Here is a 1153433-nt window from a genome sequence, read left to right as displayed (position 1 = left end):
TCCTGCTAATTTTAAGATAATTAGTGAGTATTAATATTAATTTTAGAGTTAATATTAATTTTAGAGTTAATAGTTACTTAGGTTGCTTTCATATTTCATATTACTTTCCTGAGATTCACTACTTCACAAGTCCATTAGTTCCTCATTAAGCAACTATATATGGGATAAATTGACTTAATCCTAGAACCTCAAAATGGTATTTTACCTTTACTTTGCATGATAGTTGTGCTCGCTTCGGCAGCACATATACTTTGCGTGATAGTTTATCTGGTCATAGAGTTTCATGTTACAATTTATGTTCTCTATCAACTTATATCTATTATTGCTTCTAAGTCTGCTGTCAACTTAGTTTTCACCACTTTGTAGGTAATATGTCCTTTCTTCCTATGTTACTATTTAAGATTTCCAATCCTTTTTTATTTTCTACATTTTTATTTTGATGTAACTGTGGATTTATTTTTATTCTCGTGTTTCAATTTATGTGAATTTTTTATCCTCAATTCATAAAAACACTAAGCCATTATCTCTTGAAATATTACCTTTCTGCTATTCTTTTTCTTTTCTACTTTTGGAACTCTTATAATAGATAGATTGAGCTTCTCATTTTACCCTGTCTCTTGACTTTTACATACTCCATCTCTTTATCTGTCCTGAATTCTGAGTCAAGCTCTTAAAGCTTTCTTCAAGTTTACTAATTTTTTCTTGGCTATGCTCAGTCTGCTGAGTGTATTTCAGTTATTACATGTTTCATTGCCCAAATTTCTACATTAAAAAAAATCAACTCTTTCCTTGACTTATATTCATCTATTTTTGTTCATATTATCTTGTTCTTGCCTTGTGGATGATTTTTTCTTTATCCTTTGAGAATTTTGATCATATGCCTTTTAATGTCTCATTCAGAAACTTATACTCAATAATAAATTTTATCATTTATTGAATTTGTTGGCTATTAGTTTTCATTCATGAAATTTTAGTTCCAAGATAAATGAAAATTTTTCTTGTGTTTATTTTCCTTTCTGTTTCATGCATTGCTCCATATCTACTATTTTTATAGTTGCCTCTCTTTAAGTTAGCCAAGTCCTCAGTCAGAAACAGCTCTTGTGTTGGCAGTTCAGAATGATCTTTCTGAGAGTTACAACTGATCAAATATCCCAAGCAATATATAGTCAAAGCCATATCCAGCTGTCTCTACTTTCTCCTGCTATGCTATTCAGCAGTACACTGTAAATTATGGCCACTGAGAATGATTTAATGATTTTGGCCTTTTAAATTTTTTTCTTACTCTGGCTCCTGACTTGAATATGGAAAGCTTAGGTCCTATTTTCCAAAAGGATTGCATTTTTAGCTACCTCTTTGTGTTTTCATCTTATAGTATAGTCAATCTTCAGCTCACTTCTGTTTCTTTTCAACTGTTGGTTCATAAGAGATGCTCATTTATTTTATCCCAGAGCAGCAATGACTCTATAAATATAACATAGATATTATTACTATATGTTTATATTTGGGAGAAAGTAGTATTACACAAATGTTTACAACCCAATTTTGATCAGTATACTACCTCTCTAGTAATCTGACCTTTTATCCCAAGGAACAATGTGGCACCACAATTAGAATCATTTTAGAATTAATTCCTTTTTTTGTCTGGTCAGCCATGTTTAAACAAAAAAAAACTTTTTTAATCTTGGAAACTATAGAATATTGAGTCATTCCTAACAAAAATGCCTCCCACTCAATCATAATTTGTCAATTTGTAATTTGAGACCAAGTAAGCCAAGCCAACTTTAATTCAGATGATGAGAATAGAAAAATTCATTTTCTTTTCCTCCAATTAGCTTTTTATGCAACTTTTCTTCACCTACCACTTTCATGTCTACTTCTTCCCCAGCTCAGATATTCCAAGCTATCATTTCTTTGTCCCTTTCCCTTTAGAAAACTGAAATAGGTCTAGAAACAGTAACTTGAACTTTTTGACTTATTGATAGGGCATATTTTAATGAGTGAATTTCAAACATTGAGATAACTTACTTGACTAGTGAACACTTTATAGCTAATAGGAAATCAAAGATTTTATATTCTGTTAAGGAATTTTAGTTAGTAAGCAGGTAAAGCTGTAGTTTGTTTATTCAGGACAGAAAGCCCTTAATGTCAGATTAGACCAATTTATTGGACAAGCCATGAAAACACAACATGGTAGAGGGAGGACCAGAAGGCACAGACTATGTATGATCTGTATACCCTATATCAGGAGTCAGAAAATTATGTTTGCTGGTTAAATCCAACCCAATGTCTGATTCTGTATATAAAGTTTAATTACACTATTTACATATAGTCTATGGCTGTTTTCATGGTAATAGAGTTGAGAATTTTCTACAGAGTATATGGCCTACAAAGCTGAAAATAATTACTGTATAGCTCTTCATGGAAAAAGGTTACTGACTCCACCCTACATGGTTTCTCTTCTTTGTTAAGAAGAAAGATTAGTACCTGGCCTGGCCACCAAAAAGAGGTCTGAGGATTTTCCATAAAAGAACCTATGTTCATTTTATACCAGCTCCTGAAAGTTATGGATCTCACCTACCCTAATTCTGATTTCCCAATCTTCCCTCTCTACAAGTGCATACCCATATCCCTGCCAAACTCTTTTTCTTCCTCCAGCCAGTTCCTTTTTCCCTCCATACCAAAATCTTATGCCCAGTTGTATACATTATATCATGCTTTTCTTTTATTCAGCATTTAATTATATTGTGCTCCAACATCTTTCACCTGCTACATACTTTGTTTCATGTGTAGTCTGCCAATCTTCCTCTGCTATGTCTTGTACTTACTGTATTTCTCTAGTTTCACAGCTTTTTAAATTGACTCATCAATTCTTTCCAACAAAACAATATATTTCTGCAGCATCTACTGTGTGCACCATGCATAGTGTCAAACACAGACAAAAAAGCACAGGAAAAGAGACAAATGGGTAAATTAGCACATGTAATAAACTTTTACAATTGGGTTTCACTTAGGAACAAAAAAAGTATAGGATCAATTCTACTTTGGAGGAAATAATATGGGGGGAAAAATCTGTGAAGAGGCTTTTTTTGGCTAATAAAAATATTACAGTGGACGTCTTAAAAGTCCTGAGGAGGAACACCCTGGGTGGCTCAGAGGTTTAGCGCTGCCTTCGGCCCAGGGCATGATCCTGGAGCCCCACGTCGGGCTGTCGGGCTCCCTGCATGGAGCCTGCTTCTTCCTCTGCCTGTGTCTCTGCCTCTCTCTATCTCTGTGTGTGTGTGTGTGTGTGTGTGTGTGTGTGTGTGTGTGTCTCTCATGAATAAATAAATTAAAATCTTAAAAAAAAAAGTCTTGAGGAAACTAAGATTCCTATGAAGTATAATCCACACAAAATTCTGAGGTAAGAATGTATCGCAACTATGCTTTAAAGTAGTTAGAAAAGACAAGTGAGTCAACAAGAAATTAATTAAATATAAACAGAACATGACTGATCTCCTGCCCTTAGGAATTCATTAACTCTTACTGATTGGATTTTAATAAATCAGAATACATAGAGTTCATATGGGCTCTAAGAGCAACTGACAAAGGAATCTTCAGATTAAAAAAAAAAAAATCCCTAAAAAGAACAGTGGATAAAATAGAGAGGCAAGAAGTTGAATTGGAAATTTATGTTGGTTTCTGATAATAACAGAGAAAAAGATGAAGTAAGGAAAAGAAAGAAAGAGGTTGGGAGATATATCCTCCCAAATGATTTAGGAAATCTAGAAGATCAGAATTTTAAAATAACAGTTCTCAGTTTGAAAAAGGAGACACAAACTATCTTTATTTGGAAATTGATCAAGACAACCAGAATTGACCTTTCCCATCCCATCCTATCCACTTGGGCAGGAGCCAAATCAACTCTTTTCTCTAGAGAAAAATTGACTTTCCCCTGGAGGCAGCTCTAGCAGGGCAAGGCTGATAAAATCTACTTACAACAGACACACACACACACACACACACACACACACACACACGATTAAAGCTGAGATTTGAAGAATGGGTTGCTTTGAAAGAACATAAATTCCTGATCCCAGAAAGTTTTCAAGTAGGACTAAAACTATTTGGAATGCTGTAGCTTCTCCCCCTCTTCTATCTGGAGGAAGGCTGAACTAGTTAGATAACTTTTTAGGTTCATTTAACTCTGTGGCTTCATCTGATGGCTGCATTTGAGAGCCTATGAAAGCCTGTAAACCAGGATCTAGTGCCTAAAAGGCATTCAATATGGGTCTTCACAAAGAATAAGTGAAAGAATATGAGTTGGTAGACAGAAGAAAGAGAGAAATAAGGAGGGGAGAGCAAGTACCCAGTTCATCATTTCAACTAAGTGAGATCAATATGGTCTAAGTCAAATAGTGCATAACTTTGAGGAAAATTTCTTAATCTCTGAGTTTTAATTTCTCATTTGCAAAATTGGAATAATAGCACCTATCTCATTGGGATGATTTGAGGAATAAGTGAATTGCATATAAAGTGTGTATCATACTTTGTAGTGGATAGGATACCTACTGAATATTTACTATCAGTTGTTGACATTCTTGTTGTCATTCCCGTTATCCATATCCAATGTAGTATTTGAAGGAATTTTAGAACTGTAAAGTTGTTGTGAACTGAATTCTATCAACCAGCATGAGAGTTATGAGGATACCTCTAAGCAGAAGTAAGTATAGAAGTGTATACATCTAAGGAATTTTTTTATGCAGTTAACTTCTGTAATAAAAACTAGATGGTATCCCTATCATGTTTTCTTATTTTAACCACTCAAAGTTATGGGACCTTAAGGTGGCTTAGAGGCAGGGAAGCCTATGTTTTCCTTCGTTATTATTGGTATTTCTTCAGTCTGTTGGCAACTAAGGAAAGCAGTAAGTCCTGCTCAGAGATGTCTGTGTGGAAAGATTTAAACCATATCAATTTCAAAGGTTGTCTATTGTAAGAAAATATTGCTTCTTTTAAAAAGACCAATGTAAATCAGATTAAGTGATTTAAATAGAAATAAACCTATAAAGGTTACTAAGGTATTGATAAGCTTTTATAATAGTTAGACAAAGAGGGGATATCTCTTATATTTAAAAGGAGACTTACAGAGCCAGAATTTATTAAAGTAAAGAATACTAACCTAATGAAAAACCAAATGTGACACTCCCTGGAAGATATGTGACCTTTCCAAAGCTCTACACGGATACAAGTTCTATGAAAATAGGTTTCTTAACCCATGATCCTGAAGGATGTTTCCTTAGTCCCTGGAACACTATCAATCTCTCTCTCCTTTTCCTAACAATTAACAAGGAAAACTTATAATTTTATCAATTTTTTCAAACATCCAATTAGAAATATAGGCACTTATTCTCCAAATACCTTCCCTCATTGGGTTTAGGGTCGCTCCTAAAGCTGTTAATTACTCCCCCACTTCAAGGCTGATAGACTCCTCAGATGGCCACTTAGATGAGAGGAAAGCTATCAGCCTAAGGAGAATCTGATGGACTCCCACAGAACCATCTATCCCAACTGTGACTGAAATCAGAGGTGGTTGTGACGATGTGACCCTGGATACCAAAGCTATCTGCTACTGTGCCCTCTGCAGTAGGGTAACAGGATTATTAGGAACAAACCTCCCTGCACTGGGAACATATATCTTGATAGAAAAGATTTTGAGTGCTTTAGTGTTCACCCATGAAACATGACCTACCACATCTTATTTAGCTTGAGAGGTAGGGGGACAGAAGGGAAGATGTGCTACTTTGGCTACCAAAATGATGAAGCCAAAGTAGGTAATATGGAGATTCTGCCTCTGGCATTTCCTCTTGCCTTCTCTCTTCCCTAAGGTTTACCTAACAAAATGTCCTTTGCCCCTTTCTGGGCTGCTTCCATTCACTGGGATTTTCTTCATCTCTTTAAGACCATCTGTGTATTCCAGGCAAATTTCTAAAACACTCATATCAAGCCTGTACCCCCTTCCTCTTCCACCATTTGAGTTTGTCTGTTCCTCTTCCTGGACTCCTTTCTGCTCACATCCATGTCCAAAGTTTTACTTATTTTAGTCGAGGTCTCTAGACACCTCTCTTGAAAAACCCTTCTTTGATTATTCTGTCTTGCAAAATCTTCCTAAATACAATTTCCTATCTTGTGAAATTTTTCACTTTTTCCCCTTTTTTTTCACTTTTTATATTACAGCTATTTATGTGTCTATTTTGTCTCCTCTCTTAAATAATAAAAGCCTCAACATGAGCATCCAAATCTCTTTGATCCTGTGTGCCTCACACCATTTAGCATATGACGTGGTTTATAGTAGATATTCAATAAATATTTATTGGCTAAATAAACAAATATTGAATTGCAACCTCCTTGTAGATAGGAGTTATGGAAATTTGTGTGTGTGCTCTCAACATTGCCTTGTGCAGCATTAGATGAATGACGAGATTTTTATGTGCTTTTCAAACCCCATTGCTTCTCCCTCCTAGCACACATTCAAACTATGTGTCTAGTCTTTATTATAGTTACATTGGACATTGTGACTGAGTTTTGAATGCAAGTGGTATGTACCACTTCTAGGACTGCTTCCTAAGCCTCCAGCAGGGTCCTTTGTGCTCTCACCCTTCCCTTCATTTATAAAGTCAGCAAAGGATGCTACTATCCCAGTAGGTGTGGAAGCCACCAGATGGAACAAGCATATGCCTTTGAAAGACTATAGATAACAAGCTTCTCTCATCCCTTCTCTGACCCACATTAGACTGACCATGAGTAAGGACTAAACTTTGATTAGTATCAAAACTAGGTATTGCGGTTAGTATCAAAACTAAGTATTGTGGTTATTTATTATGGCCCTTAGCCTACCCTGACCAATCACACACTTAGATATTTCTTAACTAATTTTACTACCTCTTGCTAGGAGTACTAATGCTATATTTCTTTGAATTTAAGACATCATCAAATGTATGACACATCATTATTTTGATCTATTAAGAAAGAATGAAGGGTGCCAAGGTGGCTCAGGAGGTTAAAAGTCTGGCTCTTGATTTTTTCCTCAGGTCATGAGATTGAGCCCTGTGTTGGTCTCAGCACTGAGCGAGTCTGCTTAAGATTCTCTCTCTCTTCCTCTCCCTCTATGCTCCTCCTAGCTTGTGCTTATGCTCTCTCTCTTAAAAAAAAAAAAAAAGACTAAGAAAGAATTAATGCTGTCAATTAAGCTATGAGAACCCTTCCCAATTTCAAAGGAGATAAATTGTACAAAAAAAAAGTGAATCTTAGAATCGATGAAATACCAAAACAATAATTCACATGGAAAGTGATTGTACAATCCATGAATTGCTTTAGTGAAATATTTCATCCATTTTGCAATATGCATTCATTAGTCCCTTCTTTTATGCTTAGCATTTGCTTGGTCCTGAGAATAAGATATAGTCATCGCCCTTCATAGAGTTTATAGTTTAGTAAGACACACTCATAACTATAAACAATTAAAATTCAGTTTTATTAAATAATAAAAATATAGCTAATATATACTGTACATATTGTGTACTAGATGCTTTGAGTTACACATATTTTCAGGCTTATGTCAGTCCTGTGGAATCAGTAGCATTTTGCCTATTCTATCACGTTGCCCAGTAGGTGTACTAATGGAAGTCGAGGGAAAGGGCCTAAGTAAGTATATGATTGGAGTGGTCTGGACAAGGAGGTCAACACAAGGGTCAAGGGCCATGTTACAGAGAAGATGAGGTTTTATCTATGCCTTGAAACTGAGAAGTGTCCAAAAGGGCAAGTCACACATTCCAGAGTGAAGCAAGAGTGTGTTCAAAGCAAAGAAGTAATGAATGTTTAGCAAAATGCTGATGTATACTGTCTGAGGGGGTGAGAAGTAAGGAAGATGAGTCTGGAGAAAGAATGGTAGATAGTTCACAAATAATTCCATGTACAAGGCTAGTAATTACTTCATAAAGATGGTAAGGATTTTAGGGAAGAGTTGCTGTGGGTATAGAGATTACCAAAATAAGGTCAAAATGGCAACTTAAAAATTCTTTAAAATGTCTGCATTTATAGACATTTAATCCAAATTAACAAAGAAATAGAATCCTTTATGTCTCAGTATCATTCAATCAACAAGAACAAAAGATAAATAGTGAGATCCATTAAGATGGCAAAAACATCAAGAACATTTGTCACTGAAATTCATTTGAATTGATTTCATATTACACATGCATAAAAAGATACTTTTCTATTCTTTCTGCAGTTTTGTGAGTTATAACCTTAAAAAGAAGACTTTACAGCAATCACTCATAAATCCATTCAGTTCACTTATTACCTCCAGAATATTTTCTTTTAAAAATATTACTAGGAGCAATTCTAACCAGCCCAAGTTTCAAGCTTTAAAAGGCAGCTATTTTACATACATAGTAAGTACTTTTTCTGAAAATTTTGTGTTATAGATTCATAATTCACAGTGGGCTATCCCTGTTAATATGCACTCACAGCTGCATGCAGCCCTAGGAACCATTATTATATTAAGAATAATGTAAAGACACTTAAACTCATTCTGTATCATCATGCATATTACCAAGTGTGTGCCATTATGAATAGCAGTCACAGCATATACAGCATAATGGTATGTTAAAGAAGACCTTGTGGTGTAAACTAAATGCATATTAAGAATACACAAAGTTCTGCTGAATTTTAATCGTCCTTATTCATAGGACACAGAGTTCTAATGATCCTCAAAAAGCATGTGATTTAAATAAGCCATCTTTATTCCATTCCATTTAAACCCTTGGTGTGAGTTAATCAGCTTGGGTGGACTCATTCCTAGTGATGAAAGTGAAGAAAGCTTTGCTCACACATAGAGAATTGCGTGGTACATAGTGAACAAATAAAGCAAGTCATCTCTAATCTACCTCCCTAAAGACACCCTATTTTGGGGCCTAATCACAAAGTTGAATGAATTTAGAAGGGACTCACTAATTGATCTCCCCTTCTGAAAGCTAATCTCCAAAGAATTTACATGTAAAAGAATTACAACTCAATAAGAATTTTGCCAAAGTTACTGTCAAAGTACAAAGGTAAGAAATAATATTATCATTGTTCTAAAGGTAAGAAATAATGTTAGCAATAATCACAACTAACAAAATTTATCATTGAACTCCACTCAGTCTATTGCAATAGGTTTATTTCCTCTGATTTGATGAGTGTAGTTCTGTAGAGGAAAATACTTGGCCTATTACCAGAATCTCATGATCCCTCCCGAATTTCTTCTAACCTGATTACTAGAATATGAATTTCCAATGAGTAGAGCTGAGGTTTTATGTTCTGATAAAGTGGAAATCATATGTGATCTTTCTCTTTTTCATTTTTAAAACATTTCTGCATGGTGATTTGCTTTCAGAGGGAGTGATACAGTACATGAACAACGTTAATATGAACACAATATTAGAATCCCTTAGAGGCCACTAACTAGCCATAGTAGACTGTAGTGGCTATGCTTTTATCTTATCTACTTCTGGTATATACCCACTTTCCTCTAATGCTCACTTTCTGAACCGTTGGGGTTATTAATCCCAAAATCCTGCCCTCATCTGGTCAATAGTGGGTCCAAACCTTGCCAAATTAACTATGCACCTTGGGGTCTAATCATTAATGTAGGAATAGAAACCTGACTCAAGCAGGGCCAGAAAGTCTCCAAAGGTTCTGGAGCTAACAGAAAAAACAACTGCTATCCACTAGAAATGCTGAAATAGTCCATGTTTCCTGCTTCATAAGCAAGTATGGGGCTTCCAGTTTCCATTTGCCCACCTTATGCAAAGACCTAATTACTAAAATAACACTGAATAAACAGAAATTGCAAGAAAAAGAGTCATGCCAACATCATTTAAGCTCCTGGCCACTGACTTGAATGAAGTCAGCTGCATCTCTGGACTTCCCATGGATATGAACCAATGAATATTCTTTTATCCTTAAGGTAGTTTGAGCTCGGTTTTGATAAGTTGAAAGAGAGAAAGAATTCTAAATAGAGATAGCTTTCTCTGCATCCACTCACCATTTTAAAAATAACGTTAGCTCAAATTTCCCTGGGAAAAGACAGTTTCCAATTTTTAGTTATAGTGCTTCAGGTACAATTCCAACGATAGCTATAAGCATGGCCACCTAAAGCACCAAATTCCTTTGAACCACAGTGACTGGTTCAAGAAGAGAATGTGCTCCAATCAGAGCCAATGAGGCAGAGTGAAACTGTTGGAAAAAAAAAAAAGGACACAATCTATTCTTTACTGGATATGAACACTGGAGAAACTGAGCATTAAGTTTAAATGGACTACCATGGTAGGCCTAATTATGAAAGCAGTACATCAGCAAGTAGAGCAGAGAAATGGTGAGAGAGAGGGTAAATACTAATGTTTCATTTGAGATCCTAAGACTCTGGATCAACCTATATCAGAAGCCTATGACCTGCTTTTAGATTTTTAATCCATTGTTTCTATTTTTTATTTAAATCAGCTTGAAGTTTTGGTGGGGTTTTTTGTCACTTGTAAGAGATCATTGTTCATTTGTATGCACTAACAATTATTTTATAAGTAGGTTACATAGTTGGTAGAATAAGTATTTATAGATTTCCCTTAATTTTTATTTGGAATAAAATGGTTCTGTGGCTTTTTCTCTAGTCTGAGACACTTGGGGATGTGATCCTGCAAGTTCTCCTCTAACACTAATGAAAGAAATTTTAGGAGTATGTTTATTTCAGATCCAAGATAAGCGAGAATCCAGTCAAGAACTATGTACCAAACCAAGAACCTATACTTTATTGTCAAGATTGTTTATCAAATAATGAATAAATTTTACTGGTGAGAATCAGCTCAGTACTAGAGAATGAAAATTAGAATTATAAGTCTGAGGGGTCTAAGTGACTAGCTAGTCATAAAAGCTAGAAAAATTCAGAGCTGATGGATTCTCTAAGCTGAAATTATCTACACCTACTCATTTTCATTACATTCCAAGTGCAGAGTGAGGAGGACCTCCAAAGCTGTTCCTGAGAGTCATGGAAACTTTATTCTGATCCATCCATGCTGTTATTATATCCTGTCGCCTTTCTTAAGCCTAAATTTAGGGGGAAGCCTATGTGTCTTCTGAATTTGTCAGTCCAATTCTAAGATCAATGCTGCTATGAGCTCTTATCCTAGAAGGCTGATTAATATAATTACGAAAAGAAAGGTCTGTCTTTGAAAACATGTCATAGATTTCAAGGAAAAACTTTCAAGTAAAGCTTCAGTGTATATGTATATGTGTGTGCATGTGTATTGCAACCAACTCCTAATACTATTAATTATTCTAAGCATTCTTTTTTCCATAATACTCTCCTTCATATATTCCTCCTTATTAAATAATGTTTTTGATGGAATTTTATCATATTCAAAACCTTCAACTTCCATATATTTTCTTTGCCCTCTCAATTTATAACTCTAGCCCAAGATCCCCTTTGTACCCCATATATATGTTTCCACTGTACCTCTCCAACTGGAAGTCTTTGTCACATCCAAAATTCAACATTTCCTAACTCAGCCTCTAAAGCAACACGGTATAAAAATACTAAAACGTTCCATATTTCAATTCAAGCAAACTTAGATTTAAATCTCACCCCTACCACTCAGTAGCTGTGTGAATTTAGCAAATTATTCAACTTCTCTGTGCCTCAGGTTTGTTGTCTATAAAATGGAGATAAAAATACCTATCTCACAGTATTATTGAAAGTGTTGAAATGACTCCTATAAGTCAACTAAGGAAAACTAGGGCAAATGTTTATTTTCTAATCCTCTTATTAGATGTGTAAAATTCAATGCCTTTTCCTAGAATGAAAAAGAAAAATGAGGCCCACTTCCTTTATCTCTCCACCTTTCATTTATGTCTTCCCAAAAAAGGAAGAGAAGAAGCACTCTGGTCATTTCAGAAGGGCTTGAAGGCTGCTCAGGTCAGTAATTTCTAGATTCTTTGTCCTTTAGAAGTGCCTGCCTTTAGAAAAGAGTTCTTGATCCATTCTCGGGCCTGTGATAAATGCCTACAATTGTCCCATTGCACCACTGGATAAATCTATTCCATTTAGGTGAAAAATATGGGCTGACTCACCTGGCCAGAAATCTGATCTCCTTGTGACTAACTCCTATGTTGTATCTTTCAATGATTTCCAAATTTCAAAGAGAAATAAAAATTTTGCCAACCACATGATTGGTTCCTCTCCTTATTTTCCTAACCCTATACTCCTCCAAGTTTCCCAAGAAATTTACTCATTCTTTTATTAACAGACTTATTTTACTTTATGCATCTATTTGTGTCTATTCCTGGAATATTGTGCTGGGTTTTTTTAATACAAGTATTTGTCAATGTTCCAATGCCTGACACATAGTAAGTTCTCAATAAATATTTACTAACTGGCTAGATGAAATGGAATCATAGAGCCTGATAAATCATAGAGTCTGATCTTAGAAGTCATCTACCTCAATTTCATATCCAGAGCCAAAAATCCTAAATACAACATTAGCAAGGTCTACTCAGAGTTTGAGCACTTCTGTAACTCAAGAACTAAGAACTCAACTGTATAAGTTACAGCTACACATTACAAATCACCTTTATGTATTCAAAAGGACACAATATTACTTCTTTGGTATTGGCAAAAAGGCATAAGTTTATCCCAGGCCTGAGAAAACATCAGATGAACACATACTGAGAGACATTCTACAAAATAACTGATCAAGACTCTTCAAACAGAACAACAAAGTCAATGTGGGATCCTAGGACAGAATAAGGATATTATTGAGAAAATTGGGTAAAGTTAAGAAATGGTATACAGTATAAAATATAGTATAGATTTTAGTTACTTGTACTAAACCATGACAACTTCCTGGCTTTGATAACTGGACAGTGGTTATTTGAGGTGTGAACATTAAGGAAAGAGAGGTAAGGGATATACAAGTACTCTCTATACTATCTCTGCAAGTTTTTATAAACCTAAAATAAATTCAATATAAAAATATTTTTAAAAATCATTTTTATAAAACATATATGAGTTTATAATAGGATAGACTCTTACCAATCCTTTGGTCTACTTCACACAATAGCGACAGCAATAAAATAATATCTGGAGCATACTGATACTTTCAAGTATCAGAACCAATGAGAAATAGCTGAATGTTGATGGTAAAGCAGCAAACAGTATACAAATATATTTCAATATTCCATTGTCACTAATGAATCTGTCTCCTCACATGTCTGTGAACACCAGATGTAAAATAGCTTTCTTATCTTTAGGATTAATTTATTGTTGTGAAAAGGCAGACAGCAGGCTGGTACAAACATTAGAAGGGGGCCTCCAGAGATCTTCAGTCTTTCTGCTTCTCTTTCTCAAGAGCCCAGTGTCCTTACTTCTTTTACCTGCCAGACTTTTGCCTAAGTTACACTTAAATGTCCTTGCATAGAATCTCTGTGTCATCTCTATCCATTCAATAGATTTCATGAAGACAGAATGTATTTCACATTGAAAATAAGATGGGGGCCTCTAGTTGGTTGTTGGAGAAGTAGTGACATATGTGGGCTCACAACAGGGGAGTTAATAGATGTGATGGTTGGTGCTGAGTCTCTAATTCTCACAATATCTGAAAATGAAAAATCTTAGAACATCGGTAAACTTCCGAAAAATGTTAGCTATTTCAGTTTTATTAGAACTTAGAGTAATGCTAAATCTAATTGAAAACAATTATATTCTATTCAGATTATTGTATGTGAAGCTTCTTCAGATCTTTACTAAGAGCCTGGTATATTTCTGGTAGGACCCTCTTAGCCACCAGTCCACATCCTTTCAGCCTCCGGTGTACATTTCTCCATCCTCAGCTCAGTAATTGGCTCTGCATGGACACTGACCAGCTTCAAGGCAAAGCATTTCAATGGCACCTGGCTTCAGGCCTGCATGCCCTGGCCTCCTGCTCTGGTGTTCTTTGGTTGATTGTAGGAAACTGTTTAGTATTGACACATGTACAATGTATGAGTTCACCCCATGGGTGAAACCTTTGACTAAGGAGAGATGGAAACTAATGGATGCTACCACTAACATTAAGTGCTAAGATACATTTCATGTTGCTCTTCAGATATCTGACAGGATTGATCAACCAGTCCCCCATAGTGAAGATCAGCTCCATACACATCATCAGAATGGCTCTCTCTCCTTCCTTGATTCAGACTCTGCTCCCTGAAGTCACATTTTGAATGAATTGTAAGTCCCAGGCTACCCCTATAACTAGGGACCCCAATCCCTAGAACTAGAGAACCCGAGTGAAAATGGCATCCTTGCAAATTGCGATTAAAATATCTTGTTGGGGAGGAAGAGTCAAAAACTAGCAACAGAAGAATAAAATAAGAGAACAAATACTAAAGTCTTGGGATTTTTTTTCCAAAAAAAAATCTATCACTGAGATTTATGCATTAAAAAATATATCTTTAGATTACATATATTCTGTGGGCCAACCAAAAATAACACAGAAAACCAAAAACACTATGAAGAAGAAAAAAACCCTTGCTTTTAGCTATGGGATACATGATTTTTCTAAAACCAATGGACCAAAATAATGCTTCTTTCTCTGCTTTTATATACTTGTCTCTGTCTACATATTCAGAGACTGCTAAAAGCAATAAATATCACCAGAAAGAAAGAAGTTCACCCAATGATATACAGCATCTTAGGATGCACAGGTACCTGACCAAAATGTTTATTTACTGATGTAGGAAAGACATTAGGGTTTGAAACCAATGACTAAGAAAGAATGTAAGACATCTTTGGTGCAAAATGGTGGTTTTATTAAGGTCCCTGGGCAGGAAGAGCTGCATTGGGTTCATGAGGAGTGGCCTGTTCTATATTTTAAAGTTGAGAGAGAGTTAGGGGTAGCATAAGTCTCTAAGGAATTTTGGAAGCAAGGTTTCCAGGACCTTGATGGGGCTATCGTTGAAGAAAGGTCATTTATTACTGTCTTCTAAAACCTGAGTCATGAGACCCTTCAGAGGTATATCGGTGGATCACATGCTTAGGCATAACTGCCAACATATATCTTGGGGGGGGGGGGGGGTAGAGATAAAGGAAGTTTCCAAAGGAATTTTTATATGTTAAAGTAGACTTACAGGTTCCTGGAGGTGGAGCTAAGATTGCCTTTTGCCCCTAGCAAAGTATTAATATTGAGGCAGCCAAGTTCCTAGAGAAATGTCTCTCTACCTGTTTCAAGGATTTGTCAATGAGCTGTAAATAGTGAGGAAATGTAGTAATATCTCTTTTGCTCTTGTTTCTATATCATTTACTGTGAGGGGACATGAGGTGGGATGGGAGAAGTGCATGCTTCTTTAGGATAGTCGTCCCTATCCTAAACTTGTGTTAAGAATTGCTATAGATTCCTCTGCCTCAGAACCATGGGCAGAGCACCTGATTACAGAGAAAAAAGAAAAATAAAACATCTTGGCCAAGCAGGCGCACTCTGGTTGACAAAGTTGCTAGAAACTGAATGTAGGAACTGTACAAATCACTTTGCTCTTTGGACCTGATATATGAGAGTAGAAATTTCCCAATAACTAGGAGACAGAGAGGGTTGTGAGAAACCTATTTCCCAAATCTACAAACATAAGACCTAGAGAGTTTTCTTCCCACCCAAGAAAGAATAGACAACAAAAAGCAATGCCTGAGGAAAAGAGTATTTGAAAACTCAAAAATACATGCAGAAAACAGACCATTTTAGAAAAGCATCTATTTGGTGCTCTCAAGTAGTTGCAAGACAACAAGGCTCTCATGACACAGGTTCCAAAAGCATAATGAAAATACAGTGAGATAAAGGCAAAGAAAAAATACTATATAAAAGGAGAAAGTGTTTTTAATGAATCCTAAAATGTAATTCAAAACTTTTGAATCTTGAAGAAGCTACATCCTGTAGCCTTCAAAGATCTCACTGGGGAGGAGAAATAAAATGATGATAAATTCCTCAGTACATTAGAAGGATCATCTCTGCTTAATTCTTTATTTTAATAGAGAGATAAGAATTATATATTTAATAAACTGTAAACAACCAGAGATATAACAGAATATGTGCTTGCCATGTTATTAAAGAAAAAAAAGAAAAAAAAAAAAAAGAAAAAATGTATTTGTCAAAAGACCGAAAAACAAAAACTAGGAAGCATGAAACAAGCTGGAAAAGCAAAATATTAAATGACAATAAATGAAAATAGGATATATGTTATTAACAGAAAAAATAAAGATGTATTGAGAAAATGCCCAAAACATAAGAAAGATAGGCAAGAAGGACGAGGAAGAAAGAAACTGGTTTATACCAATACAACTATGAAGCCAAAGAGAAGAAAAACCTAAAACAAAGGTTTCAATATCTTTATATTGAATAGATATATAAAGAAGCCGTTTGAAAATTTAAGGAGAAAATGACAGAAATGTAACTGTAGAACTACGCAAGTCATTGTCAATATATAGAAGACACAGTTGCCAGAATTATCACATACATTGCTCAAATAATATAATTAATAGGATTTATTAAGTAATAAGATTTTGAAAACTACAAATTTTCATAGAACATTCCTATAGAAGACTGCCTACATACTGAAACTACAAGAAAAAACCTCAACAGGGTTCAAAGATAGCAATCTTTTTTTGTGTTAAAAATATAACATGAAATCGACCCTATTAACACTTTTGTAAGTGTGCAATACAGTATTCACTGTATGTGCATTGTATGACACATCTCTAGAACCCTTATTCTGCTGAACTGAAACCCTATACCAATTGCATAGTATCTCCCCATTTCCCTCCCCCCAGTACCAGGCAAACCACTATTCTACTCTGTTTTATAAGTTTGACTATTCTAGACTTCACATATAAATGGAATCATGCAGTTATTTGTCCTTCTGTAACTGGGTTATTTTGCTTAAAATAATGCACTCAAGATTCATCCATATGGTAGCATATGAGGGAATTTCCTTCTTTTTTAAGGCTGAATGACAATAAATGAAATAATGAAAAGAAAAATGAATTGTATGTTTATATTGCATTTTCTTGATTTATGCATCAATGAGCCATTTAGATTGTTTCTATTTCTTGGCTATTGTGAATAATGCTGCAATCAACAAAGAAGTGCAAATATCTTTTTGAAGTCCTATATTTCTTTTCTTTTCTTTTTTTCTTTTTTGGGATAAATACCCTGAAGGGAAGTTGCTAAATCACATGGTAGTCCTATTTTTAATTTTTTTGAGGAACCTCCATTCTGTTTTCCACAGTGGCTGCACCAATTTACATTTCCACCAACAGAGTGCAATGGCTCCTTTTCCCCACTCCTCACCATTCCTATTATCTCTTGTCTCTTTGATGATACCCATTCTGAAAAGTGTGAAATGATATCTCACTGTGATTTTGATTTTCATTTCTCTGATGAAGAGTGATATTGAGCATTTTTTCATGTTCCTGTTGACTATTTGTATGTTTTCTTTGGAGAGTAGTCTATGCAAGTACTTTGCCCACTTTGAAATTGGGTTACTTAAAAAAAAATTATTGTTTAAATACTTTTGAGTTGTAGGAGTTCCCTATATACTTTGGATATTAACCTCTCATCATATATGTGGTTTGCAAATATATTTCCCATTCCACATACTGCTTTTCATTTTGTTTCTTTTGCTGTGCAGAAGCTTTTCAATTTGATGTAGTCCCACTTAGCTATTTTTTGTTTTTGCTGCCTGTGCTTTTGGTATTATATATAGAAATCATTGGCAAGTCCAATGTCATGAAGCTTCCCATCATGCTTTCCTCCAGTTTTAGATTTTCAGGTCCTAGATTTAAGAATTTAATTCATTTTGGATTGATTTTTGTGTGTAGTGTGAGATAAGGGTCCAATTTCATTCTTTTGCATGTGGATATCAAGTTTTCCTACCACCATTTGTTGAAGAGCATATTATTTCTCCATTGTGTAGTCTTAGCAGCCTTGTCAAAGATCATGTTACTGTATATGCATAGTTTTATTTCTGATATCCTTTTTTTGTTCCATTGTTCTATATGTCTTTATGCAAGTATCATAATGTTTTGATTGTTAAAGCTTTATACATATTTTGAAGGGAAGAAATGTGAGGCCTCCAACATTGTTTTCTCAAGATCTTTTGGGGTTTTTGTGGGGTTTTTTGTTTGTTTGTTTTGGCTATTCAGGTCCTTTATGATTCCATATGAATTTTAGGATTTTTTTCTATTTCTGAAAAAAAAAAAAGCCGTTGAGATTTTTTTTTAATTTTTATTTATTTATTTATTTATTTATTTATTTATTTATTTATTTATGATAGTCACAGAGAGAGAGAGAGAGAGGCAGAGACACAGGCAGAGGGAGAAGCAGGCTCCATGCAGGGAGCCCGACGTGGGATTCGATCCCGGGTCTCCAGGATCGCGCCCTGGGCCAAAGGCAGGCGCCAAACCGCGGAGCCACCCAGGGATCCCCGCCATTGAGATTTTGAAAGAGATTCCATTATATCTGTAGATTGCTTTGTATAGCATGAACATTTTCACAGTATTAAGTCTTCCATAATCCATGACACAGGATGCCTTTCCATTATTTGTCTTTAACTATTTTCAGCAGTATTTTACAGTTTTTAATATACTTTCAACTTTTGAGCTTATTGTTAAGAATTTTATTCTTTCGATGCTACTGTAAATTGAGATTGCTTTCTACATTTCCTCTTTGGATTATTCATTTTTATTGTATAAAAATGCAACTGTTATTGGTATATTGATTTTATATTATGCAACTTTGCCAAATACTTTTCCTAATTAGTTTTAACAGTTTTCTTTGTGTAATCTTTAGAGTTTTCTACATATAAATCATGTCATTCATGAACAGATATCATTTTACTTCTTAGTTTCTGATTTGGATGCTTTGTATTTCTTTGTCTTGCCTAAATGCTCTATCTAGGACTTCTAGTACTATGTTGAATATAAGTGGTAAAAGCAAGCATCCTTCTCTTGTTTGGGTGTTTTTTTTTTTTTTTTTGACCTATAATATTATATCAACTTCAGGTATACAACATAGTCATTCCATAATTATTTCATTTCAAAATGCTCACCATGATAGGTATAGTTAACATTCATCAAAAAATGAAAACAAAGCCAAATAAAGAACAACAAAAACAAAGTTATTACCACATTGTTGACTCACTCCCTATGCTGTACTTTGCATCCCAGGACTTATTTATAACTGTAAGTTTGTACCTCTTAATCTACTTCCACTATTTCACCTAACCTCCACACCCATCCCCTCTAGCAACCACCAGTTTATTCTCTATATTTGAGTTTTAAAATATTTTTTTGTTGTTTCTTCATTTGTTTTTTAGATTCCACATAAAATGAAATCACATGGTATTCATCCTTCTCCGTCTTACTTACTTCATTTAACGTAACATCCTCTAGGTTCATCCGTGTTGTTATGATTGGCAAACTCCCATTTCTTTTTATGGCTGAATAATAATCCATTGTACACACACACACACACACACACACACAATGGATTATTTTATATATATATATGTATATATATGATGTGATGTATATACACACCACACACACACACAAGATCTTTTCTATCCATTCATCTATCAATGTACACTTGTGTTCCTTCTGTATCTTGGCTATTGCAAATAATGCTGTAGTTTGGGGTGCATATCTCTCTTGGAATTTGTTTTCCTTTTTATGGGTAAATACACATAATTTTAAAGAAACCTCCATATTATCTTCCAGTGTTTGCACCAATTTACATTCCCAGCAAAAGAGCACAAAGGTTCTTTTTTCTCCAGATCCTCACCAACATTTATTACTTCTTATCATTTTTGATACCAGCCATTCTGACTGGCATGAGGTAAGATCTCATTGTGGTTTTGATTTGCATTTCCCTGATAATTAGTGATGTTGAGTATCTTTTCATGTGTCTGTTGTCCATCTGTATGTGTTCTTTGGTAAAATGTCTGTTCAGTCCTCCACTTATTTTTCAATCAGATTGGGATTTTTTTTTTAGCATTGAATTGTATAAATTGTTTATATATATTGGCTATTAAGCCCTTATGGTATATATCATTTGCAAATATCTCCTCCCATTCAGTGGGTTGCCTTTTCATTTTGTTGATGGTTTCCTTTGTTGTAAAAGAAACTGATTTGTTTGATGAAGTCCCAATTGTTTAATTTTTGCTTTTGTTTCCTGTGACTGACAAAACATCCAGAAAAATATTGCTAAGGTTGATGATCATTTTCTTTAATGAATTTTATGGCTTCAGGTCTCACATTTAGGTCTTTAATCCGTTTTTAAAGAGTTTAAAGTGTTTATTCTTTTTTAAATGTTGATTTCAGTATAGTTAACATACAATGTTACATTAGTTTCATGTGTACAATATAGTTATTGAACAGTTCTGCACACTACTCAGTACTCCTCATGGTAAGTGTACTCTTAATCTCCTTCACCTATTTTACCCATCTCCCAGTCCACAATCCCTCTAATAACCATCAGTTTGTGTTCTATAGTTAAGAGCTTTTTATGGTTTAACACCTTTTTAATTTGTTCATTTATTTTATTTTTAAAATCACACATATGAGTGAAATCACATAGTATTTGACCTTTTCTGACTTCACTTAGTATTATACCCTCTAGATCCATCCATGTTGTTGCAAATGGTAAGATTTCATTCTTTTTTATAGTTGAGTAATATTCCATAGTGTGTGTGTGTGTGTGTGTACACACATCACATCTTAGTAATTCATTCATCTATTGATGAACACTTGAGTTCCTTCCATACCTTTGTTATTGTATTTAATATTGTAATAAACATAGAGGTGCATATATCTTTTTGAATTAGTGTTTTTGTATTCTTTGGTAAATACCCAGTAGTGGAATTACTGGATCATATGCAAAGACTGTACAGTTTGTATTCCCACCAATAGTTCAAGAGGATTCCTTTTTCTCCACATTCTCCTCAACACTTGTTTTTGAGTTTAGATATTCTGACAAGTGTGAGGAGGCATCTCATTATGATTTTGATTTGCATTTCCCTGATGATTAGTAATATTTAGCATATTTTCATGTGCCTTTTGGCCATCTGTATATCTTCTTTGGAGAAATGTCTGTTCGTGTTCTCTGCCCATTTTAAATTAGATTCATTTTTGTGTGTGTTGAGTTATGTAAGTTCTTTACATATTTTGGATACTAACCCTTTATTGGATGTGTTATTTATAAATATATTCTCTCATTCAGTAGCCTGTCTTTTAGGTCTATGAATTGTTTCCTTTGCTGTACAGAACCTTTTCATTTTGATATAGTCCCAAGAGTTTATTTTTGCCTTGCTTCCATTGCCTCTGGAGACATATCTAGAAAAATATTGCTACAGCCAATGTCAGAGACAGCTGCATGTGCTCTCTTTTAGGGTTTTAATGGTTTTAAGTTTCACATAGGTCCTTAATCCATTTTGAGTTTGTATTTATATATGGTGTAAGACAGTGGTTTAATTTCATTCTTTTGTCCAGTTTTCCCAATACCATTTGTTGAAGAGACAATCTTTTTCCCATATATTTTCTTTTTTTCCTCCCATGCATTTTCATTCCTCCTTTGTCAAAGATTAATTAACCATATAATTGTGAGTTTATTTCACGATTTTCATTCTATTCCGTTGGTCATGTGTGTTTTTGTGCCTGCACCATACTATCTTAATATACCTTTGTAGTATATCTTGAAATCTGGATTGTGATACCTCCAGACTTGTATTTTTCTTTTCCAAGATTGCTTTGGCTATTCAAGGTCTTTTGTGATTCCATATAAATTTCCAGATTGTTTGTTCTAGATCTGTGAAAAATGCTGTTGGTATTTTGATGGGGATTGCATTCAATCTGTTGATTGCTTTGGGTAGTATGGATATTTTAACAGTATTTGTTCTTCCAATCCATAAGCATGGAATATCCTTCTATTTGTGTCATCTTCAATTTCTTTCATCAATGTTTTATAGTTTTCAGAGTATAGGTCTTTAACCAATGTTGTTAAGTTTATTTTTAGGTATTTTATACTTTTTGGTGCAATTGTAAATGGGGCTATTTTCTTAATTTATCTTTCTGCTACTTCATTATTAGTGTATAAAAATGCAAAAGATTTCTGTCCTGCTACAATACTGAATTTGTTTATCAGGTCAGGAACTTTTCTGGTGGTATCTTTAAGTTTTCTATATATAGCATCATGTCATACCAACAGTTTTACTTTTTCCTTACAAACGTGGATGCATTTTATTTCTTCTCTGATTGCTATGGCAACATAGTACTATGTTGAATAAAAATGGTGAGAGTAGACATCCTTGTCTTTTCCTGACCTTAGGGAAAATGCTGTCAGTTTTTCACCATTGAAGGTTAGGTTAGCTGTGGGCTTTCAAACATGGCCTTTATTATGTTGAGGTGTGTTCCCTCTAAACCTACTTTGTTGAGAGTTTCTATCATGAATGGATGTTGTATTTCGCCAAATGCTTTTTCTGCATCTACTGAAATGATCATATGTTTTTTATTCTTTGTCTTGTTGATGTGATGTATGATGTAGATTTATGAGGATTAAATCACCCTTGCTTCAAGGAATAAACCCCACTTAGTCATAGTGGATGATTTTTTTTAATGTATTGTTGGATTGACTTAGCTAAATTTTGTTGAGGATTTTTGCATTGATGTTCATCAAAGACATTGGCCTATGGTTCTCTATTTTTGTGGTGTTTTTACCTGGTTTTGGTATCAGGGTGACACTGGCCTCATACAATAAAGTTGCAATTTTTTCCTTCTCATATTTTTTGAAATATTAATGCTTCTTTAAATGTTTGGTACAATTCACCTGTGAAGCCATCTGGTCCTGGACTTTTATTTGTTGAGAGTTTTTTTTAATACCAATTCAATTTTCTTGCTGATATTTGGTCTGTTCAAATTTTCTATTTTGTCCTGTTTTGGCAGGCTATATGTTTCTAGGAATTATCCATATGTATCAGGTTGTCTAATTTGTTGGCATACAGTTTTTCATATTATTCTCTTACAATTGTTTGTATTTCTGTGATGTTGATTGTTACTTCTCCTTCATTTCTGATTTTATTTGACTCCTCTCTCTCTCTCTTTCCCTCTCTCTCTCTATCTCTCTTTCTCTCTTTGATAAGTCTGGCTAGAGGTTTATCAATTTCATTTATCTTTTCAAAGAACAATCTCCTGGTTTCATTGACCTGTTTTATTGTTTTGTTTTGTTTTTTATTTTAGTTTCTATATCATTTATTTCTGTTCTAATATTTATTATTTCCTTTCTTCTGCTGGTTGGATTTTGATTGTTGTTCTCTTTCTAGCTCCTTTGGGTGTAAGTGTAGATTGTTTATTTGAGATTTTTCCTGTTTTGGAGGAAGGGATATATTGCTATAAACTTGTCTCTTAAAATCACTTTTGTGCATCCCAAAGATTTTGAACCATTTATTTTTATTTTCATTTGTTTTCATGTAATTTTTGTATTTCTTTGATTTCTTGGTTAACCCATTTATTGTTTAGTAGCATGTTATTTAACCTTGTATTTTTGCTGTTTCCATCCAGATTTTTTCTTGTGATTGATTTCTAGTTTTATAATGTTGTGGTCAGAAAAGATGCATGGTATAACTTCAATCTTTTTTTTTTTTTAATTTGTTGAGACTAGGTTTGTGGCCTAATATGTGATCTCTTCTAGAAAGTGTTCCATGTGCACTTGAAAAGAATGTGTTTTGCATTTTAGGGTGGAATGTTCTGGATACGTCTGTTAAATCCATATGGTTTAGCGTGTCATTTGAGCCACTTTTCTGTTGTTGATGGTTTTCTATTTATATGATTTGTACATTGATATAAGTGCTATGTTAGTATTCCCTACTATTACTACCAATTATTTCTTTTATGTTTGCTATTAACTGTTTTATGTATCCGGGTACTCTCATGTTGGGTGCATAAAAATTTACAAATATTATATTTTTTGTTGAATTGTCCCATTTATTATTACATCGTGTTCTTTGTCTCTTTTTACAGTCTTTGTTTTAAAGTCTATTTCATCCAATATAAATATTGCTATTACAGTTTTCTTTTGACATCCATTTGCATGGAAAATATTTGTTCCCTCATTTTCAATCTGTAGGTGTCTTTAGGTCTGAAATGACTTTCAGACCCACATATAGGGGTCTTTTTTTTTCCCATTCTATCACCCTATGTCTTGTTTTTGGAGCATTTAGTCCATATATATTCAAAATAATTATTGATAGATATGTATCTATTGCCATTTTGTTAACTTGTTTTGTTTGTGGTTGTTTCCATAGGTTTTCTCTGATCCCTTCACCTCTTTCTCTCTTTCATGGTTTGTTGGCTTTCTTTAGTGATATACTTGGATTTTTTTCCTGTATTCTTTGCATATCTATTAGTGTTTTTTGATTTTTGGTTACCATTAAGTTTATATATAACATCTTCTACATATAGCAGTCTATATTATATTGATGGTAGCTTACATTTTGTCCCATTCTTTACTCTTTTCTCTCATGTTTTAGGTATATGGTGTCATATTTTATAGCCTTTAATTTTATGAATCCCTTGACTGGCGTCTATCAAAATATTTATTTTAGCTGTTTTTGTGTTTTTTACTTTCCATACTCTCATTTATGGTCTTCCTTTCCACTCAAAGAATCCCCTTTAATATTTCCGTGGGGCAGACTTCGTGGTCAGGAACTCCTCTAGTTTTTCTTTGTCTCAGAAACTCTTTATTTCTAGACTTTGTCTTTTCTCTAGACTCTATCTTTTTTTTAAATTTTTACTTATTTATGATAGTCACAGAGAGAGAGAGAGAGAGAGAGAGACAGAGACATAGGCAGAGGGAGAAGCAGGCTCCATGCACCGGGAGCCCGACGTGGGATTCGATTCCGGGTCTCCAGGATCACGCCCTGGGCCAAAGGCAGGCACTAAACCGCTGCTCCACCCAGGGATCCCCGACTCTATCTTTATCTCTACACTTTCCTAACACAGAAAATGGACACAGAAAGTCAGTCAAAAGAAGACAGAGAAACGTATCCTAAATGAAAGGACCAAACCATTGCAAGTGACCAAAACAAAATGAATATAAGTGATGTGCCTGACATAGAATTTAAAGTAATGATCATAAACATACTCACTGGATTGGAGAAGACTGGAGGACACCAGTGAGATCCTTAACAGAGATTTAAAAAGAAACCAATCAGAGATTAAGAATATAATAAGTGAAGTTATAAATACACTAGGTGTAATAAATAGAAGGCTAGATAGATGAAGCAGAGGACTATATAAATGGCCTGGAACACAGAGTAATGGAATATAACCAAGTTGAGCAAAAGAGGGAAAAGAAAATTATGCAGATTAAGAATAAGTTTAGGGAACTCAGTGATTCCATCAAGCATAATAACATCCATAGAGATCTCAGAAGAAGAAGAAGAGATAAGGGGGACAGAAAATTTCTTGAAAAATATAATGGCTTAAAGTGTCTCTAATCTGGGGAAGAAGCAGATATCCAGATCCAGGAGGCAAAGATAATCCCCACAAATATTCAACCCAAGGAGGTTAACACCAAGATACATAGTAATTAAAATGGCAAAAAGTAGTAATAAAAAATTTAAAAGCAGCAAAAGAAAAGAAGACAGTTACAGACAAGGGAAAGCCCCCTAAGGCTATCAGGAGTTTTTTTCAGACTAAACTTTGCAGACCAGCAGAGGGTAGCATGATATATTCAAAGTGCTGAAAGGAAAAAATCTGCAGCCAAGAATACTCTACCCTCAAGGCTATCATTCAAGATAGTTATGTATTACCATTTGTTACTTTTTGTTGTTTATTTGTTTTGTTTTGTTTTGTTTTGTTCCTTTCTTGTTCTCTTTCTTGGGTTTGATGGCTGTTAGTGTTATGTGTGGCTTTATTTCTCTTTACTTTTTGTGTATCTAATGATTTTTGGGTTGTGGCTACCATGAGGTTCATATCTAATATCCTAAATACATAGCAGTGTAAATTAATTTAATGGTCACTTGAGTTTGAACACATTCTAAAAGCGCTACATATTTACCCTTCTCTCTACATTTTATGTGTCATATTTTACACCTTTTTGTATTTTGTATATCCTTTTTCTAATTTTTTTAGATAAAATTAATTTCACTACTTTTTTTGTTTTAGTAGTCATAGTAGCTTTAAAATTGATCTAGTACTTTACTGTATATTTTCTTTTACCAGTGAGATTTCTTTTCTTTCATAATTTCTTATGTCTAGTTCTGGCCTTTTCTATTCACTCAAAGAAGTCCCTGCAACATTTCTTATAAGGCAAGTTTCATAGTGATGAATTCCTTTAGCTTTTGTTTGTCTGGGAAACTCTATCTCTTCTTTGATTCTGAATGATAACCATGTTGGGTAGAGTATTTTTGGTTGAATGATTTTTTCTTTCAGTACTTTGAGTATATCATGCCACTCTCTTTTATCTTTCAAATTTTTGTTGAAAAATCAGCTGATAACCTAATGGGTTCTTCCTTGTATGTAACTGTTTTCTTTTCTCTTGCTGGTTTTAAGATTGCCTTTTTTTTTTTTTCTCCAATTTTAACTATTGTGTTGTAGTATGGACCACCTTGGTTCTACTGTTTGGGACTTCTGTATTTCCTTGACCTGGATGTCTGTTTCCTTCTTTAGATTAGGGAAGTTCTCAGGTATTCTCTCTTCAAATAAGTTTTCTGCCCCCTTCTCTCTCTCTCATCTCCTTCTGGAACACCTATATTGCAAATGTTGTGTTGCTCTTATCACAGAGGTCACTTAACATATCCTCATTTTCTAAATTCTTTTTTCTTTTTGCTGTTTAACTTCATTGTTTCTCATTATACTGTCTTTTAGAGCCTTGATCCATTCTTCATCCTCTACTGTGCTGTTAATTCCCTCCTATGTATTTTTTTATTTCAACTATTTTATTCTTTAGTTCTGACTGGTTCTTTTTAATATTTCCTATCTCTTTGTCGAAGTTTCACCAAGTTCATCTGCTGTTTTCTCAAGTCTGGTATATTTATGACCATTACTTTGAACATTTACCAGGCAGATTACTTATCTTTATCTTTATCTTTACATATATATATATATATTTTTTTTTTAAAGGATTTTATTTATTTGAGACTGAGAAAGCACAAGCAGGAGGGAGGAGCAGGCTCCCCAGTGAGCAGGGAGACTGATATGGGGCTTGATCCCAGGACCCGAGGATCATGACCTGAGTCAAAGGCAGTCACTTAATTGACTGAGCCAGGTACCCCTGCTTATCTTTTTAAATGCAGACTGCATTTCATTTAGCTTTCTTTCTGTGGTTTTGTTTTGTTCTTTCTTTTGGAATACATTCTTCTCTCTACCCATTTTGTCTTACTCCCTGTGTTTGTTTTATACATACTAGGTAGGCCAACTATATCTCCTGGTCTTGAAATTAGTGACCTTATGAAAAAGGCATTCCGTGGAGTCTAGTACGGCAAGTCCCCTTGATTTCCAGAATCAGATGCAAAAGGGTTTTTCCTTGCATGGGTTGTATGTGTCCTGTTGTGGTTGAGTTGGAACTACTGTAGGCATGCTATTGGTGGGTGCTGGCCCTCAGCCAAGATGGCCCCAGTGACCTGCTTCACATGCTGTGGTGGCACTTGTCAGGGGCGGGGGGGGGGGTGGCGCTTGTCCCTTGCATAACTGGCTGAGCTCTGCTGTAGCCACTGTTTTTTTGCTGGCCAGGTATATCCAGTCTTCAGCCCAGCACCTGCAATGAACTTCTGTGACTGTTCCATGCATACTGATGTGTAGGCTTAGCTCCCCCCTCCAGAGGAATCACTTAGGGACAACTGTCAGAGCTGGGGCTGCTCATCAAATGGTGGTAGATGCTTTGTGAGGATGCTGGTCCTGAAACTGCCACCATTTGTGGATTGGTAGGAACTCCTTTGGAGGGGCATTTCAAAACTGGCTCCTATAAGCATCTGACTAGCTAGACTGGAAAAAAAAAAAAAAAAAAAGCAAGAAAAATGGTTCCTGCCAACACTTTTGTTTCCATAAAAAGTCCCTGCAGATACTGACCCCTCTAGCACATGTCCTAAATCAATAAATCTTCACGTATTACCCAGCTGATTTTCAAACTAGCGTACTAGCTCTTTAAGGGCAGATCTTTGGTTTCCTGTGACCCTCTGGCTATGGCAGAATTAAGCCCCACTGATTTTTAAAGCTCTCAGAGTTAAGTACCCCTGATTTTCAAAGGTAGACATTACAAGGAGTTGTCTTCCTAGTTCAAGACCCCAGGGCCAGAGATGCTCAGTGTGGGGCTTGATTCCCTTACCCCTCCCTGCTTGTGATCTCTTGCTTCCTTGTAGGTAGCAGTACCAGGGTTTTGGTTCCCAACTGTATCTCCTTCCCACCTACCTGTTTTGATGCAGACTTCTTTATGACTTTAGCTGTGGAAGATCTGCTCTGTCGTCTCAGATCATTTTCAAAGTGAGTTGCAATACATATATAGCTGTTGCCTTGGTGTGTCACAGGAGGAGGTGAGCTCAGGATCCTCCTATTCTGTCATCTTCTCTTCCCTCCTCTATGGTACCTTTGTTATCTTCCATGTGTTGTTCTAGATCTTAGAAGAAAAGCTTTTAGTTTTTTACCATTGAGTATGATGTTAATTGTGGGCTTTTCTCATATGGCCTTTATTACATTGAAATAATAACCTTCTATTCCCATTTGTTGGGTGTTTTTATTATATTAAAGGATGTTAAAGGGTGTTAAAACATTTGTCAAATCCTTTTTCTCAATCTTTTGGGATCATATGATTTTTAGCCTTCATTCTGTTAATGTGTGAATCACATTGATTTTCATATGCTGAATCATCCTTGCATTCCAGGGATAAATCCACTTGCTCATGATATATGATCTTTTTAGTGTGTTGTTGAATTCAGTTTGCTATTGTTTGGTTAAGAATTTTTACATCTATGTTCATAAGGGATATTGGTCTATACTTTTCTTCTTTGTTTGCCTCCAGTGTCAGTACAATGTTGACCTGATAAAATGAGTTACAAGCGTTCTTCCCTCAGTTTTTGGAAGAGTTCGAAAAACATTGGTATTCATTCTTTACATGTAGGTAGAATACTTCAGTGAAGATATCTGATCATTATCTTTCCTTTGTTGGAAAGTTTTTGATTAGTTACTCAATCTTCTTATGAATTATAATAGATCTCAGGTTTTTTTTTATTTCTTCATGATTCAGTCTTGGTAGATAGCATGATTCTAGCAATGTATCCATTTATTACTAAGTTTACAATTTAATGGCATATAATTGTTCATAGTTTCTTGAACCTTTTTTTATGGCATAAGTTGGCATTTCTCTTTCATTTCTGTTTGAGTCGTTTCGTATTTTTTCTTAGTCTAGCTAAGAATTTGTCAATTTTAAAAATCTTTTCCAAAAACCAACTCGATTTTTTCTATTGATTTCCTACTGTTTCATTTATTTCTGCTCTCACTTTTTAACTTTTTCTTCCTTCTGCTAGTTTTGGGTTTAGTTTGTTCTTTTTCAAGTTCCTTGAGGTATTACATTAGATTGGTTTTGTGTGTGTGTGTGTGTATAGATATATATACAGACACTTAATACTATAAACTTGCCTCTTAGTACTACTTTATCTATATCCCATACATTTTGTTTCATTGTATTTTCATTTTTATTTGTCTCAAGATATCTTCTTATTTCCTCTTGGATTTCTTCTTGACCTATTGATTGTTTAGGAATATGTTGAATTTCCACCTATTTCTAGATTTTCAGCTTTTTCTTCTGCAGTTGATTTCTAACTTCATTCCATTGTGGTCAGGAAAGATAATTGGTATGATTTCAATCCCCTTAAATTTGTTACTACTCATTTTGTTACCTATCATTTGATCTATCATGGAGAATGTGCCTTATGCACTTGAGAAGAATGTGTATTTTGTCACTGTTAGGTGAAATATTCTGAGTATGTCTGTTAGGTTCATTTCATCTAAAGTACAGTACAAGCTCACTTTTTATTTTCTGTCTGCATGTTATATCTGTTACTGAAAATGGAGTATCAAAAAATCTGTTATTATTATGTTATCTATTTCTGCCTTCAGTTCTCTAGGTGTTTTCTTCATATACATGGGTGTTACTTCATATACACATACATTGTGTTGGATGGATATGTATTTATAATTGTTATATCTTTATGTTGAATTGACCCTTTATAATTATACAATGTACTTCTTTGTCTCTTGTGAAACTTTTGACTTATAGTCTATTTTGTCTGTTATATATGGCTACTCCTGCTCTCTTTTGTTTACAATTTGCATGGAATGAGTTTTTCTGTGCTTTTACTTTCAGTCTGTGTGTACTTAAATCTAAAGTGAGTTTCTTGTAGACAGCTATAATTGGATCATGCATTTTTGTTCATTTAGCATCTCTATATCTTTCGATTAGTGAGTTCAAGTCAGTTACATTTAAAATAAATACTAACGGGGAAAGACTTATTATTGCCATTTTGTTAAATTTTTTTCTCTATATACTACAGCTTTTTTGTCCTTTCCCTCTCTGTCTTCCTTTGTTTTTCATTGATTATTTTGTAGCAATATATACTTTGATTCTTTTCTCATTTTCCTTTGTGTATCTTCTATAGATATTTTCTTTGTGGTTACCATAAGTTTTATGTAAAATATCTTACATTTATAACTCTATTTTAAAGTGATGATAATTTAATTTCAATTGCAAAATTTTTGTTTTATTTTACAAATATAATTTTAAAATTTTGTGGGTTTATTTTGCCATGAACATGTATTATCTTAGTAATTAAAACAAACCATAAAGTTGTATGCGTTTTTTTTTAAACATTTTTTATTATTTACTTATTTATGATAGTCACACAGAGAGAGAGAGAGAGGCAGAGGGAGAAGCAGGCTCCATGCACCGGGAGCCCGACGTGGGATTCGATCCCGGTTCTCCAGGATCACGGCCCGGGTCAAAGGCAGGCGCCAAACCGCTGCACCACCCAGGGATCCCAGTTGTATGTGTTTTTAAAGTAAATTACCAAAGTGCTATACAGCTATATCAGTCATCTTTGAGAAGACAGATTATAGGAGGAAACAGGCCACTTGTATGGCTCCCTACAGAAAGTTTCAGGAGTGATTTTAGGTCTAAAGTAAAAGCTAAAGGGGAAGCAAGAAACTTGAAATGTTTCCACTAGTGCTAACAAAGAGGAGAGAGAGTTCCAGAGAAAAGGAGGCAGATAAGGGGGGAAAAAATCAAAGAAAGTAGTCTTCTCTGTCTACTTGTATTGGCAGAGGAGATGATAGAAGAATATTGTTTTGGGAAGTCCACATCCATAAGATGAATGATTCTTTAGAATTACAGGATTTGATCAAGCTTCTAAGAACTAATTATTTCTCTTTGATTGAAGTGACTGGAGTTCCACAAGGAAGAATGCAAACAAAAGATATTTCTCTAGTCCCAGCTTCCAAATTCTCTGGTGTTTCATTTAATCCAATTTATGTTACATATGTAGCAGTTTCAATTAGAAGATGAAAAATAAGTAAACATAATTATCACGATGTATTTTACAGTTTAATCACAAAGTTTATCAAAATTTCTACTTTCTGTGAAATATGTCATATGCCCACAGAAAGGCCATCAGAGACAAATAAATAAAATAAAGCAATTTTAAAGACCTATACTCATAGTCTTTTATATGAGTATCTTGAAAGTTTTCCTACATATTCTCATCTCTTCAGGATGATTTATCAGGTCTAAGCTCCATGCATATGACAGCCTGTTAGTTGGTCAAGTAGTGTTATTTTTCCCAATCTTGGTTTTGAGGTATATATGACATAGTTCTTAAAATGGAGAATCACAGATATCTTGCCTCATGAAATTACAGAACAAGAAATTTGTGAAACAGACTATGACTTTCTGTTAGCTATTTCACCCAGAATATCTAAAATCCAGGCAAATTTGAATTAATCTTTTCAACCTAACTAATTTAGATAAAATATGTGGCAGAGAAATGAAACATTCACGCAATCAAATGCTTTATAATAATTTGGTTTAAGACAAGTTTCAGTGTGATGTTTAAACTCCTCAGCAACCCAAAGCTAATTAAAAAAAGAGAGAGAGATGCATTATGTGACAAGAGAGAAAAAGCCAGCAAGGTTTTAGCCTGGGAAATTAAGAAGGAGAGAGCATACAACCTGATATTTTCAATTAACACCCTATATATTTCTTCAATCTCATGACCTGTCTGAAATTAATGAAACCTTTTCTACATCCTGCCTCAATTTGTATGAATCAGTCCATAGTGTGAAAAAGAATAGAGTGAAATGCTTCTCTCTGGCCGTTGGTACTGATGTAAATATCACAAAGTCACAAAATAAGAAACACTAGAAAATAACATAAATCACATCAAAACATTGCTGTGGGGGTTACACAAAATAAAGCTGAGTTCAGGTGGATTAAGTAAAAAGCTTATTTAAAAGACTGTCTTTCACCAATATCAAATTATCATAATGGCTATGATTAAATCTTTTTTCCAAATAACTTCCTTGCACCTCTATCCCAAAATATAATTCCTGTTGCAGACTTCACATTGCCCCGTGGAGAAAAAAAAAGAACCTATTGATCACTGTTTTCATTCAATTCTAATTATAACCTGGGAGGTACTTGCACTGAATCAAAATCCTCTGTCCACATTGTAAGCACAAAAATCAGAGAAGGTTATTAAAATAGACTCTTCTCTAATAATCTCTGTATAGATGCTTTCATCACACACTCTGTGTTTTTAAACCAAAATCTCAGTCCTAGTCACATCTTTTAACACTTGCAGGGGGTGGAAGGTGGGGAGAGATGAAAAAAATGAATTTGAAGTTGATTTTGTGCAGTTTATTGACTCTGAGCCAAAAAACAAACCCCAAAATACTTTACATGATAAATCAACTAATAAAAATACTCTTGTTTTAAAAACCCTTATCTTAAAAAGGATAAAATATATTCTTTTTATCCAACTTGGATTTCTGGTGTAATTCATCATAAGGATTTTATGGAACTTTGAAAAGAATTGCTCTTATATATATTTAAGCATTGAATAAGAATGATCATTTCATTCCTTCAACACTTGCATTACTGGTCATGAGGTTCACCATGCTTCATCCTATTCTTGTGTGTATGACGTAATTCTATATGGTAGAAAACCATATAGTGAGATGTATAGGGGAATAAAATGTAAATAGAGTGCCAAAGCAAAATGGAAAGTTTCAATTGATGTTTGAAAGAAGACAAAATCTATGAAATAGAGACATAAACAATGTCTTTTAGCTAGTAAAAGCTGAAGAAGGGCAAGTTCCTGTATGATGTTGAAGGCTCCACACCCTCTCAGATTGAGTTCACATGAACAATTCTTGAGAATTGTGACTCTTGAGAAAATTCTTATACTCCTTCCTTTTTTCTTATGTTTATCACCCACCCTTACCACCCTCCAACAGTTCAATTTTTTCTCAATACAGGCTTTAGTCCATCTTTTCCCTTCCCTTCTAATTTCAAAATATTTCATTTCCCCTGGTTAACAATTCTTTTCCACTTCATTTTAATGTTTCTACTTACCAATCAATAGCACCCTTTCTTTTTTATGCCAACAATCTAAACAAAGATCCCAAATTCTTGACTTGTTTTCATCATAATTTCTCATAATCTAATGCTTGTCCCTACTACCAATCTACAACCATCATTGCCAATGACCTCTTCTGTTTGCCAATTCCCATGACTTTCTGTCAGTCAATATGTTCTCTCTGGAACATATGTGATACTTTATTTGATATATATTTGGCACCCCTAAATAACACATATTTGAGACTCTACTGGAAACATTCTTCTCCCTTGGTATATTAATTTCATTATATTCCTCCAACTCTATAATTAATCCATCCCTATATCTTTCTCCTCTTTTTAATCAAAATCCTTATCATGATTATAAAAATTAAAACCAATATTTCATGGCATTTTAGTAAGTATAGACAATACGTGATTATTTATTTGCCTTACTTACATGACTCTTAAATGCTCTTTCTCTCCATTGATTTATTTCTTCACTGAGCTTAAATGTATTTAGGATTTCAACCGTAAAACTGTTTAGGTTAGATTGCAAGACTACCTATCCGGTGCAGATCTCCTATGTCTACTCTAGCTTCTTCTTTCAACTATTTTCAAAACATTTCCCCTTGGAAATACAAGCTCAAAATCAAAACATCCAAATCAAACATATCTTATCCTTCTACACATGGACCCCACCTGCAGGAAAGACACAATGGAGGTAAGCAATGATCTTCTACTACCTTATTCTATTTCTAGATTTGGAATTTCCAGTGCAGTAATGGGAGATATAACAAAGGCAAATTAGGCAAGAAAAAACCCCATCTGCTTCTTCCCAATCCATTTTTCTTCATCCCTGCCCTGAGACAAGGGCCATTAAGCACAGAACAACATGCAATGTGGATGAACAGGTCCCAAATAGCTGAGATTAATTCAATACAAGTGGGCTTGATCCTCCAAATAAACAAACAAATTAGCTTGGTAAACAGAGTTTGGGAAGGATGGCTTAAGAGGCAGATATCTCTAGAATTGGCTTTTAACAAATTAAATGGAGTTTCTGAAGTAAATGGAGAGATTTTGAGTGGGTTAAATTATCAGAAAAAATCTTAAGCTTAGAGAATAGTGGCTTGTTTGATTCAAACCCACTAGGAGTATCACCCAGACAAAAATCAGAACAAAGTACAATGAAGATTTGCCACCAAAACCTAACTGCTATGAGAATGTAGGCACATATACACTTAGAAATTATTCCTAGTGCTCTACTAAGAAGGGACCCATAAGGAATATTGGACTAGAGAAATCCACCTAGCCACTTTGGGGCAGGGAGTCAGATTTCCTGGCCAAGAAACATGCTCTAATGTCAAGAGAAGGATCTGATAAATTATTTCTCATAGGTGTCTCTGCTTCCATAATATATTTTTATTATTCTATTCCAAAATGTAGAATATAATTGGTTACATTGTTTCAGGTATACAACAGTGACTCAACAACTATACCTTATGCTATGCTCACAAGTGTAGCTACCACCTGGCACCATGCAATGCTACATAAGTACCATTGACTATATTCCCTATACTCCACTTTTTTCCCCATGACATATCCTCCCACTCTCTTTCATCCATTTTGCCAATCTCCCAACTACTTTAAGTCTGGCAACCATCAGTTTGTTCTCTGTATTTATAGCTTTCATTCTGCCTTTTTGTTTATTCTTTTTTTTTATTCCTTATATAAGTGAAATCATATAGTATTTCTCTTTCTGACATATTTCACTTTGAACAGTACCCTCTAGTTCTATCCATGCTGTCACAAATAGCAAGATCTCATCTTTTTTTGAAGGCTGAGTGATATTCCATATGGATTATATACATCTATATGGAATATATACATCTTCTTTATTCATTTATCAATGGACAGGTTGCTTCCACATCTTGGATATTGTAAATAATGCTGCAATAAACAGGGGTGCATGTATCTTTTTGAATTAGTGTTTTCACTTATTTGGGTGACTCTCCAATAGTAGAATTACTGAATCATATCATATTTCTATTTTTAATTTTTAAGAAAACTCCATTCTGTTTTCCACAATGGCTGTACCAATTTATGTTCCCACCAACAATGTACAAGTTCATTTTTCTCCATATCCCTACCAACACTTGTTATTCTGTCCTTTGTATTCCAGCCATTCTGACAGTATGAGGTGATATCTCACTATGCTTTTGATTTACATTTCCCTAATGATTAGTGATGCCAAGCATCTTTTCATGTGCCCGTTGGCCATCTATATATCTTCTTTGAAAAATGTCTGTTAGTGTCTGCTGCCCATTTTAAAAATCAGGATATTTTATTTTTTGCTATTAAGTTATAGAGGTTCTCTATATATTTTGGATACTAATCCTTTACTAGGTATATCATTTGCAAATATCTTATCCCATTCAGTAGGTTGCTTTTGGCTTTGTTGATCTACACTGTGCAAGAGCTTTTTATTTTGATGTAGTCCCAATAGTTTATTTTTCCCTTTTGTTTCCTTTGCCTAGGAGACATATCTAGAAAAATGGTGCTATGGCTGATATCAAAAAGTTACTTCATGTGTTTTCTTCTAAAAGTATTATGGTTTCAAGTCTCACTTTAGGCCTGTAATTCATTTTGGATTTATTTTTGTGTATGGTATAAGAAAGTGGTCCAGTTTCATTCTTTTGCATGTAACTGTCCATTTTATTGAAGACTGTCTTTTCCCTATTATATGTTCTTGCCTCCTTTGCATAGATTATTTGGCCATATAATTGTAGGTTTACTTACCGGGTTTCTATTCTGTTTGATTCATCTATAGGCCTGTTTTTTGTGCCAGTACCATATTGTTTTGGTTTTATAGCATTGTACTATATCTTGAAATCTGTGATTCAGTTTTGTTCTTCCTTCTCAAGGCAGGTTTGGTTATCAGGGTCTATTATGGTTCCAAACAAATTTTAGGATTATTTTTTTTTGCTTTTGTGAAAAATGCGTTGGTTGGTCTTTTTGGTTTTGTTGTTGTTGTTGTTTGTTTTGTTTTGTTTTGTTTTTTGCTGTTGTATTTTGATAGGGATTGCACCAAATATGTAGTTTTGCTTTGGGTATTATAGGCACTTAAAAAATATTGGTTCTTCCAATCTATGAAAATAGAATATCTTTCCATTTGTTTGTATCTTCTTCAATTTCTTTCATCACTGTTTTATAGTTTTTGGAGTACAGACCTCTTACTTCTTTAGTTAAGTTTATATCTAGGTATTCTATTATTTGGGGTAAATGAGACTGTTTTCTTAATTTATTTTTCTACTACTTTATATTTAGTGTATAGAAATACAACAGATTTCTGTATATTAATTTTGTATTCTGCAACTTCACTGAATTCATTTATCAGTTCCAGTAGTTTTTTGGTGGAATCTTTAGCGTTTTCTATAGATAGTATATCGTCATCATAGTGAAAAATTTACCTCTTCCTTACCAATTTGATTGTCTTTTATTTCTTGTTTGATTGCTGTGGGTAAGACAAAAGTATATTTCTAACCCATAGAGGAAGACTCTGGGAAGGCGTGTGGTTGTTATGTGACCCACCTTATTCCTTATTCATCATAGTTGAAGGAAACTGCAATAGACAAACCATTGTACACATAGCTGTCATACATACATGCTCACAGTTTAAAAATGGTGCTATAAGTTCCATGATGAAGTAGAACTAACATATCTATAATCTGCATTTAGCACAGTGTTCCCTATATAATAGGTATTTAATGAACAGTGTTTTGGTTACCTAGACTTTTCAGAAAAAGATATAGCACAAGTAATTATAAAGGAAGTGAAGCAGTAATGTAGGGACTCTGTTTTGGAACATTAAATAGTAGCTCCATGATGTATGGTGTTGGGATTGGTAAAGGGGAGTGATAGGAGAAGAGGTTCCAATTTCCAGATGCTACCACCTTAGTAAAGGAATTAATAACTATAAGCCATAGTCTACAATATGTTAAACTGTGAAAGGTTTCTTAATCTCTTACTCCAAGTTCGTTATCTCAAGCTGTGCCTGTATTACAAATGCCTTAAAATGCAAAAAACCTGTGTTCTTGTGTTCAGAAACATTGACAAAGGAAGGAACTTAGACCATAGCCTATCTGCAACCACTCTTTGAAACAGTGGGAGAAAAAGCCATATAGAGAGAGATTGAAAAGGAAAAGATAAAGAAGCAAAAATGAAGAAAGATAAGCCCAGGGCAGCCCAGGTGGCTCAGCAGTTTAGCACTGTCTTCAGCCCTGGGCTTAATCCTGGAGACCCGGGATCGAGTCCCATATCAGGCTCCCTGCATGGAGCCTGCTTCTCCCTCTGCCTGTGTCTCTGTCTCTGTCTCTCTGTCTGTCTCTCTCTCTCATGAATAAATAAATAAAATCTTCAAAAAAATTAAGTCCATGTGGCCAGTGGAAATAAAGAAAGGCTAAGCTCAAAGACCTCTGGGCCTGAAAAGTCATCCTAAGGCTTAATACTTCCAAGGTGCTTTTCTTCTGCACATGGGTCAGGGAGCTCTGGAGCACAGAAAAGCTGTCAGAAGTCTAGATTTAAAGTTACCTCCTCTACTGTGGAAACAATGAGGGCAAAGAGAGACAATGAAGTAAAATGGGCTGAGACAGAACCTATATTCAGGGGGTTGGAAAGATGAAGAACACACACATACACAGGAAAGGCACCTTCAAAGATAGAAAAAGTTATTCCAGCCACAGGAGCCTAAAGACAAAGAGTGTTCTGGGGTGTTAAAAATGATCAAGTATCAATGAATGCCACAGAAAACTAAAGAAGGGTTAGAACTGAGAACAATCAAGATAAAGGTTGTTGGCATGACCCTGTATATCTCTGGCACAAGAAGGAAGTCAAGGAGATAAAGTGTAGGTGGAGTCAGATGCAAGTTTTATAGGAAACTACAGATCTTGTACAGAGAGATACGATTCTCTTGGCTTCTTGAGACATATGGATAAGTATATACCAGAATCTTAACTCACATTAAAAAATGCTTAGTTGGTCCCTGGTAATCATGGAATTGATGTAGCTTATCTTAAACCTGAACTATAAGGCCCTCTGCAATGGAACCCCAAATTTCTCCCTTCCTTATCTTACATTTTTCACTCTCACAGAAACTCTTGATTGTATAAGGGACTACTCACTTTTTGAAAATCTAACTTGTACTTTCCTACTCCTGAGCCTGTGATCTCATTGACCTACCCAAACTGTCCTCCATTCTAATTCTGCTCATCTTCTGAGGTCTAGCTCAATTCAACTCCTTCAAGAGATATTTAGCATAAAACTTAAGAACACCCGAGCTCCACAGTCTAACTGGCTTCCATCCTGGTTCTGTGGCTAACTAGATGCATGGCATGATCTTTATCAAGTTACTTAACATCACTGTGCTTCACTTTCTTCCTCTGTAAGATAGAAATAATAGCACCTTCCTCTTAGGGTTTGTAAGGCTGATGTGAAACAAAATGTATAAAGCAGTTAGTGCCTCGCATGTAATAAGCTTTCAATAAATGTTAGCTCTTAGTAATCATGAGGCCTTCTTTAATCACCCTATTTGGAAGTTATTTTATTTTCTTTTTTCATTCTTTTAAGCAATAGAGTCTGGTCTATTTACATGGTCATTAGGTTTTACTACTTGGGATTTTCAAATATTCCCTTTGCCTATGTTTGCTCTCTCTTTTTAAATTGGATTACAAGCTGTTTGAGGAGAGACACTCTGTCTCATAGTTTCTTATGTCTTAGTACCTAGAATATTTCTTTGCAATACACAAATGCTTAAAAATACTTAGATAATCTATTTCTAAGTCATCTATAAAAATCCAAAGTCAAAATTATGAGGAAACTGCCTAAGTATAATTCTCTATATACAAAGACTTTTGAACATATAAGAAAAATATTCAGATATGTATTATAATTAACTTCCACAAAACTAAAAACAAATAGAACTTGTATGTATTTGTGTATCAACAGACATAGATATAGATATATAGATATGTATATCTCAGATCACTGAGCCACTAAGTTGATCACAGCCCAGAAAATCAGAGAAACAAGCTTTAAATCTTACTTTCCTCTTGATACTTCTTATAAGTACTACTTGAATTCATCTTTATTAAGAGATACAATTTTAGCAGATTTTATTCCACCATTGAAAGTTTATGAGTAAAACAATAATTACATAGAAAATCAGATACAACACAAAAATATTGGATGCTATCATAATGAAGCCATTTTGTTCTTTCTAAAGCTGGCACAGGACTGGTTGTGAGAGAAAGGTGGTGAGCAGCCCTGTCTTATCCACTCCCATAGTCAGGGAACCTGAGGGTCTGAAGGGTCAGGAATGGCTTCAAGGGGCACCTGGGTGGCTCAGTGGTTGAGTGTCTGCCTTTGGCTCAGGTCATGATCCCAGGGTCCTGGGATTGAGTCCCACATCAGGATCCCTGCAGGGAGTCTGCTTCTCTCTCTGCCTATGTTTCTGCCTCTTTCTGTATCTCTCATGAATAAATAAATAAAATCTTTAAAAAAAGGAATGGCTTCAAGACTTGGAGGTCCAAGGTTCTATTAATCCATGAAGAAGAAAGCCTAGAGCCACAGAAGTTGCCTTTCCTCTTTACTTCCTGGTGCAGTAGCTTGAATCTTTATAGCAACTCTGCAAATTATATAGATTAGGAAACTGAGGCTGAGAGTTAAATAATGTATGCAAATATATCTTGGTAAAGGCTTTACCTAAAATTGTCAGATTCAAAACCCACTCTCTTTCTTCTGAACAGTCACTTTCTGTGCCCCTAAAATCATGGGTTTTCCAATGCACAATATCATTAGTAACATCTTCAAATTAAGAGAAACTTGAATTCTCAAAGTTTGGATATGCCCCCATCCATATTTTTGTGAAATTTAATCTAAGTTGAAAGTAATCATGATAAAATTTATTACTCTTGCTATCCACATGCCTGGCACCAACTCTAGTGAGAAGTGCACTTCATATTTTAGGGACATTTTCTAATTAATTCTCATAGTCTGTGAGTAAAGCATGTACTACCTCCACTTTACATATGAGGAAATTTAGGATCACAGGTAGAAGATGGAGAGCCAGAAATTGCTATGCAGTCTACTCGTCCCACAAATGGTTCTCAACCAAAGGTATCCTGCAAACACAGCCAGGGAAATCTCACTACAGTTTCTGTGAAACTGAACAATTTTTATCCTTCTCTTCAAAGTGAAATTCCTTATTGTGATAGAATTAGTGTCCACAAATATTTCTAGTTCATCAAGCTATGTGCCTGATGGCTAAAGTGAAAGAATGATCTTTTTTCCTTTATTGGAGAGAACTTCGATTTTCCCCCAAAGATTTAAAAGACAAAAAAAGAAAGAAAAAATGGTAATCCAAACTGAGTTCCAGATTAAGGTCATCAGAGTAGCTAGAGAAAAATTCCACGAGTAGAAGGTGCTACAGGCTTTGGGTATTTCCTGGAGTGGGTCTATAAATTCAGTGCAGATTACCACTGCAAGCTAAATATTGAGGCAAGCAGCAGAATCCAAAATCAAGAAACAAGCTGCCAGGAAGGCTCAGCTCTACTTAAAGTCTATTTACAATAATGTTCATGGCATTGCCCAGAACTTTATATTCAGACCCTGCAATGTTTTCTGCTTTATTCAAACTCCTATCTATTGAGTTTATAATAGCTATATTAGCATAACTACTGGGAGACAACTCCCTGAAAAAATAGATGAAAAGGAATATTCTTCCTTTACCCCAATATTGCTGGGAAGTAGTTAAAAACTTATGCCTTTGTACATACAAAGTATCCTTATACTGGGAGATAGTACGACAGTACAGAGTAACAGTATACAAATTCCAAATAAATGTACTAATAATAAATAGATTAACTAAGTGATCAAACATAACATCACCAATAAGGGGACCTCCGGTACCTCTTGATGTCATGCTTGAAGATACAGCATCACCCACATAGTACTCTTGACCAAAATGTAAGCCTGACTCTCTTTATAAATAGACTAGTAATGCAAACTGAAGGACATTTTGCAAAAACGACTGGCCCAGGATTCAAGAAAAATGCCAATATTATGAAAAATGAAAATAAGTATATAGATACATAAATAATAATGACTAGGAAAATTAAATTAAAAACAAAGAGAAATGAAAACTAAATTAAATACATGATCCTTGAGTATATCCTAGATTTTTTTCATAGAGCAATTTTATTTATTTTACATCTGTCACCATACAAAATTATTATATTGTTGACTATATAACCTATGCTATATCTGTGAATTGTTTATTTTAGAACCAGAAGTTTGCACGTCTTAATCTCATTCATGTATTTCACTTACCTGCCAACCCCACTAATTTGCCAACCACTGGTTTGTTCTCAATCTTGATAAGTCTGTTTCTTTTGTTGTTGTTATTTGGTTTTTCATATGCCCTGTTTTTTTAGGTTCCGCATAAGTGAAATCATATGGTATTTGTCTTTCACTGTCTGGCTTATTTCACTTGGCATATATCTTTTAGGTCCATCTATGTTATCACAAGTGGCAAGATCACATTCTTTTTTATGGCTGAGTAATATTTTATTGTGTGTATGTATATTGCATCTTTATTCATTCATCTATTGATGGACACTTGGGTTGCTTCCATAACTTACCTATTGTAAATAATGCTGCAATAAGCATAAAGATGAAAAAAAAACACATAAGGGTGCAAATATTTTTTCAAATTAGTGTTTTTGTTTTCTTTTACCCAGAAGTGGAATTGTTGGATGGTATGATACCTCTATTATTTTTTGAGGAACCTCCCTATTGTTTTCTGTAATGGCTGTACTGTACCAATTGTTCTTCTCAAGATTGCTTTGCTTTGGCTCTTTGGGGTGTTAGTGTGTGTGTGTGTGTGTGTGTGTGTGTGTGCTTCCATACAAATTTTAGGTTCTAGTTTTGTTAAAAATGCTATTGCTATTTTGATAGGAATTGAATTGCATCCATATTCACATACAGATTCACATTTTAACAATCTGAATTATTTCAGTCCATGAGAATGGTAAATATTTATATTTATTTCTGTTGTCTTGGATTTCCCTCAGTAATATCTTGTAGTTTTCAGAGTATAGGTCTTTCCCTCTTTGGTTAAATTTATTTCTAGGGATTTTTTTGTTTGATGTAATGTAAATGAAATTGTTTTTTAAATTTTCCTTTCTACTATGCCATCACTAGCATATAGAAACACAAGATTTCTGTATATTAATTTTGTATTCTGCAAATTCACTGAATTCATGTGTTAATTGTAACTGTTTTTTGTGGAGTCTTTACAGGTTTATACATACAGTATCAAGTCATTTACAAAAAGTGAGAGTTCTACTTCTTCCTTACTAATATGGATGCCTTTTACTACTTTTTCTTGTCTGATTGCTATGGCAAGAACTTCTAGTACTATGTTGAATAAAGGTGGTAAGAGTGAGGGCAGCCCAGGTGGCTCAGAGTTTTGGCACCGCCTTTGGCCCAGGGTGTGATCCTGGAGACCCAGGATCAAGTCCCATGTTGGGCTCCCTGCATGGAGCCTGCTTCTCCCTCTGCCTCTGTCTCTGCCTCTGTCTCTGCCTCTGTCTCTGCCTCTGTGTGTGTGTGTGTGTGTGTGTGTGTGTGTGTCTCATGAATAAGTAAATAAAATATTTTTTAAGTGGTAAGAGTGATTATCCTTGACTTGTTCTTGACCTTAGATAAAAGTTTTCAACTTTATTTTTTTAAGATTTATTTTATTTATCTATTCATGAGAGACACACACACAGAGGCAGAGACACAGACAGAGAGAGAAACAGGCTCCATGCAGGAAGCCCAATGTGGGACTCAATCCCAGGACTGGGATCATGCCCTGAGCCAAAGGCAGATGTTCAACTGCTGAGCCACCTAGGCGTCCCAAAAGTTTTCAACTTTAATTACCAAGTATAATGTAAGCTGTGGGTTTGTCATATATGGTCTTTATTATGTTGACATATGTTCTTTCCATACCTACTTTGTTGAGTTTTTAATTGATGTTGAATTTTGTCAAATGCTTTTTCTGCATCTATTTAGATAATCATATGATTTTTATCTTTCACTTTGTTACTGTGGTGTACTACATTCACTGATTTGCATATTTTGAACTATCTTTGCATCCCTAGAATTCAGTTTGCTAACATTTAGCTGAGAACTATTGACTGTGTTCATTCAGGATATTGATCTGTAATTTTCTTGTAGTGTCTATATCTCATCTGGTATTAGGGTAATGCTGACCTTATATTATGAATTTGAAAGCATTTGTTCCTTTTCCTTTTTTTCTTTTTTCTTTTTAAAGATTTTATTTATTTATTCATGACAGACACAGAGAGAGAGAGAGAGAGGCAGAGACACAGGCAGAGGGAGAAGCAGGCTCCATGCAGGGAGCCCAATGTGGGACTTGATCCTGGCTCTCTAGGATCACACCCCGGGCTGAAGGCAGCACTAAACCACTGGGCCACTGGGGATGCCCCCTTTTTTTCTTTTTTATGGAATAGTTTGAGAAGGATAGGTATTGACTCTTTTTTAAATGTGTGGTAGAATTCACCTGTGAAGCCATCTGGTCCCAAACTTTTGTTTGTTGATTTTTTTAAATTATCAATTCAAATTTGTTACTAGCAATTGGTCTGTTCAGATTTTTTATTTCTTCCTGATTCCATCTTAAACGGTTGTCTATGTTTCTAGGAATATATCCATTTCTTCTAAGTTGTTCAATTTGCTGGCCTATAATTTTTGTAGTAATCTCATAAATTTTATATTTCTGTGATCAGTTTACCTCCTCTTATCTAATTTTATTTGAGTCCTCTTTTTTTTTCTTGATTAGTCTGGATAGTTTTATCCATTTTGTAAATATTTTCGAGGAATCAGCTGTTAGTCTCTTTGAACTTTTTATTGTTTTTTTTGTCCCTTCTTTATTTTTTTGTATTTTTTATTTAAAATCAATTTAATTAACATATACTGTATTATTTGTTTCAAGGGTAGAATTTAATGATTCATCAGTTGCATACAATTCCCAATGCTCATTCCATAGAGTTATCTCCTTAGTGCCCATCACCTAATTACCCTATCCCCCCTCCCACCTCCCCTCCAGCAACCCTCAGTTTGTTTCCTATAGTTAAGAATCTCTTATGGTTTGCCTCCCACTCTGTTTTTTCTTATTTTATTATTCACTCTCTTCCTCTACATTCATCTGTTTTGCTTCTTAAATTCCACATGAGTGAAATCATATAGTATTTGTCTTTCTCTGACTTTTTTCACTTAGCATAATACCCTCTAGGTCCATTCATGTCATTGCAAATGGAAAGATTTCATTCCTTTTGATGGCTGAGTAATATTCCATTATATATATATACATCTTCTTTATTCATTCATCTCTTGGTGGATGTATGGACTCTTTTCACCATTTGGCTATTGTTGATAATGCTGCTATAAACATTGGGGTACATGTGCCCCTTCAAATCACTATGTTTGTATCTTTGGATAAATATCTGGTAATGCAATTGCTAGGTTTGTAAGGTAGCTCTAACTTTTTGAGGAACCTCCATACTATTTTTATTTTCTACTCTAATCTATATTATTTTCTTCTTTCCACTAACTTTAGGTTATTGTTCTTTTTTAGTTCCTATAAGTATAAGGATAGATTGTTTGACATTTTTCTTATCCTTGAGGTAGACCTGTATCATGATAAAGTTACCTCTTAGAACTGCTTTTGCTGAACCCCAAGAACTTTGAACTGTAGTGTTTCCACTTTAATTTGCCTGCAGGTATTTTTTTAATTTTTTAATTTCTTTTTTAAAAATTTCTTCATTGAACCATTGGTTGTTTATTCAGCCTCCATGTGTTTGCGTTTCTTTCAGTTTTTTTTATTATTTTTTTTTCTTTCAGTTTTTTTTAAATTGATTTCTAGTTTCATACCATTGTGGTTGGAGAAGATGTTCAATGTTATTTTAATCTCTTAAATTCCTTTTCTTTCCTATATATATATATATTTTAAAGATTTTATTTATGTATGTATAAGAGACAGAGAGAGAGAGAGAGAGAGAGAGAGAGAGGCAGAGACATAGGCAGGGGAGAAGCAGGTTCCATACAAGGAGCCTGACATGGGACTTGATCCTAGGACTTCAGGATCACGCCCTGGGCCAAAGGCAGGTGCTAAACCACTGAGCCACCCAGGGATCCCATTTTTTCTTACATTTTTTAAATTTAAATTCAATTTGCCAACATATATATAGTATGATATCCAGTACCCATCTCATCAAATGACCTCCTCATTGCCTGTCTCCCAGTTACCCCATCCCCCCACCAACCTCCCCTTCCGCAATCCTTTGTTTTTAAATTTGAGACTTGTTTTATGGCCTATCATATGATATATCCTAGAGAGTTTTGAAAATATGTGTATTCTGATGTTTTTACATGGAGTGTTCTGCTAAGTCCATCTGTCTAATGTGTCATTCAAAGCCACTATTTCTTTATTGACTTTCTGGCTGGATGATCTATCCATTGGTCTAAGTGGGGTGCTAAATTCATCCACTGTTATTGTATTACTGTCCATTTCTCCCTTTATGTCTGTTAATAATTACTTTATATATTTAGGTGCCTCTCTGTTGCATGCATATATATTTACAATTGTTACAACCTTTACTTGGATTGATCCCTATTGTTATAAAATTATCTTTTGTCTTTTGTTAGAGTCTTTGTTTTAAAATCTCTTATCTGATAAGAGTATTGCTACCCCAGTTCTTTTCACTTCCATTTGTATGAATTTCTTCCCATTCCTTCTCTTTCAGTCTGTGTGTCTTTAGGTCCAAAGTGAGTCTCTTGTATGCAGTCTCTTGTCTTTGTAATCATTTAGTTACCCTGTGTTTTTTTATTACAGCTTTTAAGATTTTTATTCATTTATTTATTGGAGACACAGTGAAAGAGAGAGAGAGAGAGAGAGAGAGGCAGAGACACAGGCAGAGGGAGAAGTAGGCTCCATACAAGGAGCCTGAGTGGGACTTGATCCCAGGTCTCCAGGATCACACCCTGGGCTGACGGCGGTGCCAAACCACTAAGCCACCAGGTCTGTCCTGATTACAGCTTTTAATACAGTTGTATGTAAAGTAATTATTGATAAGTATGTAGTTATTGCCATTTTAAAACTTGTTTTTTGGTTGTTTTTATAGCTCTTCCATTTCTTCTTCTCTTGCTCTCTTCCTTTGTGATTTGATGGCTTTCTTTAGTGTTATACTTAGATAACTTCCTTTTTATTTTTTATGTATCTGATATAGATTTCTGATTTGTGGTTATCATGAGGACCATATGTGATATCTTAGGTATATAGTAGTTTAAAATGAGTTGATGGTTGCTTAAGTTTGAACACATATAAAAACACTAAATTTCATTTTCTTTCTCTGTTTTATGTATATAACATCATATTTTACATCTTTTTCTTTTGTGAATCTGATGACTAACTTGTAGTTGATTTACTATTTCTGTTTTTTTAACTTCCTAGCTATATAAATGATTGGTCTGTTGCATCTAACGTATGATAACTTTTACTAGTAAAATGTTTTCCTTTCATAATTGCTTACTTGACTTAGAGCCTTTTTGTTCAACTTAAAATATCCCTTTAACATGTTTCATAAGACTGGTTTATTGGTGATAAACTCCTTGAACTTATATTTGTCTGGGAAAGTCTTTATCTCTCTTTCAATTCTGAACGATTATATTTTGGGGGAGGCTATTCCTAGTTGTAGGCTCTTATTGCCCTTAGCACTTTGAATATATACATGCCACTCTGGCCTGCAAAGTTTTTGCTGAAAAATCAGCTGATTTCCTTATGGATTTTATGCTTTTAAGATGCTCTCTTTATCTCTAAAATTTGCCATTTTAATTATTATGTGTCTTGGTGTATATTTTCTTGGGTTCAACTTCTTTGGGGCCTTCTTTGATTCCTGGATTTAGATATCTATTTTCTTTCCATGAATGGGAAGTTTTCAAATAATGTTTCTTCAAATTTTCTGCCCCTTGTTCTCTCTTCTACTTCTGAGACCTACATAAATCCAGTGTTGTTATGCTTAATGATGTAACATAAATCCCTTAACCCATCCTCATTTTTCATTTTTATTTTTTGCTGTTCAGCTTGGTTACTTTTGTTGCTCTGTCTCCTAGATCTCTGATCCATTCTTCTGCATTCTCTAATCTGCTCTTGATTTCCTCTAATGAATTTTTCATTTCAGTTACTATATTCTTCAGCTATGACTGGTTCTCTTTTATATTTTCTGTCTCTTTGTTGGAGTCCTCACTGAGTTCATCCTTTCTTGTCTCAAGTTTGATTAGTATCTTTATGACCATTACTTTGAACTTTTTATCAAATTGCTTATCTCTGCTTCATTTAGTTCTCTGTGGTTTTTGTCTTGTTCTTTCATTTGGATCAGATTTCTCAGTCTCATTTTGTCTGTCTGTGTTACTTTTATGTCTAGGTAGGATAGCTACATTTTCTGGTCTGGAAAGTGGCTTTGTGTAGAAAGGTTTATGTGATACCCTATAAGGCAGTACCCCTTGGTTACTAGAAACAGGTGCTCCAGGGCTATCCCTCTCTGTGTTGCATGCCCCCTTTTATTGTGGCTGAGACATAGCACTGTGGTTGCACTGGTAGCAGAGCTTATACCCTGGGTGGCTGGTTTGAGGCCCAGTTGCAGCTAATGGGGATGTGCTTGTCAGCAGTTTCTAAGCCATGCTGCTGGCTTAGGTTCCTAGGTGTAGCTACCTCAGTCTCAATGCTGATTAGGACTGGCACTCATCCCAGTTGTCTACAATGAGGTACTGTTACTGCTGTGGGAACATTGGTGGGCAGGGTTTACTATCCTCCCTCCCTAGGGAAGGAGTCACTTTTGAGGGGTACTGGTCTCATCTTGGGCTGCCTTCCAAGTGTGGCACTGTAGAGCTACTTTTGAGGGATACCTAGTTAGATGGGCACTTTGAATAGAGTGGGTCCACAGGGGAATGCCAGGGCAGGGTACATAATGCTATCAAGTTACATGATGAGTTTAAAGTGACACATTATGAAGACTCACCTTCTCAGTGTGGGTCACCAAGATTGAGGGTGCTCAGTGTGAGGTCTGATGCCCTTACTCCTCAAGCTTGTCCCTCCATTTCTTGGATATTTAGGCTGGCATTTTGGTTCCTGATCACATTTCTGCCCCTCCTACCCTACTCAATGTGGCCTTCTCTCTACAACTAGCTGTGGAAGGCTATTCTTCAAATCTTCAGATTATTTGCAGAATGAGTTGCATATAGTTGCCTCAAGTGTGTTTGTGGGAGGATGTGAGCTCAGGAGTCTCTTACTCTGCCATTTTCCTGCTATTCACTCAATCCTAAAATTTTTAAACAAAAGATAAAATCTAAATATAGAGTGTGTGTTAGGTAATAGTGCTATATGAGAGTTTGATTTCCTGAATGTGATCACCAAAATTTATTTATATAAGAAGAGACTATCCTATTCTTAGGAATTAAATGAAGAGACATATATGTATATTAAAGGGAAAATGGCAAAAAAAAATTTACTTGAAATATAGATGTTAAAATTCTAATGTTAATGAATAAATGAGCAGTCTTGGCCAGTTATGTTGGAGTAATATATTCATTTAGCTCATTTACTCAGTAAGTTATTTTAAGTGTCCATTATACATTAGATTCTGTGCCAAGACTGAAAATATAAAAATCAGATATAAATTCTGCCCTCAAGGAGCTTACTTTATAGTTCAACTTTAGGATAGCATCCAACACCATGCTTCTATATAGCATGCTCTGTAGCAATCTTAAATTAACATCTTTTCTCATGAGACAAAATTCTAATGAGACCAGCTTCTAAGATTAAAGGAGATGTTGTTGATGGCTTGATATATGCATGCCTCAGAGATACTGTAGGTTGGGTTTTAGACCACCACAATAAAGGGAATATCTCATTAAAGGGAGTCACATGAATTTTTTTGTTTTCCAGTGCGTATAAAATGTTTGTTTATACTGTAGTCTATTAAGTGTGCAATAGTTTCTTGTTTAGAAAAATGTACACGACTTTATTTAAAACTATTTTAAAAATTTAAAAACGCTTTATTGCAAAGAACTGCTATCATCTGAACTTTCAGTAAGGTGTAATGTTATTACTGGTGGGGCGGTCTTGCCTCAATGTTGATGGCTGCTGATTGATCAGAGTGATGGTTTCCTCATACTGGGTGGTTTGGCAATTTTTTAAAACAAGGCAATGATAAAATTTGCTGCATCTGTTAACTCTTCCTTTCACAAAGAAATTTCTCTGTAGCATGTTATGCTATTGGATAGTATTTTACACACCACAGAATTTCTTTCAAAACTGAAGTCAAACCCTGCTGCTGCCTTACCAACAAAGTTTATGTAATAATCTAAATCCTTCAATGGCATTTCAGTAATCTTCACAGTATCTTTACCAGGAGTAGATTCCATCTCAAGAAATCATTTTCTTTGTTCATCCATTAAAAGCAACTCTTTACCTATTAATGTTTTATATTTAGATTGTAACAATTGAGTCACATCTTCAGGCCCCATTTCTAATTCTAGTTCTCTTGCTCTTTATACCACATCTACAGTTACTCCCTTACCTATTGTCTCAAACTCCATAAAGTCATCTTTGAGAGTTAGAATCAATTTCTTCCAAGCCCCTGTTCATGTTGACATTTTGATCTATTCACACAAATCATAAATGTTAATAGCATCTAGAATGGTGAATCTTTTCAAGAAAGTTTTGAATTTACTTTGCCCAGATCCATCAGAGGAATCACTATTTATGGCAGCTATAGCCCTATAAAATGTATTTTTTAAATAAGAAGACTTGAAAGTCAAAATCACTGCTTGATCCATGAGCTGCAAAATGGATGTTGTCTTAGCAGGCTTGAAAATGTGAATCTTGTTATAATACCTCCATCAGAGTTCTTTGGTGGCCAGGTGCATTGTCAATGAGCAGTAATATTTTGAAAGAAATCTTTTTTTCTAAGCAGGAGATCTCAACAGTAGCCTTAAAATATTCAGGAAACCATTTATAAACAAATGTGCTGTCATCCAATCTTTGTTCCATTTAGAGAGCACAGACAGAGTAGATTTTACCATAATTCTTAAGGACCCTAGGGTGTTCTGAATGGTAAATGAGCATTGGCTTCATTCAATTTAAAGTCACTATTAGCCCCTAACAAGAGTCAGTCAGTCCTTTGAAGCTTGGAAGCCAGGCACTGACTTTTCCTCACTGGCTATTAAAATTCTAGATGGCATCTCCTTCCAGTGGAAGGCTGCTTCATATACATTGAAAATCTGTTGTTTAATATAGTCAACTTTATTATATTAGCTAGATCTTCTAGATAAAGTGTTGCAGATTCTACATTAGCACTTGGTGCTTCACCTTGCACCTTATATTATGTAGATGGATTTTTCTCTTAAGTCTCATGAACCAACCTCTGCTATATTCAGACTTTTCTCCTGAAGCTTCCTCACCTCTCTCAGCCTCAGCCTTCACAGAATTGAAAAGAGTTAGGGCCTTACACTGAATTAGGATTTGGATTAAAGAAATACTGTGACTGGATCTTCTCTCCAGATCACTAAAACTTTCTCCATATTGACAATAAGACTTTTATTTCTTAATATTTATATGTTTGCTAGAGTACCACTTTTAATTTCCTTCACATTTACAACTTGGCTAACTGGCACAAGAGGCTTAGCACTCCTATATCTATTGCAGCATTACTTACAATAGGCAAGATATGAAAACAACCCGAGTGCCTATCAACAAACAAGTGAATAAAGAAGGTATAGTATGTGTGAATGTGCATGTGTGTACTTCCAATATATATTGGAATATCGCTCTGCCATAAAGAAGAGATTTTTCCATTTGTGACAACATGAGTGGACCTAGAGGGTATTACACTAAATGAAATGAGTCAGATAGTTGGATTAGTTGGATTAATGGCATATTATTTCATTTATATATGAAACCTTAAAAATAATTTAAATAGCAAAAAGAGATCCATAAATACAGAGAACACACCGAGAGTTGCCAGAGAAGGGAGGGGGTGGATGGGCAAAATGGATAAAAAGGAATAGAAAATACAGGCTTCAGTTATAAAATGAATAAGTCACAGGGATAAAAGGTACAGCATAGGGAATATAGTCAATGCTATTTTAATAATGTTATATGGCGACAGATGGTAGCTACACTTGTGGTGAGCGTAGCATAACCTAGAGAGTTGTTGGTTGATTCACTATGTTGTATACCTGAAACTAATGTAACATTGTGTCAACTATACTTCAATAAAAGAACGGTCCCTGATCAGAGATGACCGTAACAAATATAATAATAATAATGAAAAAGTTTGAAATATTGCAAGAATTACTAATAGTGACACAGAAATCAGATTTAAGCAAATGCTGTTGGGAAAATGGTGCTGATAGACTTGCTTGATGCCAGGTTGCCACAAACCTTCAATCTGTAAACAAACAAAATCCCACAATACCTATGAAGCACAATAAAGCAAAGCACAATAAAAAGAGGTACACCTATAGGTACTCAGCACCCATTTGTATCCTTTCTCTTTTCTCTTTATGAGTTCCCCACAGGGGAAAAAACTAGAGTAGATGTCTTTTCATTCCTCAAACATCTTGGTGGCTAGAGCTATAAAAATGATTAATTTCTGTCAATTAGATATATTCTCATGAGATCTGGAAGGTAGAATAGAATTAAAGACCAATTCCTTTTAACTAAAGCTGGCAATAATGGTTATGGAGACAGTGGTAGTTGTAGGGACTAGATTCAGCTTCCAGTGTCTGGTCATTGGCTTTACTTTTGTCAGGTGCTGGTTTTTGAGGCAGTGGTGGTGGTTGTTGGGAAATAGCAGCGTCTTCCTGAATCCTGGATTGCATCTATAGTGTTATTAAACTTTTTAGTTGAGGGGTGCCTAGGTGGCTCAGTAGTTGAGTATTCACCTTCGGCTCAGGTCGTGATCCTGGGATTGAGGCCCACATCAGGCTAACTTCAGGGAGCCTGCTTCTCCCTCTGCCTGTGTTTCTTACTCTCTCTCTCCCTCTCTCTGTGTGTCTCTTGTGAATAAATAAAATCTTTTTATTTATTTTTTTAAAAAACTCTTTAGTTGAATTAGTTTTTAATAGCTGACTCAAAGTCCTCCAACTATTCTAGCAATTTTGTGAGTTTCTAATAGTCTATATTATATCCTTTACTGTTTGAAATACATAGAATATTCTATTTCCTGAACAGAACTATAGAAAAAAACCTACAACCAAGAATATCTTACCCAGCAAGATTATCATTTGGAATACAGAGACAAAGACTTTCCCAGACAAACAAAAATTAAAGGAATTCGTCCCTGCTACACTAGCATTATAAGAAATGTAAAAGTGAATTCTTAAGTTGAAAGTAAAAGCCAAAAAAAAAAAAAAGAAAGTAAAAGCCATAACCAGAAGTAAGAAATTATGATGGGGAGGGAAACATTCACAGTTAAAAGAGACATATAGTAAAAATAGTAGACTACCTCTAAAGCCAATATGAGGGTGAAACAACAAAAGTAGTCAAATCAATTATATCTCTCAAAATTAGTCAAGGGATTGACAAAATTAAAAGGTATAATAGAGGACATACATAAAACATGGAAAGGGAAGTAAAATTACTGTTTTTAGTGCTTAAACATAAGTGATCCTCAACTTAATATAGACTGCTATATACATAAAATGTTATATATGAACCTAATGGTAACCCCAAATCATAACCTATACTAGATGTATATAGTTTTTATTCATTTATCCATCAATGAACACTTTGGTTGTTTCCACATCTTGGTTTGTTGTAAATAATGCCACAGAGAACATTGGGGTGCACAAATCCTTTTGAATTAGTTTTTCTCTTTAGATAAATGCCCAGAAATGGAATTGCTGGATCATATGGTAATTCTATTTTTGATTTTCTGAGAATTTTCCATACTATTTTCCATAGTGGCTGCACCAATATGCCTTTTTCCTTCAACAGCGCATGAAGTTACCTTTTTTCCATACCTTTACCAACACTTGTCATTTCTTGTCTTTCTGTTATTAGCCATTCTAACAGATGTGAGGTAATATCTCATCCTGGTTTTGATTTGCATTTTCCTGATGACTGGGACTGTTGAGCATCTGGTTTTGTATCTGTTGACTGACTAACAGTATGTGACTTTGAAAAAATATCTACTCATATCTTCTATTTTTTAATCAGATAATTTCTTTGTTGTTGGGTTGCATAAGTTCTTTATATATTTTAGATATTGATCCTTTATCAAATATGTCATTGCAAATATTTTCTCCCATTTACTAGGTTGCCTTTTCATTTTGTGAATGGTTTTCTTCGCTGTGCAGAAGTTTTATATATATATATATATAGTCTCAATAGTTTATTTTTGCTTTTGTTTCCCTTACCTGAGAAGACATAGCCATAAATATGTTGCTAAGCATAATGTATGTGAGATTATTACCTATGTTTTGTTTTAGGAGTATTATGGTTCAGGTTCGCATTTAGGTCATTAATCCATTTTGAATTTATGTTTGTGTATGATATAAAAGTGTTCCGGTTTCAATTTTTTGCATGTAGCCTTCCAGTTTTTGTAGTGCCATTTATTGAAAATACTGTGTTTTCCCAATTGTATACTCATGAGTTGTCATAAACAAATTGACCATATAGGTGTGGGTTTATTTCTGGGCTCTTAATATAGTTGTGTTGGTCTATATGTCTATTTTTTTTTACCAGTACTAGACTGTTTTTGAATATTATAGCCTTATAGTATGTATTGAAATCTAATAGTCTATATTATATCTGTGATTGTGATATCTTCAGCTTTGCTCTTCTTTCTCAAGATTACTTTAGCTTTTTTATATCTTTTGTGTTTACATACTAATTTTAGAACTATTTCTTCTACTGTGAAAAATGCTAATGGTGTTTTGATAGGGATTCCATTGAATCTGTACATTTTTGGGTAGCGTAAACATTTTAATGATATCATTTTTTCTAATCCCTAAGCATGGAATATCTTTCCATTTGTATCATCTTTATTTTTTTAAAGATTTTATTCATTCATGAGAGACACAGAGAGAGAGAGAGAGAGAGGCAGAGACACAGGCAGAGGGAGAAGCAGGCTCCATGCAGGGAGCCCGACGTGGGACTTGATCCAGGGACTCCAGAATCACGCCCTGGGCTGAGGGCAGGCGCTCAACCATTGAGCCACCCAGGGATCCCCTGTATCATCTTTAATTGCTTTCTTCAATGTCTTCAAGTTTCAAGAGTACAAGCATTCACCTCTTTAGATTTATTCCTATTCTTTTTGGTGCAGTTGTAAATGGGATTGTTTTCTTAAGTTCTCTTTCTGCCACTTCACTATTAGTGTATAGAAATGCAACATATTTCTGTATACTGATTTTGTATCTTGCAACTTTACAAAATTTATCAGTTCTAGTAGTGTACTTATACTTAAGTATACTATTATACTTTGTAAGTGTAATAGTATACTTGTGTAAGTATACTATCGTGTAAGTGTACTATTATACTTTCTATAATAGTATCCTGTCATTTGTATATAGTGACAGTTTTACTTCTTCCCAACCAATTTGGATGCCTTTTAATTTCCTTTTCTTGTCTGCTTGCTGCAGCTAGGACTTCCACTACTATGTTAAGTAAATGGACAGGCTTGTATCATTCCTGATTTTAGAGGAACTTTCAGCATTTCACCATTGAGTATGATATTAGCTGTAAGATTTTCGTATGCAGTTTTTATTATGTTGAGCTACATTTCCTCTAAACTGACTTTGTTGAGAGTTTATATCATGAATGAATGTTGTATTTTGTCAAGTCATTTTTCTGCACCTTTTGAGATGATACTCTTTCTTGTTGTTTGTGTGATGTATCATATTTATTGATTGATGGATATTGAACAATTCTTTCATTTCTGGAATAAATCCCTCTTGATTGTTGTGAATGAGTTTTTAACATGTATTCTTGAATTTGCTTTGATAATATTTTGTTAAGAATTTTGCACCTTTGTCAAATATTAGCCTGCAATTTTCCTTTTACGTAGTGTTTTTGTCTAGTTCTGGTATCAGGATAACACTTGCTTTGTAGAATGATTTTGGGAGCTTTTCTTCCTCTTCTATTTTTTGGAATAGTTTGAGAAGAGTAGTTATTAATTTCATTAAAAATTTGGTAGAATGCAAGGCACCTGGGTGACTCAGGCAGTTAAGCATTTGCCTTTGGCTTGAGTCATATCAAGTCTCATATCAGGCTCCCTGCTCAGTAAGAAGTCTGCTTCTCCCTTTCCCTTTGCCAACCACCCCGCCACATGCTCTCTCTCTCATGTTCTCTCTTTCTCTCTAAAATAAATAAATAAAATCTTAAAAACAAAAAGTTTATTAGAATGCACTTGTGAGGCCAACTAGTCCTGAACTTTTGTTGAAAGTTTTTTGATTACTGATTCAATTTCTTTTTTTAAATATTTTATTTATTTATTCATGAGAGAAATAGGCAGAGGGAGAAGCAGACTGCTGATAAGGGACTCGATCCCAGGACCCCAGGATCACAACCTGAGCTGAAAGCAGATGCTCAACCACTGAGCTACCCAGGTGCCCCTGATTCAATTTCATTACTAATAATTGTTCAGTTGGACTTTTCTATTTCTTCTTGATTCCATTGTGGAAGATCATATGTTTGTAGGAATTTATCTTTTCCTCCGAGGATGTCCAATTGGTTGACATATAATTTTAATAATATAAAATTATTCATAATTTTCCCTTATAATTTTCAGTGTTTCTGTGGTATCATTGCTCTCTTTCATTTTTTATGTCATTTATTTCTGTTATCTTTTTCTTGATGAGTCTGCTAAAGGTTTTCAATTTTGTTTTCAAAGAACCAGCTTTTGGTTTCATTAAGCTTTCTATTATCTTTTTTAATACCTATTTCAATTATTTCTGATCTAATCTATTTCGTTTCTTGTACTAGCTATGAGCTTTGATTGTTCTTCATTTTCTAGCTCCTTTAGATGTAAGATTAGAGGATTTTAGACTTTTCTTGTTTCTTAATATAGGCCTATATCACTATGAACTTCCCTAGTAATGATTTCAATTCTTATATTTACTGAGACTTGTTTTGTGGCCTAATATGTGATCTATCTTGGAGAATATTCCATGTGCACTTGAAAAGAATGTGAATTCTTGCATTTGCATGAAATGTTTTATATATATATATATATCTGTTAGGTCCATCTGGTCTAATGTGTCATTCAAACTCACTTTTTTCTTGTTTATTTTCTCTCTGAATGATCTATTCAGTGATGTAAATATGGTGTTAAAGTCCCTTTCTATAATTGTGTTACTCTCCATTTCTTCCTTTATGTCTGCTAATATTTGCTTTATGTATATAGGTACTCCTATGTTGCATGCACAGATATTTATAATTATTAATCCTCTTATTGGATTGATCTCTTTATCATTATGAAGTGGCCTTCTCTCTATCTTGTTATAGCTCTTGTTTTAAAGTCTATTTAGTCTATAAAAGCATTGCTACAGTATTTATTTTGTAGTCTATTTTGTTTGACGTAAGAATTGATACCCTGCTTTTTTTTCACTTCTCTTTTCAGAGTACATGTTTTCCCAACCTTTCACTTTGACTCTTTATGTCTTTAGGTCTGAAGCAAGTCCCCTGTCGGCAGGATGTATATGGATCTTGTTTTTATATTCCTTAGTAGTTCTATGTTTTGATTAGAGCATTTAGTATATTTGCATTTAAAGCAATTATGAATATACTGTTTCTTATTACCATTTTGTTAATTGTCTTCTGATTGTTGTAGTTCTCTTTTCCTTTCTTCTTTTCTTGTTCTCTTCCCTTGCAGTTTGATGGCTTTCTTTTGTGTTATGTTTGGTTTCCTTTTCCTCTTTAGTTTTTGTGTATATGTTTTAGATTTTTGGTTTCTGGTTAAATTGGGCTCATATATAACATTCTATGTGTATAGCAGTCTATAGTAAGTTGATGGTTGCTTAAGTTTGAACACATTCTAGAAGTACTAATTTACTACCCCAAACATGCATTTTGTGTATATGATGCCATATTTTACATCTTTTTATTTGGGGTATCCTGCCTAATTTTTGTTGATATAATGGATTTACTACCTTTGAGTTTTAATCTTCATACTGGCTTTATAAATGATTAATCTACTTCTTCAGCTGTACATTTGCTTTTATCTGTGGAATTTTTTCTTTCATAATTTTCTTCTCTTTTTTCTTCCCACCTAAGAACTCCCTATAACATTTCTTGTAATGCTGGTTTAGTGGTGATAAACCTTGTCAGTTTTTCTTGGCTGAGAAATTCTAACTCTCCTTATACTCTAAGTGATAATCTTGCTGGGTAAAGTATTCTTGGTTGTAAGATTGTTTTGATTTGGTGTAGTTTGGTTTCTTAGCAGTTTGAACGTATAATACCACTACTTTGTAGCCTGCAAAGTTGACCCTGAAAACTTTTCTGATATCCTTATGGGGTTTCCTTTGAATTAATTGTTTTCTTTTCTCTTGCTGCTTTAAAAATTCTCCTTATCATTTGTTTTGCCATTTTAAAGATTATGTGTCTTAATGCAGGCCTACAAGGGTTCATTCCATTAGGGGTTTTCTATGCTTCCTGGACCTGGATGTCAATTTCCTTCCCCAGTTTGGGGTGTTTTCTACCATTATTTCTTTAAATAATTTTTCTATCCCCTCCTCTCTCTCTTTGCCTTGTGGATTCCCAATAATGCAAATGTTATTATGCTTAATGAGGTTGCTGAATTCTCTTAACCTAATCTCATGGGTTTTTGGGTTTTGTTTTTCTGTTCAGCTTAGTTGCTTTCTATTACTGTGTTCCAGATTCATGATTTGTTCTCCTGCATCCTCTAAGCTGTTGTTAATTCCCTCTAATGTATTTTTTGCTTGTTATTCTCCTACATCTTCTTGTCTTGAAAGCAGTGGCCCTGTGTAGAAGAGTTTCAGTATGCCCTATCACACAATCTACCCTAGTCACCAAATCTAGGCACTCCAGGGATGTCTCCTGTGTGATGGGTGTGCATTCCTGTTTTGGCTAAGGTGGAATTTTTTTCAAACCAGCTTTCTCTGGTGACCTGATTGGCCTCCTATGGATGCACAGGGCAGGGTTTTCTCCCCAGGTCTGGCTGTGGCTGCCCTGGGTTTTTTGGTGGGGTGGTCCAGCACTCAGTCTTGCTGACTACAATTTCCTTTCTGCAACAGCAGCAGGCATAACAAAGGCAGGGCTTGCTCCTTGAAGAACCTGCTAAGTGGCCTGGCTGCAGGACCTGTGAGTGCATTATATTATGTGTGGGCTTTTCTCCCTGCCCACCTACCCCCCCCAACCTAGGGCAAGAGTCACTTTGGAGAGGCTCCAATCACTGCTTTGGTATTCTGCAAGGTGTGGCAGGGCAGAAGCTGCATTGAAACAATGCCAGCCAAGGTGGGCAGGTTAGCTAGGGAAAGCATGCAAGGAAGGGGGTACATGGTGCGAGCAAAGTGGATGGACAGTGTTAGCACTGGCTCCTGCAATCCTCTGGCTACCTCGGTTAGGTGAGGGAAAGAAAAATGTGACTCACCAGCACTTTTGTTCCTAGAGAAATCTAACGATCCCCACCCCTCAAGCCCATGTTCTAAGATTAGTCAGTCAATCTTCATGCACACCCCAAGTTCTTTTCAAACTATTGCTTCTGTTTTGTGTCTTGGGCCTAGTTACTATTCATCTCTTCAAGGGCAGGGACTCAGTTGCCTATCGACCTCTTGGTTTTCTGAAGTTAACCTTACTGATTTTTAAAGTACCTTGAGTTAAGCCCCTCTAATTTTAAGAGCTCCTGAAATTAAGTCCCTTTGGTTGTCATGAGGACTCATGTTCCCAATGTGGGTCCTTATGTAAGGGATGCCTAATGTGGTGTCTGATCCTCTCTTTTCATTATGTGGTTTCCCTATCATTTGTGGTTAGTTTTGGGGGGGTTGATCCCCAGTTGTGTCTCCATCTCTCCGACCCTTTTCGGTGTATCCTTTTCTCTCTGATTAGCTGCAGTACATCTGTTCTGCCAGCCTGCATGTTATTTCCAGAGTTAGTTGTGCATTTGTAACTGTTATCTTGGTGTGTCTGTAGGATGAAGTGAACACAGCATCCTCTTGCTCTACCATCTGCCCTTTAAACCAAGACAAATTTATTTTTAATCTCTTGAATTTCTTTTTTAAAAGTTGTCCATTCTCTCATTATCTTATTTCTCCTTAAATCTATGAGCATATTAATAAGACCCATTTTAAAGTCCTAGTTTGCTAATTACATTGTCTTTGCCACTTCTTGCCACTTCTGTCTAATATTTATTCCAGCCATGGGTTATATTTTTTATTTGTTTCTTTGTATGTGATTTTATAGGTAAGTTTTGATTAGATTAGACATTGGAAATGTTTTGTTACATTTCCCTCCTTTTGTAAGCCTTGGAATTAAGAGTGTTTAATAGGCAGTTCAGTTACTTAGATCAGCTTGATCATTTTGAAACTTACTTTTGGTTTTGTTAGGACAGGTCTAGAGCGGCTTTTACTATAGGTCTGGTTTAGCCCTACTACTAAGGGTTGACCTTTTTAGTTCCCTATGGAATGTTTTAGGTGTTCAAAGAGATCTGTTGACTAAACTAGTCAGAGCTTGAATATTTTGCAGCACTGTTTGAGGTCTGAGAACTATTTGTCTTTATATAGTTTATAGTTTTTTGCTTGTTCTAGTAGAATTTTATCATGTGCACATGTAGTTTAGTAGTCCAGCAAAGACATAGTGGATTCCCATGCAGATTTCTAGAGCTCTCTCCTTTCCTGTATGCAGCCCCACAAATTCCAACAGCCTCAGCAAATCTAGGACAGTTTCAGAGATAATCTCATCTGTTTTCTCTTCCTTTTTTCTTTTTCTAATTTTCTTTCCTTAATGCTACAGGTCTGATATGCCTGCTAACCAGTGTCTGAAAACCATTGTTCACCATATTTTGTCCAGTTTCTAGTTGTTTACAGTGGGTAGGCATTTCAAGGAGTAGTTATTTGTTGTGCCAGAAATAGAAGTAATTGAAATTTTTATAGAGAAATTTTAGAAATTTTAGCAATAAGCCTTTGGGAGCTAGCCGACTTAAATCCAATTTTCTTTACCTTACAGAACTCAATGAAAATTCATATTCAGAATGATGATCCAGAAGCACTGTAATATTCTAGATTATCAAATAACCTTCATTAAGAATATTATAGCGATTTTTTAAGAGAGTAAAATTACATAAAAATTTGTGAGGGCTAAAATAATCAATTTTGGGTTGTTTCAGTTCACTAGAAAATTACATTCATGTGCACATTCCATTACCTGAGTAATCTGGTAAATTAAGTGTTTTATTACATTATATTTGTTACTAATGTTTGATCATTTATATTTCCCATGCTTATCATATGTATGTTTTATTTTTCATTTACCCATAGCTGTGTGTGAATATTAAAATATATTTTTCATGTCTTCATTAAATTGTTTTGGGGACAAATTCTGATTTATCTTTCTGGATTGCAGGGCAAGAAGCACCATTAAAAAGAGTCTCATTTATTCCCCAAGTAGATAATTGTCCATAGTGAGTTTCCTGAAAAAGAGTTGTACCTGGACATGAAAAAGAAGAAAGCTCAAATCATGCCAAAATGAAAAATTGAATCAGTGCCTGAGTAGGCTAAAATGGCCTTCTCAGACCTCAATACAGCACTTGGCCTACTTTTTTCCTTAAGATTTTTGTTTCTGGCTCCCAGTTTGTCATTTCTGTAATGGGCTTTTAAATGACTTTTTTCTTCAGAAAGGTAGCATTTATCATGGTGGTAGAAAGAGCCCTGGGATGGGACTTGGGAGAACTGGGTTATGGCCTTGCTGCTTCTATGCTTCTATGAGCAATGTGATTTGGGGCAAATTATTTACCTTGTCTGAAGTTTGGAATAGAACAGAGATTTTTTTCATTCTATTTTTCTTTTGCTTACTTGTTTTAGCAGTGGTTTTTTAAGCTGGAGCACACTGTATCTAAAAGAATATTTTATGAAAGTTGCATGTGGAAGATGTGAGAGTAGACCTCCCCCAATCGATGGGAAATCTTGCAGGTTCCCCCAGCTCATCCTCTCCCACCTACCACTGAGGGTGCCTAAAAGCTGTGCAGGGTCCCAAGAGAAGGCTGTAATAACCACAGGGCTACATGAACAACCTTCAATTACACTATTCTTTGATTTTGTGTTTCTGTGACATTTGCTCCACTCTATACCTTTCAACCATGACAGCCTGGAGGCCAAGTTCCTCTAAAAAAGACTTTATTACATCATAGAAAAAATGAAAAGATTTGAGTATTTGTCTCTACTCCCTCTCAGCTGAAGGATGGTGGATAAGAATTTTTTATCCCTTATTTTTCCTCCAGATTTATTGAGACATAATTGACAGCACTGTAGATTTTTTAAGGTGAATATCATAATGACTTGACTTACATACTTACATATATCATGAAATGATTGCTACGATGAGTATAGTTAACATTCATCATCTCATATAGATACCAAAAAAAGAAAAATACTTTTCCTTGTGATGAGAATTCTTAGAATTTTCTCTTAACAACTTTCATATATATCATGCAGCAGTGTCAACTATAGTCATCATGCTGTAATATTACATCCCCAGCATGTATTTATTTTAAAAATGGAACTTTGTACATTTTGACTACCTTCATCCAGTTCCTATCAGTGTCTGCCTCTGATAACCATAAACCTGATCTCTTTTGTGTGTGTTTTTTTAAAATTCTACATATAAGTGAAATCTTAAAATATTTTTCTTTCTCTCCTTGACTTATCTCACTTAGCATAATGCCCTTCATAGTCTATACATGTGGTCACAAATGGCAAGATTTCCTTATTTTTTCTGTGGCTGAATAATATTCCATTGTATATATATGCCACAACTTCTTTATTAACTTATCCTTAATGGACAGTCTAAGTAGACTGTTTTCATATCATGACTGTTGTAAATAATGCTGCTATGAACATGCGATACAAATATCTCTTCAACACAGTAATTTCATTTCCTTTGGATGTATTCCCAGAAGCAAGGGTAGTTATACTTTTGATTTCCTTGAGGACTCTTTATACTGTTCTTGATAGTGGCTGTACTAATTTACACTCCCACCAAATGTATACAAGAATTTCATTTTCTCCACATTCTTGTCAGCCTTTTAAATCTCTTGTCTTTTTGATGCTTGACATTCTAACCCATATGAAGTTATATCTCATGTGGCTTTGATTTGCATTTCCCTAATGATTAGTAATGTTGAGCACTTTTTAATGTATTTTTTAGCCATTTTTATATCTTCTTTGGACAAATGTCTATTCAGGTACTTTGCCCATTTTTAAATTGAATTGTTTTTTTTTTTTTTTGCTATTAAAGTATATGAATTTCCTGTATATTTTGGGTAGTAACCCTTTATTAGATATATGATATGTGAATGTTCTTTTACATTCCATAGGTTGTCTTTTCATGATGTTGATTGATCCTTTTGCTCTGTAGAAGCTTCTTAGTCTGATGTAGTCCCACCTATTTATTTTTTATTTTGTTGCTGTGCTTTAAGTATCATGTCCAAAAAATGATTGCCAAGACACATGTCAAGGTGCTTATTTCCTGTTTTCTTACAGGAGTTTTACAGTTTCCAGACTTTGAGTTAAGTCTTTATGGAGTCTTTTATGAGTGGAGTAAGATAAAAGTGTAACTTCATTCTTTTACATGTGGATATCTAGTTTTCCCAGCACCATTTATTGAGGTGAATGTCTTTTCTCCACTGAACACTCTTAGCTTTTTTGTTAAATATTAGTTGATGATATATTCTTGAGTTTATTTCTGGGGTCTTGATTCTGCACTGATCTATGTGTCTTTTTTAATGCCACTTCCATAATGTTTTGCTTACTGTAGTTTTATAGAATAGCTTAAAAACAGGAAATGTGATGCCTCTTGCTTTGTTCTTTATCAGAATTACTTTGACTATTTGGGGTCTCTTGTGGTTCCATATAAATGTTAGGATCTTTTATTCTACCTCTGTAAAAATTGCCATTGGAATAGTCTAGTAATTGCACTGAATCCATATATGGCTTTTGGTAGTACTGACATTTTAACGATATTAATTCTTCCAAACCATGAACATGGGATACCATTCCATTTATTTGTATTTTCAATTTTTTCCATCAATGTCTTGTAGTTTCCGAAGTAGAGATCTATCTCCTCCATGGTTAAATTTATACCTAACTTTTTTGTTTGTTTGTTTTTGATGCCATTATAAATGGGATTGTTTCTATTTTTAATTTTTTTAAATTCCAGGTAGTTAGCACAGTGTAATATTAGTTTCAGGCATATATATATATACTCAACACTTCCATACAACACCTGGTGCTCATATATATATTCAACAATATTACCAGTGTAATATTAGTTTCAGGCATATATATATATATATATATATATATATATATATATATATATATTCAACACTTCCATACAACACCTGGTGCTCATATATATATATAACTAATATTACCAGTGTAATATTTTTTTAAATTTCAGGTAGTTAGCACAGTGTAATATTAGTTTCAGGCATATATATATATATATATATTCAACACTTCCATACAACACCTGGTGCTTATATATATATATATATATATATATATATATATATATATATAACTAATATTACCAGTGTAATATTTTTTAAAATTCCAGGTAGTTAGCACAGTGTAATATTAGTATCAGGCATATATATATATATATATATATATATATATATATATTCAACACTTCCATACAACACCTGGTGCTCATATATATATTCAACAATATTACCAGTGTAATATTAGTTTCAGGCATATATATATATATATATATATTCAACACTTCCATACAACACCTGGTGCTCATCACTACAAGTGCACTCCTTAATACCCATCATCTATTTAACTCATCTCTCTATCCACTTCCCTTCCAGTAACCACCAGTTTGTTCTATATAGTTAGGAGTCTGTTTCTTGGTTTGCCTCTCTCTATTTTTTTCCCCTTTGTTCATTTGTTTTGTTTCTTAAATTGTATATATGAGTAAAATAATATATTTGTCTTTCTCTGGCTGACTTATTTTGCTTAATATTATATTCTCTAGCTCTATCCATGTCACTAAAAATGGCAAGATTTCATTCTTTCTTATAGCTGAGTAATAGTGCATTTTTTACACACACACACACACACAAACACACACCCCACATCTTCCTTATGCATTCATCAGTTGATGGACACTGGGCCTGGTTCCAAAATTTGGCTGTTGTAGATAATGCATTGGGTGTATTTGTCCCCGTGAATTAGTATTTTTGTACTCTTTGGGTAAGTATCTAGTAGTGCAATTGCTAGATCATAACTTTTTGAGGAACCTCCATAGTGTTTTCCAGAGTGGCTGCACCAGTTTGCATTCCCTCCAACAATATAACAGTATTTCCCTTTCTCCACATTCTCACAAATATGTGTTTCTTATTTTGTTTATTTTAGCCATTTTTTAAGATGATATCTCAGTGTAGTTTTGATTTGTAGCTCCGTGATGATAATGAGTGATGTTGAATATCTTTCCATGTGTCTGCTGGTAATCTGTATGTCTTCTTTGGAAAAATGTCTATTCATGTTTTCTGCTAATTTTTAAATTGGATTATTTAGTTTGGGGGTGTTGAGTTTGTTAAGTTCTTTACAAATTTGGAAACTAACCCTTTACCAGATGTGTCATTGATGACTTCTCCCATTTAATAGGTTGCCTTTGAGTTTTGTTGTTTCCTTCACTATGCATAAGACTTTTTTTTATGTAGTCTCAGTAGTTTATTTTTCCTTTTGTTTCTCTTGCCTTAGGAGACATATCTAGAAAGAAGTTGCTACAGCCAATGTCAAAAAGGTTACTGCCTATGTTCTCCAGGAATTTTATGCCATCAGGTCTCATAGTTAGGTCTCTAATCTATTTTGAATTTATTTTTGTGTTCGGTGTAAGAAAGTTGTACAGTTTCATTCTTTTGCATGTTGCTGTCCAGTTTTTCCAATATCATTTCTAAAGAGACTTTTTCACATTGAATATTCTTTCCTGTTTTGTTGAAGATTAATTTATCATGTAGTTGTGGGTTAATTTCTGAGTTTTCCTATTCTATCCTATTGATCTATGTGTCCATTTTTGTATCAGTACCATACTGTTTTGATCACTACAGTTTTTTAATATAGCTTGAAGATAAGAATTGTGATGCCTCTAGCTTTGCTTATCTTTTTCAAGGTTGCTTTGGCTCTTGAGAGTTTTTTGTGGTTCCATATACATTTTAGGATTGTTTGTTATATCTCTGTGAAAATGCTGTTGGGATTTCAATAGGGACTGTATTAAATGCATAGACTGCTTTAAGTAATATATACATTTTAACAATACTTTTCTTCCAATCCATGAGCATGGAATGTTTTTTTTTTTATTTCTTTATGTCATCTTAGTTTCTTTCACCAGTGTTTTATAGACTTCAGAATACAGGTTTTTCATCTGTTTGGTTAGGTTTATTCCTAAGTATCTTATTGTTTTGGTGCAATTGTAAATGGGACTGATTCTTTAATTCTTTCTACTGCTCCATTAATGTTGTATAGAAGTGCAGCACATTTCTCTACATTGATTTTTTTTATCCTGCAACTTTACTGAATTCATTTATTAGTTCTAACAGTTTTTTTGGTGGAGACTTTTGGTTTTCTACATAGAATATTATGTCATCTGCAAATAGTGAAAGTTTTACTTCTTCCTTGCTGATTTGGATGCTTTTTATTTCCTTTTTGTTGTTTGATTGCTTCATCTAGGACTTCCAGTATTATGTTAAATAATAATGATGAGAGGGGACATTCCTGTCTTGTTCTTGACCATAGAGGAAAGCTCTCAGTTTTTCCCCATTGAGGATGATGTTAGCTATGGGTTTTTCATATATGGCCTTTATCATGTTGAGGTATGTTCCCTCTAAACCTATTTTTTGAGGGTTTTTATCATGAATGGATGTTGTACTTTGTAAATGCTTTTTGTATCTATTAAAATGATCTTGTGGTTCTTATCCTTTCTCTTATTAATGTGTTATATCACATTCATTTATTTGTAAATATTGAACCACCCTTTCAACACAGGAATAAATCCCACTTGATCTTGGTGAATGATGTTTTAATCTATTGTTAGATTCAGTTTGCTTATACTTTATTAAAAATTTTTGCATCCATATTCATCAGGGATATGAACCTGTATTTCTTTTTAGTGGAGTTTTTGTCTGCTTTTGGTATTAGGATAATGCTGGTTTCTTAGAATAAATCTTGAAGTATTGCCTCCATTTTTACTTTTTGGAATACTTTGAGACTAAGCATGAGCTCCTTTTTAAATGTTTGGTAGAATTCACCTGTGAAGCCCTGCAGTCCTGGACTTTTCTTTGGGGGTTTTTTGATTACTGATTCAATTTCTTCTCTGGTTCTTAGTCTGTTCAAGTTTTCTTTCTTTATTTTTTTAAAAAGATTTTTATTTTATTTATTGATGAGAGGCACAGAGAGAGAAAGAGAGAGAGAGAGAGAGGCAGAGACACAGGCAGAGGGAGAAGCAGGCTCCATGCAGGGAGCCCAACATGGGACTCTATCCCAGGACTCCAGGATCACGCCCCAGGCTGAAGGTGGCACTAAACCGCTGGGCCACCAGGGCTGCCCTGTTCAAGTTTTCTATTTCTTCCAGAACTTCCAGTTTGGGTAGTTTATATGTTTCTAGGAATTTATTCATTTCTTCTAGGTTATCCAATTTTTTGGCATATAATTTTTCACAATATTCTCTCATAATTGCTTGTATTTCTGTGGTATTGGTTGTGATTTCTCCTCTTTCATTTGTGATTTTATATATTTAGGTCCTATCAATTTTCTTTTTGATAAATCTGGCTAGAGGTTTATCTATTTTATTATTTTTTTTCCCAAGAACCAGCTCCTGGGGTCACTGGATAGCCTAATCAGTTAAGTATCTGACTCTTGATTTCAGCTCAGGTCATGATCTCAGGGTTGTGAGGTTAAGCCAAGAATTGGGCTCTGCTCTCAGGATGCAGTTTGCTTGGGATTCTCTCTCCCTCTCCCCCTGTCCCTCCCACTCATGCATGTTCATTCTCTGTCAAATAAATAACTAAATAAATCTTTTAAAAATCCTTCTGGATTCATTGATCTGTTCTATTGGGGTTTTGTTTAGCTTTTATATCATTTATGTCTGATTTAATCTTCATTATTTCTTTCCTTCTGCTGGCTTTAGGTTTTGTTTTTCTTCTTCTTTTTTTCTAGTTCCTTTAGATTTAAGATAAGGTTAGGATGTTTATTTGAGATTTTTCTTCCTTCTTAAGGTAGGCCTGTATTGCTATATACTTCCCTCTTATGACCACTTTTGCTGCATTCCAAAGGTTTTGGACCATTTTGTTTTCATTTTCATTTGTTTCCATATATTATTTTTATTTCTTCTTTGATTTTCTGGTTGACTTATTTATTGTTTAGTAGCGTATTGTTTAACCTCCATGTGTTTGTGGTCTTTCCAAATTTTTTCTTGTGGCTGACTTCTGGTTTTGTAGTATTGTAGTCAGAAAAGGTGTATGGTATGATTTTATATTCTTTTCTATTTGTTGAGGTCTGTTTTGTGACCTAATATGTGATCTCTTCTGGAGAATTATTATTTCAGTTAGCATAATCATCCCATGTCATTGCAAATGGCAAGATTTTATTCTTTTTTATGACTGAATAATATTCCAGTGTGTATGTGTGTGTGTGTGTGTGTGTATCTCACATCTTAATTGTCCATACATCTATTGATGGACATGTGGGCTGCTTCCATTAAATTAGCTATTGTAAATAATACTGCAATAAACACAGAAATACATATATCTTTTTGAATTAGTATTTTCATATTCTTTGAGTAAATACCCAGTAGTAGAATTACCTGATCATATGGTAGTTCTACTTTTAATTTTTTGAAGTAAACTCCATACTGTTTTCCACACTGGCTGCACCAGTATGCACACCACCAATAGTGCCCAAGGGTTCTTTTTTCTCTACATCCTTGCCAACACTTGTCATTACTTGTGTTTTTTATTTTAACCAATCTGACAGGTGTCAAATGATAGCTTACCATGATTTTGATTTACATTTCCCTAATGATGAGTGATGTTGAGTGACTTTTCAGGTGTCTGTTGGCCATCTGTATGTCTTTTTTGGAGAAATGTCTTCTGCCCATTTTTAATTGGATTAGCTATTTTTTGGTGTCGTATAATTTTCAAAATATATTTTGGATACTAACTCTATTGGATACATTACTTGCACACATCTTCTCCCATTCAGTAGGTTTTGTTGAGTGTTCCCGTCACTGTGTAGCTTTTTGTTTTGATGTCATCCCAATAGTTTATTTTTGCTTTTGTTTCTGTTGCCTCAAGAGACCTATCTAAAAAAAAATGTTCCTATGGCTGATGTCAAGAAAATTACTGCTTGTGCCCTCTTCTAGGACTTTTATGGTTTCAGATATCACAGTTAGATAGATCTTTATCCATTTTGAGTTTATTTCATGTATGGTATAAGCAAGTAGTTGTCCAGTTTTCCCAACTACTTGTTGAAGAGACTCTTTTTCCCATTGCATATCCTTGCCTCCTTTGTTGTGGATTAATTGACCATATAATATGGGTATGGGTTTATTTCTGTGTTCTCCATTCTGTTCTATTAACCTATGTGTCTATTTTTGTGTCAACACCATATTATTTTTATTACTACAAGTTTGTAGTACAACTTGAAATCTGGAATTGTGATACCTCCAGATTTGTTTTTCTTTTTCAAGATTGCTTTGGCTATTTGAGATCTTCTGTGGTTCCCTACAAATTTAAGAATTTTTTATTCTATTTCATGAGACATGCTGATGGTATTCTAATAGGAATTGCATTAAATCTGTAAATTTCTTTGTGTAGTATAGACATTTTAACAATATTCTTCCAGTCCATGAGCATGGGACACTTTTCTCTTTGAGTCATTTTTAATTTCTTTGATCAGTATTTTATAGGTTTCACAGTACAGGTCTTTCATCTCCTTGGCTAAGTTTCTTCCCAAGTATTTTATTTTTGATGCAATTGCAAATGAGCCTATGTTCTTAATTTCTCTTTCTGCTACTTCATTATTTGCTTATAGAAATGCAACATGTGGGGTGTCTCAGTGGTTCACTTGGTTAAGTGTCTGACTCCTGATCTCAGCTCAAGTCTTATCTCAGGATAGTGAGCTGAGAGCCAGTGTAGAGCTTACCTAATACACAAAATGAAATGTGTTTATGTAGATTGATTTTGTATTCTGTGACCTTATTGAATGTATTTATCAATTCTAATAGTATCTTGGTGGAATCTTTGGGATTTTCTATGTATAGATCATGTCATCTGCAAATACTGACAGTTTTACTTCTTCCTTACCAATCTGGATGTCTTTTATTTCTTTTCTTTTCTTTTTTTTTTTTTTTCATACTTGATTTCTGTGGTTAGGACTTCTAGTATTATGTTGTGTCACAGTGGTGAGAATGAGCATTCTTGTCTTGTCCCTAACCTTAGAGGGAAAGCTGTCAGTTTTTCACCCTGAGTATGATGTTAATTTTCATATATAACTTTTATTATGTTGAATTATGTTTCCTCCAGCCCCATTTTGTTGAGAGTTTTTATCATGAATGGGTGTTGAATCTTGTCAAATACTTGTTCCACATCTTGAGATGATCTTATGATTTTTATCCTTCGTTTTGATGATGTGGTGTGACATTGACTCACAAAGATTGAATCATCCTTCCATCCCTGCAATAAATCCCACCTGATCATGATGAATGATCTTTTTACTGTATTTTATGCAGTTTGCTAACATTTTTTTTTTTTTTGCTAACATTTTGTTGAGGATATTTGCTTGTATGTTCACCAGAATATTGGCTTGTAGTTTTCTTATTTTACAGTGTATTTGTCTGGTTTTGGTATCAGGGCAATACCAGCATCATGGAATGTACTTGAAAGCTTTCCTTTCTTTTATGTTTGGAATATTTTGAGGAAAATAGATATTAACTCTTCTTTGAATGTATGGTAGAATGCATTTGTAAATACATCTCGTCCTGGTTTTTTTTTCCCCCATATTTTGTTGTTTAGTGATTCAGTTTTGTTACTTATAATTGTTATGTTCAGATTTTCTATTTCTTCCTAGTTCTGTTGTGGGAGATTATATGTTTCTAGTAATTTATCCATTTCTTCTAGGTTTCCCAGTTTGTTGGCATATAATTTTTCATAATATTCTGTTATAATCCTTTGTATTTCCTTGGTATCAGTTGTTACTTCTCCCTCATTTCTGATATATTTTTTTTAAGATTCCGTTTATTTATTCATGAGAGACAGAGAGAGGCAGAGACATAAGCAGAGAGACAAGCAGGCTCCCTGGGGGAGCCTGATGCTGTACCCAACCCCAGGACCCCGGGATCACGACCTGAGCCAAAGACAGACACTCAACCACTGAGCCACCCAGGTGCCCCTCATTTCTGATTTTATCTATTTGAGTCCTTTCTTTTTTCTTTTTTTTTTTTTCTAATTAGTCTGGTTTAGGGTTTGTCGATTTTGTTTATCATTTCAAAGAACCAGATCTCTGTTTCATTGATATTTATATTTCTACTTCAGAGTCTGCATCATTTATTTATGCTCTGGGGTATTTTTTTTATGCTCTGGTCTTTACTATTTCCTTTCTTCTACTCAATTTGGGCATTGTTTTGTTCTAGTTCGTTTAGGCATAAGGCTAGATTTTTTATTTGAATTTTTTTCTTGTTTCTTGACCTGGTTTGCCATATATTTCCTTCTTAAAACTGCTTTTGCTGGGTCCCATAGATTTTAGACTGTTGTATTTTCATTCGTCTCCATGTATTTTTTTAATTTCTTATTTTCTTGCATCATTGACCCATTCTCTGTTTAGTATCATGTTGTTTAGTCTCCATGTGTTTGTGTGTTTTTTCCAGTTTTTTTCTCATGATCTATTTCTACTTGCACACTGTTGTGGTTAGAAAAGATTCATGGTATAAGTTTAGTCTTTTTAAATTATTGAGTCTTGTTTTATAGCCTAATTTCTATTTGCATGTGAAAAGAATGTGTATTCTGGGGGGTGCCTGAGTGGCTCATTGAGTTAAGTGTCTGACTCTTGGTTTCAGCTCAGGTCATGATCTCAGAGTCGTGAGCCTGAGCCCCACTTCAGGCTCTCTGTGTCTGCTTGAGACTCCTTCCCTCTTCCTCTCTTTCCCCCTCTACCCCTCCCCCCAAAAATAAAATAAATAAATAAAATCCTTAAAGAAAAGAATGTGTATTCTGTTGTTTTGGATGGAATGTTTGTATATATCTTTTATAGTCATCTGGTCCAACATATCATTCAAAGACATTGTTTCCTTATTGATGTTCTGTCTGGATGATCTAACCATTATTGTAAGTGGAGTGTTAACGTCCCGTACTATAATTATATTATTGCCCATTTCTCTCCTTTTATGTCTGTTACCATTTGCTTTATGAAAATAGGTGCTCCAGTGTTGGGTGCATGGATGTATACAATTGTTATATTCTCTTTATATATTGATCCCTTTATTATTATTTAATACCCTTTTTTGTCTTTTGTTACAAACTTTGTTTTAAAGTCTATTTTGTTGCATATAAGTACTCCTCTCAGGCTTTTTCTTCACTTCCATTTGCATGGTGAATATTTTTCCATCCCTTCACTTCCAGTCTGTGTGTATCTTTAAGTCTGAGGTGTATCTTCTGTAGGAAGCATATAGATAGGTCTTTTTTTTTTTTTAAATCCATTACACTATTGTATGTCCTTTAATTATTTATAGGTCATTTACATTTAATTATTATAGGTGTCTATTTCTACTTTTCACAATTTTCTGATTGTTTTTGTAGTTCTTTGCCCCTTTCTTCTTTTGCTATCTTTGTGATCAATGAGAATCTATAGTGGGTTTAGGAGACTTTCTTTCTTTTTTTACTTTTTGTGTATCTACATAGGCTTTGTGTTTGCACTTACCATGAAGTTATATACAACATCCTAGTAAATAGTGGTCCATATTAATCTGATGTCATTTAAGTTCAAATACATTCCTTAAAAACAAACAAAAAAAGACAGGAAAAGAAAAATCTTCTTTCATCTACTTTTTCCCCTTTTCTTCCCTTTTTTACTCCCTTCTGCATAGTTCACATATATGCTGACATATTTTACATATTTTATTTATATTTTTCTTACATCTAATTATAGCCATTTCTTTTCTGCTTAAAGAAGTCCCTTTAGGGGCACCTGGGTAACTCAGTGGTTGAGCCTCTGCCTTTGGCTCAGGTTGTGATCCTCGCATCCTGGGATCAAGTCTCACATCAAGCTCCTTATGGAGAGCCCGCTTCTTACCCTGCCTATGTCTCTGTCTCTTTCTGTGTGTCTCTCATGAATAAATAAAATACTAAAAAAAAAAAAAAAGTCCCTTTAACATGTCTTATGTGGTTGGTTTAGTGGCAATAAACTCCTGTATCTTTATCTTTATGTTGTCTGGGAAGCTTTTCTTCAAATGATAACTTCATCAGATAGAGTATTCTTGATTATAGATTTTTTTTTTAATTTAAGCACTATGAATCTATCATGCCACTCCCTTTTGGCTTTCAAAGGTACTGCTGAGAAATCAGCTGAGAGTCATAGTTTTTCACTTGTAGGTAATCTTTTAAATCACTTATTAAGATTCTCTCTTTATTTTAAACCTTTCACATATTAATTATTATGTGTCAGAGTATGAACCTCTTTGGTTTCATCTTATTTGGAACTCTCTGTACTTCTTGAGTTGGATGTCTATTTCCTTCCCTAGGTTAGGAAAGTTTTCAGTATTATGTCTTTAAATAAGTTTTCTACAGTTTTCTCTTCTTCTTCTGGGGCCCTATAAAGCAAATGATAAACAAACTTTATGAACAAACTTTATGTTGTCCAGGAGATCTCTCAATTTATCCTCATTTTAAAAAAATTATTTTCTCTTTTTGCTCTTCAGCTTGTATGCTTTCCATTATCCTGTCTCCCAGATTACTATTACATTCCTCTGCATCTTCTAATCTACTAATGATTCCCTCTAGTGTGTTTTTTATTTCATTTATTATATTCTTCATCTCTGATTGGTTCTTTTTAATATTTATCCCTTTATTCAAGATCTCACTGAGTTCTTCCATTATTTTCTACAGCCCAGTGAGTATCTTTATGATTATTACTCTAAATTCTTTATCAGGTATATTTTTTATCTTTGTTTCCTTCAGGTTCTTCTTATGAGGTTTTTTTTTCTTGTTCTTTCTTTTGGAGCATATTTCTCTGTCTACCCACTTTGCATGGCTTCATTTATTTCTATGGATTAGGGAGAATGGCTACTTCTGAATTTGAAGGAATGTTCTTGTGTGCAGTCTCACCTATATGGATTGTAGGCGCTTGCTGACTTTTGCTGGCTAGCTGCAGCTGTGTCTATTTATGCTAGTTATTCTTTTAATCTGTGTTTTTTAATAGAAAGATTAAAAGAAAAAATAATAGAAGGAGAAAATAGGGGGAAAAAAGAAAAAGGGATGGAAAAAACAAGAAGAAAAGAAAAAGAACAAGAAAGAAAAGGGCTCCTGGCTGGATGACTCAGTAGAGCATGCAACTCTTGATCAAAGGGTCATGGGTTCAAGCCCCATGTGTGGCATAGAGTTTGCTTAAAATAAAAATTAATTAATTAAGAATTTTTTTAAAAAGAAAAGAACAAAACCAAAAAAAAATCCCCAAATTATACAAAGTAAATAGTAGCAGTAGTAGTAGTAGTAGTAGTAGTAGTAATACTACTACTAATACTACAAGTTTATTAATACTTGTTTAATAAACAACTCCCTACACACATACACACACACAAAATCATAGCTTGCTTTCTACGCCCAGCACCAGGATGGCTGATGTGGGCTTAAGGACCCTGGGCTTACTGAGGACAGCTCTCTGTGAGCTAGACCCTGCTCTAGTCTGGAGCTTTTAAGGTGGTTGGGTAGAGAGCATTTCCACCCAAGAGAGTTCTTCTGAGAGTTCTCTGCCCTGTTAAGCTGCAGCTGCTTATCCTTGTCCCAGTGCAAATAGGGCTGATATGGGCTTGTGGACCCTAGACTCACTTAAGTTGCAAGCTCACAAGAGGACTGAACACACTCCTTATGGCTTCCATACCCTGCTCCAGTCTAGGCTTTTAAGGTAGGGTGGGAATGTAAACCATGTCTTTTTCGAGTCCCTCTGACCCAGAGTGTTACCATAGCTCCTCCACCACTTGTCAAAGTTCTAGTTTCACCTTTTTTATATATGAGTTTTTCTTTCAAATTGTGGCTTTTTGTGTGTGTGTGTGCCTAAAGACAGAAGGATTTGTTTCCTCTTCACCAGTACTATTTGTCCCCACTGTGGTTCACAGTTTGGGGGATGGGGCTTCCCTTTGCTACCATGTCTGCCTTTCTTGCCATTCTTTTGTCATACTCTCTCTTTGGCTGTTCAGTAGCTGTTCAGTCAGCCCTCAGTTGTTCAGGGGAAACTTTTCTATTAATAATGTAATTTGGTGTGTTCTATGGAGGAAGTGAGTTCAGTCTTCTGATGTAGTCACCTTGAATTGGACCTTGAATTTCATTTATTCCTGCTCTAATCTTTATTATTTCTCTCATTCTGCTAACCTTGCACTGAGTTAATTATTTTTCTAGTTCCTTAAGGTAAATTTAGGTTGTTTATTTGAGATCTTTCTTGCTTCTTAATGTGGGCATTTATTGCTATATACTTCCCTCTGATAGCTGCTTTTGTTGCATTTCATAAGTTTTATGTTGTTTCCATTTTTATTTGTCTTAAAATACTTTATTTCCCTTTCAGTTTCATCTTTGATCCATTGTTTTTTGAGGAAAGTGTTAATTAATTTCTGTGTATTCATAAAATTTCCAGTTTTTCTCTTGTTGTTTCGTACCACTGTGGTCAGAGAAGATACTTGGTATGATTTCAATCTTCTTGAACTTGCTAAGATTTGTTTTGTGGCCAAACATATGGTCTAGTCTAGAAATTGTTCCACGTGCACTTGAGAAGAATGCATTCTGTTGTTGTTGAATAGAATATTCTGTATATGTCTGCTAGGTCCATTTGGTTTATAATTTATTCAAACTTCTGTTTCCTTATTGATTCTCTGTTGCATAATCTGTTCATTTTTGAGAGTGGAGTATTAAAGTTTCTATTATTGTTTTCCTGCTTATTTCTCCTTTTAGCCTCTGTTACTTTTTGCTTTATATATTTAGTTGCTCCAATGTTGGGTGCATAAATATTTACAATTGTTATATTTCTTAATGGATTTATCCATTTTTCATTATACAATGACCTTCTTTGTCTCTTTTTTACCATTTTTAGTTTAAAATCTTTTTTGTCTGATTAGAAGTATAGCTACTCCTGCTTTGTTTTGGTTAAAATTTGCTTGAAATACCTTTTTCCATCTCTTAATTTCAGCCTATGTGTGTCTTTAAGATTAAAGTGCATCTCATGGACAGCCCTAGTGGCTCAGTGGTTTAGCACCGCCTTTAGCCGGGGGTATGATCCTGGAGTCCTAGGATCGAATCCCATGTCAGGCACCTTGCATGGAGCCTGCTTCTCCCTCTGCCTCTCTCTCTCTCTCCTTTTCTCTCTCTTTCTCTCTCTCTCTCTCTCCTTCTCTCTCTCTCTCTCATGAATAAATAAATAAAATCTTAAAAAATAAAAATAAAGTGCATCTCGTATAGGCAGTGTATTGTGAGATCTTGGTTTTTTACCCCTTCGGCCATTCTATGTCTTTAACTGGAAAATTTAATCCATTTATGTTTAAGGTAATTATTTTAAGAAAATATTTAATATTGCCATCTTGTTAATTTTTTCACGGCTGTTTTGTAGTTTAATTGTTCTATGTTTCTTACTCTGCTATCTTTTATGTTTTGATGTCTTTTGGTCAGTATGCTTTGATTCATTTATCATATTCTTTTGTATGATTACTATAGGTTTTTTTTCCTTGTAGTTACCATGAGGCATATAAAAAAGTATCATAAAATTATATCAACCTATTTTAAGCTGTTAACAACTTTACTTCAATAATATTCCCAAACTACATTATCACTTGTCTCCCATCTCACAATTTAGGTTATTGATGGCAGAGCTTTCATATTTTTTTATATTGTGCAACCAATAACAGATTATTTTAGTTATGGTTATTTTTACTACTTTTGTCTTTTAACTTTTAAACTTCAGTTGTAAGTTAATTATGTGCCAGCATTACCATATTACAGAACCTAAATTTGACTATATATTTACCTTTACCTACCTTTTTGTGCTTTTTATGATGTTAATTAATGTTTTTATTAAACTTCTCATTTGGTTCATGAATTGTTTTCCTAATTTTGGTTAGTAGTCTCTGTGTTCTTGTAGTTCACTAAACTACTTGAAGATGAGCATTCTGAATTATCTAACAATTCATAGATCTCCATTTCTTTAGAATCAGTTACAGGAGCTTTGTTAATTTTCTTTGGTAGTGTCATGTTTGCCTAATTTCTTAAGATCCTTGATTCCTTACATTTGTATTTATGCATTTGTGTAAGCAATTTCCTCTTCCAGACTTTACAGGTTCATTTTGGCAGAGACAGTTCTTCATCAGTCAGCTGTTTGGTTTTCTGGACATGTCTGCTGATAATGCCCTGGGCAGGTATATCTTGCTATCAGTGTATTTTTGTGTAAGACCACTGCCAGAACTCTGAGGTTAGGTGGCTTGCTGTGGGCTGAGAACAGCTGGATAGGAGTGATGCCTTGGTCTCCTGTCCAAGCAAGGCTGCAGGATGTGCTCTGTGATTACCTGTATCCTTTCATCTGTCATACTAGATGGTCAGGACTAAGTACTATACTCAGTATGAATTAGTGGTGGTGGGTTGGGTGAATATCAGTACAGGCCCCAAGCCAGAACAGCTCATTGTTTTGAAACTTGAATCAGGCAAGACTGTGCACTGAACTTCCTGGCCAGATGGAGTCACTAGTTTTGCTCTGTAGATGGGGAAAGTCACAGGCTGTGCTCTGTGTTCAAGTGCCACTATAAGCAGAGCCATTGGATAGACTACATAGTTCTCACATTTTCTGGTTAGGTTTCCTGGTCAAGTGGGCTGAAAGCTATATTCAGCAATGGGCAGGGCTATGAATTAGTTTCCCTGCCTAAGCAAAGCTTGAGAACTGGCTCCAAAGCCAGCAAGACATCTTGTTTGTGGTCTTAAATCAAATTAGTTTCCTAGCCAAACAAGGCCACTGGCTTTGCCCTGCAGATGATCAGCCTTGCTTGTCATACTCTGCAGTCAGGTATTATTGTGCTACACAGCTTCCAGCTGTTCAGCCCAACCATTTTGGTCAGGTAGAGCTGTGAACTACACTCAGTAATAGACTGGGCTATCACTCTGTTCTTCCTTCTCTGGAGGGGCAAATACAGTCGTAGGGACAGCAATGATCCTTGTTTGAGGATCTGAATCAGCCAGATCTGTAGTCTACCAACTTCCCTGGTCAGACTGTGCCACCATCTTGGCTCTGAAGATGAACAAAACTGCTGGTTGGGACTGCTACTTGGGTGTGCAAGTAGGAACATGTTTTGCCAAGATCCAAATGCTGGCTGCTGCCAAGTCCCTCTCCATTCCTCCTTCACCATCAGATTTTTATTGGCTAAGACACACAGTTTCCCCTGTAATCCCTGTGAGGCCAGGTCAGAGTGGAGGTTCCTAAGAATGACTCACAATCCTGAGGGAGCTGAATGCCCACCCTGGGCTTTCTTTATCCACTGGAGAAGCTGTAGGCTCAGGGGATACTAGAGGATGCTGAGAATGCAAATGGGATGTCGTTATGGTAAATTCAAATATACTGAAAAAGAATGTTAAAAGATTAAGAGCCTGGTGTTATGTGACTCTTGGGAGGGAGCAGAACTGCAGTTTGCTCCTCAGTCTTCACAGCTTCTTCATAGAGCAGAATCTATGTAGATTAGGAAATTAATCTCAGCACAAAGGCTGTACCTGAGTGATTTGAGTTTAGTCCCATCACCTGACTGGTCCAGGGCATGTGAGCTAACTCCAACCAATAAGACAAAAGGAAAAGTTAGCTAGAATCTTGAGAGGTAGTTTTCCTTTACTCTAAAAAGAACCACCTCTCTCTTTGACCAATTTAGTACCATTGTTACTGGCAGCCATCCAGCTGCCATACTGGGAAGGAGTTAAATCAATTTGAGTTAATTTTGTATTACTTGCAGACAAAAGCAAACTAACAAAACCTAAAGTATCTCTACAAAATTCTTTATATTTCAGGTTTACTATGTTCTTAAGGTAAAAGAAAGGGCTTCTGAAAGAGAAAGCAATGCTATAATAAAAGTATTAGAGTCAGACAAACTGGTATGTTAGTCTTGACTCCAACACTGAAAATTCTGTGGCCTTGGGCAAGTTACTAAATATCTCTGGATGTCAGTTTCCTCATCTATAAAATAATCCCCCTATTTCAGATGGAGATAAATATGCTTAACCAAAAATAAGGGATTCTTTGTAACAAAGTACAGAGAAATGTTGACAAATTTTGCCATTTAATTCTTTCCCTAGAAATACTTATCCCAACTCATAATTCAGTCAGAAATGAATAGAAACTTCTATCAGGGGAAAAATCTAAGCACCAGGCACTAATTTCAGTATATTTCTAGCAGGACAGGATTTTGTGAAGGGGCAAGGTGACTTTGAATAGAGCGTTGTAGTCACAATGCTCTCTAAATTACATAGTATGAAAAAGTAAAGGATATTTCAGACAAAATAAATCATGTTGGTGCATTTCAATACTGCTGTATAATTAACATTCAAGAGGACATCATTAGGTGATTATGTTATCCCTGTGAAATATTACTTGGTTAAAAATATAATTCTGAAACTGTAATACATAACCTGAATGCTTTGGGCAGGTAGAATTACTTTCCTCTAGGACCTCACGATACTTGGCAAACATTTTTTCACTTCTCTGTTTCTGTAAGTCAGGTCAGGGTTTTTGTTTTATGAATGAGAAAACTAAGACCCATGGAGTATCTGAGAGACTCAGCCATGACAGTCCCTCTTACTTTGAACATTGAAAGGGAAAAGATTACATAAAGGTATTCACATTTATTTTTTTTTAACCAATCTACCATCCTATGCTTTATATAAGTGTCACAGAATTACATAGGTACAAAAAGATACCTTTCTAAAGTATCAGAGTTGAGATCCTATTATGGGCTGTATTGTATGCCCCTAAAACTCAATGTTGAAGTCCTAACTCTTAGTCCTTCAGAATATCTATGTGTAGACAGGGCCTTTAAAGAGGTTAATTAATTTTAATCTCATTTTTATGAGGTCATTAGGGTGGATTCTAATCCAATATGACTGGTATCCTTAAGAAGAAGAGATTAGGGAACAGACTTTACAGAGGGATGATGTAAATCAGGAAGAAGATAAACATTTATAAGCCAAGAAGAGGGGCCTACCAAGAAACCAACCCTGTCAACAAATTGATCTCAAACTTCCAGCTTCCAGAACTGTGAGGCAATAAGTTTTCTGTTGTTTAAAACGCCTGGTCTGTGGTGTTTTGTTATGGCAGTCCTAGCAACTAACACAAATACTATGGGAGTTTGGATCCTTTAGCAGAGAGAGCTGTTTATTGTAAACCTTGCCTTCTCCTTAGATTCTTGTAGTCTGGAGTAGTAATTCTTAAGTCCCCCCAACTGCTATGACTTGGGCAAGTCTCTAGCACATTGGGTTTCCTTTTTGTTGCTAAACAAGACTTAAATGCCTGAACTAACCAGTTCAGACCCTATTCAACTTCTGCCTTGGTGCTGTTAACACCCAGCATTGACTTGCAATGGTAGGAAGTCCTTGGGATGTAGTTTCTACTATGGGACCTATCAGCAGTGAGCTAGATTGTAAGGGCAGCTTGGGTGACTATTGGGTCTGTTTCTTTATCTATACTATGAGTGAGGTAATTTTGACAACAGCTTAATATATATTCTGGCTCTTATACCTCAATTCTAATACACAGATAATAATGGTTTAAGATAAAGAAAAAAATATGGCAAAATATGATCCATGGTTCAAATCCAGCCACTGCCTCTTTTTATACAACTCATAAGCTAAGAATAGTTTTACATTTTTAAATGGTATTTTAAAGGGATGCCTGGGTGGCTCAGCAGTTGAGCATCTGCCTTCAGCCCAGGGCATGATCCTGGAGTCCTGGGATCAAGTCCTACATTGGACCCCCTGCATGGGACCTGCTTCTCTCTCTGCCTATGTCTCTGCCTCTCTCTGTGTGTCTCTCATGAATAAATAAGTGAAATCTTAAAAAAAAATTTTTTTTAAATGGTATTTCAAGAAATCAAATGAAGGAAGGAGGGGAGATGATGAAGTAGGAGGATCCTGAGCTCCCCTTGTCTACAGAACCCACAGGCAGCAGGTACATCTATACAACTAACTCTGAAAATGACCTGAAGAATGGCAGAGCAGACCTTCCACAGTTAGTCATAGAGGGAAAGCCACATCAAAAAGGATAGAAGGGGCAAAGATATGGTTGGAAACCAAACCCCCAGCATAACTAATTACAAACAGGAGGATCATCACAAGCATAGAAAAGCAAGAAGACCAGACCCCACACAAGGCACTCCTGTCATACAAGGGAAATGCTATAAAGCTATCAGCTGATCTTTTGGTATAAATTTCAGGCCCAAAGGGAGTGGCAAGATATATTCAAAGTGCTGAAAAGAAAAAAAAATCTACAACCAAGAATACTCTACCCAGCAAGGTTATCATACAGAACTGAAGGGGAGAGTTTCCCAGGCAAAAAGTAAAGGAATTCATCACCACTAAACCAGCCTACAATAAAAGTTAAAGGGATTTCTTTAAGCAGAAAGAAAGGGTCATAACTAGAAGTAAGAAAGCTAGGAAGAGAAAAATTTTTATAGGTAAAAGCAAACATATAGTAAAGGTAGTAGATTAACCATTTATAAAACCAGTTTGAAGGTTAAAATACAAAAGTAGTAAAATCATTTAAAATTGCAAAAATTCATCAAGGGGTACACAAAATAAAAAGATGTAAAATATAACATATACATAAAATATTGAAGGGGAATAAAATTTGGTACTTTTATATATGTTTAAACTTAACCATCAACTTCATATAGACTGCTACACAAATAAGATGTTATATATGAACTCAATGGTAACTACAAATAAAAAAACCTATAATAGATACACAAGAAACAAAAAAGAAAGGAATCCAAGCATGACACTAAAAGAAAGCCATCAAATCACAATAGATTAAATGCTCCAATCAAAAGATGTATGGTGAATGAATAGATAAAGAAACAAGCAAGGTCCAAAAATACGCTGCCTATAAAACATTCAAGACTTAAAGATACATATAGACTACAAGTGAGGGGATGGAAAAACATACTTTTTGCAAGTGGAAGCAAGACAAAAAGCCACGGTAGCAAAGTTTATATGAGACAAAATAGATTTTAAAACAAAGACTATAGCAGGAGACAAAGAAGGGCACTACATAATGAAAGAGGGATCAATCCAACAAAAGGTTATAACAATTGTAAGTATCTATGCACCCAACATAGAAGCATCTAAATATATAAAGCAAATATTAACAGATATAAAGGGAGAAATGAACAATATTACAGTATTAGTAGGAGATTATAACACCCCACTCACGTCAAGGGATAGATCATCCAGATAGAAAACTCAATAAGGAAACAGTGACTTTTAATGACACATTAGACTATGTACTTAACAGATTTATATAGAATATTTCATCTAAAAACAGAAGAATACATATTTTTCAAGTGCACATGGAATATTCTTCAGAATAGATCAGTAATAAGTCATAAAGCAAGTCTCAAAAATTTAAGATTGAAATCATATCAAGCACCTTTTCTGACCACAATGGTATACTAAAAATCAATTATAAGGAAAGAACTAGAAAAAAATCACATCAGATGGAGGCTAATCAACATTGGTCAATAAAGAAATCAGAGGAAATTAAAAAATAGATGGAGACAAATGAAAATAAAAACAGTCCAAAATTTTTGGATTTTGAACATCAGAAGTGTCCTAAGAGGGAAGTTTATAGCAACATAGGCCTACCTCAAGAGATGAGAAAAATCTTAAACAATCTCACCATACTACAAAAGGAACTAGAATGAAAAGAACAAACCAAAAGGAAGTAGAAGGAAGAAAATAATAAAGATTAGAGTGGAAATAAACAGAGACTTTTAAAAAAATCCAAAAAACAGATAAATGACACCAAGGGCTAATTCCTTGAAAAGATAAAATTGTTAAGCCTTTAGTGAGACTATTCAAGAAAAAAAGAGAACTCAAATAAATAAAAAATGGAGAAGAAATAACAAATGAGACCACAGAAATGCAAAGAATTATGAGGGTATTATCAAAAGTTATATGCCAACAAATTAGACAGTCTAGAAGAAATGTATAAACTTCTAGAAACACACAATCTTCCAAAACTAAATCAGAAATAAATAGAAAATTTGAACATATTTGTTACTAAGAACAAAAACTGAATCAGTAACAAAAAAACCCACCAAACATAAATTCAGGATCAGATGACTTCACAGGTGAATTCTATCAGACGATTAAAGAAGAGTTAATGCCTATCCTTCTCAACCTATTCCAAAAAAAAATAGAAAAGGAAAATTTTCAATACATTCTGTAAGGCCTGATAACAAAGTCAGATAGACACTACAAAAAAAGAAAACGTCATATCAAACATATCTGGTGGACATAGATGCAAAAATCCTCAACAAAATATTAACAAACTAAATTCACTGATAGGTTAAAAGGATCTCTCACCACAATCAAATTGGATTTATTCCAGAGACACAAGGGAGGTTCAACATTCACAAATCAATCAATATGATACACCATATTAACAAAATGAAGGATTAAAATCATGTGATCATCTCAAAAGATGAAGAAACAGCATTTGATAAAATTAATATCACATTAACAAGAGGAAGGACAAAAATCAGGTGAATATCTCAATAGACTCAGAAAAATTATTTGACAAAGTAGAATATATGTGATAAAAACTTTCAAATAAGTGGGTTTAGAGGAAACACCTCAATTATAGAAAACCCACAGCTGACATCATACACAATGGTGAAAACCTGAGAGCTTTTCTTCTAAGATCAGGAACGAGACAAGGATATCCACCCAGCACTTTATTCAATATAGATTTGGAAGCCTTAGCTGCAGCAATCAGATATCAGAAAGAAATAAAAGACATCCTAACTAACAAGGAAGCAGTGAAACCATTACTACTTGCAGATGACATAATACAATATATAGAAAACCCTAAAGACTCCACCAAAAAACTATTAGAACTAATACATGAATACAGTGAAGTTGCAGGATACAAAATTCATATGCAGAAATTTCTTACATTTCTATATTCTAATAAAAAAGTGTAGCAGAAAGAGAAATTAAGAAAACAATCCATTTTTAATTGAACCAAAAATAATAAAATACCTAGAAATAAAGTTAACCAAGAATGTGAAAGATCTATACTCTGAAAACTATAAGACCTTGAAGAAAGCAATTGAAGATGACACAGGCAAATGAAATGATATACCATGCTCATAGATTGGAAGATTTAATATCGTTAAAATATCCATAGTACACTACCCAAAGTAATCTAAAGATTCAGTGCAATCCTTGTCAAAATACCAGTAGCATTTTTCACAGAACTAGAATGAAAAATCCTAAATTTTGTATTGAACCACAAAAGATCTCAAATAGCTAAAACAATCTTGAGAAAAACTAAATTTGGAGGTATCACAATTCCAGATTTCAAACTATACTGCCAATCTATAGTAATCATAATAGTATGGTACTGGCACAAAAACAGATACATAGATCAATAGAATAGAGAGCCCAGAAATAAACCCATGAATATATAGCCAATTATTCTATGGCAAAGAAGGGAAAATATAGACAATAGGGGAAAGGAAGTCTCTTCAAGAAGTGGTTTTTGGGAGACTACATGCAAAAGAATGAAACAGAAAATTTCTAACCCCATACACAAAAACAAACTCAGAATGGATTAAAGACCAAATGTTAGACCTGAAATCACAAAATTCTTAGAAGAAAACATAAGCAATGAACTTGGACATCAGCCTTAGCAATGTATTTATGAATGTGTCCCTCAGGCAAGAGAAATAAAAGCAAAAATAATATTGGAACTATGCCAAAATAAAAGGCTTTTGCACAGCGAAGAAAATTGTCAACAAATTAAAAGGCAACCAACTGAATGGGAGAAGATATTTGTAGATAATATATCTGATAAGATGTTAATAACCAAAATATATTTTTAAAAACTTATACAACTCAAAACCAAAAAAAAAAAAAAAGTCCAATTAAAAAATGGCAGAGGACCTAAATAGATATTTTTCCAAAGAAGACATACAGAAGGCCAACAGACACATGAGAATATGCTCAGTATCATTAATCATAAGGGACATACAAATCAAAACCACAATGAGACATCATCTCACACCTCTTAGAATGTCTAGTATCAAAACAATAATAAATAATAAATATAGGGGCAGCCCGGGTGGCTCAGCGGTTTAGCGCCTGCCTTCCGTCCAGGGCGTGATCCTGGAGACCTGGGATTGAGTCCCATGTCGGGCTTCCTGCATGGAGCCTGCTTCTCTCTCTGCCTGTGTCTCTGCCTCTCTCATGAATAAATAAATAAAATCTCAAAAAAAACAACAACAACAAATATTGTCAAAGTTGTGGAAAAAGAGAAACAATTCTGTGGTATTTATGGGAATGTATATTGGTGCAACCACTGTGGAAAATAATATAGAAGTTCCTAAAAAAAATAATAATAGAAATACTATGTGATCAGGTAATTCCAGTACCGTGTATTTACCCAAAGAAAATAACAGTAATTTGAAAAAATACATGAGCTCTGTTTATTGCAACATTATTTACAATACACACAATATGGAAGCAGCTAGATGAATAAAGATAGATGATAGATAATAGATATAATGGATTATTATACACACACACACATTTAGAACCTCATATATTAGACACACACAAAAATATAATGGATTATTACTCAGCCATAAAACAACCCCAAGACCTTGCCATTTGCTAGAGCATTGATGTACCCAGAGGGTATTATGCTAACTGAAATAAGACAGAAAAAAACAAATACCATATGATTTCATTTATATGTGGAATCTAAAAAAGAAAACAATGAACAAACAAAAACAAATGGAATCTTAAGTACAGAGAAAAAACTGGTGGCGACCAGAGGGGAATTGGGACAAACTTCCAGTTACAAAATAAGTCACAGAGATGAAAAGTACAACATAGATAATATAGTCAACATTGTAATACCTTGTATGATGACTGATGGTGACTATACCTACTTGGTGAGCAATGAGTAATATACAGAATTATCAAATCAATATGTTGTATACCTGAAACTAATATAACTTTGTATTTTAATTATACTTCAATCATAAATGAAAAGTAGCAAAAGAAGGACAATATTTGTTGACTATACTGGAATTTAAAATAAAATTTTAAAAATTAAAAAATAAAAACACAAAGGATAATATTTATATTGAGAGCTTTATAATATGCCATGAATTCTTCTAAATCTTTTCTTTTTAAAAAAAAAAAAAATTTGATTTGTTTATGAGAGACACAGAGAAAGAGGCAGAGACCAGATAGAGGAAGAAGCGGGCTCCCTGCAGGGATCCCGATGCAGGGCTCCATCTCAGGACCCTGGGATCACACCCTGAGCTGAAGGCAGATGCTTGACACTAAACCAGGGTGTCCCTAAATCTTTATTAATTCATTTAATATTTACAACTCTATAAAGTAGGGACTAATATCCATTTTATAGATAAGCACAATGAAATAAGTAGTCAAAGATCACACAACTAAAAATTTTCAATTCTGCTAGAATTCACATTCAGGGAGTCTTACCCCAGACCCTGTGCTATAAACGTGCCTCCCTGTGTTGAAAAGATCCAACACTATGAGGGTAATACAAAAGTGCCGAAAGTACTGGCAACACATTCTGGAGCATTCCCTGAAAAAAAAGATCTCTGTTTTCAGAGAGGCCAGGGAAGGCTTTGTAGAAGGAGGAGGCCACATTTCTACCAGGATGACAAGGCATACTAACTTTGAAACCCAAATAAGCAAACTGTTACCTCACCTCAAAATTCCATTTTTCTCAGTAAAAGACCTATATTACAAAAAATTGTATTCAATTATGATAATATCAACTGAGTTCTATTGATTAATAATAATTAATTTTTATTTTAAAAATTTATGGACATCTGTTTTCTCTCTTTTATATAAGTGCCTATATAATATCCCAGATTTTACCTCTTGGCCCACAAAACTAAAATATTTACTATCTTCTCCTTTACAGGAGAAGATTACTGACCTCTGCTCTAGAATATCAAAACGTGAAAATAAATTTGGGTGATTGGAAAGATGATCATAAGTATTAATATTAACCTTTCTCTTTTTTTATTAGCCATCTGTTATCAATAAACTTAGGTACACTTCAGGCATTACAGTACTAATTATATTTTGTTTTAACACATCATTGTAAGTTTTAGAAGTGATTATTGTTTGAATGACAGAAATAAAAGGTCTTTTAAATGATAACAAAATGAATAAATGAATGTGCAAAGAAGCATCATACTGTGACTATTTTAACCAGATATTTCTATCTTGTTCCTATGGCTATGGATCATGCGATGACAGCCAATAGCATTCCTAGACATAAAAGCTAAGACAAGATAAATCTTAATGCTCAGTAGGTATGCTCACTATTCCCTCCATTTGGAGCATTGTAAATCTATTGCTTTGTTTATTTATCCGGATACTGTCATATGGAAATTTTCCCACTATATACAGTCTTGACTTGCACAAAAACATTGCCGTTATATGTGTGGAATTAAATGTGAATTAGAAATTGAGCATGAGTAATTTCTATAATTTTAGCGAGATACTTATGTTTTTAAAATATCCTATGTATGGTCCAATGAGCTGAAAATTTTTAGCCCTAAGTTCTTTTTCAAATTGACCTAGGCCCACCAAAAAAATTCAAAATCTGTTCCACAGAAATGCTAACACATCCCCACTTCTCCAAGTTTTGAAAACCAGATTCAGAATTTTTACACAACTGCACTATTTTAGTGACTCTCACCACATTTGGTAGTGGATAAAACACCTCAAGAGGCAAATTCTGGCAAAATTAAAATCCAGGGTATTATATCATCTAAAATAGTATCAAAATCCATCCAGGAATAAAACCTCATAATTCTTTACTCTTTTTCCTCTATGGCTTCAACAACTGATCAGTCACTAACATTGTAAACATTTATCATTTACCTCTAAGTAAATGACATCTAAGTGCTTCATATATATATTATTTTTAGTTCTCGTAATAAATAGCCTTGCAAAGTTGTTTTTATAATTTGATAAAAAAAAATCAGAGTCTCAGAGAGGTTAAATAAATTGTATGTATTGTATCTCCTAAGTACTCAAGTCCAGATTAAAATCCAGTTAGTCTGAGGCCAAAGCATCAGTATTACTAATTACACAATTACTGCAGCATCACTAATTTTTTCCTTCACTCAAATTCTCTGCCCTTCAGTTCTTTCCATTCCTGACACCTCTAGTGGCAAGCTCAGGTGCCAATCATTTCCTTTTTACCTGCCTCCCAGGCTCCAGTTTCTCTCTCTCTTTTTTAGAGATTTTATTGATTTATTCATGAAAGACACAGAGAAGCAGAGACATAGGCAGAGAGAGAAGCAGGTTCCCTCCAGGGAACTCAATGTGGGACTTGATCCCAGGACCCTGGGATCAGGCCCGGAGCCCAAGGCAGACGCTCAACCACTGAGCCAGACAAGCCTCCCCAGTTTCTCTCTTTTGAGTCATCTTTCCACTCCTTCTGCTACTCATCTTTCAATCACATGAATGGGGAGGGGAGAACACTTTGAAATCTTTCCTAATTGACTCTCCTTTTGAGCCTTTATTGTTAGCTTAATTATAGTAGTCTACTATAAGGACTGAGTTGTCCTTGCATGGTAATGTTGTCATCTCTTTTCCTATTAGAGTCCAAGATTTTAGCAGGTAAGAATTTACACCCAATAAAGATTACTAAACATATGAAGCATTCTAATTTTTATGCTCCCTAAAGGAATTTTTGTTTGTTTCTTTTTTTCTGTTTCTGAAAGTCAACAAGGCATTAAAGGACATATAGTAGCAGAAGGACCTTTCCATGAGAAAACTTTATAAATGTGTGTTTGCCTGGCATGAGAAGACAATTTGACTTCTCTGAGGGACACTCGTGCATCATTTTGAATAGCATTCAAATGACTATCTTTGCTAAATCTCCCCTCTCATTGCTGTCTTTGTTAAAGTCAGGGGACCAGGGAGTTCAAGGTGAGATGGTATAAAGCAATTCTCTGTCCCCTCTTGTATTTTCAAAGATCACTTTACATTGTCTAAACATCTCAAAATAGCACAGCCCTTCTTCGCTGTGGCATTGCACTGTGAACTCCTATTCAATTTGTTATCCACCATCCTCCCCAAATCTCACTCAGCATGACAGCTTCCTGAGTAATACCTCCATAATTTGAATCTGTGCTGAGAGTTATTTTCTCTCAGGTGCATATATTATTTTGCGTGTCTTTATATTAAACCTCATCTCACTTTTGTTCAACCAGTGATCTGAATTATCTATATCCTGCTGGGTTTGTAATATGTCATCATCCTTATCTCCCCTACCTGCAAGCTTTGTGCTATTTGCAAATTTGGTCAATATCGCATTGACCTTCTATTCGAGGTCAATTATAAAAAGGATTGGATGGCAATGGTGGGCTCAGGCTCATACCTGATGGAGCACACAGGACCCACATCCCAGTCCTGTACTATCCTTATGATAACCACTCTTTGTATCCTCTTTGTAAACCTTTCCAATTTATCTACCAACTCTTATTGTTCTCCAGACAATACTTATCTAATCTCTCAGTGAGTTGTGTTGTGTGTGATCAGGGGTCAGTTGCCCTGGGAAAAGTAGAAAAACATTAAGACTATCATAAGAGCCAGGTGAAAAGGGCAAAGTGGAATACAGTGTCCAAACTTTTTCTTTTTAACCTCTCAATACAGGTATTATAAGGATGAACATCATTTAGTTAATTGCTAACGGTTGTTTTACCCATCATTTCATGTGTTGGGTGTTTTAACTCTATTCTTTTGCTTTTTAAATTCAGCATCTGTACTTTCTTCTCTTGGAATCTGACATGGGACTTACTTGAAGTTAAATGCTTATGTGTTACTCCTAAAATGTGTTCATCTGTTGTGTTTACCACTTTATCTCAGGTTTGTTCCAAATTGTTAATTAAACTTTCAAATCCAATTCAAATGCTCCTTTTCCTATACATTTGGACTCCAAAGATGGTAGCTACTACATGTAACTTGGAATTCTTTGAAGCAGAGCTCTAGTCTGGGGTCAGTGGCTAGAGGGGTTAAAGACAACGGGCTGTGATTAGGTATTGCCATGGCCTCAATTCAACTCACCATTTTCACTCTTCATGGGGACATTGGGTGCTTTTTGTCATGAAGGTGAATTTTGTAGTATTTTTTTAACCATATTTTATTTTTTCTTTGTTTTATTTAGATATAATTGACATACAGCCCTGTAGAAGTTTAAAGTGTACAGGATAATGAATGACTTGACTTACCTGTATTATGAAATTACTACCACAGTTTAGTTTAACATCTAGTGCCTCCTAAAGATACAAAAAAGAGAAAAGAAAAAAATTTTTTTCCTTGTGAAATCCTTTGGGATTTACTCTTAGTAAATTTCCAATCTACTATATATCAGTGTTAGCTATAATCATCATATTGTATATTAATCCCAAGGACTTATTTATCTTATAACTGAAAGTTTGTATCTTTTAACCACCTTCCTCCAATTCCCCCAACTCCCATCCCTCATTTCTGGTAACCACAAACTTGATCTCTTTTTCTATGAGTTTAGGGTTTTGAGGGGGAAGGTTGCTTTAGATTCCATACATAAATGATATTATACAGTGTTTGTCTTTCTTATTTCACTTAGTATAATGCCCTCAAGGTCAAGCCATGTTTTCACAAACGGTGGAATTTCCTTTTTCACTATGAAGAAGTTTTCTGCTCCACTTTAGACTACAAAAATCACAGGCTAAAAACCTCAGTGAATGTCCAGCTAGTCTATACTGCAATGCAGTGGTGTTAACAAGGGTTAATTCCCTGTCCTTACCTAGGGACCATTTGGCAATGCCTAGAGGCATTTTTGATCATCAGAGCTTAGGAGAGTACTGGCATCTAGTAGGTAGAGATCAGGGATGCTGCTAAACATCCTACAATACTCTGGACATCCCTGTACCCCAAAATGTTAATAATGTCAATGATGAGAAACCTTGGTCTAATGTCTTTGTAACATTATACTGCTAAAAACAAACAAATAAACAAAAATACCCAGCAAGACAACTGAACTGAATCGACATATCTTGGTTATGCAGGTCTCAGTATCTCCCAGTAAACTTGTAGCATTTGTTCTAATTTTCCCACTCCACCCCACTGTAATTGCCTATTAAACTTCGTTCTGACTCCCTGTGGAAAAAAATAGATGCCACCATTCCACATAGTCACAACCCTTTCTTAGCAAAAAGACTCACTAAGGTCTCTTTATTTCCATTTCTGTAGATGTAGGGCCTTTTACAAAAATCATTTATTTTCCCTTTCTCTCATCTGGATCCCATTTAAGATTTTAGATTTTTATGACATCTTTGGACTAAAGTTCCCTAATCTGTGGCTTCCCAAGGCTGTTCAACTAATGGATATCTAAAAAGAGGTGGAGAGGGCTGGTTGGTGAGAAAAGAGGGAGGAGCAGGAGAAGAATAAGGAGGAGAGGGAAAGGAAGTCCTGCTGGATCAGAAAGAAATTTCATTTCATTCCTATCTGGCAATTAACTTACAGAATTTATTTTTTCTAGTCAAGTGCAGCAAACATCAAGTCACCCTCTTGGTTGTCTCACACCTTCACTGTAGGTCTATTCTCCAATTAATTTTCTACCTCATGCAGATAAAGAAACCAGGTATCTGATTAGTTATCTGATTTCCTTGATACTGCCAAGCAATCACAGCCACTGTCTCTCCAAGGACTTTAGCATCCTGCACTATGGTCTGATGTCCCAGCAGGTACCCCAGAAGGTAGGCAACCTATGATTCAGAGCCAGGAGGGGTGGGTAGTACCATTGGGGGAGGTGCTGTTCTGCTCCCTCTACCTGGATTCCACAGCCTTCCCTTCCTTTTCTCCTGTAGACAGAAAACTTGCTTCCTGTCATCTTGTAACAGCCACTGACATTTCCCACTGTGATGTAGCCCTGGATTTCTCAGAGGCTCTTCTAAGTATTTTTTTTTTCAAATTTAACTAAATGCCATAAAAAATTTTGATGGGTGTCTAGATTCATGTGTGAACAGAGTTGCACTGAAAGTTATTGTACATTCTTAAGCTGGAATCAGAGCCAAAGTTTTCACTGGTCCAGGAGATGGGAGATCATTGATTTCATATTCTAGCTAAGGATATCTGATTTCTTTGCCAAGCAAACTTTCTTCTTTCCTGAAGTTCAGATTTTAGGAAACTAGACAATTAACAAAAATAATTTCTCCTTCCATTCTGTACTATTACTGCATATAGGTTATATACCACTCTACAAATATAGAGACAGTGGCAGGATAGATAGATAGATAGATAGATAGATAGATAGATAGATAGATAGATTTTTTAAATATGTGCCAACTTTTCTATTAATTAGATCATAGATCATGGTTTGGTTCAGTGACCATATGAGTGTCTGCTTTGTTGCCAGGCACTATGCAAAGATGAGCCAGAAACATTGGAATACAATCCACCAATTACTGAGGGCTGTCAATAAATCAGGTGTTATACTATAAACATGCTATTATTAAACCTTATAATAACCTTTTGAAGAAGGATATTTTCTTTTTTTAAAATGAAAGAATTCCTCATTTTCTCAGGGAGAACAATCAGAAGGTTCATTAAAAGTATTGTCAAAGTTGAGTCTTAAAGACTTGTATGCTCTGGAATCTCTGTTTACAAATTCTGATGTGTAGTACATTTGATTTTTTTTTTTTTTAAATTGAATTTCTATCTTGCATGCCCATTCTGCCAGATGATGGAATCTTCATCTCCATCAGTTCGGAGATGAAGTTACCTTCTGGAAATGTTTGTAGTATCTAGGTTTTAAAGAGGTGGAGAGGGTAGCTGGCATCTACAGGGCCATCCATCCTCCTACCTGCTCCAAAGGGCTAGTCCATGCAGGTCACACTGAAGTCATCCTTCACATCCAGTAAAAGGACACATCCAATCCAGCAACTCCCTCTGGCAATGGTCTTCCTGCTGCTGCTGCTGCTGCTGCTGCTGCTGCTGCTGCACTTTGGGAAACTATGGGTGCTGAAATCCTACGGCACTTTCCTTCATGTAATCATTCTGAGATGCCACAGTTCCCTGGACTGGGCGCTCCTGTGTGGTCTCCAGGGCTGAGATGGACCACACAGCATATCCTCTCTAGGGCTACCCCCTACAGGATAAGACATAGCCTCCTATGCTTTCAGGTATACACACACCTCTCTAAGAGATCTGCTTCTCCCCATCCACCTGGTACCCTCCCCAGCTGCTTACTCATTCTTCATGTCTGCTATACTCCTTCCCGCCCAAATAATAGAGAATTCACCTCTGGTGGCTTCATCTGTGATAGGGGGAAAAACTGTTTTTATGCATTATTATTTTCACAAATCCATGGTTTCTCTTCCCCTGAGGGCCTAAGGCTTTTAAAAACCAAAAAGCAAAGATGGACTTCTTTGTCTTTTATTTTCTGCTTTTCCTGAGACAATAATGCCTGAGGTAACTTATTCCTAAGAACATATGCCCCAGATGACTGAATAAGAAAAAGTCTGGAGTAAAATAGGAGAAAATAGAGGTTATATTCAATTTTGAAGAGTAAGAATTATTCAAGTAGACAAGTTAAGGAAGGGATCCCAGGCTGATGGAACATAATGTATAAAAGGTCATCTGGGGGGCGTGGGTGGCTCTGTCGGTTGAACAGCTGACTCCTGATTTTGGTTCAGGTCATGGTCTCAGTGTCATGAGATTGAACCTCGTGTCAGGCTTCATGCTCACTGGGGAATCTGCTTGAGATCCTTTCCCTCTATCCCTACTCTAATTTGTGCACTTGCTTACACTCTTTTCAGAATAAATCAATCAATCTTTAAAAAAAAAGTCATCAGAATTCACATTGTAGATGGCCTAGAATAAATGAAGGTCACTTGTAAGGAGAAAGATAGGAGATGGGCTGGAAAGCAATGGAGAGTCAGGAAGTCATTGTGAGAAGGTTTCTTTTTTTTTTTTTAATTTTTTTTATTTTTATTTATTTATGATAGTCACAGAGAGAGAAAGAGAGAGAGGCAGAGACACAGGCAGAGGGAGAAGCAGGCTCCATGCACCGGGAGCCCGATGTGGGATTCGATCCCGGGTCTCCAGGATCCCGCCCTGGGCCAAAGGCAGGCGCCAAACCGCTGCGCCACCCAGGGATCCCTGTGAGAAGGTTTCTAATTCAAGGTGAAAGATACTTTCAAGGTCTTTTAAGAGACGTTATTATGGAATGAGTGCCTGTGACACCCCCTACTCCAAAGTTCATATGTTGAAACCCTAACTGCTTCATTACCATTGGGAGGTAATTTGGTTTTGAAAAGACCCTGAGAGTGGAGTCCCATGGTGGAATTAGTGGCTTTAGAAGAAAAAGAAGAGCCATGTGAGGACAGAATAAGGGGGTATCTGTGCAAGCTAGGAAGAGAGCTCTCACCAGAAGCTTACCACGCTGGCTGCTGATCTCAGACTTATGGCCTCCATAACTGTTTAAGCCACTCAGTCTGCAGTATTTTATTATAGTAGCCTGAACTGATGAATGAATTTGTGTTTTAGAAAGATTGTCATGGCACCATGACAACAGCAACCAGGCCTCAACCTCTTCTGGGTTTCCCACAGTCTTAGTGCTGAAGCACAGAGCAGGTGGTCTATAACCACATGGAACAGAATATAGAGTTTCACAGATTAGAAACACTGCCAGTAAAATGTCCTGTTATTTATGCTAACTTGATTCCTCAACAGTAACATAGGCCTGCAGGCTTGAGAGTGGCACACCTGTAGGGAAACTTTGGTCCTTATTCCTTTAAATTCTTTGTATTTATCTTCTTCACAAATGTCTATGGAATTTTTCAGACTCTTATTTTAAATGGTGGTTATTAACTCCAATTTGACTTTTAAAATTAAAGAAATTAAAAGGTATCAAATATCTAATTAGACTATGGTTTATTTTAAACTGCAGTTGAGTGCCTAAGTGCTTAGTCAATGGGAGATTTCTCTCAGTATCCAGCCCTAATTTTTAATTAAAAAACAAAACCATGATGAGTTGCTTAGCACATGTATTTAATTCAGCAAAGTTGTAGATAAAATTATAAAAGGATTACTGAGGAGGGATCCTATGTCCATGTATGGGTTAGAATTGATATAAGCCTCAATTTTCTTTTTTTCATTCTCTGTGAGATTTGCTTTTATTATTCAATTTATAATATTCTTATCTGAAAGAGTTAGTCTGGGAAAATGGGCTGAATCAAATGGTCCTTCCTATAAAGAGGGGCAATTTTTAAATTTCAGTGAACTGGACCCTTTACTGAGGGGTTACTACAGCAGTGGGAAAGGACTAACTGATGTAAGCCAGCAAATTCTGAAGCACCTAGCAGAGGAATCTGTGAGTCAATGATGCCTTCCTTGGCAGTTGCCTATTTTCATGATTTCAAGAAAGGGTAACCCATCTTACTTGATTGAAGCTTCAAACAATCTGATTTTAGGGCAAGTACACAAAATTACAATGTTTGGATAGGAATACTTTCAACTCTACTATGGAGATAAGGCAAAAAAAAAATGCAAACAATATGGCTTTTCCGGAAAAACGAAGTACACTTAAATGTATACTACAGTGTTAATGAATGATGTCAGATCTTTTTCTGAAGTGCAGATTTTGATGGAAGAAAAAGGGAGCAAAGACGTGGGGTAATTAAAGAACAGACAGTCCAAAGATAAGGATGTTTGTTATTTGTTTGCTTAAATCTCAAAAACATTAGGAAGACAAAGACATCTTTTTCACCAGTGTGCTGGGAACATTTGCTCAACCATTAGAAGCACAAAAAGAACTACATTCCTTCCCCACCCCTGTAAGGTAACCAATTCATGTTACAGTTTGAAACCATTGGCTGCAACACTGTTCTCAGGCCTAGGGTCCATTTCTCAGGCCTAGGTCACAATTCAGTTGTGTGGTACAATCAGTTATTAGATGTTGTAATTTGTCACCTATAATAAATACTAAGGTATATGGAGAATTGGATTTTTAATAAACAAACCAGAATCAAGATTATATCACCAAAATAACATGAATTTCACTCACAACTCAGTATGTCTCTCTTGAATGAAAAAAAAAAAAAAAACATGGCGGACCTAGAACTAGGCTGCCCAAACTTGCAAGTAGACTGCTCCCAGTCTGACCCTTACCACACCTGGGTAGAACCATGAGAGGATGGTACATATAAAGGCTATCTGTAATATGAATCAAAACAGAAAAAATTGGAAAGCCACTGATCTAGTATCACCAAAATCAAAAGCAATCTATACTCAGAGTCAGGTTGTTTTTCTCAAGGCAGCCAGATCCCAATCAAGGTCAAACAGAGACCCTCAGGGGCCCATGTCCACCACTTGACCTAGTTAATAAATGTGGAGGTAAAGCAAAAGGTGACACTATACTTAAGACTTGAAACACTGCTTGGCTTTTCCTCTGGCTTTGATGAATTGCATAGATATTTTCCTTAATCAAGTTCTAGGGTCTGAAAAAAGCAACTTAGAGCAAACAGAGTCTGAAGACAGGCTAACAGATTAATGGAAAGGTTGAAGAGTTGAGAGAGGATAGCATGAGATAAAGTGAATAAATAACTAAAATGTAACTGCCGGGCTCTCTCTAATAGCCTCCGGGGCTGTACGATGACTCTCAGTTGATTGGGTACTAGGACACTGCAAATACATGGGAATTTAATTACACCTAAAGGAAGGGCTCTAAAAGGCTATGTTCTGAGAATTTTTAATGTTCTTGTGATATCTTTGAAATTATGGCTCTAAAACCACATGTGGTGTTCCCAAATAAATTGGATACACAATGTCTACTCTGTTTTCATCCTGTGTCAGCACAGTAGCCATATCAAAAAGGAAAGCAGGATGAATTTGGCATGATTTACTCTTAATTAGCAGAGTTGATTCACGTTAATTGTGCTTTCTTTTCTGAGTATTTGTTAGCCTTTTTAAAAAGCAAATCTGGTCTAGAACATTGCCCTGCATTGCCATTAAGCTCATCTGCTATGGTTTGAAAACTTACCCTTTCCCCCCACATTTTTTTTTAAAGGTTTTATTTATTTATTCATGACACACACAGAGAGAGGCAGAGACACAGGCAGAGGGAGAAGCAGGCTCCATGCAGGGAGCCCGATGCGGAACTCGATCCCAGGATTCCAGGATCAGGCCCTGGGCCAAAGGCACTGAGCCACCCAGGGAACCCCCCACACACACACATTTTTTTTTTTAAATCGAGTATTCCTTCAGTTTGGGGGGCATCTCTGTAGGACTTCTCATTTCCTCAAAAAATCACTAAGTAGCATTGGAAGGTTATATCTGTAAATTCTGAGAATAATCCAGGATGAAGTTCCTCCACATTAGAATCCTTGAACTTTTCTCTCCCTCAGTCCTAATTTCCTCTTACATGTGTTGAATGAAATATTTTCTGGTAAGGTTTAATTTTAAGAAGAAAATAAAATAAAATAATAAAAAGAGGGTAAAATTAGTTTAATGATTCTTTCCTGTATGTTTCTCACAGGTAGACCCAAAGCATTGGTTCCGTTAATTGCTTTCTTAACCTTTTGAGAAATAAAACTGTTGATAGAACAAATCAAGGATTAAAGTCATAATGTTTTCTTTAAATACATCCTTCTTCTCCTAGGCCAGAAGCAACTTGAAAGTTGAGATCATACCTTGTAATTTCCGTTCCTGTCTCTGAGTCATGGACTTAACACAGTGCCCAGTGCAGAAGAGATTCTCAGTAAATGTTGAATTGCTGTACTTTATAGAGTTGAGTGTGAGGGAGAAATATCAAGGGTGATTGTCCTAGTTATTCAGAGTCTGATTCTAATTTCTTTATGACCTTGTCCAGGAGCATAAAGGTTATCCTAGGCTACTAAGGATTTCTGAATCAGAGCACTGAGACAAAGAATGGTCTTTTTTCCCCAAAGTCATTTATTCATGACATCTTTTTAGTAAGTATGTATTTTCTAAATTATTATTCATATATGAATAAAGAAGGCCCAAAATTGATACACAGAAGGACTCCATAATCCCTAGCATTCTGTGTTATGGGCAGCAGAAATCTTTGTTGGACCTTTTGAATCCTTCCTATAGTAGTCATTGTTTCGTCTAATGGTGCTAACGTTAGACAAATCTGCAAAATGAGGCTAGGCGTTGTTCTCTAAGGATGCTTCCATTTCTACAAGTCTACACATTCATAAGGAACTTGAAAAAGTTTTCTGCTGCTCCAGAAATGCTAAGACTTTCTGCTAATGGGAAGCTTCCCTGCTAGGGGCTGGCAGTAGGTACATCACTTTGAGTCTGGTACTGGATCTGTGAAACACACAGACAAGTATAATGTCATCTTCACTTGGAAGACCAACAAGTACCTCAAAGACAACACACCCAAAACCAAATTCCTTTCCATCCCACTAGTCCAATACCCTTCCTGTATTCTCATCTCAATGGCTGGTACCTTTACCACCAAGATACTCAAAAGAGGAAATCCAACAGCTTTTCCTAATGTTTCCCTCTCTCACTACCAGCCCCACTTCCTCTCCAAGGCAGTGAGCCACCAGATGAAGGCCTTTTAATAGCTATAATCTGTCCACTTGGATTACTGTCTCACCTGATAATTGTAAAAGCCTCCTAAATACAATCTTATCTACAGTTACCCTTTATCCTTCAAAACTCAACTGGAGCATCCCTTCCCCCAGGCAGACTTCCTGAACCCAGTTTTATTTTGCTGCTTTTTATGGATCAACCTGTCAGGACACTTACCTTCTGTGTTGTGAGCATGAGCTACCTATGTCTCCCATAGTTTGTTTAGTGTCGGCATTGTGGCTTTTTTAGTCCCAACGTCTGTAAGGATATTTTCAGACTGAATGAATGGCATGTTTCTTGTTTTGAGATTCTTCTTCCTATAGATTCTTGCTTGTAACTGAAATCTTTTCTGTTAGAAAAGCTCCCCTTCCTTTAATGACAAGAGTTTGTGACCTTAGGCAATGCTAGAAATCCAGCCTCGGAGGAAACTCCTGGCATGCAAACCAGGGGCTGCCTATCTACCAAGCACACACCTGAATTCTCAGTGCCAAGTTGCAAGACCGCAAAGAAGAGACTCCAGGCCATAAAGGGGGTCCTCGTCTGACAATATTCACAAGAGTTGCCTTAAAGAGGAGAGGAAGACTCCCCATGCCTTTGTTGTGGGGGAGGGGAGGCAGCAGGGAACAGGAAAGCAAAGATGCAGTATTAACCTATGGGAATGCAAAGAAAAGGGTCTGGGGAAAATCTCTGGACAGGAAAGAGAATGCATGCAGCTAGCTTCTATGCTTAGTGGAGGCAATGAAGCCAGTCTCCAACTTGGCTGGGGGCTAGATAAAGAACTGGATGAAGGAAGAAAGATAAAGCTGACCCCCACCCCAATTCACACACAGACACACAGACACACGCTCACCTGGTATCTTGTGGCCATAGGTAAGGAACACAAGACTACTTGTATCTGTAGAGACCTCATCTATGAAAGCAGCAAGCAGAAATGGCCCCTTTTTGAAAAATGTAGAATCAGATAATGGCGGGTGCTGGGAGGCCATAGTTGGCCCCTGACCCCCAGAGGGTTACTGTTCTTGACTACAAATCCCTTTCTAAGAGTCATGCTGCTATTTCTGGCTGCCATCAGATAAACATCCACTCCCTACCAGCCATGAGATCAGTATCTTCTGGCAAAGTTGATCCCCCTTGGGACAAATCTCTTTGATCAGAAATTTTGTTTGTTTCAGCTCATGGAGACAGATCACAGTGAAGCTTCTGAGAGTCCATGAGAAAATGCTAATAGATTTCCTCTCACTGGGGAGGCCCGTATCAGTGATTTAATCATCTTGTGGCTGCTTAATTAACATTTATTGGCATTATTTCTGCGACTGTTAGCAAAATGTAAATATTTAAATGTTATGTATTTTTCATGGAGCAGGAGGACTATATGCACAGAACTTGAGGCAGAAGTCTGGCCTCATCTTCATCTCAAGTCTCATAAAACACTCTCTTTGGCTTTTGGCAAATGTCTTAATTTCCTAACTTGTCTACCTCAGTTTCTTTACCCATGAAAGAGAAATAATGCAAACAATTCTAGAGTTATAAGGATTAATCATTAACCATCCAGAAAAATTATTTGAAGACAATAATGGGCAATGTAACACTTCCACCTGTGAGCAAACGGACTCCATGGAGGGAGAACACAAACAAGTGGAGTTATATAAGAAAATTCTGCATACTTTGTGTTCATCTCATTGTAGCTGTTCACAGTGCTACACATTAAGTATATTCATTCATAGACCATGATGAGCAACAGAATATTCAAGAGAATGAACTAGCTGACTCTAAAAATAAAGTTGCTCACTGAGAAGCTGTTTATTTCAAACTGTAACTAACACCCAGATGAATCTTTTCAATATATCCATATCCCAACTTTTTTGCTTAAACTTCCAGATTCAAATTATTTACAAGTCAAGAAAACACAACGACAGAAATTAGAATTCCAAGTGTCAAAAGCAAGCAGTCCCCAGGGAGAAACATTGTTCATGTTCAGTCTCTGAGAACAGAGTATTTACTTGCTTATTTATCTTTGATAGTTATAGTACAATAACAAAACCAGGAAATTTATATTAGTCAACCATTGCTTTTTTCTCATTTAGGCAACTATTTATTTTATATTTTTATTGTTGATTTTCCTTTTTATTGAAGAATAATTGACACACATTGTCACTTTAGTTTCAGGTGTACAACATAGTCACTTGACAACTTTGTGTGATGCTATGTTCACCACAAGTGTACCTACCATTTGTCACCATATGATACAATTGATTATATTCCTTATGCTGTACCTTTTATCCATGTGACTTATTCATTTCATAAGTGTATTGTTATTCAACTTTCATTGTTCCTCCCACTACCCCTTATCTAGTTTGCTCATCCTCACTCCCAACCTCCTCCTCTCTGGCAACTACCAGCTTGTTCTCTGTATTGTGAGTCTGTTTCTACTCTTTTTATTTGCGGGTTTTTTTTTTTTTTTTTACTCCATATATAAGTGAAATCCTGTGTCTGGCTGAATTTCACTTAGTGTAATATCCTCTAGGTCCATCCATGTTGTCACAAATGGCAAAATCTCATTCTTTTTTATGGCTAATAGTCCATTGTGTATGTATGTGTATATATCACATCTTCTTTATCTATTCATCTAATGACAGATACTTTGTTGTTTCAATATCTTGGCTATTATTAATAATGCTGCAGTAAACATAAGAGTGCATATATATTTTTGAATTAGTAGTTTTTGTTTTCTTTAAGTAAACACCCATTAGTGGAAATACTGGACCATAAGGTATTTCTATTTTTAATTTTTTGAGGAACTTCCACACTGTTTTTCACAGTGACTGTACCAATTTATATTCCTACCAAGAGTACACAAGGGTCCTTTTTCCTCACATCCTGGCCAACACTTATTATTTCACTGTTATTTTGATACTAAGCATTCTGATAGGTGTCAGGTAATGTCTCACTGTGGTTTTGATTTGCATTTCCCTGATGATTAGTGATATTGAACATCTTTTCATATGTCTGTTTTGGTCACCTGCATGTCTTCTTTGGAAAAATGTGTATTTGAGTCTTCTGCCCATTTTTTAATCTGATTGTTTGTTTCTTTGGTATTGAGTTGTATAAGTTGTTTGTGTATTTTGGATATTGATCCTCTATCAAATATATTATTTGTGGGATCCCTGGGTGGCGCAGCGGTTTAGCGCCTGCCTTTGGCCCAGGGCGCGATCCTGGAGACCCGGGATTGAATCCCACGTCGGGCTCCCGGTGCATGGAGCTTGCTTCTCCCTCTGCCTATGTCTCTGCCTTTCTCTCTCTCTCTCTCTGTGACTATCATAAAAATAAAAAAATAAAAAAAAAAGATTCTTTAAAAAATATATATATATATTATTTGCAAATATCTTCTCACAATCAGTAGGTTACCTTTTCACTTTGCTGACAATTTCCTTTGCTATGCAAAAGATTTTATTTTGGTACAGTGAACCATAGTTTATTCTTGCTTTTGTTTCCCTTGCCTGAGGAGACATATCTAGAAAAAGGTTACTAAGGACATGCCAAAGAGATTACTGCCTATATTTTCTTCTAGGAGTTTTATGGTTTTAGGTCTCAAGTTTAGGTGTTTAATCCATTTTTATTTTATTTTTGTCTATAGTTTGAGGAAGTAGTGCAGTTTCATTCTTTTACATGTAGCTATCCAGTTTTCCCTGTTCCATTTTTTATGTATTTTTTAAGATTTTATTTATTTATTAGAGACAGAGGGAAAGGGAGAGAGACAGAGAGACAGAGAGAGACAAGCAGAGGGAGAAGCAGGCGCCATGCAGGAAGCCAGATGTGGGACTCAATCCTGAGTCTCCAGGATCAGGCCCTGGGCTGAAGGTCGCACTAAACCACTGAGCCACCCAGGCTGCCCCACCCCTGTACCATTTATTGTGGAGACCTTAGTTTCCTCATTGTATATACTTGCCTCCTTTTGTCATAGATCAATTGACCATGTATGCATGGGTTTATTTCTGGCTTTCTATCTTGTTCCATTGATCTATGTGTCTGTTTCTGTGTTATATGTGTTTTGATTATTATAGCTTCATAATATAGTTTGAAACCTGGAATGTGATATCTCTGCTTTGTTCTTTCTTAATATTGCTTTGTCTATTCAGAGTCTTTTGTGGTTGCATTTGAATTTTAGGAGGATTCCTTCTACTTGTATAAACAGTGCTATTGGTATGGATCAAATTCGATTTGTAGATTGCTTTGGGTAGTATGGATATTATAACAATATGAATTCTTCCAATCTATAAGCATGGTATGCCTTTCTATTAGTAGTGTTATCTTTAATTTCTTTCATTAATGTTTTACAGTTTTCGGAGTACAGCTCTTTCACCAAATTGATTAAGTTTATTCCTATTTTGTTCTTTTTGGTATAATTATAAATGAGATTATTTTCTTAATTTCCTTTTCTACTATTTAATTATTAGTGTATAGAAATACAACAGATTTCTGTATATTAATTTTACATCCTTCAACTTTACTGAATTCCATGATTAGTTCTACTAGATTTTTGGTGGAGTATTTAGGGTTTTCTTTGCATAGCATCATACCTACAAATACTGACAGTTTTACTTCTTCCTTGTCAATTTGGATGCTTTTTATTTCTTTTTCTTGTCTTATTGCTTAACTAAGATTTCTAATACCATGATGAAGGAAAGTGACTGAAGTAGACATTTATGTCTTGTTCCCGATCTTTGAGGAAAAAACTCTCAGTTTTTTACCTTTGAGTATGATATTAGCTGTGGGGTTATATAACATAGGGACATTAATATGTTGAGGTATGTTTCCTCGAAACCCACTTTGTTGAGTGTTTTTATCATGAGTAGATGTTGAATTTTGTCAGGTAGTTTTTCTGCATCTTTTGATAAGATCAAATGATTATTCTTCATTTGCTTATGTGGTATATCACATTGATTTGTGGATATTGAACCATCCTTATACCCCTGGAATAAATCCCACTTGATAATGGTAAATGATCCTTTTAATATGTTATTGAATGCAGTTTTCTTTTACTTTGTTGAGGATTTTTGGTCCTATGTTCATCAGGGATATTGACCTGTGGTTTTCTTTCTTTCTTTTTTTTTTTTTGTAATATTTTTGTCTGGTTTTGGCATTAGGATAATGCTGATCTCATAGGATGTATTTGGAACCTTTCCTTCCTCTTCTATTTTTTTAATAGTTTGAGGAAAGTAGATATGAACTCTTCTATAAATGTTTGGGAGACTTTCCCTGTGAATTCATTTGGTCCTGGACTTCTGTTTATTGGGAATTTTATTACTATTTCAATTTTATTTCTAGTAATTGGTCATTCAGATGTTCTACTTCTTCCTGATTAAGTTTTGGAAGACTGCATGTTTCTAGGTATCTATTTCTTCTAGGTTGTTCAATTTGTTGGCATATAATTTTTCATAATGGTCTCATATAAACTTTTGTATTTATGTGGCGGTGATTATGTCTCCTCATTCACTCCGACTTTACTCATTTTAGTCTTCTCTCCTTTTGATGAATCTAGCTAAAGATTTATCAATTTTATTCATCTTTTCAAAGAACCAGTTTTTGGTTTCATTGATCTTTTGCATTGTATTTCTAGTCTCTGTTTCATTTATTTCCACTCTGATCTTTATTATTATATTATTTCCTTCTATCTATGAACTTTGAGCTTTGTTCTCTTTTTCTAATTCCTTAGGCATTAGATTAGATTTTTATATTTGATATTTTTCTTGTTTCTTGTGATAGACCTGTATTGCTATAAATTTCTCTCTTTTGTGATAGCTCAAAGATTTTGGACCATTGTGTTCTCATTTTTATTTGTCTCTGTATTTTAAAAAATTTCCTCTTTGATTTCTTAGTTGACTCATTGATGGTTTAGTAGCATTTGATTAGCCTCCACATATTTGTGTTTCTTCCTGCTTTTGTCTTGTAATTAATCTCTTTTTTTATACCATTTGTGGTTAGAAAGTATGCTTGATAGGATTTCAGTCTTTTTAAATTTACTGAGACTTGTTTTATCTCCTAATATGTGATCTTTCCTGGAGAATATTCCATGTGAACTTGGAAAGGATATTGGTTTTGGATGGAATACTATATATAATGTGGACAATCCCTTCTGGTCTGCAAAGTTTCTGCTGAAAAGTTGGCTGATAGCCTTATGGGGTTTCCATTGTATGTACCTATTCTCTTGCTCTTGTTGCTTTTAACATGCTTTTTATCTTTGACATTTTAATTATAATGTGTCATGGTGTGGATCTCCTTAGGTTCATCTTGTTTGGAGCTCCCTTTGACTGAACCTGGATATCTGTTATTTTTTCCAGATTAGGGAAGTTTTAAGCTATTATTTTTCAAGTAAGGTTTTTGCTCCTTTCTCTATTTCCTCTTCTGAAATTCCTATAATGTGAATGTTTGTTTGCTTGATATTTTCCAAGAAATCTCTTAGCCTATCCTTTCTTTTGATTAATTTTATTCTTTTTGCTATTCAGCTGGGCACTTTCCATTACTGTTTTCTACATCACTGATCCATTTTTCTGCATCCTGTAATCTATGTTGGTTCCCTCCAGTGTATTTTTCATTTCAGCTGTTATATTCCTCAGCTTTAATTGCTTATTTTTAAAATATATTTTATATTCTATATCTCTGAAGTTCTCATTGAGTTCCTCTACTCTTCTCTCCAGTCTAGTCTAGTGAGCATCTTTTTGACCATACTTTGAACTCTTTATCAGGTAGATTACTCTCCCATTTAGTTCTTTTTCTGAAGTTTTGTTTTATTCTTTCATTTTCACGATATTTCTGTCTCATTTTACTTGACTTCCTGTTTTTTTTTTCATATAAGGACAAACAGCTACTTCTCCTAAATTTGAAGGAATGGTTTTATGTATGATCATCCCCATGTAGACTGTGTGTGCCTGGTGACTTTGGCTAGCATGGGCTGAGAGTCTCAAGGCATGCATTGCTGGGCCAGAGCTGAATTGGCTGTGGGCCAGGGTGATCTTGGGGCTCTTAGCACAGAAAGCACCTGGTAGGATAGCTGAATGTAAACTGGGTGCAACTCTGTGAGTCCTGGGCTCTCCAGAAAGAGGGCACCTTGGCAAGATAGCTGAAATCGAAGTGGGTACAAGCCAGAGTATTATAGGCACTTTGCACAGTGGGCATGTAGATAGGGCTACTGGAACCTAGGCAGGTTCAGGCCAGGGTGTCAGGAGTGCTCTGCGTCAGGGGTCACTGATAAGTCATTTGGAGCCAAAGAAGTATGAGCTGGGAGTGTGCTGTGGTGCTTTGCATCATTTTGGTGAGATGGCTGGAGCTATAGTGAGCACTGACATGGGGTGTCCTAGTACATACCACGGTGGGGTTATTCTGCTGGGACAGCTGGGCTGGTATGGGCTGGGACCTAGGGCTCATTGAGGTGGTAGGCCAACCAACTAGGGTACCCACACTCTTCTCCTATCCATGCTAAAAAGGTGGAGGAGGGTATGTAAACCATGGCACTTGCCAGCCACCCCCACTTCCAACCTGGAGAGAGTTTCTGTGGCTTCTCTGTCATTTGGCAGGATTCTAGGGAAGATTTCTGTATATTCTGGTTGCCCTTTTAAACCACAGCTTTTTTTTCTGTGCCTCAGGGCGAATAAATCTATTCATAGTCCCTCAGTAACATCCCTCCCCACTGCAGTTCACAGCATGGGGGGTGGGGGTGGCAGGGGTGTCTCTTTGTCACCATGTCTCTATATCTCTTGCCATTCTTTATGTGGTCTCTGTCTAATTGTTGTGCAAAAACAGTTCAGTCAGTTCTTCAGGAGGAATTGCTTTATAAATGTGTGTAGATTTGGTGTGTCCATGGAGGAGGTGAGTTCAGTATCTTCCTATGTCACCATCTTGGACCTGTCCCTCCCCAATGCTTTTAAATATCTTGACATGACCTCATAGATATTTGTCCTTTTTTGGAGTATTTCAGCCCATACACCAGGCTTATAAAATGCAGTAGTTTACATGAGGAAGAGCTCATTACCAAAGGCTATAGAAAGATGAAAGGCAGTGGATAGTGAAGTCTTGCACTTCCTCCTCTGTCTTTAATAGTGAAAAACTACCTTTATTCTAAGTCCACTTGTATCCCCACTTTCAGGTTAAATAAAGCAATTTCCTATGCCTGCCTTTCTAAACTTAGCCAAAAAACAAAAAGGGGGAAAAAAAAGTACTAGTTTTAATATGAGGTTGTAGGATGTAGGAAGATTACAAAATTAGGGTTATATTTCTGTCTTCACCATTGAACAACAGTGGTGCAATATCTGTTTCCAAACCTGTGAAACAGGGACAGTATAGAGGCTTATAGTAGAATAAAGAATATGCAGGTTTCAGATCAGAACTTCTGGGTTTAATTCCTGGCTAAACTACATATAGCTAACATAACTGACATGAGTTACTTCTCTCTCAGTTTTCTAGTCAGTAAGTAGGAATGTAATAATCATGGGGAAAGTTGTGAGGGCAAAATGATAACACATATAAATCACTTAGAACTGATGGAGGCCTATAGTTGGCGGTCCTTCAAAAGTTCGCCATTACCATCATCATTATCATCATTTTCCAGACTATCCCTGAGAGTTTTATGTAAAGCACAAATGCATATAGAAATTCATTGCAAACTACAAAGAACTATGTGAGGATATGTTATAATTATTTTTCATAAAAAGTGAAGATCTGAGAGTCTGAGATATCCCAGATTGTGTAAAAGCCATGAGTGGCTCTTAGAGAAAGGTAGCACACTCCTACATGGCTTGGGAAAGTCTTCTTTTTTTCAAAAGAAGCTAGGTATGAGGAAAGGCCATCTGCTTATTTCAGCTCTAATAATGTGCAGTAGGAAAATTCTTTCGCCAATCTGTGTCGGTCTCCTCTTCTTTCCAGAGTGCCATGGATTCAACTGCCTACTGTACAACTATACAGACAAGGAGGCTACTTGTTCCCAAATAGAGAGGAATGTTTACCTGCAGGAAGTTTAAAAGGGGGAAGAGGAGAGTGGAACATGGTGAAATGTGAAATACAAATATGGGTCTGCAAGATCAGAGCTGCTTTTCCAGCAGTAGACCTGGGGGAAGTGTGGTACACTCAGAAAAAAAAGATCAACAGTTGAGGCAGGAAGTAGAATCTAGCATAGAAAGGGAAGGAGAAAGAAATAGCAGGTTGCCTATTTTATTGTTAGAAATTTCACCTGCCAACTCCAGTGAGAAAGAAAGAAATGCAACTGTAGTTTTCTCTTACTGAACTATTTCTAGATTGGTAGAGATACCCTCAAGAGGTTCCTGTTTCAGTCTTTGTAGCTCTGTCACATACACCCTGCAGGAATTTCTCAAATACTTCCTTATCAATGAAGCCTTTCTTAATCACACTACATAAAATATCAGCCTCAGCCCTATTCCAATCTCCTTCTACCCTGTTCTGCTTTAATTTTTCTACAGTGCACTAGTATTACTTGGTATATCTCTGTATAATTTGTTTATTATTTATCTTCCCCCACTAGAATGGAAGCCCCATGAGGACTTTGTTGAGAATCAAGAACACCTGTGGTAATCTAACTTAGATAACTATAGACCATCTATGCATAACTTAGTTGTTTGTTACCAAGACAAGGCTATAAGCCAATGAATAATTTTATGATTTACTTCAGAAAATTCCCTCAGAACAATTTATCAAACACAATGACCTCTCATGCGGACAATTTGCTCATTAATGATGGTTTACTTAGCAAGACTTGCTTTAAGACTGGACTTCCCTGTGATGGCCAATCCTGAAAGTTTATATCACAATCTCTGTTAAATTCCATGCCATTCACCACTTTGAAAGACCTACCTAAAACTAGTTGACTCAGACCGCAAAGTGTTATATCATTTTAGTTTTGGCTTTTCCTTTCTGAGACAAAGTAGTATTCTCTCTTACTGGAGCCAGTTCTAATAAATTTACCTCTGCTTTATTAACAGATTGTCTGGTGATATTTTGGGGGGAAATCAATTTTGTTTTGTTTAATTCTGTGTTTATAGGAAGATAGTAGGAGCTCTGTAAGAATTTGTTGAATGAGTGAACAAACAAAGGAATGAATAAAGGTCTCCACCCTCTAGTCCCTGCAATTCATAGAAGGGAGTTTTATGCAGTAGCACCTGGGCTATGGTACAACTTCTTAGTCCAGACTGGCATCTGTTATGACATTAGTCATCCCTTTGAGTCCTTAGCCATTGGATCCCGAAGGCTCATTCTTTTGTTCTTGTCTATGCTGGCTCCTTAAAACCCTAATGGAATTCCTGGTTATTTCTATACAGTCATCATTCTGCACTTACATGCTACACACAAGCTGCAAAATATTCACTAGGATTATCTTGGCCTTTTCTCTATCGTTTTACCACTTTGAGTGAGTGGTAAATCTTTTGACTCTTATGTACCATGCTGGCTGACTTAAGCCCCTTTACCTAAGTGTGCTAACCAGTTATTCTATTCCCATGAACTACTTTACACACTATTTGGGAAACGAAATTGACAATGCCCTAGGCCAAGGGTTGGCAAAAGTTTTCTGTGAAGGGCTAAGCAGTAATTATTTTAGGTTCTGCAAGCTATATGTAAACTATAAGATCTCCGTTGCAACTATTCAACTCTGCCATTTTAACATAAAAGCAAAAATAGATAATATATAAATGAGCATATACTTATAAAAACAAGCAGCTGGCTTATAGGACAGTCAGTCTGAGGAGTCTGCCTTTTGCTTTGCTAGGGAGTAAAATACAGACCTTCTCTAGAGATTTGATGTCCTGTCCCTAAATCTCAATCCACTTTTAGGGGCAGAATATATAACTCCTACTGAGCCCTTCCAACACTCTAAACTCTATTTTTCCTTTAAACATTTATTTGTCCCAAGTCTTGGGGATAAGAAAAAGCTGGCTTAGGGGCACGTAGGTGGCTCAGTCAGTTAAATATCTGCCTTCAGCTCAGGTCATGATCCCAGGGCCCTTAGATTGAGCCCTGTATCAGGCTCACTGCTCCACAGAGAGTCTGCTTCTCCCTCTCCCTCTGGCTGCCATTCCCCCTGCTTGTGCACTTTCCCTGTCAAATACATAAATAAAATCCTTAAAAAAGAAAAAACTGGCTTTGATTACTGACTGTTTCTTCCAAATCCATTATTTTATCTTTGTGCCTCAGCTTTAAGAAATGTCAAGTTTTTGACTCTCTTATCTATCTATTCTTCCTGAGGAAAAGAGGTGATATTTCTCCAACTGGAAGAGTGTAAAAACATAATAATGGGATATCCTAGGAGGAAATATCAGCTAATGTTTCAAAATATCATGGGCATTTTATCATAACATGATGCATGGGGAGAAGAGTAGAAGGAAACGGAAAGAGAACTGAGGCAGTCCATCAATGGGATAGCTGGGGGGATGCGATGCAACAGCACTGGATGTCCCCTAGGGACTCTGCTTCCCATGGGATGAAAGTGAGCCACGATGTGGCAGGCCTTTCTCTCACTACCTCAGCCTGGTTGGGGCCAACAAAAAGGTTTCCTGCCATTCAAACTAAAGAAAGCATTTAGGTGTGAGCTTTAGACCAGAAGAGAAATTTGACTCTTTATGGGGGATGGAATCAGAGAAAGGAGGCAGGTAAGAGCTCAAAAATGATCTCATCCAAACTCTCAACTCATTTTCTAGTGATTGGCAACTGGATTGTGACAAATTAACAGTTCAACAAAATCAGCAGAGGGTGGTTTAGCCTTAAGAAAAAAAAGGATTATGAATTGAACTGTAGCAAATGCAGTCTTTCCATGGTTCTCAAATAGGTATGGTCAAAGATATAATGTACATGTGGCTGAAGATACCACATGAGCTTTATGTTACATATCACAGAGAGTGGTTTTGGAAATGGTCATAGTAGTTTCTCCTCTAAAAATGACTGAGTTCCCTGTTTGGGGGTAAAGAGCCTGCCTTGCGTTTCTGTAGTGTCTGATGATTTCCAGGGTGCTTTCTTCATCTATGCCCATTGCATAAAAGTATTTCATAATAGGAGAGAGACACACAAATGGGTCGTGATCTGAGATTTAAAAAAAAAGAAAAATATTAAAGTGGGTAATGTTTTCCCAAATGAAATGACAAAACCTACTTTGAAAGTGGGGGACACTGAGAAGAGAGATGTGTAAAAGGGAACTTTCAAAAGACATGATAAAGGAGATGGATTTCAGAAGGATGATGAGATCAAAAGCAACTTTGATCATAACAGAGTATAGATCATTCATCTCCTTGTTTAAGTTTGTTCTTACTCATATTATCTTTTTGGTGCAATTGTAAATGGGTTTGTTTTCTTAATTTCTCTTTCTGCTACTTTGTTATTAATGTATAGAATGCAACAGATTTTTGCGTGTTAATTTTGTAGCCTCCAACTTTGCTGAATTCCTTTATCATTTATACCAGTTTTTTTGATAGTTTTTAGGGTTTTCTATATACAGTATCAGGTCATATGCAAACAGTGACGGTCTTACTTTTTCCTTACCAATTTGGTTGCCTTTTTTTTTTCTTGTCTGATTGCTAGAGCTAGGATTTCCCATACTATATTGAATAAAAGTCTCAAGAGTGGAAATCCTGTCTTGCTCCTGATCTTAGAGGTAAAGCTCTTAGTTGTTCACCATTTAACATGATGTTAGCTGTAGGTTTTCCATATATGGTCTTATTTGAGGTATGTTCCTTTTGAATCCACTTTGTTGAGAACGATTATCATAAATGGATGATGTTATATTTTGTCTACTAATTAGTTCACAATTATTGAAGAATCCAAACATCCTTGGAGTAAATCCCACTCAACTGTGGTGAATGATTTTTTAAAATTTTAATTTCAGTATAGTTAACATAGTGTTACATTAGTTTCAGGTATCCAATATAGTGATTCAACAATTCTATACATTATTTAGTGATCATCCACAGATGTTGTATTTTATCAAATGATTTTTCTGCACCTATACAATTATCATATGATTTTTATTATTTCTCTTTTTGATGTAATGTATCATGTTGACTGCTCTGAGAATATTGAAATATCCTTGCATCATGGGAATAAATTTCACTTGATCATGGTGAATTATTTCTTAAATGTATTGTTGGATTCAGTTCATTTGTATTTTCTTGAGAATTTTTGCATTTATGTTCATCAGGGATATTGGACTATAGTTCTCTTTTTTTGTAGTGTCTTCATCTAGGCTTTTTTAAAGATTTTATTTATTTATTTTAGAAAGAGAGAGAAAGCAAGCAAGCAGGGGAGAGGCAAAGGGGGTAGTAGAGGGAGAGAATCTCAAGCAGACTCCACACTGAGTGTACAACCCAACTCAGGGCTTGGTCCCATGACCCTGAGATCATAACCTGAGTCAAAAACCAAGAGTCAGACATTTAACCAACTGAGCCACCCAAGCCCCCTGGCATATACATTTTTATAATATTCTCATACTCCTTTGTATTTCTGTGGTGTCGATTGTTATTTCTTCTTTTTCATTTCTGATTTTATTTGAATCCTCTCTCTGTCTCGATTCATCTGGCTAAAAGTTTATACAGTTTGTTCATCTTTTGAAAGAACCAGCTCCTGGTTTCATTAATCTGTTCTATGGTATTTTTTTTAGTTTCGGTTTCTTTTATTTTTTCACTAATCTTCTGATCTTTATTATCTCTCTCCTTCCACTGGTTTGGGGTTTGGTTTGTTCTGCCCCTGCCTCTTTTTTTTAACCTCCTTCAGGCTTTAATTGTAGGGTGGTTAGGTTGTTTGAGATTTTTCCTGCTTCTTGACATAGGCCTGTATCACTGTAACTTCCCTTTTAGAACAGTGTTTCCTGCCTCCTGAATATTTTGGACCTTGTGCTTCATTTTTGTCTCCAAGCATGTTATTTTACTTCCATATATTTGTTCTTGTGGTTTGAATTTGTAGACACTTTTTTGTGGCCTCGAATGTGATCTATTCTGAGGAATGTTCCATGTGCACTTGAAATGAATGTGTAGTCTGCTTTTTTTGGATGGAGGTTCTGAATGTATCTTTTAGATTCAACTGGTCCAATGTGTCATTCAAAGCCACCGTTTCCTCGTTGATTTTTTGTTTGGATGATCTATCCATTGATGTAAGTGGTATGCTAAAGTCCCCTACCTTTGTTGTATTACTATTGATAACTTCTTTTATTGATTACTTTTCTTACATTTGTTATTAACTGCTTTGTATACTTAGGTGTTCCCTTGTTGGGTATATATTTATGCAAAGTATCCTTCTTTGTCTCTTGTTACCGGCTTTGTTATAAAGTTTATTTTGTCCAATATAAGAATTGCTACCCTGGCTTTCTTTTCACTTCCATTTGCATGAAAAATGCTTTTCCATCCCTTCACTTTCAATCTGCATGTGTCCTTAGGTCTGCAGGGAGTCTCTTGTAAGTAGCTTATAGGTGGGTTTGCTTTTTTATCTATTCTGTCACTGTATGTCTTTCAATTGGAGCAGTTATTTCAAAGTATTTATTGATAGGTATGTATTTATTGCCATTTTGTTACTTGTTTTTCACTTGCTTTTGTAGTTCTCTATTTTTTTTCTTCTCTTGCTCTCTTTTCTCATGGTTTGCTGGCTTGCTTTAGAGGTATACTTGGATTTCTTTCTCTTTATTTTTTGCATGTTTGCTACTAGTTTTTTATTTGTGGTTACCACTAGGTTTATATACATCATCTAATACATAGAGAAGTCTATAAGAAGTTGATTGTCGTTTTAATTTGAACCCATTCTTTACTCACCTCCCCTCATGTTTTAGGTGTAAGGTATCAGATTTTACATCATTTTATTTTGTGAATCTCTTAACTAATGTTTCTAGATATACATAATTTTACTGCTTCTATGTTTCCTACTTTTCTCCCTACTTCTTTCATTTCCACTCAAAAAGTTCCCTTTAGGAGCACTTGAGTGGCTGAGTCGGTTAAGAGTCTGACTCTTGATCTTGGCTCAGAGCTTGATCTCAGGGTCATCAGTTCAATCCACACACTGGGCTCCACACTGGGCATAGAACCTACTTTAAAAAGTCCCTGTTAACATTTCTTGTAAGGCTGGTTTAGTGGTCATTAATTCCTTTAGCTTTTTTTTGCCTGGGAAACTCTTTATCTCTCCTATTCTCCACAATAATCTTGCTTGATAGAGTATGCTTGGTCACAGGTTTTTTCTTTTAGCACTTTCCAAATATCATACCATCCCCCTTTGGGCTACAATGTTTCTGCTGAAAAATCAGCTGATACGCTTATAGTACTGCCCTTGTAGCTGCTTCCTTTTTTGCTGTTTTTAAAATTTTCCCTTTATCACTACTCTTTGCCCTTTTAATTACTATGTATCTTGAGTTGATTTTCTTGGGGAGCGCTGTGTCTCCTGGATCTGGATTTCTGTTTCCTTTCCCAGATTCAGGAAGTTTTCAGCTATTATTTCTTTAAATACATTTTCTACCCCTTTTCTCTGTCTTCTTCTTCAAGGATTCCCTATAATGCGAATGTCATTACACTTGATGGTGCTGAGTTCACCCTAAGTCTATTTTCACTCTTCTTCCTTATTTTTCCCCTCTCCTGGTCAGCTTGATTGTTTTCCATTATTCTGTTCTCCAGATTGTTGATCCTTCTGCTTCCTCTAGTCTCCCATTTATTCCCTCTCATGTAGTTTTAATTTAGTTATTGAGCTCTTAATCCCTGGTTGGTTATTTTTTATGTTTTCTCTTTGTTGAGGGACTCACAGATGTCCTACACTCTTGTCTCAAGTCCAGTGAGTATCTTTATAACCATTACTTTAAATATTCTATCAGTCATATTACTTACTTCTGTTTTGTTTAGCTCTCTTGCCATAATTTTGTCCTAATCTTTTCTTTGGGACATGTTCCTCTGTCTCCTCATTTTGCATAACTTTCTTTTTCTATGCATTTCATGGTATTTCAGGGATGTCTTTTCTGTGTATTGTGTTCACCGTACTATTGTAGTTGAGCTGTGTTTGCTTTTAGTCCAGTCATCTGCAATGGCTCTCTTTGCTTATTGTGGGCAGGATTTTGCCTGTGTGGTCAGGGGGCCTATCTGAGGCCACCTTGGGTGTGAGTTAAGTCAGACCAAATGTTTGTCAGAGATGGCGTAACACTGAACTAATTTCCCTGTGTTGTCTCCTGAGTAGCTTTCATTGGCAGACAAGACTTGCAGTCAGACCAGATGTCTGCTCCCAGCCCACTGCTGGGACCATGGTTGGACTGGTATGCATTATTATCTACCCCTCCACCCAGAAGTGGTATAGGCCCTCTCAGGGCTGCTTGCACACTGACAGACTTGTGGCTCCACTTGGGTTCTGGCCAGGGCATATTGGAGAGGGAGGTCTGCAAAAGAATGTTGAGATGGGACATGTGTGTTAGCAAGGTTTTGCAGATCTGGTGTGGGAAGAGACCTGGAGCTGCTTTAGAAAACTGCAGCAAGGCTAGAGAGAGTGGATCCACAGAAGAGTGTGAGGGTGAGGGTACATGTTAGCAAAGTTTGCAGGGGTGTGCTGTGGGAGGACACCTGGAGCTAAGGCCTGACTGGATGGGGCATGTCCACAAGAGGATGTGAGGGCAGGGTACACTGTTAGCAAGTTAGGTGAAGAGTTTGGCACTGGGCTGGTTTTTGCAGTGTCAGTGTGTGTAGACTGGGAAGCAAGGGAGGGAAGTGGTGCCTGCTGGCTCCATTCTTGCTGAAGAAATCTCCAAAGGACTTCTACCCATCTAGCACATGCTCTGAGATTAGTAAATAAATCTCCTTCTGCCATACCCCAGGCATTTTTCAAACTGCTGTTTCTATTCTGTATCTCTGTGGCACCATTTATTGTGGTGTTTCTTTAAGGATAGGGACTCAGTTTCCTCTCACTCTCCAGCTCTCCCAGAGCTGAGAACTGCTGATTTTAAAAGTTCCAGGTGTTAAGCCCCACTGATTGTAAGAACTCCTCAGATTAGGCCCCTCTGGTTTTCAAACCCACATGTTATTGGGTATTTGTCTTCCCCATGTGAGTTCCCCATGCCTGGGTGCTTAGTTTAAGTTCTGTTTCTCTCCTTTCTCTGTACCTGTGGCATCCTTTCCTCCTGTGGACAGTCCCATGGGTCTATTTAGTTCCCAACCTCATCTCTGTTCTTTCCATCCTCTTGGATATGGCCTCTTTCCTATATTTAAGTGGTGAGTCTGTTCTGCCAATCTTTGGGTCATTTTCTGGGTTATTTACACTGATATGGATGTTATCTAGGTGTATTCAAAGGATGAGGTAAGTCTAGGACCCTCCTAGTCTGCTCTCTTCCCCAGAAGTCCTCAGTGAATTATTTTTTAAATGTATTGGTTTGCTAATATTTTGCTGAAGATTTTTATATCCATGTTCATTAGAGATATTGACCTGTAGTTTTCCTTTATTATGATGTATTCTTGTGGTTTTGGTGTTAGAGTAATGCTCATAGAAGGTATTTGGAAGTTTTCCTTCCATTCTATTTTTTGCAATAATTTTCAGAGAATAGGTATTAACTCTAAATATTTGTTAGGATGTACCTGTGAAGCCATCTAGTCCTGGACTTTTGTTGGTTGGAAGCTTCTTTTTTTAACTTCTAAAAAAAATTTTTAAGAAGATTTTACTTATTTGAGAGAGAAAGTGAGCAGGAGGAAGAGGAGCAGAGGGAGAGGGGCAAGCATATTTTGTGCTGAGCACAGAGTTCAATACAGGGCTCAATCCCAGGACCCTGAGATCATGACCTGAATTGAAATCAAGAGTCAGACTCTTAACCAACTGAGCCACGCAGATGCTGCTGAAAGGTTTGTTTGTTTTTTTTTAAATTTTGATTCAGTTTCATTATTAGTAACAGGTCTGTTCCAATATTCTGTTTATTCCTGATTCAGTTTTGGGAGATTTTATATTTCTAGGAATTTATCTACTTCTCTGCTGTCCAGTTTGTTGGCATATGATTTTTCAAAATATTCTCTTAAAATCCTTTATATTTCTGTGGTGTCAGTTATTATTCTCCTTTGTCATTTCTGATTTTAGTTGAGTCCTTATTTTCTTGATGAGTCTGACTAAAGGCTTATAAATTTTGTTTATCTTTTAAAATAAGTAGCTCATGTTTTCATTGATCTTTTTTATTGTGTTTTAGTCCCATTTTATTTATTTATGATCTAACTTTTGTTATTTATTTTCTTCTAGCTTTGGGCATTGTTTGTTTCTTGTTTCTTTTGTTTTGTTTTGTTTTTAGCACTTATATGTTTTAGGTTAGGTTGTTTATTTAAGATTTTTCTTGTTTTTTGAGATAAGACTATTTCCAGAAACGTCCCTCTTACAACTGCTTTTGCTGCATCCTAAAGATTTGGACCATTGTGTTTTTATTTTCATTTGTCTCCATGTGTTGTTGTTTTTTTTTTTTTTTCCTTCCTCTTGATTTCTTGATTGACCCCTTGGTAGTCTAGTAGCATGCTGTTTAATCTGCATGTGCTTGTGTTCTTTCCAGCTTTTTCCTTGTAATTAATTTCTAACTTTACACTATTGCAGTGAGAAAAAAAAGCTTAAGATAATTTCAGTCTTCTTAAATGTATTAACACTTGTTTTGTGTCCAGCATGTGATCTATCCAGGAGAATATTCCATATGCACTTGAACATGTATTCTGCTTTTTTTGGATGGAATGTTCTGTATATATCTATTAGATGGATCTGGTCTAGTATGTCATTCAAAGCCACTGTTTCTTTTTTGATTTTCTGTCTGGATGATGTAGCCACTGATTTAAATGGGGTGTTAAAGTCCCCTACTATTATTACATTATTGTCCATTTTCTTCTTTATTACTGATAATATATATTTTATATATTCAGATGGTCTTATGTTGGGGGTATAAGTATTTACAATTGTTATAACCTGTTACTGGGTTGATCCCCTTATCATTGTGTAATGCCCTTCCTTGTCTATCATCATAATCTTTGTTTTAAAGCCTATTTTGTCCAATATAAATATTGCTACCCTGACTTTTTCTTGCCTGCTTGCTTGCTTCCATTTGCATGGTGTATGTTTTTCCATCCCTTCGCTTTAAGTCTATATGTACCTTTAGGTCTAAAGTCTCTTGCAAGTGGCATATAGATGAGTCTTGCTTTTTTATCCATTCAATCACCATATTCTTTTAATTGGAGCATTTAGTTCATTTGCATTTAAATATTGATAGGTATGTACTTATTGCCACTTTGCTAGTTGTTTTCTGCTTGTTTTTGTAGTACTTCTCTATTCTCTCGTTTTCTTGTCATTTGATGGCTGTTTTTAGTGTTGTTGCTTATATTCTTTTCTCTTTAGTTTTTGTATATCTATTAAAGGTTTTTGATATAGGGCTACCATGGGGTTAATATATAACATCTTATGTGTATAGCAGTCTATATTAAGTTGATGGTCAGTTACATTCAAAGACATTCTAAAGGCAGTAAATTTTTACTCCCTCTTACACATTTTATGCATATGATATCATATTTTATACCTTTTATTTTGTGTGTTCTTTGACTAATATTTATAGGTTATATTCTTTGGGGTTTTAACTCCCCATACTGGCTTTCCAAGTGATTAATCTACTACTTTTACTATATATCTTCTATTAACTGATTTTTTTCATAATTTTCTTACTTCTACCTATGGTCTTCTCTTTTCATTTAAATAATTCCCTTTATTTTTCCTGCAGGATGGTTTAGTGGTAATGAAATCCTTTAACTTTTGTTTGAGAAATTTTCTCTCTCCTTCTATTCTCAATGGCAGTCTTTCTGGGAAGAAAGACTATGCTTTGGTTTTTTTCTTTCAGAACTTTGAATATATCACGGCACTCCCTTCTGACCTGCAACGTTTGTGCTGAAAAATTATTTGATAGCCTTATGAGATTTCCCTTGTACGTAGCTGTGTTCTTTTCTCCTGCTGCTTTAAAAATTCTCTCATTATTTTTATCACATTAATTATCATGTGTCCTGGTGTGGACCTCCTTTCAATCATCTTATTACGGGCTCTCTGTGCTTCCTGTTGAGATGTCAGTTTCCTTCCCTAGTATGATAATTTTTTGGCTATTATTTCTTCAAATAAATTTTCTGCCCTCTTCTCTCTCTCTCTTCTTCTGGGACCCATATAATGTGAATATATTACACTTGAGAATATCACAGAAATTCCATAACATATTCTTTTTTTTCCCATAACATATTCTAATATTTTATTCTTTTATTTTTTCCTTTCAGCTTGGTTGCTTTTCATTGCCTGTAATCCAGATCGCTGATCCATTATTCTGTATTCTCTAATCTGCTGTTGATTACTATAGTATATTTTTCATTTGTTACTGAATTATTCAGCTGTGACTAGTACTCTTTAATATTTTCTCTCTCTTTGTTAGAGATCTCACTGAGATCATCCACTCTTCTCTCAAGTCCAATGAATATTTTTATGACTATTACTTTGAATTCTTCATCAAGTACTTTATCTTCATTTCATTTAACTCTTTTACTGTGATTTTGTGCTGTTATTTTATTTGGGACACATTTCTCTGTATCATTATTTTGTCTAGCTGTCTGGGTTTGTATCTATATATCAGGTAGGTCCACCATGTCTCCTGGTTTTATAAATAGTGGTTTTGTGTAGAAGAGGTCCTGTGATGTCTTGTAGCACAATCCTCTCTGGCCTGTAGGATCACGATCTCCAGGGGGAATCTCCTGTGTTTGCTGAAGTACCCTACTATGTGGCTGGCTGCAAGGACCTGCTTTACCTGCCATGGGTGTAGTGGATATGGTTTTGTCCTCATGCTGTTGAGAGGCCTGTCTGAGGCCACAGTGGGTTTGTTTGTGGACATGGTCAGTAGTCAGCTCTGGTATCTGAAATTAGCCTCTCTGACACAACTTTAGGCACACCAAAAGGCAAGTATTGCTCTCTGCATAGCCAGCTAAAATGTGGGGCCACTGGAACTGCAGTTCAGTGGTGTCTGGTTATGTTCCCACCTACCCTAGAGACTGGAGTGGTACTGGTCCCTTGGAGTGGTGCTAGTCTCTTCAGAAGCTGCCTGTGGGGTGTAACAGGGCAGGAGTTGCTTTGGAGGAACACCTTCTGCAGCAGGCAGGTTGTATGGTCCTTAGGGAGACTCTGAGGTGGGACACATGATAGTAGCAAGCTAGATAAGAGTGTTAGTGCTGGTTCCCCCAAGCATCTGGCTATCTAGGCTGAGGGAGTGGAAGAGATAATGGCATCCACCATCACTTTTGTTTCTAGAGAAATATCCTAAAGATTTCTACCCCTCCAGCACAGATTCTGAGATTAGTCAATAAATCTTTACTTATACCTCAGGTGCTTTTCAAATTGCTGCTTCTGTGGCTGTGTCTTGGGCTGAATTATTATGCTGGCTCTATCATATCTGTGTAGGTCCTCTGTGCTGGGGTATCTGATTTGGGATCTAATGCTCTCATTCCTCACACTTGAAGTGTCCCTCCCTTTTTTGGTTATTCCTGCCAAGAGTTTAGCTCCCAGCCAGATCTCTGCCTTCATACTTCTTTTTTTTTTTGTGGGCTTCTCTCTATGATTAACTGTGAAAGATCTGTTCTGCCAGTCTTCAGGTTATTTTCACAGTTAGTTGTATAGATATCGCTGTTATTTCTGTGTCTGTAGGACAAGGTGAGCTCAGTATCCTCCTCTCTGCCATATTCTTTCCTCCTTGCTTGTGGAAATTTTGTGTACAATAGAAAATGAATACAGCTGATATTTTAATTTTTATAAAGATTTTGGTTACATAGGATGATGCAAGTGTATACATGTGTATTAGTGATTATTTTATATAATTTGCATGTGTTTATAGGCTGAGACACAATCCAGAGGCACAATTTAGAGATAGAGAAAAAAGTAATTCATAGAGGAGTTTCTAAAAGGGTAGGAAGAAGAACATTGAAAGGAATTATTCTTGAGTAGGATGGATTCATTCTGAGACAGAAGAGAAGGGAATATGGATTGTTATGTTGTCAGTGAGAGGTTGAGTGTTTTCACTTGACAAATTGTATTTTGATTATAAAATTGTGTTGTGAAGGAGGTGGGTTATCACAGGATAATATTTTTCCCTCTAATTCAATAAGCATTTTTATTAAAAATTATTCTTTAAGCTTTATTGAAGTATAATTGAAAACATTGTAAGGTATTTAAAGTGTACTTTATGGTGATTTGATATATTTACACATTATGTCAAGATTGTCCCCTTCTAGTTAATACATCCGTCACCTCACATTTCTTTTTCTTTTTCCTTCCTCCTCTTCCTCCTCCTCCTTCTTGTGAGAACATTAAAGTTCTATTCCCTTTGCGAATTTCAATTATACAATACAATGTTATCAACTAACCATATTTTACATTAGATCCTCAGACCTTATTCATCTTACAGCTGAAATTTTGTATCATTTTACTGTACATACACATATATGTATGCCTAAGAAGAACGACAGATACTTCGACTATTTTTGTATCTTGTCTATTGTGAATAATGTTGAACATGAGGGTGCATGCAGATCTCTCTTAAATATCCTATTTTTCTTTTCTTTGGATATATACCCAGAAGTAAGATTGCTAGATCATATGGAATTTCTATTTTTAATAATTTGAGGAACCTCCATACTATTTTCCATAGTGGTTGCACCAATATACATTTATATCCACAGTGCACTAGTTTCCCTTTTCTGCACATTCTCATCAACACTTATTATCTCTTATCTTTTTGATGGTAGCTCAAAAAGCTGAGGTGGTTTTTCAGTATGGTTTTTATTTGTATTTCCCTGGTGATTAGTGATGTTTAGCACATTTTCACATACCTATTGGTCATTGGTATGCCTTCTTTAGAAAAATACCTATTCAGTTCTGCCCAGTTTTTAATTGGATTGTTTGGGGGTTTTGCTCTTAAATTATAGTTATTTATACATTTTGGATATTAACCCTTTACCAGAAATATGATTGGCAAATATTTTCTCCCCTTTTGTAGGTTGCCTTTTCATTTTGTTGTTGATTTCCTTTGCTGTGCATAAACTTTTAATTTTGATGTAGTTGTACTTGTTGATTTTTGCTTTTATTGTCTTTGCTGGAATAAAATTCAGTAAATTGTTTTCAGATCTTAAATTTAAGTCTTTAATTGATTATGTGTATGGTATAATATAGGGAGCTGGTTTCATTCTTTGGCCTGTGATTGTTGAGTTTTCCCAGCACCATTTACTGAAGAAACTATCTTTCCCCATGGTATATTCTTGGATCCTTTGTCATCAATTAATTAATTATATATATGAGTTTATTTCTAGGCTTTTTATTCTGATCTATTGATGTATGTGTCTAATTTTTATGCCAATACCATACTGTTTTGAATACTATAGCTTTGTAATATAGTTTGAAATTAGGACATGTGATTATTCCACCTTTATTCTTTCTCAAGATTGCTTTGGCTATTCAGGTTCCTTTGTGGTACCACACAAATTTCATAATTGTTTTTTCTGTTTCTGTAAAAAAAAAAAAAATGCCATAGGAATTTTGATAGGGATTGCTTTGGATTTATAGATTGCCTTGGATAGTATGAATATTTTAATTATACTAATTTTTTAAAAGATTTTATTTATTTATTCATGAGAGACATACATGAGAGAGAGAGAGAGAGGCAGAGACACAGGCAGAGGAAGAAGCAGGCTTCATGCAGGAAGCCTGATGCAGGACTTGATCCCAGGACTCCAGGATCACGCCCTGGGCTAAAGGCAGGCGCCAAACCACTGAGCCACCCAGGGATCCCAATACTAATTTTTTAAATCCACAAGCATGATAGCTCTTTCCATTTGTGTTATTTTCAATTTCTTTCATTGATGTCTTATACTTTTCAGTGTACAAATTTTTTAACTCTTTGGCTAAATTTATTCCCAGGTACTTTATTTTCTTTTCTTTTTAAAGGTTTTATTTTTAAATAATCTCTAACTCAATGTGGGGGTTGAATTTACAACCCCAGGATCAAGAGTCTCATGCTCTACCAACTGAGCCAGCCAGGTATCCCATATACTTCATTTTTTTTTGATGCAATTGTAAATGGGATTGTCTAATTTCTCTTTCTCATAGTTCATTGTTACTGTATAGAAATATAACTAATTTTTGTATATTGACTTTCTATCTTTTACTGAATTTATTATTTCTAACAGTTTTAGAACTGTTAAAACTTGTGGGGAGTCTTTGGGTTTTCTATATATAATATCATGCCATCTGCAAATTGAGGAAGTTTTACTTCTTCCTTTTCAATTTGAATGCCTTCTGTTTCTTTTTCTTGCCTAATTGCTTTGGCTAGAACTTCCAATATAATGTTGAATAAAACTGCTAAGAGTGGGCATCCTTGTCTGGTTCCTAATCTTAGAAGAAAAGCTTTCAGCTTTTCACCATTGAGTATTAGCTGCGTGTTTGTCATATATGGCCTTTTTATATGGAAGTATGTTCCCTCTATACCCAATTTGTTGAGAGTATATATTATGTTTAGATACTGAATTTCGTCAAATGATTTTCTTGCATCTATTGAAATGATATAATTTTTATCCTTCATTTTGTTAATGTGGTGTGTCATATTGATTGATTTGTAAATGTTAAACCATTCTTCTATCCATGGAATAAATCCCATTTGATCATGGTATATGATTCTTTTAATGTATTGTTGAATATAATTTGTTAGTATTTTTTGAAGATTTTTGCATGTATATTCATCAGGGATATTGGCCTATAATTTTTTTTTTCTTATAGTGTTTGGTATCAGGTAATGCTGGCCTCCTAAAATGGAAAATTAAGAAATAGAAAAGAAAAGATACTTCACAGAGAAGTTTCTAAAAGGGCAGGAAAAAGAGCATGGAGAGGAATTATCTTTGAATAGCATGGACTTTTTTCAGGCTGTAAAGAAGGACATACATATGTGATGATTATATAAGGAGGAATTGAGATTTTTCAGTACATGATTTCTATTTTGATTATAAAATTGGGGTACAAAATGGTTAGGATATCATAGGATCATTTATCTAGTGAATTAGCACATGTATGTATGTATTAGGGCTGTGTATACATACGTTTATTTAGTAGGGGACTTGAGTAACGTGTTGAGGACAAGAGGAGTCAGAGTTCATCAAGATCAATTAAAATGACTGATAGGAAGCATTGAGGACCAAGTTAGTCTAGAAAGCCCAAATTTATGAAGGCCTCAATTTAATAGTTGTGAGCCTGTCTTCATCTTTAGATGCTAGGCCCAGCCATGTGAATAAAGAAATCTGATTATAAGACTTCATTAACAGTGTAGGGAAATACATAGTACTAAACAACTGGTATTTACAATAAGTTTTAGAGAGACTTGCCATTTGGATTCTGTCTAAAGTACTCTTTAAATAATTCCATCTCTCTAAAGCAACTGTAGCAGTCTTTTTTTTTTTTTTTTTTTTTTTTTTTTTTTTTTTTTAATTTTTATTTATTTATGATAGTCACAGAGAGAGAAAGAGAGAGGCAGAGACATAGGCAGAGGGAGAAGCAGGCTCCATGCACCAGGAGCCCGATGTGGGATTCGATCCCGGGTCTCCAGGATCGCGCCCTGGGCCAAAGGCAGGCGCCAAACTGCTGCGCCACCAAGGAGCTCACCATCTCCATTTTGTATGTAACATATTCTACACCTCTGATGATAGTCATAGATGTTAAGTCTCAAAAGTCCTGTAGAGATTTTTCAGGTTGATCATGATCTTCAAGATAAAAGTATCAGTCCTTAAGCTAGTTAAGTGTAAAGCCTATTTTAGGAACTCAATTTTTCCAATCTAGATCAGTGTTTCTCCCATAGTACTGTACTTGTTTTCTTCTACTTACTGAATTTTTTTTAGTGTTTTTCTTCCTAGAGATCAAATCTCCAAATAATTACAAGCATTATTTCTTGTCAGAATGTTTTTAAAACTATGCAGCATTTTCTGTGTTTCCAAGATAGAATGATATTTTAGTTTCTTGGCAATTGCATTAATCAATTATAGTAATTCTATTCATAAGAAATTTTATCTCATAAATGGTGAAATGATTTATTTAAGGTCAGACTTAAATTAGTGGTAATACTGGCTCATTCTCTAGGATTTTTAAATGCGTGTTTTTATACATTAGGTTTTAGATCAAAGAGTATTTTGGGGCACCCAGGTGGCTCAGTAGTTAAGCATCTGACTTCAGCTCAGGTAATGATCTGGAGTTCCTGAGACTGAGCCCCACATGGGGCTCCCTAATCAGTGGGGAGTCTGCTTCTCCCTCTCCTTCTGCCCCTCTCTCTCACTCTCTCAAATAAATAAAATTTTTTTAAAACTAAGAATTTTTCATGATAGAATAAACATTCTCTAGATGGAAAAAATATAATTGAACCAAATAAGTATAGTAAATCAGAGGCCACAAAGTCTTCATTTTGTATAAACAGACTTCAGTATAAAATTAAAAGTCTAAATAAATAAATTTTTAGTTAGGAAGTATTCATTTACTTTTAAGTTCAATTAATCATTTTTGAACTATATCTTATTTAATCAATTGAGAGAAAAAAGAGACTTTAGTTTACTACAATTATCTACAAGGGGAAAATGCCTTGCATTTTTACACTAGGTAAAATCCTCCCAGTTTGTCCTTTTTCCCCCATTGATCTTAGAAATTATATGTTAGTTTTAAATTCTGTTATTTCAAGCAAGTAGTTTTTTTAGGCCTCACAAATTTTTGCTACATCAAATATAAATGTAATGGAACTAAACTATACTTCATAAGGAAGTATAGTTTAGTAATTGTCAGTTTAGAAATTGACAAAAGAACTTGCACATAACTCTAGGTATAAATACAACATTTAGATGAACAAATAGAAATCCTATTTTATTTTCAATATTTTGGTGTATACCTTCTGATTTTTGAAACATATTAGATTCCTCTATTTAAGAAAAGTACTTTAATAGGTATCAGCACACAAATTATTTAATCATGTTCTTCTTTTTAAAGTAGTTTCCATTTGAGAAGAAGATTTTGAACTACCAGTGAACAGTTTTAAAAGATATATGCATTTGTTCTTATTTTAGTAAGCAATTTGTCCTAATATTTTCATGGATATATCAAGTATTAGACTTGGCATCCATAAATCATGCTTATAATAATCACAACTGCCAAAATAACTTCATAGTCAAGTTAATTCCAAACCAGAAAACATTTTTATACTGCACATAATATTATCTCTTAACACTGTTAAGGCTGAAAGTCATCCATAATCACAGATTTTTGAGTTAATATGTATTGTATTCAAATATTTTCATTATCACTACACAACTAAAATGTGTGATATGGTAAATCCTGATGTATCGACAATTAAATAAATGAAGATACACATATGATAAAAGTAGCAATACACAGAGTATCTACCCTCAGAGAATGTTAAATTAAAATTTATATTAAAAAATAAATATAATAGGCAATAAAACCTCTGTGATTGACTGATAGGCATTCCCCAAGAGTTATATGAATAAATTTGAACCCCAGAGTTAAAACAGGATTTTAGCACTGAGTGATTTCCTATGATAAAATAGGTTTCCTGAGATTTAACTTGAGAATAAATGAACTTTCTAGCAGCTTCATTATAGCAATAAGACAACTTTAAGACAGTGCTTCTTGAAATTAAAATCATGTTTGTGAATTTCAAACAAAGCTCTTGTTGAAAATGCCTCAAGGTTATGATTATATCTTTTCCTCTAAAGTAGTTTTAAAGATTGGATGAAAACCTGAAAGTCTGTAATCTGAATGTTGTTTTGATGCCATAATATATATTTTAAAATACAATACCCTAGGAAAAACAGAATGCTGAATAGGATAACTGCAAAGTTTCCAAACATTTTATAAATCAGATCACTAATAATATCAACTAAGTGCTGTAAATGTCAACAACTATAAGAAATGCACAGTTACTGGCTCTCTTTATAGGTTTAAAAAGTATGGAGTAACTAATGATGTGAAATGCTTATTACAAACTTGACAGTTATACAGATAGGTATTAAGAACTGGCACAAAAATGATAAACTGAACCATAGAAAAGACATTTTGAAGCAATTACTAATCAGGAAAAGATTCTAATAAATCAATCAGCATTAAGGTTGCTCTTCATCAGCTAGATTCATGGTATTGCAAATTATTTACATTTTTAAATGGCTCACCTGGCTTAGCAATGATATTCAAATAATTTCCATAATGTCTCCTGACAAGGACATCTTAGAAAATTGCTTATTTAACTTGAGATTCTAATGGAACAAAGAGAGTATGGGGGGAAAATTAGAGAAGGAAAAAACCCCACTAAACCAAATAAGAAGAAAATATTGAGAAAAAAATGCCAAATCTAAAGAAATTAAATTTTAAGTATCAGCAAATATAGATTAGGCCTATCTACCTAGAATGTAGGTGTAAATGTAGAACTGTGTATTTTCTCTATGATAGTATATCTATAAGTAACTGTTATCATTACAGAGTAACCACGGACAGTCTAAGCCCTTTTTCATACACTCAGTACAAACCACATATTACATAGGCCTGTTTGTATTTTGTAGCCTCTCTTATTTGGGTATAGTGAAGTTTCAAAGCAGGATAATAGAAGTAACAATACATCATTAACATTTCTTTCAAAAAAAATAGTAACTTTTCTATGTTCTTGAAAAGCCTCGAAGGTGAAACTGTGTCTGGCATTATATACTAAGTTCCACGGAGCATTCAAACTTTTCCCTGTGGTGGAATTTCATTATATTATACACCTTGCCAGAAATTACTTTCCAAATTATTCTCTGTGTTGAATTGAACAGAGAGTGCATAAGCAAAGAAAGACAAGTGCTTCAAGGGTAAGAGAGCAAAGAGAGGGGGAAAGTTCTTGAGTGAATACTCATGCTATTTTTTTTCTGCTCAGCTCTTAGAAGCATGTGAAATTTGACTCAATCCCAGCCCTCAATGGGCACATGATTTACTTGGGCAAAGAGGACCAATAGAAAAAATAAAGGTCTCTTCCAACTCTTTATAGATGATCTTACCCACTCCTACCGCCTCAACTGTTAAGTAGAGTGTATGGCCAAAGAGTTCCAGGATATCTCTACTCCCACCTCGTCTGTGCTTTATATATCCTTTTACAACCTAAGTATTTCAACAGTTCTTTCAACTGATGGTGTAAAACCATACTACAAGAGCTAATTCTTTTCCTATTTTGTTAATACAAATAATAGCATTACACTGTGTCAGTTCTTCCTTTTCCTTCACATCCTTTCATTTAATTGGTTTCCCAATCCATCTCTGAAAATAACTTCAAATTCTTTCCACTTCCGCTGAGTTCACAGCATGATCTTTGGCTTACACTGTTCCAAGAGTTTTCCCAACTGATCTCAATTATTCCAGACTCTCTTCACTACAATCTGTCCTCATCATGCCAACCATTATCTGATACAAATCTAATCCCATAGAGCCCCTTTAAAAATTATTTTTAAGGGATCCCTGGGTGGCTCAGCGGTTTGGTGCCTGCCTTTGGCCTGGGGTGAGATCCTGGAGTCCCGGGATCGAGTCCCATGTCGGGCTCCCTGCATGGAGCCTGCTTCTCCCTCTGTCTGTGTTTCTGCCATTGATAAATAAATAAAAATCTTTTAAAAAATTATTTTTAATTTAAAAAATAATTTATTGAATTACAGCCGACACATAATGTTATATTAGTTTCAGTTGTACTGCTCTATATGTTATGATATTCTCACTACAAGTGTAGGTACCATTTGTTACCATACAACACTATTATAATACCATCTACTATAGTCCCTATGCTGTATCTTATATCCCCATGACTTACTCATTCCATAACTGGAACCTAGTATTTTTCATTCCTGTCACCTATTTTGCCCAATCCCTTCTCCTCTGGCACTATCAGTTTCTGTATATATGTGTCTGTTTCTGCATTTTTTGTTTATTTCTTTGTTTTGTTTTTGTTTTTTAGATTCCACATAAAAGTAAAATCATATGGTATTTTTGTCTTTCTTAGTATGGTTTATTTCACTTTGCATAATACTCTTTCAGTCCATCCGTGTGGGCACAAATGGCAAGATCTCATTCATTTTTTTGTGTCTGAGAAATATTTCAGTGTGTGTGTGTGTGTGTGTGTGTGTGTGTGTGCGTGCGCGCGCGTTTATATAACATCTTCTTTATTCATTCTTCTGTCTGTGGATATTGTGTTGCTTCCATATCTTCGGTATTATAAATAATGCTGCAATAAACACAGGGGTGCACATATCTTTTCAAAATAGTGTTTGCATTTCCTTTGATTAAATATCCAGCAGTGCGGATGCCTGTGTGGCTCAGCAGTTCAGGTGTGCCTTCAGCTCAGGACGTGATCCCAAGGTCTGGGATCAGGTCCCACATTGGGCTCCTTGCAGGGAGTCTGCTTCCCCCTCTGCCTATGTCTCTGCCTCTCTTTCTCTGTGTCTCTCATGAATAAATAAATAAAACCTGTAAACAAACAAACAAATATCCAGTAGTAGAATTACTGGATCATATATTTCTATGTTTATTTTGGGGGGACACGTGTGTACTGTTTTCCACAATGCCTGCACCAGTTTGCATTCCCACCAGTAATGCATGAGGATTCTTTTCTTTATACTAGCCATTCTGACAGCCATATCTCATTATGATTTTGTTTTAATTTCCCTGATGATTAGTGATGTTGACATCTTTTTCATGTGTCTATTGGCCAGCTGTATGTCTTCTGAAGAAAAATAACTACTCAGGTCTCTGCCCTTTTTTGAGTTGAATTATTTGGCATTTTTTGGGTTGAGTTGTATGAGTCCTTTATACATTTTGGATATTAATCCATTTTCACATATACCATTTGCAAATATCTTCTGCATTCAGCAGATGGCCTTTTGGTTTTGCTAATAGTTTCCTTTGCTAAGCCAAAGGTTTTTTTTTATATATATATATAGTCCTAATAGCTTATTTTTGCTTTTATTTCCCTTGCTTAAGGAGACATTGTCTAGAAAAATGTTGCTAAGGCTGATGTCAGAGAGATCACTACCTATGTTTTCCCTTAGGAGTTTATGGTTTCAGATTTCACATTTAGTCTTTAATCCATTTTGAATTTAATTTTGTGTATGGTGTAAGTGGTCTAGTTTCATTCTTTTACATGTTGCTGTCCAGTTTTCCCAGCACCATTTGTTCAAAAGACTATCTTTTCCCCATTGTATATTCTTATTTTTAAGATTTTATTTATTTATTCATTAGAAATACAAAGAGAGGCAGAGACGTGGGCAGAGGGGAAAACAGGCTCCCTGCAGGGATCCCAGTGCAGAACTCCATCCCATAACCCGGGGATCACGCCCTGAGCCGAAGGCCGACTCTCAACCAGTGAGCCATCCAGGTGTCCCTCCCCATTGTATATTCTTGCCTCATTTGTTGCAATTGACAATATATGTATCAGTTTTGGGGCTATTCTGTTCTTTTGATCTATGTGTCTGTTTTTGTGTCAGTTTCATACTGTTTTGATTACTTATAGCTTTGTAGTATATCTTGTATTCTGAGATTGTGACCTCAGCTTTGTTCAAGATTGCTTTGGCTTTTTGAGGTCTTTTGCAGTTCCATACAAATTTCAGGGTTACTTTTTCTGGTTTCATGAAAAATGCTATTGGGGGGTGCCTGGATGGCCTAGTCAGTTGGATGGCCAACTCATGATCTCAAGGCTATGGGATCAAGTCCTGCATTGGGCTCTGCAGTGGGTGTAGAGCCTGCTTTGCTTGGGATTCTCTCTCTCTTAAAAAAAAAAAAATGCTATTGGTATTTTGAAAGGGATTGCATTGAATCTGTAGATTGTTTTGGGTGATGTGTACATTTTAAAAATGTGAATACTTCCAATCCAAGAGCATAGTACATCTTTCCATTTGTTAGTGTTGTTTTTTATTTCTTTCATCAATGTTTTATAGTTTTCAGAGTACAGGTCTTTCACCTTCTTGGTTAATTTATTCCTAGATATTTTATTCTTTTGGTGCAGTTGTAAATGGAATTGTCTTCTGGATTTTTCTTTGTGCTACCTTGTTATTAGTGTATAGAAAAACAACATATTTCTGAATGTTAATTTTGTATCTGGCAACTGTAGTGAATTTATTTATTACTTCTATCAGGTTTTTTGGTGGAGTCCTTAGGGCTTTCTGTGTATGTTATCACTTCATCTGCAATGTGGCATTTTTATTTTTTCCTTGTCAAATTGACAATATTTATTTTTCTTGTCTGACTGCTGTGACTAGGACTTCAAGCGCTATGCAGAACAAAAGTGGTGAGAGTGGACATCCTTGTTTTTTTCCTGACCTTAGAAGAAAAACTCTGCTTTTCTCCTTTGAAGATGATATAAGCTGTGGGTTCATCGTATGTGGACTTTATTATGTTGAGGTACATTTCCTCTAAACGCACCTTGTTGAGATTTTTTTTATGAATGAATGTTGAATTTTGTGACATGCTTTTTCTGCATCTATTGAGATGATCATATCACTTTTCTCCTTCATTTTGTTTAATGCGTTATGTTGATTGATCTGCAGTTACCGACCTATGCTTGCATCCTCAGAATAAATCCCACTTGATTGTAGTGAATGATCCTTTTAATGTATTGTTCTACATGGTTTGCTTATATTTGCAGATCCCTGCATCTATGTTTATCAGGATTATTGGCCTGTGATTTTCTTTTTTGGACTATCTTTGTCTGGATTTGCTATCAGGGTAATTCTGTCCTTAAAGAATATACATGGAAATTTTCCCTCCTCTTAATTTTTTTGAATAGTTTGATGAAAATAAGTATTAACTCTTCTTTAAATGCTTGGTAGAAATCACTTGTGAAGCCATCTGGTTCTAGAATTTTATTTGTTGGGGATTATTTTATTACCTATTTAATTTTGTTACTAGTAATTGTTCTACTCAGATTTTCTATTTCTTCCTAATTCAGTTTTAGAGAATTGTATGTTCCTAGAAATTTATCCATTTCTTCTAGGTTGTCCAATTATTTGGCATACAATTTTTCACAGTAGTGTCTTTTATCCTTTGTGTTTGTGTTGTTTTTACTTCTCTTTCCTTTCTGATTTTGATTTAGATTCTTTTTTTCTTTTTTACTTGATATGTCTGGCTCAAGTTTTATCAATCTTTTTTTCAGAGAACCAGATCTTGGTTTCATTCATCTTTCCTATTTTTTTATTCTCTATGTCATTTATTTCTGCTCTGATATTCACTATTTCCTTCCATTTATTAACTTTGAGTTTTCTTTTTCTTTTTCTAGTTGCTTTAGTTGCTTTTTCTAGTTTGCTTTCTAGTTGCTTTAGATTTTTCTTATTTCTTGAGGTAGGATTGTATTGCTATTAATTTCCACCTTAGAACTAATTTTGCTATGTCCCAAGATTTTGTACTATTGTGCTTTCATTTCCATTTGTCTCCATATAATTTTTAAAATTTTTCTCTCGGCCTTATTGGTTGATCCATCGGTTGTTTCGCAGCATGTTGTTTAGCATGTTACTTGTGTTTTTTCCAGTTTTTTTTTCTTATCATTGATTTCTAGGTTTATACCATTGTGGTCAGAAAGATATTTGAAATGTTTTTTATCTTCTTAAATTTATTGACGCTGTCATTGTCACCTAACATGTGATCTATCCTGGAGAATGTTCCATTTGTACTTGATAATAACATATATTCTGTTGTTTTTAGATGGAATGTTCTGTATATATCTGTTAGATCCACTTGTCCAGTGCATCATTCAAAGACACTGTTTCCTTATTTTTTGCTCAGATGATTATGCATTGATGTAAGTGGGGTGTTAAAGTCTTCTACCATTACTCTCCATTTCTCCACTTACATCTGTTAAATTTGCTTTATGAATTTAGGTGCTCCAATGTTGAATGTTATACATATAACAATTATTTTATTTGTTGAAGTGATCCCTTGATTATTTTGTAATGCCATTCTTTGTCTGTTACACAGTCTTTGTTATTTTTTAATGATTATTGAAAAATATTTTATTTATTTATTCATGAGAGACAGAGAGAGGCAGAGACATAGGCAGAAGGAGAAGCAGTCTCGCTGCAGGGAGCTTGATGTGGGACTTGGTCCCAGGACCCCGGGATCATGACCTGAGCCAAAGGCAGACACTCAACCAGATGCCCCACAGTCTTTGTCTTAAAGTCTATTTTGTCTGATATAAGTATTGCAACTCTGGCCTTTTTTTTTTTTTTTTCTTCCATTTACACAAAATTTCTTTTCCCTGCCTTCAATTTCAGTCTGTATGTGTCTTTAGGTCTGAAGTGAGTTTCTTATAGGAAGCATATAAATGAGTCTTATTTTTATCCAGTCTGTCACCCTCTGTATTTTTTTAAAGATTGTATTTATTTATTCATGAAAGGCAGAGAGAGAGAGAGAGAGAGAGAGAGAGAGAGAGAGAGAGAGGCCAACATAGGCCGAGAGAGAAGCAGGCTCCATGCAGGGAGCCTGATGTGGGACTCAATCCCAGGTCTCCAGGATCATGCCCTGGGCTGAAGGCAGGTACCCAACCACTGAGCCACCCAGGAATCCCCTACCCTCTGGAACATTTAGACCATTTACATTTAAGTAATTAGATAGGTATGTACTTATTATCATTTTTGTCATTGTTTTCTGCTTGTTTTTATCTCTAATCCTTTCTTCTCTCATGCTCTTCTCTTGTCATTTAATGGCTTTTTAAAGTATTATTCCTGGATTCCTTTCTCTTTATTGTGTATGTATTACAGGTATTTGAGTTGTGGTTACCATTAGGTTCATATATAACATCCTAAGTATATAGCCATCTATATTATTAGTCAGAATTTCAAACACATTCTAAAACAATTTCATTTCTATTTTCCCCTCTACATTTTAGGAATGTGTTATTTTACATCTTTTTATTTTGTGAGTCCTCTTAACTAATTTTTTAGATACAATTGATTTTACTTCTTTTTTTAAGATTCATACTAGCTTTATAAGTGATTGCTACACTACCTTTCCTGTGTGTTTGCTTTTACACATGACATTTTTTTCCTTTTCTAATTTTCTTACTGGTAATTATGGCCTTTTCTTTTCCACTTTAAGAAGTCTCTTTAATATTTCCTGCAATGCTGGTTTAGTGATGATAAACTCCTTTAATTCTGAGTAACTTTCCCAAGCAGAATTTTTTTTTTCCTTGCAGCATTTTGGGGATGCTAGGTTGCAGTTTTTGCTGAAAGATCAGCCAATAGCCTAATGGGATTTCCCTTGTATGTAACCCAGTTGCTTCTCTCTTGCTGCTTTAAAAACTCTTTAATCATTGACATTTTAATGATTATGTGGCATATGAACCTTCTTAGGTTCATCTTTAGAGCTCTCTGTGATTCCTGAACCTGGATATATGTTTCCTTCCACAAATTAGGAAGTTTTCAGTTACTTCTTCCAGTAAGTTTTCTGCCCCTTTCTCTTTTCTCCTTCTGGGATTCCTATAACACAAATGTTTGCTTGATGCTGTCCAAGAGATTCCTTATCTTGTCTTCATTTAAAAAATTCTATTTTCCTTTTGCTGTTCATATTGGGTGCTTTCCATTACCATGTTTTTCCAGATCATTGATCCATTGTTCCACACTCCCCAAACTATTATAAATTCCCACTAGTGTATTTTTCATTCTGGTTATTGTATTCTTCAACTTTGATAGTTTTTGGTTTTGTTTTTGATTTTCTATCTCTTTAAGTTCTCACTGAGTTTATCCACTTTGCTCTCCAATCTGATGAGCATCTTTATGACCATTACTTTGAACTCTTTATCAGAGAGATTGCTTATCATAGTTTTATCTGGTCCTTTTTTTGAGTTCTTATCTTTCTTTCATTTGGAGCATAGTTCTCTGTCTCCCCATTTTGCTTGACTTTGTATTTGTTTCTATGGATTAGGTGAAACAGCTACCTCTCCTAAACTTGAAGGAATGATTTACATGTGGCCATCCCTTGAGTAGACCGTGTGTGCTTGGTGACTTTGGCTGGCTAGCTGGAGACGTAGCTGTGTAGGTTGGAGATCCTAGGGCACTCTGTGCTGGTGTCTCCCTGGTGGAATGGCTGGAGCTGAAGTGGGCACAGGTTGGGATTGTCCCTGCATTCTCCATGCAGATGTACTGGCAGGATAGCTGAAGCTGACTTGGGTGTGAGCTGGGTACTCCTGTGCATCTCTATACAGAGGAGGCCTTATCAGGATAGCTGAAGCTGAAGCAGGTCTAAGACAGGGAGGGGTTCCTGAGGTCACAGAGTCCTAATTTAAATATTCATAATTCCTATCTCTAAGGAAGACTAAAATCCTCAGCTTAAAAGAGGGCACTTAGCAACTTTTCTAGACTTCTCTCTCACCACTCCCTATCTCCCATAGTATATTTCATCAATACTGTACTATTCATATGAGCTAAAAATAATCTATTACTCTGTGCCTCTGCCTAAATCCTTCACCATACCTAGGATACCTTCTTTAGCCATTTCTCCTGGCAAATACTTACCCTTCAGTTCTCTAGTCAAATGTCACATCCTTTGTGGCATTAATTTATCCTTCCCATGTGTCCTTATAGCACAAATATATATATACATCTCTATTTAATCATGGCAGTGTGAGTTTTTTCTTTATTAGACTGTGTGTCATTTTTGCAATTTTTGCTTTATTAGAATAAATTTAGCATGTGCCATGATACGAACACATGGTTTGGAGAGACAAATTACCAAGTCTAGGTTGAGAAATCAGGTAAGAATTCTCAGTAACACAATTCAGTTTTAAGAATAAATACAAGTCGGAAATCCCTGGGTGGCTCAGTGGTTTAGCACCTGCCTTTGGCCCAGACTGTGATCCTGGAGTCCCGGGATTGAATCCCACATCAGGCTCCTTGCATGGAGCCTGCTTCTCCCTCTGCCTGTGTCTCCGCCTCTCTCTCTGTGTCTTTCATGAATAAATAAATAAAATCTTTAAAAAAAAAAAAAACGAATAAATACAAGTCAAGGCACCCAGCTAGCTCAGTCAGAGACTATGTGATTCTTGATCTCAGGATTGTTTGAGCCCCATGTAAGGCATAGAGATTATTTAAAAATAAATAAATAAAGACAAGTCTAGGCAAAGAAAGTAGATAAATATAAAGGAAATGAAGATTCTAGTGAGAGTGGTTCAGATGACAGTTCTTGATTCCAGATGAGGTAGAAAAACTGGGAACAATTAAGGGACATAGGCTGTTTTCAGAAATCACATATATGGGGATTAAGACATTAAAAGTTGTAATTTGAGGGGCACCTTGGTGACTCGGTTAAGCATCTGATTCTTTATTTCAGCTCAGGTCATGATCTCAGGGCCATGGTTTTGAGCCCCACATTGGGCTCTGCACTCAACACAGTGTCTGCTTGAGAGTCTCTCTCTCTCTCCCTGTCCCTCCCTCCATTCATGTTCTCTCTCAAATAAATAAAATATTTTAAAAAATAAATAAAAGTGGTAATTTGTGGATCCAATAGGTATTTATTAAGCACTTACTGTGTACCAAATACTGTTTTAAGCATGGGATACAGCATATTTTTAAAAAGACAAAAGTCCCCAAGATATTTATCAAAGTTCAAATTTTCAGAGGTAAAGTAGCTCTGGAAGATTCAAAGATCAGAAAGATGTCCCATGGGAAGAGATGGCTGAAGTGTTGTGGCCTGGGTCTCTAGATTAGGAGAGCAAGAAACTCTGAGACTATATTCCATAAATTATAAACAATGGACAGGAAATAAATCCGGACATTGTCAGCACTTGGGTGATAGGAAAAAAAAAAAAGCCAGATGCAAAAATAATCTTCAATGAATGTGAGGGAGTGAACAGGAGGTTGCTACATCATAGAGATGGAAAAGGCAGAAGGCAAACTAGATGCAAAAGTTTCATTGGAGTAGTAATGTTTAACAAAAAAGTGAGATAGTAGAAGATAGAAGCAGTAGTTGAGAGAAAAGAGCATGCCCTACCTTCTGACCCAGGGATACATATAAAATGAGAATCAGTTTTTAATTAAGGAAGTGGAAACGGTATTATATGAACTCTCTAAGGGCTTTTTTGACCATGGAATGAGGAGTGAGGTTTCCACTGCCCAGTGAAAATAGAAAGCACAGAAAAGTATGAGGATGAATATACAGCAGACCTTACACTTTGGGCAGTGTTCAAGGGATGGACCTAGCAGACTCAAATTTTCAAAAATGTTTCAAATAGGTACAAGTTGAATCCAGTTTCTAGAGACAGACTTCCTAAGTTAGGTTTCAGCTTTACCACTTATATATAATGACTCCATGACTTTGGAAATTATATAAAATGCTTTGTGTAGAGCTTGCACAGGGCAATTCTTAATTATTAGGTATTATTAATGTGCTGAGGCCCAAGGAAGTTGTTGGAAGCTAATGAAGCCAGTCACAGGCCTGTCATAAAATTCTATAGTTTGAGGCCCTAGAAAACAAAGGTCTGATCAATAGACATTGAAACCATTACTAGATTAGGTCCCTGATGGAAATGTAGGCCAGTGTCTTGAGAAACTCAGGATTTGAGGCCTCAGGACATTGATACCAATAAAAATAGAAATAGTCAAGTTAAAGACTCAATGGCAAAGAATACCATCACCTGGACCCTGATTAAAATACTCCCACTGAAAAGTGAGCCCAGTTTCATGTTTATTTGCCCCATCACATGGATCTGAACCTTAGAGCCTGAGGTAGGCAGGGTAATAAGACAGGCTTAAAAGTAAATGTGTTGAAAAAAGCCGTTTATATTTATGAAGGCATATGATAAAGTGTGATCAGTAATGGTCTATGGGCTGATATGATAGTGGATTCGTGTTTAAAACATAGGCTCTGGCTTTGCCATTTACTATGTAACTTTGGTAGTAACATCTGCTGATCCTCATTTTCTCTAATATATAAATAATAATTGCTTCACACTGTTACCACAGGAACCAGATGTACAAATGCATTTAAAGTACAGCATAAATGTTACTAGAAAATATTTTATAAATTATAGCTATTATTTACTACAGGACCAGAACTAAAATCAGATCTACTGGACGTTACATTTATGCTGTCACCACTGCTCCAACGTGTGTGTTATTCCCTAAAATTCCCCATTATCTAAAAAGGAAAAGCAGATGTTCTCATCCTGTGAGAGAGAAGATGGAGGACAGCTGAGAGAAAGTTCTGGCTCTCTAGTGCAAAAAAATCCATCTAGATCTTACTATAAAAATGTACAAGATTTATATTCAAAGAGAAAAGTGTTATGTAAAACTGTATCAGGAATGAGTTATACAGATAAGTGACCAAGATGGATAGATTCAATAAAGATCTTTTCATCTCTCCTTGACTGAAGAGCTACCATTCGGATAATTTGCTTTTAGTTATGGTTGTATAGACAAATTAAAGGAATTTGTCTTCTTTTGGCACTGTGATCTAACAAAGGTAAATTAGGTCCATGGTTGACTCTGATCATGTCTTTATCACAGCAAATTAGGATCTTAAGGAATATATAATACTTCCCCCTTCTCCCTGAGGAAAAAAAGGCAAAGAAAGGATTCACCCTGATTTCAGATCTCCATGCATGAAGTGTTGATTGTAGAGTATAAAGGGAAAGGACACACTTAACCATGTTTGTGTGCTTTCAGCAATTGTTACAAATTATAAGACTTTGCTGCTTGTGTCTTTGTAAGCTAAATGATTTCCTATCATTTACTTCAACAAATCTATAAGGAAATATATACTTCAGCAGAAGACCACATTCTACTCTTGGAAAAAAACCTAAAAATTCTTGTTGGCTATATAGTCTTGTATATATCATGCTCAGATTTAGAATTTAACAAAAAGTGAGGGACACCTGGGTGGCTCAGTGGTTAAGCATCTGCCTTTGGCTCAGGGTGTGATCCTGGAGTTCCAGGATCAAGTCTCACATCAGGGCTCCCTGCATGCAGCCTGCTTCTCCCTCTGCCTGTGTCTCTGCCTCTCTCTGTGTGTCTCTCATGAATAATTAAATAAAATCTTTAAAAGAAAAAAAAATTAACAAAAAGTGAGATAGTAAATGAAAACAAAAATTGGATGAATTTTTTCAGTTATTTTGCATTTACTAGGCCACATTAGACCAAGATGGTCTGAAATGTATGCAGTAAATATATTAACTAAACAATGAATGAGAGTTCTTAGGTGGAACACTATTAAACTATTTATAATTAAATTACATCTGTTCAAGAACAACTTATTTAAAATATGTGTCAAAAATGTGACCGTCTTTTGAAGTTTTTAACTAGAATTTGGCCTGCATATCAACTCTATATGCCATCTCAGTTAAGAGTGGTTAATAAAAACATTTGAAACACTGAGAATATACTTGAAGGAGAGAGAATATATTGGTAAAGAACCCCTATAGAGTTCTAGGTTAATTAAGTATGGTGATTCAGTGACCAGAAAGAAAGCAAATGCTAACACAAGTATTTTTGGACATTCTATTTATCTGTTATGAAGTTCAATATTCCCATAGATATCTTGCATTTTTTTAAATTTGTTTTCTTGATTTCAAGTAATTTTCACTAAACTCAATTACATATGGCTTTTGTATACAAAATGATAAACCAAAGTAGATGGCAAATTTAGAGACACAGGTGGTAAAAGTGTGTTGAATTTTCAATCATTAAACTCGTTTTGAGTGTGATTATAAATCCAAGAATATATTGCAAGTATAATTCTACTTTAGCTAAAAGATAAATTATGGTTAATATACCGCTATCTTTTCTCTTATTAACAAATAATATTTAAACTTGCTGAGACATCCTTCTTTATGGTTGTTTTCATAAAGGGATATTTGTTCATCTACACCAACTCTTTTTACTCAATGAAATTGGCACTTCAGAGTTAAAACTTCACTTTTACTTATTAAGAGTAGGGATTCTCAGAATTGTCAAGCCAAACAGCAGCTTCAACAGCACAGGAGAGTGAACCAATATTTCCGGGTTATCGTGATGCACAACCTAAAATGGCTCTTTTTGGCTTTGAAATTTCATTTTAAACCTTATGTTGTAACCTACAGGTTTTATATTTTGCATTCTTCCAATGAATGTATGTTTGAATGGGAAATTAGTTTTAATGATCATTAAAAAAAAAAAAGACAACTCAAAAGCATGCAGCATTCCATTGTCTTATCTAATCCTTACATAGAGAAGCATGGTTATGCAGTTTAGATTATCAGGATAATTACATTAGAGTAAGCGTCTTCCTTTTAATGGCATTTGACAAAATATATTTTTGGAGGTCTTAACTTTGTATTCTTTAAAATAATATCAAATTTTGAGATTTTTAGATGGATAGGTTTAATAAATTTAAATTTTATGTGATTTTTAGAATTAGAAAAAAACTTCAAATTTAAAAGGGATAGTTTTTAATAAGCAGAGTAAATTTACCAGTATTGTCATATCACCCCTGTTTGTTCTCTTAAATCCATTTTACCAGTAATTGTTTAAAAACCCTGATCTTAAGAGTCCAAATTCTTTAGCAAGGCCCATGACCTCTTTCTATCAAAACACATTTTCTCTACTGCTTCTGTCACATAATCCACAACCTAGCCATGTTAAACTTTTAGATTCTCTAATGTGCCATAATTTTGATTCAGGTTTTCTTTTAAACACACTATTTTTGTCTTCAACACTTCCCTTCTTTCAACCCAGCTCTTAACTGTCTCCAAGAATCCTTACCGGATAAAGTTTGAATACGATATAATAGCACCCAAAAGTTTCTATATAAAACTTACCAAACTATTTATAAGTGCTTGTTTACTTATCTCACACCAGACTGAAAGCCCCATGATAAGAAGGAACTGTGTTTTATGTTTTGTTTCACAGCATCTAAGGTGGCACATGGTTAGCATGCAGTATTTGTTCAATGAATAAATTAATTCTCAAGAGGTTAAAAGATGTCAACAGACGAAGTAGAAAATACTCTTAAAATTGATTTATATTTCTAGTTGGTAGAAATCAGGGGGCTAGTATTTCATTTGAAAGCATGATACTTGGATGTTTTATACTGACAATCTTTCAAACTGGAACCTACTTGTTCAAGGTGCTCTCCTGTAGTTAGTTTTGAGGAAAAATAATTCAACTATTTAAAACCCAAAAGTCGTAAGGGAATAAATCAACCATAACTAACTTATGTACATTGTTGTCATTCACTGGTGTAAAAAGAGCATAGGCTTTGAGGTTAAAAAATCTCTTTCATTTCAGAACAATTTTTACAATCACCTTACCTTAAAATTGGCCCAAAAGGTAATTTTTGTACCACTAGACATTACCAAAGCTACACTTCTACAGTGTTGATATTTTATATAGTGCTTGCATTAATTATCTTAGTTAAAACTAAAATAAGACATAAAGGATATAGATGAGAAAAGGGGCTCAAATAACTGGCCTTGCTCAAGCTACTATGATCAGTAAATGATGATGCCCAACATCAAATCTTGTTTTCTGATGTCCAATATTTTGTCATATACTGTCTTGTCATAATGTGAATTAAATCAGAAGCTCCTTGAAAATAGTTCTATTAGAACATAGCACAAACACTTCCATAAGCTTCTATATTATGCAAAAATCACAGAATTAAGACCACAGGTCTTAATGGGGAAATAGCGGGGTTGGGGCACAACACTCAAAAACTATCAGGAACATAAAAGTAAGAACAGTAAAAAAATGGCAGCACAGTTTTACATATATTAGGTGGTTAAAAATATATAAATAGTGCTACAAATAGGACTTCTTAAAAAAAGATCTTAAGCTGCTTATGTGGAAGTTGGTATGGGAAGTGATGTTGGAGTTTGCAAGTTATTATTGTAAAGCGTTGGTTAACTAAAACTGGACCAAAAGTGAACACCAAATGTGGATTAAGCGTGGCACCTAAACATGTAGAGAACTGCAGTAGCCAACAGATGTCTGAGGGGTATTCTCAAGCACATCTTGGGTACATTTCTACACAGCTGGTTTAGCTGGGTGCTGGTTTTTGCTTTTATCAGGTTTCCCATGATGAATTGCACATAAATGTGAAACTCATGTAATGCTTATTCTCTAATATTTATCAAACATATTGGAACAAGTTTGCCTTTTCCAAGTATTATGAAACGGTATTGTGGTTCTATTTATCCTTGAATTCCCTATAATTCATGTAGCAAAAGTGTCCAACAATAAATGCATTTTGAATGAAAGAGGTTTAATATTTATGGGGAAAAAAAACCAACCTCCATAAATGGAATGCCAAAAATCTTCCCCAAGCAAGGGAAAAGAAAAACTATAAATGGGATGGAACTGAATTTCACATAAATCCCCCACAGTGCACATACAAGGTAGATATTACCTCCATTTTACAGATGGGAAAGTTAGGGCTTTTATAAAGGACTCACAGCTACTAGGTAGCAGAATAAGACTTGAATACAGTTTAGTGTAACATCAATGCCTATGTTTTTCCAGAATTAAAAAATATAACTTACTTAATGTCTCACAAAATTACAAACTTATGAAAGAGTGAACTATTGTAATGTTTTTTTTTTCCCCTGGAGCTCTTTCAGAAACTTACTTTAGAAAATATTAATTATTCCTTTGAACATATAGGCTTTACTTTCTTGGAATCATGATTAAATGAACTGTAATCACCTTTTAGAAGTTTCTAAGTCTCCTTTATTAAAGGAGCTCTTTTTAAAAAGGTTTTATGTATTTGAGAGCCAGAACACAAATGGGAGGAGGGGCAGAGGGAGAGAGAGAAGCAGACTCCCCACTGAGCAGGGAGCCCAACATGTGGATTGATCCTGGGACTCCAGGATCATAAACTGAATCAAAGGCAGAAGCTTAATGGACTGAGCCACCCAGGTGCCCCTCCTTAAACGAGCTCTTTAACCACAATTATTTGACAATTTGTCCTCCACATAGTGATAAATACGTGAAAGCTTCAGGTTCCTGGAAGACTTCTCATGTTTTTAATCATCTGGAATTGTTAGAGTCCCAAAATTTAAAAAGCAAAATAATGGCAGAAGGATTTTAAGCTGAACCAGACAAAAAATAGGAAAACATCTGAATATTACATACAATGCACTATCATTCGTCCGTTAACCAGCAGTAAAAAGGAATAGTGTGATCGGTTGGTTATGGTTATAAAAACGAAAAGTCACAGGAGCAAGAAACTTAATTGCAAAGAAGAAAAGAGGATGGGTGAGAAATGAAATAAAGTGTAAATGACAGCTAAAGCAGCAACAAGATTTAGGGACAGCAATAGTAGTTGTAAGCAGGAAATACTCAGCAAGACAGGACACTGGAGGAAACTGCTAGGCCCCAGAACATTACAAACTACACTAAAGGTATGTAAGGGTCCCTGAAGGCATGCTATGGCAAAGCTCAATCTGTATTTATACCACAGCTTTAACTATGAGAGTTTCAGCAAGTATCACTCGGTGAAGCTTAGGTATTTCAACTATGAATCTACTATCCAATTAGAGTTAGGGAAATGGATTTAAGAAGCATTTCAGTGAGTAGAAAAGTTGCCTATTTACTAACATGACCCAAGGGCATCGTTTTATTATACTATAATAGAGTCAGCTCTTTAAAAAGTGTTAATTTCTAATCACTTAAAATCAATTCACATGGAATTTCTTTCCCTGTCAAGCTAAATTTAACAGAGTACTAAATTAAAAATATTGATTTCTATTATTAGCTATTTATCTATTAACTTGTACAATAAATTAGATTTAATTTAGGAATAGCAGCGGGCCTATATTTTCTTTACTTGGTAGAACACACTGGAGGACTGGATTGGGACCTGTATTCTAATTACAGGTAAGTTAAAGAAAAATGTTGCTCAACTCTTCGACTTTTCTAGAAGTTTATACTTAAAATGAGGTTAGAAACTACCATATAGGGACCTTTTCAGTTCTACAGTTATCCCTTAATGTTATTAACAGTTTTTGTGTCTGAGTAACTTAAAATTACTAATAAAATTTTCACACTCAGGGAAAAAAAAACACATTTTAAGCTTTCATGAAACTGAAAAAAGTGTATTCTGTTAGAGAGTGCCTCTCAAACTTCAATGTCCAAATGGATCTCACCTGCCAATCTTATCAAAATGTATTCAGCAGGTCAGAGACAGGGCCAGAGATTGAGTTTCTAATAAGCTCCCAGGTGATACTAATTGCTGCTGGTCTGGGACTTGCATTTTTAGTAGCAAGGTTCTAAGATCTTAAGAAATTGTATTGCTGACAAGTGAGACTAGCTTAGACATTACAGAATAGTGACTAATACAATGCAAGGAAAGTAGGAAGTCTGATGATGAAATATACTTGGGATTTGTTTACTATAGGAAGTGAGAAGTGGGTAGAGGAACAAAGTGTTGGTAAATGAAGCTGACTGATGAGGGTTAAAGTCTTCTATTGTTTGTATATTTGAAATGTTTCATAATAAAAAGTAACATTCCTTCTCTAAAAAATCCTATACAACATTAACACCAATTAAGGGGATGAAAACAAAAATGCCAAGTACTCTTAAAGTTGCAAGAAGGGGGGTTATAATAGGAAGCTAGAAAGGATGTATTTGTATTTAAGTATATTACACCTAATCTCAGCTTTTAAGATAATAGCAATAGTTCGTTTACTTTTCACATCCTTCTTTACATTAGGAGAAACTTAAGATCCAACAACTTATTCAATATTTATTAAAAAAAAAAAAAAAAAAGGAATGGACTTAAAAACCTTCCTAAAATTGGTTATGTCATGACATTTCATAAGGAGAATATGGATGTCCAAATATCTCAATCTTTAAAAATTGTAATTTGTGTGTTGGATGACAAAATATACCATCCAAACATCATGAGTATTAGAGTATATGCGCAGTATTTAGATAGAAAAACAAAGTTTGGGCTACAGAATACACACAATTACAGAACAAATTCCCTTTGAAAAGTAACTACTGAATAAAAACAAACACCAAAGTAATGATTACCTCTGGGGAAGGGATGATGTAGGGACTAGATCAAATACACAGGGATGTCAGTTCAATCTGTAAGGTTTTATTTCATATATTAAAATTATAAAGTATGGATAGTATTACGTGTGAAAGAATCAGTGCTAAATTCATAGGTGTTCATTAGGTTTTCTCGGTATTCTGCATATCTGAACGCTTATGTTCTTAATTTGAATAATCACATGTACACTTGCAAAATCTAAAATAAAAAAAGAACCTTAAAGGGAGTATATTTAGAAGAGTAAACAACTATAAAATTAAGATTTTTGATAATAAATTCTAATACTGTAGCTTAAAATTAGTATTTTCTAGAAACCTATTTAGCCACAATAAACCTATGTATGCTCAGTTTCACTAAAGAGTGTTGTACCCTTTTCCTGAATGAACAAATGTTTTTAGATTTATGTTCCATTTTATAATATTAAGTCAGTGAGGAAACTCTGAATTCTTGTTCTAGTCAAGAGAAGATCCTTTCACAGCCTTCAAAGTCTTTTAAGTGTTAGAATTACTGCCAAGGTTCACAGCAATCTTTAAAGTTGTATACATTAAAAAAAATCTCATTTTTAAGTGGAACCTATAATTAAATATGTATCTATGTTCAATTACTGGGCTATCAAATAGTTCAAATTGAAAATATAAGACTAATAAACCCTTCTCCTTTCATTTGGCTTTGGGATGCAATATATACTTGCATTCTCCATCTTTTTTCTTTAACCAGACTGACACTTAAAATAAAATTAGACCATTAAAAAACTTCCGTGTAGCAAAAAAGGGAATAGGATATGATTTACTGTGGGTAAGCATACTACATGCTAATCTGGCATGTAGTCCTAAAACGGTGGCGTTGTTACACTTCCTCCTACATAGCAGATTACCATTTACACAGATTTTCTGTGTTTATCCTGTTTGAGCTTCACAAAAATTCTGTGAGGTGGGTAGAGCAGAATTTATTGCATCCATTTTATAGATGAAAGATATTGAGGCTTAGAAAGTGACTTGTCCTTTGCCTAGAAACTATATGGTAATCCAAACAGAACTAAGGAACAAAGTAAATTTACTGTAATTTGATTAGACTAACCTTATCTTAAAATGCCTCAAAATGTGAGTTAGTATATTCCTAACATAATAAAGAGAATGATATGTTACCCTTCCTGGTTAAGCCAAGATATTCTTAGTGGCTTTCAAATGCTACATTACATTTCTAGCGTTAAATATAAAATTAAATATATATGAACCCATTCTTTAAGTAGGTGCTTTGAAACCCATTTCCAAATCCTAATGTCAAAAAAACAAAACGAAACAAAAAAAAACACAAGTTTTTCTAGCTTAGTCAGAAAAAAAAAAAAAAAAACAACTACCTTTCTACATATTCAAGGTAAGGCCTCTATTACGAAGCAACTAAGTCTTAAGAACACTTCACTGTTAGCTAGTTCACTGTAAAAGACTGAGGCATATAATGGTAATGATGATGATGCTGACATTATTTTCACCTAGCACTTCAGCAATTTATACACAGGACAAGGACTCAATTAATTTAATGTACCAAGTTTTAAATATTCTACAATGTCAAAATTACCACTTCACTGACTTAGTGCTTTGGAAGGAAGGCTGTTTGTTACCACAGTGCACTCTAAGAGACTGAAGAATCTCTACCTCCCGGGCAGGAAGAACTTTGGTGTCTGGTCATCCCCCATCAGAGGTACTGTGAACTCTCCCCAGCTCAGCAACTGGAGCAACCCAGTTCCTACACACATTTCAGGACTTCTTCCAACCCAAAGCCAGCCACAAAGAATACTTGAAAGGTAGCTAAACACCTATATTTCAGATATTTCAACCACCACCCAATACTGAGAAAAAAGGTTCACTCAGGAGAAACTTTGCTCAATTACTATTCATTAGCCATGGTATTGGATTTTACATACTTTAGAGGCACATCTGCTGTTGCTTTGAGTGCTTCTGTAGTACAATCCTACTTTAAGAAGAAAAAATATAAGATCGTCTAGCTTCCAAATAACCCCAATGTTCTTGACTCAAATGTAAACAATTGTTTCGCTTACTATATTTTTTTGAGATAACTGAATTGTTGTATTAATATGGCACATTTAAAGTTATTTCCTATTCCTTCATTTGTTTATTCGCCATGTACGAGTTTTGCATAATTCTCAGTTATTTCATAACAAAACAAACCAATGGAACATGTATTAAAGTCTGAAGTTACCTGACACCAATATATCTATTTTTTAAAAGTAACCAAAAATATGAATAACACAAATAGCCCCCTAACTGAACTCCTTTAAAAAAAAAAAAAAAGTGGAAGTTATAACATCACAAATTACCTGAATGTATCTTCTGCCCACCCAAGACAAAGTTTCTTCCCAATAACACCTAATACCCTTTGTTAAAAATCGCAAGGTAATCTAAGATTAGTAAGAAATCTTTAGCAGACACAAAAGATGAAAGATGAAACTGCAGCAAGAGAGCATGGCAAATCCAAAAGATCTATTAGTGCATAAATCTACTGGAAAAAAAACAACAACAACAAAAGAGATAGAATTAACAAGATACAATAAAAGTTATGTCTTTAAAGCAGTAGATTATAACAGGGTGGGAAATGTTTAATATGTGTCCTCCTGAAAAGCAGTTACTATCTTTTAAATTAAAAAAAAACCAGCTGGTATATTTTCACAGCATCTAGATTTATTTATGGTATAAAGCCATAGAATTATAATATTATTACTCCTTTCCCACCCTGGCAGAGAATAAACATGAATTCAGAAGCACAGTGGAGTGAAAAACAAAGAAGAGGAAAGAGAAAAGGCAGCAGAGAAAGACAGAAAAGGTGAATACAGAGCTACAGAAGTGTTTATTGAGCATGCTACAGAGGTAAGCAGAGTACACACAAAAGGAAATTAAACAACCATCAAACCTCCCAACTTTGTTAGAAAATTAATTTTTAATTGTGCCGCTTTCAAACTATACTGAATTTTACATTTCTAAAGATGTAAAAACTCAACTAATAGAAAATATACATGACCATTCTGTCTACATAGATAACAGAATCTATGAATCTTGAAACTAAGTACATCAATTTCAAAAAGTATTGGTCATTTAAACAGAATCAACAATTCAGATTGACAAGAACTGTTCAAATTAATTTGACCTGTAGATTCTGAGCCATGTTTTTATTAAAGTCAGATCTATTCCTAAATACAAAATATTTTGAAGATTTATTAAAACTGAATATTACAATGCAAGGTAAATTAAGACTAAAGGCACATAAACTTTGGTCCCACCTGGTTGTCAGTTTTAGAAAACTGCCACAAAATTAATCTTCCTGCAAATTTTCGCAGTACACTTTCTTTATCTTTGAAAAATACATGCACCAGTTCCTGAACTAGCTAGACCAGTCTGCACATGCTCAGAAATCCACAACCATATTCCAAATCTTAATTACAAACTAAGGATGGCAATATATATTTAAATGCACGTAAGTCATGTCAACTTCAAAAACATCTACGAAAAATATTCAGCCACAAACAAGACATTACTTAGTGCTGACATTTATATGATACGTCCCACAAGAGTGTGTACAAAAAGGTTAAGATTCCACAATGCTTTCCACGTAGGGCTCAAACTTACAGAAATCACTTTGTTGTCTTAAGAAATTAATACTCTGCATCTTGTTAATTTTAACTAATGCCTACATTCATAACTGAATCTAGACCAGAATTGTGAGATACAAAAGGCCAATGTTTTTTTAAAGCAATAAAGCCTAAGGTAGTAAAAACTAAAAAATGCTGCTTTAATTCTTTCAGTATCATGTATCTTATTTGATTAAATAGAAAGAAATGTGACAAGCCAATAATTCAAAATAAGTTCCAAGCAGGAGAAACAAAAACTTAACCTTTTTACACACCCCTGCCTAAACATATTGTAATTCCCATATAACAATGTGCCCTAGACAACCAATTCCTTTTACCTAGTAAATGCACAATAGCAACACTAGTTTTCCTTTTTAAGGCACGTATGTCAACTAAGTTGAAAAAGGAAAGTATAATTAAACTAAAATTATAAACAGACAATAAAAATGGCCTACCTATAGAACAGATGAAATACAGCAGTTAACAACTCTGCCTTTATGTATGCCATTTCATTTTATAACCAAGGAATGATAACAGCATGGAAAAAAAAAGGAAACAACAACAACAACAAAAAAATCAAACTCTGGTCCCCACTTTTCTGAACAGTCAATAGGTGATGACACCAAACAATGTGATACACCCTCAATCTTCACCTCCCCCTTTTTAAATTGTTGACTTGGAGAAAGACACTCTCAGATGATGGTTTTCACCAAGGTTGTAATTATGAAGATCAATCAAGGCCTGGATAGCTTCTTCCACTGTTGCCATCTGAAGAAGAGCCATTTTGTGATCTCTTCTGAAACAAAATTATGAAATTAGATACTTCATAAAAATTAGGAAGTGCTTAAATACTTGAATTTCACCCATTCCAGAATTAATTTCATAAACAAAAAAGATAAAAACTACTTGAAGAAAACTTTTTGTCAAAGTCACTAATTTAGAGACAAGAAAGCTTGCTTACTGAAAAAACTTAAATGCTTTCACAGTGCCCCCAGTGTTAGCAAACAGTGTTCGTAGATCCTCTTCTGCTACTGAAGGACTAGGAAAATTGGATGGAAAAAAAAGAAGATTAATAATAAATTTTATGTTTTATTTCTATAATGTATACCCTTAGAAAACTCTAGCTTAGTACTTACGGGATATTGGATAGGTGAAGGGTTGCAGAAGGAGGAAAAATGTTCTGAAAATTTTTGGATCCAGGTTTCTTAAAACGATGCAATGGGGAATTACCAAAATCCTTTGTTAGCCCTTGATCATCAAGTCCCTCTCGAGGTAGTTGTACCGTCTGATGTTTAGACAGAGTAACACGAATAATTTTACCATACATTTTCTGTCCATTAAGATGGTTCATGGCTGTAAAAAGAAAAAAATGCCTATTAAAAAAATATTAACACAGTTCAAAGCAAAATAATTTTTAGAATAGTTAAAATAACTGAATTCTATGATTTTTAAATAAATGGCAAGTTTATAACAGCCACTGACAAGATGATTTAAATTTATTTGCACTAAACAAGTATTTTGACAAAAAAGTTCGTTTCTTTCATAAAATGTAAATCCTGATTATGAATCTCTCTCTTCCTTGCCAATCCTGATAAATCATAAACTTAGTTGCTGAATAAACTTAGTACTTATCTATAAAACTTTTTCTCCCTTCTGCCCCATAACCTAATTCCCAAGTCCTACGATACTCTTCTTACTCCTAATTATCCCTCAATACAGCTCTCCATTCTCTGCTTTACACTGTCACAATGTTTTGACCTGCAAAACTGTTGGACTTTGCTCTACTTTTCTCCAATCCATTCTATTACACATAGCAGCTGGATGAGCCCTATAAATTGCAAATCTGATGTCATTACCTGCTTAAAATCGTTAAGGTCAGATCAGACTAGGAAAGGCAAAAACCATGTTAAAGAATAAAATCTCCCCAGCCTCTTTGAACATACTTCTTGAGGATGTACAACAATACCAACTACTTTGTTAGTAGTGCTGATAATCAAGTAGTAAGAACCATCCTACCCCCTCATGGAACTTATAGATTTTAGTACTATACTTCTTTGCACTTTAAGTTAGAACTACATAAAACCTATCTCCTTAAAGTGCTAGTTTTTCTTACCTTTAGCCCTGTATGCATGCTGATCTATACCAGTTTCCCATCTTGTTCATTATCCCTCCTAGCCTTTCTCATCATTCTCTGGAAAGGCCTTCCCTTCACCCTTTACTTCTTTTTAAAATTTATCACAATTTAATTATCTAAATCCTCCTTCCCACTGCAAGGTATATGAAGGCAGGAACCACGGTCTCTATCCCAGCACACAGCACAGTGCCTAAACACAGAACATTACATACCTAATTCTTGAAGTAACAGTTGGGTTATTTTTAAGCTAAATGAACTAGCCTGAGATTACAGAACAGTTCTCTACGTTTCACATTTTACTCACTAGTCAGAACAACTGAAGACCATTTCGTAAGCCATAGACTTTAAACTGGAGGTCTGATTTGACTACTCCAAGTATTAGAGTATTAACAGTAGAGAGATAAAGGCAATATGGAAGAGCAGGGAAATGAGAATAAAACCCCTACTCTCAAAATGTTTTTTGATTAGTATACTGCAGCACATAGTCTGATACCAGAGATACACAGAATTTATTAAACCCATGCATCTTATCATACTTACCTGTATAGAACATAAATCAGTTAAATATAAAACAGGTCTGAAAAGGAAAATGCTATGAAAGTATAAGGTACAATTCAGAAAAGAACCAACAGTATTTTCTTTTTTCACTTGTAGCTTCTCTAATTTGTAAAAACAAGCTTACTCTTCCTGACTGTTTTTACTGTAGTGTTATATATTTGTAATGCTTTTTTCTTAGTTTTTTTTTTTTCAACCGAGGCGAACAGAAAAAAATCATCTCTCAGGCCTGAATTCTTTCTCACTAGTTCTACTGCGTTTCACACATACTTCTAAATTTTCACTTACAAAATTCAATTCAATTACTCATAGACATGGTATATAAGCTATTATAAAACTTACTTGAATTACAAAACATTTTTAAAGTTCTATCATTCTATTACTTATGATAAAGTACTCTTAGCTCATACAAATGCATTATAAGGAATGCATTTAGGGAATAAAGTGGTATAAGGAAGCACACTGTTATAAAGAATGCTTAGTTCAGCTTTGTAAAGTTATGAAAAGATTGCACAATCAGCTGAGCTGTGATACACTGAAGGGTGAAAATAACAATAAAAAGTCCTAGGGACAGTACCTGTACCAAGAGGAGATGGATGATAGAGAAATGGGATTAAAATAAAGCAAAATAACCAGAGAGCTACCTCTGGAAATAGGTAATGAGAAGTATTCTAGTCATCGGACTTGACAAAACAATTGGAATCTCAAATGGATGAGGGCTGAAGAAGAGGGGTTGAGTGTGACAATTTCTAAACACTTTTTTTAAAAAAAGCTTGTCAAAAACTGAAGCAGACATAATGATTAAACAAGAAACAGTAGATTATTTGAACTACTAATTTAAGATGAACCAAGTTTAAATAACAGGACTCTGATATCCTGAAACTGGTTACAAGAAATACGGTGTAAATGGACAAAGCCATCAATGATAAAAGAGGAAAAGGCCAATGTTGCACAATGGAAATGGCACTTTTGTTTGAATGTAATTGTTTACTTTTCCCTTTATCTCTGAAGAAGATATTAATGGGGGCGTCTGGGTGGGGCTCAGTGGGATAAGGGTTCTGGGGTAGAGCCCCATGTCAGGGCTTCCTGCTTCACCCCCTCCCTCTGCTGCTCCCCCTGCTTTATTTATCTTTCAGAAAAATAAATAAAAAAAAATAAAGAAAATAAAGAAATGTTTACCAAAAAAAGATATGAATGAATAACAGTAAGTCAAAAGATGGTCAAAAAGTTTATATACAGGAGAAGTTTATAATTCCGAGTATTATTTGTGTTGTCTCTCACTTTTTAAAAAATCAAGTTCAATACTCACTTGTCTATTTTATTAATTTATTCAAAGACCCACCTTCTAGCTCTGTTTTTTCTCTTAACTGTCTTCTATACCAGTGATTGCTAGTCTTATCTTTATTATTATCCTTTCCTTGGGTTTATACCATCATTCTTAAAGTTAACCTCCTGTCAAAACACCACTTTCACTGTACTACACATATCTAATTTGTAAGTACTTTCATTATCATTTTAGTTTTAAGTATTCTAAATTCTCATTAAAGTAACTTCCTCGATCCATGAGATATTAGGAAATTCTAAATGTATCTTTTTGTTATTAACTCAAATTGTGCAACAGAGAATAGAATATATGTTACTTACTCTCTGCTTTACTGAAGCCTGCTTTAGTAAATGTTCCCCAATGTACTTAAAAAACAGTGTTAAGTGTGTAGTTCTATACATGTGTAATTTTAAGGTAACTGTATCTTTGTTGTATTATGTCTGCCTGACTTAATTCAGAAAGGTGTGTTGGGATCTCTCCCTATAAGAGAAGATTTCCTCAAGAGTCCCTCTAGTTCTATCTATTCATTTATGATTGATATATTTTGAGGCTATTTCATTAGGGGCATCCCCCCAAACATACACACACCAAAAACTCTTTTTATCTTCCTGGTGATCTAAATTTATCTTTTATATATATATCCCTTTTCTTTCAACCTTTCCACATCCTTGTGCTTTTTAAGTTTGTCGCAACAAGTTAAAAAAAAAAAAAATCAGATCTGACAACCTATCTTTTGACTGATGCACTTACTCCTTTACATTGTTGTTGCTATTATTACTGGTGCATAGGGACTTAGATTCTATCATAAATTTTAAATTTATTATTTCCTGGGGATCCCTAGGTGATCCTGGAGTCCTGGGATCAAGTCCGGCATCAGGCTCCCTGAGTGGAGCCTGCTTCTCTCTTTGCCTGTGTCTCTGCCTCTCTATCTCTCTCTCTCTCTCTCTCTCTGTGTGTCTCATGAATAAATAAAATCATAAATAAATAAATAAATAAATAAGTAAGTAAGTAAGTAAGTAAGTAAGTAAATAGTTTCCCCATTATATTCCATAACATTTGCTATTTCCCTCCTTGCTAATTCCTCTTGGGAAGGAAGATCTCTTGAAATCTTTTTGTGAGAGAGATAACTTAGTAGATCAAGGACTATTATGAAGAACTAAGTAACTTTACTTTTGAGAAAGCAGCTATACATTAAATAAAAACCAGTTTAACATGAAAAAACTACTACTCCTTGGGATTTTATCAGAATTCTGTTAAAGGTCATTTTAAAATAATACACAAATTATTCTTAAAACATCCAATTTAACATGGCCTCCAAGGTTTGCAACAATCTCATTCACATTTAAACCCATAGTATCTTTTAATTCTCCTTATTTCCCCCATACTATGTCCTAGGCATTAAAAAACAAAAAACAAAAAACAAAAAAACCTGCCTATATCATGAAATGAGTTATTTCCAAATAGAGTCCTATGAAAACCAAAAGGAAAATAGGGCCCAAAAATAAAGCATATTACATTTTCAAATGTCTCACTAATTTTTTCAATATTAAAGGCATCAATGGTATGAGTGCGTATTTTTAGAATCATAAGGATTTCAAAAAAGCAAAATCTAGCCATGAGAAATAATTTACTGTAAAATAGTTTAAACACTGTAAATCATGTCAAAGCTTTATTTCAAAGATCTTAAGTTTGCAAATCTTTTACCCCTGCTTTTTATAAGTACTATTATGCATTGAACTGTGTTCTCCCAAAAGTCCTATACTGAAGCTCTAATCCTGCAAAATGACCATCTGAAGACAGGGACTTTAAGGGAGATAATGAAAGTTAAATGAGGTCATAAGGATGAGGCCCTCATCTAATTAGACTAGTGTCCTTATAAGAAGACAGAAGGACAGAAGTCCTTAAATAGTCCTTACATAAAAAATATCCAGAAAAGCTTGGTTAAATTCTACCTCAGGTACTTCCCAACCATAACCACTATATATCCTTTATATGAGGGTAATACCCCCACAGCTCCCATACTGATGAGAAAAAAAAATGAAACCGTTGAGAAAGCTTTGTTAAATGCTTCTCACAACGTATATAAAAACAATGGCCATGACTACCTCTACCAGAGCACACACAGCAAAAGAAGAAAAGATTTACTAGGCATCTAGGACCTGATTAGCACTCTTTATTTATATATCTTTCATTAAAGATGGGTATCTCCATTTTAAAAAGTGAAGAGCCAGATGTATAGTTTTATGTGTTGTCTGAGCTACCATGACAGTTGGTAAGAAACAAGAAAATTCAAACTTTCCAAAGACCAAATATATCATACCGTTCAAGTCTGTGAATTTCATTGGGTGTAATAGCAAAAATACAGTCCTTACATCAAAAGTGACAAATTTCAAAAAAAAAGTGAAAGCAACCAATTTGAGCCATCATCATGCCCAAATCTCAATGAACAGAATTATAAGCTAAGAACATAATATTTACAGTCGTATCACATTGTGAATACATAGCTGTATACCATATTTATGAGATCTGACTTCGTGTATAGAATCAAATGATACATTCTTATTAACGTAAATATTTAATGGAAGTATAATGGACTTAAGTACATTTTAAGATTCCAAAAGGGATTAACACAACAGCCTGTCTAGCACAAGTTCTTCATTCTGTAAAAAATCTGGTATCTCTAAAATACATTTTCCATGTGACTCATTTTCCATTTTCCAATACTAGGTTTAGACAAATATTTTGAATTAAAATTTCACATTAATCAGGATTCCATGGACTATATGAACAGTTACCTTCTATTACAGGGAGTAAGCAGGAAAGAAAGATACTAAGGATCTTTAATATAAACGCTACCCTTCTTATGTGAAACGATTACTACAATTTTGGAGGCCAAATCTTCCATTAGATTGTACTTGAGGATTGTTAAGAGGACAGGAGAAAATACAAACATGGTCATCGTGTATAAATATGTTAAAATATGAAAATTAACATGACATTTTGAACCCGGCTATCAAAAAAAAAAAAAAAAAAAGAATCACTTACTGCCATAATAGGGTTTGTTTTTATTAACAGATTTAAAGATGTAATAGATAACACATAGTTTAATCTTACCAAGTTGTGATTGGTTTCCATCAGCCATCTGTATCAGAGCACTGTCTTTCTTATTGTACAAAATCTTCACACGCTGCACATCTCCATAAACACCTTTTTTGGAGCCACAGAGAGGTAATCCAAAAATGGAATTAATTTTACATGCAAGTCAGCTCAAGATTATCTTTCTGACATATTAATGAAACATTCAGACATCAACATGATCACGCATTCAAACTCATCATTCTCACAAATGAATAAAGAAGATCAAGATTTTGAACAGTGAATTTTGAAAAGAATAACTTTTGATAAACCCTCAAAGCTATGTGAATGATATTAAATTAAAGACCATGCAAAATAAATCAGCATGCATTAAAACAAATTTTGTGTCTATGGAGAGTTTTAAATAGCAAAGAAAAATAGCAAAAGATTTACTATTCAACTTTAAGCCAAAGTGCTAGCTACAAATAAGAATTAAGGTGAAACAAAAATCAAATCAATAATAAAAGTATAGTGCTAACAATAACATACCGAAGAGGGTAAACAGACTTTGGGGCGTAACCATCTTTAGAAGGAGAGAAGAGCAAGCAGCGTAAGACAAGAAGAGAGAAGAGTCGAGGAAGAGCGGAGATGAACAGATCATCCATAACGAAGGGTGGTTCCCGCAGAATGGTGAGGTGGTCATGGATCATGGTTCAAGGCGGTTAATTGGGGCAAGTTGGTCCGAGGAACATTTGTTCAAGCACAGAAGCATGAACATAGGGAATGGAGACAGGGAATGAAGACAAGGACAAGGAAAATAAAGGATAAGACAGGGAAGGGAATGGGCATTTGGGAAAAGACAAGGAAAGGGAAGGTGAACACACAGGGGAAAAGGATGAAATGGGGAAGGGAAACAGCAATGCAGAAGAAAAAAATAAGGAATTGGGGAACAAAAAAAAAATAAAATATAGGTCAGTACATAGGAAATGCAGGAATTTGGTCAGAAAATGGTTGGTTTATGTACTGTACAAGAAAAACTGAGTAAAATGTAGTCATCCAAGACAAATATGGGTAAAGTACATCTATATCAAAGAGTAAATTACAGCATTTCATCTCAACATAGGGAAGGAAAAGCATGCACAGGAATTTTAAACTTTGAACTTTAACTGCATAAGCATGGCTGGTTATGAAATGCAGGCAAAATTCTTAAAAGAAAAACAAAGGCACTCTGATTCAAACATTTTAGCATGCAGAACTGTGAATGACAATAGTATTAAATGATAAAATAAGCTTAATGTTCGTATTAACAGAGGCCAATTAAAAATGAAACAAATATTCAAATTAGACATTGTAAACTGATACATTGAGCTTCCCACATTTCATACCAGCTTTCATAGCAATCAAAATAAAATATACCAGACATAAAATGTACAACTAAAGAAAATAACTCAGCAATAAATTTTATTTAACAAGGGGGGAGGGGATAAAGTTGAAAAATATTTTTAGAAGACAATGACTAATAACTGCAAAGAAAAAATTACTAAGAAAGACTGGAAGAGTGCCTCGTCAAGATCTTTGGAAGAACCTTCAAAGAAAAATGTATTAGAGTAGTTCACATAAAATAAGATTTAAAAAAATGCAATGACACATAAGCATGAAATGAACAAGCAAATAATTAGAAAAGGCAAAGAACAAAATTGTTTTACAGTTAAAATCTGCAAATTAGATCACATTTGCCTTTGAGAACAACAAAAAGAAAAAGCCATACTATAGTACTTCACCATATTTTTCTTAGGAAAAATAGGTAGTTACATTAAAAATAATAATAATAATAATAATAATAATAATTATTATATATATAAAAAGAGATATGACTAAGGAAATATTACCTAAACAAGTACATAGATTTTATTCAGAAGTAGAAACATACAGAAAATACTTTGACTAATGAATGTACATAAAAAGAAAGGCAAGTGCAAAATGAAATAAACATGAGAAACTTTCACAAATGAAATGGAGTTAAAGAATAAACATTAGAAAATTATTTTACTAACCTCTTCATTTAAATTGCTAACCAACAGGACTGTATTGCCACCAGCTGAGACTCCAGGCATACCCACTCGGCCAGCAGCAGCTGCAGCAGCTGCTGCAGCAGCATTTGGAATAGCCAAAGGACTCAGAGCTCCTGGAACAGCTGCAACAGGAAGCCCTAATTTTAAAATAAAGCATATTTTACGAAACACACACAAGTCGTTTACAAAAACCAATTTAAGCACGATGGCTGCATGGCTTAGGGCTGACCATTCCAAATGGTTCCTGAAAATTAATTTTTATAACGTTTAGAAAAACGGTTTGCTGATAATATAGCAATTAGAGAAAATTAACTGGTTATCAATGAAATCATTAAATATTAGGGCTAAGGTACATACCTGTAGTATGTTAAAAAATTAAATATACAATATTCCATTTCCTATGGAAAAGCAAAGCATAAAGAATGATATTTCTAAGTCAGAAACTTGAAAAATTCACTTCCATGGTTTACAGCAAGAAACCACATCCAAAATAAATATCATCTTCAACAGTAACTCAACACTTTTTTAGACAAGTGCTATCTTCTTCATAAACTCACTTGAAATCAGACAATTACAGCTTCTGAAACACATATCGTAAGTTCTTCAGCTCTTGGAGACACATCACCCTGAATTATTTAATTCATTCAAATGACCTGAAGAAAACCTTACCAAAGTTTGTTTGCCTTAATTTCACACTCATGTAGTTGTAACACACACACAACAAATTTCTCAAATTTCCCCAGTAGGAAGATTGAGAAAACGTCACTGTATCATGCATGCTTTCTCTTTCAGTCTTTTCCTTTCCCCTACCAGTTTTAACATTTCTTTATTTCTATTGTTGTTTTCCAGTCTGTTGTTTAAAATATGCTAATCATTTGCTCTCTAGAGAGAATTCTTTTGTCTCACCATCTTTTATTCACATTCTAATTAAGAATAAACTCAAAATCCTTCCATCCCTTCAATTCTTACATACCAGCTTATATTTCAATAAATGTTAGTTCACTAATGAAATGAATTGTATTTTTCTCCTTCCCATTAAAAAGAAACAACCAACCTACATGAAGTTAATTCATGACATACCTGTATAGAAATGGCCCTTAGGACTGTTGTCCCGTAAGTTCACGTTTTATTTCTTCTTTTCTCTTTCCACCAGCCTTCTTGTGTATGTCAAAAGGATGTGCTTGTTGCCTTTGGTTTCAGGTATCTTAATATTTTAGCCAAGTTTTTTTTTTTTAATCTTTTTACTTTATAGAAACTATGATGATCTTTCATTGATAGTCTGAAGGGTTAAGATTCACAAATCTTAATCTCTTCAGTTTCTAACTTACAAATTTTCCCCCTCCAATTTCTTATCTCTTCTCTATGAGCAGTTCAACAGTGGAATTATATTTGTTGCAATCTTTCTGTGGATGAGCTTACTTTAGTACTTTCTACCCACTTTTCGAGATTCCTTTTTTTCTTCTTTCTCCATTTTCTTTTTTAGATTTTACTCTTTGTTACAGAAAATAGTCAACATAAAAAAAGAGACACTAGAATAACAAACCATCACGCTGGTTTAACAATTATTAACTCATGGTAGTGGTGGCCAATTTTGTTCCATTCATTCATTCATTTTAATTATTATTTATTTTTTCAACAATTTTATTTTAAAAGTAAATCCAAGAAACAAGGATCTAATATTAAAGGAAAACTTCTCATGTCTTTAGTAGTCTTTGATGCCTTTTTGGATCCACCAGTGTGGATCTTTTTAACCAATTATTCTACAGCATTACAAACTTCCAGTAAATACCATAGCTCTCATTATACTTTATAGGTTACTTCCATTTAACATTTAAAAGATATCTTAATTTGCTGCCAATGACAAGTATACAGACGTATTTCCCGTTCTTAGACATGCACTCACAGTATTGTTTCTTCATACTCTTAGAAAATGACCCCTCCTCGTCCTTTCTTTAAATATCATTCCTTCAGTATTTTCAGATAGTTGTGGCTCAATGTACATAGCAATCAACTAAAGCTGTTATTGTGCTGTTATTGTGAATAAACACAATTATTCAATCGTGGCAGAAACTCCAGATTAGGCATTACACTGTCAAATCATTCCCTTGTTTCACTACTCTTCAACAGAAAAAGTAACTTAAAAATTTTGTTAAGTTGCTTGGTCTTAATGGGATCCAGTCCATGGCCCCAAACACCAATGACAATACAGGGCATGCAGAAGAAAAAAGTTCAGTATCAATCCTCAAATTCTCTTTTAAGAATAAAAGATTTTTTTTTTTAAATCTAAGAAGACATTTGAGCATCTCTTTTCCACAATAAAAAATTAAGTCAGTTTAATTTCTGGTTTCATTTTCAACTTACCAAACGATTTTCAGGGTAGACTAACCCCCCCAAAATTAACTGAACAATTAATTGTTATTAGTTACCAAAATTCATCTAAAAAATTTCCTAATTCCTAGCATTTTCTCTGTACATCTCAACTCTTATCACCATCTTCTGTTTATTAAAATACTTGAAAATCCTGAACTTCGTATCCCCATACTGAAAAAGCTTTTAATCTTTTTGGTCTCACCCCTTTACACTCTTAGAAAATTACTGAGGACCACAAAGAGCTTTTGTTTATTTGGGGTATATCAACTGATATTTAACACACCAGAAACAAAAAATCAAGAACTTTTATTTAAAAAAAAAAGAACATATGATCACATAGTCTATTATCTATTAGCCTTCAGACTAACATATGGTAGTGAAAGTAAAAGTCGAAAGACAAATAACATTTTAATATTGTCATGAATACAGTTTTGACTTTGTTAGAGCCGGAGAGATCTCCAGATACTTTGTGAACCACTGCCATGTATATTCGGTATGATGTATGTATGTTTCTCAAGAAATGCTAAGGAATTAAAAAAAAAATTATTCATTTCAAAGAAAATGCTGTAATATAAATGGGTATATTTTTTTTAACGTGAGACATTATCAAGATTACACACTACTGACACTTTCAGAATTAAGTTCTAAGTCCTTGTTACTCATCTTTCCCTGTTGACATTTCAAGAAAAATTATTAATTCATAAAATATAAAATACCAATTTACCTAAATTTGATAGATTAAACGACAGTCTAAGTTTAATACTTCATTTTTGCAAGAAAGCGTCTTCTGAAATACATCTCTACAATGTCAATATATAATTCAACCACCTCATGAAAAACTTCACCGTATCCAAAGGTGATAGAAAATTTGTTCAAAGAAACTTTAAATATTAAAGGCAATGGTTTTTGAAATACTTTTCTTCTTGAAATCTGAGTTTAAAACGGGGGTAACTTGGCACAATATTATTCAAAACATCAAGACATCATGGAAAAATGATCACTGAGAATTAAGAGAAATGAAATTAATTTAAAATGGTAGCTGAAAAAAAAAAGAAAAAAAAATAAAATGGTAGCTGAAAATGAAAAGTCTGGAGTCTTTTTTGGTGTGATAGATCTGAAAGATGTTTTACAAATTTATCTATGATTTTTTAAAAATTTATTCACATGAGAGAGAGAGAGAGAGAGGAAGGGAGAGAGAAGGCAGATACACAGGCAGAGAGAGAAGCAGGCTCCGTGCAGAGAGCCCGAAGTGGGATTTGATCGATCCCAGGACTCCAGGATCATGCTCTGGGCTGAAGGCAGGCACTCAACTGCTGATAGGTGTCCCTATCTATGATTTTTAATAAAGTTTATATTTTAGATTTACAGAAAAAATGAAGATTCTACAGAGTTCCTATATAACCTGGGTCCTTTCCTTTTCCCTCTATTATTAACATTGTATTAGTATGGTGTTACTGTTACAATTAATCAGCCAATACTGACATATAATTATTAACTAAAGTCCACACTTTGTCAGATTTCTTTGGTGTTTATCTGTCCTTTTTTTGTTCCAGGATCCCATAGTACATTTAGTCATGTCTCTTTAGGCTCCTCCTGACTATGACCTTTTTATCCATGATTTTTAAAGATGCAGAATTGGTTTTGTAACTTCATTTCACATTCTAAAACTTGTATCCAAAGTTGATTGAATTTCTTTTGGTCTTACTTCTTTACCCTGCTCAAGACATGTGGTAGTTGTCTCACATACTTCTGATTAGAGGATAGGTGGTGGGACTTTGAGGCTCTTTCTAATTCATAAAAGTACAGGGGCTTGGGTGGGGAGAACGGTTTTTACATTTTATTTCCTGACTTGAAACTAAGTTTCACTTTTGACAATAATGACAAACACTATTATTCTTTCCTGAAACAATCCATTCCTCCTCTTGTACCACCTTCCTTTCTTTATTTTGCCTGCTGGAATCCATTCTCTTTTCTATCATTAACAAATAGCATTTTTATTCAATCTGTTCCTTAGAGAAACTTTTTAATTAAAGGCTTGCTTTATCCTAATGAAACTTTTCTTATAACCCTCTCAAATAGTCATTTTTTATCTTCATAAACCCTTCCCCAAAGGAAAGAAAAAGGATATATTATTCATCATTCTACCCTACCACCCAATGTTACTTTCAGACTGCAGTCCCACCACCATCAATTAAGACAGATTCTTCATCCAATCATTTCTCATCATCAAAAGAACCATCGGATTACTGGGACATTTCTCTCATTACAGAAAGACTACATACAGCACCTGGCTTTATTTCTTCCTTCTCTCCCAGACCCTGTCATCAACCTATGATATGTCAAACACTCTTGGCTCAAAATTTCTTTAAAACTTCTACTTTGACAATTTTTACATCAATCCATTTTAGCAACTTCTCTTGCTACATCTTTGAGTTTTCTTTCTCTTTTTGTGTTTTGCCATTCATTTCTGCTTTCCCAACATTTTCCCATCTTTCTTAATTCTCCTATTCCATGCAATTACTGAACCCACTTTTGGGCTTTATGCTAATTCTGTTTTTTCTTGGCTTGACTTTATTTACAATGTAGCCTAAGTGTTTTTTTGATGTTCTTCAGCGCCAGGCTTGGATAAATCCAATCTTGTATTTTTGCTAAGCTTTCATCTAGGTAAGTATTAAAGTAAAAATATTCCAATTTTAGTACATGTGCTGCCGAAGTGAGCACTAGAGTGAAAACACATACACACCCCAAAACTGATTCCATAAACATTTTGCTATTTAAATCTAACGTTAGCCGATTTTGGAGTCTACTTCCAAGGGTTCCCTACAAATTTACGAGATTTATGTCCCACATCCTACTCTCAATCTTGTTATATTCATAAAGTCTGAGAATGGCATCAGAATTCCCTCAAAATTTTCTACCAACTTCAAAAGTCCTTTCTTTCATCTGTTCCCCCCTTTTCCTTTCTTCATAAAAACACAGAATGGTGAGAAGAAAAGAATATGGGCTACATAACTGATGACTTCAGTTCTGGCTCCAGCTCTGCCCCTACATTTTCCTTCCCCTACATTTCTATAAGAGCTTGCTAATCCTTTCCAGTTCTTCACTATGATCCTCAACAAGTACCTTTCTATTTTCTAGGCCTTGGCATTTTCACTATACATTCAATTCTAGGACTGAAGCTAGCCTTAAAAATAAATACTAGGGGTGACTGGGTGGCACAGCTGGTTAAGCATCCAATTCTTGGTTTTGGATCAGGAGATGAACTCAAGGTTGTGAGATTGAGCCCTGTGTTGGGCTCCATGCTCAGTGAGCAGTTTGCTTGAGATTCTCTCTCCCTCTCCCCTTCCCACTTGTGCTCTAAGTCTCCCCCAAAACCCCACAAAAAACAAATACTAGTTAATATGAAATGAGCATTCATTATATGCCAAGCACTATACAAACTATACTTATTAACACATTTAATCCTCATAATACTGTCATTATAACCACTACACATGGGGAGGCTAAGACAGTGAAGCTAAGATGAATTCTGAACTCATGACACCTGGATCTGGAGCCCATACAATTTATACACAGTCCCTCAATACAACCATTTCTCAACTACATTCCATTTCTCTTTCCTTTTTTTATAGTACACTTCTTCAAAGAGTAATAAATGCTTTCTTATCATATTTATACCCTTTAATCCATCATAATTTGATTTATACCCACCTTCATGAATAACCTTATGGGAACTACTGAACTGAGTAGGAACTTTTAATTTTAATGCTATTTATCTCATCCCTAAGTTTAATTTTTCCCACAATATAATTGTGCACTGCTTAAGTTTCAATTGTAATTTCAAGCCATTAATCCTCTTGCCCTCTTACACCTAAAGAATCTTAAGCCAAGCTTTTAAAATATCACACCTGTTTTTCCAATTCACAAGCTCACAGAATTTCCTACTACCCAGTGGACTTCTCCACAAGTTTAATTCTTTCTTCCTTCCTTCCTTTTTCCTTCCTTTCTCTTTCTTTCTTTCTTTCTTTCTTTCTTTCTTTCTTTCTTTCTTTCTTTCTTTCTTTCTCTTTTCTTTTCCTTTTTTCTTTCTTTCCTTCCTTCCTTTCTTCCTTCCCTTTCTTTCTTTCTTTCTTTCTTTCTTTTTCTTTCTTTCTTTCTTCTTTCAGATTGATTTATTTATTTATGATAGACATAGGGAGAGAGAGAGGGGCAGAGGCAGGGGGAGGGAGAAGCAGGCTCCATGCCGGGAGCCTGACGTGGGACTCGATCCTGGGACTCCAGGATCGCACCCTGGGCCAAAGGCAGGCGCTAAACCGCTGAGCCACCCAGGGATCCCCAGTTTAATTCTTTCTAAGTACTTGTATCAATAAAGATGCCAAGTACTATTACCTTTATGTTTTTTTCCCATGTATTTGTCTCTTTTATTCTCATTTCATGTCCCCAGTTTAGATTCCCAACTGTATTTTATTTAGACTAATAGTCTCCACTATACTCCCTTGGCTAACAACAGTTCTAAGATTTTGTCTCAAGTTCTTTCTGGTACCACTGCCTTTCACAGTTTACCAATTACCCTATGGCTTAATCATAACTCAATGTTGTCCTCCCTAAATGTGATATATACTTTCTCACATCTGCTCACACTAATTTTTATTCTTTTTAAGAATATATTTATTCATTCATGAGAGGCACAGAGAGAGGCAGAGACATAGGCAGAGGGTGAAGCAAGTTCCCTGTGGGGCAGCTTGATGCAGAACTTGATGACCTAAGCTGAAGGCAGACAATCACTGAGCCACCCAGGCATCCCTTTTTATTTGTATCCAAATCAAATGGCCATAAAACATTCCCAATATCTCCTTCAGATGAATCTCACTGTGTATCTCATTATGCTCTAATACCACACCAACTCTGTTACAGATTTCACTTTGCCTCAAATTAGAGCTACTCAGATGTTTGCTGCTTCCACCAGATTGTAAATCAAGTTATAGAACCTTGTAATTCTGAATCTCTGCAGTGCCTAGCACAGTGCTAAAATGACTGCTGAATAAGTCAATGAATGAATTAACCAGGATGTCACTGACATGAGGCAGAATCCATTCAGGGCTATGAAATGCTCATGCCAAATACTTAACAAAGTTATGGGAATATCTAGAAAGCGGGGCATATAGGAAAGGTACTCAGAGAGTAACACCTTTAAATTGAAATCAAGATCAACAGGCACAAAAAAAAAAAAAAACCCCACAAAAAAATCACAAAAGCTAAAAGGGAAGTAAATATGAAATTAGGAAGAGCTCAGGGAAAAAAAAGATCAAGAGAAGAATTAAAATGAGATTTCCTATATGCATCTTTTGTTTTCTTGCTCTATCTTTAGAGCAACTAGTGAAAATTTTCTGCCTAATTTTTACTTACTTTAGATAGAGGCACATTTTATACTGCAGTCAGTTTTTCTTCTGTCAATTATAAAAGCAGCAGTAATACACTTTAGAAAAGCTTTTGTTTTCAATATACATAACTGTCAACTCTTAAAAAAAAAAAACACTTTTTGAAAGTAAAATTTACAGTCTGATTTAATTTAAACTTACCTTTTATATTCCAAGGCTAGCACTGATTACTACTGAATTAAGGCTGTGTAGCCCGAGAAATATGAACAGTAACACTAGAATAAATAAATTCAACTATCTGACAGACTGTCTTGGAAATGAAGGTAAATAGAATTTCTTAAAACTACAGCTGAGAACAATATGATGAGTGAACCTAACATAGTTCAAGCAAAGGTTATGGGATTATCCATTAAGAACTTTATATGAAAATATTACCTTGGACAGTTAAATGGCAGTCTATGAACAACATCTTATAGCCCTACAGGAATAAACTTATCCTATTTGAAAATGCTGGCAAATAAGTAAATGTGCATGGACATGGTAACATTATTTCTCTAACATTCATATCACATCTGTGACCTATTATATTTCCAAAGTAGGCAACTACCATTAACAGATTTCCTTTGCTAAGAAAACACGTTCCAGATTTAACATATATTCATTCAAATATTATTTTAAAAGGGCTCAAAGAGTTAACTCTCTAAAGATTATTGCTTCAAGTTAATTCATGATTTAGAGGTTAAAAACTTTTATCTACTGACAGTTATTTTCAAATGAACAATTTTATCTCAGATTACTTCTTTTCTGAAAGAAGTATTTTAAAGACTGAGAAATTAATACTTTAAAAACTCAGCCACAGCAAAATTGGTTAGTTTAATAATCCAAATTAACTCAGTATTATTTTCTAAGAATGCACATGTAGAGAAGTTTCAACCTAACTTCTATAGTTTCCTACTTCTTACACATTAAAACAGAAATGAGAAAGCCAAAGTTATGGGACAGTGAGTTAGTACAAGATTTTCGTGTGAGTTATGACGAAAAATTTGATTTTATTGAACATGACAAAATACTGCTTTTCTAATTTATGGCTTTTTAAAAAATTGCAAATGTTATGGCATTCAGTGATACACTCTAAAAATCCATGGAGTTTAATATTTTTAAAAGTATTTCTAGAATGTTTGTATATTTGTAATCATTTTAGTTTTTGTTGGAGGATGATTTGCAAATGTGTCTGCAGTAGATTAGTAAGTTTGATTTTACAACCAAAATTTTCTTTGCTATAATGTAGTCTTATAGATTAAAGCTTTGCTAAAATTAAGATTCTGGCATTTAAGTTTTAGTGTACACTTCGTGAAAACATATAAATATAAATTCAGTTTACTATATTTTGGTTTGCATATTATATATGTATTTCCTATTTTCTATTCAATTTTAAATGGACATATAAACAGTACTTCTGGCTTTGTAATCATATAATAACCAGGTTAAACACTAAATGGACTTGGTAACAACATCTTGGTAACAGAAAATATTTAAGTATATGGGGAGGGGAAATTAAAAAAGGGAAATTAAAATTATAGGACGTATGTATTTACTACATATATGACATTATTATTAACTCCATAGGGAAAAAGAAGGCAGGCTAACAGGCCTAATCTATAGTATATTTTATTCAAATTCAAATTTGTTTGTTAGGAGTATGAACTTTGAAGCCGGACTGCCAGAATGCCTATCTCAACCACTCACTAATTATGGGAATCGGAGCAAACTGCTAATCTTTGTGTGTCCCAGTTTCTAAACCTATGAAGTGAGGGACAATAAGAATAACTACATTTAGGGATAATGTGAGGATTAACTCACAAAGGCTAAGAATGATGCCTGGCACTTCATACATATTCACGAAATGGTTAGTGATTAGTATCCATATGCATCAGACAACCTTTTGGGTTCCCGGCATTGAGACAATTTCATTTTAAGCCATAGTATTTCATGTGTTTTTGCTACAAAATATATGGAGAACTGTAGCAATTAAGGTGGAATCTTAAGTAATTACTTTTAAACTAATAACTTTGTAAATATTTATTCCTATCACAGGAACTACCCCCAAAATATGTAGGCATTTTTATAGTGGAGCCCAATTCCTATAGGGAAAGCAAATAGTGGTAGGAAAAAACAGCTAATATCTTCTATCAATACCAATCACATAAAAAGACCCCTGGTGTAAGTATCCTTAAGACTTTAAGGATTTCAGCAAGCATATCTTTTTAGAAAAGTCTCCTTAATGGCCTACATCGTAATAATTAACTGAAAGTAGCCCTACAAATTCATGAAATTACCAACTGATAATTTTGTTCTTCCTAAGCTATTGAATGGTTCAGTAGAAAAACAAGAATTTCCAAATGGCATTCACCTTGGAGGCTACTGAAACAGCCTAAATTTACTAAATAATACCTAAAACACAACGAGCATCTTATTTCCTAAAAATACACACATGGCAAAACACAGGCATCACTTAAATATAAGGAAATAATAGGAGTACTGCTCGATTAGCTCACTGCTAACATACTAATTAATTTCCAATTAGTTTAGCTTTGTAGTTTTCCCCATCATCACTCTACTGAAATAAGACATGTAAGATAGCAATGTTTCACAAAAGATGTTTTTACTGCATAACCTATAGAATCACAGTTAAAAAGTATAAACAGACAGATTGCATATACACAAGGATTCAAGGGAAACATCACCTAAGGGACTTTAATCCTTTGAGAAAACAACTCATTCTCATTATTTGTGGATCATTTTTTCCCTCACAAATAGCTGTAAGAGAAAAGTGATTTATATTCTGTTGGTATTTAGTAAGGAAATACTAACGCTTCCTGGTGCATTCCTGGTTCTTTATTTTAGGGGGATGAATTCTTTTTTGAGAGAAACATATCTGAGTTTTAATTAACTCTGTTTAGTCTCTTATTCACCACCCCGCTTCCCTCTTTTGGGCCACTGGCTAAGACTAAAATAAAAAAACATTATTACATTGATAAGCCAGACAGCTCACATCTGGACTAAGGTCACTATCTCAAACCACATTTGAGGCTACCAGCACTAGAGGCAACTTACTTACTTACTTTCTGAAGTTTAAACTGTAGTTGGAAAGAATCTAGGTTGTACCCATTCATGAAAAGGTTTACATAATAAATGAAAAAAACAAAAGCTGGGCATCAATTTCTTCCACCAAAACTAACAAATAATTGCAAGAATTCAACTGTCCTGCACAAATCGCATTACAAGGTAAACAGTCCTAGTTGATGAAGGAAAACTCTATAAAGATTTTCAACTAATTAATGTAGAGAAATATGTCAATTAGGGGGGAAAGGCAACATTTGCAAACACCAAATGAAATAATTAAGGCACCAATCACTGGTGGAAACTCAAACCATTAGTGGAAAAATATAATGGAAAGATCAGAATGTCACCACCTGAACCACAATCTGTCTTAAAGCAACACTCAATGTGGGATAACCAGATGTTTTATGTTTCCAATTAAGATACAACATGAAACACAAGAACACCTACTATAAAGTATTCCTGCTTGAAAAAAATGTAACAGGACATAAATCTAATCAAGCTTTTGAAGCGAACTTCTGGTCTACATAAAATATGCAGTGGATGGAGGAACAAGTTAAGATGACACTACAAAGAAACAGCCACACCAATCAAGTTTGTAGGACTTTCCCCAAATTTCTAGGTTTCTTCATTAAGTCAATGGAATGGAGAGGGTGGGGATGAAGGGAGATGACTACCACAGATTTAGAGTCTTAGGAAAAATAACAACCACAAGGAATCTATGGCCCTTGAGAAGATCCTATTCTGAACAAATCAAGTCTTAAAATATGTTGAGACAATTGGGGAAATTTGAAGATGGATTGGGTATTCAGTGACATTAAGAAATCACTGTCAAATTTGATGAGTGTGATAATCATATTATGGTTTGATAAGAAAATGTCATTATTAAAAAAAAGAAAATGTCATTATTTTAAAGATATTATGATAATGTTTGAGATGACATGACATGATGTCGAGGATTTGCCTCAAAATACAATAGAAAAAATGAGCAGATAAAAGATAAAACAAGTGTAAAAACTACTAAATTGAGATGAATGTAGGATTCACTACATTAGTATATGACTGAAATCTTTCATAGTAAAAAGTTTAAAATTACTACGCAAATAATCCATTCAAAAGTAACAAAGAAAACCAAAGATTTCAGAAACCACTTAAAAATAATTTTTAAAAAATATTTAAGTTTACGTGTTAATCTTATAACACATAGAGAAAAAACAAATCAATTTAAAGCTAAACAATATTCCATTAGAACAATTATACCAAGATATATTTGGCATGAATTAACAGTATTAGCATACTATTTAATCGCTATGAAGAGTGTTTTTTTGAGAACACCATTAACTTTGCTAAAAAGCTAAAATTTACCATCTAAAAATTACGAACTTTTCTCTATAGCAGTAATTATCAGCTCCCATTACACAGTAAAAGCATCTTGAGATCTTAAGAAACTATGGACTGCTAGGACTCACTCCACATGATTCTCAGCCTGGTGATGTACAGAAAAACCTGAGACACTGTTTCTATAGAATTACAGATTTACCTTAATGAACAAATGTTTGTAATATCTGTTCTCAATTATTATTTAAGATCAACAGATTTCTCGTGAAAAATTTGGTCTGCCTTTCTGTTAAGGTCATATGATGAGATACCTTGCTCTTACTTTATTCAACTCAAAATGCATAGAAAGTTCTAACATTAAGTATTCTTTGTACACATTATCTTTCTTAATTTTTAAAATGTAGACAACATGAGCATGAAAAATTACTTCTAGCACTTCTCTAAAATCGATCCACCCCTTAATAAGCTATACTTCTTAAACATGATAAAATGATCATAGTAATGATGTCTCAATTTATAAATCTCAAGGATTTTTATCACTTTGTTCTATGAAGTAGAATACGTGAATAACTAATAGTTGGCCGGGTTTGTGATTATGTATTTAGATGTCAGATTTCTAATTAATAACAAAGCACTCAGTCTTCCTTCTTGAAAAAGTTACATTTTCTGAAACACGGTAATCCCTAGTAATAAAAGAAAAAGAAGAGGAGCCAGGTATAAAGGCTAGTCTTAAGAAATTACTGTGTAAAACAAATCAATTAAAATGTACTATATTGATTCCAAATTCAGTCAAGTTCTCAGATATAAAAATTATACAAGGTAAAGGAAATTCCCCCAAATATTTGCAGAAAAGGAGGACCATCTAGTACTTGTGTTCTTAAGAATCTTTGAAATAAAGAGAGATAGCTAGCTATCAATTATTTTATTTTGAACAAGTACTGTTTGAAGAAGACTCAGCAGGAAATGGATCCAATGATACTAGTTGGTTGTATGTCAAAGTCACCTGACTTATTAAATATCATTGGAGGAAAATAAACATAGGAAAAATTTAGTTACCACTCCAGAAGGCTATTAAAAGTAATATTGGAGGTCTTTATAAACGGTGTTTGAAAACAACTTTTAAAAAAGGCAAAATATAAGTGGTTCCTAATAAAGATCACAATATCCACAAATGTGTGGGGGAAAAAAGTTAACTTCAAGTCCTATAAATGGGTATTTTTGGATTGAGATAAATTATTTCAAAATAACTCATCTATAAGCTGGCGTCTAAAATACTGTGAATCAAGTTGAAGACTCAGCTCATATGAAATATGTATATCCTTAATACACATTTTACATATATTGTATATCCCAAAAACCTAGACAACCAATTCAGAGACGTGTAAATGTCTAATAAGAATTTAAAAATTTAAAAATGTCTAATAAGTTAGCTCATAAAAGTTAAATAATAAAACTTGACACATTCCTATTCCTATCAAATTAATATTCTAAGCAAATCAAAAAAAATAGGGGATCCCTGGGTGGCACAGCAGTTTGGCGCCTGCCTTTGGCCCAGGGCGCGATCCTGGAGACCCGGGATCGAATCCCACGTCGGGCTCCCGGTGCATGGAGCCTGCTTCTCCCTCTGCCTATGTCTCTGCCTCTCTCTCTCTCTCTCTCTCTGTGTGACTATCATAAAAAAAAAAAAAGAAAAAAAAATTTTAAAAAATGACAAATATTTGAAAAAAAAAAAAATCAATGCTGGTAGGCAAAAAAGTAGAATGGCCAGCCTCAAATACCATACTAGTTTAATATCATCTTTCCAGAAAGAAATTTACAGTAAGAATCAGGAGCCTTTAACATTTTCTTTGACCCAATAACAAAAAAGTTATGTACAGGGTATTTGTCACAATGCCACATATATTAATAAAACGTCTGGAAGTAAAGGTACTTTCAAAAGTATTACAGATCCACCAGCATGCTAGATAGCTATTAAAATTATTTTTCAAAAAAATTCTTACTAAAATAACAATTACAATAAAACACAGAACTACGCTTACAGAGTGATTTTTAATTTGTACAAAAATACGTATTTGCATAGAAAATAAGAGGAAAAAATGGTTACCTCTTTTAAATTATCAAAACTACCAGAGTCCATACCATTATTTGATTTTTGAAACTTACAACTCACCTATCATTCAAAAGATATCTGGGGATACTTAGTATAAAAACCTGGTTATCACAAGATGCAAAACCATTAAAACAGGTAAATGATGAAGTCATTTAGTAAAGGAAGGTGAATTCACATATCTTCACCACACAACGTTTTCTCTTTAATCAGAGTGCAGAAACAAGATATATTAAAATATTCAAAATAGAGCTAGAAGATGAAGACAAATTTATTAAGTAGTGAACAACTTAACTCATGCTTTTAGTGCAAAACATGCAGAACACCTGAAAAATGAATGATAAAAGTATAGAGAAGATACAAGTTAATTATGCCAGGGCTTCATAATCTTTTATGAAAAAGACATTTATTTCATTATTACTTAAAAAAAAAATAAAAATCTCACCAGGGCCATGAAATTGCAAGGAAAACAGTGATGAATTCCCTAGAAGAATCCAGCTGACTTCTAACCAGGACTCTACCCAGAATCCAAACACACGCAGACTTATCTAACTATACGTAAATGGGCACAAAACTCTGTAGAGTCCAAAAAGTGATTATTATGATCCTGTGCTTGATGCTAGCTGAATTTCTTGACATTTTATACTTAAGTTGTTTAAGGAGTTGGATGTGCATTTTTAAACTTCTCAGAAACTAGACATAAAATCTTGATGTCATCTACATTAAGGATTAAATAATTTATCTCTCCAGCAGAACTACTGCGCCTAGTAGAATGCCTAGATCTAAGAGTTATTCAATAAATGTTGATTTTTTTCTCTTCTGTAAAATAATTTCTATTTGTAAATAACTTAAGAATCTACAAGCAAGTAAGAATTACAAAGATCTTGTTATCACTCATTGTCTCACTCTTGACTTTACCTTTAAAAATGGTACACTATGAAATAGTCAACTTAACAAGCCAAGTTGAGGGAATAAAGGCTTAAACTAAGCCCACACAGTATAGAAATTCTGTCAGAAAAGAATGCTAAAGAATCTGTTAAAATCATGATAAACAATTATGGCTTGTGCTAGATATATTAGAAAATTAGAAAAGAGCCAGTTTTTTCTCAAGTTACCAGAATTAATTCTGAGTATCAATTGCTTCTCTTGTGCATCAGGTGTCTTTGTTCATGGATGTATCACTTACATTACTACATATTTACAACAGATAGCAGAACTGTTACATATCTACAGTAAATATATATCTACTTCCAAGAATTACTTCATTATAAGATGGTTTTTCTTTATCTGACTGAGGTATATAAACTGAACTGTAAGAACTAGTTTGTAATTCATCAATCTTGGGTTCCATATGGACAGAAACTGATTTAAACATAATCTTACACATGTCAGAAATCAAGAATTTCCCAAACACAGCAAATAAAACTGTAAAATTTCATCTTGTTATAAATCACTTTACTCATATAACTTGCAAAAAATAACATTTTTTTCTCTTATTCTTTCTTCATCTCGACTCGATCAACCAGTAGTTAAAAATTTTTGCATTGTTTTTCGTGTGTGTGTGTCTGTGTGTGTGTGGTGAGTCAAATCCACTGGAGAACAAAGTGAAATATAAATGGTTAAGACAAAAAAAGAGAAAACCAAAATAAATTTTATAGAAAATTCTTCCTAGTTTAAATTGCTTTTTAAGAGATAGGCTATAATATGTGTTGAAAAAAACCCTATGACTACTCCTGTTACGTTTGGTCTATTCACTTTTCATTGCTTCTATGCACTGCTAAATTAAAACAATCAGATTATCCTTAAAGAATATGCACATAGAGTCTAGACCTAGGCTCAGACCTAGACAGTCTGACATCAAGTTCAACGTGAAATAAACTCAACAGTATTTCTTCTCTAGAACTTTTCTTCTTTCATTTTGGGAGAAAAAAATGAGGACAGTGAAAGGAATACAGCTGACAGAATTTTCATAACATTTTAGGTTTTTCTCCCAACAGCATTCATATGCCTCTTATCTAAAAAAATAAATAAAACCCAACAATTTGCTAAATTACAAAGTGAGGGATTCATTATACTTACTGGAGTTTAACAGGCACTTTCCCATTTGGCAAAATGGGAGAAAAGTGGTATAGACAATAAAAATCATACCTAAGAGGGAGGTCTCCTTGGCAAATGCTGCAGCAATAGCTGGGTCCAATGCAGGTTGTCCATCCCCAGATGGAAGATCAGGTCGAGTATAATCCCTACTTTTATCATTGTTGTATTTTACATTCAAATTCACAAGTTTGGAAAAATCAATCCTTAGGGTACAGCAAGCATTATAAATATTCTGACCATCTAGGGCCTGTAAAAGTGAATAAAGTATATCAGCAGTCTTAAGGAATGAAAATTATCAAGAAACAGGACTTTGACAATAAAACCCAACAATGAAGACCTGCACATAAAAAACACCAGGAAAGGGATCAAATAGCATGTATCATTATTATCCCAGCTGTACATGTATCTGTTTCCACAAATACTATCTTCTTTAAATAGAAATGCTACTTTAAAATACAACCAGTTAAGCACATATACTAAAGCTTTTAATTAAAAAAAATCTGCAAATAATTTGATTTAATAAATAAGGATAACAAATACAGTCAGTCCTACAAGAGTTGTACCATAATGGTCTGCATAATACTTTATTATACATACATATTTTTTGCTGGATGGCAGTACTTAGAAAAATTGGTATAATTTTATATGGTAACTTTTGTTTGATGCCACATTTTATGAAGTGCTTCAAGCCAAATATATCACTATAATGCATAAGAGCAATTCCCATGAAATGGGGCAGAAACTATTATTTCATTGAGATGTCCACCTAATCAAAACTTGTTGAATTAGAAAATGTAACATCATCCCAGAAAAGCTTAGGAATAGAAGAGTGCAAACTCTAGAGCTGAAAGCCTATAGTCAATTAGGTCATCTTGAACAAGTTACTTAACCTCTCTGAATCTCAGGATCTATCTTAATCTAGAAAACAGAGGTAATAATGGCTGCCATAATCCCCACAGAGTTACCTTGAGGATTAAATAAAAGATGACATATGCAAAAGTACAATGTGAGTTATAAGACATATTCTACTGTTATTATTATGGGTTTTTTTCCTGCTCCTATATAATCACCATTTCTACTCTGGCTGGATATAAGACTAGAACAAACTAAAGAACAAGGGAATATATTGTTAATTTTTCATTAGAATAAACATTTACTGTATAAGACAATTCAGAAATGAAGAATATGTTTAGCTCTATAACCCACGTTGAAAATGAAGCAACAGTTCTTCTGATTAAATATCAAGAGATTAAGCTTGATGTTTACATAGACCAAGATCCATTAGGTATATAAATCTAGAACAATATTATTTTAATAGTAGATCAACATTCTTTTGCAAGACCTTTTTAGAGATTGGACTAAAATACAGAATACGAATCTTAGGACAAATTCAAGAGATTGTTGAATATTTCCCTCCAACCCTAATACTTCCATTGTTAATCTTTTCCTGAGTTGTTATTCTCTTATAAAGCAAAATGCTAGGGGGAAATATCTTCCAATTAACTAAAATTAATTGCCAAAAACTGTAATATATAATAAGAGTTTGGTTGGTTCTATCCCTCAAGCTGCCTTTACATAGCACTTTCAAAAACAGAGTACTGGGCTCCCACCCCCAAAGATTATGATTTCTTAGTTCAGTATATCTTAAGAGTCCCATTAGATGCATATGTATATATGCATATCTATATATAGATGCAATCTATAGGACAAGAACCTAGGTGAGCTCTGGATCATACTCTGAAGGACACTATAAATTCTCTTTACCAAAATGTAAAGGTACATTTTGTCGGCTAACTGAATTCCCAGTGCTTATTTTTCATCTTCCATTCATTTGGAACAATTGCCACTAGAAAAGTAGAGGTAGGCTTGAGATTCTCTTTCTAAACTTGTATACTTTGCCTATAATTTTATATAACCTCCACCATTTTAACAAGCATAAAAATGTAGCAACTGAACTACAAAGTTTAGAACCAACCCATTTCATTATATACTGAGATCCACAAGGATGACTGCAAAACGAGAAGACATCTGTAGCAGAGCAGATGCTGGAAGAGTTGTGACACGGGATGAAAGTTCTAAGTGCTATACACTGCACTATGTTCTAGGAATACAGCAGAGCAAAGAACAAAGCAGACAAGGTACTCACTCTTACATAACTTAGAGTAAAACAAAAAATACAGACAAGTAGTTATAAATAAATTTAATGTGTGGTAGCGAGAACTAAGAAAGGAAGGGCTATGATGTAGTTAGAAGTTTACGAAGACCTCTCTGAGATGTGTAAACCTCAAAGACAAAAGTTGGAGATAAAAAACCAAAGAGAAAGCAGAAGCAAATGGAACATGAGGCTGTAAGTCTGAGAAATTAGAGAAAAAACAGCACATGCAATCTATTTTAAAAAGTCCAATATAGTAAAAGGTGAGACAAGCTGAGGATAGATGAAGAGTTTTGCAAGCCTTGTTAAGGAGTAAGGACTTTATACTAAGGAAAAAGTCACTGAAGGGCACTGAGAATGAAGTTACAGAACTTTAAGTTGAGATCATTCTTAGTATTCTGTGGAAAAAACAGGTGTGGGCTAAGAAGTAAACGTTGTGAGCGAAGTCAGAAGACCATTGAAATAAGGATTTAAAAGATGATGGCTTGTATTAGGGCTTTACTCAAGCTGATTCATGAACTAGCAGCCCAAACCTATCCACATGAAGATAAGGAGTCTATGTCAGCATATATATCAATATCACACTAAACACATCATAGCTAGAAGCATGCAGACTTGTATTTTGGCAAAAGCTCCTGGTAACATCAGAGACTAGCACTTTGAAGAACACCTGGCTTAGACTAGAGTGGTGGCAAGAGCTGAGAGACGAAAGAATAGACTCAAAAGAAATTGATGATAAGAATCAGTAAAATTTGGTGATAGGCTGAAAGAAAGAGGAATAAAAAGTCATGTTTTCTGGCTTGTTACTGACATAGAATTTGGTACCCTGGGAACACCACAGGTGAGGCAGGATTTGTTTTGGGGTGGTGGGGCGGGGAGGCCAGGGAGGGTAAGTGACAGGAGTTGAACACACGAAGTTTGAAGGTGCCTAATGGTTCACTAAGTTCCTAGTCTGAGTCTCTTAGGATATAACACTAGAGAATCATGTCAAAGGCACTGTCAGAGTCACAAAGGTGTGACTCAGCTGCTGGAATAGATGAAGTCCCCCAGGCAGAAGGGAGGGATATGATAAGACATAGAGAGGTGGAATATATCCAGTTGATAAGTGTTAAAGACCTGGAGAAGAGACAATTTTAAGAAAGAGAATGGCTTACAGTGTCAAAAGTTACCTAGAGGTTAGGGATGATAAGAACTGAATTCATTAAACTGAATAATGCTTTTTAGATTTTCCTACTGTAGTGATCACTGATGACACTGGAAAAGAACAATTTGGGAAAAGGGGGTTGAAACCAAATTATAGTAGGTAGAGAAATAAAAAGAAGTATAAACAGCAAACAAAGAGAGCTTATTTAGTAAATCTGGCTATAAATGAAAAGAGAGAAGAAAGGGTGATAGATGGAGAAAGATGTGGAACTCAGGGTAAATTCAATTACAGTGAAGGAGATATAAGGATACTTAAAACACTGGTGAGAAATAGCCAACAAAGAGAAAAATATAAGAGAAAGAAGGGATGATAGTGCAAAGTCTTTTGGAGGGCAGAAGAGAACAGGATCTGGTATTTACTGGTCTTAGAAATATCTATGCCTTTTATTAGAAGAGAAAGATAGGTGTGATATAATTAGATTTTGTGAGAAAAGCTAATGGGAGTTTCCATCTGATAGTTTCTATTTTTCCTGAGAAGCAGTACACAAGGTCATAAGGGGAGTAAGAAAAGATTTGGTGGAATGAGAATTTTCTGATATAGTCATTGTGAAAATTGGGACAGCATGAGGACTGGTGAAATGTGGTAAGATTTTTCAAGTACAGTAAAGGGCCAAGTCTAGTTGTGGTTGATGCTGATGAATTTCAACTGGTACCAACTGCTAGATTATATGACATTCTCTAGGTATACTCAACAGTCCATATAAGGGCATGAAGAAAAATTACTACAGTCATCAAAAGTCTGTTTCAACAAAGTGTCAGGGTTACAAGATAATGGAGCAAGCAAGTTTGGGAAATAAACTTTTTTTCCTTCTCTAGTAAGTGAAATAAAGTTGAGTTCAGATACCAGAATAGCTAATTAATTAATATCAAACAATTACCTATTCTCTTGGAATTACAATGGTACATTTTTACAGAAAAGCCCTGAGTGTATTAATGTTCACAATACCTGATGTTTATTATCTGTACATAGAAGACGGAGTAAATGAAAACTTCAAACACCTGATAACATTAAAGTACAACCTTTTGTCATGATTACTGTAGATTACTTCAGACAAAACACACATATAAACTACTTTCCCCACTGAATTACAGCCCAAACACAGTGTAATTCCATTTCATTGATCCTTTACCAAATACTCTTCCCTCCGCATCAGAAAGGATGACAGAAAATATTCCACATTAAGACAAACATACACTATATTTTAAATATGTTGTGAAGTTGCAAAAAATGCCATAAAGATCATGACTTTTAGACTGTCTGCTACTGATCAAAGTTCATACCGCATGTATTTTGGTTACTCTTTAAATACATAAAATATTCTCCAAAGTTGGAGGACTGGGGCATGTAAAGAGAAATCATTATTTTTGGAAAAAAGAATTCCAAGTGTTAATGTATGCCTGAAAAGGAAAATATAATAAGATTAGATCATGTAACTTAAGAACCAGTGAGTAGCAACAGGCTGAAAATATGTCTCCCTTACACATAGTGTGTATTACGATTAGTAATTTAACCTCTTTAAATATTAGCTTCCCTTTGTAACAAAGGATAAATTCTTGTTCTGTTTACAACATAAAATATCAGGAAAAAATTGACATAACAGCACTTGCTAAACCATTTCAATTATGTCAATATTAACGGTACAGACTTTGTGCTATTTTTTGCTCCCCAAATGAGATTCTGAGGATGGAAACACAATGAAACAATCAAAGATGGTCTGGGTTCCATACAATCTATCTTAATCTAGAGGAAGCACTGAAGTATTACAGAACATAATTAGTCTGAAAATAAGAGTAAGAGGGAGAAAAAGAGGTAAGATAAAAGGCAAAAGATGATAAGTAAAGACAGTTGATGTAATGGTTTAACAATGAATATTTAATGGTTTAACAATGGAATAATCACAATGAAATAATATGACACAAGAAGTTAAACAGCTAGGGCAAAGGTAGAATTAAATATGATACAGAAACAGAAGATTAAGGCATTTAGAAGCAAAGATACGGTACGAAGTTTTGAAAGGTGGTCATGATGTGGGAACATAAGTTTACTTCTTTTAATAGTTTCTCACCCTCCATACATAATAAAAAATATGTATGTTGTAAATAAAAAGTAGACTAAGAACCATTCAGAACAGTGTTCTTAAAAAAAAAAAAAAAAAACCTTAAAAAGAATATTAAATATACCATAGTCTTAAATAAACTGAGAACCTATCATAACGTCTGAGCCATATGTGTGATGATATACTTTAGCCAAACGGTCTTGATAGCTAAATTAATTACTGGAAAACACTTAAAATCTTTACTAGTGTACATGCACAATTTAATCCTGCTATATCCTCAAGAGCTTAAAATTTCAGACCTAAATCAAATCAAAGTGCAAAATAACAGAAACCTGTATTACAGAAAACTACACATGTAACTATCCTTAAAAAGAAACACTATCACAAATATTAAGCTTTTCTAATAATATCTAAATGACACCAATTTGTGCCATCCATAAAGCTACATGGTATGTCAGTATTAATGACATTCGTGATATATAGCGTGTATATCTATCTGCCTTTGAAAAATATGGCTATAGTACAAAAAAAAAAAAAAAAAAAAAAATAGGGCTCCAGACTTACTAGTTTTGCTTGTTGAGCATTTACTGGATCACCATACTGGAGAAGAGCTTGAAACTGGTTATTTTTTGTAAATGTGATTATCTTCAATACAGCACCAAACTTAGAAAATATCTGTTAAAACATTAAAATCAAAGTATTATTTATCTACTGTATCATTATTTCTCCAGTTTATAGGTAAAGATGAAAATTAGTTAAACTTACTTGGTGAAGAACATCAAGTGTTACAGGGTAGTACATATTGTCAATAATTATTCTAAGCACTGGACTCTGGGCTGGAGTCACTGCACTCTCACTAACTGTGGTGCCACTAAGAGGAGTATTTGCTGTCTGGACAGCTGTCACAGCTTGAAGAACTGCTTGAGCACGCTGAAAATTGAAAGATAAACACTTCAGAAACATACTGAATTTTCACTTATACTTTTAGCTCATTTCTTTTCTAGAACACATACAGATTAAACAAAATATAATGGTCAATAAATACTTTGAGCACCTGCCATGAACCAGGTATTATCTGTTTCTAATTCAAGTAGTCTACTAATCTTTAATTCAAAACAATTATCTAGGGTTTGGAACCTTTATTGAACAAGCAAAGATAGGCAGTGTAGTTTATTTTCAAAAGAACAAAATATAGTTTGGCAAATTCACATAATCAGAAAATGTTTTAAAAAGAAACTTAAGTTTCTCTAAAGAGAACAATAAAACTTCAGTCTTACATTATTCACTACTCCATAAAAAAGGCACATAGTAAATCTCAGCAAGATAACCCAAAAAAACATTACCATAAGGCTTATTATTTCTAATATAATCTTAAGGGAGGAATATTCAGGATACATATTAAGTCTTTTTTCAGACTAGCGTAACTTCTAAGATACTGCTAATTAAACCAGGACAGATCAATTACTGTTGAAACACATCTTAATTTCTGAGATTTTAAAATGTGAAAAAATATACATACAGAATAGACTATTCCTACTGTGACAGATTGATAAGGAAATAATTTTTCTACCTATCTGGAGTCAAAAAAACCTATATAATGGCAAATAATTATTAAACAACAATGACAAATACTGCTACATTGCTTTATAGTTTGAAAAAGCTGTATTGGCAGATGAATAGGAATATCAACTGAACACCATGATAGAATTAGGACAACACTTATGAAAACAGTGCTCCCTTTGACAACACATTTGTTATGGTGGTAATCATTTTGCAATATATAAGTGTATCAAATCAATACATTATATCCCTTAAATTACACAATATATCCATTTTATCTCAATAAAGCTAGAAATAAAAAAGAAACAGTTCACTGAAATGACACATAACCAGGGGAATCACACAGTTTGGAATTCAGAGACCACATGCCCATCTGGTTAAACCTCATTATTTAAATGCTAAAGAAATAATTAGGCCTACAAATTTATATATTGGCTAAAATGACTCAAAGTATTTTAAGTAGTGTACTGCAATATTAATTACTTCATTAGTGGAGCATGTCCTTGAATATAGTTATCTGTTACTACAAAGAAATATCACAATTTAGGAAAACACTAACATCTCCTCTTTCAAATAATGGAATGACTGTCTTTCTGAAACAGGAATCACATGATCATGGTATGCTATTCAAATGGTACAAATGGTTGTTTCCTCTGCAACCCTATCACCCTGTCTGCTTTCCCCTAAACATTCCTCACCAATATTATCATGGGTATCCTTCCAGAGATACCATCTTCACATATGAGTAAATATGTATCTAGTCTATAAAAAGGATGTATACAAACTTTCTTCCCCAATACTATTGAACTTTCCTCCATCTTCTTTTTGGCTTAATAATTAGGTTCTCCATTATCAATAACAAATAGCTTTCTATTATTAACAAATAACAAATATCATTAACAAATAACTTTTCTGTATTTTTTTAATTGATGGAACAGAGTTGGCTTGCCAACCTAGATTTTAATTTGGCAAACCACATATATACACATATGAAAGGACACAAATCCTAAGTGTAAACATCACAAATTGGACATATCTGTGAAATGACTACCTAGATAAAAAAAGAACATTATCAAAACTCTAAAAGCCACATTCATGGTTTCTATCAGTTAAATAAATGGCGTCATATAGTATGTTTTACTTTCGTCTGGCTTATTTATTTATTTATTTTTTGGTTTGGCTTCTTTCAATAAATATTATTGTTATGATGTACATACATGTTTTGCAGGTACCAGCAGCTTGGTCAATTTTTTTTTTTTTTTTTTTTTTGTATTCTAACAAATTCTAATGAATGAATATGCCACAGCATACCCTACTGCTGCTGAACATGTGGATCATTTCCAGCTTTGGACTATTATGTATTAGTGTTCCATGAACTTCTTCATACATATCTTTTGATGCACATTTGTATAACTAGGAGTAGATTCACTAAGTCAAAGAATATGTATATGCTCAGCTTTACTATATGTTTCAAGTTTTTAAACACAATTCTAAGAATTTACATTCCCAAATGTATATATGAAAGCTCCAGATTCTCCTTGTTACCAACACCTGGCATCATCCATCTTAATTTTAGCAATCTATTAGTACATGGTAGTATCTCACTGTGATTTTAATTTGTGTTAAGATTTCTTAATGCAAACCTAATCCAGTCTTTGTGGATCAAAAGACAGCTTTCTGGAGGAAACTAAAAGTGAGACCTGAAGATGTCTAGCAAATGGCTGTGTGAAATGTGAGTTGGAAAAATGGCACAAGGGCAGGCAGGTCATAATATTCCAGGAAAAATTAACATCACAGAAACACAGTGGTCCCAAAATACTAGAAGTAAGAGAAAGAATGTCAGGTTAGAAGAGTTACAATTACTTTTGGGTAGACGCATAGGCAAATATATAGCCAATAAGATAGAAATAGCCATCTTTTCTGGGGGCCTTTATCTTGAGCATGAAAAGGATCTATTGCAGGGGAGTAACTAAGTCAGATTTGTTTTACAAGGACATATGGGGGGAGGTAGAAAAGGAAAAGGGGGACAGTGGGGTGAAGAGAGAGGTACTAGGGAGAAAGAAATCAAGAGAGGAAAGTAAAGAAGTAGATGAGTATGAGAGCTATCATAGTAATATAGCCAAGAGGTGATAGTGTGTGTTTGAGCTATGTGAGTAGCAAGAACGATGATGAAAACTAGGCAGATACTAAGAAGAATAAATTGGTAAGACTTGGTAACTTGACAAAGGATCATGGAAGAATTCGTGGTTGACTCATATTTATTTGCCTCTGTTATGAAAGCCCATGAAAATGCCTATAAATGAGGTGATGGGGATTAAAGAGTACACTTATGATGAGCACTAAGTATAAAATTGTATAAAATTGTTGACTCACTATACACCTGAAACTAGTATAATACCATATATTAACTATACTGGAATTGAATTAAAAACACCCATTAATGAATATAAAATGGAATAAACCCAAATATTGAATAGAAAGAGTGTTGTCATCAGCTGAGAATACTTTTATCAAAATACTGGTATACAGAAAATGAATGGAAACAAATGAGAAGACACAATGAACACATAGCAAACAGGGTCTGCACTGACAGTTACATGAGTGACATTAGAATCTGGCAGTCACAAAGGGCAGAGGGGGAAAATAAAAGGGTTAATGGAAAGTCTACCTAATGAGCAACAGGTAAACTGCTGCCTCCCCACCCCACCCCCATCATCTCTCTCTCCCCTTTAACCATTAAAAAACAAAAACAACAAAATGCTCCCTTTAAAAGAAACAGGAATTCTAAAGGGAGTTTTACTGACCCAGAATAAGGACCTTTTTTGGTATTTGGAGAATCCCAGCTTAATATCCAAACTCATTACTTTACTGTAATGAAAGCCTACCAGTCCAAACAGTAAAACTTAACTATCCATTCTGAAATATGAACAGACTACTGGGGGGAGAAGGGATAGACAGATGGATATACAAGACAAACATAATAGCTAACACTGAAGAAAATAAGATAATTAACATATAGTATCTTTTAAAATATTGTTAATTAGTACCTTAAAGAACTGTGAAATAATAAAACATGACCAATTGTAATATTAAAAAAGATGATCAGAAAAGATTAAAGGGCTTCTGAAAACCAAAATTATGGCTACAAAACCAGGTTTTCTTCAACAGAAGCAACTTTGCATTGCTCCCTATTTCTGGAATAACCAGGTCAGAAGAAGTGCATTTACTTCCTAATCACTTTGAAGTGATTAGTGTTACTCAAATGTCACTTCTTCATGGAGATTTCACGGTTTATCCTATTTAAAATTATAAATACCCTTTCCTTACATACATTTGTCTATAGATTCCTTATCTTTATTTTTTCATGATCTTTGCACTGGAAGCTTTTAAAATGAGAATGCATTCATGAATTACCTTATTAAAATACTAACATATAAAATAAAATTGAAATACTAAATGCCATTTTAAATTATAAGTAAAATGAGTATAGAAGATTTTCTTTTGGTATATTTCCAATGATAAATTTTTTGAAGCATAATTTCTGGTTCAAAGGTAATGAAAATTATTGTCAAATTAAACAACAAAAAAAGAAAATTTAGCCTTTAGACAGTAAGTTTTAAATGATTATTTATAACCTATCAAAAATGATCTTGAAAAGTCACTTTTTATGATGGTTAAAATCTATGAGGAATTACATTCCACTACATTTTCAAGACAAAGAGCCAAATATAGTTTAGATATTACTGAAACAGAAAAGATATAATTAGCTAAAAACTGTATTAAAAGAGCTTACAATTTTAGACCATTCTTGCAATGCTCTATGTATTTAGGCTTAAACCGTTCTTATACCATTTTTTAAAAAATATATTAATTTTAAATAATTAATATCTTCTATATCACATTTTAAAAAATAAATCAAAATATTCATATATTTTCAATTTTTACATATTGCTTCCTCCAGGAAGACCATGAACACATCTGCAGTAAAAATTCTTCCATGAAACCTAAGACCTATACAAAGTCAAATATAAACATACTTTAAAAGTCCAGGCAACAGAGTTCTATATAGTTTATGTGAATAGCAAGCTCAATCTCATAGTTCCTATACAAAAATCTGAACTTAGAACATGAAATGAACATTTTGACCAGAACATTAAAGCTTTGAAAAAGTATTACTTAACTAATTCATCAAGTACCAATTTAAAACATGAAAATAATAGACTGCACATTTTGTAAACTAACATAATATTTAACATTTAGGGATGTACTACAAGAAAATGTGTTGAAAATAACAAAATGCCATAGTTAATCTTCTGAATGGTTAAACGGTTAAATGATTACTTTCCATTCATACATTTGAGATTCTTAATATGTCTTAGGCCATTTTATTTATGTACCAACACATACTCACTTGGTTTAACGTATTATCTGTTTTTAGTTCTTTGTGATTGGAGTACTGGATATAAATTGGTTGGTTACGGAGATGAGGTGTCACAGCAGAATAGTAATTAACCATAGTAATAGCTGCTTCCTCTGTTGCTAGTTCCAAAAATGCCTGAAAATTTAAATAGCAAAAATTTTAATACTAGGAATTATATTTCAGGTAAACTTCAGTATCTGTGTAATCTATTCAGCTAATGAAAAAAATTACTATCTAGAGTATAACCTTTCCAGGTACATTTAGACACTCAAATAAGTTATCCTACTTATCCTTATTTCCACACACCACAAATGTAGTCTAACAAAAACTAGACAAAAATCTTTTTTTTTTGACAAAGTAAAATCTAAACATTTTCTAATATTAGAATTTTACCATTCCCCTATTAGAGAACATAAGAGATCTCAAAGTCATTTTTAAAGCAGTATAAGTCAAGAGACAAGGAAAAAAATTAAAAATCCAATTATTAGTGACATTAATTATATTTAATAGATGTTAAATTTCACACCTTCTTCTAAATGGTATTAGAAATTTTAAAACAAAATCTTATTAATATGCCTGGGCTTTTTTGCCACAGGGATATTTATTCAATGAAGAATATCTAGGATTAATAATTATTTTCTTCTAATGCTACCAGATAAGTATTTCCATGAGATAAGCTTAAAGGTTAAGATGCTACTAGTGTGGGGCGTGTGGGTGGGTCAAATGGTTAAACATCTGCCTTCAGCTCAGGGCATGATCCCAAGGTCCTGGGATGGATGGAGCCCCACACATAGGGATCCCTGCTCAATAGGGATCCCGCTTCTCCCTCTCCCTGCTGCTCCCCCTGGCTTGTGCTCTGTTATTAAATTAAATTAAATTAAACTAAATAATAAATGAATAAATAAATAAATAAATCTTTAAAAAAAGCTACTAGTATCCCGTTTTCTGATATTACAAACGGTAGAGACACAATAAAAGAAAAAACTGCATTTATATACATTTGTATTTTCCACAATCTCATTATAACCATCTAAAAATGAATTCAAGGGCAAAATTTGAAAACTACAGTGAATCACTCGTTCTGGCTCCACAGCATTAGTTTCTCAATCAGCATTACCAGGAAAAATCAGAATAAGACTTCTCTTATGTTCTTTTAGAAAAGTTAAGACATACTATATTCTATCCTTTTATTAAGAATTAGCTAATACACACATACTGGGTAGTTTCAGGCTTTATAGGTCCTGAAAGGAAGCATACCTGATTTTTTCCTTTCAGCATAAGGATGTTGGTCACCTTACCAAAAGGTAAGCCTAAAGCAATAACTTCTGTTTCTGTCACTTCACCAGGTAATTTTCGAATATGAAGTACACGAGAAGGAGCACCATCCATTTTATCTTCTCCTTTAAATTTCTTGCTATCATTACCATTGGCTGAAAAACATTTTTAAAAGTCCTTATTAATTTTCCTCATTTGCATAAAACCCACAACATTTAAAAAAGAATTTAAATATACAGCTGAGTAGACCTGAATAATTCCTAAAAATTCAAAAAGCAAAAAGAATAGAGAAAATAATATCCACCATTATTAAATAAAATTTAATAAAATTACATTATCAATTAAGATCACTATTTGGTAAATATTTCTGAACTGTATACATAAAGAGTAACAAATGATAAGCAAAAATATTAAAAGGCAATTTAATAAATTGTCCAATGCCTAAAGAACACAATTATCTTACAATTTAATCATTTTATTTTATTATGAACTAACAGAAATACAAAAAAAAAAAAAAACTCTACTTTTGACTTAGCAAAAATTAGGAGATTGTAATTTTTACCTGGGAAATTATAAATGGTTCACAATTTGGAATGTATCATAGTAAAAAATGGGAGCAAAGAAGGTAGTGCTGTAAAAATAATTATGCAATCAAATCCACATTATGGCTTACCTACAATGAGACTCTCCTAATTTATTATCTATCTAAATATTTTGTCACTAATAACATTCAACATCTATATACTATAAAATACTCATGGACTTGATTAACTTATTCTGTTACTACGCCCTTTAAAGTAAACTGATATATTTTAATCAACAAAGTAGTTACCGGGCTTTATTTTAAAGCCTCACCAAAAATAAGGTCCTACTACAGACACAATAAAATAGGTGATGTTTTATGCAAAGCTGTTTGAAGAACTTACAGTCTATTCCTTATTCTGTATCAGTGGTTCCTAACTGTCTACAGACTAAAGGATATTTCTGAAACTAACTAAAATGAAGGATACTTGATAAGTTGAAAAATATACATGTATACACCACTACTATGTAACTTTAGATACTTCATGGTATTCTCCAAATCAACACTACCCATTAACATTATATGTGTGTGGGGTGTGTGTGTGTGTGTGTGTGTATACATTCAACAATATCTGTAAAATTCTAAGATTAATTTGATCTCCAAGTGTCTTTAAAATTCATTCATACACTGATTCTGTAAGAGTTACGAGTACCAGGGCACCTGGGTGGCTCAGTTAGTTAAGTGTCCCACTCCTGATTTCTTTCATATCAGGTCATGATTTCAGAATTGTGAGATCCAGGCCTGTGTTAAACTCCACACGAGGCATGGAACCTGCTTAAGATCCTCTCTCCCGTCACTCTTTCAGCCCCTCACCACTACTCACATGCTCACATTCTTTCTCTCAATAATAATAATAATAATGATGATGATGATGATGTTGTTACTGAGTTTCAAGAATGTGTTTGGCACTATTTGAGGCTCCAGGGGTACAGGAGTGAACAAAATGATCGGTAAGATCCCCAATGCTCTCATACAGACTAGTGGGAAAGGTCAACTAACTAGTACACTACACTGTAGGAAGATACCCCCTCAAAATATCACATTATATACAACTGTATCCTTTTCTCCCAAAGACCATGTAACATCAAAACTCCTCATACTGATACTCTCTCAGTCAGTTAATAGTTTTAGAAAGGGTGGCTATTATTCCTATTTTAGTACTAAATATTCTTATTTTAGTGCTAAATATTATGAAAGTTTTCTTTATTTTTTTAATAAATTTATTTTTCATTGGTGTTCAATTTGCCAACATATAGAATAACACCCAGTGCTCATCCTGTCAAGTGCACCCCTCAGTGCCCGTCACCCAGTCACCCCCACCCCCCGCCCACCTCCCCTTCCACCACCCCTAGTTCGTTTCCCAGAGTTGGGAGTCTCTCATGTTCTGTCTCCCTCTCTGATATTTCCCACTCATTTTTTCTCCTTTCCCCTTTATTCCCTTTCACTATTTTTTATATTCCCCAAATGAATGAGACCATATAATGTTTGTCCTTCTCCGACTGACTTCTTTCACTCAGCATAATACCCTCCACTTCCATCCGTGTCAAAGCAAATGGTGGGTATTTGTTGTTTCTAACGGCTGAGTGAAAGTTTTCTCTTTAGATGAGAATATGAGAACATGAAATTGGGAAATGAGGACTTTTTAAATCATATGACTAAGCATACTTTCATACATAAAAAAACTCCAGCCCTGAAAAAGGACACAAGAAAATGTATAGCCCTTAGCTTATCAAACACATAGGCCATTTATTATCCTATCAGAGAAGTAAAGATTGGGTCTCTCTAGGTTAGATCTGTGATTCTTCAGAACACAAAGTACCATAATTTTGGACTTCTTTCTATATAATCTTTCCCTTCTAGTCCTGAGGTAAACCCAGAAACTTTTGGTTTGTGAATGTAAAACCAGTCATAATTAAAATGATTTCTAAGAATAAGGCAACAACGTCGTAATGCTTTTATTTATGCATACAGGTTGTATAAATTGCAGAAATCTGTAATCACATCATTTTCCATGTATTATTTAGCCTTCTTAAAGTTTTGCTTAAGATGTTCCTCTCAAATTCGAAAAAATAGTATGTAAAAAAAAATGTAAAACCTATGTCTACTTAATACTTCTCTTCCAAACTCAAAAGTAGTTTTCAACCTCAATTCTATAGTGAACATCTTCACCTTTCGTCAGTCTCTCTTTTTCCTTGACTGACCTTTGCTCTTTACTAGTGTTTACCTGCAGTTCTCATATTAAGTTTCACTAAGATGCTGGGTAATTTGTTAAATTCATCCATGGTCAAAATACTGTGAGCCCTCTCATCCCTACCAAATGTCTCTGTTCCCACAATACCCTTAACAATTCCTTTCTAGTTTTACTTCCCTTATTCATTTTACAGCTCCTTTGAACTGTCTGCTTATGTACTCATTCCCAATAATAGTTGGGAGGTCCACAGCTAATTGGCCCCAAAGTCCTATCTTTACTTGCTCATATGAACTCCCAACACTTAGGTCTCAAAAACTACCTTCTCATTTAACTCATAAATCTATTATTTTAGTCACAGTCATTCACCAATACTCTAATTTTATTTCCAACTGTGTATCAACTTGAAGTACAACACTTCAGAACTTTATACTTATTTATATACTGGAAACTAAAAAAAATATTAGTACACTGTCATTCTCTTAAGTCATTCACATTCCAGCATTTATAGAAAGTAATGCTAGCTTCCTTTATCAAATGTGAAACTGAGTAGAAAAGTGGTTTCAACTCCAAGCAGTTTTAAGTTAGATTTCAGGGCAAAGCATAAAGTTAAAGAAGCTGCTGGCTGTAGACAACTAAAACATAAAAAGAATCGGAGTTTAAAAATAAATGTTTGTACACCTTACCTTCCTATCTGGGAAAATAGAAATTCCAAAGAAGGGTTAACCAGAAATGCAGGTATATACAGAAAGATATTTCTGTTATTCTGACAGTTGTTTAGTCAAGACCAACAGCTACCACAAAAAAATAAAATAAAATAAAAATAAAAACAAAATAAATAAATCTTAGGCTTATTGTAAAAACTGGATGCTGTAACTACATTTTTAAGCAGCTGTACAGCCTACTTGCCAAAAGTACCTTACAGATGAGCTAGAGAAAATAGAAGCCTAGACTAAACTAGAAGTCTCATGTGCTGGAAAATTCTCAAAGCATTATAACAAAATGAAATGACATTATATAAAAATGTCTTTACATAAAAGTTAAAATGAAAATCCCAAAGAGTTCTGGTTAACCTATATCAAACAGAATCCTTGGAATGATTTCAGTTCTTTCACGTAAAAATATTACTTTTAGCAATAATAAGTCTATGACAGAATAACAATTAGCAACACTGGCAGAAACATATATACCTTAGAGGAATATTCCATATCCAAAGCTATTAAGAAATGACTCAAAAATTTTACAGCTGTCAAGGTTCCTCCCCACTGACAAATAGTTAAAAACTCCTTTCAAATAATCCAACCCCAATACTAGTTGGAGCTAGTTGTTTTGAAATGTTTCACTTTTATTTCTGAAGGAACTAATGCATTACAAAATAATCTTAATGCACTGACTTAGTAGATACTTACCTGAGACTAAGGTTCTAACAGTATTAACTTTTCTCACTATTAAAATTATTTTTTTCTTTGACACAAAAAAACAGGTATATATTTTAAAAGAAAGTCTGTCTGGACAGATAAGGGAAAAGGCTGTTGAGATAGATGCTTTTAGAAACCGAATTCTATAGTAAAGTGAATTTGAGGAAGCATTTTGGATATAGCTGGAATATATGAAATCTTGTTCTGTATCTGATAACCATAAAAGTTTCCTTGTAATACAGTCTGTAAAAGTACCTTTTTGAGACACCTGGATGACAGTGGCATATTTTTCCAGGCAAGTATAATCACTGGTTTTTAAAGGTATTTTATGCTATCTGCTCTTATAAGCAACAATATTAATATTGGGGTCTGTGAAAACATACACAGAATCTCACCTCTCTATGTTAAGGGGGAAAAAAAATCTTAAAACTCAGTGAGTATCCACTGTGAATAAAGATAAAATAAGTTAAATGTAAATTTCTTATGTGAAAACAACACTTTAAGGATTTTTATTCCATTACCAAAAGATTCAATTCATTCTTCAGTCATAAAGTACATTATTCTTAAACATACTTTTAACAGATAATTCTTTCCACTGAAAATAAATCTCCTTTTCCACTATTTTCCCTTTGTTAATGGGACTATCATCCATCAACCCAGTGATTCTAAGCCCAAACTAATACTTCTCCCAAACTAATCTATTTCCAAGGACCTCAGAAGTTCTAATTTCTTTTTTTTTTTTTTTAATTTTTATTTATTTATGATAGTCAGAGAGAGAGAGAGAGAGAGAGGCAGAGACATAGGCAGAGGGAGAAGCAGGCTCCATGCACCGGGAGCCCGACGTGGGATTCTATCCCGGGTCTCCAGGATCGCGCCCTGGGCCAAAGGCAGGTGCCAAACCGCTGCGCCACCCAGGGACCCCCTAATTTCTTGATACAACATTTCCTTCATATTCTAAGAACCTAAAATTCAGAACACCTTAGTATCTCTGGAGCATATTATTGGAAAGTGTTTAACTGTCCTATATATAGCTGTGACCCCCACAAAATAGAAAATCCTTTCTAATATGTAAATCTGGTAAAGTCCAAGCTCCTCAGCAAATCAAATCCTATATCCAAACCCCAACCTATCAGGGTTCAACTTTAGTCATTCCCTCCTCTCTTACTTCACATTCCAGCAAAATAAAACTGGGGTAGTTCATGGTTCCCAGAGGTGGTAGCCTTTCCCAGTTTCAAACCACTTTTAGACTGTACAACTTTGTTAATTGATATGGGGTATGTCCAATACCCCAGAGAATTACCTTGTACTTGCTGTTAATCCCAACACCCACAGGCCACCATTATTTTGGTTTCTTTACTAAAAATTATCTGTTCTTTAACTTTGTAAAAAACGGAATCAGTTGAGTATTCACTTGGGTATGGCTTCTTTTGCTTCATATATTGTCTTAATATTCACTCATGTTTTTGTATAATAGTCATTCTTTTGTCACTAATTACTAATCTACTGCATGATTAGAATTCATTGACCCATTTTTCTACTGACAGACATTTGGATAATTTCAAGTTTGGGATTATCATGAATAAATTTTTTTATATGCATATTTGCACAAGTCTTTTTCACTAGGTAGAAAACCTTGATGTAGAAGTACTGGGTCATAGGCTGCTTAACTTTATAAGATACTGCCAAGTTGTTTTTCAAACTATTTTATATTTTTACCAGCCATGGTGAGTTGTTCCAGTCTCTCTACATCCTCATCAACGCTTATGTTGCCAATCTGTTTAATGTGAGCCTAAATTCTGGTTGGTGTGACATATCTCACAGCAGTTATAACCCGTGTTTTCTTGATGACTAATACATATTTTCATGTGCTTATTATCAGCTATTCATATGTTCTTTCACCTATTTCAAAAAAATTATGCTGTTTGTAATTATAGATGTGAAAGAATTTTTTCAAAGAATTCTGTATATAATCTGCATACAAGTCCTTTGTTAGATATATGTATTAATATGTGAGTATTAGCATCTTTTCCCAATTTGTGATTTGGCTTTCATGGTCTTAACGTCTTTTGATGAGAATTTTTAAAATTTAGGTGAAATGTCTAGTTTATAAACTATTCCTTTATGGGTAGTTTGTGTCTTCTCTAAAAAAATCATTTACCTCAAGTTTGTGATATATAATGTAATTTTTTAAAAAGTGTTATATATTTTTTAGGTTTAGGTATATATCCATCTAATATTTCTGTACACTATTAAGTAGTTTGAGTTCCTTTTTCTCATATCTGTTTTCAACTGTTTTCTGGCACCATTTCCACAACTGAATGACCAAGACACCTTTGTAAGTAATCAGCTGACCTTAACTGTAGTTTATTTCTGTACACTATTCTATAAAAACTAATCTTGCTAATGTTAAACTGTTTGATTACTACAAGTTTACAGTGAATCTTGAAATCAGTTGTGATTTTTTTTCTTTTGGAAAATGATTTTAGCTTATATCTAGGTCCTTTTTAATTTCCACATCTAATTCTAAATTTTAGAACCAACTTGTCAATTTCATTTTAAAAGCCTGTTGAGTTTCACTGACACAGATTTAATTCCATCCATTTTAGGGGAAAATGACATTTTAACATACTGAGCCTTTTAATTCATGAACATGGTTTCTTTCTCATTTAGGGCTCTAATATTTCTTTGTGTCCTGTATAGTTACTGGTGTACATGTCTCCCACATTATTTGTTACACTTACTCTCTGATATTCTGTCTCGCATATTTTTGTAAATGGACTTTTTTAAATTTCATTTTTCAATAATTTGCTAATAATATCAGGAAGCAATTTTTATATATTGAATTTGTATCATGTAACCATTCAATGATTAGTTTTACAAAACATTTTATAGATTTCTGTCGGTTTATTTTAAAAATCATGTTGACGTAACATGGGTGGAACTAGAGTATACTATGCTAAGTGAAGTAAGTCAGAGAAAGACAAATATCCTATGATGTCATTCATATGTGGAATTTAAGAAACAAAGTAGATGAACACAGGGAAAGGGAAGGAAAAAAATAAGATAAAAACAGAGAGGAAGGCAAATCACAGAAGACTATATAAGAGAACAAACTGAGGGTTGCGGGAGGGTTAAGAGCGTGGAGGGATGAGCCAAATGGGTGATGGGTATTAAAGAGGACACTTACTGAGATGGTGTTAAATGTAAGTAATGAATCCATCACTAAATTCTCCTGAAACTAATACTACGCCGTAAGTTAACTAACTTACATTAGTTGAATTTAAATTTTAAAAAATTACATAGCAAATAAAGAGCTGAAAAGCAGGTTTGTACAAAGTCAGATAATTAAGTATAGCAACCAAATACCGTATGAAATATTGTGAACTGCCAGAAACATCTATACTTGTAATTCTATAAAATAATTCAATTTCCAAAAAAATGAAAACCATGTTGTGAATAAGATAGTTTTATTTCTTCCATTTTAAGTTTTGTATTTTATTCTACTTGCCCTAATACAAGCAAGAAGCTGGAAAAATTGTGAAAACAGATATCCTTACTTCATTCCTGTTTTTCAAGAGAAAATATTCAATATTTTACCATGAAAGAATGGAATTGTTTTAGTCTCTTTGATAAGGTGCACCTTATTCACGTTGTGAAAGTTCCTTTATTCTTGCTAGCTTCTGGAAGATTTTTATCATGTATGAATGTTGTATTTTATCAAATGCTTTTTTTCCTTCTATTAAAATGATTTTTTTCTCCTTCATTCTATTATTATAAATTAGACTGATATATTTTCACTTTCATTCAGTCAGAAAGTTACCCTTTTCACTTTCATTCAGTCAGAAAGTTACCCTTTTCACTTTCATTCAGTCAGAAAGTTACCCTTTTATCTTCTTTATGTGTTGTTCAGAATTATGCAGTTCAATTTCTAAATATACCTTATAATCCTTGGGTAAGCTTCAATTAATAATCATGAATTATCATTCATATATTGTTAGATGATCTGCTAACATTTTGTTAAGAATATCTGCATTTATGTTAATGAAAAATATTAGTTTGAAATCTTGATTTCTTACATCTTTGTTAGGTTTTGGTATCAATTATAGCAGGATCATAACGTGAATTTGGAGTATTCCTTGCTTCTCTAATTTCTAAAAAAGTATATTGAATATGGCTATTATTTCATACTCTGAAGCTTCATATACCTGAGTAAAATCACCTGTGAGTGAAATCACCTATACCTAGAGTAATCTTTGTGGAAAAAATTATAAATCTGATTTTTATAATGGACACAGACATAATCTGTATTTTATGGAGTAATAGTTTAGGTCAGTTTTGGTTAATTAGGTTTATGAAGGATTTTGTCTATTTCACCTAAGTTGGTAAAACTATTGGCATTACTGCTTGCTGTTTGTAACATTGTCTCATTTTCCCCATTAACATTCTGTAGGATCTATAGTGGTACCTCTGCTTCCTGATACTGGCATTACAGTTTTCCGATCTGTAGTGGTTCCTCTACTTTCATTCCTGATACTGGCATTGTAGTTTTCTTTTCTTGATAGGAGTAAACTTTTTTTCTAATATAAGCATCTTCTAATACACGGATATAGGAAGACACATTTTCCCCTAATGTATTTTCTTGCATTACAGCCATCAAATTTTGATATATTTTCACTTTTATTCAATCAGAAAAATATTCCCTTATATCTTCGTTAATTTACACATTGTTCAGAATTATGCAGTTCAATTTCTAAATATTTGGTCATTTCCTAGATTTCTTACTGTTTTTGATTTCTACTTAAATTCCACTATAATTAGATATATGGGCTTTCAGCCATTTGAAATCCAGGGAGTTATTTTATGTCCTGATATAAAGTCAGTCTACCGTGATGCTATGTACACTTGAAAAGTTATTCTGCAGGCAAGGTATAGTTTCCTGAATATGAGTTAAAGCCCAGCTGAAGAATACCATTGTTCAAATCCTCTGTGTATTTAAAGATCTAACTGTCCTATCAATTACTGTTAAATCAATTACTGTTAAAATATCCAATAATGATTATAGATTTGTTTCTCTCTTTAGTTTTACATATTTAATGAACTCTGAGGCTCTGTTATTACTGTTATATAAATGTTTTCCAATAGATTAACCCTTTAACACTATGAAATGTTTTAATATTAGTAACAATCCTTGTCTTGAATTCTGTCTGAAGCTACAATAATCAGATTAACTTTTTTGTGCTTGTCGTCTGCATAGATTATTACTTTCTGTCCTTTTTGTTTTCAGTCTATATCCTTCTCCCTCAGATGGACTCTAGCAAGAGGTAGTGCAGTTAGGCCTTGCTTTTTAATCCAGTCTGACAACCTTTGCCTCTTAATTCTTAGATTAGTAATATCCAAAAGAAATGTTCTGCAAGTCACATAATTTTAATATTCTATTAACTACATCAAAAAGTAAAAAGAATTAAAATTTTAATAATATATTTCAGTTTGCTGTATCTAAAATATTACTGCATCAACAATCAGTATTTTAAAAAATGAAGTATCTTGCATTCTTTCTACTTTTGATACTGTCTTTGAAACACACATGTTCCACACATACATACACCTCAGTTAGGAACAGCACATTTCAAATGCTCATGACCTCACATAGCTAGTGATTAGTACAAAGGATTTTTCTTTACCAATTTACATTTACATACTAGTTTAGTGTTTTGATGTTAGTTTAATATCTACTTTTCGGGACTCCTGGGTGGCTCAGCAGTTGTGCGTCTGAGCCGTTTGGCCCAGGGCATGTTCCTGGAGTCCCGGGATCGAGTCCCGCATTGGGAGCCTGCTTCTCCCTCTGCCTATGTCTCTGCCTCTCTCTCTCTGTGTCTCTCATGAATAAATAAAATATTTTTTAAAAGATTCTACTTTTTTTAACTGCCCAGTGTTTTAATAGGGCACTCCAAGGCAGAGAGCCAAAATGAAAATGGGATTCACTTCGTGTATTTCCCTTTTCTCAAGGATCATTATCTAGTACTGCCTATTCATCAATACCAGGCAACAGCTATCCAATATATTTGATACAGCTTCATATTTTTTTTATATTGGAGGGCATATCAGGGGAAGGAAAGGCTGCTATCAGTTATTCTGTCATAGCAATATGTATTAATTTTTAAAATGTTTCAACTATTCATACTATATATATTGTTTTTAAAAATGAAACTAGCAAAGCAGCGTTACAGACATCTGACCACTTTAATTATTTGTACACCATACTTTGGCTATCAAAATCATGATCTAGTGATTTTGCTTTGTAATCATGAAAAATCAATAATAATTATCTGCAGGCAAATTCAATTTCACATCACTATGACTATATTTGGTAAATACTTCATTATAGTTTTTATTTAACTGAACTGCTAGGCATGTGTACGTGTGCACCAAGGTGTATATATACATAAGCAATAGCTATCTGAAGCAAATCAAAGTGGTTCTAGTCTTTTACAATCCTTTTACTACCTCAAGCAAGTCAGTCAGGAAAGGGTTTAGAAAAAAGCAAAAAGGTTTTAGGTAAAAAATGTAAAATGCAAGATTATAAGCCAAACTAATTCATTTGTCTTCTCCTCCTCCTCATCATCATCAGATTCAAAATTGTGCCCATAAAACTAGGGCCTAAAAATTTGTTTTGTATTTGTTTAGATGGACATTACAAACAACCGACAATTTATTGTCTTATTTCAGACATACACAATTTAAGAAAAATACCCTAAGTATGAAGATAATATGGAGATAACATTATGGAACTCAATTCAAATAATTAAAATATTGTCACAGCAAAGAAAAAAGGTTGAAAGTACACAAAAAGACAACTGTGCAGCTGAATCTTTTGATTTTTATTTAATTGGACTTTAGGGTTTGTGGGATATAGAATACAAAAACATAGTAATTCCCTTTATATGCAATTTTGCTTTCCATAGTTTCAGTTACCAGTTGTCAACCATAGTCCAGAAGCAGATGATCCTCCTTCGAAAATACTGTAGCTTAACACTGTATCACAATGTCTACATCATTCACCTCATTTCATCTTATCACAGACATTTTATCATCCCACATCACAAGATGACAAAGGATGAGTACGCTTTAATTACAGTATATTGTTATTACCGTTCATTTTTAGTCGTTGGTTAATCTCTTCATGTGCCTAATATACAAACCAAGCTTTATCACAGGTATGTATATATAGGAAAAAGTGTAGTAGATTTAGGTTTTTGTACCACCTGCAGTTTCAGGCATCCACTCCGAGTCTTGGATATGTTCCAAGACTCGGAGGCAGTACTATGTTAAAATATATACTAAGACATAAACACAAAAACTAAAAACAAAAGTACAAAAGGAACAAGAATGAGGGGACTTAGAATATAAAAGAAAGAGTTATATTTTTGTGATAAAAAAATGGCAATCAGACTCAGGTAGTTGCCCAAAGAAGTCACCAAGTTCAGGTTTTTTACTTGACCCATATATACTCTAGTAAAATTTCTGTAGTGTTTAAACAGAAACACTTAAAACACTTAACATAAATTATAAAAGGCTAAATTTCTATAAAAGACTAAATTTTAGTTTTGACATTTTAATGGCAAATAATTAAGCATTGTTAACAGAGAAACACTTACCTGTAACCACCATGCTGCTCATATTAGAGTTTGGACTACTGAGAACACTGCCTGAGAGTAGTTCGTCAGATCCTCTCTGTAAAAAACAAAACATATTACCATCAGACATTTTTAATTTTAAAAATATAAATAGGTCACTTATCTGTTTTTCAAATATTCACTGAAAAACAAATGTCAGGTGTTACACTATTAGGAATAGTTTAAAATTTTTAACCCTAAAAAAGAAAATTAACTCCATTTTGTCAATCTCTCCCCTTTTCCACAAAGCCAAGAGTTTTTCCTTCTTTCCTTGAAATAGGTTAGGTGAGCCTAACCATTGGTTCACCAGCAACAATAAAATATTTTTTTAAATATTTTAAGAGCAGTTTTAGGTTTATAATAAAAATGAGAAGGTGGCAACAGAGATTTCTATGTACTCCCCACCCTCATTCATACATTGTATCCCTCATTATCAAAACCTCCTGGCACAGTCGTACAGTTATTACCAAGGATCAACTTGCGTTGACACATCATAGTCACTGAAAATCCAGTTTACCTGAGGGTTCACTCTTGATGTTGTACATTCAATGGGTTTGAACAAATGTATAATGACATATTTCTAGCATTAGAATGTTGTATACAATATTTTCACTGTCCTGAAAAACTCTATTCTCTGCTTTATTCATCCTTCTCCCAACCTGATCTTTGTACTGTCTCTATAGTTTTGCCTTTTCCAGGATGGCATATAGTTCCATACATACAGTATGTAGCCTTCTCAGAATGGCTCCTTTCCCTTAGTAACATAGACTTAAGGTGCCTCAATCTTTTCATGGTTTGAAAGCCCATTTCAAAAGTAAAAACTTTTGAAAAATATCCCACTGTCTAGACATACCACAGTTTAGTTATTCATTCAATCTACTGAGAGAGTTTTGCTTGCTCCCCAAGTTTTGACAACTATGAATATGGCTGCCGTAATTATGCCCAGGATTTTGTGTGTAAATTTTCAACTTCTTTAGGTAAATACCAAGGTGCACAATTATTGGTAAAAGTATAGCTAGTTCTATAAAACTGCCAAACTATTTTCCAAAGGGACTATACCATTCTGCATTCCCATCAACAACATATGACTATTCCTGTTGCTTCACATCCTTGTCAGCATTTATGGTTTTCAGCGTTCTACATTTTGGCTATTCTGATACATGTGTGGTAGTATCTTGTTTTAATTTGCGTTTCCTTGATGACATATGATGTGGTACATCTTTCCATGTGCTTATTTGTCACCTGTACATCTTCTTGGGTGAAGTGTCTACTAAAGTCTTAGACCCATTTTTTAATTGGGTTTTCTCACTGTTGAGTTCTAAGAGTTGATCTGTTTTGTCCTTTATCAGACACATCTTCTGCAAATATTTTCTCCAGTCTGTGGCTCATCTTCTATTTCTCTTGATAATGTCTTTATAAGAGCAAGAGTCTTTTAATTTTAATTAAGTCCAGCACGTCAATTGTTTTTTCATGGATTGAGTCTTTGGTTATAACTAAAAAGGTATAATATACCTATAACTAAAAAGGTCATCTAGGTTTTCTCCTACATTATCTTCTAAGAGGTCTACAGTTTCGCATTTTATATTTAGGTTTCTAATACATCTTGAGTTAATTTTTTGTAAGATGTTAACAGTGTCTTGATTCATCCTTTTGCAAGTAAGTGATGTCCAACTGTTCCAGCAGCATTTGTTAATGAGAATGTACCTGATCCGCGGTATTGTATTTGCTCCTTTGTCAAAGGTAAGTTGATATTTACAGGGGGCTCTATACTAGGCCCTCTATTCTGTTCCACTGACCTATTTGTTCTTCACCAAAACTACACTATCTTGATTACTGTAGCTTTTTCTTTAATACTGTCTTGGCTATTAAAAAAAAATAATAATACTGTCTTGGCTACTCTGGGTCTTCTGCCCCTCCTCAGAAACTTTCGAATCTGTTTGTTGATAACCATAAAACAACTTGCTCTAATTTTGACTGGGATTGCATTAAATCTATAGATCAAGTTAGAACTGACATCTTGACAATATTGAGTCTTCCTATCCACAAACATGGAATATCTCTCCATTTGTTTTGGGTTGGTTGTTTTGGTTTCATTCATCAGAATTTTGTAGTTTTCCTCCTCCAGATCTTCTCTATTTGTTTGTTAGATTTATACCTAGGTATTTCATTTTCTGGGTTTTTGTCAACAATATTGCGATTTTAATTTCAAACTGCATTTCTTCACTCCTGGTATACAGAAAAGCAACTGTGCAATACTGGCTTATCAATTCCAGATTTTTTTGTCACTTCTTTCAGATTTTCTACAGAGGCTATCAAGTTATCTGTGAACAATAATTTTGTTCTCTCTTTGATCTGTATCCCTTTATTTCCTTTTTTTGCCCTACCACATTAGCAAAAACTTGCAATAGAATGTTGAAAGGAACTGATAAGAGGCAACATCCTTGCCTTGTACCTAATCTTAGAAAGTGCTGACTTTGTCACCATTAAGTATGTTTTAGTTTCTTTGTAGATGTTCTTCACCAGGTTGAGGAGGTTCTCCTAAAACTGGAAACTATTTCTAGTTTTTATCACAAACTGATGTTGGATTCTGCCAAATGCTTTTTCTTCACCTACTGCTATTATTATCATGTGACTTCTTTTTTTAGTCTGTTGATGTGACTACAATTAGATTAACAACCTAATTTTCATTGTGTTGTATGACAAGTATGCAATATGGCATTAAGAAAAGGGGCTCCGATAGTTTAGCTTCCACCTGCCAGCCAAGTACCTAGTAAATTTCTTAACTATTCTAAGCTTTAGAATATTCCTCATTCATATATGGAGAGAACATTTACATCAAAATCCTTGGGATTAAGTGTTATAATAAACCAACAGTGATTATCAGACAGCATGCCGGGCTCACATCAGCAGTGTTCACTACGATATCCCCAAGTGTCAACGAAACACAGGGTTCACAAACAATTGTTGACAAAATAAGTGAATGAATGTTTTATTAACAATTGTCATCGTTCTCAAAAAACAGACTCCCACACTTTTCAAAAGTATACTTGACTTCTTTTGAAATACATCTTATCAGTTTAATTTTAGATGTTTGTGTGAGTCAAAAATCCTTCTCCAGTGGATTCATGTAATTCTGGAGATGAGGAGTGAGATATCTTAGATCTACTGAAGTATAAAAGAAGCCTGTTATTCTGACATGAAGTGTGCAGGACACTCTCCTTCCTACAATTTATGTTCATGGCCAAGTCTTGTCTATTTTTTTAAAAAATGCTTTATTTGTGGCCTTATCGTTCTCAAATAATTTCACACATGCTGCCAGAAGAGTACGTTTAACAGCCTTCATAACTAAGTCAGCAGAATATCAAGTTATTTGCAATTCTAGATAGAAGCACTAACTCATACAACCAATAAAAATACAGAATATGGGTTGCAATGATACACTAAAGAGAATTAATAAAAAACAAAAGCTGAGTTTTTTTTTTTGTAAATTTTTATTTATTTATGATAGTCACACAGAGAGAGAGAGAGAGAGAGGTAGAGACACAGGCAGAGGGAGAAGCAGGCTCCATGCACCGGGAGCCTGACGTGGGATTCGATCCTGGGTCTCCAGGATCGCGCCCTGGGCCAAAGGCAGGCGCTAAACCGCTGCGCCACCCAGGGATCCCCAAAAGCTGAGTTTTAAACAAAACAACAGAACAGACAAACCTCAGGTTGAGAATAATCAAAGGAAAAAAAAAACAAGATAGTACAATTATCTATTATCAGACCACACAGACAACAAAACAAAAGCTTAAAAAATAATGAAGCAACAAGATGAAAGAAAGTTGGCCCAGTGAATAACCTGATGGAGCAGACTGATACCATTTTCTTAAACCAAGAGGACTTTGCCTTATGAAAAATAAACTTGTCTATTTATACCACAATGTTCTGCATTTAATACAGTAACTTAGCCTTCACCCTAACACATATTTACCTATAATGTGAAGAAATGCACTGCAATTTTAACTAGCTATCTCTACACAGGGAGGAAAAAAAAAAAGGAAATTGGATCCCTATCTACTTCAATAAACAAAAAATAATTTTCTGATGGATTAGAGACAAATATAAAATGCATAACTTTAAAAATTTTTGTAATGTATGAAATAATCTTCATGATTTGAGTATGCAAGGACTTCTTAAGTTTAGAACACAAGAAAATGAATCATGAAAAATACTGATAAATTCTCCTACAGAGTGGACACAAAATCTCTATTAAAAAAACTATCCCAACAATAGATGAAAACTTAAAAACCATTATTAGAGATTGCTTTAAAGATTTCCAACCATCGGGATCCCTGGGTGGTGCAGCAGTTTAGCGCCTGCCTTTGGCCTAGGGCGTGATCCTGGAGACCCGGGATCGAATCCCACGTCGGGCTCCCAGTGCATGGAGCCTGCTTCTCCCTCTGCCTGTGTCTCTGCCTCTCTCTCTCTGTGTGACTATCATAAATAAATAAAAAAATTAAAAAAAAAAAAAAGATTTCCAACAATCAACAGCTAAGACTGCCATAAGAACAAGGGAAAGATCCAAACAGGTAGAAAAAGAACACAAATAATTTTAATTATGATGGCACAGGGAATTTGTGGCCATATTAAACTCTATACATTAAAATTAGCAGGTTCTGTTCATCAAAACACGCCATTAAGAAGTGCCAAGTAAAGCTACAAACTATGAGAGAATATTAGCAATAACCAATAGAGAATCAGCAACAATGATACATAAAAAACTATGTAACTGGTTAAATTCAAATTTTTATTAGGCAAAGAAACAAATAGGTATTTCATAAAATTTCACAAAAGAAACACTAATGGTCATAAACATGTTAGGGGAAAATAAATTAGTAATTAAGAAAATATAAAAAAAGACCAAAGAAAATATTACATACCAAAATAGCAAATATTAAGGAATTTAAAACTTGACCAATTCTTGATGAGAATCTAAAACACGAAGAATTCTTATATACTACTGTTATACATTGAAAAAAATCTATACTACCCTGCAAAGTTCAACATACTCTACATCCTAGCAATTTTTATTCTTATATACTCGCAATAACTTTTGCACACATGTACCAAGTAGTAAAAAAAAAAAAGTTCAGAGCAGCATTGTTCTTAAGTCAAAAATAGTAAATGACCAAGGTGAATTCCAACAGGAAAAGAGACACATCAGGGTATTTTAACAGATAGATTAATATTATACTACAATGAGTATTATATAACTATACACAAAAACATGGCTAATAATTAAAACCATTGTTAAAACACAAGTCATGGAAAACATAAAATGGGCATACCATTTTGTAAGACTCAAGAAAACACAAAACAATACATTTTTGCCATATACATGTGACAAAATCACATATGAAAAGGATAAAATAATTCTTGGCAGTCACTACTCATGGCAGAGTAGAAGGGAGATTAAAAAGAATACATAAGCATATTCAACAGAATTGATAACATTATTAATTCCAAATATTTAGAAAATTCAAGTCCAAAAAGAGAAAATGTAAAATTCTCCTCAGTCCAAAATTTATCATTAAATTTACAATTCTTTTCCAAAAATTATGTTTCTAATATTCATACAAAACATAATCATACCATACATGCTGCTTCACACTGCTTTCCTTTCATTTAATAAAACAGCTAAGAGATTCTGAAAAAAACTCAACACTACTAATGTACTTCATTTTACCAGCAGCTTCACATAGCATTCTAATATATTGGTATACTATGATTTTTTAAATTCTTCAACTGATATGTTTCAGTTATGTGCAACTCATCCTTGTATTTAAATATCTAGGAAAGTCACAAAAGCAGATCATAATCTCTGTAATGAGTAACTCAATAAACTCCATAAAGAAGAATTGTACAAACCATATTTGCTCAAACACAGTAAGACATTTTGATGAGGGGAAAAAAATAGAAAAAATTAAATTGTTTTAGTTTAATCAGATGAAATTTTCAAATAGTTTCTAAATAACTTTGATCAAAAAGTACTTATGAACTTCAAATACAGACTACTGTGAAAATTTAGAAAGACCAGTTACTCCATTAAAAAAAAATATATAGGCAGAAGATTAAACTGAAAACTGTTTTTATCTTGCTCACAATAAAAACATTCAAATTAATACAATAAAGGTGCCATCTCATATATCAGACTAGCAAAACTCCAATCACTGAACAATATATTCTATTGGACAGGTTATTGGGAACAGAGGTACTCATATACTTTCTATACAGCAATACAAAAAAAAAAAAATGTCCATGTATAGCTATGGTGTGATTTCCAGGATACACTTAGCATTAATACTCTGAATACACTGCCTCTTTCTCTTTCACTGCCCAGGTGAAAGAATGCAGGAAGCAATTCACATGTTTATATTCGATAAAGAAGGATAAACCAAATATTAATGAAAATAGCTATAATGGGATAGAAAAAGCAAATTAGAGTGGATAAGAATTTAATGATCATTATAAATGGAGTTTTACTTTTCACTTGGGTGGAATCCCTAAAAATCCAAACCAAAATGAAACCATTAAACCTATCAACTTGGTAGTACAACCACAAGAGAAATCTCTCAATAAACTTTGGAATTCTGTAATTATACTGTAAGAACAAAAATAACCACAAAGAAACCTTTACCTATCGTCAGTAATTACAATATCAGTATAATATTGATGCTCCTTTTCAAAAAACTAGTATACATATGTAATATTGTTAATATTAAAAGCGAAATTATGCAACGTACAAGAGATACAAATATAAAATCAGAAGAATAAAAATGTAAAATACGAACTGGAAATAACAAATGAGCCCAAAGTATCTGCCCTCAAAACACTGCTAGCTTAATCTACTAAAAGAGCTTTGAAGTAGTAACAACCTTACAACAATTAGCACGTTGGCACCCACATTGTGGTCTCTAAGGACTACCCACCCAAAGGAACCAGAATTTTCTTAAAGAAGTGGCCAACAAAAGGTCTGGAACAAGAAATCCTACTTCAAGCAAGTAAGTATCAAAGCTACCTGTGTTATGAGCTCTCACTGGCTCTAGATGAAACAAAGACTTTTTAAAGAATGATCATCCTAAGACTGGAAAATTAATGTAAAAGTCCTTGCCATCACAATGATTCTTAACAACAAAAACTTCACATTGGCTAAAATGGAGGCTGCTACAGTACCAACTCATCAGGAAACGTTTTTAAAGTCAAAATCTACCCTGTTTTTTACAAAAAAGGGTATTCCAGTATGACAAATATTTGATGTAAAAAAAGAAAAATCTAACTAAAATATGCAGGGGTAAAAAAGAATATCACCATTTTTGCAATGCTCAATGAAACTGCAGTCATTATTAATCATTTTAAATGATTAATAAATCGTTTTAAACCATTATAAAAACCAGAACGTAGAGGATGCCTGGGTGACTCTGCAGTTGAGCATCAGGGCATGATCCCAGAGTCCTGGGACTGAGCCCCATATCGGGCTTCCTGCATGGAGCCTGCTTCTCCCTCTGCCTATGTCTCTGTTTCTCTCTCTCTTTCTGAATAAATAAAATCTTAAAAAAAAAAAAAAAAAAAACGAAGGTAAAAGGATTTTGGAGCACTCTATACTGGATACATCACAATGACAAAACCCAAATCCACTGATAAATGTTATCACTACAAAGAAATAAATATATTCCTCCTGTTGTGATACAATAGGAATTACATAGAGAATATCCACAAAATATCCCTGCTAAAATTTAAACCTGAATCTGGTCAAGCCTCATCAAAGGAAAGAGGATATGAGGAATGTGTAAAATGACATAGAGGTATAATCATCAAAATCAACAAAGTGGAAAATCATACAGAATAGATGACACAGTTTCTCTAATAAGCAGTAAAAGAAAAAATGATAAAGGGGAAGAAGAGGGTAAATTGATTTATAAAGAGACTTAAAAGTCATTAACTAAACATTAAATTAACTAAACATTAACTAGATGTTAAATATTGACTGTCCTTAGTTCCTGATTTGAAAAGGGGAAAAAAGACATCTTTGAAGGAACTGGGAAATTTTGACTACTCTGGGAATTAGATAATATTAAGAAATTATTTTAAATTTTATTTAGGTTTAATAATGGTACCAATATAATCCTTAGGAGATTCTATGAGACACACAAGAAGATATTTAGGGATGGTATGAAATGACCTCTGAGATTTACTTTAATATTCCCCAAAAGAAAGGATTTGCGTATCACTGTATCATTCATACTATTTTTGTGTATCTTGAAAGTTTAATAATGAAGTTTAAAAAATAAAAATGAAAAAATTGACACAAATATATAGAAAGACATTTTGTGCTCAGGGATTGGGAAAATCAATACTGTTAAAGTGTTTATACTACACAAAGCAATCTACAGATTCAGTGCAATCCCTATCAAAATTCCAACGGCATTTTTCACAAAATAGAACACAATCCTATTTGTATGGAACTGTGAAGGATCCCAAATAGCCAAAGAAATCTTGAAAAAGAACAAAGCTAGAGGCCTCACACTTCCTGATTTCAAACCAGTACTCAAAACAGGATGGCACGGGCATAAAAACTTGATACACAGATCAATGGAAGAGAAAAATATCCACACATACAGGGTCAATTAATTTATGACAAAGCAGCTAAAAACATACAATGGAGACACAACAATCTCTTCAGTAAAACAAAACAAAACAATCTCTTCAGTAAATGATGCTAAGAAAATAGCCACATGTAAAAGAATGAAACTAGACTACTACTTCACACCACACACAAAAATCAACTCAAAATAAGTTAAATAATTGAATATAAAATCTAAAACCATAAAACTCCTAGAAGAAAATACAGGGATAAACTCCTCAACATTAGTCTAGGCAATGATTTTTTTGGATTTGACACCAAAAGCAAAGGCGACCTGAGGACCTACAGAATGGGAGAAAATATTTGCAAGTCATATACAATTGTCTCCTCTTAGCTATAATTTTAGTTACCCATGGTCAACCATATGATCCTTCTTCTGAAGTATTGTCAGAAGGTCGAAAGCATCCTAATCCTACATCACAATGTCTACATCATTCACCTCACTTTATGTCATCGCATAGCCATTTTATCTCATATCACAAGAAAGATGAGTACAGTGCAATTAGTCTGAAAGAGATCACATTCACCTAGCTATATAAAAAGTACTATTCTATTGTTATTAATCTCTTACTGTGCCTAATTTGTAAATTAAACTTTACCACAGGTATACATACAAGTAAAAAACAGCATATACATAGAATTAGATATTATTCAGTTTTAAGCATCCACTACAGATGTTGGAATGTACCCATGGGGGACACTAAGAGGATACTATGGTATATCCAAAATATACAATGAATTCTTATGACTCAGGGTTGAAAAAATCTAATTAAAAATGGGCAGATGATCTGAATAGACATCTTTCCAAAGAAAAAAGGCTGATGGCCACTTGGTATGTAAGAAAGTGGTCATCATGTAAAAAAGTGGTCAACATCACGAATCATCAGAGTAATGCAAATTAAAATCACAATGGGGTATCTATCACCTCACACCTGTTATAATGGTTATTACAAAAAAAAAAAAACAATAAATAAAAAGTATTTGATAAGAATGTAGGGAAAAGAGATCCCTTATTCACTACTGGTAGGAATGTAAACTGGTGCAGCCCCTATGGAAAACAGTAAAGGTTCTCCCCCAAATTTTTAAAAGTATAATTATATAATCCAGCAATCCCACTTCTGGGAATTTATCTGAAGGAAATCACTATCTCAAAGATACCTGCATCCCCATGTTCACTGCAGAATTTACAACCAAGACATGGAAACTAACCTAAATGTCCATCAGTGAATGAATGGATAAAGACAATGTGGTGTGGAATATTATTCAGCCATTAGAAAAAAAAAAAAACGGAAACCCTATCATTTATGACATGGATGGGCCTTGAGGGTTATTATACTGAATCCGATACAGAAAGACAAATACTACACATATGATCTCACTTATATGTAAAATCTAATTTTAAACAAAACCTAAATTTATAGATACAAAAAACAGATGGAAAGCTGCCAGAAGTAGAGGATGGACAAAAAGGGTGAAGGTGGTCAAAACATACAAACTTGCAGTTATAAGATAAATGAATCCTGAGGATGCAACGTATAGCAGTTACTGTAAATAAAAATACTATATTGTACATTTCAAAGTGCTAATAAAAATCTTTAAAATTCTCACAACGAAAAAATTTTAATGTTATATTGTGATAGATATTAAATAAACTTATCTTGGTAATTGTTTCATAACATACACATATATCAAATCATTATGTGTACAAGTGAAACAAGAGTTATAGGTAAATTATAGCTCAACATAAAAAACAGAAAAAGAAGAACTTTAAAAACTTATTCTCAGGGATTCCTGGGTGGCGCAGCGGTTTAGCGCCTGCCTTTGGCCCAGGGCATGATCCTGGAGACCCGGGATCAAATCCCACGTCAGGCTTCCGGTGCATAGAGCCTGCTTCTCCCTCTGCCTGTGTCTCTGCCCCTCTCTCTCTCTCTGTGACTATCATTAAAGAAAAAAAAAAAAAAAAAAACTTATTCTCAAAAGTATCACCTAATCTTCCTTAATCTTGAACACATTTTTTAAACAAGAAAGTCAATGAGTTCAGGATCTAAAGTGTACTAAAAGACAAAATTAATCTAGTGTGAGAAAAAAAATGATAAAAACAGAGATTAAAGAATTATGGAAAAGCTGGTCTTTGTACAGACTAATAAAATAAGCTCTCTGACAAGAGAAATAAACAGAATATGAAGAGGAGAATTAAAAAATGTTATACAATTCTGAGAAATCTGAAGCCCAATAAAAACATGATTTTCAGGAAAACACTAAATAAACCAGTAACTCTGAAGGAAATTGAACTATTCAAAGTATCCCTCTTTTTTCACCCTTTACATATATGTGCTGCTTAAAATTCTTATGATATGTAGCAGAAATGATGCGAAGTACGTATGGTGCTGATTAACTTGGGTAAAGTCTCCGGTCATCTATTTTCCTTTTTGCCTAAAGCATTAAGCATAACCTCTATAATTAGAGAAAATATTACACAGAAAAACAGAGGTAAATTTTTCAAAAAAAAAAAACGTTATAGTTCTCTCCCTCTGAGTTCAAGTACTGCCATCTTATTTTATTGATAATGTAAATACTCCCCCCAATTATCTTATAAACTTAGTCAATTTAATCAAAACCCAAAGTGTCTTCATGGAACTCAGCCAATTGATCTTAAAATACACATGATAAAGAAAATGTCAAGACAATTTTGAAGAACATAGTTGTAAAAATCATTCCACAAGACTCCAAGACGCTACAGTAAATTAAGACACTGTGGAAAAGACAAACAATAAAACAGATAACCCAGAAATAGTTCCATGCATATATGGCAACCTGATAACAGACACTGCAGATTAGTGGGAAAAAAAAACACGAACTATTCAATTAAGTTGGTACAAAGTTTGTTATCTGTAAGAGAAAAATATCATTAAACCTTTTCATATACTACACAAAACTTAAATTCCAGGAGGCCTTAAATGTGAAAAACAAACTTTCAAAACTTTCCAAATAAAATCTACTGTATCAAAACTTTCAAAATAAAATCTACTGTATTTAACACCCTGAGTTAAAGACCAATTTCTTAAGCCAAAACATAAAAATGATGTTAAATTTCCAACTTCTGTTCATCAATGCAAAAACAAAACAGCCACAGACAGGAGTTAACTATAGTACTTATAAGTAAAATGGCTTTAGTATCCACAATATATAAAAACCTCTAGGACATAGTAAGATTAAAAGCTACATTAAAAAGAAAATGAACAGACTATATGAACAGGTACTTAACAGAGAAGAAACATGAGTGAACTAAGAAAATGTATCATTCATACTCCGGGAATTCAAACTAAAACAAGATACCATTCACGTGTTCCTTAAACTGACAAAAAGTCCAACTATGCCAATTATCAGAGAAGATGTGCAGAAACAGGAATTCTCACACACTACTAGTAGAGTATAAATTAGCACAACCACTTAGAAATATAACATCAATATCCAATCAACTTGAAAACAGACACTAAAATCCAGTGATTCCAATTCCAGAGACATTTGAAAAGTGACTTTTATTGATATATGCAAAATAATACTCACAATTTATAACAGGAAAAAACTGGAAACCACCTCAATATTTGTCAATAGGGTTATGGTACACTTATATAGTCACATACCGTATGGCAATGAAAGTGAATGAGTTAGAGGCATATATAAAGTTAAAATAACAAAAATAATATTTAACAGGAAAGACAAGTTACAGAATACACACAGCATATGGCACATATACATAGTTTAAACATGTAAAACAAAACCATATATTGCTTAACATACAAAAACATAAATAACACAGTGAAAGTATACACAGGAATGGCAAACACCAAATTCAAGAGTGGTTACCTGGGGAGGGCCTGGAGGAAAAGTATACAGAGGATGCAATGAACTGAATGTTAATGACCAACAAAATTCACATGCTGAAGTTGTAACTCCCAATGTCATGGTATTTGGAAATGGAGACTTCGGGAGATAATTAGGGTTAAATCAAGTCCAACCCTCCAAAATTCTACATTTAAAGACTCAAAGGAATCCTCCACAGAACCTTTCCTAACACTATTAAAATGAATTCACTTTGTGTCCTATTCTTTTACCTTTTCTCCTGGACTTCTTTTGGATTATGTGCCTTTCATTTTAGTCACCCTCATCCTCCAATTATTTTAGAAGGTATACACTCTACCCCTATTTTTACTGTACAATTTTAAAATTTACCTTACAATTTAAGACGTAAACTTAATCTGATTCATTTTGGACCTGAAATTTCTATCCTCCGGATTGGTACTGTCCAAAAGAAATGTAAGATGTACAACACAATCTTATAAATGTTGTAGTAACCATATTTTAGAAATTAAAAAGAAAAGGATACAAAAATATTTTATTTAATCCAAAATATTATCAACATGTAATAGGTATAAAAATTATATTCTTTTTTTATCATACTAGTAAGGTCTTGGAAATTTATGTGCACTTTATTTTATTTTATTTTTTATTTACGATAGTCACAGAGAGAGAACGAGAAAGAGGCAGAGACACAGGCAGAGGGAGAAGCAGGCTCCATGCACCGGGAGCCCGACGTGGGATTCGATCCCGGGTCTCCAGGATCGCGCCCTGGGCCAAAGGCAGGCGCCCAACCGCTGCGCCACCCAGGGATCCCTTATGTGCACTTTACAATTGGAGATTAGTTTAGACTAGTCACAGGTCAAGTGCTCAATACTATAAGGGACAACACAGCTTAAGAATACTAGAATCATCAGACCTTAAACATCAATTACTCAACTACTCTCTTACATGTTATTATGATTTAATATTTTTATTTCTATTTTTTAAACCCCAAATCAAACAATCATTGCCATTACTTTCTTAGTTAATAACATCAATAATTAACCTTACCCATAAACCTATCAATTTCTTGGTTAACCTTGTTTTTCCTACCTCAAACCTCCTTCCTGGAGTTACCAGTATTCTTTCTAAAGTACAACCTCTAGAAATTCTTCGATGGGTCTGTTGATAAATTTCCCCAACTGTCTTTTTTTGGGGAGAGGAAAGGGAAGAAGGGTTTCTGAAAATGTCACTATTTTATTTTTCTCTTTAAGTGACAATTTAGCTGACTATATAATAATAGGTAGTTATTTTCATTCAACACTTTGAAGATACTATTCCACTATCTTCTGGACTCCTATGCTGAAGAAGCATATTGTCTCTCCAGTTCTTATTCTTTCTTAGGAAATACGATTTTTCTATGGCTGCTTTATAGAACTTCTGTGTCTGGTCGTCTGCTCTTTCACTGTGATGTACATGTACCTAAGTTTTCCTGTGCATCCTAAATCTAAGAATTCATGAGGTTCATCAATTTTGGAAAACTATGACTCTTAAACTTTCATATTCTACTTCTCTGCAATATTTAGTTTCTCTTTCTGACACCCTAATTAGGTACTTCTTATAATTTCTTTTCCTTTCCTCCATCTTTTACCCCTTCTACTATTTTCATCTCTTTGTTGCTCTGTTAAACAGAGTAATTTTTATCTTTCAGTTCACTAATTCTATCTTTAGTGTTATCTGACTAGCTATTTTTAACATGGACTCCAGGCTCTCTTAAAAACTAATATACACTTGAGGGGGCTCTGCTGGCTCAGCTAGAAAAACATGCAACTCTTGATTTCAGGGTCCTGACTTTAAGCCCCACACTTAAACACAGAGATCACTTAAAAAAAAAACAAAAACTTTTTTTTTAATTATGTACACTTGAAACTAGTAATACTGTATGTTAAATGCACTTCAATAAAAAAATTTAACTTTTAAACAATAAAAAAATGGTCTCTAATACCTACATAAAAAACTATATTATTTGGCATCCACTGAGGTGTTCCTTCCAAATCAGGTGTATAAAGAGCTATAGTAACACCATGCATGATCATCATTTGAGCACTTATATATCATTCTACACAAAATATAACTAGTTACTCTACGTAATCTTTAAAATGACTTTTGAAGTAGATCCTATTAAGTCCATTTTAAAATTTGTTCAATTAAGGGTGCTGAGTGGCTAGTTGGTTAAGCATCTGCCTTCAGCTCAGGGCATGATCCCAAGGTCCTGGGATCCAGCCCCCTGCATGGGGCTCCCTGCTCGGCAGGGAGCCAGCTTCTCCCTCTTCCTCTGCTGCTTCCCCTGCTTGTTCTGTCAAATAAATAAATAAAATATTTAAAAATATAAAAATTAGTTAAAACTAAAGCTCAGAAATTACCTTCAATGTTATAGAGGTCAAACCCTAGCCTGCTAGCAAATTCTGAATCACATGTTCTTAATTTGACAAGACATTCATCGAAAACCATTCTTGTCCACCATCAAAAATTTCAAGTTACATTAAATTTTAATACTGTGTTTCCATTATGCAAATTTTAAGTGAACTTTAAGATACACTTCTTTTATATATCCTTTAAGAACACTGAAGAACAGATGTTTACAAGCAGGCTATGCTGAGCACAAACAAGGTGAAAGAAGTTATTACAAGAAACATTGAGAATAACATCACACACACACACACACACACACACACACAAATCAAACAGCAATGTCTTCTAGTGGAAAAACATACTACCACTTATAAAATATTACCAAAAACAAACAAAAAAAGAATATGATAGTCTCTAGATCCAACATCAATGACACATGAAATTTTAAATGACAACATCAGAACACAATGAATAGACAGAGACGGGGGGGGGGGGGGCGGACACAACTCTATAGGACCAACAAGTTTTCTTCAAAAATAAAATACAATGTAAAACAAAATGAAACCCACAGGAGTGAAAGAACTTAACATATTAAAAGAACTAAAACAGGCATATCATTCTATTGAATGTGTTCATCTTATTTGATCCTGATCTCCCCCTTCCACAAAAAAAAAAAAAAAAAAAAAAAAAACCTGCAAAAATTCTATGATTTTATGACAATTAAAATTTTAACACAAATTTGGTATTTGGTAACATTAAGGAATTGTTCATTTTTTTGGACATCCTAATATTATTGTGTTTATTTTTCTAGAAAAAAAAAAGAGACAGAACCCTTATCTTTTAGAGACACACCAAAACATTTACAAATAAAATAATAATACAGGGGTGCCTGGTGGCTCAGTCAGTTAAGCATATGGCTCTTGATTCAGCTCAGGTTATGACTTCAGGGTTGTGAGATTCCCCGACTCAGTGTGGAGCCTGCTTAAGATTCTCCTTCTCCCTCTCCCTACCTGATGGTATACTCTCAAAAAAAAAAAAAAAAATATATATATATATATATATATATAAATTCTAATTATAATAAAACTTAAAAATTAAAAAAAAAAAAACAGTATTTGCAACTTTTCCCAAAACAATACAGGAGAAAAGTAGAGTGGATATCACAAATTTTAGCAATGGTATACTGATGATTGTTAGGATTAAGTGCCCAATGATAACTATTCATGGTATTTATATTTATTCATGGTAACTATTGTCTTCTTCTACGTTCAAAATTCACAAGTTATAAAAGGAATCATTCCTCAAAAACATTTATTTCGTAAGCTTTTGTGACACTTTATTACTTCTAAAGTAAAAATATTACTTACCCACATTAGCCCTTAATGCAATATGTCTAAAACTAAATTAAGAAAGCTATGATACTTCAGCAACACAGAACAAATAAGAGATTAAGATATAACATTTACAGAGACTCATTATTCTAATTCACAGCACTCCATATAATACCACAGCCAATCCTTTTGGAACTTATTCTCCAAATTCCAAAAACAGCATAACAGTAGGCTACTTTTATATATGGGGACTTACAGTTATATAGAATAGTGCCTACACAATGAAATACAAATTTGATAACCTGCACTTAAGGCCTTCTACAACCTATCTGCCATCTTCTCTTTCTCTCATATCCATATACAAACCCATATATAAACCTACCAACACAAAAGCTATTCATTGGTTGTGATTTTGTGCCACCCATCAACACAACTTTGGCCATATCATTCCCTCAACATATACTACTCACTCCTCCCAAACTGTTTACCATACATATGTCACAAGTCACTACTTTTGTGAAGTCTACTCTGATCCTTACCAAACTAATCTCTCCTATTGAGGCCAAATGGCACATGCTTAAATCTTGTGTTCTTATCTCTTCATATGAAGTTCTAAAAGATACAGCTCTTTTGTATCTCCAGTAAAAAGGAAGAATGCTGTGAAATAAAATTGGTGTTTATCTTTTTACTGATAAATGGCTGAGATTATAAGCATACTGAAGCCAGAGACTCTTGAGGAGTCATTAAATTATTTACTGAGTAAGGTATAATCCATGGTGGAGGAGCACTAAAACAAATAAGGTCCCTACCTCTACACTCAAGGAGCATATATTCTCAGTCTTTGAATTACAAGTTAACAATGTTGTCACTTAACAGACACACTAAAAATGCCTTCAACTTGAAATTCTGATACAAATACCTAAGGATGCATGTGCATGCTATACACATGTGTGTTTATATATATGTGTGTATATATATATATATATATATATAGCATTTTAAGAAATAGAAGAATCTAAAAACCTGAGCAAAGCATTTTAAATAACACACCTATTATAAACAACCAGTTATGTTCAATCGTTACAAAAAAAGTAAGAGCATTATTTCATTACAACTATCTAAAAAGCCAATGTTGGTAAATTCAATACCTATAGCAAAATTTAAACAGTAAAGTTCAGCAATTTACAACCAGTGCTTTCAAAACACTAATGAAATCCAAGTTGGAAAATGCTAACAACTTATTGTAACAACTATGTCCTTTATTAATTATCCAGTTTTAAAGGCTTCATTTAGTTAGTTTACAAGAAAACTACTACAATTTTCACTATTTAAAACATCTATCCAAAGAGTTAATATTTCAACATACTGAGTTATCTAGAATTACTATGCAATCACTTCATGCATTTGTTTTCCTAAGGCCAATTATTTTGCAAAGATTTCGCAGTGGAAAATGGTTAAGGGTATAGAAAGAAACCCTGAAATTAATTACAAATCACAAAGAATGTAAAAAAACATTTTAAAGAGATGCAACAAACCTCTTATTAAAAATTCACGAATTTCCTTTTATGCTCTCACTAAGCTAACCAAAAAGAAAGGAGTCTAAAATCAATGGAGTAACTACAGCAAATTTATAAAGATAACAAAAAAATGAAATTTCAACATATCCTAAAGCTCTAAAATTTGGATATTCTGTATGTAGTATAAATCAACATTAACTTAAGACCTAGTTGTGAAACTATACTTTTTCTGTATAATCACGTTTAATCTTCAAAACTATTATAATCCCATTTAAAAGATAAAACTGAAGCTAATAATGTTTCAGATCAAACTAAAAAAATAAATTATACTTAATATAAATAAATCTATATACCTAAAACTACGTGAAAAACCTCAAATTCAAAGAATGTAAGAAAATGTACCTACAATGAATCTACCACTTTTTACACAGAAATCTAACAGAGATGATCATTAAAATAGGTCAGGTATAGAGAGGTAGTTCATAGGGCAAGAAATTTAAAACTCTCAAATTCTTAAAATCTCACCCATTTCAAAATATAAACTATAAAGCACCTTTTTAGCCTATAATTAGCTAACATTCTAAATTTTTATAAAACCCAGAAATGGGTAAAGATGTAGAGAAACAGGCACTCCCATATCCAGTTGTGGAAAACAAATTAGTGAAGAATCCTTTTGCCAATGTGGTTTTCATAAACTTTGTAATTGTGATTTCACTTGACACCGCATTTTTACTTCCATTGTAAATATTCCCAGTCTGTAACTGTAAACTGGAATCAAACCATAACGCCACCAAAGTAGGAACTATATTGCAGTGTGTCCATATGACAAAGAATGAAGCAGATGTAAAACTGCAGACCACATTATGTAATTTTCTAAAAAAGGAAAAAAATAGATGGACTTCTACCTCCAGGCAAGGTGATGTAACACACACCAGTTTACCCTATTAAAAGAACTTAAAAAAAAAAAAAAAAAATCACACCTGATGTACATAACAATGGTTTTCAAAACCAGTGAACATCAGACAATGATGGACATTGATCCCTGAAATTCAAAAAACAAATGAATGAGTCCATGACTGCCTCCAGCTTAGTCTCTCTTAAGAGAAAGACCGGGCCATGGCACAGCTCTGGCCATGGCACAGCTTGGGTGGAGAAAACGGCCAAACTTCAAAACTCCCTAAGTAAGAGGACAGGAGTCCAACGAGACCAAAATAAGTAGTTTCTACAGCAAAATACCAAAGAGAGTTGCACAGAGACAACTCTGGGAATCTGTAAAGAATCCTCCCCCCCGCCGAGGGATCCCTGGGTGGCTCAGTGGTTTAGCGCCTGCCTTTGGCCTGGGGCCTGATCCTGGAGTCCCGGGATCAAGTCCCATGTTGGGCTCCCTGCACTCTGCCTGTGTCTCTGCCTCTCTTTCTCTCTCTCTCTCTCATTAATAAATAAATAAATCTTTAAAAAAAAAAAAAAAGAATCCCCCCTGAATATTCAATGTATACAGATAACTATACTATGGGTAATACAGAAGATGGATCCTAGTCCGGGAATCGTATACTGCATCAGGCTCCCAGTGAGGAGCCCGCATCTCCCTCTGCCTATGTCTCTGCCTCTCTGTGTCTCTCATGAATGAATAAATAAGATATTTTTTAAAAAAAGGTAATTGGCTGTTTCAATAAACAAACAATAGAATTTATAACATCTACGGAAGATGTATAACAATAGCACAGATGCCAAGAGAGGAGAAATAAAGTATTCTAATACTCACATAATTTATGTGAAGTGGCATAAATACTCCTTGAGGGAAGACTACGGTTAAGTTAAAGATCTATGCTACAACTCCTAAAAACAGCCATTAATATAACAAAGAATCACAAGCTAATCAACTAACAAGACATATAATGGAATTAAAAAAGTACCTATCCAAAAAAAGCAGAAAAAGGGAAGAACACAAGGCATAAATAGAAAAACAGCAAAATCGTTTTAAAATGCTATTAGTCAAAAGAAGGGGGTGTAAGTTGGATGTAAAAATCAAATTCCAACTTGATGCTATACACAAAAAACATACTTGTGCGTGTCAAAATTTAAGAAATGCTATGAAAGCTGTACTTAAAAGGGAAACACCTAGCATTAAGCCTCTATGTTAGAAAAGGTATGTCAATGACCTCAAGCTTCAACATAAATTGAAAAAAGAAGAACTAAATGCAAGCAGAAAATAAAACAGATAGAAACAGAACATTCAGAGAAACCAAAAGCTGATATTTAGAGAACATTAATAAAATAATCTCTAGCTAAAGTGACAAGGAAAAAAGAGAAAAGACAAATCGTAGGTATCAGCAATGAGAGGAGTGACATCACTACAGATTCTACAGACATCAATAGTATAAAAAGGTAGTCTCACAAACAACTCTATGCAAATGGAAGAAATGGACTAACTCTATGGGAGGTACAAATTATCAAAGTTCACTTAAGAACTAGATAACCTGGGATGCCCAGGTGGTTCAGTGGTTGGGCATCTGCCTTTGGCTCAGGGCAAGACCCTGGAATCCCTGGATCCAGTCCCCCATCGGGCCGCCTGCACAGAGCCTGCTTCTCCTCTCCCTCTGCCTATGTCTCTGCCTCTCTCTGTGTGTGTGTCTCTCATGAATAAATTTAAAAAAATAATAAAAAATAAACAGAAAAAATAACCTGAATAGTCCTGTATCTATTAAATAAATTAAACGTGTCATTTAAAACTTCACAAAGAAAATAAACATCAGGCCCACACAACTTCACTGGTGAATTGCCCCAAACATTTAAGAAATAAAGAATATCATTTAGGGGTTCACCCTCATATAAGGGACAAAGATACCTGCTCTCATCACTTCTACTCAGCACTATACTAGATGCCACAGGCAGGGGAAAAAAATGGTATTAAGATAAAAAATGAAGAAATAAAATAAGCAGTCTATGTAGAAAATCTGATGGTATCTACAAAAAGCTACTAGATCTAACAAGTGAGTTTGGCAAGAGTGAAGAACACAAGGAAACATGCAAAAAACTGTAGTAGTTCCTTACACTAATAACCGGAAACATTTTTTTTTACTTCATTTTTTTTTTAAAGGTTTTATTTATTTATTCATGAGAGACACAAAGAGAGGCAGAGACACAGGCAGGGGGAGAAGCAGGCTCCCCCCATAGGGAGCCTGCTGCAGAACTCGATCCCAGGACCCCAGGATCACGACCTGAGCCAAGGGCAAACATTCAACCACTGAGTCACCCTGAACTCAGTGGAGTTCCTGGTGCCCCCTGGAAACTTGAGATTTTTAAAACAACATCATTTACAATAGCACCAAAAAACACAAAAAAGGGATAAATCTAACAAAAATGTACAAAAACTGTACAATGAAAATTAAACACTGCTAAAAGAAATCTTTTAAGATCTAGGTAAATGGAGAGATATAATTGTTTGTGAGTGGAAAACCTCAAGATTGTTAGGATGTCAATTTGCCTCAAATTGTTTTATATATTCAAGTTAATTCCAATAAAATCCTAGCAAGCTTTTTTGTAGAAACTCTTATTTAAAAAAAAAAAAAAAAAAAACACAGTACTAAGTTGTTTTTCAAAACAACTTTGAAAAAGAACAAAGAGGACCATGACTGCTTGATTTCAAGACTAAAGTCATCATAATTAACACAGTTTGTTTTTGGCATCTAGATGCATAAAAATGGGTCAGTGGAAAAGGATACAGTACAGAAATAGAATCATATATACATAGTTGATTTTTGACAAAGGTGCAAAGCCAATTCAATGACAAAGGATAGCCTTTTCAACAAATGGTCCTGGAAGTTTAAATCCATATACGAAAACAAAAAATGTTGACTTATAGTTTGCACTGTATTAAAAAAAAAATGAACTAAAAAAAAAAACTTAAATGCAAACCCAAAAACTGTAAAACTTCTATTAGAAAAACCAAAAGAGAAAAAAATCTTTGTTAGGCAAATTTGGCTTAGAAATGAGCCATACAACATAAAATTGGTAAACTTCAGTTCTTCAGAATTAAAAACTGCTGTTCTTCAAAAGACACTATCGAGACAATGAAAATACAAATGGTAGAAAATATTAACCATATATCTAAGACTTATAACCAGAAAATACAAATGGTAGAAAATATTAACCATATAACTGATAAAAGACTTATAACCAGAATGAAGACTTAAGACTCAACAGTAATCCAATTTAAAAAGTGGGCAAGAGATATAGACACACTTCATCAAAGATGATATACAGCTGGCAAAAAGAACATGAAAAGATAATTAACATCACAGACATAAGAAATGCAAATTAAAACCACAGGAGATTACCACTTCACACCTACGAGAATGCCTACAGCCAAAGGCAATCTCAAGGATTGGAGAGGATGTGGAAGGACTGGACATCTCATACCCTTTTGGTAGCAATGTAAAATAATACAACCATTTTGGAATATGGTCTGGAGTTTCTCAAAACTTTAAAAAAGTTAATAGCATATGCATACCAAACGATCCAGTCATTCCAATCAAAGGTATTTCCCCAAGAGAAATGAAAAGTTCACACACAGACTTTTACAAGGATGTTCACAGTAGCTTTATTTACAATAGTCAAAAACTGGAAACAACCCAAGAGTTGAATGGATAAACAAATTGCTGTATATCCATAAAATGTAATACTACTAAGCAAGAAAAAATAGACTATTGATAGATAACATGAGTAAATCTCAAAATAATTAGAGTAAGTGAAATAAAACCAAAGAGGTACATCCTGACTCCCTTAAAATTCTAAAAAATGCAAACTGACCCTACAGTGACAGAGAGAGGATCAATTGTTGTTTGGGGAAAGACAGACAGGAGGAAGGGATTACCAAGGGGCAAAATGATACTTCTGGGGGTGATAGACATGATCTTCATTATGGTAATGATCTCATAGGTGTATTCATATGTCCAATAATAAGTGCAGTTTATTTTACGTCAAATTTTCTCTCAATAAAGCTATCTTTTTAAAAAAAGGCAAGTAGTGAGCCAGTACACATGGTATTTGTGGAAAACCCATTTGTGTAAATAAGCAAGGATGCTAATATTTGATAATATACAAACCTAAAAAACACTTCAGGAAAAAAATGCACCAGAAAAAATTTAACGTAATTACCTCACCTGAGAAACAGGACTGGGACTCAGTGAGAAATACTTACCACTATGAATTTTAACCAGGCACATTAAAAGAATATATATACATATGAAAACTTAATTACTTATACACAGGCATGACTCCAAAGCAAAAATTATTAACCACCATCTTAGAAAAGTCCACAAAACAAAACTTCAGTTATTCAAACTTTTATATTAAAAAATGGATTAAAAAAAAACGGCTGGCAATTATTTTTACATTGTTTTCCAATTTTTTTCTCCTCTACTAATATATAGAAAACTGTTAAACCAATAAACCATAACTGGACATCTGATTCTCTGTCTCATTTCTGTCATCCTACTCCTGGTGGCTCTTGTCAGTTCGTTCTCTCCATACTTACATCATTCATTCATTTATACAAAATTACAGAGAATATCTATTTCAATGGTAATTTTACATTCTATATCCTGCACTCATGAACTATTCCCAATTTCAAACCCTGCAACTACTTCAACTTAGAAAATATCACTGCCAAGTAAGATTGCCTTCCCCAGAAAAAGCTCACTCTCTCTCCCATGATCTATGTAATATGAACTCAACAAATAAGACTAAATATCAAGTATGAACAAATATTTAGTAAGGCAGAAAAAAAATACGAAATATCTCCTTAGGATATTCTAAGGAATATCACATTGTTGTAGATGAAATTTTAAGAATTCCAAAAAATATTGTCAACAGTCACTACCACTATGCTAAGAACATAGCCTCCCAAGACTATTCATACTTGAAAGGGGGAAACGTCATTGCATCAACAAGTTATTTGTGTATTAGGCCTAAAAGATGTGCCAGGTCTGAAAATTTTTAAAAAACCAAAGAACCATGCCCCAACACAGCAGACAGGTTTGCAAACAAAAATTTTGACATAGTACACTGTTAAAATGTGCAAGGATTCAAGGAAAAGGCCAAAGCATTAGAAGGAAGATCTAAATAAGTAGTTTTCCTGGCCAAAAAGTGAGGAAAGATTCCAAATGATCTGTACCACAAGGCCTATTTTCCTTTAATGGAAAAGACAAACCAGCTCTTAACTTCTGACTCTAATTTGAAGCTAATTGCCTAAACAAATTTCTTTTAAGGATCAAGATAACGGATTGTTAATGTGGCTCACTATTGAAATACATAGTTTAGTCTTCACAATTAAAAGTACAAAAAAATATTAGATTAATAAAATCACACGATTTTGGTCAAATCACTTATCTATTTAAAATCGTAATCTCTCCTCAAAAAACTGAGCTATTATTTATATATTCTCAAAGCTCTATATCTGAAAGCATTTTTCATTCCCTGAACAGCACTCATACCTACTTTAAGATGTTATTCTCACAGACTGCCTTTCTAAAAAAAACTTAGTTTTTGTCCATTTAGATTATCAACTACATAATCCAACTCTTGAAATTAAACACTTCACTTTTGTTAATTGTAACTTACAAAAGTTAGCTGAAAATTTCCACTAATGATAACAGTAGATTGAGTAATTCAGTTTTCATTAGTTTCAAACAATTTTTTCGTACCTTCACGCCAACTGCAACCTCAGTGACAATTCTGTAAAGAAAGAAAAAAAAGTTTCAGCCTCGTTGTTCTAAGGATCACTGTTGGGCTCTAAAACTTTTTCAGAGTAGTTCATCATTAATAAATCCTCCAGTCACCATGCATATGGAAAACAAATAGAGAGATGGTCAACGACACTTCGGTCTTGTGGAAAATTGCTTTCAAACCTGAGATGAAAGTCGCTGAACTTTTGGTATTGTTCCCACGACCCTTAGCTACCAAAAAGAACAAAAACTCCAAACACTGTGGTGCCATTTCTGCCAAGCTTTACACTTAAGACTAGTAATGGAAGACTTAAACCAACTCTTCAGCTATCTTGATAGACTCAGGGAACATGAACTCCACTGCCAAGTCTAGTCACCAGTTTCCAGGTTTCTCTGGAGGAAGAGTGAACTTCTCTAGATCTACGTTTCACTGGAAAACAATGTCTAAACAACCTCTGGGGTGAAGTCTGTTACTCTAACTTTGGTATGTCCTTCCCTCGATGTGTCTTAAAAAACACTAAACTCCACGAACATTTAAAATAAACTCGTATTTTACTTGGCTCTCCGCATGTTGCCACGGATTCTACTCCAGGGGCTTTCTGAACGACCCGCTTCAAGCCCCCGGCAGGGCTGCGGACGGCGGCGCGGTCGCCCAGCACCGCCCCCGCGGGCCCCTCAGACGCCGAGCGCCGGAGACCCCGGAGACCCCGGAGACCCCGGGCCGGGCCGCCTCCCCGCGCCGCGGCCTCGCCTCGCTCAGCGGCACTGCGCCTCCTCGGCCTTTCAGAGTCGCCGCACGGTTCCGGCTCGGGTGGTGTTTGGTTTTTTGTTTTTTTTGTTTTTGTCTTTTGCAGTTGTTTTTTGTTTGTCCAGAAACTGGTCAAAGTGACTTAAAAAAAAAACGGCCCTGGGTGGGTGGACCGGGGGCTCTCGTTCCTGCCATGGCTGCTGGCCTCTGCCCGTGTGACTGAGGTCGACCGCAAACACTCGGGTTTTCAGACGATTTCGTTTCTGGGCCCTTCTGCCAAGCCTGGAACGTCCTCAGGCCCCCACAAAAAGGCTTTTTTTCTTTTCTTTCGGTCTCCCGCCCCCACCACCAGACTCCAGTGAAAACAAAGGAGTATGACATCTGCCTTCCCCCTTCCTCCCGCCGCCGCTCGGCCTCCCCGCCCCCCCCCCACCCCCCGCTCCCGCCACCGGCATCTCCCCCAGCCAGGGCGGGCCGGGGCGGCCGGAGGGGGGAGGCAGGCCGCGGAGGCCGGGGGGGGCCGGGGGGAGCCGGGAGGCCGGGGAACCGGGGCGGGCCGGGGGGGCCGGGAGGGGGAGGGAGGCCGGGGGGCCGCGGAGGCCGGAGGCCCGGGGAGGCCGGAGGGACCGGGGGGGTGGGGGGGCGGCCGGGGGTCACGCCGTTGCCTCCCCTCTCGTCTCCCCCGGCCGCCCCCCCACAGGCCTCGCTCCCGCCGGCGCGGCCGCCCGGGGCCCGGGTCCGGCTCTCGGATGGAAATGGCTCCCGGAGGGGGCAGGGCCGGGCCGCCGCCGCGGGGCCCCCACCCCACCCCCGCCGGGGCCGCCGCTCGCGCCGTCGCCCCCCGCAGCCCCGCCGCCGCCCCGGCCTCCGAGCCCGCTTTCTTCCCCGGTTCCCGAGCGGAGCCGCCGGGGGAAGCGGAGGGAGGGGTGTGTGCGATGGGGCGGGGGTTGGGTAACGGCAGCCCGGCCCTGGGAGGGGCCGCCCGCGGGGTCCCCGCCGACCCCGGCCCGGGCGGCAGGACGGCCCGGCGCCCCGCTCACACACCTCCTCGCCGGCCGCACTACGTACCCGTCCATTGCCGAACCGGACAAAGCTTCGCTCACAGGAACCGAGCCACGCAGCCAGCGAGACACACAAGCGGCGAGAAAATGGCGGCCGGGGCCCGACGGAAATTGCCGAAGGTGCCGGAGCGCACGGGGCAGCGCGCGGCAGCGGCGGCGGCGGAAAGAGCCGAGCGCGCCGGCGCCCGGCGGCGGGAGGCGAGCGGCGGGGCGCGGGGCCGAGGGGGAGTGGGCGCCGCCGCCGTCGCTTCCTCCGCGCCGCCGCGCGCCCGGCCTCCGCCCCCGGGGCCCTCCGCCCTCGGGGCCCGCGCTGCGGCCGTGGAGCGCCGCGGCCCGCCGTCCCCTGCGCGCGCCCCCGCGGAGCCCCCGCGGAGCCCGCGGAACCCCCGGGGCGGCTCCTCCGCGCAGCCTCGGCGCCCGGCGCGCTGCAGCCCCGGGGAGGCCCTGGACGCGGGGCTGCCCCCAGGCCGCCTCCGCTCTGGGCCGCGAACCTCGTCCTCTGCGGCCGCCCCGCACCTATTTGCTCCAAGGGGGGCGGAGGAGAGAAAAAACAACACACACACACACACACCCGCAACCCAAAACTATTTTATGGCTTTCCTCTTACGCCATCTTTTCCTCGCAGCCCCTCTCCGCCCTCCCCACCGGAACCCCCTTGCCCCGCTACGCGGGACCGTGCGGGAGCGGACGCCGGCACGTGCGGCCCAGCCCGCGGAGGGTGCGACGCCCCCCCCCCCCCCGGCTGATGACTGGGGGCCCTGTAGGAAAAAGGGTCACAGGGCCCGGAGGGAGAGGAAGGCAAGACCAGCCCGGTGGCGAAGACCAGATGGGGATCGTCCACCCTTCGGTGCCTGGAGGGGGAGACGGGGGAGTGCAGTGACACCTCGGTCCTGTCCTTACCGCTGGTTCTGGTTAGAGACCACTACGATGGGCCGCACAAACCGACTCCCTTCCCTATGTATCTCAGGGCTCTCCGTTTTAATTCGAATACCCTATTGGGCCTTTAGTACGTTTTTCAGAGGCTCAACGAAATTTGGACAAGCGTCCATTCTGTGGAGTTTGCTTTTGCCACCAATTTACCCTCTCCTCCATCTGTCCCCCCCAACCACGACACAGACACAAATGTGCTCGCAGTCCTGGGAAACGAAAAATATTCCCTATTTTTCCCTCCAGTTACTCCCAGGTGTCTAGTGCGGGTCTTCCTCTACACCCTTCCTGCAATCCTCTCGCGTCTTTTACGAAATGGAATTTCGCTGTACTCAATGGTAACTTTATGTATGATTCATAACATTATTTTTAAGGTGAGCAGATCTTAAAGAGCATCTTGTCCAAATATTTTGCCATAGAACGCTTCAAAGCACACAAATATTAGACATTTTTGGCCTACCTTAGGGGTTGGCAGTCCTTAAAAATAGCTATTTCCCACGACGCCTTCCCTGTGTCTTCACCATTGACTTACAATACAGAAAGGACCCATTGTCAGTGCCATTAATAATCACTTTTCACTTGTTTGTGGTCTTGTACATGTATTTTCCCTCCATAATTAATATGTAAGTTCCCAAAGGGCAGGAACCATAGCATAATTTTCTGTATTCTCCACATTGACTCAATCAATATTGATTGATTGGCAAAGGCAAACCGTCTTATGAGGGGAAGCTTGTCCTTAGGTGCCAAAAGAAATTACAATATTCACAAAAACACAGTTTTTTCTACTTTTTCTCCCAACAAACTATAAGACTATGAACAGGGGCACCTAATTGGCTCAGTGGTTGAGCGTCTGCCATTAGCTCAGGGCATGATCCCAGGGTCCTGGGATGGAGCCTCACAGCAGGCTTCCTCTGCCTATGTCTCTGCCTCTCTGTGTGTGTGTCTCTCATGAATAGATAAATAAAATCTTTAAATTAAAAAAAAAAGAGGGATCCCTGGGTGGCTCAGCGGTTTAGTGCCTGCCTTTGGCCTAGGGCGTGATCCTGGAGTCCCGGAATTGAGTCCCACGTCAGGCTCCCAGCTGGAGCCTGCTTCTTCCTCTGACCGTGTCTCTGCCTCTCTATCTCTCTGTCTCTCATGAATAAATAAATAAAATCTTTAAAGAAAAAAAAAAAAAGACTGAACAAACAATAGTCAATACGCTTGCTTATGTAAACCCACCACCATCTAGAAAAGATTTAAGATTCTTTACAAGACACGTAAAATACTAGATAAAATAGCAAAAACAAGAGAGAATAAGTATGACAAAAGACAAAAATATAATATGGAGTCAGGAATGAGGCCAATGCAACAATGTATATCACAAAAGCATGTTGATTAAAAACTAGGTTCAAATTTGAGCTCTTTCATTTAGCAGCTGTGTGACATTAGGCATGTTCATTAACCTCTCCAGGAAAAAAGTTTCCATTACTGAAAAGAGTGGGATTAAAAATAGGGCCTTCGGGCAGCCCGGGTGGCTCAGCGGTTTAGCGCCACCTTCAGCCCGGGGTGGGATCCTGGAGACCAGGGATCAAGACCCATGTTGGGCTCCCTGCATGGAGCCTGCTTCTCCCTCTGCCTGTGTCTCTGCCTCTCTCTCTATGTCTCTCATGCATGAGTAAATAAAATCTTTAAGAAACATAGAGCCTTCATCCTAGATGGTTGTGAGGTCTAAATGGCTTGATGGATGTAAAGCACCTCTCTAGTTCAGTGGTGGGTTACAAGTAAATATTCAATAAAGGGTGCTATCATCATACTTATTATTTTTGTTATTAACTATTATTCACTTGACAAAAATCTGGCAACAAATTTAGCTCTTGGATTGTTAACGGCCAACAATATTGGTATAAATAAATCTATATAGAGATTTTCACAAAGGTTAAACATGCCACTGAAGTAATTAGATTGGCTGCTATCTAGTGGAATAAATCTGGGAAAATGTCATAGATAAATTTCTGAAACCTCATCCAAACCTAAATTTGTATGATTTTATGAGTTAACCATGGGGCAGATTATTAATCTCAACATTAGCAGATGGCCAACCTTTGTAATATATGACAAGATTATATTAGTGTTTATGGATTCCTAACAAAATAAGGCAATAAAAAGTGAAGTGCCTGTACAGTATTATTTTCATACCCATATCTTTTTTCAGCATAATGATTTGTTCTTTCCCTTCTGAGTGGTAAATGTTTTGACCTTTTACAGAGATTTACACTTATGTGAACAATGATTAAATCTAAAATTCAGTGTATGCTAAGCCAAAATGAGGTCTAATATGGCTGCAATAAAAGTAGGAAATAGGATCTTGTTCATAATGTCCTGATTTTATTCCTATCTCCACCTCTCATCTGCTTGTAGTACCAAAGACTTCTTTTAACTTTTTCATAAAGCAGTTTCATCTTATGAAAAGAAGGAATCAATTAGATCAGGTTTTTGGGTATGTATTTTTGAATAGGTAATATAAATTCAAATGGGAAAAGTAAATTCAAAAGATACAAAAGCATATATAAATTGCCCAGAAAGGGCAAATATAGAGAGGCAGAAAATAGATCAGTGGTTGCTTAGGGCTGGGAGTGAAAATGAGGACTAACTATAACAAAAGCATGTTGATTGAAAACTAGGACACAGGTTTCTTTTTAGACTGATGGAAATGTTCTAAAACTAGGTTGTAGTGATAGTTGTACAATGTACTAAATATACTAAAATTCATTGAATTATACAGTTAATATTGGTGAATTTCACAGTATGTACATTATATATCAATAAAGGAGGCACAAAAAGAAAAAGCGTATACCTTCCACTCCTGCTCCCCAGCTACTATATTCCAGAAGCAACCCATCTTACCAGTTCATTGCATAACGTTTTAATGCATAAATTGATAACATATAGTTTCAGTTTTTATTTTAAAATAATAACTACAGTACACACTTTTCTGCAACTTACGTTTTACTTAAAAAATATAGAGATCTTTCCTTATCAATACATTTAGAACTGCCTCATTCTTTATATGTAGCTGCATAATATTCCACCAGATGAGTAAATCATAATTTATTTCACTGGATCTAGTTGATGAACATTTAGGTTGCCTCCAATCTTACTATTTACAAACCATTCTGCAATCAATATTCTTGTTTCTAAGTCATTTTCCACATGTGTGAATATTTCTGCTGGAAAATACCACAAATTAAATTCCTAAGTAGAAGACATTTTTAATTTTTAAAAATGCTGTCAAATTGTCTTCTGGGTCCTTGAGCCCTTGTGAGAAAACATTAACATTCCTATCGTAAAGAGAGAGGCTGATTTCTGTAATATATAAGGAGTTCCTGCAAATAAAAAGTCAACAACCAAATAGAAAAATAAATAAAGCATAAAAATTGAATATGGATAAATAGTACAGAAAAAGTAAAACAAAAATGCTCAACCTCACTTATGAGCAATTCAAGAGAAAATTCTACTAAAATTCACTTTTCACCTATTAATGCTCACCTGTCTCCCTCCTCAGCAGACATAACACAAAGCTTCCTAAGAACTGAGAACAAGGATTCCTTCCCAGACTATTGATTTGTATGAAAATAGAAAAAAACATACTTCTAAATACACTACATTTGAATAAATAAATAAATACACTACATTTGTGTGTCAAAAAGTTTGTTCCCTATACACTTCTTCTTTGAAATCTTCTGGAAGATGTATTTCCCAATGAAGGTATGCATCAGTAAAGAACATATGGTATCCAGGAAGTCAGAGATCCAACATATAAGAGAGTAGAAGTAAATTAGATATTGATCAAAGAAGACCTCAGCCAACAGCTATACAACAGTACAGCAGTCCTTGGGTTCCAATACAATATATGACCGGAGGGCCCCAGGAGATGTCTCCAAGAGAAAGCATGGAACTTACCTAGACCAAAAATGTCTGACTATATTGAGCAGAGTTTTGTAGTGCTGTTGGCAAGCTTAGGAAAAAATAAAGTTAACTCTAAGATAAATAAAAAGTTGTAAAGAAATAAATCACAATGCACTGTATGGATCAATTGTAAAAATAGTTACATTTTCATAATAATGTAAGCACTGAATATTAATAAAATTAAGATTATCAAACAATCTCATAAGAGGATAGAAGAAAAGTATGGATGTATGCATGTGTGTGTGTGGCAGGAATATAAATTCTCATATTCCAAAGTAGGAAGTCAATAGAATATATCTAGAATTGATAGGTGAGAAAATAGCAAGTGAACATATCATTCAGAAGCATAGAGGTAAATACCAGAAGAATCAGGGAAAAGAGTTCAAACTGGTTGCTTCTGGGGCATGGTACTTGGGGATAAGAAAAGGGTGAGACAGAAGAGTATAGTTTTGGCTTTGTTTATTTCATGATAAATCTTCCAGAACTATTTACTTGTTAAGCTTTGTGCATGTGTTACTTTGATAAAAATACATTTTACATTAAAAAACGAAAGGATTAGATGGCGGCGAGCAAAGGACTGTCTTAGCATAAACATTGCCTCTTTTGTATTCAGCAAAAGTGACTGCTTATCTACATGCTCACTGAAAAAAGCTCAGCATAGCTGGCTGTCCTTCCTATACTGTGCATATAATAGAGATTATTCTTGGAAGAGAACACAATAGTTTGAGTGGATCAGCAGTTTTTGGAATGATCATGCATAAAGAACTAAACTAGGGGAGAGAATGAGAAAAGTAAAGAAAAATACACAGAAAAGTGAGAGATGAAAGAAAATCCTGCATGGAGAGTAAACAACATCATTTTGCTTTAAAATATTATAAATTATGAAATGTTATAAATATATTATAAAATCCACATTATAATTTATGTCGCTTTATGTAGATAGCCACATAAATGATAACTCACAAACGATTTACAAATAAAAATACAGGTTTTAAGCTCATTCCTGGAATGAGTAACTCTTCCCAGCTGAATTCTTCTTTGATAACTTCACAAAGAAAGGAACCAAATAACAAATGGAAACCATCAGCCTTTTCAAAATCTTTCAAGATTTTGGAAGTTTTGAAGTAGTTTGAATAATTTGTTTCTTAACACTGGCAATGAAAAACTGAGAAGTGACAGCTGAAGATAGTTCAGATTTGGTTAAGTCTCATAATTATTTTGCAATAGATGTCTCTTTTGGAGCATTGTCACTTCCTTCTATGATTCCCCGACCCCCTACATCCATTTTCTATCAGGGAAACAAATTATCTTTTTAAGAAAAGAAGAATATGATTTTGTCCTTATTTAATTTTTACAATTAAGCCTGTTTACCAAATTTGCAAATCACAGAGAACCTATATTAGGAAGATAGAATCAGCATTCAAGATGATATTGAAAAGAATGCAACAGGAATATAGATGTAAGGTCTCCTATTTAGGTTAAAATAAAGAGCTGCAAAACACACATTAGGGGATACATGGTTTGATGACAGACCCTACAAAGAAATCATAAAGTATTGAACCAAAACAATTACAATCCTAGGATTTGTTAAAAATGAAAGTATTGTACTCAAATTTTGCCCACAGACTATGTTTAATTAGAGTAAGTGTTAGGAAAATGTTAGACCTGGGATGCCTGGGTGGCTCAGTGGTTAAAACATCTGCCTTTGGCCCAGGGTGTGATCCTAGAGTCCCGGGATGGAGTCCCATTTCAGGGTCCCTGGAGGGAGCCTGATTTTCCCTCTGCCTATGTCTCTGCCTCTCTCTCTCTCTTTCTCTGTGTCTCTCATGAATAAATAAATAAAATCTTTAAAAAAAAAAAAAAAAGAAAGAAAATGTTAGACCAAGATAACTATAGAGGGCGTTATATTGGCAGCTCAATGTTCATTCTATCTTCCACTGTGGAGTAGTTTAACCTTCATTCCTAGCTTCACAGATAAGCCAATCAAAGTAATCATTCCCTTTCCATAGTGATAGTTTCAGGTAATTCAGAAGTAAGGCCAATCAGAATATGGCATTCCTTTGAACCCAGGGATTGGGTCAGGGGTGGGTCAATCAGTATGAAATTTGATGATGGTAATAATCATCATTTCCATCTTGATGGACACAAATGGGGAAGCATGTCTCTCTGATCATTGCAGGCAACCACACACTATAATCACAAGAGAAGCTTGCCTAAATGTAAAGACCACAGAAAGACAGAAAGAAACTCTTACCTCCCAACAATCTATTTTGAATAGGTGCCAGGGAGATTCTTTTAAAATGTCACTCCTGTACTCAGAACCCTGAAATGGAACATGATTTCATGTTGAGTAAAAAGCTTATAACCCTACCTGATCTGGTCCCTATTTCTGTCTTCAATCCTGATGACTCCCCTTCACTCATTCTTTACCATCTACTGGCCTTTTTTGCTGTTCCTAGAACATGCCAGTGTCTCAGTTTAGGGCCTTCACTTAAGCTGTTTTTCTGCTCTGCTCTTCCTGCACATGCTTTTGCCTATTTCACATGCACACCCCCCACCCCCGCCACCAACCCTCTCTCATCTTTAAGTCTTTATTCAAATCTGAATGAGATGCACCTTGATAACACTACTATATACAGCCACCTGCCACCCTGCTCCTATCATCTAAGTCTCCCTTTCCTTGCTCTACTCTTTTTATTAAAGGCACTCACTACATTCTAATGTACTATATAATTAGTTTATTTTTTTTTTTACATTTGTTGCTTACCATCTGTTTCCCTCTGTTGCAATATAAGCTCTAGAATCAACAGTTTGCTTTGGCCTTGATGTATCTCAAGTACCTAGTACAAATGCCTAGCACAGAGTAAATGCTCCCCAAGCATTTGCCGAAGGATGAATGAGTATCTGAGCTGCTGGATCACCTACTTTCTGAAGACTGACTCCAGTAGACTTGTTGGTGATGTGAGCCAGGGAGATTGCTTTACCACTTTATACATTTGGGGTAGGAATATCTTTTCTAGACAACTGAAAGCAAATTAGCCATTAAAATAGTGAGGAATGAGGGATTCATATCAGAGAAAGAGTGTTTGAAGGAGCTGGAGATTTTTACCCTGGGGAAAACCAGTGAAGAACATATTAGTCATCCTTAAATAAATAAAGGGTGGTCATGTAAAAAGAGGAATTAAGCATGTTGTTTATTGTTCCACAAAGTAGAATGGATTAAAGTTATAGAGAGGCAAATTGCAGCTCAGGCAAGAATGAACCTTCTAACAATAAAAGTGCCTCCTGTTGGAATGAGTGGCCTCATGCTTTAGTCAGCTCTCTGTTATTATATGTTGGAGCAGAGGCTGAATGCATCCATCAGAGACAGGATGGAAATGATCACTGCACAGGGCAGTGGATTGAAATAGGTGATTTTTTGAGTCCCTTTCTGCTCTTTAATTTGGTATGAAGTATTTTGCTGTGGGCACTTGTAGTTATATTTGCTTAGCCCGTAAATGCATGTTCTTTCTCTGAATTCTCTCAATTCCTTGACTCTCTTTCCATGATGGGCTTTAAGCAGCCATATTTGTAATGTGAGAGCTCAGGTCCTTTGGCCATAGCTGATTAGACCAAGAATGGGCAGCTTAGCAAAGTATGTCAATGGAACTGTGCCACCTAGAAACTTAGTTACAGGAGGTAAAACTCTAAATCGGTGTTCTTAAGTGATTATATAGGTAACATCTCAACTCTGAATGGACCACATTCTACCATGTAAGCTAAGGAGTGGAGATAACGGGTGTGCAGAAGGAATAAAGGATTGAAGCTGATGATACAAAGAGAAAGCAACACTAAGTAACAGAGACTATACTACCTATCAGGCTTTCTAGTTCCTAGTTCTTAGTTTCCAGTTTCTAAGATCCAATGGTATTCTCCCTTGAGAGTCTAACTCTTTGATTTACTGGCTCTTTCTTTTCTATAAGTCTGCCAAATTGTTTCTATTACTTGCAACCAAAGAGTTACAATCAATAACACTTTATTTTGCTTTTAAGTATTGTTTATCTGTATAGGACCTAGGTTAATAAACTAGATCTATCATTTATATAAAATGGATAAAAACACTGTTTTTATATCCTGCTCACTTTTGTTGGGAGCAAGGGGTGGTAGTATGTTCTGTTCTAGTCCTCCGCTTAGCTTTTTTATTCTTCAGGTTTAGTTGGTGGTGGGACTGAGAACATGATAAAACAGGTGTTATGGAATAAACATTTTTTAAAAATGGGAGTGGCATATAAATGCAAGGGTGGGGAGGAAGGACTTTTTCATTGATGCCACTTACCAATTACTAGGAGCAGCAACTACTAAGTTTACTCCCCCACCTCAAAGGTTAGGGTCCAAGAAGTGATACATGAAAAAACAACCAGAGCTTTTAGGCTAGGTCTTCACCAAAAGCACTAGTTTCATAGAAGTCAGATGTAGCCCCTAAGTAAATTATTTCACCTCTACCACTCTCCCCTCCCTAAGTACATGGGAACAGTGTTGGTGACACACTAGCAAATGTTTACCAACTGGCTCTCTGGGAGAAAAAACTCTGATTTGTTATGTTTGTTCATTTCCATGACATAAATACTTCCACCATGGTTGATTTCGAGCTACAAATATGAATAAGCATGTATTTGGGAAGAGGTGAGCATAGTTGGCTCTTGAGGGCATGTAGAGGCCAGCTCTAGCACACCACTGATAGAAGCTACCTTGTGTCTGGGACCCGCTGTCAAAGAAAGTCAGCCTCAGGCAGTACTTTATAGGGTTTTCTCCTTTACTTCATTCAAGTCTTGCTCTGAAGTGACCCTCTCAGATAGGCCTCCTTGGAGAGTTCTATTTAAAATAGCAGCTCTATCCTATCACTCTATTTCCTTCCTTACTTTATTTCTCTTCTTAGGAATTAACAGCCTAACATTGCATTATGTATCTATATGTTTAGTTGATTATTATTTGTCTCCAGCCTGCCAAAATGCAACCTACATGAGAACAGTGAATTTGCATTTTTTTTGTTGTTGTTGTTCTTTGCTGTCCTCTGAACACCTAGAACAATGCCTGACACAAAGTAAATAGTCAATAAATAATTATGGAATGAATTAATGAATAGACTTTGTTAAATAAAGTGGTAATCATCTCTACATCCTAAGTGCTTAGCACAGTCCCTGGATCAGAATTGGCACTCAATAAAAATGTTTGAATATATGAATAAGTAATTACATAGATATATAAGACAAATGAGCTAGAGTGGGAAGTTAGAAGAAAGTTCATTTAGGAACATTATATTTCTAGTGATATGCCTGCATACCAGATGGCAAGTCTTTTCTTCCTTATCTTGTTTCATAGCTTGGAAGACTGAAATACAGAAAAATAAGTTGACTTTACCTATATACATAAAATGTGCTGTATTTCTATAAGGCTAGTAGGTCAACTCAGAAACAAAAGCTTGGATTTGAACCAGTCTGATATAATGAATAGAACCATGGACTCGCAATTTATGAGAGTTTGCCAAAACTCTAGATGCTGAAACTGAGTAGGATGAATCATTTAACATTTTTTCCTACATTAAGTGAAATATCCCATTCAAACAAAATAATTTTCTATTCAAAAGGTTTCCATTCATGTTGTGGTTTTGGTGAGCTGAAATTATTTAACTAATCCAAATTTAAGTATATATAAAATATCTGTATGGAATAGAAGGTATTCATTCATTCATTCATTCATTGAACAAATATCCATTATTCAATAAACATTTATTTATAAATATTTATTTGACCACCCTATTTAACAGTGCAAATTGTCCCCTTAGCACACCTGATCCTCTTCACTTACATTCATTTTCCATAACATCTTCCAATATAGTAAATATTTTCCTTATTTATTATGTTAATTTTTAATTTTTTTCCCTCCCTTACCACTTCCTTCCCCTGGCTACTCTTGAGGGAAAGAACTTACTTTGTTCACCAATGTACCCCAAACACTTAAAATAGTACCTGGCACTCAATAAATATTTGTCAAATGAATGAAATTTATACTTTCTATGTTTCTGACACTATTTTAGGGACTAAAGATATAGTGATCCAAACAAAGACTGCTTTCAAGAAACTTACATTCCAGTGGGAGAGACAAAAAAAATTTATGTATGTGTGTATGTCAGGAGAGGATAACTGCTATATCAAAAAATAGCAAGGCAAGGTAGAAAGAGGGTAATAGATGAGAAATGAGTGATAGTTTTCAATAGGGAGATTAGGAAAGGCCATCCCGATAACGTGACATTTAAGCAGAGACGTGAAAGAAGATAAAGAAAAGAGAATGAGACTGCAGGTATGATAATCTAGGCTGTAAAGATATAGAAATATATTGACTGTGGCTGTTCAAAATTTTTGAAAATTAAGTTATCTAATATTTATTTATTGAAAAATATCATATTTCAGTGTCTGTGCAAGGTACTTAAAACAACAAACAAACAAACAAAAAACCCAACTGTCCTCAATCTCAAGTAATTTGACTTCTGGTAGAGAGAGAAGAGATGAGAAAATCAATTATTAAAATTCAGTGCAAAAAAAAAAATTCAGTATAGCACACCAGCACAACCAGGAAAAGCACAAAGGAGGTCTCCCGCTCAATTATTTTTTGAATGTAAGCTGAAGAAGTTTGAGGACACATGATTAGGGTTTTGGATGGTTGAAATTTTAACTGTCAGGTTGCCAGTAGATGAGGGAGGGAAGGCATCTCTGATACAAAACCATGCAAAACCATGTTTGCAAATCAGGAAGTCAGGACAGAGTATCAAATGCCCAGAAACTGTACACAGAGAAGTATTAATGGTGTTGAAAATTTTGGTGTAAGGAATGGAGAATTGAAGAGGAAACCCGATCCTGAAATGTCTGTGTATACCATGCTGATGAGTTTGAATCTTACCTTAAAAACAATGGAATAGGAAGTTGTTGGAAGGTTTTAAGCAGGAAAGGACATGAGGTCTTTATAAAATATTTGGGTAGAGATTTAGGGTAGACATTAAAATTTTAACTTTTTTTTTTAATTTTAACTTTTTTAAAGTCATAAGGCTATTTCATAAGCTTATTACCTATTCGGGTGCCTGGGTGGCTCAGTTGGCTAAGCATTTGCTTTATGTTCAAGTCATGATCCCAGGGTCCTGGGACTGAGTTCTGATTGGGGCTCCCTGCTTCTCCCTCTCCCTCTGCCTGCCACTCTACCTGCTTGTGCACTCTCTCTCTCTCTCTTTCTCTTACTTTCTCTGTCAAATAAATAAATAAATAAATAAATAAATAAATAAATAAATAAATCTAAAAAAAAAAAAGAGTGTTACCTATTTAACACTTTTGATATCTCAGAAAGGAAAAAAGCCAATACAATGAATTTATAGTTTATAGTTTCTCAACATCGAAATACATAAAGGATATTAAACAAGATATTTATGTTAGTTGCTTTTTCAAGAACACTGAATATAGCCTGGAAACTATCTTTAATTTGAAGCTTCTATAATACACCAATAGGATATTTTCCCACTGGTATTTTTGCCTATAATATGGTAATATTGCCTTGATTTCACCTTGGTGAATGCACTGGACTAATGGACTTTCTTTTGATATTAATCTGAGGGCATTGGATGATTCAGTGGTTGAGTGTCTGCCTTTGGCTCAAGTCATGATCCCGGGGTCCTTGGATAGAGTACAGCATCTGGCTCCCTGGAGGGAGCCTGCTTCTTCCTCTGCCTATCTCTCTGCCTCTCTCTCTGTGTGTTTCTCATGAATAAATAAATAAAATCTTAAAAAAAAAAAAAGGAATAAGCAAAAGTTTGTCACTGAAGCATAGAAGAATTTGCCACTCAAGATATACCACTGTGGCATAAGGATGATTTTGAGCTGAAGGCAATTGGGAAGAAGCAAATATATAAAAAGTAGTCAGCTCTCCTCCTATTTGTCTAAAAGTAAGACATAAATTTGTAAAGATGTTCTTCCTCCCCTCCACTCCAAACAACAAAAGTGAATTACTGGAGACAACTTTAGGCCCTATATAACAAACTTTACTAAGCCTTTATCTACCATTAGTTTCCCAGATAATTGCCTTCCCATGATTTGAGCCCTAGAATCTTGAGGTACTTTTCCTTTGTTCTGCTACTTCTTGAAAAAATTATTCTTCCTTTGTTACAATGCTATAAAAGCCCAAGGTCTAGCCACCCCTTTGAGTTACTAATCCCTGAGTTTCTCTCATGTGTATGTAAAATATACATAATAGTAAACTTTTATTTTTCTCTTATTAATCTGTCTTTTGTCAGTCTAATTTACAGAGTTCTAGTTGGAGAACTGCAGGTAGGCAGAGAAGAGATCTTTTTTTTTTTTTTCTTTCTCTGTATCCCATCAGGCAAGGATATAGTTAAAAAGAAGATACCAATCTGGCCACTCAGATGTTATACATGGTGTGGAATGTAATGTGACCAATTAGGGTATATTTTAAGATAAGGTTTTAATAATTTACAAAATATAGCTTTGGAAATTCTTTTACTCATCTTCTGGAACTCCTTCCAGGTATCACTAAAAGGGGGGGGGGGGGAAGAAAATTTAAAAGCTATAATAAAACCTTTCAAAATACTCCACAATATTCAGATTTTGTGTAATTTAAAACTTCTGAACTTGAGTTAAATTTGAATAAAGTTCATCTTTGTCAAAATAATTCCTTGCTTACAAACAGTAAAATTTAATTATAAAAGTGTAAACAGAATGTTTAAGATAACAGACTATCAACTGTTTCTAAGTACCTTTAATACCCTCAAATACTTCAGAAGTACTTAATTTACATACAGTTGAAATGCTAATTATAATTAATATGTGAATAATTCTTATCTCTTCATTAAATCAGTCCCTCGAGGATTTTTATTAGTCCACATATTGTTAGCTGTAAGCTTGAGTTGCTCAAGACTTGATAGCTGAATGAGTAAGGCAAAATTCTGTCACATATTTGTCCTTTATCTTTGTCAAATGAACTTGGATATTTTCTTTTTCCTCGGTGACTATCCCAACTTGTTTGGTACCTCTTCTTTTAGGATGCAACACCATTATGTCTGCTGAAAATATCCACCTACAGTGTAATTGTTGAAGACATAATTATTAACAAAACTAACGAAAGTATGGTTTCCATCTTATGGCTTTCAAAGCGTGCTACCCCAAAATTTGGGAACTTGGCATATTGGATATCTTAAGCTGGAGGATTTTGAGTAAAGGGCAGAAGCAGGAAGATGACTTTGGCCTCCCACCATCTTCCCACCCCTCTTCCCTGAAACAGATCATGACACTCCCATGGAAAAGATATCTCCCTGTACAAGAAAGAAGGATGACATTCTTATCACCAGAGATGGGGCATTTGGGGTTGAGAGATGTGTACAAACTTTGTTAAACTCATCATTATCTTCTCAGTTACTTCTTAACCACTTGCTACCCCTTATTCAAACCCCTCTGTTTTGTCAATTCTTCACAAATTTATTGTTTCTTTTTTTAAAAGGAATAACGGTTTCTTACTCTGGTCATTTCTTCAGTTTTTCATTCTCTTGTGAAGGCTACCATGTCCATGTAAAAAGTCAATTAAATGTGATGCTTTTCTTCTGTAAATCTGGCTTTACCAGTTTAATTTTCAGACCCAGCCAGTCTCCTAGGAAGGTTGAGGAAAATTTTTCCTCCTCTACACATCTCACTAGCTTCCAGTATAACCTAAAAAGCAAAAACAAACAAAGAAAAACTAAATCTTGCCTAATAAATGTTCCTATACTATACATGGAAGCCTTTCATTGAAAAAAAAATATATGGTGCCCTAGCTTTACTGGCCTAAGCACAAACTTAACCTGATAATTGGTTAATCCAGGACTAGCCACTGTTCTGACCAACCTGACAAATTTTTTCAAGACAATGACCTGGACCAGAGAACTGAGAGTTAGCACTTACCTTCAAGAACAGATGCCTACAGCCTTTTTGGTACAGGGTTTTTACAAGTGTGGCTTTACTTGTAGCCTAACCACAGGAATTTATAAGAGTTACTGAATGCACATACATTTCTGGTTATACAGTCTTTCTTAGAAGATTTACATGTGCTATCACAGTATTCCAATGTTTGAAAATGTCGTGCCCTTGTTATTTAAAAATGACAGTGCTGAGCTGTGCTTTGAGTTGTTTATTTGAAGGCAGTGAAAGGTCAGAGATCCAGTCACTCTTTTTCCTTCTGTTCCTCTTGTAAAAGGTAGCATTCATCCTTGAGAAGGATGACTCAGAATAGAGTTTATCTATTGAATGTTTCCTATGTGTAAGGCAATGCTAGGCAGTCAGGAGATACAGAGGGATCAGTTTGAATCCTGTCCTTTGGAAGCTGTAGTGGAGGCTTTCCTGACACAGAAGGTAAACTTGTCATGGATCATCAATGTCTACTCTTGGGAGCTTGAATTCTCATGATCCACTCTGCCTCTAGTTCCTGTATTTGTGTTTCCTGCATTTGTACATTTTGTATTAACCTGTACATGAAATTCAGTCCCTTGTCTAATTGGCATGATAAATTAGTTTCTCCTAATTATTTGTGAGATTGTCCCTGAATATTTAGAGGTGACAATAGGAGTTATATTGTGCTGGGTTAGATATCTGCAGCCCCTCTCTCTCTTCCTTCCTTCTTTCTTCTTATTTTTGTACTCTCTCTCCTCTCTGTTGAAGCAAACCAAAATTTTCTCCCTCTCTCATGCATATCATTTTATTTTATTTTTCAATTTTTATTTTTTTTAAAGATTTTATTTATTTATGAGAGAGAGAGAGAGAGGCAGAGACAGAAGCAGGCTCCATGTAGGGAGCCTGATGTGGCACTCGATCCCGGGACTCCAGGATAACGCCCTGGCTGAAGGCGGCACTAAACCGATGAGCCACTCGGGCTGCCCCCTCATGCATATTATTTTAGTGAGCATCATTTATTGCTTCAATATGCAATTGGGGGTCTCACTTACAACTCTGAGAAATAATTCTTCCAAACAATACTATACTTTGTTCTTCCCAAGAGAACCCCTGATGAATATAGTTTCTTCCCTTCTCTTTTTTTTTTTTAAGATTTTTTATTTTTTATTTATGAGAATGCACAGAGAGGAGAGAGAGAGAGGCAGAGACGCAGGCAGAGGGAGAAGCAGGCTCCATGCACCGGGAGCCCGATGTGGGATTCGATCCCGGGTCTCCAGGATCGCACCCTGGGCCAAAGGCAGGCGCCAAACCGCTGCGCCACCCAGGGATCCCAGTTTCTTCCCTTCTCATAGGAGATGAGAGAGAAGTTTTATTTATTTTTTAAAAGATTTTATTTATTTATTAATGAGAAACTTACAGAGAGAGAGGCAGAGACACCGGTAGAGGAAGAAGCAGGCTCCATGCATGGAGCCCGACATGGGACTCGATTCTGAGTCTCCAGGATCAGGCCCTGGGCTGAAGGCACTGCTAAACCACTGAGCCATCGGGCTGCCCCGAGAGAGAAGTTTTAAATGATAGGTTTTGATTGTCTAAAGAAAGCTTAAAATTGCTACTCGGAAAAACTTGAAACCCTACCCCCTCAACTCAATGCAACAGAAACTGAATCAGAGCTTTAATCTATCATCTTCTCTTTCCTACACCTGAGCAGTTGAGTGCCACTAGGTGAAAAATCTCCCAGTCTTATAGATCCTGCCTCCATAAAATCATAATTTCACACTGCAGCTGGATCTTCAGCTTCTCCTACTAATCCTTTGAGCTGTATTTATCTTCCTCTCCCTCAACTACTAAGCCAAATCTGCACAAATCTCATCCATTCTCCACTCACTTTCAGGCCACTTTCATTGACAAAACTGAGGTCATAATGCATAATCTCTCTGAATTTGTTGATCTCTCACCTATGAAATAATTTACATAAACCACTCACATGTATTTCTTTTTTTTAAATGTTTTTTAAGATTTTATTTATTTATTCATAAGAGACACAGAGAGAGAGGCAGAGACACAGGCAGAGGGAGAAGCAGGCTCCATGTAGGGAGCCCGAAGTGGGACTTGATCCCAGGATCTGGGATCATGACCTGAGCCGAAGGCAGATGCTCAACTGCTGAGCCACCCAGGCATCCCCTCACATGTATTTCTTTCCTCTGCTTTTGAGGATGAAGTTCCTTGATGATATATCATCTGGGTCTTTGATCTGTCAATTACTCCCCCTCTTTATCATTAATTTTTTTAGGGGGGGCAGATGTTTTTTAACTCAAGTACTGTAAAAATCATTTGACTTTTCTAACCTCTGTTCTTATCATATGAATGCTATACTCCATGACATCTATGCAAAAATAAATCTGTATATGGAACCAACTTTCTTAAAATCTTCTAATGGCTTCTTTTCACTGTAGGTGAAGTCCAATCTTGTTAACATGGTATACAAACTCTTCATAGTGTTGAGTCTCATTTCTAGGTATTGTCAATCTTCCACTTTATGCTCTAGACACATAGAATACCAATATCCTGCACCTACCATGCCATTCTTGCCTCAGTGCCCTTATTTATGTCTCTTTATGACCTTTCCAACTTTCCAACTTACCATACCACACCACACCACATCACACCACATACACCTTACATATGCCTTTTCCATAATTAATATCTGCTTCTTTTATCAGCATCATTTAATTTGTCACTTCAACATGAACTCTTTCCTTTTGTGCTATAATAATATTCTGTGGTTTTCCATCACCCATTCTTATCTATGATTTTCCAATTATTTCCTTATGCTTGGGGCTCCCCAGCTCTACCACCACACCACCACACCATTCCTTGTAGGTTCTTAAGGGTAGAAACTATTTTTTCACCTTGACCCACCAATTCTTTCTACCATAGTGCAGTATGAAATATATTTAATCAAATTCATCATGATAATTAAAGTTGTCTCTGGATATCTTTAGAGTTCATGGTCCATTGACAAGTAAGTTATTATTTCTTGGTTTGTTTCTTTGCTTGCTTTTTGTTTTATGGTAGCACTGTGCTCACAAGAATGAGTTTCTCTCATAATGGTTCAAATACAAAACATAAACTTCATAATTCCAAAATTTTATCTGTACTATAAGCAAAATACTTAATTTGTATTGTGAAATATTTCATACATACCGTATACAAATGTTCATAAACAGTTTAGAGAATGTTAATGAAATTAATACCATCTGGGCTAAAAAATAATGGCCAAAATCTTGAGTGAGTCCTTGGTAGCAACAAAGTTCACCAGTCTGGGCATCTGACTTAGCTGCACTGGGGACAAGATCCTTAAGCAACAGCAGAAATAATGGCCACAGGGAGTAGGCCACTCTGTTTTCTTTTTTTCTAAAACTCCAGCTCTCAGGAGTAAATCAAATCAAACATATTTCTATATGTTAAAATCAAGGTTCTCAGTTAATATGGCGGCATACAGGGGAAAAAAGAAACTTCCCAAACAAGACATGTCAAGACATGTCAACCACAGATAAGAATATGGACTAGGCCTATTTGCATCCTTAGCCATTAAAGAGTAACTGGGACCTGATTTACCCTCCTACATTAAAAAGAACAAAACTTGAAAAAAAATAAAGAAACAACTGTTGTCATACATTGGACAACAGGCAGTGCATAACTGAGGAAAAAGAAAATAAATGAGGTGAACCTTATGATCTCTTCAGCTTTGTGCCTGAAGACCCTTCCTGGAATATGGTAAGGAGAGAGGTAAGCAAAGTAGAATATGACACTCTCAATTAGTTGAGGTGACAGATGTGAGACTTAAGAAAGACTAAACACTTGAAATTTGAACTGATGAGAACTGGAAAGGAAAGAAAAAAAAAAAAAAAAACAGAGAAAGAGCTCCAAAAAACTGCAATAGTCATTTATGAGTCTATTGGTAAATACATATGCATGGGGTGAAATTCCATAAGGCTGGTCAAAAATGATTGAGGAGGGATCCCTGGATGGCTCAGTGGTTTAGAGCCTGCCTTCGGCCCAGGATGTGATCCTGGAGTCCCAGGATGGAGTCCCACTTCGGGATCCTTGCATGGATCCTGCTTCTCCCTCTGCCTGTGTCTCTGTATCTCTCTCTCTCTCTCTCTTTCTCTCTGTGTCTCTCATGAATAAATAAAATCTTAAAAAAAGAAGACTGAGATGCTATAAGCTTAGCAATGTCCTTTATTCACACAGGGCCAGGAGATACACAGGAGTGGGAGACATTTGGGTTCTAATAAGCCATAGTACAGGGCCCCTGTTGAACTCCTTGGACATGCAACAGAAACCCCAGAAAGGTAATACCTTAACAGTAAGGCTAATTAGCACTGGTGTTAAGAATGCTCCTGACCATCCCTGACCAAGTTACAAAAAGAAAATCATGAAAGAGTCTCTCACATTGATCCAAAAATAACTTAAATGCCTACCAAACTGAATTCAACACTCTTTAAAGACAACAGAACACAGACACACAGCAACATAAAATTTGCTGTCTAGAACTCAATACAAACTTACAAAACATGCTAAACAAGCAGAAAAATGGGAGTTCTATCAAGAGAGATCAATCAATAGGAATATGCCCAGAAACTGTAGCAACGAGGAGTTTTAGCACATATTTTATAACTATTATAAATAAATTCAAGTGTTTAAAGAAAAAATATAAATGTAATGACAGCAATAAAAGTATAAAAATTATTATGTATAAGATTATTATCATTATATAACATATATAACCAAGAAATAAAAAAATCACATGGAACTTTTAGCCCAGAAAAAGGTAATATTTAAAATGAAAAAATAAAATAAAATAAAATAAAAATAAAATGAAAAAAACTGGTAGATCGGCTTAATGAAGTTTTTAGAGATTGCAGAAGAAAAGATCAATGAACTTGAAGACATAGAAATCAATAGAAACTATCCAAACTGATACACAAAAAGGAAGAAAAGACTGAAAAAATGAAGAGCTTCAGGGACTCATGGTACAATAATAAATGATTTGAATCATGTGTAATTGAACTTTCAACTTGGAGAGGAAGATGGCAATCTTTTTTTTTTTTTTGGAAGATGGCAATCTTAATGACTAAAAGTTTTTCCAAATTTTATAGAAACTGTAAAACCACAAGTCTACACAAGTCTAAGAACTCAACAAACACAAGCAAGATAAACACACAAAAACCCACATAAAGATACATCATAAACAAGTTGCTAAAAATTAATGATAAAGATAAAATCTTAAAAGCAGCCAGGGAAATAATGACTGCAGACTTCTCACTGGAAAAAAAAATTACAATTCAGAAATGCGATGACATCTTTAAAGGGTTGAAAAAAAATTGCTGTCAAACTAGAATTCAACATCCAGAGAAAACATCTTTCAAAAATTAAAGAAAAAGAAACTCTTTTTTAGGCAAGGTTGAAAAAATTTATCAGCCAATCTGCACAACAAGAATAAATGTTTCTCAAATAAAAGGAAATTATACTAGATGTAAATTGAGTCTCAATAAAGGAATAAAAGATATTTTTGGAAAAGATAAATACATGGGTATGTTTAAATTTTTCTATTTTTAGAATTTCTTCTAAAGATAATTAACCACTTAAAGCAGAAATTAATAGCAACTTACTGTGAGTTAAAAGAAAAGAAAGTTATTAATATTGGTTGAAATATTGTATAAAATGATTAAATTTGGTCTTTTCGTGTATTTTATTTTCAAAGTAAAATTGTTTTCAATGTTGTAATGAAAAAATATCATATGTAGAAGTAAATGTATCACAACAATAACATATGGAATGGAAGGGGAGGAATGGAAGAATAATGTGAGCTTTTTATATTATGCATGAAGTGGTATGATATTTAAAGGGACATTGTTGATCAAAGATGCATATTTTAAAACCTACAGCCACTACTATACAGATATAACAAAGAATTTTAACCAAAAGGTCAATAGAAAAGATGAAATGGTGTCATAAAAATACTCAATCCAGAAGGCAAGAAAACTAAAAGACAACGTATGGAAAGGAAGAAGACATTTGTAAATGACATATCTGATAAAGATATACTATCCAAATTGAACAAAGACCTTGTAAAGCTCAACATCCCCCAAAATAAGTAATCCAATTTTTTAAAATGGGCCGAAGACATGAATAGACATTTTTCCAAAGAAGACATAAAGATGGCCAGCAGACATGAAAAGATGCTCAACATCACTCATCATCAGGGAAATACAAATCAAAACTACAATAAGATATCACCTCACATCTATCAGAATGGCTAAATTCACCAATACAAGAAACAACAGATGTTGGCAAGGGTGTGGAGGAAAGGAAACCCCTTTGCAGTGTGGTGGGAATGCAAAATGGTGCAGCTACTTCAGAAAATAGTATGGAGGTTCCTCAAAAAGTTAAAAATAGAACTACCCTAGGGCATATGGGTGGATCAGTTGGTTAAGTGGCTACCTTTGGCTCAGGTCATGATCTTATGGGTCTTGGGATTGAGCCCTGTGTTGGGCTCCCTGCTCAGCAAGGAGTTTGCTTCTCCCTCTGTCTGTTCCTCTACTCAGCCTCATTCATTCTCTCTCTCTCTCTCTCTCGTAAGTAAATAAAATCTTAAAAAAAGAAAAATGGAACGACCCTATGATCCAGCAATTGCTCTACTAGGTATTTATCCAAAGAATACAAAATACTCATTTAAAGGGATACATGCATCCTGATATTGATAGAAGCATTATCCACAATAGCCAAATTATATGGAGATAGCCCAAGTGCCCATGGACCAATAAATGGATGAAGAATATAAATAAATGGATAAAGAAGATAGGAGATACATGCATATACATACATATATATACATACATATAAAAAAGAATGAAATCTTTTTATATACATACATATAAAAAAGAATGAAATCTTGCCATTTGCAACTATGTGGAGGGAGCTAGAGAATATTATGCTAAGTGAAATAAGCCAGTCAGAAAAAGACAAATACCATACAATTTCACTCAAATGTGGAATTTGGGAAACAAAATGAATAAGCAAGGGTAAATAAAAGAGAAAGAGGGAGGCAAACCAAGAAACAGACTCTTAACTATAAGGACAAACTGATGGTTACCAGAAGAGAGTTCTGTGTTGGGGGGAAGACTGGTGAACTAGGGATGCAGGTTAAGGAGTACACTTGTGATGAGCATTGGGTGTTGTATGGAAGTATTGAATCACTATATTGCACATGTGAAACGAATATTATACCATATGTTAACTAACTGGAATTTACATAAAAACTTGAAACAAAAACCAAAAAGAAGGCAAGAAAAAGAAAAAGGAAATAATAAAGCAGATAGGATAAAGAGGAAGCAAAACTAAGGTCATAAATTTAAACTCAATTTTATCAATACTAACATTAAATATTAATGGCCGAAACAGTTCAACTAAAAGGCAGATATTATCAGTTTCTGGATAAAAAACAGAACCAACTATATGGTGTCATAAAAATACTGAACCAACTATATGGTGACATAAAAATATATACTGCCCTCCAGAAACATTTTAAATGTAAAGATACAGTTAGGTTGAGAAATTATTTGTTTTCTATTTTCCTAGAATTAAAGCAATAGTAAGTATATTCTTCAAGAAACTATTAATTATAAGTAATTGATGAGGCAAATTCTACCCTGGGTTTGACTGGCTGTTAAAAGACATGGATCTGGTTTTAGTCTGCAAGATTTTATAGAGGTTCTCTCCTAATATCCTGATCTTTAATTCATTGTTGTTCAGTATTTTTTGAAGCTCTAGCCAGATGAAATAATTATTTTTGAAGAATTGACTGAAAGCCATGTCATCCATTTCTTTCTTTTTTTTCTTTAATTTTTATCTATTTATCCATGACAGACACACACACACACACAGAGAGAGAGAGGGGGGGGTGGGCAGAGACACAGGCAGAGGGAGAAGCAGGCTCCATGCAAAGAGCCCGACGCAGGACTTGATCCTGGGACCCCGGGATCATGCCCTGGGCCAAAGGCAGACACTCAACCACTGAGTCACCCAGGCGTCCCTGTCATCCATTTCTTTCTTTATATACATAAAATCTATTCTTGTAGTATAACAGACATCAGAAAACATATATACGACACATTGTTAGCCTCATGTTATGTTAGTTTATATTAAGGAACATTGTGAATTATACATAGAGTGGCCATATAGCCTAGTTTGTCTGGGACAGTTCTGGGTTCCACTTGTCCCACTGTAATTGTCATTAGTGTCTTTTTCTCTCTCAAAAGTGTCTCTGTTTGGACAGTAAATTATCCAGTTATGGTCGACTTTTATTTTCCTCTTTTTAAAGATTTTATTTATTTATTCATGAGAGGCAGAGGGAGAGAGAGAGAGAGAGAGGCAGAGAAGCAAGTTCCATGCTGGAACCCGACATGGGACTCAATCCCGGGTCTCCAGGATCACACCCTGGGCTGAAGGCGGTGCTAAACTGCTGAGCCACCCGAGCTGCCCTCCTCTTTCCTTTATGGACAGTTTGCCTAGCACTTACATATTACTCTTCATGCAGGGAAAAGTGCTATAAATACTATTTAAAAAAAAAAAGAAAAATCTTTCATACCATTTCATTTCATACTACCTCACAAAATATCAAACTTCCTACAGAATTTTTTTTTAATTTTTATTTATTTATGATAGTCACACAGAGAGAGAGAGAGAGGGGCAGAGACACAGGCAGAGGGAGAAGCAGGCTCCATGCACCGGGAGCCTGATGTGGGATTCGATCCTGGGTCTCCAGGATCGCGCCCTGGGCCAAAGGCAGGCGCCAAAACGCTGCACCACCCAGGGATCCCCCTACAGAATTTTTTATCCTTCTGGCAAAAATTACGAATTACTTAAGATCATAGAATATTAAAGTTAAAAGTTTTTTTGAAAACATTTTGTCGGATCACTTCATCAAATAGGTAAGGGACCTAAGACTAGAAGGCTTATACGACTGATCCATAGTCATTCAGCTGGCCTGGGGGCATAGGTGAGATTATCAATCTACACCTGTGCTGTTAGGCTAATCATTAGCCACATGCAGCTATTTAAATATAAATAAAAAAATATTTTTAAAAAGTCAGTTTGTTGTACAAATTAGCCACATTTCAGTGCTCAATAACCAAATATAACTAGTGGCTACTATTGGACAGTCCTGGTATAATACATCCTCCACTACAGTAGCCTAAAATAGTAAAATTTTCGAGCACCTAATAAGAGTAACTCTGAGGGACATAAACATATATGACTCTCACCCTATAGGAGCCCAAAATATGGCTACAAAGGGAAAATAATCATTGTTATCAGTTAAAACTCTGATAGACACGAGAGATAGGAAATTACACTTAAATAAGCTTGATTTAAAAATGAATTTATTGCTTCATATAACTGAGACATCTAAAAGGAGAACTCAATTAGGCTCATGTGGTAGATTGATTTAAAAACTGTCTCTAACTCTTCGTGCCTCCTTGTATCCACATTCTAATGGGACTTCTATTAAGACGTCAATTCCCTCCCACTTGAATCTGGGCTTCTTTTATGACTTATTTTGGCCAGTGACATTTTGCAGAAATGATAGTTCTTATACAAGAGTAAACAGTCCTTGTACATTCTGCTCCCTCTCTTGAAAGACTCTCATTTCCATGTGAGCCAACATGGACTAGCCTGTCAGATGATGAAAGATCAGTTGTAGTTCTATTTAGCCCCAGCCTACAGACAACTCACCATCAGGTATGTAAATGAAGCCGTCATATACCAGTCAGTTCCCAGATGACCACATACATATAAGTAAGCCTAATCAAAATGAACCAGCCTGACCAGATTAACATAACTACTCAGCTGACACATAGACTCATGAACAAATATACATACTTATTGTTTTAAGTCTCTGAGTTTTGGAGTTTGTTTTGTTTTACATAGCAGCAGATAAGTGATACAGAACATGTGAAAACTTTGAGCATAGAATTTTAAACAATTACAGTAAGACCAGCTTTTTCTTTAACTCTTAGGTCTGTTTCTTCTATGTCGGTCCCATTCTTAGAGAGGACATTCATTAGGGTACCTGGGTGTCTGAGTCAGTTAAGTGTCTGCGTTTGGGTCAGGTTATGGTCCTAGGGTCCTGGAATGGAGCCCTGCCTCAGGCTCCCTCCTCAGGCTCCCAGCTCAGAGGGGAGTCTGCTTCTCCTTCTTTCTCTGCTCCTTCCCTCTCTTGTACACACACTCTCTCTCAAATAAATCAATATATATATATATATATATATATATATATATATATATATATATTTAAAGAGGATCTTTATCAGGTGTGTGAAGATGATTCTGGCCTGTACTCTTCCAACTTCATATCCACTGGGGAAAAGTCAGTCTCTTTTTCTATAGCTCCTACGAAAGTTTTGAGAGTCACTCTAGATGGCTTGGGTCATATGTCCATCCCTGAACCTATCATTACAATTATTCTAATTTGATGTGAGGATTAAACGAAGAAGTGCATGTCAAATCCTTAGCATTGCATGGTATAACTAAATTGATTGCTATTATTAAAAAATAATACTTACCAATTCAATCAACATTTCTTGTACTCCTATGTGCCACGATCTTTGCTAGGTGCTTTCACATGTTTTACTTTTGGCTCCTCAAAAGAGGTATTTTAGCAAAATAAGGCACTTTGCAGTGAATTTTCTTGTTAGTTGCCTGGTGGTTTAATTAAGACATTTTAACAGAATGCTTTCAAACTGAAATAGCAGAGAACTAAATTCAACTGGCTTCAACAATAAATAGAACATACTGGTTCATGAATTAAAAAGACCAGAGATAGACTAAATTGATTAAAGATTAGACATTACTTCTAATTTTCACAGCTTTGTCTTCCTCTATGTGTTGACTCTTTCCTTAGGCCGGTTTTCCTCATAGTGGCAAAATGGCTGCAGCAAACCCAGGTCATGGTTGCACACATCTGTTCAGAAGGGAAATTTTCTTTCTACCACCATTGAATTAAAGTTCTGGTTTTCAGTCTGATTGAATCAACTAAGGCCACATGCCTATACTTAAACTATTCGCTGTGAGCCAGGAATTTCAAGGGCTTAGATTACCACAGCAGGAGGTAAAGTTGATTGTACTCAAATGCTTGGCTAATTCCCAGTGGGAGAGGACACTAACAATGTCTACTGTAGGATTAACAACAACAGGCAAATTTGAGAGATATTTAAAATTACCTCCACAATGAGAAATTTTGCTCATAACTACTGTGGTTTTCCAAATGGGCCATCAACCTTAAACTTGCTACTTCAGGCAAGATCCTTGTTTGCATGTGACAGAAAACTCAAACTCTTAACAGTGAAAGGGGATGCATTGGCTCACGAAACTGAAAAGTACAAAAAAAAAAAGAAAGAAAGAAGAAAAGAAAGAAAAAGAAAGAAAGAAGAAAGAAAGAAAGAAAGAAAGAAAGAAAGAAAGAAAGAAAGAAAGAAAGAAAGAAAGAAACTGAAAAGTACAGGGATAGAAAAGGGCAGGCAGAGTTGGATTCAGGAAGTCTCAGCCTTTCTCTTTGTCAACTCTACTCCCCTCTATGTTGGCTTTATTCATAGGGAGGCCCCTGGAAGCTCTAGGCTTACAATTCCTTAGTTTAATGACCTGGACAAAAGAAGATGTCTCTTATTCTAGAGGTTCCAGCAAAAATCCAAAACTTGTTGTGATTTGGCCACATCTGGGTCACATTCCCATTCCTGAGCTAATCACTCTTAGGGTGAGGGTCACGATGACCATTGCCCAGATTTAGATTGCCAGCATTGTTGCTTTTAGATCAAAGAAAAATAAAGCAAAGAAGCTGCTATATTTGTCTAGCCAGTCTATGCCTTTATTGACTTAAACAAGAAGTATTTATGGAGAGCCTACAATAGGCCTGGCTATGTGTTAGGCCCAGGGAACTGAGGAGGAAGCAAGAGGGAACACAAGGTAGTCCCCATGTAGCATATATATGGCCTTGCCCATAGGAGAGCTGTTAAACAATCATGAGAGGCAAGGTATGGGGTGCCATGTTTGATTCATCTTGTACAGGAACAAAAGGAGACTTTGCAATATCTCTCTGCATTTTCAAGTGGAAAAAAAAAAAAGAGAAAGAAAACCACTATTATCTTCCTCTGATCTCTCAAATTTAGCTCTTTGCCCTTTGAAGCACAAACCTGAATTACTTGATATTTACATTGAATAGTTCCTTAGCAACCATCTCATATATATGGAGAATGGTACAAAATTGCTTTAATACAGCTGAAAATTAAACAAGTCTCAGCTATATCAAAATATTATTATATAAACATATTTCCAAAGATTTTAAAAAGTTCTTTCATGGAATTAAATGAATAGTCATGCAAACGTCATTTCAAATGGCCAATGATGTGTCCATGACTGTAAATTTTTTAAAATAATAAAAAAGAATTCAACTGATGCTAGCAAATATTTGCTAAAATCATTTACTGAACATATATTGTAATGGGCTATCACTCCCAGTACAGAGTAGCTGTTGGAAAAAAGGTTGTTAGGGATCTATGGTCAGACAATATGTCAGAGGTTCAGGAAATTCAGCCAAGCTAGAAAACACAGGTGGTTCATCTGGAAGGATTGGGGTGATAAGCTACAGTCTAGGAAATGGAGAAGGTATGATTGCTGAAGGCAGGAACACTCAGGGGCAGAAGAAGGGAATAAGTTTGTTGAGTGCTTCTGTTACAAGTGGTGTTGACCTCTGACCCCGCTTTGTGCTTCTGGCAGGGAATGGGAAGCTTTTGAGCTGTAAATAGGCAACAGAAACAATCTCCACTGGCCCTCACACTGCTAGAATTGGGGCAAAGCTTGAAAGGCTGTATGAAGATTACAAGGTAGTCTCCAGGCCAGCATTCTAAGATGCTCTAATAAAAACACATACATTCAGCCTTACAAAGGAAGGAAATTCTGATACAACATAGGTGAACCTGGAAAACATTATGCTAAGTGAAATAAGCCAGATGCAAAAGGATAAATATTGTACGATTTCCCTTATGTGAGAGATCTAGAATAGACAAATTCACAGAGACTGAAAGTAGAATAGTGATTACCAGGAGCTGAGGGAAGGGGTAATAGGGAGTTATTGTTTAACGGGTATAGAGGTTCTTTCGGTTTGGGATGATGAACAAGTCTGGTAGTGGGTTGCAGTGATCATTAGACAACAATGTGAGTGTACTAAATGCCACAGAGTTGTACATTTAAAATGGTTAAAATGGTACATTTTTTGTTACATATATTTTGTCACAATAAGAAACCCCATGTATAAGCATTCACTCATTCATCTAACATCAGTGAACACTTGTTAGGGTTGCCAGATAATGTAGTGGCTCTCAAGTAGTTTTTGTTTGTTTTGTTTTGTTATACTGAGACTCACTGTAAGAAATGTTATTGTACAGTGTAACTAATACAAGCACATGTATGTGCATAAAAATAAAATACAACACAATTTTCATGAAAGCACATTTTCCCTTACTTTGAGTGGTGTAAAATTTCTTTTTTATTGCACTGTATTCTGTTCTCTACCATTTTATTTCATTAAAAGAAAATGCTAGTGTTATCCCATCGGATTGAGTCTTGACCCAATTACGGGTTACTATTCTCCAATTGAAAACACAGCTTTAATGCTTATCTGAAATGTCCCTTCCTGTGTGAGGACTGTTATCCCCCCAATCACCAACAGCCTTTCCTTTCTCTAAAGTATAATGAGGACTTTTTGCTATCGATGCACTTATTAACACAAGACAAGAGGTCATAGCTACTTTTGTGCATTTATACCTTCTCATAAGATTGTAAACTACCTTGGAGTAACGTTGATGTCTTGTTTATTCCATGTCCTCTTTGGCACCTAGGTTGTGGTAGAGTCTCACTGGAAGTTAGTCCAGTGAAGGAAACCTGATATTGGTCATGATATGCCTCATCTGACCTACCTCAAAAGATTTATCTCTTCTTTAGCTGTATCTGATTTAAGGATATTATAAAGAGATTATTCATTGAGGTGTTCTCTATTACCTATAACCAATTTATAATGTTCTTGAATAATTCATCCAGACATCACCAATTCTTATAAAATCTGCTATCTGAGGTCATATTTCCAAGTTAGTTCCTTATATGGGGTAGTAATTTTCACAGTACATCTGATTCCGATATGATGCAGGGTGAGGCTAGGAAATCCAATTCTAGCTTTATAGTATGGAGGAAGAGCCCTGGTAGAGTGCATCTTCTATCCCTCTTATTAGACTAAAATAATAAAAGGTAGGATAACAACGTGGAAAAATAAAAAGAGAAGCAAACCACTTGAGTGGAGAGTAACAGTTTTCAGAAGAGCAGTACTTAGTAACAAGAAAGCATTCAAAGGGGGAAATCCTTTCAATATTGTTTTTAAAAAAACTTCAAAGAGGATACCCAAGTCATGCAACTGTTTTTTAACATGAAAATCTTCAAAGCATACATTTCCCATGCAATGCTTAAAATTCTCAAAGGGGGCTCCCTCTGGAGTAAAACTCTTTGAAGGTGAAATCTCTTCAATCATATGAGTTTTTTCAAAGAGAAAACCTTTTCCAAATTTTCTTTAAGCCAGGAACATTCTTTAAGGAGGAATTATTTCAGAAATAGAAAAACTGCCTTTTCGGTGATGTGTGCATTTTTAGATTCCTCCAAGCGAAACACTAAAAATAATAAAAATAAAATACTACCAATAATATATACAACAGTTAGGTTTAGCAAGAGAGAGAAAATTCTGGTCAGCACTGACCACAATGCACTTTATTTCAATGTCAAACATGTAAAGGCTTTAACTTAAGGTTGTTAGATACATAGTTCTAATTAAAATAAAGGAAACAAAGAGTTTTTTCCAGAATCTTCCTTTTAGTTCAAAAAGAAAGCAAGAAGAAACTTATGTGAGTCTCAACTTCTAGCTTTTAGACTCAATGTAACATTTGATGAGATCTTACTCTCTATTTCTCTTCAACTACCTGTTATAAAGCTAATTTTTCAGGTTACTTTGACCCCTGAAGAGAAAAATTGCAGATATATTGGGTCAGATCCATTGTCTTAAAGCCCAATATTCTGTCAATGGTACCAGGAGATGTGCTTTTGTGACTTGGCCATTTATTCATTTACTTATTAATTCAACAAATATTTATTACAGTTACTATGTGTTAAGTATCATACCATGTCATCCCCATAAGATCAATGTAAGTAACTTGACATATGCCCACCAAATAGTCTCTTATTTTTTCTTTTCCAGCAGCTGCTGAGATCAGTAACCAGAAGGACCAAAACAGGGGCAGGTGTTTCCACCCAACCATTTAATTTAGGCCTTGACTTCTACTCCAGACCAGAGGCCCAGCCGACTTTAGGACAACCAGAATATGTCTTGGATTGTTTTGGTATACAAAAAAAGCTATCTATCAGGATTCCTAGGCTTAGAATATCTATCAGGATTCCTAGGCTTAGCACAAAATTGAAACTGGCATCAATTTTGACACATGTTGCATGTGATACAAAATGCTCACATAGCCTTGTAAAATATCATTATCATTTGTAATAGTAAAAAAAAATTAAATAAAAACTTTAAAAAATTAGGGTGCTTGAGTGGCTCAGTCACCCAAGTGTCTGATTCTTGGTTTTGGCTCAGGTCATGATCTCAAGGTCCTGAGACTGAGACCCATGTTGGCTTCCCACCTAGTGTGGAGTCTACTTGTCTCTCTCCCTCTGCTCCCCCACCCTGCACTCATTCTCTCATAAATAAATTTTAAAAAAATCTTTAAAAAGACCTTTAAAAAATTAATGGACAGATACACTTTACCTTTGTGCTGTTCTTTCCCCAAATCTACAGTCTTAGTCTAATCATGACACAATAGATACACACAAATTTCAGGGACATTCTGTAGAATACTTGACCACGTATCTTCAAAAGCATCTGTTACTCAAGATTATGAAAAACAATGAAGAGCTGAGAAATTGTCACAGGTTAGAGGGGACTAAGAAGACATAATGATTATATGCAGCATGATATTCTGGATTGGATCCTGGAATAAAAAAAGAACATTGGTGAAAAAGTGGCAAAACGCATATACAGTCTGTAACTCAGTTAATAGTGTACCATGTTAATTTTATAGTGTTGGCTAAACTACCATTTTTATATAAGATGTCGCCTTGGGGGACCTGGGTAAAGGGTATATGGGACTATCTGTACTATTTTTACAACTCTTCTGTAAATATAAAAGTTTTTTCCTATTAGTTCTACTTCCAAATAATCAATCAATTAATTCAACATGTATTCATTGATTCTGAAAAGGTCTCAATCAGTGAACCGGATGGTGGATTTACAAAGTCTGATTAAATATGATTCTTACTCTTGAGGGTCTAACAGTCTCCCTAGGGAGGAGATCTATTCATTCAATATAGTTATTTTTTGAGTACTTACTCTGTACCTGTCACTATTCTTGGTGCTCAGGCCCATAAGTGAACAAAATCTGCAAAGACACCTGTCCCTGAAGAGTTTCTACTCTCTTGGGAGTGGTTTTGGGGGAGACAACCAATTTACAATGAGGGAAATATATTAATAAATGATGGATCTTCTGATTGAAATACAGGGTTTATCTTTGCCAGTAATCTTTGGAGGGGGATGTGGCTAACCTGTGTCATAACTCCCCCCACCTACTGTGGTTTCATGGCCATGAAGAGGTATTGAGTGGGCACATTTATGATATAGTCATGATAGTCATGATTGCATATCCTCCAAAGGACACTCCTGTTGGGACAAGGAAACCCAACTAGGTACTTGAGACATAGAAACTGATGTGGCTGGGACTTAGAACTTTGGGTCTTTGCAGTGGCTTCCTCTATAGGCCAGAAAACCCCATGCTCATTCTAAAGCAATGCTAGCTGGCCTCTCCATTTATTCAAATATTCTTTCAAAATTCTCAGCACCATTTTATTCTTTTCTTAGATGTCTTACAGATGTCACAGTAGTGTCCTATGATAATTCATACTAAAATAATTTTTTTGATGGTCTTGCTTTTTTGCAGGTATACAATTATAATGACTTCAAATAATGTTTTTTTTTCTGTTTTGTCAAGCAAGTATTGATATATTGTAGTTTTTATGTTATGTTTTAATGTTTTTACAGGTTATACAACTTATTGCTCTTCTCTTCCAGACATCTTTTCAAAATTATTTTCATGTTTATAGTAAAAAAAATAAAGTAATTCAATGAAACATGCTTGATATAAAATTATGAAAAAAAAAGAACAGTCACATTGGATAGACAAAGCACATCTGAAGCATTGCTGCCATTCTAGTGAAAATTTAAAAAATTAAATTGGAGTAAACTGCAGGGTTTTATCTTATTTTATTTAAATTCAGTTAATTAACATTTTTTTTCACTAAACCTACTTTAAATGTGTTCCTGACTTATACATTAATGACAAATCAATAATTTAGCATTGGTGCCTGTGGGAAAAAAAGGTTGTTCAAGAAATATATCCAGGACAAATCATCTTATAAATCTGTATTTAAATCTTTTAAGCATTCATGCAGAAGGAATTAAATACAGATACACACTTTCTCCTTCATTAAATGACATTTCCAATGTTTTCGAGTTGAAATTTTGTGAAATAAAGAAAAATGATGCAAATTTGTCTTTTAGTTCCTGGTTTTATAGAATTCATTCATTGAATCATTCAACCAAGATTTAGCGAGTACCTACTAAGTGTCATCCTAGTTTGCTAAGCATTTTACTTTCCCTATGTATGTACCAGGAATATCACCAATCTGGCTTGGTTGTGGAAGACATGGGCCAATTTGAATTAATGAAGAGTCTAAATTATTTACTTATTTAAAAGGTTGCAACTAAAGGAATGAGAGATTTGACCAGTAGACCACTGAAGACAAAAATTTTGCTCAAAAAATAGAAAGATCACTTAGTAAAAGAGAAAGTAAATGTCTGAATTTAATTCCTTCCTCAAGAAAATTAAACAGAAATTTATAATTTTTGTATATATTTCTTGGATAATCTTTTTTACCCCACAGATACTGATGCCCTAAGTTATTGATTTATTATTATATATAAGTCATTCAAGGTAGGTTTAGTGAGATGTTTATGCAATAACATCATGAAAATAGTGCACTGAATCTACATAGGCTTATTAGGATATATAAACACATATACATACATATGTGTATGCATATATATAACATATATGTACATATATATCTCTATTTCTATATGTCTATCCCCCTCTCTTCTTTTCTTTTCATTTGTCTGTCTATCCTCTACTTATCCATCTATCCTATACTTGCAGCAAAGGACTTTGCTGAGTTATTCAGTTCAGAGGAAATATTATTGATTTCTTTTTCCTTTAATAGGTTTTCTAGAGTTTGAGGATCATGCAAGTCTTCATAAGGCTCATTCTTTCCAGTATAGGTAAATAATCATTAAATATGTATAGGTCTTAACAGTCCAGAAATTTTAGGGAGTTGGTAGTGCTAGGGCAGAACTGTAAAAACTATTCAGCTATATTTGCATGAGGACTTACTTTATTTCCTGGACTGGAAATGGAGAAAGAAGATTACAAAGAACATCAAGAGAAAAATGGCCTACTTCTCAGTTAGCTTGTTGTTTCTGCTTGGAGTTTTACCAGCTGATTCATTTAAAATGCTTCTAAAATGAATTTAGATTGTTGAACATGCTGGCCAATCAACCAAATCCATATGTCTCTAAGACTAAAATTAATGTTCTTTTTAGCAGTCTCTAAATAATAAAAAAATCTTAATGGTTAGCCATACTTCATTTGTGAAATTCGAATCAATGTTTATATTAGAAGACTATAAAGCTTCTCCTTTTAGATCATAGAGGAGATAAGTCACAATATGATATGTTTTTTGTGGTTGAAAGTAATGCTTCTATGTTTAAAGAGCTTTTAAATATATCCTAAGAACTTCATTTGAGAACTGTTACTTTTAGTCAACCTTCACCAGCCTGTGTTGTGTCCAATGTGCTAATTTGTTTTTAATATTCTAAATGATAGTGCTATTGAGCAGAACAAAATGAGTATTTCCTATCAAATGCTATACATATTCTATTCACACAGAAGATGAATGTTATGTTTCTAGAATTAATATAATGTATACATAAATGTGTATGCCAAGACAATGAACAAATGAAACTTTTCCTTTTTGAGAATAATTTACCATGCAGTTTGCTTTAGTGTCTGCTTATAGTGAGATGATAAATAATGGCTTGGTTATATATTACTCTATTAACTTAGTTTTATTGGCAGCTTGACTTGCAAAGCTTTTATTGGCCTTTTTATATTTGAAAAACAAATATAGGTAAAGTCTGGTTGGAATAATAATTTCCTAAAATGTATTTCTGAATGAAATCAGTAGTGCTCAATAGAAATGAATGATTTCATCTGTGTCTATGTGGTAGCTTAGATTACTGTTCAGCGAATATGAGAAGTATATTTTCTGCCTCATTGATGTTGAGATTGGGCATGTGATAGGCTTTGCCTAGTGGTATGAAGGTAGAAGGGAATGTGTAAATTTTGAAATTAGGCCTTAAGAGGCAACATGTGTTTTCATGCATCCCTGTAGAAACTTCCAACTTTTATCATGAGAAATCATTTTTCAGAAAACTATTGCCATGATCAACCTGGGCTCCTGAATAGGACCATGGAGCTGAATCATCACAGCAGACTAAAAGCTGAGGAAGTTGTCCTAGCTGACCTGCAGTCCAGTAAGCAAAATAATAATAATAACAAAAATTTATTGTTGAATGCCACTGAGATATTTTGGGTGGGTTTTATTCAGCAAAAACTAATGTGTTTGTTTAAATACATTTTACATTTTATTTATTCATCATTGTTTACCTTAAATTCCTTGCCCTTTCATTGAACTAAGAAATGGTTATAATTCACATTACAGATTAATTTGCACATCTCATATACTTCATTTTTTTAAAGAATATATACTTTCACTTTGTAATAATGCTTTATTATTTTTCTGCCAGATGACATGAAGACCAATTAACTTGTCTGGAAACTATTTTAGCCAGTGTGTCACTTGATACCAAGAATTTCTAATTTTCATTATGACTCATTAATTCTGATAAAAATGGTAAAAATTGGTTCTTCTGGAGGTTGCCATTATATTTCTATCTGATATATATGTGCAGGTGCTTATTGATTTAGAAGATATTGGCTGAATCAGTGTTGCAAGAAGAAAGTGATCACAGTTACACTATCTTCTAATTTCCCTTCTTCCTTCCTCTATCACTCTGTTTCTGATTTTAATTACTCAAGTGATTATTATTATAATATTAAATATCTTAATTCATCAATTTTAGGCAGATTCTATTGAGTTCTCTCTATGTAATATGACAAGTTAGCTTCTTCACATGTTCCTCTACCTCTTGTCATGCCATCTTCCAGTTTCTGTCATTTTTGTAATTTCTTTCACATGCTAACTTAAATAATTCTGTAGTATAATCAAAGCCTTTGGATCTTTGACAATAGTCGATCTAAAAAATAAGAAACTAAAATCAGTATTTATAATAATAATAAAACATCATTCACTGAGATCCAAATTGTGTCATTTATGTTGTAAACAGGAAATGTAATCATAAGTGATTAAAACCATAATGTTCAACATTGTTTTAAGATTAAATCAAATGTGTTTTTTTCTTATTGAACATAAATTACTAAAAATCATGGGGCACCTGGGTGGTTCGGGGGGTTAAGTGACTGCCTTCAGCTCACATCATGATCCTAGGGTCCTAGGATAGAGCCCCACATTGGGCTCCCTGCTTAGTGAGGAGCCTGCTTCTTCCTCTCCCCCTCCTTGTACTTTCTGTAGCTATCTCTCTCTCTCTCTCTCTCTCAACTAAATAAATAGAATTTTTTACAAAGTAAAATTAAAATAAAAAATAAAAATCATGCCATATTTTCTATTCTCATTCTAAACTACAGCTTCCTTGTACAGCTTTTTGTGTTTCCCTGAGTTTCTAATTGCCTTTCCTTTTCCTTACTGGCAGAAGAAATTCACATTTTTCAGTCACATTTTTGTGAAAGAAATCTGCTATCTTTTTGAAGTGAAAACTTCACAGGGCCCTCTTGACTTCTGTTTTAATTTGGACCAGTAGTTTCTAGTTTTGCTGCATAGATGGCATCTGTAATTTTCTTACTTTTATATTCTGTATTAATTCCATAGCTCCTCAAGGCACATTTATAATATACTTACTTTGTTTTGTGAAATGTATTTTTCACTACTTTTGCAAAAACATTTGTGGGAAGTAAAGGTTTTGAGTTTCTTTTGTGTATCCAGTCTTTGGTTAGATTTAGAATTCTGGTTTCTAATTTTAGACTTTGTCAAGATCTCTTCTATTGTTCTCTAATATCCAAAGTTATTAATGCAATTCAGATTCTCACTTCTTTGTAGTCACCTACTTTTTCTGTCTTTAAAATATTAGATTTTCTCTTAGTATTTGGAGTTTTTTGTATTTTGTGAATTTTCTTCCACATATGTCTTTAAAACATTTTCTCTTACTAAAACTCAACTTTTTCCAATGTAAATTCAATTCTCAATCTATTCTGATTGAGATCAATCATAATCTGCTTGATTATGCCATTTCTCCAGTTATCTTCCATTAATAATATATCTTTTCTTCCATTTTCCTTCATTCTTTATTTCATTTCCTCTTTTCCCTCCTGTCTTGACTTCTTTTCTTACTCCTGCTTTATTTCTTTCTTGAGCTCTGAATAGTTGGATGCTGGACCTCCTGGATCAATTTTTTTTTATTAATTAGTTTTATCATATTTTAATCTATTTATTTTTTTTTGAATTATGTTTCTTGAAATTTTTTAATCTTTATCTCCTATATGATTGGTTGGTCTTCTGTAGTGTTCTTTGTATCCTTCAAATCTATTATTAAAAAAAAATTAGCAAAAAAAAAAATTTAGCAACAATATTTTACGTTCCTGATTGCCTTTGTTTCAAAACATTCTGATCATGTCTTATTGATACAAGAGCTTCTCAAATCCCTTAAAGGATACTACTGGAATTTTACTAATATCCTAAATTAATTTTGTTTCCCATAGTGTTAATTGTCCTGTTTTCTCCTTTGGTTCTTTTTTGCATTGTATATTTATCTTAAGTGTCTCGTTTTTCTCAGTTTTCATTTATATTAATGCACAGAGAACAAAGTTTATTAACATAGGGCAATGACATGGGTTTTTTCTATAAAGAGAGTAAAGAAGTGTGTTGACCATGGAGAAAGGCTTCCAGGTTTAGAGCTTCTACTAAGTAATTAAAAAGCTGTAAGGGTGTAGGCTGGTCACTTCAACATTTCTGTACATAGTCTGTAAAATGAGAAGAATAATTGTACCTATCTCATGGAGGAGTTGTTAGAATTAAATAAATCAACATATTTAAAGCATGTATAACAGTGCCTGGCACATGTCAAGTATTTCACAAATGCTAATTCTAACTACAATTGAGCAGATCTGTATCCAAACAACAACAACTACTTCTTCTTCTTCTTCTTCTTCTTCTTCTTCTTCTTCTTCTTCTTCTTCTTCTTCTTCTCCTGATTTGGATCACTGACTTCTGGCTCTGTGTAAACAATCATGGCCTGCAGATAAGCAGACTTCAAATCAGGGAAATGAGGCTGAGGAGCAGCAGAATGGAGACATATATGCAGGAAGGAGCAGGCAGGCTTCATTTAAGGTATTTTTTTCAGGCAAAGTTGCCTTCCCTGTCTCTTTTTCCCCTTTGCTCTGAAGGTCCTCATTTACTCCAGTCTCTGCTTTCCTCTCTTTACAGTATTAACAGCTACTTTAACAGTTTTGTTTATTTCCAGAAGTGTTCACTATCTTTAAAGGATAACTCTGATCTTAGTCTTGGGACAAAGACTGTGCAAATCATTCTGTATGGGGCAATTAAAGGATGGGGGTTTACCCTTTCAGATATTTTATAGACAGTCCCTTAGTAAATAACCTACATTCCCTTCTATGGCCCTTTCCATTCCACATATTCCAAGTTTGAAACCTATCATATGCACTTCCAGAAGGAATGAACTCCACAATTTAAGCTCTTTCCTGTGCATGTTGTGTATTGTGACATCCTTTGAATATATTCACTCTACAAGTATTTAGTGAATCTATACTATGTGTCAAGTGCTGTTGGATAAGTTGGAAATACAGGTATGAAAAACAAAACCTCTGTTGTTTTGAACCTTATAGTTCAGTGAACAAGACAGATAATAGAAAAGAAAGCAACTAAGTCCATAATATCATTTTTGATCATTAAAAGAGGCATGAAGAAAATAAAGAACAAAAAATGATAGGGACCTGGAGTGGACAGAGAAGCACTGTTTTATATAGAATCTTCAGAAAAAGCCTTTCTGTGGAGCCTGCCACACTTGTATTGCTGTGTGAAGAGTGGAATTTAAAGTGAGCAGTAATAGAGCAAAGGAAAGGGTTAGGAGGCTATTTTAGGAGCCTTGATAAGAGATAATAAAATATTCTCTTAGGCACAAGAATGTAAACCCCTTGAGGGCAGGTTTTGTTGTCATTGCTGTTTTCTCATTGCATAAAACAACCTATCCTATGATAGGTGTTCAATAAAAATGAGAAGCATGAGTGCATGGGAGACCAGAGCAATATCATGGCCCTAAAGCAGAACCAAGCCTGACATTTTCGAGAAAGAACCAACACACGAATATCAGGAGGGCTGAGAACAAGAGGTAGAATGTTTTGGATGCAGTCTGAGAGCTAGAGAGTGAGCAGAGATATAGAGCCTTTTTCACCATGATAACAAGTTTGGATTTTATCCTAACTCTGATAGGGGATTACCAGTGGGATCTGAACAGTGCAATGCCATGGTCTGACTTACAACTCAAAAAGATAAATTCTGGGGATCCCTGGGTGGCTCAGCGGTTTGGCGCCTGCCTTTGGCCGGGCCGATCCTGGAATCCCGGAATCGAGTCCGGCGTCGGGCTCCCTGCATGGAGCTTGCTTCTCCCTATGCCTGGGTCTCTGCCCCTCTCTCTCTGTCTATCATAAATAAATAAATAAATAAATAAATAAATAAATCTTAAAAAAAATAACTTCTGTGTAAAGAATGAATTGTATAGGAAGCAAGAATAAAGAACAGAAATGTTAGGAGGCTGTTAGAGGCGTGGTGATGAGAAATTATAGTGACTTGTACTAGCTAGTGAAGGTAGAGGGTATGAGAATGGCTTGAATCAGGATTTAAAGTAAAAATAGAGCCCACAGAATATGCTTCAGGATTACAGTAGGAGATGGGAAAGGAATTGAGGGTGATTTCTAGGAATTTGGGCTAAATATACACATGAAGTGTAGTGTTTCTAATTGGAATGGGAAAGACTTAGGAAAGATCAGGTTTGAGTGAGGGTAAGGGAACCAAGAGTTATTTTTTTGCCATTTTAACTTTGGGAGACCAATTGGATATCAAGATGGGTATGCTGAGTAGACAACAGGTACATGAATCAAGAGCTAAGGCAGGCAAATGGGGCCGAAATACAAATCTGGCTGTCAACATTAAGATGATATTTAAAGGCAAAAGAATTTTCTAATGAGTAAGGGTGGGGAAGAAAGATCAAGAAATAAATGTTGGGGCTCTTCAATATTTAGAGAGATGTGAATGTGCTTTCAGGTCCCTATCCTTTCAGGAAGTGTCCTTCCCTAATTTTTGCAAAGGTGCTATGTGCTTAGCACTCTGAATATGAGCTCATCCATGTTATTTCTGGAATGTATTGAAAAAGGCAATCTGCAAACAGGATTTTTAGCCACTTTCAGTGCTGATATGGATCTTTTTATTTCTCTAGGTAGAATTCAGGAAAGAATGGATATAAAAATGTAAGCTCAGCAGTTTTATTTGACAATTTAAATGATGTCAATTACTCCAAGATCTTTCACATTTTGATTAAAAAAAGAAAAACTGCACACCAGGTCTAATATTTATTTTGGAACCTCTGAATATGCTTATGACACTCAACATCTTTACAAATCTGAAGAATTTCCATCTCCATACAAGACTCACATTTCCCTATCTGCATAAATGGTTAGTGAAAGTTTATAAAAAATATCCAAGCAGGTTGGAAATTTATTAAGACAAATTAAAGGGTGATAGTGTTACTCAGGTATTATCCACAAATACTAATATGGAGAGAGTAATAAATTAAAATGTTTAGGTACTTAGGACCAGAGGTTTAAAAATCACAAGAAAACTAAAGAGAATTTGTATTATACAATATTTGAAATGACAAATCTTTATTAAGTTGTTTTATGGGGATCACTCGAACATTCAAAGCCACCCCGTATGCATTTATTATCCTTGCAACTTTATTTTTGCATATTTTTACTATAGGAAACAGATTACAAGACACACTACTCCAGATGCCAATGCTCTGAAATTGTTACGAGATCCACTTGACCATTTCAGAAAAAGTGAACAGTCACTCTGGTCTTCTGCTGGTTTCTTGGGAGGGGGAACCTGAAACACTAGCAAGGAGCAGGGAATCAAGTGCAGTTGCAAGAACTTTGAACAGGTGTGGATCGGGGCAATATTTTTGTTCTGGGCCTGCCATTGCTGTGCTGGGCTTCACTGCACTGCTATTTTGCTAGGGAGTCTGACTTTGAAACTGATCCCTGTGTGGAACCACAGCTGGAAATTTTTTGACACATACAGGACAAAAAAGCAGTAGAACCACCAGCCACCCACCTTGCAATCTGGCTCTGGTCTCCAGTTCCACTTCTAATTCCTCTAGTCAGACATCTTGGCAATACTAGATGGGACCAGGGTCAGGGACATGCTGCTGAAATAGAAGTAGTAATACTCATGTCACAGACAAATTTCACAGATTATTTATTATTAGTTAAGTACTTTGAGAATAACAGATGACAGGCATGATAAATTCAAATAATTCTGTTATTGGAAGTAGAGTTTCAAATATATCTATATCATATAAATATTTAAATATATATTTATTAAATATATATAGATGGGGATTCAGTAAGAAAAGGAAGTGGATTCTAAGATCATAAATTCTATACTTTGGAGGAATTTGACACTGTCATTGCTTGCTGGCATATATTGGAAATATTTAAGTGGTTGGGCAATTATTTCAGCAGCTGACAAGTTATGGGACTTAACGCATAATAGGTGGATGATGGGTTGTTATTGCTTTCAATTTGGTAGAACAAACAAAAGAAAATTTAGGGTTGTCATTGTGACATTCAGAGTTTTCCCCACCCCTTAACATTGTTGCCTTTTGCTACATAGACACTATTTAATCAAGTTTTGCTTTAAATTCAAATTTGGCTCTCTATGTAGAACCACGGTAAGCCCATCCTTAGAACACTAATGCATCTCTAACGGTTTCAGCATGTCATTATAAACATCCATAACCCAGACCAACTGTGGCAGTCATTTTCTTCATTCTCACTGAATTTCTTATATATGACTTCTGGCTTCTAATAGAAATTGACTAAGGCTATTGTTGTAACCATAGTTAAAAGACTAGTAGCATTTGGTATTCTAAGAAAAAGATGTCTTTTTTTTTTTTTTTGAAAAGTGAAGCTACTATAATTATTTTAAATTATAATATTGGCACAGAAAATATAGTGCCAAAATATCCATATTGAAAGTGTACATTGTTGTATAATTCAGTTTAGAGATTTTAGTGCAATATTCTATACTTATACAATAACTTATACAGTATAGCTCTCCTCTGAGTTTCCCAGAATGTACTACATACATTAATTAATCATACCTCACCATGTCCTCCAGAGAAAAGTATTGTGTTCATATTCAGTGATATAGTGGTGAAAAAAACATGGAGTAGAAAAGCAACATAGAATTATAGAGCAATTTAGTGATAGAACAGGATTAGAATTCACAGCTTCTGAGAACATTTGTAGGTATCTAAATGTATGGGTTCCTATGTAATTGCATGAGGGAGCATGGAGGTAGCTCCAGGAACTATTTAGAAGTTCCTTGACCTGGAATGGTTTTTGATGAGAGATAATTCATACCCCAGCTGCTTCATAAGTAGTCATAAAATTAGGCCCTGGGTCATAGTGGTTTGGCAGTTGTTTCTAAATACGGAATTAGACATTTTTAATATATTTTAAATTTTTTTGCTCTGTGATACTTCTCTGAAATAACTCACAAAGTCATTAATAAAATATGTATAATATGCAGCAGAAACCCGCAGTCTTGACATGTCACAACTGTAACCTTAATAATCTGGTAAATGTGTTTTAACACACAAAAATTTTTTCTTAGAAAGAAGACATTCACAATTGAAAGCCTTATTTTGTATGACCATTAACCTTACAAAAACAGTTTACACAAACTATTGTAGCTTACTGTTAAATGTACAAGGTGGTTCCAGAATCTCTGAAATCTATGTGGAAAATTCCAGTAGTCTTAACATGCCCCGAATATTTTCTCTCAGAAAAGAAAACAATCTGGGCATCTGGGTGGCTCAGTGGTTGAGCATCTGCCTTTGGCTCAGGTCATGATCCCGGGGTCCCGGGATAGAGTCCCACATCAGGGCCCCTGCAGGGAGCCTGCTTCTCCCTCTGCCTACGTCTCTGCCTCTCTCTGTATGTCTCTCATGAATAAATAAATAAAATCTTTTTAAAAAGAAAGAAAAGCAATCTGATAACACTATTTATTTTAAGACTATTGAAATTTAACTTCTACGTTTCGAGAAAATGAACCTAAAAAGGATGTTCATATTAGTTTTGCCCTCTGTACGGAGGATAGTTTTGGTTGGACAGTCTTTTGGATGCATCAATGATGCTTCTATTTAAAAGCGCTTGATTTTCACAACAGGATGCCTCTGAGAAGACACTCAAGAAGTTCCTAGCTAATGATCTGAATTCAGGTAACAGTGAGTGGGAAAAGCAAGAGAGATGCTTTAAGAAATCACTCAAGTACTGCTTCAAGCAGTTTGGCACATGTGTAGATGGCTGGGAAACAAATGTAACAATCATTCAAGCCTGAAATTCTGCTACAAGGAACAGGATTATTCTTTTGGAAAGAAAAGTTTAGATTCAGGATGACTAAAAAGTGGACCATAAAACAGAAACAGACTTTGAAGATGAACGTCTATTTATGCATTCAACACTTGCTATGTGCCAGACACAAAGTTAGACGCTAGCAACTAAGTGGAGAAGAAGACAGACCCATGCTTAGTCTCCAGTCTTTAACCACAGGCTACCGAGAGGAAAAGAAGCAAATCATGATAGTTGGTACGTAGCAGATCTCAAAAACGTTACGTCAAATGAACTAATGAATTTAAAGTGCAACTATTTATCCTTACTGTGATAAAACATTAAATACTATTCATGAGATTTCTATTTAATGTACTAATTACAATATGGTCACAGATAAATGCATAATTGTAGAATCAAGATATATCTACAAATATTAAAAGAGGAGTTTAAAGTGTTATTGAAAATGAAAACTATTATTATTATACTAAGATATTGGAGAGATATAAGCTAAACATAAAAAACATTTTTTTGCAACTATTTCCAGGCTCCATAATAAATGGGTAGCAAATTGTATTTGCATTTTTAGGTACAAGGGTATAGCCTAGGATAGAGGAGAAGACCAGACAATGGAAGACGTTATTACTAGCCTATCTTGCCTAATTGAAAAAAAAAGATAACTAAAGGGAACATTTGAAACATTTGTTCTCTTAAATTATATCATATGCTTTAATATTCTAATAACTTATCTTATTTACAAATATGCATTTGTTATTAAAATGTGTATTTTACTAAAACACTTTAGGGAAATACAATATTATTTGGATAAATTTGTGTGTGATCATACATGTGTGTATAGGGAAAAGGAGAGCAAGGGAAAGAGAGAGAATATAAAAGAAGGGATTAAGAGAAAAAGGAAAGTGAGAAAAGGATCTTTGATTCACTATAATTTTACACAGTAATATAGTGTATTGTTTGCAATTTTCTTTGGGTACTCTTTAAAGACTAATAATTGTTTTGAATTCCTAAGATAGAAACATTTTTAAGCTTGTGGTCTAATATTTTTACTTAACAATATTTTTTTCTGTATTTGAAAATTATTACATATGTTTTTGCAAAGGCACTGAAGCATCTGTTTTGTTTTGTTTTTGTTTTTTTTTTTCTCTCCTGCAGCACCCTCCTAGACACCCTGGGAAGATGATATTGAGTGCAAGTTGATTTTGACTTTGAGAAACAAGCACTTAGGACAGTTGCTCACTTATTGTTATCAGATTTAATTTAGTTTTGTCTCCTCTTCCATATCTTAATCTGCTTTTTTTTTTTTTTATTGTCCCCTCCCTGTTATCTTCTCCTATTTCTTTCACATACTTTGGCCCTGGAGTATAATGTTTAAGATATTAGTTATTTTGCACAATGTCTATCATTTGAGAGTTACTTATGTAGTGCCTTAAGCACCCTCATCAAAATTGCAATAAAATGTAACAGATATACATAGAGAAATATATATTTCATGAATACAATTTCCCTAAACTTTAAAAAAAATTCACTGATTTAACCTTCAATGGAAGGAGTATTATGTTTGTAAAATTTGTGTCTTCTACTCTAAGGGCTAGAAAGTTAAAATGTTTGATTTCTCAGCCATGATTGTAGACTGGATTGGCTCTAAGACACAGTTTTTTGGTCAATGATAGGAGCATAAACAGAGACTGCTTGAGAAGGGAAGCCCAGAAGAAATTGATAAAATGGCCAAGGATCCTCTGCTTTCTTCCTGCCTGGAACACACATGTGATGTATGGAGGTGCAGTAGCCATTTTGTAAATATGAAGACAAAAACTACATGCATAGTACACAGAGCAGAAAGATAACTTAGGTGAGCCTTAGTCTGTGATGGCATTGTAGAATAGCTGTAGTAGACTTCCTGCCTCTAAATCCGTGGTTTTTTGAAGAGAAAAAACTCCTGTTTGCTTAGGCCAGTATTGGTAATATTTCTTTCCATTTTAGTTGAATGAATTCTGGTCCAGAATTAAACAGACAGCAAATGGCTTTTGCTCTGCTGGTCTCCCCTGGGAGAGAGTCTCCCAAGGGCATAAAGATGAGAAGTAAGGGATCCCTGGGTGGCGCAGCGGTTTGGCGCCTGCCTTTGGCCCAGGGCGTGATCCTGGAGACCCGGGATCGAATCCCACATCGGGCTCCCGGTGCATGGAGCCTGCTTCTCCCTCTGCCTGTGTCTCTGTCTCTGTCTCTCTCTCTCTGTGACTATCATAAATAAATAAAAATTAAAAAAAAAAAAAAAGATGAGAAGTAAGCTCTTCCTATTGAAGCATGCTGCTGTAGTGAGCAGCTGAGCTACTAGCAACACAAAAGAGGAGTGACACTAACAGACTTGTTCTCAGAAAGGAAATGAGTTTTACCTTAGCCCCTCCTCACAAGAATTATTCCTCATGGTTATCCTTGTAGTCTGGAGAATGGAGCTCAGGACTGAGAATAAGTGATAGGCCAGAGGTTGCTTATGATTCTGGAAAGACCTGGGGTAATGCTGACATACAAGGAGCCAGAGAAGAAAGAATGAATATTACATCACAAGGCATGCGGCAGAGGCAAGCTGGAAAGCCAGATTAGAACTCTTCACTTCCCAGTCATTATGCATGAAGCCAGTGTGTCCTAAAGATTGGAATTTTGCTACTTGTACATGTCATCTATCAGATAATGTTTGAGTATTAATTATTTTTTTCTTATTAATCTGGTCATAATGCTATAGAATGGGCAGGTCAGACTATACCTGTTCTGTGTTTCAGAGAGCTCTGACATAGTGGTGAAAAGAGAAAAGTTGTCAGGGATGATATTTGAAATTGTCAGGCAATATATGGTAGAGTTAGGCAAAATAAAATGAAATCATAAAGGCATGCAAGGCAAGCAGGTCAGATTGATGACAAGCCTAGGATAATCGCCCAGCAGCAATAGTGGGCAATGTATATAAGACCGGGTTTTCTTTTTCTTTTCTTTTTTTTTTAACATATTTTTTTTAATTGGAGTCCAATTTGCCAACATATAGTGTAACACCCAGTGTAGACCAGGTTTTCAAAGGGGTGGAAAAAGGCCAGAATGACTAGTACTTTTCAAGTTCCATCTGTACTTTACAAGTCAGAATTTAGTAGTATGTAACTACTATTCTTACAGGAAATTTTGGCCTTGAAACAGTCTCAGCTATGTTTTAAATTTTGTATGGTTGTCTATAACTTCCTTTAATTAATAATGGGATGGGAGAGAAAGTTTTCACAGCACTAATGCTGTAGATAATACGTATAAAACCAACCAAGAACTTGAGCTACATCAAATTAGTCAAGCAAAATGATTGTTTCCTTAGAGTTATTCCCAGGATGAGGTGAATAAAGGGAATTAGAGAAAGACTGCCCAGAACATCTTTGTGTTAGGGAGTAGAGCTTTGAAGAAAAGATGACAGAAATTGGAAATACTAGAAAGGGGCTGGAGAACAGGAAGGATGAAGGAGGTAGACATGAACATCCAGTGTATCCTTGCTCTGGAGAAGCTGACAAGCTTCTTTTGTCTTATATGTATATGTTCTTTGCAGTCTGAAGGGTATCTTAGGTGTTTGAAGCCCTTTGTCCTGGACTGATTCCACAAGGCCTAGACTCCCCCAAGCAAACAGGCAGTGTCAGGAGACTGTCACACGACAGAAGGTGCAAATTTTAGGTTCTTGGGCAAAGGGATGAGGTGTTTTTTCATTTTCCTTTTTTAAAGATTTTATTTATTTATTCATGAGAGACACAGATAGAGGCAGAGACATAGGCAGAGGGAGAAGCAGGCTCCATGTAGGAGCCCAATGTGGGACTTGATCCTGGGACTCCAGGATCACACCCTAGGCCAAAAGGAGGCATTCAACCACTGAGCTACCCAGGCATCCCAGAATGAGGTGTTTTCAATAGCACTTTCCTCTTTTCGCGTCTCAGAAGATACATGACGTATAGTAGGCACACAAAAGATACTAGCTTTGGTTTTGCCACCTATTTGATAATTCCTACATCCCTGGATGACACTGCTATAAATCAAGGATTGAATAGTAGTTATCCAGGCCAATCACTTGCAGATATATTTTGTTTGACCAGCATATTATATTTTTAAAAAAGAATATAAATGTCTTAAAACAAGGCTGCCATGTTGCACAATTCCAGAGAGCACCACCCGTGTGTAATGTAGCAGCCCCATGAATAAGGGGCATGTGTTCTCTCCTTTGAAAGGGACCCACCACTAAGTATTTTCTCACACTCTACTCACACAGCTTTGTTATCTTCTGTGCTCTGCAGCTATGTATGTTGCTTCCTTGCTCACCCCTTTGACTACTCATTCTTTGGTCCTTTATTCCCTACACGTTTATTAAATACCTTCTATATTCTAGACATTATGCTAGCCATGAATATATTACCTTATTTAATAATAGTGATATCAACTTATGAATATGTATTATTGTTTCCATTTTATTGAAAGAGAAACTGAGACTTGGGGAACTTAAATAAATTATTCAAGCTCTCATAGCTAGAAAATGACAGAATCAGGATTTCAATGCAAATATGACTGAATCCAAAGCACAGGCTCTTTGCATTATGGAAAATGTTTTTCCATTTAAGTTTTCAAAATTCAGACTATGTTTATTCAAAGTAATCATGAAGCAGAATATAGTATTACAAAACCTGTGTACCATAAAGTGAAGGAATGAATATTAAAATCAGTTGGATGATTTATTCTAGGCCTAAGCAGCCCATGATCAGAAGATCTAAAGGGCCTTCTTGGATTATTCCTTACAAATGGCTATAATTTACCATGGTGCTAATCCTGTTCTAACTGATGAAACCTTTGAGTTTATTGATAGTCAGAATTACCCAACCTGAAATGGGTGACGATAAGGGCTTAGAAAACTGGGTGGCAGTTAGAATGTCTCAAATGTCTGTTGATAGCATCATGGATCATCAAATTGTAGAATAGTCACACAATTTGATTTCATGCAGCAGTGAAAATGAATGATCTACACTTGTAGGCAACAACATGAATGAAACAGTGTTGCTCAAACAAGGAAAATCACAGAAAAATATGTACAGTAGGTTATTGTTTTTATAATCTTCAAACCAAGAAATCAAACAGTATATTGTTTAGACCTAAATATGTTTGTGATAAAACTATGGGAAGGGGGAAAGAAGTATAAACACAAATTTCATAATATTGGTACCTCTTGGGGGCATAGAGAGGCAAAGAAGTGGTAAGGGGAAGAGATACACAGATAGATGCAACATTATTGGCAATATTCTTCAGTTGAGGGTAGGTTAGTAACTGTTCAATTTGTGTCTGAAATAATTTATGTTACATATATTCTTATATATGTGTCAAATGTTAATAAAAAGGATGGAATAGGCAGCCCCAATGGCCCAGCGATTTAGTGCCACCTTCAGCCCAAGGTGTGACCCTGGAGACCTGGGATGGAGTCCATGCTCCCTGCATGGAGCCTGCTTCTCCCTCTGCCTGTGTCTCTGCCTCTCTCTCTTTCTCTCTCTGTGCCTCTCATGAATAAATAAATAAAATCTTTTTTTTTAAAAAAAGGATGGAATAGAAACCTAATTGATGAACATATGTATCCCTTTTTGATACCACAGCATTCTAAATTACTGATAGCAAATAGTGCTTTTCTTTTCTCCAGGAGATTACCAATCATGGGATCTAAAAGGAAAATTGTATTTGGATCCTTGTTATTTTATTTGGTTAAGAATAATACAAAAAATTTCAGCAAAAACCTCAAAGAGAAGAAACTGTGTGTGTGTGAGCATGCACACACACACACAAGCACATTACTTATCACATTTACTTCTTCCAAAAATTTTCAATAGATGTGTCAAGCTCTTTGTGATCTCTGATGCTGGGGAGAGTCAGAGGAGTGGGGAAATTGTGGGAGAGACTGGGAGAATTCTAGTTCTGATCAATCTGATATGCTAACAAGAAGCACATAAGCAGGAAACAAACCATTGTATCAAATCCCCACTATTTCAGCTCAAAGAGCAATTGTTTCCTCTTAACATTTCCATTGAACATGTTTGGCTGAGGGTATTCCTCACCTCCTAAAACATGTTGTACAATTTGGAGCTGTTGTGGTTTAGTCCAAGTGTTGAACTCAGCTTAAGAGTTAAATATATTTGGTCATTAGTGCAGCATTTTCTTGGGAATCTAATACTCTGCATAACTACTACTTTTCCTAAACTTTTAAACTTCTGCCTGTAGTGAAATCTGATTGCAGCTTTTGTATGAAAAATCCATTTTGCAATCAATTGGAATCACAAAATTAATGTTTTGTTCCTGGAATATCTGCCAAAAAGAAGACCCAAATATAGTAATGTATTTTTTAAGGTCTTATTAAATTACAGTTAGTTGACGCACAGTGAAATATTAGTTTCAGGTATACAGTATAGTGATTCAGCACTTGAAAGCATCACCCTGTGCTAATCACAAGTGCCCTCGTAACCCCCATCCCTTATTCCCCCCATCTGCCCTGGAACCATCATCAGTTTGTTCTCTAAAGTTAAGAGTTGGCTTCTTAGTTTGCTCCTCTCTCTTCTTTTCCCCTTAGTAATGCATTTTCCTTGTTGGGAAACTCCATTATTTAGGCAGCATATAACTTTTGAGATGATAACGTTATAATAGCACACTACAAGATAGTGTGTAGCACTGTGCTCCTTTATATGCTCTAGAAGGTGGTAAATAAGCATTTCCTGGTCTTAGCCACAGTAGTTTCTTTCCTTTATGCCTCAAGCAAGTCTTTGAGATGCTACCCATCAAAACATAGCTTTTCTTCATTTATTTTAATGGGGAGTAAAGAGTTAGGAATTTTTTAGGTTCAGAAACCAATACAGTCTTACTTTGACCTTTCTCAGCGTGCTAAATACCCTCCAGTCCTCTGCACTGGAGTGTAGCAAGCAGAACTGAATTCTCATCAATCTCATGAAGGAAGGCAATACATCCGATCTACTGAATAGTTTCAAGCCACTGCTTCAATAATTCAAAATATGTAGTTGCAGTCCATTTGCTGCAATGGTGGCTGCATCAGTGTCTATAATCTGGTGCATTGGATATTCATCCAAGAACTGATGCTTGTCTTCCATATCACAAATACCCCATTTCCTGATGTTGTCGCCTTATCTTTAATTTAGAGGAAAGATGTAAAATGTTAGCAAATTCTCTTCAGAAAAAAAAAGTTACATAGAGAGATTGTAGCCTTTCCTATTGTAACTTTGGAGAAATTTACCCTCTTTAGGTAAGAGAGTCTTTTGAAATTGTAGGCCAAGGTCAATTATATTTCCAAGATGATGAGATAATTTGTAAACATCTCGTGAATGAAGACCTCACAATGATCACAGAATACTTTCAACTTCAAAAGAACTCCTTGAATTTTGAGAGGCAGTTTTAGAGATAAATGTTGGCATAACTTATAAACTTTGTCACATTATGAAATAGATAAGAATTTCCAAGAATTTCCAAATAAGCACATGAAAAGCTTTTCAAGTGCTTATTTTCCATCTGTGTATCCTCTTTGGTGAATTGTCTGTTCAAGTCTTTTGCGCATTTGCAGAACTTTAAATTCCAAAGTAATTCGATCATTAGCTTAAAATGACAGTAAGTAACAGAAACAGCAATTTGAAGTCAAGATTGTAACCTTTGTCTTAACATCACTAAATGAAACTCTATGTTAGGTAAGCTCATCACTGATTTTTTTCTGATAACTCCAATTTTCCAGTGTTTATTTTCCCTGAATTTATCTCCCATGGTAGCCTCTGGTGTTAGCTTCAAATCTCTTTACTTCTTCCTTTTTACATTTCCAAAGTTCTTGCCAGGCCCATAAATCATTATCTTTTCCAGTTATATAAATATTATTTCTAGAATACATTATTACTAGAGAAATCACTCAGAAATCTAAGTTCTTTTCATATTTGTTATAGTATGGATTTGAATATTTTAGATGTGCCAAGGTTTTTCTTCTTTTCAGCCAATATAGATATTCATACAGATTTGAAGTTGCAGGTGGAAGTAAATTTACATTCCAGTCACATCTTATGTTAATTTTTAAAAACTTTTTATTTTGAAATAATGTAAGACTCACAAGAAGTTGCAAAAACAGTACAAAGATTTCCTGTGCACTTCACCCTGCTTCCTCAATAACATCTAAGTAATCATACTTATTTATCAAATCAGGCATTTGTTGCTGGTGTAATGTTTTTAACTAAATTACAGAACTTGTTCAGATTTCACCAGCTTTTACATGCATTCTTTTATGTTTGTGCCTATATGTAGGTCTATGCAATTTTGTCACATGTATTGATTCATATAACCACCTTTCCAATAAGGATAGTGTTCTGTTACCACAAAGAAGCCCCTCAAGCTTACCTTTTATCATCACAACCTCTTTCGAATCCTAACCTGTGGCCAACATTCATCTATTCTTTGTCACTCTGATTTTGCCATTGAGTGTTAAATGGAATCCTACAGTATATAAGCTTCTGAGACTGGCTTTTCTCAGGCAGCACAATGCCCTTGAGATCCATCCATGTTGTTTCATGTGTTAATGGTTTGTTCCTTTCTTATTTTATTGAATGGACAGCTTCTTATCTCTTCACCCATAGACGGACATTTGGGTTATTTCCAGCTTTGGGCTATTACAAATAAAGCTGCTATGGAGTATTTACATACAGGTTATTGTGTGTATTCATTTTCGTTTCTCTATGACAAGTACCCTAAAGTGCAATTGCTGAGATCTGTCATTAAGTGAATGTTTAACTTTATAAGAATCTGCCCAACTGATTTCTAGAGTAATTGTACTATTTTACATTCTCAGTAGCAATGTATGAGAGACCTAGTAGCTTCATATCCATGGTAGCACTGGGTATTATCAGTATCCTTCATTTTAGTCATTCTGATAGGTGTGTGATGGTGGCTCATAGTGGCTTTAATCTGCATTTCCCTAATGGCTAGTGATATTGAAAAATCTTTTCATTTGCTTATTTTCCATCTGTATATGCTCTTTGGTAAATTGTCTGCTCAAGTCTTTTGCCCATTTCCTAATTGGATTGTTTGTATTCTTAATGTTGAGTTTAGAGAGTTCTTTATATATTTGACTTGCAAATCTTTTGTTAGGTAAGTGATTTGCAAACATTTTTACCTAGTCAATGGTTTGTTTTTCATCTTAACACAGTCTTTCACAAAGCAAAAGTTTTAAATTTTTTTGAAGTTGAGTTTGTTGATTTTTCCCTTGCTTTTGTTGTCATATTTCAGAAGTCTTGGTCTAACTGGAGGTCATAAATAAAAGTTTTTAGTTTTTCATTTTGCATTTCGATCTATGATCTATTTTGAGTTAATAGTTTTATAAAAAGTAAAGTTTATAAAGGTCAAGTTTCTTTTTTCCCTCCTATCTTATGTTCAATTTTTCCAAGAACATTTACTGAAAAGACTGTCCTTTCTCCATTGAATTGTTTTTGCACCTTTGTCAAAAATCAGTTGAGTACACTTAATGGATCCATTTCTGGTTGATCGATTCTGTTCCATTGATTTATGTGTTCATCCTGTCTCCAATACCACACTTTCTTGATTACTACAGACATTTCTTTATTATTCATAATTTCTTAGGTAAGAACTCACTAAATAGCACTGTCACATATGTATTTGTATCCATCTTAAGCTGTGAAGCAACTCCTTGGTAGTGTGCATTCTAGCTCTCAGAAATTTGGGGGCCTCATTCCCTTTTAATAAAATATCTAATATAAATCAATTAATATAATCCCTAATTTATAGTAGACACTCCATACAGATTAAATCTTTTTCCATTTCTCTCTCCTCTGTATCACTTGTTTGTTATTCAAAAATCAGTGTTTCATGGTGATTTGTATTGTGTTCAACAGATGACCAATCCAGAGACTTGAAGTTTTCATTTATTTATTTATATATATTTATTTATTTAGAGTGTGAGGGGCTGGGCAGGGGCAGAAGGAGAGGCAGAGAGAGAATTTCAAGCAGGATTCACATCCAGCTTGGAACCCCACCTCATGACCCTATCATGACCTGAACCAAAATCAAAAGTTCAGGTGAGCCACTCAGGTGAGCCACTTCAAGTGCCCCCAGACACTTGAAGTTTTAAACCAGAAAGTCCTGATGTGATTTTATAAAGCAGCATTTTTTGAGTTGTCAAAATCCACTGGCAAAGTCTTGGTAGAGTCATTCCATTAGCGAATGTCAAGACTGGAATATCCTTCAAAAATGTTTATTCTCGGGGCACCTGGGTGGTTCAGTCAGTTCAGTGTCTGTTGATTTTGGCTCAGGCTGTGATCTCAGTGTTGTGAGATCCAGCCCCGTGCAGGGCTCTGTTCCGGGTGTGGAGCCTGCTTAGGATTCTCTCTCTCCCTTTCCATCTGCCCTTCTCCCTCTAAAAAATACTCTTATTCTAGAGAGGCAGAGAGTAAATTCAGGAGGAGATGAAGTCTCTAATATCCTCAGTCTTTTTGTTTGTTTATTTGTTTCAGAAATATTAACTTCAGGATATAGTTTTATTTTCCTGAATATCCATATTTATGTATTACCAAACTCAGATAATTATCCACATATATAAATAAGATTATATAAAAAAAAAAGGTTATACCACAATGTTCACTATGTCACTATAAATCATGTGTGCCTTCTAATTAGTCATTAGTTAGATACCTACTTGAGGATGAAAATTTTCAAAAATATGCTTCCTGATAAATATATCTTTATATGGAAATATGCTAAACAAAATATAAAAATCAGAAGTAGCCAGGAAATGGCTGTAGTATTCCTATACATTTAGACTAACTTGGTCACATATATGCCAAAACACTCTGGTGGAGAAGAACATTGAAAATATTCTAAAATGCAATATTTTTACTGTTTTAATTAATAAAACATATTAGGTGGAAAACACATGTAAGTAGCAAGATAATAACTACATAAATGATTATTACACATGACATACTCCTAGGGGCACTTTCTAAATGTATATATGTATATATTTCTTAAGGCACTTTCATTATAATATTTAACATTGGACGTATATGACTTAAAACTTTTATGCACATCTAGGACATGGTTCAGAATTCTCAAATTTCTAATATTTCTAGGTAAAGCATATAAAACAAATTACAAGTAAATGAAAACTATTTGTGAATAATTTTTGTTACTATTTTTGTTAACAACATAGACATTTAGAAACATTAGGGAAAAATCACTATGATACTTATTGCATAGCAGTGAGTTCTTTTTGAATTTTAAAAAACTGTTGTTAACCAGTCCATGACAAAATCTATAGTCCTAGCTCCAAGTGATAAGTAAAACAAAATAAATACTTTTCCAGCCACTAATATTAGTAACAGATATTCCTTTGAATATTGGGAGAATAATCATTACAGTCCATGGGGGATTCATGGTTTCTGAAGTAAACTATATCATTATAACTTGCAAACACAACAGTGGTGCCACTGTCTCAGTCCAGCAGTTCACACTTAACACAGTGTTACAAGCAATCATGCATTTAATAAGTGGTGTTTGACAATACTTGGAAATGACAATGTCACCCTTTTACCATATTCCTACACTTACAAAAAGCTTTAGAGCTTGAAGAAAGCTTTCTTATGCCTTATCTCCAGTGATCCTCATCACAACCTTCAGAGATAGTCAGAATAGGAATTATTATCCTCATTTTAAATTACACAGACTGATGTGATTGCATTTATATTTATAGGGTTTTTGGAAGCTCTTATACCGCTCAGCTCCTGCTTGTGATGAAGTTAGCAACAAAGGCTTTATTATATAATAACACCAGAGGAGAACAAAAGATTACCTGTCTTTTGGGGCTATTTAAATTTCAATAAACAGTAAGTAGAAAAAGACCAAGGGTCTTTTCTTCTCTCAGGCACACACACATTCTTTAAATATGTATATAACGTTTTTGTTAAGTTTTATGAAGAAAAGAAAGTGAATCTTTTGGTGAATGAACCATGTTATAAATTGAAATGATGAACATGCTTGTAAGATATGTTGGATAGGGGTGCCTGGGTGGCTCAGTGGTTAAATGTCTGCCTTTTACTCAGATCATGGTCCCCGGGGTCCTGGTGAGTCCTGCATCGGGCTCCCTGCAGGGAACCTGCTTCTCCCTCTGCCTATGTCTCTGCCTCTCTCTGTGTCTCTCATGAATTAAAAAAAAAAAATACATTGGATATTTTCTTATTCTGTTAAAACTTAATTCAATTTTATAACATTTTTCTAGGCATAAACATTTTGAAGGAAAAGCATCAACTCTTTTGACAATTAAAACAAAAATATTAGAAAATTTATGTGCAAATATAATTTTCATTGATTGTACGTTTTCCTTGGTGTCATGACTGGGTTTCAGAAGCACTGTCATTTGCATATTCTGTACTTAAGTGTGTGATTGTGAGCCACTCTGACTTCAGGTCTAGAGGGAATTTGTGCTAGTTAAGAAAAAGTAAAACATTTTACTGTATAATGTGAATGACCCATAACTCATAGCTGCCCAAGGCTGATATTTAATTTACATAACAGACGCTTTGGCATTTTCTCAGTATTTTCAAGAGGGAATTTCATATAAAATATTTCAGTTTCATATTCAGGACACTTGGCATGCTGCGTATTTCTGCTGTTGTCCAGACTGACTATTAAAAAAATAGCCAAAATAAAAACAATTCTTCTGATTTATACTGTTAAAAATCTACACACAGGAGACACCATTCTTTTGTGATTGTACAGTGAATTATAAGATAACTAAAGCATAGTGCTCTAATGTATATGAAATTGAACCAAGAAAAGATCTTTATTCTAATTTCAGCACTATATTGTGTAATTGTAAAATATGGCACTAGAAAAATTGATTGCTATTAATTCTCATTAAAAAGTAATTGATGGGGAGAAATTTTATGTTATGACTTAGGATGTGATTTGAGATAATTCATGGATTTCAATCTTCCTGTACTATCTTTGTTATTACAGAAAATTATCTCTAACATTATCTGCATGTATGTTGTATTTATTTCTTTGACAGTTAATTTAACCAATAGCACAGGTGTATTTAATATACTATCCCTTTTATAATGAAGGGTGTGGGGGAAAGAAAGAGAAGGAAGGGGCAGGGGAAGGGAAAGGGAACCAGTAATACTGAATGCTCACAATAGACTAGGCACTTTTAACCTGGTAATTCATGTAACCCTTGCAAGATCTCTGCAAGGGCATTATTTTTGTCAACAGTTTTCACGTAAGGAATCTGACGCCTAGTGATAGGGCATGTGAACTCTGCAGTTGACAGAGCCCACACTTAGAAGGACTCCCATGGCTTGGCTTAATGCTTCACCCTCACTGTCTTGAAATTCTTAATTTTTTCAAAAGGGGCTCCACATATTTTTATGACTATGGAAGATTCTATTACAGGGCATGAAGTGTGTAATCAGTCTGAGGTTATCCAGAGGCCCAAAGCTGCCGGTGGGGTCCGCTCGTGGCAAGGGGGAGGCTGACAGATTGGTTTTCATCTGATAAATGCATTTTATCCCACAGGAGGGGATGCAGGGCCCTTTGCCATGGAATAGCTCTAGAATTATTACAGTTATCCAAGGAGGATTCACGTTTTATCTTGTACTGGGCCCCACAAATTTTGTAGCTGGTCCTACCTGGAGAGGGTAACCCCCTTTTCCAAAATTAAGATTTGAACCCAGGTCTGGGTCACTCCAATATACAAAGCCAGAATAAAACACCTGCTTTGTTCTTCTCTACCTGTGCCACTGAACTGACACATTTATTTATTTATTTGAAGATTCCATTCATTTATTCATGAAAGAGAGAGAGAGAGAGAGAAACAGAGACACGGGCAGAGGGAGAAGCAGGCTCCATGCAGAGAGCCTGGTGTGGGACTCAATCCCGGGACTCCAGGATTAGGCCCTGGGCCGAAGGCAGGCACCAAACCACTGAGCCACCCAGGGATCCCCTGAACTGACACTTTTAAACTTTTTATTTGACATTTACTTAACAGAGATGCTGAGAGATTAGGGGGAAGGAAAATGGAGAAGAATGATCCCTATTTAGCAGTGCCCAGCTTTTTCCTCTTTGGCTTCAAATCTATACGCCCTTGTGGAAATCAGAGCCCCAAAGTTTATAGGTTCCACTTTCTGAGAAAGCTGGTAATTGTTATCAGCTATTTTGTTGCTCCTTTGTCATCCCTGACATATTGCAGAATTCTTCCCAAACTTTTATAGTATTTTTTCCAGAGAAGAATCCTGGGAAAAACAATTCTCTCCATCTTTTTACATTTTTATTGATATTTTAGTGTTCCTTATTCTAAGTCCCAGGGCACTTTACTGTGGGCCCGGGTTTCCAGAAGCTCCTGTGAAAGCATATAGTCTTTCTTTATATATAAGACTGGGTCTCCTAATCAAAGGTTATCTAACTCTGGGTAAAAAATAAGGATGTGTGCTGACATGGAAACTTACCTCTGGTTAATTTAGGAGACAAAGTATAAACAAATGGAATAAAATGTGAGTCAAAGCCTCATCCTTATGTTTTCCTTAGCATGTGAGCAGACCAAACAGTGTATGACATCTATATGCTTCTTTGCTTGTTTGTTAACTTACTCTTCTTCCTTTCTATGCCAAACATTAAGTACCAAGTATGTGCTGGGTACTGAGGAACATAATGAGAATTTTTTTAAAAAATGAGGGATCTCTGGGTGGCGCAGTGGTTTAGCGCCTGCCTTTGGCCCAGGGCGTGATCCTGGAGACCCGGGATCGAGTCCCACGTCGGGCTCCCTGTATGGAGCCTGCTTCTCCCTCTGCCTGTGTCTCTGCCTCTCTCTCTCTCTGTGTGACTATCATAAAAAAATAAAAAATAAAAAATAAAAAATAAAAAAAAATGAGATGTGGTGTCTGCAGTGAGATAGAGTGACGTCATGATATGGGTCAAAGCCCTATGGGAACATGGAATAACCAAGTACACTTTAGAGAAGAATGGAAAGACTTCTCAGCAGAATGAGATTTGAGCTAAATGTTAGAGGGCAAAGCAGAGTTTTAGCAGACTATATCTGGAGAGGACACTCCAGATTATATTCTCCATGAGGGTAGGAACTGTTTGTCTTGTCCACAATTAGAGTACCAACTGGCCCCTGGCAAGTCTCTATTTCTGACCAGGGTGGAGCAGGGCATTGTAGAGGAAAGGAAAGCATGTGCAGAGGTTCCTAGTAGTTCGAAGGCTGATGACATACATCCAAGGAATAATGAAAAGTTTAATGAAGTAGGAGCTTATCCTTGATTTTGTAATGCCTCTTAATGACAAGCTATGGATTGTCAAGAACACTACTTGTTAGCCTGGCACAGTTTTATACATAAACACACAAAATGGAGACAGGAGACTCCTGTGTCAGAGACAAAAAGACTCTTTATTCACAGCACAGAAATTAATATGAGATTTACATTCACCTTGTACTGTGAGACACCCACGTAGATGCTGGGCATGCAGTGGGATTGTGTGAAGAACCCTGAGCTAGGGGACCCAGATCTTTTTTAATAAAATGAAAATAAGCCTGACAGAACTTTGCCCTGAAGGGAGACATTATCTTTATTACACCAGACAGTCAACAAATCTGCCCTCCACCCCATAGGTAGGCCATCAGGTCTAAGGGTGTTTACCATACAAACATGCTTAAGGAGAAAGTCCAGAACAAAGATAGTCAGTATATGTACTATTTAACTCAATGGTCACATTGTTCTTCCTAAGAAATTGAAATATTTTAAAAGATAGGAACTAGATTTAACTGACTGCTCTTACCACTTCAGGTTTCCCGATTTATTTAAAAATTAGTATATAAAAAAATAAAAAAATAAAAATTAGTATATAATATTCACTCTTCGTGAAGAAATTTTTCCCGTCTATTTTCAAAATTTCAAGTGCAGATATTTAATGGAACTGCCAGCAACTTTTTACATGGAAAGCTCCAGTAGATGTGGCTATATAAATTTGATTCTACAAGTAAATAATCTTAAACACCTTGAAAAATAAGTTAATATAAAGAATACATTAAAAGTATACGTCAAATTAGGTATCATATTCACAACTTAATGTAAAAAAAAAACCCAAACAACTTGATTAAAAAATGGGCAGAGGACTTAAATGGACATTTTTCCAAAGAAGACATACAGATGGTCAACAGGCATATGAACAGATGCCCCAAATTACTAATCACCAAGAAAATAAAAATCAAAACAATAATGAGGTATAACCTCACACCTGTCAGATTGGCTATTGTCAAAAAGACAAAAAATAATGAGCATTGGCAAGGACATGGAAAAAAGGGAACCCTCACACACTGTTGGGGGGAATGTAAATTGGTGCAACCACTACAGAGTTTCCTCAAAAAATTAAAAATAGAACTACCATACAAGTTGACAATCCCACTTCTCGATATTTATCCATAGAAAATGAAAACACAAATCAAATGCCCTCTGTGTATTGTAGCATAATCAAGATATGGAAGCAACCTAAGTGTCTACTGATAGATAAATGGATAAAGAAGATGTGGTACATATAGGCATATCTTGGAGATATTGTGGGTTTGGTTCCAGACCACCACAATAAACAGAATAATGCAATAAAATGAATCGAATGAATTCTTTGGTTTTGCAGTACATATAAAAGCTATGTATATACTATAATCTATTAAGTGTGCAATAGCTTATGTCTTTAAAAAGTACATACTTTAAAAATACCATATTGTTTAAAAATGTTAACTATCACCTAAGATTTCAGAAAATCATAATAACTGATCACAGATCACCATAATAAAATAATAATGAAAAAGGTTAAAATATTGTGAGACTTAACTAAAATGTGACACAGAAACATAAAATGAGCAAAAGGACTATCGGAAGAATAGTATTAATAGACTTCTTCAGTGCATGGTTGGTTGCCACAAACCTTCAATTTTGCAAAGAACACAACGATACTTGCAAAGCACAGTAAGTTGAAGTGCAATAAAATGGGGGGTACGCCTGTATATACAATGATATATAACTTAGCCATTTAAAAAAAATGAAGTCTTGCCATTTGCAACAACAGAGATTGACCTAGAGGGTGTTATGATAAGTGAATAAGTCAGAGAAAGACAAATTCCATATGATTTCACTTATAAGTGGAATCTGAAAACAAAACAAACAACAAAACAAAACAGAAACAAGCTCATAGATAGAGGAAATAAACTTGGTTACCAGCAGGGCAAGTGTTGGGGGTTCAGGTGAAATAAGTGAAGGGGATTAAGAAGTAGAATCTTTCAGTTATAAAAGAAATCACAGGGATGAAAATAGAGAATATAGTCAATAATACTTTAATAACTTTGTGCAATGACAGATGATAATTAGACTTATTGTGGGTATCATTGTGTAATGAATAAAAATATCAAATCACTCTGATATATACCTGAAACTCATATGATATTGTATGTCAATTATACTTCAATTAAAAAAATGAGGCATTTTGTTAAACAATGCCATTCAGATGATTTGTTATTCTCTAAGGCAGAATCATTAACAGCATGTTATACTAAGGGTGCACTGTTTTAATGTTGAACTAATATTTCAGGAAGGTATTACTATAATTAGTTTGTTTTATCTGTAACTGATTTAATAGGATTTTAGTAATACAAGTAAGTCTGAATAAAATACTGATAAATGTTCACTTCTAGAAAACAGTATAATTTAATTAAAAAAAGACAATTTATAATTTGCATATTGTTTTCTCTAATAATGTCCTATATATATGTGTGTAACTATACCCTATAATCTTTGAAACCATAAAGTTTTTTTAAAGCTTAGTAATTATAGAAAAAAATTTAAATAGCCTGATACATGGGGTGATGGTAAAATAATAAGAAAAACCATAAAATACTTTTAATAGAAATACAGAAAACAGCAAATGAAATCACTATGGAAAATTAACTTTACCTTTTTTTTTTTTCAATCAATCAAAGAAGGAAAAGGGTTTTTTCCCAAGTTAAATTTCTTTTTTTTGTAATTAAAGCAATCCAAATCAGGTCATCTAAGATGGCTCTATAAAGTAAATATCTATATTCCAATAAGTGTAATTATTTTGTAGCAGTTTGAATTCATAAGTTTTCACAGGATTGTTTTTGCTCCTGTTTCTCTTTCTCCTCTCTTTCTTCCCTGTCCCTCTCCCCCCAGTACTGCTCTTCTTTCTCCCATTTTTGAGTAGAAAAAACATACAATAATGTACTCAAATCTTTAGTGTATAGCTCAATGAATTTTTTAATATATACACACTCAGGTAAACATAACCTAGATCAAAATCTAGATCCTTGAAAGATCTAGTACCCTGAAGATTCCCTTGTATTTTTTCCCGGTCAACATCTTCTTGCCAAAAAGCAATCACCATTCAGAGTCCAGTCTCTGAAGGGTGGTTTTTCTTATCTTGAACTGGATAGAAAGTCTTTTATGTCTGACTTTTTGGTACTACATTATGTCTACAAAATTAATCCATGTTTTTGTACGTAGCTATACATATTCTTTTGAATTGCGGCATAGGGTTTCATCATATTAACTTACCACAACATACTTATCCAGTCTACTATTGAGAGAATTTAGAGTTTTTCCATTTTGACCATTATGAATAAAACTAATATTTTTGACATGTCTTTTGGTTGGACATAGTTGGACATAGGCACTCATTTCTCTTGGGCATATAACTGGAAATAGGATTGCTGGGTCATATGGTAGGCATAGGTTTAACTCTAGTAGATACTGCTAAAAATGTTTACAAAGCAGTGGTTCTGATTTATAGTCCTATCACCAGAGTCTAGGAGATCTGATTGCTCTAGATTCACACCAATAGTTTATATCATAGGTCTTTTTAATTTTAGCTATTTTGGTGGGTGTGGAAGGTATCTGTTGTAGTTCCAATTTGTATTTCCTTGATAACTAATGACATATTTCTATATCTGTTGGCCATTTGTATACACTGTTTGGTTAAGTGCTTGTTCAAGTATGTTGCCCATGTTTTAAAAATGGGTTTTCCCTCTTTAATTAACTGATTTGTAGGCATTTTTTATATATTCTGGATATGAATTATTTGTTAGATGTGTGTTGCAAATATTTTCTCTTACTCTATGTCTCGCCTTGGTAATTTGTTGATGATGCCTCAGTAAACAGAAGTTCTTAATGTTAATGAAGTCCTGCCTGCCAATATCTTTTTTATGATTAGTGTTTTTTGTATTTTGTGATTCTTTACTTTTTGTGATTTCTCAAAAGTCATTGCCTACTCTGAGGGCATGAAGAAATTCTTTTATATTTTCTTCTATAAACTTTATTGTCTTACTCTTCACATTTAAGTATATGACCTATCTGACATTGACTTTTTTTTTTTTGACATTGACTTTTATGTATGGTATAAAATAGGAGTCAAGTTTCATTTTTGCCCATATGAATATAAATTAACCCAGCACCATTTATTGAAATGATTACCCTTTCCTCAGAGCATTGTAGTGACACTTTTGTCATAGATAAATAAAGCAGGTATTTATAGATGGGTCTTTTTCTGAGTTTTTTATTTTGTTCCATCTGTCTATTCTTGTACTAGTTCCACATTGTTTTAATTACTATAACCTTATAATAAATCTTCATATCTAATAGTGTAAGTCAATTAACTTTGTTCTATTTCATAATTATCATTGTTATCGACTATTCACATTTCAAGTTAAAGTTCAGAATCAGTTTGTCAATACACATACACACACTACTAGTGTTTTTATTGGGAATGAACAATCGTTTTTTAATTGTCAAAATGAAAAAAACGAAGTAAAAATACTTTTATTTCTTGGTATTCTCCCAAGCAATTTAAGCTGTAATTAGGATTTGGAATAGAAAAGAAAGAGATGGCACAAATATAAAACTATTTCTCCAGATTATAACGATCACTTCATCAAATGTTAAGTTAGACATTCCTTTCTAGAAAGGATATAAAATTATTTAAGTAGTTTTGGAGAGAGATTCGATATTCTTTGAAATTCACGAATGTTCTAAGCTGCCCCCAACCCCCCATGCTTTATAGATCCTGTCATTCTGCCTCACTAAGGGTGACTTGATCACTTAATATAGGTTGGTTATTTCCATTTTAGTATAACTTAGATTGAATGTAAATAAATTGAATTTTATTACTCTTATGCATAATAATATTGTAGTAGCCATTAAATTCTTTTTTTTAAATATTTTATTTATTTATTCATGAGCGACATAGAGAGAGAGAGGTAGAGACACAGGCAGAGGAAGAAGCAGGCTCAATGCAGGGAGCCTGATGTGGGACTCGATCCTGGGACTCCAGAATCATGTCCTGGGCTGAAGGCAGGCACTAAACCGCTCGCTGAACCATCCAGGGATCCCCACCATTAAAATTCTTTAGAAGTTTTATAATTCTTATTAATGTTGTCATTGTATTTCCTTTTACAATGAACTTCAAATACACACACAAGAAATAAACAAGATATTGTATTTTTTAAAAGTCTCCATGTAACGTATCTATCCTGTAATAAGTATAATCAGAACATTGCAGGAAAGTGGGCATCTCTAGAGAGAAAATGGACAGTCTTAGGAGAGGTCTGCGTGTTAGTGTCACATGCCCAAGGAAATAACAAATGAAGCTTGCTGAATTTTGCATCTCTGCTTTTAGAACGCAGCTATAACTTGCAGACATGCAAGCTGTGAGGCTTCCTAAGGACTGGAATTTATTTTATTTAACACATTTGTAAATGACCCAGAAAAAGGGTAATATTCTGTGGTGATCACTCAACTTAAGCAAATATGGAAAGATAGGCTTGCACATAAACTCTGGAGAGACCCACTGAAACTGTGATAAAATGTTTCACTTTTCAGTAGAGACATGGGGTGGGGGGATATCAGGAAATAATATACCCACATTTTAAAAAAAAATCTGAAATCTCTCATTTTGGTTCAAGGTTTTTCTTAACTCTAGTAAAAAAGTAATTCTAGAATGACTCCTGAAGTCAATTAAAAAATATATTAGACGGGATGGGGTGGCTAAGAATGGTGGTCAAGTAAATCTAGATCACACTGAGGAAGAACCAGAGTCAAGGAAAGAACAAGAGAATATGCACAGAATGAAGAGCAAAAAGCAGCGCAGACATTAAGGTAACATAGTGTGTCAGAGTTGCCAAGGTAGGAGAGAATATAAAGAAATAGAATATGATCAACAGTGTCATATGAGGCAGAGAAATAAAAAGAACAATAACTGAAAAGGGCTAAAGTCTTAATATTTATCAGGCCATCCATGATAATGACTATAAAACGTATTAAGTAAGTAGAACATGTCAGTCCAAAGGTAAGAGAGGTTTTAATCAAAATTTATAATATGAAAGATCCAAAAAGGGTAACTCATACAGACTTGCTCGCTGCCTCCTGTAGAACTGGGAAGGGGGCATCCTTTGGGATTTAAAAGAAGAAAAATGTAAAACAAGTAAATGGTACTAGAACTTTACATAACGGATATTGAAATTATGGAAATGTATTACTTCAGGATTCAATATAGGTTGAAATAAGAATGTGTTTTAAAAGGTTTAGATACACGCTTGGATGATAGATTTCTGATGAGTTCTCGAGGAAAATGTCTTGGCATTCTGCTGTTAACATAATGGAGAGCAAACATGCCCTCCCACAAACCATTTGTTTATACCGTTTTTAGAGACAGAATTCTCCAGCCAGTAAAGCTGAAATGTGTACCAGTACGACATTTCTTATTAGTTTGTGTGAATAATTGCATATTTTTAAAAGTATAAAGACCAAATTACAAATCTCTTACACCAAAAATAGCAGTTGCTTAGATCCCTTGGGAAAATGCCACCTGATAAATTAAAGATGAATCAATGATTAAGGCCAAAGAAAGAACTGCAATAACAACAGAAAACTGTCCTTTCTAATCTGGAGGGGAAGAAATCAGGATTTCCCTGTCTAATTTACTTTCTTTTTAAATTAAAAAGGTTTAAAAGATGTACACATTTAGTAGAATTACCAGAAATTATTGGTGTGTTTCATTACAGATATTTAAAATTAATTAAACTTTTTCAAATTAGAGAGAATTGCCAGATAGCTTTAATTCTAAGGAATCCAGTGTATTTTATGGACATAAAAACCTAATTACTGGTAAGATTCTTAACAAAATGTTATGTGAAAAGAAATCACATTTCCATTTTACAAATTGAGAAATTGTAAAATCGATAGCTTGTTCTGAGTTACCTACTGACTGCCTTGGTTCAAATTTTATTTTGTCGGAGGTAGCAGAGAGAGTGAGATGAAATCCTTTAACAGAGGGATTTAGAAGATTTAAGTGGCATTCAGTCTAACCATGGGCTCCATGGTAACCATATGGGCTATGCAAGCTGTTCAATGAATAGCCAAAACATTTAGGTAGACAGTGTGTCAAGCCAACCAAGGTTGAAATTTGAACACTGAAATTCTGTTGGCTTGAAAGCTAAGCTTTCAGCATAAGTACTTTGGTGGAGCCTGTCTTTCTTTCTTTCTTTCTTTCTTTCTTTCTTTCTTTCTTTCTTTCTTTCTTTCTTCTTTTTTTTTTGGCCACTCTAGCCAAGGCAAATCATTTAAAAACTAAAGTATCAGAAAATTGTCCCCTCTAGTACAAAACCCCTCGATTTCTGAGAAGTTGGTCTTGCTTCAATTCTGTTCTTGGATAAAATTTTGGAGGGCAGCTGGCGTGTCTTTCTTCACTTGGCCAGCTAAAGCAATCTAGCCAGGGGCAATTTGTCATGCTCAGAAATTGGGAAAAACTGAGGTGCAAGCAAAATGCTACAGACACATTCAGGCTACCACTAAGACTAAGATCCATTTCATTGAGTAGAATAGTCTGTACGCATATAGTTCTGTGTGCCTTCTAGCCAGTTATCTGTATTTGATGGTTAGTGTGAGTCTATGCCAGGATGTGTGCTATAAGGTGTCTATGGGGTTGCAGGCGGTGGGGGAAGCAATCCAAAGGAGAAGTATGATTCAAGAGCTCATGTTCTAATTGGGAAAGAATGGAAGGGGAGATTAACACTACAATATGACATAATGAGTACTCTGGGAGAAGTGAGTACAAATTCTCAGAATTTGTAGAGGGGCACCACACAGGGCATTGCTTTATGCCTGGGAGATCTGGGGAGGATTTCAAAGAGAAAGGGAATTTTGGAAACTGAGTCAGAGCTTCTGTGCCAGAGAAATGGGGATAAGGAGTGTGGTGGAGTTGGGGGATCTAGAGGTCTTTCCAGACCAAGAAAAATACAAATAATTCTATCCTTTCTTCTTGGTCTTTCCCTTTTTAGATTACCAGTATTTTGAGAGCAAAGACCATGATTAACGCATCTCTCTATCCCTTACCTTACCGAGTTTAGAGCATTAGACCTAGTAATTATTCAATAAATGGGTATATTTTCAATAATCATGGTTTGGATGACTGCTGAATCTACTATTTTAACCAACTTGAATATTTTCCCCATCATTAATAGAATACTGCATTTTAGGTGAATAGTACTTTTTGTTCAGTTGGGTCTTAGAGATTAATGGCTCTGATCCTGCACGAGAGCCTCTTTATGAGCACAGGGTTTTTGTTACATTTCTGACTTGAAATAAATTACCTGAAATTTCAATTTGTCTTGAATTCTCCTGCGTTTTGTGGAGGTCACGTTCCGTCACCCTTGAACAGCAGCTGCTTTGACGGAACCTGTCTCAATAAGGGAAAGGTGGAATAGTCGGTGAGATATGATCATCCGCGGGCACCTGATGCATGGGGTCCTGATCACTGCTAGCCCACAGGGGGAGAAAAGGCTGTCTCATTTCACATGGCCCGTATGAAGGGAAGCCTGCCCACCTCATCTCAATATTTATATAGTAGCAATACTGAGAATAAAATAAGGCATATGTAAAAAGATTGTAATTAGAAGAGGTTTCATAACTTTTCGTCAAAGAAATATACCCAAATCATTCAGTTTTTGTCATTGGAAATTAGCTTAGTATACAATTTCAGACTACTCTATGGGTAGCCCGTTAAATCCACCTGATTCATGGGAAACTACATTGCAAGATATCTTTCTCACACATATGAAAAAATTATGAACATGTACCTAAAAAAGAAACTTACTGTATTGTGTGTGTACATTCTGTATATTATGATATTTTGACATCCTAAAAAAGTCTTTCTGACTGTGGGGGGAGACTGCCTCTCCCAGGGCAGGCCAATTGTTATAGATAAAGGGGCTCAGCTAGGAACATGCTTTGGATATACAAGCTAACCAACTCAGAGCTGTGCCTCCTCTGTACGGCCTGTTCACCCCGGGAAGCAGTATTCCTCTGCCTTCCAACAATCATTCCAGGGCTAGGTCCCAGGCAACTGGGAACCACTCCTTTAGTTAAAAGCCCACAGAAATTATTCAAACTAAGCTGTTTACCCTGCCTTGCCTCTCCCATGGAAACCCCACTAAAGCTCTAGCCTCAACTATACCCTCACTCCTGTCTTCTGCTCCCTACTACTCCATGTCTTTCCATGTACCACTGTGTGCCCTCGCTCCCATCTCTAGGACCTGTGATCATAACAAACTTCATTTTCCTGAGCCTCTCCTTTGTCTCCTTTTATGGCCACACCTGACTGACCATCTCATAAAAGAATACAAACACCTGGCAAATAGGAAGGTTTAAAATTGAAGATACAAAATAGCAGCTGTTATGTGATGAATTTTAATTTAATTCTTTTGGAAAAATGGTTGTCGTTGCTATTTGAGACTGAAGCAATATACTCTAGTGAAGATTAAATTAAGAGCCTTACTGGCAACAAATATCAAGGGACATTGTTTGAGCCCTTAGGTTCCCAGTTACTCTGACAAATTCACTCAGAAACTTGTGCACATAGGCGAATATTTAATACTGTACACCTGTTAAATGTCCCCCCACTCCTAGTCATTTCTGCCAGGACTGTGTCACTTGGAGATAATTATTTCTTCTTCCATTTTAATTCTATCTACCTTGATTTTTTTTCTCCACCTGCATTTGATAAATAGTATTGGGAAATGGAAAACATGTGAGTTTTGAAGTTAGATACCCTTAAGTCTGAATCCTAATATAGTCATTCATTTACTCATTCATGGTTTTTAGAGTCAGAGGTACAGCGATTCAGGCACTGACTTTGTTACACATTAGCTGTGGATTATGGGACTTTTATAACTTCCCTGAGAATTTATTTTCTCACCTGTAAAATGGGAACATTAATGATAGTTAACATTTACTGTTTGTAAACATTGTATATGCATTATCTCATTTTATACTCATAGCAACTCTGTAGTTACTAATTTTACCCCTACTTTGAAAAAAGTGAGTCTTAGCAGAAATTAAATGATTTCACCAAGGTCATTCAAGTAATAAGTGGAATGAGAATTAGAATCCAGGTCCAACTTTTTTCAAAGTATATATTTTATGCATTCTTCTATCATCCAACAGCAGTGGCTTTTCACCTTAATTGCAGATCAGAATTATCTAAAGAGGTGTTTGGATTTTTTTAAGTTATAGATGGTGTTTGGGGATTCTAAGTTATCTAAGTCGACTTGGTTAGGTACCGGATATTATTTTTTTGACAGTTTTGCTGATGATTCTGAAGTGCATCTGAGATTGAGAAATAGTCATTGCCTTAAAGGGATAACATATTGTATGTGTAATGGGAATGATAATTTGAAATGTAGTAATGATATTTATGCTTTGACAGTATTTTTACTGACTAGTCTAGTCAACCCAAGGTATATACCTGCCTTGGAAATGGTAGTATCAGAATAGAATGTTGAGAAAAATGGTTAGTGTTCAGCTCTAATATCCAAATAGGACTTTGTTGTTGTTGTTTTTTAAAGATTTTATTTATTTATTCATGAGACACACACACACACACACACAGAGAGAGAGAGAGAGAGAGAGAGGCAGAGACACAGGCAGAGGGAAGCAGGCTCTATGCAGGGAGCCCGACCTGAGACTCGACCCCAGGTCTCCAGGATAAGGCCCTGGGCTGAAGGCGGCACTCAACCGCTGAGCCACCAGGGCTGCCCCAAATAGGACTTTGTTAGAAGACATAGTTTTAAGAATCAGGCTATGTCAAGGCAAACATTAAGGGACCAAGCATAGCATTTTCGAGACCATTACATCTCACCATGAGACTATGTCACCAGCTCTCTGTTTTATGTGAATGACTAAGGCTGGATAACTTTGCAGAAATAATGCTTCTAGTCACAAAGTGGGACAGTGATATAGGGTATGGATAGAACACGGAAAAACAAATTGGAGTAAACATCTCAATAAAAAAAAACCAGATTATTACAATTTGGGGTATGCCACTAAATTCATTTTAGCGAACATTACATTATCCACAGAATAATTTTGGAGTATTGCCAGATAAAACAAAGCAAGGGGAAATGTTGGATAATCATCATATTTTTATCTTTTTATAATAAATGTTAATGAAGTTCCTTATTTAGCTGTTGTCTAATGCACTTTGAAATAAGTGGTAATTACTTTATTATTAGCCAACCTTAGCACTTTGGTTAATCAATTCAAATGGCTTGCCAGTGGAGAGATATTTAAAAATACAGCAGTGAACATTTAGGCAAGTTAACTTGGTAACATTATAGACAAGGTAAAAAGCTCTTTTAAACATATGGCATAAAATAATGAGTAAATGGTTATTTAATAATTAGTTTGAATTTTACCTGCTAACAATAAAGTATTTAAAATTTCTTTTGAGTAAATGCAGAGTTTGACTGTCCCTTTCAATTCTTGACAATGCCTCTTTTTCTGAACATTTTACAAAGGGATCTATATAATTAAAACAAATGGAATTGAATACTTGTGGGTGGGATATGATCTTGCAAAGATTTGATACAAAAAGGATTTCTTGGAGTGTGTTTACTTACAGATATAAAGCTGTGAAAAAGCCTTTGAAATTCATACACAGAATGGTCTGACACAATTGTTTAAGACTTTAATACCATGGGTGGAGGCAAGTCTCTTGAATAGATCAGGTGTCAAAATATGCCAGAAACATTATATTAGCAGCTTTCATCCCTGTTAATATTTTATAGAATGGAAAATATTTCTGATGTTTCTGTCAGAAGCTTTCTTGAATCTTGACCTAATTTGTTGGAATGATTTAAGAATATAAAACTTGCTGTTTCTGTCTCTGGCCAGTTTAATTCATCATTTAGCTCCCTCCAAGACTAAAGACACATAGCAAAAATAGCTCTTACATATCAACATTTAGATGAAAACAGCCTCTATATCATGCAGAGTGGAATATTTGCTAATCAAATGTTCACTGTGGCAATACTTACAGAACTGTAGCAGAGAACATCTGACCAAGTGTTAATGCTTTGCAGGCAAAGAAATGATGTTATTTGCTTTAGATATAAAGTCATTTCTTTTTAAAAATTAGCCTATTTAATGCATGGGAGATTGCCATATTCCTTCATTTAATGTTGCATTCTCTATAATGATTTCTGATTACCAAAATGCATAGTACAAATGCTAATCAGGACCCTTTTCACAACAAGTGCGGATGCTGAGTGCCTCCTACGAGTTTAATCACAGTGTGTGATTCACACAGTAATGGGTCATAATTGCCCCCCACCACGCTGTCTTGAGGGTCCCGCTTCATTTTATTACCAGTGGACCTTATCAACCACTGAAATCTACCGCAGTTGCCTTGAAGGTTGCAACCAATCTCTACATGCATAATTATTCCCAAATAAGGATGCCCAAGAAGGGTGAAGGATTGTATTTGTTCTCTCCCCAGTTTTATAATAGATTAAAAAATGAATAGCAGTATTTATATAATTTCCTATTACCTTTAATTTTTTCTTACCTGGAGAGACAGTCTGATTGCCATCTAGGTAATTAAATTAAATCTATTTGGTAGCTTATGTACAGATGCATTAGGAAGTTTTTTTAATTCCTGTTGGCTTCAGACATCTTAGGGTTCATTTTCTCTTTAATACCTGGGGAGCAATACATATAAATCACGATCACTTTAGAGAATAGTAGCCACCATAGTTTCTTTTTCTAAATGAAACCTGGAAGATCCCAAACTTTGTACACTTTTGTAAATTGTTAGGAGCACACTGGCCAGCTGTATGGCCAGGGGCACTGTGGTGTCCACTTAGCAGACTTGTTTGTGCATAGAGTAAGTGGCTATCTAAGATAGTAGTATTTCAGTATTTCCCTTCTCTTTAAATAACTATCTCTCATCTACACACACACCAGTCTGTTGATGTCTGAAGTTGTTTTAATAAGCATAAGCTATTTGTGTTCCATAATTAAAGAAACAGGCCATAAATATTTATTGAGCACCTACTATGTGCCAGTCATTGTCTAAGGTGCTGGGAAAATAGCAAAGAGCAGGAAAAATTATTTGGAGTGTAATTATGAAGTATTTTCAAGCCAGAGAAGGTGGTTGCACAACATTGTAAATACATTAATTTACAATTCAGTAGATTGAATTGCTCACTTTTTAAGGTTAATGATTAATTTTATGTTATGTAAATTTGACTTCAATAACAAAAAAAATTGCAATCCATCATAGGATAAGGTAACCATGGTAATATGGAATTCTGTGTGGTACCCTCATTTATTTATTGATTCATTCATTTATATAACACATATTCGTTGTTTGTGTACCATTTGCCAAGGACCGTACCATGAATCATCATCAAGACAGACTTAGCTGGTGTCTTCTTAGTACACTGAGTAGGTAGGATATAGACAAATCTGAGTATTTTATATGGACCATAGAAGCTTTCCTTCTTGTGATGCCCATCTTACACTTTACAAGTTAACTATAAGTTTTATAGTTAAAAATAATGTTTTTTTCTCTAGTGCAAATGTGCAACAGATGTTTCTTTAGGTACCAATTTTCAAAGTTGGCTGCCTCAGTCACTTCCTAAAATTCAGCACTGAACCCACTATGTTAGTAAACAAAATGGATATTTGGGTCACTAAGGGTGTAGAATTTTTATAGAATGGGGGTTGGAATTTACATCTGCAAATATTTGCAGATGTAAATTCCAACCCCCATTCTATAAAAATCTATCAAACTGCACTTTTTTCTACATACTTTCCACAGAGAACTCATTCAGCAAGTTCTATTGTCAAGATAGGCAAATACTCGATGTAATATTCTGTATTGTACAGCCCCAGTGTAAATTAGTATTCCACACCCTCCGAAGAGCTGCACAGAAATATATTTATTTTACCTCATTCAAGCCAAGATCTCTTAAAGTTACTTAACCATAGGGTTTCTTTTCTGTTTGTTTTTGTGCAAAACACCCATAATTACCTGAAAGGACTAGTATTATATGGGTCACATATTGTAAAATGCAGGTCTAGTCCTCTAAAGCTCTTCCATGAGTTAGCACTGCCATTATGGCCAAATAATTTACTTAGCAGTGCTCACAGAGTAGGCTAATGCTCTCCATCCACTGGGTTGGCTTCCTTGTTCTACACGGCACTTACCACTGCTGAGATTATTTTTACTTATTATTTTGTGTAATCACTGTTGCTTCCTCTAGAGCATAAACACTACGAATGCAGGGGTTTCCTATGTTTTGTCTGCTGCAATATTTCAAGTTTCTAGAACAAAGCATGGGATCTCACAGGTGATAAATATATTTTTGTTGCACAAATGAATGGAGCAGGTGCTAAAAAATACATTGTGATTTTTATTGGCTTAATTTTTAATACATGAATATTATGAATACTATGTTCTTGTTCTGCTAAGAGGAGATTTAAGCAGATATGTAGTGTAATCAGAATGGTTTAATAGGATTCCAAAAAGAGCAATTTCACTCGCCATTTGGTCTATAATTTCTTCTTCCTGATACTACGATTATCATAGATAATATTATTAATATTAGTAAAAATAACAAAAGAATGTGAACTGCCAAGAACATCTTGGACAGTAAATGAAACAGGATTAGATTTATTATCTGTCCATTAACTCTATTTTGCTTTATGACTAAAGAGTTGGCGAGAGCCTGGGTAAACTGATATTTTCTCCAATGTGGACAGAGTGAAAGCAGCCATGACTAAGTGCTAGATGACCCAAATCCAGGTCCAACTCTGCCATTAACAGCTGGGTAAATCAACATGTAACTCATTTTTCTGGGCTTCTCTTTTGTCATTTGTAAAATAAAACAAGACTAGACTAGCATGTCTTTCAGGTACCTTCTTTATTCAGTGTTCCAGGATTCCCACAGTTCTGGATCAATTACTTTTCTCCTTTATAAATCAACCTAACTGCTTACTTTTATCACACTGTTTTGAATTCTTTCTCTGTGGCTACATTTGTGGTCTCTTAGGAACTGACTTCAATAGGCCATTATCTGGGTTCACTGGGTCCTTGTTGTTATTCTGAGGTCAGCTTCTCCCCACTCATTTGCCATCCATCACCAGTCTCCAGACCTCCCAAACAAAACCTCTTGAACAAATCATCACTTTCAAGGGTCAGACTGAGGGTCAAACATCCCTAAAAGCACATTTCCCACCAACTAGCACTTGGTGAACAGACTCTCATCACTCAGTGTCCCACATCAACTGAGTCCTGGGGGATCCACTTGGGAAATCATTCACATTGTCAGCTCTGTCATTCCATCCCTGCCCATTCAGTTTATGGAGAGGATCTGTGTGGCGCATATAGATTAAACCAGGCCTCCTTCTCTTTACTTTCCTTAGAGGCCAGGTCAGTCTTGAATCCCGGTGGGAAACTCAGTCCTGCCCTGTTTTGCTTCAGGATCTTCAGGATCCCAAACCATGGGTCTCAAGCCTCTGTTTCCTTTGTATGTTTTCCTCTGATGGGGATCTTTCAGGGCCAGATCCCTGAGGGGCATTCAACTTCAGGCTTGAGCATTTTTTGGAACAGCATCCAGTGTGGGAGGGGATGAAGACAGCAAGGAGTTGGGGTAGCTGCATGAATGGATATTTTGCCACTGCATTATCTTTGTTGTCTCTCAATTGAAAAGGCCCTTGAGACAAAATGACTTCTTTTCAGTGGCTTATGTGGAGGAAGCTTCAGGCATTCAGTTGTGGGTGCTAATGTTAAATCAAATGTTAATGTAGAATCAGTATGTTAAAATAAGAACTATTCTAAATGTATGAAAGGGAAGACCATGAAGCCATAAAAACTCCTTTAAAATAGTTTCTTCTTGTTAAATAGCAAAAATTAGCACCATTTTGCTGGTTCTAAACATCAGGTCTAAAGCCAAAAAATTTTTAGATTCCCACAATGGATTTTTCAGAATTCTTAAAAACATTATCATAAAACTTCCATATATTCTAAAATAATTAAACACAAATTCTTAGAGATTTCATGCCAAGGTCATTTGGAGATTATTCCCTGAGCTACTTTGTTCGAAATAAAAAAAAATTGTAATGTGAATTGTAATTACTTAGAACATTGTAGAATAAAGCTACAGTAAATTCCTTCACAGTTGAACTAAACTGTTTAACACATGGAATGTCTAATTGACAATTCTGTACCAAAGTGTAAATTTGTCAAGGAAGGATACACAACAAGTTTTTTTTAACATCTCAGTGAGTGCTGTTGTGATTTGGATCTATTACTTCTGAATATTGCATGAAGCTGACAAGCACTTGTCATTTAAAGACCACATGGAGGCATTTAGTGTTCCATTTAGACATAATAACACATTATGCAAATAAGCTTGCAAAGGAAAGCTGGAGGCTGACATGAAATAAACTGTCAAACACAAGTTGCTAATAAATGAACATTTCTTTATAGATTGTCTTAATTTGGGGAGTTGAAAAATACATTTGGCTGCAGTGAATCAGGGACCTTACTATAGTGGTACTTAGCTGAGGAAGCGATGTTTGACTTTACAACAACATTCCTTCCCTCCAATTATGACAAGAGGTTTTAGTCTAAAGAAAAGTCCCCAAACTTAAATCTGACCCCCAAAAAAGACATTTATAAGTAAATTGTATTTCTGCATCTTCGTGATATAGAGATTCCTTAGCTTGGTTTAGTCTCATGGGATTATTTGCTTTTCAATTTTGTGCCGTCTCTCATAGGTCTGATGTTTTCCGTTTGGCCCAGATAGTAGGTTATTGGAACTCAAGGCCTTTTGACAGTTGTGATTTTGACTAGACGGGGTTTCTCAAAGAATACGTCAAGATCTGGGAGCCATCGTAAATGTGGATATTCCCGGAAGCCTCGTTAAAAATGCATATTCCTGGGTCCCAACCAAGACTGACCTAATCAGAATTTCAGGGAGTGGGGGCCTATGACTTTGCATTCTATAAAAGCAGCCCTGTCATTCAGTAGCTGTTGCGACTCTCTGGTATAGACAGTCGCTGAAGGTCCATGACAAGTACAATTTCAAGATTACCAGAGCTGGAATTTGTACTGCAAGTCGAGTGTGACGTGCAGTCAGGCACTGAGTTGTTCAGAGTGAGTCTGGCTCAAGATGCAGCATCTGCAGCTCAGTGAGGCTTTGTTCTCTGTTGGTCCTCATGTATCAGTGGTTTCAAGGAAGTCCCACGAGGACTACAATAAGACCGAACTTTCTCTGGGGTAATGGCCCATTGGGGCAGACCTGGTGGGACCTGGATAGCTTGGCCGGGAAAGGGGAAGGTCTACACCTAGGTCACATTGGTGAAGGGGTTGAGCTTCCTCTCACCATCTGGAGTCTCTGTCCGGAGATAACCTGGAGGGCTTTCAGTCATTTGTTTGCACAGAGCATAGAAAAGAGAGTAAAAGTTTCTTCTATAGCCCTCAGACCTCTTCTAGAATCCATAAACCATCAGAACAAAGAACACTTTTTTTTGGTTCCTTAGCTCTGCTTTGAGGTCAGACTTGAATGCATTCATATCTGCATCCTTTGATTTGACTTTTGAATTCACCCCAATTTTTGTCCTTTGTTCAGATGCCTGAAAAAAATGCTCTGTTTGCAGTCAACGTCTCGGGTGGTGCCATCCTAATCTGTTTCTAATTCTGAAGAACACTTGTTGCTGCTTCCAATTCCAATCTCTTTGTGTCTGGTTCAGTGTTCCAACATCCGTATTGACAAACTCTCCCCTTGTTTAGACTTTAGTCAGGCTCCTTCAAGCCCTCTTCTCCAGCCGGCTTCAATCTTGACCCTGTGCTTGCTGGCCTGCATAGCCCAATGGTAGCAAGAATCCTGCTGAGTCAGGTTAGTAAGAATCCCCCACACTGGGTGATATCAGGTCAAATTTCTCATCCCCCATGATCTGATCACTCTAACATACTTTCAGCAAGAATCCTGCTAAGTCTGTTTAGCAACAGTCTCCTCTACCCTTGATGTCTTGTCTTAGTAATTTTCTGTCCACTGACCCCTTCATCCTCTTCGTTGGCTGTCACCTCCATCTGCCTTTGCTACACTTGGAGTGGAGGGAGTCACATCCTCTATTGTAAGAGCCCTGACCCTATTGCAACAGTACTGAGTAGAGCCTTCCTTACCATTTTTACAAGTGTCAGAATAGTTTCCTCTTTAACATTATACATATATAGGAGCCAAATTCTCATACACAGAGAAGGTTAAGAAACATTTAACCTAATCCTTTTGTTTTAGGAGTGATAAAAATGGCAGCCGAAAAGCTGAGCAAGTTATTTAAAGATATTTTCTTCTTTTTGCAATGTAAGCCAATTCCTTTTTGTACTACAGTGAATCAAATCAGAATAGCGGCTAACTTTCCCAGATCCACATACTGTCCTTTAAACCCATGAATGTTCTGGTCATCCTGTTCTCTCTGTTTAATAGGTTGGAGAAAAAACAGCCATTTATCAAACTTATGAAGCTCAAACTATATAGTTAGGGAGAATTTCCAAAGAAGGTTTATATATCTTCAATATATAAAATAGTATCCTCAAGCCAGAATTCTTCTATTAAAAAAAAAATCTCTCAACTCTTTTCCCTTTGATTGTATTGTTCTTTAGAGGAAGTTACCCAATAAAAGGCCTGAAGAGTAAACACATGGCAAGCAATTGTGATCACTCTTCCTTGCCCTGGCCAAAAGCTTATTAGATCATATTGATTTACCAGCTCTTTCCTTGCAGGAATAGCCTAATTAAATGCTTAGTACTGCCTTTGAAGATGAGTTCAGCTCAATAGTTATCTAAGGTTCTGATTTTTGAAGCCCTCCCTTCTATGATTATATTTTGGGTAATGAGAATTAAATGTTGATGTCTTAAATTGACATCCTTCCTGTTCTTTAACATATTATTTCCCGGAGCAAAAATGTTGGAAGTGAACAGCCCGGGTGGCTCAGCAGTTTAGCGCCGCCTTCAGCCTAGGGTGTGATCCTGGAGACCCGGGATCAGGTTGGGCTCCCTGCATGGAGTCTGCTTCTCCCTCTGCCTGTATATCTGCCTCTTTCTCTCTCTGTGTGTCTCTCATGAATAAATAAATAAAATCTTAAAAAAAAATGTTGGAAGTCCAAGTTGGGTCCAATTACAGAATATTTTTACCTTAAGCGCAAAGTTTATTCTCTTGCTTACAGAGGAGTGGGGGTGGGGTGTAAATTTAGGATGCTAACTCCTTTTTTGAGTAATGGAGTCTTTTTTTTTTTTTTTTTTTGAGGGTGTGCGTGCCTGAGAGAGCTGGGGCTGAGGTGGGAAGGGGCAGAGGGATAGAGAGAGAGACTTCCAAGCAGCTTCCATGCCCACTGTGGAGCCTGATTTAGGATTCAATCTCAAAACCCTGAGACCATGACCTGAGCTGAAATTAAGAGTCCCACACTCAACCGATTGAGCCAACCAGTGCCCTAGGAATCTTTTTTTTACTTAATCAGCACTTTGTGTTTATTAAAAAAAAGACAATATTGAGGACTTTTTAATTTTCTTGTAAAGCCACAAGATCTAACTCCTGGGCATAACTTGGGTCCAGAGTAATAGGTAGGCTTTTAGGGTGGCTGTTAGGGAAAGGCAGGATATATGGGTTTGGAGTAGTTGTGACTTTTTCTTTTATCCCTTCCTTTTCAGGAATAACTGGACTCATTTCTGTGGTAGTAAAGGTTTGGCAAATTTAAGTGGCACAATCTATCTCCAATGAAGATGGTCTAAAATTTCTTTTCTTTTTCTTTTTTCATTTAGTTTATCCTAGAGTAACTATGTGAACACTGTTTTAAAAGTAGACTAAACATCCCAAATACCTACCTTCTCATGGTTAAAAAAATATCTTGGTGAGCCTTTGGTTCATGATTGTTCCTTCCTTTAAATTGTCCACTTGAGAGATAGTTCTAAATATTCCTCTACACTTAATTGTTTTCCCAGTGAAGAGTTGATTATTTTTTAATCTACTACAAGGTGAATGTGAGAAATGTAACTGCATTTGTACATCTGAAAAACAAAAAAGAAGTTTTACTTTCTCCCTTTGTTTGGTTTCTGTGAAATTAAGGGTATCATCAACACTCCAGGGCATTTGAAAACAAATTTCCTTTTTGGAGGTTTTGATAGCTAGCAAATAGGTTGCGGATTTACCATGCTTCATAGAGCTGAAGGAGCCTCACATCGGCTGGTCTTGCTAGACATTTACACATGGCGTAATGCGGCCTCCACTTTCAGTTCAAAGCAAGCATTGTCTCCTGGGTTTTCACTTAGCTTCTATTGCTGCTTCTCATTTATTTTGAGATAACAGTTCACTTCAAACTAGATAATCTTCCGATCAGGAAAAAAAAAACAAACTAGTTTTTTCCTTCATAAAATAACCTTTTCTTTGAAGACACAGTTCAGTAAATCCAATAAATTTTGAGGCAGCATGACTTTTCATTGGCTAAGGACTAAGATAAAATATGAAAAATAAAGTCTTTTAAAGATGCTTTTGGTACAAGACTTTCTTTTGCTAAGTTTAGAAAACCCATTCTATACATAAAATGGTTTGATAATATTAGCCCCCAAGTATTCTAGTTGTATCATGCAATTTCAGCTTTTGAGTTTTTTATGTGGAACAGCAGAAGAGAAAGCAAGACAAACTAACGCAGTTGATTTGTTATTGACAGGCTAAGGGGAGTTCAAACACGAATTTGAAATGCTGCTTATTAAATGGCAGATCCAGAGAAATTCACTTCAGAAATTGAAAAAATAGCGAGATCAACTTGAAAAGTGCAACTTGAAGCCATGTTTTTGAAGATGACTCAGCCATCCTGTGGCCAGCAAGTGAGCTCTGCTAGTGGTGGTTTGGGGACCTCATGGGCTGTTTCTGTCGGTGAACAAATGATTTCTTTCTAAGGTTAGGATATAAAGTCAATTAAAAACAATCCCAGGTCTGGCTGGGAAAAACAAAATTCACACCAAAAACAACTGTGTGCTTTCTCCTTGGGAAGCCTGAAATGAAGTTCGTTAAAAAAGTTGTTTTGAAATTCACAACTTTTGGATTCTGCCCAAAGTCTCCTGCAAATGTGAATGTGTAAGTATATATTGGTAATATGTATGCAAAATTCTGGGCAACATATTTTGAGATTCATTGCAAGTCCCCAAACACGCCTGATAAATGATTTAACTACACACAACTAGAATTATAATTAAAATTTAAGTTTAAATTTATACGAATGCTTTGTGGACTCCTAGCTGATAAGAATAAAAATACCAGTGAATATTCAGTTGGAGTTTCAGTTTATGGAATTCAGTTCATTCATCATGATAGGGTTCCTGTAAGAGTCGTGTGAAACAGATAGGGCAGGCTATATAATCTCTATTGTGGAAGAAGCTGGAGTAATAATAGCTAAGATTTATTGAGGGGCAACTATAAGCCATACATTGAACATTTCACATGTATTAACTCATTTATTCTTCTCCACAGCCCTAAGAAATAGATGCTATTATTGTGCCATTTTGCAGATGAAGAAATGAATACACTGAGAGGGTGAACAATTTACCCAAGGTTGCATGGCCAGAAGTAGAGGAGCTGGAATTCAAGCAGAGGAACAATTATGACCCCATTTTGCAGATGAGAACTCTGAGGCTTTGAAAGGCTAAGAAACTGCCCCAAGGTCAAAAGCCTGGTAAATGATGATGCAGAAGTTCAAATGAGATTTGACTCTAAAAATCACCACTTTATTAAAATGTTTCTTTTAACCATGGTTTCTAATTTTTTGATTTGATGTTAGGATATTTAAGCTGCTGTGTTACTTAATTCTGACCACTGTACACAAAAGATATATTGGCTTCTTTCTCCCACCTCATAAATTTTATGTGCCTATTTCTAGTTTGCAGTTTTCATAATATGCAGATAGATGGCTTTTACTTGGAATATTGAAAAAAGGTTGAGGGTAGTATAGGCATGGCTGGAGAAGAAGGTGCAAGGTATATAGAAATGAACCAGGATCACTGTGAAACCATTTTCAAAATACATCAACTGAAGGGGCACCTGGGTGGCTCAATGGTCGAGTGTTGCCTTTGGCTCAGGTCGTGATCCCTGGGTCCTGGGATAAAGTCCTGCATTGGGCTCCTCATGGGGAGCCTGCTTCTCCCTCTGCCTATATCTCTGCCTCTCTCTCTGTGTCTCTCATGAATAAATAAACAACATCTTAAAAAAAAATACATCAGCTGAAGTGTCTGAACAAATGTGCCATACCAAGGTGGGTGGAGTGAGGGGCTTTCGGGACAAAGGAGCCCAGGCCTGTGTAGTTTTAGGAAGCTTCCACAGCTGAACCTGATATTGTCTCTAGTCTGGTTGAAAGCTGCCCAAGAGAGATTTCTTCTCCACACCCTCAACAAGTGATCTCCTGTCCTTGGAAAAACGCTCATGTTGTAGGTAGGACCTGACAATTACAAAGTACAACGTTAGAACTGTTTTCTTCTATCTAGATAATGTACCTTATCTTTAATTTGTGGGCAGCTCTCATTTTCATGCTAACTGTGGCCATTTCAAATCTGTAGTATGTTTCCCCCCTTACTGTGGCCAAGGTAAAAATAGGTCCTTCCCTTTTCCGATTCTCTGTATTAAATGTATCAAGTTTGCATTTGTTATTCCTGTGTGTTGAATTCTTTTTCAATATGCATTTTGTAATCCAGTATATTAGCTCTCTATGCCTCCCAGATTTGTATCATATGTAAACTTGAAAGTAGACCTTAATAAAGCTGAAATATGATGAAAAGAGAGAGAGAGAAGGAAGGAGGGAGGAATGGAAGGAAAGGGAATCAGGTTGGGCCAAATGTGAAAATTTGTGTATGAAGCCTCCCTCTGGGAGAATACTAAATAATCACATCTCTCTATATCCTTTGGATGTGGCTGATTAGTCAACGATTAAGATTTCTGACAACCGTATTACTTAATAATGTTTAAGGATGCATGTTTTGAGTCAGACAAGCATAGGTGCACATCCCAGCCCTGCTGTTTTGGCTAAATAATATACTATTTTATTTTTTAATTTTTTAAGAAAGATTTTATTGATTTATTTGAGAAAGAGAGAGTGCTCACACAAGTGGTGGGGAGGGGCAGAGGCAGACAGAGAAGCAGACTCCCCACTGAGCAGGGAGCTGGATGCTGGGGCTCAATCCCAAGACCCTGGGATCATGACCTGAGCAGAAGGCAGATGCTTAACCAGGCCCCCCCAATATAACATTTTTAAAACTTGGTTTCTTTCACTGAAAAATGGGGGTGATAATACTAATATTTTTGTAAAGATTGAGATTTTATATCTATCTATCTATCTATATATATACATATATATGTGTATATATATGCGCATTAGTGGGCATATGTATGTATAACATATATATATATATATATATATATATAAAATCTCTTCTAGAATAGTACCTGACGAACAATAATTATTCAACAAATGATAGCTATTATTATTAATTTTGTTATCCATGAGGATATTGTGAGAGAATTTGATTAATACATGTCTTTCTATATCAGACTAATACCTGATCAAATTAAGTGATGAAGTGTATTTGGCTTGGTTTACTTTGTGGATTATTGATGATATATTTACATTTATGTCTTATTCTTCGAATAATCTAATCTAATAAACAGTTGTAATCTACTGGTGTTCTCAGTTTGTGATGTTTTTGTGTTTCTGTACAAAATAAAGTAAAACCTTGCTTTTCTGATTCTAGAGTTTGGGGTACTACAAGTACTGCCTGCCATTGTGGAGGACTGAGAAATAAATTAGTAGTTGAGGAGGTAAGCTTTTACTCAGGCCTGTATTTGTGGAAAGTCAACCTGGTTTCAGTTTTCTTTAGTGGCCACTTACTTTCTGAAAGTTCTCAAAAACTTTGTTTCCGTGTCAAGTTAAATGAAATGAGGCAGAAAGCCCTCAATGCTGGTAAAAAGTCAAATAAAAGAAACTGGAAGATTTTGTGAAGGGCAAGAAAGTGAATCATGAGATAGAATTGACATTTTTTTAATTCAATAGCTAATTTTGCACCATGTCATGTTTTGTTGTGGAGGGAGGTTAAAGAGATACAGAAGATTTATTTCAGATTAGATAAAATCTTACAGACTGAGGGTTGCTGGAAGGGAGGGGAGTGGGGGGATGGGGTGGTTGGGTGATGGACATTGAGGAGGGCTCGTGATGTAATGAGCACGGGGTGTTATATAAGACTGATGAGTCACTGACCTCTACCTCTGAAACTAAGAATACACTGTATGTTAATTAATTGAATTTAAATTTAAAAAATAAAACATTTTAAAAAGATTGTATTGCTCTTGATTAAAAAGTAGACATGCTGGAGAATGTTCTTGCCATCCCCAGGGGAAGTTTGAATGGGTTTCCCAGTGTGCCAAGAGATAACTTCTCAGATATAAGTTTGTAAGCCAGACTCAACCAATGTTTTTGTTTCTCCTTTTGTGCTTTCTACAATCACGTTATCTCAAAGATATTCCATAACCTCAAGAAAATATATCTTGGTTTATTACATGCATTTTATGTAACATTTTCCTGTCACTTTAGACTTCAGGAATAAGGCTCAGTAATTTAAAAACTCAGTGCGGTGACATGGAAAACCACTGTCATTATTAACTTTCAAGTCAATGAAGAGAGTAGAAGAATGTTTTAACCAAAGAGCTAATGGCTGTTTTCTTTAACCTATGGTTGGAACAATTAAATAGCACGGCCTTTTTATGTGACATCGAAAGGGAAACGGAGTCTAACTTTTTATATCTGAGTTTTGTAGAGAATGTGTTCTGCAAATGTGCAATAGGTTTCAATTTTATTCTTCTCTTCTTAAACAGATGTTCTTCATTTCAGGGGTGATATGACTCTTACTATTGAACATTTATTTAGCACTGGCAATAGTTTCAGCTCTGCTTTGAATATCATACAGAAGAAATAATCCCTTCCCAGTGGGCATAGTATAAAAATAAGGTAAACAAAACCCCAAGATTAAGAGATAATTACCCATGACATGAGGCAAGGGTAGAAAACTACATAAGCACTCCGCCTTTTCAGATGGCATTTTAATACACAAAAATGGATGTGAGAGTGCCCACACCTCGGTGCTGTCATCTGGAATGCTGGTAAAACACCGTCCCTCTCAAGCTCAGTTAAAAAGCACAGCTGAGTTGAGTACAAAGAGAAACCCATGGATTTGTGAATGTTACTGTGCCTTCAACGAAGCTTTATCTCAGCACTATGATGATTTAAAAGCAGTTGTGATTTTCCTAACATTGCTACGGTTTCGACCACCCAGCTATTTTGCTCCTTTGTGATTTTGAATGAATTATTGATAAGGAATACTTCAAAGGTGTGCAAAAAATTCTTTCACGCTTAACATTTATAAAACAATGATGTTGATGGAGGGAAAAAGAAAACCCTTGTCAATATTTTTCTGAGACTAAACAATAACAAAGTGCCTTCAGGATTCATTTTAATGAGAAATACTAGGTGGCTCCGTGGAAGTCTCGAGACAGGCAGTGCACACTAGGAAATTAATTATCGCTTGGCAGCCAGGCAAATGTATGCGGCTTATGGTGGCATTGTGGAAAATAAATATTCTTTTAATCAGCGATGCTGGCTTATTTCCTCAAAGGTAACATCAAACTTTAAATGCAGAAGTCACATATATTTAGGAAAGGATTTCAAAACAAAGGGCTGGCTTGGCTTTTCTGACTACTATTTTCAGGTTAGTGTTTGCACAAGGCTTCCTTCACATAAGGTACAACTGATCCCTTAGTCTTGTCCACGCTCAGAGAACAGGGCTATCATTACCGACGGCATTTCATCTAAGCCTGACTCTGATCTGTGCTGGAGGAGACATTGACTTTCATGATGGTTTTATGGATCGATGATTCAGGTGGTTCTCCAGATAGCTCTGCTGGGTTCCTGGGCCATGTTTGCAAGTCAAAGCTGCGTCTCCTCCCCTAGGTGGAATTTCTCAGCTCAAGGATTCACTTCTTAGCCGCCTCCAGCTCATGCAGTTGGCAGCTGATGGGGCAGCGCTGGTAATGCAACCGGAGTCTTCAAAGCGCCAGGTGATAAGAGACGCTGGGATTTTAACAGCATAATGAATTAATTCACAAACTCACTGAGCACAAATGATAACTTTGGTACAATTTCCAGTTACAATTAGGAAGGGATTGCATTGTTTTACAGGATAAAGGTATTAGTCCCGATTCTTGTAATGTAATGTGTAGCATACTGGTATCTTGGAGGAAAAGCCAGGTTCTGGATGTGTGAATTTGCCCGTGACCAGCTCCTGAAACGGATGCAAATTGAAATGAGTGATTTCTGAGATAGTGAAGTGTGCTGTAGCGTAGCCTCTGTACCCAGATCCTTAAGACAGGTTGCCAGGGCCTCAGAATTTCATTTTGCCTGAACTTTTATCCCAAAGCAGCATAACCAACCCTTCTCCAAATTTATGCCAAACTTTTATTCTATTTTGGGTTCATTCAGGCTGAGCACGCAATCTTCATTTTGTACTTGAACCTCATAACCATTTCAGTGACTGCCTTCAAAATCAACGGATTCAAGACAACTTTGAATTCCAAAATTCATTATGGAGAGGGAATCATTCATATCTTTCCTATTATTTCTAGTGTTTCCTCCAAAACTGTTACAGAAGAAATAGAATTTTAAATCTCAGAGACAATGCTCCAAGGAACAAGTCTCCCCCCTTTTCAGGGTTTGATTGGCATCATCAACAGTATTTTCAAGAAGGAAATTGTGAGTTTATATGTTAATAAATGAGTATGTATGCTAATGTCTACCTTAGCATTATTTTCTATCATTTTTTCTTTTTCAGATTGTTGAACTACTAAAAGTAATCAATAAAATCTATTGTGGTTACTTGTAGAATGCTCGGCGTAAATGCTAGGTATACAGGGTAATTAAAAAGTATCATTTGGTGATAATAGAGGTGATAGATGTAATGATAAAATACTCTTTCTTTCAGATGACTGACTTACACCGAAATGATATATTCATTCAATACAATGAATATTCAATGCGATTCGATAAATATTCATTGGACACCTGTGCTAGGCCCTAGGGATATTAAGATGAGAAAGATTCAGTATTGGTTACTTACCATGGTAGATTGTATTGTTGTTCTCAAATATTCACTCCCCTTCCTATAACAAGAGAACTGTGTGTGTTCCTTGCAGCGTGTCCTGAGGCAGGGGAATATACCTCTCTATCCCGTGGCTGTGTGACTGGCTTTGGCCAATGGCACGTGAATGGGCATGACGCTTGTTAGGTCTGAGCAGAACATTTAAGAAGCATCGGTGTTTGCATCAGCACTCTTGCCCTCTTCCCTTTGCTGTGAGAATAGCATGTCTCAACCAAAAGCTGCTTCTAACTCAAAACATAACCCTAACCCTCCACTGAGTCCTGGCATGAGAAGATTGAACAAAGTCCCATCAGATGACCTGCAGCGGCCAACGCCTGCCAACACGTTTGTTGTTGTAAGTCGCTGAGATTTTGGAAGTTGTTTATTCACCACAGTGAGGCCAGCTAAAACTCTTTGTGTGGAGTTTGACTACAGTATGTTAATCTGAGACATTAAAAGTTCTGACAGTCTGCTTAGAAATTTATGACCAAAAAAAGAGACTAGTTCTAGTCCAAGAATCCTACAAAGTAAAGTTATGCAACAGTCTTGAGATGGACTGTGAGCAGATTACATCTGGGTTATTCTGGCCAAATTTGGATACTGGTAAATTTTAGTGAATTACTCGTGTACCTATCTTCATTGAATTTAGGTCACTGAAAGAAAAAACTCTGTCATAATTCAATTATCTTAGATATACTGACCTGGTCCGAGTCAACTGATAGCTCAAGGTCAAAGCTTCCAGGTTTTGTTTAGCCAGTGGAGTGAGAATGAAGGCTTTCTTCAGGGCAGTTAACATGCTATTGCCTGTCAGTCAGTATATGTTAGATTTCAACAAACATTTGTCACTGTCTTAGGGTCCAGGTTTACATGAGTAGAGAGGATTCTTATATAAACTAAAGTATGAGAAAGTGTGTGTGCTATAATGTGTGTGTGTGTAAGAGAGAGAAGGAAGGAGGGAGGGATGGAAGCTAAGGGTTTAATGCAATTCACACTGTAAAGTATTTTTTAAGATCTCTACTATGCACCTGCACATACCAAATATCAAGTGAAAAGCCTTACGATATTAAGCAAAAAAGCTAAAAACAAAACAAAACAAAACAAAACCAAGGTTGGGGTGCTTGGGTGGCTCAGCAGGTTAAGCGTCTGATTCCCCATTTTGGTTCAGATCACGATCTCAAGGGTGTGAGCCCATGTCAGGCTCTGTGCTGGGCACGGAGCCTGCTTAAGATTGTCTCCCACTCTCCCTTTGACCCTCCCCACCTCTGAAAAAATAAAATTTAAATTAAAAATTGTTTTAAAAATTAAAAATCAAGATCATTTAACATATTTATTTTTGTTGATTCATTCCAGAATATATTTACCTATACATCCTTTTTGCCAGTTGCCTTTTCTTAGACTTTGGTACCAGGATCCATGGTGTGGTAGACATTACTGGTGCTTCCCGATGTCTGGTTCCCCTCTCCTCCCTCAGTACGTGCCAAATTCCGTTCCCTCCTCCCCTGGCACCTGGGTAGGTCATGTGACTGGTCCTAGCCCCTGGATCTGAGTGGAAACACTGTACGTCACTCCTAGGGTGACACACGGCTCCCCAGCTCTGTTTTCTTTTCCACGAATGCTCTAGAAGACACATGCTCAGAGGACAGTACCACCTCACAGCATCTGAATGGATTCTTGACCTGCTGCTTGCATGTGCAAGGGGGGTTTTGTGATTAAGAAATAAGCGTGTATATATTATCTGTTACTAATACATAGTCTAGGCCAACATACAATTTGTGAATGCTTCTCACTTTTTGCCTTGGAACTAGAGTTGTTTTCTTTTCCAAAGTCTGTCCTTCCTTTTTTCTTTCCTTTCTACCTTTCTTCCTTCTTCCCCTTTTCTTTCTTCTTTTCATCCCAAAAGTATTTATGGAACATGAACCATATGCCAGGGTCTGTACCAGAATTGCAATGAAAAACAGTAAAGACATAGATCCTGCCCCATGGATTTATAGGGTGGTGAGGATAACTAGCATTTTTGCATTTCCCTTATCTTATACCAGGTACTCTACCAAACTATCTCATTTAGTCATCTTAACAGCACTAGGTCCCATTGGTATTTTTAATTTATTGGTAAAGAAAATGACCTTGAGCAAAGTAAGTGAGATGGCCCAAATCATGCAGGTAGTGAGGGCCAGGGCTGGGCTTCAACCTTGAGCTGTTTGTTGCTGAAGCCCTGGTGTTTGAACCCTAGACTACAGCAAGGGGTAAACTTTTGCTTCCCTGGACAATTTGAAGCACACTTATTATTATTATTAATACATGGATCTGTCGAAAGTAGACGTTTCTCCCCTCTTGAGGCAAGAGTCTGGGCTTTGATGTTTTGATCATAATGAAAAAGGTATCCAGAGACTGAGATGAGTCAGCTTCCCCGCCCACCCCCCCAACTTGCTGTCTGAAACAATGCCAGGCCAGACTCCGATGTTGCCCTCTGTGCTTTCATCCGTCAGTGGAAGGTGGCATTCCTCGCCTGTGTGGACGGCCTCGGGACCGTGCTGTGGCGGTGCCTGTGGATGTGCAGGGACACCAGGGGGCTCCTCTGACGGTCTGCGGTCAGGCCCCCAGGAGGGCAACCAGGCACTACATCCAACTCAAAGGCAGGGGCAGTAAGAATACCTTTCCTGGGCAAGATCTGTGGATCCATCTCAACTTAAAAAAAAATATTCCTTGGAATAAAAAGGAGAGCTTTTGCTCAGTTTATTTGTTTCCCCGAAGGAGCTAGCAGAGTTTTGAAACAAATCAGGTTTAAGTAAGGATTTTCAAAGTCATGGTCTCTGCCTCGCTGCTGACTGATTGCTGATCTTTTGGGAAGAGGCACTAGAAACTGTTGCCTTCTTGCTTAAGAACACTTAATAATAATAACCGTTTGTTAATCTCATTTGCCTCCTCTGAGCTGCAGGGCCAGGGCTTCTCAGGCCACTTCCTGGACCCCACTGTGCCCAAGTCACTGGAAACAGCCCCGTTCCAGTGGACAGAGGCCCTCTCCGCTGGTCGCAGGTGCCAGCCCTGCTGACACCTCCCCTTTTATTCCTGCCCTACCCTCCAACTTTTAATAGCCTTATGGAATTCCGAATAATAACTTTTGTGTTAAAAATAACCCGCTCTGGATGGAATAAATACTTAAGGCAGATATCAAAAATATAACCCTTGAGAAACCACAGTTTCCTCTCTTGCTCTCCATTGTGCATTTTCAAGCAAGATTTTTCTCCTTGAAAGAAATTTCACTTACAGCCTAAAAAAGCTCTTTATAAACAATTTTTAAAATTAGATTTGCTGCCTTGCGCCTCCGTGGCACCCATACAGCCACTTGTAGAGATACCTAATGGAAAGCCCGATGGAAAGCCCATTGAGCCCATAGAAGAAAGTGAAATTTAGGCCCATTTGGCCCATCCCTCATTGCTGGTTTTTTTTTTTTTTTTTTTTACTAGGATTCCTTTTTTGGGGTTTCTCCTCCTTAGCATACATCTTTTCTTTCATTCAATCACCTTCTCATACCCTCTTTCTGCATTTATTTTGAGCATATATTTAGATTTTGAGGCTGAAAGTCTCTGACCTTTCACAATGAAACCTGACTCAGAAGGATTAGCCAAGGGGAGGGTGGGGAGAAAGCAAGGCTCTCCCTGGTGCATTTGAGGACGACTGGGTTTGCTAGAAGAAATGTAATGATCAGAACTCACATTCTTGTGGGAGGCTCAGCAAGAACATATTATTTCAATGTGCAGCAGATAACCTACCCAAAGTTACAGGAAAAAACAAAACAAACAAACCCAAAAGCAATTCCTTCTAGCTGTATCAAGTTATGTAGGCTATGAATTATTTTATTGAACAGCGTTAAGTGCTTTCCTGTTGGAAATGAGGAACTTATTAATTATTTTAAGTTTGAAGTAATTAAGCCAGGCGCTATCAGGCTGACACGGTTTTCTCAGCAGGCGGCTGGAGTCTTCCAGCAGAGTGAAGGATTTTTCCAGTCCCATATGCTAAGCTACAGGTGAGCCAGTTGGTAAATATGTGACACCTTTTAATTATACCTCCTTGCAAGCTGTAGCTTGTCTTGTGAATTATTTGATCATTTGTTGCCCTTTCATGAAAGAGAAGATATTGGTGGGTTTCCCTAGGAAGGGGTGGGGGTCAGGATGGAGGAGGGTCTGAGCGCATGGAAAGGAAGAAGATCAGCACTGTGACATTATTTCAGGGCCTTCAGATGACCTTCTAGTACAAGTTCTGGAAAGGTCCTTGTCTCAGCTGGCTGAGCAGTTGCAAGAATGCGGACAGCACTGGGCACAAAGGGTTTGTAGCAGGCCCCCTAGGGCCTGGGAGGCACGAAAGACAGAGCCCTTCTTTTCTATTCATCTTTTTCTGGGCTTTTCCTAGAAGCTTTACCAGCTACAACTGCCCAACTAGATTCCCGTGCACGATGGAGAACCTCTGAGCTCACATCGGCTCAAAAGAGGAACGAGTGAGAACAAATGGAAGGAAGGGGAGGAGATGGGAGCGCTTCAGCTGAAGAGACAGACTTTTGCAAACCTGGACACGTTTTCCAAGTTATTAATCTTTACAAGGCTAAAATTTCAAGGTCTCCTTTTGTAGCCCTCTTTCCATGCGTTCCTTGCATCAAATTGGTAAGAGTTTAGAGCAAATCTGTCTTTGGCATCCTTACCCCATGCCGCCTTTCCCCGGCCACCTCCATATCCAACAGCAGGTTCAAAGAAGGTTCCTGCCCCCCATGCCCCCCCCCCCAACACTGCACAATTGCAGCCCAGGGTAAGCAGTGCGCTGCCGGGTTATCTCCTGTCATCCGATGTTTGGGAGATTTTCTTTCCTGGGCTCAAAATGTATTTGTTCTTACTCTGCCTTCTGCTGGATAACAACTGGCTAATTTAATAATGACATTTGTGCTAATGTGTTGATCCGGTCACTCATTTATTTAACCATTATTAATTGACTGCCTATTTTATGCCACTGTGGAAACAGGGCACAAAACAAACATCGTCCCTCCTGCCTAGAACTCATCTTCTAATGTGAAAGAAATCTTTCCTGGCTTCCCTATGTGGGGAGCCTGAATCTCCATCCTCAAATTTAGGTGGCCAAGAAATACATTCACTTTTGGAAAAATCCATTTAATTTCCAATTCAAATCTCTGTTGCTGGCTTAGTGGAAAATTCAATCGGAGTGATTTTCTTTTCATGGTCCCTACAGTTTATACACAGAGAGATTGGGCCGGGCAGTCCCTGCAATCCGGAGCTCTCCCAACGAGATCGAGCCCCCCGCAGTCACCAGGACGGTGGGAGTGGGGACACAGCAGGGAAGGGAGTAACTGAAGCTGCTGCCACTCCTGTAGGGGAACTGGGGGGGGTGGAGGGGTGGATAGGGAAGGGGTCACGGAGGCCACATCAGCAGCAAGACGGCCGGTGAGGGGGGGGTGCACAGCGAGGGCCTAGACCGGGGTGACCGTAGGCCGGAGACCAGAACCGGGCCCGGGGTCAGGGTTCGCGAGCAGTGGGGTGCTCGAGTCTGGAGACCTCTAAGTCGGGCAAGGCTTGGGGTGGGCAGGAGGGGCTTCCGGGGACCCTGGCCCGGGAACGTCGGGGCGGGAGGGAGGAGGGCGCCCCGGGGAGCTGGGGGGGCAGGCCCGGGGACTAGCCGGCAGGCTGCGAAGGAAGAGGCGGCGGCGGCTGGGAGGAGCCGAGGGCACCGAGGGCACCGAGGGCCCCGCGGGCTGGAGGCAGCGAGCCGCCCGTGCATGCGCACGCCCCACGTCGCAGGCCCCTGGGGACCCCCGCGCCCCGGTCCCCAGGGTGCAGCCGGGCCGGCGGGCGCCCGGCGCGTGGGGTCCCCGGTCCACTCGGCGGAGCAGCTGGACCTGGGCCAGCCCGCGGGGAGCCTCCTCGGCGCCCCCTCGTCCCCCGCGCCCGCCCCACGGCCCCTGCACTGCCCGCTGCCCACCCGGAGGCCGCCGGCGGGGAGCGGGGAGCGTGGACGGGGGCGGGCAGGGCTGGGGGCCCTCCTCGGGGGCTCAGCCCTCGGCCTCCGGCTCACACCAGGGCCTCCTTCCTTCTGCGGCACCAGCGAGACCAAGACCTGTGGTGCCAGGGACAGTGACTGTGACCAGGCAGCAGAGGCGGGAGCGTGAGCGCTGCTGGGGGTCAGGGGGCTGCTGGGGGGGTGGGGCTGCTGGGGGAGGGGGGCTGCTGGGGGAAGGGGGGCTGCTAGGGGGAGGGGGGGTGCTGGGGGGCAGGGAGCTGCTGGGGGGCAGGGGCTGCTGGGGGGCAGGGGGCTGCTGGGGGGAGGGGGGCTGCTGGGGGACAGGGTACTGCTGGGGGAGAGGGGCTCTGGGGGGCAGGGAGCTGCTGGGGGGCAGGGGCTGCTGGGGGGCAAGGGGCTGCTGGGGGGCAGGGGGCTGCTGGGGGGAGGGGGGCTGCTGGGGGGCAGGGTACTGCTGGGGGAGAGGGGCTCTGGGGGGCAGGGAGCTGCTGGGGGGCAGGGGCTGCTGGGGGGCAAGGGGCTGCTGGGGGGCAGGGGGCTGCTGGGGGGAGGGGGGCTGCTGGGGGGCAGGGTACTGCTGGGGGAGAGGGGCTCTGGGGGGCAGGGAGCTGCTGGGGGGCAGGGGCTGCTGGGGGGCAAGGGGCTGCTGGGGGAGGGGGGCTGCTGGGGGGCAAGGGGCTGCTGGGGGGCAGGGAGCTGTTGGGGGTCAGGGGGCTGCTGGGGGAGGGGAGCTGCTGGGGGGCAGGAGGCTGCTGGAGACAAGGGGACTACTGGGGGGCAGGGGGCTGCTGGGGAGCAGGGGCGCTGCTGGGGGGCAGGGGGCTGCTGGGGAGCAGGGGAGCTGCTGGGAGGCAGGGGGCTGCTGGGGACAGGGGGACTGCTGGGGGGCAGGGGCGCTGCTGGGGAGCAGGTGGGCTGCTGGGGGGCAGGGGGGCTGTTGGGGAGCAAGGAAGCTGCTGGAGTCAGGGGGCTGCTGGGGAGCCGCAGGCCGAGGCGGCGGTAGTGAGCCACAGAGCGATAGTGACCGAACAGCCATCCAAGGTCTCCTAACCCAAGGCCTGTCCGCCGGACGGCTCTGGGGGACACAGCTCCTTCCTGTCACAGACTCCCGCATCATTTTTTTTAAAGGTTTTTTTTTTTTTTTTTTTTTTTTTAAGATTTATTTACTCATTCATGAGACACACACACACACACACACACACACAGAGCGGCAGAGACACAGGCAGAGGGAGAAGCAGGCTCCATGCAGGGAGCCCGACGTGGGACTCGATCCGGGGTCTCCAGGGTCAGGCCCTGGGCCGAAGGCGGCGCTAAGCCGCTGCCCTCCCGCATCATTTTCGTTTCTGCCTTACGGACACCAAAAAAAGGACGCTACCTTTAGAGCAGAAAATTCTGCGATGTTCAGTGAGGCAGGTTTTTGTATTTAAAGTAAATTAAATAAATGCCACTATCACATTCATAATCAAAACTCGCAAACTCCGCGGTTCTCAAGTCATAGTTCTATTTTAACTGAAAAGAACTCTCTTGGTATCTTGGAAAGCAATATTAACACCTAGAATTTTTCAAATAGCAAGATTTAGTCACCTCATTTTGGTTAATGTTAACATAGCATTTGAATTTTAAAAAGTTTTCTTATTAAGCATACTCTTGCAGACTAATTTGTTCAGACTATACACACATTGTAAAGTTCAACATGCTTTTTTATGCCCAAAACACAAATATAATTGTCAATATATATTTTTAATGGAACCCTATTTTATAAAGTTACCTTGCTTAATTTTTGTTTAATTTTTAAAAAGATTTTGTTTATTTATTCATGAGAGATACACAAAGAGAGAGAGGCAGAGATGCAGGCAGAGGGAGAAGCAGGCTCCCTGCAGGGAGTGTGAGGTAAGACTCGATCTGGGGTCTCCAGGATCACCCCCTGGGCCAAAGGCAGGTGTTAACTGCTGAGCCACCCAGGGATCCCCAATATGTTTTTATATTAGTGGTCATTGATATACTATTTGGGTCAAGATTTCAACTCAAAATCACCAAACTTTGGGTCAAAAATTTAGTACTCATAACCAAATCAGCAGTTAGAATTGGGCCATACATAGATGCTTTTTTCTGGTGAAGCTTCCTAAGAGAGTGTAAAAGTTTTCACGGAAAATAAAATATCATGCAGCTTTATTGAAGTTCAAAGCATGTTCACAAATATTGCTGCCTATTGGAAAAATCTGTATGTGCAGGAAAGTTGTGGGTAGAGATAGTTTTCTACTCTAGCTAAGCTTTGCCTTCTGGATTTGAAAGCACACAGTTTTACAAGCAAGTTTACAAAATCATGATTAGTTATAAACATCAAATAGAATGAAGCCAAATTATTATTTTTTATTTGATATATTTTAAAGTGATCCCTCACTTCACAATGGTACCTATAAATAAACACCTTTTACAATATTAAAATTTTTAAAACTTTAATCCAGCATATCCATTGATTACTTGACTCTGTGGAGATGCTCATAGCTATTGGTTATCCTAAGTGAATCTGGCCTTGGTTGGGCTCTGCCAAAGACTAATGAACTAAAATGTGAGACAGTCTCTTGCCTGGTACTCTTGCCTTTCTGTTAGGATATCCTATTTCATTAATTAAAAAAAAAATAAGGTGATAAAAATACATTTTATGTCTATTTTTAAAAGTACTTGTTTTTCATAAAACAAAGATGCAACATATGTACAATATTAAAAGGAAGTCACACTAAAAAAGACACTTAGAATAATGGCTTTTCTGATACACACATATATTTTGGAAAGTCTGAAGATGCCAAACACAGAAATTTATAAAGAAAACCAGTCACCAAATAACAAGTTTATTTTTAGTGTAGTACTTTTGTAATCAGCTTGGCACTGACTAAACATATTGTTATATGTATGATAATATACTAGTTGAACAGTGAGCATGAGGAATGAGTAATAACTAAAGAAATCTTAATAAGCCGCAGAATTAACTAATACTCTTATTGAAGAAAACTAGTCTCAAACTTTTTTTAAAAGGGTGTGTGTGTGTGACTATTTGTCTTCAATAAAAAGCAGAAATAAAACCAGACAAAAAGATACTCCTACATGTTGAATTTTACACAAACATTGATATTTTACCTTTTCCCTAGGGCAAAAAGAGATTCTTTCTAGAAACCGCTTTCACAAACATACTGAGCACACAAAACCAAGGATATTTGAGAATCCATCTGGTAAAGATAGAAGATTAAACAATGGTATATCAAAACACATCAGATGTTACTTTGTATAAGAAAAAGCACCCCTGGGGATCCCTGGGTGGCTCAGCGGTTTGGCGCCTGCCTTTGGCCCAGGGCGCGATCCTGGAGTCCCAGGTTCGAGTCCCATGTCAGGCTCCTGGCATGGAGCCTGCTTCTCCCTCCTCCTGTGTCTCTGCCTCTCTCTCTCTCTCTCTTTCTATGTCTATCATAAGTAAATAAATAAATATTAAAAAAAAGAAAAGAAAAAGCACCCCTTTTCGATGAAAAGAAGGAATTGAAAAAAATTTTTATATCACAAATTTCATAGCTGTAAAATGGATATATTTTGCCAACTTTTTCAAGAAGTGTTCTCAGGAACAAGAGGGAAGGGGATTTTGTAAGATTCTAAGTTCCAGGGGATGCCCTGTGGGCATCAGTCAGAAGTGGGTGCCATGAAGACCACTGTCTTCTGAGTCCCCCTGATGCCTTCATTCATCAATGAATATAGTGTATATACTGTGTGCCAGCCTGTGAGGGGCCTGATTTATGGGGTTGGGATTTGTTAAGCCAAACTGTGGAGAGTGGTGAATGACTTGGATGGACACCAGTGTAAGACCTTTGTTTACCTTGCTGCTGCTGAGATGTAGGAGAAATAAAATTAGGGAGGTATGGTGAAGCCTGTCAAGGGCATTCTAAAGTGCCTAAAATATTCCGACTCCCTCCACCCCACATCCTGCAATGGACAAACCACAGGTGAGTGCAAGAAAAGGCAAACTGGTCAGAGATTTGTTGAGAATGACAGCTCTATTGGATTAAAGTGAGGCAAGAACTCCACGAGAGAATACAATCAGCCCAGAGGGAAGCTCAAGTCAGTTCTGAAAGCCTCAGGAGAGAAGTTCTTGGGTTCTTATGAAATCAGAGTCCATAAGTTGATGTGCAGTCTACTTATGTACAGAACGAGCCTGTGCTTGTGGAATTTGTACACTTGAGAAAATATTCTGAATTCATGGCAGGAAGAAACAGCTTTCTCTAAAGGAGAAGTCAGGTTGCATGAGTTCAAGGTGCTGAAAGGTACGGTATCTGTCTAACTCTGAAAATTTCTGTATGCCTTTCAGAAAACACTTATTTACCATGTCATCTATGTAAAACCTTGTCCCACGTATTCTTTTTTTGTTCCATCTCTATTTTGAGTCAGTATTTCCTTTTAATGAACTAATTTACCTGAAGTGTAGAAGGGATAGAAAAAATCCATTTGTAATAAAAATCATTTTCTCTTTGATCTGAATTTTGTGGACTGTATAATGCTATGTCTCATTCGACAAGGTAAGTCCTGATTTCTCTGAAAACTATTATGCTCATTTATAGAAGCTCCAAGATAGAAACCACTCCACCCTCAAAAATGCCCTCAAATCCAGGCATGCATTTGCCATCCCACACGGACAACACTTACAACCTTTACGCACTTTCCACTAATAAGGTGGCATCCTAGGACATTTTATATCTTCAGAAAGGTTAGAAATAAACTGACATAAGGCAAGGCATTATCTTTTGAGAACTGACCTAGGCACCTATCAAATTCAACCCATCTTCCTTTGCTCAAAAAGTGGACAAGGGTAGTCATGAATATTGTGAAGCCAACTTTAGTTTACCTTTTGAAAATCTTTTGAAGGCACTGTTGTCTGAGGAGTGACATCTCTTTCTGTGTCTGTCTTGGAGAGGCGGTCATCGAGTGCACTACTTGCCTTTCTATGAGTAGATGCAGTCAAGTCTTTCATAACGACTGCACATTTGTATGGCTGAACTGTGTCTTTCTGTCTCAGCTAGAGAACTCAAGGACAGCTTTGAATAGGACACATCATGTAATAGGCTAAAAATTGAGAACAACAACAAAAAAGAATTTTGTAATTTCAACTGGAATAAAATAGTCTTTTGTAACAAAATTAAATGTTTGGTTTAGCTTGGCCCCTAGTGGATAGTAATGTTCATTTTCATGTTAAATTGGTAGACTTTGCTCAAACAGGAGGCAGAACTAAATGACCCTGGAGACTAAATTACCTCTGAGCTTTGGAAATGGAGTTCACCTCAAGCCAGAATTGAGATGAATTTGTGGTGAGTCGTGAGAAAGCCTGGAAACATTTGCACATTTGATACCAGGAGTGCAGATAAGCAGGAGAGCCAAATTAAGATGATGAATTCTTTCCCATCTCTAGTAAATTCAGAAAAATATTCATTATCTAATTAGTATGAGTTCAGTGAAAAGGTTTGCCATTCTTTTGTTGCCTGAAATTAAAGAATAATTTGCTTTTCTTTTATAAGCAAGAGCCGTGTTAACAAACAAACAAATGAAAACCCATCATCCAACCTAGGAACACTCAAGGCAGGCAGAGGAAAAAGAGTGGCATTTGGCCCTGTGTGCCACAGTCCTGTACAGGCTCTATGATACCTGTCATCTTTTACCTCCATGAAAATGATGCCGTTTGCTTGTGATTATAGACTCCTATTGATTCCCAATTTTCACCAGACATGTGCAAGTCCCTCGGGCTCTGAGTCTTGTAGAGTCTCAGTCTTGCGGTGAGGAAACAATGTAGTGATATAATTGGCATGGTGTAGCGATAGGCACTCCTATTTTACTTTCAATTTAGTCCTTTATTGCAATATCTTGATTATATATATTGTCATATGTAGTTAGAACTATATGTATATATACATATGAATTTCTGTTGGTTCTGGTTCTGTGGGAAGCCCTGTCTACACACACCCACACTCATGCATACATATTCTTAGCACTAATGGGCTCAAAGAATCCTCAAAGAGCAGACTAAATTTTAATAGAAGTCTGCGCTTATCTGTTACTCATGCCGCCCCCTCTCAAAAACAAATAAACAAACAACTCCCCCCCAAAACCCAAAGCAAATCAACACAGTACTCTGAGTAGACTGGGTTGTGTCATCTTACTCTGTCAGCTGGCTTTGACCTCTCGTCTCTAGAGTGATAATGGGTCCGTGAACACTCTGCAGCTGCTGTCTCAAGAGCTACTTATATGGGGAATCTGCATTCAGCAAGTGTTTATTTTTTGTAGTAGAGTGCCACCCAAACATTTCTGAGCTCTTACCAAAAAGTCATTCAGAAAGCACACTTCACACAGTCTAGTGTGTAACATGCAATTACATTCTTTTTATCATGAAATATCGGAGCAAGGCTTTTATCTGATTGAGGGAAAGGACTTTGTACCAACTCTAATTTTTCCGGTAGGATGTATGTTCGTGTTCCAAATCTTAACTTACCCATACAGATCATGAGGTTGATGTGTGTTAAACTGTAGAGCCGTAATAAAAGTCAGAGTGATTTGTCAAAATTCGGAGGAAATGTAAATGGCTACATTTCAATTTGTGGCTGAAAAGAGTCGGTACTAGTAATTGCTTTAGGGAGCTGACCAGGATGAAAGACGGTAAAAATGGTAAAAAATTTTAATTTCTTCTTTATGGGATTGTTACAAAGTCACTGCCTTTGAGTGGCGCCTTCCCACACACTAGTGCATTGTGCTGAAGCTCCATTAGAGAGAGTGTGTGCTTTCATCCAGCCACTGCATTGCACGCGCTGTTATGTGAAGAGCATGACAAATCTGCATAGTTTCCAATCTCTCCTTCTATTTCCTTTTATACCACCTTAGAGGAAAAAAATCTTTGATAAAAACAAATGTAGCAGTAATATAATCTTCATGTAGTCTTGTGATTAAAGAAAAAAAACAAAAACCTCTGGGTTTTAGTTGGGAACACAAACGAAATGATTTACTTGCTTCTGTACATACCCTTTATTTTTACTTTCTGATCATTCTACTGAGACTGGATTTCACTAGAGTCCCCAAGGTAATGGGGCCTGGTGACTAATCCACTGAGCCATACAAACCCCATCTGCTTACTCACTTTGACATTTTAATAATATCCCATTTGGACCTTTGTTCAATTTTGCTTTGTGTGCTACATCTTTGTTCTAACATTACAGCTGAAATAATTTATTATAATGAATATTATCAAATCTCACTAATTAAAACACACAGAGAGATTTTTGCGTATTTCAACTATGTATACTTTCCATGGGTAATGGACCCACTAAAATCTGTCATGGACCATCAGATTGCTCCCTTAATTATTGTTCGTTGTGTATTTCACTTGGAATAAGGGAAAATATAATATTTCAAAAGAAGTAATCCCCTATTTTATTTCCACCTTACTTTGAAACACCGGTATGAAATGTTATTCTTGATAAATACCATAATACATTATTCTAATGATACAGTAGAGTAGGAGAGCTTCAAACAACATTGCTGATGACAGAGGTAATATTAAATGCTGACTTATTTTGTTTTATAAACATGTGATTTCATCGAGTGAAGATTGATTATGACCTAGTATTTACATACATAAATCATACATATTGTGACAGACTTGTAACATGCTGTATGTGTTGCCCTTCGGGACTTGATCGTATTTAGCATATGTCACAGTCAAAAGTTTATTAATAATTATTGATTCATTTATATACTCCCTTCCACTCATAGCAAAATATTGAGGAATATTATAGAAGGAAGAATGAAGACCTAAATATGCATTAGAAGATCCCAAAAATATTTAGTCAAATCTTCCTAGGACACTAAATACACAAAACTCCTATAATGTAACCTAGATTTTATAGAAGGCACAGATGGTAAAGCAAGTGATAAATCATTTGCAGGATGCTAAGTTGCAAACACAAAGTTAAGCACGATCCAGACTGTAAAGCAATGTAGGAGTCCAAGTGTGAAAAGATTTAAATAATAGAACAGTAACATGCAACACATTTTCTCTTTTTCCCAAGTAGTCTCGGTATCATAAGAATTTATCTGTGAATACTGCTCTAATAAAATAATAATCATAGCTTCAATTTAAAGAGTGCTCTTCAGAATATAATACCCTTTCACACACATTATCTCATTTAATCCTCTTGACAGTGCTATGGGGTCAATACCCCTATTTAATAGATGTGAAAAAAAGAGGTTCAGAGAGGTTAAGTGGGTTGCACAATGTCACACATCCAAGAAGTAGTTAAGCAGAGTCTCAATTCAAGCTGTGACCCCAAGCCTAGTGCTCTGAGTTTCATCACCATGGAAGGCTGGGAAACACTGTGCCCTGTACCCCCTCTTGGAGCTGATTCATTCATTTCAGCCATCTTTACAATGTATATTAATGGCTATGGCATTAATGACCATTCAGTGATCTATATCAGTCACTTAGAGAGTAAATAAATGGATTTACCGTGCCAAGTTCATTAGTTCTGCCACATATTAATAATCTATACAGGAAAAATGAGGTACAGACTTGAGATATTAATCAGACATTGTGATCACTAAAGAGACGGCTCACCTGTGTAATGGAGAGGTAATGCAGGTTGGAGGAAAGGACACAGGCTTTGGAGTTGCAAAACTCCGGTTCAGACCATGAATCTTCCATATCGTAGCTGATTTTGAGCAAATTAATTAATCTCTATGAGCTTTAGCTCATATGAGCCTCCTTATCTGTAAAACAGTTTTCTTAAAGAAAGGATTAAATATATGTAGGATTACTGTCACATAAGCATGGGCACTCAAAAAGAGTTATCATCACTGTGAATATAATTCAGACAGCACAGCTAAGTGTCACATTTACTTCAACTAGAGACTTCGAAGGGACATAATTTTAAGAATTAAATCATAAATAAAGAATAAAACTATTGGTAGCAATTTACGAAATATTTAAAGTACTTGAAGGAATGGATATTAATCATGCTGTTTTCTAGGTAGTCTGGGTAAACATTCATGATTCATGTCTAAAATTGTACTTTAAGGAAAAGGGAAATTATTAAGAATTTAAAGGTCAGGAATAAAATATGGTCAATGACATTGAATTATAATAGGCCATAGCATTTGAAAATAGAAAGATGTGATGGCATACATCTTTATAAAAGTGAGAAAGCCTCTTCATATTTGATATCACCAGCATATCAAAGATAATTAAAATTTTAAAAATTACCAAACATCAGTGGGTACCCAAATATCTAAAAAGTGCCACCTCACAACATTGAGAAACCCTAACACAAGATGACAGAACAAGAAAACTCCAATAAACAAAACCCAGGAAAACAGCTATTAGAACCATATTGAAAGATGCTTTATATGTATATATTTAATCTGAAATTTAAGAATAGCTAATCAATAGCAAAGCATTCTATTATGATGAAAGCTTCAGTTCTCTCGTGAGAAGAATCCAGGTGGCAACTGATGATAAATCATTTAATTTTGTAACTATATTTTCACTAGATTTTTTTTTTTTTTTAGATTTTTAAATATTGTAATTTATGAAGGAGTTACACTGTATCTATCTGGGTTGAATTGGGTTCACTGATTTGTGAGTCTGTAAGTAAAGAGAACTCAGTCTCCACAATTTGAATCTGATAGGTAATGACTGATTAGTCCAATAGAGAATCTTTCTCAGATTCTTATATTAACTTTTTCTCTTTTCATATAATAGAAGTGATCAACAGATAACTAAAATTGCATGGAAAAATCCAAGAAATTAGAGAATATGAGACATTATCTGCTATAAGATAAGAAAGGAAAAAGAAAGAATTTTATAGAGAAAACCCAAAAGGACAAGGTCAGGGAGACAAGAAGTCTGCCTGACCTTGACAATAAGAGCAAAGATAGCACCCTCTGAGACCCTAGGAAAAGAATAAATGAAAAAGATAAAAAAGACAAAGAGCCAGAAATGTAACACTAGAATCCTAACATGCGATATTATCTTAAGTCCCATCAGTTTATACTTTCGAATGTAGAAAATTCACCAGGCAAATGGACTGGTAGAGATAAAAGAAATACTCCTAAATTCCAAAGATGTTTTAAGTTTAAGAAAATTTTGAAAAAAAAGTGAATCCAGCTAAACTCTTCAATAAATGAACCAACAGAATGTTTCTCCTTTGCAAAGATACTTATAAACCAAAAAAAGATTTGAAGAGTATTCAAGTCAACACAAGTCTAGACTCTGTCAACAATCCCCAGATCCCAAAAGAAAATTTTCAGTCTGGCATGTAAGAAGCTTGTGAGTCTCCATTTTGTCCTAACAACAAGGAAAAGCTGAACAACTGAAAAATCAACAACTCTTCTTAGATCCATAAGAGAAGTAAATCACAGGGCAAACTGTTTTCCCCCAACTGGAGAGACCTACAGGCAAATACAGAGAATCAAACCTTACCAATGGAGAAATGCATGAGAAGCAACCTACATGGGAACCAGTCAGTACCTATTAGGGTAGGGAAACCTAAAATGTAATTGACAAATTGTTGGAGGCTCAATGTGTACAACTCAGGGTTAAAAACTCCAAGTGGATCCAGTTATAAAGAGGTCCCCACACTTTTGTAAGTTTTACCCTTAACTTGCCCTGATTTTCACAGTGAACACTGGAAAAAAATCCTCCTGTACTTCTGGCAGAAGGAGGAGAAATACGAGATATGTCAGAACACTCTGTTCTTAACAAAGTCTGCACTTGGGAGAAATTGTCTAACCAGAACCTAACAATCTGGGGTTTTATTAGAGCCTAACTGACCCAAGAGAAGCGAAATACCTAATTCCAACCCAGTCTAGCCATCCTGTCCCACCTAAAAAGTGGAGAGAGGAAGGAATCTAGAAAACACTTATCAAGCTCACAATGCAAAGATACAGGCATGCTAAAAACCTGAGACCTTACCATACAACTCTAGAATGCTTCCTCTCCCCCTACTACTTACTACCACATTACTAAAGGCCTATTTATAGCAGTTCCTTTTATCTAGTACAGTATGTCCCTCTACCAAGAAAATACCACAGGACATACTAAAAAACAAAACAAAACAAAACAAAAAAAACACAGTTGGAAAAGATAAACATCCAAATCAGACTCACATATAGCAGAGATGTTGGAATGATCAAACCAGGAATTTAAAACCACTATGATTAAGATGCTAAGGGCTATAATAGATAAAGTAGACAAAATACAAGAGCAGATGGGCAGATGTAAACAGAGAGGTAGAAATTCTAAGGAAAAAAAAACAAAAATAAATGATTAAAAATAATGTACAATAAATTAAAAATGCCTTTAGGGGTTTATTCATAGACAGGACACAATAAGGAAAGAATTTTTCAGCTTGAAGATATCTCAATAGAAACTTCCAAAACTGAAAAAGAAAAAGAGAAAAGGCTAAAAAACAAATCAGAATGGAGTATCCAAGAAGTGTGGGACAATTGTAAAAAAATGTAACATAGACATAATGGTAATACCAGAAGGAGAAATGAGCAAACAAAAACCAAGAAATATTTGAAACAATAATGACTGAAAATTTCCTCTGAATTAGTGTCAAACATCAAACCACAGAACCAGGAAGCTTAGAGAATACCAATCAGGGAAAAAATGACAGAAATACTATACTTGAGCTTGTAATTTTCAAACTACAGAAAAACAAAGATAAAGAAAAAGTTCCAAAAGGAGCCAGAGGGATAAAATGCCTTCTCAATAAAGGAGCAAAAATAAGAATTACATCCAACTTCTTCTCAGCAACTGTGCAAGCAAAAAGAAAGTGGTGTGAAATACTTAAAGTGTTGAAAGAAGAAACCACCAACCTATAATTCTGTACCCTGCAAAATTGTCCTACGGAAAACAAGGAGTGATAAAGATTTTCTGAGACAAGCAATCCTCGGTTAGTCAGTTGACCACATAACAAAGCCAAATAATTGAAACATGGGTAAGGAAATAATATCCTGTAAGAGTCTGAGGAGATGAAAGATAGGTAATCTTAGCAGTTTCTCAAAATGTTAGGTCCATTTGCAATATTTCAACATAGAGTAAAATGTTAATTGAATGATAGTTTTAGTTAACCAGAGTCACCTATAATTCCAAGGTAAAAGTTTTAATAGAAAAGGATAACTTTCAGGCATATAACTTCCAGGAATATATATAATTATACATACCAATATGCATTTAGGCTAATCAGCCCCTCCTTCTTTATATGGGTATAATCAGCTCCAAAGTGTCAGATTTCAATATTCATTTCTCATTTGATTATTTGAAATTCAGAGTATATTTTTCAAAAGCGTCAGTATAATATTGCAATGGTTTGAATATCAAGCTCACAAAAGACCTGAACAGATGATATGCTTCACGTTTATAATTAAAAAATTATAGGGTTGCAATACCAATAGTTAAAATATAAATTAAGTAAAGGCAATATTCACCATCTTTGAGTTTCATATTAACACAGGTAAATGTGTTTGATTTCATGATTGATTTGGGTGTTTCCACTAATGTCTAAAGTCCCTCTAATATCCTAGAAGTCAATGACTCCTTGAAAGCTTAATCATGTTTACTACAGCAGAATATTAGTTTCAGATCAAATTTATGAGACAGCAGGATTACATATTTTATGAGATGTGACTTCTTATAGTACAATGGTTTATCTTCAATAATCAAATATGCAGTCTATTTGTACTATTTCAGTTATTTTAAAATCCAATAAAGTCTCATGTTGGTACCTTTTCTTTTTAAAAAGATTATTGTTCATAGTTATAATTTATTTGATAGTAAGTCCTTCATTAGGAACATGGCATTCAAGGGGCACCATGGTGGCTCAGTGGGTGAGTGTCTGCCTTCAGCTCAGGTCGTGATCCTGGGGTCCTGCGATCAAGTCCCACATCAGGCTCCTCACAGGGAGCCTACTTCTCCCCCTACTTATGTCTCTGCCTCTCTTTGTGTCTCTCATCAATAAATAAATAAAATCTTAAAAAAATACAAAAAAAGAATATGGCATTCAAATCATAACATTATTCCAAGCTGCTTTATAACTGTTTCCAGAAACGCATTGTGGCAAATAAGATAAAATTAAAAGAAGATTCCATATAGTTAATTTTGAGTTTAACAGGATAACTGACCAGGAAGATACCTTTCTATATTATTTCACTTTTCAAAATATGTGTGGAAACAGAAACTTTAATAAATGTTTAAAAAAATGAGGTTCTGTGGTAAAATTAAATCTCAAAAATGCTGAATTAAAAATAGTTAAAAATATTTTTAATTGTAGTACTCTTCAGAGTTCTTGATATGTTATTGTACCTATGGATCTCCAAAAAGGAGGCTGTAATATCTAACATTTCTAAAACTAAATTGACTCCTGAACATCTTCCCAATCCTTTATTTTTTATGAAACACACTTGGGGAAGTTTTCCTTTTAAAGCTGAGAGAAGAAATGGTAAGTGCAATAGAAGACTATGGAGGAAGAAAAGATTAGTAAGGGAGGAAGGAACTGATTTTGAGGAAGTCAGTTTTTCGCACTAGAAGTGATATGGTCAGTTGAGGCAGGATGGCTTCAGATTTAGACAGACTTGAGTATAAACTCACTTCTAGCCCTTACTAGGTCTGTGAACTTCATCAACTTACATCACCTTTCTGAGCCTCAGTTCCTTTATATACAAACAGAGAAATAACAATATAACCTTACAGGGTATTTTTGAAGGCTACAATTAAGTTATTGGAAAACCAAAAAAAGGAGAGTCTCAATCTGGAGTTGAATTATTTGGAATAATTATTCATGGTTGAATGAAGAACCAGGAGAAGCAAAAGAAAACCAGCTTTATCTTGAATATATATAATGTGTCTCTAGTGAAAACAACCTCTATCATAGTGGGAAGTGAGGAAGCAAAGAGAGTTATATTTGTTCAATAGCTAGACTGATCCTTCTGAAGAACATGAGTGAAAATGTTGGATTGGATATATGTATTGCTATGTGCCATCAAATACTTAATAATCAACTTTCTGGGGAAAAAATGCTCTAATTTCTTGTATTTGTCAAATTTCATGGTGTAAAAACTACCATCATAGCTGATTTTGAGGTACCATGCTATGTCACTAAATATATAGTTATGAAGAGACATTAACAATTCAACTTTGAAAGCCAGTAGAAGTCAGCTCCAGCACACCACTGTGTATAAGTGTGTATCATATATATGTGACCTTAAATGTATGGAAGTGCTGACAAATTGTTTATCTTATCAGACTAAAATCTAAATAAAGTTAAACATTGATGCTGCTTAGAGGTCACTTGCTGAAGCTGGTGACTTTGAGCTTTGAACTATGTGGTCTCCTGAGCTTAAGCAATGGGAGACTAAGCTCTAGCCCACACAAGATGGAGAATTCTATCCCTAAAATGAGACCCAAAAGCTAGACTTTGATGTACTCAACAGTAATTCCAACCCTCCTTCAGTCTCTGGGGACTAAATGGAAATTTGACATTAAGCTAATCAGATGAGGAGGAAAACCAAAATTGCTTTGGAGAAGTTTTAACTACTAGCTAGGCCCCCAAATGAATTGATAGCCCGCATGAGTGGTTCAAAAGACTCTGTAAATCTCAAGTACCTCTACACTTGATATAAGAAAATGCCAATTATCTCTGGGGAGTACACCTTTGTCTCGGGCCTCAAAGCATACCCGCAAGCAATTTTTAAAGAAGAATGAACATTTTGCAATAAGAAAAACCCATTAGGTACAGAAAGAAACATGGTACTGTAAGACCAGCAAAAACAGCATAAAGCAGAAACAGGTCCTTAGAAACTTGAGATATTGGAATAGAAAACAAGTATGGTTATTAGGTTGAAAGAATAAAAGATAAAAAATGTTCTAGGAAACAGAAGACAAGGGATTATCATATTTAAAAAATAGAATTTATAAAATTGAAAAATAATACTGTAAATCCGTGCTTCTTATAGTTTAACATGCATAAAAATTAGCTGGAGAGTTTTTCAAAACACAGATTCCTGGACCCTGCTCTCATAGATTCTGACTTAGTCAGTTTGAGATCAGGCTAGATTAGAATTTTCATGTCTAACATGCTCATCGGTGATTGCAGTGCCATGGCCCTGAAGATTACATTTTGAGTAACACTGCTATCAACACAAATACCCAGTGGATGGGTTTGAACACAGTGTAAATCAGCTGAAGACAGAATTAATAAGCTAGATGGTAGGTCAGAGGAAACGATTCAGACTCCATTCAGGAAATAGAAATACACGGGAAATAGAGAAATGAAGACTTCTGGAGAATAGGAGAGGAGAAACAAAATGTCGCAAGGGCCATATTTGAAGAGAATAATGATTGAGGACTTTCAGAAGCAATGAAAGATACAATTGACAGGTTCAAGAGCTTAAGTATACATAAATGTATACTTAAGTAGTATACATTTTTTAGAAAGAGAAAGAAGAAGGGGAGCAAGTTTTATTCCTCAGCCAGCAAAGTGACTGGCTGGTGATCTTGTATTCAGGGATGTCACTGAGAAGAAACAAAGTGCCACAGTGAGGGGATGCTTCTCCCAGGACCTGATCCAGGATTCCTTCAGGAGCAACTCTCCATCATGAGGAGTTCAGGGACTCTGGAGGGCCAGGATATTGCTTTTCTTTTGATCTTGGAAGGAAAAAGGGAGAGCAAGTGTGTGTTCCCTCTTTGTTCTACAAAGAGCTGGGGTGAGAGACTGTGTTTTGCATATAGGAGGAGTTGTGAGAGAATATTCCTTTGTCTCTGGAATCACAGTTGAACTCGGGAAGTCATACTCATTTCCCTTGAGCTCACATACCGTGTATGATCAGAATTTGGTGTAGCTGTAATTTAGAGGAGTTGCCTGGATGGTTTCTTCCCTTTCTTGAACATGTTCCTGGTGTTAGGGCCTATCTGGGCTGGACAATGTGCATTGGTATTTAGAGTCATTGAAGGAAGAGTCATCACCCTCAAATTTGCCATATGTTAAAGGGCTTCTTCTAAAGGAAAATGCATTTTTAAAAAATTTCATAGACATTTTTAATAATAAGTAACAAAACTGAAGGATTTTCTGTTAACCCTCACCGGGTAGGAAGATTACATTAACAGAAAATTCCATTCTCAGAGGCACTCCTGTTAACCTAGATTTTTAAGTTTAATTTGCCTATGTATTTATCTGTCTACCATCAAAGGACTAGAAAATTGTGTTAGTTATAAATAAATGGAAGCAACTGAAAACCACCATAGAAAATTCTCTTCTTACTCCCCATTAATTTCAGTAAATTAATTTTATGTCAGAATGAGATCTATTTTGGTGATCTCATAGGATCATAAAAATATTACTTAGCTAGAATAGTATAACTCATTGAAAAGCATATTCTTTCAGTCCTTTGTTAAATAAAGATTTACTGATTATTGGAGACTTACTATTTGCTAGATACTTATAAGTGCTGGGGATATAAAGATAAATAAGAGAGTAGGTTTCTGCATCTGGCTATGCTATTATAACTGATACCAGCCTACTTCCCCTGCCATAATCAACTGTAAGACTGGAATAAATGAGGTAACTATTTCTAGGCATTGGACAACAGCCAGCACGACACTGCAATCCTGGAGACAAGGGAAATAAAAGATGAGCCTCATGATTGTCTAACTCTGCCTGGGGATAATTTCCTGATAATAGTGCAGAAGGCTGGTGTCTGAGAAAAGCATGGTGACCTCACTGAGCTAAAGAGACTGAAATCAAAGTTTGAGTCAGCTGCCATGGCTGGGTTCTGCAGGATGAGGTATCAGAGATAGGGAATTATGCGGAGTAAGGGTCCCAGAATATGGGGTGGTACCCTTATAAAAGTTCATAGCTGAGGATGGAGCTATACGTATGCAGGGTGGACCCACCAAGACTCACTGGAGAGCAGGAGAGGGACATGAGAGGATGAACATCTGCGGTGGGAGCAGTGCTAGGAAATGTGGAAATTCTGGCTCTGCCAGAATGGAGAGATCATTTTCCCTCAATAAGAGCTTCCACTCGGTTGAGACACTAGAAAGGCCACACCTTAGGAAGAAGGGCCACAACTCAAGTAAGGCTACAGTACCCTCTCCCTAACAAAGCCAGCAAACAAAATCTATTATATCTTCTGAGAAGATGGAATTCAGATATTGAAATAATCAGGAAACACATTCTACTCTGCCTGGATCTAGATTGCGAAGCACAAACCAAGCTACTCCAGGACACAGTGACCAGCCACCGGCTGAACTGTCTGTCAACTGGAATCCATACTCTTCAGAAGATGATGGAATAAGCTTCTCTACAGTGTAATAGTGATAATGCCCAGTATTCAATAAAAAACTTACTGGACATACAAAGAAATAGGGGAATTATGATTCACAGTCAAGAAGCAAAGCAGTAGTTAGAAACTAACCCTGAGATGGGCCAATTATTTGGCACAGGAGACAAAGATTTAAAGGTCAATGATTCAAGTTCCTGCTCTCAAAGTCCTTAGAATTTGGTAAGGGAAGCAGATATGTAAACCAGAAACAGAAACAAAGACAAACTGTTACAAAGTATGAGATGAATAACACTGAAATTTTGTGATTGGGAGCATGGTTTGACACACAAAAAAATAATGATCAGATCTTTTGGGTGGATTCAAAAAGTTTACAGATAAAGCTGTAACAGATGGGTCTTGGAGGTTCAGCAGAGCTTGCAAGGTTGTAGAGGGGGAATAAGGCAGAACTGATGGAAAAACAGAAGGAATACATACGTGTAAAGGCACCATGGCTTGAAACAGCAAATCAGTAAGCACAATAATGGTTAAGAACATGGTTCTTCATCTGTGAAATAGGGACAATAATAATAATAATAATAACCGCCTCTATGGGTAGTTGGACAGATTACAGTACACCAGGAACAGCGTTCGGCTCATGATAAGTATTTCATGATGTTAGTTATTATCTTGGGAAATTGCTTGGTGTGTTTTGGAAGAAGCCATGTACATCAGTCTAGCTGCAGTGTACATATGGGGAAAAAAGATATAAAGCCTACTGTGGGGCCACAGCTAACTGAAATAGAAGATGTGAAAGTTCCTAGCAGTGCTGGTGCTCAACTAGCTCAGGGAAAATTATCTGTTAAGGGCTCACCCTGGAGAGGCAAAGCCAGAACAAAAAAATGAATCAAGTGCCTTGTACGAGGCCTCCAGAAACCACAACAGGCGGAGGGCAGTTATACTTTCCCTGGTGCAATAATGTCAATTTCCCTCTATGTGAGAGGCTAATAGACAAAATCAGGGTCACTATTCAAACAGCTTCGAGATCAAAGAGGTAGTTGCAAATAATCGCTGCAGATGAGAAGTAAGGTCAACACAGAGTAAAATTGCCAATTAGCTCAATATAAACCAGATGAAATGTACCCTTGAGGACATCAACTGGATGCTACGTGGAGAAATAGAAGTGTGATCAAGAAAGTAATGACTGATAAAAATGGAAGTGTAAGTGCTTACAAGTTCCAGGGAAAATAGCAACGGATCCTTCTTTCTCCTAGAAAAAGTTTTTGGATAATTTCCTTAAGTGACACTTTGGTGCTAATATCTTTATATTTATGCATTTTCTTTGCTACCTAGGCCACAGAACTTTGCTAACAGTAACACAACATTCAGTTACAAACGTTTCTATTGCAAAGGTAAACCCACCTCTCTCCATCCATCAAAACTTGATTGAATGCCAGGACACTGCATCATGTCCTGAAACATTTGAAATTTGTCAAACAGGAGAGCAAATGAATCCCTGAGATACGGGCTTCCCTTAAAAAATGACTTGTTCAGATTTGGAGACCATCTGGAGAAGGACTAGCCTCTTTATCTACGCCCCCACTTGCTCATTCATCAACTGTTCTCCCTGGGCTGGGAGGGATGAAAAAAATAAGTAAATAAATGAGAGGAGTTCTAGCTTCTGTCCTTAAAGAACTTTTGGTCTCTAGTTAATATTTCTAAAGAGATGTAGCTATAAAGTGCTTGGGTAGAAATTTAAGGTATAAATGAAACTGTTTGATGCTTGATCGTTAATATACTCCAAAATATGTAGATAGCTCTGATAAAAACAGCTGACTCTACTATGTCAACCATGAAACAATAACCTCAAGAATAAAACTATTGAATGCATGTTGAACAGTGACCAGCACATACATGTGTGTGCACACGCCTGTGTGCATATATGTGTATATGTATGTGTTTATGTGTACATACATATGTAAATATGAGAGGACTTCTGAGGATACAGATTATCAGCCTAACCCACATATTCTAGGAACAATTAAATAGCAAAACCTCAGTCTCTGAAGGCAGGCAGTTCTTTGATATGGCTACACAGGAAGTATCATAGAATCAATGACTTTTGCACAGTGGGAAAACAATTTCAGTTAGAATTCAGCTTGGAAGGTTTTCTCTATCCATCAAAAAGCCAGGACTGGTTATAAAGCCCTTTCCAATGCCACAATACTTTGAGAGAGACAGTAAAAAGTGCAACACAGAAAGAAAGAGATGTAGCTATAAAGTGCTTGGGTAGAAATCAAAATCATGTCAGATTTACTCAGAGCCCATACTCTTCCTCTGTGCTTTCCTCTGGGGGAAAGATCGCGGGCTCAGAGAGGTATGAAGCTGAACCCTGGCTGGCCCTTGGGTAAATTTCCTAATCCTTCTGCTTTTCATTTCCTTCATCTTTAAAATTCCAGTCCTTAGCAAAGCACTAGCTGTGTAGTTGCACTTAATAAATATTTGTTGAATGAATGAATAACTGCAATGAATAATAGCTAATTGTGAAGTTGTGAAGGTTAAAAAGATATACAATTTCTTTTATATTCATATAATACTTTGCACATAGCAGGTGCCAAATAATTGCTCCCTTCTATTTTCATTCCTTAGGGGGAAAAGCCATACGTTATACTTCTTTTGATTAATCATAGTAGCTAGCATAGTACTAGATCTTTATTGGTTATTTAATAGTACTCATTTTATGTAACAATAATTGGAACCTGGGGATTTATGTCAGGCTGACGTACGCTAAGTATATTACAGTAATCTAGGCAAGCAGTGCTTAAGACACGGGCTGCACAGCGCAGACTTGCAGGCTGTATCTGCAGATGTGTTTGATTTGGTCATGCACAGTGCTTTAAAAAAATGGTACATATTCGAATATCTTTAGAAGGGCATATGTGCTCTGTAGTCCTCATAATGTCCTACTATCTTATAGGCTAAGTTCATGAACAGCTCGTTTCTCTCATCTTTCTGGCTGCTATGGGCATTTCAGTGTGTTTCTCTGGTTTAAGACTAAAGTAAAAGTATTAAGAATTGCACTAGAGAATTAGGCACATCTCCTTTGAATGAAGCAGATGGAGAAAAGCTTTATTGATGACAAGTGAAAGCCTAGAATTCAAGGGTTGCTAAATGTCTAGGTATATTCTTAACACATGCCACATATTGGTTCCTTGGTAATTCATAAATTTTAGGAAAACTAAGGAAATTCTGATACATATACTTTAATAGAGCACATAAGTCTGATTCAATAATTTTTAGATAAGATATAGCTTGACTCAAGACTACTTGGAAAAATGAAATCTAAATGAAGATCATTAGAAAATGTTAGCCTCAGAAAACTGACATGGTTAATAAAAAACGTTTCCTGGGGTGTCTGGGTGGCTCAGTCGGTTAAACATCTGACTCTGGCTTTTGGCTCAGGTCATGATCTCAGGGTTGTGAGATCAAGTCCCGTGTCAGGCTCTGTGCTCAGAACTTAGGATTCTTGCTCTCCTTCTGCTCCTCATGTATACAAGCCTGAGCCTGTGAGTGCACACTCACTCTCTCTCTCTAAAATAATAAATAAAATCTTTAAAAAAATAAGTTTCCAATCTGACCAAAAGATGAAATAAGAATAATAATAATGAAAAATTTATTTTGATCATGGAGGTGCATCAGAAAGTGGCCCATTCCAGTTTCAATAGAAATATTAACAACAACTGAATCATTAAACCCTCTCAGCCAGAAATATACATATTAACTACACAAGGAAATGGAAATAATGCAGATTTTAATATTACAAAAAAATCTTCTATTTACATATTCAGTCAGTAGAAGATTGTTTGCTATCTTCAGCCTTAAATTTGGCACTTGCAATAAAGCATCAGGGTTTCCTTTTAATTTTAGTAGACAGTATTTTTCAAATATGTAGCAGGTTTGTTTGCTCTCCTCTAAGACCTACATTTACTTTTAGAAGAAATTTTTAGATTCAAAGTGGAAAGCAAGTTTTGCATTTCAGGCTAAGTTAATGATTAAAAACTTTTTTTTTTCATAATTTAAAAAGAGAGCAAGAACCTTAATTTTGTTCACAGATGCATGTCAAAATTCCCAAAGTACTTTCTGGAACATGATAGGCATAGTTATTGACTAAATGCTGCATCGTTTGGGTGACATTATAGTAGAGTTTCCCAAATCACGGCAAAATGAGAAAACACTCATTCATTGCAAAGATTGCTTTTATTCTATAAGTGCTATAGTTTGAATGTTTGTGTCTCCCCCTGCACCCCTAAATTCTTATATTGAAATCCCCAAGGTGCAGGTATTAGACTCTTTTATAAAAGAGTCTCCACAGAGCTCTCTAGACCCTTTCCACCGTGTTAAGGACACCAGAAGAAATCTGAGACCCAGGAGAGGGCCTCATCTGACCATGATAGCACCCTGATCTCAGGCTTCCAGCCTCCATAACCGGGAAATAAATTTCTGTGTTTCATAAACTGCCTAGTTACAGCGTTCTGTTACAGCAGCCCGAATGGGCTAAGACATTATTTATGTACTTGCTTCTAAATAAATTTGGTAATAGACTATGGAAGGATTTATTTGTTTGTTTAATGATTTTATTTGGAAAATAAAATTTTGCATTATGTACAATATGGGAGGGGAATTTCGTTGGCTTATTTAATCACAAAGTCTGACCAATTTGCTATCAAGCGAAGAATGCAATATGCTGCCTTCTCTACCAGACAACGTTGTCCTTAACTTGTTAGTTCTCTGGACAACACTTGCCATAAGCTTTAAATTTTTTCTCTATTTATAATCCCATGTGGTCTTATTTTTTTTTTAAGATTTTATTTATTTATTTGAGAGGGAAAGAGCACAAGCAGGGGAGAGGAGTAGAGGGAGAAGCAGGCTCCCTGCTGAGCAGGAAGCTCCATTCCAGGACCCTGGTATCATGACCCAAGCCAAAGGCAGGCACTTAACCAGCTGAGCCATCCAGGTGCCCAATCCCATGAGGTTAAAGTCTATGGTTTAGACTATAGACTATGGTTAAAGTCTATGTGTTTGAATTGTATTCTTAGAATGTATTTCATTCCTACTGAAGAATTAATGTTTTTTTCCATTAGTTTATATACTGTGTGAAAAAAATGACCTGGTGGGTTTGAGAGTTCCTTAATTCTTAACAGGTTTTTTTTTTTTGCATGTTGTGGGCACAGAATGAAAATGTGTTTAATGAATGAATTAATGAATGAGTCGATGGGATGGACTGAACAAAATCAAGGAATAATGAGAAAATGTAGATTGGCTTATTTGGTACTTTTACCACAAATTCATTTCTTTTATTCTCTGAATGTCCCGAGGCACCTTGTACATTTAGAAGTGACATTATTTCCTGAGTGCACGTTTGGAAACTGAGGCACCTAAGTGTAACGCAAGAATATGAATAGCTGAACAAGTCATCTGCAGTCAGTGCAGTAAAATCGAAGGCTGGAATCCAAGTTTTCTTACTATGTACCCAGTCAAGTCTTGGATCTTGATATCAACCCAACAGCAAGGAGTGTAAAGTAATGCAGTGAGCTGCAGGAAACCATGGGAGGGAAAGTACAACCACCACTGGGCCGGGGAGAAAACAGGTGACTTTAAAGGCAGACGTTTGGAACAATTAAAACAAACACCAAAAGAGTTCCTTGGTTCTAGTAGGAAAGGAGATCTGAAGGGGACAAATTATTATTGTCCAGCTTCGAGAAGGTCAGCAATGGCCTTATTTGTTTGGACTGATGGTTGATCCACAAAATTCCCCCAAAAAGTACATTTTCTGTATTTGACTCTATTTGATAAAAGTTGCCATGACAATATAAAACAAACCAACACATAAACCCTGAGGAGAAATCTTATGAAACTTTAAAAATCATTTGGAAAATATTATAAAATATTTTACATTTTAGAAAAATACAGAGTATTTGAATAATCACGTGTGTACCCAGACTCAGCATATATTAACATTTTCCACATTTGTTTCACTTCTTTTTTTAAAATTAAAAAAGAAGGTATCCCTGGGTGGCGCAGTGGTTTGGCGCCTGCCTTTGGCCCAGGGCGTGATCCTGGAGACCCGGGATTGAATCCCACGTCGGGCTCCCGGTGCATGGAGCCTGCTTCTCCCTCTGCCTATGTCTCTGCCTCTCTCTCTCTCTCTGTGTGACTATCATAAATAAATAAATAAATAAATAAATAAATAAATAAATAAATAAATAAAAAATAAAAATTAAATTAAAAAATAAGTGCACCTGGGTGACTCAGTGGTTGAGCATCTGCCTTCTGCTCAGGGCATGATCCCAGGGTCCTGGAATCGAGTCCCTCATTGGGGTACCCATGGGGACCCTGCTTCTCCTTCTGCCTGTGTTGTCTGCCTCTCTTTGTCTCTCATGAATAAATAAATAAAATCTAAAAAAAATTAAATCAAATTAAAAAGGAAAATGCAGTTTTAGTTGAAGCCCCTTTGGGCCCTAACCTGATCTCATTCTTTCTCTCCTCTTCCCAGTAAATTAGATGTCTATTCTTTCCCCATTTATAACACATGCATTAAGAATACAGAGTTATGCATGTTAGAAATATTTCTTTCATGGTTGCCTTTTTTAGCATATTTTTGAGGTTAAAAAATATGGACACATGGATTTAGCCCATTTAATGAGTTGCTGTGTAGTATTCCAAAGTATAAACATGCCACAATTTACGTACCGTTCTCCTACTCCCAGGAGTAGCAATAGGAGGAAAGATATTTTGACTATTAAAAAAAATTAAAATGTCATTGCAAATATTTTCACATATCTCTTTGTGCGTATATGTAAGAGTTTCTTCAGAACTAAGCTTACTTAGGGGGAAGGTATGTGTTGCTTCGAATTCGTTCCATTTAGCTAATTGCTCTCCAATGTGGTTTTCCTCAAAGGAGGGCCCCTGCTGCTCTGCATTCTTTGTATCATTTGATACCATCCAAAATTTTAAAATTTTGACAATATTTCCCGTATGTAATGGTATTTCACTGGGGTTTTCATTTTCATTTCCCTCAACAACAAGAGATTGTCTCACTGAGAGAGTATTAGCCCTTTTGTGTAAATTTTCCTTTTTACATCTTTTACATTATTTTTCCTTTTTTTTTAAAAAGATTTTATTTTTTTTATTCATGAGAGACATGAAGAGAGAGGCAAGAGACACAGGCAGAAGGAGAAGCAGGCACCCTGTGGGGAGCCTGCTGTGGGGTTCCATCCCAGGACCCCAGGATCACGCCCTGAGCCAAAGGCAGCCGCTCAACCACTGAGCCACCCAGGTGCCCTGAGATTAACATTTAAATTAGTGGACTTCTAGTCAAGCAGATTACCCTCCATAACCCAGATGTCTTCCTCCAATCAGATGAAGACCTTAGCAGAATGAAGACTGACCTCCCGTGAGCAAGAAGGAATTCTGCTAGTAGGTGCCCTTAAGACTGGAGCTGCAACATTGGCTTTTCCCTAGGTCTTCAGTCTGCTAGGCTACTCTGCAGATATAGAACTTGCTGGTTTCCATAATCATAGGAGCCAATTCCTTAAACTAAATCTCTCATTATATATGCATATCCTATTTTTTCTGTTTATCTGGAGAAACTTGACTAATACAGCGCCCTTTAGCATATGGTTACCATAATAAACACCTTTCTTATTATCAGGGCCCATCATATATTTCTCATTGCAGCTGGCTTATTGCACTGAAACTATACTCATGACTTCCACTTCTATTTGGAAATGAAAATCTACTATAATTAAGTGTCTGTAATGGTTCCTGACTTGAGGTTGTTAGAGTTATAAAGATGGAAGGCTTCCCAAGAATTTATTAGGACATGGTAGATGTTTTGCCCCGATATCCAGGCTGCAGTGTGACTTAAGACATGCTCGGCCCTGAGGTCAGGTTGACAAAGAGGTATCAGTTTTCAAGGCTAATTTCTGTTTGGTGGTGATGGCCATCAGGAGGGCTGAACTGAGAAAAATTCTATGGCCATTTCTGAGCTCAGTGAGAAAAAAAGCCCGTGATCTAGTAGTGATGTTTATTTTAGGAGATGGAGGAATACATGTGGTCTGTATTTGCCAGCTCTGACTTAGGCTAGAAATGCAAAAGAAATTCCTCCAACTCATGTGTGAGATAGCCCACCTCCCCAGGGCCAGGAGTGCCAAAGTTCTAGTTAATATTGATGTCTGTCTTCGTTTGAGTGTCCCTTGAGAATGTGTAATAACAATAAGATCCTGGTCAAATACATTACCATTGAGTGACAACTAGAAGAGATAATCACCTAATTTATTTTATTATGTCCCATTTATTGAATAATGATATTACCATTACTATACCCCAGCAATAGACTTGCTTTAAAATAAAAGTACTGGGATTCTTTTGAATTTCTATGATATTTACAATCTCATCTATGATACTTAATAATATTTGGCTCCAGAAAGACTACAGCTACTTGAAGACAAGACTGAGTCTTTTGCCTCTTTTGCTGTCCTCTATAGGATCTCAATAAATAGTGGCTGGATTGAACTGCTTCTAAGGGACTGTGGAGTATCAGGTCTTGAAGACTTTGTATGTAGCTGCAGGGGAAAAAAAGGCCAGAGTGTTCTTGGCATTACCAAGAGGTGTATTAGAATGAAAATAGAAAGTATTATGTTACCCTTGAGGAAGAACATGTTCTAGTCACTACACTTCCAGAAAGCTATAACTGACCGGGAAAGGGGCCAGAGATGGGCAGTTTGGGGTTGATAAAGGTGCTGGAATAGCTTCAATGAGAACAAACTAAAATGACTACCATCAGGGCTCATTTAGAAGCCTTTGCCACTGGGGAAACATCTATAATAGGGTATAAAGAAACAAGATTCTGGTAAATAGATTGTGAGAACTCCAAGGGGGTAGCTTCTATTGGGCTTCATTCCCGAGAGATCCTTGCAACTGGGTGGCAAAAGATCCCAGGGCCTGGTTGGCATGTGCAGCTTTATCACAGATACAGTCATCACTCACCCTGAGTGAATGAGGAGATCACTTCTGCCTTTAAAGACTCAGGCCTGCAGTAACTGATGCTTGTCTCTTAAGAGGGAAAACACCTAGATTCCCTCCAAATAATCAAGTCTACTTAAGAGCAACCAGGTACTTTTAGGATTTTTCCACCTAGATTCTATTTTTTAATCCACCAGTTTGCTAAACCAGGCTTAATTCTGAAACATACCTCCATCTAGACTCAGCATTTCCTCATCTGTCATTCCTACTGTAAGCACTACTTGGGTCAATTATATCCACATCAATGTCACTGTCATTTTTAATCCCAGGAAGTCAACCATGTCTTTCTATGACATTGCCTTGGCCTTGATCTGCTTTGGTTCATTGACATCTTTGGTCACTCAACTTTGCCTTTGTGCCCAACACAGAGATAGTAGCACTTTTATTTCTCTGCAAAGAGAAAGGGAAAGTAAGATATGGATGCATCTATATTACTGTGATTCATTCACCAAGTCTCTAAAATGTAAGAACTAGGAGAGTAAAAATTATACCCCTTTCATAGCAGGTAGCCCAAGGAATAGTATGATCCCAGAGTTACACAGAACAGGAATAAAGAAAGCCCCAAAAAAGCTTGAGTCAGGTAAAGAAGGATTGATCCTTTATGCCGCCGAAGGAAATTTATCGTATACGGCATTTGTAACATTCAAAGATGATATTGAAAGGCAACCAGGTCTGTTTACTAAATACAACTGTTGACAGGCTGAATAAACAATTGGTTCCAATGACACATTTTTGTTGTTTTTATGGTCATTACATTGTTGAAGTATTGAGTTTTTTTAGGTCTTTTCTCATGTTTTCAGCAGTCCATTCGAAAAGTGAAGACATTAACTCTACATTTTTTTGGCTTCGCTGTAATAATAATAACCCATATTTATTGAATGCCTGTTGTGAGCTAAGCACTTGATGTACATTTTTTCATTGAATTTTCAAAACCCTCCCATGTGGTTGATACTATTTTGGTATGCATTTTGCAGGTGAGGAAACTGAGGCTCTCAGAACCTAAGTAACTTGCAAAAGTTCCCAGAAAATGGCACTCCGGGACCTGAACTCTGTCCATCTGCCTACAGAGCCTGCACACCTAGGCCCTCGGGGATATTGTCACAAAGTGCTGCCTGCTTTGGAGGGTCCCCCGCAGAAGGACGGCCTCTCTCTACTCCCTGGGCCTTATTTCAGGCCAACAGTGTTGTCAGTCTCTAAAACTGTCTCCTGATGAGATTATTCCTACTGGAACCAGAGCCCAGAAAGTAAAGTTAATAAATCTTCTGCTCATGCCCAGGAACTTAGTAGACTGAATGTGAAAGAGGCCAAAGCAGATTTAAAGTGATTGAAATGACAAAAGGTGAAATGTGAGTGAAGTGAATGAATTACAAAAGCATGTATGAATAGTATTACACAAGTGAAGCAAATTCAATATCAATTCAATTTCTGACCACGTGCAGAGAGAAAACAAGGGCAAAGGAGCAGAGGAGTCAAGGGTAATGAACAGCTTTATTACTTTTTTTCATTGTGCTACTACATATGGGTTTCTGCTGCTATTTATTAACATGCCGAGGTTAAAGTTTGTGTAAAATGCCCATCATAACATTATGGAAGGCTAAGTGCCGCCCTGCAGTGGAGAATGCAGTTGGAAGTCAGGTTATTTAACAAAACCCAGCTTCTTTCCAGTACTGTAACATGCTGAGGGTATTTTAGAAATTAAAAATAAAGCCTTTTTAACAACCAGGCTGGGTTCTGTCCAGTGAGACAATTGTTCTTTGTAAGTGAATCTCTTCCGAGTTAATGCAAGGGAAAGTGAAAGGAACGTGCAGATTTAGACCGAGCTATCTCTTCTGATCGAGGGGAGTAATATTCAGCTTTCAGCAATAGAGAGAGACTTAGCCGTCTCAGCAAACAGTAGTCAGATGATGATATTCTATTCTCCTGAAAGATAAGGACATTTAAACTGACACTGGCCTGGGTCTGAGTCTTGGCACCCCAGTTTCAATGGGTGTCTGTGGGCCACTTGTGTAGCTTCCTGAGCATGGCTGCCTTCCTATAATATGGGGATAATCATTACCTTGGAGGGTTATAAATAATACCGTATCCGGAAAGGTACTGGTAGAGAGCCCCGTACACAGTAGGCCCACCATAAATGATTGTAAATATAATTACGTAAAGTGCACAGCTCTGCACAGCTCTGCGCCAAGCACATAGAGGAGCTTAGTACCGAGTGGTTGAATGAGTTTAATAGCGTTAATAGCAGCAATTGCACCTGTGCTGTTGGTAGTCGTGGAGCAGGGGAGGGGGAGGTGAGGCATGACCCAGCCGTCAGGAGATTCTCGATAAGTAAGGCCAACTTTCATTGGTTCTTAAATCATAGTGTATAGGTAACTATTTATTTGAAGCATTTTTAGAGCTAGACCTGGACTGAGACGCCCCATGAATCTTTCAGGCTAGGGGCTGGATCAAGATAGCTATAAACGGGCAAAGTGGCCAGTGGATAGAAATATCAACACACATGCATTCTACTTATTAAATGTGTGAGACTGTTCTTCCTTGACACACACCTATGGGCACACATAAGCACGAGAGTCTCTCTCTTGCATATTTCATCAAATACACAGACTTCTCTTTAGTTCATTTTCTTACTTTTCATAGAGATGGGAACACAGAGAAATGGTTTGTTACAGTTAGAAAATCATCACTGCCAGGGTAATGTTAAACACCCTTTACATCATAGGGAACACTGAGTACTGTTGTGTACTGTGGGACATGTGTCCTTGGGGGGAGCCACAGCTCAGCTCCAGCAACTGTTACCATGACAAAATTTGAGCCAATACATGAGAGTTTCTGATTTCTCAAGAAAAACTGGAGATCTGGGGATTTATGTGAGATTTACCAAATTTCAAGATTGACACAAGTATTTTTAAGACACCACAGGGATGAAATAAAGTCTCTCTGCCAGTTGAATGTGGTCCAATGGCTTGTGTGATTTTTCTTCTAGGTCTGGCTTCTCTGAGGTACTCCAATGCCATAATCAGCTAAGATTGAGATTCTCCAGTACCAGGATTGGAATCTGAAGGACTCCATTATCTGAACCTGTATTCTAAGCTCAGGAGGCTGTGGGACAGACTTCATATTGGGGCTGATAACTGGAAATGAGGTGCAGCCCCAAGGGTGAAGCAGTAAGCCCATGCAGCCTTAGCAGCTGTTGAGATGCATATCCCAGAGAGTCACTCAGGGCATGTCAGGAGTTCAGCAAGGCATAATAGATGGGAGGGGTGGGATAATGAGAGCAGACAGTGGACAGGGAGTCTGTGTAGCAGGGAGGAGGTGATAGATGTCTGTCTCTAAGGCCTGTTGACATATGCTTAGCAGCAAGATTCCTGAGAGGTAAAGGGACTGGGAGGAGCAAGACAGACATGAACTTGAACAGCAAGGCAGTTACTTGTTTCAGATGTGGAACAGACACAGTGTTGGAATAGATGGCCTGACACGCTCGCTTCAGTTATTGAATTAGGGCTCTCTTTCTACTCAACAATCAGAGTAGTCTTAGCCCGAAAGCTTAAAACAGGGGAAGAGCCTGCAAGCTAGCTACAATTCAGCTGTGAGCCAAAGGGCCCAGGAAGGCCAAAACGTCAAGAGTGCGGGGAGGCTCAAGAGGCCACTGATCTTTTCAGTGAATTAAAAACATATTTGTGTTGAGAACATCAGGAACCAGGTCTATGAGCTTCTGCAGACAGTGAGAGCTGAAAGAAGGATCATGGGCTGCCCCTTAGAAAGAGTCCTCTCTGAAAATGACTCAAGACCTTGGGCCTCTGAAAAGCAATAGATATTCTGACCACTTTGTGGTTAATTGTCCCCTCGCATTCCAACAGGCATTCAGACCTGCCTAGGCATGACTTGGAAACTGATGGGATGGGCCTGCCAGATATCTTTTTGTGAGACGGACTGATAAGCTTCTTGGGAAAGAACTCCTTTCAAATGAAGAAGAGCCAGACAAGACTCCCTTGACTCAGTAAGAGAAGCTGAATGCCAGCAGGGAGGGAAGACCCCATACAGTGACTGTCCTAGAATCTCATGAATTAGCACTGACCCACATCCCACTGATTCATGTATGAGTCTTGTGGAAAGCAGACGGTTTTTTCTAAAACAAGCCCTTAAAAGTTGTTTCATTAAATATTCTGGGCCCTAAAACTACTGTTTGAATATATTCTCGGCCGGGGCAGAGGGGGGAAAGACACTAAACAAGGAGATTCTTCCCAGCTTGTAATATTCACTGGTGTGGCTTAGACACACAGGAGTCCTTAACCTGTTGGCGGCAGAGCTGGTGTCTTAGGGGGAAGGTGAGCAAGGCAACAGAAGAAAGACATTGTTGGCAGTACAGCTGAGCAGAGTTTTCCTGAGATCATGGATGAGGTACACTTTGCTGAAATCCAGAAATACTGGGGAGGAGAATCTGAGGTCCTGCTTGAGTAAGCAGGAGTCAGGAACATAAACTGTTTCTGTTAACATGACCCCCTGTGTGCTTACAATCTGCTAAAGGCTTAGTACAAACTTTCGTTCCATGTTTAAGTCAGAACATGGAACACTTGGGCTTCTTTTTTTTTTTAATTTTATTTATTTATTCATGAGAGACACACAGAGAGAAGCAAAGCCATAGGCAGAGGGACTCGAACCCAGGACCCCAGGATCACGCCCTGAGCTGAAGGCAGACACTCAACCACTGAGCCACCCAGGTGCCCCACACCAGTGCTTTTCTACTATCAATTAAGTGTAGTCAGGTTCCTTCGTACCTGTAAAAGACCCAAGCTATTGTGACATTAAGCATCACCTCAAAATTTAGTGTCCTGAGGTTCTTTGATCAAAGAATGCTATTCCAAGAAGCCGCTCTGGTCTGTGATATTCTTTATTACTTAGGAAATAAATAAACAAATTCATTGTATTTAAAGACATATTTAGATATCCATGCATTTATGCACATGAGCATGCACACACAGATAAAGAAAAACAGAGAAATATGTAGAAAGAGAATTAAGTATGTAGACTGCTGGTCATGAGATTCACTGCTTGCGACACTATGTCTCATTTATCTCACTGATCATGTTTATTGAAGGAGGGACTTTGGAGGACCACAGATGGAAAGGAAAAGGTATAGAAAGTGAGACAATTGTTTCTTGTTCCACTTTTAAGACTGAGCCTAAAATTAAGTGCCTTGCTAAAAGGCTCATGTCAAAAAAAAAAAAAAAATGCTCTGGCTTCCTAAAAACAAAAACAAAAACACTGCGTATGAAGCACATTTTAATATTTATCTATTTTTTTATTCTACCTACCTACCTACCTACCTATTTATTTATTTATTGCTGTAACCCTTTTCTAGAATAGAGTTTGGATCAAGAAAACACCCAAGAAAGGCGTAATAATGCACTGTTAGGTAATTATATTATACAATGTTACCCCATATATAGGGTCTCTTTGGCAGATACTTGCAGTCCCGTGTTTTTCATTGCAAGTGGCTTACATCAGTACTGACATCTTCCAGATGTTAGTAGCTTTGATTTTTTTCCCCCGTGTTGCAAACGAGTTGGCATGGAAACAACTCTTTGCTGGCAACATGACATATGATTCAAGGCAAAATGCATTTTAACACAGATGAATAGTTCAGGAATCTGCCTTTAACAAAAGTCATTTTGAGAGCTGTTTTGAATTTGTTGGTGTTTTGTGACAACTTTTTCAACTTAGATGGGAGAAATCAAAGCATTTTGTGTGATGCAATGTAGCTATTGCTAAAATGTGATTTGGCTCTAGTACTGAATAAAAGCTTCAAGTTTAGTAATGGACTTTAGGTATAAGGAACCTATACAAAAAAAAAAAAAACTTTGCTCATTGGAAGGTGCCTATCTGTTTTTGTTTGTTTGTCTTAAATGAGCCCTCCTAAAACAAAACAAATGGGGACTGGGAGTCTACTCTTGAAACTACGAGCTGATGCTGTAATTATTTCAGATAGTTTGGATTTTTTCCCCTTAAAAGGACTATGGGGAGATGAAGAGAACAGATCGTGTTCACTCTGCCTTGCTAGTTAGCTTTGTCCACCTACTTCTCAATCTCTCCCCTATAAGGCTGGGAGCGCAGGATGTTCTAGATGCCCCAATATAGTTCCTTGGCTTGCCTCAGATCCTAGAGGCCTCAAGTGCTCACCCATTTCCTGTTCTGGGCTCCTGAGCACAGGGAAGCGAGGCACTTCTCTGCCTTCCTGTAGGAAAGAGGGACATGTGGCTGTGTGGCCTTGAGAAGTAGTGACAGATCCCATTTCCGGGTCCAGGCATTTACTTGCCTGTGCAAAAACCCTTCAGCACCGTCTTTCTCTGTGTTGGTGATGAGAAGCCCCTTGTTCCAGATGGCGCAGCTTCAAACCACAGAGCTCCCGTTAGCCTGGATGCGAGGGACTATGTTGCTCAGAGTCTCCAAAAATTACCCACGAGAGACGTGTAGCCGGGTGTGAGCAAGCAGCTTTTTTTGTGTTTGCTAAGATTTGAAATTTTGGTGTTTGAGATTTTGAAACTGTTCATTACCAAAGTATAACTCAGAGAAGATTTGTGTTAGGACCTACTGGATGACAGATTCCCCAGGGACAGGAACCATGTTAAATGCATCTTGGTGTCCCCAGAGTCTTGCTCAGGGCTTGCGGCGTAGTTGACTGAAGTTATGACTAAAATATAGACCCAATGGTTCTGCTGATTCTTTTCCTATTGCAATACAATTTGAGTTACTTTGCTGAGTGTTTTCTAAATGCCAAGTATAGCTTGCTAAACCAACAAGATGCCTCAGACACCGCATTTTCTCCTCAAACTTACCATTTAATTGCTGTTATATGTACATTTTAAATAAAGAGATCTTTTAGGAAGCTTGTTGTTTCTTTCATAACTTGGCAAATTTCCATAGGGCATACCTGGTCTCACTTGCAAAGTCAGTTTACACTAAACAATTATAACAACGTTGTTATCATTATGTGTGATATGTTAGCATTTAGCACTCTTTAAAAGGTGGCCACACCTCAATAAATTATATCACAAATGAACAAGTAGTTCATATACTGTATATAGTCTCGGATCCTTCACACAGCCATGTGAGCGGGGAAGCACAAGCTAGCTACCGCCCTGGGACGTAGAGTCAGAATAGAGGAGTTAAAACCTGTGTTGTGGCACTTCTTAGCCTTAGCACCCTGGACAAATCATTTAACCTCTTTGAAACTCAGGCTTATCACTTGGACTTAATAATACAGCTGTTCTGGGGATTAAATGATTTTATATATTGTAAAGGGTTTACAAAAGCATTTCCACCATAGTAAGTGCTCAATAAATTTTGGCCACTACCACTATTTCACAAGTGAAGAAATGAAGGTCAGAAAAGTTAACTAGCTTCCCAGAGATCACACAGGTTGGACTGACCCCGAAGTCCTTTCTTGCCCTTGTCACTGTAATGCCTTGATCTCTAACAAGAGGCAGACTGGCTCAGTGAATTAAAACTACATGTGGTTTATCTAAACTTCTGCCTGGTTAGATGCAAATTGATGGTGTGTAACTTTACACTTTGCTACCTTTACCTCTGTTTTCTCATGTGCAGAAATAAAATGACCCAGATGTTCATTAGACTACTATCAGCATTAAAAATTCTATAATAAGGGATCAGTTAGCAGAGAGGAAGTTTATACAATGGAAAGACTTTGGTATCTGATGCTGAACCTCAGTTTCCTGATCTGTAAAATGGTATTAATACCCTAGGTAGAATGGTTGCGAGGATTAGGAGTAATGCAGGGAAGTTTCTAGCATGTGCTTGTGCATAGTAGGTGCTCTGTAAGTAACCACAGCAGCATCATAACTGTCATCATTTGCCCAGAAGTCGAGAGAAGTTCTCTGTAAGTTCATTCATAGGGAAAGGAAGAACTTTCTATGTGCCCTAGGGTTGTAGCTCAGTGAGCTACTGCTTAGCCTGTTTATTTATGAAAGTTCTTGATTCCATTTAGTGGCTAGATTCGGCCGTGGGGCAACAACAGAGCTGCTTCCTGGTGTTTATTTCAGAGCAGAGCAGCAAACTGGTGGAGCAGGAGGCTCAGGTCACCAGCTGCACAGAGTGATTCCCTCTGCCATCTGACTGTGAGCTCAGCACCAAGAATTCACAGGAGAGACGGCACCAGGGGGCTGGTCTTTCTGCTCCGCGCTTGAGGGATGTGTTGTTTCTCTGCCACGAAAGGGGAAGCTGTGGTGAGCGATTGGAGTCCACATTGCTAAGGCAGAGCAGAAAATGATTTCTTATTAGTAGTACTTGTCGCATTAATAATAACAATAGCCATGAAGTAACAAAACAGTCTCTGTCTTTGAAATATAGGGGAAAAGTAATTGGCCCAGAAAGACATTATCAGTTGGAATGTTCCATATTTGCTTGATTTACCATCTTCAAGCAGTTCAAACAGCTTTGCACAATAAACTTAAATGCCTAAAATGTCCTGCTCGTGCACTGAAGCATCTTTTATATACTCGTTTCTATAGTTTGGAACACCCTTGTTGCAGAAATAAGAAATCAGAAGAGACTCAATTTATTTTACTGATATTTGAAGGTAATTTTTCCCTTAATGAATGCATCTGTTTGGATGATAAATTGTCCATTAGACAATGCTCAAGTGTTTTTATGCTCTCTGTTTTGATTATGGGGCTTTTAATGTAGTGTTGCATCCACTCTTTGAATTTTCTCTGCAATTCAGTCATCCACCGAAGAGAATAGACTGGAGAAAATGCCAGACTGACTTTCCTTCCTTAAGTATTTTAATTTATTAAATAAGTGACCTAATAGATTGCATCAAGACATATTTCTGTACTTTGTGCTGACTTTATTGAGAGTTAATCAGTTTCGTGATGCTAATTAGATGTCAGCATCCGTGTCCTGTGCCTGCATAGAGATAATGGCTCCAACACACAGCGCACAGCACACATAGTGTCCAAGACTCGACTCTGGCTCTTGTGCTGAACACAATCCCCGGAATTTCTCCACATGCTCCACTCTTCAAAGGGGTGGTGCCCTGTTTGCTTCCTTTCAGACTCATGAGGGAGTATGTTCCATGAAGTGTGAGCAGAAGACACACACAATGTGGGGAATTAGTTACACAGCTGCTGTTTCTGTCACATTGTTAATGGGAATTACACCCTGTAGCAATAGTTTTCAGTGGGCACTGGGAGGAGGTAAAAATGTAGGAGAGAATTCAAATACTGACGAGTATGGCATTTTAGTTTGGTCGAATTTTAAGACTACCTTTGGAAACCAACACGTCTTTATCTTACATAAGCACTCTCTATATTTAGGCTTCCTGTCAAAATTGGTATATGTTTTACTTCAACGTGGGCTCGCCTTCCAGTGCTAGGAAACAACATTTGATAGCGATGCCGAGTTCCATTGGATCTTCTTGGAGAAAACTGAGTCACGAGATTAAGTTGTCTTGACAAGTAACTTTGCATTTCCTAAATGTTTATTCCACGGTATCACTTAGCCCTCTGACCTACTAGAGAAGTAATTTTCATGACACTAACTTGCATAAATACAGGCCAAACAAACAGAAATCTATGAAGAACTGTCCCTCACATTCTGGGCACATCGTTGAGATTCATTGTGCTCCTCAGACAGAAATTGGTAAAGACCATGTGCATATAACGCAGTTTTTCGTTGCTCAAGCCATCAGTTTGTACACAGTATAAAGCTGCAAGAGTCTTCTTCCCCTGACCCTCAAAACGCTACTCCCCACTAAGCTCTAATATTAAAAATAATAATAATACGTGGAGTTTCTCAAGTAGAGGTAGGGGTGGGAAGACTGGAGAATCTCTTAGACACTCCCCAAAGGCTATGGATTATCACACAACCCCCCGGCCCCTGGGGCACATTGACAGAATCGGAGGGCTCCCAGGAGCATTGTTTTAAGGCCCAGCTTAAAACAATCATATGTTGAAGTAACATTTTAACAGTGCTTCCTCACTAAAAGAGAGAACAAGTAAAGCTGACCTTTTGGATATATGCCGATATTAATAATTAATTCAGTCCTTCCTTTATAGCCCAAAACACTCATTTCCCAATCACAGAGTTGCTGGGAATATCCTCTACAATTTCACAGTAAAGAACACTCCTTCCTTAATAGGTTGGCTATGAAAAATTCTGGGTGCTGAGGGTCAAAAGTCCTTGGTTGTGCCATTACTTCTGTGGCCCATGTGCACTAATTGTGCAGGGTAGTCCTAAGGCAGCTCATTTAGTCCTGAAAGGGCAGATCTCTCATCTTGATCTTCCTTGTGGCCTGGTTCTAGCACATACCTTGGCTTGTATGCACAGATTATCTATCTGAGGTTTGATCTCTGGCTTATACATTTCCCCAATCATGTTCCTGTAGTCTTTCCATTGGGTTATGAATATTCCTCATTTTCTATTTCTTTAAGGTGATTCTTGATTGGTACTTTGAAGTGGATAGTTCCCCCCATAGACACACCATTTGCTGTTGAAATGTGTTGAAATTCCAGGAGTGGGATTTAATGGGATCAGTTGGAAATAAGACTTCCTCATTTTTATTTTTATGGTTCATAAAAAATAATTTATTCAATCAGGGTGAACTCCTGCTGATGCATTATAGTTGCAGCAGGTGTCTTCAGAATGGCTCCTGAAAGGAAGTTCAAAATAAAAAATCTGCAAAATAGGTAGTATTTTCTTCCTGTGAGCAAGGCAGACTGCTTTGGTGACACAACGAAGTCTTAATCAAGGCTGCTGTCCTCGGGAGTTTATAATCTCTTTAGGCAGATAAAACAGATACCTAAATTATGATTAATAGTACGGGTAACATGTAAGATATTCTAAATTAGCATATCAAACATAAGTTAGTGGAATTCGGGGGCGCCTGGCTGTCTCCATCGATAGAGCATACAACTCTTGATCTTAGGTGTTGTGAGTTCAAGCCCCATGTTGGGTGTAGAGCCTACTAAAAAAAAAAAAAAGATAGTAAGTTAGAGGAATTCAAATATAATGATGCCATTTCATTTTGTCCCTTAAGCCTCATATTCACATTCATAATCGTATAGATCCTGAGGAACTTAGACAACACTGCCAAAGAGTCTAAAGAAAGAGAAACCAGATTGTTTCTCTACTTTGGAATGGAGACCTCAGGAAGAAAATCCTTTTTTTATTTGCCCACTGCTAAATTCCTGGCACCTTGTACCATGCCTGGTACATAGCAGGTGCTCCTTAAATATTTGTTCCGTGCAAGAATGAATGAATGAACTACTACGGTCCCCAAATACGTATCTGTTCTTACCAACCTTAGGTGAGACTTAGTAAATTTCAAATGCTATCTACTTTGAAGACAGCTAGAAAGTGTTTGGCCATGTTCAACAGTGATTAGTATCTATAACCCAGCTATAAAGATGGAAGGTAAATGGTGGGAGAAGTTTAGTCAGGAATGTTAGTCATTACAAGTATTTTAAACTATATTCAGTATTTGTGCTTTTGGAATACGGATTTTGACGCAGTCTGGTTTTGAAGTAGAGAAAAAGTTATGGGGGCTCAAAAAAACCTCTTCCATCTTAATTCACTTTTTACAAAACTTTGAACTTACAAAAACTCAAGGATAAAAATTATTCTCATTGGTGTTGGTACTTAATTCAAGAATGAATATGTTTCACTCAGGTGGGGGTCCCAGTGAGGAATAAAGAGTGGTCAGAAAGATGAGAACAATGAAGGGTGAGAGTTTGTATAGGGCCTGGTGGTGAGTACCTGGCTAAGTTTTATGATCTGCTATTATCCACAGCAAATCTACAGATCTATATATCGTGTTAATAATTACTGTTTTCAACCTTTCGGTTTATCAACTGCCATTATGAGGAGCTCTTACCATTTCAAAGGTGGATACAAACCACAATTGTTGGTCTTTCAGGCAAACGATTAAACAGATGCGTTAGCGCATATGAACATACATAATTTGTATGTATATACATTATATATATATTTAAGCATTTATTCTGTTTCAATAACTAGATCATTTATGCCTTGAAGTCAGTACATTTTTCATTTATTTATTCAATAAATATTTGCAGAGTGTCTACCATGGGACAAGTAGGCATTGGGGCTAAATGATGAATAAGCCAAATCTGGTCCCTATCCCCATGGTGCTTTCAGCCTGGAGGCAAGTCTTGTAAATGAACTCTTACATAAAGCAGCTCACTCTGTAAAGCAGCTATACTATGGGGAGTACTGGTTACTTTAGTGACACATTAGAGGAGCATCTAATTTGTACTTAGATTTGGAGAAGCTACCAAGAGAAAAGTAGTATATATAAACTGAAATTGGAGAGATGAGAAGGAGTTGGCCAGGCTAACATGTCCTTTACAAATCCTTAGCTCCTAGCACGGCCTTGCACATAGATGGAAGGCCAAATGATTTTATTTTATTATTATTGTTTTTAATTTTGAGAGCTTGCCACAGATCCAGCTTTGTACCAGCATTGGAAGAGAGTCAAGGAAATGTAAGACTTCATTTCTGTAATTAAGGATTCTGCAAATTAGTTGAGGAGGAAAAAGTACATGCATTGCCTCTAATTGTTTTGTATGCAAGAGGATGTGATTCATAACAGCATGCATAGTACAGGCAATAACCATTGTGGAACATTAGGAAAATGAGAGATTGAAATAGGGTGAAGTGCAAAGTGGATAGAGCAGATAACAGAGGAAAGGAGACTTGAGATCTATTATAGAAGAGATAGAATTGATGGGCTAGAACTTGGCATTGAGAATGAATCTGGCCATGGAGGGGAATAGTCGGGGAGGAGATGTCAGATGCAATGCAGCAGAAAGTAGTTGTTGAGCTGGGCTGAATTTTATAGACCATGGTGACCGGTTATAGGTTCCTGAGTAAGAGAATGGCAAAGACATGTTCACGAGTTGCCAACAAAGCATATCATCTCTCCTCCTCCTCAACTTAAAGCCCTATCTCTTGATAGGCATTTTGATTGACATTTTGCATGATGATGAACCTTCAGAGGGCCTCTGATACAAAAGTAAGCTGTGAATTGTCTACTAACTGGAAAAAAAAAAAAAAAGACCTTAGAAGATAAGGCCCAGCTTTCCTTGCCTTGAAGGGGGAGAGTGAGAGGGAAGCTTCGTCTCATTAAAGTTACCCCGACACCCCCTTCAAGTCCCCCACTTCCTGCTTCTACCACCTTTCTAATCTTTCAAGTCTTCCATGGCAGTGAGTCCATGTCACAAAATAGTATCCTAACAGATTATCCTATCTCATTCCCACTGTTACTAGAAAAGATATAGAAATCTTTGAAGGAATGAGGATGAAGCCAGAGGAAGGAGCCCCAATATGCTGGTTAATAAGTGTTGAGAATCCAGAACAAGTGAGGGACAAGATTTATAATACTTGGCTATTTATAATAAATTTAGAGCCTTTATATTTTAAAATAGAGATGGTATTTACTGAATTTGAATGACTTCCATTGTCCAAGGTGCATTAATGTGCTGTTCTCTTCCTCTACCCTGCCGTGGGGTCTGAGCATATGCAGTTCCCTCTGCCTAGAATGCTTCCCGACTCACCCACCCCTATCTTTTGCCTGTCCTTCTCCTGTTCAAGCGTCACATGTCAGCCTACATACAACTACCTCAGAGAGGCCTTCCATGACTCTGTTAGATCCCTTGTTATTCTCTCCCACCCACTCTGTGCGACTTCTCTTTCAGAACACTGACCAAAATGCATATTTTGCATTCAGTGTCCCTGACTTCTGCTGCTCAGTGGACTCCGATGGAAAAGGGACCATTTTGTTTTATCCACTGCTGTATGGAACCAGCAACACACCTGGCACAGAAGATGCCCCAGCTACGTGTTCTTCAGAGCATATATATGTGCAGCTGCTGCAAGTAAGGGTGGGAGTTTGAGGAGAAAAATGGTGGGGCATTGCCATAGCTTGTGGGCCAGACAGTCAATTGGCCGATGATCAAAAAATTTTCTGCAGTTCTCAGAAAACATGGGTTTATATTGAGTCACATTCTGAGTTCCAACATCAAAGTTCAATAAAGCTAGCTGGGTGATATTTCAGGGTTGTCGACTTCTTGACATGAATCCCAAGATAGGATCCACATTTTCCAGATTCGAATAGTTTTAATGTTCCTAAAAGTTCCTGTCCTTTTCTCTAGTAGTGCTGCAACATATGATGAATTGGAAATATTCTGAATTAAGCATTTAGATGAAAAAATTCCAAAACTACCAGCCAATCAGTAAATTAAGGGGGATTTTTCATAACCAATTAATGAGTCTTTGCTTCTATAGTCTCTCCTGACAGTAAAGGAAAAGTGATCCCAAGTGGGGCTTCTCCCATAGATCAAGTCCAGATCTTAGAGCTATTACCTTGCTTGTGTGGAGCCGTAAGATTTGTGATCGGAGGATTTCTCCTCATGTTGTTGTCATCGCTTCTCATTTTCAGCAGACATTACACACCACTCATCACTCACTCTCCGTGGCAGTACCTTATCAGCATCCCGAGCTGTGACTGCCTCTAGCGGATGAAGACTCTCCCAGCTTACCTAAAAGAACATCAATCATTCTTCATTCTTAGTGTTCAAACTTGCTCATCAGTCAGTAACAACACTTCCTGCAGCCTTGAAAATTATTTCTGAATAAACACAGGGCCGAGAAGAGCTGAAGTGATTGACAGCTCATAACTCCTCCAGTGCTTTATGTTTCAAAACCAGTGTGTATGCAGATGTCTCCTCATTACCAACGTTTGGATGTCACTTAACGTAGCTGCAACTGAGAGGGGAACTGCATGGGTTAGATTGTCAAGCATCTTAATGGGGGTTTTGTGCCTGTAGCAGACATTCTAGAGAGCTCTGAACCAGGGTTGAGATTTGAGGAGAAGAGCTATCACTTGCCGATCAGATAGCTCACAAAACTGTGACATGGGGAAATTTGTTTTTGGCAATTCTTTCCGTTTCCCTGTATTTTTTACCCAGATCCCCACAGCCACAGTGAGACCTCCCCCCACCATCACTGAGATACATCAAAGCCTTTTGAAAAAAGCAGATACTGTATTTCCCATCAAGGATTAGTCACAACCACCCCACACCACCTCCCAGTTTGGGATTTAGAGCTACCTGAGCAGGGATTGAAGGGGGAATGGGTGGGAATAAACATATGAGGTTAAGAGGAAGAAAGAGTGATGGGTTAATTAAATAACAAATTTCCTGATAGTGGGTAAGATCTGACCATGAGTTTTTCTTTTCAAGAATATGATGATTTAATCAAAGTGTCATTCCTGGAGGGGGCATTAAGAATTTCCTGGCTAGTTTAAGGGGCATATTTTTAGGACAGGATGGATTTTGAGGTTCCTTCAGCCATTTGATGGGGGTGTCAGTCTTTTCTGCCTATGAATGCCAACTGCTATATTTGCAAAATTTGGAAAGACAGTGATGGCTGCCTTCTGTTTCTAACTGGTCCTGTGTTGGATTTCATCAGATTCCACTGCCTAAGGAGTATATTCAGCATTCACTTGGGCAGTGGCAGTTAGCCTATTGGCATGGAAGAATGATCATAGAACTCAACAATGCATAACTAACAGTCAAGCTCATGGCCCAAGTTCTGGGAAATTTCATCCATTATCAGTTATCCTCAACACCAGGAGAACAGCCTAAGGTCTAACGACCATTTATATGGTATGATTTTCAGGGCAGTGAAGTCAGGAGGTTCATATACAACTGGCTCCACTAAATTTTTAACTCCTTGAGAACAGGGACTCTGTCCTGTTTACCACTGTCTTGCAAGAGAATAGCTCGGTACTGGGCCTGGAGAAAGAACGTGATAAATAGTGATTGAATGAACACCACTCTCTTTTATTCTCCCCTTCATACCCTTCTCTGTCCCCTCATTTGCAACTGTGCTCTACCCTACCTCCAATGACTGCACTTACACTGCCGGCAACAGTGGAGTGGCACAGAGTTTTAGATTTAGTAGATATTAATTTGAATAAAATCCAAAGATTTTCTTTACTGACAGCACAGTGATTTGAATAGATGCCTTTTATGACTATTTGGGACAGAAGCAAGGATAATGACAAAAGAGGAACAGAAAGAAATAGAGAACACAGGGCCCATGGGAAATACCAGGACCATCGCTCATAGTGTCTTGCACTCTGAGTAATGGGGTGAACCCAGAAGGTCAACAAAATGCTATGGGTTTTAAAATTTTCATCTTTGTATTTGAATAAGATGGTTCAACAGCTCTACTGCCAAAAAGGTGATTTGTTCACTCATTCATTTCACAGTATTAAAATCTTTCCAAATGTTAGACACTGTCTTAGACATTAATGCTATGAAACGAATAAAATAAGATTATGGTCTATGAGTTGCTCATAATCTAGGAAAGCCATCTAGGCAGTCTAGTCACCAAAAAAATGGAGGAAAAAAGGCATCACAAAGCGAAATCTAAAGTATCTCACTCTCTCTTTTTTTTTAATTCCATAGTCTCATGGGGCGAATACTAGACCAAACACCAAGTCTCCTTACTCAGACCATCAGTCTGGGTGGTGTAGCTGAGGAATGTTCTCAGAGTTGTATGGTCAAGAACATGAGTCTCTGAAGATCATATCTGAGCTAGAACATGGACCTATTGCATTAGTGAGTAGGTAATACTTGAAGCAGCCTGCTTTTCCAAAACTTAGTTAAGACATCCTAAACCTTACTTTGGGTCAGTTTTGGTGTGTTTGTGAGATTAGATATGTCACAGCATGGAAGGCTCAGCAATAGATTGAAGGGACAAATAACAGAAGACTATGTACACTAGAGACAAATAAACAAAAAGCACATACCGAGTGAAATGAAACAAGTTTCTAGAAATAAGAAGTGAGCTTTACCACTAACACTTGAAATATCTGACAGGACCACATCAACAAGCTCTGCTGTATTTTCTATTGGCTGTTCATGGTCTATTTTTCTCTCTAGACATCTTTCTTTAAAAAGAAAATCCAGATTTCCAGGGTTGGGCAGAGTGTGGGGAAGAAACGACAGGAGGCAGGCACTGTCAAGGAAAGACGTTCTCTCTGGAAGGAAGCGAGGGGCCAGAAGGCAAGGCTGGCTCCCTGGGCAGGTTTCCTCGCTGCCACTCCATGTGTCTTTCCCTCCCACTCCTGTGGGCACTTTCTTTCTTGGCACAGCGAGAATTGAGGAAAGTCACGACAAAAATCCTGTCATGTGCTGGAAAAGGAGAAAAAGTTTTAGATCTTTGCCTTTTTCACAAATGAAGAGTTTCATGGAAATTGATGTGCAATTTTAGAGAGGAGCTCTGCCTTTGTTGAAGTTGCCTTGACATTCTCCTAAGTTCCCCCCCCCGCCCCCCCCACCTGCTTCTACCAGCTTAACAAACAAAAATGACCAACTCTCCTCCCAACACGCACACAAGTAGCCACGTGGAATGCACGTCCTCTGTCCCAGGGCTGCCTCCGAGGACTGTGGATTCATCTTGGGCCCACTTCAGACAGTCCCCCTCCGATCTTCTACTGGCCACGTTAGTCTCCAGCTTCCTTACTGCCTCCCTTGGCACTCACTCATTAACTGCTCCTCACTCTGTGACTAAACGTGAGCCCCTGTGCTTGGCCATCGAGAGGATTATGACATTTTGCAAACACACGCACACGTGAGTGGGAGACTTTTGGGTCGCACGCAGGCCAGGGAGGTCAACCAGGAGAACGCACTTGTTGAAGCAAGTAACCTAGAGAAAAGATGGGAAAATAGGCAGCTTATTTGGTGACATTTACTTATTCCCCACATGATATTTTAAAAGGCAAATACAGAAACTGGAACTTGCTATTTAATTGAGGTTCAGGTATTTCAAAGCTTGCTTATCTCTCCAGCCCGTCTGGTGTTTCCATGGTGTTCCTTTTCCGCTTCTATTAGTCTGGGACGTGGGTAGCAAGTTGATGAACATTTTTAATGAGTAAATCCTTTTCTACACCAAATTTTATAGATAATTAAATCTGATTTATAGGGCAGGTTTCAGCGACAGTCAAAGAGGGAGGAGAGGAAGGCAAAGGGGAGGGGGCCGATCACTGGAGCTCTGAGTGAGACTCTAAGTGGGCTCCGCTTTGTTTGTGTCACCTTCCCAGCAGGCCCTGTGCAGGCCTCAGATGGGATCTGTGCCGCACAATGAGACTCAGAGACAAGCTTTGCCATGGGCTTTTCAGTTTTGTTTGTTTTTGGTTTCCAGGCAAAGAAGTTGTTTCATCCAAGAAACAGATCCTCATCTTTATTTGCTGCTCTTCCACTTTTTTATTCCAGGTTGTGCTGAAAGCCACCCATAAAAAATTCCTCAGAGTGAACCACTATAGACTTCACCCTTTCACCGTGTATTTGTTCAACATCACCTATGGAGCGAACACCATTCTAGAGGCCAGAGAAGCAGCAGCAGTCAACAGCACAGGCTGTTCAGACTTTTTGCTTGTGACGTGAAATAGGCTTGCTGGAAGCGACTATAGAGAAAATGCAGTGTAATCCCTATTAGGAAATTGGGACTGAGGAGGGTAAGCAGGTTGGCCTGCATCGTGCAGCTTGTCTGTCATTGGTGGAGTTGGGTATAGATTTCAGGTCTTCAGACTTGCAGGCCAGGATCTTCTTAATGCACTGTGCTCTGTTGTCATCTGTGGAACACATTAAAAGCAACGAAAACAGCAAACAGTTTAGGTTTTGAAGTACACAGCACAGGGCTAGGTAACTATATTTATTGACTGTGAAATACCATAGAGGTTTCTAACAACTCCTCTATTTTTTCCTATTTGTATTCATTAATACACTGAAAATTGCATGTTGGTTTGAGTTATGGGAAATATTTGGTATTGCTGGGGCTTAAACACATACAAGATTTTATCAATCACAGCTCCCTATCTTGGCTCCCCTCTGAAATAATGTGTTCAAATATGTTTTGAAAGCCAAGATCACTCCTGTTGTTGTCTTCTTCTTCTTCATCAAGAGATTCCTGAGTGATACATATGTGAGATATATTGTAAACACAAATTTGAAACTTAATGAGTCTTTTGAAATGAGACTTAATGTCAGACTGCCAAACTCCTCCCTGATGGTTAACTTCGATGAAGATGTCAGGGAGTATAGATGTCTATGGGCAGCCTGCTTGCACTTTTATCTTTGAATTAGCTTGTGTCTTTCCTTGGAGCTTTTTTTTCTTATTATAATAGCAATATAACAGAAAATATATCATCCTCTGCCCAGATATATTCAGTATAACAAAAGTTCTCTGTCCAGAGAGAAGCATTAGCAATAATATGATGCGTACTGTTCCAACTTTCTTATGTGTACACCAACGTGGCAACACATGAATAGTGATGTGCTGCAATGCCAAAATAACTTGATGATATATTTTTATTGTCTTTTCATGCCTGTGTATATAAATCCACATCTGTATTTTTGAACAGCTATATAGTATTTGCTGTAAGGCTTAACAATAGTTTATTTAATCAATCCATACTTTATTAATATTTGGATTATTAACAGTTTCTCCCTATAAAAATGATTGCTACAAAATTCATTCTTGCATATGTTTATTTGTTAACTGTATTTATTAACCCAGAATTCCATGTTTTTCTTTTAGACCTAGAAGTCCAAGCACATGATCTGATACACATGCACATACATATTAATATCATCAATATATTATATAAAATTAAGAATTATACAATGTAATTAATATATACTGATATATGTATTATATATGTATGTATTTCTTCCCATAGTCAGAAGACTATCCCACTTGACTTTGAAGGCAGTTTGCAAACCCAAAGAAATCCTCAAATCACCTACTCATCTTTTCCAAAAAATTATACAATCGTAACATAAATAAAACCACACTTTTTTTTATCACTTGGCTGAGGCTGTGTTATTTAAAGCTGGGTAAGTGAGGTGGTAGCTATTAGCAAAACTGATTTAAAATGTAGTGAAGATTAAAAAAAATTCTTTATGAATCAAGCCGCTATTACTCTAAGTCAATTAAACCAACCTCCCTCAAGGAAAAACCTAAGGATTCGAATTCCTTTATTAGAAGGATGTTATTAAAATGTCTCTGTGGTTTATTGATTTCTTTAGTTCTGCTCCTTGAAGAATATGGGAATCACTAACAGGACTGAGACCAATACTAAGTGCTTGGCTAGTCAAAATTGTATTTAGAGACAATAAAAGCAGTGTGTCAATATGTAGGAGCTAGTTAGAGACTTTTCTTTGGGGCTACTTCTCATTCAGACCAGGTATCCCATGACTTCTAACTGCCATGTTAATTTTGAAGTTTCTTAGGAAAGAAAGCCTGGCATTAAAACTTAGTGGACCATTCTTTAGAACATTTTTGCTGTTGGTGTCTTGTCACCGTGATGCTATCTTTTGCTTGGATTTTAGCTTTCTCTTCATTGTCCTTGCTTGGCTGGGAACAAGGAGATTTTCAAGTCTTGTCCACACTCTTGGTCGCATGCAAGTCTGTACATCAGCATCACCTTCTCTATGCCCCAACTCTGAATTCTCTCTTAGCTCCACTTTATTGAACAAAGAAGCTAAAATGGTCTGCAAGGAACCTTGAAGATAGTTGATATAAAACTCTTATATAAGAGGTGAGGAAGCTCAAGCCCAGAGAGGGTTAGTGACTTGTTTATAGACTGTTGCCATAAATAAGAACTAGGACCAGAATTCACATCAAGTGGATCTCCTGACTCCAGGCTTATATAATGTCAGCGATGCACCAACCTCTAAATATTTTATGTCCTTCTCAAAGGCCGGGTTGGCCGCAATACCTATGTCAACTTGTGTTCTTCCCAGAATTGGTCCCAAAGTCTGGCCTTCATGCCAGAAACTTTTGCTGCCTCTATTATCCGACCTAGAATTAATGATTACTCCTTCATATGGGATGAGGTCAACTTAGACAACAGATTTTTAACGTGTCCTTTTCCATGTCAGTGTTGGTCCTATGATTAAAACCCTTCTGATCCTCTGGCTGGTGATTTTTGTCTCTTTGAGGCTCTCGTGTCTTTGTGGGGAGATAAGCCCTGGGCATTATTTTCTGTTTTAATATCTATGTGAAAGCTTGGCACCCTTAATTCAGCTAATCAAGAAACATTGTATCATTTTATTGGAGTTAGCTTAAAATTAACATCTCTAATGCACAGGATTATACACTTTGTGCTCAGCTTGTGGAAGTTCAGTATTATGAGGTGTTGACTGCATGGCTTTTATGGTTGGATGGATAATGGTTTGAAACTAGTTCTCACCACTTGCTAGTTGCATGACTTTGGACAACCTAACATCAAGTGAAGCTCAGTTTACTCATTAGTAAAATGGGGACAATGACACCTCCTCAGAAAGGTTGATTTGGGAATCAAATGAGATAATGTGTTACTTCGGTGCCCAGTATGAAGCTTGGCACTTTGTGAGTCCCCAGTGAATGCTATTTTGCTTTCTTTCTCTCCTTCCTCCTGCCATTTGTGCTACTAAAAAGCCCCTGTCCAAGAAAAGGAATGGGAAAGAGTTGTAAGAGTCTGAAGACATCAATTTTAGTTTTTCTTCTTTTTTGAAATCAAGAATTTTTGCTGAAGGTGCTGCATTATAAATGGACTTCTCAAAAGCCACTTGTATCAGTAGTCTGATCATTTATTCCTTGATGAGAAATATTTTGGTCTATTAGCAAGAAGAAAGATTAACTGCACATTAATCAAAAACTTCAAGATGAGTAGAAGTGTGCATATATCACAGAAACTGCCAGAGAGGTGCCACTGCCACACACTGGGAAACGTGCATTTTGTGCATCGACTTTAGTCTCTGCCTCCTGAAGTGGAGCCTGGCCATTCCGTTAACTGGGCAACTTTAAAATGTTCTTAAAATTCCATATGTGCTATTTTTTAAAGAGAAGTTTATTTGATTCGATTTTACTCCCTCCCCCTTTCTCCTAAGTAATTAATTTCTTGCTGGTACTGTGCCTGGAAACAGTAGGAGAAAATGAGTTGCTAGAAGTGTATTTCTAAATTAGCAATCATCTCAGTGACGTGTGCACTTAGTCAATGTGTTTATTTCTTGGTTATTGTCTGTTTTCTAAAAATACCTGGAGAAAGCTCTGTGTATCTTGGTAATTCCCTGGAAGCTGAAACAGGGCATGAGGAAGGCTGCCCGAGTTTGCCATTTTGGGGTTCTTACCGTGGTTTCTGGGCGAAGGCAAGAGATAGGTCTTGTCAAAATAAGATGATTTTGCCTCCAACTGGAAATCCTCCTCTGGCTAGCATAATTATCTACTCAAAAACTTTAGCTAAAATGTCTAGTTATATTTAAGGTGTCACTACCCCCAAAAAACACTGTCTTTGAAAGCTTCGAAGGGAAGCCCCATTGAAAGCTCAGTAGCCACAAAAATAAAGGAGGTTTCACAGGGTGTAAATTCTCTGTCAGGGTGGAGAGTTGTTATTTAGCTATTTGTTAGTATGCCATTATACCAGCATAGAATGGGACAGAGTTGTCCAGGAAACAGTGATGCAGGGCTAGAGACTGTGTGTGTGTGTGTGTGTGTGTGTGTGCACGTGCGTGTGAACGTGCATGTGCGTGTGCACACATGCATACACACACATTTAATCAGGTCCACAAAGCTTTCAACCATCCATCATCAGGACTCTCTTCCCTATTTTTGTCTTTTCTGTAAGACTCACTGCTACACCAAGTATATATGGAGTAGTTTTTGAGACGCAGTAGTGTATCAGGAAATGGAGAAGTGTAAATTGTGAGTCTCTAAGGAGAGCTGTACTAGGTTTATAACCCATTTGGAAATGTAACCACAATTTCATTTCATCCCAGAGACCCCCCATGGAGCAGTAACAGGGGAGAGTAGGATGATTCACCTAATTTCTCTGATGTAAATTTAAAATTTCTCCTGACAGTTTATGCTGGAAACTGGGGCTTGAATGCATCATCCTGAAGAATTTTTGCAGTTGCCCAGAAATGTGGGGCTAGAGAGAGCAGATGCTCGGAAATGCCGTTGACATTTCCAAGTTTTTATAGCCCTGGTACATAGCCCACTAACTCCAGCATGCTTCACACATGGAGAAGGACCATTTGTCATTTTGATGCCAAGATGATACTCACAACTTTAAATGAAATGGATTACTTCTTTCTACCTCCTGCTTGGACAGTCAAACTAGAGCCATTTCCGGCATTTATTGGTCACCCTGCACATGCTTGAATGGCTGAATGGTATCGGTATTTGCTCTGTGGCAGGGAAAATAAGGATCGTTAAAACTGCTCGTGACAGCAAAAGGTACAAGTTTCTGCCATGTTCAATTAGGGTATGATTTATTTGGCAAAGTGACTTCATTGAGAAATATACAAGTAATAGTTATTAAAGGTGCATTGATTCTGAAGCAGTGTTCAAATAGGTGGTACACATCTATACACACCATTCTTTGTATTTAAACAAAAGTATTTACCTGGGCAACTCAGCAACTTGCCAGCTCTGAAAATCTGGACAATTTCCCAGACAGTAGATATTTTGCATTTTGAGTTGTAGACACTGTAGTCAGAAAACCTCTACAGCAGCTCTCCGTGCATTTAGGGAATTATTCCTTTATGCAGTACTTAACACTTGAGCATCACCAAAGAATACATCGAGGTCAAGATTACTCATATTTTGGCTCCTGGGTAAATGAGAGTGGCTGGGGACTTGGTTAGAATCAAGTTTCTACTTTTCTGGCAGTCTAAACATAAGGGCAAGATTAACCAATTCTCCAAATATTTACCAAGTTCCTGCTCTGACCAAAAGGTATTCTGGAAGTCATGTTGCTTTCTCTGGCTGGCACGTCCAACAAAGAGTTCTCTAATCTTAATGTATCTGTCAAGTGCATGTGAGATGATCCTATCAAGGCAAATTTTGTCTGTTTCTAGTGTGTAGAACAGGGGCTGTTACTGTATGCCTTGGACTTATGGATTTGTAGCAGGCGCCCCCTGAGATCTGCCCAGGGGGCAGGTAGGCAGGTCTCCACTGGGAGCTAGAATCTGTGCCAGACAAATTCCTCTACGGGATAAGGATTTTTTGTCAACCCAGGGGACCCAGAAATTGTCCATGCTGCTATTAATGCCTAAACTGGACTGCTTAGGCTGCTTGATTCCCACCTGGAAGTTTAATTCCATATTCAACCTCTGGATCAGTCCTGGTCCCACACAGGTGGAAATGAGTGGAAGGCAACTGCTCAGCAGCTCAGCCTCCAGTCTTGTTGACTTTCTACCCTACCTATCACCTTCCTTGTGAATAAAACTCCATCTTGAATCTCAACTCCAGTAACTGGGGGGAACCCTCTGGTGCTCGGTGTATACTGTCAGCCTCTGCCTGATATCCTATCCCTCCACTACTATGATCCTGTCCTGCCTCCTGGGTCATTTTGTGGGGCGAAACCTTACTGCTTATGGTTGGCGCCTTTTACCTGTTGCCAGATTTCCCTGATATCAACTCTGCCCGCTGCCAACCCAGCTCCTGATGCTGCATTTGCCTTCTCTGCCAGCACACCTGTTGCTCACTACTGACTCTCCCCTGATGCACATTTGCCATCTGCCTGGACTTTCTCCTGCCGATTTCCTGCTGCTGGGAATGTGTCCTGCCCTCTGTGTCTGTAACTGTGGTCAGAACATAATTTGCTAACAACAAATAGGCAAAACTTTGAAAAACCAAGATATGAGTTTATTTTGTCCTACCCTCTACCAAGCCCTGTCTATAACATATATTACTTATCATACCTTGGAAACATTGAAGATATTTGTATAAAAAGTTCCAGCATGTGAGACAATTGCCCTGTAGGAACACAGTAGCACAGCATCCATAACCAAAAAGTGAATGTGGATTAAAAGTTCTGGAAAGGTGAAGTAAATGTTATCAAATATAAATAATTTTAATGTTTGTCAGGATGTTTGCTGATGGACTTTACCACAGCCAGATGGTGGCTGTCCTTCAACCTGCCAAGGGGCATTTATTAAGTGACAGGACACCTTGAAAGAGAGATGTGCTCACTCTTACTGGGGGACAGGAGAGAGGGTTGGAATGTCCTGACCGGGGGCTTGCTGAAAGAGAGTTTTAGAAAGGAAAGAGTGCTTTTAGGGAACCTGTGTGTTTACAGAGGGAAGCCAGAAGGAGGCTTAGTGGAACAGAGAGGAACAGAGCCCAGGTTAAGGGCCTGAGGAAACAGCAATTTGAAAAGGATTAGGAGGAAGTGTAGGAGAGCCCAAATAGAAAAGAAACAAGATTAGATGGTGACAGTGAGGGCGGGAGGGTGGGGTGCAGGAAGAAGGGCGAGGCAACAGAAACCAGGAAAAGCTGTTTATATGAGAAGTCAATTTAGGAAGAGTGAATATCAAGTGAATCCTCAGAATTAAGAAACCTGTTCAAGGGGCTGAACCAGAAGGCTCTCTAGTTAAAAAAAAAAAAAAAAAAAAAGCCAAGATGGGGTCTTAGGAGGGGTGGTTGGGTGAAAGAGAGAGAGAAGGAACCTAAGCAGGAACACCGGGAACAGACTGCTGGATTTGAGCTCATGCCGGAGCAACTGAGACCTAGAAGCCCACACTTGTCATTGGCTCTCAATATTTACAGCTTTGTGCCTCCAGGGTCCTTCGTACAGTAGGAACTTGCATCTACTCTGCAAATTACAATCGATGGCAGTAGAGCAGAGCAGAGGAGTTAAGTCCCAAGGCTTTGTTGTGAATCCTAGGCTCTACTTTTTATGAGCTGTGTAACCTCTGACATGTTATTTAATCTATAGACCTTAGTTTCTTCATCTGGGAAATAGCAAGAGTAATGGAAGCTATTTCTCTGAATTTCTGTGAGGATTAAATGAAATAAAGTTCCCAATAATATTAAAATTTTCTATTAACATGAGAAAGACAGACTGTCAAGAAAGGAAAATGGGGTTTGTTCCCCTGCCTTCATTCTTCTCCAGATGTGTCAGCAGATAACTGAAGAGACACAATGGTAATCCACAGGCAGTGTAACTGGAGGAGCGTTTTGCTTGCATTGTACCCTTAGCTTGGGAGTGGAGCGTATGTGGCACCCTGCTTCAAGGAAGGACACGGGAGAATTATCTTCCTCCCAGGAGGGAGCCAACAGTCCAGCTGAGCCTTTGAACTTGTATTATTTTGATGTTTTTGGAGACCCAAACAGGAGAATTAGTCAAGGTCTTCCTATATTATCTTGCCACGCATTTAACTTGTTGAATATAGCAAATTCTGAAAGACTTTAAAGTAGGCATCACATTTTTTTTTACCACATCCAGCAAGCCCTATTCCACTTGAAAATAAACCAGAATGTTCATGTGTTGAATTCTGTAAAGGTGATTTCATGTCAATGATAAGTAAGATAATAGATGGTGCTGGAAGAATTGCGAGACTGTAATACACTTGAGGTGCTAAGGCAATTGACTAATGGGAGCTGGGCCATTTGAGATATTCAGCCTTGGATATATTTTAGAGTTATGGATCTATTTATAAGATTGCCATATATCATTTAGCTTGTTCCTGTCATAATTCTAAAGCCTTTTATAGAAGATGAAGCCAAAGAATTGTTGGACACCACCAATTCAGCATTCTGATCAACTGCTATACTGTCCAAAATGGTTATTAGGTTGGCTTCTACCAAATGAAAAAATTACTTCCTAGTATGAATCAGGTACTCTTGGGAAAGGGTGTTAGTCTTTTTAAGTCTTGACTATGTTACCCAGTGTCTTTGCCTAAAGTAGTCAAAAGCCTTTATGCCTCTTTCAAAGAGTTTATTTATTATAGTCTATTTGTTATAATTTTTTGGATTATATACTTAAACAATTAAAAATATTTCTTTGGAGCAAAAAGAATCTTTAAAATGAATGTTTTTCAGATAGAATCCATGGAGGTTACTGCAAAGAGTCTGTTGACCAATGCCTATGGTCAGGCTGTTCTAGTAGTATAAATACCATGGTTACAGACTCTTGTGGTAGAGCCTAGTTCCCTATTAAGAGGCTTCTAATGTCCCCTTCAGAGTTGGTGGAAGATTTCTCTCTACAGGAGCTATGCAGCATATTTAGCCTGTAGCTTGTAGGGATACCATCTGTATAATGATTACAATCTTGAGAAGTGCATTATGGCCTCCACCCACTGGCAAAAAGCCTCATTGTTGGTATTTTTACTGACTGACACAGCAGAGCTGGTATTGACTCCCATCTGGCACTCTGGTCATTTTCTAATTCTGTGTAAAAGACTGCAGTATTCTCAAATATCTTCCCATGAACCCTCTGAACCTTCCCATGAATTCTCAGGCTTATTTGTCATGATTGTGAGGTAAACATTCCAGTGCCAGATGATATGACTTGCCATGACCTCTGGTGACATTTCTTCTGAAGTTTTCTGAATACTCTTAAGTGGTGCAAACTTTCACATTCTGAACATGGCAAATGTGTATGAATGTAAGTGTAGATTTCAATGGCATACATTCTGGTAATAGCAGAATTCATAGATGGTTGTCAAGAACTTCCAGACTTTTGCAATATGGATAGTATATACTTGTTTCTCTGTACTTACAGGCTCTGTGACAACTTGAGTATGCATGGAATTTATTCCCTCATTGTCCTCACAATTCTGCCTTAGAAGTATGTTGAGAGCACCAAAAAATAAAATGCAATTGAAAAAAAAAAAACCCAACAGGGAAGATCTACATCAACTACCATTTCCCTGCCAGGTACTTTGACTGTACTAACTATAGTATAGATGGAAAGAAATCAAAAGAAGCCATTGCAGATTGTTATACAACTCTCTTCTAGAATAGCAGTGAAGCATTCTGGAAAACAAGGAAGTACCTGATAGAACCCAATTAACACTTCTTAAATATAGTGGACCATGGAACAAACGGGAACATTTTTTTAGAATCTCTTTTACTTTGAAGGATAACATGTGTAGGTGTGGCTGCAATGGGAGGTTGTGGAGGTTTATGCAAATGAGCACACCATAGATACTGCAGTAGTAAAACAGGATGCTAGCTGAATCCTAGTGGTTATTTTCCCAACCTCAGGGCAGCCCCAGGCCTGGACAGCCACACAAGGTAAGTAATATGGGGAATGTGACAATAGAAGGCTGGGTATAGCCAAGTGGGGCAACTCTCCTAAACATCTGCCTGGAGACCAACTTGGAATTCCCAGGGCTCAGGCACTTTTTCATCCCTTGGGTGGTTATATCTCAATATATCCTGCTCCTGTTGCCCTCATGCATGAAGTCTGGAAAAAGGTTTCTCACCAACAAGATAAAATGGAAATTGGGTGATAATCCACTCTTCTGCTCCTAGGCAAATATGAGGTCAGGAGACCAGAATTTTCACTCAAAGCTAAACAATAAGGGGCAACCAAAGAAGGCTTTGCAATATAAAATTACAAGGAAAATATAATACTTAAAAGTTAAGGGAAAAAATTTTAAAACAACTTTTTGAAACGAAACACAAGCAAATTTATAACATTTACTTTGGGCACCTCATAAAAGTTTAGGCCATATGAACTTCAGGCAAAGAAGAGATGAAAAATGAAATGAGAGATGAGAGAAGATAGGAATTGTCTTACCTGCATAAATAACAAGATGAGGAAATAATATAACAGTACTGTGATGGGAGAATCAATGTGAGCGCTAGAAGGAAGCAGAATGAGCACTGAAGAAAATCGTGTCAGCTAGCGAATTGGGGGAAGCTTACGAAACTTAGAAAGGACGGCAACAAGTAGTGGATGTGTAGAACTCAGTGAGGAAATCCAACCCATAGATATTTGATGCTCTTGAAGAAGAGAGAAAGAAAAAATAGAAGTAACAATCAAGGTTTAAAATGGAAGTGACTTTTTGAGATTTCAGAATGGGACATCTAGACATATTGGGAAGTTTATGGATTTCAAAGATTCAAAAATGATTTCCATCATCATCCTGTCGGACATTTAGAGAGGAATAAAAGTCAAGCAGGTCTCTGAATTTTCTTTGATAACTTTAAATGACAAATAATGCTGCTGCTACTGCTGCTGAATGACAATAAAAATAATACAAACACTTCCTGACCATTTGATGCATCAGGTACTATGCCATATGCGTTTACATAGGTAATTAAAACCCCCCAGCAAATTTCAATGTAAGTGCTTATATTTTCCTCATTTTATAAAATATTTTTTTCAATATAGCTAAAGACAAAAAAATTTAAATAACAAGAAAAAACAAAGGAAAGAGCAATGAATCATGAAAGGTACAATTTCTAAGACTGGCATAATTAAGACTAGCCATACTAATGAAGACGATAAAGACAATTAAGTAAAACTCCCCCCCCCCTTTTTTTTTTTAAAAAGGCTTATATTGAGTGAAGAAATGAAACAGAACCAAAAACAAACCTAATTCTATACTGTCTACAAAAGCAATTTTCCAAAAAAAAAAAAAAAGAAAGCAATTTTCCCCCTCCATTTCAGAAAGTTTAAAAGTAACAAGATAGGCAATAATATTTAAAGCAGAAGAAAACAAACATAAAGACAAATTATTAAAGTATATATATTGCAAAAGAACTTTAAATGTACTTTTAATAAAGAGGTTAATTTCATACTGAAACAGTTAGTAATGCCTTAAAGCTGACCAATATACGATCATTGTAGGAGACAGAAATATCTCTCTATATTTCAAGGATAAATGGCCAAATACAAATGAGGATATAAAAGATTCAAATGGCTTTGAAACAGATGATTTAACACTTAACTAATACTCTGTTTCGTAAATCACAGATAATATATTTTATATTTATTCAGGGAAGCAATGAATATTTTTTAAAATTTAGAAGTATATTAGACCAAAGAACTCATGTAAATGTAAAGTCACAAAAAGTGTGCAGGACTCATTGTTTCTGACCCCCCTGGAAGAAGTTAATTAAATATATTAAAGAACTCCCTTGTTCCAGCCATTGGGGAATTAAACAACTACCACAGTTTTCCTCAGTAATTGCTGGATTAAAACAGGAATCAAACCTGCAGTCTTAAAAATTAGAAAATAGGGATACTGAGAATAGAACATATCAAAACATAAGAAAGGGATCCAGTCAAAGCTGTAATCATAGGCAAAGTCAACATGCCTTATTGACTTATTTTAGTAAATTCAGTAGAATAGCAATCAGATTAATAAATAAAATGAGAAAGGCTGTACTTTGATCCATAAACAATAAAAGACATTTAGTAACATTTGAACTCTAGTTGTTCAGTCTATAGAATTAATAATAGAATACTCCCTTATGATGGTATGGCATGTCTGTCATACTTAATAGAATATTCATAAACCATTCCCATTAAATAAAGAATAAGACAAAGATGTCTATTATCATTGTTATTATTTAACATTATTCAGGAAGTTTTAGCCAATGCAACATGTCAAGAAAAATAATTCAGATAGATAAGCATTATAAGAGAAGAGATTTCCATATGATATGAATTATGTGGAAATCCCAACAAAGTCAACAGAAAAACTGATAAGATATAGTTCAATGAAAATGTAAAATGTAAATGAAATATCGACAAATTAATGTTTCTATATATTATCAATAATCAGAATGCAAATTAAATGAAGCATTAATCACCTTAAAAACATAAAATCTATATATAAATAATAAGAAGAAAGGAACTCAGTAATTTTAAAATTTATATGGATGAATCAATATCCAAAGAGAACTAAATCCATTTTGAAAAAAAAGAGAAGAGATTTTGTCTTATTAGATATCATATGTTATAAAGCTACAGTTATAGAATCGTTGCAAAGGAAAATAGACCACAGAGATCAGAAGCAGACCCAAGTTTATGTGGAAAATTAACATACAATAGAGGAGGCCCAAGATATTAACAGAAAAGAGACAGATTGTTAGTAGATGGTTTTGGGAAAAATGCCTTATAGTATAAAGACAAGTAAAACATGCTGAATAGAGAAAGACTCCAGATAAGTTAAAGATCTAAAAGTGAAGGCAAAACCATAAAGCTAATAAAAAATAATGCAGAGGAATATCTTGGTACCCTAATTGTGGAAAAATACCACACTCCAGAATCATGAGGTGGAAAATTGCTGAATTTGATTACATTACACTAAAGATTTTTATTCAATTTTGGATACCATTGGGATTAATATCTGGAATATACATGAGCTTCATACAAATGAACAAGAAACGGGTAAGAATCCCAGTTGTAAAATGGCCCAGGAATATATGTAGAGGCAATTCATAGAAGAGGAAACCCTATGGACTAATACACTTATGCTCAAAACCACTAGAAATTAGATGAATGCAAATTAAAATAACAATGACATCTCCCTGAAGACCTGTCAGGTAGATAAAACATTAGCTGACACTGTTAAGTGTTGGTGGGAGGAAGAAATATCAGAATACTCAGACAGTGCTGGTTGGAGTAGAGAACAATGTAGATGACCAAGCAACTGGCAGGACCTACTCAAACTAAGTAAGGGTGTGCAGTATGACCAGTCATTCCACTCTTTAGAGAACTATAGGTGGAAATGAATGAGGATGTTACTTGAAGCATTGTTTGTGATGGCAGAAAGTTGGAGGCCATCCAATTATCCATCACTGGAGGAATGGAACTATAAATATTGTGATTGCATGCTATGGAAAAACATATTGGTTAGGACCAATGAACAATGTGTAGACGTGCACTAACAGCAACATGGATACATTTTTAAAAACTTGGGTGGAATGGAAAAAGCCAGAAAGAATGAGATTTACAACACACAATAGCATCTGTGTAAATTAACAATTCATGTATAAGAGTAATATGCATTTCACAGAAACACATATGAAGACTTGAAAAAGATAAAAACAAATGAAGATAGTTACGTTTGAGGGTAAGGAAGGACATGGAATGGGGAAGAAGGTTTCAAGTGGATAAAAAAGTAAATAAGAGAGAAGCCTTGCAAGGTAGCATAAGAAGAAAAAAGGAGGGCAGAAAGAAAGGAGAGAAGGAAGGAAAGAAGGAAAGCAGGAAGGAGGAAAAGGGAAGAAGGAAAGAACAAGACAGTAAATTTAAGATATTAGCAGGATATTTTTGAAGGACTAAAAAGAAGACTTAATTAAAAGAAAATGCATGTTGGGGCTCCTGGGTGGCTCAGTGGGTTAAGCGTCTGCCTTTAGCTCAGGTTGAGATCCCAGGGTCCTGGGATTGAGCCCCACATCGGGCTCACTGATCAGCGGGGAGTCTGCTTCTCCCTCTCCCTCTCCTTCTCCCACTCCTTCCTTCATTTGTGCCAGCATGCTTGCACTCTCTCTCTCAAATAAATAAATAAAATCTTTAAAAAAATAAATAAGAAAAAGAAAATGCATGCCATGTTCTAAGATTTCAATGTTCAGAATTATAATGATGTTAATTGAGTCATAAATCTAATTTAGTATCATTAAACATTTGTGGGAGATTGCTTAATATTAATTAACCAAGGTGGTTAGGTGCTGAATGCCCCCTTCTCACCCCCTGACTCTCTTCCACTTTGCTGTGCCCTGCAAGGCTGACCTGGAAGGAATATAAGAATATAAGAGTATCAGAGGGCTCCCTTATATTCTGGTTTCAGGATGAGTTAGATTGAAGGGCAGGAGCAGGGTTATTTATATGTGTGTGTAGAGGGTAGGAGGTGGTAGCATTTATTCCAACTCCTTCCTCCTTTAGGAGCCTCCTATAGGACCACCTTGGGTTGGATGAACCCTCTACTCTCAGGTAGATGTCAACATAGCTCTTTGCAACTTCTGGCCTAGAAGTGATAATGGCTCCTGGCTGTAACTGACTCCAAGATGATGCACTATTCATAACTGCCTAAGAACAACCATGAAAATTGTGAAAACGATTAACAAGGAGTGACTTGTACTATCAGATAAATGTAAGTATATTCAGAACTACAGTAATTAACACATGGTTAAAGTATAAGGATAAGCAAACAAAGTGATGTGATGTCCCGGGTGTTTGGGTTTTAATGTGCATGTATAAATATGAATAAAGGTAATAGTTCAATGGTTTAGGGATACTTAGTTAATTACTTTGAAACTCAAAAGTTAAATCCTTATGTCATGGCAAGCTCAGAATCAAATTCGAGATAGATGAAACAGTGAAATATAGAAATGAAGAAAAGGAGGAAGGAAGGAGAAATTGACTAAAAATCAATTTGATCTGGCTGGGAAAGATAAGCGTAAAAACAAAGATAGATGGAGTGTCTGGGTGGCTCAGTTGGTTAAGCATTTGCTCTTGACTCAGGTCATGATTCTGGGATTTGGGGATCAAGCCCCATGTTTGGCAGCTGGGAGCCTGCTTCTCCCTCTCCCCACTCTTGTTCTCTCTTGCTATCTCTCTCTCTCTCTCTCAAATAAACAAATAAAATCTTTTAAAAAATAACAAAAAAAGATAGAAACAATAAAGACAAAGACTAATTGATTTGATTATATTAAATGTATAAAAGTAAACTTTTGATATAATAAATGATAAATAAAAATTTAAAAGACGAATGTCAAATAAGAAAAAGATATTTGCAATAAATGGTGAAAAACTAAAAATTTGCTTTCTCAAAATATATTTTAAAACATGAGCAACTCAACAGAAAGAAAGGCAAACTGTGAACGATTGATCAACTCGTGACAATGTACTTACCCACACCAGTACTAAAATGAATGTAAGTTAAGACAATATAATACTACTTTCACTTACTAATTTAATAAAAATATAAAACTATTTTACTGGCAGATTTTTGGAAAAATAGAGGTACAAATTATTAAAACTTTTTGTTAATAAACATTTTTTAAAAGTTTATTTATTTATTTAAGATTTTATTTATCTATTCATGAAGGACAGAGAGAGAGAGAGAGAGAGAGAGAGAGAGCGAGAGAGAGGCACAGACACAGACAGAGGGAGAAGCAGGCTCCATGCAAGGAGCCTGACGTGGGATTCAATCCCAGGTCTCCAGGACCACACCTTGGACTGAAGGCGGCGCTAAACCGCTGAGCCACCAGGCTGCCCTACACACATACATTTAAACTTTAACTTGCTATGTATTTTTTTCTATACAAATAATCAGAAGCATGTAAAAGGAAGTTTATCATGACATAACATGATATTAAAGAATTGAAAATAATCCAAATATCCTAAACTGGAAATTAATTAAAGTAGGGATATCTATATAATTGCATTCTATAAAGGCATATAAAGGCTTTTCACATAATATTTAATAAGATGCAAGAAATTCTTACCTTTCTTTTGGTTAAGGGGAAAGAATAGGGATGCCTGGGTGGCTCAGTGGTTGAGCCTGCCTTTGGCCCAGGGCATGATCTTGGAGTCCCAGGATGGAGTCCCACACGGGACTCCCTGCATGGAGCCTGCTTCTCTCTCTGCCTGTGTCTCTGCCTCTCTCTCTCTGTGACTCTCATGAATAAATAAATAAAATCTTAAAAAAAAAAAGGGAAAGAATAGTTCATAGGATTTTATCATGTGAAATACAAACTCAAATATAAAGGGGTTGTGTATGCTCAAAAAAAGGACAGAAAATATAAATGCCAAAATATTAAAAAATTTTTTATCTCTGGGTAATTACTATAAACATGGTCTTAAATTTCTTCTTTGCGTGTGTCTTCTATTTTCCTAAAATGTATAATTAATGGAAACTTTTATAATCATAGGAAAAATTTTAAGCTTGAAAGGGGCTATTCCTTTTGTTGTTATGTATAGAAAAACAATATCTTGTTAGCTAGACAGTGGGCCATTATAAAAAAACAGTTTTGAGTTAGTGAAAAAGAGTTTCTGGAGGGCTTCACCATTTACTATATGATGCATAGTAAATATGAATATGTCTATTTGCTCTAGTAAATATGTCAACAAATAATTTTCTTAAATTGCAATGATGGGCAACTGGTATACTTGCAGAGTTGGTATATGCTTTTATTAGGCTATTTTATTTGAGATTTTAAATATCTGAGCCATAATTACAAGAAAAGCTCACATTTGAAGCTTTCTACATACATTAGAAACTGTTGTGTTCTATAACCAGTATTAAAAGATAAATTGAGGCATATTAAACATTTTAAGAATTTGTCTGAATAAAAATTGATTCAAATCAGCCCACACCAAATTGGAAGTGGTCAAGTGAGTTTCGACCTTTTGAAGTCCAGGGCAAGACTACTCTAGAGAAGGTATAGAAACAAAGAAAGGAAATTATTTGATTGGTTATAACTTAAATCCTAGTTGTCTGTTTGTGACTGGTTGTCTTTAGGTTTCAATTTTCTAGCCTCACGGCATTTACAGGTGTACAATCTGATTTGCTTATGTGTGTCATGCAGGCACGAGAGCCACCTCAATTCAGTGGCCTCCTTACTAAATTAATTTAACAGCAGTAATGTACTTACTGTTACTTTCATTATTTGGGTCAGAAAACAGATCCATTTTCTGTGCTCCAAGGAGCCAGATCATTAACTGATGATAATATAAGGAGTGGATATTTGAATCCTACCACTTATTACTCTTCTACTCCATAATACTGACTTGAATATAGACAGAAAGAATGGATCACCTTTGGGGATCAAAATATTAGCTGTATTAGGTGCTCTCCACTGATTAGAGAACAAAGCAAACCTTTTACCTTCTCCTTTACACTCTCCAGTTTTCCTTTTTCCCTCTCTCACTTTCTCCTTTCCTGCCTTGTGACAGTCACACTCCATTCATTTGTGGCTACTTTTGCCTTACAGTGGCAGAGTTAAGCCATCCTAAGGCCAACAAAGTCTAAAATATTGACAATCTGACCCTTTACAGAAAAAGTTTGTTGAAACCTGCTGTCTAGGAAGGGGTTACCAAAGCAGAAAGTAGCAGGCTTGCAGAAAGAGTTTTTAATTGCTTCAAATTATCTTGATTTTTATTTTTTGCAGATACAAAATCTCAAAGACATTGGACCTCCCTGGCATACATAGCAGAACTGTTCCTTAAAAGAGCTATCTCCTTAAGAGGCAGAGACACAGTCTTAAGCTACCCTCTCTGGGGTTGTGCTGACAGAGTAACAATAAATTGCTCATTTCCCAGTGGACCCTGGAAGCTATTTGAGTAGGCAATATATGCCTAAACCCGATGAAAACCATTGACAAGCCCAGTGCATATGGACTTGGGACTTGGGCAAATGCATGGGAATGAAAAAAGAGTAATAGCCGACAAACGTGAACTTGGGTATGCAGAATTCCTAGATGAAATGGAAATCTCAGAACACTTAAGGGAAGTGCAAAATAAGGATGTCTGCACCAGAAGGAACTTAAGGATCTCCTGGACAGGGCATTACTCTTAGCAATTTCTTCTTACATATAGACCTACACCCCACACTTCCACAATGTGAGACACGGCTGTGGGAAAGATGGGTGAAGGTCTTTTTTGTTAGGGTACCTGAGGAGTAACTAGTTCATTTTGTCTCACTAAGGGAGAAAACAATAATATCCCTCCAAGGACCTAATATTATCTGAACCCCGTGAAAAATAAGACAACAGGCAGCCAATGAAGTCACTTATGATAAGCTGCACATCACCAAGGCAAGACTTAATTACAGTTTTGGCTTTCCTAGAAATGGAACCTTAAAGCAGTCAATCAGAAATCACCTGATCAGCACTAGTTAGGTAATCTGCCCAATAGACAGTATCCCCTAAAGGAAAGTGGCCTTGTAATAACCAATCTGCCTTTTTGTCTAGTATAAGTTCCTTGCTCCTACTCCCTTCTGCCTATGAAAGTCTCATTTTGTTCAGCTCTTCAGAGCTCCTTTTTATCTGCTAGATTGGATGTTGCCTGATTCATGAATCTTTGAATAAACCTGGGAATATCTTTAAAATTTGCTCAGTTGAATTTTGTCTTTTAGCAACCCTAAATACTCTAGGTGTCTGGATGGTTTCAAACCAGATGTAAAGATTCATGTAGGATCTGAAAGAGGCTTAAAAATCTGGATGAGTGTGCTCCAACACAAGATGGGAGAGAAATGGTGGGAGATTGCTCTATTTTATTGGGGGGGGGGGATTGCTTTAAAGAGGAGGGAACAGACAGCAGACTTGAGGGGACCCAGGTAAAGTAGGGGGATTGCTACTATGTAGGCCATCCAGGAAAATGCTGAGCAAAGGAAGAAAGACAAAAGCTCAGTCCTGAGACAAGGGAGGGAAGGAGGACTGGCAAGGGAAGAAAGGGATGAAAATGTGAAAGTGAGCAGAGAAGGAAATGGAGTGAAGAGTGAGAAACAGAAAAGATGGCATCATTCCTGTGTCAGGGCAATCCTCCATTTTTGAAGACTTTATTGCCAGAATTAGAGTGGGACGTGATGGATTATAATACATAGTACCTTCTTTCAAGGAATTGACAATCTGGGGTAGGGAGTGGTGGGAGAGAAAACATGTACATATAAAAACTAACTAATAGGACAAGGCAGTAAAAGGAGTACAATCTACAGAATCATAGCAGGTGGTTTAACCCAAGCAGATGTGAACTGTAAAATGTATTTCTTTTTCATTTCTGAGTTCCTTTTTAAAAAAAATCTCAGATCAGTGATTCAGTTAAAAAATGGTACCTAGGGCAGTAGTTTCTACTAAGGTTATCCTGAGGGTCATATCCAAGTGGCACAGATAATCAAAAAGACCATGTATATATTTGCATTTAAAGTGGTATGATTTACATGTTTTTGCATATCCACACGTACTATGCATATAATTATGTCGACAGTAAGGCCTGCCATTACGCACAATATTAAACTTTCCATTAGTAGGCTGGAGGGAATCAGTTCTTACTTTTTCTTGCCTCTTCTTTCTTACTCATCCTCTGTCATTGATCTAGCAATTTTGTGGGAAAGGAGAAGGCAAGATGCATAGGGACTGGGCTAGCAGAGGGTACAGTGCTGAAGGGATTTGAGCCATGCCCTAAGTTGGAGAGCACTAGGTCCAGTTCATCAGAGTGCCACGTTCCTGCAAAATCACATAAGGCTGTATATTCTGCTTTAAGAGAGGCTCTGTAAGCACTGTTAAAAAAAATGCTAATACTATTAATAAAATTAATGATTATTGACATCTCTTTTCTTTTCTGTCCTGTCCAAGAGACAAAATCCCTGAAAGACAGGATGGATAAAATGGTCACCATGTATTGAAAGCTTATGATGTACCTGATATTGTGCTACCTACTTTAGATACAGCTTTTCATTCTATTTTTAAAAACAATTATCTTTTTAAATTTTTTTTTATTTTTAGATTTTTATTTATTTGAGACAGAGTGACAGACAGAGAGAGAGAGAGAGAGAGAGAGAAAGGCAGAGACACAGGCAGAGGAAGAAGCAGGCTCCATGCTGGGAGCCTGACTTGGGACTTGATCCGGGGTCTCCAGGATCATGCCCTGGGCCGAAGGTGGTGCTAAACTGCTGAGCCACGGGGGCTGCCCTAAAACAATTAATTATCTTATGAAGCACGTATTGTTATCTCTATAGTTGAAAAAAATGAGATTTAGAGAGATTAAGTGACTGACCCAAGATCACACAGCTAGTAAGTGGTAGAGCAGAGCTTCATTGATTGGTTCATTTAACACATATTAAGTGCCTAGTATATGCAAGATGCTGGTGATCTGTTGAACTCCAGAGTCATGCTAGAACTATACATAGTTAGGATAATTTTGTCCTGCCTTAAAATTGCTTATTCTTTGGGTGTCTCTCTTTTGGCAAACATTAGAATCATTTACCCAATGATTAAAGCCATAAATCCAGAGAGCCATCTTAGACTATATCTACTTCAACTATTCTCATATCCAACCACCCACCCAGTCCTGTCAATTCACCTTCTAAATATCTTACTATTTTAAGCCTTTTTCCAAATCTGCACTGCCACCAAAGCATCTTTTGTTCACCTTACCAAACAGCTATCTCTCTGTTCTCTAAGCATCTAGAAAATGAGAGTCACCAGAAATGGTAAAGATGACATATTAGACATTTTTTGTCTTACAGTGCTTAATATAGAGTCCAGAACAATAAGGATTTAATGTTTATTTAACAAATTCTTGAACAAAGTTCTCACAAGTGAAATTTTGAAAACTAATCTGTCCATGAGACAAGGACTTATTTAAATATATACATATAACTGTCTGTCTGATTTTTGGTTTCAGCTTAGGTCATGATCTTGTAGTCCTGAGATTGAGCCCTGTGTTGGGCTCCACACTGAGTGTGGAGCCTGTTTGAGATTCTCTCCCTCCTCTCCCTCAGTCCCCCCACCACCACCACCCTCACCTTCCTCCTCTCCCTCTGTCCCTTCCCCACCACCCCCCTCAATCATGTGTGTGCTCTCTCTCTCTCTCTCAAATATATATATATATATTACTCAGAGTACCTGTTGTTATAGGTCTGTGTGTGTATATATTATATGTACTCTGAGAGTTTTTCCTGGGCATGGAACCATACATATTGCCATATCTATAAACGGTATTTGTAGACTTGGACAATATTCCTGCCATTGTCAGGAATAGATACACGTTGCAAAGAGCCAATAGATGTAGCTCACTCTGTCATATAATGTAGTCATTCTAAATGGGGGAATGGGAATAATTGTCATAATCACAGTGTTCCTAGAAATCAGATTGAGTGAGAGCCTCCAGACTGAGAAAGAAACCCAGTTGCTAGAAACCCATATGACCCAACTTAGGGCACTCTGTGGCAACAAGCTCTTCTCACTCATGTCAATTGCTTTTTCCTCCACTTCCCAATGTAAAATGTAACAGCCATGGTGAATTCAAGACATTTTAATAAATATTTATTATGAACTGATCATGCATTGGGGGATTGAAAAATAAGTAATACATAAGCAGTGGGGATTGAAAATTACTAGTAATGCATAAGCAGAATCTGCCTTTGAAGAGATAAATGAACACATCAACTCTTTAATGCTTATAATGTGCTTTCACATAAACTGTCTCTCGCAATCTCATTTTCATAACTCTTGTCTCCATTTTACTGATGAGGAAACTAAAGTTCAAAGTAAAGTGAGTTACTCAGGTTACTCAGGATCACACTACCAATAAGGGGTAAAATCCAGGATTCCTGATGTCGAATTCTTGTTCTCATATCATGTTACCAAACTGCTGAGGAAATTAATTAATTAATCAATCCAGTAATTAAAAAAATACTTATTAAACACCTAGGCTGTTCCAAGCACTCAGAGTGTGTCAGTGAACAAGTTAGATGAAGACATCCACTCTGAAGGTATGTATATTTTTGACTCTTTCTTAATGATTTGCGAATCTCTTGGGATCCCTGGGTGGCGCAGCGGTTTGGCGCCTGCCTTTGGCCCAGGGCGCGATCCTGGAGACCCGGGATCGAATCCCATGTCAGGCTCCCGGTGCATGGAGCCTGCTTCTCCCTCTGCCTCTCTCTCTCTCTCTCTCTCTCTCTCTCTGTGTGACTATCATAAATAAATAAAAATTAAAAAAAAAAAATGATTTGCGAATCTCTGTTTGTGTGGAAAGACCCTTTCTGCTGCACACTGAGGTTTTAAGATTCTTTCCCCTTAAGGACAATAGCTGACTCTGTGAACAACTGTCCCCAGGCTCTCATCATTGAGCATGGCTTCTTGGACCACAAGCTTCTGGGTTATTTTTTTAATAACACGCCATCAATTTGGCTACTGCACGTATCAGTTACCACAGAGTTATTTAAGAGCACAAGGCTGTTTGCCTTTAATTAATTTAAATATAAACACACAATGTTAGGAAAATTAAGTAGACAAAAACATTTTCATGCATCACAGGCATTTTGCAAACATATACAGTGTAACCTGTTAATTACATTTTTCTTCACAATCCATTTATCTTTTCAAAGCCTTGCCTAATAATTTGATGCTTCTCACTTACATTTTTAACTGCTTGTGATTCATTTTTCCAGGCTGTTTCCAAAGGGATTGCCACATCCCGAATGAAAAGAAATATTATAAAAATGTGGTACAATAAAACAACATAGAGTGTCTCATTCTAGCCCCAAGACCATGTGGCATCATTCAAATACTCATAGAACTTAGCTAGACAAAACAATATAAGGAATCCTTTCCTAATCCTTTTCTTTCATTTGAAGGAAGCTCACCAAACGACCTATAATAGAAATTTCCAAAAGTTGATACATATCCCATGTATATATCAAATGACATCACCATTCATACAACTGATAACATAAAAGAAGATGTATATGTTGGTCTCTGCCCCCAGTTCCTGGCACAGAGTTCCTAAAACCCTTGTAATTTCCAAAGTGATAAGAGCATCTCTTGTTCTGATATTTGGTCTTTGATCCCATCCCTGACACAAGACTCCTAAGATACTTGTAAATTTCTAAGTGATAAGAAGACTGGGAACATCTTTTATTCTAATGAAGTGACTCTGGGTGGGCACCTGGAAGGGGGATGGTCATCACCAGAAAGACCACACCATTATTAGAAGCTCTCCTCCCCCACCTCACCCCATTCTCCTGAGAGGAGAGGGGCCTGGAAATTGAGTTAATAATTGATCATGCCTACACAAGGAAGCTTCCTTAAAATTCCAATAGTATGGGGTTTGGAGAGATTCCAGGTGGGTAAACACATCATGTATCCCAACTCAACAGGGAAAAAAGATCCTGTGCTTAGGACCCTCCCAGACCTCAGCCTATGTATTTCTTGATCTAGTTTTTTATCTGTATCTGTTATCATATCTTTGAACAAACTGATGAACGTAAGTAAGTATGTCCTTGATTCTGAAGCCACTCTGGCAAACAAATCCAAGGGGGAGGAGGTGGTGGGAACTTATGATTTATAGTGAAGTCACAGAGAAGCTGGGAGTAACCTGGGGACCTCCTACTTGTGATTGGCATCTGACGTGAAGGGCAGTTTCTTGGCATTGAATCCTTAACCTGCAGAATCTGATGCTATCTCCAGGTAGATAGTCTCAGAACTGAGTTAAATTGTAGGCTAGTCAGCTGTGTCAGAGAATTGCTTGGTGGGGGAAAAACCACCACACATCCGGTGGCCGATGTGTCAAATGTGTGGTGTGCTCTGAAAGCAAAAAGAAAGACACAGGAGGAGAATGGTAGGTTTTTTCCAACATACACTCCCAACCTGGATCCAGAGAACCATTCTCATTGTGTCTCACCAGTAGACAACTGGTGACTAAGTTTGCTCGGTTTAGTCAGACCCATCTAGTCGTCCTTTCTATTTCTCCATTCAAGTCAGACTTTTATCTTGTGTTTGAATTACTACAATAGAGCTGGATTTCATCTCCTTGTCTCCAAGATCCACCACAGCAGAGAGCTGTGTAGTAAGAATTACCACGCTAATCTCCAGCCATACCAAATTCTTTTTGGTTTCTTACACAGGCCCTATTCATTCAAATCCCCATGCCTTTGTGTATTCAGTTCTTTTCCTTTCCATAAAGCTCTGTCTGTTTAGTCCTCTGAAAGTTCTACATTCATATTTTTTTTTTATATTCGAATCAGGGGTCAATTTCTTTCAAGTGAAGTATTTCCCATCCCTCTTTAGACCTTCTTCTCTCTTCACTTGGTTTAGGTAAAAATGGCTATGCTCCATTGTCTCCATTGTACCCAGTGCAGCACCTAATGTTTTACTAATTATCTTTACACGTCTGCCCCTCTCTCCTACAAGCTGCTTTGACAGGAAGCATGAGTCATGTATGTCCCCAGCCCCTAGCGGTGACAATCAATGGATTCAGGGCATCCTACCAAATGAATAAGCAGATATCTTCAATAGGGAGGAAATGTCCAAGTCTTGGGTGTAGGGTAGCTCTGAAGCAGCACACCTTAAAAGAGGTTATAGGATGCCATTGCTGAAGAGTGGTGAGGTGGGCAATATTTGCCAACCTTCTTTTTTGCCTCTTCTTTCCTGTTATGTCACTCTCCTTCCCAAATAGGTATAGAATTTCTAGCCAAATGACATTTGTTATATGTTAGCAAAATAAGGATGGTAGAGCTTTCAGCACTGAAAGTGTCTGCTACTCCTGGATATTTTCTTGCAACTAGTTACACTGCTACCAGCTGGTGGTAAATGTCTTGGTCACAGTGTCCAAACCACAAGCCATATGCTGTGCCTGTAATCCACATGAAGCTTCTTGATCCATCTTCTTTTACATACTTTCAAGAATAAATTCCCCAACTGAAACTATTTATTTTTTTGGTATTATTTATACTCTCATGTGTCCCATAAAAAGCCAGAGGACTTGAACTTGCTTGTATCACTGGTGTATAGGACAAGTCTACCTTTGCCATATTGTGTATGCTGGCCTAAGGTACATAGCAAACTTCTAAAATATAAACCTGGTCAAAACAGATGAATTTGACAATTTTTAATAGACAAGAGCACTTGTTCACACAGCATAGCTCCTGAAAACTATCATGTTTGACAATACCATGCAAATTGATTTATATTAATTCATTGATGAAAAGAATCTAGGAATAATTTTACCATCCAAGCTATTAAACCAGACTCAAACATCTGCTTTTAATGGCTTCTTTAATATCTGCTTGATATTTCTTAATAGCCAACAAAAGTAATTGCCAACGGGTTTAAGAAAAAGATATAGGAAAATCAAACTTAAAACTGAGAGATTCTGTTATTTTTATATAAGAGCAGTCCTCCTTAGGAGCATAATTTAAGAATCATGAAAATGAATCACCCTTTTGGAGCGGATATTTAAATAAAAAACATCATTCTACGTACCATTGCAACTACCTAAGAAGTAGGAAGGTTAGGTTCTACCTCCCTTTGCTCTTCTGGTTTTCTCTGCCAGGATGCTGCTTGGCATCAATCTATCTGCTGTACACCTTCACTGTTTTCTCCCTTAACCACCCCATCCTACTCCATTATTACTATAGCATCTGCTATATTCTATTAGAGAATCATTTGTTTATACGTGGTTCCCCAGCTAGACTAGGAACCCATGGCAGGCAGGACTCGCATGTACACATTTGCACCTAGCACAGGATCTGAGTCAGATCTGGTACTTTAAACATTAAGGTCCTTATTATTAACTACTGAAAACCTGAAGCCTCTCTCTATGTACTTGATCAATGTTTGCTTTTATCATCTTTAACATAGGGTCTAACACAGGTTGATTTGAGGAAATGCCTGCTGCATAGCAACTGCCCTACCTGAGAAGTGATCACTTTCCACTCACTGGCCTTGGCAGCTTCTCTGCCCCAGAATCTCTTGGACAGCTGCTTTTATTTTCGGTGAAGTGAGCGTAGGCACATGATGCAGCTTCACCACATAGACCCTGGGGTCAGGTGGATTTGCCTCCAACTCTGCCACTTACTAGCTGTGTGATCTTGGTCTATTTACTTGGTCTTTGTGTTTCCATTAAACAGAAGTTTAGAGATATTAGTTCTGCCCTCCTATTTGCTTGAGTTTCCTCATCTCCAAAACGAGATAATGGTAGGATTTACCTCTTAGGACTGTTGGAAACATTACATGAGAAGATGTGTAAGTTTCTTCGAGCAAGACCTGACACATGGCAAGTGCTTAATAAATGCCAGTTACTGTGGTTATTTCAGACATCACTGGTTGAAGAGGTTATATAAACCAGCTCTTGTTGGTAGGAAGAACAGCTTTCAAATTAGGTTGTCAGCTAAAAACAGTTCTCTAATTAAATAAACATAGATTCTCTGAAACTTCCCATAATGCCACTCAAGATGCCCTTTGCCACTGCAGCTTGAGGTTTTTCTGATTTATCATTTTCTATTATTTTATTGTGTTATACAGACCCTTCTCACTTTAATTATGTTCCCTGGACCAGCAGTAACCAATATTACCTGGGGGGCTTGTTAAACATGCAGCATATCAGGACCTATAGAAATCCTATGAAATTAGAACTGGAATTTTAATAAAAACCCCACATGGTTTGTATGTACATCAAAGCTGGAAAAGCACTGGTGTAGACAACACTGTTGTTTCCTCAGTAAAAAAATAAAAAGTACCTATCTCGCAGGTTTGTGATGAGATTAAACGTGTTAATGTATACACACACCATGTTGAACAGTGCCTGACACCTATAGCAAATGATAGATCCATCTAAATATGTAAACATATCTAAATATGAAAAACATGGAAGGGACAGTATTGCTCTCTTGTAATTGGCCAAAAATGCATGTCTAATATTGTGTTCCCTTCTGAGAGCTGTAATTTATATACACTTTGGAAAACCATTACATATTCAAAATAGAGTAATGAGGGATCCCTGGGTGGCGCAGCGGTTTGGCGCCTGCCTTTGGCTCGGGGCACGATCCTGGAGGCCTGGGATCGAGTCCCACGTCGGGCTCCCTGCATGGAGCCTGCTTCTCCCTCTGCCTGTGTATCTGCCTCTCTGTCTCTCTCTGTGTAACTATCATGAATAAATAAATAAAATCTTAAAAAAAAAAACAAAAAAACCAAAAAAAAACAAAATAGAGTAATGAGAGTGTTGAGGAAAACTAAACTTTGTTATTAGAAGAATGGTTAAAGAAACTGGGAATATTTATGTGAGAGAATAGCACACCTGTGGGAGATGACAGCTGCCTTCATATTTTTGAAGGTTCAGATTTATCTTTGTGACTCCAGATGGTAAAATAAGGAGAAATGCATAGAAGTAATGGAAAGAGAGGTTCGATTCAAAAATAAGTAACAGATCTAATTTCCTCACAGTTAGATCTGTTCAAAGTGAAATAGAGTTTCTTGCAAGGGAATGTGTTCTCTGCTCCAGAATATCCAAATAAAACCCGGTGCTCACCTTTCTAAGACAGCAATGAGTATTTGTAAACTGGATAGTTTCTGAAGTGCCTCCCAACTCCGAGATGCATGATTCTATGAATGATAAAACTGAAAAAGTACTTGGCCTTTATCTAGATTCTAGAAACTTCAATCTCTTGTGGTGTTTAGGAAAGCCACAGCAAGTAACTTTGACAATCTGTTATCTAGCTGATATCTTGTACATTCTTTCTTGCTTTCTAAATAGTTCTTGTCCTCCTTTTCCACATTTCAAAAGCAAGAAGAAAGAGACAGCAGCTTTAGGCCTTTTTACAAGCAGTATACGAACTGTTTTTGCAACAGGTTGACCCTTTCAAACCAAGATACTGTGATAATCTACTTAACTCTTAAAAATTGGAATAAGGCTAATGCATTTCCCATCAGTCTTCTAGGTATTTCGTTCTTGAAATGATGTTACATTCAGTAGAACTTCCTTTGCCAAAGGCATAGGATGTTCTATGCAAAGCTTACATATTTCTCTAGTAAGAATTCTGTACGAATGTTTTACAAAGATGCTGGACCTATTTGGAGCATTCTATTTTTTAAGCTAATGTAAACAAATGTTAGAACTGAAAGTTCCTTGATCAACTAACTAAGAGGTGAAAAACTCATCAAAAGCTCAGGGCGCCTGGGTGGCTCAGTTGGTTCGGCGTCCAACTCTTGGTCACTGGTCAGGTCGTGATCTCATGGGCTGTGTGATCGAGCCCCATGATGGGTTTCACAGTTGCTGGAAAGGTCTGCTTGGGGATTCTCTTCCTCTGCTCCTCCCCCCACTTGCATAAGCACATGTGTGTGTATGTACATGCTCTCTCTCAAATAAATGTTTAAATCTTAAAAAAAAAAAAAAAACTCATCAAGGCTCATTGCATCACTCTATCATTGCTTCCATCAAAAGGAGTACATAATAGAAGAATTCCAAGCACCAAAGCAAGGCCAGGAGAAGAAGCGTAAGTTGGACAAGCTCAAATGATAAGGTCAAGCCCCTTACTCTGACCTATACTAGGGTGAAGATCTATGACAGATGATTATCTAGTCTTTCATAAGCAACACTTGGTCTTGTGAACCTGGTAGAACAAAGGGCAAAAGTAGAAACGAAAGGAAGACTGACTGACATTTCACTGTGTGTCAGAGATTTCCACACACATCTCCTCATGTGAGTTTCACAATAAAGCTAGAAGGAGGCTTAAGTTTTTCTCATCTTAAGGATGAGGTAGCTGAGGCTCGGAGGAGTTAAGTTACTTGTGCTCAAAGGCACACAACCAATTAATGGCTGAGTTTCTGTTCATACTTGGATGTTTTGATTTTTAATGAAGCTTCTTTCTAATTATACTCAAACTGCTAGAACTTACAAAGTATATCCCCGAGATTAGGCAACAAACAGAAAGGTAAATTTCTTCTAAGTAAGTGCTCACTGTCAACTATTTTAAGAACTCAACAGACAGTGTTCTAGGTGAATAATGGCAGACACCAAATTTGTGAACTGGAAAAAGGCAGCTTTTTTGGATGTAAATGGGTCCCAGAGCAGTTGCAGTGCTTCTGGTCAAGCTTTGGTCTCCAGTCTGGAACTCCTTAAAGGAGCAATACAGCAAGGAAAGGCAACTTGAAGACTCCAAATTGCTAAGGAAACGAGCTAATTGGCATCCATGTACTTCGTATTGTGTTCATGTGGCAAAGTGTGTGGGGCTGGGGGTCATGGGTTCAGACTGCAGTGTGGCAAGAATTACCATTTCATGTCAGCGTGAGAGCAAAGAATGGAGGGATTGGCTATGATAGAAGTGTCAATAGTTAAAGCTATAATCACAACTTCAGGAGAGATCTACTATACAAGAAGTTTTAAAAATCCAATAAATAAAGCTAAATGGAGCTGCTATACTGAACCGTGGCATAAAGCCATGGTTAACTGGCAACATAGAACATCATTGCATAATGGCTGAACACAACCAGCATGCTGTGGCACGCAGCGGGACGCCCAGCCTGCAAAAAGCCAGAGAGAGGTTTTGAAGTGATCCACCAAGTTATATAATTTGCAGATACTTTTGTATAGCATTTCCCTGGCCGGTAACTTATTCAGGAGGTGAGAAAGGCTTGAACCCAGACTTGCAATCATGCTACAGGTTTTGAGTCTGGAAAGAAGCCAGGAAAGGGGTCATAACATGGTCTGGAATCCACAGGTGGCTACCAATTTATCTACAAAAAAAGAATGAGAAGGAAAACTCGGAAAGTCTCTTAAACCACATTTGTGTAATCATATTTAATAGACAAGTGGCTTCTTGTAGAATTTATTGAAGTGTGGCTATGTGCATGTGCATATGTGTGTGTATTTCCTCAAGAACACACAGGCATTATTGAAAATGATGGTATATCATTGTTCTGGGCTCTAACTGGCATGCAAGAAATAATGCCATAGCTGTTGCCACCTTCTTTGCCTCCAAAGGGGAAGAAATGAGCTTCTGTTAAATCCATTCCCGATATCACTATTTTTTTCTTTCTCTCTCTCTCTCTCTCCCTCTCCATTTTTCCTGCTGCCCATCCTATAAAGCTACGCTTTAGTTTTTAAAAAGCAAAATAAAATAAAGAGCTATTTTAAGACAAAATACTAAACATGAGAATGATTCGGAGCTCTGGGTTTGTTTTTTAAAATTAAATAGAGAGTCAGCATGTGGGTATTGTAAATAGGCGAAGCTTTAGCTCTCCCTACAGGCTTTTGTTACAGTAGCTGTCTAAGAGGAAGAGAATATCAGAAGCTGAAAATCATCCCAAAGTGTTCATCAAACAGAGTGATTTCCTTTGTCCAAGATGAAGTCATGAGCTGTTACCTGGGTCAGCAGTGAGTTTGTGCAAATTCCTGCTGCCCAGTGACACTTAATCACATTATTGAAGCTACTGGGTCTTTTTCTTGTTCTTTTAGTGGTTCTCAGCTCTTTGTTAAAAAAAGAAAAGGAGAATAATAATAAAAAACAACAACTCCAGCAATAATGGAACGACCCTGGAAAAGCCAATCAGAAAAGCTGCTGGGGCTTTCCACTTTGTCACAGTGTCTTCAGAGTGTAGCTTTCTAGACTAACGATCACACAGGAGTTGCTGATGCTGGGTCGGTCTCAACATCCACTCCAGATGGGATCACTGTGGAATAATTTTCTATTAGGATGAGCCGTGGTTAGAAAACCAGTGGACAGCAAAGATCTTCAGTGAACCTAATATTCATTAAAAATAAAAGCCAGTTTGACAAACACACTTTGAGTCACACTCCAAACCCAAAATAGAAATAGTCCCTAGATTTTCTTCAGTGTTGCACCAGAAATGTGTGGAATCAATAGTAATAATAATAATAATAATAACCATTGATAATAATAACAAGTAAACTGTAACAATTGTAACAATTATCATTTGTTCATTTTTTGCTATTGGGTACATATACTGCTGAGTTACCTTATTTAGTCCTCACAATAATGCAAGTATGTAGGTGTGATTATTCCCTTTCACGAATGAGCAACCCAATTCAGACGCTGAGCCACATGCCCAAGGTCATCCAGTGGGTTGGGACTGGAGGCAGTGCTCCAACCCAGGACCATCTGACTGTGAAGCCAAGACCATGAACCACTCTGCTCTGCTCTGCTGACTCTGTTATCTACTATGCTATCCTGCCTCTGTTTTGTTTTTTAAGAAGATACTTCTAGATTTCACCTGACAGCAAAAATCAATTCAGCAAACACTACTGCTTTTCAACAAGCACATTTAGTATTTATGGAGTGCCAGAAATGAGCAAAAGATTTAATAGACACACAAAAAAATCGCTAAGAGGAATCTGGCGAGGAGAAATATATGAAGTAGGACAGAATATGGATGAGTCAGTTAAAGAAATAAGTGTAAAGAAGGTGAAGGAAGTAAGTAAGCTATTAAATTCACAGGCTGTCCTGGCTAACACGCCACTGAGTAGGGGAAGGAGAACAAAAGATGTAATTATGAGAGGAGTCAATATGGGGATAGACTGAAATGATGAATAGCAGAAAAAAGACAAAGAAGGACATTGTTCAGCTTTTTAGGAGTTAGAAATTAGGGAAAGGACCCGACATTCCAACATTCCATAAACATGCTTTGAATGCCAGGAATAAAAATAGCAAACGTTTCATGCCTCCTGCTGGTAAAGTTCAAGGAGGGAAAAAACAGACATATAAGCAATAAAATGTCATGAGCGCTATGATAGAACTTGTGGAGGAAAAGAGCCGTTAAAATTCTAGAGAAGAATGCCAGTTATGATTTCATAATAGGGGCAATAATTTACCAGGACCTTAAAAGGTATGGAAGCTTTTGCCAAGTTAACTGGGGAAGTAAGTTGGGAAAAGAAATATACGTAAGGGGGAAAACAGGATGTGTGAAGGTATGAAGACATGGGTTCTCAGGGGATCTGTGGGTAGTTTTGAATGGCTGGATGGAGCGTTAGAACTCAAAGGGACTGTGCAGAGAAGTAAACCTGGACAGATGGACAGGATCAAAGTCAGGGGCTCACTGGATGGGGACTTGAGGAGTTTGGACCCTATCCTGCAGGTGTTGAGTAGTCACTGAAGGGTACTATGAACCATATTCACCTTTTAAAAGTCCCTGTGGTGGCAGTGTGACAGACAGAGGGTGAAAGCCAGAGGCAGGGAGACAAAAGGCAGGGACTCTGCAGCGCATAGTTGCAGTGGGGAGAGAAACAGGTGGGTAAACTCAAGAGAGCAAATAGAATCTGTGACTCTTATGACCGATTCGGTGCTGGGAATGAAATTTGTTTTGAAATTAAACAATAGATTTTGGAATCATGCATAAAAGGATGGATGATAACTCTGCTATTTCCATATGGAAAAATAGCAATTGGAAAATTTTTCAAAAATGCTGGTTTTCAACTTCCATATTGTTCAGTGGTTAATATAGCTCTTGGCTTAAAAGATCCCTACTTCTTCAAACTCTCCGTGTCATAGAATCTGGATTTTTATTCTTTTTTAAAAGATTTTATTTATTTATTCATGAGAGACACAGAGAGAGGCAGAGACAGAGGCAGAGGGAGAAGTTTTCTGCAGGGAGCCCATCATGGGACTCTTATCCCAGGCCTCCAGGATCAGACCTGAGCGAGCTGAAGGCAGATGCTCAACCACTGAGCCACCCTGGTGCCCCTGGATTCTAATTTTTTTTTTTTAATTTTTATTTATTTATGATAGTCACAGAGAGAGAGAGAGAGAGGCAGAGACACAGGCAGAGGGAGAAGCAGGCTCCATGCACTGGGAGCCTGATGTGGGATTCGATCCTGGGTCTCCAGGATCGCGCCCTGGGCCAAAGGCAGGCGCCAAACCGCTGCGCCACCCAGGGATCCCTGGATTCTAATTTTTTAAAGGACCCCAGCCACTCTCTAGTTTGAAGCTCTCCTGTCCACTGCCCCATCCCATAGAGAGAATTTAAAGGTGAAAGGATTGGTCTGGGGCAATACAGTAATGGAAGCAGGGCCTACAGTGGCCCTGGTGGCTAGATGCAGGTGATACCCAGGCCACATCCAATGCTTCTTAAGCAAGGACAATATGGAATATTTCTGTTTGGGTTCAATTCCAAGAAAGATTGTATCCATTCAGATAATTTTTAGGTTTTCTTTTTTACCACCGCTGTCACAAAATTTAGGTCCAGATTTATTATTCAAGTGTTATAATTTGCTCAGCTTGAGTGACTAAAAGCATCTCTTCTCCCTCCTTCTATGAGAAGAGCTTTGTTCTGTTTTATCCTTCAATACCTTACCTTGCATGGCATTTTAAAGCACCCTATGTCCACCCTTAGATCCTTTCAGATGTTTGTGATAGTAAAAATTATAAACAAATAAATTCATCAACAAGTATCTTTCTTCTAAGCAAGAATATAATTCTATATTTTGTATTTATGGCTGACATTGGCATCAAGAGATGTATGCGAACTTGGAATATAAAAATGTCAGGGCATTTTCCATGAGCAGTAGAAAGTGTCTAGTTAGTATGAGTAGAACAATTAGAAGCATCCTTGGAATTGTGGATCTGTAAAACCTCTCCCAAAGCAGTGTTTGTCTTTGTTTGAAACATCACCAGGCAAGCCTCTTCATATTAATGGTACTTGCTACGTATTTTGCTACTCTGGCTTCTTCAGTCTCCTACAGCATCTTTTCCAGAAGATTATCTTGATAATTCAGTCATGCTTCCTTCCCTCCATCTTCAGTTCAAATATTTTTACTCGGATTAAATATAAAATGAGAGGAGAGTGTGTAAAAGCATATAACTTATTCTTTAACTTATACAAACATAAAAAGATGTAATAATATCAGTACAGGAAAGGCATAGGAATTCTAGCTAGAATAAAAGCAAAGGAAATCTTACCAAGAAGATGTGATAAATGGTGTCACTTATGTGCTGGAGGCAGATGGGAACTTTTCTTGTAATATGTTAATTATACGGCTAAATTCTAGAAATGAGATTGGAAAGCTTTCTCAAAATTTTATGGGGGGAAGGTGTAGAGAAACATAAGTTCTACTGTAGGTTTAGCAAGGTGTACATTAGGAGGGATTGGTCATTCCAGTGGAGGTCATCAACAAGTGGTATGGGAGAGGCGAGCCTATGGCATCCAGAAAAAATACAGCATAAAATGAACAGCTGTATAAATGACATCAGATGGTGAGTATATTTTATAAACCAATAGTCAGGACTTGGAGGTCTAACAAGTCTGGATATATTTATGGTGTTAATGGAAAAGAATATTTGAGTTTAGCATTAATTTTGAGATGTGAGGTCATTGTAACCATAATAAATATTAGTTGATTTTGAGGTACAATGAATACTTGAATATTTGCATTCTCTTGAAAATTGTGTTCACCGTCTGACATGTTTGCAGTTTGGGTGGTAACCTGAACTTCAAATTAAGTGAAAAGTATTCTTCATACTTTTTTGTGCCTTTTCAACTTTTTTGATTGCAAACGGTGGCAATAAATACTTTTAATTTTACAACCCATTAAAACCCCACACAAATACACACATAAAAGTATAACAAAAGTTTCGGAAAAAAATACTCTTACTAAATATGTTACATTTGAGTTCTTTTCTATTCTTTTAGATTCTATTATTTTTATTAGAATCATGGTGTGAGCCTCTAAATGGATTCCAAGACCCACTAATGAGCTGTAACCTGCATTTTGAAAACCCTTGCTTGAGATGATTGTTGTCATCTTAACTCAGCATAAATCAGAGAATTCATTTGATCCAAAGGGCTGCAACTCCATGAATATAGGATGATTCCACTGGATCATATAAAAGCAGGAGCAAAGTGTTTGACGTTGGGAAATTGCAGAGGGTGAATTCTTAGCAGGAGATTTATTGGCTTTATGACCAGAACCACCATGCTTAGAGTCCGTGTTTTTTGTGGTGGTAGGAAACCCAAAGAGAGGAGAGAAACAATGCTATTTTTCTAATAAAATATTGAATTTCTATTCATATGATTTTCTATTGCAATTATAATCTGTTGTAAGCCTGCACTGCAGGGACAGAGTCTAATTCTCTCTGAGGCAGAGCCTGGCATCCTGTTGGCAGCCAACACATGTTTATTATCGGTAATAACAATAATAATACTAATAATGATAACTTGATGATTAGAATGCCTTGCAGTAACACCCAAAGCTCAGATGAAAAGAACTCCTTTAACTCTATTCCAGGGTTTATACTTCTTCCAATCTTGGAAATGAATTCCATGTTCCCCTGTTCCTTCTGACTGTGTCTACTTGGCAAACATTAATGTTTTCATGTGTGTTTTTTTTTCCTTACAGACCTTAGAATTAAATGCCTTCCCTTTAGTCTTCTTGTTTGTCTTACCAGAATCACTGGTGAAATCAACACAGCTAGAGTGGGGAGATTCATTTAACTGTTGCTTCAGAAGCCATGAAAAGAGCAAGAAGCCTGCAGACCGTCATTTGTGTATGTATTTTGTGTACGTATATGTGTGTGTGTGTGTGTGTGTGAGAATGTGTGTGTGTTTCTGCAACAGCACACTTAATCTTAATTTTCTCAAATTCTCAGTGATAAACTTATTTCTAATGAAGAAAGAGGAAAGGCTTTTTTTAATGCCAGTGTGTGCTTTATTCCCAGACTTTATCAAAGTTTGTATTTTCAAATTGAGGCTCTCATTCCACAGTGACCTACACAGAGAGAATGAAAAAAATGGAGAAAAAAGAAAGAAAGAAAGAAAGAAAGAAGAAAGAAAAGAAAGAAAGAAAGAAAGAAAGAAAGAGAAAGAAAGAAAGAAAGAAAGAAAGAAAGAAAGAAAGAAAGAAAGAAAGAAAGAAAGAAAGAAAGAAATGGAGTAACTACACGCCATCAGGAGGGGAGGAATGCCCGGGATGTAACAGGGGGGAAGGGGGGGAAAGCTACCGTGATAATGTGGGGGGGAGGGGCAGGAAGCAGAAGACACAAAGAGGATTGCAGTGTGGCCACAGCAACAGATAGATAATCTGAGTACCAAGCCATGCAGAAGGAAGGAAACAGAGGCACCCTCTAACGGGGTGAGGGAATCCCAAGTAGAGAGAAAGGAGAGGCAGGAGAAATGGGGCCTTGTTGTGCCAGGCTGGAGAGGAATTACTAGTGATGTCATCTTTCATAACTAGAAGACTGAATTGGCATCTATTGGCTTGCTCTAATTCAAACTTTTTTTTCCTCTTAGATTAAACATAGGTATATAATTTCAACTTCTTTATCTGAGTATACACGTGCTGTAAGAAATTTCGCATGTTTTAGTGTCATGCTCAATGCTGCCTGTTGTTCACTCCCAAAGAGTATGGTACAACCAGACTTATCCTTGACTATTTTTATTAGCTGTGGCATCAGCTCTTAGTTGGTATCACATTTAATTAAAATTCGGGTTATTTAGTGGAAGGATCACACTTCTTCTTACTTGTATTTTTATAGGTTGGGAGTTATGATCCAAGCTACTTCCATGAATTGGAGTTATGTGGTGTATGATGATTAGGGCAACCTGACTCCAACCTTGGCCTGATAACTAGCTACTTATCGTGCTTTTAAGAATTTCTTCCTTTGTAAAATGGAAGTAATAATACCTACCTCACAAGATTGTTGGGAAATTAAAATGCAATGGTAATTGAGAAGCACTTAGCACAACCTGGCACAGTATAAGGGACTAGTTAAATACCTGTTATTATATACTTATAAAGATTGCGCTTGGTGGGGTTCACGTAAGATCGAAGAAACAGGTAGGAGATTACGATTAATTTTAAATTTTATGTCAGGTAGCACTGTAGGCATGTACATCACAGCATCTGTCCCTGGCCCCCACTGGGGAGGGGGGGCCAAGGGGGTTACAGGTGCAGGAGGAGGCAGTCACTGATCACTGGCAACACCTACATCCTCTGCTTTCTCCTACCGGCTGGATATGAAAAGCAGAGTTAAACACCATGACATCTACTGCTCTTTATGTTAAATAAACCAAGGCCTTCCATAAATTAAAATGATTTCCTTATGCAGCATGACACAGGGTTATCCAATTTGCCAGAGAGGTGCAACCGAGTCTGTTGTAAGGGGAAAGTGCAGGTAGGCTGTGTTTAAAACTGCAAGTACCATGTCAAAAAAATAAAAGCCCCTCTCAGTTTAGTAAAAGCATTTGCTTAGGCCCTAATAAACTAAGAATGGAGAAAGGTTAATTGACAAAATGATACTTGTCTAATGCTGTCCTGAGCATTGCACTCAGGCAGATGTGTGAGACAGGGATCCTGCTGTGCTGACAAGGATGATTATTATAACTGACTCTTTTTGCCCTCAAGGGTGTGTAGTTTCTAGAAGCTTTTCACCCTGGAATCTCAGTGTTGTACTAGAGCCAATTCAAAGAGGGTTGTAAAACCAGAAAGCCAAAGGACAACACAGTTCACACTTTTTAAGTGTGTTGAGGCAAGGCCACAATTTGGCACTAGTCCTAACTGGTGTGGTGTAAATTCTGCTTTGCATTTACAACTTCCATTGATGGAGCACTTAACCGTGTGCTAGACAACATGCTGAGAGCTCCAGATCCTACCTCTCCTTCTATTCCCATAGTGATTCAGTGAAGTAGTCGTGTAAGCTGGCTGGGTCCAAGGACCCAGAGAGGGTCCCGAAGGACCAGCCAAGAGGGTCCTTGGCTTTTGTGTGGGATAGAAATTAAATATGAGCCAAGAGAAAATGAGACCACAGTTTACTGAAGTTATAGAGAGTGAGTGCATATACTGACAGAGCGTCCAGGAGACTCAGGAAAAAAAAAAAAAGAATGAAGAATGAGTCTGAAAAAAAAAAAAAAAAGAATGAAGAATGAGTCTGGGCTTTTTATTGAGGATGATGGTCTGGTGTACGTGTCCTCTCAGGCATCCAGAAACTTGTCAAACAAGGACGGTACTCAGGTGTCCTCCATATGTTCACCTAAGCCCTTGAGTCAAGACTGTTCGGGTCAAGGCATCTAGAGTCAGTTGTCTTAGAGAACTTAACAAGATGACCCCACCAGTCACTCCTTCGATGTCATCGCTTGTGCTGGAAGACTCCAGAGGAATCATTAACTCCTTGACCTTCACAAAGAGAATGTACATTATCACTACTGGAAGACTTGTGGCAGGTGGAGGTGCAGGTCCTAGCAAGAATAGAGGCAGCAAAAAAGCAGTCCTTTGTGTGGGTCCCCTAAGTTTCCTTACCTTAGCAGGAGTTCGTCTCCTGCGGGGACAAGCGAGGAAGCTGAGGCCACTCCAATTCTGTCAATACACTTTCAGTTTTCCAAAGCATTTGATAGTATCGATGTATTCATTCAAACTTTTCTTTTCCGTGCATGGTTGAATCATTTACTGATAAAACAATTGTTGTAGATAAAAGGTCTGACTCAGTTCAGAAAAAAGAAAATGATTCCTTAAGCCTTAAAAGCCTTAAATTCCTTAAGAAAAAGGCTTAAGGAATCTAAATGTTTAGATACATTGTTGGCTGCAAGAGAAGGGCAGCTGCTTGACTTCCCAACTGAATAGGATGGGAGAAACTCAAACCTCTGTGTTTGTTTGTTTTTTTGTTTTTTTTGCTCTCGAGAGAATGACCAAAATTCACTGGGAACATCAGCCATTTTGATCTGGAGTTTAAGAGAAGTGGTCCTTTGGCTCTCTGAGGGTCTGATAGTTGAAATGAGGAGAGCAGAACAAAGAGCGAAGGTACACACAAGTATGTATGTTGAAGGGACACCTGTTGTCTTTCATAAATAGTTCTCTGCCCACTTGCAGATAAACACTTAAAACATGTTTATTTGGAAAAGCTTGGGTCCTACTGGAAGGCAGGGAATAATTGCAATAATTGCAATTCTTTTGCATGACAGGATTGTTAGCTGTGATTTAAACTAAACAGAATAACAAAAGCCTTTCCCAAGTGGGAACTAGCTCTATTTTCATAGTCATCAGAGCAAGGAGCAAGGCTCTTAAAACCTAAATGTCTCACAAGTACCTTCTAATGGGTTTATTACTTTGTTTATTCTGCTTAGAGCAAGTCAGGGGGCAATTTGGAATTTGCATCATTAAAAATCTTTTTTTTTGAAAGTATGTTGACATTTCAATCGCTGGTTTTGAAGGGCCTTAAACAGCTATCTTAATATGGGCAATGGTCATCTGTCCCTTATGCGAGGCACAGGTCGTCATGCACCTTCCCAGGTGGGTTGTTACATATAGAGACACATTTCCCTCCACTAATATGCCTGCCTTCCCCAAATGGACAGGTGTTGTGGTTATTTTGATCCTTTTCACTTAAATCGTCTCTAAATGCTACTTTCAGATATAAGATATATAATCAGAGTGTCGATATTTATTCACAAACATTCCTTTTTAAAGTCAAACTTATGTTTTTTCTTTCACTTTTCATTTCTAGAGAAATGTTAGAACATCCCAATGATGAACTCCTGCTTGTGCCCTCACACGACTGGGCTAGCTCCACAGTGTTCACTTTCCTTAAATACTCTTCCAAGAATCCTTTCCTGACTTCCCTTTAGACAAACTAAAGGACTCTTTTAAGAGGCAAAGATACTGGGAACGCAGAAAAAGGTGAACACTCACCAAATGCACAAAGTAATTGTTGGTGAAAGGTTAGAGGACTTGTTTGTAATTTCATTGTCTCTTAATTTGAATATGTGACCTTATATAGTATGCATACTTTGGATTTTAATATAAACTCTTTGAAGTATAATAAGAGTTCCACTATCTTTCTCTAAGTTATCACTGAATAGTGGATATAGTTAGGTGTCAGGACTTTTGACGTTCAGGTCTTGGGAAGAAGAAAAACAAGGAGAAAACATCACACATATGGAAGATTTGTCATCGAAAACCCTACCAACTGGGACCAGTGGACAAGTTTTTTACCCTCTCTGAGGTTCAGTTTCCCCAGAAAATATATATGTGCATAAGGACATACATACATACATACAAACTCTGTGTGTGTGTTTTCATCAAAGCAAACATTGCACCGGACCAAGTTAACCAGGCAAAGAAGGAAGACTTTATTCAGGGCTGTAGCAGTAGGGGAGAGAGACCAGAATGCAGTCTGTACCGAATTCTGCTGAAACAAAGCATAGGACAGATTTTAAGAGTTGGGGTAGGGATGATCCTGGGCCACTTGCATTTGCTGATTGGCCTTATCCAAAGGAAAAGTAAGCTTCCTTGGATCTTCATGACAGGAGGTACTTTTGCAACTTGGAGGAAGTCATGCCTGTACTATGTTGCTCACCTTTTCCTCCCCTAGAAAGTGGGAAATAGGGGTGCTATTTCCCTGGATGTTCACGTTCCAAAGAGATGGCTCCCAGTTCCCTGAGAAAAATATTCTTGGGTTGCCAAATTGGAAAGAGGCTTTTAAAAAGATTCACATCCCAAAGGGCAGAGAAAGCATTTACAATGAAAAGTTTTTTTTAAGTGACGGTTCTAGCAAAAGAGAGGTCAGGGGCTTAGAGTCCATAGGAAGCCCAAAGTTTAGTCCCACTTAGGGGATGGTTAAGATCCTTGTGGTCAGTATATGCTCCGGAGTGTGGGAAGGGAGAGCTGTGTGGACAAGACTAGATGCTCCTGTCCTTTTCTGCCCTGTAACTTTAGGTGTCTCTTGCTGTGCTCCCGAGGCATCTCTGGCACTTCAGCTCCACGCAGGCACCGGGCCCTGCACGGGTAGCCTCACCGGGGAAGGCTGGAAGGCCTGAAGCAAAGTATCACCTTGCTGCTTTGAGTGCAGCATTAGCATCACCCAAAGAACCTGTTAGAAATACAGGATCTCCAGGCCTCACTCCAGACCCAGAGAATCAGAATCTGCATTACAAAAAAAAAAAAAAAAAAAATCCTTAGGCGATTCGCAGGTACATTAAAATTTTGGAATAGAAGAGCTTCTAAAGGGAACCTCTGGCAGAAAGCAACACGGCCGTGACACCTGCTGTTAAGTGAGAAAAATAGAGGGTTCAGCACCACGTGCACCCTCAAGGTGACAGCCACCATGCCGAGAAGTTGCTGACCTGAAGGACCTGGATCTTCCTCAGGTTAAGAATTTTCAAGGAGTTTCAGGAACCTTCCCGCCCTTGTCACAGAGAGCTGGCCATTGTCCTTGTCCAGATTTATTCTCTCGCGTCCCCCAGGCCCCTCGTCAGAGCCGCCTCCCCTCGTCCCTGCCACAGCCGGGACCCTGGGATCCCCCTCCCCCCTCCCCCCTCCCCCGGGGCGGCCCAGGCACCTGCTCACCGCCAGCCTCGGCTCCGAGGCCTGTGCCCAGGTCCGCACACCTGGATCGCGACACGCCGTTTGTCGTTCGGATCCCTCCGCTCCTTCCAGGGAGCAGCCCGGATTTCCGAAAGAGTAAATTCATACTGGAATTGGGAAGCGATGGGCGGGAGGAGGCCAGTCTCGGCCTGGCGGCGGGATGCGCTGTGTGTGTGTGTGGGGGGGGGGGGGGCTGGGGGGATAGGACGGGGGACGAGGGGGGGTCCGCAGAGGGTCTGTGTCTCCCGGGGAGCACCCCGCAGACAGCGCCGCCCAGCACCCCCCCCCCTTTATTTCTATTTTCTCCGCTAAGAACACCTGCCCGGTGCCCAGCACCTGCTCAAGGCCAACGCCCTGAGACCTGCAATCTCACGGCACCCGGGGGGAAGGACCTGGGGTTTACCCCCCCCTTTAAGATTGTATTTATTTATTCATGGGAGAGAGAGAGAGAGAGAGGCAGAGACACAGGCAGAGGGAGAAGCAGGCCCCACTCAGGGAGCCCGACGCAGGACTCGATCCTGGGACCCCAGGATCAACGCCCTGGGCCTAAGGCAGGTGCTCAACCGCTGAGCCCCCTGGGGCTCCCCAAGGAGTTGTTTTAACTGAAGTAGGTCAGCCGGGATAGGTTCTTGGAGATGCCCACCCTCCCTCCCCACACCCCCCGCCGCGGATGCACGTCGCGGGCCGGGTCTGACGGGGGTGGGGGGGTGGGGGGGTGACCCGGGGTCGGCCCGGGGCGGAGGGATGGCGGGGTCCCGGTTCTCAGGCCCCTCTTTCCCCTCTTCCCCCTCCCCTATGGAGCGCAGCCAGGGCGCCCCCGCAGCGTCCTGAATTCCTTGCGCAGCAGAGAAAACCCTGCAGAATTGCAGTCCCAGCTCCCCCGGGCCCTGCTGGTCCACCGGGGCCCTTAGCGGACCTCTCGGCGCTTGGGTTCCTTCGGGGGCGGGGGAGAAGTCGGACTAGCCCAGTGGTCCCCAGCCCTGGCACCCGTTAGAATTGTCTGCGGATCTTTAAAAAAAAAAAAAAAAAAAAAAAAAGAACAAAAAACGAACCCTGGAGCTCCACTCTCCATCAGTTAAATCAGAATCTGTGCGCAGGGGTCTGGCATTAGGATCCATTTGTAAAGCTGCCAAGATGCTTCCTTCAGTCGCAGCAGGTAAGCTCTAGAACCACCGGACTAGGATCTTCAGACAGGTGTCTGAGAAGCAGCGGGACCGACGCCCTGGGGAGCTGGATCGCAGTGCAGGCTCCGGGACCCACCTCGCACAGCCCGACCCTCGCTTTAGCGGCATCCCCAGGTGCTGCCCCTAAGCAGGCCTCCCAGCCCCCTTTCCGCTCCGCCTCACGGTACATACACGGTGATTTCATTCAGGCACAGCTACAGATTTTGCTGGCTTCCTCTTTTATTTAATAATTACTTCTCGATCATGTATGTTGCGGCAGGAATCAGGTGAGGGGCTGAGGATGACCTGGCACCTACCATCACAGGGCTTCAGTGGCTGGGAAAGCCAGGTACCAACAAGGTTCTCACACAGGGTGATGCATATGAGGACAGAGGAAACCTTGAGAGTTGTGAAAGCCCCCCGTAGTCAGCAAGGAGATCAACTAGGCCAGCAAACCCCTCCCTGAAAAACGAAGTTTAAGCTTTATTACTACTGTCTCTTGTAAAAACATTGAGCTGGTTTTATAGTTATAGATACTCATGATTTCTTTTTCTTTTTTTTTTTTTTTTAAAGATTTTATTTATTCATTCGTGAGAGAGAGAGAGAGGGGGCAGAGACACAGGCAGAGGGAGAAGCAGGCTCCATGCAGGAAGCCCGACGTGGGACTCCATCCCGAGTCTCCAGGATCACGCCCTGGGCCAAAGGCAGGCGCTGAACCGCTGAGCCACCCGGGCTGCGCGATACTCGTCATTTCTCATGAACAAGCTGATGTCGAGCCCTCTTTACATTTATATCTTTGGGCAACTCTGAGAATTCATTCTAAATCCAATGCATTTAGCAATTACCCCCTGAAACTGTCCTCATCAAGTCTACCAAGGGCTTCTTCGTTGCAAACCTGGTATTATCTTTCTAAACCATATCTCGCCGATCTGCAGCTTTTAATAATAATAACTATTCCCATCTTGATATTCTTCTAATTCCCTTTGGATTCTGTCTTCGCCTAAATATCCCCCAAATGCAGAGCTTGAAATATGAGCATACTTGTGGTAGATCAGTTTTGGAAGTGATCTCAGAGGTGGTAAGCTGGATCATTGCCATGCACACGCCCCAACCCTCTCCCCCCAAGCCAGATATCTGCCTCCCAGCCCCCAGGACCTGTTACCTTATGTAGCAAAGAGGACTTTGCAGATATGATTAAATTAAGGATCGTTAGATGGGGAGATGATCCTAGGTTATCTGGGTGGGCTTTAAATGTAAATCAAAAGGGTCTTTTTTAAAGAGGGAGGCAAGAAGGTGTAAGGAGGAAGTAGGAGACGTGATCAAGGAAACCAGAAGTTGGAGGGACACAAGGAAGGGTAAGGAGGCACAGAATGCAGGCATCCCCCAGAAGCTAGAAAGAGCAAGGAAGTAAACTCTCCCCTAGTGTCTCCTGCAGAAACCAGCCTGCTGACTAGCTCTAGGCCAGTGAAGCCGACTTGGGACTTCTGACCTCCAGGTTGGTAAGAGAGTAAAACTGTATCATTTTAAGCCGCTAATTGCGGTAATTGGTTCCAGCAGCAATAAAAAACTGATGCACCAAGGGAAAGGAATTGGGGATTGGGAGAACAAAACGGGGAATGAGAGGGAACTAAGGCACATTTTTTATTTTAATTTTAATTTTAATTTTAATTTTAATTTTTATTTATTTATTTATTTATTTATTTATTTATTTATTTATTTATTACTAAGGCACATTATTGAACTGGTTCTCCGGTGGGCACCTGGAGCTCAGTCCCACTGGGGACCCTCTAGGCAAGTAATCCCCATCAGCTCCCATCCTCACTGGTGAAGCCTGTGGGCAGTGCTGAGCCCCTTGCACTTTGAAGAGCAAGGTTGAAAAGGAACACACGTGTGGCCTCTGCGAGGAGACCAAATTTAGTGGGCGAGGTAGTCAAGAAATGCCATATTTAAAATCCAGGGGTGAGTGGTAACGGGAAAGGTCAGTTTATAATGTAATTTCTCTAAGGGCATCAGGAAATCTTCATGAAGGAATTGTTACTTGAATTGATGAGTGTGAGTCCTCGAGATTGAAAAGAGAAAGGCTGTTGTTCCAAGAAGAAAGAACAATGTGCATGCAGGTAGGACGTGTTTCCTATGGAAAACAGCTAACATTCTGTGTAGGTGGGATGTAATGTGTTTATGGCCAGTGAGGAGATGATGGAGGAGGAGAAGACTGAAGCCAGGCCTGGACTGGCTTTCCGGCTGTGGCTGTTTGCCCAGTACCTCAAAGATTGGAGAAGGAAGCTTTAGGTGACCAAGCCCCAGGCTCCTACCTGACAAATCAAGTCTTTTGACAAGAGCTTATTTGGTTCCAAGTGGGGGTGTGGGAATAAAACCCCAATTATATGATTCTTTAAACTTCCCTTCAGCAAGTTTATAATTATGAAAATGTCTCGAGTTATCAGCCTCTACTTTACATTTCCCCTCAACATCGTTCCGAGCAATTCCACAAAATAGAGAAAAAAGTTAATTAGAACATAAAGCGGGAAAAGTTTAATTCCTTTTTTCAATAAGAAGCTGGCTGCAGTTTATACAGGCTTAACGATAATTCTATTTTGTGACTCACAATAATTACTCATGAATAATTACAGAATAGAAATGTGAAAAACGACTAATTAGAAAATAAATAAATCCCCAAAATTAGGTATTTATTATTGCAATTAGGTATTATTAGACCCAATAATGACATGATGGCAACACGAGATATTAATGAATACATAATTAGCCACTGAATGTGTTTTGTTACGTCAGAAATAAATTTGACATTTTCATGAAGACATTGAGTTGAAACTGTTATTGGAAATGTAAACAATCTAGAGCAATAACTCTACGTTTTAGCTACTGTAATACTCATGCATCCAATTAAAAGCAGAATTTCTTGCTGTGATGAACATAGATCTGTCTTGGTTAATTGAAAGGTGAAATACCTTGAGAAATTGTGATGGTGTGGGGGGTCACCCTGCTATGTCCTGATTTTACAAGAAAGATGTCCTGAATATTTTATTAGCTCAGAGAAACAATGGAAGCTACGAATCTTCTTTGAGGAAATGCTTAATTAAGAAGAGAGATTTAATAAGCCTTTAAAAAGGCATTTTAAAAATTTGCGGTTGCCACGATAGTTTAAAATTATGTCATATATAACTCCCAGATAGTCTCAGTTTAAGGGTTAGTGTATAATTTTAGATGGCTTGCAGTGAGCAAGAAATACAGGAGAATGGCTTGCACTATCCAAGGCCTTACAGGTTCTGTGAACGTCCCTCAGCGAATTTTTGGATTTCAGCAACATGGAAGTAGGTTCGGTGCTCACACTGAAGTATACGTTCAGTACCCAGCTGTCTGGTAAGACCTGGCTTGCTCAGCGCAGGCAAGGTGTGCTGAGCCTCCTCTAGTAGTCCTTTCAAGAGTGAGACTATGTTGAATTTCTGGTGAGGTTTAGGGCCCTGTTGGTTCCTAAGACACTACTTGAATTTCCACATTAGCTCATACTCACATTGTACTCTCCCAGGCTCTGGAATCAACCCTGTGCTAAGCAGGGCTGGAGTGACCTGGAGCATATGCTATTGACTGATCCAGAAGAGAACTAGCTCTAAGGCAGCTCAGAAATCTTGCGAAGGTGATCAGGGTCCCGTACTTATAGATTTTGCTCAGTATGAGATTTGTTTCTTTTCTTTTTTTAAAAAAAAGATTTTTTATTTGTTTATTTGAGAGAGACAGAGAGAGCATGAGTAGGGCCAAGGGGCAGAGAGAGAAGCAGGCTCCCCACGGAGCAGGGAACCTGACTACAGGCGACTCGAGGTTCCATCCTAGGACCCTGGGATCATGACCTGAGCTGAAGGCATACACTTAACCTCAGCCACCCAGGCACCCTGAGATTTGTTGCTAAGTCAGAATAACTGAAATTAGCTGGAATGGGAAATAGGAAAAAAAGAAAATTGGGCATTTTATGGGACAGGTACATTGAAAAATATATCAGTGGGTTTTATAGCTCCTGCGGAGATATTTATTATAAGAATTACTAAAAAAAAAAAAAAAAAAAAAAAGAATTACTTACACTCGAACATTACTTAGGTAATACCCTTTGGCTGTGCACATGATACCACTTGACAGCAGAAGTCTACATTTTGAACCCAGCTCCTCTAGGAATCCTAAGACCGTGGTGATGAAATTCTGGACTGGCAAAATGCATCTGAGACCCAGAGCTGTTTGGAGAGTTTGTAGGCACAGATGTGGGGGCTGCAGAGTAGGGAAAAGCTATCTTTGTGCTTGGACCCAGGTCAGCTTCCAGCCAAGTGAAAGAAAAGAGAAGTAACAATTGCGAGGTAGGTACCATTCTGTGTCAGCCGCTACGATGATCCCCCTTATTTGCCACAATTCTATGAATTAGGCATTTCCTCTGTTTTACAGATTAGGAATCTAGAGAAACTAAGACACATGTCCAGATTCATACATTTAGTAATTACCAAAGTTGAGATGTAAAACAAATTTTGAGTCAGTAAATAAATCCATGCTCTTCCCTATGACAGGCTACCTCCTAAGAAAGGAAATAGGTTTACTTGGGATCCACCTGACTTTCTTAACACGTAGGGAGATCTCTGACCCATTTTGTCCATTTCATCGTTCTTCACTGAGTTATGGAAACAGTGCAGGCTCAGGCTAGTTATTTGCAGAATCTGGATGGAAATTGGTATTTATTTCATTAGTGTTAGGCCGTATTAGTCTTCAGATCCTATGGGCCATGTGTAGGCCTTGGTTCTTAAGTTCTGAGGAAAGAGTTAAGAGCACGGGCTTTGGAATCACATCAACTTTGATTCATATCAATTCTTTTCCTCTCACAGAATAAGTTACTAAACCTCTCTGAGTCTGTTTTCTAATCTGAAAAATGGGGATGAAATAAATAATGAATACATAGTACAAATAGCAGGTGCTCAATAAATACATAGAAATGAACAATAGGAGAGAATGCCTTTCACCATTATCTGTTCAGGCAAAAAAGAAAAAATATGAGCCTTTTAAATCTCACAATTAGGTTTTTCTGACTTGTATTTCATGGCCTGGAAACAACTTCAGTAGGTGGCCTGCAGTGATCTGGGAGCCACTACAGGACAGCAGAAACTCAAATCTATCCACCAGTGAAACACTGTTGCCTAAGAACACCACCTCAGCTTGCAGATCATTTCCTTAATTCAAACTCTCTCAAAATCAACTTCACACTTTCCATTTGCATCTTGAGATGCCTCGTTATAAAATGGCTTTTTTCATCGGTGAAACAAGATAGTGAGTTTTCATTTTGTTTCTTATGCCTTATCAATGCATCTCAATACCACATGTATGTTACTACACGATCAACTTCAAACTGTCAACCCATGTGCAAACCCTGGGTTGGTGGGGACGAGTGTGAAAAATATTGGCTTTGTTAACTCACCTGAAAGGCATTGGGGTAGTGGTGCCCCACTGGGTCCTGTTTCCAATACTGTCACCCTGCACGAAGGAACCTTTATTTTCCTCAGTGTTGACTAATGAGAGTCCACCACATAAAACCCTTGGGAAGTTAAAAGCAAGAAAAGCACAGAAAAGCATCTAAGGGACTCTCTTAGTGTCTTGCTCATCTAGCTCTGCTGCAGGAAGCTGTCTGCTGGAGGACAAATGACCTTTTATTTTCTCAACATAGCCATTGTTTATGAGGCTTACATTTCTAACTTACTCTTTGGCCTTTTGGGCTAATGAAAAAGACACTCTTCCGGGTGAATGACTCTGAGACTTGAACAAACACACAACCATAGCTGAAGAGCTGGGTGTGCGTGCGCACATGTGAGTGCATGCATATAGACACAGCAGGGCTGGTGTTGAACAGTGAAGTGATCTCCTTCAATCTCACATTAGAATATTCTCTTTGGCATGGAAAAGAGAAAAAGAAATAAAGTTTTTTTCTTCCAGGAAATCTATTAGTTACTTTTTCCCAGTTTCTTCGTCTCTAAAACAAGTAATTACGGAACTAGGGGCTCTGTGTGATCTGTCTTCTGAGCAGAATGCAGGAAATAGGCCATGAGGGATCTGGATCTTAAGTGTAGTGAACTCCAGAGAGTAGTAGCAAAGAATCACAGTGCCCACAAGCCAGTTACACAGAGAACCAAAACCAGGTCATTGGCTTCTGCCCTGCAATTCACTGTAACTGCCAGCGATATTTCTACATAGGGGAACACGCTTTGTACGACAGCTCTCTTTGCAGGAAATCTCCATCCTGGGGAGTTGAAATTGCATTAGGATTACTTCTCGGCAAGCACACTGACACCAATATGCAATATGTGTATGAGAAACCAAAAAGCCATTAATCTGAAGCAGGAACTTAAACAATTGCGTCTAACTCAGGAAGAATTCCATTGCATTAGAATGCCTTTCTACACTGAAAGCGCTTTGACTGAATTCAACATTGCAAATAAAGATTCAATTTAGCAAAACAATCAGATTTAAATGTAAATGGCCCATCCCCCCCCTTTTTCCAACTTTTTAATTGGAATCTTTGGAATTGAATAAATATATTCATTCATTCATCCATCCATTCATTCAGTGTTTGAGTACCCATTAGAGCCATGGCATTGTGCTGGGAATTAGGATTACAAATATGAATAAATTATGATCTCCAACTTCAAGGAGTGTGCAGTATAGTGGGAGGGATAGTGAGGACTCAGATAATTATAACACAGTTTGATAAGGCTTGAACAAAGACACTGGGAGCAAAAAGACACTAGTTTACTTGGATTCTCAGCTTATTGAATTTGGATTCTGTGCAGCTAGCGTCTTTAAGTGAGGGTCTCTACCTCAGTTGATCTACAATCTAGATTCAGAAAGGACAGGAGAGTGCCAGCCAATATTGTGCCACCTTTCCTAGAAGGAAATGTGCTTTCAGGAATATTTCAACGGGACTTGACCTAGAATTCCTCATTATATTAATAACCAGCTCTGGAATAGATGTCACACTTCAGTCCCTGCCCACCTTCCATGAGAAAGCGACTTGCTCGTGACTTTACATTCATAAATACGCTCACAATGCCAAGGGATGTTTTTTTCTTCCATCAATTCATTAGATCTGCTCACATGAATTATTTATATGCAGTGCTAAAAATGATTCTGAAACATTACAAGAATTCAATATCAGTTTTCACAGTGGGATTTCATCATTTTAGCATTGCAGCATGGTAGCCTAATGCAATACTAATAGGATATGGTGCTAATAGGGTACAACGAGAATTCTCTCTAATATGCAAACATTTCCATGTTGTCTTATTATTTCTTTTAAGTTAATATGCTATGGTGATAATATGATGAAATGAATTAGCTTCATATCATTGTCTGCATGAGTTGTGCATATTAACGGCATCTTTCTTCCCCCACCCCTTTGAATTCACTTGGAATGAGCTTGAAAACTTACCCTGTAGTTATGCTTATGTTAATGAGGCTGTTTAGTAGGAAACATCCCTGCCGTTGCTTAGCCAGCTGGAGAAACAATAGATGCGTATCCTCTCTCTTTGGAATGGAATGTTTTCTGGCCTCCCTTCCAAGGGCCTATCTCCATCAGGCTGCTTTAGTATTCTCTACTTGTTCACAATCTCAATCCACCCATGTGTTAGACATTTTACCAGCAACATTTAACCAGATTGTATATTTCTATTAGATATGAAGCAAATCTTTTCCAAGAGAAACTAGATGCATGGCCAACTGGCCCAATGTTTTGGAATATTTAAACACACACACACACTCACACACACACTCACACACACACAAACCTACATGCATATATACATGAAATGCGTAGAAATATACACATATTTGTGTGTGTGGGTTATGTATAGACATGTTTACATATGTATACAGACATATACATATGTGCTTCTTTGTTTTTGTGTGTAAATGATTTAAAAGTTTGTGGAATCCATGCCATAACCAGCATTTCTTTTCTGGCTGTTAAATCCTGGGTGGATTAGGTCCAGTGAGTATGAATCGTCCAGATTTCAGTGTTTATTCATTTTCAGATATATAACCAAAAGCCAGATGCTTATCCAAATCTTAGCTGACATTTGCAAATCATGAATTTCTCACCCAAACCTGTGTGACCTTTCCTCTTGAGTTGCTCTCAGGTTCAACTAATTCAGTTTCAGAAATCCCAGATGTCAGTGCTCTCAGGAGACTTCTAAAGCCCCCTCTTGTCCTTTCAATCAAGCTGCTCCAAAAGGTGCCTTTCTGATGATGTTTTGTCCTTCTCTTCCAGGAGCATCTCTGAGTGGGAAAGTTTCCATCTTAGTGGCAGCTTGAGGTTACACAACAAGCAGTCCAAACTCTGACACTGGTGTGTGACTTGAAGCAAGACTCTTAACCTGTCTGTGGCTCAGTTTCTTCACCTGCAAAATAAAAGAATAGATGATCTCTGGTACCCTCCAATTTTACACACCATGGTCTGTGACTGAACGGTGAGAAATCTCCATTTTAATGGGGAAGATGATTCATGAGTTTCTGCATCTTGTTAGAGGGAAAGAAGATAGAACAAGAGGGAAAGAAAGTTATAGGTCTAGAAGGAAAGCAATGTGGGTGATTCTAAATATTAGGGTTTGAATTGTAGGTACTCAATAGGATTATAGGTAGATGATATATTTTCTTAATCAAGGAAGTTATTAAGAAGAATAGAGGTTTGTTATATATTTGTGAGATGCAAATACTGGCAAATATCAGTGGGTTAATTAGCAGGCTGAAGTTGAATATACTGCATTTGAAAGACTTTAGTAAAATGTTTATTTTAGTTGCTTGTCCCTGGTTATTGGAATTAAATATTTCAATGAAACTGATAAGAGGATAAAGATGGATCCTTTTAGAGAAAGTACTCCTAAAGTCTCTGATAATAGGAAAACTAATGTCAAATGTCTTTAGCCTGCATTAGATGTGAACATATATTTCGGCCACTTTTGTCTACATTCATCCAATAAAGAATCAGATTTATTTGAGGGCCTATAAAAGACTTCTTGTTTACATATCATATTTGAAAATGGAGATTAAAAAATAATATCTGGAGAGAGCCAGTCAATTCACAATTGAACCAATTCAATTTCTTTAGCAGACCGTTATTTCCTTGAAAGTTAGAGGTTGTTTGTTTGTGTCTGTTTTTTTTTTATATATAATTCCATACTTCTCCTACTTTCCCTCCTACTAAGACTTGCTCAAAGCAAATGGCCTTCTTGCCAGGGTCTTTGGATTTTCTGGTGTGATTATGCATCTTTGCCTTCATACTTCCCTCTTAAGGTAGCTAGCTTTAATTGGGGTTAGAAATATACTCACCATGTGCAACATTACTTAAAAATGAAACTTTACTGTAGCACTGATAAAAACTTTCTAGGCTTAAAAATGTCATCGACAGAGTCTGGTGCTTCTTTAATTATCCGATTTCTAAAGCTATAGTACATAATTCCTTGTATAATCAGAGCTTAAATTTTGAAGAAACTCATATGGGTGACATTTCCTCTCAATTTTGAATGGGGATTATTTTAAGAGGATACAGAATTTAGAAATATTTCAATGGAGCTGATATTTAAAGCATATTTAGTGGCATTTATGTTTTAATCTGCTTATTGACTAGACATTAAAGAGAGCCGTTAGTGTTTTAGCAGTGATTAAAAGGACCAGAAATTGTTTGATATAATGAGCAAGGCAGTATTTCCAGAATGTGGGACTAATATTTTTTAACTTAGAAAGTGACGTAGCCGCTTTCCAGAGAAGCATTACCATCTGAAGGATTTTTTTTATTTGGATTTTCCTTTGCCCCTGGGACAAGGAACTCCATTTAGAGATAAAATCTCCCAAATTACGTAAACATATACAGGTCTGATGAATTCCACTGTTGTGCCAATTTCTTATTTTACCTATTTTCGTCATCATCAGCAGCAGTAACAGTAAGTAATTATGAAAGTAATAATAACAAATCTTTACAGATTGCCAATATGAGGTTAGGTTACAAGGTACCAGAGATATCAAGGTAGAAAAAACAGTTTGTCCCGTTAACCTTAGAAATAAAACCTGTTATTTTACCAGCAAAAAATGGGCTTATTTATGGATAGCAGACGATTGCAATCCAGGACAAACAAGCTACGGTAAAAACTATAGGCAAGTGCACTCATCAGAACAGAAGAACGCTCTTTTATAGAGGAAAGCAACAAGTTGGGAAGGCTGTTATAAACAAAAAGTCCATTGGAATAAACAGGGATTGAAAGTATAGAGACTTCTTATTGGCTGAGTTGTGGCAGCCTCTCATGGCTACACCATTGCAGAAGGAGGAGGAGATAAGCCCTTCTTCCTCCTCCTAGGATAAAAAAGTAGTAGCCACATGCAAGGGCCTGGTCTCTTCCAGTTGGCTTTGCAATTGACAATGAGTAGTAGGGTGTGAGAGCTCCCCCTGCCGGGCCTCCTGGCTCCATTTTAGTGAGGTGTCCCTTTATTAATTTTTACAGTTCTTTCAAGAAACGTCCATATCCAATTGTTACAGTGGCTGGTGCACCTAGGCACTCGGCGTTTGTTGAATATGAATGAGTGAATGACTTGGCCATAGTCATCAGGGCAGTTTATTAAAAAAACTAGTCTACATCCGATATGAATTCCTCATTAAATGATCACTAACTTGACAATCAGTTGTTATAATCTACTGCATTTGGGCTATGTTTGCATAATGATAGAACACTCATCAGATCAGTTACATTAGAGAAACAAATAGTCAAATCGTTTTCCGATAATTGTTATATAAAATAATAGATCAGTTAATAGGCCATTTTGTTTTTCAATTTGTTTTGTTCCAATACTTAAAAACATAGAAAAGAATAAACTGAAGTTACCAAAGCAAAGAGCAGAGATTTATCAGGAAAAACAATAGCTTTTCTTGAACTGTGGTGTGTGGACCCTGGTCAGTCCCAGCAAATCCATGACCAAAGCTCCTTTTCTTAGTCTCTGTCAGTACCATTGCCCTCAGACAATAAGGTGAGTTTCTGAGAGTTAGATATATTTAAATTTGGCATGTTTTTCACCTGCAAATCATTTGATTCAGTTTTGTATTAAATCCTTAGTGGTACCAAAGTAGATTTCATTTAATTTTCTTACCTAATTTTTTCAAATGTTGCATATTCGTGGAGAAAATTTATTCCTTTGTATGTGAATCAATTTCTTTTAAATACAGAAAGCATCCCCTGACTATTTCTTTTCCAAAGAACATCAGCAAAATCTAAAATGAACACTTACAAGTAATTTGGATATGAATCTAAAGGAACAATAGCTGTAATAGTCTTTTTGTGAATATTGTTATAAAGTAAAATTAAGTAAATTGATGCAGGAAGTGCATGAGATAACCCAGAATAAGTCAAATGAGCATGGTCTGCACTTCAGCATCTCTACCAGGAGACTGCCTCTTTCATCTCACTAAATTTCTGTTCTAGATGCAGTGAGGAAAAACCACATACAACCACATAGCACTAGCATTGTTTAGACAATGGACACTATTTAGGGGCCAGAAGACTTGGACGCAAAGTGGAATTATCAGAGTATGGCACTGGGACATTAATGTCACAAAGAAGCAGATTGGGTTATGCTTGAAAGCTCTTTCTTTTTTTCTTTGTTTTTCCATTCTTTCTCTTCTTTCCTCCATGAAAAATTGTCAACAAATAATTAGAACTCACCTGACCTTTCAAAATAGTAGAAGGGAAGAAAGATGAAAAATAATGTAGATATATGTGCATTCTTTTTCATAAATTGTGAGCATTATTGAGGAAAAATTTTTATTAGTATTTCAAGTATCTAGATAAATTTTTTATTTTTTTTATTTTTATTGTTTAATTTTTTTTTAATTTTTATTTATTTATGATAGTCACAGAGAGAGAGAGAGAGGCAGAGACATAGGCAGAGGGAGAAGCAGGCTCCATGCACCGGGAGCCCGACGTGGGATTCGATCCCGAGTCTCTAGGATCGCGCCCTGGGCCAAAGGCCCGCGCCAAACCGCTGCGCCACCCAGGGATCCCTAGATAAATTTTTTAAATCTTATGAATAGCTTTCATTTATTTAGTGCTTATTACGTGCTGGATACTTTGCTAAAAGCTTCTTACACCTATACTGTGAATTTCTTTTAAGAACTTTAAAAGTAGTTGTTATTCCCATTCAGCATATGGGAAAAAAATGAGACTTTGAGATGTTATGTAATTTGCACAAGGTCACGTAATCATGTGACAGTAGTGAGAATCCAAATCAGATCTGTGTGATCTCGAGCCCATACTTAAAGACATTGAACTCTTAAATACACTAGTGAGTAGAATTGTACCATAATGCATTGTACATCATCCACCATCAGTCGTCTGTTCATGATATCAACAATTTAATTATGCTTCTGTTTAAAGAGGAATGAGATAAGGAGAAGGTCTTTTTCAAAGTAGAATTAAACCTATATTTAAACCTTTACCTATTGCAGTGATTTGGTTTCAGAATATTAACAGAGTACTTTGGAATAATAGGTATGCATAAGCCTAATAAGGATTCACTCCTCCCTCTCCACTTTAAAAATTTATGTAGATATTGAGAGAACAAAGTTGTTAAAAGGTAAGGAGAGCACAGTACGAAGTAATTGTTGGCTGAAGTTTTCAGTACTTTTAGAAAAGGGTCTAAAAGTGTATTATAGGTTCTAAGGACATGTAGTGCTCACTCCACATATATTTGTTGCATGAACAAAGCTTGGAGATAGAGTCAATGCATTAAAGAGCTTTGAAATTTTGGGGGCTCCTCCAGAAGACCTTTATAGAACAAACTAACTAGAACTGTTATCATCTTAATTCCATTAGTAATGGGCTTAATTTGCTCAGCCGAGTATAAAGGTAGTTTATAATCTTACTCTTAGGAAATAAGGAAACAGAGCTATAAAAAGTTAGCTAAAGTTAAGCAAGTTGATTTGTTTGCATTGAATTACAATGCAGCCATCCTTTTCATTACTTTCTGAGCCTAAGAATAAGAATAGCAACCTAAAATCATTTCATTTACCAAAATGATAGAACTTGTCAGATACATTTTAATCCAAACCTTTTGAGGACTGTAGTAAGTAAAGGAACAGTTAACTATTGGATTAATTTAATTGGTAATTCCATTTTTTTAAAAACCCCACAAAAAGTGAACAAAAAAAATCTGATGGCGCCCCGAAAACTCTGTCATAACCTTTATCCCTTATTCAGAGCAGCAAGCAGTGGTGTGAGAGTGAAACTATCTCATCCTAAATCTGGAGCCCATACAAACTAATGCCCTGTCCAGAGGGAAACACTGTCCTCCATACCATGGACAGTGCCCCTTGAAAGTGACTTCTCTTGAATTTTAGCAATTGGCATTGTTAACCACCTGCTCATTCTTGAAATTCACTTCTCCCTTGATTTCATGATACCACTTACTATAGGTTTTCCTTCTCCTGAACCAATTGTTACTTACATATTGATTGATTAATTCCTGCATCTATTTAATAGACATTTTTACTGAAGTATCACATATATTCACTTAATGTGAATCACTAGTTCACTGCTTAATGAATTTTTACGATGTCAACAAATTCATGTAAAACTATCCAGATCATGAAATGATCCACAACTACCTATAACAGAAGCATTCTTCATAGCTTTTTGTGACCACTGCTCTGAAAGAAACTATCTTGACTTTCATTACCATAGATTTTATCTGCTTTTTGATCTTTATATAATGGAATTATGCAATGCTTTCTTTGGTATCTAGCTTCTTTGCTCAGTAGTATGTTTGTGAAATTTATCTTTGTTGGTGCATGAGGCAATATCGCATGTATTTTCATTGCTTTCTATGATTCCATTTTATGAATATGCTATGCTTTATTTATCCCTTCTACTGCCGATGGGTATTTGAGTGTTTGCAGGTTTTGGCTATTATAAATAGTGCTGCTAGGAACATAGTTATATATGTCCTTTCATGTATATATGCATGTAATTTTTATGAGTGAACCCTAAGAATAGAATTACTGAATTACAAGGTATATGTATGATCAACTTCAGTTGATGTTATCCATTTTCAAAGTGATTGTGCCAATTAACACACTCACTAGCATTTTATGAGAGTTCCAGTTCCTCCAGACCCTTGACAACTCAGTCCCTTATATTTCAACTATTCTAGCTATAAAGATATCCCATCGTGGTTTTATGTGTCCTCAGTAACTATTAAAGCTGAGCATTTTTTCAGGTACCAATTGACATCTGCATATCCATTTTGTAATCTTTTGCTTATTTTTCTACTGGTCTGTCTGTATTTTCTTTATATTTATTTATTTATGTACTTATTTAAGAGAGAAAGTGCACATGAGCATGAATGGGGGAAGGGCCCAAGGGAGAGGGAGAAGAAGAATCCCAAGCAGATTCCCCACTGAGCATGGAGCCCATTATAGCGTTTGATCCCACAATCCTGAGATCCTGTGATCATGACCTGAGCTGAAATCAAGAGTTGGACACCTAACCAACTGAGCTGCCCCTGTATTTTCTTTATTGATAAGTAGTAGTTTTTTATATATTCCAGGTATGAGTTCTTTGATGAATATATGTTTTGAAAATATCTTCTCCTACTCTGTGACTTGAATTTTCATTATCTTAGTGGTATATTTGATAAATGGAAGTTATTAACTTAAATGTAGCTCAACATACCAGTTTTTTCCTTTTTAGTTAGAAATTTTTGTGTTCTGCTTAAGAAATCTTTTCCTAGCCTAAAGTCATAAAAATATTCTCTTTTATTATCTTCTAGAAGTGTTTGCATTTTAGCCTTCCATTTTTATCTGCAATCATCTGCTATTGACTTTTGTGTTTGGTATAGGGAAAAAGTTGAAATAAATATTTTCCTCATGGAAATATCCAATTGACTCAGCAATCTATTCCTGGACTCAAATTCAGTTTTTTTTTTTTTTTTCAAATTCAGTTTTATTGGACTAATTCACTCACCTTGTCTATATACCACATCTTAATTGTAACTTTATATTTTTTTTGACTACCCTGATTTCTGTAAATCAGTCTTACATAATTTTGTTAGATTTAGTTTTATAAATATGGTGTTTCTGATGCTATTATTAATAGTATCATCAAAAATATTCTTTTTTGGAGGGTTAGTTTGTAGAGATACAATTAATATTTACATATTGACCCTACTAATTTTACTTAATAAGTGTAATAGTTTATGAAGGTTATTTTTGAGTTTCTATGATCAACAATATGTAATTTTTGAATAATGACAATTGTTATTACTTTTTAATTCTTATATCTTTTCTTCTTGTCTCACTGCACTGATAGTTTAAAAAAAAATTGTAAGCATTTGTGTACAATTTGTGTTATTTTTTTTTTCATTAACTGCCTGGAAATATTTACCAGTAAAGCTATCTTGGCTTAAAGATTTGCCTGTGGGAAAATTTTCAAATATGAAATCAATTTCTTTCACAGAATGAGACTACTCAGATTTTCTCTTTCTTCTGATACCAATTTTATTTTATTTTATTTTTTTAAGAGTTTATTTATTCATTCATGAGAGACACAGAGAGAGGGGCAGAGACATAGGCAGAGAGAGAAGCAGGCTCCAAGCAGGGAGCTCCACGTGGGACTCTATCCCAGGACCCTGGGGTCATGCCCTGAGCCAAAGGTAGATGCTCAACTGCTGAGCCACCTAGGCATCCATCTGATATCAATTTTCAAGTAATTTCTCTCTTTCATATTGGATGAAGACTTTAAAAATGTCCTCCTTGATCTTTTTAATATCTTCAGGAAATTTTTAATTTTCTCCCCATTTCGTTACTGATATTGGTAATTTGTCTTTTTTCATTTTCCATTAGTCAGTCTTCTAGATGTATAACAATTTATTTAGTCCTTTCAAGAACTCTTAACTTGGGCTAGGCTAATGACTATTTAATTATATTTATGATTGTTTTCTTGGTCCTAATATGCTTTCCCTAAAGTTATATTTCTTAAAAATGAATTTAGCCACATAAATATTCTGTTAAAAATAACCTCAGGTTCATCATTGCCTACAGAATAATATCTGGATCTCTTTGAAGACTTCATTAAGCTGTGCTGGTTTGGTAGGAGCTTTATTATTTCACCATCTTGGAGTTTTCTAGTCTCATCCTTAGACACTCTCGTTCTTGAATCTAATGCTCTATTAAATTTCCACTGTCTTTTATCGTGCAATAAACTACTCATAATTCTTATACATTGCAATTTTTTATGCCTCCTTTTCTTTGACATTGCTCTTCTGTCTGGAACTCCTGTCCTTTACTTGGTCTACCTGACAGGATCCCTCCAGATTTGCCTTCATGGCTAGCTAACCTCTCTGTCAAGCCATTTAAGGCTACTTTTGCTACTTAAAAAAATTAATTGTGCTCTCTTTTATACCCTATAGTGGTCTGTCTTCCCCAATGGGCTGTGAGTTACCTGCAGGAAGGAACCTAGATACCTAATAAATTGTCCCTCACATCCTATAATAATCAAACAGTAATGCATTTAATAAAGGTCATTCATCATTATTTCTATTCTAATTCTTTTTCCTTAATCTTTTTCTAGGAAAGTGTATCTGAAATATCAATCAGAAGAAAAGTGATAAGAATTTTTAAAAAGATTTTATTTAATTTTTTGAGACAGAGCATGTGTGGGGTGAGGAGTAGAGGGAGAGGGAGAAGTGACTCCCCACTGAGAAGGTAACCTGACTAGGGGCTGATCCCAGGGTCCTGGAATCGTGACTCAAGCCGCAGGCAGATAGATGCCCAATGGACTGAGCTACCCAGGCACCCTAAAATGTGATAAGGATTTATAGAGTTTTTAGATTCATGTGCTAACTGCACCAGCCACAATGAGCAAGATTTATAGGAAAAATAAAAATAATTTCTACTTTGCCAGAATCTATAAAATTCCTGTTGTTATTTGTCGTGACCTGGACTATCACATTTGGCCAAGGGCCTGAGTTTACCCAACCACACTCCAGTAACATTGAATACTGTTGATTAATGACTCATTCAATGAATTTCTAAATTCCTTATAACCAAAATTCTTATCATTCTTGAGGTCTTTTAGAACATAAAGGGGTGGGTGTGGACGGGTGTACCTGGTGTTACAAATGCAGGTCATGTCTGTTTTGCTAGAGAGGAAAAGAGGTTAACTCAAATTATGAAAATTTGAAGAGTTTAATAGGAACTATTTACAAAGTTTTGGTAGTGTATAGGGTAACCATAAGAGATAGTATTGTCTCTTCAACAAGTGTAACAACAGTGTTCTGTTACCAAACTTCGAGATAAGTTATACAAAAGTGATTGCTAGAGTCCATAGGCAGAGTGGCTACTTAGAGAAGGCTGTTTATAGGAACTAAGATATTAGCTTAAGGATTAGATACAGTCTGCCCAAGATAACTGAAAGAAGGCTTGGGGAATAAATACTGAGACATCACTCTCTTCTATCCCTCCCTTCTTTTCTCCTTCCAGATCTCTTGCTAGGGTTCTCTATTGGCCAAATTAATGGGAAGTCAAAGGATGTTGATGTCATCCAACAGGTTACAGAGCTGGATCTGGGAGATCAGACAGTGAATCTAGAGGGGCAGATCTAGTACATGGACTTTGATAAGAAAAGGTATTTTTCCACTTTCCAGAAGGGAATGAATAATTTCTTTAACTTGACAGATGATAAAGGAGCCCAGATGTCAGCATCTAGACTTCGGATTGGGTGAGAGGCTAGGGAGACTGTGTTTATCCTGAGGCAAAACAGAAGGTAAAAAGAAATCCTGTGTTTCATGTCTTTTGGTTTTGCTTTCCCAGGTCTGGCCTTGTTTCTTCTGCTTGTCCTTCAGTTATTCTCGTATGAAAATCAAAGGTTAGCGTTACTATTAGCATTGCCCCAGTTACATGCAGAAAACAGTTCTAACCACAAGGAAATAATTATAAACAAAGCCCAGTTAATTATACAAGACATTCTTGGCTGCCCTAATTAAGGCACAGTTCAATACTACTAGCTGGGTAATCTTTTTTTTTTTTTTTTTTTTTAATTGTGAATAGATTTAGTGGGAGCTCGTCTGGTGAACAAATAATGAGATCAGTGTCTCAGAAAGAATCTGATTTAAAAAAATTATTCACCAATCATTTGTTTTCTCCTGCTTTATAGAACTCCTTTCCCCTATGGCACAGATATAGAAGAATGTGAATTTACTCTCCTAAGAGTCTGAAGCCCAAATTACAGGAAGCTGGGGGATGTTTATTTCATCCAGTGGGAAGGGTGCGAAGAATGGAGGATGTTCCCACTGGGATATGTGTGTATATTATTGGTGCTTTTGGTGCCTTTTGTGACTGGTTTCTTCCTCAGAGAAGTTTCTGTGTTTCATAGCTTCAGCTCCCATGTAGGCACAAACAATGTGACAATGTGAGAAGTGGCTATCTACAAACTATACTTTTTCTTTTTTTGTTGTTCATATACACACTAATGGGGAACAGAGTAGTCAAATACATAGTTTTGTAGATTTTTAAAAATAGTTTGAATATCTAGGATAAAACAGTACAATACTGGTGGGCTTTGGTGTCAAATGAAAGTAGTTTAAAATCCTGGCAAATAAATACTTTTCCTGTATGACTTAGGCAAGTAGCTTAACTTCACTGAGATTTTCTTCTGTAAAATAGGAATTATATATATATATATATATATATATATATATATATGGTATATAATATACCATATATATGTTATGTGGTACATATGTACTATGTATTTTATTTTATTTTATTTCATTATTTATTTTTTGTTCTGAGAATTGAGACAACATATGTGAAGGACATCCCCATTGTCTGGCACATGCTAGATGCATAGTCACTCCTGATTTTATCCCTCCTCATTTATTTCCACTCTAATCACCCATGTATTTCTTATCTTCCAAATGCTCTCATTGTCTGTTCAGGATACTCCGTGGATGAGATAAAAAAAGGAGAGGAAAATGTTACTGAGATGAGATGTGTGTGGAAAGAGTGGTAATGAGAATTAAAAATACTATACTTGGAGCTTTCCTCATATTATGTTCTCTTAGTAGGAAATTTTGGTTAATCTGAATTTCCTATTTTTAAGCTGTCATGAATGTACTGTAAATAAACAAATGGGTTGGCCATTATGCGATGAGTAGGGTTTATGCTAAATTTAGATAATTACCAATTTAGTACTTTTTAATGCGCAGACCCAATACAGAGAAGATAAAAAGAAATAAAGGATTTTTTTATACATTGAATTTACTCACGAAGGCAAATTTATCCAATTTATGTCTTCTTATATAGACATTTCTATGTATCTACCAGTTATCACCCTAATCAGTTTCCATCTCCTACTAGTTCTACCTCTGAATATTTCTCATACCCAGCCTCTTTGTTTCCATCCACATTATGGGAGTGGAAGATGGCCGAATTCATATTTAAGAGCAATCACTCCCTTATGAAGGGTGGAGTCATGGAGATTAATTCAGAAGCATTGAGTTTCCAATCAAAATAGCTTAACATTATGGTGCTCTTACTCTCTTCCAGGCTGTTTTATGGTCTCTCTATACCTAATTTCTTTCATTGTTTATAACACCCCATTTGGAAAGTACTAGTAGTATATTTCTATTCTAGAATGTACTAGTAGTATATTTCTATTGTGAAATAGAAAGGTTTCTATTTCACAGATGAGAAGGAGTTTAAGCACTGAGTTAGTTTCCCTAGATCACATAGATAGAGTTCAAACTTTAACAAAGATCTGTCTGATTCTGAAGTCCCTGTGACTGTATTCTGGAACAGACTAGGTGAAAAATAATGGGACCCAGAGCCAGGACAGTATAATTTAGGGTGCAGATGAGAGAATAGATTCACAAACTATTTGGTCAGTAAAACCTCCTGGAAAAATGCACTGAATATTGGAAAATGAGGGAATAAGAGGAGTCTGGGATGATTTTCAGTGCTCTTTGCTGAGAGAATAATGGTGCCATTTACCGAGAGAATGCAGTAGGGGGTGCACTTCGGGTAGAGAGGAAGGGAGAGAGAAAAATTCTGATTTCAGTTTCAGATAAATTAAGTTTGGGATGTTAGTCAGATGCCTAGGAAAAGAAGTTGAGTGGGTATTTGAATATGCCAGGCTAAAAATTAGACAAGAGGTAAAATCTGGAAATGAACAATATGCCTGAAAGCTATCATGGGATTGCCTGGAGGTTGAGAGGCAGACAAGACAGGCAGTGGGCTAAGGATGACAACTTGAAAAGAGATCGGTGGAGAAAAAGGATTCAGGACTGCAGGGGGATCAAAGAAAGGAGGAAATTTCTACCTGCAGTAGTAAATATCAAAAAAAGACAAAATAAGCAGTGTAAAATGCAGCACAGAGATTTAATAAATAAAAATCGAATAATCAAATAAATGTATTCGAGTAAGATAGAGTGCTTTAAAAAATGAAAACCCACATTTTAGTAACTAAAAACAGCAGTTATTAACCCTAATCATTTAAACTGGATAATCCTGGTGATCAGGTAACTTTCCTCCACCCTGGTGATCCAGACATGCAGAACCTACCCATTATATGGCCTGTGCATTCCCTATTATCTCAGAGCCTTTGGCATCCATCTAGCAGGTAGGCAAAGAGAAGATAGTACACACTTGCTTCTTAACTATGTTGGTCCAGATGTATTACACAACAGTTCCACTCAACTTCCCCTGGAGAGAACCAATTGTATGGGTCCACCTAGATACAAGGGAGGCTGAGATATATAGTTCATTTCCCAGAAACAACTCTAAACTCTGGAAAAGAGGGCACACGTTTTGGTGGACCACCATCTCTGCTAGATTAAGATTAAAACTGGAGTGTCTATTGAAGTTGGGAATGTGAGGACTGTTGTTGATCTCTGCCAAGTGTTAGAAGTGAGAACCGCTTCTATAGGCGGTCCTATTCTTTAAATAACCCCTGACTGGCCCTCACCTTAGCCTCTGTGTATGTGGGCCCAGTTTGTTGGTGTCCCAACTAAGCTAACATGGTGTATATAACTATCTCAGACTTGTATCCTGAACTCCAGGGCCTGATTTCAGTGCTACTGTTCAGTGTCATATTGCCCAAGCATGTTGGCATTATGTGATGGGAGTAAAAATTATTTTTTTAAGAAAATTATTTTTGATGCTCTTGATTGGTTGGTTTCAACGAAATAGTGGGAGTTATTTGTACCAAATTACACAAATCATTATTTATTTTTTATTTATTTTTTTCTTAAAGATTTTTTTAATTTATTCATGAGAGACACAGAGAGAGAGCAGAGACACAGGCAGAGGGAGAAGCAGGCTCCATGCAGGGAGCCTGATGTGGGACTCGATCCCGGGACTCCAGGATCATGACCTGAGCCCAAGGCAGGCGCCAAACCACTGAGCCACCCAGGGATCCTCACAAATCATTTTTTAAAGGATATTTCTGTTAGCCTATCTAGAAAAATCGAGTGAAGAACAGAGTGAGTTCATCACTTTATAGAAAGTTTGTTGAGAAGGTAGTAGTTGTCCTGCTATGTTGGATGCCTCACAGGCTATTAGTGCTCAATACTACTGATATATTTTCCTGTAAATATATTGTTGCTGTTTTATTTATTTTTAATTTTTTATTATTTTTATAAAGATTTTATTTATTCATTCATGACTGACACACACACACACACACACACACACAGAGAGAGAGAGAGAGAGAGAGGCAGAGATACAGGCAGAGGGAGAAGCAGGTCCCATGCTGGGAGCCCGACGCGGGACTCTATCCCGGGACCCCAGGATCACACCCTGGGCCAAAGGCAGGCGCCAAACTGCTGAGCCACCCAGGGATCCCCTATTGTTGCTGTTTTAATTTAGTATCACTCAATTGTTTACAATTATACAATGTGTGTAGTTGTAGATACAAATCTTCAGTTTATAATTAGGCAAGGCTATACTATATATTTTAAAATGTCACCTGGGCCGAAAATGCATGCATAAGTTAGTAGTCAAAAAATAGCAGGAGGAGGAGGAGAAAAGGATGAGGGAAACAGTTAATTCAATTTAACAAGCATTTATCAGTACATGGTACCTGATATACTTGTGGGGATAGGTGGTAGAAAGAGCAGTAAAAGGATAAGATGGGGTTCCTGACCTCAAATAAATTAACAACATCTTTTCAGAAAAGAAGATACAGTCACATAAAATGAAGAGCTATTTCTTTCAAGTATTGCCTGATTGTGTGCCCAAATGTGATGCACAGATAAGAAATTCTACTAAGCATGAAGAAGGGAGAAACTCTATGAAGCAGAAGAGTTAAGGTTTTTGGAGAAGATGGAAATAACATGTATTGAGTGCCTACTTTTTGCCACAAATTATTAGGCTTTTGTTTGTTAGCTTATTAACAACACTTTGAGGTAGCTATTATTATGTCCAGTTCAGAAAACTGAAGCTTAAAATATTCAATATTTCATATCTATTAAATGCCAGAGTCAGGATTCAAACTCCTGGCAACCAGTATGGGTGTTCTGTGGATGGCCTAGAGCTTATATTCTTGGGCCAACTAACCCTACTCATTTTCTCTAGCTTCTTAGCTCCGGCTTGAGCATTTGCTTTCCTTTAAAGTATCATTAGCCTTGAGGAACAGTCTATTTTATATCTTTACTGGAGCACAGTAGGACTTGGCAAAGCTCAGAATCACAGTTTGGATTCTACTTTGGGGAATAAAGAATCATTTACTATAAAGAGTTCCAAGTTGAATGTCAGGGGCTTCTCCAATATGTCACCTCTTTCCCCCAATTTCTGCGTGTTAAGTACTGTAAGATGGGAAGTCCTGAGTAGGCCGAGTGTTTTTTAAGGATTTTTTTCCATGGAAGCTTGAAGTCTAGACAGACCAACAACCATGACAATTAATTGCTGAGTTTCTCATATTTGCCTTGATGGTAAGCAAGTGATAATTTGCACTTTGGTAACTAGCAGTTTGAGGAAGAATTTAATGCATTGGAGCCATTAAAATATGCTCACTAGCTTTCTGATATCAGAAATTAAATCATACAGCACAGTTGTAAATGTCAAGTTTGAAAAAAAAAATCTGCTCACTATCAAGAACTGGTGGCTTTATCATATACTCTACCACAATCCGTAGGAAAGTTTCCCAAGAAATTAATTAGGTCCATTAGCATAATATATTGTGACAATATTTCACAGTCATAAAAACAGTTGAGGTTGAAATGTTAAAGTGACAGGCTAGATTTAAAGTAATTAAGACAGAGAGAGAGAGAGAGAGAGAGAGAGAGAGAGAGAGAAACTAATCAAACTAAAAATCTAGCTAGGGCTTGTTTCATCTGAGATTGCATTTGAAATTCCCAACAGTGACCAAGACCAAATCAAAGATATTTGTTGTTTGAATGATCTATGACCACATCTTTATAGCTATTTCTGAAGGTAGTTTTCTTGAGATAGTGGTTAGAAACATACATAAACACACACAATTTGGCAAAAGCAGTTGAATGATTTGGGGTTGGACTCGTATATTTTTAGTAAAGGATGATGAGTCATTCACTTTTAAATGTTATTTTGGCTGACTATAGACATAGCATTAGACCTAAGGAAAATCTAGTGACAAATGCTGGGGTCACTTTCTTGTGTTCAAGAAATTATTTTGTTAAGCCTTTGAACCAACTGAGAGAATTTATTCCCCCAACGACCAGGACTATTAAATCCAGCTAGGAATGGGATGCTTATACCTGTGAATGGTTAATCTAGCCACTAATTCAAAGAGTCCTAGGCTGCCACCAAACAGCATTAAAATTTTGATTATTTTATGGCTTGTCCAAATGCCCAATCCCCCAAGCAATTGTTGTAATTTACACAAAAAAGAAAAAAGCTCAGGGAAAAGAATATCCATCTTTTAACATTATCCACAAGGGTCTGATTCTGACTGCACACATAAAACAAAATAAAAGTACCTAGCTCAGGCAATTAAAATGTTCTTGTTTTCTATTAAAATAAAATGTGTTCATTTGTGAGTGACTCCGAAAGGAAGGCTTAGGAGCAATTGTCACAGTTTGCTTTGATAAGAGCTGTAGATTTAGTAATGATATTCAAATGACTCTAACAAGAAACCTTCTACAATTTTCTTTCTTCCAGTCCATTAACAATCAAATATTCAGGAAATGTAAATAGTAAATTAAATGCAATAGTAGGTAAAATTTGCTTTTCACTTTGTTGACAGATGAAATAGGAAAAATAGAACTACAGAAACTAGCAGGAAGAGTAGAACTGGGAGGGGGCTTACAGATCCTCATTTTACAGATGAGAACAAACTGAGGCACAAAGATAAGTGCTGTTGGTTACGGTATATGCTAATTATAAACAGAACCAAAATCAGCACCCATGACTTCTGACTTTCTGTTTATTCTTTTCCCTATCTTGGACTGCTTTAGCACAAATAAGTTCTTGATAGTTTTGTCTTTAAGAAGCAACTGGAAGGCTCTATAGAGAAAGAGGGAAGTGACTAATGATACCAAGGTGACTGTCTCAATAAATAGATTCTGTACCTTGGTTGAGAGTTCATATTCTGATTATTCTGTGTCCAGTTTCTTGACAAATCTGAAGTCAGAGAGTTCCCTGTTAAGCATTAACCCACTAGTGAGAAAGTTCACTGGACCCAACTGGAAATCCAGCTGCTAATGGAAAGCTGCACTGTGTGTTTGCCTCACCCACTTTGTGCTCTCTGAAATCCCGGATTCTTTTTTGGTCTCCACACCTGCCTTGTTTTATCTGCTCTCTACTTTCAGAACCTTATGTTCATCCCAGCATGAGGGTTTTCATAATCCATTTTCCTTCGATCAAGTTCTGTTCAGGAGTCATTTATCTCCTGATGTGGCCACAAATCCTGCCACTGACCTATATTCAGTGTCATGTTCTCATTAGGAACAATCCAACATTCACGGCTTGAAGGAACATCTGCCTTGGAAGTATCATTGAGAATTCTGGTCAAGACTTAATCTTGGGAGATCTATTCCTTTTACTGTTACTTTTTATTTATTTTTAAAAAATCATTCACTGTGGCTGTGTCTAAACAAGTGTGAGCTTCTTGAAGGCAAGACTCACATTTTGGGGTATTTTTAGTAATTTTATTGCCAAGCACTGAATGAGACATTTAATATTGTCCAAGAATTGTTTTTGGATAAATATTCAGGAGATATGAATGGTGAGAGAATACAACCATCCAGAATTCTGGGTGATGAGGCATCATTGGGGAGGTTTGAGCATAAATCTCACTTTTTCTTTCCCGGCAGATTTTTGGCATCTTATCTTGAGAGCCTCTGCGGTAAGTCTGAGTCTCTGCCACAGAACCAAGCCAGCAACAGGAATTTCTTACTGGGAAAAAAAGCTACACCTATTTTAACCTGCTGTTTGCTCTTTAAAGAGTTCCAATTTTTTTCTTTTTTAAATAGTAATAAATCTTTACAAAAACCATAAAGTTTTTGACCAAATATCACCATAAATCTTGCACCTGTCTGTGAATTTGAAATATATCAGATGATTTAGGAGTTCTTTTGAAAAGGAAATTACCCAACATATTGTAACAGGAGCATGATGAACTGTAGAATCTCATATCAGCTAGGTGTGCAGTATTTAAATATAAAGTTGAAGAAATACTAAAAATTAAGGAATAATCCTTGTGATTATTTATGTAAATCAATCAAGATTGGATCAGTTGCATTGTTCTTGACCTAAAATATTGGAGTATTCATTCTGTTTCTAATTCTGAGTATGATTCTGAGACAAGAAGCTTATCTCTTAGAACTAGAGAAATAAATAGAGATCTTGATCTATCAGTTGCAGTCAGCAGTGATGGGGGCAAAGATGGTAAGAATAGGACAGCAAAAGAAAGTAGCCCAGTCAGGTCCCATTTTTGCACACTGTAGGATTTCAGCAATGCTATCAGAGGTACTGATGATCTACCTCTGGCGTGGAGCTAGAAGTACTGGGGACAACTACAGCCTTCAGAGCTATAATTCTGGTATTAAAGTAAATGTTACTGACCTTACCTAGTGGTGATAGCACAGAACCAAAAGTGTCTGTGCCCACTCTTCCCCTGATACAGTGATTGAGGGAGCCATGGATTCCTGAAAGTGCAATTAATAAAGGAGCCCTTAGCAGCCTGAGTCCCCAAGGGACAATGTAGAACAGAGGCTCCCCCCCCCTGCCCCCGAACAGTATAATAACCATACTATGTACATGTAGTATAACTAGGAAGTAAATTGTTTTATTTTTTTTTATTTTTTAATTTTTATTTATTTATTTTATTTTTTAGGAAATAAATTGTTGTGTAAAAGGTATGGCTGACCAGATTAATTGGTTATTGTGGCATAACTTAACTCATCCTGATAATAGTGAAAGATAGGTTCAAAACTGAATATGCTCTTTGATTTACTTCTGTGCATTTTCCAAAGTATTGTGAACATTGTCCAATCTCATAAAACATTGATATAAATTATCCTTTGACTCAGCTCCAGAACAGCTTAGTTTAGCACGGTAGAAATATGCAGCAGTTGACTTATTGCATGTATTTTTACTTATATTTTTGTTTTTTGCAGTATTTGAATCTGTCAACCATGAGTGAGATGAATCTATCTCAACAACGTCAGCTTGTAAAAAACTGAATTTTATAGTGTGTGAGAATTAAGAGTTGTTAAGTTCTATTTTATCTTGGGGGAGATTTGTCGGTAACACTTGAAGTTTAAAAATGCATAGTTTTCATTTCAGCAAAGATATATTGCACGCAAATGGTCAAAGGAAAAAATTTTTTAAATGTGCAAATTTTGTTTTGTTCTACCAGAAATATTGGAGACCACATAAGTGCCTTTCAATAGAGTAATGGTTTAGTTAAGTCTGTACATCCATTTAGCAGCCAATATGAAGAACATGATATATATGAATACACTGAAATGGAAGATTGCTTGTGATATGTTTATCGTTAGTTTTGTATGTCAACTTGACTGAGACACTGAGTGGTCAGATAAACATTATTTCTGGATGTATCTCTGAGGGTATTTCCAGATGAGATTTAACATTTGAATTGGTGGACTGAGGAAAACATCCTGACCCCCCAGTGAGATGAGCATCATTCAATTCATTGAGGGCCTGAATAGAACAAATACGTGGAGGAAGGTTGAATTCCCTCTCTCTGGAGACTGTAGGAACTGGAATATCAGTCTCTTTCTGCCCTTGAACTGGGACTTACACAGTTAGTGCTCTCCTTCACAGGACTGTGGACTAAGACTAAAATTTATGCCAATGACTTTATTGTGTCTCCAGCTTGCAGATGGCAAATCATGGGGACTTCTTAGCCTCCATACTTGCATAAGCCAATTCCTTATAATAAATCTCTTGATAGATAAGTAGATAGATAGATAGAGATTTTTTCCTCTGTAGAACACCAACTAATACAACATTGTATAAACAGAGTAAGAAAGTTGTAGGATAACATATGGTGTAATCTCATTTTTTTGGTTAAGAATTACAAATAGGGTTTGGACATGCATAAACATGGTTTCAAGGATACACATCAACCTAAAAAGTGCCTACACTTGGCAAGTGGGAATAAAGAGTTGACAGACTGGTTTTTTACTTCATATATTTCTATGTTGTTTCATTTCTTTTTTACAACAAGCATATATTCTTTATGTGAGATAACAACGAAGGCAATTAAAGACTGAATGATAGTTGATGGATGACTGCAATGAAACATTTTTTGGCATGCATACCCCAATCTAACATATAAAATACATCACTCTGAGGGGAAAACTATTCTTTAAATATCATATGGAGTCATTAATACTTTTGAAGAGATCACAGAAGTTGCAGTTATATATCTCCAAATAGTCATCAAAGACTGATGGTAATGGCAAACTTTATATGCTCTGATAATAGCTAGTTTTCCCTGACTAAGTCCTCTTAAGGCATTTCTCCTACTGAGATTTAAGACCATAGCAAGTGGGAAGCAGGAGTTGAGGGCTCCTGGCAAATGTTTGCCAGCCATTACTTCTCTAAATCTAACCAAGTATACAAATGACATTCTTTCTTGGTAAAGCATTGATTTGGAAAATAAGGGGGAGCCACAGGTAAAATAAACTGAGAACTATGGCTCTACGTGAAATAATATTATGGGAAACAGTTCTGTAAGCTTGGCCTATTTCATTATGATGTGAAATAGAATTCTTAAAACTACTGGTCTTTCATACTATCAGATAAGCAACACATCCTGCCAACATGGGCTTCCTAAAGTTCTTTCGGGGCCAGAATCATCCAGTTTGCATGCCCACATCTCTACCTCACTCTGTCAGGTATCTGCTCCATTTTCTTCTGTGCTGTATAGAAGTGGCCACAGAACGGAAACTGCACTGTTCTTTGCAAAATTAAAATTTTCATAGACATTTGTTCTATATGATGCGAAGGAACAGATAAGATATTCTACATGAGCTCTTTTAAAAATATTGCCAACAAGAAAAAAGACTTAATATTATAAAGAAGTGAGTCGATTCTAAAATTTCATTTGGGATTTTCTGGTTGTAGTCCTGGAGGAAGGCGTGGTTAAGTACCTAAAATGGAGCCCTTGCTTAAACCAAAGGGGATTTTCTAATCAGAAGAGAAAGCCTCCTGGTACTCAGCTGCAGGCTTGCGATACTGCAGGCCTTCTCTAAGTGCAAATCTCAAATTCAGAGTCATTTCTCCATGCCTGTCAAGTGAACTGAACCCCCTGATTGTCTCTGCCTAGGACAGTGATCCATTTCTAATGTAGGAGGCTACAGTTTTTGAACTCATAAACTGTAAACTGTATTAAATAAACTGCCTTCTGATTGATGAGTGCTGCTCTCATAGGCTAATTTCTCATCGAAACAGTGATATGAAAATTCTTGCTAACGGGTCGGTGACAGGACTAAACGGGGGTAATAGCAGACTTAATCAAGAAAGACAAATGGGATTCATTAACAACTGGCACTCAGCAGACCATCTTCAGAGACGTCTCAGTGCAATCTCATTGGTCCAATCGAAAATAATTGTATGCTGCTTTTATCACTGGATGCAGAACAAACCCAGTGAAAAAAATCTTTTGGTGATATTAAGTAGAATTCAAATTTGGATGGAATTTTGGGCCAGGCAGCCCATCTCGGGATGAGAGGAAAGCACAGAAAAAAAAAATCCTGGGTTTCAAGCTGGGATTTGTTCTCTAATTGATCAGTTTTTCAACATTGTTCGCTCCACCTGGTAATTTAATCAACCGGGCCATGCCCTAACTGGCAGGAATGACTCTACAGAGGCATCTGGTCTCTGGCTGGCTTTAGAACTGGCACATTGTCCATTGTCCATTTTCTCCAAGCTCATTGAACTCCACTTCCAGTAATGCCTTGTCTTATCGAGCTGTTTAGATTTGGCTTCTCAGTAGAGGTGGCTAACTTTCTATCAAAGAGCCATGCTCCTCTTTCATAGTGGAGACTGTTTGCTAGATAGTTTCTTTTCAATCAGGAACTATTTTTTCCCAGTCCCTCTGCATTTATGGGAGGGAAATGTGACTAAGTTTCTGTCAATGGTTTGTGGGGCAGTGTAATGCATGCCATTTCCAGGCCTGTCCTATAATACTCTTCCACTCAGGCTTCTACTCTTTATTTTCCCAACCTTTTGGCCAGAATCAGAGGATTCAGCAAATCCAAGGCATGTGTAAGGAATAAAGCCACAGTCAGGAGGAACATGAGTCATAGTTGAGAAGAACTAGGGATTTTACATGAGGGAGAAATAGTTCTGGCTTGCACAAAACTACTGAGAATTGGGATTATGGGTGATAGCACAGAGTTTTACTTTGACTGAGGCAGCTAATTTTAATGACTATCCTCTGGCCTGTTAGTTTTAGTGATCTTACCTCTGAACTCATCTCCTTAGCTTTTAATTTTGTATATAGTTGGGCTTTAAAGTAAGTACCCTTCTGCCTTGGGCTTGTGAGCTCTAACTCCTAGTTCTGGATAGATAAAAGTTTTTACTGGCCTACTCCCATCCCCTCCCACAGCCTCATTCTCAAGTACCAGATGTAATGTGTGGCCCTCCACCCACCCTCCCAGTGAGGAACTAAGATGGGACACAATAGTCAAATCCAGTTGACATCTTATTTTCGGTTTTCCAATCTTTAGCATCAAGATTTTACACAGGAGTTTTTATAGGGAAAGCTCTTGTCCCAAGCCATCTGTCTGGCCAGATTGAGGGGAAGTAGAGATGGCAGTTCAGTTTAGGTGCTGCTTAACCTCTGTCCTTTGGCTCCACTTCTGGAGATGTTGGACTGAACAGCTGAACCCCTCTGGGATCCCAACTATGGCAGATGTGGCCCCATCCAAACCTCCATAGCTCTTACCATTCTACCACATGTCAGTGCTGTTTATTCTAAGCTCCTGCTACTCTCCTCCTGAGGGTTCTACCTCAGCAGGTCTGACGTGTCCTCAGGGGCAGACATCAGTCTATGGCAAATGTCATGTGTAGAGTAAGTAGCCCAGCCTCCTCAGCTCTCAGTAGGGGATAAATCTGGGACATTTCTCACACCATCTCTGATAGTTTTCCTTGTGGGACTGAGCCTTAGTGAGTACTCGGCTATAATGCACACTTCATGGTCTTCCTTCCTGCCTATGTTTTACTTCCTGATTCTCCTACTGAGGTTAACACTCAAATTAACTACTTGCATTCAAATTCTTGTCTCTAGATCTGCTTTTGGAAAATCTAACCTAAGACATTGACATGCTTCATTTTAGGGATTCTGATTTCAGATATTTCTGAACACCAGTAAATCAAAAGATGGGTAGCAGCTGCTGAACTCTGATGTAGCGAATGGCATTCTGCTGTATGGGGAAGTCAAAACTTTTAAAAAAAACTTTTTCATATATAAATCCATTTGCTGCTTTAAAGCCAGTAAAGCTGACAATTATATGTAAAATAATTTTTTGGAGTATTTGGACCTGTAAGAGTTGTAATCACAGATACATTTCATCCAGCTGAAACAGCTTGAAGAAATGTGGTGAGTTCATCTCTCTGCTCTCTTTCTCTTTTTGAGAGTTCAACTGTACTGTTCTAGTTATGCCACCACGGGGGCACTGTGGCTATCTTATAAGTGGGGGTAAAGTTTTCATTTGAAGAACAAGTACCTGCACCTGGTAGCTGTCTCAGAGGTGACAGCTCTTGCTGCCAGCTCTGCTGATAAATTTCTACTTGTTACTGCAGACTATACTGCTTAGTGGAGATGGCGGTGTGGTTGGCAGGAGTTTTCTCCTTCCTACAATCTCTATTAGTGGTCTTATCACTCCAAATAAACACACAATCTTACTAAGCTTAGTAACAATTGTGTACTTGCTAGGATAATGCATCTTCAAGCCATTTGACATAGACACAAAAGGCACGTGAAAACTAAGTAAAAGCATTAGCCTTGGTAGGCACTGCAGTTTAAGTGCAAGTCTCCTCTCTGTCCACTTCACTTTTTGACCAGATTACTGCCACAAAGCCCTCCCTACTTAGAAATGCTGGAGTTGCCCCAGCTACAGCTACAGACAGAGCTGGAACATGACCAAGTGGCATGAGCATGTCTTACATTGACTTTGTGCCTTCTCCAATATGTCTGTGCTTTCAACTGCTTCTTCCCCCTCAATGTGGTTGCCTCCCTCTGAAGCTTTATGGAAGCCACATTCCCCATTACCAGACAATTGTTAAAGTGAAAACTCAGCCCCAAATTATTCTAGCTAGGAGAAGATAATGTAATCCTTTAAATTTTTCAGCAAAAGCAGGTGATAACATGTCTGTGTCCTCCGGATACCTAAGGCGATGCTAGCCTTACCTCTCAACTTGCCTTCTTTAAGACCCATAATAATGAGTAAGTTGAGTGGAGATCACAACTTTGAGGGCAAACTGCCAAACATCCATCAGCACCTACTGATGCCTGTGCTATTGCCCTGAAGTATCTCTTCAGGTATTGCAGAGTGATGTGAGAGAGCCCTCCTGCATTGACTCTAGCCTCTGAGTTGTTGGAAGGGACACTTTTGGTATGGCACAGTATTTCATTCTCAGTAGCAAAGGCTTAGCAGATGTATTCTGATGAAAACCACTAAGCAAAGGCTTGAAAATTCACCTAAACCTATAGAAACAAAGGACAGGTGTAAATTAAAGAAGGAGAAACTGTTTGTAACAAAATTCTTAGAAATTAAAAACAAAATTCAGAATGTGATTACAAAAATCTCAGTAGCTACCACAGAAGAAATTTAATGTGTGTGTGTATATGCATGGATGCATATACATACATATTAAATGTACCTATTTTTTTGTACCTATTTTTTTTTTATTATTTAAATAAGTGGTAGGGTGGCATCTGGGTGGCTTAATCAGTTAAGGGTCTAACTCTTCATTTTGGATCAGGCCATGATCTCAAGGTCATGAGATTGAGCCCTGCCTTGGGCTCCATGCCGGACATAGATTCTGCTTAAAATTCTTTCTCTCTCTCTCCCTCTGCCCTGATCCCCCCAAAATAAATAAATAAATAAATAAATAAATAAATAAATAAATAAATAAATAAATAGTGGTAGAATAATAGACACAGTTATGTACCCTGTTTAGTTGCTTACTGCTAAATCTTGAGGATTGTTTTATCTCTCTTATTAGAAAAGTCTTGTTCTATATACTGTACTTATAAATATGGTTATTTATGTGACATAAAAGATTACACCATGTACTGGATTTTATTTCTGTAACATAATCATTGCCTTTGCGGTTAATCATAATGCAACTCTAAGCCAACCTAATTACTTTCAAGCATACATATTTTCAAAAGCACCACAAAACTTAAATATAAAAGTTTTAATGGTCAGGCTGTAATGTAAGGACTGATGAAATATAGTGAATCTTGCTAAAGAAATGTTTAGAGCTCAAATTACCATGACCATTAATAATATGGTTTAAGAAACATTTAGAATTGGTCATTAGGAAGAAATTATAAATAATCAAAGTGAGAAAACACAAATAAGTAGATTTCCCTGTAGCTTATTAACAAGGGTTAGTGTTTGCTTAATGTGCCTAAGGAGTTTGCAGTAGAAATTGATATTATTTACTTGAGAGGATAAATATAAACTACATTGTTGAGTTTGGATTACTTTTCCTCTTTGACATTTTTTTCTATTCATAATCTATCTTGCTGAATAAGAAATAGAATAGAATAAGAATTAATAAATGTTCTGGAGAGTGTGCAACTTGCACGTTTTAACCATAATTTTCTGGTATGTAAATTTGTGTCTTACTGTGGAACAACCTACCCAAGATGATTTCTATTAATATGTGTGGATGTATATTTTTCCCCAGTAGATTCTCAGCTGCTGTGAGCTGAATCCTTGTGTGTTCTTGTCCTCTGTGGATTTAGCCCAGCATAAAGCACTGTGTCTTGCATATCATAGACATGGAGAAAAAATAGTGGCTGAATTGAACCATGCTAAATTAGATATTAAAAATCATTCTTTATTCATTTTCTCCTCCTAGCCTGTAGGTAACAACAACAATAAAGGTGTACTTAAAAAAGTTTCTTGCTTTGGGGTCACAATCCATGATACTGATAGGAACTGAGTGAGATCTGGTATAAAAATAGAAAAGTGTCTGATAGTGATCATCATGTAGAAATAACACCTAAACTTTTTACATGACTTCAAGGTCTGATTCATTGCTTTTGGAAATGTGGCAACCTAATTTAAAAGTCAGGTCTTTGCAGCATGACAGAAACTCCTTGGGCAATAGGAAACTGCAACTCCTGAGATAACTTTGGCACAAGTCAAACAGAGGAAAACTTACTGGAATAGAGTACCAGAAATCCAAAGTCAGGGGTGATGGCTGGGGCCACAAAGGGAAAGCATCTTTCTATCTCCAGTATATGGAATGGATACCTTTGGGGAAGTGTAACAGAGGTTGTGGAAATAGATAGAACTTATATTTGGGTCCTATGACTTATTTGTTATCTCATTTTGGGAAAATTATTTAGGTGCTTAGTTTCTTTAAATATAAATTAGGAATATGGCTAATAGACACATGAAAAAATGCTCCACATCACTTGGCATCAGGGGAATACAAAGGAAAATACAAATCAAAACCACAATGAGATACCACCTAATGCCAGTCAGAATGGCTAAATGAACAACTTAGGATGCTGGCGACGGTGTAGAGAAAGGGAAACCCTATTATACTGTTGATAGGAATGCAAGCTGGTAGAGTTACTCTGGAAAACAGTATGCAGGTTTCTCAAAAGTTAACCAGCAATTGCACTACTAGGTATTTATCCAAAGGATACAAACAAAGTGATTCAAAGGGGCACATGCACCCCAATGTTTATAGCAGCATGATCAACACAGCCACATTATGGGAAGAGTCCAGACATCCATCAACAGATGAACGGATAAAGAAGATGTGATATATATATATATATATATAGAGAGAGAGAGAGAGAGAGAGAATAGAATATTACTCAGCCATCAAAAGAATGAAATCTTGCCATTTGCAACACCATGAATGGACCTAGAGGGTATTAGGCTAAGTGAAATAAGTCAGTCAGAGAAAGACAAATACCATATGATTTCACTTGTATGCAAAATTTAAGAAATGAAACAGATGAACACAAGGGAAAGGAAGGAAAAATAACATAAATTGAAAACAGAGAGGGAGGCAAACCATAAGAGACTTTTAACTGTAGGAAACAAACTGAGGGTTGCTGGAGGGAAGGTGGGTAGGGGGATGGGGTAATTGGGTGATGGGCATTAAAGAGGGCACTTGATGTAATGAGCATTGGGTATTATATGTAACTGATGAATCACTAAATTCTATCCCTGAAACTAATACAGTATATGCTAACTAAATTGAATTTAAGTAAAACAATTTTTAAAAAGAAAAATGTGTAAATTAGGGATAATTATAGCATCTCTTTACTAATTTAAATGTGAGGAATCAATGAGATAATCTATGTAAACCACCTAGCTGTTCTAGCATACAATAAGTGCTCTTTAATGATAGATACTATTGTTACCTATTCTATAAATTGCATTCTGTGAAGTACAGTGGAGAATTGTCCTTTCGAGGGTATTTTCAGCTGGACTGTAGATTGGTCTTTTTCTAACCAGCATTCTAACTGTAGATAGGGAAGGTGGTTGTTCAAACATAAGCCTTAGGGCAAAGATAGATGAATGATTGTCTTTCTGAAGGAAAATTCAGGTATCAACCTCCTCCCATTGATACCACTGAAGCAAAGTAAATAATGCCAAGAGGTCCTACAATGCTGCTTGTAGAGGTATATAATAATAGGTTTGAAATGAGTAATTTTAAAGTGCCATGAAAGAAATCATTAGGATCTCTAAAATGAATCCAGAAGTTTTCCAGGGCACTATGCTGATCTTCTCTGGGAGATCTAGCTCTTAAAAGCAAACACTGACATCTGTTCTACCCTTGAAGAGTGGCAGTAAGCAATAACATAAAAGTGATTAAAAAAAAAAAAAAGACAGTGAAAGCTACAACTAGTTAATTCATTTCCTTCTCTATTCATGTTACTGCACTGGCAGACTGTAATGCCATCTGAAATGTGGATAATAAGAAATATACTTTAAGAAGGGGATTGCCTTGAGTTCCCTTGGGTTGTATTATGCCCAGAAGGGATGCCTATGAGAATACCTCATGAGAGTAGAGGTTCCAAGGCAGCCAATTTAAAGGTCATTTGTTACCAATGGAACCTGGGAATTATCAACTGGGAATTAGAGCTGGATGGTGATAAACAAAAACAGAAGTGGAGGAGGAGGAGGAGAGCTAGCAAGAGACATCGGCAATGAGGATAGATTATTGCTGAGGCCACAATTACTGATGCTCTCACACTGGGAAAAGGAAGGTCCTAAAAGGAGTGTGCCAAATCGGGCAGAGTTGGACTGTCAGAGATTGCCAAGTAATGATCCCAAAGTCTGAATACTAGGAAGGGGGATTAGAGAATGGAAGGGCATTCTTTCTCCCTAGACACTGCTAGAATTTGCCCCCATACTGAGCCCTTACTCGTCCAGATACTTCCTACTTGGTAAATGAATGACAGGTATCACACCCTTTCAGCTTCGTCTGGGCTGATATCTGGCATGTATCATTTCCTTCTTTCTTCAATTTTCCATTGTCAAATCATCCATTAAATTGGATTGAGCCCGCTTAAGCCAGCCTGTCTTGGAGTGCTCAGGGGAGATTACTTTGAAAGGAACAAGACCTTGGCTGTCAGGCAGGTTAGCACAAGCTCTCAGAGCTCAGCTTCTCACCTTGCAGCAGTCTTGTGACACCTCAGAGGGCTCAAGTCATGCTTCCCCTTCTCAGCACCTTTTTTTCCTGGGCTCAACCCCTCCCCCCCGCCCCCGCAACAACAGAAAACAAAAACAAAATACAACTGTGATTACTCTGTTTAGTCTCAAGACATTTTTTTAAAAGGGGAAGGTAGTAGGAAAGAGGATGAAGCAGAGAGCAGGAACTGTGAACAATTCTTTGATATTTTATGTTCAAGATTTGCTATGTAACCTTCTGAGATAATTTCCCCAACAAGTGTTAGATAATTTTAACTGTGACACCTCAACTGGTGTTTCCATCAAAAATCATTTGTTTAAAATTTAGAGAAGGAAAGTCCCACAAAAGCAAGCTGAATTAGCTCCTTGCGTTTCAGAGACAACTCAAACACATTTTTCTTGTACTGATCACTTTCCAGGGTAAGGTGTCTCCTCACCCAGGGCATAATGGCTGAATTGTTGTCAGTAGCATGAAAAGCATGCCGACTTCAGTGAAATGGGAAGCTGGCAGCTTTCACAATCTGTCCTGGATGGCACTGTGGGTGGATGACAGAGCTGTTGTGCTTCAGACAGGAGCCCATAGCCATCAGGAACTGATTGTTGGAAGGGATTGGCAGGAAGTCTTCAGGAAGAAAATCTCAAGGCAAATATATTTACCCTAGTGTTCTAGATCTGATCAGGGTCTGGGAAAATCCTGTTTCTAAATTCACCTCAGGTAGAATCTTTTTATTTTTTGTTTGTTTTAACCTATTGGAATTGTAGTTCCACACGCCTGAAGAGGAGATGGCTAGCTTCTCACTTTAAATCCAAACTGAAAATTTTAGAAGATACAATTATCCTATATTTTCCTATATTTGCTTTGCCTTTGTAAAGGTAGTTTCTACAATTTCCTCTGCAAATTAAATCTTAATTATACCCTGAGCATGCTCAAATGTGTTTGATCACAGTCACCTCAATCTTTCCTTTTTCAATCCTTACTGCCTTGGTTCAGAATGTTACTATCTTCCATTTGGTTTTTGGCATTGCTTTTTAACTAGTGTCTCTACCAATAGTCCTTAGTCCTGCTTCTTCAAACTATCTTCCATAATGCTGAAAATTCTTTCTCCAAAACAAGGTTTATCATGTATATTTCTGTTTAATATCTGTCGATATCCTCCCATTGCTTACTGTCCACTCTTTTAGAATCTCTTTTTAAATGAACTCCGTATACTGGTCAAGGCAGTTCAGGGACCTCTTGAAAAGTCATGATGAGTGGCGCCACTGTACCTTGTGAATCCTTGCACAATCCTTCTTCTGTATTTCCTTGCACCTGCTCCTTGAACTTTCTTGGGTACTCAGCTCTTGCTTTGATTCCTTGCTTGACCTTCACTCTGTTGGTCACTACGACTGATAACTCAGTTTTAGATGTATCAACTTGACTTCATTGTTGGCTTCTCTCTTGCATATGACTTCCTGTATTCCAACTGGCTTCATGCACTACAAAGTTGCATTCATTCATTTTTTTTCACCCTTCCATCTATTCATTCACTTAAAAATAGTGTCACAGACTATATTAGGTATTGAAGAGAGAATGAGGAATGATATTCCTTGCCCAAAATTGAATTGCTTACAATATAGTTGAGGATAAAGATAAATCTTGTAGTGTCAAAAGTTATCCTCAGAGGAAGAACTATCTAAGCTGATAACTAAAGGAAAAGCAAAATGTGGAGAAAAGAAAGGGGGGAAGAGTGTTCCATAGTGTACCAAGGCCCAACATAGGAATTTTTCAAAAGCAGAAACTGGATCAGGGAGAGTAAGTGGCAAGAGATGAGACTGGACATCTAAGTATCATTCCCATCAAGAAGGGCCTTAGATACCATGAAGGGACAGCATTTAATTTTGAGGCCAAAAAGAGTCATTGAGGCTATTAAGCAGGGGAGATACTAATTGATTTGAACTGTAGGAAAACCACTCTAGTTCTGTATACAAATTCATTTGAAGTAGGTAAGACTAAGACGAGGGGGAATAGATAAGTGTAACCACTTACAGAGAGTAGAAAGTGCTAACAGAGACCTGGGCTAGTATAATGGCAATCTTGCTGGTAGAATTAAGCAATCTTGGAAGTAGAATTAAGAGAACTTGATGGTTGGTAAGAAATGAAGAGTTATAAATAATTGGAAAATAATGACTAATATTTCTTGAGGCCTTGCATATATGAAGAGCTGTTTAACTATAATACATACATAATCTCATTTCATCTTTACACAGCATATGGGTTAGGTACCACCATTACCCCCATTTTCAGATAAACAACCTTAAGGGTTACAGCACTTGACCTAGGTAACATAGCCAAGTGTTAGAACTGGGAAGCAAATTCAGGTAGATTGTTACCAGAGCCTATATTCTTACTTACCCTGGGCTAGACTGCCTCAGAAAGTTGAGCAGTGTCTACTCACAAACCTGCGGCAGGCTGTCCTACCTCTCTCTTAGTACCCAGAAGGTGAGGTGAGCTATTGGATGTTTTTCAATGTGGCTGGAACATAGTTTCTCAGTGGGAATGTGGTGAGTGCTTCTTGGCAAAATTCATAACATCAAATTTCTAAGTTTTCTTAGAAGAGGCCACATGCAGATAAAGCCTCAATCTGTGAGGCTTTACTGGGAATTAGTAATGGTTTGGTTTTAAGGAGCAGACATTAATTCATACTGCCTGAAACAATGATGAACCCAAACTCAAGGAACTCAATAACCAGGAATAGAACTAAGTCCAAACTGGGAACTGAAAGGTCAAAAACAACCTCCCTTTCTCATACAATCTTCATGGACCCTTGCCTCTGCTTCTTCCACTAACTCTCCTGCTTCTTAGTAACTCTCATGCTTCTCTCCACATTGTCTGTTTCTCTCACTGTGCTCATGTCTAAAAATGGCTTCCAAGTCTTAATTTACATGACCAATGACTGCAGTCTGTACCTCCCTGACCTCTGTTCTTCTTAGAGCAAAATCTAGAGAGAAGAAGCTCATTGGTCCACCTTGAGTCACATGTATTGTTCTGGTCCAATCATTTGGGACATAAGCAAGACAACATAGAATCACCATTTTGGAGGAGATAAAGAATGAAGATGGATTCTCTTAGAATAGATAAGTGGAGCTATTCTTCCCCCCTCAGTTCATTGTCATTTTCACTATAACAGAGTCTGTTCAAATATCTGCTTACCTCCAACTCTTCACTAATCCCCACTCCAACAACTAGTCTTTGTCAATGGTCCCATAACTCTTCCTTTTATTATTGGCACTGGCATTAGGCTTCAGAATGGAAAGGTTGGTGCTCTTGTTGAAATTTCACTGTGAGATTGCCAGTTCTTGCCATCTAGCATCATATGCTCAATATCTTTGTATTTCTCCTAATACCTAGCCCAGGGACAAATGTACAGTAGGCTTCTGTAAAAGTTGGCTGAATGGAACAAGGAGTGTCAAGAATTGGGAATATACATTGGCATTGAATACATATGTTAGACATGTAATAAATCCACATGTATGTTTGTGTGTGCTCAGTGCAATTTAAATGCTCTCTATCTGGAACTCAAATCCTATGTGGTCTTTAGACAGGCATTATTGTCAATCCTCAAAACTCAAAGTGAAAAAGTAGCACAGTCTATTATTATTAATGTCATTCTAATACATCTTTATTATTATAGCCTTTTGACATTTATAGGGTACTTTTTATAATATACTTTTGGATCATGATTACAATTGATTTAATTGAATGAGAGATTTAGTTTATGAAAACCCCATTTCTGATATAAATCCTAGCATTGGATTTTTGTAGAGTATCTTTAGAAATTAATTTTTCCACATTTGTAAGGATTTTCACAATGAAAGGCACATTGGAAATGCTAGGTAAATGTTTGGTCCTTCTTGTGTTGCTTAAGAGTTTTAATGGTATTTTTTTTTTTAAAGAAAGAGAGAGAGAGAAAAAAAAAGAGTGATATGTTGGGAGGGGCAGAGGAAGAGGGAGGGAGAGAATCCCAAGCAGTTTCCTACATGGGGCTTGATGTCACAATCTTGAGATCATGACCTGAGCCAAAATCAAGAGTCTGATACTTAGCTGGCAGCTGAGCCACCCAAGCACCCCTAAATTGTTTGGATCTTTAAATGTTAAAATTCAACATGGCATTTCTTAACAGTGGGTTTGGAGCATCTCAGGTGAAAGAAAGAAAGAAAGAAAGAAAGAAAGAAAGAGAAAGAGAAGAGAAAGGAAGAAAGAAAGAAAGAAAGAAAGAAAGAAAGAAAGAAAGAAAGAGAAAAAGAAAGAAAGGAAGAAAGAGAAGAAAGAAAGAAAGAAAGAAAGAAAGAAAGAAAGAAAGAAAGAAAGAAAGAAAGAAAAAGAAAGAAAGAAAGAAAGAAAGAAAGAAAGAAAGAAAGAAGAAAGAAAGAAAGAAAGAAAGAAAGAAAGAAAGAAAGAAAGAAAGAAATTGTCTGTCTTACAAGTCTTTCTTCAGGTATTCTCCCCTTCTCTGAAAAAGAAAAGTCAGTAAAAGAACACATTTAGCAGCTAACCAATCAGTTGTGTGCATCTTCAGGGGCCTGTGCATATAATAAACCATCTTGTCACAGTAAAGTGGCTCCTTCTGAACATACTGCAAAAACATTAAGCCCTTTTATTGGATTATATAGATCCAGACTGTGGAAAACTCAGCTTTAATGTAGTTCTTCTCTACTTAATCTCACCTTCCTCTTTAAGTAGCAGAAATTGTGTTCATGACATTGGTCAAAACATCTGATGTTCTATGGGAAGTTTTCCCCTCATTTGTAATTTCTCATCATCAAGATTGGCTCTGGTGAAGGCTTTGCTTCTCTGTTCCAGCCTTAAGGCTCTGGAAAGTCTTATCCATACCAGACAGACACAGGCCTGAAATGTTCCACGTCTGGGCTCTAATCCTGTCCCACCCTCTGTTACCAAGACATCATCCACTTCAACTGGCCTCAGGAAGATGGAATTTCATAGCTGCCATGACTACAATAGAACATAGTACTCCACATCATGGTTGTGATCACTTTCTAATTTACAAAAGCAACTTGACTCATCTGATATTTTTCCCCAGAGACTTTATTGGCACACAAAGCTTCATAAATTCAATCAGTCTAAAATATAATAGCTAATACTTATTGAGTGCTATGTACCAGATATCATATCTAGCACTTTATATAGATAATCACATTTGGTCTTCACAATATTTTTAATAATAGCTTTTTAAAAATGAAAGTATAATTAGCATACATATAATTAGCATTATATTAGTTTCAGGTGTACAACAGAATGACTTGATCATGAAACGATTACTTCATTGAGTCTAGTGAATAGCCATCACCACACAGTTACAATTTTTTCTTATGTTGAGAACTTTTAAGATATACCTCTTATGAACATTTTTTAAGTAATAGCTTTATTGAGATATAATTTGCATATGACAAAATTCACACTTTTATAGTATAGAAGGGAGCGTCTGTCCTCACTCATGCTCTCTCCTCTCTCTCTAAAATAAATAAATAAAATCTTAAGAAAAAACAACCACCTTCTTTCCTTAGTTCCAGGTCCATAAACAAGTGGCCACATGTCACTTTCCTGATCAGAAATAAGTCAAGGTTGGATGTTGTTAGAAGGAGTTTTGAGTAAAGTTTCCTAAAATGTGGACATTTTAGTTAAGATAAGCTATTTTGTACTCACCACCACCTTCCTGGAATATGATATAATAGCTGGAGCTGAAGCTACTTCTTTGTACCATGAAGAAGAGAATTGCTGATACCTTGTCTCTTAATCCTTGAACCACTCAACCCCAATGCCAGAAACTGTCTACTTGCAAACTTAATAGGAAATATATATATCTATTTAGGTAAGTAATTGCTATTTTGCTTTACTTTTACATGCAGCTGAATGAAAAATCCTAGTTTTGGTTGTATGAGAGTTTGGCTCAATACTGTCCTTTACTTTTCATTACATGCATTTCCATTGTCAAAAATCATACTCATATTGTAAGGTCCAACTTAAGTGATCTTTTTAAGAGAATTTCTCAAAATCCCTATTGGGACTGACCTCTTCTTACCATATTTGCTCTGATGCTCAATTAACATCTCTTACTCGGAATTCAGATGTATCTTTATATAATTCTCTTTTTCCATTTTGACTATAATAGCTTGAGTTCTCTAGAAAAGAGAATCTAGGGCACCCCCGGTGGCGCAGCAGTTTAGCGCCGCCTGCAGCCCGGGGTCTGATCCTGGAGACCGAGGATCGAGTCCCGCATCAGGCTCCCTGCATGGAGCCCGCTTCTCCCTCTGCCTGTGTCTCTGCCTCTCAGTCTCCCTCTCTCTCTCTGAATAAATAAATTAAAAAAAAAAACAAACAAACTTAAAAAAAAAGAGAATCTAGGGAAAATTTTAAGATGTTATTTTATCTGTGTGGTGCAGGCCTATGGCAGTAAAAAATGAAGCAAAAGAGAAGACAATCAAGGAAAGATATGTTAATGTGAATCTACTACTTCATAATGAGAGACAGCAGATTTCTCAGCTCACGTGTGTACTTGGCACTTGAGACTTCACCAGACACAGTTTTTTGAAAGATTTTATTTATTTATGAGACACACAGAGAGAGGCAGAGACATAGGCAGAGAGAGAAGCAGGCTCTATGCAGGGAGCCCGATGTGGGACTCAGTGCTGGGACTCCAGGATCACGACCTAAGCTGAAGGCAGGCACTCAACCGCTGAGCCACTCAAATGAATGTCCCTCACCAGACAGATTTCAAAGAGGAATCAAGCCTCAGAGTGATGTATGGATGAGAGAAAGAAAAAACAATTAATTTGTCAGATTTTTCTCTCATCTCTTTTTTATTATTGGGCAAGGCTTATCCTATGGGAAATAACTAATTTTTCATTTGGCTCCTCAGTAGCTTCTCAAGAAGCTAGGTCTCATGCTCCACCATATGGTGTTTCATTCAAATGGAAAAGTGGAGGGAAATTTGATGAAGGTGGGCAGTCAACTGAGAGAAAAAGAGGCAGTCAGTGGAATCTGTGAAAGCACATAAGATTTGAGTCCAAACCTTAGACAGATTAAAGTTTTTTATTTAAAAGTTAATTTTTAACAGAAGAAAGGTTAAGTGTTCCATATAAAAAATTACTGTGTTCAAAGAAACAAAAACAAGAAAAGAAAAAATAAAAATAAAAATTACCTATAATCTTATTTCGTGTTATAACTAATCTATCTTATTGGTATGTATCCTGCCACTTGTGTCTATCTCTTTTAAAAATATATACATATGCATTATGTGCATTATGTGCAATGGCATCATGCTATACAGAGTTTTTGTGTTTTATTTTTTCACTGATTATACCATAAAATTCTTGATGTCAGGATTATTCTACTGTTTAATTTTTTAAAAAGATTTATTTATTTATTTCAGAAAGAGAGAGTGAGCATAAGCCAGAGGGGCAGAGGGAGAGGGAGAGAGAGAATCTTAAGCAGGGCTGGATCTCATGACCCTGAGTTCATGACCTAAACCAAAACCAAGAGTTGGACACTTAACCGACTATACCACCCAGGTACCTCTGTTTAATTTTTAATAGCAGTGTAGTATTATATGATGAGAAGGTGCCATATTTTTTGACAGATCTTCCATTTCATGGTACATTGATTGTTAATGTTTTTGGGGGGAGGTGTTTGTTTGTTTTTGTTTTTAGCTATCAAAAACTATTAAAAATTGAATGATAAACATTCTCATTTCCATTTATGAGAACTTCAATAATCTTTTCCCTTAGTTGAAATTCCTGTGCTGGATTTGTGTCATTCAATATGAATGCTTTTAATTCTTTTGATACATAATGCCAGATTATATTCCAGAAAGATTTTCAAATCTACATTCAACTAATAATTAATTAGAGGGCCTATTTTTATGCACCAGTCTTTGTATTATTGTTATAAAGTCTTTTCTAAGTTGGTTGATGAAAACCAGAATCTCATTTTTATTTTAAAGTTGCATTTCTTAGTTACTAGTGGAGATGAATATTTTATATATGTTTCTAGACAATTAGTTTTTCTTCTTTTGTGAATTGCCTGTTCATGCCCTTTGTCATGATTTTAATTTGTGAAGATTATAAGGTTCTTTGAGGGAAGAGACTACATTTTATTCCTACTGGAGTTCATTTCCATTAGTACTGTGCCTTGGGTCTAGCCCAGGCTGGGATTTGTAAGATTTGCAGAATGAATGAATGATAACCCACTATTATGTTTTTACTTAGTTACCAATAAAAGAGAATCAAATTAATTTTGCACATTTGTATTTAGTGGGCAACAAATGCCATTTTTCTCCACAAAAAGTTTTTTCCTCTGAAGAAAATTTCTTAACTTCTTTTCAACAATAACACCATTTTTAGCCTGAATGGATAAATACAAGATTGGACAGATTCAGCTATTTTCATGTTTTTTTTTCTTTTTTCTCAGCAACTGTCAGATTTTTCTATTCTTACAAGCTATTTTGGAATACTCAGACACAAATAGGGATTTATTATCTCATTTCATTATAGAAAATGAAAGCACTGAAATAAAACATCTCAAAAACTCATCTCTGAGAATATTCTACAAATTTGTGCTTTTTCTTGACTATATTGCACAACTGAGCCCACTAGGAAGATAATACTCAAAATTTCTTTGAGCCTAATTGTTCTTAAACTGACCTGTTTCTTCTTTTTAGAACATTTTATTTTCAGCAGAACTTCTATTTTCATTGAATCTGGGGATGTGAAAGTGACATAATAGATGTGATTTTTTTTTTTTTTTACATTCTTATAGATGTTGCACTTGAATATGCATGCAGAGATGTATGTTTATAGAGATACACAAACATGCATATATTCCTTTCAGGCAAATTATTTTTCTTGTTAACTTTTCTCAAGGGTTACATGTTATGGAGAAGAAATGCAAGCCACCATTTTCTGAGTCAGTGACTGGGTCTTATGTGTTATAAATTCACAATCATATATAAAGCCCTAAGATTCTGGAATCACAGTTGTTTTAGTCCTTTGTTTTCTAAATAAAGTTAAAAATAATGAAAGCCATATATTAATTGTGTAATTTTAAAAATAAGAGAATTATAAAGAAAGAAAGCCTGTAATTCTATCATTTAGAAATAACATTTCTAAATGTATTACATTACAGTTTCATCATTTGTATTACAGTTTCATCATTTACTTTTTTATAGAATTCCACTATTTCCTATATACATAGCATGTACATATAAGACTATAACAAGAATTGAAAATCATATGTATTGACGTTTTTAAATACAAAAATAATATATTCTCACTATGGAAAATTTGTTAAAAACCAAATATCATTTATATGCTATTTTCAGTAATTGAATATTTAGGATTTTTTTCTTTTTCTTTTTTTTACTATTATTATAAGCAGTTGTTTAAGATCACTGTTTAGATTCAAGAGAATGGGCAATTCTGTCTGTAGATATTTAGCCTTATTATTTCCTCCAAATTGTCACTTGTATTGAACTGGATCCATAATTTATTCATTGACTTGAAATACTACCTTTATCATGTGCTAAATTCATATTTGTGTCTGGGGTTTTTATCATATTAGTGTTGCCATAAATTCATAGTCACTGACTTCAGCCAGGTTCTTATTACTCATTTTTATATCTTCATGCTTGGCTTCCATTTCTATTCCCTTCAGGTATTAGAACTTCACTACAGCTCAATGCCCCCTTCTAAACCTTCATGCTACTCCCGTAACTCCCTCTTCATCAATAAGATAAGGCCACAGTGGGATTTTTTCCAGCATCCCTGTATTAATTTTGTATGGCTGCTGAAATAAAGTACCACAAACTTGGTGGTTTATGACAGTAGAAATTTATTGTCTCACAGTTCTGGAGACTAGAACTCTACGATCAAGTCATCAGCAGGGCCATGTTCCCTCTGAAACCTGTAGATGAGAATCCGTCATTGCCTCTTCCTAGCTTTCTGAAATTCTTGGCAATCCCTGGTGTTCCTTGATTAATAGATGCATTACTTCAATCTCTGTCTTGGTTGTCAGTCACATGGCTGTCTTCCTCCTGCGTGTCTAATTGTTTCACACAGAAATTGTCTCCTAATTTCCCTCTTTCTCTTTTTAAGGACTCCAGTTGTAATTGGATTACCACCCACCCCCAATCCAGTGTGGTTTCATCTTTACTAATTATATCTGCAATGGCCCTATTTCTAAATAAGGTCACATTCTTAGGTAGTAGGTAGGGTAAGAACTTCAACATGTATTTTGGGAAAAAACAATTCAACTTAAAACAATCTCTCTTTTATCTACACACTTACTATATTCACTCTCATCTTACTCACCTCCTTTTATATCACAGGATAGGATTTTCTTTCTGTTCAAATTAATTCAGTATTTTTTATTCTAACCCCTCCTATCTTCCATGAAACTCTGCTCCATCAACAAACCCCTCTTTTTTGGCTCCTTCATGTGCTTTTCTACTATAAATTCCCCTGCATCCTGAAAACACACTTACGTCCCTCATCCTACTAAGTGATCCATCTCTTTAACCTAAACCCCTCCTTTTAGTTATGATGACATCCTTCTCTTCTTACCACATCAGGTATTTGAACTTCTATCAGCAGCATTAACTGTTTACAGACTTCACAAAGAATTGACATTTTAGTCATTTGACATGAATCATTGTGTGTCTGAGGATAAATAAAGAAAATCAAAGTTGAGTTGAAATGTCAGTGCTAGATAGTTGGTTCAGATACCTTCCTAATAAAGGAAATCAGCCTGACAATGTGTAGGTCAATATTCATGATTCAGAAGAATTATGACTATGTGTTCTGGATGTTTAGAATTGTCCTTAAATTGTATTAATAGAATGTTATATACATTACACTATAATTTTCTTGGTCACATTTATTAAACCTTAAACCAACCAAGACTTGGGTACAAGATTAAATTATCTTTGTATCTGCAGAACCTAGCAGAGATCTTGGAACCTATCAGGTGACCAGTAAATATTTTGGTGATGAATGGACTCATAGGTAAGCCAACAGCATCTTTTCTAAGATAGTGTTACAAGGTGAAACTAGTTTGTCCATATAGAGAGCAGTTAGTTGTATGCCTTGACCTCATTATTTCAGTATTTTAAGCAACAGAACAGATTGGTTATTATAAAAATATTTTTATTTTTATATATTTTTAAAGATTTTATTTATTTGACAGAGAGAGGGAGAGCACAAGTAGGCAGAGCAGCAGGCAGGGAGAGAGGAAGAAGCAGGTCCTCTGCAGCAGCAGGGAGGTGGATGCTGGGCTCAATCCCAGGACTCTGGGATCATGACCTGAGCCAAAGGCAAATGCTCAAGTGACTGAACCAACCCAGATGCCCATATTAAAGTATTTTTAAAATAGAAAATGAAACTGTATTTACCAAACAAGAATTGTATGGAACACTCGTGGAATGTTATATGAAATAAAAACATTTCTAAAAGTGTTTGGAAATAAGTTTGAGGAAGATTGACATATGTATTTAAATGCAGAAATTCTTAGAATCCACGTATCACTTAGATTTGTATTTGGCTATATGTGATGGAAACCTGAATGTGTACTTATAAACGAATACGGGTTTAAGACACCTGGGTGGCTTAGCCGGTTGAATGTGGACTCTTGATTTTGGTTCAGATCATGATCTCAGGGTTATGGGACTGAGCCCCGCATTGGACTCTACACTCAGCACAGAGTCTGTTTGTCCCTCTCCCTCTACTTCTCCCTGGACTCTTTCTCTCTCTCAATAAACAAACAAACAAACAAATAAATAAGCAGGGGTTTGTTTTTCTCATGCAGGAAAATAAATGCATCCAGAAAGGAATGGTAGTTTGGGATGCCACTTGCAGTCAGACTTCTTCCCTCATTCCCCAGCATCCTCCTTAGCATAGTGTGAGGCTTTCTTCTTCACATACTGGCTTGCATGGTGGCTGCTGTACTAGGCATCTTACTGGCTTTCTATGTATGTAGAATAGGGCCTAGTCAAGATATTGATATATTAAGGTATTGTCTCAAGCAGGAACACATAAAGACCCATTTAAAAAACAAAACAAAACAAAACCCTCACCAGAGTTAATCCCTGCTCTGTCCAGTAACTCCTAATGAATGAAGTACACTGGAGAAACTATACACAGAATAGTTCTTATATAACCATGGTAGATTGATAACAGTAGTGGACTTGATTTTTTTTAGTCCTTCTATCAAAGAGGTTGAGTCTATTTTTGCCTTGGTAAATATAACTTGTGGGGTTGAGTGTGCCAGTTCTGAGCCTAGGTCTTAAGAGGCTCTATGCACTTCATCTTCTCTCTTGCTCCTCTCTCCTCCCCTAAGTATAAGGCTGGGCTAGCTTGCTGGAGAAGTCACATGCAAATGAGCTGAGATGGCACAGACAGTGAGAGAACTCAATCATGGTCATCATTTAATTGCCTACATTAGCTATAGACACATGAGTAAGTCTTGCTGAGCCCAGCTCAGACCAACACAACTATTAAGCACCATATCTTTTGAATGTTATATGTAATATTAACTTTTTAAAGTAATTTTTATTTTTGAAAGTTCTAAAAATAAAAAAGAGATTTAAAAAAATCATACAATATACCACATAGGATGGAAAATTTTAAACTTTGCTATATTTGCTTCAAGTCTCTCACTTTATGAAAGTGTGCTGCATCTGTGAAGTTATGAACCTCTGATATCCCAACTCCCCAACCTCATTCCCCTCCTCAATTCCCAGAGGCAGTCATTTGATAGATTTAGTGTATATACTACCAAGGCTCTAAAAAAATATTTTAACATACATATGTATCCACGAAAAAATGTTTTAAAAGGTAGGTTTTATTATTATTCAGGTATGGTGAAGCCAACAGATCAGGAAACAATTGCCACTGAGAAGACAGTTCATCACAGTTCCCAAGAGAAAGAAGCACATCACAACACACAGGCCACACAGGCTTCCATGTAAACAATGGGAAAGGAAGGGTAAGCAGGTTTTAAGATTGGCTAGTTTAAATAATTTCAGGAGGCTTAAGAGCCTATGGATAGTCCTTAGCTGTCTGATACCTGACTCTGGGATGATCAGAGCAGAGGAACAGTGGCCCTGAGTAGAAGAGCCCAACACAGAGGATGGTTGAGATGTGGGTTCAGAATTGGTTGGTTTGTAATGAAAGGCAGTTCATAGTCATTTACTGTCTCTAGAAATTGGCTAGCCCTGTGTGGGGCAGTGTCTCTAGGGCAGCAAGGCCTCTGATATCAAAGCATTAGAAATATAGAAATAAAAAAGTATGTGTGCATAAATAAGGTATAATGTATGCATTTTAAAACTTACATATCTAACTTTATTTTTCCCCTCACCATCACATTCAGTGAAAGAAGGAACATACATGTTAAGATGCATATATTTTATTACCTACTTATTCATTTTTTTATTGCTGAACTTTTATTCCAACTTAAGAGTATTCCTCATTTTATTATATATTTATTTATGTATTTATTCTGGACATTTGGATAGTAGGCAATAAGTTCTCATGTTGCCAACAATGCTGTGATGAGCATCCTTATACTTGCATCTGTCTTTGGTATGCTGGGTAATAACATGTTAGATAAAATTCTAAGAACGACTTCCAAGTTCCTTGTCCCCTAGTGTGCACAGTCCGTATAATCCTCTCTCTTGGGTACAGACAACACTACGAATAGGAGAGATTTCAGTCCCATAATTGGGACACATTATATGACAAAGATGAAATAATTTTTCAAGTGTAGTTAAAATCAATTGAATTTAGGTTAATAAAAGGGGACTATTTTGGGTAGACCTAACTTAATCAGGTGAATCCTTAAAAGGAACTGGGCCCTTCTTGAAAAGAGATTTGAAGCATGAAGGAGATTTTCCTGCTGGCCTTGTAGAAACAAATGCCCATGTGCTGAAGTGCTTATGGATGAGTCAGATAGAAAGAACTTGGAGGCAGCCCCCAGAAACTGATAGTAGTACTTGGTCAACCGCCAGCCGGAAGATAATACAACCACAAGTAGTTCAATGTGGTCAACAACCAGTGATCCTGGAAAAGGACTCTGAACTGTAGCCCTGAACTGAAGCCTTGATTTGAGCCAGTGACACCTTGAGCAGGGGACTCAGCTAATCCTACTCAGACTTCTAGAAATGACAAGATCACACATTTCTGCCATTTTAAAGTGGTGGTAAATATGTGGGAACTTGTTACATGCCAATAGAAAATTAATACATAGGTTATGCACATTTTTTATTTGATAACTTTGACAAGATAATCAAAGTAATTATAAGAATGTTTACTTCAACAGGAAGAAAATGAGAGAATTGAGAGTTCTAGTGCTCACACATTGTTACTAGTGACAATATTTTCTGGCTTTTTATTTATTTATTTATTTTTAAAAATTTTTGTCACTTTATTTAAATTTAAGCTTCCCTACTTACTATATAGAAATAATATATTCACATTATTAAGTCCCCAAACTGTGAAAGATGTAATATGTTATTTTACTTGCAAGCTAAGAACTTAGCTTATGAGAAGTGACCTACTATAGCTTCATTTCTATGTATGCCTATGCATATTTTTCTCTATATGTGTATTCTCTGGCCCACGGATCTGATATATATATATAATTTCAATGATATATTCTTTGTGAATGATATATATATACACCAATATATATATCATTATATATTATATATAGTATTATATATTATATATTATGTATATATATATACATTGTGTATATATATATATATACACATTATATATATATATCATTCACAAAGAATATAATCCATGGTTAAGATGGTTATCCATGCCCCAGTGTACCATAAGGCAAGTCAAAGTAGCTCAGATGTTTACTGGCATGTATGGAGGTTTTGCACCACAGGAAAGGAATCACCAAATTAGGAGACTTGAAAGTTATATTAGGCAAATGTATATCTATTTTTCCTCTCCTTCTGACAGACAGACAGAACTTTCTGCCTAATGTAAACAAATACTCTCAAAGGAGAGAAGAGTACCCTATATTGTAAGCAAGTATCTCTGGATAACAGAGGAAAGTTGTCTCTGGGTTTTATTACTCTTAGAATATAAACATTTGGCTCTAGGGGAGATAAATCTCTAAATTTATTTATTTATTTATTTATTTATTTATTTATTTATTTATTTATTTATTTATTTATTTATGAGAGACACACAGAGGCAGAGACACAGGCAGAAAGAAGCAGGCTCCCTGCGGGTAGCCCGATGTAGGACTGGATCCTGTGACCCCAGGATCACAACCTGGGCCAAAGGCAGGCGCTGAACCGCTGAGCCACTCAGGGATCCCCCTAAATCTCTAAATCTTATCCAGAGCAATTTACTTTCTTTAACTTCCAAGGTGTGTTTGCCATTCACCTCTAAAGTCTAGGCTATACAGAAATATGAAAATATTCATGGAACATTGCCTGCCAACAATTGTTTCAGTTAAATGGTAAAATGGCACCATAAATTATACATGTATGTATAAAACCAACAATCTCTGTGTTACTACCTACTGTCACCCAGTACTATTCCTAAGAAGTAAATGTTTCTTTAACTCTTCTAGTTATTCTTTCTTTCTTTCTTTCTTTCTTTCTTTCTTTCTTTCTTTCTTTCTTTCTTTCTTTCTTTCTTTCTTCTTTCTTTCTTTCTTTCTTCCTTCCTTCCTTCCTTCCTTCCTTCCTTCCTTCCTTCCTTCCTTCCTTTCTTTCTTTCTTTCTTTCTTTCTTTCTTCTTTCTTTCTTCTTTCTTTTTTTCTTTCTTCTTGTTTTTTTTTTTCCTGGTATTTACCTCCATAACTCTATATGATCTGCATATCCCACATTTCTTTTTTTTTCTTTTTTTTAAGATTTATTTTTTTATGATAGACATATATAGAGAGAGAAGCAGAGACACAGGCAGAGGGAGAAGCAGGCTCCACGCAGGGAGCCCGCCATGGGACTTGATCCTGGGACTCCAGGATGGCGCCCTGGGCCGAAGGCAAGCATGAAACCGCTGAGCCACCCAGGGATCCCCCCATATTTCTTGATATAACTACTTTATTCATTATCTCTTGACTTCTTATAGAAGATCAAGATAATCAACACTCTTACATGCTCCTCCACTCTGCCCCTCACCTGGTATTTACCTTTACTTTCTTCTGGATAAAGCTATATCATCATTTGGGTAAAATAAATATTCAGTGTTTACATGTCCAGAACTATAGGAATATTATTCACTGGTTAGTCAAATATAGATGGTTCCCAACTTACGATCATTCTACTTAGTTGGGATTTTTCAACTGTGAAAGCAATACACACTCAGTAGAAGCTGTACTTTGAATTTTGAATTTTGATTTTTTCTTCAGCCAGCAGTATGTGGTACAGTACTCTCTTGTGATGCTGGGCAGCAGTGAGCCAGAGCTCCCAGTCAGCCATGTGACCATGAAGGTAAACGACTGATACACTGACAACCATTCTGTACCCATACAACTGTTCTTTCATTTTTATTATAATATTCAATAAATATCATGAGATCTTCAACACTTTATTATAAAATAGGCTTCATGTCAGATGATTTTGTCCAATTCTAGGCTAATGTTAGTGTTCTCTGAGCACATTTAAGGTAGGCTAGGCTAAGCTATGATGTTTGGTAAGTGAATGTATTAAATGCATTTTCAACTCATAATATTTTCAGTTATGATGGATTTATCAGGATGCAACTCTGTCATAAATTGAGGGAGATCTGGAGTGTACTGTGATTGTATCTTTTTACTTGCATTACTTTTGAAATTTTTGAAGATTTCTATTTCCTCAATTACTTCTTTTCCTTATCTTTCTAAATATTTACCTTTCACTTTTTAAACAGTCTTATTAAGATATAATTGGTGTACAGTAATTTGCACATTAAGTGTATAATTTGATAAGCTTTGACATTTATATCACAGACCTATGAAATGAGGCCACAAAAAATATAATGAACATATCCATCAACCTCTAAGTATTGTTTGCCCCCCACTTTAATCCCTTCCTCCCTCCTATCATTCCCTTCCCTACATCTCAGGAAATTACTAATCTACTTTCTGTCACTATAGATTGAATTTCATTTTCTGGAATTTATATAAATGGAATCTTACAATCTGTACTTTTTTGTCTGGTTTTTGTCACTTAGTATAATTATGTTATGACTCATCTATGTTGCATGTAGTAACAGTTCATTCCTTTTATTGTGGAGTAGTATTCCAGTTTCTCCAGAACCCTGAGAATATTTGGTTTATTCAGTCTTTTAAATTATACCATTCCAGTAGGTATGCTGTGGTATCTTTGTGATTATTATTTAATTTCTTCATGACTAATGATGTTGAGCATCTTCTCATGGGCTTCTTTGCTATCCATATATATTTGCTGGTAATCTTTTTAAAGCTTTTGTCCATTTGAAAATTTTTTTTATTATTGAGTTTTTAGAGTTATTTATATATTATGGATACAAGTCCTTTATCGATTTATAATTTGCAAGTATCGTTTTGTGATTTGCAAGTATTATCTTTCTGTGGTTCATTTTTTCACTTTCTTTTTTTCTTTCTTTTCTTTTCACTTTCTTAAAATGTTTTTCAAAGCAGAGAATATCTTAATTTTGGTAAAATCCATTGTACTTTCACTTTTTGGATTGTGGTTTTGATATTGCATCTAAGAATTCTTTGCTTAACACACAATCACAAAGATTTCCTTCTATTGTTTCTTCTAAAGTTTCTATAGCTTTCAGTTTAACACTTAGGTTTATTATCCATCTTGAAGTTTTTTTAATATGGTGGATAGAAGTACATTTTATATATACAGATAGCCAATTGTTCAAGCATCATTTGTTGAAGACTATTCATTCATCAATGAGTTCGTTTCACCTTTGTTGAAAATCAATTACCCATATATGTATGGATCTATTTCTTGACTCCATTCTTTTCCATTGATCTAGTAATCCGTCTATGCCATGCTTTCTTGTTACTGTATCTTTATAGTAAGTTATTAGACACTGTAATGCCCATTTGCACTTCGGCAAATCTCTGGAATTCTCTCACTTGGGTGTTACTTGCATCCATTTGACCCTTGTCCCAAAGGTGGGATAGTTGCAACTCACAATTTTGAAGATTCTATCAGAGTAACAGGTCAGAGGATCTGCAGTCCTTATGTAGCAATTCTCCTCCAAGTGTGGCCTGTGGACCACCCATATCAAAAACAAATTTGAAGTGGGAGTGTGTATGTGTGTGTGGGATTACTATTTATATTTCTGTGCTCATGCCCGATCTGTTGACTCAGAATCTGTACTGCAAGGGCTCAGGAATCTGCATATTTGATAAGTTTTCTGAGTGATACTTATAGACACTAACATTTGATAATCACTTAGTGGTGCTTGAAAAAAAGCCTTTTCTTGTCTAATTTTCATATTTATTACACAGATGAGTGAAACATAATTATTCAGGTGAGAAGGAAGAAACCACTTTAATTTACCTGGTTATTCATTTGTTCACTTACTTATTCATTCATTCATTTACTACAAACAGGTGACAAAGACTAGGACGTAATGAAACAACTTGAAGAATTTGTGGAATCTATTTTCAAAGGTAGAATGGGTATGGTATGTTCTTAGGTATTATTTGTGGCTGTCAGATGATGAATCGGAAGCTGATGCTTTTCAAGAACCAGAGAAATACTGTGCTGGCAGGGATGCCTATAGGCATCTCCACCTCTAGGCTTTTTGCAGATTTCTTTTAAACAATCCCAGACTAAAAGAAAACTAACTTATTCTTAAGCCTATTTAGGACAAGAGATTTCATAGCCACCTTTATATATTAGATCTAGTGCTTACTGCTGCTTTTTCCACTACAAGTTCCTGAGTGTCAACAACAGATATAGATTCTTATCATGGAAAAAGCAGGGCTGGCCTGGGGCAAAACTATGGTGCCTACTTTAGAAATATTAAGAAGCTGGGCAACCCGGGTGGCTCAGTGGTTTAGCGCTGCCTTCAGCCCAGGATATGATCCTGGAGACCTGGGGTCGAGTCCCACATCAGGCTCACTGCATGGAGCCTGCTTCTCCCTCTGCCTGTGTCTCTGCCTTTCTCTCTCTCTCTCTCTCTCTCTCTCTCTCATAAATAAATGAATGAATAAATAAAATAAAAAAATAATTAAAAAAAAGAAATATTAAGAAGCTGATGATACTCGTTCCCCTTTTCTTAGTCTGGTTTCTTTCACTGCTATCTCCAAACCAACATCATAATGTGTTGTTTTTGTTTCTGTTTTGTTTTGTTTTGTTTCTTTGGCTCCCTCTAACTCCAAATCTGGGTTAAGGAATGGTTTTGGAAACTCATTCATATCGATGCCAGATGATAGATGCATAGAGCCTTACATTGTAGAAATGAGAGTGTAGAACTTCAGATGTTATAGCTGACTAAGGTAGCTATTTTGGTGGATTTTCTCCTGTGTTCCAGAAGTCACTTAATAGAGACAGGTTATTACTTTGCCTTCTCATTGAGCAGTTTTGGAAATGGTATGACACAAAAATGACTGTGTGTTGCAGAATAGACATCACATCTATTTGACTTGTAAGACAGAGGACTTAGGGATCAAAAGAAACTTTACTCTCATAGAGAAGATCATATTAAAGTTAGCAGGGGTCTTAATATATTGGCCTCATTTTACAGACAGGGAGGCTGAGGTCCAGGGAAGTGAAATGACGTGTCCTAAGTCACATAGATAACTAGTAAGTATCTGTAATGTGGAAATCAGATATAGCAGCCTCTGCATTACTCGGCTAAAATAATTATCATGGGCATACTAATAACCCAGAGCAAGTAAGGAGAATGCTAAATACCTTCTTGTCTCATAATTATGGCAAGAGCTCTGCAGTACAAATGCAAGCTAATGTCCTCTGAGCCCAGTTCTTTGTGGGAAGAGGCAGAGTATAAATAAATAAGCAAGTAAGCGAGTAACCTCCAACTTACAGTGCTAATAATGAAGAGTTTTAATTTTTTTTAAATGAGTGCATCCCTAGGGGTATATATGTATATTACCTTATATTGTATACTGCCTGGAAAATGATCCATGATCCCTCAGAAGACCCATTGCCTTGATTAGTGGTAAGTTAGGTTGGTTAATTAAGGTTACTTTAATACTAATTAGTCAAGGCTTTAATTATGCTTTCAGGGCAGGAACATAGGAATGCTATGGTTGTTAGTGACCCAGTTAACTGAAGTGATAGGATTTCTTGTCTTTCATCTAACAGTGATTTGTGATAAAGAACAGAGGGAGTAGAGCTGATCCTAATGGGATTATAAAAGCATTCTTAAACCAGAGTCAACTAGAGAACAGCAGTGGACCTAAGATAAAAAAGTATCCTCTGTAGCTTCTGGAATAGCCCTGCCGGGAGAAAGGCCAAGGGGCTGAGGCACAACTGACTTTGTCATGGAGAGCTCCAAAGAAATTGCCCCATCAGATCAGTAGGTAAATGGATCATAGAATCTAAGAAATAAGTGAGGGCCTCAAGTTACAGGAGAGGTGTCATGACAAATAAATAGAAAACTAAGTGGGAAAAGCCTTTTCCTGGTGATGACCTGTAATTCATTTATTAAGTGTCCTCTGTATGTCAGGCTGCTAGTCTAAGTATACAGGGAGTTATATTCTGGTGGGACAGACAGATTTGCAGACAGATAAAATATGCGGCAACATACTATGTGTCCTATCTGCAAATCTGTCTCTTCCACCAGACTGCATGCAGGCTGGAATGCATCCTGTTTTTCACCAAATTCAGCAAGAAAATGAGCTTAGATTCTTGCCAGCACCAGTATTCTTTTAATATCTGCAGCCCCTTGTTTCCAGGGTAGTGTAGTGAAAACAAAGACATTCTAACTTGAAACTAGGCTTAGAAGAATTTTTGACTTGGATGGTACCGTTTAGGAGTGGGAATAGGAAATTTGCCAACTCGAGCCTGACTCAAAGGACTAAATTTGGAGAAAGCTGTTGAATTTGTAGTGTCTGTAGTTTTAATAGATTATATCTATTGTTCGTATTATCAAATACTTTGGAATCCTCATTCAGTAAAGTGGTTTCACTCTACCATAAACATGATAGTAGAAAAAATTTATGAATTTTCCTTCTTATATACCAAGGCTTTGTAATTCCCTGTCAGAGGTTCTTTTGCATTGTGGACACAAGAAAAGTTCCTTTGTTTTTAAAAAGTCCAACCTAAATGAAGAGACTTTGCTGATCTTCCCTGGAGGTGGTAGTAATACAAATGGAGTTGGGAGTGGGGCTTACAAGGAGAAGCACTACTCTCGTGTAGGGAGGGGCCAAGAAAGAGGAATTGTGTACAGTACCTGCCTAGAGTGGTGATAGAATCTCTGAGGAGAGTCCCTTCCTGGTGCCTCCAGGAATATGGATACTTTGTGCTAGACAGAGCTGTATTAGAGCCCTAACTCTCAAGAGCTCCTGCTCTCTTAACAATAAGCAAATGGGAAGTGAACCTTCTGAGCAGGAAACCAGAAGATCCTCACAGAGTTTGGCCACACAGAACTCCAGACTTTTGAGTAGCAGCCTGAGAGATAAGGAAGATTGACTTTTTTTTTTTTTTTTTGGTCAGTGGAGACTCAAAATATAAAATTTGTTTTAGAAGATTATAAGCAAATATGACATTACTACTGTGTTGTGGCTTACAAATTCTCACATCTTACTATACCTGTGTTCTGTATTAGCAAGTTCAATCTTTGGCCCTGAATCAGAGACATATTCTCAGAAGACTCACCTCTGTGTGCTTAGCACTCTTGACACCTTAGTCCATAAAGCTCCCCTCCATTATTACTGGAAATATCTCCGTTATAATCTGGATATTTGGCCATGGAGATGCTGAGATTAGTATTAGATATAACATGGAGACACTTCATACATCTTCTGAACATTCAGAAATTCGTCTCTACCTGCTACTATTTTCTGGTACAATCCATGGCTTCATCTGTTAATCCTGGAAGAAAAGCAGGATGCTTTGGACTTCCTGAGAGATCTTTGTCTTTATAGGTTTGAAGTCATGTATTTTTGCTTTATAGATGATTTAAAAGATTTTCTTAAAGATTTTATTTATTTATTCATGAGAGAGAGGCAGAGACATAGGCAGAGGGAGGAGAAGCAGGCCCCATGCTGGAGCCTGATGCAGGACTCGATCCTGGAACTCCAGGATCACGTCCTGAGCTGAAGGCAGACGCTCAACCACTTAAAAGATTTTCAAGAATAATTTTTGGTTATTGAAATTTTGCCTTTTTTGTACCTAATTAACTTTATTTTTTATTTTTTAAAAAATCTTTTATTTAAATTCAATTTGCCAACATACAGTATAACACCCACTGCTCATCCCATCAAGTGCCCTCCTTAGTGCCCGTCACCCAGTTATCCCATCCCCCTAACCACCTCCCCTTCTTCAACCCTGAAATTTTCCCTTATTTGACTCTGGAAACTAGTCCCTTTGTCAGACACTTTGCCATTTTAATATATCTTTCTCAAATGACATAAATATTGTTTATTAAATTAAAAAATGTGATTGTTTCCAGTTCTACCCAGATATTACTGTAATCACAAAAGAAGATGCCACAGGAGTTCAAAGGCCAAAGGAAGTTCTGCATCTTCAAGGAAAGGCATGCAGGATATTTAGGAGCTATTAAAATGACAGGTTAGGGAAGCAAAAGAAAGAAAAAAGATCAATGCATATTTGACAAGTATTTTTCTGGATTCAGACCTGGTGCCTCATGTAGCTCACACCATTCTTGAGGAGCATTCCCCTATTAAGGAGAATGTTAATATTATCTAACAAATAACACTTCCATATAAGATTGTGGGACCTCAATTTGCTTCCTCCAGGCTCCCCTACTTATTTCTGGAACTGCTCCCACCACTTTAAACACCCACAATCTTCTGATGTCTCCTCAATTTAATTCTGTAACCATGACCTCTCTCCTAACCTTCAGAATTTTTATCCAATTGCCTGCCTGGCAAATCCGCTAGATTTTTAATAGGGCATGAAATTAATAGCCCATTGCGCCCCTGACCCCAATACACACCTCTTCTTAGTTCTCCCCTTTTCAACAGTCATTTCTCTAAGAGCTGTTCTATCCAGAAACCATGCAGTGTTTTCTAATTCTGTTCTCCTCTTCACCCTAATATCCAATGTGTCAGCATATCCCGTCCATTACTGCAAAAATACATTCCAAGTTAGCCACATTTTCCCTGTTTTCCACTGTTTTCTTTGTCTGTGCACCCACTATTATTTGCCTGAAATACTGCAATAGCCTGTAAGCTGGTCTCTCTGTGCCCCTTCCCTCCACCTTCCACTCTCCTCAGAGCAGCTATGGTGAAGCTTTAAGAACAAAATTCAGGTCATGTCAATTCCTAGATAAAAGCTCCAGTAGCTTCCCATTACACATGGAATACAGTCCAAACTGCTGAGCAGGGTTCTAAAACTTCCCACCTGACTCAACACCTGTTTGTCTCCATGAATCATCTCCTACCGCTTTCACTGCTCACTGTGGCTTTCACAATGACCTTCTTTCAGGTCTTTGCAATGCTAAGCCTATTACTCTCTTAAGCCTTCTGCACCAGCTATTCACTCTACTTGGGATGTTCTTCTCCAGGATCTTATGTGGCTGATTCTTTTATGTTTTTCAGGTCTCAGCACAGGTGACATCTCAACAAGACCTAACCCTATCCCCAACTCCACCATATCAGTTCATTTTGTTTTTTTATTGCACTTACTGATACCTGCAATGGCCTTTTCCTTTCACTGTGGACTTGTTTATTACCTCTCTTCACCTTTCTGTGCCTACCTTGTTCTCTTCCATGTCCTTAGCATTTAATACCATGAGTACATACTCATACATACTCTCATGAATAAGGATTAAATTAATGCACAAAATCCCTAAGGTGTTTCTTATTTGGGTTCATTGATACATTTTAAAAACTATCTTGTGGCAATTATCACCTTTCTCTTTCTTCAGTCCCCCTCAGGGATGCCCTTAGCTGAAAACTCTTCAGCTACATGGGATGGGTTTTTCCAGCCCATCTTTTCTCTTCCTATGCCCCCACCCCTTACCACAGAGAGGCATACAATGGACATTGCTAGCATTGCCATTTTCAAAGATGCCTCTAGCTTTCTAGAGTTTAGGTCAACAAATCCATATAGGCCATGGAGCTATTTCCATATAACCCTAAGGAAAATGCCTTTTGTTTTTCATGGCTATGATCAAACAATCTGCGAGTCACAATTTTAGTGGCCCACAGAACTATCAGTGAAATAAATGTTTGTATTTTATGCAACCTTAATTCCCAAGGGTTTAAATGGGAGTTTAGGGTGGTGGTGGGCAAGGGGGAAGTCTGAGAAGTAGACCTAGTGCTGTGTGTATAACATCACCTCCCACAGAATTGCATATGGTCAGTGTCTGGATTTGACACTTAGAAGGCACCTCGCTCCTCATACAAAGAGGTTCTACAGAGCTTTTCCCTCCAAGCTGCCAGCCTTGCCTAGATATAGCTGGATCCCGCCATAAACAGCTTAAGCTCCAGCTGTGACCCCTAGTTCCATGCCAGAGTACTGCTATAATCCTGACACAGAACTGATTAGCCATGCTTAAGGACTTATGCATGCATGGGACATGATATTCAAGCTTATTTAAAAGGATAAGTTGCAGAATTTGAGGTAGGGAAATGAAAAATTTAAGAGAGGGAAGTAAAGGCAGAGGGAATGGCATGTGCAAAGGCACAGAATGATATAATCTGATAAATTAGGGACTTAAAGGAAATTTAGTAGGATGAGAATAAAAGCATAGGAGGTAGAATAGGAAGAGAGGGGCTAGTTAGGGAAGCAGGCATCAGATTGTGAAGGCCTTCTGGACCATTCTGAGGAACTTAGGTTTTAAAAACAGGTGATTAACACTGAATACATTTTTAAGCAGAGAAGTGAAGTGATAAAAAAAGGTTTGTTTATTTGTTTTTAATGAAAGCAACTATAATAAAGTGGAGTGCGAGAGACTTTTGGTAAGATCAGAGAAAGGCTGGGCAGTGGTCAGGCAATAAAGGTAAGACTGGACTAAGAGGATAACTATTATTGTGGTGGGGATAGAGTAAGATTTAACAGGCATTTCAAAAATAGGATAGAGCTGACAATGGCTCTGAAGAATCATGAAAAATGGTTTTAAGAGTGATTACTCAAATTTGTTCTTGGGAAACTGAGGAAATTATGATGGCCTCAATCAAGACAATCAAGATCAATCAATCCAAGAAGAAAAACACCAGAGATGGAGAGAAGAAAAGATTTCTGAGGCTGAAATAATATGGTCCAGAAGAAAAATCTTATGTCATAGATGCAGTATTTAAGACTGGAGCTGTAGTCCTAGCAGGATTGGGAGACTTACCACCTGTTGATATTGTTGATGGAACTGAGGGGTAATATGGCAGATGTGGCATATTAACATTTTGTACTAAGGATTTTGATCCATATTGAAAAGGTAATGATCTTCAAAGAGTCACTGATCCTTGTCTGACATTTACCCATTTTCTCCAGCTTCCATTGGCAGTCTATTGGCATTCCCACACTGATACATACAGACTTCTTTGCTTTTTCAGTTTCAACACACAAACACCAAATCACTGTCTGTATTCTGGGAAGGAGAAACAAATGTTTTGTTTTCTGATTTTAAAAATTTGTTGTATTTGAAGCAGCAAGGGGTTAGAATACAAAACCAGGAGCCAAAAAGTTTTGGTAGTTAAGTGACTTTTCTTCCTCTCTTCCTTCCTCCCTTTCTTATTTTAAACTTTAGTTTCCTCACCTAAAATGGGGATGGGTTATGGTGATGGTGGTAACGTTCTGGCTGCTTTGCAGGAACAAAATGTAATGATCAAGAGGGATAGTGGTTACAAAGATTCAATGAAACTCTCTTGGATTGCTATTTACTTAAAGCACAGTAGCAGTGAGTTTAATCCAATGGAATTATCTGCTCTGTTATGCAGAATGCTTCATGATACCTGGATAAGATGACCACATCTCCATCCCAGATAATTTTGTGTAAAATGGAAGATCATTGATAGCAGAGACACTGGAGCACATTGACCTAAGTACAAGCCCTAGATCAGCCACTTATTGGTGATATGATCATAGACAAGTTATTGGAACTCTTTAAACGTCTTCAAACCTATTATTGATAAAATAATTACTCCACCATATTTGTGTATAAGAAATGTATTTGTTTTCTTTTTTTTAAATTTAAATTCAATTATCCAACATATAGTACATCATTAGTTTCAGGTGTAGTGTTCAATGATTTATCAGTTGTGTATAATACCAGTGCTCATCCCATCATATGTCCCCCTTTTTTTTTTTTTTTTTTTTTTTTTTTTTTTTGACTAATAATGAAATTCTTTATCACTTTGGAGAAAGAGTAAAAGTCACACATTGATAATCCATGATGCCAAGCTTCTGAAGAGTAAAAATTTCCCAACGAAGAGAGGTATCTCCCTTAGTTTCTGTTTTATCAATATGAATAAAAACATCTGCTCCTTCACCAGCAAGTCCGGTACTCAAAAAGAACTGACCGAAAGTCTGGAAGAACCACCAATTCAAGTGTGAAGGGCTAAAGCTTCCAAACACAGCCACTGTTTTCTGTCACGCATCTTCATCTCAGTGGGGACATGGCCACTGCCCAGGGAACCTGTGGCAGGGATCCCAAGGTGGAGCAGCAGCAGATGTCATGAACACTGTGTGGTAACAGTGGCTTACAGCTTCCAGGCTCATAGCTCTGCGTGATGAGCTTCTGCCTTTAACAACTCACTGGGCTTCATGAAGATGCCTTCCATGGCTTTCCAGTAGTTGTTCTGGCTTGGCTGGGCCATGCCATGTACCTCCTTTTGCCCACTAATAGGTCGACCATATTGTTCTCCTGTGACGGACAGCAGAACTTCAGTGGAAGAGTGCTTGAACCGCACCTCACCATCCCTCACCCAGTAGGGCCCATTACAGAGCACAGTCCAGTCATCCAGATAATCACCTTCACCTTCCTCACCAAAAGCACTCACTTCCTGGTTTCCAGAGAGAGGTGAGGTGAAGTGGTGACTATGAAGGTTTCGGCCAGTGTTGACATGTGTCAGCCGGATGGGCTGGCCACATCTGATGGGGGTTCCTCTCTCACACACTGTAGCTGTTTTCCCCCGTATCCTCCAGTAACTATTGCTGTCATCCACAGAGGTTACACCTGTCACTGACTGCTGCCCACTACCTGACCCATAGCGCACGTCGTGTGAGTGCAATCGCACGTTGTGGCGCGTATTGAGTAGCTTCACCACAGAGCCGCATGTAACGACAGCCAGATTGGACGCCCCCACAGCATTCCACAAACCTCCCAACAACAGTAGCGACACCACAGCCATCCTAGCTGTAGCGTACAGCCCCTAATCTTCGGAGGTCATCATATGTCCCCTTAATGCCCATCACCCAGTTATCCCGTCCTCCCACCCACAACCCCTCCAGCAACCCTCAGTTTGTTTCCCAGAGAGAAGAGTCTCTTTTGGTTTGTCTCACTCTCTAATTTATTTCCATTCATTTTTCCCTCCCTTATGACACTCTGGGTGGTTTCTTATATTCCATATATGAATGAAACCACATAATTGTCTTTCTCTGACTGAGTTATTAAAGTCAGCATAATACTCTTCAGTTCCATCCATGTTGATATAAATGGTAAGTATTCATTTCTGATAGCTGAATAATATTCCATTATATACATAAACACACACATATGTATATGTTACATCTTCTTTATCCATTTATCTGTCAGTGGACATCTTGGCTCCTTTCACAGTTTGGCTATTGTGGACATTACTGCTATGAACATTAGGATGCAGGTGCAGGTGCCCCTTCAGATCACTACCTTTGTATCTTTGGGGTAAAACCTAGTAGCACAATTGCTGGGTCATAGGGAAGCTCTATTTTTAACTTCTTAAGGAACCTCCATACTGTTTTCCAGAGTGGCTGCACCAGCTTGCGTTCACACCAACAGTGTAAAAGGGTTTGGTTCCCCTTTTTCCACATCCTCATCAATATTTGTTGTTTCCTGTCTTGTTAATTTTAGCCATTCTGACTGGTGTAAGGTGGTATCTCATTGTGGTTTTGATTTGGATTTCCCTGATGACAATGACATGTGATGTGAAGTACTTTTTCATGTGCTTGTTGGCCATGTGTAAGTCTTCTTGGAGAAATGTCCATTGATGTCTTCTGCCCATTTCTTGACTGGATTATTTGTTCTTTGGGTTGACTTTGATATGTTCTCTCTAGACCTTGGATACTAAGTGCCCTTTATCTGATAGGTCATTTGCAAATATCTTTTCCCATTCTATAGGGTGTCTTTTAGTTTTGTGGACTTGTTTCCTTTGCTATGCAGAAGCTCTTTCTCTTGATGAAGTCCCAGTAGTTCATTTCTGCTTTTGTTTCCCTTGGCTTTGGAGACCTGTCTAGCAAGAAACTGCTGTGATTGAGGTCAAAGAGGTTGCTGCCTGTGTTCTCCTCTAGGATTTTGATGGATTCCTATCACACATTTAGGTCTTTCATCCATTTGGAGTTTATCTTTGTGTATGGTGTTAAGAGAAGGGTCTGGTTTCATTCTTCTACATGTGGCTGTACTATTTTCTCAACACCATTTATTGAAAAGACTGTCTTTTTTCCACTGGATATTCTTTCCTGCTTTGCCAAAGATTAGTTGGCCATAGAGTTGAGGGCCTATTTCTAGGTTCACTATTCTTTTGCATTGATCTATGTGTCTGTTTTTGTGATGGTACCATACTGTCTTGATGATCACAGCTTTGTAATACAGCTTGAAGTCAGGTACTGTGATGCCCCTAGCTTTGGTTGTCTTTTTTTCAACCTTCCTCTGGCTATTTAGGGTCTTTGCTGGTTCCATACAAATTTTAGGATTATTTGTTCCAGCTCTGTGAAAAATGTTAATGGCATTTTGATAGGAGTTATTAGAGTACAGATTTTTTACCTCTTTGGTTAGGTGTATTCCTAGGTATCTTATGGTTTGTGGTATACTTGTAAATGGATTGATTCCTTAATTTCTCTTTCTTCAGTCCCATTGTTAGTGTATAGAAATCCAACTGACTTCTGTGCATTGATTTTATATTCTGACACATTAGTGAATTGCTGTATGAGTTCTAGCAATTTTAGAGTGGAATGTTTTGGGTTTTCCACAAAAATATCATGTCATGGGGATCCCTGGGTGGCTCAGCGGTTGAGCACCTGTCTTCGGCCCAGGGGTGATCCTGGAGTCCTGGGATCGAGTCCCACATCGGGCTCCCTGGGTGGAGCCTGCTTCTCCTTCTGCCTGTGTTTCTGCTTCTCTCTCTCTCTATGTGTCTCACATGAAAAAATAAATAAAATCTTTAAAAAAATATATGTCATCAGCAAAGAGTGAGAGTTTTCTTCTTTGCCAATTTGAATGCCTTTTTTTCTTTTTGTTATCTGATTGCTGAGGCTAGGACTTCTAGTACTACGTTGAACAACAGTGGTGAGAGTGGACATCCCTGTCATGTTCCTGATCTTAGGCAAAAAGCTCTGTTTTTCCCCATTGAGAATGATATTCAGCATGGATTTTTCATAAACACCTTTTATGATATTGAGGTATGTTCCCTCTATCCCTACGTACACTGTGGAGAGTTTTATTCAAAAAAATATGCTGTATTTTGTCAAAGGCTTTTTATGCATCAATTGAGAAGATCATATGGTCCTTGTTTTTTCTTTTGTTAATGTGATGTATCACATTGATTGATTTGTGAATGTTGAACCACCTTGCAGATAAATTCTACTTGGTTGTGGTGAATAATCCTTTTAATGTACTGTTGGATCCTATTGGCTAGTATCTTGATGAGAATTTTAGCATCCTTGTTCATCAGGGATATTAGTTTGTAATTCTACTTTTTGATGGGGTCTTTGTCTGGTTTTAGGATCAAGGTAAAACTGGCCCCATAGAATGAGTTTGGATGTTTCCTTCCAGTTCTATTTTATGAATCAGCTTAAGAAATGTTTTTAAAATGAAAATTAAATCTCTGAGAAGCCATTTACCAGGATGTTGAGGCACTCATCATTCAGATTTGCTCTTTTCTACTTCTAGTCACACATAAATATTGCCTAAAAGTCTCAGTTGTATTTTGTGGCTGGAAAGAAGAAAGTCTTAACTCCTCAACCTGTTGTGCTCTCTATCTAGGTCCATTTGATCCACTAAAATAGGAGAGGTTCTGTTATCTCTGTGTCAAGCTTAGGTATGAGGGTTTTGCTAAGGCTGGGAGCTTAGGCTTTCAGTACTCTTAGGTACAGGATAAACCATTTCTTTCCGAGGTCCTGAGAGAGAGCTCTTAAGTGTATAACACACTTTCTGAGAAGCTAAAAGAGTTGGGTATGGATCTTTGCTATTTGCAAAATCAGCTGAAACATCCCTTCCCAGGCTTGGGGGATCTCCCTCTTATCAGGTTCACAATTTTTAACCTCCCTCCCTCCATACCTCTACCACTGAACCTTGGGCATTTGTCCCATAATTTTCCCTCAGAGGGTCTTTACAAACAATGCCTCTATTTCTTTCCTGGGTGTATGGTAAAAAGTGTGTTTATTGCAGTTAACATTGCCATATTGAATCCCTGTTTTATGCATATAAATCACTTACCATACTGTTTGACACAGCATTAAATGCTTCATTAATGACAGTTATAATAGATATGTTCTGTCTCTCTTGAACCACACTTTAGACTCCTTGAACTCTACAGTGCAGCTTTGTGTCCCAGGAAGATGACTCATAGCACAAGTTATTGGTTCCCATACTCTGGCTCTTGGGTAGGTTCTGACAATAGAGGAGACTAAAGAGGGAGAAGAGAGTTAGATTAAGGTATTTATTTCCTTGGCTTCTCCCACTAGGCTTGCAGTGAACTGGCTGCCTTGCTCTCTGGAAGGCCACAGCTCCTGCCAGGTCGTCCATGCTTCATAGCATGGAAACATCTTCAGAGTACTGCCTCTTTCCTTGATGCTTTTCCTCAATCATAGCCTCTCCTTTGGTAAATAGCTCCCACCCTCATTCTTCCTAATAGCATCTTGATCTTATTCAAGAACTGGGATTTCAAGTTCTTGATGAGTCACTTCCCAAACCTAGAGGGATGAATGCTAAAGTCGGTCATAATTTCATTGTTATGTTAGCAAAAGACATAAACATATAAAGATGCACTGGCCAACAAAATAGTAGATGAAGTCCATCCCTTGGAAGCACCATGAAAAATTTTCCCTGCCCTAAAACAGGAATGCTGAATAAAAGCTTGTGTTTTTACTTTTGAATCTTGTTGTATAAGATGTGATACTTGGAGCTCTTGAAGCCATCTAATGACTATAAGCAAAATCCAAGAGAATCACAGAGAAACCTGAGATTGTGGAGTTGCTGAATTAAGTCTAGAACAGTCTACTGCCAAACTTTCGTTATAAAATATAATTTTCAGTGATTTAATAAGTTCAATTGGAGTTTTATGTAATTTGTAGCCCAAAAATCTTGACTAATTAGTCCCAATTACTATTCACACTTGCTTACTTTTAGTGCAGAATATTGCTAATAGAAAAACAATTTTCCAAATGTTCGGTTGCTGCTCTTTTTTTTCCTATTTTGCTATATACTTTAAAGTTAAGAACATAAAATAATAAAATAACATTTAAATCTGTTTAAGGTAAGGTAGTATATATTTCTGTCTCATCTGGAAATGGCATACTTTTGAAATGAATGCAATAGAAAGTGGGAAAATCTAAAATTTCAACATATATCGAGAACGAATAACAAAATGATGTCTCTAAGATTAAAGAAAAAATGACATAATGCTTTTAAATTTTATTGTGGAAATTATGGAGTCTGAAAAGAAAAGCTATTTGCTTACAAGTTAAATGAAGAATGGACAACTTTGAAGACTCAGGGAACTCTTATTAAAAGTCATTTCACCAATGACTAATTCATAATTTTCCAAGTGCTTGGGAAAGTGGCTAGCCTATTATTAGCATGACATAATTATTTGTTTAACATATCTTCTGCATGAAAAGAGAGGTAGAAGCCAGGATTAATAAGTTTTCATTCTCAAACAGGTTTTCCTGGAAAGACCCTATTTCTAATATGGATTGATTCATTCAGTTCACCTCAGTGACTCAAGGATCATATAGTGCGAAGACTATATGTCACATGACTCATCCCTTCAATGGTTTATTACCAGAAACTCTATCAGCTGCTCAGAAATAACCAGAGTTTTGTAAATCACTCATGTTTTTTATGATTTACCTCTTTCCAGTGCATTTTCCCTATGGAGAGAGAAAGCAAGGGATAGACAACTGGGGATCAGAAAATTGTGTCATAGACATTTAAATCCTGTCTGCTTTCTGTTTCCCACCTCCTCATCTCTTTTTTCCAATTTTAGGTGCCAAATCAGTTACTGTCTTCCCACAATATTAGTCTGGGGTGGGGAGCAAGATAGGGACAGATGTTGGCTCTAAGAAATAGCCACCCCTTCGTTTATATCTCTGATATAACATACTTATTGATACCAAGATAAAAACAAAGCACTACACATATTATCCAATTTTTGTGTAAATCCAGAAAAAACATTATTATTGACTTGGTTCTATATCAAGTCAGGCAAGTTATCCACAAACAGGCTGAAGATAATAAACTCTTTGGGGCATCCATATACTGTACAGCAATCACACCATTCCCTAGAGCCACAGAGGAATTCATTTACCTCACATAGGTGAGCCTTCCTCTTCCCCAGAGAGCATTTTGTTCATCTTAGCTCAATACAAGATCAGATCCATTGTCAGTAGTAACAATTTGTACCAAGCTTTTTTCCACTGGGCTAAAACTTAAAGCATCTCTGAATGGAAAATAAATGGCAATAGCTGTATCTCAATTTTTACAAGGGGGCAAGGGGAGAGGAAAAGAGAGGGAGAAGCTTAAAAAGATTAAGACCTTCGCTTGAAATCATAGGTTCATTCATTGTGATAACACAAAACTGAAGCCAGGCCTTGGAAAATCTAGTCCACTGATTCCTTAAACCTTCTGTTTTCTTATTTGTTGCAGGTAAATGACAATCCTTGCCTCACTATAACTCAAACAAAGACAGTGAAGAGCCCCTTGGCATTTGGAAGGAATTTTATTTTTGCTGAATTTGGAGACTGGCCTTGGCTGGCTCTTTATTAATGTTAGAGAAAAAAGTCAAAGAACATTATTTTTCTGTTAAAGCAAAGGTTTCTACATTAACTCTGAACTTTAGGACACCACATAGAGCTGAAGATAGAAGTTGGAGTGACAGTGACACAGAAATGAATTGAAATTGCCACTGACAATAAAGTAGGAAGCGGTGGTAGGCAGTAAAGTCTTGTCCCTGAAATTTTTACAGCATTGCCAATGCTGGAGGGGACAGTAATTTAAGGCAGTTATGGACCTAAAAAAAAAAAAAAAAAAAAAAAAAAGCAAAAAGAAAGCAATAATGTTGAAGTCAGACCCAGTCTGTATGGGATGGTTATTATTTGGTTTAAAACTGTGGAGAATGCATTTATGACTTTGGTAAAAGAGGAAGGCTGACCTCGATGCAGTGAAGATTTGAGATGGGATTGGAGGTCATTGTTCTTGGATTGCACTAAAGATGGGAGAGCCACATCATGCCCTGTCACTAAACAGACATGTGTATACAATTCTATCCATTCAGGGTTTAGAACCAGTAGACATTTGCATTTTAGGGATACATTTGAAAATCTCTGAGAAGCCAGAAGTGGTACTCTGAGAGCATATATGCATACATTCCTGGTCTCACTGAAGGAGGTATCCTATTCCACCAGGCAACACTGTATTACATAGGAAGTTGGTTGTGGAATAAAGACTTGGTATCAAAACACCACATGTGGATCCAGGTCCTGACTCTCTCCCTTACTCTCTGTGTTATCCTGGTCAAGTTATAGTCCTTCTGTGATTTTCAATTGTGCCATATATAATAGGGGATTATAATTATATTTGGTTTATAACATTAGGGGGTAAATAAAAGAAAGTGAGGATGCACTATATATCAATCACTATATAAATGCTAAAAATTGTTCCCACTAGATTGGGCTCATTTAAGAAAGAAAATGTAGGTTTTCCCCCTTCTAAATATAATTGGCTATTTTTATGTAGGCATTTGATATCAGTTACTATCAGGGACTTAGACAAAATTGCAAAAGAGACAAAATTTGAATCTTCCTAATTTCCATGTGAATACTTTGTCTACCCAGTTCTTCTTTCCCATGTTCTCCAGAGAGCCGGGTCAGAATAGGAGGATTGAGAGAATGGTAAAGTGAGTGGGGCAAGGATAATGACATGTAGGCTCAGTGTCTCAGGTGTGCAAAAATGCAAGAACTATGATAGAGTTTGAGATGTGAAAAAATAATTTTGGCTCCAACTGCAGCTCAGCCCAATTTATATAGAGTTACTATATTATGTATTTACTGTGTGATGTGGGCATATTTTAAGATGTTTGATATTATGTCTATGATGTGCCTAGAATCTTAGATCTTAAAAGGGCCTGATGGAGATGCTAAGGAAAGACTTGTTCACCATAATTAAACCAGCATTTAGAGGGCTGAGTTAGCAAAGAGAACAGGAGAAAATGTTCTGCTGGACCAATAATCCCTGATGGGGTGTGTGTGTGTGTGTGTGTGTGTGTGTGTGTGTGTGTGGTGAGGGATGAAGTGAGCAGGCATCACTCAGCAGAAACTAGGGGACACTTAAGGAATTAACACAACTTGGTCTTTTATTATAGAACATAAGGTAAGATGTGGGAAGTAACATTTCAGGCTGTGACAATTTTTGCTCATCCAGCAAAGGTACTAGCACATATTAGGCACTCGATAAATACTAAGTGAAGAAACGAATGAGTGGTCTAAGACAGGGAGTGCCCAGTGGTGCCAGAGCAGGCAGGGAGAGAGTGGTATCAGAACGTCTTAAAGCGAGCAGGATGCAGTGACTGGCTTGAAAGTCACCTTGACTAAGAGCAGGCAGCAGGAGAATTAAGTTTTTGCAGGAGTCCTTAAATAATAAGGATAATAGTATTGTTAACAATGATAAGCTTATTGTTTGCTAGGTGTTAAGCAGAACACTTCACTACGTTCATTATTACATTTCATTATCATATTAACTCTGTAATGTGGGCACTCTTACCATAGCCATTTTATGGACAAAAACGTAAAGTCAAGTTAGTTGCCTAAAGTCATGGCATGCGACAGAACTGAGACTTAAACTCGGGTTGGTGAGACTCTGGAACTGAAGCTCTTAATGCCTACAAAGTAGGAACCCTCAAAGGATTTAGTAAGAGGAAAACAGCCCCAATCAGAGAAAACTCAGATAGAATCCTGGTTCTTAAGGCAGGAAACTGATCTGAAGGTTTGGTAACAGAACTCCCTTTCCTTGAATAGGAGGTTTAAGTAGAGACAAAGTTGTAGGAGCAAGAAATGAGCTGGTTCCTTGAACTGGGACACAGGACCTAGGTCATGCTTCCTTCCAAAGCTCACACTGGTGGTGCTAGTGAGAGAACAGAGCTGCCAGCTGTGGAGGATAGAGCACTGGACCTCACAGTCAGCATGCACATGCTCATTCACACTGTGAACATTCTCCACCATAGTTAAATCTGTCCTTTCCAAGTTTAGTCCCCTCTCTTTCCTTACAGAGAAGTCTTTCTCTAAACAGATGTACATCAGTGGTTTTTTTAGCTGTGACTGCTCATTAGAAGCACCTGAGGAGCTCACAAAACTATCCATGTGTGGACTTAACCTCACACCAATAAAATCACTCCTTGGAGATGAAACCTTAACATTACTATTTCTTAAAAGTTTCCCCAGTCAATTCTAAGGTGTGGCCAAGGCTGAGAACTACTGATGTAAATCAACATTTCTGATTAAGGTAACCATCATTAATGTAAATTGGCTTATAGTTCTTAGGTGATGTATATATTTGTTCCTTATACAGTTATTTATAATTTTAAATATTTTTGAATTATAGATAAAGATATATTACTTAAAAATATTTTGTTTATTTATTTGAGAGAGAGAGTGCACAAGCATAGGGAGCTATGGAAAGAGAGGGAGAAACAGACTCCCCGCTGAGCAGGGAGCTGGATGTAGGGCTTGAACCCAGGATCCTGTGATCATGACTTGAGGCTAAAGCAGACACTTAACTGAGCCACCTAGACATCTCAATAAAGATATATTCATAATAGGAAATTTGTAAAATGTAAATATATAGGACAATTAGAAAATTAATGATAATGTTCATTTTAATAACATGTAATGAATTGAATTTTAATTCATTTAGTAGAAGGAAAACAAGTGAAACCCAAGATGTGCTGAACTGCAAATAAATGTTTCTTCAAAAGAAAAGATACTTACTTATCATTTCCCAACAATGTGATTGAAACCTGAAAGGCTCAGTACAATAGCTAGGAGTACTAGCTAAAAGCCTTTTGGAATGCATAGAAGAGTGTCCGAGAACATGATAGAACTTGTCAGAAATAAAAAATGAAGAGAGAGCTGAAAGACACATTTGTAGGCTAGTGTTATTTCTAAGGCTACAGTTGGGCCAGGATTGGGTAGTAATGGCCCAACTTCTAATAGAGAAAAGGTGCTAGACCTATGCAAGATGAAGTCTTGGAACCAGGACCCCTAATAAAGAAAGGTGACATGAGGGGGCACCTGGGTGACTCAGTGGTTGAGCATCTATCTGCCTTTGGCTTAGGTCGTGATCCAGGGGTCCTGGGATCAAGTCCCACATCAGGCTGCTTATCCCTCCACCTATGTCTCTGTGTCTTTCATAATAAATAAGTAAAGATTTTAGAGAGAAAAAAAGAAAGGTTACATGAAAGTCCTTACCCTCGATGGAAAGGTAAACTAGGAAGAAAAAAAAAAAGTAAATTGTCTATACTAGGCTGGGCTCAAGATAAAAGAAACTTCTTTTATGACAATTTGTATCTCATACCCAATGCACTGAACACAGTTTATGTGCCTTCTCAAATATGGTTGGCCTCTCACATCTCTGGAGCCTTCAGCTGTTTCATCATGGACATCACCACCTATGGCCTCTGTTGGATCAGCTGCAGTTGCCACCACCTTATCTGTTAGCATCTGTAATGGTTTCTATGCTTTCCATGGAGGCTATAGCCATTCTGGAGACCAGACCCAACTTAACTGCACTCAAGGAGACACTCTGGCTCCTCCAACCACTTATGGATTCAAATAAAGTGCCACGCTTGTTTGGGAAATTCAAGTTAAAAAAAGATCATAATTGGACTATTGGTTTGTAACACTCTGGCAAATATAGCAGAGGTAAGAGACCATGACCCAAATCTTGTAAGATTTCCAGAGATAAGTCATGCAAGACAAATTCACAATTCAAAAAAATAGCAAGCAATACACACATACACAAATAAGCCATAATACAAAATATTTTTGTATACCTTTTTTTTTGCATAATTCATTTTTTTCCCTCATGAGTCAGGAGGAAAAGAAAATCCAGCAGATGTATCCACCAAGAGCTCCACATAACAAGAATATCAAATGGTAAATAGAAAATTTTGAGTTCCCTCCATCCCTACCCAAAGCAAATTCTACAGGAAGAATTCAAATGCAGTAGTTTATGTAGTAGATGGTCCCAGGATATACTAGTAGGAGATTGAAAAAATTGGATAGAAAAGGGAAAACAGTCAGTAGACAAAAAGTTATAAACCAGTTTCTATTTTGGGCAACTGGATCCCAGTTTCACTAGGAACTTTCCTAGAAAAGATAGAACATACCTCAGTGTTATCCCAAATGAGAGACAAGGAAGCTGACTTAGACATTGACTTCTCATCAATCATCAGATGAAGGATGCTTCTGGGAACATTAACTCTCCCAGCCTTTGGATTTGCCTTGTGTGTGGGCTGGGTATGCTCTGGGGTCAGGAAAAACTAATCAGGCAGAGAGCTGCAGGCATCCAGTAATAGACTTTGGCTTATAGAGGTGAATGTCAAAGGGTTATAAGCAGGAATATCAGAATTTGACTGCTCAGAATGTTTAAAGAAATAAAGACTGCAATAAAAATATTTTCAAAAACCATGGAACTATTAGGAAAATAAATAAGCAGCAGGACTTTAAAGTAAACTGAATAGAACATTGAGGAGGAACAAAAAGATACCTCAGTCTGAGTGGATGAGTTAAATAGAGACAGCTAAAAAGAGACTTAGTGAAATAAAATAAATATAAAGAAATTATACAAAATGAAATGCAAAGGGATAAATGGTAGAAAATATGAAAGCAGTTAAGAAATATCACGTTTGGAGTGAAAAGTTTTAAAATATATTTAAATGGAATCCAAAATAAATGAACAGAGAACATGGAATAGAGGAAATATTCCAAGAAATAATGGCTGAGAATTTTCCATAATTATTAAAAGATATAAAACTGCAAAGTTGAGAATCATTCCCAAATCTCACGCAGAAATAACAGGAAATCCACTGAACACACAATTAGGCATATTCCAGAAAATGCAAAACATTGGAGACAAACAGGAGTGTTACAAGTAATGTGAGAGAAAAGAAAAACTAGGGCAGATTTCTCAAGAATGAAAAGGGACAGAAGTATACTACCTTTAAAATGTTTGAAGAATTTGCTGTTGATATAAAATTGAATTTTCCATTAAATTATAATTAAAAAAAAAAGAATAAAGTCAAGATGTTTTCAGACAAAGGAAAATGAGATTTTACCACCAATGGAGTTTGTCATACCTCACTGAAGACATTTCTTTTGGAAGAAGATGGGGATAGACACAAGAAAGAAAGTTTCTTAGATCAAAGTTCAAGGAACTAGTGCTTGTAGGCCAAATCTGGCCTACAGTCTGAATTTCCAAGGCCTGAGACCTAAGAATATTGTTTTTTTTAATAGACTTTATATTTTATAACATTTTTAGGTCTACAGAAAAATTGAGCAATAGTACAAAGAATTCTCATGTATACTCTTCCCATCCTCATTCTAGCTTCCCCTATTATTAACATATTGAGTTAGTGTATGTTAAGATTGACAAACCAAATTTGATACACTATCAAATGTGTGTGTGTACTTAGAGGGTACACACACATATAAATGTACCTGCACATAACCACATGAGTGTATGTACACATACACATTAGTTGGTACACACACATACACGTGTGTGTGAGTATACCCATACATATATAAATGCATACACACATTTTATATTGGTAGGTCTTCTTGGAAAATTGACTTCTTTATATTATGTCTCTGTTTATACTTGCTAGAGTAATTTCTCTTGAGGGCGGAGCTTTGTTATGAAGAGCAGAATGCTCTGGGTATATTTCAAAATGGTTACTTTTCCCTTCTGCCTTTTCAAAACAGAGGTTTTTTTTTTTTTTCCTCTTCTCTGGGCTACTGGAAGTAGAACTCCTGGAAGTGTAGGGGGCCTACCTAAGACTAGCCTCTGAGGAGTTTTAACTCCCAAGTTAGTCCACAGTCTTCAGCAACTTATCAATTACCATTCCCGTTCCCACTGATTATTTGCTCCAGCTCCAGGAAAGCTGTACAGTATTGTATGAAGCCAATAACATACGGGACTTACTACAAAACCTAGTTTACCCTACATAATACATATATAACTTTCTAGCCATTGGTAGAGGGGAAAATTAATGTAAAATACCTGATCAATTCAAAAGCAAGCAGGGAAAGAGAAAAGAAAAAAAAAAGCAGAGAAAAAGCAGGATAAATATAAAACATAAAGTTGTGGAACTAAATCAAAATGTACTAGTAATCATAATAAACACCAATAGAGTAAACACGCAAGTCAAAGTACAAATATTTTCAAGTTTGGATAAATAACAAAACACTCCTTAAACAGTTATCACATAAAAATTGGAAAGTTAAAGGATAAATATGTTAGGCAAACACTAAACAAAATAATTTGGTAATATATCTGTGTAAATATGTAAATATAGCTATGTAAGTTTCTATTAGACAAAATTGATTTCAAAGTAAAAATACTTTAGGGGTGTAGAATATTCAATTTAATTAAGTATTATAATATTTAATAAAAGAAGGTCCAATTCTCACAGAAAGACTAAAAAAATCTAAATTTATAAGCACCCAAAAGCATAGTCTTTATATATGTATACATTATATATGTGTTATATATATATATATTTAAATATTTTATTTATTTATTCATGAGAAACTCAGAGAGAGGCAGAGACACAGGCAGAGAGAGAAGCAGGCTCCATGCAGGGAGCCTGACATGGAACTCGATCCCAGGTCTTCAGGATCAGGCCCTGGACCAAAGGCGGCGCTAAACCGCTGAGCCACCTAGGCTGCCCTGTAATATATTTTTAATACATATATAGCAAAGCTGACAGAATTGTAAAGTAAAATTAATAAGTTAATATGCACAATAGACAATTTTTAACTCATTCATAGTAGTTGATAGAGCAAACAAAATATTAGTAGAGATATGGAAGAATTGAACAACAAAATTAGCAAGTCTGATGTAATGGGCACATATAGAGCTCTATATCCAACAATTAGAGAATGTATACGTGGAACTTTCATTAGAACTGAGCACATTCTACACTATTAAGGTGCTATTAAAAAGAGTCAAAGAATTGCTAAACAGGTGATTTTTTTCTGTTAAAATGTACCTAGTTCAGAAATAATTAAAAATGCTAATTTAAAAATTGATTTGGAAATTATAATAAAAGACACTTCAAAATAATCTTTGGGTCTAAATACAAATACCAGTGGACATTAGAAAATATTTAGGAGTGAAAATTGATGAAAACATGGCATTCTAAAATTTAGGGGATATTGGTAAAACATTACTTAAAATAATTTTTAAAAACTGGTCATCTAAGTTTCCAAATTAAAGGGGTTATAAAAATAACAGAATAAACTCAAAGTAAATTTAAATACTGAAAATAATAAGAGGAGAAAATTAAGTGGAAAAAAAGATAAGAGATGAGCCAAACATTCACTTTTTGAAAAGTCTAATAAAATAGAAACTCCCTGGCAAGATTGAGCAAGAAAAAAAAGAGAGAAGGAAGAAAGAAGAATATTGGCAGTGAAAGAATAGTATCATAGCCCCAGAAACATGAGTTTTTTAAAAGAAGATATTATAAACAATTTTAAGTCATTAAATTTGAAAACTTAAGATAAATGTTTGAGAGAAATAGAACTAGCCAATAATAATTCAAGAAGAAATTAAAAACCTCACTAATCCTAAATTATTAATAAAATGAGTTGATGGTTAACATCTAAGCCTCACCCTCCCAAACCCCATCAAACCTGGCTATGTGAACCAGTGAAATAAGACAAGATTCCAATAAAAATCTCAAAGGGTTTTTCTTTCTTTTTTGGTTTTACCTCTATGAAAATTGACAAGGCAATTATAAAATGTGTGGAAGTGCAAAGGGCTTAAATAGCCAAGATAATTTTGAACAAGTACAATATAAGACGATCTCCTTACCATAAACACTTATTACAAACTATAAATAATATAAAGCTATGAACAACAAAAGCACCGTGCATCGTTCTAGGAAAGATAAATAGACCAATGGAACTGAACAGAGATTTGAAATAGATCAATGCACAGATGGAAACCTGATATATGGCAGAGGCGACACTGCCTACCAGTGAAGGATGGGCTATTGATTAGTGTTCAGACCTTTGGTTATCAATATGGAGAAAAAAAGATTGAGAAGCTCTGTCTCTAACCAAACGCTGTTAAGTAATTTTGTGTGGATTAAAGATCTAATTGTGATAGATAGCAATAATTTAAAATGTTTTGAAGGAAATTATAAGAGATTATATTTACAACTTCAGAATAAGGAAAAGTGTAAATTGTAGTCAGTCATTTGTTTACTTGGTAATATGAATTCAAATATTAGGATGGCCCAATAATTTTTACTAATGTAATAATTTTGTTACTACTTTTTCCCTGAACTCGTTTTTCTATGTTATGTATACGAAGGCTTGGTGGGTCACATTTTTTTCTTCCCTTGAGTAAAATACTATTGTTCAAAGGATCAGTAACATTTCATAACTCAAGCCAAGTAATTTTATTTTTTTTAATTTTTATTTATTTATGATAGTCACGGGGGGGGGGGTGGGGGCAGAGACACAGGCAGAGGGAGAAGCAGGCTTCATGCACCGGGAACCCAACATGGGATTCGATCCCGGGTCTCCAGGATCGCGCCCTGGGCCAAAGGCAGGCGCTAAACCGCTGCGCCACCCAGGGATCCCAAGCTAAGTAATTTTAAAACAGATTTTTAATAGGTAGAGTTCTTCAAACCTCAGGTATTGTATTTTCTTTCTCTAAAAAAATACATGGGGAAAATGAGTGTGAAATGTGCATTCAACTAATAGGGGGAAAGTTTAGTTTTATTTTAAAAGAATAATAAAATTTGTGTTTTAAATGAGCCTATTTAAAAAAATAAAACTCACTGAATAACTCATATAAATGATGAATTAAAATATACTTACATCAAGTTCTAGATTTGGAATACAGTATTACAGAACGTTTATAGCAATTACTCTTAATCCTCTTGATCTAGGACCCTATTTATATATATAAAATTGAAGACTGGAATATAATATTTTTTATATCATCCTTTTGCCAACATTTTAATATAATTGTTAATGACAAACTTGACTGAAATATGATTGAAAAGTCAACCCTATTTTTATATAGTCTGTAGTTTTACAAATATGGGATTTTCTGTTCATTTGATTGCATACAGGAGTCAGGTATAAATACTTTGTACATTTGAAGTGAGAAAATGAAGATAAGAGTGTAATTCATAATTGTATTCCTTTTCCCTTTTAAGTAACAAAGCAATTTCATTAATGTACTTATTTGGAGGTAGTTTTAAATATTCTACTAATTTGAAAATGCAAAAACTATCTTTTTCATAGACTAATAAGATGCATCACCATATTTTCATTAATATTTTTCTGTGGCTGTCTCAGGAACACTATTCCCTTAAAATACCTGAAGGATATTGGCTACATAAAGGAAGGCAAGCAACTTTAAATGTTATTTATTCATCCAGGAATAGAGGCTGTTTGCAGCATGCAACACCAGTTTTTCTTTTTTGATTAACGTAGGTGCTTCTGAGTGACCCTTACTAATATATGCAAGGAATTTGAATGAAAGATGGGAATAGACGATATATTCAGTGCACTGACGTTGCATGGTAACATTCATCACAATTTCAAGCCTTGGCTCCATCATGCAATATAGGAAAATACAAAATACTATCTTTCTTTTTTGTTTTAGCCTGGAAGGCTTTATTATGATGTTAACTTTTTCATTGATTCAAAGGCAAAAAGTAATTGAAAATAATTTTTGAGATTTCTGGTCTACATAGAATGATTTTAATGCCATGTTATAGAATAGTGCCTGGAAACCATTTTGAAGATTATTTTTTTATTGTTTTCCTGGCATCTATTTCACCTCTCTCCCACTTAGGTTTTTTGTTTGCTGTAACCAAGGGTATTTTTATATTTGGGGAGGAAATTTGCTCCTTCCATTTTCTCAGCCTTGCAGTTTGGGTGAGACTGAATGTGTGTGCTGCCTTCGGGTGGATCTTCCCTGTCTAAAAGCCAATCGGAGAGTATTGTAACCTTGTCACAGTGACCTGCTCAGGGAAGGACATGAGTTCCAATTATCAGTGAAGGGAAACTGATTCCCAGGACATGTATAGCAGCTACTCTAAGAGACTCTAGCTTTCCAGAGTGTTTTCCTATAAGGAAAGGACATCTGGAATTGCAGCAAACATTTTGCTGAAATTACCAGAAAGAACTTGGAACTCCCAGAGGGCTACTGGGATAGCATGTAGAATAGAGAGAATATGAGAAAAAAGGTCCTTGGAGATCTCATCTGAGGTGCAAGATGAAGCTTCATTTGGACTTTTCTGTTACATAAGTCAATACCTCCTTTACTGTTTAAAGTCATTTTGAGTTTAGAACTTTGTATTTATTTCATTTTTTTTGTTACTTATTACTGAAACATTTCTATCACAAGTACTACAGGGATATTTTGTGTTTGACAGACTAAAGAGGGACAAATATTTTAATTCTTATTGAAAGATTCTTTGGTTTCAAGGAACAGGAAGATACAAATTAGAGATTAGGAATTATTGGAAAGACTTGTAGAGATGGAACCAAACAGCCAAGAGAAGGAAAAGCTTTTCACCTTGCTTAATGGGACCTCGAGCCTCTCTCTTTATGATATTAATGTGATGTTTTATGTTAATTGATTTTGATGTTAAAACAATCTTTCATTCTTAGGATACATTACATTTTATTTGGTTATGGTATCTAATTCTTTTCATTTATTGTATTTAGTTTCTAGTCTTTTATTGAGGATTTTGCATCTATATTCATAGAGGATATTGATCTTTGTTTTCTTCCTTCCTCCTTCCCTCCCTTCTTTCTTTTCTTTTTTTAGAAGCCAAAAAGTTCAATTTTATTGAATAAAAAAGTTTCTTTGGGGCTTACCTCAGATCACAGGACTACTTTAGATTGTAATAGCTGAAGATCAATAGTTGATCAGAAAGAAGGAAGAAAGAAAGCAGTTTATTTTTAATGCAGAAAAATAATCTAATTGTAAGAGATGCCTTTATACAATTCAACAAACTAGGTCTAGCGAAATTTACTGTTGAGTGGACTTTTATTTCTGTTTTCAAGGGATGAAAAGTGAGGTTCAATGTATATCTTACTGGTTACAACACTATAACAGCTTAAGAAAATCATGAGATAGGAGCATAAATATAATATAAAAAGACAAGACTTAAAATTTTATTATAGGAATATTAGCTATAATAAGTGGAACTCAAACCAAGCAGTGTGTTACACTGGTTCAAAAAGAACTCATAAGGCAGACCAAAGCTTTATTAGTTAAGGAAAATGGTCTGTTTGTAGGAAGCATGTCTAGACAAACATTACTTCGAAGAAATGCTAACAATAACTATGTGGTTCCTCTTGTTACTCAGTGAAGTGTCAAAGGTGAAGTGACTGGGCTTACAGCTTAAGCTTTCTCCAAGGATTTGTAGTATTGCGTCAGCACAGTTCAGGGCTTGGGAGCCATGACACCTTCAGATTTCTGGCCTTCTTTGGCTAGTTTGCACATTCAAGTTCCTGAAATAAATTCAAAGTCTTCATGGTGTTCAGGGTCACAGTAGTCTGTATGCTTCTTTTCCTTGTAAGTTGCAACTCAGAAGGGAACTATTTCCAAGGTGATTAGGCCAGAGGCCATTGTCAGTACTTTGGCGCCATGAGTTGGCTCATAAGGATGGTTCACCGTTTCTGAAAGAGGTCTGCCAGCAGGCTCTTGTCCAACAATGACAATGTTAACATTGTCTCCTGCAACCATCCATGCTCTCTAATGCCACTGGACTCCAGCTAGTTTAGCATACACGGTAGGAGATGGGAAGATGGCCACTACTGTTGTTTTAGGATATGGAACTCCCTCCTCTGGCACTGAAGGATGCAGCTTCATACACATCAAAGCAGCATCATTGTCCTTTGTGCAGGTACCAAGAGAGTGAAGGAGAAGGGCAAGGTGCCTGTAGCCACTCTCTAGAAGTTGCTTATAGGTATCCTCTATTAATAAAGCATGTCCACAGTACTAGATTAGACCCAACCTAGCATGCACTGGGTTGTATAATTGAAATGCAATGACAGCATCAGCATTCATATTTTTAAACATCTGTTATAGCTCAATAGGAGTAAAACAAAACTCATCAAGACCATTGTTCCAATAAATTCAGTCCAAGGCCAGAAAATTTCCAACCAGCCAACCTCCTTGTTCCATAACTTTCCTGATGTAAGGGTGGTTCTCACATGTTGTTCCCCACTGTCTGGCACCAGAACCCTCCTTTCTGTGCTCAACAAACTTTGTATTGTGAGGAATAGCCACACAGCGGTCCTACATCAGAACAAATGTAGACCAGCCATCCAGCATCTCTTTCCCTCCTGACTAGTTGTCAGAGCTGCAGGCAATGACAAGTTAATGATACCTCCATCCATAAGACAATGGAAATGAAGGCACTGCGAGGACTCCCTCTCTCATAAAATCATTCAGTGGGGTTGCCCAGCCTTCTGCTAAAACTTGCACCCACTGTATATCCATTTTATTTTCAATGCTGGTAATATTTCTGCAACTGTTTTTGCCAAATTAAGCTTATTTTCTGGCATTTCCAGTTCTTTTACTTGGTAAGTGGCATGCACAGGTACAGTATCCAGTTCCTGTAGAAGTTCCATAACTTGTTGGACATGGTCATTTACCTCACAGGAGTCTGTTTTCAGCACCAATTATGGCGCCTCTGTTCTTTTATATTCAGAATCCATTCCAGTGAAACCTTAATTCCCCCAGCCCTGTCTTTTTTCTTTTTTTTTTTTTTTTTGAGTCCTTTGACATCTCTGCATAACAAACACGCAGAGGAGCATGAACAAATACTTCAAAAAAAAAAGGTAAACCATTAAATTCTACTCTCAAAATCAATATTGCATGTATGTTAACCAATTAGAATTCAAACAAAAAAGTGAAAAAAAAGTAAACTCTCATGAAGCTGCCTTGCGTTATTGCTCTTCCGAGTATAAGGCTGTAGAAAACTTGCGAGTCAACCAAGCCTGCATCTGCAAGCAGTTTACCGACTTCTGCAATGCATGGAATAGTGTCTTCTATGTCTTCAGGGATGAAGCCAAGATTTTATTGACACCTTGGTGGCTGCTGTCATCACTCCAAGTATAGCGTGGAAGCTGAGGGCGAACCAATACTCCTCCGAAGCCATGTTCACCGTGGTCTTCCCCGCTCCACACAGGCCTGCCCGTTAAACCACACAACCGGAAAGCCCCCACTGGCCCGCACTACCTGGCCTCTCCTGTTCCTGCGGGCACGGTGAGTTTGCCTGGCGACGTTAGCGGCTCTCTGCAGCTCCGTCACCGCTCAGGCTCCGGGGACCCGCACGGCCGCAGACAGCGCACCGGCGCTGCGGTTCTCCGCGCGGGAGGCGGGAAGCTGAGGAGGCTGACGAGGAGCCGGGCGAGGCGAGAGGCCGGGCTGTCCTCCCTCGCGCCCTTGCGTCTGGCGCGCGGACGCACTGACGTACGGACGCACCGACGCGCTGACGCAAGCAGGCGCTCCCGCTCGGAACTTCGATGGAGCAGCCAGTGGCCGCCGCTCTGCTGCGGGTCTCCGGCAGATAAAAGTAAGTGTGCGAGTTTTGTTTTCTTGTGACATCTTTCGTTTTGGTATCAGGGTAGCTGGGTTTATAAAATGAATTGGAAAATGTTGCCTTTTCCGGTCTTTTTTTTTTTTTTTTTTTAAGTCTGTGAAGGGTTGGTATTAGTTCACATTTAAATGTTGGTGAGAATTCATCAGTGAGGTCGTCTGGTCTGGTTCAGGGTTTGGCTTTGTGGGGAGTTTTATTTTATTTATTTTTTAAAAAGATTTTATTGATTTATTCCTGTGTGTGTGTGTGTGTGTGAGAGAGAGAGAGAGAGGCAGAGGGAGAAGCAGGCCCCATGCAGGGAGCCCGACTTGGGACTCGACCCCGGGTCTCCAGGGTCACGCCCTGGGATGCAGGCGGCACTAAACCGCTGAGCCACCGGGGCGGCCCTGTGGGGAGTTTTAAAATTACCACTTAAATCTTTATTTGTTATAGATCTCCGATTTTCTGTTTCCTTTTGAGTCACTTCAGTAATTTGTTTCTGGAATTTGTCCATTTCCTCTAAATTATCTGATTCGTTTGTATACAATTGATTACAGGGTTTCTTGTGCTACTTTTTATTTCTGTAAGTTTGGTAGTGACACCACTTTGAATCACTATCCTTTCATTGTAGTCATTGTCATGCCTCACAGGGTAAACACATCCTTAAACCTGTATTTCTAAACACTAGACTGTCAAGTTAAATATTCTCTGATTTTTAAACAAGTAGAATCATATAGCATATATTCTTTTTTTTAAATTTTTTTAATTTTTATTTATTTATGATAGAGAGAGAGAGAGGCAGAGAGAGAAGCAGGCTCCATGCACCTGGAGCCCGACGTGGGATTCGATCCCGGGTCTCCAGGATCGCGCCCTGGGCCAAAGGCAGGCGCCAAACCGCTGCACCACCCAGGGATCCCATATAGCATATATTCTTGTCAGACTTCTCTTGCTCATTTTTTTTTGTTTGTAAAATTCATCCCTGTACCTGTAATTTGTTCATTTCATTGATGTATATACTAGTCTATCCAGTGTCTATACCACAGTTTATTTAGGGACATTTGGTTATTTTCTTTTTTTTGTTTTGTTTTAATATTATAAAAATCACTGCTGTTAATGTCCTTGAACACGTGTTGTTGCGTGCAAGCATGTGGTTGTATTGGTTTATACATAGGAATTATTTACCAGGATATAAGGTTTGTGTCTGCTCAGCTTACTTGATAAAGCCAAAGAATTTTCAGTGTGGTTAAATCAGCTGAGACTCTTGTTAGCAGTATTTTCCATTGCCCTGCTTCCTTGCCGAAACTTAGTTTTATACTTAAAAAAAAAAAAATCTTTAGTTATACTAGTTTGGGTACAATGGTATCATGTTCTGTTTTTTTTTTTTTTTAAGATATTTTATTTATTTGCTCATAAGAGACACAGAGAGAAAGGCAGAGATATAGGCAGAGGGAGAAGCAGGCTCCATGCAGGGAGCCCAGTATGGGACTCAATCCCAGGACCCCAGGATCACGACCTGAGCCAAAGGCTGAGCCCAGGCATCCCTCATGTTCTGGTTTTAATTTGCATTTATCACAGCAAAGTTAAAGTTCTTTTTATATTATTTGTCATTTAGATTGCCTCTTTTGAAAAGTGCCTATTGGGTCCCCTGCCTATTTTTCCATGGGATTATCTATTTTTATCTTAGGTTTATAGGAGTTTTAATATATTCAGATAAGAGTTTTGTTTTCTCCATATAGATATTTAATCAATGAAGCATGATTGAGAAAGCATCTTTCTCACATTATTTAGCCATACTTCACATGTCTTAAATCAATTGTCCACATATGCATAAAATTTAATGTGACCTATAGATATGAAGGAGCAAAGGAGTGAAAGATTAAAAGAATCTGGAGTTGGAGAGAGAGCTGTAGTTGTAGGAAAGACATAGATAAGAACTGGGTCTAGAAGGTTACAATGCCAATGAAAAGGGCAATTTGTGCACAGAAAAAACTGGGAAGCATAATGGTTGCCAAATATGCTTTATGTTCCTTCTCAAAAAGAAACTCAACAAGTTATACTTCTTCACGATAGTCACTACAATCTTCAGTAACTTGTTTTTTACTATGGGAAGGATATCCTGATTGGACCCTTAGAATATGGTATATTCCTGAACTGTTGTAGGCTTTTATTTCCTACTCCCTGGCATGCATATGTCTTACTAAGGCATCTCAAGTGCTTGCTACTTCCTGTTCATTAGATCCAGTTAGCATAATGTCACAAATGTAATGAACCAGTATCATGTTCTATGGGATATCAGATCAGGGGGCCTCAAACTATATTATGACAGCACAGGAGTTGACATAACCCTGAGGCAAGACCATAAAAGTATACTGTTGTACCTGTGAAGGCAAACTGCTTCTGATTATCTTTGCTGAAGGGTATAAGAAAAAAAGCCAGGTCAGTCAGGTCAATTGCTGGATGCTAGCTGCCAGGGGCTGGGTTGATTTGCTCCATTAAAGATATCACTTCTAGAAATGCACCTGTGATTGGTATCTCCACCTGATTAAGTCTGTGATAATCTACTTTCATTTTCCACGACCCATTTGGTTTGTGAACTACACATACAGCTGTAAGAAATTGGGATATTATAGGAATATTTAAAGTCTTTGATAGTTTTACTAACCTCTGTAATGGCTCTAAGAATGCAAAATTGCTTTTGGTTTACTTTTCTTGACAGATGTGGAGAAAGGTGGGGAGTTCTGTGGGTTTTCATTTGTCATTTTCTACTATAATAGATTTCGCTGAGTTTCTACTCCTTCCCACTAGTACCTGATTTTAGCACAGGACATTTAATCACTCAATCTGTACTGCCATTCTACAACCCTTATAACCAGGCTTTGGGCTTAGTTTACATCCATTCTCCCCTGAGACGACAGAAGATGAAAGACCCTTCAGAGCTATCATTAGGGCTTTATGATTTTCAGCCCTGATTCTGAATTAGGAATTCATGACTGTCAATTTTTTTTTTCCCTGGGTAATCTCTGTGGGGTCATCTGAAGCATCCAGCTGATCTCATAATCGTTATAATCATTATTGATGTCACAGTAATCAACTGACACAGCCATTTGTTCTCCCAATGTGTGTTCTCCTGTTGTACTTCCTCCCATGTCACCATATTAAGTAAGTACCTGGAGACTACTAAAAGTGGGAGGCTATTACTACTACTAGGCCTGAAAAGGCAATGGGAGGGAATGGTTACTAGAACTAGAAAGGACTGTTGTGTAGAAAAGGGTAACTGGCAAGAGCTGTAGTCTTTAGCAGAGGGACAGAGTCGTCCACCGTAATACAACAGAGGATAAAATTAGGAAAATAAATACCTAAACTCATCTGTTCCATTTTATAATATTTTCTCTCCCATTGCCCAAACCAAACCAGAAGCTAGCAGATAAGGAAACCCACTAATGCAATCCGATGGCTCAGCCTTCTGCTACCCAGAACACAGAGGAGAAGGGTAGATGGGGCAAAGATGTCTCATACCTCCTAACCCTTCAATTGGCTAACTCATCTTTTGTTTCATAGCTCACAGTGCTGTTTCCCCAAAGAAGTTTTCCTAAAGCTCTAAATACAAAATTGTAAAAAGCCTCAACTGTCTTCACTCTTAGCACACTGTTGTTTTTCTCTATAGGACTTATTACACTATGTATTTACATATGAATTAGTTGGGTCTATAGGTTAATTTACATAATGGCTCACTTTTTCATATTTCTTTTTTTCACATTTATATTGCAGAGGCTACCTGTTGCCTTACACATAGCAGATACTTATTAAATGTTTGTTGAAAAAAACTGAAATAATTAGGTCCATGCGAATTGGTGTGTGGCCTTAACCTCCATACATAATATTTCTTCTGGAAAATGTGTTCTTAAATATAAACTGTTGATATTGCCACAAAGTTTATGAAACACAGAATGCTTGTAAGTCATGACCAGTCTGTGTGTATAGTTTATACCCTATCTCAAGTGGTAGCTAAAAATATTCTACAGTAATTTCTGTGCCCTTTTAAGTTCTTCTAAGAATTATAATGTCTTTTACTGTTGAATGAATCTAAGCAAGTATTAGTTTAGTGATTTCATCCTTAGAGAACTAATGAACGTTTCTGAAGGAATGAATAAAAGTTTTTGGAATTTTGAAAGGCTTTACACAGCTAATTGACTTCTTATGAGGAACCCAGAGATAAATGAGGTATAAGAATAAAATTAATATCAAACACTACTGTAAGAATGAAACTAACAATCAAACACTACAGTATGTGCCAGACAGGATGCTGGATGTTTTACATATATTATGTGGTTAAGTTTAGGACCATAATACAGTAAATAGATATTTCATTTAATAGATTGGAAAATGGAGGTTAAATAGTGGAAAAATTTCAGAGGACTGAAAAAAGAATTTTCTTTAGGATCTCTCTTTTTTTTTTTTTTTTTTTCTGTCTTGGAGCATGGACTCACTGAGGTATATGCCAAGTATACATTTGGATGGTATAGATATATTTTCTTTAATAAATATTTTTAAATTTTCATAGTTTATTTAACAGCACATGGAGAAAATTGCATCTCAGGTGATGCTTTATCAATAGGTAAAGTATATTCTTTAAGAAGGAAGGATGATTCATAAGAATCTGCTCATTAGGGTCACATTTCCAACTCAAATAATTTAGTAGGTATGAAATCCAAAACTTGCCAGTAGATTTCATGAATTTTTGTTATTATAGCACTTCAGCATTAATTGATACCAGTGCTGAATGTATTTCTCTAATGGCAGTTTTCCAGTGTGCGAGGCTGTAATATGGAATGATGTCAGTACTTTTTGTCTTATTAATTTGATGAGGAACTAACTTGAAATGGTTTTCTTTGGTTGTTCTGACATATTTCAAAAAGATTAACAGTATGTTATTGTCCTGCTATGGAACCATTGGAAACTATCTAGTCAGCCCTTGGCAATGTTGAAACATTTCACATTGGCAATTTAATGGTGACACAGCTCCATATATGTGATTAGTATCTGCATACAACATCCAGCACAGTATAATTCAATAAGGGAATTAGATCCAGCAATAAAAGTGCTTTGTGCAAAATGCAACAATTAAACATTATTTTAATGGTTTGAAACATTGACAAGATGAGTTTTAGCTAAATTTGTTGATTGAATGAGTGAATGAATTAATCCTTAGTCTTGGATTTTTTATGCCACAGGGTACTTTTACTTGTAGAGCAATTTGTATAAAGCTATGATAACTATGCTCTTAATTTAACTTATAACAGTGTTGTGAATTATGTGGGCAAGGTCTTATTTATTTTTCAGGACTGTGGAAGCTGATGCTCAAAGAAATTGAGTGCTCTGGCCAAGGTCAACAGTTCCTTACTGGTGGAGTTCAGAGCAGAGCTCTGGTCTCCTGATCATTGTTCACTTTTAATTGTTTCAAATTTTGTGCTGAGCTGAGTGTGTACAAACCATAAAGATAAAATAAGCATGATCTGCATTTAATATTAATAATAAACCAAATGTCTAATAAAATTAATCTGACATGCTTAAAGATATGCATAAATGTTATTGTCTTGCATAGCAATTAGGTATAGATTCTAAGACATTTGGATACATTACAATAATTAGTATTACTTTTCCTTAGATACAATTTCCAATTAGGACACTTGGGTATTCCATCAAATGCATAATCATAGTCAAGTGACCAGACCTGCTGTCTAAGACTCCTCAGGAGACAAAGATTACAGGTAGCTTCCCTTTGATAAGACAAGTGACAAGATGAAGGTTGTAGGTTGTAGGTTGAGCTTTTAACTTAGAAGCTACTGGAACATTTAAGAAAAGGGTAAAGAGAGGGATGGATTGTGGGAGCGATTTGCAATAGAAGGGGCATAAAGAAGGGCAGTGTTCGGGTAGAGAAGTTGGAGTCTATGGTTGAACTGTGTGGATGCTTAGGAATTACTAGCTTTCATGTTGGAACAGGTCATGTCTTTAGGGTGAAGACCAATTTTAAACACCCAGTTGCAAGGATAGGCTGTTCCCCACCAAATGAGCCTAATCATGTGACTTAAAATTCATACAAATATAAAGTTTAGTGAGAACTATTGTGGTTGTTTGTTCTTTGCTGCTTAGTATTTGACATCCATTATTTTACCATTTTGTTTCACATAATAAACAATTATAAGATGTATCAATCAATTTAATATTTTCTTCAACTACAATAAAAATGCAGTTTGATTTTTACCTGTCATATAGGTTTCCTGCTATGACTTGAGTTCAGAGTGTGAAATAGGAGAATTGATCTAGTAAAGACAGATGAAAGTCATATGATCATTCACTAACAACTGACTCAAGAACAATAATGGAATTAAGATACACATAATGTATAGATATGTATACTATGTAGAAAACCCACTATCTCTATTTTCTGTGTCAAGAAATTTACAACTTTTCCTACTAAAACATTAGCACCTGAATGCAAAGGCTTATTTTTCTGAATACTGTATAACAGATGGGATTGGTGGAGTATATGAGGGAAATTACAGCTCCTTTCATTTTTATACTTATTGCCCAGTGATAATGTGTGTATATGTGTGTCCTTTTGCATTTTTAACAGGTGTTTGGATGAGGCTGGATTCAAATGAAGAAATGAACAAATTCAAAACTTTATTTTTAATACTATTGCAAATATATATGTATGTGTATATATTGTGTATGTATAAAAAATATGAAGTTTTACATATATCTTACCTAATTTTTTTAAATTAAGTTATTAAAATTGTTACAAAGTGCTTTGAAATGTCAAATAAAATATTAATAAAGTAAATACAGACAATATCAAAGTGGAAGTAAAAATCAGATGTAAATACATCTTAATCCCCAAAGCTATCTTAATATTGACTCAAGATTTCATGTTTAGTTTTGGTAGGTGTACATTTTATGAGCCCTAAGTGGTGGTACTTACACATGACTACAAAAGTAGTAATTTCAAGGACAGGGCAAGCTGGTGGAGGAGCAGGGTTCTTACCTCACAGGGCCCCACCAATTTACCTGGATAACTTTCAGATCATCCTGAACACCTACGAATTTGAGCTGAGATTTAAAGAGAGAACAGCCGGAATGCTACAGAGAGAAGAGTTTTCACTTCTAACAAGATAGGAAGGTGGAAAAAAAGAAAAAAAAAAAAAGAATCAAGTGGGGGAGGGGCCCGCAAGGAACAGGACTAAGGCAGGTTGGTGAGAGCTTCTGGACAGGAAAGCCCCGCCCTGGAGAAGCAGAAACTTTAAAAATCTGCCCGGATTCTTCCAGGATGGAAAGGCGCTCAGCAGGGAAATTGGGCAGAAGTGCAGGAGGGGCAGGGACGCCTCCAGTCTCCCAGAGTCACTAGGACAGGAGGGGCTCCCGGGGGAGAGCGCCCCACAGACTGTGGGCCAGTCTCGGTGAAGGGCTGGAGCGCCGGGGGGGCCTCGGGAGCAGCCGGTGGGTCAGATGGGGGCTCAGGGCAGAGGGAACTGCAGCCCGGGAGTGTGATTCCAGCAGTGCAGGCTCCGGATTCCAGGGTGCCGGGGGACACAGCCCAGGATCCTGCGCTCCCCCCGGATCAGGCGGAGGCCAGGAGGGCACAGGACAGCGAGGACGCTCCTGCCACCGGGCGCCCCCAAGGGAGGTGGAGGCCGGGAGGGCACAGGACAGCGAGGACGCTCCTGTCACTGGTTGCTGGGGGGAGATGGGGGGGAGTGGGCACAGGACGGTGAGGACGCTCCTGCTGCCGGGCGCCCCCCAAGCTGTGCGGATCAGCGCCCCCCACCCCGGGAGCACCCAGGCCAGTACAGACTGGGAGACTGCGGTAGTTACTGTGGGAGCTGACTCCAGGGCTGGGGACCTGGCCATCGCCAGTGGTGGTGTTCCTCCTGGTGTCACCCTGTGCCTGGGAGGGACAGGGCTGCCAGGGAACAAGGGCCTCATGGGGTCAACAGCTCCCACTGAGCCTGGCACCTGGCGGGGGGGGACGGGGGGGCAGCTCACCCTGAAAGTACACACACCTGAAAGTCAGCACAGCAGACCCTCCCCCAGAAGACCAGCTGGAAGAATGGGAGGAGCAAGTTCTTGGCCGAGCAGCTCTGGAAAGCTCCAGGGGAAGTCGAGGGATTTATAGTATATAGACTAGAGGGTTCCTTCTTCCCTTTTCCCTCCCCTTTTTCCAGTACAACTCATTTTTATATCAGACTAAAAATTTCCAGTATTTTTTTCCTCTTCCCCCCTTAACTACAATATTTTACCACCTCTTCATTTTTAAATTTCTTCCTTTTTGACTTTCATATTTTTACAATTACATGTCTTAGATCTATTTTCCACTTCTAGATTCCCTTCAACATGCTCAATTTAATTTTGGGAGATATACAAGATATTTGTTTTGTTTCGCTTTGTGTTTTCTCTGCCTTATTTTATTCTACAATGGCAAAAGTTAGTACCTTCTAAAACATGACCAGCATGCACCCATAACCACGTGGTATACCATGCTGGTTCATTCTGTGAGATTATGTTCTTTCTTCATTCCAATTCTGTCTCCCTCTCTTACCTCATTTATATTTTAGTGCTCAATATTGGGGCTTTCTACAGGTATCGCTGGATTATATAAATTTGAGACTGAGCATATTCTAACATACAGAGCTTGATACACTCAGAACCAAGAAAATTACTCTCTAGGACCCCTCAGAATCATCTACAGTGAAATTTACTTAGGTCGTGGTTGATATTCTTGACTCAGCCTGCTCATACAACCACTTTGCACTGAGCAAAATGACTAGAAGGAAAAACCATAAAGGAATGAATCAGAAACCGTACTCTCTGCCACAGAGTTACAGATTATGGATTAAAATTCGATGTCAGAAAGCCAATTCAGAAGCACAATTATAAAGCTACTGATGGCTCTGGAACAAAGCATAAAGGATTCAAGAGACTTCATGACTCGGAATTTAGATCTAATCAGGCTGAAACTAAAAATCAATTAAATGAGATGCAATCCAAACTGGAGGTCCTAAAGATGAGGGTTAATGAGATGGGAGAAAGAGTGAGTGACACAGAAGACAAGTTGATGGCAAGGAAGGAAGCTGAGGTAAAAAGAGAAAAACAAAAGACCATGAGGAAAGGTTAATAATAAATGATAGCCTCAGAAGGAAGAATCTATGTATAATTGGGGTTCCAGAAAGCACCAAGAGGGACAGAGGGCCAGAAAGCATATTTGAATAGATCATAGCTGAGAACTTCCCTAATTTGGGGAGGGAAATAAGCATTCAGATCCAGGAGATAGAAAGGTTCCCCCCCAAAAATCAATAAAAACCGCTCAACACCTCGACATTTCATAGTGAAACTTGCAAATTCCAAAGATAAAGAGAAAATCCTTAAAGCAGAGAGAAACAAGAGATTCTTGACTTATATAGGTAGAAATATTATATTAACAGCAGACCTCTCCACAGAGACCTGGCAGGCCAGAAAGGGCTGACATGATATTTACAGGGTACTAAGAAGAACATGCAGCCAAGAATACTTTATCCAGCAATGTCATTCAGAATAGAAGGAGAGATAAAGAGCTTCCAAGATAGGCAGAAACTGAAAGAATATGTGACAACCAAACCAGGTCTACAAGAAATATTAATGGGGACCCTGTAAAAGGAAGAGGAAGCCCAAAGAAATAATCCACAGAAACAGGGACTGAATAGATATTACGATGACACTAAATTCATATCTTTCAGTAGATACTCTAAATGATCCCATCAAAAGATACAGGGTTTCAGATTGGATAAAAAAGCAAGACCCATCTATTTGCTGTCTATAAGAGACTCATTTTAGACCTAAGGACACCTCCAGCCTGAAACTGAAAGGTTGGAGAACCATTTGCCATTCAAATGGTCCTCAAAAGGAAGCTGGGGTAGCAATCCTCATATTAGATAAATTAAAGTTTATCCCAAAGACTAGTAAGAGATGAAGAGGGTCACTATATCATACTTAAAGAGTCTATCCAACAAGAAGACCTAACAGTCATGAATATTTATGCCCCTAATGTGAGAGCTGCCAAATATATCAATTAATAACCAAAGTAAAGACATACTTAAATAATAATACATTAATAGTAGGAGACTTCACCATGGCACTTTCTGCAAATGACAGATCTACGCACAACATCACCAAAGAAACAAGGGCTTTAAGTGATACGCTGGACCAGATGGATTTCTGGTCCAGCGTAAAAGTTATATACAGAACTTTCCATCTGAACGCAACAGAATCCACATTCTTCTCAAGTGTACATGGAACTTTCTTCAGAATAGACCATATACTGGGTCACAAATCAGGTCTCAGCCAATACCAAAAGACTGGGATTGTCCCTTGCATATTTTCAGACCACTATGCTTTGAAACTAGAACTCAATCACAAGAAGAAATTTGGAAGAAACTAAAACACTTGGAGGCTAAAGAGCCTCAATGCAATCCCTATCAAAATACCATGGACTTTTATTCAGAGAGTTGGAAGAAATAATCCTAAGATTTGTGTGGAATCAGAAATTTTTGCATATTGAAAAAGGAAACCAGAGCTGGGGGCATCACAATGCTGGATTCCAAGTTGTACTACAAAACTGTGATCATCAAGACAGTGTGGTACTGACACAAAAACAGACACATAGATAAATGGAATAGAATAGAGAAATGGGCCCTCTATGGTCAACTAATTTTTAACAAAGCAGGAAAGAATATCCCTTGGAAAAAAGACAGTCTCTTCAATAAATGGTGCTGGGAAAATTGAACAGCCACGTGCAGAAGAATGAAACTGGACCATTCTCTTATGCCATACACAAAGATAAACTCAAAATGGATGAAAGATATAAATGTGAGACAAGAATCTATCAAAATCCTAGAGGAGAACATAGGCAATACCCTTTTCGAACTTGGCCATAGCAACTTCTTGCAAGATACATCTATGAAGGCAAGGGAAACAAAAGCAAAAATGAACTATTGGGATTTAATCAAGATAAAAACTTCTGCACAGCAAAAGAAACAATAAAACTAAAAGACAACCTACAGGATGGGAGAAGATATTTGCAAATGACATATCAGATAAAGGGCTAGTATCCAAGATCTATAAAGAATTTATTAAACCCAACAGCAAAGAAACAAACAATCCAATCATGAAATGGGCAAAATACAACAGAAATTTCACAGAGGAAGACATAGACATGGCCAACAAGCACATGAGAAAATGCTCCGCGTCACTAGCCATCAGGGAAATAGAAATCCAAACCACAATGAGATACCCCCTCACACCAGTGAGAATGGTGAAAATTAACAAGACAGGAAACAACAAATGTTGGAGAGGGTATGGAGAAAGGGGAACCCTCTTGCACTGTTGGTGGGAATGTGAACTGGTATCGCCACTCTGCAAAACAGTTTAGAGGTTCCTCAAAGAGTTAAAAATAGAGCTACCCTATGACCCAGCAATTGCACTACTGGGGATATACTCCAAAGATACAGATGCAGTGAAAAGCTGAGATACCTACACCTCAATATTTATAGTAGCAATGTCCACAATAGCCAAACTGTGGAAGGAGCTTCTGTGTCCATCGAAAGATGAATGTATAAAGAAGATGTGGTCTATATATACAATGGTATTATTCAGCCATTAGAAGAGATGAAGACCCACCATTTGCTTTCATGTGGATGGAACTGGAGGGTATTATGCTGAGTGAAGTAACTCAGTCAGAGAAGGACAAACATCATATGGTCTCATTCATTAGGGGAATATAAAAAATAGTGAAAGGGAATAAAGGGGAAAGGAGAAAAAATGAGTGGGAAATATCAGAGAGGGTGATGGAACATGAGAGACTCCCACCTCTGGGAAATGAATAAGGGGTAATGGAAGGGGAGGTGGGCGGGGGATGGGGTGACTGGATGACGGGGCACTTGGCAGGATGAGCACTGGATGTTACACTATATGTTGGCAAATCGAACTCCAATAAAAAAATAGAAAAGTAATTTCATTTATAGATGTGAACTGGATCATTCGCTTATCCATCATTGAATTACTCAGCTTTAATTTATGCATGGCAAGAAATTAGGTATTTAATCAGGAAAGCCAAAAGTTGGATTTACAAAAAAAGACACTTATAAAGTCTTTTCTTTTTTATTTTTTAAAGATTTTATTTACTTATGAGAGAGAGAGAGGGAGAGAGAGAGAGAGGCAGAGACATAGAGGGAGAAGCAGGCTCCATGCGGGAAGCCTGATTTAAGACTCCATCCCAGCATTTCAGGATCACGCCCTGAGCCAAAGGCAGACGCTCAATTGTTAAGTCACCCAGGCATCCCAAATTCTTATTTTTTTGAGAAATTATGACAAGTTGAACATTCATTAAACATCACAGACAGCTGCAAGGTAATTTAAGAAATAATAAAACATAACGCACAGATGCATAGATCTATTAACAACAATAGCCATTGAAAAAACACTAATATCCCAGGAATTTTGCTATATGCTGTGCCTATGTCTACAGAGAGACTTTGAGGTAAGTGTTAATCCCATTTTAGTAATAATGAAAGGCACTAAGAGATGAAGTAACTAACCCAGTGTTACACAGGTTTGTTGATCCTTGATCCAGTCCCAAATCTTCCAACCTTCAAAGATCTATGTGATCTCCATTGGGTTATGCTGTGTCCTCAATGCAATGCAGCCTATCAGAGTAAAACTGACATATAAGACTTGCGAATGGAGCACCCTCCAGATGACAATTTAGGATTAAATTGCTCCTTGTTTCTTAGACCAGAATAGCTTTTCTGGAAGAGGTATTATTTGAACTGAACTTTGAGGAAAGTTATGAAAGTGAATGGAGTTGATGGTGAAGAAATACATCCCAGAGGGGGCTGTGATGTGAGATAAGGCACTAAGCAGTGTGAGAAATAGAAGTTAAAGCCAGGACCTGGAGTTAATGTCAGTACCCAGAGAGTTAGGTCAAGACTGTAGAGGCGTGTGGGTAAAGTGATGATAGAGTGGTATAAGAACTCTTTGAGTGAGTGGTCCTGGAAATGAGGGACCTGATGGTGGGTAGTTGGGAGAATGGATTGTGTGTACACTGGAAGTATGTGAGACAACCTGGTTAGGTAGGGTCAGGAGTCAGAAACCAAGAATTAGTAACAGAGGATTTTCCTGGGTCAGAGTCAGAGAAGAGAGCTATTGGTGAAAGTTTCCGAGTTTTCAGAGGAAATAAATAATTGAGTACAAAAAGGAATCATAAAGGGGGGAAAAGGGACGCCTGGGTGGCTCAGCAGTTGGGTGTCTGCCTTTGGCTCAGGTCATGATCCTGGAGTCCCAGGATCAAGTCCCACATTTGCCTCCCTGCATAGAGCCTGCTTCTCCTTCTGCCTGTGTCTCTGCCTCTCTCATGAATAAATAAATAAATCTTAAAAAAAATAAAGGGGGGGGAGAAGAATAGAACTAATGTTTATTCAGCAATATGAATATTGAACATTATGCCAAATGATGCTAAGGCATTCTATCATAATTGTTATAATATTTACTTCTTACAACAAACTTTCAGTCTCTATATTGTTATTTGGAAATGAGGGAAATTGATCTCTGAATGCTGAAGGAACTTACTAATACATGTCTAACATTTAGTGAGGTAAGGATAGACACATTTTTTAAGCTTACAATGCCCACATTTTCTCAGATAACAAAAATTTATTAAGCATGGAATATTAGCAAGTGACTTTCTGAGCACGCCAGGGAATCCAAGAATGAATCAGTTTCTCCCCTCAGAGGATATACAACTCAATAGGAAGATGCCAGGAGTTTAGTTTTAGATTTGTATTAATCTCTATCGTTGTGTTTAGCTTTGTATTTGTCTCTTACCAAGTACTTAATCAGAACCTTTGTCCTTGAGTAGGAGACTTAACAAGTATTTGTTTGATCCAGTCATTCAACTATTCCTACATAAAATGTTTTCTTTTGCACACATGTTTTATGAGATGCAATTACATCCATTTTGGTAGATGGCTTTCCTTTATTTATTTGCAGATTCTTCAGTGTAATGTCATTTGTGGAGACAATCAGCTTCTATTATATGAAGCTAGTTCCAGAGGCCTTCCACCCCACTGTCTTGCCATATAGTAATTGGAGTGGTACCCTTATCATTTTCTTTACTCTACCTTTAGGTAATATGTTTTTCACTGGAGGTCATTCATAGTTGTTCATCTACAAAGAGACTGCTTTTTAAATCTCTTCAAGAAACACTTAAGTAATTGGGTTCTCAACATTGTGATAAAAAAAGCTTTGTGACATGATGAGTGAAACCGTATGTTTGACTGACAGTTAAAACTTTCCCTTAAAGAAATAGTTCAAACGTCAAATCCAGCTTCACCACTTTTGGATTAAAATCATTCACAGAACTGAAAGGAAATACAATGATTCTAATTATGTCATAAAATAGAATGAAACTATATCTTGAGTTTTATTTCCACAGAGGCATGTCTCATAGAGATATGTTTTTAATATAAAAAAGATTATATGTAAAAGAAATTGTTTACATGTGATACTTTGATACTCACTTTAAGAGTAAGGAAACTAAAAAAACTAAAAGAAACTAAAAAACAAAAACAAAAAAAGAGTAAGGAAACTGGGATTTTCCTGTGTCTTTGAGATATGGTATATGATCTTTAAAACTTGATAAATATTCTTCAGACACTAATTCTTTTTGCTTTCACTTCCAAACATTAATTTTGGAAAAAAGAATCATTAATTGTTTATTTAGAAATTTGAATGTTTGGCATATTAATATATAAGTATTGAATTTTTAAATCTCCAAAAATACCATAATGAAGAAAGTGTACTTGAAGACATTGTAAGATGATAGAAATTTCTTGCCAAAATTTGTTTGATCCTTAGTCTATTGGGAATTAAATAAAAAGAAAAAAACTTCAGTTTTCTCCTACGTGCATTTAACCTTATAATGAAAATATAAACTTCCTTTGTTTTTAGTTGGTAATGTTCATCATATCCTAAGTATCTTCCAACTCAGTTTTGACTGGTATGAGTAATTTGGTTTGAAAAATTTTATGACTGAAGGAGGTCAAGTTTTATAAGTCTATTGAACAAAGTCCTCAAAATATGTATACCTCTGACTTATGTGTGTATATTTACACATGTTCACACATAACATACTTATTCAGAAGCGGTTCAATTCAAAATAAGTGGCCAGAGAAAATTAAGATCAGTTAGCCCCAAGTCCATTACCTTTATTTCCCATTGAAAACCTTCTGTTCTTGTCTTTGTATAATTCTCTTTATTTTCTCTTTATTACCAAACTTCTTAAGAGGAGTACATACTTGCTATGTCCACTTATTTATTCTAATGAAACTGTTGTGCCTTAGGTCACTTTCCCAAGCCATATGACACCTTTTTTCCTTGAACTGTTAGGTTATTTAACACTTTTAACCAACACTTCCTTTCTGAAACTCCTTTCTCTCTAAATGTTAACACTTTCTCAGAGTTTACTATTGCCTCTGGCTTCTTAGTCTTCCTTTAATCTCGACATGACTACTTGTCCTATAAAATGTTGGAGTTCTCAAGGGCTATGCCCTCAACCTTATGCTATTCTTTATTATTATTCCTGTCTGGACTCATTCTTACTCATGGATTTAATCACTATATATCAGAGATTCCTAATGAATATTCTTGTGCCATGACCACTCTGCTGAGACCTAGAGCCATGTTACACAATTGATTTATTACTAGGTATCTCTACCTACCTGCTCTGAAACCATTTCAAAGTCACTATGACCAAAACTACTCCCAGTAATTTTTTTTTATCATATATTCCCCCACATTGCTAAACACACCATATTTTAGCTTGGTGGCAACTAGATGACTTTGGGAAAGTTATTTTTCATCTCTAAGACTCAGTTTCCATATAGGTAAGGTAAAAATAATAGTAATTTTAATAGTTTTCTATAACATTTATTTATTTATTTTTAAGATTTTATTTTTTTACTATTTATTCACGAGAGACACACACACACACACACACACAGAGAGAGAGAGAGAGAGAGAGAGAGAGGCAGAGACACAGGCAGAGGAAGAAGCAGGCTTCATGCAGGGAGCCTGATGTGAGACTCGATCCTGGGTCTCCAGGATCACACCCTGGGCTGAAGGCAGTGCTAAACTACTGAGCCACCCGGGCTGCCCTATTTCTTTTTAGAGACAGAGAGTGCATGGAGGTGAGGGGAGGGGAGGAGGGGCAGAGAGAGAAGGAGAGAGAAACTCAAGCTCAGCTTGGAGTCTGATGTGGGGCTTGATCCCACAACTGTGAGATCATGACCTAAGACGAAACCAAGAGCCAGACACTCCATTGACTATGCCACTGAGGCCCCCCCCCCTTGATAGGTTTTTATAAGGCTTTAAAATCAATTATTATGTAATTCACAATAATAGATGTTAACTACATAGAAGGTACGACCAAATGAAGTAAGTACTCATACTGTCCTCACTTTATAGCAGAACTGGAAGCACAATGAGGCTAAGTAAATTGCCCAAAGTTATATAGCCAATTTGTGATCAAGCAGGATTTGAATGGAATCTTGGTCTATAGCCTGGCTGTTTAATTGCTGCACTACCCTGTGTGATATTGCATATAAAGAATACAACAAAATCCTTAGCACCTACTAGATATATCAAAATATAGGGATGGGGAGGAGGGCTTTAACTGTTCTGGAAATCTGCGTTTTAAAAAGCTCCCTGGTGAATCTAATATTCAACCAGGGTTAAGAACCAACATAGTAGACTCTCAAAAATGTTTGTTCCTTTCATCCAAATGAAAATAATTGAATCAATTTGACCCTATGAACACTTTCACAAATGCTATAGCCATTAAGCCTGAAGTACCTTTTAGGAGGGCTCTATTAGAAATCCTTTTTTGAAATGACAATAGAAGAGCAATAATAAAGACACACATATATATTAAAAAAGCCTTCAGGGAATATAAATAATAGTGAAAGGGAAAATAAGGGAAGGGAGAAGAAATGTGTGGGAAATATCAGAAAGGGAGACAGAACATAAAGACTGCTAACTCTGGGAAACGAACTAGGGGTGGTAGAAGGGGAGGAGGGCGGGGGGTGGGAGTGAATGGGTGACGGGCACTGGGTGTTATTCTGTATGTTAGTAAATTGAACACCAATAAAAAAATAAATTAAAAAAAAAAAAAAAAAAAAAAAAAGCCTTCAGTATTCATATAACCAGAGGCATTTAATACATACATTGTGTTTTCATTTGTATTGCATGATTTTATCCTTATGAACAAGAGCCTTAAAAATATTAGGCTTGTATGTAACCTAGAAAAATCACTTTCTTGAGATCATTAAGCTGCTGGGTAGATATTCCATCTGGCCTAAAAATGCTTCATTTTACCTTTACCCATCTACCAAAGCATCTGTTTTCTCTCTTAGCTATCAATATTTTCTCCATTTGTTTCTCATATGACTATAGTAGGATATTTCATCCTTCAGCTTATATGTCCAGAAATACAAAATAGACCAAGAACACATAAAAAAGAAAGTAATAGAGTATATTCTGTTCTGTTCTTTTTTTAATGAGTTCTATCGTGTGTGTGTGTGTGTGTGTGTGTGTGTGTGTGAGATACTCACCTCCAGTACAGAATGTATTGTTAAGATACAGCTAGATTTTTGTTGTTGTTTGTAAGTAGCAGGATATAATACTTCCTAGCATAAGCAGAAATAAAATTACTTGAAATGATTTGGGGTGGCACAATGAAATAAAGAAATTGATATATAGATGTAGGATCCAAATAGAAACTTGGGTTTTTTAAGCAGAAGAGTAGGGGCCCTCATTTCATCTGATCCCCCAAATTTAGCTAGATAACTTTTAAACCATCCTGAACAACTATGAATTCAGTCTGAGTTGTAAAGAAAGAATGACTGGGAACTCTACAAATAGAAAAGTGACCACTTCTTGCAAGGTGTGAGTGCGAAGACAAATGGATATATGGGAAAATAAACAGCAGAGGGAGGGAGCCTTCGTAAGCCATCTGCGGGAAGTGATACAGCTCAAAATCAGGAATCTGCTCCTGTGAGAGACTTCCCTGTCTGGAAGGTGCTTAGTGGTGAAACGGCAGAATCACAGGAGGGACAGTGGTATCTCAGTATTCCCAGAGGCACAGAAAGAACGTGGGCACCTGACCCAGTACAGTTCCCGAGCCTTGGAGCGGGGAAACAAGTTCAGGTCAGCAAACCTGAGGGAAGGCTCAGCTTAATGTGCCATAAACTGCAAAAGGCAGTCAAATTGAGAGACTGCTCCTCGTGCTGAGTGCCTGCAAAGGACTGGAACATAACAACCCTCCACTTTCATCTTGAAGAAGCTGATTGGGTACACACTTGACGGGGTCTCTTCCTGTGCCAGGGCCCTGCAATGGACAGAAGTGAGATGACCCTCTGATTTCTCCAGGAGGGGCAGAGCAAATGTATGCACAAATGGGCAAAACTCCCTGCTGGGGCCCTGCAAATTGCACAAATCAATGTCCCCCCTCCAACTGCTCTCAGGAGGATCTGTGTGAGTGGGGACTATAGAAGTCTGCAGTTTGGCACATGCCAGGATCTTTCAGCTCTGGGGCTGGAGATCTGGGTGCAGCCATTTTTTTTTCTCCTCTCACCCTCAAGAGAGGTATGGCCTCCAGGAACAAAGACCTCATACATTTAACTGCTTACACTGAGCCAGCCACCTGGCAAAGGGCAGTGCAGCTCCACCCAGACACAGACACCTGAGAATCAGTGCAGCAAGGTCCCTTCCCCAGAAGACCAGCTAGAAGAACGGGAACAGCAAGTTTACCGATCAAATATGACAAAAACCCCAGGACTAGAGGAAAACGGTATATAGAATTCAAGGTTTTTTTCTTATGATTTGTTTATCTTTCAAAAGATGTTTATAATATCTTATCAACTCTTTGTTTTTAGGTTTTTTCTTTTTCTTTTTTTTAAAGATTTTATTTATTTATTCATGAGAGGCACAGAGAGAGAGAGAGAGGCAGAGACACAGGCAGAGGGAGAAGCAGGCTCCATTCAAGGAGCCTGATGTGGGACTCGATCCTGGGTCCCCAGGATCACACCCTGGGCTGCAAGTGGTGCTAAACTGCTGCGCCACCGGGGCTGCCTGGGTTGTTGTTGTTGTTGTTTTTTTAACGTTCATGTTTTACAATTATGTTATAGATATATTATTCTTCATTTTTTGCTTCCTTTTACATTATTCAATTATATATGTGCACAAACACACACATATGTGTATATACACACACATACACACACGTATCTTTTTTTTTCTTTTTTTTTTTTTTTTGTAATTTTGGAATTTAGTACTTTCTAACATACAGACCAAAATACACTCAGAACCTGGTGGACCACCATCTTGGTCCAATCTGTGAGATAGATAGATTATATATATATATATATTCTCTCTCCCCCACCATTTCCCTCATCTCCTCTTTTTTAAATTTCTTTTTCTTTTCTTTTTCTTTTTTCTTTTATTTTCTAGTACCTCACCTCTTTGGAATTGTCTAGTGTTTACTTCACTTGGGTCTTGGTTGATACTTTTGACTCTGTTCACTTGTACAGCCATTCTGCACTAGACAAAATAACTAGAAGGAAGAAATCACCACAAAAGAAAGAACCAGAGGTAATATTCTCTGCCCCAGATCTAATGGATATAGATTTAAGTAAATTTCAGAGATAGGGTTCAGGATTACAATTATAAAGTTACTAGTGAACTTGAAAAAAGCATAAGAGACTCTAGAGAATCTCTTACTGCAGAAAGAACAGAAAAAACAACAGGCCTATGCACAGGGACCTGGCAGGCCAGAAAGGGCTGGCATCATATATTCAGAGTACTAAATAAGAACAACATGCATCCAAGAATACTTTATCCAGCAAGGCTGTCATTCAGAATGGAAGGAGAGAGAAAGAGCTTCAAGGACAGACAGAAACTGTAAGAATATGTGACCACCAACCCAGCCCTGCAGGAAATATTAAGGGGGATCCTGTAAGCAAAGAAGGAGGCCAAAGAACAGAGATATTCTGCAGAAACAGAGATGGTACTGGTAATACAATGACAGTAAATTCATATCTTTCCCTAGTTACCCTGAATGTAAATGGGCTAAATGCACCAGTCAAAAGACACAGGGTATCACACTGGATAAAAAAGCCAGACTCATCTATATGCTGTCTACAAGAGACTCATTTTAGACTTAAGGACATCTTCAGACTGAAAATGAAGAGGAGGAAAACCATTTACCATACAAATGGTCCTCAAAAGAAAGCTGGGGTAGCAATCCTCATATCAGATAAATTAGATTTTAAACCAAAGACTGTAGTAAGAGATGAAGAAGGACACTAAATAATACTTAAAGGATCTATCCAACAAGACCTAAAATTTATGAATATTTATGCCCCTAATGTGGGAGGAGCAAGTTGTATCAACCAATTAGTAACCAAAGGAAAGAAACACATAGATAATAATACACTAATCGTAGGAGATTTCAACACTCCACTCAGCAAAGGACAGATCTTCTAAGCAGAAGATCAACAAAGAAGTAAGGGCTTTATTTATTTATTTTTAAAAGATTATTTATTTATTCATGAGAGACATAGAAAGAGAGGCAGAGATGTGGGCAGAGGGAGCCCAATGCAGGATTCCATTCCTGGGACACTGAGATCATGCCCTGAGCCGAAGGTGGATACTTAACCTCTGAGCCACCAAGGCGTTCCAGAAACAAGGGCTTTAAATGACTAACTTACCAGATTCACTTTACAAATATGTACAGAACTTTCCATCCTAATGCAACAGAACACATTCTTCTCAACTGTATATGAGACTTTCTCCAAAGTGAACCACACACTGGGTCACAAATCAGGTCTCAATCTATATCAAAGGATTGGGATTATTTCCTACATATTTGGAGACCACAATGCTTTGAAATTAAAACTCAATCACAAGAAGAAATTTGGGAGGAACTCAAATACTTGGAGGTTAAAGAGTATTCTACCAAAAAATGAATGTGTCAACCAGGAAATTACAGAAAAATTAAAAAGATTCATGCAAACTAACAAAAATGAAAGCACAGCTATTCAAAATCACAGGTGGTCCTAAGAGGGAAGTACATTTCAGTACAAGCATCTCTCAGAAAATTGGGAAAATCTCAAATACACACCTGACCTTACACATAAAGGAATTGAAGAAAGAATAACAAAGCCTAAACTAAGTAGGAGAAGATAAATAAAGATTAGAGCAGAGCTCAATAAAATAGAGACCAGAAGAATACAACAGATCAACGAAAGTAGGAGCTGGTTCTTTGAAAGAATTAGTAAGATAGATAAACCCCTAGCCAGACTTATTAAAAAGAAAAAAGACTCAAATTAACAAAATCATGAATGAAAGAGGACAGATCACAACCAACCAAGGAAATACAAGTGATTTTAAGAATGTATTATGAGCAAATACATGCCAACAAATAGACAATCTGGAAAAAATGGAGCATTCCTGTAAACCTATGTATTACCAAAACTGAAACAAGAAGAAATAGAAACCTGAACAAAACCAGTAACCAGCAAGGAAATTTAAGCAGTCATCAAAAATGTCCCAAGAAACCAAAGTCCAGGGCCAGATGGCTTTCCAGGGGAATTCTAGCAAGCATTTAAAGAAGAAATAATACCTATTCTACTGAAGCTGTATCAAAATATAGAAATGGAAGGAAAACATCCAAACTCATTCTATTAGGCCAGCATTACCTTGACCCCCAAACCAGAAACGACTCCATAGAAAAGGAGAATATCCCTGATGAACCTACCAATATCCCTGTTGAACATGAATGCCAAAACACTCACCAAGATACTAGCCAACAGGATCCAACAGTACATTAAAAGGATTATTCACCACAACCAAGTAGAGTTTATCCCTGGACTGCAAGGGTGGTTCAACATTCACAAATCAATCAATGTGATACATCACATTAACAAAAGAAAAGACAAGGACCATATGATCTTCTCAATTGATGCATAAAAAGCCTTTGACAAAATACAGCATATTTTTTTGAATAAAACTCTCCACAGTGTACGTAGGGATAGAGGGAACATACCTCAATATCATAAAAGGTGTTTATGAAAAATCCATGCTGAATATCATTCTCAATGGGGAAAAACAGAGCTTTTCGCCTAAGATCAGGAACATGACAGGGATGTCCACTCTCACCACTGTTATTCAACGTAGTACTAGAAGTCCTAGCCTCAGCAATCAGATAACAAAAAGAAATAAAAGGCATTCAAATTGGCAAAGAAGAAAACTCTCACTCTTTGCTGATGACATATATTTTTTTAAAGATTTTATTTATTTATTCATGAGAGACACATAGAGAGAGAGAGAAGCAGAAACACAGGCAGAAGGTGAAGCAGGCTCCACCCAGGGAGCCCAATGTGGGACTCGATCCCAGGACTCCAGGATCACTCCCTGGGTCAAGGGCAGGTGCTCAACTGCTGAGCCACCCAGGGATCCCCATGACATGATATTTTTGTGGAAAACCCAAAACATTCCACTCTAAAATTGCTAGAACTCATACAGCAATTCACTAATGTGTCAGAATATAAAATCAATGCACAGAAGTCAGTTGGATTTCTATACACTAACAATGGGACTGAAGAAAGAGAAATTAAGGAATCAATCCATTTACAAGTATACCACAAACCATAAGATACCTAGGAATACACCTAACCAAAGAGGTAAAAAATCTGTACTCTAATAACTCCTATCAAAATGCCATTAACATTTTTCACAGAGCTGGAACAAATAATCCTAAAATTTGTATGGAACCAGCAAAGACCCTAAATAGCCAGAGGAAGGTTGAAAAAAAGACAACCAAAGCTAGGGGCATCACAATACCTGACTTCAAGCTGTATTACAAAGCTGTGATCATCAAGACAGTATGGTACCATCACAAAAACAGACACATAGATCAATGCAAAAGAATAGTGAACCTAGAAATAGGCCCTCAACTCTATGGCCAACTAATCTTTGGCAAAGCAGGAAAGAATATCCAGTGGAAAAAAGACAGTCTTTTCAATAAATGGTGTTGAGAAAATAGTACAGCCACATGTAGAAGAATGAAACCGGACCCTTCTCTTAACACCATACACAAAGATAAACTCCAAATGGATGAAAGACCTAAATGTGTGATAGGAATCCATCAAAATCCTAGAGGAGAACACAGGCAGCAACCTCTTTGACCTCAATCACAGCAGTTTCTTGCTAGACAGGTCCAAAGCCAAGGGAAACAAAAGCAGAAATGAACTACTGGGACTTCATCAAGAGAAAGAGCTTCTGCATAGCAAAGGAAACAAGTCCACAAAACTAAAAGACACCCTATAGAATGGGAAAAGATATTTGCAAATGACCTATCAGATAAAGGGCACTTAGTATCCAAGATCTAGAGAGAACATATCAAACTCAACCCAAAGAACAAATAATCCAGTCAAGAAATGGGCAGAAGACATCAATGGACATTTCTCCAAAAGACCTACACATGACCAACAAGCACATGAAAAAATACTTCACATCACGTGTCATCAGGGAAATCCAAATCAAAACCACAATGAGATACCACCTTACACCAGTCAGAATGGCTAAAATTAACAAGACAGGAAACAACAAATGTTGATGAGGATGTGGAACAGGGGAACCCTTTTACACTGTTGGTGTGAATGCAAGCTGGTGCAGCCACTCTGGAAGACAGTATGGAGGTTCCTTAAGAAGTTAAAAATAGAGCTTCCCTATGACCCAGCAATTGAACTACCGAGTATTTACCCAAAAGATACAGATAGAGTGGTCTGAAGGGGCACCTGCACCCTAATGTTCGTAGCAGTAATGTCCACAATAGCTAAACTGTGGAAGGAGTCAAGATGTCTATCAACGAGGAATGGATAAAGAAGTTGTGGTATATATGCACAATGGAATATTACTCAGCCATCAGAAAGGATGGATACCTACCATTTACATTGATGTGAATAGAACTGGAAGGTATTGTGCTGAGTGAAATAAGTCAGAGAAAGACTATTATATTATGGTTTAACTCATGTGGAATATAAGAAATAGTGAAAGGGACCATAGGGAAGGGTGGAGGGGAACTGAGTGGGGAAAAATAGACAGGAAGACAAACCATGAAAGACTCCTAACTCTGAAAACAAACAAAGCGTTGCAGACGGGGAGGCCCATGGAGGGATAGGGTAACTGGATGATGGCCATTAAGGAGGGCATGTGATGTGATGAGCACTGATTGTTATGGTACATGTTGGCAAATTGAATTTAAATAAAAAAAGGAACTGAGGAAGCTATGGGGTCAATAGGTCTTCAGAAGGTAACAGGAATGAACCTATTCAACCTCTTTTCCCAACTTGGTGTCATTTTGATTGGGTTTAAGTGTCCCAAAAGAGAACCTTATATGCTTAACTGAGTCCCCACACCCATCAATTTGGCAGAGTACCTATTGTTGGTCACACCAAGACCACACACAGTGGAATAGAAGTGAGTTTTCCAAAGGAAACTGGGCATGCTGCTAACCAGACATGAAAGTAATGGAGGGGACAATCCACAGCTACAATTATCTTTTAATGATAAAAATATCAGAAATGGTCTTGATGTAAAAATGTATTATATGATTTTATTTGCTATTTAGTGCCTCCTAATTAAGATTCTTAAGTCTTTACTGAATATTTCCAAATAGCTTTTAATGAGATGTTTATTCACTTAATATGTCAGAAGTATCTCTAGGTTTTCTTCTTTATAGATTATTCCATCTTTTTAATTATAAGACATTAATTTTTTAAATTTTTATAATTATTTTTATTGAAGCTTAATTAACATACAGTTTCAGATGTACGTTATAGTGATTCAATAATTCTGTACATTATTCACTCCTCATCACATGGTAAGTGTACCCTTAATTCCCTTCACGTACTTCACCATAATTTTATTAGTTTTATTTTATTTTTTTCATTTTATTAGTATTAAATGTCCCTAAATGGTCTTAAAATTTTCTGATCACAGTTGGTTTGCCTCTTAAGATCTCTTTTTCTTGAACACATCATTTTCATGCCTATTGGAACATTGTATTTGTCAGCCCACTCTGTAGCTAGTTTTGGCCTTAAGATTTAGGTTTTGGCCTCAGGAATGTGAGAGACTATTATATATGCTGCTTCTGGAATTTCTTAATGAAAAGGTTATGGGCTTTCTTCTGTTTTCTGTGAGGTGAAGTCACATCTTGGACCATGAGGTTGAGGGACCCATTCTGAGGATAAAGAGCAGGACAGTTATTATCCAGGCCTATGTATCTATGGAGCTATCATTATCAGTCATGAAACTAATTATATCAGGACTTTTATGTGGGAACAAAATTAAATGCCAATCTTATTTAAACCATTGTTATTTTGGGCATCTTTTACATGTAACCATGTATCCCCATTAATATAGTCACTTAGTATTTCTAATTCTAGTGTAATATAGCATAGCCAAATGTATACATATTAGATATAACACTAAACAAATGATACTGATTCCAAGTGCCATAATGCAAAATTTATTGTGATTTCTTCATTGTCACAATATTGAGGGTATGTCTCTTCTTTATGTGCATGTGTGTTTTCTTAGTCTGCCTGTCTGTGTGTCTGTGTATGACTATATTTTCCAAGCCTTGAGATAATGCTATTTTGGAATCTTAGAGAACAGACTAGAGGTTATACATTGACATTAAAAAAAAAAAAAAACAGTGCTTTGTTTCTTAAGAATTGTATTTTGATCACCTTAATGAACTCTGTATTGTTAGAAAGAAAATAAAAATTCTGGATTTTGTTAGAGATTTAAATCAATAGGAGAAGAGCCATTCTGCATGATAATTTTGAAGGTGTCTTTGGTTTGAGTGGAATTGCAACCATGGAGATTATGTTTCTCTAGAAAAATGACTTTGAAACATAAACATGTGTTTCTTTGTTTAATCAGTTACCTTCTGAGGACTGAGGCAGAAACCTAATGATGGGAAGAGAAGCATATAGGCCAATATTCCCCTTACAGTAACTGAGGATCCTGAAGCAGCTGAAATTAAGAGTGTTAAACTAAACTGGATATTTTGATAAAGACATTCCCTTAGACCAGGGGCTGGCCAACTATGATCTGCTTATAAATCCAACTCGAGGCCTGTTTTTGTAAAATTTATGAACTAAAAATGATTTTCACATTTTTAAAGGATTGAAGAAGTGGAGGAAAGGCAGGGGTTGGGGGAGGCGGTGGTGAAGAATATAAAGAAGGTGCAGCAGCACCTTCAGGAGAGAGGTGTGTTATCTGCAGCACCCAAATATTTACTACTTGGTCTTTTACAGAAAATGTGCTGATCCCTGTCTTAGATCCAATAACTTCAACAATATAAAGTATGCCGAAGTGGAGTGTAAGATTCATGTAGGTTGTCCTTGCATACAGTAGAATTACAGTGTTTGTTAAATGAATGAATCAATTACTGAATGGATGTTTTGTTTTAAATGACAATTAGAAGAATGAATTACATATCTTTTATTCACAATTAGAACCCATGATTTGAATGTGTAGAAATGTAAAAGCAATGCAAGTGACAAGTACTTGGGAGTGGAGTTATACTATAGGGTTTATGTAATCTCACCCAATAGCATTGTTTTATGGTTTGCGCACTGATTAGAACTTGGTATATGACTATAGAAATTTGGATCAACTTGGCATCATGGCAAGTATAAATTCAATTACCATTTTGTGGTGTCTGGCACATAGCATATTTTAATTTGTTTGTTGATAGATAAATGGTTAATGTTGTTAGTATAAACTTTTATTCAAAAGCTACTGGTTCTCCTTTCTAGTAAAATAATAACATTAGCAGTAAATCATTTTATGGCAGGTATTTCCTTTGCCTTGTCTTAATATAAGAAATATCTTTCTCTTGTATTTTCTTCATTTAAAAAACCTGTGAGAAAGAAAAGAAAAATCAATTATAATTGACTAAAAAAATAATTTTTCTGTTGTGTGAGCTACCAAAGCCTATGTGACTTAAAGGAAAAATGTCAAAAGGTGATCAAGAGGTTAAAAAAGACCACTAGTGTTGGCATTTCTCAGGTTGATAATGAGGCATGTACTGGATTTTTCTTTTTTTGGTGCAATTGTCTGGTGCACACTCCTTTTTGCAGATTGATTTCAAGAGGTGATGTAACACAAACCCCAGTCTCATGGGCAGGCTTTGTTCACAAACTTCTCATTTGTGATAAACTTTAAATACTCATGATCCCCCTTTCCTTCTCAGTTGTACCTTCCACTTTAATCTATAAAATAAAGAGAGGTTGTACTTGGAATAGAATTTAAATATATTTTTTCTATGACCAAAGTATATTCTAAGAGACACTTCAGGATTTTGAGCCCAGAGGAATACTTCTTAACCTAAAGACACTTTCAGGAGTTTGAGCCGAGAGGAATATTTTCTTCAGGGTAAGATCAAGCCGGAGGTGGGGGGAGAAGGAACAACACAGCTGTGTGATGCTCTCTTGTCCAGACTGAGTCTTTGAACATGTTCTTCTCTTCATCAAAGGATATATGGGAAAGCAACATATAGAAAATAAAATCCGTAAGACTTTGGCTAATGTTATGAAAAAGATTAGGATCAAAAGTTTAAAAGGACAATCTTGGCTTAAAAGAAAAATATAGAAAATCTTCCATTGCTTCCTGTAGTATGTGAGGTGTTTAAATTATTTGGTGTGCTGGTTTATGGACTTCTGAACCAAACTTGCATTTTAAGAGTTCAGCATAGCAGAAACATACCTGCCTGATGCAGATCAGCTTTAAAAATAGTCAGTGGAAAATACAACTCACTGAAAAAAGAGAAATAAGACTGATTTTTAAAAGAAAAAATTAGAACTTTTTTTTTAATTTTGGAGAAGATATGATAAATTGAAACCCAAATAAACAAGTATCTGTAAAAGATTATTTTAGGTAATAAAGATTATTTAGGTAATAAATATGACAAAAAGATAATTTTTTCATTCAGTAAACACTGATTGAGTGTTTCTTTAACAAAGATTGAACTAAGTGCTGAGATGAAGACATGAAATAAAAACAATTTTATTCTTTCAGGGAGCTAAAAAAAATATAGAAAATCTATAGATCCAGTTCTCATTTGCAATAGCTAAACTTCTTTCCCCTTCCATGGGTCTTTCAAAACAAACTACCATTTCATTTCATTGAATTAGACAATCTGAATGTACTCAATTAATTTTACATTCACACATAAATTCAATGAATAGATATTTTGTTTGGGAATATCTTATGACAGGGAAATAAATGAATGTGAGGAAGACATTGTACTCTATCAGGGAATGTGCAGTCTAATCAGGTATTTATGCACTCAAATAACAAAGTATTAAAGGTGCCATAATATTACTAATAATATTAGTAACAATATGTAATACTTCTGTAACTCTTGCTATGTGCTTATTATGTATTTTACATATACTATCTTATTTAATTTTTATAACAACACTGTGACATAAATACATATTTTATCTTCATCTTATAAATGAGAAAGCTAAGGCAAAACAAAATAGATAACTTGTCCAAAGTCATGGTGGAGGTTGATTCAAATGGCCCTAGATTCTGTCCTATTAACCACTACATTCATAGGAATTTAGTGGAGGGAGAGATTATCTCTGATGAGATGGTAAGAAAAAAGTTTCATGGAGGAGTTATCATTAACATAGACTTATAAAAATATCTAGAACTTCATACTCCAGCTAGGAAGAACTAGTTCATTGCAGACTACCCTCCTACTGAGAGCAAAATTAAAAGCTGGATAAAAATTTAAAATTGTTGGAACACACCAGAAAGCAATCAAGGCAACCAAAACTTGGAGACCTTGGATTCCAGAGAGAAGGAAAACTAGTTAAGTGTGTTACTCTTGGCAGCCTTTCCCTTTGAGTCATTAGTTAATGCATATGCAATGTGGGTGGAAAGGCTCTGAAGCTAAAAGCAGACAGATGCGAAAAGAAAGTGAAATACAGTGATATTTGGAGATTAAAAATTGAGTTAAAAGTCAAACCAAGAGGAAAGATTACATTAAACCTTCTAGGTATCTTTAAATCTCCTGAAGGACTACATACCAGGAATAATAGCAAATTAGAACACCAAGCCTAAAAGCAGTTATAAATAGCTAAATCCCTAAATGCATTAAGGTGATCGGCTTCTACACTAAACGGCTACAAAGAGGTGCAAGAGAGAGGATTAGTGATTCTAAAAGATAAGTCAGGAAACAATATCTAAAAAGACTTAAAATATAGAAAAGAAAACAAGAGATCTATTATATAATATCTAATATATAGAGAATCTATATTTGTGACAAATAGACTCTTAAGACTGGAAGAAAGACCCAAGAAAAACCAAAAATTATCCAAAAAGATGAAAGATATTAGGCCACAGATTCAAGAAATAGCCTAAACCAGCTGAGAACAAAGAAGACTCAGGCACAATATGGTAAAATTAATTAAAAGTAATGATTAAAAAAAAAAATCTTAGAGGCAGCCAGAGAAAAAAAGCAACTTACTTTGAAAGGCACAATTGTATAATTCTTATTTCTTAAGCAAAACAATGGAAGCAGAAGAATCTGACACAAAAACTTTTAAATGCTGGGGAAAAAATAGTTGCTATACTAGAATTCTTCCCTTAGTGGAAATAGCCACTTGAAATTGACAAAAGAGATTTACTTACAAGTAAAGATTTTTTAAAAACAAAAGATCTTATACCAGCAGAACCTCACTAGGAGGGAATGCTACAAGATTTGCTTATGTAGAAGGAATATTATCTCATAAGGGTGAACTGGATTTGGAGAGAGGAAAGAAAAGCAATGTAAATGGTTAAAATGTGAATACATTCAAATAAACAGTGACGATAAAAATCAATAATATACTATGGCATTTAATCAATGTATATGATAAGAATAACACAAAATTGAGAAGGGATGTTAAAGTATTTAAATATCTTTGCATTGTCTGGGAATGAAAATATATGTACAAGACTCAAGAAGTGAGGGAATCCATAGAAGAACAACCAAAACCACAAATTTTTAAAAGTTAATGAGTGTACATCTTCTTTTTCTTTAAGAGAAGAAAAATATAATTAAAGAATACTTGATAAATCCAAAAGAAGACAAGACAGAAAAGGAAAGCAAGAAAATGTAGTATAAATGGAATAAAATATTAAGATGGTAGATTTAAACCCAAATGTATCAATAATTAATTAAATTAATAAAGTTATTCAATTATCTAATTAATAGTCAATGATTGTCAGAATGGACCATTAATGCCAATTATATGCTGCTTATTATAAGAGATGAAAACTTAAATATAAAGACAAGACAAGAGAATTTGGAAAGCAATGTAAATGAAAAAGGGTGTAACATTGAAACAGTAACTAAAATAAACTTTATGTAGACTATGCCATCATCAAAAATAATACGCAGACTTTAAGACAGGAAGCATTCTTGGAGGTAAAGAGAGGCATTTCATAATTATAAAAGGGTAAATTTATTAGGAATGCATAGCAATGTTAAATTTGTATGCACCTAATTATATAGGTTATAAAACAAAAACTGAAAGAATTAATAGATAAATAAAGCTACTATCACAATGAAAAATCTTTAACAGAAAATTTCCAGAGAGTTATATAGGAAAAGCAGGCAAAAAGAATAAAAGCAGACTATGTGGAAAGAAAAATTAATAAACCTTGCCTTAATTGACAATATAGAGCATATACATAATACGAATATACATAAGTGTGCATAGAATATTTTTTAAAAATTTTATATGCTTGACTACATTTACATAAAACAATTTCAACAGATTTCAAATAATTAAAATATTATAGAATGTGTTTTCTGACTATAGTAGATTTAAGTTTAAATCAGTAACTAAAGAAATTAGAAAATTCTTTAAATCTAAAATTTAACCTTAAATTCCACATATGAGTAAAATCATATGGCATTTGTTTTTCTCTGACTTACTTTGCTAGCATAATTTTAAAAATAACCTATAAATAAAAGAAGAATTGTCAATAAAATATTAGAAAATATTTTGAGATTTTCATTTAAAGTATAATGAATAGAGAATATATAAAATTTGTAGTATGGAGTTAAACCCATCTTTTTTTTTTAATTTTTATTTATTTATGATAGTCACACAGAGAGAGAGAGAGAGAGAGGCAGAGACACAGGCAGAGGGAGAAGCAGGCTCCATGCACCGGGAGCCCGACATGGGATTCGATCCCGGGTCTTCAGGATCACGCCCTGGGCCAAAGGCAGGCGCCAAACCGCTGCGCCACCCAGGGATCCCTAAACCCATCTTTAAAGACAGTTCTTTTTAGTCCTCAAAGTATATATTTGAAGGCTTGAAAACTAATTAATGATTTATATGGATCTATCTGAAGAGCTAGCGCAAAAGCAGTAATTTAAATCTACATAAGGTAGAATGAGAGAAATAATAAAAGAATTTAATGAAATAAAAGAGAAAAATAGAGAAAATCAGCAAAACCGAAAGTTGTTTATTTCCAAATGGCAAAAATCGATAAATAGAAAGACTTACCAAAAAAAAAAAAAAAATAGAAAGGGACAAGTGAATAATATTAGAAATAAATGAAGGGACATTGTAATAAAGCCTACAAAACATTAAAACATAATAAATATTATAAACATTTTTTGCCTCCCAAGTTAAAAGTTTAGATAAAATGAAATCAGAATCATCTACAAAACATTTTTTCAAAACAAAACAAAACAAAAGAAAGAATGATTTCTGACTAATCATTCAGGCCAGCATAACCTTGGTACAAAACTTGATAAAACCAGAACTTGCCAGTCAATCTTTGTTATAAATGTGGAGGGAGTATCTTAAAATACAATGTCAGATTCAGGAATGTCTATAAAATATAATACATTACTAGCTTATTGGACTTTTTACTGAAATATATATTTGTTTAGGATTAAAAAATTAGCGAAATTCTAATTTTACAGTAGAAAACTTGCCAAACTCCATTTTAACTAAGGAATCAAAATTAATGTTACTTACTGGGACAGACTAACATCATGTATCTCCCATTGCATTGAGAAGGACATAATGGTATTCTCATCAAAAGTGCATAGGATGAGTCATCATGAGAGAATATTAGACAAACCTCAGTTATAGAGCATTTTACAAAATAACTAGTCAGAATTCTCCAAAAGTATCTAGGTCAAGAAAATAAAAAATGTAGGTGCATATGTAAATTAATATATACAAAAAAGACTTTAAATTCAATGCAATTAGGATTAGCAGTGTATTTCAGATTATTCATTGAATCTTATACTAGGAAAGGAAAAGCTAAAATCATTATTTGGACAATTGATGTGTCCAATTTAATATGCATTTAATGTGTGTTTTTTACTTGGTTTTATATAAGAATGTTTTTGTTCTTAGGAAATACAGATTGAACTTTTAGTGGTAAAGGAACATGATGTCTCCAACTTTGGAATGATTCAGAAAAAAAGTATGCATTTTAGAATAAGTGGGAGTAAAAGTGAGTAAAAGAATAATAGAATGAATGGGAAAAAATATAAATGATGAGGTGAATCTCATTAAAAAGTATATGTAGGAGTTCCTTCGTTGTCCTTGCAACTTTTTGGTAAGCTTGAAATTTTAGAAAATGAGAGGTAAAAATATCAGTCAATATACCTCTCTTCATTAAAAGAATGAAAGAACAAAATCTCAAGATCACCTTAATACATAGAAAAAATTATTGATAAAAGTCAAATTTCACTCATAATAAAAGTTGTTTAAACTAGGAATGGATGAATTTTTTTAAATTGGTGAAGTCTATCTACAAATAATTGCCATTTTACTTAATAGTAAAATATAGAAATATTTCCCATGAAATGCCCATTGCCACTTCTAATCAACAATATAGAAGTTTCTAGCTAATGAAATAAATCAAGAAAGAGTAAACTAGGTAGAAGGAGTAGGGATCTGTGATTTCTCTGAATATACATTTTATATAGTTTTGATTTTGAGCCCTGTGTTTTTACAAATTAAAAAATAATTAACAAAGTTGGTGAAGAGAAGAGACTTGGCACTGAAGACAAGCCAAGCCAAATAAACTTAACTTTGTATCTCATTAAACACAAAGAAGAAAAAATAATACATATAGCTTTGGGATGCTGTACCTGACTATACATCATGAGAGGTATGTATTCTAAAGGATAAAAAGAATTGCAGAGAAATTATGAACTTTGCTTACATGGTTTGTTTTTGGTAATCCTATGGGTGTAGCAATTCTAAAATTATTTTTTATGTATTATAGGATTGAACAAATGAGTAATTATGTTAATGGTGTTGCAGGCAAAAAGGGAAACTACACAAATGACATGACAGTCAAAAACACAGAGATGGAATATAAAACCAAGAAGTAGATGAAATTTCCCAGTGTGTAGTGACAGGAAAATAGGACTTTTAGGAGAGATGTGAGTAGTAACCAGAATCATACTTTAAATTATTGTGTTTGCCTTTGGACTGCAAATCCCAAGAATTAACAAGTTGAGTCAATATGTCTTAGTTTCAAGTGAAACTGATTTTGTTTAAAACTAAAAATGCCCAATGAAAAGTACTGAGTAGTGTTTTATAAATACATATATATTTCTTAGAATTATTCTAAAATTTTGGGCTATGTAGTTAAAATCTGGACAATCTTATGGGCTTTTGAAAAATACATTTTTCCCTATAAACTGGTAATCTTGAAACTGAACATTAGATGTAATGCAAGAGTCAGAATTGAGGTGTTCTAGGACCAAATTTATCTTGTAGACCTTAAGAATGTTCAAGTAGTCACATAGAGTGGCAACTTGTAATAATAACCCTTCCAATAATACAAATTTGTATATACAGTAGCATAATCAGAGATTATTAGTCCCCGTTCTTGGTAGTAGGCTCACCTGTGTCATTTCATTAGTCTCCTGATAAGATCACTGTGTATTTTATGTAATTAATTTTTTCTCCTTATAACATTATGGTAAAATTCTATATATGTTTATCGAAGTTATTTATTAACTAGAATTAGTCCTATAACTACATCTTTTATGGCTAAAAACATTTCTTTAAAAAAAAAATTTTTTTATTATTTATTCATGATAGTCATAGAGAGAGGAGAGAGAGGCAGAGACACAGGCAGAGGGAGAAGCGGGCTCCATGCCAGGAGCCCGACGTGGGACTCGATCCTGGGACTCCGGAATCGCGCCCTGGGCCAAAGGCAGGCGCTAAACCGCTGAGCCACCCAGGGATCCCCGCTAAAAACATTTCTTGAAAAGATTAAATATGCTATGTTTATCTGTACTATAATGTCCACATCCATTATTATCTGAATGAGCAAATCATTAGTGAAAATATGTGGATGTTTCTCTTCAGAATGATAGTTGGTGATGACATGGACTGAGCATGGTATCCGTGTCTGTCTGATTATATCTCACATTAACAGAAAATTAGGCCTACTTAAAGAAAAATTCTGTATTTGGCCTCTTTAGAAGCAGAGACTGAGATGAAAATTCTTATGTGAGGGATTATTGAAGGAGTGGATCTCAGGGATTTATTGGAGGGAAGGAAAGTAGCTGAAGAAGGTTATGGTTCTAGGGGTTGTCTAGTCTTGAGGGTAATCTTACGGAAGCTCTGGAGAGTATATCACCTTACAGTTTGGTCCACCTGGAGGCAAGGGGCTGGGCCTTTAAATCCCCTGCTACTCATTGGCCATGGTATGGGATAAATCCTAGGCATCTCCAAGTAAGGCAGCTGTTATCAACTAAGGGCAATCTTCTGGAGAAGGTGCAGTTGTGAGCTTCAGCAGTCAGTGCCTGCAGCAGTTAGGGTGTGGATTTATTAGGCCATTAAGGGAGTTTTGGTGAGCACTAACATTAGCTGTAGAAAAAATTGAGGAATTTTTAATCATCAGTTCTCTTGCCTATATTATACTATATAGTTAGAACTCAGCTTACTTCCCCCATCCTGCCAATGGCATTTTTGAGCTTTGTTTCCACTCAAGACTTGTCTAGAAACACATAGACTTCCTTTTCTGCATGTTGCTCATTGGACCCAAATTAGAAGCTATTTCACCCACAAATAAGGAATAGCGACAGCAATTATATTTTAAAGGTAGAGACTTCTTTTTAGGTAATGTAAAGATAACATTGGAAGATAAAAATTGAGAGTTTTGAGTCTACTTGAATTTTTCTGCAGATAGAAACTTATCTCTGTTAACTCCTATGTTGGAAATCTGGAAGGTGTGTGACTGGCATATGGCATCTTCACATAAATGGAAAGCTCGTTATTTAATCATCTGTAAATAAAATGTTAGGATTGTTTTCATACATCTTTAAGTGTTATCCATTCTGAATGGGGAATATAAATTGAAATTAAGTTACAGTGTTTAGGGAATATGGGTGCTTACTTCCCAATATCAGTTCTCTTTTTCTGTCCTAATAGAATGCCTGAATTTTAGCTGGGTAGATGACCACACAGAATAAAGAAAAGACTATATTTTCAAGTCTATCTTAGAGTTATGTATGGCTACATGACTAAACTTGGTCAAAGGGATTTTATTGAATATATTCAGCCTCTGAATCATGACCTCCAAAGGAAGATGCATGCCTTTTCACTCCTTCCTCCTTCTTTCCCCCCTCCTGCCATAGATATCATGATGTCTACTCTTGGATGACATGGATGAAAGCAGGATTCTAGGGATGACAGAGTAACAAGGTAGAAGTCTGGTCTCCGACACTCCCGGGGTTTCATACCAGCACTGGGATACTCCCATCTGGTTTGTTACATGAGAGAGAAGTAAAGTTCTGTTGTATTTAAATAATTTTTATTTTGGGTTTCTAAACCAGCAGGTGAATCTATATTCTAATTCAGTGGCCCATTGAACCTTTTTTCAATATCATTATGTACTCTAACATACTTAAAGCAATGGCAACAAGGTACAGATGGATCCCTTTTTTTAGAAAAAATTATTTATTTGAGAGAAAGAGCAGAAGTAGAGGGAGTAGAGGGAGAAGAGGAAGCAGACTCCCCACTAAGCAGGGAGTGGATGACGTGGGGCCCCATCCAAGACCCCAGGATCATGACCTGAGGCAGATGCTTGGGACGCCTGGTGGCTCAACGGTTGAGCGTCTGCCCTTGGCTCCGGGTGTGATCCTGGAGTCCTGAGATTGAGTACCACATCAGACTTCCTGCATGGAGTCTGCTGCTCCCTCTGCTTATGTCTCTGCTCCCCCCCTTTCTCATGAATAATAAATAAAATCTTAAAAAAACAAAACAAAATGCAGATGCTTAACTGACTGAGCCACCCAGGTGCCCTGGATCCCTTCTTTATATTGAAAAAGAAAAACTTGAGTAATTTCAAGAAGCATTTTGATCTCTTGGTTTTATTGAAATAATAATTATTATTAAGCTGGGGATAAAACTATGATCAACAAAAATATTATTTTACCAACAGAAATTTAATCAGCTATTTTGAGTGAGAACCAGCTATTAATCACAGGGGGTATACATTAGTTCGTGTTTATAAAAAGTTCTAAAACTACCACATACATAAAAGCACAAGATATCACAATGCATCTACCACATACATAAAAGCACAAGATATCACAATGCATTTACTTTGTGACAAAGATTGTAAAATTAAAGATGACTTTAGCAATTACACAGAAAAAATTCATCTAGAAACAAAGTGAAAGCATGTATCTTAAAGGAAATAGAAGTGAATGGTAAACTGCTCTTTCTACAAATTATCTCTGCCAGTCTTGAAGTCAAACATTATTGTTCGGAGCATTATGGTTTGAAACTTTATAAAATGGGGTATTTGAATACGGAACATTTTATTAAATATCAATTCATAATAACAACAATAGTTTTGAAACAAGGATGTTTATGTTCATTGCCCCAAACCTAAAATACGTTGTACCAATCTAGAGAAGGGAAAAAGTTAGCTTTCCCAGTAACAGCTACAAGTTTTCGAAAGTACAGTATTTCAAGAAATGCTGTCAAGACTAGAGGTTACATTGTTAGTAAGTTGAATTTATAATATTTCTTCTTATATAATACAGTTTCAACTTCAATACAGCTGGTTCCAAGTGAAGAATCCAAAGTTCTTTGAAGAACTAAGTCATCATAATAAAACATAAAGATTAGTAGGAGTCAGGGAGTTTGAAAACTGAGCTGAAAACTCAGTTAAAAACTATTTTTAACTGGATATAATATGAATAAAACTTTTGTTATATTGGTAATTCATCCACAGAATTATGATAGAGGAAAGAAAACAATAGTGATAGTAATTTCTCTACTTTAGAATGTGAGCTAAAACAAAATTATTAAGCTTACAAGGAAATAAAACTGCAAAAATGCTCATACTATGTTCTTATTTTATGAAAAGTGTTACTTTACTATTAGTCTTAGGTATTAGCATAGGTATTAAACATTTAGGAATAATTTTTTTCATATTTCTGTGGACTAGGTTTCTGGTTGAAGTTTATAAATATATTTAACTAAGAGTATATGACAGGTGCTGAGCAAATTCTAAGAGATAGATGAATAAGACAGGATGCTTCCCTCAAATCTTTGAAGGTGTAAAGATACACATTCTGGGAGTGTAGACTTGCACAGGCATTCTAAAGAGCAATCTGTTAGTAGTTAGCTAAATTGGAAATATAAATAAATGTGACCCAGCAGTGTCCCTCCTAAATATACGTTTCAGGGAAATTCTCGCATGTGTCCATTAAAAAACATGCACTTAGAGTAGTCACTACAATATTGTTTGTGGTAACAGGGAGTTGGAGGCAGTCTAGGTAACTGCTACTAATAGTGCTCACTGTAAAATGCTGTTCGGCAATTGGAGGCAAAGGAACAGATGGAAGTATGCTGACATGATAGACCATAAAAACAGCTTGGGTTAACATAGTAAAAATCAAGTCAGTTGAGTGTAATAGCATTAATGTCAGTTAAAAACATATGCATGTAAAATAATGTTGCATGTTGGGTGCCTGGGTGACTTAGTTGGTTAAATGTCTGCCTTTGGCTCAGGTCATGATCACAGGGTCTTGCGATCAAGCCCCACGTTGGGCTCCCTGCTCGACTCCCTGCTTCTCCCTCTTCCTCTGCCTACTACTCCCTCTGCTTGTACACTCTCTCTCTCTCTCTCTCTCATATAAATAAATAAAACCTTAAAAAAAAAGTTGCATGTTTTACAAGTACACCTAAAGGTGAAAGGTTATACATTAAACACTTTAAAATGAATGGCCTTTGGGAAAGAAGAAATTTGAAGTTCAGAATGAGAATGAAAGGAGATAAATAAATGAAAGAATAAATAACTCAAAATAGGACCTTTTGTTAGAAAATGCTGATTTTGGATCATTGCTATATTGGATGTTTGTGTCCCCTGTACCCAACCCTCTAGATTTATATATGTTGAAGCCCTAATTCCCACTATGGTGATATTTGGATTTGAGGCTTTGGGAAGTAATTCGATTTTGGGTGGATCTCTTATAAATGGGATTAGTGCCCTTATAAACAAGAAAAGACATGAGAGAGATGATCTCTCTCTTCACTATGTGAGGCCATAGCCAGAATGAGGGCCTTCATCAAGAACCCAACTGTTTTGGCACCCAGACTTCCAATCTCCAGAGTCATGAGAAATAAATATTATTTATTGTTTGAGCTACCCAGTCTATGGTAATTTGTTGTAGAATCCCAAACTGACTAAGATAGTCATAAACTAGTTGGAGAGAACAAGTTCTCTACACCTAGTATAAATATAACTGCAATTAAAACAATTCTGAGTCGTGCTTCTAATAATAAGGTGGTTTAGATATTTTGAAAAAGTTTTATTACCAAACGGCTAAAAGTACTAGAATGAAAAGTCAAATATTCCCGCTGAGTTTGGAAAAAAAGAACAGCAGGCAAAATGTGTGGAGAGAAATGGCTACCAGTTTGATGAGCATAAACTAATGCTAGGCCTGCCTTGAAGAACATTTTGAGGTTTAAAAAAATGTAAAGGAGGGACACCTGGCTAGCTTAGTCAGTGGTTAAGCATCTGCCTTCTGCTCAGGTCATGATCCTGAGTCTTTTGATGGAGCCCCATATTGGGCTCCCTGCTCAGTGGGGAGCCTGCTTCTCCCTCTCCAACCTGCTCCCCTGCTCCTACTCTCTCTCTCAGTCACCCACCTTGCTCTTTATCTCAAGTCTTTATCTCAAAAAATAAAATAAAAAAATGTAATGGAGGCAAGGCCTCGCATCCACCTATATATAGTTTAGGAACTCATAAAATATGAACCCTTGAAAGTCAAAAACTTTGGTGAAAAAGAGGGCTACAAAAATCCATTCACCTGCAAATAGAGAATCTGTAGCCATAGTACTGTACTTATGAAGATGTGGCATTTGAACTTGAGGTTATTCCTCAGTTCACACTCCTCTGGATACTTGCAGATTAAAGTCACTTATACAAACCAGAATTAAAATTACATGGAGAAACCAAATAAGAGAAAGAGTTCAAGAAAAACATATAAAAGAGAACTAAACCTCCAGAGTTCAGATTTTTGAATAATTTTTGAATAATTAAAGAACACAAAGTGATTATATTAAAAATTACTCAGGAGACGAAATATGGGTCCAAAATACAAGTAATAATTAAAAGACCATAAAAATGGGTATTACCTTTGTAAAAGACATCAAATGGAACTCCTAGAAATGAAGATATATAGAATAATTGAAACTGAACATGAAATCAGTGGCTTAGACAGCAATTAGAGATAGTTGAAGAACAAATTAGTTAAGTGGCAGATTGACCAGAAAAAAAAAATTGTCAAATAAAGAAATAAAGGAGGCAGAAAATATGAGAGAGATATGAGAGGCATGGAGATAAGAGTACTTTTTCGAAGATACATCTACTTGGATTTCCAAAAGAAAAAAGTAGAGAGAATGGGAGAAAGATAGTAATGAAGACATAGGGCCTGATTCCAGATTGAATGATCAGAATCAAGAAGCAAAAATGAAACCCAAAGATGAATAAAAGGATATTTACATTTAGATACATTAGAATGAAACTGTAGAAGATCAGTGACATTAGAAAATCTTAGAATTAGCCATAGCAGGAAAAAGAGAAATAATCTAACAAAAAAGAACAATTATAGTAGAAGCTGACTTTCTTATAGTTATCAGAAGTCATATGAAAGGGAAATAATATCTGAGAGAGAATCACTGTCAATGTAAAATTCTGCATTATGCAAAATTATCATTCCAGAATGTGGTTGAGATGAAGACATTTTCAGACTAGAATTTGCCATATACCGATTAGAGGAAATTCTCAAGGTGATAGTTAAGGAAAAAAGGAAAATGATCAGGAAAAACAATGTAACATGAAAGAAAGAATGATGAATAAATGTAAAAAATAAGTAAAACATTCTAAACAAATAGTCATTGTGTAAATGGTAATAGTAATGTTTACTTTTTGGGCTGATAATGGCTAACAATGACAGACAAGATGGAATTGGAATTACTAGAGTTTAAGATTTTTGAAAAATGTGTATCATTCAGAAGTGTTGAAATGCAGGGACGCCTGGGTGGCTCAATGGTGGAGCATCTTCCTTTGGCTTAGGGTGTGATCCCTGGTCCTGGGATTGAGTTCCACATCAGGCTGCCTGTGAGGAGCCTGCCTCTCCTCTGCCTATGCTGACTCTCTTTCTGTGTCTCTCATGAATAAATAAATAAAATCTTTAAAAAAAGAAATGTAGAAATGTTAATTTTTAAAGAAAACTGCTAACACTAGATTTTAAGTATAATAAACATATTAAAATTTACTGTTTGAGAGGAACTTGGTAACACAAAAACCTTTACCACTATGTAAGTCAGTGTGTATTTCCTAAAACAACATTGTTTTGTATAACCAGTACAGGTACAAAATCAAGAAATTAACAATGGTGCAATGTTATTACCAAATCTATAGTTTTTCAAGTATTGCTAATTGTTCTACTGGTGCTTTTTATAGCAAAAGAAAAACAAAGACATTTTTCTGATCCAGAATCCTTTCCATGTCTTTGTCACTTTAAAAAAAAAAAAAAAAAAAAAGATTTATTTATTTGAGGGAGAGAGAGAGAGTCAGAGAGAGCGAGGGAGCATGAAGTGAAGGGAGGGGCAGAGGGAGGAGGGGGAGGGGGAGAGGGAGAGAGAATCTCAAGCAGATTCCCCACTGAGCATGGAGCCCAATGCAGGGCTCCCATGACCCTAATATCATGACCTGACTGGAAATCAAGAGTTGGAGGCTTAACCAACTGAACCATCCAGACATCCTGTCGTGCTGCTTTAATTCCTTTGATCTGGAATAGTACCCAATCTTTCTTTGTCTTTCATAGCGTGTATTTTCAAAGGGGACAGGTCAAGTTTTTGTTAGAATGTTGTTCAATTTGGGATTGCCTATGTTTTCTAATGATGAGATTAACTAACAATTAGGTTATTTAGTCTTCACAGCAATTGTGTGAGGGATTTTTTTAATAGATGAAGGAGCAGAATCACAGAGAAGTCAAGTCACATACCTACTTGTAAATAGTGGAATTGAGATTCAAATCCATGTGATTGTCACCAGATATTCTTAACTGGAGTGTATGCAGGAGGCCCTCAAATATTTGCTGAATGAACAGTTCTTTATCTCTTAAGTATAGCTGTTGAGGTGCTTAGTATATAACTGATATGATGATATATCTTCCAAAGTAATTCTGGAAATACCCATAGCTCATTTTCTTAGTATTTCAACTGCAAACCTGTTCTGGTAGCCTCCTCAAAGCCTCACTATCTTTATGATCCTTTGGCTGATGACCATACCCCAGTCCAGTTTGGCGAGTGCTATTGCATCTGGCAATGAAAATGCCTTATTTGGAGTGGCTGTGAGGTATGCTTTGGAGCATTTTTGTGTTTCTTGTATGCCCATCTCCCTTGCTATTACAACTCATAATACTTTGTCAAGACCTATTTATATAGGTGCCCTCTTCTGGTGCTGCAGAAAGGTGCATTATTTTTCCACCCAACCTTCTTTGCTCTTGGTCTAGGTCATTTCATATGTAATTTGTACCATTTTTCTTACAGAAAAGTTGCTCAAGTTCTCTGTCTAATCTTGTCTCTTTGTCCCAGTACTGTGTGTCCATGAATAGCAGGCCTATTCCTTCATCCAGCTGTACAGAGAACAGATACCTTTTCCCAAGTATGGCACCTGTATGAAGGACTCATCTCTCTGGAATTTAATTCCAGAGACTAAGACTTTCTTGCATTTACCATTCTTTGAAATCCCCATAGAAAAGCATTGTTTTTATTTTGTTTATATTTTCATTGTTACCACAACAGTGAAGGTGTTTCATATACATTAAACTCCAGTCTGAAGCTTAAATGCCTTTCTTGCCTTAATGGAAACACTGATGAAGCATAATTTGTCAAACAATTATAACTTGATATTTTTTGTTTTTTAATGTATTATTAATTTTTAATGTATTCATATTTGATTATTCTCTCTGTAGTCTCTCAAAAGTGTTTTTCACTATAAATTTAATATGATGAAAAGTAGAGAAAAATGTTTATGTTATACCTAAATCAATAGAATTGTCTCAGAAGACAAAATATTTAGATTTAAATTTTAAAATATCTTACCCATTTTTGTAGAATTTTTGTCATCATTTGTTTTAATTATTTTGATAGGTAAGTATAAATACAGATAGTTACTATGTTCTCCCAGTTCTGTTGCAGAAATATAGTGAGATTTTTCAATAAAATTACCAAATTAGTTTAATTTTATTTACTAATTTTGAAATAAGTCATTGAGAAAGAGGAAATGGTAGGCATATGATGTTTTAGGAAAGGAAATCAGTAGATTATTGACACTACTTGCTTTTAAAAGACAGGTTCCTGGATCTGACAATTAGAGAACTATAATCCTTTTAAATAGATAAGGGAATACAGAAATCAAAGTAGATTTTAAAGGGGAAATAAGTGATTTTTAAGAAAGTTAAATTAGATGATAAAACCAGTAGGTGGCGGGATATGAAACACAACCCAAATTAAACTCCAGACTACTGTGTGTCATTCTCTCCATATACAGATTAAGGAGCCCAACAAACTAATAGAGCAAATTTTGGACAGGAGATATAGATTTTTTGAGTCATTGGCTTATAGATGCTAATTGAATTTGTGGTTGTGGATATGCTAATTACAAATAATTTAAATTTCAAATGAGGTATTAAAGACATGGCATAATTGCATTTACATGATTCTCATACACAAACCCTAAAATTTTTAATAATTTCCAGATGGCATATCGATTTCCTTTGATATTGATATATTTGGCTCCTGACTCTCATCATTGGATATAAAAGGCCCTCTTTTTCCTCCTTTCTCCTGACTTCCTTCTCTCTTTCTTTCCCTATAAAACAAATTCCCAAACTTAAAACTAGAAAATTGACTATAACTTACAATTATATGTATAGTTCCCTATCTTTCTTTCCCCTTGTCTTCCTTCACCTATGGTAACTACTCTCTTGAACCTCATGTTTTATTCCTTTCTATCCCTTTTATTCTTGATGGATGTTTCCATTTTAGCCAAGTGTGAATAGTTCTATGAATATTTGTTGTACATGTATAACGTTCCTTTTGGGTATTGTGATGGTTAATTTTCTGTGTCAAGTTGTGTGTCTGATGGGTACCCAAAATAAACATTGTTTCTAGGTGTGTCTGTGAGGTTCTTTTCAGATGAGATTAGTATTTGAATCAGTGACTTAGTAAAGTAGATTGCCCCCTTCTCAACATGGGCAAGCATTGTCCATTCCTTGAAGGACCTGAATAGAATGAAAGGTAGAAGGATTTCAGATCTTTTTTGCTGTCTCACTGACTGAACTGGACATCTAATCCCATATTCTTCTACCCTTATACTGGGGTTTACATTATTGGCCCTCCTGGCACTCAAGCCTTTGGACTTTGGCTGAACTATACCACTGACTTTTCTGGGTCTCTACTTTGCAAATGACAGATCATGAGACTTCTCAGCCTCTATAATTTCATGAGCCAATTATTCCTCATATAAATCAGTCTCTCCCCCCTCTCTCCCTCTCTCACTCGCTCACTCACTCTCTAAATACCTATATACTAATATAGGTATCTATACAGGAGAGTGGAATTTCTTGATAATAGGGTAAGCTTATGTTTTCCTAAGGTAGTTATACTAATTTACATTCTTATTAGTATGTGAGAATTCCAGTTGCTCCATTATCTCATAAACATGTAGTATTATTTGGCTTCTAATTTTTTTGGCTAAATGTTTAATATTATCATATTGTGGTTTTTATTTGCATTTTCCTGATGACTGATGAAGTTGAGCACTTTTTTCTTTCATTTATTAGCCTTCTTGATATAATTTTTTAGTGAAGTATCTGTTGAGGTCTCTTAATCTTTTACCTATCATTTTTTGCCCTTTTCTTACAGATTTATAAGAGTTGTGTATAATTTCTAGATGAGTCCTTCAGTTGTCTATGAGATTTTAATTATGAAGCCACAAGTACCAATCTTTCCCATTATAGTTTATGGTATGTGTGTGTTTGTGTGTATATGTTGTATGAAACACACTTTTCTTCTTCCAAGATTATAAGCGTATTTCTGATATTTTGTTACAAATCTTGACTCAAGGAAATTTCTTTTTCTTTTTTCCAGTCATGATTTTATGTTAATTAGCATATATATTTTTTATTTTTTTCTGGGCTTGGTTTGGCTGCAGCATGGTTGGTGTGAAGAGGGGTGATACCAAAAGGTTCTCACTGAACCACTTTGAATCCAGAAGTTGCATTTTTCTTCCCTCTCTCCCTGTTGATTTCATTGAGTCACATAGCTCTTAAAACTATTTATATGATGACAGTTCCCAAATTCATTGTAGATATTCTGCCCAGACTTGTCAGGTGAGTTTTAGTCTCAAGTATTTAAGTGTTTTATGGTATCCCTAATTGTTTGAAGTAGGTTTCAAGGTTGTCTGAGAACATTTTTCATAATCTCCGTCAGCATAGATGTGATAATTTGGGAGCTGATCTTATTACTTCTATTTATTGAAGAATTAGTTCCCACAATAAAAGGTTTCAAATACAGACTTAATCTAATGTAATATAAGCTATCCAAAGCAAACCTTTCTGTTAATATATATAAGTATAGTGCTCTGAATGGGCATTTGCCCTTTGTTGGTGTGGGTATGGCTTGCCATTGTATTCAGAGTAAAATCCAAATTCCTTAACACAGTCTACAAAGCCCTACATAGATTGATCTTTGCCTCTTTACCGCTTGCCACTCTCTCCTTAACTCACTATATCTTGGCCACACTGCTCTTTTTTCAGGTGCTTAAGTGTGTCCAGCTCTTTTTTAGTCGATGGCCCCCTGCTTACTGTTGTTCTGATTATTCATATTCTTCATGTGTAGGGTTAAATATGTTCTCACAAAGGTCTGTTCTGACCACTTGCTTTCTATCATAGTACCCTATTTATTTTATTTAGAGTATTTTAAGAATTAATTCATTTTGTTATAAGAACTTGAACATGCCTGAACTATGCATTTTAATTTTAAAATTTAAATTTTAACTCATCTTCCTAGGATGGAGAGAATTTAAAATTCAGTCAATCCTGGGACCTTAGCCTTTCAGGTTAGTGGAAAGATTCAAGGTACTCTGGAGGCCCTGCCATCATGGCAAACCATCTGCTCCATTCCAGAGGTGGGAAGACTAAATGGCCTCTCCTCTCTGAGGACTGGCTTCCTTTTTAAGGTGCTGTCTCCACTCCTGCAATCTTTTCTCCTTTGCACCTCCGGGTATTGCTTTTATTTTCAAGCAAAACAACTCTCTTTCTAGAACACCTAGCATAATTTTCTCAATTACATTTGGCATTTGGAAAAAAAGCTAGGAATTAGCTTAATTTTAGCTTTTCTTCCTGCCACAGACTTCTCCTGGACACTATTGAGGAAGGAAAAGGTTAAAAAAGACTAATATCTTAAAATATTAGACTGCAAAGTATCATCACAACCAGTGTTGGGCTAATTTGTTTATTGCCCCATCTTCCTCAATAGGTTGGGAGCATAATGAGGTAGGGGCCATATCTGTCCTGTTCATCATTTATCTTTAGTGTCTGGCACATGTAATATGTAATCAGTAAGCATTTGTTGAATGCATGAATTAATGTGGTAGATAGTTTGCTTTATTCATTCTATCAATGGACTGTTAGATCTGTGGTGCTCTTTTGGATGTGGTGAGGAAGACCTTGCCAAAATTAAACCACCTGGAATCCTATCAGATTATGATCAGTATTTTGAATCATGAAAGATTCAGTGGTCTTTTATTAAAATGAAAATATTTCCAGAAGGATTAAAACCTGAATCTGTTAGTAACATTTTAACAGAATCGGTAAATGTCGCCCAAGGCAATGCCTTATATAGAAAAGTGGCATAGTTTAAGCTGAAGGAGAAGCTTAAGGAGAAGATAAAGGCCCTGCAGAGAGGAGAGCGGCCTGAAGAAAATTAGTTCTTTAGAAGAGTACATTCTCCCAAAGCTTGTAGCCTTGGACAGTCTTCTGGGAAACCTGTGCACATGTGCATGCACACCTCCCCCGCCCCCACAGTTATCATCAGTGAAAGCAGGGGAGCTCATAAAATATACTCTAATTATTGAAGAGTCATTTTGTAAAGGACAGCACCATGAAAGGTGGTTATAACATCAGTGTAAGATAATCAGAAAATACATGTAATACCATAGGTGTTTGTAAAGCCATCCATAAACAGTATTAATGGTTGACTAATGTCTGTTTCATTTTTCTTGCTGAGAAGTAGTCTCTTTTGGTCCTCTTCTGGAATATATAAGGTGTTGATTATCAAATTTGAATATTACATACAGGGAAAGTATATTTTATTAAGCACTTACTATGTTCTAGGCAATATGATTTAAATTTTACATATGCTGTGTCACTTAATTCTTTCTACAATCCAGGTCAGACAAAAGCACAAAACAATTGCTAATGTTATGTTGAATTTGTACTTTGAGGAGCTATTAAGTAAACTTAAGAAGAAGAAATATAAGTGATTGAAATTAAAATTTGACACATTTGTTCAAAATGACCGACTGTGCGAGATTAAAGTGGCAGAAACCTGGATTAGAGCATTTCATTCACAAGTGGCTGAGGAGTTTTAGTCAACTGTAAACTCGATATAAATCAATAGTGTTAATGGAGCTGCAAAAAAGCTAATGTTGTAAATATTGCTCCTGTGGAAAAGTGTCTCATCAAGGATTGAAATAATTCCACTGGAGTCTGTGCTGGTCCATCCACTTTTGTTATAATGTGTACTGTTGTGGACACTATTACCAACGGGACTTTTACAAACAGGAGTGTATCACAAAGAGGGCAGTCAGGATGCTGGAGGAAATTTTATATGATTAATGGTTGAAAGAACCAGGAGCTATTTAACTGGAGAAAGAGAAAGGGGATATAATAGGAATATTCAAATAATAACAATAAAATCATAATAGCAGAATAGCTGCATTTCATGTTTCATTGCCTCATTTCATTTGATCCTCACTATAACCCTGTAAGGTTGTGTTATAATGGTTCCATTGAAAGATTGTAAATAAAAAAAAAAAAAAAAGAAAGAAAAGAAAAAAAAAAGAAAAAAAACCTGAGTCTCAGGGAATATAGATCTCAGACAGATCTTCCTCAGATCTCAGACTTCAATATTTCATGATCTTTTTATATGTGAAATTATGTTTCTATCAATGCAAATTCTAACTCTCAAGAGAGAAGAACTAGATTAACAGGAAAAAGATTTTCGCTTGGTATTTAGAACAAACAGACAACCAAAAGCTTTCTAATAATCAGAAGCATTCATGAATGGTATGGTTTTCCTTGTGAGAGAGTGAATTCTTCCTTTCTGGAAGTCACTTGTCAAGTGTGTTGGAAAACTGAACTCTGTTTGGACAGGATAATTGTATAAATGTTCTCTCTGGTCTCCATGAATCTAGGAGGTGGTGATACATGCACAATAAAATGTTAATTATGAATTCATGCTGGGGAAATTTTGTACTGTGTGGATTATCTCCCATAAAAGACAAATCCCAGAGTATCTCTCTTCCTGAAGTCTTCTGATCTACATTTTCTTTTATAACTCGGTCCCTCAGTCATTTACCATTATCATATTGCTATTTGAGATCCCTGGGAATTCTGACTGGTTCCTGGCACTAAGTATCTCACATTTTTGTCTACATAAGTAGATAATTATTCTATGGTACCATAAATTCTGAGGTGGTAACCAAATTCTGAGAGAAAGTAGAGCTTATTAGTATCTTCCAGTGAATTGAGTCAGAAGGAGGAAAAACATTCAGAGGACAGTTTGAGTTTATTATGGTAAGGAGAGTAAAAATTTGTCAAGTGGGAAAAAAGTAGGGAGTTGCAACTACACTTTAGTCTATAGATAAAAACTACGGAGATGAAAGAAACTGCAAATAATTTACTGTGATGGGAAACAGAGACCTATGGAAATATAGGTCATAGGTCACTAAAGCCATACTAGGGATTTTGGACTGTGTTCTGTAAGTTATAGGAACAACTGACAGGCCTTTAAAGAGGGAAACTAAGCAAAATTATAAAAGTATGTGCTCTGGAGAATGTCATAGAAAGCATTTTTGTGTTTTAGATTGTTTGTTCCTCTCTGCTCGTGCATACAATCAAGAATCAACCTTAGTACATTTCTAGCTTCACAGTAATCAACCTTCTGAGGAACATCCATAATAATAGATATTTCAGAAAGTTTCTTGTGAACTTGTTTTGATGCTAGTTATAAAGGCCTGGTGACAGCTAGGAAAGGAAAGAAGCAAAGCATGTCTAACCAGGTTAAAATTTCACCTTCCGTAAATGTTAGAAACATGATTTCTCCAATGGAAAAAAATTACAAACAACCTTTAGAAGATTTGACATACACCTTTCTCAGAATAAGACTCCTTTTTTCCTTGTTTGTAGCAATCATTTTGCCTACTCTACAGCTTGCTCAACCTTGCAGTCCAACAGAAGTCTGCTTTTTCTGTATTTTTGACCCTGTTCCTTGGAGACTGCTCAACCCAATGGTCAGAGTGGCTCTGTAAGTTTGTTCTGCAGCTTAGCCTAGTGAGTTTCCCCATGACTTGCTAGCCTTCCTTGCATTAAGCAGGGGAAAATTCTGTAACTCCTCCCTTCCATGTAAAACTCAGAAGTGCCATTAACCTTCTCACAGGTGAATAATGATAGAGGTAAGAAGAATACAACAGACCTCCCAAAAGAAATTACTACAAATAACTCTCAATTTAAAAAAAACACACAAAAAAAAATAAAAAATAAAAAAAAGTACTATGTCATCTAATGCTACTTTTCCCCCTGGTCCCACCATCTTTTAGAAATATTAGAGGGGTGGCTGGGTAGCTCAGTCAATTAGGCATCTGACTTGATTTCAGCTCAGGTCATGATCTCAGGGTCATGAAATCGGGCTCCACTGAGTATGGAGCCTGCTTGAGATTCTTTACCTTTCCCTCTGCCCCTTCCCTTGGTCATGCCCTCTCTTCCTCTCTCTCTCTAAAAGAAAAAAAAAAAAAGAAAGAAAGAAAAAAGAACTATTAGAGAAATTTCTCCTCTTTATTTCCTTATTTCTAATCTATCTCCACATTTTGTGCCATCAGCCTGCTTAGATAGGCCTCTGCATTTCCAGTACCAAATTTTGCCAGCTATAATGCCATACTGTTCTGATTAAAATCTTCCATGGTACTTGAAAACAACCTGGTCACAGTGTAGGTTTATTCTGTATAACACTGTAATAACAGTGTTTCTTTCCTTTTTTTTTTTTTTTTTTTATTTATGATAGTCACAGAGAGAGAGAGAGGCAGAGACACAGGCAGAGGGAGAAGCAGGCTCCATGCATCGGGAGCCCGACGTGGGATTCGATCCCGGGTCTCCAGGATCGCGCCCTGGGCCAAAGGCAGGCACTAAACCACTGCGCCACCCAGGGATCCCAACAGTGTTTCTTAATATAATTTTTTTGCTTAGATGTTCTCCTTGCTCTTAAATTTGTGATGCAATTCACATAAATATGATGGTAAAAAATTCTGGGGGACTCAATGGGCATTCTTTTATTTAAATGCTTACTTGATAAACCTAATTTTATGTGCTCAAATTTGCTTTAGGACTGCCTCCTATTTCAAATCTCAGACCTATTATTTAGAGGCTGAACAACTATAATTAAAGAGAAGCTTTCACTTGCCTCAAAATAAGTGGTTTTCTGATTTTGTCCTTGAAAATGTGTGTGATGAGTTTCCAGAATCAGCAATAGTGAAACCAATCTCAGAGATGGACTTGTCAGGCCACCAATTGAGTGAGAGAAGGAAGATACTTTGGTTGTATATTTGCACTTAACATGGAGAGCAGTTGTGAACACTAACCAACATCATCTCTAATTACTGCTGTGATTAGTATCAAAGAATTGGGTCCCAGGAGGCTTGCTTTCCTAAAGAAAATACAGTGCCATATGTTGCAATATTTTTTTGCATAGTTCTTGTATGTTATTAAGGATTTGTCTGTCTTGACAATTGTCCTATCAAAATTCCCTTTATTTGAAAAATACTTTTAAAGAAGCAAATTTTCTCCAATCTCAGAACTGACCTTTCTGAAAAAAAATCCTGATGTTTCATTTTGGAAAAAGTATATCCTATTTTTATTCTAGAGGTGTATGAATAAAATGTAATTCATTTAAAGACCAAACAGAAGAAAAAAGAGGGTTTGATAGAAGCCTCAAGGCCTTTTCTCAATGTGCAGCCTGCTTGTCAAACAGTGTTTCAGTAATTAATACAGTTTAATACTGCTGAACAAAATATTTTCTACTGAATGAAATATTTTCCCATAATTTTTTCCATTTAAATGTGAGTGACCAAGGTTTCTGAAACATAAGGAAACATAAAATTTGTGGAAAGCATGCAGTACTGGAAACTAGATCTCTTGATAACATTTGATAGATTTTTTTGTATCTTTTAAATAATAGACCATATATAAAAGATATAATACATCACCCAGTGCATGTTAATTGTAAGGATTTATCGTGTTATTTTTTTAGAACATTGCTTTTTAAAATAGTACCTTACGTAGACTTCTGGAATCTGCCCCAACATAAAAAGAGCTAGGAAGTCATTATTCCCATTCTTAAAACAAACACAAGTTGAACAAACTGAAAATTAACAACTTTTCTTGATCCACCAGAGATCTGAGGTCATGGGGCAAACTGTACCCTGAAGTCTGATTCAGACAGGTAAAATAAGAGTCAGAGATGAGATGAAACCACAGGAGCCATATTTTGATGAACCGTTGAAAGCTAAGTGTGGACAAGTGTGAGTGTGAGAAACTCCTGAGACCACAGTGTTAGGGGACTGCAACAGTTTCATGGATTTTTACCTCCAGAAGCCCCACCAAATTCTCCTTTTGAGGACCTGAAGATCTCCTCCTTAGAACTCTGGCAAGGTTAGAGTAACTGTTAACAATGTGTTCCCAGCAGCTCCTCCATAACAAAAGTCTATTCTCCAAGGGAAAATAGTACCACTTGAGGGAAGGGCATTTTTTTCTCATCTAGTCCCTTCTAGCCCTCCTGTTTTACCTAAGCAGTGGTAAAAAGCCCTAAGAAACACTTGTGTTTCTGGTCCACGTATGTGAGTCAACTGAGTTTTAATCATAAAATTATGGAATGCTTTCTCTCCTCTACACCTTACCACCACACCAATGGTGTTCAGATTTACATAGTGGATTACAAACGAAAGAGCTGCAAGACACAGATGATCTCTGAGAAGTGTTTAGAGAAAACTTAGGTCAAAAGAGGAGACAAAAACAAAAATACTAGATTAATTTAAAGTCTCTGGAACCTATAGCTACAGTTGGATAGACATAAAATCTCACACTAAAGGCCTGTTTACCTTAGTTCCTATTACCCTGTACATCATAGCTAGCTTTAAAAAAAAAAAATTACAAGGCAAGGGGAATTAAGATGGTGGAATACTAGGAGGATCCTATGCTGGCATCATCCCTGGAACACAGCTAGATAAATATCAAATTATTCTGAATACCTAAGAAATCAATCTGAGGACTGAGAGAACAAATTGCACAACTCAAGGGATATAAGAAGCCACATCATGGAAGATAGGAGGTATGGAGATGTGATTTAGAGAAGAGGATTGTGGGTGCGGTGGAGGGGATGGAGCCTTGTTCATGGAAAGAGGAGAGAGAGAGAGAGAGAACAGTGCATAGGGAATCACACGAGAAAAATACTTCCTGAAACCACTGAGTGGGAAACAAGAGGAGCTGATTATTGTGAGTTTTTACAACCAACAGAGTTCAAAAGCTGGAGTTTTAGAAGTCTATGCCATCGTTGTGTGGAGACTGGTGGGCAGTGCAGTGCTCCTATGGAGAAGGAGGGCAGAGACTGGGAGGCAAGTGCATGATCTGAGAATTGCCTGGGACACATTGGGAGAGACATTTCTCTCTTCTTGGAGTATAACTTGGAGAGGTGGCATTGCCTCTCAGGGGAAGAAAGAGCCAATGGGCACCATTGCACTGCCCCATTCCCTAGCAGAAGGGCAGAGACACCTGCCAAGGGCACCTAACCTAGACACCAGCTTTTTGCTGTACTTTATTCTAAACCCCAAGCTCCTGCACATTGGTGCGACTATCCTCCTGGGACAAACCAGCACTGGCTCCAGCACGGTGCTGGGGAGATTTGAAACTCGGCCAGCATGCCTGAGATAAAACACATGTGCACTGCACTGCCAGTCAGGCAGATGGCCTGGACACAGGGTGTAGACAGGGATCTGAGGGATCCATGGGACACACAGAGGGAAATTGTTAACTCTTCTGAGGTCTTCCCAGACAGTGGCTGGTGCAAACTCCCTGATGCGGAGCTAAGGGAAAGGACTGGCACCATTTTTCTCCCCTGCCCATCAGCATAGTCTAGATTTCATTGGGCAGCAAAGTGGAGGCCTACAGCGCTTACACAAAGCCCCATTTCCCCGTGTTCTGTGGATGCTTCTTTACTAGAACATGTGTGCCTGAGAACCAGAGTGGGCTCCTCCTCTAGAAGACCAGCACAAACCTGCATGCACACACATACACCAAGTCTACTGACTATAGAGTCTACTGACTGCAAAGCCTCAGCTCTAGTGGAAATAGGATCTGGCCTCTTTTAATGAGCAGACCAGAGCACTCCTAGTTAAAACTCGCCATACTCTGGACAAGATCCAAACACTGCAGGCAAGGAGAAACTGCAGAGGATTGACCTGAGAGAAAGAACAGCCAAAACACAACAGCAGAGTGCACACACAGCAGTTACCAGAAACACTTCCCTGAAGCATCAGGCCCTGGAAAGTATATGACCTCTTCATAAAGCCATTACTCTCAGAAGCAAGACACATTAACAGGCTTTCCTAACACAGGGAGTACAGAAACCTAGACAGACTGCCAAGATAGAGGAATTCATCCCAAAAGAAAGACAAGAAAAGGTCACAGCCAGGGACCTAATCAAAACAGATAGAAGTAATATGCCTGACCCAGAATTTAAAACAACAATCATAAGGATACTAGCTGGGCTTGAAAAAAGCATAGAAGACACCAGGGAGACTCTTACTACAGAGATAAATGATCTAAAAACTAGAAATTGAAAAATGCTAAAAGCTGCAAAAACAACTGGGTGTAATGAGCACAAGGATGGAAGAAGCAGAGGAACAAATAACTGATACAGAAGATAAAGTTAAGGAAAATAATGAAGCTAAGAAAAAGAAGGAAAATAATATTGGGTCACAAATGTAGACTTAGGGAACTCATTAACTCCATAAAGCATAATCACATTTGTATCTTAGGAGTTCCAGAAGAAGAAGAGAATGATAAAGGGGCAGAAGGTTTATTTGAGCAAATGATAGCTGAAAAGTTCCATAATCTGGAGAAGGAAGCAGACATCCAGATCCAGGAGGCATAGAGAACCCCCATCAAAATTAACAAAAGCAGGCCAACACTAAGACATATCATAGTAAAATCTGCAAAATACAGAGACAAGGAAGAAATCTTAAAAGCAGCAAGGGGAAGGAAATTTCTAACTTACAGGGAAAGGCAAATAAGGTTAACAGCAGACCTATCCATACAAACTGGCTGTTAGGCCAGGAGGGAGTGCAGAATATATTCAACATGCTGAATGGGAAAAATATGCAGTGAAGAAAACTTATCCAGCAAGGCTGTCATTCAGCATAGAAAGCAGAGATAAATTATTTCCCAGACAAAAGCCAAAAATCAAAAATACAAAAAACCTGAAGGAGTTTGTGACCACTAAATCAGCCCTGCAAGAAATATTAAAGGGGTATCTGAATGGGAAAGAAAGGCCAAAAGTGACAAAGACTAGAAAGGAACAGAGAAAATCCCCAGAAATAATGACTTAACAAGTAATACTTGCACTAAATTCATATCTATCAATGATCATGCTGAATTAAATGGACTAAATGCTCCAATCAAAAGACATAGAGTATAAGAATGGATAAAAATAAAAAACCATCTATATGATTCCTATAAGAGATTCCTTTCAGACCTACAGACACCTACAGATTCAAAGTGTGGGGATGGAGAACCATCTGTGATACTAAAGGATGTCAAAAGAAAGCCAGAGTAGCCATACTTAGACAAATTAGATTTTAAAATAAAAACTGTAACAAGAGATGAAGAAGGATACTGTATCATAATATAGGGGTCTGTCCATCAAGAAGATCTAACAATTGTAAGTATTTATGACCCCAACTTGGGAGCACACAAATATATAAATCAATTAATAACAAATATAAGGAAACTCATTGATAATAGTACAATAATAGTAGCAGACTTTAACACCCCACTTACAGCAATGGAAAGATCATCTAAGCAGAAAATCAACAAAGGCACAGGTCATGATCCCAGAGTTCTAGGATAAATCTCTGCATCAGGCTACCTGCTCAGCAGAGATCCTGCTTCTCCCTCTCCCTCTGTCCCTCCCTCTGCTCATGCTCTCTCTCTCTCTCTCTCTCTCTCTCTCTGTCTCAAATAAATAAATAAAATCTTAAAAAAAAAAAAGAATGGCTTTGAATGACATGCTGAATCAGATGGACTTAACAGATATATTCAGAACATTTCATCCTAAAGCAGCAGAATATGTATTCTTTTCAAGTGCACATGGGACATTCTCCAGAGAATAGATCACATACTGGGTCACAAATCAAGCCTCAACAAATACAAAAAGATTGAGATTATACCATGCATAATTTCCAACCAAAATGCTATGAAACTTGAAGTCAACCACAAGAAAAAATTTGGAAAGGCCACAAATACATGGATGTTAAAGAACATCCTACTAACAAACAAAATAGGTTAATGAGAAAATTAAAGAAGAAACAAAAAATACATGGAAACAAGTGAAAATTAAACCACGATGGTCCAGAACCTTTGGGATGCAGAAGAAGTGGTCATTAAGAGGGAAGTGTATAGCAAAACAGGACTACCTCAAGAAGCAAGAATAATTTCAAATACGCATCCAAATCTTATATCTAAAGGAGCTAGGAAAAAGACAGCAAATGGAGCCTAGAGCCAGCAGAAGAATGGAAATAAAGATTAGAGCAGAAGTAGATGATATAGAAACAGAAAAACCAGAACAGATCAGTAAAACTAGGAGCTTGTTCTTTAAAATAATTAATAAAATTGATAACTCCTAGCCAGATTTATCAAAAAGAAAAGATAAAGGTCCCAAATAAATAAAATCATGACTGAGAGAGGAAAAATCACAACTGACTCCACAGAAATGCAAACAATTATAAGAAAATATTATGAAAATTATATACCAACATATTGGGAAATCTGGAAGAAATGGATAAATTCTCAGACACAGATAAAATGCCAAAAGTGAAATAGGTAGAAATAGAAAATTTGAAAAGACTGATAAATAGCAAAGAAATTGAATCAGTAATAAAAATCTACCAACAAACAAAAGTCCAGGACCAGATGGCTTCCCAGGGAAATTCTACCAAACATTTAAAGAAAAGTTAATATTATTCTTCTCAAATTGTTACAAAAAAATACAAATGGAAGGGAAACTTCCAGACACATTCTATGAGACCAACATGATCTTGATTCCAAACCAAAGACCTCACTAATAAGGAGAATTACAGGCCAATATCTTTGATGAACATAGATGCAAAATTCTCATCAAGATACTAACAAATCAAATCCAACAGTGGATTAAAAAAGTTACTCACCAAACCATAAATCTAGGAAGCTCAGACAATATGAAGATCTTGATAAATACCAAAAATCTATACCCAGGCATATCATATTCAACTACAGAAAACCAAAAACAGAATCTTGAAAGAAATCAGGAAAAAAAAAAAAACCTAGCACAAAACAAAACCCAAACTAACTTTACTTAGAGAGAAACAAGGAACAGTTAGAACAGACTTGTATTCAGAAACTGTGCAAGTAGGAAGAGTAGAATTAAGCAAAGTGCTGAAAGAAGAAAATCATCAACCCAGAAGTTTATATTCAATGAAATTATCTTTCAAAAGTGAAGGACAATAAGATCCTTTTCAGACAAAGAAACCTGAGAGAATTAATTCATCACCAGCAGATTTACCCTGCAAGAAATGTCAAAAGTTCTTTAGGTAGAGAGAGTGATAAGGGTTAGAAACCCAGATCTACACAAAGAAAGGAGGGGTGTTGGAGAAGGAATAAATGAAGGTAAAATGTAATTTTTTTTCTTATTGATCAATTTAAAAGACAACTGTTAGAATGATAATAGTAACAATGTATTGTCTAATTATAGCATATATTGTAAATGACATGAATCCTGACAGTATTATTAGAGGTAAGTAGGGTTTGGTATGACTTTGGAAGTTCTTTGGTATAAGGTACCTGCACTGTGATTTAATGCTGTGGTTTTATTTGAAGGTAGCCTTAAATTAATTAAAAATGCATATTTCAAAAAAAATGCATATTGCAGACTCTAGGGTAACCACTAAATTTTTTTCAAAAGATATGCTGACAGGAGATAAAATGGAGTCATACAGATAAAATGGAATTCTCAGTTAAAACCAGTAAAAAAAAAAAAAAAAAAAAAAAAAAAAAAAAAAAAAAAAAAAAAAACCAGTAAAAGCAGACAAAGAAGATTAGAAAGAAACAAGGAACAAATGCAGCTAATAGAAGAAAGTTGTAAATGTGGTAGATATCGATCCAGCTATATCATATATCAATAATCACTTTATATGTGAGTGGTCTAGATACACCAGTTAAAGATGTGGATTGCTGCAGTGGACAAAAAAGAACCCAAGTAGTCCATAACTATATATTGTTTGCAAGAAGTCCCCTTTAAATATAGAGACACAGGTTACAAGTAAATGGATAGAAAAAGACGTACTGTGCTAACATTCATCAAAAGAAAACTGAAGTAGCTATATTAATTTGAGATAAAGCAGCCTTCAAAGCAGTGACAATTATCAGGGATAAAGAGGAGCATTGCATAATGGTAAAAGAATCAATTCTCTGAGAAGACAAAACAATCCCTAAATGCATATGCACCCAATAACAAAATATCAAAATATGTGAGGGAAAAATTTATAGAATTGAAAGTAGCAATGGACAAGTCCACTGTTAGAGCTGGTGGTTTCAACACTACTTTTTAAGTAATTGATAGATTATGCATGCAGAAAATGAGTAAGGGTGGATTTGACCTGAACAGCACTATTGATCAATTAGATCTAATTGACATTTATGGATTATTCCATCCAACAACAGGAGAATATACATTCCTTCAAGCTCAAATAACACATTCATCAAGATGGACCACAATCTGGACCATAAAACACATTTTCACAGATTTAGAAGTCATACCATATATGTTCTCAGACTACAATGTAATTAAACAGAAATTGAATGCTAATCAATGATGAAATTAGAAGAATGACAAGAACTCTCATTAATTGCTGGTTGAAATGGAAAATGATATAGCCACATTGGAAGACAGTTTGGCAGGGTTTTTTTTTCAAAGCTAATGAGCATATTCTAATAATTTGATGAAACGATCATACTCCTAGTTATGTTCACAAATTGCCAGAAACTGGAATCAACCAAGATGTCCTTCAACAGGTGAATGAATAAACAAACTGTGGTACATGTATATGATAGAATATTATTCAGCAATAGAAAGAAATGAACTATTAAGTTATGAAAACACATGGGTGAATCTTAAATGCATATCGAAAGTGAAAGAAGCCAACCTGAATGTCAACTAGTATATGACTCCAATTAAATGATATTCTAGAAAAGGAAAACCAAAAGATTAGTATTTACAAGTTGAAACACAGGGGATTTTTTTAGGGCAGTGAGATGATCCTGTATTATACTGTAACAGTGGGTACATGACACTATGCCTTTGGCATAGGACTTTATAACACAAAGAGTGAATCTTTATGGAACTATCTTTTTAACGATTTTATTTATTTAGAAGAGAGGGCAAGAGCAGAAGGGGAGGAGAGGGACAAGCAGGCTCTGTGCTGAGTAGAGCCCATCTCGGGGCTTGATCTCATGACCCTGAGATCATGACCTGAGCCGAAATCAAGAGTTGGATGCTTAACCGACTGAGCTGCCTAGAGGACAAAGCATAAGAAATTTGAGCAAGAAAATAAAATAATAAAAATAAAGCAGCTTTTTAAAAATAATTCAGGTTATAAAATAAATGTACATGGGCCTATACTGATATAAATTAATGATTGAAAAAAATAAATGAATAGAGGAGATAATTTTCTCACCAGAAGAATTCAAAAAAGTTATGTAGTATTCTGCTTTCAAGGAGATGAAGCATAACTCCCTGGTCATTAGGTTCATCATGACTGAGTTCTGTTCCTTTAAGTGTGAGAAATGTGAAGAAAAAGTAACTCTAAAGTTGAGAATTCCAATACCTATTACCTTTGCCAGTGTGATCAAGGTGAACATCAACAGTATACCCATGATATGATATAATGAGAAGGGCATTTTGTCTCTGGGTCGTTCTCCAAAAAACCATAATATAGTTTCATTATTAGAAAAACATCAAACAGGGATCCCTGGGTGGCGCAGCGGTTTAGCGCCTGCCTTTGGCCCATGGCGCAATCCTGGAGACCTGGGATCTAATCCCATGTCGGGCTCCCGGTGCATGGAGCCTGCTTCTTCCTCTGCCTATGTCTCTGCCTCTCTCTCTCTCTGTGTGACTATCATAAATAAATAAAAATTAAAAAAAAAAGAAAAACATCAAACAAATCCCAATGGAAGGGCATCTGTAATATGCCAAAAAAGAAGGAGACTGAGAAACTTTGACAGCCAAGAGGAGCCTAACTAGACAGATGGCTAATCTAATTGTAATATACCATCATGGATGGGATCCTGGAATAGAGAAAGAATATTAGATAAAAACAAAGGATATATGAACAAAGTATGCACATTAGTTAATAATAATGTATCAATGTTGATTCATGAAGTGTAACAAATGTACCATACTAATATAAGATGTTAATAATAGAAACTAGGTACTGGGGTAAATGAAAACTCTTATGTTTTCAGTTTTCCTGTGTATCTAAAATGAAATAAAATTAACTACTGAATAAAAAGAAACTAAAATAAACTAATAATAAAACAAAAAACTGACAAAAATAAGGTTTACTTAAAAAAATATATTATCCTATAGGGATCTCAATATCTAGCCAAGGAGAGAATCCTTATTGTGCAATTTCAAGCAGCTGTGAGAGATTTCATGTCTGTATGGTGATGGCCATGTCAGAATATATTTATGGGGATGTTTCAGTCCTCAGCGTTTGCCACTCAACCATGCGGGAAGTAATTCATGAAGGCCCTTTAAAAAATAGGTTACAAATTATGGAGTCTTTGATTTTCTTCCATTGATGTGAGGGGTGCCACAGTTCAGCAAAATGCTCTGGGTAATGTCTTTTGCAATGGCAGAGCATATCAGACTCTATCTCTTTGCCATTAACATTCCAGGGGTGCAATAAAAGGAAGGAAAGCAAGTGTGTTAAAATTGATACCCATAATAATAGGTCAAATGTTGACATTGTTTTTTCAAATATATGTATATTTCATATATATTAGGACATTTTTGTTTTCAATATTTTTATATTAAAATATTTTGTATTATATATATTAGAAAAAAACAAAGGGTATAAAAGTGTATATAAAATTTTGGATTCTTTCCCACCTGCTGGGTTAGAAATTGTGGTTTGTGAGTTGTCCATTTTGAGCTGGCCCAATTGTCTAAGAATCACACTGCTGCTAATTATTGCAAATTGTGTTTGCACAATTTAAGTAAAATGTCTTCTTTTTTTAAAGGGAGCAAAATCAATTTATTACCCTGCAAAGGGCAGTAAATGGCTCTTGCATTGTGGATAGAGAGTTGAAATTGCTCACACTACTTTGGTGACTCAAATTAAGTTGTTGGCCTTTGCTATACTGGCAGGTGTTGCCCTGATGTACTGCCATGTATTCTTTCAAAAATCCACTAAGATAAAGCCAATAGCTATTCATATTTCCTAAATTATTTCTTTGGGAAAATAAAAACCTGTGGAATTTAGTGATTTCTAATGTGATGTAAATATATATTTTTTACTTATTCTACTTAGAAGTAGGTAATAAGCATATTTCACTGGGTTGTTTTGTCTTTGTCCTTTCACATAGAATCAGTAACCTCCAGTTTCCTAGTTTTAACTATCCACTTTCCCCTCAGTCTGTTCTTTCGTTTTCCCCTCTGCCCCATAGAGCAAAAATAGATTAAGTACTGTATATAAAAAGGAAAATCTAAGTTGATTCTTTTTTTTAAGATTTATTTATTTATTTATTAGAAAGAGAGAGAGAGAGCACACATGCAAGAGCATGAGTATGAGGCAGAGGGAGAGGGAAAAGCAGGCTCTCTGCTAAGCAAGGAGCCTGATGCAGGGCTTGATCCCAGGACCCTAACATCATGACCTGAGCCAAAGACAGATGCTTAAACTACTGAGCCACCCGAGCATGCCCTGTTAATTCTTAATTGATCTAATTTTAGAGTTATTCTTTATTTTTTTTAAGATTTTATTTATTTATTCATGAGAGACACAGAGAGAGAGGCAGAGACACAGGCAGAGGGAGAAGCAGGCTCCATGCAGGGAGCCTGCTATGGGACTTGATCCCAAGTCTCCAGAATCAGGCCCTGGGCCAAAGCAGGCGCTAAACCACTGAGCCACCCAGGGATTCCCTAATTTTAGAGTTATTCTATAACAACAACAGTTATTCTATATTCTTTCTGTTATTTTTATAACAACAGAAAACTTAAAAACAATTATTTGAATTTTTGTTGTGAAGTCTATAATATACTGTTGATAACATTGACTATATCAAGATTTTGTGCATAATCTGCATCTGTCACCCCACAGTTTATCTTCCTTGCCCAAGCTGCCAGGTCAAGTAATCAATGTAGTCATGTCAAGTAATCAATGTAGTCATTTAAACTAAAACTTGCCAAATATAGTTAAATCTGTTGTTTAGCATTGTTACTGTATTTTTTTTTAAAGATTTATTTATTTATTCATGATAGACATAGAGAGAGAGAAAGAGGCAGAGACACAGGAGGAGGGAGAAGCAGGCTCCATGCACCGGGAGCCTGACGTGGGATTCGATCCCGGGTCTCCAGGATCGCGCCCTGGGCCAAAGGCAGGCGCCAAACCGCTGCGCCACCCAGGGATCCCCATTGTTACTGTATTTAATTGAGTTGTTTTACATTTCCAGAGGTATGCTACCTTTTTTATATATTAGGGTGGGATGGGGGTGGGGCTTTATTGAAACCCAAATGTGTACAGGTTAATCATTTCATAGCTTATTGGTTAGACGAAGCACAGGTTCATAATCATCCTTAGAAAGTTTTTTTGACTTTATGCCCAGGGGGTAAAGCCTTTAGGAGGACTAAGTCTAAGGCAGTTTATGGAAATGTAGCTGAGATAAGGATCCAAAATCATTGTCTAGAGATGATCTATAGTTATAACCAGAAAGACAGACTCAAACTGAAAATTAAGGAGGTCATCTAAAAATTAAGATGAAACAAGCATCAAGGTTTATATTCAGGAGTGACAAAATAGGTTAGAATAAAGGAAAACCCAAAGATCTAAATCTTCAACCTGTGAACAGTTGGCATGTATATGAACATACTTTATTGGATGAACTATGTAGATGGGCACTGTGGTTTTAGGGAACTAACAGTGACAGATACAAATGATTGTATTTGATTCACACATCCAAGGATAGAAAAAGATATGATATATAGATAGGATTATACTTTTCATAGAGATGACTTACTCTTTTAAAAAAGCTTTATAATTGGCATATAATACACTGAACATATTTTGTTTTGACATATGTATAAACCTATGAAAATATCACCAAAATAAGGTAATGAACATACTGTTTACCTGTGAAAGTTTCTTCATGCCCTTTGTAAAACTCTTCTCTACTGCCACTCTCTTCATCTTTCCTCAGCCAACTACTATTCCACTATTACTATAGATTACTTTTCATGTTTTATGGTTTTATATAAATGGTGTCATATAAAATGTATTCTTTTTTAGTCTGGCTTCTTTCATTCAGCCTAGTTATTACTGAATAGTATTCTGTTGTAAGTATATAGTATGATTTGTTTGTCCATTCACCTTTTGGTGGGCATTTTGGTTGCATATTTGTGTATAAGTCTTTGTTAAGGACATATGCTTTCTTTTCTCCTGGGTTACTACTCAGGAGTAAAATAGTTGGACCATATAGTAACTGTATGTTTAACTTTTTAAGAAACTGCCATATTGTTTTCCAAAGTTGTGATGTCATTAAAAAATTTCACCAGCAAAGTGTCTGAGACTGATTTTTTTTTTCCAAGTTCTTATTAAGGCTTTCTATGGTCTGTTCTTTTAATTTCAGTCATTTTCAGAGGTATTTAATGGTGGGTGACATTGTGGTTTAATTTCCATTTCCCTAATGACTAATTCCATATACATTTCTGTCTGCTTGTTTGCCATCCATATGTCTTTATATTTTCTTTGGAAAAGTATCCATTCAGATATTTTGCTCAGTTTTTTATTGAGTTGTTTATTGAGTTGTGAGTTTCGAGAACTCTTTGTACGTTCTGGCTATAAACCTTTTATCAGACATATGCTTTGCAAATATTTTCTCCCAGTATAATTATCTTGTTTTTTAAGGGACTATATTTTTAAAAGTGGTTTCCCTTTTACAAAAAAATGGAGAGGAAGTTACAGAGATTTCCCATGTACCTCCTAACTCCACACATGCATAGCCTCCTCCATTATCAATGCCACTCACCAAAATATGCATTTTTTTTTAACCAGGGATAAATCTACATTGACACTTCGAAATCACTCAAGTCCATAATTGAACTTGGGTTTCATGCTTGGTGTTATATTCTGTGGGTTTAGACGAAAGTATAATGATACATATCCATCACTATAATACCATGTAAAGTATTTTCACTCTCCAAAAATCCTTTGTGATCTGCGTATTCATCTATGCACCCTACTCCTACTCCTGATCTGTTTGTTGTCTCCATAGTTTGCCCTTTTCCAGAATATTATGTAGTTCAAATTTATGTAGCCTTTTCAGATAGCCCTTTGCTTTTAGTAAGTTTCCTCTATGTTTTTTCATGGCTTGATAGCATACCTCTTTTTAGCACTGGATAATATTTTATTGTATAGATGTACTGCAGTTTATCTATTTATCTACTGAAGGACATCTTGGTTGCTTCCAGTTTTGGCAGTTATGAAAAAAGCTACTATAAACATCTCTGTACAGTTTCTGTGTGGATATACATTTTGAACTTCTTTGGATAAATACCAAGGAACATGATTGTGGGTGGTATGTTTTGTTTTATAAGTAACAACCAAATTGTCTTCCAAAGTGGTTGAATCGTTTTTGCATTCCCATAAACAATACATGGAAACTTCTCTTGTTTCACACCTTTGTCAGCATTTGGTACTGTCAGTATTCCGGGTTTTGGCCATTCTAATAGGTGTCTTGTGGTAACTCTTTGCTATTCTAATTTGTATTTCCCTGGTCATAGACGATTTGGAGTATTTTTTCATATGCTTATTTGACATTTGTATATCTTCTTTGGTGAGGTGCCTGTTAAGGATTCTGGCTCATTTTTAATAGAGTTTTTTGTTTTCAAATTAGTAATAAGCTTATCTTTTCATCCAGTTAGTAATGTCTTTCAGTAACGGAAGTTTTAAATTTGAATTAAGTCCAAATTATCAATTTTCAATTTTTGTTTTTATGGAATGTTCTTTTGGTGTCATAGCTAAGAGATCTTTTGCTAACCCAAGGTCACTAAGATCTCTCATGTGTTATTTTAAAAAGTTTTACAGTTTTAGGCCTTGCACTGTGTCTATGATCCATTTTGAATTAATTTTTGTATAAAGTTTGGATTGGTCTTCATTTTTTTCAACATGTGAATAATCAGTTATTACAGTGCCATTTGTTGAAAAGACTGTCCTTTCTCCAGTGACTTTCCTTTCCACTTTTGTTCATTTATGTGTGGGTTTATTTCTAGGCTTTCAATTGTGTTCTTTTATCCGTTTATTTCTTGTGACACTAATAACTACACTATCTTGATTACTGCAACTTTATAATGAGTCATGAGAATGGAAGCATTAACCCTCCAATGTTCTTCTTTTTCAAAGTTTAAGTTATAACAACTCGTTTATGTTTCAATATGAGTTCTAGAGTCAGTTTGTCAAATTCTACAAGTCTTCTTGTGGTTTCTTAGAGATGCTTTGAATCTAGAGATCAAGTTGAAGAGAATGGATATAAGAGTGCTGAGTCTTCCGACCCATGGACGTTTATTTAAGTCTTGAATTTCTTTTGGCGGATTTTAGTTTCCACTGTAAAAATCTTGCAATTATTTGTCATAGTATTTGTATAATATTATAAATAATATTTTATCTTTAATTTCTGATAGTTCATTGCTAATATTTGGAAATACAATTGATATTTTATTTTGATTTTATATCCCCCAAAATTGCCAGATTCACCTATTAGTTCTAGTAGCTTACATAGGTTCCATTATATTTTCTAACCATATGATGACCATATTGTTTTTGAACAAAGAGGTTTCATCCTCCTTTCCAATGCCCACCCCCCCCCTTTTTTGCCTTAATCCAGTAACTAGAACTTCCAACACGGCATTGAGTTAGAATCCCTAAGAGTGAACAACCTTAGCTTGTTCCTGATTTTAGGAGAAAAGCATTCCATCTCTCACCACTAAAAATGAAGTTAACTGGGGTGCCTAGGTGGCACAGTTGGTTAAGCATCTGACTCTTGGTTTTGGTTCAGGTTGTAATCTCAGTCTAGGTGAGACTAAGCCCTTGTCAGGCTCCAACTTCAGTGCAGAGTCTGCTTGAGATTCTCTCTCTCCCTTGCCCCTCTCACTGTGCTCTCTCTTTCTAAAGATAAATAAATAAATCTTTTTAAAAAAGTTAACTGTAGGTTTTTGCCTTTTGTATGTTAAGGAAATATTCTTCTATTCTTAGTTTGATGAGAGTATTTATTAGCATGGACATTGGTTTTGTCAAATGCTTTTTCTGCATCTATTGAATTATCATGTGGTTTTCCTTTTTAAATTGATTAATATGGAAAAGTACATTGATTTTTAGATGTTAAATGGACTTTGCTTTCTTGGCATACACTCCATGCTTCCTTTTATATGCATTTTAGGATTTGATTTATGAAAATTTTGTTTATAAGAAATACTAGTTTGTAATTGTTTTTTCCTCAGTGTCTAAGTTTGGTATCAGGATTATGCTATCCTCATAGAATGAGTTGGAAAGTATTCCCTTCTCTCCAGTTTTTCCAATTTGACAGTCTCTTAACTTGAGCATTAAGACCATTTCAACTTAATGTGATTATATATAGGTTTAGTATAAATCTATCATCTTGCTATTTGATTTCTGTTTATTCCATCTGTTCTTTATTAATTCATTTTGAGCCTCCTTTTACATTGAATATTTTCATTTCATCTTCTTTATTAACTTATTAATTATAGCCCTTTTATTATACATCTTTAATTTATCACAGAATACCTTCAAATGAGATTATACCACTATGTGTAACAATTTTATAATGGTGTGCTTCCATTTCCCCTATGCTGCTATTGTGGTACATTTTATTAATATTTATTACAAACTCTCAGTACAATATTATTACTTTTGTTTATGTAGTCAGTTCTTTTAAAAAGATTTAAATATTAAGAAAAGACCTTTTGACAATTATGTGGTCAGTTGATCTTTGACACAGAAGTAAAGAATATCCAGTGGAAAAAAAGACAATCTCTTTAACAAGTGGTGTAGTGTGGAAAACTGGTCAGCGATATGCAGAAAACTGTTCAGCAATATCCAGAATGAAACTGGACCACTTTTTTACACCATACACAAAAATAAATTCAAAATGAATTAAAGACCTAAATATGAGACCTGAAATCATAAACATCCTAAAGAGAGCACAGGCAGTAATTTTTCTGACATTGGCGATAGCAACATTTTTTTAGACATGTCTCCTGAGACAAGGGAAATAAAAGCAAAGATAAACTGTTGGGACTACATCAAAATAATAAAGCATCTGAAGAGTGAGGGAAATAAAACTAAAAAGCAATTTACTGATTAGGAGATCTTTGCAAATTACATATCTAATAAAGGTTTAGTATCCAAAATGTACAAAGACCTTATACAACTAAATACCAAAAAAACAGCCCCATTAAAAAATGGGCAGAAGACGTAAACAGACATTTCTTCAAAGAAGGCATCCAGATGGCCAGCAGACATTTGAAAAGTTGCTCAACATCACTCATCATCAGGGAAATGGAAATCAAAAGTACAATGAAATATTACCTCACATCTGTCAGAAAGGCTAAAATAAAAAACACAAGAAACAACAAATGTTGGCAAGGATGTATGCTATTGATGGGAATAGATGCAGACTAGTGCAGCCACTATGGAAAATATTATGGAGGTTCCTCAAAAAGTTAAAAATAGCACTACCCTATGACCCATTAATTGCACTGTGGGGTATTTATCCAAAACATAAAAGGGATGCATGCACCTCCATGTTTATAGCAGCATTATTTACAATAGCCAAACTATGAAAGCAGCCCAAATGTCCATGGACAAGTGAATGGATAAAGAAGATGTATATTTTTATACACAATGGAATATTTTTCAATGATAAAATAGAATGAAATCTTGACATTTGCAACAGTATGGATGGAACTAAGTGAAATAAGTCAGTAAAAGTCAAATACCCTATGATTTCACTCATATGTGAAATTTAAGAAACAAAGCAAATGAAGAGAGAGAGAAAGAAAAGCCAAGAAACAGATTCCTAACTACAGAGAACAAACTTTTGTTTACCAGAAGGAAGGTGGGTGGAGGGATGGGTTAAGTAGGTGATAGGCATTAGGGAGTGCACTTGTCATGATGAGCATTGGTAATATATGGAATTATTGAATCACTGTATTATATACCTGAAACTAATATAACACTGCATGTTAATGATACTGGAATTAAATTTTTTTTTATAAAGTAAGCTAAAAATAAAATAAAATAAAAAACCTTTTGTATTCATGTCCTCACTATTTCTGATTCTCTTCATTCCTTTATGTAAATAACTATTTTAAATTGATGTTATTTTTTTTTCTGCCTAGAGTACTTTCTTTAACATATCTTTTGGTTTGAATCTAGTAGTAATTAATTCTTTCAGTTTTTGTATACCTGAAAATAAATCCTTTATTTCATGTTCATTTTTGAAGATATTTTTTCTAGGTATAGAGTTCTTGAGTAAACAGGTATTTTTTCTCTGTGACTGCTTTAATGATGTTGCTGTATTTTTCTCTCTTGCCTTGTTTTTGATGAGAAATCTGCCATTACTCTTACCTTAGTCCTATGTATTTAATGTTTGTTTTTTCTCCAGTTGCTTTTAAGGTATTTTTTTCTTTTTTTTTTTTTTTTTAATTTTATTGTGAAGTACTTTGATGTTTTATTCATGTGTCTAATGCTTGGGATACATTGAGCTTCTTGGACTTAAGAGTTTATTATGTATAAAAATTTATATGTAATTCTTATAATCCATATATAATTAATATAATATTTACATACATATGTTTTTAAATCAATTTGGAATACTTTTAGCCATTATTTCTTCAAATAGTTTTACTACTGTGTCCTGGAAACTCCAGTAACATTTATAGTAAGCCGTTAGAAGTTGTTACATACATCACTGATGCTCTTTCATTTATTTCCCTCTTAGTTTCATTTTGAATAGTTTCTCTTGCTATGTCTTCAGGTTTACTAACATTTTCTCTGGTAATATTTAATCTGCTATTAATCCTATCCAGATTATTGTTCATATTAGATCTTATAGTTTTCATCCTTAGATGTTCAATTTGTGTCTTTTTAACATCTGCAGTATGGTTATAATTACTATTTTAATGTCTTTGGTTAATTCCAATATCTCTGTTAGTTCTGAATTGGTTTCAAAAGATTGATTTTCCTCCTCATTGTATTTTCCTGCCTCTGCATGCCTGATAATCTTTGATTGGATATAAGATATGACTCTCCCTTCATTCAGGGTTAGATATTTTTGTATTTCTGTAACTATTATGAGCTTTATTCTGAAACAGTTTCTTATTAAGAAATAGTTTGATCCATTTTGGTCTTTCTTTTAAGATTTTTAAAGGATTTGTATCCCTCTAAATATAGGAATAGAGCAGCATTTAGTTTAGGGCTAATTATTCTCCACTGCTGAGGCAAGACCCAGTGTGCCATGAATTGTTAAGTTTTCTGGTCTGGGTCATGGAAAGAGGCACTATTCCTATTCACGGAGCATAGTTCCCTCTATTCCTGTGAGAGGATTCTATCTAGTGTTGGGGAGTTTCTCCACATATCAGTAGCACTGATCAGTAGTAGCTGAGGTGGATGCTCTAAGACTCTGGGATTTTCTCTTTGTGTAAACTGTCTCTTTTCCAGGATTCTGTCTGGCAACAGTAGCTACTTTGTTCTTCCTCAAATCTTGAGCTCTGTCTATTCTACTCAGAATTTATAGGCTTTACTTGAGAGTCCTCTTTGTGAACTGTGGTCTGTGGCCTCAGGACACTTCAGGAAGTAAGCTGGAGAATCACAGTACTCCTTGCTTGTTTTACATATCTCAGAATTTATTGCCCTTCATTGGCTAACATCATAAAAACTGCTTTATTATATATTTTGTCTGTTTTATTTTCATTATTTCAGGCGGGAGTAGAGGGCATCTGTTCCTTACTCCATTTCAGTTGATAGCAAAACAGTTATCCGTTTTTAAGCATACAAATTGATGACCTTATACCACTTTATATCAATGTATCAGCAGTGGGAAGTCAAGCCTGAGTTTTATGATTTGTACACTTTGGATACACTCTGCAGACCTGGAGCTTCCTGTATGTTTTTCTGTTAGTGGCTGAGTGTCTCTATCTCACAAAAGAAAGTCTAGCCCTTAACTTGCATGAGATCAAGAACTCTTAATTTTTTTTAAAGATTTATTTATTTATTCATGATAGGGGGAGAGAGAGAGAGAGAGGCAGAGACACAGGAGGAGGGAGAAGCAGGCTCCATGCCGGGAGCCCAACGTGGGACTCGATCCCGGGACTCCAGGATCGCGCCCTGGGCCAAAGGCAGGCGCTAAACTGCTGAGCCACTCAGGGATCCCCAAGAACTCTTATTTTAATACATATCTAGGGTTCACATTGGGAACTTTTTTTTTTTTTTCACAATGGGAACTTAATGAAGGTTAAAGGATATGTTGGATTGCAGTATGTTGTCCAATTTTCTGTTGGGAAAATTATTTCCATTAATTTCCTTCTGATAGCAAATTCTATCAGGTAAATCAGGCTATAAAACTTAAAGAAAAAAAAAAGCCAAACTGGGAATCAAAAATTAGGTCATGCCACAGTGGCTGTAAATTGTGGGAGAAAAATATCCTGATTGCTCAGCTCAAGTTTGAGCTTTAAATCTTTTACCAGCTTCTTAGCTTGCCTGTGATGTGCTGAGTCCTGGCAGGTGGCTCACCACAGGGACTAATCTGGGAACATTCAATTGCAGGGAGAGCTACTAATCCCTGGAGGTTAATGGTGCAGACTGAACTGATTGTCTGGCATTACCCAAAGCCCTAGGGAACAATGTTTGGGACCCAGGACCAACTAAACAGGATGGAGATAGGGTTGGAGGTATTTTCACCAGCCTCCAGCTCCAGAGGCCATGCCAAAGGAATGAAAGGACCTTGCTAAAAGTAGAATGGGCTACTATACTTGTCCTTAAAACCTGGAAAACAACCTTATGTAACTATCATCTTTCTACTCTTCCAGTAATATTGAGTGGAAAGTACACTGCATTGATATGGGAAAAATAAATAAGATATTAGAACAATGATACTGTAAATTTCTCCCAAAGTACTTCTAAAGGAGTAAATGTGCCCTAAACCCCTCTAAGTAGCTTCTTTGCTTTTCTCGCCATTGGGGAAATAGCTTATGCAATGAAACATGGAGGAAATTTATTTGATGTCTCATATTTTTTTCATGAAGTTTCAGAAGCATTTTGCATTCTGCACTATTACTTTTCTGTATATGCTTTAACGTAAAAACTATGTTCTCAATTATTTGCTATTAAATTACTTGGTCCATCCTACCTCTAAATCATCAGGTGAAATTGTAACCCTAGGAAGATGCGCTGTATTTATCTCATGGCATTGTGCACCCAGCACATGACCACATACCCTGAGGTGTGCACATAATTCAATCTGAGAAGACCTCTATGAAAATAAAGTACGTCAATTGCAGGAAATACCCTTCTTTATACTCCATAAGGGCAGTCTCATGCCTAATCATTAATGAAGATGCACAAGAAATATTTTTCAACTTTCTTACTGGTTAAATTTTGCTTCTTGATTTTTAAAGATTTTAAAGTCTAAAAACTGAGATTCACAGATCTCAGTCTTTTGCTCATAAAGAAGCAAATAAGATACCAGCAATATGATCTTTATATGTATTTAACTTTGACATATATTCATGTGTATCTGTATGTTTTATTTTCAAGGAAATATATGTATATTATCTTAAAGCTTAAAGAAAATTTCCAAAGATACACTACAGAGGAATTTGCTTTATTTTGATTTTTTGTTAAGTGCCTTTCTCATTAAATGATCTCAACTTAGAAACTGTGAACAGGGATCCCTGGGTGGCGCAGTGGTTTGGCACCTGCCTTTGGCCCAGGGCGCGATCCTGGAGACCCGGGATCGAATCCCACGTCGGGCTCCCGGTGCATGGAGCCTGCTTCTCCCTCTGCCTATGTCTCTGCCTCTCTCTCTCTCTCTCTGACTATCATAAATAAATAAAAATTGAAGATGCAATTTATAAAAAAAAAAAAAAAAAAAAAAAAAGAAACTGTGAACATAGGAGTGACTGGGATATTTGTTGGAAGTCATTAAGATTGCTTCGGTTAGATACCTGTTTCATTTTCTGAATAAAACAGAATCAAGTTACAATACTTGTACCTCTGTAACTAGTTCGCTTGTTGAAAAAGTTTTTTTCTCCTTTACTGGAGAAGTCAGATAGATTTCGTTCTTTCCCTTGAAAACTCTCTTGTCTCAACACATTGCTCTATTCTTTTATTTTCCTCCTCTGAACAGCCTGGGAATGATTTTGCTTTTGACATCACTCATATTATCCATCCTATAGCAATGTACCTATTATGCACTGCTCTAAGTTTTTACTTCTCTGATCTCTACAAATGCTTCCAAAGTAAGCTTAGCCTCCACCTCATACGGAAACTTCTATGCCATCCATATCAATAAATATTTCCTTTGTCTGGATCTCTCTAAGAATTTGTTCATAATTTTCATTTGAAATTTTTATATTCATCAGTTTATACATTGCATTTTTTAAATATACATTGCATTTTAAATAATCTTTTCGTGTATGTATGTTGTCTCTCCAACTAAGCTAATGAATCCCTTGAGAGAAGTTGCCCATGTCTTGTATGGATCTCTTCCCTACAATACTCGTAATAGGTATTGATAAACATTTGATTAAACAACAAATTTCATATATTTACTATGCGTTTTAGCTTTGACAGAGGCTGTGATGTCTGAGATTCAGCATTTACTTTTACACGTTCATACTAAAATGGAAACTATTACCTACACAATATGCTATCAATTGCTATGTATTGCTATTATGTATTACTATATTATTATGCTATCATTGCTATGTATTATCTAATAATAATATAAAATAAAAATCAAAGTAATTTTTATATGATTTAGATAGCTGTTTTTTTATCTTCATTGAACTATAATTAACAAATAAAATTATAACATATTTAAAGTGTGTAATGTGATGATTTGCTCTACATATACATTGTTAAAGGATTTCTCTTGACCTCAAATTAACATATCTATTTCTTCATATGTTTACTCCCTCCTCTGCCCCCTTTTTTGGTGAGAACTTCAAGTTATAATCTCAGAGAAAATTCATTTATACACTGTAGTGTTATCAACTAGTTGCCATATTATACATTAGATCCTAAGTCCATTTAGTTATTTTATAATTGAAAGTTTACATCCTTTTACCAACATCTTCCTATTTCCCATACCCCCCAGAATGTGGCAACCACTTTTCTATTCTAAGAGTTTGAATTTTTTTGATTCTACATATAAAAGTGAAATAATGCAATATTTATCTGGCTTATTTCATTTAGCATAATGCCCTCTAGGTTCATCCATATTGTTACAAATGACAAGATTTTCTTCTTTTTTAGGACAATATCTCATTGTATCTATATATCCATATCTATGTATACCACATTTTCTTTATCCATTCACCTATTGATGGACACTTAGGTTGTTCCCATATTTTGGCTCTTGCGAATAATGGTGCAATTAACATAGGTGTAGAGATATGTCATCTATTTAAGATAATTGGCTTTGCTTCCTTTGGGTGTATGTCTAGAAGTGGGATTGCTGGATCATATGGCAATTCTATTTTTTAATTTCTTGTGGAACCTCCATACTATTTTCCATAATGCTGCATCAGTTTAAATTCTACCCAACAGTGTACAAGGGTCCTCGTCTCCATATCCTCACTAGTGTTCATCTCTTGTCATTTTTATAATAGCTATCCTAATAGATGTGAGATGATATCTCATTGTGGTTTTGGTTTGCATTTCTTGATTAGCAATGTTGAGCAACAATGTACTTGTTGCCCATTTTATGTCTTCTGTGGGAAACGTCTGTTTGGGGTCCTCTGCCCATTAGGTTGTTCATTTTTGTGCTCTTGAGTTATGTGAGTTTTTTATATATTTTGGATGTTAACAGCTTATTGGATATGTGGTTTGCAAATATCTCCCATTCTATGGGTTGCCTTTTCATTTTGTTGATTGTTTGCTTTGCTGAAGTTTAGTTTGATGCAGTTCCACTTGTTTATTTTTGCTTTTGTTTAGGCAGCTGTGTTTTAAATCTACAGAAGTCTATTTTTTTTTTCTCCTGGCCTTCGGAGAGCATGAATATATATGAAAATATAACTAAGTAGGACACTTTATTGTTGAATTAAAGTAATCTGTATAAGGCTAAAAGTAGGTCTATCTTTAGTAATTCTTTAGTGGTTGTTTTAGGGAAAAGTCATTTAAGAGAAGTTATTCAGTTCCGTGTTGCATTTTCTAACATTGATTTAATATAAGAAATTTAGTCAGACAAGGGTTCTAACTTGAAGAAAATTTTTCAAGAGTCCAGTTTTCCTAGATGTCTGACTTGCTCAACTATGTCAGCATGTATAAATTTCTTGAGGAGACTTTTGGGATGATTTTCTATAGGTTTTTATACTTTCTCAATATAAAATTCTAAATATGCCATAAATTCAGGTTGCTGCAACTCAGCACAGATAATACTAGCACAAGCACGTAGAAACATTGAAAAATATGTCTCTTCTCTTCTCTCTTTCATATACACTTCCTTTAGCACTGTCTCTTAGAAATCAAGTCCTTAAAAGAAGCTATCCAGACAGTTGAAAAAAAAATGAAAAAAAGGCTAAAGAAAATACAAAGCTGAAGTATGATGAGAAAAAGACGCTGGTCATCTGAGAAAATTAGAGGAGTGATGGGAAAGCAAGAGGCAGAAACACCAAGAATTATGTGGGGGTTGGGAGTCAAGGTCTGAATCCTGAAATTACTTTGGAGAAAATGGATAGAAGACTATGCCAAATACATAGAGAAATTAATTTTCTCTTGAAAAGGGAAATTTACTGCCATTTTTTAGAAGAGATCACTCAGCATTTTTCAAACTCCACGAAATTTCCGAGCTAATGCAGTTATAAAAAACATGAGAAACATGAGACAGGAGTAAGAGTCTATGTTGGGATTTGTTTGTTTTGTTTCAGCTGTTTCTGTGAGATGTAGGATGAGAGCAGCTCTTCTGTTTGGACACCATGGACACTAGTAATATGTTTTATCTTAACTTTTATAGCAGTAATTACAAAGTTGATGAAGTTAAGGGATTAACAAAAATTGAAGCTTGCAATGACTCTTTGGGAGGACTGTTTGAAACTTGGAAAAGTGATAGCATCATCTGTTTTTCTCTTGATGGTTCATTTATTTGTGATTCATGAAGGACAAACTATTCATAGAGAATTCCATCCCTGTTGGATGTCCTGGCTTTGCAGACAGTGAAAAATTAAAACAAAAACTAATAATAAAATTTCAAATTTCATTGACCTTCCTTTTTAGGTTTCATCTAGAAACTTTTCCTTCATTTTTCTTGTTTACTAAAGGTCTGGAAGTTCACTGGTGTTTTGACATATACTGATATTTAGAGTTTTTAATACCTTTGTCAGTACTGAAATATTCTCATATTTCTTATTTACAGAATTAAAAGAAATATATGTTGTGACTTGAACTTGTCTTTATTTAATTCTCCTACCCATATATTAGTCAAGGCTCTTTGGTTGTAAATACTGAAAGTAGCCTGGGCCATCTTAAGTGAAAAAGGAGAATTTATTGTATAAGAATACAGAGGTGACTTTTATAACCCGAGAGCAGAAATTCAGGTGGATTTCAATAGATAATGAAACTAGGAATAGGAAAAGTATGAGAAACCTCTACTTATTGTCTCTTATTTTCTCTTCATGTTTTTTTTTTTAACTTCTCTCCATTTTAAAACTGAGTTTTATTTGTATACCATGTTCATAGCAGCATAATTACAATAGACAAAAGGTAGAGAAAAAACCCAGTGTCCATCAACAGGTGAATGGAATAAAGAAAATGTGGTACTTACATATAGTTATATATTATTCAGCCTTAAAAGGAAGGAAATTCAGACATACAATACAAAAAGAATGAACTTTGAGAATATTAGGCCAAGTGAAATAAGCCAGTTGCAAAAGAAATACTTTAAGATTTCACTTATATGAGGTACTTGGAGTAGTCAAATTCATAAGGACAGAAAGTAAAATGGTTTTTGCCAAGGATGGAGGAGGAGGAAAATGGGGAGTTGTTATTTAATGCATATAGAGTTTCAGTTAAGGAACATGAAAAATTCTGAAGATTGGTCACACAATAAGAAGTTACCTAACACTAAGAAAAGTACACTTAAAAATGGTTAAAATGATAAATTTTATATATTTTACCACAATTCTTAAAAGATAAATAGTTGTAGGTAATTTAATTTGGTAATAGTGCACATGGATTTACTATGCAAGAGAATGATGCTAACTAGTGGACACATATTGCATACAACTGAATGAGAACCAGACATTGGTGGTAACAATGAATGTTAAATTGTCCAACATTGATTTTTGGTGAGGGAATATTGCTTAATAAAGAATGAAATATCTTCCCAAAGTTAAAAAAACAACAACCCTGCTTTCCCTGATTTGCTTGTTGACATAATGCAAAATGTTCTCCCATCCTTGGGATTTGACTTTATATATTTTATATATTTACTTTATATATAAAAATATGTATTTTATATATATTCACCTAAAAAGACTATAATAATCTTCCAAATTCTAGAAATCTGACCCAGTTTTTTTTTTTTTTTTTTAAGTGCTCACTTTTGGTCCAATAATGTATGATCAGGAAGGTTGGTTCATCTAATACAAACCTGGCTGCTGGTTGTGTCTCTGGAGGAAGAGATAAGAATGTTAGGCCACCTGGAAGCCGGGAGACAGATCTTGGAGACCAGTACTCTGTGGCCTGGATTTAATTATAGGAGCCAGAGGGAATTGAGGGAACTCTTGAGACAGCAGCCTCTTATACTGGGTGATGGCTAGAAATAACCCAGAGGAGAAATCTTGGTGAGCATCTTGGCTCATTTTAGTTACCCTCCAAAGAAAAGGAGTCAATAAACAAAACTAAAGATAAAAAGAGAGCTGAGAACATGAACTAGTTCTCACTATATATAAATTAAGGAATAGGCATACCAGGGACCAGAATCCCAAGATCAGACACATGTGAGGAAGTCAGAACTGAAAACTCTATGAACCAGAGAGAAAGTTGAGGACTTAGAGAGAAATCATGTCAACAAATTCACACCAAATTGTGCCTTGTTGGATGTGGCACCATGAACTAGCCTTAGCCACATATGAAGGATCTTGGCTCTGATTACTTCTATTTGTTAGCCATCTTGGTGAAACAATTTGCCTAAAACCAAACTTGTAAAAATCAGTATATGTGACTCTTTTTGTAATTGGTTATTTATATATTATTAATGTAGAAGCATTGGAGAAGGTGTTTAGAATTTTCATGTAATAAAGCATTTTTCTGAATTTTGGGGATTTTTCTTCAGCCTTTAAACTTTTAGTTTTAATTCATGATGCATTTTCATCCAATCATGTTTACTTTCCTTAGCAGACCTTTAATGATTTTGTACCAGATTGTCCAAAACAAGCCAGTCTAAAATCTGTTTTAATTAGTCATTTGTTCTTTTATTAAACACCCCAGGGAATCTGCAAAATGAAAGACATGATATAGCAAAGGTTGGCTATAGAGAATAAAGTTATTGGATGTCATTGAAGTTTGTATTAATCACTATATTTACCTAGAACTTTCTGAGACTTTTATTTTAGTCTTAAAGTCTTTCTGTTATCAGAATTATGTAAGGATTAACTGGCTTAGGAAAGCTGGCATATACTTCTCTTCTCCCCTTTCTGTAGTGAAGATATCAGTGGCTCAGAGTCTTCTGCTATCAAGAGTTTTATTCATACATCATTTTATACATTGTTAGATTGATAAATTTAAACTTGACCTTGAGCTGTCTGAGAAGCCACATTGAGGCTGTGCATCTTTTTCATTATAGCTTCAATTCTGACAGCAACATTGAGTAGTAAAAAATACTTTTCTGTAAAATTTGTGAAATACACAAAAAGTACAAACAAAATGGAACACAAAATAGGATTCAATAAATGAAGTTAACATCATTGGCTAAAAATGAACCTAAACATTTTAAAAAGCAAAATTATATAGAAAGAAGTAAGATTTTCAATAAAAATTATGGATGAAAGTTGTAAAAATTAATACCAAGATTCAAAAAGTTATAAAATAATGTTAACTGGTAGTTGGAAACATTGATTCTAGAACAATTACCTTTCAGACAAATGAGCAGAACAGACATAATTGACTTTATGTGAATTAGGAATGAGGAAGAAAAGGAACTTTTGTTCTTCCAAAAAATTCTGAAAAAAAAAAAAATGACAGAAAGGCTTAATGACTCATGAAAACTCACAAGCTTCTTCAAGTGCATCAAAATTACTAAGATGAAAAATCCATATCAGATAATACTTTTTGACCAATTTATTCTTTCCAACAATTTGACTTTGAGAAAATTGTTTTAGGTCAATTTGTTTTTGACAATTCACTTTGAGCTCTTGGTTACTCCCAGCAACCCATTTCCCCCTGAATTCTGTCTTGTTAAAAGTCATTGATGCAACAGGAAGACTCATCCTTTCCTGTTGTTGGAATAAAATTCGGGAGAATATCCTTAGAATAATTTATCAACAGTTAACAGAGATACTTAAGATTATCCAGTCCAAACCCCTCACTTTACAACTGAAAGACATGGAAGCCTGGGCATTTGTGGTATCCTGCCTAAAATCACTGTGAAGCAATGGCAAAATGGAAATGGAGATTAGGCCTTTTGCCTTCTACAGTTTTAAACACTGGGAGACGATTACTCTGTTCAATAATGAATATACACTTTGACTTGAATTTTAAAATCTGATTAACCACACCCTCCCCTCCATGATTGTAGCATTGTTGTCCCATGCTAAGAAGGTGGCATATGTGTTGTTCTGCCAAGTTCCTTTCTGGTATTAAGATAATAATAAAAGTTAATTTTTATGTAGCACTGATCATTGGCCAAGTACTGTGCTGAACCAACCCATTTAATTCTGATAGCAACACTGTCTGATAGATATACTATTATCCTCATTGTGATAGACTGAATGCAAAATACTCTCTCACTTAAATAGTCCTTCATAGTAAACACCCCTTATAATATGGCATTGTAGATTCTTTTATCAACTGGTAAAGTCTGTATTTTTACCCTCTGAATTTGTGTTGATCTTATGATTTGCATTGATCAGTAGAGTGCATTGGGAGTGATGTTATGGCATTTCTGAGTGCAGCACTCAGTGAGTGACCTTGCATATTTCTGCTCTACCTCTTAGAACCCTGCGAGCACCATGTGCATAAGCCTGAGCTAGCCCACATAAGGGTGAGAGACTACAAACAGGAGATCTGTGCCAGCCAATGCCATCCTAGATTAGCTTTCATCCAAAATATGTGAGAGAAACAAGCTAAGATCAGCAGATTATATGGTTTATAGCTGTGAAATCATATAGCATAATGGTCTAAGAATATGGATGTGGGAGACAGATTCATGAATAGGTCAGCTGAGATCAGAAGGAGCACTGAATTTGAGACTATAAAAAAAAATCCAACTGAACCATGTAACTATGGGCAAGAATGAGTGCTGTTTGTCTTAGGCCAATGAGCTTTGGGTTTGTTATGTTACATAGCCATGACTAAGTTACACAATCATTTTATAAATGAGGAACTGAGGTACTGAGTGGTGTAATAACTAGCCAGTGGTTCCAAAGCTAAAGACTCTGGTCTCTATGCTCTTTAGTCGTTATGACATATGGTTTCAAAAGTGCAAACTGTATAACACAACAATGAATAGCTGCCAACCTGCTATTTTCCATCCATACTGTTAGCCCTGAACTATTTATAGTAACAAACTGCATAAGGAGTTCCTATCTCTTCCCATTTGCATATTTAAATTTGTAATCTAAAATAAATAAATAAATTTGTAATCTTTTTATTGTCTCACCTCATCTCCATTCCACTTAAGGAATAACTTTCTCAACCATAGTTAAAATTCTGTCTAAACTGTAGAAAAAGGTAAAAAATCCTTTCCCCTACTCATTTTAGTTTCTCTGCATGGGGTGCTATAAATTAGACTGACAAAAGATTGACAGAAAAACAAACAAGTTTATTTACATATGCATTGCTTATAAACATGGGAGCACTTAGCAATGAATAACTCAAAGAGGTGGTTAGAACTTGGGCTTGTGTAGTATCTTAAGAAAAGAACAATACATTTTTAGACAAATGACAAAACACAAAGGAAAAGGACTTTGCATTTCTAAGATGGCAAATCATGGGAAGGCAGATAGATATGGGGAAACTAATGGAAGGTAAGGGCTAGTTAGTAACGTTTGGTATATTGATTTCTTTGGTGTTATCTTTGAATGGGTAAGGATCAAGAGTTGTCTTTGGTGATTAACTTTTGTCCTTCCTGGTAGAGAGCAGAGAAAGCCTTTACAAAATTATGTGCTGCTTAGAGGGTATATGCAGTTAGGGGGAGGACAGAGGGCTTTGCTTATGTGTACTTTTTTTTTTATCAATTTTATCAATTACCTTTTGTTCAAAATAATTCTGCTACTCTTCAACATTTATGCTGTCATTAGCTGTCACAATAAGCATCTTGCCCATTCGAAATTCTTCTCGATCGAGGGGAGACCTCTGCTGAACACATGGCAATCTGCTATTGATCAGATCAGAAGCACATTTTACCAAATCTACCTGCTCATGAAGTCTGTTGCTGTGTCAGAGGCAGTATAAAAGAAAACTTTTTCCATGTTTGAACCATAAGTTCCTAAGCCATGTCACTTTTTCAGCATCTCACCATTTGTCTTATTTCTCTAAACCCCTCTGGTTATCAGCCAGTTTTCTAAATATTACATCTCAGATCACCACCAAGATCAACCCAAGGTCTTGAGTCCAATTATTTTTATTGCAAGTGACTGAAATCCATCGGGTTGGCTTAAGCAGAATGGGAGAATTCATAATTATCATAGGATGTCTTATGGAGTGGGTGTCTTATGGAGTCCAGGGTAGGGGCACATTTGGGCCTGCCAAATGCACTGAATCTACTCCTTTATGGTCTGTATTTTCTCTCTGAAGATAGCCTTTGATTGAATAATTGGTACATATTGCAGAACATATAGAGCTGACAGTTCCCACATAGTAAAGGCCTACCAGTTTGGCTGACTTTCTTTTTCTGACTCGGTTTGGTTAAGGGGCTGAACATATCTGAAAAAATCAAGTGGGGTCAAAGAATAAGAGATCTCGGAGGATCACTGATCATCTCAGCTGTGTCCAGTACCATTTCCAGCTCAGGAACCTTGGCCGGAGGGGAGAGTCACTGGGGGCAGAATGGTTACCAGGGGTGAATTGCTGTTGCTCTGCAAATGTGATAACCCTTTGAGCTATTATTGAGGATGTGAAGGTTCAAGTGAGACATGTTGGTAGATATCTACTACCCTGTCTTTCCTGGGTGCTATCTTAGCCATTTCCTGACTGTGGCAGGGGAAGCTGAGTAATGTGGAGAAAAGCAGAACCAAGAAGATAGTTTTAGGGTTCTGATGGTTTGTTTTTTTTTTTTTTTTATAAATTTTTATTTATTTATGATAGTCACACACAGATAGAGAGAGAGAGGCAGAGACACAGGCAGAGGGAGAAGCAGGCTCCATGCACCGGGAGCCCGACGTGGGATTCGATCCCGGGTCTCCAGGATCGCGCCCTGGGCCAAAGGCAGGCGCCAAACCGCTGCGCCACCCAGGGATCCCCGGTTCTGATGGTTTGTGTTTTAACTTCAGGATATTTATCTGTATAGCAAGTGACAAATTGGTTTATATCCTTGGGACTCAGTTTTATGTATAAAATGGGATTTGTGAACCTCTTTGGATAAAGCTTATCTTATCACCTTCTAGAATTCTCTTCTGTCTTCATTCCGAAGCCTGTGCACTTCTCTCCTGGCTTCTCACCATCAAAGCCCTGGACACTGAGGGAAAGTCAATAGTCCAGTATGTATGGCTTATGGTTTAACTGTTTTTTTTTCCTTTAATTTTCACAAATTGAAGTTTCTCTGCCCATGTTGGCAATACTTTGTTTATAGTTTTGGATTTGCTTTTTCTGCCTGTTTTTACAGAGTATGCCCCTTATAATTTCTCTTTTTATTCTTTTCTTTTTCTACAGCCCAAATCTTATATTTTTGTTGTTCCACGCGAAATCTGCCACACTATGGGGCTATCTTAAATTGGATAAAAGAAATATAAGTGCATGCCGACACATATTTATAATTAAAACAGATATAATTGTAAATATCTTTCTGCATCTGAGGCCAATATCTAGGTTTACATTTGCCAAATTGGCAGTTGCTTATCAGCTGTGTGAACTTGGTCAGATTGCTTAACTTCTCTCAGCCTCAACTTTCTTATCTATAAAATGTGGATAACAATACCTACCACATAAGCATAATATGAAAAATAAAATAATTTGATAAATGTATTATTATAGTTTCTGTCACATGGTAGTGTGAACTTTCTGAACTAAACTATGAAGGATAAGATGGGGTGAGGGGAAACTATGGAGGAAAAGCATTGCAATTTGAGTAGATAGTAGGAGACATAAAAATTAGCCTATGAAGAAATATTAGATAATCATTTTCCATCCATATAAATTTCAGTACAAATGTATTTATTTAGTTAGATATTTATTTAGTTATTTTGGCAATAATTCAAATGCAAAGAGAAAGGAAAGGATTGCCCTGAACCCTTTTGGATTAGCATTTTCTGATGTATATTGCCCAGTAGAGATTCCAAAACAGATGATTCTGTGGTCATATACATTTTGATATTGCAAAACATTTTGCTATCCTGTCAGATTCTGCTAACAGTTTTCTTAATCTTTGCAACCTAACTGCTAACACATGCCATATATTTTAGGGTTTTCTTACAGCAGCACCTAACTTTTTTTCCCCCAAAATTCTGTATGACATGACATCAGCCAACTTACACTGCAGCAACAAACAACCTCAAAATTTGGCTTAGAGCAACAAAAAATTGATTTCTCAGTCATGTGTACCATGTCCAAAGCAGGTCAGGAGACTGGGGTGCACTGCTCATTGTCACTCAGCAACAGGCTGATAGAAGTTCTACCTAACTCATGCTTTTGCAGTGCCCATGAAAAAAGAGAAATGGCTTTGATCATTCCACCCAGAAGTGTTGCATGTCACTTCATTGACAGTTTTTGTCCAAAGTAAATCACATGACCCCATCTAATTTTGAAGAGTGTGCAAGTATAAAACTTACCATACTCCTAGGGAAGCAGAGGGAAACTTGGATATTTGTAAACAGGCCTACTGACTACTGTAATTAGATTACACAAAGTTAAATGAGACTGCAAAATTTCTCAGTCTTTAACATACTAATATAAAATGCAAATCTCCCAAAGGGTGTTACAATATGCAGGCTGTTGTTCTTATTTGAATTTGGGACCCTTTTGTCTTCAGTAATTTCATGGCACTATTGTTTTCTGGAATCCAAATTAGGACATTTATATATATACTGAAGACTATTTTTTTCTTATCATTAAGTGTACTCTTTTTTCTTTTTTTTTAAATATTTTATTTATTTATTCATGAGAGACACAGAGAGAGAGAGAGAGGCAGAGGGAGAAGCAGGCTCCATGCAGGAAGCCCGATGTGGGACTTGATCCCAGGTCTCCAGGCAGGGACTGAGCTGAAGGTGGCACTAAACCGCTGAGCCACCCGGGCTGCCCTTCTAAAAACTATTTTAATTGACTGTTTAGAAGTAGGGAGTGAGATAGGGTTATTGTACGTATACCTGAATAGCTGGTAAAGCAATCTGAATGTTTTTTCAGTATATTAGATAAAATATATAATCCAAATTTTGTCATTTGTGATTACCTACTAAATGCCAAATATTGTTTTGTCTATTTTCATATTTATTTTTCCATTTAATTCTCCTAAGAGCAATTCCAGGAAGATAAGGAACATTATTGATATTTTATAGCTGGGAATAAAATAGATTGGGTAATTTAAAATTTTATTTATTTATTTTTTAAGTCTCTATATCCAACAATGGGCTCAAACTTACAACCCTGAAATCAAGAGTTGCATGCTTCTCCACTGATTGAGCCAGCCAAGTGCTCTGAGATTGAGTAATTTACGTAGAAATTTGCTAGGAATTGACAAAGCTGGAGTTTGAATCTGGGCTGCATGGCCTGTGAAGTCATGACCTCTTAGTATAAGGCTAGAGTGTGACCAGAACCTCAATGGGATGACTGGCATTTTAGGGTTTTCCAAATAAACAGAATAAATAGGATACATTTATTGATGTATGTATGTGTCTTTGTATTTATAATGGGGGCTGGCAACTCTGAAATTGGTAGGGTAGGCTTGCAGGCTGGAAATTGAGGCAGGATGTCTGTTACTGAGGCAGAATTTCTTCTGAAAACCTCAGTTTCTTTTGTTCATCAGTCCTTCAACTAATTGGATGAGACTATCTACATTATGGGGGCTGATTTGCTTTACTTAAGGTTAACTGATTGTAAATGTTAATCCCATCTACAAAACACCTTCAACAGTAATATCTAGATTAGCATTTGACCAAACATCTGGACATCATAACCTAGCCAGGCTAACATATAAAATTAACCATGTCAACTGAATAAATTAAATGTTTCTTCTAAGAAAAAAAGAAATAGATGAAATAGACTATCTAAATTCTTAGGTTGGTGTATCTAGGATTAAAAGTTCCATTCAGGAGAGATTTTGTTTTTTTATGTTTTTTGTTTTTTGTTTTTTCTGTTCCTGCTCTTCATCATCCAAATTCTATCCTTGAGCCCAGCAGAGCTATTAGGACATTCTGACCTGGTTTCTATATCCCATGCTCATCTACTTCTCAGGAAGATGCCCCAAGAACTCAGTGTGAATTATGCCTCTTGTTTTGAGTTAATTGCATCCTCTTTTCAACTCCCTTTCTCAGTTTTCCCAGCACTAACTCTTTCCATTAAATCAGTTAAAAAACAAACAAACAAACAAACAACAATTTTAAAAAATTAGTAACTCTTTAAACATAGTTTTGCTTAGAAGTCCAATATGTAAAACAGATATTCAAATCTGCTTTTCTAAAGTTTGGATAAAGATCCTGGAACTTCACTTTGGCCCCCAAATATTACTACCCCATTACCTCTCCAGGCTGCTGTTCCATGTACAGTGAACACCATGTCACTAAAGTACCATGTCAACAGTTCCCTGTGCTGATTTGGGGGCCCGAATATCCCTCTGGGAGATCCCCTAGTACAGCTTCACGTTGGTACCATCCTGTCCACAGGATGGTGCTCCTATATAATAGTGTTTCTCCTTTTGCCCTGTGAATGTTTCCAGATTATAACCAGTGACTGCTTCAGAGCTTGTCATAAACTACCCAATATGACTCTGTTATGGAAGAATTTACAATAGCTGCCCTGAAAATACTGTGCTTTGGATCAATGACTTTTCAAGTGGCTTAGTGCAGCCACAACTCCATAACCATGTGTCAGACAAATACAACAAAAACTACTAGTTATTGTTTACAATAATCATAATTTTCTTGCACTAATAACACATTTACTTCAAAAGTGCCTCACAAAAAAGATAATGTCAAAGGGCTTGCAGCCTCTAGCATAAAACCTGACAGATTGAAAATTTTTGTTTTAGAAAATAAAAGCCCCCTTCTCCCATGAATTAGGAGAAAATTAGCACTTCTAAAACAACAAAACTGACTTAATTGCTATATCATTAAAATATATTATTCATGTTTAAGTTCTAAGCTAGCCCTCTCCCCCACACAGCGTTCTATCAATATTTTAGAAATCCTCATTTTGCAGTATAAGTATACATATTTCACCAACTGCATTCTGAGAATAAATCAGTAAAACAGAATTCATGTCAAGATGCCTATGACATGGCATGAATACTCTTTATTCCTCTTCTGAAAAGGAGCCAAGGTCCTCTGAACTAGATGCAAACTGTAAGACCATCTCTTTCTTCACCTTCGCTCTGTTAATACTTGTTTTATTTAGACTGAAAGATCCTTGGTCAGGCACCTCACCTATATTATGCACTCTCTTGAATGCAAATTATTGGCACTGCTTCTAATGCCATAGTCAAAGCAAATAACAATGCTCTTTTAATAAAAAGGCACCTTGAAACCCTGTGGTTTGTTAAGGCTTGAGTCTGCCAACTGGTTCCTTGCCCAGTATCCTCTGCATACTCACTAATGACATTCAGGGATGCCATGTAATCCTCCACCAGTTAGTATAGTAGTCATTCTGAACTGATTTGGACAAGCTGACACATCAGACCCTGCAGAATGGTCATCATCTAAGAGGTCATCTGATGGTATTGGGTCTGAGAGATCTGGTGTTCCCCAAAGCACTAAATACAGCAAAAAGCCTATTTTAAAAGAGTAGTCAGGGGATCCCTGGGTGGCGCAGCGGTTTGGCGCCTGCCTTTGGCCCAGGGCGCGATCGTGGAGACCCGGGATCGAATCCCACATCGGGCTCCCGGTGCATGGAGCCTGCTTCTCCCTCTGCCTATGTCTCTGCCTCTCTCTCTCTCTCTCTCTCTCCCTGTGTGACTATCATAAATAAATAAAGAAAAAATATTTAAAAAAAAAAAAAAAAAAAAAAAAAAGAGTAGTCAGGTCTCAATACCCATTGGAGTGAGCATTAGGCCAGGCAGGGGGACTAGGGCTAGAAGTGAGAACTGTACTGTGGCATGATTGGAGAACCAGGTGCCACCCTTGGAACTTCTCTATTCTTTCATGGTCTTTCTCCCACCCTACCACCACTAATAAATTTGATTCATCACAGTTTTCACCATGAGGTCAACAGTTAGTTTACAAAATTATTAATAAATATTGTTTCCCTACCTTATCCCACCTATAGGTACATTTCTGACATATCTGTAGAATAAATTAAACATAGTAAGGCTATAAAGAGAAAGCCACAGAGGAGATCATAATACTGATGATGACAATGACAGCAAAAATTTTTATTTATTTATCTTTTAATTTGAAAGTGAGAGTGAGAGAGCCCATGAGGAGGGGGAGAGAGAGAGAATCTTTAGCAGGCTCTGTGCTTAGCACAGGTTGGGGAGCTCAATCCCACAACCCCAAGATCATGACCTGAGCCAAAACCAAGAGTCAGATTCTCAACTAACCGAGCCACCCAAGTGCCCCAACAGCAAACATTTTGAGAGAGTTTATGTTATTTGGGCCAGCCCTCATTTTAAGTGCTTTACATGCAGAACCCAGACATTACAGTTGTACAAGGTGTTTCCTGAACACAAGTGCCCAGGTAAGGGGGTGAGTAGGCTGAAATCTAGTAGGAGCTTTTTTTGTTGGGCTGTGCACCCTCGACGGGGGATGTGTTCATCCCGAAGGGCACCTTTATATAATTTCCACGATGTGCTGCTGGCTACTAGCAGCACTGTTTATATGAATTCATCCATTTCATCCCCACAGCAGTGCTTTGGAGTATCGTTTTCAAATATTTTCAAATATGAGGCAATTGTTGCACAGAGAATTTAATGAAATCCCCAAGAATACAAGAGAATGTGCCAGGATTTGAAAACACCAGTCAGAATAGAACCCATGTCCCAGTGAGCAGTAGCAGCAGGATACATGGTCGTGACTGCATCCAGATGCTGCTCTTTTTTCCTCCTGTGATGACACTTAAGACATTTTCTTTAATATTTTCTCTACATCTAAGGTAAATTGCACTTTACAAAAGTTTTGTGATATGCTCTAAAATATATTCTAAATGCTTTCTATTCTTTTTTTTTTTTAATTTTTTTTTTTATTTATTTATGATAGTCACAGAGAGAGAGAGAGAGAGAGAGAGAGAGAGAGAGGCAGAGACACAGGCAGAGGGAGAAGCAGGCTCCATGCACCGGGAGCCCGACGTGGGATTCGATCCCGGGTCTCCAGGATCGCGCCCTGGGCCAAAGGCAGGCGCCAAACCGCTGCGCCACCCAGGGATCCCTGCTTTCTATTCTTAATCTTTAAATTACATTTTTCAAGAGATGCTATAATCATATGAGATCGACTACATCCAGAAAGAAAATGGTCATGAAATGTAGGGAAAGCACAGGTTCTCTTTTTATTCAGCAGCCTCAACCTTACCTCTTCCTACACTATCCAGTATATGCAGATAGCTGTCTGGATGCACTGAAATGCTTTGTAAATCTTAGTGATAAGTGGCTTTTATTTAAATGTAAAAATGATACCTTTGTCCTCAGATAGTTGACATTAAAAGGTTTCTATGGGGAAAATCAGAGCAGTAAGGACATCAATGTGATTACGCCACCTTGTGGCTGCTGATTGATTTTTCAGCCTCTTTGGAACTAGTGGTTGATAATTTCAAGGGGTTTCTTGCTGTTGATTATTCCCAACTCTTTCCTGAGGCAGGGACTCTAACATAAATTTAACCCTGTGAATCACCTCTTTTTGTATCTAGGAATATTCTCCATTCACAAGTTTAGGAGGGCACATTAAGTACATTATAGCTGGTGGCCAGTTTACCCCATTCTTCAGCTTTGTTTTCCCAACCTTAGGGGCCACAAGCACTATGTAAAATATTGAAGCAAGAAGGAATGCCATACAAACCTCAGCTCAACATAACCTAAAACCTATTTTAGGACACAGCATGGTTGTCACTTACTCAAATGTTACTTGCTGTGAAAATGTGTTACTACTAGAAAGTGGGTCTTTCCCAAGCCACAATTAAGCATTTCTATCAGGATTTCCCACCTCCTACCTGGGCATCACACTGGACTTAGTGCCTTTGGGCTCCAGTCATGTCAAAGTATAGTAGAAATTCTCAGAAAGAATTAGAAAACATGTTAGTAACATCTGAAGTTATAAATTCATAACAATCTCTGAAGGAATGAGATGGGAGAGGAACATGTATATGAAGATAGGCATACTTCTTTGCAGGTCTTTGTCAAACAGTCATCTCAAAAAAGAAAGGGGATTGGAGTTTAAATATATAATAATAAAAAGAACTGAAAAGCAATAAAACTTCAAGAGCTGCAGTACACTGTGTTAATGCCACAAATGTTTCTAAGATATTTCAAAGTAGAGTGAATACTTTTTAGTAATTTATTGGAATCAAGGAGATAAGAGCTTTAAACATACATATTCTTAGCAAGAACAGTCTGTGGAAGGTGTTGACTTTTCTGATCAAGAAAGAGTACATTTAAATGAGGAGAGTACATTTTTGAAGCCTCACAGATTTACAATTGTGAAGCTTTTAATATAATGTGGGGATATACCTCTAAATGTACTGAAAGGTGAAGATCTCCAGGAAAAGAAAGAAATATTAAGGAAAAGGGTCTGAAAAGGAAATCAGGTTATCCGAGGTGATTATTACGCATTCTCAAAAATGAGAAGAGAATAAATGTGACCAACATCTGAAGACACATGCAAACCAATCCAAGCCATGGAACAAAAGGACAGAGACCTGGATGTTTGACAGTTCAAACCAGGCCCTCTGGATCGAGACATCTGTGAATAACTTATCTGAGGAGGAAAGAGTTTGCTCTGACTTAGTGATAAGCATGTTACAACAAGGGGCTTGCAGAATACAACTTTCCTAAGGCATCACTTGCACAATTTGTGGGCCTAGGAGGGGTTTCCACAGGAGGCAAACCACTTCTTAAGGATGACAAAACTAGAGGGGGAAAGAATAGAAGCTACCATATGAGATGAATAGAAATTCGGACTCACAGCCAGACACTGAAGACCATAGAAAAAAAATCCCTAAGGATGTGAAAACCTATTACTATATAATAAAAGGCTCTGGCCAATGAGTCTTAGAATAGATAAATATGAAGCAATAATTAGCAGGATTTTAAATATCTATCTAAAATATAGTACAAAGATTTTTCCTCCCCTAGGAGGTCTATAACTAAAGATGGACATAAAACTGGAGGAAAAAATCTAAGCTTTTAGTGTCTGAGTGGCAGTCTGAGTAATTTACCAGGTCTCTGGGAAGAAAAAGAAGAACTGTCCAAATTTTCAGTCAATATTTATCTCTTAGGTTAATATATCCTGTTCCTGACCTCAGCAGAAGTCAATACCTCCTGATTATTATGTGCAGGTGCTTCCTCGGCCTTTCTATTTGCCCAAACTCGTCATGGAATGAGTCACCAGTTTCCCATGAGTCCCTCTCTTAGGTGATGGGTGTAGGCTGAATAATTGCTCACATATCAAAGGTGTGGGCAGGTTGCCAATAATCAGCATTATAACTCAATGTTTATTAGAATCACTAATTCTGATGTGTTGGCTTTCCCATTTTAGGCTTTGGAGGATGATGTTTAGAAGCAAAGTAGGGCTGAGTTATTCTTGTGAAGCATTCAAAGCGTGCAACAGAGGCAGTAGCATGGAAAGCAGATGCAGAGGAGGAAAAGTATATAGCATTTAGAGAGTGAGAGAGGACCTGATTTTGAGTCCAGTCAATGGCATGGAATGGTTATGAATTAGTCACTCAGTTTTTTTTCTCTTGATCTGTTGCCTCTATTAAAGAGGACTGATGGACAACTTTAAAATGTTGTGAGAATCAGACAAATCACAGATATGGAAGTGATTTGTCATCTAAAGCAAAAAAGGCTTTGTCAACTGAAGCCTAAGAAGAACATGAGTTTGAATCAGTCTCAGCAATGAACTCATTGAAAAGGAAAAATAAAGCCGATTTCTTTCTATTTTTAGAAAAAAAAAATTGCAAGATTTCATTAAAAATATATTTATTGGTTAGGGACATGATATTTGAGAACATTTTTACAGTGAGATTGGAATGTATGCATTTCCTTCTTATTCATATCTTTCCTGTAACTTTAGTAGCTACTGCTGTGAATTAAATATCTTGGCTCAGAAGAGATGATCAAGGTTGATGATTCTGTCCTCTCACCTTCTTTAAAACAAGTTTTTCATTTAAGAAATCAAGTGTGCTTGTATCTTTAAAGTTCAGTTTGCTGCATTAAGTTGACTAGAAGAATCTAACTTTGCCAAGACAAAAATAGAAACATGAGACAATTAAGTCCCATCATGTGGTTTACTAGGTAAAAGCTGTAGTTTGCCATGGAATAAGCAGAATTGTAGCTCATCAGCCTGTTGTCAAAATGATAGCTGTTGGACTTTGTGCATGTTGACTGCCAAACTACAAACAATTGACTGATATGAAGCAACCAAACAATGAGGTTTTGTCTTTGTTTGATTTATCCTAGATGTGTTTAAGTATACAAATATTTCTTTCAGTTGTACCAATTTGTGTTGGTAGGAATAAGATGTCAACTGACTGGCACAGACATGGAGAGATGTGCCCTATTCCCAGTTTATTGGATAGCCCTGGGTGATCCTTTTCACTTTTCTGTGACTGCCTCTTTCATAGTTGACTTTCAATTTTTAAAGTTTATTTAAAACATTTAAAAACTATATTTATTTAATTTATTTATGGTCATTACAAAAGTTAGACACACAAGGAAAGAAAAAAATAATTTAAAAAAATTCAAAATCCTAGTACCCAGATACAGCTACTGTTATTTCCCATTTTTCTTTAGTTTATTGTATTTTTAAAAATTGTAAAAGTAACACATCATCTTCATATGATGCAAATAGTACAAAAGTATATTAAGAAAAAGCTTTTAATCTTCTCTTTCACACATTACTGAAGTAACCAATATTAGTAGTTTGGTATGAGTCGTTTTGGTACTTTCCTCTGTACTCAAACATAAACAAAAATGTAGATAACTTTAGATTTTTTAAACAAATATTGACTTATACTATATGCATTATTATATAATCATATTTTTGATACTATTATGTTAAATTTAAATATGTTAATATACTTATGTATGTATATAACTCATTCTTTTTCAAGTAACAGTATAATCTATATATCTAAATCATTCTTTTGGGGATCCCTGGGTGGCTCAGCGGTTTGGTGCCTGCCTTCAGCCCACGGCATGATCCTGGGGTCCCGGGATCGAGTCCCACGTTGGGCTCCCTGCATGGAGCCTGTTTCTCCCTCTGCCTGTGTCTCTGCCTCTCTCTCTGTGTCTCTCATGAATAAATAAATAAAATATTTTAAAAAAATATTAAAAAATCATTCTTTTTTAATTACAAACTGTAATATTAAATAACCCTGCACAATTTTTATAGTCACTTAAAATAATTGTTGCCTCACAGTTTCTGAGTGTCAGGGATGTAGTAGTTTAGTTGAGTTATTCTGGCTTAGGGTTTCTCATGAGGATACAGTGAAGGTGTTGCAGTCATCTGGAGGCTTGACTGGGGTGGGAGGATTGGTTTCCAAAGCAGCTGGCTGTTGGCTGGAGACCTCAACTCCTTCCTGGATGTTGGAAGGAAGACTTTATTTCTTTACAGATTGACTTCTGCATGTATTTTTTAAAGTATCCTTATGTCTGGTAGTTGGCTTTCCCATGGGTAAGTAATCCAACAGAGAACAAGGTGGAGGATTCAGTGCTTTTTATGACATAGCCATGGATGTTTCACAGCATCATTTCTATGGTATCACTAATGAGCATCTAAATTATTCCCCCTTTTAGTCAACAGAAGAAGAGGCTAAAAATACATCTTTTTGTTTATGCTAGCACTTTTATTTATTTAGACTCTCAAACGTAGGATTCCTCATTTAACATGTCAGTGAAAACTGTCCTATTCCTTTTCTAATTGGTTGTAGTGATTCCTTTATTAGCAAATAATGTAGGGGAGACTTTTTTTCACAACCTCAGACATAGATGTTAAAATCTTTGCCAACGGGATGCCTGGGTGGCTCAGCGGTTGAGCATCTGCCTTTGGCTCAGGGCGTGATCCTGGAGTCCTGGGATCAAGTCCTACATTGGGCTCCCTGCATGGAGCCTGCTTCTCCCTCTGCCTGTGTCTCTGCCTCTCTCTGTGTCTCTAATGAATAAATAAATAAAATATTAAAAAAAACTTTGTCAACAATGCACATAACCATATATAACTAGATTCTTTCTATGCATTTATATATACTTACAGATATTTATAGTATACATAGGTAAAAAAGGGATAGTCCTCCCCTTTTTTAACAAAAAATGAACTATTTTGTATATATTGCTTTGCATCTTGCTTGTAAAGTTCATTCATCAGTATATTTTAAATACATTTCCCTGATAACATAAATAAATTTCCATAATTAATCTTAAAAGCTGAATAGCATATCCATTTCTAAATGTATTATCATTTATTTAGTAAATTAGGTATTGTTATAAAGGTAAGTTGGTTTCCATTCTTTCCTATAATTATAAACAGTATAGCATTAAATATTTTAAAATGTATAATTTTTAGTACTGATATTATTTTCTTAGTTCATTTTATAATGGTACACTTGGGCAAGGGGCTAAATCAGTCATACACTTGGGTGCACTTATTATAAGACCATGTAAGTTTTTATCAGAAGACAAATAAGAGTTGCTTATTGTTGATAAACAATATCTTTTTAAATTATTGATTATTGTGGTTTCTATTCACCAGAAAAAAAAATTGTTTCTAAGGGCACCTGTTTAAAAACCAGGGGGATTATAGTTCCTATAGGAGAAAATTCTCCCTTATTCCACTACTAGTTAACAACTACTTAGCCTTTATTTTGATGCCAGGTGCTCTGCTGAATACTTGTAAGCATTACCTCATTCATGTTTCTCAATGATTTATGCACTAATGATATTTCCAGTTTTCAAATAAGGAAAGTGAATCTTAGAAAGTTTAGCACTCACTCAGAATTTCACAGCTAGTACATAGAGCACCTTGGGTCCAAACCACGTAGATCTGAATCCAGGACCTGAGTTTGTGACTACTGCTCTGTTCTACTTCTCAGTACTAATACCATCAAACATGCCAGGAGCTGAGAGTGTTAGAAGACATTTGCAGTAGGCAGTAGTTGTAGGAGGTCTTTACTTGCACAATAATTTAATGTTTCTTTATCTTATATGGCACCTTTGTCAATGTCAATTTTTTGCTTCAAACATGCCTATTTTGCTTTGTCAATGTTAGTATTTTCAAGGGCAGATTTTGTGCACAGGAAAGCTTATACAAAGGTTGAGTTTGGTTAAAAATACATTTGAATTATTAGTTGTAAAAATTTGAAAACTTAGCTCTTCCATAATCTTATATTTGTAAGTCTAGCAAATTTAGCAATCACTTTTATGAAGCCTTTGATTAATGTTTAGACCCATGTATAAACTAAGTTAATTAAACTCCTTCAAACACTTTAAACTAAATTTATAAATTAAATATATGTGACTTCTTATTTAGATACTTCAAATGTGTGATTAAAAACAAACTTTGCAGAATACTTAAAATACCTCTAATGGCTCTAATAAATTAAACCTAGAAATATTGTGAACCTCAAGTTCTCTTAAAGGTTTTAACACTTTATATCTTTACTGTAATTACTATATAAACTAAATTAAATTTCTACTTAAATTCACGGGCCTAAATCAATTGCTTAATCACGCATTTTAAGTTGAATCACTAATTTTACCTGTTCTCTAATAAACTAAAATATCTTAAACATTATAAATACTCAAAAGTTAATCATGCTTCCTTAACACATAAATATTAACACTATGTCTTTGGTTCTCTTAAATTCCTGTAATTAATTCTAAACTTTGAAGTTAAAAAAATGCTTATCTATCAATGAAACAATTATATCCTCTTAAGCAGTGAAGGGGGATAATTTCTTAGTCAAAATTAAACATCAACAGATATGGGTTAGCAAATTGAATGAATCATTTCTAGTGACCAATTGGGATATATAGAGCCTAGTCATAGTCATTATGTGATGTCATAGACATCAAAACTTTTTTAAAAAGTTGGTCTCATAACCTGAATATCCTGACCTTCATCTACTCAAGAATGTCTGTTTCCCCATCTAAGTTGCTACATAGTAGAACAAGTGAGAAAGTCTAGGTGGCTCCTGTAAACCTATTACTACAAGAAGAAAAAGGGTTTATATAATTTCATTTTCTCATCTTTATGTACAGAATATATGTGAAGCAAAGGGCAAGATTGCATATTATCATAATAACAAATGGAATTTCTTAATTTTTGTAGAAAATTCACATGCATATGAAGATGTATAAATAGAATTTGTATAACAGGGTTTGTTAGATTAAAAATATAATTAAAACAATTTGAGAGAGAAAGAGCATGGGCGCATGAGAGTAGGGGGAATGGCAGAGGGAGAGAATCTTCAAGCAAACTCCCCATCGAGCTGGAGTCTGAAATGAGGCTTGATGAGCTGAAACCAAGAGTCATATTCTTAACTGACTGATCCACCCAGGTATACCTAAAAACATAATTTTTTGTGGGGTAGTAACTCAGAGCCATGCCCTAACTACATGCTTGCCTCTTGCTGTGCTATCTTATGTTTATGATGAAATGCAGATATTTTGGTTATGAAGTGGATGTGTTTCTGTAGTGTTATCAATATACTATTATATTAGATGACTCTTCAGTACCATTTGGATGTGTTCTCATCACAGAACTAGTTCCTTCTCACTAAAGACCACGAATTCTAAGACTTAATTTAATTGTTCAGTACTTCTGACTAACCAACATTTTGCCACGTTTTCAGTGGTTCTGAAATCATTTCAGCCTAATTACTGATTTGTCTTGAGCTATGATTATTGTGAAGTACTTAAACCCAACAGATAGCTAAGAAGACCTGACATTTAGTACAGAGAGGTGTCACAGAGGGGTTAAGAAAGCTTATGTGAATTTATATAGATAAACTAAATGAGGCTGTTTATGAGAAACTTGTTCTCAAAGTTAGTAAAGGCTTTAGGCAGGAACTTGGCTGCTGATGGCAAATGCAAAAGTAGATGTAAATGTAATTCAACCATTAAAATCTAAACCCATAGAAGCGAGGAAATTCACAGTTAAAGGAGGAAATGGGTTGTGCAGAGCTTTCTCCAGCCGTGAGGCACAATGGGGTGTATTGAGGAATTGGAGGCATCCTGTAGTGTGACACATTGAAGGTATCTCTCATGTTTCATTCCTAACTTGCAGATTACAGAGAATTTATGGATTTGAATATTCCTTATAAAGCACCACCTTTGGGGAGGTGGTTAGAAAGGAAAGAAACTTTATGTGTTTTTCCTTTGTTACTACCTTAAGGCTGGGGACGGAGGTATGAGGATGAATTCATATCGCATGAAAGAATTTTTGGTTAGTAGTCTGAAACATTGAAGTCCTGGCCGAATATTCCTTCAGGATTTCATGCATTCATGATCCATGTGTATAGACCTTAGTTCAGGCGAAACTACTAGACAAACAGAGACTTAGTGTAACCCAGCACGCTCTGTTCAGCTTGAATGTACAGAGTTTGATTTCTTATCAACGTGAGAGCTATTTGGAACAATGGAAAATTGTTTTCCATTTCAACGTCTCTCAACTATGGTAAAATAAAATCTCTATTTGGCTTAGTGTGAATGGGTGGTTGGTGTGAATAAAAAAAAAAAAAACCTCAAAAATGACCTGATAACACCCACTTACATGTATTTTGTGGTTTCAGAAAACTTAATTTTAAATATACTTTTTATAAAGTGTCTTTATCTTGACATGTGCTTTTAAGATTAGCTAGTAAATATAATATCTCAATTGAAGCGCAGAGTCCTCTTAGCAATGGGCAACTTGGAGGGAAGCATTTCTGTTACCTGAAAATATAAGAATGTTAGGTGGGCACACATAACATGTGCATGTGTCCACAAAAACATGTGTGCATGTGCACACACACAAACAATGGGAGCAGTAATCAGAGATCTGGAGAGCACCTAATACATTGTAGAGGAAAAAATTTTTAAGTGTTTTTTTCTGCTTTTTCCCCTTTCAAAAAAAATTTCATCATACAAGCTTGGGCATTCCACATTTCAATTTGAAATTAATCAGGATGAAAGTACCTCAAGTACAGGGAGAAGAATGGTTGACATCACGAACAATGATCTAAGAATGTTATTGATATCATCTGAGTAAACGCGTTTTTAGTAAGCCAAGGAGCCTATGTTGGCCACCACCGTGATATAAACAATATGTGGCTATATGCATCTGAGGTCTTAAAAATGACTCCACCCCTATCATCTACAAGAAAAGAAAAATGTTTATAATAATACATATATTGACTTCTGCTTTCTAGTCAATAACAAGATTTATTGTTCCACTCTTCAGTCAATTTTAACCTCTTTGGGTCAACAAATCTTGATATTGATCTCAACAGAAGTCAATACCTGCTTATTACTTACCTCCACATTTAGACACCTACCAACAATTCTTATGGGCATTTCCTTGACAGGTAAAAGTGAATACTTGCTGTCTGTTTTCTATACAAGATACATTTCTGTGGGCTTTGTATATATTGTCACTTTCATAAGCCTAAGTTCAGATTTAGTTATAAAACTAAATGAGGAAAGAAGATAGATGAGTTCAAATATCTGTAATTATAAACTGGAGAGCTTTAGTATTCCCTTATCATTTCCTAAATAATAAAAATCATAATCTTTTGTATTAATTATTGTCTAGTCATTTCCTACATCAAAGATAATTAGACAACGTGGTATTTTTTAGTCACCAAAGAAAGAAACACAAAAATATTTTTAAGAGTGAAAGCTGTTATATGATGGTATTCTGTAAAGGTTAAAATTCTAGACTACTTTAAATGCTTTCAAAAGCAAGAAAAGCAGACTAGTCACGCATTCTAGCAAATGTCTGCCAAGTTCTAACATCTAAACGTGGAGATATTTGAGATGTGTAACTTCTACTTCAGTCAAAGATATTTTAGGTTAGATAACTAAACAACTTTCAGGAAAGAATTTTTGTTTGTTTGTTTGCTTGGCAACTGAAAAGAAATGAAGATCAAGGAAGCAGTCTCACCTAGACTTTTTAATGAATATGAGACAAGTCCTACCAAAGGCAATTATTAAACCATCCCCCAAAGTTGTTTGTTCCACTTATGGATGCAGTCTTGGTTCCATAAGACCTCTAGGTGTAAAACAGCATCATCAGCCGTCTTGCTAACCTCACCTGTTGAAATATTAAAAAGGAAAAAAATACCAATATGTACAAACCCAGGGGCAGACAAAGCAAAATACACTCAAGGCTGTAAGGAATTAATTTTTCAAATTCAATAAATAAACCTCCATTGCACATGTATGCTAAAATGCTTAAAATTAAAATTCAGAAATACTTATCTTTTGTGTTGTCCTTGAAATACTTTACCTTCTCTAGATTGACTCACAACATCATGAAACCCACATTTAAAACCTATGTCTTGCCAGGGGCAAAATGCCAACAAATAATAACAAAAAGGAAAAAAAATGAAGCCAGGTAACACCAGCCAAAGTTTGCTGTTGCATACTTTTTTCTGTTTTCCAGATAAAAAAATTGTGAATCAAATGTGAAGAAACTGATAATGGGACATTAGGAGAGAAAAGAACACTAAAATACTTAAATGTATGTTAATTCAGTATATGTATAAGCTTCCATAATAATTTAAAGCAGTTTTCTAAAAGATGTGAAAGCATGTTCTTTCAATAGTCACTACTAGCTTGTTAATCAATTTTTATAAGCTTCCTCTAAGAGAGTTAATTTTTTAAAACTCTGCTACTTAATTTACATTGTGCTTCCTGAATAAATTCATTAGCTTCTCCTACAAGTCTTAGTTTCTGAGGGCCAAAATAACCTGATCAAAAGTGAAAAATGCAGTAGTGAACCAAAAAATGACGCCCGTTGTGTTACTGACTCCTGACTTCTTTTGCAAATATAATTTAATCACTTAGTTTGTGAGTGTAGACACAGCTGTAAAATCATCTTGCAGGTCCATTTTTTGATCCTTCCCCATCTCCCAGAGATTAGGAAAAACAGGATTGCGTGCCTTCAACTTTGCAAAGCTGGAAATACGAGATTATGTGAACAGGACATCCATGAAATAGCTATATTTTAGGATGTTTCTGCTAATTTGTAATGGACTTACAAAAGATGAAAAAGAAATGATTTCTCAAGCTCAGCACTGCTGCCATTTTGGGTGGATAATTCTTTATTGCTGATGAGGAGGCGTTCTTTTGTGTATTGTAGGATATTTATCAGAATCGCTGGCCTCTGACCTACAGAATGCTGGTGGTATCCCTTCCCAGTCTGACAACCAAAACTATCTCCAGACATTGCCAAATGTCTCACAGGGGATAGAATTATCATACCAAGATAGACTATTGTAGGTAAAATATCAAGATATATTGGAAAATCATCTATTGCTCTAGTCATGATAGGCTGGGTCAATTGATGGCCATTTTGAATTACCATAGGCAAAAAGATAATTTCTAATCCCTGACAGAGTTCTTTTTTCTGCTTATGAATTAAACCCTAATTCCATAAAACCTCTGGGTATCAGACTGAATCAACAACTGTCTCTTCAGTGAAAACAGAATGGCAGCCATTAAAAGGCAAGTCTACAAGTCCAGAGAGTAGAATCTTAGAATTTTAGAGCTGGAAGGAAACTTGAAGAGCATCTATGCAAACATCCTCTTTTTTATAGATGGGCAATGAATCTAGCAAGGATGTGTGACTTGCCCAACGTCACATAGCTACGTAGCGGCAGAAAGAAGAATCCAAACCTTGAACTCCAATTCCAGATTTTTTGCCCTAGACTCACTGTAGGTCTTTTTATTATGGTAGATTGAGTTACACATGGAACTTTTCCCAAACCCAGTAAATATTTTTTATTTATTTATTTATTTATTTATTTATTTATTTATTTATTTATTGTCTCTAATTTTTTTTGCCATTTTATTTTTTATTATTTATTTGTTTAATTTTTAAATTTAAATTCAATTTGTCAGCATATAGTGTAACACTCAGTGCTCATCCCAGCAAGTGCCCTCCTTAGTGCCTGTCACCCAGTCACCCCATCCCCCCATCCTCCTCCATTTCTGTAACCCTTTGTTTTCCAGAGTTAGGAATCTCTCATGGTTTGTCTTCCTCTCTAATTTTTCCCCACTCAGTTTCTCTCCTTTTCTGTATAGTCCCTTTCACTATTTCTTATATTCCATATATAAGTGATTGTCCTCTGATTGACTTATTTCACTCAGCATAATACCCTACAGTTCCATCCACATCAAAGCAAATGGTAGGTATTCATCCTTTCTGATGGCTTCTTTATCCACTTATCTGTCAAAGGACATCATGGCTCCTTCCACAGTTTGGCTATTGTGGACATTGCTGCTATGAACATTGGGGTACAAGTGTCCTGACATTTCACTACATCAGGATCTTTGGGGTAAATACCCAGTAGTGCAGTTGCTGGGTCATAGGGAGCTCTATTTTTAACTTCTTGAGGAACCTCCACACAGTTTTCCAGAGTGGCTGCAGCAGTTCACATTCCCACCAACAGTGCAAGAGGGTTCCCCTTTCTCCACATCCTCTCCAACATTTGTTGTTTCCTGCCTTGTTAATTTTCCCCATTTTCGCTGGTGTGAGGTGGTATCTCCTTGTGGTTTTGAATTGTATTTCCCTGATGACAAGTGATGTGGAGCATTTTTTCATGTGCTTGTTGGCCATACGTAGGTCTTCTTGGAGAAATGTCTGTTCATGTCTTCTGCCCATTTCATGACTGGATTGTTTGTTTCTTGGGTATTGAGTTTGATAAGTTTTTTATAGATCTTGGATACTAGCCCTTTATCTGATGTCATTTGCTAATATCTTCCCACATTCTATAAGTTGTCTTTTAGTTTTGTTGACTAGTTTTTTTGTTGTTTCTTTTGTTTTGTTTTGTTTTTTGTTTTTTGTTTTTGCTGTGCAGAAACTTTTTATCTTAAGTCTCAGTAGTTCATTTTTGCTTGTTTCCCTGGACTTCATAGATGTGTCTTGCAAGACGTTGCTGCAGCCAAGTTCAAAAAGGGTGTTACCTGTGTTCTCCTCTAGTATTTTGATGGATTCTTGTCTCATATTTAGATCTTTCAACCACTTTGAGTTTATCTTCATGTATGGTGTTAAGATAATGGTCCAGTTTCATTCTTCCACATATAGCTGTCCAATTTTCCCAGCACCATTTATTGAAGAGACTGTCCTTTTTCCAGTGGGTATTCTTTCCTGCTTTGTCGAAGATGAGTTGACCATAGAGTTGAGGGTCCATTTCTGGACTCTGTTCTGTTCCATTGATCTATGTATCTGTTTTTGTGCTGGTACCATACTGTCTTGATCACAGCTTTGTAATATAGCTTGAAATCAGGTATTGTGATGTGCCCAGCTTTGATTTTCTTTTTCAATATTCCTCTGGCTATTTAGGGTCTTTTCTGGTTCCATACAAATCTTAAGATTATTTGTTCCAACTCTGTGAAGAAAGTCCATGGTATTTTGATAGGGATTGCATTGAACATGTAAATTGCTCTGGGTAGCATAGATATTTTCACAATATTCATTCTTCTAATCCATGAGCAATGGAATGTTTTTCCATCTCTATACATCTTCAATTTCTGCATAAGTGTTCTGTAGTTTTTGGAATACAGATCTTTTACCTCTTTGGTTAGGTTTATTTCTAGATATCTTATGGTTTTGGGTGCAATTATAAATGGGATTGATTCCTTGATTTTTCTTTCTTCAGTCTCATTGTTAGTGTATAGAAATGCCACTGATTTCTGTGCATTGATTTTGTATCCTGCCATATTGCTGAATTGCTATATGAGTTCTGGCAATCTTGGGATGGAGTCTTTTGGGCTTTCTATATACAGTATCATATCATCTGTGAAGAGTGAGAGTTTGACTTCTTCTTTGCCAGTTTTAATGCCATCTATTTCTTTTTATTGTCTGATTGCTGAGGCTAGGACTTCTACTACTATGTTGAATAACAGTGGTGAGAGTGGGCATCTCTGTCATGTTTCTGATGTTAAGGGAAAGGCTCTCAGTTTTTCCCCATTGAAAATGATATTCGCTGTGGGCTTTTCATAAATGGCTTTTATGATATTGAGGAATGTTCCCTCTATCCTTACACTTCTAAGAGTTTTAATCAGGAATGGATGCTATATTTTGTCAAATGGTTTCCCTCATTGAGAGGATCATATGGTTCTTGTCTTTTCTTTTATTGATGTGAGCTATAATGTTGATCGTTTTATGAATCTTGAATGATCCTTGCATCCCAGGGATAAATCCTACTTGGTCATAGTGAATAATCCTCTTATTGTACGGTTGGATCCTATTGGCTAGTATCTTGGTGAGAATTTTTGCATCCATGTTTATCAGGGATATTGGTCTGTAATTCTCCTTTATGGTGGGGTCTTTTTCTGGTTTTGAGATCTGGTTTTTTTTAAAGGTTCTTTTCTTTTTATTTTTGTAATATCATTCCATACAAAAGCAGTAGAAACATAACAGTCTTAACAAGAAATTTACAATTGAATATTTGAACAAAAAATCTGTACACATTATCATTTACAGCAATTATACATGGTAAATTAGCTGACTGTAAAAAAATGTTCTTTCTGAACCCCTCTGCTGCCTTTAACTCTTGGAGTATTACAGGTAGAAGGCACACCTAGCACTATTTATAAGGACCAAATCAAGACTGTGTCACTTACATAAAATCCATTAACAGTTCAATTTACTATCTTTGACTACTCTTCAGTGCTCTGAGGAAAAAAAACACACCTTGACATATTGACAAAAGGCCCCAAATTAAGTTTCTGTAAAGATATTAAAGTTATTCAATGATGAGAATAGTCAGATACCAGTAAAGAAAAGAAAAGTAAAGAAAGCTGACACACAACTGGCCCCATGGATGTGCAGCTAACTCCAAAGTAGCCAAGGTAATGCTGCCCACATAGAATGAGTTTGGAAGTATTCCCTTCATTTCTATCCCTTGAAACAGCTTTAGTAGAATAGGTATTAGTTCTTCTTTAAATGTTTGGTAGAATTCCCTTGGGAAGCCATCTGGCCCTGGATTTTTGTTTCTTGGGAGGTTTTTGATGACTGCTTCAATTTCCTCCCTGGTTATTGGCCTGTTCAGGTGTTCTATTTCTTCCTGTTTCAGTTTTGGTAATTTGTAGGTTTCCAGAAATGCATCCATTTCTCTCAGATTGCCTAGTTTGTTGGCCTATAGTTGCTCATAATGCATTTTAAAAATCATTTGTATTGGTGTCCTTTGTATTGGTTGTGATCTCACCTCTTTCACTCATAATTTTATTAATTTGAGTCCTTTCTCTCTCTCTCTTTTTTTTTAAATAAGACTGGCTAAGAGGTTATCTATCTTATTAATTCTTTCAAAGAACCAGCTCCTGGTTTTGTTGATCTGTTCTACAGTTCTTCTGGTTTCTATTTCATTGAGTTCTGCTCGAATCTTTATGATCTCTCTTCTTCTGCTTGGTTTAGGCTTTATTTGCTCTTCTTTCTCCAGTTTCTTTGGGTGCAAGATTAGCTTGTGTATTTAAGTTTTTTCCAATTTTATGAGGGAGGCTTGTATTTCAGTGTATTTCCCTCTTAGGACCGCTTTCACTGTATCCCAAAGATTTTGAATAACTGTATTTTCATTTTCATTAGGTTCTGTGAATCTTTTTAATTCTTCTCTAATTTTCTGGTTGACCCATTCATCTTTTAGTAAGATGCTCTTTAGCCTCCAAGTGTTTTAGTTTCTTCCAAATTTCTTTTTGTGATTGAGTTCTAGCTTCAAAGCATTGTAGTCTGAAAATATGCAGGGGACAATCCCCATCTTTTGGTATTGAGTGAAACCTGATTTGTGACCCAGTATGTGGTCTATTATGGAGAAGTTTCCATGTTCACTTAAGAAGAATGTGTATTCAGTTCCATTAGGATGGAATGTTCTGTATATATTTGTGAAATCCATTTGTTCCAGTATATCATTCAAAGCCCTTGTTTCTTTGGTGATATTCTGCTTAGAAGATCTGTCTTTTGCTGAGAGTGCTGTATTTGAGTCTCTTACTACTATTGTATTATTATCTATGTATCTCTTTACTTTGGTTATTAATTGATATACTTGGCTGCTCCCACATTAGGGGCATAAATATTCATAATTGTTAGATCGCCTTGTTGGATAGACCTTTTAAGTATGATATAGTGTCCCTCTTCATGTCTTACTACAGTCTTTGATATAAAATCTAATTTATCTGATATGAAGATTGCTACCCTAGCTTTCTTTTGAGGACCATTTAAACGGCAAATGGTTCTTTACCCCTTCATTTTCAGTTTGGAAGTGTCCTTAGGTCTAAAATGAGTTTCTTGTAGACAGCATATAGATGGGTCTTGCTTTTTTATCCAGTCTGATACCCTGCATTTTTTGATGGGGTCATTTAGCCCATTCACGTTCAGAGTAACTATTGAAAGATGTGAATTTAGTGTCATAGTATTACTGATACAGACCCTGTTTCTGTAGATTGTTTCTTTGGCCTCCCTCCTTGTCTTACAGGCCCCCGCCCCCCTTAATATTTCTTACAGAGTCAGTTTGGTGGTTACATATTCTTTCAGTTTCTGTGTATCCTGGAAGCTCTATATCTCTCCTTCTATTCTAAATGATAACCTAGCTGGATAAAGTATCCTTGGCTGCATGTTTTTCTTGTTTAGTATCCTGAATATATCATGCCAGCCGTTTCTGGTCTTGCCAGGTCTCTGTGGATAAGTCCACTGCTAATCTGATATTTCTCCCCATATAAGTTAAGCATCTCTTGTCTTGAGATGCTTTTAGAATTTTCTCTTTATATTTGAAATTTGCAAGTTTCACTATTACATGTTTAGGTGTTAATCAGTTTTTGTTTATTTTGCAGGGAGGTCCTCTCTATCTCTTGGATCTGAATGCCTGTTTCCTTCCCCAGATTAGGGAAGTTCTCAGTTATGATTTGTTCAAATATACTTTGTGTTCCTGTCTCCCTCCCTCTCTCTCTATCTCTTTTGATCTCAGTAAGAAGAATATTATTCCTTCTCAAGCTATCATTTATTTCCCAACGCCTTTCCTTGTGGGTTCTTAATTGTTTTTCTCTTTTTTCCTCAGCTTCCTTCCTTGCCACCGACTTGTCTTCGATGTTACTCTCTCTTCCACCTCATTAACCCTAGCAGTTAGAGCATCCAGTTTAGACTGCATCTCAGTTAAAGTATTTTTAATTTCAGATTGATTAGATCTCAATTCTGCAGTAAGAGAATCTCTAGAATACTTTATACTTTTTTTCCAGAGCTACCAGTAATTTTATGATTGTACTTCTGAATTGTATCTTTGACATGCTACCTAAATCCATATCAAGTAAGTCTGTGGCAGAGAATTACTTCTGGTTCTTTCTTTTCTAGTGAATTCTTCATTGTAGTCATTTTGCCCAGTGCAGAATGGCTTGTCAGAAGCAATCACTTTTCTCCCTGTAGCGTTCCAGCTGTTCTTTTGCATCTCAGGTTAGAATCCTAAGTCTTCAGGATGTCTTGAACGTTTTCTAGGTAGGTTTGGGGGACCAGATGAATCAAGGACTCCTACTCTTCTGCCATCTTACCTCCTCTCCTCTGTATATGTAAATTTAAAGGTTGGTGACAGTGTAGATAAAATTTGCCTCAAATTTTTTAAGCCTAAGACCTTATGGTTTTGATTATCATCTCAGACGATAATCTGCCTGGATTTGATCCTATATTCAGTACAAGGCATGTTCAACATGTTTATTTTTTGGAAGATATTATAACTATAAGTAATAAAATATTATTAGATATTTTCATTTAAGTATTTCTTTATCTTCTAAAACTTATTCTTTCCCAAATACCTCTCCAGATTCACCTAACTCAATGATTTTCCTAGTTTAAAAACTCACATTGACCTTTACTTATTTCTTTTTATTTCTTGTTTTTCAATTTCTAAATCCTATCAATTCCTTTGCCTCATAACATTTTTGAAAAAAATTATTTCTTTTCATGTTTATTGACATCACACTACAGAGTATGTATGTAGACTAATAAGCCATGCCAAATTTATTTTGCCACATCTAATCTTTTTTTTTCCATCTACTACCCAGCCTATCTTGCATGCAACCATTTGGGATTCTACAGTTTTATGTCATGAATCTATTAATAAATATTAGTTGAACAATTCCTGAGTCAAGGCAAATTCTAGGCAGAGGTGGTGAGGTGGAGCATGAGGAGAAGGGGATCTGTAACCAAAGAAATTTTAGATAGGGCCCTTATTTCAGTTGAAATGCACATTGCAGTAAACTAAAAAGTTCAGTGCAGAAGCACACATACATGCAAATAGGTACATATAGCAGCTTGACATTTTGCACTTCAAATTCCTGAGATGATATATCCTCTCAAAATATCAGTTTAAAGATAAATCTTAATAAAAAGTTTGAAGATGTTAAAATCCCATTTGAGATAATCTCAACACTGTTCTTTCCCATGTGTACTTGTTAACAGCAACCGATTTTACAATGGCAGCAAACAATTGTATAGTAGTAGCTGATGTCACCATCTTCTCTTTGCAGATTTGAAGGGGCAATTATAATTCATGGTCAGGGCCATTTTGAAGGGACCCTTCTAGTTTTTCAGAAACTAGTGGTCACACCAGTATTTATTTGGAGCTATTTATTCACAGGTCACCTCTCCATCAGTGTCCTGTCTTCTGGGTTTCCTTTTTGGTCTTTATATTAGAGATGAAGCCCAGGCCCTTAAATGTAGTAGTGTAGAACAATTGAAACTCTGGTGGCCTATAGAATTACCTCAGTTTGTTTTAAGCTTTGGGTAATGATTTAGCATTTCTATGTAATAGGTGTCCTTTTAGTTAAAATTATACATTCACTCTATGTAAAAGATGGTTGTAATTGTGACTTCTGTGATAAGATACCTTTTTCTGTGTGTAGCCTATTTCCAACATTTCTATGGATATCCACTCTTGGCATCCACATTTTTTATGAGAATGACCATTTTATACAATAGGACTTTGCTCTTGGGAGCCACAGTTGACTGACTCAATAGTTAGAATCCTATCCAAACTGGGCCACTGAACCTCTTGCCTGAAATTTTCAATTTTTGAATTTTTAATTAATTTTTATTGAGGTATAGTTGACACATAATGTTATATTAGTTTCAAGTGTATAATATATTCATCAAGTCTGTATGTTATGCTGCACTACACCATAAGTGTAGCTAGCATCTGTCACTATAGAGTGCTATTATGGTACTATTGACCTTATTCCCTGTACTGTACTTATAATCCCCATGACTTGTCTATTCCATAACTGGAAACCTATACCTCCTACCCATCTTCACTCATTTTGCCCATAGTTCCACCCTTTCCCCTATGGCAGCTCTCAATTTATTGTCTATATTTATAGGTCTGTTTTGGCTTTTTGTTTGTGCATTTGTTTTATTTTTTAGATTCCACATATAAGTGAAATCATGTGGTATTTGCCTTTCTCTGATTTTTTTTTTTACTTAGTGAAATTTTGAATTTTAGGGTGAGAGTTTTGGCAATCTCTCTTGTAATTAAAGATGTTAAATGTAAATTAATCTTAGAGCTCCTTTAGTGGCCAAGTTTATGCCATGACATGGAACCAACTGGTTTACACAAAGAGAAAGAGAAATGGAAAGATGAATAAAAAAGTACATTAACTGGAGATAGTCTTCCATTTCCTGGTGGTTCTGGTAGTGCCTTAGCCCTGCTACATTATTGACCCTTCCATTTGAGATTTTTCTTGAATTCTATGGGATATTTCATTATTCTCCCAATAAATCCTATTTCTGTGAGCCTTTCAAGTTGTTTTGTTTTTGTCACTTGCAATTAAAATATGTGTCATGAATACCTTCTGCCTTTGCAGTTCCATGAGAGGAAAATGTAGTTTTGAACAGAAAGCAGTCTTAGGGCCATGAATGGTTAACAGTCGCATTGATATACACACATATATACCTGTGTTCACACACATATATGCCCACACAGATCGGAAAATATGTGGTCTAGACTCTATCTAATGTAAAAAATAAAGGCGACAAATATATTGTTAAGAAGAGGCAAATTAGAATTTATTATGTCATTATTTCGTTCAAAACTTTTATTTGTATCCATTGTCATTAGGATATAAACTCTTGAGTCTGGTGTTCTGGATCTGTTACAAGCTGCCCCTAGGATACCTGTGGCAGGGACACTTCATTATTTCTGTAAAGTCCCTCTTTGCTGATTCTCACCTAAGTTCTTTTGCCATGTATCCTGCCTATAGGACCCTGCCCTCTTTCTCTACGCCCAATGAGACTTTTGCTTATTCTTCACAGCTACATTTAATTCCCATTTCTCAAGTTCTTGAGCCTGCAGAGGGCTCTTCATTCTCTGAAATCTTATAGCTGTTATTATTTTAATCATTTTCTTAACATTTACTATTTGTGCCATATATAGTTAATTATTTTAGAGATATGAGCTTTAATTCTTTCTGGAAGTATAAGCTCTTTGAAGGTAAAGACTGTTTTTTTTTTTTTTTCTTTTCTTTCTTTTTTACTGCACCCTCCTCTTGCCCTGCATCCACTGAAAGTGAGCATTTGGTAGAGTGCTATATTTGAATTAACACATACAAGAGTAAAATGTGGCCTATTCTCTAAAGGAACCAACTATAAATTTACTTAAAAGAGCATTAAAAATTAAATTATAAAGCTCATATTAGCAGACGGTAAAAAGGTTTAACCAGCAGCTACTGCAGATACAGGGACATATGAGAATTCTGATATAAAACTGAAAGCAAGAGAGCATGTGAGTAAATTTGGAGGCATGATGATTAAAGAGGAGAAAATAGTCAAACCTTACTTAATATATTTATTTTTCTTAAGTCAAGGGAAATTATCTAACCTTTTAGACTGTAAACTCCATGAGGCCAATTGTCATATCTACTCTGTCAATCACAGTAAAGCCAGTCCCCTGGCTCTCTGTCTAGTGGAATTCAGTCACTAGTAGGAACCACCATTGCATAACCAGAATACATTTTGTAGTGAGTATTTCTGCAGAGATTGTATATACTTTCTAGCATTTCCAGAATTTGTACCCAGTTTCTGTAGTGGCAACTAGGGACTGATCAATATTGGTAAAATATTAGAAATACTTTTGATGAAATGCATATAGTCAGGGGAGTAAAACCTCTGTGTCATGGAGACCAAATTCACAGTAGATGCAATTAGGAAGACTGAGGGGGTTCTAATAAAAAGAAGTGAACAAACCAACAAAGAAGAGCATTAGACTGAACCAGTGCAGATAAGCAATGGACATAGAAGCTGATGTGAAGAGTATCATAGAAAGGATTCAGACTAGAACCAGAGGGACGTTCCCTAGCTTCTCCTAGTTAAGGGCTTCATTAGTATCTTAGTGAGGAATGTATGGTGATTTTATCTGTCATGTTTCTCTAGGTTGCACTTCAGAAACAGTGACCTCCAACTCTAAGTGGCTTGAGACCACAAAGCTTGATTGCATTTCTGGTTGGCTTCAAATCCATTGAGGTCTTATTGCACCTGCTCTTTATTCTGGGACACAGACCAATAGAATACTTACTCTCTGGGATCCTACAGAATAAGGATTGCCAAACATAGCAAATGAAAATATAAAACACCCAGTTGAGTTTGAATTTCAGATAAGCAATAAATGATTTTATGTGTGTAAATGTGTTCCATATAGTATTTGTGGTATACATGTACAAAAAAGTTATTTGATGTTTATGTAATTCAAATTTAACTGCATGTACTTTTTTTTTTTTTCTAGCAACACTTTGCCAGGCCCATAAATGGAGAAAAAGAGAAATCATGTGACATCATGAAGGCTTTCAAATCTTCTACTCAGACGTGGCACTTGATACTTCTGCTTCTCATTGGCCAAAGAAGACATGACTAAGTCTGACATCAATGGGATAAGAGACGTAATCCTCCCTTGGAGGTATTCCTAGCAAGGGAGGAGTAGCATTACGATAATGATACTATATTATCATCTACTACAGTACTAAGTAAAGAATGGAAAATTTATTTCATAGTATATATGGGTTGTGCTTTTCAGGGATCTTTTTTTTCATCCTTGAAAAGGATCTAAAACAGCTCCTTTAGTTAGTGTGAAGAAGTAACTGAAGCAGGAAGGCCTACCTGATATTTGCTATGTCTCATTTTCTGAGCTTCGAGAGGAAAGCAGTTCTTTGCAGCTCTGCTCCTAGTTAAGGTGACTACTTGAGTTTAACAATGAAGGCTCATTTCTGTTTGGTTGACTGTCTTAGGTCCCATTATTTTAAGGAAAGGTTCCTGGTCTTAGTGAGTGAGCAGTGAACTGAGAATGGAAATCTGAGAGGATGAAGAAAGTGGTTTTACCAGCAGAGGCTAACATGTCTGAAGTGTTTGTTTGCTTGTGGCCCATGGCCTCTCCCATACCTCTCTCTTGGGGATGGCCTTCTTCCTTTATACACGCAGTGCAAACTCTTCTTTGTAACCATTTTTTTCTATTAAAGGTACTCCTTCATATGCCTCTACATTTCAAAGGATTTTCCTGATGGATGGGGATATGGGCTGGTGATACGCAGGATTTTCCTGGTCCCTAATGCCCTTCTAGTTTGGTCCAAGGTCTTTTTTATATTCAAAATTTTTACCAAAAATTAATTTCTAACTTTTGTTACTTTTGCCTGTCCCAGAATTCATGTTTAACTTAGTATAACATGTGGAAATTTCTCCCGGTTGATTTTCAAGGTCAATCATAATAGAACTAGATCTCTGAAATAAATAGCCTGGAATGTAATGAATACATATCATCTGCATTGACTTCTGTTTTGTTGAGTTTTTCTTTTCAGTTAAAGGCTGTTTCTAAATATTATTTCCTACTACATTATAATGTGCTTTATATTCAGAGTTTGCCTAAACAGGACATTTGGCTAATGAAGTGAGATAATGGGGAATTAAATGGTTTTCAGTGTGAAGGGAACAACATTATTTACAGGGTATATTGCCGATTAAGGAAAAGAAAGACTTTTTTTTCTTTAAAAAAAAAAAGACAAGATGATAATAAAGTTATTCCCAACTTGTGATACGGTGTGATCACATGGGATTTCCTAATTTAATATCAACCATAGATTATAATCTTTTCATATTGAATATGCTGGTATAAAATGAGACTTAAACACTGCCTGTCACAGTTCCTGACAAGAATCATGTACTTTTAGATGAAAAGTATGGTTCATCTGAAACATATGAGGCTATATGAAATCCCATAAATATTTTTTTTTCGGGTGGAATTACTTCACCCCAGTGCCAGCAGCACTAAGAAAGAGAATTGAACTATATGACTTTTTTTATCTTAAGCACTGGGTGTCGACAAAATAGATTAAAATAGTACGGCAGAATTTGTTGATACTAGACAATTTTTTTATATAAATATAAAGCTTACCTGGCCCTATTAATAACTTATTTTACTTTTAAATATATAACTTATTGATAATATTCAGCTTTCTTTAAAATATAAATTGATAATTTTCAGTTTTATACCTCTGTACATTTTTTTAAAAACAACAAAAATAAATTACTCTGTAGTTGAGAGTGGAGTTTCCAGAGGTAAGAGGACCATTTTAAGATCATCTAGCTCCAGTGCAGCAGAATCTGGTCCAGGTCCTACTACGCTCTACCACTTTGCTTCTGACAGATGTTGCCGGTCAGTGGAAGAACAAGGACTGGGAATTGTAGTCCTTCTTAACACAGCAGTTCAAATAATCAACTAGCAAACTGGTCTGGGTTGGCAGACAAGATGGAATAATCCTGTTGTTGCTAAAGGGTCCAGCCCCTTTATCTTACAAGAGGATCCTGGGTCCTAGATCGGCTGTGAGAGTTGCCAAGGGAGGCCAGAACTGGGACTGGGTCTACTTTGACTTACAGATCCGGTGCTCATCCACTTTACCAGACTGTTCAGGCAATTTAATTTAATGCAGATACTTTGAAATGGCATTTTATTTTTGTATGGCATTAGTTTTTTCAAAGATTTTATTTATTTATTCATGAGAGACACAGAGAGAGAAGCAGAGGCAGAGGGAGAAGTAGACTCCCCATAAGGAGCCCAATGTGGGACTTGATCCCAGATCCCGGGATCACGCCCCAAGCTGAAGGCAGACGCTCAGCCGCTGAGCTGCCCAGGCATCCCTATATGGCATTATTGATATAAAATATTACATAATAATTATCTCAATAATGTCAGAAGAGAAACAAAAGAAAAAATAGTCCTCTTATTTTCATGCACAATTGGTAAAAAAAAATGTAGTTGCAAAAAAGAATAAAAATAGTATAGAGAAATAATATTTTGTGAATAATTCAAATTACTTTCAGCATTGTTCTAAGAACTTTATGTTGTCATTTGTTTAAAATGATTGGAGGAAGGGAGAGAGAGAATGAAACCCATAGCCCTTGAAATGCCAGATTCTGTCTCTAGAGGACTCAGACTTAAACTGATTCTAAGACTGGTTTAATCAGTAATCTGCCATCTGATGATAAATTGATCTGCTGTAGAAAATAGGAGGGGACTAAGAATGAGGAGACTGAGGGAGCCCAGCATTCCTGGTAAACACCACAAAATGGAAATCTGCATTTTTACCCCATGCTCCATATCTCTGGGCATAATGTTGCATTCTGGGGAAATGGTAATTAGTGCCTGTTTTCAATTTTGAGTCAAATGGAGAGTAGACAGAGAACTGTTTATTTTAGCAATACTTGTTTATTATTTTAGAAATACCTGTTCCATAGTTGCAACATCAGGTAGGGACAGTTCAGGGCATAATGATTAGCAAGAAATGAGTTTTCAGTGTCACTAGATTTCAGTTGTTATGACTTTCTCACTATTCTCACTTCTCCCCAACCTCCTTCCCCAGTTGGGTGACACACTCTTCATTTCTCTGAGATATTCTCTGCCATAAGCTTCTAAGAACTGTGCATTAATACTTGTTATTAGGTAAAGATCTAATAATATCATTAATACTGAAATATAAGTGATTAACAAAATGTTATCTTCCACAGGGATATTTGCATTTTATCAGGCAAACAAAGCCTTAAGCCAAAGAAATCAGTTTTTCTCACAGATATTTTAGTGCAGTCTTCCCTCTGAACTTCTGTCACATGTGGGATCCAATGCTGGACAAGATCATGGAGGGTAAGCCTCAAGGTTGTTATTATATAATTCAAACAGCTTTGATGGTCTTGGGGAAGAAATGGCCACAATAAGAGATTAAGTTAAAATGTAGAAATGAACTTCGTCTCCTGAAAAATAATTTTACCTGTGATTGATCTTGATATGAAGAATTCTATGATTTTGTGGCTGTCCCTTCATTGACCCCATTCTGAGGGACAGTGTAATGTCTCTTTTTTGAGATCTCTTCCTTCTGATAACAATGCTCAACCCCTCATAAACACCTTTTAACCATCAACTTCAGGCTGATATCCTTAGCATTGACTCACAAGAAGGATCATGCATACATGCTGTTTAATAATTATTCCTTTTTCTTCTTTTCCCCAACCAGGACTACTATTTTTCATGTTCCCAAATGCACTTTTGTAAACTACAAAATATTAAACAAAAGTGAATACTCATTATCTCTGTGATCATATGACCATCTCAAATTTCTCTGGAGCCAGGAGAAACTGACAGTGGATAATCAGATCATTGGTGAAGTGGATTATAAAAAGTGAGTCAAATTGTTAGTGTTTGCAAGGACACAGTCTTACACATATTTTGGTGATAGCTATCATAAAATGTTTAAATGTCAACTAGGGAATTAAAGTGGTCCTGAGAATAAGACAGAAAAAGATAGCGAAAAGATCATGATGATTTAAGTTTTGATTATAGTATGACTAAGAATTCAAATGGGATAAAGTCCAGTAGGATTTTGAACTATAGGCAGACTGACAAAAAAGGACAAGGACTCATGTACTCTTCACTTGACAGAAAGATTGATAAAGTTAAAAAGAAAATAGTGGGATAAAATAAGAGCTATAGAAGAAATATTAGGATGGAATTTTCTAGTTTTCCTCAATGTGAAAGGGAGAGCAACTGTGTCTTGTGTTTGCAGTGGATGTTACTTACTGAGGTGTTCCTGAAGTACTCTGTGGCCATTCTATGCACTGAGCAACATGGACTGAGGGACCTCTGGGTGAGTGTGAATGGGAGGAGAACCAAGGAATATGGAAAACTATAGGCTGACCTCTGCTCTTACTGAGCTTTTTAATTACCTTTCCCACAAAATTTATGTCCAGTAGTAGCAATGTAAATAAAAGGGCTTTTCACCAAGAGGGAAGTAGGTCAGGGCTTAGGAAATGAGACAGATTTATTATGTTCTGTGTGTATTCTTATTCCCCCTTTAAAAACGATTTTTGAAAGAAAGATACAGAGGAAAATATTTAGAAACACTAATTTAAAATTAGCATAATAAAGAAATGAATCAATAAGGCTGCAGAAGAGACTTCTGCAAATAAGATGCTACAAAGTACTTTCCCTCAGGACAGCAGGGACAGTGTGAGACCACAAAAATTTTTTTTTCTAAGCCTATGCCTTTATAAAACCAAATTATACAGGTGTTGGAAACTTATGCCTTGAGATATTTTGCCAAGGAAGTGGTGTTTCACTCTCTACTAAAGAAAACCACATTCTTCCTCACATTCAAAAAAAAAGGAAAAGAAAAAAAAAAAAAGAAAAAATCACACCTCTATTCAGAGCCCAAGTTGTCATCAGAAAGGAAAAGGTTGGAGTTCATTTATCATGTGCATTTCTATGGCTACAGAGATAATTGGGTTGATTCCAACTAGCCTTCACTTCTCTCGCATTTTAATTGAAAAGCCTTCAGAGTGTTAGAAGCACCGAACTGGCCTTAGACTTGAGGGGACTTCGCTTGGGCAGCAGGGGACCAAAATGACAACCAGAGGACAGGCTAAGCAGTGTGTGGAACCAGGGGCCTGTTGTGTTACTGCTTGAACAGGCAGGGGGTCTGGGGCCAGTCTGTGCATTCTATACTTGTGTTTGGCTTGAAAATACAGTTTTCATTTCTGGCTACATTTGATTTAACATTTTTATCACAGCATTTCTGTTAAGGCGAGTGTATGACATCAGGTCCGTCATCAGCCTGAAGAATTTAAACTGAGTTTGGTTGATTAAAATAAAGGACTCCAGAGCAAATGGCTTGAAGGTAGCAGAGACTATAACCAGCCTGTAACTTTTGGGAAGTGTTAAAATGGATGTATATTTAATATTGTTTTCACTTTTCATCATCAAACCCATCCCTATTAAAACTTTGCTGGTTCAGTTGGTCAAGTTTTATGATTGAGTGGACTCTGTGCACGCTCAAGGTATGTGTAGGAGATTAATTTATAAGCTCTTCTAACTCTGAATCTCTAAGGTTTATTCTGTCTATGTGTTGTTTGCATAATGCACTTTTGTACAGCTAAAGCACTACCTAAAAGGGATTATTTTCATATTCAGCACATTAAAAATCTAGCTCAATTCACAGATCCCATTCTGTGTTTATGCCTGAGATAACAGGTGAAAAGTATCTCATTACAAGTGTCCATGAAGCAAACATAAGAATGAGAATGTTTGGGGAGAGAATGTACCCCTACTGAAATTAATTCCCCAGTGGTTTTATTAAAGTCTGCAAATTGCATTATTTTCCCATCATATTTGAAATATTGCCCTCCCTTAATGCCTGCTCTAACCCATGCCATGCCATCTTCCCTGGAGTGTCTAGACATGGTGTCTTAGATTTATGTGTATGATCTCAGTGTGTTACAACATCACTCCTGACTAATGCATTATTACAATACTTACAGATATTCCCAAGTGCCACTGTATTGATTAGAAAATCACCAATCTGCATATGCACACCATCTGTGCTGTGGAGAAGCAAAAAATGCAGGATGACATTTGCCTTATTCGAAGGAAGATTCAGAAACCACTAATAGAACGAAGAGGGAATTCTCTTTTGCAAGGAAGGAATTTGGCTTTTTAAAATAAAAAGAAAAGTACATAAGAATTTTTATAGAGCTATACAGTGTAAACCTAGGTGTTTAAAACTACTCATTTCTCTCCCCTTTCACCGGTAGATGGAAAGGCCAGGTCTCAGCATGCAAACAGCATGCTTAACCATTTAGATCCTGAAAATGATACCATATCAGGACCACTGGTGCCATGAAATTGATGAATCTCAGCTCAACTGCAGCAGCCCTTTGGTAGAAAAGCTGCCTGTAGTGAGCAGTCGGTTGTGTCTCAGTGGAAAGGCCAAAAGCATGCCTGCAAAAGATGAATGAGGCACTCACCTACTGGGCTGAAATGCTTTTAAAGGACAGGAATCTGTTTATCTTTGATTGATTGTTCAGTCTGATACTTTCCTTTATAAAGTTTATTGACTACAAGAACATAAATCAAAGAAAAACAAATCACAGGTTCAATTTTGGGGGCATTGACATCCTGCCATCTCTGCAGCAACTGCTCATACAAGTCAAGGGGCAGGAAGAAGGATGCAAGTAACTAGGAGGAAAAATCACATGATGGAAATGGCCACTAGGAAAGCTCTACTCTTATGATTCTCCTAACAGCTCTTTAGGTTGTGAATGTCTTGATACATACTACAATGCCAGGAGTTCAGGCAGCTGCTGGAATGTGAATGGTCAGAAAAAAGAATGAAAGAAAGAAAGAAAAAGAGAAAAAGGATTTTTAAAAATAACTAATTGCAAGGAAGTGACACTGTTAGATCTGCCATTTTTTAATGTCATCTGTTATTGATCAGTCTGTCTCTAGTCTTATCCATTAAGTGTATTTATTTCACTCCCTCCTTTTCTTAAGAAAAAAATTGAAAATATTAAAACAAGAACTCTAATGACATTTTAGTGAATTGAGGGGATAGAGCAGGAGGCTCTAATCACATGTCCACCCAGTCTTGCCCCATCCCAATGCAGGGAATTATTGTTTTGCCATCCTTGTCTTTAAGGAGCTCTTGTCTGCAAGGATTGTGAGCTAAACTCTAAAAGTGGTTATAAACTAGATGGAATTGTGTCAATGACCCTCATGAAGGATCACATTGTGTCTCTCCTTTTAAACTAAATTTGCAAGGACTAAAATGTCTACAGTCCTCTGTTAGTGTGGACATGTGCCTCTCTCTAAGGTTTGGTTAGACCAATGACCAGTTTCCCATTGTGGAGAATTTAACAGCATCATTCTCAAAATTTGTCATTTTGAATTCTCTCTCACTTTAAAACAAATTGTATTCTTCATTCCCTATGCATTTTTCAAGATGATTGTCTTCTAGTTTTTGCTTTTAGACAGCTAAAAATTATTTATGGGATACTTTGGGGTTCAAGGAGGAATTGTCTTTGGGTTTCAGAAGCCAGTCTCTGAAGAAATTTTCTATATTTCATTAAAAATCAATGAGGGGTGGAGGGAAAGGAGGACGCATACACCAGTCCTCTCCAAGTGGGTGTCTGTCAGAATTTCCACCTATTGCCCCAGGCAGCAGTAGTAATGGTCGTAAAACTGAACCGGAAAAGTAATACTCTCTAAACTGACAGGGGCTGGAGAAGATCGAGGGAAGGAGTTTGCTGCTGGATAGAGTGTAAAACATGTCCTTACTGCTTCTCTGCAGGAACCCGGAGCACCTCACAAAGCCTTCCCAAGAGCAAATATCACTTTGCAGTGGTCACCACTGGCAGAGCCACTAATGAGGCCTAATTGGAGCGACAGGGCCTGCCTGTGCACATTAGCATCTCTAAGTTATCCCAATTAAGGAACAAGATACAGCAGGGTGGGCATTGTTTGGATACTGGTGCCCTGCTTGGGTGTGCTGCAAGGAACAAGGCCAAAGGCTGAGTGCCTCCAACCACCCAATGTGTGACCTAATTGCTAATTGATGCACAACCTTGGGTGGCCTGCTGCTTCTTAATGATGTTTGAGACAGTTTGGGGTCCTAAAACAACAAGCTTGTTTTGGAACAAAGCCAATAATTTATCTTCATTTATTGGTGTTTTACCCTTTTAGGAAAAAAAAAAAAAAAAAACAGGCACACACACTGCAGGATGGGAATAAGAAACACTAGATACTAAACTGTAAGGAAAAGAGGCCCGTTGTGGTTAATAAGTAGAAAGGCTAAGAGGTAGAAAGTGAGGCAATGTTAGAGTAGTTGTTTCTGGAGCATCAAGGGGTAATGGGAAAAGAGAAAATTGTGTGGCATGTTACAGTTTAAAGATGAGACCACAACAAGAAACTTTTTAAATTTACAGAATTTATCTCAGAACCCACTGCCTATGAGAATGGCTTCATTATCACCTTCTCCACAGTTCTCTTCTAGTCTTCATAATTTCACGGAACTGTGGAATGAGTAGACAATTTAAAGATGAGTTACAAAGATTGAGAAAGTTGGGGTATTTTTGACAAGATGGAAATGGAGATGGGCTGAATTTTTTTATTCATTACTTTATTCATTCATTCAACGTCATTTAATCGCCTTCTGTGCTCCAAATACTCAGCTAGGTACTGGCGCTTATAGGGTCTACAGAACAGTATAATCCCCGACTTTACAGGATTTATATGTTAGCAGAAAAAAGTCATTAAATAAGAAGGAAAATAATAGTTGAATTTTATTAAGTTTCTTAGTACATGCTAGGCAGGATGAGGGTGTTAATTTAATCTAGAGGTTAAGGATTTTCCTGAAGAAGTAGAGTTGACCTTGACACTGAGGAGGCCATTCCTCTGGTTTTTGGGATAAAACTAATTTATAGTTCCCTTAAAATTGTATACATTAATATTTGGACTGCTTTTAAAATCAAGAAGTAACAAATTTTACTTAAATATAGCATAGTTTTTAAAATATCCACTTGATTTCTACACAATGACTGATGTAAGTGGGGAAAGGTGTAGTTTGTGAAAAAAAGATAAAGTAGAAAGACAGAAAAGAGAGGAAGAGAGATAAAAAAAGGGAAAGAGGACAAACAGTGAGGGAAGAAATATACCCACAGTAATGGGAGTACTTATCAACAGACATTAAAAGAAGAAAGTACTTGGCAGATACAAATAGGAAAGAAGAAAAAATAGAAGTAAAAGAGATGTGGACATGGAAAAAGGGAGTGGAGGTGAAAAAAGTATTATGGATTGTGGAACAACTTCTAGTCTGACATGGACTGGTCAAATCTTCCTTGTTTTTGCATTGTAGTTTCTGGAAGTAGTTATAGCTCCTATTAACTCTAAATGCTAAAGAGCCGGTCTGTCCCTAAATATACTCTTACCATATGAGCCAGCAACCATGCTTTTTCATATTTATCTAAAGAATTTAAAACTTATGTCCACCAAAAAAACCTTATGCATGGATGTTTATAGTAGCTTTATTCATAATTACTAAAACTTGGAAACAAGCCAGGTATCCTTTAGTAGGTGAATGAATAAAGAAACATCCAGAAGATGGGATATTATTCAGCACTAAGTAGAAATGATCTTAAGCCATGAAAAGACATGGAGGAACCTTGAAATTCATGTTACTAATAAGTGAAAGAAGTCATTTTGAAAAGGCTACATACTATATGATTCCAACTAATTCTAGAGAAGCCCAAACTATGGTGACAATACGAAAGTGATTGCCAGAGATGAGAGGTAAGGGAGGTATGAGTAGATGGAACACAGGTTTTTAGGCAGTAAAAATACTGTGTATGATATCATAATGATGGATATATATCCTTATACATTTTTCCAAACCCATAGAATGTACAACCCCAAGAGTGAGTCCTAATGTAAATTATGAACTTTGGATAATAGTGAGATCTCAATGTAGGTTTATCAATTGTAACAAATGTACCACTTTGATGGAGATGTTGATAATGAGGGAGGCTATATATGTATGGGGAGGAGAAATATGGGAAATTACTTTCTGCAGTTTTTCTATGGACCTGAAACAGCTCTAAAAAATAAAATCCATTTTTAAAAAAACTAGAAACACACACACACACATGCATCAGGTATAGGCACATGTGGAAGAGAAACCATGTGACAATCTAGGGAGAAGGTGGCCAACTACAAGCCAAGGAAAAACTAAAGGTGGTAATACCTTGATTTTGAACTTCTAGCCTCCAAGATGATAAAATAAATGTCTGCTGTTTAAGTCACTTAGTCTGTTGCATTTTTTGTGACAACCCTATCAAACTAACAGAAGGGTTATATCACACTCAGGGAGTTACTTTAGAATGTGCTGCTTTATGCCCATCACAGTGGGCATTATTCATTGCCTACAGTCAGGACTTGTATCTGCTGTGGCTTTTTTTTTTTTTTAAGATTTTATTTATTTGAGAGGGAAAGAGTGCAAGTGTGTGGGTACATGTATGAGTGAGGGGAGGGGCAGAGGGACAAGCAGACTCCCCACTGAGCGGGAGCCTGATGCTGGGCAAGGCTGGATCCCAGGACCCTGAGATCATGATCTGAACCAAAAGTCAGACACTTAACCAGCTGAGCCACCCAGGTGCCCCTGCTCTGGCTTTTCTTACTAGACTTCTTTCTTCCTAGTGAATTTCATGCTTGGAACTCTGTTACTATTTTTTTAATTGTTTAAATTTTTAAATTTTTATTTATTAAAGTTTTAACTTAAAAATAGAACCTAATTCATCTTTAAGCATTCCCTCCCAGTTTCCTCAAGTACATGTTTGTGTGTTTTGTCTTGTTCTGGTTTTTTGCAATTATACTGAAGTGTTACATATCTATGGAAAGTGCAGAGATCACAGATGTATACTTTGTAAGTTGACACACTGAAATAACAAGCATCCAGATTCAGAAACAGACTGTAATTATGACTTCAGAAGTTTCCTTGAGGCCTCTTTTAGTCATTGTCTTTTTTCCTGAGAGTAACCATTATCTCATTTCTAATGCTGAAGGTTAGATTTGTCTATTTTTGAACTTTATCTAAATGGAATTGTAGAGTATGTACTTCTGTGTGTAGTTTTTGGATTAATATTATGTTGGTGAGATTTGCATGATATTGCATTTGGCTGCAGTTCATTCTCATTGGAATATAGTATTCCATTTTATGAATATATCATAATTCATTCTACTGTTGACAGATTTCAGGATTGTTTTCAGTGTAGGGCTATTTTTTTGTTTGGTATAATTTTTACTCTATAATTAGAGCATGAGAATTGCCACTGTTCCACTTCCTCTTCTACATTATCAGATTTTATTTCATGTGCTACTTTAAATATGTATTTCCCTCATGAATTATGATGTTGAATTTCTCTGTATATGTTTATGGCCATTAAGATTACCCGTTCTGTGAATTGAAAGTTTATATTCTTTAATGATTTTTCTTTTAGATTACATGCTTTTTACTTATTTTATATATCCTCAATGTTAATTGTTATTTGTTATGCATACTGCAAAGACTTTCTCCCAGACTATGGCTTTCTCTCTTTTTTAAGAAAACCTTTAGATTAAAATAGTTTTAGATTTACAAAAAGTTGCAAAGGTAGTACAGAAAATTCCTATATACCCCAAACTCAGTTTGCCTTATTAAGATCTTACATTAGTGTGTCACAATTAATGAACAAATATAGGGTATTATTAAATAAAGTCCATACTTTATTCAAATTTCCTTACCTAATGTTCTTTTCCCCCTTTTCCAGGATCCCATCCAGGATATCACATTAATTTAGTCATCATGTCTCTTTAGGCTTCTCTTGGCTGTGACAGTTTTTCAGTTTTCCCTTGTTTTTGATGACCTTAATAATTTGAGGAATACTGATGAAGTATTCCTCAGCTGGAATTTATGTGATATTTTTCTCATAGTTATACAGAGGTTAAGGGTTCTGGGAAGGAAAATCACAGATGAGAAATGCCATTCTCATTACATCAGATGAAGGATACATACTATCAACATGACTTACTATTATTGATATTGACATCAATCACCTGACTCAGGTAGTATTTGTCAGGTTTCTCCATTATAAAGTAATTCATTTTTTTCCGTTGCCATATTGCATTCTTTTGAAGGAAGTCACTATAGGCAGTCCACAGTTAAGTAGTAGGAAGCTATATTCCACCTCTTTAGAGATGATATGTATACATAAATTATTTAGAATTCCTTTGAGTGGGACATATGTCTATTCTGTCCCATTTATTTATTTAATCATTTATTTATAGCCATATGGAGTTACGAGTATTTATTTTATACTTTAGATTCTAATCCACTACTACTCCATTTACATTGTTTCTCAAATTGTTCCAACTTTGGCTATTTTATTTATTTATTTATTTTTACTTTACTCAAAGATTTTTATTCTAAACACTTGGAAAAAATGTTAATATTATACTTTATGGTTTGTATTGTTTTGTGTAATGTTTAAGAAATTCTACTCAGTCCTGTGTTCTACATATGTAACATTTGGCAAATTCAAATACAATTCAGGAAATTACTAATTTCTATTTGAATTTTTGTGTATAATATGAAGCAGGGATCCAGTTTCTACTTTTTGCATATTTGACCAATTTTCCCTATTCCATTTGTTTAACAGACTATATCTTTTTTACTATTTATAATGTCACCACAGATATATTTAATTTTTGTTTGTACATGAGTCTATTTTGGGGCTTTCTTTCCCTTTTAGTTTGTCTACCTGTCACTGCATCCATATTATATTGTCTTAATTATGGAAGTGTAAAAAGTTTGTTTACATGAATTCTTTTTTAGAATTGTCGTAGCTATTCTTGGTTCTTTAATTACACGTATAAATTTTAGTATTAGTTTTTCACAGGATATTTTGTTAGGAAATTGATTTGAAAAATACTCATTTCTTTTTTTTAATGAAATCCTTTATAGGGACGCCGGGGTGGCTCAGGAGTTTAGCACCTGTCTTGAGCCCAGGGCATGATCCTGGAGTCCCAAGATTGAGTCTCACATCGGGGTCCCTGCATGGAGCATGCTTCTCTCTCTGCCTATGTCTCTACCTCTTTCTCTCTGTGTCTCTCATGAATAAATAAAATCTTTAAAAAAAATGAAATCCTTTATTTCCATTAAATATTATAATTTATCATGACTATGTAGAATGCTTTTAAATTTTGTATATTGACCTTATGTGCAGAAATCTTGAACCTTTGTAATAGTCTAATGATTAATTTAGTTTGTCCAGAATTATCTGTACATGCAACTGTATTATTTATATATACATTCTAATGTATATGTAGTATTTATTTGTCTTATTTTCTTGCATTAACTAGGATTTCCAGTACAATATTCACCTGTGGTATTTAACTTCCAAATATTTGGGGGATTTTACAGATAAGTTTCTGTTATTAATCCCTGAATAAATTCTATCATGATAAGATAACATAATCTGTATTATTTTACTCCTTTAATAATTGAGAGCTTCTTTTATGGCCCAGCATACATTTTATCTTTGGGAATATTCGATGTGCACTTGAATCTGTACTTACCAGCTATTGGTGTAGTGTTCTATGGATGTTAGGTAATTTCATTGATAATGTTTTAAAATCACATATATATTTCTATTTACTTTCTGTCTATTAATTACTGAGTGAGAATGTTGAAATGGCAATTGCAATTGTGAATTTATTTATTTCTTCCTTTTGTCAGGTTTTCTTACAGGCACTTGAAGCTTTGTATCTGAATGTATGTATATTTAGGATTTTTATGTCTTATCATTATGAAGTGTCTCTATCCCTGATTACATTTCTTATCTTGAAGTCTACATTTATATTATTATGGCCACTCTAGCTTTCTTACAATGAGTGTTTCATAGTATATATTTTTACATCTATGCTTATATCTATACCTACTTACATCTGTACTTAAAGTCAGGTTCTATTACAGATAGAATATAGGTGGGTCTTACTTTCTTCTTAGTCTGTTTAATAATCTCTTCCTTTTAATTGCAATGTTTTTTCCTTTTACATTTAGTAGAAGTAAGATTGGTCTGGCTAGGTTTAAATCTGCAAACTTATTTTTTCTATTCTACTTATATTTTTTCTTTTTCTTTTTTCCTTTTTGTCTTTTTCTCCCTTTTATTTTTAAGTATTTTTATGAATCTCTTTTATTTCCACTGTTGGTTTGTCATCTATAACTCTTGGTTTTATACTTTTAGTGATTGCTCCAAGACTTAAAAGTTGCATGTTTAATTTGTTACAGTGTACCTTCACACATGATACTTCATTATGTGAAACATAGGAACCTTATAACAGTTTACTTTCATTTTCCCCTCATATCCTTAATGCCTATTGTTATCATATTTTTTCTATGTATGTTACAATTCCACAAAGACATTGATTATAATTTCTGATTTAATTGGTTAATTATGCTTGAAGAATTTTTTTAAAGAAATTTTTAAATGGAGAAACAAAACTCTTTTACATTTACCCACAGGTTTACCATTTCTTTCTTCATTCTACTGTATAGCTTCAAGTTTTCACTTGTTAATATTTTCTGTTTCAAGAATATCCTATAACATTTCTTGAAATGAAAACCTGCTGACAATAAATACTCTTAGTTTTTGTTGGTCTGAAGAGTTTTTATTTCATCTTCATTTTTCAAGTATTTAAAAATTGTTCATTATTATATTCACAGGTTATTTATTTTTCTTTAGCAATTTAAAGATTACATTCCATTATTTCCTGGATTGCTAAGATTCTGACAAAAATCTGTTGCCATTCTTTTTTTTCTGTATATAGTGTATCTTTTTTATTGGTCTTTTTAAAGAACTTCTGATCAGTGGTTTTCAGGAAGTTGATGTGTGCTTCAGTGTGGCTTTATTTTTGTTCATCCTCGAACTTAAATGTTTTCCTGGATCTATAAGTTTATCTTGTCACTAAAGTTAAAAAAATTTAGCCACTGGTTTTTTCAAGCATTCTTTCTGTCCTCACGTTTTTCTTTCCTTTGGCAAGTTCAGTTATACATATGTTAGAGTACTTGATTTTGTTCCATAGGTTACTGAGTTTCTGGACTTGTTCTCGTTCAGATATATTTTTTCATTTTGAGCTTCATTTGAAAAGTTTCTATGGCTGTTTTGTGAAGCTCACTGATTTTTTTCCTGCAGTATCTGCTGTGCTGTTAACACTATTTAGTGAGATTTTAATTTCAGTTATTTTATACTCCATTTGGGCCTTTGCAAAATCTTCTGTTCTCCACATTATGGTGATATTTTTCTTTAATTTTTAGAGCATACTGGTAAACATCTTTTTTGGCTACTTCCACTATCTCTGTCATTTCTGATTATGCTTTTATCAATTGATGTCTTTCCTGATTATGTGTCAGTTTTTCCTGTTGCTCTTTATATCTAATAATATTTGATTACAAATCAAACATTATGAATTTCACATTTTTAAGCATCGGACATTGTCGGTTTTTTTTTTTTTTTTAAAGGATAGTCAAGTTACTTGAGAATCACTTTGATCCTTCTGAGTCTTATTTTTAGTTTTTTAAGGTAGGTATATAGTAGGATTTATTCTAGACCATGTTTAGCCCTATTAATAAATTGTCAACCTTCTGAGTTCTCTAATGAATGTTCCATATAGTCAGTGAGGTCTCCTCAATCTGGCTTTTTGGGATTTGAATGATTTCCTGCTTTGTGTCAGCTCTAGGAATCATTTGTTTTGTAGCTATCCCATAATTGTTCTTTTTCTAAAAGTTGCTTTTTGCTTGGCTTCATAGAGTTTCTACATAGGTGTGTGCAGGTTAGTATTTATTAACATACTCAAGAGGACTGTGTGCAGATTTCTGAAGCATTTTCTGTATATATCTCCCTCCTTTTTTGTACTCTCCTTTGAAAATTCTAGTCTCCTTGGCCTTACCAAAAGCTGATTCCTGTCTTCTCATTTTGGGAAGACTTCTATTGTTTGTTTGGGTTCTCCCTCCATGCACCATGGTCTGGAAAGTGTGTCTAAGCAGAAACCTGGGGGTGATAATAAGGCTTATTTAATTTATTTTTTTCTCTTTCTTGGGAGGAATCATAGTTCTGTGATGTTCAGTGTTCAGTTTCTAAAAACTGTTGCTTTATATATTTTGTTCAGTTTTCTAGTTGTTTATAGTGAGAGGGTAAACTTGTATCCACTTCCTCTTTCATGTCAGAAACAGAAGATACATTGTATAGTTTTCAATTAGTTTTTGTTGTTTTTATTGATATTGCTCTCATTACCATTTAGATACAGTTTCCTCATCTTAGCCATAGTTTGGATTTGATAATTCTTAATAAAGGAGGTTAATTTTAAGGAAGAAGACAGAAAGGGAAAGGCTAAACCAGCTATCTTAGCCCCCCCACGCTTTAACAATTTTTATTTATTTTAGAGAGAAAGTGTGAGTGAGTTGGGGAAAGGGTGAAGGGAGAGAGAGAGAGTATCCCAAGCAGGCTGCATGGCCGGCCTGGAGCCCCACATGGGACTCTATCCCACAACTGAGGTCATGACCCGAGCCAAAATCAAAAGTTGGATGCTCAATTGCCTGAGCCACCCAGGAGCCCCTATCTTTTATTGAAAAAGTCAAAACTTTCCCAGAACCATTACCAGCAGACATGAGCTTAAGTTTCTTTGGTCTCAGATCATATAGCCTTTCACAACTGCTAAAGAGGCAGATAGAGAGAGGGTAATAGGATTATTATGAGTGGCATAAATGATGATCCATTCAGACTACCACCACAGACAAAATTGGGGTTCCATTAAGCTAAAGAAAGGGAGAACAAATATTGGATAGTCAGGAAGCCAAGTTTGTCTTAATTGGTGATTTTTTTTTCTTTAACCGCTTTATTGGGGTTTGATTGACAAACAGTATGCCACATTTAAAGTTTGTGATTTGTAAGTTTTGACATACGTTAACCAATAAAACCATTACAGCAACCAGGACAGCAAACGTATCCATCATTCCAAAAGTTTTCTTGTACTAGTTTTTAATTCCTCCCTCCTACACTTGACTGTCTTCAGGAAACCTACGATTTGCTTTCTATCAATGTAGATCAGTTGCCTTTTCTACAGTTTACACAAATGAGTCATATAGCATGTACTTTTTTATCTGGCTTCTTTCACTCTGCAGAATATGGAGATTCACTTACGTATCAGTTATTCATTTCTTTTTGTTGATGAGTATATTTCATTGTATGGATATACCATACACCCACTGTTCACTAATTGATGGACATTTGCATTTTTGACTATTACAAGTAAAGCTGCTATAAACATTTATGTGCAAAAAAAAAGTCAGTTTTAGCTCAAAATCTGTATGTTTTTGTTAGTTTTTTTCTATTGTGAGATTGTGGTTAAGCCTACCAAGGCTCTTGTTTAGGGAGGCTAAATAATCTCTATTTTGGGTATATACTAGCTAATTTCCAAACCTCTCTTTTAATTTAATGTCTATGTATTTCCCATTTAAATAGTTTTTATTCTAATTCTTACTTCCAGAATAAGAAAATTGAGAATTAAGCGAGAGATGCTATTTTACATCTGGCCTTTATTATATTCTTCCAGAGATCTAAAACTAAATGCATTTTCAACACCATAGTTGATATTAGATTTTAAGCACCAAATGGTGCCTCAGTGTCTGAGGAGATGCTCCCTAGGCTGTCCCCCCAAATGTGTAAGTTTTCTTTTGCCTTGCAGAATATTGAATAATAATAATTTAAAAATTCTAGAGTTTCAGTTGTTCCCCAGTAGAAACTCTAGTTTAGTTTAACTATTTTAAAATATCTCAGGAGACTAAGAAACTATTTTAAATAGATTACAATATATTGTGGCATCATCTCATGCTAATACAATTTAAATGAATACTATCTTTCATAGACAAAAATCTGTTTTAAAATTCTATCTGTAAAACAGCTGAGGGAGAATTGTAAACATAGGATCATTGTTATTTTCCTTATTATAAAAAAATACTATTCTTGAAATCTACTTTATTTAGGTCCTGAAGTAATTTTAGAAAGTGTACACAGTTTTGCTTTCCAAGGTCATGAACATGTATAAATATATACATTTAGGTACAAGAGAAAGCTTTCAGTCATGCATAGTTTCAATATCGCTCACACCATACCATCTTTCTCTAAGGTAGAAAACTAAAGAGGACCTAAAAGTTGCAAGTAGCTGCACATTTCCTGGAGTAGAACAAAATAGAAAATATCCAAGTTAGATTGTGTGAAAAAACAAGGTAAAACCTTATTTGTGTTGAAGGATGGGGGCAAATGCTTTTGGACGCTTTTCGGACTACAGCATAAGTCAATTCATTAAGAAGGCTCATTTGACTTCATCTTTCAGATCCCTTTAGTAACAAAAGCAATGGTCCAACAAGATCTCAGTAAAAACATAATAATAATAATGTCAATGCTAATAATAGTAAGATGAAACAAAAATTCCACACTCAGAAATATTAACAAAAACAGACAAAACAAACAAACAAAACTAACAGAAAATATGGAGAAGCAAGCTGGTCAGACATCTGAAATAATTTTCCATATTGAATTACAAATTTCTTTTCACACTCATGGGTCAAAAATTTTTTAGTTTTATAATGTTGATTACTAATGAGTTTTTGGGTTGGTCCATGATTTTGGATAATGGTGAGAGAAGTGCTCAGAAGCAGTATAGGTTTATTTATGTGAATATATAAAAGTACATTATGGTGAAGAATCCTTAATTTAGAGTTGCATAAAGAATTTGAAGATTACTTCAAAGGGCATTCAGAAACCATGTATTTGAAATCCATGATAAGAAAGTATGTACTTTCTAAAGAGACAAAGTTTTCAGGAAAAGTTTCTACTACTCAGATTTTCACTGAGAAGTATTTGGAAATTTGATGACAGAAAATGTGCAAAGTAGAGATATGTTCATTCACTTGGTACTCTACATTTAGACTAAAGGTAGTATGAGCTGCTTTCATATTTGGTTGAAATGCCTTGAGAAAGAAAACATTTCTGAGAGAGCTGCTTATCTGCTGCTTATTTCAACCTGCCTGACCCTCCTGTAATAGTTCGGCTTTTAATTTCTTCTGAAGGCTGCTCCATTTCCATACTCTTATCAGTCCTCATGAATCCTCCTAGTCCCAGGACACTAGACAGTGTAAAAAAACAACTCTGTGTGAGACCCTTCTCATTATATAACAAGATGATGATCACTGTGATTATACTGTATTTACAGAAGAATCAGGAAGACCTAGTTGTGTGTATTATGGTGCACTGTAGAGTTCTAAAATTATAACACACAGTCAGCCTAAAGCCAAGGGCAACTATTTTTAAAACTATACATTATTTTTATCTAAAAAAGGTAATATAAAATCATTGCAGACAGTAAAGAAAATATGGAAATTCAGAGTTCACTCTTTCTCTCCCATCTAACCCAACTTTTTCCAAGCAGGGCATGATGGTATACAGACTATCCAGTTATCCTTTCTTATTGAGTCGTTTAAATTTTATGGAATCTCTGCAGTGGCTGTTGTGTATCAGATCTGACAGGCTTCAGACTGGGAGAATCTGGAACTTCATAAGCAGTCCCCAGTAAATCCTAAACCTTTTCTCTGCAAACAGTTCTTTGAGCCTTAAATGCCACTTGACAGAAAAACATGTTTATACAGAGTAGATGAGAATAGACAAACTGTATGATATAAATTTTTGTAAGATTCCGTGATTAAAGTTTTCTGAGGTATGTGGGACTCTGTTTTGCTACTGCTGCTTGACTTTGAAATCTGTAGTCAGTTTTGAACAACAACTTTATTGGCAAAGAGAAAATATTTAGAGGACAATTCCATGTTTCTAATACCATAGTTTTAACACATCTTCAATAAAATCTTATAGGGAACTTAATCTGATGCATAAAGTATTATATTTTGTGTCCTTTTAACTTATTACAAATAAACAGAAAAGTCAAATGCCCCAAAACAAAAAAAAGTACTGGTAAGATATGTAGAGCATCCCACGTGCTTCTGTTCTAAAGGCAATTTGGAATTTCCTTTGTTTAAGAAATTATTCATTTAGTTCCTTGAGCTGTTTGTTAAAGGATGATTAAGTATAAATTATAAAATAAATATTCCATATCACTTGCAAATTTTACCCGCTTTGAATATGGTCACAAATATGAGAAGACGCTAAAGAGAAGCGGGAGTTCCAACACTTTTCCAGCAAACAAATAATTTGACTGTAATGGGAATTATTGATGTGAAGGAAAATAAAACTGATTATCAAATTCCTAAGGCTTAACAACAATTTGAGAAAAAGACATTCTATTCCTAAGGATCTGAAATGAAAATGTCTTTGATAGAGTCTTCCTTTAGTATCCCTAGGTTGATCCAGACTATTTCTAAGGCCCAGTTCACCTGTCAGCTCTAATGATACTGGAAGATAGTAGTGCTTTATAAAAGCAACTGAGATGTTTCACTGCACTGGTAAGCCACTTTTAAATTGCTATCCATAAACGCTCACCAGTACTTATTACTGGAAGATCTTACTAAGTGACTGCATTTCCCAATTGAGACTGGCTGCAATGACAGTTGGTGGTGATGACATGGTCAGAGATGTGGACTAAGAACCCAAGGTCCAGCCTTACAAGGGGGTAACAACAGAGTGTGTTCCATTTGCTTCTGCCCTGTGCAGTAAAAATGAAAGTTTGTCAGGCAAAGCCCTGGAAAGTAGGCTGGCAGGTCAGATGTATTATATTGTTGTGGTTCTTTTCTGTATTTGTATTTGTTATGGACTATAAACCATGATGATGGGATAAAGGGCAGGGGCCGTGAATTCCTATTGGCTGTGCAGTGCTGTTTCATGGAGGGGCAAGTCCAACTGTAATGAATTCAGACGACATAATGATTTCAGTTTCACTGCATTGCTCAGCTCCCTGGGAACCTGCAAAAGATAAGTAAATGGGCACCTATCATAAATTCAGACATATATACAACATGAAAATAGCTGGTGAAGCTTGAAATCAATGCAGAACATTAGACCAATAAAAATGTTGATCACACTATTTGGTAAAATATATTAACTAGGAAAAGTTGGTAAGATGTATTTCTAGAAAAGATGAAACTGCTCAAATATCTTCTTTGTGCTTATTTGTATCTGCATGAATATAAAATGCTATTGGTACCTCATCTTTAATACCTAGGGGATTTATATAGCATATTGCTTCAATAAAACATCATTCATCTGTACAGTACAGGGATCAGATATGCATATTTAATTACTCTGAAAGTAGTTTACTTGTACAGATGGTGGTATTAGAGGGTCTTACTTCAATTTAAATTACTTTCATTGGAAAAAAAAGTGTTCCTTGGCTATGATTTCCAAGTAAAAATTTAACTTTTATAAAATATGGACTATACCTACTTATAATAATACATGAATAATCCCGCACATGCAAAATAAACATTATTGTAAAAATTTGAAACAGCTCACAGGGAGTAGTATCATAACAAGGTAATACAAGATTCTTTCAGATGCAAAGCTTAGGGTATTGTAAAGTGTAAACATGTAGCCAAAGTACATAAATGAGCTATGAAAAAAGCACGGGGATCTAATTTGTAGCCAAAAGCAGCCTCCTCAGTAGACCACTGCAACCTAGCTCCTATGTTCATTAAAACCACTCAGGCTCCTCCTTCCTGTGTGAAACTTGAAGGAAATTAGGAGATAATATGACTCACATATTATCTCCTAGAAAAATTGCAGGAACCGGTGTATCACCTTGCAGGAATTTCAGTCATTTTGTACTCTCTTCTCTAGAAAAAGAAAAGCTACCTTCCCATTGCAACTTGATGCCTTCTGAAATGTAACATTCAACCTGTTGAAACAAGCACACAAATAAAAACCATCACTTTCAAAGGCAAGGTAGTCACAAAGAAAGACAAATGGCGGGATCCCTGGGTGGCGCAGCGGTTTGGCGCCTGCCTTTGGCCCAGGGCGCGATCCTGGAGACCCAGGATCGAATCCCACATCAGGCTCCCGGTGCATGGAGCCTGCTTCTCCCTCTGCCTATGTCTCTGCCTCTCTCTCTCTCTCTGTGACTATCATAAATAAATAAAAATTAAAAAAAAAAAAAAAAAAAAAAAAAAAAAAGAAAGACAAATGGCTTATAGCATATTGTATTGATTATCACACAGTAGCTGGGTATTAAAAATCAGGAAAATATAAATGCTTTTGCAAAAGATATTGTTTTCTTTTATGAGATTATAAAAATGTGCCTATGTGTTTGTTCACTCTTCACTGCAAGTATTTCTTTATTAAAGTACTGTATCTCATAGGCAGCATATGTACCATCTACTATCTGGTTGCTATGGTAAGTAGTCATGTTTTATTGAGAAGTAAATGGCCACCACCCACATGAATGGTTCCCAAGTGGCCTTAGAATAAGCTCCTTCCCCCGCCTTTTTTTTTTTGGTTAGCCATCCTGATCTGATTTTTTTTTTTTTTTAAGATAAACATGACTTTTCTCCCTGTTTAGAGTATGACAAAATCTTTTTGCTGTTTTCTCTCAAATCTGACTTCTAAAATAACTCCATTATGGTCTATGAAGAACAAAAAAGAGGCCAATTAGATAAATAGAAGTTAGGGGAAACAAACACCACAAAAGTGTGTCCAGTTGCAAACTTAAAAAAATATTCATGCCTTATATTTATATAATTATAGTTTATAATACTTTTTCATATATATACGATTTTACTTAATAATCTTTGCTTTATTAGTCAAGTCATATCAATCTTAAAAATCTTTGTGCTTATACATCTGTAAGCCTACCATACTATGTACCAGTAACGTTGCTACACACACACAAACACACACAGAAGTAAATATTTGTCATATGTTGATAATCAGACTGATTGCCAGCTTGGAGACCTTGAAACGAAGTGGGATTTAAGTGAGATCTCATTTCACTTCAAGTCATGGCTTGGTGTGGGTATTACCCCCCGACCTCCCCCCCCCCCCAAAAAAAAAAGCTCTACTAGAAATGCTTTACCAAAAATGCTTAGTTTAGGGGCCCCGGGCTGTCTCGGTCAGTAGAACATGTGACTCTTCATCTCAGGGTCATGAGTTCCAGCCCCACATTGGGTGTAGAGATTACTTTAAGCAAAATGCTTGGTTTATGAAGACAAAAATCTCTGGAGACAGGAAAAAAAGCCCTATTTTGGATAAAAAGCCTCTAATTAACCAAATAGTATCCAGTTTCTTTAATGAATTCAGCTAACAATTTTTGACCTCATATATTTGTGTAGGCTTGCTTTTATATGCCTCAAATTTGGCCTGAAAATGACTAGGCAAGATCTCTCTCAGGCCACATATCTGGAACTTGGTGCACAAGTCATTTGGGGTTAGCTGAATTGTTATTTTCTCACTGAGACGGAAAAACTACTACTATTTCATAAAGAAGAAAAACAGGGCAAGGTGAGAAGAAGAGATACTGGAGAGCAGTGGGATGAGAAGAGTGTTTCTTAATTATGCTGTAGACTCTCTCTGATGGGTCCTTTTCCTACCCTGTACTGTGCAGAATTAACTGGCACACAGTGACTGACACAGATGACTCAGCAGTGGCACACCAGTAACACAGCTGTGCCTCTGAGACATAAAGGAGGTAACTTTTTATTTTTAAGAAGAAAGGTAAAAAAAAGAAGAAAAAAGTTTGACTAAATATGTACAAGATTTTTCTTCATTCCTGTTTATTACATATTCTCAGTTGTAAGGGGATTTCTCCCCCTCATATAATTCTTTTTATTGATTTTTATATTAAAGCAATTGAAAGCAATGCAGTATCATTTTCTGGTATAATAGAGCCATAGAAGCATGACAGCAGACACCTCACTGGGGAAAATAACATGTAAACGCTATACAAATTAGCTTCTTCTGATACAGTTAATAAAAGAAAATAAACACTTGCAGATGGAGTAAGAATTAAATAATACATTAAAGCTCAGTGCAAGAGTTTACTGTAGTCTCTTCTTTTTATTATAAATGACCATTGCTAAAATGATCCTAAATACCCCATTAAGGAAAACTTACTTGCTAATAGGTAAAGACTAATGAGGCAATAGAAAGTATAATTGGAGAACTTGCTACCTCAACCACAGAAAATTATACTAGTATGTACAACCAAATACCACTGTCGGTGACAAATTTTAGTTAACCCTTAAAAGTGAAAAATGTATTCATTCAAATTTATCACCTTAGATGTGTGTGTTAAATGCTGTGGAGGTTAAAAAAAAAAAAAAAGAAAAGGAATAACCAGTGGAGTTATAGGAATACAGGAAATAGGATTCTTTACTTGTTATATGAAGCAGACCACTTCATTAAGACTGACTAAAGTATGAGAGGCCCTGGACCTTAGAAAGAAAACTCAAAATGGTAATGAGAGTTCATCTATGACAATAAATCTGAGTGGAACAAGTGAACACCACCATTACTTTCCACATGTGCCTTTTTATTAGCTTCCTCCTACTGTGACCTCATGTTTCCCCATGGACTTTGATTCTTGCACATGCCCTATATAGATTTAATGTGCCTTGTTCCATTAGCCACATCTTCAACTCTGCTTCCATGAAAGGAACATGAATGAGTTTTGCATTCTGATAATAATTCTTCAATATCCAATTCCTGACCCTCCCTTGATTTTCAGCTTCATTACCCTCACATTTTGCTGATAGGTAGTAGTGGTTTGCCCTGAAATGCCATCAAGATAAAATAAATGAAAACAAATGTAATTCAAGATAAAACATAAGTACACTTAGAGATAAACAGAACGCTATGGGATTTTGGGCTGGAAAATACCACTCTTAGGGAAATCCAGGAAAACTTGGTTCAAGACATAGAGTGACAATAGAACTTAAATATGTGTATCAAAATATGTTAGCAAAACGCTGCCTCAAGTTATTTAGGGGAGAAGTTTTTATAAACCTGACAAAATTCTGACCCATGAAGCACTTTGACAGCTTAAGAATGGTTTATATACATAATTACACCCAAGGATACACATACATACAGAGAATTCTTATATTTTGTTCATAGGAATTCCCAAATGTGGAGATGGGCTTTACAAAGTAAGCCAGTTATTTCAGCTTGCATGCTTTCTTACACGCAAGTTGAAATTATTAATTTGAAATTAACCCTACTAGTACTGGACCTAAAGAAGTTTGAGGGTATTATTATATACATATCAACCAGGATAAAGCACAGTTTAAAGAAAGAAAAAAAACAAAGTTATGTTCTTATGCATTTAGATGTAATTTTCAGTTTTACCAGTTACATGTTTCTTGGGAATAAGAAGGTGAGAATCTTCACTTTTAAATCATTGCAGGTAATTCTGAATCAGCAGATTCCTAGATCTTCTGTTGAAAGACAGTACACCCTATCATCCATCTGTCTGCCTCTGGGACCAGGCTGGCCTGGTGAGGGCAACTCATAGGGAGAGGGAGTCTCAGACTTACCTGATTTGTGTAGATATTTCTGAGGAAATAGCCCATCAAAAGAAAGAATTCGTACTAGGAATCCAAAAGAATAGAGCCAGAGATTAAGGCCCAGAGTTGTAAATGGTCATGAGAACTGGACATGTAAAGCAGAAGCAGTAGAGAGCCAGACGAGGTATAGAGAAGGGAGAAAGCACGAATGGGAGCAAAGGATAAGGTGTGGTCAAATATTATGGAAGGAAACCAGTGAACTAACTCTTCCTTAGAAACAACTACTAGCATGCGGAATGGAACATCCAAGAGTGGAGGCCAATCCCTACATGTTACATATAAATAAGAGTAGATGCTAGGGAAATCCTCTTGTAGAATTGTGTGAGATTAACAGATCTGAATAAATCATGGGGATGAGTGAAGACTGAATTAACAAGATTGTAGTGTATTCTAGGAAAACCTGATTGATTGGTTGAGGCATTCATTCACTCATTCATTCATTCATTCATTCACTCACTCACTCAGTCATCCAGCATGTTCAGCACATGTCCCAGGCACCCTGCTAACCGTGGGGATATATCAGAGGAAAGGATTGGCAAATGAACACATTTTTGGCTGAAGTCTGCTTTGTCATAATTTAGTTTTAAGTATGAAAATAATAAAGCTGATTGTGTGTAATAGGATGCAATTCCATTTTGGAAACATATTAACTAGTCAAAATGAAGTATTGTTAAATAGCAAACAAGTAGTGTAATTCAGATTTAATTGCCAAGTGAGTCAATTATCCATTAGCTTTTAAAATGGAAGATATGAGTAGCATGGGTTGTTGACACCCATTAGATATTTCTCAAATAATCTTTTTCTTTTTCTCAACATAATCCCCCTTGGAATTAAGTAAATGGTGAAATCACTGCATTGGAAAATTACCTTAGCAAGATTAGCAAGAAGTAGAACATGTAAAATTGCGAGGTGGTCAAAGGCTCAACTGGTGAAGTGGCCAAAAGACAGGAAATGGGAAGATAAAAACTTCGATTATCTTGTGAGATGGTGCTCCTAGTTTATGCCTAAATAGTGTCTGCTGCTGGGAGGAAGACCCTTGTGGGCATGTCTCGCAGCCTGTCTGAGACAAATCAGGGATCTATTGATTCAAGGCGCTGCAGAGATTGGTAGAACCAGCCCCTCCTTAGGAAAGAGGGAGTCAGGCAGCCTGGATTTACCCACTTATTACCATATCAATGTTGGAGGGATTCTAACCATAGCAGTCTCTGTCATTCCTTTAGTTTCATATCTGGAGTCTAGGGAGAAGGAAGTTTGTGAATAAAAACAGATCTGTGTTCACTAGAAACTGTCATGATTAAGGAACAAGTAGTACAGCTTGGGTGCCTGTTGCAAGATATTGCAATAAAGGACGGAGAGGAGGGGGGAGGTAAGGAAAGGGGAGGAGAGGAGTCATGGAGTAGGGATGAAGGAAGGAAGGAAGCATTTTCCTCTATTTTGCCACAGAATTCATCGACACTTCAGCTTCATAAACACTTCCCGTACTTGAACGGCTCCAGTAAAAGAGGTGGCAGCAGCACCAGAGGATGAAGCTGGAGAGTCTGGTGTAGGCAGCCCTATTGTGCAGACTTGAATAGTGGATCATGCAAGTGGGACTCAAGGAATGGCAGCAGTGCCTGTCAGAAGCCATACTGTGCTTGACGAATCTTATTTCCAAGCACATGCTAGAAGCCCTTGGGGAGTTCCAGAAGTTCTTAAGTGCTGAAGAAATGTTCACAATGCTCGAGGACTTTCTAATAGCAGGTTGGAACTGGATTAGACAAGCCAAATGTGGGTTACTAATGTCAAAATGACCCATTTATTATCAGTCAGCCCACTGGATCTCAAGAGCAACTGAGAAACAAGTGTTGTACTGCACATATAATCATCCCCACATCAATGAAATGTGAATATTATGGCTCCGTTGAGTAGTGTGGAGAAACTATTGTGTAAAAGCTTTAAAACTAATTCAGGAAAGAGCTTTAGAAGCTTTAAAATATCAAGACCTTAAAAAAATAAAATATCAAGAACTTTGGCAGTCAAAATTTTTAATAGATGCCACATATCTATTTAATATAAAGAAGGGTAAGAGAGAACTAAAAACAACATTAGGCAATAAATGCTAAAGTAAAAAATAATTCTGGAAACAAATATCCAGATACAATTTCTGTAACAGCTAATGCCAAAGAGGAACATAGTTTACAGAAGTCAAAGATAGACTTAAACCCAGGGCATTGTCAATGACCAGAAACTTTGTAAAAAAGAAAATTAGAATTTTCTTGTAAACAAACAAAGTCAAAAGTTATTTATGTAGTACTTGGTAATATTACATCCTGGTATGTTATTTCTTTTAGATTTCAATGCAATTCTATTATTATATTTCCTTCTCTTTCTACTTCTGATGTTTTCTCTCCTTCCTTGTCCCTCCCTCTTTTTCTGTTCTCTTTCTTCTCGCTGTTGTCCCCTCTCTCTTTTCCTGCTTTCTCCCTCACTTTTTCCTTTCTCCTCTCAGAAATACCTAATAAAGGCATGGATCATTTTTTTTTCAGGAATCCACAATTTACCCAAGGACTCTTTAAGTAACAGGTTCACTACAAAAGTCAGGATGCTTCCTATTATGTAGTGTTAGTCATTGACAGGATAGGTTCAGGGTTTAAAGGGAAAGAAAGGGAATGGTCATGGTGGAAAAATTGTCTGCAAAACTATTGTATCTCAGTGATATTTAATCCCTAAATAGCATTATAATATAGGTCCTATATTATTGAACTTAAATATTTATTCCTAAAATGTTTATTTAATGTTGTTCTGTCAAAAAGAAAACTAATTAAAAAAAAAACAATTATTGTCTGACTTTTACTTTATTGACTCCAGTAAGCTACATGAATTTACCTCTTCAAGCATGTGAGGTGTTCCTCATTATTTTTCTAAGTTCTTCAAATGGTCTTGGCCATATTGCAGCATTAAAATCTTGTGCTTTCAGTTCAGTTTAGGCTTCATCATGTTTTGTCTTATAACTTAATAAATGTAGAGATTCTAGAATGACACAAGGTACAAGAAACAGAATAAACAATGAATTAAAGGAGACATATAGTAAAGCCCAAGTCATTGGTATTTATTTTGCCACCAAATTATAATATCCTTCCATTGTTTTACTTTTCTTCATAGTATTTATCACAGTAATATATACATGGTATATATTTTACTTGTTTTTATCATTGTCTGATTGTCCTTACTAGAAGGTAAGCTCCATGAGGGCAAGGCTGTGTATGTGTTTGGGCAAGGAGATGGAGCTAACTGCTATTAACACCTGTATTTCACAGATAGCAGGTGATCAGTAAATGTATGTTCAATGAGTCAAGCCCACTTCTTGGGATCTATGATTACTCTAATTTGCTAAGCAAATTATTAATACAAATAGGATTAAAAGAAGAAAGAATAGCAAAAAATTGCTTTCAAACACTTCAGAGATAATAATTTTTCATGGGGACTAAAAAGTACTTAGAAGTCATTAAATTGATCATTATGTGTTATTCAAAAAAGGTAGATTTTCTCTGTGTGTGGTGGAATATGAACTCAAAGGTATTGCAGGAGCTGCAGTACTACAGGTCTTTTAAAATATTCTAAAATTCAGATATCCATCATCATTCTAAATTACTTTTTCATATCTGAGAGAATATGAAAAGCATCTGTAGGGTGAGATTAATAGGCCATATTAGTTCACCGAATGTTTTCTGAGTGTTTACTGAGTAAAAGGCCCTTAGTACCATGTTAGGTAAATAAAAAATGAAAAAGACCTATTATTCTTCAGAGAAAGCCAAAGATAGCACTGAATTCACCCTAAAACAAAGTAATACAGGGACGCGTGGGTGGCTCAGCAGTTGAGGTCTGCCTTTGGCTTAGGGCGTGATTCTGGAGTCGTGGGATTGAGCCCACATCGGGCTCCCTGCATGGAGCCTGCTTCTCCCTCTGCCTGTGTCTCTCTGTGTCTCTCATGAATAAATAAATAAAATCTTAAAAAAAAATAAACAGTAATATGGAAAAAGAAAGAGTCAAAAATGGATTAATAGAACTGCTTCTTAGGCACTAGGATTAATTGGATTTTAACAGAAGGATGCAAAAGGCAAGGATATACTAGACTGAGAAATAAGCATGAACAAAGGCATGGGTTGGTGAAAGTGCGTGGAGTTGCTTGGGAACCAGGAATACACTAATATATTTGGAATGTACAGTGTGTGTAGTCATGAAGGTTTATTACAAATGGAATTGTTTTCTTGAATGTGCAGAATATTTGAGTAGGAATTGTTAAGTAACCTGACTCATAGACCCTATATAGGAAGAGCCCCCTTCTATGTTGCCTTCTTTACTCCAAGATTTTACGAGACCCTTCAGCAAATACATACATAGGACAAATACATTCTGGAATCACAAGAGAATGGAAGTCGAGAGTTAGAATTCCCATAAGCAGAAGCAGTAGATACAGATCTACCAAGGCACTTGATAGTTGGTCAGCTTATCAGTTATTAAGTCAAAGATCTAAGTGTTTGTAGAGGGATCTGCTAGATGAATCGCATGTTAGAACATGGAGCATAAGGAGAGAGAGACTTTCATCCCCAATGAAATAAAAAAGTCTGAGAACCACTGAGCTCTTCTGGTCTCCTGGCTTCACATTTGTGCTTAGTAAATATATGAGTCATTATGTGTCTAGTCACCATTATAGAATAAACATTATTTTTTTTTTTTTAGTTAAATTAGTTGCTCTATTTATAACAATTCACAGTGTGTAACTGGAGTCTCTGAATTCTCATCTTAGAATTATCATTCTTTTCAAATTCACTAAGAAAAATGGTAAATATAAAGGTAAAAAATATACCTTCCTCTGGCTTCTTCTTAAAATAACTTTGTTTTTTTTTTCTAATACTGATTATGATAATAAAACATAATGATTGTATAAATTTAAAAAGATGACTCCAAAAGATAGGAAAAATATTTGAAGTGCGATAGCTGCTGTTATTTTGGCATATTCTCTCCCCAGTCTTTTTTCCCCATGGTCTATGAATAGTCAGCATGAAACAGTATTAGCATGAACAAATATGGAGACACATGCATATACACACAGGCATCCCAAACTAAAACTGCTATATAAATTACTTAAAAAATATATATGTGTATATTCACATCAATTATGTTTTCTTAGAACATAAATTTTTAATTACTGCATAGGATTCAATATATAAGTATACCATAATTTATTTAACCAATTTATTTAACCAATCTCCAGTCTTTGGTCATATATTTTCCCATAATTTTTCATATTAAAAATGTAGTGAGAATGTTGTACATAAATGTTTAACATACCCAGTATGATTTCCTCATGATAAAATTGCAGGGTAAAGGGTTTGGACACATTGCCAAATTACATTTCAGCTGAGCATGAGTGATAATTTGCCTTATTTACCTGCATACCGTCCAATTCTGGGTATTGTTACTAAAAATAGAAGAAAAAATCTTTGAAAATATGGTATATTATCTTAATGTTATTTTGACTACCTTCTTTATTACCATTGAGATTAAACATTTAAAATGTTTATTAACCATTTATGTTTATTAGTAAAGCAGATTTTTTTTGGGCAAAAACTGAATTTTGTTGATCTGTAAGAGCTCTTTAAATGTTAGATAGCAAGTCTTTTATTTATTATATATTAATTTTTAGAATCACAAAAATGAGTTCTACCCATCATTGATATAGTATGTAATATGGACACATTTTGACATTTACATCAAGTAAGTTATTTTTAAAATAATTCATAACAATAGGAAAACTCCAATTTGAAAATAAGATATTCCATAATTCTTATGACAAGACAAGTCTTAATTGTTTCACTAAAGATTTTCATATTAGTCTTATAAGTTATAAATAGCAATAAAAAGGATAATTAACTCCATAAACCTGCTAGCAATCAGAATGAAAATCAGAGGATGAGATATTAATCAGGAGAGCAATGACTAGGACTTTTAGTTGCCAACCAAATTTCATACAAAACTATAAGGAAATATGACTGAAAATAAGCACAACAAGGAAAGCCAGGGGTGCAGATGTAATTAATTTTATTTTTCTATCACACTTTTGATCAGGATTATATATTTTAGAAAGAAAGTCACAGATTAAAAATAAAGTATTCTGAAAGCTTTGTGAGAACATATATCTTTAGTGATGAACTACCAGGATTTTAAAGATAGATTTGGTTTTAGGTCTGTGAGTTGGTTCTTGGTTTGCCATTTGGCTTGATTGGTTTAATTATGGACTTGTGTAAAATTTGACTTCTAAAACAAGCTATTCAAATAGAAAATCAGAACCTAAGCCATCTTCCAGAAATCTCTCTTCCATAGCATTCTTATGTTCAATTTGAAAACTGCATTTAATCATGCTTAACTTTACCTTCTCCTCTCATTAGTTACTTCCTTCATGAGAAAAAACCCTGAATACCAGAAAGATTCCTTGTAGGTAGACAAGATTCTCCCTCCTGCTTCCATTTCTGAGCCAGTTCAGACCCTTAGAAAAAACCACCCAGAGTGGTTAAACAAATTGTGATGTGTTCACACAGTAAAATACTACTTAATGATACAAATGATATACAGCTTCAATGAATCGCAATACAATTATGCTCAGTGAAAAAAAGCCAATGTAAAAGGTCACAATATGATTTCATTATTAATATAACATTCTTAAAATGAAAAACTATAGAGATGGAGAATAAATCAGCCAGAGGTTAGGGATGGGGTGAAGGGAGGAATGGCTATGACTATAAGGGCTAGCGATGGGACAGTTCTATATCTTGATTGCAGTGATGGTTGCTTGAATCTGCATACATAATTAAATGGCATGGAACTCCATACATACATCGTATGAATGTCATCCTTGGCCCAGGGATCACTCCCTGAACCAAAGGCAGATGCTCAACCACTGAGCCACCCAGGTGTCCCCATGATAAAAATTCTAACAAAGTGGGTATAGAGGGAACATATGTAGACATAATAAAGGCCTTCTGTGTCAAGCCCATAAGTAACATCAGACTCAGTAGAGAAAAGCTCAAAGCTTTCTTTCTCAGATCAGGAAGAAGAGAAGGATGCCCATTCTTGCCATTTTTATTCAACATAGTTTTGGAAGTCCCAGCTAGAGGAGTTATTCAAGAAAAAGAAATGAATGTCATCCAAACCAAAAAGGAAGAAGTAGACTAATTCTATTTTTGCAGATGAGGTAATACAATATATAGGAAACCCTAAACATTCTACCAAAACACACTTAGAACTTATAAATTCAGTAAAGTTGCAGGATACAAAATCAATTTACAAAAATAAGTTGTTTATACTAATAATAAATTATCAGAAAGAGAACATAGTAAAAGACATGTATGATAAGCCCACAGCAAACATCCTGATTTCAAACTATATTACAAAGCTATAGTAATCAAAACAGTATGGTATTGCCATAAAAACAGACTCCTAGATCAATGGAACAGAATAGACAGCTTAGAAATAAACCCACACTTATACGGTCAATTAATTTATAACAGAGGAGCCAAGAATATACAATGAGGAAAGGATAGTCCCTTCAATAAATGGTGCTGGGAAAACTGGAGAGCCACATTTCAAAAAATAAAACTGAACCACTATATTATACCATACACAAAATCAACTCAAAATGGATTACAGACTTACTTGAATGTAAGACCTGAAACCATAACAGTCCTAGAAGAAAACATAGGTGATAAACTCCTTGCTATTGGTCTTGGCAATGATGTTTTTGGATTTGAAACCAAAAGCAAAAACAAAGAAAGCAAAAATAAACAAGTAGAACTACATCAAACTAAAAAAGCTTCAGCACACCAAAGGAAGCTATCCAAAGAAAGAAAGAAAGAAAGACAGAAAGAAAGAAAATAAAGAAAAGAAAGAAGAAAGAGAAAAAAAGAAAGAAAAGAAAAAGAAAGACAACCAGTGGAATGGGAGAAAATATTTGCAAACCACGTATCTAATCAGACGTTAAAATCAAGGAGCTCTTATAACTCAATAGCATAAAAACAACCCAGTTAAAGAATGGTCAGAGGACCTAAATAGACACTTTTTCTAAATAAAACTTAAATGAAAACACAAACAATAAATATATGAAGAAATGGATGTGTTATTCAACTTGAAGGGGTAATCCTTTACAATGTATACATGTATCAAATGATTATGTTCTACACTGAATGATTTGCAATTTTCACTTGTTAATTATACCTCAATAGAGTTGGGAAAAATGTCACTATAGGCATATATTTAAGTAATATGTAGGTTATAGCTATAACTAAAACTGAAGGTTTAAAAGGAGTTGCTTCTAGGTAATAAACATGTGAATGTATGAGATATGGGTATAATAGTTTCTCAAAATTAGCTATCTGCCATTGGATTTTTTGATCATATTTATGGACTAATTTGATTTAAAAAATTAAATGTATTATGGAAATAAGGCAGTTTTAAAATTCAGTGACACCTAAATCAGTGTGTGTGTTTTTTTTTTTTTAAATCAGACTTAAGAAAGAGTATTTTGGTAAACAAACCTAATTCCAGATACTTATTCTAATTTGCGTGACTCTTGTACCCTACTTATCCAGACCTTCACTATGATGTTTTTCTCTTGTTTGTCTGGCCTTCAGTGATTCTGCTTTTTGTTCAGTATCTGAACCCTAGTCCTTAACTTTGGCCTTCCATAGACTCAGGTTTGGTTTTACTTTGATCCACTGATCCTTAGACCTTGAACACCCCTACTGGGACGAAGCTGAGAGTTTTTAGCAACTGTCTGGAGGTTTGTTCTGGCTTGGTCATCTCTTTCAGCCTGCACCATCCATATATCTGAGAATTATGTTTAGTTACTTATTAGACCATATATTTCATAAAAGAATATGGCATCATGAAGAAATCATGGTTTAGACTTTACTGACCATGTCTGATTTCTCATATTAAAATTTGTATCTGACCTCATCAACAGAGAAGGGAGCCAAATAGGAAGCATTACCTCAAGACCATCTATCTTGCTGTTCAAACAGAGAAACAATCACCAATGATAGTGCCTACAGCTTGCCTTACACTTCCCATTCCCAGGGAACATCTATTAAACCAACAATGTTGTTTTGCTTATGATGGAAAGGGTCAGTAACACAATCTTCTTAATTTCTACTCTCAAGCAGGCCTAAATAAAGGGCACAGGCTTCTTCTGACTGATGCTATTTTGATTACACAAATTTGAACATGCCCACATTTAATAGTTAGTGAGGTAAATCTTCCATGTCCATTAAGATTGTAGATGATGCTGCAAAGTTATATTGAAGTTTAGGACACTCGGCACAAATATTTACAGCAGGCTAAACTATTCATTTCTAAATGAATTACCTTGTGGGTAATAGTAGAGCTGAAAACGAAGAAATAAGGGTCAGATTCCTCCTGTGAGATCTCCCTTGTAAAATTATCCCAAATGTAATAATACCACATTATTGACTTAAGCACACTCCCAGTGACATGCCATAGCTGACCTGTAATTTTTATCCTACATGATGCCAGCCCTAATAAAATGACACTTGTGAATGTAAATTAAGCTCACAAAGGGGACAGATTGCATGATTCTGGTTTCTCTCAGATGCCTGTAGGCTATCACAGGTTCCATATGTGAAGTAATTATGTTCACTGAAGGAAAGAATAAATGCTGTCAAATTGTGTACTGAGAGAGAAAGCAGCTATTATATTTCAGTAGTCGCTAGAGCATTGCCCCCAGACAGTAGCAAGATGTATAAGAAAATAAAAACTGTGCCAGCCATATATTACACATCTGCCTTTACTTTTGTAGCTCCCTTTAAATGTATATTATACAAAGCCAATAACTTACCAATGAATGTTTCAGCTGTCTTCTTCAGCATATTTTCTGTGGAGCCATTTTGGAGTATGTGGCATAGTGGTTATAGAGGGATAATGAATATAGATGTTCCTTAGTTCTGTTTTTCCTTATGTTGTGCTGCAAAGCAACAACCCTGTTGGATCCATGACATTTGGACTTTGCTTTTTGCCTTAAACAATATCTCAAATTCAACCCCAGACCTGCCCACAGCTGTTTTCTTTATAGTTTATGGAAATGGATAGAAAATGTTCTCCATTCTAAAATCTCCTTACCTGTGTGTGCTTTAAAAAAATGAATTAAGATAGGGTAATAGCTAGCAATGATTTGGTACTCATATACCATGTAATTTATTAGATGAATTCTCAACTTTCTCTTTCTTAGTATCTCAAGTAAAGAAGTAAATGATAAAGATCTTTTTAAAAAAAGTATATGGTTTCCAGCAGAGAGCTAATGGGACCTCTCTAAACCATGCTTTCTTGCCCAGGGGAAATAGCATTGATACTTCCATGACATAGCCAGCAGGCATTAAAGGTGGGACAGATACTAGAAGAGGAAAGTTCTTTTTGGATCTTGCCCCTATCCTCTGAGAAAGGTAGGTAACTTTTGAGAATGGGGACCTTCCACCCACCCCTCTTGTGCCCCCTCTTGTGTGCCCCCCTCTCCAAGGAGTCCCTTGACCTTATGCTGGTTTCTGATGGACCCAAAAGACTTCCAGTTCGGCTTCTAAACTTACTATGTCATGCTCCAATCTTTCTCTCCATCCTCTAATACAAAACTAAACAAATCTATCATAACTCTTCAAAACAATTTATTTGGATACTAAAATTAAAAAAAAACCTAATGAATATTATGGTTTAACGAGTGGGAGATGGTTATTATTTTTTACACTTTACAAAGGAATATTAACCTAAATGAGTGATATCACTGGGTGATAAAATGATTATGGAATCTCAGGGGGAATAGATTTTAATACCCTTCTACATTATTTAAGAAACAGAGTTTATCGGTTTCAGGGTGAACACTTCCAGTGCCTGAGAATGGGTAGAAGGAAGCTCTGGTCCATCTACTTACTATTAAGAGTTCTCTTTCGTAATGAGGTGAATAAAAAACTGGCATTGATAATATTTACTCTTTGATACCGGTTTTCCCTTTTACAGAGCTGCAAAGAACACTCTGCTCTCTCTCCAGTACCCTATAAAATTTGAAGGCAGTGGCCATATCCCTATTCTCCATTAGCTCATTAACAGGTTTTCTGCATTTCATTAATGCTGCCTCTTATAATATGTTCATAAGCCTTTCTATGTCCTTTTTTTTTTTAAAGATTTTATTTATTCATGACAGAGAGAGAGGCAGAGACATAGGCAGAGAGAGAAGCAGGCTCCTCACAAGCAGCCTGATGTGGAACTCGATCCAGGGATCAGGGTCACGACCCGAGCCAAAGGCAGATACTCAACTGCTGAGCCACCCAGGCGTCCCATCTTTCCATGTCTTAAATAAATTCAGGAAATTCAAGAGAGAAATGTTGGAAGAAATTTGTATCTTTTAAGCACCACCACCCCCCTCCACACACACACACACCCACTATACCAATACTAGCATTTTGTGCTTTTAACTGTCTTGATTTGGTATTAATGAATGCTGAATTCTGGGAGGGTGAGGTGAAGAAATCTAAACCATTTATTTCCACATTTTGATTGTTTGAGTAATTCTGATTTGAATATTTGTGTACAAGTTTTTGTATAGATATATGTTTTCACTTCTCCCAGAATTTCTGGGTGATATGGTAACTCTATGTTGAACTTTTTTTTTTAGATTTATTTTATTTTTATTTTTTATTTTTTAGATTTATTTTATTTATTTTTTTATTCATTATGAGAGACACACACAGAGAGAGAGAGAGAGACATAGGCAGAAGGAGAAGCAGGCTCTTCACAGGAGCCCAGTGCGTGAGTCGATCCTGGATCCTGGGATCACGACCTGAGCCCAAGGCAGCTGCCCAACTGCTGAACCACCCAGGCATCCCTGAACATTTTTAAGAAACTGCCAAACTGTTTGTAACATGGCTGCAACATTTTCATCCAATTTCTCTATATTCATGCCAACAGTTTCTGTCTTTTTGATTATAGCATCCCAGTGGGGATGAAGTGGCATCTATTGTGGTTTGATTTATATTTTCCTAATGACTAATGATGTTAAGCATTTTTTCATGTGCTTATTGACCATTCATTCAGCTTCTTTGTAGAAGTGTCTATTCAAATCATTTGCCAATTTTTAAATTGGGTTATTTACTTTTTATTGTTGAGTTGTAAAAGTTCTTTGTATGTTCTAGATCCAGTCTCTTGTTAAATATGATTTGCAAATATTTTCTCCCATTTTGCAGGTTGTCTTTTTACTTTCTTGATACTTTCTTCTGAAGCACAAACATTTCTAATTATGAGGAAGTCTATTTTATCTATTCTTTTGTCATTTTTGTTTTTTGGTGTCAAAACTAAGATGGCTGCACCTAACTAGAGGTTACAAAATTTACTCCTATATTTTTATCTTAAGAGGTTTGTAGTTCTGGCTCTAATATTAGGTCTATGATCCATTTTGAGTTAATTTTCACATATGTGTAAGGAAGATATCTAACTTCCAGTACTATTTGTTAAAAAGATTATTCCTTCTCCATTGGAAATTCTTGGCATCCTTGTCGAAAACTAATTGACCATAAATATCTCATAAGGACTTTTGACCCCAAACTATGAGAGACTAAAAGGAATGAGAAAATATTTTCTAGGAGTTAGCCTGAACATTAAAAAAAAAAAAAAAAGATCTAATGAAGGGCCAGGACTAGGGTGAGGCAAGTGAGGCACTTGTTGTAGGCACTAAATTAAGAGAAGTGCCAAAGGCAATATTTTTTTAAAAATTCTTAAAAAGGAAAAAAAATCTATGATGAACAAAATATCAAAATTTTAAGTAAAGACAGATTAATACTGCTAATTTTTCCTTTGGCGTTAGGTTCCAATATGGCTTGGCTCGGAATTATTAATTCTGCCTTTGTTAACCATTTGATACTTTATTATGACTTTTCGCATTAGACTTTTAAAAATACTATGCTGGAATAATTTATTTTGATTATTGGCATTCTCTGCTCTTAAATTTCCACTGAGGCAAGTGCCTCATTCATCTCACTCACCTCACCCTATGCCAGTCCTGCTGACAAGTACAGATAATGGCTTCACACCCTAAACTTGCTACACAAGTTATTTGCAAACTTCATTAGCTAACCACAAACAAATATCCTTTCATCTAGCTAACCAGACCAATCCCTCTTTCCCTACTTAGAGATTATTTATGTTGCACAACACATGTATCTATCAGTTACAGTGTGTTTGATGTTATGACGCTTCATGTATTTTGTCTCCCTGAATAATATTGTGTATTATACAGATCTAAAATAGAGAGCCAGCCTAACTTTAGGGTTCCATCCATTGACTGCCCTTTGTAGGACTTCAGTAGTTCTATCCTTTCCTTGATATTTATCAGTATTGGGTAGTCATCTACTGTTCTGCTGACAAGGCCACAGCAATGACACAAATGCACATGACAAGAGTATAATGTTTCTAGGTCCAGTAAGTACAGAGGGATTATAGTGTGTTAAGCATATATAATGGAGTGTGGTTGGCGTAATGGTTCTAATGGGCAGAGAAAAAGATCTATAAGTATCAAGAAAGGATAGACGAAATAGGAATAGAAAGATTCTTGGCCTGTGAGTGCTAATTTTTCTTTTTATTGTGAAATTTAAGTTTTTCTATTAAAAATATTTTGGTTTTATATTTGAGCCTAATCCATAATTCTCTTTGCTTATTGTTTTATGGTTAGGCAGCCATGACTGGAGTTAAGAAAGCCAATAGAACTTTTTTTTTTTTTTTTTTTTACCAATAGTACTTTTTAATAGGTATTAACAAAGATACGTAATTATTTTTCAAACAAGAATAATGATTGACTGAGAGCTAGGACTACATAATAGGTCAGTTCAGACAGGAAGAGGTTAAAGAGAGAAATCTGAAGGAAAAGATCTACCAAGGAAAAGATGGTCCTGAGAATAGGAATAGAGTAGGAGGATGTGGCATCTAAGGATAGGAAAACAATACAGGGCATCTTGTGGAGCCACAGTGAAGAAACATGAGGTCTGAGAGCACTGAAGGTCAAAAATCTCACTGTTTTCTTCAGTGGTGGGTTTGCTAGTCCTGGGTCAAAATAAAACAATAAGAAACAAGATCCAATCTCATCATTGCCACTGGTTCCTTTTTTGTTACCAATTCACATTTAGCAGCTTATCCAGTGTCACACTGAGGTGAAATTAAAAAAAGTAAAAATGAAAGTAAGTAAGTTTCATGTGAATAATTGCCCTCTTATGAAGGAGCTATAGATGGAAATGTCCTAAAACAATCTGGTTTCTGAAATAACTTGTTACCTACTGCTGTCTTCCATTTGAATCATTCTCCATCCTAAACACCGTCTTTCCCGAAATAGCTATTACTTTTGAGGGTAATGGTGATCCTCACTCATGTCATTCCAGTTTCCAGTTAGCACAGCCTCTGCTCACTGGAACTCCCTATCACCCTGCTTTCTAAAGTGTGTTCTACTGAACTCTGTTATACAGTTTGTCACATAGTTTTTGAAAAAACTGAGTTTTTTTTTTACTATAGACTGAAAAACTTTTGCATTGTGAACCTGCAAGAATAGGGTACCAGTGGTGGTGCTGGTGGAGAAAGTGGTGGTGGTAAGTGGGATGTCTGCCAAAAATATTTGACCATAGATTTTTCCTTCACGAATCATTTTGATAAGGGTAGGGGTAAGGTGGATGAGGCTGTGAGATATCACAGTGTTCCTTAAGCATCAGTTTGGGAAATATATTCTCTTTTTTCATCAATTTTAAGCAAATTAAACCCCCCAAATCCACTTAAACTCCCAAATAAAAATGCCCAAATTCATTCCCATTCCCAGCCTCATATATAATACAAATTGTCCTCCCTTTGGTCCATATGAAAGTATTATATTGCTCAACTGTATTAGTTTTCTTTTGCTATGTAACAAATTACCACAAACTCAGTGATTCAAAATAACACACATGTATTATCTTACAGAGTCTGTAGGTCACATATCCAGGCATGATTTAGTTATGTTACTTGCTTCAGAGTCTTAACTAGTCTGCACTCCAGATGTCATCTGGGGGCTGTGTTGTCACCTGAGGCCCGGGGTCTTCTTCCAAGTTAACATAGTTGCTGGCTTTGCCACTGTACCACTCATGGTGGCTTGCTTCTTCAAAGCAGGAGAGAGCCTCTGACGTTAGGGAGACACAGTCCCTCTCTTAAGGACTTTCACCTGATTAAGTAGGGATCACACAGGATAATCTTTCTTTTGATTAACTCTCAGTCAACTTATTTGGGACCTAAATGACATTTGAAAAAAATCCTTTCTCCTTTGCTATATATTATTGGCTAGAAGCAAGTCCCAGGTTCTGCCTTAAATAAGGGGAGGAAATTAGTCAAACATGTGTCTCATTGGGGTCACCTCAGGGTATGTCTGCCTCATCAGCCCAAAGCCTGTTTTTCTTTTTTAATGAAATTCTCATTTGTTTCTTGAAAAAAGTTTTTACTGGTTCGTTTATATATGAGTAACTATCAGTTATGTTAGCTTTCTAAAACCATATCCACCAGTGAAAGAAATCCTTTTTATCAACTTCTATTAATGCTTATTTAAGAAACTATATTACAACTTGAATTATATTATTCAAAGACTGCAAACCTAAAATATTCCAGTACTTGAGTGTCAATTTTGAAAGCATAGTCATGGAGGAGAATATCACAGTAAAATATGTAAGTATTGTGAATTTTGTTATTTTTAAATATTTCTGTTGACTTCTGATGAAGATTAAAAATACATGGTGCCCTCTAGCCTTCAGATTCCTTTTTGTTCTGGTAGCACCTGTGAATTGGGATACTCAGGCCAAGATGACATACCATTAATGCAGATATTTAAACACACAAAAATTAGGCCTTAAAAGTTCTTGAGCATATGACCATTGTACTCAAACTTTTCACTTTACTGATAACTCAGTTGTCATGATAGTTGTTAATCTCATAGAGGGATTTACACTGGGGAGAGACCTAAGTAAATTCTTAGTAATTGTATCTTCATGGTTTTAATTGCAAATACTTATAAAATAACTACTTTTTATTTCCAGTTCAAAAACTAGAATTATTGAAATACTTTTTCCCAAAAGAGGTCAATTCTGTAACCTCTGTAGAGTTGCTTTGGGTTAATTCAGGGTAACAACTAGTCAGAGATATGCATGACTGTTTCTGGGTATGCACTGATTAATGGTAGAGTGGGGAGAAAAGCAAATTGTTTTTTACTATAATAGAACCTTGTTTGGTAAGCAGGAAGGTTTGTTCAGTTTAAATGGTTGTTATGGTGCCTTTACACAGGTAAAGTCTTGAGAAAAGAAACATGGTCCTAGGACTAGAAGCATATGTCTGAATTGTCAGACTTTCTGTTTTTTAAGAAGGCTGAGTTCCCTGATTCTAAGAGGAATCTTTCTGAAAAAAAAAAAAAAAAAAAAGAATTCAGTTCTGGAATGAAGTTCTTTTGAATTACAGAAACGGTTGTCATTGAAATATATGTGGTGGTAGGCCTCATTGTACCAAAAAAAAAACAAAGCAAAGACAATTAGATTATTGTCACTAGATTGTGAGACACACTAGACAAAAATGGCTGGAGCTAAAAAAAAGAAATACTAGATCAACTTAGTAGGAAAACATGAGAACAAAAGAAAATAAGCAGCCCAAGCTGTTGGGCATAGCTTTAGTCAAAATAGTGGGTACCCTTGTTTAAAGATAATATAGTGAGATTTGAACACTAGTGACTACATCTTCTTCACTATATTAACTGACCTTTAAATATGATTGTCCCTTTCATTTGACCAAAGGACATTTACCTCGTAAAAGAAGCTATTCATTCACTCTAGAAAGCCAATATAGGAAAATATGCTAAATTGACATTTAGCATTATCTCAAAACACCTTTATGATAACTTATGTTATTATTTCCATATGATTTGAATTTGAGATTTTAAAATGTGTTTTAAATCCATCTAAAATAATAGCTAGATGTCCAGGTGGCTATTAGGGTTATCTGGTAATGATATTAGGATTTTTCTTAACAGCTAAGTAATTACTTCTTTTCCAGGCTAAAGACAAGTTGAACTCTATGCCCTCTTCCAGATTTACACCTGTAATGTATGAAGTAATGGGACAGCTGACTGACATTTTATGTACCACAGCATTGTTTTATAATGAGGAGAAACGCTTTTCTACATTGTCTTGATAGTTTGGGAAGTAGTGGGCGCAAAGCAACAGGGAGTTATCAAGGTTGCAGACACTGGCTGACCCATGATCCAGAGCTGTGAATCTGCCAGCTAGGGTTTTTCTTTAAGACATCTTTTTACTACACTTGAACACATCTGGCCTCCCCAGTTGCCTCCATTGTTTCCCAGAATCTTACAAGTCATATGGAACACATTAAACAAAACCATTTCAGCAAGCTCGGTGCTCGGTGCTTTGGATATCTGCCTTAATTTGACATAAATAAAAAGACTTTGGACACCTTATGGCTATATTACATCAAAATGAACACAGGCAATTTCACTTTCTAGTCTCATGGAAGTTGAAAAGCATAGGCCTTGTTATAAAGCAGAATTCAATTGGAGGTATATTCCTGAATCCTTTATCCCTTGCAGGAATATTTTTCTACATGACTTTAGAATACTTGACACTAGTAACTGAATGTTTTTCCCCTACACACTCTCAGAAATAGAAGTAAACAAATGGATGCATTTAGGATTAAAAGTATATGAAAAAAGATATCCAGCCCTTAGAACCTAAATGGATTTGGGCATACCAATCACTGCTCTATTTTAGTGCTAAGAGTGAAATCTGAACTAACAAGTACAGCCAAGGAGGCCTAGTGAGCACTTTCAGTGCACTTTGTTAACCTAACAAAGCCTAGGGGGGACATTATATATATACCTGTGCTACAGGAAGAACTCCTGTTGCTTCTTATGAAAAGAATGCCTAATTTTAAACACCTAATGAGCTTGGTGGGATGAACCCAGCTTCTAAAGATTTCCATAGATTTAGAGCTAATGAGAGCCAAGTTGTGAGCTGATTTGTATCAGTGGGAAGCTCTGCTTTTTGCTTGTGTAAAGGTTGGAAGAGAAGTGTATAATGGCTTTTGCCTAAAGGCAATTCTCAGGCTAGCTTTTCACTTAAGAAAAGGTCTTCTCTTTGCCCCCAGGGCTTCCTACAGAACAACTATATATGGAGGTCTTCTTAAAGGGAAGATTATTTTTAGATACACAACTGCTTGAAAAGAGATACTTCAGTCAAGTCTATTTATTTGGAGACAGATAGATAGAAATTTGCACAATTTCATTCCCATCCCCGCATCTCCACCTGTGTTTTTTTTGTTATTGTTTTAACTGAATTTAGTCAAACTAGTTGAGTTTCAGGACACAGCTTTCTTTCATAAAAATTAAACATAGTTTTTAGCTTTCATCATAACATTATCCAATTTATGATACATAAATTATTTCGTCCTGCCCTTTGTTATGAGTTATTTTTGTGAGTTATTTAATATCCAGTTGGTACAAATTGGAACCATGGAGTTTACATGAAAAGTAACCATTGTCTCTCTGTGGGTATTTATATTAAATTTAGTAATATTAACAGCGTAATAACAACAGGCACAATCAGAATTACTTTGAGCAGAGCATTATCCAACAAGACACTGTGGGATTAGCCATTTTAGTGGCATTAAATACCTGTCATTTTATTTCTATCACTTTGCAGTGGGTGGTTGATTGGGATTAGTGGGTAGATTAGTCTTTTTATGGAAATGTTTATATGCATTCAAGAAGCATACCTTAAGTGGCTCATCCTACACTCATTTATCTTTAATGGTTATGTAGTACAGGATGCCTACTATTTAAGGGGGAACATTGTGAGGGGAGACACCTAGGATTAAGATGCATTTCAGGTAGCTTTTGGTTTAAAAATATGGATTGATCATGTGCATTTTTCCTCTCCAACCAGTTTTACCTCCCTCAAATTCCCGTGTGAGAAGGAAATTCTGAGGAGACATGGCAAAAACAACTTTCTGGGGCAAAACAAAAACAAAAAACTGCTGAATGATTGGTAACAGAAGAGAGAATTAGCCCAGAAAGGGGGCCTACTCGCTGTATAGACCCCAAGTAACTCAAGACTCCAAAATGCTAGGTGTGAAGGGAAGTAAACCAGAAAGCAGAGGTGTTAATTAAAGTCTGGCTACAGAGCATTTGAACTCCATCACCAGCACCATGTCCATTCATTGCATGGAATGCCTGGTAGATAGATGTTTTTTCCAGGCAGAAGACTGGAAATTTCTTCTCAAAAGAAATTAAATGATGAGAATTTGTGTATCTAAGGTGAACATTGGAACCCCAGAAAAAGCCATGGCATTTGGGAGCCCCAGTGTAACAGTGCCCAGATAGTCATCAAATCCTGCTCATAAGCAGTGTTTTTAAACATAATTGCTCAGAATCTGGTCACGGATCATCATTTTAGGAAAGCTGGTGACATGAAAGTGAAAATATCACCTCCCTCCACCAAATGCCCCTTAAATGAAGTAATAAAACCTTCACAAAATAATACTTTTAATTATAATTCAAAGAAACTTGAAAAACAACTGCAAATCAAACAAACAAAAATCAGGTATGAGACATTAGGCAAGGAAACAATTGAGAATGAGAGATTTCTTAGAGAATATAAATAATGACATTGTTATACCAAATTCAACAGAATTGTTAGGATTTAAATACGTGTCACTCATCTGGGACATAGAATGAGAAAGGGAAGCATAAAATATAGGTCAGAGACATAGAAGATCTATCTAATATGTTTAATGATCTGCAGAAAGAGAGAATGGAGTAATTGTAGACAAAAAAAAAATTATCAAAGGAATAATGCAAGAGAAGCAGAAGCCTTCATGTCTTCAGAGTAAAAGGATATACTGAGTATTTGCCACAATTAACATAGAAAGACCTAATCCCAAGTGCATCATTTTGAAACTTTATAAATAGTGGGGAGAAGGAGAAGATCCTAAAAGCTTCCAGAGAGAACCATGAGATCATCTGTAAAGGAATATTATCAAACTGGTAACAGGCTTCTGATAAGCAAAATTCAGGATAATGGAGCTAAACAAGAGTTCTTCGCTTCACTTCTCCCCTCCCTAGAATTACACATATCCAATGAGCAATCAATTAAGTATAAGAGAAAAATAAAGATCACTGTGTATGGACACAGAAAGTTTGATGCCTCACATTACAGAGGATGGAGAGTGTAGGAAGGTTAATGTCATTGTTTTAAAAGTTGAGAATGAAGAGCTACTACTATGGGATAATAAAAGGAGATTTAAAAACTATTTGAAATTAGAAAAATGACCAATGGAGAAACTGAGAAGAATGTTTTAAATATTTTGCATGATTGAGGAGAGAGAAAGTGGGAAGTGGTATAGATGCATTAAATTCTCATCCATCAGAGCTCAAGGTAAGAGACAATATTTAAAGTAGTTAAGTAAAAAATGTCAATATGAGTGTTGTATTGGGAGAGGTGGAGGAGAGGTATAACATCAGGTGAACAAAACCAGAAATGTTCATATGTGGAGTCCCTGGAAAGCAATACTGGGGGTGAGGAAAGGGAATTTTTTTTTCCATTATTATTTGCCTCTGTTTGTTTGTTTTTTTTTAAGATTTTATTTATTCATGAGAGACACAGGCAGTGAGAGAAGTAGGCTCCATGCAGGGAGCCCAACGTGGGACTCGATCCCAGGTATCCAGGATTACATCCTGGGCCAAAGGCAGGTGCTAAACCGCTGAGCCACCCAGGGATCCCCTGCCCTGTGTTTTAAACACTATGATGGTATGAATGTAATAAACATTAAAATAAACTTTATTTTAAAGAAGCTCACTGTAAGGAGAGATGATGCAATGGAAAATATACAAGTGGGCTACTCAGGATCATAACGTTTGAGTGAATCTGCTGCTAACTTTGACCATATTATTTAACAATATGAAGCCAGTTTCCTCAAGCAGAAAAGACCTAGACTTTTCCACCTCTCTGATTTTCTGATTTCTATGAATCTTTTTCTTCCTTGACTTTGGGAAGCTACATAGGTCATGAGCATGATCTGGAAACATACCTATACACACACACACACACACACACACACACACACACACACTGAAAATGCAGCCCTTTGACAATGCAAAGAAAGACATGTTGAGTTTTCGATACTCCTTATATAGCTGCAGGAAGTATACGAGGACAAGATTTTAGGTAAAAAATGTATTGTTGTTTTAATAAAAACACCCAAGGTCTTTCATTATTTTTTACCTTTCAGAAATGGTATTCTTCATTATGTGGAGGTGAAAATATGAACCCAATACATCAGGCTAATCTAAGGCTAAAACTTTGATAAGTATATTTGTTTATTTTTTAAAAGGGAAAATGTCTTTGGTTTTATACTACCATCCACATAATATTCTGCATTTAGCCCTCAAAGAGACAAGTCTATTCTATTAGAGATCATAACCCAGAAAGACTACACTTACCTATGCATACCTGACAACAATTAAGAATTGAATTAAGGATCGAGTCCCATGTCAGGCTCTCTGCATGGAGCCTGCTTCTCCCTCTGCCTGTGTCTCTGCCTCTCTCTCTCTCTCTCTCTCTCTCTCTCTGTCTCTATGAATAAAAAAATAAAAATCTTTAAAAAATTAAATTAAAAAAATAAATAATCAAAAATTAAAAAAGAATTGAATTAAGGATTATATCATGTAAAAAGACCAAAATATAATGTATATTTAAGTATTTCCAATTGCATGTTGACTTTTTTTTTTAAATTCATGAGAGACAGAGAGAGAGAGAGAGAGAGAGAGAGGCCGAGACACAGGCAGAGGGAGAAGCAGGCTCCATGCAGGGAGCCCAATGTGGGACTCGATCCTGGGTCTCCAGGATCAGGCCCTGGGCTGAAGGCAGGCGCTAAACCACTGAGCCACCTGGGCTGCCCGTATGTTGACTTCTATATTTAAATGCTTGTTTTTCTGTCAGCCCAATAAGTTGGAGATAAGCATTCTTTCTTGTGAAATATTTTCTTTGTGAAAGAGGCTTTCTTTCATATGGCTCTGAAGTTGAGACCCTTTTTACATCCAACAACAGATATCACACCACAGTGCAGACTTTTTCCCTGTGTTGGATACTTAAAACTATACACAAAGGCTTTCTTACCTTTCACACTCCATATCAACTATGAAAATGAAGTTTTCAATCTAAGCAGCCAGTTATGGCTAAGCAGTATGATGCAATGATGTCCCCCTTTGCACAATGATGTGCAAAGAAGGAAACTATTTGAAGTAATCAAGCTAAATGTGTAATTTAATTAGTGCCAAAAAATACTGAGGTTTAGGTGGTGCTCATTTGTCAACAGATTCCCTTTTATATGACCTTGCAACCCATAAGCTAATTGTAGAACAAGTATCCTATTAATTTTAAGGAATATTTGTTCTTATGTCTACCATCTGCATGGCTTGAATAGATTCCCTAATGCTGACACCATGAGCCACCTTCAGAGACATATCACAAGTAAAATACTTTTTTTTTAAAGATTGTATTTATTTATTCATGAGAGACAAAGATAGGCAGAGACAGCAAGAGGAAGAAGCAGGCTTCTCGCAGGGAGCCCGATGCAGGGCTAGATCCCTAGGCCTGGGATTACTCCCTGAGCCAAAGGCAGATGCTCAACCACTGAGCCACCCAGGCATCTCAACAAGTAAAATACTTGAGAGGAACAAAATTTTGGTAATTACTTTTGAGAGCTAAATTTATAATCTGTCAGAAGAAAAGCAGATGAATCTCTCCTATAGGTTTTCAGAACTACTAGTAACTTCATTATCATCAACTCTAGGCAATGATCATATTTGAGACATTTGATTAGCAAGTGAGACATTTTGAATTTATAAGGATATTACAGAACTTTCCACATTCCAAATGTCTGTGTTTGTGGTATTTATTGTTTGACTGCTGGTTTAATAGCACTTTATAGAGAGTATAATACATCATCTGGGTAGAAGTACCTTGAACATTTAAATGCTTTGTAGAATCACTATTGAAGAATCACTATTATTATACTATGACAATGTTAAGAATTGTGTTCACATGAACAAATAAAATTCTTATAAATATGACCCAGTGATGAGTGTCATTTTGAAATAGTAATGATAAGCCTGGTGGCAAATTTTCAGTTCCCCAAATTAAAACCAGAGGTGGTGATTTAAGAATGCCTTTAGTTGAACTGAGTTATTTGAACTGAGTTATTGTTTGAAAAGGCAGTATGGGTTTTTCACACAGAGACATGCTGAGATAGACCTTTCATTAATTTTTGCTTCTACTTTGGGAAGACCTTGTCACTCATGGAGTATTGTCTCTTACACCACTCACATTAGGCATTGGCTATGGAGGGAAGAGTTAATGAGAAATCCTACAAACCTCATATCCAAAGAAGTAGTCCTAAAAAAAAAAAAAAGAAAAAAAAGAAAAAGAAAAAGAAAGAAGAAAAGAAGTAGTCCTTTTGAGTTGTCAAAAGTTAGTAAATATCATCTGGTAATATTTTTGAGTGCCCAAATGGAATACTTGCTTTATGGCTTTGTCTCATTTTCCATTCTCTTTGCTTATCTCTTAGCAAAATAGCAGTGTTATTAAGGGTGACATAATAATGGAAAATCACATTAGCCTTTAAAACTGTTCTTTTTTTGTGGGAATATAAACAATGACATTATGATCATATGATCGTCTCATCTTCCCATTCTACTGTGAGCACTCAGTGTAATATCAGGGGGGCAACAGCATATCAAGGCTCATGGCTTTTGGAGACCCATGAGTATGGCCTGAAGTGCTCAATCTGGAAAATGACACAATCTTCTGTGGAAAGGAGCAAGAACAGTCACTGTTCACTGAGAAAGTAGACAGCAGGGATGGGATTTGGGTTAGGTCACTTGATCATTACCTATGTAAGTTCTCCTCCATTCAATAAAGATAAAGATTTTCCCACAGGACCTAAAATGTGAAAAATATTATCTACTTAAATTTTTTTATTTCTGGAATATGATGTCTCTTTGTATTCATAATTAGATGAGTATTGTCATTTTGGAGTTTTGGGGGGACAAGAGACATGATGTGGAGTCAAGAGAGGCTTAAGTTTTCTTTGTTGCATATCACAAATATGAGAGTCCATTTGTCCCTATTTACTTTTAAATCCACTGGTAAGTCTGAGTGGGAATCTAAAACTATCCTCCCCTCTGAATGCCTTTATAGAGTCTCAGAAAACAGGAAAAAATGTCAAGAATACCTTTAAGACTAATACATAAAAGTAATTTGAATTGTATTTATTGACTCTAGAAATTTAGTGGTTTTTTTTTAAAGATTTATTTATTTATTTTAGAGAGAGAGCATGGAAGCAGAGATGGGGAGAGGGAGAGTTAGAGAGAGTCTTAAGTGGGCTCCATGCTGAGCAAAGCTTGATCTCATGACCTGAGACCACAACCTGAGCCAAAACCAAGAGTTGGATGCTCATCTGACTGCACCACCCAGCTGTGTGTGGCCAGCTCCACGCTCAGAAGGGAGTCTTCTTGAGATTCTCTCCCTCTCCCTCTGCCCCTAGAAATTTGGTTTTTGAGGTTGTTTCCTTAATCAAAACTAAGACTGGTGGAAACTATACATAGCTAGATAAAATATATGTTCCTAAAAAGTCCAAAGATTGAGCATTCATTAGATTAAATGTCTGCCAATTTTTTAATGAAGAGACAATATACTTTGTCATTTATTTTTAGCACTTAAGAGTGATATAGGTGGAGTGCCTGGGTGACTCAGTGGGTTAAGTGTCCAACTCTTGATTCCAGCTCAGGTCATCATCTCAGAGTCATAAGATGGAGCCCTGAGGCTGAGGCCAGCTCCACACTCAGAAGGGAGTCTTCTTGAGATTCTCTCCCTCTCCCTCTGCCCCTCTCTACTGTGCTCTCTCTCTAAAATAAAATAAATCTTTTTTTTTTTTAAGTGAAATAGGCATAACAGTAGGAATGTACTTAACCATGTTGAACTGTATTCTTAAATATGGCTAATATGATAAACTTTGTTTTGTATATTTTACCACGACTTTGAAAAAAAAAGTGAACTAAATACTTCCTCTATTACAGAAAAAATATCCTGGGTCTCCCTTGGGGCAAGCATTTTGGAGGGTTCTAGTTGAAGACTCAACTCAAAGACACAAACTCCTGCTTTTCAGTCACAGAAGACAACAGCTGAAAGGCATTTTTGGAAACCAAGAAGTCCACCTTCTCTTTTCATAGACTAGGAAAATGAAGCCCAGACAGGTAGAGTGACTGGACCAAGATCATATAGATCACAGAACAGAAGGGGAATAGATACACAGTCTCTATATGCCCAATCTTGGCTCTGACTGCTGCACTGTTCTGTCCTGGTTGATAAATCAGCATTGGCCCCTCTTCTTAAACACCATATACTTTGTGTGTGGGCACACTCAGTACTGTCAGTTTGATCATTTGTATTTTTTTCTACATTTCCCTCTTTTTCCACAATAACTTCATGTACATTCCATTTTTGCAAATATTTTCTGTTTCTTTTCCTTTTCACCAACTTTAGGAAACTAGGCTTTATACGATGGCAAACTGATTTTTTTTTCTGGGTTAGGCAAAACAAAAGCAAAAACAATCGTTTTTTTGTTGTTGTTGTTATTGTTGGCATAAAATACATTAGCTATATTTATAGTTTATAACAAACTTTCACATATATTTTCTCTTTGATCCTTTAAAGGTAGATGACTTTAGAATGTAAGGCCCATGAGGGAGTGGCCTTGGCTGATTTAATTTTCATTGCTATGTCCTAGTACCTGAAATAGTCTCTGACACATAATCATTGTTCAGTAAACATTTGCTGAATGAATAAATTAGTATCACTCTCATTTTAGAAATGAATATTTACTCAATTAACATATATATTAGTTCCAGAGGCTGGACTTAAGTCCAGTGCTCCTGATTCCAAATCCAATGCACCTTGAAAATCATGACAGATTTACAAAATATTAAAGGATGATGTGAAAGCAAAACAGGTATAGGAAACTACTAGGAGTATTGGAGAAAAGACCTAAGAACATTGTATGTGAGGTCATAATGGTATAGGGGCCAAAGAAGAGGATTGATATTGATAGACAAAAGTAAATTGACTGTGGGCTGGGGACCTGGGATATGGAGAACTCAGGATAGAGGGAATCATGATTAAGCTTATATGAATGTGCCATTGAAATAGATTCAGTAAATTGGAGGAGAGGATTCTGATTCCTTCCTTCTCTTTACCCCTCCCTGTATGCTTCCCTCCGTAATAGGAGCAAAGGCACCCAGGCCTAATTTCAGCCATAAATGATGCCTAAACAAACACATAAAACAAGAAACAAACAAAAGCCCTCTATATGGCTACAAAATATTTATTTATGAGGCTGCTACATCAATAACACTAATTATACTGTAATTGCCAAGAACTGAAATTAATGTGATTTTGTGGAAATCCACAATCAATCTCAGGCCTAATTTCTGTGAATGAATGCACTCTGAACAAAATTTCAGTTTAGAGAGCATATTTCATTCTTAGAGTACTTGGCAAAATGACACTGGGGAGGAGAATTGTAAGATGTAATAGTATACTTCAATCCTAAACTATAAAGGCAATAAAGTCAGTCCATTCAGTACTGCCTGATTATAAGGCAGCTCCTTAACGGTTGCACAGTGAAACTAGTTTTGTGAATTATCAGACCTTACCGCTAGCCATGAGAAAATTCTCAAGATAGCAGACTGAAAAGTTCAGTGATTGCAGCATCATAATAATATTTCTCCAGCCATACATAGAGGTACAGTAAAATTGAATTATTTTGTGTTTAGATAGTTGGTGTAAATGAGAGAGACAAAAGGCTTTCTCCTGAGCTGCTTCAGCATATGGAAACGAAAATGTATTTTACACAGTTCCCAATGTGAACGTTATGTTCAGTACATTGTGGTTAATTTTGAGCAACACTTCGGTCTTGCTTAAGATTTTAAAAATCCATCTCACTTTCGTTTTGTGAATGCTTCTTATCTAGAGTGTTGTTCTGATACTATGGAACTGGAATGGAGCTAGACCTCTTGTTTGTATTTCAGAGACTAAACAAGAGCTGCTGAAAATAAGGGACCATATTCTAAACATTCAATTTTAGCACAGAAAACACTGTTTACACGGTCCACAGTAATGGCAGCTGTTTCAGCTATTTAAATAGTATAATTACACATTTCATTCCAGAGTATAAGAGTAACAGTTAGTTTACTAGCAAATCTCAAATTGAATGTACTCGTTCCTATATAAACATGTACAGGTAACCTATCAATAGTTACTGCCAATTATATCTGAACTATAATTTGGTCTTTATTGGAGCTGCAGTGCTTGAAAAGAATACTTTTCTTGGGAATGTTGAACCTTCCTCTATCCCCCCAAATGATAAAAAAAAAAAAAAATACAGTTGTCAGCATAATGTCTTGACATTCATGATGCCAGCCTGTCTTTACTGGTGTCAGATGTGAAAATAAATAGATATTAAACTGTCAGTCAATGAAATTGCAAAGTCAAGAACAGCTCTAGCTGTGATCCTGTGTGTTCTATTTGATGGACACAGGTGTTTAAGTGTTATGAATTCAACAGGGCCAGGGAACAAGAGAAACATTTTCCAGCAGTTTTCTATTTGCTAAAACATCTGAGATGAACTTTCCTATGTCTCAGGACTTCAGTAGACTCTCAGAGACTTGAAAAAGTGCCAAGAATTCCCCCACTGTTTTCAGTGCTAAAATGTGAAAACTTGGCCCCAATTCCTGAAGGTACATTCTGTTATCATCTATGCATGCAAGGTCTCCAAAGCCAAATAAAGGGCAGCTCCGTTGGCCTTGAATGCACATTTGTGACAGACACCAGACACCCACCTAGTTTATTTATTATTCATAAGACACTTAAAGCCAGTCATCTGTCACTAATAAACATTAACAGTATTAAAAATTAACAATCATCTTACAGCATGATGAAACCAACTCTTCCTTCTGCTTGAGTACTGGAGCAAAGCATATAATATTCATTTATAACACAACTTTAGCCATTGTTGTTATTACTGTTGTGGTTATTATTAGCAATATTATGGTGTTGGCCTATGTGAGAGATCTCATCCTCCTGATGATACAAATTTGTCATTCTTCAATAAGTAGCATTAAATTTTTATCACAGCAAGTATCATTAAATTCTCTTAACAGAGAATGATGTTTATAATGACATCATAAACAAAACCCTGTACTTGAACACTAACCAGCTGTATGAAGAAAGAACTGGATCCTTGTTGCTCTAGATCTCTTATGCCAAACCACTTGTCAGCTCACAGAATAGTGTTCTCAAACATCAAGACTTAGGTGATTTTTGTGCCAACAGCTAGTTTAGATGTCTACAGTGATCAAACTGAAATGTTGCTCAAGGGTGATAAAACACAATCTATATTGCTGTGATAATTTATTAAATTATATGTAAAAAATCCTAGGTTGAGCATTTCCCTGATAATTCTCTTGCAATTATAATTTCTTTTTGGTGTCTGCTCCAGTAAGGACCTGAACAAACACAGTTAGAAAAGGCAGTTTAGAAAGATTACTCCAATAGCTAATTGTAAAATGGAATTTGACAGAAACAAATCTTAGCAGATCAGATCAAATGTCTCATTCTGATTTATGTCTTCAAATCAATATCCACATTCAAGCATTTCAAACTTGGGGATGGATGGTTTTGGCAGTAACTTGCAATTGAAAACAAAATGGATGCAGATGATAAACAATAGCACCAAAAGAGTTGGAGACACAGCAGCCTTAAAGTTTAGCTTAATTTTCCTGCTTATGGAATAGAAAACCTGCTATGCCACCTTTTCCACTAAGGTGTTCTGTATCATTTTCTCATCATTACTTTATCGACAAAGTCAGGTACTATTTTCTGTTTGCTCTTCCTCATGTTGTTCTTTGTGGTAGATTGCAAAAATATCCACAATTCTTTATTTCTAAATCCTTTTGAAGTATGTTTGCCATTCCTCCCATCAGGAGATGATGTCCATTTTCTCCCCTGTTAAATCTGGTTGCCCTTGTGATTGGCTTCAGCCAGTAGAGGGGGAAAGCAGTGATAGTATGTCAGTCTGTGCTTTCATCTCAAGAGTCTTTTCATGCTTCTGCTCACCCTCTTGGATTCTTTCAGAGCTGCGATGTGAGCAAATCTGGGTTAGCCTGCTGGGTGATGAGAGACACATGGCCCAAATGCCATTATCACCCCAACTGACAGCCAGATAACCTCCAGAAGCTGACTGGCAGCTGACTAAAAGTAGGAAGAATAAGTCCAACTGAGTCCTGAAAAATCACCCACCTGAGCCTGGCCTAAATTACTGTCTCACAGAATTGCAAGTTAACTGAACAGTTGGTTTATTTATTTATTTTATTTAAAGATTTATTTATTTATTTGAGAGAGAGAGAGAGAGCACACATGCATGTGAGCAGGGGAGGAGCAGAAGGAAGAGAGTATCCTCAAGCAGACTCCATACTGAGTATGGAGCCCAATGCGGGGCTTGATCGCAGGACTCAGATTATGACCTGAGGCAAAATCAAAAGTCAGCTGCTTAACCAACTGAGCTACCCAGGCACCCCAAATGGTGGTAGTTTTAAAGCACAGCAAAAACTAATACTCCCTTTTTAACTCATTACAATGTAGTTTTGGTCTTCATCAACCAACTTACTTAGTCATGATCATTAAATAGTGACTACTGTTGCCAATTTTAATGAACTAATTGTAGTTTTTATCCTACATTCCTTCTCTGCTGCAATGTTGTTAACTTCTTTCTTACAAGACAGCAGGACAGCCTTTTGTTTCTCTATTGACAGATCTAGTTATTTCTTCTGAATGCCCCTTATATGTTGGGATTGTTTAGGGATCTGGCTTTAAACATTTTCTCTATCTATATATGATGTCCTTGGGTGATTTCACTCATTTGCATATTCTAAACTTGTATGTATTCAGACATCTAAATGTGCATCAGTTTGCCCTGTCTGATACATGGGGCATACTGGCCAATTGAGATACTTAGCAAGTACCTGGAACTTAAATTTGAATTTTAAGTCATAATTCACTTTCCCTCCAAATGTTTTGTGACTCTAATAATCATAACTTTGCAATCTAGATACCTCAGAGTCATCCTTGTTGTTTCCCTAAGTGTTCCTTTTGCCATTGAAACTTTCATCTTTCCTTAGCTTATGACTGTAAAACATCAGCTCAGACTATTGCAAAAGCCTACTGTCTCTTTGTGGCCAGTGTTTTCCCAGTATTACCAGAGTTACATTCTCAAAGAAAATGTCATTACTCTCCTTACGGCCCCTGCTACAGGTAAAATCTAAGCACTTCACTGTATATTTTAGAATCAGAAACACTTGCTTTAAAGTTAGCCTCCCAGCTTAATAGGCTTCTGACCTTGCTTAACTTTGTAGCTTCTCTGAGCTTCCATTTCTCTATCTGTATAATATACTTTAAGTCATTCTGACCATCGAAAGACATACTTTACATAAGGCTCTTATCAGAAGGAATGGCATATAAGGAATATTTATGTTTCACCTAAACTTCACAGTCTGCCTCTGAGTTACTTCCTTAACATCATTTCTTGTTACCCCTCCCATCTACATGTTTCCCTCCACTCATAGCCTTGAAATATCTAATGTATTGGCCACACTTAGTGTGGCGCCAGTTCTTAAGTAGTCCACCATATTTTATTGATTTTATTAAGATACTTTTAACATCTCTAACATGAAGGATGGATCTTCCAATTAGTGGCATATGATAATTTAATTGGTAGCTTTATTTGTTCAGTTTTATTTTGGTACCACTTACATGGTATATTTGGTTAAGTGGAATATGATATTTGCTTCCTGATTCCTTGCCTTTGTTCATTTTTCCTAGAATAATGTTCTTTCCTTAACTTCTAGATAAACTCAGGATTTTCTGACTTGGTCAGACATTTCTTCCCTCTTAGTTTTTCACGTTTCTACAGCCCACTTTTCATGACTTTCTATCTGCTTAGAGTTAACTAACTACAGGTAGAAGGAACACAATCCACACAAAACCACACTGAATTTTGACACTATCTGCACATTCTAAGGGTTCCCCAAAACACCAGGTGTTTCAATAATTCCAGAAGTACTCACAGAATTCATTGAAAGCTGCTGCATTTGAAGTTATGGTTTATTACAGAGAAAGGATGCAAATTATAATTAACCAAAGGAAGAAGCAAATGAGACAGAATCTAGAAAAATATCAGAAATAGAGCTTCCCTTGTTCTCTCCCTTTCGAGTCAGGACATGTTACTTTTCTGACATCAGTGTATGACAATATGCATGGAGTATTACTAATCTAGGAAGTTCCCCTGAGTTCTAGAGTCCAGAGTTTTCTTCTTTTTTTTTTTTCAGAGTTTTTATTGGTGCTCCATGATCTACATATAATTGATTGATTGATCATTGCCAATATGGTGGATCTCCAGGTGACCCAAAGCTCTCACATTAAACCACATTGTTTGTTGGTTTTTCTGGCATAGTTAGCTTCTATCTGAAATGATACTGCTAGACTATGCAGCATGATCTCAGGCAAACAAAGACATTCCTATCAAGTATGACATTCCAGAGGCTTAGAGATTGCCTCCCAGATGCCAAAGACAAAAGTCAGACCTCTTTCTAGACAAGATTAAATTCTTTATTACACACTAGTATGTACTTACTAGAAATTATTAGTTGTCTCTAGGTCTTTATAGGCTAGATGCTCCCACAGGAGAAAGAGCACATGTTTTTAAGTCAGATAGACCTGTGTTCAAATCCTGGATCCATTGCTTATCTACAGGATGACCTTGATTGAGCAAGTTACAAAGCTTTACTTTTTTAATCTGAAAAATAGGTGAAGTTATATGAATATTATAAGATTATTCTAAGAATGAATTAGATAATATTATATGGGATATTTATAGTAATATCTGTTTACAGTAATCATTTAATAGACAGTGGCAAACTATATGATTATTATCATTTTTCCTTTACTATCCACACAGATTAATTAACATCCTAATTCTTTTATTAGGAAAAGAGAACAAGGGACGCCTGGGTAGCTCAGTGGTTGAGCATCTACTTTTGGCTCAGGGCATGATCCTGGAGTCCTGGGATCGAGTCCCACATCGGGCTCCCTGCATGGAGCCTGCTTCTCCTCTCTCTGCCTGTGTCTCTGCCTTTCTCTCTGTGTCTCTCATGAATAAATAAATAAAATCTTAAAAAAAAAAAGAAGAACAAAAAATAACAAAGGAAAAAATAAGCTTATATAGCTCAGAGACTGAATCAAATTTCATTAAATATAATATTTCAATCATAGGTAATGTATATTAATTCCACAAGCTAACAACTTTATGTTTTAGATTATTATTTCTTAAAATAGGAGATCTATGGTTATTAGGGTATTGACAGTACTTGTGTGAAGAAAACTATAGCTAGTGGCTATCTTCATTAAATAACTCAGCCTTTAAATTAAGTTAAATCAAGAACATCTACAAAAGAAGACTGAAGTTTCAAGATAAGTGATTGAGTACGAAAAACTAAATCCCAGACTTAGGGCAAGCTTACAAATGATCTCCAACTTCCCTCAAAGGAGAGGCTGTTTGAACATCTACATAAATGGCATATCCAACTCTGCTTGAATACTTCCTACTAGTGTAAGCAAGAAAAAAGCAGCTTTGTCTCAAGATGGATTTGATTTAAAATATTACCTTAAAAAATCTCTCCTGGACTTTGAATTCTAGCAAAGTTATAAATAAAGCAAGATGAAATTCTTTCTGACTACAAAACCCCACAATGCATGATAAAATATAGCAATCATCCTTATAAAAGCTAAATTCTTCAGAAAACTGGGAAAATCTCTAGTGACAAGAAATGAAGAAGAAAACAAACAAAAAAGAGCTGAAAGTAAATGAATCTGATGCTGGAGCTTTGCTAAAAGATCTTTTCCATTGGGTGTGTAAATTCTTGGACTAACTTCTGGGTAGGAATAGGAGGCCAGATTATGGACCTATTGAAGATAGAGAATGAGAACTGAGACTTGCCCAAAAATTCAGGTCTTAGAAGGGCTACTCAGAACTCTCACAGATATAGTCCTGCTGAATAATAACTTCACAATTCAACATTATGAACAAACAAGGAGAAAATTCACAATGAGAGAGAATCAGCAGGCATATTAAACATTAGTATTAAATCCTTATGAACATTAGATATAGACCTAAGAAATTATAAATCTATTTAAAATTTAATAAAATATGGAAGAAGGACATATAAAATTTCAAAATACAATAAAATGCTATTAGAAAGGAACAGGAGGCAGATATGAAAAATATTTGAATAGAGCATCTATAAAAGAACAATATAGTCAGTGAAATTAAAAAATCAGGTAGAGAGCATTTTACACAGCATTTTGCAAACTCCTAAAGAGAGCAAGAAGAGAAATGGAAAATAGATGTGATGAAAGTTCTTTTTGACATACAAAGTAACATCCCTCAGGTTCTGAGAATTAGGACATGGATTCCTTTGGGGGCCGTTAATCAGCATACCACAAGAAGCTGTGGCTGAGAATTTTTCAGATTTCATAAAATATAATGACAAACATCATATCATATTTTCCCTAGAACCAACTTTATTTTTATTTATAATGTAATATATAGTAGCAAACATTATCATCAGAGTAGAATTAAATAAATGAATAAGCTAATGAATGAATAAATAAATCTGCATACAGATACATCATAGTAAAATTACAGCATACCAAATAAAAAGCAATAATAGTCAGAAGGTGTTAAAATAATCATTTTAAGGCTCTGAGAGAAAAGTAGCTGTAAATATAAACTTTGCATCATTAAGACTGTTAGAATATAATCTCATTCATAGATCCTCACTGAAAGAGATTCTAAAAGAAGTACCTAAGGAAGAAGAAACCGAAAAGGAAGGAGTGAGATGCAAGAAACGGTAGTAAGCAAATTGGTAAAACACAAATATAGCTAAGCAATTATTGATGGCATAAAATTAGTAATTGTAATCACCGTTCATTGTGGAAATGAAGTATTGAGCAACAATACAAGTAACACTGAAGGAATTTTAAGTTGATGCATCAAGTCCTTTAAATTGTTTGAGTAGATAAGGATTACAATTAGACTTAGAAAAGTTACTCATTAAAGTGTAAAATTTGAAGGCTAACTACTAATAGAATAGAAATGAAATATGTAGTTTCTAAATCAGTAGAGAAGGAAGAGATCAGTAGAGAAGGAAGGTAAAAGAGATCAGTAGAGAAGGAAGGTAAAAGCATAAATCTATAATAGCTAGAATCCAGAAAAGAAAATAACCTCTTTCCCCTCCAAAGACATGATAAATAAGCAAAATCTAAGATGTTGGAAGCATGTCTAGATTTTGTCAGTAAACAATATAAAAAAAAATCTAACAATAAAAGAGATTTTTCAGAACAATTAAAAAAATCTTCTTGTCATTTGCATAAAGGCACACCCAAAAAGTTAAAAAAAGAGGGGAAAAATGCAACAAGCAAATTCCAATGAAAATAAAAGCTATTTAAAAGATAAAAGATCTATTAATATCAAATAGAATTGAAGATATTATGAGAGATAAAAAGAGTCAGAATATAATGAAAAATGAATAATTCACCAAGAAAAATCTAGAAAGTCTACATTTTCCAGTACCTAATAAGATAGCTTCAAAATATATTAGGAAACAAACTGATAGAATTATAAAGAGTAATAGATTAATTTACGATCTTATTGATTTAATTGAACAAAACACTCTGAATAATTAGTAGATTATGCAGAAAATATATTTGTAAATGTATAGAAATCTGAACAGCCTAGTTATCCAAGCTTATTCTAATAGATTTCTATATATAACCCTGGGCATTATTCTGAAGTACAAATAGAACATTTATAAAAATTGACTACAATTCAAAGCGTATCTTCCTGATATCAATAAGATATAGACCATGTTTTCTAATGAAAATGCAGTTGAATCATTGCATTGTCATCGAAATCAATAACAAAAACACCAAAGCCATTACATCATTATTTAAATCAATAACAATGAAAACACAAACATTTCCATGGACATTCAAACACAAATGTTTAAGTAACCCATGAGTCAAAAAATTACAATAAGTTTTTATCCATTTTAAAATTGAGTGAAAATGAAAAAAATATGGGATCCCTGGGTGGCGCAGCGGTTTGGCGCCTGCCTTTGGCCCAGGGCGCGATCCTGGAGACCCGGGATCGAATCCCATATCAGGCTCCCGATGCATGGAGCCTGCTTCTCCCTCTGCCTGTGTCTCTGCCTCTCTCTCTCTCTCTCTCTGTGACTATCATAAGTAAATAAATAAAAAAATTAAAAAAAAAATAAAAAAAAAAAAGAAAATGAAAAAATAAAATGATTTGAAAATGAAAAGATTACATATCAAACTTGTAGGGTAATACCAACATGATTTAGACGGAGATTTTTATCTCTAAATATTTGTTAGAAAAGAAGAATTAAAATCAGTGTCATCAGAGTCACTAATTTAAAGAATTGAAAAAAAATAAGTTAAACCACCTAAGTGTAATGAAGGGAATATTCGCATAAGAGTAGAAAATAGAAGTAGAAAAAACAAAAATAGGAGAGTGAATAAGCAAAAATAAAGGTGGTTCTATGGCAGAAAGACTATTAAAATAAGTTACATTCTTACAATTCTAAAAATAATATAATTGACTAAAGGTAAAGAAAAAGAAATAAAGTAACTATTAGAAAAGAAACAAAGAAGACAACTGGAGTCAAAGATTTTTTAAAAATAAGTATGGTGAGACACCTGAGTGGTTCAGTGCTTGAGCATCTGCCTTGGGCTCAGGGCATCATCATTCCAGGGCCCTGGGATGGAGTCCTACATTGGGCTCCCCACAAGGAGCCTGCTTCTCCCTCTGCCTGTCTCTGCCTCTCTCTGTATGTCTCTCATGAATAAATAAATAAAATCTTAAGAAAAATAAATTAAAAAAATAAAAACTATAGTATGGGGGACTTTGTGATGTCAGAGTGGTGAGATGGAGGCATTGGGCTCTATGCTTGGCAGAGTCTGATATTCTCTCGCCTTTTTCCTCTGCTGCTCCTCCCATTCTCCCCCTCCCTCTCTTAAATAAATAAATAAATAAAATAGTATACTACAATGTAAACTTTAAATTTGAAATATTTATATATTTGCTTGTAAATAAATTTATAAATTTGAAAGTTTATGTGAAGTTTCCAAAAGAATATAATATGCCAAAAATGACTTGTAAATAAATTAAAGATATGAACAGACCTGTAATTATTAAATAAATGTATTCACTATTTAAATATATACCCTGTTGGGCATCCCAGGTGGCTCAGTGGTTTAGTGCCACGTTCAGCCCAGGGCCTGATCCTGGAGACCTGGGATCGAGTCCCACGTCAGGCTCCCTGCATGGAGCCTGCTTCTCCCTCTGCCTGTGTCTCTGCCTCTCTCTCTCTCTCTCTCTCTCTCTGTGTGTGTGTGTCTCTCATGAATAAATAAATAAATAAAATCTTTAAAATAAATAAATATATACCCTGTCTATACATCCACAAATTACAGACCTAGGCAGCTTAAAATAATTCTACCAATGCTTATATTAAATCTATATTTAAAATATAGATAATTCCAATTTTATGTAAAATGCTCCAAAAATGGAAAAAGAAGAAAAATTGCTATTAGAAGAAAAGTAAATTATTGACTGCCATCAAATTGGGTGTACTCAAGGTTTAATACTATACCATATACATTAATGAAATTTCTCTTTAGCAAATAAAGATGAAAGAAACATAAATGTACCCATAGATACAGAAAAATTTAGTGTACATTAATGATAATATAAAACCATAATTGGAATAGGAATAGAAGGAAAATTCCTTAACCTACCGAAGTAGTGTCGAGAAGACCTTTCTCTGCCCTGTGCTCTTTTTAGCTAGACTTAGAATCAAATTGACATGAGACAGATTATCCGGAGAAAATCAAATTTAATAGGTGTATTACAGGGAATCCACACAGGCACAAGATTCCAAAGACAATGAGGCAACATGAAGCTTTTATGAGCTAAGTAGAAGGGGTAGGGTGTTAGGATGCAAAGGACAGGAAGCTCATTAGCAAGAAGGTGAAAGGAGATGTTTGGAAAACATCCATAGGTTGTCCTATGTAGATGAATTCCTTAGGTAAAGAGGGTCTATTAATATTTCTCTTTCTGTTGTAGGCTCTCCTTTCCAATGTAAATCAGGCAGTTATGGGGGGAACAGAGAACTTCTCTTGCATCTGCTGGATTCTTGTTACTTTTAACTTGACATAGTCTTTATGCTAAAGTGGCATATTTTAGGGTGTCTCATCCTGCACCCCTTCAGTAGTATTTACTAAAGCTATAGCAAACAAACATAATTAGAAGCTTTTTATTTTCAAAGTCAGGATCAAGACATGTTACGTACTATGACTGCTTCTAATTCATAGTGTTCTTAAAGACCTAGTTAACACAAAGAAACAAGGAAAAACATACATATATTCAGATAGGAAAAGAAAAAAATCAAAATCTCATTTTTCAGGGACAATATGATTGTCTGTATAGGGAACCCAAGATAATTTACAAACTATTTGAATCAATAAAAGCATTAAGCAAGTAAGTATTCTGGACAAAAATTCAATATACAAAAGTGAATCAAAAATATAATCCCAAATCATCATATAAAGGGACTGAGAAGCTGGAATGAACATTGTAACAAATGTCCCAAAAGATGTTTAACCTCTTGTGGAAAATAATAAAGCTATATTGGAAGACTTAATGGACCAAAGAAATGAAGCAACTTATGTGTTCATGGCTGGAGAGCCTCAATAATATTAAAACATTTAATTTCCTGAAGTTAATATGTTAAATTCAAATATAATTTTAAAAACAATTTTTCATGAAATTGACAAACTTTTTCTAAAAATCATGTGGAAATCCAAAGGTCAATCAATACTAGCCAAGAAAATTTTGAGGAAGTACGAGGTAGGAAGATTTGTCATATCAAGCTTTCAGAATTACCACCATAAAATTATAATTATAAAATATTGTGGTACTGGCACAGAAAAATATTTTGGGACAGTATAGATTGCCTAAAAACAGGTCCCTCAAACTTACTATAAAAATAATGCAGTAATAACTAATTACTATATTCCAGAAGTGGTATTGTATAGGAGAAGGGATTAACAAAAACTTAATAGGATAATCCATTATGCATTTATTATATCTCTACCTCACATAAATTATAAAAACTAATTCCAAGTAGATATCAGATCTAAATATGAAAAGAATAAAACACATAATACTTAATTATGGAAGTGCTGAATCATCATATTGTATACCTGAAACTAATTAAACACTGTATGTTAACTAAGAACATACAGGAATCAAATTCCATTTGATTGGAATTAAAATAAAAACTTAATAAGAAGTAAATAATAAAAATAAAGAAATCTGTCATTTACAGTATCATGGATGGACCTTGAGGGCATTATGCTAAAAGAAATCAATCAGAAAGAAAAATAAAAATACCATGAGATCTATCCTGTATGAGGAGTTAAAAACAACTCACAGATACACAGAAGTGATTGGTGGTTGCCAGAGGTGGGGAATGGGGGTGGGCAAAATTTGTGAAGGGTGTTAAAAGATACAAACATCAAGTTATAAAATAAGTCACGGGGATAAAATGTGTAGCCTGTCGACTATAGGTAATAATACTGTATTGTATATTTAAATGTTTCTAGGAGTGAATTCAGATGATCTCATCAACATACAAAAAAAAAAAAAATCCTGTAAGTTTATATGGTGATTGATGTTAACTAGATCTATTGTGGTGATCATTTCACAATATATATACATATCATATCATTATATAATATACCTGAAACTGTTGTTGTATGTCAGTCTTACTGATAAAAAAAAGAAGTGTTTGGGCATCAAAATAAAGTAATACTAGACAAGATCTTAATGAACTTCAGGTAAGGCATAAAAATATAAGCCATTAAAGAGAAAAAAATGGCACATTTGATCTCATCTAAATTAAAAATGTCTATGTATTAAATAATATTGAAAGTATAATGGAAAAAATGTGGTATTTAGCTTCCAGTATTTATGTTAGACTTCTGTACCTTAACTTCTTGTGTCATTTTCTTTTACTATCCAATGAGCAAGACAAGTCAGCTAACATACTGTATAATTTCATTTATTAAATATATTCAATGTCGATGGCTTTGTGGTATACATAGAAGGCAGTGCACTAACAAACCTGATTTACATGGCCTTCCACCCAGCCTTATTGCCTTTAGTGGTTCTAGTTAACATCCTCAAGGATATGCATATTATTTCTGAAGCCTTAAATTCTTTTTTTAAAGATGGCAACCATCTTTGATTTCAGTTTTGATTTCAGACCAGTGAGTTTTGGGGCTCAGTTTGTATGTCTTGAGAACATGATGAGGTATTGCCTAACTTTTATTTGATGGAAGCATTATTTTATTTACAATGCCCAGTAATGCCACATGCTAACCAAACCCACCACAGAACAGCTCTGACAAAAGATTCGAAATACCTGCCCTGTAATTCGTAATTTGCTGTAAGTCTGTCCTTTTCTGGTTAGCTCATTCTCTTGCTTGGTAATATTCTTAATTTAGTGTTTACTCCATTGGGCAAATTCCCAGCTTGAATCAAATTTGTTATTCTGAAAGAAACCATGTGTTGCCATCCATATTTATATTTGTATGGTTAGCTTAAAAAGTCAAGAGAGCATGCATGAGGACAAATGTAAACATGTTTATGTATGTTTGTATGACTATTCTCACTTACCATACATATACATAAACAGCCTTGAAAGAAAACCAATAGATTCTGTTCCTGCTCTCTTCACACCATAAACTTTCCAATATAATCTTGTTTCCCCCAATAGACCTGGTCTTAATTTGTCTTTTCTTTATCTCAAAATTCCTTCGCTGTCAAGCCAAGTTACTCTTAAAAGGACTCTGGGAATTGCAGTCAAGAGAAAGATATATTAAAGTATCATTATTCAAACATAAAAATTTAATAAAAATGTTAACAAGGTTTCCCTAAGGTGGGGGTGTTTATTACTTACTTTCTTTTTTTTTTTAACAGCACAATTACATTTCTACAGATAGAGGTCAGGTATAACTTATAGCACCTGCAATTTAAAGAAAATGTGGGAGGAAAAGACCACTATCCCTCAGACATTATACACACAACTTTCTTTCCTATGTAATTTTAAACTCTTTTAATTTTTCCTCAGTTTCAAAGGAGAGTTCAATTGTGAATGATGGCAGTGGCTTTTTCTTTAATTTGTGACATCTAATCTTTACTTTAGGCTTCGCCAGTCACATCTCACTATGTCTCATTGCCTGTGCCCTGACACAATAAATCAGGCCAAGGTGATCCAATATCGTGTGACATTTTTTTAAAAAAAGGATATTAAATGGTGGCAGAAGATATGGCTGAAACACGTCAACGTGGACCCAAGGGGCATTGTTCTTCTCTAACAATTTGCTTTCTCAGAGTCTGGCTAGAAGAATTATTATTGCCCTTTATATATAAACATCCTTATCCAAATAGTCTTCCTCTTATGCCTAATATATGCATTCCTGTCATATGAAAGCCACTTGCTTAAGCTGCTTTTCTGTCTATTTGTAGTCTGTTCAGGCACACAGTCCTCAGCAGGAGTCCGGCTCCATGATTCATTGCCTCAGATTTCCTACGGAGCTTACATGATGCTCGCTCAGCCCCATACGGTTTTGTATCCATTATAACCAGGGACAAGTAAGCAGGGCTCAGGAGTCTGAGCATCTATCTAAGAATAGCTCCCTGACGCCTTGCTTTACTCACAATAAATGAACAATGAACTCTTTACATGCTAACCTCGTATGGTGAGGAGAAATTATAGGAGCTTACTTGAGTTAAATAAGGGAAGAAGCATTGAGAGTGAAGCTCCTTAAATGAGCAGGTCAATAACTAGTTTACAGAGACCAGGGCACCTGGCTAATGGGAGAATAAAGAATTATGCTTGTCACAGAAAAAGAAAGATGCTGTCCTGGTTTAGTGCTAAATAATTACATTCATTATACTGAGAATAGCTCTGCAAGTGGTCGGTTGCACTAGTTAATTCATTAGCAAAACTAATCGGCAAACAACAAACAACAATTGGGGGTAAATTTAACCAATTTCAATAGAATGTTTGGCAAAACAGGATTTTCTTTATACTAGAAAAGGAAAATTACACTGGAAAACTGCCACATAATTGTGTGTGTCTTCTGATTTTTGTCTCGAGTTTCAATATGAAAGATGGAAATCATAGCTAAGGCAGAGAGAGGGCATACGTACAAATGATGATTCTACTGAATGATTTCAGATGACCTAAAATATCCCAGAGTTTCAGTGTTAATCCTGACAATGAGTAGAAAACAGACTCTAATAGTAAGGGGTTTTCCACTGTCCTTGCTTTATGAGATTTGTGATTATATAATTAAATATAATAACGTATGTTGTGTGTAATACGTAATAACTATAGATAGCATAATTCTGGAGTGTTAATAATATAACTTAGATCTATATGACCCAGAGAAGCTTAGAGTAGTTTTACCTTTGACCAGACTAAGTGGTTCAACTGTGGCTAATACAAAACTCTAATGTAATTAATTTGCTCATTTATGCATTCAATATGCATCATAACTTTAGACAAAAATCCTACAAGAGAAACAGTAATTTGTCTTGATGGAAGGGTGAGGAATGATTAGATAATATGGGGCACTAAGATTCATTCTCCTTAAAATGTATGGGGTTTTTTTCCTTTATTTCTGGAATAAAGTTTTTTTTTTTTTTTTCTATTTTCTTTTAGAGAAGAAAGAATTCAAACATGCAATGCTAGGAAAGAAGGTAAGATTGAGGGATAAAATCTAAAGGGTCTACTGAGCCTGGTAGCTTTATTGTGTGTTACCACAGAGCAGCACTATTCATTTAGAATTCCAAAAAAAACAGTTAACTCATCTGTTGAATTCAACACAAAATCACTGATTTGATCCACTATAGATGTTATATTCATCACGGATTTTTCCCCAAATAAATAGCAAGTCTATGGCAAGATCTTTGTAAGAGTCCAGAAATTCTTCAGTAGGCCCTAGAATCAATAAAATGGGGTAACTGCATTTATCGTGTATTCTTCAAGCAATACCATCTCTGCCAAGCAAATGCTAAGAAGAACATTGGTATTAAAGGGTTTTTCTTTTAGGCTCTATATTCTAAAAACTTAAGAGGAATATGTAGGAGGATCATGACTTCTAATATTCTCTAGCCTAGGATTTCTTAACCTAGGTACTACTGACATTGTGGCTCAAATAATTTGTTGGAGGTAGGCGTGGGATGGGGGTCAGGGGCAGGGGGTGGGGAGATGTCCTGTGTATAATAGGCTGGTTAGCAGCATTTCTGGCTTCTACCCACTAGATGCCAGTAGCAACTCCCTCAGGCTGTGAGAACCAAAAAAACTGTCTCCAGACATGGCAAAATGTTCCTTGGGGGGCAATATTCCTCCCCTTCTCCCCACCCGACCCCCCACTCCTCTTTGAGAATTGGTGTTGTAGTCCCCCTCTAGTGCTCTCCAGTGCACATGCTATACTTCAGGTACCCTGGGCTGGACACACCCAGATGTCTCTAACTCTGCACACCTGGTTCCATCTAAATGTTACAACTTCTTAGCCCACTTTTTCCTCCTTCTCATTTGAATTCCTGTCCGCTCTATACTGAGTTGGTGTTCCTCTGCTCTACTGCCACATAAATGTCTCTATGAAAGTACTTAGTATCTTTTTAACTGTCGATTTTTGCTACCAGACAATAAACTCCTTATGGGCAAGGGAACATATCTTATATGTTCTTAGCTCCAAGCATACTTCTTGGTGAACTAGGGGCAAATTCAAGGGAAAAAGGAAAATAACAGTAAGAAGGGAGAAACTCAAAATGAAAAATGGCTTATCAGAAATCTTGTTAGTGAATAAGTATATGGAAGGGCATTTATAGCCACTATGGATCTGAAGCGTTCAGGTCAAATTAATAGTAAGCATCTATTTGGGTATTCTATACAGCATCAAAATCAACTGAGCATGACTAAACTGTTTAGGCAAGTTTTGTATCTGTGCTTAAGGTTGGATACACGTGTTTCCCCTTTCTCTTGAAAGCTCAGCCAATTCTTGAAGCCCCTGGAAAATCTGTTTGCTACTTGGTTAGAAATTGTGCCAGGCATTCTCTTTTGATATTCAAAATTACTTTAGTTTTGAGTTATGATCCTAAACTTTCATAGTTTTTGCCTTTGTCATGTAGAAAGTTATTTTTTTAAATTAAATTTTGCGGTCTGCTTGGTTTGGAGTTTCTAAAGCCTCATAGAATGGTTACATGTATAACCAATTCTCATTTTAAAGATTGCATTGAGAATTCTGTTAGTATCTAAAGCAGGCAATATTATAATTATTATATTTCAAAAAGTAACTACCTATGAATGGAATATATTATAAGAACAAGAAAGAAAAGGAGAGAGGGAACATGGGTTTGCACAATTAGAAGAACCCAAATTTACTTCTAATTTCATCTCTTTTAAAGCAATTATTCTCACTTAGTTACCCCCAAACTATAGATTAGGCCCCATTATCACTTGTGGGTTTTTTTTTCTTTTTTCTTTTTTTTTTCTTTCTTTCTTTTCTTTCTTTCTTTTTTTTTTTTTTGTACTATGTTCTTTCAGGAGAACATAAATATACTATGAAGACTTTGCTTTCAGGTGATACTTTTTTATACATGTTGTAGGGAAGGAAAATGAGGACAGTAGTGTCATAGGTCATATTATTATTTCAAATATCCACTGCTGTCCCTATAGGATGATTGTATATTCCCTACCCCTTGATACACTGCCTGGCCAAAATGATTGCCTTGGCTAAAGGAATGTTAGTGGTAGTGATCTGTGCTTCCAGCTGAAGGTCTAAGAACTGTCCTGAATTCTATCATCAATTTTTCTGTCTCCAGTGAGGCTAGTGTTTCAAAAGTACAGTGGTTTTGTCATTTGCATCTCAGAATGAGAAGACCATAGATGCCTCCAATCCTTGAAAGACATGTTACACGAATAGGGAAATTTTGTTGTTGTTGTAAGCCATTGATTTTTTTTTTCTTATTCATTTAACAATTCTTCTTTGAGTATCTCCTATGTTCTAGGCACCGTTCTAGACACTGTGGATGCATAAGTGAAGCAGACAAAATTCTTGACCTCTCGTGGAATTTATATTCTACTGGGGAGATGCAATTTTTTTAAAAAGTAAATAATTTAGCATGGTAGAAAGAAATAATATGATGGAGGAAAATTAATCAGCAAAGAACATGAGTAAATGGGAGATAATGGTTTCTTTTGTAAATAGGGTGGTCAGAGTGGGTTTTTTGTTTGCTTTTTTGTTTTGGGGTTTTTTTTGTGAGAGAGAGAGGAAGAGAGAGAGAGAGCAAGCAAGCAGGGAGGGGCAGAGGGAGAAGGAGTGAGAGAGAATCTCAAGCAGGCTTCCAAGCTCAGCATGGAGCCTTTCGCTGGGCTTGATCTCATGACCCTGAGATCATTACCTGAGCTGAAATCAAGTGTCAGACTCTGAACCAACTAAACCATCCAGGTGCCTGCAGAGTGGGTTTTATTGAAAGGTGACTTTTTTCATTCTTGAACTATTTATATTTCACTTTTTCTCTAATTTTTAAGGAAAACATTTTGCTTCAGAGAATTTGAAAAATCACTCTGATTTAGGGTTGTTTATCACAATATAACTTAGCAAAAGCTGACTGATATATTTAGAAGTAATTATTTTTTTAAAAATGCCATTATATAGTTTTGATAAATAGAATTCTCATGTGTTTTCATGTTTAAATAATTACTATGAACTCAGTAATTAAGTTCATCTATTAAGAAATTGTATACTATATACTATATACAATATGTATTAAGATATATATAATACAAGACACACATATATATAATATGAGATATATATCTTAATATATATTGTGAAATGGGCAGCCCGGGTGGCTCAGTGGTTTAGCACTGCCTGCAGCCCAGGGCCGGATCCTGGAGACCCTGGATCGAGTCCCACGTTGGGCTCCCTGCATGGAGCCTGCTTCTCCCTCTGCCTGTGTTTCTGCCTCTCTCTCTCTGTGTTTCTCATGAATAAATAAATAAAATATTAAAATATATATATAGTGAAATTATTACACATTGTGTAATACATACTGTGTATTATTAAACAATGTGTAATACATATTGTGATATTGGAATATAATGATGAGAATGAATGAGACAACTAAACATGAAGGAAACAAAACAATGAGATCTCATACTACTCTGCACCTACCTCTTTCAAATTTCGCTCGATGGTAAAATGATTAAGGATGGACCAACATTATCTAAGATTATATACTTGAGGTTATGCTCTGAAGAAAAAGAAAAAAAGCAAGATGCGTCTTTTCCCAGAATGCCATACCACTTCCCAAACCATGACTCAATCACAGTAAACAGACGGGGGATGTATAATATGCAGTTACTTAGGCTTGTGTTGAGTTGTATGCCTAAAAGCTCTAGGGGCAAGCAGTAGAAGGGGTGACTGCTGGAATCATTGACCAAAGAAGCCAGGTTTTTTGTTTGTTTTTGTTTATTTGTTTCTTAAAGATTGTGTTTATTTATTTGAGAGAGAGACAGAGCATGAGCCAGGGGAAGAGGCAGAGGAAAGGGATAAGCCGACTCCCTGCTGAGCATGGAGCCCTACTAGGGACTCTGAGAACTAGACCTGAGCTGAAATCAGACACTTAACCGACTGAACCACCCAGGCACCCAGAAGAGCCAAAAGTTTTAATGAGGGTTATTATTGGAACATAGTTGTATACTATCAATATACCAACTGTTAATATTTTCTGATAATAGTATTTAGAAATACTTAGGAAAAACATATTTTGATAACAAATACGACAAAAATTAATCCTTTTATGTATAAAAATGTATTCCATTCAATGCAAATACTGTAAGAAATAAATGAAAAAAATACAATTAACTAAAAAATTGGAGGAGGTGGAACACAGACTTAAATAACAAAGAAATGCACATAAAAATAGTAAGATAGTGTTTTTCTCCTTCATATTAACAAGGAATAACAACTTTCATATTCTTTTGCAGTAAAAGTATGAAAGAAACTCAGCAAGTAAATTAAACATGCCTATAATGCTTTTGGAAAACGATTTATAATAAACAACAAAATTTTTCAAGTATCAGTAATTATATTTCTAGGAATATATCTTAAGGAATAATCTAAAAAAATAACCATAAGCTATTAATGGTTCTTTTGTCTATAATAATACAAAGGTAGATACAAAATATATGCCCCAGGAGAATGGTTAATCAAGACTAATGAAGAAACTTTTATGACAATTTACCGTAAATATTTCCTATATCAAATTGAAGTACAGAACTATGCAGAGACCACTAGAAGTCCATAAAAATTTTCTTTTCTTTCTTTTTTTTAAAGATTTTTATTTATTTATTTATGAGAGACACAGAGAGAAAGCAGAGGCATAGGCAGAGGGAGAAGCAGGCTCCCTGCAGGGAGCCCAATATGGGACTCTATCCCAGGACCGGGGATCATTCCCTGAGCTGAAGGCAGATCCTCAACTGCTGAGCCTCCCAGGACTTCCACTTTCGTTTCTTTTCAAAGAAAAGGAAGGGCACCTTGGTGGCTCAGTTAGTTAAGCATCTGCCTTCAGCTCAGGTCATGGTCTCGAGGTCCTGGTGATGGATCAAGCCCCATGTCGGGCTCCCTGCTCATCAGGGAGTCTGCTTCTCCTTCTCCTGCCGCTCATGTTCTCTCTCACTATTTCTGTTGTTATCTCTGTGTCTCTCTCTCAAATAAATAAATAAAACCTTAAAAAAAAAACTTACTTCATGGTTGTACAGTGTACACTTCTCTGTCTCCCTTAGTGTCTAAAGTCACTCCAATAGAGTGAGCAGGGAAGTGACTGGTGTCTCATCTTATCACCTGAACCTGGATATAATGGTGATCCAGCTTGACCAGCCCACAATGACAGTGCCATAGGAGCAGATATGTGGAAGGAGCATCCCATAATCTACCCAGGGATTAAGGTGCTCACCAATCAGGCGTGTTGGGCTATTATAAGAGAAAAGCATGATTTAAGTTACTTGTTGCAGAGAGAGGAGAGTGGTTGCTATGAGACCTTGTTCTAATACATACGGAAATATGGTATCATCATATTACTCATTTATTGAGTTATTTGTTGTTTGTGTCCTCACTAGAACCAAAGCTTAATGAGAGCAGGGACTTGATTTTGTTCACTATTGTATCCCAATGTCCAGATTAGTGCCTAGAACACAGCAGGTATTCAATGAATAAATAAAGGAATGACATCATCTATTTTTATAAAATGGCAGACAGATGTTTCAAGATAAAAACATCTTGAAAGGGATATAAACAATGATTGTCTAGAGGATTATGTTTAATTAATAAAACAATTTTTAAAACTTAAAAAGAATCATGCTTGCTCTCTAGTATGGACTTAGAATTTGCCTCGTGTTTATGATGTTTTGTATCTTTTATATATCCTAGTTTATTGATTTTTAAAACAAATGGTTTATTTTCCCTGAATATGGTCAACTATGACTTTTCTAAATCTCCATTACATTACATATGGAGAAGCAGCCCACTTGATTTTTAACTTAAAATACCATACAGTTAAAAAACAACCAAAACTCCCAAAGAGCAGATAACACAAACCATTCTAAAGATAAGATAGTTCTAATAAGCCTTATCTCCTAAATTTAATTATATTGCATGGAAGTAAGAACAAAATAAATAATAAAATACCTCAAGCGTCATAGTACCAAATTAGTGTTCTGTGCATTACCCTATTAAAATGCACCCTCTGAACTATATTCCTCATCATTCATCATCTTGCATCCCTAACCCGATGCTTTCCCTTCGTTGGCTATCTCTAGCCCCTTAGTTTGACACTGTTAGTGTATCAGTCTGTGGCCTGTGGGGCATTGGGCAACAGTGAAACAATGCAGGCCCTAGAGTCAGGGGAAGGTATGCCATCTCTTTGTAGCAACTTGAATTTAGCAAGTCATTTCTCTGAACTTCAGCCTATTTGGTTGGAAAATGAAAATGATACAGTAAATGAAAGGAATCCATAGATCTAACATTCATGGTTTCTACTATGAGGGAAAAATCTCTAAGGCCTTGTGCTTGTAGTAACATGGGTACGTTAATTAGTGAGTGAGTCTAGCTAACCCCTAAGTAAACACACGCTTCCAATGTGCTCAAACCCAAGACTCTTCCTATTCTGATTTTTCCTCCTTACAAAATTGTGCTTTTGGGAACTGAAACTCAGAAAGCAATGCTTCATGATAGAAATCTAGGAATCATTCTTTTCCAACCACAAATCAACTGTATGTATATTTTACTGCCTTACATCTTGTTTTTCTTCACTCAGTTTTCACTGCCTCAATAATAGCTAACATCTCTATGGCGCTTACTATGTACTAGCCACTTCTATTTATGTTAATTCATTTAATATTCATAACCTTAGGAGGCAAGTACTATTATTATTATTAACCTCGTTTTTCAAGTGAGAGGACTGAATTATGAAGAAGTTAGGTAGCTTGCCCGAGGCCACATAGAATGGCTAAACTGGGAATCAGACCTGGGCAGTTTGACTCCAGAACCTGTGTTCTTAATCATTACTGTTTACTGGAACTACCCTGGTGCAAGCTAAGGCCATTTCTTCATCTGTATTACTGCAATAGCCATTTAATTAGTCTCTCTGTGTCCACTTTTGCCTCCCTATAATTCATTCTCCATGCTGCAACCAACATTCTTTAAAAAAATTATCTTCAATCTCATCATTACCTTATTAACATCTTTATATGGCATTTAAATTTTTCTCCCTTTTCAAGAAGTGTTTATGAAGGCATGAACATTCCAACTCTGTTGACTTGAATCTGATAAAGATAGTCTTGTAGAGAGGAGATGATAATATCCAAGAGCATGTAAAAAACAGATACAAGTGGGACATATACAGGGGAAATATATGTGGCCACCAGATTCAAGGACTAAGAGCAGATGTCCAAAGCCAGATATCAGGGAACAGTGGGGATAAGCTTCAGACGGAAGCTAAGAGGACGTGGAGAGCATTCCCAGCTGATATCCTGGGACAAAATCTGTTATCCCTTGTTACTTTTTCATATCTGCAAGAGGATTGGTAGTATGAAGAACTAAAAGGGGCTGGGTTTGAATTCTGACTCCAGCCCAAATAACAACATAACCTAGAACAATGTTTCTGAGGTTCAACTTTCCTTTTAATAAATTCATTGGGTAATTATCAAGAATAATTCAGAAAATATACATTGCCTAGCATGAGATAGATTCCTATTGTAGCTGTTAATGGCTAGTAGGAGAGTTTGGGAGGGACAGCTATGGATAAAGGGCCATGAATAATGTGGACAAAAGACAACCATATTTTTCAAGGTAAAGTTCCAGCTCTTCAACACAGAGTCTTTACAATCAGATTTATAACAGTTGGCAGATTTATAAATGATCTCTAGATTCCACAGTCAAGCAGTGAGCATATTGGTGTCTTTTGTTTCATTAGCCTTTCAAGAGCTAGGGATTTGCAGTTGTCTGAAAGCTAGGTCTAAGCTTTTATGTGGGGATATACTGCTGGCTATTTAGATTTGGTTGTTTTAACTCTTAATTAAATATCCATAAATTTAGACTATTTCCTGGCCTGAAATTCAAAGTTCTGACCTTCCCTAGTGCTCAGACTCTACCAGTTTAGGTCTAACCTTCCATGATTAAGATAATTGAAATGTATAGGGTGGTGGCTTACCTTTGTCCTGAGAATGCCAAGTAGGTGGCCTACATGGTACAAAATACCTTATGAGTCCCTGAAAATTTTGGTGTTGTAGAAAGTGTATTTGGGCTTTAACTTTAACTGACTTTTGTCCTCATTTTACACCCATTCCTTACTAACTATATTACTTGGGGCAAGTAAATGACCTCCTCTGCATTTCAATTCTATTCATCCACTGGACAGTAACAACTGCCTCAAAATATTACTGGGAAGGTTAAGCAATATTTCATGTAGGGCTGTGTTTAAGTCAGCTTACTAGAGCATGGATTCAGGGTGCCTCAGAACATTAACATTTAAGGGATAAGCAGCAAGTACATCCTCTATCCTTGTTTGTACTCTGGCCCTTCTTCCCTCAGAGCTTCTGTTGCTCTGTGGCACAGTCTTTTGCGCCTTTAATTAGACCATACCAGCTATGTGGCTTTGGAGTAACAGTGTCTTATTTCTATTTGCTATTCCCACTTTTGAAAAACATGAGAGCCATAGAAAAAAATTAAATATTCACTTAGTTAATAAATCAACTTGGTGCCAAATATTATGGATTCCTTACCTTACTATCCTTCATACTTATATATTTCTCCTGGCTTAATTTCTTTATTGTCCCATCATTGATTTCTGAATGAAGCCAAATCTCTGAAAATGACTCGCAGCAAAGCTTCTATTAAGACTGTGAGCACAGTGAGGACAGAGGCTGTGTCTTTTTTTTTTTTTCCATTTATTGAGCTTTAAGTGCCAAATAAAATTGTAAGATATTAAAAGTATATACATATACATTGTGAAAGGATTCCAGGGTCCATGTTTTGTCATCTCTGTACCCTCATTGTCAGGTGACTAACCACTCAGTAAAAGTTTGCTGAAGTGTTTTGTATATAACTTTGGGGAATCGCCATATGAGCTAATAAGCCTATGAGATTACTTGGTGGGCTTGGGTCTGACTCCCATGAAGCCTTCTTAACTGGTCATATTTATTACTGGAGATGGCACTCCAACCTCTCAGCTAGTATTTTAAAAGTGGAGAAAGCTAGGGAAAAGCTACATGAGGACTAAAGAAAGAATCATATCTCTGTGGAGGGAGATGATTGAAATACTTCAACATCCACTAGAACTTAACAACAACAAAACATATCTAAAAACCTGTCAGAGAATGAAATTCCAAGTCCAGGAGGAAAAAAAAGAAAAACTTGACATGACCAAATGTATTTTTGTCTCTAAGCATCTGTGTACCAAGCAGCAAACAAATGTCTGGGACAGGGATGGACTGAAACACAGAGGGGCTTAAAACAGAATCTTCATGAAGGACCTGATTCTACCCGGCATTTCATTTTGGCTTCCAAATGCTTCCCATGATCATATAATGGTGATTTACTTAAAGTTGTCTTTTTTACTAGCAGAAAGCGTGTCAGGCCTTCTTAGGGTTGCTGGCTCAGATCAGAGCTTCCCTGAAGCAGAGGTCCCATCTGGATAAACTTTTTCACCTAGCACTCAGAGCCACTCACATTTAAATGCAATTAGCACCTTTTGTTAACAATGGGGGAATCCTCAGAGACAAGCCCATTGATTGTCTATAGGTGGATCAGATTTTCATGTTGCTCTATATTTAAGAGCTTCTACTGTCTCTCTTCAGAAAATCCATATAGCAGGAGAAAACATTAAGGCCAAAAATAATTGTCAGAATGGATAATAAGGAGGATATTAGATTCATATATTTAAGCTTCTTCCCAGGGCTAAGCTCGTAAATGAATTATAGTTTCAAATACAGCTCTTCTTGTAAAAAAGTGTGAAAGATATGGTTAGTTTTTTATGCGTTTTGTCTCCCATTTAAGGTCCATCTCTCTGCTTCATTTAGTGAATCTTAAACCCAAGGATTTGCACCGAGTCCTTGTTTATCTGACTCTTGTTCTCAGCCAACTGATAGTTAATGAAAACTAACTATGTTAGTATCTGCTTTAAATTTTACTGACACAATTCTATAGCAAAGATAGACATGCATGTGTTTAATATGCAGGGGCTGGCCAGGAGAGAAAGATTGTCATATGATCTTTTCTCTTCTATTGCTTCACCCCCCACAAACAAACCTAGATGAATTTCCAAGAATATGAAGCTTAATATAGCTGTTCAGAAAGGAATCAGCGGCCTGTTTACTGCACTTATCGACAATTTGTGAAAGAAGAGACCAGAAATCAGTCTAATTACCAGAGTGCCAGTTGTGCTTGTTAACACCAGCTTTGTGACCAAATGTTATTCCACAGTTGTCACATCACACGAGGGTTTCATTACTAACATAATAGTGAACAAGATCACATGAAAAGCTATTGATTGATCTGCCACACAAAGGAAAGACACACTTGTCTCTATTATAACATGTTACATCTTCAACTATAAGCAGCAGATGTTGCCCCACCATTCCTCTTGCTAGAGAAGTGTAATTTCGCTACTGTCCTGCTTCTTTAAGCATTTGCCAATTAGGGTCCCCTTTCTATTTGCATATGTCATCAATGGGCTGAAGAGACAAGAAATTATCCTGCTCTAGCCCTTCCTGATCTTTAAGCCAGACTCAATCGATTCTCTTGAATTGAATCCAGGAGATGCTTGGGGTGTGCACAGTGTTTACTTTATCAATTGTCATTTCTGGCAATAAAAACAAATGGCTGTTTTATGTTAGGTTGGTTTCATGTGTTCTGCAGGAGACTTGGCTATAATTAGGCAATCCAGAGGGGATAAAGAAGAGGAAGCCTACGCCTCTTAGGGTCTTTCTTCCTGAATTGTCTGAGTTAGATGGCAGAAAGGGGCCCATGATCCCAAGTGAACTGAAGCCCTTGTCACCATAGTTCTTCAGGTCCTGCATTTTGCTTGTCTGTCTCACAAAAGCTCAGTAAACCCATATCTTTAAAAGGCACAATCACCATTATTTTTAAACGAGAGCTGTGAATTGGATTTGTTTACCATGGGAGTAAGCACCTAAATAAGCATACCGCTCATCTTATCTGATGATGAGTGATTTGTCCGGCAGAATGTGAATCTGCTCCTCACCGACTCCATTTTCCTGTTTATGCTTGTTGAACAGATACAATTTAATGAAGAATATACAGTACTTAAAATCCGCACCATTAATAGTTTAATTAAACTGGTGCATACTTCAAAAACAGAGTGACAGAAAACATTAATTTTGGTTATAAAGGGCATGGCATTATTAAAGTGCAATTAAAAACAACATTCGCTTACAGTTAACAACTAAGACAATTTAATTATTTAACACTGGATTGTCACTTCTGACTAACTTCACCTCTTTGATGTGGGGATGTTCTGTGTCCCTGTTGATTGTTATGATTTATTCCCTCGAATTCCAAATGGGGTGGCATTCTCAGAGCATCAGCATTTTTATTCAGTCCCTGTTGGCTAGTGTGCATGGTAAAGTATGAAAATTTAACCAACTGTTTTGTAGTGCTAACAGCTACCCTGCCAGTAACTTGTGATCATACAGCATATGTGGAAAGTTTCACCTACGCTGAAAACATTAGCTAAGGTTGTGCTTTCTCCTCAAGTACTTTGAAGGAGAATAGGCAAAACAGTATAATCATTCAAGAATATAGATGCTGGATGTGTGCTGCCTGTCTCCAATTGAAAATCTCTAACTTCTCTCTAGGTAATCTGAAACAACATTTTTAGCTGTATGTGCCTTTGTATCCTAGTCTGGGGATGGACAGGTAATAGCACTCATGTTTTCAGTATTAAGTGAATAAATAGATATAAAGCACTTAGAATGCTGCTGAACACATCATAAGTACTCCAAAATGTTGACTTAATATTATTGTCACTAACTTGTGAGAATAAAAGTTAAGACCTATTAAGCATAACCTCAGATAGTCAAGGATTACATAGGCAATAATGAATGTTTCATAACAAGGACTAATCCAACCACCAGGAGACCACTAAACTTGCATGAGAAAAATGTCAGTATCAAAACTACCAGCAAGTTACAAAGACATATCAAGTAACTTTGTATACATTCTGTCTGCATTTTAATTTGTCCTCATGAATCTCTCTCTCTATAGATAGATAGATAGATAGATATCTCTCTCTCTATATATATATATTACAACATCTAATATTTTGTATTCTCTCCAGGGAAGGAAACAGAAAATTGAATACATAGAGCCTTAATCAATATAGATTGAGTCCCTTCTGCTACTGATGAGAGAACTGAGGCCCAGAAGGTTCAGAGGTTACAAAAGAAGGAAAGTGTTCAAGACCAAAGGGAAGGTTGGCAGTAGAGACAGAATTAGAACCAAGGCCTCTTGGCAACCAGGCTGATATTCTTTCCTCTACTTACATCTACCATTATTCTTCTGTATGAGAAATGGAGATAAAAATGAGTGCCAGAACTTGTTTTTAATGTCAGAGACAGAGGTCTTAGAATCTAACATTAACTGAAAGTTCTCCAGGGCAGGAAACATGTGGGAGGTGTTTGAAATATTACCGTAGAGATATCAGAAACACCAGCCAATAACATCTGTAGGGGAGATATAGGGAGGCCAGTACACATTTATAGGACCATAGCTCATACAAATAATTAAAAGACATTTTTCTCTCATGACTAGAAATTGGCTTTGACTACCAGAGTATTCTTACGAATCCTCAACTAGTATATATATAGTATATATATATACTATATATCCTGGTATATAGGATAGAGCTGTTTGTTGAGAAGAGAAATTTAGTAATTAAAAAATTTGGGATAATCTATTGAAAGAAGCTGCATATAAAATTTTTATTCCTGTCCCTGAAGATAGTCGATCAGTAGTTCTTAGTATACAATACGTGAAAACTTGGCAAGTAGGAAAAAAATTTAGATTGGTAGACTTCAGGGAAATATATGTTAGTACATTTTAATTTGAATATGATCTACTTGTCAAAAGTTTGAGCTAGCATCCGGGGGTAGAGGAGCTACATTAGTGCTCTTTTGAATGTACTTTTATCCATGAACCAGCATTTATTAAGCACTATTTATGTTCCATCTAGAAACTGTTAGGCTCTTGCTCCCTCATACCTCTCTCATGTTTCCACCTGATTCCAAGAACTACCCATACCTTGAGATCAGTCAGGAGGCTAATCTCTACAAACTTGTAATCATAGAAGGTGCAGACACTTCTTAGTACTTACCCAATTTTGATCCTGAAATATCACCCATGTGACTCTGTTCAGATCCTGACTTTCTTCATGCTATACTTTTAGGCTGAGTCCTTAACCCCTTGTATACTGTGCTGAACCCCTTCCTTGTTAGGATCTGGTCCTTTCTAATCTATTTGCCTGCCTTTTACCTGAGATCTCAGGCAATGCCTCATTTCCCCACACACTCATGTGATAAAATCACATTTGTGTGATAAAATCTATTTCTATGCAAAGGTGGGGGAAGATGTCCCAAAAAAAGATACAAAAAAAGGAAGACCTACTGACATGGAGATGTTTACCAATGTAATGCATACCGAAGAGACATATATAAAACAATGAGATAATAGAGTAAGTTTGTAAGATGTTCATATGCACAAAATGACATAAGCAACAGAAGAGTTATAGAAGGGAGTGTCATGTACAGGGTGGCAACATCAGTTTAGGCTTTCCAGAGTCTGCAGGACTTGTGCTGATATTCATCGGTACTCAAGGTCTTTAGACAAGCAGAAAAAATGCTAAACGTTTCTGCATTAATTGAATGAAATACAAGTGAGAGAAACAATAGGAATTAAGACAGATAACAGTGAGTATAGGGATGGGCTAAAGTTGAAATCAATAAAGGGACAGAAAGGAGAGAGCTGAGAATAAACCAAAAATTGATATTGAAAAGTATGGATGAAAGTTGGACAAGGAATAGGGAACAGTTTAAGGATTGGCCTTTCGATTTTGTTATTTTCATACCATAAACCAAGAATAAATAAAAGTTTTATGGCAGTTGAGCCACAGTTGGGCTTTGAGAGTGACCTAAAGTTATTCCCATCTGGGTTTCTCTTGCAAGGTCCTCTGCTTAAGGGGTACAACAGAGGAGCGGTAATGAATTAAAATAGGAGGCATATTATGGAGCTTCCTAGCTAGGCTGTCCTTTCTCACTTCGCCTTATTGAGTGCATAGAACTATTACAATTGCACAACCCAATTTCCAGCAGAAGAGGCTGGGTCAACTGATTTAATTTCACCCAGGCAATCTTGCCAGCTCACTCAGTGAATCAAACAATAATCCTTTGGTTAGTGGATCAATAAGAAATTAAGAAGCAATTAAAGAGAAATGAAAAAAACTTTAAAATTTACATTGATCTAGCAGTAGGTTTTTTTCCTCTTAGAAAATCAAAAATTCAAAAACAGTGAAACTCATTTACTGTTCTTGCATTCTTTCTGTTAATTTGAAAATTCTTAAATTAGTGGAAAAAACAGTAAAAATATAAAGAATTTTAAGGTTTTAAAACTCAAACAACAAATAACATAATTACATTTATATTGGAATATAAAATGTCTTTCCACTGATTTAAACAAATAGCTCAGTGGACACCAACATAGTTTGTGATAAAGTAAAAATAGCTCTGACTCTAGAGCTGCTATAGAATAAGAATCTGTTTCCCAAATCATCTCATTTGTGGCACAGAGACAACATTTCAAAATTAAAACTGTCACTTTCAGTTAAGATCATTTCAGTTCTAACCCCTGTTCAAATAACCAAAGCTTAGAAGCAGCATTCATCCACAAAAGTAAAATAAACTGAACAAAAGTTATTATGATTTTTTTTAAACGAGAACCCTTCATATGATGTCCAGTTATTATCTTTCTCAGATCTAGTGATTATAGCTGCAAGCTAGGAAATAGAAACACACACTTTGGTATATTTCTCCAACTAAAATGTTGCCTAACCTTTGATAAATTGTTTCACCCCACTGTGTCTTTGGATCTGCCTCTGTTTAAAAGGTGAGGAAAAGTTGTTGCCTACCTGTAGAAAATGTATGGTGCAGGTGAATGGACACAGGTCTATTAAGCACTTAGAACAGAGATATAATGGAAAGATGAAAGAGTGTGATTTTTAAGGCAGATCTTTAATTCAAGGATCAAACCTACTTATGATCTTCTAGAAAATTCTCTCAACAAAAGAAGATGGCTCTTTCCTTAAATGGATCACATATAACAAACACAAAAGTAAAATAAAGATGACAAGAAAATGAAATGAAAAATGAAAAGAAAAAACAAACAAACAAAAAATGCAGGAGGGCCAAGAAAGAAATTAGCGGGTCTTGAGGTGCATTCTCACGAAGGCACACCAATGTGCCCTGCTGCTCTAATTTCTCTGCTATGGAATAAAACAGCAGACAATTACTAAGCATTACCTATTTTATGGGCACCAATTACTTTGGGGGCATAGACTTAGGAAGGTGCTGATGTCAGATGAAATGTCGTATACTATAAATGACTGTATTTCCTCTTCGGATTTAGAAGTGTTTTATTAGACAATATATGCCATCATTTCTTTATGTTTTACACTTAATCCTTCAAATAGAGGTATTATGTGAGAAGCTGCGTGGGGTGCTTAAAGACCTGCAAACCATCAGTAATGCAATTAAAATTGGCATTTATAAAAGTATATTTTGATTCCTAATCCTGTTTTTACAAGTGCAAAATCACATTAGAAAACAATGTGATGCTAATTAAAGCTTTGTCACCCATAAGACCCTAGTGAATTGCATTTGTAATAGGCTCTGAAGCAGAAGCAATTTCTGCTGGGGAAACTTAAGCAGAATATGTGACTACATTTCTTGTTACTCTATTAAAATCAATGCTGCAGTTGTGTATGTTACTGTCGTGTTTTTATCTCTAAACTGAGCTTGAAATGTCATGTCATCTAAAGTTAAATTCAAAAGCCAAAAAAAAAGTATTATGGTACATTTGCATGTTTAAAAAGCCGTCAAAAGGCCAGGGACACTATTGATTTTCCTAATAAAGATTAAGAGGCTGATTGAAAGAAACATCAACATACATTTCAGATTACGAATGAATATCACCTTGCAAAAACAAAAGTGATTATTGGGGAAAAACCCAAGAAATGAATTGATTCTTGTTTATATATATATAAATATATATATATATATATATATTTATATATATATATAAAAGTTATAAGGTTATAACGTCAGAATGAAATAACTTTCTTAGTCATACATGGTTTAAGGATCTTAGTTTTTATAAGATCTCCAGGTCAGCCCTGACACACTCACACCTAGTTGATTAGAAAAATCTGTATACAACAGGAACTCAAACATTAATGCAGGCTCACTTCCTCTTGATTCAGAAGCTATCACTAGGCTCTGATTATGGACAGAAAAGGAAATCACATAGATTGCAACATGAAAACAGTCCAGAGCTTGCCTTGACCTTTACAAATGACCACTACAGTAATGTAGGTGTGTATGTGTGTGTGTGTTTGCAATTTAAATAGGCCATGTACCATGCCATTTTTATATTAAAACTCCCAGTACAGTAATAAGAAACAAAACCCATTGCACTTTAATGACTTACCCAAACAGCACAGCTTCGGCCATCAAGAACAGAACTGATGTGGCCTGGAGGAAACAAAATGAACAGGGATAATTGATACCTATGAGAGTAATTAAATTATAGGGAAATTTTAAGCTTAAAGATTCTCAGAAAGTGATAGTGCATTAAAATTATTTTTAAATATTCAGATATGAATCCTTGACATTTTATTTCAACATGTGGTTATAGATAGACATCTAAGCAACAAAAATCTCCAGTCCCGCATGCCTTTCATCCCTGCTCCCCAAATCTACCTATCAATATATCTAACTATCTTGATCTTGGTGAATCAGAGAAACGGGTAAATGGAGATTTAAAAAATTGGGAAGAGATGAAATGATGTAGTTTTGACAAAGAAATGTACACTGCAGGTTGCACAACCCCCAAAGAGATCAAAATAAAGTAAATCTAGACCCTGATGCATTAGGGAGGGACTATGAATCAGAAAGTTATACAAAAAGCAAATAAAAATAACCAGAGATTTAATGGCAGTGTATAAACAATAGGTGAAAAAGAGAGAAAACATCAAGTGAATCTACATATTTGGAAGAAAGTCATGCTCTATGGTAAGATGAAGGATAGTGCAGGGGGAGCTAGGCATGAGAGCAAAGGGAAAAAGTGCATATTTCATTGTGCCAGGGAGTGGCAGCCATTGAAAACATAACCCATAATTATAGTAAACCCAATAAACAAAGCAAATATAAAGAGAAGGAGGACTGGAAATAGAAAAAGGAAATTACGTGGTTATTTTCTTCCCTTAAAAGCTACATTCCTTTTAAAGCTCTTCCTTTTGTATTCTGCTTTTCTCATCCTTTTATTTCTCTTCAAGAGGAAGAAACAAGCAAAAATAATTTACAATCATAGATTATCAGTACCCACAGTCCATCTGGTTAGTTTAACCACAACAGAATGTGCGAGAGTGTTTGTATTTGGGGAGAGACGAGCGGGCACTATTATGCACCAATGAAACAATCTAATGTATAAAACTCAGATTCTGTTCAGTAATAAATCCCACTGTCTATGTTATAATCCTGCTTGAAAATGCTCATAGGAATTCAACTTAAAGAATTCCCCTTCCTTTTTTTTTAAGAAGTCAATTGTTTCTGCAATGAATATTCACAATACATGTCCCCACAAAAGACAGCTAATGCATCCAAAAGTGAAACCAGTAAACAGCCACCAGCAATAGAAATTTATGGAATTAGAGAAACCGGACTGGTTAAAATACATGACTGCATTCATTGTTGCAAAATGATTGGATTCATGTCTCATCAAATTTACATTGTGAAGACTGAATATAGTATGATTAGGCATTATTTTAACAACTACATTAAAATACAATTTAAAATAAAATGGCCCTTCATATCATACTAATATCAGTGTTTTAAATAACAAAGGGGATTTTTTTAAAGGAAAGGATTAGCATTTTGTTTCAATCAGTACAAGCAATGAGATTCCAGTTGGGGTCTCAAAGATTCAGGATTTTATTAATATTCCAGAGATGCATTTGTGTTGCCTCTGGGTACACTGAAAAGCCACTTAAACCGCACTTAAAACAGCACTACAGGATCAAATTGATGTGCATCAACCATTTACAATAAAACTTGATTATTATAAAGGCATACATATTTGCATAATTACATGTTTGATTTTTTGATAATGCAGCATACAGGACAAAATGTTGCTTCATGTAGAAACACATCATCAAAAAGCACCATCTGCTGTAGTATTTAATGCACTGCACACTGATCAAAAATGTTGAAGATGGATTTCTGAGTATCAAAAAGAAAGAAGCCTGAGTTGTATTTACACAGGCAGTATGGCTGGCTGGATCATGTAGAAAGGAGAAATAAAATTCAGGCAAAACATGGTATAAAAAGATAAGAGCCATACATCTTCAAACACAGAAATGAGCACTTTCACAAATATGGCATAAGAGATTTGGATATGTTTATATGATGTCATCCTTGCATTTAGTAAATTCTCAGAATCTAGATTCTATATTTAGAAATGAAACACTTTAGAATAATTGCTTATGAATAGGGTTATCCTTGGAGAAGCTTCCATTATGTATGGCAGTGGATTTGGAAAGGAGGAAAAAAACCCTCCATTTTTCATTGTGCACTAAAATGAGGATAGTAACAATGATTATCTTGGATAGTAGAATCATAGATAGTTTTTTTCTTCTTTCCTTTTTTTTTTTTTAACTTAGTCTTCCTAATTTTTATGTAATGTACATTTAAAAACTATATAAAATAAAAAAATAAAGAAAAACATAAAAATATAAAAGTTGAAGATCAATTTTCTAAAGGAATGTTCTAGGAAAAGAAAACAAAGCCAAAAGAATGCACACAAAAAATACCAACATGGAAAACAAACTTTTGGATGCTTTGCAGAGCACTTAGCAGAGTAAAAGATATACCTGTGGGATGAATAGAAGCTATCTGGCCATGAGTGTGATGCGAAGAAACCACAGATCATAAGGACATAGTTTCAGAAATGGAGTTGCACTTCTCAGAGAAAAGAAATGACCTTTTCATCAAACCCTATTAATTCAAAGCCTACAAAAATTATTTAAAACCATACATATTCTTGTCTAGGTCTTTTGCCATGTGAGTCCCCAAAGAGGCTTGACTTAAGAAAAAAAATCCTATATATGAAGAACAAGTGATAAATTAGGGAAATTGGAAAATAGTGGAACTTGAGGTGAATTAAATTGGTGTCCTACCCCTAGTTCCAAGCCAAAAAAAAAAAAAAAAAAAAACCAACGGTGAAGTATTACTCTAATCATACATTTGTTATTATAGACAGAAAAAATAAAATCTTGTTTGTATTCCATATAAATATTGAGAGTTAACAAAACAAAAGTTTAATAATACTCTCAGTTTTATCCAATCAGGAGTCCTAATGGTTGGAGAGGGAAAATGTTCTGAGGAAAAGTTCTAAAAGCTTTCCAAAATGAGAAACGTGGGGCCCAAAGGGCCATAAATCAAATACTGGAAAACCTCCACTTTGGAGTGATGCTGAGGAATTCTGGATCTAGTGTTTCTTTGACATTGGCAGCTTCATACCCTTCATTTCCTGTCTGGAACCCCTGCAGGAAGTTATTATATGCACACAAATAGAAATGGTCATGCAGATACTCTGGCAGGTGAAAGAAGGCCAGTGGGGAGGAGTTGGCTACTCTCTGTACATGTTCTCTTTGCTGACCATTCACTTGAACATTAAAGAAGACACTGCACAAGGGCCATAGCTACAGACACCCACCCAGGCACATCTTATGTCTTAAGATCCAAGGGCAAATCTGTTGTCTTGGTGAGGGACATTTTAACACATTTAAGATATGGAAATATATGTATGTGTGTGTGTGTGTATATGTGTGTGTTGGGAGAAAAGCCTTTGGAAAATATGCCATGACACACTAGAAAAAAATGGAAGTTCTTTTTCTTTTTTTTTTTTTTCGCCTGTAAATATTAGTATTAGACTCCCTTTTAGGGCTTTCACTATTTATTTTCATAATCTTCTTTTTTTCATTTTTATTAAGTTTCTTTTCAGATTATGAAAATAATACATATTTAGAGTAGAAAATCCACAGCTATAGGAAAGGGTAAAGAAGGAAATGATCAGTAATCTGACTTTTCACCTACTTAGCTTTTAAATTTCTCATAATAAAGTTAGAAAATATTTTTAAAATGAAAAAAAAAAACTTTGATTCATTTAGAACACCCCAGTAAAAAAAATAATAATAATAAGCATTTTTATGACAAAATAGATATTAATGGTAGAAATTCAAATATCACTGGAAAAATACATGGTACCTCACTTTTAATAGCCTTCTTCTGGCCTCATTTGGCTAATGCTCCTCACCCCTGGGTAAGGAAATCACAGAACCAAGGGAAAGCACCCCAGCTTACTTGTAGACCATGTTCCAAGCAACCAGGAGTCAGAATTCTCTGTCCAGAATCCACCGTCAAAGCCCTCACATCTTCCGTGGGCATTCCAAGGGAGGGTTGCATTGTAGTTTGGGTACATCTTCAGGTCTGCATGGTACCCAAGGGACAGCTGACTACAGATGATATGGAGAAAACTTTCACAGTCAGGCTGGAATGTCCACATAGGTACTCATGAGGCTCTTATGTTGTGAGACACAGCTTAAGGTGGTAAGAGAAGTGAAGTGGGCAGCAGGATGAGGACAGGAGAAGAATTCAACAGAGTCTGAAAATAATGTATTTGAATCTGGCCATCCAGGTCATTATGATGATGTATTTGTTAAGGAAGGAGAATAGAACATGTCTCACTTACTAGTTTTGTTAGCCTGATTTATAACCCTTAAAGATTTTGACATATGGTATGTTGGCCTACATGTGTACTTTTGTTCCTGAAACTAAAAATGTTAGGTGCAGGCCTGAGGCAACAGAATGTTTTCATAGGGTTTTTGTGCAGAAAAGCAACAGTAGTTTAGTTCTGAATATTTCTGTGTTTCTTCCTTAAAAACAAATGAGCAATAAGAGAATATATAACAATGGTCACAAAATCTATTTCCATTGAAACTAGGAAACAGAAAAAAAAGTATATATATATATATATATATATATATATATATACTTTCAAAAATGTATAGTATATATATACTATCAGACTGCCCTATAGAACACCAAGACAGAGTAGTAAGAAGGTGTGGGCAGATTGAGAGGCTGAGTGGATACAGAACTCACAGATTCCCCAGAAAACATCTATTACTAAAAAGACAAAACTCTATCCCAAGCAGGAACTCCTGGGAAGTAGGCTGAAATTTAACAAGAAGAAGCCTATTTAGAGGTGAGAAAAGTATGCAGTGGGCCCAAAGATAGGTTTTGGAATACTACAGCACAAACAAACATATAAGTAAATAAGTAAATCAATAAATCAATAAAGGTACCAAAAGAGTGGATAATTTTGGAAAGCAAGGCCTATACCCATATGGGTATGAAAAGAGCAGTAGCTGGTAAAAGAACCAGGCAAATGTAGGACTGGATGAATAAATCCTCCTGAATTAAATTTGGTTCTAGAAGAATTGCACCATATTTTAAAGAAAATATTCATCTCTGTAGTAACCAAAAGTGTTTGACCTCTAAAGCCTTGAGGAAGATACTGTCACTTCTTTCTCTAAGAAACTCCAGCTATTACCAAATCCAGAAGAATCCAACTCATTCAATATAAGTATCAAATAAAGAATAAGCACAGCACATATACAAAGACATAAGGAAAAATGCTTTTGAAATTTAGCAAAACTTTTCTGCAAATGCAATTTCAACAGGAAGAAAATTATCCACAAAGCAGTTGAAAATCATAATTCAATATTAAAACTCTCCTGAAACAATTACTGTTATAAAAGAAAACCACTAAAAGAAATATATCAAGGAATTATTGATTATAATCAAGGTATCAAAAATATGAGAAAGAAAAAAATATGAGAAAGTAAAGCAAGTACTGGTAGGATTCAAGAAAGAAATGGATAAAATAAAGTTACCTCAGAAATGAAGACTAATAATTAGTGTGAGGAAATAGACATTGCAGAGACTAAGAGACAAGGGTAGAAAATAGAAAAGCAAAGTGAAACAGGAATGAGGAAAAAAATTAAAGTATAGTCATAGAGAAAAAAAATGGGGAATATAGAAGACAAAGAAAATCCATTTTGTGCATTAGTAAATTTCCCCAAAAGAAGACCAAAAAGAAAAAAAAATAGAAAGAATAAATAATTTAAGAAAGCTCTTGAAGTGGAAGAAGATTATATATATATATATATATATATATATATATATATATATATATATATATATATATATAATAGGGTGCCTGGGTGGCTCAGTTTGTTGAGCATCTGACTCTTTTTTTTTTATTTCTTTTTTAAATTTTTATTTATTTATGATAGTTACAGAGAGAGAAAGAGAGAGAGGCAGAGACATAGGCAGAGGGAGAAGCAGGCTCCATGCACCGGGAGCCCGACGTGGGATTCGATCCCGGGTCTCCAGGATCGCGCCCTGGGCCAAAGGCAGGTGCCAAACCGCTGCGCCACCCAGGGATCCCGAGCATCTGACTCTTGATTTCAGCTCAGGTTATGATCTCAGGGTCATAAGACTGAGCCCTGCTTTGGGCTCTGTGCTCAGTCGGGAGTCTGCTTGAGATTCTCTCCCTGTCTCTGCCTCTGTCCCTCCCCCTGCTAGCTCTTTCTGTCTCTTTCAAAATAAATAAAATCTTTAAAAATGTATGTATAGGGATTCCTGAGTGGCTCAGCAGTTGAGCGTCTGCCTTCGGCCCAGGGCATGATCCTGGAGTCCTGGGATAGAGTCCCACATCAGGCTCCCTGCATGGAGCCTGCTTCTCTCTCTGCCTATGTCTTTGCCGTCTTTGCCTCTCTCCCTTTCTGTCTCTCATGAATAAAAAATAAAATCCTTAAAAAATATATATATATGTATATTATAAACTGAAGATATATATACATATATATGGATATATATAAACTGAAGATATATATATGTATATATATATATATATATATATACATATATATATCTCCAGGATGCCATGCAGGTGTGCCGCAATGTCCTCTTGGACCCCCAGCTGGTTCCAGGAGGTGGGGCCTCTGAAATGACTGTGGCCCATGCCTTGACAGAAAAATCCAAGGCCATGACTGGTGTGGAACAGTGGCCATACAGGGATGTTGCCCAGACCTTAGAGGTCATCCCTCACACCCTTATGGGGCCAGCACTACTCGTCTGTTTACCTCCCTTCGGGCCAAGCACACTCAGGAGAACTGTGAGACATGGGGTGTAAACGGTGAGACAGGTACCTTGGTAGACATAAAAGAACTGGGCATCTGGGAGCCACTGGCTGTAAAGCTGCAGACATACAAGACAGCTCTTTAAGAAAGCTCTTAAAGAGTGTGTGTGTATACACACACACACACACACACACACACACACATACTTGTATCTCTAGTCCTACCGTAACCCTTCCTCTGACATCTTGACTCATATACCTATCTATATAACACATTCTCATGGATGCTTCATGGTCAACTCACATAAATATATCTAAGACCCAGTTCTTATTTACTTCTGAAAACTTTCTTCCATCCTCCCTGTCTTTGGCACCATCATCTACATGGTTGCTCAGACATGAAACCTGGGAATCACTCCTAATTCCTCTTTCTCTTCCTCTACATCTAATTGATCATTAAATTCAATTATCTCTGTCTCCTTAAAATATTTGAAGGTGAATTTCACTTCACAACTTCAGTGTCCAAGTTATCATGTTCTTAAGCTATATATATATATATATATATATATATATATATATATATATATATCCTGTTTCTTTGGAGAACCCTAATAGAGTATTCAAAATGAAATACAATGTTAGACTCTTTTAGCACAATCAAAGATAATCAGGATATTATTTCTTCTGAGAATGAATTTTTAAATGTCATACTTCAGGTATTCATGGTTTCAAGCCACTTTCTATTCTATTCTATTCTTATGCAAAAGGTCAGTAAGTAGAGATGCTAATGTGCCAAAGTAGGCTAGAGTAGATAATGGCATAATAGTCCCAAGAATACTGGTAACTGTTTCTTGAAGTATTACTGACTTTGAAGTGAAATTTTATCCCAGAGTGGTGCTATCTTCTACGGCTCACTCTTTGATCCTACATGTCACCTCAGGCAATCTATTTTCAGTCAATCAAAAAAACACTTATATGCCTGCAAAAATCATTAAGTTATTCAACAAATAATTATTTAGTGCTACTAGGTGACAAGCACTCTGACAGGCACTGGATATATTTTGGTCAATTATGCAGAGCCTTCTACAGAGCCAAGTAGAAGAAATAACAAGAAACAAATAGCAACAAAATGAGTAGATAAATATATAATTACAAATTAGAGAAACAGGACACAGAGATAAAGAATGAATGGGAAATTGACAAAGTTAGGTCACCAGGGAAGATTTCCCTAAAAAGATGACATTAAGCCAGGACCTAAAGGACATATTAAGTCCTTCGTGAGAACATCAGGGAGAGTGGAGTTCTAAGCAAAGGAAACACTGTGTGAAGGATTGAGATGAGAATGAAACCAACATGCTTGAGAAAATATCAGGAGTCCGTGAGTCTAGAGTGTAGAGAGCAAAGGAATATTGGTTTAGGCTGAGCTTGGGGATTTGGGGAGGAGGTTGACCAGCAGGGCTTATAGCCACATCAGTAAGCCTGGACTTAAGACAAAGTACAAAGTGAGATTTTATTTCAGAAGTGTCATGCTGAGATCTGTGTTTCAGGAAAGATTATTCCTATGGTTGTGTAGAGGATCAATTAGGGATGGGTAGGGCTATGGCCTGTGCACATGGAGATAAATTTGGGGGTATTGCAGAAGCTAAGTTTAAGAACATGATAACTTGGACACTGAAGTTGTGACAGTGAAATTCACCTTGAAATATTTTGAGAAGACAGAGATAATTGGATTTAGTGATCAATTAGATGTAGAGGAAGAGAGAGAGGAATTAGGAGTGATTCCCAGGTTTCATGTTTGAGCAATCATGTAGATGATGGTGCCAAAGACAGGCAGGATGGAAAAAGGTTTTCAGACGTAAATAAGAACTAGGTCTTGGATATATTTATGTGAGTTGACCATGAAGCATCCATGAGAGTGTGTTATATAGATAGGTATATGAATCAAGATGTCAGAGGAAGGGTTACAGTAGGACTAGAGATACAAATATAAGTGTTGTTGGCCTGAACTAGTATTTTCAGTCATGATGATGAATAAGATAATTTATGGAAACATTATGCTTGGGAGTACTAAAAAAATAAGAGTACTAAAAAAATCAGTTTTTAGAGATGTGATAGAGGAGATACAAAGAAGACTTAGAAGGAATGGATAGAAAAGCAGAGAAAACACAGGAAAACATGGAATCATGTAAGCTGAGAACAGACAGAACTTTGAGAGAATAGTAGATCAATTATTGAATGTTGTTGAAAGTTCTAATGAGGTGAAAATGTGGATTTCGTAATATGGAGGCCATTAGTGACAAATTGGGTTACAAGGATGAATGCTAGTTTCAAGTGAATTGTGAAATGGACATGAAGTGAAAAAGGTGAAGGCACTGTGTATACACAACTATTTTATGGGATTTTATTGTGAAATAGAAGAATGAGATGGTAGCTGGAAGAAGTGGATTGATATAGAACTCTTTAATTTCATTTTTTAGGATGGTCATTGTAGATTATATTATATACTGGTGGGACTAACTTAGTAGAGAAGGTGTGACAGAAGCTTGAAGTTCCTGAGAAGGTAAGAGGAATGGAATCCCAAGCACAAATAAAGGACAGCTTTTGAACAAAAGAGGACACATTCAATTGTAAAGATAGAAGTACACAATAGGAATTGTAGATAGTGCTTTCAGATTTTCCAGTAGACAGCTCCTATTCTTCTCAATGAAGTATGCAGAAAGAGAGGAGGGGGTGGCTTCAAGGAAAGGTGATGGTAGAGCAGAGTATTTTTTTAAGACTTTATCTATTTATTCATGGGAGACATACAGAGAGAGAGAGAGGCAGAGACATAGGCAGAGGGAGAAGCAGGCTCCCCACAGGGAGCCCTATGCAGGACTTGATCCCAGGACCCTGGGATCATGCCCTGAGCCAAAGGCAGACACTCAACCACTGAGCTACCCAGGTGCCCCAGACAAAGTCTTTAAAGAAAAAGAGCTGTTCACCAGGCAAGTTGTGGTGCATGGGAGGAAAAATGGGGCAGAGTGAAGGGCATTTGATGAAGAGTCATCTGTTGACAAAATCACCAAAGATGAAAAAGAGTCCTAGTGCATTAGGCAACATTGAACTAGATTCAATACATTAATACAGCTGGAGCAAAGGAGCAAGAGCTAAGAGTTAGGATGGTGTTCTGTAGGCAGTATGGCACCACTAAAAGCTGTAGACAGTCCTAAGAAAAATGTTACACAGACTACATGGCAGATCATGCATTTGAGAGAGACAAACTAGTGACAAATCAATAAGGAGACTATTGCAGTGGTCCAGGTGGGAGATGATCATATCCTGAATCAAGGCAGTAGCAGCAGGAATAGAGGAGGAAACACAGATCAGAAAGGGATTCAGAACATTTATTTGACAGGCCCTAGTTATCAAATAGTGATAGGGAAACTAAACAGTGAAAGGAGGTGAAAGTTTACGGGATGATCTTGGTGCGTAGCTGCATTTAAAATGCAACAGAGAAGGAACAGCTAAAGGTGGGGAAGAAAAATCAGGAAGAAATGCAGTTGTCCTGCAGTCAAGGTAAGAGAGCATAAGAATGACCATATCAAAGGCACAAAACAGTAAAAACCTTTGGACCTGAAACAGAAAACTATCCATTGTAACTATTATTTGCAAAAGGGAATTACAGAGTTGATAATAAGGAATTCTGAAAACTAAATAAAAGTCAGTTTTAATGGGCTCATCATTACAAATTTGTTTAGCATAAAATAAAGTGAATATCATTGGCACCTGTGTTATTTCATGTTGGGATATGTAAAACAGTTATATAACTTTCTCAGATTCACTCACCATCATACTCCCCAAACTGTTTTCCTCTAAAGGTCATAAGTTCCTCAAACATAATTTCTTCTTTCCATGGGGATTTTCAGAAACATAACCTTCAAGGTAGGAAAGGAAATACTCTATCTGAGAATAGGTTCTGCAATCAGTTAGCCACTGAACCTCCTTTTTGTTTCCTCATCTGTAAAATGAAGTATTTGAATTACATGACCTCTAGGGTCTCTTCCATGGTGAGATGTCTATGAGCCTGTGAATTTAGCCATTATCTCCAAAACGTTCCTGCAACTCTCATAGTACTCCTGGCAACGAGACTGAAAGTGTTGGATCTGTAGACCACAGCCTGCCTACTTGCCTGCTTGTTATTTACTTAAATAAGTTTCTTCTCCCTTTGTGTCCCAATATCCATTTTTGTGAAAACAGAGACATATTTGCAAAGACATAGCCTAGAATTATAGAAATTGAACACGCAAGGTGCTTTGCACAAAGTAAACACAAAGTAAACATCAAAGATTTTCTGGATTGGGTTAATATAGAAATAAATACACAGAGGTTGTCTGCTCCATGGTACTAGGTCCCACTGACTCCCTTCTCTAGTTCCCCAACCATCTACCTCTTTTTTAATATCTCCAGACAGGGAACTCCTAATATCACAGGGGTACTAGTGAGTCTTTACAGCTGACATGGAGGGTGACAATAGAGCAGCTGGGAAGAGAATCTGGGTAACATTTCCAATCAGTGTCAGATGGCAGTGTCAAACAGAGGAAGCAGGAAACCCAATCTGAGAAGCTGAACTTCAGTAGGATTGAGGGTCTTCCAGGGATACACTGTGAAGGAAGAATAATGAAAGTAATAATAATATAAAATAATGTGAAGCTCTATCAGGATACATCCTAGGAATTTTACAGGAAAAAGAAATGTTTATTCTTAAAATAAAAACATATAAGCTCTGAGTCCACTGTGATTTGCTAATCCTGAAAGCCTGAGCTCCATTTCACTCCTTAGTCAAATAGGAGATGCTATTCACTTTTTACACAATCCTCTTAGGTTTTTCCAAAGAATAACCTAAAATTTATCTTTATGATAGCTTTGCTCACAAGTCGTGGGATACATTACATCATTAGCATGCCAGATCTTCAGGTATCTGAAGATGTCAATTATATTATCTATTTTTTAAAATTTTATAATATTTCAGGCAGCAAAAATGGTTTTGAGTATTGGACTCAGCTTAAGGACCATGGTATCACAGATTGAATTCAAATCTTGCACCCCTTGTGATGTCATTTCCTTTTTACTCTAAGCTAATGAATCTCCTAAAATTTGTATCATTCTCATGCATATTTTTAATTTTTACTACCAATGAATGTATCTATAAAAGGTTTATTTCACATTTTTGTTTTTAAACTTTGTATACATGGTATTATACTGAACCTCTCTAATTCTGCCATTTGCCTTTTCTCTTAAAATTCTGCATTTGGGATTTTATCCATGTTTCTACATAGAACTCAAGTGTGGTTTTCAACGGGAGTATCTGAATGTATAAATATACCACAGTGCATTCATTATTCCCCTGGACACTCAGAGGGATGAACTGCTATCTTTGAAAGTGGAAATCTTCAACTGTCTGAATATTCCTGACCCCAGATGGTGTTTTCTGAGTCTGATTGGGAGACTGATACTAGACAGGCCTCATCTACAGCCTACAGGAAAGCCTAAAGACCATTTAGTGAACAGTCTAGTAAGAGAAGGAGGCATTTTGATTTTTTTCTTCCTTTTCCCAGGTAGAAAAATCCAGAGCGCATGTTGAAATGCAGTTACAATCATTTTTAATCTTATTTGTACATAAAGAGGTATTTCTCTCTAATTAAATACAGTAATAAAACCAAGAGAGTAGGATACTTCAAAAAAGGAAAGGAGATCTAAGTAAGCGTTTTGCAGAAGCCATTTATTCTGCTGCTGTGGAAAGGTCAAATATTGGGACTAGTAAGAGCAATGGTCCCAGGGTTTTGCCTCATTGTCATATGGCATTACCCACTGGTGCCCTGTAATAGCCATCTGACTTTGTGCTTTGTATAACTATCTAAACACACATTTTACACACACCTACATACACTTTATTTGTGTACACTTACACACATGTGACTGGAAAAATAGGTATCAAAAAGTAAAGGTAGTTCTCTATAAGTATGGAAGTTAGGGGTGGTTTCATATCCTCAGTGCTGGCACCTAAATGGATACTGGAGACACAGTGGGGAACTACACAAATGTGGACTTGCCCTGCACTAGAATTTTCTAAATACTATGCTAGAAACATGAATTCATTTGGAAATAAAACAAGACTGATAAAAGTTAACACTTTAAAACAATCTATCAGATATGCTATCTGAATGAAGCTATGAATGGAAAAACATAATTTGTTTAATTGCAACTGTTTCCCTAACAAGATAAAATTGCATCATTTAAGATGTTACTAATATGGTTAAGTAAATTCTTTTGCTGAGACCTCTGTAGCCATTTAAAAAGAGTATTGAGGTTATGGAGGGTGAAACAGACCTTTGTCCATACATTCTGTTTGTCTTGGGATAGGGGCAGGCTGTGAATGGAGAGAAACTGAGTAGACCTGTATGAAATCAGCCAGCTGGATTTGGCTCCCTATAGCCCTCTCCTACTTGTCCTCTCCATCCCGGGCACACTGTCCAAATTCACATCTTCAAGGTTTTTTTTTTTTTTTTACTGTGGCAGTCATTCTTCCTTGCCCTGACTCCTCTGCTTTCTGATTCCCATCATAACCACTCTGCATAGAGAAACAAAAATAATTCTAAGATTATCTGTTGTTTTTACTAAAACTCATTTACATGGAAGTTTCAGCCCCTCACCTATGACAGTATGTATTCAAGATTTCTCAATCTCTTGGATTGGGACTTCTTAAGTCCTAAAACCATCCATGGCAACTTCATAGGTACCCAGTCAGGTGATCTCCGTCCAAGCAGGGCCTATCCAGAAGAGTAATCTGTAGGATGCTTATTATTTTGTCTCGGACTATTTGTAATATGTTGTGTCTTCTTTGGCCATGTCTTAACATCTTGGGTGGATCCCATAGTTTTCCAGTCATTTTGTTGCCTAAAAAAGAATCCCAGTCAAGTTCAATTCATTACATTATAGCCCAATTTAAAATTTGAATCTCACATTTACTTTAATGTAGTTGGAAATGATAGAAAAGTATCACTGGTTCAGGCAGAAACTCAGAGATAAGTTTCAGCAAATGCATATATCCCTATTTGTTTTTTGAGCATCCTACTGAAAAAGAGGCATGTTTGAGACAGGGCATTGCTAGATTCACTGTGGGACTCTACTTCAGGAAGGGAAGGAACCTCTTTTCCGCTTTTTTTTTTTTTTTTTAAGATTTTATTTATTTATTCATGAGAGACAGAGAGAGAGAAAAAAAAAAAAGCAGAGACACAGGCAGAGGGAGAAGCAGGCTCCCTGCAGGGAACCCAACATGGGACTTGATCCCAGGTCTCCAGGATCACACCCTGGGCCGAAGATGGTGCTAAACCACTGAGCCACCCGGGCTGCCCTCTGTTCTTTTAACAGGACAACCATACACATGGCTTTACAGGGATGAATAAACATCTGGGGCTCAGGAACCAAGCATTCTTAGCTTTGGTGGCAGATGTTTAGGAGAGTATTGGAAAATGTCAGCTCTCTGCATCTGGAGACCCTGGGCCCATGAGAAGTTGACTTGGAAGGCAGCTTTTCCTGAGGGAATGGAGAGGGGAAGACCCCAGTATCTGTTAGCCCATTATCAGGCAACCTCAAGACAGCTTGCAGGATAATTTAAATTACTGAACACTCCTACTTGTCTTCACAGAAGCTCTTCCTCTCATCAGAGCTCAGGCCTGACTCTTGGCTCAAGGGTTTGTAATGGGGAGCAGAGCAGCGGCTATTCTCATACTCCTGCTGCTTGTCTGTCTTAAGACCTTCAATACTCAGGTAGTTGAAGCTGAGGTTCGGATGAAGAAAGGAGTTAAAAAGGTTTTTTTCTTAACTGATGCTTCTTTGAGATTTTATATTATTTATTTTTAAAGATTTATTTATTTTACAGAGAGTGTGCATGTGCACAAGTGTGCAGGGCAGGGGGGGTTGGAGGCAGGGGTAGGCAGAGGAAGAGGGAGAAGAACACACTTCACTCTGAGCATGGAGTCCTAACTAGGGCTCAATCCCACGACCCTGAGACTATGACCTGAGCCAAAATCAAGAGTCAGACGCTTAACCGACTTAGCCACCCAGGTGTCCCATGCTCTGAGATTTTAATTGGCTGACAATACTTGGTACATGACAGCATTTAGTGCTGGATCCTTGTAGGGGCATAAGATGACACCTTCATGTCATCCTCCTTAATTTTTACCACTTGATGTACCCACTTTAGTCTCTTGCCCATCAAAGCATTCATGGGTGTGGTACCAGCCAGATAGCTCAAACCTGATTATTGATCCTCAGGAAATTTATTCACCCAACTCATCTGTGTGTTCATGCCAAACACAGAGAGTACAGCATTCCCACACTGCCTCCTCATGTTGCTGGTCTTTTTCTCTCCAACTTCTTCTCCCTTGCTCAAATATACACACATGTGTGATTAGAAAATCCAGGGGTGCCTGGGTAGCTCAACTGGGTAAGCATCTGCCTTTGGTTCAGATCATAATCCCAAGGTCCTGGGATAGAGTCCTGCATAAGGCTTCTTGCTCAGTGGGGAGTCTGCTTCTCCCTCTCCCCCTGCTCATTCTCTGTCTCTCTTGCTCACTCTCTCTCTCTCAAATAAATAAATAAAATCTTCAAAAAAAGAAAAGAAAAGAAAATCCATCACATAAGCAGACATTTAACTGAGAGATGGGGTATTGCTTCTCCCTTAAGAGGGCTTGTTCCCTCACAGTCCCTGGGATTGTGTCTCTTGGAATATATCCCCTCTCTTGGAGAGGGAACATATTCCATCGCTGTCTGCACAGAGATGGGAAGGGAATAGCCACAGCCCTGTTCCTCTAGCTGCTAATTTTGTCTTGCCTGATGAGGCTAAGAGCTCAAGTTTCTGTTGAGGCCCTTTTAAATTTTTCCCCTAACTAGGCAGTCTGCAGTCCACTCTGTGCCCGCAGGGCCCACGGGTCAGTCAGAGGCTGTAGCAGGTTTTGTACACAGAATCAGAGTCTCCCCTGCTCTAGCTCTCTCCTTTCAAGGGTATGCTCTCAATTGCCAGCAGCAGGAGTTGTCCTGGACTCTGTGCTCTTCAGGTCAGAAAGATGGCCAATTTCTGTTGGAACCTCAGCACCCATACCCATACTACGTCAGGACTATAGACCACACTTGGGTGAAAACTGCAGAAATGGGAAAAGCGCCCTATGTGGTGTCATTTTTAGTTTTGGCTCTCTCCCCAAAATCTGTTCCTTTTGTTCAGTCTCCAGTGCCTTTGCATAGTTGTTTTTTTGCAATTTTTGTTGAGAGTTTATAGTTGTTATCTATGAGAAGATTAATTCTCTGGGAGCTTACTTTGTCTTACCAAAACAGAACTGTCCTTATCCCTCTTATGTTCCCTACACCACCTCCTGCAGTGTTTTGTACCTAGTGGGGACTCAACCAATCAGAGTAATGAAGAATTAATGAAATGGCATTGCTTTCCTTCCCTCTCTTTCACATTGTTCTTATTACACTTTTGCTTCCAGAGGTACAGTCCACCAACTGTGGCCCAGAATTTCTATTTACTGAAACTCTACAATACTCAGGATACTTAGGAGAACCCAGCAGGGAGTGAGAAGGATAAAGAAAATTTTTCTGCCTTTGAAGAGCTGGTGATCCTGGATGGCCCTCTGTATATCCAAAGGAAGGCTAGGGAAGGCCTAGCAAAGTGGAACCCAGAACCAGGGCCCAGTCCTAGAGATTAAAGGCAAAGAAAAACAGATTTTATAGCCTGAGCAGTGAAGAATCTTGTTGCTTTGCAAAGCATGTTAGTATTATGCGTGGTTAGAGAATGTTAGAAGAGGAAAAGATGGAAGATTGAGGTGGGCCAAGTCTGTCTCTGAGTATTTTTATACACCAGTAACTTTTATCTCTTCTCCAGTTCTCCATTTCTCCTTTTAAATGTATTCCTTCTCCCTATTCAAGTAATACCAGAAAGCTCCTCCAAATCCCAAAGGGCATTTTCCCCAGGAACATTTCTCTGAAAATCTTGACCTCTTCAAAATTCTTTTCACCTGTGGAGTTTTCATTTTTTTGTTTACTTTTCTCAGCTAACCTGGAAAAATATTTTATTACAATTGTTATCATATATGTGTTTTCTGTTCCATATAATAATAGTAATTCATATCTTTTAAGGGAAATTTTGAAATTATTGTCATGTGTAAGGAAAATAAAAACGGTTCAGAATTTGGAACTCAGTTGATCACTTATTTTAATGACCATCATAAGTGCTTTTTCTATTTAAATAATCTTAACAATATTACGATATTATTTAACTTGATTTTTTTCATTTCATGCCACATCATGAATATATCTTAGAGCTTTATATAGTCTCAAAAAACAAGATTTTAAAATCAGTTTAGTTTTTTATCTTATTGTACCAGGAGGAGTATAAACATATATCAGCTTCTCCAAAGTATGTTGATTTGAAGAAAATCAAGAAGTGAAGAAACATGCTCATGATTTTGGTCAACTTAAGTTCAGCTTGGGCTAAGAAGTCCTAACTTATTCCCAAATTGGGTAATTATAGCTGTTGAAAGAAACTGGGTAATAATTATTCAGGAATAATATTTACTTATCAAGACTTTAATGCCCAAACAAGCTCCATTGTTTTAAACAGATTTCACAGTCAGAAGTGGAGATTCCCAATGCCTAAATTCTTTGTAGATTGGTTTTGCTGAATTACAAAATTTGACTAGAGTTATAGAAGTTCATATTTAAGCTAGTTAGTTTTGAAAAGAAAGAGATTTTTAGGGACGCCTGGGTGGCTCAGTGGTTGAGCATCTGCCTTCAGCTCAGAGAGTAATCCCAGGATCTGGGATTGAGCCCCACACCAGGCTCCCTGTGAGAAGCCTGCTTCTCCATTTGCCTGTGCCTCTGCCTCTCTCTCTATCTCTGTGTCTCTCATGCATAAATGAATAAACCTTATAAAAAAATAAAGAGATTTACATTATTAGAAGAAAGATATTCTGGAATTCTGTTACAATCAACAACATTCTTGTTTAAGCCCTCAAGTGTCTCATGTGGGGATAATAGTTAATAAAAATAGTAGTAATGTAATGCATGCAGCCACTGTGTTCTAGAAAGCATAGAGGAATAAACCTCAAGGTGAAATCAATGCTCTCCTGTAAATAACTTTATCATTCGTATTCATACTTCAAATATCACCTCAGATGATGACAATGATGAGGTTAATAGCTAACTTTCAATGAGCAATTACTCTATGCCAGAAAATAGTCTAAGCACTTCAGATATATCAATTATTAAGTCCTCTAAATTGCCCTTTAAGACAGATGCTTTAATTAGCACCACCTTATAGCTAAGAAGATTGACACATGGAAATGTTAAGGAAATTGTCCATTGTCACCTCTATGAACTGAAGGAGCCAAAATTTGGACCCAGGGAGATAGACCCTACAGGCAGTACTCCTAACTTGAGATTTATCATTATGCTATTCATAGCATATTAATTAGTATTGTGGTTGGCTTAATTTTAAGGAATGCATTAATTAATTTTCTCAAATAAATGTTTATAATGCCTGTCATTTATGAGGCATTGTGCAACATTTGAAACGTTTTTGTACACACTGCTTTGTTCAATCCACACAAACACTTATGTTTAACAGAAAAGGAATATAGACCTCAGATGAGTCAAGTGACTTGTCATTAATTATATCACTAAAAGAAACAGAATCAGAAAAAACAAGTGACTATTGCCAGGGCTTCTAACTTCTTCTTCATTGCCCTTGTCAACCATGAAGGCATCAAATGTACATTATGCTAATGATTCAAGTAGGAGCTCAAGACAGATTTTGTCAACTTTGAAATCTCATTATAAACCTAGGAAACATCATTGCAGCCAACATTAATAAAAATTATGACATCTCTGAAAACCTGTGCTACAGATAAAACTTGGTCCTTCCTGCTTTTACTACCTTAGAACAAATGCTACATGACAATCAGTATCTTTTTGTGAAGAATAGCATCATTAAGACTGATAGGGTTGGGGTGCTTGGGTGACATAGTCAGTTAAGCATCTGACTCTTGATTTTGGCTCAGGTCATGATCTCAGGGTTGTGAAATCAAGTCCCACTTTGTGGGGCTCTGCAGTAGGTGTGGAGCCTGTTAAAGATTCTCTCAAAAAAAAAAAAAAAAAAGACTGAGATAGGGTCAGTTATATTGATAGATTATCGGAGAGGTCAGACAAGCCAGAGTGGGTTGTTTCTCTCAAAGTTCACTTTCTGGATCATTTTGGTAGCAAATTCTAGAAATTGCTACAGATGAGCATAGACTATGAAACCGTCACTTTGAAGCCATTGGGTATAGATGGCAGCCATATCTCTGAAGAAGGAATACCCTTCTTAAAAGGGAACATGTTTCCCCTTTACATCCTACCTGGGGTAAGCTAAAAGCCTCTGGCTAACTTCCTTTTGGAAAGACCTCAGAAACTGCAGGTGATAAAAGAAAAAAAGTTGTCCACAGTCTGGCATCTACTTTTATAGATATCCAGTTATGACAGACAAGAGAAAGACCAAATCCCATGGTAAATGAAAAAAAATCTCTACATACATTGAGATTGTATTACTCTAAATGTTATAAATATTGCAAATGATATCCAAGGGCTTATAGAATGACCTACCATCTGAATGAAAATCCCAACAAAACCCTCTATTTTTGTCTAAGTACCATGCTGGCTTGCCGGCTTCTGAGGGTTTTTTGTTTGTTTCTTTCTTTCTAAATCCCAAAGAGAGGGGCAGGGCAGGTGTGTTGATGAGTCATTCATTATATGTAAATATGTTGCAAGCTTATTGACATTAGATGAGGCTTGACATAGAGTATTATCTTAGGAGGGATTTTTTTTATTTTCTATTATCACTATTACTAATAAATTGTACCTCATTGGCTGCCTCCAGAGGTGACTCCTACTCAAGGGAAATGAGCCCTTTCCTTGAATCCTCATGGGCGCATCTTTGCCAGTTGGGTCCGCTGAAGCTGCCATACACAATATTACTGCTTCCACCAAGCACTGCTTCTTTTCGCTCTCTTTGTGCATGAAGTGGGCAGGATTCTTTATTTCATACATCATGTTTGGCTGCCTCGGAGATTCTGCAAAGACAGATGTCTTTAGAAAGTTAATGAATGAGGAACGTGCTGGTGGGCTGTTTCCTGCAGGGGGAGGTGGAGTTATGGAAAGTTGGACTCCAGTGTCTAAGGCTGGCAATGCTGAGCAGCTTCGCACATGGTTACCACCACTGATTTCCTTTTCATTGCATGGCACTGACAGGTTATGATAGCAAAGCCATTTATCTTAAGTTAATAAATCAGAAGGAGGTTAAAAAAATGGCTGGCTGTGGTGCTTCCTGCAGCAGCTTTGGGAAGTCAAAGGACACAGCGGTTTTTGCTTGATCCTGATTTGAGCTTAAGAAGAAAATTATTTATTTTCAAGTTGTTAATTAAGAAAGAAAAGGAATACCCTTTGTTTGACTGTTCTATCGCATCCAGGGACATTTCATAATAACAAGCTGCCTGGGCTGCTCTCTCTGCAGCAATTCACCCTACTAGCCCAGCACTGTCTTAACGCTTTTCACGTTTCCTCGTGTTTTCCACCACAGTGATATCTCATCCGAATAGAAAGTGCTTTGTGCTAATTGTCTGCCACCGAGGCTAGTCAGAAAACTGACAAACGTAGCCAAAGAGAGAGATCAAGCCAGGGCTTTTGTTTTCTTTTGTTTTTAAAAAATATATCATTGTCCCTCTTGTTATTATTTTTGAAAGTAAGACTAGTTTATTGAACTGGTATGACAAGAAACACTTGATAGAGGGAGTGCAGTCTTCCTCCACAAGTTTTGATGCTTCTAAGAAGAATTCTGTGCATGCAAATCACACCTTCTACTTTCTTTGCTTTGAGCTCATTCCACAATTATTTTTAACTAAGCACAACACTGAGAATGTGCATGCACTTCTAGGAAAAGAAGAGGGGTTGTAAAATCACTGCTATGATAAAAATGAAGGTATTGTAGCAAGTTCCTGCAGCTGAGCCTGCTATCTTGTGATACAAATGTCTCTTGGCATAGCTTGGGAGAAAGACTGTCTATGGACTGGATAGGAGTAGGGAAATGAAATATAATGCTTAAGCCATTGAGAGATATTCCTGAAACTGGCTTCCTTTAGCAAGATAGCAGATTACAGCTGGGCTGTCTACCACTTCTATTTCAGCAATTAAATTCATTGTAATGGGAATAAGTCTGTACTCGAAGGGACACAGAAAAGTATGTCTTGCTTCCGTGTCGTAGAGAAATATGGAAGGGCCTGGTAGATACTGTGCATTAGGGTGCCAGAAAAATAGGCCAGGGCCCCTGGACTAAACGTAATGTGTTTTGCAGCTTCTCTGAGTTTATGTTGTCTTTTCCTTTTAATGGAAATGTGTATTTGTCCAAGTGCTCTGGGCTTGCTTCTGGCAGATGCCTGGCTTTAAAGGTTTCTGAAAATAAGCAGAAGGTGATCAAAATGGAAAAGGATCTATTTTGACTTAGGTCAATGTAGATTTGGAAAAGCCTCAAAAACTGAAAACTGTTTATGGTATTACCATTATAGTGAGATGAAATGTCAGAAAAAGCCATTACCTAAGCAAAAATGGAACAAGACCCGTTCATTTAGAATATTTCTGGCTACTCCTCTCCCTCCCCCTCTTCCGCCTCCTCCTTTTTAAAAAAGAATTTTTTAAAAAGATTTATTTATTTATTGAGAGAGCATGAGCGAGAGAGTATGGTGGGGGAGGGGCAGAGGGAGAGAAACTCTCAAGCAGACTCTGCTGAGCACAGAGTCCAACGTGGGGCTTAATCCCGCGACCTGGAAATCATGACCTAAGTGAAAATGAAGAGTCCATTCCTTAACCAACTGTGCCACCCAGGTGCCCCTTTCTTCTCCTCCTTTATGTTCTCTTCTGTTAAATTCTAATCTCTGTGATTAAAATACTACAAAAAGGTCTCTGGGAACCATATTTGCAATCATTATTACCAAGATGAGATAAATTATTTAATTGATAAGCAATCTTTGTAAGTCTTTCCATTTCAAATAATCTTGCTTTTGAAAGCTCTTCATAGACGGGAATAATCCATGATTAAGGAGCTGTCACTATGTGCCATGCACTTGCTCACAGGTGATCCTACTTAACTCATGAGGTAGGTGTGATTGTGTCTAATTTTATCAAAGGAGAAAAGCCCTGGGAAGGTAGATAATCAGCTCAAATTCATAGACATGGAATCATAATTTGAATCCAGATCTAACTCCTGAATCCCTATTTATTCTGTTCTAAAAGATCTATTACTTCATTATCATTTTAAATACTTTTCCCAATAATATTTCAGAAATCTCCATGATATTAGTAAAGGATCATGAAGTCCTTTGTACTGGTTGGGGATTACAGCACAGAGATTCATACTAAAACAACTTTAGGGCAGTTAGCTCTGAAGGCAGAGTGACCTGCAAAACCTTGTAGACCTTCTATATTGTAGTCAGTCCTTCTGTCAGTAGTTACCTTTTCTCCCTTATGCCAGGATTATACCAGTGTGTCCTTCAAGAAAGAGCTAAGTGACTGCTCCTTTTAGAAAAAAATTGTTGCTCTTTATAAAGTAAAATTTGATGCCTAACTCTTGGGCTCCTTTGAGACCCTGTGTGTAGCACTGTTACCTGAAGTGTAATTGTTAGTTATTTTATTTGAGCTCTCTGCCAGAATGTGTGAGCTTGAACTTCAAAGGTTCAAAGGTTTGTTCAAAGGTTCAAAAAAGTTTGTGAAATGAACAAAAGAAAGTAAACCTAGAGTAAACCCTTCAGAAAAAGTAGGTCCTAAGAAGGTCAGATGAAGACACTGGGAATATGATACCTAAGGATCTTCAATTCATGAGTCTAAATCACATTGACTAAAACCTCACAGCTAATGAGTGTCAGAGTACTTGCTTGCTCTCCAAGCACATTATGAAGGAGAACATACCAAGAGGGGCTCCAGTCTTTTCCTGATGCCTAGGAAGCTTTTAGATTTACATGTCTAGCTGGCTATGGATATTTTTGAAAGACGGGGTGGTCGCTTTAATCAGACTTTTCCCTGATCTCAAGAGACTCACTTATTAGTTTACCAATGTGGACTTCATTGATTCCTTTTGTGACTGGGGATTCTGAACTCTCCTCCTTGTCCATGTCTCTCCCAACTGTCAGAATACCAGTTCTTCACAGGCTTCTATCTTAGATTTATGATTTACTCTGCTCACCACAGCTAACAATGAGATTGAAGACAAAGGAGAAAGGAGATCTTGGCATGGATTCTTGAAGCTACCAACTTTAATTCTTTCTTTCTGTGTATACATCATGACAATACACCAAATGTCAGAGGATTCAATATAAATAAAATAGCAATTCTTTTGCCCTAAGGGAACTTTTAATTTAAGAGGGAGAGAAATGGCTCATCAGCTATATTATGTACTTGTTCAGAAGGGATATAAACAGAGCTTTTCTAAGGGCAAAGGATTATCACTTCAAAATAACAGAGATGACAATTGGAATAAAAATTAGAACAATCATGAATTTTTTTTATTGAAGTATAATTAACATAATGTTATACTAGTTTCAGGTGTACAATATAATGATTCAACAATTCTATATATCTTTCAGTGCTCATAAGATCAGTGTACTCTTATTCCCCTTTATTACACTCATCCCCCCACCCACCTCCCTTCTAGTAACCACCAGTTTGTTCCCTGTATTTGAGTCTGTTTTTTATTTGTCTTTTTTTTTTCTTTGTTTGCTTGTTGTTTCTTAAATTCTACATTTGAGAGAAATAGCATGGTATTGGTCTTTCTCTGATTGACTTTATTAGTATTATGCCCTCTAGATCCATCCATGTTGTAGCATATGGCAAGATTTCATTCTCTTTTATGGCTGAGCAATATTCCATTGTCTATATATGTGTGTGTGTGTGTATGTGTGTGTGTATATATATATACACACACACACACATATATATATATCATTCATATTTTGATAAGCCCTTGTATTGCTTCGATATCTTGGCTGTTGTAAATAATGCTGCAATAATCACAGGGGTGCAAACACTTTTTGAATTAGGTTTTTGCATTTTTTGGGTAAATACCCAATAGTGGAATTACTGGATCATATGATAATTTTTTGAGGACCCTCCATGCTGCGCCACCCAGGGATCCCTGACCCATGTATCTATATTTGTGCTGGTACCATACTGTTTTGATTACTATGACTTTGTAGTATATTTTGAAACCTGATATGTAATACTGCCTCTTTCTCAGGATTGCTTTGCTATTTGGGTCTTTTGTGATTTATACCTAGTTCTGTGAAAAATACTGTTGGTATTTTGATAGGGATTGCATTAAATCTGTAGATTGCTTTTTTTTAAATTTTTATTTATTTGTGATAGTCACAGAGAGAGAGAGAGAATGAGGCAGAGACACAGGCAGAGGGAGAAGCAGGCTCCATGCACCGGGAGCCCGACATGGGATTCGATCCCGGGTCTCCAGGATCGCGCCCTGGGCCAAAGGCAGGCGCCAAACCGCTGCGCCACCCAGGGATCCCTGGTACGGATATTTTCACAGTATTAGTTCTCCTATTCCATAAGCAGAGAATAGCTTTCCATTTGTGTCATCTTCAGTGATAATAATCCTATATTAAATGTATGCCTAGAGAACTACATGTGAGAATTCTTCTATCTATAAATTTTAGAGCTAGTTTAACCCTTTTTTTTTCATATTGAAGAACTAGAAACCAAATATAATTAAGGAGCATTTCTTGGGCATTTACCATGTATTTTGACAGGTGGTTCATATGTCAAGTATTCAGTACATTCTAATTGAATATACTAACACATTCATGTATGCGTTCATTTATTCAACAAATACTGAATACTGACTTTGAAACTGGTACTATTGTAGACATTAGGGATAAAACATCAAATATGTGGTTGATAGTCAAATAGGAGAAAGAAACAATCCATTAAACAAATGAATAAATAAAATAATTTTAAATTGCAAAATTTGCAATGAAGAAAACAAGTAAGGAGTCAAGATAGAGAAACAAAGGGATCTATATAAATGAAAGGAAAAAAAAAAACCCAAGAGGATATCTTCCCAATTATATTTCTGAGGGAACTAAAATTTCACACTACATGTAAACCAAATACATCTTTTGGTCCAATGGAGAATGTTCAGTTTTTAACATCAGTAGTCAACTGAAGGCAAATGTTACCATCATGAAGATAACTCATGGAAGAAAGAACAAATTTATAGTTACACTAAAATTTTTATTATGACTGCAATTTTATTATTTAAACTTGTGATAGTCAAATTTTAAAAGTTTGAAATTACTGTGCAAGAACAGTAATTTTAAGATTGGCTGCTAAATTGTATTCACTTGTGGAGGCCAAGAAAATTAAGGCCATTCTACCTTAAGTTCATCGTTAGCTAAGTACAGCCATCTCAGGCCCCTGTGATTAAGAGGTGAACTTTACCTTTCTTTAGTTACAGGAAAAAACAGCTTAACGCCCTTGAAAGCCACATATTAGAAGGAGAACAGAGCTCACTGCCCATGGCAGAAAGTCCCATATCAGAATGAGAACAGAGCTTAATGCCCTTGAAAGCCCCATATCAGAATGTAAACAGAACTTGAGAAATTCCTCCACCCCTTCTGGAGGTCCCCTAGACCAGCCCATTAAACTAGGCTGGAACCCACCTCAGGGTCCAAGTCCCTGCTCCGTTCGTGTCGGGTATACTTGGACCCAAGCTCAAGCTTGTTAATAAACCCTCGTGTACTTGCATCGGTGTTGGCTCCTCGGTGGTTTCTCGGATTCGCAATCTTGGGCACAACACACCATCACTACATTGTATATTTGTGATACTAAAATATGCTTATTTTGAATGAGCACATTTAGTAATATTAACAACCTTTTTACTTTCAGCAGAAACTCAGAAACGTGTTTTTCAGTAATTTCTTTTCTAGAAGAAACTGTGTGCCTCTGATGTATAGCTTGAGTGACTTTCAAAAATTCTTCAACTACTGAAAATGGTTAGCAGTCTAGAACAGTGATTTTCAAGCTTTGCTGCAACCCTGGGTCATTGGAAGATTCCTAATAAAACCCGCTGTGGGCCTATACTCACAGATTATTCAGACCCACTGATTCAGGGATAACACTTTGAGAAGTACTGGACAGGAACATTCAATTTGACAAAACCCGAACACCATATTCACCCTCTAAAGACTCAAAATTACAAGTAACTGTTTTTAAGTGTCCTTGCAATGTCTATTGCTTTGAAGTTTGATTAGTGAGAACAGAATGTGTGGAGTAATTTCTTAGTACCTTCATGTCATTTTCTTTATTTTGGTTGGCTCAAATATTGATTCTGGCTATTGTTTAAATGATTTGGGAAATTTTCCTCCTCCTGAAAATTTTGAAGTGGTAAAGTTGATGTCCATTTTCAATTCATCCTCAAAAATCATTCCTAAATTCCTCAAAAAACTCCTATTTGGAATTTTTCTTGAAGGATATCATGGCATAAATAGAATTAGTTAGCTAAATACTAAATACAGTACCTAAATACAATTCTTCTATAATGTTTAAAATATTATGCCAAACAATTTTATAAAGATTAAAATTATTCAAAAAATAAAAAATAAAATAATTCTAATCTCAATTATTCTGCCTTTTAATATTTAAACTTTATTTAAAAAGGATGTTTCTCCTAAAGTTATCTATAAGTTTATTAGTATTCATAAGAACCATCATTTACTCTATTTGATTCCTTGGAAATGCCAAATAATTGTTTTTGTAATAAAGTCAGTTACTTTCACAATAATTATTAATTATGGCAGCATATTATTTTGGCAATTATAAATGTACATTTCTACTTCATTCTTGAAAATGGCATAAATGTTGTATCAGAAAACTAAAAGCCTTTACCACATAAATTCCACTGGTGTATGACATGGTTATTCTATCAATATTAAGATTTGGGTGAACATTCAGGTGTGGTTAGAAATTTGAGTAGTTCAGGATTTTGGCTTTGCTTAATTGTATAGCTATTTAAGACAATTAAGTTCTGTGGAATGACAAAAGGCAGTAACAGGCCTAGGAAAAGAGAATTATACCAAGGAATCAAAATATAAGATCTTAAAGGGGAAGATACAGATAGAGATACAAATCCAGAAGAGAAGGTAGCATGAATGGCCTTCCTGCATCTGAATATTCCTCATCGGTCTTTTGGAAAGAAGTGGAAAAGGTGAAACACACTAGTAAAATTATGTTTGTTTCTGAGGAAGGAGGCTTCCACACACTCAAAATTCACTACTTGTGCCCTCCGGAATAGCTGTGTGTTCCTAACAGCCATATATTCCGAGTACTGGGGACTAAACTAAAGACAATTTGCAGAAAACCTCAGTTATCAAAAAATTCAGCCTGTTTGAGCAGCGAGTGACAATTATTTTCCCTTCAGTGAAGATTTCCTGGCTTCTCAAGCATACAAATAGTTTTTAGTTAATGGGTAGGAGAGGGTTAACCAATAATTATACCAACCCATAGGACTAGCAATTTGGCCATCTTCTCTGCACTGATTTCCTGCTTCCTCCAATTATCCAGCCTCCTGCACTACACCTGGTAGTCAAGGTCCTGTCTTCTCAGTGCAGGACGCTGGTATGAATGCCCTAAAATACACCTGTTGCGGGCAGATTCCTGCAGGTTAATTTCCACTGCCAGAGAAATTGCTCTAAATTGCATTGACTTTCAATGGGTTCCCACTGGCAAACACCTGGAGGCAATCACCTGCAGATGACTGCCCAGAGACCCAGGTGTGTTTCTGGAGGCTGCCTTGCCCCAGTTCATCCTGATGAGATGTCTTGGTGCTCAGAGTGCAAAACAACTACCCCAGGTTAATGAGTCGCAAAGACATTAACATTCAAAAAGGCTCACAAAGAAAATGAAGCCTTAAAGGCAGCAGCCTTTGTCAGCCAGGGAGAAAAAAAACTTGCTCTGGAGAGAAGCAATAAGCGTGAGGTTTCATTCTAACAACTATCCCTGAGCCTCTTGATGGAAGCAAGAAGTTTTTCAGTAAGAGCAGTCCATATGGTAACTGTCTTTTCTGGATATTACTTGCTAATGAGTTGAACGTCTACTTGTACACACTTACAGTTATTTGTCTTTCTCCCTTTTTTTCTCCACAGTTTCTGAATCATCTGATTTTATGAAGACAGATTCTAACAAAATTTAGATGAAAGACAAATAAAATCCCCAAATGTATTTGAATACCATCAAACTCTTTGAGAAGATATACTTTTTTATTATTAAATGGAAGCATACAATTCTTGTATTTTCAATTGTAATTTTCTCCCAAATTGGCCACAGAGAAATTAGTCTGTCTGCGGGAGATAAGACAACAGACATAAAAGAAAGGCTCAATTCCTTTTAAAGGGTGTCTTGTACATAGGCTATCATAATATTTTGTGTTTGATAATCGTCACAGTTGGTATTTGGATCTCAGCCCAAAACTGGTTTCCTCTCTGTACACGTTGGTAAATACCTGGCTAAAATTAATAACAATACTAATGATAATAGCTAGCATTTACTAATCTGCCATGTGACCTACATTATTTTAAAGTCTGTGGCGAATCCCCTCTAGGTAGAAAGTGATACCTTAGCATTGGGCAAATTGCTGGCAGTATGAATTTGGGAAGGAGAAGGTTAAAGAGCTTTTGAACTACAAGACTGCTGAGCCAGTCTGATATTTGCTTTCTGGAAATGAGCAAGGGGAGACCCCAATACTTAATCCGTCTTCATAAAGATGTTTCAGCACAAACTTCAGGATCTGGAACTTGATTTCCAACTAATCCCATTTGCTTCTCCATTAATTTTCTCTCTTAATTGGGTTTGATATGCTAGAGCTTTCTTAACTCACAATCCTTTGCCTAAGACATGGTGTTGTAGCAGAGAGATCCAAGATGGTGAGTGAAGATGAATCACACGGTATAAATACAATTGTGTATCTGGTTGATAGCAAGCATCAGTGTAGCTGCAAGGAAAGAGAGGAGAAATCCAAGCCCACCAGCCCAGATCAGGAACTGGCATTGTCAGTGTGGTCTTGTTTTGCCAGTCAGTACCTTAGCCTGGTCCCTGCTTTATGGATGTGTCTTTTATCACAACTCTATTTTATTTTTATTTTATTGTCATGGACCTTTAACGTCACTCTCTTTTTGAGAGCCAAGGGAAAGGTAGAGAAAAAAAGCAAAATGCAAACTACAGATCATAACTAGGCAGAAACAATTCAAGACAGTCTTATTTTATTTTATTTTATTTTATTTTATTTTATTTTATTTTATTTTATTTTGTTTTGTTTTTAAAGGGACTGAATTCATTGGAGCTACTGTTATTCTGATGCTAGTTAAAATAGAGTTTACTACCAGTTTCATGAGTAACTGATTTTCTTGTGGAACACAATGTTCATGTCAATCACTGGGCCACATTTTGGCAGTGTTTGTAGAGGGGGGAAAAACCAACACCTTTGAAGAGATGCTGATCCTATCTAAACTTTCTTTGGATGTGCTAGCCATCTGTGCTAAGCCTGGAGTTTGAATTGACTGCAATTGGGCAGGTAACAGACAATAAAAAAAAATATAAGCACAATAACTAGTACCTAAAAAAATTCAGGAAGTGTTGATTGGATTTTCACCTGTGTTTCTCACTGTGTCTCAGGAAGCAACCTTTGGAAGTAGTAATCAATCATGAGCATTCACATATAAGTCCAAAGCACATTCTATATTCATATCACATCCATTGCCACATACCTGGTATCTATTGCCAGGACAAAGAAATATGTACTGAACACCTTCTCAAGGACTAAACATTAATAAAAATGGCTACTGAGTCTTATTCTTGAGAAAAAAAATTAGCATTTATTTATTCATTTAATAAACATTTAGTGAGTATCTATAATGGCCAATATCTATGCTAGGTATCTGAGAATAAGTGATGAAGAGACAGACCTAGTCCTTGACTTCAGGTAGTTTATCATGGAAGACAAATAAATAAAGGGAATGGTTTTCTGTAGTTATTTAGTATACCAATGCTGCTGATAAAAGTTGCAACCTTTGTTATTTCTGTAATCCACTTCAACTATAAAAATGAAAGACTTTTGTAAAATTGTTTTTTATTTTTTAAAACTTTTATAAAAAAGCAATCTATTGCTAGAATTTTGTTTGTTAAGAATTTAATAATAAGGGGAAGAGAGGAAGTTCTCTTTGACAAGATGAATAATGGCTGAGGACCTCTAGGGACAGTGACTGGGGACTTCTGAGGACTGTATGTGGGACAGGTAGGAACTGAGGACATAAGAAGCTGTGGTTATTCCTATGGATCCTCACACAGGAGGCCTAGGGAGAGAGAAGTTGTAGAAGTTTGAGTTTGCCTTAAGCTTGGAGTAAATTTGAAAATGATACATGAATGTCATTATTAAAAGCTAAGTGTAGGATTTAGGCTTTGGAAAGGCTGAGAAAGGAACTAAGTTTCAGCTAAGTTTTATTGTTCTGAAGGCATCTGTTTCAGTCAGCAAAAATTGACAGCATTTTTCAGTTAAGAGAAAAAATATATTTTAAAGTATATTTACATATATTAAAATAGTATATTAAAATATGTATTATAAAAAGTTTTAATTTTTCTTCATTAAATGTGAATGGATATAGCATAAATTTGTGTAAAAGGTTAAGCTGCTGCCACAAGACCTAGACAGAGGTGGCATAAGAACAAAGTTGCTTATTCTCTCTCCCCTAACAGAATGAGGTGAATATTCCAGGTTAGAAGGTGGCTAAGCAGTCATTCATAAACTCAGGCTGTCAGCATCTTTGCCAACTTTAATGCATAGTAGCCATGTTTCTCTGAACATCATTGTTGAAGCGAGCTAGAAAGGTAGAGTTGAAGCCTAGGGCCAGAGAGAGAAGTGAGATGAGAAACATTTTTATATCAGTTGTGTTCATATTCCATTGGCTTAGTCCCCTAGCCACCTCTACAGGCAGGGGTGAGGCTGGGTCCCTTGAGCAGCCAAGTGCCTAGCTACAAGTCTACTGCTATAGAAGATGGAGGGTATAAAATTTGGCAGGCAACTAAGAGTCTCCATGAGTATAGGGAATCAAAGTTTAGGGAAGCATTTGCTGTAAGCATAACTTTATCAAAAAATTCAGCAAAACATAGCAGTTACAAATAGAAATACAAATTAGGGCTCCCACATTTGAGGATGATTAAGGCTTCTGCTATCTCTCTTTTCCCAGATCTTTCAGAATTAGCTTAGAAGGTGGTAGAGAAAAAAGGAGATGGGACAGAGGGACAACTGAAGGCAACATTTCACTAACCACTGCTTTTTCAAAGGTTACAGTGGAGGTCAGAGGAGAAAGCTTGGGTCCTTCACTTCAAGGTCTAGAATTGGTTCTTATAGTCTCAGCCCCACTTAGCAGGCATGTGGTCCTTTTTCTTTTATTCTTTGATTTAAACTATTATGGCTATAATAAAAATCATCTTTCATTGATTTGTACATAATTAATGGCTAAAGATTAAAACAGCTTTAGCAAGAGCTAACAAATAAATTTGAGATTTACAGTTGTATTTACATTTCCATAGTGCCAATCAGTTACTTAGGTTTACTCAATTTATGGAATGAATATATAGAAGTCAAGAAAATGTGCTCTAATTCCCCAAATCTTTTGTAATACGGCAGGGATCCAAGTTCATATCACACTTTTCTATGCTTTATCCCTAATTGAAACTGCTTCTGTGCCAACCCTACGTTTGTTTTCAGAGAAGTAGAATTTGATTGGACTTAGAGGCCAAGTTCCCCTCCTGCTGACAATTCAGCTTTCTCCTTCACCTTCTAGTTCCTGTTAATTCTCATTCCCTTTCAACAAAGTATTTCATTTTTGATTTCACATAGCTCTGGTTTAAATTGTAAGTAATAACTCCTTTTAGGAAATCAGGGCTGTGTTGCATATTCCGTAACATCCCATGAACTGGAAATACACAAGTAATAAAACAAATGGAAGAGGTCAAGGCTGCATAATTAAGTATACACTCTGAGCAAGTAAACACTCCAAGTAAGATCTTAGGAGAATTACAGAGATCCATGCCTTTTCTGGCCTCCGTGGTTTCACACTTTATTGCCTCCTTATTCTGACATCTGACTCTCTTAGGGTTTCATATTACTAAGGTAGTAATTCTGGTAATGACTTTTCTGTGTGTACCTTCTGCCCACTTTATCTTGCACTGTATGTTCATAAATGTTTGAGACTTCCAAAGAGATATATTCCTTAAGAAACAATCTGAGTGGGGCAGCCCTGGTGGCGCAATGGTTTGGCGCCGCCTGCAGCCTGGGGTGTGATCCTGGAGACCCGGATCGAGTCCCACATCGGGCTCCCTGCGTGGAGCCTGCTTCTCCCTCTGTCTGTGTCTCTGCCCCTCTCTCTCTGTGTCTATGAATAAATAAATAAAATCTTTAAAAAAAAAAAAAACAATCTGAGTTTTTTAAAAAAAGAGAGAGAGAAACAATCTGAGTATTAAAAGGACTTTAACCAGTTAACCAAAAATAATTGGATTGTCATTAATTCTCAAGAGAATGGGGAAGATCATTTTGAGATCCAGCCCCCAGCAGGGTGCCAGTCTTCAGCATAGTGAGAAACAGAAGATGTGTATGTACTAGAAGTATAATCAGTGATGTAGAATTAGACAAAAACATAATTTTAGGAGCAGAAGGGTCGTTTCACTTTCATGCTGATAGTATTGGGATCTTCAGTAGAGGGAGAAGAGCCTTATTTGCCTGCGCATCGGTGAAATACTTTGGTAAGGACAATGAGACATTGTATGGGTAGAAATTCTTGGTCTTGAAGAGAGAGGACTTGAATACTTTGAGACTATTGATCTGGAAGGTGGGGGAAATGAAAACAGAGCTGCCTTAATCTTAAAATAGGGGAAGAGAGGGCAGCCCAGGGCTCAGCGGTTTAGCGCCGCCTTCAGCTCAGGGCTTGGTCCTGGAGACCCGGGATCGAGTCCTACATCAGGCTTCCTGTGTGGAGCCTGCTTCTCCCTCTGCCTGTGTCTCTGCATCTGTGTGTGTGTGTGTGTGTGTGTGTGTGTGTGTGTGTGTCTCATGAATAAATACATAAAATCTAAAAAAAAAATTAAAAAAATAGGGGAAGAGATTAACAGTATCTGGTCTTCACTCTAAGGTGCTGGGTTAGTGGGCTACTCACTTTCAATGATCAGGATATAATACCATTTTCATAAAAATTTCCCATTCCTTATATTTTTAAGCTGCAATTAATACTTGCAGTGCAGTCCAATTGCATGTTTTTGGTCAAATAACGCTTAACAAATGCTGCTTTCATCATAGTTTTGTAGGCATCTGTGCCAGGGGTCAGCCAACTTTTCTGTAAAGGGCCAGATAGTACATAGTATAGGTCTTTCAGGTGTGCAATCTTTGTCATAACTACTCAACTCTGCCTTTGTAGCACAAACAAGTGGCTGCATTCAAATAAAACCTTATTTATGAAACTAGTAGCAGGTCAGTTTGGGACCATGAGTTACAGATTGTTGATCCCAGATTTATGCCAATAGTCTAAATTCATTTAGGGCAGAGCTGTGCTTTACAATTCTTTGTAAACAGTATCAGGTACATAATAATTAAAAACACAGCCTCTGTATTTGACTCTGAATTTAAATGCCAGCTATTACTCACTAGCTTTGGGACTGTGAGCAAGTCACTTAACTGCTCAGTACCTGATAGTTTTTCTCGAAAAACTGTGATAATAATGAAACCTGCTTCAGAGAGTTATTGTGAGGGTCAAGTGAAATAATCCCTTTAATTCACTAGCACATGTTAAATACCCAGTAAATATCAGCCATTAATATCTTTTATAGTTAAAAATTAATAATTAAAAACACAGCCTCTGTATTTGACTCTGAATTTAAATGCCAGCTATTACTCACTAGCTTTGGGACTGTGAGCAAGTCACTTAACTGCTCAGTACCTGATAGTTTTTCTCGAAAAACTGTGATAATAATGAAACCTGCTTCAGAGAGTTATTGTGAGGGTCAAGTGAAATAATCCCTTTAATTCACTAGCACATGTTAAATACCCAGTAAATATCAGCCATTAATATCTTTTATAGCATGGATACTCAGCGGATAGTTGTTGAATAAAAACATAATGAGATACTAAATTCATGTTTCAAGTTTATCTGTGATGGATCAACATTATTTGAAGATAATGACTATGAAAAAGTATTTATTGAAATATGTTAATAAAAGACATGCTTACAAATCTAGATATCTATAAAATTTCAGTTGACTATAATCATCCTGAACTACAAAAACTGTTTTTGAAAAGACTGTAGAATACAAATATGAAAGGGGAGATAGAGAACAGAAAAACAGTGCTTAATTTCATAGGAGTAAACAAAATCAATTCTGGAATTTATCTTTTTTTTTTAATTGAAATATCAATAAGTTAATTCAATCAGAAGTAATAGATACAATTTTTAAAGAACAAATCAATGGCAGAATTTTTGATTATTTAATAAAGCTAAAAGATTAGTAGATGAGTAGCTCTACCAAATCAATTTCTATGTTTATTTTAATAAAAATTTTGATATTTTGTCATAATTATTTATATTCAGCATCATGTCTTACCAAATTAATAAAAATTGATATATACAGAAGCTTGATACATAAAAGTGAAACAAAATGAGGGGAATGTTCAAATTGTATATGGTGAAGGAGGAATTTTTAAATGAGAATTGTTCCCATTTCCCATCATACATACATCAAAAAAAGTTAGTAAAATACATGAGACATCCAACCTTAAGAAGTACTGTGATGGTTAGGCTCCCTTGGTCTGCCTCCTCAGACATTCTCCACTCTTCTTTGCCTTCTCTGTGACTAGAGGTCAGGGCCTTATGAATTACCTCCCCTGGGCTCTCTTGCCTATTGGCTTCCAGTTTGCGGGCCAGTGGGAGGCACCCCAGCAGGAAATCAAAAAGCAGGTGGTGAGAAAGGCCATATTGTCTTCATGTTACCGCTCTCACATGTTTGGGGGCTGTATCTCTCGTGGATCCTATGCCTCTCACAGCTTCTGATTCCTGCACTCCACTCTTTCAGCCCTTCCATTATTTTTTTCCTTCTCACTGGGTGTTGGTCAGGCTCTCCCCAATCCTGATCACCTCATACTTAGGGATAGTAATGACTCCCTATTGCTCCTAGGTTCTTGCACCTGGCATTTCTTATTTGTTCCCTTACCTCGCCCTTGCTTCTTTAGATACTTTTTCACCAACATCTCCTGACCTTGATACAAGAAAGACCTAAGAATACCAGTGTTTTAGCAAAAGTAAAATTTAGAGGGGTAAGAAGGCAACCAACATTAACTAAATGCATTTCAAGCTAATAAGCTGCAAAATATTTATTAGGGAGATTAATTGGAAAGCAAAACTGAAACAAAAAACCCTAGAAAGTAGTAGTAACAACCCTTTAAAATTTGTATCTGGTAAAATGAAGCTTCAGGGCGTGGATAAGCAAGAAGAGTCATTATGAGCTAGTATGCAAAGGTGGTTTCTAAATACTTAACTCCTACCTTTGATCTCAAGCATATACTATTGAGTTTAAATCCTCCTGTTTCCTTGGGGAAGACTGACCCATGGATGAGATTCCCACTCCCTGCTGATCAAACCATTTTTCTGGCTCTGTCAGTATTTCTGTTTTACATTTTCTGTCGTGAGATTGCACATTATGTTCTCTTAGGCTGTTCTTAGGCTTCCCCAGACCACTTACTTTAGTGCAAGTCTGTTTTGAGTTCTACATTCCTCTGTGTTCTGAAGCTATAGGACTGTCCTGCCCACTGTCCAGTCTTGGCTGCCAGAACCCCAACTGCCAGCTTGCAAGATCTAACCTCCCACGTGGGCGTACACACACACACACACACACACACACACTACCCACTCAGTCAGAAGGGAGATGCGAATAACCTTTTTTTCAAACATCTATTGAAAAGGTGTGAATACAAACGTTCTTTTCATTTTTTACAAGGAGAAGTAATAAATCAGTGGGTTTCAGGAAGCAAACTTGAAATATAATCATATCTTCTCAATGATTTTCTTCTCTAGATTCCATTTGTTAGAGCAGAAGTCCTTAAATTCTTTTCCTCGTGTAACTCTTGCAATAATTTTTGAAACACTATGTACCCTCTTGCACATTTTAAGCTGACATGAATATTTATTACAAGTTTAAATAAGTTCATTTCTTGATAGTGAGCATTCACTGTAACTGGAATAAATATTTCTTAATACAATTTGATAAATATATATTAAGTATGTAATTAAATAAAACTGACCAAGTCTGACAGAAATCTTATAAAATTTTATCTATTTTATTTGATATTTTATCAAATATAGACAAATCTGGACTTATGGAAGGATAGACTATTTGAAAAGACTATTGCAATAACAAGACCATGTGATCTGGCAAATGTCTCTAGGCTCAGTTAGAAAAGGGCTTTTAGGGATCCCTGGGTGGCGCAGCAGTTTGGCGCCTGCCTTTGGCCCAGGGCGCGATCCTGGAGACCCGGGATCGAATCCCATGTCGGGCTCCCGGTGCATGGAGCCTGCTTCTCCCTCTGCCTCTCTCTCTCTCTCTCTCTCTGTGACTATCATAAATAAATAAAAATTAAAAAAAAAAAAAAGAAAAGGGCTTTTATTTCACAAAGAAATGTAAACAAGGCTAGAAAGAACCTGAATTGGACAGTTGATCAGGGGATATTGCTCTTTGTAATGAGTTTGGGGAGCCCTCATTAAAAGAAGCTGTTTTTTTTTTTTTCCTGATGCTGGCTCAGGGAGAGGGTGGGTCAAAGTTCAAGGTACAGTGTGGAAGAGAAGTTAAACTATAAAAGTTTAGTCAGGTCAGGTTAATAGTGATTTTGTTCTGATTGTTTAGTGGGGATAAAAAGTTCAGATAGTCACTTGTGAGGCAAAGAATGGAATTTTGGAGGGTCTGGGTCTGACTCATGCTAGGAAAACAAGAAGGATTATCCATAACAGTTATCTGAGTCATACGTGAAAGAGTGGTTCTTGGCAATAAACTGCTTCCCAAAACACAGAAGGAGGGGAGATTTCTTTCACCATAGCTGTTTTCTAGAATTACAAGGCTCAGATAAAGTTTAACATTATCATAACAGAATATTTCTGTTATGTTAATACGATTACATGTCGTTAATCTATACTATTATGAATTCAGAGCACCCCAGTCTCAGCCAACGTTTCCCAAACTAAATCTAGGAAGTAATATTAATTTAAGGTTCCTTGAGTTGTATTGAGGGGGCATCTCCTAACCAGTATTTCCATATGTCTCACGTTAGCAGGCTCTGGAAAGTTTTGTGTTTCATGGCAATATATGATCTGTAATGAATGTGGGCTCTGCCTTCCTTCTGTGAAGTGGGAGAGCTACTTAAAGCTATTCATGATTGGATTACTCCCAGGAAAGTCTTTGCATAACTAGTGTCTTAGTCTTAGTCTCTTAGTGTAATAAATACTGTTTTAGATTACTAGTGATTTTGCTGAGTAAAATTTATCTGATATTTTTGTTATTATTCTTTAATTTCAAAAGCATCAGATGATGGAATAGACAATAACAAATATGTTCCCTGTAACTATGCCTCTTTCTTTTAAGGAACACCTACTAATAGGTCATGGGACATTGGAGATGTATAATACACTGCAAAAACCTCTCTGTTAGATATGGTTATCAAGACCATAGAACACAGCCATGACTAAGTCTTAGGAACTCTAAATTTAGGGATGCCAGCATGGCTCAGTGGTTAAGCTGAGGATGTGGTCCTTCAGCTCAGGATGTGGTCCCCAGAATCGAGTCTCTCATCAGGCTCCTTGTGGGGAGCCTGCTTCTCCCTCTGCCTATGTCTCTGCCTTTCTGTCTCTCATGAATAAATAAATAAAATCTTTTTAAAAAATCTAAATTTATATATCCATTGCAGTGGGCAGTGGAAATAAGAGAGGAAGGATAAGTCATGTGTACTTCTACCTAGTTAGTTAAATTTTTCATTGGTTATCTTATGTAAAATATTCTGTCTTGGGAGAGTGGAATATCCAATCCATTTTGAAATGGGAAAATTCAGGTTCATGAAGATTATTCAATTTTCTCATGGTAGCAAGCGTCAATGGAAGAACCAGAACTCCACACAGTTCTATGTTACCCCAAATTCTGTTCCCAAGTCTTATATACCAGGATTTCTATTTTTAAAATTGCTAAATTTGGAAGCAATGGACATTGGTAAGATTTTGTTCTGCCATTGCCCCCATTTCATCCAAAGCAAATCCATGGAACTGAAATTTGGTTTTCTTCTTCATAAAAAGGAGATAGTATTACCTATCTCATGTAGGATTGAGAAAGAAAAATGAGAAAAAGTATACAAAAATGTTTTGCAAACTCTACAAATGTTAGATATTGTGATGAATCATGGATATTTTCCAATGATCTTGACCACATCTGGTTTCCAGAATACTTAAATGAAGAGAATCTTCAATCCTCTCCCCCCCACATACAGAAAAGGCAAAATTTTAAAAAAGATTTTATTTATTTACTTATGAGAGACACACAGAGAGAGGCAGAGACATAGGTAGAGGGAGAAACAGGCTCCGTGCAGGAAGCCCAATATGGGACTCGATCCTGGGACTCTGGGATCATGCCCTGAGCCAAAGGCATATGCTCAACCACTGAGCCACCCAGGCATCCCAGAAAAAGCAAATTTTGTTTGGCTTTACAAAAAGAGTTCTTTACAGAGCAGCTGAATTTAAAATACCATTTAATATATGACCATTGGTTTGTACACAATTTACCCTGAATTTATCTATTTTACATGAAGTGAAAGTATATCATTTAAGGCCCAAAATAAATGATTTTCTCTGTATCCTGCCTAAGACACAGGGAAATAGTGTTTCATTCTGGGTGCCCTGTTATCAGAATGTTATAGATGTATTTGGAAAGTGCTAACAGATTCACAAGAAAATGTTGGAGATCTGAGGTGATTCATGAGGAGAGATAAACAGAATTAAATATACATCAGTTGGTGAAGCAACCAACTGCCTTCTGATATTTGATGATGTAAACAGCAAAGCATCAGAGAAATTATTTAGCAATCTACAAGATGATATGACTATAAGTAATAAGATGAAATTTGTGGGCCTCTCTGGAGGCTTCTTACAGAGGGGCTCTTGAAAACCTAGGGTGTTCTCTGATACTATGGAGGAATTGCAGAACTTATGTCACTCCTAAAAGAGCTTCGAGAGCAGTCTTCCTAGTTCAGAAGGATGGTCGCTTTCAATAGCTGAAAACATTTTAAAATCAGTGGGCGTGTGAAGCAAGGCAGCAAGGTAAGAAGGCATTTGAGAAGGTTGTGGGATGAATAAAAATGAAATCTGATTTAGGAAGGTGGGTTAGAAATTTTGTGAAAGCTGTATTTGTTTTTCTCCACTTGGGTTTAGCTTCAAACTGAGACCTACGCTCCAAAACCTACTTCTTGGGCTGGAAAACAGCTCATTTCTTCCCCTTGGTGGTGAAAACAAAGAGCTGGCCATCTGTTTTGTTATAGTGATAGTATCTTCACTTGAAGCATGCCCATGAAGGATGGCATCCACACTCATGGCTTAGTGCAGTGAATGCCACTTGCAAATGACAATACTTGCTTGGAATGTGATAGAAACAGATCATGATCATTCTTTGCTAGTCAGGACAATGCCCTTTGGTGTTGGGGGTTTGCTTCTACTGGCCCCATCCAGCTTGGGTGTTCTAGGTTGCAAGATATGTCTGTTGAAATTCTGGAGGGTCATTAACCCCCAGTGGGCATCTGAACTCGCTCAGCCAACAAGGCCAGTGCCTGGCAGCAGTGCTGCTGGTTTCAGAGGCAGGAGGCTCCGGTTTATATTGTGCCTCTTACACTCAGGCAAATCACTTAATCTTTCTGTTACAGCATGCTTTAACATCTGCTTTCTGTTATAGCATGAAAGTACAAATACCAAGGCAGCTGGGTGGCTCAGCGGTTTAGTGCCTGCCTTCGGCCCAGGTCATGGTCCTGGGGTCCTGGGATCGAGTCCCACATTGGGCTCCCTGCATAGACCCTGCTTCTTCCTCTGCCTGTGTCTCTGCCTTTCTCTCTCTCTCTCTCTCTCTCTGTGTGTGTGTGTGTCTCATGAATAAATAAATGAAATATTAAAAAAATAAAATGAAATTGGAAAGAAAGGAAGAAAGACAGAAAATTCAGACTAAATTTCATGAAAAAAAAAAATCCTGAGAATGAAATCTATTATTAGTCTGTGCAAGTGTCTCCTATGACCAAATTTGAGGAAGGGCCTCTTGACCTTCATCCTGCCCACTGCATAGTGACATAATCACGTCAAATCTTCATCATCCTTGAGCCATTCTTCTGTTAGCTCTTGGAGCTATCAATGTCTCTTTATCATGAGCATAAAGATTTGACCGATCCTCAAGTATTTCAGATCTCTACAATGTTGAAATATTTCTATTCCTAGTATAGGTAAGAACCTTAAAAATAATTCAGTATCGGGAAAAGAGTAGAAGAGCATTTAAAATCAAGTCATTATAGAAATAAATAAATATGTCTCTTTCTTCCCACTTGAGGCAGAAGAAATAATGAGACCTGGAACATATCGATCATTGTTAGGAGGGAAATATTATAAAATTTTTGGGTATTCTCCAGGACACTGAGCTTAGGTTTTGTATAGGTCTGCATGTTCTTGTTTTTATAAATTATACTCGAGAGCAGGCAGGGACAAGTTGGATTGAGGAAAGCAAAAACAACATTGCCAAGATCTGGAACTCAGATCGGCATCAGTGGCTGCTGAGGGATTTCTTAAGAATAGGAAGACCCTAATAATCAATCTTAAGTGGTGTGTTGCTTATACCTAAGTCCTCTTTTATCTCTCAATGCATTCACTAAATTCTGCTCTCCACAACAAGATATTTTTATTTCTTTGCATTTATTTGTTAGTTTTGGTTTTTTGTTGGAGATAGGGGGTAATTATTTAATTTTGTTTGGTTTTGGACTGTATTTATGGTTATTTTGTGATAGAATTTCATATCTGGTTCAGTATAGAACAGTGACAGCTCAGATAAATAGTAGATAATTATAGACAACCAGGTAAACAGGATTCAAAGGACAATGTAAGCTACTCTGTCTTCCCCAAAATATCAAGAAAGAGTGATAGCCAATAGGTTAGTATAGCCCTGTCATAGTCTATTTGGCTTCATAACAAAATACCATAGATTGAGTAGCTTATAAGCAGCAGAAATTTATTTCTCACAATTCTGGAGGCCGGGAAGTCCAACGTCAGGGTGACAGCATGGTTTCATGAGGGCCTTTTTGGGTCGCAGACTTCTTGTCTCATTTTCTCATGATGGGAGGAAAGAGCTGGATCCCTGGGACCTCTTTATAATGTCACTAACTCCATTCATGAGGGCTCTATCTTCATTCCCTGATGACTTCCAAAAGGTCATATTTCCCAATACCATCACCTTTGGCATTAGGATTTCAACATATGAATTTGAGGAGACACAAACATCCAGACTGTAGCAAACCTAATTTGACCATATTTTGTTTGAATCTTAAAGGTTAGAGTATTTCTGTTTGCATCTGGATTGTATAAAATGGAGAAATTGAGACCCAAATTGTTCCAGTGGGTTGCTTAGGATTCAGCACAGTTCAGCACAATTCAGGTTTGCTGATTTTCATGGCTTTCCCCCATTATAAGATGCTGATTTTAAACCTCACATTGATCATTTGCAGCCTCTGGAGTATAGCCACCTGCATATGGCTTGTAGATACTTGAAATCCTAGCTTGAAATGCTAGCTTAAAATGCTATTAGGGCCCCAGAACTGAGGCAAAGCCAGAGGGCACTGGAATGCCTTCTTCTTCAAACTCATGAGTCATAATAAACATAGATCCCCAAGCTTCTTGACATTTTAAATAACCATGGCCTGAGGTGCCTGGCACGCTGGCCTTGTTGCTCAACTTGTTTCCTTTGATGACAAAATTATAGTAGGGAACTCTTAAAGTTGAAATGCATACCAGGAGGAGCCTGACTCTGTTGCCAGTAGTTGTTTTCCTTCTGACCCTTTGGATTGTATAGCTACTCCCACCAAAAATATGGGCCCTCTGTCCTTGGGCTAGGCTCAGGTCTGGGTTTAGACTTACTTGATGGACACCGAATTATTTCTAGAAATAGAGGGATTTTTGTTTGGTACATATTTCCCATTTAATGCAGATAGCTGCTTAAAGAAAATATTTATTGTGCCCAACTCACTCCAGTTCTTGCTATGTGATATTGTTGGCCTCTTGGGTGTAGGGAGGCAAAAGCTGAACTCCTGAAGCTCCATGGCATGAGACAGTTTTGTTTCTTGGATCAAGGAGTTCCAGAGCTGAGAATACGTTTGTTTCCCAGATCAAGGGCAAGCACTGCAGGTGCTCAGGAGTAAAATCCTACAAAGGCTGTGACTCTAAGCACTCCCGCTGCCTGCTCCTGTATATTGAGCCTTAAAGGAATACAGAAACAAACTAAACACGTTTTATTGGGTAGAATTTACACCAAGCTCCTGAGAATTGAGAAAGAGAGTAAATAACATTTTCCTTCTTTATTATGTTGGCTGCCTTTTATGAACTACCTCGTAGAATGTGAGACAAGTACACAATCAAGTTCCAAGTAAATAACATCATTAATTCAAATGGAATAAAGTGTGAAACATGACCCAATCCAAACTATTATATATTTTTTTAAAAATTAGAATGATCTCATGTGAAAGTGACAGGAATGTGCCGTAATTTAGAAATAGATGAATCATCCAGTGTTCCCAGGATAACATTTTTATGTGCTGATGAAATCTATGTAATATATCTTCTAAAAAAAATAAACCTTCTGCTCATAAAATACCTTTATTAGAATTTACTGAGTTTGGCAGAAATGGCAGCTAATGTCTGGAGTGCCTATTAAAGTGCAGGTCATTTGTTTGATAGTGATTATAGAGCGTATTATTAAAAAATGTGCATTTGCAAAATGTTAACAATTCTAGCTTTATGCAGATCCACATAGAAAATAAAACTTTTAAATTGTGGAGATTATACACCCAGTAAAATATTTATTGTTACACAATGTATTGTTAACTGTGTTGACTACTCTTCAGTAAGGTGCTACATAAATGAAAAATTAACCACTGTAGAATAGAAAATAGTTTAAAGTCCTGAAGTGAGTTCCTTCGCATACAAAATAGCTTTGTCCTGGGCAATGTAATGTGGAAATACTTCAGTGAAGAAGACACCATAGTAGAATACTTGACAGCAAAACAAAACCAAGACCAGCACTAGAATTGCTAAATTAAGGAGCTACATGCAAATGTGGGCCGGTTTGAATTAATGATGTCGAAGGGCGCATGCGGAGTCTGGGGAGATGAGGAAATTTCACTGACATTGTAACTGCATCTCAGCAATCTGAGGCACAAGTGTGCTGCTGTTGTGTTGTGAAATTCGAGAGAGATAATAAACTTCCAGATTAAAATTTCTTTTCATATTTAGAGAATTAAAAAAAATTGATTGCCTTACTCACTCTGTGCTTTAGAAACCTCTCTGGTGAAATCACCCTTCAGTCTGAAATGTTACTGTATAGTGGATTACATTTTTAGTGTTAATCAGAACATTTCACTCAAACAGTAATCTCAGAATTTTTTCTCCTCATTGATTTTGTTTCTTTCTCTCTCAAAAACTCAGTGTTAGCAGACTTCCTTTTAGACTTTTGAGAAATGACGATTTCTCTCTTGTGTATTCTGGGACTGATTTTTAAAAAATAGCTACCTCGCTTAGCTGTCTGTGTTGAACACTTAAGTGGGAGCCAAAAGTACCAAATTTTCATCTTCCTGCTACTGAAGTAGCCGAAGAGATAGTGGTGAGTTAGAATTCAACAGGGAAGGAAATCTCGCTGTCCAGAAATTGCCTAGTTTTGGACGTGTCTTCCCTGTGAGGGCTTAATTAAGTTGCTGAATGTGTTTTCTGAGTTTTTGCCAGAGCACAGTACCTGAAGCACTGACCAAGGTAGCTTGGTTCTTTACTCTTAAAACAAGGTTGGGATTGAGGATTTGCATAAGATCTTTTGCTCTGAACCTCATTCTCATAGATCTGTCTCATGGTATAAACCTCATTCACATGTGAGCTAGTTAGATAACACTGGAAGCTGAATTAACTTCCGTATAACCTCATTTTTCATTTAGAACATATCAAAACTGTAATCTGGGATCCGTGGGTGGCGCAGCGGTTTAGCGCCTGCCTTTGGCCCAGGGCGCGATCCTGGAGACCCGGGATCGAATCCCACGTCGGGCTCCCGGTGCATGGAGCCTGCTTCTCCCTCTGCCTGTGTCTCTGCCTCTCTCTCTCTCTCTCTGTGACTATCATAAATTAAAAAAAAAAAAAAAAAAAAACATTACAAAACTGTAATCTAACTGTCCAATATCTTAGAGGACTTGAAAAAATGACATTTTCTCTTCTTAGTTCAAAAGGTGTCACCATACTGTAAAAGGGTCTTTATAATGTAAAGATCATCCAGAGTCAAGATAAAGAGTACTTGAGAAAGCATTTTCTTAGCGCCTGTTACTTGGAATTAGTTACAGGTATCCTGTTGAGGCTGGACTATGAACTATTTGAGTGCAAGGAACATATTCTAGTTCATTTATATGTGAATGTACCTGGTCCATAGTAGGCATTCAATAAACATTTGTTGAAAGAACAAAGAATGAATGGGTGAATATACATTGCTACCTCCTCCTGTATTCTCCAAGTGAATGTTGTAGTTGAGACTGTTATCGCGGAAGTGCAACCTTGAAAGGTAGGGGATTGGGTATTAAACAGCTCATATCTCCTTGTGAGGAAGAATGTAGAATTTGCATTGTCCTAGAAACGGGGTCCAGAGACTTTATGGCCAATGATGCATCTAAACAAAACAATTTCTTTATCCTGGAAACATGTGAAACAGATTGTGGAAAACCTTATTCTAAGATCTTATCAAATTTGGTGTTTTGCCAAATGCTTATCATCTTTAACCATCACTTGATTGTCTTGCAAAGTAAAGATTCTCTTCTCGCTCTTTATAAAGCTTGCAGTTTGCAGTTCAAATGAAACTGATCTACTTATGCTTATCTGGCAACAGGCAAACGTCTGGTAGAAACTATATATATACATTTCCCAAAGGCAAAGCCAGGACCCCCCCCCCCTTTTTTTTTTCCTGCTCAAACTGCAATGAACAGAATTGAGGCCCTGGAGGAAATTATCACATTTTAGTCCTTTCAGAATCCTAGAAAGTATACTCTCTCCTTCTCTTTCAAACAAAACAGACATAAAACAACCGAGCAGCGGAAAATCATTTCCTAGGCTCACTACTGGGGTAGACATTCCCAAAAAGGATCCCAATAAATGAAGAAACCAAACTCACATCTGGCCTCTTAATGAACGTGTAAGTTGACGACAAGCTTTTTGATATAATACATTGCATAGAATCAGTGGTTGCTATTCTTCAGCCTGTCCTACAGGGAACAGCATTAGGATTACTTGCTAAAATATCAGTTGTGTGAAGCTTCTGATAAATGCCATTATAAACTACAGACATAGAGACTTAAGTGTAAAGTAAAAAGAAATTGGGATGAGAAGCTAGGTTACTATAATGTTACAAACCCAGTTAATCTTTGTTTTCCATTTATTGAAGAAAGGACTCAGTGAGTCATTGCTTTTGCCCTATGTTAAAAACTTATATTAGGCTTTCCATAGTATGGAGAAAAATATTCCAATTTTGTTAAATAAGGAGCTTGTATTAGATTCACCATGCATGTCTAAATATTTTCTGTAATTTTATGAAATCCCTTAAAAATCTATTGTTTTCCTCTTTCATACAAATGGGCTCTAAGGTAACATTTATCTGTGATATCAGTGTCCAAGGCTAGTTGCTGGAACAGAGTGTGTAATATATTTTTGTTATTGCACTGCATCTGCAACATACCTTTTAAAAAGAAAAAGGCAAACCATGTTCCAAGGAGCTTAGAATGCAATATTGTTTTTAAAAAAGGAAATTAGTGACCAATACACATCTGATACCTTCAGATCACCTTTTTTCAAATATCATAGTGTAACAATGAGGACACAAAATTACTCGTGGAACCAAGCTTTAAGCTTTTGCTTCTACAATAGTCTTTAATCATGTAGAAAAATTATGTTAAAAATGTCCTTCTAATATTGAGTAACAGCTGTGCTACACATTCTGCTAGTACTAGCAATTCATAAATTAAAATAACTGGCAATTTTGCACTAAATTTATGTCAGCAAATGCCTGGTCAATGTAGGATAGGATGTTAAATCATAAACATTAAAGAAGTTTTCTTAAACAAAAGACCAGCCCCATTAATTTCAATGGTTTAAACAAATGGTTAAATAAACCATTCGGTACATTGTGAGAGACTTGTATTTTTTCTCCTTAAGAAATCTGAACAGATTAGCCTTAACTCACTATTGAAATTACCCTGACTGCTAGATGATAGTCAGAGGGCAACAGTATATCTCAAAATTAGACAAGCCCCCATGTATCCCAGATACAATGCCTCACAGGATGTGCTTTTAAGAGGCTGCTATGGATAAAAGCAGCCACTGATTTATGTGTTTATTTCTAAATGTGTGGTGTTTACTAGAAGTAATGTACTATTGTGCTCTTTTTGCACAATTCTTTGCTAACATTTATTTTTATAGGAATAATCAGTACACCTCTGACTCTATCTTTTTTGTGATTAGTAGTATAAAGGACAGTATTCCAAAAAGTTTGTACATACAAGTGGACTAATTTTGATGAAAGAGAATAAAATAGATGAGCGTGTGGAGGGTGGAGAGAAACTAATGGAAATACAGCAGAAATGACCTGCTTTGCAAAGACAAATCTTACACAAAGAACCATCCATGAGACAAATTTTGATTAACGTTGAAATCCAAAAATGAGGCAGTCTTCAGTAATTCTGGTTTAAAATGGCACATTAAATTACAGCAGAAGAGGCTTTAGGCTGACTTCAGACTTCTTCAAAGCCACATTCAATGTCAAAAATAAAGGGAGCAATTTCTATAGGGTTCTGAGGAAGTGTATGGCCCAAAATATTAGACTTAGACAAGATAGAAGTCAAGTGAAATGGCAACCAAAAATATTCTCAAACATGTTTCTGTATCTATTCCACAGAGAAAAACAAAATCAAAATTCCCATATTCTCCATAAAGATCTGACGAACACTTCTCTCAAAATTCAAGAGTTAAATAGCTCAAAATGGAGAAGCCCCTTAAAAGAACTGAAATAGAAATTATATGAATAAAATCAATATTTTCTATAATAATTAGAGTTATAAAGGTCAACATAATAAAAACATAATATGCAATTTTAATAGATCTTAAGTATTATAATATGACTAATCAAAAATTTGACAGGTAGAGAGAAACTAGGAGCAAGTATAAATTAAGCTAATATCTACCATCTCTCATAGTTGAGATGAATTGATACTGACCAAAGATGAAACATGTAGTTACAGATGGCAATTTAAATGCTCTGTTTTTCCTGGTTTCTTAGTAGTAGAGAACTTTATTTTGAAATATATTTTTGAAGCAAAGAAATATTTTTTTGAAGTTCAGCAGTCCTTTCTCTTATTTCCTATGAAAGTTTTCTTTGGAAAACTCAAGTAAATACAATGTAATTATTTTGTTTAAAATAGTAGTAATGCTTGATGCTACTTTGAAATATTTTTCTCTTTGTCTACCTCACCACTCACCCATCTAACTTTATAGCAATAGCTCACAGAGTCATTGAATAGGATCATGCCTATAATAGAGAAAGATGAAATTAAAGAAATTTTTTACTTTTTATGTGTAATTTTCTGTTGGGCTTTTTAAAATAAAACAATAAAAGATACAGCGAGTATCATGTTTACTAAACATTAATATAGTCATTCTCTTTTCAAGAGAAAAGATTTTCAAAAGGAAAAATAAAGTAAAAATATATAAAGCCATTCAGTAACACCTCAGTATCAAAGTCCTTTGCTCTTTACACCCCAAGTTGACTCATAACCTACTTTCACTTCATGATAGAGTTCATCTTAATGCACATTCTCCACGGGGATATCGTATTTTGAATTTATGCAGTTTCCTTTTTAATTTATAGATTCATATTGTTATAAAAGTTTTATCATAGTAAGATATACAAAGGATTTAAATGATATAATAAAAGGGAGCAATCTTCCATCTCACCACCTCTCCTCACTTTTAGTCCTGTTACGCAGAGCAATTCCTCTTAACTTTTATTAATTGGGATTTTCTCTCTTATTCCCCTCCTTGCCTTTTTCCTTTTTTTTTTCTAGTTTTAGACATGTCTATTGATTTATTTTCATAACAGATGAGAAAATAGTTCATATATACTACTTCTTCCTTTCCTAATTTATGACCAACCTGTATAGTTTTTATCATTATTAATAGTGTCTCCACTGATCTTATCTTTAACCTCAGACAACATAATTCAAAATTTATTTGATCTTAAGTCTTGGTCAGTGTTCACACAGCACTTATGATTCCAAAAGTAGAATTTTCTTCTTCCTCTTCTTATATACTTCCATTTTTATTATGTCTGTCAAAACTATTTGACCTTTATGTTGTCAAAGTTTGTAATTCTATCATTCTGAGTTTTCTTTGCTTGTTTTATTTTTTCTAGTTCTTTTGCATATAAATTCTAGAAGCAGCTTTTCAATTTCCACAGATAAAGCACACTGGATTGGTTTGACTCTATAGATTAATTTTCTCAATGTTGTGCCCAAGATTACGTATCTGAGAAACCACCAAGGAGCCGACACCGATGCAAACACACGAGGGTTTATTTATAAGCTCAAGCTTGGGTCCAAGTATACCCAACAGAGCGGAGCAGAGACTTGGACCCCCGAGGTGGGTTCCAGCTTAGTTTTATGGGCTGGTCTAGGGGACCTCCAGAAGGGGTGGAGGAATTTCTCAAGTTCTGTTTACATTCTGATATGGGGCTTTCAAAGGCATTAAGCTCTGTTCTCATTCTGATATGGGGCTTTCAAGGGCATTAAGCTGTTTTTTTTTTTTTTTTTTTTTTTTTCCTGTAACTGAAGTAAGGTAAAGTTCAGCTCTTATTCACAGGGGCCTGAGATGGCTGTACTTGTGCTAACACTGAATTTAAGGTGGAATGACCTTAATTTTCTCGGCCTCCACACTCAACACTCTTTAGGATAAAGATACATACTTTTTGGTACACATACTCTTAGGAACTGAATAATTTTTTCGAAGGTTTATTTACTTATTTATTTGAGAGAGAGAGCATGAGTAGGAGGGTCGGAGGGAGAGGGAGAAAGAATGTGAAGTCAACTTGGTACTGAGTGTGGAGTCTGACCTGGGACTCAATCCCATGACCCCAAGATCATGACCTGAGCTGAAACCAAGAGTCAGATGCTTAACCATGTATGCCATCCAGGAGCCTCAGGAATTGAATAATTTTTATGCTAGGGTAGAATTTATTTATTTAATTTTCTAATTGTTTGCTGTTAGCATGAGGAGGGACAAATGATTTTGGAAATTGATCTTGTCTTGTGAACTTGCTAAATTCTCCTTGTTTGTAGATTTCCTTGGATTTTCTATGTGTATATCATACAATGTACAAATAAAAACACTTTTACTTCTTCTTCCTTTCTGATATTTGTATCTTATACATTTTTCTCTTACCTTAACACACGAGCTAGGACCTCTAGTGTAATGGTGAGTAGCAATGGTGATAGCAGAAATATTGGTCATGTTTATGACCTTGCACAGAGTACTCTCAATATTTTATCATTAAATATACTACTGGTTGTAGGCTTTTTGGTAAATATTTTAAAACTAAAATTGAAAAAAACAATTTGTTTTATTTAAGTGGGTTTGGATATTACTTTTTCCTGCATCAGTTGAGTGAGACATTTATATTATTTCTTTCATCTATGGTGAATTATACTTATTCATTTTTTAAAGGCTTAACTTAATGTTACATTCATAAAAAAATCTCTCTTGGTCTGATTGATTTATCCATTTTTTGTAGAACTGAAATTGACTGGCTAATATATTTGGGATTTTTGTGACTATGTTCATAAAACAACATGTTGTTTCATACTTTTCTTGTAATTTCTTTGTTGGGGTTTAGTATTAGGCTTATGTGGGTCTCTATTGCAAAGAATTTTGCAAGGGTGGGAATATTTCTTTTCTAAATGTTGATAAAATTCCCCAGTAAAGACCTATTAGTCTATAATTCCTGCCTTCCTACAGGTTACTTGTATATTTTTTAGAATTCCTCTTTACCAGTAGTGTTTTTTGAGGGTGCATCTTTTTTTTTTTTTTTTTTTTTTACTTTTTTAGTGTTTGTTCTACATTACATTACATAACATATCACAGTCTACAGGTGTTTTCACTGTACCAGTTTGAGTGAAGTATAGAAAACTTATCTCCCTTTACATTCCCTTATACATCTCTGTTCATCATATAGTTGTCTGAAATATTTCCTATAAATACATTCAAGTCACATCAGGTAGTGTTATGATTGTTTGCTTTAACCATCAAGTATAATTTAGAAAATTCAAGAAGAGAAGAGAAACCAAAAATATTTACTCATACTTTTGCTTATAGCGCTCTTGCTTCCTTTCTGGCATTGCAAGGTTCCTCTCTCACTGTTTCCCTTCTGTTTTGTGAACTTCTTTTTTTGTGTGTGTGTGTGAACTTCTTTTAACCATTCTTTTAGGACAGATGGTTCCTGGTGACAGATCCTCTTAGTTTTCCTTCATCTGAGAATTGTTGATTTTTCCTTCATTACTAAAGAATATATTTGATGGGTATAAAGATTCTGGGTTGATAGGTTTTTCTTTCAGCAGTTGAAAAATATTGTGCCACTTTCTTCTGGCTTGTGTGGTTTCTGAGGGGAATCCTCTGTTATTCACATTGCTTTTACCCTGTAAGGTGTCATTTTTCTCTAGCTGCTTTTAAAATATTTTCTTTGTCTTAGTTTTCAGAATTTGATGATGTGTCTCATCATAGGTATCTTTGAATTCATCCTCTTGAGGGTTCTCTCAGCTTCTTGAATCTTTATGTCTTTATCTCTTGCCAAATGTGCTTTCAGCCATTATTTTGTCAAGTATTTTTTCAGCCTCATCCTCTTTCTCTTCCCCCAGTACTCCAATGACACAAAATTTAGATCTTTTGTTATAGTCCCACAGATCCTTGAAGCTGTGTTATTTTTTTCTCTTGTTTAGTTGGGTAAATTCTATTCTACTTTTCCCCCCTGTTCCCTTCAACCTACTGTTGAGCCCATCCTCTGTGCTTTTTATTTCAATTGTTGTATTTGTCAGTTTCAAATTTTCCACTTGATTCTTTATATCTTCTGTTTTTTTTTTATCTTTTTTTTTATCTTATGTTTTCTTGTTGGATTTTCTTTGTTGAGGCTTTGAATTTTTTTACTTGTTTCAAATGTATTTGTAAAAGTTCACTGAAGTTTTATTTTGTTGTTGTTGTTATTTTTTAAAATCATGACTGCCTCAAAAATCTTTGCCAGATAATTCTAACATCCTGTTATGTCACTGCTGGCATCTATTGTTTGTCTTTTTCATTCAGTTTGAGATCTGTTTCGTGTTTGGTATGAGTGATTTTTGATTAGCATCTGTACAATTTTGCACTATGTTCTGAGATTCTAAACCATATCAAAACCTTCTGTTTTACCTGGATTTCTCTAACATCACTCCAGTGGGGCCTGGAGGTGAGGATGGCACTGCCTCATTACTGCCCTGAGGACCTAGAGGTCCACATTCTGTACCGAACCATGGCTGACACTCTTGAGGTGGGAGGTTCCTTGTTAGTATGAGGGAGGCATGGAAAGTTGAGCTCCTTCTGTTGCTTCATTACCATTGGGCATAGTGAAGATCCTGATTCTACCACAAGGCCTCCTTTGACACCACCCAAGTTGTGGGGGGAACCTCATTACTGCTAGGTCCAGGTGAAAATCCAAACTCCCTATTTTACCTTCTCTGTTATCACCCTAGAAGGTGCCTCAGTGCAGCCTCACCCACTATTCAGCTTTGTTTGCATGGATGGGGTTGGGTCCTCTGTGTTTTCTGTGCTCTTTGACTGGAGGAGGGTGGTTACTGTCTTGGTAGACTGGCACTTTCCTGGTTCTTTGGCTAGAGAAAACATTCTCTGTTGTGGCTTTTTTTGTCTATACCTGTTGGTGTTTCCAGGCTGTTGGTTTCTTTAGCCCTAAATCTAGGACATAGGAGACAAAAAAATTAATTAAAATAAAAAAAAAACCACCCAAGAAACTCACTAGTATTTTATTCTTGAGTCCTGAAGTTTCAGTTGGTCTGCCCTCTTTTCTTTACCTTTCTTAGTCCCCTTCTACATAAAGTCCAGGATTTTTTTTAAAGATTTTATTTATTTATTCATGAGAGACAGAAAGGCAGAGACAGAAGCAGGCTCCATGCAGGATGCCTGATGTGGGACTCACCCTGAGGCATCACACCCTGAGCCAAAGGCAGACGCTCAACCACTGAGCCACCCAGGGGTTTCTTGTCCGGGATTTTAAATTGTACTTAGTGAGAATAATATGTAAAAGTAGACCTACTCCATTTTCCCAGATGTTTAACCATCCAATTAATTTTTTAATTTCAAGTTTTATATCCTCTTGTTTTAAAATGTCCATTTCATCCACTTTTGTAGACTCAGTTTCTGTGTTCAAATTCTCCTACTCTTTGTCCACTGTTCATGTGTTCTTCTAACATATTTATGATAGCTATTTTAGTGTTTCTGTCTACTAATTCCAACATCTAAGTCTATTTCTATGACTGTTTTTTTCTGTTGACTAACATTTGCTTTATCTTGCTTCTTCCCATAGCTCTTATTTGTTTATTGTGTGCCAACACAATATTTTTTAAAACCTTACAAACTGAAGAAAATGTTGCTGCTCAAGTGGGAACTTAGTGACTAGGCAACTGGTATAAGAAAATGATCACTTCAATCCAAATGGTAGTTGAAGTAGCTTGAGGTTAGGTTACAGCTTTAGTTAGTTTCAAATTACCTCTTATTTCAAATATTTTCAGGGTGAGGGCTTTCTGCATACATTGCAATCTCTTCCCTCTTGCAAGATCTAAGAACTGTGAGAGCTCTTTTTGCTTTCTAGCCAAAACTCTTGTCTTCCATGATACCCCAGCCAAGCACTCTACAAAAGTCCTGTGTGGAAAAAAAAAATCCACAAGCAGAGAGAATTAGCTACATGTTTGGGGATCCTGTAGATCTAATATGTCAGCCAGGACACAATGTTATTGAATCTCTTGCTTCTCCTTACCTCAGATAGGGGCCTCTGCCTTTTGGCAGGCCTGATTTTTAGCTTGCGTATACCCAGACTTGGCAGAGCATCCAAAGAGGAAAGTAGCAGATGATTCCTATTTACTTAGAAATATCTTTTCCTTCAGATGGAGTTTTTTTAGGCTTCTTTATGTCCACATTTATCCAACAGTGTTAAAAAAAAAACAGATAACTTGGTTTTTGTATTTTCTCAAATTATAGTAGGAGTAACATGGCAGGTGTGTTGCAAATTTCTGTATCAAAGCTGGATGCTCTAACATGTTTTAGGAGCTTAGTGAATGAAGTCTTTTATACAATTTGCTTATAAATGACTTCTAAAAGTTAAAAACCAATAAATTGTACTTGTATTATTATGGCTATGTAACAATTGTTTACTGAAGAGCTAAGTATGTACTAGGATCTTCTTCTCCCATGATTTAGTATTCCACCCACTTTTACACTCATGAAGAATATTCCTAGGGTCAAGTTCCATGAGCTTTTATACTCCACAAAGTTCTACCATATTTTCAACTTCCCTCTTATGTTGCATGATACATCCAATTAATTTTTCCTAATCCTTTCACTCCTGTCAGCTTTCTAGTTTAGTAGTTAAGCTATAATTCTGGAATTTTCAGTGCTTTTCTGAAATATTTAACAGTCTGACATTGAATACAGTAGGTTTGTTGGAATATATATTCAAATTCCAGGATGCTTTCCTGTATGTGTTTGGTATTTCTTCCTTTTCAAGTAAGGCAGCTCTTATTTTATTAAGGCAATATCTTCCAGATACAACTAGGAACACTAATTAGAATACCTTCTAAGTATTCTTCTATGCTTCAAAATATCTCTTTTTTCCCATGGAGAGGATTCTCTCTCTGTTAATCACTATTTGAGTTTTTATTTTTTGCATAAAATTTTCCCTAATGTTGCATATTCTTCATTTAACTAAGAGACTACCACAAGTCTGACCGTGGACACTGTGGGGCTTGGCAGACACCCCTTACTACGAGTGGGCAAAGAGCTGGCAGGTATGTTTACAGATCCCTAAATACAAAATATGCATCACTTAATCCTGGGTGCGATCTCTCATATTAGTTACCTTAGTTCTTCTTGCAAAAGATGGTTCAGTTTATTTGAAAAGCATTACTTGAATTTTTTGCCATTTTGTTTTTCTTCATGTGGGCTAAATCCTTCATGCCAGCTGTGTACAGATATAGGAGGGAGACAAGGAAATCAACTGTTTCTTCTACAGACTTTTAATTATTTCCTATTCCTAGTGTTTTAGGTATAGGATTTCCAACTTGCAAGGCCTACTGAGTTTCTGTAGAGAAAAATCTGTTTTAACCTTTGCTGAAAATTTTATAAAGTGTCCTTCACTTTATCCTCATTTTGCCTTATTAGTCAACAGTCCTCAATATGCTTTATGTCATTGTTGTTTGTTTTTTCAGAAGAAATAGTCCTATAGAGCAACTAGATTGATGCATACTTCCTTTACTCCCATTGTTTTTTGGTTTATGCCTTTATATATCCCTTTTGCTTTACTTGAAGTCATGTATGAAGAGAGATAGAAGAGAAACATATATTTACTCTGCCATTTGAAAAATATTTCTTGTTTTTAAAATTCCTCTATATTAAATAATAAAATTAGATTGTAATGATATAGTTTCATCTTGGCTGCAGTCATGTACTACTCTTCATGGAAAGTGAGGAGAAAAAAAACCTTCAGAGACCTTTCTAACTAAAGAACTTATGCTATGTAAAAAGTTTCATCCATTTGTTACAACTATGGGAAACAAAATGAAATTTGCTTGAATGGTGTCTTCTCTTTTCATTTAAAAAAGTATTTTAATGTACTAGACATGAAAAATATACCTTGTGAAATGTACCTTATGAAAAAAAAATTTAAAAGAAACACTTAGATGGAATTAGTGGTATTATCCTAAATCAAGTATATACTCATTTCTTTAATTAAAATTAATATTGTACCAAAGAGCTAGAGACCATTAGAGGCTGGTAAATTATTCAGTGCCCAGCTGAGTCTGCTGAGATGGAAATATGAAAGAGAAAGACAAATTAGTAAATAGAATTTTCTAATTACTATCTTCATTATGCATTTTTGCTATAAGATCATGACTTATGGTCTTTTCAGGTCTATGTAAGAAAATAAGACATGTCAGCAGCCTTAAAAAACAAAGGCTATGTCATATTTCAAAAACAAAGAAGTCTATGAGTAGGAAGTTTCTAGGCTTGGTGAATTCTATAGGCCATTAAAGTCTTTAAGAACTCCTATTCTTTCCATCTTTCCAATCTGTCTTTTTCAGCATATAAGCTTATCTTCCCTCATGGGGAAAAGTTTCTGTCATCACATCACTGACAATGGCCAGTAGAAGATGAGCTATTTGTTGTGCAGCACATTTGGTTTCCTAATCTAGCTTTTCAACATTCATGAATAAGAGAAATGGAAAGGGCATGTGTCAGAGTGTGAGTGAGAAGCTTGAGACAAGCATCCCTATTCTCATATGTGTATGGGAATGTGCAGTATTAACAAGGAGAAACATTTTTTTTTCTTTGTACACAGAACAGCCATCTGCGCACCTGGGCATTGAAGGCTCCAGAGAGGTCTCTGCCATCTTTGGTCTTTCAAGAATGTTTAAGGCATCAGCAATGACTGCTTCTTGATGTAGAGTAAGATATTCAGGTCCGAGTAGGAAATAGGGCATAATGAATAAAACTAATGTGTGAATACTAGAACAAGAAGTGAAGAATCTTAATGCTAACAATATATCAGAGACATTGGCAACAGGCAGCACTAGATGTTCCTGAAAGCAAAGGGAAGAAAATGGCAGATGTCACACAAAAAGGCTGATGGCTCACTTTTGAGTAGATGTGAAGAAGGATTTCAAGATTTCTTCTTGTGAGAACTGAGGTCTGAATTACAAGTGAAATGGAGGTCATACCCATCATAAAGATGAGGAAATCTCTGGTGTCTTGTATCTCCTGGGTGAAGATTTTTCTTTCTCCCTTTTGTGAATTTTTATCAATATACTTTTACATGGACCATGTAGCAGAATGAATACCTAATCAGTTTTTACACATTTTTTGTATTATTAAGTAGTTTGTAATTTCAGTTTTATTTTTATTTTTTAAAGATTTTATTTAGTTAGTTATTTTTAGAGAGAGAGAATGAGTGCAAGTGAGAGGAGGGGCAGAAGGAAAGAGAGAGAATCTCAAGCAGACTCTGCATGGAGCATGGTGCCCGATACAGAACTTGATCTTACCACTCTGAGATCATGACCTGAGCCGAAACCAAGAGTTGATCCTTAATGGACTGAGCCATGCAGGCACCCCTCGTAATGTCAGGTTTAAATAGGAAGTTTTAAGTAATGAGGGACCAGGTAGCTGGAGATGAGGACATGAACAGCCTCAGCTTGTAGATAAAACAAAGTGGATATGACTTAGGGACAAACAGGGCTAGGCAGGACTAGGTAGGGGGCCACGGAATTAAGCTCATAGAAATCCCCAAAATGCTGAGGTGTAAGGAAACCAGAGATAAGGGAGCAAGCCAGACCACTCTGCCCTAAGGTGTTGGTGGGGAGAGTGTCTTGTTACAACGGCTACTTGTGACCAACAAAGAATAACCAGACCCCAAAGAAGAAGTAAGCCATTAAAGATGTTATCAATAGTCCTTACTCAATGGTGATGTCAATAGATAATGTTAAAAGGATTTAGGTTCCCTGATTAGGCTCTCAATAAAAGACCAACCCTGCGAGCCCTCAATGGCAACCCTGTTGGGATCCCCTCACTCCTCAGAGCTTTCTCTTATCTTTACTTAATAAATTCCTATCACTTTACTCATTGTTCTGGGTCCGCGAGATTCATTCTTCCACTCTGTGAGACAAGAACCAACTCTCCCATATCAGATAGGCCAAAAAAAGATGGAGGGGTATGAATTTCCCCACTTACGGTGTTCTGTCTTCTATGGAAATGGTCTTAGTGAAAAGGGTGGGGCCTCAGTAGCCTTGTCTACACTCCTTGTTCCTATACTCCTTGATATGCAAGGATAGATAATTGACCCATACTTGAAACCCAAAGGCAGAGAAACAGAATCTGAAAGTCATTGGGATTGAATCATATTAATGCCAGTGCCAAGTGACAGACTAAGCATCTGCTTAAAGTACCAGCAATGCAGAGGTAGTGAAAAAATGGAAAAATGTGTGATATTGCAAATCAAAGTCAATCAAAATATTAAATATTTGAAATTTTTATATTTCCAAAAATTAAGGTAGTAACAAGAAAAATGAGAATTTTATTGAGCTTCTTTAAGCTCTGTTACTGATAAGGATCTATGGGTCAATACATAGATGTGTAGTAAAACTATATAAGTTTTAAATTATATATAGGGAAGGCAGTGCCTTATATTTTTTAGAGCTTTAAGTCCCCACAGCCATCGTGATCCCTCTACTTTGTATGAGATCATTCTTTTTCCTTTGATTTTTTGAGCTCAACAAGCATTCTTTGAAAAATCAAAGTTTCTTTTTGTTAAGGTCCCAGAGTGCAGTTATTTAGACTATGAAATTAAAAGTAAGGAAACATAGATATACTTGTTCGATGTCCTACAGTTTACAAAGTGCTTTCATACCACTTATTTTAAAATCCTATCAGGAATCTCAGGAGAGGGGATCCCTGGGTGGCGCAGCGGTTTAGCGCCTGCCTTTGGTCCAGGGCGCGATCCTGGAAACCTGGGATCTAATCCCACGTCGGGCTCCCGGTGCATGGAGCCTGCTTCTCCCTCTGCCTATGTCTCTGCCTCTCTCTCTCTCCCCCATCCTCTCTCTCTGTGTGACTATCATAAATAAATAAAAATTTAATAAATAAAAAAAAATTAAAAAAAAGGAATCTCAGGAGATACAGATATTATTATTAACTTTGCTGTACAGATGAATTAAATGGATACTTTAAATACCAGTAATCACATGACTAATAAACTATAGAGCCTATGGTATAAAACTTGTCCCTTATTCTCTCTTGTCACATTAAACCAGCTGGCTTGAGAAATGGATTAAAAGTAAAGAATATAGATACATAAAGGAAAAAAAGATATGCATACTGGAGTCCAATTCAGATGAAGCTAAAAATCTGATATTGTAATTAAGTTAATTGGAGTTCATTGCTGTTCGCAACCAAAAGAATTTCTGAAAATTAAATAAAATAATAAAATAAAATAAAATAAAATAAATTAAAATAATGCTAAATAGATCTAATGAACAGTTTTTTGGTAAACTTGCATCTAATATTTATTAACATGTTTCTCAACAACAGAGAGTATCCAGAATGACGCCAATATAATACTTTAGTAATGCTAAACATTACATAAATTTTGGTGTTGGAACCCACAAGCCCAGCTGGTGTTTGCTTGTCTCAGGAGAAGGTTTTGATAGAGGAATGAGAAATACTTTGAGAGGTGCATATATGATTGGTGGTGAGAATGGGCCTCCATATCTTCAATTTACATAACACAGCCTGTTGGTTGTTTTGTGATTTTAAATAACAGACCTCATCTAATGCGTATAATATTTGTTGACTTTATTTTTTAAAGATTTATTTAAAAATAAAAATTAAAAAATAAAGACTTATTTATTTATTTGAGAGAGATAATGTGTGGTGGAGGTGCAGAGGAGAAAGAGTCTTATGCAGACCGCAGGCTGACTGTGGAGCCCGACTCCAGGCTCAATCTCATGACTCTGGGATCATGACTGAGTGGAAACCAAGAGTAGGATGCTTAACTAATTGTGCCATCCAGGTGCCCCTAGGCATTATATTTTGGCAAATGTACCAATGTTTCATTTTTTTTTTTTAATTACAAATTATTCAATGTTCCTCTACATTCTCTCTCAGCACTGCACTACAACCGCAAACCCATAAACAAATTGACTGTTTTGACTGGAGGGGTAAGAGTGAGGTAGGTAGGCAACTGTAAGTGAGAATAAGAGATATAAAAAATCAGTAGTCCCATTTGGTCATGTCTGTTCCATCTAAGCGACTACAAACAGCCGTTCCAAAAGGTAAAACCTAATTTGTGGAGAGTTTGCCTTCCTCTGTATCTGGGATGCCTCCTTTAATTTTCAGTAACCTCATTTGCAAGAATTGAGTATCACACCTTTTCTTATATCATCCAAAACATAATATAGTGGAAACACATCACAAATAACCCTAAATAATTATTACCTTCTTCTTTCTTCCTAGGAAACCTCTTCCTGCTGCTAATAATGCAAACTGCTTCTGATTTATAGCTTCAAATACTTTAGGTAATACCAATAACTTTAGGGTCAGTAGTGCCTGCAGAGCATAGCCTTGTTAATCAGTCAAAATGATTTCATGTGTTTTCTTAGAAGCATCAGAAAGGGCAAAGGATTTATGGGTGATATCATTTTATGTGCCACTGTGGTGTACAATATTGTCATCATGTGTTAAAACCAGCAATGGTCTTCATTGATTTTAATCATAGTCATAACCACCTCATTCTCTCCGGGGGCCCCTCCCCATAAAAAAGATAAAAGAAATCTGAAGACATTTTATATGACAACTTAAAATACTTTTAGTCATTATAACTTTTTAAATGCTTTCATAGTCAGCCAAGATAAAGTGCCACTTCTCACAGATCATATGTCTTTCTCACTAAAATTCCAACTAGAGACACTTAAGGCTATTGAAATGAGAGCATTTTAAATGTGGACGGGGCTTAATAAATAACCACCTCTGAAGAGACTTATTTGCCTCATTTTTCCAGGAGTATTTTGTTTGTGTAATTTTATTCAAGAAAGAGCTTACATTTTACATGGTGATTCATTCACACATCAAAAATTCAATAAAAATCTTATAGCCAAAAAGATAGACTTACAGCAAAGGAGCAAAAGAAAGATAAGCTTAAATTGAAACATGTCAGAGTAGATCAGCTGCCCTTCCATCACCCTTCCAGTGAGCCAGATTTGCCTCTCTGGTAAGGTTGCTTTAGGAAAGGAGAAAGGCCCTCATCTACAGTTGTCTCAGTATAAGGGGAAGGCATTAATTAATTCATTTAACCAATCAATCATTTGTTCTTTTCACTCTTTCAACATTTAGCCAAACAAATATTCTATGGGATCACATCTGCATGCCTAGCACAGTATTAAGGTAAGATGCCAGAGGCTTCCATTCCAAGATTTTATGGCCTACTGGGGAAGATAGATACAAAAAATAGCAACTTAATATCTGCAAATGACTAGTACCCCAGAAGAGGTAGTGGTTACCTCTGCTGGTGATTAGTAGGTGGTAACAGGATCAGGTTTCACAGTAAAGCCTTTCCAGGGAAAGTTGTATTATTTACTGCAATATTCTCAGCCCCTGGCCTACCATCAAGTACATAGCAGGCAATTGTAGTTGCCAGAGGTACAATAGCTTTCTGCCTCACAGAGATTCCTTTGGTAGTCAAGTCATACAATTCTCCTACCTTAACTTCCACCATCTACTACTTCTTTCTTAGCTGAGTGATCCAAATGAATAAACATTTTACTCCTATTGGGCTGATCATAATACACTATTCACTGCTTAGTTCAAGAAGCACATGACCCAAGTTGGATAAACTAGGATTCTTCTCTGTTACTCACTTATTCTTTTTTAACTTTAGTTGGAAGAAGAAAGCCTTTCCTTTGGATTCTCACAGCCCATACCTAGCACCTAACAGAGATATATATTTAGTGGATTCTCAATATGTATTTGTTGAAAAAATGATTATATGGTGAGGAAGCTGTTAGAGGGTGAATGTGGAACTTCACGTAATTCATTTCACCACCTCATGAAGAAGCCCATTCTAGGAAAAGGATGTTGAGAGATAGAGAAGGAAAGAGAGAAAGAGAGAGAGTCTCAAAGGCACCTATAAGGCCAGGTCTGTCATCTTCAATACCCTCTCAACTTCTTGCCTCCCCCACTAACATGTTTCAATAAACTAATTCAAGTTATTGGCATCTGGGAGAGTCCTAACATATTATTCAATAACTTGTTGAAAAATTGGCTGATGATCGGATGAATTAATTAATGAACAGATGAAGCCTATCTCTGCAGAGGGCACAGTGACCCCAAAACAAGCAGGTGTGCCATAGTATGGCATGCTAAATATGGTATTTTAGCCATAGCAGATTTTCACCTTCTATGTGTATTGCAGGAGCTAGAAAGGAATAAATAATACTTCCCAAACTTCCTTGAAGCTAGAAGTCTGTTTATGAGTTAGACTTCAGTCAATGAATGACATACAGGCATGTGAGGTTTAAAAAGTGTGTGATTAAAAAATAAATAAATAAATAAATTTGTTTATTATAAATAAATTAATTATTTTTTTAAAAAGTGTGTGATTGGGCATGTTGTTGCTTCTCTTTGTCCTGGTAGTTAGGTGGGGAGAAATACATGCTCTGATTTTCTGAGTCTGGTCATAAGCTTTCTGGGTGTGAGACAGCCATGGTGATGCAGGAGTAGTAGGTGGTTCCTTAAACTGACTCACAGGTGCAAGTGGGACACACTTACAATTCTGCAGTCTGATGGGCTCTCCTGAATTTCTCTCCTCTGGTCATTCCTACTGTTGCAAACTGCAAACTGAGTTCCTTTCTGTTAAAACATCTAGAAACTACATTAAAAATTCAGACTGATGGGCATAATATAAACAGGGATTATAAAAGGTCATGTGAGTTTCTGGAGGTGGGGAGGCAACATCATTCCCCAGGGGACATTTGGCAACATGTGGAGACTTGGTTTTTGGTTTTTTTTGTTTGTTTGTTTTTTTGTTTTTTTTTTCCATTAATCAGGAGAGGCTACTAGTATCTGGCATCTAAGGAGTAAAGATGAAGGATACTGCTAAGTATCCTATAATGCACAAGATGCAGGCCACACAATAAAATTATCCTGCACTAAATATCAATATAGTAAGGTTGAGAAATCCTGGACAAAAGTAGAATTTCAACAGGTTGTAGTTAGAGGCTTTTTATTATATAGCAGGACCAGATCCTAAAAAGTCACATATGGTATTCAAGAGTGTGAAAGATCTCTTTCCGACATCTTCCTGTTGGCCTTTTACCAAGTTTGGGAGGCTGAAAGCTCTAAATTTTTGCATTTTAGTGTGTAAAACTGAAAAGATTGCACTATCATGAATTTTTGCTATAAAGACTAGTTCCATAGAATTTTTCTCAGCCTTGAGACCAGTAACAGCCATTCACCTTAGTAAAAACTGCTTATAGGTGTTACATATTACAGTCTAATCATTGCATGGCGACAAATGTCTCTAATCTGGAAGACCTATGGAGAAAGTTCATATATACTATCACTTTGGGAGTTGTTTGGAATTGTTATAGACATTTAGTAAACAATCTATGAAAGGACATTAATTTTAGCTCTTATCACGTGGGTACAATTTCTGAAAAGTAAGTGGTTTAAAGCATACAAAACTAACAAAAACAAAAAATAGAAGACAGCATAAAATACCTCCTACGTATTTATATTTTTTAGTGAACAGAGATGAGCAAAATCTTGACAGAATATGAGACCGTCCTGATTGTTTATCATGGAAATAATTCAAGGGTTAAAAGATAGCTTCCCTTTGATAATCTGCAATCTCTGATCCTACTAAGGGGAATACAGAATGATGCCAGCAGAGAAGAAACAGGACAGTTGGGATCAAGAGATTTAAGAAGCAACAAATAACAAATAAAAAATAAATTAAAAATAAAACAAAAGAGCATATCAAAAGTGAACTCTTAAATATTCATTTTGAATGACTGAGTTCACAGTGCTTTTCTGTGTGGTGCAGATGGCTCAGGGATTCAGGGCAAACAAAGCAACAATTTCTGTATACTCGCAGCTACTCAGCCATAATAGCCAGAGGCCCCAAACTCCAGGGCTTTGAGATGATTCAACCAAGTCCCTTTACCTGCCAAATTCCACTGGATCTATGCAGCCTCCATCATAATAACAAGGGTGAAAGGATAGAAGAAAACCTGAGCTGTCTTTGCTTTAACATCCACATAACATTTATCACTGGGGAATGACCTTTAAATTCCAATTACAGGTTCATTTATGATGGAAAAATGTTTTTGAAGGAGAGAAGAGACATACAAAATTTCTTAGTTTGATCCAAAATTCAAATTAAAAAAAATTAGACAACTGGAAGATTGTACACATTTTAATCAAGCTGAAATTGTTAACTGATTACAGGGAATGGTCTGAGATGTTTAACTCTAAGAAGCAACCTGTTTCTTTGTTAGACACAGGGGTATGACCTCATCACACAGAGCTTATTCTCTGCATAATGGCTTGGAGAAAAGAAAGAGGTAAACTGCATCATCTTTCTGCCTGTCTTAGTGTCAGGGGAGAGCTAATACTCATATGGTATAATAAAAAACAGTATTAAACTGCATCTTTGAACAATCAAAAACAATACACAAAATGGAATTCAAATAAAAGACTAACAGCATTTTCTGTAACAGGAGATAACTTTACCATTTACAATATATTAGAATGGTACATCAGACTTTTTATTTCACAGGGGTTTTATTGAGTGCCTATCATGTGCCATGCACTGTTAGGTGCTCCAGAAACATGCAGAAGTTAGTAAGAGAATGCCTTTGTTCCAAGTCTAATAGATAAGACCAAATCAGAAACAATACAGCAGTCCCCCTCTTATCTGCAGGAGTATGTTCCAAGACTTCTAGTGGATGCCTGAACCACAATTAGTACTGAACCCAATATATTCTATGTTTTTCCTATATATACATATCTATGATAAAATTTAATTTATAGGCACAATAAGAGATTAACAATAATCAAATAATGCAATTATAACAATATGTTCTAATAAAAGCTGTGTGAATGTGGTATCTCAAAATATACTGTATTCACCTTCCTTCTTATGATGATGTGAGATGATAAAGTGCTTAAGTGATGAGATGAAGTGAGGTGAATGATCTAGGCATTAGGATGTAGAGTTAGGCCACTTTGACCTTCTGACCACATGTCAAAAGGAGGAGCATTTGCTCCCAGACCACATTTGACTGCAGATAACTGAAACCACGAAAAGTGAAACCATGGGTAAGAAGAGACTACTGTCTAATAAAAGTCTGTAGGCAGCATATATTGAAGAGTTTCAAGCAAAATTTCAGAGACCATAATGCCATGAGTTGAAAGATGTCAGGGAAGGTTTGATGGAGCGGGAGATATGAAAGGAATCTTGAAGAACTGTAAGAATTTGAACTGACAGAAATGAAGAGAACGTTTTGTTGAAAGAAGTCAGTAATACCAAAAGAAGCCAAAAAAGCAGATGGGTGTGTGCATGAATCAGTATATAGTGTGGTTTACTTGGAACTAATGAAATATGTAGGGACCTCATACAAAATATGTCTGGAAGGATTAAATCAAAGACACATGGACTTCTAGAGCTATGGCAAACTTTAGGAAACTATAGTTTAACTTTTTCATCCTACAGTTGAGATAGCAAAGACTTAGAAAAGATGAAATTATTTATGCAAGGTGATATGCCAGGGAGATGATACAAAATGGATTTGTGTCTCCTAAATGTCTACTCCCATTTTTGTTTCTTCTTCTTTTTTTTTTTTTTCTTTCCCTCTGATTTTTGTTTCTGTGCCAACTACAGGGTAATCTGGGTATCTGGATGTTCTTAAATACTGAGATAAGAAGGTTGTACTAATTACTTTCATTTGGTAAATCTTAAAGAGACACTAAAGATCTTTGATAATAGAAATGACATCATTGAGGATGAATCTGGGGAAATAGAGAAAGGAGATCAGAAGAAACGTTTTGTAGAGATGAAAAGAACAGATTAAAAAACAAAAACCCAAGATAACTTTTCACAGGTCTACTTAGCCTGTGCATAGACATAAAAATCACCTTTTATATATTTCTTTAATTTAGCTTTAACCAGCCTTAAGCATAGCTTTAAGAGTATGCATTGGTATACGTTTTGCAGAAATCAAAGATATTTAAATAGACAATGCATAACCCAATTGGTTATGAAGGTTTTGCTTGAATATATCACAGTTTTCGTAATTCCTGATTTAGTCATAAGCATATAAAAACCTTGGGTAAACAAATTACCCAAGAGAATTATGGGAGAACTCCAGCATTTATTAAACAGTCATATTTTATAAACTGTAGAATATGGTTTTGGGAATAGAAAACGGTATTTTTATTGTAGTTTTAAAATAATCTTTATTGTGAATTCATAATATTCTCCAAAGCCTAATAACACACATTGTATATATGTACAAATACATAAAATACATGCAACTTGTCTCTAATTTAAATAGCAATGAGAGAAATGTATTACTTACTTTGAATTAGCCCTAAATTAAAACTGGAACAGTTAAGTACAATAATTTCAGTCTAGGGCAAAATCATACTCAAATATAAGTTAATATCTACTTTGATTTTAGTCTCAAAAATCAATCATCATATTTTTCTGGTCTTACACAGAAACAAATAAGTCAATGTTTCATGTGAAACTTTTTTCACCAGAAACCCCTGAGAAAGTTCTCTTCATTCACATACCAAGCTCAATTACTGATATTCATGTCTTTCTTCTATTTTGAACATGTAATATATAAGGAAATATATTAATAAGCATTTATTTTAGATATAACTGAAATGAACTTAAAAGATTTGAAAAACTTTTAGACCATGACTTAAGTAAGGAATTTTAAGGCAAGAGTAAAAGTATTCATCATCTTAATAATAGATGCCATGTATTAAGTACTTACTAAAGCAAGTGCTTTGCATGCATTTTCTCATTTAGTCCTTTGAACGTCCTGTGAAGTACATATGGTTATTGCCTCATTGAAAAAGCTAAGTTGCTCAGAGTCATACATGTTGTAACCAGGTTTCATCTGGCTTCAGGCTCATCCTCCATTTAAACATTGCCACACTGCCTTCCATCAAAATGTTAAAATCAAGGATAGTTCAGTGGCAGGAAGAGGAAACACATTCAAGACAACTTGGGTAGAGGGAACTTCTGGAAGGAGATGAGGAAACTTTGTGGTAAGACCCAACGGTGAGAAAGATCATTGAATGTTTAAAGAAGGAAAATGGAATGGGAAAAGATTGCAGGGAGGAGCATTGAAAAGCCTGGAGATAGGGGGTGGCTACATCAGGGAAGGCCTTGTCAGTCATGTATTCACAACACACATTTGGTGGGGAATCAGGCACATAGCATAGGGCTTAAGAACAGAGACTCTCCAAGCAGGTCTAGATTCAAAACACAGCTCCACTCTCAGCTGGTGTATGATCTTGGATAGTTGCTTAATTGTGTAAGCAATTGTTTCTTCTGTAAAATGGACACAGGGCAGTTTTCTTAAAGCTTGTGTGATGAAAAAAAAAAAAAAAAAAGCTTGTGTGATGATTAAGGTAACACATATAAAGCACTTATCATGAGACACACATAAGATCTTCTTCTTATTAATACTTTTTTTTTTAAGATTTTACTTATTTATTCATGAGAGAAAGAGAGAGAGAGAGAGGCAAAGACAGGCAGAGGGAGAAGCAGGCTCCATGCAGGGAGCCCAACGTGGGACTCGATCCCAGTCCCCAGGATCACGCCATGGGGTGAAGGTGGCGCTAAACCGCTGAGCCACCCAGGCTGCTCACATAAGATATTCTTATAAAATGTTACTGATTGTTATCTGTAGTCTTTTTATTATGCATGATCATTATACTTGATCTCTCAATAGACCCTCTAAAAGAAACTTGCACTAGGAAACTGGTGTCAGCACCATCAAACATTTCTTCTATAGGAACTCCCCTATGTCATTATTCATGCTGTTTTTAGTTTTCATTCAACCAATATGAATTTACTGAACATGCACTATGTTTCAGATAGTGTGCTGGGTATTATGGATGCACAGATAATTAAAATAGGTTTCCTAACCTATTTTAGGAGAAGCTTGCATGATAAAGGGTAGAAGAAAATGATGGCTGCTATGTGGTAATATTTTATATCAGGGGAAGGGAAAAGCAAAATGTTTGCTGGGCACTTATCACATTCCAAGCAGGGTACCATATACTTCTGTGTATTATTATCAGATCTTAGTCTTTATCAGAACTTGGTAAGTAGAGTTTTTTTTTTTTTTTCCTTTCCTTCTAATAATAGAGAAGGAAAACAAGCTCAGAATAGTCAAATAGCTTGCTCAAGTTGACGCATTTACTAAAATGGCAATTTGCCATTCAGGCTCTCACTCTGAATCCAGGCAAGCTCTTTGCACCTATAATTCTTCCTTTCCAAGTCTCCAAACTGTACTGGTTTTACCTTAATAAAAAAGGACCAAAGTGAGTTTTGCGTTTAGCAATAGGAATTCATTGAGAATCTTGATGAAAACAGTTTAGTAAAGTGAAGGAAGATACTAACAAAGGACAGAATAGAGACAGTGGTTTGGAAGATACAAGGAGAAAGGAATTGTTTTAAGCTGTATTTTATTAGATCTTTCTATAGCAATGAACACTAATCTCTTCTCCCTTTTTTAGAGCATTTTCTTTCTTTGGTCACTATGTTCCAGACTCAGGGCTCCTCCTTTGCTGGAACCCTGAATCTAGTTCCAGTAAGGTAACTTAACCCTGAGCCATATATGAGATTTCATTTAATCTTCCAAGCAATATTTGAGATGGTTGTCATTGTTCCCATTTTACTGATGGGGGAAAAATAAAAACAAAACTGAAGTTCAGAGGAGGTAATTTAGCTACCAAGTCATAGAGGTAATAAATGATTGGTGTGGGATTAGGACAGGGGTCATTCTGACAGCAAAGGTCAAACATGCTTCCTACCACATCTGACCTTTTCAGGAGCTCATAAGGCATGAGATTAAACATGGGCCTTTTACCTGAGAGTTTCAAGACTCAGGTTCACTACCCTCCTCTCCATTTTACCTAAGTTATGGAAGGTTAATCCTCAATTGGACCAGTCTAAATATTAGGGGAGGCCAGATTTAAATAGCCAGCAGTTTGTCCCCATTAAAGTTTAGTCCAAGCTTCCAGGATTCTGCACATTCCCAACTCTTGAAAGGCAAATGAAAAAGACACCAAAAAAAAAAAAAAAAAAAAAAAAAGGAAACAAAAGACACATTGCTCAAATGCACATTGCTCAACTGCTTGAGTAGAGATCATTGATAAATCTGCCACATATTGTAAATCTGACTGTAAGCTGTTCAAAGTTACTCTTGAAGTAACAAAGTTTTATCTTGAACATAAGAAAAAATGACTAATTCCCCCAAATATTTGAAAAGCCTTGCCCAGAACTTCAGTTATAATGAATGAACTAGGGACACCTGGGTGGCTCAGTGTTGAGCATCTGCCTCCAGCTCAGGGCATGATCCCTGGATCCGGGATTGAGTCCCACATCAGGCTCCCTGCATGGAGCCTGCTTCTTCCTCTGCCTGTGTCTCTGCCTCTCTCTCTCTCTCTCTCTCTCTGTGTCTCTCATAAATAAATAAATAAATAAAATCTTTAAAAAATAATAATAAATGAACTAAAATATCAACTATTACCTTACCTGGGTCATATGCTGACAGTGATCCCTCCTCCATTTCCTGAATTCTTCCCCTGTATATTACTTTAGATTTGCAGAGGTATGATGTGATAAGTGAAATCATACATGGAGTATAAGTGGGTCTCTACAATCAGCTATTTTAGAAGCTTTCATTTTTCTTGCCTTTCTTGGTTTCTGTAGTGATGATTAGACTAAAGTAGGGACACTTTTCAGTGGTAGAATTAAGACCTCTCTTCAGAGTAAATCCTTCTTTACTTTGCTTCCTTTCAAGTGCATGAGAAGAGTTGCTAGACAAGTTTATTTAATCACTTAGAATACGTCATGTTAACTCAAGGAAGAAGCAAAGTGCCTGAAAAGCCAGGATAAACTGTGCGTAACTTTCTTTTTCCCCTCACAAAATCTAGTTCCAATAAAAACCATCTTTACTGCCTCAGGCTAATGTGTAAGTTAGTGAGAGATTATGGTCTAGTTTTTATAGCATTTTATGTAGTATTTGACAATCCATAGGGACCTTGCCTGTTAGTCCTTTACAAATATAAAATGTAATTTTGAATTTCACTTCATCATGGTAATAGGCTATATAAGCTTTATTTTTAAAGCCTACAGACCATCCTGTCACCTCAGGGAACCTCAAACAACCTGACTTAATCACCTCTTAGTGACTCATTGTGCCCTGCCCACTCTTTTGAAAATATATAAATCCTAGTTATTTTTAGAGCCTTTTCTAGAAAATGAGGTTGATTTCTTGTACACACTCAGGCTAAGCATACACAGAAAAAATAGGTAGGAAGAGACTCTTTGTCTCCAAAGGATTGGATTATTTTCATATATTCTCTCCAGTGCCCCTCCTTCCCTTTTGCAGTAAAGTCTCTTAGGTACAGAAACTTGCATTAGAAGGCAGGCAGCCAATCAGCCAAATCCCTAATGGAAGAAAAATAAATAGTGGCAGTCACAGTGAGATGCTAAGGTGTGTACAGTATAGCTGCAGAGCTACACAGCCATCCTAAGCAGTAGGTAATTTGGTCAGTACATTGCTACAGAGATGAAACTATTTTTGTTAATATTTTATAGATGAGGGAAGGGAAACCCAGAGAAACTGACTTGGTCAAGCTCTCAAGGTTAATTCCTGGCAAGAGCTGAAACTGGGTCTTTCAATGTTTAGTTAACTTACCTCTCCAGTGTACCTCACTGCCATTTAAATTGTTAAACAATGTCCATACTTCCTAAACAGGTCATCTCTTGCCCCTTTTGTACTTATTTCTCATGTAATGAGATAGTTTAACTCATCATAACATGGTAACTGGTATTTAATAGTGAATACTAAGGTATTTGTTATTTCTTCCTGTGTGATACTCTGTGCTGAGTACTACAATGACACTTCCCATGTTGGAGCTTAACACTTAGAAGAGATACCTATGCCCCTTGCAGCTCTCATTGTTCCCAGCTAATGGTCCAGGATTGTGGTGGTCTTAGGCTAGATTTCTCCTAGGGGACTATGGACTCCATAGCTCAGATAAGCCATTTTAGAGCTGGACCACCTTATGCAATCTTGAAACCTGGGGTTACTTGTCCAGCGTTTGCTTCATCATAATATCACAATTTCCTGGCTTTCTACCCTGAATATCATTTATCCAATTTATAGATTGCAGAATTAGAATCCCAGCCTATGTAGCCTACCTAAGTTTCAGAATGTCAATACCTCGAAATCCATCTCGAGCTATTCCAGAGTTTCAATAACAGAATTCTAATATACACCTAATAGGCTGATGGAAAGAACTCTCTTTATTTTTTCTAATTTGCTTCTTTAAATGTGAATGCGTTATAACTTGCAGTTGAATACTTCCGTAAAGATAATTACATATGGCAAGACAGAAAAACTTTTTGAAAAAAAAAAAATTCCCTTGAATATGTGCCTGAATTCATTTACAACTGTTGCTGCTTTAAACACTTCAGGCAGAATAAGTGGATGGCACTAAACAGCTTAGCTGCAATTATTATGGAATGTCTGAGGTATAATTTCCCCTGCGGTTTTGTTAGGCGTACAAAATTCATAATTCTGATTTGTGGCAGGTACTTATTACCCATCACAGGTGGGGATATGCAAATATTATTCTAGTAGGGGTGAACAGCCTTTATTTCAGTATTCAGCTATTAACGAGATTTGTGAGTCTGGTACTCTGGGGCCATTTAATTAATTAGATGGTACAGATAAAATATAAATTGTTTTGTAGGCTACACAATTCCTGTCCTAGGAGATGTAAAACTGAGGCTAAATGAACTTAGTGTAGATTGATTTGTTGTTTTTTATATAGCTCCCAGTAAATGTAAATCCTGTTCATTATTTTACTGTATTAATTCCACTCATAATCTTCATATTCTCTAAGTTTCATTAAAATAGATGTTATGTATTTGACTGTTTTGTTAAGTGACTTTATCAGTTAATCTCCATGTCCATGGCAATAAGCAAATCCTGTATACGGAAAGAATGTATCTATGAGAATAGATCTTTTGTAAATTTTTCATATTCTCAAGTAAGTAAGCAAGTAAGAGTTTTTTGTTAATTTGTAATATTATGTATGTGGAAATAAAATCTACTAGAATAAATCCAGAAAATTGCATGACATTTTAAAAAGAGTGTTATTGGGGTCAGTCAAGAAATCGTACAACCTGTACAACTACCTACACATAAGGAGTATCCTTTGTCATGCATTTGATATCTCAGGGAGGTGAGAAGTTTATAGTTATTTGGTTAATGGTAACTAAGTTTAATTTTTCCTTTGTCTTTATATGCTTGACACTGGATGTCTAGCAGTGCTATGGTAAGGATTCGGGATCTTGCCTTATTGACATAGTGGCACAGTCACTGTAATTGATTATTGATGTCTGCCTTGGATGTGTCTAGAGTTGCTGTTTATGCTGGGTGTTTGCCATCTTTGGTTTATGTCTTTGGTGACAACTAAATTAAAAGCCTTTAATCATATTGTTGATTACCCTAAATTTGACAAGAATAAAAATGCACATATTTTGATTTCCTCAGAAGATACTCAATTGAAGTTATTAAATTTCATAGGAATCCCATCTTCTAATAAAACAATTTGGAAATGATTACCCCAATTTTATTTTGAAACTAGAAACTAATTATGGATGAATGAATAATTAGTTTATTAATAAATGACTGAATATTTTTTTTTAGTTAAAGTTGGGCTTACCTTAAATTTTACTTTGGGATAAAATACTAGTTTCTCTCTTCTGACCTTCAAGTTTTCATTTTAAAATTGAAATTCAGGCTAACAATAATAGTTTCTCTTTTCTCTGAGTCCAATTTTCTATCCTCTGCCAGCCTCCCTGTACTTTCTATCTCTTTTCATTTCTTAATGAAAAGCAAGTATATTTCTCAAAAGAAACATACTTTTAATACCTTGACTAAATAAAAGGAGAGTACATAAGAAAATGCAAGAATTGGAAAACAATTTCCCAAAGGGATTTAATAACCACATTTAAAATAATTGCAAAAGCAGAAGCCCACATATGTTGACAACCTTGAAAGCAAAGCAAAATACTTAAATGTGCAGATCTGAGAGTTCTGTGTTCCAGGTCAGCTTTCAGCAAATGCATTTTCAATCATCTCCTGTTAATCTTCATAGAAATCCAGGAAAAGATAAATTTTAGTTCTTAATTTTTTTTAAGATTTTATTTATTCATGAGAAGCGGAGAGAGAGAGAGAGAGGGAGAGAGAGAGGTAGAGACACAGGCAAAGGGAGAAGCAGGCTCCATGCAGGGAGCCCAATGTGGGACTCAATCCTGGGTCTCCAGGATCATACCCTGGCTGAAGGCAGCGCTGAACTGTTGAGCCACCCAGGCTGCCCAAAAAGATAAATTTCATCAATTTAAAAAGAGATTCATAAGGTATTGCAACCATGTATTCTACATCTCCAAAAGAAAAAATTAAATGAAATGTGATAATTATTCAGATTCAAAACCTGTTAAAGAAGCCAAGACAAAGTTAAACAATTAGAAAAATATTTTAACAAAAAATATGCTACATTAACAAAAAAGGAATTATATACTAAAAGGTTGATCAAGACATTACTACTGAAATTATTTATGTGGTTTATATAGATGATAATGAGATGTGCTATTAATGGTGTATTTTCTGTAAAATAAAATTCTTTTGAGTTTGCAAACTTTAAGAATTAAATTGGGTATAAATGATAAAAACTAGATAACAATTGTGAAAACATTTTAGGATCTATTATTGATCCTAATCTGAAAAATATGTTGATAAAAAGGAAAAAAAAAACCCAAAGATGGAACAAATACACACAATATTAAATGTTAAGATTAATCCTTTTTACAAAATATCATACCCAAGGAAATATTTTAGACATAGACATAATTTTTTGTATTATTCAGGTTTCTCCAAAGTTTCAGGCCTTTGGTAGTACAACCAACTCAAAAGCTCTGCAGTTGGAATATTTGGAGAAAAAAGAAGAATCTAGTATACATGAAGGTCATTGAAGGGTCACATGAAGGCATTTGATGTGTGGATAGGAAGTAATGAGATGTTTTCTGATGGCAGAACTTTTGGGTACAGGTCAGAACCTGAACTTAACCTTATAGAGTTCAAAAAGGAGTTGAACTGGGTGGTGAATACATGTATTTGTCAAATCCCATAGAATTGTGTTTCAAAAAGAGTGACCTTTAATATATGCAAACTAAGAAAAAGAAAGCACTGACCAGGATGTCGAAGAGCAAATGGATTAAACTTTGTTACAAAAGTAGGACATATCAACACTGAAGAAGATAAGGGGAAGAAGAGCTGATGTATGTAACTTTGAAAAATAGTATTCTGGCTGTAAAATTAAATTTTAAAGTTAAAGACAAAAATAAAGAAGCTATAAATCTAAAGACAGAAAGGAATTGTACATAAACACTGTACTCTAGTTGGCAATTTTTTTTCATGGGAGGACAAGTTAGTAATTATGAAAGGCTTTACATCTGTATTGAGGTTGATAAGTAAGTAAAAGGAAGCTGGATAGTGGGTGCCCGGTTCCTTCTGTTGGAGAAATAAGTTACAGATAAGAGAGGACAACTAGAATAAATTTCATGGTGGTGGATCAGAGTTGGAGACATCAGGGTGAACTCATGTTTAACTTAATATCGATACAGATGGTAGCTATAGAAACAATCACAGACATGTGTATATATCAGTTAGTAGATATAGAAGCAATCATACACATGTGTATATGCATAATTATGTTAGTATATATACGTGTATGTATTACTTAGCTCTCTTGAGAGATCCTAGAAGCAACAATAACCCACTAGTGATGAGTGCACATATACCCAGATCTTGGTTTCTAAATACCATTTTAATCAAATTAACTAGGTGTCATTGGAGACATAATTGATTCTGGGGCTGGAGCAGGAAAAATACAAGATGAGTGTGGAATATTTTATAGTGTCAGAAAGTAAGGAAATGATAAAAAAAAAAAAAAAAAAAACATGTCAAAGGGACATAGAGGCCAACTGAAAGAGCTCCCAATAAGAAAAGATGGAACAATTTGAGCAACAAAGTAAATAATGTAATACAAAATAAATATTCAAGAGTCCATACTGATTCAAATAAATGAAGACTGTTCTTCCTTCCATGACAATTGCAAGTAACTAAGCTCTATCAAGAGTTTGGAGCTTAATTTCCCAATACTTCTAACTTTTGAGAATGAGTTAGACCTAGTGACTCACTTCCAAAAGATTAGTGCATTAATACGGAAAAATAGTTTAAAACATACACACACACACACACACACACCCTGACAAACATTGCCTCAGCTGTAAGATGAAAGCTAGCAGCAGTATTGGGCACAGCCATTACCCATGAATATGTATGATGAGGACACTTCACCTCTTCAGTATTCTTCTAAAAACCCATAATCCTAGTCTAATCATGAAAAAAATATCAGAAAAACCAAAATTGAGGTGCAGTAAGAAATATATATGGTCTTTGTCCTCAATTTCTGGCACAGAACTCCCAGAACCCTTGGAATTTTCTAAATAATAGGAATGTCTTTTGATAATTCTTTAGGTGTCACTTTTAAGCACTCCTGAGTTTATGCTAATCAGGTAAATTAGGGTGGGGCCCCAGGCAGATTTGGGATGTGCCTGGTTACCGGAAAGACCAAGTGATTAGAGGGTTGGGACTTTCAGATCCATCTCCCTGATCCCTGAAAAGGGGAGAGGGACTGGAGGTTGAATCAATTGCCAATGGCCAATGACTTAATCACTCATGCCTACATAATTAAGCCTCGGCAAAAGCCCACAAGCAAGAAGATACAGAGCTTTCAGGTTGTTAAATACAAGAGGATGCAGAAAAGATGGCTTGCCTAGAGAACATGGAAGCTCTGAGCCCTTTCCCCATACCTTGCTATACACATCTCTCCCATCTGGCTATTTCTGAATTATGTCCTTTTATGATAAACTGGTAATCTAGTAAGTAAAATGTTTTTCTGAGTTTTGTGAGCTGCTCTAGCAAATTAAAGAAATTGCCACAGACCAGAGGACACTAGGGAGACAGGATAACTAAGTGCAGTGTGGCACAATTTGAACAAAAAAATTAATGACCAGTACTATTCTAGAATTAGATTGGGTCCTGAAAGAGAAAAAACAGATTCCCATACCTTTTTTAAAAAAAGTTTATATATGTTATATGATACACTGAATTTATAATGAGTTGTTTATAATGTCATATATGTTCTTAAGATTGTTACTGATTTTTAAAAAAATCTCATTCAAGTTCTTCCATATATGGGCTGTAAGCTTCAGGACATTTTAAGTGTTCTTGTGTAGTGGCTAGTCTAAAATACTCTTGGAAACATTTAAAAGTTGAATTGAAAAACACTAGAAGCATTCTTAGAAGCTTTTTTTTTACCCGGAGACAGTTAACTATAATTGAACTATAAAAGGTGACTACAAACCTCATAAATATAGCCGCAGAAATTCAAGCTAACTATTCCTTCTATTTTCCTGGAGTCAGTTCCCCCTAAATGCCCACAGGGACATGAATGCCTCTTTATGAGTGAGGAAATGTGTTGAGGGAAAGGGTTGGGGAGTGGGGAGTCAGTAAGAAAAAGGACTAATTGTAGAGTTTCATACTTTTGCAAATCGTGTGAAAACATTATAATACAAAGATCATGCTGACTTCCTTTGAAGCTCTAACATCTGATTCTGCTGGCAAGCTATCAAGATTTAAACTTAAGAGTAGTGAGGAAATTGTTTAGGTTTCAAGACTAAGCAGCATGTTTCAACCAAATAACCAATCATTGATGAATCAATCAAATCATAATCTGTGCCTTATCTCCTTGTTGATTCCTGATAAGCATTCTCCTCAGGAACACAGAGAGGAAGGAGGTAATGGAGGCAGGCAGAAAAGTGAAATTCAGGGTTTGGGCAGCTTTTCTGGGCTGTAATAAAATCTAACATTTATTTTTAAAACATTTACATAGTACATCTGTGTCCTACCTATGCATAATCTTCATAACAACTTAATTAATAAGTACCATTATCATCCCGTTTTTTGAGATGAGGAAACTGAGGTACAGAGAGATTAATTTGAATTAACTAATACATTCAATTAACCAATCAATTAATTATAAATCATTATTCATAACTTATAAGTAAAATTATAAATAAACTTGTGAATTGGCAAAGTAAGGCAGAACCAGAATTTGAAAATTATGAACTCCATCCTCACCCTGAAATTTTTTAGAAAGATGAAAGAAAAGAAGGTCGATATAAATGAAATAGAGCAGCATTTGCAAAGTGATGACCAGTGGGGGGTCTGGCATTTGGATTTTGTTTATTAGCCAATAAATTCACATTAGAATTTGACCACCTTTGGATAGGTCATGCATTTTAGTTTATTGAGTCTCCACAACTCTTTGATGCACTGCCCTGTCACTTAACATATTTAGATGGCTTGTCTAGCCTCTGAAAGTGTTTAGGTTTTATACAAAGAAAATGACATTAAAGGTTAGAATGAGAGAGCAATAGAAATAGAAAGAGAAATTAGGGAGTCTGGAAAATGGGGAGATGAAGATGAAATAGTGACATGCACATAGATAAGAGGATGGTAGGGTAGCAGGCCTGAACTCGATGGCTAGCCATGTATCTCCACTAATAAAAAGTTACAGTGAGAACAGTTGAGTTCAAATCCTTATATTGCTTCCCCTGAAAAAGAAAAAGTAGAAAGAATGGAGCCATCCAAAGATGGACTCTGTCCTCTCTTCTTGCTTGCTCATTTTAGCCTAGCTCTGCAGATACTACAGATGTGTTTCCAGCAACAAAAATAATCCCCTCCAACCTTTGTTTAACTCTCTCTGGGACTGTCATTCAGACTTTAGACCAACTGGGTCCTTTTGTGTTTTGGACTAACCTACAGTCATCTGGAAAACATTCTCTGAGCCACAATTAGTGACTCATTGGCCTGAAATCAAGTCTTCTTCCAAATAAAATAGAAGGTAGTTCAGCCTTCCGTCTGCTAGAACACATCTTTTTCTAAGTGGCAAGTAGTCCTACCTTTAAGGTCCATCAAAACTGGAGCAAGTGAAGGAGGAGAAACAAAAATAAGTTAGAAAGAAAATTAAAAATACCTAACAGTTGAAGTTCCAAATCCACATTTAAGCATGAAGAAATCCTGGTCTTGGACATGCACACATTTGGCATGAGAACTTGGATTGCTTCTTTTACTGATGTTTGTTCAGTCTTTCAAAATGACAAATATGAGAAAGCCTTGATAAATGAGTTTATTTTGGAGATTTGTTAAAAGTCTGTTCACTGCTGGAACAGTATAGAGAAAAAAAAAATCGAAAATCATAAACACTCATTCCCAAAATAAGGAACTCTCTGTGTTGACACCCTTAGAAAAGTTACTAACGGAAAGGCAAGTGCTTTCACATTCTCTGAAGATAGGCAAAGCGGGAACCAATGAAAGGAATAAGGGAATGTTCACCATGTATACCAGTAACCGTTCCTCAGGCTTACTACGAGAGCTGAATCAAAGCTCTTTGGAAAAGCCATGTGTGAAAGTTTAAATCCTAGCTAAGTCAAGGCTCTTCTGCCTTCTATAAAGTTTAACACAGACAATTTCTCCATTTCTTAAATATCTCCTAAAAAATCTAGGATATTATAAGGTGTTCTGCTGGGTCACTATGAAAATAACCAGTGGTTAATAGAGAAGATAATTGTGACCTCCGAAGGCTGCCTTGAAAATATACACCTGCCATGTTGTCTGCAAAACATATTTTGACTCACTGGATTCCTCTTTAATGAGGGTTATTTTCTACCTTCTGGATTCCTGCATTGCAAACCAAAGAAGCTAGATTTTGTATGAACAAAGCATTATGATCTTATGCCTTTCATAAGTACCTTAAAATTTCACTCTTTCCAGGGGCACCTGGGTGGCTCAGCGGTTGAGTGTCTGCCTTTGGCTTAGGTGGCTCAGGTCATGACCTTGGGGTCCTGGGATCAGCTCCTGCATCAGGCTACCCACAGGGAGCCTGCTTCTCCCCCTGCCTGTGTCTCTGCCTCTCTCTCTCTCTCTCTCTCTCTGTGTCACCCATGAATAAATAAATAAAATATTTTAAAAAAATGTTCACTCTTTCTATTAACATGATGATGATCTTCCCAAACAACTCACTTATAAACATTTTAATTTTTTTAAAAGATTTTATTTATTTATTCATGAGAGACAAAGAGAGAGAGAGAGAGAGAGAGAGAGAGAGAGAGAGGCACAGGCAGAGGGAGAAGCAGGCTCCATGCAGAGAGCCTGATGGGGGACTCGATCCCAGGTCCCCAGGATCAGGCCCTGCCTGAAGGCGGTGCTAAGCCACTGAGCCACCCGGGCTGCCCAAACATTTTAATTTTTAAAGTAGTTTTAGGTTTATGGCAAAATTGAGTAGGAAGTACAAAGGGTTTCTATATATTCCTTACCCACCCCTCGCCCCCATGCACAGCCTGCCTCCCAGTATCTGGAACCAGAGTTGTACATTTCTTATAATCAACGAACCTACACTGACACATCATTACCATCTTGAGTACATAGTCTACATTAGGGTTCAGTCTCAGTGATGTACCTTCTATAGGTTTTGACAAATGTATAATGATATGAATGTACCCTTACAGGATCATGCAAAATAGTTTCACTGCCCTAAAAATTCCCTGTACTCCGCCCATTCATCTTGCCCTCCTCCCAAACCCTGGCCACCATGGATTATTATACCATCCCCATGGTTTTGCCTCTCTAGAATGTCATATGGTTGAATTCGTATGGTGTCTAGCCTTCTCAGATTGGTTTCTTTCACTGAAGATTCTTTCTTGTCTTCTCATGGTTTGATCGCTCATTTTTTATTGCTGAATAACATTCCATTGTCTGGCTGTACTAATCTATTTATCTACCCATTCACCTAGTGAAAGCCATCTTGTTGCTTCCAAGTTTGACCACTGTGAATAAAACTTCTGTAGAGATCTGTGTATAGGTCTTTGTGTGGATTTAAGGTTTTAAATCCCTATGGGTAAATATCGAGGAGCATGATAATTGGCTTGTACGGAAGGAGTATGTTTCGTTTGATAAGAAACCACAAAACTGTCTCCCCAAATTGACTGTACCATTTTGCATTCCCACCAGCAATGCGTGAGAGAATTCCTGTTGTTCCACCTCTTTGCCAGCATTTGTAGTAGTTAGCGTTCTGGATTTGGGCCATTCTAATGGGTGTGAAGTAGTATCTCATTGTTCTAATTTACATTTCCCTGATGATACATGATGTGGAGCATCTTTTCATATGCTTATTTATCATCAGCTTATCATTTTTGGTGAAGTGTATGTTCAGATTTTTTGCCATATTGTTTTTTAGTACACTTGTTTTTTTTTACTGTTGATTTTTAAGAGTTCTGTGTATATTTAGATAACAGTCCTTTATCAGATATGTCTTTTGCAAATATTTTCTCCCAGTCTGTGTACTGTCCTCTCATTTTCTTAACAGTGTCTTTCACAGAGAAGATGCTTTTAATTTTAATGAAGTCCAGATTATCATTTCGTTCTTTCATGTATCATGCCCTTACTGTTATATCTAAAAAGTCATTTCCAAGGGGTGCCTGGTTGGCTTAGTTTGTGTAGCATGCAACTCTTGATCTTGGGCTCTTGAGTTCAAGCTCCACATTAGGTGTAGAGTTTAAAAAATAAAATCTTAAAAAAGTCATCACCAGACACAAGTCATCTGAATTTTCTCCTGTGTTAAATTCTAGTTTTATAGTTTTGCCTACAGGATTCTAAAAATGTCCTAGTGCTTTTATTTGGGGGAGGGGGCTGAAAAAACAGAAGGCTGAGGATTTTTTTTTAAAGTACCTAGTCCTCATGAATGCAGGACTGTTTCTACATTCTGGTAGATTTTTGCCTAAGCCAAATTTAGTCACCCAGTTGGTCATATTACTCTTTGAACAGAACTAACTGTAAGGATACCCAGCTCTTGTTCTAATTAGACCCGGTTTGATGAGTTAGTCCTCTACAGAGGAATTATTTCTAAGGAAAGAAAGTGTCAGTTTGTTAGACCTAGTAGATTTGTGTGAAAAACAGTATATGTTACACAAATAGTACTCTTACCACTAAATGGCTCATCACTACACGGATTTCAACAAACTGTACAAACCATGTGTCCTGAAATATAACATCCATACAGGAAAAAAAAATCTGCTCTAAGATAATTAGCATTTCAAATAAAGCCAGCCTATACAGTCCACCTACTGCAGAGAACTCTGGACTAGCCACTTAACAATTAGTACATCTCTGTACATGTCATCAAATTTGGCTAAATAAATTGCAATTTCATTTTGTGCAGTAGAAGCACATAGGGTGCTGAATTGTATTTCATAATTTTGGACAACTGGACTCTAATTTTACAGCACTTCCTATATAGGAAATATTTAGATCAGATGTAAGAAGGTTATTTTCTCTTGTACTTGGGGAACAGAAAAAAGATAAAAAGCTTAAACACTTTTCTACCATCTAAGAAGGTATGGTAGAGCTGATTTTACTAGACTTGTTAAAAGGCAATTCCTGTACCATATTTATCACAATATAGTCATTGTTAGTGGTTTAGGTATATGGTATGTTAGGGAGAATGCAAATTCTTTAAGAGAAAAACAATATTTTATAATCTGCATATCCCTAGTACCTATCAGAGTATCTTATATATAGATGTTAGGAAAAGTCAATTTTGTTGGATGTGCTGTAGTAAGTACAGAATATTGCATGGGAAAATATGCACTCACATCAGTATCCGCTCATTGTGACAACTGTAAGTGCTTGCAGATTTCAAATTCATACCCATTCTGATCCCATTCTGAGGGCTCCAGAATGCTATTTATTTTCACTTGAATAAAACTAAGTAAAGCAATACTTCTAAATGCCAAAATATGCATTACTTAAATTTGATATATATACATGTATACATGTGTACACACACACACACACTATATGTATTTCTGTGGGTTAACTATTAGAAAGTCATCATGTACCTGTCCTCCTCATCTCAAACTCCTATTTTTTTTTATTGGATATTTTCTCACCCCTTCATAAACTGAAGTCACTGCTTTCTCAGTGTCTTCCTTTTTCTAATATTTCCTGGAAATTTTGCAGTTTCCTTAACATTTTAGAACTGGATTAACAAATAATCCTCTTTTCTTTTTTTTCCTAGTAGGGCATACTAATATCTATCCATTTGTTTAATATCAAATATGTAATAAATCCCATCCTTCACTTATTTCTCAGGGTACTGGTCTTCTGAGAACATCCTTGAAAACCAGACCAAAGATTAATTACATTATATGTATATAATGTGCATAAAACCACAGGAAAATTATTATAGTCTCATAAAGCCTCTCTTTTCAATTTCTATTAAAACCCACCAACTTCCTTCAGGACATTTATTTAGCATATTCTTATTGTAAAGGCATATCTTCAATGTTTTAAACTAAAGTTATTATCAGGATTTTCCTGCTAAAAACCCATCATCTTTTCTTTTCCTTGTGGGCCGCTGCATGCTTCTTCCCTTTGATGATCCCCACAGGTCAGGTTGCAGTGCATTGATTTTCTTTTTCTTTTTTTTTAAGACTTTATTTATTTATTCATAAGAGACATAGAGACGTAGAGAGAGACAGAGACACAGGCAGAGGAGAAGCAAGCTCCCTGCGGGAAGCCTGATCCCCAGGACCCAGGGATCATGACCTGATCCAAAGGCAGATGCTCAACCACTGAGCCACCCAGGTGCCCTTCACTGATATTCTTTTTGTTTGATATCCCGAGATGATATCACCCACACTCATGGTTTAACCACTCCTCATAGGATGGTATTCCACATGTCTGTGTGACCTTTCTGTGTGCTTCGATTTCATATCCAGTGGCCTACTGAACAGATAAACTACTTCAAAATCACAAAGAAACTGTAAGAATCATCTATCCTCTGAAGAATGCATACCAGCCTGTAATTGGTTACCTCCAGGACATAGGGCTGAAGGGAGACAAAGAGATTAGCTTTCCTTTTCTATACTGTCTTCTATTTTATTTTACTTTTTGTAACATGCATATGTTTGTTTTTTGGAATTAACAAATAGAAATGAAGAAGGAGAGTGAAAAGAAGAAGAAGAAAGAAGAAGGAGGAGGAGGAGGTGGTGGCACTTGAATGGCTCAGTTGGTGAAACACCTGACTCTTGCTTTCAGCTCAAGTCATGATCTCAGGGTCCTGGGATTGAGCCTTATGTTGGGCTCCATGCTCCATGCAAAGTCTGCTTTAGATTCCCTCCCTCTCCCTCTGGCTCTCCCGCTCGTACTCTCTCTCTTTCTCAAATGAATAATAAATAAATCTGGAGGCTGAGAAGTTCAAAATCAAGGTGCTGACAGATGCAGCATCTGGTGAGGACCCTCTTCTTAGTTTATAGATGGCTATCTTCTTGCTGTATTCTCCCATAATGGAAGGGGAAAGAAACTCTCTTGGGTCTCTTTTATATGGGTAATAACATCACCCACGAGGAGTTCACCTCATGATCTAATCATCTCCCGAAGACTTCCAAAGACCATCACTTTAGGGGTTAGGTTCTCAACGTGTGAGTCTGGGAGGGGACAAACATTTAGTGCATTGCAAGAAGAAATATCCTCTAAGCCATCTCCATGCTTCCATTTTTGTTCTCAAATCTATTCTTCATATAACTGATCTTTCTACAATGCAACTGTGACAAATCCACTCTTCTTAAAACTTGCATTCTTTTGACTAAAGAATAAAAGCCTAGGATCTTTAATGTGGCACATTTCTCCTTCTTTGATCCAACACTTTCTACCTGTCCAATTTTATCTGACACTTTCCATTTGGCCAGGGTTCTAATACTGCAGCATCATTAACTTACTGAGGTTTCTGCCCACATCATGCTGTGCCTTGCCCTCACAACTTTCCTTGTGTTTTCTTTCAGCTACATACTAATTACTTCTCCCTTAGGCCCAGCGCATGTATCTATTCTCTAAGAAGTGTTCCCTGTCTCTAATTCCTAATACACTGCTTGGGGTGGGTACTACTTTGCTGTGCTCACATGACAGCCTAATGCAGTGGTTGTTAAAGTATACTTCACAGATATTTGGGGTTTCCAAACCTTGTGGGATGCTGTGAGTTCAAAATTGCTTTCACAGTAATATGAAGATGACATGTGCCTTGTTCACTGTGTTGACATTAGAACAAATAGTACAAAAGCCATAGGGGGTTTGATGCCAGCACCTTAGCACAAAAGGAGGCAGGCACACCAAACAGTCCTAGAAGTTATTATTTCACAGCCTCACATTTGGAAGGAGAAAAAAAAAAGGCCATTTAAGAATTTCTTAACAAAGCAACAAAAATTTAATTTCATTTCATCTTGACCCTTGAGAATATATCTTTTTAATATTTTGTGTAATGATATGGAAAATACACAAAAACATTTTTGCTATAAGCTCAATTAGTTGCTTTTAAATGAGGTACTGTTTTTACTTGAAAAAAAAAACTGAAAATTCTGTGTATTTAGATCTAATTTGGCAGACATTTTTCTGAAAATAAGTGGAATCTGTCACTTCAAGAATAACAATTTATAGTATTTGTAGTTACTAATGATACAATCTGAGCTTTTAAATGTAAATTACTTTGTGGAAAGCTCTTACCAGCCATTATGAGCTTTATATCTCTCCCAATAATAAAATCTTTTCTTGAGATGAGTATTGATGTTAACAAATGTGATTTTTTGATATTATACAATAAAATGTGTCAAATTTTGTAGGATTTGTATAATCAATATTTTTCAAATGTCAAATGATGATTTTATAAAACTATTCATGACTAAAAGACCCATTCATATGAGAGACAAATGAATATTTATATATAACATGGTAAGTTTGTATTATTTCAGATCCCACTTTAATACTAATCTTTAAGAAACTGCTTGTTGAGTGTTGGTGTAATATAAAAGAATTATCTTAAGAGATTACTAAAATTCTCTTCCTTTTTCCAACTACATACCAGTGGAAGGCCAGATATTTTTCATATACACCTATCAAAAAAACGTATTACAACAGAGAAGTTCAGAAGCATATGGAAATCCATATACCTCCTCCTAAGCTAGACATTAAATAAATTTGCAGAAATGAAATACAATGCCATTATTGTCACTAAAATTTGTATTTTAGAGCATATTTCACAAAAATATGTTAACATGTAAAGGATTTATTATTTTTATATGAATTAATAAGTATTTTAAAATACCTCATTTTTAATTTTTAGCACAGTAAGTATTGGTAGATTTATCACACATAAATGAAACATGTCTAGGTCCTCAGTAATTTTAAGAGTATAAAAGGGTTCTCAGATCAAAAAAAATCGAGAACCATCTTCCTGATGCATACCTCAGTTTTATGTACCACACAGCCTTATAAACACATGTTGTTGTGTCTCTGTAATCCTGCACGTGTATCCTTAAAGACTAGGCTGGTTTTCATGAAGCTTTGTGTTTGATTCTTCAGTATCCAAGGAGCTTTTATGGGAAAGATGGACATTCACCTCCCTTTATAATTTAATGGTTAATATATTGAACTCATTCCTAAAGGTTAAAACTGTGAAAGTTAATTTTTCTTAAACATATAAATGCCAGTTACAATTTTGACTAATTTCTCTTCAATAATTTATATAACAATAACACATTTGCAAATACCTTAAACAACAAATAAAATATAAACAAATGCAATAATTACAAAATTTATAATGACATTCACATTTAACTTCTTGTCTAAAAGAATCAACACCACAGATTTACTTCAGTTATTTTTTATTTCTTTACCAAATTTTATATCTTCCTCGGTTATTTTAATACTTGTTTTGATATTTTCCTGTGGTTTTAGAAAGTATTATATTGATCCCATCCTGGAATTTTATTGATCATACAGATCCTCTTTCTCCTCAGAACAGCAGATGTTGCAGGATCTGGTTATCAATCAGTTAACTGAGGATCTTCTCTGATCCTGCCATTCAAGGGAATTAAATTCTAATGACCCTTTACTTGGCTGAATCCCTTTTGTCCCCCAAAGATGTATTTATTTGAGAGAGAGAGAGAGAGAGAGAGAGAGCAAGAGGAGGGGCGAGAGGGAAAGAGAGGAAAAAATTCTGAAGCAGACTCCCCACTGACCATGGAGCCCAACACGAGACTTGATTCTAGGACCCTGAGATCATTACCTGAGCTGAAATCAAAAGTCGACAGCTAAAAAAAAAAAAGTCGACAGCTTAACCTACTGAGCCACTCAGGCAGCCTAGCTGAATCCCTTTTAATGGTAATGTTCACTTGTTACATATTTGGTCTCTGTCTCTCTCTCTTTTTTCCTCTCCCTCCCTTCCTCCCTTCCTTCCTCCCTCCCTTTCCTCCTCCCCTTACATACTGTTGTATATTTTTATTTCTATAAGTTCTGTCTTTCCAGTAAACTAAGTTTCAAATAGCCTGCAATACTTAGCTCATTGAAATGTCTTTGCAGTGCAGTAATCTGTTCTGACATCATGAATTTCTTATTAATATTTTATTTTAATTCAGAAGCCACCTAGAGGTGGAGACTGAGGCTGCATTGTTAGCTCTCCTCTTCAGTTTTTTGGCTAATCAATCATTTTAAAATACTTTGGAACTTTCTTTCGACTTGGATTTTGTAGACATACATGTTACAAATAGTTGGAGCCACTTTTTATCTGGTGGTTATGAGTGACCCTCAACATTTATCATCCCTTACTATTCTTGGAATACTGCTACATTTTCCAGGATGACTTGAATTACACACAGAAACTTCATAAATAAATGATATAATAAACTCAATCTATCAAGAACTTGTTTATTAACATCCTTAAAAATTATACACCTCATTGTTTTTCACTTTTCTTTATTGTTACAATTACCATTGAAGCACTGTCTTCACTTAAATTCAGGAAAAAGCTTTCATGAGTCATTTCATCAATCTGTACACATGCCCCAGTGTACACGTGCATACACACACACACACACACACACAGATGACAAACGTACCAGACTGCCAGCCTCAAATATTCACACTTACTCTACATCTCTTGCATGCCTAGTAGGCAACTCAAATCGAATAAACTCAGTACCGTGCTTCTGGTTTTCCTCTTTAAACCTGTTTCTCTCACATTTTTCCCCAATGTTGTAAATGCCAACTCCATTCTTCCAGGTCTTCAAGCCACAGTTATGGCACTACCCTTTGTGCCTTTCTGTCTCTCATACCCCACATCAAATCCTTTAGAAAATCCTGTTACTGTTGGGATCCCTGGGTGGTGCAGCAGTTTGGCGCCTGCCTTTGGCCCAGGGAGCGATCCTGGAGACCTGGGATCAAATCCCAAGTCAGGCTTCCGGTGCATGGAGCCTGCTTCTCCCTCTCTCTCTCTCTCTGTGACTATCATAAATAAATTTAAAAAAAAGAAAGAAAATCCTGTTACTGTTGACTTGGAAATATAGAATCTGATCACTGGGATCCCTGGGTGGCGCAGCGGTTTGGCGCCTGCCTTTGGCCCAGGGCGCGATCCTGGAGACCCGGGATCGAATCCCACGTCGGGCTCCCGGTGCGTGGAGGCTGCTTCTCCCTCTGCCTGTGTCTCTGCCTCTCTCCTCTCTCTCTCTGTGTGCCTATCATAAATAAATAAAAAAAATTGAAAAAAAAAAAAATCTGATCACTTTTTTAAGCTAATGTGATGATTGACGATGGCATAACACCTCCTAGGTGGTGTTTCACTCCTGCTCTTGCCCCACCCACAGTCCATTGACCACTTAGCCACAGATGGCTGCACATTTCACTCAGTGAAGAGCCAAACTCTTTCCAGTGGCCTGTAAGGCTCTACATGAGCCATCTCTGGATATTTTCTAGACATCTCTGACCTCATCTCCAACATTCTTTACTCTGCCTAGACCATTCTTTCTCCTGGTTCTGTCTTTTCTTTGCAGCTTCTCCTCTATGCCTTTTCTTAGCCTTTTTTTCTGATTTATAGAGAGAACTCTTTAGTACTCATTACTATTGATGTATAGTATTTAGCTTATTTATTTGTAAATCTTACTTCTCTTTCTATATGGCTTTCTTAGATGCTCTAGTGAGTGCCTCATAGTAGGCAATAAATACATACAGGTTGAATGAAGGACTGGATTTAAGTACAGTGCATTTAAATTTGAATATCAGTAAGAATTCTTGTCCTTTCACAAATTCAGTTTGTTCCAATTAACTGTAGTATTACTATAACTTTTCTTATATAATCAAACTATTTCAGCATGGCCATCTGGAACTCCTTTCAATATTGTTCTTTTGTTCTTTATAGCACAGTTTCTATTACCCTTATAAACATTCTTGATTAATGGCAACAACAAAAAATCCCAGGCCCATTATAATTTTCTCCTGATATAAGGCATGCAAGTAACTCCCTTCCAAGTAGTCCTGATGTTTTATAGTGGAGTGTAGTAGCAGAGACCAAGATCTTGATATCAGGGGTGCCCTTAACAGTTGGCAATGGGTAAAGTCTAGAACTACTGCTACTTTGTCCTCTGTCGGGAAGCTTTAGTAGTGTTAAACTTTATTTAAACGGTCAAAATAAATAAATAAATAAAAGGTCATTTTAAGGTCAGGATATCATACTGGTATTTCTAATTTAAGGGATTAGATGGCTTACCCCACTTTTCTTTATATATGATTTATTTCATTGTCTACCAGGCTTTTTCTTACTTTGACTATTTTATTTAATCTCTAGAATCTAGTCCAGTGGCAAACAGTAAATGCTCAGTAAATATTTGATATGTCAATTTATTTTTTGTATGGACTACTAAAATAAGATGAGGTTTTTTTGTTGTTGTTCCCAATTTATTTTTTTTAAGATTTTATTTATTTATTCATGAGAGACAGAGAGAGAGAGAGAGAGAGGCAGAGACACAGGCAGAGGGAGAAGCAGGCTCCATGCAGGGAGCCCGACGTGGGACTCGATCCCGGGTCTCCAGGATCACACCCTGGGCAAAGGCAGGTGCTAAACTGCTGGGCCACCGGGGCTGCCCAAGATGAGGAGTTTTAAGGACCAATGTGACATTGACCAAGTATACACTTATATGCTCTGTCTCTAACATAAATAAGTTTCTTAGGCTGGTTTGGGAGGTCTTATGGGAAAACAAGTTTAAAAAATTAAGTATTCCCTGACATTTCTTCTTATCTACCATGCTACAGCAGGCATTATTTTCCCCCGCACAATAGTAATGGGGTCTCTAACAGAACAGATTGTATGTACTGCATATTATCCACTTGTATTAAAATTTCACTCCATATCAAGTCTTTCTCTAAGGAATTCAAAGTGCTTTCCACAGATTAGGAATGGTGACAAGTCACTTATGAAGTAAATAATGCTTTGAAATATAGCACTCATCATCAGTAGAGCCCAAAACACTTCAAATTATTTATCTCATTTATTCTCACAATGTTTCTGTGAGAGAACCAGATATTATTTCCACTTCACAGATAGAACCTGTCACAAATTGGTCATGAATTATGTCAGAGGCAATGCTGGACAAAGGGTAAAAGAATGGGGCACGTGGAGAAGATTCTCGTCCCTGTGACCAACGCAGTGTCAGCAACATTTTTCTTTTCTGAATAAATAGTTGAGTGGAATTGTCCTTCCAAAGAACTGTAAAAGTAGTCTTACCAATGGCTTAGTCATCCATTTATCATGTACTTCATGTGATTACAAGAGTTCCCTTTGAGTAAGGTTCTTGCACTGGAGACTATAGGTCTCACAGATTCTTAGTACACATCTTCAAGGAAAGTGCTAAGCTAACATGCAGGTGATAGTGCCCAGAAATTTCATCTAAAATTAATTCCCATTTTTTCTACTCTTTTTATCCTTTATTATTGAAGCTTTTAGGGGTTTGCTTGGATTGTTGCTTCTAAACATTTGCAAACATTTCATCTTGACTTTTATAAAATTTCACATAGCCCTTTAGAAAAATGAAAAAATCAAACAGATAGTCCTTACAATATACATGCATGATGGAAAAATAATATTTTATTTTTATATTTCCTTCACTCAGGCTTCTTCCAAGACTCTATTAAGATATTCTCACCTGCACACTTGAGATGGTTAAAATAAGTACAACAGTCCTTGTGAGATAATGGTGGACCTATTTGAGCAACAATGGAGCCTTGTCCCAACCAGCAGGTGAAGGGATTTTGAACCCTTCCAAAAACGTGATTAACTTTTGTAATCACCTCTGGAATTTAAAGAGTAAAGTGAGAAACTTTTATCCAATACCTATCAGAAGTGTTTACTTTTTTCTTTAACACTGAGTAGTCACTTTTCTATCTCCTGATTAACTACCACGAGAAGTAGAACTATCCTGTGAGAAGTTCACGGTTTAATGATGAGGCACTTGGATCAAGTTGTTTTCAGAATGTCTTCTCCAGAGAATTCCAAGTGGTGTGTGTGTATGTGTGTGTGTGTGTGTGTGTGTGTGTGTGAACTCCCTCCTCCTAATGAGTTCTTGGGGATATAAGGGTTCTCCAGAGAAACAGAACCAATAGGATGTAGAGAGGTAGATAAATAGATCTGACTGTGTCTCTATCTCTCTGTCTATTGAGACTGAGAGAGACAGAGAGGCAGAGGTAGAAAGAGAGAAAATATGGTATTTTAAGGAATTGGCTCATAGGACTGTGGGACCTAGCTGGTCCAAAATCCATGGGGCAGTCTGGCAGGTTGGAATTCCTGCAGGAGTCATTGTTGCAGTCTTGAGTCTGAAGATAGTCTGAAGGCAAAATTTCTTCTTCTTCAGGAGACCTCAATCTTTTCTCTTAGGGCTTTTAACTGGTTGCATGAGGTCCACCACATTATGGAAATTAATCTGCTTTACTTATAGTCTCCTGATTTAGTATTAATCACATCTAAAAAACACCTTCACAGCAACACGTAAACTAATGTTTGACCAAAGAGCTGAGTACCACAGCGTAGCCAAGTTAACATACATGATTAAACATCATATTTGGTATATTTAGGAAAGTTCATGAAAACGCTGAAAAATATCAAATTTAGAATACACAGCCATTTTTGAGAAGTAGAAATCTAGGATTTTCATTAGAATGAAAGGCAGTTCTTTTCCAAAACATATGAATAAATGTTCAATTAAAAGCAACTTATAAAATGTAAAAGAACATTACAATAGAGTGCCACTTATTGTATGCCTTCTATGTGCCAGATATTCTAATGTATAAAGTGCATTATCTAATTTTATCCTCACAGTAGTGCTGCTTACTGAATGTCAATAGCTAAAAAGTAGGAATAAGAACTAAACCCCCAATACCAAGGTCCCTGTTCATAACCCTTATGTTACCTCATTCTTACTGCTAGCCAATTATGTTTCATTCCTATTTTACTTCTCTTTGCTCATCTATAGAATAAGCATTCTATATATTTTAACTAATTCCAGAGTTTTAATGTTAAAAGCTGAAATTCCCATGAGTAGTCCCATAGGTGTCAACAAACAATTTTATCAAGTAATCCTTGAACTGAAGCAGGGGTGACAGGTCAAAATGCACCTAGCTGCTATATATAGTGTCTCACCAACAACTCCACATTCCTGTTGAAACAGTTGCACCCTGAGAAATTGCTGCCAGCAATAGGTCTTTGCCTTTGGAGGATGTAAACCTAATTAGATGGTGCAATTTGGGGGTTGGAAGTACTCTAAGTTGTGTTTTCCTAGAGAAAACTGCTATTGGTGGAGGCCTCAAGGGAATAAGACATAGGATGGATAGTGCCTTTTTTTTCCATGGGAAATCCAGAATTTTCTTAGTCAATGATGTTGAAGAAAAACTACCTGGTTGATATTTTATCTGTGCTCACCTGTCTTCCTCAAAATTCTAGCCACACACTAGAACAATTGGCCTCATCCACCAAATGGGCAAGGCACTTCCTATGGGTATGGTCTGAAAGCATACAGAAGACTACCTATGAAGACTCCCTACCATCATTAATGGCTGAAGTTTCAAAACAGACCAAAACATACACACACACACACAGACACACACACAGACATTTTTATTGTATACAAAATGCAAACATTCCTAGAAAGAGTACTAAGACATATTAAATGAACTTCTTCAACTAATTTTTTCTGTGAGAGTGAAGACCTAGGAAAATGAGTTTGAATGTTAAAGAAGGGGAGGGGAGACAGAAGAATGGAAAGAGATTGGGTGCCTAGGTAGCTCAGTGGTTGAGCATCTGCCTTTGGCTCAGGTCGTGATTCTGGAGTCCTGGGATGAAGTCCTGCATGGGGCTCCTGCAGGGAGCCTGCTTCTCCCTCTCCCTGTGTCTCTGCCTCTCTCTGTGTGTCTTTCATGAATAAATGAATAAAATCTTTTAAAAAAAAGAAGAGATTTGTAAGAGGAGAGAAGTCACAGAAATGGAAGAGAAAATTAAAATCACATTTCCTAACATAAGCTAGAATCACATGGACAAATAAGCCTGTCAACTTCGGTGACTAAACTTAGGACATTTTTGAATAACCAAAAACAGTGAAGTGAACCTTATTGCTAGTTAATAGCTTGAATTATATTACTATTACGCAAACATCTTTCTTTAAGATTTTTCTATAAAATTTGGCTAGTGGAGTATTTAATTCCATTTCCTCATTTTAGGCAGTCAGATTTCCCTTTGGGCTTTAAAACATACTTTAATTGGATACCATCTACTTACTGTTCATATTTTACATAACTACCTGTCTTTAAGGATTTTTATCAATGGCCATTTTCATCTTTCTGCTGGGAACATACATGATCATAGCTTCAATTTATTTATTCTAATGTATTGCACAAATAGCATTTGCTGTCGGTGGTGATAGTGGTTCTTGTTATTCAAAATATTATTGTCAAAGAAATCCTTTCCTATGAAATTCATAGGTAATAAAATCCTTAGTAATTCTGTGCCAACATATTCCTGATTTGGCCAACTTACCCAAGAGCTAGTTGATGAGATGCAAGCTATCGTTATCCTAATTTCCTGAGAGCTACGAAAAGAAGAATGTGATTTTAAAGAAAAAAAAATCAATATAAAATGAGTTCTCACTTTTCCTAGCAAAATTTATTTCTTGGTTCAAATGGAGGAGGAAAAAAAAACTCTGAAACTTGAAAGCCTCAGTAGAGTTTGGAGTTATCAAGCAAAATAGACAAATAGAAATTCTGCATAGAAAGGATCACCTAAGATAATATAACACATCAGTACAAAGTGTCAGTACTAGAGCAGAACTAAATTTGCATTTGAAATGTATGTGTTTTTCTGGGTATCACAAAAGAAAAGGTAAAAATAAGCTCTGTGCATTGTTTGTGCTATCACATCTTTTTTCTCTATTCTTTGGGTGTGTTCCATCTTCCCTCATTCATAGTAACTCTGCTTTTCCTACTTACACACCTAAAGTCTCTTGGCAAAACCAAAGCTCCACAGGAAAGGATATAACTACACTAATTAATATCTTAATAAGAAATTACTTTGGCATATGACCACCATCTTAAGTCTCACCTCAAAATTGCCTAATACAAAGAATTTGCCAGTAACTGGAGAAACTCAGCCATGAAGACAGAGTATACATAAAATCTGCCTTACTTTCTACCCTAGCAGTGAACACAACCCATAACTTCCCATCTGTGTCTTTGCTCATGTTCATCCCTTTACCTGGAGTGCCTTTGCCCTTATTCATCCTTCAAAGTCCAACTCAAAGTTACATCTCCTATAAAGCTTTCTCTGGCTGCAAATATTCTCTCTCTTCATTCCCATTGGCATTTACTTATACTTGCTTATAACACATCACTTTCTACTTTGTCTCAAAATTAATTATGCTCATGTCTTATAACCCTCTAATAAACTAAAAGTTTCTTGATGGGATTATTATGTATAATTTTAAAAATATTTCAATGCCAGCAGAGTAACAAGCACACAATAGGGGTTTAATAAATGCTTGTTGAATAAATGAATTAAAATGAATCTGAATTTAATTATAATGTTAAGTGATATACTTTCAAAGAGGATTAACTGATTCTTTGTGCCTGTATTTCTTGATAAAATGTGAAAATATTCCTTTCAACCTTTAACAAATTATTATCAGAACCCAAGCGTGAGGCTTTACTGATTTTAGTTTAAAAAATAACTAAATCTTGATATGCTGTCAATATATACAGTAGTGAAATTAGATTCAAATTATATGATTTTTGTAATTTCTGGATTTCTATTCCTTAAGAATTGTAATGTTATATTAAATGCAGTGTAAGAAAAGGTTGTGAATAAGTTGATGAAAATTATAACAGCATATAACTAACAAAAGCAAAAAAGAGAAAGTTCAAATAGAAACTATTAAATTTATCTGTGCACCAGGAGAATAATCTTCACCTGTTACCAAAAGTAACTCATGCATTTACTGAGCCATCAGTGTTTTTGTATTGAATCCAACATAAGAAAAAAGGGGGGGGGGGGGGAGAGAGAGAGAGAGAGTCCAGCATTAGGGAACTGCTGAGATACAGAAAAAGTGATAGGACGTAAACCCCTCTCATGATTTAAGATATGTCAAAAGATGTAGTTACCTTCAAAAGAAATAAAGGCTACCATCACCAATATTTGCTGAAATCATCTTATAATTGCTTGTGGGGTCTGGGGGGCTGCTAAAGAGAGCAGCTGCCTCCCCAACTACTGCTTTCCACTCTTCATGATAAAGAGGCTAGTTCCCGTCATGCCTCCCGATCTCCAGAGTGCTTTCCAGTTCACCTCCTGGCTGAAGAAACCTTGATTCTGAGACTCAGTTTGTTTTCTGCCTGTCAGAAGGAAACTCCCACTAGTTGGCTATGGATTTCTCTTCATTCCCTTCATTTCCAGGCTTTTTCTTCACCGGACACATTCTCAGTTTGTCCTGAGCAAAGCTGAGAGGTGTAGTCTTGAGCCTTGCCGGGGAGGCCCAGCCCAAGTCTAGTTTCTCCCTGCAGGTAGTTTCAAGCTCCTCCTACCTGGCAGAGGAGAGCTGTGTTCTAGGAACATCACTGGTATCATTTGGTTAATGGCATAACCTGGTCTACTCAACTCAGACTGCATCACTTCTACTAATCTGCTACAGTGCTGCAGCCCCTTTCTGGAGGAGCCCTGGGCTTCACCCAACGGGATGTGCAGTTTGGTCAGAGAGATGATGCAATCACATCTCCTTCTCCTGATGAAGTATTTAAGATGACCTTGCTATAATCTGCAAATAAATTATTTACTCTTTTAACGGCCAAAACTTGTCCCGGCAAGCTTAAGTAGCAATAAATTTCATAAATTATTACAGGTCAGAAAGCACTCGTGAGTGACTCCACTTGGTAGCAGCCCATGGAAAATCCTATAAAACTCTGCTTCCCTCTGTCTAGGCAAGGCAGATTGGTTCACATAAAGTTGAGTTATCAAATCTTACTTCTCCCTCATCTGCTCTCAGAAGCATACAAGTAATAAACTATTTCATATATTCTGCAGAAAAATTGACGATGTGGTGCTCTCCATTAAAAAGATTAAAAAAATGGTGCTTTGTTTTCTTCTTAACAAATGGCCAGCTGAGATTCATTCAGTTTTCATTTTCAGAATAAAACAGTAATTTCTGATGTGACCTAAATGTACCACAAAATACAATATTTGTGCCACACAAACATTCTTAGAGAAAAACATTTTATTTTTTCAATAAAGAGGGCTGCATTAAAAGACCTATAGCTGCACAAGATATTATTTAGCTATTGTGCCTTTGCATCTAAGACAGCTTCATATTAAATTTCCTTTCTGGTTTAAGTGTTCACTTTTTGTCAACAACTTTGCTAATATACCTGGGAGACGGAAAACATAAAATCCAAACCACTTTGGCCTCTATGCATGACCCTCCAGAATTTCATTTTATGAATCACTTTGGTTTCTTTTAGCAAAAGCAAATTTGCTAACAAGTATTCTCAAAGCTAGAGCATCATGCAAAACAGAGGTCCTGATGGTTCAATTACCTGGTCATTGATTCTAGTGAGCCTTCCTGCTTTCCACTCTCATGAGATGGAAAGTTGTTATTGAAGAATAATAGATGAAGTTCAAGGTAGCTTAGAACCTACCAGAGAGTGTAAGAAACACTTCTCAGGGCCTCAGAAGTGGGTTCTTTATCCTGACTAAAACAAACATATACACAGAAATGACTCTTACAGAACTAGTGAGCTCTCACAAACTCTCTCTTTAAAGAAAGAGAAATCTCCAGTTCTGGGAAATAGTGACAAAAAATATGCAGAGAAATGCATGGCTGTCATAATCAGCATTTGCCTCCATAATTTCTCGATTGTCATAGTTCCCTTCTGCTGCATAGGGTTGAAATGTGAATATTTCCCATCATGCCCAACAAATACTGACGAGACGGTATGGGTCCGCTTCAGTGGGCAGCAGTGCTACCAAGTACCAGGCATGGAGAAATGAAAGACTGAGTCTCTTTCTCAATTCATAATCCAAGCAGAGGCATGGTCCACATTTTAGTTTTGAGCAAAGTGTCTATCTTAAATGAAGGGGATGGAAATGAAAATGAAAAGATGGGTTAGGGAGAGGCAAGGCCCTATTTCTATTATTCTTCTTTCTTCCACACTGTACACACACTTACAAATCATATTCTTTGCCTGATAAATAAAATCTATCCTTGGGTTGCCTGGTGGCTCAGTCAGTTGAGCATCTGACTTTTGGTTTTGGCTTAGGTCATGGTCTCAGGGTCTTGAGATCAAGCCCCACACCTGGCTCTGCACTCAGTGGGAGCCTGCTTGAGATTCTCTCTTCCTTCCCCCTCTGCCCCTCCCTCCATGCTCTCTATCTCTCTCAAACAAATGAATAATATTAAAAAAAAATCCATCCATCCTAGAGCCCTGCAGATCAATCACAATCTGATCTGTCCCTTCTTCACCTTTTCAGCCCCCTGACGCATTTTTCTTCTCAGTTGTATGTACTTTCTTAACATCTGGCAACTCTCATCTGTCTCCTCCATTGCCAGGCTTTTAAATGTTCCTATGCCTTTGAACTTGCTGCTGTTGCTCTCTTTGGAAATGCTTGTCCATCATGTTGTATGCCTGGAAAACTGCTATAACTAACCCTTTAAGATACAGTTAAAATGCTCTTTTCCCTAGGGGTGTCTTCCTCACCTCTGGGAAGTCTTAGGCATACCCTCTTTTGGATCTCTAGAGTGCTGTCTACATAATTCCATCATAGCAGCCATTTTATTAAGTTGGAATTATGAGTTAAAGGATCTCAAGGGCAGGATCTTTATGTGCATAGGGCATAATAAAATTCATGGCACATAGTAGATGCTAAATTCATGTACCAATAGAATAAATGAAGAAATGATAGTGCCAATTCCAGTGTCCTCTATGCTGACAACTGCTTGTGTGGAATTTCTGTGTATCAAATTCTCCAGACTATTACAGCATTAGGGAATATCATGGGTGAAAATAAACTAAGGTTTATGGAAGGCAAACCATGCAGAAATACTCAGGCACATGAAAAGATCATCATCGGGGAAATGAAAGTCAAAACTACAGTGAGTTTTTTTTTTCAAAACTACAATGAGATATTACCTCACACCTGTCAGATTGGCTAGAAACAAGAAGTGTTGGCAAAGATGTGGAGATAAAGGAATTCTCTCTACCCTATTGGTGGGAATGCAAACTGGTGCAGCCACTGTAGAAATCAGTATGGAGGTTCTTATAGAAGTTAAAAATAAAAGTACCCTCTTAGCTAATAATTGCACTACTGGATATTTACCCCCCAAAATACACTAATTCAAAGGGATACATGCACCCCTATGTTTATTGCAGCTTTTCAAAAGCCAAAGTATGGAAACAGCCTGAGTATCCATTAATAGATGAATGGATAAAGAAGATGTGATATCTATGTGCAATGGAATATTATTCAGCCATAAAAAAGAATGAGATCTTGCCATTTGCAACAACATGGATGGACCTTGATGATATGTGCTAAGTGAAATAAGAGAAAGGTAAACACCATATGATTTCACTAAGAAACAAAATAAATGAACAAAGGAAAATAATAATATATTCTTACTTAGAATACATAAACATAAACATCAAGTGAGTTTTTAGTAGTACCTGGCAGTCCTACTACCCTATAGTTTTTTCATTCTACTGCTAACTAAACAGCACTTCCATTTTCTTGTTACTCAGTTATGAACCTTGTTGTCATCCTTGACTATTTTTTTCCTCCCAAAACCTATATTTTAATCCATCAACAAATTCTATCAACTCACTTTTCACATGTATCTAAGCAACCACTCATTTCTCACCACATTTACTGCTACCACCCTTATCTGGTTTGAGCCACCATCATCCCTTGCCTATATTGCAGTTGTCTAGCAATATTTCATGCCTCTATCCTTGACCTCCCTATAAATTATTTGTAAAGCATCCAGGGAGGGAACCTGTTAAAATGAGGGAAATCTAAAGGCATATTTATAGTGGAACTAATGAAACCTGTTTCTTCCTGAAACAGGTCACTTCCAAGGCCATGAGAAGGGTCTAAGACTAAACAGTGTGGTCACATGGTCATAAATTTTTGTGATATTTTCAGATCATTTCCTTCTGCTCAAAACTCTCTAATGGCTTTCCATCTCACTCAGGGTAAAAAGAGTCCTAATAAAAGCTTTAAAATACCCTTCTTCCTCTCCTTCTCAGTTTCTTTCACTGGACCAACCACACAGGCCCCCTTGTCATTTCTGGAATCTACCAAATGCACCTCTACATCAGGGCCTTTCCATGTGTTATTCCTTCTGCCCAGAGGGCTCCTTCTTGAGCAAAATCATGAAGATCTCCCTTTTTTCTCTAAGTCTCTCTGCTCAGATATTGCATTCATTAAAAGAGAGACCTCCACTGATGAAACTATATTTTAATCTTCTTGCCTTCTGACCCTTGATGTTTTCTCCTTGGTAACCTAATTTTTTTAAAGCACTACCACCTTCTGCTTGGTTAGTTATCCACCTACTAGAATATATGTTCTGTGTTTCTATTAGTAGAATATAAGCTTCATGGGGGCAGAGAATAAATCTATCACTGTTTCCTCAGTGCTTAGGACAACACTTGGCACATAATTAGAGATAAAATATCCATTAAAAGATTGTTAAACAGATGTTGGAAGGCTGATCTCTGGATTCATTCATTTAAGGGGTATAAATCAAGTGCTCAGACACTAAGTAGAAAGCAGTGAACACAACAAACAATGCCCCTTCCTGTGGCACATGCATTTTTATAGACAGAATGCTCCAGTCATTTTTTTGTGTGTGTGGGGGGAACTATAAATGATGAGGTGTACCTAAGGTCTGACATGCTTGTAGATTTTTTTGATAATGAAATAGTGGATATTCCTTATTTGAAACTTCTCATTTCCACAAAAGCCTAGGTAGAATTCAAAAGCTTTTTAAAAGAGTTTTACTCATTTATTTCAACAATAAACATTGGGATAGGCTGTGGTAAAGGATGTAAAAATAGATCATATTGTTTTTGCCCTGAAAGATTTGTTAATTCAGGAAGAGAGACGAAATACTCGAAGACAATATAAAATAGAAAGTGGTACAGGATACAAAAGGAGCCCCATTCATTCATTCATTCATTCATTCATTCATTATTAAGTCATTTAATGAACCTTTGCTTCCTGTCCCACATCTTATCCCAAAGAGAAAAAATGAGGAATTATATGGATATTGCCCCAGAGGTGGTCACAAGCTAATGTGGAAGTAGAATTCTTTATGCGTACTAGTTCTTTTTTCCTAAGGAGGAAGATTTTTTTTTAAAGACTTTATTTATTTATTCATGAGAGACAGAGAGAGAGAGAGAGAGAGAGAGAGAGAGGCAGAGACACAGACAGAGGGAGAAGCAGGCTCCATGCAGGGAGCCCGATGCATGACTCGATCCCGTGTCTCCAGGATCATGCCCTGGTTTGAAGGAAGCGCTAAACTGCTGAGCCACCTGGGCTGCTGGAAGATTTTTACATTTATATAAGTTAAACTTTAAGAGTGTAAGCATATTAAAAATAGCTACCTCTTGTTTCTAAAATACTGAAATGAGGAGAATCTTTGTACTGACTATAAAGCATATCTTAAGAAGCAGGTAATTTATTGATTACTTAACGGGAAAAGTTTTTTTCAAAACATACTTGTGGAAAGAGTGTATGTGCAATGTACTATCTTTTTTGTGGCAAATATAAAAAGTAATGTCATTATGAAATTTTTAATAGAGTTTACTTTGTTTTAATATTTTCTATTCCAAACACTCAAATTCTCTAGTTTGGCTTCTAAGTTTATGGTCTTCACCATTGCACTATATTGCAGTCATTTGCAAATACAAATAAGTTAGATTATAAATAGAAGTGAAACATAATTAGAGTCTTCAGCACTACTATCTTGGTAACTGAAAGAACTTTCACATATTGCTTGCGGCTATATAATGGTACTACTTTTTTTGGAAAACAGTTTGGCATTTTCTTATAAAGTTAAAAGTGTACTTACATATGATCTGGTAATTCTACCCTTGGTTATTTACTCATGAGAAATGAAAACATATTCACACAAAGACTTGTGTGTGAATGTTTATAAGAGTTTAATTTGCTATAGTATAAACATTGGAAACAACTCCTGTCCCATCAATTGGTGAATGGATAAAGAAGTTGTGGTACATCCATACAATGGAATGCTATTTAGCATTGAAAGGAACTGCAGTAAACACAGCAACTTGCTTGAATTTCAAAGTATTACAGAGAACAAAAGAATCTAGGAACACAAAAAGGAACATACCATATGATTCTTTTTATATGAAACCCAAGAAAGACAAATTGTAATTGTTACATGGAAGGCAAATTGCCTGGGTTAGGAGGTGAGGAAAAGGGACTGAATGGGTAGAGGCATACATTAATTTGGGAGAGTGATGAAAATGATCTTTATATTGACTGCATGGTAGGAACATGAGAGTTTATATTCGTCAAACTCATCAAAGTATACAATTAAAATGGGTACATTTTATTGTTTTCAAATTATACCTCAAAAAAACTGATTAAAAGGAAGTGGAATGTGAGTGGACTAAATGGGCCTCTTCCTAGTCACCGGAAGCAATTTCTCAGTCAGTCTACAGAATGGACAAGAATGTTTATGTGGTTTCTGAGTCTTCTACTTAATGCTGACATGTTTCACTTGATTGCTTGGGAAATAGCCAACTTCCTGGTACTCTCTTTTTCACCCTAGAACTACTGGAAATGACAGTATTCTACTATTCATATCATTCTACATTTGAAGACACTATGCCCTCCCCCCTCCCACCAAGTCCAAGTGCTCTGGGTTTGTGAAGTTTCATCATGGAAAAAGTAAAGGTAGATATATGCATACAACAAAATGCATGTGCTGGTGCTTTAAAATGAAGGATGATGCAAATGTCAAGAGCAGTGTTGGATTCATGGAAAAAGCTAATGAAATTTTTACTTAATTGAATTGAATGTTTATCATAAGATGCATGTTTGGATTAATCACAAAATTGAAATTAATCATATTCCCTGGAAAGCAGTTAGTATTTGGTCCAAAGTCCAACCCTCTGCCTCTTTGAAGAGAGATTTGGCAGCAGGAGAAAAATCTGGCAAAAGAAATTTGCGGGTTGTCAGCATTTGATATATGATACTTAGGAAAATATTGTAGGATCTAGAGGTTAAGTAGATGTGAATGGTGACGAATTAAATGATAGGAAAGCTGGTTGAGATTATTTCACTGTATTTTTAGGTATAGTGAGATGGGGAATACTTTTAGAGCCATGTTATTTTAAAATTGAAAACAGTATTTGGGAATAGCTGACCCAATCCCCTTAGATGATAACATGAAGAAATATGTTAAATATTGGATTCTCTAATGAGTGGAAGAATCTAGAATAGAAACCAGGTCTTCTGACGCTTAGTTCAATGATTTTTCTATATTGCTATGCTGTCTCTTAAACATATCCTTAAAAGAAAATGAGAAAGGCCACTATCTAATCCAGAAGGGCATAAGTGGATATTTTGAAAGTCAAGTATTTGGTGATGGTAACACAAATTTCAGGATGAAAGTGTTTCATTGCCTATGAAGAAGTTCTATTTTTTATTATAAAGTGAAAAATCACTAAAGAAATTTATCCATTCAAGCCAATACTTAAAAACAGTATGAATCCACCTCATATGGTATAAAATATTTTGTCATAATATGATACGTGGAAATACAACTTGAAGCATCAAAAATTAATACTTTATACCTGAGCTGAAATCCCCTAAAAGCAGGTAATGTGAATTATTTAAGTGTAATTTCGATTGAAAAAAATTCCCCAGCATCATTTGCCTTTGGGAATACAGAAACCTTATCTTGTAATTCACTTTATAGATCTATAGGTTTGTTTTCTTACAATATAATATTCTTTTTATCAGTTTGTTTTTATAATTGCATAATTTAGGGATGTTGGGAGGAATTAACTGCAGGAGGAATGTTCTTTTTAGTGTTTAAAATTTATTTTTTTTAATCAACGCATGCTGAAGATTAATAAATAAAAAGAAGGTGTTCTACTAGTACTCAAATGAGATGGATTGGAAACACATAATATGAAATAAACCATATATGAATTGAAGTAGTTTCCTGCTATTTTAAACCAATGCACCAGATAAATTTTGTGTCATTTTCTTTTCTTTTTAAAAATAATAATACTGTAAACCACTGTCTCAAGGAGTCAATGACGAGTACTCCTCCACTGTGTTTTATTCTGAAAAGCAAAAGAGAAATTTATGATAAACTAAAAAAGATTTTGGTGAAATGCAGTGGACAAAGATTAATATTTGAATCCTCAATTCTAGTACTTCTCTGAGGGAGAGAAAAAATTTTTTAGATAAGAGGACATTTAGGGAGGAAGCAGGAGAATAGTTTGAGCAGTAAGAGAATAGTAACAAGGTTTGAAGGGTTAGAGGGCAAAACTCACAAGTATATGTTTATAAGAGGCTCTAAGGCCTCAAACAGCAGGGGACCAAATAAGGAAATGAGACTTTGGGTTTTTAAGAGGAGTGTTCAGTACTTACACAATGTTTAGCTTTTTTGGAAAACAACCTTCACTTTTGCCTGCTTGAAATGTTTTAGAACCCTGCTTTCCATTCCAAATGTTAATGAAGCTCTGAATTTCAGTGGCTCTTTCTAAATAGTAATATTTTAGCTCAACCTTTGTATTTTTCTCCTCAAAAATAAATGAAAATACTTACTTGAGACATAAATGTTAAAGTATTTATTTATTTATTTTTAAAGTTTATTTATTTTTTTTTAATTTTTATTTATTTATGATAGTCACAGAGAGAGAGAGAGAGAGAGGCAGAGACACAGGCAGAGGGAGAAGCAGGCTCCATGCACCAGGAGCCCGACGTGGGATTCGATCCAGGGTCTCCAGGATGGCGCCCTGGGCCAAAGGCAGGCGCCAAACCGCTGCGCCACCCAGGGATCCCTATTTTTAAAGTTTAATGAATACTTTGGTTCCTTCTGTGCAGAATTTGATAGGGCCCGAGTCACTGACAAGACAAATACGTGTGGGATTGTGGGCACAACAGGACTCACTGGATCTTTGCCAAAACCAGTGGGGTATGTGTGGTCAGCCCTGAGAATCTGTAGCAAGATTTTAAAAATTGACCTTAACGGCTGAAAGGGCTAGCCAGTCATGTAAAGTTTAGAGACATTTCAAACTGTTTCTTAAGACTCTTACAGGGGGTCTGGAAGTAGTTGATGCAGATGTTCAACATTTGGGAAGAAGAGAAACTGGATACAGGGGCTTTCATGTATGTTCTTCAGTTGGACTGTGTTCTTCAGCTAAGTTAAGACCCTTGTGCATTACTTTGATATTTGAACAACCTCTTTTTCTAGCTACTGTTGCAAGATATTGTCAGAATTTTTGGTGATATTTGTAAAATAATTTTCTCTTTTGCACAAAGCTGTGTCAACAAATAAGAACAATAGTTACAAAGCACTTTTTATTTATAAGTTACTTTTCTGGGGGTGATAGAAGAAGTAGAAAATGTCATAATTCAAGACCTTTGGGGAACTCAGGCAAGACCTACACATAGAAATCACTGACTTCAAATGCCATATCCTCCCAGAGGATAATTTCAGTACCACATATAGCCTTTGGCATGACTGGAATTTTTTTCCTCTATGTGAGGAAAACAAAATAGAGGCCAAAGAAAATAACAATCCCAATATCTCATTCAGTGACACTAACATGATACCACAGTCAGACCCCGAGGTTTAAAGTTTACCTTAAATGAGTCTCATTCCCTCCTCTTTTGGTGTGGGCAAACCCTACCGGAGGGAACAACATCTAATTGAATTGGATAGGATTTTCAAGGGAGAATTGAAAGCATACTTAGGGAGAGAAACAGGTTTCAGAGAAAAAGTCAATGTCTTAAAAGGTAAATTTAATCACAAGGTTAGAAGCTGGAGGAACAGAGAAGTGTCATACAATGGCTTTAGAAAAGGGGTTCAGAACCAAGGTCAAGACCAATGAATGAACCAGTATTGAGGGTCCACTTGATCTATATGGAACAGCAGAAAGTGTCATGGCTTAAAACAGTCATGAGATTAGACATCTCCTGCTAATAGTAGTTCTATATCCTGATTTACAAATAAGCTTTAAGCACATTAAAACTGTATGTATACATGATATCTGAGAAAATAATTGAAATAAGTATGTCAAATGGATATTAGCCTGTTAACTAATTCATAAAGAAATGTTTCTGGAATCTTTTAAGTGAAGTTATGAGTCTGAAAGACATTACATGAAAGAATGCTCATGGAAAACTCTTATGAGCAATAAAATGGATATCACCAAATGTTATATGTTTGTCAATACGTTTATAGTTTAGATATTATACAATAATGTGGTATAGAACTGAGTATGAAAGACTTTATAAGGAGGATCTTTCAATGTACTTTGACAAAGTAGACAATAATAAATCCAAATATATATGTACTATGCTAAACAAATCCCAATCTCTTATCATTTAAAATAAATTAATCCAAGTGTTAACTTAGAACTCTGGCAGGAAAAGGGTAAAGAACATGTAGCAGAAAGTATTTTATATTTAAAGGTGATTGTTAGGGACTCCTGGGTGGCTCAGTGGTTGGGCGTCTGCCTTCAGCTCAGAGAGTGATCCTGGAGTTCCAGGATCGAGTCCCACATCGGGCTCCCTGCATGAAGCCTGTTTCTCCCTCTGCCTGTGTCTATGTTTCTCCCTCTCTGTGTCTCTCATGAATAAATAAAATCTTAAAAAAAGGTGGTTGTTAAACATGTAATAATGCAAAAGATAGCATTTTACATCAAAATAATTTTAGAATTATATTCCATATGAAATTTTAAAACCAAGCATCAGAAATCATTGGAAAATTATCAGAGAAATATCTGATCACTCTGAAGTTGAATATGCCCCGTAGAAATGAAAGGACAAAATAATCAAAAGAGAACAAATTTCCTTAGAACATAGATAACTGGTATGAAAGATTATTTTTCCAAAAGTTGAGAGAACCAGGAACACAGAGATAAATTTGTAGGATGATAAATGAAAGCACTCTAAAGCAATAGAACTGGTTTCTCACTTATTTTCATATAAATTCAGGTGAAAAACTGCAAGTGCATTAAGACATCAATTATGAACACAGCATATATGATAAATGCATTAGTTGTCAATACCTTGCATCGTGTAGTTATCAAAATTTGGAAAGCATTCATGAATAAAATACAATTTCCAGTTTGAAGTATTCAATACAAGTATTTGATTTCAGCTTTCAGCTCCTTTATATGTCTATTTCCAGCTAACCCAAGCAACACCTGTATTTCCTTTCTTAGCATTTGAGAGATAAGCACTGTACAGTGGGTTAAAAATCAGTAGGTTCTAGTTCCACACTCACCCCCAATAAGGTGTGATTGTGGGAAGATCATATCACATCATGGAACTTTAATTTCTTCTTCTGTAATTCAAGGAGGAAGGGAATAGAAAATTGTTAAACTCTAGAAAATCCATGATTTTTGTGTCACTTACTGACTGCTTGGTTATATACCATTTTGAATTATTCAGTAGTCTTCTCAGTTAGATTTTAAGTCCTTTAGGTATATTTTCTGTTACCTAGCACAGTGCTGGGTGATAACTAGAGATTTTAAAAAACACTTTTTGATGAACTAAATATTCACTGGAAAAATATTGGAGTCCAAGAAAAAGCTTATTCACTTACTTGCATATTCTCTAGAATTGTCTTCCATCAGCGGTGTGAAACTGGATGGTTGAAGAGTTTGTTTGAAAAGAAAGACTTCTCATTATCAGTTTAAAATACACTATCCCTCAATTGTTATGTTACATTATAACCTAGAGGACTTGTTCATGCATATATATATTTTTTTACATATCTGAAAGTAAAATGAGTTAATGTGTGACCTACCTACAGAAATAGCAGAAAGTCATTTTAAGACAGCCTGGAAAAGGTGGAGAACTTTCAAGCCACATTCCTATGTACCTGGCATATATATGACTTACATCTTTTGTCAATTCTAACGATATATGTATATATTAGGAGAAAAAAATGTACTCCAAAATTAGTTTCTTTTTCAGCCCTGATAAACTGATTGCATAATTGAGATTTGTTTGTTCGTGAGGTTCCTCATTGAGGATGAGCTACGATACTGTGATTGTGATACATTTGGAGACATTGGCTAGACAGCACGCCAATGAACTTCAAATGTTACAGCAATAGTTACAAGGAAAATATGTTAAAAGTACAAAGAAGTTTAGTGGGGTTATCAGAAGCATATGGTATTTTTCTTAAAAAGTTTTCCTGCATGCAGCAGGGGTTCTATGGATTCATTAAGGAATGAAAAATGATGAAAGCAAAATGTGAGTGAGAAGTAGTGAGAAGTAACCTTTTATCTCATGAGCCTTTTCCCTCTCAGTCCATCTGCCTCAACCAGATCACACTTGGATGTGTTGAAACTATCTACAGAGGTCACATTTATTTTTGAAGTTCAGTAAACAAGGTTATGTCTCTTGAAAAAAATTGCAATAGACTGTACTAACCACTGAAGAGTCAAATAGCAGATTCACCTAGTAATTCAGACTTTTTGGCAAGGTAATACATATGAGAAGTATGGGCTGTAAATAAAATTGTTTTGCTGTCAAATTAGAAGTTCTTTAAAGTCCTAAGAGAATATGCAAAATGAACGAATGAGTACCCTTCGTATGTTAAGAAGTCACAGGTTCACATTGTTTTCAAGGGGCAAGGGACAGCTTTCATTTGGGAAAAGTAAGATGCATGTTTTTCTTATAGCCCATTTTCTCTTCTCAGAAGCAAACATGACTCTCCTTTTCTGCAAGGTGTCATATAGATCTAAATTCTTTCTAGTTTTGGAGTTCTTTTGGTCCAGTATTCATATTCTTCTCCAATATCTCCCCATTGTTTTCCATCTGCTTCCAAGATGCACATCTCCAGTCTTGAGAAAACCTATGTAACTTGTGACTCTAAAAGCTTTCTTGGTGATTCATTTACCATTAAAAGCTCTTGAATGAGTTATCAACTTGTGCACAACTCATGCCCACACTGGCTTCTTTCTCCCCCACTATGCTGACAGAGTGTTCACATCTTTCATGTGCTCATACTTTCTCCCCATCTTATATGTATACTCTTTGTAGAGGGAAACTATATCATGTAGGGTTTTTTTTTGGGGGGGGGGGGTTCTTACCATTATACATTGAAAAATAAAAGAATAAATGAATGAATTAAACTTACCAGTGGCTTTTATAAATGCCTAGTTGAAGCTACTCAACCATTAGAATAAGGAAATCACCCTTTATTACAGAGTACTCTTTGACCTGGAAGATTTCCCACCTAGCCAACTCCCCATCTGCACTTTCTCAGGTAGAAAAAAAACTTACTATTCTTTCTTCTGTACACATTTACTGTTGATTCCTAGGAGTCTCAGCCAAGAAATTACAGAGTAGAGTTAACAACTGTGGGGTTGTGAGTGTCTAGTAACATGGGAAAACAGGATGGCACCAGGAGAGAAATTCAGACTTCCTAGGCTTCTATCGAACAGTATTTATTAAGTGCCTAGTACATTCTCTCTAGCTCCGAGCAGGCATGGAAAATATATTTGCATATGAACCTTCATCTGAAGGAATTTATACTTTCATAAAGCAAACAAGAATATAGGAAGTAACTTAAAAATTATTTTTAAGGTAGAATATCCAAAAAAAGCTAGAATATCCAAACCCTCTCTTAAAAATAGGAATACTATGAGATACCCTACCTAACTTATGGTATTGCTTTGAAGATCAATAGACATGAAATTAATTTGAAAATATAAAATTTTGAACTACATAAATACAAATAATTTTGGCATCATGTCACTTATAAAATTTACTGAATTTTATAAAATTAACTGAATTCTTATACCTTCAGATAGATATGGACTTTTATATATGCTGCCCTAGAAATGAAAGAATAAAGTCTTGAAAACATAAAGTACAACAAAGACCAAATCAGAGTTTACAGTTTGGTGCTTTCTACTAAAAAGTCTAGAAAACTTTTTCAGTTAAAACATGTTTTTAGGGGCACCTGGATGACTCAGTTGGTCCAACTCTTGATTTTGGCTGAGCTCATGAGATTAAGCCCTGGATGGGGCTCCACACTGGGCATGGAGCCTGCTTAAGATTCTCTCTCTTCTCTCTCTCTGCCTCTGCTCCCTCCTCTCTCTCTCTCTCTCTCTCAAAACAAACAAACAAATGAACAAACAAACACGTTTTAAACCATACAGAATCTCAAAAACATTTAACTTTTTTCTTACTCAATGGAGAGTAGGGGCACAGCCTCAGTGATCCTGACTAAGAAGGTAGAGCTAAGTGTTTCCAGAGACTTGATTGCTTTTAAATTACATGGTAGAGACCAATCAGTTTGAGTTTGTTTTAATTCCAGTTACAAACATTGGATTACAAGGTAAAAAAATTATTTTTTTAGGAGTCTTCCTTTTGTTATGGCTATTTTTATGTCTCTAACAACATTAGATGCTATGGACATGACCTTTTAGCACTGGAAAGAATTTGAAATGTAAAATGAAGCACAGGATCACAAATCCTAAAGTCAGAAGAGACTCTAGAAGTGCTCTTGTCTAATTTTTAAGATATAAAGCAATGCATCTCCTTGATCATGTCCCGAATAAGTAATGATCTAAGGCTGTCTTGCACAACTGTAGTGGCACAATGATGTGCTAATTAATCTACCCTCCACAATTTCCTACACATCCGGCAAAGTGATTCTTTTCAAAGTTAAGGCGAATCAAGTCATTCCTCTGCCCCAACTCCTTCTGTTCTTACTCAAGTAATCCTAAAGTCTTACCTAGAAGGTCCTACATAATCTACTATGCCTCCTTTCTGCAACTGTCTAACATTATCTTCTACTTTCCCTCTTGATCATTGCAACCCAGTTATTGGCCACTTCATATTCTTCAAGTCCACCAATTGCATGTACGTCAAGGCCTTTGTACTTGCTGTTCCCTTTACTTATATTACTGCCCTCCCAAATAACACAAGATTCTGTTTCTCACTTTTACAAAGATTCTACTCAAATGTTAGCTTTCCAAGAAGTTTTTATTAAATTCTCCATAAATTAGCACTCTCCCTAAATCACTCTCTATCACCTTGTGTTCCTTTGCTTCTCTTCATAGCCTTTAGCAGAGTAGCAGTGCTAAATAAATTAATTAATAAATAAACCAATTTATTTATTGATTTATACTTCCTTTATATATCAGTTTATATAGTATACTTACGTATTTATATGTATTTAAGATATATAATATATATTTATTTATAATTTATATATAAATATGAATATTGAATAAACATTTTATATAAGTATATAAGCACACATTATTATACACTTGTATGTATATATACACTTATATTACACATTTATTTGTAACATAAAATTTGTTATATGTTTATTTATAGATCTTATACACACACATATATACCTAATTATATTTATGAACTGTCTTACTCTCCAGAATGGAAATGCATGAGAATATAGGATTTGCTGGCTCTGTTTGTTCGTGGCTCTATCCTAGAAAAGTGCCTTATATCTGTTTGATGTTCAGTAATTAATAATTAAAGAAGAACTTATGATCTCATAAGTGACCCCATTGTCCTTTTAGACAGGTCTAATGATTAGAAAATTCTGTAATACTGAGTTAAAACTTGTTGCTTTCTATGGACCTTCCTGCCTACAGAACTGTTCCTACTTTCTAAATCACAAAGAACAATTCCAAACTTCTTTTCTCACTCCCAAACAAGCCTTCAAATATTTGAAGAAAGTTGCAAATCACTCATGAGTTAATACTTCCCATTCCTTTAGTCATTATCCAAATGATGTAGATTCTAATCATCTCATTCATCAACTTCACCTTCCCCTGAGTATATTCTAGTTCATTATTTTTCAAACTGTAGGTCATGATCCTAGAGTGGTTCATTAAATAAATATATGGTTCAATTTGAGGAGGTAGTTCAGAGTGCAGTCATTGGAGCCAGAGATTCTGGATCATGCAAGTTCAGTCACTTCAGTGATTTTATCTCTTCTTACTTCAGGTTCCTCATCTTTAAAATAAGGATGATAATAATGGTAAGGATCACTCATAGAATTATGATGATGATTGAGGATTAGTACACAAACATTGAACAGTGTGTCCTCCAAAGCCAGCTGCTGGGTGGAAGAAGGTATCTCTAAAGAAGAGAGAGAGGAAGAAGAAAGAATAGGGCTTCTTTCACAAGGAGCAGGCTCAAGGTCATGCCTTACTTCTCCAGGCTCAAGGCAGGAAGGAGAGGAAAGAAGAAGAGGGGAAACTAGACTTGTGTCCTCTCACCTCAAGACGGAGTGGCCAGACCTTCTTACCACTAACTCTGTGGAAGCAGGAGAAGCCAAGCTATCCAAAACTCAAACCATTTAGCATTGAAAATGAAACCGTTCTGAAACATTTTCCCCAAGCCTGGTTGAAAATACCATGCACAGTCTTAAGCATTTAGTTTCATTATTACCCACATTACAAATGATGTGTCTAGGTCACAAGTCTGGACTTGTAAAGGGAAAAATATCAAGTAAATGCAATAATGTTGTCCCTAATGGATTTTAAAGCAATGGACTCCAGTTTCTAGAGTTCAGTGCCATGAAGTTGCATGTGAAATCATTTTTCTTCCTTAAGATGGGTTGTAAAGAAGCTCACTATCTCAGTCCATCATTAATCTCTTCTGTACTCTGAAACGTACTAAACAACAAGTGTTGTGCTCTTTTTAAATGAGTGAAAATGGTCAGAGAGCTACGTGATAGGTTCACTTAGGCATTAGTTTTCTCTTTGGAGTTGATCATGGTAGATTAATTCTGTTCTATTCCCTGGAGATAGAACCCCTTTCGTAGCTACCAAGCTGGGTTTGGATGAAACTTTGTAAACTGAATTAAGACACAGCTTTTCTGAGACCAGCACTCCTGGGAAAAGAAACAAGGAAAGTTTCTCCCTTTTACAAAGAGATTTACACCTGCTGATGAGAAAATATACCACAGTGCTCTCTGAGGGCACAAACCCTATTCACCCTGATGCTGATTTTCACTCTTTCAAGAACAACTCTCACAGAAATTCAAGAACTGTTGCCTTTAATATTATTTTCTGAGAGTCCTAGTTGACCTTCCTCTTATTCACATTTTCATTACAAAATAGTGAAGCATCTTTTTGATTGCTATTCTCTTGGCATAATTGCATTTAACTCTACTACTGAATCACTACTATTAGAGCTTTTTTGGGTTTCTTACCTGCATTATTTGGAGACTTCCTAACTGGTTAACCCATCTCAAGTCTCTCTTTTATTTTCTGCAAAAACTACACAACAATGTCACATCAATCATTTGCTAATCACACTCCAGTGGACAAAATCCTTGAGTAATTCACCTTCACTGAAAATATACAAAAATCTTTGCTGTTCTAATCATCTGGCATCAAATAATTATATTTCCCACTATCTTCTACCTTCTTAACCATTTAGATGAATTTCTGAAATGTGAATTTCATGTTTCTTCTCATGCTCTTTCCTTCACCTAAATACTTTTGGTTTAAATCCTATAGATACTTAATGCCACCTTATTTCCTCAATCCTATCCTGTCACTAATTCCTCAGGCTGGAAGTTATTCTCTTTTCCTCTGAACCTCCTAACATTTTACTTGTATCTATCTCTCTTTATAACACTTTTTATGTTTAACATCAATTAAGATTATAGAGGTAGACAAGTGCCTCTTTTACCAACTGGAAATGCCTTTGGAGGAGGAACCATGTCTTGCTTAACTTGGTGTCCTCCACCACGTCTAACACAGCTTCTGCCACGTGGCAGATTTCCTGTCCAATAAATGAATGAATGTAGCTTTTATCCATTAGATTCTAGACTGTGAGCTGCCTAAGTGCAGGAGAAACATGTCTGTATTGATCACCGTTGCAACCAGCAGCCTAACAGTGTACTTGGAACAAAATAACCCATAATAAACGTTTGCTGACACACACACAAAACCCCCAAACCCACAACCCTGCCCAGTGGCTTTTGTATGGAATTACTAAAAATAGTATGCTCAATAGACAGAAATTCAGATCTCATCCCTTCTTATGTCATTTAAATAGAAGGAAAATCATCTATAAAAGAAGAAGCCTCTACAAACAACTTTCTTCATACAGAAAACCTATGATCTTTCCTTTGAAGGCTCAAGGAAATGTCAGGGGCATTTTTTATTTATCCCTTTTCAAAATAGCTTAGATGCATACACGTTTTATAAGCTTCTTACTCATAAACATTTTTACAGGAAATACAATGACCACTAACACAAAGCGATAGGGGTAAACAAATGGGAAAAAAGCTAGAGTTTTGAAAGTTAAGTGTTTTGTGCAAGTTGTTGAGGATACTCAAAACAATCAAAGGCTATTGCCACTCTGCTACCAAGTTGTTTTCCTCTAGCACTCTGGTTCTTATCATTTGCTGCTGAATTTTCCTAGGCTGTATTATTTATGCTTAGAAAAAAATCAATTCTTTCCCTTTTATTGAAAAATTATGTACAACAAATTGTAACTATAACCTAATCTACAAGGTTTTATGTAGGCGGCTTTGATTTACTGGCCCATTCATAATCTGCTGATGATTAGCCTCCCTGAAAACAATCCACTCACTTGTCTAAGTGATATCAAGGTGTTGTTTTTAATCTGTCCAAAATCATCCTATGGACATATGCATTATTGAAGAATTATATTTTAATTTATCTTCATGCAGTGCTTTTGAGGGGCATTTGCATTAACACAATATGATTATGCTTCGTTCCACTAGTATCTTTTCAAATCAGAAATTACCTGCATATACAGTCTCAGATGGTGGTCAAAAATTGTACAAAGAAGTAAGAATAGGACTTCTTAATATCACACAGCTCTGCTGCTCATCTGTGAGGCTTTTTCTGTTCTAATGCTTTTGTCATGTATATGAAAGTCATTATGTAGTTTAGAAAACAGAAGATGAAGTGAAAGAGGAAGATCAGGGACCTAGGATGCATTAATATTCCACCAGCATCAAAGATATTTCCCTCGAGGGGTTCCTACAGGCCACGCTGTTATTACAGTGCCTATCCATTATCTTGTGCTGTTCTTGGTATTAAGACAATAATGGAGAGAATAGGATTATGTGCAGATGATAGGAAATGTGAAGGCAATTCAGCAAGATAGGAAATGAATGGAGACATGATTCTTTCATCGAAGCCAGGGATGGTTTAGCATAGGGTAAGAGAGAAGATAAATGAAGCAAAATGGAATCTTTACAGGTTAGCAGGGGTAAAATGAGTGTTTTCATCCAATCCTATGAGTTTAACCTTCTTGATAGAAAAATGCCATTGCATCTTTCTTTAAAATCCAAGTATATGTGCCTGAAGAGATGATCTGTTTTTGTTCTCAAAATTCACTTGTTGGAAAAGCTGTCCAGTGCTTATATGGTCAGAAGGTGGCCGTAAGGAGTGGCATAACCTTTTAATTCACTCCCATCGCTGAGAAATTCAGGCTGTTATTTAAGATTCCCCCGTGGAAATGACAAGCCCAGCAACTCTTTCTACCCATCCCTTACCAGACAATGCCCAGTAATCAACAGAGTAATAAACTGAACACCAGACAGGAGAGTTCCATTATGAAAATGCTTAATCTAGTTTCTTAGAGCCCCATTTTTTTTGACATGAACCCTCCTCGTTCCTGTGCACACACAGAACACACAGAGGCAATCATCCAGACAGACTTTGAAAACAGGAAAGAAAAGCCCTGGCTTTTTGAAAAGATCACCTATATTGGATGCCCAAGGCTAATGTGACTCAAAGGTTGGCATTTTATGATGATGGCAGGGAAGCAAGAGCGGCAGATTGTGTCATTTGCAGGGCACTGGCATAAATAAATGTTTCTGTTTATATATATAAAAAAAGAACATTTAATTAAATGAAGGCACACTCATCTACAGACAATATGACGGGGCCAGAGAGAGTGCTTTCTGTGTTCACATACACTGCTTACTCTCCAAACACTGTATTTGATCCAGACTTAAATTGGATAGAAATTTAACCAAACTGAGATCAACAATATAATAACATCCTCTAACTCAAAGAGTTACCAAGGGGAATTGAAGAGAAAATATTAGAGGAAATCAGCATGTAGATACACTGTATCTATAAGCTTATCTAAGAATGTGAAAGCTGTGAATATCCAGGCTGCATATGAAATATAGATTAATATATCCTGCATGGAATTGCATTGCAGCCAACACAACGTAGTTCAATATTCATTCTTCTTAAACAGGGTTGAAGACTAGTTACAAAATTTATATATATATATATCCTCAAAAAAATACGTGACTGAAGAAAAAGCAAGCAAGACGAGCAGAAGGGAAAAATACATATATAGGTTTGCATCCAAAGCATGGACCTGCTATTTGTATAGGAAAAGAGCTTATAGAAAGAGAAAAGCATAATCAAGACCTTGGACAGCTTTTGGATCTTTTCTCCCCCTCCCCCAGCCCTTTCTGGGCTCTTTGGTGCTCCTTCCTGGTTCTCTGGTTTTAAAAATGGCTCCATACTGCTCTCTGCTGCTGGTTTATAATTTTCTCCTTGGAAAGCTCAGAGCAATTCCTGCTGCTCTGGCTTATATGTCAGGTCCTGGTTGGAGCTCATACCTAATGGGACTGTCCCCTAATTTAAAACAAGGCAGACTGATACTTTGTAGTTGTGGACTATGAAATCTAGCTTCCTGGCTACATTTTTTCCTCCAAATTATCTGTACTCCTTTGACCTTAAGATCCCGTTCTAAAAAAAAAAAAAAAAAAAAAAAAAAGATCCCGTTCTAGCCACAAGAATCGTTCAAATTTAAAAAATTGTCCTCCTAAGGAAATTATATGTTATTGAGAAATCCTACTGTAGATTCATATCTCTAAGAAAGTGATGTGGAAAGGAGAGGACATTTTGGAGATGGATATGGAGACTAATTAATATCACTCCTTAATATCCACATCACATTGAATTCAATTTCAAACAAGGAAATTAATAAAATAATATATGTGTGATAGAGCACAGCACAAGGTATGCACTTAATGTAAATGAGATTTGAATCAAATCCAAGAAACTGAAATAGATAAAGAATTGTAATTTAGGGAAAAAATTAACCTCAGGAAAAATACATTTTAAACATTACATAAAGTATTCAAAGTGTTTTTTCCTCTCCTTTGAAAACATAAAAGTGGGAAAAGAGTGATTTGTTTAATATAAAATACCAGAATGTTAGAATTTTACCAAAAATTATATTATTTCATGGAGGCTAATAAATTCAAGCATAAAAATGTTTATTGGGGCTTATTCAGTGATAATATATTTTCCCCTTTGGAAATAAGGATGATTATGAAAGACAGTTAACAGCTGTAATTGGATGTTTTAATGTGTAGCAACATGACCACATGATTTAATCCAAGAGCATATGGTCAATTGTGTGACCCTGCTTGACAGACAGGAAGTTGTTATAATCCATGTCATTATTTTGAACTGCATCTAAAGCACACCACCCTATTACCCTGCTCAAGAGAAACATGAAGGAAATGAAAAGGACAATGGGAAGTAAAATGTAAAATTGGTGAGTATCATTTACCAGGGCCTTTGTCCTTGAAATTTATTGTAATCTAGAAGTATTCTGTTGTGTCCCCCATGGAATTAGGAATCTCCCTAAGCCCCGTGGAATTAGGATGGATTTTCACCCCAAATTCAGTTTGTCAAGACTGAGAACACCACACACACATCAAAAGGTATGAAGAAGTTAATAACTCTCATAATGAGGCTTTATGTAGTAAGCAAAGTGATTCATAAACAAGTCTAAGCAAGTCCCTGGCTTTTTAGGGCAGGGAAAAGAGACAGAGTTGGGTTTTTCGTGGTGTTTAGGAGGCATGGCCAGGCTGGGAGTTCCAGACATTGTTTGAACTTTCCACAGATGCCAAAGGAAGGAGCACCTGGCCTCTCTTACCCACTTACCCAGAGGTGGGTGGGGCAGAAAGGGAAAGAAGGGAGAGCGACCCTTGAAAAAGCTTTCAGCAGCCAAATATAAGAAAGAAAGAAGAAAGAAAGAAAGAAAGAAAGAAAAAGAAAGAAAGAAAGAAAGAAAGAAAGAAAGAAAGAAAGAAAGAAAAGAAAGAGAAGAAAAAAGAGCACTTTATTACAAAGGCCTCCAATTTACATTAGCAGCAATTCTGATTTAATTATTTAAATGATGGTGAAAGCTCTCCAACCATCATCTAAGATACCTCTCTGAACCCAAATTAGTAATCTCTAAATTTAAACAATCTCTAAAAGGCAATAAAAAGCAGCTGATTCTACACGTATATACTGAGGGTTTCGGATTCTAGTTTTGGAAGTGAAGAAACAAAGAGACAGAAAGAGATTCTGTTTTATAAACACCTTTATCCAAGTGATTCTGTTCAATAAGCATTATTGAAGTGTCCACCTGTTTCAGGTGAAACTGATCACTATGACCCTGGCTCTGCCATCCAGGAGTTTTCAGGCTACAGGTGAAGAGTACCCCCATAAAGAAATAATTTCTGTATTGGCAGTGTTAGGAGTACATATGAGGGACAGAAGGAGCAGAGAGAGTTCATAACTCCAAGGGCTCAAGAAAAAAGGGAAATTTTTAGGAAGCAAGATTTTCAATAATGGATGCAAGATTACCAGGCAAATAAGAAAGTGAAAGGAATTGGAGGCAAAGGAAAACACCATGTGAAAGCAGTGAAGGTGTTAAGCCTCCTTAGCATTTTCAGGGCACTTCAGATAGTACAATATCATGGATGCATTGACTGTGAGGAATGTAGGAAGTGCAGATGAGACAAGACAGGCAAGAGCATGGAGGGACTGACCTGTCATGGAAAAATGCTTAGACTCTATCCAGGAGTTCAACAGCTTTCAACTTCTTTGGTTTTTGTGTTTTTTTTTTTTTTTTTTTTCAACTTCTTTGATCACACATTTCTAGCAGTACAAAAAATGTGATTATTATAGATGTGTAGTAGATATGTAGATTACTGTAGTGTAGATGCATGAATTTCCCCAATTATTTGCAGGTATTGTCATTTGCAGATATTAAGGTATAGTAAACATCTAGTACAAATTCATCATTAATGATATTTCTAAATTGATTCAACTCAAGCATGTGGCCGTCACTGACATAAACAACACCAACTTCCATTAAGTCAAAAATAATCACTCGGAAACAGAAAATAAGAAATGAAACTAAAAGTTAAAAACAGAAAACCAGCAAACCATTAAAATGACAATTCCAGAAGCTTGAAAATTCTCCTGGAAACAAGCTGCATGTTTTTGAAAGGTTACTAAGCCATGGTATGATTTTTTTTTCATTTCCCTTAGAATTGTGGTGGTAAATTTTATGAGTCAACTTAACTGGGCCATGAGGTGTCCAGATTAAACATTACTTCTGCATGGGTCGGGGAGCATGTTTCCAGGTCACTCAGTACATTGTCCTCCGCAATGTGAATGGGCATCATGCAGTTTATTGAGGGCCTGATTAGAACAACCACCAGAGGGAGGGAGGACTCATTCCCTTTCTACCTGCCCACTAGAACCTCAGTCTTCCTCTACCATTGGGCTGGAATTTATACCCTCAGCTGACCTGGTTGTCAGGTCTTTGAACTCAGACTGAATTTACAGCATCAGCTTTCTTAGGTTTCTAGTTTGCAGATGTCAGATCATGGGACTTCTCAGCCTCTATAATCATGTGAGCCAATTCCTCATAACAAATAACCTTTTATATGTTATTGGTTTTGTTTCTCTGAAGAACTCTGCTTAATACAAGCTTACATAAGCAAACTGCCTTCCTGGGCACAAAGAAAAGAACACCTGCCTGTAGGTAAATACAGGTCCTTTAAGGCTTGGAGTTTATACAATTTGGAGAATCTTCTTAATGAAAAAGGATACCAAAAACCCTTACTTATGCAATTTTACAATATATGATCCTGTGGCACATTGCTTGGACCATATACCCCGTCTTTGTAAATGATCCAAGTACACAAGAGTGACTACAATTTCGGGTTTAGTGGATAGTGAATAATACCTTCTCTGCCTTTGCCTGTATCCTGGATTGGTGGCCACCTTCTCCCTACTTGATTCCTCCATTTAAATTCACAAGGAAGTAGAGTTCCTTGAAGATCTAGGTCAACTTTATGTTGAAAATTTTTCTGTTACCAAAGACTGAAATAAAATACTTAAAAAATAACTAATAAAAAATACCTGGGCTGTTTATTTTGGGGACTATTTTACTAGCATTCCCAAAGGATTAAAAATTAAAACATTGGAGATGGTGTCAGGAACAAGTGTAACAACACTGATACAAATTCTGTAAAAATACTGCAGCATTGCATAATACTGTTGGGATCTAAAGCTGTGTTAGAAAACTGCTTAGGAGCCATTTCTCCTCCAAGAGCTTGCAGGTAAAAATAAATAAATAAATACAAATAAATAAATACAAATTAAGAAGTACATACAAAGCATTATTAAATTTGCAAATATTTGTTACCAGCTCTGTGCACTGACTTCATGCAGTATGTTCAGCAGCATTTGAGGCTAAACCCCATGGCAGGAAACTTTGGCAACTGGTTCACTCCATCTAAAGTAAACCTAGAGTAGAGAACTTTTCCAGTTTAGAAAGGAATGTACAACAGATTATACGTTGCCACTTAAGAACAAAGCATGCAGCATTTGAGCACACATATATGAGATACTTATTCCCTTTTCTGTTCCACACTTCTAGATGACTGATGCCATAGGAAGCCTCTGCAGAACTATGCATTATGTTTAAATAAATGATAAATGGCATGTGTATCGCCTTTTTCTTTCTTTTTTTTTAAAGATTTTATTTATTTATTCATGAGAGACAGACAGAGAGAGAGAGAGAGAGGCAGAGACACAGGCAGAGGGAGAAGCAGGCTCCATGCAGGGAGCCCGATGTGGGACTCCATCCTGGGACCCCAGGATCACTCCCTAAGCCGAAGGCAGACACTCAACCACTGAACCACCCAGGCAATCCTGTATCACCCTTTCCTAACAAAAAATCATGATAATTACTATTTTACCAAATGTCCGTATTATTATTATTCTTTTCCCCCTGCTATGTGGTATTAGTTACCAAGAAGCATAGCCAAGTACAAGTATGAACTTATTATATGAAAGATTGTATTTACACTGTGCCCAGACATGGCATCCAGTGAGTTATCATAAAATTATTCACACCTTCTGAGTTAAACACCAGAGACAAAGGGCAGGGATTATTGTTTTACCTGTGAATTATCCTAGAGCATGTTGGAAACAAGGTTTATTCCATACTACAATTGCTAATGTGCACTCTTAAGCACTAACAAGAGTCTGGGGCTTTTCTGGACCACTGTCTCCCTCTGGGACTTATTGAAGCAAATGAGAAGGTATTTGTGGTTTCATTTTACCCATAGGCCAAGGGTGTCCACTACAAAACATAAACTACTCTGAGTGTATGTTGATGCACAGTGAGTAAACGCCCTGCTTATTTATTAATGAGAATGATGTCACCAATCAATAGAAAACCTGTTTTATGGAAAACTAGTTTTCTATTGATCAGAGGTTACAACCTTTTGGTGCTATTTTGACTTAACAAAGTATTCCAATGACTTTATTTCAATGTAGAAAAAAATAAAGCCTCATGAATCTTAAGTGTCCCTCCAACCAAAACTCCTAAAGATCCCCCATTCCACTTAACAATATTGCTAATAGGATTTTTTCTTCTTATTTTTTGTTCCTTTCATTATCCTATTTCTTCTATTTTATTTTCCTCTTTTTCAACAATTACACCTCAACTCTTAATTTTCCTTTTCTCAAGATTGCAGATTTTCTCTTTCCAAGACTCAGTTCAAATTTCATTACTTCCATCTTATTTTGTGCACATATTCTAATTGATTTCAATCCCTACCCCCATACTGTAGTGAGATCTAACCACCTAAGGAAGCATTTTTATCTTCCACCAAGTCAGCTTTTCTTTGGAAGTGTCAATGATTGACAGCAAGGACTGCTGAGGGTGGTACTGAGTCAGCAGAACCACCATCAGATGAATAAGCTATAGGAATGCGAAATGTAGAAGAAAAGGAAAGCCGAAATAATGGACTAAACTGAATAACAACAACAACAAAAAAGTAACCAATTAAAGCTGCACTTACTAAATTTTAGGAAGCCATGACTATAAGCTTCAGAGAAATAGATATTCTATTTTAAAAGCTCTTAGACGGGCAGCCCGGGTAGCCCAGCGGTGTAGCACCGCCTTCACCCCAGGGTGTGATCCTGGAGTCCCGGGATCGAGTCCCACGTTGGGCTTTCTGCAAGGAGCCTGCTTCTCCCTCTGCCTGTGTCTGTCTCTGTCTCTCACACTCTCTCTCTCTCTCTCTCTGTGTCTGTCATGAATAAATAAAATCTAATAAATAAAAATAAATAAATAAATAAATAAATAAATAAATAAATAAATACCCTTAGGCTAGAGGTGCCTAGGTGGCTCAGGGGTTAAGCATCTGACTCTTGATTTTGGCTCAGGTCATACTCTCAGGTTCCTAGAAGGGAACTCTGTGCTAGGATCCTCAGTCATTGGGGAGTCTGCCTGTCTCCCCTGACTCTCCCTCTGCTCTCTCTCTCTCTCTCTCAAATAAATAAATATATAAATCTTAAAAAAAAAAAAAGAGCCCTTAGGTCATGTATCACTTGGGGTTTTGATAGTCTATCTAGAGTTTGCCATTTCCTACAAAACTTAAGCAGTTTTACATATAAGGAATTATCTTAGAAATAAGAAAAAAACACTAAGTAATAAACTTTTTTTATGAAGAAAAGATATGAGTTAATTCACAAAAGGAAAAATAAAAGAATGATTGATAAATTAAGAAAAATGCTATTCTATTAGCCATTAAAGAAATGCAGATCAAAGACATTTCATCTGTTGCTTATCACACAAAAAAGAATTCTCAAAGTCATATATTGTATATTTAAAAAAACATGACTTTTTGAAAACAATTGAATACTGTAGCAGCAATTTCTTTTGTTGTTCAGCTTATGAAAATAATTGGACAAATAAATGTGTATGTATATATACATGTTCAACTAGCATTGTTTAGAAAAACAAAAATCTAAATATCCAATAGTTTGGTATTATTTGAATACATTTTAGAGTATCTATATAGTTGAATATCATGTAGCCATTAAAAAAATGATCATGCAGGAGCACCTGGGTGGCTCAGTCCATTAAATGGCTGCCTTTAGCTCAGGCCAGAATCTCAGGGTCTTGGAATCCAGCCCTGCGCCCTGCAGGCTCCCTACTGAACAAGGAGTCTGCTTCTCCCTCTGGCCCTCCCCCTGCTTGTACACTCCAGTGCATACCCCACTCTCAAATAAATACATAAAATCCTTTTAAAAAAATGACCTCACTGGGACACCTGGGTGGCTCAGTGGTTGAGCGTCAGCCTTTTGACTCAGGGTGTGATCCCAGTTGGGGGATTGAGTCCTGCATCAGGCTCCCTGTGAAGTGCCTACTTCTCCCTCTGCCTATGTCTCTGCCTCTCTGTATGTCTTTCATGAATAAATAAATTAAAACTTTAAAAAATAAAAAAAAATGATCTTACTTTCAAATAAATAAGTAAAATCCTTTAAAAAATGATCATGCAAACTATATAAATGTATACACATAGAATGTATATTAATGTTCTATTAAACAGAAAATATTTTCCAAAAACGTGTATATTGTATTCCTTTATTTAAAAAAAATTTTTAAAGATTTTATTTATTTATTTATTTATTCATGAGAGAACAGAAAGAGTGGCAGAGACACAGGCAGAGGGAGAAGCAGGCTCCATGTGGGGAGCCCGGTGTGGGACTCGATTCTGGATCTGGGGATCAAGCCCTGAGCCGAAGACAGACACTAAACCACTGAACCACCCAGGCGTCCCTATGATTCCTTTAAAAAAAATAAACATGTCTATGTAATAAATATTTTACAGAAAAGAATTTAGAATGATTTATCCAAATACATCAGTGATTATCTCTGAAGAGTGAGATTATTCAGGATCTATCCTTTCTTCTCTTTGATGATATGTTTCATCTAAGTTTCTACAACAAATATCAATCTATAATAAGAACATTTTATTGAACATATTAAAATAAGATTAAATTATAAAGTTATACGGGTATTCAGAGTTTAGGAGTGAGTAACTAGGATTAATATTTCAATAAAAGAAGTAAATATTAAAGATGGTCTAAAGTGGAATTTTTATGTTCTGTTCCAACTTTTCAAAAGAAGAAACTTTTCCTGTAAGCAGGAATATACAAAAGGGTCTAAAACTAATTTTTGTCAATCACCAAAAGAAAAGGTAATAATCCATATCCTAAAATCTAATGAGATTGACATGCTTCAGACACAGACTTAACTAACTTTTGTAGAATGTCTGCTCTTGTTACACACCCTTCTTTTGTGAACATAATATTTAAAACCCTGCCCACATAAAAAGTAGCATTATTATCCCTAATTTCTGCATGAGAAAAAATGACTCTATCAAGGTAACTATTAAATGTATTATTCGGGAATATCAGGGAGGACGCTGGCCTCTACTGTATCTGCAACTTGTCAGAATCATCTTTGAAGAGATTTAAACCACGGACTCCTAAGTGCTACCCCAGATCTACTGAATCTGAATCTCTTAGGCTATTTGAATGATGAGGTTGGAAATCACTAGATAGTACCATTCAGGATGTCCTTTTGAAGACTTAAAGTAGAAGTCTCTCTCTAATCTGGATTTTCCTCTCCTGAGATATTGATATCTTTAATCAAGTATGGTCATTAAACCTAGCAAGAGAGGCCTGAGCCCTGGGCCCCGTGTTTCAGTGAGCCATTCATATCTCAACACAAATGATAAATTTCTAAAGAGTATTTGATGTCTGTGTCACTCATGATCCAAATTCAGCATTGGCATAGTGAGCTTTGACACTTAAATATAAGCAGTAGATTCTTACATAGAAAAATAGCATTTCCCAGTTGTACTAAGAATTCACATTTTCCTTTTTCTCTTCATGTTCCAATTCATAGTTCTTGAGAAATGGGTGAATTAGCAGAGTAATCACAACTGTTACATCTGGTGACTTAGGAATATTTTTGCAATGTTAATCTATGTAGATGTAGCATCTTAAAAATTTTCAACTTTGGAGACTCCTGGGTGGCTGAGCAGTTTAGCGCCTGCCTTCAGCCCAGGGTGTGATCCTGAAGTCTGGGGATCGAGTCCTACATCAGGCTCCCTTCATGGAGCCTGCTTCTCTCTCTGCCTATGTCTTTGCCTCTCTCTCTCTGTGTCTCTCATGAATAAATAAATAACATCTTAAAAAAAATTTTCAGCTTTGTTACTTGAGAGTGTTTTCAAATTAGGAGATAAAATTCACTTAAAATGCTGGATTGATTTTAACTTTTATTTATTTGAACACATATGGGCTTCTGTGCATAGTCTTGCCCTGGGATCCATGAGTGTTAAGAGTTGGGACTGCTTTTAGCAAATGTATAATGTATATCTAATCATGCTTTCAATTTTTGGCAACTCAAATCTAATATTTTGTAATGCCCCATCTTAGTCAGAATAGGGCTGTAAGACCTATCTTTCTGTGCAGTGACTTTCTCTTTTATCGTGCCTGGCTATCCTAATTTTATTTTTCCATTACTCTTTAAAAACTTTTTACACTGATTTATCTATCTATTGAAATATCGATCTAATAATCTACAATCTTATTGAATTTTAGGTATTTTTGTAAGCAACCATAAAGTTTTTTTAGAAACGACATAGATTAGAAAGTAAAAGGAGGGGAAGAAGAAAGGATAGAAAAAGAAAAAAGGAAGATTTGTCCAACATAAGTTATTTCTAGAGTAATAGACAACAAATTTAAATGCAGTCCTGTCAATTTCAATTCATACTCCATTGTATCACATTGTCATTGTGGTTTTATAAGCTAATATCATTGTCAAAGGATAGCTCCAATACAATATGGAAGTTATTTTTCCAGATGAGGTAAAATGTCAATTTAAAAAATATTAAACATTTCATAAAAAAAAAATTCAAAGCCTCTTAAGCACTCATGTGCTTTAGGATTAGCATTATAAACATAAATTATTGTTCTGTGTTAATATACAGGTGGTCTTAGTTATTCAAATATTTGTCAAATTCACAACTTCTTTTTTCATGGTTTGATTAATTCAACAAAATATTTATTGAACACTTAAAGTACTTAAAATACAGCAAGTGACTTTAAAAGGTAACAATCTCATTTAGCTCATTTCCTAGGGGGTTATAGACATTAAGAAAAGACACTTAAAAAATAAGTGGATAGATAGAATGTTACATGGTAGCTAGTATAGAAAAAAGAAAATGTAGATGAAAATAAGATCGACTGAGAGTCCTAAATTAGCTGAATGGGAATTAGAATTTTTAAGAGTGGTCAGGCCGCCCTGAAGGTAAAAGCCGAATAAATGTGATGTAATAGTTCATAGATATGATGTAATAGTTATCCAAGTGAATATCTGGGAAAAGAGCATTCTATGTAGAAGTAATCAGATCTATGCTGATCACAAAGGCAGGAATAGCCTGGAGCCCAGGAGACAGTCGAATAGACAACATCCCTAAGTCATTCTTCCTACATCAGATTCAATGTTTTATTCACCATCTGATCAATGATTACATTTATCTACAGCAAGTTGTTGCTTTTTGGCTTGTACTTTATGCTCAACACACCCCTAGAGGAGAGTGTTTGCAATGTGAGAACATGCCCTTTTCCATGAGTGCCACTCTTCTAGAAGCCAGTGGATAACTGGGCTTTATAAGCTTCTCTACGCAGTCCAGCCTCAGTACCAGCTGATGCCACTTTGCCAGTCTAACCTCCTTGAAGTCTTCATTTGTCCTCAGTTTCTCTGTAGCAATGGGGGTAGAGCCAACAACAGCCTTGCATATGTTTGAGGAGGATTATAGTAAACTCTAAAGAGGTTTTAAAAGTCTTCTCACTCAGGACAACTGGGTCAGTGGTTGAGTCATCTGACTTTGGCTCAGAGTGTGGTCCCAGGGTCCTGGGATCAAGTCTCACATCGGGCTCCCCACAGGGAGCCTGCTTCTCCTTCTGTCTGTGTCTCTGCCTCTCTCTGTGTGTCTCTCATGAATAAATAAATAAATATAATCTTTAAAAAAATAAAAAGTCTGCTCAGTCATGTGTTCCAAATAAGTAAGGCTCTTGGGAGGAGAGGTTTCAATATGGGGGCTACCCTTCAATTCTTCTCACACAGCCTATCTGGATTTTCCATATCCAATGAGAAAACTACTGGAAGGCCAGGATCATAGGTTCAGAAAGGCTTGAAATTTTTTACCTGTCTGTCTGATTACCCAAGTAGGGGTATCACCATTACAACTTTGTACCTTATGGCTTTCGAGGAACAGAACATTGTCTTACAACAGGGGTCTATTTTGCAACTCTGAGTGGTCAACATTCAAATTAATTTTAAGAAACACATTCATGAAATTGAAGATTGAAAGTTTTATTCTTTTTTAAAAAGTTTATTTATTTATTTTTAAGTAATCTCTACACCCAGCAGGGGGTCAAACTCACAACCCCAAGATCAAGAGTCACAAACTCTTCTAATTGAGCCAGCCAGGAACCCCTGAAAGTTTTATTCTTATGAGAATGTTTTGTTGTTTGTTACTATGCTAGCAAAATTTCTGCCACCTGCAGTCTTTTTTCTTGGTTTTACCCTTTCTTACTTGCTATTTAGGATATGGAAAGAATTTTAGACCATAAGACAGTAGACCTATTTGTGGTTTAATTTGTTATGAATTTGCTTTTTAATCTCAAACAATTTACTTGTGAAGGGCATCAGAGTATGCCACCCCAAAATAGCCACTTCGGCATACAGATTATTTTAAGCTGAAAACATTTGAGACTCAACAACTGCAAGAAGCAAGCAAGAAAGAAAAAAAGAAAGGAGAGAGAAAGAAAGAAACCTCAGAGCTTCCCTTACCTGACTAAAAGGAGAAATTTCTGGGAAGTAATGCTGCCATAAATTCCTCTTATGGGCAGATCTCCTCCCAGAATGGAAAATGTGAAAAACATCTACCACCAATCTTTTCTCCAGAGGGATTTCATGGCCCTGAAGGAGATGGAAAGACCACTCATACCTCTGTACACAAACATTATCACAAACGTTATCTCCTGTTTGTTATCCTGAAAATCCACATATCTAGCCAAAAAAATCTTTTGGTTTACCATATGTGCCTTACTTCTTCCTCCTTTTCACTTTTTAAGATGGTATAGAAGCCTCAAATTCTAACCATTCCTCTGAGTTACCCATTACTCCCTGCATTTTTCCACATGTGAGTTGTATGTAGAAGTCCTTTTTCTTCTGTTATTCTGTCTTTTGTCAGTTTAATTTGCAGCACTCTATAACTGAACCTAAGAGAATAGAGGAAGAGTTTTTCCTCCTCTGAAGTTCTTTGAGCCTAGTTTCCTCAGACCTATATTGTGGATATTAAGAACTACTACACTAAATTATTTTGACTCTTACATGAGAATTATAGGAAGGTGGTTAAGAATGATTAATTCCATATGAAAGAGTAGCTACCCATGAGTTTTAATAAAATAGAAAGTGATGCTGGACTTCTTTAAGTTCCCTGGAAAACAATTTAATTTAGTCATAAAATAGCATTATTAATTGCCATTAGATCTTGCTCCTAGAAAATGCTTGGTTTCAGGCATTATTTTAGAGACCAAAGGCATAATAATAATTGGTAGTCCCAAACTGTGCATCCATGAAAGTACCATTAATAAAATGAAATACAGGAGAAATTTAATGCCTTCAAGTTTGTTTTCACTGCAGCATGGCTACTCTGGCAAAGCTTGCAGCCTCTCTCACAAAAGATGCAAAACCTTTGTAATTACAAAGAGAACAGTCGAGTTTAAATAAAAAAATGTTGTATGTTCACCTTGTGATAAAAAATTCTATTGTTTAGAAATTGTCTCCCATCCTTTCTCAATTTGTTGCTACCTCTGGAAATATAAGTCATAGTAATACAGTCTCTTGTGAAGAATCTTTGAATTTTAACATCAGTTCTGAAAATTAGAAAAAAATAGTCATTAATTAATAGGCTCGTTTCCCCCTCCCTCTTTGAATTCTCCTTTGATTTATTTAAAAATAATTCTCTATACCTGTGAAAAGGACTGTTTTTTTGTTGTTGTTGTTTTTGTGGGGTTTTTTTTGTTGTTGTTGTTTTCTGTTTGTTTCTTTTTTTTTTTTTTTGGTGAGAGTTTGCTTTATTTCACATCTCAAAGGTAGGCATGTGCAAATCTCTGCTCATGATAAAAAGAAGAAAATATTCACAGAGGTACTGAGCTCCATCTGGTATAAACTACTGACTGAGAAAGTGAATAATCTATTGTTGAATTTACAGGACCTTTTGTTTTGATCTTTCTTTCATTATTTCTTTCAAATACAGCTTCTATAGTGAGGATGGTGGAAAAAAAGGAAAGGAGTAGTCAGAGAAAGGAGTTGCAAAGGGTAGTAAGGGTTAAGGGACCTATCAAAGCTAGAAGGATACTCTTGCAGTACACCTTGCAGGAGATTTTCCTTGTGAGTCACTCAGAACTGATAAGACTCCCAAGTTTTCTGGGTTGAGGGAGGACAGAAGAAGCAGAAAGAAACATTGGTCTTTCACCTTGGGAATGACAGAACCTGAAGCTCTTAGGCGAAAAACTAATGAGTGGATCAAATGAAATGCATGATTACATCCTCTAACGCTTTGATTTGAGGGCAGTTTTTATTAAATCACAGGTGAAATTATTGCCCATCCCCAAGCAAGGAGTAGGAAAGTGGAGTGCTTGTCCCCCAAGGAATGCAAAACCAACAGAGTATCTCTTTTTAGTGGGTACTGACTCCTGCCGTCTACCTTCTAAAAATGGTATCATTAGTTAAAAGTCCCTAGGGTAGGGGGAATAGCAATCCTTTAAAAAACAAAAATGAAAAAAAAAAAAAAAGCCCATATATAACAATTTAGGCTTGGATGTAGCCACATGCTCATTTGGGTCACAGTGATTTATTTCTTTCAGTTCCAGAGCCCTCTCATACCTCTATTGTATGAGGATGTGTTTATAATTGTTATATACACATATGTGCAAAGACATTCGAATACAAATATGAAAAACTCTTTTGAAAGGATAAAGAAACAAATGATTATTTGTAGCCTCTGAGCTCTAAAGCGGTGTTTCACAGAGTATTATCCAGGGACAAGCTACAGGAGAATTACCTGGAGATGTCTATTAAAATGCAAATTTTTAAGTGGCTGCAGACCCAGTGAATCACAATTTCTGCCATGGGTCCTAGTTTGTGCCTAGGTGGGGCCTGAGGGGCAATTTTAGCAAGCAAATCAGCTTATTCTTATGTACATTAAAGTTTGTGAACCACTGTTCTAAATGTGTCTTGGGATCTAACTGTAGCTCTAGCTGATGTGTGCAAATCAGTACACATTTTTTGAGCACTGTATTAACCCTTACAGGTGACAAATATTAGGTATTCTGACACAGAATTCAGGCAGCTACAGGAACAGAAGAATGTATACATCTCAGAAAAGCATCCCTATGCCTTAGTGTAGACACTGTTGCTATTGAGTCTGTATATAATCCAGCCATCCCACTTTCAGTTATCACTGCACAGAGCAAATGAAGCCACCTGGTATGGATTGGCTTACATAGTAGAGGTCTGAAAATATCTGGGCAAAGAGATAAATCACATAAAGTAATTTCCCAGAGTCAAAAATACTGAGTTCTGCTGAATGCATTGCTATCTCCTCACTTGTTAAGTACCTCCTACATGCAAAGCCTGTTCAGGAAGATTTTGTGATTTTTATTTTCCTAGACACAAATCATAGTATTTTCTTTTAGTAAATTCACACCCAATCTTATTCAGGAACTGGGAATGTGGAAGGGGTAAAATAAAAACTCTGACCTTGACTTGGCTTGGCAGAAGAGAAACCTGAAATTCCATGAACTATTACTAGGGATTATCTACAGGTTTTATAAACTTTCCATTCTATGGGTGATAAATAATGAGACATGTATTTATTAATACATGTTTATATTAATGAATGTGTCTCTTACTTTCAAATATTTTAAACAGGATTTAGACATTAAAATAAGCATGTCTGAAAAACACTCCTCTAGCAGAAAAGTATTGTGTGACTATTTGGCTATGTTACATATATTCACAAAATATATGTGCAATATTGTTGAAAGTCCAGGGCAAAAGGTCTAATTATTTGCTGTTATTAGTCTCAGTAACTTTGCTCAATTTTGCTTCGAGCAAAAAGAGAATAGGCAAGCACATGAAACTTCTGTGAATTATAAAGGAGGAAACTGATAATTCTGGAGGCCCAAACACAGTAAATGATGGTAGTGAATAATATTGGAAAATAGGAGAGGCTACAAGGGAAGGATCCATAGCTAGCGAAACAATGTTGAATGATTGCATTATGCAGTATTTAAATTTATGCTCTATCTCTTAATTATTCCTGTCATTCCATCCATTGTTCTCCTACCTTGCAGAAGAACAGAAATTAATAGCCAGACTCCTTAAAGAAGTAGATCTTGTCCCCTTGTTCTTTAGTGCCATCTGCATCATCAGTAAAGCAGATGTCTGATAAGGCAGCTATTCTGAGCACATGGAACAAGAAGGAAGACTCCCCTGCCAGTAAGGGCTTTCTCCTGAAAGTTCTCAAAACAACTCTCTTTTGCCCTTTCAACGCCACAATTCCATGAACTCTGGTTTCCACACTAAAGCTGACTTAGAGAATCAGATGAACAAGTAGAATCACTGGTTTAAATTCATTGCGGCGACTGAACCAAAAATGAAGAGGAAATTTCCATTTTGCTTGCCATCCATTCAATACTGCAGAAAAAGAGGAATGTGAAAGCTTTTCTGCAGTTCAACCTATCTCTAGGACTATCTAGAGATAAAAATATTTTAAAATTACACAGAACTCAGTTTTCTTTTAACCAATGCCTGCTGAACATAGACACTAGACTGTGAGAGGGGAGTGATATGATCACATGAGTATTCTGAAGGGAGATGCCATATTTCAACCTTCTCTGTATTACTTTCAAATGCATCATAGTGGTGGGGGGAACCCTAAGTCTTAGAGATTTATGTTAAAGTACATTCCACTGTATCAGATCTGAAGAGAATCCTCTATAGAAATGATTTTCTTTAAGGCTAGACTAATAAAAAATGAGACAATTGGATGCCATCTTATGGAATAATCTAGTAGGTGCCTGTCTTGTTCCCAGCACACCCATTCATTTCAAAGAAAACCTGAAAGGAGTAGACTCAAAGTCTACATATACATGAAAAGAATGAGTGTGACCAGTCAGACTACATTGTATTTCAAGGAAACTTGGGTTCATCCTGAATATCATTTGTTATTCCCTTTGGAATCTGAAGTTCAAGAGCACTGAGTTCATTTAAGAACCAGCAATTCTGAGGTGTAGCAATTGGGAAAATTGTGTAAGCATGCACACATGCACACACACATACATGCACACATACCACATACACTCAAATGTGTTAGATGCTAAATTAAATTAGATATGGTTAATGAGATCCTTGATTTATTCTTATTCGACTCATCAATTTACTTCACACCAATATTTCTACCTTTAGTTATTTATTACTATTATTTGTATCTCTTCAATATCCGTTGCTCTTTTCTTTCCATTGAATTGTTTCCTGTAAAAACATTGGTCTTGCTTTAGCTTTTATGACAGTTTCATATAGAGGCTTGCATAAATTCACTGTAATTATTCCTCTGGTCCAGAATGTCTCAGAATATTTGAGTACAGAACAAAATGTCCATATATGCAGTTAGTTTTAACTTCTTGGGTAAGATTATAGACACAGAAATCACACTTGGGTTTCAGTATATTTGTACCTCTAAACTTTTGGCATTGGTAATGAGACCTTCTGGACACATATTTAGTTCTAATATCCCCATCAACATTTCCAGCTCAAAGCTGTTCATAGAAATTAAACTGATTTGACACCTTTCTATTTCACCAGTTGAAAATTGTCAGGCTAACCAGATAGGAGAGTGAAAAAGAGTCCACAATTCTTCTTCTGTAATTCTCGAATCTTGCAAGTTCTAAAAACTAAGATTTTAAATAAATTTGACTCAAATTTCATCACTATAGCCTGATCCTAATTGAGAGGAGGCTCTTCATTGTTTTTGTTTATATCACTTAGCATAGATATCCATATGCTTCTCCACAGAGATATTAATGCATTTGATAATAGATGCTACTTCAGAATCTGCTGGAATATTACATAACATAGCACATGGTATGACATAATATAACATAATATGAAAAAAAAAAAACATTAAATTCTAGACTCTTCCAGTCCCACGCATTTAAGATAAGGGGTTGTGAATTTGTACCTACTTTAAACAGATTCCACATAAATTAGCTTCCCCTAAAGTGCAATACTTTGGACAAAGCAGTCATGAAAGAGCCACCAATTCCTACACTCCTTAGCGTTCATATCTCTTATGTAGTGTATGTCAAATTTCTCCTCATTTAAGATGAGCGTTGGTTGGCTGTGATGTGCTGCGGGGTGAAGAATTCTGTCTTTGAGCTGTAGAGACTATCATCATGCTTGACAGAGGTGCTACAGATGGTTTCAGCAAGAAGTATGATGCAGGATACCGTCAAGATGACAAAATTCTAAATGTACACCCCCACTGAAAGGGAGACTTCAGAAGGGAGTCCTTGGGGGGTGGAGGTTGACAAGGTTCTTTTCTGGAGCTGTCTCTTGCTTTTCTATACATTATTACCTTGCTAAGAATTACCTGGCCCACCCTTTTCAAACAGACCTCACAGGAAAATCTGCAAAACAAAAAAACTAAGAACCTGTGTATCATCTGATATTCCTTTCTCCTCTTCAGGATTAACAATATTCAGTTAATCTTTTTCAGTACATTCCCTCTTCTTCTCTACTCTTTACCCTTTTCTTCTTCAGCCGTCCTCTGGTAGCTAACCTCCATAAAAGATTTTTATAAAACAAAATGGAATCATTTGCCAGAACTCTTCAACTAGTGTCTACATCACCCACAGATGTTTCAGCAAATCACATAGCTCCTCAGCACTCAAGCACCCATGCTTCTCCAGCCCCATGATTTGGTGTCACTTCTGAAAATAGTCCCTCACTCTGAATCACTTGCTGTTCCATGTGTACTCCACACTCTCTCACACTGGGTATGTTGGAGCATCCCAGGCTCTCCTCATCTGGAATGTCCCTGCTTCACTTGCTGAATCCCTACTCATCCTTCAAGACTCAGCTCCCAGGATTCCCCATCCTTTGTAGAAGACCCTGGCACAGTGACTGAGTCACTCTTTTATGCCCTACCACATCTTAGACATAAGATCACTTATCCCATAATATTGTACTTAGCATGTCAATCTCCAGTAGGCTCTGAACAACTTGAGGATAAGACAGGAATCTTATTTCATTCACCTTTGTATTCTCAGTGTCAGGTACAGTGCTTAGTTCAGAAGGTGAGATCGTTAAATACTTTTTGAAAAATATCATTCGTGAATGTCATACACGAGGAAAAAATAATAAGTTCTTCCACCAAAAATCATCTAAGAGCCACTAACTGTACCTATGAAAGGCACACTTCCTTAAAGGACTGAGAGTTAGGCCTTCCATGTTTTGGTGTTAAGGCCTGAGTTACCAATCTATAATTGCTAAATGCAGAATGTGCCAACACCATAGTTTGACAGAAGGTATTTTGTATGGAGCCTGGTTGATATGTGAACTAAGGAAATAGCTAATTACACTACACTCTCCTTTCTGCACCCTACCATCCCCTTCTAAATTACAGAGAGGTATGTTTGTTCTTAGAGACGCCAGGATAGTCCCTTTGGACTATCCTGAAGAGAGCCTCATTCTAGAACATACATCATCATAAACTGAAAATATCTTAATAATACTTCATCATTCCTGATCTACCTTCTGTGCCTTCATTGCTTTTGATTATTCAGATTCCATTGCATTTTATTTTAACTGGAAATACTCGTTTCTATGCATGTATATTGTGTGCATTATACTAGAATGGCTGGGACTGCCTATATAATTGGGCTAAGGCTTTTCCTCGGGGAAATCCAGTAAAATTATCTTCCATTACACTTCTAAAATACTACTCATTAAAAGCAGAAATAAACTTTTATACTCATGGCTAACAATGCAGAAAAGAGTCTCCACCCTGCAGCTTATCTCAATTTCAGAAAGGAGGAGGTATTTTCCAGATGAGTTGCTGTTTGATTTGATTTTCACCCACAATTACTATCAAGATCTTTTTCCCCCAGCTTGTTTTGTGTGATTTTAAGCTTTGTCCTTATACCCCATTTTCTGAATCAGTGTGTTTTCTAAAAACACTGCCCAATTACTGCTCATTTGAAGTTCAGAAATATCTGCACTTTCCTTTTCTGATGAACTTTCACTATTTATAATCATGGATGCCAAAAGAGAGGAAGAAAGGAAGAAAGAAACCCCACTTCTCCCCAGCATTCTATGTCCTTCTTTCCTGCTGCTGAATTCATTGTTTTGATTCCTTCATGTGCTGGCAAACTTTCAAGCATGCCATATGAGAATTTTAAAAATGAAGCTCTCATTTAGGAGTCACACAGTGGTGATATACACACGGAGCTTCAATTTAAACCATTATTGCATACCATCTTTTTCTTTTTATAATAATCCATTAAATGCTTTCAAGTATGGAGAAGGAATAGCAACCTGTAGATCCAAATGGAACCCAGATGACCTATAAAATACGTACTGCCTCCCTGCCTGAGTTGTTAGAGCTCTCATCTCTAATGGATGGCATTGTTATTTTACCATCCAGACAACCACACACATCAATTATACATTCTCCAATGTCGTGAATCACTTTTTGAAGGCAACCTGTCTTTTGGTTGTTACATATGTCATTTTTTTAACCTCTGAGAAGAACTTGTGTGTGTATGTGTGTTTGGGTGTGTGTGTGTAAAAGATGATGTCCTTGTTTTAAATATACTGATTGATAATTGGAAAATACTTTGGGGGAACATTTAATGTTTATGCTCCCAAGCATAGACTGCACTAATATTTGTTCAGTAATTTTCTATGACAACAATAGCAGCACTCAAGAGTACAATGTATGGTAAGATATTTTCTCCCAGAAAAATGCCATTTGCATTGCTTTGTGTCTATGAGTTAAGGCTTAATTTCCCATTTATACATGTACACATATTCACACTCACACACACATACATATGCACTTACCTATCTACCTTCTTAAATACATTTACACTTACTTTATTATTCAAGATATGCAGTGTCTTATAAATAGCACACAATTAAAGACAAAGCAATTATGAAAGAGTCACTCTTTCATTTTAAAATCATTTCTCCAAATGGTTTATACTTCCAAATGGATGGAATTTTGTAGCAAATCATTTAACCTTCATTTGCAGTATAATCACCCAAAGGTTCCAAATCATCTCATTACTCTAAGTCAGCAGGTCATTACAATACCCACAAAAATGAAACTTATAGAAAGCATGGAGCTATCTGAAACCCCTGGGAAGTCTAACAAATAATAAAAGCAGCTGCTTATCAACGCTACTCCTTAAAAAGATTTAGGAAGAAAATTGTGCAGTATTTTTTGTTAATAATTCATATTACTCTCAATTAAGATTTCTTGTTAGATTGTTTTCAGTGTGTTGTTTGTGGTGCTTAGATTGGTTTTTCATATTTGCCTTGTCCAAGAGCAAGTAAATTTAAGAGATTTTCTTCTTTTTTTCAGTCTCATGCAATCAAGGATATTTATTTACCATCTTATAACACATACTACTGTACAACTGCCAGTAATACTATAATTATCTAACTCTTGCCATGCTATAGGCAATGTGGTAAGTCCTTTGCAACCATTAGCTCATTCAATCATTCTAAAAATCCTAGATATAGCACTCCATTTGACAGATGAAAAGCAAGGCTTATGAGGCTCGGAACCTTTACAACTTTATATAAAGACTGAGTCAGAGTCATTTTAACTTTTCTTATTAGGCTATATCAAATAATAGTTTCAATGTAGAACATCTAAGAATCAATTAAAATATATGAGAGTTTACATATATATATATTTTTTTTTTTTTTCCTTTTTTAGAGGAAGAGAGACAGTGCATGAGAGAAAGTGGGGAGGGGCAGAAGGAGAAGGAGAGAGAGAATCTTAAGCAGGCTCCATGCCCAGTGCAGAGTCTGACCCTGGGCTCAATTTCATTACCCTGAGATCATGACCTGAGCCAAAATCAAGAGTGAGACACTTACCCGACTGAGCCACCCAAGCGCCCCTACATTTATATTTTTTGTCACCAGTTTATACACAGAAAGCTGAGAAATTCTGGAACGTTAGGCATTGTCAATGAAACAGTCATTGGTGCTTTTTAGATCTTTTCATTCTCTCAATCCTTGCCTCTAAGAACTCTATATATTTTCTTCACGAGGCCATTTTCTCCAAAGTTCCAATGCCACATTTCCAACAACTTGTTATAAGTCTCCACCTGGATGCCTTATCAATGCTTTATGCCCCTAAATGCCCAGTTTCTCTAGACTTCCTTGTTCCCATAAATGGAATCATCATTCATTCAGTACACGTAACAGTTTTGTTCTTTTCTTCCTTCTCCTTATGCATTACAATCTGTAATTATCCACTTGGTTTTCAAACATCCACTTGATTGGGAATGACTTTCATAGCTACCTGGCCCTCCTTCTCATCCCTACAACCACAATTCTTGTACAGTATCTTTTCATTGTTTTTTATTATTAAGCTATAATAACTCCTACTTTGCCTTCCAGCTTTCATCATATTCTAAATATCTCTCCCAATTCCAGTATATCATACATCCTGTAGCCAAAATGATCTTCCTGAGATCCTCTCTCTTCACATCACTTCTGGAAAATCTTGTGTTTTTTTACTATCTACCAAAATGCATACTAAGTTCTTCATCCAGGTTTCAAGGTTCTGGTCTTATCTCTACTAGTTTACTCTGTTACTTTTCTGATGAGGACCCTAGTCTCAGCAGGAAGGCCTGACCCTAATGACCTCATCTAACTTAATCATCTACCCAAAGCCCCACCGGCCACATATCATCACATTGGAGCTTAGGGCTTCAATATATGAATTTAGGGAGGACACATTCAGTCCATAATCGGTGCTCCATTTACATACTTTATTATACTTGGAATGTTCTCCCCCTCTTTCTCCCTATCAAGATTGCCCATTCCTTAAAGCTCAGTGAAGTCTTTTCCTCTGTAAATATTTTTCAGATCTTACCTCAGCAGTTTTAATATCTCCTTTCTTTGAACTCCCTTTGAACACTGTGTTTTTCCTAACAGACTAGCCTTCACAGGTAGTATAGCCAGTCATGTACTTATTTAAGTCACCCTCTGGATTATCAGTACTTTATAGAGAGGAAATGTATTTTAATCATATTTGTATCCCCTGAAGCACTTAGCACAATGTCTAGTATCAAAAGAGAACCAAGATTGTTTATGAAATTGGATCATAAAAATTGTTAAACGTGGACAGGGACTTGGAAAAAAGCATAACATGATTCTGCGAAAGAAGAATTATCAGCAAAGTACCATGACATACCATCATTTTAGTTATTAAAATTCAAGGTAAATGAACATTATCCACTTTAAAAGAGAGGGCGGTGGGGAGGGGACCAAATTTTTGTATTATTAGCCCAGCGTTGGAAGTCATTAGAACCAGGATAATTTCTTATTCTCAATAGTATGTTAAGAAGGAGAGAAATTTGAAGCTACATTGGAAAAGAGTTAAGGAGGGGCCATGGTGTGAGATTTTATTAGGTTGGATTGCTTTTTCTCTTTTCTCTTTTTTTAAATCTGATTCCCCTTATTCTCCTAAATTGTGTAGATGCTACCTCCTCTTAACCTCTTCTCTAGGTCTATGTTAGATATCTGTCCTCTAAAACCAATTAGCATCCTGTGTTGTTGTGAATCTTTCTTTACAAGATGTTGATTTATTAAGAGTAGAAATTATTTTATAAATCTTTACATATTCAATTCAAACCAGTGCCCACCATAAACTAGATGCTTAGCAAATATTTGTGGATTGAGTTAATTGATTAAGTAAGCTGTGTCCACTGTCTGCTATATTGTGATCCTGGGTCAGTACATATCATTGAATCTCATCCTCTACATCTGCAATATGAAGATCAAGATGATGGTGAGGCTAAGGTTGTGAGGAGCCTCAGTCAAGATAATGCATATATAATATACTATTATTATACATACATTATGGACTATTATTAAGATGTATAAATCATCAATTTTTAAATTAATTATGACACTTTGATTTTGCTCTTAACCAGAGTGCACTGGAAACAGTTCTCCCTACAAATCACTCAGCATTTCATATTATTATTAAGAAGGAAATACAATGCTGTTGTCTATTTCTTGGTATATGTTTATTTTATAAACATATTTTTACTATCTGAGTCATTTCTCTACCCCAGTATCATAGTTAATTTAAAAACTGAAACATGAACTTACACTTCTGTGATGAAGGCTTAGCTGCTAGGGAATTAGGCTCTCATTATAACCAGCAAGGCATCAGACAACAGGAAATACAAGACACCGATCATGAGAGAGAGTGAACAAAGTGGGCCCCATTACTCTACCAGTTTACCTCCCAGAAGCAGTTCACAGGTCACAGCATAGAGTGAAGGGACCCACACAGAACATGGCAGTCTCAGTGAATTGAGAATACAGAATTCATAAACACAGAGTCATTTAGATTGGCAGGTCAGAAAATGAGCAAGGAAGGAGCTGTATATTGAAGTTTGTTTGCTCTGGAGAACCACATAGAAGTCCCCTCAACCTTTAGCTGAGTCAGGATCTGTGCATTAGGTGGAAATATCTATGAGGCTGAGGAAAAAGCCACCAGAAAGCAGTACACCAAGATTCATCTAGAGTTCACAGAAAGCTGGAAATAGTTGGTAGTCCTACCAGCCAGAAAAAAAGAAACTTGAGGGACCCCTGGGTGGCTCAGTGGTTGAGTATCTGCCTTCAGCTCAGGACATGATCTCAGGGTTCTGGGATCAAGTCCTGCATCAGGGTTCCCACATGGAGCCTGCTTCTCCCTCTGCCTGTGTCTCTGCCTCTCTCTATCTCTCATGAATAAACAAATAAAATCTTTAAAAAAAAAAAAAAAAAGAAAGAAAAAAGAAACTTGTGAATATGAGGCCATTGGGTAGAGTCTTCAGTATGAAAGTATTGTTTAGAGTATCAAAACGATCCCAGATAATCCAATTACTAGGTATTTCACTGAAAAGAAAGAAAAACATACATCCACACAAGATGCATGCTTGAATGGTCACAGAAGCTTTATTCTTAACAACCAAACAATCCACTGTCTATCAACTGGTGAATTGATTAAATAATTATTGTATGTCAACACAAAGAAATAAAGAAAAGAAAGGAGCTATGGATACACAATAAAACATGGACAAATCTCAAAAGCGTTATGCTAAGGATAAGAAGCTAGACCAAAAACCATATACTATATGATTCCATTTATATGAAATTCTAGAAAAGGCAAAAGTACAACAAAAGAATGTAGATCAGTGCTTGGTAATGGGAAAAGATGAGGAAAGAGGTTCTGCATAAGGGAGTTTTTTGGAATGTTGTAAATTTTCTATCTTACGTGTGGTGGTGGTCATATGAGTATGTACATTTTTTCAAAATTCATCAAATTGTGCACCTAAAGTTGTTTTTTTTTAATTATTATTTTTTTTATTTATGATAGTCACACAGAGAGAGAGAGAGGCAGAGACATAGGCAGAGGGAGAAGCAGGCTCCATGCACTGGGAGCCCGACGCGGGATTCGATCCCGGGTTTCCAGGATCGCACCCTAGGCCAAAGGCAGGCGCTAAACTGCCGCGCCACCCAGGGATCCCCTGTGCACCTAAATTGATGACATATATTGTACATGAATCATATCCTACTAAGTTTTATTTTTAAAAACTGACCATATATCTTTAAAAGAGAATTCTTTAGGCTATTATTTATGCCTTTAGTCCTCCACAGAATTCATTTTCAAGCTTTACAGTTATGCTTCAGTGTCCAATGTGCACTCTGTACCCATCTTTAGTTTCAAAGAAGACAAGGAAAGTGAACAGGAATAATGGAATTCTTTCCCATTCTGTGGTAGAAAGGGGCAAGGCCAAAGAGAATGGGGAATGGCTACTGAGTTATCCAGTCTACAGTGCCTGCCACTGTCTCACACTAAATTTTAAGTTGAAAACAATAATTCTTAATATAATGGGGCTATCAAGTTTGCTCCAAGCAACCTAAATTAGCATAATCAAAGCACAATGCATTCTAGTTAACTGTATTTTCTTGTTAGCTAGAAAAGTATTTTGTTTAGAATTTTATTAAAAATCTTTCTTAGACCCCTTAGAATCTCCTTCTTTACTAATAAGTACAACATAGTGAATGTATTTAAATTTTGTTTTTATTAATACTGAATCTTCTAGTGCTCAGATTCATTACTTTGAGCATAAATTTGCAGATGCAAGTAAAGATGGATGTAGTGAAATATTTCTCAGTTGGGTTCCATGGAATGCTGATCCTGCAAGATCGCTTCCCTCTCTTTTCTCTAAATAAGTGTTCTATAATCATGTTTGAAAAATATTGCCTATTATAGCCACCTCTTATAATGTCATAAAGCATATTATTAAAATTTCTGAAGTAGCAAAAAGAACTAATATATCTGAGTAGAGAAATTATTGTTTTTATAATTTATTTATGTCAACTTCCTAAGAACTGGGAATGGGGCATGCTGCTGCTCTTGTGGAAAGGCCCATAAGCAATGGAGCTGACAGAATTGGATTTGAATCCTGAGTTGGTGACTTAACTAACAATGACCATATATAAGTTTTAATAAGCTCTTTGATTCTCAATATTCTCACCCATTGAGTCAGCATTATAACATAAAAGTGTTCTTGTAAGAATTAGAGATTATGGGGTGCTCAGGTAGCTCAGTTGGTTAAGTGTCTGCCTTCTACTTAGGTCATGATCCTGAGGTCCTGGGATTGAGATCTGAATGGGGTTCCCTGTTCAGCGGGGAGTCTGCTTCTCCCTCTGCCTCTGCCTCTCCCCCTTGCTTGTGCTCTTACTCTACCTCTTTGAAATAAATAATCTTTAAAAAAAAAAAGAAGAAGAAGAATCATGTCTTTAAAGGAGCTAATGCAGTGTCTAAGGAAGGTAAATACTCCAGAATTCAATTTATCATCAGTTTATCACCACTACCCTCATTATCATACAACTTTCTTTCTAGAACCTCAAGAACTTGGATTTGCTTATTTATTTAATTTTTCCCTAAATTATAGATATTAATTTTTAAATGAACTTCTGCTCTAAAAGGGAGTTGGGGAAGTCTAGTTAATTAAAGTTCCAGTTTTAGTTCTTTTCTAATCATTCAAAGTCATTGTGGTTTGGACAGTAGCATCACATCACTCTATCAATAGGGTATTGGACTCTAATCCGGCTACCTAATGTATCTTAGGTTGAAATCAAATTCATAGCTTTCATTTAATTGTCTTTTATTCTTGTGTGGTTGGAGAGATTCTTAAAGATTATCCCACATCTATTATAAGGACCTGTGGAGATTTCAGGATGGTTGAGTTAATGGGAGGTCTATAATAATGCATTATGGCTCATCTGGTTCATTATACTTTTGAACATCCTACTCTGTCCACAATTGTGGGTCTTCTTTCACATTTTTCCAGTGGTAAAAAAAAAAAAAACAATAATAATTGATGGCAGCAAAAGTAATAAAAGTAGTCTTAATATTTTATACTATAAAACACTGGTTGTTTAAGGTTGTCAGGGCATTTTCTAAATAAATGTTTTCATAAAGCAATAACCAGGCTCTCTGAACCATTATGTAATGCCAGGGAGAAGGTCATATAACTTTCCCATAAAAACTCCTTTTTTTGCATCAGGTAAAATGTTCCACAATAATTGTATTGGCTGTCCATCACAGCACCTCAGGGAAGCATGCTGTTAACAGGGTCATTTCTCCTTCACAGTTGAGGATACTGAAGCATAGACACATTAGTGGTAACTTGTCCAAATGAACACTATGAACTAGTGAACCAAATCACTGTGTGACAACGACACCACTCAAAGGCAGGTGCCACACAGCAAATGGCATCGTGAAGGTTAATTTCAGATTAAACTGGGGCAGCATGCGCGTTGGGTCATCTTGGGAAGATGTGCTAAAATGCACAGAGACAAGGTTAGTCATGGTTCATAAACCTTACCTGAGAGTGTTCTCTGATGTGTTTAGGCATTCAACTTTATTTTCACAAAATAGTTGTGGCAGGAAGACTGTCTTTTATTATCAAAGTAGAAATAGAACACAATGATTTTTCTTCTTCCTAATAAGTACCAACAGCGTCATCCACTTTGGACTGCCAGACTTAAGTCTATTCTGCTTATAAGGAATGATTTTCAAAAAATTTTGGCTGAAATCACATGAAGTAATAAAGTAATGCCTGCTGGTTACATGCTCATGAGCTGTTTCTAGTAGCATAAGTTCACAGCAGCTGGCCTAACTCAGCTAAAGGAGTTCATTGCAGAGGGCAAGCAGAGCCTCTCTTAGCAGAACCATCTAGAAAGTACCAGGATGAAGAAAGCTCTTTTAAGTCATTGGCTCATAAACGTTTTTAAGCACATTCTTTCCCCCACCCTACAAATTCTGATGCACTCACTATACACTCTAAATATCGCATAATATTTTAGAATGACCACAGACTTTATGATGACCTACACAGACTCACTAGACTGCCATGAATCCCGGATTAATCTCTCCCCTCCCCCTTCATCTTTCCCTCATCTTCTCCCTCATCCTCTCTTTAACATTGTTTCTAGTTTCAAAAGGAAAAATAGAATCCAGCAAGAATACATTTTTTTCAAATTATTCAACATTCGTTTTCTATGTCTCCAGAGTTCTTGCAAGATCTAAGACATTGAGTGCAACAAATATTAGACAAAGATAGGTTTTTTCCCAAGCTCTGTATTAATTTTAAATACACTTATAGTTCAGCATCCTAAAGATGTTGGTATTCATCTTAGCGAGCTAATATCAATTCGTGATATTTCATTGAGGTGATGAAAATATAGACACTGACTTATCAAAGGCAGGTAAGGATGAATGCCAACAAAAGTCATTTCACTAAAAAAAAATGTCATTTCACTGTATGATTAATACTAATTTTGGAAAGCATACCTCTATATTTATAGCTTATAATAATGCTTTGAAACCTACTGGCATAGTGTGAATAATTGTAAATTATTTTAAATTATGAATTACTTCTGTCTCAATTGTTTTTAGGTTAAAATCTATATTTTTAACTGACAATACCAAGTGTTGGTGAGGATGTGAAGCAACCAGCACTCTCATGCATTGCTGGTGGGGACATTTAGGAACATAGTTTGGCGATTAAACATATACATGTCCATCAACTCCACTCTTAGATATTTACCCAAAAGAAATGAAAACATATGCCCCCCTAAAGAATTATGTGAAAAATGTTATAGCAACTTTATTCATAAGAGCCAAAAATTGGAATCAACTCATGTATTCATTAATTTTTTGAGAAAGAGTAAACAAATTGTGGTGTCTATACACAATACAATACTTCTCCAAAAAATAAAGGAATGTATTAGTTATACTGCCAATATCTGGGCTGAAACTTAAAAATATTAACTTGAATGAAAGAAGCTAGACATGAGTGTGCATAATCTATGTTTCTATTGATATAAAGTTCAAAAACATACAGAAGTAATCTTTGGTGATAGAATGTAAAATATTGGTTGCCTATGATAAGGAGTGATTTTATTTGGAAGAGGTATAGGGAACTTCCTTATAGTAACAGCCATTTTCTAGATTTTGTTAGGGGTGTGATGGTATATGGATGTATATATCTTCCTAGATTCATTAAACTACAGTAGTCCCCCTTTAACTGCAGTTTTGCTTTCCATGGTCTGAGTTACCCTCGGTCAACTGTGGTCTCTTCTCATGAATTGTCAGAGGTCCATAGCAGCCTCACACCCCATCCCAATACCTGTGTCATTCACTTCACTTCATCTCATCATGTAGGCATTTTATCATCTCACATCATCATAGAAGAAGAGTGAATGAGAGAGAGAGACTCTATTTACAGACTATATATTACAGCTATTGTTATAATTGTTCTATTTTATTAGTAGTTATTGTTGATAACTTACTATGGTTTACTATGCCTAAATGTATAAATTAAACTTTTCATAGGCATATATGTATAGAAGAAAACATAGTATAAATAAGGGTTGGTACTATCCATGTTTCAGGCACCACTAGTGGTCCTGGAATACGTCTCCCTCAGAAAAAGGAGCCTGAGGCATATAGTTGTTTTGTTTGTTTGTTTGTTTGTTTTTAGCAGGCTCCATGCTTGGGATGGAGGCCAACGTGGAGCTTGAACTCACGACCCTGAGATCAAGACCTGAGCTAAGATCAGGAGTGGGACTTTTAACCTACTGAGGCATTCAGGTGCCGCAAGTGTATATACTTTTAAGACTATGTATGTGTAAATTACATCCTGCCCTCCCCCCAAAATATTGCTTCAGGCTACTTCTGCACTCTTATCACTAGAGTTTCCTTGATAGCCTCTATGCCTTGCTGTGATTTCTGGGGCCTTTCCCTGTGTTTCCATAAGATGAGCTTCATGTGAACTCACCCCACAACTGTTTTTTACTGGTAGGTCTTTCTCATCTAGCTATATTTCCCTTATTACTTAAACAATATTTTTCTAGGATTCTTATTTCTTTTCACCATCATAAATAAACCAATAACAGAAGTTGTTTGTTTGTTTGTTTTTGTTTTTTGTTTTTTTTTTTAAAGTTAGGTTTCAGATCCTGATATCTGTGTCAGGTCTGTCTCCAAAAAGAGTTAATTTTAGTATGGTAGTTAGCAGGTTACCACTCGCCCAACACATTTTATATAGAGAAGGGTCACTATTATGTTATAAAGTAACATTCGTGAGGCCGATGAACTTAATATGACTAATAATATTATGAAGGTAACGCTAAGACAGGTGGATGTCATTTATATGTGATTCTTTCACACAAAAGGATTTGGCATTTGGTAGCCTAGGACACTGTCTCCTCATAGCAGAAAGAGAGGCAACAGCGAACTTGGTTCTTCACTGTTCCAGTATGGAACATCTATATCATCTATATCAGTTGTGGCAATTTCTAGGTCACTTCAGGGAGGGTGGGGGCTTGTCACGGTGAGGACTGTGCTTCAGAAATTGATGTTTATCTATTGCCACTATGGCTGGCACTATGTGGTTTGCGAGCAGAGTGATAATTTTTCTGGGATTTTGAGCTTGTCAAAATAACAAAGCAAATAAGGAAAAAATTGCCAGATGCTTTACAAATGCTAAGTGTATGATGTTTTATACTGTATTGTCTGGAAATTACTATACAGTCCCAGGGCATAAAGTCATGCCATGGTTTCTAACATGAGCTTTGATCTCCATAGAAGGATTTCACTGAGTCTAGAGACGTAAGGTAGCAAATTCCATCCCACACTTCATAAATTTGGGGCTACTATTACTTTAGTGTGGCTTCTTTATATTCCACTTTATTATGACTATATCTATATAAATGCAAACACTGTTTCTGTAGATATAATTTCATAAAGCAAAACTATCTTCTATCTTTAGCAGTGAAATTCAAGTGGCAACTATGACAAGCAAAGAAAAATGAATGCAGTTAACTTCAACCATCCCTGCTCATCTGAAAGCTTATGTCAGTTTCTAAATAAGCTTTTCATTTTTCTATTCAGTCTGCTGATCTTTGTTGATTTACAGCATGAATGAGCATGGCACATTGCAACTTGTATAGTGTATTTTTCCTAAATAATAAAACATTTATTGCAGACACATCAAGCTAGCTAGTGGCTCTAAATTATTGTGGCAATGAAGTGCCATGTTAACAACTCATTTACATCCTTCTGGTAACTCTCCATTACCAAGGTAAGTAATTTAATTCCATCTAGGAACAATGACTTTGCAAAGTGTATTTACTGCAATTTGGAAAAAATATATTTAAATTAGATTAGAAATTATGATGAGATCATTCTAACTAAATACAAACAAAATAAAGTATTTAGTCAGGATAAACTGAATTATCTCATACAATTTTTTGGTAAAGACTTGCTAAAATACCTTCAGAAAGCTTTATAATCTACTTTCAGATAAGCTGAATGTATGCTACTTGTGAATGTCCATGCGTTAGAAATTCAATTCTCTCATTCATCTATGATTTCAGTTCTCTCTTTGGGTAGATAACAGAAAGTTCAGTTAGTTGCATTCTTCATCATCAGGGCTACAACACTTCATAAATTTAGTGGGTATATTCACCTTATTGCCTATGCAGAGCATTTGTTTATATATGCATAAGTCATCATGTTGATGTGAGGCCTCTTATTTTACCCCTTTTCCTCCTCCATCCTAGTCCTGATCCCTATTCCTCTTCCTGTCCCTTACCATGTACCATTTTAGTGTATTTACTTGTGTCTTTGTGTATGTAGACTTTTAAAATACAGTGCTTCCTATGTATGTGTTCTGAGCGTATATAGATAATATCACTTTCTCCTACTTTATTCCTCAATACAATTTTTATATGCATCCTTTTATCTGCGACACCATTAGTTTGTAGCTTCTCACTGCAGCACTGTATTCTAAAGTGCGCATCTCCCACATTTACTTAAGTATTCCCCAACTCCCTGCTATGCTACACGATGAAAACTCATATGTCCTCTTATGAACCTATGAAAGAATTTCTTTAGGATATATTACAAGAGTAGGTTTCCTGAGTCCCATTCAGAGAGCATGCACACATACTCAGCAAGGATAAACACATGGCACTAGGATGAATCCATGCTCAAAGCATGTTTACATACATGGCAAGGATATAGAGATGTGCACATTCTCAGGAAGGAGAAAGACATACTCATTAAGAATATCCTCAGAGTTTCAGCAGAAACTCCATAATCAAGATGCCCACATACACAGGATATACACTCAGGAGGTACATACACTCAGTACATATTACCCCTAAGTTTGAGGATGTTCTTAATTTCATAACTGCTACAGATGGTTGTTTAAAATAGCTGCAATTTACCCGCAATGCCGGTGTCCCCTTCCCCTCATATTACCTACAAATTTTACTTCATTCATAATTTTTTGCCCTTCTCATGGGTGTAAATTATTATTTCATTTTTATGGTCTTTATCCTATTACTAATTACTAACTTTTAAGATACTTGTGATCAGTTTGAGCTTATCTTTCCATGAATTATAAATATAGAATCTTTGCATGTTTTGAATTTATTTTTTGTCATTTTAGTTGTGATTGCAGGAATTCCTTTCATACATATATTATTATATATTATGTATGAGTATAATATGTTATATGTTATATAATTGAATAGTATGTACTATTAATTAATTAATACCATGTACTATATGCTACAGCATCCTTCATTATGTAACAGTAGTTAATTACATAGAGCAAAATCTATTCTTTTGTAAAATTTTTTTTTGTACCACGAATTTTGCTTTGGAGAATTTTATTGAAGACTTTCCCCACCCATGCTCCAAGTAACAGGGTAGCTTTCCTCCTTTTCTTCCAATAGTTTTATAGTTTACCTTTTAAATTTAGATACATGTTACATCAGAACTGCAAGCTTGTATGCAGGGCAAATTTAGTGATCCTGGTTTATTAATTTTTTAATAAGTAGTAAGCAGTTTCCAAACACACTTTTCTAAATACTGCATACATGAATTTGTAGTGCTGTATTTATCATTTTCCCCATATATAAATAGACCTCTTTCTGAGTTACATTCCTTTGGAATATTCATTTTTTAGTGAACACCGTGTTATCTTTCACTAAATGGCTTTGAGGTTCATCTAAATATCTGGAAGGGAAACTGTCTTCACTCTTCTTTTTATGAGTCTTTATTCTCCTATGTGAAATTTAAAAGGAGTTTGCCAAGTTCCTAAGAAGATTCATCTGCAATTTTTCTCGGGGTTGCTTTAAATTTATAGATTAATTAAGGGAAATTTTTATCTTATAATGATAAGTTGCCCCATCCATAAATACAGAATATTTTCCCACTTAAATAAATCTGTTTTAAGTCCCTTGATAAAGGCATTAATTATTATTATTGTTTGATTAATTTATATATATGTACCAATTTTTGTTACTTTTGTAAATTGCATCTTATTTTTTTATTATATTTTCTATTTGATTATTGTTGCTTTAGAGCAGGGGTTGGCAAACTTTTCCTGTAAGATACCAAGTAGTAAATAATTTAGACTTTGTGGGCCAGACAGTCTCTATTGTAACATTCAACTCTGCCATAGTAGCAAGAAAGAAACCCTAAAGGCAATATATAAACAAATGGGCATGGTTACATTCCAATAAAAGTTTATTTACAAAACAGGTGATGGCCAGATTTGTCTAGCAGGCAATAGTTTGTCAACCCCTTGCTATAGAGGAATAATATTCATTTCTTTATGCAGCAAATTTGCTGAACTCTCTAATTAGAGGAATTTGGAGTATTGGTTGTATGTAAAGGTTGTTTTTTTTTTATATTGATAAATATATTATCTGTATATAAAGGCAGTTTATTTCTTTCCAGTTATTAAAGTTTATTTCTCTTTAGAGAAATAATTAGAAAGTTGGCTAGGATCTCCATCATTGTATTAAATAATAGCAATGATGGTGGGCATCTTAATACTGATCCTCGCTTTTATGGGAATACCTCTATAAAGTTTCTTCATTAAATATGTTTCATACAAGTTTGGGTTTTATTCATCTTTATCATTTGATAAAGTTAAGGACATTCTCTTCTGTTTTTAGTTTAATGATATGTTTTACCAGTTTTATCAGAAATAAATATATTGTCTAAAATCGGCCATCATTTCATTCTTAAAATAAATGTCATTAGAACATAATGTAGTTTTCTCTCTAAATCAACTTTTTTGGTGTACAAAGTATTATATACTTTGAAGTAAGTAAGTCCATTTTAAATGTAGAGTGCAATGAGTTCTGGCAATATATCTGAACTCCTATCCTGGTCAAGACACAGATCATTTCTATCACCAAAAAAATTATGTTTATTCCTTTGTAGTCATTTTATCCCAATCTCTAAAATCTGGAAATAAATAATCTGCCTTGTGCTACCATAGATTAGTTTTGCCTTTTTAGAGTTTCATATAAATTAGGTCATATACTACCTTCACTTTTGTGTATGTCTTCTTTTTTTTTTTAAGATTTTATTTACTCATTAGAGAGACACAGAGAGAGAGGCAGAAACATAGGCAGAGGGAGAAGCAGGCTCCTGGTGGGGAGCCTGATGTGGGATTCGATCCCAGGAGCCCAGGATCACAACCTGAGCCAAAGGCAGGTGCTCAACCACTGAGCCACCCAGGTGCCCCTTACATATGCCTTCTTTTGATGAACATGTTTTTTATTTCATTGATATTGAGAATATAAGTAATTCATTCCTTTTTATTGTTGAATATATTTCATCTTATGAATCCAGCAATCCCCTCCTTGTTATATTTTCACATTTTTTAATATATGGAACATATTAAGATAGCTGTTTTAACATCTCCTCCTGCTAATTATATTATTTCTGTCATTGATTGGTATTTTTCCTTCTTGTGGGTCCTAGTTTCCTGCTTTTGTGCATGCCTGATAGCATTTTTTAGACGCAAAACATGGTTAATTTCATGCTGTTCATTATTTGGATTTTTAAAAATGAGTGTTGGAAAATGTTCTGGATGCATTTAGTATAGTGGAAATCAGTTTAATCTTTGTAGTGCTTACTTTCAAGTTAGCCTGGGTTAGTCCAAGGGAGCTGTGGGGCTAATTTAGCTCCATTAAAAAAAAAAAATCTACCTAATTCTCCATGTTTCCTGAGACAGCTTCAGTATGCCTATGTGAGCACAAACATTCTCAACACTGTGTGAGCTCAGAGAGTTGTTTGCTTTCCAGTGTTCCTTTCCCCAGCATCGTGGGGTTCATCCCACACATGTGCCATGAGTACTCAGTCCAAGACTTGAAAGGACATCTCTGCAGATCTCACGAGTTCTCTCTGTGTGAAATTCTGAACGTTTATCTCATATACTTTGTTCAGTTTTTTCACTATTTAGGATGCCATATAAATCCAATCCTTGTTCCTCCATCATTAAGAGAAGCAGAAATCTTAGAGATATATAGATACCTACCTTTTCCAGTTGTCTCAGTCTCCTCAAACTCTAATCTTTCTCCTGAATTCAAAGAAACCTGTGTTTTCTGCTTGGGTTTATTCTCCCTGCATCTTAGTTTGGAAAGTGCCTCCAGGAAGAAAGAAGGGAAGATAGTGAGGTTTGTTTCATTTCTTTACCTACTCTCAGGGATCATATGCTGTGCTAAATCTGAAAAAAAGGTTGTTTGATTTTATTTTCTTGGTTTCTTGGTTATGATGAAATTATAATTTGAGTAACACTAACACCATCAGGACTGCATGGATGTCCGATGTAATCTTAGGTAATGCCCTACTGCATTTGCTTAGCTAATATTTGACCTAGGATTTTTACATCAGTGGCTTTTCTGTAAAATGGAACTTTTCTCTATTTGGACTATTCCACATTGCTATGTAATCAGTGTTATACTAGTCTCATAAGATGAATTAGACTGCATTTATTTTTTTATATTTTGGGAAAAATTGCAGAAGAAAACATTATCTGCTCTGTGAAAATCTGTTTACTTTTAAAGGAGTCTGAGTCAGGAGATTTTTTAGAGGAAGGCTTTTAGGTAAACATTTTATTTTCTTTAGTAGGTTTATTTTCTTTAGTCAGATTTTGTCCTTGTAATGATTTTGGTATTTTCTAATTTTCCAAATAATACTCAACTTCATCTAAATTTTCAAATACACTTATTTTATTGTTTTAAAATCTCTGTTGTATTTGTATTTTTCTTTCCTTTCCACTATGTATTTTAAAATTTTGGATCTTCTCAGTAAACTACGTAGGTACAAATCTCCATCTCAGAGTCTGTTTCTTGGGGAATCTAACCTAACACAATTGATTATCCCTGTAGTTTTAAAAAAATGGACTGTTAATCTAACCATATTAACAAAAATACATTTAAAGTAATTAGAAACAAGGTAAAAAAAATTTTTAGAGAAAGCAGAAAATAATATTATGACCTTAGGATGAGGAAGCCTTTCTGAGACAAGTCAAATTAGCTGAGACATGAAGGAGAGATTGTCAAGTTTCTATATATTAAAATTCAAGAATCTATGTGTTAAAATTCTCTGGTGCATTTTGAGTAACCATTTAAAAAATGAAAAGCCAAGCTAACCACTGGAACAAGTTCTTTGAGATGCATACACACAATAAAATGTTAGCATCTGGAATATATAAAGAACTCCTATAAGTAGATAAGAGAAAAACAAAGCAGCATCAGAGAAAATTGGATGAAAGTCTCTAACAGGCAACTCAGGAAAAAGGAATTTGGCTGGACAAAATATATATGTGAAAATATGCTCAAACCTGCTGCTAACTAGACAAATTAAACACTACAGTGTTATGTTGCCACTTTATACCCATCAGATTGACAAAAATTTATAAGTTTGACAGTATCAAATGTCAATGAAGAAGAAGAAACTGTCACCAAGAGTGTAAATTTATGAAGTCATTATGGAGAACAATTGGGCATTAATACGCTCTTAGGAATATATGTCAGATAATTATTTACTCATATTCACAAAGACCTATGTATAAGTATGTTCATAAAAACTGTTGTTTATGATGACAGAAAGTTACCAAAAAAGGAAATTATCCATAAATAGAGCAGATAAATAAGTTGTGATATCATTATATGAAGGGGCATTATTCAGTAATGAGTGAGTTAAGTAAAGCAACATGTTCCTGCATGGATGATTTATAAGTATAATATAATAATGTTTTATATCCGTAAGATAGTCAGTGAGTACACAGATACTCATTATATTATTCTCCAGACTTTTTGTTTGACTAAAATGTTTCATGATAATTCTTTTAAAGAAAGAAATATGTGTTAAGTTAATAAAGGGATACCCCATCTGGCATCAAGGAAAAGAGGATCAGAAAGTATTGTATTAAAAATAAGGTATTTGAGATGGAACCAGGATGAAGCTAAGATTTCAGCACTGGAATTAAGGAGAACGACAAGATTCCATAGGAAAATTACAATGAAAAAAATTATGAATATATAAAACAAAGGATAAGTATGGAAATTAAAATACAATCCACTTCTTATTTATTAATGTCATAATCATTCAAATTTATCACATTCTACAGAAGAATCTATTGAGATACAGAGATGTTAACTAATATACCCAAGTTTATTCAGAATATACTAGCTAGATTTGAACCCAAGTGCTCAGACACAGAAACTCTCCATATCTCGAGTACTATGCTATATGGAATGGTAAACCAAATTTTTTGCCTTAGACTATTTAACAAAATTTCCTGATTTTTGTGAACATTCCTATGTAATCATAATTTTTAAATATTCAGAGCTAATATACACAGAAAAAGAAGTCTTTTTCCAATTCTGAGAAAACAATCTTGAACATTATGTTGACAGTGTAGCCAAGTAAAGGGCTTATTCATATCATCCAAATAATTGTAATCAGAACTACTTTCATACTCCGGACATTGGCACTTGCTGTTCCCATTTACTGGCATACTCCTCTTCTAGATCGGCACTGTCCAATAGAAAAAAGTGAGCCACAAATATGAGCCACATACATAACTTAAAATTATTTAGCAGCCACATCGTAAAAAATAAGAATAAAGGTGGAAATAATTATAATAATGTATTTTGTGTAACTCATTATATCCAGAATATCATTTCAATATATAGTCAGTGTAAATATTAATAAGATTCTTAACGCTTTTGTCATGTTAAGTATTTGAAATTCAGTGTGTATTTTACACGTGTAGGGCATCTCAACTGGGAATAGTTACGCTGAAAGAACTCAGTGGCCACATGTGCCTACTGACTGTCATACTGGGCAGTGCAGCATGGCTGAAGCCACTTCATCCACACAGTGCTTGCTGTGGATGAAATAAATTTCAGAGGAAACCAGGGCCATCCTGAAGGGGTCAGCAAAATTTTTCTTAAAGAGATAAATAAATATTTTAGGCTGGTGGGAAATATGGCTTCTGTCACAGCAACCTAACTCTGCTATTACAGCAGGAAAGCAGCCACAGATAATGCACCAGCAAGGTCATTCCATGACTAGCCTCTTCTCATTATTTAAGTCCCAGTTCTAGATGCTACTCAAACAATGAAGACTTCTTTGAGCACATCACCTACATTGGACCCAACCAGGCATTCTCCAACCCATTACTCACTTTTGTTGATTCTTAACACAAATCACCAAACTTTAATTCATTAGTAAGTGTTTACTTCCTTAGTATCTATCATGCATATAACATTCATGAAGGCAGGGAAAGCACATTATCTCTAGCATTTAGAAAAACTAAAAATTGTCTAATGAATAGAATGAGTAAATGTATGAATGAATTTTCCAGGCAGTTATTTAGACTTTATAAAAATGCCATATTTCAGGCAGGCATCTTATCCTCATTTTAGTGATGAGAAAGAGACCAAGTTACCAGCCTGAGTTTACAAATCATATCAATAGTCAACTAAAATTATAATAAAGTGACTTCAAAATTCATGTTTTTAACTAATAAATCATGTATTCCAGGTATCTAAAGCCAAGTATAGGGGATAGAAATTAGGAGATTAATTCAAATACTATTCAGTAAATGGACTTCACAAATCTTGGAGTAGTCTTGCCTGTAATAACTAAAGGAAAGTGACAAGTTACTGATTAACTTCTATGTTTCTAACTAGAATAACCTAACATACTTATGCACTATTAGTTATTCCAACACTTTAACGTTTAATATTTTAATTGATATTAAGTATCCTGTGAAGTAAATAAAGCAAACATATTACTTTATGAGAAAAGAAAAAAAACAAAAATGATAAGTGAATTATCCAGATGTAAACAATAAATTGGAAGCAATACCAGGACTATAACCCAGATCATCTATTTCCCAGGCATCTGTCTGTCCCACTAGCTACTTCTAGCATCAATAATTTCAAAAAGAAAGAAATTAAGGAAGGAAGGAAGGAAATTTTTTAACTCTGTATGGTGATGGATGATAAGTACATTTATTGTGGTGCTCATTTCTCAATATGTACAAATATCAAATCATTATGTTGTACACTTGAAACTAGCATAATGTTTTATGTCAATTATACTTGAAAAAAAAGAAGGAATTTTTTTTTCTTGTGGTCTGGTACTCCTAATTGTGTTTTCAGGACAAATGGCTGTAAATTTGAGTAAATGATATCCCTACATTATTTCTCTCCCTTTTTTTGTACTGCTTCAAAGAACCAGATGAAGCATTAGAATCAAATTTAGGACAACACACTGCTTTTTGTGCTGGGTCCTGGGGCAAGTGAGTCCATACATGATCCCTTTAAGAATAGAATCTCTGTTCCCTCCAGCCCTATGATTCCCCTGAATGTAAGTGCGATTGGTTTTCAAAGCCAGACATTTTGAGGGTTCATCTCTCCAGCTCAGCATCCAATTGTTGGAATGTGGGGCACAAACCCCTCATTCCTCAGGGAAGAGGTTTGACTTGTGAAATACCTTCCAGTTATGGATCACTATACCAAGAGTGGGGTTTTTGGTGAGACCAGGTCTCTGCCTCTCCTGCTCATCTAGAGGTACCCCCTTTCTCTGTTGTTGTGAAGGAGCCATTCAGCTAGCTTTCAGGTCCTTTTCAGAGAGATTTTTTCTATATGTAGCGTAGATTTGTTGTGTCTGTGGGAGGAAGTGAGTTCAGGATTTTCCTATGCTGCCATCTTAAAAATCCTCTAAAATAGTTCCTTCTTATTGAAATGTATCTGGTAAAACACACCATGCAGAAGTCCTGACTCTTGGGGCACCTGGGTGGCTCAGTGGTTGAGCATCTGTCTTTGGCTCAGGTTGTGATCCTGGAGTCCCGGGATCGAGCCCCATGTCAGGCTCCCTCCATGGAGCCTGCTTCTCCCTTTGCCTATGTCTCTGCCACTCTTTCTGTGTATCTCATGATTAAATAAATAAAATATTTTTTAAAAAAAGAGAAAGAAAAAGAAGTTTTGAGCCTCTGGAACAGATTCTGAATAAGAGCTAAGACAAAGAACTACTGAAGTCTATCTCACCAGCTGAATTAAAATTGAACAGTTTTTCTTTAGCCTAGTGCAACTAAATATATTTTTTTAGGGTAATGACTGAAAAATAGGACAATGATTTAAAATGCTTTTTGGATTTGAAACTCCTTCACTTTGAGAAAGTTATATCCACACACACACACACACACACACACACACACACACACAGCACACAGAACACACAAACCAGATTTTGCTCCAAGGAAGCTCAAAACTATCTTATTGGACTTGTGCTCTAACCCTGAAGATGAGGAATATTGATGTGGGTCAAAGTCAAGTTCAAGACACTAATAGTTGGTTCATACTTATATAGACTGAAACTGATATATTTGAGAGCTGTTGTGAGTTTATATTAGTGACTGTCTTTCAAGTCTGCTCTTTGATCATATCCTGGGCTACTGTGTCTATGAAAACACCCAGTGGTTGGTCCTATAAAGGAGTAAACAACTGCTCTGAATTTTGAGGAACTTCTTGCTCTAGGAAAGGCAGTGGCCAGAATGGGGTCCAAAAGAAAGATACGTATCTACCTTCTGGAGCTGCTTCTAATCTGAGCAAAAAGTATGTGACTCACGTCTCCAGGGGACTACATTTTTTTGGATGCCAATGACTTATATGTTGCCTCTCATTGTTTGTTTTCACTCTTTATAAAGTAACAGGCTACTTAATAGTCTGATTAAGCATATATTGACGGGATTAACTAACACAGGGTCATGAACAATAGACTTTTTACAATAATAGGATATTTCCTAGAAAGAAGCAAGTAGTCATCATAACATCATAACAAAATGAGAATTTTGTTGTTTGTTAAATTTCTTAGATTTATTTTTGAACTATTATTTGGAAATAATAATCACATTAATAAATGGATACAATAACCTTTTCAGTGTTTAGGTTCCATAAAGATCTCAATCTGAGTCCTTATCCTAGGAGTGTTGCTATAGACTGAGTGTCCCACCCAAGTTCATTAGTCAAAACCCAATCCCTAAAGTGATGGTGTTTGGAGGTGGTAATTTTGGGAGGTGATTAGGTGATGAGGGCAGAGCATTCATGAATGGGATTAGTGCTGTTATAAAAGAGACCCTGGAGAGCTCTCTCTACTCTTCTGGCCATGTAAGTTCATAGTGAAGAGACAGTCATCTATGAATTAGAAAGTGGGTCCTTATGAGACACTGAATCTGACAGTGGCTTGATCTTGGACTACTCAAGCTCTAGAACTGTGAGAAATAAATGTTTGTTGTATATAAGTCACTCAGTTTATAAGTGACTCCACTCTATCAGAGTCGTTGGATGAGTTACTTAACTTCACTATGACTCACTTTTTTTCATCAGACAAATGGAAATAGTATAATACCCACTGCACAGGACTGTTGGGGGGATTAATTGAGATAATGCACTGAAGTCAGCACCTATCATATACTAAAGGGTTAATAAATACTGACCGTTATTATTTCTGTTTTCAGTATTTTGTGTTGTCATCGAATGCCAGGTAGAAAGGTTCAAAAGATATGAATCATAGAGGTGCTGCTTTTGAAAACGATAAAGCCCCAGTGCCAGGAGGAAGTAGATTTCAGGAGAGATTTGGAGAAGAACAAGAAGGGTACTTTCCATACTGAGGAACTATTCCACTCCTGAATGTGAGTAAAGTGGCAAGAAGTAAGATGCAAATGGGAGGGCAGGTAACAATAGGGGCTTTTGGAGAACCTGGCAGGTGAGGAGAGGTGAGAATAAGAGAAGAGTGGTAGACACAAGAACTGAATGTTTCAGGTGACTTTGTGGACATAGGCTTTGAATTTCACTAGGTAAAGTAGAAAAATATTAAGAAAAGGTCTCAGGATGTCTGGGTGGCTCAGGGGTTGAGTGTCTGCCTTCAGCTCAGGGCATGATCCCAGAGTCCTGGGACTGAGTCCCACATCAGGTTCCTTGCATGGAGCCTGCTTCTCCTTCCTCTGCCTATGTCTCTGCCTCTCTGTGTGTGTGTCTCTTGCGAATAAATAAATAAAATATTTTTCTTAAAAAAAAGAAAATGTCTCAAAAATAAGAGATTTTGAGCATAATGGATCAGAGAATGGCTAGGTTTAGAAAGGGTAAGAAAAATTGTAATAGATGAATCTGAAATGACCTGAACACCAGCTTGCATTAAAATGTAAACTTCCGACAGACCAGGGAGAAAGCTAGCAAATGTGGGATAAGAAAAAACAAAAAAAACAAAAAAAACAACAACAACAAAAAAAAATGGAGGGATTGATTAATAAATAAGTAGACAATACCTTAAAAGAGAAGCATATCTGTCATAAACTTCACAGTTCTAGGCAGTCAGCATTGCTACCTAAAGTTAATAGCTCTTAAGACATGCAAAACTAAATATCGTTTTATAAAGCAAAAGAGAGCACAGGAACAAGCAGTTACTCCTCCCCCCTCCCCCCCCCCCCCCCGCCTTAATAAGAACATGCAAACATGAATAAGAACACATTGACTATTACAGTAGCTTTCACTACAAAATGTCAGTTCTGGGTTCTGCCCCTTGAACAGAACAAAACAAAATTTAAAAATTATTCTATTTACTGCCACTGGGTGAGTTATGAGCCAATGAAATTAACAAAGGCAAATGAAAGCAACTGACAATTCAAGGCTTGCTTACCTGTTGCCTTAGGGCGGTAAGTAATGTAATGATGTCAATTAAGGAAGAATTCTTTATTCTCATTCATGACTCCTGCCCGTAAGATGATTAGACTTTTCCTCAATGCTATCTTTCCAGTGATTACCTGAAGTCATCAAGCCATTAGAGTCTTTAGTTTAAATTCTGCCTGCCACTTCTCATTCCAGAAGGAAAAAAAACAAAACAAAAGACAGGGTCTTTTTGTCCTTTGATTGTTGCAACATAATCAATGATTCCAAGAGACAGAGGGATTTTCCTTCTTTTTCATCATTTCTCACTTTACTTTTTCTTACCCTAAAGTCACATTTGTCTTTTCCTGTTGACCCCTCACCCTCTGCTCACATCTCTCATGGGATCTTGACTAATAATCCTAGAAAGGCAACCAAAAGAAGACCAAGCAAAAAAAAAAAAAAAAAAAAAAAAAAAGTGCATGGTAAAATTCACTGCAATAAATGTAATATTCCAGGACCTATTGACTTGCAGGCCTTGCTTTGGTGAATTTCTTTAGAGAGGGTGTTCGGGCAGAGTGGGGGGGTGCTGTTGGGGTTGCAAGCTAAGAGGAAATATAGTTTAATTTTCTAAAATTACAGTGTATGACCTGGGTGATCACAGACTTGTTCAACAGAAAGTTGAAATTTTTAAAGTTAGACTTTTTAACTTTTTAAAGCTTAGAATAATAAACTCTGGTGCAATAAAAGAGGAATTATTGTAGTCTCACTCCACAGAATAGATAGAGTGACTACTACTACATGTCTCATATTGTTCTAGATGCTGGGAACATAAATACATTTTATTTAATTTTTAAAAAGTTTGTTTTACACTTAGAAAATTATGGTCTATAAGAAGACATATTCAAATATACACCAATGGATAATTTCCATTCAACCTGATAAATGCCATGATAAGAAAATGCACAAGGCATTGTGGATACACTGAGCTGAGAGAAGGGTCGAGGAAGACTCATCCAGTAGGTCATGCATGAGCTGAATCTTGAAGAATGAGTAGGAATTAGCCAGTAGGAAATGGAATGCAGAGTGAGAAAAGCATTTCCATGCAGAAATGTCATGAGCAAAGGCAAAGAGGCATGAAACAGCTTGGTGTGAACAGCCGGGAACTACAAGCAGTTTGCTGTTGCTGGAGCATAAAATGTGAAGAGGAGAGGAGGCTTGAATAGTAGGTACGGATGGTTTGAGTTTTATCTTATAATAAAAGAGGTAATTAAAGGAAGTGACATGAAGTTTTGCCTTTCACCAAGATCTCTTTGGGACTTGTGTAAAGAAAGGATTTTGAGTGCGATTGACTATATTATCATTCTCAGCTCTTTATTATTTCCTTATAACAAAATTAGATACTCCTATCCTTTACTATGTGAATTGCAGTGCCTCCTGCTAGAGTCTATAATTTTCCCACCCTGTTGATGTCAGGCTTGGGTATGGGCAAGAATTACAATGTTTCAGTTCCCAACCAAGGCTCTATGAGGCACTGCAAGTTTTTTCCAGCCCTCTTCAGTTGCCTTCCCCTGCAGCGAGAACAGGTACCAATTAGCCATTCTTCTTTAAGTCTGAGGTCCAGATTGATTAACCTGACTCAAAGCCTTGGAACCAATCCAAGCTTAGCTGAACACAGGTAACAAATTAATGAGCATAACATACATATTTGTTACTTAAATCATTGAGATTAGGGCTTACTTGTTATGCAGCATTATCACAAGTGAAATCAGATTAATATAGAGAGGGAAAAAAAAACAATACAGGAAGATCAATCCAAAATTTGTGTCTATAAACTGATTAAGACTTGAATACAGCAGTGAGAGTAGAGATGAGAACAAAGAAGATGGAGGTGGAAATTTAAAAAAAAATTTTTTAGAATAAAAGTCTAAGTTTGACTATTGATGGTAGGGCAGTGATAAGAAAAATAATTTAAGGATGGCTTTTACATTTCTGAAATAGGATGCCTGGGTGTCTCAGCGGTTGAGTGTCTGCCTTTGGCTCAGGATGTGATCCTGAGGTGCCAGAATCAAGTCTTGCATCAGGCTCCTAGCATGAAGTCTGTTTTTTCCTCTCCCTATGTCTCTGCCTCTTTCTCTCTCTCTCTCTGTGTGTGTGTGTGTCTGTGTGTGTCATGAATAAATAAATACAATCATTATACTTTAAAAAATAATAAAATAAAATAAAATTCTGGAATAGATAATTAGATGAATGATAGAGCCATTCATATGACTGTTGAATAGAAAACAAATTTATTTATTCATTCTAGAAAATATTTATTGGGAAACAATTCCTTGATAGCTTTAGGCTAGGCACTGAATATATATGGTCAATAGGTCAAAAAGTTTGCTGCCCTTGTGGACATTACATTCTATTTGGAAAAATGAGTTCATAAGTAAGTATGAATGCTTTTAGGTACTAGGAAGCAAATAAACAAAGAGATGTAATTTCTAAAGAAGTGAATAAGGAAAGAGGGCTCCTTCCTACAGGGCAATCAGTGAAGGATCCTCTTAAAGAGGTTTCTGGGCTGAGGCCCAATGGGTGAGAATGAGCTGCCTACGGCATGTGCAGTGTTCTCTCAGAAGAAGAAATAGTGATGACAAAAAGTCCTCAAGGCAGGACAGAGCTTGGCATTCATTTCTAAAAAGAAACAAGGTTAAGGGAATAGGGAAAAATATGCTTTGGTTGTGGAAACCTTTAATTTGAGATACCCATAAGATATCCAGGGGAGAAACTGAGTTAACAACAGGAGGCAGGGGTCTGAAGTCCCCGAGGAGAGGCACAGGTGAGATAAGGGACACACTTTAGCTTACTTCCCTGTAAGTGGCAGTTTTTTTGTTTGTTTTTTTGTTTTGTTTTGTTTTTTTTAAGTGGCAGTTTTAAACATGAGTTGCTGAGATTGTCTAGGATAATTTAAAGTGTGAAAAGTGATGTCCTAAGAACAAATCCTAAAGGTCACAAATATTTTTAGATATTTTTAGGTTTTTTTTGTTTTTTTTGTTTTTTTTTTTAGAAGGAAGCACACCCAAAGCAGAGACTGAGAAGAAAATCTAAGAACTAAGAGAGGGTGAAACAACAGAAATTGAGTATATTTACTATAGTTTTTGTTGTTGATGTTTTCTTCTGTAGCAATTGGAAAATATTACAATGAAACCAATTTATTTTTATGCTTATGGGTCTGCAGGTTGGCTCTACTTCAGTTTATCTAAGCAGTGCTAAGTTGCACCAGGTTGGACCCCAAGCCTCTTGGTGGTTTCAGATCCACCCACATATCTTCATTCTGGGGATCAGTCTGAGGGTTACTACTGCCTTTGGGATGTTTTTATAATGGAAGATTATAGGAACTCAGGGTTCTGAGTAAAGACACGCATTGCCTCATAAGACAGTGCTGTAGAACAGAGCGAGGCTCTGTCAACATTTCATCAGCCAAAGCAAGTCATGTGATCCAACCCAAGATCAGTGTGACAGGAAGTATATTTTACCCACTCTAGCGGGAGGGTCTGCAAAGTCCCATGATAGAAGGCTTAGATATATACTTCTAATTCAAAGAAGGAAGGAAGAATTAGGAGCAATGATCTATTCTACACAAAGGAAATAGTTTCAAGGAGGGAAAGATCAGCTGGGCCGGCTATTACAAGGAGATCTCATAATATAATTACATAAGACTGAGCAGACTCCATCTTATTGATCTAAAATGTGATTTTTGATAATGCTTGTGGGAGCATATCTTAGAGAGTGGTACGGACAGAAGCTAAGGAATGAAGAGCAGCTTAAGAAATTGAGAGAATGGTAATAAACTACTCTCAAACTTAGATATTAAAAGAAGAGAAAACAAAATTAAATAAGAATCTCTTGTCATTATGTATGTATGCTTGTTTTTAGAATGTGAGAAGTGGAAGTACTGTTTCATCATCACTATCATCAATAACCTTTATTGAGAGCTTACTATGTAGCATACACAGTTTTAAGAGCTTTATATGCATTGTTTTTTTTTTTAAGTCCTACAATAAACCAGTGTAGATATTATCTACTTCATAGATGAGGTGACTGAGATTAAGTATATTGCCTGAATCAGGAACATGGTAAACAGCCTATCAAAACTTGCTACTCGGGATCCCTGGGTGGCGCAGCGGTTTGGCACCTGCCTTTGGCCCAGGGAGCGATCCTGGAGACCCGGGATCGAATCCCACGTCAGGCTCCCGGTGCATGGAGCCTGCTTCTCCCTCTGCCTATGTCTCTGCCTCTCTCTCTCTCTGTGTGTGACTATCATAAATAAAAAAAAAAAAATTAAAAAAACTTGCTACTCATGGTGTGCTCATAAACCAATGTCTTGGTGCCATTTGGCATTTTTTTTTAACTTTTGCCCTTATTTTTTTATTTTTATTTTTTAAAGATTTTTATTTATTTATTCATGAGAGACACACACAGAGAGAAAGAGGCAGAGACACAGGCAGAGGGAGAAGCAGGCTCCATGCAGGGAGCCCAACTCGGAACTCGATCCCAGGACTCCGGGATCACGCCCTGGGCCAAAGGCAGGTGCTAAACCACTGAGCCACCCAGGGATCCCCCCATTTGGTAATTTATGAGAAATTAAGAATTCAAACTGAAGCAGAATTTGTGTTTGCAGCAAAGTATCTTGATAATTTTACCCATTAAAATTTGAGAAACATTCTTTAATGGAATGTTTGATGCTTTTGTTTATCTAAAACCTATTACCTAATTTGCTGATAATAGCAACTGTTCTTTTTAGAAACTTTAGACTTCTTTAAATCTTCCTCTTCTTTTTAACACTTTCACATTTAGGAAATTATCAACTACAGTAGCTCTTCATTATTTGTGGATTCCATTTTTGTAAATGCACTTATTAAAATTTATCTGTAACCTCCAAATCAATGCTAGTTTCACTTTCATAGCCATTTGTGAACATGCACAGAGTTGGAAAAAGTTTGAGTCATTGACACACATGTTCCTAGCTGAAATGGAAGAAAACTATACTCTGCCTTGTTTCAGTTTCTGTAATGTAAGCGAGTGTCTTTTTTCTGGTCTATTTAGTGCCATGTTTTTCACATTTTGTGTGTTTTTTTTGTTGTTGTTGATGATTGTGTGTTTAAAATGGCTTCTGAATAGAGTGCTGGAGTGCTGTATGGTGTTCCTAAATGGAAGACAGTTGTAATGTGCCTTACAGAGAACATACATGTTAGATAGGCTTCATTTAGGCATAAGTTCTAGTGCTCTTGGCCATGAGTTCGGTGTTAATGAGTCAACAACATAGTACATTCAAATTCATCTATCTATATGTGAGACAAGACAGCCCCAAATGTACTAGAGTAACATATTTCATGCATGATAAAACTATGACAAAGTGGCTAAAATTTGTGGATTCATGATATGACAACCAATTAAAAAAAAAAAAAAAAAAGTAGTGGGCAACATTTTTGTGAGGCTAGAAGCCAAAGAGATTTATGGTCACATTACCAAGAGTCAGGGAATGTTAAACCCTTCTTCTTTCTTTTAATGAGGATAGAGTGTCTTTAATTATCCCAATGTCAATTTTCTTATGATACCATTTTACTTCTGCCATTTCTGGAAAGCAAATGTAAAGAAATTCATTGATTGCAAGTCCAAGCACCTTTTTGTCCAAAGTAACTTTGCAGTCAAGAGTCAGGCAGGAAGAGTGGAAGCCAGCAGGCACAAAATTAACATAATAAAAGAGTTGAACCAGACTTTCACTGATAAGTCAAAACACAAATTGATTGTCTGCAGGCTGTACCAGACAGGATGCTTGATATTATACCCACTATCAACTCAGGCTCCCTATCTCCTTGAGGAAAAACACTCTGACCTGGAGACACAGGTGGGGTCACTTTGAACCAACAGGGACAACACTCAGATCTAGCAAGGCAATGATATGAGGAAGCAAGTGTAAGGTCATGAGGCCTCTCCTGGGGGCAGAGAGTCAGGCCTAAGATTACTGCATTATTTCTAGGTGGTTCTGATCCAAAACTAAGGTCCACATTCAGAGAGTAGGAGACTAGTCAAGAAGTTTTGGTCAAGGATCCAGTTAAGCTACTTCCAGGAGTCTGGAGTATGGTTTAAACTCAGCTACTCTTGAGGGCTCCTTTTGTCTCTCTACTTCAAAGAAATTCTCCATCCTCCAGATGTTCAGTAGAATGCAGATAGCTCCCGAATCCACACTGTTTGCTTTCTTAGTTGGGGAGTTTCCTGAGGACTCACATAGCTACTACTTGGGATTTCCTTATAGAAGGACAAGGCCCAGAGAATTACAGCCTTATTCCCAGTGCAGATTTTTCTAAGATCCCATGTTTTCATTTCACCCATTGCTGCCTGGTCGTTGGCTGTTCACCACAGCTTCCAAAGTACCAACATGGCATTGAAAGTTCATGGTGGTAAAATGACAAGTCTGAAAGTGAGGCTTGAATTGCTCAGTGGTTTAAGGTAGTGGAAAGATGTATTGTTACTGGAGTTCTAAACAGAGGGAGGGTTTCACAAACTTTTCCAAAAATGCAAACTCTGCGTGCTGGACACATCCTTGGAGGCTTGCATACATCATCCCACTTTACTATTATGACAGTCCTGAAGGATGGGCATTTCTATCTTCATTATACTCAAAAGGAAACTGAGACTCAGCAGTAGGCACTTAATATTTTGACCGACTTTCTTATTCTCTTAGAGTGCTGTAGTGTTGTTATCAACAAGAAAGCTAAGACAAGAGAGTAAGGGAGGAGATCCTTTTGGTTTGCTAGGGAATAATAGCATAAAACCATAAACCCAAAGGTTTGAGGAATTCAAGAAATCATCAGTTGATGAGATAAATGTGATATTATTTCAGCAATTGTGGAGATAACCCCAAAGAGGTTTGCCAAAGGTTCAAAGCCAATGATTGAAGGTGGTAAGATTTAGGTTTTCTTAATCTTATCATAGGATCCTACTATATTTAAATTTGATCTAGAAATGAGATGGACATATATATCTTATATGTGGATTTTGCATGTTACCTCAACCACCCTACCCTAAAATATTTTTAATTTATCTTTTTTTTTTCCTCCTTGGATCTGTTTGCTATAAAGTAGAATGTTAGTCAATTAGGCATATGGTGAATTACTTATTTTTCTTTCCTTCTTTCACTTGTTTATACATTTAGTCAACAAGTAATTATTGTTTTCCTACTATGGACTGACTATACAGTGTGTTAGTTACTTAGGCTACAGAGACAGTAAGTCTGGGTGAAATTGGGTGAAAGATAAGCCTTGATGCTGTTCAAGGTCTAGAAGAAAAACTGCTATATTTTAATCATACTTGAAACCTTCCTTCCTCTAAGAAGATGGAGGTTTGGATGAGGAATAGTGAAATAGAAATATCAAGTTATTTGGAATTGCAAACCTGAATTTTAACACAATTTCTCAATAGCCATGTCAACTTGGGAAAATCAATTCTGAGACTCATTTGAATCCTACCAAAGTATAATTTTGGGAAAGTTAAAAAATAACTCTCCTAGAAATGAAAGCAAGCAAGTTAAAGATTTGTGCCATTAATGAGGGAAAGAATAGGATAGCAATACTGGTCAAAAGGAGAATTTAAGGAACAGAATTATGAACTTTGTTAGGCAAAGAATGCTGAAATAAATTCTCTAAATTAGAGATGAAGCAATTTAGCATCTACAGGGAAACAAGGCTTTAACCCTTGGGGTCATTTATCTCATTTACTGGACAGAAATAATTTGCATTTCTACTGGACAATTATCTCCAGGTTAACATGTATTTGCACAAAAACAGTTTCTTAATCAATAGAGCATAGCAAAACTATAAAAAGTATAGTCCTCAGAGAATTAAATTCTTGGTTGATCTTATTGGGAAATGCTCCATATGGCTTTGAAAGTAAGTGTAGTTATTCTTTGCCTTATTTCTGAGGGGATTAGGATATGCCACTGCAAAATAAGCCACTTTGGCATGAGCATTATTTTGAGCTAAAGGCAACTGAGAAAGAGCATACAGAAAGAGAAAGAGCACTGTGCCCTCCCTATACCTTCCTGGAGGAGGGGCATAAATTTCTCATGAGAAAGGAACCTTCCTGGTACCAGGAAAAAAAAAAAAAAGACTTGACTCTCATCACTGGAGATGAGGAGCTGATGCTGAAGTGAGTCTGCATAATCAGACCTAAAATAACCCTTAGATTCCATCAGCATCCCCAAAATTTCCTAGTCACCATCCCACCTTTTACCATCCCTAAAGCCCCAACTCTTTTTCCTGTTATCTAGTTACTTCTCCACAATTTATTGCCCTTTGTTAAAATGGTATATGAGCCCCAAGTCCAACCACTCTGAGTTCTTACTTCTTTTCTGTGAAACTCCCATGCACATAATGATATTAACATCAATAGCAGCAAATATACCTTTTTTCCCTGTTAATCTGGTTTCTGTTGGTTCAGTTTTGAGGCCTCCGGGTACCGGACCAAAGGGGGTAGAAGATAAGTCTCCTTTTTCCCTCTGTAGTTCCAAGTTTGGGTGATTTTTCTTATATTCCTTTACAAAATATGATTACAGTAAAATCCAAAAAAATAATGTGCAAATTAAGGGCAACTCAATATCTGGTGCACAGCAGATACTCAACACATGATAGCTAAGTGTCTGATATTGGGCTTTCTCCATTATCCCCTAGCTAACTCCTTTGTGTGATTACAAAGGTCCAAAAGGAAAGTATCATGATAACAGCAGCAATGGTAACAAGTCTGGATAATCTACAGTCCTCTGCTTCTCAATGTTTGACAAGAAGCAACAAGGAACGCCAACATAACTCCCAGATTAGTAAAAGGCTACTTTCACCATGTGGGTTTGAGACAAGTTGTCACTGATAGAAAATAGTACAGAAAACTAACCAAGTATTATTCATTTAGTGATACCTGTTAATGTCATTCTGTTTTTTGGTCATATTCTTGCATTTCCAATTACTCCATTCCAGGTACTGCAAAAGCAACTCTGTTGGAAAGCTCCCTAAGTACACACCACTATCTCCAACTGGTTTTAATATGGAACATGGCACAATTTAAATATTTCTCCTGCACAGATACTTTTTCCTCTTTATTACAAATAAATTACTCAGCTCACAAAATTATCTGAACAGGAAGGTGCAAGTAAGAGTGCATTATTGTTTGCTGGTTGAAGAGATAAGCAGTTAAACATCTAGAGGTGAAGTGGAGGACAATTAACATCCCAGCCCACTCAATTATCATACAATGCCCACTTCTCAGGGAATTAGAGCTATTACAATCTGCTACTATGAATAAATGAGTATTTTAGCTCTCAGAGGGTAATGCAATAGTCTTGAAAATAATCTTTTTATGAGATTGTGGCTTTATCAGTTATAGTTTAGAGTCAGGATAAACACTGATTATGTATCGCATTATAATGACTGCTGGAGGGTGCTTGCGTTTGGGTTTTCAATGTTATTAATTTTGTAGTTCTACTCCTCTTGTCTAATATGCTTTGTGGAATCAGTCTTGGCAAAGTGACTCCAGCTCACTTTAATGCCATCTTTCTTGGTGAATTTTAGCAGCAAAGAAAATTAAGTTGTAAAAACTGCCCCAAAGGAGATATTTTCTAAAGGACTTGTGGCACGAGGTTTTCCGATATAAATGGATGTCTAGGACAGCATGGTCTCTCTGACACTGAACCGTGCTGAAAACACGGAAGAACAGCTTAGGCACAGCTTCAAAGTGAAAGAAAAACAAAAGAGAATGCTGGGTCTGTGTGTGTGCTCTCAGTTTCATGCAATGTAGAGAAGCATTTTGTTTGTTTGCAGTGTTTAACGAAAATCTTCTTCCTGGGACATTTTGACCCAGTTCTTTGAATTTTCATCAACCGAGTTGCTGATTTCCTCTGCAGCTGCCAAGGTTCTGAGGGTTTTTTTTTTTTTTTCTTTATTTGACCAGCAGACAAAAGCAAAACTAAATACATGATAGCGTTAGAGAAGACTAACTACAAAAGAAAGCCTTCGAGGGCCCCAAATAGTGGACCATATGTGAAATCAAATGGGCCAGCCATTGCATCAGCTGTGAACATATTGCACCAACTGGGAATGAAAATAAAACATTCAACTACCAACTGTTATAATCTGTAAATAGTCAAACTAATTCCTGTGGGCTCCAAAAATACATGCAAAGGGTGCTCATCAGAACCCCATTCTCCTGCTCACAGGTAATGTGGCTTATTTGTTTCTTGAAAAACAAGTAGAGCTAGAAAGACTGATACAGAAAACCCCCAAAACAAAACAACAACAACAAAAACCCGATCCATGTGGTTTAAAAGACTCCAGGGATTTAGGAAACTGTGTCCAAAGATTACAAATTGAGGATAATGAAACAGTAGTGAATTTCAATGCAACTTGTCAACATACAAATATCCCAAACCTAAAATTCCCTACAGTCAAAAACTGGCAGTGAACTCGAGGAAATGTATAGACTGTACCAAAGCTCGGGAGAATTTAGTTTGCATCTGGCAAGTGTTCACCTACCTTCTAGTTGCCTTCAATTTAATAATGCATGCTAGGAACAGATGGACATAGCGTTCCTAGGTGGACTAGATTCTCTCTAGTATCAGTAGCAATAAAAACTGGACTTTGAATATTTAACAGCAGGAAAAAACGAAGTCACAAGAAAAAAGTAGATGCTATACGCACAGTCTATAGCATTGCTTTAACACATTTGTTTAGTTTTGAAGCATGTGTTTCATCCAACGAAATTTAAGAAGACTAATCAAATGTTTGAAAAGCACATATCATACATTTGTTTTTACTTAAAGCAAACACTATATTTAGATCAATTAAAATAACATGCATGTGGTAGGGATTAGTACTAATTATACTTGCTCAGAAAGCAAGAAAATCCTTTGTACTAGTTAAATACAATCTACTTTTTCAGCTCCCTGCACAAAACACAGACTTGGCTCTGCCACTTTGTTGCTGTATGACCTTGAGCAAGTCCTCAAATGGCTCAGAGTCTCATTTTCCTCATCTGTAAATAAGGATGATAACATGCACCCTGCATGTTCAGAGGGTTTCTATGGGAAAGACAACAGATGCCATTTAAGCTGTGAAGCGCAATCCAACATGCAGTCATTATGCCTGGCATCACCCTGGCAATATGGACATAGCTCTCTTCCTTAAGGACTTTTTAGACTAGTGGAAAAAAGGACGCATAAATTTATTGTAACACACTGTGGTAAGTGAGTAAATATACTCATATATAAATGAAGGAGTATACTAAGAGGTATACTTATAATGTTTAATAGGAGCAAGAGCCTGAGATGATGGAGTATGAAAAGAAATCTGAGAGACAGTGACACCTTAGTTGGATCTTAAAGAAACTAGAAAGAAAAAAGAAACTAGAAAGCATTGTATACACATTATATACGATGACCTACTAAAATTTTGTGATTGCTAAGGAAGAACAATATATAACTATATATAAATAATAGTAAAATTTAATAATATAAGTAGTATAGTAATGTGAATTATATAAATATGAATTTGTTTATAATATAAATTACAATGATGTTAATGAAATTAAATCATTCCAATAAAAATGCAGGAATTGTCAGAACAAGTGAAAATGCAAAACCAAATTCAATACTGTCTAAAGAAAATGCACTTAAAATATAGACACAAAGGTGAAAAGGAAAGGGTCTGAAAAAAGATATACCATGCAAATAGTAATCATAAAATAGCTAGAATGGCTATATTAGTATCAGATAAAATAGGCTTAAAAATAAGAATATTATCAGAGATGATTAATCATTTCAAAATGATTAAAAAGTGAATTTATCAGGAATGCATATAATCTTAAATCGAAATTGAAAGATATAAAGAGAAAAATGGACAATGTCAACATTAAAATTCAGAATTCTAGGGGATCCCTGGGTGGCGCAGCGGTTTGGCGCCTGCCTTTGGCCCAGGGCGCGATCCTGGAGACCCGGGATCGAATCCCATGTCGGGCTCCCGGTGAATGGAGCCTGCTTCTCCCTCTGCCTGTGTCTCTGCCTCTCTTTCTCTCTGTGTGTGACTATCATAAATAAATAAAAAAAATTAAAAATAAAATAAAATAAAATTCAAAATTCTAATATTCCTCTCAGCAATTAAGTGAACAATTAAAAACTTTGAAAAGATATAAGTGATCTGAAAAGTATCAACCTGCCTTATTTAACTGATATTTATGGAACACATAACCGACAAGCAGATAATGCAAATTATTGACAATTACATATGGTGTGTGTATTCATATGATGTTGATCATGGTGTCTTATGGAGAAAATACATGTATTAGATATATTTCATTCAGGCATGAGTTATAGTGGGGTTGGCAGAGTTTGATGTTTATGAAGCAGCGATATGTATTAAATAATGTATTGATTGGCTGATGAAAATGTTGCAGCCAGAAGTTTATAGGAACCTAACACTTTATTTTTCCTAGGACCAGGGAGAAATTCAGTGTTTGCAGTGACTTTATAGAACACAACAGATAACAAAATTGACCGTATATGAATGGATAATAAACACATGAGAGTGTGCTCAACAACATTAGTCATCAGGGGAAAATAAATTAAAACTATAATGAAAAATCATTATAAGACAATCAAAATGACAGAAATTGAAAAGGCTGACAACAAAAAATAATGGTGAGGTTGTGGAATAAGTAGAATTCATACATTTTAGTAGTAATGTAAAATAGAATAAAATGTTCTGGCAGTTTGTTATAAAACTCAGTGTATGTTTAGACAGTTGACCCAGCAATTCCACTCCTAGGTATTTAGGCAAGAGAGACAAACGGTTGTGTAGCAACTGAGTTCATTATAAGCAAACTGGAAAAGGGACAGGTATCAATCAACAGAAGAATGGATAAAGAGACTCTGACATAATTATAGAATGTAATCAAACTCAGCAGTTTAAGAAAAGTTACTATACATACAACTCATAACATGAATCTCAAAAATATTATTGTAAGTGAAAGAAAACTTACACAAAAATACAAACCATATTATTTAATTTACATGAAATTCTAAAAGAAGTTACATTATTTTATTTCTTTTTAAAACAATCACAAAATTTTTGATTATACATTTTTAAATTTAAATTCAATTAACATATTATGTATTAATAGTTTCAGAGGTAGAGGTCAATGATTCATCAATCTTATATAATACTCAGTGCTCATTATATCATGTGACCTCCTTATTGTCCATCACCTAGTTACACCCTTCCCCCTGCCAACCCCTCCCCAGCAAACTTCAGTTTGTTTCCTATGATTAAGAGTCTTTTATGGTTTGTCTCCCTGTCTGATTTTGTATTGTTTTATTTTTTCCTCTCTTCTCCTATGATCCTCTGTTTTGTTTCTTAAATTCCACATATGAGTGAGATCACATGATAACTGTCTTTCTCTGATTGATTTACTTCACTCAGCATAATACCCTTTAGTTCCATCCATGTTGTTGCAAATGGCAAGGTTTCATTTTTTTGATGGCTGAGTAGTATTCCATTGTATATACATACCACATCTTCTCTATCCATTTGTCAGTGGACACCTGGGCTCTTTCCATAGTTTGGCTATTGTGGCCATTGCTGCTATAAACATTGGAGTGCAAGTGCATTTGTATCTTTGGGATAAATACCCACTGGTGCAATTGCTGGGTCATGGGGTAGCTCTATTTTCAACATTTTGAAGAACCTCCATACTGTTTTTCAGGGTGGTTGCACCAGGTTGCATTCCTATGAACAATGTGAGAGGGTTCCCCTTTCTTCACATCCTCACCAATATCTGTCGTTTCCTGACTTAACAAGTCAGACTGGTGTGAGGTGGTATCTCATTGTGGTTTTGATTTGTATTTCCCTGATGCTGAGTGCTGTTGAGCATTTTTTCATGTGTCTGTTGACCATTTGTATGTCTTCTTTGGAGAAATGTCTGATCATGTCTCCTACCCATTTCTTTTTTTTTTTTTTTTCTACCCATTTCTTGATTGGATTTTTTTGGGGGGTATTGATAAGTTCTTTAAGATTTTAATACTAGCCCGTTATCTGATAAGACCTTTGCAAATATCTTCTCCCATTCTAATGGGTGTCTTTTGGCTTTGTGGTCTGTTTCCTTTGCTGTGCAAAAGCTTTTTATCTTGATGAAATCCCAATAGTTCATCTTCACCTTTGTTTCCCTTGCCTTTGGAGACGTGTCTACCAAGAAGTTGCTGTGGCTGAAGCCACAGAGGTTGCTGCCTGTGTTCTTCTCTAGGATTTTGATGGATTCCTTTCACACATTTAGGTCTTTCATCCATTTTGAGTCTATTTTTGTGTATGGTGTAAGGATATGGTCCAGTTTCATTCTTTTGTATGTGGCTGTCCAATATCCCAACAACATATATTGAAGAGATGGTCTTTTTTCCATGGGATATTCTTTCCTGCTTTGTAAAGATTAGTTGACCATAGAATTGAGAGTCCATTTCTGGGTTCTCCATTCTCTATTGATCTGTGTGTCTGTTTTTGTGCCAGTACCATACTGTATTGTATTACAGCTTGTAATAGAGCTTGTGATGCCTCCAGCTTTGGTTTTCTTTTTCAACGTTCCTTTGGTGATTTTGGATCTTTTCTGGTCCCATATAATATTTAGGATTGTTCCAGCTCTGTGAAAAAAGTTGATGGCATTTTGGTAGGGATTGAATTGAATGTATAGATTACTCTAGGTAGCAGAGACATTTTAACAATATCTGTTCTTCCAATCTATGAGCATAGAATATTTTTCCATTTCTTTGTGCCTTTTTCAATTTCTTTCATAAGTATTCTAAGTTTTTAGAGTATAGATCCTTTACCTTTTTGGTTAGGTTTATTCCTAGGTATCTTGTTTTTGGTACAATTGTCAATGAGATCAATTCCTTAATTTCTCTTTCTTCTCTCATTGTTAATGTATAGAAATGCAACTGATTTCTGTGCATTGATTTTTATATCCTGCCACTTTGCTGAGTTCCTGTATGAGTTCTAGGAATTTTGGCATGGAGTCTTTTGGTTTTCCACATAGAGTATCATGTTCTCTATGAGGAATGAGAGTTTGTCTTCTTCTTTGCTGATTTGGATGTCTTTTATTTCTTTTTGTTGCCTGATTGCTGAAGGAAGGACTTCTAATATTTTGTCGAATGGCAGTGATGATAGTGGACCTCCCTGCCATGTTTCTGACCTTAGGGAAAAAGCTCTCAGCTTTTCTCCATTGAGAACAATATTCACTGTGGGCTTTTCATAGATGGTTTTTATGATATTGAGATATGTTCCCTTTATCCCTACTCTGGGAAGAGTTTTAATCGAGAAAAGATACTGTACTTTGCCAAATGCTTTTTCTGTGTCTATTGAGAGGATCACATGGTTCTTGTCCTTTCTTCTAATAATGTAGTGTATCATATTGATTAATATGTGGAATTTGAATCATCCTTGAAGTCCAGGGATAAATCCCACTTGGTCGTGGTGAATAATTCTTTTAATGTACTGTTGGATCCTAATTCTTTTAATGTACTGTTGGATCCTATTTCACCAAAATTCGGTGAAAATTTTTGCATCCATGTTCATCAGGGATATTTGATCTGTAATCCTCCTTTTTGATGGGCTTTTTGTCTGCTTTTGGGATCAAGACAATACTGGCCTCATAGAACAAGTTTGGAAGTTTTCCTCCTATTTCTATTTTTTGTTTTTTGTTTTTGTTTGTTTTTTTTTTGTTTGTTTTATTTCTATTTTTTGAAACAGCTTAGAGGCATCAGTTCTTCTTTATTTTTTAAAAATTATTTATTTATTTATTTATTTATTTATTTATTTATTTATTTATACATGAGAGACAGAGAGAGAGAGAGAGAGGCAGAGACACAGGCAGAGGGAGAAGCAGGCTCCATGCAGAAGCCTGATGAGGGACTCGATCCTGGAATTCCAGGATCACGCCCTGGGCTGAAGGCAGGTGTTAAACCACTGAGCCACCCAGGGATCCCTAGTTCTTCTTTAAATGTTTTGTAGAATTTCCCTGGGAAGCCATCTGGCTCTGGACTCTTGTTTTTTGGGAAATTTTTTGATGACTGCTTCAATTTCCTTGCTGGTTATGGGTCTGTTCAGGTTTTCTATTCCTCTCTGTTTCAGTTTTGGTAGTTTATACATCTCTAGGAATGCATCCATTTCTTCCAGACTGCCTAGTTTGTTGGCATATAGTTGCTCAAAATATGTTCTTATAATTGTTTGTATTTCTTCTGTATTGGTTGTGATCTCTCTTATTTCATTCATGATTTTATTTATTTGGGTCCTTTCTCTTTTCTTTTTGTTAAGTCTGGCCAGAGGTTTATCTATCTTATTAATTCTTACAAAGAACTAGCTCTTAGTTTCATTGATTTCTGCTCTAATCTTTATTAATCCTCTTCTCCTACTGGATTTAGGCTTTATTTGCTGTTCTTTCTCCAGCTCCTTTAGGTTTAAGGTTAGGTTGTGTAATTGAGACCTTTCTTGTTTCTTGAGAAAGGCATGTATTGCTATATACTTCCCTCTTGGGACTGCCTTTGCTGCATTTCAAAGGCTTTGAACAGTTGTGTTTCATTTTCATTTGTTCTATGAAGTTTTAAAATTCTTCTTTAATTTCCTGGTTAACTCATTCATTCTTTAGTGGGATGCTTTTTAGCCTCCATGTATTTGAGTTCTTTCCAAATTTCCTCTTGTGATTGAGTTCCAGTTTCAAAGCACTGTGGTCTGAAAATATGCAGGGAAAGATGCTAATCTTTTGGTACTCGTTGAGGCCTGATTTGTGACCCAGTATGTGATCTATTCTGGAGAATGTTCCGTGTGGACTTTGAGAAAAATGTGTATTTGGTTGCTTTAGGATGGAATGCTCTGGATATATCTGTGAAGTCCATCTGGTCCAGTGTGTCATTCAAAATGCTTGTTTCTTTGTTGATCTTCTGCTTAGATGATCTGTCCACTACAGTGAGTGGGGTGTTAAAGTCCCCTACAGTTATTGTGTTATTATTGATGTGTTTCTTTAATTTTGTTATTAACTGGCTTATATAATTGGCTGCTCCCATGTTAGGGGCATAAATATTTATAATTGTTAGATCTTCTTTTTGGATAGACCCTTTACTTATGATATAGTGCTTCATTTCTTATTATAGTCTTTAGTTTAAAATCTAATTTGTCAAATATAAGGATTGCCACCCCAGCTTTCATCTGATGTCCATTAACATGATAGATTGTTTTCCACTCCCTCACTTTAAATCTGGAGGTGTCCTGGAGTCTAAAATGTGATCTCTTGCAGACAGCATATTTATGAGTCTTGCTTTTTAAAAATCCAATCTGATACCTTGTGTCTTTTAATTGGAGCATTTAACCCATTTAAATTCATAGTAACCATTGAAAGATACAAATTTAGTATCATAGTAAAATCACTGCTTTTGTATATTATCTCTGTTCCTTTCTGGCCTGTGTTACTTTTGGGCTTTCTCTTCACTTAAAGGATGGATCCCTTTTAATATTTCTTGTAGGTCTGGCTTAGTGATCACAATTTCTTTTAGTTTCTGTTTGTCCTGGAAGTTTTTTTTCTCTCCTTCTATTTTGAATGACATTCTAGCTGGGTAAACTATTCTTGGCTGCATTTTTCTCATTTAGGACCCTGAATGTATCATGTCAGTGCTTTCTAGCCTACCAGGTCTCTGTGGATAGGTCTGCTGCCAGTCTAATGTTTATACCCTTGTAGTTTATGGACCTCTTGTCCCAAGCTGCTTTCAGGATTTTCTCTTTGTGTCTGAGATTTGCAAGTTTCACTATTATATGTTGGGGTGTTGACCTATTTTTATTGATTTTGAGGGGGGTTCTCTGTGCCTTCTGACTTGAATGCCTGTTTCCTTCTCCAGATTAGGGAAGTTCTTCACTATAATTTGTTCCAATATACCTTCTGCCCCCACCCCTTTTCTCTTCTTTTGGAATCCTAATTATTCTAATGTTGTCTCACTTCATGGTATCATTTATTTCTCGAACTCTCCCCTTGTGATCCAGTAGTTATTTATCTCTCTTTTTTTCAGCTTATTTATTCACCATCATTTTGTCTTCTATATCACTAATTCTCTTCTGCTTCATTTATCATAGCAGTTAGAACCTCCATCAATTCTGTAACCATTTTCCCCTACTCCTGGAGTTTTGCAGTTCTGTGTGATCAGTAATCTTGGTCTTAGCCAGATGTTCCTGTTGATCTTCTGGGGGAGGGGCCTGTTGCACTGATTCTCAAGTGTCTTTGTCCTAGGATGGAATTGCATTGCCTTTTCAAGGGGGCCATGCTATGTAGTCTGCTCCAGATTGCTCTATGTGGCTTTTGTTCCCTGAAGGCTTTCCACGGTGCTTTAGAGAATGAGAGTGAAAATGGTAGCCTTCTAATCTCCAGCCCCAGAGCAGAAAGCTTGGGTTTCCACTCCTCACTGCACTCTCAGGGAAGAGCAGTCAATACTCCTGTCTCCCTGGTCTCTGCTGGAACTCTAGGCTTACCTAGCTTATGACTCAGCATTCCTGTCTCAGGCATGCAACCCCTTTTCAAGTCTCCCAACCCTTCAGACTCTTGCAGCATGCACTCATGCCACTCCTCCTGGGGAAGGAAGGGGAGTCTCTCTGAGGCTCTGGCACTTGCTGGGCCCCTGCTCAGAGTGGTGGCCTGAGCATGCCCCAGTTTGCAGTTGATGGCAACCTTGAGCTAAGAACCCACTCCTGGGCTTGGTAATTGCAGCCAGGGTCCCCACTCGGATGGTTGGGAACTCACCACACTCAGACACCCCTGGTTTTCCTGTGACTCCAAGGATCCTGAGACCACAATGTCCTACCTAGGATTATGCCCTGCTTTGCCACCTGAGCACCTTTCAGGTAGGGATGTCCCTCACCAGACCAGACTTCCAAAAGTTCTGATTTTGTACTCCACTGCTATATCACTTTCTAGTAGCCAGCTTATGGAGGCTCCCTTCTACTATGGTTTGTCTTTCAATATATCACCTTGGATTCACTTCCTCACACCTCCTACCTGGCAGAAAATGGTCACTTTTCTATTTGTAGAGTTGTGGCTATTCTTTTCTTAGATCTCTGGTTGAGTTCACAGATGTTCAGAATGATTTAATAGCTATCTAGCTGAATTCCTGGGGCCAAATGAAACTAAGGTCTCCTATTCCTCCACCATCTTGGACCTAAAAGAAGTCAAACTAATTTATGATGGGAAAAAATCAGAAGTGCCTCTGGTGCAGGTACTAGGGTTGAGGGTGCAGATGGACTAGAAATAAATAGTAAGAAATCTTCTGGGGTTGTGGAGGTGTTCTTGAGAGGGATTTGGTTCACACAAGTGTATAAATTTGTCAAAACACAGTGGCTTTACACTTTTTTGAAATACACTATTTATTTCATTGTATGTAAATCTTATACCAAAAGAAAAAATTGCTAATACTGACTTCTAATTAATCACATGCATGTTGAAATATTTAGGAGGATATGTACTAATGTCTAAAATTTACTGTGAAATGTGTCACAAAATAAAGTGGATTTATAGATAGATATATGGATATTTAAATGAGTAAGTATGTGATGAGGAGATAAAATAAATAATGGCAAAATCTACATGGTGGGTGAATAAAAACACAATGCAAAATTCTTTCACATTTTCTATATGCTTGAAATTTTTCATACTAAAATGCTGAAAACAAATAAGAAAGATGACTTTTTAACATACCCAAATTCATATCTGTAAATGAGTATTCATCTCTGAAACAATGACCCTGAGGATCTATGCACTTAATCCAATTGTATGCCATTTGCTCAAAAAAAATTAAATATATTTGTGGCTCCTTGTTTAGTATTGCCTTCAGGAAACAGTTTATAAACCACAGAAGAAAACCAGTGTTCTTATCTTTTAGTCGCACCTAATATCCTAATCCCACATGCTATTATTGAAAAGGCTGATCCTACTTTTTCTACAGATGTGGCTGCAGCCAAATTCTCAGTATTACCAAAAGCAAATGCAGTTTTGAAAGATAAAGTTGTTCTGCCACTGAGAACTTGTTTTAAATCTTTGTTTTTTGTTCTTTGTTTTTTTTAAAGATTTTTTTAAAAATTTATTTATTCATGAGAGACACAGAGAGAGAGGCGGAGACAGGCAGAGAGAGAAGGGATCAGGGAGCGTGATGCAGGACTCAATCCCAGGTCTCCAGGATCACAACCTGGGCCGAAGGCAGGTGCCAAACCACTGAGCCACCCAGGCGTCCCATAAATCTTTGTTTTTAAGGGAGTCTCCAAAAGAAAGTTCTCAAAATATTCTGAACAATGCAGCATCATTCAAAAGACTACCTTATCCTGCTGTATAACTGCTTTAAAGAGCAATCCCAATTCCCTTCTTTCTCCCCCTTTCCTTCCCTCCACTGTTTTCTCTCTCTTTCTATCTTTATTCAATAAATATTTGAGCAGTAGTGGGTAGCTCAGTTGTTTGCCGTCGGCTCAGGTCCAGAGGACCTGGATCAAGCCCCAACACCAGGCTCCCAGTTTAGGGGGTGCGTCTGCTTCTCCTTCTGGAACTTCCCCCCTGCTCATGCTCTCTCTCTCTAAAATGAATGAAAATAAGTAAATAAAAAAATATTTGAGCAGTAGTTTAGTACTGGAGAGAAAATTTTGATATTACTCCAGGAATAGAAGAACTCAGTTGAGTGGAAGAATCAAGCATTTGAAAAAAGACAAATTACAACTCAACAGGGTGGACAAAATATGATGTTTACCTATGTAAATTTTGATGTTTGTTTCAAAACTATTGCATTATTTTGTATTCATGCCTAGTAAATACATGTCAACCTCTCACTTCACCTTTAATACATATAGCTTTCTTTATATTTTGATCCTAATTATTCATATGTCTCAAATATCCTACCAATCAGCTACCATCTTATGGATAGGTAAGACTTGAATTAACACTCTCCTCATTCTTATTTTCCTTCTAAATTAATGGATGCTTCTTTTATCTTCCCCATAATTGTCACTGAGATTCCTGCAATTCCATGCATTATGCAATTTTAAAAATTTCTCTCTCTTATGTCTCACATTTACTTAATGATAAGTAAATAATCTTCACCACATGATTTACAGTTTCCATTATGAATATAACATCAATTAGTACCCATAAAGATAAAACAAAATCACAATAAGAGAGTTAAATTAAATGGAGATAACCAATATGTCTGAGAGAATTTGAAGTATTGGTCATAAAGATACTCACTGAACTTGAGGAAAGAATGGAGACCCTCAACAAAGAGATGGAAAACATAAAAAAGAATCAGTCAAAGGTGAATAAATTAATAATTAAATTAAAAATACACTAGAAAGAGTAAATAGCAAACTAGAGGAATCAAGAAGAATGGATCAATGACCTGGAGGGCAAAATAATGGAAAGCAATCAAACTGAAGGAGAAAGAAAATAAAGTAAAAATGAAAACAGACTTAAGAAACTCAATGACACCATCAATTATAATAGCATTTACCTTATAGGGATCCCGAAGAAGAATAGAGAAAAAAGGGGGCAGACAATTTATTTGAAGAAATAATACCTGAAAACTTCCTGAATCTGGAGGAAGAAACTAAAATCTAGATCCAGGAGACACAAAGAGCCTCCCAACAAAATCAAGCCAAAGAGGTACCAAGGCACATAGTGATTCAAATGACAAAAAGTAGTGAAAAAGAGAGTTTTTAAAGCAGCAAGAGTAAAGAAAACATATATATATACATATAAACAAGGGAAAACTCATAAAACTATCAGTTTATTTTCAACAGAAACTTTGAAGGCCAGAAGAGAGGGGCATGATATATTCAAAGTGCTGAAAGAAAAAAAAAAAACTGGAACCAGGAATACTCTATCCAGCAAGGGTATCATTCAGAATAGAAGGAGAGATAACAGTTTCCTAGACAAATAGAAGTTAAAGGAATAAGTTAAAGGAATTCATGACTACTAAACCAGGCGTACAAGAAATGTTATAGGGGACACTGAGTGGAAAGGTAAGAACATAAATAGGATTTTTAAAAAAGAAGAAGGAAGCACAAAAGCAGTAAAATTAGGTATATCTATAAAAATCAGTCAAGAGCTTCATAAAATAAAAGGGAAATAAAGTAGGACACCATATACCTAAAATGTGGTGGGGAGAAAAATAAAAATTTAGTGCTTTTAGAATAGGTTCCAACTTCAGTGACCATCAACTTAATATAGATTGCCATATGCAGAAGATATTATATATAAACCTAATGGTAACCACAAATCAAAAACTGGTACTAGAATGCAAAAACATAAAGAGAAAGCAATCCAAGTATATCACTAAAGCCAACAAACCATGAGAGAAGAAAGGAACAGAAAGAACTACAGAAACAACTATAAAACAAGTAACGAAATGACAGTAAGTCCATATTTATCAATAATTACTTTGAATGTAAATGGACTAACTGCTCCAATCAAAAGGCATAGGGTGATAGAATGGATTAAAAAATTAAGACCCATCTATATACCGTCTATAAAAGACTAATTTCAGACCTAAAGACAAATGCAGATTGAAAGTGAATGGGATGGAAAAGCATTTATCATGCAAATGGCAGTGAAAAGAAATCCATTGGTGGAATGAGCACTGAGTGTTATGTTAAATGTTAGCAAATTGAACTCCAATAAAAAAAGTTAAAAAAAAAAAAAAGAAAAGAAAAGGAAAGAAAGCCAAGGTAGCAATAATTGTGTTGGACAAAATGGACCATAAAACAAAGATTGCAACAACAGACAAAGGACACTATATTATCATTAAGGGGATAAACCAACAAGAAGATAAAACTATTATAAATATTTATGCACCCAAATAAAGAAAGCAGCTGATAACAAATATAAAGGAAATAATCTATAATAATACAATAGTAGGGACTTGAAACCCCACTTACATCAGTGAATAGACCATCCAAACAGAAAATCAATAAGGAAACAGTGGCCTTGAATCACATTTGATAGATGGATTTAACAAATATACTCAGAAGATTTCATCCTAAAATAGCCCAATATACATTTTTTTTCAAGTGCATATGGGACATTCTATAAAATAGATCATATATTAGGCCACAAAACAAGCCTCAACAAATTCAAAAGGATTAAAGTCATACCATGCATCTTCTCAGACCATAATGCTATGCAACTAGACAGCAAACACAAGAAAAAATCTAGAGAGAACACCAAATACACCAATGAATGGGTCAACCAAAAACCAAAGTGGAAATTAAAAAAATAATGGAGACAAATGAGAATGAAAACACAACAGACCAAAATCTTTGGGGTACAGCAAAAGCTGTTGTAAGAGGGAAGTTTACAGCAATATAAGCCTAAAAGAGCTAGAAAAAGAAGAACAAACAAAGCTCCAAACCAGTAGAAGGAGGAGAATAATTAGAGCAGAAATAAACAAAATAGAAACTAAAAAAACAGTAGAACAAAGCAAAGAAATGGGGAACTATTTCTTTGAAAAGATCAATAAAATTAATAAACCTTTAGCCAAACTCATCAAAAATAAAGAGAGAAGGCTCAAATAAACAAAATCAGAAAAAGGAGAATAACCAACACCACAGAAATAAAAAGGATTATAAAAGAATATTATGAAAAATTATATGTCAATGAATTAGACAACCTTGAAGAAATGGATAAGTTCCTAGAAACATATAACCTCCCAACACTGAGTCAGGAAGAAATAGACAATTTGAACGGACTGATTACCAGTAATGAAATTCAATCAGTAATCAAAAAACAAGTCCAGGACCAGAAGACTTCACAGGGGAATTCTACCAAACGTTTAAAGAAGAATTAATACCTATTCTCAAACTATTCCAAAAAAATAGAAGAAGAAGAAGGTAAGCTTCCAAATTTATTCTATGAGGTCAACATTACCCTGATACCAAAACCAGATAAAAACAGTACACTAAAAAGAGAACTACAGGCCACTATCTCTGAAAAATATACATGCAAAAATCCTCAACAACATATTAACAAACCAAATTAAACAATATATTAAAAACATCATTCACCATGATTGAGATTCATTCCTGGGATACAAGGGTGATTCAATATTTGCGAATGAGTCAACATGATACATCAAATCAACAAAAGAAAGGATAAGAACCATAGGATCATTTCAATAGATACAGAAAAAGCATTTGATGAAGTACAACATCCATTCATAATAAAAACTCTCAACAAAGTAGGTGTGGAGTGAACATACCTCAACCTAATAAAGGCCATATGTGAAAAGCCCACAGCTAACATCAGACTAAATGGGGAAAAACACGTCTTTCCCCCTAAGATCAGGAACAAGACAAAGATGTCTATTCTCACCACTTTCTTTCAACATAGTACTGAAAGTCCTAGGTACAGCAACTAGATTTAAAAATAAATAAAAGGCATCCAAACTGGTAGGGGAAAAATAAAACTTTCACTATTTGCAGATGATATAATACTACATAAAGAAAACTCTAAAGATTCCAACAAAAAGTACTAGAACTAATAAATGAATTTACTAAATTTATAGGATACAGAATATACAGAAGTCCATTCCATTTCTATATACTAGGAATAACATAGCAGAAGGAGAAATTAAGAAAACAGTCTCATTTACAATTGCACCAAAAATAATAAAACACCTAGGAATAAACTTAACCAATGAAGTGAAAGACCTATACTCTGAAAACTACAAACATTGATGAAAGAAACTGAAGGCGAAACAAACAAATAGTAAGACATTCCATGCTCATGGACTGTTGTAGCTAATATTGTTGAAATGCCCATACTCCCAAAGCAATCTACAGATTCAATGCAATCCCTATCAAAATACCAATAGCAAGAAGAAACAATCCTAGATCTTCTATTGAACCACAGAAGATCCCAAATAGCAAAGCAATCTTGAAAAAGAAACAAAGCTATAAGTATCACGTTCCCAAATTCCAAGATATTCTACAAAGCTGTAGTAATCAAAACAGTATGGTACAGGCACAAAAACAGGCACATAGAGCAATAGAACAGAATAGAGAACCCAGAAATAAACCCATGAATATATTGCCAATTAATCTTCAACAAAGGAGGCAAGAATATGCAATGGAAAAAAAGATAAACTCTTCAACAATTGGTGCTGGGAAAACTGGACAACTACATGCGAAAGAATGAAACTGGACCACTTCCTGACAATATGTACAAAATACACTCAAAATGGATTAAAGATGAAAATGGTGTGACCTAAAACCATAAAAGTTTTAGGACAGAGCATGGGCAGTAATTTCTCTGACATCAGTGTGGCAAAATTTTCTAGACATGTCTCCTGAGACAAGGGAAACAAAAGCAAAGATAAACTATTGGGACTCCATCAAAATAACAATCTTCTTCATGGCAAAAGAAATAATCAATAAAACAAAAAGGCAACTTTCTTAATGGGAGAAGATATTTACAAATGACATATTGACAAGAGACTGGTGTTCAAAATATATAAAGAACTTATATAACTCAACACCAAAAAAAAAAAAAAAAATTGCAAAATGGGTAGAAGACATGAATAAACATTTCTCCAAAGACATGCAGACAACCAACAAACACAGAAGAAGATGCGCAGCATCACTAATCATTAGGGATATGCATATCAAAACTACAATGAGATATCACCTCACATCTCTCAGAATGGCTAAAATAAAAAAAAAAAAAACATGGAATAACAAGTATTGGCAATGATGTGGAGAAAAAGGAATCCTCATACACTGTTGGCTGGAATGAAACTGGCGCAGGCACTCCACTGTGAAAATAGTATGGAGTTTCCTCAAAAAATTAAAGATAGGATTAACATATGATCCAGTACTTCCATACTTGGTATTTACCTAAAGAATACAAAAATACTACTTGGAAAAATATATACACTCTTATTTATTGCAGCATTATTTACAATACCCAAATTACAGAAGCAACCCAAGTGTTCATTGATAAATGAATGGATAAAGGAGTGGTATATTTATATACATATATATATACAAAAATATGAGTAATATTCATACATATGAATATTATTCAGCCATAAAAAGAATGAAATCTTACCATTTGCAACAGCATTGATGGATCTAGAGAGTATTATGCTAAGTGAAAGAAGTCAGAGAAAGACAAATACCATATGATTTCACTTAGATGTGGAATTTAAGAAACAGAAGAAACAAACAAGAAAAAAGACCAAAAACACCCCAGATTCTTAGCTGCAAAGAACAAACTGATGGTTACCCAAGGGAAGGTGGGTGGGGGAATGGGTGAAATAGGTGAGGGGGATTAAGAGTACGCTTATTGTGATGAGCACTGAGTAATGCATAGAATTTTTTAATCACTATATTGTACATCTAAAGCTAACCTAATATTGTTAATTGTTAATTTTACTGGAATTTCAAAATTAAATAAATAAAAACTGCGGGGCGGGGCGAGAATGAGAATTAAGACTAGATCATTGGACTGAGATCATATGAAGTTCATTGTCCTTGACAAGAGTATTCTGATAGTGATAAGGATGAAAGCATCAATGGAGTTGTTTTAAGAGCAGATGGAAAACCTATTCAACAGATACCTAAAATATGCCACAGATGTAAATTCTGTGCATTGTTATGGTTCTATTATATATATTACATATAATGACTTACAAGCACTGTATTTGGCATGTTTTGTAACTTTATATGAACTGTATCCTAGAACATGTAGTCTGCTGCTGCAGAATGGGAAAAGAACTGTAGAAGTATAAAAAACTCCTTTAGAAGTTTCCTTGGAGTTTAATTATTTTTTTTCTTTCTTTATTTATTTATGATAGTCACACAGAGAGAGAGAGAGAGAGGCAGAGACACAGGCAGAGGGAGAAGCAGGCTCCATGCACCGGGAGTCCGATGTGGGATTCGATCCCGGGTCTCCAGGATTGTGCCCTGGGCCAAAGGCAGGTGCCAAACCACTGCGCCACCCAGGGATCCCTCCTTGGAGTTTAAGTAGAGAAAAGGGGCAGTAGCTGGCAGTGGAAATGGGTCAACGAAAAATAACAGCTACTTGTAAGCTGATAGGAATGGCCCAGTAGAGAGGGAAACACTAATAACATAGAAGAGGGGGGTAATTGCTGGAGTGCTGGTGATGATCTTGATTAGGCAAGGCAAGATTGGGATTTGTTGTCTTAGCAGAATGGACTGGCTTTAGCTAGGAGCTTAAGAAATTCAAGTACACAATGGAGGGGAAAGTGGAGAAGAGATTATAGATGCTGGTATGTGGATATGGATAGATGACATGGTGGGATTCTGTGAAAATTTTCATCTCATTGCTTCAATTTTCTCAATGAAATAGGAAGCAAAGCTATTAATGAGAATGAGGATGAAAGGGAAGGAGGTTATGTTAGCAAACAGAAAGGTATGAAATCCAGAAGAATGGAGGAGGGAAGTGGGATTCCTGGGCAGAACTACGGGCCTGTTGCAGGTTCACAGAGATGAAATTAAAGTGAAACTAAGCAATGATATTGTGTTTTTCCCGACCCACATTCAACTGCATGGGTGCTGATACGCAGTAGGTAGAGAGCTGGCTTCAATCAGGATTGTGGTTCAGCCCAGAAAGTACAACAAAGGAAGAGGAGAGTATGGGATTGGGAATGATTATGATGATTGGCCAGGGTTTTAAGCTTGGTAAGGATGGGCAAGAGTGGATATATGTAGATTGAATAATTTCTAGAGTTAGAGTACTACAAGGATATATGGAAATATGAGGTAGTATTCAGAGTGTGAGATGTTTGAAATTGTGAATATAATGAAGTTGCCAGGTTTGATAAGTCTCCTGTGATTATGCTCTTGGGAGTAAGTGGCTGAGTTAGGGTAGGACAAGATCCTTAGAGAAGTTAGGGAGCTGAGAGGTCAGAGTGTTAGGAAGATCATCTACATGTACATTATGAGCATCTACAGTTAAGACAGAAGTGGTACTGGAGTGACTGCCGGGAGCAAATGGTGAAAAAATGAAGGGGATGAGAGCAAAAATGAGGGGTACTGGATAACAAGATTTAAAAGCTACAGGTTAGTAGAGAGAGAGAGGGGAATGATCTATTGAGTAGGAGGACACTTACCTCACTCACCTCCAAGCACAGTCTAGGAAGTTTATGGTTAAAAACACAGGGGCACCTGGCTGGTTCATTTGGTTAAGCATCTGCCTTTAGCTCAGGTCATGATCCTAGGATCCAGGGATCAAGACCCACATCAGGCTCAGTGGGGAGTCTGCTTATCCCTCTCTCTCCAACCCTCCCTCCTGCTCATACTCTTGCTCACTTTCTCACTTTCTGTCTTGAATAAATTAAAAATGTCAAAAAGAAAACAGTTGCCACTATATGGGAAAGGGAAAGGGAATCAGTGTCCCAGGGAGAAGTCAGGTTTTCCTTAAGCAAGAAGATGAAGAGAACCTGGAGAGAAATTCTCAGGAGGTTTTGCTTACAGGGATTGTCATTTGCATAAATATGTAATTTGCATAAATATAAATATGTGGACTCTCATGTGGTCCTATATGATCCTTGCCTCCTGGTGTTCATGTCCTTGTGTGGTCTCCTTCCCTTGAGGGGGGAATGGGACTTGTGAGTTGCTTCTGGCCAATAAAGTATGGCAAAATGACAGGAAGTGCTTGATTATGTTGCTTAAGATTGCAACCAGTATCTTACACTGAGTTTCTCCCCCTTGCTGGCTTTGAAGAAGCAAGCTGCCAAATGATAAGCTTCCCTATGGAGAGAGCCACATGACAAAGAATTGAGGGGACCTCCAGCTGACAGCAAGCAGGGGATTGTGGACTTAGTCCTCCAGCCTGCAGGAACCTGAATGATGCCACAAAGAATTTGGAAGGGCATCGTTTCGTAGTCAAGTGTCATTTTGTGATCTTGCAGAGGACCTTGCTGAGCCATGCCTCCCTCGATTCTGACTCGTAGAAACTGTGATCTAAAAATATATGTTGTTTTAGTCTCCTACCCAAATCTTCATGCATTTGGAAATTCCAAAATATTATTTTAAACAATTAATATGTTAATAAGTGGATTCTTTAAAAGGAAATTATAAAAGCAGGCAAAGTCTGAAGAAAGGCTAAAGATAGCCAGAATTGTACCAATGAATGGCAGGAAGTAGTTGAGGGGAGAACAACTGAAGCAATGTCTATACAAAAAAGGGAAAGAATTGGGCAGCCTGGGTGGCTCAGCGGTTTAGCGCTGCCTTAAGCTCGGGGTGTGATCCTGGGGACCTGGGATCAAGTCCCACATCGGGCTCCCCGCATGGAGCTTGCTTCTCCCTCCGCCTGTGTCTCTGCCTCTTTCTCTCTGTGTCTCTCATGAATAAATAAATAAAACCTTTTAAAAAAAGTGTGATAAAAAAGGGAAAGAATAAAAGCAAATATGCCTAAATATTAACAACAATTTCTTTTGGAATAAAGGTATGGGTTATTGCTATTTTCTTCTATTTTGTTATTTCTCAAATTTCTATAAGAGAAGGAAGGAGAGAGAGAGAAGGAAGGGAGGGAAGGAGGAAGAAAGGAAAAGAGGAAAAAGAAAAATAAGAAAGGAAAAGAGGAAGGAAGGAAAAGAAGGAGGGAGAGATGGATCACCCTGAGGTTAGTTTGGATAACACATTGGGAAATGTGTTGATTGAGGCAAGATAGAGGTTAGTGTAATAATAAAAATGAGAGTACATAGAGGAAGAAAAGGAGATGGGGGCGGAGGAAGAACTAGGGGAAGGAGGAAAAAGGAAATGAGGGAAGTAGGGAGGAAAGAAAGACCTAAAGACCTGTATTGACACAGTGGAAAAGAGAATGGAGAAGACTTATTAAATAAGTAGATTCAACAGGAGATTCTATGGCTGTTTGGATAAAAGTATTAAGAGAGAAAAGAGCTTTTTAACTAGATTATTGGTCCATGTGTTGTTGCCATTATTTCAGCATCTCAAGAAGACAGAAAGAGTAGTATTCTTATGAAGAAGTTAAGAGAATCGTCAGGTAAATGTCAACCAGGCTGAATTTGACATACCTGTGGGATGGCCAAATGGAGCTGTCCAGTAACACTTTGGAACTAATGTTCTCAAGTTAATAAACAAGCATGAGACTGATGTTATGAATGTGAGAATTACCAGAAGGGGTGGTAACTGAAACCCTAATTCTGGATGAGATTTTCTAGAAAGTCTATTTAGAGAATGGCTCCTAAAATAATTGTGATACATACCTATGGAGAAATAGAAGTGCAATTAAATGTAAAACCAACATGATATTGTATGACCCAGTATGGCTTTCAATCCATAATATTTGGGTTCAAATTCCAGCTCCACCCATTATTAGCTTCTGACCTCAGACATAAATAACCTATTTTTGCCTCAGTAGTCTTGTTTATAAATGGAAACTATAGTAGTGCTTCATACCTAATGTTCTTATGATTCAGTGAATTAATACTGCATATCACTTAGAACTTTGCCTGGAATATAATAAGCACTTAACACATGTTAAATACTATTATTAAATTTAGGGATCACAGACCCCTTTAAGCATCTGAAGGAGGCCATTCACTTTCTTTGCTAGGAAAACTCATTATAAAATTCAAGGACAATTCAAGAGGCTGATAGATCCCCTGGGGTCTATCCATGGAATGCAAGTTAAATGCTTTGATGTAGAGTAAGAAGAAAAGAAGGCCAAGAATAGAATCCCTAAAGAAGACCAATATTAATGAGTAGGTGGAAAAATTAAGATAATTCTCCTAGATTATGATTTCCATCTGCTTCTTCCACATCTCTCCTGTTGAATTGGGTTCCTCACCATCTAAAAGGCAGGTTAGCTCTGAGGCCTAGTTTTAGGGACTGTTATCAGTGTGTCTGTCTTTTCTTATCCCCATCTCAGCCAGATATTTATCTTTCCTGTCTCTCCTCTTCTAGGAAGTCATACAGTTTGCCAGTCCCCTCGCATTTGATTTTGAGAGCTTCCACAACCTGCATTTTTTCTTCCAGAGGCCAACTCTTTCTGCTCTTTTAAGTGTAAAGCATTCTCCAGAGTCCACCTGTTTTCAAGAAATATTTTCTAATTAACCCTATCTGTTCATAGATTCACTTATACTTTCCCAAATTGATGGATGAATCTGCCACTGTTTTCTTTTATATTCTCTATTAGAATGTGGTTAAGAGCAATTTTGTCTACTTAAAGTATTTTAAAATATTTTACAAATAAAAGAGTCATAGAGGAGAAGGAGCACTTCGGTAAAATCATCCTGAGTCTTTCCTAATGTGAAAAGATAAAAATAAGTCCTTGTAGAAAGTTTTTCTTTTTCCCAATTGTCTCAGCAAAAGCCTCTTTCTTTTTTAATCTATGTCCTGCAGTTGTGATACTACATTATCAAAGCCCTCATTTATTTCAGGTTTAAGGAAGCCAACTGACCTAGATACTGGGTCCTTCCAAAGGAGCAATATCAGAACTCCCTGACACAAAAGACACTTTCATTTTGCATTTCTTATGAAAAGCAAATTACCATAGCAATTGACCTCGAAGAGTGCATAATGAATACAATGGTCAAAATCCACTATAAGTAACGTTTGCATTTTTTCCCTCTGCAGTGTCACTTTTGAAACAAGCCTTTCTTTAAAATGGTTGCTTAAAAAAAAATCCCAATATATGCAATGAAAATACCTTGCACGTAGCATTTTGGAATTCATCCCCTATATTCTATGATTGGTCATGGTAGAAAAGATACTATGTTCACACAAATAGAGAAAATTATCTGAACTAACAGAGAGGAACAGAGGTAAGGATATTCCTAAAAGATTAGCCTCTTTCTCTGTGTTTAGAATATGTACACCTACATGTAGCTCCACTTTACTATAGTCGGTGGAAGGGTTACCCTATGGAGTTTACAGTTAACTGAGATGCCTGGAGTGTTAATGTTCACAGAGGACTTTTAATTAAGCAGAGTAGGTATTTATGTCAACAGGAAATGAAAAGCAAGACTTGCCAAGGAAAGTTAAGAGCTTTCACACATTTCCCATTGCAGACTGTTCATTTCTCAATCGAGTCAGTAGGATGTTTGTGTCCTTTTAGGGATGACTAAGGAAATCACCATGACCAATGAATACGTGTTATCCAAGAAGGATCAGACATCAGATTTTTCAGTATTTTCAGCTAGTTTTAAAACCAAGTAAAAGGAAGTTAACCTCAATTTAGACTTTTCTTTGCCTTCTTCCATAAATCAGCTATAGTTGCTTGTTTTTAAGTTCTGGTGTCTGTTCCAGGGTCTTATTATTATTGCACTTTTTAATCTCTGATCCTGGTGATCTTCCTCCTCTTCCTCTTACTAAATATCACATACAATAAGGGGAGGCAGAGCTTTTTGTTGAGGTTTTCTGTGCCCTACTTCTGCAGCTGGCACCTCATCCCCTGCTGCACTAAATCGACACTTCTGGAAGTAGCAGCTTCAGAGTGCCTGACGAGAGCCATTGCTTGCCCAAGTGTCAATTTAGTGCAGCAGGGGATGGAGTAGCAGCTGCAGCAGGAGAGAGACCTTATTTCACACTTAGAAAACAATTGCAAAAAATGCCAGAGGGAGGGGAAACTGGTTGGAGAATAGAATGGTTGAAAGTAAAAAAAGGAAGAAAAAAGAAGGAGAAAAGCTATGGGTGTGGGGAGAGAAAATAAATAAATAAATAAATAAATAAATAAATAAATAAATAATAAAATTACAAAGAAGAATGAATAAAAGGTATTTTGTCCTAGAGTTATGTGTTTCATTTCTCTAAATTTAGAAATATCTTTTGCATAATAAACATATGTCACATACAATATGAAGCTACCATCTGTTTATACCTTCTAAAAGGAAAACAAATAACCAAATAATTAAACCAACAAATTCTATGCTGTTTACTACCAAATTGGTTGAGTGCTTGATAAGGACTGATTCTGTGCTGTGTCTCAGGGAGAATATGAAAAAAAGAAAAAAAGAAAAGAAAGGGCTCTGAGATTTTTAACTTGTAAACCAATGTGCATTATCAACACAGAAAAAAAGGAAAATTAATTAAGAGTCAAAAACAAGAGAATTCACTATAAATAAGCTTCATTAAGATAATATCAATCTTCCATTTTCTTCTTGATTTTAATATCCTATGAACATTTCTAGTCATATTCAGACACAGGGACATGTCTGGGACAGATATTTCACAGACATTGCACTCTTGATAGTGACTGCTAGTGTTTCTAGACACAAATGCAGATCTTTCTAAAAACTCATTAAGAGAGCATCACAAGTTGCTAGACACACACACACACACGAACATATGTATATACATGTGAAGTTATTTCTCATTTGGATGCTCTGATTTCTCTACTATATCATAGTTGTAGCCAACCTCTAACTCCTCAAAAATAAAAAAAAGAATAAATATTAGAAAATGCTTACTGCAGTTTATTTAGTCATCTTCAAGAATTAGACACAGAAGAATCTAGTTAGTCCAAAACTTAAAATTAGGGCTTTTTGATGGAATCAACCATAATGGCACTTAAACCAGCTTGGTTCACACATAAACTGCAGATGATTCAAATGTAGTTGTGACTAGAGTAGAGTGAATTAATTAGATCAATGTTGCTAAAGTGTATTCCACAAAGATACCATTTCAGTGCCAAACAACTTAGAGAAATACTGTGTATTCTATAATCCATATGTCAGTGGCCAGAACACAAAGGGAAATATCTGCAAACCTTTGCATTATAAAAAGTAGTAACAAATGAAGATTAAATGCAAGTTATCCTTATGTATAAAGACAACAGAAAGATATTCTTAAATATGGAGAAATTATTACTACTGTACTCTGGGAAAAAAAAGGACGTTGTGGCTCCTTACACAGTTTGGATATTGTGGACATTGTTGTTATGAACATTGGGGTGCAGGTGTCCCATTGTTTTACTACATCAGTATCTTTGGGGTAAATACCCAGTAGTGCAGTTGCTGGGTGATAGGGAGCCCTATTTTTAACTTCTTGAGGAACCTCCACATTGTTTTCCAGAGTGGCTGCATCAGCGTGCATTCCCACCAACAGTTTCTGCTAATTTTTTAATTGAATTATTCATTTTTTAGGGTGTTGAGTTTTTACAAAGTTCTTTATTTTGAATACTAACCCTTTTTATCAGATATGTCATTTGTAAATATCTTCTTACATTCTGTAGTTGCCTTTTATAAACTAAAAAGTCTAAAAAGTGAAATGAGAACATAAAAAATAAAAACAAGATAAATAAGTAAAAATAAGCATGCGTTGCAAGAGATCTTGAAAAAACAGGTAATGGTAAAGAAACATTTTTTAGATAATATTAAACTAAGTATTGAAATAGAATTAAATGAGTAAAAGCAATAAATAGCTATATAAAAAGTCATCTCCCTGGTTAATGCAAAGGCCAAATCTTACTCTGTCCTGTAAAAGTAACACATAAACCAGAAATGTCAAAAAAAAAAAAAAAATACGGGAAAACGCATATCAAGGAAAACAAAATGAAAGAGGAGGAGGAAATAAGATGGGGATGAAAGACCATGCTATGATTACAATAATAAGATGAAGAATTTAGGAATTGAAAGCAAAAGTCATTAAATAGGATTAAAAGTGCGAGTTGTATGTCAGGATCCCTCACTATTGTATATCATAAAACACGATTTGAAACTAGAATTTGTTGGCAAAACTAGAGACCAAAAAATATGGGTCTCCAAACCGTACTACATTTGTATTTATGTGACTAAGGTTAATTATAGCTCCGTGTGTAGGAACATCCACATCATCACATAATTTACTATGTTGCTCTTTTGCGTGGTGTCGTTTTGAGTAGCAAAGTTTTATCTATTCCAGAAAACCCCAGATCACTTTTATTCACAGAAAAATTGTATCTACAGTCTACCGCTGTTTAATTTGCTCATCTCCGTTTTCTAGTACGATGAAAGCTATCAACATATGTTGAATGCCTACTATGTGTCAGTTCCTGAAGAATTTTGTATGCCTTCTCACTAGAATTCAATGAGTTGTGTTCTTGTTTTCTCTCATTCGATATGACAACACAATCATACAACAAATATATTGTCTAAGACTCATAGCTAGTTAGTGGTGAAGCAGTGTTCAAATCCAGATAATTTTAAGCCTACATCCTTATCACTTTCCTATATCCCTTCCTATACTGACTTATGTTTCTGTAACAGGATATTCAGTTAACAAAAGTTAACATTGATTAAAAGATGACAGAACTTATGCAGAATTTTGTGGTAAACATCTCTACATTTTAGGGAGGGATACATTTCCAGAGATATTCTGTGTATACAAGTTGCAACTACTCTTTTGCATCTTTTTTTTTTTTTTAAGATTTTGTTTATTTATTCACAAGAGAGAAACAGAGAGAGACATAAGCAGAGGGAGAAGCAGGATCCCCACGGGAAACCCGATGTGTGACTTAATCGCAAGACCCCAGGATCACACCCTGAGCCAAAGGCAGATGCTCAACCACTAGCCAGTCAGGTGTCCCTTGCATGTTTATTTTTAATAAAAAATATCTTTTAGAGATTGCCTTATGTTAGTACGTGAAAAAAATTTCATTCTTTTGAATGGTTATATATTATATGTCATTAATATCTGCTCCTATAAAGATATAGTTTGCACCTAATACTTTGCCATTATAAATAACTGGATAATTTCACATGAATAATTATGCAATGATTTAAGTACACTTCCTTATATAAAATCAAGAGTTAGATGATGCAATAGAAACAAACTTACTTTTGGAGTGGCAAGGAAAAAGTTAAAATATCTAAAAATAGATGCAACCAAAATATATAAAAACTAGCTATGAGGTTGCTGGATAAAATGATATGTACATTAAATGGGTGACTTAATCGGTTAAGAGTCTGACTCTTGATTTCAGGTCTTGATCTTTGGGTCATGAGTTCAAGCCTTATGTTTGGTCCCACACTGGTTGTGCAGCCTCCTTAAAAAAAAAAAGATATATACATTTAAATTTTGATAAGTATTCCCAATGTCCTTTTCATACAGCTTGAAATATTTTTCACTCTCTTCTATATTTAAAGTTTGCCAGTTTTCCCACTCTATGGCTAACATAAACTTTGGGTATTTGCCAGTCTAAGTGACAAAACACATCTCTTAATTTTAGCCTGCATTACTCCTAATATGAGTAAGCTTGGTCATCTTGGAGGTTAAGAACTTGCTCCCCCAATTGTTTGAAAAAACTGTTCAAATCATTTGCCTACAGTTTGTCACATTATTAAAACTTATTGTTACTTCCATACAGGCACTATTTATATATCAAAGTTAATTATGTCTTTTTCTGAGATGAGTTGCATATATTTTTATACTGGCCATCTATCTTTTGATTAAGTTTCTGATGGTGTTTACAATCAAGATATTTTTATGTAATGGAACTTATCAATCTTTAATAGTATGACTTCAGGTCATGATGTATTTCTTAAAAGGACTTTCCTTATGCTGAGATTTAAAAAAATTTTTCCCATGGTTTTAGAAATTTAGGTTTTCAGTATATATATATATATATATATATATATATATATATATATATTTTACCATTTATGTATTTCATACACCCAAAATTTCTTTTAGTAAAATATGTAAATAGGAATGCAACTTTATTTTTTCCCAAATGGCTATCCAGTTGGTCCAACACCATTTTTTGAATGACTTCATCTTTCCTCTGATGATTTGAAATGCCATCATCATCAAATAAACTATTTCAGTGTGATCTGAACTATCAGTACTTTTGTTTGGCAGTTTCTGAGTATGTTTTAAGTAATATAGGTTTATAATACATTTGAATGTTTCATGATGTTTGTCTTCTCTCATTATTCCTTATTTCTTTAGATTTTATAGGTTTTTAAAATTTCTGTGAACTTCAGATATATCTTTTTTTTTTTAAACCTTTGGCTCAAGTCATGATCCCAGTGTCCTGGGATCAAGTCCCACCTCGGGCTCCCCACAGGAACCCTGCTTCTCCCTTTGCCTCTGTCTCTGCCCCTTTCTCTCTGTGTCTCTCAGGAATGAATGAATGAATGAATGATTGATTAAACAAACAAATAAAAATTCTGATATTTTTACTGGGATAATGCTAAATTTATAAAATAGCTTAAATAGAATTGACATCATTATGGTATTGAATTGTCCTTTCTAAAAACAAGTTTGTCCTTTCTGAAAACAAGTTTGTTCTTTTGTGTCACTTATGGAAGTTTTAGAGTTTCTTCATATAGCTTGTACATTTTTGGAAATTTAAACAGAAATGTTTTATGTTTTCCCATTGCTGTTGTGAACAGACTCATTTTTCCCATCATATATTTGAACTGGTTGTTTTTGGTACATATGGTGGCTATTGGTGGACTTGAGTGTGTTAATGAACTTGAAACGGTTGTGAGTGTGTTAAGCACTCCACTTCTCATTTTTCCAGTCATTTGAAGCTATTTCCATATTTTTTCTCGAAAGGGTCACTCTTTCTCTTGGGCCTCCATGAGCCTGTATATGGTATCTCCTCTTCCTGGAAGCCTCTGTCTCCCTTCCTCTTTCCCCTTGTATTGCTCAACTATACCTATTTGCTCTTTAAACCTTTGAGATCTTTTTAAGTTTATGCCATCATATAAGAGCTCTCCTTACAAATTCTGGTTGCTGTCATCTACACCAAAGTTTTGCCTTCATAGTGTCATTTCTCTCCTTCTGTCACCATTTTTTTGGAGTTTTTGTATCCTTGTAAAGATGCAGTGGACATCTGGGTTGCCTGGGTGGCTCAGTGGTTGAGCATCTCCTTCAGCCCAGGGTATGATCATGGAGTCTCCGGATCGAGTCCCACATCAGGCTCCCTGCATGGAGCCTGCTTCTCTCTCTGCCTATGTCTCTGCCTTTCTCTCTCTGTGTCTCTCATGAATAAATAAGTAAAATCTTAAAAAAAAAATAAAAAACTTTCAAAAAGTAATTTTCTGATTTTCCCTCAGTTTGAAAACTCTGGAAAGTAAGGACTTTGTCTTGCTTTATGTTGGAAGTCAATAATGGCAACTTTAAAATATCTGTTGACTGTAATCAGAACTTGATTATCTTCTGAATAGCAGTTTCAGTATAACTTAAGAAAATCATAATTGCCACAAATGGTACAACCCACAAAATGGGAGAAAATATCTGCAAATCATATATCTCATAAAGGATTGATATTCAGAATATATAAACACACAACTCAATAAGAAGACATATAACCCAATTTAAAAATAGAGTAAGGACACTGAGTTTTCTGAATACCATTGTTGAAGAGACTGGCCTTTCCTCATGGTTTTCTTGGCACCCATGTTGAAGATTACTTGCCCACATATATGTGGATTTATTTCTGGGCTATTTTGTATCACTAGTCTATATGTTGGTCTTAATGACAGTACTATATACTATTTTAATTGCTGTACATTTGTAATGTACATTGAAATCAGAAAGTATGATTCTTCCAGCTTTATTCTTCTTTCTCAAGATCACTTTGGCTATTCTGGGTCTTTTATGGTTCCTAGGTTTGTTTTTTCTGTCTCTAAAAAAAAAAAACCATTAGGATTTTCCTGGGGAGAGTATTGAATATGGAGATCTGTTTGGGTGGTATAGGCATTCATGACACAGGATATCATTCTATTATTTGTGTCTTCTTTAATTTCTTCCATCAAATATTTTGTAGTCTTCCGTGTACAGTCTTTCATCTCCTTGGCTAGGATTGTTCCTAAGTATTTTATATTTTTGGACCTAGTGTAAATGGAATTTTTATTTTTTTTATTTATTTTTATTTTTTGGAATTTTTAAAAAATTTCCTTTTCAGGTAGTTTTGCTGTTAGCATATAGAAATATAACTAATTTTTGTAAGCTGATTTTATCTCTTGCAACTTTACTGAATTGGTTTGTTGTTTCTAACAGGTCTTTTTTGTGTGGAGTCTAGTGTTTTCTGCATATAAGGCCATGTTATCTACAGATAATTTTACTTAAACATAAGACCTGAAATTATAAAATTACTAGAAGAAAACATAGGAGAAAAGTTTCTGGACATTGGTCTTGACAAAGATTTCTTAGGTAGAACATCGAAAGTATAAGCAACGAAGCAAAAATAGACAAGGAGGACTATATCAAGTTAAAAATCTTTTGTACAAAAAAGGAAATATCAAAAGAGTGAAAAGGAAACCTTTGGAATGGGAGAAATATTTGCAAAGCATCTACCTGATAAATGGTTAATATCTTAAATATATAAGAAACTTCTACAACCCAATAGAAAAAAAAAAAAAACAAATAACTGATTTAAAAGTAGACAAAGGGGATCCCTGGGTGGCGCAGCGGTTTGGCGCCTGCCTTTGGCCGAGGGCGCGATCCTGGAGACCCGGGATCGAATCCCACGTCAGGCTCCCGGTGCATGGAGCCTGCTTCTCCCTCTGCCTGTGTCTCTGCCTCTCTCTCTCTCTGTGTGACTATCATAAATAAATAAAATTAAAAAAAAAATTTAAAAAAATAAAAAAAAATAAAAAAAAAAATAAAAAAAGTAGACAAAGGACCTGAATAGACATTTTTCCAAAGAAAACATACCTCCAGGTGTATGAAAAGGTGCTCAGCATCACTTATCATTAGGTAATGCAAACTAAGAAATGCAAACCAAAACCACAATGAGATACCACTTTATATATATATATATAAAGATAAAGATAAGCATCGGTGAAAATAAGGAGAAATTGGAACCCTTAAACACTGTTGGTGAGAATGTAAAATGGTACAGCTGCTATGGAAAGCAGTATGTTGGTTGCTCAAAAAATTAAAAGATTTCAAGATACAGAAACAGCTTAAATTCTCATCAATAGGTGAAAAGATAAAATGTGGTATATACATACAATGAAATATTATCCAGCCTTAAAAAAAAAAAGAATCCTACCATTTATGGCAACATGGATGAATCTAGAGGACATCATGTTAGGTAAAATAAACAGTCTCAGAAGGTGAAATACTATATGATTCCACTTTTATGAGGTATCTAAAATATTCAGACTCCTAGAAGCAGAGAATAGGATGGTGGTTACCAAGGGCTGGGGACAGGAGGAAATGTGGAGCTATCGTTCAATGGGTACAAATTTTCTGTTATATAAGATAAATGCATTCTGTAGACGTGGTACAACAATGGGGCCTACTACTAACAACACAGTATTGTGCACATAAAATGTGTTAAGAAGATAGATCTCAGGTTCTTACCACACACACACACATACACACACACACATACACACACAGGTGATACAAGGAAACTTTCAAAGTTGATGGGTATGTTTATTATCCATTGATCACAATGATAGTATCACAGATGTATGCATATATCCAGACTCACCAAATTATATACTATTAAATATGTACAGCTTTTTTATAATATCAATTATACCTCAATAAATCTATTTTTAAAAATTGACAAAGGATTTGAACAGATATTTTCTAAAAACAGAATTACAAATGGCTAATAAGCGAAAGAAAAATGCTCAACATCATTAGCCATTAAAGAAATGCAAATCAGAATAACATGAGATCCCACTTCACAACCACTAGGATAGCTAAAACCAAAAAGATAATATCCAGTGTTGATGAGGATGTAGAGAAATTAGAATCCCATATGCTGTTGGTGAAAATGTTAAGTTGTGCAACTCTTTTGGAAAACAAGTTGGCAGTTCCTCAAACGTGAAAACCTAGAGCTCCCACACGACCTAGCATTTCTGTTCCTAGGAAAAATGAAAACACACACCTACAGAAAAACTTTTATGAATGTTCATAACAGCATTATTTATAAAAGCCCTAAATTGACAATAAAACAAATATTTATCAACTAATAAATGGATAAATAAAATGTGATATATTTATAGAAGGGAATACTTTTCAACAATAAAAAAATGAAGCACTGATACACAGATGAACCATGAAAGCATTGTGATAAGTGAAAGAAAGCAGTTACACAGGATCACATGTTTGTATTCCATTTATATGAAATGTCAAGAATAGGCATATCTATGGAGATAGAGAGTAGATTAATGATTGACTAGGGCTTGGGGGATGAAGATGTGCAGGGATGTGGGGGAGATGGGAAGTGACTGCAAATGAGTGCTGGTTTTCTTTTGAGGATGATAAAAATGTTTTAAACTTAAATAGTGGTGATGATTGCACAAATCTGAATATTGTACCCTGTAAATGAGTAAATTTTATGGTATGTGAATTACATCATAATAAAGACTTTTTTACAAAAAGGAAAATACTATTAAATAGTTAGCAAAAATTGATAATAGCAGCTTATATTTCATGGAATTTCTACAAGTTCCAAAGTAGATATTAAATTAATACTTAAATTGTTGATGTGAATTTTTTTTAGATTTATTTATTTATTTATTTATTTATTTATTTGAGACACACAGAGAGAGGCAGAGACACAGGCAGAGGGAGAAACAGGCTCCCCACAGGGAGCCTGATGTGGGACTCGATCCCAGGATCATGCCCTGAGCTGAAGGCAGACGCTCAACCACTGACCCACCCAGGCGTCCCAGAATTTTTTTCTTTTAATTTAGAAAAAGGCATCAATAAATTTAAATTATAGATGGGTTTGATATTTATTTATTTAAAAATCATTTAGTTAATAGTCACTCATCTACTATGTACCAAACACTGAAGGGCGAAAAAAGGAAAAGAATGATAAAATGTAATGTTTCCTGTAAGGTTGAGTAGGAATGGGTGACAAACAACATAGGAGTTAGAAAGTGGTAAAGACTATATGAGTCGTTAGTGTCCTGGGAGTTAAGAATCAGCTTGGCCAGAGAGAGATCAAGGAAAGCTTAGAGGAAGGGTCAATCTTGAGCTAGATCTTACTATATGGCTAGGGCTTAGATGTGTTTACTGGGAGGCGAGAGGGTAGATGCATACAAAATAAGTTAACTTATACTTTACTTACATTTTGTAATATTAAAGATAAATAAATTGGTCTATGAAAGATTTGCTATGATAAGCCTTCTCATTCTGTGGGATTAATGTGCATTTTGCAAAACAGTCACAAAATTCTATCTCCTGTTCTAATTCTAGTAAACTTGCCACAACACTTTTTGTATAGATTGTAACTTAGAAAAAAGATGATCCAGATACCAGAAGAAAGGCAATCAATAAACAGGTAAAGTGAAGTGAAATTTAAGATTCAAAGAAAGAAAATAGATTTTTTGAGAGCATAATATTCAGTCTAGATACTGTCTTAATATAATATTTCTGCTCAGTAACTTTTTTCCACAGTTTCCCTGGCCCTATAAAAGGCTAGAATTGGTTTGGTAACATTTAGTCTTAAGGTTTTTCCTGACAGTCTAGTATAATAAATTGTTTCCTTGGTTAATAATAAATTTCCAGTAATAAATTGCTTGGCAGACATTGCTTTACTTCTACTTCTCAAAGCTCTCAAAGCCTTAAATAATGGCCATGTTTCATCAGAAGAAACCTTTATTTTGTACAGTTCAAAGGCTCATTCCATTGAAAAGTCCACTATGGAAAAAGTAATGTCATGTATATTGCCTTTTTTGAAGCAACCTGCAGCATTGCTTCTCAGGCTCCCACTTACCCAGTGGGCCAGAGATGGGGCAATAGTCAGCATCTCCATCTTGGAGACACATTTGAGCTAATTGACTTCCTTCATATCACACAATTTGTCACAGATCCACTTTTAGAATTCTATCTTCTAACTTAAAGTCCAGTGGGTTTCTTAGCAGACACTGCTGACTGTGGTTTGAACATTTATATATAGAAAAACCATAAGGAAAAATTCTCAGAGCATTGAACTATTTATCCCTGACTACTTCATATCTAAGTACTTTGGGCCCCACTTGCCTCCCCTGCTGCCTGTCCTCCTCTCATCTGGGTTTAAGATTTCCCCTTTGAAACTTAAATTCACTATACTCTACTCTGGAAATGAAACTTTGCTTCTTCATGCTCTATTTCTCTATGTATTAAGGGAACTAATACCTTCCCAAAAGAGCTGTGCTTACATCAAAGGCAAGCTGAGCCCCTTTCTTTGACAGTGCACCTTGCCATAGCATCCTTATGAGTTTCTGTCTGAGAGAGAGAAGAAAGACACTATCCTCCTAAGTTCTCTACATTAAAAAAAAAAGCAAACAAAAACCCTAAAGTATCAAAGCCCATTGTCTTGCAAAAAGATACTGCCATAAACTTCTTAAATAGTATAGAATTAACCTGGAATCCCACAATAATAATATGCACACATTTTGCCTTCAATTTAAGAGGTGAATTTGGTCAATAAATTTCTGAAAAAAATAAAATATATTTCATAAGGCATGACCCTAGAATGAGAAGCCCAGAAAGCCTATAATTGTAGTATTTCTTCCTTTTACTTATAATATTACTGTTGAAGTTTCTGACATATATATATATATGGCAGTATCTTAGAAAACTAAACTTACTCTTGCCATATGATCCAACATAACAAAATAGGGAGGAGATATTCATGAAAATTACAGTCCTCGTTTCTATAAATGGTCATGTATTTATAGCCGGTATTTATAACTACCTTCTTCCTTTACTTGTTCTATATTCCCTTTCCTTCAGCAAGTACATCAACTGGTTGTGGCTGGTAAAGACCCAGTGGAGTGATCCGAAACTTCATGCCTGAACTCTCTGGACTATTAGTAGCTCTACTTGAATTGGGTTCTTGTAGTTTTCCATTGACCTTAATCACAGAGTATGGTAATACTAAGGCACACTCTAAGGTGTCTCCTGTATCATAACCTGGGTGCTTTAAACAACAGGAGTTTATTTTCCATTGTTCCAGAGGCTGGAAAGTCTGAGATCAGGGCACCAGCATAGTCATGGTCAATTCCTGGTTAAGAACCTTTTCCTGGCTTGCAGACAGTGCTTTCTCACTTTGTCCTCACACGGAGTAGAGAAAGAATGTAAGTAAGCTCTTAACTATCTCTTCTTATAAGGGCACCAATCTCATCCTAAGGGCCCCACCTTTAAAATTTCTTCTAAATAAAGCTAAATACCTCCCTAAAGCCCCATCTCCATGTATTATCACATTGGGGTTAGGTCTTTAAGATATGAATTTGGGGGGAAACAATTCAATCCATAGTGCCAATATTCAAAATGAAAAGAGGTCATCACCATAGAAACTGCAACCATTAAGAGAATAATAAAATGATATTATGAATAACTTTCATGTTAAATGTTAATATATCAGGGATTTCAGATGAAGTGCACAAATTTCTTTAATGACACAAATTGCCAAATCTTATTCAAGAAAAAAATAGAAAACCCAAGTAATGCTATAGTTATTAAATATATTGAATTTATCATTAAAAATCTTTACATTAAGGAAACTCTAGGCCCAGTGACTTCAGTAGTGAATTCTATTATTTAACCATATACAGACTCTTTTAGAAAATAGAAAAAGATGGAATACTTACGTACTTATTTTATAGCTATATAATAATAGCTATAAAATAATAGCTATAAAATAATTAATACTTATTTTATAAGGTCAGTGTATCAGGTATCTATTGCTGCATAACAAGTTTCCCTAAAACTTAATGGCTGGAAAAATTATTGATTATTTCAGTTTCTGTGGATCAGGAATTCAAGGGAAGTATAACTGATATTTCTGGCTTACAAGCGTCCCTTATAAGCTTGCAAGGAAGATGTTAGCCAGGTCTGCAGACGTTTCAGGGCTCAAACAGTAGAGAATTTTTGACAAGAGACTAAGGTAATTCCATGAGAAAAAGAAAGTCTTTTTAACATATAGGGCTGTATCAAATGAATAGCCACATGGAAAAAAAAAAAGAACTTATAATTTTTGAACCTAAAGAACCTTACTTTTTACCTCACACCATTCACAAAAATGAACTCAAAATGAACCATTGACCCAAGGGTAAAAGATAAACTGTAATACTTCTTATAAACTAGAAGAAAACATAGGAGAAACCATTTGCAATCATAGTGAAAGAATAATTTTCTTAAATACTTTAAAAGTATGAACTATAAAAGAAAAAAGTTTAAAATGGAATCACTGAACTTAAAGTGTCTGCTATTTGAAAGACTGAATTAAAGAAATGAAAAGGCAAGACCCAACCAAGTAGAAAATACTTGCAATACGTGTGTCATATATATATATGACAAGGATCTTCGCTCTAAGTATGTATTTCTTACAACTTACTAAACTGCATATTTCCACCTAAAAAATGAACAGGAGATTTGAACAGACATTGCACAAAATATGATATATGAAAGGTCAGTAAAAACAGGAAAAGATGGTCAGCATCATTAACCATTAGGTCAGTGCAAATTAAAACTGCAATGTATCACAATACAACGACACACACAAAAAAAGTAACTAAAATTAGAACAATGATTATACCATTCTTAGTAAGGATACGGAACAACTGGAATTCTCATACCATGTTGGTAGAAATGTACATAGCACAACAACTTTGGAAAACAGGTTGGCAGTTTCTTAAGGCATTAAATAAACACTTAACATATGACCCTGCAATTCTCGTAGGTATATACCTAAGATAAATTAAAACATTTGTGCACACAAAGACTTGTATAAGAACGTTCATGAGAGGTATTGGGGAAGAAGTCACTGTGGGACCAGTCACCCTTCTTCGGGATTGTTCATCCATTCCCTGGGTTTGGAACATTCTTCTACATGGAAGACGTGCAAGATATTACTTGGCCCCATATTCTTCTTCTTTATTAAGAGAAATTTTTCCCTGTTCTGAGTATGTTGTGAACTTCCATGCATTTTTAAAGTCTATGCATCACATGGCACCTACCCATTTCCACAAGTATATCTGTCACCTGCAGAAGGAGGAAACCAGGCCTTTGCCTATATCAGCTATTGGAAAGGACTTGCCGGTCACAAGAGACCAGTGTAACCTACAGACGCTGATCTCACTGTGTCTCTTCTTTCTGTGAATATATCTTGTTACAATCAATGCCTAATGTGTGAGTCCTCCTTGGTGACTCCAAACCCATAGAAGATGAATTGAATCAGGTGTGTGGGCTCTTACTTCTGGTGGTGGGCAGTGGTACAGTCTCTGTCATCATCCATATAATAGAAATCTGCACTTGGGATGGGTAGCTAGATCTTGCTGCTGGACAGGTTTCAGCCCAAACTGGAAACAATCCAGTTTCTTTTCTTTGAAAAGAAAAATAAATTGTAGCTTATCAATAAAATGGGGTCTTACTCACCGTGAAAAGAATAAGCTGCTAATACATCCAAAAACCATTAATGAGTCTCAAAAATATTATGATGAGCAAAATGGGCCAGATGCAAAAGAGTGAGTAGCATGAAGATTTTCATTTATATAAAATACTAAGAAAGGCAACTCTAATATGTGGTGACAGAAAGAAGACCAGTGGTTTCCTGGGTTTGAGTTGGGGGTAGGGGTGGAGATTGACTAAGCAGGGGCACAAAGGAATCTTTTGGGATGATGGAAATGACTTTTATCGTGATTGTGGTGGTGGTTAAATGGGTATGTGCTTTTGTCGAACTATATACTTAAAATATGTGCATTTTCTTGATTATAACTCATATCTCAATAAACTTGAGTCCAAAAATTAAATAAATATAAGTACACTGAATATTCTAATGAAAAACCAAAGATTGTCAGATTAAATTTTAAATATCCATTTTATGCCATCTAAAATGATATTTCCGGGATGCCTGGGTGGCTCAGTGGTTGAGCATCTGCCTTTGGCTCAGGTTGATCCCGAGGTCCTGGGATCCAGTCCTGCGTCAGGCTCCCCAGAGGGAGCCTACTTCTCCCTCTGCCTATGTCTCCGCTTCTCTCTGTGCATCTCTCATGAATAAATAAAATCCTTTAAAAAAATGACATTTCCAGCACCAAAAGATTCAGAAACATTTAAAGGAATAATCGGAATAAGACTTAACAGACAAGCGTTAACAAAATACAACTGCTATAAACAATGAATTAAAGATATAAATGCTGACTTAGAGAGATGACCATGATAGATTATATGGGGAAAAAAATGACCCAGGATATAACATACTGTAGGTGTGTCTATTAGTCAGGGACCCACGAGAAAGAGCACAATGTAAGGTTTAATTGATGAGTATGATATGAGGGACTATTCACCTAGGAGGGGGCAGGGGTGAGGGAGTCCACAAAGCACGATGGGGCATCTGGTGTAGCAACAGCAGGAAGCCACTGCCGCCTCTCAGATGTGAATGGGAAAACCCAAACCTAAGAACACAGCCTCAGCTGCCTGGCGCCAATGGAGGAAGGGACCGTTTGGGAGAAGAGTGACAAAGGGGTATAAGTTCTTCTTCCAATATTCTTCCAGCACCTCCCGCAAGCCACACCCTGGCAAAGCCATCATCACAGATCAGCCTCCCAGTAGACAGAGTCAAAGGAAGAATGTATGATGGTCACAGTGACAAGTGTAAAACCATCCGCCCAGATAGCACTCTGTCGAACACCAGCACACAAAAGGGACACACAAAAAAGCAAAAGCAAACCAAAACAGAACCCCAGAAATCTCTCTCCTGGGTGCTCTCTCTCTCTTATTTGTTTTATCTATCTTAATATATTTTTATGAACCTGAAGAAATGACTTCTGTGGAAAACCACAAAATTATTGATACTGATTTAAACAAGAAACATTAGAATTTAGAGGAGTTGGAGAGGGAAATATCTTTTTATTTATTCATATCATTTCATTTGTTTCAATGTGCATATATCAGTTTTGCACTTTATGACTATACACTGAAATAAAGTGGTACTGTACAAAATACAAATGTATAAACATGCATATAAAATTAAATTTCACAAGAACCGTAAATATTGACAGTGCTTCTGGTTTGTCTTGTTTCTTTCTACGCTAAAATTTTTTTCAAAAATATTTTTATCTTATTTTTTCTCTTCATCAAAATTAAATTAACAATAAAACTTCTTAAAACAAAACAAACATGATGTAGTATTTATTAATAAATGGCATCATGACTAAACTTAAAGTGACATTACATGACAACCAAAATCATCCGTGCAGGGCCAATGTACCAGTACTCTTAAGAATCATGGTTACTGGGACGCCCGGGTGGCTTAGTGGTTGAGCGTCTGCCTTCGGCCCAGGACGTGATCCTGGGGATCTGGGATCGAGTCCCACATTGGGCTCCTTGAGGGGAGTCTGCTTCTCCCTCTGCCTGTGTCTCTACCTCTCTCTCTCTCTCTGTGTCTCTCATGAATGAATAAAAATCTTAAAAAAATAAAAAGAAAAAAAGATCATGGTTACTATCTTTAAAGGTTGCTAAATTTAAAATTAGTAGGTATAGAAGTATATGAGTGAGTATGTGTATGTGTGCTCAACATACATGTACGTGTCTCACATATGTATATTTTATATTAAATGGAATATTATTATATAAAGATGGAATAAGAATTCTCCTTTCAATTAAACCCTGATTTCTCTTTCTAGATGCTCTCGTCCATTTTTCTTCATGGTTCCTGGGTCTAGCTTCTCCTTTGTTCATCATCATTATTATTATTACCTTTCCTTATCTGTCATTCTCCTTGGTTACCTTTGAAGTGAATGTTGGGAAGCATTTCCTTTCTGGGGACACAATAGTTTGCTTAGCCTGCTTTCTGCTGGAGCAAGCTTGAGAGCCAGCAGGTCGATTTAGTCTGGACTTTTGGGTGTTTGGGGCAATAGAATTCAATCAAAACTTAGTACCTTTCTCTCTTTTTCTTTCTTTCTTTCTTTCTTTCTTTCTTTCTTTCTTTCTTTCTTTCTTTTTCTTTCTTTCTTTCTTCTTTTTCTTTTCATCTTACCTACACATACACATATACACACACATGCTTAAATAGTGATTTTTTATTAAAATTGTTTTTAATTTTCTGAAAGATCTTTACACTGAATATAATCTGTGGCTCATTTCTGGTTCTCAAGTACAGCCTAATCATGTTGTTGTAGGTGCCTGTAGTTATTTGTTTCCTACATCATGTAATATTTCATAGTGTAAATATGCCAAGTGCTCCCTTTTTCTTTTTTTTTTTTTTTTAGGGATTTATGTGTTTATTTTAGAAAAAAATATGCCAGTGAGGGGAGGGGCAGAGGGAGAGGGAGAGAAAATCTTCAAGCAGACTCCCCACTGAGTGATCCCAGGTTGGGGCTCCAACCCATGACCCTGAAATCATGACTTGAACCGAAATCAAGAGTCAGACACTTAACCAACTGAGCCACCCAGGGGCCCAAATTTCCCCCTCTTTTCTGTGGTAAGTTCCAATATTCTGCTATTACTGACAGTCTTGGTGTGCACATTTCTGTATATATTTCCTGGTGCAAATGTGCAAGAGTTTATCTTGAGTAGGTATGTAGGAATAGAATTGCTGGGTCTTCGGTTATATTCAACTTTATGAGGCAAAAACAAAATATCTTCCTATTTATACTCGAACCAGCCATAGTTAAGATATTCTTTCAGCCCACACTGTATCTAACAGCATCATAAGACTCCTTAATTTTTGCCAAACAACGGAGTATAAAATAATATTTAATTTTGGTGATGTTTTATTATTTATTTGCTATTTGATAACTTCTTATCTGTTTTCCTCCAGTAAAATATCGTCTTCATAAAGCCTGGAAGAAAAAAAAAAAAAACCCTCAGCAGGTTCCTGATCTATTTGCTTCCAGTCAATTCATGTGCCAGGAAACACACTCAGAGTTTATTCTTAGACATAATTCTGAAACCAAATTGATTTATTTTCTTCTAGCCTCCCTGCCCCTCTCTTTTAATATAATGATGAATACCTTTAGGCCATCTGAAATAAAAGGTGGAAAGATCATACTCTATCTGATCTCTTTTGTAGGACTAACTCTCTTTGTTCTCTGAGAAGTTTTACTGAGACTTTGATGCTCAAAGTATTTTTCAAACTTATCTCTTACTGTCTGAAGTCCGGGAACAATTCACCTTTCCTAGCCTTGGAAACTCCAAATGTATAGTCTCTCTATTCCCTCTTATTTCTGCTTATAAACCAGTCAATTCTTCCTTGAGTTGATCTATTTTAATACTTCACCAAAGGGGAAGTGGCCAATATAAACAGTCTTATTATTTCCAATCACTTTTTCTAAAGCAGTGGTTCTCAATCAGGATCAGTTTACTCCCTCTGGGGGCATTTGGCAGTGTCATGACTAGGAAGATGTGATGGCATCTATTAGTGGACCCCAGAGATGCTACCGAACATCCTACTATTAATAAGACAGCCACCCACAGCAAAGAATTACCTAGCCTAACATGTCAGTTGCGCTTTTGTGGAGAAATCTTAATCTAGAGAGATCAGCTCAGAATGTACATTGTCTGCTTTCTGACTTATTATGGGTGATAGTATGAAATGTTTACCATTACATAACATGACTTTCCATCTTTTCAACTTTCCAACTATTTTTTGCTAACTAGTTCTAAGGTAATGTTACAAATCTTAAGCCTTTTGTTACATTAATACTTCACTTCAAGGTCACAATGTCTTATTTTTTTTAAGATTTATTTATTTATTCATGAGAGAGAGAGAGAGAGAGAGAGAGAAGCAGAGACGCAGGCAGAGGGAGAAGTAGGCTCCATGCAGGGAACTCGATGTGGGACTTGATCCCAGGACTCCAGGATCACACCCTGAGCCGAAGGCAGACAGTCAACCGCTGAGCCACCCAGGGATCCCTTCAAGCTCACAATTTCTGTGTTCAGGTTGGTCTAAGGGCTGTAAGAAAAATTCAAAAATTCAAAAAAGGCCCTTGTATAATGTGGCTGTTTGTGCACAGCTTTCTTCCAAGGTATGACTCAAAGACTGAAGGTTTTACTTTCCCCAATATTTCAGAGTCCTGTACTGGGGAGGCAGATGAGGAAGAAAGAGAAAAACTAGACAAGACCGTGGGAGGATTTTTAGACTTGAAATGATATATATGATTTCTATGTACTTTCTTTGACCTGCCACACTATCTTTGTTTGTTTCTGATGTTCATAGAAATGTCTGTTGTTTTAAGCTCTTTGACTTTTTAAAAAGAAATGACACTGTATTGTTCTCATTTCAAAGGCACTTAAGCTTTTAGGAGAAAATGTTCATTGATCAAGGAAGGAAATAAAATTGCTCACCCTTGGATGTTTACTGCCAAATTTTGCATGTGACTCTTTCTGTATTTCCATTCCTATAGCTCTGTAGCATATTATTTTTTCAGATATGTTAATACCTTCATTCACTGGCCTGTGAGTTAGGTGAGTCTGCTTATCTCTATTCTGACTCATGTGTAGGTTTTAAAGCTGAATATTTAGAGGATAAACTTATTCTTATAATTTCTCAGTTCTTTTTAATGATCAATTTTCTCTTCACTTTATTCTAGCAAAATTATATATTTTTTCCTTTCTTGACTTGAGTGAGAGGGTGCAAGGGTTTATGAATTCCTATGTCTAGAACTAGCAGCCAGATTAGAGCTGTCATGAAAGGATTTTGCCCAATTCACCAGACAATGCATTATCCACGTCTGCAGATGGTGAACTGTAGAGGGTTCTAATAGGGTCTGTAAAGAACATACCAAAGCACTCCATGAGAGAAATAGCCAGTCATTGGATATTTGTTACTCAGAGAACATCAGATGGGAAAGAGAGACAGTAACAGCATTAGCAACTTAAACAGGGCACATCTCCCTTCTCATTAATTTACTCATTTACTCAATAGATTTGGTTTGAGCACCATATGTACCAGGCACCATTCCATAATCTAAGGATACATGAGAGAACAAAACAAACAAAGATGCTTGCCCTCTTGGAGCTTACATTCTAATGGGAGAAAGGCAGAGTGAGTTTAATATAAGAGTTAAAAAATGGATTCAAAAACCAACAATAATCTTGACTGAAACATACAGACATTTTTCACTGTATGGAAACATGGAAGCAGAGAATAATCTTTCCAGAAAAGTGCCTCTGAAAAGAAGGGAGATGCAAGTCATGAGATCCATGGCAGGCCTTTATTTTTCTTTAAAATAAGAGATATTATTTAAATGCTAAGAGGAAAGAGTTTGTACAGAAGACAATAGATCAATTAGTGGAATGAGAATTCAGAAGAAGTGACAGGGGATAGAATTCACATCAGGAGATTGAACTGTCCCTCACCAGGGTTTACTATGATAGAAAGATTTCTATACTAGTCACTTTCCAGTCTATTTCCCTCCCTCAGACCCTGCCCACCCTCTTGGCATGTACACAATCTCTCGGACCTTCTGTCTATGTGGAGCATGATATTATGTTGCCACATTTGTTAATAACATCCAAAGGATTATTGACCCTTTTGATCTCACCCTCAACTGACAATGTGATAGAATAAAGCTTGGTAACAAACATGACTTCCAGCTTTGTACACCATTTGATCCCTTTGGTAATTCTGAGAGTCTCATTAAGAGTCTCTCAGATAGATTAAGATAGAGATAGAAATCGATAGAGATCTGCAAGCCTAGTCTCTTGTGTGACTTCACAGGGAAGCTATTTTTTTAATTAAATGTGAGGATTTCAGGATGTTTTCATAATCTAATTGTTTCTCAGAAATTGAGATGTCCAGTTCCTGCTTGTCTTTTTGCATCTTACTATGACCAACTTTAAAAATGATAGCAAGTGACAATACGAATTTTAAACGACTTATCTTAAATATGCTTTTGAATTGAGCACATGATTTATCTGATCCTGTTTTTAAAAAATCTAGTCCTCTGCTAAGCCTTTGTATATGTTCACACTACCTCGTTTTTTTTTCTTTGCAAATGGCACTGATCACGTGAAAGGAAAATAGCAAAGGTTATCCTACTCTGCAAATAAGGTAACTCATCTAATTCTAATAACTATGGTCTAATCTTGGCTCTTCCAATAATACTAAAATAATTGAAAACCACACCATGAACAAGTCGAAAAGCGCCAAAGTGACATAAAACTAATTAATCACTATCAATTTAATATGTGCCCTATCCGTTCAACCAGCTCAGCTCCTCTTGACTTTATGGATGATATTCACTCAGTGCACTGTGCACATCAATTCTCCAGAAAATGGAGTTCTGTCTCTCCTCCACTTGCAAAAGTAGTTTAATACTGTGAACTCTTTCTGTCGTAATTCTTCAGGTCAATCCCATCATCTTGCAGAGACCACCTCCTCCTCAAATGAGTGCATGAACCAGTGCTGTGATTTGCATTGCAGTGTTTTGAAAGTATTTCTGGGCTACATTTCCTTTCTAAAATTGTTCATCTTCTTTCAAGATCACATCGAAGACCTCTTCACTGGCATTTCTATTCCTCACGAAGCACCAGAAAGGTCAATGATAATTTTTTCCTTTATTTATGTGATGTAGGTGGTATTGTGTACCAGATGTAGTTAATCTATTCGTAATAAAGAACATGTCTATCATCCTCAATGCTAATATTTTTCATTCAATACACGGTAAAATACATTAATTATCCTTTATTTCTAGCTTGAACTTAAAAACCTATAGACTCTTTCTAGTTTTTAAGTAAATAAAACCCACTGTATGGCCTTAGGCAAGTAGCTTAAATATACAAAGCAGCCATTTCTTTATCTATCACAAGGGGGGAAACAATACCATTTATCCCACGTAATAAAGTATCTGAAGTGTTGGATAAATGTTATCTATTATTTTGATTCTTACTCTTATTGTTATTATTAATTTGCTGTCCATCTTGAAATGTGTCCCCAAGCATAGTGGCCCTACTCTGCATGAGGAAACGATAAGGAGCATCTAGACTGGATGCTCCAGGTCATCATATCTGCAATAATGGGTTATGGGCTGTGTAAGAGGCCGGTGATTATAGGAGAGTAAGAATTTTAAAGTACAAGACAAAGCTCCTTATGACAGGATCACTGAGGTCATGAAATATCGCAGATCTTGTCAGCGTGATGTTTCAGGGTCATTCCCTGTTTAGATATGTGCCCTAACCTTTGGAAAATAAAGAACTCTTCATGACATTTGCAGATTTATATAATATTGAACTTATTTTTCCAAGCCGGATCTTTCCTGCACAAGGATTTGGAAATATGTATCTGCCTTGAGAGTGGCATTTCTGGGGGCTCCTCCCTTAAGAGGTCTGGGACTCTGCCAACTTCACTGGAGTCAGTGTATGTCAGCCAGGCAAGTTGCTGTTAATACTTTATAGTGACTCTGGGCAGGATAGTAGGTTTTATTATTACCTCCATTGTTTAAAATATATAATTTATTAAGAATAGAAGGTTAGAATATGAAGCAATCCTTTTACCACTGTTTTTCAAATACATGAAGAAAATGGTGCTATACTATTCTGGATATGCGAGAACAATCACTGTTTGCTACAGTCATTGTGCCCAAAGCTGGTGGAAAGATTGTGGCAGATAAGGTCTGTCTTCAAAAGCATTCACTCTGAAAAAAAAATAATTCACTCTGGGGCACCTGGGTGGCTCAGGTGGTTAAGCGTCTGCCTGCAACTCAAGTAATGGGATCAAGCCCCACATCAGGGCTCCCTGCTCAGTAGGGAGCCTGCTTCTCCTCCCTCTACTGCTCCCCCTGTTTGTTCTCTCTCTCTCCCTCTCTCTGTCAAATAAATAAAGAAAATCTTTTAAAAAAAAAAGGTTTATTCTATGGGTAGATTTATTTCTCAGCCTCCTTAATTCGTGACTTGGCTGTGGCGCTTGCTTTGGCCAGGGAGATGTTAGGAGGCAGGGTACAAGCAGAGGCTCAAAGAATGCTTTTGTGACGGGAGTGCTGCTTGAGCCTAGTTTTCAGCCTGGAAGAACATGCCTGGGATTGCTGGCTGGCCCCAGCAGGAGGCTGGAGAGAAGCCGGGCACAGCAGAGCTCCTAAGGTAGCCCAGGCTAATCGGCTGCACACAGACACCTGAGAGTAAGTGATGCTAGTCTTAATCCTCTGAGTTTTAGAAGTTTGTTATACAGCATTTTTGGCATGCAGCAGTAGTTGACTATAATCACAGCATGTCACACTGAACTATGTAGCACACCTTGTATTGATTTCTATACTTAATGTAATGAATGTTTGGTTAAGCTCAACCCAGATACCAAAGAACCATCATGAGAGATGCTGACAGATGTAGCACATTAAAGGGGGACCTAGGAAAGACCAGCTAGATGGCTCCCACTCCCTTTCTCTATCATAAATAAATCATACCACTGTGCTTGTGCTGAGCACAGTGCATGAGAGATGCTGTTGGTAACTGATCCTAGACCCCATCCCTAACCCCCCAAGTCAGTTTCAATGGTTGTCCTAGGGATGCCCTTCTGATCTGGAAGGCCATCAGGGCCAATAAGATGTAAAAGCAGAAATATCTGAGTGAGGCTTCTAGGATAAAAGTCTTTTTAAATAAAAAGACTCTAGTGGCCTGCCCCTAGAGGCAAGCTCTTTCAGCCACACCCATCTTCCCTGCATGGACTGTAAATACCATCATCAGCAGAAGAAGTGCAGCAGCCATCTTTTTGTGACCATGAACTGACACCTGCGGAGAAGGCCAAGAGATACAGAGACAGTGGCTCTCCCATGGTTGGACTTCTCAACCAATGCCAGCAGCACCCTGTTTTCCAGGCTCCTAATTATAGAAAAATAACCTCCTCCTTAAGTCAGCCCTCTGTTACCTGCGGCTTGTATAAGCCTCTCTATTGATTGTACTATAGAGCAAGCAAAAAGAAAAAGTCAAGATATAGCATGGCACAGAGTCCCCGTGTTACGCTTATTAGTCTAGTTATTCTCAAAGTCATCATTATATAATATCTATCACTATTAAATCCCCCAATACCTTTATTAACTGAAAATAAAAGCATTAATACCTGAACTAAATCAGTGAATTTCTAAGTTTGTACTGTATTCAAAGAAAAAAGGATGCTTTAAGATTAAGGTATAGACCTTTGGTGAATGAACAAAAGAAATTTTTAGAGTGATAAAGATGAAATGCTTTTGAAAAGGTTATCCATATATCAGAAGCTTAAAACATCAATATCAAATAGTCGGTAAAATTTAGACATACTGTAAGATACAATTAACTTGTCTTCAGAGTATTACAGGTTCTCCTGTAAGCCTAATTGTGCACTCTTTCCATGGCTTTCTTGTATTCGCATAGAGATTAGGAAATCGTTAGCTTAGTCATTAATTGGTAAAGATTTCTTTCCACCAGTGAATTTTCATTGAATATTAACACATGATTAACCCCACATCACACATCAAGAGAAATGATGTGAAACCATGTGAAACCCTGGCAATATTCTGTGACTGTCTGTGACTGTTGAAACCTACTAAATAATTCTAGATCATAGATGCAATGCCTTTGTTCAAATATTAAAATTATGTTCTTCCATTTCATGATAGAAACATGAGTGATGCAATTATAGGTTCTATAAGCCTCGCCCCAGGTAGAGGTCAGTAGAAACTAACATGATCCTTGATTTCTTTTCTCTAAGTCTCTGAAATAGCTAAGGATTTAAGTTACATATGTCATGTATATTTGATTGACACCATAAGGTTTTCATCTAAATTCGAAACCTAACTCTGTTTGGATATATTTGAACATTTTTATTGCATTTAGTCATGAGTCTTGAATTCTGATAAACTAGAATGTGTGATGTGGCTAGATCATACCAAACAGGTTACTTCTGAAGTTAGTTTGAATCAATAATCCAAAAAGGGTGGGGGGGTGCAGAAAAGGCCATTTTGCTTCAGTTCTGTTGTGAAATAAAATCAAAACCATCAAAATGAAAACTCCCCTCATCACAAATATAATTTGCAATCTATACTGGATATAGAGGAGAAATAGAGAGCAGCTAAAACAGACAGATAAAGCCAAATGAAGGAGCTAAAGGCAAAAGGAAACTAGTGACAGAAACAGAATGTAGGACAGCAGGCAGCCCAGCCAGCACAGTGAAAATGTGAATAAGCACATTCAGTAACCAACCTCCAATCAGGGACGCCTGCTGAACAAGATGCTTCCTCTTCATTAATCTGCCAGAAAATAGAAGGCCTACTTGTCCCATGTCGGAGAGATACGGGATGAGTACCTAGGCAAAGAAATCATTTCTTTTCCTTTAAAGATAATAGGATTGCAGGATGATGGAGAGTGCAGAGGGGAAAAGAGAGGCACTCTCTCTTGCTTGATCTGCATCCCCAATGTCAGTCAGGCAACAACGGGGAAAATAAAATGCAAAAACTTACTTTGTCTGGAATCTATGCCTTTCACTAAATCCTCAAATGATGAAGCACTGGCGTAGGAGAAGGAGACAGTGGAATTAATAAGAGGGATAGAGAATATCCCACACCGTTCTGCACTGATTGTGGAAAGTTATTATTACTGGCTTATTTCTGGTAGCCAGACCTAAAAAGGACATCTGTGATGTCCCTTTCCACGGGTTCACACTCTTAAGGATATTTGCTCAAGAGATGCCATCCCGCCCTCTCCCCAGTAACAGTTGCTGTAGGTTGAAGCTGTTAGAAAGAGATAACAGGCCCAAAATGGAGTCATCCATGCCAAGCCCAGACCAAGACTTAATACCTAACCTAATTGAAGTTTCAACCTCCTCTGGGAATATAATCCTAACTGGTCAGTCTCAAATTTCCTGGTCAGTACCAGGGAAGTAATCCACTTTCTAGACCTTTTTCATCCCTTGGAGGAAGGTGACCATGCCTGAAACAATCCATTCTTTACCCCCTTCTGCCCAGTATTTTGCTCAGCTTCTCAGAGCTTCTTTCTGTCTGCTACATGGGATGCTGCCTGAGTCATGAATCTTTGAATACAGACAATTAGATTTTCAAATTTACTCAGCTGAATTTTGTTTTTTAACAAAGCTCTGTGTAAAAATCAGAGCATTGAAATGCCATTCAGGATTAGTTCTCAAGGGGGAGCAGTCAAAAGGGGAGGAAACAGGAATTGGGGCATAATTTTCCTTTTCTTTCTGCTTTCTTGCAACAGTCCAAGATCTTAGAGTGAAGAAGAGAAGAGCCATGGACTCAAGGAGTATACAGTCCTTCAGACCAGCATCCCCACATAGAGATGTCTGTTATTTCCATTTTTAAGGAGATTTTGAGCTTTGAATAGTCATGAGAGGCCAGTGTGATGTGGCCACTGGATGTCTCTCTTCAGTTTCATTTTTCTCCCCCTTATCAGCTCCTACAATTCCAAACAGATCAACCCTGCTTTCCTCTGTGGTGGGCACTTACTGGTTCCGAAGAAAACCTACCTGTTTTACCTCTTACCTGCTACCCTGCCCCTCCACTACCCTATATTTCTGGTCCTCTGATGTGACCCAGACACTCTTTCTTCCAGAAAATTCTTCAACCAGGCAGACTTCAGTGCTCTCTCCTATCTGCACCCTTGGTATCTTGAGAATGCATCTATTCCAGCCAGTTCATAATAGACAGTTATTTGAAAGACTATTAATTAATTTAAAGACAAGACCTTAATTTTTCGTCTTTTCATCCTGAACAGCCAATACACAATAGATGCTCCAAAGCATACATTTCTTAGTGAGCTAAAGAGTTGCTTTTTTTTTCTCTTTATATTATATTTGATACCAGTTCCTTTCTTAGCCAAAGGAAAAAAAAAAGTGCTTGTTGATTCAATCCAATTGATAGGGCCCATTCTTCACCCTTGACATTTACTTGGTAAGTTCTCCACCTGCATTAGGATTGTAGACATAGATTTTGGTAATAGTTTAGTGTAATGTTCCAAATTATGGGTTGCTGGGGACAGACTCTGACTTATCAGTTTGCCTCTTTGTATTTAAGTCATATTTTTTCTCAAAAAAGAGCTGTGGGTGAGCTCAGGAATGCAACAAAAATCCAACTCCTACAGAAGAAGAAAAAAGCTGCTAAATGAGGCAAGAGAGCAGTGTCCAGGCATCTCAGGGGGCAGCCCTGTTATTTCTCAGACTTTTTTTTAAAGATTTTATTTGATAGAGAGAGCACAAACAGGGGGAGCAGCAAGCAGATGAAGATGGAGAAGCAGGCTCCCCCTTGAACAGAGATCCCCATGTGGGGCTAGATCCCAGACCCTGGGATTATGACCTGAGCCAAAGGCAGATGCTTAACCGATTGAGCCACCCAGGTGCCCCTACTTCTCAGAGGTGTTAAGATGTCATTGGCAGTTCTGCAATGTCGAGTCCAGCCCAGTGGATCTGACTCTCCACAGACGACAGCCCCATGTGTGCTTGCTTCAGTCTTGGTTCATGCAAATCAGCCAGTTATCCATTTCCTAAACTGACTCCCTAGAGAAAGTGATGATGGTTGGTAGTCATCTGATCATAATTTCTGTGACCAGGAGCCTGGTAGGAGTCCCTTTGATTTCAGCCCCACTGTTTTCCTGTCTGCAAAAAACAAAAGGAAAAAGGTTTTAATCAGGCCTCCATTTACATCACACAAGATCCTCATGGGGGTGCAATTTTCTCTCTTTTTCTCTTTCATTGAGCTTCAGTTCTATTTTTATATCAGGATCAAGAATTAGCCCAGAAGAATGAGGACTCTCATTTGAATCACAAATATTAAGTTGGGACTACTAATATTAAGCCAATGCTTAGAGAAACCAGTTTCAGGAACACCTTGTGTTGGCTCCTCACCATGTTTAGTATTGATAAGTAGGATACAAATCTTCATTGTCCTGCTTGAGACCAGTCCTGTAGTTTTGTGGAATGAATATGATTTCCCATAGGAAGAAGTCAATGAGAAGTGTCACTTCTGGTGGCATCTGGCAGCAGCCCCAGAATTCCAGTCCCCAAAAAGAAACTGAGGCATCTTTTTCAGATGCAGCAAGTCAGGTTCCAGAGTGTGGGTTATAAACACCTAGCTCCAGGAGAGGCATAGAAAAAAAAAGCAGCAATACCTCTTCCTAATGGCATGGCTAACTGACACATTTTTAAACTAAAATATGTTACAACTAGCACTCTGCATCCCTCTCTCTTCCAATCCCCGCATAGAAATAATGACACGGTTTTTGTCTTAAGAAGTATTGACCTAATGGGTAAATATTGATCTGACCATGACTAACTGAAATGGGATTGAAGTTGACAGGGAGGAAGAGCTCCCAATAAATAACCAAAGTAGTGTCCCTAAACCCATTACCCAAATTATTCGGTGGTTAACACCTTAAAAAAAATCCACCTTCCGATTTCACAGATTTCTTTTCTACTGCATGTCAGAGCAGAGCAGAGTGTATGTGGAACAGATGGTCGCCATGTACACACCCCATACTTAGTGTCGTGCCAAGCTTATGCTTCCTTCACTTTCTTCATGAAAACAGGCATGCTGAAAATATGTTTGCGGATGGCACAGAAATGCTGTGCACATTTTAGCCGTCATGGCAAAGCAGGAAAAATTCAGAGCCATAACAAGTAAAAACAAAAACCACTGAAAAGTAATTTTTCCCTCCACCAGGCAATAGTCATTTCCATGCCCGAACATGGCAAGTCACAAATGCATTGTGTTAAGTGCCATTCAAAGAAAAGAGGGGTGGGTATTATGGCATCAAGACAGAAAATCTTGGAATAGGATCAGGCGTCTCATGCTCTAACAAAGGGTGTTCAATTCTTGTCAATTTCAGAAAGCAGGCCTGTGCTTCCATGGTGAGGGAAGCAGCAAAGGAAGAAGAAAACGAGCTGGCTTATTAAATGTCACCTAGTTTTGCACTTTGGTGTCTGCCCAGAATATTGCAATTTGCCTCTTTTTTTGCTTTAATATTTTATATCATGTAAAGCACAATCCCCTTAGGCAGTTTAGAGCTGTGAATTGAGCAAATATTATAATTAACAAAGAAAACATTAAAATATTAAAAATAATAATAGCTGCTGAGCTCTTAAGCTATTATTTAGCTTGCCAAACCACATCACATCTGAGTCTATTTGTGGACTACCTCCTTGTATTCTGGATTATCCTGAAGTTAACAATGGATCTTAAAAAACCAGGCATCTGTAATCTCCTATCCTACAGAGTAAAGGTTTGCTCATAGGAAGCCTGTCCTAGATATTGCATCAGTAACATACACAAAGCAAGTTCCTTCCTCTAAGTTATTTTTTACACCATGGGTCATTAACATTTCATAATATTTAGATTTGGAAGAGAGCTTGGAGATCAGTTCATTCATGTCTTCCAAAATATGGGAATTGATTTTATTGACTCATAAGCAGTAGACTGTCCACTTATGCCACAATGCTTGATATTTCCAGAGACAGCCAGCTCCCTGTCAACTTTTATTTCAGCAGGTACAAGTCTGGTTTCATTAGTCCAAGGAATAACCACTCATCACCATCTAGGACCCAAATCCTTTTTAAGAAGTACAAATATAAAGATAAATAATGAAGAAGTCCTGCCCTCAAGGAGCTCATAACCTAGTTAGGGATCTTGACAAATAAACAATTTCAATGCAATGTGATAACTATTGTGGGAAAAGAAATCTACTATGGTCATTTTTCATCAAACTCTTTACTTTTCCTTATGACTTTTACCTCAGCTTGCAATTACATATTTATTAGTACAATTATCTGTTTAATTACTGTCTCCCTTGTTAAAACATTAGCTTCATAAAAAAGAAACTAAATCTGTTCAGCAGTTATCTCTAGATGTCTGTGTCTCAAACACATAATAAATCTGTGTTGAATAAATGTGAATGATCGATGAATTTTAGAAAGGCAACGCTAGTGAGATAAGGATGCTCCAAGTGGACAAGCAGCATCTTCAAAGGCAGGAGATGAGGGGAGCACTTTAAGGAGTCACCAGCATTTCGGCTTGGAAGAAACTTAGAGCAAGACATGAGGAAGCCTAGAGGTAAGACTGGATAGGGAATGGCCTAAACTACAAAGAATCTTTATATTGTGCTAAGGAATTTTGATTTGTTTCTGTTTACAACAAGGATCCATGAACAGACTGCAAGCAGAAGAGTGACATTGTCAGTTCACATTCTGGAGGGACTGGTCTGTCACAGTGGTGGAGCATAGGTGAAGGGAGAGTGAAGTAGAAGTTGCCATGATGCACAGAGGCCATGGATGTGAAAGTAGAGAGAAAAGGGTCTTTCAACAAGTAAGAAAGATCACATGAGGGGGATGCAAGGATTTATCACTGCCTCCAGTGATAAAGAGTTCCGCCTTGGTAGAACTAAACAGGGATATAAAATACTGTGGGAAGTTTTTCTCTTTCTTGGAGAAGATGTTATATTGGAGTTCTCTTTGAAAGTAGAGATAAATGGTAATTATATAATTCTGGAGCTCATTAGAGAGATTTAGGCTACAGAAAGTGATTTGAGAGGGATCAAAATATAGATAATAATTAAAACCCAAGCAGGAATGATTTCCCAGCAAAGCTTGTGTAGATGAGATGAGTGCAAAACAATGAAGGACAGTGAGAAGACAGTAAGAAGGGGCAGTAAAAGAGTTAGAAAGAAACAAAACAAAATAAAACAAAAACAACCCAGAGCAGAACAACATTAAGGAAATCATGACAGGAAAGAATTTTGAAAGACAAAGAACTCAAGAGCAAGCAAATATAACAGTTAACTGTGTCAATATGGCAGAGTGGGAAGGTAGGACCAGAGCTGGAAAATCTTTATCATTATATTCAAAATTTAAGTCCTACATGATTTTGATGACAGCCATAGAGAAGTAAAAAAAAAAAAAAAAAAAAAAGTGGAAGCCAGGGAGCTTTTATTTCAGGGCCAGCTCTACATAGTATAATATTGCCTATTTATTATTCTGAATCAAGTTTTCCCTTCATATAGATGGTTAAGTGTCTGGGGAGGAAGGGAGTGCAAATTTTATGAGTTTCAATGAAAAACTATAGTAAATATTTTATTTTGTTTCAACAAATATTTATCGAGCATCTGCTATGTGTCAAGCTCTATGCTAGGTGTTAGAGACACAAAGATGAATAAGCCATGATCCCTGCCCCAAAGGGGCTCAAAACACATTTAGGGAGACACAAATACACACTTCAATATGGTAAACGCTACAGTAAAGGTATATGGAGATGGTATGGTAATAGAAAAGATGCAATTGTTGGCTTTGCCTAGGCTAGTCAGGAATAGAGGTTGCAGAGAAGAAAGGGCACTTTTAATGGGACCTGGAAAAATCGAGAAGATAATATGGGCATACCTCCTTTTAGTGGAGGTTATATGTTTCTGGAAATGAATGAACTAATGAATGATTAAGCAATATGAGCTGTCTTTGTGTCATGGTCCCCATGGAAATGCATCATACACAAACCAGCTGTGGAATTCTCTTTAAATGCCCTCAAGCATGGCAAATTTCAAGCTATAATTCTATTCACATGCTGTTCATACAATAGTAGAGCAATCCTCCCAAGCTGTGGGGATCTATATGTTTTTTATAAGGTAAAAGTCCTTATCCCAGTCTTTAACTTTTGCTGATCTTTGCTTTCTAATTAATTGACTATTACTTTGAATGTATCACAGAATATATAAAACTTCATGATACAGTTTTTTGGCAATTTTGCAGTACCTCCAGTAGTACCACTTCATTGTCAGCTATGAATGGTCAGAACTGTTTACCAAAAGGTGAAATAGACGTAGAAAGAGAGACTGGGGAGTAGTAAAGGTGGAATTAAAAATAAAACAGATAGGGGTATAGGGGTGAGTGGGTGGCTCAGTCAGTTGAGCATCCAACTCTTGGTTTTGCCTCAGGTCATGGTCTCAGGGTTGTGAGACTGAGCCCCACATCAGGCTCTGCTCTCAGCATAGAATCTGCTTGGGATTCTCTTTCTCTCCCTCTCCCTCCCCCTGTGCCCTCTCCCCCACTTGTATTCTCTCTCTCTCCCTCTCTCTCAAATAAATAAATAAAATCTTTTAAAAAATAAAAGTAAAACAGCATAGCATCATTAAACTGAAGCATCTTGTGGAAAGCTCCTTACTGCTCATTGACTGAGAGGCTAGATTAGTCATCAGTCACATCGATACATTAAATGATAGATAGATAGATAGATAGATAGATAGATAGATAGATAGATGATAGATAGATATAAAGAATGTAGGAGCATGAATATATAAAATATTTCTGAGATAACACTTTAATGAATGTGTGTTACATAAGGCAGCATTAGTTGTGAGATACAGAAAATAGAAGACAATTAAATCCCAGCATGTATAAGCATGTGCATTCATGAAAGTAAATGTGTAAGAAGCCAGTGTGGCTAGAGTGGAGTGTGCGTGGTATACAGGGATAAGAGATAAAATTGGAAAAAGGTTAAGTTCTTTGTAGATTGTGAATGTCGCTGTATGTTATCCTAAAAATATGGGCAATATTATACAGCAAGAAGTAGCCTTCAAATTTTAAATAAGAAAAGTGGCATAATCCTAACACTGATGGAAATATGGAGAAATTATTGGAAGCTGGACAAGGTGAAGGCAGAGAAACCAGCTGGGAAGTTGAGAGACCCTGAGAGCCTGACCAAAGCCCAGGACAGCAGGATTGAAAGAAGCTGGGTGTGTCCCACAGGATGCCTAAGGGATAAGAGAGTTCCTTCACACAAAGTAATTGAAAGTCAAAGATTCCCAGTAGTGGAACTGAAGAGCAGTCTCTCCAACCAACAGAAACACAAAAGGGCCTCAAGAAAGTCAGCTTCAATCACAGTTCAATCCCAGAGAGTTCCAACACTAGATCACAGCAACTGTTTCAATCCAGTAAGTTATTACTCTTCCCTCCTTTCCCACCCACAAGAACAATTCAATCCTAGAGAACCCAAAAGCAACCTGGTCTCTGGAAGAGGAGAACCTGTACTTAATAAGGCAATGAGAAGTCTCACTTATCTCAGTCACTCCCTGCAGAACACTAACCTGAAGCAGACCCCAGCAAGGGGAGGGAAGACATTTGATCCTCACATAAAGTCGGTACTTTATTATTGCACTGAACTAGATATACCAATTAATAAAGAGACACCTTTTTAGTGTTTAGAAGTAACAGGAAGATTTTTTTATCTCTGACCAAAAAAGTCATAGCACTCACTTTAGATTTTACCCTAAGATCAGAGAAAAATGAACTCTTGGGGGCAGGTTTGAATGGGTATGGCAGAAAGATAAAGTAGTTTTAGGAGTAACCTTCCAGACTTTCTGTTCATATAAAGCAGTTTAAGAAATAAATTACTGCTAAATAGTTCATGCCTTCTGAGTTCTTTTTCTCTTCCCATTTCTCTCTGAGATAACCCCCCTCCTGAATTTGGTGTTTATAATTTCCATTAATTTATTTTCCTTCGACTACATATATGCTAATCGCTCAAAAATGTATACAAATTTTTTTTACAAAGCTTTGCACTTCAAATCAATGGTGTCATACTCTATATATTCTTAAGCTACTAGTTTTCCCAGGAAATCATAATTACAGATTCTATAACTGCAATTGTATAGAGTATTCATTAGTATAAAGAATCCTCCTAGGTGAACATAGCATATTGTACCTATTGTTTATGGATATTTAAGTTGTTTCTATTTTCTTGCTATTATGAATAATGGTGCTCTGAACATTCTTGTGCTTACTGGATATTTAAGTTGTTTCTATTTTCTTGCTATTATGAATAATGGGGCTCTGAACATTCTAGTACTTTCTTTTTTTTATGTTCAAGAATTTCTTTAGAATATGTATCTAACAGTGAAATTGTTGGCTCTGTTTTTTTCCACCTATATTATATAGAATGTAATTAACCACATCCTTGGTTAATGATACACTCTCATCATTATGATTTGTTCATGCCTACTTACTTTTATCTGGTTAGTTCAAACTACTTCCTTATAAAACTTGAATGTGAAGAATATGTTCCCCTTAAATCATGACCTTACTTCTCCTTACCCCAAAGTAATCATTCATCTGAATTCTATTATTATTGTTCCCTTGTTTTCTTTTTACTATTATATTTTTAACTGAAAGAAAATGAAAAACCAGCATATCAAAATTTGCAAGATATAGCTAAAGAATACCAAGAGGGAAACTTTTAGCACTATAAGCCAGTATTAGCAAAAAGGAAGGTCTAAAATCAATAACTTAAGTTACATCTAAAATAAACAGGGGGTTCCCATTTATTTTAGGTGGAACTTAAATTATTGGGATTGAAAACACAAAGTAAGCTCAAGAGATTATAAAGATCAGAGCACAAATCCATAAAATAGAAAAGACAATAGATAAAATCAGTGAAACCAAAAGCTGGTAGTTTTTTTAAAAATAAAATCAATAAAATTGACATATTTCTGCTCAAGCTGATTAGGAAAAAAGAGAAAAGGTTACCAGTATTGTAAACGAGCAGTAACATCATTACAGATTTTAAAAGACTGATGAGACAATATTATGAACAACTTTGTGCCAGTCAGTTCAATAACTGAGACAAAGTAGACAAATTCTCTGAATGAGACAAATTACCAAACTCACTCAAGAAGGAGTAAATAAAAAAAATAAATAAATAAAAATAATAAAAAATAAATAAATAAAAAATAAAATAAAATAAAAATAAATAAAAAAAAAAAGAAGGAGTAAACAACCTAATAGACTTATACATATTTTTAAAGTGAATTGGTAAAACTTTTCTGACAAAGAAAGCTGCAGATGCCTTTACTGGTAAATTCTACCAAACATAAAGAAGGAGTAATATAAAGTCTACACAAACTCTTGCAATCAAGGAGGAGATAATACTTTCAACTCATCCTGCAAGGCCAGCATTACTTTCATTTCAAAACTAGACAAAAACAACAGAAAGAAACTAGACTAGTATCTTTCATGAACAAAGATACAAACATCTTACAAAATGTTAGCAAATTCAATCCAACAATACATGAAAAGTCTATTACATCATGACCAAATCGGATTCTTCCCAGGAATCAAAACATTTGAAATTGATTTAACATTTGAAAATCAATCAATATAATTTACCATATCAGCAGACTAAAAGGGAAGATTGATAGGACTCTCTCAGTAGATGCAAAAAATCTAGTTGACAAAATTTATATCCATTTCCGATTTTTAAAAAATGAAATACTTAGTCATAAATACGAAAATATGAAAGACATGTTGAACAAAAACTGTAAAAGTTTTTGAGGGATATTAAAGATCTAGAATAAAAGATATTTTATTGTTTTCATGAATTGAAAGGGTTAATATTGCTAAGATATTAGTTCTTTCCAAATTGATCTATAGATTAAATGCAATTCCAATCAAAAACCTAGCAGCCTTTTGTTGAAAAGCTGATTTTAAAATGTAAAAATTCCATGGTGCAGATCCCTGGGTGGCTTAGCAGTTTAGCGCCTGCCTTCCACCTAGGACGTGATCCTGGAGTCTGGGGATTGAGTCCCACACTTGGCTCCCTGCAGAGAGAGTCTGCTCCTCCCTCTGCCTGTATTTCTGTCTGTCTGTCTGTCTCTCTCTCTCTTTCTCTGTGTCTCATGAATGGATAAAAAAAAAATCTTTAAAATAAATAAAAATAAAAATAAATAAAAATTCTATGGAAAAGCAAAGGAAATAGAAAAGCCAAAAAATACATTGAGTTGGAGGACTTTAATGCACTACAAGATTTATCTAAAGTCTTGAAACCTATATACTTATAAGGCTTATTTATTGTAGTTTATTTACTTATAAACCTACAAACAATAGTAAAAACAGCATGGTGTTGGGGTCAAGATAGACAAATAGACTGATGGAACAAAATAGAATTCACAAATAGAATCACAATCAAGCCAGTTGATTTTTGACAACAGTGAAAGGCAATTCAGTTGTAAAAGTAATAGTTTTTTCAATAAATGGTCCTGAAAAATTGAATACATATATATGCAAGAAGAAGAAACAGCAGAAGTTCAATCTATACTTCACATCATATAAGAAAGGAACTCAAAGTGGATTTTAAGCTTAAATGTAAAAACTAAAATTGTAAGCTTTCTAGAAAAAAAAATCTTTGTGATCTTGAATTAGGCAAATATTTCTTAGATGTACACCCAAAACAAGATCTATAAAAGAAAAAATGTTTGCTAAAAGACATTGTTAAAAGAATGAAAAGACAAGGCATAATCTTGAAGAAAATATTTGTGAATCAGATATCTGATAAAGAACTTGTAGGAAAGTATTAATGACTTCATTTCATATAAACATAAGTTAACTTCCAAACAGTTATATAGAGGACTAAAAGTGTATCTGGTATTTAAATAATCTGAACCAGTTCTGCAAGTGACTGCGATTTGTATTACTGTGAAGATATGTAAATGTAGTCATTACAATTTAAAAAGTATTCCCCATAACTTCTTATTTTCTACATTCCCTCCCCTATTCTTCAAAGGTTTTCCTTTCAGTAAGCAATTTTCCTATGCTCTCAATGTATTCCTTTTTGGTAGGAATCCAGAAGAATTAGATTGAATGGAAAAGCCTTTGGCATTTCAGCACTGGGGTTCACAAATTGAAATGCCTCCTCTATCATACATAATGGAGGTCTTGTCTATCTGTGACAACAGGAAGTTTCCTTATTCATTCTTCATTTGCTGCTGTTTAATTTAATTAACAACCTCCCTTCCCAATAAAAATTCACTTATACCTCCTGGGAGAGAAATATATATATATATATGAAGAATTCTCAAAATTCAAGAAGAAAACAAACAAAAAAATAGAGTAAAAATATGGACAGAAACTTCAATAAAGAAGACATATGTTAGCTATTAAGCACTTGAAAAACATTCATCTTCATTTGTCATTACAGAAATTTAAATTAAAACCACTATGAGATACCACTAGAAACCTGTTAGAATGGCTAAAATTAAAAAGGCTGACCATACCAATAGCAGGTGAAGATATGGAAGAGCTGGAATATTTATATATTACTGGTGAGAATGTAAAATGGAGAAGGTTTTTTTGTTTGTTTGTTTAGTTTCTTATGGAGTTAAACTTACAGTCTGCCACATATACAGCCATCCTACTTTTAGAGATTTACTAGAGAGAAGGCAAAGCATATGTCCTTACAAAGACTTGTTCATAAATGCTCATAACAGCTTTACTTGTAATAGCCAAGAACTGAAACAACTCTTAGACCCAGCAGTAGGCGAATGGATGAACAGACCAAGGTAATCACTATTTAGCAAAGTGGAATTAACTCACCGATCTATGCAACAATATAGATGAAACTCAAAATAATCATACTGAATGTAAGAAGCTGGATTTTTAAAAATGTATATTGTATGTTTTCATTTATATAAAATTCTAGGAAATGAAAGCTAATTTGTAGTGACAGAGAGTAATGTCTGCCTGGACCAAGGTAGGTGTGTAATAGACAGGAGGGGTGGCAGTTAGGGGCATGAAGAAACATTGGGGACAATGGATATATTTATTATCTTAATAGTGATAATGATTTCATGGAATATATATGTATCAAAACTTTTTCAAATTGTACACTTTAAACGTGTGTAAGTTGAACTGTAATAAAACATTTCCCCTTATGAGGATGTTTTCATTTATCTATTCTTCTAGTTCTCTTCAATTTTCTATTATATATTTGGAAGCCATGTGATTAGTTGTATAGCTTATTATTATTATGGACTCCTGTTTAATGGAACTATATACCATTATGGTATGGCTATAGTGTGGTGAGGGCTGTTTAAGATCCTCTGAGAACTATATTCCCTTTCTTCCACAGTAAAGAATGTTTCGTTTGGTGTGTGGCCCAGAATAAAGTATACATTTCCCAGGGACTTTTCAATTTAAGTGTCAACATTTGGTAAAGTTTTGACAAATGGGTAGTAAATGAAATGAGCATAACTTCCCCTTTTATCTTTAAAGAGAAAAGATACTCTCATTTCCTCCTTTCTAACATACTGTTGCTTGAACTTAAGGGAAAGTAACAAGATGGGAGGAGCTTGGATCCTTATTCATCCTTATGGAACAATGTGGAATATATTAGCCCTGGACTAATTATTAGATTATTATCAGAAAGAGAGAGATACAGAGAAAGAAAAATATTTCTGTATTGTTCACCCCCCAACCAGTGATTTGGGATCTCTATTTTCTGCCAAACTTATATACTATTATACAATTTGATAACTATACTAGGGTAGCTCTCTTAATAAACCTGAAAATATAAGGTGATCAGAAGATCTCAAATATCAGAACATGGAAAGATGATGAATCTTTTGCTGCTAAAAATTTTTTTCAACTTTAGCCATATCTTAGAAGGTAGACAGTATTCTTAAGGATGTAGCACAAAGAAGAAATATAGGGAAGATTCAAAATGGTGGTGGTTACAATTTTTCCTCACTCTCAGCAAAGTTCTTTAGAAAAGAGATAAATTCAGGATAGAACAATTCAGTCTACAAGTAGAAGAGAACTTTGAGAAAAAAGTTAAAAGAGCTTTTTGTCTATGGCCTCCGGTAGAAGCAGACTTGGAATCTAGCCATTTGGAGCCCTGCATGGTTGCAAAAGCCAATCACTTTTTGTTCCCCAGATGTATTAAACTCTTACAAGTGATAGAATCAAAGCTGAAATGTACATGGCTTGTAAGTTAATTTTCAACTTATGTAATATTTGAAGCAAATACTGGTCAGAGCAACAAAAAGATGTTTATATAAAATATAAGAATCAAAAATAATCTTACAAAAAGCATCTAGGATATCGTCACAATTTCTGTGCAACCAAGTAACAAGAAAACTTAAAAATTAAAATTAAAAAATAAATAAGTAATATAGAATAATTCATGTGGTACTAACTTACTTAATATTTTATTTTCGGTGAACAATTTGTTTTATTGATGCATTATGTTTTAAGCCCAGCAGTATAAATTGTAACATTTCACAATGCCTAAACTCTGATGAAATTATTAACATGTCATAACAAGTCGAGTAGAAAAATCATAGAGAGACTGTTAACAATTTAATAGTTCTAGCTCATGGGGGAATACTAATCCCACTGAAGTACAGAAGTTATGGTTATTATGATTAAGAACATATAAGAAGAGAAATAGGAAATGTGAAATTCATATTAAAACTATGATATAAAATGCAATTATTATAAAGTGACAGCAAGTCGTGCAGTAAAATTTAAGCTAACTTTTCTCAGAAGCTATTACCTTGTGAGTCTACACATTTATACAGATATTTGTCCCACATGGAGAGTACCTGGCACTCCCATGTGGATTAACCTTTCCCCATATGGTTACTTCCAGATGTAGGAAGCACTGTCGGTAGTCCTCCCAGACATCTTTTGCACCTTCTTACGGTTTTTAGGAACCTCCCTCCTGCCTTCCCTGCATTTTCCCTTTCTTGTTGAGGGGCTTCTCATGCCAGTGGAGTAGCTTTGCCCACAGGCACAGAGAGTGGGAGTGCTGGGAATTTATAACCATGAAGGAGGCTCTGAGCCAATGGCCGATCTGTGAGGCCAGATGAAAGCTCAGCTCTGGGCTGTTGCAGGGGGATAACTGATGCAGAGCTTACACTCCAGAGATGCCACTACCAGAAGAGACAGAAACAACCCTCCGCAGTACTTGTCCTGAAATTGCCTCTTTTCTTGGCTGCTTCCCTTTTCCCCTGTTCTTTTCCAACTCCTACTTTGCTAGTTTCTCCAAGGAGCACTTCCTCAATAAATCATTTGCACAGGAATCTGCCTTCATGGCTTACTTCTGAAAAACCTGACTTAGGACTAAGCTTGGACAGCAATAACAAAAATAAAGTTTGGGGGTGGGATTAGAGCAGTTGGGTTGTTTTGATTCTAACAAAACAATAATTATATAATTACGTAAAATTTATCAATTGATAGAACAATTCATAGAATTGAAACTAAAGCATTTTTAAGAAAAATGATTAGAAGATTGAATAAAAAAAGACTTAGTAGAAAACTACATTACAGCCTTTAAGTAAATAGGCATTTCCATTGGAAAGCAATCAGATGCTCTAGGCTATGGGTTAGTAACTTGTTTTTAAGAAAAGTGTGTTATGGTAGCATAGATGTGGTTTTTAGCACTACACCCTGCAAAGCAGTACACAATAATCAGGCACCTCTATAGTGGGGCTTCTCAACTTCTACAAGAATGACATTGTAGGCCAGATAATTCTTTTTTTTTTAAGATAATTCTTTATTGTTGGAAGGTGTTGTATGCATCATAGGATGTTAGACAGTATCCCTAGCCTCTACCTACTAGATACCAGTAGTACTCCCACCCAGTCATGACAATCAAAAAGGTCTCCAGACCTTATTAGATGTCCCATGGAAGCAAAACTATTTTCATGCTATATTGGTTCATAAGACAAGATACTTTTTAAAGAAATCCTTACCTATTTAATAGCAAAGCTATTTCACACAGAATTACAGAATTAATCATGTAGAGATAGTTGTGATATTTTTTTTCCAAATGGAGCTCTTACCAATATATATTTAAAGTCTGATCATAAAGATATAAATATTTTTCTCTGTTTCCAGTTATTGAAATGGACATAATTACTAACAAACTATCTTTTCAGCTATAGGCTAGACATAAATGTCTTTCACAGTTGTCTGTAAGACACAGTATAGTACATGAACAATTTCTTTTGTAAATAAGGTCATGAGATTACTCAGATTTTGCAGGAGGGGTGGGAGGTGGAGGGATGAAGGGAAGATTACCAAAGGTATAGTTACCTGGATTTCAGCAGGACATTGATAGGAAAGGAAACTCTGAGCTGGGAAATATTATGGTTAATTGGTTTATATCCAAAGAGTGTACACTACTGAATCAATATCACCTGAAAAGGGTTAAGGCAGTATGAAACAGATCAGTGTGCATGCAGCCCTCTCTCACTCAAAGAGAAATCAATGATTTCAATGATGACCTAGAAAGTATGCTTATCAAGTGTGCCAATACAAAGTTTAAAGAAATTTGGATATATTTGATGACGGAATAAAATTTTAAACATCTGAAAAAAAATTATCAAATTTAACAAAATAAAAAGAAAGGAAGAAATGGAGAACTCAACATATTAGCTTCAAAATAAGTCAACTGCTCCTTTAAACATTTTCCTCTGTCAGTGGCAGGATGCAGCCTCACAGCTCCTGTACTACAGCAGGTTCTCCAGGCCTCTCTGGAAGCATGGCTGGAATACATGACCTCTACTCCACAGGTGGCATCACTGCCCAACTGAGGCCTCATTAGTGTGTCCGATTGCAGGAGATGCCTAAGTCATTCTCTACTAACCATGCCCACTCTGAATCCATCCCAGCAGCCAGAGAGCTCTCTCTGAGACACACAGGTGTCGCACACCTGTGTCTCTGGCTGAAAACTCGGATGCAGTTTCCTATAGCTTAGAAGAAAATCCTCTAGCAACTGCCTCTACCTCCTTCTCCAGGCTCTCCTATCTCTCCTGTCTCATGCTTTTATTGTCTATTAATATCAAATTACAGATAGTTTTGTCTGTCAAATAATCAAGTTATTTCTTACTTCTGTGAGTTCACTCAGGTGCCTCTGTCTATAATGACCTTTCCATATTTACTCATAGCGCTAAAACTTATTCATCCATCATGACTTAATTCAGGCATGATTTCCTTCAGAAGACTTCCCCTTACTTCCTGGGTTAGAGAGACAATTTCTTTTTTCCCTTCTTTCTCATTACACTCTCCCTCATGCATCAGTCAGAGTCCAGGGTCAAATTTGTTTTATTTTTCATTATGCTAGTAGGTGAAGTTTCAAGTGTGCTGAGGAGAGGTATCAACACTTGGAGTCTTTATTAGTTTGCAAGGCAGCTATAACAATATACTACATACTAGGTGGCTTAAACAACAGAATGTGTTTTCTCACAGCCCTGAAAGCTAGAGGTCCAAGATCAAAGTGTTGGCAGTTTGGTTCTGAGGTTCTCAGGCCTCTTTCCTTGGCCTACATATGGCTGCCTTCTCACTGGGTGCTCATTCTTCTATACACACACCCATGGTAAGTCTTGATTTCCTATCTTATAAAGACACCAATCAGATTAGGTTAGGGCCACCCTAATTTTAACTTAAATCAGTTTTTAGAGGGCCTATCTCCAAGTACAGTTACATTCTAAGATACTAGGAATTGGGGCTTCAGCATGTAAATTTTGAGGTGGTGCAATCAGCCCATAACAGAGTCCAAATGGGATTGGTCAGTTTTTGACCTCACTTCTTTCCAGAAGCCTGGAGATGGAAGGTTTATCCCAGAGCCTGCTCCCTCACAGCAAACGTCTGCCATTACTTTCTCTGCACGCTATCATAGTCAAAGGCTTGAGATGTGGGGAAGAAGTGGTGACCTGCTCCTGCCTGAGAAAAATTCAAACTTGCTTTTGTTTTTCAGGGATTTTTTTTTTTTTTTTTTTTTTTTTTTTGCCAAAACATTCCTTTACTCCTCTGACTCTTCTTCTGTATGAATGAAGTAGGGTCTTCACCAATTTATTCTACTCCAGGCTCTGATACAGTTAACATGAAATATCCATGTAAAATTGACACGCTAGCTGACAATTCCTCCCACATTTATTTCAGCAGTTCTGCTATGTTAATGTGATTATCCCCATTTACAGACAGGGAAACTGAGGCTACAGAGGATAGTGATTTTCCAAGATTGCACACTTATGAGTGGTAGACCTGGGATTTGAACCACAGTCCACATAATCCCTGAACTCTTTCTATTATGTCATACTTTCTTGACACCCAGAAAGTCCTTAAACATTTTTACTGATTTGAGAATTATACCAACAGCTGTGTAGTTCTTCCTAAATTTATTTGACTGTAAATAAAACAACATAATTGTACTTTAAATTAAACAATCTTGGTCACAAATAAAAATAACAGATCATAAGATCTTGGTAGATATATCTGCTTAGATTTAAAAATGATGTCTAGAATGACTTGTAGGCCACCTGGGTGGCACAGCTGGTAAAGCTGCAGACTCTTAGTTCTGGCTCAGGTCGGGATCTTAGAGTTGTGAGATTGAGCCCTTTGTCCAGCTCCATGCTCAGTGGACAGTCTACTTCAGATTCTCCTCCTCTCTCTTTGCCCCTCCTGCTTGTGTTCTCTCTCTCTTAAATAAATAATAATAAAAAATAGATGACTTGCTATTAGAAATTTAATCTATATGTTCTAATTTTTTGTTTAGACACAGCAAATATTGCAAATGAAAGTAGTTCAACCACTTTTCTTTCACTTAGAACAAAAATGAACAAAATAAAGCAAAATGAAGATAAAGTAAATCATTTTTCCTTTCATATTTATTATTCCAGCATTTAAAAATATAAACATGATCTTGGGCTCAAGGTCCATTTTATCTCTGGTTGCACCTTGGGGACAATTTGCTTTCCATGTGATAGGGATCCTTTTGCCTTCAGAGTTGTCCATTCTAACTAGGCTGTACTTATCCGCAAGTTAATAGATAGAAGCTAATTCAGGCTCTCAATAGTCTGTACACTTTCAGTCTCTCCTTCAGAGTCTTTGTGGTTTCACACGGAATGTGGATTTTGTTTTCAGATCAACTATTGTTACTCAGCATGTGCTACTGTGCTATACAGTGATGACTGGTCAAGCCTGCTCTTTTGGTTTGCCAGAGTATTACAGTGGTTCCTTTTTTTTTTTTATTTTTTATTTATTTATTTATTTATTTATTTATTTATTTATTTATTTATTTTTTTTATTTTGACCAGTGGAGATCTTCTTTAGATCTAAGAAGACCTTCTCAAGGTTGAATTTGTAGCCAAGGGGAAGGAGATCTTGAGCTAACTTTACTCCATGAAAAAGAAAGGAGAAAAAAAAGTAGAGGACTTACCAAAAGTTTTACTTAAAATTCTAGACTTTTAATTATGCTGCTGAATTTAAGAACGTAGGAAATACATCTTGTTTCTGAATGAATTAAAAGCTGAAGCCATTCCAAATTGTTTTGAGCCATGTTTTCACAATGTTAATTTATTTAAGCTGTTCAGCCCTCATCTCAGATCACATCCATCATAATAATGATAACACTTTTAGATCTAGGACACAATTTGTCATTTAAAAGAAATGCATGGAATGCTATATTTAAGACACCTTATTTTAAACTTCAACAAATCTCTAAAGCAAATATCCCCTGCCCTCTAGCTCCATTTGTTAATTCTTCATTAAAATGCATCTTTTTCTCACTGTTCTAATGAGCATACCCACCCATTTACCATAAAATCATTATTAAATATTGATCAGCACCCTAGCTTCAACCAAAAAGTATGGTATGTAGTTAATCATAGTTTCAAAGAGAAGCTTTTGTATTTTAAACACATTGTGGAACTTTTTAAGGCAAATTATGTAAAGATTAGTTCTTAGATTTTAAACTATGCCTTTAAACTTCAAATTACATAGGAAAAAAAAAACTCTGATAGTAGCAATAGGATAATGAGGGAATTAAAAACATGCCATAGAAAAATGAGGGATATTTCTCTTGAAAAATAACTCAGAAGGAAGGGAGGTGGTGCAGGCTCTGAAGCCACATGTCTGGCTTCAAATCTCTGCCCAGTACTCACCCAGGGGACAATATTGGGCAGTTCACTTAAGCTCCTTATGCTTCCATGTCTTCATCTGTAAAATGGCAGTAAAAGTAATTTTTATTTCATGAGTTATTATGAAAGTTAAGTCAATTTAACACACATGAAGGCTTTAAACAATGTCTTTGTTTTCTTTGCTCAATTAATATTAGCATAGTATCCTAATCTATTGGCAAATACTGGGAATTGTCAGAAGTCAGATTTAACCTTGGATAGATCCTATAAATTAAAGTAGGATCCATAGTGGAAATCACAGGAAGACAGATTTGAATTCTAAGACATACAATTGGAAAAGACTGCCTTGGGGGATGAAGCGTATTTCCTATCTCCTATGATTTTTAAGTCAAGGCTGGATAGCCACATGATGGGGAGGTTAAGGGGAGAATGGATGAACTAAATTTTAAATTCTGTCCAATCCTGGATTTCTATATTTTACTTCAAGGCAACTGCTATCATCTAATAGGCTTTATTTTATCAGACTGTACATATTTTTATACTAACGAATATACCTCCTTCCTCCTCTAGATTGAGAGTCCTTAATGATGAGATCACTCTCAGATTCATCATTATTTACCTTTAATCTCCAGCAAATTTGCACCTTATTCACAGCAGTAGCTCAATAGTCTATGTTTAAATAATTAAACATACATTTCTGTATCCATCAGCAGGTTATTCTCCAGAAAACCATCCAGTTTACCTATCCTTGCTGGTAACGCCCTGATGTCAGGTGTCTTTGAGGTAATAATGAGGCTTATGATATTTTATGCTGTTTTATTTTACATTTATTAGTTGCTACAAGTAGTTAGTAGATTTTTTTTTTAATTTTTTATTTATTTATGATAGTCACACAGAGAGAGAGAGAGGCAGAGACACAGGCAGAAGGAGAAGCAGGCTCCATGCAGCCGGAGCCTGACGTGGGATTCGATCCCGGGTCTCCAGGATCGTGCCCCGGGCCAAAGGCAGGCGCTAAACCGCTGCGCCACCCAGGGATCCAGTAGATGGGTTTTATATAGTGATTCTAGAAAAAATAATTTAGATGCTGAATACAATAACTGGTGTATCCCAGGCTATTTAAACTCTAAATCCTCAAGGTCTGATTCTCTCATTTAGAACCCTAATCAAAAAAAAAAAAAAAAAAAAAGAACCCTGATCAAAACTTCAAGAATCAGTTAGCCCACATTAATGACAGCTAAAAGCTAAAATCAGAAAAGGCACTAGTTCCTATATACAATAGTGCAAAGGGGAGAAATAAGCATTGGTTCTCTTCCCTAGAAACATAAATCCTCCCTAATCATATGGGCTAGAACTGTCAAACCCAAAACATACTGAGTTCAGACAGAAATAGGAAGGCAGGACAAGAGGGTTAGATAAGAGAAGGGAGATTTTCAGAGAAGCAGGTGGGTCATCTGCACACGTGGTGGTGCTAACAAGTCCAAAAACTATGCAATTGGCAGATGGTTTTAGCAGGATGACAGGGTGTCTAGTGAGTCAAATCTGGCCACCTGCAAAAACTACTTAGAATTACTACTAAGAACCAGTTTCACTTTATTAATAGCATAGAGAATGTTAAACACTCCAGTAAAAAGTTCTAATCAAGTAAAATGGATGTGCATACTTCCCTCAATATCCAAAATAGAAGTCTTGGAGTTTTACCATTTTCACTATCTGCTGGAAAGATGTCAACAGAAAAAGGAAAGTTAAGGTGCCTGGGTCAGCAGAGCAGAAGAAGTAGGAAGCAACAAAGGGAGAGGAAGACATCGAATATGCAGTGATCATACTAAAAGCATGGCCTGACTAATGTATTGGGTTCTGAGCATTTATTCATATAATACATGTTTATTCATATAACACATGAACCCCCCCCCCGTGGATCGCATGCTCCAGGTGAAGAAGACACTGAAAGTATCCGGACCTCATCAAAGCCTAGAACCTAGTGGGGATAGAGATCAAAGTAGGGTACAGAATTCAGCTCCTACTGATAGCCATCTGCCTCATTTACAGCCATATAGGAGCCATGAGGTGATATATTTGACTGCCTAGATCAACGCTAAGTCATTACTCAAGTAGCCTGGCTCCTATTTGTAATATTATTGATGCTTTGAAATTCACTAAATTACAGCCAGATCATCGAGGTGTACTGAAGCCATGCGCAAAACTTTCTGAACCTTTACTGAAATTGTTTAGGGCCTCTCCAAGAGGCTGTAAGAACAGCAGTAAAATTCTAAGTAGTTTTCTTTATAACCTGTAACTAAATACAGACTGTAACAATGATTAATTTTTTTAATATTCTTAGTGTTTCAGGACTATTATATTAATAAGGCCATCATGCATCACTGCTGTATTCCAATAGAACTATTAGTCTCTGTACCAGGTTAGTGTAATTACAGCCTAATGGTTTACATCATTATAAAAACACTAAATATTTTACTAAACTGAGTACAGTATATAAAAATTAATTTAAATGGCTGCAGGCTTGAAACAATAGAATCAATTAAAGAATTAAAAAATTCTTTAATTTCAAAGAAGAAAACAAAAGTATGAAAGGGGAATATTTCTTTCAAATAATCTGAAGAGTAATAAAAATAGAAAGATTTTTAAAATAAAAGTCTAATGGCATCTTGGCATATCTCGATCCTGTCTTATAAAGCAGTCTTCTTCATTAACTTTGGGAAAGGATAAAGTTTCTAAAACTGTACCCATCTTTTTCCTTTTGTGTGGCTATGATAACTCCTTTGCGAGAAATTAGAGGAAACATGCATGTGCCACTGGTAAGATGCTCCCCAATATACACCTCACAAATGCATCACAATATTGGTGAACTTTTAATGATCTTTTTATGGACTTCAACATCAAATACTTAAATGAGAAATTTCTCATATGCAGGGATACAAATATTCAATAAATATAGGTTCGCTGATTGGATAGTATATGTGAGGAAAGAAATTAGGGGAAGGGAAGCTCTGACAGTAAAATCAAACAAGATTAATAATAAATTATCCTAATAATAAATATTCTAATTTTAAATATGACAGCATTTAAATGGCAAAATATATAATTAATGCTCATTGCACTTAGCAAGTTAGTTTAGTTGCCTTGAAGATTCTCTATATTTTTATCAGACACTTGTAAACACTAAAGGAGAAGTCTTCCTTTCTCTCCTGCAGGAAGATTCCATCCTTAGCATCCGTTTCCTTACTACAGGAGATGACTAATTTTAATGTTTCAACTCGACGTAGCCAAGGGGTTGCCAGAATATACATTATTTTGGGGTGTGTCTGTAGCAGTGTTTCCAGATGAGATTAACATTTGATTCAGTGGGCTCAGTAAAGTAGATTGCCCTCCACAGTGTGGCTGGGCACATCCCAATCTCTCAAAAGCATCAATAGAACAGAAAAGCAGAGAAAGGAAGAATTTGCTCCTCTTGCTTCCTCCCTGCCTGTTGAGCTGGGACATCTTTCTATCCTTGTACTGGGATTCATAATATCGGTCCCTCTAGTTCTCAGGTCTCTGAACTTGCACTAAATTCCATCACTGGATTTCCTGGGTCCCTAGCATGCAGATGGCAGATTGTGGGACTTCTCGACTTCCATAATTGTGTGAGCCAATTCCTCATAATTATTCTTTTCATATATATATATATATATCCTACTAGTTCTCTTTCCCTGGAGAACTCTAATACACTACACAGCCTTACCTCATTGAAAGTCTGGTTCTCAATTATTCTGTGGAATTTACCAAAGTGAGCCCAATATATTAATTTGCAAATGTGCCACCTGTATGGTTTAGAAGGTTTCAAATCATAATCCACCTTTAATTATTTACTTCAAGGAGATGGTTTTATTTATGTTTCTGTGAATTTTTAATAGCTCTCATTGTGTGGGTAGATACCAGAAATGACAGACTTCGATTGCTTTTTTTTTTTTACACCTGACTCAACTGCTAAAACCCTCTACAGCGGCTGGTTTTAAAGCTCTGTAGGCATTTGCAGTGTTGACAAGTTAAAGCTTGTTCGTCAAAGAGCAGTTTCAGCTCCCCAAAACAGAGATGGGAGGAGAGTTCCAGTACATTCAGGCCCAAATTAGGTCCTATCCTGGGCCTCTTGGAGAAAGTACCACCTAAGCTAATGCCAAGGAGGTTGTATCAACCACCTTGGTCAATCACAAAAATTCATTCCCAGTGTAGCAGAGCATCCCTCATTTTCTTTCAAATCTAATGAGACTCAGTTTGCAGCCTCTACTGGAGCAAAGGTGTTGGGTGGTAGGAAGAATATTGCCCAGTGAATTCCCACTACTCTGAGATACCACACCTGCCCTACCCCCTAACTAGCTAGCTGCAAAGCACTCCAACCCCTTGCCTTTGCTGAGTCACCAGGTCACAGAAAGCTTAGAAAGAGCACTCCCTCCCTCTAACATATTACAGGATATGAAAAGACGACTCTAGCTAAGATCTAATTAAACTTATGATTATAAGTGTTCATTTTTCTTATTTTCACTGGAATCCAGTAAATGAATACTTACGATCATATTGTTAAAGCTTGGGGTGAATTAAAATGCTATTTTTTAAAAATCATATCGTGATTTTGAGATTTCGTTGATTTTTTCTTTGTTCTTTAAAAATAAATTAGACCTATGCAAAACCAATTTCTATCAAAAAGGAGTCAAAACTTAGATTATTCTCTTGGAACTGAGATTATAAAGTATAATTTATTCATGTACCTTTTGCAAAAAATTATTCTAATAGGTCTTAAGGTGCCTCCCACTCTCTCCATCTCCTTTCTTGCTAACCATTCCTTGTGAGCAGAACTGACTAGGAGAGGAAAATGGAACACAAGTCTCTGAAATAAAGGAGAATGCTCTTCATGACCGAGGGTGAACCCTTTAAGACCGGGATGTGTTGATCAGATTTGAAAGGAACTTATACAGTAGATGAGGGAAAAGTGTTTAAACACCTGAACTCACCCCAGATCTATAAAGCAATAATCTACTTTTTAGCTGTGGCAACTCCTTCACAGGTGTAGGAAGAATGTTTACTTCCATTGAACTAATTTGTTGTAAATTGAGAAAACATTTAGGAATTGAAAAAACAAAGAGGCTCCTGTTTTCCCAGGACAGGAATAAAAAGGAGGAGGAGACCAAGACTACAGCATGCAGCTTAATATTTCAACTTTTTCTTCACTGACCTGACTAAATGATGTCTATTTTACTTTGTTTCTTAAAAAGCACAATTCCCAAGTGTTACTAAAATAATAAATATACATACTTATTTTGCTAAGAGGTAATTAAAGATGTCATTTGCTGACAAAAACAAATGTACACCTAATATATAAAGCTTGTTATTTTTTGTTTAATAAACATTTTGCATGCCTTATTTTGGGAGATGGTTGTTAATACATCTTAATACACCAGGGGAAAACAACCTCTGAATTAAGACATAACTTGCCTTTCCTCCCAGAGAACTTAAAAGTCTGTTTCAATCGATTTTAATAATTTCTCAAAAAAGGAAAAAAAAAAAAACCCACACTACTCCATTTTCTTCGTAACTGCAAGAGTAACATGAAAAAAATAAATTACTGCTTTAAAATGTACAGCGCATATCTTCTGAGAAAAAACTCGGCATTTAGGCATCCTTCTACATTGTAAACAACATGAGCTTACAGGAGTTGGCTTTTCATAAGAACCACATTTTAAAGTGTAGTTTTTGTGCCTAATGATTTAAATAAAAATTTAAATAAAATCCACTGTGTTCGCATTTCCCCACCCCTCTCCCCACCTCCCACGATACTTTTCTTCATGAGAAATAACCTAAATCTCTTTAGCTTTTCCTCAAAGGACCCATTTTCTAAACTAATCATTTTAGACACTCTCTTTTGAGCTCTCCCCAAGTTTTCTACATCTTGCCTCAAACAAAGGGCCTCAAATTGGACCCTGTACTCCCATAAAAGCCTGATGAATGCTGATCACAGAAGAGGCTTCTCATGGTCGTTCCTCCTCATAGAAGGAAATAGTCTCCATCTTACAACTTACTGCTTTTTGAAATATTTCAACACTGCCCTTATCCCTGTTGTGCAGAAGAGGTTATAGAAGCTCCCCAAGGACACAGAACCTCAATTACAAGTTTTGCTAATTCTTTTATTATTATTATTATTATTATTATTATTATTATTATTTAGAAAGGGAGGGAGTGAGGAGGAGGAGGATTAGCAGGAGAGGGAAAGAGAGAATCCTAAGCCAGTTCCATGCCCGGCATGGAGCCCAATGTGGAGCTTGATCTCATGACCCTGAGATCATGGCCTGAGCCGAAATCAAGTCAGTGGCTTAACCAGTTAAGCCCCGCAGTGCCCCCAGGTTTCACTGATTGTAAAGCCCACTCATGGAGCACGTGGGTGGCTTAGTTGGGTAAGCAGCCAACTCTTGACTTGCCTAAGATCATGATCTCCGAGGCCTGGGTTCAAGCCCTGCTCGGGGCTCTGCACTCATCAGGGGAGTCCGCTGAGGATTCTCTCTCTCTCCCTGGGCCCCTCCTGCTGCACACCCCCCCCTTCTAAAATAAATCTTTAAAATAAATAAATAAATCACAGTAAATCATTCTTTATGGATTCCCATATACTTAGTACAATAGAAATCCTACAGGAAGCCCTCAAAACAAGAACAAGAGCTAAAACTCTCCCCAGGGCAGAATTACTGTGTTGCGGTGGTCCTTGCTCGCTTTCTCTGCCCAGGCCACACCCAGGAGAGGCGTCGGTGGAGGCCGAGCCTCTGAACCCAGTGAGCATCTCCAAGAGCTGGGATGAACAAGTGCTGTCCTGAGGCCTCCTGTGGACAGTGTTACCTGAAGCGACACATACAGGCCGAGTGTAAGCAGCCTCATAGTGACTCAACAAATGACTCAAATGCAGAAGAATGTCATGAGGCAGTTCAGCCAAGGACAGCAGACTATCTGGTTAACCAGATGAGCGAGTTAGGTGTCATCATTCAAGCCCACATGTTTGCTGTTCATTGCATTTTTTAATAATATGTATTAAAACAATGAAAATGAAATACACAATGCACAGGTTCTCTGAAGCACCTGGAATAAAATTTGGAAATCAAAAATCGCCTCTTGTAAATAAAAAGGCATCTGATTGCTTATTGACTTGTGTTTTGTTTACCTGTGGCTCAGAATATTTTGAGCTGTATGTAATAAAGGTAAAAGATACTGATAAACATAAGCTAAGAGCATTCGAGATCAGAAAGAGAACGATCAGCCACTTAATTTTACAAACAAGGTAACTGATGTCCTGAGTCAGAAAGAATTTACTTCATTATTCATTTTTCATTGCTCACTGTATGCGTGAATATATTTTTTTATTCATGTAATTCAGAGACAACCCACTGTAAATGAGATAATACCTCAGTCAATTTCGAAAGGAACTCAATGTAATGCATACTTTTAATTATACTCTAAATAATTTCAGGATTGCCATAAAGTATTTATCTTCTTTTTAAAAATAAACTAAGAGTGTTACTGATGATTTAAACTCTTTAGTTCTTTTTTTGATATCAAATAAATTCTGCGTAACAGTAGATACATTTCTAGGCTCCTCTCTCCCCTGAATGATAGATAGATGGACGAGTAATGCAGAAAGGTATGACCTATCTGGTTTTATCTGCAGTGTTCATTTTGTTAAAGAAGGCTGAGTAGCATTCTCTAAACTTCTCTCTCACTTAATTTCTATAGCATGTTATGTTTCCTGTTTTCTTTTTAAATTCCTAAACTCCTTGGACCCAAGGTCACTGTTTCATTATCAGAAGTTGATGGGGGAAAAAAAAAAGTTGATGGAATTAATGACTTGAGATAGTGGCAAGAATAACTTTCAGTTTCTTTGTTTGCTTTATTTTTTTAAATATTTTATTTATTTATTCATAAGAGACCGAGAGAGAGAAAGGCAGAGACACAGGCAGAGGGAAAAACAGGCTCCATGCAGGGACCCCGACATGGGACTCGATCCCGGGTCTCTAGGATCACACCCTGGGCTAAAGGTGGCACTGAAACTGCTGAGCCACCTGGGCTGTCCCCCTTTGTTCACTTTATGAATTCGTCCTAATTGCCCCACCACGAGACTCTGCCTGGAGCCTCCACTGTAGGTTCTCCATTCCACAGATTCTTGCTGCCTCCCAGCTCTTGATCCTCTTACTCCTAAACCCCATTCCCCTGCAGGTCTCCGAACTTTGTTTTCCTGAATGGCTCCTATCCATCCTCCAAAAATACTCTCTTCCTGAGTTATCATGGTTCTCTCTCTCTCATGGCAGAGAGCTTGATGTTTAAAAGCAGTTACTGGAAATGACACTGTCTGGACTTGAATTTAGGCTCTACTACTTTCTGTTTGATCTGGAGAGATTTTTTTTTTAATCTCTCTTTGCTTCATTTTCTCCTTTGAAAGTAGAACTAATATAGTTATTGGGACATACAACTTAGGCTAGTATGTTTAATAGAAGAATACTGGCAAGCTCACCGCTCAATAACTCTATCTATGATTATCATTATTATCATTCCTAATCATTCATTCTTATATAATCAAGAAGCAAAAAAAAAAAAAAAAATCAGGAAGCAAATAGGCCTTTACATAACTATTTATTTTTAGTTCACTTTTATTTACCCCCTCAAATTTCTGTAACCCCAAAATAAATGAGGCATCATGTGTCCTCTGCATGGTATGAAAAGAAAAAAGCAATCTTATAGGAGAGAGAAGGGGAAAAACAAAACAACTTAGAATCTTGATTTTTATTTAAATTCTTGAAAAACTGCTGGAGGATTTGGATTTAGAAGAGAGAATATGTTATTACTGTGGAGCCAAACATCTTCAAATTCCTATCTCTATCCAGCTCTGCTGTTCTCAAGATCATCCTTATGGATGGCAGACGCTCTCCTAAATTCTTTCTTTATGCCACCATATTCTTTCAATCTTCAAAATTTCCTAAACCCAAACTGTCAGGTCCTTTAGTCCACCAGTCTAACCCCTTTCCCTTTTCTTATATATATTTTTTGTTTTTCTTTTGTTTGTCCAGTTTTTCCCCAACATAGATGCAAACTGGAAATCTATGGGAGTACTTTAAAAACACAGATTCCTTGGGTCCACACCAGACATCCTGAAGTAATTGGTCGAGAATGCTGCATGAGCATCAGGATTTTTCAAAGTTCCCGGGGTGATTCCAATAGGTTAAGAACCACTGGTTAGGGGAAAGGCTAGCTTCTCTTTTTCTTTCCATGCCAAATATTATAATAAAGTTCAGGGGCTGGAAGTGAGGAAATGCGAAGCATTTAAAGCCAGAATTTTCCCTAAGGGGCAGAAGAAGAGAAATACTCTGGATACTTATTCATGTGTGATTTTTTTGTTGTTGCTGAACTTTCCTTTTTTTCTTTGCTCCCTGAGGACTTGGACCCTTTCTTCCCATATCTCTGCCACTTCTATTCACTGGGTGGAGCTGTCACAAACAGTTATTAGCTGACGCATTCTTTGGATTCCCTTAGGGAACCTTATCCTGGTTGCCTCTGTCAGTAAGTGACTCACACTCATAGTGATGTTCAATTTTTTTAAAGTCTGCATATAAAACCAAAGTATATGTTTTGAAAAGCGGCTAAGGTGCAAGGTTGAACACTCTGTGCTGGGGTGAGGCCAAGATCACAACTCAGTGTCTTCCACTTAATATCCGTGTGGCCTTGGGCGTCATCCATGCAATAGGGTTGATGACATTTATCTACAACCCCACCGTACAGTAGAGGTAAATTAAATCATCACTTCATGTCTTTTTCAGCCTTATTATGTACTACTTTATGGCTTCCATAATAATTTACTGCAAACTTAGATTGGCATTTACTGTAAATTCACAGACTTGAATTTGCATCAGGTAAACTTTTTTAAAAAAAAAACTCTTTTGCACAGGACTGTAATTCTGTAATTTTCTAACACATTTCTTGAGGAGAATATGGACACCAAATGGGATTCTGTGCTATTTTAGTTCCTAAGCACTCAGAACAGAGCCAGCCTGGGGAGTCAGAAAAATGGCATGAAGTTCTAGAAACATCTGTGTCATGTCTGTGTCATGCTGCCATAATACCCCTCTCACTACTTCCAATCTTTATATCCTCCCTTGTCCTCTAGAGAAATATTAGGCACACGGGTTTGACTACCTTGACTCAAATGTCACCTTCTTAAAGGGGACTTCTATGACCATCTCTCTGAAACAATGACTCCTTTCATTCTCTATCCCCTTCAATGAGTTCACTTTTATTTCCAGGCCTATTACTGCCTGAGTGTGCATACAGTGTTGACTAATGTTTCCTCCCCTGGGGTGTAATGTCCCAGAGGGCAGGCTTTTCGTAGTCCTCCTCCTCCCACTTGTCACGGAGAGCTGCTGCATCGCAACATTAGAGTTGTGCCTGGTGCCTAATAGTAAGTCCTCAATAAAGATGTCTTTGAGTAGAAAAACAGTTTTCAATTATCAATGTGACTATCATTCTAATCATCTGAGTATCTGCCTTTCATTTTTAGCACAGGAACTGAGGCACAGAGAGGTTAATCTGATTTCCTTAAGGCTCCAGCTAGGAATAGACAGAGTTTGTAACCATGGCACGCCATCGCCTGTCCTGCTCAATATGCGCCCCCCCACCCCCACCCCCAGAGTGCCTGCTTTTGTCTCTTTTTCTTATAGTCTCAATCCTATGAGCTATGCAGAGGTGCCTGAAGGTATTTGAATCTAAAAAACATGTACTGATTGGAAATTTTAGCTAAAAAAAAAGAAAAAAATCTCAACAAAATAAAAAACTAATTAAATGCCAGTGAAATGTAACATGTCAACTACTCAGCTTGTTGTTCAACTTTTCCTCAACTCAATTCTTATTTTTTATATAGAAGTTAAATTGAGCCTAGGATGTGAATACATTAGAATACATTTGATATGATTAGGGGTGGGGAGATCTCCAAAAGTAAAAATGCTTAAAAGCATTCTTGCCTGTTAAGATATTCGAGGGTTGGAGGAGTAACAAATATTGCTAGATTTTACATCAGAATGGCTCTGAGGAAAGTTTTTGTTTGTTTTTTGTTTTTCTTTTTGGCTTTCTCAGAAAGTAGTGATCATAATCTGATGGCTTAGACTTCTAATTCTTGGCATAAATCTTGTTATTAAAATTTTTTCTGGGCACTTGGGTGCCTCAGTCAGTCAAGCATCTGCCTTTGGCTCTGGTCATGATTTCAGGGTTCTGGAATGGAGTCCTGTATCAGGCTCCCTGCTCAGTGGGGAATCTGCTTCTCAGTCTACTTCCCACAGCTCATAATCTCTCTTTCTCTCATGCTTTCTCTCTCTCAAATAAATAAAATCTTAAAAAATATATTTTTTCCTAATGTAATTATCCGGTGAACTAATTGGATAAATAGTAGTAAGCATTTGAAAATGACACAGTAGGGCTTATGAGCTCAGGATCTGTGATTCAGTGACTCCCTTTGAATCACTGCTACATCACTTGTTATCTGTGGCCTTGGGCAAGTTTGTTGACATCTCTAAACTAGATTTTTTTCTGTGAGGACCATAATTGCCATTAACCCCATAACATTATTATAAAAATTATGTAAAATTATAGATGTCAAATACTTAGCATTGTTGCTGGCACACAAGAAATGTTCCATGGAGTTAATAATAATTATTATTACCATTGTTATTACCATTATTATTATTATCATCATTGCTTAATGTATCAGATTTCTCCTCATCTCATGAGAGCTATTGGCACATTTTCTATCCTATTCTCTCAGAGAAATTGTATGCTAATTCCCAATTCTAAGACAGCAGAATGGTCAAGCCTTCTGGCCATAAGAAAGCCATGTAGTCTCTCAGAACACCTACCTCAAGCATGTCTGTGGAAGGGGACTATCACTTGCCTAGCTTTTCAAAGACCAACCCCTGTGTTGGTCTCATGCCCACCAGAACAGTATTGAGGGAATAGGAAGAAAAAAAGAAAAAGAAAAAAAGAAGACACTCTTCTCTCAAAGTCCCCAACACCATTTCTTTAATACCTTTTCAGTTTATGAGATTTGACAAGGAAATAAAGGCATTGCTCCAGGCCATTCCAATCTCACAATGTAAGTATTCTCTTAAAATTGCTACATCTAGGAGAGCCTTTATATCCATGTCATTACTCTAGGAAAATTGTGAGGATATGGGGAAGGGTGTGGGAGAAATTGTATTAAAACATTCACACACACACACACACACACACACACACACATCTCTACCTCTCTCCATTTGAAAGACATCTCTTTCTACTTTCTTTATATCACTCATCAAAAATGTCATGAGAAGTTGAATGATTAGTATCCTTCCAAATGTTTTTAAAAAGTACGGTACATAAAGGGAAGAAAAATAGAGCACCCTGCCAGTTGTAGTGTTACAGTCATAAAATACATGTTGAAATATGAGTGTATGATAAACCCACAAGGGTGCAGAGATGAGAGAATAGAAGAGGAGGGCATAGCTTTATTTAGAATAGTGTCTGAAGCCATGCATGGGAATAGTCTTCTGAAACTAGATCTCACTAAAGGAAAACTTTACTGAACATTTTATCCTAGTTGACAGGAAAAAAATCGTACATGTGTGAGGATGAGTGCATGTCTGTGTGTATATATACATATATATATAGAAGATGTATATATATTCTCTTCAAGCTCTTTAAGCAAAGTGACATTTAAAAATACTCAAAAACATAAACATCTTGAGATCAAACAGGAAAATTACATTAGATGAAAATAATATTGGGGTGGAGGGGTAAGAAGGCAGCAGAAACAAAGCTATCTTAAAAGGAATGATATTGATGATATTATCAGCAATGGTAACGTGGTCTTTGAAGGTCTTGAGGAAAATGTGTTTGAATTTAGGTTTCATTCTCATTCAAACTGTCAATTAAAGGGACCGGTGAAAATAAACATTTTAAGCTAGTCAAGAAATAAGAGATTCTTACCTCTATGTACATGTTCTGAAATATTACCTAAAGTTTAGCAAAATGAAGACAGAGATGAAATTGTATGGAGAACATGCAAAGTAAAGAAACAAACAGCAAGAACAAATCTAGAAGGACTTCAAAATGCATTTTTAGGAAGTTGCTCCACACTTTTTTTTTTTTTTAAAGATTTTATTAAAAAAAAATAAAAAAATAAAAAAATAAAAAAATAAAAGATTTTATTTATTCATGAGAGACAGAGAGAGAGACAGAGACACAGGCAGAGGGAGAAGCAGGCTCCATGCAGGGAGCCCAAGGCGGGACTCAATCCCCGGTCTCCAGGCTCACACCCTGGGCCAAAGACAGGCGCTAAACCACTGAACTGCCCAGGGATCCCATGCTCCACACCCTATAGCACAGTCAGCTCAATCGGAACAGGAAGGCGGCCATCTGAGGCCCTGGTCGCCTCATCAAGAACATTATAGACTCAGTGCCTCAGATAGATTGTTTGGGAAGCTGTGAGATACCAGTGATAAGTTGAGAGAGGCATATGCCTTTTTTTTTCCAATAAAGGAAAAGAAAGACAATTAGGAATTCCGCAGAAAACAAAAACAAAAATTTGAGCAATAAAGTAATTTTCCAAATGAAACAAATGGAAATGTAGCACAAATTGAACCATTAACTGACAGAGAAAATGACTACACCTGATTTAGATGCTTCAAGAAACCAACCACTTTAAGGAACAAACTCCTGTAAGTAGCACAGGCTTAGTAATAGTTAGAATGTGGAGCAGATGTGCCAAGAAGCAGTTTGCCTTGGATTGATGAGTTTTCTGGGATGCAGAGAAAGTCCCAGACAAACCTGGGCAAGTTGGGTACCTTCGGCGTAGAAACAAGTTAAATTTCTCAGATTTAATAGCAAGGAGTCCTTACAAAAAAAAAAAAAAAATCTGAATCAAGAAATAAGATATTTATTGGATGGACCAATCATGCTAACTGAAATAAGTTAGAGAAGGACAAATACTGTGTGAGCTCATTTATATGTGGAATCTAAAAAATGAACTCATAGGTATGTACAGCAGATTGGTGGTTGCCAAAGGTGAGTACCAGAGGAGTGGGCAAAAGGATGAAGGTGGTCAAAAGGCACAAACTTCTGGTTACAAGATAAATAAGTCCAGCAGGATGACTGCAATTAATAATACTATAGTGTGTATTTGAAAGTTGCTAAGAGATTAGATCCTAAAAGTTCTCATCATATGAAAAAGATAGAAAAAAAATTGTAATTATGTCTGGTGACGGATGTTAACTAAGCTTGTGTAATTATTTCACAGTATATACATATGTTAAATCATTATATCATACACTTAAAGCTAATACAATATTATAGGTCAATTATATCTCAATAAAAATAGATTAAAAAGAACTTAGAAGTATGAGCATATTATCTAAGTGTACAGTGATATTAATAAGAAGGGTTAGCATACTGCTCTTAGAAGTCAGACTGACTTAGGATTATAAACTCATCTCTACCAACTATTAGCTCCACAATGTTGAGCAAATTACTACCCTCTTGTAATAGTATTTACCTCATTACGTCCTTGTGAAGAAGATGCAAAATAATGCATGTAAAATGACCAGTCCAGAACTTGATACAGAAGAAGGCCTCAGGAACTGTGTTATTATTATAGTCATTACTGTTATTTGTTATGGACACCATTTACTGCATTTGCAGAAAATACTATGTGAAAAGCATACAGAGTAGTTCAATTAGTTGTTAGATCCTTAACTATATATGAAATGATTGTTGGGGTCTTAAAAGCCAGGGCTACATATTAGAAACATTCAAAGGTGGTTACTTCTGGGTTACTTCTTAGATCCAGACAGAGGGTGGAAAGGTAGGCAATATTTTCAATGACAGAATTTTGTAGTACTTCTCTTTAAGTCACATAAAGTCTACCTCAACTTTCCAGGAGCAGGGGGTAAGGGGAAGATATTTGATTAATACTGGTAATTTTTCCAGCCATTTCTCTCAGTGAACCTTTCCTTCCAGCAGGAGACACAATCATGCCTGAGATAACCAATGTTGCTACATGGAAACTTAGGGAAAATTTGTGTGCATGTTTTTAAATTCTTCCCTGTGAATGTAACTTCAAATATTGCTGTAATTAGATAAATAAAAAGTATGATTTTGTCAACATCCTTGGGGATGAAATTGAAGAATTAATTGAGGGTTATAGAAAGGTATTAGCTGAGGAAGTTCATGTTTAGTATGCTCACTTTGCAGTCTTAAAAAAGTCCCAAGAATAATTCATCTAAAAGTAATTTCTTACTTGTATTCTGGCTTTAGAACTTAAACTCATGGAAGCTATAACTCTAATTTAATTGTTTGGTAGGGCACCCAGGTGACTCAGTTGGTTAAGTATCTGATTTCAGCTCAGGTCATGATCTCAGGATCCTGAGACCTGAGGGAAATGATATTAGCTCACACTGGGCTCTCTGCTCAGTGGGGAGCCTGCTTCTCCCTCTCCCTCTGCCTCTCCCCCTGCTCAAGCTGTCTTTCTTTCTCTCTCTCTCAAATAAGATCTTTACAAATAAAACAAAATAAAATCATTCAGCACCAGATGCATTTTTTTTAGTGGGAATAAGCTTTTATAGAAATAAAAATAAAATGATGCTTATGATTACTATAAAATAATGGGAGGAAATATTTATAATAAATGCCAAGTAGAAAGATAGGATATAACCATTTATGTATACATTGGCTACAAGTAAATGAAAAGAGTAGCTAGGAAAAAGATTTTATTTTATTTTATTTTATTTTATTTTATTTATTTTTTTAAGATTTATTTATTTGTTTATGATAGACACAGGGAGAGAGAGAGAGAGGCAAAGAAACAGGCAGAGGGAGAAGCAGGCTCCATGCCGGGAGCCCGATGTGGGACTCGATCCTGGGACCCCAGGATTGCGCCCTGGGCCAAAGGCAGGCGCTAAACCGCTGAGCCACCCAGGGATCCCAAGAAAAAGATTTTAAAAAGAAATATATCCAAATGCCAATATTGGCCAAGGTTGTGTTAAGATGATGGGATTATAGGTGATTTTATTGTGCTTAGTTTATAAAAGTTGAAAACATATAGTTTTAGAAACTTATAAAAAAGCAGATACAAAACATTAATGATGCAATGTATGCAGGTGCCTTAGCCAAAATTATTGAAAATTATTCAGATGTGAAAATTTTGCAATAATCTCTGACTTAAAGCTTTGTTGTCTCTTAGGAAATCTAGGCTTAATTGCTTCTCCACATGGTAGACAATAACATAGGTCGCAGAAAATCTAATTGTGTTTAATTTTGAAATTTCTGGTAGACCCATCATCAGTGTCTCTCCCAATACATACTGTCTATGCTGGCTGAATGCCTTTCCCATCTGATTGGACCATTCCATTCCTCCAAAGCCATGGCTACCCCAGTAACCATATCTGGATCCAAGCAGCAGAAGTTTGGCTCCTCAGCCAGACTCTAGAAGGCTGTAGGCACCTGGTTGGGTTTCCATCCTGGCCATATCCTGATGACCACAAAAGCTTTTTTATTATGTAAATTAATACATTAAAAACATCACATCTTATCCCAGAAACACAACAGCTACAGACATTGAAGAACCTATTAAATATGATGAGCCCCTAAGGGTAGCACATTTTGCTCTTTTTCATCATCAGTTTCATAAATGGTTTAATTGTTTCATCATGAGTTCATTCATGCATTCAACAAACATTAATAATAAGTGCTAAAATATATGAAGTCCTTCATATTTGCTAGGTGATGAGCTAAGAAGTTAATACTGAATCATCATCTTGTTGATAGAAAATTTGAGGCTTGGAAAGGTTAATTAACTTGCCCCAGAAACTCTTGAGAAGTAGTGGATTCTGGACTTGAACCCTCATTTGCTGGCAAATCCCAAGCTCTTAACTATGCTGTAAGGCTTTCTATTTATTGGGGACTTACTAAGCTTCAAGCATTTCTAGGTGCTAGGAACACAAAGATGAATAAGGACCTGCTGTTCGGGAAATTAAAGAAAAAAAAAGAAAAAAACTTGTATTCCTCTTTCAGACACTTGCAATGAGCAGGGGCCATTTGGTGAGATTCCTTTCCACTCGATTGCCAAAATTTCAGCAGAATGAGACAGCCTCTTAAACATAGGGAGAACTACTTAAGTTGGATTGGTGCAGGCAGATCAAGCCTGAGGACCCAGAGGGGGTCCCAGCCAAAAGGGTCCTCTGTTTCATGCAGGATGGAAATGAAACTCGAGCCAGCAGGAAGTGAGAGCAGAGTTTATGGAAGACTTAGAGCTGATATAGACAGAGTGTCTGGGAGACTTGGAAAGGAAAGGGAGCATGAGTTTCATCTTTGCTTGGGATCTAGAGATTTTATTGAGGACGATGTCTAGTGTACATGTCCTCTCAGGCATCCAGGAACTGAATGAACAGAGACAAGAGCTCAGGTGCCTTCCATAAGTTCCTTATGCCCCAGAGCCAGAGGTCTTGCATCAAGGTGTTTGGAGTGATTGGTTTTGGAGAACATTCATGATGACCCCTCCTGGTCACTCCTTAGATGTTGTCTATTGTACTGGAAGACTCCAAAGAAATCATTAATTCCTTGACCTTTACAAGGAGGATATATATTAAGGCATGTGTAAGGTGGAGGTGTAGGCCCTAACAAGAATAGGAGGAAGGGACCCCATTTGGCTCAGTAGGTTAAGCATCCAACTCTTGATTTCAGCTCAGGTCATGATCTCAAGGTCATGATCTCAGGGTCATGAAATCAAGCCCAGCATTGGGCTCTGCCCTGAGCATGGAGCCAGCTTAAGATTCTCTCTCTCCCTGCCCCCCACATATACTCTCTCGCTCTCTCGGGAAAAAAAAAAAAATGCAAGGAAAGAAGCAAAAGAAAAAAATCCCCAAGTTTTTTCTTTCATGGCATCTCTTTGGTTTCCCTTTCTCAAAATCTAATTGTTCAAGGTAGAATTTGACTTGATTATTAACACTTTTTTCTATGTAGATACCATCAACTCAGGAATCTCCAAATGGCTGTTCATGGGTGATTGAGTTGGCTCACTGACATTGCCCTTCTTCCTATGATATCCTGTCTTGTAAATGATACCAAGGCCTAGCAGGTGAAGAATGTAGCCTTGGGCACCAAGAAACCCAGCTCTAACATGTATCCACTTCCCCCACTGGCTCTGTTACTTGGCATTCAGCTACTGAATTACCTCTAGTGTAAGAACTACATAGAAAACCGCTGAGGATCGAGGACAGAAAGTTTGCCATTGTTTGCCAAGGGCAATCACAGAGATGTTCACTGGTTTGCCTAGATAAATTTTCTCTCTCATGACTTGCCCACACCTCCTGCTGCTCCATTCCAAACTATTCTCACAATAGCCAGAATGATACTTCGGAATGAGCATAAATGTGAACTTCAAACTTAACTATCAGAAATCTTCAGAGCCTTTCTATTTCCTCTGTGGATTAAATTTGTAAGACTGTCGCAAAGGCAACGAAAGTTCAAAAGACCAGAATTTGTTCATGGAGTGGTTAAAGGCAGGGGTCAGTTCAACCCATGCCTCCCTCTCCAATCTGATCTAGGGCTACTTTTCCTTGCTTACCACAGTCTGTTGATAATAGCCTTCTTTCCATTCTTCTGTTTTGCAAGGCTTCTGTGCATGCTGTTCCTGAATTCATTTTGCCCACCCACTATTCTAAACCCTCAGACTTCTTGGGGAAGCTTTTACTGCCTCCACAGATGAAGTTAAATTGCATCAAACATTTCCTTGAATGAACAAATGTAGCTAATTGTTTCATGGCCTTTATCTCAAATGACTGGAATTTAGTGGTCATTTGTTTGCAATTTTTTTGTGTGTTTTTCTCCTATGATCCACTTTAATTTGGTGAGAATAGATCAAACATCTTATTCATGATTGAATCCCCAGCACCAGGCACATAGTCAGTGCTCAAAAATTCTATGTTAAATTAATAAATTTTCACTGAAAAGGAGTCAAAGAAACAATCATTTCATGCCTCTCTACCAGGAGCAGTGGTGATCCCATATGATCTCCTGAAAAGATGACCTTTCTCTGGCAGCCCTATCACCTCTTGCAGCTTTCTAGGCTCCAATAGGATATGTCTTCCTAAAAAACCCTTCCTTGGAAATATCTGAAGTTTGATGCCTGAAGATTTCTCCAAAAGTAAGGAGACAGACAGTTCCCTCCCCTCTCTAAAAGATGAATGAGGACCTCCTGTCCTTTCACAAGATGTCACTTGTGAAAATCTACACTTTTTTTTTAATTCATTTTTTATTGGTGTTCAATTTACCAACATATAGAATAACACCCAGTACTCATCCCATCAAGTGTTCATACCTTCATTCTGCTCATTCAGAAAAGAAGCTGAGAGCCCCCTTAGATGCCAGGCAATAGTTGGAGTCCTGAGCATTTACAAATGAAAGGCAGGTCCTGTCCTCAAAGCACTCCCTGTAAATTGGGACAGTTGGGAAAAATGAGAGCCACATTGTGTGTCAATTCAGAAGAGGGATACCTAGGTAGAAGGTAGAAAGAAGAGGTATCAGGAATTCCTTCTAAGAAGTTGGGCTCAAGCAAAGACTGTGCCAGAAACACGGTGAAAAGCCATCCAAACAATGGGAGCTACTTTTGTAAAAGAAAGACAGGAGAGAAAATGCAGTTCAGAAAAATGCCAGAAGTTTGGAATTGGGTATTAAGTGATGGACGGACCTGGGCAGAACACAGAGCAGGGAGGACATTTAGGATCCTTATCCTGAAGGTAATGGGAAGCCATGAAGGCTTTTAAGCCAGGAAGTGAAGATGAGGGAATCAGATTTGCATTTTAGAAAGAGCACATCAAAACAGTGTTAAAAGGATGGCGGAAGGGGAGCTATAAATAGACAACAGTCCTAAAAGGATTTTACAAAACACTTTTGCATATTTTGAGATGGGAATTGAAGTGAAAAAAAGTAATAATTTATGTGTGTTGAAAAATGGATATACTCTCCTAATATTTCAGAAAATGTTTACATACATCATTTCCCTTGAAGTAAATTAGGAAATGAGGATAATGGTTCTGCAAAACCTAAAGATTGCTGGTGACTCATTATCCAATTAATTGATATGAATAAATTGGGTAAATCAAGCTAAATGAGAGTCAGTCACTGCACACAAACAGAGAGCTGAGTGTTTATTACCTTTTGGGTTTTTTTAATAATAAAAGCAGGGAGCCTGTACCCCTTTGAGGAGCACTAGGGTGTGTCCACTGAGCCTCTGACAGTCAGCCACAAGGCATGGAGATGGTGTGGATGATGTGGTCTTTGGAGACGGCGGAGGGGCTGGTGACTGGGGCGGGGGCAGGGTGCCAGGCTGGCACACACAAGCTCTCCAGGTGACCTTAGGCCCAACCACTTTGTCGGTTTCTTACATTTCCATTTATAATTCACACCATTAGACAAAAGTACACCTTCAAATCTTTGCAGAATAGGCCCTTTTCTCCCTGGATCTTTTTTGAAGCTATGGAACAATGCCCTTGAGATGCCTAGAAATCCTATGATTTAACGGAGAAGATGTGCAAGGCCTACAATTAAGACCCTTGGAAGCCATTTTGTCTAGTGTAAAGGGTCTTTGATGTTCGGGCTTAAATATTTCTGAGGTCTTAACAAGGGGTTTTGTTAGTCATATTCTTGGCTTTCTTTTTTCCTGATGGCACCCTGAAATGTATCTTTGCCATAGGCTATTTCTGACTTTGAGAACCTGCTGGCTGTAAAGAGTATCTGCAGCCGCCAGATTTTCTCTAAATCTTACTTGAAAATTGAGTACTTCTTCATTTCTCTCCTCTCATGGTTTATTAAAAGCAGCTAGAAGAAGACACACAGTACCTCCAACACTGCTTAGAAATCTCCTTACCACTGCCATGGAGTTAGTTCATCAGGGATATTTCCTACTTTCTTTGCTACTGCAAGTGACAGTTTCTACCAATGTCTTCATGCCTTCCTGCCCCCACTGGCAGCCTTCTTGAGTTGCCAGGCTTTTGCCTGATACCTACTCACAAAATCAATGTCTCATAGTTTACAATTTAGTATAGCTGCACCCTGCTTCCAGCATCCAAATTCTATTTCCATTATCTATTGTTACTTAATAAGCCACTCTAAAAGTTTCTGGCACAAAACCATACCCATGGATGCCAGCTAGCCTCACCTCCTATCATCTGACTTTGTCTTGATCAGGGTGGCCATGGATACTCAGCTCCACACAGGGTGAGGAGGCGGAGAACTGACCCCCACTTCATGTGTGCGGCCTCCATCAGCCTCTGATGCCACATGGGGGTGGAGGAGTGCCTGGGACCTGCAGGCACTGGGATAGGACAGGGAACCAGAGTGCTGATTAGCCCTGCTTTACTCTGCCTTGTTGAGTTGCATTGCCTCCAGGTGGGTGTAGACATTTAGGGCCCCAGCAGGACCCACTAACACCAGAGGTGGAATGAAAGTGGAATGCTGTGGGGATTAGCCCCCATTCACAGCACCTTGCTTGGTCTCCTGGATGCCAGGAGTGGGTGGAGGCTCAGCTCCTGGCTGGACCCTGATGATGCTGGAGATGGATGGTGAAACATAATGGTGACTAGCCGTCTTGCATCTTCTCACTTGATCTCAGCTTGCCCCTGGACCCGAGGGCACTGCCTAGAGGGGAAATAGAGTGTTGCCTACCTCTGTCAGACAGTCATCCCCTCAGCCCCTTTGATACCACCCCAGCAGGAGAGTTGGAGGGCCATCATTTACTTCCACTGCGAAGGGGATAGATTAGCTTCCCCTTGGTCTGCTCATACTTCACCCAGGGGAATCTGAATATCACTTCTTTCCCCAGGGTTGGAGGGTGGCATGGAAGATCAGCTGTCTGCTCAGTCCTGCTGGAACTGCAGTGAAGAATGTTAATTTGTGTCGGTCAGTGGCCCGGTAGAGGGCAGGAATTGCCAAAAAGGTTCTTTCATTGTTAGGCTGCCTTTTTCCTGAAACTTGGGTTAGGGGCAATGATCTTTTTTTTTTAATTGTTTTGTCTGTGTCTGTTAATGGTTCTGGGTTGGGGGCTTTTGCAACTTCCCGTGTGAGATCTACAGGAGGCAATATGGAAACCCAGGTGACAAGCCACCACATCCTTCCTCATGTAGAGATATACCTAAACGGTCTACCTTCTTTCCACCTTTTAGTCTTTCTACATTTGTTTGTTTTGTAATGTTCACAGATTTTTAGTAGGAAGGAGGACCTAGCAGGAGTGGGGCTACTTCATCTTTACCAGAAATTGAAAGGACTAGGTATATTTTTGACTTTCCAGGAAGAGGCAAACAGGTACTAACTATCTTGAGCTAAAGACAATCCAAAAAAGCAAAACGCAAATCTACAACTGTCAAAAAAAAAAAAAAAAAAAAAAAGCCTGAAGGGATACCAAAGACAAAATAAATAGATGTATTTGATACCACAAGGAATAAAAGAGGGAAGGATTACTTTATTTATGTCTTGAAGTTCTGAACAAGTCTGCATCCTTTCCCATTGGGTTTAATATCTGGAAGTTTAGGAGAGTTACAAAGGTTGATACTAAGTATGATGAGTCTTTTCCCTAGTAGTCTTTCAACCACTGATTTATTCTTGCTTAGTTTCGCGTTTTAAACAGGATTGTGAAAGCTTGGATAGAGCTTTTTGTATGGGTCAATCTGATCTGATGAGTTTGGCACCAATAATTTTGCCAGCATAAGAAGAATTTATATATATATAAAGATATATATATATATATATATATATATATATATATATATATATTAAGGACAGCAAATATTTATATATTTTTAAATTTACTTTTACCACAAGTAGTCCTATATCTTGAGAAGATTTTCAATTAGGACTTTACTTAAAACACATAAACTCCAATATATTAATATTCAAGTTATCTATTATCTGCTTATAAGTAAGATGTTCCTCAAGATTTCATGAAAGAGGTGAACAGTAGAACCTTTAATCTAAGAATTCCATTTTCCCACTAGACCCCTCCTTACTAAGTTCACAGGTGTGATATTACAAAGGAGGAAAAAATATGTTCTTTGGTTAAAAGTCAAAGGTGATGGTTATAGACTGAGATGTAGAAACATCTAGAGATTATTAGTTTCTTAGTCCTAAGAGAAATGTTGGGTGATGGTGGCAGTCTGTGGTATGAACAAACAATTTGACAGACTGTCCTTTAATATTTGCAGAAATTTCACCATGTGATTTTGAGAGAAAAAAATGGGAAAATGAACATGAGATTTCCCTTTGGGAACATTGTCATGCCCACCCATTTTAATTTTTTCTATAGTTTCTTCACTAGCGTAATTTAAATAATTTTCATTGTTCTTTCTGCTTCTATTGCCTATGAGTGTCTTTATCGATGAACTCCTTACGCACATCCTTTGATTAGGGTGAGAGCATCCAATTGCTTTATCTGGAAGACCACTAATTTATTCTAGACTTTATTCTGATTTTGTTTTAAGGCTACATCAGGATTTGTATTGTGTAGTTGAAGATGTGGCAACAGAGCTGTTTCTCATTCCTGTTTTTGCTTTCATGTTAAATCCCATGGTTCTGGATGGAAGCTTTCAAAGAAAGTGAGCTGGGGGTCACATCTGCTTCAGGATCTATTCTTGAGTGCTGTCTAAAGGGTTAAAGATCCTATTCCTGAAGTCACTGATAGACTCATCCTTTCTTAGCTTGCAGGACAAGATTACAGTGCAATCTATTTTCACAGAACAGACTTTGAGGATGGCCTCTTACAGCTCTTGCTCAACATCTGTAGCTTTTCTAATCTCTGCAAGTCAGGGTCTATTAGGTTATTCTCAGAATCTGACTTTCCACTCTTTTTCATCCAATTTTTGGTATCTGAGATTCCTACTAATATATGAGCCAACTGATTTCAATCTGAGATTCCCAAATAATCTGTTTTTCGAACAACTCTCAATTCTTTTGTAAATTTCTGTGAGTGTAGGTTTTAGAAAGTGCTTAAAAATGGCTCCCAATTCAAAGACCAGGGTTTCAAATCTTACCATGAAATAACTCGATCTCTTCTGAAGTGGGTTTAACATTAAGCAACATTTGAGACTTGGGAGTTTCTTGTTGACTAGAAGGGAAAGGAGATGAGTCAGAAAGAAAGGTAGTAATATGGGTAATATAGGATCCTAAGAAAGAGGAGGAGGACTAAAGGAATCAAGGCTGTTATATTCAAATTACAGTTTAGAAGAATCTAAGAGAGATGATTTTAAATTCTTTATACTTCCCATTTGACTGTCTAAAGAATCTTTTGAAAGCATTAATTTTGGAAACTGGATTTCTTTTGGAAGGTTCAGTACGCTAATGAAAAATAAAGACCATTTTCCTTGTAAAGTGCTTCTCAAATGAATAATTTTTTCAAGCGAAATTTGGCCAAAGTAACCACTGTAATTCTAAATTATTCTTGGCAAAATTATGCTACTGAAATGGATAAATAAATGAATTATAGTGAAAATAAAAAAATTAGAAAAAAAAAATTCCAAAAGTTCTGCCAAGATCCAAGAGCTCAAAGACCTTGATTTGGCACAACATTCTCTCCAGAGGTTCCTTGAGCCTGTCATTCTCAGGTCTCTCTGACTGCAAGGGGACATGGAATGGGACTGAGACACCATCATGAAAACATTGATCTTCTGAATATGTTGCTTGTGCACTTTGTATTTTAGGCTCCTGTATTAATCATCTCAGGCTGCCATAACAAAATATCATAGGCTTTGTGGCTTAAACAACAAAAATTTATTTTCTCACAGTTCTGGGGGCTAGTAAGTCCAAGATCAAGGCACCATCCAATCTGATTCCTGGTGAGAGCTCTCCTCATTTGCAGATGACCACCTTCTTACTGTGTCCTCACATGGCAGAGAGAGAGATAGAGAGAACAAATTGTCTCCTGTCTCTTCATATAAGGACACTAATCCAGTTGGATCAGGGATCTACCCTGTGACCTCATTTAACCCTAACTATTTCCAAAAAGGCTTTTATCTCCAAATACAGTCATATTGGGTTTAGGATTTCAACCTATGAATTTTGAGGTGACACAGTCATTCAGTCTACTATAGTCCCTAACCTATTCATTAGCCATCTCAAATGTAGATAGAAGGTTTGAAATAAAGAATCTACCCTGAACCAGATTCTCATGAATAAGTCAAGACCAAGGCTGAGTCAAGATCTCATGAGAAAAAAAAAGGATCTCATGAGACTTTCACAGATAACCCAAGGTAAATTTTGTCTTATAAGGAGCCTGGTGTGAACTTCTCCAGAGATGGACATATCAGGCCTACACCCACCTTCTTCCTTTGATCATCTTAACATACTTGCAAAAGAAAGTGTTGAGGACAGAGAGACGCACAGTAGTATTTTTTAGTCACAAGATATCTTTTTTTTTCCAAGGAAAAGAGTTTTCAATCTGATCAGAGGAGCAAAGGATTCCTAAACAAGGACTTCTTATTCCTAGTAGACATTTGGAAGATGAAAATAAATGAATCACAGCTCTGGCCCACTGTGGAACATAGCACCCATCACAGAGAGACCCTAGACACGAAGCTTAAAGGGAGTCTCCTAGAAGTATGCTATTTCAATTCTGGAATCTTGAGATGCCATATTTGGTATATATTTTTACTGTTGAATCCCCAAAAGATGGCCTGAAAAACCTGTTGATGAAACAGAGCTAAACTTATTAGGTGTATCTCAGTAATGACCGTCTCCTTGATAGAGTCTTAGTCTACACTAAGAAGGAGGGTGTCAGAGAAGGATATTTATAAGGTTTATGAGGTGATTTTAAGGGAAGTCTTGCAAGGAGGCATATTAGTTGGGATTCTGCAGATTTTATGATATAATAGATTTGGATTGGTGGGTACAGTGAGGTAAGAGTTTTGAAACAGGCCCTGATGAGCAAGCTGCTAGTCTTGATAAGTAATCTCTTTTAGTTGGTTCAAGTCTTATCTTCCAGGAGCAGGTATTTCCTGGAGCAAGTAGTTAAATTATTTTTGCCTGGCTCCAGTATTGTTTGGCATGGGAATAGGAAAGTAAGCTTGGTCAAAGAATTGTTTAACACAGGGAAGCAAGGTAGGTTTGGTCTTGGTGTTCATTGGTATAGAGAAAAGTCCTGAAATATTCACATTTAAAGACTCTTTCTTAATAAATGTCTTTGAATTAAATCTAACCAACACTGCAAAATTTAAATTTAAAATAAAAATTTTTTTAAATTTAAATTTTTATTGTATAGTGTTAACGAGCTAAGTTGCAACAAAAGTAAGTGTAAGCTGTTAATAGCAAAAGTAGCAAAAAATGAAGGCAAGTACTTTCAACTTTAAGAACAGATGATAATGCCAACTTTATATCTGCCATTCTAAAAGCAGGAAGAGGCAAGTTTGAATTTGCCCTACAAAGGAAATAAGATCATAATTTAAAAAATCTATATAGCACAACATATTGTTCGATTTGGGAAGCAGACTCCAAGAACTCTGTATCTGTTGTCAGAGTACGTGTATTTGGGCATGTGCCTCTCTATGTCCCATCACACACAAGAAAATGCAGTATGTGGACACAAGCACTGCTCTGCACATGGAGAGTGGGAGCGAGTGTTTTCTCATCAAACAGAGAGGGCACAGGCTACAGGCCAGGCTCTGTGGCAAACATTAATAATACTGAGATGACTAAGGAATCCCTGGCCTCAATGAGTTTGCAGTAGAAGAGACGGCCCATCCATGTAAATGCATAATCATAAGAAAACATGGAAAGTGCAGTGGGAACCTTGAGAGGGAGTGATTAAGTATAGATAGAGGGATCACAGAATACTGACCTTGGGGCTGAGTCTGGAAGGATAAGGAGAGAGTGAGCCAAGCAGAGGGAAACGGGGTGGGCAGGCAGCTGTGAAGACTTTACACAGGAGAGATTGTGCGGGGATCAACAGACCCTCCTCCAACATTTGCAGGGTCTAGGGCAAGGATACAGATGGAGGCCCCTATATCATATGTCTAAATATTAAAAAATTATAAATCAAGCTTAAAAAATTGAAATATGCAATTCTATTTCCTACTCTGAAAACATATCTTCATGACAATAAAATAGAAATATATGTGTAAAGCTATGGGGTTTTTTTATAGCTAAAAGTTGGCAAAATAGTAAAGGCAACTAGCTTTAATTATTGTCGAATATTTCTGGGGAAGAGGCAAAATAAAAATAGAAACAATAGCAAAAAAATAAAGACAATAAATTACTTTATATATCTTTCATGACATTTACCTGCTTTCAATTCAGCAAATTCACCATGTCGTGAACAAGATTTTTACATATTTGCATTCATTCCATTAATAACTTAAAAAGTAAAAAATTAAATGCAACTGTACTCTAAGTTTAAAAAATGAAATGTATTTTCATAAAAAATGCAGACTGAAAAAATTATTAGCAAATGTTTCTAAATTATTTCTTTTTAAAATATTAAAAATCATTTATTAGGGGTGTCTGGGTGGCTCAGTTGGTTAAGCATCTGCCTTCAGCTCAGGTCATGATCTTAGGGTCCTGGGATTGAGCCCTGCATCAGGCCACCTGCTCAGTGAGTAGCCTGCTTTCTCTCTTGCCCTCTGCTGCTTCCCCTGCTTTTGCTCTCTTTCTCTTTCTCTGTGTCAAATAAATATATAAAATCTTTAAAAATTTTATTTATTAAAATTAAAATCATTATTAGGGAACATTAAATTGTAACTCAAAATATTTAAATAAAGTTGAAAATTTTATTTGATTTTAAAAAATATTCTCATGAAATGTATTTAAAGCTAAATGTTATTCAAATTACCATTTTAATTAAAACTAATAATTTTAACTTTAAAAATAATTTTAGATTTTAATAATAAATCTTATTAAATATTTTCACAAAATGAAACTATTGACAACTCTGGTTTCATGTCCATCTATTTGTCAATACAAAACATGTGTCATGCTGCATGCATGCTACACCTGTCTATAGATAACAAATTTAAGAGTAATGTGAATTGTTGAACATTTCAAAATGTTCCTCTATTGCTGTATACAACTGTGGTGAACACAACACCATCTTCTATGAGTGCTTCCAGAATTATAAGCTGAATCTGAAAGAGAAGCAGGCAAACGGATGCTCAGAATTCCTGGGAAACAGTACTTTATTGTGAAAAACTCTACAGCATTCATGCTACCTGCAAGGAATGATCTGACAAGTTGAACATGTGGGGACCTCTAACCAGGGGTCCAGGACAGGGATGCAAGGTAATAGGGCACTTCTAGGAATCCCATCACCAAATGAAAGATAATGGTGACAACTGTCAAGGGCCTCATGAGCCATGAGAGGGAGGATCATCACCAATTGTCCACTACTCAGGGAACAAATGTATTAACATCTTCTTTCACTGGTTTTCCTTCTATGGAATAACATCAGCTCCTCTCTGAGGTAGAAGTCTAGATAATCTGCTCAGAGATGATCGAAAATCTATTTTGGAAGTATGCCATGGAGCCCCACACCCTCAGGAAAGAGAAAAAAGTCAAAGGATCAAACAGTTCATAATGTCTTTTGAGAGTCCTCTGTATTTCCAGGAAGAATTTACATTTGAGAAAAGAATATACATATTTATATTCACACATAGAGACTTGTAGTTACTCCTACACACATATTGAAAAAAATTTCCTGACAAGTGATTTTCTTTCCCTGTTTTCTATAACCTAACTAAAGTGATACATCTAAACCCCAAATTTCACCACATGACTCCCCAGCAAAAATACTCTTCAAAAATACCCTTCAACACTCTCTCACTTCTAAGAGAAAGCCCAAGGTCCTTACAGTGACTTCCGATCCTTCCTTATCTCTCAGCTGCACCACTAATCAGAAACTCCTTGAGGATCTAGCAGCTTCTTCTTGTGTCCTGCTTCAACCATTCTCCCCACAACAGTCTGAGTGAGAAATGAGACAAAGCCATGGCCATGACTTAAAAGCCTATTAATAACTTTCTATTGCACATCAGACAAAATACAGTCTTCCGACCGTGAACTACAGAGGCTGCAAGATTCGGCTTTGCCTACTTCTCAAACTTAACATCTGCCATCTTCCTTCTTGCTCAGTATGATGCAGCCTCTTGGGCTTGTGTTCATTTTCTAAAACATATGGAGTTCCTTCCTAACTCAGGGCTTTGATACTTGCTTTTCCTTCTACCTGGAAAGTTCTCCTAATCTTCACATGACTGGTTCCTAGTCTTTCCCTGAACATCCCACTTAAAACACATTCCCAGTTATTCGCTCTCCAACACCCTATTTCCCTGTTTGCTTCATTCACAGTATCTTCCACAACCTATATTTTGTTCATTTCTTATTTATTTGTAGGATTGATACATTCTGCTTTCATGCAGAGAACGTTTCTGATTTGTTTGGTAATATTTTCAGTTTTCAGCAGAAAGCTAACTCATGAGAGGTGCTGACTATGTATTTGTTAGTTACCTACCTCCATGGGCTCATTTCCTAGCACTGGACACCTGGTATTTCACGTACCAATAATACCAAACATGTCATAGTTCCACCAAACCCTCAAAGGAGTAGCTACAACTATTTTATGCCTCTGTGTTTTTGCTTGAAGTGTTCCATTTCCCCCAGACAGTTCATCCCTCCTTCCTCACCTAGTAACCTCTCCTGATTCTTCAAGCCTCAGCTCAGGTTTCATCCCCAGAGACAGAGCTAAGTACACTTCCTTGTGCTTCCACAGAACTCTTCTTTTTTCAGTAGTTATCACTCTCTATGCTCATGTGTCTTCATTTACCTGTGCACTTTAGGAGTCAGGAACCATATCTTATTTTTTTATCCCCATATATCAAATACACTATGTATTAAACAAATGGTTAGTATACTGCAGATGTTAAGTAAATGTAGTTACATGTAATTGAAACATTTCTTCCACTTCTAACAGGGACGGTGACACACATAACCTCCTGGGCCTGACTGTCTGGGATCAAATTTCATACTTAGTCATCCCGTGAAAGTCACCTGAATGTGTGCCTCAGTTTCCAAATCCATAAAATGGGGCTGAAGATAAGGGCTATCTTAGGTTGTTGTAAAGATTAAATTCATTTGTTTAACTTAATTTAAAATTAAATTAATACATGTGAAACATTTCGAAGTGCCTACATGCCTAGCCAACACCCAATAAATGTCACCTGTACCTTTATCTGAATTGTGTTTCACATAATCTTTTTCTTTTTTCAGGACAACTGGAACAAATAAAAGAAGTTCTTCCAATATCTCTTCGTGTGTAATGGTAATAAACTTTAGTTTATGGCAAATTTGTGATTATCTTGGCACTAGCCTCTTTTCTAATTGGGCACACATACATAAATCGTGACTTTAGCTGCTTGACTGTTGTGTAACTTAAGGAGTATGTATATTGCCAGTCTGTGCCACTTGGCAGCTTAAAAAATTTAATTTAATTTAATTTTAAAAAGGGAGAAATGCAGTACATGTGAGATTAGTACTATGTAAATATGCTTAAATCTATCCCCATATGTTTTGTTCAAAATGTTTTACACTGTTCAGTCGGAAGAGAAAACAGATCTGATCGTATATCACCTCCTTGCTCAAAATTTTTCTATAGGTCTCAGAATAGGGGAGAAAAATGGAAATATCTCAATAGCCCCTTGAAAGAAATAAAATGGACCGAGGTAATGAAATAATAACTGGAAAAGACATAGAAAGAACAAATAATCATATAAAAATCAAGCTTATTAGTAATCAAAGAATATCAAATCAAAATCCAGGGTCTATCTTTTAACTATCAAATAGCAAAATTTAAAAAATTAATGTTCAGTGTTGGCAAGAATGCAGGAAATACATGTTTCTATATAGGACTGTTGGGGAGAGCAATTTGGTTCATGCTTTCAGAAAAAAAAAAATTGGAAATAGGTATCAATAGTCCTCTAAAACTTCCTGCCCTGTGGACTTAAAATCTCTTTCCCAGAAATAGTATGAGGAAATAATCAAATGTTTTGACAAATATTTAGTAGAGATTTTCATTGTTATTACTTATAATAATGAAACATTGGAAATAGCCTCATGTCCAGCTAAATTAATTTATGTTACTGTTACACAATGAATTATGTAAGTATATAAGCAGTGCTTTTGAAGCATATATGGAAGCATAAAATATTTGTTTTATACTGATTATATAAAAGGTGGTATATAAATAATAAGTACAGCAATGCCAATCATATAATATGGATATGCATATTTGAGTGTATGTATTGTGTGTGAAAGGAAAGACATTCAAATCTTCATTATGGATTATGCAGAGGTATTTGGGTAAAGAAGCTGATTTGTGATTGTTGTTGTTGTTAATGCTTTTCTCCTAAGTATGTATATGTGTGTGTATGTGTGTGTGTGTATGTGTGTATACATATTTTTAAACCAGGGCCTATGGTATGGTTTTTCTTATCAGAAAGATAATCTAACTAAAGTTAATAAAATTTTCATGTTGGCATTAAAAGGTCTCTGCAATTCAACACAACCTACCTTACTGCAACACTAAATTTCAATCTTAACATGGAAGCTATTAGAATTACAGGATTGGGAGACAGGTGGTCAGTTCTTTTTAAGTTCTGTTCTGACTTTGGAGAAAAATCACTTAACCACTATCAGTCTTTGTTTTTCTCAGCTGTTAAGAATGTGCACACTCTCTGTCTATTCCACCAAAGTTATTATGATTCCTAATTGAAATAGCATATATACTTAATAACTCTTTAACCAGTACCTATTATGTAAATAAGGTGTTTAATATATGAGAAGGATATAGAAATATGAGCGGTTATTACAAGCGTTAATCAAAATAATAAAAAATAGATACTAAAAAGTAAACAAAAAGATGATACAACTGAGCAGTTCATACTTAGGTCACCAAAACTAAATCTGTGATTTTATCTTCCCACCCTTTTCTGTCCAATCTATAATAAATGACTACTTTTAATAAACTCAGCCGAACAAAAAGTAACAATTACTTTCAAGAAAGTTGAAAATATCTAATGTTCTATTTTTCAGTAAATAGGGAAATTCTAGGTATTGAATTTTCTCTGTGTGGATGGAGTGAGAAGAGTTCAAATTTTTGTTTCAATTTGATCCATACTTCTTTTCCTGAAGAGCCAAAACCAAATATTTACTTCTTAACATACTTGAATTGGGCCTTTGATAATTATTCTCAGTAAGAATATATTGCATTTATTTAGCACCTTTCTATGTGTCAAAATATTTTCGTTTAAAATATCTTTACTAATTCTCACAACCACCCAGGGAGGTGCCATTAGCAGTTTTCCTTTAATTCAGTGGTATCTCCAGTAGTCTACTTAGAACCAGCTCACTCAGTTAGAGCCAACAGTGAATTTTTTTTGAATTTTGCAAGCTTTTTTTAAGCACAGACAATATTAAAAACTAAATTATACAAATCATATGTAAAACTTAGAAATAGATAAATTTTATTAAGATGTTCATAAATACCCAGAACCCATCACTTCCTAATTATTTTATGCATTTTACCGTAGTCTCTGCTCTTGAGTTTACGTACGTTTATTGCATCTCTGTAGTGGAAATGCCACATAATAGTGTGCTGACAACTCTGCCTTCAGTGGCATCATATTGATAGCTTGAAATCAGCCATGATGAGAGTGTTTACACCGCTATAACTGGCAAACGCTACAAATCATGGCTTGATTCATTGCTGTGTTAATAGACTAGACTGAAGACAATGATGGAGAAAATGTTAATAATGAAGATCAAACTTAAATGTGTGTCATGTCTATAGCCATATGCTGTGAATTGAACAAAGACTTGAGGAAGTATTTTTCTAGTACTTGTAAGCTCTTATGCCCCTCAGGGAAGAAGTCACTCACCATTGATGAATGAGTGATGTTCCAATATATGTCTTCATTGTTTCATTTTTGTCTTACTCATTGACATAAATGAAAGTATCGAATAACATTCCATGACAGAACTACAGTCATTTATCAACCACAGATCAACCACTCTACAACAGTTGGCAAAAATCAAAGAAAGCATTCTGTGGGAATCAATTGGCTATATAGAGTATTATAGTAAAGAGTATATGTAATTATTATTTGTAATATATGTGCGATGCATTCCTTATATCAGTAAAATTTATGATGAAGTCGCATATGTATAGATAATACATTTTGGAAAAGAGCTATCATCATGTATCATCACACCACCATCTTTTAATGACAATAACGAGATTGAAAAGATAAATGGAAAAACAGTGCTTGTTGAGTGATAACCTCTATCCATCAATAATTTTATTTATTTATTTATTTAGATTTTAGTTATTTATTCATGATAGACATAGAGAGAGACAGAGAGAGAGACACAGGCAGAAGGAGAAGCAGGCTCCATGCACCGGGAGCCCGACGCGGCACTAGATCCTGGGACTGCAGGATCATGTCCTGGGCCAAAGGCAGGCGTTAAGCCGCCGAGCCACCCAGAGATCCCCAAATAATTTTATTTTTATTTCTTGCTTTTTCATGCTGGAAAGCAGCCTAAGATATACCTTCCTCTGACCTCAGTCTAAGTGTCAAATATATCACAACTATGCGTCTATCACTTTCTGTAATGATCACGAGTTCTAGCAGTTTGCCCCAGGTGTCAGAGAGAGTCCCAGGCACAAACCTTGTATTCTCCTCAGATTTCTTCCTCCGTTTCTCAGACCCAGGCCACCACAGTCATCCGCCACCCATGTGGCCACCATGTCTCCAAATTAAAGACCCAGCCTGCATAGCCTCCGTGCCCCACATGCCAAGTAGATGCATACTCCTGGCCATGTGTGAAATGCCATAGTGCATACCGTGGGATCTGGCTTTTGAGCCACCACCGAGGGGCTGGATCACTCAACACAGAACTACGCTGTTACCAGTGTGATTTGACCAAAGGAAACAGGAGATGAGATAGAGCCAGGCAGATACCTGTTCCTTCCTTTCACCTTTCCATGAACTACCACAAGGTTCCTCCTTGCAGCTCTTCAGAGAAGTCCAAATGTTGAGCTGATTGGCAAGTATCCTCCTCTTAGCAGTCAGTCATACAGTAGCCAGTAGGGTAACAGATCATATTACATTGCTTCCATTCTTCCATGCCTCACTTTCTTTTCTCTTTGCCCTGCTTGTATGCTTTACATAAGCATCCACACTTTAATTCTTATCCTCTGCTCTGTTTTCTATAGGATCTAGGCAAAGACACAAACTTTAGCTAACTAATAACATTATTTTCAGGAATCCAAATGTATCAGCTTCCTGTGGCTGCTTTTACAAATTACTAGAAGCTGGTTGTCTTAAAACAACAGAAATGAATTCACTAACAGCTCTGAAAGCCAGAAATCCAAAATCGACCTGTTAGCAGATTTGCAGTCTTCCCGAACATTCTAGCAGAGAATCTCTTCCTTGTGTCTTCCAGCTACCAGTGGCTTCAGGAGTTCCTTGGTTTATAGCCACATTACTCTAATCTTTGCCTCTGTGGTCACATCGCCTCCAACCCTTCAAAACTCCCTGTGTTTCTTTCTTATAAAGATGCATATGATTGCACTTAGAGCACAATCCAGGACACGCTCTTCCTCTCAAAACAATCACATCATTTGCCAATAAAGTAATAATATTCACAAGTCCAGAGATTAGGACCTGGACATATCTTTCTGGAGGACATTGTCCACCTCGCTACACATGGGAAGAAACAATGTTGCTTATACTAGCAAATCAATTAAATATTAGGAAGAGGAAGTATTTTTATAGGAGATACTTCTGTAAAATTTGCAAAGCATGCTCCTCCTGTGATAGCGTAACTAGATATACATTTATTCAAACAAAATGCAAAAATCAAGCATAAGAGAGGGGAGATTAAACAATGCAAAAGTTTTTATCCTGTTATTCATCCACTAAAACATTAGGGTCATATCAGCTGCTCCAGCAGGCACAGAAGACAATGGCTGTCTTTGAAATGCAGAATAAGTGTTTTGAAGTGGTACCAGTTTGGAGGGAAAGAATTTCTAATTATTAAAGCAAAATCTTTTTTTTAAAAAAATAACTGCTTAGGGTTTGCCTTCCATTTTATCACATTTTTTCTTTACACAAAAGGTTTTAGCTTCATTTCTGCCTTTAAAAAAAAAAAAAAAACAAGGAAAGCTAGTGTGAAGGGTTACTGCAGGGGACAGGAGAGGAAAAGGAGGAGGCAAGCTCTGTAAAGTGAACAGCTGGGTGTGCCCCATCTGAAGGTGGCTGCTAATATCACATTGTATAAGATCCCAGTGTGAATTCCAGCTGTGATCATGTACTCTGTTCTCCCATCCACGGTGTGTACAAAAGGAATAGTTATCGTTTGCATATTTGAATTCCACAAGCATTTTTTTTTTTCATTTGTTAGTGTCTTCAATTTTTCTTCTTCAATTTGCTTTGTAAGAATAGGCTCCTTTCTCTGGGCTGGAAAAAAAAATCCTGGCACAAAATAATATGATGTGTTTATATTTGAGTTTCTAAATATAATTCATACCATACTCATCTATCATTGTCTCATTTATCATTTATTCTTTGTACTGTAGTTACAATTACGACATCCAGGAGAAAGGCAGGTTTTCTGACTCCTAAATGCCCCCTGGGTCTTTCCTTGCTCACTGAACAGTTCTAAATGAAATACATTTAACTCACTGGGTTGTAGGTTTCTGCAATGCAATTTTCAGCTTACAGGTAAAGCTAGTTATCATTAGAAGCTGATAAGCTCTACAAGCAAAATCATTTAGGAAAGAAATGCTTCCACTTTATCAATCTTTATATGAATTCATAATTCAATAAATATATTTTATGGCTTAAGTTTCTCAAATTACTTAAGATCACTGTGATTATAGATACCTTATCCCCTCTTAATTCCTAGAAATCAAGCGTCAACAAGTTTGATTTTATAAAACAGGCCTGCCTTTGTCTCTTCTTTCCTTATTGGCATGTAAAAGTCCCACTGCACATTTATTGGGAATGGGTCTCAACGCCCTGGACTAATCTCACACAGGCCATATGATCAGACTTCTTGAATCATTCTTGTGAATTTTTGGAGCCCATGGTTTCCAGGGGAGTGTAATATGCTGCATAACAACTCTAGAGGCCCTTACATCTTTAGTAAGGGATGATACTTGATTATTACAATATTTCTACATCCAAAGAGAGTTCTGGGTATTTTGGTGGTGTACCTTGATGTATACAGCATATATACTGTATGATATGTATATATGTGTGTGTATTTATATATGTATATAATGATGTATGCATATAACAGTATGGTATACAGTATGACATATAAGTGGTGAACGGGTACATGAAAAAGTGCTCAACATAACTAATCATCAGGGAAATACAAACCTGAACCACAATGAGATACCACCTCACACCTGTTAGGATAGCTATTATAAAAAGACAAGAGAAAACAGGTATTGGCAAGGATGTGGAGAAAAGGGAACCCTTGTACACTATCAATGGGAATATAAATTGTTATAGCCACTATGGAAAACAGTATAGAGTTTCCTCAAAAAAATTTTAAAAAGAACCAGTATATCTCCAGAATCCCACTTCAGAGTATATATCCAAAGGAGTGAAATCAGTATCTCAAAGAGATATTTATGCCCTCATGTTCATTGCTGCAGTATTATTCATAATAGCCAATATGTGGAAACAACCTGTGTCTGTCAGTGGATGAATAGATAAAGAAAATGTGATTATATAAATATAACGGAATATTATTCAGCCATAAAAAAGAATACCCAGAAATCCCATCATGTGCAATAATGTGGATAAATCTGGAGGACATTATGCTGAGTGAAATAAACCAGATGAAAAAGGACAAACATTGAGTGATTCCACTTATATGTGGAATCTAAAAAAAATTGAATTCGTAAGAATCAGAAAATAGAATGATAGTTCCTAGGGATAAAAGCAGGGTGGGGAGCAGGGAATGGGAAAATACTGATCAGAGGGTATAAACTTTCAGCTATAAGATAAATAAGTTTTGGAGATTTAATGTACGGCGTGGTGATCATAGTTAATAATACTGTGTTTTGTACTTGAAATTTGCTAAAAGAGTAGATCTCAAGTGTTCTCACCAGAAAAGAAAAAAATGGTAATTATGTAAGATAATGAAGTGTTAATTAATTTGATTGTGAAAATCATTTCACCAAGTATATGTATCACATTGTAGACTTTTAAAAATCACACTCTACATGATGTGGATGGAACTAGAGGATATTGTGCTTAGTGAAATAAGTCAATCAAAGAAAGACAATTATCATATGATTTCATTTATATGTGGAATTTAAGAAACAAAACAGAGGATCATAAGGGGAAGAGAGGAAGAAATAAAACAAGATGAAATCAGAGAGGGAGACAAACCATAAAAGACTCTTTATCATAGGAAACAAATTGAGGGTTGCTGGAAGGGAGTGGTGAGGGGGATGGTGTAACTGGGTGATGGACATTAAGGAGGGCACGTGATGTAATGAGCACTGGGTGTTATATAAGACAGGAATCACTGACCTCCATCACTGAAACCAGTAATACATTATATGTCAATTAATTGAATTTAAATAGAATTTTTTAAAAATCACATTGTACATCCTAAATATATAAAATTTTTGTCAACCATATCTCAATAAAGGTGGAAAAAATATTTGGGTAAACATAAAAGTGCCAGGAATCAGATCTATGGGTTGTTGGGCATGGGGTGGGTATAGACTTGTTATAAGAAAAACTTTGGGGCAAATAGATATGTTATTGTCTTAATTGTGGTGATAGTCTCACAGGTATATATAGTATATGTCAAAACCTATCACATCATGCACTATATAAATATATAGTGCCCTATAATTATATATAATAAAGTATATATATATAGTATAAAGTATATATATAAAATAAAGTATACTTTTTACATAGTAAAATGGAATATTACATAGTAATATTTACTCCCTTTACTATGTAAAACGTATACTTTATTTTATATATATATACTTTATTTTACTATATTTTATATATATATACTTTATTTTGCATCAATTATAGCTCATAAAGCTATAACAAAATAAAAAGAGGCAACTTAAAATGAAATAGTTAACCTTGTACAACCGGAAAAACTCTATTCCTAAAATATATCACCACAACATTCCTATATCATGGCAACCTGGCAGTGGCTAAACAGGGTTATTTAATCATAACACCTGGTTTTTGAGATCTGAAGCAATCCTTGTCACATGGAAATTTCTAGTACATGTGGCTAAGTTCATTAGTTGTCCATTCCCACCTTCCACGAGCTCTTGGCAACACTTGACAAATTGATCATTCCCTCTTCCTGGAAAAGTTCTCTTCACATGGCTTCCATATTTCCCTCTACGGCACTGGCCACTTCTATTTTGCTTCTGTCAACCCAATATCTGAATGGTAGAATGTCCTAGTTCTTGGACCTCCTCTTTTTTTTTTTTTTTTTTTTTAAGATTTTTATTTATTTATTCATGAGAGACAGAGAGAGAGGCAGAGACACAGGCAGAGGGAGAAGCAGGCTCCTTGCAGGGAGCCCGAGGCGGGACTCGATCCTGTGACGGGCATCACGCCCTGAACCGAAGGCAGACGCCCAGCTGCTGTGACCCCCAGGTGTCCCTTGGACCCCCTCTCTTTATCTAAGTCCACACCTTTGGCTGTCTCATCCAGTACTATTACTTGAATTAGTCGTCCAAATATTGATAATTTCCAATGTACATGTCCAGCCTGGATCTCAGCCTTGAATTCCCATATCCAAATATATGTGCCACATCTCTACATTTGTTTCATAGAAAGTTTAAATTTAACATGCCCCAAAATAGAATCCTTGGTATCTCTCACCTTTCCAAACTGCTCCATTCACAGCTTTCCTCCTGTGAGTGAGTGATAACTTCATTCTGTCAGTTGCTCATGCAAAATACCTTGCTTTATTCCACATTTATTCTTTCAGGAAATCCTTTTGGCTCTGCTGTCAAATAGATTTTTTTTCCAACAACTTCTCACCACCTCTCTTGCTAGCACCATCATCTGTCACCTGGACTGTTACAACAGCCTCCTAACTAGCTTTTCTTCTTTCGCTACTATTCCTCCAATTTGTTATTAATGCATTCAGAATAAAAATGTACATGGTCCGTCTTACTTCTCTGACCTGGTTTCTTATTCTTCCAAAAACTCCATTCCAATCACGCTGCCCAACTAGCTGTTTTTCAAAAACATCAGGAACACTTATGTCAGATTTGCTCTTCCTCCAGATATCTGCATGGTTTGCTCCCTTATCTCCTCGAATCAAATATTCTCAGGCCTTTCCTGAAGTCTTTTTAAAATTGGAGCCAGACCCGGGGCCCTGGCAATTCCTAAATGTTCTCTCTTGCACTCCCATTTTAATTCTTTCCAAAGCATTTATCACCTTCTAATATATTTTTCAATTTACTTATTTTGATTATTATTTATCTCTCCCTCTCCCTCTAAAAGGTAAGCTTATTGCACGGTTTTTTTTTTTTTTTTTTTTTTTTCTGTTTTGTTCACTGCTATGCCCTTGGCACCTTGAAGAGTAGTTCATTGTAGACAATGAATGAATGAATGAATGAATGTGAGTGAACATATTGCCAAAAGTAGAGGATGATACTGTGTTTTTAATTCTTATTTTAGTACCATAGATGAATTTATGTTTTACTTCTCATACCACTGCAAAAGTATTTAAACGAAATGTTATGTTTTAAGATTTAAGGACAGCACTTGTGTGGTTGTTAGGTATTAAGTTCTGAATAAAGGTGAAGCAAAGTACCACTGCTGAGTTCATCACCAAAAAATACAGAACTTTCTAGTGGAAGCACCATTGGTACTCTACCCATTAGGACCCAAATGAGCTTTGCTGTAATAAAACAATATGGTTCTTCCTTGTCTGGTCAGATGCAGATAATTTCTTTCCCTCACTGAACCTGGCATATAAGGTACAATGTGGCTCAAAGGATATTCTTTTCCATGAGTATGTAGCAGACATGAGGACAAGAGGGCAGAAAGCAGACAGATAAAAGTCAAGGGAGGTATCTTTGCTTCACAGACTTCATTTTCTTTTTTTACCTACAAATTTCTGTTATCATAATGATAGATGTATCTCCTCACCTATCTTTTGTTTAGCTTATTTTAGAAATCAAAGAACTTACTAATTTGGGGAAGTGGGGCTAGATTCTTCTTTGAAATTTTAATACACATTCATAGTTTTCTTAGTCCACCTAAGAGACTTGATAATAATATTTGTATTAGCTGGGGGTGTAGCAGGCAGGATAAAATCAGCAATTTTCCTCTTACCTTCTAGGGCAAACTTGATCAACATTTCTTCTGATGTAAACAGGTTGGCCTCAAAATGTCCTCTTTGTACCTGACAGGTTCCTGTTCAAAGAGTAAACTCTTGTTTATTTGGCTTTTTAAAAAGGTCTTTTCCTCCCCGTGCCAATTTATCTGACTTTAATCTTGAAATTTTTAATCAAAATGGTTTGCCTTCAACTAACATATCTTTCTACTTGAATATATTCAAATAAATTGTTTTCTTCTTTTCTTTATTAACACTTTCATGTTTCCACTAGAACTGAAGCTTTTTTCCCTCTGAGTATAAACTGAGTCTCTCCAAGGATAATTAAGAAAATCACACCTAAACAAGGTACCATGAGTGACTTTACCTTCATGCATCCAACTGTTTTTTCTGAGGCCTCCAGCTTATTTCCTTTACATGTGTTTATTTTAAAGAAAGTCATTTTTGAGCTAAAGGAGAAGTATAAACATCATACTTCATAAATTTGGTAGTAGTAAAGCACTGTTATCAATATAATTAGCTAGACTGCATTAAATTCAGGTTTTTTTTTTAAAGCTTACTGGTGAAGTTTACATTAAATAAATATCAATTGAGCATCCACAGAATAAAATGTCAGTCTTCTTTTCCCACACATGCCTGGTTATGAGACGGCCTCAGACCTGGTCTTAATGCTGGTCAATGCCTTGTGATATTCCTCACTCTCTTCGCCATGTTGAGTCCCTTTCAGGAACCCTAGTTCATTGTTTGATGTGCTGGGTTCCCACCTACTTTTCTCTAAGTTCTCAAGAGATATAGCCTGTTCCTTTGTCCCTGGTTCTCTGCTAGGGTTTTGTTACCCATGGATAAAATTCTTAAGGATACTTATGAGGTCACTTGTCTTCCAAATATTGACTAATGTCAGGATGTTGTTCAATCTTAGCCAAATAGGTTAAACACCATTTCCAGAATTAGCATAGAGAATATTGTATTCTTCTTATACTTTGTTTAATACACATGCTGCCATCCTTCCAGAGCTGTGATAGTTGAGTCAGTTTCTCAGTTTTCTTCTTGCCTTGATGAGGAGAACTTTGGCCTCCACTTTCCTTTCTAGGTTGGTAGGATATAGCATTCCAGATGTACCATACCATATAATAACGGCCATCTTCCCAGTTCTACCCGGGGATGTGCCAGGTTTAGTCCTCCTCCTGCAACCATTATTCACGGATTCTTTGGCTGGTTTCTCTTCCTCTTGTCACCCAGTATGTTGATGGTTTTCAGGCTTTTGTCTTTGGCCTCTTTTCTTTTTATTCCCCTTTGGTGATTATATCTGCTCCTTTTATTTTATTTTGTTTTTGATTTTTCTTAAGGTTTTATTTATTTATTTATTTAATGGAGAGAAAGAGAGCCAGAGAGCATAAGCAGGGGGAACAACAGAAGGAAAGGAAAAAGAAGGCTCCTCACTGGGCAGGAAGCCTAGTGCGGAGCTCGATCCCAGGACCCAGGGATCATGACCTGAGCCAAAGGCAGATGCTTAACCAACTAAGCCACCCAGGTACCCCTACTCCCTTGATTTTAATGGCATCTTAAGTGCCAGATCTTCATCTTGAGTCTGCATTCTCATGTGCTTCAGGTGTATTTACCCAATTGGTTATAGACGTCTCTGCCTGAATCTCCACCCCACCAATGCGGTTCCTTAATTTCAGAGCAGTATCCTCTTTCTGAGCATTGTACATGCTGATTCCCCTGCTACAGATGCTTCTCTCCATTGTTTCAAAACACGATTCAAAGGCCATCTTTTTTGTGAAAACTTTCCCAAAGCTAATTATTACACCCTTTATGTTCAGGGTGATGAAGAATGCTGATGTTGTGGAGGAAAAGTTTTAGCTGGTCATGGGATGGGTAGAAATTCTTACATAACAAATAGAAATTGAATGTGAACAACCTTGTGAAACTATTATCTACTCTGAGACAAAGATAATTTTGCTCACATTTCACCATTGCTTTTGGTAATAATAATAATTCTAGGCTACTTTAAAATAAGTAATTTATAAGAATTTATTGAACCAAATTATAGGAAACTGAAGGGCTAGAAACCTAATCAAATGCTAATACTTTTAAATGCAATAAATTTTTATACGTATTGGTCTTATGAAAGTTTCTGCTATAGTTTCTGTAAGTGTACATATTGGAAGGAAGAACAAAAAATTATTTTAAATATACACTATAAAAACACAGGGACACCTGGGTGGCTCAGCAGTTGAGTGTCTGCCTTCGGCCCAGGGTGTGATCCTGGAGTCTCGGGATCAAGTCCCGCATCGGGCTCCCTGCATGGAGCCTGCTTCTCCCTTTGCCTGTGTCTCTGCCTCTCTCTCTCTCTCTCTGTCTCTCAAGAATAAATAAATAAAATCTTAAAAAAAAAAAAAAACACACACAGCAAAACAGCAATACATAAACAAATTCAGACAACATTTTTTAAAGTGTAAAAAGAGTCAACCATATTCTTTGTAATATTTAGGACAACAGCAGAATTGATTTGGCCAGCTGGCCCTAGTTTAGCAAAATTATATTTCATATTCGGCTCTAGTAGCAATGAACATTGTTTTCTCAGCTGGTGAGGCACAATATATCATTTTACTACCTATAGAGACCTGGAATTCAATAAAAATCATGGCCAAAAGTAATAGCACAATAAGATGACAAAGAGACATGGGTCTAGGTTTGATATCTTCTTTGGAAATGATAGCGACTGGCAACACGGCAATAATCATAATACAGTTTTGTGTGATTTCATTATACTGTCTGAGGTCAGCGAATACATGTACAAACTTGCATGAAATAACTTGTCGTAGCTGGTGGTGTGGTAGCGTACAATGAGCCAGAGCCTAAGAATTAGGAATCCAAGAAGCCAATATTAACTTTGCTAACAAATATATTCTTGTTATGTAACTTGCTTATCACTCAGATTTCCATCTATAAAAATGTCTGGTCCAGAACTTTAGCTCACTTCTAGTTCTGAAACTCTTTTATCTTAAGATACATCAACATGGAGCCATGGCGCAAAGCTTCAGGGAAGTGAAAAGCCAACTTAAGGTGACTTTTTAAATTTACATCTCATCTCCTCTTGCATTTTCTGACAGCTTGAGATGGACATTAGAGACTAAAATGAAAGGGACACACAGAGGAAAGGACCCATGTGTTCCTTAAGTATTTGGAGCTTCAAGACTGAATCACATTTGATTGGGCACATTGTGTCAGGAGTTATTAGCACTGCCACAATGAGGGAAAGATGTGTAGGTTCCAGTCACTTTGCCATGCTTCCTTCTCCCCCAACACTATTTATGACCCTAAGCCTGAGACTAGGCACAAGCTACCTTTCTATGAAACCATGTGGACTAGTGATTAAGCTACTGCCACTCAACTCCAGATCCTCCTTTGCAGACTCTCATGATGTGGGATTTGGGACTCTGAGAACTACATTTTTCCTTTGCCTATAGTTTCCCCAGCTTTCCATGAGTAGGGAGCAAATAAAAAGAGAATGGAGGAGTGGAAGAGGAGTACAGGGATTTCTTTTTCCCTGCTTTCTTGCTATTCCCATTAGTATTCCCTCAGCAATATACTTTATTCCAAAAGCAGCAGTTCTTTCAACCTCTAGGTATTTTTGATAATCTAGGAACTGGTCCTATATTGCTACCTCAGAGGTACTCCCACAAGCTCTGCACATCCCATCCTCAGAAGTCAGAGCTCCAGTTCTTCAAAGCTGCTAGCTCTGGCAAGTCTGTCCTTTTCCCTTTGTTCCCTAAGCCCAGGAGTTGAGGCTGTCCACAGCTGTCTTTGTATTTTCTCAGTGTTTCACCCTGTGCTTTTATTCCTTCAACACTTGTGTAGCCATCTCCTTGTATTAAATTCCCACTCTTGACATACATACTGTGGTTTCAGTTTTCAAGACTTGGCTCTTGCTGACATACCATGTGTGATTTACCTTCACTGGTCTGCTATTTTTCACCACAAACAGCACTTTGATAGGGAAGAGTGAATGAGTATTCCTATAATTAATTCCAGAAGATTCCTAAAGGGTGATGATCAGACTCCCTTTCATTTGCACTCATATTATTCATTATTCTAACCTATTAACAGTGATTCAGATTTCTTCAAACTTCATCTTCCAAAACCCTCTACAGTCACCATAGTTAATCAGGGCACAAAGAAAGGACTAACTTGTTTCATTCTCTTTATAAAAAAAATAAAATCTCCATCAACAGGACCCATCAGAAGAGGATTATATTCTTCATTGAATTATTTCACAATCAATAATATTTTAACTTACCCAAGGCAGAAAAGCACCGAGTTAAAATTACCATAATGGACAGTAAGGAAAAAAGTTACTCTGTTATTGTTAAGAAATCATTATGAAGCAAAATAAAAAATGAAAGCAAACCAAGTCTTACCAAATCCTTTTAGAGAATAACTTTCCTTTGCCTGGACAGTATGTTATTAGCATCTGAAAGAAAACCAGGATTTTGCTCTAAGCAGCAGATTCAAAGTTAATGTGCAAAGGATACTGCCTCTTTGTAATTCATTCAATAATACAATACTTTATTGAATAAAGAGAGCCATTTAAACTTTACATATTGAGCAATTGTTCATCTGTAAAAATGTCAGAATGCCAAAAAAGCAAAGGAGCAAGTTACAAAGGATTTCCAATTTCTTAGATAAGATCTTAAAGCAATATATAATATCATTCATAAATATATATGTATACACCGGTGTGTGTGTGTGTGTGTCTGTGTGTGTGTGTCTGAGTGTGTGTATTATTAGCAATGGCAAAGTCATGCTGTTCACAATTCAATAGTGAAGGCTAAATCTGGAAGGCAACTCAGTTTGTTAGAGTTTTCAGGAATTCAGTATGACTGTTTAAAAGTAGATTTTAGTCACATAGCAGCCATGATATTTTATTTCAAACCATTGTCTATGATAAGGAAAAGCATTAAGAAGGAAAAAAATCTTATTATTTTAAACCATGTTGATAATTTAAGTTAATGAAAGTAAGAGTAAACACCTGTGGTACATTCAAGATTTTGAAATAGGGGCACCTGGGTGGTTCGGTTGGTTAAGCGTCTGCTTTTGGCTCAGGTCATGATACCAAGATCTGAGGATTGAGCCCCGTGTTGGGTTCCCTGCTCAGTGGGGAGTCTGCTTCTCCCTCTCCCTTTCCTGCTCCCTCTCTCTATCTCTCTCTCACTCTCACACTTCCACACACACACTTTCTCTCTCACAAAGAAATAAGTAAAATCTTTTTTAAAAAAATGTTTGAATTAATATTGTGAATTTTGTCTACTGCAGTTGATCCAGTGATTTAAAGAAATCGTAGACTATGCATGAGATTTGCAGCCCACAGGGAATGCTATATTTCCCAGAGTGGCCCAGGGCCTTTAATTTTGAGCCTTTGGTAGTGCAAGCCTCTACTGCTCTATATCCTGCCTTTCCATGCCACAAGCCCATTCATTGTCAATGGGCTGGTGTCCAATCCAGATGAAGGGTCCCCTAGCAACACTCAGCTCTCACACTGGAATGTGACAGTGGTAAATCCACCTCTTCCTCCCTTATAAATGCCTTGCCTGATTTTAAATCCTCTGCTAACTGGAAAATCAGAAGTAGCTCCTCCCCTCTAAATTTTGTGGAAAGGAAACACTGCTGGGGAAACTCTGGAAATCTCCCCTAGATTCTAACAGATATACTTGGTGTGGGCTTTGGATATGACATGATAAGTGTTAGGCTTCCACTTACACGACCAAGACAGTGGGGTAATAGGTGTTAGCAGAGACCAGAGAATGAAGGGTTGTCCTGGGTCTCCTAGGGCTGAATCAAGAGAATTACACAGATGGACCTGGAAAAGTCATAGCTTACCAGCAGCTGTTTCTCTTTGCCCTTGTTCTGAAACCCCAGGGGAGAAGGGACAGCCTTGTTGATGTCCATTTTCAGATAGTTCCCCTTAAATCCTGTGGGGGCTTCAAAAGCTTAGCTATTAGGAAGTGAGACATAATCCCTCTCTCTTAACACACTCTCAAAAAGTGGAGCCTTAAAAAAAATAAGACAATATATTGACCTTATTAGAGTTCATGAGAAAAGAAAGTGAAACTGAAACTAGACAATTTACAAAGAAATTAATGAAAGGGTGCTACCTTTTTTGACTTGCTTACCTCGCACCTAAACTATAGGAGAGGCCTTTCCCAGCCTCATCCTCAGGTTCCCACCCTAGAACCAGGCTCCCCTCAGGACATACCCAGTGCTCAGGTCCTATGGCTGAGGATAAGGCCCATGGTGCCAAGTTCTCAGTGTGGGCATATGAGAATTGGATGGAGACAGTGGGGGAGGGGGGGGGCAGTTTTTCAATTGCGTCCAAGACCAGTAAAACACTCAGATATAGGTGAGCCAGCCACAACCTTGGAATGTCTACTCACTAAGGATACGAGATTTATTGCCCCAAGATTCAGCATCCTGACATTTACCTCCTTGACTTGATTGTGCCTTGGAGTTTTCCTTCTGAAGGTGGATTTTTACCAAGTCAGTAGCTTCAAGATAACTCTGAGCTATTTTTCTGCTGCCGGGTGAGGATATCCTAGGGTCCACAGATTTAAAAGCTTTCTGATAAGGTCATAGCTGCTAGACTCAGGTAGAACGGGGGAAAGGATATGAAAAGGAAGGTCCTGGACCTCAGGTAGCCTATGATAACAGCAAGAGCAACGAAAATATCTAATCTGACTACTCTTTATCTAGTCCTTACTCTTTTCAGGCACAGAGTCAAGTACTTTATGTGCATTTATTGTATTATTTAATTTTCACAATCCTTTGGGAAGATTTTTTAACTCCATTTTATGGATGAGCAAACAGTGGCACAGACTCTTCGAAGTCATTTAAATAGCAAGTTGCAAGATTGAGAATTAAACCCAATTCCCTCTCACCCATGCCCTTTACCTGCAATTCTACTTAAGTGCTTGTCACCTCTGGGAGCGTATCAAGACTAAATGGTGGGGTAGGGGGTGCTGCTAACCAGAAAGTTGTGACCATAAATTGGGGCAGCCAATATTTGTGACATTGGTAGTTGAATTAATAGTAAGGTTGATAATGATGGTTTGAGATAAATGAAAGAGAGGCAAATATAAAATGCATGTGGTGGGGAGAATATACCACTTTGGCAAAGCTTAATCTTAAGAGAGGAACTAGCTCCTAGCTCCCTTCTAGGCAAAGTTCAGCTTGTGTAACGATGGTGGCCTCTTAGAAGTTGCCACACTAAACTAGATATTATGAAGCAGTCTTCACAATTACTCAAAATTACTAACAAAACTGTGGCTTCCAGAAAGACCTAAACCAGAAAGCAATATTTCTATGTCCTTCACAAATTGACTTGCAAGTAATTGTCCAGAGACACCTTTATGAAGGAGAGCTTAATTTGTTCCCATTTGTATTTTATATATATGCAGGTTGTTAAAATATTTGTGGCACTTTTGCTCTAGCTTTTTGACTCATACTTTTAAGGAAAAATTAAGCTACATTACCTCCCTTTTTATATGGGGTATTTTGTTCTTACCATTAATGGTAGCAACTTTCTACTCCGAGGAAATCTTGAGATTTACATGCCATTAAAGGATAAAGCCATTGACTTTTTTTTTTTTGGTTTGAGATATTTAAATCATACAGAAGTCTAACAACTTTTTCATATATTATTTATTTGTTATACCTTTTGGACTTATTTTTCATTTTAAGTATGACTTCAGTTTTTGAAATGAATTGCCTTGTTTCTTATTTCAATCAAGTACATTTTGGGGTGTATTCAGTAAGATTGCAACTACTAACACCTGGGCTTTTCAGACATTAAAAATATATATATCAGAAGCCATAGGTATTTTAAAATTAATTATATCCTCTTTTCTCTGCTGACCTCTTGACCTGAGGCCCTGGGGCTATGCATTGTTATGAAGAAGTTCAAGGGACAGCTACAAGTACCACCTTCAGAATGTGATTGACTCAGGGCATAAGGTAATATTTACTGCAGGTATTAATGGTCACAATACACAGAAGTAAAAAATTGTTCCATTTTATTTCTCCTTAGATATAACACACAAAAATGACTGGCAAAACTATCCACTTTCTAATAACGACTTCCAGAGGTCATGGGGAGGTGAAATTGTCACTGTGATGTGCATACAGTGGGGATAAGGCCACTCTCCAAGACACTTGTGATTAATTCTTAGTACTATGATGGAAAAACAACTAGTCACCTACATCCCGATTGAAAATTCTCAAAAAAAACCCAAAAGCAAAACAAATTTCTTTGTAAGTCTGAGTAAACACATGAAAACGATATTAGGGGATCCCTGGTTGGCTCAGTGGTTTAGCGCCTGCCTTTGGCCCAGGGCACGATCCTGGAGTCCCGGGATCGAGTCCCACGTCAGGCTCCCAGCACGGAGCCTGCTTCTCCCTCCTCCTATGTCTCTGCCTCTCTCTCTATGTCTATCATAAATAAATAAACCTTAAAAAAAAAAAAAGAAAACGATATTATACATTTCTGAAAACCTGTTAGAAGTACTTTCTTTGGACCACAGTACATTGCTAAAAGTCTAATATATACAGTTAACTTGGATATAATGGAGGCAATTACAATTTGTGCTCTTCTTCTAGGATTTCCCATACGAATATTAGGAAAAAATGAGTCAGCAACCATGTCCAAGAAGCTCTAGCCACAGTCTTCTGAATATGTGTGTAGGAAGCAACTTGGTAAACCCACCTTAGAAAGTAGGATCCAGTCTAAGAAATTGTGACCTTGGCCCACGATGGAAGTTCCATTTGGACAAGTCTGGACCCAATACTGCACAGCCAGCTTCATAGCATGAAAGAGCAACATGGCTTACTGGAAAATTTTGTTTCATGCAACTGTAAGAATGATGCTCAAGCTGCCATTTGCCCTTGACACTAAAGCTGAAAGAGAAGGGGGCTGAAATAAATGAAGTCTATGAAGTAAGGTTCAGGGCTCTCTAATGCTGTAATAGAAAGAAGATCTAGAGGCTAATGCAGTTAATGTTATAGGCTAATCACTTCAGAATATGGGTCTTATGCTGGGAATGAAACTTTAAAGATATGAAGAAAGACTTCTTCTGAACCCTCAGTTGTTCAAGAGAAGATCCTGAGAATAGAGAAAGGTGGAGGGTAGAAATCCCTTGCCCAATTTCTGCAGAAGAGTTCTATATTCTCCTTCACCAACTCTTCCCTGCATGGCAGATATCATTGCTCTCTTTCCTATTTTTTAATCTAATCCTTTGGGAAAGGAGTTGGATCTCATTCATAATTAAAAGTCATATAACAACCTAAGGAGTCCTTCTTTCTCTGATGCCTATACACGTACACTCAGATATGCAGCATTTGTATAGGTAAAGCTGTAAGCCAAAGCAATAAAGCTCTTATGATTGAAGCCACAGCAATAAAACTTTTATGGTAGAATCAGGTATTGAAAAGAAATAACAGAATTTTTGTGTATGTAGTGGTGAAGGTAAGGGAGAGAAGGAGGGACACTGAGATCCCATTATATTATACTTTATTTTTTGGAAAATAATTGTAGAAAAAGCCTATTTCGGTCTTGAATCTTCTTTCTCCACTTTCTTCACTAAGGACCTCTCTCTATGTCTTTTGTTTTGTTTTGTTTTTCTACCTGTCTCTATGCCTTCTTTTACTTCTGACCTATAAAATCTGTGAGGACAGGGAAATGGACCTCTCATATTCTCTGTATCCACAGTGGTCAAGATAATGTAGGCCACAGTGGAATTCTGCTGAGTGAATGACTAAATGACCAAATTAAATTTCCAATCAGATACTTAATTATCATAAGAAATAATAAGAAGGAAACTATTCTCAAACCCAGTGGGTATTAAATGGTATCCATACTTTCTTTGTGTATTTGTTGTGTTTTGTTTTTACGATAGTGTGACCAGTTTCAGCTTCTGACCACTCACCATCATGTAAATTGATCACAGCCACAGAAGAGAGCAAAAGGCGTGAGAGGGAACATCCATTGCAGATCAGAGATTAAATCAAAAGGTAAAGAGATTCACCAAAAGGTGAATGTGTGCCTCATTCACATGTGAATCATCCCTAGTCTCCCTTCATCTGGCCAAATACCACAGTGCTTGTTCATCCAGCAGGAGATCAGATTCTACATAAGGACATTTTGTGTATGTGTACATCTAGACATCCAGTTTGTAGTCGCAGCAACATTTGTACCACCGTGGTGAGCTGTCTGCATAAATATATTTCTGAAAAACAAAACCATGGTTCAACATGACATCAAATAAGAGTGTCTAGGAGAAAAAAGAAAAATAATTTAGAAGCAATTAAGAAGCTAATGCTATTGACTCACATTTGAAGAACTTGTTTTGTCTGATTAAAATTGAATAAGGCACTGAGAATCAGGAACATAAGCCTGGTTGCGTCAGGAGTCCCAATTGCCTGCTCTCTTTATTTCAATTTCCACTTCTTCGTTGCAGAGACAAGCTACTGGAAACTTCCATTTTTATTCCCTATGGTTTGAAACACTTCAAAAACTGTGGGTTTTTTGAACCTTCAGTGTAAAGTATTGACATTCACCACAACAGAATTCATTTCTTTACAGCCTCATAACTGAGTAACACTGACATAAAATCATGTGTTGGATATTGCACTTCATTTATATCTGGGCTCATTATCATTTTGCTCTTTTGGAAAGGATTTTAGCATCTATTCTGATGCAAACAGTAGCTCTGTCTATGGAGGCAGATGTAACACAGCTCTAGAGATGAGCACCGACTAGCATTCAGCAGTTGACTCTGAGATGGAAGACAAGCAGGGGAGTATTTTGCTTTCCTCTATGAAAGTGGAGGAGCTTTTCCTGGGGTGGCCCTGGAGCAGTTGTAGCCCCTCCCCAGACCTTGGGCACACAGAGAAAAATACTGGAGCTGCCAGGTACCTGGATTCTTGACTCAACAAGCCAGTTCCACCCCCAGAGATCTGTGGTTGTGTTTGGTCAAAGAAGCTAAAATAGAACGAAGAAGAGTGTCCCTGCACCTTCTTGTGCTTGGGGAAAATGAACTTCAACTGTAAAGGACAACGAGATTTATTGCCGTCAAGATTAAGCCCGTAGACAACTGAGCTATTGAAGTAACATCCTCCTTATCTATCACATGGGGCTTTATGGATTGAATATCAGGGTAGAAGCTTTGTGATTATGCCATTTCCCTGCTCAAACCCATAGAATGGTGGCTCTGTTTAACTATGTAAAATATGTGGAGAGGTCGCTGCTTTCCTGTTATATAAACTCTTTCCAGTCATTGTGCAGAGATTGGAGGAAGCCTCAGAACTGTCAATGGGAGGTGGGCCCAGCATGTTGGAGTGACATTACTGCAGTGGTTCTAGAGATTCCTGGTCATAGCTTTAAATTTACCATGAGATATAAGCCCCAAAAATATTAAAATAAAACTGTGTAGATTACATGTAACTTGAAATATATTGTTATTTTTTTAATAAAGTAGAAAATGATAGCACCACTTTTTTTTTTTTTTTAGCACCACTTTTAGTAAGAAGGAAGATGATGACGATGGATGGCTACGTTTTGGGATGTCTTTATGATGTACTTGGACTGCACTATGCTCTTTCCATGGATTATCTCAATTAAGCTAATCTACAAGACTATGAAGTCATTTCTCTTACTATCCTTCCTCTTTACACATGAAGGAACGGAGACCCAGAAAGTTTAAGTGACTTGTGCAAGGTTACTCCACTGATAAACAGTGGAGGTGTGTTTGAAATTCTCTTAGAGATAATCCAACACAGGGCTCAGCAAACTTTTTCTGTAAAGGACCAGACCATAAAAATTTCAGGCTTTGTGTTGCAACTACTCAACCCTGCTCTTGCATCACCAAAGGAGCCAGAGATATTGCCTACACCAATGGGCCATCTTGCAATATGTACAGGAAAGATGTGGTCTGCTGTTTGCTGACCTCTAATCCTGTCCGTTTCACTCATTTTGTATGTGAGAAAACTAAAGCCCAGAAAGGTGAGAGTATTTCTACTGCTGTTCTGTATTAGAAAGAAGATGAAACATCTCTGGGTCTCAGTCCTGTAATCTTTTAATTACATGAAATTCAAGAGATTTCACCAGTTAGTATGGTAACAGATTTTAATATCTCATATTAAAACAAAGGTAAAATTCACCTGAAACTATGATAGTCGCTTACAGATAGTTATGTTCAATAGAAGCCGATTTTGAACTGAGACTTTTCTGCTTACCTGGTTTGTATTGATGCCGTAGTACACAGAGCTCCAAGACCAAGCAGAAAAATCCCAAACACATCTCATTAAGTCAAATCAAGAATTAGGGGAGGCGGGTACTCAAATTGCTACAGACAAGGTGATGAAGCCAGCTGAATAGTCCTACCAACACGTATGCAAAAATTCAATTGTGAAGAAAGCAAGACATGGGCCCTTACTCCGTTCCTTACCCCTGCAGCTGCTGTCTAGATTTTTCTCCAAGGCTTTGTGTAAACCTGTTAATACATTCCTAATTGAAAACAGCATATTTCTCTCCCACTATCTCAATTCATGGCCTCTGAAATTTCACTTGAAATGAAATTCATCACAAAATCGAGTAATGGTTGTTGCGGGTTCTGATTCCTTGGAACATTCTTTATAAAATTTAACTCAAAATTTATTTAATAATAAAGCTGCTCCCCAAAATATTGTGATATATAAAAGAGGCAGCAAAGATTTGATCTTCGATGAAATGAGACCTTGAACAATAATAACTAATAAGACAGACATAAATGCTAACATTTATTATTTACTCTACATCAGACTCTGTCCAAAGGATTTTATATTTAGTCCTCCAAACCACAGATAAGGACATAGGTGCTCAGAGAGGTGAAGTATCTTACCCAGAGTTGTACGAATTATAAGAGTCAGGGCTGAAATCCAGGCAGCTGACCTGCGAGGCTGGGTGATTAACCCTCCTCCAGAGCCTAGAGCCCCAAGTCATGTTGCCAGGATTCATGCCCTGGGCACCCCTCCCCTGCTAGTGGGCTGGCTTTGGACTGGCCAAATTATCTGAGCCTCAGTATCCTTCCCTGTGAGACAAGCATAAATATGGTACCTCCCATCTAGTATTTGTGTGTATATCCATCCTGAGTGCTTAGCATCACATCAACTTAAAATTTCAATTTATTGATATGATGAAAAAAATTTCAATATATGAATAAACATTTCCCCAAACAAACCCTGAGGGTCAAGGAGACCCAGATTTAAATTCTAGTTTCACAACTGACCAGCTATGTCATCTCAAATTAGGAAGTTAAACTTTCTCACCCTCAGTTTCTTCTTCTCTAAAATGCAGATAAAAGTAATGATTTCGCAGAGTTCACATGAAGATACGAAGAGGTGATGGCTTCAGGGTCCCTGTCACAAGGCCAAGGAAGGTGCTAGGAAAATGTCAGTCATTCCCTGCCTTGTTCCAGCCCCACCTGCTCCTTTTGGGTTGTGAGAATCCCACAAACCTGCAAAGCCCTGCTCTACCCAACCTCAGTCACTGTCCTGGGATGGACCGTGAAGCAGCTGATGGGCTTCTCACCTCTCAGTGAACAGAGTCTAAGGGGGGAACAAGGATGTTACAGTCATTACAGAAAAATTAATACAGGAGGACAAGGAAGCTCCTGACCCAGATATGGAACCCAGGGCATATCTCAGAAATGCTCTAAGAATCTGTAAGGATTAGTAAGGCAAGAAATTGTTTTTTTAATCCCCCAGGCAGAAGGAAAGTCTAAGTAAAAGTTCTGAGGTATACAAACTAGAACTTTTGATAAACTGAGATCAATTTTCAGTATGGCTGGAGCATCAAATTCTAGAGAAAGAGTCCAAGAGATGAGGCTGCAGAAGTAGAGCTGGAAAAAAATTACTGATTCCTGGGATGGATTTTCAATGGAGTGGGACAGGCTGATGGCAGACTGGCATTTTGGAAAGATCATTCCAGATGTCCCTTCTTGGGTCCTCTTCCATCCTACAATATTCTCTCCTCGCTCAGAATCACCTCGTCTCTGATCATTTGTATCATTCACTAAATATGTAATCACATGTCGTTTATCATTTTAATATAAATATTCCTTGTATATTTCTGTGTTTTATTTCTTTATCTCTTTCGCAGTGCTCGGCAGACGGCAGGTGCTCAAAACTGTTGACCTCTCTGGTCGCTCCCTGATGCCAGTGCTCTATCTTATATTTCTTTTATATCTTCCGCTGTATCTAGCAGAGTTGTACATAGTTGAGTAAGAAATCATTTTAAAATCAACTGGGGATGGGCAGCCTGGGTGGCTCAGCGGTTTAGCGATGCCTTCAGCCCACGGTGTGATCCTGGAGACCAGGGATCAAGTCCCACGTCAGGCTCCCTACATGAAGCCTGCTTCTCCCTCTGCCTGTGTCTCTGCCTCTCTCTCTCTCTCTCTCTGTGTGTGTGTGTGTCTCTCATTAATAAATAATCTTTTTTAAAAAATCAACTAGGGAAAAAATGGAGCTCTTGTTTCTTTGTTCAAAACTGCCCTCAGCCACATGTTGCAGGGAGTTCCAACAATATGTAATCTAAAAGAGAAACCAACGTAAGTAAACAGAACACACACGTAAGAGATCTTCATTGCCAGCTAAGATGAGCTTCTTATTCAACTGTTTGTCATCGCTGTGATTTAAGAAATTCATAAGAATGTGGAGCCTATTAGTGCAGAAAGTCACGAAAGCAAGAGGAGAAGGCATGTTAGCAGGAAGTAAGGACGCAGGTGGTCACGCTTCGTAAGGAAAGTGAAGGATGTGACAGAGGATAGCCATCGGGTGCCTGGGTCACACCTGGGCGGAGTCAGGCACCTCTCACAGCTCAGGGAACAGAGTGGCCCATTTTCTCACCATTAGAAAAATACTATCCGGGAATGTGTGTGAAAGGGTCGGCCTTCTCCCAATGAAGGGGTTAATTAAAACATTGTACAGAGATGGTGAAAGCAGTTGACATTTGGCTGCTTGCTTGAAACTGTATAGACATGTTGGTGAAGAAAGGAATTTTGTCCTGTATGGGAGCCGAAAACTGCCCAGTTCTGGTGCCCTAGTGACATTTCCTAGAGCAGTTCAATGGAGTAAACATAACTGATGCTTTTGTAAGTCAGCTCTTCAATGAAGTGTGCAATTCCTATTTTCGCCTAAATCGTCCTCTGATTTAATAGGTAACTTGAATCTCTTTTTCAACAATCTTGAGCACTAACACTGCTAATGGTAAGTCACTCTGAATGTAAGCTGGAGAGGTAAGAGCATTAGCTCGAAAGTCTGAATACAAGACACACCAACTACAGATGGTGAGAATACAGTCTGGTAAGAATTAGTCCAGGATTTTTATTAAGAAAGGGAGAAAGTCATTCAGCTGCCCCATAGTAACATCACTGTGGATATAAGAAAATTTAAGAAAAGGGGGCCACAAAATACTCTATGCAGATCTTTATGGGTCCCCCTCTTCAAAAACGCATTCCTAGGAACAATCAATAGTCAGTGAGAAACTCTGTGACCACAAATCAAAAACTGCCATTAGGGATGCCAGGGTGGCTCAGTGGTTTAGTGCCACCTTCAGCCCAGGGCATGATCCTGGGGTCCTGGGATCGAGTCCATGCCGGGCTTCCTGCATGGAGCCTGCTTCTCTCTCTGCCTGTGTTTGTGCCTCTCTCTCTCTCTCTCTGTCTTTCATGAATAAATAAATAAAATCCTAAAAAAAACCCAAAAACCTGCCATTAAAATCATATTAGCCTCAAAGCTATTTCTCTGGAATAGTAAACCCTGCTGGGAGGTCTGTTGGAGTCAGCTTGGGCATCTTTGAATTCCAGGAATGACTTCTGGGAGAACCAACCATGTGAAGAATCTTTGTAGATTTAGGGCATTCAGGAAACAGGATTCAATCTTCATTAACAGTAAATGAGAGTGAGAGAAAGCTTTGCCTGCCGCAGGTAAGGCTGTAGCACTTGAGTGTACTTTTTGGTGTGCACCATACACCCAGGCACTGTGCCATTTAATGCAATTGCGCTCTAACAAATTTTAATGTCACCATAATGGTACCAACAAGAGTGATCATAGTCATAGCATCAATCACCCACTGGTTATCTGTTATGTGCTAGGCCCTTTATTCCTCATATATATATATGACCTTACATTTTCACTAGAACCCTCAGTTTAAAGGACATCACCTTCATTGATGGCCACAGAGCTCAGGATCCATCAAGTCCTCTTTCCAACAAATTGCTTTCTAGAAATATATGTTCTAAAAAGGGCAATGGAATTTGACAGAACTGGTGGAGACCTAAACTTTTATGGAACAGCGAGAAGATCTCAGAGACATCTCTTGGGCATTGGCTCATTCTATTTAGATACAGAGCCAGATGGACCTTCCATTTGCATATTAAAAGTCAACATCATAAATTGTTTCCATTCCTCATATGCTGACAAATTAAGACACCACTGCTTTGTAATACCTCATCCACAGTTCAAGGCAGAAGTAAGGCGAGACCCTACCTGTCCCAGTGGGGTTTGGGCTCTAACATAAATCTAGTTCACTTCCCTTGAAAACTGTGAAGTCTGGGGATCACTAAACTTCTGAATGAGCTAAATCTATCAGATACTCTCATTTGAAGCTGTTCTGCTCTAAATCCCACCAGCATTTTTTTGCAAATCATGTCCAGCCTCCACTGTCAAGCTTCCTGCCACTTCCTTTGCTGTGATCATTGATTTTCCTTTGTCCTGTTTATAGTCCCATGGCATATATTGTATCTGTTCTGTCCCATCCGCAGCCACCAGTCACATGTGCTTTCAACACCTGAGACATAGTTAGTTTGAATTGAGATGTTCTGTAAGTATAAAACAAACACTGGGTTTTGAAGACTTAAGGTGAAAAATGAACATAAAATCTATCAACTATATATAAATATATTAATAATTTTTATTACTTGTTGAAATATTTTATATCAAAAAGTATTAAATTAATTTCACCTATATCTTTTTACTTTTTTAATATGACCACTAGAAAATTTAAAATTACATGTATGGCTCACATGCCTAGCTTAAATTATATTTCTATTGCATAGTACTAATCTACATCCTTCCATCTCAAAGTGTGGTCCACAGGCCAAAATCATTTGACCTGACAGCTCATTAAAAACATAGAATCTCAGGCTTTCTCCACGAGCATCCAGTGGTATATACCACTAATTTCAATACCTTTAGCATTTGTAACCATACATAGGTCATTTGGTTCATGTGTATATGTTACATCTTAATGCATTTTGGAGAAAAGACCACAATTTGCATTTCTTATATAATTCTCATAGTATCTATAAGAGAAGGAGACACCTAAAAGACACTGAATAAATTACTTGACAATTTAAAATTTATCTGGTTACCTTAACAAGCATAAATTTATTATATTCTTCCTTTCTTGGAGTTTCATCTGAGGCCAAGTCTGTTTTCTTCCTATCAATATGAAAACCATTATAGACATGTACATCAAAAGCTGGGGTAATTGTAAAGAAAACAGTATATGCTCATGTGCTGGTGGTATATGCTGAGGAAATAAGTTGATACCAATAGTTTTTTTAAAAAGAGGGATAAAAAAGAGGAAGCTAGAGACAGGGACATATTCAGTATAATTTCCTATTAAGTTTGTACCTACAGTTGGACTACAAAGAGCAGTCTTAACCTTATTGACAATCAAATGAGGTAGATGTGAATGCTCTTTGAAAGGCTTAGAAACTACACCTCAATAGTGAAGAACTATATCCTCAGTGAAGAATGATGTTCAGCATGAGGACTTTGAGAACTTGGCCACAATTAATCATCAAGTAGATTCTGTTGTAGACACTAAAGACACTGTGAAAAGAAGGTCAACTATTTTATGTTTGAAATTGTAGTGAGTCAGTACTCATTTCAGTTTAATTGACTGGAATACCCTTATTCCCTGAACATTCTATTTATTTGAGGTTTTCCACCAAACAGTTCCCCAACTTGGGTTTCAGATCCTTCCAGAGATTAGGTAATCCATGATTTTATATTTAAAGACTTCATGCTAGTCTTGTTCTGAAGTGAGACCTTGAAGCTAACCTCAAAAGTAGTTTGGGTGTATGCTTATTATCGTTGTTCAATCTCAAAACAACTAAAATTTCCATTAGCCTATAATCTTTTACCGTGACTTCTGTATTACTGTAATTTCCCTATAATGTCAAGATAATGTAATAAATGCACTCAAACTTGTTTGTTAGAATTAAGACCAAATGGTTGAAGAGTCTTTTACTACCTCACATTTCCACTGAAACCATTAGGGCAAACACCGTAACATTTCAAGCCCTGCTTACAAAAGGAAACTTTCTTTAGCTACAGAAAGGCAAAGACCCTTCTCTCTCAGTATACTACTACCTCAATTACCTCACCGATGCAAGAAAGAGGCTGTGAAGAATGGGAGGTTGGAGATTTTTGTAATTCTCTTCTTGGGGACTCCTATATTCTTTCTGTGGGCTACTGGCATCATAGTATTTCACCATAAATACTTCCAAATGGATACAGTTGTCTCAAGTCCTTGGTGGTAAGAACACCATTTATATCTATATGTGCTTCCACCTGGTAAAGAAGATAAGCAAAAAAGTTTATTTATCCAGTTAGTAAATAGTTCAAAGTCAAAGAGCCTCATCTCTAACTACCCAACTATACTCTAATCACAATGGAGCCTGTAAAAGTACAGAGACAAGAGGAAGTGCAGATCACAGCCAGCTGGCTCTATCTTAGATGAGTAAATGGGGACTGTGAGAGGTGTTTTCGACCACTTTCTACCCAGGGGCACAAGAAGACTGGACTGCGAAATTATCAGTGGGTCCAGTTTAGGTTATCCAGTGCCTCACATTAAGCTATTCAATCTCTGCCTTATAATTGACCTTAACTTCACTTTCATATTCCCCATTTACACAAAATAAAGAATGACAATAGGAAAAATGAGCTTTGGGGACATTACCATCTCATGAAATTTGGAAAACAGAGTTGGGCTATTCCAGTTAAAGGCAAGAAGACAGACAGATGTGTGGGAATTAGAGTAGGAAGACAGAAATCAGGCATAGGGCAATCAGAACCCTGGATTGTGGAAGATGGAAGGGGTGAGGGAGTAGTATGGTTTACTCTAGCATTTTATTTTCTTCAAGGTTCTTGGCACATTAAAGCCAATAATTTGGGGGCATGTTATGCAGCTTATAAATACCAATTGCCATTGTGGTAGCAACAGAGGCAGGGGAAGAGCTGTGGGCCAGCATTATCTGTTTTAATGTTGACTGTAATTCTGGTCTTTGGTAATTATTGCTTCTTTTTTCTCCCCTCCCATACCCCCCCAAACTGGCTTGTTTTTAGCAGCACTGTGCATAATTTATTGCCCTTGGCATATCAATTGGAAGAAAGCTAAAACTTTAAATACTGGCTGACCAAATGAAAGGCATTTTATTACACAAAGAAATTAACGAAATAAACAAACACTCACAAGTTACAAGGCTAGTCCTTCCTTTTGTTTGTATTTTTAAACTACTTTTAACCACTCAGGAAACTCTTAGGTTTACATAACCCATTACTCCTTCACAATGTCTATTTCTTACCTTGATAATAACATATCAAGTAATCCACAAGCTTTAGTTTCCTACCCTACTAACACCTCCCAAATATATAAACCTGTAAAGTCACAGCCCAGCATGCAGATTGTTTTTTCCTACTTTTGATCTATCAAAGGCAATTAAGGTGTTAAAGATCATTTGCACAGTCAAAATCTTAGCTACATAAACACCATTTCCATGGCCCATTTCAGCCAGAATGTGTAAGAAGAAAATGTCCCAAGGATAAATATCCTCTTGCAGCTAGTATTATGGATACAAACAAAATAGCAGATGAAATAAATAATTTGGAGGATGATCACCTTCTTTTTTTTTTCCCCTTAAAAATTTTATTTATTTATTCATGAGAGACACAGAGAGAGAGGGAGAGACACAGGCAGAGGGAGAAGCAGGCTCCATGCAGGGACCCCAACGTGGGACTCGATCCCAGGTCTCCAGGATCACACCCTGGCCTGAAGGCAGCACTAAACCACTGAGCCACCCGGGCTGCCCTAGGTGATTGCCTTCTAAATGCATAGGCTGTGCTGGCCTTTCTCCTTGCATACTATAAGGAAGGTCACCAGGAAGTCCAGTTGGTAATCGGAAGTTATTCTCTCTCTGGACATTCCTTTCACATTCTTGCTCCACTGGAATCTGTTTTTTCCCCAGAGGGATGCTGCTTTCACGGCCACCCTCTTAAATGATGTCAGCGGTTTTCTCACATGGCTCTTGTACCACCAGGTCATCCATGGATGAACGATCTCTGTGTTCTTCCTTGATGCTCTCAGACGGTTCTCCTTCCCTCTAAGAAAACGCCCCAGCTTTGAATCTCAGCATACTGTCACCTACCCTTCCTTATTGCTGTCATCCAATGACAACTTTCCCCACCCCCACCACACACACCCAGGTCATTTCTCCTCTCTTTCTCCCAGCTCATAGTCCCTCACTCTAGTACTTACCTGCTTTTCTTCATGATTATGTAAATGATCCCTGTAAGAACTGGACCTCTTAGTGCTTTGGGTTTCTCTCCTCCACTCACTTGGTGCTCCCCCCTAACTTTCCCCTGTCCCTAGTGTCATATCGTAGACCCTGTCATCACCAACAGGGAAAGCTTTCTGTTGGCCCTGCTTTATGCTCCTCCCTCTGCTGACCATCTCCAACCTTTCCAGTTCATTCCTTTTAGTATCACAACCCCAACAATTCATTGATTCCACCACGACCTCTAATAGTGATGGTCTTATAACCTTTCAATGACTTTCACCTCTTAATGTCTTCACTTCTCTCCTTATTGACTTTAAACTCCCTCACCCACCACTCTGTTGTGAATTGTTTATACTCCTTTGTTTTTGACTCCTTGCTTTGACATACTCCCCTAACAAAACTGCACCAACTGCTCCATCCCTGTACTCATTAAGTGGAATGTGGCTGGAACAAACTATGTAACCACCTTGATGGGTCTCACTACTAATTTATGAGTTTCAAGTGGCTGCTTAAAGCTGCTAGGCAATCATATTATTATACATGATTGTATTATGTATCAGAATATATATCTTATCACACCATAGATTATATTTTAAAAGCATATACCTCAATCATATTATATACCCTAGTGCATACACTCATCCACTCCTCTAGATGACTATTTCATACCTTCACTTTTATCTGGAAACTCCAACGTCTCCTTCACTATCCTCATTCTTGACTATTGACTCCAGCTTTTTACTGTACTAAAAAATAGGAGCAGTGAGAAATGAAGTTCTGCAGATTCCCACCATTACGTTTTCCCGCCTACCACAACCTGCCTTCCCACCTTCATGAACTCCCATGTTCGTAACTTACGCCAATATTTCCATTTGTGATTAGGGTCCATCTACTCTCACCCTAAACACAATGCTGCCGCTATTCTCCCCATGATCTCCTACATCCTATTTCCTTCTCAACAAGATTATTTCCACCAACAAACAAATATTGCCAGTTTTTTCCATATTTAAAAAAAAATAACTTTCTTTACTCCACTTGCCCTAACAGTTCCTGCTCCAGAAGCAAAATTCCTTGGAACAACTGTGGATATTTTTCTCTAATTTGTTCTCCATTCTTTGTTAAAGTCATTACATTTGTTCACCAAAATTGCTTTTGTAATGGTCACCAATGCCATCCGCATTCTTATATCAAGTAGTTAATTCTGGCTCATATTTATTGGACCTGCTAAGCAACATTGAAGAGATGGCCACTCCTTCCTCCATACATTTTCTTTACTTGGCTTGCAGGAAATCAGGTCTCTTTGGTTTTCCTCCTATGCCACTAGTCATCATTTCTTAGTTTCCTTCCTCTTCTCCTTGATTTCTTAAACATTGCACTTTCCCAGGGTGTTGTCTCTGGACCTCTTTTAGATGTCTTTAGGCATCTCAGATTCAATATATCCATGACTGGACTCTGACCATCCTCCTGCCTCCTAACCTGCTCCCAGCCCAGCTTTTCTGAATCCAGTTGCTGGCAACTCTGTCTTTCGGATCTCTTAGTCTTGAAACCTTGACTTTACTTTTTCCTTCCTACTCAGCATCAGGAGATGCTTTGCTCCTCCATCCATGTGCACTCGGAATGTGACCACTCCTCTTCCTTTTCACTTCTTACACCCTGTTCTGAATCACCATTATTTCTCACCCAGATTACCAAATAGTCTTATAACGAGTCTTCCTTAAAAAGACCATAAGTTCAATCGATTAGGGATTCTGATATGGTTGAGATATGATTGGAAGTCCAGACACTAAAGTGAAATTACTGAAGGGAGATATTAATGTATCACAGGACTTGAGTCTCAGCCCTGGTGTATTGTCACCTGGGGCTGCTGGGATCCTCTTTGAAGCTCATGTAGTCACTGGATGAATTTATTCACTTTCAGCTGTGAAACATGTCAGCTTGTCCCTTCAAGTCCAGTAGGAGGGTATTTCTATTCTCTAGACTGTCTTTTAAGGGTGTACCTGGTTCTCTCAGGCCCACTCAGGATAATCTCCCTTCAATTAACTCAAGGTCAATTGATGAAGCACCTCATTTACATCTTCAAAGTGCCTTCACCTTTGCCATATAATATAACCTTATCATAGGAGTGAAATTCCATCATATTCCCAGGTCTTGTCCACACTCAGGGGAGGTGTTGATATAACAAGAATACACCAGGGGACAGGAATATTGAGGGCCACCTTAGAATTCTGCTTACCTCACTAAAAAACTCAATAGCTTAGAATAATGAACTCTCAGTGTCTTGAGCATGTAAGAGGGGAGAAAAATAATTAAGTGTATGTATATGTATATGTATATGTATATGTATATGTATATGTATAAAAAATACATATTTGGTCTTTGTCCCCATTCCTGGCACAAGAGCTTCAAACCCCTTGGAATTTTCTGAATTACAAGAATGCCTTTGATATGCTAATGAGGCAACTCCAGTCTGGCCCACAGGTAGCCTCTGGGAAGGATCTAGAGACTAGGTTCACTTACCAAAGGCCAGTGATTTAGTCAATCCTGATTGAGTAATAAAACCTCCATAGAAGCTCTTGAACAATGAGTCTGGGGAGTCTCTGGGTTGGCGGACACATTGATGTGTTAGGAGAAGGGCATGCCCCGAGAAGGCACAGAAGCTCTGAGCTCCACCCCGCTATTCCTTGACCTATCCATCTCTTGCATCTGGCTAGTCCTGAGTTGTATACTTCCTAATAACACTGTAATTGTAAGCATAGCACTTTCCTGAGTTCTATGAGCCATTCTAGGGAATTTTTAAGCCTGAGAGATTATGAGAACCCCCAAATTTGTAGTTGACTGAGCAGAAGTATGGGTGCACAGAAGTGCTGGAGACACCTGGTGCTTGCAGATGGCAGCTGAACCAAGGGCGGTCTGAACCCATTAACCTGTGGAGTCTGCGCTAACTTCAGGTGGTTAGCGTCAGAATTTAACTGGACTGTAAGATTTCCAGTTGGTATCAGGGAATTGAGGTCGAAAACAACAGAAATAGATTCCGTTCCCTAACTCTTAACAATCACCTAACATAGAATTTGAGATTCATGAGGGAATAGTAATGACACTGAAGCAAAGAGGTAACAAATTCGGCAACATACATAAAGATACACGTAGAAAGGATCATCAAAATCTAGAATAATAATCACAAACTGAACCAGAATAAAAAAAACGCTTATTCCTTTAGTCACAAAAGATAAAGTTTCTTCACAGATCCCAGGAAGAAGGAATTGAAAGTTGACACCAGAGCTCTACTACGTGCCCTTTTTGTTATGTTGTATGGATTGTGCCTCATTTAACTTGAAATTGCATGGCATGAAGCTTGAACTTCAGGAGGTGAATCCTGTTGCCCTCAGCCTCATCATGTAATCTTCACAGACCCCCAAATTTGAGAATCCCCTCCACATTTGAGGAGGGAAGGTATCAAACAGAAGTGAATGAAGGACAGGAGTGGCTATTGTAGAAGTCAGCCTAATGTCCCTGAGCTAGAGAGAGAGAGAGAGAAAGAGAGAAAGAGAGAGAGAGAGAGAGAACTTGAGGGAAAGCATGATCAACAGTGCCAAATACTTGGGGAGGCAAAAGAAGGTGACCACTGATGAATTATTACAAAGCCTTTTTACAGGAGGCATCCTTTTATCAAGTCTCTTTCTCAAATGGAGATCTTAACAGGAACCCCTATTTCCGAAGCTGTGGGCTGGCTGCAGAGTGTGGCCAGGCTGACCACTTCCAGTATTTAGTCTTGGAACAGGTTTCGCAGGGGCTCCCCACCAGAAGCCCCAGGACTCTTCTCAAGAGATCACCAGGCCTTTTTCCAACAAAGGAAACACATTTTGAGCGAAAGGGATTCTGATTAGACACCGCTGTTGAACGGCCGAGAGCAGGAGAGCTGAAATCCACAGTCAGCCAGCAGTCCTGATTTTTAATATAGTCTCTGGTTTCAGGTTCAGGTTTCCCAGGATGGGGGGAAGTCGCTGCGGCTACAGTCATCAAGTGACTCCCTAGTGAGGGGACAAAAGAACAGGAGCGATACGTGTAGCACCTCATAACTACTGCATGACATAAAACTGATAGTTTTGACCTTCCCCGTTGGATTCTATAACCTCAGGTTCACTAGATTAGAAAACAGAAGTTAATAATTCCAGGGCTCAACTCTACTGTTCTGTGTCACTTTGAACAAGATACTTGACCTTTTGGCTACTCCTCTATAAAATGATAATAATAACATTTGGCTACCTACCTCTTAGTGATTTTGTTATTTCTTTTTTTTTTTTTTCCTTGCATTCCCATAATGTGCTGGTGAGTGCACAAAACTGCTCTCTAGAGGTGAAGTTCATAGGTGAGCTAATATGCACAGGGCACATGCATCGTAGTTTTCGTGTGGCTATTTACATCTACAGAGTTTATATTCCCACAGCCACTTCCTAACAACTCAATCTTGAGCACGCCAGCATAGTACGTGCACACACAGCAGTGGTTGCTGAAAGTTAGTTACACACCGCATTATGTTTTCATTTCAGTTCTTCATATTGGACTCGTTGCCCTAGGGAAAAACCTATGCCTAGGAAGTGATTTCAAGAGAAACTTCTGCCCTTCATCTGGCCCAGGTTAGAATTTTGTCTTAGTCTGTGCAGGCTGCCATAACAAAATATTATAGACTGGGGGGGCTTAAACCACAAAAGTTTATTTTCTCACAGTTCCAGAGGCTAGAAGTTCAAGATCCACCTGGTTCCTTTTCTGGTGAGAACTCTTTTTCTGGCTTCTAGACAGCTGCCTCTTGCTATGTTCCCCTGTAGCCTTTTTGAATGTGTACTCCCGAGGAAAGAAGAGAGGGCAAGCTGTCTAGTATCTCTTCTTCTGAGAACACTAATCCTATTAAATCAGGGTCTTATGCTTATGATCTCATCTAATCTTAATTACCTCATTAAAACTCTCCAAATTCAAATGAACATTGGGCTTCAACAGGTGAATTTTGGGAGAACACAATTCAGTCCACAGCAGTTCTACAAGAAGCACGCTTTATGGGAGGTTTTCAATAAAGAAAGGAAAGATCTTGATTAAGTGGAAGGTGAGGTGTTAGTTGAGGTGTGTTTAATATCACGAGAAATTGGATTGACTAGGCCAAAGGCTCTCAAACTTTTTAGAGAAGTAGACTCTTACCTTCAAATTAGATTTGACAAGGAAGCCCATACATTAAACAGGTGAAAATGGAGTAGTTCTCCTTCAAGCTGAGGTGAGAGGCTCTTCACTCCACTCCAGGACTTCAACTGCACACTACCTCTTCAATGAGAGTCACAAGAGGGCCATCAGAGCACTTTATGGAAAACAGCCCTAAATATTTGTAATCATCAATCAAATTATCCAGCACCAACCAAGCACTCCATCTCTTTTCAATTTCTTCCGGGAAAATTACCTAAGTTTAACAAAAAGTGTGCTGTTCTTAGCTCTTCATGTGTCTACCCCTTTCTCTCAAATATGTTGTGATTTCTTGCCAGTAGATGACACACCTCACGTCTCTTTTATCTTTAAAATCATTTCCAATGTCTTATACCTGAAATATTGGAATATGAAATTTATGATGGTTAATGAGCATATATTAACATAGAATCACAGAATTTTAGAATAGGACAGGATCTTGGAGTTCACCCGGTTAAATCCACTCGTTTAAAAGATGAAATGAAGGCCAAGAGAATCTCCCAACCAATTGGTACTTGAACAGTGAAGAGAATTCACATCTCTGCCTTGCTAGACCAGAGACCAGCCATCTGTTTGCTAAGGTACATGTCTTCTCAGAATTTATTTCTTGCAACCCCCAGTTTTGATCACAAGGACTCATATTTGGAAAATTTTGTGAGCTAAATTTTACTGGAAGTCCAGAACCTCAGCAAATTCAAAGTAAACCTGAGATGCTCATCCAGTGATTTTCATTAAATATCTGACATTTATCTTATAGAGGTGAGTTTATCTTACCACAATTCTTCATTGCAGTCATGGGAAAACAGCACTTACTGTGTGAAGGTAAATATTATGGCAAGATAAATATTAACTTTTGAAAGAAACCACTCTAGCTGGTTAAAAATCACAACTGGCATCAGTTGTTTAAGGTTTATGCTTTCACAGTGTCTCCGTGGGCAGTAGAGTTTCTTGAACTAAATCAGATTTTCTCATAGGTTTAATATTGGGGTAAAAGTAGCAGATACCCTACTCAGGACAAAGGAATTTCTTTGTGGCAAATGACAGTGTGTGGTAGAGAAGGGATTCGTTCAGGGATATTTGACCTCTCTCTACATGGCTACACTTCCCTTCTTGCTAGGTTTATCCTTTCTGTGCCTCTCTCTACATGGCTACACTTCCCTTCTTGCTAGGTTTATCCTTTCTGTGCCTACAAGTATTGAATCTGAGACACAGAAATCCCTCCTGACTTAATCTCTGGCTCAGCAGTGTTTAAGACATCCAGAGATTTCCAAATAGTTTTAGTGAGAAGATGACTTGGCAACGCGCTCAAATAATCTGTGCACTGTTTGCTCCTCCTTGTCACTTGGGGAAACAGTCATACTAGAATGGATAATTAATTTGCCCCTCCTCCCTCACCAGGTCTTGGAGGGAAAAAAATGGAAGAAGGTCATGTTATACTCTATGTAGTAGCTAGAACATCCCATTATAACTATTTAGAGAATGCTTTGTAAACCATTGCCTCACACAATAAAGGGTATTCCATCTTACTCTTCTCAAAAAAAAAAAAAAAAAAAAAGAGTAGCTTGTCTTGTCTTCAAGTGATGATATTTTAAAGTGCACCATTGAATGACTTAAATAATCCAGACTCATCCTGCAAATGATTGCACCAAGCTCCTAGAACAAAAGAAATTCTCCAATGATGAACTTCCTGGATTTTCTGGAATTTCTGCTTCCTGTGCAAGCATAGAAGTGGCCTCCCACAATTTAGTGATGGAGGAGCTCCAGGGAAAGAACCACATTAAATGGAAGACATACGTGTCAGCTATATGAATATACAGAAATTGGCTTAAAAGGCATTAAAGAATTTATTGATGAAAAGAATGTTTTTTATATGCATGTATGCATGTGCACACGGGTGCATGTATGCTTTCATCTGGATCTACTTTGGGAATAACTGATTCATGCAAAACATTTCCAATGGAACTAAGAAAACCAAGTAACCTATAAGCCCCTAACTGCTCTGAGTGTTCACCGGCAGGTAAAACATCAACAAAGGAAAAAAATGTTACATCGACAATAAAGTGTAGTCATATTATTAGATATATAAAGTTTATATAATAACATCGAATTTCAGATACACAAAGGATCATGAGAGGTAGCTCACTTCTTCTGGTAATACCACAGATGAAAATAATTTAGGATCTCCTTTTTCAGAACTGTGTCTAGAGATGGGGATCCATTCTTTTAACTATCTACCACAGTATGGTTACTCTGCCTTTGAGGGCAGGTTTTATTATTTTGAAATGGTCAGTCAATGGTGCAGTCAATTTTATAACCATATAATTAATAAGAAAAGATAATAGTGTTATAGGCAAACAATGGTTTAAAAAAACAATAAATTTTGAGCAGATAATTTAAACAACAATGAAACATTTTCTTAGAAACAGTACACTGACTCCAACGGAAATTCAAATGGAGAAATTTCTGAAAAAGTTTGAACAATGGCAGTTTTCCTGGAATTGGTACATGGCCTCCAAAAGAGATCAGTTTTGAAAGACAACATTCATTTGTAGGAAAAATGTTTGCTATTTAAAAGTAAAAAGGACTGTAGCTTTATGGCTTTACCTTCTTCAAGTTGCATAAATACAGATCAAAGTGATGAGAATTTCACAGCCCTCGTGAATGAGATCTGTTCATAGAAAGACCTTGTGGCAATGATGCTGTAAAATCTACTGTTTATGTAGAGTATTGCAAAGAAATCCAACCACACAGAAGAAATGCAAAAAAGAAGGCAAGTGCTTGTCCCTCAGGCAAAGCTGCTGGGAAATGGGAACAATATGAGGCGTGAGTCTCCTGAGATTAATGAGTCCAGGAGGGTTCACTTTTGTTACAAATTGCAAATCAGGTCTCCTGTGAGGTAGTTTCAGGTATGGAATTTAGGGCTCCCCAAGGCTTCTATTTCGAAGAACGAACCATCTATGATGACAAATGGTCGAGGGTACTACATCAAATCATATCTTTATGTGCATGGTTGGGTTTTAAATCACTCTTTCTTGAGGAGAAAAATAAAATGACAAATTTTAATTCGATGCCACAGGAAATGTTTAAGTAGTAACACTAATAGAAATAAGGCAGGCACAAAAAGGGAAGAGAGAAGCACACCCTTGGAGTCTCATTTGAGGTGTATGTAAGAAACACAGGATGCTCTTGGGATTCTGTTCAGCAGAGGAGAGAGAACTCTGTCGATTTAGGATTGTGAACATGTTCAGATTTTGACTCTGATGTTGAAGCTTCTGGTCCAATGATAAACTCTTGCCTTTTGTGGAAGTGGTTCAAATTTAAACTTAAAGTGATAAAATGTACGCAGGCATCAATAGCTCTTAGCAATAAAGTAGTGGCATTAGCTATAGCTTGGCTAGGTGAATGTTAACTCAGCGTGTTCAGACTGAAGGAAGCAGGAGTGCGTTTTCCAGACAGGGGAACCTGAATTAGGCAGAAACTAACCCAAAACGGGTACAAAATAGCCTTTAAGACACACTGCTATTTAATTCAATGAGTCAGCACATCTGAATGATGATACATCTTCAACTTCATTGATTTCTAACCCTTTTTCCATTAGAAACAGTTAGGCAAACACTGTTGTTTGATTATAGAAGTCTTAAAGTATGGCTTATTGGTCTTTGTGTTAAAAAAAAATACCGGTCAGTTGGATTTACTTGAAATATTCTGGGAAATATTGGCAAGGAGAAAATAAAATGACAAAAGAGGCTATGGGTTTAAAAAAAAAAAAAAATCATCTCATCTCCCAAAGAAATCAGACTTCTCTTCTGAAATCTTCCCAGTAGGAACCATGGAAAAATGACAGGGAGCTGCTGGTTGGTTTTTCTTGATGCTAAAACATATGTTGTTGTGTCATGTCCTAAACAGAAAACTGAAGCATCCCTTTCAAATTCTCAGCACCACTGACACTTCCAACAAGTGCTTTCGTATTGGTTTTGGTCTTATCTGTTTCTAACAGACAGCCTCATGCCTTGGAAATTTGACCTGAAATAAAAATTCAGCCCCAAGTATCTGCTGTCAATTGCGCAGAAAATAGGAGATGACAGCAAAGTCACTTCTGCATGCTGAATTAGATCTCTTTCCAACATCTTCTAATGTCATTATTAGCACTCAAATACACTGTGTCAAAATGTGTCTGTGTAGGGAGATGGACTGGGCAACATCGAGTTTCCCTCTTAGTCAATCTGACAAGCTGTTTTTAATACATACCTCTGCATAGGGAATTATTTACGAAAGGCGGCTAGCCCGTCACAGAGATTTGTAGATGAAGGCATTCAAAATGGACATACACAATGAATCCAGTCGCAATTAACTACTTCCAAATTTAAGGCAGGGCGATTATAAATCCAGCCTCACGGAATCTATAACCCAAGGAAGTCAACTCAACTTGGAAATTCTCTGAATTCGATGGTAGATGACAGAAATGATAGTTGATTTTGATTCAGAATTTTTCGTAATCGTTTCATCAAAGAGGTAGTTGTCATTTCCCATGTGAGTTTGTCCTGTGTATATAGAATTATGCTGAACTAATGAGACCAACTTTATAATTAGCCAGTGTCCTTCATTTATTATAGGCATATCACATACATTGTGATAGGTGAATAAACTTGAGTTTTCACCAAATTTTCCGTATCTCATCCCCAAAGCTCTACTTGAACTATGTTGATAAACATAATGAAGTTATATGACACATAATGTATTACATAGTTTCCACACAAGATTAACAAGAATTGTCCTCATGTCTTAGAGAGGAAATCTAGAGTTATTGGATGGAAACATGAAGTCAATGGAATTAGATGAAATGTGAAATGAGATAGTCTCACATTCCCTCAGAGTCAAAGGAAGGTATAATAGTTTATTTCAAGAAGGAGCAAGTTTCCTTCTATACAAATTAGTCAATTGTTCAGATGCTCAAGAATAGATTGAGCACCAGCAGTAGTTCTGTTAATTGAATTCAAATGCCCCTTCTCCAAACCCTGGAGATCTATGATTTAATTATTTTTTGATTCAAAATAAATCAAGAACATTTATATTCAAGCAAAGTACTTGTGCCATTTTCAAAATCCCAGAGAAAACATTCTAAAACTATAGTCCGTTAAGGACCATATATGCGTGCCTAGGTGCCTGACACTTTCTTAAAATAATAAAATCATACCTGATGACTACTTTCCACGGTGTCTCTGATGTCCTCAGCTTTTTGGCCTCTTGCCTTTTGTCCATTCTTTACTGTTTTGTGCATGCCATTGGACCTGACATCTAGTACTAGTTCCATGATACTAACCTCAGTTTCCATTCTGGGTTACAGCTCACTCCTTCAACTAGGTCTTCTTCAGGCTGCTTTGGGTAGATATGCCAGTGAATCCATTCTAGTGGCAGGAATTGACCACACTACAGTGCATACAGGGCCGAGCTTCTCCTAATCCCATGAACTAGACATTGGCATAAGAACTTATATATACTCTAGTTTATGCAGAACGTGTTTAATAGATTAAAAATAATTTAAAAATAAAAGTAATGTTCAAAGATAATATATTCTATTCAGCTCTGACCTACACCATACAGAAATTTTGAGAATTATTAGCATGATCCTTTATTTTCCTCCCTCCTTCTGGCTTCCTTTTACCCAAATAGTCTACCTAACCGCCCCCCCCCCCACACACACACATTCACATTCACACACTTGCATGCAAGCATGTGTGCACACACAGACACAGGCACACACACACATTATTTAGTAAGAATTCTCAGTCCCAAAGATTTCGTGAGCCAGAGTATATGACAGCTCTCCACGTAACAGGAGCTTCTCAGAACAAGCCTCATGCTTGAACTCTGTCCAGGTGTGTTGGGAGTAGGCAGTTAAGTCAGATACTCATGAAATCATGAAGACATTTTCAGTTACCATTGGGCCAGTTACCCAGATAACATTCTGGAGGCCAGATCCGGACAAACCTGCAGAAGTCTTCTGTGGCTTCTACTGGAGACAACAGAACTTCTCTTACAGAAACTGCCTATCACATAGGTTTGGGAAGAAAAGACACTTATTTAATATTTATTATGTGCCAGGATGCCTGGGTGGCTCAGCATTTGAGCGTCTGCCGTCGGCCCAGGGCGTGATCCTGGAGACCTGGGATTGAGTCCCACATTGGGCTCCCTGCAGGAAGCCTGCTTCTCCCTCTGCCTGTGTCTCTGCGCCCCCCCCCCTTTCTCTCTCTCTCTCTCTCTCTCATGAATAAATAAAATCTTTAAAAAAATATTTATTATGTGCCATCAATGCCCTGGCATTGAGTATATACTCTTTATATACTCTGGCTCATTCATTTCCATCTCGCTGTGCCTTATAAGTGAGATATAATCATCTCCACTGTTATAGATCAAGGAAAGTATAAAACCCTGCAGCTCTTCCTCATTGCTCCTCTGTTTGCTTAGAATTCTTTCCTCCTCTCCCTTCTCTGCCAATCCTCCCAAACTGAAGTATTTTAGATTTTCTACTCTCCCCTATCACAAGAGAGAAGAGTGATACTGGGTCACTTCAGCATATAGCAGAAAGTATGTGTGGGTTTTACCTAAACATGAAGAATGGAATAAGAGATTAAATGCAGGTGAGGGGAAAAGCTGGAGTTGGAGCAAGAATCTATGGTCCTAGATGGTGTCTGAAAAAGAGAATCTGAGATGAGCCTTGAGAGCTTTAATAGCAGAGAGAGGTTGTGGACACAAGAGAAAAGATTTGTGGGTCAGAATGATTGAAATGATCATTGGTCCAGCCAGATTCTGGAAACAGAGACATCACACTGGGCTTCCACAGCACAGTTGTGCTCTTAGTCCATTTGGTTTCCATCTGTGGACACACAGACCCATGGTCCTTCAGTGATCACTTCCTGTACAAGGATTCCCAAAGCCCTCTCCAGTCCTGTGGCCTGGGCAATTGGCTACTGCATCCTTGGTGTTGGGGCATCCCTCTGTGTCTACCTGTATCAACACTTAACCTCACTATGTTGTGACTGGCATACAGAGCTCCTGTCTGCATGAACTATGCCTTAACCAACCTCATTCACAGTCCTGAAGATTACATATCAAATGCTCAATGAGTCGTTGAATGACTGGGTGTGTGAATGAAGGAACTTTAGACTTACTCTGTACTTAAGTGTAGTGCGTCCTAATGGCTTATTGATAACAGAACACTTCTCAGTTCTTAGAAGCATATTTATGATATACATCTTAACATTTTTGAAATTCAGATGTTTTTGACAAAGGGATATATACTTTAATGTAACCGGTTCTTCATCTCTCTTCTTTGCCACACATAAACTGTTATTAAGACAGTTGTATGGGGATCCCTGGGTGGCGCAGCGGTTTGGCACCTGCCTTTGGCCCAGGGCGCGATCCTGGAGACCAGGGATTGAATCCCACGTCGGGCTCCCGGTGCATGGAGCCTGCTTCTCCCTCTGCCTGTGTCTCTGCGCCTCTCTCTCTCTCTGTGACTATCATAAATAAATAAAAATTAAAAAAAAAAAAGACAGTTGTATGCCTTCTGTATGTTAGAATCAAGGAAATATATTTTTACGAGTGGAGGAAAGATTCGTAGAGATGCAAAGTTTCATTCTGAAGAACTATCTCTTTTAACGGTAGAATCCTTCGGCCTTGTAGCAGTTGGGAGGATAAACCCTGAGATCCTCCAAATCCCATTGCCCTATCACCTTCCTACAGCAGCAGGTCACCACCAGAGAAGTTATGGCAAGAGTTGTTTTTGCACCCAGGCCTCAAGCATGCTCTGGGGAGTATCCTCTCCTGAGCATCTTCTGAGCAAGAAGCAAGAAATCATACAAAGCTGTCAGAAAGCAAGCTGTTCAGCCACTGGCTGAAGGTCAAGGGTACAAATACTAAATAGGAAACATGCAGATACCACTTCCGAATTCCCAGTCTTCTCTCTCGTTGTTACCATGATAACAAAAGTATTTCTCCTTCCTGTATAGAAGGGTTGTTGGTATGCCTCTTCTCCTTGTCCACCCTTGTTTTCTTAAGGGCTGGGACCATGCCTAATTCATTTTTACAGCATTGTCAGGTAGTTATTAGAATAGCAGGTAATATCAGAGTGCTTACTATATAAGAAAATATTATGCTATGACTTTGCATATTTTGTTTCTTTTTTTAAAGATTCTATTTATTTATTCATGAGAGACATGAATAAATGTCTCCCTGTGGGAGCCTGATGCGGGACTCAATCCCAGGACCCTGACATCACGACCTGAGCCAAAGGCAGACGCTCAACCACTGAGCCACTCAGACGTCCCTGCATATTTTATTTTAATTAACTTAATAAATCTGTACACAATCTTATTATTACCTCCATTTTATATATGAAAAAAACTATGATTTAGGAAGGTTGAATATCTTGGTCCAAGTTGCAAAACTAGTAAGTGACAGATTAGAGACACAAACTCAGGTCTGAGTGATTCAACAGCCTCCCACTTTATTTTAAGGAATTTTATTTTATTTTTTTAACGATTTTATTTATTTATTCATGAGAGACACAGAGAGAGAGAGAGAGGCAGAGACATAGGCAGAGGGAGAAGCAGGCTCCACGCAGGGAGCCCAATATGGGACTCGATCCCGGGTCTCCAGGATCACGCCTTGGGCTGAAGGGGGCGTTAAACCGCTGAGCCACCTGGGCTGCCCTATTTTAGGGAATTTTAATTCAAGTTTATATTGTAAAGGTATGCCTCTTTCTTAAAATAAAAAATGCTGTGCTGTCATGTTTTGTAAGCATCTTTCAATATAGTTAATATAAGACTTAATTTACAAATATTATATGAAGGAAAAATAATGTAGTATTATTTCTAAGAAAAGCTGAATTCTAAATCTCAAGTGTCTTTATGCTAGTAACAGATTTTAGGGGTAGATGAGGCCGTAGAGAGCAGAGAGACCAATTCTTGGCATTTTTGTAGATTTAAAAAACAAACAAACAAAAACAACCAAACATATACTAGTCAAATAGCAGATTCGTGGAAGAGACATCCAAGCATAATGTCATCTCTCTAACTTTATCTGAAAGAAAGCTTGGTTTTCACTCTGACATCTTGTTGTTTTCCTAAAGAAGTTTCCATGTATAGGAACCTTTCGGTTCATTGCAAAAATATCTCTGTGCTCTGATTTTGTAACGCTAAAAATAAATAATGGTTCCAGATGACTATGTAGTCATCACAAACTATTAGTGGTTGCAAATCATTTAAAAAGTGTAAAATACAATTAAAAGATGAGCTAATACAATAAAACACATCTTTCACAGTTTTAGGAGTGCTAGGAGGAAATGTAGAAGATAATGGAAAAATTTAAGTTGAGAGGATCTAATAAATTATCTTGGAAAATGCTTGACATATTTTTTAATTTTTTATTATTTTTTGACATATTTTTAAAAGATTTTATTTATTTATTCATGAGACACACACACACACACAGAGGCAGAGACACAGGCAGAGGGAGAAGCAGGCTCCATGCAGGGAGCTCAATGGGGGACTCGATCCCGGGTCTCCAGGATCACGGCCTGGGCTGCAGGTGGCGCTAAACCACTGAGCCACCCGGGCTGCACTGCTTGACATATTTTAATTCTAACAGCAATAATGATATAGTGATCTAGGAGTATACTGCATACCCTGCCATCATCCTAGAAGCGTGGCCATTGTGCTGTGACCTTGCCAATATGGAGGTTTCCATGTTTTTCCATCCCCTAACTACAAAGGACACTCTGTCTTAATCACTCATCAGAGTTATCCCATTTGACATCTTTCTGGTTGGGGCCCTTAAATGTCAGGTGACTTCTTCGCTCCTCCTACAAAGAGGATACTATGTCCCTTCTTGGCTCTGGATGCAATGCCTTTTGTTCTGGTTATTTTCTCTACTTGACACATCTTCAAAGAAATGTTAGCCATGATAGTTAGCTGTATTTTACACTCAACTTAAAACCTACCCTGGCCATTAAGTCATCCAAACTTCCTCAGCTGGAATTAATTTCTCAGTCTATAATACACCCTTATACTTTAATTAGAGTACTTTATATTATTATTTTTGTTGATAGCTGCTTTGTAATGCTAGTGAATATTTTATTATTTTTCTTTTTTTGACCCTCTGACCGTGCCTAAAAGTATGTGTGTGTATGTGTGTGTATTTTAAGTAGGTGCTCTTTATACGTCTGTTTTATTGAATAAAATGATCTTTGTGAAATTTTACATCCTAGGCAACCAAAAAAAGCTTTTCAACACTCAGATTGTTTGAGCTTCACCTTTTGACTCTACCCTTTTAAGCAAGCCTCAGCCCAGAAGGATCTCTAAATTTATTATCATTTTATAGCAAGATCTCACCAGCTCAGATGGTCTACAATTGGAACTGAATATGGTATTTTCTAACCGTCTCTTTGCCATGTCCCTTTATTGAGCAGATAAGACGTTTCTGCCCCCAACAAATCTCTACTCGGTAACCCAGAGGCCACTGCACCTTCTGGAGACCAGTTGCCTCCTCTGCTCCCATTGAGAAGGCTTATTTGATGTTTGGGCCAAGATATTATGAAGACAAGACTAAATTCTTTTATTCAACAAATATTTCTCAAGTCCCAATTAGTTTTAGGCACTCAGGAGAATACAGAGAGATGATACAGACCCAGGCTGCCTCCAACTATGTGAACAGGGAGTCAGACTTTGTAATGAGGTGGACACAGTTCAAATCCTAGCTCTCCTGCCTACCGTGTGTCCTTAGGTAGCACTAAAATGAAAATCACATAGAGAGGACACTCAGTGCATGAGTGCTGTAGTGACATGCACTCTTTGCCCCTGTTACACGGCCCCCTTTTGTTACTATTGTCAGTTATGTAAATACTGTAACTGGCTCAAAGTAAGAAATTATGTATTTTACAATGTCATGTATCCATGGAAAATAGCAAAGTCTCTGGCATGAAGTGAGTGCTTTAAAAAAAAAAAGTTTGTTGACTGAATGGACCAATTGTCAAAACAGGAGATAAGAACAGTAAGTGCTGAGGAAATTCAAAGAAAGGTTGATTGCTATAAGCTGAAGGGAAGGAAGGTGCCTCATGGAGGTAAATAGTGTGAATAGGATTGAGACTCAGAGAGGGAAGAGATTGGATAAGAAGTTTCTTGGGGTTGGAAATTGTGTCCATCTGGCTCACTGTGTCCCCAGCTTCTAGTATACTCTCTAAGTGTAGTAGGCATTTAATAAATGCTGGTTGTATGAATGAATGGCTTCTATGTGCAGGAAAGATTATTAATAACAATAAATCAGGATTGACCACAGTATGTATTAAGAAAAAGTGAGATGAGGAGGCAGTCAGATGACCAGATGGATGGGCAATGGGAAGCCATGGCCAGCGAGGAAAAAGTGAAGTAGATGTTGGGGATTCTTGAATGTCATATTGAGCATGGGGAATGGGGGTCCATCTTGGGTATGTGTGCAGGGATATGAAATGCAGATCCAGAAAAGGGCAGGAAATTAGGACAGCAGGTCAGCAGGTGATGAGGAACAGGCTAAGTAGCAGCAGAGAGAATAGAAAGGAATGATCAATAGGCCCGGTGGCTGATGGAATAGGAAGGATGGAGAAAAGTCCAGCAAGACTGTGATGTGAGATCCTTCTACCCTGAGAGGGTGATGGTGCCCGAGAAATGCAGGATGTGAGAGGCTGCATGGGGAGGCATGATGTGTTCTTTTTTTGTATTTTGCATCTGAGCTGGTGCAGGAGCACCCAGAACATTTGTTGTCTTATTCAACCACTATTTTTCAAGTATCAGTATGTTTGGGGCTTTCATGGGGATACACCTTTAACATTTGCAGAAAAAAATTATTTTTGATCGCTGAAAATAGTCTCTAAAGACCAAAGGCAAAGAAAGAAAAAATAAAAATCTTACCAACTTCATCGTTCTAACTTTTCTGCCATAATTCTATGACTCCAATCCATAACCTCTTACTGCAAATAGAAGTCAAAATCCCAAATATTAAAAAAATCAGGAATGAAGTTTCCCGATTCCTTCTCAAGAATTGCCACATAGGCCCATAGCACAACTAAAATGTTGAGATGATAAAATAAATGTTATTGTTCAGTAAAATGTAGACGAAGGGGCAGTCAAAGTCAGGCAGTGCTTGCTCTAAAGGGGCAAGCTGTCATGTAGACTCTCTGGCCTGCACTCTGGAAGGTCAGTCGTGCTTATCAAATAGAACCAGAGTTCCCAACCGATTTGGAAGGACCAGAGCTAAGACATTATATGTGTGCCCAGATCTCAGGAGTTTCCAGGGCAGGCAGGCGGGACTTAGAGCAGCCATAAGGTCAGGGTGAGGATGGGGGGAGGGGGTGGTGGGTATAGGTAACCAAAAAGAGAACCATTTGCTCTCTGAATCTTGCTCTGAAAGTCTGAGACATACTCGATTTGACAAAAAGGAAAAAAAAAGTTTTTGTCAAGTGCCCATATCTATCAGGTACCTCTCAAGCTCTTAAACAGCAAGACCTTCCTTGGATACCTTTAAATAAATTAACCGTTTTTCACAGAAGTCTAACATTGCCAGTATTTCAGGGCCTACTGAAAAGGATGAGCCAAATGCCTTTTTCCCTCAGTAAAAACATAGTGATTGAAAAACTTTTCATTCAGACAGAAAAGATCAAGAAGAGAATACGACTCAGATATGAAATGCAGTTTAGTTAACATTTCCCTTATCCACATGTGTGTATTTAGGATAGCCTCTCTAATCTTATATAAATGATCTTTTAAGATTTAATTTCCTTTTTCTTGTTTAAATATGTATCAAACCCTACAATGGACTTACCATAAAAATAAATCAAGCTACATAATGTCACAAAATAACACTTTATGCATATGAAGTTCTAGTGCCATGGAAATCGTAATATAAACCCTCAGTGTAATGCCTGTTTTATCAGCCCAGTGAGATTTAAAATCATGACCTTCTTTTACCTGAAGCATTCGGAATTATTTTGAATAAATACTGAGCCAGTGGGCTGGTATTGTATTATGTCCTGACTCCGGGTGAACTACCAAAGATCTCCGAGCCTTAGTTTCCACATCAATATGAAATGGGGAAATACACATTTGAGTGGCTCGTTGACAGGGTGAAATGCAACCGTGTTAATAAAGTTCTTGACACATGGGCTAGCTGCATGGTAGAAGCACTCAAAAACAGTAGCATTAACAAAGTAATTTGAAAAGTCCTTTTCAGGGGCATCTGGGTGGCTCAGTTGGTTAAGCGTCTGCCTTCAGCTCAGGTCATGATCTCAGGGTCCTGGGTTTGAGCCCCACATAGAGCTCCCTGCTCAAGTGGGAAGCCTGCTTCTCCCTCTCCCTCTGCCCCTCCCCTTCCTCCTCCCCCTTTTCCTATGCCTCCTCTTTCCCCCTTTTCCTTCCCCTCACCACTTGTGCTCTGTCTCTACCTTTCTCTCTCAAATAAACAAAGATCTTTTAAAAAAAGAAAAAAAAAAGAAAAGTCCTTTTCATCTATTAAGACTTGTTATATTTGAATAGATGGGGTAATAGAATTTTAATTTTAAAATCACCTTACATTTTAAAATTTAGCAAAGCACATCAATGTGAAAATTCCATTTTTCTTTGGCATTCAGTGAATGAGAAACAAATGTGTTACCCTGAAGTTGTCTATAAAACTACCTTTCAGTGATCACTAAAGCATCCACACACGTCATGACAAAGCATATTTCCACTGTGAAATAAACTGCCATCAGAGGTACTTGGACTTCGGCCTTCACAGAACTGGTTGTTTTGTTTTGTTTGGATTTGTAGAGAGTTCTGTCTACAATGGTAGATGTGAGTTTGCTGCAAAAGAAGTCAGAAGAGACCACGTAACAAGAACCTTAATGGGAAGCGTAAGTGTCGGTAACACTATGTGATCTATATCTCAAAAAACAAATTAACACCACACACTTTCAGGACATATAGACAGAGATCAATGAAAAGATGTTCTTGCAAATGGAATATTGAAAGGCAAGCAATTGTACACTTCTGCCTTCAGCATCTTTCCAATGAAAAGCAAGTTTCAATAGAGCAGAGGCTGCTTTTTCTTTCTTTTTCCCTCTCAAGGTAGAGCTGGTTCAACTTGCAGGTACCACAACCCATCCTCTCTTGAAAAACTCACTATTAGGAATCACACCTGTGAATACAATGAATTAAAAAAAAAAAGAGAGACTGTCTATAGCAGTCCATTCCAAAATTTGAAGAGAACATGTAGTCTCAATCTAAAAGACCCCCCTTCCACTCCTCTTTATGTGTGTGTGTATGTGTGTGTTTGCGTGCTCACATGCATCGCAAGCTTCCTATGTGAGGAAAGCTGTTTCAACACCTGAGCGTATTTATATATTCACACTAGCATACACACGCACACACACACACACAGCAGACACACAACAGACACTAGGGGCTTCTGGGTGGCGGCTGCTGTTCCCTCTGCAGACAAATGGTATGTGCTGTTGAGCTTAGGTGGGTGGGGGTGGGGGTGGGGGTAGGGGTAGGAGTGGGGGGGGAGAGCTGAGGGGAGGACAGACGCTCCTGCTTCACATACTTTTTTGTGAAGCACCATCATGCCACGAAGGAGGCTAATTTATGCCTCAAATCAGTTCATTATATGTATTTGTATCATTTTCCTGTCATTTGGAGAAACATTATGCAATTTAGAAAATTCATAGAGGTTATTTTTTCATCAGAAGGCAGAGCTGCACCCCTTGCCTGATCTGTGGTTGGAAACAGGTCTCCTCACAGCAGGTTCTGACGAGGCTGCAGGGGCAGCAGCTGAATATTGGGGAATCTGGGAACCGATGAGGGTCACGGAATGGGTGGGTACGGAGGCGGAGGGGGGGTGTCTCTCCCACACTGAGATTTGTCTCAGGTCTGGCTTATCAGGCTACACGACTAGTAAAAATCTGTGTTCCTGTAAAAGGAATAAAAAAAAAAAAAAACCATCCAATTAGCTTAAAAAGAAAAAAAAGAAAAACTCTATTGGATAAATTGATAAGTCACACTTTTCTAAAAATCCAATTGCCTTTTGATTGGTTTTCTGGTAATTGCTATTAGGTAATCAGAGGCTTCCAGCAGGTTTTTTTTTTTTTTCTCTTGTCAAACACAAAACAACAGAATGAAAGCAGCCATTTAGAGCAGCTGCAGGTTTTTTTTTTTGTTTGTTTGTTTGTTTGCTTTTTTAAAGCCAGTTATAACTGAAGGGTTCGTAGCCGCTTTCATTTTGCTCGGTTCATTACCAACGTGATCAATTTTGTGAGTCCCCCACATTTTTGCCCTGATCATCAGGATAAAAGTTCATTTGTGGTGCCTCTAAGTGGTGGGTCTTCAGAAGACAAAAAGTTTATGAATCAAATGAAACTCCATCTGTATTGTGCTCAACATGGAAACTGTCCCTTTTTTCTTATCAGATTTCTCCTTGAACACATTGTCCTTGGGGCATTGTCCTATTTTCTCTCACTCTCCAATCAGCCAACATCAAAGGTATCTTTAATTACAGAAGATAATTATAGAAACTTTTTTTTTTCTGGTTCTAGACTCCATTCACATTTTCCAACTTATGAGACCTCTTCTTTGAAAGTCCCCTGATGACACTTTATCCTTTGAGTCAAGAGATGGTGCCTTTGATGTATTCTCTGACTGCAGAAGGGCGACTCCTCTCTCCCTTTTACTGAGGCCTGCCCTTTTGACTCCACGGATAGCAACCTAGACGGGATCTTAAATGTACTGTTAGGGGTTTTGTCCCCAGAAAAATAATAAGCATGAGCAGAGAAATTAGTTAATTGCTTCAGTCCCCCAGCAGGATGCTAGACAGGAGGCAATGGTGTTTCCAACTTCTGAGTTAAGTTCTGCACTTTCCAATGATGAGTTTGAAGTGATAATGGAAGATGCAAAGAGGATTTGTGATTACCGGGATAAAGTGCTAATCTGCACCACAGAACCTGCGGCAGCCATCCCTAACATTTACTCTGAAATGCTTTCAGCTTTTAAATCCACCCTCCAAAATTAGTAGGGGGTTAAAGCAGAACCCATTGGGAGGTTACATTTATTTAATATTCCGTTCCTTCTTGGATGAAATATTGCAGTCTATCCTCACAGGTATTTGTCAAACCATTAGAGTAATGGTTTATAGCTATTAAACGAAATTGCAGTTCTGTTTGTAAGTTCCATTTACACAGGATAAGCAAAGTGCCTTCATTTAGATTTAAAATACCTGAAATCTTAGCTGCAACACGTGAAGATTATGTAGACCGTTAACTAATTCGTCACCGGGGTATGTGGTCCCAGCCTGGATGGACCTGCTCCAGGTGTCCGAGGCACCCAGAACCACAGCTGGCACCCAGGTCCCGACGTCATGTGCTGTGCCCAGTCCCTTCCTCGGGGTCGGGAGGCCTGGCACGGATTGAGGGGTGTGTGTGCGTGTGTTGTGATGGCTTACATTCTTTTGTTTTTCGGAATCAAATGAAATGGGTGCTTTTAATCATTGTTTCCAGCTCAGGAATATTTGATGTAAGTTCCCTCTGATAATAACTGGAGAAAATGCCTAGAGTTAAAACAAAGCTTTCCTCAGAAACCTTCCACGTGCCTTTCCCCCCACGCCTTTCACTCTATAAGCAATTTGCACAGATGCTGCTGAGTACAAAGGCCTTGAGATAAATGAAGCCTTTAGAACTTGACCCCTTTCGCTAGGTGATGAGTTTGATTGCTTTCAATTGAAGAGACATTCTTATATTCAAATGATTAATTACCAAAACTCACGGTTTTGGTCATAAGGGATCCTCCAGACACATCTTCCCCTTCCCCCAGAGACTAAGGTAACGCTACGCTAATGGCTTCCTGGCTTACGGTGCCAGTTCCCTGGGGAGTCTCATCAGAGCGCCCCTCTCCTGCTCAACCCTCCATGCCCGCGTGTATACTAGTCACCTTAAAGGTCCCCTGGTGCAAGGTGGCATGAAGTGCCCCGGCCAGACCTCCCTGCACGGATACACGTGTGTGTGCATTGGACACAGGTGCCCCCAGCAGCAGGCTCTGTTCTGTAGGTACGCAGCTTGGCAACTGGAGCAAGGGCTCGACTGCCACCCTCTGTTCACCCCGGGACCCCCTCCCTCTGGCAGGGCCCAGCACGCACAGTTGTCTGAGGCTATTCTCATCTGTCCTAAATAACAACCAACACAACTGTGGTGGCCATGAAAATATACTGTTCGGCTCTCATCCTTCAGAAAATGTAGCGTATTGACAGCCCCAGGTATCATATTTGTGCCGAGGCTACACTTCTCCTAGCTGTCTCTTCAACAACTAAACAGGACAGGGTACTAGTCTTGACCTATCCCTATATGAGGTAGTACCCCTCCAAAGGATAAGTGTGGTTGGAAGATTTGCCATTAGCCTGATCCAACTCCCTTCGAACTGTGCTGTAGAAGGAGACCCTCCTGCCAGTCCTTCCTTTCCTTCCTTCTCCAGGGTTCAGATGAGCTCTCCCTGCCTTCACTGGCTTCCTCCTCCAGCTATATCTCCCAATTAATCTCCTGTCCATTTAATCCTCTCTTGATGTCTGCTTCTCAGAAGACCCAACACAGCAACTAAAACTTAAGTCTTTCCATGTACCAGACATCTAGCTACGTGCTTCACTTTTGATTTCTCCTAGAACCCTCCCAACGGCAATGAAGGAGCTGCCCTTTGCCCTCTCTTCACTTTGCAGATGATGCAGTGGAGGTTTACAGACCTTCCCACATCAAACAAGTTGCATGAGGCAGAGCTACAATTTGATGATGGGTGTTTTCAACCCATTGTTCTGAATTACTCTACTAGCTTGTTATATTTCTTAACTTTGATGGGACTGATAACAACTAGAAAGACTCATTTTAAAGTTGGAGGCAATTTTTTTCTCACACAGAAAAGCTGAATACTTTCTTTGTCCTGAGAAAATCACCTAAATGGCCCATTTAGTAACCCAAATGCAATGCAATTTGTACTTCCTATTCTAGGAGGGAACTCTATAATAATTAACTAGAATGCAGATGCTTTTAGACTGAGAAACTAAGTGTTTTGTTTGGTAATATTTCTTATTAGAAAATTAGCCAAGGATGGCCTGTCCCCAAAGACTAGCCAGGGGATTGTGTCTCTCCAACACTCATAGCTGCTGGGAAGGGCAAGAAGGTTGCTCAGTTTCCATTTTCAGACATCTCACTGAGGCTGGCTTCCACTCAGTCTCTCTCTCTCTCTCTCTCTCTCTCTGTGTGTGTCTCTCTCTCTATCTCTCTCTCTCTCTCTCACACACACACACACACACACACACACTCATACACACAGACACACACACATTACAGAAGAAAAGTCAACTTCTGATTGAAGATCTTCATGAGTTCTGGGAAGCTCTGGGACAGTTGTGGCCTTGAAGCAGAATAAACTAGGGGACTTCTGGACTTCTTGGATAGTGGTGGATCTGTGGCAAATCTTCTTTCCTGGAGCCAGACTAGGATACCTGAGGTGCAGTCCAAGCTGTGAGGAGGACATCCCAGTTACAGTAATAACTACTGCCATCTGTCGAAAGCCTGTTCTGCATCAGGTGCTGAATTCAGTGCTTTACTGACATTAAATATACAGCATAGCATTTAATCCTTTCAACAGTCATTATAAGGTTAGTACTTTTAGTGGAAACCCAGTCTCAACATTTATGAAACCAAGTATTCATTATATTTTGAATACTTTACTCAAGGTCATACAACTAGGAGGAGGCACATAACAGGACTTAAAAACAGGACTTAAAAACAGGTCTTGGTGACTCTGGGCTCCATCGGGATCACTGGGAGATACTTCAGCTAGAATTCAGAGTTCCAGAGACTCACCTCTGCTCAAGCAACATGTCTCAGAAATTCTGTACTCAATGAACTCGAGGGATATTTTAATAAACTCATCCAAAATGAGAAAGGAGTCATATGCAGTGGTTTTCCCAAATGGCTTATAGTGTGCCAAACAATATCCTTCAGTTTTTAAAGGTATAAAAAAAATTTTAGAAATACTGACATTGTAATATAGGTTAATAAAATGAAGTTCTGTTGAGTATCTATGGCTCTCAAACTTTAGTGTGTTAGGGAAAACACCAAATGGGCTTGTTAAAATACAGATTGTTGGATCTCAGGCATGGCTTTTCTTATTCAGTAAATCACAGAATTTGCATTCATAACAAGTTCCCAGGTAATGCTGCTGCTGCTGGCCCAGGGAACTTACTTTAAAAACCACTGATGGTCCCCTTTTCTTCCCTCATACCTAGGGTTTAATGTTAGAAAAATGACATATTAGTTCAGATTCCTGAACTAATGAGAATGATAAGGCACCAGGTAATAGATCAAAAATTTAAAGCTGTGACAACAGAACATGGTGGGACCAGGACTCCAGATTATCATGCCCTCAGTTCTGTCCAAGAAAATTCCACCAGAGAGAGATCAGAGGGGCTCAGAGCAGAGTAATGCCAACCCTGGGGCAGGGCGGGGCTTGCATCTGTAATGATGCTGCTTTGAACAAGTAAGACATTGAAATAACAAGAAAGATGCACTCATAAAACAACCTGTGTTTTTTTTTTTTTTCATTCTTTTTGCCTCAAGGAAATCTCAGGCAGGTCCCAAAGACTCTGTGGACACTCTTGACTATTCAGATGTCCTCTGGACACATGAATCTCCAGGATGTCTAGTGATAATTAAATTACCAAGTACCGTGTAATATTCCGAGCTCTGTACTGCATTTAGATTTCAAGCTTCTCCCCATTTCTCCAGCTCATGTCTGTTTTTTCAGGTTGGAAACCTACAGCAGAGGAGAGGAGCACAAGTGACTTCGCTATTTCTCTTTCTAAAATTCTATTCCACTAGCGCCACCGGGTGGGTGGCCAGTGGCATCCCCAAGGGTCAAGGGGCACAGAGGAAGGAGAAAAGATGTTGTGAAGGAAATCCCACTTTACTGGCACCAGTATTATCTATGTTGGTTTCCTCAGACTCTTGATTTTAAGTCCCGGGCGCCTGAGTGTCTCGGTTGAGTGCCTGGCTCTTGATTTAGGCTTGGGTCATGATCTCAGGGTCGTGAGATCGAGCCCAGCCACCATAGGCTCCATTCTCAGTGTGAAGTCTTGAGATTTGCCCTTTCTCTCCATCCCTCCCCCTGCTTTCTCTCTCTTTCTCACAAATAAACAAATAAATCTTAAAAAAAAAAAATAGAAGTGCTCTCTCCTGCGTGCTCGGATGGCACACATAACACGGGCAGCCTCCCTCCTTTGGCTCGCAGCCCATGGCTCCCCCTCAGCTTCTGCACCTGAACAGAACATGGCAGCCTATGTTGGCTGAGGTTCCTTCAGTCCTTGCAGAAATGCAGAAGCCCTCTCGGGCTTCGTTTTTAAAGGGCCCAAAACAGACATTTATACTATGGATTGCTTATCTGGTCCCTGGGAAACAGCAACTGGTGAACTGCTGTCAGGGGAAAAGCAGTCCCTTCTCAAACACAGCCCCCTGCTCTGCTGCCATAGGTCACTTGAACTAGTCTCCAATCTATAGATTTTTTTTTTCAGCTTTGAATCAAATTTACCAGGCTCCCTGATTCCAAGAACCACTCATAAAGCTAAGTAATGTCTTTGAATTTTTTTTTTCCTCTGGACTTAGATGGAAAAAAAAGATATTTAAAGATAGTGTTACACAGCCATCCCAATCGAAGTTGTCTCATAGGCTACTACAAAAGCCCTCCCTTTGCTAAACTGACAAAATTACCTTTAAGTCACGATCAGTGAAGCTATCCTTGAAGTAGCTCACTAAGACGGCAGATGTGGGAGGACGGAGCAGTTTAGCAGATGGAATCTCTAAGACAAAGGGACACTATGATATTCTAGAGCTTACTCCTGAGGGATTAGTGCTATCCTGAAATATCAAGTAAGTGTAGAGAAAACAACTGTTTCCTATTCTCCAGTACTTAAAGCAATTTAACTTTTTCTCAGTGGCTGTGGAGCAACCTTAATAAATAATACAGTTTCCCTGGGTTTTTAAAGAATTAGGGATGTGAACCAGACAACAGAGAGAAGAGATCGTTGTCATCCTCATAAAAGCCAGCCAAACACCCAGTTTACCCTCTCGGCCTTGCAAAATTCCAGTGAAATCACAGAATGAATCCGAACATAGATCCAAAACAGCACTGGGAAGCTAAGAAATAAGTGGAGTGGAGCGAAGTTGCCAGAAAAACAAATAGTGAGGAATTTGTAGGAGACGTAAGAAGTAAGTGGGAACAAACTGACAATAGAAGCAACATAGACAAAGAGGATGATAAGAGTTGGCCGGAGAACTGTGTGGATATTTCAAAGAATCCAGGTAGAACTGGCAAAAGAGCAACTGTATCCAGGACAGTCCTGCCCCCCTAGACCCACACATTCGCAGAACATCAAAGCCTGTTCAGTTTTCTAAAGTAAGACCTCTGACACCAAAGACTGTCAGAGAACATTCTGTGACTGGAAACACATTATGGCAACCATGAGGAAGAAATAAGGTGCCCCTGAACCCAGAAAACAAATTCTTGTCACACCCATAGGAAATCCCACCAAGCAGTATGACACCTCTTTTCCTAAACAAGTTATGGGGTAAGGAGGAAATCAAAACCAAAAATATAGATAATTCAGAAAGCAATGACAGTGATAGAACTATGGGGCGACATCTATGGGATGCTTCTATGCCTTATTTTAGTATCAGTACATGGAATTTCTCCTGACTTTGTGCTGGAACCAGTGTGTGTGTGTGTGTGTGTGTGTGTGTGTGTGTGTGTGTGTGTTTCTTTGACATAAAAATGATTCAAGTCCCAGCCTCAGCCCTTCAGATGAGCCACCTTTACAGATCATGGCACGTCAAGGTGCCTTCACCACCGTGGGATCCATTTTCACCCCTGGCACTAGTCTTCCTTTCTCATTACTGTGCTCGGAAAGGTATTTTTACAAACACTCTGTTTACTTAGCTTGGACTGGGAACTTCTCATACATCAGTTCATTTTGCCCTCTTGAAAAGAATCTCTGAATTTATTTCTACTCAAAAGTGTGCTTAAAGGTGCTTTGATTATTTACTTCTCTATGCCTTGTTTATCACAGCAAGCTCTCTAACTCTATTAAGTTATCTGCTGTCTCCCAAATTATGCTTTTATTTATTTATTTTTTGTTATTTCTCTATTATTTTCATATGGAAAATATATATTCACCTTTCACAATACAGTTGGAGCATCATCTTTCCTGTGAAGCCTTCCTGGGAGCCCTCAGAAAAAGTTAATAACTCCCTCCCCTGTGCTCCCGTGCCTTTGTTCATCACAAACATATGGCAGTATTTATGCTTTTGTAATTACTCATGTGCCTATGTTCTTTTTAGACTACGGGCTCCTCTTTGAGATTGATGAAATCTAAATCAATGTTTTGGTATCACAAGCACCCAGGCTGGCATGGTACAAAAAGTGAGTAGCCACAGACTTGTGTAGAATGAATGAATGACTCTCCAGGTAGAAGGGGTCAATGGCTATATAAAGGAAAGGTGTGCCCTGTCTACCTGACAGGGGTAGAAATTACTAGCAAATAATAAAAATTGGTTGGAAAAAACTCAGATGCCTAAGGTCAAATCCACAGTGTATTGGGAAGTCATTTCAATATTTTAGTCAAAGTAGAAGCTTGGTAATATGGTTTCTTGTAGAAACACTTAAAATTAATTGGAAGAAAGAAAAGGCTAAAGGTTAAAGGGGTCAGTGAAGAGTAAAAGACAAAATTCAGAGTCCTTAAGAAAAGTGTGTAGGACATCCCTTAGGATGGTTAATAAACTCTAATAATCCTTCCTACCTCCTCCAACAAGCTCCACAGGATACAATTACCTTTCTGCTGGTTCTACCTAGAATCTTTGAAATACCCACAGTTTGCCCAGCAGCTGTCAGGTTTTGAAGTGTAGCAATGGTTAATAAAATAGTTCAAGAACAGCTACTAAGTGTGAGCCTCCTCCTTGCTTTCAACATGTGTCTGCTTTCTCCATGATTTGTCCCAGACTGCTCTTGACTCACCATTGGAATGACATTTATTGTGAACTCCCAATAAAAAGAGATGTTTCTCCCATCAAAACAAATAATACTGCATTATTTTTCTAGAAAGATGCAGGTAGATATTTTTCTACCTGCCGCTCAATTTGTAGCAATGAGTTCATTGTTCTTTACCTAATTTCTAGATGCTGATATTTGCAAAACACCTCTGGCTAACATAGTTCTTAAAAAACTTGTAGGTGCTTAATAAATGTCTGTTGAATGAGTGATTCACTAATATGTTTTAATGCTGTTGGATAGTCTCAAATTTCAGTTTAAAGTATTCTGAATTACATACCCTATTTATTCTTAATATGATTCATATACAATAAATACCCAATCTCTAAGAAAAAATTGCTTCTAGCTATAATCAACTAATTCAATCAATGATTTTAAATTCTAGTTCTTAAATACTTAAAAATCATTTCAAGTGAATTAGCAAGATCAGAAGTATCATATGTAGCATCTCTAAGTGGCTAAAAAAAGATTATAAAAATATATATATGAAATGATTTCATGAGCAAAATAATTTAATAATCTTCTCTTCACCAAAAGTAGAAATAGTATGCATTAACCTATAAAATACTCCTACACTGAAACCTTGCATTTCCAGACTTTTTGAAAACCAGAATTTCTGACTCACTGGCTATTCTAATTAGTGAAAAAAATTATACTCACATCAGAACCAATGGTCATAACTGTAACCATAATCACACCAGATCACCAATTTCCAAAGAAAGAGAATAAAATATACTTATGCTTGGTTTAAAATCATTTGCGGATTCAGAGTTTGCTTTAGGATATCATGGTATCTCAACTCTATCAGTTGGAACTTTATTAAAGACAAACTGTATTAAAGAAAAACCTTGTTGGTATTTCAAGATGAATGATACTTTATCAATGATTTATTAGACCAAGTAAGACTTCTCCCCAAATACAATATGAGCAGCCAGTCTAAAATTTGAGAGCCAGAAACATGCAATATTTGGGAACTTAAAAGAAAATGAAGTGATTGGGGATTTTGTTAACATCAAAATCTAAAATGGTGGTGCATGTTCACAGACACAAAGTGATTTTGGAAGATGTACCATGTCTCTAGCAACCTACACAGTAAAGTGATTTAACATGTTCATTCAGCAGGCTTCCCAGGGTCACCATATTGCTAAAGTCAACTCCACTTGAGTCTAGTGTTTCTAATCTTGTCTTCTTGGTATTTTCTGCCTGGTTCTGTCTTTCTACTTCCCTGATTGGCTTTTATCTTCTTGACTCTTCTCCTATCAGGTGGTAAACAAATCCCTGCTGAGTGGTAAACAAACTTTGGGGCTAAGCAGGACCTCTGGGAGTTGCAGCTGCTACAGTTATAAAAAGAAGCCTAAGCTCTTAAAGAGATGAAGAACCTTTAAAGGAAGTGGAGAGCAAAGCCTTGAAGTTTTTCTACCATTTCACCATTTGCACTAAAGGTGGCTTAAAAGAAGTCAATAAGAAAGAAAGATAGCTACAGGCAATGGAACATGGAGAAGAGCCATTCAAAGCATGATCTTCAAAAATATTTTCTTTGAAAGAAATAACAAAGGCTTAAGTCAAATATTATTTTACTGGCACAACTACCACATTTTCTGCTATTGTAATTGTACTTCCACATATTTCTATGGTGCCTTAAAGTTTACGGAGGTCTTTCCCATATATTATCTCATTCGCTGATCCCAACATGCCCCAAACTGCCTTTGCAGCCTTCTCTTCAACTCTTCCTTTACCCAGCTCAGGGTCCCTACCAGACCTTATGTACTACCGGCTTTGAAACGTTTTCTGTGCTCCTCATCTTCATACAGTTAAAATTTCCTCCTCAGGTTGACATACCCAAATCCTACTTGGCAGCTAAGACCAAAATCAAAATATTACTTCCCCTGAAAAGCCTTCACTGATGACCCATCTGGAGAAGTCTTACCTTCCTTTGTACACTACAACAATCAATGCCCATGCACATCACTCAATAATAACCACGTTCTGTGTCTCATTAGATCTATTCTACTGTTATAGTTTTGAAGTCCCCTACTATTTAATTTTTTTCTCATTTGGTCTTGCCTCTTTAAGTAAATTATAAATCTCATGAAATCAGGTATGAGAACTGAACAATTACTTTTGAACCAACTGGACCTGAAGGATTATGTTTGATTGATTGTAGATAGTTAAGATTTCTCCCCTAGTGCCCCAGGAATAGAAAACAGAGTGGCTTCATGGACAATTGGTATCTATAGGAGTGGGGATCAAAATGGAGAGTTTGTGCATTCCTCTGTCACATCTTGTACTCTACTTAATTATAAGCTTCTTTAAGGTAGAGATCTTGTCCTATTAATAGAATGCATTTCAATAAATTAGAGCAGAAATAAAAGAACTAAGAAGGAAGAAAGTCAATCAGTAATTAAGAAACCAGAGTAGATGGTCGAGTATGCCAATAGTAAATACTAGGAAGATAAAAGGACTAAGTGACCAAGGGTGAGAAATTTTAGAAACAAAAAATGTAGTCCTATGGTAGGACAACTAGTAAATGCTTATATCACATCTCCAAACAGATGGCTTCAGACCTAAGTTGGAGGAACTCAAGAGATCTACGAATAAATTGAATGACAGAGGGTTTGGGTAGGAAGGAGTAGGCTTTTCCGAGATTACTTGTGAGAATCTTAAAGGTCATAGAACAGAATGGGCCAGGAATCAGGTTCTATGTCTTCTATTAATTGGAATTCACAACAGAGTGAACTGCACACAGCAAGGGCTCAATAAATGCACACTCAGTTGGGCTGTTGAGACATATATGTTGTGTGTATGTGTGTGTATCATTTCTTATAGATTTTCTGTTTCTTCTAAGATTGACAGGTCAGCAGGCTGCTTTTCCAGGCAGGAAAAGCTCGTCAGTGTGAGGAGAGCTGAATTTGTGAAGTAGACACTATTCGTTACATCCTACCCTCCTGTATCATAATTCTTGGGAGTCTACCATTTGTGGTTCCTCCTTCTCTTATTCAAAAGTCAGGAGGAACTCACCACATAATTCAACACTTATTTGTCTCTTTAATGACTGCTGGAGCCCCTATCACACTCTGATGGTCGTTAAAATGTTGAGGCAAATATACTTGCATAAGCTAAGTGGCAGGTGCATGTCAGCCAACCCATGGAGGCTTTTGACCCTAGCAATTAATGTACTAAAAGCAATGCTTACATTTGCAAATTACCCCCGACAGAGTTTGGAACAAGTTTTTTTATTTGTTTGTTTATCTCTCGGAGTTTCTATGGGACAGAAACCTAACTGTGGCTTGGCTGAGTGGTCCTGGATCTGGATCTTCCAGGAGGCTACACTCATGATTTTGGCCAGAGCAGCAGTTATTAGAGGATCTGACTGGAGCTCAGGGATCTACTTCTAAGATGCCTCACTCTCATGGTGCTAGTTGTTGTAAGAGGTCTCACTCAGTTCATAGTCACACCAACCTGTCCATTGAGATACTGAGTGTCTTCACGCCATGGTAAGTGATCCAAGAGAACAAGACAGAAGTAACAATGTCTTACATGATCTAGCTTCAGAAGACATACATTGACACTACTGCCCACCACAAAGGCTGACTCTGATGCAGTGTGGGTGGGAACTACACAAAGACATCACTTCCAAGGAGGGGAAGATCATTGGTCTTCACTTCGGAAGCTGGATATCACAAGCGTGATATAAACTGACAACCCAAACAATATCACCCTTTAACATAATACAATTTTCAGAAACACTGAGCAAAAACAAGCACCAGATATATCCATAAATAATCAACGTAGTACCATTATTATCTAAGATTCAGAAGTAAAGAATTTAAAACAAGTAATTTAAAAAAAAAAAAGATTTGAGAGAGACAGAGAGACAGAGAGAGAGAGAGAGAGCGAGCAGGGGGAAGGGTGCCGAGGGAGAGGGAAAAAGAATCTTGAGCAGACTCCCTGCTAAGCGTGGAGCCTGAGGTGGGTGAGGCTCGACTCCAGGACCATGACATCACAGGACCTGAGTCAAAACCAAGGTTTATGTATACAATGGAATATTACTCAGCCATTAGAAATGACAAATACCCACCATTTGCTTCAACGTGGATGGAACTGGAGGGTATTATGCTGAGTGAAGTAAGTCAGTCGGAGAAGGACAAACATTATATGTTCTCATTCATTTGGGGAATATAAATAATAGTGAAAGGGAAAATAAGGGAAGGGAGAAGAAATGTGTGGGAAATATCAGAAAGGGAGACAGAACGTAAAGACTGCTAACTCTGGGAAACGAACTAGGGGTGGTAGAAGGGGAGGAGGGCGGGGGGTGGGAGTGAATGGGTGACGGGCACTGGGTGTTATTCTGTATGTTAGTAAATTGAACACCAATAAAAAAAAAAAAAAAAAAAAAAAACCAAGAGTCAGACATTTAACCGACTTTGCCACAGAGGTGCCCTCAAACAAGCACTTTTTAAGTCATATACTTCTTTAAACATTTTTTTTGAGAACAAATAGAGCTGAACAATGAGATTTTCAACATGAAGTGTGGTAGGAAAATACCAACCCCATTCACCTCCCAAGCACCAAAACCTTCAAAGACCGTCACAAATGATGTTTAAAACCAACACCAGTTCATCACAAAGTAGAGCAAAACAGTATTCTATGCTTCATGGGTCCTCATTGGAAGAAATGCAAATCTTTCTCCTTTTCTTCCTTTCTCAAAATGGTAATTTGAGATTCTTTAAGATAAATTCACATCCATTAACAGTAGAAGATAATTCAAATGGACTAAACTTTCAGCTAAATCCTCCTCCATTATAAGGAACATTATAGCCAGGATAGATTGAACTCAAGAGTAAACCAGAATCGCATGGGTTAAAAATATTTAGCATTCAATTGCTAGTTCACTTCTTGCCCTCTGATAACCAGGAACAAAATTGCTTTTCTGTTGCATAAAGTATCTTTCAAATTCAATTGCTTATCTCCTCATTCATTCAAGAAAGAGAGACCTCAGATTTACAGGAACCAGAGCCCATAATACAAATATAGTATATTAAACATACAGCAGACATCTTCTGAAAAATAACCAAAACACAGTCTATTGATTTTAACCTTCTATATCCAGGTATTCTCCAGTGGTCTCAACTGGATGCTGGCTATGAGAAATTCCAATTATTTGAATTTCTATATATAGGATAAGCATTTAGTTATCAACACACGCCATAAAACATATTTTCATCTGTTATTAAAGCACTATTACTATGTGGAATTGAATGTATTTCTACTGTGAACTCAACTGGCAGTGAAGCGGGCCAGGCAGCATTTTTTGTAGGAGATTCTCTTTGCAGACCTGTTTTATGAGCACTGTCCTGTGGTAACCTTTGGATTTGCTTTTGGATAAATAAAACCTTGTGGAGAGATTTTTGATATTCCTTCTTCTTCCCTCAGTTCCTTTTCACCTCTTCACATATGCAATTATTCATTCCCGTGGTTTTAATGACCTGATGTATTGCTGAAAAGTGTTTTTTTTTTTTTTTTATAATAATCACCGTGCCCAACGTCTGCAAGCTTGTACGAATGCTTCCAGTGCGGGACGATCTCTTACAGAATCCTGAGCTTACTTAATTTCAGCAAAATACCCAACAGTGGGGCTGAGATGTACATGACTTCTTATCGCACTGATTCCAATTTTGATTAAAACAAGTTTGCAGACTAGGAAATGGAGCCAAATTAAATGTATTTCTAGAATGGCATGGAAGTTGGTGATATCAGTGTTTGCTAGAATCTCCTAAAGAGCATCACTGCTCTTCATGGTTCAGAGGCTAGCAGAATTGGAGCTGAATGGAGAGGGGAGATGAGGGAGAAAGCCAGAGGAGAGAGGAGAGGTGGTTTCATCAGGAAGGTTTTTTTAAAAAAAATCTAATTTAGTATCATCTTTATGCAAGAACTGAGCAGCTGTTTTCTGAGAAAGCGTGGTGGGTTTCCCATGTGCTTCTATAGATGATTTACTGCGTGGCTGCAGAAGAGCAAAGGAAAAAAGCTCTGGGCTTTATTAGGTTTTACTTTTGTTTTACTGTTAAAACTTTATAACTCTTGTGATTCATTGCAGATTAGAAAAGGGTAAGTAGAAATACAGATAATAAAGTTGAAAAAGAATAAAATAAAAGTCATCCACAATCCCAGAATAACCATTATTAATAATCTGGTGTGTATTTGTCTAGGATTTTTCCACTCACATATTATTTGTAAGGATGAAATCATGGCACCTATTTGGTTCTATATTCTAATTGTTCCCCGGTGATTTACCAGTACCTCCTCATTATATACCAGTTACAGGTGCCCCTTTCTGTCTGAAAGGAGAGCATTCCCGTGAAAACTTTTGTAAGCTGAAATGGTATAAAGCAGAAAAGTAGTTACCGTTAATTCATATGGAAAAATTTTGTGAGAGTTCCCAGACCCCAAAAATAACCTCTTTTCGGCTTTTCTAATACCTTAGGACACATCTTGCTAACAGATGCAAAAAATAAATCCAGCTAAAGCACAGATGATGCTCACAGACACAGTTCAAAGCTATGGTGGCTTGACACCCCTCTGCTGAGAGTAGTTCCCGGGAAGGAGGCTGTGGGGCTGCTCTGCTGCTGGGAGCTGCCTCTGCGAGGGCTCACTGCACAACAGACACTGAATGCTCTTTTTGTCTTCTTCTTCTTCTTCTTCTTCTTCTTCTTCTTCTTCTTCTTCTTCTTCTTCTTCTTCTTCTTCTTCAAGTAAAAAAAATCCTCTTTGGATATCTTCTTCTTCTTCTTCTTCTTCTTCTTCTTCTTCTTCTTCTTCTTCTTCTTCTTCTTCTTCTTCTTCAGTAAAAAAATCCTCTTTGGATAACTTTTGGTTAGCAAAAATGGTGCTAATGTAGATCTTGGGTAAACCTGAAATGGTGTAATGTGAATTCTTGAAAAATGGCAAATACCTGTATTTAATATTTTTAGCTACGAAATAACTCATCATACAAACGTGCCATATTTTTTTTAAAAGATTTTATTTAGTTATTCATGAGAGACACAGAGAGAGAGGTAAAGACACAGGCAGAGGGAGAAGCAGGCTCCATGCAGGGAGCCCAATGTGGGACTCGATCCCCGGTCTCCAGGATCACATCCTGGGCTGAAGGCAGGCGCCAAACCGCTGAGCCACCCAGGGATCCCACATGCTATAATTTTTTGAACATTTTGCGTTCATTAAATATTTTATCTCTAAGTATAATTTCAAACGCCTCAATAAACAACTTTACATTATAATTTTGGTCCATATTTCTTTTTTTTTAAGATTTTATTTATTTATTTATGAGAGACAGAGAGAGAGAGGGACAGAGACATAGGCAGAGGGAGAAGCAGGCTCCATGCAGGGAGCCCGATGTGGGACTAGCTCCTGGAGCTAAAGGCAGGCTCTCAACTGCTGAGCCCCCCAGGCGTCCCTTGGTCCATACTTCTGATTGTGTTCCCAGAAAGGATTTCTAGGTTAGGAATTTGTGACAGCAATTTATTTATGTAAAAACAGTCTCCAACAAGATTATTCCCTCAACAAATAATTTAAAGGAGAGAATATGAAACCGACCTAATCAAGCTCAAAACAGCCTGTATCTAAAGTTTGGGTAAAATCCTTAGTGTACTGGCTTTTATTTTTTAATCTCTTTCTTTTATTCAAGTATGTATTACACACAGTGAATGCTCTGGTTTTAAGCGTTATTGTTTGATGAGTTTTGGCCAATGACTATATCCATATATCATACCCCTATCAATTCCTATCACTTTATAGAATATTGACATCACCCTAGAAAGTTCCTAAGGGCCCCTTCTCAGGGCAGCCTCCATTGCCCAGAAGAAACTACTATTGTGTTCTTTCCCGCTATAGGTTTGTTTTGCGTGTTCTCGATGTTCAATGTGTTCTCTCATGTCTTGCTTCTTTCCTTCAGCTCCATGTTTGAGATTCCTTCATATTGCTGCCTGTGTTAGGATTTAGCTCCTTTTTACTGTTGAGTAGCGTTCTCAATCAACCAAAATAGTCTAAATAAACTAAATTAGACTAATAAACTAAAATTAGTCTAGCCATTCTCCTGTTGGTAGCAACTTGAGTTGTTTCTAGTTTTTGACTTTTGTAAATAAAGCTGCTATGAAATTACAGTTAAGTCTTTTCAGACATACCATTTCCCTTTTCTTGGGCAAATACTTAGGAATGTAATTTCCGAGTCATGGTAGGTTATGCTTAACTTTATGAGAAACTGCCAAACTATATTCTAGGTGCTTTACACTCCCTCTAGCAGAGGTATGGGTTTCAGATGCTTTAGCCCCTCACCAACATTTAATGTTTATAGTCTTTTTAATTTTAGCCATTCTAGTGGGTATGAAGTGGTAATTAATTCTGACCGTGTTTTCATTTCCCTTGTGACTAATAATGTCAAGCAATTTTTCTGGTACTTATTGACCATATTTCCTTGTAAAATGTCTGAACTCTTCAAATCTTTTGCCAACTGTTTTATTATTGAGTGGAAGGAATTTTTTTTGTGGATCTGTATTTGAAGACTTTACCTAATGATACTCATTTTATTAAATTGTTTAATATAATATTTTAATGTGTAACGTATATAATATTTTACTATAGTCTATGGCTTGTCTAATATTTTTCTTGCTGGTATCTTTTCATAAGCAGAAGTTTTTCATTTTAATAAAGTATTTATAATTTTTAAAAAATTATTATTTCTGTTTATCCTGCTTACAAAATATTTTCCTATCCTGTTATTCTTCTGTATTATCTACTAGAAGTTTTGTAGTTTTGGATTTTACATTAAAGTCTAAGATTCAAGGGGTACCTGGGTGGCTTACTAGATAAATTGTTTGCCTTCTGTTCAAGTCAAGCCCCACATTGGGCTCTCTGCTAAGTGAGGAGTCTGCTTCTCCCTCTTTTTCCCTCTGTGCACTCTTATTTATAAATAAATAAATAAATAAATAAATAAATAAATAAATAAATAAAGCGCTTTAAAAAATAAAGTCTAAGATTCATATTGAATTAATTTTTGTGTGTGTTATGAAATAGGGCCAAAGTATGTGGTTTTCTACCTGGAATCCACATCTTCCAGAAGCTGTTGTTTTAACCATTTTTTTTCATTAGTTGTTTTGGCATCCTTGTTGAAAATCTATTGACTTATAAATGTTGGTCTATTTCTGAAGTCTGTGTTCTGTTCCATTCATTAAATCAGGAACAGTTCAAAGCTAACAGTACCTGACTCTGTAGTCTGTAGTGACCACTTCCCCACACCTCTCAAATCCCTGAGATATTGCACCAGCCAAGGCATTCTCTTCCACTGGTGTCCCATCACAGTTCATTACCACTTACAACACCTGCATCACAATAGCAGGTCAAGGGCAATCAGTACCCCACTTCCTATCTGTGAAGGAGTACTCAATTGTCAGCTGGCCAGTGGATGCCCCAGCTCCAAAATTCCATTTTAAAGTCTATTTCCAAGGGTCACTCCTGGCACCAAGTAGACACTGAAACCGAGATTTGTAAGCAGGAGGTTTACTGGAAAGTGCTCTCGGGAATGACAGCTATGGGAAAGAAAGAGAAGCAGAAATAGACAGAATGAGAAGTTGAGTTGTAATGCAATTGTTATATGCCTAAGCCACCCCAGTTCTATGGGCGGCTGGGTAGAGAGGAATCAGCGGTGTATCAAATTGAGGCGAGGGCAGCCAAGTTTTGAACCCCTGCATCAATCAGTTATTTGATGTGGACTGCCCCAAGGAAGAGCACACAGCCTTGGGTGAAACAGCTTTCTTCCACTGAGGTAACAACCCTACCCATACAAAAACATGGACATCTATTAGCTGCAGAATTAAGGAGAAGATACTTAAAACTGATTACTAATTTATCAACCTAAATGTAGATGTCTGCTGTGGTCCTTCTGGACCATGAACAGGCAGGATACATAAAAGAAGGAAAGGTGGGTTCATACCTGAATGTATTACCCAAAAAAGCACATTCTGAGAAAGAGATCTGAGTTCACGCAATTTTCTTGAGCTGTGATCAATGGAAGTACAAGTGAGAGAGGAGGGCAGTGAGACAGGAAAGGGAAAAAAACCCAAGAAATGGTATGCCAGTAAGCAGGTTACCATTTTTGGAAACTGGGGTGCAATCCTGCTGGAATCTAGTAAAATATTACTCAAATGTCTCATAGAGGAACAGGAAAATTAGAGAACTAATCAGCTAACTGCCGTCTCTCATGGCTTAAAGACTGCCCCAGAGGCACTTCTTGGCTACCTTGCTAACCATGCTGACCTGGCACCAGAGAAAGTTCTCAGGTTGAGAAGTAGAGATATACAAGTCTCTGAGGCAGAAAGCTTTCATTGTGCATGCAATTAAGACATGAGCCTAGAGCATGTCAGCTGAGCAGCAAGGGTACCTGCTTTAGCCACCAATACATTCTTAATCTGCTCTAGGAGTAGTAGACACAGCCACAAGTGCTAAGGTATTTTTTAGAATGAAGAGACCCACTACCCACCAAAGGGCTCATGCTGCCCATTATCTAAGCAAGGATTTAGGGAATTGGGGGAGAGGTGAAACTAATGCTGATGAGTTCAGCTCTCTCATAGTGTTTGCTTGGACTTCTTTATTGGCAGGTGCTACTCTGTTATATCAAAGTGATATAAGCATACTAACATATATTTATTGATGCACTTACCTGGGGGTGAGCATAGTTACTAAAAAATATATAATAATGGCAGGTATTTCTACAGTGTGACAATGTTCTAAACATGTTATATATCTATCATCTCAATGAATATTCAAACATTAGAGAAGTAAATATAGTATAAATATTACCCCACATTATAGATCAGGAATTTGAGACACAGAAATTGTGTTAGTCAGCTATTACTATGATGATGATGCATAACAAGCAATCCAAAAATGTCAATGACTTACAAACATTCAGTTTTCCTACCAGTAAGTTTATAAATTGGCTAAAATGACTCTGTGGGCTAAACTAAGATTAGCAAACTAGGCCCCAGGCTACAAGCTGCAGTTTGGGTTTAAATCTGCTCAAGCCTTCTTTCTTCTGGGACCAATAGCTGCTCATGGCCAATGGCACAAGTACAATACATCAAACCAACATTAAGTACATTTATGATACTTTGTGTTGATAACATTCAATCAAGGCTTCTTCTTGATGACATAGCTGAACAAAGTAAATGACACAGCCAAAACTGACATCTTTCTTGTGGAAAAACATAGACCCCATGGAAGAAGTGGAAAAAAGTGAAGCTCTACAGAGCACCAATGCAATCTACCATAATATTGAATAACTTGCTCTGGTCACTAACAAATAAATAATAAATAAAAGAACTGGAACCAAAACCCAGTTTTGTTTTGTTTTTTAAAAACTCCTGCTCTAAATCTTTATAACATTCTGATTCATCAGAAAGGGCTAAAGGGAACTGGTGGAAATTTGGTGAAACTTAAGAGCTAATCTTTTAGAAATACTTTCCAAAATTCATGTATATTTGAAGAGTGACTGGTGGGCAAGTAGGTGAATGGGAAAAAAATAGGATTCCTCTCTTAGTACTGGGGAGGGTATAGTTTGACAAATAAATTATAAATTGCTAGGAAATTAAAGACAAATGATCCAGGAATGTCCAATAAAAATGAGTTGAGACCTGGTTTTGCATTCTGATACTGCTACTGTGTATACTGTTTTGATATGGTTTCTAGACCATTCTATTTCTCAACTTCCTCCTCTGAATTTGAGGAAAAACACTTAATGCACCTGAACACTATGTATTAAATAAGCCCTTTAAGCTGATTTGAGATAGAGAGAGAGAACTTATGGAAGAGGCCTATACACATTATGCCTCCATAGTATGTAGGGAGCCAGAAATACAAAATTGGGGTGAGCATCGTGTAATCCAAATCAATAATAATTTAAAGATCAGTTTGGATATTCATAATATATAAAGAATTAATATAATTTGATGGCAAAAAAAAAAAACATGAAAACCAAAACCAAAAAATTAGTTCAGTTTAAAAATGAAAAAAGGGCCTGAATAGACATTTTTCCAAGAAGATGGTCAAGTGGCTAACAGGTACATGAAAATGTGCACAACATCACCAATCAATAAGGAAATGAAATCAAAAGTAAAATGAGGTATCACCTCAGGCCTGTTAGAATGTCTAGAGGTGAAAATGTGCAAAAAAGGGAACCCTTGTACACTAGTGGTAGGAATGTAAATCAATACAATCATCATAGATAGATAAACAGTATGGGGTTTCCTCAAAACATTAAATCTTTTCCTCATATACTATATGACCCAACAAATCCATTGCTGAGTATATATTTGAAAGAAACAAAATCACTGTGTTGAAGAGATATCTGTGCCCACATGTTCACTGAAGCGTTATTTACAACAGCCAAGGCATGGAAACCACCTAAGTATTCACTGACAGATGAATGTATAAAGAAAATGAATATTCTGTATATATATATATAATATGTATATATTATATATATATACAGAATACTATTTAGCTATGAAAAAAGAAGGAAATCCTGACATTTGCAACAACATGGATGGATCTTGAGGGCATTATACTAAGTAAAATGAGTCAGAGAGAAAAAAGACAAATACTGTATGATCTCACTTATATGTGGAATCAAACAAAAAAACAGAGTCATAGAAAAAAAAGATCAGATTTGTGCTTGCCAGAAGCAGGGGGTAAGAGGTGGGGGAATTGGGTGAGGGTGGTCAAAAGGTACAAATGTCCAGTTACAAGATAAATAAGGATTGGGGATGTAATGTACAACATGATGACTATATGTTGTAAGGTATATTTGGAAGATGCTAAGAGATTAAAATGCTAAAAGTTCTCATCACAAGGGAAAAATGTTTATAACAATATGAGGTGATGGATGTCAGCTAACCTTAAATGTCACAATCATTTCACAATATAGATGTATGTTTTCATTATGCTGCACATCTTACACTTATAAAATGTTGCATGCCAATTATATCTCAATAAAACTGAAAAAAATCAGTTTGGGGAGTACATTTAATAAAACAAAGCTCCCACAAGCTTGTTAACCATAATGAACTTTCTTTAATTTTTCCTTAATTTGTTAGAATTTTCTACAAAAGCTTAACTTCCTTCCTGACATTGGGTGTTTAACTTGACAAAAACTTAGCAGAGTCAAAAATTTCAAACACACTCTTTCAGGGAAGTCTGTAGTTTACACAAAGTATTATTTGGCTTTTGTGAGCTATTCCACCAAAGGGCAATGAAATACCATTCCAAGAATATCTCAAATATCAAAGAAGGGAAAGGCCCAGTTGACTTTTTTCCCTCTAAAGCTGATTAAGGAAAGAACTATTGTTCAGCATACACTGCAGAGCCCAGTTGAAGGGAGAAACATTCTCCCTATTGCTGTACAAGGCTTAATATCTCCCAGGCAATAAGCTAGACTCTCAGGTCCTTAAGGCCTTGGAACATGTATTCCTCTCATGTGTATTTCTTATAGCACCTTGGTATGCTTTGCATAAGAAGTTTCAAATGAGAAAAAAATAAAAGAAAAAGAAACAAAAAAGAAGTTTCAAAAAAATTTTGTTGAATGAATGAATGAATGAATGAACAATCAGTGAATGAATCTCAATGATTGTTGTTCTCTTTGCATCCACATCAGTCATCTACTGTGCAAATACAGACTGGATGTAATGTACCAAAAATTTTTTTTAAACATTTATTTATTTTAGAGAGTAAGTGGGTGTGAGCAGGAGGGCAGGGAGAGGAGTAAGGGGAGGGGGGAGAGATAAAGAGAAACAGATTTACTGCTGAGCACAGAGCCCCACTCAGGACTCAATTGCATGGCCCTGAGATCCCAACCCAAGCTGAAATTAAGAGTCAACACTCAACAGACTTAGCCACCCAGGCACCCCAAGTATGAGAAGATTTTTAACAAGAAGATATGGCTCATGCTTCTTAAGCATGAAAATCAGATATTCATAAGGTCAAGGAGGATAGAAGGATGGTTGGATATTTGTGGGACACAATCAGTTCACTGGATATAAAGTGGTAGCCATTCCCCTAAGCAGAGCCAAGGTGGACTCAAAGATGGAGACCCAGGCAATGCAAGACTACCCAACATAAACTATCCAATAAATCCTCGCAGTACCTGCACCTCTAATATGGCATTCTACAACTTAAAGGGAGCTTGGACATTTTTATGTTAAAAATATGTTAAATAATTTAGGTTATTTGAAAAAGGGATAAAATAACTTAGGCTAGTTAATCTGGTTTGAGGACAGCCCACTTCTGACTTCTCAGGCCAAACCAGTACTCAGGGTTTTATTCTTTATTTACCTCAGAATAAAACGAAGTTTTTTAAGGGCAAGGCATCCTACAATTTGCTGTTATTATGACAAGCTACCATTTATTTCCTATCTGTGAATTCTAGGCATCCTCTCTCTCTCTCTCTCTCTCTCTCTCATGTACATATATACTTATCTCCATTTTATAGATGAGAAAACTCACACTCAGATGATACCTTACCAATGGTTATACAAGTAGCAAATAACAGAGCAGCATTAGACCGAGGTCTAGCTGACTCCAAAGTCCATGTTCTTTGTAATTGTCTAAATCATCAGTTGGGCAAAACACACTTCTATCCATCAGAAGTTTTTCTATGTCCTTACCTGGAAAAAGACCGGGCTTGTGTCAGATTACCTGACATCTTTCACCATGTTTTACCCTTACAACTCACTCAGATGAGTATGGGTTGTCTTGCACTTTGCTTCCATTTCCTGATTTCCACTCTCCTTCCTCAGCAGCTCTTTGAACTCCAATCATTTACTCATAGTATTTTTTAAAAAGATTTATTTATTTGTTTGTTCATGAGAGACACAGAGAGGCACAGGCACAGGCAGAGGGAGAAGCAGGCTCCCTGTGGGGAGCCCTGATCCCAGGACCTCAGGATCACGACCTGAGCCGAAGGCAGATGCTCCACCACTGAGCCACCTAGGTGCTCTACTCATAGTATTTATACCCCTGGTTCAGCAAACTTTCTTGCTATCAGTGGCCACCTTCCATGCAGGCTCTTCAGCTCCACCCCGTCCGGCGTGTACCTGCGGTCAGATTGCATTAGACCTGCCATCAAAACCTGTCCCGCTGCCTCCCACGGTGTTGGCCAAACTGTACCTGCCATTTCATCCTCAAGGATTAGCGTCTGCCACAGAGCCAAGCTCATGGCTCTTTCCCTGTGAAAAAGTATCGTAACTTGGTCATTTAAAATGTCCACTGTTTCTACTTTTATGTTGTCTCTAGGCAAGAGAGTGCTTCCTGAAATAACCCCATAACTTGAATAACCAGCTCCAACTACAATTTGGCTTTTCTGTTACTTGGCAAGTCTATTACCACCTGTCACTGAAATCCTGGTTTATGACCTGAAGTGCATTCCAAACCTTCTCCTCTAACAACTAGTAACTAAACGACTAATTCTCTCTCCCCACCCCCTGGATTTTCCCACCTCTCCCTTCCTCAACTCTGCCTCCTGATTCACATTGATTTGTATTTGTGTTTAACGTTTCAAAGGAGAGAGTTTCATATGTTCTCTTTTCATTTCTGTTCATCTCTTTTCATTTTTTTTCTTTCATATATATATATATTTATATATATACCTGCTCTATATCAACTATTCTCTTCAAAAGGGCAAAGCTTTGGAACAAAGGGACCTGAATTCAAATCTCAGCTTTACAATTTTATTTGTAGCTATATACCCTTAGGCAAATTTCTTAGCTTTTCCAGGTTCTGGTCTCCACATCTTTAAAAAGTAAAGAACAAAGCCTATTGCAAAGAGTCTATGTGATTCCAACACAACATCTTGTAGTGGACACATTTTGGAAGTTTCGTCTGGTCCTTTTTCCATCTTCAGTAATAAAACCACACTCTCCTTTTGGATCAAATGAGGCTGACTGTCCTCGTGGGGTGGGACAAAAGGCCCTGGCCTGGCCAATAGTAGAACCAACACCTTTTAACCACAGGAGTTGGCTCGAGGACATAATCCAAGTGGGGCTGATCAGAGTCCACCCTGTGGCTCATCTGATAATGACTGGGACAGAAACTTCTTATAATTTCTGGGATTGCTAACTATAAGGAATATGCAAATCTAGAGTTGTTAGTGGCTATTTTTGCATAGAAAGAGGAGAGCCAGTCTAAGAATGGAGTCAAAACAGAGGAAAAGTAGAGCTAAAAGATTTAAATAGGCACAAGTCTCACACTACTCAAGCACCTAATCCCTGGAGTTTCTAGTTTTGTGAAGATATATGGGCCATTTTTCTTCTGTTGGTTTGAATTGGGTTTCTGTCACATGCAACCAAAACTTCTAAGAAACATCTGCAGTATCCAGCAGGGTCCTGACACACACAGTATTACATGTGCATGGTATGGTGCTTTAATTTCTCTGCCACCTTCTTTGAAGAACCCCTCCCTCTCTACCCATAATGCCTCCAAAGACATTATTCCTATGCTTACCACTTTTCTCTCCAACATCTTGAGCTTCTAAGCTTATTGGATTCTGGCTTTCAGTATGCCTGATAGCAAAGATTCATTATTTACATGTTTTAACACTTGTTAGTTTATAAAGCACTTTCATATACAATTAATCCTATGGGATCAGTCACCATAACCCGACAATTTTCCATCAACATGTCCCTCAGCCTTTCCTTACCTATAGCTTTTACCTAGATTCACCTCTCCTGGATAACTACACTCATTAAAATATATTCCATCTATGAATGCTTCCACTAAATTAAGCTTCCTAAAATGGCACTTTGGGCATGCTTCTTTTCTACTGAAGAGTCAAAAATGTCCCAGATAGCTTTTCAAATAAAACCCATCTTCTTCTCCCAATTAATCTAATATTGTCCCCTGATTGGCACCACTTCACTTATCCAATCTTATCAGGGAGCTCTACCTTCTACCAAGATCTACCTCTTATCAGCTATGTGACTTTGGTCAATTTATTTTCCTGCTCTGAGACTCTGACCCCCCCTACTTCAACCTTATCAATTTCTTTGCCAACCCCTACTCATGCTACACTCATTTCTTCCAGCTATATTTTTTAAAAACACGTAGGGCATAACCTATGTAATATGAAATTCACCTACTTCGAGTTTATAATTCATTGATTTTTTTTAAATAAGTTTACCAAGTCATACAACCATCACTATAATCTAGTCTTAGGCTATTTCTATCACTTCAAGAAGATCCTTTGTGCTCATTTATAGCTAACCGCATTCCTATCTGCAGCCCTATCGTCTGTCTCCATAGATTTGACTTTTCCAGACATTTTATATAAGTGGAACTATAAGATACCTGGTCTTTTGTATGTGGCTTCTTTCACTTAACATAGCGTACTAGACTCACTTCTCCCTTTATCCTTTGTAGGTTCTCTGTTATACCTTTCCCCTTCCACCCTACCCACCCAATCCTGCATTATTGTTGTTGATGCTGTTGTTTTGAGGTACAATTGGAGACATAGCACTTTTAGAACATTATCTTAGTTTCATTTCAACCCACAATTTCTATTGTCGTTATTCTGTATCTCCAAGGGGACTCCAGGCTTCAGTTCTTCCTTAGTTGCTTCACATAGTTATCTTATTTTTCTTGCCGAGAGAAATGAAAACTCTTTATGGAAAGTGTTAGACACATTTGGGAAATAAATAAATGTTCCTTGAAAAAAGTAATGAATACTTATACTTTTCTTTACCAAGAACAGTTTCCAAGAACCATATTCAAGTAGGGCTCACTTTAACAGATAATTTGATTCAACTGTAGGAGAGAAAGATCTGAATGCATGATCTGCTAACTTCTATGCCTTTTATGCCAAAATCACTTGCTTATGGACTGGGCACAGCCCACAGCTGTTAGAGACCCTATTCTTCTATCAATTCCCTACACGAACTCCCAAATCTGAGGAACTGTCAATTCCTTGAGGACAGATCCACTTGCTGATCAGTCTTTGTTCCCACCTTAGGACATAGCTACTGTCTGGTACATGATAGGTGCTGAATAAATATGTGTCTACTGAATGAGTACATGCGTGCATACATACAAGTGACACCTTTAAGTAAGGAAGCCTAGGACCTGGATCTTAGGAGACCTAAATAGTAAAAAGTTAGTATTTACCTCAGTTAAGAATTCCAGTTTGGATATTGCAAGTGCTAAATAAAGCTCCATGCTAATGGCACATTGATTTGTCAGAAACACAAATAAATATGAAAGAATTTAGCCATCAAGACATCATGGTAAAAGTACAAACCTCAACTAAAAGACAAGCGAAGAGTAACTCGCTCATACTCATAAAATCAAATCTCCTTACTTTTCCAGGCTAACTCGCTTATGCCTTAGGGTGTTGTTATATATATCAATTACTCTGGTTAACATTCCTTTATATCTAAGGTTTGGCCACTTTTGTATTTTTCTCTTATTGTATTTAATGTTTCAACAAGTATTTGTCCAGTGCCTACTATGTGCAGGCTTTGTTCTAAGGGCTTGTGATATAGTAGTGAACAAAAACGGAAAAAAGCACCACCATGCATTCAAGGAGCTTCCATTCCAGTGGATCACATGTTGTCATATTTTCCCACTTCAGTATCTGTGTGCAAGATCCCTAAAGGCCAGAAAGTAATCTTGTTTTATCCACAACATCAACACAATACCTGCAACATTAGTGCATATTGGTGAACAAATAAGCCACCATTGATTGAACATATCAATATCTCATTTAACCCTCACACTTGCCATAAGAGGAACATATATACTCACCCTCATATCAATAACATTTTGCCGCTCTGGTTCAGAGGTCAGTTAATATGGCCAAGGCCACAAGTCAACAAGTGAAAGATCCAGAATTCAAATGCAATTGTTTAACCCCAAAGCTATGTTCTGCTCTATCAAAGCAAAAGGCTGATGGGAAGATAGCCATTAGGATGAGGATTCGTCTTCACTGGATTTGCATGGACCAGATGAGAACACATCTGACTTCCAGCGTTTGGAGGTTAATTTCAGAAGCAACCACCTATACCAAGAAGGGATAAGATACCAATCATGAAATCAGTGACAAGAGAACAGAACTGTTGTTTAGCCTTGAATATTAATCAGCACCCCAAAAAGTCATTTACCATTATATTTACCTGAGCCAGTACATTTTCCTAAAACATTTTGGTTTCTCCAGTCCTAAGAATAGGAGTGATGGGAATTTTTAAAAATAAATAACAGCTGTGTTGTTTGCCCCCAAACCTAAAAATGTTGAAGTTATCCCACAATGAAAAATGTATTGTCATTATTTACAGTGTTATATTGTTTTCTAATTATTACGTGTGTCTAAATCTCATTGCCCCCAAGCCTGCAGAAAATGCAAGGTCCCTGTGGACATAAATTTCTTTTATGCTCCACAGGATCTAACATGGTGCTGAGTATAGACTTAGCTCAGGATCTAAGAAATGGAGATAAATTTAGAAAATCTGGTCCAGGGCTGACTGTCTTTTCTGTCAGATTTTGCCTCCAAGATTTTATCCTGTTACTCCATGTCATTGAGGACAACGCCAGTCTTTTGTTATATTTTCACATCATTTGAAAAGGCCACATCGGTAGTTACTCGTCTCATCACATAGCAGAGAGAAAAGCAGATTTTATTTTAACGTGAGCTTTGCTCCATTTAGTGAATCTGTTAGAAAATGTGCCTAAAGTCACATCCATGGCGGGCTGAATCTGTGCCTGTGAGACAGAAAGAAGGCAAGTGTGTGTGCACACTTGTGGGTGGGTGAGCATCTTCATAAACCCCTCAGCCACTCTGGAAGAGCTTACAGAATGTGCCATGGAAACAGTGGTTACCATGGAAAGGACGTGCCATGGTGACGAGCTGAAGAAATGCCTATGTAAAACCATCTTACCATGTAACCTTATACCTTCCAGCTTTTTAAAAAATATGACAGGATTAGAGCACAGGACTCTGGGGAGTCTCAGCCCTCTCAATGATCTTCCAAAACAATCTAGAAAGTGAGATGATAAACTGCAGGGCGTTGTGTACCTCGCTGAAGGGCCTGACAAGCAGTTAGGTGGAGAAATTGCCAACATCGTTTATCTATGGACTGCACTGCACACTATTAAATATTTCCTGTTAAAACCCACAAAGTATTACAAATGAAGAGAAAACATGGATAAAATTAACTTAAAGGGAATGGTTTCCCGACTTACTGAGATCAGAATTGATGTGTTTCATCTAACTTATCTGTTAATAGGCTTTCTTGATGCCCTCGTGTTACCATAATCTCCAAAGCACTGGACAAACCAGTACATTTGTTTATCTTTATCACTCTTTGCTTACTAAAGAACTTGCTTTTATTAAAGAGATCAATCACCTGCACACAGTTTAATAGCCCACACAGTACATCCGAAGTAAAAAAAAAAAAGCAAAAAAGGGTAAAGGGTGAGAGCCTTGTTTTAACAAAGCCCTAAAAGCATTAAAAGGGCCATAAAAGAAGCCTTTGATAATATATATATGCAAGATATGAAATCTTAAAGGTGGAAAAATTGATATCGAACTTCGTAATCTAAAACATTTCTAAATGGGAACGTGAAGGCCTGAAAGCAATCGATGCCTCCACTCTGGTTGCTCTCGCTCGCAGCCAGGTGAGGCTCAGTGCAGAGACGTCCAGTACCTTGCGCGTCTCTTGCACGGCTCCCCTCACCCTGTTTCACGGGAAAGCCAGACATCTGTCCTCGCAGCGGGCCCCCAAACCAGGAGTCCCCTCGGGCTGCGTGAGGATGGGGTCTCCGAGGGCCACCGCCCTTGACCTCCGACACCAGGCCGGGCCGCAAGGCCCTGGGCAGCGGGAAGTGGGGCCCTGGCCTCTCTGTCCTCCAACTGCTCCCCTCCCGCCTCTGAAAAACAAGCCTATCCACCATCTCTTAGCACACGGAACATAATATCATATTTTATCTAGTCTTCTGGGATTAAAAATATTGATTGAAATTTTCATTGGAAGCTTTTCTTAAAAGACACTTTCTTCCAAACCTCTCTTTCTACTCCGTTGCAAGTCAGCTATTTTTCTTGCCAAAATACAGGAAAGCAATTAGGCTCAAGGGTTTTATAAGCTGCACCAGTTCAGGGCAAATCTATTGAACTCTGCTGAGAAATTCTTGTTCATTCACTGTGAAAATTTTGATGGTTTTATCCTCTTTCTTGATAACCACTTAGTTTTAGAAACCCGCGTAATGCGCGTAGTGCAGGATTTAAGGAGAGGCCATCCTAATTAAAGTGTTGTGATGTTAAACCGGAAGGTGCTAAACATAGTCCTTTGATAACTGCAATTTCAAGCTCAAATGTGTATCGCAGGGAACTGAAGCTAAAATACAAAGGAAATTTTCGCAGAAGCGGTGAAGGCGAAGAGAAAATATTAAGCTGATCTGCGAAGTGCCTCACAGGTTTTGAGTATAAAGCAGGAGGAAGTGCAGGGCTGAGCCTTCATCTTCCATCAGCTGTTCGTGTTGCTGGTGATTACAGCATCCCTCACCGAGAACATATGGCCGTGTTTATAGCCATCAGGCGGCATTTCACAGAGCGACGACACCATGTGTCCACCAACTAGCCTTCCTGATTACAGCTAATTAGAGAGGAGGCGGGAGGCATTTTTTAAATGATATTAAGGCACGAGAACTCCAAAGTTCCCAGGCCTGCTTGTGAGACCAGGTGACGAGAGAGAGATTCATCCAGAAAGTACGAGAAGCCAAGAGAAGCGGGCATTTTGCACAAGTCTTTCCCTGAGACGGGAGCCACGTACGCCCACGACCAAACAAAGAAGAGAGGGCGTGTGAACAGGAGAGCCCACAGCGCGCCGTGCGGAGCGGGCCTTGGGAAACCTGCGGGCCAGAAGCTACCCGAATGACCCTAAAGCACCCTTTCAGGGGGAAAGGCCCTAATCAGAGCCACCATCGCAGCGTCCCTGAGACTCACGCTGTGGTTAGCACCGGCAGGGGATTCGATATAAAATTATACAGGGGCCTAGTAAATGCCGTTGACCATGTGCTTTCACCCAATTTTGTGGTTCAGCGATGCTGGTTGTTCTCTCTTCTTTTTGACCCCAAGTAAAATGCAAAGCAACATATGTCACCAGGTGAATACAGAGCCCGAGTTAAGGGTCTCAGCTTTTCAAAAGCCTCCCTTCTGAATTTGCAACATTCTTTCATGAGCCCCTGGAAAACAGACTGGCTCTAGAGCTTTCCCAGAGACACTGCACTCGGCTCACATGCAAGTGAAGCCTCAGTTTGGTAGTCGCCTTCCTCCTGTGCTCTCCAAACTTCCCCTCCAAAGGGGCGACTGTGTGTGTGTGTGTGTGTGTGTGTGTGTACGCGTGTGTGCGTGTGCCTGGGTATGTACCACTCCACCTATTACAGCCGCTTCTTCCTTCAGGCTCGTTTAAAAGTCTGAGAATATGTCCATTGGTGATTGTGTCATTTTTTTTTTTTCTCTATTTCTCTGCTTTGCTGGAACTGGACCATAATGACATTAGATAGGTCGCATGATGGCAATTTAATGGCCTGAACTCAATCCACAGGTACATCGTTGTGGTCGCCTCGGGATCTGTTCTCATTGCCGAGATGTGACAGGAAATGCCAGCAGAGCCTGAATGGATGAAGAACTGCAGTGGCAGAGACGGTGCGGCAGTGAGGGCAGGAGATGTGGGCTCTGAAAGCCCTGGGGCCGCCCAGCAGCGGTGACGTCGCCCCCCAGGCCCCTGCTGTCACAGGGCATGCTTGGCTCAACAGTGTTCACTGACCACACTCTGCTTTGCACTGAGTGCACAGCGACAGATAGAGCACACACAGGCCTGGTCCTCAAGTGGCTTACTGTTGCTCAGGGGGAGACACTTCAGCATTTAAATAAGCAAATGCACTAAAGCACGAAAGACACCGCAGAAATAGTTCCACAAATGTAGCATAACAGTAGCACGGAACAGCAGTAATAGCAGGAAGCTGAACTGCCTAAAAATGTCCAGTATGGTTGGAAAGGGAGATGGAGGAGGGATTTATGGTCTAGAAATTTAAGAACCCAATACTAAATCCAAAGTACATGCAATACTTTCTTTTCAAAGGCCCATGTGAATAAATAGATGGGTTCTGGACTCCCTCAAAGAATAAATATGAGGATTAAATGGAAGAAATTCTATGAGCATACTGAGGGGAAAAAAGTATAAATTCAAAACAGTGTAGTGGTTATACAGTTACCTAAAAAAGACAGCGAGAGCCCTGGTGAATACTTTCAGGTTTTAGGGAAATGGATGCCATGACCTTCTCATTTTTTTCAGGAGACCATACAATGGTGATAATCTCTTTCACAGGTTTGTTAGAATCAGAAAAGATTATGTGTGTAGTTCATGTGTGTAAACATATGCATATTTCATGTTATACATAAATTTATTTATATTAAATATAAAAATGTGATATAAATATGTTTATGTTGAAATGTTTTATAGAACCTAGGGCACCATTACAGTATTAGTAGATGCTATTGTGGCTGTATTGCTTTTAATCTTGTTTTTGTTCCAGTTAGCTCTAAAATAGAGGTCAACAAATGATGGCCCATTGGCAAAATCCAGCCCACAGAGGGCCAAATCCATTTATGTATTGTCCAAGGCTTTTATGCTCTAACAATAGGTTATGTAGTCGGACAGGGAAAATATGGCTCGCAAAGTCAGAAATATTCACTATCTGGCCCTTTACAGAAAAGTTTGATGACCTCTGCTTTAAAATAATCACATGATACCAATCTACCTTTTCCTTTTTTTCTTCTTTTGCCATTTGGCAGGTGGGGGCGGGGTGGTGGTTGGTCGGCAGAAAACGGATTCCTAGGAAAAGTTCTGTGATCAGATAAGTGGAAAACACTACATACTTTATTCTCTTCTGGGAGATTTAAAATGCATCTTGGCATATGAAAGACTTTAAGAAGTTTCGTATAAAAGAAACCTATTTAGATTCATTTCCCAAACCGAATTTTTTTTTCTCTATGAACACGTATTAACAGATATGGCAAATGCGATGGATTGGCCACCCAAGACAACTCAGAGCCCACTTTGTGTTTCTGCAGTGCAGAGGTTGCAATATTACATACTTTATAGTTCAGCCTGCCTTGTGTCTAACCTTAGCCTTGTACCATAGTTCTGGCCAGTAAGATGTAGAACTCCTAGAGGCAGGTGCCCTTCCAGAATAAACAAGCATTCTTTCCTGGCTGCCTTTGCCCTCCCCTCTTCCTCTTGGCCAGACCTTGTGCTTCCAGGGCCAGTGAATGAGGGCAAAGCCTAATATGTTGGGGAGAGTAGAGCGCAAAGATGGCAAAAGTCTGGGTCCCCGACTACATCATGAAAACACTGCTCTAAGCCAGAGTTGCCTACTCCTGGACTTCTTACCAGATCAAACACATAAACACTTTCTGTTTATGGCAGTATACTTCTCAGACTTTAATATGGGTACAAATCATCTAGAGATTTGTTACAATGCAAATTCTGATTTGGTAGATTTGGGTTGGGGCCCCTACCCACCTACCCGGTGATGCAGATGCTCGTCCATTAATCACACATGGAGTAGTAAGGTAATAGGGTTTTCTGTTCTTTGCAGCAGAACACCATCATAACTGTTAGATCCTCTGGAATTCCTCTTCTAGGGAGAATACTTAGGGAAATTCTGAAGATTCTCATCATCAAGCTCCCTGTTTCCATGAGCCATTTAGAAGGTAGCTCCACCTAGCATACCATTCAAAGGATTTGGACTTCCTTCCTGCATCATTTCTCACACAATATATTTCTTATTAGGGCCCACGAGGCAATGCAAATCCACAGTGAACCACTTGTGCAGGGGTGATATTTTCGGTTTTCCACAGATGTCCTTGGATATAGATAATAATGAAGAGCTGATTCTTTGAACACCATAGAATTATAGGTTCCTCAAAGATTAACCCAATCCTTTAGTTGTAGGTAAGGAATCGAATGGCAAGAGGGGTCAACCGATTCCCCCAGGTCACCCAGGAAATGGGGTGGGGAGGGCAGAGCTGATTGGAAGTGCACCTGCACGTGTGCATGAATGTGTCCAACATTATCTCCCACTTTGCACAGAAAAAACTTTCAGAAGAAAATGTGGGCTCTCTGTAGAAGCATGCCCCTTATATCACATACACATGGCATACCGAAGAAAAATATCAAGTTCACATTTCCAAACTCTTCCTGCTGCCTGTGTATTAAGTGACAGCGAAGCTAGCCGTTTCCCTTCTCGTCATGATTAACCCAGAGCGTTAGCAAATCCCCAATCTATTTAGAGATACAGATCCGTGATGGAGGCTTTCCTCATTCTTTCTCTAAAATGTAGTTCCACTTGACCTAATTGGGGCTTGGGGAGATTCCAAATCTCACTTTTTTTTTTTTTTTTCATTTTTCCAAGTTAAACCATGGCTTTGACAATGGGGCGTGTGAAGTATTTCCGACCGTCTTTATTAATTAAAGGAAAAGTTTTCATCTTAGAGTCTTGAGAGTTTTAAGAACAGATGAAAAGTAGACGAAATTCAGGAAGGGCTAAAATAGCTGAGATGTTCTATTTTTTCTCTTTAATAATTGATGCTAAAGAAGGAATATGGGCTTTAGATTTTAAATGCTATCATCGAAGGGAAGAAGGTAGCTTCTAAGTGGTTTGACATGCAGAGGAAGGGTTCAGGGGCCAGTCGGCAAAAACTTTGTCCAGCTCCTGTGTTTGATCCCACGCCCATGCCTATGCTGTGCCTGTAGGCTTTTAACACAAGGCACCGCTCCTTGCTTCTGTGGAGCTCCCTACTCACTGGGTTTGTTAGGATCCTTTAATTAGTCACCGGTCAATTTCAATTTAAATTTGTACAATAATCCTGTTTCAAAGTTCAGGTGACTAAGGTCAAATTTAAAAGGTGATTTCCTCAAGCCCATAAAGCCAGGCCATTGCATTCCCTAAAAATAACTATCAGAACCTCTAAACCTTTGTCCTTGTCAATGACGAACACAATTTCTGTTTCAATGACTCTTTAATGTGATACTAGAATAAGCACTTACCTACCCAGGTAGAAGTTGCATAGGCTGGAAAATCCACAGATCTGGATTCTAAACTCAGCTCAGACCCTCACTGGAGCTCAAGGAAGCCCTTTATACTCGGGTAATTAATTTTATTATCTGTAACCTAGGGATTTGTGGCATATGATTATCTTACATGGTATTATGGGTTGAATTGTAACCTCCAAAAAGGCACGTTGAAGTCCTAATGCCCCTGTGCCTATGAACATGGCCTACTTTGGAAATAGGATCTTTGCAGATGTAATCAAATTAAGATGAGGTCATCAGGGTGGGCCCTAATCTAATATGACTGGAGTCTTCATAAGAAGAAGAAAATGCTGTGCAAAGATGGAGAGATCCAGGGAGAACCACATGCCCACCACAGCAGGTTAGCGCCACAAGCCAAGGAATGCTGAGGGGTATACCCACCTCCAAAAGCTAGGAAGAGGCTAGGAAGACTTCTATTGAGAATCTCAGAGCAACATGGCCTTGTTGACATCTTGATTTTGAAATTCTGGTTTCTAGAATAGTACGTTTCTGTTGTTTTAAGCCACCAAGTTCGTGGTAGTTACAGCAGCCCTAAGACACTAATACACATGGTAAAGGTACTTGGCAAATGTGATTAAGGGTCATGAGGTGGGAAGCTTATCTTAAAATTACCAGGGTAGACCCAACTTAATCACAAGGGTCCCAAGGGTCCTTGTAAGAGGGAGATTTTATGAGAGAGAGGACAGAGTCATGAAAAGAAGGAGACATATGATGAGGGAAGCAGAGGGCCAGAGTCATTAAAAAGAGATTTGTACAAGATCTGAAGATAATAAGCTACCAGCTTTAAAGATGGAGGAAGGGGCTATAAGACAAGGAAGCAGCAGGCCCCTTGCAACTGGAAAAGTCAAAGAAATAGGTTCCTGTCTAGAGCCCATGAAGGTTTCATGGTCTGGTTTGAAACTCATTTTGGAAACTCACCTCTAGAATCGTAGGATAATGGTAAGTGTTTGTTGTATTAAGCCATTAGGTTTATGGTAATTTGTTAGAGCAGCAATAAGAAATTAAGAGAAGAGAAAGTTTTCCCTGGTAACCCCTAGGCTTGTTGTACTAAAGACAAAGCCAAAAAAAAATGTTTAAAAACCAAACATTTATTTTAAGATTGTTATGATTCTAATTAACTTTAAAGATATGCTATGTACTCAATACCACTTTTCAGTGAATGGTTAAATAAAGGAATCAAAATAGTTTCAATTATACAAAGACAGACCAGATTGTGTTTAACAGTAATGCTTTAAGGGCAAAGACCTTTAATAACATGTCTCCAGTACATCGCACAGTGGCTTGCCTAAAACAAGCCTTGTCTAAACATTCTTTTACTTAATTAATCAACAACAAAGAAGATCCTAGGAACACTGCATAACCACTGGGATGGAAAGAAGGCAAGAAAAGGGTGCCGAGTAAGTTCTTCCTTACAGTATGCCAATATCCCTACGATGCTCACCCACTGAGATGATCAGAGTTTACAGAATGTGGCAAGTTTCCTTTGGGGTAACTTTACTTCTTTGGATCACTCCTGATACCTAATTAACAGCCAGACACTTCCTTATAAATAGCCATGTTTTTGGCACATTAGGGCATTTCCCCTCTCAGGACTGGAGACAGATGTTCAAAGGATGATCCTAGCTGACAAAGCAACATCTGGCATTTAGCATCTTGCTGTGACTGATTGTCTGATATATCACCCCAAAGTGAGGAGCAGCAGAGTCCTAGAATGTGAAATGGATCATGCAGTGCCAGTGCTTCACTGAATGTGGAGACTTTGTGTGTTAAAGCAGAGGGGAGAAAGAAAAAAAAAGTTGTAGCAAAAGATGATCAATTTCATAACTCCAGAAACCAAACCTAAATAAACATCGGAGAGATTACATGGGAGCCATTTGAGCGACACAGAAAATGCAGAAGGCTTGCATAAAAATATGCTATTATCTGGGGTTGTTATTCCTAAAGCCAGACAGTAGTCTGGCTATTTGGCTACGATCAAAACCATATGTTTTGCGATTCAAGAGGCAAAAGGTCTGTATCCCAGTAGAGTTACTCACATGTGATGTTAAAAAGAGATGTAATCTTGGGTAAAGTACTTCATCTGTAAGTGTCCAAATATGCAAAAGTGGGTTCATGGCTATCTTATAAGGGGTTCATGAGAATTTTTTGAAATTATTTATGAAGTGCTAGCATAGCATCTAGCATAGTTATGTTCTTAAATGATGAACATTTATTGATCAGTTGCCATGTGGTGGGTTACCTACATTCCTGAAGGTAACAGGGTGGTGGCTCCAAGCACAGGCTTCCTGGGTTTATATCCCAGCTCTACCATTGACGTCATACATAATCTTGGGAAAGTTACTTAACTTCTATGTGGTTCAGCATCCCCATCTCTAAAAGGAGATAGTATTCTATCAACTTCACAATTTGTGGTCAGAAATAAATAAGTAGAGGGGCACCTGGGTGGTTCAGTCAGTTGAGTATCTGACTCTTTGTTTCGGCTCAGGTCCTGAGCTCATGGGCCAGGGGACTGAGCCTCACATTGGGCTCCACGTTCAGTGGTGCGTCTGAGGATTCTCTTCCTCTACCCTTTCTCTTGTGCATGTTTGCATGAGCACTCATTCTCTCTCTAAAATAAATAAATAAATCTTTTTAAAAAAGAAATAAATAAGCAGATATGTTCAATGAACTCAGAAGCAGTGCCTGGCACATGATAAGCATCCATAAATATTAACTAATGTTATTATCGTCCCTTTAAGTTTTGCAACCCTTTGATGTAAATGCTGTTATTGGACCCATTTGGTCAACAAAGAAGCTGAGTCAAAGCAATCTAAGTGAACTGTGGATCCAGGATTCAAGCATAGGTAGTCTTACAATTGCTACAAAATTGGATTAAATTAAATGATTCTGGAAGCCAGAACTCACCAAATCTTTTTTGACCTTTCATCCACTCTTTCCAAAATGACTGGCTTTATGACTTTGGCAAATTTCTTAAACACTCCGTACCACATTTCTATAATGGGGAAAAAATTGATGCCTCATCAGGTGATGAGGATTTAATAAGATAATGCAAAAAATTCTGTATCATAGAGCTTGGCAGATAGAAAGCCCTCAAAATACGCTAGCTCCCACAGTATCAGTCGTAAAAGTGCTGAAGACTAGCAGTCATTTAGTGCTGTGCCGCCTTTAGAAAAAAAAATGCAACTAAGTATTAATTCTCAGTGCTTATACAGGACATTTTCCTCATCCCGTGACATTGTCCTAGGACTTTTTTGTCGTAGCAGTCTGACTAGGGCCCTGGAAAAACACCTGGCCGTGGGAAACAGTCTTTGTGTCTTGCAATGACGGACAATACCTGGGCTTTTTCTAAAGCTTACTCTGGACTGGGTTTGATGATAAGCAAAGCGCCGGCTGGCCAATGCAGCAATAACTGCAGCTGCTGGCAACCAAGTGACTTTACTGGCCCTGGAGTATTTGCTAATGTAGACCTGGCGGGAGGATCTAAACAGTCGTGGGTGACATCATGGCACTGGGATACTGGTTGGAAAAGGAAAATCGTTCAAGGTTAAGCACAGGGTGAGAACTATCAGTGATAAAGCAGTACCACTTCCATGGGGGCAAATTGTATTCTCTGAATCATTAGTATAACTCTTGTACTTTTCACACAGTGTCTAAAATGATGGTGGGATAATTGATTTTGCATTAGCGATTCGAGCATAGTATGTAAGAAATATTACAAGCCTGCTCCCTAGTTGCTTGCCAAAGCAACCTTAAGAAACTGATAAGAAAACCTATTCTTTTTTTTTTTTTTTAAGCACAATGAAGGCCCTCTATAGCCCAGATGCTGCGAAACAGGACCCTCCTCTTCTCACAGGTGGGAGGTGCCTCTATCAACTCTGAGCTGTTGGCCATGTCCCGTCAAGGATTTACTGGATTTGTTAGGTTTGGGGGTGGAATACCGAAAACCTGGCAGGTGAGGGTGTATCTAAGTAAACACAACCTTAGCTAAAATAGAGTTCTGTTGTATCTGTGTGACAGTTCCCCAGGCAAGTGTCCAGAGAGACCCTTGCAAATTGTGAGAAATGGACACTCTGAGAGGTCCCTTTCCACTCTCAGAGTCACTTTAGAATTTGGGAGGCATAATGGTTGGAAGCTCACTACTCTCCAGCTTGTCACATTTGCCCCTAAGGGCCCAAATTTCCAAGCCACCAGTATTCCCTGCAAGATGGGGGCTCTTGACGTGTCCTACGTGAATGCTGTGGTAGAAACGACTTGCTTGGGGTCCAGGCTTCCTTAGAGCATCTTCCTTCATGGAGTCCAAAGCCTTCATGACCCAAAGAAGCCCCCCCACCAACCCCTGGCCTGATCTCTGCCTTTGCCATTTCTCAGAGATAGTTTCTTCTGCATTTTTCACCATAGGGGTAGGGGTGGGAGGGTAGAGCCATCACAGGAATTGATAAGTTGAAATTTTTCCTAAAGCAAACCTCTGAAAATGTCTCATGTTGGGAGACTTGCCACCTCTGGGAGCAACCTATTCCATCACTGACTCCTATGACTGTGTTTAAAGTTGAGTCCCTGTCTTTTACCCATTGGTCTCCATTGAACCCTCAGCAGCACACTGACAATGTCCAGCATCAGAATATTCATCCAGAGTCCTACATAGTAATGACTGCTGACGGGACCACATTCGTGGGGTCCTGAGGCTGCACTTGGAGCTTAGTTAATCATTGACATCTGACAGGAAACATGGCAGCACCAGGAGGGGTTGTCAAAGCTTGATGAATCCATCTTCTAAATGAGAACCCTTAAAAAATTTGGAGCCCTTTGAATTTTCATTTTTTCAGGCCAAACACCACCAGCTCCTTCAGGAATATACTTGGTAACCCAAGTTTTAAGTTCTCTCACAACATTGTTTTCTTTCTTCTTAGCAATCGTCACCCTTCCCATCTCTCTCTTAAAATACAGGGCCCGGAACTGATTACAGAAATATGAAGATGATTATGTGGGAAGCGCTGGACAGTGAATCTTCATCTCCAAAGATGATTCAGCAAAAGGAAATGGCTGTAGGAAGACAGCAGATGTTTTATTTGGGTAAAATGAAGGAGTTGACTACACTAATGCCAACAAATTTTTTCAACTTAAAGTGGCATCTCTTCCAGGCAGACTGTGCTAACCCCTTTAGTCAGGGTTGGGTGTTCCTTCCACACTCCCACCACACCCTGTGGATGTCCCTATCAAAGCACTTTCCACCTGCTTTAAATGTCTACTGAGCTGCCTTCTCTTCAACTTGATTGCTGATGCCCTAAAAACACTGGGTTATGGGACTGTAGTTTGCCTTTGTAACAATGCCTGGCACCAAGGAGGGGTGCAAAAATATGTATTGATGGAAATGAATAAATCGAGTGATAAAACACTGGAATGAAAATCTGTGGAAAACCAGGGAAGGCCTCCTAGGCATTCATGGAAGGCATGAAAGCTGGTAAGTATGTGTCCCTTGGCATTCTCCTTCCACTCATTTACTCATCATTTATGACGTTGAAGACAGCTCTGCCCCAGGCATCCATACAGAGGGTGGAGTCACATCTCTGATACCAGTAATGAGACCAAATAGGAAGGATACACAAAATCTCTACTGACTTCCAGTCATCTGATAAAGACCTTCAGTAGCTAACACCCTTATAGACTAGAATTTCTACAGTGGCCAAGGGATTTACAATGATGTGACTAGAATAGAAACTGAAGAGGCAAGTATGGAGGAGGTCTTCAGAGAATGGCTCTCAGGTTATAGGAACATGGTCTAAGAGGATAATGTAAGGGGTGGGGCTGGGCTTGCTTCTGAGTACCCTCGGCTTCCCTTCTGTGCTGTCTGTAGACAGGCAGATAGAGCCACTGGGCATGACTACATCCCAGAAGCACTTTGAAAGACATAGGGACTGAGGAGTGCAGTGATAAAGGAAACCAGAAATCTAGAGACAAGGAAAAGTTAACCCATGAAGGAACCATCTCAACTAATCTGCTACTAGGCTCTGTTTTCAGAGGTGACATCATTGACAGTGCTTAAAAGCAGAATAAGGCCAGATTTGCCAAGGGACATGTGTGGGCTTCTAAGCCTTCGAATCCCTCCTCAGCCACACCCAAAAATAAACTTCAGGAGAAAATTTTACTTGGCATAATTGGATATCTTTGTCCTGCTTACCTAAACTATCACAAGTGATTGTGTTAAAATAACAAAAAGTGAGTGTTGTTTTACGAGCAAAAAATATATATATATATAGTTTAGAAATTCCAATTTGGTAAATATCTTTTTTCCCCCAGTCTCCTAAATTCCTTTTTGTAAAAAGCAAATTAAACCTATTTGAGGTAGGGCTTGAATGCTATTCAGTTCTGTTGGGGGCCTTTACTCTTGGCTGCAGCTACAAAAGAAGATTCACGGTAAAGGGACCTGTGGGGGTGGCTTCCATTTACCCCCATGTTTTCATAAATGGAAGCAGCCAGGCAAAGAGCACAGCTGTCATCATTTCCCACACAGGCACCGAGAGCTTGGGAGCTCCTTGAGCAAGGGCCAATATGACAGGCAGGTTTCCTCGCATAGCAAATCTAAAATTTTATTAGCAACAATTTGGACTGTTCAGGCAGGCTCAACGTGTTGTGTATATGTATAAAAATAGATCTGTTCGCTCTTCCTGCATTTGCCCTGGCTCTTTCGCATTTCTGAAACCAACCTGTAATAGGCTCCCACTGTTCCCTAATATTTGCAATGGTCAGTGATCAAAAGAAGATTGGAGCTGACCAGATGTAAAATGAAAGATTCACCAGATAGACCAGAATGAAAGACTCACCTGGAGCGGAAATCTGAAAGGTTTGTTTATTTAGTCTTTCTCCCGCGTGCATCTTTGTGTTGCAGAAGATTCCAACTGGAGTGGAAATGCCAGGTTGCTGGGAGAAGGTTGTCCTTGTAATGTGTCTTGGCCAATTGGAAATTGGCAGCACTTGGGCTCTCTTGAGAACATTTTCTTGCCAAGCTTCTAGGACATTTCCCAAGACCAAGTGGATTGGCCAATTGAACAACATTTCACTAAGCACACAAACTTTTCATAGTGTAATCCAGACTTTTCAGAACTCTTAGTTGTTAGCAAAGTAGACAAAAATAATAGAGCTTTTCTCCTCCCTACTTAGGTTCTTCCAAATAGCACCATCATAGTCTCCCAAAGAGTGAGAAATAACAAATTTGCTCTAAAGGCTAATTAAGAGATATCCCCACATTTAGAGGAAAAACAAAAATGCAGATGAAACCACTTTGAACAGGTTAGCCAAAAATTCAATTGTGGTTCTTATAAGAACTTAACCTTTTGTTCAGGATCAGTTATAACATCATTAACTTTATCCAAAGAAATATATTTATCCTGGGTACAGAATAGAAAAGGTCAGGTACGAGATTCCAAAATTTTAAAAGAGAAAGATATATCTCTAAATTACTAAGTGAATTCAACCTTTTGAAAAAACATTTTATATTCATTAAGAACCTTTTCACTGTGGGGGGAAAATTACAAAATCCACCAACAGTGAGAATTATGTGTTTGTTTCACTGAAACTCCTCTAAAATGATGGTGTCGATTCATGTGTAATTGTGAAACACCCTCAAAAAAATATCCTACAGCCTGTGTTGGGGGGGGGGTCGTTAAATAAATTAGATTAATTGTGATTTTACAAATGCAATGGTAAATTAAATAAGGTATCAAAAACAAATCCAATCGCAGCTGTTTAGAAGGATTTTTGGCTTAAAAACTTCACTTATCACCAAATAATATAATCAGGCAATTACCAAGTGATAACTGAGTGATGATGATGGCATCAAAGCAAAAGGGCAAGAGTCTTAAATCCCAGGAAAGTCCCTCATGGTCAGATCACAATAAACCAAAGACGATATATATATATATATTTTTTTCCTGATAGCTTTTCAGCAAATGGAGTTTTAGCCCATGATCAAAATCTGCATGAGGCACAGTGGGCATAGCACCCAGGACCTGTGGTACTTTTAAGGGTCTAGGACAATGTTTTCATTTATTTTAGAAGCACAGGGAAAAATAAACTTTTAGATCAAAGACAATGTTTTAATATATAATATTATCACATTCATCTAGATACCATGGCAGCCCTAAAATAAAATTTTTACTTTTAATTTTAATGGAGCAAAAGGTCCACTAAGGCAGAAGCAGCTAGATCCTATGAATTGATTATGTGGCCCTGCCTAGACCCTTCCCATAGGACCATAAAGTGAGTAGCTGCCACAAGGTGAGTGGCAGGAGCCAGCTGGGTGTCAGAGGGAAGAAGGGAAAAGCGGGGTGGGGGGTGGGGGTGTGGATTGGGGTGTGTTCATCGGACCAAGGGGCTGGTAAGGTTGAGGTTGTAGGCCACACAAAGAGCTCTGTTTCCCACAGGATAGCAAAGCTGAAGTTATATGAATAATCTCAGCAGCTCTCTGCTCTCTTCACCACTGTATCCCAAGTTCAGAAATGACACCTGACTCAGAATAGCTACTAAAATTTGAGAACATATAAATGATTCCAGGATGTGATTTGGAAACTATCAGCGGAAACAGGACAGAGATATGTCCCGACCATGCAGTTCTTTACCCCATTTCTGTAACTACTGGCACCAGCCCATACCAATTCCTCAGTGATATGCTTACTTCTTTGATGTCTATCTATATCCATCCTTTCTCTCGTTAAGAATAAATTCCCACTGAGAGAGCAAAGGTCTCAGTTTAAGGCTTGACTCCTTCACTAACCAGCACTCTAACTTTGAGAAAGTTCTCTACCCTCTCTAAACCTCAGTTGCCTCCTGAATAACATCGATATCTGTTTTTACATCAGGCGGTCATGAGATAATAACGTATGTCATGTCCTAGCCTGACAAGTGTTACATGGTCAGGTTCTAAAGATATGGCTTCCTTTTGTGTTAAATATATATTACCTAGCACATAACCACACTTAGTAATATTCTTTGCTAACGCTCCTGAAATCTCCTCCCAAATATTTGCAGTTAATTCATTTTCCACACAACTCTTAAAAAAAGGCATTGCTAAGTTTAAGAGTCAGGATGAATGGAAGCCAGACAGCTGCTTGGTAACACAACTTATAGTGAACCCCAAACATCCCTGGAGGGGTGATGAGATGGATAGAGCATGTGGTTGGCAGATGTTTTCATAAGCTATTTGGGACGTGATGTACGGAGACATAGGGAGGAGGTAAGAAGATCACATGGCCTCAGTAAGCTGCCTCCAGAGGTGGGTGGCTCCCCAGAGCCCATGTTTTATGGAGATGCAAGTCTAGGGCTGGAGCTGGGCAGCAGAGGACACCTGAAGGCTGCCACCAAGGCCACACCTCCCTTTTGATCCTTCCACCCTGAGTCCTCAGCCTGGCTTCCAAATAGATACCAAATGCACATTTTAAAAAAATTATTTGAAGGTGAGACAAATATTTGCTACCTGAGAGAGTCTCAGCCTAGACTCACATGGAGGGAACAATGCATTACAACCTCTGCTACGTGTTTCTCTCATCAGCTTTTCCCCTGGCCATGGGTCCCTCAGTTTCACACAGATACACATTTTCCTTTCTTCTGGTATCCCACCTAATCACCTCCTATTCCTCCTTTAATTTTGTCACCTTCAATAAATTCGTTCAAACACATTAATATGTTTGAGCATCTATTATTTAATAGTATATAATACCATGGGATATTTTGCTTGGCAGAAAAAGGGGATGCTGTGTATTTTTTTGTTGTTGTTAAATTTTACTTTATTCTTTCAATTTCACATTTTAAAAATTGAGACATAAATAACATACATCATTATATTAGTTTCAGGTACAACATAATGATTCAATTTATTCATATAGTGTGAAATAATCACCATAATAAGTCTAGTAAATATCCATTGGCATCAAATACAGATACTCTGTATATTTGAAACAAGGTTTTATCTCCCTGACAAGATATTTAAGGCTGTAGCCTAAAGCATGGAAGCCATCCTTCTACTCTAAGATCTGATATCAGCTGCCTAATTCATTCACTCATTCATTTATCAAAAAATAATAGTAACAATAACAATAATTTAACACTTACTACTTGCCAGGCAATGCCTTAGGCCATCCACATAGGGCAGTGAACAAGACAAGTCTTGTGGAGGAGGAGATGGATACATCTATAATGGCCAGAGTGGAGGTAAGAGCAAGGAAGAGAAGGGGAGCCAGGTGTAGGGATGAGAGCCACATGCAGCTACTTTACATAGTGTGGAAAGGGCAGGGATTAGAGGGACAGGAACTTCACTAATCACACTTTTCATTCTCTCTCACCAGTCTTTGCCTTTCTCCTCTGCTATTCTTCCAGGATTCAGATTTACTCAGTCTTTCATACCACCCCCCCACCCCACCCCAAGGTGGTTTCATCACTAGTTGTAAGAAGGACTGGCTGGGTAGCTTCCAGCTTTGGATAGCAGGGGCACAACAAGTCAAGGACTTAGGAGAAGAGGCCCTGTGGGCTCTGGCCATGGCCAGAGTTGTCTTGGAGACACTGGGGAGAATAAAAATATTTGACTCTTTCATAGGGTTTCTAGTGAACGTCACTGAGCTCCCAACCCCTTTGGAGCAAGAAGTAACAATTGAATGGAAAAAAACTCCTTAGAAGAGAGGCCAATAGTTATAGGCATTCATTTTTTAAAAAATATTTATTCACCTAAAAGTTAGTAATGTTGAAAATTTCAAATATTTTTAGCAGTATAGTCATTAAGCTTTTCTGTTGTATTTTGAAGAATCTCCCAACATATCAGTGTAAACAGCATCCAGACATTAAATATTCATCAGCTTAAGTGTAAAACTTTCATACCAATTTTTAGTATTAAATTCTATCTCTTTAATCTGAAACTTTGCTAGAAAAATTTCTAATATGGAGAGAGAAGGAAAAATTCCACCCAATGCCAAGAGCTTTGCAGATATAATATGGACCTGTTTCAACACACTGCAAATACAGGGGGTCTTATGTTTTCAAAAGGACATCATGAAGTTAAAATGCCACCTATTGGCTTCATAGGCTTTGTAACTTCTAGCCCCATTCTTGTTTAGACAAGGAGTATTTCTACCAATTATAATAAGCAAATGGATTAATGTGATTTGGGGGCCTTGTAAGTCACATCTTCATTAGTTTTAAATTTCTCCACTTTATGTATGCAATTGTGCTAAATTTATTCATTTCAGAAAGTATTCCACAATTATGCTGTGTCCATTTGAGCCCTTTAAATTAATTTAATTAAGTCCTATTTGCATTATTTCTGTTATAGATAGATGATTAAATTTTATCAATTTCTCTCCTAATGGCCAAATCATACATGTACCAATTAGACTTAAAATCATACCTTTCTCTTCCCTTGTTCTATCTTGAGCCTCTTCTTGGTCTTTTTCAGGTACTAATAACACCTACTTTTGAAAATACAGGAAATTTTCATTTCTATTCCAGTAATATTGTCACTTTGACAAGTTTATAAATAATCTTTTTTCCCTCATATATATTCCAGATATTTAAGCCATAACTTAACTGGGTTTATTTTCATATTCTAGGCATTTTCACAAAAATCCTCTTCATAATGTGTGCGGAGTTTTTAAAAATCTATTTATTTTAGAGACAGAGAGAGTGTGTGAGTGGGGAGAGGGGCAGAAGGTGAGAGAGAGAGAGAGAGAATCCTCAACCAGTCACCCCCACTGAGTGCAGAGCCGGACATGGGGCTCAATTTCACAACCCTGAGATCGTGACCTGAGCCAAAACCAAGAGTGGGACACTTAACCAACTGAGCTAGCCAAATGGTCCCCTCTTCTTAATCTTTCCAATGTAAAATTTGTACGTAGCAGACAACCTTAATGCTCCTTGGCCCAAGGCACTTCACTGGCAGTAAAGACCTCTGAGTTATTTTAACTTAATAACTAAGCAAGATGGTGTGAAAAATTAAATCAACATGCTATGTTATATTATATGATCCCTTCTCTGCATAGCAGACAATTCCAGAAAATACAGACATGACGCTTCAAGCGGTAGCCATTTCATTAGGATAAGTCACTTATTTTCCCAAGTCATTTAATTGTTTTGCCTTCTCCAGGTGTAAGTCTTTTTAATTCCTCCTCATTTCCTCCTCCTCCTTATTTTCTTCCATACATTGTTACACTTGACCTTCCTCTGTCATTTTTATTTCCCATCAGCAACTTCCATTGGGCTCCTGAGGTCTGTACTCTGTGCCTTACATTGGGCTGCCTCCCTATGTTTAGAATAATCTCCTACCCTCACTCGCTCCATCTTCATCTTCAACTAGATTCTGGAAGCCCACTTCTGCTAGGAGTTATGTCCTGCTGATTTTTCCTATCCAGTTGCATTTTCCAAGCCTCTCCCATGAATGCTGTCCTGGCCCAATCCCAGTGCCATCACTTTAGGAGAAAGACACTATGTGTTTCCACTTCTTCTAAAGTAATGTGTTTGATTCTAAAAGTAATATCTCCCTTCAATATAAAAATCCTGAACTCAGTGTCAGAGCCTTTCACCCAAACCATGGCCAGATCTGCCAAGTCAACTTCCATTGCTCCTTCAGGTATTTCTTTCCAGTTTTCTATAAGTTCTAGGGCCAAAAGCCTGCAGAAGGTGAAAAGCAAGGGTGGATATTTCTTATAAAAAAAAAGGATAAGAAACTCCATTGCATACATCATATGGGTCATTTTGTGCTAGCAGCAAAAGAGCTGACTCTTCTTAAGATATAAAAATGAAAAGATGGGTGATTTAATAAAAGTTCTGAAGCTTTGCTGGTCTTATCTCCCATCCCTTTTATTTTCTGAGATATTTTGAAGGGAGTTCATACAATAGTAATGATCCATCATCAGTTTGGTGCTCTAAAGCTCAAGCTATTCAAAAGTCTTCCATTGGCATTTCGTCTTTAAGAAGAGTAATTACTCCAATTATTCTCTAAATTTCTGATCACTATAGTAGGTGCACAAAACCAAAAGTGGTATTTGTCATATATTTGTGTGCATACATGTGTGTGTATATTCTATGTAATGAAATATATTTGTGTATATATACAAGGTATATATTTGTGTGTGTATATATTTGTATATATACCAAAGTAGAAAGATTGTACCCATTATAATTTTCATTCCATTTACACTCAGGAAGAAAAAAGTCTCTACATTTTCAGGGGTTGTCTATAGTATTTTGCTTTTATGGAAACATTAGAAAGAGGGAGCCAATTATGCAAGACTCCATTTAATTTTGATTGCCTTAAAATACAAACTGCTGAGGTTTTATAGGCTCACACTAAAGAAAGAAAAAGACTCACCACCTAATTCCAGATATCTTGTGACTTATGAACCTTCAGACATAAAATCATTGAGTCTCCAGGGCAAGAAAGAGCCTAAAGTGGAAACAAGAAAATCAAGCCAGTCAGTAATGAAGATCAAAACTAAAAACATTCGTTCCTAAATAATCCTCTTTTAAAGTTTTACGTTTGTCCTTTTTTATTTATTTGTTTTGAGTCTACTTACATCTGGTCAGAATCTTCTTGTTCATTTTTAGTGGTTTTTCTAGCCCAGCTAACTACGAAGATGCATTATTTACAGGGCGATGGTAGGACTTGATTTTTTAAAAAATTAAAATAGTTTTATGTTATTTATTAACTTAAACAAAGGTCACCCACTCAAATGCCTTCAGGAGACAAACTGACAGCCTATTGCATCACACAATGGCAAGGCACTGCTCCTTCATGCTGCATTCCACATTAGTTGTGGGCTGGGATTAATAACTATATGGAGCTGGAAAACGCAGTGGTGCTGCAATAGGTAAGGTCAGCGTGCAAACCGGCCCTGGACGAAACAGTATGAAGCAGAGGGTCCTGTCATCAACTGGAGGGCACAGAATCCTGCAAACAAAGCAAATGCATATCTATCTGTAAGCTGAATTTGCAGATCACCAGTTCATGATCTTATTTCAGAATTATTTTAAAGAAGTCTTCATCTATAGAAAACTGAATTGTATCTCCCGTTTTATTAGAATTATTATGTTTCAGTAGTATGTCTGCTTTGGGAGGATTTTTAAAATTCCTTTTTGATCACCTGATATGAGGAGAATTTTTAAATCAAAAGGCAGTACAGCAGTAAGGTCCATCCTATACTAAAAGCAGATGAGTCACTACTTAGATTTTCTATTATTATGGAAGCATAATCTCTTTGTTCCCACAGCAACACATAATAACAATGAAGGTATTATTTAGTATAAAACCTCCATTGCTTCTTTACATCTTCCTTCTGTCTGTACCTACCCAGTGATTGTTCAATGAAATGCAATCTTGCTCAGTCTTCCTCAGTCTCGGGGAAGGCATGGCCCTTACCTACAAAAAGATCAGAGTTCAGACAAGTAATATACAGGCACACAAAAGACACATAATAGGAGGAATATGGAATTGCTACACAAGCTGTTTTTAAAATGTGGTAATGGTTACAAATAAAAGGGAGACATTCGGTGATATAAGAAAGGCATTTAAAATGATCCTTGAAGAAGGACCAGGACAAAGGCATCTGCATGGCGCAGTCGAGTAAGCAGCTGCCTTCAGCTCAGGTCATGATCCCAGGGTCCTGGGATCGAGCCCCACACCGGGTTCCCTGCTCAGCAGAGAGCCTGCTTCACCCTCTCCCTCTGCCTCTTCCCTCCTGCTTGTGCTCTCACTCTCTCTCAAATAAATAAATAAAATGTTTTTTAAAAATTTTAAAAATTAAAAAGATGGACCAGGACAGTCATGTCAAGAAAGAGCTGATTGGCATCAGGCTACACATAGGAACCACGTTAATGAGGTGTGAAGGCTGGAACCACTATAAGTAGTTTGCATCATGTAACCAGATCACAGGGGACCTATGGACAAGTAGACGGGATGATGAGATTCTGAGAAAGATGGGTTGAGCTCTTTCCTCACTGGCTGCTCCATCTCATACTCCATAGCCTTTTTTCCTCCTCATCTCCTGCCCCCACCTTAAATAATGGAGCCCAGGGCTCATTCCTTGGACGTTTTCTACTTCCTACTCATACCTTTTATGAGCTTACCCACTCTCATGACTTTGAGTACTACCCTTATTCTGATGACTCTCTGGTTTGTATCTCCTTGGACTCCATACTTGCATATCCTATGGCCCATAGAGCATCTCTACCAAAAAGTCTAATGGGCATCACAATGTTATGAGCCCTAAATCTGCCTGGTGTTCTTTGCTAGGTCTACTCCTCCTTCAACCTTCCCCTTCTAGTTGATTTCCTTCCAGATGCTCAAGCAAAAAATCTTGGCGTCATCCTTCACCCCTTTTATCTCACATCCACAATTACTAGAAAATCCTGTTGACTCTCCTTTCAGAATTCAGCCAGAGTTTGGCCACCCCTTTGTATCAACTTCTCTGCTACACTCTAGACTGAGCCATGTCATCTCTCACCTGGGTTCCAACATCCTCCTAATAGACCTTTCAGCTTCTACCTTCCCGTCCTGTACACATAGGATTCTCAGGGCAGAAGCCATAATGATTCCGTTAAAATCCAAGGCAGATCATGTCTTTCTTCCATTCACAGTAGTGAAAAAGCTGTCCTCTTGCTCACAGGAGAGCCCCAAATTCTTCCAATGGAGGGACAAGTTTTCATTCCCTCAACTTCAATCAATGCTGCCTCTTTGCTGCTCTTGCAGCACCTCATGGCCTTTGTGTCATCATTCAATCTGCCCTGGAGGCTCTTCTTCTAGATATCCACAGCTCCCTTGCTTTCTCATACCCTTTGCTTACAGGTCACTTTTCCATCGAGGCCTACCCTGGCCACCCTGTCGAGAATGGCATCCTCTTTGATTTCTTTTTTTCTTTTTTGCAACTTATCATATGTATTTATATATTTATCATGTTTCTTTTCAGCCTCCCTCTTTGATGTAAGCTCCAAGAGGGCAGAGATGTTTGTGGGTTTTATTCACTCTGTATCTCTAGCATCCAAATCAGTGTCTCTTATGTAATATGAACTCAATAAATATTTGGTGACTGAATGTACAAGGAAGGACCTTATGTGGTTTTAGGCAGTGACAAAACACCGAAGATGTTTGAGGTCTGAAGAAAGAGAAATTAGCCACAAGCCTTTGCCAAAAACTTGCATTGTGTCTTTGGGGTAGAAATGGCATTTCAGGGGCAACTGTTCAAAAAGAAAATGTCAGAAAAAATGCCATGACTTCTTCCCTTACCCCATGATAATTGCATCTCTGTTTTCTCTGGCTTGATAATTTTATCAAGACAGCTTGGCATTATGGAAAAAGTAAGGACATTAGATTTAAAAAATATCAAAGTTAAATTTCTGATTATAATAGTGTTGATTTCATCTATAAAATGAAATTGTAATTAAAATTCTTTTTATGGGTTTTAAGGATTAATAATTATTATTAATGTATATAAAATATCAAAAAATTTAAATGTATATAAAATATCTAGTGGAGAGCAGTATTTATAAAATCTTAGTTCCTTTGATTTAATAATTAATTAGAGCAGAGCCAGCCTCTTAAACTTACCTGCCAATTTTTTTCATATTCACTAAAATTCTTCCTAATGTTATGAGTAGAAATTATCAACCAACATTTGACTAACATGCTCAGGAATAAAATGTGCCTGCTATACAATTCCTTCTGCTATGTTTCATTAATTTTTCTATGATCCACGCTTTCAAATTCTGCACCTATCTCTGACTATCCCATCAACTCCCAATTTTTTTCAGTCCCTGGTTTTATCAAGTACTTTGTTGAATTAAAAGTTCATTCAATTTTATTCTGTATTTTCTTCATAAATAAAACTTTGAAAATCAAATTTAAGGAGAAAAAGGGTTGGGATTACCACAGCCCACTCCAAATTGCCCATATAATATCTGTATTAGGCAAAGTAGACTAATCCAGTGGTCCTCAAACTCTTTGGTCCAGGAGCCTTTAACATTCTTCGTCAGTGTGGGTTATACCTGTCAATATATGCCATATTAGAAGTTAAAACGGAGACATTTTTAATACAAGAATACACAAAGGCACATTCCATTAGACATCAGAGCAATGACATCATCACACATAGCATGTGGAAAGCTCTGCGCTGCAATCATGAAAGAATGAGAGTGAAAAAGAAAAATGGTATCTTAATATTATTATGAAAATTATTTATACCTGCCAAACCCCTTGAAAGGGCCTTAGGGATACCTAGGGGGTTCCTGATCCACACTTTGCGAACCACGTTCTTAATCTTTGGTAACAAATGAACCCCAAATTCTCAACGACTTAACGCAATGAATATTTGTTTTTACTAACATAAAGCCCACTGTGGCCTGGACAGGTCTTGTGCATCTTTCAGCTATACAATCTGGAACATGTGGCTTCATCTCTACAAGGGAAGGGGCACCTAGCTGGCTCCTAACTGCTGTGATCCAGAAGCGCACATATCCTTTCTACTCATGATTCATGTGCCAGAAGTGTTTGGTGACTGGATGTATGAAAAAGAACCTTAAGTGGTTTCAGGCAATTAGAAACCTCTGAAGATATTTTTTTTTAAAGATTTTATTCATTCATGAGAGACACACACACAGAGAACCAGAGACACAGGCAGAGGGAGAGGCAGGCTCCATGCAGGGAGCCCGACGTGGGACTCGATCCCGAGTCTCCAGGATCACACCCTGGGCTGAAGGCGGCGCTAAACCGCTGAGCCACCTGGGCTGCCCTCCTGAAGGTATTTGAATTGAATCTGAAGCAAGGGTAATGAGCAACAAGTCTCTGCTGAAACCTTGCGTTGTATCTTTAAGGTAGAAATGACCCCAACCCACTGCAAGGGAGGCTGGCAAACTAGAAGTCCACTGTACTGATCTACTTTAAAACTTCTGTGTGAAACGCCTTTGTCCAAATACAGCATTTGGAATCAGAACTTCTAAGCTCCATTCAATCTGTTGAAGGGAACCTAGATTCAAGGCATTCAGCCAGATGGTGGCCAGAGAAGTGAAGGACACATGCAGCACAGGGACAAAGCTCACTGCGAAAATGAAGAAGGGAAAGGCAATCACAAAATCATTAAAATCAAAAAAATAAAAATAAAAAAATAAAATAAAAAATAAAAAAATCATTAAAATCAAGGACTTGTCTGATTTAGTGAGCACTTACTATGTCCAGGCCGGCGGTTGTATTTTTTGTTGCATTTAATCCTCACAAAAACCTCCTGTGTTACGCCATTATTTTTGCCAATTTTTCAGCTGGAAGAATTGAGACACAGAGAAATTTTAAAAATTTGTGCAGGGTCCGATGGCTAACACAGAGTGAAGCTAAGACTTGAGTCCAGAGCTGCTGGACTTGAGACTGCACTTTTAACCCCGCGGCCTCACAGTAGTATCTCCTTCAGGTATCTTTTCCTTGAGAAAATCCTTCATTGGGACGCCTGGGTGGCTCAGGGGTTGAGCGTCTGCCTTTGGCTCAGGGCGTGATCCTGGAGTCCTGGGATCGAGTCCCACGTGGAGCTTCCTGCGTGGGGCCTGCTTCTCCCTCTGCCTGGGTCTCTGCCTCTCTGTGTGTGTCTCTCATGAATAAATAGATAAAATCTTTTTTTAAAAAAGAAAATCTTTCATCATCATAAATGATGTTTCATCAGGTTAACTTTATCCCCCAAACTGGGTAAGGGACATGTGACCTAACCACTACAATCTAACAGCATCAATGTCATTTGGAAGAAAAATATCAGGATTGGCTGTGCCTTTGCTAAATCTCATTCACTATGTTTTCACTGCTTCTCCTCAGAGGTCAAACATGGAATGTAAAGCGCATGGAGTACTGGGTTCTAGACCCATCTCTGCGTGGGGCAAGTCATGCCACCTCTCCATCCACTGTTCTCTGCATTTTTAGAGATGAGGAAGCATAGGATGTGCAGAGACGCGAGAATCAGAGACACTTACGCTAGGTCTTAGCAATGCCTCTGTTTATGTGAGTTTGGCAAGACGTTTAAATTGCCAAGCTACCATTTCTTTATCTGTACAATGGAACCAATAACGAGATCATTTAAACACTAAAGTGAGATAATGCATGGGAAGAAGCCTTGAAGGTACATGCACCAGGCCCATGTCTCCCAGCTCATTTCACCTGTTCCCTTCCTATGTGCTTCAAATAGTGTGCCAACGTCTGATTCCACACAAAAGCTGTGAGATTCCATTCTAGTTTTTTACTCTAATGCATTGGCAACCCCTCATCAGGGCATCCACCTTGGTAAATATAAGAAAAACCCATTCATAGACAACCATGATATATAATATTAATGCTTTATTTTATAGAAAGATTTTTTTATACTTTTCAAACAAGTTGAAAATACACATCAAGTTTCTTTTTCTAAGAAGAAAATACACAAAATTTAGAATGTAGGGCTTCTTTCTGACTTGCTTAGACTGTCCACTTTTAAAAAATATTTGTGAAACAAGGGCAGAGTTCATATAATACAATATTTTACAAGACACAAAGTGTTAAGAATTGGTGCAAACTTTTTTTTATAAGAGTTTATTTCTTTGACAGAGAGAGAAAGCACAAGCAGGGGGAGTGATGGGCAGAGGGAGAAGGAGAAGCAGGCTCCCCGCTGAGCAGAGAGCCTGATGCTTCAGGGCTCCATCCCCAGGCACTGGGATCATGACCTGAGCAGAAGGCAGATACTTAACCAACTGAACCACCCAAGTGCCCCTGGTACACAAACTTTTCGTAAAGCTTTTTGTTAATATGTGTCAAGAGCCTGAAGTTACTCCAGGAAGTTCTATCCTGAGTAAAGAAAGTAATCATAAATATGGAAAAGGCTTTATATACAAAGATGTTCAACATGGGATTATTTAAAGTAGTTAAAATGGTATAATCTAAATTCTCCAAAATTGAGGACTAGATATGCAAATTAGAATAAATTCCAAGTATGGTATTTTATGATGTATATGAAGATTTATGATGATATGGTATATAATTTGGGAACACACGTAGCTGCCAATAACAGAAAAACCTGACCAACAGTAGCTTTAGCCAAAAGAGATTTGTTCTTCTTACATAACAAGAGGCCAGGGGGCCAGTGGTTGCTATTTTTAGCACAGCTGCTCAGTGAGAACATCAGAACTCTGGCTCTTTCGGGTGGCTCAGTGTGTCACTGACAAGCCTTGGCTTTTTATTCTTGTGCTCATCCCCTCATAGTAGGAAGATGACTTCTGTGGCTTCAGGTGACCACATCTGTTTTCAGGGCAGGGACAAGGGGAAAATGGTGGTATCAGAAATGTCTCCTCTTGTGCTTGTCTCTTTTGCCAGAAGTGAAACGTCTTTCCCAAAAGACCCCACTCGTGTCCCACGGTCCAGCGCTCTTTCTCACGGCCACCACTAGCTTTCAGGGAGATTGAGCAAGTGGTTATCGACCTTGCGTCTTCTCTAGCAGAAGCAGGAATGGCCAAAGGAAGGAGTCAATTAATAGTGTGCAAGGGAGAGACTGAAGCTGGGTGGGAGGGAGGTTGCAGCATGAGAAAGAGGTGGAAGCAGCCACATTGAACATGGCAGTGTGTTGGGGGAGGAGAACTTTCCAATCTTGTCCCAGCCTCAGGGTCGATGTTCGATTTCTCCCAAGGCTGGGGACTAGAGAGTAGGCTACACGCAAGCTGGACAGTGAAGCTGATGGAAAGCTGTTTCTGTGCCAAGAGGGTTCTTTATTTTTCAGCTAAATATCTCGCTGTATTGAATCTCCCTGATCTAAGGCATCCTGGAAGTGTGACGTGGTGTAACTCGGTGGTTAGGACCAGGCATTGGAATCTGGCAGGAGGAACAAATCTCATCTCAGCCGTGTGACCATGGGCAAGCTACGTACCTTCTCTGGTCTTCAGTTTCCTCATCTTTAAAGTGAAAAAATAGCAACAACATAATTATTAATGTTGTTATTATGAGTCATTACAGTAATAACTGCCTTACTCTTTTATTCTGGGAATAAACATGATCAGGAATGTAAAACACATACCCACGTATCATAACAAGCCAGCTCATCTTATTTGAGATACATATTAATTTCTCCGATGACAGAAAACAAGTAAGAGAGCAGACTTAGCAGAAGCATATTAGCCAAGAATGATAATAATAGCTAACACTGTTGAGACTATGTTGGGAAGTGTTTTACCTGTGTCACCTTGCTGAATTCCCACCACAAGTGGCATGGTGGTCCATTGTCAGGACAATGTAGGTCATGCTGTGGTAGAAATCACTCCCAGATCTCAGTGGCTTCGTAACTACAGAACTACAGGTTCTACAGGTTTAAATAAAATACAGATTTATTTCTTACTCACACGAGGTCACTTGATGGGTAGGAGCCACTGGCAGCAGCACTCCACGCTGCTTTGACTGTTTGGGAACATGCAACCATGGTCCCTGAGGCAGGCCACACTAACCATGTTTCTAGCTTCTGTAAACTTGGTATCTTAACACCTGCCCTACAGGCATATGCTGGACATGCCTTGTTCTGGGCAACCCAGTGATATGCGTGAGTCACATTGCTTTGGCCTCCTGTCTCTCTTGTCACCCTCTCCTTGGGAAGAGTCCTCCTTCCGAGGATGCATTCTCATTTAAAAACCAACTAAATAACACCACAACCACCTCTGCTGTCTGGGCTCTCACACCCAGGACCACTATCCACTTGCCCTAATCACTCCAAGGCTAGGAGCCAGACAACAAAGGACAGCTCCTATGCCCTAGGATCTGCTGAAATAATTCAGACCAGCCCACAGTAGGCCCGCCTTTGCTGCCTTGCTCATTCCTTCCTATAGGAACCACAAAAAAGGTTCTTGTCCATAATCCTTCCTCTCCCTCTGCCCTGTGATGCACCCTGGGGCTTCCTGTGTGATCCTGTATGACACGACATATGCCTCTTTCTCCTGGAAACTGGAAATAGTAAATTTCCTTTACTATAAGTGATCCTTTCCTTATCTGTTGGCCTTAGTCTATCTCAAATTTTCTGTTAATACACTATATTTTAAAACACAGGGGAAGAAAAAACATGACAAAACATACCTCAGCCCTTAAATGCTTCCATCCAGACAAGTTCACGTCCATCTGCACCACGATGAGGAGGTATAGTCCTTCCTTGTGCGCCCAGAAGGAAAGGGAACCGGAACGATTGTGAACAGTGCTTACGTCTACCACAGGTGCATTTGTAGTCAACTTCAGAGTAACAGACGATGAGATCTTACACAAAGAGGGGCGGGGATGGAAACAGGTGTACATGTGACACTCATGTATGTGGGCCAATGGGCAAGTTAGCTGGGCACTTATCATTTAGCCCTTTTGTTCATTTTTACTAAGAGTTTATCTTCGTACCGAAGAAGCCTACCAAATTCAGATTCTCTGTGACCCATTTAACACATTTTCATCATGCTGTCAAAAAAAAATTTGGTATCTTTCCCTTTTCAAACTCCGAGGAACCTAATAGTCTTCCACGAGGTTTCAAAAATAATTGCCAGCTGGCTTGCACTCCCTCCATTCTCTCCTTTTGTGCTCTGCAGCGATTTTCCTACCCTGGGCATTCTGAGATGCATTGCTTCTCCGTGCTCTTTCCTCATTGCCTATTATTACCGGAAGTATTCTTCTTGCTATTACTTTTGTCACCAAGCCTGCTCCTAAGACAGGCCAAGCCTTCTGTCCTTTTTCTGTAATTTCCTATTTGCTCTTTTTCCCTGTTAAGAAGCCAGTCCACATTTTCTTTTTGTCATCCTTTTTTTCTCTTTGCCAAATACCTTCAAAATGCTATTTTTCTCTGCTGTAACTGTTCCCCTTTGCTAACAGCGTCTATTCTCTGGGCCCACCTCCACCCACTTGTCTACACCTGTTTCGATTCCTTCTTTGCCATAGTCATTTCTCATACAGGACTTTTCCATGGACCACTTCCCATTCTGATGTCTTTTAAAACATCACCCCTGTCTCTACTTATGTTCCTGTTAGGAATTATTATAGCATTAAGTCATTAAAATCTGTATCACTTAGCTGTGTCATTTTACTGCCACCCTGTCAGAGACCTTTGGCTATAACAATATAATGGAAAATTACTCTCATGCATACAGTGAAAAAGAGAGGGGCAAAGTGACAGGAAGAGAAAACAGAAACTGAACATAAAAGTAAATTACAAAGGGCCTGCACAAAGCGAATGGAAGAATGAAACCATCAATCAATGAATTTTTTCAATGTAGATGGTCAATTCAAATCATTCTGGTAGGGAAAAAAACCAGGCAGGCTGGCAGGCAGACAGGCGGGCAAAAACTATCCAGCACCTCATCCCTCTTAATGTCATTTTCTTCCTAAATTATTTCTCAATTTATCCTTGGTTTATTCATTTGTTTAATACATATTTACTGTGTACTGACTGTGTTCTGGGTGTAAATGAGACATACTCTCCATCTGCACATACCCCAGAAACTGTGGGGTTTGGTCTGGGCTCTAGCTCTTGTGGATATATGTACAAAGAGGTTCAGAATTTTATTCAACTGAAACTTCCAAAAATGATTGTCACGAGATCTGCCAGATTGCAAAATTGCATTTCTCAGTGGGCTCCAGATGCTTTCATAACAAATAAGAATGTCTAGGTTGGGGGTCACAGGGAATAAGGCTTCTGGTCCCTCAGTCCCTCCCACAGCCCAGCCAAGACAGCCACGGTACAAGACCTCGCTGTGCTCCCTTCAGCAGTGGAAGGGGAATGGTTCAGCCCACTATATGGGAATTGTGGAAGACTTTCAGAGAGAGTGACAGGAGGAAAAGAGAGAGGCCTGTAGAGTAGCAGCTGCAATGGATGTAAAATGGGCTAAGGAAGAAAGCAGTGGAGACAAAAGGTGACCTTAACCATTTATTAAGAATACACTTTTGGGGCGCCTAGGTGGTGCAGTTGGTTGAGTGTCTGGCTCTTAGTTTCAGCTTAGGTCATGATCTTGAGGTCCTGAGATCCAGCCCCACATTGGCTCTGTACTCAGTGGGGAATCTGCTTTGGACTCCCTCTCCATCCCTCCCTCCCCTCCCTCCTGCATGTGCACATGCTTTTTCTCTCTCAAATAAATAAATAAAATCTTTGAAAAAAATACTTTCTTCTTTGTCATTTCCTGGGAAAGACTGAAAAGATTTGAAATATATATAATTACTTCTGATTTCTGGGTTGTGTTTCTTTTTTGGGGGGCGGGAGTGTGTTTTTTTGTATGAGACAACATACACAGATTGGACCACATGGGGTTCCAGAATTTATTTGGATTACATTTGGATAACCTATATGGCTTTAAGAAAGTCACTCACCACACTTAGAAACAAATGTCTAACCTGGAGAAATAGACGATGAGATGACAGATGAAAGCTCTGAAAAGTGATCATTTAATCCGCAGATAGTGAAGGGGAACTGGAGGCTGATATTATAGCTCGCATAGGTAGTTCTTTGACAGGGCTGAGATGTTCACTGGCCAGCCTCCCTTCAGATTGCCTGGTGTCCATGCCGGGTAGTGTATGAAACATGTTTAATACCACCCTGGCCTCAGATGATTCTCACATACAGTTACCTGAGTAAGGGGAACTGTTCAGGTAGCTATCTAACCCTAGAGGTAAGGATTGTGGTGGGAAAACCATCTAAACAGAACCTCTTATATAATCATCACAGTGAGACTGATTCTGCAGGGAGTGCTACATCTAACACAATGGTCATTTTGATTAGTGTGGTTATCATCTCTGGAAGTCACTGGGACTTCAGGTGTATGGCAAGAGAGATCACAGAACAGGCATTTGTTCGGAATAACTAGATGAAGTTATGTCTGGATGTGCGGACACAGTCTCCAGTGGATGGTCTCCTCAATCCTTTACTCTGACACCCCAGTGGTGGAGAATTGAGTCGAGGTACTGAAGTGGGACCCACAGCATGACACCAGTATAAGTCTGACAGGCCAACAGACAGGGCTGAACTGAAAGCTATTTGTGCCCTTAGCATCAAAATGTGCCAAGCAAGGGTCAGTAACAAACTAAGTGGCAGTGTTAGCCTTTCTCATAGGAGGGCAGTATGATTTTTCATTCCTGTTCTCCTAGGTCATTGAGAGCAGAATATTTACCTGCCAGGGCCCTTCCCCAACTTGCCTCTGTGTCTGGTGCTCTCAATGTTTGCTTTGTGAAGAAACTGCCTAGGTGGCTCATGAACCACGCTACCCAGGCTGAAAAGCCACTGTAGAGAAAAGAGATGGATTTTACCCCCAACTGAAGACAACATCTTGCTTTCAAGTTGATATTAAACTTCAAATTGTCCAGAGAGGCTTGAAGGCAAGTGCTTCCAGACCCCCACTGGTGCCTTAAGTGGCCAGATGAGAACTCCTCTAAGGCACTCTCAAGACCAAAGTGATCTTGGCTGCTTGAAGCAGAGATACACACACAGCTCTTATCATGGAACCAGGTCATTCACGTATCCCACCATTCTGATTCCCAACCCAGCAAAGGGGTTTCAGAGATCAAGGAACCGATCTCTCTCAGGATGTCGCAGTCAGGCTGGTGTTACTGCCACCTGCTTACAGGAGCACAACAGCCTGTAGGAACGAAAATCCCTGGGGAATGATATCTTAGAACTAGGGACTGGGGCACTCTCTCCAATTGTCACAAATCAGAGCAAACAAATTGGCTCAATAAATGGCCAGAAAGTATCTGCCAGATTCAATTATTCATTTATCCAACTCATTCATTTATTCAACAAATATTTATAAAGCCAGATACTCGCTAAGTGCTTGGGATGCACCAGTGAACAAAACAAACAGCAAGCGTAGTAACAGTAAGCACCATAAACATTAATTTTATAGTATGGTAAAAGTCCTAAGTACTATGCAAGGGAAAAAGCAGAGTAATACAAGATAGTGTGATTAGGAGAGCTGGCTGCAGTATTAAATCAAAATAAATCAGGAAGGTTAAATTGGGAATAGGAAAGAAGGTGAGATTGTGCTCTAAGCATCTCTCTTCCAAACCACTGGGGACAGTGGCTGTTTCCCCAGCATCTCTTCATTCTCCTCTCAGTAACTTTCCCAGGTTTTACATTGATGCCCATACCTCTGCCATCCAGCCCTTCTGGCCCAGAAAGGCAACACATGCCTCAGACCTAAGGACAATCAATGTAACTCTCTGTCCTGCCCAGTTATTGACTCAAGGGCGTGTCCTTGACTCAATCAGAACTATAAATCTAAAGGAGCTATTTTGTAGGTGGATCCTAAAAAAGATGACCTCATTTCCTGGCTCTTGTATGGCATCAGGCCATACCTGATGTAATCTGGGTAACTGCCCTAGGCATTTAGCAGTGAAGCAGCCAGGCTAAGGACTCTATCAGCACACAGAGGTCAGAGTTAAGAAAAATCCCAGAGGGCCAGACCTGGGGCCCAGATCAAATCATACCTCTGGACACTTTGTTAGCATAAGTCAACGAATCCATTTCCAACACAGACCAATTGAAGTTAAGTTTTTTGTTACTTGCAACCCAAAGCATCTTAGCTAATAAACCAGACAAGAGGCGGCTATGGACTGGAGACCCACCTCATGAACACATGTGAAATGTCTTGTTCCGGGTTTCCTATTCTAAATTTAACCTCTCTTTATTAAAGTCACAATTCATAGACAAAAATCAACATTTTTTATGAGTCACAGAGAAACGACTTCTTAAATCAGTAAAAGAGATACTTCCAGAAAACTAAAAATAGTAGAATATGTTGCATTAGAAATGAAAGGTGCAGATGTTAAGGCAGGCTCAGGAGGATCAATTCTAAGGTAATTTAGGGGAAGGAAATGACAGACGCTCTCGACCTCCAGCATAGTAAATTGTTTCTTGATTCCCTCTTAATGAAAATATCGCACATTCTCATTTCTTGTCTGCAATATAGTCAATGGATTTTTTTTTTGGCCCTCTTTTTTTGCTTTTACTTTTTGCATAGATTTAGTATTTTTGTTTTTAATAAAAGTGGAGGTGTTTCTGAGAATTTCTATTGCAACAGCAGGGCTTGAACTTCAGGACAGCTGAAAGGAAGAGTGTGTGCTGTTTCCATGGAAACCATAGCAGTATAATGTCAGGTACTAAGAGACATCAAGAATGAAGGGATAAAATCCCTGCATCATTTTAATAAACACGTCCTACTTACCGCTATTTAACCACAGCCGGCATACATATGCTCTGTCTCTTAATAGCCACTCTTCATAAATTTCTTTTGACCACATCTAACCTTTCTAAGTTGGTCTTGATTATGCTGCTAAGTAAATAAAGATGAAAAGAATGCCCTTCATTAGAGTATTATAAATGCTTTATTATTCTGAAAACTCATTAGCCACATATATGTTTTAATTAGAAAATAGTACTACGAGGACTCAATAATAAGGGTTAACGGAAACCCACAAAGACAAACAGGTAAATTAAACAGGGCTGACATTTTGTCCTTAGTTCCTCATCTTATATTACACACCCTGTTCTGGGTTATTTGCAGTAGAAAAAAATAAATAAACGAAACAGTTCTTACCCCAACCCCCTCTCTTATTGATGCCTCCCTCGAGTTTATGTTCCAAAAGTATCCTGTCTGGCAGTGAGAAAACTACCTCCAAGCCTCCAGTCTCCCAAGTATGAAGGGATGAAGCCAAATACTTGTGAGCCCGACCTTGGGGAGATTAGTGGGTGACTCTCTTAGGAGGCAGTTTGGCCAAGTAAATGTCCCTCAATGCTTCTTTGCGACTTCCTAGTCTTCGTTCTCCCCACCTGCCCCCAAACAAGGGGCCAGTTCTCAACTGTTTCCTCAAGGTCTGGACTCCACAGATCCATCAGTAATCAAGAAGGATGAGATAAGGGAAGAAGGAAGCAAAGGAGAGAAAAAGGAGGAGAGGGAGGAAAGGGAAAGGGGAGGGGGATGGCACCATAAATCAACTCGACAGAAGAAAGATTGAGGGTCTGCACTCTATCAAGGACCCTTCTAAAGGACACTGGTTGGGAGGAATGATATGTGTGTTGTGCTGTACGGAATCCTTTGATTTTTCTCCCAAACTCAGTTAAGGGAAATTGTCCAAACTTCAAATAAAATGAAGTAATACTCCATTAGGGCCAGTGAACAGAACTCAGGGAGCAAATCCTGTCTGTATTGTGACCTAAGGAATGAGAAGTATTGAAGAGAAAAGGAGCATCTTCTCCTTTTAGGAGGCAATCATTAAGATAGAAAGTAGTAAACCCCTGGCAATTGGGGATGTCCCAAAGCCACTTAGGGTTCACAGTCACAGCCAGAGGCTTCAGGGCCTTGTGATACTGGTGAGCCATGGGATGAAGGGCTGTTGTGCCAGAGGGCAGCAGGGACGACCAGAAGAAGCTAACATGACAAAAATGCTCACACAATCCTTATCCTTATAGGGACTCTCCAAGGAAGACTGATCCAGAGGAGAGATGCATGGAGCTGAGGTTCAGCAAGCCCCTGATTAAGAAATATGATTCAGAGTTTAATGTCTGGATCCCCTTTTCTTCAGTGAATCCCTCTTTTCAAGGTTCTGCTATAACTCAGAAAAAAACAGTAGGGTCATCACTAAATTACCACCAAGTCCAAGGGAACCAAAAACCTGAGAAGCACAATCCTGCCCCCAGGAGGTCACAGTCGACACGTCAATAGGAAAATACCTTGACTCTTGTAAGGATCTGGTTACCACCATCAACACACACACACACACACACACACACACACGCACACACACACACAGATACACACACCACTCATAAGGAACTAAACTGATCCAGGTTTTAGGGTTTGCTTTGTTTTGTTTTATTTATTCATGAGAGACACAGAGAGAGGCAGAGTTATAGGCAGAGGGAGAAGCAGGCTCCCCGGAGGGTCTGATGCAGGACTCTATCCCCAAGACCCCGGGATCATGACCTGAGCCCAAGGAAGATGCTCAACCACTGAGCCACCAAGATGCCCCAGATTTTAGGTTTATATATGGCATAAAAATACCCAAACAAGAGGCCTAACTGCAGATAAAATCCTAAAAGATGACCTGAAATCTTGTGAAATAATCCCACAGCCTTTTAAAGAGACAATGAGCCTACATTTCATGTATCATCTGATTCTGCATAAAATGTTCACATATAATATTAAATACCCTTTTGTGTTTATCAGTTTAGTGTCTTTGGAATCATGATGCCAGTAAAACTGATCAATTTGGACATCAATAATCTGGTCCTTTGATTTTCAATAATGTCTGATAGTTTAGAATATACAAATGACCTTCAGATGGGTTTCCTTCTCTTTCCCACATGAAGAGCCTCCTACAAAAAAAAAAAAAAAAAGTGACAACAGCAGAATGTGATCATCACACCTTGATTGGAGAACGAAAGAAGATAGTATTCCAGAAGACATACAGCCGGCCAGTTAACTATAATAACATTTTTTAAATGCCATGACTTCATTAGAGTTGAATGACTCAGTTGGTGCTTTTAACTTATCATATTCCCAAATCTGATCTGTCTCAACATGGTCTCACTATCTCAAAGAAGTTTCTGTGGGAGAAAAGAATCCAAGCTCATTGACCACAACTGTAGAGAATCTTGAATAAATATTTTAAGGGAAACAGGATGGGACAAATTTCCTAATCTTCACTGAGTCTTAGGGAATGGAAAGAGTAGGAGAAAATGTACTTGGTATCAACAGCTAATTCACATAGTTCAATCTTGAAGATAATTTAGAGAGCTAGTCCAGTTGTGGCCAGTTCTTGCCTAGCATATTAGATTTGGCCTCTGACATTTAAAATGAATGGATGCCACTTGAAATAGGCTTACTTGGGTCATGTTCTATCAGATTTGCCACAGCCTTTATGGTCTAGCTTCGCCCTGTTATTATTATCCACCTGGCCTTTGACATTGTTCACTCAGCCCCCAAAACTCCTGAAAACTGAGCCTTAGGCCCATTTAATAATTTGTTCAAGATTACAGTGTGATAGAATGAACAAAGCATGTGTTTATGAGAATAGGAGTTAGGAGTGGAGATGTGTGAGCTCAGGACTCTCTGAATCTCTTCCTCCTCCACAGATGATGGGAGTCAACTAGAGCTGAGACAGGAAAGCCACAGCCAAAGGAAAAAGTGCTTCTTTCCCTTTCTTTTCTCTATTGCTATGGATTGAGCCAGGTCCCTCCACCCCATGCCCCCAAATCCATATGTTGAAGGCCTAACCCCTAATCTGATATACTTGGAGATGGGCCTTTGAAAGATAATCAGGTTTTGATGAGGTTGCAGCAGATTTGCTACCCAGAAGTGGAAAGCTGCTGTAACAAGCATCGAGGCACGTGGGAGCAGCTTTGGAACTGGGTGGTGGGTAGAGCCTGCACAAGTTTTGAGGTGCATGCTAGAAATATGGACAATAAAGGCAATTTGGTGAGGTCTCAGATGGAAAAGAGGGACATGTTAATCGCAATGGAAGGAAAGGCAGTCTCTGTTACAAAGTGCATTCCCCTGTTTCGTGGACGGTAGAATTTGCAGGCAATGAAATTGGATATTTAGCTTCGGATGTTTCTAAGCAAAGTGTTGAAGAAGCTACTTGGAGCCTCTTGACTGCTTAAAGTAAAATGTGAGAAGAGAGAAATGAAGAGGAAGTGAAGAAGGAAGTGTTAAGCAAAAAGGAACCTAAAGGTTTGGAAAATTCTCAGCTTGTCTAAATTGAAAAAAAAAAAAAGAGGAAGAGGAAAAGAAAGAAAGAACAGAACACCACCAGCCTGGTTCAATAAAAAGAAAACAGGATTATACCAGCAAAGACACTGCCAACTTGAACTAAGGGAGACAGAGAAGCAGGACAGAATGAAGGAAATCTATCAGAATTCTTAGATTTTACAAGACGAGACCATAAGGCTCTTCAGCTATGAATGTGCACCATTCCTTAAGGAAGGGAAGAGCGAGCCTGAAAGGGATTCAGAGGTCATAACATTGTTTCCCTCACCAAGGTCCGGGGGCAGGGCTGGACTTCAAAAGATAAGGGGGCTTCTTCTGCTTCTGGGGCCAGGGCTCCCCACATCTAGTGCCTCAGGGATGGCACCCCACTAAGCTGAAGGGCGGCGTTGCCCGGCAGAGCAGAAGTGGAGTTGCCACCCCAGTAGGCCCAGAAAATAAGACATCGAGCTGAAAAGGAAAATTCTCAAGCTGTAAGATCCAGTGGAATTTGCCTTGCTGGATTTTGGATTTGCTCGGAATGCATCACCCCTTTCTTCTTTCCAATTTCTCTCCTTGGAATGACAATACCCATTTTATACCTGCCCCAGACAAAGCACATCATTTTTCTGGTTTCACAGATCTGCAGCTGGAGAGGATTTCTGCCTCTGCATGAATCCTACCACACACCCCTCACCCATACTCGTTTCAGATGTTACTTAGATGAGACTTTGGACTTTAGATTCTATAGTGGGTGCTGGAAAGAGTTGCAATACTGGGGGCTGTTGGGATGGAATGGCTATATTTTGTATGTAAAAAAGGCTACGAATTTGGGGGGCCAGGGGCAGAGCGCTATGGACTCCATTGTTATGAACTAACGTAGCTACCGTTCCACATCCAAGACTGCCTGAGCCAATTCACACCCACATCCCAGAGTGTGTGCAAACCCAAACCAGTCTATCATGTCAAAAATCTAGCAGAAATTCTGTTGATGATATTAGGGTCCAAATTTTTTCCAAAGGAGAATTTTCAATGGCAAATTTGTCCATTCACCTCTGAACCCCTGTCTCATATTGACATCAGTAAAGGTCTGGTGTAATAAGATCTTATTTTTAGCCATAATCATTATATTTATTTTTATAACTCAGCCTTTTTTCCCAACATAGGAAATATTCTGAATCATAGATCATCTTCTCAATTTTCAAACTACAGATTAAAAAATATGGTTAAAAGGAAATTTTATCATAAATACAACCTTAATGAAATTTGCACTTCTGACCTTTGAAATGTGAATCCAAAATTTGACCTATCAGACTACACCATTATTTCTTATTCTCCATAGTCCTGTCTACACACTGAAATCGGTTCTCAGATTGCTCTTTCAGAGAGTTCTCCAAGGTCAACAAAACCTGAGATTACAAATAAAAAATTAATTTAAGAAATCAAATAACAAGTATCACTAGGGTCAGGACAGAGTCTTCCTTCAGTGGTCAGGTCTATACCCAGGGCAAATGGCAGGCAAAGCAGACTTTCTATACTATTAATACTGTTGTGTATGTCTGTATGTGTGTGTGTGCATGTGTGTGTGTGTGTGTGTGTGTTTGAAAGAGAGAGAGAGAGAAGGAGAGAGAGAAAGAGAAGATTAAAAAGGAGAGGGAAGATATCAATTTACTGGAAAATTGCTCTATCGATAAGGCACTCTTTTAGAATAAGATGGCATTTGCAAAGTTGCAAGAGTAGAAAGGATGGACATGTAATACTAGAGAACAGAAAACCAGGATGTTACAGATTTTTATTTACAGTTGAATAGTATAATTCTGCAGTTCTGGACTGTGGCTGGCCTCTCTCACTTCAGCAATCAGCCTTCCTTCAAAAAGAACAATTTAATCTTATTTTTATTGTTCTATATGTTGTTTCTATCAGAAAAAAATTCCAAAATTAAAGCTTAAGTGAAGACTAGGTCAAGCAAAAAGAAAGTCTTCAAGAAGAAAAAAACAATCATGCTAACTGCATGACAGCCTCTGCCAACAATGGCTCCCACTGCTGAACATTTGCTGGAGCCTCCTGGTCTCAAACCATAATCCATCTCACCAGGGCACCTTTTCAGTTAGGGGCATGTCCTTATTCTTATTACGTATCATTGTTCGAAAACTAAAACAGTAAGTGAATCTTAGGTTTCTCAAATCAGTTTAGAGCTTCACTTATAAACATATTTTTAAGTAGCTAAAGTGGGAACACCTGGGTGGCTCAGTGGGCTAAGCGTTTGCCTTGGGCTCAGGTCATGATCCCAGGGTCCTGGGATCCAGCCCCAAATCCAGCTCTCTGCTCAGTGGGGAGTCTGCTTCTCCCTCTTCCTCTGCCCACCCCACCCCCGCTAGTGCTCTCAAAGAAATAAAATCTTAAAAATAAAATACATAAGTAAATAAATAGGCGAAGTAACCCATAAAAGCCAGGCTTTTTAGTGAATACATTCCTTAAAGAATGTCATTCAGTACATAATTGAAACCCAAATGTAAGATTATTTTTAATGAGGATTTTCCGTAATGATGAGTCACAACAATAACAACAAAGCCTACTACGGAGGTGTTGGTGCAGGGAGGAACAAGGAACAGGTCTCCCTGGGGCTCCTCCAGGGTCCCTGAGGAACAGCAGGTCACTAACACTGGTCAGGATCTCTAGATAACCTCAGTCATTGAATTGAGTTGAGCATCTGCCTATGGTGTGGGAAAGCTCAGAGAGAAGACACGTTTATTATTAGGGTTTACAGTTTGGTATTGAAGATTTACAGTATCTTGAATCATATGCCAATTTTATTTGCAATGCTGTGACCCAGCATCACATTCTTACCAACCTTGTCTTTGAAAGGTTCGACACTTTATTATTGGTTCTAGTATTGCTCAGGTCTTTATTCATGTTCCCCTTGTAATTCTAAAGTGGTGATTTTTTGAAGATTTAGGGTATAGTTAGCACAGTGGTCTTGAGATCAATCACTCAGGCTCTGGGCCCTAGCTCTGCCACATGCGAGTTATGTGACCTTAGGGCTAATTTTTCCCTTTACACGTTTCAGTTTACTTATCTGGAAAGATGATTGGTAATTTTAAAAAAAAGTCATTGTTGTGAGGTTTCGATCCATAACAAAGTAGAGGGTGTTGTTCCCCAGCAATTTCTCCTCCAGAGATGGCTCTTCTTCTGCCATAAATGTTGGTGTTATTCATGCTTCAGTATAAAGCCTTCTCTTCTTCCTCTGTGTTGACTCCTGACTTGGAAGTGGTGATTATGATGCACTCTATTTTTGTCACTCATTGCCCTTTCAACTTCCTCCTCACCACTAGTTCTTTCCCTGCCACTGGATGACCTTCCAGTTATCCTCTTGTTACTCTTAGCCACCAAAAAGTCCCAAAGTCACTGAAATAGAAAAACTCAGCCATATTTATAATCAAAATATCTGATGTTGTCTACTATTTGATGCTCCAAACTCTATTTGGAGTATTGGTTTCTCACCTCTCTTACCTGAGAGTTAGTGCAGCTTGAAAGCAAAAGGAAGCCATGGTCAGCCTCTTTTCTCACCCCTCATGGTGTGCTTCTACTTCTCCCTCATCTTGCTACACAGGTCTGGAACAAGAGGCAACATAGAAGCATACAGAAAGCAAGAGAGTGCTCAGCTGGCTGGCATTATGCGTTGGGATATAGTGACAGACTCCCTGTTTCAAGTTTGGTTTAGGCAGATGTTTAGAGATCCCAGCAGACACTCAGAACTCAACATATCCCAAGCCAAGTTCATTACCTCGTCTCCAACACATGCTCCTTTTGACAGTTGTGGTTTTTGGTTGGTTTGTCTTGTTTTGTTCTTTTGCCTTGTGCCACCAGCTACCGATTGAGTAATCTGATAAATCTAGAATCCTTCTTGTCTTCTCCATCTTGTCTCATATCAAGTTAGTCACCACTTTTTATTTAATATATTGACTGACAGCCTGTCCAATGTGCTTCCTCTTCTGCAGCCTCAATACCACTGTCCTGTTTAGGATCTGGCCATCTCTTCTCCAGGTTATCCTCATGAGATCACAGCTGGTCATCCATTACTTCCCAAACATCACAAAGATGGCAACTCTTTTTATTTCAGTTTAATGCCTTTCTTTTTATGAAGTGATCTTTGTAATGTTACACTGATCCTGCCATGCTCTTGCTTAAAAGCCTACCATAACTCCCTCTTTCCAAAAAGAGCCATCCAGATTCATTTGTCTGCCATATAAGATGCTTTAGCTCACATTCCTACCTACTTTCCCACTCCTTTTACCTCACTGTAGCCTGATTCTCAAGAAGCCTCTGAATAACCAACTGCATATCCTCAACCTTGCAAGACTACTTTAGCTTCCGTGTCTTTGTATCTGCTGTTCCTGCTGCTTAGTTTATACTTTCCTTGGTTTCCCTTACTTGGAAAACTCCTATCATCTCCTCCGAAAAGACATCCTCTCCCTTCCTAACCAAGCCATGTTAATTTGTGCCTCCTCTTTGCCTCAACAGCACTTTCTTCCTACTTCTCTGATAGAAACTAACTAGTGCTATAATTTTCCATTTATATCTTTCTCCTCCATTAGATGGTGGGGTTCTTGATTTCGGGGACAACAAAAATTCAAGAAAACTTGAAAAGTAAATTGATATACCTATGGGCTAAACAGTTTCAAATTAAGAAAGAAGAGAGAATGCATAAGGTGAGGAGGTTGGATTCTTTAAATATGAATTTTCTCTTAAACAGAATAAGACTGTGCTCAATCTGAGCTATTTTTTTTTTACAGAAACAACTTTCTGTTCTCAATTCCTAATCAAAATTTTATATTTAAAATACTTCTATGTATGATCCTTGGGGTAGAGAATGGAGTGTCCTACATATTTTTCTGCTAATTTGGGGGAAAGGGAAGGAAGGATTGTACATATTGCTTTGCAAACAAATATGCTTAACTTAAATAAGCTGCAGTGTAAGATCTTGGAAGACAGAAATTGTACTTTGTTCATGCTGTACTCTACCCAAAGCTCTTGTTCCCTGGAGATGCCCAATATATATATATTTTTAAGGATTTATTTATCTATTTTAAAGAGAGTACATGCATGCAAGGGCATGAGTGGGGAGAGGAGGAGCAGAGGGAGAGGGTGAGAGAATCCTTAATCAGATTTCCCACTGAGCATAGAGCCAACATGGGGCTGGATCCCAGGATCCTGAGATCACAACCTGAGCTGAAATCAAGAGCCAGCTGTTTAATGGGCTGAGCCACCCAGGCACCCTAATCCCTGATGTATTTTTAAAAATAATTACTAGCAAATCATACACCCCTAAAATAAAGTCCATCCATTTTCAAACTTAAGAGTTCAAGGATATGCATAGGATATACCTAAGAGTTAAAAATCTGAAAGAAATGGGTCTTGAGGTAAACAGTGAAATTACACTCATTGAATGCATGGATCAGAATAGGTTGGCTGTGGAGTTCTCTGTCTCCCAAAGGTTTCTTCCGAGGGTGCACGTAGAGGAGGGTAGAGGAGGATGGGAGTGTTGGGAATGGTGGGGACATAGGCAGACTCATTTTCAGGCTGGAATATACAAAGCAGGAAGTGAAACAGATGTGTTCTGGCTACCAGGATTGCTGGACCACAGAGGCTGTCTTCTGACATTATAACATTCCTATCCTTTGGATTTATCCATTTTGTTTCGTAGAATTGCATCTCCCACTAAATGGTTTTCTTTAACTCTTTCATGCACATTAAACCCTTCAGTAATGTGGCACTCAATAGGTTAACATGATGGGCAAAGTGGCCTTGGTTCCTCCCAGGAGGTCATCCTGGTATCACTCAGCTAATGTTCTACATTCTGCTAATGTGAATGACAACTGCACAATTTCCCGGCGCCCAGGAAGGAAAAGAATATCATCAAACACTCCAGCATCTCCCAATTCTCCCTCCCACCTCACTGTCTCTAACGCTGTATAAATGGCCTCATTTTTAACAGAAGTATGACAAACACAACAATAGCATCATCTTACAGCAACACTAGAGCACATTTTTAAAATGCATTCCATTTCAAAGCTGCTCTAATCTAAGCCTTTTGGAGTCTTTATTCTCCTTTTCTCCAGAAGCAGCCTGTGTTTCTGAACGCCACCAGGAGAGCTGAGGAATGTGGATAGCATCTGCCAGGGACAAGGGGCTGCCTCCCAAGTCTTTAGTAATTCACAGGTTGTAAATGCACTTGATTGTACGGCTGTGCATTTACACTAGGAATTTTTAAATGGGCATTTGCAACTTGCAAATGGTTGGCCGTTAATACCACTCCCTTTCTAATATAGTCACAATTGCCAACATCAGATTCTCCACCATATCAATTTTGAGAGGTACAATTCAGATTTTTTTCGTGCTCCCTTTTATCTAGAATGTAAGAAGTAAACACCGTTTTGCTTACTTTTACTTTTCCCAAAATCAATCTTAAATAAATCCTTCAGTTACAAATGTGTATTTTCAGACTATTTAGAATTACCTTGAAACACTTCTCATCTAATGGTCATATTTACTTTACAGAACATGCAGTTTGATATCGATTTTGTATGTGATTTGGTCAAGCTGACAGCTACAAGCGAAATGCTACAGAGAAGTTGCTTATGGTTGTCCTTATGACCAAATATCTACTATGTACAGCCTGAAGTATCATGAGGATTATAGCTCTAACTGCCAGTTTCTGTTTTTAAAATATCTCAGGGCAAGAGGACAAGCTGACCTAATCAGGAGGTCATTTGAATAGATTTTATAGTGCAAGGCACAGCTAATGCCTGGTTGACATTCCAACCCAGAAAATTTTTTTTATCTGTGATTAATGGACTTGACATCCATTTTCCCTTTGCTTTGCTAAACATGTAGTTCAGGATTTATTGTTAAATACCACTGAGATCACAGGAAACCAAACTCTTATGGCTGTGAAAATATTGTGCCAGGGGCCAGAGTTTCTCCAAAGAGTTTGGATCATACTGAAAAGTATAAAATGGTTTGTGGTCTTGGTCCATCGACTGTCACAATGTCTCCAGTGTAAGAAACCTTTTTTGAATGGAAAATGGATTGCATGCGTTAGTAACATGATAAATCCATAGTTAGGTGATGAGATTCTTTAAAAAGATTTTATTTATTTATTTTTTTAAAAAATGGTGTGTGTATGTGCAGGGGAAGCAGCAGAAGGGGAGGGAGACAAAGGGAGAAAGTCTGAGCACTGAGCACAGAGCCAGACTTGGGGCTCAGTCCCAGGACCCTAAGATCATGACCTGAGCCAAAACCAAGAGTCGACGGCTTAACCAGTTGAACCACCCAGGTGCCCCAGGTGATGAGATTTTTAATAAATTTATAAGAGTAGCAGAACGAAGGGGGAATGAGATGGAGGAAGAGGATATCCATCTGGCTTCATAAATGGCTGGCTTTTCTGTTTGCTCTGCTTCTACAAAACATTCCAGGAGCTGGAAGTGAGAAGATTAAGAGTTCGAAAACCCAAAGTATCTTGCTCTCATTTCACTGATCTAAATGATTCAGAATTTTGCTAGTATAGACGTGAGATATATCCTCCTAGTTAATCTGCCACCATCCAGACATAATGTTAGACTCTCAAAAGGTTCTCTACTCCTTTCTAATCATTAAACAGTCTTCTGGTGCACAAACTAAGAGCATCTGCCATTCGTATCTCTAAAAAGGACATACGGTACAGCAATCAAGTCTTCGTGGTTAAGCTATTGGGTGAGAAACCCCAGCCTACGTGACCTTGGGCGACTTATTTATTCCATGTAAAACAGGAATAGTTAAAATACTTTCTTCATACGGTTCTTGAAAATATTTTTCAAAGGCAGTGCACAAAAGGGCTTAGTAGCTGATAAAAAAATAAAATCGCAACAAATAACAGCTATGATTTTTATCAGGTAGCTGAAATAGTTAACTGCTTTTAAAAAGTGAATAACACATTTTGTTCACAAGTCACATTAGACCTAAATAGGATTTACCAAATCTGTCCCTTAATATGAGCAACAAATGACTGCGTGATGTGCATATAAACACAAATTCCCGGTGAGTTGAGAAAAATGGCCACCCTCCTGTCCCTGGTAAGAAGAAAATGACAATTTCAACATTTTTGCTCATTTGCTCTACTTTCTAAGCGGAGTAGATGTCCTGGGTGAAGCCTACATACGGGCTAACGGTGACAGCAAGGAAGAACAATGGACCAATACGTGAAGCTGGGTGCAGGTGATTGTTTGATTATGAAAGGAAATCAACTGTTATAAATTAAGCCACCATGTGTGAGTTACAGGTGTCACTACATGAATGTGTTGACTGACTAGGGCTCTGCTGTGAAACGAAACATGTGAAATTTAAGCATACTTTTGGAACAATACACACATTTTCATTTACTTGTGAATTTTAATGCTTTTGTGAAAGCATAACATCTTACTTAGAGCATAGAAATGATTGGTTTCGAAATGAGACGTGTAAACACAATGTGGGTTCATTAATTGTTCATTATTGCTGCCTGCTGCAAACATGAGCCCCGCGACCAGGCCCGGCCGCAGCGCACCCAGCACGCACCCTGCTCTGCAGCCCTTCTGCTCCTGTCCCGGGGGACTCAGTCTAGGATGAGCCCCGTTAGCCAGTCCTGATGGAGGCTCTAATTCCTACTTAGAAGCAAACAGTAAGAAATTAAATCAATTCAATCTAAAAACATACAGTGGCAATGCCATTTCACAAGGGATGCTGTTTAAACAGTTAACTCTGAGTGAACTCTTCCCGTTCTTTGATTGGGAAGCGTTTCAGCCCTTAATTACTGTGTTCTGTGAGTCTGTGACAGATCGTCCCTTTTTTACAGGCTTCTTGCCAGGATAAAGCAGGCTTTTTTTTTTTTTTTTTTTTTTTTAAGAAGACTACACTTAATTAGAGCTAGAACAATTAACTCTTTGCGTGCTTGATCTTGTTTCACCCTGAAATTCTGATTCTGGCTGGAATCGTCTGCTTCTACTGTCTTTGTAGACATTGTTAAAATAAAAGCAACTTGGAGCAAAAATTTACTCTATGTCTCAAAAGTGAAACTTTAAGATTGTTTTAAGTGCAGTAAACAAAATTGTATAATTTTTAATGGGTTGATGGAAGCATTTCCACCATGGCAGTAGAAAGAGAGAGAAGGGCACCAGGGAACACGGTTTTTCCCTGACAGCCCCATGACCACAAGTCATTCATCTGCCCTCCCCAAGTTTGCTTCCTCACTTATACAGTGAGACCGGGAACACCTAACTTACAGGGTTGCTCCGACCATGCCCAGAATACATCAGGTGCTCAATAATTGTGAGCCAATTTTTCCTGTCCTCTTCATCCTTGATCTTAAAATAGGACACTCTGCATTTTAATTTTTTACTCTATTGTAGAACATGGCAGGATGGTTGTCAATCTGATGAGCTTTCAAACCAGTAGCACCCCACCGCCATCCTGCTCCTGAGAGAGTGTCCTTTTGGGTGATGCTGTCTGTTCCTAGATCTAAGAAGAAGAGATGACAGACTTGACTTAAAACAGGGAAGGCTGGGATATGAAAGGTTATCCTGAATGATAGAGAATGCTAGGAGTGGCAGAGAAAAAGGATTCACTCTTCATTAGTGATACCCAAATAAAAATTGATCACATTAGGCTCACCATAACAAAGAATAATTCAGTCCGTAGTGTCTTTAAATATAAAATATAAAGTTTCTTCCTGAAAGTAATTTAGAAAAAGGTGAGAAAAATTCACCTATAGATGGCTCTATTGCTGTCTCTCTTTAATTTTTTTTAGAAAAATGACTTTATAGATTTTGTAAAAATGGCCCATGTTCACTATAAAAGAAGGCAAAGTAAAAAAAAAAAAAATTTGAGAGAGAGAGAGAGAGAGAACTTGCAAATGCATGCAAGTAGAGGAAGAGGAGAGAAAATCCCAAGCAGACTCTGTGCTCAGAGCACTACCCAGGGCTTGATCCATGACCTCAAGATCACAACCTGAGCTGAAACCAAGAGTCGGATGCCCAACTGACTGAGGCATCCATGCAGCCTGAACAATGAAAAATTTTTAAAAAGCAGCCAAAACCTACCATCCCCAAATGGTAGCATGGATTTGACACACACTTCCTCCCCCTTCTGATCATTTGATTTTGTTTGTATATTGTTAAGGTTTATAGTATTCACATTCTATTAACTGAGGCATATTTCAGATTTTAGTTCTATATTTGGTGGATTAATCATTAGTATTTTTAAATTATATTTTCATCATTTCAAAACTTTAAATTCTGCTTATGTAAATCCAATTAATTTGGATTATTTGTTTTGTAAGTTCTGGATTCCTAAAGATTGTGAATACAATCATGTTTATTCATTATGTTTCAAGGACAACTTGCTTATGCAAAAACTATTAGGATACACTCCCCCCAGAAGGCAACATACTGTTTTCTAGCATTGATTATATAGGGAAGAATCTAATATCAAGCTGCTATTTTTCCTTTTTGTACATGACTTGAATTATGTCTTGATGCCCAATTTACTTTTCAGCCTTCAGGTTTAGTAACTTCAGCAGGACGTATACTGGTATTAATTACTCTATCAATATTTTCCTAGTATATGAGACCAATTGATATGCTGATTCAAATCTTTATAACAGAAAGAATTTTTAAAATTTCATTTCTGTATAATTATTTCCAGAATCAGAATTAATACTGGAATCAGATGTAAAGCCAAAAGAATGTGAGGCCATGCACAAGGGGTATCCAATATACCATGCAAACACTAACCAAAGAAAGCTAACATAGTGAAACTAGTACCAGACACAGTAGATTTAAAGTAAGAAGGATTATTAAGGATAAAGAGGGGTATTTTGTAATGTTAAAAAGGTCAATCCCCAAGGAAAATACTATAATCTATAATTGTACATACTTAACATAGTCTCAAAAAGCTGAATAAAACCAATAGAATGAAAAAGTCGTATAATATATGGTCATAGTAGATTTTAACACACTTCCTTCAATATCTGATTGAACAAGCAGATGTTGAAATATTACAGAGACACAGATTTGAACAATCTGGTTAACAAACTAGACCTATGTACAACACTGTTCACAATAACTACAAAATGCATATCCTTTGATGTAAAATAAACATTCACCATAAATAAGCCAAGCCAACATGCTTGGCTGCAAAGCATATCTCAACACATCTCAAAGGACTGAAATCAAAGAGAATCTTTACTCCGAATACAGTGGAATTGTTTTAGAAATCAATAACAATAGATAATTAGAAAATTCTCAAATACTTGAAAATTAAGGATTGTACTTGTAACTGATCCATGGATGAAAGAAGACATCACCCAGCAATTGCACTACTGGGTATTTACCCCAAAGATACTGATGTAGTGAAATACTGGGACACCTGCACCCCAGTGTTTATAGCAGCAATGTCCACAATAGCCAAACTATGGAAGGAGCCACGATGTCCTTCAACAGATGAATGGATAAAGAAGATGTGGTATATAGATATAATGGAATATTACTCAGTCATCAGAAAGGATGAATACCTACCATTTACACAGACATGGATGGAAGTGGAGGGTATTATTCTTAGTGAAATAAGTCATTCGGTAAAGGACAATCATCATATGGTTCCACTCATATGTGGAAAATAAGAAATAGTAAAAGGGACTATAAGGGAAAGGAGGGAAGCTGAGTGGGGGAAAATTAGAGAGGAAGACAAACCATGAGAGACTCCTAACTCTGGGAAACAAACAAGGGGTTGTGGGAGCAGAGGAAGGTGGGGGAATGGGGTGCCTGGGTGACGGGCACTAAAGAGGGCACTTTATGGGATAAGCACTGGGTGTTATACTATAGGTTGGCAAATTGAATTTAAATTTAATTTTTTTTAATTAAGTTAAAAAAGAAAGAAAATTAGAAAAAAATTTAACTGAGTGAAATAAAAATATCAAAACTTGTGATTTGTAGCAAAAGTGATTAGAAGAGTATGTTTAGCATTAAAAATCATATATATTAGAGAATAAAGACTAAAATACTAAATGATTTAAGTAACCTTTTAAAAAACAGCAAGTTAAAAAATAAAAATAAAAAAAGCAAGTTAAATGCAGAGAAATTAGAAGAAAGGAAATTTTAAAGAGAAGAAATTAATGAAATAGAAAATTCACATACAATAATGACAATAAAAAAAAAAAACAAAAAAAAAAAAACAAAAAAAAACAGGGATGCCTGGGTGGCTCAGCAGTTGAGCATCTGTCTTTGGCTCAGGGCGTGATCCCAGGATCTGGATCGAGTCCCATACTGGGCTCCCTGCGGGGAGCCTGCTTCTCCCTCTGCCTATGTCTCTGCCTCTCTCTCTCTGTGCCTCTCATGAATAAATAAATCTTTTAAAAAAATCCCAAAAGTTTATCCTTCAAAAAAATTAAAACTAGTAAATTTCTACCAAGACTCATCAAGATAAAAGAGAGAGAAAGAAGGAAAGTGCTACCAAATTCAAGAATGAAGAGGGGGCATCAGTACAGATCCTGTAAACATTTTTTTTAATATTTTATTTATTTGATAGAAGGCATAAGCAGGGGGAGAAGCAGAGGGAGAGTGAATCCAAAGCAGACTCTGTACTGAGCATGGAGCCAATATGGAGCTCGATCTCACAATCTTGAGATCACAACCTGAGTGGAAACCAAAGCCAGACACTTAACCAACTGAGTCACCCAGGTGTCTCCCTACAAACATTTAAAAAAGAAGATATTATGAGCAACTTTATGCAGATAAATGTGAGAAATTAAAAGATTTTCCTTGAAAAATATAGTTTATCAAGCTAAAATAAGAAATAGAAAATCTGAATAATCTTATATCTACTAAGCAAATAGAATCCTTTAATTAAAAAATTTTATCAGAAAGAAAACCTGGATCTCAGACCCATATGGCTTCATTGATAAAGTCCACCATTTAAGAAACACAGCACAGTGATCTTACACTTATTCTATGACAGAATGAGAAAGGAGAGGCCACAATCCTAAAGTGATTTTCATTTGGCCAGGAAAACTTTGTAACCAAAACTTGATGAGGATGTTGGCAGAAAAGAAAATTATGTGACTCTCTCTTAAAACATAGGTAAGAAATACTAAGCAAACCAAAGCACTAATATCCATAATATATCAATAACCTCTACAAATCAAAGATAGACCCAATAGAAATATAGTCAAAAGACTTGAACACACAAGTATTAATTTCCTACTACTATTGTAACAAATTGCCACAATATTCATTGACAAAAACAATACAACTTTATTATCTTACAGTCATATCGTTTAGAAGTAAGAAATGGGTCTCCCCATGCTAAAATGAAGGTGTAAATCGGGCTACATTTCTTCAGGAGGTTCTAGGGCAGAATGCTTCCTAGCCTTTTCCAGTTTCTAAAGGCTGTCAGCATTCCTTGGCCCATTGGCACTGTTCCTCCATCTTCAAAGCCAGCAACACTTCAGGGCCAGTCCTTCCCACTGCCATCTCTGGCTCTCTCTTTCAACAACATCTTCTACTCTTATGAGTTCTTGTGATTACATTGGGATAATCTAGATATTCCAGGATAATCTCCCTATTTTAAGACCAGCTGATCAGCAAACTTAATTCTATCTGTGGCCTTAAGTCCCCGGTGCTATGCAACCTAATATATTTACAGATTCCAGGAATTAGGATACAGACATATACACATATCCTAATTATAGATCCTTAGGGAGATATCTTCTACCTCCTACAAAACACATCATTAAAAAGGACATAGAAATAGCCAATAAAAGTGTGAAAAGGTGTTCAACCTCATAATTCTTTCAGAAAATGTAAGTTAAAGTCACAATGATATACCGCTATACCTCTCCAGAATGGCTAATATTAAGAAGTCTGGTAGAGATGTAGAAAAACAGGAGTTCTCATATATTGCTAGTGAGATCTTTTTAATTAATGCAACCACTTTGGAAAACTAAAACATAAAATATTGATACTCTAACACCCAAAACTTCCATTCCTAGATCTACACTCACGAGAAGTGCATACATACATGCACCAAATGACATATTCAAAGCAGCAGTAATTTTAAAAGTCACAAACTAGAAACTAAATGCCTACATCTAGTGAAATAAATTATGGTATATTGACACAAGGACTATTATTCAGCAGGAAAGATGAACAAAATTCTACTACACAGAATAATATAGATGAATCTCATGAAATATGTTGAGTGAGTGAAGTCAGAGACAAAAAGGTATATGTTATAGGAGTCCATCGCCATTCATATAAAGCTGAAAAGCAGACAAGACTAATACTTTCTTGTAATAGAAATCAGAATAGTGGTTACCTTGGGGCACTGAATACTTGAAAGATGGCATGCATTATGCTTTTGAGGTATTCATAATATTCTATTTTGTAAAAATAGAATTACAATTTTTGTAATTTTCTATGTATGCCATATTTCAATTACAATTTCAATATAGCTATTGAAACAGCATATGTACTTTGTGTCAGGAAACTTAGGATCGTATTTACCTTTTAAAGATATGTGAAAACAGATTCCTGGTTAAGGCAGGCTATCATAGTAAGGACACAAACCTCACAGTAGACGATGGATGCTTCCTGTCAGAAGAGCCAAATACCAAAAGGCAAGAGGTTAAAATGAATTAAAATTTATCCCCTCTTGAATCAAATGAAAATGTTACAGACCCTAGAGATTATTCTTATATTTAGACTTTTTCAGTGACCTAAAAGTAGTCATTTGAAATTAGCAAAGTAACATTATATTCAACCTTTTAAAATGAGAATTTTTGCCTTTTTATAAGAAATTGGCATTTTCATCATCAAGGAGGTACACAACCTTCTTGACACAGTGATTCTCCAGCAAAACTATTCCTTTCTTTCAAAATACTGTGCTTACCAAGAGCCCAGCCATAGTCTGTCGACAGAAAAGGGACAGTAGCAAGGGGACAGTGTGCCCACAGGGGAAGAAAGAATAAGACATTTCAGACTATAAAACCAGGAATCTAAAGAACCATAATGAGAATTCCCATAGTAACATGAGTAAACTCGCTTCCTGTTTAGGTTTTGGTTCTGGTCTGTTTTTACAGCATCACATAATGATATGAATAACAATAGAAGAAAATAATATTTCTTTTAATATGATGCTTTATGTTGTAAAGACCTTTCAATATTGATAGGCTTTACTGCAAAATCAGGATCCTTTGAATGAGACCCATCTTGATTCAAATCTCAGTCAGACCTCTATGAGTATCTAACTTTGAAAAATATCTAAATTTCTCAATTGAGCATCAGTTACCTCCCATGTACCTGGAGGTAAGAACTATCAGAAAAGGTTTAAGTGAGGCTGCCAGGTAATATATGGAGTCCCTGGAATGCAGTACAGTAGAGATAATAATGTCAGGTCCACGGCACATAGTTGGCACATGATGAATGGTAGCACTTGCTATGATTGTCTCATTTGCCTTTATAACAACCTGTAAGGGTAGGGACTGAGAGTGTTTAGCCACCAAAACCACCTGCCCCATAGTAGGCACTCAGGAAATGTTGGTTTCATGAGTAATGAACTCATAAGTAAACAAATAAAAGGAAGCAAGGCAAGATCCACTGTCCTAATTTTGTATGAGGGAAGCAAGGCTCGGCTTTAGCTGAGGTCCCACTGCTACTAATGAGAAAAGCCAAGTAACAAACCCTGTTTTCCTTACTCCAAGCCCGGTGCTCATGACAATGTTTACTCGCCTTGCTCTGGATGTTGGCATTTTATCTTCATTTTGTATGTGTGATTTGTTCTAAGTTAAGGAGTGTCTGGACTCAGCTCAGGAAGAAATCCAGTAAACAAGTTTCACGCTTATGCTGATAGTATGTGATGTTTTAAATATACCTAAACTATGATAAAATGTGGAAGCACTGAATTTATATAGTGCGTCTGTTTAATACAAAATAAAAATATCACCACAGAAAGTATTAAGCAAATAAATCCTCCCAGGTTGGGTTTTTGTTTTTGTTTTTTGTTTTTTGTTTTGTTTTGTTTTGTTTTGTTTTTTGTTTTGCTATTGCCATTGAAAATTAAACATAGTCAGATAAATATCTTTCCCAAAGGCATCATGGTAATTCCAAAGTAGCATGTTAGGTCATTTAAGGTTTTGAGAGCTTCTTCAACTAGCTAACATCTGGGCTGTCCACGAACCTTGCCTTTACTGTTGGAAATGTGTTCATCGAGGCCAGCATGACGGGAATCATAAAATTGTCCATAGAATGTCCATAGAATCATAAAATTGTATTTTAAAATGTCAATATGTTGGCCAACATATTATGTGCAGAATGGAAAGGATCCAGGAACAATGGGAAGCAAATGAGCTTTTGAATGGGGGAGAATTGTAAATAGCAAGAATGAGGGCAGGTAGGAAAAATACACTGGAAAGGAAGCCAGCAGGCTTGAAGACAGGGCATGAGGACAGGCCCCAGACCCTAACCCGAGGAACTGTGCTGAGAGATGCTGCCTCACCAGGCTGTGAGCATGCCACCAGGCTGTGTCTGTGCAGGTGCAGAGCTACGTGCCTGTCTCCCCACTGAAAGAGGGAAGGTGGACCGAGAAGCTACTGGATGAGAAAACTATCCAATGCAGATATGAATTGCACAGCGAAGTTTATTGAAACAGTGCAGGGCAGTGAAGAGCACTGGACTAGGAGATTTATATTTCCTGCAGAGAGCTTCAGAGTAGAGGCTTTGGTGCCAGTCACTGGACTTCATATGTATTTGCTATTACTATTAATATTATTGTTGACATTTTTTATTACATTTTAGATGATTATTAGTAATACATAGGATATCTATTCATCTATGCAAATTTATATCCAGTAATTTTGTTGAATGCTCTAAATATTTCTTGCCAATGCATTTAGGATATATCCAAACTCCTTAACATGTTTTCAAACATTTTACTCTTTAGCCATATGGAAATTCTTTTACGTCTTTAGAAAAGGTACATTCTGGCTCTCTTTGAGCTCTTAACACTTGCTCTTTCCTATGCTTAGGACATTGCTACCTCTGTCTTCCTTCCCTAACTCCTAATAATTCTTTAGACTTTAGGTTAAACATCATTTCTCCCAGAACATCTTCCTTCTTTCCTCTGCCACCACCCTCACCACCATGTCTGATGACAAAATCAGATTAAGCACCTCTACTTCGTGTTTGCATGGCAACCCCACATGTTAGCATAGCTGCCTCATAGAACTATTCATACCTGATTAAAAATGTTTTTTCAGGATTTCCCTGGATAGACTATTAGGTTCTGTGAGTGTAGAAGGCATGTTTACTTTTACATTTTATGTCAAGCACCTAGCATATAGGCCCCATAAGAGTAGCTAAAAACTATTTGTGGAATGGATAAAAGAATGAATGGATGGATGGATTAAATCTAAATTCCTCATATGACTTATAAGGACCTGAATGGAGCCTGCTTATCTTTCTGATATCTTCTACAAAATCATGTACCCACCGGTTATTTTGAGTCATTTCATTTATAATACATGCTACATTCCCCAATTATCTTTCTCCCAAACACCTCCTATTCATCCTTGAGGGCTCAATTTTGTTGGCTTCCTCTCCCCATCATCCCCCTGCCCTGCTTTCTATCCCACCTGGATTAGGTGCTCCTCTGAGGTTCTTCCCCAGAACCCTCATTTCCTCTCTAATGACACTTAAAGTTTTTCTGGAGTTTTCTGCTCGCTAGTTAGCATCTTCCTCTAGACTATAATCTCCCAGAGGACATGGACCATGCTAATCCAGTTTATCATTTTATTCCGGCACATAATAGGTGTTTAACAGTTGTTGAATGTATAAATGAACCAAGTAGTTAAATTATCTTTAAAAATATAAACAAAATGTATGGCATTGTTCAGACATTTCCTTCCTCCTTCTTCCCACCAGGGAACTGATGAATCTGTTTGGATTATTTATCTTTCATCATTTTTCTAAATTATCCACAGGCCCTCTTTTGCATCCTATACTATCAAAAATTGGAATTGCTGTTTTCTTTCATGAGAGCTTTTATTACAACTGTAAAGACTTCTGAGCCCCTCTGTCAGCAATTGCTCAGCGTTTACACTTGAAGTGTCAAGTCTTTAATAACTGTATCTCTGTAGATTTGGCATATCTGGTTCCTACCGGCTCTTGTTCAGATCTACACAGTGCTGAAATATGAGACTTTCTCCCCTGCTGTCTCTCTTCAGATGTCCATTGCCTTTTTCAGCTACAAATGGAGTTTGTCCATTTCCCTGAGTCACACGTCTCTTTTTGAGTCCATTTGACCTATACCTTGGTGGAATAAATATGCTTGCTACTCAGCGGATTTTTTAATATTCACATTATTGGAATGAGGAGAGCATTATCTATACTGAGCATAATACTTGGTGTCTTACACTTTTACACTTTGTCCCACACTTGGCTACAGCCATGTGGGCTTAAACTCTTTAATTATTTCATGCTCATTATGGATGGGTTACATTGCACCTTCACAAAATATGGAGTGAGGAAGGAGTAACCAGTACAAATCAGACACCAATCTGGAGATGGTGTAAGATGATGATAGGCCTGCTGTCTCATCTCTGGTACCAAAAAAGTCAGATACCTTCATGTGTGAAACAATATCTACACGGAATCCCATTCATTGTCCTGGTTATTAGCCTGTATATTCTGAGATAAATTGGCCACTCCTCTCCTGTTCTGCTTTGAATCACAGTAAGCCATATTTCCCAGATTCCTTTGGATGGCATCAGGAATAAGTCCTAAAAGCTAGATTTTACCAAAGAGTACTTTTTTTTTTTCTGCTGTGGTTCCCTTTCCCACCACACAGCCCAATTTGTAGATTTTAACAACACCCACTTCTCTTATTATTCCAGCTCCAGGGATGATACTGGCTTCTTGTTCTTATTTTGTCTGGGATGCTGTACATTCCCTACATGGCTTTCGAGCCCTGCCATCATCTTAAGCAATTTTCAATATAAATATGTTTATATTGTGTTTATATTGTGTTTCTGTTGAAACACTTAGAGAGGCTTACTTCTTCCTGACTGGACCCTACTTAATATATCTGGAAAAATCCAAAATGTTCAACGAATAAATCTTTTAAAGTAAACAATATTTGAAATACCCTAAATCCTTGGTGTAAAGTAGCTGTTCTATCCCTTCAACCTGCAATATTTATTTGGAATTCCATTCTGCACTTTTTTTTTAAATGTGAAAGAAACGTAGTTCTAGTTCATATTTTAATAAAAATTCCATTACAAATTAAAATCTTAAAATGGAAGTCACAGGATAAATGGGAAAGAGAATCTGGGAGCAAATTGGAAAGCCCAGATTTAAGACTCTATTGCATCTTATATCAGAGAAACTAATATATTATTTCAAGTAGAAAGTTATTAGTCCTGAGTAATTTCAAATACTTTGGACTTAGCCAAATAGCAAAAAGCTTTTGTCCTTCCAAAATTTTCTGAATATTTAAGAATCTAGATGTTTTATAAAGCAAATGAATAAACAAATGAAAATCGGAATTGGACATATAAATGCAGAGAACAAACTGATGGTAGCCAGAATAAAGGGGATGGGGGATGGGCAAAATGGGGAAGGGGAGTGGGAGACACATGTTTCCAACTATGGAGTGAATAAGTCATGGGGATGGAAGATACAGTATAGGGAATATAGTCAATCGTATTGTAATGGTGTTGTATGGTGACAAATGATAACTATATTTATGGCGAGCATAATATACAAAGATGATGATTCACACTATGTTGAACACCTGAAACTAATGTAACATCGTGTGTCAACTTTACTCAAAAAAATTTAAACACTGTAGATGTTTTAAACAAAATTCTCGTATATGCCAAATTTTTATGTTAAAAACTTTAATCTCAATATATACAAGTATCAAATTGTTGTGTGGTACACCTGAAACTAATATGCTATATGTCAACAATTAAAAAAAACCCTCAATGTCTTCCGTAGATAAGAGGTCTTGAGTTTCTTGACAATCTTTAAAGCATCATCATTTAAAAGGAAGTTACAGGGACACCTGGGTGGCTCAGCGTTTTAGCACCTGCCTTCGGCTCAGGGCATGATCCTGGGGTCCCGGGATCGAGTCCCACGTCGGTCTCCCTGCATGGATCCTGCTTCTCTCTCTGCCTCTCTCTCTCTCTGTTCTCTCATGAATAAATAAATAAAATCTAAAAAATAAAAAATAAAAGGAAGTTACATTTTATATAAATTAATATTAAACACACACACACACACACACAAACCTGCAGGTAACATTAAGCCAACAACCCAATTGCTTATAGTCCAGTGGATGCAGAATATCAAAATTAGCAAAACACTGTTCTTCAAATTTCAGTGAAACTCACTTTTTTCCCCACATCATACACAAACACTCAAAAGCCAACCAACATGGAACTATCTTGAGCCCCCTATAAGAAGACAATGATTAGAAGTCACTTGAACACTGTCATAGCTGAGCTAACAGTGTTCTGTTAGTAACTTTCAATGATTTAAGTATTGGCAGTTATTACTCATTCTTGCTGAAGCTTTTTCTCAACCTTTCTAGAACAACCACTCACTTCACCAGGTGCTTCCTAGGCTATATGGCTAAATGACCACATACTCCTTGGAGACTTCCTTTCTGAAAGTCCTTCACAAGCCTTCTGATAGACCTGAAGAGGTCAGGAGGCCATGGGGACAAACTGGAAGTGAGCCATCCGAGGTTCTCTGGTCTTCTGTTCTCCACCTCCTCCTAACATAGCCTAGACAAGTAGGATACAAAATGTCATTCTATAAAGAGTGCTACTTGCCTGGTCTCCCCACTCTGGGAAACAGGTTCTTGCCCCATGAGTCTACCAACTTCATATATTTACATTGAAAACTATCATAAAGTGTTTCTTTTAATTCCAGTGTTTTTATTAAAAGAACTTTAGGTGAGAATGACCAAACTCTTAATGTGGTTTACTAAATAATAGAAATCAACATTGTATAGAAACTCCCTTTATTACATCCCAGAAAGATAATGATCCAGCCTTGTTTTCAGTGCCTTCAATGATGTGGAGCTCACCAGCTCCCAAGGCAGCCATTTCATTGCTAGACAGTGTTAATATTTGAAAGCACTTTCTAAGGCTGAACTAAATTCTCTCTCTTACTTTTAATAGCTATCATTTATAGAGCTATCATGACATGCCAAAGATTATCATTTCATACAGTACTTCCATCTAAGCCTCACAAAAACCCTACAAGTTAGACATTATCCCACTTCCTAATTGAGAAGAATAAAGCTCAGAAAGTTTCATTTACCTGCCTAAGATCACAACAAAGCTAGCATTTGCACCCACTGTGGTTTTCCCTAATATGCCACACTGCTTTCAACAACAAAGAAATTAAATTCTTGGAAATCAAAACATTAACTATTAAATAAAGTGTCATCCTTTAAAGTGTCATACCTTTGGGATATTTATATACGCCCTCTCTCCAAACAGCTGGAACGGTTGCTTTCAAGCAACAGAATGATGATATTTTTTTTTTTTACTCCCAGTAAATCTGAAGGGTTTGGAAGAAATAGACAAATGTCTGGGTATTAAAATCTGTCTGTATGCAAAGATACATGAGTATGAACAGGGCCGCCATGTGTCCCTCTTCTCATTTATGTACAAACACGCACACACACACACACACACACAAATACCTATGCACACAACAAGAATCAGGAAGATGATTTTTCATCCTTATATGAGTGACACAGATTTCCCCCATCAACTTACCTGGGATGAGAAACAAAGTAAACCTCAATGGTGGAGTGGGGAAAGATGAAGCAGAGACGACGGGAGAATGGCAAGCACTTCAAGTGTGAGGCTCTGGGGCACCTGGGTGGCTCAGTGGTTGAGCATCTGCCTTTGGTCAGGTCATGATCCCGGAGTCCTGGGATTAAGTTCCACATCAGGCTCCCCATGGGGATCCTGCTTCTCCTTCTGCCTATGTCTCTGCCTCTCTCTCTTCATCTCTCCTGAATAAATAAATAAGGTCTTTAAAAAAAAATGTGAGGCTCTTACACACCAGCCCACTGCCAAGTGAGGACACAACCTCCTGAAGAATCCAACACTGCCCCACCCCACAAAGCCACAAGGTCTGGGGGAGACTGTAAGGCTGAAAAAGGCCAGATCCTTCCCCTTAAGGAAGTCACAGTGTAGTGGGAAAATACCAATAAATAACTCTACACACTCAATTGATAGTAAGCACACTACAATTGATATTTTTAATCTGTTAACCACAGAGTGGCCTCAGCAGAGAGGTTGGAAGCAAGGAGGTTGGGTTGGACCCCGGCTCTACCAGAGGAGCTGTCTGGCCCTCCGTGGGCGAGTACTGCTGACCCCACTCTGCTACCAAGCTGTGGTTCCTAAGCTTGGTCCTCCTCATAAACTGACTCTAAATGTGGTTAGAATGGAGGTCCTGAATGGAGGTCCAAAGGATCACCAGTTGGGTGATTTCCCACTACACGACTGCTATTTTACACATTATTAGTAGCGAAATCATAACGTGTATCATTATGGATCCAAGATTGAGAGCTTCTCAATCTTCCAACCCTGGTAACTTCCAGAAGCTCAGCATTCATCCGAAACCCACAACAACATAAAAGTCAAAGACTCAATATCCCAAGTACCAAGGCTAGCGTGACCTACTGACTCTTTTTTACCCAGGATTGAGGAGCTTCCCAGGATGAGCGAACGTCACAGCTAAGACTGAGACAGTCTTGGGTAAACCCAAACAGCTGGCTAGCCTATCGAGGCCATCTCTAGACTTCACAGCAGACCCGGGCCCTCGGGGTGCACCGATCCACACCCCCCTATTCAACAGGTTTAAGAAGGAGGACAAGGAATCCTACTTAGGTACACTCAGAAATAAACCAGCCAATCAAATACGAGGAAAATGGAAGAGGAAAGTAATTTCGGTGCCAGGAGACACCTCAGAAGGAACATTTATTGCCAGCGCCCTCCCACACACGGAAGAGAGAGAGCCCTGTCATGAGGACTGATTGGTGTGTGACATTCCCCGAGCTTCAATATACAGCAGCAATACATTTTTACAAAGCCTCAAACTTCTCTCCTAACAGGAAAATACAATAGTAAATTACTGAACACTTAAGCATATATATCATTCCGGGGCTCCGTTTGGTGTCCAGAGAACACTGCGAAGGCAAATCAAATAACTGTCCAAAATGACTACATACATATTCATTCCTTGGGCAGCGTCTGTGGGGCCCACTGTGCACTGGTGTCCGCGCGGGCGCTGGGGACCCACAGCGACGCCGAGGACTCGGTTCTTTCCTGCTGGGCATCTTATTTAAACCCTCCACTGTGTTCATAATATCCACTTCCTAGTTCGGGGCTATTCTAACCTATATAGACTTGCTCTCCAGGGTGCGGGCCATGCACAGAAAACATTCAGTAATTCAATTGCCTCATTTACCATCGCTCCCCGAAGAAGAGCCATAGCCAAGGAGTGTCGAATGCATCCAGCTTACATTTTCTTCCCTGGGAGCTTATTTCTGGCCACCGACACAGCTTAGGCGTCAGGTAGCGAGACATACTGAAGACAAATGAGGGCGGAAACCCCAACGGGGAGAAAAGTATGGTCCGGGCCATCCCCTCCCTTGTCTGGCCTTGCATGGGGCCTGGGGCCGCCTCGCCTCCTGGTTCACCATCACTAGCTGAGCCCAGGGCCTTCGGCTTCCTTCTGCACCTGCAGCGGCAGCCGCCCTCTGAGAACTCACGGGGGACACGCGGGCCCGGCCACGGCCCAGAGCAGCGCACTCCCGCCTGTTGGGCGACGTCGCCCGGTCCCGTGGCGCTCACACGGCTGATGATGCCCGGCAGGGCCGACGACAGACGCACGCGACACCCGGGCTTTCGGTAGAGAGAGCAGCGCCGCGAAGCTGCGGCCTGTGCTCCAGGAACTCGCAGCTTTGACCCGCGGTGGCGGCGGGCGGCGGGGTCTCACCCGGCCGGGAGGCGGGGCCGGAGCCGCACAGCGCCCGCAGCGGGAGCCGCCAGGGGCCCGTGTCCAGCCCAGCGGGGGGCGGGGGGGGGACTCTGGGGGGGACCCCGGGAAACAAGCCCCGGCAACGCTCCGGGGCCCGCGGCTTGGCGGAACACCTCGGCGGACCCGAGAGCCCCGGAGAGCCGCGGAGAGCCGCGGGGAACCCCGAGAACCCCAGAGAGGCCCGGAGAACCCCGGGGAACCCCGGAGAGCCCAGAGAACCCCGAGAACCCCGGAGAACCGCGGAGAACCGCGGAGAGCCCCGGAGAGCCTCGGAGAGCCCGGAGTACCCAGAGAACCCCGAGAACCCTGGAGAGGCCCGGAGAACCCCGGGGAACCCCGGAGAGTCCCAGAGAAACCCGGAGAGCTCAGAGAACCCCAAGAACCCCGGAGAGCCCAGAGAGCCCCGAGAACCCCGGAGAGCCCCGGAGAGTCCCAGAGAACCCGGAGAACCCCAGAGAGCCCTGGAGATCCCCAGAGAGTCCGGAGAACCCCAGAGAACCCCAGAGAGCCAGAGAACCCCGGAGAGCCCAGAGAACCCCAAGAACCCCGGAGAGCCCAGAGAGCCCCGAGAACCCCGGAGAGCCCCGGAGAGTCCCAGAGAACCCGGAGAACCCCAGAGAGCCCTGGAGAGCCCCGGTGAGCCCGGAGAACCCTGGAGAAACCCGGAGAACCCCGGAGAGCCAGAGAACCCTGGAGAGTCCCAGAGAGCCCCAGAGAGCCCCGGAGAGCCCAGAGAACCCTGAGAACCCTGGAGAGCCCAGAGAACCCCAGAGAACCCCAAGAACCTGGGAGAACCCCGGAGAGTCCTAGAGAGCCCCGGAGAGCCTCAGAGAGCCCAGAGAACCCTGAGAACCCTGGAGAGCCCCGGAGAGTCCCGGAGAGCCCAGAGAACCCCAAGAACCCCGAGATCCCTGAAGAACCTGGAGAGCCCCCAGAGAGCTCCCAGAGAACCCGGAGAAGCCCAGAGAGCCCAGGAGAGCCCCGGAGAACCACGAAGAGTCCCGGAGATCCACGGAGAGCCCCGGAGATCCGCCCCATAGAACCCGGAGAGCCCCCAGAGAACCCCGGGGAACCCCCGAGAGCCCCGGAGGACCCTGGAGAGCCCCGGAGAGCCCCGGAGAGCCCGGCCCGCGCCTCGGCGTCGTCGGGGCCGAAGCGGACAGCCTGTCAGAAACGTGACACCGGCCTTTGGAATCTGCATGTCTGGGTGAAACGTATGAAATATTCATGGCTCAGATTAAAATATTTTATTGAATTAATATTGATTTACGATTAATTTTTAAAGAGATTCATATTTCATGAGGCGCTCACAATGAACCCACCGATTGGGCCTCAGCGAGTGAAACCAATTACACAAGTCGTTAAGGAGGCGACCAAGACAGCAACTCTGGACGCCTGGGAGGAGACAAAAAGAACGTGCAAGTCTGGCTTTCTGATAAGATACGCAGAGTATCTATGCAGTGACTGAAACAGAAATCTCCTGTCCCTGCTCGCTTTGATACAGCTTTTTCTTTTTAATGCGTGCCAGTGGGGCATCCCCCCTGTCAATTTTTTTTTTTTTTTTAGAAAGATATCTATGTTTGGCCTCACATTTGAAAGCTTCACCGTGGTGACTTTTTTTTTTTTTCAAAATTGCAATTAATTCTCCCCTTCCAAGAGGAAACTGTAATAATCATAGCAACCGAAAAGGGAAGCTTCGTTAAGAGCTCCTCTCTCCACTATTGGGCAAAGCCTTTCAGAAAAGTGCTGACAGCTGAAAACAAAAGACATTGATTGCTGCACCCAATTAGCATCTTCAGGCACAAAGCAATGGCGGGTAAGATGAGGGTCCCCTAGTGCTTTCCAGCGTGTTCTATTTCAATCTGAGCCCGGGGAAATTAACTTTTCCCCCCTCGGCTCTCCCACCATGCTTTCCAGAATCGTACCTGTATTTTTGTCTGAAACGCTCAGATAGCCATCATTTCAGTGAGTCCCCTTTTGGTAGGAAAATGTTTTCTAATTTCTACAAGATATTTTTACAGCCTAAGTAACAGACCCAGTTCATCTTTATTCATCCTTTTCTTTCTTTTTATGTCTCATTCATGTCTTCCTTTTCTTATTCAACCGTTCTAAAATGGGCCATCCTTGTTTGGCTTATTATAGCCAGGCCTTTTTTGCACAAAGCGCCAGTATGTAAAGTTATGGGACAAAATAAGGATTATTCTTCACTTTGGGATGAAGGGTTTTAACGTGAGCATGAGGATTTTTAAAAGACATGGGAAATCTGCAGGAGATGCTAGACTGGGTTAGAATAGCCACATGGGGCTGGGATGATGCCCAGGGTCTCCTAATTAGATAAAGCCATTGTTTAGATTCAGACAATACCTGTTTACAGTTCAATAAACAACTTGTCACAGTTGCTTGCTCGAAGCAGACCTAGATGTCAGTGCAAACAGTTAGTACAGAGGTAGTGGAATAAATTGGTCTCCTGAGTAAATAAATTGAGCAGCATGTGAAACAGCCTCATCAGTACTGGGGAAGATAATCATTTATAAAGGTTTAAGATGGTGTTTCATAAGTATTGACATTTAGAGAAATGTCTTTCCCCATCCAGATGACTAACCCCACCTCTTCCGATTTTCACCAGCCACTGGGAAAGGAAAACATTAACAAAAAAAAAAAAAAAAAAAAGGGGGGGGGGATAAAGTCTTTCGGAGGCCGTTCCCTCAAACCACCCCGGATCTGACGCTTCGTGCGTAAAATGTAGTAAAACTCCTAAAGCTGCCCGGTCTTGAGTATAGATTGCGGGTGAGCACGGCACCTGCCTTCGAGGACCCCCGTCACCGCAGAAGGGAACCGGGCGAGACGCTGAGACCGCGGAGGGGTCGCGTGGCCCAACACGCAGGAGCCAGAGCAGGGAAGGGAGCGCAGGTGCGTGCCCGGAAAGCGCAGTCGGGGGGGGGGGGGGCAGCGGGAAGAAATGGGGTGACACCGTTCGGGGACTCCTTGTGGGAGGATAATGACTGCGCGTGGTGGCATCCGCCTTCCCAGGGGTCTCTGAAAGGAAGGGTCTGCACCGGGACATGTAACTGAAGAGCCGGATGCACGGGGCTGTAACAAATTGCCTTCTCGCAGAGAGATCACAGAGGCCCCGTCCGAGCCCCCGCGCCGACACGCCGGGAAGCAGGGCGGGATGCCGGCTCCTCAGAGGCTGCAGGACCGCAAGGTGTGCACGCGGCTCCGCCATCGAAACCCTCCTGCGTCACAGTCACAGCCCGTGCGATCGATGGCCCTCGGCGGGCGCCGGAGCCAACAGGCGAAAGGCCCTCCGTCGGGGGAGCTGAAGTGCTCCCACCACATTCTCCCTCCCTCCCTCTGTCCCTGCCTTCCTCCCTCCTCCCCTCTCTCCCTCCCTCCCTCTCTCCCTCCCTTCCTTCCTCCCTCCGTTCCTCCCTCCCTCCCCTCCTTCCCTCTCTCCCTCCTTCCCTCCCTCCATCCTCCCTTCCTCCATCCTCCCTGCCTCCTTCCCTCCCTCTCAACCTCCCTTCCTCCCTTCTCCCTCCCTTCCTTCCCTCTTCCATCCCTCCGTCCCTCCCTCCATCCCTTCCTTCCTCCCTCCTTCCCGCCCTCCCAACCTCCCTCCCTCCCTTCTCCCAACCTCCCTCCCTCCCTCCCTCCCTTCACCCAACCTCCCTCCCTCCCTTCCTTCCTTTTTAAGCCTGGCCATTACACTTCACCCCACAGACCCTAAGTGAAAAAGCTCTTGCCCTAGAAATGGTAGGGGGCACATCCCCTTTTAGACAAATTTAACCATTGCAGCACTTACCCTAAGTGTACTAAATTCTGACACCATGAATAATGCCTATTTCCCTTTAACACAGAAATTTTCAATCTTGCACTTGGAGTTCTGTAGCAACAGAAGTCTTTTCCTGCACCAAGAAAATAAAACTAGAGTCTAGTCAATACCATTATATACCCCAGTGATCCTTCCTGGAGGTGAATATGTAACATCTGCCTGTAACTCGCACTCCCTGTGTCCCCGGCTCTCTACAACCACACCTGCTTTTTGCTTTTTCAAATGGAGTTCACAAGCTGACTGTGAGATTTCTTTCCCCAGCATTATGCTGTGGTCACAGGCCTGAGAGCACATAATGCCAGGATTACTGCCGACCTGCCCTCTGTGGAAATCTGAGCTCAGTGGTGTCTTTATAAAATGTTAGCTTTCAAGGCTATTCTAGACAAAATTGGCAGTGGATGTAGTTTTTCACCTCTATTCCCAGCTTCCATGTTCTGAGACGAAATCTCATTTACCCCATACTTCTCTGAAGGGCCCAGTGCTCTTTTAAAACCTCTTCTTGTGCAGGCACAGCAATGCAGAAAGCAAAGGAAAGGAGATTGGGCGAGAAAGAAAATCCAGGTTCGGGTCCCATCTCTTCCTGACTGGGTAACTTTGTCCAATACACTTAACCTCTTCAGCACCATTCCTCAGATGTAAAATAGAGATAATAAAATGACTTCCTTCCCAACGAGGGTACACATGTTACAGTCACAAAAGAAATGAATTAAAGTGCTTTGAAACTTCAGGGACCAGTTACTATTTCCCTAAGTGGCTGTTCATGCCCTTGAAAATGTAACTGAATATCTACCGCACTTGAGGCTGGATACAGTGATGAATGTGTTGAGTCCCCTGCACTTGGAGACACGGTCTAACAGAGTATCATGGGAAGTGTAATATTAAGAGTATAAGATTAGAACCATAATAGAGTATTAACAAGTGTTATGGAGCTACAGATATGGAAGCAATTAAATATTCTGGAGGTAAGTCATGGAAACTTTGTTGGTTTATATTTATATTTATATTTATTATTTATATATATTTTATATATTATACATATATTAAAAATATATATATATATACGCTTTAAAAAGACCATCATGTCCTAGTCAGCTCCTTCCCAGGACCTCCAAGTCACATGGACATAATCACTGCAGTTTATGCAGATTCTCTGATTCTAACCATGGAATTGAATGGTTAGAACCATCTTGAGTCTGTTTGTTTGTTTGTTTATTTATTTATTTATTTATTTATTTATTTATTTATTTATTTGAGAGAGCACAGCAGTGGGGTGGGCAGGGTGGAGTACAAAGGGAGAGGAAGAAGTAGATCCCCTGTAGAGCAAGGAGCCAGACATGGGGCTCAACCCCAGGATCCCAGGATCATGACCTGAGCTGAAGTGAGCCACTTACCCAACTGAGCCACCCAGGCACCCCAATTTTATACCATTTATTAACTACGTTTTTTGGATCTTGTATCAAATATATTAACTGAAAATAATCCACATCAGACGATGAACCTCTATCTGGTTTAGAGGTTTGAGAAGTCCTGCAGAGACAGTGTTGAGCAGACTCTTCCCCAGCAATCCCCAAACTTGTCTCGCCTGCAAACACCTGAGTGAGAATACCACTGGCTACTGGTGGGTGCTATGTGTGGATCTCTAGCCAGACCATGCAGGCAACTCCAAAACCAGACTTCTCTTTGAGACTGAGAACTGCTCTCCTCCTGAGTTGCTTGTCTCTGTAGATGATATCACTACTTACTCCTTTACTCTAGCAAGAAAGCAAGAAATTCTTCTTTTCTTCTCCCTTTATGTCATCTCCCTCCGATCCATTGACTAACCCTGTCAATCCCGTGTCCTTACCATTTTTCATACCTATACCCTCCTCTCCTTCCTCCTTTGATTGCCAGAGTTCAGTGGCATCACCCTTTATCTCAGTCTGGGAAGAGCCCCCTAACTGTCTCCCTGTGTCTAATCTCACTTCCTATAATTCATTCTCCAAATACTACCAAAGTGGTAGTGATCTTTAAAAGCTAAGGAAGATCATATAACCCTCTTTCTTAAAATCCTTCAAAGGCTCTCCATAGTTTACAGAACAAAGAGCAAAATTCTTAAAATGACATAGAAGACCCTAAATCATCTGTCCTCGCAGTTGTCTTGACCTCACGATTCTTATAACTCTGACTCTTCTATGTGGTTTCATAACTCCCTGCCTTTGCTCTTACTGAATCTCTGTGCCTGAAAAGTCTGCCTCCTGTCTTCAGCCTCCTGTCCAAACACCTCCTCATTTGCCAAGACTCATTCCAGACATTCCCTTCTCTAGGAACTCTTTATTTATCTTACCAGAACTTTAAGAAAGAATTGACTACCCCTTCCTTTGTGCCCTCCTCCTGCACCTTGCCCAGATATCTAAAGCATGTCTCCTTTCTTCTGGAAAGAAAGCTCCCAATGACAAGGTCCACATAGGCTTACTTTGTATACCCAGAACCTCAGACAGTATCTGACACATGATTGACACTCAATTGATGTTGTGCGAGTGAATGAATAAAATAGGAAACCCGTTCTACCAAAAAGAATGTCACAAAAGACTGAAAAAGTGGCTTGCATATTCTAAGCAGTCAATAAATATTTGTTGAATGAATGAATGAATGAATGAACAAATCCTATCATATTTTGTCATTGAACTGGAAATCTGGTCACTGTTTTTTTTTTTAGGTCATCCTTCTCCATACATATTTTTTCTCTTATATGACAATGCCTACAGCAGGCCAAAGCAGTGTACATTACACCACTATCAAATGCTGACACAGATTGGAAATGACCTTGCTGGCTAATTGTTTCACTACTGAAAGCTCTTTGGGGGCTTTCTTCTTAGTGTCAACCTCCTCAAATATACTCCTAAGGACTCAAAATTAAAAAAAGCAAAACAAAACAAAAACTACTTTGTTTTTCTACTCAACTGCTGAACAACCACAAAACCAAGGCAGGAAAAATTCTACTAACCCAGGGAGAAAACATCATACAAATTCAATTCCTAGTGTGTTTAGATCTCTGACACTTACATAAAAATTCAGAGTTAACCTTTTAAGTGTGCAGAATAGACATACTTTCCAGAGGTGCAATGAACTGCCAAAAATTTACTACCACTGGCACCCTAGAATGTTGAAATTTCTATTACAAAATGATAACCTTTGGCTTCTCAATCTTTAAGAGAATCCTTTTAAAATGCAGATACTCCTGGGTGGAAGCAGGATTGGTATCTAGCCTATATGCATGATCAATAAGGCCAGGGTGGTCGTTTGTGTCTGACAATGGCTTTCATTATTCAGTGCTACTATATTCCCAGATGTTAAATGTATTGCCTATACTGCAACCCAGAAGGAACCCAACTGTGAGCCTCATTTTTGTAGATTTAGAAATGAAAGGGCTTTATAGATCATCTAGTTCCCCACCCCCCCACATTCTGTTTCTGAGATTTATTTTTTCATGCATATACTTATATATTTATTCATTCAAGCAATATTTGCTGAAGGCCTACTATGTGCCAACCACTCCTTTAGGAACTTGGGACACAGAAATGAACAAAATAGACAAAAATCCAAGACCTCATATGGCTATGTTATATTGGGGACAGGTAGACAATCAGCAATACATCAGTAAATGTATTTTTCTCTTGGGTGCCTGGGTTTGCCAAATAGTGATTAGTGAGTAAAAATAAAATAGGGAAGAGGGAGAGAACATGCCAGGCAGAAAGCCAAGGTATCTTCCAATTTAAATTCAGTGATTCGGGAAGTCATCATTGAAAAGGTAATATTTGAGAGAAGACTGGTGGAGAGGTGGAGCAAACAATGCAAATACCAGAGCAAGAGGAATTTCCAAGCAGAGGGAAAAGCTAGTCCAAACATCATGAGGGAGGAATTTGTATGATTTGTTAAAAGAAAAAGAGGAAAAAGAATAAAGTTAGTTTTTTTTTAAAGATTTTATTTATTCATGAGAGACACAGAGAGAAGTGGAGACATAGGCAGAGGGAGAAGGAGGCTCCCTGCGGGGAGCCCGATATGGGACTCAGTCCTAGGACCCCAGGATCATGACCTGAGCCCAAGGCAGATGCTCAACCACTGAGCCACCCAGTGGTGGCTCCTAGGGAGAAAGTGTGGTTCCTACGGAGAGAACGAAGGGAAGAGAAGTACAAGATGAAGTCAGAGGATTAGCAAGGGGCCGAGTTATTACAGAACCCTGGTGGACATTTTAAAGACAAGTTTAGGCTGAGTGAAATAAGAAGCAGCTGGAGGGTTCAAGCAGAAGAGCGACATGCTCTGTTGTAAAGGACCATGCTGCTTCTATGTTGAGAAAAGACTAAATTGAGGCAAGGACAGGAGCAGATAAACCAGGTGGGAGGCTGTTGAACTGGTCAAGGTGAGAGGTGACAGTGGTATGGACCAGTGGTAGTGGTAGTGGATGGTGAGAAGTGGACAGATTCTGGATACATTTTGATAGTAGAGCCAATAGGACGTGCTAATGTACTGATTATGAGGAATGGAAGAAAGAAAACAGATAAGAAAAGCGGAGACTTTTTGGCCTGAGCAACTAACTGGGAGGATGATGTTTTCATCAACTGAAGTAGAAAGACTGAGGATAGTGTGTGTTTGGGGGAGTTGGTATGATCAGGAGGCAGTTGGGGCATCTTAAGTGTGAAATACCTAGTGGACATCCAAAGGGAGGAGTTGACTAAGTTAAATAATCAGATGAGAAAATGTATATACAGGGACGCTATGAATTATATGAGGTCATCCAATCACAAAGGCATCATTAGAGGGGGGCATAAAATAGCTCCTTCCCTGGGAGGGAAGGAGGCAGAGAGGTCTAGAGGGAAGAGAAAGGCTGAGACTATGATAAATTCTGCCTTCCTCGTTGTTTGGACAGGAAGTGGGTGGCCAGACCAAATGAAAGCTCATAAACCAGAAGAGAAATTGCATAATGTTATTCAGTCGCTAGTTTCTTTTTTTTTTTTTTAAGATTTTATTTATTTATTCATGAGAGACACACACAGAGAGAGGCAGAGACACAGGCAGAGGGAGAAGCAGGCTCCATGCAGGGAACTCCAGGATCACGCCCTGGGCCGAAGGCAGGCGCTAAACCACTAAGCCACCCAGGGATCCCCTAGTCACTAGTTTCTAATGTTCATTTTTCCATTAAATTCCTGATTGTGTCTATTAGATTTATTTTAATATTAAACATTCTTTAGGACTTGTGCAATGAGAATGTAAAGAGAGAATGGTGCAAAATAAGATAGTAGAAATCTATTTGAACTGTTCTACTCACATGGACTACAGAAACTCTGTGGATACCAAATGCCAGAGCAACTTAGAGTTCCTGGTGGCAGCTCCTAGAATCTAGATTGGGAATAAAACCTGTTCGGGATATGAAAAGCAGCTGGGATTGGATGGTGCTTGGCAAAGCAAGTAGAAAGAACTTACCCATTTGGGGCACCTTATTCAAAGAATACCTGGGAAGGGGCAAGTTTCTGAGCTACTTATGCAATGACAGCATTCTTTTGCAGAGATCTAAAATTGTGACCAATTCACAATCTTCTCCAAAGCTACAAACCTTCAGGAGGTCACTAGGTCCAGCTCTGGCCCGAAGCAAACCGTACAGGAGGACTGTAAACTGGGGCATATTTACCATATTTGCCAGGAGGACATGGAAGAGGGAAAGAGAGAGACACTGGACCATTATTGGTGGCCTGCTAGAGACTTCTAGATATCCAAACTATGTATAGCCTCCATTCACAACTGGCTGCTAGAGGCCTGAAATAGATGATGATCTCAAATGATTTCAACTTTTCAAGACTTTTCCTATTAAAACCCACCTACCACAAATCTTCTTAAGTGCTTTTAAAATACAGAGTATCCAATTCATGCAGATACCAGCCACTTACTGGGAAGAGGTTAGACAAGGATTTGGACCAGATATGAGGACCTTCATAGTTGAATGTAAAGAATTAAGAAGGGTGATCTGAGGAGTTAGTACCTGTAAGAAAAACATAAGCCAAAATCAGGCTATGCCAGTTAGTTACCTATTATCTCTCAGTGCCAAGTCGACCCATCCGCACTCTGCTTCTTTGGACTATATTTTCAATATTCCCTTGCCAGATGGATTCCTGTTAGTTTCTGTCAGTGAAAGACACTAGTGTGAAATTGAAAGACAGGAGGAGGGAAGAATGAACTCTTTTTCTATTTACAGTTCCTATAAGTTTTCTTCCAGCAGCAGAAAACAAATACCATACCAACAATGCTTCAGCCCCTCAGGGCTGGCTATACCTTTTCAGTGGCAGAGTACCAGCGACACCATGCACTTTTCAAGGAGCACCATTCCCATAGCATCTCTTCCTCAGAGAGTTGGACAATAGCCAAGTGGTAGCCTTCCCGAAAATTCACACAACAGCCACATGGTATTCATCATTCAAAGCACCAGCGACAGAGACCAGTCCTCTGAGCCACTACATAAACCAGTGCCCTTTTGTTCTTTGACACCAAGAGTAGTAGCTGCATTCACACATACTAATATTGGACTTAGCTTGTCATTCCTTTTCTGTTCTTTCAGGCTTCTAATACTGGTGTGTGATGATTTTTAAATATGTCACAGATTCCTCAACACTCTTCTCTCTAAAAGGTGGACTCTAATTCATCTCCCCTTGATTGTGGGCTGGACTTAATAACTTGCTTCAAATGAGTAGACCATGACACACATGATGGTGTGTGGCTAGGTCATAAAAGGTATCACAGCCTCATCATGTTCTCTCTCTTAGATAACTCTCTGAAAGAAGCCAACTGCTATGTCATGAGGACACTCAAATGGCCTCGTGGAGAGGCCCCTGTGGTGAGAAACTGAAACTTTTTGCCAACAACCAGAGAGAAGCTGAGGCCTCCTGCCAATAGCTACGTAAGTGCGCCATCTTGGAAGCAGATCCTCCATCTTCAGCCAAGCCTTCAGATAACTGCAATCCCATCTGACAGTTTGACTGCAATCTCATAGGAGATCCTAAGCTTCTCCTGGATTCCTGAACCTCAGAAGCAACGTGAGATATTAAATGTATCTGGTTTCGAGCTACTAAATTATTGGTTACAACAGATAATTAAAAATCCAAGTAACCAATTCTTTACATTAAAGTTCTCCATTTGAAATATATATCATGGTTTATTGCTGGATCTTGATTGGTAGAAGACTTGGCAGCATGAGTGGACCCAGGAAACTGACCCTCAAAGATAGGACTCTGTAACTGAGTTGCTTACCTCTTCGACTCTGAACACAGTGATAACTTTCTTGCCAACAACAATTGGGATGCTGGTAATCTGTAACAGGCAACAGAGCAAAATGACTTAAATTATTCCCTGTGGCTGGTTGGGATGAATTATCTATGGAAGGTAAGACTTTAAGTAACAAAGTTGCTGAAGTACGTGACAGTTATGGTAATAAGAACTGGGAATGAGCTTTCTCTGACATCAAGTCATAGAAAACCAGAAAGCATCTTCAGTAGTTATGAAAGAACCTCTTATTTCTTGGAGACATAAGGCAGGTATGACTAATCAAAATATTTTTGTGAGTTGCATAATTACAATATAACATGAATTTACAGAGTTTCTTATGTAAAAGTTTAGGAATTGTTTGGAAGAAATGGATGCTTGAACTTGGAAGGAAGAAATTTTGTTCAGCTTAGACAAAGTTGAATATTTTTAATCTAATATCTCTGAGCCACTTGCCAGCAGAAGCAGCTTCTTATGTTTTAAGGAGAGTAGCCTTACTCGAAGACCCTATAAACTCCTGCCTTCAAAAAGAATGTTTATTCTCCTCAGCATCATTCACTGCCTCAAAACCTGCAAATAGGGTTGTATCTCAACACACCCCAGGGAGGCAAGTGCCAAAACATGCTTGGGAGAAGAGAGTTTATATTCCAAAAGAACAGCAAGATTTTGGAAGTATACATTGGCAGAAACTTGGAGAATAGATATGGGAGTACTCTCAATGGATATTAGACCAAAAATCTAATACAACATTGGATTAAAACAAATATATTATTATGATTTAACTTAACAGAGAATTATGTAACTATGAGAAGTTTCAAGAGTTTGCTTGGATGATTACTAAAACATGGACACCAACGTGACCTAATTCAATCAGGATGAAATGCCGGAACTTCCTTGGCATAAAATAGGAGACAAAACCAAAAGGCTTAGAAAGATAGGAATGTTGGAGTAAACCTGAATACCCATACAAATAATTCCCTTGAGAGTCCAGAGTGCTCTCTCTTCAATAAAACACTGAGAAATACATTAACAATGGGGTCACTATATGCTTAGAAGAGCTCTATGGTGGATGGCTGTCTTTTATAAGCAAGGGATGATGATGAGAAATGCCACCACTGAAATGAGTTTCCTGATTTTAAAATAGACAGTGAAATTCTGGAATATTAGGGGCCAACTTAACCTCTAAAGACAAAGTATGCATAATTACCACAATCAGTTATGTCTGACCTGCAGGTATCTGCTATAAGGCTAACCTGATCACAGTGTTTCATGAAACAAATAGGCAGCCTAATAAATAATTATATATGTATGCAACTGTAATTAAAAAATTCTAGGCCAAGAGGACAGAAATCTGACTTGGATCACCACAACAGTGGAGCACATCTTCTTACCCTTGCAGCCTTAAGCAAACTCCTAGGCTCAGAGTGCAGGGGGCTCATTCAGCATCACCACAATATATTCTGAAATATTTTCTAAGCCTTCTATAAGGTGCTTATATAAATAGGGTGATCATGTTCTGGAAAAGGAAAACATCCAGGCCTAATTTGAGATTACTAGATGCTAGCTCCTCTGAGGTTATAATGCCACCATGGCCCACCAGACAATGTGGGACTTATGGAGGTCAATTGATAAAGTGGATTTTTGGGCCTCTAGCTATATCCTCAGATCTTGCATATATAATTTGAATAGTCATGCTTAGAAACTTACAGAATCACTGTACGACACTTCTTACCTCTGGAGGTAGGGTTGTTATGTTAGAGCCATGATGAGGTCATGGCTCTAAAGCTTCCTCTCTCAACCAGAGTGGTAAGCCACAACTGACCCCTGGTGGAAGTACAGAGATCATTGGCTTCATCAAAAATTTGAAGAACAAAAGGATTATATCTTATATCACCTTCCAGTGTAATTCTCTTTTTTGGCCTATGCAAAAGACAGATGGATCGTGAGTTGTTATAAAGCTATGCAGGTCATTATTCCCATTGCAGCAGTTACTCCAGACATAGAATTTTTAAAGGGGCAAATTAGTACAACCTCTAGATCCTGGTATGCAGCTATTGATTTGACAAATGCCTTTTTGTCTATAACAAATTGCAAATCCCACCAGAAGCAGGGACAGCAACACATCTTCACACTCTTGCTTCAGGGCTAAATCAACTGTTCCATTGCCTGACAAAATCTAACACCCAAAAATCTTGATCATCTTGGAATTTCACGGAATATCGTGTCAAACATCTGATGACATCATGCTTACTGAGCCTTATGAACAGGAACTAGTAGGAACTTTAAATGCCTTAGTAGCATGCATTCCAGAAAGTGGGAAGTATACCCAAGTTTTTAGGGACCTGCAACTTAATGGTGTTTTTTAGATACCCAGCCTGCCTGCTGGTACCATTGACTATTGGATAATCCATCAAGCAGAAGGTCCAAAACAGATGATGCCAAGTGATTTCAACTATTAAAGGCTTCATCCTGTTAAAATTCATATATCACAAATCTGCATGTTTTGAGTATCTTCTGTATGCAAAGTGAGCAAGTAGTTTCTTCCAAATATCAAACAGTTGCTGAGATACGGTAGTTCAAGGACCTGGACTATGCATGATGTGACCTCATGCTGTAATCTGTGGGATTAAGGAGGAAGATTAGAATGGTACGTCTGGTACAAGGGGACTGTACCATCCATGTGAGCCAACAGTCCAGACAGTGAGGTCCTGCCACAACTACTACATCCTCACTCTCTCTCACTGCTAATTAATCTAATTAATCCCAACACCCTCTCCTACTGAACTTGGACTCAGTCTCAGAATCCTTCCAAACACAGCATCACAAATAATCTTCACCAATCCATTGTAGAAATAAATCTTTCTGTCAAAACAGAGGGAATCCAGGCATAAGGCCGCTAGCTAGCTAGAAATCATAAAAACTGAATGAGGGGAAGCAGGAGAAAAGTGAAGAGTAGGAAGTGAAATCTAAATGTATCTGAGTGAAAAAGGAAAAGATCCATAGTATCCAGAGTAGGCAGGGGAAGAACTATCACAGATATCTGTTAGCTCTAATAGTGAATACAGAGAATTCCTTCTGAAGAAAGCTCATCGGCCTAACACTAAAGTGCTTCTGGGATAGAGGAACCGTATTCTGAAGAAGCTATGTGGGAGTTATGCATCAGTTTGCCTAATGCTACAGGGGCAAAGGAGCTGTCTACAAGCACCCACTCTGAGACGCAGAACTGGGAGTTCACAGACATCTAAGGACAAACACTGGAAATATTTCTACTATTCTGAAAACGAAACAGAACATAGTAGTATTTAATATCCATCTACTTCACAGAGCCATAGTAAGTTTCTATATTAAGAAAACACAGCTTGCAAGCAAGTTGAGCAAGACCCTCAGAGCAAAGCGACAGATAAATGGAACAGTATTATTAGAACAGATTATTAGTTTCTTTTGCTAAAGAGCCCCAGAACTGAGAAAGTTGTCGTCCATGGCTTTTTGCTAATCATATCCCCCAAAGGAACAAGCAGCAAACTTTTCACATTAGAGGATCTCAATAAACGTCTGTTGAATTAAATTGGAATTGGCAAAATGTCAATTAAACTTTTTTCAGTTTTGCTTTTTAAATTTTTACATATTTCAATTAATTTAGCAAAGACATTAGAGCTTTTCATTTCCCTAAATCCTTTCTTTAATCAAAGCCAAGGAATAGACTGACGAATTAATTCTATGCTAACTCATATCAGAAGCAACATTTCTCTCAGAAATGAAAAGTAAGTAAGCAACACCAAATGCTGGCAAGGGTGTGGAGCAATAGGAACTCTCATACATTTCTGGTGGGATTGTAAAATGGTACAGCCACTTTGGAAGACAGTTTGGCGGTTTCTTAGAAAACTAAACATATTCTTACCATATGATCCAGCAATCACACTCTGATATTTACCCAAAAGAGCTGAAAATTTATGTTCACACAAAAACCTGCACGAGGATGTTTATAGCAGCTTTACTCATAATTGCCAAAACTTGGAAGCAACCAAGATGTCCTTCAGTAGGTGAATGGATAAATAAACTGTGGTATATCCAGACAATGGAATATTATTCAGCACTAAAAATAAATGAGCTATCAAGACATAAAAGGACATAGAGGAACTTTTTTTTTTTTTTTTGACATAGAGGAGCTTTAAGTGCATATTAGTAAAGTGAAAGAAGCCAGTCTAAAAAGGCTACACACTTTTTGATTCCAACTATAATGGAATTCTGAAAAAGGCAAAACTATGGAGACAGTAAATAAATCAATGTTAATAGCAGGGACCGGGGAGATGAATAGATACAGCATGCCTGATTTTTAGGGCAGTGAAAATACTCTGTATGATATTGCAATGATGGATACATATTATTACACATTTGTCTAAACTCATAGAATGTAGAACATCCAGAGTGAACCCTAAGGTAAATATGGAATTTGAATGTTTATACATGTTGGTGTAGGTTTATTCTTGGCTAGAAAACAAACAAACAAACAAACAAACAAATTCCATTCTGGCATGTGATATTGGTAACAGGGGAGGCTATGTAGGTGTGGGGTAGGGGTGAGTGGGAAATCTCTTGACTTCCCTCTCAATGTTATTTTAAACCTAAAACTAATCTTAAAATTTTAGTCTTTAAAAAATGAATATATAAAAAGTAAACACTGGCCTGAACTGATCGATCATACATTGTTTTCAATTGCCCTAGACAGGGAACCACGAATGAATGGTGGGAAAATATTACTTCTTAGATTGCTCATGTTCCTATAGCCATACAGGCAGAGGAGAAAGGTCAATGTTTCACTGACACAATCACTCTATCCCAGTCACACTGGCCTCCTTCTGCCTGTTCACACACCAAACATGTCCCCACCTAAGATTTTTACATTTGCTGTTTCTTCACCATGAACACTCTTTCCCCAGATAATTTGCTCTCTAATTCCTTCAAGTATTTCAAGTCACTTTCCCAGTGAAGCCCTCCCTGGTCAGCCAAACTAAAAGTTCAACCCACTTCCCTGCTTTATTTGTCTTCCAACCTCAGTACATATTGCTATCTAACATATCGTAGGTTTTACCTTTTTGTTCCATTGTATATCTCCCCTGCTGGACTATATAAACTCTGCAAGAACAGGAATAATTTTTTCATTACAATATCTTTATCCCTTAGAATGGTGTTTGGCATACAACAGATCAGTAAATATCTGCTGAATGAATAAATGGATATGCAATCATGTTAAAAACATGAAATGAAGGGGCACCTGAGTAGCTCCATTGGTTGTGTCCAACTCTTGCTCTCAGGTAACGTTTTGATCTCAGGGTCATGAGTTTAAGCCCCACATTGGACTCCACATCGGGTATGGAGCCTATTAAAAATAAATAAATAAATTAATTAATTAATTAATTAATTGATTAATTTAAAAAAAAACACACCATGAAATGAGAAACATCAGAGAGATACAGTATGTAGCCTTCAAATATTCCTTCCTTATCCCAGGCCATCATTTACCTAGATCGTGAATACACTCTATATTATAATTTTATTTCAAAAATACCAAAGTGTTTTGGGAGAAGACAGACAGCCCTGATAAATTATGAATGCCCTAGGATATTTCAAAAATTCTATTCTCTGCATTGTTCATAATACATTATACTTTGACATTTACAAAAATTAAAAACAAATAGAAATTAATCCCATCTTTAAAATATGAATCCTATAAATGTTCATGGACTATATTTACATCATACATTTTAAAAGTTCATATAATGTTTAGCTTTAAAATCCATTACTACTTCATAATTTAGAATTTTTCTATCAATGGATGTTTATATTTGATAATCATTAATATTTCTGCAACCAATATATTTGCTAATCTAATAATACTCTTTTTTCAGTCTTTGCCTGTACTATAAAAAAAATTTTAATACTCAATTTTTAAACTTCTTCCAAGGGCTACTTTCTGAAAATAAACATTATACTCTAGGAATTTGTAGCAAGCTGTTGAGAGGGTAGGGTTAGAGAAGCCATAGGATATTTAAGCAATGTAAATGATCAGAAATGTGTAATTATATAAACATTACTGCTGGACCAAAAGTTTTACCTGCACACCTACTGGCTACATGCTTGTTAACAGGCCTTAATGGACAGAGGTCCAGAGAAGAGATTGAGATATTCCACAAGAAAGTTTGCTCATGTGCCCCACTCTGAGTGGAATTTTGGAAAAGAAGACACTAAGAGGATTATTTTGATATTTTATTTTTTTTTAATTTTTTATTTATTTATGATAGTCACAGAGAGAGAGAGAGAGAGAGGCAGAGACATAGGCAGAGAGAGAGAGGCAGGCTCCATGCACCGGGAGCCCGATGTGGGATTCGATCCTGGGTCTCCAGGATCGCGCCCTGGGCCAAAGGCAGGTGCCAAACCGCTGCGCCACGCAGGGATCCCTATTTTGATATTTTATATTTAAGAGATTTAGGAGAGAATGGGCTGGGGACACAGAAAGCAATGACCTAAACCGAAGTACCCCAAGCAATTCAAGATACAAACTTTCTCTCCTGATGATGTGTTGACTTAGAGTCAAGAATCAAATTTCCACTTAGCAGTTTTCAGGGTTACCTTAAGTCGACTTTTGTGACCCACAATGAAGCAAAGATAATTCAGATCAAGTTAGAAGACTTCATTGTTTGCAAATTACTCCACATTGAAGCAAATGCAATCATATTCTTTCTCTTTTGACTCCACTTGGTTATTCTTCATTGTTTTAAAATAGGACAGAGAATCCATTCTAAATAGAAGATAAGGCAAATGTCTTTTATAAGATTTTGAGGGCCTAATGATTACATTTTAATTAAGTTATTGAGTTCTTTTGCTCCTTTAAATTTGAAGGTCCTGTTTTACACATGGCTACTTAACATATAATATATTTTACTTATTTAATTGTTTTTATCTGTTAACTCTCAAAACACATAAGTTCAAACTGGTCAGGGATTTTTGTTTTTATCATTGTTTTATTCACTTATGTATCCTCAAAATGTAAAGCACTACTTGACACATAGAAGGCACTGAATAAATATTTGTGGAATGAATGGATGGATGATGCTTTTAAAGTAGCCTCTTAAAAAAAATAAATAAAGTAGTCTCTTACCTGTATAGCTTTACCTAGGAAAAGTAATCCATAATCTTCATATATCTACATAGATACTGAGCATCATAAGTTTTCTTAACGCCTAATTTGGATCAACTCTTCTTAGCAGATATAAAAGGGGATCCTGGCTTTGAGGAGCTATAATTCTGTTAGGGAGGCAAAAATAAATTATGAGATAATTAGAGAATAGAGAAATATAAAGTAAATCATGAAACCGTTACTTAGACCATCTCTACAGTCAACATATCCAGGAAGCAGAAAAGCAATGTTATCTTCATGGAAAACTTGATGCAGAAGACTTGAGTCAGGCCTTGAAGGATAAGTATAATTTTACTATATAGAAAGAAAAACAAAGTATATATATGTTTTGAAATCATGATTCATGGTAAAATCCAGTAAGAATATGAACTTGAAGGGAATCCAGGAATTCACACTAGAGAGATTAAGGGACACTGGATTCTGATGCATTCTTACTCTCAGGTTGAGGATCCACACACCTCTGAATCATCAGAAATATCAATGCAGTATTTACTATGTGTGAGGCACAGTTCTAAGTGCTAGGAGCATAAAGTGAACATTATAAAGTCCTGCCCTCCTGAAGCTTACATTCTGATGGGAGAGATAGGTAAGAAATGTGTGAACAAACAAAATCATCTCAAAAGTTACAAGTATCTTGAGAGATGGAAAACATGTCAGTGATGAGGAAAATTTAATATTGGATGGGTAGTCAGAGGAGGCTAATTGAGGTGAGTTTTTCATAAGCAAGGGAAAGGAACAATTGATAGTCAAAAGACTCCAGCTGATCCTTGGATATGACTAGAAAAGGGCACAGAGAAGTGATCCCTGAGGAAAAGGGCCCAAGCAAGCCACATTACAGGGTAAGCACAGAGGGAATTAGAGGTAAGTGGGGAGCTGACCTACCCTGCAGAGGTCTAAAGAGCTCTGACGCACAGACACGGTGTGAGTGAGGAAGGTTGAGTGTAAAACGTGGAGATTAAATGGGGAGTAAATGAAACTTGAGGGCAGTACAATAAACTCCAGCAACTCCATGAAAAAAAATTTCCATAAATGATTACTTTTAGGTATTTGCCCAAAAGAAATGAAAACATATTTTCATACAAAGACCCATATGAGAATGTTTGTAACAATTCTATTCATAACAGCCCCAAACTGTGAACAACCTTGATTGCCTATAAATTGATGAGTAGATAAACAAATTTTGGCACATCCATTTAAACACTGCTCTACAATAGATAAAAATATCTACTGATATTTGCAATAAAATAGATGAATCTCAAAAACCTTACGCTGAGTACAAAAAGCCAGATATGAAAGACTATGAATTATATTATTCTCTGTATATAAAATTTTTAAAAACTCAAAACTATTGTGAGAAAAAGTCGAATAGTGAGTGCTATGCGCATAGGGTGAGCGGGGTAGGATTGACTGTGTGGAGGAGCTAGAGAACTTTTGGGGTGATAAAAATGTGACTAATATGATTTTAGTGATGGTTACCAGCTGTATACATTTGTTAGCTTATATTGTACATTTAAAATTGGCGAATTTCACGTATGGGGACAGATGGTAGCTACACTTGTGAATATAGCATAATGTATAAACTTATCGAATCATTATGTTGCACACCTGAAAATAATGCAACATTGGTTTCAACTACATTCAAATAAAAAAATGGTGAATTTCATCTTATGTAAACTATACTTTAAAAAACACAAAATCATAATTCATATGTCTTCTGCACAGCACTGTGAACCCCTGATTGCCAAGACTATGTATCACTTATCCTTGTCACAGTCCCCTAAACACAATACAAATTTAATAAGTGAAGAAATAAGTAAAAGAATGGAAGTGTAATTGGTACAGAACTCAGTGTCTTATAAGAAATCATAAAAGAATGCTTTGCAGACCTTATGTTTGCCTTAAATCCTGAAAATACTTCTTTATTAAAGTTATTGAGTTTCTTGGAAGACCTTTGAAACTTCCTACTACAGGTCTTGCTTTCTTGTCTGTCAGTCTTTTATAAGACATTGTGCTGCCTAATATCATGGTTCTTCCTTTGTTTTGGCTTCTGTCCAGTGAAAGTTCCTGGCAAGTTTTTATACAATCTGAAATATATTGATATCCTTATTACTGCTCTAAACTCCTGACATTTCATTTCATTTATTGGTCAGCTTGCCAAATGACACTCTCCAAGAACTTGTATTATCGTGTTCCTTTGGCAATTTTAGAGAGTTGTTTGGATGACCTGGGAATAAAGTTTGATTCCAAGGTGAATCACTTCATATATAATTTAATTTTTAATAATCACAAATAGAGTCTTTTAGCTACTTTCTCCTCAGAAAACTAATTTTACTTGTCAACAAAGTCTGAGCCAGCAACATAGATTTAGAAATCAGACTTTACTTTGTTTGTTACTTTTAAAAAACTTTTAAGGCTTATTTCTTCAGAAGAACATGAGATGTGTTGCACGAATACAAGTCAAAGTTCTAAGTGAGCAGATTGCTTAGATTTACCACACTTTGCCTTCTGAAAGTGAGACATATCACATGAGACACTGGGGTTCCTTCAACCATTTACACCAAAGCAATCGTTAATGAAAAATGAAGCTGCTGCTAGAAGACCAAGCATTGGCAGTCATCATATCTACCAGGCTTACTTTCTCCTCATGGGCTGGGGCTGAGCAGGGCCCTTAGTCCCGTGGGAAAACAAGAGTATGTGCTTTCATTGGTCACACCTTGGTGGATGCACCAACATGCAGATGTCAGTTAAATGGTAAGTTATATTGACAGAAACATTTATGATTAGAAAACATCCTCTGTTGCTTAAATCCAGAGAGTAGAGATTTGGTCCCAGATGTGGGAGGTCCACTCTGGCATAGTATATAAACTCATATATGGTTGTCATAAACAAATGCTTTATGGATTCCCAGAGGTAGGCAGAGGTCGGCATTTGGGCTGATGCTCTCTTAAAGAAATCCAAGCATTGACCTGTTTCCTACCCCAGGGTGTGCATGGAGAACCATTAGAACTGACTTCCACAGTAAGTCCAGATTCAGTAGCAAATCCATAAAGTTCATAGGCTTATATAACTAAATTTGGGCAGAAATGGAATCACTAAATTCTGTAATAAATTCTCAATAAAAACCTTAATTGAAATAAACGTGAGATCCACTGTCAAATGCCCTCTCCCTTGCAGCTGCTCAGGCAGTTACAATTTGTGCATTTTGCTCCCGGGTCAAGGTGCTGCATGGTCTTACTATGACCTTCCTCATAGCCCTTCGCCTACTTGCATGCTATCCAAAGAAATGAGCTGGGCATATAACAAAAATCTGAATGCCCAGAAAATGCCCCGAAAACCAAAAGAGAAAACGGTAACTAACATGTTCAGAACAGTTTTTTCGAAAAACTCAAGGTTTTTATTTATTGACTGATGTGGAAATAAAGCAAGACTAGACAGCCAATTACAATGCAAACCCAACATTTGAAAGAGCTGTGCTGAATAACTTCTTAAGTTCCTAATCAAGAATGTGGAAGTGTGTGTTCAGGTTCCTGGATTTTTTCCAGATCATACTGCCAATAGAAAATTCCAGGTTTCCTGTGTATTTGCTCAAACTGCCTTTTCAACTTTGACTACATTCTGGAACATTTTGTATCAGCTTGAGTACTTGCCAAAACCACATCATGAATCACTGTTTTCATTTTCTAAGTAAGATGGCTCACAGTACAGATCGCAGCTACCAACTTAAACGTTTCATGCACGCACTCATTTACATCTTATATTTTCTAATTAATTAATTGCTGATACTGTCTCAGATCTTTTTTTTTTATTTGACTCCAAAATAAGTTTTTATTATTTCATGAGAATTACTGTATATATAGTGGTGTTTGTTAGGTAGATAGGTTAAGAAAAGGCTTGCACTTTCCAGAAAAAACATTGCAAATCATGTTCTACATTGTGACAAGCATCCTAGGAGTAAAATGCTGCTGACATCTGAACAGCTGATCATATTTGCTTACACTCTCAGTGTAACCATTTTTTTAAAGATTTTATTTATTTATTCAGAGAGAGAGAGAGAGAGAGGCAGAGGCACAGGCAGAGGGAGAAGCAGGCTCCATGCAGGGAGCCCGATGTGGGACTCGATCCGGGTCTCCAGGATCACACCCCCGGCTGCAAGCGGTGCTAAACCGCTAAGGCACCAGGGTTGCCCAGTGTAACCATTTTTTGATGTAAACTACAGAGAGGGACATTGGCCATTTTTCCCACAGCGATCACACTAATTTACTGTAGAATCAAAAAAGTCCCCATAAAATATGTCTTTCGGTTTATGATAGTCATTTCTTTTACCAAATACTAAACACAGATGTATCAGTATGCTGGATAAAGCAGTGTCTATCACTGCTTTAGAACTATTTATGATAAAACTAAGAAATTAGAAGGTGCCTGTGTAGCTCAGTTGTTAAGTATCTGCCTTTGGCTTGGATCATGATCCCAGGATACAGGGATGGAACCCCAGGTCAGGCTTCCTGCTCAGTGGGGAGTCTGCTTCTCCTCTCCCTCTGCTCCTCCCTCAGCTCATGCCCCTTCCCCACCTCGTGCTTGCTCAAATAAATAAATAAAATCTTAAAAAAAAAAAAAAAAAAAAAAAAGAGGGCAGCCCGGGTGGCTCAGTGGTTTAGCGCTGCCTTTGGCCCAGGGAGTGATCCTGGAGACCCGGGATCAAGTCCCACATCAGGCTCCCTGCATGGAGCCTGCTTCTCCCTCTGCTTGTGTCTCTGCCTCTCTCTCTCTCTCTCTTTCTCTCATGAATAAATAGATAAAATCTTTAAAAAAGAAAAAAGAAAACTAAGATTAAATCAATTTCAATCAATGAGCTTTTTCAGAATGTTGGTAATACTGTTGTAGCTCTGAAGCAACACACCAAGCAAATTTGACAAATAGATGCTCTTACTAATGTGTGTTTCCACGACATGGGGGTGGAGCAAGGAAGGGAGGCCATTCAGAAATTAGTCTCCATTTATCTTTATTACCTAAACAATTAATTTTTCATGGTATAATTTATATGTTAAATCTCTGCTCTCATAAAAAGTTCTACTATCATCTATTGCTGAGCTACTCTACTGTTCGTTTCAATTGGAATTGGAGAAGCTTCCATCAAATGTCTGAGATCTTGGATTTACAATGCAAAATAGGCACCTGTGTACAAATCAGTATGATACACTGAAATGTTAAGTATTAGGAGTTAGTGATACTGGCTCAACATGGAAAAAAGGTTCCTGAACTTTCAGCCACTTAGGATCCCTCAAAAAGGAACTTTAGCTCCTTTCATAATGATGGCATTCATAAACAACAGCTCTTACACAGGGCCGCAGGGGTTGGTGTCATTAACAGATCCACGCTTTCTTCCTCCACAGAGGAGGAACGGTGTTCAGCTATATCTGCGCATCTGATCATTGATAAGCATGAAATTGTAAGAATGTGTTTCATGGCAGGTAGTGTGCAGCAGACTTTCAGACTCTGGCGGAGCCAATAGAGCTGAAACAGCAGAGTAAGACTCTTGGTATGGGGGTCAGTTAAACTGAGGTTTGAAGCATCAACACTTTTTACCTGTTCGACTTGAAGAAGTCATATTAAACTCTACAAAAACCTTCCAAGCCTCCATTTCTTCATGAGCCATTCTTTGAGAGGTTTTTTATAAAAACCAGAAATGATTTATGGAACAATTTACCACAAAGCCAATTCTCTAGGTAGCTCTCAATAAGTGATAACAAGTACAGCCACATTATCTAGTATTTTGGAACTTCAGGCAGGTTTTCCAAATGACTCCTTAGGCCTAGGCAACAACAACAACAACAAAAGTATTCATTTCTAGAAATTAGGGTACAAAATCATCATGTTGTGATAAGATCTAAGCAGGAATTATGAGGAGGAGCCTAGGTCTATCAATTGAGCAAGTATGCTGGGGAGAATCCAGTTCTTGAGGTTGGACTCAGCTACAGGTGATGGGAGGCAGGAGGAACCCAGTCCATGGAAGTCAGAGACCATGAACAGGCTGGTGGCAGCATCACAGAGCTCTGGAAAGAGGGGCCAGGGGCTAGGTCAAGATAGCTGACTCACTGTTTTCCTAAACTCTCATGTTCTGTGAAATGAAAGGAAAGACATGTTAAAAAAAAAAAAAAAAAAGACCCAAAGACCACCGAGTTCTAATAAATTCTGAACTGAACCATAGAAAGCCAATTCATTTGTGCAATCAACAAACATTTATTGAACATCTACTAAGTGCCAGCCTCTGTTATAGGATTTGAGGCTTGAGCAATACAAAACAAATAAGAATCCTGTTCTCATAAAGGTTATATTTTAGTGAAGGTCACAGGAATTAAATAGACATAAATGAATAAATTAGGTAAGATCATAAGGATAACTGCCATGAAGACAATGAAACTAATAGGATTAAGCTATGGATGTCATACTACACAGCCCAGGTCCCCCTGTATCTTAGTCTATTCAGGCTGCTAGGACAAAATTCTACAGATTAAGTAGCTTATAAACAACAGAAATTTATTCTCATCCTTCTGGGGCTGGAAGTCCAAAATCAATGTGCCAGCATGGTCAGATAAGGACCTGCCTCCAGCATGGGGACTTCTCATATCCTCACATAGCCAAAGGGGCAAGGAAACTCCCTCCAGCCTCTTCTATAAGGGCGTTAATCTTACTTAATGCCTTCACGACTAATCACCTCCCAAAGGCCCCACCTCCTAAGACCATCTATCAATGGGCATTAGAATTTCAACACATGAACTTTATGGAACACATTCAGACCGCAAAACCCTGTTAGGACTGAAACCTTATTCCACCAGCTGTTGCAAAGGCTGTACACTCCACTCTCAGTTGTACACAATCAGGACAGGACAGCTTGTATCCAGTGACTAGCCAAGGACAGGGTATAAAAACACAGACTTTCCCCCACTTCAGTACAACTAAAGGGCCATCCCAGCTTATGCAACCACCCCCCATGCTGTTGGCCAAGGTCTTATGATTATAACATAGCCAACTTCTCCCCTCACTCAGTGCTCCACAAATGTTAATCTTTCCAGCACTTGGGAGTGAACTTCCTGCATGAGGATTCCTGTCCCAGAGTCTAGTTTTGTTCTTTTCTTTTCCTTTCTTTCCTTTCTTTTTCTCTTCCTTCCTTTTTTTCTTTCTTATTTCTTTCTTTCTCTTTTTCAGAGTTCTACTTTCTAGGTATCTGTGATAAGCAGAATTCTAAGAGGCTCCCCAAGATTTCTGCCACCTAATGTGCATACCTTGTAAAATCCCCTCCTGCTGAGTGCTAAAAGAACTTGTGAATGTGATGGGATATCACTGTTATGATTAGGTTACACCACATGGCAAAGGTAAAGGATTTTTCCAGATGTAATTAAGGTCACTTAGTTACATCTGAAAGAGATGTCAGACAGTCAGTTCTTTCTAAATTAATCAGAAGGAAGATTACCTTGGGTGGGCCTGACTTAATCAGGTGGGTCCTTGAAAGAGATGTCCTGATGTTTGCTTTGAAGAAGATAGCTGCCATGTTGTGGCACATTCATGTGGCTAAGACCTGAAGGCAGCCCCTAAGCCAAGAACAACTCTCAGCCAACATTCCGGAAGAAAGCAGGGACCCCTGTTCCATAGCCATGAGGAATTGTATCCTGCTGGCAACCTAAAAGAGCTCAGAAATAGATTCTTCTCTAATCAAGCTTTCAGGGTGAACACAACCTAAATAATACCTTAATTTAGTCTTGATTTTAGCCCAGAGTCCAGACTTTGGATCCACAAAAATTGAGATAATAAATGGATATGATTTTAAGATATTAACATTTTGGTAATCTGTTATGCAGCAACAGAAAACTAATACAAGAATACAGGCTGCTGTCAAACATATTGATGAAAAACAGAATAATGACAGCCGAGACCCAGAATAGGCACTGAAGATGGCTGCAAAGAAATAGGAAACTGTTACCCTGGAAAAATCTCAGAGAGATTCCAAATTTGAAATCAATAAATATATAGAGAACAGGAGAGAGCTGAGGAGCTGAAATCAGGAGTGGCTATAGAGCAATGTCTATGAGAAAGCTGGGCCAGGGCTTCTCTCCCCTTCCTCTGTGTACATAAGGCAGCTAGTAGCAGCATTTTTCCCAGCTACCATCAGAAATAGTTTTTTAACAGAGTGATATTTTATTTAGAAAGGGCCCAAGATGATGTGCCAGAAATAGGGAAAGATACATAGCAGCAGAGCCTGTGGTAACTCCAGATCTCCCCAGAGACTGGGAAGAGGGGGAAGAGACCATTCTACTTAGGGACAGGGTGACTGTACAAGTTATCATCTAAATCAGTACAGAAGGGGGGGGCACTGTGAGTAGCTATGATATAACAATTGAGAAGTATGGTCACACTATCCAGGAGTGAAATGCGTGAATGCACTTCCCCCTCCAGAATAAAGTCTTCCTTTAGCTATTATGGGACTTTCTAGTATTTCAATATATTCTCTGTCCTCTACTATCTTCTGACTCACTCCACCCACATACACAGAGTCTGCAGGCAGTCTTTCCACTCATTGGAGAGGACTTTGAGTGAACAGACTAAAACCAAGCACAAGAAGTACATTTTGAATTATTAAAGTCAACACAGCTATATACATATATATACCATATATATATATATGACATATATATATATGATATATATGGAACCAAAAATGCTAGTTTTTGTAGAAAACCAAGAGCATAAAAGAAAAAAAAATTTCAAGATGAATAAACATAATGACTGGTCCTTTAGAAAACAAAAATGATGTAATAACAGAAAAAAATTTTAGGATCATTTTAATCTCAGACATTCAAGAGGATCTGGAATTAATAAAACAAGAATAGGCTACTATGAAAAGGGAGCAATCCAAAAACAAGAAAGAGAGTTCAGACATTAGAGAGGTTTGCTGAAATTAAAAACTAAAATAGAAGGGCTTAATAGACAAAATCATTATGAATGACAGCAGATAAAGACAAGGAAATTTCCCAAAACATGAAGCAAAAAGATGAAATGAAAACATATGATAAAAAATAAGTTAAGAATATGAACAAACCCAGAAAACCCAAGAACTATTTAAGAGAGTTACAAAAAGAGCAAAGCAAAGTGATAAATGAATAGGAGGGGAAAGGCACTGAAATAAGGTAATTTCTCTGAGCTTAAACACACACACACACACACACACACACTTAAGTTTTCATATTAAAATATTTCATCTTAGTGCCAAGCACAGAGTAAAGATCCATAATTAGAAATACTCTGATAAAGTTTCATAAATCCGAATCCAAAATAAGAAAACCTAAAATTTGGGAATTGGGATGGGAGCAGTTTTCTACACAAATGAACTCTGAATGCTCAAAACAATGTCACAATTCCTTCGAGATTCCTAGGGAAATTATTTTGAACCTATATTTCTATAACTAGTTAATTATCAATCAAGTGTAATGGCAAAACCAAGACATTTTCTGACATGCAGGAAATTTAAAAGCTACCACCCACATACATTCTTTTTTTAAAAAAATTACTTGCATATGCATTTCTGTAAAAATATGCCATGCTAAAAGCATATGCCTCTTCTGTCAATAACCAGAAAAAGGAGAATAGTTAGAAAGGGAAACAAAATGCTTTATCTAAAAGTCATTCAAGTATGAATAAAACTATAATATAGCATGATTTTGAATTATTGCCCGAGTTCAAGAAAAAAGATGCCACTCTTCCTTTTTCTGTATATTTTTTATTGGAGTTTGACTTGCCAACATATAGCGTAACACCGAGTGTTCATCCCGTCAAGTGCCCCCCTCAGTGCCCTTCACCCAGTCACCCCTCCCCAGCCCACCTCCCCTTCTACTACCCCTTGTTCGTTTCCCAGAGGTAGGAGTCTCTCATGTTCCATTACCCTCACTGATATTTCCCACTAATTTTCTCTCCTTTCCTCTTTAATCCCCTTCACTATTTTTTATATTCCCTGAATGAATAAAACCATATAATGTTTGCCCTTATTTGATTGACTTATTTCACTCAGCATAATACCCTCCAGTTCCATCCACGTAGAAGCAAATGGTGGGTATTTGTCTCTTCTAATGGCTGAGGAATATTCCATTGTATACATAGACCACATCTTCTTATCCATTCATCTTTCAATGACACAGAGGCACCTTCCACAGTTTGGCTATTGTGGATATTGCTGCTATAAACATCGGGGTGCAGGTGTCTCGGCATTTCACTGCACCTGTATCTTTGGGGTAAATCCCCAGCAGTGCAACTGCTGGGTTGTAGGGCAATTCTATTTTTAACTCTTTGAGGAACCTTCACACAGTTTTCCAGAGTGGCTGCACCAGTTCACATTCCCACCAACAGTGCAAGAGGGTTCCCCTTTCTCCACATCCTCTCCAACATTTGTTGTTTCCTGTCTTGTTAATTTTCCCCATTCTCACTGGTGTGAGGTGGGATCTCATTGTGCTTTTGATTTGTATTTCCCTGATGACAAGTGATGCAGAGCATTTTCTCATGTGCTTGTTGGCCATGTCTATGTCTTCCTCTGTGAAATTTCTGTTCATGTCTTTTGCCCATTTCATGATTGGATTGTTTGTTTCTTTGCTCTTGAGTTTAATAAATTCTTTATAGATCTTGGATACTAGCCCTTTATCTGATAGGTCATTTGCAAATATCTTCTCCCATTCTGTAGGTTATCTTTTCCTTTATGCTTGGGGCATTTACCATTAAATGCACATGCTTCATGACATGGGATTACATTTTCTTCATTTGGTATATAATCAAACTTGGTTCTTCAGTGAATAGTATGCATATCATAATAAAATTGTGAATGCTACTTACTGGCATTCAGTTTTCAAATCGACTTATATACAGCACATAGAAAATTTAATTATAGTTATAGACCAGAAGGTAAATGTTTTGAAATCTTAATAATATAAAAGTAATACAGAAGTAAAGGTATCAGAACTCAGAAAGAGAGTCAGCTGGGGCCTGGCAATGACATTTATTTAATTAAGCATCCTTTGAGTTATTGATTAAAGGTTTTAAAGCTCATTAATTCCACCCTCTCTTACAATGAATAAGAGCAGCCAAGAGTAGATCCAAGCCACCAGGGAGCCCCAACTATGGGTATTTGAACATACAGAAACATCATTATGGAAATAATTTAGTACATGTCTAATGTTCCCATTTACTCCCAAGACTCTTAGATTACTTCACTCTCTTCATTTTTTTCAGAATCTCTAGTAAACAATAACAAATAATCTGTGATTCCTAGATTTCTTTTTTTTTTTTAAAGATTTTATTTATTTATTCATGAGAGACACACACACACAGAGAGAGAGAGAGAGAGAGAGAGAGAGAGGCAGAGACATAGGCAGAGGGAGAAGCAGCCTCCATGCACCGGGAGCCCGACGTGGGATTCGATCCCGGGTCTCCAGGATCGTGCCCTGGGCCAAAGGCAGGCGCTAAACCGCTGCGCCACCCAGGGATCCCGATTCCTAGATTTCATAGCAGTCTTCAATTGTACAACCAGTCCATTCTTAGCTTCCAGAATGATGTTTCTCAAATATATTTGGAGCCTCATTTTCTCACAATATAAAGGAACAGTCTTGACTCTGATGAGCGGGATCACCTCTTTAAGTCCATTAGCATATTAATTATTGTAACTCTAGAATTTATAATAAATAAACCCCATAATCTCATTGGCCCAACAAAGATTTATTGCTTGCTCAGCAGGGAATGATGGCAGAGACAGTTCAGCTTCATTCAGGGACCTAAGCTAACAGGTTCTATCATCTTCATTTAATACTTGACTTTCAGGTAGCCTCAGGTGTAGAGTATATATTCCGTCAATAGATGGCATTAAGAGAGAATAAAGGACAGATATAGAAGTAGGGTTCATGACTTCTACCTACATTCCATTGGCCTGGACACAGTCATATTCATGCTTATTATAAAGCAAATCTGGAAAATACAATCTAGCCAATTGCTAAAGAGGGTAGGGGAAACTGGTTCGGTGGACAGCTAGCCAGTTGGTCACAATTAGAGTGCTAGCTAAAGGCTTAAGGACAAAAATATGAAACATTTGCAGAGCAGTTAACCACTGGCTCAGCTCTATCTCATCATTCAGCTTGCAAGTAGCTGTAGGACAGAAAACATGGCTTAAACATCTTTGCTTTCTTAGCACCTTCACTTGCAATGAGTTGTTTGAGAAAAACTTGAAGGAATTAATTTACTTAATTATATTCTAGTAGCAAAGGCAAATTAATGCAGCTACCAGAGTGAAAAATAACCTCTTTCCTCAATGAAAAGATCAAGCCAAGTTTTTTTGAACTGATTATATTTTTATTAAAATAACTGCAATACAATGAACCCATAATTGGTTACTCCAAATAATAGCTGAGTTAGTGAATTTCAATATTTGTTTTATTATTGAATGCAAAAGCAATGGTAAAGACTGCAAAACATAAGCATGCTCTCATTTTTCTTAAGAGAACAAAAACATGTAGGAAATGTTTAATGATACAATGAATTGGTAATTTCCTTATTTGCTACAAAAGAAGAAGCATTTATCAGGTGAAGTTTACATGCATATGCTGCAGCAAACAGCTAATGTAATAAATCCAAATCCCACAAATCAACCAAAATAAATAAGTCTTCAAATGTAATGACTGCTGCAGGGGCACTTCAGTCTCCAATTCAAGGAGGTAAAACTTCAGATAGATGGATAAAAAATTATATAAAGTGAGGGACATTTGGTTTGTGAATCAGCAAACCAAATAGTGGTCTCAGGAAAGTCTTCTATAGTTTAACTTTGAGCTAATAAGGTATCTGTGAAACACAACTAAAGAAGCACAAGGGAAAAGTTTGATTATGTAAACACAAAAAACCTATGTTTGATAGATATCAGAAACACCCTTTATCAACTGTGATTATTTAAACATGAATATCATGAAGCAGGTATCAACAGTATGAGTTAGGGATGCCTGGGTGCCTTGGGCTCAGGTTGTGATCCTGGGGCCCTGGGATTGAGTTCCAAATCAAGTTCCCCACAGGGAGTCTGCTTCTCCTTCTGCCTATGTCTCTGACTCTCTCTCATGTCTCTCATGTCTCTCATGAATAAATTTTTAAAATCTTAAAAAAAAAAGTGTGAGTCAGTGAGTGGGCCATTTAAAACTATAATGCTGAGAGAGCAGGTCCCTAGTGTTATCACCACACACCAAAAAAAAAAAAAAAGCAACTATGTGAGGTGATTTATGTGTTAATAAACTTGGTTGCACTACCACAATGTATACACAGTGTAAACATACATCAAACTATTGTGTCCTATACCTTAAATATACACAATTTCTACTCATCAGTTGTACCTCAGTAGAGCTAGGGGGAGGTGGCTGATGATGGATGGTCACAGTAAAGACAAAGTCCAGGATGTGGTCACAGGGTGAATGGCCAGGATGACACCAAGGACCAGATGGTTGGAAAAGAGAAGGCAAGCAACTAAGAGCCCAATTGACTGGGAAGATTCTATTATAAATCATCCATTTGCAAAGAAGGAAGGCAAGAGGAGTGCTGGCAGACTGAGAGGGAGTCAGGAACTAAAGACACACAAGGACCCGGGACTCAGGAGACAACCAGACACTTGGGGGCAGGAGGTAGAGTCTGATGACATGAGATCCAGAGCTTTCCTTTCCTGAGGGGTAAGAATGGTTTGCCAACAGCAATGAAAATACAAGTGCATAGGAAAGGTGTGTGAGAGAAAACAAACACCAAATGGTAGACTGCAGAGGAAGCAGCACCTTCAGAGGAAAACAGCAGATTTGTTAACGATGGACCATTGTGTTCTCTCTGCATGAAAAGCCTTTCATGGGTTGGCAGGATGTCTCCACTAAATGGTGCTTCACGATGCTTTCCACCACTCAGTGTGCATTCGAACATGCTAGAAGACCCCAAAGCCATTTGAGACTCCTTTTCTCCTGCTTTTCAGACTCTGAGGAAGAGAAGCCATGGAAAATTTGAAGCCTGAACGTCCAGTCTTGCAAGCACAGTGAAAGATCATGGCAAGTCAGGGGCCAGTTGTGACACATCACTTTTTCATTTCATTTGCTTTTGTTTTATATTTGGGCATTGCGTGTTCAAATGGAAGCGTGGGGCACCGGCAGTGATTAAACCATCCAGTGATGGGAGCGGACTAGACCAGCATGCTTGCTGGGTGGCTAGGCCAAGGCTTTAAACCAGGCGGATTTTATCAGGGTTTCAGAATGATGCTCACACTCTTATATTTGAAATGCGTTAACAGTTTGCATTGTTATGAAAGAAATCTCGCTGGACTGGGGGATGTGAAAGGGGACAAGGAAAAATTCCTCAACTTTTTTTTTGACCTCAGACACCTTATAAAGTGAATTGTCATCATTTATAATACTTTACACTTACACAAGTCAAATGTATTTTTTAAGAACATTTTTAGAAAAGTAGCCTTGGGGCATGGGGTCTTTCAGAATAAGCTGAAAGCCATGCACGTTTCTTTAGAATTATGACATTCAGACTTTATGACCACATTCCAGAATTGGAAATACATTTTACATTTTAACCCAGTATTTATACACATTAACAAAGCCACATACTCCACACATGAAATAAAATTTTCATGAAAAAAATATTTGTTCATGAATGTCAAATGCATTCTCATGTTTTTATTCTGCTTCCTGGGTTTTTTTGTTTGTTTGTTTTAGAGAAAGAGACAGGGAGGGGTGAGGGATAGAGGTGGGGAGAGAAAGAGACAGAGAATCTTAAACAGATTCCACACCCAGCTCCCCAGCTCAAAGCCCAAGATGTGACTTCATCGCACAACCCTGAGATCATGACCTGAGCCAAAATCAAGTCAGTCGCTTAACCAACTGAGCCATCTAGGTACCCCTATTTTATTTCCTATTTTAAATACTGGCCATGACTTACTAATTTCATGACCCACTAACTGGTCATAAATGACAGTTCAAAAAACACTGATCTTTGAGTGGCAATATAAAATTGCCTTCTTCTCTTTTTTCCCCCAACAAAGGTAAAATATTTATTTTTTCCATCTCTGAAATAGAACAAATGCCACTATCTTAAAAAAAATCAAATACCAATAACCAGCACAAGAAAATAGTTGTACAGTAATCATAACAGGTAACATTTAATGAGTGTTGGGCACAGAGCTAAATTCTTTACATTCATTATCTTATTTCATCATCACAGCAACCCTACGAGGTAGATACTTTTCCCAAGGTACATCTTTCCATTTTACAAACAATGGAATTGAGGACGTTAACCCCACAGTACACCACATTGTCCACAGTGCCCCAATTTTTCTCACCACAACTTACTAGCTATTAATGGACACATTAGAGGACAAAACATGATAGACATCTTTGGGGATTTCTATTCACACCATGTTTATCCTCCCACATGGAGCACAATTAAAGGCCTATACAATATATATCATCTTTTCCATGTTCATTACCTTTACAACCCAACTTCTTAAAGCAGTACAGCTTGAACTTCAGAAAAACTCACACAATAGCTTTCAGGATTCTGATGCTTTTATCTGTTTCTATTTTCTATTCTCTGGTATCAGATGGCTTCCATCTCCTCAAAATGCTGCCTCTAGTTATCTAATTTAACATTGTTAGTGGCGGCCAGAGAAACTTTGAGATATAGCCATTTCATCAATTATCTCCAGCTGGGAGGATTTAGTGCTTTTAAATAGGGCCACAATATCAAGTTCATCTACACTATTAGTGAGGTCTTTATCACTGCCAAGTTCAGAAAGTGCTAAAGCATTTAAAATGGGCTTTTGCCTTTATATTTTGGGTGCAGTTCATTTTCTTGCTTTTGCAGAGCTTTCATCTCCAAGAGAACCACCACTCAAAATTAAGTCAAGGCAGAACTATGGAATGAACACACCTAAGGTGAAGCAAACAGTTAGTTAGCATTTACTGATCCTCTCCTATATTCAAAGCTCTGAACTAGAACCTACATAAACCTTCAAAAGGAATAGAAAGAGATCTTACATGATCATTAGTGCTGTTCATCAAAGACTTCTACTGTTTCCAGGTGCACAGTAACATTGCATTCCTCCACCCCTTGGAGTGAGGTGTGGAAAAATGGCTTGCTTCACAAATTAGTAGGGTCACTTCCAAGGTAAAGTTTTAAGAGCCAGTATTGCTCTGCAATACTCTCTTTCCCTCGGTGGTACTGATCAGCAGTGATCCAAATAGCTGCTTTTTCACTTAGGTCTTAAAGCAAGACAGCAAAACCAAATGGGGAGAATTCCTAAATGACCTGCAATAGATACACAGTATGAATGATTAAAAACAAAAACAAAAACTATCTTTTGCTTTAAGCCACTGAGTCTTGGGAATTGTATCCTGACTGATACAACTTTCTCTGACCGTTTAAATCTCTGAAGAGATTTTAAAACTCTACAAAGCACACCAAGAAAAAAAAAGCTTAAAAAGGACTAAATATAAATGGAAATTTTAGATTATGTAAGCAGAAAACAAGAGAGCAAAGCAATGGCTAAATCAATGAATAATCACAAGTTTGTGGTTAAATACAGGCAAGAATTTCAATGTGTCCAGGAGGCATGGAGAATAGGAAAGGGTGGGAAAGAGTATGTGTAAAGGTGCAGAGGAGGAAATAAACAAGTCACATGAGCAAAGCCACATTTGATTTGTTTGTTGGAGCAACTAAGAATAGAAATACTTGAGAGGGGCAAGAAAAGTCAATTGAAGGGGGGATGCAAAAACCAAACAAAGGAGTTCAAGCATCAATATTAATACACTTATCCTTCTTCATTCATTCATTCATTCATTCATTCATTCATCATGTCTTCAGTAAGAATTACAAGCCAAGAATTCTGCTAGCCAGATGCTTGGAAAGCAAAGATAAATGAATTATGATCACTAATCTAAGATATCATCTTTTTGTAGGGTTCACATAAACAAATGATCCCGGTACAGTAAACTCATAGTTTATTATAAACATTTATGCTACTAGAAACATTCAAGGCAGAAAAGAGTTAATTTGCATGTAGGGCAGGGTGTAAATAAGAAATGAAGGGATCTGACAAGATCCCTTTAAAACAAAAACATGACTTTTGAGCAGATTCTTCAAGGATTATTTACCACACAGGTAAGGGAAAGAAAGATATATCAAGGAGAAGAATATCAATTCCTGGGGGATCCCCCGTGGCTCCGCGGTTTGGCGCCTGCCTTTGGCCCAGGGTGTGATCCTGGAGACCCAAGATCGAGTCCCACATCAGGCTCCCTGCATGGAGCCTGCTTCTCCCTCTGCCAGTGTCTCTGCCTCTCTTTCTCTCTGTCTTTCATGAATAAATAAATAAAATCTTAAAAGAAAGAATATCAATTCTTTACTCATTGTTTCAACATCAATTGTGTGTGTGTAAGCATCTTCTTAAAGTGCTCTGTGTATTCATCTCACTACAAGGCTAGAAAGTATTTATCAAACACCTCCTACCTGCAAGGTACTGTGCGAGACTCAGGGCATATAGCTATCCTTCCCTTACCTTACATTCCAGCTGGGGAAACATGAGATAATTGATTATACGAGCAATTGCAGTCTCTTGTGACATGGGTTCTGACAGGGGGAGCTACGCCAGAACGTAGCAAGGGCACCTAATGTAGTTGAAGGACGAGGAGGAATGAATACTGCCCAGAAGAAGTTGCCTTTAGTTGGGATCTAAAAGATCAGTGGGGGCTCCGTGGGTGGCTCCGTGGTGGAGCATCTGCCTTTGGCTCAGATCGTGATCCTGGGGTCCTGGGATTGAGTCCCGCATCAAGCTCCCCACGGGAAACCTGCTTTTCCCTCTGCCTGTGTCTCTCCCACTCTCATGAATAAATAAATAAAATCTTTAAAAATAAATAAATAAAAGCTCAATAGAAACTAGCCAGGTGACAAGAACAAGGAAGGTGTTTCCAGGGAAAAGGACCCACCTATATAGAGAGTGTATGCAAGTAAGAGAGAGAGTATGATGCTAAAAAAAAAAAAAAAAAAAAAGGGAAGAAGTCCAGTATGGCTAAAGCATGGAGAAGGAAAGACCAGAAGGAGTGTAGAGGAACACACCCCTGGGGAAAGAGCAGGAGTCAACTATAGAGTAGTTTTTATCCTAAAGTCTGTGGAGGGCCTTTGAATTGTTTTTTTGAGGAGAGCATGATAAACTGTACATTCTAGAAGACAGCTTGTGTGGCCAGACAGGAGAATGGAAAAGAAGCAGACCCAGAGACAGGCAGATATGGTCAGAAGCTTTTTTAGGGATCTAGGAGAAAGACAATGTTGCTTACTAGGTCAGCAACAACAGTAGAGATAGAAAGTCTGGGAAATATCTAGAATAGCGATGTAATCTAGGTTGGAGCTCAGTACAGAGAGAGATAAGAGCTGAGGATCATGATGAATATTGGCTTTCCAGTTTTGACCAACGGACATATAGCAGTGCCATTCACTGAGATAGGGGACACAGGATTTGCAAAATCACTGCGAATAAAAATGAATCACACATGCATAGAACCAGATTCACTCAGCATAATAAGCAGTGGAGCTCTACTTGGGGGCAGATGAAACTCGACATTGCTCTAAGCTGAGATCGCACATGCCTTTCAATGTTGATGCTAAGGCAACAGGTTGAAAGGCAAAATCTGCCAGATTCAGAGCAGGAGATTGACATGATCTCGTTTCATGTAAAAAGATAACTCTGGAGACACAGTGGATGGAGGATTGAAAGAGAAAGTGACTAAAGATGAAACAGGAGATCACTGCAATTGTCCAGGCAAGCAATAAGGTCAGAAACTAAGCCAGCCATGATAAGCTTCCAAGAGAAAGAACAGAACAGAGATTTAAGGAAAAGAATCAATAGATTTTTTTATGATAAGCATGTGAGGGGGTGAGAGAAAGAGAGGTGGTGAAGATGAGCTGGCTACCCCAGTGTGGGAGACTAGAGAAGTAGTGATGCTATTAATGGAGGTATGCTTTTTGAAGAGAGGAGTTTTGGGGAAAACATAACGTATTTGGTGTGGACGTGTTATGCTTGACATATCTGTGGGACACAGAAGGAGCTCCAATAATGTTTTTTGTAATCATGAGATAGGTCTGGAGTTTAGGAGGAAGTGGGGAGCAGAGATAATGTTGTGGGAGTCATCAACATCTATTAGAGGCAAGGGAAAGGGTTGTAATTGCCCAGAGAGAACAAAGGGAAAAACAGGAAGAGACGAGGACACCTTTGGGAACTCTGATATTTAAGGTGTTGCTGGGTGAAGTAGATGATTGTGATCGGAGCCATGCTAGCCTCTGAAGCTGGAGACCCACCAAAAGACAAAAATATTTTGGAGTGTTTGACATGTGTTAGAAGCATTAGAAAGTGAGAAGTTGGTAGAAGAGAGGCCAACTTGAAAATTCTAATGGCAGACCAGCTCCACAGAATGGTAAATTTCAATGTCATCATAAATATAACACTTAATAATGATATAAATGATGATAGGCCTTTGACCATAATGAATAATAAAAATATCAAATTTTAGTTCCTTTCTTCATGCAATCAGTTTTCCCATAAATTGGGTAGTTTTTTATTGAATAAAAAAAAAACGGATAAAAAGTGACTGTTCAGTCACTAGTAGAGTCGAAGAATAACAGTAACTATTATTAGTTGGGCAAATGGCCCAGAAAGAATAGAAAAAGAACTTACAGTAAATTTGGCTGTTTGACTACCCAACTGAGAACCTGTCATAAGGCATCAATTTAAGGGTGCCTGCAGCAGTGTTCAGCTCCAAACAAGGTCAGTAAAAAATGTCAAGAGCACAAGCAAAGAAGCTCCACCTATTCATGCATAATGCTCATTTCATAGCTATCTGGAGACTCTGGGATTGCTTTGGTGTTGTGGTTGTATAAGTCCTGACTAGCATGTGTATGACATGATGACATGTCAGTGCATACCCGGCATCAGTGTAAAATATTAGTTTTGGATTTAACCAGGCATCTTATTAAAAGGAAAAATATACTGTAAGATTTCCAAGAACATAAGCCTCTGTTTGGTCTTCTCATATCTCAAAGAAAACCATAAACAGAACAATATTTGTCTATATCCATGGCAGGGGCCCCAATGTAGTACTGTATAATAGAGTGAGTCATTTCCTTGTAAGTGATGATTTGAAATATGCTGTAATTATGATCTCGCTCACATCACAAGGAGGAAACAAAACATCTGAGTAATATTACTCTGCCTTACGAACTGTCAAACATTCATTGGTGATTTCATCCCACACTGGTAATGACCATTCAGTGCTTTTACGATCACGGAACTGCCAGCTTGATTTCAGAAGAGGAAGCCTAGAAAGTTGGGGTGTTGGGTTCATAATTAGCATTATCATTACAATCCAGGCAAAACCCAGAAGCCTATATTTTAATTGGCTTGATAACATATTTGAAAACAACATTTCTAATGAGATAATTTTTTCTAAATTCAGAAATAAGGGGAGGGAAAAAAAGCAACAGTTACATTTCAAAATATCTTCATACTTAGAGGTTACAAAACTATTATCTGTTTAGCATAAATGAACCTGATACTCTTCTAAAGCTAAGATTTTCTTCCATGAAAATGTGCCCAGAGGCTATGGCACAAAGAGCTGGATTCACAAACTGGAATGGAATAAATGGTGGTTTTATTTGCTTGGGCTACCGTTAACTAAACACCACAAATAAGATGGATCAAACAACATAAATTCATCATTTTGCAATTATGGAAGCTAATAGTCCAAGATGTCAGCAGGGTTGGTTCCTTGTGAGAGCTTCTCGCCTTGCCTCCAGATGAGTGTCTCTCCCTGTGTCTTTCCACATCATCTTGTCTCTATGAATGTCTGTACCTAAATTTTCCCTTTTTATAAAGACACCATTCATCATAGATCAAGTCCCACCTAATGACTTATTGTTACTTGATTACTACTATAAAGACCCAATCTCCAAATAAGGGTACGTATTAAGGTACCTGGGGTTAGAACTCTAGCATTTCTTCTTTGGGGAGACATAATTCAATCCATAACAATGGTTAGAATAATCTTTTCAGGAGAGCAAATGAATGGCTTCAAGTCCATCCATTTACCTGTTAACCGCTATCCACTCTCCCCACATAACAAGATAAAAAAGACAAATCAGAGATATGTTACCACAGAGTTCAGTTGCTGAGAGGAGTGAGTTGGTAATGCCAGTCCAGTTCCTTAAGGACAAAAATATTAACAGGCAATTGCCTTGTAGACACACCCCATTATTGCCTCAGTAAAGCTGACTAGGGTAAATAACATCTATGTGCTATGTCATTTATAACCATTACAACTCACCAAATGTTTAGGTTCCAATAATGTGAAACTATTGAATTCTACATTAAAATTTCTCTATCAGTGACATTCCTAGGTATTCTAAAAAAGTAGCAAAATATCTTTTTCTCTAAAGCTGAACAACAGGATGATACTGCAATGCATCAAATTAAGATGAGTTTGGGCTTCGCATCTGAAAACGTCTGAAGAGACTTGGACATACACCCTCTGACTGGGGCTCACAGGAATGTTTAATCTGAGGAGATGCAATAACCTTACCACAATTTTTCCGTCATAGAGCCTGAGAGGATCCTTTCCTGTTTTGCTGCATCTTCATGACAAACTCAGAAAAATAAGGTCTCTTTTAAGGAAATCATTCAATACATGTAAAAAGATGTACATCTGAGAATCATTTCTAGTAACAACTTTAAATCCATACTCGGGATCCCTGGGTGGCGCAGCGGTTTGGCGCCTGCCTTTGGCCCAGGGCGCGATCCTGGAGACCCGGGATCGAATCCCACGTCGGGCTCCCGGTGCATGGAGCCTGCTTCTCCCTCTGCCTGTGTCTCTGCCTCTCTCTCTCTCTCTGTGACTATCATGAATAAATAAATAAAATCTTTAAAAAAAAAAATAAATAAATCCATACTCAACATCAATCAGTAGCTCGATATCAATCATTAATTTATTATATTTACTCTATGAAAGACTTTTCAGTTATCAAAAGTAGTAAACATAAAGATTATATAGTGGCCTGACCCTGTGATACTACATTAAAACACACAGGTGAAAACTCCCTTCATGCTCCGAAAGCTTTCAATCAACTTTTGAGTGTCCCTAAGGAGACAACTGAGGATTATCAAATAGTTGAGAAAATGTTTTATTTTTTTTTTTAATTTTTATTTATTTATGATAGTCACAGAGAGAGAGAGAGGCAGAGACACAGGCAGAGGGAGAAGCAGGCTCCATGCACCGGGAGCCTGGCGTGGGATTCGATCCCGGGTCTCCAGGATCGCGCCCTGGGCCAAAGGCAGGCGCTAAACCACTGCGCCACCCAGGGATCCCGAGAAAATGTTTTAATGTAAAATGCATAACTCAAAACAAAGAGAGGGAAAAAAACTGATTGGAGGAAAGAGGCTATGGAAGAAGAAAGCTTCAAAAAAAAGTATCATGTATAACCTCAGAGATATGTGGAAAGATAATAGCATCCACAAACTAAGAATAAATACTATTTCAGAATTTTGAAAGGAAAAAATCAGAGTTCAAAAAATTTTGAAATTAAACCTCAAGTAGAACAAATAACAAACTCAATAGAATAGTTGGAATAAGAAAATGTCCATAAAAGCAAAGTAAGAGAGAGAGAGATGAAAAAGAAATATAAAATATTAAGAAAATTAGAGGATAGGTCAGGTACTTCAATATCAGATAATAGATTTCAGATAGATACCACAGAGAAAATAGAACAAGTAATATTATCAATAAAATAAATAAACATAAAAATATCCCAGACTTGCAGGGTAAGAGTTTCAAGAATTGAAATAGTTCACCTGATGCCTACCACCATAAAAAACAAACAAACAAACAAAAAACAAAAAAACCTTACACTACAGCATATTATTATGAAATTTTGGAAAACTAGAAACAAAGAGAAAGATCTACAAGTTCCAGAGAGGAAAAAAATCAAGTTACATATGCAAAGGATCAGGAATCAGAATGGTATTCCGTTTTTCAAAAATAATGAAAACTGAAATATAAGGGAACAACGATTTCAACTTTCAGAAAATGACTTACAACCTAGATTTTTTTATCAAGCTGAATTAGCAAGTAAGCATGATGGTTAACCTTAAAGATTTTTTTTTCCAACATGCAAAATATCTCTAACTTGGGTTTCCTCAGAAACAATCTCTGAGACAAGGACTTTAGTACAAATAGTTTATTTGGGAGGTGATCCCAGGGAGCACTGATGGGGGGGGGATAGTGGTAGACTAAGACAAAGAAGGAAAGGAGGCAAAATAATAATAATAATAATAATAATAATGCTTTATCAGATTGGTCATCTCCATAGACAACTGGGACTCAATCCTTTTGAGAAATTCAAGAGACATTTAGAACAGGCACTAAAATTGCCCTCACTGGCTGAGAGTATCCCTAGGGTATAAACCAAGAGAAACCTTCAGGTGGAGAGTCTGAGGTGCTTGTAGTCATAGCCAGCAACAGATAACAGAATTTTGAATATCGAAGGAATCTGGGGAGGGCACCAACAACATGTGGTACAGTTACAAAGTTATAGATGCAAAGGTTTCATCAAAGTGCAAGGAACAGGAATATTGGCGAATGGAGAGAAGATGATAACTAAACAGCAGCCAGCTGAGAGTTGGGGTGGCCAGTAAGCCCCAGGGAAGATGTCCCCCAAAATATGAAATTGATAGACTCCTGATGTGTTTCCTCAGAGGAAGGGTAAGGACCCAGAACACCAAGAAAACAAAAAATCAAGATAATTATTAACCCAAGAGAAAAACAAAGAGTTGTGCAAGAAAGAAAAAGTAAGTATAGCATATTCCATGAATTAGGTACTTTTTTCTCATGATGTTTCATCACATCTGTACATGGAAACCTACCATGTGTTTTAAAGCCATATATCTTTCTCGGAATATATTCTAATTTATGTAACATCACTCCATGATAGATATTTCATGTATCCCTGTCTATTTTCTATTGCAAATGCTGTAATGAACATCCTTGGAATTTTCTGTAAGATATATCACTAAGGTGAAATTTCTGGGTCAAACAGTACATACATTTAAAGTTTTGATCTTTTTTCTTTTGCCAAATCCATTTCCAAAATTGTTTTCATCAATTTATATAGCCACCAATGATGCATAGTCCTTTTTCTTCTACAGTGGATATTATCAATCTGTTTTTTGTGGGTTTTTTCATTTTGGCAATTTAAATTAAAAGAGTAAGGGAGGAATTCCTTTTTTTACTTAATTATACCTAGGTGTTGTTTTATTTTGTTTCAATGAACTATTTTTAAATTAAACCAACACAGATAAGCTAACACAATTGATCAATGTAATTGTAGCTTTATACTGTACAGGCAAATTTTTCAAAATAAATAGTTTCTAAAGACATGAAACATTATAGTTGTCCTCAATGCTGAATTATTTTATTCTGTAAAAATTCACAATCTACTCTGTCATCTACAGGATAGTTGCCAAATAACCAATATAATTATCAAGAGATTATCTTTGATATTTTAAAGGATCCATATATCTTGCACTGCTCATTAATCTCTAAGTACCTGATGTTGTAAATTCCAGATCCTTCAACCAAGAATGATGTGAATGTAAGGAGAAGGAAAATATATATTCTCATTTCTCAAATGAAATATAGGACAATTAATAAAAATTAGTGACAATATATGGGGAATCATATTAAATTATGTGGATTGATGATCATCCCTTAATCTGTTTGGTCTCTTTAGTTCTGTACTAAAGATTCTGCTATCTACAAGTATAGATTCAGCTTGTGGCATAGAATTTTACATACTGTCTCTTAAATTTCTCAGACTTTCCACTCAACTTTCTCTGGTATTAAAAACCTCCTTCATTAAGCCAAGTAGCTATTTATTTACACTGAACACTTTCCTGACGGGATTTGAAGCTAATTACTTTGTCCTAGATTATACAAAGACAGATTCTAGTGTTTTACCAATTTCACCAATGATAGATCATCCTCCCCACAAAAACCCAAAACTTAAGTAACAATAGGAAATTTTATAACCACAAAATAAGAGTTTAAACTTTAGTCCTTTTACATAACTATTGGCTATCAAATTAGATAATTTAAGCAAAAATAAATCACATTTATCTAGCCACTTTTTTTTCAAAATAACTATTTCAAATTTAAAAATCTTATAAAAACCCTAACAGAGAAACTAAATTCATGAACATCCCAATTTTGACTTTAAAATAGTTGTGGTTTCTGGGCCCTACTCCTGGTTCCAGCTCAGATCATGATCTCAGGGTCATGATATTGAGCCCCTGTCAGGCTCTACGCTGAGCATGGAGCCTGCTTAAGATTCTCTCTCTCCCTCAAAAAAACTTTTTTTTTATTTTGAAAAAAGAATAGTTGGGGTTCCAATTATTGTTTTGAAACATGTTCTGCTGATAACCTCTTTAGGAAAATTCAGGATCTAATGTAGGCACTGTTTATATCTGGTTTGTGTAGAGAACTGAGGAGCAGAGCAACTTCTGTCCCAAGCAGCAAATCTTAATTTCATTGTTAAAGGGCTACTGTTGAATAAGAATGCCATAGGTACAGAAGACGGAGGCAGGAAAAGAATGCAAACTGGAAGCCTGGATACTGCAAAGAATCATGTAGTTTGTGAGGGCCAGAAGTGATGTCCCATTCTCTTATTGGAATATTCATTCCATCCTGGGCTCCACAGGAATATAGAGATGTCAGAGGCAGTTGGGAGGTGATCCCTGATGATGATGATTAAAGGGTTGGACCAGGACAGAAACGAACAGATTGCTGAACTTGGAAAAGGAGGGAGGTCTATTTAAAAATGGCTTCCAAGTAATGGAACCATTAATAGACAAAAATAGAAACTCGGCTGCTTTTCATTCCCACTGTGAACAGAATAAGAGAAAACAGGTAGAACTAAATATGAAGGTTAAGGCTGCCAACAGTTTAGCAAGTCAGGAGCAGCAGTGTGTATAACAACCAGTTGTGATATTTCAATCCACACAATCTGTAAAGTAGGGCAGCAGTAGAGGTAAATGTGTCATCGCCACCAGAAGCAAAAACAAATGTGTGTTGGAGGGAGAGAGACAATATTCCTAAAAGTGCCAAGCATAAGTCTCCATCCCAGACCATTACAGTGACTTGTGTGGCAAACCTGATGTAGGAATTAAAATTGCTTGGAGCTAGATTGCCTGGATTTGAACCTGGCTTTTCCATATTGGGATGGTGTCCTTAGACAAGGGGCTTTACCTGTCTTTACCTATCTTCTCTTCCATTTCCTTGCATAAAAAGGAGGAAACAACAGTGTTTCCCTTACGGAGTTGTTGAGAGGATTAATGGGTTTAATTGTGTGTGTGTGTGTGTGTGTGTGTGTGTATTCATATATTTATTATTATTACTATTCCTCAAGCAGAAGGCATGTGCATTGGAGGAATGTAATTTGATTGAAGATTGGCACATTTAGCTTCAGTATCCTAATATTCAGAATCTTCTTTTGACCATCTCCTGCAGCAAGTACACTAAATGCAGATGTTTATGCTGATGAGGACTCTGAGATAGACACCGTGAGACCCTCAGCTATGAATCAAGCAAAATGTATTCACATTTATCACATTTAGAATTTAGTTACCAAGTTCTTTCTAGTAGATGAATCACAATTATCTTGTACAATAATTCTTTCTTTATATGATATTCTATGGACTAGAGCATTAATTTCTGGTCATAGTACATCATAGAGTTCACTTAATACATACAATGTATCACTTAATTAATTAATTAACCGATGGCTGATTACAGCTACCAAGACCCGACCTTTGGCCAGCTACCCTGTGTGTTGTCCTTTGCTGGTTTGGGATTGATGGCAAATCAGTGTTTCCTTTCAGTAGAGAAAATGTCCACTCACAATTTTGACCAAGTTGCTTAACTGAAAAAAATTGATCAAGGAAAATAATACCCAATATAAAAGAGGACTTCATCTATTTAGGGAAAACTAAACCTTTTGATACATCTAATTATAAGCTATTGTTGGGCACTGCTTAGGGGAAAAAAATACTTCAATAAGTTCTTGTGTCACCTCCCAAAGATTATAATCTAAACCGAAATGGTAGGACTATGCTGGATAATTAAAACTACTTGAAGACTCTTGAAATTTAGGTCATTAAGAATAGAAAAATAAAATGATCCACAATCCTTTTGATCCACACAGTTTGCTGTGTGTTTTCAGTGACGTCAGTTGTTCAGTCCAGATTTTTAAAAATATTTTATTTATTTATTCTTGAGAGACACAGAGAGAGAGGCAGAGACATAGACAGAGGGAAAAGTAGGCTCCCTGTGGGGATCCTGATGTGGGACTCCATCCCATGACCGGGATCACCATCTGAGCTGAAGGCAGATGCTCAACCACTGAGTCACCCAAGTGCCCCTCAGTCCAGATTTAAAGTAAATATATCATGTGTTATTGCACAACTACTTTACACACAGAAATGCTCTAGTTGAACCTTTACAGTAATGATTCAAAACTGTTTACTAGTATACAAAAACACACAAACACACTTTTCTATTACAGTTTTTAATTCACAGTTATATGAAAAAATAAGTTTAAGAAAAGTGCCTTATAATACGATTAAGCAAAAATGTTACATAATTAGAAGTTGTTTCTTTGGACTGAAAATCTGAATGAGAGCTGAGAGATCTCCAGTCTTTAATTTTAAGCAAAAACATTCCTTGGCTTCTGTTAGTGGATTAAGGAAGAGATGAGCAGGCCAGGCACAGATGACCCCATGTGGGTAAAAGGGACTGAGTATCTGAGCCCAGATCTCTTTCTGAACATCACACAGCAAATAGAGCAAGCTAAGTGGTGCTCTATTTCTGTGCCCTACATCATGTAACTTCTGAATATGAGCATTTTAAATGTGTTTATAGAGATGAACATAACTTTGAATAGTAGTTTCACTCAACTCTCTCAGGCCTTGAGATTGATTTCTACATTTGGAAAGACTCCTTCACAGAACTTAACATATACTTTTCTAAATATAGTAAAAGATGCCATAAATCAGGTCAAGAGATAATTGATGAAAAAACATTTTTCCAACATACATGATGGACAAAAGATTCATATCCCTAATATACTCAGAGCTTCTACATATATGTTAAGATAAGCAACAATAGAAAAATGGGCAAAGGGTGTAAAAATAACATTCCATATAAAAATAAACACATGTCACAAATAATAGGGTTATTTTTAAAAGATACCCAATTTCACTAGTAGTCATTGGAACACAAATTTAAATGATGAGATACCTTTTCTAAACATCAATAAAAAAACTTTTTGGTGTAATAACCAGTGCAAGTAACAATACAGAAAACACAACACTCTAAGGATCACTGATGAGACTATGATTAACTACAACAAACTTTCTGGAAACTTCTCTAGCAGTGGTCAATGAAATCTTAAAAGTACAAAATCCAACCCAGCAAAGGACTGTGGGGAATCTGTGCTTATAGCGGGCATTTGTTTTCTCAAGCTCCTGGTATTCACTCTCTTTCAACAATGGTACCCCAGTTATCCTTTGGACAACCACGCTTCGTTCATTTTCACTCTATTTGTTTTGGTAAAGCTAGCCTCACACTCCAGGACCCAGAGAAGAGTATGTGCTCCATGCTTGGCCAATAGAATACTGGCCCCTGGCCATAGAGCCTGGTTCAGGGCTGAACAACCAGGCCCATGAAAGTCCTACCCAGGATTTCTGATAAAACTACCAGGAAAGAAAAGCTCTCTTACCACCATAGAATGAGGTTTAAGACTGGAACTGAGGATGTCCATTTTGTCAAAACTAAACGAGGAAAGACTGTCTGAGCATTGAGATTACAAGAGAAGAAAGCTGACATTCGGACCAGAGGGAGACAGACTCCTGAATACATCATTTCAGTCCCTGGATCTAACAGGACCTGAAGCCTCTATATAATCCTCTGTACTTTTCGACTACCTGAGCCAGTCAAGTTGAATCGATGATGCATAGCCATTCTATGGAATATTATGCAACCTTCTAAAAGCAAGGAGATGGAACTGCATATATTGAAAAGAGTTGGCAAACTTTTTCTTTAATATGGCCAGATTTGGCCTGTGCACCATAGTTTCCTACACTTAACCTAGAAAAATGTCCATGATACCTTACTAAAAGAAGAATGAGGGATGCCTGGGTGGCTCAGTTGTTTAAGTGGCCAACTCTTGATTTTGCTCGGGTCATGATCTCAGGGTCCTGGAATCAAGCCCTGAGTTGGGCTCCATGCTCCGAGCAGAGTCGGCTTGAAGATTTTTTTGCTCACTCCCCCCCCCCACTCATGCATGCTTATTCCTCTCTCTCACACTCTTTCAAATAAATAAATTAATCTTCAAGAACAATGATGTCGTTTTAATCAAAGAAAGTATTTAAAGAACAACCTACATATGAGCATATATTAAAAGCATTGTGAAAACAATGGAATAATATATATTAAGCTGTTATCACTGACTACCTTAGGTGGAGTAAAAGAGGGTGGTTCTAGGGATGCCTGGGCTAATCAATGATTGAGCGTCTGCCTTAGGCTCAGGGCATGATCCTGGAGTCCAGGATCCAGTTCCACTTCCGGCTCCCCGCATGGAACCTGCTTCTCCCTCTGCCTGTGTCTCTGCCTCTCTCTCTCTCTCTCTCTCTCTCTCTCTCTCTCTCTCTCTGTGTCTCTCATGAATAAATAAATAAAACATTTAAAAAAAAAAAGAAAAGAAAAGAAAGTGGTTCTAGAAGATTTGGGAGGGACAGTCAGTTTGAATCCTTTTCTTTCTACATCTCTATATTATTGGCCTGTTACAAAGAGCATACATCATTTTCTGATTTTAAAACTCATAATGACATAGAAGAAAAGGGGAGATGCAAACAGCTTTAGAGAAATGTGGTCCCAAGATTTTAACCATCCATTTTGCATCATATAAATAGACGAGAATTAAGAAAACTCCTGAATATTCAGTCTGCCCACATCATTTAGCACAGCACAGCTCCAGGAATTAGTTTAACAGACCCATTTTATAGGTAAGGCCTGAAGAAGTATTGTGCTTGCTGCATGTCCCAGAGCTCATTAGTGGCAAAGGTTCATCCCATCCTTTATCCAGCACATACTACAGGCCCATAGACGCCGTTACCCTTTCTCATCCGAGATTAATGCATAGAAAATAGATGCCTCTCCAAACATAACATCATGAATATGTTTATAGCATCCAGCTCCAAGCAGCTCTGCCTTCAAAGATTTTTACACCACAGCTAGATTTTCTCTTCTGTAAATCGTGAGCACTATTTTTAGGAACCCTTTCCTCCGGCAGATCCAGGCGTTCTCGCATTTGAGCCTGTCATCTCTTCGGTGTGTATTTAGTAGTTTCCGCGCTCTGCTCACTGTTTGCATATCATGACACCGGGCAGAGTTCAGCAATACAGAACGTCTTATCCATTTCCTCTTAATCCATTTTAAATTCATCCTGAGCCCATCAGAGCAGGAGATGGAATGAGAGTTTTATAATTACCTTTTGCAAACAGAACATTAAATTATTATACAGTGGAATCCTCTCGTTTCTTGGACAGAAGATGGCCCTTACTTGCTAGCGAACGAATGAGCCTGTCTCCATAAGTACACATATGTACTTTAGAAATCAGCCCTGTTAGCTTGAAGTTATTGATCGATTTTGGTAGATTACTGCAATAGATTCTTAAAGTGCTTTAAGATTAAGAGATGTGCTTGGCTCTCTTCTGTCATGTATCTCAAAGGAAAACCACGAGACGAGACACACAATGAAAAACAGCAGGTAATACCATATGAGACTCCTTATTAAAAACATAAAGTGCCTTTCACTCCTGCTTTTATTAAGTCTACTTTTCAAGCTAAATGGGGGTTAGGTGAGGCGATTATAATACAAGTCACATCTAACTATTTCATTATCCGTGTCCTACAGCAAGATAGCCCCCAGAATACCTTTGAAAGCTCTAGAGTGATGGCAGCAGGTTGAATATAATGAACAATGTTACAAATGGGGACATGAGATGGCAGGTCTGGTGGGGACGGAATCTCCTAGAAATTGCGAAGCTGTAATTACTGAACACCGGCTCGGTCTCGGTTGACTTTGAACACTGGAAACCATTTTTGGCAGATTCTATTTTTCTCAGCTACTTAAAATGAAGCCAGTCAGAAGGACTGAAATTTAGAAGGCCATATTACACAAGCAAAATCATGGTTGGCTTTTATGACTCGAATTTCTGTCCAGTTTTCAAGACCATTCCACCCTATGTTACTCACCTGAATGAAAGCTGGGTCGAGAAATATTTTTATATTCTTCTGTGTGGGGGGCTGACTTGCTATTAGCTGAATTTTAAGTGAATTGAGCAGTCGAATTTTTGGTGGAGCAAGAGGAGTGACACGGAATTCCAGCTTTATGTGTCAGCACTTTTTTTGCAATATTTTCTTTGAAATGATCACTAAATGAAGGATGGAGCGAAGGGAGGCACATGAAGAGAGAGGCAAGGTGTGAGGCCAGAGGGGGGGAAAGTATAAAGGCCATCCAGATGAAACTAATGTGGCCAATTCCACCCCCTTGATTCACCTTGTACACTTAACCCACAGCAACAAGAAAAATGAACATTGCTGACAAGGCCCACTTGAAGCTGGTTTGATTCCTAGTCCAAATTTTAGGAGGAAGTAGTTGTTAGTACAAATTTATTAAGGAGCTTGAATAAACTCTGTTAGCTGACCTGCTACATGGGTAAACCAGAATCCAGCCGAGCATATGCCTGTTTTCTTGCCCGGAACTCCCTGGATAAAATGCAATTAGGTCAACTCCGGGAGCTCAGTACAGGCAGGACCATGCCCAGCAGGGCAGATGCAGGCTTGTGGTAAAGCACAAAACAGCTTCTACCCTTATCACCCATTCTTTGTTCCCTGGCTACCTGGTAGTTCCGGGAATCTAAAGGGAATATCAGGGCCATAAAGAGCAAAGTTACAAAAAGTACAACCTGACGGGGTGTGTGGAAGAGGCCCCAGGCCACAAGCCCCTCCCTGGTGCCCGGGAGCAAGATGATGGCAGTGAGCTGGAGAGACAAAGCTCCATCTCCATTCATGACCTTCGCTTTAGCATTGCCTGAGAGCATCACCTAAGTCCAATCTGTCCTCCCACCTGCTTCCTCTGTTACTGCCCCTGCCACAGAGTCTGAGGTCCGAAGCATGGGCCCAGGTTATGTCATCCCAGTGAGACATCCCGTCTCTGTCAGCTGCGGTGTTACAGTTGTCTTGCCCTAGACACACACAAAGATATGGAAGGCAAGTGCGCATGGGTGTGCCAGCCTGGGGGAGGTTCAGCTGCAGAGGGGCAGGAGTCAGAGGTTACAGGACGGTCTACAGGGTCTCGGGGCTCTCCAGTGGGATTGAGCCCCAGGGGTCCACAGTACTGACTCTTTTTTCACTTTTCTTTCTTGCCTCATAGAATGTCCTGGGATGGCCTCCTAAATGAACTACTTGACTTAAACCACTGTCTCCAGGTCTGTTGTTAAGAGAACATCACCCTAGAGCCTCAGCATTATAGCTATGTCCTACCCACACCAGAGCTCCTCCTCACTCCAAAGAACCATCTCTGATCTCCCAGAGAAGCAAAAGATGCTCCTTTATTGGTCAAATTCCTACTTCTCCAAGGACAAAGCCAATTATTCCATCAGACCAGATGCAAGGGAAAATGCAGCCAGCAGGGGAGGAATAAACTCCCCTAAATTCTCCTCTAAGAGAGCGGAGCCTTTGGAATCTTGCCCTAGGGCTGGCATTTCATTTCTGAGTGATGTAATCCAAAATTCACAGCATTCCAACGTGAGCAACAGATTCTATTGAATGACTTCCAGTGTGCTGTACTAGATTTTCACTGCATTGTGAAATTTGGGGAAAGATTCACTTTAAACCCAAAAATAAGATATGAATAATGGGACTGCAGTTCACCATAATTGTTACTATCCTACAGTAACATTCAAAAAACAAATGGAACTCGGTGTACCTCAGTACCCCCAGTGGCCTCCAGTGATCCAGTCTCCCATTCAAGTCCCTGTTTATTAACAAAGTCTAAATGGAATATGTTTCTCAGAATGAGCACCTTATATGAGCTGACTTGAAAGGATGGCCATGGATCTTCATCTGGCTAAGGTATATAGTGAAATGGAGAGGGGCTGGTGATAGGCTCTGGCAGGATGATTCTGGGTCCTGACCACCAGGCTAGACCACTGGCTGGAAGTTTTGCCTACAGGAAATCTAAGACTCTAAGAAGATGTGTAGCAGAAAGAAGCCTTGGGCTGGGGCAAGCAATCAAAAGAGGAACAGACTTGTGGGGCTGGGCCAGGGGAATCTTTCAGGGCTACACCCAGGGCAGCCAAAAGACCCTCTCTTCTTGGGGTCTGGGAGAACTTAAATGGGGCCACGTGGGGCTGCACTGTATGTTAACAGGGTAACAGGAAAGGTCTCACCTTCCATAGCACTAAACCCCTGATGGGATCAGGGATCAAAGAGCAGATTCAAGAATTACTAGAATCATAATCATTCTGAGGCTGCTATTATTGAGGAGCCCCCATGAATCTGGGAAGTGGGCCAGTTTTGCCATCAGCTTCTTCGACTACTACTACTCTTCATGGCCCCTTCCCCAAGCCTTGGCTCACTCAGTGCTCCTCTACATTAGCCCTATCCCCAAGTTCCAGGACCAGAATTATAAAATTCCAGAGTTACTTACTGAGCACCTATTACCTCTGTGTCAACAAAAATATACAGTCCCCAACTCCACAGAAATTCTGTCTGTTGGGGAAGACAATGTCAATCAAAGACTCACTCTAACAAATGGTACTTGTGGAAGATGTTGTGAAAAGCATGCTGCCATGAGAGGTACAGTGAGAGAATTGCCTAATAGGAAGGTCAGAAAATGAACTGAACAGGTCATGGGTGAACTGAATTCTGGAAAAAAAAAAAAAGTAGATAGTAAGTAGTAAAGGAGTATAGACAGGGTGAGGCATAGGGGTGGAGAAGAGCATCCCACGCAGAGGAAACTGCATGTACACAGGTTCTGTGGCCAGAAAGAGCAGTAGGAAGTCACTGTCATGTTAAGAAGTAACTAGAGGAGAGAGTTGGTTGGAGAAGGAACTTAATCAGATTTTTTATAAGACCATGCTGGCTAAGTATGAAAAATGGCTGAAAGGGCAAGGAAGGATTCATACAAAGCCCTAGGCAGGCTACTGCAGTGGCCTGGAAGAGATGTTAGTGGCATGATACAGGAGTGGCAATAGGAATAAAACAAAGGGATCAGTTTTGAGATAAAGGAGGTAAATGAATGGGACTTGGTGAGGGTCAGAAATGAGGATTGCAGGAGAGATAATAGAAAGGTTTCTGGCATGCATAACTGAGTGGATGGTGGTATCATTCATTAAGACAGAGAACTAGAGTGAAAAGATGGTCAAAATCACTCATCATCAGGGAAGTGCAAACCAAAACCACAAGAAACAAGAAGACTTGGTGAGGATGTAGAGAAAAATGAACTCTTATGCACTGTTGATGACAATGCAAACTGGTGCAGCCATTCCACTGTGAAAACAGTATGGAGGGTCCTCAAAAAATTAAAAGTAGAATTACTATATGATCTAGTAATTCTCCTACTTGGTAAAAAAGAATACAAAAACACTGATTTGAAAAAACAAATGCACCCCTATGTTTGCTGGAGCATTATTTACAATAGTCAAGATATTGAAGCAGCCCAAATGTCCACTGATAGATGAATGGATAGAGAAGATGTGGTATATATGGAATATTATTCAGCTATAAAAAGAATGAAGTCTTGTCATTTGCAGCAAGATGGATGGATCCAGAGGGTATAAGACTAGGTGAAATAAGTCAGTTAGAGAAAGACAAATACCCTATGATTTCACTCACATGTAGAATTGAAGAAACAAAACAAACATAAGAAGAAAAAAAAGAGACAAACCGAAAACCAGACTCTTAGCTATAGAGAACAAACTGATGGTCATTAGAGGGGAGGTGGGTGAGGGGGATAGGTGAAATTGGTGAAGGAGACCAAGAGTTCATTTATCATGATGAGCACTGAGTAATGTATAGAATTCTTGAATCACCATGTCATATACCTGACACTAATATGTGTTAACTATACTGGAAATAATAAAAACTTGATTTTTTAATTAAAAAAAACAAAACAAAACAAAATAAATCTCCATAAAATGAAAAAAAGAGAACTAGAGAAGGTCAGGTTTGAAGAGGAAATGCATAAATTTGATGTCGATATGAGTTTAAGATGGCTTCCAGACATCCAAGTAGAGATGAGGACTTGGCAGTGAACTAATGAATCTGGAAATCATCCAGTGCAAGTCTCCTGACCGCAAGAGTCCCTTCTACACATTGCCTGCAGATGACTGTCCAACCTCCTTCAGCACATTCATTCCCGCAGGGCATCTCAGTTAAAGGGTTCTAATAGGAGAGCTTTTTTATGCTTATTCCAAACCTACAAATCCCACCCTTGCTTGGATTTTTCCTCTCTGACACCCAGAGTAAAAACCTTCCAGCTTCTCTTTCGCCATATGTTTGAAGATGGCTCTCATGTTTTCCCTCCCTCAGGCAAAGCTTTTTTGTTTCTAAATGTTCTCTGCTCTGTTGTGCTTAACCTGTTCCATAATTTCTAGACCCTCTACTACCCTAGATACTATTCTCTGACCGTATTCCATTTTTTTGACTGTCCACATAAATTTTCTCTTTTCCCACCCAACTTTACTCCCCAGATGGTTGCCCCCTCTAAGGCTTTGCTCATGACAGTCATGATCTGAGCACTATTCTAAATGAGCATGACTATACACAAAGGCCCTAATGTTACCTATTTTCTAGATTAGTCAAAATATCCACAAGGAGTTTGTTATAATCATCCAGGTGTCCTGGAGACATTACTTCTTAAATTTGTCAAATCATCAGAATGAACCTGCTGAGTCCGTTGAATTAGCAGTTCTACTTTTGAGGCTAGCCTTGAACTCCTTTGAGAATCTGATAAAAGCTGTGCATCCACCCAAAAATGCATATATGCATATCCACAAATAATTCTGCATAAGATATGGATGGATTCTGTGTTCTTTTGCAGCCCATCTCTGGACCCAGGCTTGGAATCACATTTCAACTCCTAAAGCGTCCTCCTCCCCGCACAGCCGAGTAGCATATTTTCTCCATCACTCTCAAGCTAAGGATCCAGGCATAAAATTAAATTCATGATGATTACACAATTGGGACTTGGAGAGACAATTTCATTAGCTCTAAGAAAAGATTCTGTCTTGTTGAGCATTGTGTGACTGCCTAAATCTTCTTGGAAGAAGAGACTAAGCAAAATCACTACCTTTTGTTCCTCACTGTGGAACAAGAACCCACATACCTTAAGTGGCTTGCTATATAAGGTGACCTTCCCACAGCACCTCAAAGTGTTTGAATTTCTTTGAGAACTTTCCAAAGTTTTGTCTGGAGTATAGGAGGTTTTAATTACTGAGAATTGGGTAAACTTCCCATCAAAAGCAAGCTGTCTCTCTGGATAGGATCATTCAGCCGGAATGAAAACTTATTAAGGCTGTGGCTACAGCTCAATTTCTTTTACAGCACCAAGAAATCAGCTGATTTCAATCTCTAATGCCTAGATCAGATATTCAAATAAGTTAAGTGACAAAGGAGGTTGGAAAACATTTTGGCTCTCCATGCCGCATATGTGCTATGTGTGATTACATAATATTTAACAGCTTTCATTCCCAGTTGTTTATACACTCAAGCTGAAGGACATTGAAAAGCAATGATTAATGCCTTGTCTCTAGTGTTTGTCTTTTGAAGAATATTTTACAAGTACATGTGTATGTGCATGTTCTTTGCTTTTTAAAATATTTATTAAAAGCCTACTGTGTGCAATGTGAGATATATAAAGATGAATCGGATCAGGTCATTAAGGATAATGTTTCATATTCTAGTAGAGGAGATAAGACTCAAACGCAGTATATTTTTTTGTGTGTTTTGCAAATGCAGTACAATTGTTTCAAATCAAATGCCGTAGGTATTTAAGAAAGCAGAAGGGCTCCTTCACATTAGATTTACCTTACATTTAAAAAGTAGATATTATTTCATCTGTGATCATGACATGAATAGCCCTTAATTCCCATTCATACCAATCAAAGCTGGAGGGGAATGTTTCAAACAGTCATTTTTGGGGACAAAACGGAAATTTAGTAAAACACTATCTGCATGCCCTAATGAAGGTAACATTCCTCAGCTAAATATATAACCAAAATTTTAAAATAAGTAAAATCTACGTGTGTAATAATCATCTAGAGGCAGCAGTTAAAAATATATGGGAACTAAAATCTAAAACTGCTCATGTAAGTGAAGGTTGCAGCTTTTGTCAAATTCATTCCTAATGGTATCCCATTGAACATAACAAAATTGCAGCACAACCCCACACGAACAGGCCCAGCAATGACAAAGATTTGGGTAATTGACTCCTTCTCTCTGTCTTAACCTATTCTCAGATCTGGTGGGTGGACCAGAGTTCTTATATGGAGAAGGAAGGAATGGAACAGGAATGTAAAAGGGAAGGGGAAGTTTCTTGAAAGTGCCAGGCAGCGTCTTCTTGAGAGTCAGAAGAGAGTGGATCTCTGGTCCCTGGGGTTCTTCTGGCTCAGTCACCACAGATGAGACCAATGAAATGGGCACAAATTAACCAGGAGACTCCTGGAATTGCTGCTGCTGTCGTAGAATTACCAGCCTTGTAGAGGATGCTGGATCAAATGCCACTAATACTCAAGCCAGAGGACAACCATTGCTAGGTGGTCACACTGCCTCTGGGATGCAGACAGATTTGGATCCCTCACCCCCAAATCCCAGGAACTTTGTGGCAGCCAGCTGAATGGCTCACCCCCTCATTTTGTTAACCTCACAACATCTTAGACCTTCACTTTATAGGATTGGGTTTTTTGAACCCCACTTATCAAGTCTTGGCAGGGTTTCACTTGGTGAAATATCTTCTAAGTCATCATTTTTATCCAAAATCAAATCTATGAAAAGGTCAGCTATATAGTTTGTAGGAATGATGAACAACTCAAACAGAAACCGAAATCTGAAATATTTTTGGAGATTTGGAGGCAAGAAACAATATTGAATGAGAAGTGTACAAATATGAAAGTTTTCTCAGTCTATTTTTATTCAGTTTTTAAACTGTGTCTAAGCCCTTCAAAAGTCTGCCATTAAAAGCTCCAAATAATTCAGAAGCAACTGCTATCTAAAAACACAGCTTAAGAAAAAAACATTAGAATCATGGGACAAATTTTAATTCAATAAAACCTAGATCCAAGATATCCTAAATGATTGAACCCAGGAAAAACACACTCATATACACACATAGTCAAAATTCATGTGATCATGAAGCATGATTCCCTAATCTTTGAAATTTCAAAGTGTGTATTTTACCTTGGTGATATAACTGGTTAATTCAATAAATATTTAGGTAGTGTCAATCAAATCATTTAAACATGGTAACCAGGAATTTTTATATAGATATAAAAAATAGTTCATGAAAATAAAAGAGCATCACCAATGACAATCCTACTTTACCTACTGCATGCACTACATTTTATATACAGACTACTTCTCTTTCTCACCACCCCCCAAATATAAAACAATAATATCACCTGGTGTTATAAGCAAAGAAATAAAGCAATATCACGGAATAGCTATGAAATATGACCTGAGTTCTTTATAAAGTATTACCCATTGTTTATTTATTTTTTTAAAAATCTCAAACAATAGAATATCAGAGGTATAAAGGCCCTGCCAGTGCACCATGAAGGATTCTGTTAATCTACTTAGCTAATGAAGATGTCAACATTTTAAGAAATAGAAACATTTCTTATCAGAGCTTAAAATGTGCGTCTTTGGCAACTGACACACTTGTCCCTCCCCACTAGTTTCCATGGCTTTTGTGACTATGTCACTCAGTCAAAAGCACTGCAAAAAGTATGTGGCCACCCTTTTTGCACCATCTGGTATACTGCAGTTCTGAGGAAGGGGAGTTAATTGGCTATATCTGAGCAGCCACAAGATTTATAGGTTTGATTATCCAAAATAGATGCTTTTACCCTGATATATATAGAGTTTTCACTGTTGTATTAATAATAATAAAAGCATGCCAAATGAATGAAAAAGCATCATTATAAAAGGGATTTGTGTGTGCAATGAAACAGTATGGGTGCCTCGTGGTTCTCACAATGAAGATGTAACTATTTTCATATACAAGTTATTAGCTCAAGTTGTTCTTTATTACACCATAACTTTGCTCCTATGGCAACATGGCTGCAGCAGAAAAATAATTGTGTCTTGGTGTTACATGCCAGATGTTTTTAAAGCAAAGGTGGCAGTTTAATTCTAAGCTTGTTTAAATGGTAGATATAAGCAGTCCCAGCAGAAAAGAAAAGGTGTAAAAATGTAAGGTGTGCTTAATTAGAAGCACATATTTCTAGATATCTTTCTTCTACCCCAGCGCTGTCCAATGGAAATATATGCAAGCACATATGTGATTTTAAACTTTCTGGGGGCCACATTTTTAAATAGTAAAAAGAAACAAGCAAGCTTAATTGTAATAATATGTTTTAACCCAATGTATCCAAAATATAATTTCAACTTGAAATTAATATAAGAATTTATTAATGATTAAATATCTTACATTCTTTTTTCCTACTAAGTTTTCTAAATCTGGTATTTCATACTTAGTGTACATCTCAATTCAGACTAGATGAATTTCAATTGCTTGATAACCACATAGGGCTAGTGGCTACCATAATCAACAGACAGTTCTAGACTTTTCCCTAGAAAAGGACAATAGTTAATCTCTGCTAGCAGTTTATAAAAATATTCAGAGACAATGATCCTTCGGAAGGCTCTCCACAATTCATTAATCACTCTGAAATATCTGCATGTGTCCTCTTCACAGAGGGCAGCTGAGTATTTTCATCCAATTGAGATGATCACAATTCTAACTTCAACCCAGAAACATATTTTTAAATTAAATTAAATTAATTTTTTAAGATTTATTTATTTATTCATGAGAGACACAGACTGAGAGAGAGAGGCAGAGACATAGGCAGAAGGAAAAGCAGTCTCCTTGCAAGGAGCCTGATGCAGGACTTGATCCCAGATCCCAGGATCACAACCTGAGCCAAAGGTAGGCACCCAACCACTGAGCCACTCAGGAGTCCTGAAAACATATTTTTTTTAAAAAAACTTCTTTATAAATCCTGGGGTCCAATAACTAGGCCTGTGCTATATCTGCCTATAAGAAGGGAAAAAACTCAGAGATCAGAGAAGACAAGACTGTAAGTGTTCTGTGTTCTCACCTAGCTGGGAGAGGTAGGTACTCCATGGAATTGTATTGAAAATTAAAGGAAATAATGTGTGAAAAGCAACAGAGCCTTTAAATATCAGCCTAGCAAGGAATTACCAAAGAACGAGAAGGCTCTGTCCCTGCCCCAGAGCTTTAAGTCTCACTGGATTCAGGTTAGCAAGGCAGAAGCCATACTAGAATAACCCAAATGAAACCCAATGGAGTGGTTGCCTGGATTAAATCACAGGACACTTCTGAGAATGGATATGTGTGGTGTAGCCCACAACAAACCCCTGCCCAAATCTCTCATCTGTCTGTCCTGCCCTTCCCCCCAGAACATTTAAAAATAGATAAGATTAAGTAAATGTTTGTGTTTTGATTTTAACTGAATACCAGCCTTAAAAGAGCTAATCACAAAAGAACAATTTCAGTCTAAGATGGAAAGGAGAGAAAGTCTAGAAGAAGAAAGTATAGTCCCTTTTTGGGGGGAAGGAAGGATGGGAAGTGGTAATAAGTTCACCACTTTACCTTAAAGTCATCTCTTACTCCATGTCTAGCCAGAGCAATTAGGCAAGAAAAACAAATAAAAGGCATCTATATTAGAAAGGAAGAGATAAAACTGTCACTATTTGCAGATGGCATGACGTTGTATATAGAAGACCCTGAAGACTCCATCAAAACGATGTTACAACTAATAAATTAACTCAGTAAAGTTACAGGATACAATATCAATACACAAAAATCTGTTGCATTTCTTTACACAAATAGCAAGCTACAGGAAGATAAATTAAGAAACCCATCCCATTTACAGTTGCAAAAAGAATAAATACTTAGAAATAAACTTAACCAAAGAGGTGAAAGACCTGTATATTGGAAACCATAAGGCATTAGGTGAAAAAAAACAAAGAAGACATAATTAAATTGGAAGATATTCTATACTCATAGATTGAAAGAAGTACTATTGTCAAAATGTCCAAACTACTCAAAGCAATATACAGATTCAGTGCAATACCTATCAAAATTCCAATGGCATTTTTTTTCTTACAGAAATAGAACAATCCTAAAATTTGTATGGATCCACAAAAGACCCAGAATAGCCAAGGCAATCTTGAGAAAGAATAATAAAGCTGGATGCATTATACTCTCTGATTTCAAACTATGTTACAAAGCTATAGTAACAAAAAAGGTATGGTATTGGCATAAAAGCAGACACATAGATCAATAGAAAAAAGAACCCAGAAATAAACCTACACATATGTGGTCAATTAATATATGACCAAGGAGCCAAGAATATACAGTGGAGAAAGGATAGGCTCTTTCATAAATGGTGATGGGATAAGTGGACAGCCACATGTAAAAGATGAAGCTAGACCACTACCTTAATCCACACACAAAAATTAACTGAAAAGGGATTAAAGACTTGAACATGAGACCTGAACACATAAAACGCTTAGAAGAAAACCTAGTCAGTGAGCTCCTTGATATAGGTCTTGGTGATGGTTTTTTTTGTTTTTTTTGTTTTTCTGACATCAAAAGTAAAACCAACAATAGCAAACAAGTGGGACTACATCAAACTAAAAAACTTCTGCACAGCAGAGAAAACCATCAACAAAATGAAGAGGCAACATACTAAATGGGAGAAAATAGTTGCCAATCATCCATCTGGTAAGGGGACAATATCCAAAACATACAAAGAACTCATACAATTTAATAGCAAAACCCACAAATAATCCAATAAAAAAGTAAAAGATCTAGTAGAAATTTTCTGAAGACATATAGATGGCCAACAAGTAAATGAAAAGATGCTCAACATCATTAATCATTAAGGAAATGTAAATCAAAACCACAATGAAATATCACCTCACACCTGTTGGACTAGCTAGTATGAAAAAGACAAAAAACAACAAACAATGGCAAGAATGGAAAGAACGTGCACTATGATGGAAATGTAAATTGGTGCAATCACTGTGGGAAACAATACAGAGGTTTCTCAAAAAATTAAAAATAGAGCTACTGTAATATCTACTTCTGGGTATTTATCCAAAGAAAACAAAAACACTAATTGAGAAAGATATATGCACCCCCATGTTCATGGCAACATTATTTAAAATAGCCAAGATATGGAAACAGCCTGAGTGTCCATGGATGCATGACTAGATAAATAAATTGTGGTATATATACATTGGAATATTATTCAGCCATAAAAAAGATAAAATCTCACCATCTGCAACAACATGGATGGACCTTAAGGACATTATGCTAAGCAAAATAAGCCAGATAAAGAAAGACATACGATTTGATCTCTACTACATGGAATATTAAAAAATAAATCAAGGGACACCTGGGTGGCTCAGTGGTTGAGCGTCTGCCTTCGGCTCAGGGCATGATCCCAGGATCCCAGGATGGAGTTCCATATTGGGCTCCCCACAGGGAGACTGCTTCTCCCTGCCTGTGTCTCTGCCTCTCTGTGTGTGTCTCTCATGAATAAATAAATAAAATCTTTTTTAAAAAAGTCAAGCTTATAGATTCAAAGAACAGAATAAGTGGTTGCAATAGATGGGGGATGAGGGGTGGTAGAAACGTGTAAACAGACATGGGATTTTTTTTTGTTTAGATAATATGATACAATTTTTTTAGAAAAAGAATGAAAGAGAAAGGAAGTGAGGAAGGAAGGAAGGAAGGAAGGAAGGAAGGAAGGAAGGAAGGAAGGAAGGAAGGAAGGAAGGAAGGAAGAAGGCTCATATTCTGTTCTGTTCTAATGGTTTTTCTCCCAGCTACCTGTCTTATAGGGTTAGCTACAACCGAGAGCTATTGTGTTCTCTCCGTGTAACAGAAATGGAGAAAGAACTCAACCACTTCCAGCTAGAAACATATCAAGTGGGGCATCATCAGTGTTTTGCTTCAAGCTGCTATAACAAAAGTCTTATGGATTTGTTGGTTTAAAAGCCAGACATTTATTTCTTAACATGCTAGAGGCTGGAACCTATAGATTTGGTGTCTGGTGAAAGTGTGCTTCCTGGTTGGAGACTGCCAACTTCTCACTGTGTCTTCAAATGGTACGGAGAAAGAGGGCTAAAGAGCTCCTGGGGTCTCTTATGTAAGAGCACTAATCCCATTCATGAGGGCTCCATCTTTACAACCTAATCACCTCCCAAAAGCCCCATATCTTAAGCCTGCAAAGTGATGGGGGGTCACGATTTCAAGATACACATGTTGGGGAGACAAAAACATTCAGTACATAATAATCAGTAATCCTCTAGGATATAAGCTCCCTAAAGCCTCTGTTTTTCTTGTTACCTAGTGCCTAGACTTACAGTAAATGATTAATAAATATTTATCACTGGTGCCTGGGGTGGCTCAGTCAGTTAATCATCTGACTCTTTATTTTGGTTCAGGTCATGATCTCAGGGTTGTGAGATCCACGCTGGGAATGGAGGCTGCTTAAGATTCTCTCTCTCTCTCTCTCTCTCTCCCTCTGCCCCTCCCTACCTCTAAACAAACAAACAAGTATTTATTGCAAGAAAGCGACTCCTGCAACTGTCTGTCAAATCAAGTGTGGCTATCATCGTGATGTCCCCAGAAAAAAGAAAAAGGACAACTCAAAATTTATCAAGGCCAAACATGAAAGCAGATGGGAGACAGGGCCAGATGGATACTAAAAAAAGAAATGGACACTAGAGGAAATTTGGGAGCTCTCATTCCCAGCTTTTAAATAAAAGTGAGATCAACTTATTTACAGATCAATTTTTCTTCACATTTATCTCTATTGATTTATCACTTCTGTTAAGTCTACCCTGAAATCTAATCACTTTACTTCCATAAAGCTAATCCTAGATTCAGCCCAGAGGTCATTTTTAGTTACTCTTAATCATACTCTCTTCTAACAAGCTAAGTAATTTCTCTCCATCTTTGATGTTTACGCCATTCAAATATTTGTAGAGCATTATCACATCTCCCATTAGTTGTTACTGAGCTAGGCTTTAAGGATTAGACACGTTTAGATCCTTTAAACCTGGTAAATGCCTCAAATCAATCCTTCCATTACTCTAACCATTTCTGATGTTCTTCTTAACTGTCTTCGGGGTCTTTGTACATTTCTACACCACTGAGAAGTCTGGCTCCACCCGATAGTCAAAAAAAAAAAAAAAAAAAACCTGACCAAAGTCATATAATTACATATTTTTCTTGGATCATCTGCATCAAAATGACACAAGAAAAATTACTTAAAATGATATTCTTGGATCATACAACCAAACCTAATGAATCAGAACCTCTAGGAAGCTGGTACAGAAATTCAAAATGTCAAACTAAGAAAAAAATCCAGGTTATACTTAGGCATACTAAAGCTTTGTACGACTGTCTACAAAAAGTCATGGAGAAATTCTCAGCATAAAATTTAAATATCTTTTCTATATTGGTACCTAGACACAAAAATTTTTTTAAAAAATTGTCCACTATTATTTGTGACTGTTTCACAAATGAAGGTGTCAGGGAGAAAGCAGAAAGAATCTCAGACATGTGAGAGAAGGGACAGTCAGTTTTAGGTATGTTACTTGTAGTCTTCTTCCTCATTACCCTACAAACTCCAGCTACCCTTCTGTTTATTTCAAATTCATGGAATTGGATCCATCATACTCTTGATTTTTATGGCATACTTTCATCATTGGTCTATGCGGCTATTGTTTATTTGTTTGTTTGCTTGCTTGCTTATTTAAAATATATAAACACCAGTGATCCCATTGCCTAACATAGAAATTGGAACATTCACAATAACTTACATTCTCCTGTGTCATCTTTTGTCTCCTGTCCTTTTGTCCCAGCTCTCTTTACTATAACAACTGTAAGTGCAAATTCTGAGGCTGGCAGGGAATGCGCTGGGATATTTTATAAAGTTCTTCCTTCACACTACAAAGACCCATTTTGAAAAAAAAAAAAAAAACTATACAAGTGATCCAATTTGGATAGAACAAAGAGGTTTAAAAGGAAGAAGAAGCCTAAAAAATAATTTAAAGTCAGATTATCAAGAATTTTGAATGCTACACTAATGAATTTGAACTCTCATTTTAACAGTGTGGAGCCATTGGGTATATCCTGTTCTTCAGGAATACTCATCAGTCAGTGATATGTAGGCATAGAAGTGGGGAGAAACAATTAGCAGGAACAATGGCTAATAAGCTGCTTAGTCAACAAGTGTGCCCTAAACGCCTAAGTGCCAGGTGCCATGCTAGGATCCAAAGATACAAAGGTAGTGTCTGCCCTCAAAGAACTCACAGTCAGTTAGTAAGACAGACAAATAAATTTAGTTTCATAGTTGAAGTGAGAGAAATCTATCTAAAGGAGAAGAAAGACCCGAAGGATAGGGATTCCATTCCATTAGGAAATGAAGAATATCAGGAAAAGCTTTCACAAAGAAGGTCATGTTAGAGCTAAGTCTTGAAAGATGACTTTGAAAGAACTATAAATAAACAAAAACTTGAGTCTCAGAAATAGGATTGGAAAAGGACCAGTGCCTTTAATCCAAATTCCACCTAATGTTCACTAGTTTCCAGAACTTGACTGTCATACATGTAAGCCTATTGAAGCCAGAAGCCATGTGATTCAGTCTAGTGCACACAGCAAAACGTGGTTCAACACCGAGTAATTTTGAAATCACTCAATCCTTTTGGATTACAGTTGAAGAATTACAATTCATAGTTATGTTTTTTAAAACCTTACTTTCTTCTCCCATTTATTTTTTTTCATAACCTGGAACACTCCTCATGCAGCTGTCCTTGAGACTAAAAATATCTTCTCCCCGGGGCACCTGGGTAGCTCAATTGGTTAAGCCTCTGCTTTCAGCTCAGGTCATGATCCCAGGGTCCTGGGCTTGAGCCCTGCATTGGTCTCCTTGCTCAGTGGGGAGCCAGCTTCTCCCTCTCCCCTGCTTATGTGCCCTCTCTCCTCTTCTCTCTTTGTCTCTCTCTCTCATAAATGAAATCTTAAAATTTTTAAAAAATAAATAAAAATATCTCCTCTTCCATGTCTTGTCTGAACACTCTGATTGTTCTACCTTCCCCACCTATCTTTCTAATTTTGCATCATGAATCCCCAGGAATCTGGCCTGGCAATAGCAGAACATGCCTCAAGAGGCAAGAAAGGAAAAGAAACTGCAGGCAAAGCCAAAACCCATTTCTTGCAGATGAGAGTATGGGAAAGGCTCAGAATGTTCTTAGTTACCTCTGTCTTCATATAATCATAAGATCCAAATACCTAGTTTTTTAAAACAGGGGATTTATCAAAAATATGTAGAGCCTGTGTCATCTAGCTAAATTACCACCTGAGAAGGTAGAAGATTAAAAAATTAAAGGGTGGAAAGGCAGATAAGAGCCTGATTGTGGGAGGCCTTGAATTCAAGCCAAGAAGTTTGAACTTTATACTCTTATCAATGGAAAGCCAGTTATCAGAGTGTTTTAAGAAGAGAAGATCTTTAAAAAATAATACATCCAATGGTTGGAGGAGAGAAAGATATGAGGCCACTAATAGTCCATTGCTATCTTTCTCTGTGTCAAGAATGATACTTGAAATATTATACTTATTTAAGGATGAAATTGTTGTTTCTTTTCCTAAGAACCTGCATTTATCAGCTGCTTCAAGGAAGGTTTGGACTCATTGTTTCCTTTGTTTTCTTAGCCTTCAAAGCCACTTTCTGTTCAACGTGCATTTTACCTCCTCCCTGACCTGGAATATTCTTTTTCCTCACCAAGTCAACCAACCAGGCTATCTTTCATCAAACACAACCTCAAAACCCATTCTCTCTATATCCTAAGTAAATAGCTGGCATGTACACATGCTGAATTTTTTTCTCCTGCTCTTAATGTTTCCACAAATTTCAAGATGCCAAATATGCCTTTTTGTGAAATCTCCATTGACTCAAATGCAAGTCATCCCAACCTTATTGTCATGTTTTAGAACTATTATCTTGTAGTTGGTGATCAAAAAAATCCCTTTCCCTTTCTTTTTAAAACTCATTCCAAACTCAATACCTGAATATATAAGATTATCATTTGTCAAAATACAAAAATAGAATGATTAATTTCTTTTAAGTTTTAGGTAAAAATGGAAATGATAATCTTGAATAAATTAGAATTTAATCATGAATGCCAATTATCCCCCTTCTGAATGGACTGGAGATGCTCACTTCACTTCTGCATATGCTATTAGGGATGGACCTTGGTTCTATTCACGTTCTACATGTGCACCTCACTATGAATGTGCTCTAGAGGCACACCCCACTTCTACCTTTTGTTGTAGGCAGAATATAGTTGAACAATTTTTTAATCTATTTTGATAGTCTGTCTTTTAATTGGTATATTTAATCCATTTATATTAAAATGATTGCTAATAAGAAAGAACTACTTCTGCCATTTGTTTTCTTTATTTGTTATATCTTTTTTGTTCTTTAGTTCCTCTGACACTGCTTTCTTTTGTGATTGATTCTTTTTTTTTTTTTCCCTAGTGTAACATTTGGATTCCCTACTCATTTCCTTTCCTGTACATTTTTAAGTTATTTTCTTAGTGATTATCATGGGCATTATAATCAATATGCTAAATCTATAAGACTGTTTATAACAATCTTGTTTAGATTGATACCAACTAAGCTTTAGTAGCTTTAATACCCAAAACTCTACTCCTGTATTTCTCTCTCCCTTTATACTCTAATTATCACAAATTACATATTTATATACTGTGTCCTCATTAACATAGATTATAATGAACATCTTATGCATTTGTTTTTTAAATCATACAGGAAAATTAAAAGTTACAAACCCAAAATATAATAATACTAGTATCTTTTGTATTTACCTATGTAAGTTACTTTTACCAAAGTTTTCCATTTCTTCACATGGACTCGACTCACTGTCTAGTTTCCTTTCATTCTGGTCTTAAGGACTCTGCTTAGTATTTCTTATAGAGTACGTCTACTAGCGATGAGCTCTTCCAGCTTTTGTTTATTGGGAAATGTCTAAATTTCTTTTTCATTTTTGAGGAGCAATTTTTCCAGTTATAGAATTTTTATTTGGCTTTTTTTTGTTTATCAGCACATTGAACATGTCACCCATTGCCTTTTGCCCTCCATGCTTTTCTGACATGAAGTCAGCTGTTAACTTTATTAAGGATCATTTGTCTATGATGAATCACTTTTATCTTGCTGCTCTCAAGATTCTCTCTGTGTTTAGCTTTTGAGAGTTTGGTAATAAGATGTCTTCATGTGGATTTCTTTGAAGTTTATCCTACTTGAGGTTTGTTGAAATTCTTGGATGTGT

General features: G+C 36.9%; 2 protein-coding genes, 8 long non-coding RNA genes and 1 pseudogene across 29 annotated transcripts; 4 read left to right on the top strand and 7 right to left on the bottom strand.

The window, feature by feature from the left end:
- Positions 1–148053: 148053 nt before the first annotated feature.
- Positions 148054–225427, bottom strand: PTBP2 (polypyrimidine tract binding protein 2). 4 transcript variants are annotated; one of them, XM_077905538.1, is made up of 14 exons: positions 225274–225427; positions 223437–223467; positions 198932–199007; positions 187070–187242; positions 185804–185947; positions 180598–180762; positions 180397–180507; positions 174472–174667; positions 157993–158147; positions 156488–156521; positions 155978–156070; positions 149987–150203; positions 149812–149889; positions 148054–149646 (listed from the first exon to the last, which is right to left on the bottom strand). In XM_077905538.1, the coding sequence occupies exons 1-14, from the start codon at positions 225279–225281 to the stop codon at positions 149514–149516; spliced, it is 1614 nt and encodes a 537-aa protein (XP_077761664.1). In that variant the 5' UTR covers positions 225282–225427; the 3' UTR covers positions 148054–149513. The 4 variants fall into 4 exon arrangements, with proteins under 4 accessions (XP_077761664.1, XP_077761666.1, XP_077761667.1 ...); XM_077905540.1 differs by having other exon boundaries at positions 148054–149643; XM_077905541.1 differs by having other exon boundaries at positions 157993–158132.
- Positions 225428–393416: 167989 nt separating this feature from the next.
- Positions 393417–405045, top strand: LOC144318519 (uncharacterized). Of its 7 annotated transcripts, none has more exons than XR_013384498.1 (7): positions 393549–394304; positions 394502–395819; positions 397011–397109; positions 400236–400364; positions 401058–401230; positions 402292–402699; positions 404653–405045. It is a non-coding gene; the product is annotated as an uncharacterized LOC144318519 (long non-coding RNA). The 7 variants fall into 7 exon arrangements; XR_013384499.1 differs by having other exon boundaries at positions 401058–401271; XR_013384500.1 differs by having other exon boundaries at positions 401058–401271; positions 402269–402699.
- Positions 405046–412116: 7071 nt separating this feature from the next.
- LOC144318518 (uncharacterized) lies at positions 412117–445477 on the bottom strand. Its single transcript, XR_013384493.1, has 2 exons — positions 445204–445477; positions 412117–412511 (listed from the first exon to the last, which is right to left on the bottom strand). It is a non-coding gene; the product is annotated as an uncharacterized LOC144318518 (long non-coding RNA).
- A 2448-nt stretch (positions 445478–447925) lies between these two features.
- Positions 447926–457081, top strand: LOC144318044 (uncharacterized). The gene is made up of 4 exons (XR_013383903.1): positions 447926–448065; positions 451488–451554; positions 453403–453532; positions 456926–457081. It is a non-coding gene; the product is annotated as an uncharacterized LOC144318044 (long non-coding RNA).
- Positions 457082–466968: 9887 nt separating this feature from the next.
- LOC144318517 (stromal cell-derived factor 2) lies at positions 466969–468033 on the bottom strand. Its single transcript, XM_077905537.1, has one exon. The coding sequence runs from the start codon at positions 468002–468004 to the stop codon at positions 467369–467371; it is 636 nt and encodes a 211-aa protein (XP_077761663.1). The 5' UTR covers positions 468005–468033; the 3' UTR covers positions 466969–467368.
- Positions 468034–485468: 17435 nt separating this feature from the next.
- On the bottom strand, positions 485469–487623 carry LOC144319150 (bifunctional 3'-phosphoadenosine 5'-phosphosulfate synthase 1 pseudogene; annotated as a pseudogene).
- A 46-nt stretch (positions 487624–487669) lies between these two features.
- LOC144318516 (uncharacterized) lies at positions 487670–970753 on the top strand. 7 transcript variants are annotated; one of them, XR_013384486.1, is made up of 16 exons: positions 487670–487903; positions 597416–597586; positions 600682–600814; positions 601182–601346; positions 601731–601811; positions 617925–618035; positions 633467–633574; positions 665218–665255; positions 676939–676999; positions 741421–741482; positions 742297–742347; positions 748105–748258; positions 782612–782736; positions 946065–946116; positions 966164–966278; positions 967778–970753. It is a non-coding gene; the product is annotated as an uncharacterized LOC144318516 (long non-coding RNA). The 7 variants fall into 7 exon arrangements; XR_013384489.1 differs by lacking the exons at positions 600682–600814; positions 741421–741482; positions 742297–742347; ... (3 more) ...; positions 966164–966278; positions 967778–970753 and adding an exon at positions 709882–709957 and having other exon boundaries at positions 487688–487903; XR_013384488.1 differs by lacking the exons at positions 600682–600814; positions 741421–741482; positions 742297–742347; ... (3 more) ...; positions 966164–966278; positions 967778–970753 and adding an exon at positions 677421–681114 and having other exon boundaries at positions 487688–487903.
- LOC144318515 (uncharacterized) lies at positions 617346–660323 on the bottom strand. Of its 4 annotated transcripts, XR_013384483.1 has the most exons (5): positions 660221–660317; positions 628416–628545; positions 625950–626093; positions 619287–619423; positions 617346–618492 (listed from the first exon to the last, which is right to left on the bottom strand). It is a non-coding gene; the product is annotated as an uncharacterized LOC144318515 (long non-coding RNA). The 4 variants fall into 4 exon arrangements; XR_013384482.1 differs by lacking the exon at positions 628416–628545 and having other exon boundaries at positions 660221–660323; XR_013384484.1 differs by lacking the exons at positions 628416–628545; positions 660221–660317 and adding an exon at positions 644674–644797.
- LOC144318513 (uncharacterized) lies at positions 889420–922595 on the bottom strand. Of its 2 annotated transcripts, XR_013384481.1 has the most exons (5): positions 922461–922595; positions 915759–915813; positions 896516–898662; positions 896259–896361; positions 889423–890043 (listed from the first exon to the last, which is right to left on the bottom strand). It is a non-coding gene; the product is annotated as an uncharacterized LOC144318513 (long non-coding RNA). The 2 variants fall into 2 exon arrangements; XR_013384480.1 differs by having other exon boundaries at positions 889420–890043; positions 896259–898662.
- A 61872-nt stretch (positions 970754–1032625) lies between the features above and the next one.
- LOC144318512 (uncharacterized) lies at positions 1032626–1038369 on the bottom strand. Its single transcript, XR_013384479.1, has 2 exons — positions 1038233–1038369; positions 1032626–1036454 (listed from the first exon to the last, which is right to left on the bottom strand). It is a non-coding gene; the product is annotated as an uncharacterized LOC144318512 (long non-coding RNA).
- A 50564-nt stretch (positions 1038370–1088933) lies between these two features.
- On the top strand, positions 1088934–1106513 carry LOC144318511 (uncharacterized). Its single transcript, XR_013384478.1, has 2 exons — positions 1088934–1089163; positions 1096877–1106513. It is a non-coding gene; the product is annotated as an uncharacterized LOC144318511 (long non-coding RNA).
- The last annotated feature ends 46920 nt before the right edge of the window (positions 1106514–1153433 follow it).

Source organism: Canis aureus, chromosome 8, assembly GCF_053574225.1.
Source record: "Canis aureus isolate CA01 chromosome 8, VMU_Caureus_v.1.0, whole genome shotgun sequence".
Lineage (NCBI taxonomy): Eukaryota > Metazoa > Chordata > Mammalia > Carnivora > Canidae > Canis > Canis aureus.
Note: the sequence above shows the minus strand (reverse complement) of the source record. Positions and strands in the feature narration are given on the sequence as shown.

What these genes read in the sequence shown, in the direction of transcription:
- LOC144318517 (XM_077905537.1), bottom strand. Translation starts at nt 468,004, where the DNA reads ATGGCTGTGGTGTCGCTACTGTTGTTGGGAGGTTTGTGGAATGCTGTG.
- PTBP2 (XM_077905538.1), bottom strand. An exon ending in GAGCAGCATGGTGGTTACAG is followed by an intron (nt 187,243 to 198,931) that starts GTAAGTGTTTCT and finishes AATGTTTTTCAG; the next exon opens with CCAATGGTAATGATAGCAAG. An exon ending in ATGCTCAACAAGCAAAACTA is followed by an intron (nt 174,668 to 180,396) that starts GTAAGTCTGGAG and finishes TCACTTTTACAG; the next exon opens with GCCCTAGATGGTCAGAATAT.